General features: G+C 44.1%; 5 protein-coding genes, 5 long non-coding RNA genes and 1 pseudogene across 15 annotated transcripts; 4 read left to right on the plus strand and 7 right to left on the minus strand.

Annotated features, from left to right (window-relative positions):
• Positions 1–64886: 64886 nt before the first annotated feature.
• On the minus strand, positions 64887–75115 carry SLITRK5 (SLIT and NTRK like family member 5). 2 transcript variants are annotated; one of them, XM_083735253.1, is made up of 2 exons: positions 73762–75115; positions 64887–69884 (listed from the first exon to the last, which is right to left on the minus strand). In XM_083735253.1, exon 2 carries the CDS (start codon positions 69874–69876, stop codon positions 66991–66993), a length of 2886 nt encoding a protein of 961 aa, XP_083591379.1. In that variant the 5' UTR covers positions 69877–69884; positions 73762–75115; the 3' UTR covers positions 64887–66990. The 2 variants fall into 2 exon arrangements, with proteins under 2 accessions (XP_083591379.1, XP_083591380.1); XM_083735254.1 differs by lacking the exon at positions 73762–75115 and adding an exon at positions 72522–72680.
• An 84175-nt stretch (positions 75116–159290) lies between these two features.
• LOC310842854 (small ribosomal subunit protein uS14 pseudogene) lies at positions 159291–159440 on the plus strand (annotated as a pseudogene). Its single transcript has one exon. The product of its transcript is annotated as a small ribosomal subunit protein uS14 pseudogene (transcript).
• A 55006-nt stretch (positions 159441–214446) lies between these two features.
• LOC310842950 (uncharacterized protein) lies at positions 214447–793653 on the minus strand. The gene is made up of 2 exons (XM_083735307.1): positions 792074–793653; positions 214447–215091 (listed from the first exon to the last, which is right to left on the minus strand). Exons 1-2 carry the CDS (start codon positions 793170–793172, stop codon positions 214595–214597), a joined length of 1596 nt encoding a protein of 531 aa, XP_083591433.1. The 5' UTR covers positions 793173–793653; the 3' UTR covers positions 214447–214594.
• Positions 345524–351811, minus strand: LOC310842764 (general transcription factor II-I repeat domain-containing protein 2-like; the record flags this gene model as incomplete). Its single annotated transcript, XM_083734903.1, has 5 exons — positions 351721–351811; positions 349371–349442; positions 347472–348645; positions 347339–347426; positions 345524–345558 (listed from the first exon to the last, which is right to left on the minus strand). Exons 3-5 carry the CDS (start codon positions 348636–348638, stop codon positions 345524–345526), a joined length of 1290 nt encoding a protein of 429 aa, XP_083591029.1. The 5' UTR covers positions 348639–348645; positions 349371–349442; positions 351721–351811.
• Positions 585791–588032, minus strand: LOC310844147. 2 transcript variants are annotated; one of them, XR_014563984.1, is made up of 3 exons: positions 587958–588032; positions 586124–586278; positions 585791–585966 (listed from the first exon to the last, which is right to left on the minus strand). It is a non-coding gene; the product is annotated as an uncharacterized lncRNA (long non-coding RNA). The 2 variants fall into 2 exon arrangements; XR_014563985.1 differs by having other exon boundaries at positions 587954–588025.
• Positions 679194–683938, plus strand: LOC310842730. Its single transcript, XR_014563326.1, has 3 exons — positions 679194–679276; positions 682021–682237; positions 683444–683938. It is a non-coding gene; the product is annotated as an uncharacterized lncRNA (long non-coding RNA).
• LOC310842745 lies at positions 722230–723216 on the plus strand. Its single transcript, XR_014563334.1, has 3 exons — positions 722230–722272; positions 722404–722455; positions 722671–723216. It is a non-coding gene; the product is annotated as an uncharacterized lncRNA (long non-coding RNA).
• LOC310843004 lies at positions 741469–774414 on the minus strand. 2 transcript variants are annotated; one of them, XR_014563443.1, is made up of 4 exons: positions 774292–774414; positions 766776–766855; positions 757662–757714; positions 741469–742217 (listed from the first exon to the last, which is right to left on the minus strand). It is a non-coding gene; the product is annotated as an uncharacterized lncRNA (long non-coding RNA). The 2 variants fall into 2 exon arrangements; XR_014563444.1 differs by lacking the exon at positions 741469–742217 and having other exon boundaries at positions 757099–757714.
• On the minus strand, positions 749284–754296 carry LOC310843019. The gene is made up of 3 exons (XR_014563462.1): positions 754262–754296; positions 753980–754078; positions 749284–750800 (listed from the first exon to the last, which is right to left on the minus strand). It is a non-coding gene; the product is annotated as an uncharacterized lncRNA (long non-coding RNA).
• Positions 793654–939410: 145757 nt separating the features above from the next.
• DHPS (deoxyhypusine synthase) lies at positions 939411–946664 on the minus strand. Of its 2 annotated transcripts, none has more exons than XM_083735336.1 (10): positions 946453–946664; positions 944663–944893; positions 943770–943934; positions 943306–943427; positions 942576–942672; positions 942088–942174; positions 941590–941695; positions 941284–941387; positions 940188–940313; positions 939411–940037 (listed from the first exon to the last, which is right to left on the minus strand). In XM_083735336.1, exons 2-10 carry the CDS (start codon positions 944864–944866, stop codon positions 939942–939944), a joined length of 1107 nt encoding a protein of 368 aa, XP_083591462.1. In that variant the 5' UTR covers positions 944867–944893; positions 946453–946664; the 3' UTR covers positions 939411–939941. The 2 variants fall into 2 exon arrangements, with proteins under 2 accessions (XP_083591462.1, XP_083591463.1); XM_083735337.1 differs by having other exon boundaries at positions 946162–946457.
• Positions 946665–1124542: 177878 nt separating this feature from the next.
• On the plus strand, positions 1124543–1135781 carry SLITRK6 (SLIT and NTRK like family member 6). Its single transcript, XM_083735264.1, has 2 exons — positions 1124543–1125259; positions 1132431–1135781. The coding sequence occupies exon 2, from the start codon at positions 1132441–1132443 to the stop codon at positions 1134964–1134966; it is 2526 nt and encodes an 841-aa protein (XP_083591390.1). The 5' UTR covers positions 1124543–1125259; positions 1132431–1132440; the 3' UTR covers positions 1134967–1135781.
• Positions 1135782–1153433: the final 17652 nt, after the last annotated feature.

A 1153433-nucleotide genomic window follows, 5' to 3' on the forward strand; every position in this document is an offset into this window, starting at 1 on the left:
CCATCAGCCTTTGAGCTCTTTGCTCTCTTACTTTTAAGGCTGTCTAGGTTCTGGGAGATGGTGGGTCTGGAATGCTTTCTAGTGACGACATGTCAGCCAACATGTGGCTCTGCCTGATCCTCCTCTCCCATTATTTCCCAACATTCCCCCTCATCTGCCTCTGAGCTGTGACCTCCCTCAAACCACTGTTGTAAATCTATACGGTCTTCCTCTTCCTCCTCCCTAGAAGGGTCAGGATGGGGAGACAGTCTCCACCACTCCTTTCTGCCCAGCCCCTGACACTCTGTAATTCTCCAATGGTGAAAGCACACTCTTCGGTTGTCTCTTGAGATAGATGGATGCCAGCTGCAACTAGGTAATATATAAGGGGTGGCTAACAACTGGCCCTCCGAATATTGCTGTACTGCAACTGCAAGCTTGGGGTGTATGTGGTGTGGTGTTAGAGGAGGGCAAGTACCTCTGGTGGAAAAACATCATGCTCCTTCAGAGGTACTTTGTCCACCTTTGGTCCCCACCCAACACTCAGCCCTCACCTGTGGCTCCAAGAAGCTGTCAGGATATGACAACGGCCATACCCTGGGAACAGCTTCAATTGGCTGCCCAAACCAGGTGAGGGTAGCAGATGACACAAATAATGGTTCCAACAGTCAAGAAGGCAGTTTCTGTGTGTGCTGTAGAGGGAAGTGAGGGCAGATGGCGCTTGTCAACCTGGGAAGATAGCCCATACAGAAGAAGGAAATTCTTATCCTAAAACTTTGCTACCTTGCAGAATATCTTCAGGAGAAGAAAAGGCTAAGGAGTAAACCCTACACAAATTCAGAGTGGAGTCCCTAAGACGGTTGGATGGTACCTTGTATGCCTCGTTCCAGCAAATGGGATCATCTTAATATATGGTCCTGGTTGCAGGAAGGCTCTCAGCCTGGTTACCCCCACCCTGGTGTGGGTGGAGCTATCGCACTCACGCCAGGGTGGCACAGCAATCACCCAAGGCTATTGCCCAATCATGTCAAAGGGTGATAGTGGGGAAAAGTATAAAAGCGGCAGTGCGACGTGTACTTGGCTCCTGCTTCGCGCTGCTGAACACCCGCCCACCCTACCTTTAATTTAGAACCTTTGGCCTTGCTTTGGACTTTGGCTGGTTGCCCGGCTTGAGTCGGGGGCCGGGTAGGAATTTTTTCCATTTGGCAAATTGACACGGGCCATTTGGCTTTTGCCTACCTCTTAGCTATCGTCACAACTTTGTAAGGTTTGGTAGTTAGGCATTGGCTTAGTGTGAATGGGGGAGGGGAGGTCAGCCATCGCCTGCCCCTCCAGTTTCAAGGGTATTCCGTTAAAGGAATCTGGGGCCTGGTTCCTGTCCAAAGTCCGCTTGAAGGGCTAGGGCCATGCCAGGCCTCTGGGAACACCAGGGGAGATGCAGGCGGGTTCCCCTGAAGCAATTTCCCTTTGGGTGGTTTACCCCTTAAAGACTTCCTGCAAAGGGGGCAGAAGTCAGATATAGTCTTGCCAATGCCTAAGCCAATACCGCTCTCATTCCTGTTTGCCCCCAAACCTTAATATCCGTGTCCATGTGAACTTATTTATCCTAATGGGGAGTCAGCTTGAGGGTCTTGCCACGTAACTCCTGCAGCCAAGCTGATGCCAAATGTATAGCTCTGCTTTCGTTTGGAGCTTGAGAGGGGATGTCTTGTCATCTGGGAAGTCCAGGACCTCCACACACACTCCACAGGCTTGCACCCTGCAGAGGTCACTTTGGTGCACTTTGACTTCAGCCCTGCAGGTGCACTCTATTATCTCTTGAAACAGACAGATGTCAACTGGAAGAACTGCAACTATCCCTGAGCATGAAACATGTTGGAACTGGCGAGCTTTGTAGTCCTACAGCATCTGGAAGGCCACAAGTTAGCTACTTCATTTCTATGCTTCCAGATGTATGTATGCAACTTGGGAGTGGGATGAATGAATGCCTATGATTATGCTCCAACACCCCACACATTCGTGTCCCTGAGTTCTGTTAGCTGCCCAGCCAAACATACCACACATATAGTAGGTGCAAATGATAATCTTTGAGCAATGGAGAGAAATGATACTACAGTGGTACCTCGGGTTACATACGCTTCAGGTTACATATGCTTCAGGTTACAGACTCCGCTAACCCAGAAATAGTATGTTGGGTTAAGAACTTTGCTTCAGGATGAGAACAGAAATTGTGCTCCAGCGGCACAGCAGCAGCAGGAGGCTCCATTAGCTAAAGTGGTGCTTCAGGTTAAGAACAGTTTCAGGTTAAGAACAGACCTCCGGAATGAATTAAGTACTTAACCTGTGGTACCACTGTATTCAATATTGGCACCAGGATATATATATATATATATATATATATATATATATATATATACACATATATATATATATATATATATATTTCTTTTCTCATGATATAAGCCAATGTAGTAGACAAATGAAGATTTTCTCCTTAAGTTGTTCTGTAGGCACTGATAAGGACATGGACGTCTCATTTTGCACATCACACAACCTCATTCAAGTCCAAATAATTGATACAAGACTACTTTGATCTATATCACTTTTGCCCAAGCTGTTGAAACTGTTCATTAATGACCCTACTGATTTGATATGAAATCCTCTTATGATCCTGATTAAAGAGTTATGAGGAGGATCCAGACTTAGGTTTCAACCCTAACACCACTTATCTGGGAGTAAACTCCATTAAAAACAATGTAGTTACGGTTAGGATTTCAGCTGAAGACAAAGTAGCGTAGACCCATTGACCATAGCTGTCAACGTTTCCCTTTTCTAAAGGAAATATCCTTTATTCCGAATAGGATTCCTCGCAAGAAAAGGGAAAAGTTGGCAACTATGCCATTGACATAAGTGGGACTTAAATTAGTCAAAATAATTTTTAGGTATGTATCTTCATCATGATGAATCACACTGAAATAGGAATTTGTGTCTCCTCATTTTGGATACAAAATAATTTTGTTTTGGGTATGAGATACTTATTTCAAACCACAAAACAACACTCAGTTTGTATTGATCCAAGCCAGGCTCAGATTGGTTGATTTTGATTTTATTTTTTTATTTTTTAAAATCCAGATAGGAAGTAAAATTTAAATATTTTTTCTTCCATTTCGGCCAAATGAAACCTGACACACACTGAAATTGTGTATATTTTCAACCGACCTCTGACTCTATCATCTGTCTTTGCACCTATAAATGTTTCTTTGTAGAATTGTGTGCTGTCCTCGAGCAACTTATTACTCCTAACAACTAAATGGACCGTTTCAGGATTGTGGTTATAATAATCTTTAACAGATTTCTATGCCCAAGGAGCTCAAAGCAGTAAATGTAGAGGTTATCCTGTTTTTAACCTTACAACAACCTTACGAGGTATGTTAATCTGACAGAGAATGAATGGTCTGAGGTAAGCTGGTGAGATTCATGGCTGAGCAAGAATTTGAATTTATAGTTCATTACTCCAAGTCAAAGGTGAGAGCCAGTATACAGCAGGGTGCTGGCATAGTAAAGTGTTGCTTAAGCTGCAGTCCTATAAACCGTTACTTGGGAAAACATTTGACTGAATGCAACGGAAGATACTCCAGAGTAAACATGCTTTGGATTGCACAGTTAAATGCAAATTGTGGATCTGAAGAGCAACAAAAAGCCCAATAGTAGATTTTTAAGCATAATCGTAAAGGGCTGCAAACTCATTTTCTCTAGGTTTTGAAAGGGCAGCTCTAATCCATGCCTTTTCAAGCACGACCAAGATTACTGTCAGCAGACTGTAGGGATTCCGTTTTGGAACATAGCTATTTCTTTGTATAAATGATTAGGATAATGATATTTTACAGCTAAGTGTCCACAAACCTAGATAATACAGAAATAAAACAGAAGGCTGAAACCCAAGTATGGAGATTTAAGGGCGCATGGGAAATTAGTGTAAGGTGATTTTCAGTGTCAACCATATGCTTCTCTTATCTGGGCATGAGAGAGGCTCTTCCGTACCATAGGTCAAGTTAAAACACAATCAATTTTAATTTCATTGTCAGTCTCTTCTTCAGGAGAGAGAGAGAGAGAGAGAGAGAGAGAGAGAGAGAGAGAGAGAGAGGACTTTCCACAATGATATTAACAATAGGACATATATTCACTGCCTCCTGCAGAACATTCTATAAATTCTAAAATATTTAATTATATCCATGCATAACTTTCCTTGGATAATAACAACTTTGAGAGAAAACCAATTTGATTTGGTTTGTGCCTCCTTTTTCATGACACAAATGGCCAGATTTATGAAGGCATCCACACTGCTAATTTGATGATATTGCATGGGATCAACACAATCCTACTGAATTCAATACTCCATGCCCAAATAAATTAAAGTTAGGACTGCAGTTTAGTTACACTTAGTTCCCATTGAAATCCATGGGACTTAAGTTTTGTCTGACCTCTCCCACTGATTTCAGTAGGAAATTAGTGCAAATATCTTAGTCTAGATGCAACTCATTGTCTCTCTTGATGGGTATGATAACTCAGCTTGAAGCCACCCCCAACCTTAAAGGTTCAGAGCGAGTAAAGGCAATGCAGTGTGTTTCTTTTATTTGTTTTTATAAAAAACTGTTTAAAATGCAGAAATTGATTATCTGCTCGTTCAAAAATCAATCCTATTTCAGCAAATTTGCATGGAAGCAAAGCCTGATCTGTAGGGTTGGTTTTTTTTTAATGCTAGTCCTTGCATTTTAATCAACAAACACTACCATTAATTGAGTCTTAAAAGGAATGGATATTGTTCTTCACCATTTCCTATAATAATAATAATATACCAGTTTAATTACAGGCAAGTCTAAGATAGGCCTTTGTTTTTGTTGTTTGGTCATGTCCGACTCTTCGTGACCCTATGGACCAGAGCACGCCAGGCACTTCTGTCCTCCACTGCCTCCCGCAGTTTGGTCAAACTCATGCTGGTAGCTTCTAGAACGCCATCCAACCATCTCGTCCTCTGTCGTCCCCTTCTCCTTGTGCCCTCCGTCTTTCCCAACATCAGGGTCTTTTCCAGGGAGTTTTCTCTTCTCATGAGGTGGCCAAAGTATTGGAGCCTCAGCTTCACAATCTGTCCTTCCAGTGAGCACTCAGGGCTGATTTCCTTCAGAATGGAGAGGTTTGATCTTCTTGCAGTCCATGGGACTCTCAAGAGTCTCCTCCAGCACCATAATTCAAAAGCATCCATTCTTCGGAGATCAGCCTTCTTTATGGAAGATAGGCCTTTACCCTGTATCATTTCTGATCTACCAAGCTTCAGGTCCCAGTATTGTGGCCTCCCAGGTGACAGCTGCTTGTGGAAACTGTGGTAGGCTGTAAAAGTGGTTTATAGAGACTAGATAGGCTGGTTGGGCTGCATTTGGTGTGGTGGGTCCAACCAATATCCAGACCTGCCCTAATGTTTAAGTAGATCAGCAGGAGTAGACATTTTCTGATGATTTGGAAATAATTGATGAATTCAGGATCTAGGACACCACACACATTTTCTGAGGTCCAGATCCTTAGACATTCTGTGAGACCTGGAAAATATATGTTTTTACTCTCAAGAGTATTTCACTCAACAAAAGCCTCTGAGGGAAAATCAGCATTGAAGCCTGAACAATGAAGAACGCTCTAGTCTGAATAATTTTAAATAATCATGGCAGGAATAAAAGTCTGAAACACTTTTGCTCCAGCCAAGGGGAACCACATGCATAACAAGTTTCTATCTTGGTATGATCTGTTGGGTCAGGAAAACAGGTGTGAATTTGGTATGCATGCAAAATAGCGACCAAGTCCTTTCAGAAGCAACATGTTGCATGTAAAGATATCTTACATAACCATAACCATACAATGGTTATATAATCTTTCTGAATATTTAGAATTAGCCAAATTGACAGATATAATAAGACAAAAACCAAAAAATGAAGTGAAAAAGGAATGGGAGTGCCTAAATGAATACCTTAAAAGCCAATGTTCGAGGACAGAAATCTGGCTAATTCTGGAATAACCTTGTGAAGTGAAAGGATAAGAAAGAGGGATTTATATCTAGATGCTAGGATAAAGATGATCAGGAAAACAGGAAAACAGGAAGAAACAATGAAAGGTAAAGGAGGTGCTGTGCGATTGGTGGAAGTCAATGTTTGTTTTTCTTTTTAGTGTTTATATTATTAACTTGTTTATAATTGTTTATTTATTACAAATCTTGTAAGATTTGGATTTATTTTGGTTTTTGGCATGCTTGTTTTTGTGTTTTGTTATTTTTTGTTATTGTGTGGAAAATATTAATCAAATTTATTATTAAAAAAGATATCTTATAGAACAATGACTAGATTTTGAATGGAGCAAGAATTTTTAATGGAGAGCTGTGTTTGAAAGCTTTTAAAAAAGACTGTTCTTTGGTGTGTGAAATACTCTCATTTTTATCTTTTGCCAATAAATTTACATGACATAGATTTAAGGGGAAATATGACATTGGAATGATCTTCAGATAAGAATGGCTGATGGAAGGTTATAACATCTGGAATGTTGCTCATTTATCTGTTTTGAAATAAACTCTTAACTATGCAGCATAACATGGAAGAGACTGTAAAATAAATTTGTCCTCATGCTACCTATTAGTAGAAGTAGAACTGGTTCACATTTCCTTACATGGAAATCTTTACAGCCAAGAGAGCTCTTCTCCAGTTTAGAACACAAAATAAGTTTCTGTCCATGCATAGAGGGTGCTCAAAACATAAATTGATTTTTTTTCAAGTCCTGGACGCCAATTAGTGCTCATGCACAGCTAAGAAAATGGTCCCAAAGGGGGGTTGTTAAGGTTCCAGGCATTTCCACTAAGGCATCTGGGGATAAAGTCTGTTTTTCTCACTATAAGCTAAAGAGGTCGTGAAAATATAGGCTCGGGGAATAGGTAGCAGAGCCTGTAATAAAAGCCTTTTGGCTCTTAGCTCCTTAGGTTAGGAAGCATCCCAGAGCTTGGCCAGTCCAATTCCAGTGCTATATTTTCTCCATATTCTCTTCCTTCTCCACCCAGTGACACTGGGCTTGCCCATTGATGTCCAGAGCTTCAAAAAATGCAGACTCACGAACCCCATACTGCCTTCCATCCATCCAGCAAGCAAGAGGCATTATCAGAGTTCAAGGACATACTCTCACCAGGCAAAAGCACACATGGAAGGTATGAAACAGGAAAGGCAAGGGGTGTGGTCTTTGGAGAGGGTGTGTAACTGAGAAGAGATGTGGCTGGTGAGAGTTGTGGTCTAGGAAGAGTCTCATGGGCTATATAGAAAGGCCTGGAGGGCCACATAATTTTTTTTATTGAAATATGTTATTTTTTGTGCTGACGTGTAAATGGCTACCCTGCTCATCATTTAGCTATTTCCCTAGGCCTTCTAGGATTCTGGCTGGGCTGGTCTGGTCTGCCGGGCTTGAACTTTCCTGCCCGTAGTTTTTCTTGTCTGAATTCAGCCGAAACTTACTTACCTTTTACTTGATCCAGACATACCATCAGGATCCCAGCTTGCTCCTTAACAGGATGCAGGATATATTTACTCCTCCCCCCAAAAAAATCCACAAACAGGCAGTGTTGTCATGATATAGCAACAAGTATATGAACAAGAGGGGAAGTGGTGGCTTGTTCAATTATATGAGGGCTGTTCATTTATTCACTTTCCTCTCCCATAGCATGCATATGGAGGAGTCAGTATGCACCCCTATGCCCTCAGACTCTGATCCATGCATGCAGCATAATGATGAAAAGGAGAGCCTATCGAGCATATGTAGGTTTCCAACCTTACATGTGAACAGGTTACACATATAGGTTCTTATGTGCATCTTGAGAGACAGTGCTGGAAGGTGCACACATACTGAGAACAAGATCAATGTTCAAGACCAATAAACATGCTTCCCATCATCATATGTGCAGTATATATGTGACACGGGTGGCACTGTGGTCTAAACCACTGAGCCTCTTGGGTGTGCAGTTCGAATCCGCGTGATGGGGTGAGCTCCCATTGCTCTGTCCCAGCTTCTGCCAATCTAACAGTTCGAAAGCATACCAGTGCAAGTAGATAAATAGATACCGCTGCGATGGGAAGGTAAACGGTGTTTCTATGCACTCAGGCACTCATCACGGTCCTCCATGTGCCAGTAGCGGTTTAGTCATGCTGGCCACATGACCCGGAAAGCTGTCTGTGGACAAACGCCATCTCCCTCGGCCTGAAAAGTGAGATGAGTATCGCACCTCGTAGTCACCTTTGGCTGGACTTAACCATCCTTTACCTATATACAATATATATTTGTACATGGAGGGCAAGCACATGAGCTGTCCTACTGATCACACTGTGCAACAAGAGTGTGATTATTCCATCCCCATTCTGTTCAATCAGTTGGGCAGCTCTTTTATTTGTCCTTGATGTGCATTAGACACACAATAGCAGGAATTGGTTAGGTCTGCAATCCTTCAGAATTGTAAGCTGATAAAAATAAACATTGGAAGGATGTGTGCAATTCTTTATGTTTCCAATGAGGAAAATTGCACAGTAGCACTAGGAAGAAAGGGAACATGTGGAATGATTAAGAAAACAGATCAGAGGACCAAGCATGGGATGTCCTGCACAAATATCTGCAGAAATAAGGGAGGTTTTGTGCAATCATACCACCTAACTCAGCACCCGTAAAGCATAGCTTTCCAGGTTGCTCCTCCATTAACCACTTTCTGTTCTTCCCATATAAAGATCCAAATGGACTGGCAATGTTGACAGACAAAGCAGCATTTCCTAAGGACCAGCCAACGCAGCACATGTCAATTTTTGTACCAAAGTTTTCCCCAATACTGCCCTGTTGTATTGCGGTATCAGCTGAGAAACATACTGGATTTCCTTCAGGAGGAAAGATTGAGTGCTTTAAAAAGAGTCATTGCAGACCACACAACAAAATAATGCTGACAAGACCCATCAAGGAAAGATGATGGAAGGCTTTCAAATGATCCCAGCAGTATCGACTCCCTACTTTTGAAATGACAGCTATTGATGCCACCGAGAACATATGACTTGTGAGTCAGTCTGCTTGCAGGGAATCCTCAAGTTTTCATCGCTCAGAATTAATCTGTTACCATTACTACATCAGTGGTAGATATTTTTCACCTGCCGTTTTTCGATGATTATGTACGAAGAGCATGGCAGAATACATTACAAGCAAGCCAAAGCAATAGAGATACCACCTGCCTGAGTATACCATAACACTGGTGTGAAAGTTGAGTTCTACGTGCTTTCAAAAAAATAATTTCTTGAACATGCTGCCCTCAACAAAGCTTTCTCTTATTTATTCCACATGCTGAGAAACTTATAGGGGAGGAAAATGTTAAAACTCACAAATGCATGTTACCATCATTTACTTTATTTGCTGTAAGGTACAGTGTGCACATCATTTTATAAGCCACAGAAATTGAGCTGGCTTACCCCATGGACTGTTCCAATGAATGTGATTGTGACAATTCCTCTTTTACAAAATAACATGTGCCCAAGTCAAGATCTTCTAAATGAGGGGTTCCAGCTCACGATCTTCTTCTCTTTCAGAAATGGCTGCTCACGCCTTTCCCCAATGGGCGGTGGTTGCAGCCCCTTACTGATGGCTGTCATACCCGGCAGCTAGAACACCTGTGTTGAGCCAGCCATTTTTAATCCAGATTGTTGTCTGCTTGAGTTTGTTTTATGACACCTTACTTTAGTCATTGCCTAGGGAAGGGTGGTGCTGTGACTGGGAACCCAGCAAGAAACTGTCTTCCATGAATGCAACATTTTATTCTTTTTGAATTTGCCTCTGAATATTCAGATCCATTTTTCCCCCAAGGGAAAACTTTGGTCATATTTGTTGGTTCAGAGGGCTTGGAAGAATCCAAGTGTGTGGTGGGAGGAGAGGGGGAATAATTTTGTCTGGCAAGCTGCAATGCTTGTGCAAATGGAACATTCATAATAGGACAACACTGAACTCCAGCCAAAGATTTTGCACAACAACCAGTGCGTCTGTGCATCATCAAAACCCACATCATTGTGTTAGGATCTGACGTTGACCTAGAATATTACGCAGATACAGCAGTGCAAGTCAAAGTTGTTATGCTTACAGACATTAGAAGTGGAAAACGGATGACCACATTATCATGCAGAGCTGAACTGGATGGACAGAAGGTGCATGAAGAATGGAGGGAGGTCAAGATCAGATGCTGATAAGCTGAGAGAGCTGCTAGATGTTCCAGCATTTGTGGTATTATCTAATGAATGTTATGACATGTAGATATGAGGCCAAATCTTGAGGGCAGATTTAATAAAAGACAGAGTGGCAATCAACAACATTGTAATAATATTGATGCTTTAAAAGCAGGCTTAATGAAGCATACCTCCCAAAGCGAACAATTGCAGGTGCCGGGGAAATGGAGTGTTCGTTCCAGATTCTAATCATGCGCCTGTTTGTGTCTCTGTGTGTTTAGGGGGAGAGAAAGGACTAAGTCAGAATTTACTATTAAGAAACTGACCAGACAAGGACCTGCTGAGCCACTGGCAATATTTCTCCACCCAACGCCCTGACTATGTAAACCAGTTAGAATACTGCAAAACTCAACTTTACTCAAAGCAGCCAGATAAACAACTTTTATTCACTGGAGGGTGGAGGAGAAGATTGAAATGTAGCTTTATCTTTATGGAGGCTACCAAAAAAATACTTCTATGATGCAGGCAAGTGTGCTTTTTTAAAAAACAACAACAACTGGGTATGCTACATGTGGATTCAGTAAATAGGGTTCAAATCCTTAGCATAGATTCCTTCCTCGTGTGACCTTGACCAAACCGCTGTATTGTCTGCTGATCCTTATCCTAAATTCAGACAGTAGACTTAAGTAGACCAGGTACATCTGATTATGATGGAAAGATTAAAGGTATCTTAAATACTGATCCAAGTTTGTTAATGTTGGATTATAGAGAGGAAGTGAATTGTCACAACATATCTACAGATTTATATTTCATTTTAATATTCCAGCACATCTAAAAAGTTCTCAAGAGTTCTGCCACTGTCTGATACCTAGCAAAATTGTTAGAATTGTTTCCATACTCAGGAAGATATTCTGCTTTAAAAAAAGGAAAGAAAAAAGTGCATATAGATTTATTTTTTTTAAAGTAAGTCAGTACAAGTTAATTACATAAACTTTGTCCGCCAAAGATTTGTTTTGTTACCAGTCATCTTAAAGACTTTATCAAACAGATTCTACAATGCTGATAAATGTTGAATCAGAATAGATAAAACTCAGATGTTAAGGTTCAAACATTTTATTTAAAGGGAAAACTAGCTTCTTTAGTATTTCAGACACCACATTTTTGATTTTATGCATAATTTCCCATTGAAACTATGGGAGATGAGGCATGAAATCAAAAATGCATGAAATCAGAAATAAGTATAATTTAAGTGAACATTTGAAGGGGAGCTCCTCCTTTTATGCTAAAAGGCAGGAATTCATATTTTATGAATGCAATCTTGATTCTGCAAAGGTCTCATTGGAAATCGCTCAACTCAGAAGATAGTAACGCGCCCCCCCCCCAAAAAAAGAAAGTATGTTTGTTGAGATGTCTACATTCTGATTATGTTATTCAGATTGCCTCCAGACTGTCAGTATTTTGCAGGAGGGGTTCAAATATATACCAGAAATTTAGGTCAATGTAATTAACCTAAATTAAGCTCCTTTGCTGAAGTGCAGGAGTGGGACACTTCTGGCCCAGAGACAAAGGCGGATTTAGGGGAGCATGACTGGTTCAGTCACACAGGACACAGACCCTAGAATGGAAGAGGAGAGACAGGGGTCGACGAATTTTGGCATCACAGGATGCCACTGAAATTTGAGACACCAAGGTCCGCCACTGCCACAGTCTAATGCGACCTAGCATGGGCCCTAATTTGGCTTGTGAGGGCATTTCTCCTGTACTGGCAACCTCCAGCATGAAATATGCTGTGCTAAAAAATAATTTGTAGTAACTGATGTACTTTGTTCCTATGCTCTTTTCTCACTGAAGAGTTCTTCAGCTGTACAGGAAGGTGTTTATGGAGAATTTCATGTGCGATGTTTGAATGGGGCTGTGCTCATTTTAAGTACCGACTCTCAGAGACATTCACTTCCTCACAATTTCTGTTGACCGAGGTCAAGATTAGACACCTAGCTCTACAGTCCACTCCAGAAAGAGACAGAAAGCTATTAAATTGGTGATCGCGCACGCAAGTGACAATACCCCTATCATCTGGGAAAGAAAATTAGAGTGAAAACTATTCATCTTGACATGACAGTGCAAAAAAGGAATAAATGATAAAAAGGGAATTTCCATCACTGTGCTATATTGCTATCAAGTGAGGCCATCTTGCCCACCCCAGTAAAATGGCTTCTATTACTGAGTGCTCTCTCTCTCCTTTTTCTTTTATAGGACTTCTTTCCTCTCAGCAAGCTTGCAGAAAACACTTCAAGGGTGTTGTTGCCATGTCGGTTCAACAAAATGAAAGAGAGAGCAGCTTAACACAAGCTGATCTCATTTGTTCATTAAAAATAAAAGACACCATGTTAACCTGGGAAGAACTTTCTAAAGTTCCCAGGTGCCATATGAAGACAGGAACAAATGGAGAGAGCAGTATTGTTTTTCTGCTGTGAAGATAAGGAGCATCTTTATTTGGTACAGAGTAATGTTTGGTAGAGGGACGCGGGTGGCACTGTGGGTTAAACCACAGAGCCTAGGACTTGCCCATCAGAAGGTCGGCGGTTCGAATCCCCGCAACGGGGTGAGCTCCTGTTGCTCGGTCCCAGCTCCTGCCAACCTAGCAGTTTGAAAGCACGTCAAGTGCAAGTAGATAAATGGGTACCGCTCCAGCGGGAAGGTAAATGGCGTTTCCATGCACTGCTCTGGTTCACCAGAAGTGGCTTAGTTATGCTGGCCACATGACCCAGAAGATGTACGCCGGTTCCCTCAGCCAATAAAGCGAGATGAGTGCCGCAACCCCAGAGTTGGACATGACTGGACCTAATGGTCAGGGGTCCCTTTACCTTTGTTTGGTAGAAAGCGCTTGCTGGGGGGCCCATGGGCAATGGCTATCAAACCACACTACACCCCTCTCTTGGGCCCACCCCTTTAAAGTAAAACAGATAAGGAAACCCCGAATCAAAGATATACCATTCCCATGCACCTGAAATTAATCCTTGAATCTCTATTATAATCTCATTTCATACTTCCCTTCTCAGAGATAAGAATAATATGTTTTATGTACAGGCAAAGTACATAAATAAGCAATATTTTATGTTATAGCAACAGCCATAAGAATATTAAAAGAGCCATAAGAATATTAAGAGACCAACATCCTGTTCTCACAGTGGCCAACCCAATGCCTGTGGGAAGCCCACAAGCAGAACTGAAGAACAACAACATTTTCAATCCCCAGAAACTGACAAACAGAAGCATAATACCTTCCTTCCTGCCTCCCAAGCTCCATAGCTTTCTCTTAGGCAGAAAACCAGCTCTAAATCTGTTCACCCACGAATAAGCCCCATTGAAATCAACAGGAGTTATTTCTAAGCAGTGGCATAGCGTGTATTGGCAGCCCCCAGGACGAGGCAAGGATTCTGCCCCCTAACCTACTTGTGAGCATCGCACAGAGGGCAACAGTTGACTTTTCTGCACCTCTGCTTCTCAAGAAGGTTGCCTGCCATTCACCATGTTCGCCATCTTGGCTTGGCGATCTCCCGATGGGATTGGCAGCTGGAGCTCCTTGGCAGGTATGAAGACATCCCAGCAGCACTGAAGCTGCTGCTGCAGCAGGCCTAGGAGGAGGGTGGTGGAGAACAAGCTGAAGTGCCAAGCTCAGGCCTTCCCTGGCCGCTCCTCCTTGGTTGCACAGTGCGAGGACGGGCACTGGAGTGTCCCAGGGGAGCAGGCTTCACCTGCTGCACTTACATAATTATTATTATTATTATTATTATTATTATTATTATTATTATTATTATTATTTATAAATCTCCCTCCCCAGCCAAGGCTGGGCTCAGGGTGGCTAACAAGCAATAATAAAAATAAGTTGAATGAATACTACTTAAAAATTAAAATACAACATTAAAATATTGAAACATTAAAATATTAAAATGTAGCCTCATCGCAGGAGGAGAAAGGAAAAGAAAAAAAGAAAGAGGGGGAGGGAATCAAATTGGCTCCAAGCCAAAGGCTAGGCAGAACAACTCTGTCTTACAGGGTTTGAGGAAAAAAATCAGATCCTGCAGAGCCCTGGTCTCATGAGGCAGAGTGTTCCACCAGGCCGGTGGTTGAAACGCCCTGAAAAGGCCCTGGCTCTGGTTGAAGCTAATCTAACTTCCTTAGGGACCACTAGGGTGTTGCTATTTATGGACCTTGAGGCTCTCCATGGGGCATACCAGGAGAGGCGGTCCCGTAGGTATGAGGGTCCTAGGCCGTGAAGGTCATGGGGTTCATGCCTCACACAAGGACACATGCTGGGAGGAAAGCCCCAGGGAAGGACCAATGCAGCCGTGAAAAGTCATCAAGCTCTGGCTGGTGGGAGTTCCTCTCAGGGATGGGAATCCCTTCACCAACAGCAATGAGAAGGCACCACAGCAGCCGTGAAGGCCACAGATCACCTCTCTGCGGTTCTAGAAAGTGGCAACCATGTATCTCAGTGAAGGAGGTTGCCCTCACAATTCTGTGCCCAGAATTCTGCTGCCTCACCTTGTCCCACTGTTTTGAGTAGACATGGTTAGGATCACACTGCTAGGCCCTTTCAGCCAGCTCCTTCAGTGTTGCCTCATTTCTCCTGCTGCTACCTACCGGACAGCTCCATCTCTCTTCTCACCGCTGTTTCCTTTCCTGGCCAGAGCTCTTCAGATGTGTTCCAGATCAGGTTGTGCACCTGTATGTTCCAGCCTGCTAGTGAACCACTTACCTCCCCTTCTTATCCTAGCTGGAACACAAGCCTTTTCAAAAAGGGCTTGCTTCTAGATTGAGTCGTGCACACCAGCCAGCCGGTGCTTCCTTGATTTGTCCCTACTGTCCTTCTCTGCCATGAAATGAATTCTAGGTGCAATGGGACCCAGCTGGCAGCAGCTCCCAAAACAACATGGCAAGGCTATGTGCTGTGCAATCATTGCTCAGAGATTACTTCATCATCATCATCAGTATGCGGATGATACCCAGCTCTACCTCTCTTTTAAATCAGAACCAGTGAGGGCGGTGAAGGTCCTGTGTGAGTGTCTGGAGGCGGTTGGAGGATGGATGGCTGCTAACAGATTGAGGTTGAATCCTGACAAGACAGAAGTACTGTTTTTAGGGGACAGGAGGCGGGCAGGTGTGGAGGACTCCCTGGTCCTGAATGGGGTAACTGTGCCCCTGAAGGACCAGGTGCGCAGCCTGGGAGTCATTTTGGACTCACAGCTGACCATGGAAGCACAGGTCAAATCTGTGTCCAGGGCAGCTGTTTACCAGCTCCATCTGGTACGTAGGCTGAGACCCTATCTGCCTGCGGACTGTCTCACCAGAGTGGTGCATGCTCTGGTTATCTCCCGCTTGGACTACTGCAATGCACTCTACGTGGGGCTACCTTTGAAGGTGACTCGGAAACTACAACTAATCCAGAATGCAGCAGCTAGACTGGTGACTGGGAGCGGCCGCCGAGACCATATAACACCGGTCTTGAAAGACCTACATTGGCTCCCAGTATGTTTCCGAGCACAATTCAAAGTGTTGGTGCTGACCTTTAAAGCCCTAAACGGCCTCGGTCCAGTATACCTGAAGGAGCGTCTCCACCCCCATCATTCTGCCCGGACACTGAGGTCCAGCGCCAAGGGCCTTCTGGCGGTTCCTTCATTGCGAGAAGCAAAGCTACAGGCAGAGGGCCTTCTCGGTAGTGGCGCCCACCCTGTGGAACGCCCTTCCAGCAGATGTCAAAGCGATAAATGACTACCTGACATTCAGAAGACATCTTAAGGCAGCCCTGTTAAGGGAAGTTTTTAACGTGTGATATTTTACTGTATTTTTGGTTTTTATGGAAGCCGCCCAGAGTGGCTGGGGAGGCCCAGCCAGATGGGCGGGGTATAAATAATAAATTATTATTATTATTATTATTATTATTATTATTATTATTATTATTACTTGTTCCCAACTATTGTTGTTATCACTGCAGGGGTCTACCAAAGCATAGGACCCAGGCTGTCACTCGGATCCTTACAACTCCAAAGGACAGTTGGCAGAGTTGGACCCTCAAAACTCCCAGGCTTTTGACCAATGCCTTATTTGGCCCACTGCTGGTGCTAACCCGTTAGTAGCTATATATTTCCTATGATTTCTAAAGCTTTTGGTCCAATCATTAACATTGCTCCATAAGATTTCCACTGCAAAAGTAAGGCTGTCTGTGTTCTGCAATTCAAGGACACAAGATATTCCATTTCTTTTTTTGCACAGGCAGTTATTAAGCTTACTTAAGACTCTTTGGTGAAGGACTTTTATGAAAACTTTTCGAAAATCTAAGTACATAATATCTATTGGAGCATGGCTATCCACATGCTTGTTGAAATTCTCAAACTACTCTAAAAAATTAGTTAGACAGAACTTACTTTGTGGAAGCCATACTGGTTCTTCTTTAGCAAGGCTTGTCCTTCTCATTGTTAATAATACATTTAATAAAACTTTCCACCAGTTTTCCTGGAACAGGTATAAAATGTCTTATAATTTCCATGATCAAACTGGATCCCTTTTTAAAAATGGAAATTACATCGACCCCTTTCCAGTCCTCAGGTATGGAGAATGGTCATAGGGACAAATTACATATTTTTGTTAGATCAGCAATTTCACCTCCTGGCAAATAGAAGGGGAAGAAATGGAGGCAGTGAGAGATTTTACTTTCTTGGGCTCCATGATCACTGCAGATGGTGACAGCAGTCACAAAATTAAAAGACACCTGCTCCTTGGGAGAAAGGCAATGACAAACCTAGACAGCATCCTAAAAAGCAGAGACATCACCTTGCCAACAAAGGTCTGTATAATTAAAGCCATGGTTTTCCCTGTAGTGATGTATGGAAGTGAGAGCTGGACCATAATGAAGGCTGATTGCCGAAGAATTGATGCTTTTGAATTATGGTGCTGGAGGAGACTCTTGAGAGTCCCATGGACTACAAGAAGATCAAACCTCTCCATTCTTAAGGAAATCAGCCCAGAGTGCTCACTGGAAGGACAGATCGTGAAAGTGAGGCTCCAATACTTTGGCTACCTCATGAGAAGAGAAGACTCCCTGGAAAAGACCCTGATGTTGGGAAAGATGGAGGGCACAAGGAGAAGGGGACGACAGAGGACGAGATGGTTGGACAGTGTTCTCGAAGCTACCAGCATGAGTCTGACCAAACTGCGGGAGGTAGTGGAGGACAGAGGTGCCTGGCGTGCTGTGGTCCATGGGGTCACGAAGAATCGGACATGACTAAACGACTAAACAACAACAAAAGCAATTTCACATTTGAATTATATTAAGAACTTTTGAGCTGATGCCATCTGGACCCAGTGATTTGTTCATTTGAATTTTTTTAATAACACTCACAACTTCCTCTCTTATCACCACCATTTGCTTCAGTTTCCCAGACTTGATTCCTGAGAACGTCTCTGCTGTTTCTTTTTCTTCCTTTGGCATACCTTTGACTTCTTTGTCATCCGCAGCTCAACCATTTTCTAAAGGTTTTCCTGTTTCTTATGTATTTAATTAAAACAAACACGCAAACCAACAAACCATAGGCCTTAATATTTTTTATGATCTTGTCCTTCAACTCTTTTTCTGACATCACTCCTCATTTGAACAAGATTTCCATTTTCTAAAGAAGGCTTCTTGCCCATAAGAGTTTCCTTGCTTGTGCACATTAACCACAGTGAAATCATCTTGGTGTTACCTTTCTTGATCAGCTTATGCATTAGAGCTGAGCTTCTATTATTGTGCCCCAGGCTCACATCCAACTGGCTAGTGTTGCTGTGCAATGAGAAGCAAAATGGGGAGCAACAAGCTTCAGCTGCTGCCAGGCCCCGACACCCCACACTTCTCATCCTTGCTCCTCAATTGCATGTACCCTGCCTGGTGATAGCTGGCTACCCAGTCACTCATCCCAGAATAACCTTCAACAGGGAATCACCAGTCTGACCTGCTGGGAGCTTGAGAGCCCTGTTCCTGCCTCTCTCCATCTGGCCTAGGGCGGGGCCTGACAAGCTTCATAAGAACTGCTGCTACTGCTGCCCAGCAAGGACTGGGGGGGGGGGGAGTTTTGTCAAGAGTTTTTGCTGTTGCTGATATTAATTTTTTGTATCTTATTTTATGTGCAAATTTTTCAGTTTGGTTATGTAGTTTTTGATGTGTTTTATTTATTTTTATGACTACTATGTTTGTAACAATGTAAATATTTTCATATTGTAAGCCACTTTGAGCATTGTTTTAACTGTGGAAAGGCGGCATACAGTGGTACCTCGGGTTAAGAACTTAATTCGTTCTGGAGGTCCGTTCTTTACCTGAAACTGTTCTTAACCTGAGGTACTTTAGCTAATGGGGCCTCCTACTGTTGCCACGCCACAACCGCATGATTTCTGTTCTCATCCTGAAGCAAAGTTCTTAACCCGAGGTACTATTCCTGGGTTAGTGGAGTCTGTAACCTGAAGCGAATGTAACCTGAAGCGTCTGTAACCCGAGGTACCACTACAAGTAAAATGATGATCACCACCACTAGCTGTAAACTTCCTTGGGTCCTTACCAGTTGCCATTTCTTCTTTCCTTCCCTGCTTTGCTCCTTTCTCCACCAAACTTTCAAAACGTTGATGAACTCACCTGATTGAGTTTTCATAAAGGACTTTCTTTTCTCAGGCCTTTCAAGACACATAGCATTTCTCATCTATGTACAGTGGTACCTCGGGTTAAGTACTTGATTCGTTCTGTAGGTCCGTACTTAACCTGAAACTGTTCTTAACCTGAATTTAGCTAATGGGACCTCCTGCTGCTGCTACACTGCCGCTGCACGATTTCTGTTCTCATCCTGAAGCAAAGTTCTTAAGCTGAGGTAATATTTCTGGGTTAGCGGAGTATGTAACCTAAAGCGTATGTAACCGGAAGAGTATGTAACCCGAGATACCACTGTATCCCTATCTCTCTCTCTCTCTATATATATGCCAGTACTCCTACACTGCTGAGTACTATGAGGGGGAAAAAAGCATTCTTGCAGAGTGAAGCACATGCTTAACACTCTCCCTCTGAAATCAGACATGTGTCAAAAAGTTTCAGTTTAACTGGATCATTCCCCTAAATGAGGAATAATCAAGATAACACTGCCTAGCTCTACCTTTCTGGCGATGACAAGGTGCTGCTGGAGACTTTCACCAGAATCTCACTTAGTCTTTTGACATCATAACACATTAAGAGAATCATAATATGAAGTTCATTAGTGAAGCTGCTATACCTGAGCTTGAAAGCAAGCAGTGATGTGGCAATTAAAGCACTAGAACTTTTGCTCCTGGATTTCACTCTGAAATCCTTGGTATGGGCATCAATGGACTTCATCTTGTAAAACAGTGATTGAGAGCCACAGGAAGCATAGAAGCCATCACTGTGAGTAAATGGTGCTTGCTGTTTTCAATATTGCTTTCATTTGCGTTTTAAAGGTAGCTACCAAAAACATGATCATAGGCTTCACCTTACAAAAACAAAAAACGAAGCAATTTGCCTAGAAGGAAAAATAGCTCATGATGAGGTCCATTCTGAATGGGACCAGAGCAGGGGACTGAGGGTTAAAGTTAAAGTTACCAGATGTCCCCGTTTCCTGGGGACAGTCCCCGGATTTACAAATCAGTCCCCTGACAAAATCCTATCATTCCTACTGAAGTTGAAAAGTGTCCCCGGATTCACTGAAAAAAATCCAGTAACCTTAGTTAAAGTTCCCTGATGCCCCACACGGTAGATTCATGATGGTTCCCGCAGGCAATTTGCGAAAGAATAGCCCTTTATAAAAGGCACAAATACAGAGGTGATATATCATCTAGTTTGGCCCTGGGCTTCGTCCTTTCCAACACTACAATTCTATGATTCTCTTACACTGTTTCTGTAATTGTTGTCAAAGCAGGACTCAACATGGAACATAATAATGTGACTGCACATTCCAGCCAATATCAATTTAACAATGAAGCTACAGAAAGCAGCAGCCACAGAACAGGCTTTCATTTCTCATACAGAAACATCCTACGAAATTGTGACGGAATTATGGTGGAATTGGCCATGCTTTCCCCAACCCCATGCCCTTTGTTTTTTGTTCCTCATTCATCCACGGCCTCTGGGAAAGTAAGAGCCAACTGAAACTCTGGCTGTTTTTTTCTTTCTTTCCCACAGATCATAGCTGTCAACATTTCCCTTTTTTTAAAGGGAAATTCCCTTATTCTGAATAGGATTCCTCGCAAGAAAAGGGAAAGGTTGACAGCTATGCCACAGATAGCAATCGTGAAGCCTCACAAATTCCTTTGGGGAACCACGGATTAGGGGAAGGTGAAAGGATATATATGGTGAAAGCATATATATTTGGAAAATTGGTTTCAGTGGGTTCAGTGTATGTCCCCAGTACTTAAAAAGCATCCATGCACATCTCCTAAACATCAATCCACATGGTAGGAATGGGTGAATATGTCACATTTGATTTCTCTCAGTTTCTAATCTTTACAGTCTTAAATTTGTTCTCCACTTTTCCACATCAGTTTGTGATACTTTCTTTTTTCTAACCCTCATGAAAAATAGCCAGAGTTTTACTGTGATTTTTTCTTACTATATACATTTTTTGTATGCAATTGTGCCTAACATACATGTTACAAAGCAGTTTTCGCCAATAGAAAGCATTCTGGCATTGCTTTCACCAAGGGAAGAATTTCTATGCAAACTTTACACTAATTTAAGCACTGCTGAATACATTATTTGGTTGGAGTACTGCACTGGAAAATTCTAACTGCATGTGGATTTCGAAGAACGTCTGTGTTTCAGTTTGCAAATTTTGTATATTCACATTTAAATGCAAACTGAATTTAATTTCTTCCCGATTCTTGGGCAGTAACATTATGCATAAGCAGGGGTGTACCCTTCCTTTCCTAACAGAGGGGGAAGAGAAACTGAAAAGACATCAAGTTAACATGGCTCAAAACTTATGTGGCTGTATCAACTTAATGTAAAAAAAGTTACCTCCTTGAGGCATGGGCTGTATTCTGATCATACGCTGTCAGTTGCAGACCTAAACTACAGAGAGATTATGGCATTCCATAAGATAATGAGACTGCATTTTCTTGAATATTTGTTTTTAATACAAGGGTGAGCCATTCAATTTATCAAACGGGTATAACCTGGCATTTATATAAAATGGCCATTTTTTGGGGGGGGGAGAATGAATGAAGACTTTGACAAACAGGGTTGGTTAAAATTAATCCTCGTATTGGATAACTTGCGTTGGCAAATGCACAGTTTTTAAACTGCAAAGTACTGCCTGCGTAAAAGTTTTGTGTGAAGGCTAAGAGTTGGAATGCCATAGCTAAAGACGCCGGTGTAATAAAAGATATCACCTTTCTGAATCTCATTCTCTGGAACAAACACTGACGAGAATATTATGTTATGCAAACAATGGCAGTCAGAGATAGAACAGAGGCAGGACAGAGATAAATATGCACATGGTTCACATTCAAATATAAGTATTTGTTAAAGGAAATTAATCCAAGCCTGGGAAATGTTGTGCATTTTAGCTCTAGTCATGACCCCCAAAGTGAATTACCTCAGTGTTTTAAAGTAATAGTTCCAGAAGTCTTTAATGCTAATTCTATTTTATGAGGTTGCAGGAAGCCATTGAAGCTTGCAGGTGAATCTGGAGTTTGAAAAGAACGTCCTCTAATCTATATGTGGCATGTCATAGAATCGTCTTAAATCTTGTTTAAATAGTCTATACTTTATATGCCACTTAAATTTATCCTGAACTGAAAACTGGAATGCATTTGAAAGTTCCTCAGGCAAAACATCGAAGGAATTTTTGGATACATCTGCCATAGATTAAATAACAGTAGCAAAAGTCATATGAGGGTTAGACACATTGCTTGTTTGTAAATGCTATTGTGTGCTTGTTTGCAGATGCTACAGTTTCCATTAAAGCTGGCAGAGCAAGTATTTCTGCCTCTTGGAACCACACAATTGCCCCTACTCTATAGACTTGGTCAGGGTAACCACTACAAGTGGTGGTCAAAAATCACCATTTCGTATTCATGAGGGAGTTGTTGCATGAGTAGGGCTGTGAGGCCAGGTGGACGAACCCAGGATCTGCATTTGAAGCACAGCAGAAGAGATTGTGTACAAATGCAAGCATGGAAGCTCCTTCTGGCATGTGCAAAACAAGTAGACCCTGGACACCAGAAATGGACCTAACCTGCACAGCCCTCACTGTGATAAATTTCCTCTATTTCAGTTGAATATCCACAACTTCAATTGTGAATTCTCGGTGGACACGGTCTTATAACTCTCATTAATCCTCCCTCTCTTGCAAGGGGCTGCAAGGGTGATGAGCAAGCTCCACTGATTAATATGAGTCTGGATAATAAAGATGATATGATTACAGAATATAAGTGTATCGAGGATCATAATTTGTTGCCAATGTTTTGGAAGATGTAATATTTGCTACATGTAATCGTCTCAATTCAAAGTTAATTTTCTCAAAAGGAAAGTAGAGCCAAATTCCTTTCTCTATGCACATGAAAATACCACTTTGCTTGCAATGAATGAGAAATCTGATAGGGTTTTTCCTGGTGTGCATTAGAGCCTCTGCAAAAGATCTCCAGATTGAGGAAATGTAATTTAGGCAGCAGAGAATAGCCATAGATTTATAAGCCCTCTACTTGACTTCCATTGTAGGACAGTTGTCTGAGGCATTAACAGTGATCTTTTGAAGATCATCTATGCTAACTGAATAATTGCTTCATATGTCTTAGTTATCAAGTGTTTGCTGCAATTGCCATGTGATTAAAATAACACATACACCCACCACGTTGCAAATAAGTTATAGACAAATGACTGCAGTGGACCCTCCAGATACGAATGAAATTTGTTCTGGGGGTCCGTCCACAACCCAAAAAGTAGGCAGAGGCGCCGCTTCTGCAAATGCGGCACGATTGAGTGCTTCTGCACAGACATGCGGCAAAACCCAGAAGTATACACTTCCGGGTTTGCCGCGTTTGTAACCCAAGTTATGTATCCAGAGCGGTAGGTAACTAGAGGGTCCACTGTATAGAGAGTTATAGTCACTTCCCCATGGTGAAATCACACACCAAAATAGTTAGCAACTTAATGCTTAAACCACATGGCTGGGACCAATCAGATTGGTCCTTACCATCTAAATACTTAGCTAATGAAGGGAGAAAGAAGTCTAAGGTATTCAGTAACCATTGACACTAGGAATGGGGAATCTGCTGCCTTCAGACTTTGTTAGACTCCAACTACCATGAACCCCAGCATAGGTGCCAACTCCTAGGGGCTCAGCTCTTTTGACCCCCCCATTAATTCCCCCCCCCAACGTTCAGCATAATCAGGGGGTGAGGAGGCCAAGCATGGAGCTGAGCACAGAATGGCTTCTGGGGCTTCGTCCCTCAAAAGGGAAAGATGGGGGTGCAGCCCCCTCCCATTGGTAGCAGCAGCTTGAGGAGAAAGAGAAGGCCAATTGTGGAGTCGATCATGGAACACTGTGTGGTTTCAGTGGTTGGTGGCTGCTCCTCCTCCTCTTCCTGCTGTGTAAAGGAAACATGGGAGAAGCAGCCCTTGGACAGTGGTGGTGGCAAGAGAAGGAAGAGGCTGACCATGAGAGAGGAGGAGTCATCAGCCACTGAAGCTGTGCTGCTCTCACCTTCAACCCTGCCCTCTGGCTCCTTCCAAAATTCTGATGTAACGTGCACGACATCATGACATCACACATGTGTCATCACCCCCCCAATCATCTGTGCAAGTTGGACCCTCTGAACTCCAGCTAGGGATGAATAAATCTGTCAATTTTGGTTCTCTGCATTTCTAATTTATCTGGTCCGACATTCAGTTCTCCACATTTCTGCAGTAACTTGCTATTGAAACAAAAATAACATCTCAGCATTTTAGTGCACATTTCTGATAAACAATCTTTTCTATGTGATTTTGACTAATGCACCTATTTTTTCCAAGAGTTTTCCTCTTACAAAATGCATGTCTGTATGCTATTTTCACAGATAGATGCAATTTTAACGCACACATTTAATGCACAATTTCCCCCTTTTGGTTGGAAATTGAATCACAACATTCGCAAAAGTGTGAAATTTGAACGATAGCTATGTGAAACTGAACGATAGGTTCAGTATTGGTTCAAGAAGTGCACATTAATTAGTTTCTCATTAGAACACAAACAGAATTGAATTTCTCCTTAATCTTTAGCCCCAGAGAGCAAGGCCAGTGGCCCTAGATTAGGAGAACTGCAGTCCAGCAATGTCTGAAAGCTCAATAGTTTCCCCTCTCTCTTCTGAACTGAACTCAAAAGTAAGACTACAAAGTAAGCAAATATAACAGGTTTCTTTGCTTGGTTAACTGTAGGATTCTGGCAGGCAATTTTCTCCCTATGCTGTCACTATGCTGTGAACAATCCACCTCCATAGTCTTTCAACCATAAATTTTAACTTTTCAGCTCTAAATCATTCTGGTTGCTTCATTTTTTTTGGCTGAGCTATATCTTTTGATTGCAACAAATTATTATTTAATGATCTTCTTTCTCGAGTCTTTGACATTTTACATGGATTGCAAACTAGGCATGTGCAAAAGATCACTTCACTTCACTGACCCTTGAAATATAAAGACCTTTCAGACTGTAAGAGGGAGTGCACTGAGCAGGAAAATGGGGAGGATGTTCTTGCTATTTTTCCTTTTTTAAAGAATATACTGTCTTGAGTCAATGGAAAGAGGCACACACACATTCCAATTAGTTTTCAAGAAAACTGACATCTGCAGGGTTACAATACTGGACAGAGAAAAATATATCAAAGGTTTCAGTTTCTTCTTTTTAACCATAAGGCACTGATTAAAAACAGAACAGAGGAGGAATATTTTCGCCAGTTCTAACAAATTACAATTTCAGTACAAGAGCAATGAATAAACCTTCAAAAGCCAGTGTTTTATTTTCCAAGAGAAAAAGCTGGAGGTCTCGAAGTTTCCTTTGTTCACTGATATGTAGTTCTGCCCACCACTTGATATCAGATGTGTAAGAACTGATTGTGAATACTCGCTGACAAGTAATATATACTCTGCACATGCTCAGAAGGTACTGTAACACTTTCCCATCCCTTCACAGGTTTCAGTGTTAGGTCTTCACTTTGTCACTGGGTACAGGAGCTGAAACAAGGTTTAGATTAAGTCCTTGGAATGTGCCACGATAAAAAAAAAACCATTAGCAAACATTGCATTAATGCATTGCTAGTTTCACACCAAAATGGGTGGTTCCTGATGTTTGGCAGTAAATGACAGATGTGAGTACATGACACAGAAAGTATGGCCTGGATTCAAAGCTCTGTACAGCTAGTCCCATGAATCTGAGAGACCTTTTATACTCATTTTTTGAAGCTGCAACAGCTCAAGATGCATGGCAATGTGCTTTTGAAATTGAGGGTAGTTTCAAAAACAGTTTGTGACAAGTCATGGTGGCTGGAGGGAGGTTGAGTCAGTGGATTAAAAGGAAGGAAGGTCAACAATTCAATTCTGCTGGGCATGTGTACGCCTTCAGATGATCTTTCCATCATCACCCATATTCCCCCGTTACCTTCTCTACAGCACTTCACAATCCTCCTAAAAAATAAACCCCACTGAATTCAATGGGACTTACTTCAAGTTAACCAGATGTAAGATTACAGATACACAAGGAGTTTTATGAATAAAATGCATTGGGATATTAACTGCATTAGTAATGCATTTTATTTATAATCTCCTTGTGCACCTGTAATCTTACACCTGGTCACCTTGAAGTAAGTCTCATTGAATTCAGTGCGGTTTTGGATATTTACATTTGGATATTTACCAACCTACCATGACAATGTTGTACTTTATTAGAAGATGGTGGGAATTGTAATCATTAGTCACATTTACACAGGTAGGTTTGCCATATTTCAAAAAGTAAAAATCCGGACACAAAAGATATTGAGCTTTTTACTTAGAAGTTTTTGCCTTTTTTTAGGAAAACCACCAAAAAATCAACACTTCTGATATGGGCTGCCATACGCCTGGGTTTCCCCAGACTTTTTAAGACGCTTTAGGGAAATTTGACCCAGACACCATTTTGGACGCACAAATCCTGGTTATGTCCAGGAAATTCTGGTGTATGGCAGCCCTAACACAGGAATATGGGTTGGGGTTTTTTTTTTGGGGGGGGGAGGAGTAACCTACATACTCTAAGCACATAAATAATTATGGTAGATCTCATGACTGAGCACTGACCAGCGTGGACCTTACCTCTAAGAAACTGCCATTGTTTCTCAGTGGGTAGACCTGTTGTCTATATGCAGGTAGACCCCGCATCCAAACAAAGTTTTTCCATGCATTGCTAAAACCTTCACTTCTTTCCCTGTATCCTTTCACTCATTCCAACCCTTAATTGTGCTGCAGCTACAATCAATTTTACAGTTCCCTCTCCACTGCATTTCCTGAAACAGCCAACATGGCAGATAACAACAAAGGGTTGTCATACAGTATTCTAAATCCCCCCCCCCCAAAAAAAAAGAATAGGTATAACAACACTGGGTTGCTTTGCAGGAGTAAGGTAAAGGTAAAGGGACCCCTGACCATTAGGTCCAGTCGCAGACGACTCTGGGGTTGCAACACTCATCTTGCTTTACTGGCTGAGGGAGCCGGTGTACAGCTTCTGGGTCATGTGGCCAGCACGACTAAGCCACTTCTGGAGAACCAGAGCAGCGCACGGAAACACTGTTTACCTTCCTGCCAGAGTAGTACCTATTTATGTACTTGCACTTTGTGCTTTCAAACTGCTAGGTTGGTAGGAGTTTGCAGGAGTAGCATAGTCCATATTCCCTCAACCAGATACCCATCTCATGCATTAAAATAGTGATAGATTTTATCTGCATCTGGACAATATGAAGCAATAGACTTGCTTATTCTGCTGTTGCTAGGCAACGGTTTCTGGTCTGCAAGTACAAAACTTTATTGTAGCTAGGCAAAATTCTCACAAATCAAGTGTCAGCCTTGAAGAGTTCATAGTTCAGGTAGGAAGACATTAGAAGTCAAAGAGGCATAGGGAGAAATCACGGGACATGAGCAAAAATCGAAAGAGATGAATATACTATTAGGATATTTCCGTTCCACCTTAAAAGGGAGCAGGCTTTGTGAGTCACAGAGTCTGCGTATTTCCTGTTCACAGGAAGTTTATGTTTTCTATTGCTTTCGTTTTTTTCTCTCTCTCTGTGCCTGAACATGCAAGCAGGCAGCCACATTTTTTCTTTGTTCTGACCAACGCTGAATAAACTTCTAAATAATGCTCTCCTGCGTGCATCTTTCGCAGTGCGAATTCTGCTGATAGAACGTGCATCAGCTCTGGAATGTTACAAGCTATTTTCTGGAGCTCGTGTCACTAATTGCTGATACTGTATCTACGGGAGATCGATGGATCGTCCGGAGGCGACGTGGGGGCCATGATGGCTGATATCTCCCTGGCAGTATCCCAACATATACATGCCAACATTTCTCCAATGAAAATAGGAATGTGGCATTTAATAATAATAATACCCCACCCATCTGACAGGGTTGCCACAGCCACTCTAGGTGATTTCCAACATATATTGAAACATAACAAAACATTAAAGATTTTAAAACTACCCTATGTCTTCTAAAGGCTGTATCTCCTTGGCTCAGGGGTCACATAACTCCACACCCTCCGAAATTTCTCTGATGAAAATAGGGATGTCCTAAGGAAAAGAGGGACATCCCAAGATCACATCAGAAACTGGGATGGCTTCTGTAAATCTGGCTGTCCTGGAAAATAGGGACACTTGGAGGGTCTGGATGCATGGCACAGGCAGAAATATCACTGAGGGCACAGCAGCTGGATTTTTGATAGGCAGCTTTGAAGGCATATTATATCTAAACAACACATCTGTTAAAACTGTTTACTCAGCAAGGTAAAAGGTAAAGGTACCCCTGCCCGTACGGGCCAGTCTTGACAGACTCTAGGGTTGTGCGCCCATCCCACTCTAGAGGCTGGGAGCCAGCGCTGTCCACAGACACTTCCGGGTCACGTGGCCAGCGTGACGAAGCTGCTCTGGTGAACCGGCACCAGAGCAGCACACGGAAACACCATTTACCTTCCCGCTAGAAAGCGGTACCTATTTATCTACTTGCACTTAAGGGTGCTTTCGAACTGCTAGGTGGGCAGGAGCTGGGACCAAACGACGGGAGCTCACCCTGCTGCAGGGATTCAAACCGCCGACCATGCGATCGGCAAGTCCTAGGCGCTGAGGTTTTACCCACAGCACCACCCGCGTCCCTCCAGTGAGGTGGCAGCATGTAGTTTCAGCAAGGTGGCAGCATGTATTTTAAGCGGAGGCAGCTCAGTGGAGTAGCTGTGGTTCCACCTCTCTGAGACAAGGCCTTGTAAAGGAACCAGGACTTGCCATGGTTTGGTGACAGTGTAGCATTTGCTGATGGGTCTGATTTATCGAATCCATCCCATGATATGGATAGTTCATGGGAATGGGAGAACCAGCCCATGAATCCGCCAAGGTTATGAGAAAAGTGTAGCCTGCATCTGAGCTTAACCTCTTAATCTTCTGTCATAGAAATTGGTGGTTGCGTGGCAATACTTGCCCCCTCCCACAGATGGGTAAATAAAGGCACGAACAACAGAATTTTAGGTTAATGGGCGAAAATGGCCACAACTTTATTGATTACAGGTAAGAGCGGTATTGGCCTTAGGCATTGGCCCTAACAGCCTATCCGGTTCTAACCGGGAAGGGTTAACACCAACAGGGGGAGCCACCGAGATGCACATCCCTGGGCGCCCCCCAGGGGGTTACCGCTCGGGAGCGCACTTTAGGCCCTAGCCTCCGTAGGTTTCGGACAAGGCAACGCTCCTCGGAATCCTTTAAAGAACCACCCTTCATGAATTGGGGGAGGTGATGGTGATCCTCCCCCCCGACCTCATTTGCATAACAATACCCCGGCCAATGCCTAACCGCCAAAACCAAGGAGTTGTGACGTTTTGCTACGAGGTAGGCGAAAAAACCAAGTGGCTTTGAAATCAGCCAATTAGCCAAATGGAAAAACTCCTACCAGGCCCCTTGCGGCGACCAGCCAAAGCCCATAGCAAAGTCCAGAATGCATGCCTAAAGGGAGGGTGGGTAGGAAACCGTGGCTGCTGCGAAGAGGAAAAGGGGCGAGCCCGGGCTAGCCTGACCTTAAGTGCACTCAGGAAGACCCGCCCCTGAAGCCATCCCATTGGCTAGTGACGCTGCCGCTGAATAATAATGAGATCTAGTTCCCGCGGGGCTTGTGTTAGCCCCGCGAGATTGTGGGCAGGGTCGTGAGCCCGCAACCCCCCCCCTAAGATCGGGAGTGGCTTTTCTGCCATTCACTTTTACGGAGAAAAAATGAAGCAGTGTAATTGAGGGCAGATGTATGTTGGGAATGTAATATGACCACAGACGATGATTTTAGCAAATCTAGTATCTGTTTTGATGTTGCTCATGGGGAAATGAAGCATTGTGGCACAGAGTTCACCAGATAAATTTCACACATAAAGCCAGGATTTCTGCAATATACAGAATATTTCTACACATGCACACATGTTTGTGTACAAACGTTTTTCATAGGAGTGAAAATTTTGCCAGTGAACAAGAAAAATCTTTTTTTTTTCCAAACAAGAAAAATCATTTCCCCTGCAAAAAAGGAATCAGGAGGCTAGCAGAACGACAGCTGAAGAAAGAAAAATGAATATCAGACTTAAGGAACAACTCTGCTAACTCTAATTCTTTACAAGTTAGATGCCATGAGAAAACTTTCACTAAAGATGAAATAAGGCACTCGTAATCTGGGGAACCGGGTTCGATTCCCTGCTCCTCCACATGCAGCTGCTGGATGACCTTGGGCCAGTCACACTTCTCTGAAGTCTCTCAGCCCCACTCACCTCATAGAGTGTTTGTTTTGGGGGAGGAAGGGAAAGGAGAATGTTAGCCGCTTTGAGACTCCTTTGGGTAGTGATAAAGCGGAGTATCAAATCCAAACTCCTCCTCCTCCTCCTCCTCCTCCTCCTCCTCCTCCTCTTCTTTCTTCTTCTTCTTCTTCTTCTTCTTCTTCTTCTTCTTCTTCTTCTTCTTCTTCCAGCATCAAGGATATTTTCACAAGAGGTTTTTGGACAGCAAATTCCGCTCAGCCTGCTATGTTTGACCAGGCAAAATGTCAGTGTGGTTAAACCTATTCTTATCTGTGGCGGATTAAACACCAGGAGAGGTTTTCTCCAAGTCCTGCCTAAGAAAACACTAGACAAGTTCATATGATACAGTCATGCAAATTTACCCATGCAAATGTTGTTTATGCACTGCAACTGAAGTCTTTACTGTGCCAGGTTGTGTATATAAGTGATTATACAATCACATTTGTGAGCATCAAAGTGAGAAGGGTAACTCGCCCTGCTGCTTTAGTTAATACACCGCTTTCCTTCTGGGAGTAGCTGAGTCTACATTTTGTTTTGCCAAAGGTGACAAAAATTGGACCCCATGCACATTTTTTTATTCTTTTCATCTTTGATGAAAGCTGACCTAGTTACTCAAGCAGCTAAGGCAAGGCTAGAGAATGTTTGTTTTGAAACGTCTCACTTAGCCACAATTCAGTGATTAGTTGGCCTGATTTAATGCTATCTGAGGTCATGGCTACTTCCCCTCGTCCATCCCTTGTACTGTCAGTCTGACTTCTATTAAACTGAACAAACACTAGCCTGCAACAATGAAGGACAGGCTTGAGTCATGCACAAATAACAGAAAAGTAGGTCACAAAGAGACATTCGGTAGACAGATATGGTGATGAAAAGACAAACATTTTAAAAAGAAGTCACATCTATCTCTTGAAATCTTCTATTAATTGTAACGAGGAAAGGGTTTGCTTGCTTTAAAATTGTATTTGACAATGTTAAGACTACTTTCCCAGTCAATCTGCAATGTTATCTATTTCCTAAACCTCATACAGAGACTGTGGGGAATGTATTGCTTGGTCCCAACCCCACTTCAAAGGCAAATCTAGAGAGATCTATGACACAGTTGGGAATTTCACCAGTTATACAGGATTGGCTCACACGGATACCAAACTATGGTTTGGTGTTACATGAATGAGCCTTATGCATTCCCTCCTTGCCTCCTCATTCATTCATTCAGTTATTTCCTGTTTAGCAGAAATTTGCAGTTGCATCTCAACCTGTACATTGCAGTTTGTGCTGGCCCTCCACACCTGAACTGCAAACTATGGTTGGACATGCTTTATTAATTGTAGCGTGAAGTTTGTATGACCTCTGTGTATGAACAAGATACAAGAGATTAGTCAACTCAAATGCTAGATCACAAATTCTAATGCATTTTAAAATGGTGACAACTCACTATTTGGATGGAATAGTCACAAATCCATTATGCAACGAAAAAGAAAAAAATGCAACCCAAGATACACTTACCTGGAAGTAAGCTCCACTGAACTAAGTCATTTTTGAATAGGCATGCCCAGGATTACACTACAAGGGCTGTCAATGGACAGAGTGAACTAGTTTTTGCTGAAGTAGACGCAGTACATATATTAAGTTACAGAAGGAAACAAATTACCAAACGTGAGCCACACACACCTGCTACACACTATTATCAATGAATTTTGTGCTGGACAGTCATGGTAGATTGACTCTCTGGGAGATAAGTCATATCGTAAAGGCTTCCTTGGTGAACAAAAGCTGCATACGTTATGGTCAATTAATTGCCTTGGGTGATCCCGGGGCGGGGGGGGGGGGGGATAACAGGAGATACAGATTCAGTAGTCCTGACATTGCTATGTTAACATTTAGTCCCATTTTTTCATATTGCCTTAAATCTTGTGAGTTGGATCCAGACAAAAATAGTTGAATTTAGATTCTGTTAAATCAATGGAACAAATCTGCTTAGGTCCAACTGATTTCAAGAGGAACTAAGTTAGTTATATAGTGTTGCAAATAAGTTATGCAGCACAATCCTAACCATGTCTACTCAGAAGTCAGTCCTAATTGAACTTACCCCCAGTTAAATTGGGGATAGGATTGCAGCCTAGTCTCGATCCAGTCTCTCTCTCTCTCTCTCTCTCTCTCTCTCTCTCTCTCTCTCTCTCTCTCTCTCTTTCTGTCTTAGTGTTTCATAATATGGGAGCCAAATGGTTACCACTGTCCAAGATCTCCATCCCACATAATCCTGACCACTAATGTAAATTGTGTGTGTGTGTGTGTGTATTCAATTACTAGAACATTTGTAAATGAATTTCCAGGAAAGAATGAGAATGCCAATCCTTCCAGCGTAACACAGTGTAAAAATAGGACCTGAATCACCAGCTGCTAAGATGCTAAGCAGGTTTTTGATATAGTTTAATTTTAATATTTTTTTTTGAAAAAAGTAGTTTTTTTCTGCTATAGTCAATACTTTACAAGGTTTTGCAATAGCACATCTTAATAATCAGATTTTAAAATTTGGAAGTGTAAAAGAAGAATACAAGTATTCATGTATTTTCAAAGTCTTGTGAATCTATTTGTAATAACATGTTATGACACACATTAATTTCTATTATGTGGTAAAATGAATTGTGGCCCTTAGTATATTCATCTGATATGGATACACATTTGCAACTTACTAGGGCACAGAAAATGTGTGCACAGCCCTCTGTTGTGCTGGTCTTCAATAAATGATCACTGGCTCTACTGAGAATCTTCCAAGATAACAATACCCACTCACACTACAAAGAGCTCATAACCCACCTACTCTCAGCAGCCAAAAACATCACAGCCAGACACTGGAGGGACCTGTCAGAAATAAACATGGAGCACTGTTCTCAAGTAGTGTGGGAAACCGCCTTACTAGAAAAGCTAACCAATAGACTGAAATTGACACGGGGATAAATAGCTGAGGATGCTTTCCCTCCGGTATGGCTCCCCTTTACCCATACACAGCCCAACAAGACAAGAACATGAACCCACTGACAGCATACGATTCAATATGGCTAACTGAACCCAACAACCCACCCACCTAAACACACACAAACAAATCCCACTGCAGCCAACCAAAGCCCTAGGCCACCCCAACCCCTCTCACCACCACCAAAACATAACAAGCAAATACAAAGAGAACTGACCCAAGTGACGCTGACACAAAAAACCCCACACATAAACTAAGCTTTACCACCCCCTCTCTCCCATCCCCCCTCTTTTCTTCCCAACCCTTTACTGCTTGTAACACCAATGTCTCACGACAAATGTAACTGATCACACAACCTGAAGAAAGAGATGGTGCGTGTGCTTTTGCAAACAAGGAAAATCTTTAATATAAATTGCAGAACAAATTCCTCAGGAAAGCGCTCTCGCTCCCCAATGGGACCCCAGCTGCTCTTCTCCTCAGGAGCCAGTGTGGTGTAGTGGTTAAGAGCGATGGACTCATAATCTGGGGAACCGGGTTCGCATCTCCGCTCCTCCACATGCAGCTGCTGGGTGACCTTGGGCCAGTCACACTTCTCTGAAGTCTCTCAGCCCCACTCACCTCACAGAGTGTTTGTTGTGGGGGAGGAAGGGAAAGGAGAATGATAGCTGCTTTGAGACTCCTGAAAAGGGAGTGAAAGGCGGGATATCAAATCCAAACTCTTCTTCCTCTTCTGCATGGAAGTGGACGTGAAAACAATAAGGGCTAGAACTGACTATCTGTGTCTCCGACTATCTTGGAGGAGAGATTGCCCGCTTTGGCCTACACAGAACGGGAACAGACCAAATGTTGGAAGGATGGCATCCAACACCTCTTGACCCAATATCAATTACAAGATCTTCAGGTGATCATGAAGATGGATAAGAGGCACTTAAGAGATTGTCTCTTCAGGTCCAATGCAGAAAGGGATTTAACTATGATTGCCTCTACCAAACGTTCACCATGGTTCCCACTTATCAAAACGGAACACATCCGAGCTAGTTATTTGACAAAACTCCCACTAAGAATCGCTTTTACAGAATTATGATTCCAATCGATGCCCCCGGCGGTGGTGGATGGTCGGTACGGCAAAGTACAGTACAAGGAGAGACTCTGTCTGTGTGGGTAGCCTTGTGCAGAGGACCTGTACCACTATTTACTGCAATGCCCGCTATATATAGAACCAAGAGACCGATTTATAAAACCCCTGCTCACGAATGGAACACACTCGATCAGGGTGGAAAGGGTGAAATGGCTGCTGAGTGATACTGCTGACTTCGTAACTTATGAAGTAGCACTATATGTGTTGGCAGCTAAGAAGATCTGTAGAAAATAACTAGGTAAAATAGCGGTCAATTGCAAAGGTGATTTGGACATTTAAGCTGGCACGTTCTACCTGAGAAACCCTTGCTATTCTATCGTATGCAACTAATAATTTTTAGGAGACGTGATCATGGTATATTGTATCTGCAGTGCCTGATGTTTTTATGGTTTTTATGCTTCTTGTTGCTTTTCTTTTTGTTCCCATTGTGAATGATGCTATGGCCTTTAGTGCAATAAAGTTTATGATGATGATGATATAAATTATTTTTTAAAAATAAAAAAAATAAAAATAAATGATCCATCAAAAATAGCCATCTCAGAACAACTCCCAAGTGCTGCTTTCTTAAGAGAGAAGCTTCTCTGTGAATGCTGCGTCATGACTGAACATGTAAAAAGTCTAGTTCATCAGCAGACCCTCACATCAACCCTATTTGGCTGCTTTAATAACCCTGGCAATTAGAGTCATGTGAGAGCGTGGGGACAAATGCACTTGCTCTGTCACTATCCTTGTTGGCCTCCGAGAGTGCAAGGCAAACATCTGCAGCAGTCAGCCTCCTCTGCTCTTTTAGCCTTTTGTGATTTAGAACCCTGGAAAATCAGGGTAAAAGTAAGATAATTTTGGAACTATAATCTGCATTCCTCAGTTGCTCCTACTGAGATTGTCAGTAAACCTTGTCCTCTTTATGAAGAATGCACCTTTTGTCTGCAGACTTCTTTCTTTGCCCAGTTGCTTGTTGAATTCTGCACATGCCTTTTTCTATGAAGTTTCTACTGTGAGAACCTTAATGAGGAGTCTGTACAGATGGCCAGCCACCAATATGGCAGCAGTTACTTCACCGTAGATTACAGCAAATTAGATATATTTGTTCTAGCTTGTGCACCAGGGAATGCATGCCCTAACCTTATGGCTTTTTTCTGTACTCTCTCTGTCTTTGATGAAATTGCACTGTCAAAGTCATGCATTAGAGAAAAAGAGTGGCTCAATGTGTACTTAGACATGACCCAAATAGATAGCCCCTTTGCATCATATTAATGAGCACTTACACTTTACATTGTGGGTGCCCTTTGCGGGATTGCACGTGGTGCTACAGTTCCCAGGGAGCTTACTGGATAACAGGGGCTGGCTTGCCTCTCAGTGTTAATTTTTAGAGGTTCCCGCCCAGCCTCAGTAATAAAGTTTCTTGATGGGAGGCGGGGCCAGACCCATTTATAAATAGGGGCGGAGCCGACAATAGCCAGGCAATCAGCTCTGGAGATTCACCTTTCCTACCCTCCTTTTGTTTAATATTTCTTGTTTGCAGGTTCACTTTTTATTCCTGTTTAGTGTGCGCTGCTACGGTCTTTGACTGGTTGCTGTTGAAAGACCGGGAAGAAATTTCCCTGAATTGGCAGCTTTTATCTTCCCCGTAGCAATTTGTAACAACTTTGGTGGTAATGGCCTTGGGTGGAATCCTTTAGTCTTTTCTTCCATATATGTGGGGGGGGGAAGTGGTGACTCACCCCCCCCTGCGGCGGCTATTCCAGGGTCCCCCTCTTAAAGGGGTTATATATATGGGTGTGACTGGCCATACACTAAAAGGTTGTCAGTAAACTACCCTGAATGTGGGGATATGGGCTGGGCTGCCTGCTACACTTACGTCTCGCAGAGCACCCCCATATCCCATTTACCCTGATGAGCCCCAGTGACCCCCGGCTGGAGGGCTGGGGCTGTTGCCACTTGGTCATGCAATAACAATTTGAGAGATTTAAGTCCATCAACATCATCCTTCTCCCCTTTGGAATCAATGTAATTTTGAGGTGCTTAAAATGCAGGTTTTGAATTGCCCTGTGAATTTCATCTCCACCTGGGGCTCAAGTAAAATAACTTTTAAAGCAACTATAATTCACAAGTTTTCTAAAAGCAGGTAAACCAGTTATGTGCCTAAATCCTACCTGACATAGTTGTTCAGTGTGTACATGTCCCCTGTTGCTGTCTAAATGCTAGCACTTAAGTCATTTCAGAAAGAAGAAAAAGCAAAAGGCCTTGGGGTACTTTGTAAAAAGTCATATAGGGGTTGATACTCATTTTGGTCTTTACAGGTAACCTTTTTCTACCCGCAGCCATGATCTGACAATTATTCAGAAAAGCCAGAATGTGCAACATAAAGCTGGCTTGTAACTGACAGCTGAAGCATGAAAAATTAAAATGCAGCCCCAAGCCTGCACTGGCACCTATTCCGAGGCAAAATGCAGGTGCACAGATGTGTGCATGACAAATCCCAGCTTCAAGATCCAGGCTATGTTTGGCACTGAGTGCAAACTAACCAGGAAAAAAAAATTCTATGTGGCATTTGCATTTAGCTGCCTTAGGACATGGTGTTTTCTTCCTCCCTAAACTAACTTGAACATATAGAGCATCCCAGTTAAGGTGACAACACTTAGAGGTGCTATTCAATAGGTTCTGCTTCCGATATGGATTTGCGTCCCTTGATTTCATTTCACATTGACTAGCTTGCTGCTTTTCAAATGTGTTTCTGAATCTTATTTTTCTATCTTTTTCTTTTAACCTCTTTTCTATTCTTTTCTATTCTTCATTTCTTTTTCCTTCTCTCCCCCCCCCCCCCACTTTCCGTGTGTTTTTATTGTATGTATATAAAAATCTTGGTTTGGTTTAAAAATGGGAAAATATATCATGTTTTGTATTTTTCTCTATAAATCTTAATACATTTCTTTTTAAAGGTAGTGACATTGGATATCAACTTCTCCAACCCCCCGAAGGATTTATTTTTTTTGATGCAGAATATATTTCTGACAGCCTGTGTAAAATGGCTTAAAACGCGTGAGAATGAAAATAGATGACTGAAATCAAGCTACCTTGATCATTAATCAACAGATATAGTACATAAACTTAGTATATAGACTCATTGAATTGTTCATAACAATAGCCACTCAATGCGTTGGCCAAAAATATACACAATTCTGAGGAATAATCTTGTATGCGCTAAAAAATGGGGATGCGGAGAGGTTCCTAGCTGGTTAGTGTCACTGGAATATCTCTGGCCTATTAAAGAAAAGAACTGATTCTTTAAAACAAGCATACAATGTGATCCTATGCATGCTAATTCAGAAGACAGCCTGACTGTATTCATTGGGTCTTATTAAACAATTAGTCAAAATTAAGTTCAACCAAACACAGTAGGAATTTCTTTCACATAAGCATGCATAAGATTGCATTACTTATCTGGCTCCCTTTTCAGGTGTGTGATAAGTAAGCATTGCGCCCTGAGGCTCCCAAGCCCTTCCCCAAGTAAATAACTTCACACTGACAGCTAATTTTGGTTTACGTTAATGGGCAAAATTTACCGGTAGGCCACAACTTTATTGATTACAGCAAAGTGAGTGGTATTGGCTTAGGCATTGGCAACAGGCTATAACTGACTCCTGCCTCTCTGGCAGGTAGTCTGTAAGGGTAAACACCAAACAAGGGAGCTACATCGATGAAAATCAACCGAAGCTCAACCTGGGGTTCCTGTGGTCCTGGCATGGCCCTAGTCCCTCAAGTGGACTTCAGACAAGATCCAGGATCCCCAGATTCCTTTAGTGGAATACCCTTATTCATGGAGGGACAGGTGGTAATCGCACACCTCACTAAGCCAATGCCTAACCACCACACGAGCCTAGCGCTCGCCGCCAATACCCTCATCCTGTAACCAATCCTTCAAGCCATCAGGCACCTCAGTCAACCACGCACCTTCCCCAGATAAATGCACTCCATCTGCCCTGAAAAGGGCTGTATTAGAAAAGGTAATACCTGGATGGGGGATCACCCTGCCACCCAGAGACAATACCTTCCTCACCACCTTGCGGTCAACACACTTCTGGGTATTATCAGTTGCAGCTGGACTTGTGCTATTGCGCCATGTCGTGCTGCCGCTTTTATAGGCCCCCACCAATCATGTCACCTGCACTGATTGGCTCAAACGGCCTGGTGTGATTGTGGGGCCATACAGACAAGGCCTGGGCCACGCCCAGCACCTTCAACCTGGCGAGGGTTGTCTCAAGGGTCCATGTGCAACCAGGCCCCTCGTTAAAGAGGATCCCATTTGTGGCATCAGCTAGCTTGTCTGTTCCATAAAAACAAAGTGCAGCAGCTTGCCCAAAAGTACACAGTAAACCCACACCTTTTGCACATTTAAGATCTGCGCATTCAGCTTTATGCGTGTGGCAAAAAAAGTTTATTTTTTATTTTTTAAAGGAGCGGAAAGCGGGTAGGGTTCTGGGAAAAATCACTTTGACAATCCCATCTGCCATTGAACCCAATGAGTTTTGATTACACGTGGTTTTAGCTTTAGCTTTAGGAGCACCACCCCCAGATAAGTTGCAGATTTATTGTATACACCGTTAAAAAAAATTACATAATTTGCAGCCATCAGTTTTCCTAGAATGAAGAATTTCAAGGAACAGCAGGTACTTGTATCTTTAAGTTATATACAGTGGTACCTCGGCTTAAGTACTTAATTCGTTCCAGAGGTCCGTTGTTAACCTGAAACTGTTCTTAACCTGAAGCGGAGTCTGTAACCTGAAGCATATGTAACCCGAGGTACCACTGTAGAGGAGGAAGTTAGAGATTGGAACAATTCCCCCCTACTCAACTCAGATTAACCCAGAACTCTTTTTACAAAAAAAGGAGAAAAGAACATGGGAAAGAAACCACCTTCAGAAGTTTTATCTGGGGTAGTAGCTCTTCAAGGGAGCCCCTTAAGAAAAGCAATGGCTAGGGGGCTATTTTGAAAGGCTTTCCCCTATAAAAAGCCTGCCCACCCCCATATTTTATTCTGAGCTAGAGAAGAATGTGGGTCTCTTTTCTGGTGAGCATTACCAATCTCTAGAAACATATTTTCATGCCTGAATATGGCAAACTGTCAGCATCTGTAGTGCAGGTGTGAACAAAAGCTGCATCTGTTAAAAATGTCCTCTTTTACATAACTATTAAAATATACAGGAGGCCTAACTACCTTTGCATCTTGTCTCCATTGTTGTCCTGCTCTCACCCCCCTGCCAGAAAAAACCCACCTTTCTTCATATCTAGAGTGAAATAGGTATGTTGCATATATTAGGCAGGATAAAAAGTGCATTGCTACATGACCTTTTTATAGTTCAGTTCCGAGAGGCTTTAGCATTAGTACTTGCAGACTCCATTTTAATCGGCGAAGCACTGAATTAAGTCACAAATGGCACTCTTTCATGTGAAAGAATTCTCAGTAAAATATAAAGTCATTAGCAGTAATGCTGATTTGTACTGCTAGCATATATTTGCATCCTAAATGTTCACAGAAAAGAGGCCTCCCTGATAGCTGAGATCTAATAGATCTTGCTTTTTCTCTTTCCCCATTCCCCCAGCCTTGCGAATCTCAGATCAAATAGATATAAGATCTTTGCCAAGTCTCCTACATTTTTTTTTTAACCGAAAGCCACACATGTAAGTAACCTCATTCTCCGAAAAAACCACTTTCTGTTTGGTCAGGTTATCAGCCTAAGCAAACCCACACACATGCTTAAAGTATTTATAGGCCCAAGACTAGAATTTTTCACCTCTATCACTATGAAAAATTCTAGGACTATTACTGTTCAGAACAAAATGAGCCATCATGATTTATTAACCTAAATGCAGGAAGACTTTACAATGACACATAGAGTGGAAGATAAGAGCGGCTAAAAATGTAAAACAAAATGGGAGAGGAAGAGTATTTCATCAGGTACCGGCAAGCTAAAATTAGACAGTGAAGATGAATGAAGATGAATTATAAACTCTGACATTTTGCTAATGATGATTATCAGCAGAAGTGGCTAATTCTCAAGCCATCCAATGGTAAACAAAGTGGTATATCTCCACTACTAAAAGAAATATGGGATGCACAGTCTCCCACATTCAGCTGGGGGCCAGATGCATACAGTAATAGTTTTCTGTGCATGCATCCCTAGTTGGATAAAGATGCATGGATACTATCTACGTGGTTACTCCTGGCAGGCTACTCCTATGAGAAAATGAGTCCATCAGGTGTTCACATGTGGCAGCAGCGATCAGATCTCTGTTGACATTTACAGGTAATCCTTGAAATCTTAAGAATCTCAGTAGGAAATGTTAGGGAATTCTGATATTCACCAGCAAATCTTAAAACTATCTTTAGGAAGGACCCTTCTTGCTGCGTGGACCCAACCAGTAGAAGGCATCCATGCTTGCACTCATGCCATTTGCTGATTGGACAGAAAAGGATAGGAAAAGATATTTAGGACAGACTCACTCTGCAGTAAGACGATGTCAGGGTCTATACTTTCAGCATGTTACATCTCTCCTCCACCACCTCAACCACTAGCCATAGCAAGAAAATAAAATGTACTGAATAGAAAGGTAAAAACCTAACCACAGAAAAGACATTTTGGGGGTTTACATCAATAATCAAATAATAGATCTTATTCTAATTGCCCCCACTAAAAACCTTGCAGCTTCTGCGGTCACCTGATCATTTGATCTGCTAAAAGAAAGGACACAGTAGCAATGGTTGAGCAACCCAGCATGAACAATAGTAGAGTGGTAATAGCCTCACTACTCAAATCTTTATAAAGAGTGAAAGCCAGACGCACATGAGCCACTAACTGCCATCTCCACAGGGATGTAACTATTTTTCCAGTGGAATTTTTTGAAATCAATGCTCAAGTACAATATATTCAGTCCTGCAAAAGTGAAAGCGTGTCTGTATTTTTAAATTGAAAGGGTGCCAAAGTGTCAAAATGACTAGGTGGAAAATAATCACCCTGTGGACAAAATTTCCTTATTGTGGCCAGATTATTCTGTTGCTTTACTGAAGCCCAGTGTTAGTAACTGTTGTGGTGATAAACCAGAAAGGCAAAGCTTTTGGTTGACAATTTTAGTCCAAGTGCTCTCATGACAATCCTGCGATACTAAAGGTAGTAGACCAGTGGGGTTTAAATTTAGGTGAAGCCAATAATTAAATGTCCTACGCCAAATCTGTAATTCAACAGAGAGGAGGTAAGCCGCTAAGGGCAAACCACCTCCATAGTTTGTGCCTTTGTTCCAGTCAATCTTTTGATACACCTCACTGATTGGCAGTGTAACTTGTATTTGTTATCTCCCCATAGGGACATGGTATGGAGAGGCTTGTTTAAAAAATTGCCTAGTTCTACCTTTGTCACAACTTGGTTGAAAAGGAGCCAAACAGTTGTTAAAGGGGGGGAGATATAATCTGCAGGAAACATGAGAGGCTAGCACAGCTCTCTGAACCATCGTTGCTTTTGAGGTCATGGGGGTAGGGAATGGCTAAATGGAAAAACCAGTTGGTAGCTGAATGGATGGCAACTTCCTTGGGGAAAAGATGTGCTTAACAAAACAGGATCAGTTCAGCTCCAGGTTGGCCCCTGAGGACCCTGTGATGGGACAGGCAAGCCAGGCTCCAGGGACATTAGGACAACATAGACTGTCCTTCAACACTGGCTCAAATAGTTATCCATTTATAAGTGAGGAGTTATATATAAAGGTGGTATATTTACTGACGTTTTATCAATAAAGTTGTGGCCTATTTTAATCCAGCCAATGCTCTCACCTCTGAATTGCCCTTGCAAATGACATAATCTCTTTCATCATTTATGGAAGACATAATGGCATTTGCAAGTGAGGTGGGTACATTGGCTGGATTAAAACAGCCCTAAAGAATAACTGCTAAGAATGTACATGTGAAACACAAGCCTTATCTTGGGGTGGGGGGTGGGGGGTGGGGTGGGGACCAGTTTCCATGGTCCTACTAAAATATTACCAATAAATGTCAACATTCACTAAGTTTCTGGCATGCATGTTTCAGGAATGCCCCATATTCAATAAATTCACATGTGAAAGCTGACAGTCTCAGTCAAACGTTGTGAAAGCTGGAAAGCATGTTTGGATAAACACAACTGAAAGAATATACCGTATTTTTTTGCTCTATAATACTCACTTTTTCCCTCCTAAAAAGTAAGGGGAAATGTGTGTGCATCTTTGGAGCCAATGCAGGCTGCACAGCTATCACAGAAGCCAGAACAGAAAGAGGGATCGCTGCTTTCGCTGCGTGGCAATCCTTCTTGCTGTTCTGGCTTCTGGGATTCAGAATTTTTTTTTCTTGTTTTCTTCGTCCCAAAACTAGGTGCGGCTTATGGTCTGGTGCGTCTTATAGAGCGAAAAATACGGTAGTTGCGTTAAGGTGACCATGTGAGTATTCACTGGTGTGTTTCTTTTGAGAATCTGGATATTCATAAAAGTGTAATGGGGTTATCAGCATTCACATGTGAATGATGGCGTTCACTAGATTTTGTAAATTTTGAGACCTGATCAAATAATACAATAATGTATTATGGCTTGGATTTAGGGTAAGTTATTTGAACTTGAGTCCCACTGAAATAAATCCTAACATCAGGAATGACTTAAAGCCCATTGTGTGAGATCCAACCTAGCAGAAGTGGGTGTCGATTTGCACAAGAGGATTGACATTCCCAAAATTTGCTCTGGAGGAGATGTGGGGGCTGTGCAGGGGCAAAGAGAAAGCAGAAATCCTGTCACACAAATGGATTTACATTGCTAAAGTCGTCAAACATTGTTGGACATCACCCACTGATTTCTATGTGAACTAAGTATGGCTAACAACACAATTCAGTCCACATTTCCTCAGAAGTTAACTCCCACAGAGTTCATGGAAGCTTACTTCCTAGTGTGTTGAAGATTGTTGCCTCGGTCTAAATTCAACTGGCTTATTTAAATATGAATTTTTGTTAACCACCCTGCTCAGCTATTATTTATGATTAAAAATTGTACTTCAGAAAAGCCCTCATTGCATGAAAACTGCCCGCATCCAGAGGAACAGTAAGAGGTATTTTAAACTTCTTTCTTATTTAACTATATATATATATATATATATATATATATATATATATATATATATATACTGCTTAATTGTAAGCAGAACCTCTAAGCAGAGGTTAGAGAGTATAATGGAAAACATTCAGGACTTCATAGATATATGAGAAATTATTTTCTCAATACAGAAAAACCAATCAAATTGCTAATTCAGAGATATTGTACTAGTAGCGCTATTGTTTTTATGTCCCTGACAATTTAACAGTTTTCAATGCAAGTTTATTTATTCATACTAATATTTATACCCTTTCAGCCAAATGAACCCACCCAAACAGCTTGCAAATATTAAAAGCAAGCAATAAAATGATCAATATAAAGGTTTATATAAAAATATAAAGGTTCATTAGCAAAACATAGAACATAGATTCATTAGCACAGAAGTCATATAGCACCAGTACTAGAATGTAGCACAAGTAACTTTCCATAGTTTTACTTAATTTCATTCATAAAGCCACTTTCTAGGTCATGTCACCAGATAATAAATTATGTAGCCCTGATTTCATAGATTTGCTGTCAATTTCAGTTTTCTGTTTCTTGTTTTTCCATTCTTAAATTTTGTTCTCAACATTTGTGCAGCAATTTGCTGTCTTTTTTCTTCCCTCATGAAAATTCACCAGCATTTTGGTGCAAATTTGTCCCAATTAACACAAATTCATTTGCAGTTCTGACTAATGCACACATTTTTGTATGTTATTTTCACTAATGCGTGTGTTTTATGCACATTTTTCCTTCATACATACATTATTATTTTTTACATACTGTTTGATTGGAAAATTGCATCACTAAAGCTGGAGAAGTGAAATTTCAAAGGATAGGTGCGTTTCAGTTTGCATATTGGTTCATGAAGTCTGGATTAGGTAGCTTCTCACTTAAGTGCAAAAAATATCAAATTTACCCTCCATCCCTACATATGTATTGTAAATAATTATTAGATAAACAATTATTAGATTGCTTGTACAAATGTATTGCGATGCGGGTGACGCTGTGGGTTAAACCACTGAGCCTAGGACTTGACGATCAGAAGGTCAGCGGTTTGAATCCCTGCGATGGGGTGAGCTCCCGTTGTTCGGTCCCTGCTCCTGCCAACCTAGCAGTTCGAAAGCATGCCAAAAAAGTGCAAGTAGATAAATAGGTACCGCTCCGGCGGGAAGGTAAACGGTGTTTCCGTGCGCTGCTCTGGTTCCCCAGAAGCGTCTTAGTCATGCTGGCCACATGACCCGGAAGCTGTACGCCGGCTCCCTTAGCCAATAAAGCGAGATGAGCACTGCAACTCCAGGGTAGTCCATGACTGGATCTAATGGTCAGGGGTCCCTTTACACATGCCCAAGACTTTAGAGGCCCTTGCCCTCGACAGTTCCCTGCCCTGCCTGAAAAGTCACCCAAGCAAGATTCAACACACACTTGCTGATATACTAAAACTGGATTTCAAAATCCACAACATCTCACCTATGTAGGGCATTTTAGATTACAACCGTTAATTTTTTGTTCCTGTTTAGGCATTTAGGACACCTACCCAGTGACTCACAATGCATTCAAAAGTATATTAAAGGGGAGCAAAAAATGTGCAAAATATAAAGCAAAACTCCAAGGAAAATAGCAATAAAAGAAAGCAAAACTGCATTATGACGAGTCATACTTCTTTTGGTATACTGGCTTGGCTGTTTTACTGTACTGAAGCAAGGTAGAACTGCTAGCCTTTTAAATTGCAAAGGTTAAGTGGTACCACAAGTTTTCTCTGCCCTGTCTGGCTTCATTAGATATTTCCATCCATTTAGTTGCATTTGCCATATAGCTGGAGGCTCTGCAGGTTTAAAGCAGGCAGATGCCTTTCAAAACATCTCATGTTGTCTGAAAAGACTTTAGTCACAACTAACCACTATGAGGACATTTACACACACACACACACACAGAGAGAGAGAGAGAGAGAGAGAGAGAGAGAGAGAGAGAGATTTTAAACATACACATTTTCAGTAAATGTTAGTGGGTGGGTTAGAAATCCTTAATTATCACTTAAGAGAGACTTTTAGGAGAGGGAGCTTTTACTGTCCAGCAGAACAGTTATATATGCTTATTTCCATTGCAATCAGTGAGTGGCTGTCTAATTGTGCTGGATTGTCATATGGTATATCTAAAAGCCTATTTTAATAATTTCTAATTAATTACAGAGAAATGGACCCTGCCGCAAAGAATGTAACTGGATACACCAGTGCAATCCAATGCATGTCTACTCAGAAGTAAGTCCCACTGCTTTCAAATGGGGCTCGTTCCAGTAACTGTGCATAGGATTTTGCCCTTAATGCACCATGTCTTTTTGTTACATTCAAAATATTTGCATCTATTCCCACAAAGAGATGTGAGGGCTGTTCCCCCATCAGGTGCTTGTTCTTCTGATTTGAAGCAGAGATGTAAAAGTTACCCTTTTCACAATACAGCTAGGAGACAGGAAAGCACAAATCACTTGTGTTTCTTATGCTTCATCCCTACCCTGAAGATCCAGCACCACTGTTTCATCACTTCTCCAACTGAGTGCCCTACAAATGTTGTCAGATGAAACTACTGTCAGACCCTGCCAACAGTGGCGTAGCGTGGGGGTGCAGGGGGGGGGGCCAGCCGCACCGGGCGCAACATCTGGGGGTTAGGGTTAGGGGGTGCAAATCCACGGGTTAGGGGGTGCAAATTACTTGCCTTGCCCCGGGTGCTGACAACCCACGCTACGCCACTGCCTGCCAACATGGAGAATGGTTAGGGATGGGGGAAGTTGTAATCTCAAACAGCTGAAGAACAGCTTGGGAAAGACTGTAGGGCCACAGAACCCAGGCAGGGCTCAGGGCTGGATTTAGGTTTGATGAGGCCCTAAGCTACTGAAGGTAATGGGGCCCTTTATACGTCCAGCGGTCCTTTGTCAACAACAAATTGTCGCTGTTTTGTGTGTGTGTTGAATATATGCTATATGGTAATTTATGGACCTAATAAGTATCTAAAGCCATTTGCATATGACAAAATATGTATTTTATCAAAGTAATCATTGAATTGAAATACAATTAAGAAGAAGTATATTAATAGTGAAATACAATTAAGAAGAAGTATGTTAATAGTGAAATAATTATTAAGCTTGGTTTTGGAACGCTTTGGTTTTGGAGCAGACTTCCTGAACGGATTAAGTTTGAGAACCAAGATACCACTGTATATAGAAATGAGCAAACCAGTGATATTTTAGGGAGCAGACTAGCAGGCGGGCCCATTACTTACATCACAGGAGCCTACACAACACAACACACTGCTGCTGTATGTAGGTTTTATTTTATTTGTTTTTATATTATCTTTTGGAAATGTACATCCAGGGTTTTGTTTCCTTTAATTTTTTTTTGGGGGGGGGGGCAAGAGAGTGGGACCCTAAGCTATAGCTTGTTTAGCTTATACATAAATCTGGCACTGGCGGGACTACAAAGACAAGGATGTACCCCATTCATAATAGCTCCCATAGATTTCTAAAGGACAATGCAAGTGGACATCAGTGTAGAAGGCAGCTAAGAGCTCAAGACTTGCATTCTACCCAGACACTGGAGACGACAGAGGGGTTGGCTCTCCAACCAAGTTCCAATCTGAACTTCACCTATTTTCTTCTATATTACACAATACAAAGGAAAGAGGCTCCAGTCAGAGAGAATGTTGGGTGTGAGATCTGCCCCCAATTCAGACATTGCCTCTTGCCACTAGTAGATATCATCCCTTGTGCCCAGGTTGTGTTCCTCAATGTACGCTGCTCCACTATCATCATCTACTTTATACATGGATACATGAATCTACCCATACGATGCCACAAATGTCCCATTAGGGGTAAGGGGCTTTGAGAAAGTGGCTTCAGGGGAGAAAGTGGTCGGTTGATGAGGGGTCAAGTAAACTCCTCTGGAGGCTGTTTCCCAATCCCGTCTGCCACAAAGCATGCAACTTCCGTCTGACTCCAACTACTGATCCTGTTCATTCTCCTTACTAAATTTAGGTTTAAATGAATGCATTGATTCCGAAGTGATTTGATGAGTGGAAGCAAGGTGAATTGTAGAAGGCACTCCAGAGGTCATCTAGTCAAACTCTCTACAATGCAGGAATCCTGCCCACAGCTGCCCTTGGATAGGCTCAAACCACCAACCTCCTGGTAACTGCCAGATGCACTGACCCATTGTGTGTGTGTGTGTGTGTGTGTGTGTGTGTGTGTGTGTAAATGATACAATCAAATATACACTCAAGCCCCATATTTTTCCCCCTTCCGGAATATGTCACTGCTTTGTAAATTCCAAATGGAATCCAGCTGACAGCAACAAGCACAAAAAGCAGACAGATGATTTGAAAATGCATCATGCTGTCTGAAAACTGTTTAGTCACAGCACTGTGGATACATTTTCTGTTTGATACACCTGCGTATATCCATAGAGCCTATTAATATTAGATATATATACCAAAGGGACAGTAAACTTTCTTTCTTTTCTTTTCTTAAAAAGGCACACACTTCCAATAAGAGATTGGGATGGGGAAACTGCTACTTATGTAACTGTCACTTACTGCAAGCTGATTTAAGGAGACTGAGTTTTCGAACCATATTCAACTAACCTGTTGTGCTAGCAGAAGCCGGCACAAGCATTGCTGCTAGCGCTATAAGAATTACCTCCCTCTTCCCTGTTAAACATCCTACACCATCCCCAAATCTGCTTGGGGTAGGGGAACCAGAAACGGATGTAGGAGGTGCATGGGGGGAAATTCAGTATCAACTGTTATAGACCTCTCATTGTCTAATAGCAACCAGCAAGTTGAAGCCTTGATGAGACGCATGGTCCCAAGACCGTGTCATGCAACCGTTTCCTCATTTCAATGGTTCCTCCAGGGCTTTCGGAAGCTTGAAAGTTTTAATTTAGCTGTCTATATTTGTCCCTTCAAGTACTATAAAATTACAGGATTTTAAATCAAGCTCATGTCGGCCATTAGCATGGTCCGAGAGCTGCCAAAGTTCATGGGCAAACAAGGAGCCACACTGCCAAGATGAAGACACTGGGAATGCTTCCATGTATTGCCATTGTTGCTTAGACTTGTGCCGATGGTCATATGAGTGAGCAAGACTACAAGGCTTTTACTAGAACAGGGCCCCATTAATATCCTTGTAACCAGAATGCCAACAGGGAACAATGGATGTGGCACAACTGTGATGGCCTTTAAAAAAAAAGTCAGTTGCCCCAGACAACCAGTTGGTCTCAGGAAAACAACAGTACTGCGGCCAGACTAGTACTGCTGCCCATAGTACCACATCCCCAGAACCACGGTTATACATGTGGCACCAGAACCATTAGTGGAAGAGAAGAAGCGCAAGGATGAGTGATCCTCAGACCAGGTCAGCTTTGCAACATGTTCCCATGCCTGCAACACGTTCCCTGAGAGCGGATTTTGCACAAAAGTGCATGTGTGAGGAAGTAAAAAAGAGGTGTGAGGATGGAGTGAGGCATTCTAGCTAAAGATAACTGTTTCTGAAACCGTATCTCATTTCGATTGTGTTACCATCTGCCTGACCTTAGTTCAAAGTGCATAGAACAGCCTTTCTCAACCTGTGGGTCCCCAGATGTTGTTGGAGTACAACTCCCATCACCCCTAGCTAGCAAGGCCAGAGCTCAGGGATGATGGGAGTTGTAGACCAGCAACATCTGGGGACCCACAAGTTGAGAACCACTGGCACAGAAGATTACTGTGGACATAATCCCCATAAACCCCAATTATTTGTAAATTAATTAAATTTGCATACTGTCCTATACCTGTAGGTCTCAAGGAAGTTACAACATAAAATCGCAATATAAAAACACAAAATGCATACTAAAAATAAAAATAAGTCAATAATCCCTCCTCCCTATTTAAATGTTCCTCCCAAGGCTGCAGCCTCCCTTAGCTTTGCCCAAGCGATTTCATATTTTATGCAGAGAATGCAGTTGATTCTTCCCCTTGTTCCCTAACTCTCCCTCATCCACTCTGGAGTTTTGGCAGACAGTAGAATTTATATTTGCCAATATCTCACATGCACCAGTGAATATCTGACACAATTTAACATTGGCGGTCACAGTCAATATTTTGTAGTGAGTTATAGATGACTTGAATTGGAATGTAGTCAATTTTATGTTGACTCTATCTATTTAACCAGTCAAAGCTGGCAAACATGTGAATAATGATATCAACATGTGATTACTGGATACAAGGATCAAATCTTAAGATCAGTCCATCAAGATCTCAATTTCTAAATAGGAAAATACGGCAAATTTTGAAGGGAACAGAAAATACTGTTTCTACTCCAATCGTGACCTAACGTGAGTGGAGTAGTTGAGGCCTTCCAGATGTTGGTGGGTTCCATGCAGCTCCATCCAGTATGCCCAGTAGTCAAGGATGAAGGGCACTGTTGCCTAACCACATCTGGAGGGCCACAGGTCCCCCACCCCAATTTATACCATCAATGAAACATCCACAGAATTGGTATTCTTTATGAAATGAGTTGTGAGCAACTTACAGCCTCCAGAAGCGATGCCTCAAGGCCTTCCAGATGCGTTGCATCATGAATTTTTTTTGGATCACATGGCAAGACAGAGCCTCAAAGAAAGATGTGCTCTCCCAAGCCCACAGCCCCAGCTTGTTTGCAGTCCTCCCTCAGTGATGTCCACGCTGGCTTGGCCATGTCTAAAGAATGGAATAGGGCAAGATCTTCGAGGAAGTGCTCTACAGGAAGCTGGCTTCAGCCACCAGGCCCATTGGCAGACCAACTCTGCATGACAAAGATAACTGCAAACTTCAACCCTGTGTAGGAATCCCTTGTGGACGACTGAAGCACCTGGAGACCATCAGTTAGGTTGTGTATCCATGGCAGTGATGGGGGAGAAATGATCACTGGGAGGAGCACAGAGAGAAGAAACGTCATGGTGCATCTGAAGCAGCACAACCAGACACCTTCATCTGTCTCAGCAGCAACAAAACATGTCTCTCCTGCATCAGTCTCTACAGCCACAGCAGGCGCTGAACTCTCCAACAGTTTCACTTCACCCCACCTTCACTTCACTCTTCCATTGTCTCCCAAGACACATGGATATTTCAAAACAGTATTAAAAAAATAATATAAGCTTCCAAGCTAACTAAAAAAATAGGAACCACAGGAATGCATCCATATATTTTCCATGATCCTCACCTCTTCCTCTTCCTCTGTTATATGTAGATATGTCGGCATCCGGGGGTCCAACGGCCAGCTGGCTAGCCCCCAGCTGGATCATCTCCTTCCAGCCATCACGCTGTGAAGATCCCTCAACCTCTGGTGCGACATAAATCAGTGACCCAAGTCTGCTGACATGGGCACACTTTACTTAGCAGAGCGAACTGCGCAATGAAAGAGGCATGAGCAGGGGTGAGCAAACTTTTTCAGCAGGGGTTTACTGTTCCTCAGACTTTGTGGGGGGGGCAGACTATATTTTTTTTTTGGGGGGGGACAAATTTCTATGGCCCACAAATAACCCAGAGATGCATTTTAAATAAAAGGACACGTTCTACTCATGTAAAAACATGCTGATTCTCTGACCGCCCATGGGCCAGATTTAGAAGGCGATTGGGCCGGATCTGGCCCCCGAGCCTTAGTTTGCCTACCCATGGGCTTGAGGCTTGTGGAGACATACTATATACTACGGATTTATTAAACATAAATCAAGACAAACAAACATGTTGTCTCTCTCTTTGCCTTCTCAGAGAGACAGGGGGGAAATAAAAGCTATACACACAACGGAAGTTGCCAGCAGACTGTGCTGGAATGTAAACAGTCCCACATCTGTAACTAAAGGTGGAATGGAAATTTCCAACTTCCTCCCCCTTTCCATGTAACCTGTGGGGCCGTGTTTCAACCTAACTGCAACCTCTGTACATAAACCTGAAGTTGTTCCCTGTTAATAACTTTAGACAACAGATCTGCAGGAATTTCGTTTCCTGGCATATAGGACACCTGAATTTGTCCTTTCCAGATACACTCCCTTGCACAGTGTAACTTTACCTGTAACTTTATATACTATAAACATGGACTTGGTTTCAGGCCAAACTAGATGTTATGTAGTAATTCCATGTGACACTCTCTCTCTCTCTCTCTCTCTCTCTCTCTCTCTCTCTCTCTCAGCAGTTGTGAACTAGGGCCACAATATAGAGTTCTTTCTGTCCCGCAGTCCCAGTTCAGACCTATTCCATCAACGCTGTGACTTAGAAGCAAAAATGTATGGACACATGGGGGCCAAAGCTTATTGGCACAAATGCCATCAATATGTTTTTTTTCATATCCACGGCTAACAGTGATTTGAATGTGAGTTATTCAAGCTGATGAATGAGCACAGGGGCAAAGGGAGCACTTGCTTGGGACTTGATCCAAGTTAAGATCCCTACAGGTACCAAGATACCATAAGAGAAAAAGAACATGCTGATAATGGAGTTATTTGTTTTCCAGCCAATATCAATACTTGTCACCGGCAATCTGAAAAATCTCATTCATTTTTCGGCTTGATTGGCCTACGTGTGAGTCACTGAATACAAGGAAAATTTCTCTGCTAGGGGTCAATTCACACTTTCTACTACCCAATCATAGGAATACAAGTGATTTCAATTTCTACATCTGCTTAAAAATAAAATGTGTGAATCCATGAGACACATTTATTGGTTCCCTACCTATTCAAGTACTGCAAATGTACAGCTGAAGTTGTGTACTTTATGTGTTGGGAGAAATATCCCAGACAAAGAGAGTAATACCACAAATCCTAACTCTAAATTGGATGCCAACAGACATAAACAAGGGATGCTGAGAAGTAAACAAGGGACCCCACAATATTAACAGCTCTTCTTCAACATGATAACCTTTTCCCTCAAGTTTTTCAGGAAGAGTGGCATAAACTGTGGGTTTTGAAGGAAGCTCCTCAAAGGATTACAGGATGAAGCTCCTCTTATTGAACATGAAACCCACATGTTAAAATGAGTTAATATTCTCAGGGTAGAGAACAATTAAAGCTTTAAAACAATTTTGGAATGTGGGCCTCATTATGTTATCAATGCAGTTTTCTCCACCCATCATATTCCTTCAAGCTGCACTGGTAGCAAAATAATTCACTTTTTTAAAAACCAAACAAAGATAGAAACCTCCACATTTTTTTTTTTTTACTAAAACACAGACCGAGTCCACAGCTCAAACAGAAATCAGTATCAACAAAGTTCTAAATCACATGAAAGTTACAGTACCTTAAACTCCCTGTAGTTCTTATTCTGACAAAAAATCTATTGACAGATCTATTCAAGTAAATTCTGCATGGTACTGTGTTGTTTTCATTACAACACCAGCATGAGCAAAAGAACTGAACTACCTCTCCAAAAAGAGAATGGGGGGAAAGTTACACAATCTTCCCTATCATCAAATTACCAATTTGCTTTTGATTTCTCTGGAGAGGAAACATTTTATAAAATTGGTCTAGCAGGGGGAAGCGGGTGGCATTATTTAGCCAATTTGGGCCATGTGTTTGATCTGCGCTAGTATGATCAGACACTTAAGGTTGGTTTGATTGTGTGTGTGTGTGTGTGTGTGTGTGTGTGTGTGTTTTAATGCCATTGGCATTTTCATCTAAGCCCTTAAAAAGTGACCTATATTACTCATTAACATCCTAACTCTCAACATTTGTACTGGTGAAATATTGCTGCATTATTGGACTCATGCCATGTTTTATGAGGATGTGCTTTTAGTACTTATGCAGCAACACAGAACAATGGGCCTAATTACTGCCAAACACAAAGAGCACTGCTGTAGCATAATAGCCGAGAGGTATTTCATATATTAAACAAGAGAAAGAAAATCTCAGGTTGCCATTAAGCGGCCATTCATCAGCAGCAACCTGGCTCTCCGATGAGTTTGCAAACACAATTTTTTAGCTTCACTATCTACAGTAAAAGCAGTTATGTGGGCAGTGGCCCTAAAAGCATGAAATGGGAAATTTCCAGTTCAGTTCCCAACTCACCCATTGGGTGACCTTACACAAGCCAGTATCTCTCAAGCTTCTCATCTTCATTATGGGCGTAATAATACTGACCTACTTTACAGAGCTGTAAAAAGCTATTATCATTCTTAGAGGATAAAAACCCAAAGCTGCAGGTAGTCCAATAATTCCCTTCACTCAAACCCTCACCCTGTTTTCGAATAATGTGCTCTTCACTGGGGATGATCAGTCCCATAGTTTGACAAATGATCTCTTAGGGTACTTCCAGATGGGTGTTTATTGTGTGACAGGCGCTGCCTGTGAACATCATTTTTGTTCCTGTTACTTCATCCTAAATAATAATGGTATCATAAAAAAATTAAGCTTATCGGTTGCTTTTTTAATAGAAGATATTCTCAAAGTGACTTACAGTAAGAACGTAAAACGTCAAGCACAAATTAATTGGCAAAGGTACAAAAACTAGATCTAAATCAATAAAGCAATTAAAGCAATATCATCTAGCATGGCAGCAAGCCCATCAGCCAGTAGGGAATGCTTGCATTAAGTTCTTCAGGATATGAGTCACTTTTAAGTATGATCCATTATGGGCAGTTCTCAGAGGTATATCTGCACTGCCATTTTGTGTAGTGAGAATTATGTTGGCCTCATGTGAGTCTCATTGACCCATGAGAGCCACAATATTCCAGTGTTCCAGTATTCCAGTGGGACATCCATATGGAGTATTGGTTGTCACAATCGTGAAGACTGATTCTCCATGTAAATGCCCAGTATGATCACCGACTGGAAGACATGGTGCTTTCATGAGTATTCTCAGTGCTAGATTCCTGGAAAAAAAACATGCTTCACTTTCTGACATGTCAAGATGGCAGTATAAGACTTTCAGCCATTTTTGAGCCACGAATGATTCTAGAACCACATCTTTTCCCTTGTTGGAATTCTGCTTAAAGAAAAAAAAAGAAATCAGGGTGAAAAATCATAGCTAAGCCGAAATACATGAAACTAATTAACCTCAGAATTTAAAAAATAAAACAAAACCCCAGTAATTTTAAGCAGGAATTCATACATGGAATTCTCTTTAAACAAAAGCAAAAACAAATTCTACATAATGTCTAAAAAAAAATCACCATATGCTGAGTCAGACCAATGGTCCAATTAGCCCATTACTGTCTATACTGGCAGTCGGTCTCAAAGATGTCTTCCTTAGAGATACCAGGAATTGGACCTGGAATCCTTTGTATACAATATCTGGAATGTCTTCAATTATTCTAAATTATCGTATTTTTCGCTCTATGTCGCACCAGACCACAAGATGCACCTAGTTTTTGGAGGAGGAAAACAAGGAAAAAATATTCTGAATCTCAGAAGCCAGAAAAGCAAGAGGGATCACTGTGCAGTGAAAGCAGCAATCCCTCTTGGTGTTCTGGCTTCTGGGATAGCTGTGCAGCCTGTATTTGCTCCATAAGACGCACACACATCTTCCCTTACTTTTTAGGAGGGAAAAAGTGAGTCTTATAGAGCAAAAAATACGGTACTTTTCTGATAAGTTATCTTCATGTCAATATTCATTTATTAAAAATCATTTAGATTCCACTTTTCCTCCATAAGGGGGTCAGAACGATCTTCGTTTAAAAATAGTCACGCAATGTGAACAAAGTACAGTCGTACCTTGGAAGTCAAACGGAATTCGTTCCGGAAGTCTGTTCAACTTCCAAAACGTTCGAAAACCAAATCGCGGCTTCTGATTGGTTGCCGGAAACTCCTGCAGCCAATCAGAAGCCGCAGAAACCCTGTTGGGTGAACTATTTTTGGAGGCCAAACGTAACCCTGTTGGACGTTTGGCTTCAGAAAATAGTTCACAAACAGGAACAGTCATTTCCAGGTTTCTGACATTCAGAAACCAAAATGTTCGGAAACTAAGCTGTTCGAAAACCACGGTACAACTGTAAAGCAAACACTAAAACTCATCAGCACCCAGAATATCTAGGAGGGCTCAAAAGTCTGATTAAAAAGAAATGCAAGTGGTGAGACGGCCATATGAAGAGTGCTGTGTGTGTGTGTGTTGAAACTACATAGACACATCTGGAGTCATTATGCTTTTAAGCACTAGGATATACAGTGGTACCTCAGGTTACAGACGCTTCAGGTTACAGATGCTTCAGGTTACAGACTCCACTAACCCAGAAATACTACCTCAGGTTAAGAACTTTGCTTCAGGATGAGAACAGAAATCATGCAGCAGTGGCATGGCGGCAGCACAAGGCCCCATTAGCTAAAGTGATACCTCAGGTTAAGAATGGTTTCATGTTAAGAACGAACCTCCAGAACGTATTAAGTTCTTAACCCAAGGTACCACTGTACTTTCTTTAACAATGTTATGAGTAATATACAAAGTTTGTCATACTCAGAATCAACCCAAGCATCAGTAGACTGATTCTGTAATTTCAATGGTTCTGTTCTGGATATGTCTTAGTTGTTGTTGTTGTTTAGTCATTTAGTCGTGTCCAACTCTTCGTGACCCTATGGACCAGAGCACGCCAGGCACTCCTGACTTCCACTGCCTCCCGCAGTTTAGTCACACTCATGCTGGTAGCTTCATATTCCTCCACATAAAATTACTAATCTAAGGAAATTGTATCAAATACAGTATATTGGCACAGTCATATTAACTTTATTCTGAAACTACCCTAGACTTAGCATTTTCTAAATATTCGGGCCATTCATTGTAAAACAATTAGTTCATTTTATAGCTCTATAACATCTACTTTTACTTTATTCTATCTAAAATCCAATAAATTACATGTTTCTGGCTTCTGGTATCGAATGCACTTCTTTTTAGGTTTTTCTCCTCACTACTGTTCCTGATCAGCAGTTCAGGGGAGGAGAAGTAAGAAGGGGGGGAAAGCTCTCATTCTGAAACATATGGGCAGTCTCTTTTATACTAAACTCCCTCTCCACTTCCCTGGGAGTTGAAGGAGACCTTCAGGTGTTGTAAATGTAATTTACCTTTCCACTGCCTGAAGCAATGGAAAGACACCTTACTATAAATAGAATCCGGGCCAGCTCCTTTCAATGCCTCTGCAGTACTATTGCTTAAATAGTTATTCTTATGAGATTCATTTGAATCAAGCAAAAGTGACTATATTATAATAGAAATTGCTAACTATGTCAGAGATATACTTGATTTCTCTCTCTTTCCCTCCAACACACACAGCCACACACAAATATACAAAGATCTTACACTCGCAGGAAACTTCAAAGACACTAATACCAACTTCATATGATCTGAGCACCATAATACTTAAGAGGACAAAAGAATGCAGACCATAATCCTAAATGTGTATATTCCTAACCGGCTTAAGAAGTAGTCCTTCCATGTATAAATCCCACATACTGTGCATTTATCTTTTCTAGTTTTCTTTTTACTGGCCCTTCTCTTGTAAAAATTAGCAGGTGATATTTTCAATGAAGCATGGACACAGAAAAGGTTCATTAATGGTTTCACCAGCTAAATTATTGTGAATTCATTTCTGTGTTGTTAAAGCCACATGTAGCCCTTCAGATTTTTGCTGTGAACATCAGTATCCATTGACCTAGTTGGCCTGAACTGATGGGAATTGTGGTCCATCAAAACTAGGAGGAAAACAGGTTCCCAATCCCTATAATTAAAGAAAAGATTGTAACCTTCATCATTTTGCCATTTGATTCCACTCACTCCTGATTTCTTGTCTGCTCCCACTACAGTAGTTATTCTGGTAACAGAACACTTAATACTCAAGAGTTATTTTACATCTGAAATTTAAGGAGAGTAGCATGCAGACCCGCCAACATTTCCCCAATGAAAATAGGGATGTCCTATTCAATAAAAACAATTTTACTATTTATAGCCTGCCTATCTGACTGGGTTGCCCCAGCCACTCTGGGCACCTAAAGTTGTTAACAGGGCACCTTAGAGACATCCTAAGATAAAGAAGGCTGATCACTGAAGAATTGATGCTTTTGAATTATGGTGCTGGAGGAGACTCTTGAGAGTCCCACAGACTGCTAGAAGTTCAAACCTATCCTTAAGGAAATCAGCCCTGATTGCTCACTGGAAGGACAGATCCTGAAACTGATGCTACAAGACTTTGGCCACTCATGGGAAGAGAAGACTCCTTGGAAAAGACCCTGATGTTGGGAAAGATTGATGGCACAGGAAGGGGACAACAGAGGATGAGGTGGTTGGACAGTGTTCTCGATGCTACAAATATGAGTTTGACCAAACTGCAGGAGGCAGTGAAAGACAGGAGTGCCAGGTGGGCTCTGGTTCATGGGGTCATGAAGAGTCAGACACGACTAAACGACTAAACAACAACAAGAAAAAGAGGGACATTCTGGGATCAAATCAGAACCTGGGACAGGGTCTGTAAATACGGGGCTGTCCCTGGAAAAGGGGACACTTGGAGGATCTGAGCATGTAATGGAAGCCAGCTATGGGGAATCTGTGGCTCTACCAATATTGGTGAACTACATCCCACATAAACTCCAGTGATACCTGATCATTGGCTTTGCTGGCCAGATGGGAACTGGGCCATAGACTCTGAATTACATAGATGGAAGCATTTTTCTCTTCTCTATCTTCTTCAACTCTTTCCTAGTTAATCATATTGTCAAATGTTTTCTGGAAGTTATTCAAACACAGAAATCACAGGGTGAATTCACACAACCAGCTTTTCCTGACCCAACAGAATGTGACCCTTTTGCAGTTACTTTGTGGAGGAGTTGTAGATCCCAGACTTCTGAATGGTTCAATACACCTGTTACAAATAACACCCCCCCCCAATAATTCAGATTTGTGTTGGCAAACCATAGGAACACATATTGCATCACTCATAGGACAAGAAAGCATGCTGTCTTTAACAAGAAGACAACCATGAAAAGCTACATTGCAGAGAGGAAATTAGTATTATGCTTCCATGCCAACTGGCCTGCCATCTGCCAGCTAGCCTAGTCTCCTGCAATCTCCCCCGGAATCTTTTCAATAAGAACCAAAATGTTTTCAGATAAATTCCAGCTTCAATAAAAGTTGCAATTTAATAAGTTGACACTCCCTCAGCCAAATGAACAATGCACATCAGTCTTCTTTCTCATTAAAGAATTATTTGCCTTCCTCGACACCTTTCATAAGCATCACAAAACACTATATTTGGCTCTGATCCAGAGCATTTAACTAGAAGAAAGAGACTCGGGTATAAATAGATAATTCCCACCTAATTATTTCCTCTGGGAGGGTGGGGGAAGAAGTGATGGTAACAGCATGGATGAACCCAGGTCTAAGTGGTTTCTCCCACACTGCTACAGTACAACAGGAAAGCATGCCCTAATTGGTCACAAATAGGTGGGCATAAGTACTTAATTAGTGGCAAGATCCTGGTGGGACGATCAGCATTATTACAATAGTCAGACCACGCCACAGCCAACTGCATTCTGTGTACAAGTGGTATGAGCCTCATGTTAAAATGTACAAGTTCTAAACTTTTGAGACAAATACATTGTCTCACCAGTTGTACTTTGTGGCCTGCCAAGTACTGGATGAGTCTCTGTTATCACTGCTAGATAAGAGGAAAAACAACAGGTTTATTGAGCCCCTCTTGGGTACATAGCTGACTATGGTTCATCAGATGCATACCCTCCAACATTTCTCCGATGAAAATAACAGACATCCCATTCCATAATTATAATTTTACTATTTACACCCCACACATCTTATTGGGTTGCCCCAGCCACTCTGGGCAGCTTCCAACATATATAAAAACATAATAAAACATTAAACATTTTTTTTAAAAAAAAAAACCAACCAACCAACAACAACAAACTTCCCTATACAGGATTGCCTTCAGACGGCTTGGGGGTTGAATAACTCCATACCCTCCTACATTTTTACAATGAAAATAGGGACATTTTACCATACCCTCCAACATTTCTCCAACGAAAATAGGGGCATCCAAAGGAGAATTGTGACATTTTGGGATCAAATCAGAAACCGGGACGGCTTCTCTAAATCAGGGACGTCCCTAGAAAATAGGGACACTTGGAAGGGTGTGTAAATGTGGTGCAAGCTTGGTTTGGCAATATTTACTGTATTACTCCTGGCAGGAAGGTTCATCACATGATAGCCAGGAGGGGGCATTGCATGATGCATAGTGATAAATGTGACAGAAACGACATGGCAGACCCACTAGGGCAATGCTGATCCCTACACTATTCAGAGGCATACCCTGATACTCACTGATAGCCTAATCCTCTGAGAATTTGTCTATGCTCCTCATCAAACTAAATAAATTCCAGTAATGTCATTGTGAACCACCTACAACTCAGAGGGAGCCATAGCTCAGTGCGAAACCACATGTTTTATTTGCAGAAGCTTCCAGCTTCACTATTTGGTACATCCAGCTAAAATAATCAGGTTACTGAGTTACAGGGGCCAATCATTTGACTCAGTTTCATAGGGCCACATACAGTACTCAGATAAAATCCACAGATCTCTTACAGTTTAAGCAGGGGTAGCAAACCTGTGGCCCTCCCTGTGTTGATGGACTACTGTAATCTCTAACCATTAGTCACGCTGGCTGGCACTGATGGGAATCAGAGTGAAACATCTGGAGAGCCACTGGTTCCTATCCTTAGTATAAATCCTTTAAATCCATTACGTTAGATTAAAGCCCATCGACTTCTATGGCACTCAAGTAAATATGCTTACGATTGCGCCAGACACCACAGAGGTTCTCCTCAAGCTAGCTTCCAACCTTTAAGAGCAGAAGAAATTTCCATAATTTAAGAGCAAAAGAAATCAATTAGCAGAGATCCAGCCGTGTTTCAGTGGCAAGTCTTTTCTTACGTGCAAACATACGTCCAATAATCCCTCCTCATGTGCTCATCTTAAAGCAAAGCGAAGAATGAAAACAGGGAGAAGGCTTGCCTTCATCAACGACTGGATTCCCACATTCACGTTTGACATGGTTGAAACCACTGCCGTTGTTTTTCACCTTGTCAGTTTCACATGGCGACTATTTCTCATGAATGCACCCCCACGTGGTGGCAGCTAGCAGTTACCACATCACTTTGCAAGCTTTCCCCCTGATTTAGTAAATACCAGCTGTCACCATACCAGAGCACATTTCTAAGGATTATTTCACCATGGGAAAACTGACAAGGTAAAATTTCCTTGTGATTGTCACCTCAAAAGGCGAACATGCTGAGCAGCCCTATGCGTTTTCACAATCAAGCGTCCCCATTTCTCTCTATTCCCACTCCCCTTATAGATCCACATACCTCAGCCCCCAGAATCCCCAAAAGGGAAACACATAGGTAGATAGAACAATCATTTTTGCAAGCTCAACATCCTTTGTCAATAATGCATGGCTTGGAAAAATTGAGTAGAAAAAAAAGAAGGAACCCCAAATATGAACGGTCGAACAAAATCGAAGCCACACCAAGAAGTTTTCAATATTCTTTTAAAAACCAATGATTGTATAATGAAAGTTCAGTTGCGCTCTGTTTATCAATTTCTCAGCTGTTTATCTCGCAATATAACTAGGACTTTTGACTAATTAATCAGAAGCTATTTGATTAAATCACCTGCCTTTTTAACTACTTAATTGGTTACATTTAAATATATTTGCATAGTACCAAAATATCAACACAAGTGGTTTTTTGAGCTGAAGAAAGTAGAAGGTAACTTGCCATTTAATTAACAAACACTATCCCTGAAAGGACATCTTTAATATGTTCATTTTCACTCACTATTACATTAACCACCAAACTAGCTTTAAAAAAAAAATTAAGACAAGGCATGTTCTTAACTCTCGCCTCCACTAATTAAAATTTGCCTTCACCGATTAAAATTGGCTGCCAACACTGAGTCAATTTAAACCCTAGTTCATTCCTCATCCGATTAGTGAAATATTTAAGACTACAGGACAGTGTTTGTCTCAATCTGTATCTCTATGTATATTCATCATTTTCTTTCTGTATATTTATCAACATACACACATATATAAATGAGAAATTATTCTCTTTAATAGCTCAATATATGATACATAATTTCTCTTTCACGGCAGAAATAGCTATCAAGTTTGTGTCTCATTTGAGTTTCTCTATCATTTTGTTTAATTTGGAAATTAAACATTTCACTCACTGAAACACCCTATTACCCTCTGCATTTCTGACTGAGGTCTCAAACATCCCTGCTTACACAACACTTGAATATCTTCATTTGGACCTAGGTGTCTTTAAATCTTGTTCATCCAATGGGTAACCTTTAATTCACCTCAGCACCTAAATCTCAAGCAAAGCACCACTTATCTACTTTGTTCTGAAGATAAATTGTTTAGGAAATGTTGTAGATTGGCGGTAGGAACCTAAGAGATTAGTTTCTAAATTTGCCTGTTTTCCTCTTCCTTTTTACCTTTGGTGTCACGCCTTTCAGATTGTAAAACTCTGGGCAGGGACTTTTTTTTATCTTGTGTAAGCCATTCTAGAGACCTTCTTGGTTAAAGGGTAAAAATGATTCATAGGATTAATAAATAAATATCCGATACCACAAGGACACTTCATGTTACAGTTCTGACCAATGAGAATTTTCCCTTTGGCATCTTTTCTCTTGGAAAAGTCTTCTGCATATTTGCCGGGTTTGTGCAAAAAGAATCCTCACATTCTTGTGGACCTTCAGTCCTTCCCTTCCTCCATTTAGCCAGAACTTCCCAAGCCATGTATGTTGTAGGAAAATGGCGTCTTGCCTGCCTATCCCCTCCCATTACGACAGCATATACTCTACTGTAAATAGTGTTTTTCAGCATAGATCTACAGCAAATGAGAATGCAGGAATAATGAAGATAAGGTCAGTGGAGGAGAGTCATAGTTCAGTGGTAGACCATCTGCTTGGCAGGTTCAAACCCATAATTTCCAGGTAAGGCTAGGAGTGATTCCAGCCTGAAACCTTGGAGAGTATTGCATAGACAAAACTGAACTTGACAGGCTGAGTTAGTACAATGCAGCTCCCCATGTTCTATAAAAAGAGTCCATTGCTTATGCAGGATTATTTATCATTTCCTATGCAATTATATATTTTTTCACATGTGGAAACAACCCATCACAGCATATTAAAGTACACAATTTAGCATATTAAATTTAAGGCAGTTGTAGGGAAGCTGTGGTCCTCTAAGCTTCATTGGATTCCAACACCCATTAGCCCCAGCCAATGATTATGGGAACTGTAGCCTAACAATGCTTCAAGTGTCACAGGCTCGCCCATCCCTAACTTAAGGAAGGAGCTTTCTGACATCGTTCATTGCCAAGTTATCCAGAGACATTCTCAAATCAATTGGTCATCAGTCATGGTGAGGCAGGGAAATTCCATTGTGACGCTGCCACCACATCACATGGTGTGTCCCCGTCCTCCTTCCCCAAATTCAATATTCTAATACACAGAGGAGGAAATGGGAACGCACCCAGTGACCACATCACACATTGCATTCAGCAGAAAATATGAATGGGCTGTTTAGATGCATGAGTCTAGGCTTATCTACATGAACAATTCTGTGTGGGGTTCCCAAGCACATGGAAGGTCCTCCTTCCATATAGCTGTACGTCAATAAAGCCCCCTTCAAACTTCCACTGAATGTGTATAGACACGCTAGAGGTTGGAGACAGCAGGCATAAACCCAGAAGGAAAAGTATCAACAGGGCTAGAGTGCAATAGGGAATCCAGTCACCAGAGAAAGTGTAACATGTAGCCCCATTCTTTTTGGGGGTTCCCTAGACTCAGAGTACATAGCTAGTCATAAAAGACCTAGAGCCATATTTCATTATATGCTGCCTCTCTAAATCCTAAGAATAGGTGCCCCAGTCACACATTCTTGATTTTCGGTTAAAAACCTAAAAATTGGTTGACAAGCCGTTTACATGGCGACAATCACATCCCATGTGAACTTTCTTCCTACTGACGTCTGGTGCTCTTAGGAAATCATAATACTCACTGACTCATGGTGAATCATTGAGCCCTCATGTGATGGGACCAAGCTATAAATATGACAATTACAATTGCTATTGGTTTTTTTGGTTTTTGTTTCCTGGTAGGTCTCCTTTGCTGCTAACAGCTACATGATAGGCAGCTACAAAGCAAGATGCAGTTCCCGAATTGGGAATAGCTAGCTAGAAATCAAGGATGCAGGAATCCTGCCAAAAACAGAAAAAGCAGCAGTCCTAGCAATGACTGAAGTATTCACATCATATCTAAATCCGCTCATGCCTTCTTCTAATCAGGATATGAATGCATGCCACAAGCTTAACCAAGGAAAAAATACACCAAACAAAATCTACAGATGGAGGCGGAAAGAGGGGGAACGTCCTCATTCAAGTCAATTGGAAGGATAAATTGGCAATTATAAATAAGGTCAAACAATGCAGCACATCCAAATTCAAATGCAAACTCTGCATTTGGCATCTGACACGTCTAAAATCAATATCTGATCCTTGATACCTTATATATGAAATTATATATATTCTCTGTTCAAATTGATCACTTCAGTCATGCAGCCAAGAGAAGGTATTCACGGGATTTTTTAGCTTGCTGAGAATTAGTGAGAAATCCAATGTCACAATGCAAAACACTGATGTTAGCAAATGTGTAGTTTTAGCAAATAAACGCTTTTCCACAATCACACTCAAAATCCATATTCAGGTGCATTGCGTCCAAATATACACCCTCTCCCCAATAACATGGTTTATTCCTTTCTCCCTTTTGAGAAAGCTAGGTTGAGGCAAGGTCTGGAAGAAATCAAAAGTACCTTGATGAAAGCAAGATTTAAAAAATACACAACCTGAGGTCTCAAATTTTCTTTTTTAAAAAGTCATATACTTTGCACAAGTAAGAAAATCCAGATAGAAAGTTCTTTCAGGAAAATTATCCAACAAAACCATTTATCCCCTCTTTCCCAAAACAGAAACCCTGGACATGCCACAAGGTTAAGAATCCACGTGAAATATCACTTACCCAGTTTCACACATATAAAACGAAAACTATAGAAAGGAGACAAAATTTCAAGGTGAAACTATAGCATTATACAACATAGGTCTGCAGGGTTATGTACCGTCGGCGTGATTAAGTACGGCGAGTTCAGGAAACACCTTAAAGAATGCATGAGTTTAATGCTATCACGTCCATGATATCAGTAATAAAGGGTGTGAGGAGAATGATTTTCATGTGTGAGCAACAATTGGCACTGGAAATAAATCATGTAGCTTCCGGTAAAGACTATTTCATTTCCTTCTGTTTGAAATTGTTATCAAGTGTTTATTCATAAACTATATAAAAAAAAATTACATGTGCTGGGATATATATGAGACCACAACCTGTCCCATTGTACAGTGATGCTGTGTTTATGAATATCTTTTGCCACTGCTTGCTGCCCAAAGGGGTAAGAATCAATATTCCATAAATAGATTTGTACAGTCCGTCATTTTGGCCTTCCAAGGTGCCAGCACACAAATGGATCTGTACAAGGGCAATTATGCTCGACTGAACAACCCAGCAGTTCTCCAACTAAGATATTTTGGTTGAATTATGAAAATAAACCACCACCACCACTCCTGCTAAAATAAACAATTTCTACATGTCCCTCACTAATTAGTCCAATTAGTCATCCTAGCAGGAGGCTCTGTAGAATAATCATACATAAGAAGCAGCAACAACAACAAAATAGATCATATATATATTTCTTTCTTTCCTGTACCGACTGATTGCCTTGGATTGTCTATTAGGTTTTGGTGATGATAGTGTTGATGATTTAATTTCAGTGGCTTGGATCCAAATTATGTGAGGCACACTTCAGTTCCACTGAAAGCAGTGGGACTTAAATTACTAAGCTGGTTTGTTGAATTCAATGGGTCTAAAGTGTGACAAACTGAATCTGGATCCCCCTTGGCGATTTCTGACATTCTCCAGAGACCACAACAGCTTTGTGCAGAGTTTGGGAGGGGGGGATAGAAAGAGCTCAGAATGCAGTGTAACACTTCTGAGCAAATCACAGACTCTGGGCCTCATCCTGTAACCTATTCAACACCCTGGGCAGTGGGAGATGGAACTTTAAAGTACCACAATTTAGTAGGAACCTGCTCTGGCAAATGTAGAAGGTGCCTCAGACTGCAATTCTGTGCTCCGTGAGTCAGCTTCAATCCCCACTGAAGTCAGTAGGAGCATAGTTGTGTGCAGAAGAGCAGCCTATGTATCTGTCAGGTGTTTCCCCTTGCCATCAACTCTATAGGACCATTTCACACATGACACAGCAGCAAACCAGGCTTGGCCACCAAGTGTACACACGACAAAGAGCCACAACCAATCTGGTCTCTCTGCCGGATGGAGCTGCAAATTATGCATTTCTAGCACCTGTTTTGTCACATTTTTTTAGGTCTACATCTAGAAAAGGACATTGTAATGTGTGAAGAAGGCCCTGCTTTCTATTCCAGAGGGAAGTTTAACCACATACAATAAGTAAGCATTCCGGAGGAATGGAGCCTCAAAGAGTGAAGAAAATGCTACCATGTATATAAAAATAGGAGCTACAATAAAATATTTTTTTTGTATATATTTCAATAAGTTATTTTTACTAACCAGTTATGGATCATATATCTCTGAACTCTTTATTGATTTGTCCACATCTAGGGTGATCCTTTTAAAGATCATAATATTGGTTTTTAATTCAAAAGTCCAGAAACATACAAATACATCCTCTTTTCTTTTTCCTTAAAAAAGGGGAGTGGGGTGGGGGGACCAAACGACCTTGTATTAAAGTCAGGGTGTGCCAATCGCTCTCACTCCCCTGCCCACCCTCCCCAAAGCCATCCATGCCTCAGAAGGGAACTTGGTGCCCAGCACTATTGAACTGAGGTGAGGGAGGGGGGAATTGTCAGCAGTGAATATTCAACATAAAGAACAAGATAAAATGATTTATGTGACCTTTTCAACATCGTCATATGAGACAACACTCTCTTTAAAACAAAAAACAAACAAAAAAGAACCCCACATCCCAATTCCTCCTTTTTAGCATCACACAAGTGCAAGAACAAATGCTGTGTCTAGTTCGCTCGATTGATTGATTCCTACTGGCTGTGAGGTGGTTAAAAAAAGAAGAAACAAAAATAAAAATAAAGAGGGCAGGGAGAAAGAGAGAAAGATCTATAACTATGGAAGCAGCACACCCTTTCGGTAACTTTCCCCAAAGCTGGAAACTTCTGTGCCAAGGCACTTCACCTTCCAACAACATGAAGCAAAGGCGGATTTGGGGAGGGACGGGATGTGGAGTAGATCAACAGTGTGTTTCTTTGTGTGTGGTTATTAAATACAAATGCTCTGGGTGGGAGGACGGGAGTAGAGGAGGAGGTCTCAGAACTGACTGAATGTGGTCTGTTTTTCCAACACTTCGAGGTAGTCCGGCTCTGCGTTTAGTTTTGCTTTTAGCTCCAGGTATTCGTTCCTGTTGGGCTCCACGTAAACAGTGCTTGGGGGGGTGTAGAGCACTGTTTCCCGGAGCCGACTGTCCCCCGGGCCGGGATGCAAATAGGGGTGAGGGGGGCGCCTAAGGTCATAGTTAGGGGAGTAAGTGTAGGCAGTTGGGGGGAACTTAGGGTACTCAGGGAGGTTGCTGCCCCCCAAAGTGGAAGAAGGGTGTTTGTCGGGCTCCAAAATGCCCCTGTAAAAACGATCAGCATCCTGGACAGGGGAAAGCAACTCGTCCCGAGGCTCAATGGTGCTCACACTGTATGTGGGGCTCCGGAGGGTCTCCTCTTGCCCCCCCGGAGCTGCTTGGGGCTGCCCCAAGGCCTGTGGGGGTGGTGGGGGTTGGGGCTGTAGGTGATGGTTGCTGTAGGTCACCTTGAGCTCATGGAGATCTTTGTAATCCTCACCAGCATTGCCCTCTCTGGAGCGGTAGATTGGGTTCTTGCACATGTGACCTAAAGGATGAGGGATGTATTCATAGACGTGTCCCGCGGGGGTTTTCACCTTGGGCAAAGCCGGACCACCACCTCCTCCTCCATGGTGAAGATGCTGCGGATGCTGTTGGTGATGGGCGTGTGGGTGCGAATGGGGGGCTCCCCCTCCTGTGTACACACTGTACTGCATGTTGAAAGAGCTCACATCCGAGTTGTTGGTGCTGGCATGGTCGCCTTGGACCTTCTTCCTGCGCTTCATCACCAGCACAAAGAGACCTGCGGCCACAAATACAGACATGATGAAGACCAGCAGTAAGCTGAGGATCAACACTGACAAAGGCACCGTGGAAGAAGAGGAGGAAGACGAGCCACCAGAAGGTGATGCCGAGTCATCCTCCTCCAAGGTGCTATTGATCTGCCCGGAGTTGGAAAAGGGGGTGGTCTTGGCTGGTCCCTGCATGGATGATGGAGTGGGTGTGGAAACAATGATGTCAGAGTAGTCTGGGCACAGCAGTTCTGCTTTAATGTTCCTCATGTAATTCTGAGCAAATTTCTTAGGGGATTCACAGATTACCTGGTCCACAAGGACTCCTGTGTTGAGTTGCTCGATCCACAACTTCATGCCCACCACGTCGCATGTACAATCCCAAGGGTTCTCGTGGAGATCTATCTGCAGGAGGGATTTCAGCTGGTCAAGCACTCCACTTACAGGAAGGTAGGAGAAATGGTTGCTTCTCAGGTTCAACCTGTAGAGAGTTAAGCCAGAAAAAATGCCTCCAGGTAAAGATCTCAGCAGGTTGTTGTTGAGAAACAAGAGCTGTAAATTGGGCACAGGGTCAAAAGTGCCTGGCTCAATCTCCCGGATTACGTTATATTGCAGGAAGAGGTACTGCAAACTCTGAAGCCCATAGAAAAGCTCTGGGTTCAGTTTTTCAATCCGGTTCCCATTCAGGTAGAGCCTCCTCAAGTTAGTTAGATCCTCAAAGGCCCGATCCTGAATGACCGAGATGCGGTTATTGCCCAGGTGAAGCAAATCCAAGCCAGTAGCATCCAGGAAATCCGACCTACGCACCAGGGCAATGTAGTTCTCAGTCAGGTACATCTTCTTCGGGTTGTACGGCTTGGGTTGGAGCTCTGAGATGCTCTCAATCTTCCTTTCTTGGCAGTTGACGTTGAGACCCAAATCGGAGATCTGTAGGTTGCAAGTGCAAGCTGTGGGACACTCCAAAGGCACCGGGGATTTGGTCTGGTAAGCAATGCTGGGGCCATAGTTGCTGTATCCCAGATCCTTGGAGGGCAAGCGGGAGGTAGGACGCACCCTGGACTTGTTGGGTTGGCGGGTCCCTTTGGGCTTCAAGGGCGATTTGTAAACAGCCGAGGAAGAAGTAGCCACAGAGTTTACAGAGGCTGGTGTGGTATGAAAATACCCTGTGGTGCTCAGCGGGGTCTGTGGCCTCATCTCATAATCAGAGATGAGCCTCCTAGGACAAAGCTCCTGCTTGGAAACCTCATCCAAATCCCTCCCATGTAAACGGAAAGGGGTTTCGCAGACTACATCCCCCACCAGGGCTGAATAGGATATGCTGTCCAACCAATCTTTGAGAGCTATCAGCTCACAGGAGCAGTTCCACGGGTTCTCCTCCAGCTGCAGCTCCACCACCTTATCCATGTGCTGCAGGAGGCCCAAGTAGGGAAGGAGTTTTAGCCGATTGCCCCTCAAATCGAGATGAGTCAAGGGCACAAAACGGAACAGGTTGTTGGGCAACGAAGAGAGGAGGTTGTCGTTCAGAATCAGCACCTGCAACAGATGCAGCTTGCTGAAAGCACTGGGTTCGATAGCGCTGATATAATTGTAATCAACTTGCAGGTACTCCAAGCTCTCCAGCCCTACGAAAGTGTCATCCCTCAGTATTTCCAGCTTGTTGTTGTTCAAGTGCAGCCTCCTCAAGCCCCTCAGCCCATGAAAGGCTCCTGTCTCGATATCTTGGATGTCATTGCCGCCCAGGTGCAAAATCGAAGCCCCACTGTAATTGACAAACTGGTTGGGGTAGAGCCTGTTGAGAAGATTCCCAGACAGCAGGAGATGGTAGATGGAGAATTTGGGGGGGCTGATCTCAGAGAGGTTGATGATGCCACGGTTCTCACAGCTGACCGTCAAGATGCCATCCTTCTCCTCACAAGGGCATTTGTTATCACAGATCTCCCCATAATACTCAATGCTTTCTGCCCACGCCAGGACTAGAGATGTTAAAGCAAAGGCTATGGTTTGTACCATCCAGATATGCATTTTCCTGTTGAGATCCTGCTCCAGTGTCACCGTAGAGCAGCAAGCATACATGTTATCTCCTGCGGAGGGCAAGAAGAAAGAACAAAACACCATCATGTCGTGAGGACTGAAGCCTAGATCATGACAAAGTTAGGAGGCAAAGCTGCAGAGGGACAGAATTTAGGTTGCTTGCCAAGGGTTTTGATTACAAGACACCCATCTAACTCTTGTTAAATAATAGCTATTAACTTATTGATTTAGTACAGGTTTCCTGTCTTTCGAAAGGTAAAGTCACAACCCAAGTCCTTTATTCCTGGGAACGCATTTCAATATTTTGTTTTATTTGTTTCTATGGTGTTTTCCCCTCCCCCACTACACACACACACACACACACACACACACACACACAATCCACAAATATACATAAAATGGCTGTCAGTTTAGTTATTTGGTTCTAATTTCAGAGAACAGAAGCACCATTTTATGAGGTTTTCAACCTCACCTATTACCTACCCGGCAACCCTTCCCTTTCTTTCTCAGAACATTCAGCATGAACAGTGACCTGCAAAGGAAGGTCTCCCCCCATTTTTGGCAAGGACAGCCTGCTCTCCACATATATAGAGAAATGTAAAACCATTCCTTGAAATTCCACTGCAGGGGTCTATAGTACAAATGACTGTAAAGATAGAGCATGCCAACATTATTATTTTTAATCATTTTGAAAGTGGGGGGAGGGACAAACCCTGAAAAGGGTGGACCCCCACCCAAAAAACCTGATTTCCTAAACAGCTTTGCTCTATAAGCTTACACAAAATGTCAATCAACATCTCAATTTTTTAAGGGGGAGGGGAATCAAAAGTGATGAAATTCTTCAGCCAAATAATTATATATACGCCCCCTCGTCATCTCAAAGGCTTTTCTTTTTTGAAAGAAGAAAGGGGGAGGGGAGACAGAGCAAGCCACTGGTGGAATATTTATGAATTCTTATTAGAAGATCTTCTTAAAAGAAGTTATCATCGCCGCTTGCTTCTGGATTGATCGGCTGGTAAATGAGTTGTTTTCACAAGGGCACTGGCAAAAAGGCAGCATTGCAACACAGATGCTCTCTCTCTCTCACACACACACACACAGACACACACACACACTGAAAAGCATCATCCTTTAAGCCACTCACCCAGAATTTGGCAAACATGCTAGACTTGAGGAGCGTCCCTGCAGCCTCAGCCATATCTGAGCTACTGCTTCTTCTCCCACGCTTTGCAAAACTAGCCTAATTGCAATGGAGAGAGAGCTAAGTAGGTCTCAGAGAGCTAGATCATCAGCAAGTCCAGGAGCGGTGGAAATGCTGCTTCTCAGCTACCATGGCTGTCAGCACTCTCCATCCTTCTGAGAAGGCATTCAAGGGAGGTGGATTGGGGAATACCCCTCAAAAAACTCATCCACTTGCACTCCCCTCAACCTGTATCTGATCTCTGAACGGCATCCAGACAGAAAGACCATCCCAATTTCTTTTCCCCTCTCAAAGCCTTTCTGTCTTCCCCCTAAAGGGTGCTTCTACTTGTGTCTGAACACAATAAATATCTAGACAGAGGATGGATGGAAGCTCCGCGGGCAGCATGTGGGGTTGGGGGGGGTGGATTAATAAGTCGCCCAGCGTTAATCGATGACTTTTGGTTTGTTATTATTGCTTTTTAGAAAGAGGATGGCTTGGATATGTTCAGGTCAACCCTTCCCACAAGTCCATGAACGTTTGAATTTGGAGGATCCTAGACATCTCTCTCTCTCTCTCTCTCAATTTATTTATGTTTCTAAGCATCGCTCACAGATTGACAAGCATCCGTCTAGGTGCAAGCATTTTGCAGTAGAACAGAACCCAGACACATTAGGGTAGAAGTCTTTGCTTCACCAGCAGAATGAATGGTTTGGCAAAAAGGCATGTCTCCCTCTCTGTGTTAAGCAAGAAGTCAAGCTGGGAGGGGGAACCTCCCCCCCCCAAAAAAAACCCCTTCACTTCTAACACAATTCTCAGGTCCAGCAGAGCTATTCATCCATTATCTGCCTGCTTCTCGGAGAACCATATCACAAATAAGTAGGTAGCTAAATAAATAAATGCATCCTTTCAGACTGTTTTTATTTATTTTTTAAGGGAAGAAAACCACCCAAGGCTTTATTTGAATCGGAGGTAGCAAGAGCAATGAAATAAATTGTATGTCCTCCTCCTTGCACCTTCTCCGGTCTTCAAAATCGTGGAGGGGGATTGGGAAGAGGACATGAGACAAATAAAGTTGAATGTGGCATAGAGAGGATTGCTCCAGAGATCTGGTTCGCAAAGGCTAGAAAAAAAGGATGGAGAAACAGCTAAGTGGAATGTGTTTCTGTGTGTGGAAGCAGAGAGAGAGAGAGAGAGAGAGAGAGAGAGAGAGAGAGATTCGAAAAGGAGGAGGGGTGAAATTCTTGTTTCAGTGCTCCTCTTTCCCGTGCCCCCTTCCCCGGGGAGGGGAAAAAAATGAGTTCCACCCCTAATATTACCGCACTGAAGCAACCGCCTCGGTTTGCAAGCAAAAAGCTGGGGGCAGTGGTGTTGCTTTGCAAAAAAGAAAAAAGGGAAGGGGGGGTGTAGGGGAGCCAAGAGCAACAAGGAGACATGGATCAACGCTCTCCGACCCCCCCACCACCACCACCGTCGCCCAGTCCTCCTCCACCCCTTCGCTACTTACTGAGGCAGAAATCTCCAGGGCCCAAGCATTGTTGCAACCCATAAAGCTGCCTCGCTCGCCCGCTCGGTGTGTGTTGCAAACCGCCCAGGCAGAGGCGAGCAGGGAAGGCGGTGGGGATTGCAGTTGGGAAGAGGCTGCCTGGCTAGCGGGGAGCGTACACATAGCCTTGCACACGCCGCTGAGCCTCTGCTACCAACCCCCCCCCCCACCAAGCCCGGACACACACACACGCGCGCACACACACCAGCGGTGCCAAGGGCTGGCTCCCAATTCTCCCCTCCCCAGTAGCGGAAAGTAGGGGCGGGGGCTGCTAAAGGGAGGGAGTGGAAGTATTACGGGGGGGGGAGAGGGAACTAGGGGTGTCTCCCCCCCCCAAAGGAAGCTAGCAAGTGGGTGGGTGGTATTTTTTTGGGGGGGTGTTATCTGGAGAAGGGGGGTTTGCTGATGGGTGCCTAGTTTTGAATGACAAGCAGGAGGGGTAAATGAAAGGGTGATTTGGAGAGGTCTGGGTGCAAATCCTGTGTGGTGCTGAGGGAGGGAGGGGGCGGTCTGGGGGCAGAGTGGCCAAAGGGTGAGAGAGAGATCCGGATGAGTTTTTACATGGGTGAGGGGCGCCCTGGGTGATTAGGAAGGGTGGGGAATCTGTAGTAAGGGGTGGAAAGAGGCAATTCGCTCCGTTGCTCGGATGGATCTGGGTCAGAGGCAGGGCAAAAAGACGGGGGTGGTTTGGAGAGGGGGGTGGGAGAAGAGAGAAGTGTGCGCGCGTCTGGAGGGGAGTCGCAGGCAGGAGACGGTCTCCGCTGGATTTGGGGGGAGGCAAGTTGGAAGGGTAGGGCCCACGAGGAGGGAGAAGGCAGGAAGTGGGGGCTGGAGGGGGGGACAATGGAGGGGGTCGTCCCTGAGAGATTCGGTAAGGAGGAAGAAGGGACAACCCCGATTGGCGCGTGGGGGGGGGGAGATAGGCGATCAAAGGGGGGTGCTTGGGGTGCAGGAGGCCCTGAGCGAAGAAAACGCCATGGTGTGTGTTGGGGGGGGAGATTGGGTGGAGGGTTAAATGCACGCATGGAGGGGGGTACACAATCCCTGCTTCCTGCAGTCAACGGAATGGGCAGCCGCCACAAGTCTCTGTGCCCCCCCCCCCTCCGCCCCAGCATCCAGACATGCCGACGCACCATCTCTCTTGGCGCGCATCTCCCTGTTCCCCCATCGCACCCAGCCTCCCGTTCCTGTTGGTACTTACGCTTTCCATGGAAGAGGTCAACTTTCTCCCCGCTCAGCGGCCGCTGCTGGAGCCGAGGCTCCCCTCTCTCCTTCTCCTTCCTCCTCCTCCTCTTCCTCCTCCTCCTCCTTTCCTCAGCGCTGGTCTCCTCGCCTGCTCGCTCACACCATTTCCCAGCGCCCGGGGCTGATGCCACTCGGAGGAGCCTTGGCAGAGAGACAGGACCCGGCGAGCCGCCCCTTTAAGCCTCCTCTTTTTCTTCTTGCAGCGCGCTCTGGACATGGTAGGGCTGGCGACCAGCGCGCAGGGAACCCGTCTTCCCCGGCGGCGGTGGCGCCTGCTCTCCTCGCCGATCCTTCCCCGGGAGCCCCCGCCGTCGATCCCCCTCCGCTTGGGAATGATGGTCCTCCTCCGATCTCAAAAGCTCTGGTGGCACTCTCTGATGCATTCCACCTCAAGCCCGTCCCAGGTATTTCCCCCGGACTGGTGGGGAAATCAAAACAACATCGAGAATAATGACAGTAGCAATCGTAAGAAGAAGGAAGGGGGGGGGGGAACACCTTGCAACCTCGCCTTGCTATCTCTATCCACCGATGCCGGCTTCAGCGAGCGCGCGCAAGCCTTTCCGCATCTCTTTCCCAGGAGAGCGCAAAGAAGCGGAGATCTGGGGGGAGGCTGCGGGGGAGGCTGGCTCCAGGGGCGCCCCAGCCAAGAACTGCCATCAACTTGCCTTCTTCGCCTCTCCCCACTTGCAAAGAAAAGGAGCTAGCAGGAGGGGAGGGGAGAGGCCCTACGAGTCAAGAGAGGGTTTCCACAGGAAGGGGAAAGAGAGAGAGAGAGAGCGAGCGAGCAAGCAAATATAGCCAGTTATTCTGTATGGAGCTGCTGTTCTAGCCAAGCTGCCACAGACACAGTGGAGCTGGAGAGCTCCGAGGGGGAGGAGAAAGAGAAAAGGCAGCAATAGCAATCCGGATATTGGCGGCCAATAGATGGCAGTGTTAGGCATCAAATTGGCATTCTTCAGGAATGCTCACTTAGCTTGAAGCAAAAGCAGGAGGGGGGAGTTCTCCCCCTTTCTCTCTCTCTCTCTCTCTCTTATTTTGATTTTTTCGCTGTGATGATGCTGATGATTCCTAGGCATGGAGATCAGCCTTGTTTCATGTTTTACACAGGCGGGAGTACTGTGTAAGGGGACCTTGTTGCCAGAGAATCAGAGGACAGGGAGAGGAATCTGCTGGAGAAGGAACAACAAATCACACCAGGTTTTCCTGATGGAGTGACCCCTTTTCTTTCCTTGCCAGCTGGCAGAATTGCGGGAGGCAACGTGCTAAATATGGCCAGTGAATATTTTATGACATTAAAAGTTGTCAGCAACACTTCTTGGTGGTGGGGTTTTCTTGTGTTGTTGGCTTTGGAAACACCCTTCTTAATGTTAAAACAGGACATTGCCGGACTTTTTTTATGTTTACATTTTGAATAGGAACGAGTTGTTGTGTCAGCTTTGGAAACCAATCAGCTGGTTCAGAAGAATATCCAACAAACCTCACAGATCCACCTGTGCACATTCGTGCAGTATAGCCACTGGTGTGTAGTGATTGTGGGCATCTGGAAACATATTTGCACTGGATATATAGAGCAAGGAAAACTGCAGTGGGTAGAGAGTATGAAATGTTTGGAAGAGCAGGGCGCCTAGGTTCAGTTCCAAAAGTCTTTTGACAAAGAGCTGAACAAATGCAGTCTGCTCTGCCAAAACTCCCAAGGAAGATTGTTGCATCCAGAATGAATTCTGTAATCTCAGAGCATGCTCAGGGAGGCCTAACCTCTGTGCATGTTCCCAAAATGTCCAACATGCATGCAAGATGGATGACAATGCAACTGCCTGCATGGAATGCTAAAGACCTAATCGCACACAAGCTATGAGCTATAAGCACAACCAGGGAGACAACCCTGAGCCATTCTACGCTTCATATGTTCCAGAACCTCCAGTAACACCCCCTCCTCAATATGCAGGAGGCCATTATGCATAAAATATGGCAATAATGTGGACCTGGGATGTCCTCAGCTGCTCTACCATGTCCCGTCTCCCATCTCTTCTGTTTTCTGTGTCTTACCAGAAGGCAGAAAGGTCTGAGTCCATTCTCTCTAATAAAACACTTCTACCTCTTGTGAGTCTTGGGTTACTCTGTGGGGAAGTCAAAACAAAACAAAAAAAAATCCTTCCAGTAGCACCTTAAAGACCAACTAAGTTAGTTCTTGGTATGAGCTTTCGTGTGCATGCACACTTCTTCAGATTCTGTGGGGAAGTGTAAGTAACCCCTTAGCCCCTCCCTCTCTTTTAACTTTGGCTACAAACTCATCTTGAAGACGATAAGTCCAGTGGCAACAAATCCTGAGCTTCTGTCCACTGGGTGATTTAGCATCTTTCCGACTTGTGCGACAAAATCTTCTTGAGCAAGAGAGTGGAAAAAAACTGAGGAGTGCAAATCTTCCTCAGTTAAATCCCTCTTTAGTGCATGATGTAGCACTGTTGAAAATAAAAGATTTAAACTGTAATGGCTGCATACCTACCAATTGTTGCTTAGTCTGGCTTTCCAGCAGCCACCCTATTTGGAGGTGAACAAGGCTGCAGTGATTCATCATACAGTATACAGAGGTACTTCGGGTTACATACGCTTCAAGTTACATATACTTCAGGTTACAGACTCCACTAACCCAGAAATAGTACCTCAGGTTAAGAACTTTGCTTCAGGATGAAAACAGAAATCGTGCTCCGGCAGCGCAGCAGCAGCAGGAAGCCCCATTAGCTAAAGTGGTGCTTCAGGTTAAGAACGGACCTCCAAAATGAATTAAGTACTTAACCCAAGGTACCACTGTATAGAGCTGCTTTCGAAGATGGTCTGGAAACTGAGGCAATATACGGCATAACTGGTACCAGGCATTGTGGTCATGGGCACTGGCTCCTGATCTGCTTACGAGACCAATTCAAGGTGCTGGTTTTGACCTATGAAGTCCTACATGGCTTGGGACCTCAGTGCCTAACATAATACTTTTATCAGTATTCACTTAACTATGACCTAAGGGTGGAGTCACCAACATGGTGCCAGTGTGCATTATAGCATCCATGAGGACTTCCCTTGCATGTGCAAAGCCTCTGAGCTTGCCCAATGCTTCCTCATGAAGTAGCTGGGACTTTTAAGTTCTCTCACTTGAAAAGTTCATAGAACTAAAAGAGGAAGTTGGAAGAACTTTCAGTGCAGTGGCTTTTTCAAGGCTCCGATCAGCAGCAGAACAGGAAGCAGAACAAGTCCAGTGCCCCCCCCCCCCCTAGAAATCAGCTGTAGTGAAACAAACCCCCTTGAAATTGCATATTCATGCCTGAAGATCCATGAGGATCTGTCACTTTCAAAGTGGGCAGTTCCATCCCCAATTCACAGATCACATTTAAGTGGCTGAAGCATAACAGTCATGGTGTTTCCCAGGGCTGCCATGGTGCAGAAACATAAACCTAAAGTGTGATTCCTTGATTATTACATTTTTAGAAGATATCCCAGCAAAATATGAAATTATAGGTTACCTCTGTGTCCACAGATGTGTTCTGTGATTTGGTGGTGGTTTTGTTCTCTCTCCATATAAGTTTAATGAGAACCTGTGACTTTCAGTGTGTGCAGCCTACCAATGTATGCTTTGATTTGTTGGGAGTTTTATGTAAAATTGTACAGATTCAAGAGTAAGCATTTAAATTCTACTAGGTATTACATATCATAGGTATTACATAGGAAAGCATAAGTTTGCATCTCTGTGTCTCTGTGTCTGTCTCTCTGTCTTGGTAGGAAGGGAAAGAAGTAACCAGGGCATTGCCCACCAAACTCTCAAAATCCAAAAATTGTTGGCACCCCTGCTCTAAGGTCCTCTACAGGCCAGAGGGCCTATTTGATAATGGCACCATGTCTACAGAATGCCCTCCTTTAAAAAACCCCACCTGGTACCCTCTTTGTTGTCCTCTCAGCAGCAGTTTATGGGACGCAGGTGGCGCTGTGGGTTAAAGCCTCAGTGCCTAGGACTTGCCGATCAAAAGGTCAGAGGTTCGAATCCCTGCGGCGGGGTGCGCTCCCGCTGCTCGGTCCCAGCGCCTGCCAACCTAGCAGTTCGAAAGCACCTCCGGGTGCAAGTAGATAAATAGGGACCGCTTACCAGCGGGAAGGTAAACAGCGTTTCCGTGGGATGTCACGCTGGCCACGTGACCCAGAAGTGTCTCCGGACAGCGCTGGCCCCTGGCCTCTTGAGTGAGATGGGCGCACAACCCCAGAGTCGGTCAAGACTGGCCCATACGGGCAGGGGTACCTTTACCTTTACAGCAGCAGTTTAAGATTTTTTTTTCTGTTCTGTCAGGTCTTTTAGGAAGCAATCCTATGCACACAAAAGTGGTAGAAAGCAAGCAGGTGTAAATTAAGCCACCATAAAGTTCAACAAATAGGGACGTGGGTGGCGCTGTGGTCTAAACCACTGAGCCTCTTGGGATTGCCTATCAGAAGGTTGGCGGTTTGAATCCCCACGATGGGGTGATCTCCCATTGCTCAGTCCCAGCTCCGACCCACAAAGCACACCAAAAAGTGCAAGTAGATAAATAGGTACTGCTCCGGCGGGAAGGTAAACGGCGTTTCCGTGTGCTGCTCTCGTTTCACCAGAAGCGGCTTAGTCATGCTGGCCACATGACCCAGAAAAACTGTCCACAGAAAAACACAGGCTCCCTCGGTCTGTAAAGCGAGATGAGCGCTGCAACCCCAGAGTCGTCTGCGACTGGACTTAACTGTCAGGGGTCCTTTACCTTTACCTTCAGAGTTCAAGAGCGGGTCTCTAGCTGCTGCTCTGCCTAAACCTGGTAGGGGAAACAAGCCTTTGAAATAGTGTTCTGTGTCAGGCCAGTGGCGTAGCGTGGGTTGTCAGCACCTGGGGCAAGGCAAGTAATTTGTGCCCCCTAACCTGTGGATTTGCGCACCCTAACCCCAGATGTTGCACCCAGTGCGGCCGGCCCCCCTGCACCCCCCACGCTACGCCACTGTGTCAGGCTGCCAGGTCATGTGACCAAGCCAAGTGGGCTTAGTCCCCAATCTCTTGACCTGCCTCCACCATATCTCCTTTGGGGACCTATTCCAGCTGGGTGAGATTTAGATGCACTGCATCCTAGGCTGCTCATCTCAGGAGGTATTGCCACAGTATTGCCCCAAAACATCTGATTTTAAGTCCCTGAAATATGGTAGGCGGTTTTACCATGTATTGAGTAGCTGATTATGTGCTGTGTGTAGTTTTTTTTTTTTATTCAGCTAGTTCTGTGTTAGGGTTTTTTATGTGTGTTGTCTCTTAAATTTATTTTGGGTTTAATGCGGTATGGCTTCATTGTTGCATTTTTATTCTCTTTTAATTAGTGGGATGCCTGGATAATACATTTCATCAGGTGCCTCATAAACAAAATTAATAAATACCTATTAATTGCTGAATGGACAAAGCAGTGGCTTGGAGGCATTAATGAGACATCAGAGACAGACTTGCCATACGATCTACACTGGAGCAAGCAATTTTTGCTGTCCTAGACAGTAAATTTGTATTCAAGACAGCTTCATATTGACACCTGGAAAGATGAGTTCACCAGAGTGGTTTTAAAATGATTTTAGATTTCACCAGTAAACTGAGCACAGCAAAGGCCCAGGGTGGTCCCTGACTCTTGCTATTTGCAGGTGGGGTTCAATAACACACTGGCAAATTCAGGTTACACGGTTGCGGTTGATTGTCAGGCCTTGTGCAGCAAAGCCAGATCACCGAAGGTTCAGATCTTTTTGTGATAAAAGTGTAGGAGAACACTTGCATTGATGCCATATCCTTCAAGCTCCCCGCAAAATAATCAGAATGATTATTGTAATTTTGGGGTAGGTTTGCAGGTATGGCAGATGGAGATAGGATCTGCCCATGTGATGCCCACCTGGTAGAAACTCTAGCTCACATGGCCCTTAAATGTAAAATGTATTATGATCTCCGCCAACAATTTTTAGACCATCTATGTATTCCAACATGGAAACCAGAGACAGAGGTTATACGCTTCTTATTACAGGGGAGAGACCAGGAGCTCCCCCAAACTGTAGCTAAGTTCCTCTATTTGATTTTTTGTCACCGAAGTACACTACAAGATCCTGCCCTTGCGGGAGACCCACAGAGATGAAATAGATTGCTTGCCTCTTCTTCCCTTTGGGAAATGATTGTACTGTTGAAATGGCGATGAGATCGCACTGGCCTATTTATTCTGAATGTGATGCCAATAAAGGTTTGATGTGGATGATGATGATTGTAATTAAATAGCCAACATCTAATCTTTCTGTAAACCAATCAGGATAAATACTCAGTTACAGGTCTAGAAGCTTTGCTAGATTCAAGCCAAGCAACAAAAATCAGCTGAGAAGCCTAACCAGGTGACTGAACTGTAGAAGAGCATAGCGAGAGGCTTTCTATGAGGTCAGATTATGAGGGACTTTTGTTTCATGGCCACTATTGGGTGGAGAGGTAGAAAACAGTAGTAGTAACACAAATAGTTAGTAAGCTTTCCCTCTCCCTGCCATGGTCACAAGTGTCTCCATTTCAAGAGAAGATGCTATTGGTAAAAATAGCAGTTTGTCTTCAAATACATATATCGCATATCCTCCACATTTCTCTGATGAAAATAGAGATTCAATCATAATCATAATTTTATTATTTATACCCCACTGAGTTGCTCCAGCCACTCTGAATGGCTTCCGACATACACAAAAACATAATATACTGTAACATTACACATTTACAAAACTTTCCCTATAAAGGGCTGCCTTCAGATCTCTTCTGAAGGTTTTATACGTACTTATCTACTTGGCTCGGGAGTCACATAACTCCATACCCTCCAACATTTCTGTGATGTAAATAGGGATGCCTAAGGAAAAGCAGGTGGCACTGTGGGTGGCGCTGTGGGTTAAACCACAGAGCCTAGGATTTGCCAACAGAAGGTCACAAGTTCGAATCCCCGCGACGGGGTGAGCTCCCGTTGCTCGGTCCCTGCTCCTGCCAACCTAGCAGTTCGAAAGCACATCAAAGTGCAAGTAGATAAATAGGTACTGCTCCAGCGGGATCTGATTTGATTCCCAAATGTCCTGCTTTTCCTTAGGATGTCCCTGTTTTCATCATTGAAATGTCAGACTGTTTGGTGGGATGTTCCTATTTTCTTCGGAGAAATCTTGGAGGGCGTGGAGTTTTGTGACCTCCGAGCCAAGGAGATACAACCTTTAGAATACTTCTGAAGGCAGCCTCTTTAAGAACAAGCATTAAAGAGGCCTCCTAGACCCACAGGTCATTTATAAGACCAGGGGTAACAGTTGGCCCTAGAGAATATTAACCACTCTCAATTTTACCCGTGGATTGACATCTGTCCAGATTTTAATTTGCTCTGAACTAATTTTAAGATGTTCGGTATTTTACCTAATTGATTCCCTTTTTAATGTTCTTATGTTCTTTGTATGTAAGGGACGCAGGTGGCGCTGTGGGTTAAAGCCTCAGCGCCTAGGATTTGCCGATCGAAAGGTCGGCGGTTCGAATCCCTGCGGCAGGGTGCGCTCCCGCTGCTCGGTCCCAGCGCCTGCCAACCTAGCAGTTCGAAAGCACCTCCGGGTGCAAGTAGATAAATAGGGACCGCTTACCAGCGGGAAGGTAAACAGCGTTTCCGTGTGTGGCTCTGGCTTGCCAGAGCAGCGATGTCACGCTGGCCACGTGACCCGGAAGTGTCTCCGGACAGCGCTGGCCCCTGGCCTCTTAAGTGAGATGGGTGCACAACCCCAGAGTCTGTCAAGACTGGCCCGTACGGGCAGGGGTACCTTTACCTTTATGTTCTTTGTATACTGTCTTAGTTTCATGATGTTAGCCGCCCTGAGCCCAGCTCCAGCCAGGGAGGGCAGGGTACAAATAAAAATTTATTTATTTACTTACTTATTTACTTATTATTCAGGACATCCCTATTTTCATTGGAGAAATGCTGTAGGATATGATCATGCACCCATGCTCTAAATGACCTTACTCAGAAAAAACCCCCACAAATAAATTAATTGCCGAACTAAGCACACCTAAAGGAAGTTTTCACCAGTGTCTGAAACCCTTTGGAATATGAAATGCACCCTTTTCATACTACAGAGAAGCTTCTAAGTGCCTTTAAAGAGGATAGGCACTACTGAGGTCAGTTCCCAGAGCGAACTCAAATGGATAAATTACACATGAAACTAGCACTTAGCCGCAGAATTCAATTGACAAATTCAACATTCTGTAACAAATGGTGCTTAAGAACAATTATGTACAAATGGGAATGAGCTGTGTACAGTACAAATACTGTAATTCCGTTATTCTGTTGCTTGCTATTGTCAGTATTTTAGCTGACTGCAATTAACGGGTGAGCGTGGGAGGAGGCAAGGAGAGAAAGCCCTTCCTAATTAATGTAGCGTGAAAACCCCATGAAACTATATGGGCAAGAGTATGAAAACCAGCTATTTGGAATGCAGGAGATTTCATTTGAATTCATAATCCTCCTCGCTAAGAAATCTCAGGGCTTTGCAATTAGGAAAGTCAAAAGATACCAATTCCCTGTTCCCCTCTGTCAACAGCACCCCACACACACATCAGAGGAAAACAGGGGGTAGAAGCGCCTACCACATATATGGATTTTACAAACATATTTTAAGATTGCGATTATTTTTTTTTTGTGGCGAAATAATGCGGGGCACACAGCAACACGCCAAGGTATGGCATGGAGAACTGCCCTCCGTGATGTTGTCCGGTGACTTAGCCCCTAAGCATAAGAGTTAATTCTGTGGAAAAATGAATCACTATTTTTTGTTTTTTCAAAAAAGAGAAAATAAGATAAGCAGTTGGGGGGCAAAAATTGATAATGGTAACCAGGGAAGGGTGGAGGGAAGGGAATCCTAAATAATGATGTGGATGATTTGTTTGAATTTAAATTTGGTATATATATAAAAGAAGAGAGTTAATTCTGTCAGAAGCACCCTCAACACATAAAATAGCTTGTGTCTCACCACCTTACAGTATCTGGAGGCCAGAGACTGCAGACTTTCTAAGTGTCCCTATTTTCCAGGGGCACTCCTGGATTTATGGAAGCCGTCCCGGTTTCTGATTTGATCCCGGAATGTCCAAGTTTTTATTAGGATGCCCCTATTTTCAACAGAGAAATGTTGGAGGGTATTAGTTCTGTGACCCCCGAGCCAAGGAGATAAGTAACTATACAGCCTTTAGAAGACACCTTAAGGCAGCCCTATATAGGGAAGCTTTTTAATGTTTAATGTTTAATTATTATGTATATATAATGATTGTAAGGACCCCAGGGCAGTTAAGTCCAGTCAAAGGCAACTATGGGGTTGCGGCGCTCTTCTCGCTTTCAGGCTGAGGGAGCCAGCGTTTGTCCACAGACAGCTTTCCGAGTCATGTGGCCAGCATAACTACACCACTTCCGGCGCAACGGAACACTGTGATGGACCCCAGAGTGCACAGAAATGCCATTTACCTTCCCGCCGCAGTGGTACCTATTTATCTACTCGCACTGGCGTGCTTTCAAACTGCTAGGTTGGCAGAAACTGGGACAGAGCAACGGGACCTCACTCCATCGCAAGGATTCGAACCACCGACCTTCTGATTAGCAAGCCCAAGAGGCTTAGTGGTTTAGACCACAACGCCACCCGCATCCCTACTATACGGTACCTTTAAAGCACCCCCTAAATAATACTGTGAACTATAGTTTCTTTCAGGTTCTGAGAACTGTATCTCTGTGAGCAGTGAACTGCAGTTCTTAGTCATTATTGTTTTTTTAAGGGGAGACATGCTTTAAATATATGGTGTGTATGCAGCCTTAGAGACACTGAGTTTTCAAAACTCTGTAACTTAATAAATACAGTGGTACCTCGGGTTAAGAACTTAATTCGTTCTGGAGGTCTGTTCTTAACCTGAAACTGTTCTTAACCTGAAGCACCACTTTAACTAATGGGGCCTCCTGCTGCTGCCACGCCGCCGGAGCACGATTTCTGTTCTCATCCTGAAGCAAAGTTCTTAACCTGAGGTACTATTTCTGGGCTAGTGGAGTCTGTAGCCTGAAGCATCTGTAACCTGAAGCGTCTGTAACTTGAAACGTATGTAACCTGAGGTACCTCTGTACACAATGTGGTTGTGTATGAACAGGAAAGATACCAGAGTGGAGTGTCATCAAACTATCAATTCAACACCATATTGTTACCATACTCACAAAGGTGCTATGATTTAAGTGTGTGTTTGAAAAAGCACATGCAGAGTATTCCACACACACACACACACCCGGATTGGCAAACTGAATTTTGCCAAGATGTGGAAGCAGTTGTAAAAAATGGAATGGCAAAGAGGGCAGGAGAGAAAATAAATGTTTGGCGTGTGTTTCACAACTGAAGCAATACATACGGCCACCAAGGGGCTTTCTGCATATGATAAAAAAATCCAAGGTCTAACTCTAAAATTACCCTCTCAGACAATCATCAATGTACCATTTACATGTTATTAAAGACAAAACACACCAAGATTTTGGGATTGGTTTCAGGGATTTCAATAGATTTTGTCAAATCTTTACCAATCATTTATTTATTTTTTAAAAATCTCGCATTGGGAGGTGTCTGTCACACGAAGAGTTGCAAATTTTGTACTGACCGCTTATGAACTGAAGGGGTAAAGTGTCTTGATACATTTGCCATAGACTGAAAGCAGGTCCATTTGAACCAGACCTCCTCTTTTGTTTACCTCTGCTGTTTGACATTTTGTGTTGTTGTGACCTTTTGGTTAAACAACAAAGCCACTTGATCTGACTCGACTCGACAAGAGCAGGTAATAAATAACAAGCCTGAGTTAGAGAGAATGGTTTGAGGGCAAGATGTGGTTGCGCTGCTAAAGCCAAAGCAGTCTTACCCTAGTCAGTGCCTGCAGGCGAGACTCCTTTGTAAGGAATTGTGAGCTTCCTGGAAGAAGAAGGATATTGCTATGTAGAAGTCAGGAGTCACAAGTTACAAGAAAATGTTGCAGTCGTGGAATCATAGAGTTGGAAGGGACCCTGGGAATCATCTAGTCCAACCCCCTGGAATGCAGAAATATGCAGCTGTCCCATAAGGGTTTCAAACCTGCAAGCTTAGCATTACCACCACCATGTTTTAAGCAACTCAGCTATCCAGTCCTGTTTAGTATTCTAGTCTGCTGTCTCCCAATGCACCCCACCCCCCAGTCATTAGCAATATGTTGGTCACTAAACACACTCTATCCTCATTGAGTTGTTTTGAGATGATGATGATGGTGTTAATTACTTTATTATTTTTATCCTGCCCATCTGGCTGGATTTCCCCAGCCACTCTGAGCGGCTTACAGTTTCCTTCACTTCTGTTTTATTCCCCATTCTCTTTTCCAGTTGCCATTTTTGACCATGTCATTTACAAAGACATGAGACATGGTCTCTCCCCTCCCCCCTTTATTTTATTTTTTTGCTGGCAATTCTTTCGTTCTGAGCAAAGAGAAGTCATGCTAAGGTACAGCCACTAGGTGTCCCTCTATCCACCTGTGCATGTTAACTGCTTACAAGGCTGGGGGAGGGGGGCAGGGAGAAAGAAAATCAAGGGGGCTTTCTAATATAAAAGCAAGCTAAAGAAGGAAGAGCTGAGGACTTTGTTTTACAAATAACCTATTCTGGTTTATGCATTTAGGATATCTATTTGCCTTTACCTTCGGTAACGTTAATGAGGCAAGCTGTGAAAGATAAGGGATAAGTCACGTTGGCAAAATAGAACGCCACGTGTTTATTTGATGCGACATTCTTTAAGGCTAATGTTTTTATTACAACATCAAGGGTGCAATCCTATGTACACTTTCCTCATTGAACACAGCTGGATTTACATGCGCAGAATTATGCTATGCATGCTGGAAGAGAGATTTCTTTGTCTGACTGAGGTGTGCAGAGCAAAGAATAACAAGTAGAGATATGATATGCCCAGGCTATGTGCTTTTCTGCTCACATCCTTCCTATTTCAAAGTAGATAGGGTTTCATGAAATAATGAATGGTATCTAGAGGATGAATAAAGAGGGTTCTTTTTCTCTCCTTCTCTTGGGGTCATTCACTGATGTTGATGAAGTAGATTCAGAACAGACAAAAGAGATTACTGTGGTTTCATAAAATTGGGATTGCCACCTTTTTTCTGCTGGTGCAACTGTGCCTTTAAAAGCTATGCCACTGGCAGAAATGCAGGTTTTAAAGGCACAGGGACTTTGTGAGAAAAGATCGGCAGCCATACATGCAAAACATGTTCTTCTTCTTTAGCAGTCACTTGTAACCGAGTAAGATTGTCTTCCGTAAACACGCTTATGGACAGTGAGTCCATAAGTGACCGTGGAGGCCAATTCTGGACCCACACGTCCTTCTACAGTGGGGGGACATAGGTTTCTAGGCGGGAGTTGATCACGGTGAGGGTTTGCCAAGCGTGCCTTCCTCTTAGCACATTTCGCCTTTTCGTCCCAAGTTAGAGCATCTTCAAAACCCATGACACCTTTGGTAAAGGCTGTTCTCCAATTGGAGTGCTTGAAGGCAGGCCAGTGTTTCCCAGTTGCCAGTGTTTATACTACTTTTTTTTTTTTTTTTAGATTTGCCTTGAGAGAGTCTTTAAACTTCTTGATGACCACCAGCATTACACTTACCATTTTTAAGTTCAGAATAGAGTAGTTGCTTTAGAAGACAATAATCAGGCATCCTCACAACATGACCAGTCCAACAAAGTTGATATTGAAGAATCGTTGCTTCAACACTGGTGATCTTTGCCAGTACACTGGCATTAGTTCAACTGTCTTTCCAGGTGATGTGTAAAAAATTTTTGGAGACACGGTTGATGGAATCTTTCGAGGAGTTGGAGATGGCGTTTATAAGTGGTCCACTTTTCACAAGAATACAGTAAGGTTAGTAGTACAATAGCTGTGTAAACAAGCATTTTGGTTTCCCTGTGAACACTCTGCACTTAAATTGGGAGAAAGGTGCACGCACAGAGCTCAGGCAATGCTGGATTTCGGCATCAATGTCTGCCCTTGTGGAAAGATGATTGCCCGGGTAGGAGACATGACTGACATTTTCTAACATTACACCATTGACTTGGATTTCTAGCACTGCGGAGGGGTTGTTTTGTGCTTGTTGGTGCAGCACTTTGGTTTGAGACTTGAACCTTCTTCTTTAACTCTCCTCCATGTGTTGGGTCAATGTCGAAAAAGTAGAATTGTATTCAATGACCTCAGTTGCTTCTTACCCTGCCCCCTCTAACCTTTGCATAATGAAGGAAGCATGACAGGCAATTATGAATGCATCCAGATCCCAAACTATCCACAGGTCACCAAGGGCCTGTTCTTCTGTCCCATATGAATAAGTCTGGACTGGTAGGTACATAAAGTTCAGGGGACTGAGCCCACTTCTGTGATTCTCCTTCATTCCACTCTTGGAATTAACATGTGGCGAGAGGGTATGAAGAAAACTTTGGGATGATCCAGTAAGATAATTCTTACCCTGTTTGGGTCCAAACCAAAACAGGGTACGAACTATCTTACTGGATCACCCAAAAGTTCTCTTCATACCCTCTCTCTACATGTTAAGTTGTCAGCACCTCATCTTCTGTTTGGTCTGGGCCCAAACAGATGATGAGGTGCTGACAACTTTTGTGGACTGCACGTGTCTAGGCAAGAATTTGTCTCCCAGATGTCTAGTATTCTACACTTTTGTTCTGAAATACAGAGAAGCATTAAGTCATGTTTAATATGGAGAGGCATTGAATCAGAAATGATGAAATTGTGTACAGTAGGTCTAAATAATTTAGAACAAAGGGACTGGAAAGCTAAAGCAGAGGTAATCATAATTAAATCATGAAAAGTTTGATTTTGGATATTATCATTCCTGGATTTGCTCAAAGAATGGATTGGTTTTTTTTATTTTTTAAGAGCAGTTAAAATGTCATGCTCTGGCTTCTTTTTAGACCTTTGGTTTCAAATAGGGGGGTGGGGATATTCATTGCAGTTTGCTCTTTGAATATTTAAAAGCAACAACCTTGGCTCTCTCTCTCTCTATATATGGAAGAAACAAGTAAGAATACTGTAAGGTAAAGGTAAAGGTACCCCTGCCCGTACGGGCCAGTCTTGACAGACTCTGGGGTTGTGCGCCCATCTCACTCAAGAGGCCAGGGGCCAGCGCTGTCCGGAGACACTTCCGGGTCATGTGGCCAGCATGACATCACTGCTCTGGCGAGCCAGAGCCGCACACGGAAACGCCGTTTACCTTCCCGCTGGTAAGCGGTCCCTATTTATCTACATGCACCCGGAGGTGCTTTCAAACTGCTAGGTTGGCAGGCGCTGGGACCGAGCAGCGGGAGCGCACCCTGCCGCAGGGATTCGAACCGCCGACCTTTCGATCGGCAAGTCCTAGGCGCTGAGGCTTTAACCCACAGCGCCACCTGCGTCCCCACAAGAATACTGTACCATTGGCATTAAGTGACATTCTCTTCCAGAGATTGGATTGGAAACTGCAACTAATCCAGGATGTGTCAGCTAGACTGGGTGACTGGGAGTGGCCGCCGGGACCATGTAACACCAGTCCTAAAGAATCTACACTTCTGAGCACAATTCAAAGTGTTGGTGCTGACCTTTAAAGCCCTAAACGTCTGTGTACCTGAAGGAGCATCTCCACCCCCATTGTTATGCCCGGACACTGAGGTCCAGCTCTGAGGGCCTTCTGGCAGTTCCCTTACTGCAAGAAGTGAAGTTACAAGGAACCCGGCAGAGGGCCTTCTCAGTAGTGGCACCCACCCTGTGGAATGCCCTCCCAACAGATGTCAAGGAGATAAGTAACTATACAACCTTCAGAAGACATCTGAAGGCAGCCCTGTATAGGGAAGTTTTTTTAATGTTTATTGTTTTACTATGCTTTTCTATATGCTGGAAACTAGCCAGAGTGGCTGGACAAACCCAGTCAGATGGGTAGGGTACAAATAATAAAATTATCTATATCTATCTATCTATCTGTTTCTATTATTATTATTATTATTATTATTATTATTATTATTATTATTAGCTGCTCTGCACCACTTCACACTCCCTGATGGGGAAGTGGTGTGAACAATCAAGGAGTCTGCGTTCCTTCTCATTGTGGAAGACAAACTTGGTGGTTGAAATCCAGTTGGAAAGGGCTTTGGGAAAGGCAAACGGCTTCACCGACATGCAGCACAACAAAGAACACTGAAGTTTGATTACTAGTCAGCTTACTGATTACTTTCAATGGTCATTGTTGCATACTTTCAACAGTGGTTATTGGGGACTTTTGCAGGTGTGATTGTGGCTATAAGTGGTCCCCTGTCCTAGTCACTGTGCTGCATTGGATCAAAAAATGTTCCGATCCATAATATTCATTTTTTTTTTATGTTTGTATTCCACTTTTATTTTGAGGAGAGAAATTGGTATAAATGCTATGTGATCTCCTACTAAAAGTTGGCCAGGCCTGCTTAGGTTTGCAGATGAAATTCCACGACTTACCATAAGGCTCGGTCAATTCTCTGAGGCCAGGATAGCTACCCTGATTATTTTATAGAAAAGAATCCTAGCAATACAATAAATAAAAGTAAATGTTCATGGAAACAGGAAAGCGTGTGCACAATAGTGTCACAAAGACAAATGAAATAAGAGTGATTTGCTGATTAAAAATTGTTAGAGATGTGATTCACAATAGATGGTGCTATGTGTGGGAGTAGGGGGAAAAACCTTTTCAAACAGTGCACATGTAACAAAGAGTCAGTTATCCCATAACATAAAGCTAGAATTATAAAATAAAGTCATTAGGTATCCTCTAATTGCAGTTCTGAGCAAAAGGGTAAACAGCTGCTCTCTATTTATCTACATCCATGATTCTATATAAAGATGTCATATTCTTCCCTTAGCCATCTGTTTTCTAATTTCCACGCACTAGATGTTTTGTGGATTTTCTCTTTTGTTTCCAAAATATATTTAAGAGAGAGAGAGAGAGAGAGAGAGAGAGAGAGAGAGAGAGAGAGAACACAGACCTGTATTGCCAACTTAGGGTATTGCTGCACTGTTCATTAACTCTGAAATCCTATACTCCACTTGCCTGGGAGTAAGCCCCACTAAACTCAACAATATTTACTTCTGAATAGACATATATAGGATCTCACTTCAAAGATATGATGGCAACTTTTGACAGTATTTTAAATTATTTTCCCAGCACTGCTTCTTTTTTAATTGCTTTAAGTACACCAAACATAGCTTTCATGGAAAAAGGCAGCATGATTTTTATATGCTATTACTGGCTGCTAGCAACTAATTCAGACTCTGCCTGTGGGCAAATACAGCTGTGAAACCATCGTGAAAACTCTGAACAGTGACCTATCTGGGTTATCCCAAGCATTCTGCAGTGTTCTGAGAAAATAACCCTTTATATGTTTTTTGCAAATATGTGTGTACAATAAAATGTGTGCGCGAGTGGCTGCCCATTGAAAATAGGAAATTTATCTGATGACGATTTGCATATAAATCAGCGGAGCTGAAATATCAAAATGTACTTAAATACTGCAGGAGCATGAATGCACCTATATAGTTCAAACCAAATTGTTTCCCCATCCTGGAAGAAATGGGTTGAAATGATAATGTGTGGAATGCGATGCATGTATTATTAATGGATCAATCTGCCTCTATCCATTTATGGTTGTCCTTTCCCCTGATCTTTATTAAGTTGCAGGCTTTAATAATTCATTGCATTAATTTGGTTTTGGCGAGATGACATGACTTTTCTTCCACAGCTCTTTCCACGCAAGCATTCGTAACTCTCTCACATCACAGAGCCAATCCTGGGTCAACAGGACATACATGGGAGATCACTGAATCCAATTTTGTGGTGTGCAAACAGTGAATATGAAATGGTTATCAACTGTTGAATAGAAAGCTGTGCTATCCTTTTTAAAAAAAAAAATCAGTAATGGATACTTGATTAAATGTGGGTGTTGGCCCTCCAGATGTGGCCATGCTAGGTGCGGGTGGCGCTGTGGGTTAAACCATAGAGCCTAGGACTTGCCAATCAGAAGGTCGGTGGTTTGAATCCCCGTGACGGGGTGAGCTCCCGTTGCTCGGTCCCTGCTCCTGACAACCTAGCAGTTCGAAAGCACGTCAAAGTGCAAGTAGATAAATAGGTACCGCTCCAGCGGGAAGGTAAACGGTGTTTCCGTGCACTGCTCTGGTTCACCAGAAGTGGCTTAGTCATGCTGGCCACATGACCCAGAAGCTGTACACCGGCTCCCTCGGCCAATAAAGCAAGATGAGTGCCGCAACCCCAGAGTCGGCCACGACAGGACCTAATGGTCAGGAGTCCCTTTACCTTTTAACATCTGGAGGGCCAAACATCCACCGTATCTACAATCCTTCCAACCATAAAAAAAAGGAGATTAAAAGGATCATGACACAAACAGATATAAATATGGCCATATAAGACATTATGACAATATGCATAGTAGGAGTACATGGGTGGTCTAAACTGGCCTACCAAAATAAGAAATTTTATTGGCTCTCTCAGGGTTTTTCTGCCATCCCAACGATGGAGTCAAGGCAAAAAAATCCTTCATAAGTTCGGCTCAATCAAATTTATGGGCAATTTTATATGCGTCGTGTTTAGCTAATTCAGACTCTACATGGTGTAAGGCTTCCTGATTTGTGTGAGCTTTCTTGCAAAAATTCCATGCTGATCCGATGAATAAAATGCCCAGAAGACCAATAAAATATCTTCGCAGGAAACAAATCAAGGAAAGAGGTTTGTCATAGGGTTCAAACTTGCAAATATTATTCATGGACTTCAAAAGCTTTATTCACGTTCCCATGTATTTTTCAGGGAACTATTAACAGCCAGCAAAATAGGGCCAAATCATTATAATCAGTTAAACATTCAATTTCATATTTCCCTTTATCATCAAAAACCTTTTCAGGTGGATTTGACACAAACAACATGTTGTTTCAAAGGTACATTTTGACCCACTTCTCAGTGAAATCATTCTGAAGCCTCTATTCCTTGGTTCAGTGTGCTTTCTGTCCTTAGCTCCTTCTGCCCACATTAATATAAATGATTCATAGACCTTGTGGGGGAAACAGCTCAGAGCAGTTCTGATCCCAAAAGGACCTTTCTAAATCTATAATTGGTCACTTGGTTCAAAATGTGCTAATTCTGCAGAGGAACAAATGAAATCATCATCTAGTTTTAGGTCTGGGTGTGACATTTTCTCTACGGCAATACAGTACAATGCTGCTCCATTGTAACCCCGACAATGTGTAGGTGGAAATAAATGAATAAATAAATTCTGGAACTTTGGAAAACCCAAGAAAAGAGTCTAGTATGGGCCTAGAGCTGTACTGGATGAATCTTGGATCGACAACCCAATGATCTGGAGTGGGGGACCTGGCAAAGCTATAAATACATCTAAATTGCAGGAGCATTCTTTTCCCCTCCTGGGTAACTGTGCCCCTGAAGGATGGGGTGTGCAGCCTAGGAGTCATTTTGGACTCACAGCTGTCCATGGAGGCACAGGCCAATTGAGTGTCCAGGGCAGCTGTCTACCAGCTCCATTTGGTACACTGGCTGAGACCCTACCTGCCTGCAGACTGTCTCACAAGAGTGGTGCATGCTCTGGTTATCTCCCACTTGGATTACTGCAATACACTCTACATGGGGCTACGTTTGAAGGTGATTCAGAAACTACAACTAATCCAGAATGCAGCAGCTAGACTGTTGATTGGGAACGGCCGCCAGGACCATGCAATACCGGTCTTAAAGGATCCACACTGGCTCCCTGTATGTTTCCAAGCATAATTCAAAGTGTTGGTGCTGACCTTTAAAGCCCTAAATAGCCTTGGCCCTGTATACCTGAAGGAGTGTCTCTACCCCCATTGTTCAACCCAGACACTGAGATCCAGTTCCGAGTGCCTTCTGGCAGCTCCCTCACTGCAAGAAATGACGTTACAAAGAACCAGGCAGAGGACTTTCTCAGCAGTGATTCCCTCCCTGTGAAATGCCCTCCCATCAGATGTAAAGGAGATAAAGAACTACACAACTTTTGGAGACATCTGAAGGCAGCCCTCTAAGGGGAAGTTTTCAATGTTTGACATTTTATTATGTCTTTATATGTGTTGGAAGCCACCCAGAGTGTCTGGGGCAACACAGCCAGATGGGCGGGGTATAAATAATAAAATTGTTTTTATTGTTATTTTCTATTTTGGCTCAAAAGCCCAATAAAGCCACTCTTTCGTCACACAAACCATACCAGGATCAAATGTTTGCACCAGCATTCTAATCCACCATCTTTTTATGTTACTGTCGTTCTGCCATCATCAACTGGGATGGGTTTTGAGGTCTGGGAATCCTTATGCTTAGTCCTGTCACTTCTAACCAGTCATTGTACTTGAAGGATGGGAAATAAGAAATGTGCTTAGCTTCACCGTGGTTTAACACACAGTTGAACTTTAGGAAAGTGCAGCTGATGTGTCAGTCTAAAAACCACCCTGAATTAATGTCAGACTTTATATCTGCAAATGAAAGTTGATAAGGAAGTTATTTTCTAAGACACCTGTTCTTTTAACTTTTACTTTTCACTTAAGAGTAAAACTATACAAAGAAAAGCTTAATGCACAGGAGAATCAGCAAATGCATGGTGTGTGTGTGGGTGTGTGGGTGGGTGTGAGATCAAGCTTTCCTCTGTCCAACATAATATAAATATATGAAAATTGCAATTATCACATTTCATAAACCTGCACCTGAAGATATGCCAGAAAAAAAGAGAGGAGAGATCATTTGAAAATGCCCAGGTATCAACACTATGTGGTTTTTCACCCAAATACATGCACATTTGTATAAAGGTAAAGGGACCCCTGACCATTAGGTCCAGTTGTGATCGATTCTGGGGTTGCAGCGTTCATCTCGCTTTATTGGCTGAGGGAGCCAGTGTACAGCTTCTGGGTCATGTGGCCAGTATAGCTAAGCTGCCTCTGGTGAACCAGAGCAGCGCACGGAAACACCGTTTACCTTCCTGCTGGAGCGGTACCTATTTATCTACTTGCACTTTGATGTGCTTTTGAACTGCTAGATTGGCAGGAGCAGGGACTGAGCAACAGGAGCTCATCCTGTCACGGGGATTCAAACCGCCGACCTTCTGATTGGCAAGTCCTAGGTTCTGTGGTTTAACTCACAGCGCCACCCACATCCCTTTGTATACACATTTGTATACATGTATACAAAATGATTGGCAAGTTGTACTGCCATGAACAAACAGAGGAGGCAAACATTTTTTATTTTTTATTTTTGCAGGATCTTGGGTCTAGATCATAGCTATCAACTTTTCCCTTTTTTTGTGAGGAATCCTATTCGGAATAAGGGAATTTCCCTTTAAAAAAGGGAAATGTTGATAGCTATGGTCTTGATATGCCTGAGTCCCTCTTAAAGTGCACTTGCAGAGTATTGCTGGAGGATTCCCTTTTGGAATTTATCCAGTAGCTCAGCTTTGAGTCAGAGAGGAAGTCACAAAGAACTATTCACAGCCGTTTGATGTTAACTGTTGGTGGGATTCAAAAGTACAGCTGCGGTTTCTCTAGAGTGTTGACAACTGCTATAGGAATGTTGATTTATTTTCTATGGCTTCAATTTCCTTTGACTTAATTTTGTGTGTATGTGTGTGTGTGTTTAGGGTTCAAGCCCCATAGATATTTTAATATTAGCATGGAACAGTATGCTTGCTTTGCACCCTTTAGTCAAAAAGGGTATGCTTAGCATGTTTCAGTAGGATCCAGTCCAATTTCCCATCATAAAGTGATGTCAGAATCCTGGCTGGAAACCCAGCCAGATGGGCAGGGAATTAATAATAATAATAATAATAATAATAATAATAATAATAATAATAATAATAATAATAATAATAAAAAAAAATGTTGATTTTCAAAATGGAGTATTTATTCCTCCTCCATGCACCAGGGCTGGTCCACCCATAATGAAAGGTGAGACAGAATCCAGCAAATCCAAAGGTTGATCTTTCCGGCAGCAAGAATGTTCCTTGCCAAAAAATGGAAAGAAGCAGAAGTTCCAGTAAAGGAAGAATAGATACAAAAAACATACATAATATTCAGAAATTACGAAACTTACTGAAAGAATAAGAAATCAAGCTAACAAACTTTTTACAAAAGAATGGAAATGGTCTATTGAATATTTACAGATAAATTATAAACAGATAAAAAACATTTAAGGAACTGCAGAAAGAGGGGTTTGGAAGTCAAGTTTTGAAATGTCAAAATGATTGCAAAATTAGTGAAATGTAAAACTAGTGAAATGTATAAACTTGCAAAATACAAATAAATAAATAATCTGGGATTTATTTTTAATTTTCCCTTCTGAAAATGTCAGGTAATGCTAAATTAACAACAACAACAACAACTTAGATTAGATTAGATTATTGCAAAACATTATACATGGGGCTGCATCTGGAGACGGTTTGGAAACTTCAGCTGGTGCAGGATTCAGCAGCCAAGTTGCTCACTGGGGCAAGAAGGTTTGAGCAAAGAATGTCAATCCTGGCCCAACCGCACTGGCTATCAATTAGTTTCTGGGCTCAGTTCAAAGTGTTGGCTTTGACCTATAAAGCCTCAGGACCTCAAGACCTCAAGAACTGCTTCTCCCCATATGAACTGACCGATACCCTGTGATCATCATCTGAGACCCTTCTTCACTAGACGGGGTTGATGGAAGTCCTAGGCTTATAGCCAAAATGTGGTATAAGATGAGAGATGTTGTGTTATGTTTTATTTGGAAAATAGATGTAAAACCAATAAAAATATATTTAAAAACAAAACAAAAAACATAACAAAATTCATCTTCTACCAGACCTTTGACAAATAAAACAATCTATGTCCTTTTAAACTCTCTCTCTCTGTGTGTGTGAGAGAGAGAGAGAGAGAAGGGTGCGGGACATTGTTATTTTTTGCTAATCTGTTACTTTTTTTCCTTCTTTTTTATTGAAAACCACCCTGTGATCCTTGGACGAAGGAAAGATATAAAGGTTTCAATAAATAAGTAAATAGGTTAATTTTGCACAGTCAGGTTTTCTGTTGTGGTGAGATTGGGAACTGTATTCCCATTTATTGGAAACTGTATAGGCCCAGTACACCTGAAGGAGCTTCTCTACCCACATCGTTCTGCCCAGACACTGAGGGCCTTCTGGCAGTTCCCTCACTGTGAGAAGTGAGGTTACAGGGAACCAGGCACAGGGCCTTCTTGGTAGTGGCTCCCGCCCTGTGGAACGCCCTCCCATCGGATGTCAAGGAAATAAACAACTATCTGACTTTTAGAGAAGACATCTGAAGGCAGCCCTGTTTAGGGAAATTTTTAATGTCTGATGTTTTATCATGTTTTTAATATTCTATTGGGAGCCGCCTAGAGTGGCTGGGGAAGCCCAGCCAGATGGGTGGGGTAATAATAATAATAATAATAATAATTTGTTATTTATACCCCACCCATCTGGCTGAGCTTCCCCAGCCACTCTGGGTGGCTCCCAATCAAGCACTAAAAACAGTACAGCGTTATATATTAAAAACTTCTCTGAACAGAGCTGCCTTCAGATGTCTTTTAAAGATAGGATAGCTGCTTATTTCCTTCACATCTGAAGGGAGGGCGTTCCACAGGGCAGGCGCCACTACCAAGGAGGCCCTCTGTTTGGTTCCCTGTAACCTCACTTCTCGCAATGAGGGAACTTGGAATGAGGGAACTACTATAATAATAGTAATTACATTATAGTAAATGTGAATTTATTCATATAAATTAGCATAAGCAATGTTCTATGCAGATCTGTGACCATTTTGTGTCCTTTTTGTGGTGATGCATATCCTCATTTTATAAAATGTGTAACTAGCCATCTTACTTGTTTCTTATTCCTTGTAAGAAAGTAAGGTGGGGTGAGGAAGATCACATGTGGGTTAGAGGGCACGTTATTGACCCCAATTGAGGATCATAGTTTTCTTAGGCAATGACATTTTCTGGAAATCACCAAAAGACATTTGCTTCAGCCGTCCTGTAGAACAAGTTTTCTAATACAACAGGACAATTTGAGGAAATACGATCTCCATTATCTCTGAGGTTGGATAGTTGTCAAGGGCAGCCTCCATTAATAAATTCATCTATTGAAACTGACAGTGTGTTGTTTGCACTGAAGGCCATAAAAAAGAGCAAAGATTTGCTGTCATATGGATGTCATATGTTACTTGACATTGTTAATAAGAAAAAGGTGAAATGTGAGGCAGACATTTTGTAAAAATTTCCTAGTAATGTCCATCTTCTTCCACAAGCCTTCTTATTAAAAAGAGCCAAGTAGCTATGAAAAATAATGTACTATCTGCCTGGTGAAAAATGGATTGAATGGAAATAATGGGGTGAATGGTAAAGAGAATTTAGCAGTTACAAAACAGGTGCCAATTTTCCTAGAAAAGTGTCTGGAATGGCTATAGGGTTGCTTTGCATTTTGGGGATCTCTACACAGCCAAGAAGTTTATTGTTTGGGCTTGACACAAGGTGTCCCAGTTCAGATATAATGTCGAGGCTAGAAACCATGGCCTCTCAAGCCAAAAGAACCATGGACCTGTATGCTCCCTTCCAGTGGTGCTGACTTGGGCCCCAGATTGTGGGGGCCCAGAGCTGCCTCCAGAGTTGGCACCTGTGCTCCCTTTTCAACTATCTCTTCCCTTGCATGCTCAGCTTTCAGAATTGTATTGTAGTTTCTTTAAACCAAATTTCATCCAAACCAGGAAACTGAGGTTGAATCTCATATTCCCCATATTTCTTTACCGGAATACCCTATTTCTGGAGGGGCAGGTGATGGCCACACCTCCCCTCCCGCACAGTTCTATAAACCAATGCCTAACCGCCAAACCTTACAAAGTTGTGCCGATTGCTAAGGGGGTATGAAGGAATGGGTTTCTGTGCAGTCAGTTTAAAACTGAACTTAACCCCCCCCCCCATTCTTCTTTCTAAAATGCATAAAACTTGAGCTGTTGAGCAAATGCATAACAAGGACACAGCTGTATAAACAAACTCTCTCCTTTATCAGTCATGGCAAGGGATGACCCTGGCTGTTCTAGGGGAACAGAGAAGAAATGTCAGTGCCTTATCTTATGTTCTGACCACAAAAGACGCACAGACCGAAGTCCTGGAACAATGCCAGAAGTGTGTTCCCGGAGATGATGACCTCTTCCTCCAAGATAAGAGTAGGAAGAGGAAGATCCTTTTATGGTTAAGAATACCAGAGCAAGAACATATGTGATGTCAACCTGCGTACATAGGCTGGCGTGGTTGGACTCCTCGGGAAGGAGGGAGAGGGTGCCTGGAGGATATATATACTGTATGAAACTTCTCATTTCTTTGGACTTGCTGTGGACTTGATCACGCAAGTGCCTTCTGCTATCCAGAGAGCAGAATAAACTCTTTCTTTGAATCAACCTCGGTGTCATTTGACTTCCTTCCTCCTGTCCCGGAGCAACGCAGACCCAATCGGTGAACTCCAATAAGGCTACAGGTAGGCAAAAACCAAGTGGCTAAAGCCAATCTGCCAAATGGAAAAATTCCTACCCAGCCCCTGCTCCAAAGCAGGTGACCCAATCCAAAGAAAGCCCAAAGCAGCAGCACCAAAAATAGGGAGGGAAGGTGTTCGGCAGTGCAAAGCCAGTGCCCAACCCCGTCACACTGCCACATTTATAGGTCCCCAGGATCACGCCACTTGCCCCAATTGGCCTAAGCAGCCAAGCGTGATCCCGGGGCCCAACATACAAGGCTTGGGCCATGCCTAGCAACAACACACCCCGTGGGGGTGGCTTAAGGGTCCTGAGAGCAACCAGGACCCTCAATTTAGGAGGATCCCATTTCCTGGACAAAGGGTAAAAATAAAACAATCCTTCTCCCTGACGTGCTAAATTTATAGGTACAATTATTATTATTATTATTAATAAGAGCCAGTGTGGTGTAGTGGTTAAGAGCGGTAGACTCGTAATCTGGGGAACCAGGTTCACGTCTCCGCTCCTCCACATGCAGCTGCTGGGTGACCCTGGGCTAGTCGCACTTCTCTGAAGTCTCTCAGCCTCACTCATCTCACAGAGTGTTTCTTGTGGCGAAGGAAGGGAAAGGAGAATGTTAGCCACTACCCCTTTGGGTAGTGATAAAGCGGGATATCAAATCCAAACTCCTCTTATTATTATTAGACAAGCATTTAAATGCACTATAGCCCACTTTTAGTCTGATGCTTCAATATCACTGTAAGTGATTTTTCTCAATGCGTAGATCAACCCTGACAGCACTGGTTACTGTAAAGCATCACAGCTTAGAGACCCTTCTATCTGCCTTGGGAAAGCAAGATTTGTGTTTGCTTGTTTTTAAAATGTTTTGTGGGGAATGGATGATTTATTGCTGTTGATTTTTATTATTTCTTTGATGTATCTGCTTCTTAGTGAAGGACAAGAACGTTTTGTTTCTTTCTGAATGAAAACTAAGGTGTTTTGCTTGATTTCCAGTGGTTGCTAGAGAAGTAGTCCCAAAGAGTTGTAATTTTGTGAGATGCAAGTCCCAGGTTTCTTCTTCATAATCTAGCTATCTAGCTTGGTTGAGTTCCTTCTGGATTCACACAATTGATATGTATTGTGCATGTGCAGTACGACTTAATCCATCTATATTTCTGACTTTCCATTGTGAGCAAGGAGGCATATCCATCTTTCCATGGCTCACTTTCCACACAAATATCATTACAGTCGTACCTTGGTTGACGAACGCCTTGCAACTCGAACATTTCGGCTCCCAAACGCTGCAAACCTGGAAGTGAGTGTTCCAGTTTGCGAATGTTCTTTGGAACCCGAATGTCAGACATGGCTTCTGTGGCTTCTGATTGGCTGCAGGAGCTTCCTGCAGCCAATCGGAAGCTGCGCCTTGGTTTCTGAACGCCAAATGGACTTCCAGAACGGATTCCGCTCGATTTCTGAGGTACCACTTCATTATAATGTCTAACTATAATGGAGTATAAAACTTCCATCTTTAAACATCCTACAACATGGATAGAGTACATACATGCTTAAAATCCCATTTTCCCCACCAGTTAACTAGATGCTCTTGGACAAGTCACTATCTCTCACAGTTCCAGTTCTCCAGTTCTAGAATCTGTAAAAAAGCGATGGCCTACCTCCCAAAACAGCTGTGAGGGTGAATGAAGTAAAGATTTTAAGTGCTGCATAAATGATTGATTGCCATAATTGCTTGCATGCATGTGCTCTTCCAGTGTACTCTTCAGATATCCACCAATGGAGCAATTCTAGCAGCTCTATTCCCCACCTTAAATTGGAATATTCACCCAAGGGCTTTTTGGAGGATTATGTGGGTCAACTGAGAATTGAGTGTAATGCTGTTTATTTAGATGGAATGAATTGACTTCCCATTCTAAAAGAATGAATAAACAGTGTCCTTTGTTCGTGGGATGTAAGCCTTAGGGACACAAATGTGTTCTGCTTAAGTAATTTGTTTCCAAAGCATATTTATCTATTACTACACAGAGCAAACAACTCTATTCAAGATGGTTGGGGGGGGGGATCTTGTGTAAATAGACCTCCGCAAGTATATTATTTCAAGTTACCATTGTTTGAAGAGGATCAAGATTCTACTAAAATTCATCTGAAATAGCTTATTAAAGATAATGTTGTTTGGCATACTGACTTTTTCCGTTATGCTAATGGCTTGGGAACAAAGGGAGGGGAGGGGGAATCCTTTCATTTGTTTGCTTTTAAAAGTATATTGTACCCCCATTCCACAAGTCTAATCTCCTTCATTGACTATAACCCTTCCTTACTTCTTGAAAAGGCATGGTATTTGGAAAGAGTTTCAACAGATAACATAATAAGGTTAATAGAGACTGGCCACCTGCTTTGATATTCAGTCTCAAGAATTTCATTGACTCAAAAAATATCATTTTCACATTCATTAATCATTGATAAGTAAGTAATGAACTAAAAACTTCGGCAGGATTTGAGTAATGCTTGTAATGTACTAAAAACTAAGGTAAAAATGGATTAAGAAAAATAGAGAAAATATGTGAAGGAGTTGAAAAAGATTGGCAGCCATGGAAGGGTGGAGGGGAGCCTAATGGTTTATATGGTAGGCGGCCGCCGAGACCATATAACACCAGTCTTGAAAGACCTACATTGGCTCCCAGTATGTTTTCGAGCACAATTCAAAGTGTTGGTGCTGACCTTTAAAGCCCTAAACGGCCTCGGTCCAGTATACCTGAGGTCCAGCGCCGAGGGCCTTCTGGCGGTTCCCTCATTGCGAGAAGCAAAGCTACAGGGAACCAGGCAGAGGGCCTTCTGCCCACCCTGTGGAACGCACTTCCAGCAGATGTCAAAGCGATAAACAACTACCTGACATTCAGAAGACATCTTAAGGCAGCCCTGTTCAGGGAAGTTTTTAACGTGTGATATTTTACTGTATTTTTGGTTTTTATGGAAGCCGCCCAGAGTGGCTGGGGAGGCCCAGCCAGATGGGCGGGGTATAAATAATAAATTATTATTATTATTATTATTATAAAGTATGGGAGAAAATTTAGGGGACTATTAATGAAAAATTCAGGCTCAACCCTTCTAAAGGGACCCCTGACCATTAGGTCCAGTCGTGGCCGACTCTGGGGTTGCGGCGCTCATCTCGCTTTATTGGCCAAGGGAGCTGGCGTACAGCTTCCAGGTCATGTGGCCAGCTTGACTAAGCCGCTTCTGGCAAACCAGAGTAGCGCACAGAAACACCGTTTACCTTCCCACCGGAGCGGTACCTATTTATCTACTTGCACTTTCGAACTGCTAGGTTGGCAGGAACAGGGACGGAGCAATGGGATTCGAACCGCCGACCTGTTCGGCAAGTCCTAGGGTCTGTGGTTTAACCCACAGTGCCACCCGCGTCCCTATTCAACACTTCTTCTTCCTCCCAATTTATCCACATCAAGCCCCTATAGCCATTAAATGAGGCTGTCAAAAATGCAGGCAAATCCCGTGTGCTTGCAATCTCTCTCTCTCTCTCTCTCTCTCTCTCTCTCTCTCTCTCTCTGTGTGTGTGTGTGTGTGTGTGTCTGTAAAAATGTATTGTGATCCGCCCCCTGATACCAGTAAATCACAAAGAATACCAAGTCCTTCAATTAACACCCTATTTCCATCCTCATTCCTACAGCTGTTTGAAAACGACTTCCCACCAATTCCCCACCACCACCAAATTTGCATGTGAACTGGAAAACGGGGGTGACATTTCGCCAAATATTCTTGGTGGAAGGGGAATAAATTCTGTGAAAGTTTTTCTTTGAAAGTTTTCTGAGCATTAACCAGATTACATTATGCTGAATGAAACTACTGTTAGTTCATACTACCTGACGGAAGCAATGTGCTAGGAGAGGAGATGCCCTGCTTTGGTCACAGAAATGGAGATGAGGGAGAATCTGGAGCCACAGGTTAAGAGGCTGGTCAAACTCTGGAAGATTTAAGGTGGTAGTCGGGCAATCCAGAAATGCAGGGTCTTAAGGAGAAGCCAGGGTCAATCACAGTGAGACAGCCCCAAAGTTGATATGGTCAATTAACAGAGTCATAGGACAAAGTTGAGGTCAAACACAGTGAAGTAGTCCAAAAGTAGGCAGGTTTCCAAGAGCAAGTTTTTGACAGGAGTCAGTAGCACAGGGTCAGTCAGAGTAGTAAACACGAACAAAAAGCTGTGTTGCACAGAACTAATATCATGAATTGTTCCATCAATGAAGTCTTAAACTGAGAGCTCACCCAGACCCAGCTGCTACTTCTTACAGTGGCCTTCAAAAGTTCCATGCTTTTGCAGAAGTCTATGTCAAGTACGGAAGTTCCCTTCTCCCTTCCGGTGGCTCACCGATAAGAATTAACAGGCATTTGATAGAATTGTAATCCTTTTATTACAGCATTCTGTTACAAGCACAAACAGGCAACCCTCCGCCAGGATATCAGTTGCCTACTCTGACTCCTCCCCAGTTCCTCAGCAAGAAGCACGCTGATGGGAAGTCCCCCCCACCCCACGTCTCCTTTGTTCTCTGATGCGCTCAGACCTCCAAGTTCAGGGGGAGGGAGGGGGTTCCCCCCCACTCTCGATTGATGTATCGCCCAGCTGCTCCCTCCCTTCTGGTTGCTTAGCTACTATCTCATAGTTGGATAGCTCCTCTCTCAACTGTGCAGCTTCTGTATCTGCCTCTCACTCTGCTTCTGGGAATGCTGGAAGCAGGGGTGTGGGTGCAAATATTCCCCCTCCTCTACTGTTAGGGACTGATCTCCCTGTGATTGCATTCCTCAATCTTCCGATCCAGCCCAGCCTCTGACAGTCTGTTACTCTGAAGTAATCAGGTACTTCTGGGTCTTAAGGTACATTGTCTTGGGAATTCCATTCCACCCTTACTGCGGATATGTGGGATTGTTACACGTCACATGTCTGTTTACATTCCAGCACAGATTGCTGCAGTCCTGTGAGTGGAACATCTGCTCTGTTTTCCTTTTGTTTTCTCTCTCTCTGAGAAGAACAACAAGGAGAGAGGCCATGTTTTCCTTTGTCCTGATTTATGTATAATAAATGTGTAGTTTAGTATAGTTTCCACACCTCGAGCCTGATCTGTTGTGTGTTTGCTGAATAATGTGTGCTCTTGCATGCACAGCAGCATGAGTCATGGACACACGTTGGAGGAGGATGACTGATGGATCTCCTCAGCGGCAAGGTTGAGAAGGGAGACACTCCGGCTGGGGCCAAGCCAGCTGGCTTTCAATCCCATGGTTTTGACACATCCGTGGCTATCTGCCCATTTCTAGGTACATTTCTGCTGCTATCAGGCAGGCAAGGTTACATGAAAAAGTACCATTGCTGGTTTGATACCCCAATTCATTTGACCCAAGAGATAATATAAGACCCAGCTTATTGTTGGAAGGAATGTGACTGTAAAGGCACATACATACACTTGTGGTGGAGTTGTTCCTTGGTGGAAGCTTTATTGGAGACATCTCATTATAATTAGTAATACTGTAAAAGGTCCAAAATTGTGCTCATGACACATATGTTGTCATATGTCTCTATCACTCAGCACTGGAAAATCAGCACTGGATTTACTCTTGGAAATTGGTATGCCAATGCATGGTTTGTGGATGCCATGGAACAGCTGGCTCATCATCTCCTCTGTGTTGTTAGAGGACAAGGAGAACCATAATATTTTCTGTCAACCTGGTATGAATTTATTTCTTAAAGCACTTAAACAAAGCTCATGTGAGGAAAAAAGATCCTGGAACAATATCAGAAGCTGTAGGATAAGTCACAAATCTCTTCTCTAATTGCTGTCCTAATTCTGTACCAGTTTCTTCGGGTTGCTATTGTTATGCTAGAGGTCATGTTTTCTTCTTGATTTGGACTCCTCCTGGAAAGGTAAAACGAAATATGATGTTAATTGTAGTAATTGACTTATTTGGCAAGTTTGGATGTTGTTCTTTATATTTTTCATAATAATTATAATTTTATTGATTGAACCTTTTAAAGAAATTTGCTTCCCAGTTAAATGATGGTAATCTAAATTTGATTTAAATATTTTAATTGATTAATCTGATTATTCAACTAGACAATACAACACCAGCATAAATGGTTTCCCATGTGAATCTGCTCAAATAACATTTATTCATTCATTTTAATTTTAGAAATTAAAATGCTTTTTGACCCTCAGAGGGACACATGTTGAGGAAATATTTGACAATGCTGAAGTCAAAAGGCAAAGAAAAACTTCGTTACAGATTTTAGTGTTAGCTGAGGTCAATCCCAATGCTATTTTTGCAGAAGGTGGTGGCGGCGGGACCTTAAATATGTTAAGTGGCAAGTATTTTTACCCGAATCAGAACATCAACAAAAGATTTGGATAGTAAAATAAAAAGTGTAATTATTTTAGACATCTCTGAAGCTTAGTGTAGGAATGGGGAGATATTATTCTGTCATTTTGTGATTGATTACGTTGAAGACTGTGACATGCAGTATAAAAAGGATCACTTTATACATAGACCTCAAGTTATTTGGGTGGTTGTATGAGTGGCTGGGTGGAAGGAAGGAGCCTACTAAAGTTCGCTTTCTCTGCTAACACTCTAATAACTTGACTGCTCCAAAAAGTGTTTGCCCACTTGCCTGCAGAGCCTTCCCCCCCAAGCAATGCCCATTTGTCTGGTTGGGACTGGCCCCTGGGGAACTCCCACATCTAAGCCCGCCTGCTTGCAGTTGGCCAATCTGTGGACAGACCACAACACTGCCCACCAATACAGGTGAGCAGACTTACAAGCTAGTATGTGATATGAATTGATGCTTTTGAATTATGGTGCTGGAGGAGACTCTTGAGAGTCCCATGGACTGCAAGAAGATCAAACCTCTTCATTCTTAAGGAAATCAGCCCTGAGTGCTCACTGGAAGGACAGATCCTGAAGCTGAGGCTCCAATACTTTGGCCACCTCATGAGAAGACTCGACTCCCTGGAAAAGACCCTGATGTTGGGAAAGATGGAGGGCACAAGGAGAAGGGGACGATAGAGGATGAGATGGTTGGATAGTGATATGCCAACCTTGTTTTGGAGATCAAAGCAGTAGCATCGGTCCTCATAGGCAGACACGTTCATATCCATCAATTAGAAGGCAGGGCAAGTATCCAGACCTGTATGTCCAGTTTTCATCCATTTTCCACTTCTGATTTCCAGGGCAGGTATCCACAGATGTAAAGGGAGAAGAACAAAATAGATCAGGGGAGGGATGGCAAGCCCTACCCCTGCCACTCATCATTTGAGGGACGCCTCCATTACATTTGAAATAGACAAGGGCTCTCAAAATTATTTGATAGTGCAAACCATGTGGGAATTAATATCATGTCAGGATTTGATCAGGAGAGATTTTACAACTGCAGTTGCTCAGATGACAATATTGATGAACCTAACCTGTTCAGATGCCAAACATTTGGAATCCCTTTAACAGTAAACAGAAGCGCTCCTGCCTACATAAAAAATGAAAGCATTGCACAGTAATGTCTTTCTAGGCTTGACATATGGCAATGAAATGCAAACTTTCCCTTTTCTAAAAAAAATAGAGAGGAAGTGAAGTGGAGGCACAGGTGGCTATGAAGCAATCAATGCTTGGCATAAGGGAACTATAAAGACAAGAAGAGAAGGGATAAAGAACTCAGATTGGGCATGGGGCCAAAATGGAGGATGTAATTAAGGAACAAAATATACCAAGGAAATGAACTGTTACTCCGTCTGGTGTATGAAAAAGCTTGATTGGATGCTTCAGAATAGAAGGCCAATAAATAAATAAATTTAAAATCTTTGTAAGAATACTCATTTCTTTCTTTCAGAAGAGGCAAAATGTGTTGGTAAAGCAGAGTAGAATGCTTATTCATGCTTTCCAGAAATGTGTGTACAGATGTATACCTATGCAAACAGAGAGAAGTAGACCCAGAGGAATGTGCAGAATGATAAGGGAGGAATTCACGCATTTTTATACCCACCTTGTTGCCTAATTCAGAAAAGGCTGTATAAAAGCAGGAAAATTCCATGAAATTGAGAGTGATTTTGAAAATGGGAAGAGGATTTACATGAAATCTGTCATCCACAGCCCTTTTCAGATGATCAGTGCCAAATAAATATGCAAAAAGTGACCATTTGTGTGTGTTTGCAGAGTTCCTGATCTCGAGGACAGAATCTGCAATTCTATATATGTTGAGCCTGTACACACAGGATATTGAATGGGGATGAACCAGGAGCAAAGGCTGCCAGCACAACTACACTTCCTTTCTCTACCACCCTGAGTACCATTCATTTAAACCTTCACAAGTCTTTCCTGAAGAAGGCTAGTGTGATATCTAAAAGTATTTAATTGTTTGTGAATTCATTGGCCCAGTTCCTTGAATGCAGAAAGGATGTCACTTGGTGCACAGACAGTGTCATAATTTGTGCTATTCATGTACTATTTAGCCAAAAGGGGGGAGGGGAAAATTGATTTCAATGGGCATTGGAACACCTTACAGTGGTACCTCAGGTTAAGAACTTAATTTGTTCTGGAGGTCCGTTCTTAACCTGAAACTGTTCTTAACCTGAGGTACCACTTTAGCTAATGGAGCCTCCCACTGCTGCCGCGCCGACACTGTGCAATTTTTGTTCTCATCCTGAAGCAAAGTTCTTAACCTGAGGTACTATTTCTGGGATAGCGGAGTCTGTAACCTGAAGTGTCTGTAACCCGAGGTACCACTGTAGTTCTGTGCAGAACTGCAGCCCAACCATCATATGAAAATAATTGGAATGACATAACATCCATTTCTGTTACCATTACTAATAATAAATAATAAAATTCCATGGGAGTTGGTTGAGCAATTAGCTTCTTAGGAGGATTGGGTGATACCTGGTTTTCAACATTGTGACATATCACCAACTAAACAGTGTGATATATTGAAATAATGATGGAGCTATGTAGAGGCATTGGCTGGCTTCATGGTTTTTCCCACATTGTAATTTATTGCATAGCGTGCTTGCACACGATTCACCAGATAAATTGTCAGGTCTAAAATTATGAAACAGATATCATGATATAGACTCAAACCAGTTTGGGACAGTCTATTGATATATCCCCCTTCATGGATCACTGCCTTGTCGTGGCAAAGGGGCTTGAATAACTCCAAGAAATTATGAGCGATGCCGTGCAGGGCCACCCAAGACGGACAGGTCATAGCCGAGAGTTTAGACTAAATGGGATCCACCTGGAGAAGGAACTGGCAAACCACTCCAGTATTTTGCCAAGAAAACTCCATGGACATAAAAAAGGAGAAGCTTTGAAAGTGAGAGTTTCCAAGGCATGCTCTGGTTCATGGGGTCACGGAGGGTTGAACCCGACTAAGACGACTAAGCAACAAGAATTGATATATCACCCTGCCCTAGTATATATTGCTTAAATGTTGGTGGCATTGATGTTCCAAATGCACAGACAATGAGACCCATTGAACTTGAATCTAGCGTTTCACAGCACTGCAAAAGAAAAATTGATAGGATGAAACTAAATGAAATTCATGTAAGTTTGGTGGGTGTCACCATAGCTACAGCAGCATCCTAGTTAAGGCAAGTAGGGGAGGCCTATCTAGACTGCCTGCATGTCAGTTGCAATTTCATTCTAACAACTTATCACCCAATGCTATGTGTGTAGTCATCATAGCTGTCCTTGAGTAGCTGGGGGGTGGGTGAATTTAGGAAGCTACATGGGACATCCCTAGTCTCAGTTGTGTTCTGTGTAATCACTATCAGATGGCTTTTTAAAAGGTATGGGGATAGTCTTATCAGTGGCTATGAACCATCGCAGAACTTAATGTAGAAAAGTGGTAGACCCCTGTAAACTGGAAGCTGGAGACAAAGAGCAGGTGAAGGCCATTGCCTTTTACGCTCTGCTTGTGAGCTTCCAGAGGAAGGCCAGCCCAAGGTATTTTGACACCTGAGGCTGATCCCGAAATGCTGCCTCCCTCCCCACCAGGGAAGAAGGGGTGAGAGAAAATCTACATCAGGAACAAGGGAAGAAGAAAGATTAACATCAGGATCTGCTGCCCTCATGGCTCTCACCACCTGAGGTGGTCACCTCACCTTGTCTTGTGTGTAAGCTGGCCCTGGCACCAAGTAGGCTGCATTTAGAAAGAGAATGCTGGATTATATGGCGCTTGGTGTGCTCCTAGGGGCAATTATTATATTCTTGTACCTAGGAATTGACCTTATCCAGACTACTGGGCTTGGTAGTTCTCCACCTTGTTGTGCTTATATTATTGTAAGAACTATCAGATGCCGATGTCCTTGAATCATTGTGCCTTTCTTGGGGCTCATACAGCGTTATCAGCTTTCTTCTGTGCTCCAGCCTTATCATATATGGGTAGGTCACCTCTCTTCCCATCTCCTACAGGCTCTTTCCTTTGCCTGCCATCATACTTTGTGTCATAGCTGTCAACGTTTCCCTTTTTTAAAGGGAAATTCCCTTATTCCGAATAGGATTGCTCGCAAGAAAAGGGAAAATTTGACAGCTATGCTTTGTGTGCCTATCTCTTTGAGTGCAGCTCCTGTAACTCTGTTACATGCTCCTCTCTGTTTATTTAGACTTTCTTGGACTAGAACTCAGCTGGGCTTCCATCTCATTCTTTATTTAGGTGCCATGGACAGTTTCATCCACCCAAATAGTATTGCCTGCCCTACTTTTTAATCAGCAATGTCGAAAGCAACATGATGGCCAGAAACCATTACTGTATAGAAAACTTTATGGAACAATGCAAAACATCAAATCTATCAAACTGAAGTCTCTGAAAGTCCTTGAATAAGTCACGGTGCCAGACTTTACCCGGTGAAGATCAAGCTTGTAAAGCTTTGTATAATCAGCAAGTGTCCAATTCTGATGTCCAACTCTGAACTCTGTTGAACAGCGTTTCCGGATAGCAACTACTGTTTCATACTTACGGGACCGCCTCTCCTGGTATGTCCCACAGAGGAACTTACGGTCTTCAAAGAAAAACATCCTGAAGGTCCCAGGCCACAGAGAGGTTAGGATGGCCTCAACTAGAGCCAGGGCTTTTTCGGCTGTGGCTCCAATCTGGTGGAACACTCTGTCACAAGAGACTAGGGCCCTGCGGGACTTGACATCTTTCCGCAGGGCCTGCAAGACGGAGCTGTTCTGCCAGGCCTTTGGTCAGGGCACAGCCTGACTCCCTCCTTTGGCAATCTTCACAGAACTTTAGCCTAATGGTTGCCATCAATTTGATTTGAATTAATTTTATAATGAAATTATTTTAGAATGTTGTACTATTTTATTGTTGTTAGCCACCCTGAGCAAGGCTTCGGCTGGGGAGGGTGGGATATAAATAAATTTATTATTATTATTATTATTATTATTATTATTATTATTATTATTATTCAGTTCTTCATCAGCCAATTAGTTCAACAAACACTCGTAAGTAGAAAGATGTGTAATTTCTTCATTAATCAATCTTTTTTCAAATTGATATATTATACATGAGAATGAAAAATACTCTGGAACAGTGCTCATACGATTATGTACTTTCTAATTGCCAGAAGGCACGACCCTATGGAGAGACAGTGGGGTCTTCCACATTAAGAAATTGATGTTATTGCTTACATCAATGTGCTGGGCGGTGTGACACACTGTGGTTGCATACATTGTCAGGAGCGTCCTACACACAAGTAGGCATCTGGCAGAGATGCATGCCTGACTGGCATGTTTTCTCCCTCCTGATCGGTCGGGAGCTTCAAGAGCTTTCTCCAGCCCAAGCATCACAGCAACTGATACCAACAGGCATTAGCACACTTTAGGACTGGCAAAGTGTTGGCAGTTCGAGTGACAGACTCAGTAGCGCAGCATTTTGGCTAAACTACTTTATTTACATATAATACACTTGGAGCATTCTGACTCAGCTCCTTCCTCTTCAGCATCAGACAGCAAAGAGAAAGAAACAAAGGACAAGTGTCCTACTTCATGGAACACATTAATGAAAACATCCTGTCTCCATCACTTCCCACAATGTGGAATGAAAACATACACCATCATGTGATATAAACAATCCCATGACTGCAAGCACAGGAAAAGAATCCTAATATACATACCATACATTTAAAACAAATACCTCTCCCAAAAAGAATATTGGGAACTGTAGTTTAAATGCACTGTGAATTATAGGTTGGTGGGGATAAGCAACAGTTCCCAAGTTTTTTGTGGGGTGTGTGCTTTAACTGTATGGTGTGTACACAGCCTGAGGCACTACATCTCTGTATTTGCCATGATTCCCACCACATCAAGGCTTAGGAGTCAAACAGTTCAAGGATACCTCTTTAAATAGTAAGTGGCTTAACATTTAAATTTTGTTCATTCAGTCTGGTGGAGGCAGCAGTACAGATTGCCACAATTTGTTTGTTTGTTTGTTTGTTTGTTTGTGTTTGTAATAATAATAATATCATCCTAATCAGATCCATTCTCAAGGAAATAAGCCCTGAGTGGTCACTGGAAGGACAGATCCTGAAGCTGAGACTCCAATACTTTGGCCACCTCATGAGAAGAGAAGACTCCCTGGAAAAGAGCCTGATGTTGGGAAAGATGGAGGGCACAAAGAGAAGGGGACGACAGAGGATGAGATGATTGGACAGTGTTCTTGAAGATACCAGCATGAGTTTGACCAAACTGTGGGAGGCAGTGGAAGACAGAAGTGCCTGGCGTGCTCTGGTCCATGGGGTCACGAAGAGTCGGACACGACTAAACAACAACAATCAGATTTTATTTTCCCATATTCATATAATCATAGAATTGTATTGCCCATTTCTACCAGAGACACCTAAGTTTTTAATTATTGGACGATCATATTTTTTATAATGAAAATGATATTTAAGAAACATGTAATAATTTTATTTTGGCCACTTACAAATATAGAAATAAATGTCCTTCTCTATTTTCATTTGAAGACAAAATGTATTTTGTCTGCTGAAGATTGAGTGCCCTTTTTCCAAAGGAGCTTCTAGGATTACTTGTTTTGAATGGAGAAATTGATTTTATTTTTAAATGGTTACTATTTGCAGAGAAACTAAATAAGCCCATCACTGCCTGGTATCATATTCTGCAAGAAAAAGGCATGTGTGCCAATTAAGCAGATTTATTCTTACTTCTATTCAGAAGGGCAAATGATTTTTTTTTTTAAAAAAAGAATGTATTTAACTGGTCCATTTTTTTGCCCTTAATGAAACCTTTAAAGTTTTTTAGTCTCTAGCTGCTGTGCTAGCCATACACTAGAGATGGAAAAGAAGTCTGTTCACATTTTGAAGGAAACTGAATTTGCTGGACATGGACTTTTTGTGGATCCATATGAGTACATACATTTTGGGTTAAAGTTTTTCAGGGTACTGATTGATTTAGACTTCAAGATTGCTCTGCTCTCTGTCTACTCTGTGGATACCTGGGCTTCCAAGAAGGAGCTTATAACTTACCTTTGTTGACAGTTTGCCTTACAATGGCTCAATATAGGAGAATTATAAATGCTGGTTTGTTTGAAATGAGGTTTATATAGCTGAAGGACTTGATATTAATGTGGCGGGGGGACTGGCAAACAAAGACATCAAAGAGACAACATAGAATCAGACAAGTTTTAGAAAACATGGTTCATCTTTCTTACACATCTAGAAAAGAACCTGGCTATATACTACTAGCAACTCACAGGGACATATGGAAATATACTTTTATTTGAACAAGAAATATTTGTGTATGTGCGCACATAAATGGGAACTGGACTGTTCTCAAAGAGTGGAAATAAGATTTTCTTTTTGATTATGATTATTGTGAAAATGATGAATCAACCTTTTTTTTTAAAAAAAAAAGGGAATAGGCTGAGCTGTCCATCCTTACTGTAAATACCACCCACTGCAACTCACAAATGGAAGATGCCTCTACAGATGTGAAATATTACAGTGCCCTCTGTGCTCACAAGGAACTCATATGTTGTTGTTGTTGTTGTTGTTTAGTCGTTTAGTCGTGTCCGACTCTTCGTGACCCCATGGACCAGAGAACGCCAGGCACCTCTGTCCTCCACTGCCTCCCGCAGTTTGCTCAAACTCATGCTGGTAACCTCGAAAACACTATCCAACCATCTCGTCCTCTGCCGTCCCCTTCTCCTTGTGCCCTCCATCTTTCCCAACATCAGGGTCTTCTCCAGGGAGTCTTCTCTTCTCATGAGGTGGCCAAAGTACTGGAGCCTCAGCTTCACAATCTGTCCTTCCAGTGAGCACTCAGGGTTGATTTCCTTCAGTATGGAGAGGTTTGATCTTCTTGCAGTCCATGGGACTCTCAAGAGTCTCCTCCAGCACCATAATTCAAAAGCATCAATTCTTCGGCGATCAGCCTTCTTTATGGTCCAGCTCTCACTTCCATACATCAGTACTGGGAAAACCATAGCTTTAACTATACGAACCTTTGTTGGCAAGGTGATGTCTCTACTTCTCAAGATGCTGTCTAGGCCTGTCATTGCCCTTCTCCCAAGAAGCAGGCGTCTTTTAATTTCGTGGCTGCTGTCACCATCTGCAGTGATCATTGAGCCCAAGAAAGTAAAATCTCTCACTACCTCCATTTCTTCCCCTTCTATTTGCCAGGAGGTGATGGGACCAGTGGCCATGATCTTCGTTTTTTTGATGTTGAGCTTCAGGCCATATTTTGCACTCTCCTCTTTCACCCTCATTAAAAGGTTCTTTAATTCCTCCTCACTTTCTGCCATCAAGGTTGTGTCATCTGCATATCTGAGGTTGTTGATATTTCTTCCGGCAATCTTAATTCCGGCTAGGGATTCATCCAGCCCAGCCTTTCGCATGATGAATTCTGCATATAAGTTAAATAAGCAGGGAGACAAAATACAGCCTTGTCGTACTCCTTTCCCAATTTTGAACCAATCAGTTGTTCCATATCCAGTTCTAACTGTAGCTTCTTGTCCCACATAGAGATTTCTCAGGAGACAGATGAGGTGATCTGGCACTCCCATTTCTTTAAGAACTTGCCATAGTTTGCCGTGGTCGACACAGTCAAAAGCTTTTGCATAGTCAATGAAGCAGAAGTAGATGTCTTTCTGGAACTCATATAGGAGTTGCCAAAAATACAGACTAAGATTTAGCGATAGCACTTCTTCAAAAACAAATGAGTCATATGTTCTCTTATTTCCATATCAAGAATGAATGAATGTGATCCATTCAATTAGCAACAGCATCAAAATGTGATATCACTGTTTACAGCAAACAGGATACAATGATTTTTTAAAAAATGGTTTTTGCAGTTCACAAAGGCAGATGGATGATATTTCTCACCCATTGAAAAGAGGGAATCATCAGAATAGTGACCAGTTTCACAATTGCTTCCTCTAGTACAGTTTCCTAAAACTGTGTAAATGTTTTTCTCCCCTTTATGGCTGGCATATTAGAATTATGATACAAATAGGGTCATGTCTGAATTTTAAAAAAAAACATGTAGGTATTCCAATGGGAGATTTATTGGATTATAAAATGGGTTGTGAGAAGTATGTGTACTGATAGTGCATCTGCATAGGTCTACAGGAAGAAAAGTCACCATCTCTCTCTCATGTCCCATGAGGCTGAGGATGCAGGATAGTGGGAAGCCAACACATGAGGACAAATCAACTGTATTATATTAAGTTAGAGTCTAGGGTTGCCATATTTTGAAGAGCAAAAAAGAGGACACTGTGACAACTCTCATGTTAAATATCTCTACTATATATAGGCAATCTAAGCTGTGATACATTGCTGAGGGAGGGGCAGGAGAAGAGGAGAGGAAAACAAATCTTCAACTACCAGTTATGTCTATGTCTCATCCATAAAGTATAGCCATATAAATTTTGGCAAATTTAAAAAAATCTACCCGTACAGAAATTTTACACCTGAAAAAGAGGACATGTCCTACAAAAGGAGGACATGTGGCAACCCTAGATTAGATCAATGCTCCATCTGACCTAATACTATCTGTCACTTCTACATACCTCCAGAAGATACATTTTCCAGCCCTTCTCATTTAGATAATCTCCTGGAAATACTGGAGGTTTATGGAATAGGGACTCAAATTAGCAAAACATTGGATAAATCCCCACAGTACAGTTTCATCTTAAAAACATTGAGTAAACCAGCTATGACTTTAAAATGCTTTAAGGTGGACCCAGTAACTATTATTGTATGAAAGTAAACATGGAGGGAATTAGTAACTGGTTTTCAAAACAGGGAGCTATTGAGAGGTACATATCACAAAAGATAGCTATCTATTGGGAGATAGATTGACAAGTGCAGCAAGCTATGGTTAATAGATCTAATGACAAAACAAAATTAAAAAATTCCTTCCAGTAGCACCTTAGAGACCAACTAAGTTTGTTATTGGTATGAGCTTTCGTGTGCATGCACACTTCTTCAGATTCTAATGACAGTTAGCTGACAAAGTGGGAGCATATTCCTGAATTTAGTTTTATCCTTATCTAATGCAATATAAAGGAGCAAGGGGAGATCTGAAAGGAGAAATGGTTAGCAAATGCAATTCTGTACATGTCTACTCAGAAGAAAGCCTCATAGAATTTCCATGGTACTTAGATCAGGTAGGTGTATATAGGATTGAAACTGCACAGTAGAATCCTATCCCCACTTAAGTGAGAGTTGTTGTTGTTTAGTCATCTTAGTCGTGTTAGACTCTCCATGACCCTATGAACCAGAGCATGCCTTGGAAACTCTCACTTTCTTCTCAAAGCTTCTCCTTTTTTATGTCCATGGAGTTTTCTTGGCAAAATACTGGTTTGCCACTTTCTTCTCCAGGTGGATCCCATTTAGTCAAAACTCTTGGCTATGACCTGTCCATCTTGGGTGGCCCTGCACGGCATAGCTCATGAATTCTGGGAGTTATTCAATCCCCTTCGCCACGACAAGGCAGTGATCCATGAAGGGGTAAGTGAGAGTAAGGCACCGTAAACTCAAAGGGACTTAGCTTCTGGCTAGATGCATATAGGATTGTGCAATAAATTACCGTATGTGACAAATAGAGATGATGGGCAAACCAAAGTAAGCTAAAACTGCAGTTGTTCACCAGGTAGACTTGTCCCAGGTCACCACAATTTAATTAAGTGACATTACTGAAGACATCTAATTGAATAAGAAAAAGTTCTCTTTCCTTCTAAAGCCTTAAAAGAATATCAGGTTTGGCAGCTGATTTGTGTTGACAGCTACGCCACATGGGTGCATTGTACATTATCTGAGTTCCTATGCATAGGAATCTGACTTTCCTAAAGCATAATAAATCAATAGTAAGTAAGCCATGGGGTCCTTTCCCAGCCTTAAATAATCTCTCACTGATGCATCATTTTAATGGAAAATTGTATTAGAATCATTAAATGGTCTTTTCTTTTAAAGACTACCTGGTAATTAAAGATTAGTTTAAATACATGAATCATGGTTCATTATAATAACCAAACAGTAGGGATTTTGATCTAACATTTCCATTTATCTTACAAAGAAGGAGAAATTTTCCAGGTTTCATGAATATTTGACTCAGGAGATTATAGGAACAGTTTAAAGCAAACAGTTGGTAGCTTAATGGACACAGATATCTTACCTCAAATGTGTTCAGTACAAAGTGTAACCAGGACAGAGCAAACTTTAGACCATTTGAACAGTGGGGATAAGCAACTGAAAATCCAAAAGCTTCTCAGAAACTCTTGGGCACTGTAAATTTGCTAAGAAACATCATGGAATGGGATCTCTGAAACAATATGAAGTAAAAACTGAATTCTAACAAAGCAATTGCCAGCTCCATTTGAAGCAAAACTCAGGTGGGTAAACTCAAGTACTGAATATTTTCTGTTAACAGGTTACCAGTTTGGGTTGGGCTGTGTGTTTATGGTAATGGTTATGGTGCACTATTAAAATAAAGCAACAATAATAAAAAGGGAGAGATCCCACTGGACATACAGGTGTTGGGTTGGAGGAAAAGGTGCACGATGATCTCCGGGGTTGGATCCTGTCCCCTCCTCACTTTTGTGTGAGGTAGGGATAAGGGATAAATTGGTTTAATTCAAAGTTTAATGCAAACCTAACTAATGTACACTTTTTAAGCTAGTAAGTGAATGAAAATTTTCATTTCTCCAAATTTTGCATATTAGTGGAAATGCATATTATATATGCATTGTATTGTGGGAAACTACATTCAAATTGCATACACATATGTGTATATTGGGGGGGATTATTAAAAAAAATGTGAATTAATTCTCATGAAGACCTTAAAAAAAAGTCACAGAAGCGAAATGGTGAAAATGGAAATTAATGAGAAAATAGAAAAATGAGAAACTGAAAGTGGCAGATTCTTCAGTCCCTAGTGTGGAAGGGGCAATGTCCCCTTCTATTACTTTCAATAGGATTTAGTTTTATTGACTAACTTTAAGTGGACCGATGGTATACCAAGAGCATAGGGAATGTGCATTGAAATTTCAGGTGCTAGGGAAGTAGTTGTTCATGTATTCCTCATGCTCAAAGGGTAGGGTTTGGTGCTTTGTTTAGTTAGCCATTTTCCCTTCCCAATGACTATCAGAAATGTGATAATATTATGGAAAAGGAGAGTAAACATGCAGCCATACCTTAATTTACATAATGTATCCAGGGCACCCAATCCATCTGCTCTTGATGCAAACACTGCAACTTTGCCCATCATTTAGATTTTTATTTATCCATTTATTTGTTAGAATGGAATACACACAGCTCTGGCTACATTGGAGGAGATTTATTGAAAGGTGCTAAATAGGAAACATAAGTCACACAGTTTATATAATATCTACTTAAGTTTGAAAGAAATAGTTTCATAGCCATAAATTTTACTGCCGTAGAAAGAAGCTGAATCGCTCTGGTAACAAACAAATGGGAATGACTTGATTCTTAATAAAGTGTTTTAAATAGCTGCAAACTCTGGTTGCACTTATTTAGCCATTGTAAAGTGGTAAACAATAAGTAATTTGAATTTATCTTTGCACGGTTGAATTTGCAACAGTACCAACCAACCAAGTGCCACAATAAACTAGTGATATAACAGAAGTAATTATAATACAGGATAAATCATCATGCTAAGTTGAAAGTATAAAAAAGGCATTCTGCTCTTTTTAGAAATGCAAGTTATCATTATATATAGCTTCTATATATAGCTCCCTAGCTCAAGCAGCCCCTGACCCCATGCCAGCAATTGGTGGCTTGCAACCCAATTGGGAGATGTTTTCAGGAGCTTCCATGATCTCACAGATGGCCATGGCAGTATGAGGAACCACCTAGTAGAGGTTCTGGATCTCACAAAGAGCACTTCCTCTTGAGCCCTCTTGAGTGATGGCCAGGGCACTAACGGTAGTCTGATGAGAAGTGACCAGAATTCCATAGGAACAACTTGTGTGTTCTGGGGAAACTGCAATTCCTATAAAGCTCTCTATAAAGCTGCCATTGTATCAATCTAGCAGGCGTCAGAGGGAAGCTCGGAGGTATCCCATTGTGCTTTCATTGTCATCAAGAGAACAATAGTGTCCAACTGGGGCTTCTAATAAGGAGAGCAATTTCTGATTCACTGGGGAAATAGTTTGTTTAGCTTGGCCCAAATTCAAATTGAGCTGAGGTGAGGAGAGGAAAGTCACCCCTCACCAACAAATTCATCCATAATAGAGATTCTCTGATATCTCCATCAGAACACAAACGAGGTTTATATTGTATATATGATCATGTTCTGGGATCATATGATGATTGATGTGCTCTAAATTATCTTATAAGTCTCCCCATGCCCAATAAATGTGGGGAACCTCTGTCTGGCAGCAGTTGGGCCCGTAGATTGCAGCAAAATACTTGCGCATGCAATGGGCTCATGGGATAAAGCTGTCCCATGAGCCCTTGCAAAGAGGAGGGAAAAGCTTTCATAAGGCTGCTTCTTCTTGGGTTCAGGGCCATTTCACCTCAAGAGCTTCCAACCCACTCACCCTCCAGTTAGAGCAGTGGTTCCCAACTTTTTTTGGCCATTTCTAAGCCAAATAAGCATTTCTAAAATCCTGATCCCTGCCCCGTGACATATAATTCTTATTATTCAAAAGGTGAGCTCCTATTCACATGGAGAAAGCTAAAAGGCCATTAACTCATTCTCGAATTGCCCTCCCCCCCATAAATCAAATTGCACCCCTGTGGGGCGTGTGCCCCACATTGGGAACCACAGAGTTAGAGCCTTTACTGAGCAACTTTAAGTCACTAGTTGACAGGGCTGGAAAGGATTTTTCTCTCTCAACCTGATTGGCACTTGGTTGGATATTTTCCCTCTTTCCCTTGGTGAAATCATGGTCTTCCTTGTTAGAAGAACATTGTCCGTTGAGGGTAGAAATCATATTGGGCAGGATCATGAGGGGAGGGGCACAAAGGGCCTGAGGGGAGGATTGACCACAAAACCTCCAAACTGGGAGATTGGGATATCTACCTGGTTGAAATCTGCACCCTGGTTGGCCAGTGAGAACATTCTTGCTTGGGTTAACACTGGCTGACTCCCATGGAACGAGTTTGGGGCGTTCAAAACCCAGTGGATCCATTCCTTCAACATGGGTCCCATGCTGTCAGCATAACATAAGGGCAGGGGAGATATCCTAGGCTCCGGTTTTTTAGGACTCTGTAAGATCTTGGAAACAGCAGGGTATTTTTTTTTTTAAAAAAAATCCATTCAGCTGCATCTGCTGGTACTTTACATAGAGAAATAATAATGATTTCAGAGATTCTGCATATAATCCACGTACACTCGCCCTCAATTATAATAGGATTTAATATTAGCTTTCTTTGATATTTTCACAGGTGGGGAAGAACTATGCTCTGTTTGTTTGCATTCACTGAAGATAAACAGATACATGAATCTATGGGACTGCTAATTCTAGCTAATGGCAGTGTTGATCCACCTTTTATCAATAATAGAATATCTATAACTTGTTTTCCCCTCTCTTCTGTCTCAGGTTACATTAATATTTTGTGTACTCTGTGCACCTAGGTAAAGGAAAAAGGGGCTCATACTGTTTACCTTTGACTTAATTTTGTTATTTAGATAGAGTCTGCAAGAAACTCCTGCTTAAACCTTGACAAACTGTTTTCACTTTGGGAAAACCGACTGTTACTCTGAACAAAGAAGAAGAAGTCCATAGCCAGTGGGAAACTTTAAACCAGCTCCATCATGCTAGTCTCCTTTTCCTTTCACACAACAGATTTCACAGCTCGCCTGCCTAGTTCTGGCAATGAAAACTGGGGGAAGCTAGATATGGGGCAGAACCCCTCATTCCAATCTACTTCAGAATTAATACAGAAAAAAATAATTACCTAGACATTCACTGGTTGACTGCTACTTTATAGGAATATAGGAAGCTGCCTTAAACTAACTGGTCCATCCCATTCAATATTTATTTATGGAATTTTTATACTGCCCTTCGTCTGTAGATCTCAGGGCAGTGCACAAGGAGCTGAAAAGCCTCAGACTTTTCTAGCTGTGGTCTAGCAGGGTCCCACCCTCCTAGGCCAGTGGGAAAATACCTGCCTGCCAGGTAGGTAGCAGATCCTGCAAGACTCACAGCTGAGATGCCATATTATCAATGCTGACTAGCAGCAGCCCTCTAGGGGTTCAGATTGAGGGTGTTCCCAGTCCTGACAAGAGACTTTATGCATGTAAAGCAGATGCTGTTCAACTGAGCTAAGACCACCCCAAATCATCAGCAAACTACGAATTCCCAGAAATTCAAAATCCAAAAAAGTACAAAATACAAAACAGTGGAAGAGGAGATAGCAGGACAGTTCTGTCTGTTTTTGAAGGGCCTTAGAACATAGGGAAATTGAGGGTTGGGATTTCCATCATTTGCAGCCAATTCTAACAGGAGCTTGGCTCCTATCTTTCGAGAAAACTAGTCTAGTGCATTGTAGATTCCACACCTATTTATGTAAGTCCGTTTTAAATTACAATAGTAACACTATGCTCACAAGCAAGTAGAACATGTGAGTGGAGAAAACCACCCGCACCACCTCTGAGGTCAGCCATCTACTCTAGGGAGCCTCCTATACACCCGGAGGCTTCTTATGTGATCTAGAACCCTGATTTCCAGGTAGTTCTCCTTCAAAGAATAACATGCTGTAAATTTCAAGTGACTTTCCCAGAGTTTTTCCCAGAGGTTAAAATCTATATTGTGTCCTATATCTATTGCCCACTGTGTCATTGAGGCTTTAACAAGCTCATCTTTTGTTTCCCAATCTAATAACAGATTATACATTTTAGACAAAAGTTTCTCTTTGTTTTGTAGAAGTTCTTTTTCAAATCGTGAGCTTTGGTCCAAAAAACCATTCCCCCCCCCCCCATCTAATTTAAACATTTCATGTAACTGATGGTAACGTGGCTCCTTACATTTCGCATTGATTTCAGTTTGGGTCCTGTCCCCCCCCATAAAATGCAGCAATTTCCTGTAAGTCTCCCACTGTCTATCCATATTAACTTTCTTAATTGTAATAGCCTCGATAGGACATAGCCCTAAATATGTTTTCCTTTCCAGCAGATTTTTATATTTCTCCCAAACTCTATACAGATTCTTCCTAAGAATATGGTTCATAAAATGCTTATAAATTTTTGCCTTCCCATACCAAAGACATGCATGCCAGCCAAATTTTAAGTCATGGCCTTCTAAGTCCAGGATGCCTGCATTATCCAATGTAATCCATTCTTTTAACCAGCACAAACAGGCTGTCTCATAATACCTTTGTAGGTCTGGCAGGGCAAAGCCTCCTCTTTCTTTTATATCATCATATGTTTAATTCTTGGCTTTTCCCCTGCCAGATAAATTTAGAAATATCCTTCTTCCATTCTTTGAAGCGACCTGAATTATTTACAATTGGAATTGACTGGAATAAAAACAGCATATAGCTGAGATTCTACCAAGCAGGGAGAGGTATTGGCAGGAAGATCCTGTCTAGTAAGGAATAATGACCCTCTTATAGGCTTGCCTTACTGAGCTGGGAAGCTGTAGAGCAAATCATACGAGAAGCTTTCTTTTCAGCACTGAAAGAGTGAAAAGTGCTTTCCCTGCCTATAAGCAGGCAATGGAAGGATAAGACATACATTGTCCAATGTGACTCAGGCAACAGAGTTTTGGATTTCAGCTAGCTCATCGGTTCTCTGCATGGAAATCACAACCTCAATTTTGTATCTTATTGAATAGAAACAAATTGCATATGTTTTACCTGGGTGTTGCGATTCTGCATTTTTAAAAATAATAATACTGTATATTTTTATTAAAGATGTCGTTGTTTACAAAAAGACTTGCATTGTCTCTTTTTTCAAGTTGTGTTTTCTACAGACCAGTTTCATTTGTTGTGACATATTTGTGTTGCATGTAGCATTAGGTTAGGAAGTTAACAAATATCCCTGTTAAAAAAAAGGGGGGGGGTAAGCAGAATAGTCTGAGAAGATACAAGAAGAACAGATTTCCTAAGCATTACCAACAGATTTTCTGAAACACTCTCCAAGATTCTCCCCAGTTGATCAAGAAAGGAACGTGCAATTTGGCAGAGGAGTCAATTTCACTAACAATTCAGACTACAAGTCTATAAGCAGTTATCCTTAATTGTTACTAGTGGATCTCATTTGGTCCAATTCCCTTAATGTCTCATTTGGTCCTCCCAGCCCTCTGTTACTTATCTCTCTCTCTCCTTCACAACTTGTGACTCAGGAAGCTGACATGGCCCATCAACCAAGTTGATGGATGTTGGAGGAAGTTTGTGGCCCTCCATTCTAAAGCAAATTCGCCTCATCCTTGCCTCCCAGAATTCTGGGAGATTCAAACTGTGGGACACATGAGAATGAGAAGCTGCAGTGAATACTATGAGGAAATATGAGGGCTTCGTTTAAACTTCTCACAAAAATAAAGATACTTGCTGCTTGGCAAAACTACAGAGTGTAGCTCCTGCTGCACAGATTGAAAGTGGAGCCATGGGACAACATCTTCCGCCCAGTCAAATCTTGCTAAGAGTGATATCATGCAATCATACTCTGTCAGTTGAACGCATTTTTGAGCCACAGTTTGTAACTAGTGTGATTGGATTGTATCTGGGAAAGTTTATAATTTATCTTTGGACCACTCCATTGAATGATTTGTAACATATATTTTAAAAAAAGAAAAGAAATCAATTTATTAAAATAAAAATACCATTTTTTAAATGAATATAGACATTACGCATGCCATCAAACTCTAAATAATAAAGCGTGTTCTCCTTCATGGAGAGCACGTGTTGCGGTGGGGGCCGCCAGGACACTCCAAAGTTGGAGGCGGGCTAATTGATCATTGGCCACTGATGTGATTGGGGCTTCCCTTGTTGTTGGGAAGAAGTTAATGTTGCCATTTGTTGATTGACAGCCAGAAATGCTAAAACTCCTTGCATGAGGCTAGGGCTTCCTCTTTTCACCCGTGCATCGGATTGCCCATCGCCCCCCCCCCCTAGAATTAGGGTTGTTCGCTTTGACCTTGTTATTCCTGTCATGGGGTCGTCTGCTCTTAGGGCAGGGGCCTGGTAGGAATTTTGTCCATCTGGCTGATTGGCTGGGGCCATTTGGTTTTTGCCTACTGCGTAGCAAATTGTCACAACTTGTAAGGTTGCGGTTAGGCATTGGTTTGTGGTTTGGTTGGTTGAGGGGCATGGATTGGCTGTGCCTGCCCCTCTAATGCTGCTGCTGCAAGGGATTCCGTTAAAGGAATCAGGGGCTAACTATTGCTTGTCCACCCTGTCAAGGGGGCTCGGGCCATAGCAATGAGCTCCTGGTTGCATTTGGGGAGGGCTGAGGGCAGCTTCCCTGCTCTGTCACTCCCCCCAAGTATATTCCCCTTTTCTGACTTTCGCAGGTGTGTGGAATGTCTTTCTTTCCCCCACGGTGGGGGCAGCTAGTTGCAACCAATGCCTAAGCAACCACTCACATGTTTGTATTTTAATAAAGTTGTGGCCAAAATTATGCCAAAAACCTTAAACAAAAATTCTGTGTGATGTGTGAGTTATTGGGGTGGCCCTGGAGATCTCGACACCCAATACAAATATCAGTAAAACAATCATAGCACAACACACCCTAGTGTTTTTTTATTTTGTATTATATCTTTAAATATTATTTTCTTATTCCTATGACATGTTAATACAAAACCTTTAACATCAGTTTTATATCACCCTATCTTTAAAAAAATATGAGTCAAATATTGATCTATTTTTCTTAAGTAAATATCGAAGGAGCTCAAAAAATCACAATATTAAGTATTTAAATATTTAAACATTTGCTAATAGAGTATATAAATATGCATGCATTCACTTCATTTATAGCAGCAATCTGATTTTAAACTTGTTATACTTAGCATATATGTGCATATAATTGTTGGAATCTATTTATTCATTTCCTTTCTCATCATATGGATGTATAAGCTCTGTTAACAATACAATTTTGTGTGGATTTTTTATTTTATTTTTTCATCACACTTTACAGTACAAACAGGAAATAGCAGACTTAAAAAACAAAAATAAATTCAAAATTGGTGTGGACTAAATTTGGACTGTTGTTTTTGTCCATGGAGTTTTCTTGGCAGGGATACTGGAGTGGCTTGCCAGTTCCTTCTCCTGGTGGATCACGTTTAGTCAAACTCTCCACCTGTCCATCTTGGGTGGCCCTGCATGGCATAGCTCATAGCTTCTCTGAGTTATTCAAACCCCTTCACCATGGTGCTGGAGGAGATTCTTGAGTGCCCCATGGACTGCAAGAAGATCAGGCTTGACTGGGGTCATGTACCACCTATATATCATTTTCATAATATTTTCTTTCAAGGCATTACATGCCGTGAACTTCACACCGGTGGTCCATAACGGACTGCAAGAAGATCAAACCTATCCATTCTGAAGGAAATCAGCCCTGAGTGTTCACTGGAAGGACAGATCCTGAAGCTGAGGCTCCAAGACTTTGGCTACTTCATGAGAAGAGAAGACTCCCTGGAAAAGACCCTGATGTCGGGAAAGATTGACGGCACAAGGAGAAGGGGACGACAGAGGACTAGATGGCTGGATAGTGTTCTTGAAGCTACCAGCATGAGTTTGACCAAACTGCGGGAGGCAGTGGAAGACAGAAGTGCCTGGCGTGCTCTGGTCCATGGGGTCATGAAGAGCCAGACGCAACTAAAACACAACAACAAAATTTGGACTGATCATTAAAACCAGCTGCTTAATAATTCTTCCCTGTTTCCTTCCTTTCGTTGGCAATAGGAGGATGGCAGAAAATGCAGGTTTGTCAAGGACCTGGAGGGTTAGTATTCATGATGCATGGATTACATCCAGCTATGGATATCAGAGTTTCGGCAATTTTGAGCTAGGTTATAAACAAGAAAATCCAGACTAGTCTCCATGTGAGAGCATCTATATCTGGAATATCCAAATAAGGGTGACAAATTGTTTTTAAAAGAATGTTAGCTAGGATACACACACACACACACACACACACACACGCTCATATTTTTTCACAGCTGATTTTGCACAGGGATTAGGGTGAAGAAGAAGGGGAGGGAGCCTCAAAATAAGATAATAATGGTGATGGCTATTGCTGTGCCCTACAGATTAAGAGAATATTGATCACCTAGGTTACTAGAGAGTAGGCATTATTGGTAGGCAATGATTACATTTTTTGTCAGGTACCTGCTATGCGTAGGTTATGTTCCTGCAAAATATATAATGCCTCCAAACCTACAGGGTCTGAATAATGCACTCCTACTGATTAATAAGGCCACAGTTGGGCTGAAATTCCTGCAAAATGATTTTTTAAAAGAAGTGTCCCATTGATTATTTCACAGGAACTGCTTTTCTTCTTTACATTCAGTTAGTGCCGAGGATACCCTCTGGTACTGTACTTGTAATTTTCTCCTATTGATTTTAACAGCTTCCTTGACCTTGGGCAAAGAGCCTTAAAATATCACCAGAGACAGAGGGTGTATGAAAAGCCTTTAAAGGAGGGATAAACAGAATATGTGCAGGAGGGAACAGAGAAAGAGCAAGCGGATATGCCAATAGCATTAATAAATGCAAGTACAACTAGGACTGCCAAAATGACTTTGAGTCATGGTTTCTCCCTTTCTCCCTAGGTTCAAAGTCTCCATCCCTTCTTGGCTTGTTGATTTTTGTTTGTTGAGCTGGAGCACCGCAACCCATCTGTGCCATACTTATTCTAGGTTAGTTTTTGTACTGTATATGTGCTTAGGAATTCAGCATTCTGCTATGTTGATCAATCCATCAGGGCAAGCATTTCAGCCTGCTGGACACAATGATTCCCACTCTCTCCCGCCCCTGTTCTGGGGGTTCTTCCCACACACCCCAAACCAATTTCAGTGGGTACATGGGATTACATGAAGGGAAGAGGGGGAGCCTTATTGCACAAGGGAAAGTGCTTGCCTTTGTAGCACAAGACTTAATCCTAGCTCATGGGATGATGAGAGTCGAAGCAGCAAACATTAAAGAACAGAACTGGGCTGTAGCAATTTCTATAGTGGGGAAGTTCCAAAATATTGCTGCAAAAGTTGGGTGCCACCCCCTCTCTCTGCCAAGCAGTAGCAAGAGTCCTTGGGGTTCCAGCCACTCACCCAGGCTCTGTGTTCCTCTGGAAAACTGAGACATGGTGGAGACTGTTGTAGCTTTCAGAAATATGGTTTATTCACCTATTTACACCTTCTGTCTGCATGGAGGGAGTCCAGATCTCACATCATGGTCATTTCAAGAGGGGCTTGTCCCCCACAGGAGTCAGTCCAAGGCATCTCTCCCAGCCAGCCTTCAGCCAACATGCCCAAGATGGATCCCAGCCTTTCTTCTCCCCTCTTCCTCTTCCCAGAACACCTTGCTAAAAGACTGCCTTTCCCCATCACCTCACACCCGGTTACCCTGGCACCATCTGTCTTTGTTTGAACTGGTTCTCATGTGGCGCCTTCATTTGAAGGTTGTCTCCCTCATTTTCAAACTTTTTCAGTGTGACACTGTTCTGCCAAGGCAATAAGCAGACATTGGGGTGAAGATTGCAGGTTTTATTAGCCACACAGCCAGCTTTAGGCATCAAACGCACATACATAGTCACAAAAGCAAATTCCTAAGCATTTAAGCATTATTATAGCAAAACCTTCCCATGCAGGTTCATTCTGACGTTCCATCTGCTGTTGGAGAACCCTTAGGAATGATAGCAAACAATCTCCCTTGAATGCTTGGATGCTTATAACACAAGGCTTATCTTGGTAGCCTTGACATTAAGCCCACATTTCCTCTTATGCCACAATACATTCTCATATGCAATTAACTCCTTAAAGGGCAAATCCTAAAAGTACCAATCGCTAGCTACTAAGCAGAAGCAACTCCTTAATGAGGTGTCAATAAATAATTATTGGGTGCCCCTTGTCTCCTCATGATCTCAATATTCTTCTGCATATTTACAATACAGGCAGTGGCGAAGCTGCATGCTCCGCTACCAGTGGTAGCAGGCAGGAGCATGGCGTGCGTTCTGGGGCCGTGATGCTCCACCTGTGGGGACGTGGCACCAGGCGCACAGGGGGGGTGTGGTGCGTGTTGGGGGCCCCCGCTGTGATGGCACCCTGCCAGAATAGTGGTGCCAGGTGCGGTCCGCTCCCTCTACACTCCTGTTCCTCTCCCAGTGAATACAGAACCATGCTGTCTGCAGGATCCAGGCATCTACCCCATCTTGCCTTTTTCTGGAGACAGCCACATGGGCCCAGGATAAGTTGCATCAGTGAATCCTAAACCCAATCTTATACATATTGTTACAGAGGCCTGGTGCCTGCCTCTCTCTCTGAGATCCCAGCTTCCTCTTTCTCCTTCCCAGAAAACCTTTGCTCTAAAACGCCCTTTTCCAGTCCCTTCAAACAGGCACCTTCACCTTGGTAACAACTCACTCTCCAGGCTAAAGGATTCCTCTTCCCAATGGCCCATCAACACCTTTTGTCATGTTAACGGGTATCTCCTTCACTAAGCCAGCCAGACTGGTTTGCATGTCAGCCCAGGAATTTCCTGAATTCCCTGTCTGGCACAGTTCTGCACTTCATTATTATTATTTTTATGGATGCAGAGAAGTTCTGCACTTTAAACCATATCCCATTTAATCAAAACCTTGGTATTTTTTAATTTTGAGGGTTTACCCCCAAATCTATAACACCATTTATCAGATCTTACCATGTTTGATAGGGTTTTCTCCTATGGGTACAGAAGATTTCAGTGCAGCCTTAGTGCAAGATGTCATTTGTCCATTTTCATGCAGAAAACACTCCAGGGAATAGTTTTTTCTGTAATAAGTGAGTGAAAACATATGGGGCTCTGTTCCAAGGAAGCACAACATGGATTCAGTCTGGGAAGAACTGCCTGAAAAGAGTCAAATGTGATAGAAATAATTGTTTAGAGAAATATTCTGTGTTTAAATATCCAAGATTCTCTTTCTGACAAATGCATGTATTGAGGAAATGCTCTTGGGGGTTTAATTCAATTTCAAATGAATAAGGAGTACAAAAAATCATGTGCTCAAGATTAGATGAGACTTGTCCAAAGTCTGTCTCTACCCACCCATGGAATTACTGAAGCTCTGCACCTAAGGTGATAATTAAAGTTGCATAAGGGTGAGTTGATGGAGACAAAAAAGGAGTGAAAAACAGAAGAAAAATGAAAAGCGAGACAACCACAAGAAGCAACACAGCATGAACCAGGCAGGTTTCAAGCAGATTATTAAAATACTCTCAGTTAAAGGCCACAAGACTGTCACAACCTGAATGGAAGCACATTCTTAATTATTATTTTCAAGTTTTCTGACTCCATGGCCTAAGAACACCAAAGCTGAGCTCCCTGACCATCTAGCTTTGGGCAGCTCTTTAAATTCTGTTTGTTTGAATAAAAAAATATTTTATCCATTATTGAAGAACACAATATCCCAGCAAAGCACAAAGGGTGGGGAGGGGGGGAGAGAGGACTCCTGTAAGAAATCGGAACTCCATAAAAACCCCTGTCTCTTTACTATCTGTCTATACTTTTGGCCAACTCTTTACAAGTCAGTGTTCAGAAGGTGAACTATGCCCCAAAGTTGAATAGTCCTTGCCTCTCATATAAGCTTAGGGTTAAGGGGGAAATTTACTGAGTAAGTCTAAGAAAGCTTCTTTCCTTTAAGAAATCATTTCCTTTCAGCTGCACAGACCACACAAGATGCTAAAATACTCCCACCTTGCAGTTATGAAGAGCTAATTGACACTTACTAGATCCATACTGGATAAATCAAAGAGCCAAAGTTTCCAGACCAGGACAGTTTGTCAAAAGTGCTTCTGGCATAATGCAACCTTCACTTTCCAGTTCACCTTCACTTTCCAGTTCACCAATAGACCTAGCTACGTACCATATTTTTCGCTCTATAGGATGCACTTTTTCCCCTCCAAAAATTAAGGGGAAATATGTGTGCATCCTATGGAGCGAATGCAGGCTCCTTGGCTTCAGCGATAGCAACACGGAGCCTCCGAAGCGCAGAGGGCGTGCTCCCTCCACGCTCTGGAGCTACGCGTTGCTTTCGCTGAAGCCTGGAGAGCGAGAGGGGTCGGTGCGCACCGACCCCTCTCGCTCTCCAGGCTTCAGGGATAGCTGCCTGAAGCCTTTAGAGTGCAGCGGGAATTCGCGCTGCGTTCTGAAGGCTTCAGGTTCCTTTTGCTGAAGCCGGGAGAGCAAGACTCTCCTGGCTTTAGCAGAGAGGGAGAGCTGCGCAGCGCCCCTTCAGCTAAGCAGGAGGAGAAATGGAAGGGGCTCCATTTCTCCTGCCACTTCGCTGAAGGGGTGCTGAGCAGAGAGGGGGAGATTTTTTTTCTTGTTCTCCCCCTCTAAAACAAGGTGTGTCCTATGGCCGGGTGCATCCTATGGAGCGAAAAATACGGTATATGCCAAGGTCAGAAACTGGATTAATCAAAGAAAGCTGTACCTGATGTCCTTCCAACTTCAAAGCCTCAAGGCCAGCTGGCTATCAGTGCTTCAGCTTTGATTAGGTCAATCAGCTTGTATTCATCAGCCATACAGTCCACATGACCTTTGCTAGTTGACATAATGTTTCCCATCTCCAGTCCAAGTTGCCAGCATGGAGAGACTGGTTCAGTTGGGACCCTAGCCTATGGGGTACTGATGCTTCAAAACCACCCCCCCCCCTGCTGTGGTTCCAGTGTGAAATAGGGGCAGAATAGTTGCAATTTTCATTGCAAAAATGAAACGAAAACAAAACTCCCATTGAAATGCATAAAGGAAATTGAACAAGAGTGCAGGGTAAAGATCCAATGAAAAAGAGGATGGAAATTAGCACCCCTGATATCCAGAAACACTGAATTCATGCTATCTCAACCTCTCTCAGACCCTCCAAGCATCCCTATTTTCCAAGGACAGTCTCAGATTTACAGAAGCTGTTCTGGTTTCATATTTGATCAAACAATGTCCTATTTTTCCTTAAAATGTCCCTATTTTCATTGGGGAAATGCTGGAGGCTATAGTGAGATGTCCCTATTTTCATCAGAGAAATGTTGGAGGGTATGGAGTTATGTGACTCCCAAGCCAAGGAGATAAGTAACAATACAACCTTTAGAAGACATCTGAAAGCATCCCTGTATAGGGAAGGTTGTAATGTTCAATGTTTTATTATGTTTTTATATATGTTGGAAGATGCTCAGAGTAGCTGGCGCAACCCAGTCAGATGGATGGGGTATTATTATTATTGTTGTTGTTGAATAGGAAATCCCTATTTTCAGCAGAGAAATGTTGGAGAGTATTCTCTCTGCCTTAAATACCCACTGGATTGGAGAAGATGAAATTGAATACTAAAGAACTACGTACATAGGAAATGTACAGGGAAGATTGCGGTGACAATAGCACAGTCTCATTGCCATATCTAAACATGCATGGATCTTGGAAACAGTACCTGAGCAGCACCTTCATAAAACAATGAAGACATGGCAGTACATGTCAAGACTTCAAAATCTCTTGCTTAGTCAAGGGCCAAACATGAATTTGAGGCCACCTGGCATCATGACTTCCTTAAGCAATTATTCAGTTGTTTCAGACAACAATTCACTCTCCACAAAAGAAACCCTTTCCTGTCTTCCCTGAGCTCCTTAGTCATCTTCATGGATTGGCTGAAGGAACAATTGATATGTGATTCATGGACATGCAGCTGAATCTGTTCTTCTTGCTTAAGTAGGTTCTGAAACTTTCCCTTTCCTTGGACAATAGCCATTTGAATTGAAAAATGTTGTAATTAGATTATCTCTTTGCAGAATTTATGATAATTGTTTTCGCCCTTCCATGAGACTGAAAATTCCATCTCTATTGTGCCTCTACAATATCTATCAACATAATCAGCATTGCACTGCTTTAACGATCTGTTGGTATTGGAAAAATGAGAACAATGACCTTTGAGCTAATTAGTTTATATGAAGAACCTAGTGAGATGGAAAGTATAAGACCTAATGGTATTTTAGATTATTCATTTTAATCATAACTGTGAAGGTAATATCTGATCCTAATTAGACTACAGGAACCAAGTTCAAACAGACACACTGAAACATACATGTAAGTTATACCTATTCTCCCCTCGGAGAAATATTATCAAATTATCTAATTAATATTCAATAATTACCTTTAAAAACTACTTTGGAAAATGCAACAGCTTTTGACATTATGTATTAATTTCCTATGGACGTGGGTGGCGCTGTGGTCTAAACCACAGAGCCTAGGACCTGCCGATCAGAAAGTCGGTGGTTCGAATCCCCGCGATGGAGTGAGCTCCCATTGCTTGGTCCCAGCAGTTCGAAAGCACGTCAAAGTGCAAGTAGATAAATAGGTACCACTCCAGTGGGAAAGTAAACAATGTTTCTGTGTGCTGCTCTGGTTTGCCAGAGTCATGCTGGCCACATGACCCAGAAGCTGTATGCCATCTCCCTCGGCTAGTAAAGTGAGCTGAGTGCTAGAACCCCAGAGTCGTCTGCAACAGGACCTAACGGTCAGGGGTCCCTTTACCATTATTACTTTCTTGCTTTTCTCTATTTTTAAGAGCCCAGCCTGAGGAAGAGTTGTGTGTAACTCAGAAGCTCCCATACTGTGAAACACAGTTGGTCCTAATAAAGTTTTTGTTTTACTGAACTCGTCAGAGGTATTATCAGAATGTGTGCAAGAGTTTCCATTACGTTCATACATATTTCCATATTCTCACACTCTGGTCTCCCCTGTGTAAGACAATCGTACCTTGGTTTTCAAACAGTTTAGTTCTCGAACGTTTTGGCTCCCGAATGCTGCAAACCCAGAAATGACTGTTCTGCTTTGCGAACTACCATATTTTTCGCTCTATAACATGCACCCGACCATAACACGCACATAGTTTTTAGAGGAGGAAAACAAGAAAAAAAATATTCTAAACGAAACAGTGGATGTATGATTTTTGTGGTTCATGCTGTGGCCACAGACATGTGATCTGATGGTGAGTTTGGAGTAGCCCAATGCAAAAATCCTGAGGATCCATGTGGATCCATGCTTTGTAACCATGTTTTTGCACCACTGCGGCCCCAGGCAACAGTGGGTGCGTGATTTTTTTTGGTGCAAGCTGTAGCCATGGACATGCTATGTGATCTGATGGTGAAGTTGGGGTGACCCAGTGCAAAAATTCTGAGGATCCATGTGGATCCGTGCTTTGTAACCACGTTTTAAGTGGGGAGGGAAGGAAAAGCACTCAAGGGACAAGGAGCATGCGTGGGGTGGGTGGAGAAGGATGCTGCTAATAATGCAGAAGAGGGGTTTAAGGGGAGAAGGCTCCTCTCCTCTCCCACTTTGCTCCTTTAAAGAAGCAGGCTCTCTGTCCCTCTCTCCTCCCCACTCAGCAGCTCTTCTCCCGCTTTGCTGTTTCAAAGCAAGCCACGGAGGAGGGAAGGAAGGGGAACCATGGATCCTCTGCTCACAACTGCAACAGATCCCCCTGCCATCCGTAGGCATTCGCTCCATAACACACACAGACATTTCCCCTTACTTTCTAGGAGGAAAAAAGTGAGTGTTATGGTGCATAAAATATGGTATTTTTGGAAGCCGAACGTCCGATGGGGCTTCCACGGCTTCCGATTGGCTGCAGGAGCTTCTTGCATCCAATTAGAAACCGTGCTTTGGTTTCTGAACGTTTTGGAAGTTGAACAGATTTCCGGAATGGATTCCTTTTGACTTCCAAGGTACGACTTTTAGCATTTCTGCGTGCAAATATGAATTGTGGTGTACTGCATCCGAAACCTTTGGATCCCTCCTCCATTGCATCCCCGCTGGAAGTAGCTAACCCTAAATGTAGTGTTTTGGAAGTGTTTAGAGCTGGGCAACAGACTAATTTCAGGCTTTTATGTTACACCCACTTAGGAACTGTTGTAACAAAGTGACCCCCCCTTGTGCTGCTCCCACCTTCTGCCCTGCTTAGTGTGAGTACCAAGGATGTGGATAGTGAACTGACTGTGCCATAAAACCCATTGCTGCCAGCCAGGGGTTAGAATTGTACCTTTTGTTCCTCTACCAGAATCCCCAACGGAGATCTATAAAGCTGGGTGTTAGCTTACAAAAACCCATCAACCTCTGGAGGCTTCTTTCATCAAGCCATACAGATTCCACCGTGGGAACATTATGCCCCATATAACCTTGTATTTTCCCCACTCTACCTCAAGCCTATTGTCTAAACCAATTCACACCATAATCTTCTCTTTCCCTTTTCTCAAAAGGCAGCCAAACATTAGAGATGATTCAGTACTCACAACCATTAGGGGGAAAGAAACAAAGTGTGTATGTTCAGGAAATCGGTAGGAAGCCATTTTCTAGTGGCAAGACGAATACATTTCATCTTCTAAAACAATTAAATTATTTCCCCTAACTTGCCCCCATGAAGAGTTCTACAACAATCTGATCCATGTGGATAAATATTGGATGAACTCAAAGCCTCGATACATCATGCTCTCTTAACAATTACCTCAGCCATAAATTATTCTATGCAATTACAGAAGTCAATTACATTTAAATTGCTGCCATCATTGTAAATTGCAATAGTCACAAATACTAATCCTAATACCATGATCTTTATTACAGTTCTGTCTTGTTATTAAAAAAATGTGCAGAGGAAATGTTATTAGGTTGACACGGGACATTGTAAGGTGGCTTTTGTTGGTTTTTAATTGAAAAGAAATATAAAACTGGAATAATTAGGGAAAACAATTAACACAACCCCTTGCTATGCAGATCTAATGAATGAGTATAGATGTAGGAAGAGTTATACAGGCATGTTTAATTTGTTTCTAAAGACATTAAATACAACATTGTAATTAAGAAAAGAAGCTTTTATTGTTAGATCCAATAACCTTTTAAAGCTTAAACACACACTCAGGGGTGAGAGGTAGCAGGACTCCACTTCAGTGTAATAGGCCACAGCTAGTCCTAGGGAAAATGGCCAACAGCAACAAAAACAAGAATCTTTGAAAAGGAAGAGGAAGCAGACTCAAAAGGAATGGGGTAGACCAGAGCTATTTTTGTAGGAAAAGTGGTGTAGTGGTTCAGAGCGGTGGACTCGAAATCTGGTGAACCGGGTTTGATTCCCCGCTCCTCCACATGCAGCTGCTGGGTGACTTTGGGCTAGTCACACTTCTCTGAAGTCTCTCAGCCCCACTCACCTCACAGAGTGTTTCTTGTGGGGGAGGAAGGGAAAGGAGATTGTTAGCCGCTTTGAGACTCCTTAGGGTAGTGATAAAGTGGGATATCAAATCCAAATCCAAACTCTTCTCACCATAAATGCCTCCCTTGTTATCTTAGAATGGCAATGGCGCCCACCCAAGAGGTGCCAGAACTGAATTCTGGCGGTCTAGCCAGAAGGTCGGCCTTGTCCTCGCCGGTTTTGGAAGGAGCATTTGGAAAAGTCCCGTATGCTCAGAGACTTTGAGCCTGCCCATTAGGGGAAATAGGAGGCCCCAGACATTTATTTTTTTGTGAGTATACTCTCACTCTAATTTTGCTTCTGGTGGTCTAAGTTCTGCATCCATCCCAAGTGCTCAAAGTCATCTAGTGCACAGGAGCTGGCATCAGGCACGGCCTGTCTTATTTCGCCACCAGAAGCAAAATGAGAAGACACTGCCCCCTGCCCCCAAAGCCTTGCTGACAGGGGTTACATGGTGGCACCTGAGGGGAGTGCTGCATAATGGGAGTCTGCTGCCCAAGGCAACTGCTTCAGTCTGCCACATGGGCTGCCTGGCCCTGAACAGCATTGTGAGGTATTTGCTTCCATGTTGTTGTTGTTTGAAACAGGCAGATCAGAAGGCTTCAGAGGCCTGGATACATTTTTAATGGAAAGAAAATCACAGACCACCTCTCAACCACCTTCCAATGATAAGATGCTTGCAAAATGCCACACCCACCAAAATCCTAAATACTGTATTTTTCAGTGTATAAGATGCCCCCAAGTATAAGAAATCCCCTATTTTTTCCACCTAAAATCAAGAAATTAAGTTGTTTAGCTTTGGGGGGCGGGGGAGGACACTTCTGCCAATCGCTCAAACGCCTGCCCACCACTGCCAACCGCTTGCCATAGCCACCGCCAATCGTACACCTCACCGTGGCTGCTGCCAATTGTCTGCTCGCTCACCTCCACCACCTGCCCACCCGCCCACTTGCTGCAGCCGCCAATTGCCTGCCCAATTGCCGCAGCCACAGCCAATCCGCCAGCAGGCCTTGGCGCAGCCACCAATCACCTGCCCAGTCGCCGCTGCCAATCTCCTGCTTGCTGCTGCCATTAATCACACGTCCCCCCTTTGCATTCACTATCCGTGTATAAGATGACACCCAAATTTTGCCTAATTCTTTTTTAGCAAAAAGCATCGTCTTATACATGGAAAAATACAGTAAATTCTAAAGTGCCATAAGAATGAGGCCAAAACAACTAAGAGACGTGTGGTGAATGTGTTGGAAGTCTTTTACAATATTGTAACTAAGATTTATATATTGCAGTATTTGAAGTAAGAATTTGGTAATATTCCAGGTTATGAAAAGTATTTTTTTCTTTTGTCTTTTTTCTTTATATCTTTTAGTTTTCCTTTCCTTTTTTATTTTTATTAGTTTTATTTTGGAAAATATGTATATAAGTGTGTTTACAGTGTTATGTATTGTTCTTTGTTTTTCTTTGCTTAATTTCTATTTTTTGAAAAGTTTAATAAAAATATATTTTTTTAAAAAGAGAATGAGGCCAAAACATAAAAGTAAAAAGAAACTGGGACAGATTTTTGTGCAGCACGAGTTTATTGTGTTAGTGGATAAAGCCAGAGGAAAGCTGATTTTAAGTGTTCAAAAGTAATAAACCAAATTTGTAAGAAGGGGTAGGGATTCCATGCCTTAAAGCATTTTTTGAGTGTGCGACTACAAATGTAAAATAGCCATAGATAGTAGTCATCTGAATATTCCACTCCAGGACTGGTTCCTGACCTAACATGACTGCAAACCCTTGAAATAGTTGCATGCTACTTGACTTCATAAGTGTATGTGTATTGTTTGATGGTTTAACATGATTGCTCACTGATGATTGCATGAGCAGACTTCAATTAGAAGAATCGTATTTGAGGTGAGGTGAGGTGAGGCAAAAGTTCTACCTGATCTGCGATGGCATATTTGCAAGTGCAAGTCACCAGCATATGCAACTGTCAGCTGGTGAACCAGTTCATAATTTTTAGCACTATCCCAAGCAAAAGTATAAGTGAAGTTTCCATCATTTTCTCCCCTATCTGTGATGATTAAGAGGAGAAGGGCTGAAAAATTACGATGGGAATGGGGGGAAAGCCTATGGTAAGGTTGTGAGTCTCAGTCCTAATTTACCAGGTTCAGACCTATCCACTAAGCAAATTAAAGCAATGAGACAGACCTTGTGGCTCAATATGACAGCCAGAACATCATTAGGAAATAATTGTGATTGTTTATAACAACAATGATCATATCATACCTAGAAACAGGACAAACAGAACAGGGTCTTCCCCACCCCCAGAGTTTGGAAATATAAATGGAAGATTCCTGAATGGGGTTGGTCCCCCCCTTTTTTTCTTCTGAGTGGTGGGAGGATATGAATATTTCAAACAAGCTATGATTTTGTCATGATTCTGGTATAAGTTTTGTATAATGCAATCTCACACCATCCCATTTTGCATTCCTAAATGTCAACCTTCAAAAGATGATTGTGGATGGTGAACACAAATCAACCCGAGGTTTTTAAAATGAATTTTCCAAAGAAGAGAGGGAAATATAGGCTGAGATCAAATTAGCTACTTTAGCATCACTCAAAGGGTTGTGTTTGCCCAGTGTCCAGACAAATTTTCAGGGTCATTATTATGCTAGAATGTGAGATTTACACATACATGATTTGTTAAGACTCCTTTAAAACTCCTGGTCATCTTACAAACCATTTTAAAGATTCCCCTCATCCTCTAGAACTTCTGTTTGAAGGGAAAAGCATTCATAAGGCCACTACAAGACTCAAAGGACTTGGTCTACTGTTCTTTGGATTCTTGTGCAGCTGGCTATAAGGCCTTGGCTTGGTGCTCAGAAAGGCAAGAGAGTGTAGGCGCAAGAGACAGAGGGCTTTTTTGCTGGTGGTGCCCATCCAATCTATGGGAAAACAAAGTATGTGGGAACAGAGGGTGACTTGGAGAAGAGGATGCAGAGAAGGAACCAGAAAGCATGGTCCCCAACACACTCTCAAAATCCCTATTGTGGGTTCGAAAACATTGGTGACTCCTAGTCTACAGAGTTTCATGTCACCCCTCCAATCTGAAGCTCAGAGGGTGACCATGAGAGAGGGCCTTTTCAGCAGTGGCCCTATGGCTTTGGGATGCATTCCCCAGGGAAGCTTGTCTGACATCCACATTGCTGCCTTTTTTTTCTACTAGGCTAATATTTTTCTGTTCTCCCAGGCTGATAGAGGTCCCTGTGGAATAGTGGGCAGTTTTAATGCATGCATTTGATAGCTGAATATACTCTTTTATTGTACTGGTTTTGTGTCTGGGTTTTCATGTTTGTGGTTTCTGGCGTATCCTTTTATTGCAGTGTGTTTTTATCATTATGTTTTTATTCTCTTTTTTATTTGTGTGATGCTTACCATTTGTGTGATGTGTACTAACAGATTGACAGGAACAAAGGCAGAAACTAGGGAGGAGGAAGTGGTGGAAAGATGTGGCTTGATGAAACTATGGAGTCTGACATCGTGTTACTACTGAGCGAGTCTGTCTTAAATATCCTTTCTTGTCCTTTTCTGGCCAATCACCAAATGCCATGAGCGCAAGGATACATGCCTTCTATTGGTTGTGTCCACTCCTAAGGCCCATAACTTGGTAGTAAAGCACAGATGGAAAAGGGACAAGGTATCCTGACATCTCCAGATATAAAAAGATTTAAGTGGCATCCTGTGTGATGCCAAAATTTGGTGCGCGCCTGAAGCTCTGCACCCCATGAGACCAAACAGGTTGTGTTACTCTGTTTGCAAGGAAAGAACTGATGAGCTACGTAAGACCAATACACCAATCTAGTAAAAGTAGCATCTTGTGTTAAATCAAATATAACAAAAGTGGAAAGAAAACAATGGAGAGAGAAAATAGTATGGCAGACAAGAAGGTAACAGGCACCCCAAAATGTTTTTTCTCCTTGTTCATAGTGGACTTTTAATTCTTATTATTCCACATTGTGGGTTAGGAGCAAATTCATTCTGCTGTCAGATTTATTTCTTTTTCATACATTCATTTATGAAGATTCCATCTTCCACAGTGCCTTGGCATAAGCCATCCAAAGCAAATTTATTCATTTAATATATATTTATTCATTCAGCACTTCATAATTGCATTTTACTTTTCCTGCATTTATCAAACAACTAACAGGTTATTTCCCTGTATACGTTGAATTATAAACACTAGGATGGTTTTTTCTTTTCCTTTTAGCATTTTAACTTTATGTGCATATTTTTAATTAACAGCAGATCTGTGATTGGCTCACTCTAGATTTTCATCAGATACCTGGTGCCAGTACATTTTTTCTGGGGGTACGCAAACCTCTAAATATTTTGTGAATCTACGTTTGGCCTCATTGAGGGGCAGTATTTCAATATGAGTAGGAAAATGAGAGTATATATATATATATATATATATATATATATATATGAAAAAAGCACTGCCTGGTACATTAGATAATTTGGACATAAGAGAGATGGCTTGGTTTGGCTTGCCCTTTTATCTGGCAGAAAAACTACATCATACTTAAAAATTCAGTCCCCGCCCCCTGGCTCTGTTGGTTGGGGGAAATACAGGATCCTGAGAACTTTGACTACCATCTTCCTGCATGTAATAGATTACCATGTTCATCCAGGTTTGTACCAGCCATCAGGATTGCTGCATCTTACCTTGGGAATTGTAATGACACATTATTAGGAATGCCATGAGAATATTTGTGAATTTGCTGCTTCCTATACAGAAAACTCATACGTGCTATAACAAATATCTGTCTCAATGAGAGAGAGAGAGAAAATGAGAATATTCTTTTCCGATTTATAAAGGGGGGAAAGCAGCAGCTGGATGTACAAGATGCTGTGCAATTAAGCCAACTGTAGTTGTGATAATATACATGTGTGGTAATGATTCAGATATGTTGAGAACAAAGTCTATGCTTTTCATTGGAGAATATGGTCTTATACCAATGATAACAGAAGAAGAAGAAGAAGAAGAAGAAGAAGAAGAAGAAGAAGAAGAAGAAGAAGAAGAAGAAGAAGAAGAAGAAGAATTCAAATCTCTATCTAGTCCATCATCCACCATGGCCATCCAGATTTAGATTATACTTCTGACAACTCCAGCAATTGCTCTGCTTTCATTTGAACAATATCAGTGAGGTTGAGAGATGGGTCTTGTTGTTGGGGAAGCCCAGGACCTCCATACTGTCAGGAATTCAAGCCCATATCTGGAGAAACTGGCAACAATCCTAGGCACCCGGCTTGATTCCCTGTTGACCTCCCTGGCTGCATTCCCCAGCAAGCGCAGGCTAGGTCTCGATCGGCGATTCTTCTCAAACGTGAGAAGAACACACACCCTCTTTCCTGCCCCCTGGCAGGGGAAAGAGATAGACAGAAACGTATTTACATGCCTTTATTTCTGTCTTTGCGGCGTTACAAAAAACATGACTGCTCTCTTCAAACTCCAGCAGTGAAGAGACAAACACTTCCTGTACTTCCTGGCAGGAACAAACAGAAGAGCTCATATTACACTCTGAGCAAATTCCAGTGCTTCGCACTGTGAATTGACTGTCCCTCTGTTTCCCATGGGCAGTCCCAACATTCCCATCATGTTTACTTTTCAAGCTAGCACTTTGCAGCAGCATTGCTTCAATATCGTAACACATACACACTGCTCAGGCTTGTGTCCTGGTGAGGTCAGTTAGATGTTGCTAATGCAGCTAAAAATCAAAGGTAAACAACAACAACAAATGTGGGAGGTAGCAGTTATGAGATACCAGTCTCTGCAGCCACAGCAGGCGGTGTAATTCTCCAGCAGTTCAACTTAACCCCTCAGAGGCCCATTCCATTGTCTCTCAAGACAATGTTGCATTTTTGCCTAATTACACATTGTTGCAAGCATTTCCCCCTAAAATATTGCTATTTGTATGTCACATTCACAAACATATTCATTTTTATGTACACTTTTACCTTCTATATGTATTTTTGTAAACATTGTTCATTTAGAGAATTGCATCGCAAAATTCAAATCAGTGGGAATTTCGTGTTTCGGTTCTCACATTGCTTCAGAAAGTGTGGATATGATAGATTTAAAATGTAAAGTGAATTTAATTTCTTCCCCACTAAGCCTCCATTTAAGCAGAGACGTCTATGTTATATCTCAAGACTGGGGTTTCAAGTATGGAAACAGGCACAGATCATTACAGTCAGGTAAATTCAGGTCAACCTTATCAGTGCTGGAGCAAATACAATGTTTGTAATCTGCGGTGCCAGATCCCTTATTTATATGAAATTGCAACTGCATGTTCCATCCCCAAAGCTGCAGTATATACCCCTGTGAAGGCAGGGATAGGCAAATGCTTTTTAGATACAGCAAATGTTCTTTTGCTGCATCCACTGAACAGTTTCCAGCAGGCGGTTTTGACTTGGACCATCTGAGCTATGTGGTTTCTGTAGCCTATGGTAATTCTGCTCTTTTGGCAGGCCGTTTAAATCAGCCACCACAAAGCTCCCTTTCCTTTTAGGTTCTCTACAAATCATCAACAGAGCCCATGGACCGTATGATGAAGGGTTTGTTCACAGGGGACCCAGCGACGAGCCATCTACTGTTTTTATTGAAGGTGAGTGGGTTAAAGAGATGATACGAGGGATTTATCTTGCAGTCGAGAACAGAAGGGAGAATCTGCCAGGGAAAATCTGTTTTGGTTGTCATCCCCTTAAGCACAGTTTGGTTCAGCAGAATTGTTCCTGGCTAATGCAGAAAAAATAACAAGAATATAAGAAAATATCATCTGATGGACACTAGCAACAATCTAACAGGAGGAGAGACCATCTAGAGTGGACATGCTTTTTGCATGAACATAGTCCTGATGTGATGTGTTGTGGTGCAATGTGAAAAACTGCTGCAGGTGCTGTCAGGACTCTGAACTGCTACTTCCTTGAACTGGCTTCTGGATGCAGACCCTGGATTTCCAGCAGAACCATCAAAGGCAGCACTTTGTAACTTCACCACACTGTAAATCTGTCAGAGTTGGATTTAAGTACCTGGCCATACTGGCAATGCTTTGAGCTGTGGTCTAGGGGTTGCCAGATCACTAGGACAAGTGGTCCTGTGCAAAGGAGCCAACATGTCAGAAATCTTGCTCCGCCATGAATGCCAGCAGGAAGATGTTGCTGTGAAACATAATATGAGACTGCCTTAATTGTATACAAATTTACCATCAGCTGAGGGTATGTTCTATCATATTTGGTGGACTTGTAAAATGGCAAAAGAGTATTGGGAAATAATTTATAATGAATTGAAAAAAAATAAATAAAAAAAATTCCTTCCAGTAGCACCTTAAAGACCAACTAAGTTAGTTCTTGGTATGAGCTTTCGTGTGCATGCACACTTCTTCAGATACACTGAAACAGAAGTTTCCAGACCCTTCTATATAGTGAGAAGGTGGGGAGGGGTATTACTCAGAAGGGTGGTGGGAATGGGTGATTGGCAGATAGCTGTGATGAGCCTGTTGATGACTCTTAACGACTGCAATAGGTCTTACAGGAAAAAGCAAGGGGTGAGAAGGTGAAAAATGGCTTTGTCGTGTATAATGAGATAAGAATCCAATGTCTTTGTTCAGACCAGGTCTCTCCATGGTTTTAAGTTTGGTGATAAGTTGCAATTTGGTGATAAGTTGCAATTTGGTGATAAGTTGCAATTTGGTGATAAGTTTGGTGATAAGCTGCTGAAGTCCACCAAATATGATAGAACATACCCTTGTTCTCTTAACTAAGTTAGTTCTTGGTATGAGCTTTCGTGTGCATGCACACTTCTTCAGATACACTGAAACAGAAGTTTCCAGACCCTTCTATACAGGTCTCTCCATGGTTTTAAGTTTGGTGATAAGTTGCAATTTGGTGATAAGTTGCAATTTGGTGATAAGTTTGGTGATAAGCTGCTGAATTTTTTTGTTTTGACTATGGCAGACCAACACGGCTACCTATCTGTAACTGGAAAAAAAATGTTTTAAAGTACTTCCCCGCCCCTCCCCCCCAAAAAACAAAGTCTTTTTCATTGTGGATAATTCAGATGGAAATTCCCAGGTGTCAAAAAAATGAAAAACGAGTGACGTCCCAACTAAAGAAGAATGGCAACTTAAACTGATGGAATATGCACAGCTTGCAGACTTAACATATAGAATAAGAGAACAAGAGGAACATATGTTTAAATAAGGTTGGAAAATGTTTATTAAATATATGAGTGAAAATTGTGTACACTTGAAAACGGCAGCCTTGAGATAAATTCAACAGTGTAAATACATTTTGATGGATGTAATAATGGAATATTGAATGGTTTAGTTTTTGTAAAATATGCAGGGATTTATGATATGCAAAATGAACCATGGAAAGAGAAAAAGGGAAGTCATTGATATTTTATGGTTGTTTAAACAAATATTCTAAAATGTAATACAGAAAAACTTTTTAAAAATTATACAAAATAATAATAATAATTGTATATAAATTTACAGCTTGCTGTAAACATTGACTTTGACTGCATGCTACATGCTTAAAGCACATTCATCTCCCCTCCAAAAATAATTATGGGGACTACAGTTTGCCCCCACAGAGCTACGTTTCCCAGCATCCTCCCCAAACTACAGTTCCCAATAGTTTTTCTTTTGTGTGTGGTGTGTGAGTGTGCTTCAAATGTATGGCATGTATGCAGGTTTTTGTTGTTGGTTAATAAGTATAAATAAGCCAAACGCACTTCTGGGAAAAGAGAGGGACTGCACCTTTGTGCAATTGAGAGAAAATTATAAGATGGGTGAGTCCTAATTTAGGCCTTTGTTGAAATGTAGGAGTACAGTGGTACCTCAGGTTAAGTACTTAATTCGTTCCGGAGGTCCATACTTAACCTGAACCTGTTCTTAACCTGAAGCACCACTTTAGCTAATGGGGCCTCCTGCTGCTGCCGTGCCACCGGAGCACGATTTCTGTTCTCATCCTGAAGCAAAGTTCTTAACCTGAGGTACTATTTCTGGGTTAGCAGAGTCTGTAACCTGAAGCGTATGTAACCCGAGGTACCACTGTAGTTCTGTTCATCTATTCACATCTTCCTTGACTGACTTTGTTGGACACTATTTGATACTGCAGAGTGAGAATATCCTTTGGGATGCTTTGCCCTGGATTTCTCATTTTCTTAATCCATCTCTCTCTTTCTGACTAAGCGGCACCTTGATCAGAAAGAGATTTGGCTCTGTAGTGTGTGTGCTTCACCTGGCAATGCACATCAAAGTCCTAAATTCATCTTATCACCATCCCCTCCCAAAGGTAGGAATCTGAGCATCTCCCTTGAACCTGGACCACTTAACTTGAAAAGTGAGAAGATGGTTCAGATAGTATTATTTTATTTTATTTTTAAAAAAATCTAGATTGCTTAGCATTAAAAAAAAAAAAAGGAACAGTATACAATAAAATACAGCACAACATAAAACAAAGGATGAAAACCTGGCATAAAACAATAACAACTGCAGAGATACCATGAACTCCAAACTCTAGATGTCAGGAAATACCTGAGAGCTGCCTAAAAAGCAATAAAGTGACAACATCAAGCATCCATAATAAAAAGCCCATTAAAACAACAGAACAAATAGCAATCAAAGCAGAAGTTTCAAGTCAGGAGATAAGCAAACAGCATTTTGCAAACAGCAACAGTCCAAACAGTACTGTATTTTCATCCTTTGAAACTTAACATCTTCTCATGCAACTCACGGTGCTCACTTCATGAACTGTAATTTGTTGCTTTATTGTATCAGCTAGCATGTGATGTGATTTCTTGTTTATATTTCTTGTTGTGCTTTTAATAAATAGAAATGAAAAATGAAATACTTTTTAATGATTTGTTTTGAAATAATATTATTGCAGATATTTGCAATGAAGCAAAACTTTTAGATCCACAATGAAAGAGAGTGATGCTAATGCTGTTGGTTGCTAATCCACAGCCTCCGACATTTCACAGATGAGGAAAGGAGAAATGCTTGCAATATGGGGAGAAAGGGGGGCAGACAGCTTTACAAACCACAAAAGCAACAACAAGGGGGCATAGGCGCCGACTCCATGGGGCCTGAGGGGGCCCGAGCCCCCTCAAAAATTCGTTTTTGGGGGGCTCCGCCCCCCAATAATTTAAGAAAATTATTAGTTACATTATGCTTTGTAAAATCACAAAATTATGTTAGTATTTTTTATTTTCCTTGTTTGACGATAGTTACCTTTTAAAATACATTCAGTAATGAGTTAAAACAAAGCCACTCCCGATCTAGAGAGGGGGTGGGGTTGCGGGCTCTCGACCCATCAACAATCTCGCGGGGCTGGCGTCAGCCCCGCGAGTAGCGGGGATTCCCCCTAGCTCAGTAATATTCACTGCCCATGGCGGCAGCCAATCGGCTGCCACAAAGGGCGGGCCCTCACAGGTTCACTTAAGGTCAGGGCAGCCCGGGGCTCGCCCCTTTCGTTCCCCCAGCAGCAGCGGTTTGGAGGTCTTGGGCCCCCCCAATATTTTTTATAAGTCGGTATGGCCCCCCCCAATATTTTTTATAAGTCGGCGCCCCTGCAGGGGGGTGGACCTCAAAAGGTGTTAAAGAAAATGAGAAAATTGCTTTGTAGAGGCACTCCTGCTGCAGTGACTATGTCCAAAGTGGTTGCACATTGTGAAGTTTGCCTCTTTGTTATTGACTTGCTGTTAACACCCTACTTGTGATTCAAGGACCCGCCCCCCCCCCCCCCCGCTTGGGAATAATAAAGACACGTGGACACAGGATATTAGGTTAATGGGCTAGAAAAGGCCACAACTTTATTGATTACAGCAAGTGAGAAGGTATTGGCTTAGGTAGTGGGCAACCGCAATTTGACTCCACCCACTCGAGGAGAGGTCAGTCTGACAAGGGGTTAACCACCAGTAGGGGGAGCCTGTTGATGCAAATACAACTATAAGCTCTCCCCTGATGTCACCGGGGGGTAGTGCCATGACCCCCTGCCACACCGAGCATCGCACACTATCCACAACCGCCGGATTCCTTTAACGGAATACCCTTAAGTGAAGGGGTAGGCGATAGCCACACCTTGCCCCTCCATACACCAACAACACATTCCAATGCCTAACCACCAAATACCAAGAAAGTTGTGACGATTGCTACGAGGTACGCGGAAAAAACCAAGAGGCCTGTGCCAATTTGCCAATTGGAAAAAACAATTGGAAAAGCTATGCACTAAGGGAGTGGTGGGTGGGTGACCCATGTAAAAAACAGCTAAGCAATGGCGGGGAGAGCCGGCATGGCTGCATTTGAGCAGCTAAACCACACCCCCGCAGTGTCTCCCAATTGGGTGCCCAACTGGGAGGCGTGGCGCGCCAGCGATGATGTCAGGGCAGAGGGCAGAACGCCCCCTGCGTGACACAGGAATCGGCTCCCGCTCACAATCCCTCCCCTCCGGAAGTAGGAGAGGCTTTCCCATATCAATGGTCATTGCACACAATTCCTATCAAACACATACAGAGACTCCAACAGAGTGTTTGTGTGACCTGAACTGTGAGCATTGAGTATTGAAAGCGGGGCACTACGAGTTTGTCAAAAACAAGGAGGCAAACCTCAAAATGAGGCTCCCCCCCTCCCCAGAAAGCACACAGACTCCACCATTATAATAGTGTGAAGTTACCAGACATCCCCGTTTCCCGGGGACAGTCCCCAGATTTACAAATCAGCCCCCATACAAAATCCATTGAAGTTGAAAAGTGTCCCCAGATTCATTGAAAAAAATCTGGTAACCTTATAATAGTGGCAACTGGGGGCCTGTTTATTGAGCATTCATCCCGATTTGCCCTAACAAATCTGACAGAGGACATGAATTGTACAAACCTAAATTTCCCTGGATGCCCCTTTATCTCTTATGCAAAATACTGACAGTTTGGAGGCTCACTTGAAATTGCCCTCTGTGACAAATGGCTATTGTCCATTTTAACATTCTGTCAAAAGTTCCTTATATTTACTGTTTGTCATGGAATTCTACTCAATATTGATCCAGAGCATAACTCCAATGTATAGTTGGCAGAGTAAAAACTTAAACGCGTCACAGGATTCCCCCAAAAATAGACCAGAGGTAATTGCATTTCATCCAGCAGAGCTTTAGTGCTACTGAAGGCAAATGAGCATAATGGTCACAAATCCAGTACATTCAGGATTGGCACTGTCCATAAGAAATCCAGTTGCAGCAGACTTAACTTAAACTTACAACAACTTATACTAAGTCTAAACCTTAACACTAAGGAAAAGCGATAGAAAGAGAAAGTGAAACCCAGGCTCCTTCTGGCCTTACAGTTATAGTCAGCGTGACCTTGACAGAAAGAGATAAGAGAACCACTTTAAGCCAGCTGTGTTTAGTTTCTCTGAAGGAATAACCCAAACATCACGAACCTCCTGCTTGTTTATTTCACGCAGAGAACCTTCCAGAAGCTTCCAGAGCCCTCTTGAATCACCGTATTTTTTGCTCTATAAGACTCACTTTTTCCCTCCTAAAAAGTAAGGGGAAATGTATGTGCGTCTTATGGAGTGAATGCAGGCTACGCAGCTATCCGAGAAGCCACAACAGCAAGAGGGATTGCTGCCTTCACTGCGCAGTGATCCCTCTTGCTGTTCTGGCTTCTGAGACTCTGAATTTCCCCCCCCTTGTTTTCCTCCCCCAAAAACTAGGTGCGTCTTGTGGTCTGGTGCGTCTTATAGAGCGAAAAATATGGTAAGCAGAATAGGAAAGATTTCTACACATCAGATACTTTCTGCACCAAGAAATGAAAACTGACACTGTTATAGTATATTATATGTTAATGGACAATAACTATGTCCGCAACCAAGTACTTCAATGACCTTTCACTGTCCCTCCTTGAGTACTTTATCTATGATGCATCCTTGAACTTGGGACGTGGGTGGCGCTGTGGGTTAAACCACTGAGCCTAGGGCTTGCCAATCAGAAGGTCAATGGTTCGAATCCCCACGACAGGGTGAGCTCCCGTTGCGCGGTCCCTGCTCCTGCCAACCTACCAGTTCGAAAGCACGTCAAAGTGCAAGTAGATAAATAGGTACTGCTCCGGCGGGAAGGTAAATGGCATTTCCGTGTGCTGCTCTGGTTTGCCAGAAGCGGCTTAGTCATGCTGGCCACATGACCCAGAAGCTGTACGCCGGCTCCCTCGGCCAGTAAAGCGAGATGAGTGCTGTAACTCCAGAGTCGTCTGCAACTGGACCTAACGGTCACGGGTCCCTTTACCTTTATTCCGTTCTTGCTTTTCTCTATTTTTAAGAGCCCAGCCTGAGGAAGAGTTGTGTGAAGTTCCCATACTGTGAAACACAGTTGATCCTAATAAAGTTTTTGTTTTACTGGACTTGTAAGAGGTATTATCGGAATGTGTACAAGAGTTTCCATTCCATTACGTTCATGCATATTTTTGTATTCTCACACTCTGGTCTCCCCTGTGTAGGACAGTCATACCTTGGTTTTCAAACAGTTTAGTTCTCGAACATTTTGGCTCCCGAATGCTGCAAACCCGTATATGACTGTTCTGCTTTGTGAACGATTTTTGGAAACCCCAGAGACAGTCACGACTGGACCTAATGGTCAGTTGTTCCCTTTACCGTTTTATCCTTGAACTATGTTAATACCTCTTTCTTGCCGAGATTGAGGCAGGACTATGTATATAAAGTCAGACATTTTTGCATGGATGGAATGTAACCTATTGTACAAAGGTAACATCTGCTGCATCTCTCTCTCTTTCTCTCTCTCTCTCTCTCTCTCTCTCTCTCTCACTCACTCTCTCTCTCTCTCTCTCACACACACACCATGGGAGGTTGCCCATAAGAATGCAGACCATTGGAAGTAAAATTACTTCGTACCCCTAAAGTAGTTTAATCAACCATTATTTCTAGAGGGTTTTTTGTTTTGTTTTGTTTTTAAAGTAGCACCTCCCCACTACCTAGAGTAATGTGATTTGACAGAGAATTGGAAGCTTAACTTTGAAGAAGTTTAATGTAATGGGCAAAGTGCTTAATTTTACACAGACACATACAAAAGTTTTAAAAACAGTTAATAATGGGACTTCTATTTCTGGAAGCATTATAAAGCCAAGTACTCCTCCTACCTCAGGTTTATAGGAGAAGTCAATCACATGCCAGTTATTGCTCTATTACCATTTTATTTCAGAAATCAAAAGACAGAAATGACATAATAATGATTTGGGCATATATCACAAATGACAAGGCACTGAGTCCAGTTAAATAAAATTTTGCTTTGCTATATGCAGGCTAGGGAGAATGATGTTATTCCATAGCTTGTAGATAGGGATTTTGCATATCATTGTTTCTTCCACTTTAATCATATCAAACCCAGCATGTTGTATGAGCATATGCAACCCTTGCAACTGTCACTGCTTGTGTACAGAGTGAAACAAGATTCACAAAAAGAAAACAGCAGCAGCAGCAATCCAGAGCTTTCTAGAGCCTAAGGAAAGATTACAGCAAATCTGGAATGTTCTTGATTAGGTGAAACACCTGAAGACATTTCAAGGGAACTTAAAATATTGTTGACAAGGTGACTGATATTTTTCAGGGTGAGTGGGTTGCCTATCATCTCTTAGGAACCATGCAAGTTGTGTGTTCAGACCTTTAAACCTCCCCCTTAAATAAATTCAGACAAGACTCAATTTTTTGTTTGTTTTTTGGCAGCATTTAGGCCACAACTTTATTGATTACAGCAAGTGGGTGGTTCCATAGGCTATGGTTTGACTAGCTCCTTGCAGGTAGTGCTGACCCAGGGCACCAGCATAGGTCAGCCTAGGGTGAACACCTGGATAAGCGGAAAGCCAGGAATAGGCTATGTCCACCACCCAGATGTCCCCCTGGACTCAGGCACGGACACAACCCCCTCACAGGGTTGACCAAACCATCGAGTCCCTGGATTCCTTTAACAGAATACCCTTCACATAGGGATGGCGAGAGCATTCTCCCATCCCTATCACCTGAACCAGAGCCTATCCGCAACCTTACAAGTTGTGACGATTTGCTATGCGGCAGACAAAACCCAATCAGCCAAGTGGGGGAAATTCCTGCCGCGACCCTGTCCCAATGACAGATGACACACAACGGCATAGCACGGTCAAGCGCAACAAGCCCTAAAAGTAGGGAGAGGTGGGCGGGTGTTCCGAATGCACGCGCTGAAAGAGGAAGCTCTGGTTCACGTGCATAGGTATATATAGGTCCCTTGATCCGTTTAGGTAGGTCCCGTTTAGGGACCTACCAACTGGGTGTTGTGGCTATCAAATCTGTTGGAGATAAGCAGTGTCCAGTGCACAGCGGAATGATGAAAAGTACGTGCCAACATGCTCTATATTACTTTATTTACACTTCAAAGCTGGTAATTTACAGAAAAACATTTTCCCTCTGCCGGAGCAGAGAAAGGCATCCTCTCTCCTCTAAAGCACGGAGAGAATCACACCACTGAACTGCAAAGAACAGTGAAAAACAGGAAACCAGTGTACGTCACATCCAGTCTCCCTTCCCGTGAGAAAACCCAACAGCACTTGACTGTGGAATGTAAACATTGTCTTGTGACAAGCACTTCGCTGCTCAGTGAAGGAAGCAGAAACCAACATCCTCCCCCTTTCTGTGAACATCACTGGGCAGCGTGTTCGTACAATATCAGTACAAACCCAACTTCTGCACATAGGTACAGTGTTGATCCCTTGATACAATCTTGGACAATACATCAGCAGGAATTTCATTACCTGGCATATAGGACACCGTTACGAGTCCCTTTTGAATACGTTCCCTAGCATGTTGCAACTTCAGTTGCAAGTGCTTCGTGCTTTGCTTACAACCTTCAGAATTCAGCAAAGCCAAACATGCTTTGTTGTCCTGGTAAACCTGGATTGGACATTTGACAGGAATTTTCATGTCTTTGCACAATTGTAACAACCATTCACAATCCTTAAGTGAATAAGACAGTGCATTCAGTTCAGCTTCACAAGTACTTAAGCTAACTGTTGTTTGCTTCTTGCATGACCAATCAAATAGACCCTGATTGTACTTATAGCAAACTCCAGACGTACTTTTCCTGTCTGTAGTGTCACTTCCAAAACTTGCATCTGCAAATATCTCAAGACCACCAGACTTCTGATTGTTAAATCTCAGTCTGTAATGCATAGTGCCTTTCAAATACCGCGCTATGCGTTTCAGAGCTTTCCAATCCTTAACAGTAGGATTGTTGACTTGTCTGCTTAGCAAATTACAGCTAACAGCAACGTCAGGTCTTGAACATCTGGCAATGAAGTTTAGCTTGCCTAGCACACTTCTGTACAGTGTAGTATCAGAAAATGCTTCTCCAGTGTCATCTACCTGATAACCTGTTGTCATCGGTGTGTCTACAGGGTTAGCATCCATCAGGTTTAGTTTGCTTAACACATCAGCAATTTTACGTGACTGGTGTACTAGAATGTTACCATCTTGATCTCTCTCTATTTCCAGAGATAGGTAGTTGTTTACCTCACCAAGATCTTTCATGTCAAAGTGCTCTTTCAATTGAGCTAGGGCGTTATTGTACATTGTGACATCCTTCCAAAAGAATAAAAGATCATCAACATAAAACAAACAATACAGTTTCCTTTGCCCCTCCTCTTTGACAAATACACATGGATCAGCTTTCCCTTGCTTAAAACCTAGAGAAAACAATACTTCAGTGAGTTTTGTGTGCCAACACCGTGCACTTTGTTTGAGACCATAAAGGGACTTCTTCAGAGCACAAACAAATCCCTGTTTTACCTGTACGCCATCAGGTGGAAGCATATAAAGTGATTCATCTAGAGATCCATACAGAAAAGCTGTATTCACATCATGGTGACTAATGTGTAGATTCTCCTCTGCAGCTAGCTTGAGCATAAGCCTAATGCTCTCATACCTCACGGTGGGTGAGTAGGTCTCGTGATAGTCTTCACCTGGTACCTGTGCAAAACCTCTGGCTACCAATCTGGCTTTGTGTCTGACTATCTTGCCATTTTGATCTGTCTTCGCTTTGAAGACCCATTTGCTTCCAAGCAGTTTCATTCCTGGAACTACTGGAACAAGATCCCATGTTTTGTTCCTTTCCAAGGAATCAAGCTCAGCCTTCATGGCATTTAACCATGGCTCAGCTTCCTTTGAATCCAAATCCTGGATTTCTTGGAAACTTGAAGGTTCAAATACCTTCTTGGAGCTTTTAACAGCTGTTACTGCTATCTTAGCAAACTCATCAGCAAATCTCTTTGGAGGTCTGCCTTTTGTCGCTCTCTGTGACCTGCGAATTAGCCTTAAGTCTTCAACACTCTCCTCTTCCTTTTTAGGAGAAAAGTGACCTATTGTGAACAATGGTTCCTCCAATTCTTGATCAGAGCTTTCAGAGGGTCGCATAGAGGCTTTCGCACTCTTGAAATCCTCTGAATCACCCGATTCAGTTTCAGACTCAGAATCAGAACCTTCATCAGTGGGTGTGGGTTGTTGCGGTTGCTTTTGACTATCCTCAGTCTCATCACTGTCATCAGGATAACATTGGAAAATTCCCACATTCTCCCCCCACTTGGCATTGTACTCAACACTTCTTGTGAGCTTAATTTCCTTAGAGTCAGTCATCATTATTCTGTAAGACCCTTTCTGATAACCTAGAAAGATACCATGCAATCCACGCTTGTCTAACTTGGAGTTTTGTGGTGAGTGAACCCACATGTCAGAACCAAAAATTTTCATGTGTTTGATGTATGGCTTCTTGCCAAACATCTTCTCATAGGGGGTACAACCAATCGCTGAAGATAACCTGCGATTATAACTGTAAGTGAAACATGAGAGAGCTTCGGCCCAATAACTCTCTGGAAGATTGGCATCATGCAGCAAGGTTTTTAACCCTTGAAGCAATGTCTGATTTGCTCGTTCCGCAAGTCCATTCTGCCATGGCGAACGAGGACTAGACAAATCGTGTTGAATTCCTTTCTCAGTCAGAAAAGCTTCAAACTGCTGAGAAGTGAATTCTCCCCCGCGATCACTGAAAAGAGTCTTTACCTTCTTACCATGCACATTTTCCAACCAAGCACAGAATTCCTTGAACCTTGGAAAAGCCTCTGATTTCTGCTTGAGATTGTACACATAAATATACCTGGAAAATGCATCAATGAGAACCATGAAGTACCTGTTTCCACCCAAAGAGGGCGCTAGTGGTCCAACCAAATCAGCATGAACAACCTGGTATGGTTCTGTAGCTTGCCTACTAGACACCTTACCTTTCGCAGCCATTTTTACCTTGTTTGCTGCGCATGCCTTGCACTTCATGTGGTACCTGCAGGGTTTAATAGTCATACCTTCAACCAAGGCAGGCATTTTAGATACTGCCTAAAAATGCAAATGACCAAATTTTCGATGAAAATCATGAATACATTCTGCATGCAAACTTTTGTTAGAACCTGCAATGCAACAAGTGTCATCCTGCACAACATCATCAAAATACAAAACATACAAACGATCAACATATTCAGCATGCAATACATAATCATTTTTCTTTGTGATGATGCACCTTTTGTTCTTAAAGGAAACGTCAATTTTCCGCTCATTCAGCTGTCCAACGCTAAGCAGATTATGCTTGGCATCTGGCACATAAAGCACATCCTGTATCGATAAGTCCAAACTGTGAAGAACAACAGTTCCGTAGCCTTTACTGGGGATTGTGTGGTCATCCGCCTGGTGAATCGCACCTTCCTGCGGTGTAAAAGACACGAACAGTCGCTTATCGTTGCACATGTGATGGGTCGCCGCTGAATCAACAACGAAGAAAGATCTAGACGTCTTCTGGACCTCTGCAACCTTTGGAGTGAAGCGTGAGACCATTGCCTTGTGCTGCGTTGTCCTGGACACTGGACCTTTGCCTTTGCCTCGGCCTTTTCCACGCGATGAGCTTTCGCTGCGCTGCTCTGTCTTGGCCCTGGGATATCTGCATTCCCTCTTCATATGGCCTAGACGTCCACACGTGTAGCATTTCACTGCCTTCAAAGCTTTGGCGCCATCTGGTGGTTCCACTGCACTATGGGATGACGTCTGTGAAGTCTCCCCCTTGCCCATGCAGCTATCACCCTGGCGGTCTGCTTCATTCTGAATCATGGCAGTATCACTGGCTACTGTGAGTTGAGCATTTGGCTGATTGGCATCAAATTCCCCATTTGCCTCATCCAGCCTTCTGCAGCTAGCCATCATGACTTTGGCATTAGCCTTCTGCGTCATCTCTGCTGCTTTAAATCAAGCTGCTTTATACAAGCTGTGTCTGTGTACAGCTGCTTCAATCCAAAAGCAAATTCAAAAGTACTTTCGATTTCCAGCCTCTGCCTGTGAGCCTGTGCCTTTCTGCTTAACTGCTTTACTTATCTGCAGCTGCTTCTAACCGCATTCCAAAGGCAAGTTCAAAAGTGAAAGTTCTCTCTGCTGTCTTAAATTCATGCTGCGACACTGCTGCAGCTGCTTTACTTTCGATTTCCCCCAGCATAGGAAAAATTTATCCTTCTAGCCTTTTGCCTGTGCCACGGCAAAACCGGCTATAAAAGTTCAAAGTCCAGCCATAAAGCCATTAATTAGAAGCTGGCAGGCTGCCCGGAGCTGTAGCACATACCTCATCAAATCATCTTGACGCGCAGAGATATCGTCCGATCCAGCCCTCTGCATTCCGATCCTTTGCCGGCACTCCAATTCTTTGCTCCTTTGTTCCTTTGCCAGGAGCCCGACTTCTGGAGTCCATTCTCAAAACACTGCGTTTTTCTGGGCCCATAACCAAATGTTGGAGATAAGCAGTGTCCAGTGCACAGCGGAATGATGAAAAGTACGTGCCAACATGCTCTATATTACTTTATTTACACTTCAAAGCTGGTAATTTACAGAAAAACATTTTCCCTCTGCCGGAGCAGAGAAAGGCATCCTCTCTCCTCTAAAGCACGGAGAGAATCACACCACTGAACTGCAAAGAACAGTGAAAAACAGGAAACCAGTGTACGTCACATCCAGTCTCCCTTCCCGTGAGAAAACCCAACAGCACTTGACTGTGGAATGTAAACATTGTCTTGTGACAAGCACTTCGCTGCTCAGTGAAGGAAGCAGAAACCAACAATATATAGGTCCCTTGATCCGTTTAGGTAGGTCCCGTTTAGGGACCTACCAACTGGGTGTTGTGGCTATCAAATCATACCCACCCACAGAACAGGGTTTGGTTGCCAGGTCTGCCGCACCGCCGGAGCATGATTTCTGTTCTCATCCTGAAGCAAAGTTCTTAACCTAAAGCACTATTTCTGGATTAGCGGAATCTGTAACCTGAAGCGTATGTAACCTGAAGCGTATGTAATCCGAAGTACCACTGTATACGTCCAAGAATTAAGCATAGAGTCTTTGGGACAATTCTACATATTTAGAAAGAGAGCTAGCTTACTGTGGAGGGGTAGATTGTGTTTTGCTGCTGTTACTCAAAACAGCCAAGTGAAAAACCAAAATTTTTAGCTATGTCACCTCTGCCTAGGGTTACAATCCAGTGGCCTTTGAAAGCTCCAAAGCTGAGAGAGAGAGAGAGAGAGAGAGAGAGAGAGAGAGAGAGAGATGAGCTGCTGCATGTATACCTATTTATTATGCAGTAAAACTAGAAAATCCCTGCGATGGCGTGAGCTCTCATTTTTCAGTCCCAGCTCCTGCCCACCTACCAGTTCGAAAGCACATCAAAGTACAAGTTCCCCAGCGGGAAGGTAAAAGGAGCTTCCGTGAGCTGCTCTGGTTCACCAGAAGAGGCTTAGTCATGCTGGCCACATGACCTGGAAGCTGTACGCCGGCTCCCTCAGCCAATAAAGCGAGATGAGTGCCGTAACCCCAGAGTCATCCACGACTGGACCTAATGGGCAGGGGTCCCTTTACCCAGTGGCGTAGCATGGGGGGTGCAGGGGGGCCGGCCACAATGGGCGCAACATCTGGGGGGGCGCTCGCAGCTCTCTGCCCCTACTAAAATCCACGGGTTAGGGGGCACAAATTACTTGCCTTGCCCCGGGTGCTGACAACCCACGCTACGCCACTGCCTTTACCTAACCAGTAATGAATGATCTGTACGTCAGGCAAGCCACACAGGCTAGCTAGCAATAAATTGGATGGTTTGGGTGGAGCAGAGTTTTTGAGAAGCTCATGCGCAGACTGATCAGCTGCAGGGCCGTGCAAGCTGAAACTACCTGGGGGAGTCACTTCACTGCTTCTTGTGGGTTTTCAAGTGGGTTTTCATACTTGCTTGGTATGTATATATTGCTTTCTGTTTAGAATAAAACCTTTAATCTTCTCACTCACTTATGTTTTGTATTACTTCTGAATCTCATTTAAAAAAAAACACCTTGCATTTGGCAAGACAAATATTCTTGTAGGTGACACTGCCACATCCTCTGCGATTGATCTGCTTATAATTAGATCCATGATCTACTGTATCTGGGAACTACTGTAATGAGAGAGAAAGAAAATGTTAACCATATTGGCCTGAGTTTATGGATCACAGTGTTTGTAACACCACACATTTTCCAAATTTATAAAATCTTTTTTTATATAAAAAAGCGGCTTAGTCATGTTGGCAACATGGCCTGGAAGCTGTCTGTGGACAAACGCTGGCTCCCTCGGCCTATAGAGTGAGATGAGCGCCACAACCCCAGAGTCATCTGCGACTGGACCTAACGGTCAGGGGTACCTTTACCTTTACCTTAAAACTAGAGATCTGCATGATATGGAAAGCAGAGAGCAGGGATTGATGGGTAAAAAGACATGTGCTAGAATCAGTATTTCTGTCCCATGACATTACCATGTGTTAATTTACATTTGTTTCTACTCTTTCCACATTGATCTGCCCTTTTAAATTTTAACTGTACATTCTGATACCTTTAAACGGCTGAGAGCTGGACACAGCATTGTGTGATGCATGAACTCATGCAGATAGCTAAATTCCAACTGCACGTTCCTGTAAGAGGTGCCAAGATTGCATCATTTTGCATAGGAAGTTGCAGAGATAATTCCTCAAGTCTTCCCTAGCAACTGGATAGCAAGCCCAACCTGCCTGAGAATTTTGAAAGGTGGGACCTCTGGGTTGCAGTCTAGGAAGGCTGTCCCTGCCAGCCAGAGCCTAAGATGCTACAATCCAGTCACAGCCATGATAAATCTCATTGATTGTTGGACCGGAGAGAATTATACTTGTATACTTGACTAGAAGAGCACACTTCAGTAGGTACATCTTTTTCTTTTTACCTCCTCTTGAGCACTTGAATTTAAGTATGCTGACATTCCCTCCTCTACACAGTGATTAATGGTGTCATACTTTTATAGCACACGTTTCCAAGCTGTGCTCCAGCATGCTTTGGAGTTCCTTGGAAGCAAAGGAGAATGGTTTAATGAAAAGCGATGATGAGGCCAAAGAATGAAACTATTGCAAAATAACTTACCCTCCAACATTCCTCTGATGAAAATAGGAACATCCTTAACAACAACAACAACAACAACAACAACATATATATGCCACCCATCTGACTGGGTTGCTCCAGGCACTCTGGGTGGCTTCCCACATATATAAAACCATAATAAAACATTAAACTCTATACAGGGCTGCCTTCAGATGTCTTCCAAAGGTTGTATAGTTACTTATCTCCTTGGCTCAGCGGTCACATAACTCCATACCCTCCAACATTTCTCTGATGAAAATAGGGACGTCCAACCAGAAAGTGGGACATTCTAGGATCAAATCAGAAACCAGGGCAGCTTCTGTAAATCCGGGACCATCCCTGGAAAAAAGAGACACCTAGAAGGTCTGGAATAACCAGAGTTGAAAAGTATATGCCCCAGTTATTGCTTATATCACAATTCTCCTCTTTATATGGAACATCTGTTGAATATTCTTTAGTCAATTAGTTTTTGACACTCAATGATGTTAGATTTGAGTGCTAGCTGTAATTGACAGTTGGTTTCTGACAGCTTCCAGGCCAACACAACTAATCACTGACTCTAATAGGGAACTCAGGTGATGAGTGCTGACAGGATTGGAGTCAAGGCATGCTACTGAGAAGCTATCTGCATGCTCAGCGAATTCAGAAATTTTGAGAAGTACAAAAAAAAAAATAATGCTAATGTGCAGACTCCCTATAAAAAATAAAAACCCCATGCTCCATTGCTATAGGATGCCAAATGTCCATTAGAAAAGTTGGGGGAATTAAAATCAGGGTGGAGGTGTTTATTTATTTAAAGTGGGACCTCGGGTTACAAAACACTTTGGGTTACAGACTCTGCTAACCCGGAAGTAGTACCTCAAGTTAAGAACTTTACCTCAGGATGAGAACAGTGGGAGGCCACATTAGCTAAAGTTAACCTCAGGTTAAGAACGGTTTCAGGTTAATAATGGACCTCTGGGACGAATTAAGTTCGTAACCAGAGGTACCAATGTAATGCATTTGAATACTGTCCTTTATCCAGAGATCACAGGGTGGTTCATAACATAAAACGACAAAATGTGAATATAAAATACATGATCAAACAAGAACAAAAACAAACTACCCCCTCAACACATTTAAAAGGCCACCGAATGCTTAAGAGGCCTGGTTATAGAGAAACGTTTTCGCATGACACCTAAAGTTATGCAAAGAAGGCACCAGGTGAGCCTCCACAGGGACAGCATTCCACAAATGGGGTGCCACCACAGAAAAGACTATTCTCATGTTGCTATCCTCCAGGCCTCTTGTGAAGGGGGAATACAAAGAAGGGCCCCAGAAGATGATGGCAGGGTCCAGGTTGTTTCTTATGGGAAAAGGCGGAATGACTGAATGGAGTGGTCCTGCTGGGAGTTGAGGATATACTGCCATAGTTTTTTGCAGTTCCATTTGTGATCCATTAAAATGGGGATGGGAAACCTGTCACCTTACAGATGTTGCTGGACTACAAGTCAATAATAATAATAATAATAATAATAATAATAATAATAATATTTTAAAGGGCAGGGGGAAGAGTGGAATGGGCAGCGGAATACACTTCATCCCATGACCTCCCCAGAACTGACATTTCCTCTGCATCAGAGGTTCAATAAATGTCCTGCTTTTGCTTCTTTTCCTGGAACTACAAAAACAAGGAGTCTGGTAATAACCTTGCAGGCCACCATATGTAGTGTTTAGGTTGGCTGGGCTAGAGTTTGGGCAGGCCTTGGAGTTACAGTATTGGCCTCAGACAGGCAGTGAAAAACCAACATTTGACATATATACACGAGAGCTGACATAAATAGCAGCCAGTGCTGGTAATATTTGGCATTCGGCAGATGGAATTTAAAAGTCTGAGAAAACAACTTACATCCATTAGATGAGGAAGCCTAGTAATTCTCCTTCCCCCACCCACCCACCCACCCACCCAAGATCCTAGATCCTGTTTTCTAGTCATTTCTCAAGTGCTTTGAATGCTGTTCAAACAAACTGGAATCTTCTCCTCTGTCTCTCCAGCAAAACATTGGTTCGCTCTGCATTCACTTGTAGCTTCTAATTAGACATCTGTTAAAAGTCCATAACAGGAAATCTAATAGAGAGATGCTGCATTTTGTCAGAATGATTAATGATTCACAGTATGAAAGTGTCCCTGCATGAAGTCTATTATTTGAAACATGCAGAATCAGATTAAGCTTTTACTTTACAATGGGACTCGAGCTTCGTTATTAGAGGAAAGAAATCATGTTTGTATGAGCGCTTTCATCACAGAATTCTCATTGTTTGCATGTAGGAAGGAATGCTCTTAGCGTAGCCTTCTGTTCCTACCCATCAGTAAGTTAAGATCCCATTATAAGAATTAACAAACTTTTGGAGCATCTGCATCTACAGAACCAGACTGAAACTTGTTTGATGCTCCCCTTCCCTCATGAGACGCCAAGCAAGATGGGCCACAAGCAGCTCTACTGGAACCACCCGAGGAAGTTTGGCCAGGGCTCCTACCAACATGGCCTGATTCGCAAGTACGGGCTCAACGTGTGCCACCAGTGCTTCTGCCACTATGCTAAGGACATTGGATTCATTAGACTGGATTAAATGCCTGCTCACAGAGATGGCTTGAAGAGGACACCAGACATGGAAGCTTTGCCCAGATAAGCCCCTCCTGCCACACATTAATGCTTTTGGGTACATAAAAATAAATAGGGTCTTAATAATAATAATAATAATAATAATAATAATAATAATAATAATAATATATTTATACCCCACCCATCTGGCTGGGTTTCCCCAGCCACTCTGGGCAGCTTCCAACAAAATATTAAATGCAATAGTCTATTAAACATTAAAAACTTCCCTAAACAGGGCTGCCTTCAGATGTCTTCTAAAAGTCTGGTAATTATTTTTCTGTTCGACATCTGGTGGGAGGGCATTCCACAGGATGGGTGCCACTACCGAGAAGGCCCTCTTGTTCCTTGTAACTTGGCTTCTTGCAGCGAGGGAACCGCCAGAAGGCCCTCAGCACTGGACCTCAGTGTCAGGGCAGAACGATGTGGGTAGAGATGCTCCTTCTGGTATACTGTTTGCCCTGCTCCCCCTCCTGCTCCCCCAAATTTGTTTGACTGGCATGTCTTCCCTCCAAGGAATCCTGGGAAGTTTGATTAAAATGCTTAGGACAATTTACTAGAGGTTGCTGTCTCTCTTAGGGCAACAATGCTAAATGCAGTTAATCACTGCTAGGCCCCCTTAAATTTGAAGGGACCTCACTCAATGATAAAAAATGTGCTAGCTTTAATATGTGACTAGTGATTTGTACACAATAATTTGCAAGTGCGGGCCCCACATAGAAGATAGAGATGTGAGGCCTCATGTTGTCAGGATGCTGTCAGCATGGTTGCCCAGGAAAGTATAAAGACAAGGAAAAGTTTCTTACCATCCTTTTTTATTTCCCTCTTTACAGAGAGAGGCTATAGAACCCAGCCTCTTGGATAATGGTGTTGTCCTGAGTGACTCTCCATCCCCCGTCTCTCCCACTTCTTCATTCATCATTCTCATTGTCTCTTCTACGGGTGCTGCTATGTGCCCTCTGTCTTTGAGCTCTTTGCTCTCCTACTTTTAAGGCTTGCCGGGTTCAGGGAGATGGAGGGTCTGCAATGCTTTCTAGTGACAACGTGTCAGCCAGCTGCTCTGGCTCTCCCATGATCTCCCAACTTTCCCCCTCATCTGCCTCTGAGCTGTGACCTCCATCAAACCACTGTTTTCAATCTATACTGTCTTCCTTAACCTTCTCCCTGGAAGGGTCAGGATGGGGCGGCAGTCTCCACCATTCCTCCTGCTCTGCCCAGCCCCTGACACACATCCCTCTCCAGTGTCCTCCTCTTCTGCCCAGTCCCTGACACATGTGCATCATGCCTATCCACAATGCACTCTGCAGACAGGGACTGCACAAACTAAATTCAGATTGCTATGCATCTGATCTGTGCCAACAATGTTGTGGGAGCAGTTTTCATCCATGCATGAGAACCAAGATGTATGGTCATAATTGCTAGCTATAAGAATCCAGTGAGAAGGTTGGGATGCATGGGCAGAGGGCTGCAGTGGGATGGAAGGGTTAAGAATGCCCATTTCATAGCATGTTCATGCTGCATTGGCTTTAACACTAAGTTATACAAACCTAGCTCCACACACGTAAAGCAGTTTCGGCAATTTGCCTTGTGGGCTTATGATTATTATTTTCTTCCTAAAATCCTGTCCTGTACAGGAGAGACCGCTCTATTCCAATCTCCCATAAGGTACCAATTCTCATTTGGAAACAACAACAACAACAAAATAATAATAATAATAATAATAATAATAATAATAATAATAATAATTTATTTATACCCCACCCAACTGGCTGAGTTTCCCCAGCCACTTTGGGCAACTTCCAACAGAATATTAAAATACAATAGTCTATTAACCATTAAAAGCTTCCCTAAACAGGGCTGCCTTCAGTTTGTCCATCAGTACGTTATAAAAAATGGGACGTGGGTGGCGCTGTGGATAAAACCTCAGTGCCTAGGACTTGCCGATCGTATGGTCGGCGGTTCGAATCCCCGCAGCGGGGTGAGCTCCTGTCTTTTGGTCCCAGCTCCTGCCCACCTAGCAGTTCAAAAGCACCCCTAAGTGCAAGTAGATAAATAGGTACCGCTTTATAGCGGGAAGGTAAACGGCGTTTCCGTGTGCTGTGCTGCTTCAGGCTCGCCAGAGCAGCTTCATCACGCTGGCCACGTGACCCGGAAGTGTCTTTGGACAGCGCTGGCCCTCGGCCTCTTAAGTGAGATGGGCGCACAACCCTAGAGTCGGACACGACTGGCCCGTATGGGCAGGGGTACCTTTACCTTACTTTATAAAAAACTGATTTATTTTTATTTGGAGGCATATATACCGATAAGCAAAGGGACGCATGTGGCGCTGTGGGTAAAACCTCAGTGCCTAGGACTTGCTGATTGTAAGGTTGGCGGTTCGAATCCCCGTGGTGGGGTGAGCTCCCGTCGTTCGGTCCCAGCTCCTGCCCACCTAGCAGTTCGAAAGCACCCCTAAGTGCAAGTAGATAAATAGGTATCGCTTTATAGCGGGAAGGTAAACGGCGTTTCCGTGTGCGGCACTGGTGCTGGCTCACCAGTTGCAGCTTCGTCACGCTCGCCACGTGACCCGGAAGTGTCTTCGGACGGCGACGGCTCCCGGCCTCTTGAATGAGATGAGCGCACAACCCTAGAGTCAGTCACAACTGGCCCGAACGGGCAAAGGTACCTTTACCTTTATACCGATAACCAAATTCTTTTTTCCATGAATGCTAACTTCCACCCCAGTATATCTACTTTGTTCATTGGAAAGAATCCATTTTGGATAAAAATTGGGATATATATATATATATATACAAAACAACTCCATTTTTTCTTTGTTTCCACAGAGATAAATTATTGCCCTAATTTCTTTTGAATTTTAGGTCCTTTTTTCCTAATGTGTGTTTCTTGCAGGCATCTAATTTTAATTTATTAAAGTGATGAAACATATCGCAGAGCAGTTTCAAACCTGTTTAAGTTGTAGTTCCCAACCGAAAGAAAAAGTCATATGCATAAAATGGAGGTAGAGCAGTATGATTAGTCATTAAATTATTTCACATATAAGTTCCTCTAGCAGCAGAAATTCTTGATCTTGGACCACTCTAGAAAGTGGACATGAGCCCAGCTCTTAGGCACCACCTCACACTAACTACCAGGAAGTACTATTGGCCTTTTCCGCAGTGGCTCCCTATTCGTGGAATGCTCTGTCTTGTGTCTTCATTACATATTTTTCGGTAACATTCGCCTTCTCCCAAGCATTTGGCTGATTAACATTCTATGGCTTTTTAAATGAGGGAACAGGTTATTGGTTTGTTTTTGTTTTTGTTTTATTTATTTTGAATTCTCATTTTGTATTTTTCTGAGATATTTGGATGAAGGGTGGTATGCAATTTTAATAAATTATTACTCTTATTAAAGTACCTTCTCATTCTTCACTTGTCCTGCCTTTTGTCTCTGTGACAATTTACTGCCTTTTGTCTCTGATGCCATTTACCATTGACACCACCACCACCACCACCCATTAAAATTATATTTCAAAATACAAACTGATGATTCCAAAACCAAATATTTGCCTAAATCCAGAAGATATTTCCAAAACAGTGATGGCAATTTGGGTTTATTTATATATTTTGTTGTTGTTTAGTCGTTTAGTCGTGTCCGACTCTTCGTGACCCCCTGGACCAGAGCACGCCAGGCACTCCTGTCTTCCACTGCCTCCCGCATAAAAATTTACAATGTCTTCCGAGTTAAAGGGCATATTTCTCCCTTCAGTAATATTTTCTGGGCTCCAGTGATATGAGGAAACAGGAAGTTGTCATACACTTGACATAAGTGGATGACCCTGCTTCCTTTTCAGGAGTTATCAGGAGTGTGAGTCTATTATTAAAGCTTTTGCAGTGTGTCACTTCTGAATTATGGGCGAACCATTTCATGGTTCCGATACAGGGCCTTTAAATGTTACAGCAGCATTGTGGGTTGAACCGAGTCAATAGCAGCTCCCACATCGCTGCTGTATCATGTAAAGGGCACCTAAGACATTTCAGAAATTATTAGTTAATTTGGTATAAAGCCTTTCCGTGGGAAAAATGAGGTTTTAGAATGCCAGCAAAGTGGTTGCTTTAATCCAAATGCACCCCAAATTGCATAGTAACTGTCAGTGTTTGATAAGTGGCATCATCCTGTCAATGTGTGATAATCATCCAACTTGTAAATGTCATGTTGCATTGAGGCATCTAGTCATAAGCCTGCATTTTTTATCAGAGCTTCTATATTTTATCAAGGCTTGTATTTAAAAATGAGCTTAAAAAAAAGGATTTTCAAATGTTTCATGCCAGGCAGAAAGAACCTTGGCAAGAGGTTTTTCTCCTAAGACAAGGGGGCCCCATTGATTTATAGTAGAAAAACAATTCTCAAAGTCATAAAAAGGGAGAATTACATATGCTGCCCTTGCAGACTGAGAAAACACAATTAAAGGCAAGGGTAAATAGTAAAATAATACCAATGTGCCTCCCAGTAAAATGAGCCAGATCTTCTTTCTAAGGTTGAAAGGCCAAGAGCAGTGAAAAAGGCAACTGGCTTGGCTAGAAGAAAAGAAAGCATTTTTGGGAAATCTTTTAAAGCTGTTTTTTACTGAGTTCCTTTTTACTTTGAGAAGCTTTATTCTTTTAAAAGGCTACCTATGATAAGTGAATGAAATATATTAGCTTAAATCTATTGGCTTAAATGTAATTATGCAAAGGATTTAAGGAATGCTAGATTCTTATTTCATATGGTTGTAAGAGTTGTATTTATCCTGAAATTAAGTCAGCCACCAGCCTAGCCCCCCTGCCAGACAGAAGACGCCATCCAAGCACTCTTGATATATGGTTGTCAGGCATTTGTTTAGAAACTTTCAAATGAAGGAAATCTTTCAATATTGATGTGAAACTCAAGATCCTTGACATCTGTTGAACATAAAAATGTAAGATTAAACATTTGTTTTAGAAGGCAATAGGGCAAGGAGGGCAAGAGGTGAGCTGGTAATTAAGATTCCATGTAAGATATATTATTACTTATTTGTCACATATATAGCTCTTTGTCTCCCTTATAAGGGCAAGGAAGTGGGTGTATCTTTTGTGGGTGTATCTTTTGTGATTGGTTCTACCAAACAGCCAATAGGAATTTCAACCAGGCTGATTGGACAGAGGCAGCCACAGGAGGAGCAAAGGGGGCTGGATTAAGGGAATATAAGTGCTGGCCAGGATGGCAAGAGAGGCCAGAGCTTGGTAACCATATACCACTGAGCCTCTCATTTATTTGTCTGACAAATAAATTATTATTTTAATTTCTCTATTGCTGCGTTGAATATTTCATTCCAGCTAAGCGTTAACCACAAGCAGGGTGCTACATTTTATGGTGCCACTGTGACTCGGATAAGTGGTCTGCTGGAACGCAGCCCCTTCGCCCTACTGGGCAGGGTACAAGAGAGAGGACCACTGCTTACCCAGCGCGCACTGGTAAATTTTTCCAGGGGGAACGCAGAAGACTCGTCTGTCTGATACCCTGCTCATTGGCGGCGACGGACCGGGGGGAAACAGGGAACCAACCAAGGGTAAGTGCACAAAGGGATTTTTGGCCCTCCAATTAATTGGGAGGAAGAGAAGTCTTGATCAAACTTCTGCGTCTCAGTAAGGGGAAACTGAGTACGCTAGGTGGTTGGGTACATCAGATGTTGGTCTGGTGGAGGAAAAGGGAAAATTGGGAGGTAGAGTGTGGTGAAGTATCTAGCGCATTGTATGTGTGAGAAAGTACAGAGCAATCTGTAGCTGACCTGAGTGTGGAGTGGGTAGTACTTCGGTTCCCAGTGAGGCGACTCCATCTGGGCAAGGAAACTCACAAAGTGTGTGTGCGAGTGACTGAGTGGATACTTCACAGGGCCATACAATGGGAGTTGGGGGTTCAAAGGGGGAAAATACACCTCTTGAGTGTATGTTAAATAATTTTAAGAAAGCCTTCTCAGGGGCATATGGAGTCAAAATGACGCCAGAGCGCTTGAGAACGTTATGTGAACTAGAATGGCCAAAACAAAATACTGAATGGCCATCTCAGGGAACTTTTGATATAAATTTAGTAAGCAAACTTTGGTCTAACATCGCCAAAGAAACTGGAGGGTGCCCAGAACAATTTCCATATATAGATTCCTGGCTGAGCACATTAAATAAAAATCCTCCATGGATAAGGGAATGCAAAGTCAAACGATGCAAATTATTGGCTGTAAAAGCCGAAGCTAGGAAAGGAATCTTGCCAAATAAACTCAAACCCATTTTTGAGGGACCAGAGGAAGAGGTGCTTCCACCTCCACCCTATGCTCCACATCGAAGGGAGCCTAATCCAAACACTCCACCAGTTGTAACCCCAAGGCAAGAAAGTGGAATGAATAATGGGAGTGGAGTCACAGAGCTTGATTCCTTGATAGATTATGATAAATATCTTCAGGAGGCATTGGAGTCCTATAATAAAGCCCAAGCAGAAGTGGTTATTCCACCTGTGACTCCTAATAGACCTGCATCTAAAGTCTCCTTTAGTGGAACAACTGATTGCCCACCCCAAACCCCTGTACATCCAAGTCCTAGAGAATTATTACAGAAGTTACAGGGAGACCTTAATCGGTCAGCAAGCAATACAGCCAGGCGTATAAAGCTGCTAAAAGAACGCCTTGGGACAGATACCATCCCCTATGATTTGAGGCCCCTAGAGCAAAGCGAAGAGAAAGATCACGTAGTAGCCCCTCTTAGAAGAGTATTTGATGCACTTGAGGAGCCTGCGCTGGTTAATGGACAACCCGGACCACGGCCACCTCGAACTTCGACCCTGCAATATATTCCATTCACAACTACAGATTTGATGAATTGGAAAACACACACCCCATCTTTTGCAGAAAAACCTCAGGCTATGATGGACTTGGTGACTTCAATAGTAAATACTCATAGCCCTACTTGGACAGATTGTCGCCAGCTCCTAAATACTCTTTTCACCACTGAGGAAAGGAGAGACATAATTGAAAAGGCACAGATATATTTGCGTGAGCAGGCCAGAGTGGGAAATATTTTTAATATTGACCGTCATCTCCAAGATAACTTTCCCTTGGAAGATCCTAATTGGGATCCAAACAATGGAATTCACCTGGCCAGACTTACCACCTACCGCCAGACACTTGTGCAAGGTATCCGCAGGGCATGCCAGAAGCCCACTAATATGTCTAAAGTCTCAGAAGTAGAACAGAAACCAAATGAGAGTCCAGGAGACTTTTTAGAGAGGCTGCAAGAAGCCTATCGTATATGGACTCCTTTTGACCCTGAAGCCCCTGAAAACAGCAGAATGATTACTGCTACATTTGTGGCCCAGTGCGCTTCTGATATTCGTAAGAAAATTCAGAAATCAGAAGGATGGGAAGGGAAGTCCTACAAGTAAAATGGAGACTGCATACAGCATATAGGCCTCAGAGTTCAGGGAAAACTGAAAGAATGAATCGGACTCTGAAAACCCAATTGGCAAAATTAACCCAGGAAACGGGATTGGGATGGGTAGATGTGTTACCCATAACACTGTTTCGTGTTCGGTGTGCACCCACAAAAAGACTTAAGTTGTCACCTTTTGAGCTCCTGTATGGGAGACCGCCCTCCTTTGTTCAGGATATTCCAGCTGACCTTAAACAAATAGGAGATCATGTGACACAGGGACAAGTGCAATCTCTCTCCCGTGTTTTTGTTTCTCTTAACAGGTGGGCCCTCGAACGCACGCCGTGCAGCATTGCCGAGCTGATTCATCAGTTCCAGGCTGGCGATAGCGTATGGGTGAAAGAGTGGAAACGTGATCCACTTGCACCAAAGTGGCGTGGACCTTACACCGTCTTGCTCTCTACTCCAACAGCGGTGAAGGTAGCTGAGGTGACCCCCTGGATTCATCACTCTCGTTTGAAGAAGTCCGAAGGCAGTTGGACGTGCAAAGGTGACCCCTCTAATCCTTTAAAACTAACTCTCTCCAAAACCCCCTGTATCTAGCCCTACCGGGAACGGGCTAGGTCACGGGCAACATTTGACGACCGGCCTGCTGCAGCCACAACCTGGAAGCTGGCTGACCTGCGCACGCCTGAAGCTTGAGGAGCGTCTGAACCAGCGACTGTGAACGGAAAGATTCTCTAATACAATTGATTGACTGCCCCCTTGTGGAACAATTATCAGAGATATTACTCATTGGGGATCCTCGGGATATATGTTTTGGTCTTGGTGGTACCCCATTTCTGTCACTGGGGGAATTATATTGGGGCTAATAATTATTTGCTATCACAATAAGGTAATCTTTTGTGGAAGGAATGCATATACTAGACATCAACATGATTTTATTATTAATCCTGATCCCTTGGGAAGGGGAAGGGTCCTTGAATCTGACCAAATTGGCTAAATATGGATTCAGCCATGACCACAATATGTGGGTAGGTTTAGCTGAAATGGTAGCCAATGTTGCAAATAGGACCAATTGCCTTGTTTGCTCTCTTGGGCCAGATGATTCAGAGGGAGGTATGCCCTTATTACCGATACCATTAGATGCCATTGGTATGGTAAGCGAAATGCCACACCAAACAGAAATACAGAATTTCCCCGGATGGAACTCAACTAAACCATTACGAGTTATACCTGTACAAGGGGAATTCTGTGTACATAAATCATCAGATGCAGCTGATTCTCCCATGATAGGCTCTTCTCATTGTCACTATACTTGGGATTATATTAAGAATAGTCATACCTGGGCACACGGTACTACCTATCGAACTCGGAATACCTTGCCCTGTGCACCTCCTTTTATTCACGCATGGAAAGTGGTGTGGAACATAACTGACAGAAAAAGGCAATCTAACATACTGCACTGTGAACTCTCTACCTCTTTTGGTATTTCGCCTTCTGTACTCCACGTACCAAAAACCTCAGACCCGATGGTTGTGGTGGATATGTGGAGAATGGGCATACGAAAAGCTCCCTTCCAAATGGAGTGGGACTTGTTTCTTGGGTTGGGTATTACCACCAATGTGGATTATGCCCACTAGTTCGGCCAGGCGAACACGAAGGAATGCTGATATTTCTCATATAGCAGGAGGAAGTACCCAAAGTTGGAGCGGTACTGATGATTGGCCGCCAGAGCGCATTATAGCCTATTATGATCCTGCCTCCTGGAATCCTGGTGAGCTCATACAAGGGGCACGGGATCCTATTTATAATCTAAACAGAATAATTCGATTGCAAGCAGTAGTGGAACTTGTAACCAATGCAACGGCCCAGAGTTTGAGACTTATTGCACAACAGTTGGATGAAAGTAGAGCCGCCATTTTGCAGCTGAAAATGGGAATGGATTATGTACTTGCCAGGCAGGGAGGCCTATGTGGAGTCTTGAACTTGACAGGGAATGCCTGTTGCTTTAACATTTCAGATAATGGTGAGGCAATCCGTGTGTTGGCCACAAAGATGGAGAATATAGCACATGTCCCAGTACAAACATGGGAAGGATGGGATATGGGATGGCTCACCAATTGGTTACCTAATGTCGCAGGACTCAAAGGGATACTATTGTCTTGCTTGTTTTTCTTGACAGTAGTGGTAATGGTTTTGTGTATGATGCCATGTATCATTTCATGTTTTAGAAGTACAATTAGCAAGATGGTTTCAAATGAAACTCTACCTCATATCATGGCCCTATACAGAGCTTTACCTCAGGAATATGATGAAGGTCAAGCTATCAAGGACACTTGGGATGAAGGTCCTTGAGCTTGAAAGGGGGGAATGAGGCATCTAGTCATAAGCCTGCATTTTTTATCAGAGCTTCTATATTTTATCAAGGCTTGTATTTAAAAATGAGCTTAAAAAAAAGGATTTTCAAATGTTTCATGCCAGGCAGAAAGAACCTTGGCAAGAGGTTTTTCTCCTAAGACAAGGGGGCCCCATTGATTTATAGTAGAAAAACAATTCTCAAAGTCATAAAAAGGGAGAATTACATATGCTGCCCTTGCAGACTGAGAAAACACAATTAAAGGCAAGGGTAAATAGTAAAATAATACCAATGTGCCTCCCAGTAAAATGAGCCAGATCTTCTTTCTAAGGTTGAAAGGCCAAGAGCAGTGAAAAAGGCAACTGGCTTGGCTAGAAGAAAAGAAAGCATTTTTGGGAAATCTTTTAAAGCTGTTTTTTACTGAGTTCCTTTTTACTTTGAGAAGCTTTATTCTTTTAAAAGGCTACCTATGATAAGTGAATGAAATATATTAGCTTAAATATATTGGCTTAAATGTAATTATGCAAAGGATTTAAGGAATGCTAGATTCTTATTTCATATGGTTGTAAGAGTTGTATTTATCCTGAAATTAAGTCAGCCACCAGCCTAGCCCCCCTGCCAGACAGAAGACGCCATCCAAGCACTCTTGATATATGGTTGTCAGGCATTTGTTTAGAAACTTTCAAATGAAGGAAATCTTTCAATATTGATGTGAAACTCAAGATCCTTGACATCTGTTGAACATAAAAATGTAAGATTAAACATTTGTTTTAGAAGGCAATAGGGCAAGGAGGGCAAGAGGTGAGCTGGTAATTAAGATTCCATGTAAGATATATTATTACTTATTTGTCACATATATAGCTCTTTGTCTCCCTTATAAGGGCAAGGAAGTGGGTGTATCTTTTGTGGGTGTATCTTTTGTGATTGGTTCTACCAAACAGCCAATAGGAATTTCAACCAGGCTGATTGGACAGAGGCAGCCACAGGAGGAGCAAAGGGGGCTGGATTAAGGGAATATAAGTGCTGGCCAGGATGGCAAGAGAGGCCAGAGCTTGGTAACCATATACCACTGAGCCTCTCATTTATTTGTCTGACAAATAAATTATTATTTTAATTTCTCTATTGCTGCGTTGAATATTTCATTCCAGCTAAGCGTTAACCACAAGCAGGGTGCTACAGCATAGAGGGGGGCTTTTTTTGTTTATTACTGTTAGACTTCTTAATTTCTTCCAGCTCAGAAAAAGTATTTATTCCTCAGAGCCAGTTTATTAACCAGGTGAATAATGTGGCTACATATATGTGTGTGTGTGTGTGTGTGTGTGAATATGAATTTTGTTGTTCTTGTGCAGTCTTTTTATTAGCATTCATTAATTGGCTATGCCAAATACCTCATTGATTGTCATGCAGCTTTCCCCACTATACTGTAAATTAAATAGACAACATATAAATAAATAATCCTATGGTAAACAAAACACATGTTATTATATCCTTGTTGTGGCTCTCCTTATTTTAAAGACGTTAAAGCAAAGATTATGGGATAATGCACACAGTGACTTGCGATCTCGATCACATGCAGCCTGTAGTCCGCTGGCAATAGGAGTACAATATGGGCATGTCTTTAAGTTAACATCTTATATTAAAAACCTGACAGTACCAAACTATCAAAGGCTTTTCACCAAAGCCAGACTAAACGTCTTTCCTTCTGCAGTGTTGGATGGCGGGTTGAGAGGAGTTCCCTACCAGGACAGACTTTGCTCGTGTGCTCAGGACATCGATTCCATAAAACATATTTTGTTGCACTGTGCAAAATATGAGCAAGCCAGGGCTGAACTGATACTACCCTTGCTGGTACCTTTCCCGGGAAAATCAGAGGCTTACTATGTCAGGTTCCTATTGGAAGACCGGACAACTGCTAGAACACTAGCAGTGGCCAAGTTTTTACCGGTGGTTGCAAGAATCAATGATCCCTATATTCTGAACGAAATGCTTGTTTAACCTGGAGGTAGGCTGTATGAATTGTGTATTGCTTTGTAACGATTTGTTGGGTCTCTGGACCGTAATAAAGGTTGATTGATTGATTGATTGATAAAATGCTTTTGAGTAGCCTTCCTTTATGCAAAGTTCCAGCTCTTTAGTTACGTATTTCGGGGGGGGGGGCGTGATGGGACCAGTGGAGTGGGCGGACTTAGACTGGATCCTAAGCTCGTTCAGCTCAGTCACATGACTTGACAATGCAAATTAAGTTGGCGAAAAGGGTGGTTAACTCAAACACCACCTTCAGGAGAAGAAAAGGCGACAAAGTAACCCCCTCCCCATCAATCTGGAATGCAGTCCCTAAGATGGTTGGATGGAGTTTTGTATTCCAATTTCCAGCAGCTCCTGCAGCTAAGCTAATGCCAGATGTATTGCTCTGCTTTCTTTCGGTCCACTTCAGCGAGCCTGAGAGGAGGATCTTGTATTCTGGGCAGCCACAAACCTCCATAGACACTGCCAAGGATTGTCCTACTCTCGTGTAGGATCCTGGTAGAGACACATGCTTGACTGGCACGTTCTCTCCCTCCTAGTCGATCGTTTGGAAGCTTCAAAAGCTTTATTCAGCCCAAACATCACAGCGACTGATACTAAGAAGCATCCACACTTAGGGATCCACAGGCTATTCGCAGTTTGAGTAATAGAACTCAGTAGCACAGCATTTTGGCTAATCTACTTTATTTACATATAATAAACTGACTTAGCTTCTTCCTCTTTCTCATCAGACAGCAAAGAGAAAGAACAAAGGACAATAGTCCCACTTCACGGAACACAGTAATACCAAAACATCCTGTCTCCATCACTTCCCAATCTGTGGAATGAAAACATACACCATCATGTGATATAAAACAATCTCATGACTGCAAACATGGAGGAAGAATCCTAACAAAGTCTTGCACTCCAAGATAGGTCACTTCAGTGCTGCTAACACTGCAAAAAGAAAAAGCTAAAATAAGAAAAAATAGATAGATGATAGAGATAGCTGGATAGATAGATAGATAGATAGATAGATAGATAGATGATAGATAGATAGATAGATAGATGATAGATAGATGATAGATAGATAGATAGATAGATAGATAGATAGATAGATGATGATAGATAGATAGATAGATAGATAGATAGATAGATAGATAGATGATAGATAGATGATAGAGAGAGAGAGAGAGAGAGAGAGTCAAAGCTGGGAGAAAATATGGGAGAATCGTACTTTGAAAATGTGGTCCATAAGCAGGGCCGGATTTAGATTTGATGAGGCCCTAAGCTACTGTAGGTAATGGGGCCCTTTATATGTCCAGCTGTCCTTTGTCAACAACAAATTGTTGTGGTTTTTGTGTTGAATATATGCTATATGTTGATTTATGGACCTAATAGACATCTAAAGCCATTTGCCACTGTTGCTGCATGTAGGTTTTATTTTATTTGCTTTTTATCTTATATTTTGGAAATGTACATCCAGTTTTTTCCTTTAAATTTTGTTGGGGGCCGCCAAGGGAGTGGGGCCCTAAACTATAGCTTGTTTAGCTTATACATAAATCTGACACTGTCTGTAAGCATGAACTAAAATTATTATACTGTTAATTAGTCTGGAGATTGTATTTAACAGCAGTCAGATTAAGTCAAATAAAAAAAGAATATTCGGTGTTATGTTGGAGGGGATGCCAGGAAACCAGGAATTATGTTCACGTGTGGTGGGGGTGTAAGTATGTACAATTTTTTTCTGGAAAAGGGTGTTGAATGAGATAACAGAAATCACTGGGTTAAAGGTGACTGAAAGTCCAGAGGTAGCATTATTATCAATTTATGATGGGGTGGAAGGTTCGCAGGCTATGAAGGACTTGCTCACACATTTATTGACAGCTGCATGAATTATGATACCTAGGAAGGGGTAGCAGAATATAAAATGGGGAAATGGTATAAAAAGGTGTGGGATATAGCTATTAATGATAAATTAACATGCGTCATTAAGATAAGATGGAGAATACGCAGGAGAAATGATTTCAAGGAGATATGGAGGGTGTTTGTAGAATTTTTATTGTTTAAATGGAAAGGGGCAAACCATCACAAGAGGTGTTCAAATTTTGGGAAGTTGGATAGTTACAATGGAATGGTCTCAGGGGTGGGGTGCACATTTTTATTCTTATTTATTTATTATTGTTACTTTGTCAAAAAGCAATAAATAATAGGGGGGGGGGGAATAACACTGCAGAAAACAGTGTGAGAGGCAGCAGTTACACTGAAGCCTCAGCAGGCACTGTGATTTTCCTTGTGATTTGACTTCCCCTCTGGAGGTGCACTCCATTGTCTCTCGAGACAGATGGTTGCCAACAATTTAAAAGACCTGTTTCCCCAGTGGCAACAGAGTATGGCTCTGGTGTAACTTTATGTCAACTTAAGTTTTGCTTTATGCCACCTTCTTGGACATTCGACTGCTCCCTTGGTCTAATCCACAAGTCATCTGCTGTGCAGCATTTGAACTGGACCTGATGAAACCCTACCAGCAGCAGTCCGACTGGAGTCCTCTGCAGCAGCTAGTTAGAGCCACTGTCAATTACACATTTAAATCGATTCCATTGCTTGCTTAAGAAAAGCCATCAGGATGCCAGCTGGTATCGGTGAGCTGGTTTTACTGCACGGCTCAGTCACACACATTTAAATTTAAATGAATGGAAGTCAATATCCAGATATTAGATTAATGTCTTCTGCTAGAGCTGAATTGTCTGGGCTTGTTTGGGTTTTCTTTGCAGAAAAATATATGTTACCCTTTTAAGCATGCATCACAGGAAGTGCTAATTGCTACCTGCTGTCAAAATTAAGCATCTTTTAGCCTTCATTTACATGCACATGGGGGAATAGCATGTCCTTCTCAGTATTCCATATAGTGCTGAAAAAGCAGCTGAAGTTTTCTCCGGATTTGCACCAAACAAAATCATGTCCCCACAGGACTTTTTAAATATATATATAATAACAATGAATGTGAATGTGAAGCTAAAGTATTATAGGCTGCATCTAGACCATGGGTAGGCAAACTAAGGCCCAGGGGCTGGATGCGGCCCAATCGCCTTTTAAATCCGGCCCGTGGACCGTCCAGGAATCAGTGTGTTTTTACATGAGTAGAATGTGTCCTTTTATTTAAAATGCACCCCTTTATTTGTGGGGCCTGCCTGGTGTTTTTACATGAGTAGAATGTATGCTTTTATTTAAAATGCATCTCTGGGTTATTTGTGGGGCATAGGAATTCATTCATACAATTTTTAAAAAATATAGTCCGGCCCCCCACAAGGTCAGAGGGACAGTGGACCGGCCCCCTGCTGAACCCTGATCTAGAGTATGGCTGCAGTCCAAACCCCAGGGCAGATTGTGTACCCTACAACATTGACCTGATGGAAATAAGAACATCCTATTCCATACTCTGCTACATTTATCTGATGAAAATAAGAGACGTCCCCATCAACATTTCTCAGATGAAAACAGGGCTGTCTGATGCTATTTTTCTAGAAAAAGAGGTGCTGGAACTCGCCATAAACACTTCCCTTGTTCTCTTATAATGGCAATGGTGCACACCTGAGAGGTGCCAGAACTGAGTTCCGGTGAGTTCTGGCTGAAACAAAGCCCTGGGAATATCCTATTTCATACCCTCCAACATTTCTCCAATGAAAATAGGGACGTCCTAAGGAAAAAACGGGACATTCCAGGATCAAATCAGAAACCGGGACAGCTTCTGTCAATCTGGGGCCGTTCCTGGAAAACAGGGACTCTCGGAGGGTCTGAGACTGCACTTGTAGCTGTGCGGCTCATGGCAGCAAGAGTGGATGGTGAGGTGGTGTTCACTGGAATCGGTGCAGCAATTGGATCTGTTGACATCACATGACAGCAGAAGGTCTGCTATGAATCCTAGGCCAGCTCAGCTGTTCTCCAATAGCTTTTTAAAATACAAAGAGTTGTGAAGGTGGGGAGAACTGAATTTAATATTGGAAAAATCAGAAAGTGAAAGAAATCAAAATTGACAGATTTAGCTATCCCTACCCCAGATGTGGCTTTGGGGGGTTACGGGGGACTGCTGGGTGAGATGAGAAATATCAAGCTGTAGGAGTTTCCTTCTGGTTGTGCAACTTTCAGATGCAACTTCATTTCTGACTTGCTGAATATGCTTGTCTAATAGCTTACTTGATGATATGTAGATGTGGCTTGTACATTTTTTAAATTAGTAAGTGTAGCTGTCCTGTAGAGCTGTGGAAATAGACAAATAACTGAATATTCATAGCTGCAGTGCTTTTTTCGGGGGGGGGGGCGCAGTGGGATGCATACCCCTAAACATTTTGTGAATCTACGTTTGGCCTCATTGAGGGGCAGTATTTCAATATGAGCAGGAAAATGAGAATACCCCTAAACATATTTAAGGGGGGAAAGCACTGCATAGCTGAACTATTACATTTGTGTTAGGAAAGTTCTCTGTCAATCTGTTTAAAGGATGGAATATGAACTCACCATCGGGTGCCCCCACACTGGGAAGGCTTCTGGACTACAAACATCTCCATATCAACTAGCCCCCAAAACAAAAAATCCCACCCCCTTTCCACCCATTTGAGCAGTCGGAATCTTAATTTTTATTTAAATATTCTCTTAGTCCTCTGCCATGCTGAGATGATGATTGCTTGCTCCTGTATACCTGAAGGAGCGTCTCCACCTGCATCGTTCAGCCAGGACACTGAGGTCCAGCGCCAAGGGCCTTCTGGTGGTTCCCTCATTGCGAGAAGTGAGGTTACAGGGAACCAGGTAGAGGGCCTTCTCGGTAGTGGCGCCTGCCCTGTGGAACACCCTCCCAGCAGATGTCAAGGCAATAAACAACTATTTTACTTTTAAAAGACAACTGAAGGTGGCCCTGTTTAGGGAAGTTTTTAATGTCTGATGCTGTATTGTTTTCAATATTCGGTTGGAAGCCACCCAGAGTGGCTAGGGAAACCCAGCCAAATAGGTGGGGTATAAATAATAAATTATTATTATTATTATTATTATTACTCCCTGCTTTTTTTCTAAACATAAAAAGGTGAGAGATTTCTAAGCCAGAAGAAATGTAGGGGGGGGGGGGATAAATAAAACAGAATTGGGTGGAGGGATTTTTTGATTTTATTTTAAGGAAAGACAGTTTTCTTTTTCTATCTGACCCAGCCCATTCTTGCAAGACTGTTGTTGGCCGGGGGTTGGGAAACAAGTTCAAGGTTGTGGTAACAGAGACCACCCACCAAAATGTCAACACACATGGCAAATTGCCCATCAATTACAAGAAGTACAATTTGGGATTTTGATGATGATATGTATGAATGCTATGAAGAATATGTATACATGAACAACTTTCTTTTTACCAGGCACCACCGCATGGCACCACCATCAAATTGACATCCTCTTGCATTTTCTCTTGTGTTTTCTCAAATCACAGAAAGCAGACTTTTATTTTTATATTTAGAAAGAGTGGAACAATAGTGCAATTAAAGCGCTATTGTTAAAGCGATTCTTCCATTTTTTCAAGAGACATTGTCACATGCAGTGATATAATGGGTGGGTGAACCATTTGTTATGTGGCACATTCTCACTATAATCGCTCTGTTGGGTTCATTTTTATCATCCCATTCATTTAATTTTTTTATTGATCTCTTAATTAGCACTGGGGTTTCAGAGATGGAAGAGGGGAGGAAAAAGAGAACACCCTTCCTTACATCCTAATATACTGAACAATTTTGATACTATTTATTACAATAATATTTATCATCTATAGCAATATTTATAATATTTATTTATATTCATTAATATTTATAATTTAACAGCAGATGATCTTACCTGCTGCTGGAACAAATAATCATCAGCACTGCTAATTCCTCATTCCATAGAGCTAAATTAGTTGCTGTTTGACTGTGGCTTCTCTTTTCTCTCCCAGAGAACATTTCCTATGTATTTAGATCAATTGAAAAATAGAGTTCCTAAAGCAAAGCTTTCAAATGTACATTTAGGGACTACTTACCATTTAAAAGTACCAAATAATGTTCTAGTCTTATTTAAAGAGAGCATAAGAATATGTTGTGTCTTCCCATTTCCCATCCATTTTATAATAATTTGTGGCCTTTTAGACAAATGGTGCTTCTTTCTAAACTACTGCATTTCAATCATTCATTCATTCATTTATTAGAATAGTTATGTTACTTGTTTGTTTGATTATAGTTGCAGCCCACTTTCTGCACCCTTGAAGCTCATACGAGATACAAATAGCATCATAAATTACAGTGCTTAAAAAACCATAATGCAAATTTGAAAGAAATAATTGCAAGTATGGGCACATCTGCTTTTGTATCTACTTTGTTTGTCTCTGCTTTAGATCCTGTTTAATTTGTCTGGTTTACTTTAGAATCACCTATGTTCAGATCATCCCTTTTCTCTCAGGTAAGGCAATGGTTTTAGCATTTCCCCCCTTTTTCCATTCCTTTTCTTCACATACTTTACTTTTAAAGGTAAATGATCCTTTCCATGACATTGTCCTCTTTCCCCTCTCAGTACCTCTTCATTTCACTCTCATTACCAGATATCTCTCTCTCTCTCTCTCTCTCTCTCTCTCTCTCTCTCTCTCTCTCTCTCTTTCTCTTTCTCTCTCTTTCTCTTTCTCTTTCTCTCTTTCTCTCACACAGCATATTCATAACAACCAAGAGGCCAAAGCAAGGCTAGGCTGCTGTGTATCTGAGGTGCTTTAGGCACTGAACATTAAGTACACACATGATCAAAGTCAAAGCACATAATTGCTTAAGGTAGGGTAACAAGAAATTCATTTGAGGGATGTTATTAACAAGCACTTAGAAGAGAATGTGAACTTAATAATAAGTGAGCTGAAACACTGGGTCCCTCTTGCAATTAAAATGCATATTTTGCATATCTCTGATGTAGAGAGAAACAACGCCAGGGTGAGAGACACGTTGCTGTAATTACTTGAGAAGTCATTTATCTGTGTAGCCTGGGAGACAAGACAGCCAAACACTCAGCTAGATAACCCCGAGTGCTATTTATATAGTCATACAGTGACTTGAGATTTTGTTCAACAAAAGTTTTGGACCTAGAAAAGGTGTCTTCTGCTACTAAATGAGCAGGTTGTTTCTAACAAACCTTTTCTTTGAGGTGGGGAGATAAATTGCAGGTTAGCTTGGATGCCCATGAATGCTTGCCTCATCTTGTAATAGTCACTCATCTCATCAGGACATCTATGCCGTGATAAGGGGACCAGGCAGGGAAGCACTGCAAACATTGGTTATTTTAGACCACAAATTATTTTATCTCCATTGTGTTGAAAGAAAACAAGAGGGGTGGTGAATCCTGGGCATCTTGCTGCTGGAAGCATAAAGTTAGATTTGAGAGTTAAATAATTTATCTAGGCCAATGAACCTGTCACCCTCTAGAGAGTGAAGAATCACTGTATCATCCTTGAACATTAGTCATGCCAGTTGGGCCTGATGGGAGTTGGGATCCATTAACATATGGAGGGCCGAGGTTCTGTCCTCGACCCGTTGTTGTTCAACGCCTTTACAAACAACCTGAATAAAGGAATTGGGTTGATGCTCATCAAATTTGCAGATGACACATTACTGGGAGGGATAGTTAATGCCACAGAAAACAGAATCAAAGTTCAAAATGACCTTAACAGAATGGAGAACAGGACACAAGCTAACAAAATGAATTTCAATAGGGGGAAAATAGAAGGTTCTGCACTTAAGCAGGAAGAACCAGATGCACAAACATAGGATGGGAGACACCTGGCTTACTAGCAGTACAGATCCTTCCGATCTTGGGTGATATGGGTGGAAGCAATCGCTCAGGTATCCCAGAACCAAGCCATTTAGGTCTTTGAACGGTAATCGCCAGCACTTCTGTCTGGAATCAAATGTACAGCTTGTAGCCATGTAAGCTCTGAGCATGCACACTTGATGAAGTAGCTGTGAGCCCGTTTGCCATCCTCCATGCATTCATTAGACATAGTTTCAGGCCATGTGGAAGTGGCAATGATTTTTAGGTAAAAAAGTAATATGGAAGTTCCTACTGCCGCCTTGCTAATTAACAGATCATGCACAAAATTGCATATATTAACCCTGTACAATGTTCTGGGGTTGTTTAAAGTTCATAAGGAGATCAATTAACGAGGAGTGATTTGGAGAGAGCATAGCTGGTAGGCTCTGCTGCATGAACTCCCAAACACCTCATTACATTTGCAGCGATCCAGCAATTCCCTCACTGAGCACCATTAGAGACGTATGCTGATAGTAGTCTCCTTTTATTAGAGTCATAAAGAGCAAACCAGCCTCATAAAAAAAAGTTTAACTGGCAGTTTTGTAAAAACATAACAGCATTATATTTGTAGTGGGTCTCTCTTAACTATCACCTACCTAACAAAACAACACCATCCGAAATTTATCAAGGAGTGATGTATGGGATGGGTCGCCTAGTTTATCACCATAAACCAAGTGTTCCTTTCATGTTTAAGATCATTATGGGAGAGAATGTGATTTCCTTATCTCCTCTTCAAGGAACCAAGCCAAATGCACAGATTCAGAGCACAACAGTATCCTTGACTGCTCAGAGGGAAGTGCAATAGGGCTTATTCAAGAGAAAGTGGATTTGGGATTACGGCCTTTTTTTCTAGCCTGTTTCCTGGGGGCTCAAGGGAGACTAAAAATATGGGGAATGAGTCAAAGGGCTACTTCTTCTTTCTGGTTTCAAGTATTTCCACACATTCATGATGAGGGTTAACATTTTTTTCTTCAACAGCAGACCTCTGTTGGCAGCTGAAAGAGTTTCTGAAATAGTTGGATTGCTGCTGTTTGAGATGAGAAGCCCAAAGTCAACTCTTTGCAGCATAGAACAAATTGCACCATTATTTAGACCCTGTGTCCACCTAGAAATTCAGGGATGAAAATCATTCAGCCTTGCACACATCACCAACTCCAATAAAGATTCTTCCTACTCTCATCATGGCTCGGCCACTATCTCCTTTTGCAATCATAGCCACAGAAAAAGGGCTCAATCCCCCACTCTCCCCAATATAAAAAGCTACTGTTCCTTCCTTCTTTCACTATGAATGGAATTTCCAATCTGTTTTTTTCTAAGCTCTTTCCCATCCATTATTCCTAACTTGGTATGAAGAACAACAAAGCTTCTTCCACAGCATGCTGAACCTCAGGCGTTCACTTTCATTGGCCTGTTTCTCAGGGCCAAGAGGCCATTCACAGATTCACAACATTTCTCCAATGAAAATAGGGACGTCCCATTCTATAATGATAATTTCATATTTATATTCCACATATCTTATTGGGTTGCCCCAGCACTCTGGGCAGCTTCCAACACATATAAAAACATAATAAAACATTAATCATTAAAAAAAAAAAACCTTCCCTATAGAGGATTGCATTCAGACAGCTCGGGGGCTGGATAACTCCATACCCTCCAAGATTTCCCCAATGAAAATAGGGACATCTTAAGGGAAAATGGGACATTCTGGGATCAAATCAGAAACTGGGATGGCTTCTCTAAATCAGGGACATCCCTGGAAAATAGGGACAGTTGGAGATTCTGGAATCAGAAAAGATAAATAATGAATGTAGGATTCCTAATCTGGATCAGGACCATGGTGTGGACTGTAGGAGGTTTAACTCTTTGCATATCACTATGGTCAGTGCTATTTTTCTAGAAAAAGAAGTCCCGGAACTCACCATGAACGCCTCCCTCGTTCTCTTAGAATGGTGCCCACCTGAGAGGGGCCAGAACTGAGTTCCGGCAAGTTCCGGCTGAATAATAATAATAATAATAATAATAATAATAATAATAATAATAATTTATTATTTATACCTCGCCCATCTGGCTGGGTTTCCCCAGCCACTCTGGGCGGCTTCCAACTGAATATTAAAAACAGTACAGCATCAAACATTAAAGATTTCCCTAAAGACGGCTGCCTTCAGTTGTCTTTTAAAAGTATAATAGTTATTTATTGCTTTGACATCTGCTGGGAGGGCGTTCCACAGGGCAGGCACCACTACCGAGAAGGCCCTCTGCCTGGCTCCCTGTAGCTTTGCTTCTCGCAATGAGGGAACCGCCAGAAGGCCCTCGGCGCTGGATCTCAGTGTCCGGGCTGAACGATGGGGGTGGAGACGCTGCTTCAGGTATACTGGACCGAGGCCGTTTAGGGCTTTAAAGGTCCGGACCAACACTTTGAATTGTGCTCAGAAACGTACTGGGAGCCAATGCAGATCTCTCAGAACTGGTATTATGTGGTCCCGGCGGCCACTCCCAGTCACCAGTCTAGCTGCCGCATTCTGGATTAATTGCAGTTTCCGGGTCACCTTCAAAGGTAGCCCCACGTAGACCGCGTTGCAGTAGTCCAAGCGGGAGATAACTAGAGCATGCACCACTCTGGCAAGACAGTCCGCGGGCAGGTAGAGTCTTAGCCTGTGTACCAGGTGGAGCTGGTAGACAGCTGCCCTGGACACACAATTAACCTGTGCCTCCATGGACAGCTGGGAGTCCAAAATGACTCCCAGGCTGCACACCTGGTCCTTCAGGGGCACAGTTACTCCATTCAGGACCAGGGAATCCCCCACACCCGCCCGCCCCCTGTCCCCCAAAAACAGTACTTCTGTCTTGTCAGGATTCAACCTCAATCTTTTAGCTGCCATCCATCCTCCAACAGCCTCCAGGCACTCACACAGGACCTCCACCACCTTCACTGGTTCTGATTTAAAGGAGAGGTAGAGCTGGGTGTCATCTGCATACTGATGAACACCCAGCCCAAACACCCTGATGATCTCTCCCAGTGGCTTCATATAGATATTAAAAAGCATGGGGGAGTGGACGGAACTCTGAGGCACCCCACAAGTGAGAGCCCAGGGGTCTGAACACTAATCCCCCAGTGCCCCCAGCTCCCAGCCCCTCTAGACGGTCCAGAAGGATGTTATGGTCGATGGTGTCAAAGGCCACTGAGAGATCCAGCAGAACTAGGAAACAGCTCTCACCTTTGTCCCTAGCCCGCCGGAGATCATCAACCAGCGCGACCAAGGCAGTTTCAGTCTCATGGTGAGGCCTGAATCCCGATTGGAAGGGATCCAAATGGTCCGCATCCTCCAGGCGTGCTTGGAGTTGTTTGGCAACCGCCTGCTCAATCACCTTGCCCAAGAAAGGTAAATTTGAGACTGGGCGATAGTTGGCCAAATTGGCTGGGTCTAAAGATGTTTTTTTAAGAAGCGGTTTAATGACCGCCTCTTTCAGTGAGTCTGGGAAGGCTCCCTCACAGAGGGAAGCATTCACCACCCCGCAGAGCCCATCGCCCAGCCCTTCCCGGCTAGCTTTTATCAGCCAGGATGGGCAAGGATCAAGGAGACAGGTGGTCGGTTTCACTTGTCCAAGCAGCCTGTCCACATCCTTGGAGGTAACAGATTGGAATTGATCCCATGTAACAGGACTAGACAGAACTCTAGCACTCTCCCACCCTGGCCCTGCTCCCACGGTGGAGTCTACCTCCTTCTGAATCTGAGCGACTTTATCTGCAAAAAACTTTGCAAAAGCATTGTAGGAGATCTTGGGGTCCCTACCAGGTCCCGGTGGTGCAGGTGGTTCCGATAGATTGTGAACCACCTGAAAAAGTCTCCTGCTGCTGTTTTCTGCAGATGCAATGGAGGTGGTGAAGAAGGCCCTCTTCGCCATCGCCACTGCCACTTGGTAGACTCGACATTGAGCTCTAGCCCATGTCCGGTCTGATTCAGAATGAGTTTTCCGCCACCGGCGCTCTAGCCGTCTCAACGATTGTTTCATCACCCTCAGCTCCGGGGGAAACCACGGGGCTGTCTGGGCTCCATGCAATCGGAGAGGGCGCTTCGGAGCCAGATAGTCAATAGCCCTGGTTAACTCCGCATTCCAGCGGGCCACCAGGGAATCAGCTGAAAGGCCATCAACTTGGGATAAAACATCCCCTACCACTCTCTGGAAGCCAATTGGATCCATTAAGTGGTGGGGCGGACCATCCGAATCGGTCCCACCTCCCTGCAGAGGGGAAGGGTTGCAGAGAAGTCCAGTTATACCAGGAAGTGATCTGACCATGGCACTTCTTTTGTTTCGCTTTTAGTTAATGTCAGATCACCAACATCCGTAGAGGTAAACACGAAGTCTAAGACATGTCTGTGGCTATGAGTTGGGCCAAACTTATTCAGGGACAGCCCCATGGAGGCCATGCTTTCCACGAAGTCCCGATCGGCCCCTTGTAAGGTCATGCCGGCATGGATGTTAATATCCCCCAGGGCAACCAAGCTAGGTGTCTCCAGGAGCATATCCGCCATGACCTGAAGCAGCTCAGGCAGGGAATCCTTGGTGCAGCAGGGAGGCCGTACACCAATAGGAATCCTGTACTGCCCCTATTGCCCAACTTCCAGAACATGCACTCAGAGAACTGGGTCTTCCCAATAGGACGCCTGGTGCAGACTAATGACTTCCTAAAAATCACTGCAACCCCCCTCCCCGCCCACATGACCTGGGTTGCTGTGCGTAAGAGAAACCTGGTGGGCAAGCAGCGGTAAGGACAGGCCCATCTGCCTCATCCAACCATGTCTCTGTCACACATGCCAGGTCAAATCCTCCATCCACAATCAGGTCGTGGATGGCAGTGGTTTTATTCATCATTGACCTGGCATTGCACAGCAACACTTTCAGGTCATGTGGGTTTCAAAATCCCTGACTATGGTCCTGATCCAGGATGGGGACTCTTTTATTTTTGCTGGAAAAAAGCTTCCATTTGTGCAAATGGTGCTTTTGCCCCCAATGCACTTAACAGGCACGGAGCCCCCCGTTCAAGCAAGACCACAGCAGGAGATTTAAACCTCCCAACCTATGCATGCCAGAGTGCCTGAAGATGTCCAATTGCAGGAATGATATTGTAGCCTTATTGGAGTTTACCAATTGGGTCTGCGTTGCTCCTGGACAGGAGGAAGGAAGTCAAATGACACCGAGGTTGATTCAAATAAAGAGTTTATTCTGCTCTCCGGATAGCAGAAGGCACTTGCGTGATCAAGTCCACAGCAAGTCCAAAGAAATGAGAAGTTTCATGCAGTATCCTCCAGACACCCTCTCCCCCTTCCCCAGCCACGTCAGCTTGTACACGCAGGTTGACATCACAGATGTTCCTGCTCCGGTACTCTTAAACATAAAAGGGATTTCCTTCCTGCACTCCTGACCATAAAAGGATCTTCCTCTTCCTACTCTTATCTTGGAGGAAGAGGTCATCATCTCTGAGAACATGCTTCTGGCATTTTTCCCAGACTTGGGTCTGTGTGTCTTTGTGGTAAGAACATAAGATAAGGCACAAACATGTTTTCTTTATTCTACTGGTACAGTCAGGGTCATCCTTGACGTCACAAACTGATAAAGGAGAGAGCTGTGTTCTTATTATGCATTTGCTCAACGGCTCAAGTTTATGCATTTTAGCTAAGGAAAAATAGGGATTTTGGTGCAGTTTAAAACTGCCTGCACAGTCAGTTTTTGAGTTTTGGGAAACCCATTCCTTCAATATATTATCTATTTTGGTGAGCTTCAACATAAGGGGAAGAGAGTGCCAAAAACGTCTTCAAAGTAGGGAGAGATGGGGGAAAGACCCTTCGCTGTTATCTTGGTTTCTGAAGAAGTGGAGTCAACGAACGAAACCAACGCTGCTGATCCTTAGCACTTCTTTCAGCATATAGCTCCACTTAAAATGAGTTGCCAGCCAGTACCCTAGATTTTACTCCATTCTTTGAAACACTTCCAAAGCTGGTTTGTTTGCATTCTTCAACAACTTTCCACTGAGGTTGCTACCTGCAGCAAATAGCCATACAAAGTTCCAGTTGACGATGATATGCAGTCATATAAATAATGAGAAATGTCATTTGGAGGTTTATTAAGGGTTGCCAGCTAAGTGCTAGTGGGTCACAAGACATCCATTAAATGTCAGTGGTTTCCTAGTGGCAATTATGCATCATTTTTGACAGAGATTCCAGTGGCATTTGAGGACCACCTTGAAATAAACAGCTTAATATACCATTACCCTATATTTGTAATTGTATGGGGGGGGAATAAACTACTTTCAAATGTGATTTAGAAACACCATAAAGCTTCTGCCCCCCACCCTTGATCAGTCTCTCACTGTTCATGATTATGAAATGAAATCACTGATAACAGTTTTATCACCAATGACAAATTAAAGTTAATTCAATTGCTTAATGGCAGTGATTAAGATGACAGGAGGATTTATAGTACAGTCAATACAGGGTATGGAGATTCCATGTCAGTGAGTGGGGGGGGGGGGAATGCGAGGAAATATGAACACACAGTGGATAAAATGTTCCACAACGAAACAATAAATTACCTTTGAGCAAGATTTAAGTCTCAATTTAGAAGCACAAAGCACATTCTCAATATTTGTGACAGCTTAAAACAACAGCAAATGTAAATAACTAGAGCTAATTTGAAAGCAATTAGAATTGGGCTGGTCCTATCGTTTGATAAAGTGAGGCAGCCACACCAGGCTGATGCTTTGGAGTGTCATAACAAAGCAGAAAATCCTTTATTACTTAGCATTATTATATTTTGTACTGCTTCTGGGCTTTTCCGCCTCAGATGCCAAAATAACTTGTCCATGGGATGGAAGAAGGGGTGCCATTTGCTGCTTCAGCTGAGACAGCAAAATGTCTTTGGCTGGTCCTGTTTGTGTTGTATGCAGCGTGTTATTTTTATTGTAATCACCCTTGTGGGATTTTTTTATATATAAAAAAGCTTTATATAAATTGGAAAATGTGTGGTGTTAAAATACTGTGATCCAGAAGCTCAGGCCAATATGGTTAATGTTTTCTTTCTCTCTTATTACAGTAGATCCCGGATACAGTAGATCATGGATCTAATTAAACACAGAACCACCGCAGAGGATGTGGAGGTGTCACCTACAAGAATATTTGTCTTGCCAAATGCAAGGTGGTTCTTTAAAAATGAGATTCAGAAGTAATAGAAACCATAAGTGAGTGAGAAGATTAAATATTTTATTCTAACAGAAAGCAATATATACATACCAAGCAAGCACTTCAATTTGCCACTTGAAAACCCACAAGAAGCAGTGAAGTGACTCCCCCAGGTAGTTTCAGGTTGAACGGCCCTGCAGCTGGTCAGTCTGTGTATGAGCTTCTCAAAAACTCTTTTTCACCCAAACCATCCGATTTAGAGCTAGCTAGCCTGTGTGGCTTGCCCAACCAGATCATTCATTACTGGTTAGGTAAAGGTAAAGGAACCCCAGGGCCATTAGGTCCAGTCGTGAACGACTCTGGCGTTGGGGCACTCATCTCACTTTATTGGCCAAGGGAGCCGGCATACAGCTTCCGGGTCATGTGGCCAGCATGACTAAGCCACTTCTGGTGAACCAGAGCAGCACATGGAAATGCAGTTTACCTTCCCGCCGGAGTGGTACCTATTTATCTACTTGCACTTTGACGTGCTTTTGAACTGCTAGGTTGGCAGGAGCAGGGACCGAGCAACGGGAGCTCACCCCGTCGTGGGGATTTGAACCGCCAACCTTCTGATCAGCAAGCCCTAGGCTCTGTAGTTTAGACCACAGCGCCACCCACGTTTGGTTACATGCAGATTATTCATTAGCCACCCCCTCCCAATGCCTCACTTTCTCAAAACAACCTCAAAGAAGGTACTCAGCACTATCACTTCCTTCCAACTAATTAGGGCATTAAATGCTGTTCTTCATGCCATCAAATGACTTAAGGAATAGAGGCAGGAAGGATAACCATCTCATATCACTAACTTCTTGAAATACAACTTATTTTCTGGATAGATTGCCCATACAATATTGCAGCTGCAGTTAAGAGTCTCAGATATGGAAAGTCTCACCTAGGCCCCTTGGCCCATGAAGGCAGCACAGTCATTGACATTATCCTGTCTTTATTGTTTTTAATGACAATTCCCCCATATGTCCTCCATTGACTCCATTCAGGATTATCTCATTATACTCTAACCGGGTTGGTATACTGTCAAACTGGGAGATAATAAGTAATTATTGGGATGAGTGAGAATTTGGAATTTGGACCTTAATTTCCTTTAGTATGGATTTTTGAGGAATTTAATCTTTACACTTTTTTGATTGTTATGAAATGACTCTCAGCTGTTCAGATGTATCAAAATACAGTACTTGTTTAAATATTGATTTTGATCAAAAATACACATTTAATAACTGATATACTGATTTTAATTTTTATTTTACTTCAAATCTGCAGATTTGCAGATAAATCTGCAGGAGCAGAACTGAATTATGAATACGTACATGGAAAAAGGTCACGGACCTAAAATTAAAATAATCAGCTGTCCCTGCTTCTAGATCAAAGTATGACACTATCAGTTTTTTGTACCTTTAGCTGCTACATAGATTACATAGCTATATTTCCACATTCAGCATCACTGTTTTATATTGTTGGCATGCCAGCTTCTGATTGAAAAGGATTTATGAACTCCATGGGCACACCTAAAATAAAAATAAAAATCTATTCGAGACAACCCCCTGCAGCACTACAAGAAACTAGTCAGTGATATGCAATTTAATCTGAGATTGTGCATATTATTTATTACTCATTTATTGCCGAGAGGAAAAATATACATATAGGAAGGAGAACGTTAATCATTAAGTGGGATTTTTGTTATGAGAGGTTATCCTCTGCAGAGAGATGTACCTTCATTCTTCCTCCCCCGTGGCCTCCAGAGCAGCAATACTCACACAGGGAATGGATAATGAAATGTGCTTTAAATTACTCATGACTAATATGTACTGGGGGATAAGGCAAGAAGAGTAATTTCTCTTTAATAGGCACTTTCATGTAAAAAGCAGAAACTAAAACTTAATGTGATATATCCCAGACTATGAATAACGAAATCCCTGTTCCAATGCTTCACCAGACTGAATATCCTGCTCCCAAGGTGGACCAGTAGGCGTGTGATTTTAGTGGTTCAAAACCACTATATCTAGAGGTGTGAATCATGTGTTCATCCTGCTCCAGAACTAGAGGAATGATAATCCTCCATATTGGTGGATGTTTGCATCTTCACATGGTGCATAATTCAATTGTGGAACTGCCTGCCAGAAAAGATACTGATGTTCACTTAGGATGGGCTTAGACAAATTCATTGAGACTTTCTTCTCATCTTCAGTTTCAAAACCAACTTCCAGTCCAGTTAAAAGATGCACTCATGGTGCTTTCCATTATTCTATGATATGATTTGTCCTTTGAATATTCCTTCTGCTTTGAATTTAGTTGAAGTAAGTTAATCCATAAAGCGTAGATACTGTTTTCATGGCCAAACACTCCTGTTCTAATGAGCCTTTCTCAATGCTCCAGAGGAAAGGAAGCCAACAGGTCCTTGCCAATAGGCACTTAATAAAACAGCAATCCTCATTAGCATCCCAAACCTGGAAATCATTTCAGGTTGTCAGGATTAAGGAATGACCTCATGTGCATGGCTTCCCAACATCACTTTGGCCTGTGTCTCTGGAGAAAACATTGCTTATTGATTAATTGCCCAGTACAATAGGCCAATGCTTCTCTCCATATTTCTTATTATTCAGGAATTTCTAGGTACAGGCTTATAGTACTATTTTTAAAAATATTTAAGGAAGACCGCTAAATAGAGCAAAAGCATGGACTTCCCAAGATTTGCTGGTTGATATTTGCTGTTGAGGTTACATGTACCAGGCAGAGGAAGGCCTTCTTGGTAGTCATGCCTGCCTTGTGGATGTCAGATGTCAAGGAAATAAACAACTATCTGACTTTTAGAAGACATCTGAAGACAACCCTGTATCGGGAAACTTTTAATGCCTGCCTGATGTTTCACCATTTTTTAATGTTTTGTAAGCCGCCCAGAGTGGCTGGGGAACCCCAGCCAGATGGGCGGGGTATAAATAATAAAATTATTATTTATTATTTTTATTACTTTGTGGTTGGTGTACGAATGGTCTTCATATAAAAGTACAAATACCCCCTCCCCCTGAATACTACCTGGTTCTCAAAGGTTCCTATGGCAGAGAGGGTGCTATAGTGAACCTAGGACAAGGGTTGCTGGACAACTCACCTTATGACAGGCTGAGCTATAATGTTTGGATGACACAACAAGACATGAGCTTTCTTCCCGCATTTTGGATTTCTAGTTTATCTGATGTGTGTTTTTGTCCCTTAAAGTGCAGGGGATGCCTTAATAACCTATATGCAAAACAATTCATGCAGTTCCTCATGGCTTTCAGTTTTGGTTCATTGGTCTGCCTTCCTCATGACATTTCTCATCCGCAGAGGCACATTGATAAAAAAATCCCCAGCAGCAATCTTGAGGTACTCACCTATATTTGGATTACAGTTGATTATAAAACATCTTCTGCCAAATTTATCCTCCAGATTTGGGGTTTCCATATCACTAGAACTGTTTACCATAGCAGAACTCATCATGGTTAAAACCAGAGTTCTTCTGGAGCTAAATTTCTGAATACAGAGAGTGACATTCAATGTTACCTCATAGAGTAGACCCACAGACAAACTTAAATACATTGATTTCAATGGTTCATCTCTTTGTATGACTTGATTTGATGTCAGCCACATAAAACTAAGTTTAAAATGATTTCTGAGCACACATCTATGGAATGGAAAAGTAATAAAAATAAATTAATGATTTTGGCACCAACGCGTTATTCAATGTTCCGATTGCTGTTTTATTCATTTATGGTTTGCTGGCTACAAAGTTGGTATGTTGCTAATCCAGAGCTTCATTGTAGCATAATTAAGTTTTGTCTCAATGGAATCCATGAGATTGGTGAATGATAAATTCTCTCATCAAAGGGACTTGCAGTGGAATCCTATATATGTCTAGCCAGATGTAAATTCCATTGACTTCAGTGGGATTTACACCCAGGCAAATTCATATAGAATTGCAGCCTTAACTACAAACAATTACCTGGATTGGGGCTTCAATAATTTTTTCATGTGAAAGGTCCATTTGCTAACGCTACTGTTCTAGCTCACAAAGAAATAATTTATTGCAACTGTGTAGCTAACATTTATAAAAATGAAGTTCATTTTTTGTGACTTAGATGAAAATATCCTCCCCCTTATTCCCATCATGATTTCCCATCAGAATGTTGCATTATTATCCATTTGCTGTGCCTAGTCTGTTCTGTTCTGAAGTACACTCCCTAAATATAAAAAAACTCAAATGTATACTGTTTTAACTTAGTTTCAGACAACCTACATTCATTCAGTCACATGTCTCTGAGAAGGCTAGATCTCTCTAACTGCTGAGAATTGAAATGCAAATTCAAACAGAAAGGATAAAGAGTAGAACAATCCTGTTTGCAATCTGTGAATCCTTGGAGACACCTGGGTGTGTTCTTAAATGTCTACAGCACAGATTCTATGAAAAGCTGTACATAACATGTTTCTAAGCAAATAGATTTCCATAAATTAAATGATGGGAAAAGACATATCAGGTTTGTAATTACAAAAAAAAAAAAAGGAAGGGGAAAGTTTGCAGAAAATTAACTTATTTTTCAAACTACAGATACATATCATTTCCACCCCACGAATATAAGCGGATTTGCTGTTATTATCACTACAAGCAAGAATGTGTTATTATGTTTCCTATTGCGATAGCTGTTTTGCCCTTCATGGAGTAAAGGAAATTCAAATTATCATTCAGCAGTGTGAACTATGGCTAAAATGCTTTTTTTTTTTTTTTTTAAGAAATAAGAAAATTAAGAGGAACCTGGAATCAAATAGTGTGAGGCTGACATGATGCTGATTGTGCTGTTGGTGCTCAGCAGCAACAACATGAAAAATAAAATGGAACACACAATATGAATGTCCAACCTAAATGATTATTATAATTAAGCACACCAAATCTCAATTCAAGTCAGGATGACTGTGTACAGAAATGGGGTGATCTATGTGTTGAAACAGATTTTTGTGCATGGGTTATCCACTATATGTGCACAACACAGTGTTGGGGAAATATTGTGGTTCAGTACCCTTTGGGTTCAACCTGGACAGCCAGTAAGATCCAGACTCCAATAGTCAGTCCAGCAGGACATTTATTTAGGCGTTGCAAGGGCAGTGCAATACAACCTCAGAGCGAGTAGCTGCATGATGGCACCCCAAATATGAAAAAAACAAACAAACAAACAAACACACAAACATTTATACATTTATAAGCAAGAAGCTAGGTAAATCACAAGGCATAGTGTGTGTGTGTGTGTGTGTGTGTAATTATTATTACATTTTCTGATTTGCAATTTAAAATACTCATTTTACATCCTTATACCAATATCTTCCCTTCTTTTCTTTCCATGGTTCATTTTACATGACAGAAATCCCTGCATATTTTACAAAAACTATAACGTTCTGTATTCCATTATTGCATCCATCAAAACTTATTTACACTGTTGAATTTATCTTACTGCTGTCAGCATTTTCAGCTGTACACAATTATTTCCCATATATTCAATAAACGTTTTCCAATCTTCTTTAAACACATGTTCTTGCTCTCATATTCCATATGTTAAGTCTGCAAGTTGTGCATATTCTGTCAACTTAAGTTGCCATTCTTCTTTGGTTTTCCATTTTAGGACTAACAAAACAAGGGCCGCAGTAGTAGCATACATAAATAGCCTTTTTTTGACACCTGGGAATTTCAGTCTGAATTATCCCCAACAGAAAGGACTCTGGGTTTTGGGGGGAAAATACTTTTAAACATCCCCCCTCCCCAATTCATTATGGATCATTATTGATCCATGATTCAGGCATAGTAACTTTCTTAGCTTCCCTCCCTTCCTATGTCCTTAACTGTTAAACCAAAGCCATTTCTCGTTCCCGGGGAGGTTGTGGGCTGGGCACAAGCCCAACCCACACACATGGGGTGGGATAGCCCCGGCGCCACTGGAGTCCTCAGCCGCATCATCCCTTGGACCGACCAATGCAGTCAGTCTGGGGGCGTGGCTTGGGCTACTTAAATCACCCGCTGTTGAGGACTCACCTCCTTTTGCTTCCTGCTTGCGCAGTTCTCCCTCCCTCCCCTCTCTTTAAGGTTAGGCTCTTTATCTCTTGACCTTGCTATGGACCTTGGTTGCTCACCTGTCGAAGGGGCCTGGTAGGAATTTTTTCCACTTGGCAAATTGGCTCCAGCCATTTGGTTTTTCACTTACCTCGTAACAAATCGTCACAACTTTGTAAGGTTTAGCGGTTAGGCATTGGAGTATTAGGTTGAAGGTGAGGAGAGGAAGTGCCCATCACCTACCCCTCCTAATTCAATGGTCTTCCATTAAAGCAGCGGTTCTCAACCTGTGGGTCCCCAGATGTTGTTGGAGTACAACTCCCATCATCCCTGAGCTCTGGCCTTGCTAGCTAGGGATGATGGGAGCTGTAGTCCAACAACATTTGGGGACTCACAGGTTGAGAACCATTGCGTTAAAGGAATCCAAGGGGTGTGGTGTCTGTCTGAAGCCCCAGACAGGGGGCTAGGGCCATGGCACAACCCCTTGCAGTGACCCTAGGGGAGTTTCTAGTTGATGTGCATCAGCAGGACTCCCCCTACTGCTGGTTAACCCTTACGAGGCTTCCTACAGACAGGCAGGTGTCAGATAAAGTCAGTTAGTTTACAATGCCTAAGCCAATACCACTCACATTCTGTAACCAATAAAGTTGTGGCCTTTTCAGCCCATTAACCTAAAATACGGGTCTCATGTGTCTTTATTCCTTAAAATCTCGGGACCTTGCCACACAATAGCTCCTGCATTCTCTTGTGGTTCTCTTGAAAACACAAACTTCACATGCTATCTTTCACTTACACAAATTTCAACTTTTAAATTTATCACTTGTATAATTTCTACAACAAATGGATGCTGTAAAAAGGACACAGGAGAAGTACAGGCATGAGTGGGAAATGAGTTTGGTCCGCTGTTTACCATGAACCAAGCAAATGTGATGCTGCAACATGTGCTCTTTTGGATGCAAATGCAATCCCAAGTTAGATCACACACTTCCCCAGTTTTTGCAATGCAGTTTTTTGGGATATCAAGTACAAACAAAAATTTGTATTTTACATTTGAAAATGTGCATTTTTTCAGATGAGTCCATTGAAAAACATTGATGTGTACACACACACCGCTCTCCTAGTCAACTCAGCAAGAGCTCAGAGTCTGTGAGAACACAGTGGAAAAACCCCGGTGTTAGCGATCCACATTTAGCCATTTTTCCATTTTAAACCTTCATTAGTACCAGGGCTGGATTTAGGTTTGATGAGGCCCTAAGCTACTGAAAGTAATGGGCACTTTATATCTCCAGCTGTCCTTTGTTGACAACAAATTGTCACTGTTTTGTGTGTTAGACTATACGCTATATGGTAATTTATGAACCTAATAGGTATCTAAAGCCATTTGCACGTAACAAAATACAGTGGTACCTCGGGTTAAGAACTTAATTCTTTCTGGAGGTCTGTTCTTAACCTGAAACTGTTCTTAACCTGAGGTACCACTTTAGCTAATGAGGCCTCCCACTGCTGCCACACCACTGCTGCACGATTTCTGTTCTCATCCTGAAGCAAAGTTCTTAACCCGAGGTACTATTTCTGGGTTAGCGGAGTCTGTAACCTGAAGCGTCTTTAACCTGAGGTACCACAGTATGTATTTTATCAAAATAACTGTTGAACTGAAATACAATTAAGAAGAAATATATTAATAAAAGGTAAAGGTACCCCTGCCTGTACGGGCCAGTCTTGCCAGACTCTAGGGTTGTGCGCTCATCTCACTCTATAGGCCGGGAGCCAGCGCTGTCCGCAGACACTTCCGGGTCACGTGGCCAGCGTGACAAGCTGCATTTGGCAAGCCAGCACAGCACACAGAACACCGTTTACCTTCCCGCTGGTAAGCGGTCCCTATTTATCTACTTGCACCCGGGGGTGCTTTCGAACTGCTAGGTTGGCAGGCGCTGGGACCGAACGACGGGAGCGCATCCCGCCGCAGGGATTCGAACCGCCGACCATATGTTCGGCAAGTCCTAGGCACTGAGGTTTTACCCACAGCACCACCCACGTTATTAATAGTGAAATACAGTTAAGAAGAAATATATTAATAGTGAAATAATTATTAAACTCTAACTTAAAATGATTTTTTATTCATAACAAACTTAATAATGCAAACACATTGGCATTTGGCAATAACAAAAGTTCCTTTAGAAACACAATTTACAAAGACTCATAATTTTTTGGGGGGAGCCAAGTGATTGGGGCCCTAAGTTATAGCTTGTTTAGCTTATATGTAAATCCAGCACTGATTAGTATGCATGTCAATTAAATCAATTTTACTTAACTGGACGGGGTTACTTGGCTTATCTTTGAAACCCCTTCCCCTAATTAAGTTTTCCACACTTTTTCCTTCCTGCACATGCTCAAAGTGAATGAAGAAGGAATTTTGGATTGCAGTCTTGCAATAAGCCTACTCACAATGTCACTTGGAAAGGTGTTTCTACATCCCTCCTGGCTTTCATCTGTTTTCAAGAATCTGTTTTGGAGAATCAATCTGAAATGAGCTTTTATTTTTCGAATGAAACCTGCTTCAGGGGCAAAAAATATGCAACAGATCGAGATGGTGTATGAACCACATAGAAAAAGCAAGTAGAATGAAATATTCTAGAATAAAATGTCATGTACACACAGCCTCTTCAGCAATTCTCCAGACAATAAAATGAAAATGTATTCTGTCTCCCAAATATATTTGCCATTCATAGCTGACATAATGGCTTGTGGCCCAGTCAAAAGTGGGATAATCTGTGAAGAAGAGCAACTTGGAAATGGCATGAATAAATAAAACCATATTTATACACAAGCATTTTTCCCTATGCTACATGTGAGAGTACATACAATTGTATTGCCCAGACTATTTCCATGCGAATTTGACTCTTCAGCAGTTATAATAGCTTGGCTCTCAGTTTCAGGTTTCTTAGTTTATTCTTCACTGAAGTGAGGCCATTTGGGGCCATATCAATATTCCATGTTCCATTTTGCAGAAAAGGCATCTCTATACTTTGCAGCGGGTGCAGCATTCTGTCTACAATTTGCTGCGCTTATGTGGTAACACTGCCAACCTTCGACCTTTCAGACTGATAGCCAGTATTCACAAGAAACAAAAGAAGATATTTTTTACTGGATAGAATGAATTCCTGAGATACACATAAATCTGTCAGGCACTGGAGAGCAGGAATTTCGCCACTACCAACATCTTAAGGAATCATAAATGTAGACTCCCTCACATTCAAATAACTCAGCCCATGGTTTTTATTTTCGGAATGCTATTCAAGTCACCAAAGAATATCTTTCAATGAGTGGATCCAGAAAAATCTGGATCATTCAGCAGCCATTCCTGTATAAAAATGAATTCAGAACAGTGAACTTTCCAAGACAATCAGTCTATTCAATGTAAAGCTGCTATTTGTTTCTTTGGGTAGGAACATGACTTACCTCAAGCAGGTGTTTATAATGGGGAGGAGGAACCTGAAGTTTTCTGGATGTTGCTGGAGCCCAGCTTCCATAATTCCTAACTACTGGCCGCTGCTTGCTGAGGCTGATGGGAATTGGAGTCCAACAACATCTGGAGGGCCATGCTTTGTACTATTTGTACAGGTCACCCAATGTCATATGCCAGCAGCTCCTCAAGGTCTCAAGGCTAGGAGCTTCCCATCACTTGATACCTCATCCTTTTAACTGCCAATTACACTTGGCAAGCTCTGCCTCTGAGCTATGGTCATGAATGCCATGAATTATATTCGATTCCCTTTCCTTGTAGTATAAACAAGAAGGCAAAATATATATGGGAGTTTCAAGAGCATTTGGTGAAACTAATCATACTCCTCAGCAGAGTTTTGTACATTACCAGCATGTAGAATGATAGGTGACAAATCTCTTGATACCCAGACCCCACCACATTATGTCAATAATTCAGTTTTCTCCTTGTATGCTCTTTCACACACACTCCTTCTCTTTCGTTGTCTCCCTCCACTTCAATGGGCTGCTGGGATGGAGAAGATCTTGCCAGATGTCTGAACCACTTGCTTGCAGAGGATTCCTCCCCATCCCACCATTTATTCTATGTCAACTTTCCACCTTTGCCTCCTCTGTTTTCTTTGCTCTTCCTCTGGACTCCCACCACCTCCTCCATGAAGGGTCATATGTGACTCCCCCACCCTCTCTAGGCTCTTCACTCCTGCCTTAGAGTAACCAGAAGAAATGGAGAAAAGTGTTTGGAAGAAAAAGAAGATGTATTTTATCATATGTGGTGGACTTGCAAGCTAATAAAAACTTTTCTTGTTGTATTAATTGGAAACTTTAATAAATATTATATTTTTTTTAAAAAAAAACTTTCTGGGAGATGATATGTAATGAAATGGAAAAATAATCCTCAAAATAACCATTGTAAAGTAACCAGAAGCTTTTCCTAGTAGGAATTACAGGTACTGAAATCCCAAAAGAACAAAAAGACTTTTTATGTATGGAACAACAGTTACCTGGATGCTACTAGCCCAGAGATGGAAAGAAGACAAAGTCCCTTTTAGGATCGTCCTACTCTCGTGTAGGACCCTGGTAGAGACACATGACCGACTGGAATGTTCTCTCCCTTCTGGTCGGTCATTCGGGAGCTTCAAAAGCTTTCTTCAGCCCAAACTGATATCAAGAGGCATCAGCACACTTACAGTCCTGCAGAGTATTGGCAGTTTGCGTAACAGACTCAATAGCTCAGCATTTTGGCTAATCTATGTTTATTTACATATAATACACTCGGAGCTCTCTGACTTAGCTCCTTCCTCTTACTCATCAGACAGCAAAGAGAGAAAGAACAAAGGACAATAGTCCCACTTCACGGAACACAGTAACACAAACATCCTGTCTCAGTCACTTCTGTGGAATGAAAACATACACCGTCATGTGATAGACAACAATCCCATGACTGCAAACACAGAGCAAGAATCCTAACAGTCCCTACCAAAGAGGAGTGGCAAACCAAACTGATAGACTATGCAAGGTGGCAAAACTGACCGGAAAACTCAGAAACCAAGAGGATAATTTTTTTTATAAAAGAATGGGAAAAATTATAATTTATTTAGGAGACCACTGTAAGCAGATGGAAACATTAGCAGGATTTTTATTTCACTTGTAGTGTGACAATTACCATGGATAATATGTTTTGATATAAAAACTGGAGTATGGAAGAAGATGTCGTAATAAATGTTTAAATTGGAACCCCATGGAGGGGGTGGGGGGAAGTCCAGAGATGCAAAGGAATTTCTCCTTATGGATATTTCCCCCCCGATTCATTGTTTATAATTTTGTATTTGTAAAACCAAATAAAAACGATTTCAAAAAAAAGGAAGAAAAGTGGTTGAAACCAACAAGTGTAGGGGAGTGTATATAACAAGAGAGAGGGATTTTCTTATTAAATTAAATCCAAGCCCCAAGCTTTATAAAGTGGAAGCATGAAAAAGAAACATGCAACCACCATGATCATATCAAGCCTGCATTACAAAGATCAGATCATCTATTTTGACTAGCTTGTGTCATCAGATAGCTACTCAGGCTTTTGGAAATCCACTTCTTTCCATTTTCTTTTTAATTACTGATTGTCACATTCTCTTATTTCAGCTTTATTGGAGAGTCCTGGTTTTAAATGTTTGATGAATAGTGCTTAATGAACCTTGAAGGCGTGACCGCGCGGCAGCTAATGTATTTGAGAAAAATCACCACTTCGGATAAATAAAGCCTCTTCTATTATTTAAGCTTGAGAAGTCATGCAAACTGAGTGAAAATGTTTCTATCAGTTCTATTCATGCTGACTTTTCCTTTTCCTCAAAATTATGCAAAATGTTAACTGGCTCTCAGCTACTAAGGCTGTATCTCTTGCAAACCTAAATGAAGAGTTGTTCCAGAGGTGCACTTGGTGGTTTGCAAACTTTGGCCAATCAATTAAGTTTCGGGAGACGCAAATTGCCACACACAACACTCAGAATATCTTGCTAGTCTCACCAGAACTCTTTTCTGACTTTCGTTAGAATCTATTAAATCCATGGCAGGTGAATGGGGACCAGATTGCCCAATAGTCATGGGGAAAGCTTCAAGGATATTGTAATGGAACAACACAAAGTTCTGGATTCATCATTCCCTTAGAGATAAATAGAAATCCAGTGGTCAGTGGTCAGAGACTACTATAACCACTTGTTCTGGACACAATGCAGGATAGCCAGTGCTATTTTTTTCTAGAAAAAGAGGTGCCAGAACTTACCATGAATTCCTCCCTTGTTCTCTTATAATGGCAGTGGCACCCACCTAAGAGGTGCCGGAACTGAGTTCCAGGAGTTTTGGCTGAAAAGGAGCCCTGATGATGGCTATTGCTAAAACACCCTTCTCACCAGCTTCTTAGAGGAAGCTGGGTGGCCACTGTGAGATCCAGGATGCTATGAGTAACTGGATCTTGGATCCGATCCACCAGAAATGTCCCCATGGTCATATGCACATAGAGTGGATAGTGGCATCATGGTTGTAACCTGCATCCTACTGTTTGTGGGCAGGGAATCACCTTACTGTGTGTGGCAGATGAATGGATTAAAGTGTCAACCTGCTTTGTGGACCTCGAATGAAGTGTTCTAGCCATTGCATGCCCAGTTCTCTGCTATGATATGGGGTCATGCATAAACCAGGTTATGCACACAGTGAAGAACGGGAAGACAGCAATGTTTCCCTTTTTCCTTTCAGACGAGATTTAAGAAGTGCAGATACCTCTTGTGCAATGGAACTTCCCCCTCCTCTCCCTGGCAGCCCTCCACACACCCTCAAAATCTTCTCCAGAGGGTTTGAGGAGAGGAAGTTCAAGTCTTTCTGCATGAGCACAGTCTGCATGCACAGCACTGGCTGCAACTCTCTCTCCCTCTCTCCCTCCCAATAGCATGGTCCCTTCTCACCATTCCCCTCAGCATGCACTGCTGCTGCATATAATTCAAGAAAACTGACCTTTCCAGTGACAGCCACACATTTAAGATGGTGTAAGACTCGGTCCTTTTGTAAAAATTGGGATTTTGAGGGGTTGGGGTAAAAGCGACATGAGTCAATTCTTCAGCCTATTTCATTCCATCAATTGTTTTATAACTAAATTATTAGATATAATAATTTAGGCCTGTTTACCTGATAACAATAATTCAGCCTTGTATACATGAAGGGGCATCTCCACACCCATTGATCAGCCCGGACACTGCGGTCCAGCTCCGAGGGCCTTCTGGCTGTTCCCTCATTGCGAGAAGTGAGGTTACAGGTAACCAGGCAGAGGGCCTTCTCGGTAGTGGCACCCACCCTGTGGAATGCCCTCCTGCCACATGTCAAGGAAACAACTACCTGAAGGCAGCCCTGTATAGGGAAGTTTCTAATGTTTAATGTTTTATTGTGTTTTTGTATATGCTGGAAGCTAGCCAGAGTGGCTGGGCCAACCCAGTCCGATAGGTGGGATACAAATAGTAAAATTAATAAGAATTATCATTATTATTTGCTGTTCTTCACCACTTCACGCTCCCTGATGGGGAAGTGGGGCAAACAGGTAAGGAGACTGCGCTCCTTTCTCGTTGTTGAAGGCAAACACGTTGGTAGAAATGCAATTGGAAAGGGCTTTGGAAAAGCAAATGGCTTCACTGACATGCAGTCCAAAAAAGAATATGATGTTTTAATTTGCTGGAATCTGACCAGAGTGGCTGGGGCTACCCAGTCAGATGAACGGCATATACCGTATTTTTCGCCCCATAGGGCGCACCGGCCCATAGGGCGCACCTAGTTTTTTTGGGGGGAAATAAAGAAACAAGCTGCTATCCGCAAGCCATGGGAGAGCTGCGCAAAGCCCGAAGCCTGGGGCGTGCTGAGCTCAGCGCGCCCCAAGCTTCGGGGTGCAGGCAAGCTCTCCGCAAGCCGTGGGAGAGCTGCACGAAGTCGCACAGCTCTCCTATGGCTTGCGGAAAGCTTCCTGAAGCCTGCATTCGCCCCATAGGACGCATACACATTTCCCCATCATTTTTGGAGGGGTAAAAGTGCGTCCTATAGGGCAAAAAATACGGTAAATAACAACAACAATAACAACAACATTAATAATAATTATCAAAATCATCATCATCATTTACTTATAAAGCATGCATTATTTTTAGCAGGTCACTAATGATTTGGAATATCATTAAATTGGACTTTGGCAAATGGTCAAATGTCTTTCTTAATCAATTATGAAAGCTTGCCATCTTGAAGGGATTTCTGTCGCCAACTCTTTACCTGGGGGGAAATCTTGCCCTGGGAAATTAATGTGCATTTCTCTGAGAGGAAAAAAATGATATGCATTTAATTCTGCTGGTTTTTACTTTTGCCTGCCCACACCACCCAAATCCACCTTATAGATCTGGATCTTTAAAAAAATGTTGGCTGGGTGAATAGCTCAATAGAAGTATACTGTACCACCAAAGAGAATCCAGTGTTTCATATAGACATTATCAAAGGTGAATTAAGGACACTCTCCTTCTGTCCTATCATAAACCAATGTCATGTTCAGAAATGTGTGAGGTCTCCCCCCCTTTTTTTAAAAAAAGGACAGCTGAAACCCAAATATAGTTTAGTTTTATTATACAAGACAGGAAGGGTGTTGTTTTAGGCTCACACCAGGAGTGCAAAAATATCCCTGAAGTATGGCTAGTGAATTAAATGGATTTACACTGAGTGATGAATGCAGTGAATCTGACCTGTATCACAGTCTTGTCAGGGAACACCAGGCATCCCAGAGACTGAGTCACTTAATAGAGACTTCATTTCCCCATGGATGGTGAACACAGGGAAACATTTATCTGTGCCATTGCATTGTTTGAGATGGTTGATGGATGGGTTTCACATGCTAATATCTAAATCCTTCTCGCACTGCCCAGGAGATGGGAAGCACAAAGAAAACAAAAGGACAAAATCTCCCCAAGGGTTTAAAAATCACATAAAATATATGAGAAATGTTTGCATTGTGTGCATGCATTGCATTGCATACCATCAATCAGTCTCATATCCGATCAAAAATGTAATAATATATTCAGTTATTTGGAGAATTAAACATACACCACTCCGAAATGAATTTTCTCAACAGCAACACTGTAAAATTAGTCATTTTGTAATTATGTCATCATTTTGCAATTCAATTCTCTAGCCAACTTATTAGGAAACAGCACTAGAGCAAATTAAGAATGATGGTGGATTTCTAATGGCATTGCTGGAAAAAACCACACAGGTAGACTGTTCCTGTGCATGCAAGATCCGTCATGCAGAAAACATGATGATTGCTATTCTCCAATGTCCCATTTCTCCAACATTCTCTTCCCTCATAAGTGCCATGAGAAGTTGAACATTATTTGCAGTGGTTGAATGCTTTCACTGAAGTATGTTGTGAGTATGGGGTCAAGTAGAAGCTGAAATGATTCCATTTTGCTTTTCCAAACCACTGAATAAAATGGTATTTGATTTTCAGATACTATCTTGGAAGTATGCTTAATTACTCTATTGCAAAGAAAACAACATAATTTTCAGCCCTCTCTGTTGGTTTCTGTTTCCCTCACCGAGCAGCTGCTGGTAGTCACAAGACTATGTTTTCATTCCACAGTTCAGTTACTGTTGGGTTCCCACGGGAAAGGGAGACAGGATGTGACGTTCACTGGTTTCCTCTTTCCTTTGTTCTGTCGTTCTTTGTTTGGAGTTGCTCTCTGCTTCTCACAGAGACAAGATGTATATTTGTATGCTCTCTGCATAGCTTAGGAATAAAGCTTTTCGCAATGTAGCCATACCTGCCTCATCCTTTCGTTGCGGACGTTGGAGTTATACTCTGCTGGGCTCAAGCCAAGATGAGCCGTATCAGCTCGGTGGAGCTGAATTTCTAACACTCTCCACCCAAGTCAATGTATCATTTATTTGCACCTCTGTTCATGGTAGTTGCCTCTGTTGCCTCACTCTAGTTGCTCACAATAATGTATCATACAGAAAGAAGCTCAGATTCAATTTTGTTTTAAAAACAAGTGAATCTCCGGAAATTAGGAGTGCGTGTCGAGGTCCCCAAGCCACCCCCCAAATAACTCACAACGCACACTTAATTTTTGTTTAAGGTTTTTTGGCATAATTTTGGCCACAACTTTATTTAAATACAAAACCATTAGTGGTTGTTTAGGCATTGGTTCAGACTATCTGTCCCCCCACCTGGGGACAGAATTGACTTCCAGGCACCACCGAAAGACAGTACGGGGGAAAGCAAGTCGGGGAGAAATGGAGCTGAGTCACAGACCCTCAATTCTCATCCGCATGCTCCCCGAAGGCTTGCCGGCCCTAGTCCCATTCCAGGGATTGGACGAAAAGATGGCAAGCCCCAGGATTCCTTTAACGGAATTCCCTTCCCGCAGCAACTATGGAGGGGCAGGCCCAGCCTATCCTAACCCCTCCTCCACCAATTTATAACCAATGCCTAACCGCAACCTTACAAGTTGTGACGATTTGCTACGCAGTAGGCAAAAACCAAATGGCCCAGCCAATCAGCCAGATGGACAAAATTCCTACCAGGCCCCTGCCCCAACGGCAGACGACCCCATGACAGGCATAGCAAGGTCAATGCAACAACCCCTTTCTCAAGGGTGGGTGGGCGGGTGATCCGTTGCACACAGCAAAGTGAAAGCTCCAGGCTGCGTGCAGAGTATTTAAACATTTTACCCCTCCCACCAAAATTGCAACATAACTTTTACCCCAGCAACCCAGTGAACCAATCACTGCCCCAGGCCATCTTTAGAGACCCTGCCTGGTAACAGAGGGGTGGCTCAGCAGACCCCACTGCAACACGTGCTCTCCATGAAGGAGAACACGCTAAAGCAAAATTTGGAAATCTTCCTCCTTCATCAGTTATGATTATGTGCTTCTCTGTCACATCTTGCTTGTGACCCTCAAAGCATATGTTCCTACACATGATGCGCCTGGTTCCAAATATTCAAGAGGATTTGAGTGTCTCACAGGTTTCAGGGAATAGCTCGGCACAAAGCAGATCCAAAAGGCAGGTCTATTTGAGGAAGCTCTCACTGACGGAGAGAGCAGTGAGAGGAGAAAGAAGGAAATGGATAAGTTGTGAAGAAGTGGGCTCACTCACAGAGGTAACTCTATTGGACCCCCATTTAAGAAGAAGTCAAAATAACAGCTGAAGAAAGAAACTTTTTATTTGATGTCAAGAATAATGTTATTAGAGTTGGTGCAAGTAGAATCCCTGATCTGCTTTCCACCACAAGAAATGAGTTTCAAAGCTTCACAGTCTTGAAATAGTTTCAAATTAACATTACAAAATACAAAGAAACACATTGCTCTTAAACAAGCAAGCAGTGCAATCCAGTCTTCTACTTAGCCCTCAACACAATTCAATAAGCTTTCCTCTCTCTGGTCCCAGACAGAGATCCCCAGCAAATTGCTTGTTAAAATGCCAAGCTTCTACTAATGTTGCTGGCTCCATTTCTTGGCGAGGATGCTGCACTTTTGAGTCTCACCACCCTGTTATTAGAGACCACTCAGGTTTCCAGCACTAAGCCATCAATTAGCCTAAGAACTGAAATGAAAACACCCAGCCTTTGGGCCGCATTTGCCAGAGTGAAACCTGCTGCCTAATGCAAAGTTCTCTGTTTTGCAAATGCAAACCTTTACAGACTTTTTTCAAACTTAAAAGCCCACAAACATTACATTTTATGCAAATTCATCTTATATCTTTAACAGGATGAACCAGTCTTCTTAACTGCATGGCACAAAGAAGTTCACCTTATGATATCAAAGCAAAGGGCTTTCTCTGTAGTGACACCTATCTGTCAACATGCAGAGGGTGGCAAGGCCAGCTGGCTACCCCAGCTGGGTCATCTCCTTCCATCTATCCCACTGTGAAGACCCATCAGCCTCTGCTCCGAAATAAATCAGCAACCTGGGCTTCAAAGCCAGGGTACACTATGTCAGCAGAGCAAACTGTGCACACAGAATAGGCGTGAGGCTTGTGGAAGCATACTACAACTATGGATTTATTAATCATAAATCAGGACAAAGAAACATGTCGTCTCTTTCTTCATCTTCTCAGAAACACAGGGAAAAGCAAAAACTATACACACAACAGAAGTTCCCAGCAAGATGTGCTGGAATGTAAACAGACATGTGACATGCAACAGTTCCATGTCTGCTCCTTAAGGTGGAATAGAAATTCTCAACACTATCTATGGAGTTTAAGCACGGAGCCACTGTTGAGTGCTCCTTGCAGGCAAACTCAATCATTTACTCGACCAATTCTAGGACATCAATGTCCTTTTTAGCACAGTGATTAGTGTGTCTGATATTAAAATTGTACCGATATGTTATTATGGATATTTTTATTTATTTATTGTATTATTGGTTTTTTTGGGGGGAGGGGTTATTGCTTTGGAATGAAACTTGTTTTAGAAATAGTTTTATAAATGAATAAAACCTAGAGCTGACACCAAACAAAGTAAGTAATCCTAGCCTCTCTGGATTGGCAATATTTCTTTCTTATTAATCTGTTGGATTTCTTTTCCTTTCACCTAGCTGACATTTCTGCTGCCTGATAGCTTGTAGCATTTCTGCCACTGCCTATCGGTTTCCCCTAGCAACTAGCTTCTCCCTGCCATGACGCTCTCCAGCGCACAAGAGCGTACTCAACAATCAGGCAACATCAATTAGTAAATAAATCCTTTGAAATTCAAAGCATGCGATGCCTCCCCCTCTTCTTTGAAGATAAGGCCCTGGGTGTGACAAATGCTCATTTACATATTTTTGGCTAATTAACATAAAGATAAAATATACACTTCCCCACCAGTTTGTACAGGGCACAATATCCATATTTAGATTAGTGTGGCATAGCAGTCTGATTCCCAGGTGTGGTTTCAGTCCCATTTATGACAGTTCTGAACAAGGCCTCTCCTAATTAAACGGGATCTTAATACTTTGATTAGTAGAGACTAAGAATTGCAAAGCACAGTGACAAAGCTGCTGTGTTTCTCAGAATTCTTCCTGAGGCTGATATTAAGCAAACAAACAAAACAGAACAAAAGAAAATGCAGAAAGGATATTGCTGGTGGAAGACATGATAGAAATCATGTCTATGTTATCTTCACATTTTAAGATGATTAATCATGAAGCTCACTGGAGACTGATTAGGTTAATTTGTGCCCAATACAAGAGAACAATACTACCCAAAAACATACTGAGACAACAATGTGGACAAGTTGCTTGAAGAAATTTGGCTACCTGCCTCCTTGAACCTTGCCCATCTTGGCTTCTTAGAGCTAGCCATGGGGGTTGACTGGGTGGTCCAGGGAGTGAGCAATGCTTCACTGAAGGTTGGAGGGGGCAAGCACCATTTGCCTTGAAGGAGGCAGTAGTGCACCCCCCTTGGTTCAATATATCTGGACAGAAGTGTTAAACAACTACCACCTAGTGGCAATCATCCCCTTTTATGGCAAGATACTTGAGAAGGGACACAGGTGGTGCTGTGGGTTAAACTAGAAAGGCTGTGTTTCTCAGAATTCTTCCTGAGGCTGATATTAAGCAAACAAACAAAACAGAACAAAAGAAAATGCAGAAAGGATATTGCTGGTGGAAGACATGATAGAAATCATGTCTATGTTATCTTCACATTTTAAGATGATTAATCATGAAGCTCACTGGAGACTGATTAGGTTAATTTGTGCCCAATACAAGAGAACAATACTACCCAAAAACATACTGAGACAACAATGTGGACAAGTTGCTTGAAGAAATTTGGCTACCTGCCTCCTTGAACCTTGCCCATCTTGGCCATGGGGGTTGACTGGGTGGTCCAGGGAGTGAGCAATGCTTCACTGAAGGTTGGAGGGGGCAAGTACCATTTGCCTTGAAGGAGGCAGTAGTGCACCCCCCTTGGTTCAATATATCTGGACAGAAGTGTTAAACAACTACCACCTAGTGGCAATCATCCCCTTTTATGGCAAGATACTTGAGAAGGGACACAGGTGGTGCTGTGGGTTAAACTAGAAAGGCTCAGGTGGCTGTGGGTAGTGGGACTGTGCTTTTGTGGTTCCACTCCTATATCCAGAGTCATTTCCAGAAAGTAGTCATGGGAGGTTCAATGCCATGTGTTGTTGAACTACAACTCCATCAAACCAACCATTGGCCATGATGACTGGTACTGATGGAAGCTGGAGTCTAGCAACACCTGAAGGGCCACAGGTTTCCTCAACACTAATTGTAAAGGTAAGGTAACCCCTGGACGGTTAAGTCCAGTCAAAGGCAACTATGGGGTTGCGGTGCTCATCTCGCTTTCAGGCCGAGGGAGCAGGCATTTGTCCACAGACAGCTTTCCGGGTCATGTGGCCAGCATGACTAAACCACTTCTGGTGCATGGAGGACCGTGACAAGTGCCAGAACGCATGGAAACACTGTTTACCTTCCCGCCACAGCGGTACCTGCTTATCTACTTGCACTGGCATGCTTTCAAACTGCTAGGTTGGCAGAAGCAAGGACAGAGCAACGGGAGCTCACCCCATCGCGGGGATTCAAACCACTGACCTTCTGATTGGCAAGCCCAAGAGGTTCGGTGGTTTAGACCACAGCACCACCCGGGTCCTTGTAAATGAAAGAAGCATACCCATTCTTTTTCTTTCACATTCCAGGGTAGTCCACAAGGACTACAACTTTACTTAAAATGAGAACATACAGTCTTCATATTCTTTTCCATGCAAGAAAGTCAGATTATGGGCTGCACACCACACATATTTTTTTATACATTCTGTAAAGCTGGCTTTCAGTTCTTTTCTGAACTCCTGTTGTATTTTTAGTGTCAAATAGCTTAGTGGCCACTATAATGAAATTGACAGAATTTATCCCTTCAATGATTTTGCTGACACCAGTCTATACACAGCAGCACTTACAAAAAACCCAAACCCTCTTAAATTAATATTTGCCAAGGAAAAACATTTATTACACAAAAAGGTTAAGCACTAAGGTTTGCACAGTACTGGTTCTGATTAATTATGAATACTTCAAGCCTAGTAATACGTGTTTTGTGATCAGAATGATAGATAACGTAAATTAACAAGCCTTCAGTTCCAGCAGTGGAACATAAGTTAATATTTATATAGTACATTGAGGAGCAGAGAGAATGGTTTTCACATGACAAATGTGGTATAACTTTTCATAGACTTGCAAAATACGCAAGGTAGATTGATTGTTCTGTGAAAGGGATGGAAATCCTGACTGCTGTAAAATAGCCTCCCTTTACCTATTGCACAAAAAGTTGAACTCCCCTTCGGTGGTTATCACTGGAAGAAGAAACAAGGCAGAAGAGATACTCAATGAGCAGCACAGTTTGCTCACTGGGGCAAGTTGTTTGAGCATATAATGTCAATTCTGGCCCAGCTGCACTGGCTTCCAGTTAGTTTCCGAGCCCAATTCAAAATGCTGGTTCTCACCTATAAAGCCTTAAATGGCTCAGGAACGCAGTACCTCAAGGACCACCACTCACCATATGAACCCACCAACATCCTGCAATAATCATTTCTTCATGTGCCTCCTCCACGAGAGGTCCAGAGAGTGGCAACACAAGAATAGGCCTTTTCTGCATTGGCTTCCTGTTTCTCATATGTTTTCCCTGTGTAGGCTCACCTAGTGCCTTGTTACATATATTTAGGCCCCAGGCAAAAACATTCCTCTTCTACCAGACCTTTAACTAATTAAACAATCAATGACTTTGTAAACTGTGTGTAAGGGGGCTATTGTTATTATAGTATATATTTTTGGGTTTGTATATTGTAAACTGCCCTGTGATCTTTAGATGAAGGGCAGTATAGAAATTTTAATAAGAATAAGAATAAGAATAAAAGAATAAGAATAAGAATAAGAATAAGAATAAGAATAAGAATACATGTAATGGATCCAGACTAAGTTAGTTGTATTTAGTTCCCATTAAGTAATGATTCAATTATCTCACTGATTTCAATGGGACCTAAGTTGTTGATCCAAGTCTTGGCTCTTTCTTAGAATTCATCTCATGTCTGCCTTGACACATTTTTATCAACTTCCAATCAAAGAGAACTCGTAGATTTATTGTAGAGTATTCCATAAGTGTAATTGATCTTTGTTTTTTCTTTGTTTTCTGCAGTGATCTGTATATGGTGATTATTTCATTGTTATTGTTGTTACTGTTGTTGTTGTTGTTGTTATTTAGAGGGAGCTTATTGGGGGAGTAAAAAGCAAGCATATAGAAACCATAGTGAAATAAGAACATTTGTACATGTCACTAGTGCTAATGTGATATCCAGGAGGAAGACATGCTGTGATGCATTCTAGAGTGCAACAGATACAATGGAAAGTATGGTCAATAGCACTTCAAATAATAAAAAATCAGCAGCAATTCAGCATCCATGCACAACAGAGCACTCTGAGGATGTTGCACTCTGCTTACTGTATTTCTGAAACAGAGCAGAAAGCAATACATTCCGTTTGAGTCATTTAACCAGTTCCTCCTACTTTCATGTATGCATAGAACCACGACTTCCCTTTGAGCAGCGACTTGTACACTAGAGTGCATTAAACCTCGGTTAAACATCCATGCATTGATCAGCAGGAAGCAAAAATACACACATAGCGAAATCTTTCCAAGCAATCATGAGCCTTGTAAGTTAATTGTAGGTCTTCAAAACACACTTGGAAGAGTCTGTGACCTTTTAAAAATGTTACCTTAATTGTTTCCTTTACAGCAAATTGATTTACTTTTAGGATGGAGATAGTGAGACATAGTTGGAGGCTGCTATTAGAGAACTCCAATTCACTCCTTGGTGAACTGGTCCACTTTTTTCCTTAAAGTAAAAATAGTATTTTTTTAAAGCTGCATTTAGCTTTAAATAAACCTGTGGATATTTCAAGAGCTGATCCACGAACCTATTGAGATTGTGTGTGTGTGTGTGTGTGTGTGTGTGTGTATCTGTGTGTATCAGTAATTAAAATTCACTATTCCTTTTTATGTTGGTTTATTAAGATAGGTCAATAGAAGAGCTTGGCTGGAGCTCTAGCCACCTCTTGCTGCTAGATGATATTACTCTTAAACACTAAACTTTGAAAAAGCGTTCCAATCACTCAAGCACAATAAATGCACTGAGACGTTTTTTGCACTGGCTTATTTATCTTGGAAGCTGGCCAAATTAACTTGTAATTCTAAATAACCGCAGCTGCCAACACAAAGTAACGTGAAGTGACAACAGATCACTTTAAAGTGCAACCACAACACTAGGTGTTACAATCTTGTAATCTCCAGATTAAGGATTGCCATTGTTTTGTCTTTCACAGTTTATTCCCCCAGCACAGATTTTCCATATGAGAAGGCAAAACATCGGTTCGGCACATAAATGTATAGCCATAAATGTGTGACTGGGGAAAAGGCTTCTAACTGGCATAAAATCAGCATTCTTCAGTAGTGACAGAATTGACAACGATCTAATGAAGGTGCCATTTCAGATCACATCTGGTGACTGCGTCAGAGGTTTACCTGTCTCCAGAGGAGTTTGGTTATCTGTATTGAATGACAACCATAAATTATGAAACTGGCCTCCATTTTGCTTTGCATACTAAAGACATACGTTATTTTGCACTTCAGAAAAGGATGAGTCACTTTATTTTGTTTGCATTGCTAAAGTTCTGTGGTGTGTGTGTGTGTGTGTGTGTGTGTGTGTGTGTATGGCTGTTTGATGTGATTTATATGATATCAGGGTGACATGAGAGCCATTTCCCTGTGGCCCAGTTGCGTGCTGTTCCGGTAGAACAAAATCATGTGAACAAGATGATTGATGTGGGTCCTTTACACACCAGTGACATCCCTCCCTGCAAGCTGGCAGTGTTTAGAAAGGAAGCAAATCATTTGGACAACGTACATGGCCTGCCTTCGAAATGGGAAAAATGGACCACAGGGAACCAGCTCCCTGCTTATGTTATGGTAATGTATGAAGTGAGCCTTAGATGGGCTGAGGACTTAATGAGCCTCGACTATCTATCTATCTATCTGGAGGGGGAGAAAGAGCTTGGACAAAATTGCTCAAAAAAGAATTGTCTGAGGGTTGCATTCAACTAAGTTCTGCACAAACTGAAATTTATGAACCTAAGTTAGTTATTTCCATTAAATTCAGTCAGTGCACTCAGAGTAAGAGTAGCTTTGGGTAATTTTTCTGAGAACGTTCCTTTTCAAACCTTCTTTGGACTGTTGGATAATTTCTGTAAATAATTTTTATTGGTTTTTGATGCAAAAGAAAGCAAAATTGGAGTTTTCATTTAAATTATAAAACCATTTAAATTATAGACACAAATATTCATTGGGTATGGTTTCGTATTTATATAAAATTCAGTACATTGTAGGAAAGTGACAGCTTTTCCCTCCAGAGTCTTGTACATTTTTAAGACAGGTCTCTTATTTACTCTATTAAATATGTAATTGGATACATATAAATATTTCAAAAATGTGTGTAACATTCTTGATTGACAGTAATAGCTTCTTCAGAATCAGTGAAGCCTACTGAATCAATGTGCACATGGAATATATACATAATTTGGTAACCATATGAAAAGCTATTGAAATGTACTTACTGGTTGTTATGTGCATTTGTGCAGTATGCAAACATTCTGTCTCCCTAACACTTATCTAAGAAGAATCCCCCATCCCCACAGAATATGATTCCCACAGGTAGCAGCCTTGTGCACACATAAGCCTGTAAAAATCCATTCAAGCTCCCCTAACTTTGCAAAAAGATCAGGCTGTATGTGGAATAACTTATGCATAACCAATGTAGTACCCTCCAGTTGTTTTGGACTACAACTCCCATCATCCCTGACAATACTGACTGGGGCTGATGGGAATTGTAGTCCAAAGAATTTGGCAGACACCAGACTCACTATACCTGCCTCAAAGCACCTGCCATTCTTTAAATGGGTTGCTTTGAGATATTCTTCGGAGTATATATTGGTAAGTCTAACCATTGAATCTTAATGAATCTAATTGCTTCCCTTCCTTCCCATTTTCACAGATAAGCAAAAAGAAGGTTCTCAAGTGGGGATATGGGTGTGGAATGCACTTCCCAAGAAAGCTTGACCGGTGCCAGATTTGGCAAGATCTGTGCTCCCAGGAAGCACAAATTTATCCCTATGTTACCATCTAATCCAGTTATGGCCAAACTTGGCCCCCCAGCTGTTTTGGGACTACAATTCCCATCATCCCTGACCACTGGTCCTGCTAGCTAGGGATGATGGGAGTTGTAGTCCCAAAACTGCTGGAGGGCCAAGTTTGACCATCACTGATCTAATCTATAGTCTCTCGCACTCTTTCTCTCCACCCCCCTCTGAAATTAATCATCAGGAGAAGCTACATGTTTTGATTTTATGAGCTATATAAAGTAACTGAATCAAATGGTCTTCAACTATACAGCGTGTTCTCCTTCAGGGAGAGCACATGTTGTGGTGGGGTCTACTGAGCCACCCCCTTTGTTGCTGGGTAAGTTCTCCAAGATGGCCAGGGGGCATTGATTGGATTGCCGAGTTGCTGGGGCAAAAGTTATGTTGCAATTTTGGTGGGAGGGGTAAAAGGTTTAAATACTCTGCACGCAGCCTTGTACTTTCTCTTTTGCTGTGTGCAACGGATCACCCGCCCACCCACCCACCCTAGAATAAGGGGTTGTTGCGTTGACCTTGCTATGACTGTCATGGGGTTGTCTGCCTTTGAGCAGGGGCCTGGTAGGAATTTTTCCACCTGGCAAATTGGCTGGCTGGGTGGTTTTTGCCTACTGCGTAGCAAATCGTCACAACTTCTAAGGTTGTGGTTAGGCATTGGTTATAAATCTGGTGGAGGAGGGGTTAGGATAGGCTGGGCCTGCCCCTCCATGGTTGCTGCGGAAAGGGAATTCCGTTAAAGGAATCCTGGGGCTTGCCATCTTTTCGTCCAATCCCTGGAATGGGACTAGGGCCGGCAAGCCTTCGGGGAGCAGGTGGGTGAGAGTTGAGGGTCTGTGTCTCAGCTCCAATTCTTCCCCGTCTTGCTTTCCCCCGCACTGTCTTTCGGTGGTGCCCGGAAGTCAGTTCTGTCCCCAAGCGGGGGGACAGATAGTCTTAACCAATGCCTAAACAGCCACTCACAGTTTGTATTTTAATAAAGTTGTGGCCAAAATCATGCCAAAAATCTTAAACAAAAAATTATGTGTCCGTTGTGAGTTATTTTGGGGGGTGGATTGGGGACCTCGACACGCAATTCTTTTTCTGCAATTTAATCTTGAAAATATCCAACAGCAGCCTTTTGAGACTCCTTCCTTCCACCCCACCCTTCCAAGAAAGAAATATATTGGGGATCCTTGTGCTTCCCTCCAAAATATGAAACGGTGCCGCTGTTCTTGCTACAGCCATTTTATATTGGAGCAGGTGGGGTTTCGATAGCATAAAACACTGCGAGGAATGCTCACCTCTATTTTTAAAAAAGTAATCATAAATGTTTTTCTTACTTTTTCTTGGTTTAATACAGTTTTTTATTTTATTTTCTGCGTAATGTACCAGGAATTTGAGATACAAGTAAATGTTGCGCAACATTGCAATGATGGCAAGGATGAAATATGTTTTCCTCTTTACGGAGAAGATTGATTGTAGCCAGTTCTAATGTATAAATCTGACACTCAGAAGGTTGTTCTGGAACTTTAAGGTCGCAAATCTTATGCACACTCATTTGGGAGGAAGATTTGTTGAAATCAGGGAGTGACAATGGCTAGAACTAGGAAAGTGGAGATAGCTTAGAGCTGTTAGCAGAGATCATGTCAGTGGTTTTGATTCCATGTCCCAGAAGAGATCCAGTGTGGTGTAGTGGTTAAGAGCGGTAGACTTGTAATCTGGTGAACTGGGTTTGCTTCCCCGCTCCTCCACATGCAGCTGCTGGGTGACCTTGGGCTAGTCACACTTCTCTGAAGTCTCTCAGCCTCACTCACCTCACAGAGTGTTTGTTGTGGGGGAGGAAGGGAAAGGAGAATGTTAGCAGCTTTGAGACTCCTTAGGGTAGTAATAAAACAGGATATAATAAGAAGAATAATAAGAATAACAACAACAACAACAATTTATTATTTATACCCCGCCCATCTGGCTGGTTTTCCCCAGCCACTCTGGGTGGCTTCCAACAAAATATTAAAATACAATAGTCTGTTAAACATTAAAAGCTTCCCTAAACAGGACTGCCTTCAGATGTCTTCTAAAAATCTGGTAGTTGTTTTTCTCTTTGACATCTGGTGGGTCCCTGTAACTTGACTTCTCAAATCCAAACTCTTCTTCTTTTGTCTGCTCGGAGCTTTTGGAGAGGCAGATCTGGACAGTAGGACAATCACCCAAATTAGGTTGATGGGGCATGACAGAAGACCAACCATATGATTAAAACTTTGGATCAGCGACATGGGTAGGGAGTTTACATCCCCCACAGTCAGAGTAAATTAGACACCCCAACGTGATATGGGGATAACGGTCTTCATCTTTCTGTAGAGGGTAACACAATTTTTCTGGAAGATCAAAAAGCTCTTGTTGAGCTTTTGTGTTGTAGGTGGAGGTGAATGGGGAGAAGCTGAGTGTCTCCTGTGGCATTGGGTCCAGGTGGGTGAGTAGATTTGGGAAAATACCCAGTCAATATCTGAGCCAGAGTTGTTTTGGGGCCTGTCATGCACATCGGGGTGAAAGCTGGCTAACGGGACCATAATGTGCATGTCAGGTTCATATGCCCAAGGAGCACACAGGGAGGGGGGAGGAGTTTTCTTCATCCTTGTTGCATGATCATAGCACATTTATATCTTAATAAATACAACCTGCTAACCATCGTCTTCATCTTTTCTTGGGTGTGTTGGCAAAGACCCATTAGAATCAGGGAGTGACAATTGCGAGAACTAGGAAAGGGGTGTGTTTTAAAAGTGGGGGTGCTAAAAATGTGAGCTTGCATCGGAGCAGCCCCAATTTCATGAAGGCATATAACTTACTTACTTATCAAACCTTTATTAGGCATTATACAAATAAAACCATAAAAGAGAAAATAACATATAAAAGCCTTGAAATATATATAAAAAGGCTGCAGTTGGCTACATACATATATATATATACGTCTAGAATCAGTGGTTTTCCTTGTTAACCTGCTCCTTGGAGGACTGCTACCAAAAACTCGGCTACCCCCGCCGTTACCCTTTGGTCAGCGTCGGATAGGTAGAGTCCCACACATTCACCTTGCTGGGGTTCCAGACCAGCCGAAAGAGGGGACAGCACGCGTTGACGGAGCGTACTGTGCAGTGGGCAATGAAAGAGAATATGCTCAACAGTGTCCGGGACATTCATAGAACATCTGCAGAATCTCTTGTTCCTAGGAACGTTTTGATATCTTCCCCTGACAAATGCTGAGGGAAAAACATTCAAACGGGCCAGCATAAAAGCCCTACGTTGGGCTGGAATTATTAATTTAGTGACGTAATTGGCTCTGCTATCTAAGATATTTAAATCATAGAATATGGGGGAGCAAATTTTGTTTACAGCTGCCATAATATTTTGTCTCTCGACATCCTTTAGTCTAGTTAGAATATTATGAAAAATGTACTGCTCATTAGAATTGTACAGGGGCTCCAGCTCGATACCTAAAGATTCAATCTTTTTTTCGAGGTGCTGATACCAACTTGATTTATAGGAGTCTTTGAGCAAATCAGCGAGCAGACTTGATGGGGGGCAGCGAAAGTGGCAGCGTAACCAGTACTTTATTGAGGTGGACCATGCCCAATATTCCATTGTGTGTATGCCTATTTCTGCACACATTGTTTCATATTTGATCACAGCTGGGAGTCCAAGAATACGTCTCAGAAAGCTGGAATGAATCTTTTTTAAATCACTGTTATATGCTTGGACCCATAGCGGGATTCCATAGAGTATCTGGGATTGCACTTTTGTTTGAAATATCTGAATGGCCGCAGGAATGAATTGATTACCTTTCTGATAATAAAAGCGGGCAACTGCTGATAAGGTGCACTTTGCCTGTTTTATGGCATTTGTGCGATGGGTAGCCCACCCTAAATTGCTCTGGAATAAGATTCCCAGATACCTATAGATTTTCACTTGTTGGATTTCTTGCCCTCTTATTTTCCATTTCTCTAATTTCCGACCATTCGAGAAGACCAAAATTTTTGTCTTCTCATAATTTATAGAGAGTTTGTTACATTCGCAGTAAAGGATCAGTGAAGATATAAGACGTTTCAGACCCAAGCTCGTTAGTGATAGTAGGACAGCATCGTCTGCGTATAATAAGAGAGGAACTGGTTTCTGATTAAGTTTAGGGGCATGTGATTCTATTTTTTGAAGGTAATCTGGCAAGTCTGATAAGAATAAATTAAATAGAAAGGGGGCAAGAATACACCCTTGTTTTACCCCTTTCGTGTTTGGGATGTCTGATGAAAGGTGACCTTTGGTGTTGAGTTTGACTTGACAGGTATTGGAAGAGTGTAGATTTTGCATTAGAATCAATAAGCGCTGATCAATTTTTAATTCTGCGAGTTTCCTCCACAGCTTTGGGCGGTCAATTGAGTCGAATGCACCACGAAAATCTACAAAAGCAGCGTATATCTTAGATTGCCTTTGGGATCTGTATTTTTCAACCAGATGCATAAGTATAAGGCAGTGGTCTAGTGTAGAGCGACCTTTGGAGAAACCTATTTGTTCTTTCCCTGGTAAGTTTAGATTTTTCATCCAGGTAAGAAGTTTAGATAAGAGGTGCTTAGCGTAGATTTTCCCTATCACTGATAGTAGGCTTATCGGTCTATAATTCCTTGGTTCTTTTGGGTCGCCATTTTTAAAGATTGGAATAATTATTGATTTTAGCCATATCTCAGGTATGATCCCGTATTTATCTATAAGAGTAAACAGTTGAGCTAAGGGTTCTGCCCACCAATCTATATAGGTCTTAAATAATTCTATTGGTAGACCGTCTGGCCCAGGAGATTTCCCCGATTTGAAATTTTTAACTATCGCTCTAATTTCCTCTTCCTCTACCCTTGGCCACTCTTGGAGTTTATTAATTTTGTTTTTAGTGGTTTCATTTCCTTTAAGTTCACTGTGTAGATTGTTAAATACAGATGTAAAGTATTGGGACCATTTGGATTCTGCAATTGGTGGTAGAGTTAGTTGATTTTCGGCTTTCAATCCTCCGTACACTAGGTTCCAGAACGCTTTGTTGTTTTTACTTTGAATTGAGTCGAATAATACATATAACACCCGCTCAAACAAGCCCTCCACTGAACCCATACTACATGGCTATAACCAGCTCCCTAATAGCACTAAAAAGTCTTATCTTGAAGATGATGGTAGGAAGAGCAGGTAGCAGAGAGCTATCTTAATACAAGAAAATGCTCAAACAGCTTTTCCTATAATGGTTTTTGTATGAATAAATGTGGAACTAGGTAGGTAAGCAGGCCATTAAAACAAAGGGAAGGCACGTAAGTGACTCAGCACACAGCACAAGGACAAAGCAAAATGCATATAGGGAGCATGGAGTGTTTATTATTTAATGCCTGCCTGATTATTTAGTGGTTGCAAACACCACTTGAAACAATCAAACCTCTTCAAGTCCCATAATCCTTAGCAGGAAACAATGATTTGTGCTTCATTTGGCTTGTCCTTATGGCGAAGCCAAACAAAGCCTCTTTTGTTGACTAAGCCTGGCCCTGCCTGCTGTCCCCTCTCTTTCCTGAAGGTAAGGCTTTTAAAAAATTATTTTGCCTTATATAAGGGCATACTGGTATTTCAAGAAAACTCTTCAGATTTTTAAAAGCAATCAACCTCAATTGAAAACTGCAGTTTATTTTCGGAGCCACTGCTAAACATGAGTAACATCTGGAACCAATCAAACTCTTGAGAAATTCTGTAGTTGCCAAATAGATAAGAGGGATTCCTTACAAAATTTCCACAAAGGTTTCATGTGCTTCTAGAGTGTGCAACACTATGCTCAATACAGCATGCTTTCAATCTGCTTGTCCTGCAGTCACATTTAAGAAAATCAACAGACTTCTGTTGTGTACAAAGCAGTACACCTAAATACAGTGGTACCTCGGGTTAAGTACTTAATTCGTTCCGGAGGTCTGTTCTTAACCTGAAACTGTTCTTAATCTGAAGCACTACTTTAGCTAATAGGGCCTCCTGCTGCCGCCGCGCCGCCAGAGCACAATTTCTGTTCTCATCCTGAAGCAAAGTTCTTAACCTGAACCACTATTTTCTGGGTTAGCGGAGTCTGTAACCTGAAGCATATGTAACCTGAAGCGTATGTAACCCGAGGTACCATAGTACCTACTTGCATGAGTCACTCCCAAACTGTGTGCTGTAGCGCTAGAAAAAATTAAAAGGGGGTTCCCAGACTGGAGGTTACACCCACAGAAACACAAAGGGAAAAGATACAGGCACTAAGTGAAAATATAGGCCTGTATCGAAATACAAGTGTGCACAGGGACAGCCTCAAAAATAAGGAAGCTATATATATATATATATATATATATATATATATATATATATAATTTGATTTTTAAAATATATAAACATACATCAAAAAACAATTCAGAATCCAAATATCAAGATTGCTCTGAATCTCCTGACTTCCCCCCATCCTTTCCAAGGGTCCAAATAGTAATATTTACAGCTGCTTATCAATACTTGTCCAAATTGTTTGTCATTCCAAATTATCCAAACTTTCCATTACTTTACAAGTGTGGTTAAAATCCTGCTAATGTTTTAAGCTGCTTACAATGGTCTCATTTCTTTGTTTAAATTTCTTGTCTTCTTGATTTCTGAGCTTCCCAATTAATTTTGCCATTTCAGCATAGTCCATCAACTTGGCTTGCCATTCTTGGGGTTGTTTCTTCCTTTCATCTCTATCACATCAATCTTAACATTTGCAACCCAATGACATCCTCCTGAACCATTCAGGTCAGCCCTCATCATAATATCATGTGATTTCATAACCATGGGGGCGCTGGGCGGATCTTTGCACCCCGGCAGTGGTAAAGACGGCCCTGATCAGCGGTTCAGAGAAGGGAAACTTTGAAAGATCTGGCCCAGTGGTTCTCAAAGAGTGTGGCACACCACACTGGTGTGGCAAGAGAGGATGCCAAGTGTGGCAGGAAGATTCAAGGACAATCAATATTCTATCTTGGGAATGATTCATGTTCTTATGTAGCTGCGTAGTTTTATACTTTCTGGATTCCCCCTGACCATATTATAAAGTAGTTGTGTCCTGTGTTATAAATCAAACACTGCTGGGAGTTCTTTTCATTTACCAATGTATTTCTTTTTTTAACAAAAAAAATAATAAATATTAATTTTCCAAAAAACCCCAAAAATACAAAAAATACAGAAGAAACGAAAACTAAAAAGAGAGATAAAAATACAGAAATATCAAAAATAAAAATTCACAGACCAAACCAAACATTCCTCCCCTTTCCCACCCACCACCTTGACTTATACTTATAACAAATTTTAAACTAAAATATTACTTCCTTCCATCAATGCTTGACCTTATTTTACACTCTTATCTTTATTGTTGTGTTTTGTTTTGTAGATATTATTTATTTTTGTTTATTTCCCCCCTTTTCCCCTTACAAATTTTGTCATGTACATATCATGATTTCTGTACTGGAACAATGTTTCACACAATCCCAGTTCTTTGTAATTAATCCCAGAAGGTATGCTTCTGGCTCAATGTATTTCTTATCAATTAAAAATTTGGTGTGGCACAAGGAAAGCTTTATTTTGAAACTGTGGTGCCTAGGAAAAAAAGTTTGAGAACCACTGATCCAGACCTTCCAAGTGTCCCTATTTTCCAGGGATGTTCCTGATTTCAAGAAGCTGTCCTGGTTTCAGATTTGATCCCAGAATGTCCCACTTTTCCTTAGTATGTCCCTATTTTCATTGGAGAAATGTTGGAGGTAATGGAGTTATCCACCCCTGAGCTGTCTGAAGGCAATCCTGTATTGGGAAGTTTTTTGTTTTGTTTTTTTTTTAAAAAAGGTTGTTTTATTATGTTTTTATATATGTTTTATATATGTTTTTATATATGCCCAAAGTAGCTGGGGCAACCAACATCATCATTCTGGAATGGGATGTCCCTATTTTCATCGTAGAATTGTTGGAGGGTATGCTAATCTAGACTTATCTGTTCGGCATAAGAATATCTGGACTATTGCATTATTATTATTTATTTTTTTGAGAAGTGGGGAATCACACACAATATTCAACCCCTACAAAGGAAAGAAGAACTACAGGCCTTTTATGCCATCAGGAGGAGCTTTATTATATAGTAAATTAATGGTAGTATGAAAGAACATCTATCAATAGCTGCCTGAGAAATATGGAAGGCGTGATGTTATATAGATAATGCATTGATTTTGTGTCTCTTGCATCAATTAATAACATTTTTTCCCTGCATGTAATGTTTTTGGGAATCCTTCTTTTGTGTGTGTGCAAGAGGTGGAGGATGTTATTTATAAATTCTGCATGCACCACACACACACAAAAATTGTCATTGGTTTTTAAGTCATCTGTTGCACTGTGGTATAACTTTGCCATAAGGTCTCACACAAGAGTGTTGCACATCGTTAGCTAGCAAGTTGTTGATGTTTCCAACGCTAGAATGTGAAAAGACTTCAATTATATGAGCAACATACTGCAATTCTTAGCATCTCATAATCCATTCCATCCATGTCCCCCCCACTCTTGTTTAACTAATATATTCAGCGGAATAACAGACAGCTAGCGCAAGGTGAATGCTGATGAAGGGGAGGTGATTGGCAGGAGAATACAGGACAGACTTAGGAGGCAATCGTTCTCAAATGCCATCATGCAAAAATCAGTAATTCTGAGATTACTGAAGAAGGTGCTATTGATGGTGCAGCTCATCATACTGAGACATACCTTATGACCCAGCAAATGTTTGCATATCTCTCATTAAGCATGGATTTATAGAAATCACATGAGAGCATGGCTTTATAGAAAATTAGGAGCTGCAGCATTTTATCCTAATGCACAGCGTGTAAGGAAAGTTTGCAAGTCCTGTTTTGGAAGGATTCTAGATTCTGGAACAGCTTATATGAGTCCTGTTGCCTTGCTTTGATTTTAATGGGAGTGCTTTTGAAGGAATGGGTTTCCCAAACCCAAAACTGACTGTGCAGGCAGTTTGAAACTGCACCAAAATACCTATTTTTCCATAGCTAAAAACCATTAACTTGAGCTCTGAGTCAATGTATAAACAAAAACCCAGCTGTGCTCAGAGCCCTCTCCTTTATCAGTTTGTGATGGCAGGGATTACCCTGACTGCACCAGTAGAACAGAGAAGACACGTCAGTGCCTTATCTTATGTCCTAACCACAAAAGATGCACAGACCTAAGTCCGGGAACAATGCCAGAAGTGTGTTCTCGGAGATGATGACCTCTTCCTCCATGATAAGAGTAGGAAGAGGAAGATCCTTTTATGGTCAGAAGTACAGGAAGGAATTCCCTTTTATGGTTAAGAATACCAAAGCAAGAACATATGTGATGTCAACCTGCGTACATAGGCTGACGTGGTTGGATTCCTGGGGAAGGAGGGAGAGGGTGCCTGGAGGATATATGGAACTGTATGGAACTTCTCATTTCTTTGGACTTGCTGTGGACTCACCACGCAAGTGCCTTCTGCTATCCGGAGAGCAGAAAAAACTCTTTCTTTGAACCGACCTCGGTGTCATTTGACTTCCTTCCTCTTGTCCCGGAGCAATGTAGACCCAATCGGTGAACTCCAATAAGGCTACACTTTAATAACTGTCCCAGATTAGGCACAGTTTCAAAAGGCTGTATCATAAGGCTGTATGCAAAGTATCATAAACCACTCACGTAGGACACAAGGATACTGCTGCTGCTTCCCATTTGAGTGCAAGAGCACTGGGTTATGGTTTATTGTAAAGATCACCCTAATTGTACATATAATCTGAAGCATTCCTGCTGGTGATTGCTCCTTTGAGGGAAAAGCAATCATTCAGGATGGAGAAAGTAACCAAATCAAGTGAAGAAAACAGCCTTGATATATCAAATAACTTGTCCATCATTTCCCACCCCACCCCCACCCCCGATTTAAATGCTCAAGGAAAGGCAGTCCTCAGGGCTTAGTACATGATTTCCCTATGATTTAAACTGCTAAATAAATATGATGAGCTGAAACAAACAAATCCAGTGTAGCAAAAGAAACGTTGGTTTTGGTTGGGTGGGTCTCATGGTGTAAGGCCATATTTTCCCAGGAAATAAAATTCATCATTATGGAGACGGAAAACGTCAGTCAAGGGATGTCATCAAGCAAGCAAGATAAAATTTGGTGAAGCGTTGTTAAATAAAATAACAGGAAATGAAATGAAATAGAAATTGAGCGGATTCTCTCTTTTTTTAAAAAAAAATGCACATTACTCAAAAATAATTTCATGGTTGACAGCAGTAGGCATGCTGAGGTGTACTTTGGTTACAATGGGAGAGCTGGGATGATTAAAACTCATTAAATATGGTCTCCAGTTGCACATGGTGGAATGCGGTTGAAGAAGATTGCCAAGTGCTTTCTAATGCTCTGGTTGTGACTTGTAGCACAGGTCGTAAGCAGTTCATCCCCAAATAAGCATGTGGGCAGAGGGGTTGATGCAGCTCTTATTTTCATTGACCTGACCTTGAGCTGTGATTATGCTCACAAGACCCTGAGAAATTCTGTTCCAAGCGCTGTCAAGCACCCCTGTTTCAAATCTCACTTGTTTCTTCTTTATACTATTTAGGTCATTCTGCTCTGAACTACTACTTAGTGTAAGGTTACCAGATTTTTTTTCAGTGAATCCGGGGACACTTTTCAACTTCCTACTAAATAGATGGATTTTGTCAAGGGACTGATTTGTAAATCCGGGACTGTCCCCAGGAAACGGGGACGTCTGGTAACCTTAACTTAGTGACCCATCTTGCTCTTTGTTTTATCCATGTGTTTGCCGAATGGTTGCACATTACGGAACATAGGGACGCGAGAGGGGTGTGTGCATCCACATTCATGCTTTGAACTCCTTTTTATTTAGTGGCATTTTGTTTTTTATGTCTTGTGATTATTTTCCTCTCATTGTTTTTCCCCCCCATTAACTTTTGAAATGCTGGCTACTCCTTTTTTCGAAGATGGAACACTATGAGTGCTTTTATTTTCCCTTCTCCCCTCACAGAATTTTTGTGAACCTATGTACACATCTCCCAAACATTTACATTCAATTATCTATTCTGTTTATTATATTTTAATTAGTTTTAAAGCTGATAACCATTTCTTTTATCTCCCATTTGCAAACAAACCCTCCCCCCAGAACCCTTTTGTGTTTGAACTTACATTGAGATATCTTCTTAGCTCTTATTAAAATCCCTACAGTTTATTTGCAGATCGCTTTAAAACGCTACTGTTCTACTTGGGATGCCTTATCTACATTTCGCTCAATGCTGCTGCCTTCTTTTCTTCTCTGCTTCCCTTTAGAAGTAAAATATTTTCATGTTTATTCCTTCATCTGTCTTCTTTATCAAAACATGATTTCCCCCTTTCCCCTTTCTTACGTAAGTCTTTCATCTTCCACCATCAATCTCAGAAACTCTTTCAGTTTATTAAAATTATTTCACAAAGTTCGCACTATTTGTAGAGTGGGAGCCTCAGATTGTTAAATTATATACCTTCCCCCACCTTTCTAATCTAGCAATAGTTAAGGCAGCCAGTACTAGAAGATGGTCAATTAAGTCTTTGTTGTTTTAAGTCCTTGTTCCTTTCTGGTAACAGATTTAACAGTTCCAACTAAGGCTCCATGTCAGCTTGTATTTTGTTAAAGATACAACTCCATTCTGTTGTGCAGGTGAATTAGCCAAGCCCCAAGCGGAAGCTCTGTCGCTGTCTCCTCCTTTCTTTTCTTTCCATTCATGTTCTTCTATTTCCTACTCTACTTCCAACACTATCAGTTTAATTTACCCTTTTGTAGATTTAAAGAAATGTAGGCATGCATAGCTTCAGAAAGTGTCTGTTTTGATAAAAAATGTGCACACTCTTCAGATTACATCATTAAATGATAGCCTGACTTGCTGGACTGCAGTTCCTGGGATTAGTGGAATGAGAAATATACTTGGTTTGCATTTTGCAGAACTCCAAAGAGCTCCCTGCCCTTTGGCAATATTTTTTTTAGCGGGAGGGGCTTTCTTGAAATAAAAAAAAATTCAAAGGTGTTCCTGCAAAGTGTGTTCTCCATAAGGTTGGGGATACAAGCCACCCCATTGTTGCTGGGTGGATTTGGGAGAAAACCCAAGCAGCGAAATGGTTAAATTGGGTCCCTGGGGAGAATTGAATGTTGCCAAATTTGGAGGTGGGGTCAGAGGTTTTAAATACTGGACGCCCAGCTTTGGGCGTCCTCTTGGCTGTTTGCAACGGATCACCCGCCCACCCTCCCTGTAATTGGGGGGTGGTGTTTGCTTGACCTTGCTATGCCTATCATGGGGTCGTCTGCCTTGGTGCAGGGGCCTGGTAGGAATTTTGCCATCTGGCTGATTGGCTCATGCCAGTTGGTTTTTGCCTACTGCGTAGCAAATCATCACAACTTGTAAGGTTGGCGGTTAGGCATTGGTTAAAATTGGTTGGTGGAGGGGTAAGTGCCTACCCCTCCCAATGGCGGTGCGGAAAGGGAATTCTGTTAAAGGAATCCAGGGGCTTGCCATCCTTTTTGTCCTTGTCCCTGGCATTGGACTTAAGCCATGCAAGCCCCACAGGAACATGTGGGTGAGAAGTGAGGGACTGATGCCCAGCTTCATTTCTCACCCAATAATTGTTTCCCACACTGGCTTCCGCTGGAATCCAGAAGTCAGTTCTGTCCCTGGGGCAAGGACAAATAGTCATAACCAATGCCTAAGCAACCACTCACATTTTTTGTATTGGAATAAAGTTGTGGCCAAAATTATGCCAAAAACCTTAAACAAAAATTGATGTGTGATGTGTGAATTATTTTGGGGGGTGGCATGGGAACCTCAACACGCAAATGTACAAGCCTCCCTCTCTCTTATTAACATGTCATTGCTCTTGCCTTTTCTTAAATACATTTTGGTGTATCTTTAATTAAAGATAGAAGTGACCAAAATGAATTACATTACCTTTTAAACTAGTTTCCTTTATTCATTGGGAGTACTCTCAAAGGCCAGGAAACCTATCCACAGGATGTCATTGTTACCCCACAGAAGTTTAGCTGGAAGAACTTTTGTCTGTCTATAGTGAAACTCCTTGTCCGGCTAAAGCACACTTTTTTAACCATTTTTTTTTTGTAAGGTAAAACGGAGAGCACACTCACCAGAGAAAGAATGTATAAAGCAAATGACTTTAACATGGTTAAATTTCTCTCATGTGTGCTTATATTAACATATTGCTATATTAATACTTCTAATTTTATTTATTTATTTTATTTTTGCTGGAGGAGCACTTGGAAAGAGGAAGAATTCTGACCAATCTTCCCCCAGGCAGTCTGATGCTAAGGCTCTTTGCACAGATGCTAGTCAACCATATTGCAGTCTATTTTTCTCTAATTAATGTTGTTGTTGTTGATGATGATGATGATATTTTGTGGCTTACAGCATACCTAAAGACATAATAAAAAACATCAAGCATTAAAAACCTCCCGATACAGGGCTTCTTTCAGATGTCTTCTAAATGTTGTGTAATTCTTTATCTCCTTGACATCAGTGTTTGGGCTGAGCGATGGGGATGTAGATGCTCCTTCAGGTATACCGGACCGAGGCCGTTTAGGCCTCAGAAGTGAGCTCAGCTAGGGGAAAAGTAGCCAGTTGAACCTACTTTGATCCCATTTCAGTGGAAAGTTGGGCAACATCAAGGAAGAGGAGGAGATTGGCTTGGGAGTGGTGAAGAAGAAGAAGAGTTTGGACTTGATATCCCACTTTATCACTACTCTAAGGAGTCTCAAAGCGGCTAACATTCTCCTTTCCCTTCCTCCCCCACAACAAACACTCTGTGAGGTGAGTGGGGCTGAGAGACTTCAGAGAAGTGTGACTAGCCCAAGGTCACCCAGCAGCTGCATGTGGAGGAGCAGAGACGCAAACCCAGTTCCCCAGATTACGAATCTACCGCTCTTAACCACTACACCACACTGGCTCTCTGAAGGTTCTCAGAGTCAAATCTGGATCTGCCCCAAGCAGAGCTCACATGACACAGTATACATTGGCGATGCCACCATTTGCCCCCTTTCTCTGGAGCCTGATGCAAAACTGCACACATGGGGAAAGAAGGTGAGCTGTTCTACCAAGAGGATTGAATCAAGGTTGTGCTAATTAGATTTGTGAAATAAGCCAAGGTGTTACCTCAAAGGCATCTTTTCAAGGCAATGTGCTTACTCACCCCTGCAGAGATGGGGAATTCCAGGCAATGCTAAATGGCTGATACTTTTTCGAGGTTTACACTTCAGCTCGAGGAATCTTCATCACAGTTTGCATAATTATACGCGTTAATATTCCTTCTTTTTACAAATCTAATTAGCACAACCGGCTGCATCCTTGCGGTGCACCGCCAGCTACTTTCGTCCTGGAGTGGTGAAATATATGCCGCATACAGGAGTTGTAAATCCCTTACATACTTAGGGAGAGTAAGGAGAAGCATACTTCATGAATAGGAAAGCATCCTACTGCAAAAGTTATCCCAAAAGTTTGTGGAGGGCAAATAGGCAGAGCTGGTGTGCTCATTTTCACACTGTGTGAGGGATTTAAGACATCTGAACAGGGCAATGTCGCCTCTTCTATTTTTCACTACAGAGAAACCTTGGGTAGCAACTGTGATCAGAGAAATGAGAAAGAAAGAAAGGATGAAAAATGCCCTATCTCAGCAGCAGTCAGTCCCCTGGTCATTCTGAAGCCATGGTTGCTATTTTACCTGATTTTTTTTTTAAGCCCTTGGCAAAAAAGAATTATACCACTGCCTGTAATGTGTGGTTTCAACCTGACTGTGTGATACATGGCCGGAGATGGATGTGTTTTGCATCAGATTTAACAACTATTGCCTCTTTTTTCGGGATCTTTCTCGAGATCGTGAATGGGCGGAGAGGAAACTTTATACGAAATACCACACAGACTGTAAGTGCTTCACAATATAATTTAAATGTGTGTTTCCAAGCTATTTAATCACAACCAGCCACTCAGTCTCAACACTCCCAATGAAACTTCTCAAAAAGTATTCCAATACTAGCTTGGAATAAAAACTGCATGTCCTGCACAAAAGTGAATTTGACACACACAGACTTTTCAAACTTGCTCATTGAAATACACTTGTAGCATATTCTCTTGATGGGGGGGGGGGGAGAGAAACTAAAAGAAGCAGACTTTTCTGGAAAAAATATATACCAGAAGACAGAACACACCATTCTGCCCTAATTAGTGTAAAAGCAAAGCCTCAGAGTTAGCAAATTAGATATTTGCATGATTTTTTAAGCCTTTATTTTCATAAAATTTAATTAAATTTACATCTAACAAATACTTTACTTGCAGGGCAACCTTGAAACCAATCATCTGCCAGCCTTATCTACTTTGGTTTCTCTTCTCCATTAGCTGTTGTCTGACAGCATCCATTCCATCTGGCTGCTACTCTTTACAGTTTTTCAGCATTCATGTGCATTTATATATTTCTGGCCTACCAACTGATTGCTATTAAAACAAGCAGCGGGGGTGAGGGATGGAAATGAAGGAGTACATTATTAAAATACATAGGTCTTACATACCTTTTCCAGTGGCAGGGGGGCAAAGAAACATGGGCTGGGATTTCTTTTTTCCTACTGCAGTCACCTCACCAGGTGGTTTCCATTTAAAATGAGAAATAGCTTTAAATGTATTGCATGTAAGTACTTAGTAAGTTATATCTACAGGGATGCAAAAGGCATTGTGGCTTATATGCGACATTGAATGCCAAAGGTGTGGTTAAGGAGAACAATATGGCCTCAATTTGTAATAAAAATACACATACCTGAAATAGCCTAAATTCTATTGCCAGCCTGTGTGAAATACAGCCTTCTGTCATGACATTTCTTTTGATAGGTGGATGCTGTTGAATTTGCTGGTAGCAAGAAGGAGCTCATTGTGTAAGCCGGTCCTTCTCTAACCTTAAAGCTGTCCCTCGGGTATTTTATATGTCTCACTAAAACCAAAAGATTTAAAGTTTGCCCCGAAGTTTTAAGAGGGGGGAAATGAGAGCTACTGTAACCAGTGAGGAAGAAGAACCAACAATAAAATAAAAATAAAAATCAAGCGGTGATTTAGTGAAGCAAACCTGGATGGAGGTGAAGGATCCAGGAAAGTTTAATATATATGGTTTATAGTCCCACCCCACAATCTCCAAGGGTGCACGATTCTAGGTGTTCCAGGTTTACCCAGGTTTCATGTTCCCTTTTGGAAGTGAGGCAGACTATGGTTTCTTTATAATAAATATTTTATTTACACATATATGCAACCTGGGAAGGGAACTTCACTATATATATATATTTTAAGGAAGATATATGTGAGAAGCAAATGACAGTCTTTTTTCCATTGAGGTCTGCATTCTATTGAGGACCTTCTCAGGGGTGGTCCCTGCCCTGCGGAACATGCTCCTATCAAATGTCAAACACATAAGCAACTATCTGAAGGAACATTCAGGGAAGTTTTTAGTGGTTGATGTTTTATTGTGTTTATAATATTTTGTTGGGAACCGTCCAGAGTGGCTGGGGAAACCCAGTTAGATTCTACCTAATAATAATAGTAGTAATAATAATAATAATATTTCAATTGTAGCTAATCCATCAGGGGTGCATACTGCCAGCCAGTGGGACCAGAGTTATAAGAGGGTAGAACTGGAAGCTAAAGTAGGCAGGTGCATTCCCGTTTCTTTTTCTGCCACACATTTGTCTCCCTCCCTCCCTCCCTCCCTCCTTCCTTCCTTCTAATCTGCATGTAATTAGAATTTTAAAAAAATAGTATAAACACCGACAACTGGGAAACACTGGCCTGCGAGCGCTCCAACTGGAGAACAGCCTTTACCAAAGGTGTCATGGGCTTCAAAGACACTCGAACTCAGGACACAAGGGAGAAACGTGCTAGGAGGAAGGCACACTTGGCAAATCCACACCATGATCAACTCCCACCCGGAAACCTATGTCCCCACTATGGAAGGGCATGTGGATCCAGAATTGGCCTCCACAGTGACTTACAGACTCATTGTTAAAACCGTGTTTATGGAAGACAATCTTACAAGTGATCACCAAAGAAGAAGATATGAAATTAGGAAATTAGGATTACAGGTCCCCACCCTTTGCTCCTGTAGGTAGACAGTGGGTCTGTCTCTTACTTTGTTAAATACTAGTTGAGCAGAAAGAAACAATAGAGCAGCAGGGCATTCTTTCACAGTTCAGTGAGTGCAATGTGAAGTCGGCATCAGAGGGGATCTGGATTTGTATCCTTTTGCAGTGTATTCATATTACTGTATATCTAATATTAAAGGTCTGTGACCGGCTGACCTAAAGTCAGAGTTTCCTAGCTTGGTTATCCGAAAAAAGCTTTACGGGATTGCTAGATGCTTCTGTCAAACACACATCTAGCTGCTTATTATCATGAAAGTTTGTTTCAGGGTCAGGACACAGTTTGTTCCATAGGATTACCCCATAGTCAGAGGTGATGCAATTCCTGTTTGAACATCGTGTGGGATGCCACTGGATGTAGGAGTTGCTATTGACTAGATTCATCGAGATTGGAAGGAAAAATACATCTCCAAATTTTTAAAACTGCGATAGAATTGAAAGATCACTGTTTACATTGCCTTCCAACTCATGGAATGCAACCATCTGAATTGGAGAGTATTATAGACCCACAAAGGCTGCCAGCATATTTTAGAACCCCGATTATCCAAGGTTTTAAAATGTACAGGGAGCCCCATGGATATGAAAAGTTACCCACTAGGGGTAATGGAAGCCAGCATACAGATGGTGCTTCTCCCTCCTGCCCACTTAACACTTTTACTGTCCTCTCCTCTGACTAGGGATTAATCATATGCACATTCTCTTCTAAACCACAGCCATCGTAAATCTAGGTTGTTAATTAAGTTGTTCAATGAGTGTGTGTCATGATACAGTCACTAGATGTTCTGCTTGAAAGCAGAGTTGTTGAAGAAACTAACTGAGGAGCAGCATTTAAAAAACCAGGGTGTTATTAGAGATGCCCCTGATTTTTATGAAAAGCAAATTTGGAAGGTCCTGTATCCAAGGAACTTCAGAGGAAGCAAAAGGTTATTATAACAGAATTATGAAACTTTCTAGTGCAGTTCCACAAATCCCTAGAAAGAACTAAGAAGCAACTATTAATTTGGGTTGCTGTAGTGATTATTGAGAATGCCCCTTTTTTGTTTGTTTATTGATTCCTGAAGATATTTCAGATGGGTGACATACTGCATGAACAGGAGCACATGATCATGTCTTAGAGGGGGGGATTGTTTGAGAGGCGAGGATTTTAATCCCCTGTAAATCTGAAAATTTCAGTGCACCTCTATTTATAATTATTTAACAGAGAGCCTAACAAGGTTCAGTCTTTTTCTAGTAACAATTTACTGTGGAATGCTTCCTTTAAAATCAATTGACCATGTGATTTGAAGATTGTTGCTATTGTTTATATAGCCATCTGGAGCAACTGATGACAAAAGGATTTAAAATAAGCCCATTGCATTGATTAATTAACCAATTAATTAGCAATAAATGATAAGCAGTTTAGATTTACTGTTCCTTTGAGCACACATATTGATTTCTTTTCTTGCAAAATGTGTATTGCATTTCTATGCAGAGCCTGGGGATTAGCTTCTTTTATATGCAAATTTTGCAGTCATTTTCGCTCATACCATAAATTCAAAAATTTAAATCAATATGCATGACAATTTTTGAATGATATATTTTTATGCTGATATTTGCAATACAGAACAATGACATTCCTCTAATTTATTAAAAACATCTATACAGTAAGGAGAGATTTATAGCTTTAATAACTTTGTCACATTAATGTGCATATTTTAATGGCATTCAAACAAAAAAAAGGGGGGATAAAAGAAATCATGTTATACTACTGTTGGGGGAAAGTACCCTTTAAATGTTTCTGAGCGGTTAAACTCTGGCTTTTATGGTTAGCATTATTTATAATGATTATAAATTATTTTTCTGAACATTTAGGCTTGATTTCAGTTGAGCTTAGCAGAGTTGCGAAGGACATTCTCATACCTCCTACTGAGTAGCTGGTGGGGCTTCTCTATGCATAATCAGTAAAGTAGGACATCTCTCTTGCTTTTCCAACATTTTAACAAGCTATTCTGTGGATAATCTAAAAGATGGTGCGTAGCTGTCATTCCTCATTTTGAATCCATCTATCATTGCTGCTGTATAGTGTTACCACTTCCTTGGCAGGGTGGTTTTTTTGTTTTGTTATCTTGAGCCTCATTCTGACATGCAATTAAAAGAGACATCATGAAATATTTGGAGAGGGATTTATTTATTTATTTAGGCGCTGGGCTATAGCTCTGGATGCAACAATTCGGTAGTGAAAGGGTGCAGTTCAGTCTTTCATCCCCCCACCCCACCCTTGTTGGCAGATCCAATAATGAAATAGTAAGTCTGAACCACAATTGGGAAGCTCATTTTGTGGCATGATTAGGCCAAATTTTGAAAACCCAGCTTGGGGTGTATCCGTGGTTCACATCAAAGTGGCTGTTCTGATCCATGGTCATGCTTACCACAAGTGAAAGTAATGAAATAAGCAGGAACATGACTGGCATTCCTGGCAAGAAGAGGGTCAGGACCTTGGCAAGGACCAAGATGTTAGTTCAGGACCACGGACAGCAGTCCTGCAGCTGAGACAGAAAAGGCAAGTCGACCCAGTCTTGTATTGATGCTATTTGGCAGAGCTTTAGTTTGGACTAGGTAGCCATGATGAGTGTTGCATCTAGACAGTTTGAGGGCCTGGACCCTTGACTGCAGCTTTTGGCTTTTTCTAGATAGTGGGGTTCCAGCTCTATGACCTGCTTCAGAGAAACCGCCTTGGGACTTTCTTGATCCTCTGACAAATCTGTGGTCAAGTTGTTGGAGTCTGGTGACAAAGGTGTCTCATTGTGGCTCAAGGAATGAAATGCAGTCTCTGGTGTCAGAATAGGGCTACTTCTGTCTGCTCAGGGCTGATGTTGTAGGAGGACTCTTCATCTGAGTATTACTGGTCTGGGGCCATGGTATTGCCTACAGAGGTCTGCAGAGCATCAGGCAGTGAGACATTTGTCTCAGGTGGCCTATGTGAGGGGGCAACAGTGACCATTGCCCTCTGCTGGGTATCAGTCACACCCTGTTCAAGACTACTGCACTTAAGGGGGAAAGCTATTCCATTTTTACTGCCAAAGTAAGATTCAGCTGCCAGTCTAGCTAGGTTTCTGTACATGTGGGAGACATCCATCATCCTTTTCTTTCTTTCTTTTTAGAGTTTAATGTATGTGTTGTCAGAAGCTCCGTGCAGAAAGGAGCTCCAGCAGGTACAAGAGCATATTCACTACCAGGGGAAAATCAAACTTGCCTAAAGGAACTAATCATCTAGGGTAGAAACTGCATCTCCCCAGATTCAGACAGAACATAGAACTGGATGTCAGAATCTCCTGATGACAGCTCCCACCGGCTTCATATAGATGCTAATTAGCATGGGGGGACAAGATGGAAGCCTGTTGAAAACCACAGGGCAACTTCCATGGTGATGAATAAAAAGGTAAAGGACCCCTGACAGTTAAGTCCAGTCTCGAACGACTCTGGGGTTGCGGCACTCATCTCACTTTATAGGCTTAGGGAGCTGGCATTTGTCTTGAAGTGGCCCTGGAAATAAGAGTGGAACCATGCAAGTACAGTGCCCTCAACCCCCAACCTCCCTTAGATGCCGTGGCACAGCATAGGGTGCACAGCGGCGGTTGCCCCATGCGCACAATTCTTAGGGGTCACAATATTTCAACACCCAATGCTGCACACTTCCATTGCTGGGCTCCGTTGAAAATGGCTTCTTCATGCGAACCAGGAAGTGACCTCTCCCCCCTCCCCTGACCTTTTCACTCTCCTATCCCTTTATCTTTTTTTCCTAGCAAATGTCATAGACCAAGGTGACAAGTGCAGTATCAGTCCTATGGAATGGATCCAAATAATTAGTTTCTTCCAGGCATGTCTGAAGGTCTGCTGCCACCACCCTCTCGAGCACCTTTGCCTAGGACAAAAGAGGTTACTTCTCATTATACTCTAAGTGACAGACTAATTTTAGCAACTGGGAGTTTTCCTTCAGGCTGCTCTTTATCACTAGAATGTCCCAAATGTTTAAGAAACACTGCCTGGATCAGAACAGGGGAGGAAACAGAAATGTTTTTCTTGATTTGCAGAGGAGCCAGCAGTCTTGATTCATTCATTGCTCTAGCCTTCCTGCTGCTGCCTTGTTGCTTTAATTTCTCATCCAACTGAAAGCATCCTGTTTAGATTAACCATGCATCAAGAGCACAGATGGGCTCCAGGCTTCTTAAGCTGAGCAAACCTTAAGTTTCATCTCTGCCTACACTGAATAGTGCCCTGTTGTTTAAGCATGCAGAATCACAGTTGGGGTTTTCTGTTCACCATATGTACATTTCTGGTGTTTTGTTACATATTGAAAGAATCAACTAAACTACTAAAACATAACTAGTTAGAAATCTTCTACAATTTTTGCTGTGATTCCCATACACTAATATGAACTTGTAGTGACAAATAGCTGGGTCCTCTGAATAGATGTCGCCACCATAAACCTTTTTGGTGGTGGTACTGCATCTGTCGAAGGAACTCCCCACTGAAGTATGTTTTGCCCCAAACTTAGTTTCATGACTGTGCTCAGTAAAAACACATCTTTTTGTTGGGCTTTTGGAGGCTAATGGCTTTTTATGTTGTTGTTCATTATGTAACTTAAGGGAATGGATGTTTCTGCTTGTTAGGTATTTTTATTATGATTACCTTATTTTTGTAAACTGCCTTTTGACCAACTAAGTTTGTTATTGGTATGAGCTTTCATGTGCATGCACACTTCTTCAGGCAAACAAACTAGACTTTGAGTAGGGCTGCATGAAACCAGAAATAGGAAACAACTGACCCTTCTGACAACTCCTGTAGCCAAGCTGGTTTGAAACATATTACTCTGCTTCCCTTTGGATCACATCAGCAATGCCAAGAGGAGTGTCTTGTTGTCTGGGAAGCCCAGGACCTCCATACACATTGTCCAGGCTTGTGCCTCAGGGAAGTCACTTTGGTGCTCTAGCAACCAGTTTGACTTCAGCCTCAGAGGCGCACTCCATTGTCCCTTGAGACAGACAGGTGCCAACAGCTCTGAGTTGAACTAACAGTGGAATCAACCCATGGTGTCCAAATTGGATCCTTGATGTGAGCTTGGAAACAGTGAGCTGGTGCAGCTATTTCAATACGCTCCCAATACCTAGCCACAGACGCTGCAGTGTTGCCTTTGTACATTTAATATTTTGTCCATTAGGTTATCACCTTCAAATAAATATTAAGGCTGAAGGGGAATCTTAATATAACCTAATTTAAATAGCTCTGATTTGGGAAGTACAGGTAGGATGCCCTCAGGAGAAGAGGTCTTCGAAACGCCTCTCTTTCTCTAATTATTACTACCTGCTCTTCTTGTAATCTTAGTGCCTCTAACTGTTACAAAAAGTAATAGGATGTATTTGGTCTCCATTACTTCTATTAGCATGAATTTTATTCTTCTGGTTAGTTTAAGAATTCTTCTCCTTTTGATGATTTTTAAACTTTGTTTCATTGAATTGTTTTTAAGAATTGAATCACTTGACCACTGATGTGGTGGCCACTTATAAAATCTTTTCCACATGCCAGATCTAACCTCGTGGAGAACCAGTTTTTGTAGCCTCCAGCTAGGCAGTAAACTGACTGTTCCCATTTTCTCACAATGGGTTGGAGAAAACAGATTAGCAGGATTGACACCTCCCAGGTCAGTGAGTTACCAAAAAACCCCCAAAGGCTAACCAGTTAAAGATACCCAGCAGAAAACCTTTAAAACTGTCCTCCCTTGTACTATGCAAGAAAATGCTTAGTAAAATACAACAATCTCCCTTACCTGCAATTTATCCCATCTACAATTTATTTCATGCTCATCAATTGTGGATTTTCTTTACAACCTTTCAGCATATATAAATCCACCATAAATGTGCCCTTTGCATTAAACCTCCCAGGACTTTCATAATCTCTGCTTCTATTCCAAGACCATTCTTAAAATGTGAAGCAAACACCTATAGAATAGTTTTTGATTCGGACTTTGAAAGGGTAATGATTATTAGGTCATTTTGATTGTTTTACTTTTTTGCTCAAAATATTTTTAACCCATCCTTCATTGGAATATGGTGTCAGGGCAGAGTACAATCATATAAATTTAAATCAACCAATGCTGGGAAAAAACTGGGGGGAAATATTAGGAGTAGATAAGGTCACAACAGATGAAGCACTAACAAGAATACAGTGGTACCTCGAGTTACAAATGCTTCAGGTTACAAACTCCACTAACCTGGAAGAGTTACCTTAAGAACTTTGCCCCAGGATGAGATCAGAAATCGTGTGCTCACGGTGCAGCGGCAGCAAGAGGCCCCATTAACAAAAGCACACCTCAGGTTAAGAACAGTTTCAGGTTAAAAACGGACCTCCAGAACAAATTAAGTTTGTAACTAGAGGTACCACTGTAATCTAAATCCACCCAGGTGGGCAGCCCCCACCTCCCTCCCATAAAGACCCAATGCAATAAATGGGTTTTCAGTTGGCACTGGTAAATTGTCCTTTGGTGGCAACTGTATTTCAAGGGAGAGAGTATTCCATAATTAGGAAGGCACTGTAGACTAAGCCCTCTCCCTGGTTACTGCATGACAGATGTCCCTTGGATGTGGAAAACTTAGGAGGACATCAACTGCTGACCTTTGGGTTGATATAGGAGGTGATACACCTTCAGGTTGCTTATGGGTTTCAGAATGCTAGTTATATTTTGAATTTGGCTTGGTAGGCTTGGTAGCAAACTGGCAAATTGGGTCATTATATTTTGGTGCTTCTCTTAATAATTTCCTTTACTCATCTGTATATATATATTTCAGCTGTGTAACTTGATCCATTCTACCTAGTGCTGTAATCTCTGGCTGCCAGTAGCTCTCTAATGTTCTCTTCCAGTCTTGATAAACTGATATCCTTTTAACTAGAAATATTGAGAACTGAACCTGGGATTTTCTTCATGCAAAGCATCACATCCTCTGCAACTTAACTACATGAACAGTGGAGGCAGCACAGCTAAATGAATTGCAGGAAAGGTATTACAGATGACAGGGATATTTTGTGATACTTTGCTATCAGTACAAGAGAACCTCTTCTTCCTATAAGTATTCCTGAGCAGGCAACATGTGCAATGATATTTTCACTAGATGTGTGAAAAAAATAAGTGGCAACTAATTCTACAATTCTATGATTCAAATTCTGCCGAGTCACAATTATATTGCATCAGGTTTTCTATTAAAAATAAAGAAAAGTTTATTGCAGACCCTAATTTTAATGCAATAGTGATTCAGATCTGAATTGTGAATACTAAATACCTATGTGTGTTCTTTTAATTTTTTTCCCTCTCTGTATACAGAATACTGAGTTTATTTGAGAAGAAATGAAAAAATGTATGCAGAAAAGAATGTTTTTTGTTCAGCTCTGCAGTTTTTGTAAAAAAAATAGCGGGGGGGGGGGATTCATATTTTCCCCTGTGTTTTTATCACTGAGTTACTGGATGTACATTTGTAGGGAAATATAACCTGGTCCTAGACAAAAATCAAGATAAACTTGGACCGGGTTATCTAGTCTTTTCTGACCACTGAGCAATAACCCTGCATTGCTTCAGATCTGACAGATTAAAATCTCAAGCAAAACAAGTTTAGAATTTCAGTTTCTTTAAGATTTCAGTCTTTATATACACTAACATGGTGGAAAGCTCTGCTTAAGTTGATGGGGGTTCCTTCTGAGCAGCCATGCATGGGTTTTCTCTGCAAAAAAAAAGTCAATGGTTGTATTATTTATGTACTTATTGCATTTGTTAAATGCCTTTACCAGAACGAGACTCAAGGCAACATTTTAAAATATACAAAAAAATTCACAAAAGGTAAAACAAAGCAATACCCTGCAGCGATTTATCAATATAATACTAAAACTACACACACTATGAAATTAGCATAGGCAGCACCTATACAATAATCAATCAATCAAAAGTCAAAGAAGCCATCAGCACGCTACCAATTTTCCATCTCCTCTTTCTTCCCTTCCTTTGCTTTCTTATTTTATGTTTGTCAGACTATATGCCAGCAGGTTTGTTTGTTTGTTTTTTAACAGTATCTAGCAAATTTAGCTGGTGTTTATTATTTATTTACAGAAATGGGAGCTTTTCCATCTCTTCCTTTGGTGATTTTTGTGTGTGGCTATCCTACTATTGAATCTTAAGGGCAAAAAGGAAACCAACAGATATGCAATAATTAAAAGTTTTGAATCATTCTGAAATGGAAAATATATTCATCTGGGGTTATGGACATTTCTTACAAAAAAACGTAAGAGGGAGAAACACCAAGGTGACTTGTAAGGAGCTGTATGTTAAAAATGTGTTGAATTTAGATTTAAATGCTTGATTGCGTGCTGAGGTCCCCAAGACACCCCTACCCAATAACTCACACATCACACATTATTTTTGTTTAAGGTTTTTGGCATAATTTTGGCCACAACTTTATTATCATACAAATTGTGAGTGGTTGCTTAGGCATTGGTTATGACTTGCTGTTCCCCCCCCCCCCCCCGCCTTGGGGGACAGCACTGACTCCCTAATCAGTGCGGAGGAACAAGATCAGGGATAACTGGAGCTGCGACACAGACCCTCAGCTACTCCCCGCATGCTCCTTGGAGCTTACACGGCCCGCACCCTGCACCAAGGGTTTGGCGAGGGGATGGTAAGCCCCAGAATTCCTTTAACAGAATTCCTGTGCAGCAGCAGCATTGGAGGGGCAGGCACAGCCAATCCATACCCCTCCACCAACCAATTTAACCAATGCCTAACCGCCAACCTTACAAGTTGTGATGATTTGCTACGCAGTAGGCAAAACCCAATTGGCACACACTAATCAGCCAAAAGGAAAAATTCCTACCAGGCCCCCGCACCAATGTGAACGCCCCCATGACAGGCATAGCAAGGTCAGAGCGAAGCCCAATCAAGGGAGGGCGGGCGGGTGATCTGGTGTCCACAGCGAAAGAGAAAGGAACAAGCTGTGGACCTTGCTTAAATAACCTCTGATCCCACCCCTAAAATTGGCAACATCAATTTTACCCCAGTAACTCCATCCACCAATCTGATCCAAGCCCTTGAATCTAACTTGCCTGACAACCATGAGGGTGTCTTGTTTGGCCCCATCTGCAACCCGTGCTCTCCTTTAATGAGAACACGCTTTATCATACATTTTGGCAGACTTGGAAGAATGTTTGCCCTTAGTAAAAAGTGGCAGGTCACCACTGTCTGACTATTTCAGAAGATTTCTAAACTCAGCCAAGAAGGATCCCTCCTGTTTGGCCCAGCTTTAGTAAAATTATACACAGCAAGGAAATTTAGATTTATTTTACTAAAGCCTGGATGACAATGTTACATATCCTTAGAACACATGGGGTAGTTTTACAAACTTGCAGTCTAGCACTTGGGGAAGATTTCACTGAGAAATTCCATAGCTTCCAACATTTCTCTGAAGAAAATAGGAAAGTCCTATTCAATTATTATTATTATTATTATTATTATTATTATTATTATTATTATACCCCACCCATCTGACTGGGTTGCCCCAGCCACTCTCGGTGGCTTCCAGCATATATAAAAACATAGTAAAATAATATACATTAAAATACTTTCCTGTACAGGACTGCCTTCAGATCGCTCGGGGGTTGCAAACCTCCATACCCTCCAACATTTCTCTGATGAAAATAGGGACGTCCTAAGGAAAAGGAAAAGTTAGGGACGCGGGTGGCGCTGTGGGTAAAAGCCTCAGCACCTAGGGCTTGCCGATCGAAAGGTCGGCGGTTCGAATCCCTGCGGCGGGGTGCGCTCCCGTTGCTCGGTCCCAGCGCCTGCCAACCTAGCAGTTCGAAAGCACCCTTGGGTGCAAGTAGATAAATAGGGACCGCTTTCTAGCGGGAAGGTAAACGGCGTTTCCGTGTGCAACTCTGGCTCGCCAGAGCAGCGATGTCACGCTGGCCACGTGACCCGGAAGTGTCTTCGGACAACGCTGGCCCCTGGCCTCTTGAGTGAGATGGGCGCACAACCCCAGAGTCTGGCAAGACTGGCCCGTACGGGCAGGGGTACCTTTACCTTTACCTTTACCTTTAAGGAAAAGGATCAAATGTGAAACTGGGATGGTTTCTGTAAATCTGGTACTGTCCCTGGAAAATAGGTAGATTTGGAGGTTCTGAGCTGTGAAAATTAAACCACTATTTCAAATCTGTGACCAACCCATTAACTGGATACAAGGTTTCTGCACTCAGACTTCTTCTTATGTTGCTTCCTCTTTGTTCTTACATGTTTGACAACACCTTTCTGCTCTTGTCTTCTTCCTGCTTTCACCCCATCATTCCCTTCCCCCACTTCTTCCAGTAACTCAACAATCATTGGGAAGCTGTCTTCAAGACAATAAAAGAACCTTTCACTGATGCCTCATAAATGAATTTTTCAGATATTTATAGCTCGGTAGACCTTTCCCTTCAAATCAATGTTCATTATGTTGTGACAGGCTCAGCACTGTCCCTAGCACAAAAAGACGGCCCGCTGCAATGAAGCACAAAAGGAGTGGGTCAGATAAGTGCAAGTGCAAGCTGTTACACAATCAACATGTCTCCAGATGATAAGCTGTACTGTAGGACCATGGGCAAGAGGAGAATCTGAACAGCCTTCCCAAAGGAACGTTAATATCCAGTGCACAGCTGTGTGTTGAGTCAGAGATGCCCATCCTTACATTAGCCCTGTGCCCCACTTAGCATGCCACTGCTATCAACAAGAGCCGGAATGAGTGGGGCATGAATAGTGAAAAGTGACAATGCACATGTTATCAGGATATCATTTCTGACTTTTGACCATCAGCTCTGGGGCTGATGGGAATTGGAGTCCTATGACATACAGAGGTCCATAGTGTCATGGTCCAGTTGATGGGCAGTCGAAGTCCTGGTGGAGGACGTTGGGACCAGGGGCAAGATGGCAGGGTGGGGGCAGGAACGCGAGTCCGGATGCCAGGAAGCCAAGGGTCTGAGGGTCCAAGTGCCGAGAGTCAAGAAGCCAAGGGTCCGAGGATCAGGAAGCAACGAGTCAAGAAGCCAAATGCAGCACGGCAGGAAGCGTGTTGCTGTGCCAAAGGGAAATACTGACCTTATATCCCTTCCCAGCTCTTGCCACCAGGTGCTGTGAGTTACCAGTCGGCCTCACCTGTGCAGCCACGCCTTGCCTCTTCAGAACAAACTTAGGAAAGCCCCAGTCCTGTGAAGCCCTACCAGTCACAGGGCCTGGCTCCTGCATGCATTCCTGACACATAGGTCCCCCATCTCTAGAGTAGGAGATATGGTCAAGGGGGAGGGGGGTCATGGCCACAGTTGTTTGGGAGCCCAGTACAGTGGTACCTCAGGTTAAGTACTTAATTCGTTCCAGAGGTCCGTACTTAACCTGAAACTGTTCTTAACCTGAAGCACCACTTTAGCTAATGGGGCCTCCTCCTGCTGCTGCACCACCAGAGCACAATTTCTGTTCTCATCCTGAAGCAAAGTTCTTAACCTGAAGCACTATTTCTGGGTTAGCGGAGTCTGTAACCTGAAGCATATGTAACCTGAAGCGTATGTAACCTGAGGTACCACTGTAAAAGCAATTCTGTGTCTGGGAAAGGTTAGGTAACGCTGTATGACATCATGCCATTGCATATTAGGAAGTCAAGCCACATAGGTCACTGGAATCAATAAGGCATAAAATAGTACTTAGGGAAGCTACATTGTGATGTATGATGCTACCAAACATTCCTAAAAGGGGAGTGTGTTTAAAAATAAATACATTATTAAAAATAAAACAAAAACGGATAACATTCACTACCAGAACCCTGGGGGAAAATAATGTTTCAGCTCAGACCTCCATTTTGAGTCTAAGCTTTCAGACTTTCAGAATTTCTGAGTGATAGTAATTTATCTTCTATTATCCAGGTTTGGTCCTTTCCACTGGTTTGGAGTAGGCCATTAATTTTAAAAAATACCGAGAGAGGATCAGTAATGGAGCACCATCTTCTATTAGGCTAAAACCACTGGCCTAGATTACATTGAAACTGGATTACTACGATTTTGAAAGATTTTTAATGTCCACCAATATTTTTCCAGATCACAATATTGTTCCTCTTATGTTCCTCTTTACATTTATGACAATTAGACTAGGCTCCTCTAAGTGGTTTACATGAACTATTAAAATTGCCAGTGAAAACAGTTAAAAACAATGAAAAACCTTCAAATATAATTGAAAGCAGCAGTAAAAAGATGAAAACACATCAGCATGTGTATGTCTGGTTGGCTCAATAAAATTTAAACAAAAATTTAAGCAGAACCCATACCGGAACAGCTCTATGTCACCCAAGAATATGTCACCCTCCATTAGTGAGTATTTTTGACTGGTTGGTATTTATTCTGGTCCAATGGGTCTAGGGTCAGTTTTGTTAGCAGCGATCATACCACTGCCTCTTACAAGGCAGCAGGGACCCACCTCTCACACAACAAAGGGTTACTGATACTCTGAACCCAATCAGACCCAAACCTCTGTGAGATTTAATGAAACAAATGGGTCAAAAGGTCATTTGGTTTGGCATATAGTTGTGACTGCTTTTTCCACAATTACTGAATGCAGAAGCTGAAATTGATCCTAAAGCACACCAATGACTCTGGCATTAGATACCTCATCTTGAACTGCTAATCTTATATGTTGTTTTCACTGTTGCTACTGTCTTCTCTCCCTCATTAATACACTCACACGGTCAATGCCTGCAGAATAATGATTAGTGCTGGGCTGTGCCTCGAAATTAATCCCTGATTGAACACTTTGAAACAGATGAAGATCTTCTGGGGGCAAGGAAGTATCAATGCTGTATTTTGACCCATCAACAAATGATCTAACTTATGATAAGCTGGTTCAATGCCTCCTTAGTAGACCAACTTTTCATAATTATGAGGAAAACCCAAATGTGATATGACTTAATAATGGGACAATCAGTTTCACTGCTTGTGAAATTGAATTATGGCTTTTATAAGTATAAAATGGGGTTTTAAGAAATGAAAGCTGGATAATCTGGGGTCATAACCCAAACCAAATATATATGCCTTTCACTCCTCTGAGATAAATGATAACAGCTAATCCTGGAGTTACCCTTTCATAGCTTATCTTTACTATGAAACTTGCCGCTCAGTCTCCAGCATAAATTAGCTCGTAGTTGCTGACAGATATTAAGACGCACTAAAGGTTCTGTCTTAATGCTAGATCAATCAGTGTTCAGTGATCACAACAATCTGTACAATTGTCGATTAACAATCTAATGAACACCGTGGATGCAAATTATAAAATCCTGTAACTCTGGAGAAAGCAAATTACAGTGGTACCTCAGGTTAAGTACTTAATTCATTCCAGAGGTCTGTTCTTAACCTGAAACTGTTCTTAACCTGAAGCCACCACTTTAGCTAATGGGGCCTCCTGCTGCTGCTGCACCGCCAGAGCACAATTTCTGTTCTCATCCTGAAGCAAAGTTCTTAACCTATTTCTGAGTTAGCAGAGTCTGTGACCTGAAGCGTATGTAAACCGAGGTACCACTGTAAAGGCAAAATTAATATTCTTGAGTACAATACTAAAAGACAAACTTTTCTTTTTAAAGAAAAAAGAAAGTAATCTTGACAGCCTTATAAGACTGCATTTGAGCCGCTCAACCTTATTTCCTGATGTTGGTTATTGAATGGTAAGAGAAAGATGCCCTGCATAAATTCAGACCCCATTTATGTCAAATTGTCCTGCATTGTCCAGACTCGAAATCTGGACTGGATCACAAGCATCAGTCTGAAATGAGCTAAGAACCATGGGGAAAGCAAACTCAGGGTTGATGGGAAGGATGCAATTCTATGGCCCCAGGGAGGGTGGCCAAAGAGCCCTAGGGAATATATTGGAGCTTCCTCAACAGAGGGGGAGATTCAACGTTGGGTTTCCCTTCCCTCTGCCACTGCAATATATGTGGCCATTAATTCCCAAGCCATCCCATTGCCCTGACATGCCTTCAAACTGGTTTAAGTCTCTCCTTCCTCTTTCCCTCCCATTATTTCAAAAAAGAACCTACCAACTTCAGAATGAATGGAAGACCTTCACCCTGACAGAGCAAGTCCAGTAAGTTGTAGGATGGGTGGTTTAACAGCCTTCAGGTTCCTCCACCATCAGCAGTCTTCAGCAGTCTTGCATCCTAATAGTGTGTTTAAGTGTCCAAACCAATTGTGTTCTTTTCTCCATGTACTGAGTAACTCGGATGCCTTAAGGAAGTTATTGAAACATTAGGAGGTCTGATGTGAGTTGGAATATTTTTAGTCATTCCTCGGGATATTGGCAACACTAGATGCACTGAAAGGAACCTTGGAAAGAAAACTAATTTTAATGTGATTTTATAATTTACTCCCACAACCTTTAGAAGAGATTCAAGACATTCTAATTCTTTCTGCCTTAGAGCATGTTAATATTTTTTTCCTTAGTAAATTCTTTGAAAATCCCCAGCGCACTTCCTAAATTTCAGACTTAATTGCATGGCTGATATGATAGATGGCAAAATTTCAACATTTCTGAAATACTATGTAGTATTTATTATAGACTGCTATAAATTCCCTGCAGTGAAAATCTCTCTATTCTATTAAAAGACACACACCACCATTGCTTTGGCATCCTACTTATAATAATAATAAAAAATTCCATTACTGATTTTTAATATATCTTGATGTTGACTGATATATTCAAATATGTGTTAAACAAGTATTATACAATTACTGTATGTGTTATTTCTTTATTTAACTTATTCAAATAAGTGTTGGAAATGTAAATAGAAAGAAGGTTCTTTTTACCGTATGTGGTGGTTTTGTAGTAAGGTTAAAGCTTACTGGGAAATGATATATAATGAATTGAAAACTCTTATAAAACTGTGGGTTATTACACTAATCCTTACTTTCCCAGTTCCTTAAATTTATTTTTAATATTTTCTACATATCCAGATTAACGTAATTTGTTCATTTATTCATCTCTTTAAATATATACTCTTATAAAACTGTGGGTTTTATAAAGGAAGAATGGATGCAAAAACGTATGGAATATGCAGAAATGACTAAACATACCGGAAAAATAAGAAATCAAGATAACAAACTTTTTATAAAAGAATGGAAATGGTTTATTGCAGATTTACAAACAAAGTCTAAACAGATAAGAACGTTGGCAGGATTAGTATAATAACCCACAGTTTGAAATGTTAAAATGACTGTAAAATTATTGAAATGTAAAAAACTGAAAATCACTAATAAAATATAAAAATCAAGTATGTGTTATACTGTAGGCAACCCTGCTTACTTCACTCACCAACCCCACCTACCTTCACCAGCTAAGCCAAACATCCCCTCCCTTTACTACACACTAAAGCCATCCCTCCCCCAGCGCTTTCCCAAACCACCCCTGCCATACACCCCCTTAGACCTTGTCAAACCTCTGCAACTCAACTGGGCCATTTGCCTGGGTGAGCCACACACTTGCTGGTCCGGACCACCTATCTGATTGCTGGCCTGGGCACCTGTCTGTTCACTTGCCCTGCTACGTGCTCTCAGCATGGCTCAACCTCAATTTCCATTGCCTAAGGCAGGGATGGGGAACCTATATCCTTCCAGATGTTGCTAGACAACAGCTCCTATCTGCCCTAGCCAGTGCAGTTGTTGGTCAGATGTGATGGTAACTGTTGTCCAACAGCATCTGGAGGGCTACAAATTCCCCGTCCTAAGACTACATTAGCCAATTTCATGAACCTGTTTCCCTTGTCATCGAACCCCTCTTCCAGCTTTCAAAGACAATATATAACTGCTCAAACTGGAGACAGAGAGTGTATGCATGATACATCTGTTCCACCTTGGCCTTTCTACCTTGAGCAGGAAGGACTGAAAGAGTCTAATAAGCATATTAAACTGATTGGAACCCGCAGTAACTCAGAATTCCCAGTTCTGGAGAGACTTCTAAGCAGATTCAGCCAAATATGCTTAGAACCTCTCCTAGGCCTTTCCACTCAAACCAGGAAGGTCATGGTGGATCATAAATTTCTGGCACACATGGGAATACAAGTAACAGTTCTGGCATGCATGTGCTCAGCCAAGTTTCAGCCCTCACGCCTTCTTTTTGAAGCCTGGTATAGGCTATTTTTTTGTTGTAATGCGTATGAAAAGGCTATATTGAACAGCTTATGCGATGTTTTAAAACCACAACCTACCAAATGCTTTAAATGCCCCACCTATAGACCAGTTTCTCACACTTAACCTCACAGTAGGTCTTATTTAACTTAGTAGGATTTACCTCTGAGTAGACACACCTAGGATTGGGCTGTTAATATTTTCATTTTAATTAGTTTTCTACCTGTGCAAAATTTCAGATGGGATTTAAAGTGGAAAAGGCTATTTTAAATTCATTCTCCATCATTATCACAAAATGTATAAGCTGGGATTAGCAATGAATTTAATACCAAAAGCACAAAGAGCATCAGCAGTCATAGATTAACATGGAATTCTATCAAAAAGAAGGAGGTCAATGAAGTTTTTTCCCCCCCTTCTTTGAAAGAAAGTCAGAAATTTTCTCTGCCCCAAGGATCTGACCTTTTGTTTGGTAGGTTAGTTTTTTGCTTATCACTGTTTAGCAATGGTTTAGCATGTTCATTTGTACAAAAGTGAGAAAAAGTCTGTCTAGAGAAACCCAGAAGAGGAGGACTTCAGTTTGCAATATTTCTCACAAGTCCCACTGATTCTATCTACTACTGACTGATGCTGCAGGTCAGAAACTAACCCTGAAGGGCCGAACTCTTTCTAAAAATGTTGATTCCTCTTCCTCCTTCCTCACATGATGACTGATATGTCAAAAGAGTTGGAGGAACATCAGGACTTGTAATAGCAGTCAGGAGAATGTGGGCAGGTGCAACACCTTCTATTACAGTGGTACCTCGGGTTAAGTACTTAATTCATTCTGGAGGTCTGTTCTTAACCTGAAACTGTTCTTAACCTGAAGTACCACTTTAGCTAATGGGGCCTCTTGCTGCCGTTGCGCCGCCGGAGCACGATTTTTGTTCTCATCCTGAAGCAAAGTTCTTAACCCGAGGTACTATTTCTGGGTTAGCGGAGTCTGTAACCAGAAGCATATGTAAGCTGAAGCATATGTAACCTGAGGTACCACTGTATTTCAGTCCTAGAATGGGAGAAACTTTATCTCCTGATATTCTGCCTCTTGTGGAAAAACACGCCATGCTGCTTTCTCTAGAATGCCAGCACATTTCTTGGAGATGGTTAAAACCTGCATATTATAAAGCCCTGGGGAAAACCCAAGGCACAAGAGCATTTCCCCTACGAAGTCCAGCTGAAAGATGACTTGCTTGTAAGGAGGGGAGACATGTTGCAGATATTAATATCGTGCAGTTTGAAGCAACTGGAAGCATAAGAACTGACTCCTTTTGGAATAAATAATTGCCCAGACCCATAAAAATATTATGCAAACTTTTACTGGCAGAACTCTTTAAAATGAAACATAAGCATTGAAGATATCCTCACAATGTCTTGTGCTGTCCAGCACAGGCTCAGCACCTTAAAACAATATGAATTAACCCAAACAGACCTAAAAACAAAGGTCTTTCTCCCTCTCTCCACAGCTTGCATTCCAGCCTCCAGGCAGTTTACACTCCCTTCAGGACAGTTTATTTTTACATCTTCACTCCACTGAGTCTGGGAGAAAAGACTCAAAGGCAACTCCCTTCAAAATGGAGATTTTGCAACCCAATACTTCTCACGTGACCTAAGGTTACACTACTCACATGTTACTTACCAGAGAAACAGCAATCAGTTAGTTAATCATTAACTTAGCAAGAGCTCAACGTGCTCTCCCTGGCTTTAATATAACCCTGTCGAAAAGCCCATGTTAAACTTTTTCACCAATACACATTTAACCGTTTTTTCATTTCTGTGTCAATTAAACCCTTATACTTAACAACAGGGAGAGGAAACCAGCAACAAAAAGGCCATCTAATTTTCTTACATCCCATAGTAGCAGATTTACTCTCTTCTTAGTAAGTTGGAGATGTTTTTGCAGCTTCTCACTGTTGCTTGAGATTGTATTTAGAATCTGAATAAATTAATAGTAGTGACTGTGCAAACAGGACTAAGACAGTGAAGTTTATTTGAAAATCTCTACCCACTCATTACCCATCTCTACCCAAACAAAACAAAACAAAATGCTAAGGTGATTGATGGCAATGTATTTAATGCCAATGATTTCAGGAATGATAGCTGATAAACTTCAAGTGTTTGTTTGCTTTTTTTTTAACTCAACAGCACTTTTTATCTTCTGCTGTCTGAAAGTGCCCAGCATTGCCTGGGAAATCTAAGAACGCCCCCCCCCCCCAAAAAAAAAACCCCTGAGAGTTTTTAATGGATAGTATACTTTGTTAGTTTTTGTGTCTGTACACCCTGACCCAGATCAAGCCTGAAATCCTTGGTTTTTGCATTATATAATGCAACATATAAAGCTTATATAAAGAAGGAATCTTCCCTACGCTTCCTTGCAATGGCACCCCATTCATCTTCCACTGACTCAGTTACACAAGTGCGTGGTGAATTGCAGCCTTAACAAACACAAGTGGGAAATGCATATGTGAAAATGTCATTCTTTGAAAATGGGAAACCGGGAGATCTAATTGCAAAGAGCAAGCAGATGCCAGTAGAACATATTCTAAATATTTGAAAATATATTTAGCGGATAATATATTTATACCTTCAAGATGGCAAGCTGTCACTGAAACTATGTGTGCACACATTCTTGAAGCTAAATTGTGGAGGTAGTTGGTTTCACACAACGTGCTATCCTTTAATTAATGTGATATGTCTTGCTCACATAGTCTGGTGATATTTGTAAGAAAGAAATTACATTACCAATCAGTGCTGGTCAGGGAAGAAACCCCATTATTGACCTTACCCACATGTCTGTTTCATTTAAATATTACTGCGGAAAAGTGAGAACAGCCATGCCAGTGGGGGGAATAATGAGGCTGGTTTAAAGTCATCACTGAAAGGAAAATGATGTACCAATGGTATTTGACTCCTAGTAAGCTAGCAAAAATGTACAGAACAAGCACAAATACCTTCTGGAAATTTAAAGAAAAAGAAGGTACCTTTTATCATATGTGGTGGTCATGTAAAGTAATAAAGGCTTCCTGGGAAATGATATATAATAAACTGGAACAATGTTTAAAATAACTTTTGTAGAAGAAAAGCAGAAACCTTTTTATTAGGAATTCTAGGTAGGAACAGAAATGACTTTTCATGTATGCAACAACAGCAGCACAGTTGCTATTAGCTCAGAGATGGAAAGAAGAAAGAATCCCTATCAGAGAGGAATGGTAAATCAAGCTGATGGACTACGTTGAAATTGGAAAACTGACCAGAAAGCTCAAGGACCAAGAAACAAAATTTTAAAGAAAGAATGGCGGGGGGAGGATTAATTTACTTAGGAGACCACTGTAACCAGATGAAAACATTAGCAGGATTTTAATCTCACTTGTAATGTAACAAATACTATGGATAACATGGATAGATATAAAATATAGACTATGATATAATATGCAGTTGAAAATGTTGACATTAGGACCCATGGAGGGGATGGGGGTAGGTATCGAGATTCAGAGTAATCTCTTTATATGGAAGTGTAATTAGTTTTGTTATAAATTTATAATTTGATTTTATTTGTAAAATCAAAATTTGATTTTATTTGTAAAATCAAATATAAATTATTTTAAAAAATAAAGTCATCACTGAAATCAAACATTGCCCATAGATTCACCATAAAATATTAGACCAAAAATAATATCGGCTGAATGAGTGTATTCTTAAAGCCAAATCAAATGTGGCACAAAAATGACTTGAATGGGTCTACTAATTTTTAAACTTTAAAGCAGTATCAGACCCAGATTGAATTGGTGTTGAGTGAAGGCTGTTTTACTCTTCGCCCTTCCACCATTTATCCAATTTATGGATGATGCTATTAGGCACAGCTGAGGAACAAAAACTCACTCCCATCTGGAAATACAGGTATCAATGCAGGTGGTTGCTGTAGTGCCTACTTAGGACGTAAAGGAAGAAATTTAAATCAATGAAGTCTCATATAAAGAAATCATTTCCCCCTCCCTTGTACCCTCATCCAAAGCAGGAGGCGGACCGATTGGATACTCCTATATATATACACACACTGTATTTTTTCCATGTATAAGATGCCCCCTATTTTTAAAAAAACCAAATTAAGAAATTAAGTTGTTTAGCTTTGGGGTAGGGGTGGGGGAGGTCACTTCCTCCAACCGCTCACCCACCTGCCCACCACTGCCGATCGCACACCACCACCAACAGCCCACCCGCCCACTTGCTGCAGCCGCCAATTACCTGCCCGCCTCACCACAGCTTCCAATCGCCTGCCCAATTGCCACAGCTGCAGCCAATCAGCAGCAGGCCTTGCCACAGCCACCAATCACCTGCCCAGTCACCGCTGCCAATCTCCTGCTTGCTGCTGCCATTAATCACATGTCCCCCCTCTGCATTCACTATCTGTGTATAAGAAGACACCCAATTTTTGCCCATTTTTTAAAAGCAAAAAGCATCGTCTTATACATGGAAAAATACGGTAGATCTAAAATCAGCTAATCACAGATTGCCTACCACACATCCAGTTTGGCCCTTACTTGTTATGTCTGAAAATTGCACAACAGCACAGCAGACTTGTCAAACGAAATTAAGATAAGGATCTTGTTTCCAATGTGTCAATTACAGAACTCAGCTTCCTTATCTTGGATGTGTGTTTGCTTAGGGCTGTCAGTACATGAAATAAAATTGATGACATGACATACTATTAATAACTCCGGACAGTGCTGTGAAGTTGCTCTTTTGAGTATTCTTTCGAATGCTGCCCCATGTTGGTCACTGCTCAGCTGAGCAGGTGGAGAAATTCTGCATAATTGCTCAGCGCTCAATGTTGTATTCTGAGTAATGTAGTATGATTGATTTTGAATTATGGTGCTGCAGGAGACTCTTGAGAGTCCCATGGATTGCAAGAAGATCAAACCTATCCATTCTTAAGGAAATCAGCCCTGAGTGCTCACTGGAAGGACAGATCATGAAGCTGAGGCTCCAATACTTTGGCCACCTCATGAGAAGAGAAGACTCCCTGGAAAAGACCCTGATGTTGGGAAAGATGGAGGGCACAAGGAGAAGGGGACGTCGGAGGACGAGATGGTTGGATGATGTTCTTGAAGCTACCAGCATGAGCTTGATCAAACTGCGGGAGGCAGTGGAGGACAGAAGTGCCTGGCGTGCTCTGGTCCATGGGGTCACGAAGAGTCAGACATGACTAAACGACTAAAGAACAACAACAACAAGTATGATTGAATTAGAAATGGAATAATAACCAGATAGCTGGGAGCTGTAGTCCAATATATAGAGGGCAACAAGTTTCCCAACCTTCCTTGTGGACTGCTTGAGCCTGTATCATGCTGCCTGCTTATCAATATCAGAGAGCACAGCCTTTCTGTATGTCCCAACTAGGATGGCTACATAGCAGGACAGGCCAAAAGAGAGGCATTTTTGGTGGCTGCACAAAGAACCCCTGACCCCATGCAGTGCATTTGACCAACTGGTTTTAATGTTCTGCCTGCAACTTTTGGAGTCCTTCCAAACTAGACTCACCAAATGATTTTGAGGATGCATAGCTGGGATTGGGTGGAAAGGACTTGAATTCCTGACCTAAAGCACATTCTGAGCCACTGCTTCCATGATATGACCACTTAAGTACAAGACAAGATGGAGAGTTTCAGCCTAGTTCCTAGGATTGTGTGGCCGCCTGATGTATGGCAGGGCAACACCTTCGGAAACACTTTCTAAAAATTACACCAAAAGAGCTGTCCTGTGTACAAGAAGCTGGCCTCAGCAAGCCTGTATAAATTAAGCTGCCATACAGTTACACGCTGGTGGTGCTGTGGTCTAAACCACTGAGTCTCTTGGGCTTGCCAATCAGAAGGTTGGCGGTTTGAATCCCCACGATGGGGTGAGCTCCCATTGCTCCATCCCAGCTTCTGTCAACCTAGCAGTTCGAAAGCACAACAGGGCAAATATATCTAGGTACCACTCTGACGGGAAGGTAAACGTCGTTTCTGTGTGCTCTGGCTTCCCTCACGGTGTTCTGCTGCTCCAGAAGTGGTTTAGTTATGCTGGCCACATGACCTGGAAAGCTGTCTGTGGACAAACACCAGCTCCCTGAGCCTGAAATGCAAGATGAGTGCCACACTCCAGAGTCACCTTTGACTGGACTTATCCATTCAGGGGTCCTTTACCTCTACGTTTACACCACATCCAAAGCCTGTTCAGCAGTGGGGCTGCTGTTGCAGCTCTGTCCAAGTCTAGCAAAGGGAAAATAAGCCTTTAAAATAGTGCTTTATGCTGGGTTTCCAGGTCAAATGTATGAGATAAACAGGCTTAGGATCTAGTCTAAGTCCCCTTGCTCTGGTCTTGCTACTTCCACACCCCTGTAGTATCTCTGAGGGGACTTATACCACTTTGACTCAGCCAGGTGGATGTGCAAGTTACCCTGGCATATCTTTGGCAGACCCAAGGTTGAGGTCCTAACACCAGCTGAGGCAGGAGTCACCTGGCTGAGCCTGAGGTCTGCTGCATCCTAAGCTGCTCATCCTAGCAAAACCTGCCACAGGATGCCCCTCAAGTCTGAGAAATGACTTTGAAAGGGCATCTTGAATCTCAAACATGGTTAGTTAAATTTAACTTAATTTAGTTTGCCTTGTTTTGAAATTTATATCCTGGTGTTCTGCCTCTAAGGCCTTGGAAACGCCTCTGAGCAAATATTAATAGGTCAATAAAACCACGATCAAATGCAAGTACACATCTATTTAAAACAAAATGAAACAATAAAATGGCAAAACCATTAAGCTTGAAATGCAACATCCTTTTACAAGCCAGATAAACTTGGTTCCTAACTTTGAAAGGACTCGTTCCCAAAAGCATGGAGGTAGAGAGAGGTCTGCATCGATCTTTAAATATTTCAGTGGAATTGATCTGGCAAATGGACCTAGTGTTGATGGTGAGGTTTGCTCAAGCCTAGCTCAGAAATCCATTTCAGAGGTTCTTAAAAGCCTGCTTCAAATGAGAAGCAGGTTTTTAAGCTCCATAAAATGATCTCTGGGTTGTATAAAAATCTGAGCTGGAGAATGATCCCTGTCTTGCCTCTTCCCATCCACCAGACTTTTCTGTCCTTATCACAATCCACCACAGAAAACAGCTTCAACATCCTTCTTTTTGTTACCAGCGATTTGAGGTAGCTTGGCAGAAGTAGAAGCAAGCAGGGGAGATAGGATGTTTTACTCCTCCTCTAGATCTCTCCATTGTCCAGACATGTTATTGAACATGCTAGGTTTCAGTGTAACTGTGCATCTACTTAACATGCACCAGCTTGCTTTATAGCAGCTTCTTGTGTATAGTATTGCTCCTATGTTTGTTACTTTTTATTGATATTATAAATGTATATTTTTAAATCACTCTTATATTGGTTTGCTTAATATAATTGTGGTTTTGTTGTTGATGATGAATTTGGATAGATTTGCTTTCATTTAGTCTTTTCTTCTGTTAAGAAATTTTAAAATGTAAAATCCAGCACGTTTTCCCAGAGGTGATTCTGTTTTCTTTCTTTCTTTCTTTCTTTCTTTCTTTCTTTCTTTCTTTCTTTCTTTCTTGGATGGTATTCAATGCCAGAACTATTCAGTAGACAAGTTGAACTTAGTGAACATGACTTAATTAGGTTCATTAGTTTCAACAAGTCTAATCTGAGTAGGACTTAGTTGGGTATATTTATATACATAATTTTTATTAAATTTCTGTTTTACAATTTCAGATAAACATTTTACATACTTAAGATATCAGTGACTTACCTTCTTCTCTTTCCACGGTTCATTTTGCATATCTTACATCCCTGCTTATTTTACAAAAACTATTCCAATTGGTTTTCCATTATTACATCCATCAAAGACGATCACTTTCCATTTTGGGGCTAACAAAACAAGGGCTGCAGTTGTTGCATACATAAATAACCTTTTCTGACACCTAGGGATTTCAGTCTGAGTTATCCCCAACAGAATGAACTCTGGGTTTTTTGGGGAAGTAATTTTAAACATTTTATTTGGGTGTATTAAAACCTTCTATTTTTCTGGAAAAGAAATTTTTGGAAGGAGATGCTTTCCTATCAACCATAGCTTTTTTTTTTTTTACTGTAAGATCATTGTTCTCAAGGATATTCCCTCCCCCAGTGGTTTTAAGATGTGTTTTTGTGGAGTTAAACATATCCGAAGCCCCACAAGATGAAAAGTTTCAGCAAAGATCCTGTGCTTTGGGGAAGGTTTAAGTACGCCCCACTCACTGGATCATCACCTTGTCATGGTGAGTGGGCTTCCATGTTCCTATGACCCTTGTGAGTGAAGCTGTCAGGAATCTCTTACTCCCAGTAGAGTCACCCAAGGTGGTAAGGTCAAAGGGAAGGAGCTAGACAAAGAATGATCCAAGAAGTCCTCAACGGCAGAAAAGGCGGATGATAACAAGCGGTATGTTACAACGGCTGTGAAGGCAGATGAAGGCTGCAGCACATAGGAATCTACCGGTTTGTTGTGACTACTTCATGCCATCGGAACAGAGCCCTACTGCGAAGACTGTGCGTTGGTCAGTGTGCACTAATCTACACACATAAAACAAATTCACGCACAGGCGTCTTCCAAAAACCCAACCCCTCCTGCCCAGAAACCAATGTCCCCACTGTGGAAGGACATGTGGATCCAGATTTGGCCTCCACAGTCACTTACAGACTCACGGTTAAAACCGTCTTTATGGGAGACAATCTTACTCAGCTACAAGGGATCACCAAAGAAGAAAGAAGAGGTACACACACATTGTCATTTCTCTTTGAGAAATTGTTTCCTCAAAGCTGCTTTTTCATTCGAGAATCAGGCATTGAGATTGAATTTCATGGAGTTTGCATATCACTTGTGATTTGGCACATAAGAAGCATCTTGGCTCATCTGTCTCATTTGAAGCAAGTCCCCAAAGAGGGGTGTTTCAGGAGAGAGGTGGGACAGGGCACGAGGAGACCTGCCCCTGTTCCAAATTCTGTTCAGCTTGGTCATACGGCCAGGCATCCCAAGGCAAAGGGGATGGTGTATGTCAAACACTTTATTAATGGGCTTTCCCCCCTCTACCAGCCATCAGCAGCCCTATGGTTGCTCTGTTAGACATGGTTTAGATAGAATTTATTGACAGACTTAATAATATCCACAGAGAATGCTACAAACTAAGTGTTAAACCAATGAAATATATAGGATAGTGTTCCTTTTGGCTCAGCTCCACTTTTATTCCATGGGTAGGAGAACCGTCCAACTCATCTGAGGATAATATTCAGCTTTTGGAACTGAATGCACTGATTTAAATTTAGGGCATATAACTCAATAGTATAGTGTTTTGCACATGTGGCAGTCTCCTAGGGTCCATAGGTAAACATCTCCACTTTCAAAGGGTCTCAGATGCCAGGGCAGGGAAAGAATCAAAGACCTTGAAATGTTGCTGAAAATGAGGATAGATGTGCCAAATACTTGCTGTAAGTGCATCATAGCCCAAGTGGGGGAAGGCACCGCACAAATGTGCAGAAAGTAAATCAAAGTGCCTTGTAATTATGTTGAATTTCTAACCTTTGGGGAAATCTTGTTTAGATGGGGGTGGCAGGGTTGGTGCTAGTATTCAGTTGCTTTAAATAGATATTATCGTTAGAGAAAGCTGGTTGTGTGGCTCTGGAATAAGCAACCAATATAGCAGCAGTAGTAAAATGCTGGCATTTGTTCATCCCAATGAAGCCATAATTGCCACATTCAAGAGTTTTAATTACAATAGAATGTGGCTTTTTTTCTTTCTGAGTCATGCGATCAGTTCCAGTGCTGTCTTAGTCCATCTGACACCGCTTTCCTTCAGATAAAATGTGTTTAGTGTTGTTTACATAAACAACATTTTTAAAACTGTTCCTGTTATGGCCCTTAAATATCCCTTCAGATACTTTGTTGGAAATGCACTCCCAGCGATCTGCTCAAAATTCAGGTGTGATTGGGTGCTGAGTCCATCCCTGTGCAATTTGCACGAATGGATATTGGTAGAAAGAGATGCCACATCTTTGGATCGAAGAGAATGATAGCTTTTTGACCTAGGTGTCCAAAGAATTCTTTGTCGTGTTATTCCAGGGGTAAAGGTAAAGGTGCCCCTGACTGTTAGAGTCACGGATGACTCTGAGGTGGCATGCTCATCTCGCTCTATAGGCCGAGGGAGCCAACGTTTGTCTGCAGACAGCTTCTGGGTCAAGTGGCCAGCATGACTAAGCCGCTTCTGGTGAACCAGAGCAGTGCACGGAAATGCTGTTTACCTTCCCGCCGGAGTGGTACCTATTTATCTACTTGCACTTTGAACTAGCTTTCAAACTGCTAGGTTGGCAGGAGCTGGGACCGAGCAACGGGAGCTCACCCCATCATATGGATTTGAACCGCTGACCTTCTGATCGGCAAGCCCTAGGCTCTACGGTTTAGACCGCAGCGCCATCCACATCCCAGGGGTAGGGAGCCCTTTTCAGACTAAGAGTCTCATCCCCTTCTGCGCAGGCTTCTGGGGGCCACAAGTCAGCAATGTGGAGGGCCAGAGGCAAAAGCAATAGATGTGAACATAACCTTTGTATACTAGGTCAGTTTCTATACCCCCTGATCTATAATCTATATATAGCAAAGCAAGAAGCATCATCAGAGTTCAAGGATACTATTCGGTCAGGAGAGTAGGCCTGGTAAGGGGTGTGGCTTGGAAAGAAGGGATGTGGCTAGGGAATGGATAAAGCTTGGAGAGAATCCCCTGCCTGGGCTTTTGGTGCCCAGGGTTCCTCGTCACCATGTTATTCTCTAGACTTATTTCATGAGTGGGACTCGGGTGGCACTGTGGTCTAAACCACTGAGCCTCTTGGGCTTGCCGATCAAAAGGTTGGTGGTTCAAATCCCCACAATAGGGTGAGCTCCCGTTGCTCTGTCCCAGCTCCTGCCAACCTAGCAATTCGAAAGCATGCCAGTGCAAGTAGATAAATAGGTACTCCTGTGGTAGAAAGGTAAACAGTGTTTCCGTGCGCTCTGGTTTCCATCACGGTGTTCCGTTGCGCCAGAAGAAGTTTAGTCATGCTGGCACACGACCCGGAAAGCTGTTTGTGAACATACGCCAGCTCCCTCGGCCTGAAAGCGAGATGAGTGCCACAACCCCATAGTCCCCTTTGACTGGACTTAACTCTCCAGGGGTCCTTTACCTTTAACCTCCCTAGACTTATTTCATTCTGATTTAAGTGTCACTCCTTGTTAGTGATTTCTCAAGCTACAGCTGTGAAAATGGAAAGAAGGGGAATTGACCCATGGATGGGAAAGGAACCACAGGTAGACTGTACTATGTCACAAGGAATAGGTACAATGTATGCCCTTGTGAAAAATTGTGTCTTTTGAGCTTTTGGGCTGGGAGCCAATGAGGACCAGCAATTCATGGTATGATTATTTTCACCTAGTCATTTTGACACTTTACCACCCTATTTGCAAAATTTAACAATTCCAAAATATAGACATGCTTCACTTTTGCAAGATTGAATATACTGCCTTTGGCTGTACTTGAGGGTTGATTTTAAAAAAAAATCCACTGGAAAAAATGGTTATGTCTCTGTGGAGATGGCAGTATTGATTCAGTGGCTCATGTGCTTCTGGCTTGGACTCTTTATAAAGATTTGAGGAGTGAGTTTATTACCCCTCTACTATTGTCCATACCAGGTCACTCAACCATTGCTACTGTGTCATTTCTTCTAGCACAGGCATCCCTAACCTGTTTCCCACCAGATGTTTTGGCCTACAACTCCCATGGTCCCTAGCTAACAGGACCAGTGGTCAGGGATGATGGGCATTGTAGTCCAAAACATCTGGAGGTCCAAAGGTTGGGGATGTCTGTTCTAGCAGATCGAGATGATCAGGTGATAGCAAAAACCTCTACATTTTATTTTATTGCTATGGCTAGTGGCTGATGCAAATCAAGATTCTTCTGGTTTTGATTTCTTAATTCCCATTTTGCTTTTTTGACACAACATGAGCTTATAGGCAAGATGTGTGCAAGGTTATGGTATTATTGAACTGACTTTCATACATTTCTTTGCATGCTGAACTACATTTCTGAGATCTGAAATAAGTACCAAAACAATGTATGTGATTCTAGGTGTCATAGATTTTTTTTTAACTTAAACTAACTTTCAGCTACACTACACTCATTAGCCCCCTACTCTTGCTAATCGTTGCAACACTCTTTCTGCTTAGCAATTAACTCCCACTCAGATCCACCTCCCTTTTTATGTGGACTCATTTGGTTGCTGTTTTAATCACTTGCTGGATGACTCCCTCTCGGTTAGTCTGCAAGAGGATGAGTGGTCTTCAGGTAATGAGTGTTTCTGTTTCGGGTGGTGGTGAAATTCCAAAAGAGACTAGGATAGAATCTCTCACCAGCAAGACTGCATTTAGAGTTTGACATTTTAATGTCGGAGCATTTGGATATCTGTCAGCAATTAAACTCGGTAATGGATTTACTTAAGATAGCAGTTTGAAATTAGCCAGAGATGCATTAACTTGAGCATTTAGAGCAATTGTTTGAGATGTTAGCATGCACTAGGTTCTGAAGTAGTGTACAGTGGTACCTCGGGTTACATACGCTTCAGGTTACATACGCTTCAGGTTACAGACTCCGCTAACCCAGAAATATTACCTCAGGTTAAGAACTTTGCTTCAGGATGAGAACAGAAATCATGCTCCGGTGGCACAGCAGCAGCAGAAGGCCCCATTAGCTAAAGTGGTGCTTCAGGTTAAGAACAGTTTCAGGTTAAGAACGGACCTCTGGAACAAATTAAGTACTTAACCTGAGGTAGCACTGTACATATAATCTAAGAATCAAAGCATTGCAGAGTTGGAAGGGACCCTGAGGATCATCTAATCCAACTCCCTGCTAGGCAGGAGAGATTCATGTGTGAAAGATTATGCAGCCACTGTTTTAAGAGTAATATTGTTGTGTTTTCAAATGCAGAAGAATAATATATTGGGTAAAATCATTTGCCCGGGCAGGCACATTATGTTGCCCATGAGAGCAGAAAATAACCAGACTGTACAATAGTGATGAGATAAAATCAAGCCAAATCTTTATTGACAGCAGCAGGCAGGGCAAGGGTTGGCATGGCATTGGGTCCCAGGGTCAGTTCATCATTCCACAAGCCCCATATTAATGAAATGGATCCGCTGGGTTTGAATCACTCCAAACCTGTACAACAGGAGTCAGCCAATGTTGAACCTTGTCGTGGTGCAAGCTAAGTAAGCAAGGTCTCACTGGGGCGCAGATTCCAACCATGCAGATTCTGAACCCACGCTTGGGTTTGCCATGGTCAACCTACCCTCAGGCCCCTTATGCCTATACTATGTTGATCCTGTCCAATTCCATTTCTGCCCTCATACAAATAATGTTCTTCTGCCTAACAAAGGAACCCATAATTTCACTGTGGGAAAGGAGGGAGAAAACCTAACCAAGTGCCCATCAAGCTGAGAGAGAAAATTTCATTTCCAGTCCTGTCAACCAACGACCGAAAATTGCTCAGTGAAGGCTCTAATCCAAGGGCGGGTGGGAAGCTCTCAAAGCAAAATGGCTGTGAGCTCCAGGGGAAGCAGCCTTATATAGGCTTTCCTTTCCCCTCTGCAGCAAGGGTTCATGGGACTGCTTTTTCCCATGATCCCATCACACATAGAGGATACTGGGCAAAACCTTGCTGCAATCTATGGGCCATAGCGCTGCCAGACAAAGGCGTCATGTGCTTATTGGGTAATGAATGGGGCCTAATGCAGAAGAATAATATATAGGATAAAACCATTTATTGGATATGCATAACTATGGGCTGATTCATTCATGCTTCATTAGTGGCAGTATTTACTTATCTATTACATTGCTTACTTCCTTGCCTCACACATGTGGGCATGGGAAAGGACACTGGGGGATGTTTGAGAGAAGCTAAGGGGATTTTTATAAGACTAGTGAAATTTGGAAACAAAATAATCCTCACATTCCAAAGCAGTCACTCTACTTCATCTATGATGAAATTCAAAACCAAATGAGAGGTTCTTCAGACAAAATATCTACACAATTTCAAGGGAAGTCGAAAGACTAGCGAAATTCCCCAGTTTTGCTTATTCCTGATTGTATTTTTGAAAGAAGAAAAATGAATGAGCTGCAGTGAGCCTGAAAGTTATGTTATCATCAAGTCCCAACATATGTTGTTCCTTCCTCTTTCCTTGTTATACAAGTACTACCTAGAAGTATAGCCTGCATTAAATATTCAGGAACTTCTCACAAAGAAATATACTATATTTACGTACATTGTGCCAGATAGCCACAATTTACCGACCAGTTACCAGTGATATGTGACAGCTGCATACAATTTGCATTAAGATATCTACTGATGCTTGTTGGCCACACATTAATTCTCCTAACTTGGACTTCCCTCCTGTAAAATATGTGGATTCTATCTATCATTATTATGTGAATTGGGAGTTATTCTGGCTCCTGTTACATGAATCAGAAGTACCTATTTTGTGAAATGGGGAGTTATAAAGCAAATCATGAAGGCAGCTTCTTTCTGTAGTATGTTGGCTCCATTTTTTTCTATATTAAGTTCCTTAAGTCCATAAAAATGTAAGATTTCTGCTGTCGTGCTTTACATAACAATTAGGACAGACATTTTAATCCTCTTGCATTTCCCCATATTTTTCCAGCTTACTTGTTGGACTGGAAACACATCCTACTTTGGAAGCCTGTCAGATTGGTAGATATACAAACACAGATTTTTTATTTGTAGCATTTTGCCCAAATACATTCATAAAATACAAGAGCAAAACACCACCTTGAACATGAGTTGTTAGGAAGGAAACAACTCTGCTTTGCACTTGTCTTTAGTGGTTGGACAGCAAAATTCTGGCATGTTTTGGTCATCCCCACCCCCAATGAACAATTGCAGTAAAATAGATGAGAAGTGACAAACCTCTATTAATGCCGTCAAATGGCTTTCCTTTGTTTGAATCCCTGTGACGGAGTGAGCTCCCGTTGCTCTGTCCCAGCTCCAGCCAACCTAGCAGTTCAAAAGCATGCTAGTGCAAGTAGAGAAATAGGTACCTTTCCGCTGTGGCAGAAAGGTAAACAGTGTTTCCGTGTCCTCTAGTTTCCATTGTGCCAGAAGTGATTTAGTCATGCTGGCCACATGACCCAGAAAGCTGATTTAGTCATGTTGGCCTCATGACCCAGAAAGCTGCCAGCTTCCTTGGCCTGAAAGCAAGATGAGCACCGCAACTCCATAGTCACCTTTGACTGGACGTAACCATCCAGGAGTCTTTTACCTTTACCTTTTTGCTGGCATGGGAAGTTAACGCACAGCCTACCCTGCCCAAATGTTTACTTCCCCTCCAGCCTAGAATGGCATCCAAATGATTCACTTCATGCATAAATTTTGCTAGAAGCCATGGCCAACGAGAGATATTTTAAACAAAAAATAAGCACATCTAATCCACGTTCTCCCCAAAATGCATTGCTAAAACTGACCCTATTCCAAACATGTAAGAAAATTAGATGTAAATTGCATAGGCAAATAAATTGGTCTCTCATCACTAAAATTGGCTGCTCACTCTTTATTTTAGGAAATACACAAGCCCTGCCATTTTATTTTTTATGAACTGTGGTGGTGGTTGTTTGCCTGCCCACTTGCTGGCATCATACATTTGTGACACTTAGCAGAAAGTGTGGGTGTGAGATTTTTACAATGTAGTTGCACATCATGCTTTTTATTATTTTGTTCAGCCTTGGGCATTGTGGATCAAGTTCTTTGTTGAAAAGGTCAGTCATCGCTCTTATTTATAAGCCACTAGTTTCTGAACATATGTCTCTAATCTGATGCTCATAGTGGTCAAGTTTGTGAGGGTGGGGGAGAGGCTTATCTGTCATTACCAATCTTTCCCAGTAGTGTGTAGCTGCAAGCTTACACTAGAGGTATCATGGGCACCCTCTTGGCTTTTTAGGGCAAATTTGAGAACTCCAAACACAGACAGAGAGTATTCCATGCAGCAGAATCCTTTGCAATAGAATTGTTGTTGTTTATTTGTTTGTTTGTTTGTTTGTTTGTTTATCTATACCCCACCTATCTGGGTTTCCCCAGCCACTCTGGGCAGCTCCCAACAGAATATTTAAAACACAATAAAACATCCAACATTAAAAATTTCCCTTTAGATGTCTTCTAAAAATCAGATAGTTGTTTATTTCCTTGACATCTGGTGGGAGGGTGTTCCACAGGGCAGGCGCCACTACTGAGAAGGCCCTCTGCATTCCGTGACAGATATGAAGGCTTTCCTCTGCAGATGAATCAACACTGGGAATTTCATATTTGGCTTCCAAGAATAAAAACAATAGAACGAGGAATGACACAAAACACAATTCAATCTGTAGAACTCAACAGCTGCATAAATTGGGGCCTCCACCATGGAGGGCACGTGTTGCGATGAGATCACCAGAAACTGCCTCCCTGTTGTGGGGCAGGACTGTTTGGATGGCCACAACACCTCATTGGTTGCCCCTCTGTTGCTGGGGTCAGTTGGGTTGGCTATTGGCTGCTGAGGGGCTACTTAAGCTGCTGCATGTCACTGGAGATTTTCACTTTCTTGTGATGTGCAGCAGATCACACGCCCTTCCTCTCCCTATATTTAGGGTGGTTCTTATGACCTTGCTATGCCTGTCTTGGGGTCGTCTGTTTTGGAGCAGGGGCCTGGTAGGAATTTTGCCATTTGGCTGATTGGCTGGTGCAACTTGGTTTTTGCCTACCGTGCAGCAAATTGTCACAACTTTGTAAGGTTGGCGGTTAGGCATTTGTTTCAATGTTTTGGGGAGTAGACATGATTCGCTGTGCCTGCCCCTCCATTGCTGCTGCTAGGGAATTCCGTTGAAGGAATCCAGAGGCTCACCTTGCTTTTGTCTGAACCCTGTCAAGGGGCTAGGGCTATGCCAGAGCCCCTGGAGCATCTGGGGTGAGCTGTGAGATTGAAGCCAGCTTCTCGCTCCCCCAAGATGCTTTGCCTTACTGAGATATGATGGAGCCCAGTGTCAGTCCTGTTCCTGCCACCTTGCAGGGCCAGGTAGTCTGGAACCAATGCCTAAGCAACCACTCACATGCTGTAATCGATAAAGTTGTGGCCAAATTTATGCCAAAAACCTTAAACAAAATCTGTGTCTATTGTGTCTTCATTTGGGGGTGGTTTTGGGGGGGGGTCTTCACACGCAATCGTCAAATCTTCATCTCCTTAAACGTACCCTACAGCTTGAAGTGCCAATTTCCAGATTTTGTTCGTTGATGTAATAGCAATTGTGCAAATTTGACTCCACATCACAGATGTTTGGGGCACCTCCAAGGAGTTCCTTTACTGTCACTCATAGGAACAGTCAAAGATGGATTATGCCAAGTCAGACTGTTAGTCCATCAAGTTCAGTATTGTCTAAACACTGACTAGCAGTGGCTTTGCAGGGTTTCAGGCAAGGGTCTCTCCCAGTCCTTTCTGGAAATACTGGAGATTCAAATTAGGACATTCTGCATGCAGAGCAGATGCTCTACCATTGAATTTCTACATTTCATAATGAACAATTCAGCTTTCCCCAACCCATTAGATATTTTGGACTACAACTCCCATCAGCCTCAATCAGCATGGCCAATAGGCAAGGATGAAAGGAGCTGTGCATTTGAAAAGCACCAGCTTGGAGAAAACAGGAATATGGGATTGAAGTGCTTTCCCTCCAAATAGTGGAGAAGGGTTTGAATTATTTGCTCAGATCTAACACTGTATAGAGTATGAAATATGTGACCTAAATTTGCAGTGCATGGAACTCTTTATTTACGCGTTATCAGTTTTGCTGACATACAGAGTTCCAATGGCTTCGGGATTTTCTTTTCTTCCTTTCTTTGTACATTATGAAACTCGAAAAAAAGGTTAATTAGATGTATATAGTGCACTTTCCTGGAACTCTACAATGTAAGGGGTTATGAAACTCGCTCATGAGTCAGAGGTGCTGTTGAAGCCTATGCACTAGGAACAAGCGATCAAAACTAGCTGCTTTATAAAGCATGTCACTCTAGGACTTGTGTGGAAATTTCTGCAAGCTTTTGCAACAAATGGCTTCTTATGAGGTCAGCTGTAACTGACATGCTTGAAAACAGGTCCCCAATTACTTGAATAGGGATTAGTGCAGTCTTCCAAACATTTTTTTTAAAGAAAAACCCTGCCAAATTTATTTTCACATGTTATGTAGCTGGAACGCCAACTGAAGTCAAGTGGAAGTTCTAGGGAGCAATATGAGGATTCAACACACTGTAAAATTATTTCTTTACTTGGTCAGTTCTTTGCTATACAGACCTTCCCATCACTGCAGTTGGGGACATATTGTTGCATGCCACCCAAATTTCCGAGTGGTGTGAGATTCCATGGTTTCCCTGGAGCTTACCCAGGGTTCATGTTTCCTTTTGGAAATGAGGCACGTTGGTGTCTTTATTATAGATGGTTTATTTACACATATATGCAACCTTCACCTACAATGGAGGGTTTCACAGCATTAACACTCCAAAAGGGTCTTGTTTCTCCCTTAGCCTTGGCTTCAAACAGAAATCAAACCTTACTCTGAAAAATTGCTCTGGGGCTCTCCACAGCTTGCTGCTTAAGGTCACATCATTGCAACTCAATGCTCAACTCTGGCTTTGTCCTTCTAACTGTGAGCTTTGTGCTGTCTCACATGGAGACCCTTTCCTTTTGTTTCCCTTAACAGCTCATCACCAGGACTATCTCCTCAGGAAACTTGTATTTCAACTCTTGCTGTATCCAGCGTTCCAGATTTACAGTTGGTATGTGGTCTCGCCTATGCTATACGTATTTTATTTCCCCACTCCAGCCCATGAACACATCTCAGTCCCACATCTCTTTCCCAGTGCTACAGGTAGCAATTTGGATTCCTGCATCATCCCTTCTGTTGTACTAAAAGTTGCAGCATGGGTGCAGTTATGGACAGAAGAGCTTCTGCTTGGAAGGCAAGGAGCAAGAATATTGATCCAATCACAAAGAAAAAACATACAACTGATTGGCCCGTTGGCAAATGATAATATGAAGGTTATGCAACACACAGCTACTTTAACCATGACTACAGGAAAGCTACATCAAATACATTTTGATTCCCATGTCATTTGTTGTGATTTGGATAATTGAGTTATCAAAATATGTAAAGGTGGGAAGCACTCAGTTCCCCTCCAGAAAGCTGGCTGGTTTTTTTTTAAGCTGAGTTTTCTTTTTAAAGCTATTCCTTTAAAAGTGTGGCATCTATTCTAAAACAAACACTTTCAGTACTGGATCAATTGTTAGCCAATCCAAACATCTGACATGTTTTTTAATAAATTAGCCTTCGTATTGAAAGTTAGATTCTGCTAATTACCTGTTTGGGCCTGCTTAGCCAAACAATTACTGTGTAACACAGACGCTTGCCTGTCCTCTAGATGACTCTATAATTACCTAGTAATTACAGTTCTTAGTGCTCAAGAAAACATCTTTTCTCCTCAATAGCACTCCCACATCAACACTACGTTCTGCTTAGGCATCAACAAGTAAAAGAAAGAGATCACACAATAAGGAGTTTTTAACATGCATCATTTTGAACCCTGTCTAAAAATCCAAAAACATCAATGAAGCGGCTTTTCCAAACTTGGGAATACTGTCAGTGTGCTACCATATGTCAAATGCTGAAGCCCCATCCTGCTACAGGGTGATGGGTCTCCTAGATTTTGACAGGTGATGTCACACGATGTCACACCCTGGAACCTTTTCTCCTGAATAATTACAGAAGGTTAATGCCCAATCGGACAAAGGGTATTGGATTGGGAAAAAATCTAGCTACAAAATCCTGGAATAGGAGAAAGGACAATCTAGTGACCCAGTAAACTCAACAGCTGGATAGCTGCATCTGAGCTTTGTGAACCTGCGTAGAAGAATGGATGCTAGTGGCTTTTACATGATCCTACCTAGCAATGCTGGAGGAGACTCTTAAGAGTCCCATGGACTGCAAGAAGATCAAACCTCTCCATTCTTAAGGAAATCAGCCCTGAGTGCTCACTGGAAGGACAGATGCTGAAGCTGAGACTCCAATACTTTGGCCACCTCATGAGAAGAGAAGACTCCCTATAAAAGACCCTGGTGTTGGGAAAGATGGAGGGCACAAGGAGAAGGAGACGACAGAGATGGTTGGACATTGTTCTCAAAGCTACCAGCATGAGTTTGAACAAACTGCGGGAGGCAGTGGAAGACAGGAGTGCCTGGTGTGCTCTGGTCCATGGGGTCACGAAGAGTTGGACACGACTAAATGACTAAACAACAACAACACACATTGGTGTGTACAACTGTTTCCCCACAGAACATTAGCTCAACCTTTATTATCTGCTTGCCTCTACTGCAAGTGGGGCTAGCTGAGATACAACACCCACATGGTTGGAACAATATAACAGCTGATGCATGATTCAAAATTGCTAATTTAGAAAAACTACGGTCTTCTTAACTGCTATGTGGCTATTACCCAAGCACGCCAGAACTATTGGAAAACATGAACGACAAATGCTGGGAACTGCCAACTGTTGCCCTGCACTCTAACCAGATGCCTTGGAAGGTTAGACTTAAATCACATGGTGCTTACATGTTTCAAGCCAGTAAAGGCAAAGGTAAAGGACCCCTGGATGGTTAAGTCCAGTCAAAGGCAACTATGGGGTGTGGTGCTCATCTCAATTTTCAGGCCTAGGGAGCTGGTGTTTGTCCACAGATAGCTTTACGGGTCATGTGGTTTAGCGTGACTAAACCACTTCTGGTGCAGCGGAACACTGTGACGGAAGCTGGAGTGAATGGAAATACCATTTACCTTCCCGCCACAGCAGTACCTATTTCTCTTTTTTTTGGTAATATTTTTATTGAGTTTAAGAAATACAGAAAAAAGAATAAAGGATAGATGTAAGAAAATAGAATAGAAGAATAACAAATTTCCATGTTCTTTTTTCATCAAATCTAAAGGACTTCCCCGCATCCTCCGAACCCTGCATTCTCTGTCAAATAAAACATCAGCAATTTGTTAACTTATTTCAAAGCTTATTGTATCTTCCATTTTATCATGTTCCCTGATATCAAATATACTGTAACCTAATTCTTATACGTTTTGCATTAAACACAATAAAGTTGTTTCATTATTTTACCTCTAAGTTCTTGTGTCTTAATTTTCATTTCATTAACTTACATTTGCTGAAGCTAGAGTTTCCTAAAGGGTGCTTTTTTTTTTTTTTAAACATTCATACAGCTTATAGTGTTTTTTCAAATAGTCCTTAAACTTTTTCCAGTCCTCCTCGATTGTTTCTTCTCCCAAGTCTCGGATTCTGCCAGTCATTTCGGCCAATTCCATATAGTCCATCAACTGCGATTGCCATTCCTCCAGCGTGGGTAAATCTTGTGTCTTCCAATATTTTGCAATCAGGATCCTTGCTGCTGTGGTAGCATACATGAAAAAGGTTCTATCCTTCTTAAGCACTCTCTGGTCCACCATGCCCAGCAGGAAGGCCTCTGGTTTCTTAGGTAAGGTAAATCTAAGTACCCTTTTTAGTTCATTATGAATCATCTCCCAAAAGGCCTTCACTTTCGGGCAAGTCCACCAGAGATGAAAGAATGTCCCTTCCGCCTCTCTGCATTTCCAACATTTATTGTCGGACAGATGGTATATCTTAGCTAGCTTGACTGGGGTCATGTACCACCGGTATACCATTTTCATAATATTTTCCTTCAAGGCAGTGCATGCCGTAAATTTCAAACCGGTGTTCCATAACCGTTCCCAGTCTACAAACATAATGTTGTGCCCCACATCCTGTGCCCATTTTATCATGGCGGATTTGACTGTCTCATCCTGTGTATTCCACTTAAGCAGCAAGTTATACATTCTCGAAAGTAGTTTATTTTTTGGCTCTAACAATTCAGTCTCTAGTTTCGATTTTTCCACCTGGAATCCAACCTTTTTATCTATTTTAAAGACCTCCTGAATTTGCGCATAGTGCAACCAATCTCGCACCTTGGTTTTCAGAGCAGTACCTATTTCTCTACTTGCACTGGTATGCTTTCGAGTTGCTAGGTTGGCAGGAACTGGCACAGAGCAATGGGAAGTCACCCCATCGTGCAGATTAGAACCACCGACCTTCTGATCACTAAGCCCAAGAGGCTCAGTGGTTTAGATCACAGCACCACCGGCTCCTCCTTAAGTCAGATGGTGCTTACATGTTTCAAGCCAGTAAAGAGCTAGCACAGCTAAATCCCAGCCCTTCTACAGCCCTTCTACAGCAGACATCACAAGAGGTTTTAATACCATACATTTACTTGATTTATCACGGAATACTTCATAACCAATAAATTGGATTGGATAGCAGAACATGGAGGCTGGGTAAGTTTTATCACTATAGAGATATAATGATCTTAGAGTTTAGAAAATTATCTGCCTCTTGCTATCAGTGCTATTTTTCTAGGGAAAAAAGTGCCAGAACCCACCATGAACACCTCCCTCATCTATTAAAATGGCAATAGTATCCACCTGAGAGGTGCCAGAACTGAGTTCTAGCTAAAAAAAAAGGTCCTGCTTGCTATAACAATAGCAACATATGTTTTTTCTTTGTAACTACATTTGAGACAGCATTCTCTGAAGTCTTACCAAGAAGCATACACTTGCTCAAGAAATATACACTGAAATGGTTATTGTTCCCAGTTTCAAGTTAAATAAGATAAATCTTAACCTCTTATCTATTATAGAAATGAAACCACAATACATGAGTATTTTGAGTACTGTTTCAGCTTCCTGATTGAATGCCTGAGCGCATGTTTTGGGAAATAAATATAATACAAGACGTGTTTTAAAGGAGGGAAGTGTTACCTTCGAGCAGATTAGAAAACACAGTGGTGTTTTTCCCAACTTGTAGTTCTGGATGATTAGGGAGATTTTAAAAGGAAGTATTAAAAAGGGGTCTATCTCCTTCATGGATCACTGCCTTGTCGTGGCGAAGGGTCTTGAATAACTCAGAGAAGCTATGAGCTATGCAGTGCGGGGCCATCCAAGACAGACAGGTCATAGTGGAGAGTTTTGACTAAACGTGAGCCACCTGGATCCAGTATCCCTGCCAAGTATCCTGAAACCAGTATCCCTGCCAAGAAAACTCCATGGACAAGAAGATCAAACCTATCCATTCTGAAGGAAATCAATCCTGAGTGCTCACTGGAAGGACAAATCCTGAAGCTTAGGCTCCAATACTTTGGCCACCTCATGAGAAGAGAAGACTCTCTGGAAAAGACCCTGGTGTTGGGAAAGATTGAGGGCACAAGGAGAAGGGGACGAGATGCTTGGACAGTGTTCTCAAAGCTACCAACCTGAGTTTGACCAAATTGCAGAAGGCAGTGGAAGACAGGAGTGCCTGGAGTGCTCTGGTCCATGGGGTCAAAATGAATGTAAAATCAGTGAAATGTATATATCTGAAAAGTATAAATAAAATAACAACAACAGCAGCAATTGTTAGCCAATCCAAATATCTGACTTTAAAAATAAATAAATTAGCCATTGTATTGAAAGTTAGATTCTGTTAATGACCTGTTTGGTCCTCACCAACGGTGCCTTTGAGGGTGATGGGACTGAAAAAAGAGCCTCCTCTGAAGACCTGAAAATCTGGGCAGGAATGAAATGAACCAGAAGTTGTTAGGCATATATAACAAGAGGTTCTGATACAAAACATGCAATAAATATATTTTTCAAAGTTCATTTTCGAAGCCCTTCTGAAATCCACTTAAAATGGAGAATACGAAAGGTTGTCCCAGAATAACAGCATTTCTAATCTATCCTGCTCCTCAAGGTATCAGCTGTTCAAGGTATCAGCTGGGTAACTACAAACAAGTAGACATAATGAAACTACCAGCAAAATATTGCTTAGCTTTGACATTTGTAGTGAGAAACTGGATTGGGATCTGATCATCATTTGTATTGCTTTCAAACTTGTTGTCAACCTGCTTTTTTTCTTTCTTTTTTTAGAGCAGCACTAGAAAGAAACATTTTCCTCATGAAAATGGACTGCCAGCAGTGGAAGCAAACACATTTAATACAGACGATATTTTTCACCTTAACAAAAAATAAAATCTCGGATGGTCAAGTTAAAAATGCCCCCTTCCCTATTTTTCACCATGTGATTTGAAAACAATGCACTTGACAGCACTTACAAGTTGTTGCTGGAAGGTGCAAAGCTACTTTGGATGAGAAAGTCAGCTCCCCAAAGGCCTATAGCCAAGCTTTGGCAGAATCTGAGAAAACAGGGAAAAATAAAAGCAAAACAGTACCAAGCAACAGGTTTCTGTGTTACACACACCATTTATGTTGGGGTTTTTTGTTGTTTTTTTGTAAAGCAATCCAGTGCTCTAATGCCCAGGTAACATGGAATAGCTACATTGCAAACTGACTTTGATTTATGTTGATAAATAGTGTACAATTCAATTTATCTGAATTTGGCACTAAATCTGAACATCAGCCTATGGCAGAACATTGCCAGAACACAGAGAACGTAGCAGAAAGCTGCCGTATTGCAGTAGCTCTTATAAACATTGACAAGTGCTATGGAACTGATAGTTCTGCAAGTCCATAGGGCAAGACCTATGTTGTTTTGGGAGGTGGAATTCTACAATGCCTCAGCATTTTAGGTGTTTAATTAATTGAATGATAAATTGAATATAGAAAGGCAATATTAAGACTTTACATATTCCAAGGCTCAGTCATCCCTAGGAAAACACTGACATTGTATTTCATCTAAACATGGAACAATATTGTTTTTTTCACATAGCCAGGGAGGGATTTGTGATAACAAACACTGAGTTGATTCCAGTTGCACTAATGCTCATTTCACTGGCCCCATATATAAAGTAAGCATTTTTGATAGGGTTAAACCTAGTAAAGTTCTCCTTTGTGTTTTTAGAGAGCATCGTGCCATTAACATGCCAACCATTTCCTTCCATCTGCCGGTTAATCCTTACGTATACAGCCATTTCCATCATAGATAATATTAAACACCTTCTCCATATTGCAAACTAAAACATTTAACGGCAGCAATGTATGCAGCTTTTGAAATACAAAGCAGATTAAAAGCAGTCACAGAAGACATGGGCAATTGCCTGAAGCCAGCAAAGGCAGAAATGTGACAACATCTAGAAACAACATTAATAAGAAATTGGAAGAGGAACATTAATAATTACATCCATATTATTTTCAGACACCATTCAAGCTTTTCAGTCTCTAAAAATAATCGTCTTTACTGAAAGTGTACATTTTTCAGATATTTGTGAAGACATTAAAGGAAAATGTTATTCTCTCTTCCTACTGTAAATGACTTTAAGATTCACACTAGATATGGCACACAGTCAAAAGTGTGTTTCATCTCAGGTGTGGTCTAAACCACTGAGCCTCTTGGGCTTGCTAATCGGAAGGTTGGCGGTTCGAATCCCTGCAATGGGGTGAGCTCCTGTTGCTCTGTCCCAGCTCCTGCCAACCTAGCAGTTCAAAAGCACACCAGTGCAAGTAGATAAATAGGTTCTGCTGCAGTGGGAAGGTAAACAGAGTTTCCATGTACAGTGGTACCTCGAGTTACAAATGCCTCAGCTTAGAAATGTTTCAGGTTACAAACTCCACTAACCTGGAAGAGTTACCTTGAGTTGAGAACTTTGCCCCAGGATGAGAACGGAAATCACGTGCCGGTGGCACAGTGGCAGCAAGAGGCCCCCTTAGCGAAAGCACGCCTCTAGTTAAGAACAGTTTCAGGTTAAGAATGGACCTCTGGAATGAATTAAGTTCGTAACTGTACTCTGGCACTTTTCACTTTTCCTCCGTGTTCTTTAAAACACACACACACACACACACACACACACACACACACACACACACACAAATGGGGTTTAGTCCTGCTGGCCACATGACCCAGAAAGCTGTCTGTGGACAAATGCTGGCTCCCTTGACCTGAAAAGCAATATGAGCACCACACCCCATAGCTGCCTTTGACTGGACTTAACCGTCCAGGGGTCCTTTACCTTTACCTTTTACCAAATATACTCAACACTAATTTGTGTGAAGCTGTAGATCTCTAATGAGAAAAGCAAAAGCAATGAGGTACAATAGTTATTGAATAAATAATTACCAACAAGTATTACTGAGCTTCATCAGTGGAATTAGTCCAGCATTTTCTGACAAAACATGCATAGAGAAGACACATTTTTAAGTTTGATGATTTTTCACCTGTATTTCTGTAAATCTCACTATTTCTATGAAAGCATCCCAAACCATCTCTAGAGGTTGTAGAACACTAGCAAATACAAATTTCCATTTCCATTCCAGACATGGAACAAATAAGTCAACAATGGCAATTTCCATTTTCAGAATATTTCTGTTAATTTTTCCCCCTCACGGTGTCTGTGGAATGATCTGCTCAGTGCAATCAGGAGTGATTGTAATGATTAATTAGTAGTTAGCCGGACTTCCCTGCTGTGTTCGATCAATCACTGGGAATTAATTCAAAATTTAAACCATCTAATCAAAAAAGTTTTTCATATAAAAATGCAGCGATGATTAGAAAACGATCTGTTTAACAAGTTCAGCAATTTGTAAGTGTTGCCTTTGTGAGCAAATATAACAACGTGACAAATGCTTGTTTACAAATTATCAGGCTCAATAAAGAGCCCTTAAAGGCAACTGGTTATTAAGGCATCCATGGGGGAAATAACACCCCCTCAGAAAAACACTTATTGAACAAATCAAGAGACAGAGAAAAACAACCTAAAAGGTTGACATGTGGAAAATAACACAATGAAAGAAAATTCAATTAATGTGTTATCATAGAAGGACTTGCCAATATTGGTCCTACAGACGTGAAGCATATGATACCACAACATTTGTGTGGGGTTTTGTTTTTGTTTTTTAAGAAATGCATGTTTGAAAAAGAGATAAAGCTCTTGGATGATCATTATAGAACTTTTTCTTGCAATTTCTGAAAAATCCCCATTTCCCCCCTCCTTGAGATATACACCAATAGTAGATATACACTATCCCCCCCCCCTTAAGTTCTAGATCTTGATTGGACTCAGAATGCAATAGGGGAATCTCAGGTCAATGCACAATTCAGTCTGTTGAATGTGTGGATGAAAGCCATTTCCGCTTCCTGGGGAGATGACGTTGCGGGCTGGGAGCAAGCCCTCCCCACGCACACGAGAAGGGATAGCCCTTGCGCCATTGGCTGGTCCTCAGGCACGACATCCTTAGGCCGTCCAACCCAGACGGTCTGGAGGCGTGGCTTGGGCTATTTAAACTGCCCGTGGCTGAGGACTCACCCCTGTTTTCTCCCTGCTAGGTCAGTTCTCTTCTCCCTCCCTCCCTTAGGTTAGGCTCTTTATTTCTTCACCTTGCTATGGACCTCGCTTTGTCGCCTTGGTTGTCCAGGGGGCCTGGTAGGAATTTTTCCCTACTTGGCAAATTGGCACCAGCCATTTGCTTTTTCGCCTACCTCGTAGCAAATCGTCACAACATTGTAAGGTTTGGTGGTTAGGCATTGGAGTATTAGGTTGAAGGTGAGGGGAGGTAGTGGCTATCACCTACCCCTCCTAATTCAAGGGTATCCCATTAAAGGAATCCAGGGCCGTGGCCTCTGTCCGAAGCCCCAGACTGGGGGCTAGGGCCATGACACAACCCCTAATGCTGACCCTGGGGAAGTTTCTAGTTGATGTGCATCAACAGGGCTCCCCCTACTGGTGCTTAACCCTTCCAAGACTCCTGCAGACAGGCAGGAGTCAGATATAGTCATGTGATTTCCAATGCCTAGGCCAACACCACTCACATTCTGTAACCAATAAAGTTGTGGCCTTTTTTTGCCCATTAACCTAAAATACTGTTTCATGTGTCTTTATTCCACTTCCCGGGTGGGTCTGGGACCTTGCCAAGCAAAAGAGCTGCCTTCAAAATACAAAGATGGTTCTTTTTCTTATCCTTTGCCCTTAAAGATTCACACCACTAGAGGGGAAGTTTGGTGTTGTATTCTTCCATCTGTCCTCACCTCCTTTCAGGAACAAAGGTGTTGATAAACACATCTAAATTTCAGCCCAGTTTGGGGATCAGGGGTGTCAACTCAACTAAAATTGAGTTGGGCAGGGAGGGCAAGTAAGCCTCATCTGGCACAATTAATCACATGACAAGGTGCACACACACCATTTGATTGGCAATGCCCATCAACTTTGGGGTGGCCAGGGCCCATCAAATATTTTATGGGGAGGGGCAAAAGGGGCATTGGTCCCTAGGAGTTGGCTCCTATGTTGGGGATTTAGTATATAGACTCTGCTTACAGGACATCATATGTGGAAGTCTTGGATTCCTGTGTGTTCCTCACTGCCTGCTGGACATAATTTATATTTTGTGAATAGGAAATATAGCCTATATCTGCTTGCCATAAAAGGGTGGATCCTTCTAGCAGGGCAGGGCCACACATGTGTGAGGATCTATGTGTCCATGCATATAGATCGTGCACAATGCTCACTGAGGAGGGCACATATTATGACAAAGCTTGTCCTTCTATGGATGTGCTGAGCCTCTATACCACAAGCAATCATGTGAATGTGCTCTTTATTTACCTTATCTGCTGTGCTGTCTTAATTTCAAACCCTACTATTACTTTCAAACTTACCCCACAGTGGTAGACATAAAACACTAACATACATTTTAACTGTTCAAGCCCTTAAAAGCTGTTCAATTAAAACATATGAATTAAAACTACACAATATTTATTTTAGAAAACCCCTGCCCCCCACTTTCAAACATAATCTTGAATATCCACCTTCCAAATTACGAACCCTAACCCTCACCTTCTAGAAATTATCTCTAACAATGTGAACATACGTTCTCTCTACTCCCTTACATAATCTGCACACACACACACACACACACACACACACACCTTTAAATCACTCTATAATACCACTCATTTCCCTCCCCAAAGAACTGTCTGATTCTTATTTTACACACGTGCAAACCTATAGGAATAACTCATGGTTACCGTTGATGACGATGTAATGGCTGAAAGGATTTTCTTTTTCAAGGGCTAAAGAAGTGCAATGCCGAAGATAATGGGGCATGTATCTTATATAGCCTTTGCTTGTCTTAAACCCTTCAACAAAGATATATATGGGGGGGGGGAGAGATAAAATATTTGTGAGAGATGTAGAATAGTTACTAACAGTCAAGCATATTCATGTGCACTCATGAGTAAGCCTCATTTAGTTGGACTTTCTCCTTTGTAAGTGTAGATAAGATTAAGGACACAAAAAGAGCCCCACAGAATCAAACCAAAGGCATGTATAGCACAGCATTCTCTTTTCACAGTGACCAGAAAGGATACCTAAAGGATTGCAACTTAAAAGAATAAATTAGGAAGCAGAAAGTCCCTGGTTTGACTTTGACATCTACAAGGGACTCATTAGCAAGCCTTGGGAAAGCCATCATCTCTCAGCCCCGGCAACACCATCGCCACTTCTGCCCTTTGGGAATGATAATACCTTCAGGGTTGTTGTAATGACTACTTGGAAAATGTATTTGATTACTTTGAATATCCGTCCCCCGCACAAACCTGTTGTATAAATGAAATTGTTCCATTTCCACGTATTCTAGCAGCAAGGCTGGGGCAATGCAAAATTCTGCCATTGTTAAATATATTTTCCTCAAGGGCAATTAGATGCAATACCGTACAAGTGTATCACAGAAGAGAAGGGAAGCACTGAAGAGCATGTGGAAACAGCTTAGAGGAAATCCATCTCTGTAAGATTGCCAATAGGATACACAATAGGTAAAATTTTGACAAATCACTCACTTTGCCTCAAAAGATTCTGTCTATATGAAACTGCACAGTGGGCTGGTTTCGGCATTTGACACGCATCATGCCAAAGATTTGGTTGTCTACCTACTGTGTCAACAATTGGGCTGATGATGCTATCAACAGGAGCGAGCTGCGACTCATTGATCACAGAGGTTTGATATAAATTTTGAGGCAGAGCGTGCAAAGGTTTTTCATTCCTTAAATCTGCTGCCGAAGCCCTGGAGGGACAGCAGAAAGCTGTGAAGAATGATTTGGCAGCATGGCAGGAGTGTTTTCTCTTGATCCCAGGGATGATCAGAGTTACACATGGAAGAGAGTGACAAAAATATATTCTGTCAAATAAGATGCACAAAGAAAGAAAAATGTCTGTACGCTCAAAGAACTCCCATCAGAAAACACAATTTCTTGCCATGGTGACCACTGCACTTCCATTTTAGCATCGATGTGTCAAAAGTTGAAGGAAGATTAAAGACGAAAAACAACAACCTAACAATACTTTTGGATCCAGATTATTATAGCGGTCTGATGGAGAGAGAACATTAATTATCAGTATTTTAATGTATATATTTGATGTAAACCTCTAAGAGGTTTTGATGATTAAGTGGTGTATACACCCTGTTAAGTAAAATAAATAAAGAAGGTTAGCCTTCCCTTTAATAAGAAAAATAAGAAACCCACCAGATGCGTTTGAAGAAAACAGGAAGTGCTAATTCCTCATGATTTTTGCTCTGTCAAATCACAACTCATAATAGATTTTGCATTTTCTGCAAGGGATTCTCGGAGTCTGCTCCCATCTCCCTACTGGAGGATATGGGAAAGATTGATTTGAGATATTGAGATTACAGAAAGGAACAGGAAATAACACCACACTTCCTGCTATATTACCATAAGCCATACCTCTGAACCTTTTACAGCTTTCCTAATAATGTACTTCTTGTTCATGTTTTTAGCTCTATTTAGCTAATATAGTAGTCTGGATCCAAGCCAACTTCCTTTCTTTTCAGAGCCTTCTTCATACCTTCCAACATTTCTCGATGAAAAGAAGAATGTCCTTTTAGCCATTAGGCAAAGTCTGCCATGTGCCCCCTAAACTGCCATGCTGCCTATGGTCATTTCAGTCAGGTTTCATATGAAATAAGTGTGTGGAGGCAGGTAGATATTGTCTTGCCATTCACCTTAGGTGAAAAAATGTCTTGGGCTGGGTCTGGTTTTAGGTATTTGGTATGTAACTAAGTCCAGCCTCCACCACCCACTAGTCAGTGCTGGCACCAATTTTCTCTTGGGGCGGACGATCTACAGTTGTGGACATGCATGGAGCACCCATTTGTGCATGTAATTCTAGACTCCGCATCTCTCTATTTTCCGGTCTTGGATTTACAGAAGCCGTCGCAGTTTCTGATTTGATCCCAGAATGTCCCACTTTTTCTTACGTTGTCCCTATTTTCATCGGAAAAATGTTGGAGGGCAATGGAGTTATGCAAGCCCAGAGCCAAGAAGATAAGTAACTATGCAACCTTTTTGTTGTAGTTGTTTAGTCCGACTCTTCGTGACCCCATGGCCTAGAGCACGCCAGGCACTTCTGTCTTCCACTGCCTCCCGCAGTTTGGTCAAACTAATGTTAGTAGCTTCGAGAACACTGTCCAACCATCTTGTCCTCTGTTGTCCTCTTCTCCTTGGGCCGTCAATCTTTCCCAGCACCAGGGTATTTTCCAGAGAGTCTTCTCTTCTCATGAGGTGGCCGAAGTATTGGAGCCTAAGCTTCAGAATCTGTCCTTCCAGTGAGTATTCAGGACTGATTTCCTTCAGAATGGATAGGTTTGATCTTCTTGTCCATGGAATTTTCTTGGCAGGGATACTGGAGTGGTTTGCCGGTTCCTGCATGGGGGAATGGATAGGTTTGATCTTCTTGCAGTCCATGGGACTCTCAGGAGTCTCCTCCAGCACCATAATTCAAAAGCATCAATTCTTTGGTGATCAGCCTTCTTTATGGTCCAGCTCTCAACCTTTAGAAGACATCTAAAAGCAACCCTGTATAAGAAAGGTTTTTTTAAAAAAATGTTTAATTATGTTTTTTAATGTTTCATTATTATGTTTATATGTATGTGTCTCAGTCAGATGGGTGGGGTAATTTTCATTGGATAAATGTTGGAAGGTATGTAATTCTTTAACCACATGCACAGAACTGCTTTCATTCCAATATGCTTTCTAGCTACGAAAAGGACACATCCCTTTAGCAACATGTATGCATGGGGGTGGGGTGGGGATGCAATGCCAGACATTATTCCTAGAAAATATAGCCTCGTTCTACAATGTTACAGTTCCTAGTTATTTCTCTTGCAGTCAGTGCAAGGTCTGAGCTTTCGCTGCGTTGTGTTTTCTGACCTACTACAGCAGCCCTTAAGCTCTACTGATAGCAGCTGTTTTGTTCAGTGAATGTTACATGAGAAGCAAACAATTTTAATTGGGAGACGGTGCATTCCCATAGGCATTTTCCGCTGTTAAATGTTTTCTTCCTTTTCTTTTTTAGGGTTTCTTCCCCAGCCATCCAGAAAACATTGTGATATAACAAGGCATTTTATTTAACCCAGTGGTATCCTGAACGGAGCATTTCGGGAAGGTGAAGATACCCTGGTAAATGGCTTCTTGCTGTTAGAACATGTTGCTTTTTCGTTCTTGGAAAAAGTTCATTTATTGCATAGCAGACTGGCATCTCTACCAAAAATGAATACAAAAAAAGAGACAGAGGAACTTACAGGTGCATTCAAGCACCTCCTGAAGTACCGCATAGGCTTGCCAATAGGCATGTAAGCTAAACATCTAAACATCAGTTGCATTTATTGCATACTTCAGAAACTATAAACAGAACATTTAAGCTGCAAATAATGCTACTTTACTATCGGAAGAACATTATATCAACAGTTGTGGAAAGCTCTTGTTAGGGAGATGCACTTTGTGCTATCCTTGCGTATTTTATTTTTTTCTGGTTTAAAATATTTTTTGTTTGTGAAACACGTGACTCCCCATTTATGTGGGGGCTATGTTCCAGGCCTCTATGCGCATAAGTGACATGCATGTAAGCGGGGAGCTTGATGAGGTACATACGCCCAACAGCTGCTGAGGGGGGGGTAGTGTGGCAGCAGTGAGCCATTTTAGAGCCCTCACAGTCTTTTTTTCTCCTGGACTTTTGGCTCACTGACATCTTCTTCAGGCTCTGGGGAGGGTCTCCTACTGAGCCACAAGGACTTTCCGGCTCTCTCCTGCCATTTCAGGTTAAAATATATATATTTATTTCCTAGCACCACACATATACATTGTCATGCGTGAGTCAATTGATCACAAATGCCTGCATTTTATCTTGTCATGTCACTTCGAGATTTTATTTTATTTTTTGTATCAAGTGAGTGTAACATTATAAGGTTTTTGGGGAGGGTGTGGGGAAGTAGGCCATACACGCGATCCTCCTAACCTCTGGATCCAGCAAATGTTAAAACATAAGCCAGGCTGGCTTCCTGTGTTTGCCTGGGTGATCGTCTGGGTGATGGGTCATTAAGGGGAACAAAGAAAAGGGGCTCTGTGTGAGATGGCAAATGGGTGGAGCCAATTCCTCAACTTGCAGTTAGTTACCATAAGTCCGCCCCAAACATGAATGCCAAAACAGAACTTGTTTGTTTAACTAGGAAAAACCCTAACATTAGGTATATCCAATGTAGTGTTATGTAACTTGTCCTGTCAATGCAAGGATACATGGTTGTTCAGTCTAATTTCTCCCTCCTTCTCCTACCCCAGTGCATCCCCTAAATCTGTTCTTGGTTTCCCTCCAACCTTATGGAGCAGATTTGGTGAAGGTTCAGGACTTGAGTAGAGGGAGAAGGGGGGCATTCTGTTGTGCAAGCGTAAATCCTTGCATTGGCAGAACATCGAATGTCCATTCATCCTCTGAGTCCTGTCTTCTAATTAACATTTTAGACATTTACACTTGCAGGTATTAGCCATAGCTCTTTACAGCTGAAAAAAATGTGTGAATGCAAGAAGGTTTTAGTTAATTTTTTAAACACACACAAGCACCAACGTCTGCTGGTGTTCTATTTAAGTGCACAAATCCACATTCTATAGTACTTCTATTCAAGCGGGAACACAAATTTCAGGGCTGTATCTGGGTCATGCTGTTAAGCTGGGGAAAGTGCTAATGGTTTTCTGTCACAGACCACTGATGGGCTCCCCAAGTCCTGAGAGTTGTTAAGGCTACTGTGTGGGCTAGACATTGTGTGGTGGTTCCTTTGTGCTAGCGGTTGCAGAGTCCAGGTGTAAAGTGGAACAAAGCAGCACTGCTTGAGCCAGTTATAATTTGACAGTGTCTCTCTGGAAAGAAGAGGGAGGGAGGGAGAGAGAGAGAGATTTCTCTGAAACAGGTGGAAAATGCTAGGCTCAAGCTTCTGGGGGGAAAGAAAACCATCCTGAATTGTTGTATGTATACAAATTTATTCCATGCAGCGTCAAAGCATATTGAAATTTAGTGATGATGCTATGACTATTTCAGTCACATCAAGAAAAAATTCCTGAATCCCTTGTTTCTTCTCCAGGCAAGAGCACCAATTCAATTTTTCACCTTCCATACCATTCAGACAAAGTATTTCAAAATAATGATAGTGAAAATAACAACAATTTTAACCTGCCCTTTATCAAACTTGTGATCCCAGGGTGGGACTACATCAAATGTAATATCAAACAATATAACCACTCCAGTAAAAACTTTAAAATGATATAAAATCAATCAATGTGTGAATCAGGTTGTATCCACAGCCTGTCCATTTCTTTCTGGGAGATGTAGAAGTGAACTTTCCTTGCCCTGAGGTCTTATTCTGGTCTTCACATCTGTGTGGTTGGGGCAACTGCCTTAGGAAGCAAGTAACTGCAATTTCAGGAGCTCTGGGGACAGATCCCCCACCATTTTTAAAGGTTTGATAAAAGGCATATTCCTCCTCAGACTGATTGGGGCTATATCACTAGCCTTCATACATCTCTTATCTCCATCCATCATGTGTAGTTTAGGCCTAATAGTGATTACAGGTGGAGGTGGTTCTTAGAAGCATTTATTGGCCAGCTGAGAGAGGCTTCTCCAAAGAGGCAAAGTGGTCTGTTTTATTATTATGGCAGAGCGGAATACTACATTTGATTAGTATGTAGAATATTGGCATTTTAATAGCTTGCTTTCAGTGTTTTCTGAAAGCAACACACATTAAACTAATAGCAATCGCTAAATTACAGAGCATAACACATAAGGTTTGACACTGAGGGATCCCCAAAAGATTCTGAGTCCTTTATAAGGAAAGGGAATGCAAACCCTCTTTAAAGGGCAAGAAGTTTTATTTTGCAAGAAACCAGGATTCAATATATTGTACATTATTTTACTCCTCCCCCATTTACTTGGAAGCTGAGTGGCTATCAGATCAAAGAAGATGCCTCCTTCAAATCCCTGTATAGCCACTTGTCAGCAAGCAGAACTTGGGATGCACAAATTCAATATTCAGAGCTGAAGGCCACCACTAGTTCAAAGGCTATTTGAACTCCAGCAGTGGAGGAGGCAATTTAATGTTTGCTGCCTTGCATGTTTTTGAGTCACAAGATATTTCTCAGTTAGTATGCAATGCCCAAGTTGAGGGTGAGCTGTGGGAAACTCAACCACAGAAGTAATTCAGAACAGCTTAGAAATTTTGGCTGCAGTACAAGGCAGCTGTCTACCAGCTCCATCTGGTATGCAGGCTGAGACCCTACCTGCCCGCAGACTGTCTCGCCAGAGTGGTGCATGCTCTGGTTATCTCCCACTTGGACTACTGCAATGCACTCTACGTGGAGCTACCTTTGAACTACAATTAATCCAGAATGCGGCAGCTAGACTGGTAACTGGGAGTGGCCACCGAGACTATATAACACCGGTCCTGAAAGGCCTATTTTGGCTCCCAATATGTTGTTGTTGTGGTTGTTGTTGTTGCTGCTGCTGCTGCTGCTGCTGCTGCTGCTGTTAACGACCCCACTTATATGGGAGTAAACTCTACTATATTCAGTTGGATTCACTTCTGAGCAGACATGGTAATAGTTATTATTATTATTATTATTATTATTATTATTATTATTATTAATTTGTACCCTGCCCATCTGGCTGGGTTTCCCCAGCCACTCTGAGTGCCAATCTTTCAACAAAGATTAAAAATACACTAAAATGTCACATTAAAAACTTCCCTGAACAAGACTGCCTTCAGATGTCTTCTAAATGTCAGGTAGTTGTTTATCTCTTTGATATCTGATGGGAGGGCATTCCACAGGGCGGGTGCCACTACTGAGAAGGCCCTCTGCCTGGTTCCTGTTGCTTTGCTTCTCACAGTGAGCAAACCGCCAGAAGGACCTTGGTGCTGGACCTCAGCATCCGGGCAGAACGATGGGGGTGGAGACACTCCTTCAGGTATACTGGGCTGAGGCCGTTTAGGGCTTTAAAGATCAACATCTTTAAAGGTCAAATGTGCCATTTCTTGTTTGTTCAGCAGTCATTCTTAAATCGGAGAAAAATCTGAATTTCATATAATCTATAATTAGACCGATGATTTGGAGTTATTGGTTAAGATTGCATTTGCTGGTGGCAGGACCAGTTCAGAATGCTACCGGTAAGATCAAATCAAAATGTTGGCAAACAGGCTACAAAATCCTCAGTAGGCCCTTGAACTTCTGGAAAGATCTGGGAGTGTGTTTCTTCTCCTGCTTGTCTAGCACAAGTGATTACTAACTGCCTCTGAGCACCAGTGCACACCTACAGGCAGCACATATTCTAGTACTTGCCATAAAATACTATATGCCATAAAGCATTTTGAGGTCTTCTTTGCCATAAAAAAATAAGCCCTTGATAGTTCAAGAGGCAGGATTTTTATCCAAATGTACAAGTGAGAATTAGTACTGCTACTGTATTTTTTAATAGAAGTGGATAGGCTCCCACTGTAATTACTGTATTATTTGCTCTATAAGACTCACTTTTTCCCTCCTAAAAAGTAAGGGGAAATGTGTGTGTGTCTTATGGAGCGAATGCAGGCTGTGCAGCTATCCCAGAAGCCAGAACAGCAAGAGGGATTGCTGCTTTCACTGCGCAGCGATCCCTCTTGCTGTTCTGGCTTCTGAGATTCAGAATATTTTTTTTCTTGTTTTCCTCCTCCAAAAACTAGGTGCATCTTGTGGTCTGGTGCATCTTATAGAGTGAAAAATACGGTATTTCATGAGGATGCCCCCATATATTTTCCTCAATAATAATTATATGGCCAGAAACACACTGGGACCATCCTCTCTGTGTGTATGATTCCATATATAAAAAATAAAATAAAATTTTGCACCCCCAGTAGTCTGCTTTGCACCTCCTTTTAGTGGCATCAGTTTCTTTTGTGAGAGTTAGATCCAATTTGACGTTGAAGTGTAACCTTTATAGAAAGAGACTATTTGTGTTGGCGTTTCCAACGGGGGACCAGGAAATATCCTTTATGCATCTCTGAGGTTCTGTTTCAACTGCATGGTGCTGAATCTTTGCATAGAAGGATCCTGTTGTTCGGTTCAGCACACTGGCAAATGTGCTTTAGAATTATTTATAGTCAATGCTACAGGGCAAACTTGGCCTTGCACAAAGGGAAGCAAACAGTTTTGCTAACATGGTTTCTGACAGATTGTATGTATATGTGCCGCTGCTGTGGCTTCAACACTAGAATTGCACTATCATGTAAACAGTAGCTGCTGTTTGCCAAAAGATTCTGACAGGGTGCCGGAAGGCCTTGTATCTAATGTATGGCAGTTCTCGGTGCTCAGAGAGGTTGGTTTGGAGACAAATGAAATGCTTAGAGACCAATTAGCAGGGAGATGATACCACAATAAATTACAAAAGGCTGCGAGTGGTGTCTCATCTTCTGCTGGAGAGCATTCATGTTCCAGTAGAGTGAAATTTGATCATTTGTTAATAATGGAAAGCTACTTGCTCAGTGAGAGGCTCACTGGTAAAAGTGACATGTGCCTGAAGGGTCCAGAAATCAGAATTCCAATAAGAGAGGCACAAGGGTTTTGCTTTGTTTTTGTCTCTCTGCTTGCAGGAAGAAAGGAGAGGGAGAGGATGTGCTTTTTGCAGCTTTTCAAATTACTGCAGCCATGTTTACATATTACATTTCAAATTAAATTCATGCAGCTGCCAGAAGATCTGAAGGGTTGCAATTGAGCAAGTGCCTCCTTCATAGACCCTAGGCAGATTTCCGTGGCCTCTGTCCCCAAGATAATGAAGCATTTCTTTCCTGTATTTCTGCCCTATTTGTAGATGCAAACCAGGAACCTTGCCTTTCTCTCCCAGAAATGAAGGGTAGAAGTGGCAGTAAAGCCACTCCTCAACACATAATCCAAATTTCAGAGCCCCTATGATCCAGGAGACCTGTATTTCTGGCTCATCTACTGGTTTTATGTAATGAGTGACTCTATCCTTTGGGATCTGTGAATGGGTGGGGGATATTTCTCCCCCTAAGCGTCACATGGTTTTCCCAGTAGTGATGTATGGAAGTGAGAGCTGGACCATAAAGAAGGCTGATCACCGAAGAATTGATGCTTTTGAATTCTGGTGCTGGAGGAGACTCTTGAGAGTCCCATGGACTGCAAGATGATCAAACCTATCCATTCTGAAGGAAATCAGCCCTGAGTGCTCACTGGAAGGACAGATCTTGAAGCTGAGACTCCAATACTTTGGCCACCTCATGAGAAGAGAAGACTCCCTGGAAAAGACCCTGATGTTGGGAAAGATGGAGGGCACAAGGAGAAGGGGGCGACAGAGGATGAGATGGTTGGACAGTGTTCTCGAAGCTACCAGCATGAGTTTGACTAAACTGCCGGAGGCAGTGAAAGAAAGGAGTGCCTGGCGTGCTCTGGTCCATGGGGTCACGAAGAGTCGGACACGACTAAACGATTAAACAACAACAACAAGGGTCACATTGCCACTTTGCAGGGGCTACACGAGTGGAGGCCAGGGGTAAAAGTGGGTGGAGCAATATGCTGTTATCTTTCTATAGCAGCTACAGTCTAGCCACTCACAAGTCAGAGGTCCCTGCTCACAGCGTGTCAGTGACTGGGCAGAGCTGGGAAATAATGGGAGAGGAGGAGGAAGAAGAAACATCAGGGAGCCACAGCTGATGGACTCAGTCTTTAGGAAGCATTCCAGACCCCCCTCTCCCAAAACCCAGCAGGCATTGAAAGTAGGAGAGAAGAGATCTCAGAGGCAGAGGGCACTTCTCAGCACCGATAGTGATGACGCATGAAGAGAGAGAGAGAGGATGGAGACTCACTCATGCTGCTTTACCAAGCCTCTCTCTGTGAGTATTGGAAAAAAGAAAATTGGAAGGACTTTCCCTTGTCTTGAACATTCCTGGCAACCAGCTGTGGGGGTTGGTTCCTCTGTTGCCTGACAGCTGGTGTTTGTCCATTAGACATGCCCCTATTGTACCCCGTGGGTGGTTCAACTTCAGTAGATCCCACTATGATGTGTGTTGACCACCTCCAGAGAAGAAACAGTTAGTCTTCAACAGAAGCATGTTTCTTTGAGGTGCTGAACCCATGTCATGGGCCCACCCATTTGGGTCCTATATGTTTGCTTTTTTAAAAAAAAGCAAACATGTTTTGTTTGATTATTCTACTGTATTCAAATGCTATTTTCCTTATACAGTGGTACCTCGGGTCAAATACGCTTCAGGTTACATATGCCTCAGGTTACAGACTCCACTAACCCAGAAATAGTACCTCAGGTTAAAAACTTTGCTTCAGGATGAGAACAGAAATTGTGCTCTGGCAGCGTGGCAGCAGCAGGAGGCCCCATTAGCTAACGTGGTGCTTCAGGTTAAGAACAGTTTCAGGTTAAGAACGGACCTCCAGAACGAACTAAGTACTTAACCCGAGGTACCACTGTATGAGTACAGAGTTGTTGTTGTTGTTGTTGTTGTTATTTATTGGGTGCTTCAGGGGCAAGGAACCCCAATCCTGGAGACCAAATGCAGAACCCTGGTATCTCATCCTGGCTCCCTCAGGCAATGCCCCCCAGACCACACCCATTCTTCCCAGACCCATTTTTCACTGGCCTTGTCCCATGCCCTCCTTGAATGCTTTTACCTGGCCAGAAACATAATTGATAATGCTGAGTCAGGCAGAAGAGGAACCAACCCCCACAGCATGTTGCCAGGAGTGGACAAGACAAGGAAAAGTCCTTACCATCTGCTTTTATTCAATATTCACAGAGAGAGGGTTGGGGATGCAGTCTCTTAGAATAATGGCATTACTCCTCCATCTCTCCCACTTCCTCATGAGTCATCACTACGGGTGCTGAGACGTGTCCTCTGCCTTTGAGCTCTTTGCTCTCCTACTTTCAAGGCTCGTCAGGTTCTGGGACAGGGTGGGTCTGGAATGCTTCCTAAAGACAGTATGTCCAGCAGCTTCCTCCTCCTCCTCTCCCATTCTTTCCCAGATTTTCCCCTCATCTGCCTCTGAGCTGTGATCTCCCTCAAACCCCTGTTGTAATTCTGAACTGTCGTCTTCTTCTCTGGAAGGGTCAGGCTGGGAAGGCGGTATCCACCATTCCTCCTCCGCCCAGTCCCTGACACCAACCTTCATTTCTTGTCTTTGGCTGCCAGAGTGCAGGACAACCCACCATGATGTGGGTTCACTGCCTCCACAGAAGGGACATTATTAAAGTGTTTTTGTGTACACTTAAGTTTCACCAGTATCATTTTCGAACCAGCTCACAGGACTGAGTCATAAAAGAATTTCTCTTTTGTCACATAGCTTGTATTACCATGGTTTCAGGGGTAAAGGCAAGGAAAAGCAAGACATTTTTAGGCTGATAATGAGAAAATGCAAAGATGATGCAATGTTTAGGTTGCACTGTAATGGTTTTTTAAAAAAGAAAATCAATATATATTCCTATTTAAGGTGTCATCAAACCTATAGGTTTTACACACACACACACACACACACACACACACACACATGTAGAAGGATTTGCTTTTTCCAATATGGACACACTATTTCTCCCTTTACAGACTTTACAAATGCCTTTCCTCCTGTATTTTGGGAAGGATAATAATGTCCTCATTGATTTTATGGCTCCTGTCTCCCCCATGATTGCCGCCTGCCTTATGGTTTAGCATCTGTGCAACTGGCTCTTCAGAAGAGCAGTGAGCATATTGCAAGGTTGCCAGGTTCACAAATGCACTCTAAGTGATGGCCTTGGTAATGGCTGTACAGCTGCTGAACATAACCAAAATCTGTGCTCCCTTGTTTCATGTTGCATATAACCTAAATAAGTAACAAAGCAACATCTGTCAAAGTCTAGCACTCTCTGGGGGATGTTCTATCTTTGAATGTTTGTCACTAGATCATGACTGAATCTTATTAGTTCTGCTATGTTCTTCCAATGGCTCCATCCACATGTCTATCATTTCCTTATTTGGTTGTTTTTGCCCATTGTGTGTGTTTGTGGATAAGCAGTTATTTGCTGTAAAGTATCAAAGGTTCCTTCCTTAGGAGGGTGAAGACTAAATTTCCCTCTGCACTAATTATTTAACACAGGTTTTATTTCAGTTAGCAAACGTAGGAGTATTCATTATCCAGTCTTTTTCTACTTTGTTTTAGTCTAGAAAATGGAACCCTTTATTTTATATTTAAATAGCTCTTAATACACCAACTAGCAATTTTTTTCTTCAAAAAAAAAAAATCTCCTTCCAAAAATCTAGAAATAGCAATATTCAGAAGCCAGTGGGAGAATAGAGGAGCAATCCTTTAGCAAGATCTGACAGGATGAGCTAGAGTGTCCCTGGGGCAGCTGTGCTACACCTACTTAACTCCTTGGTCCTTGGCCTTACCAGATATGTGCCAGGACCCAGCTGGCTGATCCTACATTGACATAAGCCTTGAAAGATGGGTGTTTCAGGGGTGCGGTGGAGATGGAGCCAGAAATGGTGGGAATTCAGGCTAGGTCCTAAGGCTATTCAGCTTGGTCACATGACCTGAAAACCTGGCATATGTAAAGCCTATGAAAAGGATCAAAAGGTGAGAATGCAAGAGCATCATAGGAAGAAACTACAATAAGCTTATAGCAGGAGGAGAGGATTACGGATATCGCTCTGTCCTTTTGCTCCATTTGGAATTTGCAGGGTTTCTGGTACCTTTCCTTGCAATATCTGTTTTTTAAAACTCCTTATTTTCCCTTCTTATCAAACTCTTACTTTGCTTCATAAAACTGCATGGTCTCATATGTTTTGAGCATCATCACGCCCAAAAGCATAAAGTGTGCTATTCAGAGAGGCCTCCAGAACCTCAGGAAAGTATTTGGGCTAATTGATAATTGGACAGACTTGTAGGGAAATTTTGTTAACAAGTGTCAGCAAGTGCGGAGAGGAAGATGCACCCAGAGGGGTACACACTTTTGTGATCAGATCTCCCTTCCTCACATGGCACCAGTCCCATGGTGGCTGGGAAGTAGCTAACAGTCACAAAAGAAAAAAAGCAGATAGAGAAATTCACATGGTAACACATTTCAAGAGTATCTTTTTATCCCACCTTGTCCTTTATGCAACAGCTGAAAGAACTGAAAGAAAAATTTGAAACCCTCAGAGAATAGTCTAACTGTGTTATTATTATTAAAAAGTGTTCCCACTTAAAATTTCAGAATCATTTGCAGCAAACTGAATATTCTGAATACTAACCTACTGTTTTCAACCTCAAAGTTAAGTTACAGGGAATTTTTATTCCCATATCTAACTCCCTTCATTTTGCATATTTCCCTCCCTTTACTCTGAATTCATTTCTTCTCCCTCTCTGTTTCCAACCATAGTTCTTAATCCTCTGTAGGCAACTTAATTCATCTTAAAGGAGGCCCTAACACCCAATATACGAAGGACTCTGTTTTGTGTTTCTCCTGACTAGTGCGTGCCAGTTTCTTTGTACTGCTGGATCTTTTATGCTTCAGTGGGAAAGGGTTTAGCTGCATGACATTATCATAAAAAGTGTCTACAATTCCATTGATTAAAAACATTTGCAATGAAATTTGTGCAAGCTATTCAGTTCCTTTTGAAAATGAATGGGATATTCCCAGTACTCTGATGAGCTTAAACTGTCTTTCAACAGATTCTCAAAGCAAAATAAATATCCCAAGAAGGCTGCCTATTTTAATAGGAGGAGAAATAGCTCTTACAAATCAAGAATCACATAACTTCTTGACAAAATTCCCTGTTAATATAATATATACTTTAAATGGTAAAAATAGCTTTCAAATAGCTTTCAAATATTATACACACACAAACACACACAATGTATTTTTACTTGCAAGAAGGCTTCAGTGAGTTTTCAGCTTTTCTCTAAGAGGCAATCAAATAGATCAACCATAGGAAAAGATCCATTATTAATATCTATATTGATCTGTGCCAAAAACACTTATGTGAACTCTGTTACTAACTTGTAGTTGAGTTTCGTATTTGGGACATTCTCCCAGCACCCATTTCCTTATATGTCTTCTCTGTTTCATCATTGCCCCTTGAAACCATATTTCAATTTCCAAATGCATGTGTGTGACTTTAGGTCAATACTTTCATCATGAGCCACAGGCTTAAAATAATGCCCTGCAATAGTTAGCCTGTGGTCCTCTAGACATTCTTAAATTCCAAGTCCCTTCAGCCCCATTTAAGCATGGGTGGAGAAATTCAATTCAAAATTTGCACTTCTCTGAATTTTGCAATTTGGAAGCCAAGCCAAGTAATTCTTGAATGAATGCATATAACAGGGTGAAGTGTGCACTGTGAGGTCTTATTACAATAAATTATCATGGAAATGTTGGGAAATGAATGAAAATGCACATATCAGATGTCCCTGATAGGAAGCGGGAGGGGAAATTAGCAGTTTGAGGTACTACATGAGACAGGGAGAGCCAAACAGAAGTTGATCATCACTAAATCAAGGGAGCAATCCTCACTATAGTTTGCCATACTATGGCCCAAGCAGATCATGTTAACTTGAGGGCTCTCAGACAGGAGATTTTATCCACTTCCTTCCTCCCTGGTCCTCTGTACTGCCATGCTGTGCTCGGCCAAGCCAAGGTTTGAGTTAGCATGTTATCCAAACTAGAACTCATTTAAGCTCTCTCGTCACTGGGCTCAAGCCCAGGCTATGGTTTCTTCTTGGCTGCATCTCATAGTTAGTGAAGGAGAGACTGCCTGACCATGAGTTCTGGATCTATTGAGAGGGAGAAGCAAAGCAGTTGTGAGGTCCTCTCACAGAGCCTGCACCTTTGTGTGGTGTTGTTAAGCCATAGTTAGCTTTACATGTGTCACGGTGTCCCTCTTTTGCAGCATTTGGAATTTATGTTCATATCCACAAGGTTTCAAGCCTTACTACCAGCTGATCAAAGTCTTCCCCAGTTTGCCCATAGGGGGTACATATAGGCTACTGTGAGGCAGTTGAATTCAGGAATCATTCTTAGTGGAGAAGGAAGGAACAGAAAGTCAATATGACCTCTCCAAAACTTTCTTTTTTGAGAGAAAGAGAGAGAGAGAGGGTAAAAAGTTTCTATTGACATCAGATAAGCCCTTGCATTCTGTTCCATGCACAGTTTGTGCATTTCCTTGCACACAGAGACTGTATGATTTCACAAACAGAATATGGATGTGTGAAGAAGGTTGGTTCACAAATGTGCACCTAACAATTCCCCCCCCCCCAACCCTACCTGGAAGAGACACTCAGCTTATTGGCTTTATTTCTTGGAGCAGAGAAGCTTTGAGCGAAATGGTGGGAATGTACTGGGAGCTCAATAGTGTGGGCTTAGAAGCAATTGTAAGAGCAATTTTCTTTCTTGGAATTACCATTGTGTGCAACTCAGTGAGTGTGGGGGTGTGTTCATGCATGTGCACACACGGCGAGAGTGTGACAGTGTGCGGACAAAGTGATACACAATATTTAGCAAAGAAATAGTGTGGAGCAAGCATACACAAAAAACAGCTTGGTCTCTGTACTATTATTCCATCCTGTCTTTCTGCTCAAGGAGCAGTGAAGAGGTTAATATACGGTGTTATAATAAACAGAGAAAAGCAATGAAATAAAGTCTTAACAAAAAGTCCATAATCTATACAATTTTCATTTTGGAGAATGGGGAGCCATTGTAGGGATATGAAATGATTCCATCTAGATATTAGCATTGCTCTGTCTGATCTGATACAAAGTAGCAGCTGGACCCAACTCCTATAATTGAAAGACATACAAACAGTGGATAAACTCCCCATATCTTCTCCTGTTGAATTTCAGTGCACAGCCAGAGCCAAATATCTTTCACACATCAATTTATTATCCTCCAAGATTAACCTGTATTATTTGCTGTATTCCCATGAAGCTGAAGCGAGAGGGGAAAATAAAATAAATGCATTGTAGTGAATGAACTACGGCATCCCAAAAACAGATGGGTGCATTTTTTACAGACATTCTATACACTGATGCATTTTATTTGAACTTCTCATCTCTGACCAAAGACCAAGGGCTCTGATAACAGACTGTTATGTCACTTACTGTGGTGTGGGGTTTATCGGGGCTTAACATAGGCATAAGCAGGTGTGAGAAAGAGACCCCAAGGTCAGCAGGGCATCCTTGTAGGTGACTGTGGTCATAACAGTTCTTACATATGTTTATTCACATGTGATGGCAACTCTTCCAATGAGCTTAAGGGGGTAAGATATCGTACAGTGGTACCTCGGGTTACAGACGCTTCAGGTTACAGACTCCACTAACCCAGAAATAGTACCTCGGATTAAGAACTTTGTTTCAGGATGAGAACAGAAATTGCAGGGTGGCAGTGCGGCGGCAGCAGGAGGCCTCATTAGCTAAAGTGGTACCTCAGGTTAAGAACGGTTTCAGGTTAAGAACAGACCTCCAGAACGAATTAAGTTCTTAACCCAAGGTACCACTGTATTCCATTTCAGTGAAGGATGAGAGATATCTTAATTGCAAGGCATTAAGTACAAGCAAGCATGCTTTTGCATGGCTGGAATGTGTTCTTGAACTGTGATGATGCCTCTTGCTTGGTTGCAGAGAGAGCAGAGAGCAAGGTGGCAGTGGTCCTACAGGTGTGTGTTGCCACTGGCTGTCCTTGCTTCTCCCTCTTCAAACCTTCAGACCAGGGGGCAGAGGAGCTGGTCACAGCAGGAGGAGGAGGCACTCTGGCTTCCTCGCCAGTGTGACACATGTCTGCCTCTTGCCCCCAACCCTCCTCTCCAGCTTCCTTGTCTATCTCTGGTTCTCACTGCCACAGACTCTTCCTCCTCACTAAACCCTGTTACCTCTTCAGCTTCCTCCTCTCCCCAGTTGTCTCCCTCTGACCACTCACCGTTGTCCCAACACCAATCCCCAGGCTCTGAGCCTTCTTCCCTTGGGGGTTCCCTTGGGAGTTCCAGTGTGTGGTGTAGAACTTTAGAGAGCCAGTGTGGTGTAGTGGTTAAGAGCGGTAGATTCGTAATCTGGTGAACCGGGTTCGCGTCTCTGCTCCTTCACATGCAGCTGCTGGGTGACCTTGGGCCAGTCACACTTCTCTGAAGTCTCTCAGCCCCACTCACCTCACAGAGTGTTTGTTGTGGGGGGAGGAAGGGAAAGGAGATTGTTAGCCGCTTTGAGACTCCTTTGGGTAGTCATAAAGCAGGATATCAAATCCAAACTCTTCTTCTTCTTCCTCAGCTGGTGACTTCCACCACTCCTCTACATTTAGCCAGTCCATAACATCTTGAGTTTGCCCCTGGAATGTTTCACTGCCTTGGAAAGTAGGGAGAAGACATGCCACTCATGAGTTCAATTCACTTAATTTACTATTTGCAGAGGGAGTGATAATATTGTGCCGCATTTTATATGCCGAACTCTGTAAAATAATAAGATGTTCCAGTACAATTTGCATAGGCTTGTTTGAGAGCTTCATGTATTATTTCCTTTTATGCACACATAGACACACATAGGCTGAAACATTTTGTTCAGAAGTTCCATTGATGGAGGCAACATTAAAATTCTTGCTAAGGGATACATTTCTGACTACTCACACACTTTATCTTCCTTCCTATTATACAATCTGAATTTCTCGAACCAGGGTAATTGGTCTTGGGGTGGGGGAGTGTGTGACTTATTTCTGCTGTTGGGTGGTGGGCTGGGGAGCGAAATTGTTGCTCTGCATAAAGAAATATGCAGAAAAAAGTGGTAAGTTTAATGTAACATGACTAGTGAAACAGAAAATCAGAATAAAAATACAGGGGAGGGGGAATAGTTCCATACAAGTCTAAGATGCAGTGTCTTGATTTCTGCAGTGTGATTGCTAAAAGGACAAAAAGTGGACTTGCATTACAGGTAATGACAAGTTAGATGGCCTTTATCTCACAATTTCAGGCAAGGAACCCAAAGTTTTCTAACACCACTCAACAGGGATCAGAGATTTTCTTCATCAAGATTCCTTTCCACATTCACACACACACACCCAGTCACATGTTCCCCTTCTGGAACAAAAATTCAGTCTTATGTTAAGGTTATCAGTTCACATTTTATGTTCTGAAAAAAGAGCAAAATACACAAAGGGGTTGTTTTTTCCGGGGGTACCAATGCAAGCCTAACCATAGTCCAAACAGACACAGCTTTTTATTCCTCTTCAATACTGGCCTTTTGTGTCCATGTGCATGCAACATAATTTGAGTAACCCCCCCTCCCCCCGTGAATGGTGAAAGACCCGAGCTCACCAGACAGCAACAGGGCCCCATCATGATTGCATATTTCCGAAGATTTTGCATAAGTTTTACCACATTTGAAAATATGGGAAGAGTGTTGTCCTGTAGAGGTGTCAGAAGTGCACGTCAGATAGATTTGCAGAAAAGAGACTCCCCTTTCTCTCTTTCCTAAGCGCTGCCTGTTTTGTTTTATACACAGATGTGTATCAGTGTTATGATTTATTCATTGAATGCCGCATACAGAAAAGGGGGCAAAAAGATCCACATTTAAAATTCAGACACTGACTGCGCTTAGGTGAAGTTGCAAGAGAGGGGATAACCTCTGGATTAATGAATGTTTTTGAAGGGCTCGGCTATCACCCTTTCTTGTTCATTCTGATCACAGCAATAGTAGTGTCACTGCTTAAATGACCTCTCTGCCAGAGTTTCTCATAATTCCACAGATTTTCTTCTTCTTCTGCAGCCTGCTCCTTTGCCATGTAGAATGTCAATTCACTCTCCTTGTCTCTCTCGCGCACTTAATGTCATTAATACTGCCACCTAAATCAGTACAGCTTAAGCTCTTATTCACTTTTTAGCTAGTAGGACACCGAGAGCTTTCCAATGAATGCCATGCAGGCTGTGAATCAAGTTCTCCGGTAATGTATTGGGCTGTTGTTAATGAGCACGGCTGTGCACTCCTATTCTACTTAAATGCTGTCTCAGCTTTGATTAGTGTCCCAAGGTGTGGGAGAATTTATTTGCTCCACCTTTTCCTTAAACCAAGGATGGGATTCCCCCCCCCCCCCAGTTCCATGTTCCTTTCTGGGCAACTTGCCAATGACCACATGCCAGTAGTAGGTGGGGCCAGAGTCAAAAATGGGTAGAACTATGAATATAAATTTTACCTTTGTGCTGTAGGCTTGATACTAGGCACACTAATGGGATCCTCATAACAGAGGGTCCTGGTTGCGCCCGGGACCCAAGAGCTCACCTGACAGAGTTAAAATGGGGGGGAGCAGGAAGTCCTGGCCATTCCCCTGGGATCATGCCAGGCTGTTTTAGCCAATAGCCAGTGGGTGGCGTGATCCCAGGGGCTTTAAAAGCAGCAGTGTGATGCAAGTGGGGCACTTGCATTTGCACGGCTGAACACCCGCCCACCCTCCCTAGTTTAGGTAGAGTCGCTTGGCCTTGCTTTGGTTTGGGTCGCCTGTTTTGGAACAGGGGCTGGGTAGGAATTTTTCCACTTGGCAGATTGGCTTTAGCCATTTGGTTTTCACCTACCCCTTAGCAAATCGTCACAACTTGTAAGGTGGCGGTTTGGCATTGGCTCAGTTGGATTGTGGGGAGGAGAGGTGCAGCCATCACCTGCCCCTCCAGGAATTGGGTATTCCATTAAAGGAATCTGGGGGTCCTGGATCTCGTCTGAAGTCCTGGATCTCGTCTGAGGGGCTAGGGCCATGCCAGGACCACAGGAACCCCGGGGTGAGTTTAGGTTGGTCCTCATCAACCTTGCTCCCTCGTTTGGTTTACCCCATTGAACGATCACCCTGAGAGGTGGAGTCAGTTATAGTGGGGAGTCAATGCCTAAGCCAATACCTCTCACGTGATTGTATTTCAATAAAGTTGTGGCCAAAATTTGCACAAAAACTTAAACTAATATAAGTGTCTGTGTGTGTTTATTTTGGGGGTGGGTCTTGGGGCCTCAGGACGTAAACATATCTGTTAACCAACTGAATCATGTGCTATTTCATGGTGCCCTTCAGAAGCTTTTCGGCTTACAAAATTCATGATTCCTGACCACTGGCCAACAAGATCCCAAGGACCTTGTTAGCTGCCTCAGATTTAGTGTCTTCCCAGAAGAACTGCCTGAGTGGAGAGAGAGGTGGCTGCTCAACATAATTTTAGCTTCCTTTGAGAAGCATACAATAAAGGAAACAGAAAATAAGCCATTTGACCAGTTCAAAATGCAATTTGTAAGTTCTATTAACCTCAGCCATCTGCCTTGAGAATTCCTCCCCATGGCCAGTTGTGGGATGGCGGGCTTCAAACATTTGTAAATAGAATGTTGGACCAGATGGACCTTAGTTGCACCTAGCAAAGTGTTTTTTGTACAATGGCATCAAAAGTTAATTGTTAAGGGATCATTTGTAACGGGTCTCGATATTACACACATTGCAACCTGGATGCATTCTGAAATACTAAAGCCATGTTCAGGGCTGCCATCATGCAGTGCTGATGTTTCAACATACTGCAGCAATAAGAACTCACAGATTCCTGATGTGTCAGGTCACCTGCCATACCCTTTCGCAGCCCTTGAAGCTGTTCTGACAAAGTTCAGCTATAGCTATCTGAACATCTGACATTGGAGTAATGGCCTCCTGTCAACAATGGCATCGTGTCAACAGCATTAGCAATCAGAAAGAAGTGGGAAACATGAGATAACCAACCTGACTGTTGAAATTGAAACCGACTTGACCTGAGGATTGCCAGTAGATTGTTGCTTCATAAAAGGGAAATGAATGCAATTTTGCACAGGAATGTGTGGAATTCTTCACACAAATTTTGCAGATCTTATGGAATACCTTGTTTTTTTCGTAATTTTTAAAAATTGACTTAAGAAAATTATACAGACAGCAAAACGAAGAAGCCTCAATTACCATTGCCTTCTACCAATAAGAAATAATAACTATTACAATAATGAAAATACTAAAAATACATTTACTTCCCCTTTTGAACTTCTATTCTGGTTACAATATATTACTATTCTATAAGAATCCAATATATCCTTTGCTGTCCCATATATTATTTTATTTCCCAAATTCAACCTAACCCTCCCCTTCTCCCCACTGCTTTCCTTTCACCTGTGTGAAATCTTCCCATCATAATATTTTTTTTCTAGTTGCTTTAATAAAATAGAATAACATGAAAACTGTTAAATTATAATTACTTCTTTTATCCTTACACGCTTAACAATTGCCTATTAAGAGTTCTGCTTTAACACCCTATTTCTTCATGTATTCCCATTCTGTATAGAATTTTTGATTGGAGTAGCCCCTGACTGATGCAGTCATTTTTGCATTTTGTTTATTCTTGCAGCTAACTGGAATATCCCAGTACTGAGAAGGCTAAGCTAGAAGTATTTGCTCTGCCATGGAGTCTTCTATTTTGTGTTTCCATGGGAGACCATTTAGTTGTGTACCACATCGGCAGTCTGAAATAGTGCAGTTGAGAAACAAATATGGCACCTCACCTGAATCAGGGGTTCAGCCTGATCAATTTTCCCTGAGCAAAAACTGAGATCAGTCTAAAGTACACAGGTTTTCTTTAATCTCATCACTTGTCAATTAACAATATATTAATATCATGTTTTTCAGTTATTTCTCTTACAGAAGAAGAAACAATACAAGCAATTTTCTGGTTGGAGAAGGAGCAGGACAAAGACCATTAAAGCCCTACCCCCTCAGTGTGCAATGTTCTGTAATGCAAAAATGTTTTGTGTTGATTTGAATATTTAAAATGTGAATCTTACTAAAATAACTGTTTACATTGTTTTTACATAACAAATCAGTTTATATTGAGAATAAAATTAATGATTTTTAAAGAAGCATTTTTTTCACGCAAACCATGCTTTGTATGAAAAACTCCCGCTAAATGTCATATATATTTTTATTACACATCCTTTAAATAAATGATTTAATGATTATCAGTTTCCTGTCAGGAGAATCTAAAACAATGATGTCATTTTTATGAATTGCTATGCCAGGCTGAAACCATACAAGTTTAAGAAATATGAACTGCTATGGACCATGTTTGAATAACAGTAATACAATGAAGAGACAATCAGTTAAAGAACAGTAAACCCCATCCCTAGTAAAAACACAGGGCAGAGATTGCAGGGGAATTTAGGGATGCTTTGGAAATTCTGTGAATTCTGATATAAACCTACATTTCCATGTAGGTTTGCTGTTAGTTAGTTTTTTTTAAAAAAAATCTCAAATTAATGTGGAAAGGAGGGAAAATAGACTTCTGGAATAGACCACTGGAAATGGACTTATTCACCCTTTCTTAGAGATTATCCCATGTTCTTTCCTGTAATCTCTATCTCTGCATGCCATCCATTTACAGGCACACCAGATCAGAAAATGGATGTGCTATTTTGAATGCTTGCTGTACGCAAGCAATGTTAATCAGCATGGCAATGTCCAACTTGTATGCAAATTTATTGATTTGGGTATATTTTCTTTGCTTCTTTATAGACACATTCAACCAATGTAGCATCAGTTGGGAAACTGCTGAAAACTGCTCTTATTTGTTGCAAATGTGTTTTATAGACCCCAAGAAATAAGGAGCTGACTGAAGTACATAAGGCAGGTGTTGAGAACATTCTTTATAAGTGATGGATGGCAAAGCTCAACCCAAGCAGGGCACAAAAACACGGGGGGGGGGGGGAGAGAGAGCATAGTATGGCAAGCAGTCTGAATAATGACCAAGACGGAAAAGGTCAGGAGAAAAAAGCAAAGCAGAAAAATGTGTGGTAGTATAATTAAATATAAATCTGGCTGTTGGAATAAGGAGGAAAACCACAACATTTCTTTAATTAAGAGTGAAATTTAGTGCAAAACTTCATAGAACACAGAAGATGCCTCGTGCATTATTATTATTATTTTAATAAAGGGACACTTAAAGATGCTTTATATGGAGTCAGCCCAATGGCCCATCAAGCTCAGAATTGTTTTCACTGACTGGAAGCAGTTCTCCAGGGTTTCATAGCATCACAGAATTGTAGAGTTAGAAGGGACCAAGGGTCCTCTACTCCAATTCCCTGCAAGGCAGTGATCTCAACACACAGTCTCCCATCCAATTTGAAACCAAATCAGATCCTGCTTAGCTTTGCAAATGTGCTAGCAATTTATCACTGCACCACTAGGAGTTCTCTCCAAGCCCTACCTTGAGATGCCACGAGTTGCATCTATTTAAACACCTTTATCATACCCACATCTGCTATGACATGGGAATGGGGCTGTGCATGATTTTTGTGTGTTCACACCCAGAAACCTCCCGCCTAAATAAATTCACACTTGACTCAAATTTTGGTTTTTGGCAGAATTTAGGCCACAACTTTATTGATTACAGAAAGTGACTGGTTCCATAGGCTCTGGTTCGACTAGCTTCCTGCCATGCAGGTAGTGCTGACCCAGGGTTCCAGCATAGGTCAGCCTAGGGTGAACATCTGGATAAGCGGAAAGCTGGGAATAGGCTATCTCCACCACCCAAATGTCCCCCTGGACTCAGGCATGAGCACAACCCTCTCTCAGGGGCTGACCAAACCATCGAGTCCCTGGATTCCTTTAACGGAATACCTTTCACATAGGGATGGCAAGAGCGTTCTCCCATCCCTATCACCTGAACCAAAGCCTATCCGCAACCTTACAAGTTGTGACAATTTGCTACGTGGCAGGCAAAACCCAAATGGCACCAGCCAATCAGCCAAGTGGGGAAAATTCCTGTCGTGCCCCTGTCTCAATGACACACGACACACGACAGCATAGCAAAGCCCTAAAAGCAAAGCCCTAAAAGCAGGGAGAGGTGGGCGGGTGTTCCAAATGCAAGCACCGAAAGAGGAAGCTCTGGGTCACGTGCATGAGTATAAATAGGTCCCTTGAACCATTTGGACTGTGTCCCATTGGCCAGATTACACCCAGCTACGAGGGACCTACCAATTGGGTGTTGTGGCTCACCAATTGTACCCACCCACAACCGGGTGTCAGTTTCCCAGGTCTCACCGCAATACGTGCCCTCTTTAAGGGAGGACCCAATTTGCCTCTATTAAAAAGAAAAAAACCCACATTTTTGTTACATGTTCCATTATACTCATAGGCCTGGGTCCTAAACCTGCTGACACACAGTCAGATTTTTCATTTCTTTCTTTGCTTTGAGTCATGGCACATTGTGTAAGATTATGAATAGCTTTTGAAAATCCTTCCGTTTCATGAAGGTTTGATGTGGTGTGGTAAGATGTTAATTTAAGGAACAAAGGCCCAGAAGCCTATTTGTGAATGTGAAAGTTGCTGTGCATTTTTATTTCAGACTCTGGCCTTGATTCTGTAGCATCACTGAAATATTTTATTTTGCAGAAAAGTTAATGAAGCAAACAGATCAACACAAATACTTTAAGCCCTTGTGACCTAACTGGGTAATGCATAACTAGATGCTGTGACAATAAGTGGCTTCCTTCCTTCCTTCCCTTCTCAGTATAGGAAGCTGTCAATTTTAACTGTGATAAGGGCATAGACAGCAACATTAAGTTGTATTCGTGTTTACCTAAATGAGCAATTGGAAGTGCAATCAGCCGATCTTTAGAAAATATGAAATAATGTTGATTTAGTGGCATGCTTACAGTTTGTTCCTTGATGTGTAATCACACTTCCAAAAACAAACTTTTCATCAGTTAGCATTGTAAGTAACACTCCCCCCGCACTCTTCAGAACATCTCTACATTGGTGATTGTCTTCCAGCTGCATTAAATTTACAGAGCTGCGTCAATTAAAAAAAATAAAAAATAAACAGGTATGTAGGAGCCAAGGAAAGAGGAACTACATCCCTGAAAGTCCTGTTCCTTAGCATGAGGATGACCTTAGGTGAAAAATGGTTTGCCTTCTTCTGTGACAAAGTAAAGGGAGTACAAAAGGGAGAATTTTGTAAACTGCCCTATGATCCTCAGATGAAGGGCAGTATGCTACTGCTACCTACTACTGCTACAGGACCCAGGTGGCACTGTGGTCTAAACCGCTGAGCCTCTTGGGCTTGCTGATCAGAAGGTTGGTGGTTCAAATCCCCATGACGGGGTGAGCTCCCATTGCTCTGTCCCAGCTCCTGCCAACCTAGCAGTTCAAAAGCACACCAGTGCAAGTAGATAAATAGATACCGCTCTGGTGGGAAGGTAAACAACGTTTCCATGCACTCTGGCACTCGTCACGGTCCTCCATGTGCCAGAAGCGGTTTAGTCATGCTGGCCACATGACCCAGAAAGCTGTCTGTGGACAAACGCCAGCTCCCTCAGCCTGAAAAGTGAGATGAGCACTGCACCCCATAGTCACCTTTGACTGGACTTAACCATCCAGGTTTATTTTTACTTTTTACTACTGCTGCTACTACTACTAGGGATGCAGGTGGCACTGTGCTCTAAACCACTGAGCCTCTTGGGTTTGCCGATCAGAAGGTCAGCGGTTCGAATCGCTGTGACGGGGTGAGCTCCCGTTGCTCAGTCCTAGCTCCTGCCAACCTGACAATTTGAAAGCACACCAAAAATGCAAGTAGATAAATAGGTACCACTCCGGCAGAAAGGTAAATGGCATTTACGTGTGCTGCTCTGGTTTCACCAGACGTGGCTCAGTCATGCTGGCCACATGACCCGGAAAAACTGTCTGCAGACAAACGACAGCTCCCTTGGCCTGTAAAGCAAGATGAGTGCCACAATCCCAGAGTTGTCTCCGACTGGACTTAACTGTCAGGGGTCCTTTACCTTTTATATATACATACTACTACTAACAATAATAATAATAATGATAATATCAATAATAATACAGTTGCCCCCAGCACAACATCCACACAGCACTTCTGATCACCAGGCAACATTACACATTGCACAGATGTTGGGGCAAACATTCATACATGCTTTTCCTTCTATTTTGAATGTTCAAACTCCCCCCCCCCCGCCATCCTGACTACAGTCGTATGCTTCTTAATCTTCATATTGTTCAAGCAAACAAAAAATACATACCTTGGGCAGGAAATTATTTCTATTCAGGGTAAGAAAGAGCATATATTTTCCACACTCAATATAGTGCATATTCTTTTCTTGCTGTTTTTGTCTGAATTCCCTGGCTGAAAACATCTTCACACTCTGCTGGCTGCACTATGTGACAATGGAAGAACAATCACAACTGTGAAGATATTGTAAGTCCAAGGTTTTTTTTCTTCTTCTTCTCCCCATTAAGATTTCTGTAAATTGCGATCGAACAACTATAACACTCATCTTCTTAAAATAGCCTGGCAACCAATACTTGGGCAGAATGAGAATTCATTTGCAAAGGATGCTAAAGAAATATAGTGTCAAAAAACGAAATCAAAAAAAGAAAGAGAGTCATAGCATTGAAGTATAATAGATGCATGTATGATTTCACATTTCTGAAAAAATATATATTTGCTCTAGCTTTGGCTCCCATTTACGTACTAAATTCATTTTCATTGTATGTGAGTGTCTTTGTGTTTGTGTGTGTGTGATGTATTGACTGCAACCTAGCTTTAGATGTTCATGACTAGTAATGTAATCCTATATATGCAAACCCACAAGTAAGACCCATTGACCATTGAGTTCAGTGGGACTGACTCCCAGGTAATTATGCATGGGGCAACAGTCTAAGGATGCAATCCTAGACTCACTTTCCTGAATGTAAGTCCTATTGAATTGAATGGGGGTTTCTTTTGGGTAGGTCCCATTGGGATTTGGGTTGTAATCTGAACTGGAAACTACTTCCCCTGCTATTCCACCTGTCCCTCTCTATTTTGTTAACAAGTGCTCTAGAATGGGATGAAGAAAATAGTACAAAGAAAAAAGAGAATCAATGACATAGTCAAGAATATTCACAGTTGGGGACAAGCTGAAAATATTAATTAGTTTTAGGAAATGTTTTAAGCAGAATCCTTTTCCAATTATATTTATATTCCAATTATATCTGAGACCTTTTCCAATTATTTTTAAGGCCAGATTTTCTTAATTATTGTCTATCAATTTATCTTTCCTTCTCTTTCATTTCCCCCCATTTTAATATGTATTCAGTAATGCCATCACACAGCCCAGACATATCCAACATAGCACCTTCCATATGTTGCTGCTGTTGCTATAATAATTTATATACTGCTTTTCATTTCAAGAAGAAATGCCAAGGTGGTTCACAAACAAAAAAAGCCAGCAGCAAAATTGGAAGAATAAAACCAATTATAAAAATATAATTACCTGTAATTAAAATACATAGCAAAACAATTACATTGAAACATCCATAATTAAACTATATAATAAACAAATCCATTAGACAAGCATAAGAGTCAAAATAGCAATCAAAGCAGGAAAACAAGGAAATTCTTATTTAATCAAGTGAGCCTTCAAGAGCCCGTGGAATGCCAATACTGATGGGGCCTGCCATATTTCAGCAGGGAAAGCATTCTAAAATACTAGTGCCACCAGTGGAGAAGCCTATGTCTGTATTACCATGGAGCAATAATTATCAGACTGGTCTGCTGCTGATGCTGGATTACAGCTTTCATAACCCCGATCACTGCCCATGTTTGCTGGTGGGACCTGTAGTCTAAGAAGATCTGAAAGGCACCACATTGTCTACTCCTGACAAAGTCAAATCTACTTGGTTACACAGTGTAGAGACAGTGTGACTGTGGATCAGAAGAAGCAGCTGGAAGAGAAGACTGGAACTCAAGCAGGTAGAAAACAGGCAAAAAGCTATTGAGCTATAGAAAGCCTGGAAGTATAGCCTGCTGCAGCTAAGGCACTAGCTTAATTTGAAGTTATGATGAAAGGCTTTCAAAGAGCCATGAGCAGTGAAGAAGAGTTCATCAAGGAGCTTCTGGGAGTTGACCAGAGAGAGAACTGCCTACAAACCCAGCTCATAGTAAAAATAGTGGATGTCCTCTGTATTTGGTGGTGAGATTGATTGAGTGGGGGAAAGGGACTAAGGATAAAAAATTGATAGGTTTAAGAGCTACATTTTACAAATCAGTTTTACATATTTTTCTGTATTTGAAAGCAACTGCCATTTATAATAAAAAGCTGATAGAAGCAATTCTAAGTCCCAAAGAAACAATAACCAATTTAGGCACCGGAAACAATGTGTTCCCTGGAAGTTGTTCGTTAGCCAGCGTTCACATAATGAGTCCACAATTTCCTTTGATTCCTATGGAAACATTTTTAAATAGGGATTTGTCTGCTCTCCCTCCCTCCCCTCTCTTCATTGTTTCTTCCTGAAATGGTTGCAGACAACAAGCAAAGTGGAAACAAACAAAAAATGTTGTCCAATCTCTCCTGATCCCTGATGTGACCAATCTCACCCCCCCCCATTTCCTTCCTCGCATGGCATTTGCCTGAAATGGCTGTTGCCAGCCAGCAAACCACAAGCAAGTAAAGAAGCAAGCAAACTCTAACTGTTCATATATCTGAATCTGTGGTGTGAATCTTGAGGTTTGGGCATAATTCTTTATGTTTGGATTGAAGAAATGGGTTTCCCAAATTTAAAACCTGACTGTGCAGTCAGTCTAAAATGGGCCCCCAAACCCCCATTTTTCCTTCTCCAAGGGTTCATTAGCTGAAAACCATTAACTTGAGCACTTGAGCAAATGTATAACAGGAACCCAGCTGTATAAACAAAGCCCTCTCCTTTTTCAGTCTGTGACGCTTAATGGATGGCCTTGTCAGTTCTGAAGTGGAGACAGGATGGCTGAGCTGGGGCTTATCTTATCTTGTGGGTTGTAGATATCCTGACACACTGACGCACAGACCTTGCAAGACACCCCCACGCTCGGGGATGATGCCAGGAGTGCTCTTAGAGTTGGTGACCTTCTTAGCCCAAGATAATGAATACAGGAATAGCAACATCCTTTTATGGTCAAGAGTACAGGAACAGGAACATCTGTTTATGGTCATGGATATCAACTTACGTGTATAAGCTGACGTGGCTGGATTCCTGGGGAGGGGGCAAGGGGACCAGAAAGGGTACATAAGCTCTGTGTAACCGCTCTTTAAGCGCTCTTGCTGTGAACTGACCACGCAAGTGCCTTCTGCTATCCGGAGAGCAGAATAAACTCTTTCTCTGAATCAACCTCGGTGTCATTTGACTTCCTTTCTCCCTCCCAAAAGCAACGCAGACCCCACCAGTCAGTAAAGTCTAAGAAGGCTACAAGATAACTGAATTTTTTCATAACAAGTGGGCAGATGGTGGGACTTGTGTGTGTATTTACCTTATTTTTACCTTTATGGTTCATAATAAAGAAAGAACTTGTTACTTTAGTTTACTTATAAAATGAGTCTGGTGAGTTCTGTTCCACCTCTGATGTATCACAAGCTAGCGGGTTATGTTGTTCTTGTTGTTGCTGTTTAGTCGTTTAGTAATGTCTGACTCTTCATGACCCCATGGACCAGAGCATGCCAGGCACTCCTGTCTTCCACTGCCTCCTGCAATTTGGTCAAACTCATGCTGGTAGCTTCGAGAACACTGTCCAACCATCTCGTCCTCTGTCGTCCCCTTCTCCTTGTGCCCTCCATCTTTCCCAACATCAGGGTCTTTTCCAGGGAGTCTTCTCTTCTCATGAGGTGGCCAAAGTATTGGAGCCTCAGCTTCACGATCTGTCCTTCCAGTGAGCACTCAGGGCTGATTTCCTTAAGAATGGATAGGTTTGATCTTGCAGTCCATGGGACTCTCAAGAGTCTCCTCCAGCACCATAATTCAAAAGCATCAATTCTTTGGCGATCAGCCTTCTTTATGGTCCAGTTCTCACTTCCATACATCACTACTGGGAAAACCATAGCTTTAACCATATGGACGTTTATTGGCAAGGTGATGTCTCTACTTTTTAAGATGCTGTCTAGGTTTATCATTGCTTTTCTCCCAAGAAGCAGGTGTCTTTTAATTTCATGGCTGCTGTCCAATCAGTGGATGGCCTCAAAGAGACCTGTGACACCCTGTGCCTGCAGATTCCTGCTGACCCACCAGAGAAGTATTAACTTAGCAAGTACCCTCTAAGGAACCGAGTATTCTTTTGGTTGTGACTGGTTGGCTTTTGTTGCAGCTTTTCTTCCCGTCTGCTCCATACTTCTCCTCTTTCCTGGGTGAGATAACACTTCATTGGCTGCTTATTTTTTTGTCAAGAATTTGGCATTTGACAGCTCTGATGCAGTTGTCCATTGCCATTACTGGTCAGAGTCCGAATGCACTTAAAGTGAGGGCTATCTTAGCAACCATCTTAGATTCCCAGTCATGTGAATTGAGAGGTTCTGATGCTCTTGAGACCTGAAGGACCCATAATTCAAAAGCATCGATTCTTTGGCGATCAGCCTTCTTTATGGTCCAGTTCTCACTTCCATACATCACTACTGGGAAAACCATAGCTTTAACTATATGGACGTTTGTTGGCAAGGTGATGTCTCTACTTTTTAAGATGCTGTCTAGGTTTGTCATTGCTTTTCTCCCAAGAAGAATGCGTCTTTTAATTTCGTGGCTGCTATCACCATCTGCAATGATCATGGAGCCCAAGAAAGTAAAATCTCTCACTGCCTCCATTTCTTCCCCTTCTATCTGCCAGGAGGTGGTGGGACCTGCGGGTTATAGTTAAAGGTGTTGGTGAACAACATAGTACACATCTATGGCAGCAGCTATTATAAGGTTTTGAAATCTGTGTACCATGGTGGAAACACGAGTTAAATAGAAACTCCTCTGCAGTCTCAAACAGAAGCTCATTCTCTATGAGTAGCAACTCTCCCCATCCATATTTAATCAAAAGAAAAAAGAAAAATCCTCTCTTGTGCATGTTGTGAAAGGAGGCTTAATCTGAATGGTTCTGTCTTTCTGAGATATTCCAATAGCCAGCACTTATCAGGGGCGGGGGGAAGAAATGTTTTATCAAGTAATCATGACAAGTCACCTAGGCATTTAGGGCTGGATCGGTCAAAATATTATTTTATAAGATATAATTATTCCAGACAGAAAACACAGTCTGAAAACATATGCAATCTAATTTAACAGTTCCATCTAATAACGTCTCAAGCTGTCATTTGTACATGGGAATTATATAGCAACACAGATATATTTCTCCAGACTTAATCCACTGCCCTATTCAGCTCCACTAATCAGTGATTATGGAAACGAAGGTCATTATCTTGCAAAGCAATCATATCACAAGAAACCCAGATCAAAACCAATTCAGAAAGCTCCATGAATGGCCAGCAAGTCTGATTTTCATGCAAAAAAACCCCAAAAACCCAAACTAAGTTGATGGAAGTGTTTGCACTGAATCTTAGAGAAAGTGGGGGGAAGCAGGACTAAAAAACAAATTTCATTTTCTACCATTTGACTCACAAGCACTATGTCAAAAAAAGGGGGAGGAAAAGTGTTGTATTTCCTTCCTTTGCTAGATTAATCTCTCCTTTTCTAAAATCCAGCAGAGTTTATGTAAGAGAAACCAAGCATAACAGAAAGATCATTAAGTTCTCAATTTGAAAATGCAATTCATTTTTTAAAAAGCTGAAGAACAAAGTGTGCAAAGAACAAAGTCACTGCTGTGCTGCATCTTTAGTGAGCAGGTCGAATGCTTAGACAGCAACAAGAGTTTCAAACTGTGTTCCTCTGTAGTTCCCAGTGCTATGGCAATCTTTGACTACACTGAGATTCTGAGGGCAGGAACAGCTAATGCAGTACTCCCACCACCCACAGGATGTTCCAACCAGTCTGGACCGGTTCCAACCTGCTTCAACTGGTTCTAACTGGTTCAAAATAGGCTCAAATGGTCTGGACTGGCTCCAACCAGCCTGAACCAGTTCCAACCGGTCTAGAACCACTTCCGGAGGCGGCGCGAACGGTAATGGCTGCCCTTTCCTAACCGGGAGAGGGAAGCTCCGCTGGAAAAGGGTCGTCCGCTACGGCGAAGCGGAGACCCATTTTGGAAAACCGCAGGCAGTGGAAGCCTGCGGTCTCGGGACCCGGCGGGCGCCAGGAGCAACCCCCGAAACGTTGAGGGAACCCCGTAAGGGGCTCCGGATCGCAGAGGGGGCAGCGGCGCTGTGGGTCTATGCGCATTCAGCGGAGCGAAGCCGCGCTGCCGTTGCCGGTGAGCGCCGACCTTTCTTCCTGCAACACAAGATTCTAAAACGCAACAACCCGTGAGTAACTGAGGATTTTACTAAATTTTGGGACTAAAAATATTGAAAATAAGCTGAAAGCGGAGAGACGAGGAAAAGGAAGTCCGTCTTCCGCAGCCATTGACTTTTAAAGCAAAGAGCAGGAGGAGTGGAGGCATAGAGAGAACTTTTGACAGCTCAGATTGAGCACCCGCAGAAATTACTTCTAATCCCTTTAAAGACTGTAAGCAACTGATTTTTGGACTTTTATCAGGACTTATATACTCTCTTCTTTGTGGATTACAATTTTATTCAAGAAGCCCAGGTGTCAGAACTGCCTGAGCAGTAGAACTGTCAGACTGCAAATTTGGATACATTCTATTTAAACTTTGAGACAGTCTGAGGGTGTTCAGAATGGTTACGTTCTTGCATTATGGAACTCCAGTAAGCACAACTTGAAATATTGTGGCAAACCTAAAACCAACTCTGCTAAAACTACTTTTGTGAAGATCCCTAAGTATTGGTTCAGATTTCGTATGTGGAATGGACTCTTCTTCTTAGGACATTTTATGCTCCCCCTAGAGGATTGAGGATTTATAACAAAAACATTGTTTTACTTTCTATTTCCCGGCCCTCTGTTTGATTGCCACCACCTGGGCCGTAGCTTTCCCATGGGAACAACTCAGCTTGACCTTGACTGCTAGATAACTTTGGAATGAGTGGCGCAAAAAGAAAGGGATTAAGAACTAGACAAACAACTCTGACAACCTTAACTGCAGCCTCACAAGCACGCAGATCATCTGTGCCTACTCTGCCCTCGGAGGAAAAAGCTACCTCCCTGTCACAGGCAGGGGAGGAAGAAACCGAGGAATTACAACTAGAAGAGATGGCCTCAGGAGGATCTGGTTCTGTATTAGAGAGAATTCTTGAGAAATTGGAGTCTTTGGACAGGAAAGTTGACCAACAAACTGCGAAAATTGACCTTAATACAGAAACTTTAAACAAATTATCTGGGCAAGTTGCACAGAATGCACAAGCAATCGGACAACTGAAGGAGGCTGCAGGTGAAAATCAGAAACTGGCCGAAGAGACCAGCCAAAGAGTGGGAGAGTTGGAAAAAGAAGTAAGGCCGCTCAGCAAGCAGGTTGGGGAACACCAGACCTACCTCTCTATGTTGGAACTTCGGAACAGGGAGACTAACTTAAGGATAAGATCGATACCAGAAGTGGAAGAAGGTAATCTAGCTGAGTTTTTGACCAAAGAATTCTCCAAGTTCTGGGGTCTAGAGGAGGAAGACTTTAAAATTGTGTCAGCCTTCAGACTTGGAAGACTTACAAAGAGAGAAAAGCCCAGAGACTGTTTGATTACGTTGAGATCAAAGGAGGAAAGGGACAAGATTTTGGGCCTGCACTACGGAAGATCCCTGAACATTTCGGACAAAAGAATTGAGATTTTTAAGGACATCCCTAAACAGTTGTTGGACCTTAGATCTGAATATTTGGACTTAGTAAAACTGCTGAGAAGCAACTCAATCATCTTTAGGTGGGACTTTCCCCAAGGATTATCCTTTACCTTTAGAGGGAAGAAGATTAAAATTAGAACTTTGGAAGATAGGGATAAGTTTTTGACTGCCTACGGAGAGGACCTTCATAAAGGACTTGAACTACCCTCAGGGCCTGAACCACCACAGGTACCTGTACCTCAGAACCCTGAAGACTTACAGAACAAAACACCATCCCAAGGAAACTAAACAGATCTATCCAGGATGTCTCTGCAACTTTTAAGCTGGAATATAAATGGCTGTAACAGCCCGGAAAAAAGGAAGAAAATCTTTCACATATTAAAAAAGGAGCAACTAGACATTACTTGTTTACAAGAAACACATGTGACTAGGCTCCACAGAAAAATATTGGTAAATAAAAGGCTAGGCCAAGAATTTATATCTTCGGATTCAGTTAAGAAGAGAGGAGTGGTGATATATGCAAAGGAGAGCCTCTCACCAAAATTCCTATTTAAAGATGAACATGGAAGAATTTTGGCAATTGAAATACAGCACCAAGGAGAGAAAATTTTGATATTAGGAATCTACGCTCCAAATGAAGGGAAATCAGAATTCTACAAGAAGTTGCATGAGATTATGCTGGATTATCTGGACTATGATAACATCATCATGATGGGAGATATGAATGGGATCGTTTCAACGAACATGGATAGGTCACAAAGCCAAAAGGTTACTAAAGATGGCAGACTACCAAAGACCTTTTTCGAAATGACAGACAACATGGACTGGATTGATATATGGAGGACAAAGAACCCCTTGGGGAAAGAAGGAACATTTTTCTCTGAAGCCCAACTGACTTGGACAAGAATTGACCAAATATGGATTTCTAGAGGTCTGGCTCCTAAGGTGAAGAAAGTGGAAATCTGCCCAAAGACCTGTTCCGATCATAACGCGTTGAAAATGGACATGACATTATTACCAACCGGCTCCTTTAGATGGAAGATGAATGACAACTTGTTTAGAGATCAGGAGATTATTAAGAAGGCCAAAAAAACAATAAAGGATTATTTTGAGATAAATTTGAACACTGCTGTGGAAAAAAGAACAATCTGGGACGCAAGCAAAGCCGTGATGAGAGGGTTCTTGATACAACAGAACGCCATAAAGAAAAGACTACAAAATGAGAAAAAGGATAAGATTTTGGGGAAAATTAAAGAGTTAGAGAAGAAACTAAGAGTAAACCCGAAGTCACAGCCGATCTTGAGGGAAATTAAACTTCATCAGGCACAATATTCCAAACTGATAAATCAGGAAATAGAATGGAAGATTAAATTAATGAAACAAAAAACATTTGAATCGGCTAATAAATGTGGGAAACTGCTGGCTTGGCAGTTGAAGAAGAGACAAAAGCTGAACATAGTAACAAATTTGGAAATAGAAGGAAGATATATTCAGAACCCGGTGGAAATTAGAAAATGTTTCCAGAAATATTTTAAGAAATTATACACTCAAGGGCCACAAAATGAGGAAGAGATTGCAAAATTTTTGGAGAAAAATGGACTTAAAAAACTATCACAAGAAAATAGATCACTCCTGAATAGTAAAATAACACGATTAGAGATAGAACATGCCATTCAGAATATGAAGCTGGGCAAGTCTCCAGGGCCAGATGGCTTGACCTCCAAGTACTATAAGACATTAAGTGACTATTTGATTCAACCACTGATGGAGGTCAGCAATGAAATTATGGAGGGAAAGAAGGCGCCTGAATCGTGGAAGGAAGCTTTCATCACATTGATACCAAAATCAGAAACTGAAAAGACACAACTTAAGAACTACCGTCCCATTTCCCTTTTAAATGTGGATTACAAAATATTTGCTGACGTTTTGGCAGGAAGACTCAAAAGAGTTTTAAATGAGACAATTCATAAAGACCAGGCAGGCTTTCTCCCAGGAAGACATTTGTTTGCTAATACAAGGAACATTATTGACATTTTGGAACTTTTGCAAACAAATATTAACACTAAAGCAGTTTTAATTTTTATAGACGCGGAGAAGGCCTTCGATAACATCTCTTGGAAATTTATGAAGGGGAATTTAAAAGAAATGGGAGTGGGGCGGGGTTTTGAAAATGGGATTGACGCGATTTACTCAGAACAAAAGGCAAAACTGATAGTTAACAATGTGGTTACAGAAGAGTTTAAGATTGAAAAAGGGACACGACAAGGCTGCCCGATTTCCCCCTTGCTGTTTATTTCTGTCCTGGAGGTGCTCTTGAACTTGATTAGAGGGGACCGGTTGGTGCAAGGGATTCAGATCGGAGCGAAACAATATAAACTTAAAGCTTTTGCAGATGACCTTGTTTTGACATTGCAAGAGCCAGAATCTAGCACAAAAAGAGTGTTACAATTGATTCAGGACTTTGGTCGGGTAGCGGGCTTTAAACTAAATAAACAGAAAACTAAGGTGTTGGGAAAAAACTTGACAGATGCAGAGTCAGAACGGTTTCAGAGAGAAACAGAACTAACTGTGGTTAAAAAAGTAAAGTACCTAGGGGTAAACATAACAGCAAAAAATCTGAGTCTATTTAAGGATAATTATGAAAAATGTTGGTCTGAAATTAAGAGAGACTTGGACAGTTGGTCAAAATTGAAGCTTTCTTTGCTAGGCCGAATTGCTGCTATTAAGATGAATGTATTGCCCAAGATGTTGTTTTTGTTTCAAACATTGCAAATTGTGGACAAGACGGAGTGCTTCCGGAAGTGGCAGAGAGATATTTCTAAATTTGTCTGGCAGGGCAAAAAGCCCAGAATTAAGTTTAAGATATTAACTGATGCGAAAGAAAGAGGGGGCTTTGCCCTGCCAGACTTAAGGTTGTACTATGAAGCCGCAGCTTTCTGCTGGCTAAAAGACTGGCTACTTCTAGAGGACACTGATGTGTTAGATTTAGAAGGTTTTAACAATGCATTTGGTTGGCATGCATACTTATGGTATGACAAAGTTAAGATCAATAAGGCCTTTAAGAACCATATTGTCAGGAAAGCAGTGTTCAATGTCTGGACAAAATACAAAGACCTATTGGAAAATAAAACTCCAAGATGGCTATCACCTCTGGAGGCTAAGGCCCGAAAAAGACCCAATATGGAGGCCAAATGGCCGAAATATTGGGAAATAATAGAGAAAGAGGGCAATAATTGGAAATTGCAGAGTTTGGAAAAAATGAAAGACAAAGTGCGAGACTGGTTACATTACGCTCAGATTCAAGAAACTTTTAAAAAGGATAAAAAGTTAGGATTCCAGGTGGAGAAATCGAAGTTGGAAACAGAATTGTTAGAACCTAAGACTAAAGTACTCTCAAGAATGTATAACTTGCTGTTGAAATGGAATACACAAGATGAAATGGTTAAGTCGGCCATGATAAAGTGGGCACAGGATATTGGGCATAATATTATGTTTGAGGATTGGGAAAGGTTGTGGACCACGGGGATGAACTTCACGGCATCTAATGCTCTGAAGGAAAATGTAATGAAAATGATATATAGGTGGTACATGACCCCAGTTAAACTTGCCAAAATATGCCATGTGCCAGACAATAAATGTTGGAAATGTAAGGAAAATGAAGGAACATTCTTTCACCTCTGGTGGACTTGTCCCAGGGTGAAGGTCTTCTGGGAAATGATATATAATGAGCTGAAAAAGGTATTTAAGTATACCTTCCTTAAGAAACCAGAGGCCTTCCTCCTGGGCATTGTCGGCCAGATGGTGCCAAAGAAGGATCGAACATTCTTTTTGTACGCAACAGCAGCAGCAAGGATACTTATCGCTAAGAAGTGGAAAACTCAAGATCTACCCACTCTGGAAGAATGGCAGATGCAGCTGATGGACTATATGCAACTGGCTGAGATGACTGGCAGAATTCGAGACCTGGGAGAAGAGAGGGTTGAAGAAGATTGGAGGAAATTTAAGACTTATTTACAAAAATATTGTGATTTGGTGGAAAGTTAAGTAGGATGTTTGATCATAAATAATTGGCCACCACAAAATCGGATCGGAATGGGATGTAAAGTGAGAATAAGAGAAATTAATTTACAGAGGACTATATTTAAATAAGTGGTTATAAAATTTGCAAATTAGACGATAAATTGCATGGAAAAAATCTATGATGATGAAAATGGCAGCGGGAGATGTGAGGAAGTCCAAAGAAGTTATGAAACTCTGTTGAGATAAAAGTAAGGTTGTTTATTGTCTTGGTACTTTATTTTGTAAAAACCCCTAATAAAAATTTTATTAAAAAAAACAAAATAGGCTCAAATGGTCTGGACTGGCTCCAACCAGCCTGAACCAGTTCCAACCGGTCTAGAACGGTTCCAATCAGCTTGGATCGGTTCAAACCGGCTTCAACCGGTTCCAACCGGTCTGAACCAGTTCCAACCAGTCTGAACCAGTTCCAACCGGTCTAGACTGGTTCCAACCAGCTTCAACTGGTTCCACCCGGTCTGAACTGGTTCCAACTGGTGTAGACTGATTCAAACCAGCTTGCACCGGTTCCAACCGCTCTAGACCGGTTCCAACCAGCTTGCACCCATTCAAACTGGCTTCAACCGGTTCCAACCGGTCTGGACTGATTCCAACCTGATTGGACCGGTTCAAACCAGCTTCAACCGGTTCCAACCTGCTTGGACCGGTTGAAACCAGCTTGGACTGGTCCAAACTGGTCTGGACCGGTTCAAACCAGCTTCAACCGGCTCCAACCGGTCAGAACCAGTTCCAACTGGCCTAGACTGGTTCCAACTGGCTTCAACCAGTTCCAACTGCTCTGAACCAGTTTCAACTAGTCTGAACCAGTTTCAACTGGTCTAGACCGGATCCAACCAGCTTGGACCGCTTCAAACTGGCTTCAACCGGTTCCAACCTGCTTGGACCGGTTCAAACCGGCTTCAACCGGTAACAACTGGTCTGAACCAGTTCCAACCAGTCTGAACCAGATCCAACAGGTCTAGACCGGTTCCAACCGGCTTGGACTGGTTCCAACCTGTCTAAACTGGTTCCAACTGGTCTGAACCAGTTTCAACTGGTCTGAACCAGTTTCAACCGGTCTAGACCGGATCCAACCAGCTTGGATCACTTCAAACCGGCTTCAACCGGTTCCAAGTGGTTTGAACCGGTTCCAATTGGTGTGAACCAGTTCCAACCAGCATGGACCGGTTTCAAACATTCTAGACTGGTTCCAACCAGCTTGGACCCGTTCAAATTGGCTTCTACCGGTTCAAACCAGTCTGGACCGGTTCCAACCAGCTTCAACCGGTTCCAACAAGTCTAGACCGGTTCCAACTGGTGTAAACCGGTTCAAAATTTCTTCAACCAGTTCCAACTGGCTCAAACCAGTTGAAACAGTTCTGGAACACTTTCAACCAGTCTAGACCAGTTCCAAGCCGTCTAAACCAGTTCCAACTCGCTTTAACCGGTTCCAACTGGCTCAAACCAGTTGAAACTGTCTTGGATTGGTTCAAATCGGTATGGACCGGTTAAAACTGGATTCAACCAGTTCAAACCGGTCTGAACTGGTTCCAACTGGTCCAGACCAGTTCAAACCAGTTTGGACTGGTTCAAACCGCCTTCAACTGGTTCCAAGCGGTCTGAACCGGTTCCAACTGGTGTGAACCAGTTCCAACTGGTCTAGACCGGTTTCAACCTGCTTGGACCGGTTCAAACAGGATTCAATCGGTTCAAACCTGTCTGGACTGGTTCTAACTTGCTTGGACTGGTTCCAACCTGTCTGAACCGGTTCCAACCTGTATGAACCAGTTTCAACGGGTCTGAACCAGTTCCAACTGGTCTAGACTGGTTCCAACCGGCTTCAACCAGTTCCAACCGCTCTGAACCGGTTCCAACCAGTGTAGACTGATTCAAACCGGCTTGGACCGGTTCCAACCGGTCTAAACTGGTTCCAACCAGCTTGCACCCATTCAAACTAGCTTCAACCGGTTCCAACCGGTCTGGACCGGTTCCAACCAGTCTAGACCAGTTCCAACCAGCTTGGACCGGTTGAAACCGGCTTCAACTGATTCCTACCTGCTTGGACCGTTTGAAACAGGTTTGGACTGGTCCAAACTGGTCTGGACCGGTTCAAACCAGCTTCAACAGCTTCAACCGGCTCCAACCAGTCAGAACCAGTTCCAACTGGTCCAGACTGGTTCCAACTGGCTTCAACCAGTTCAACCTGCTTGGACCGATTCAAACAGGATTCAATCGGTTCCAACCTGTCTGGACTGGTTCTAACTTGCTTGGACTGGTTCCAACCTGTCTGAACCGGTTCCAACCAGTATGAACCAGTTTCAACAGGTCTGAACCAGCTTTACCCTTCTAAACCGAATCCAACCAGCCTGGAACGCTTCAAACCGGCTTGAACCAGTTTCAACAGGTCTGAACCAGCTTTACCCTTCTAGACCGAATCCAACCAGCTTGGACCACTTCAAACCGGCTTGAACCAGTTTCAACAGGTCTGAACCAGCTTCAAACGTTCTAGACCGAATCCAACCAGCTTGGACCACTTCAAACTGGCTTCAAGCAGTTCCAAGAGATTTGAACAGGTTCCAACCGGTCTGAATCAGTTCCAACTGGTCTAGACCGGTTCCAACTAGATTGGACCGGTTCCAACAGACATCGAAGGGTTCAATCCGGTATGAACCAGATCCAACCAGTCTAGATGGGTTCCAACCATCTTGGGCTGGCTCCAACCGGTCTAAACTGATTCAAACCAGCTTAAACCGGTTCAGACCAGTCTAGACTGGTTCCAGCCGGTGTAGACCGATTCAAACTGGCTTGGACCGGTTCCAACCTGCTTGGATCGGTTCCAACTGGTCTAACCCGGTTCAAACCGGCTTGAATTTGTTCCAACTGGCTCAAAACGGTTCAAACTGGTCTGGACCGGTTCCAACCAGCTTCAACTGGTTTAAACCGGCTTTGACTGGTTGAATCTGGGTTCAACTTGTTCAAACCGGTCTGGACCGGTTCCAACTAGTCTAGACCAGTTCAAACCTGCTTGGACTGGCTCAAAACGGCTTGGACAGATTCAGACCGCCTGGAATGGTTCCAACTAGTTTAGACTGCTTCCAACCTACATGGAAAGCCCAAACCAGCTTCGATCAGTCCACTGATCAGGACCGGTTCCAACCAGCTTGAACCTATTCAAACAAGTTTCAACTGGTTCAAACCGGCCTGGTCCGGTTCCAACCAACTTGGAACAGTTCCAACAAGTCTAGACCGATCGGGGGATTAGTGATTTTTTCAAAAAAATCTTTTTCTGCTGGTTAAGTTGTCGAGGGCTGATTTCTTGTCCTGTGATAAAAAGCCTTCTGTTTCGACCGCCAGACCTCTCAGGGGAGCATTTGCTAACATTTGGCAACATTTTTGAGTGAATTGCCGAAAGTCAGATTTTTGATGAAATTGTGACCCTGGGGCTTAGGGATTTTTTCAAAAAAATCTTTTTCTGCTGGTTAAGTTGTCAAGGGCTGATTTCTTGTCCTGTGATAAAAAGCCTTCTGTTTCGACCGCCAGACCTCTCAGGGGAGCATTTGCTAACGTTTGGCAACATTTTTGAGTGAATTGCCGAAAGTCAGATTTTTGATGAAATTGTGACCCTGGGGCTTAGGGATTTTTTCAAAAAAATCTTTTTCTGCCGGTTAAGTTGTCGAGGGCTGATTTCTTGTCCTGTGACAAAAAAGCCTTCTGTTTCGACCACCAGACCTCTCAGGGGAACATTTGCAATCGTTTGGCACTTTTTTTGAGTAATTGGCGAAAGTCAGATTTTGCCTGAAATTGTGACCCCGGGGCTTGGGGATTTTTTCAAAAAAATCTTTTTCTGTCGGTTAAGTTGTCGAGGGCTGATTTCTTTTGCAGTGATAAAACCCTTCTGTTTCGACCGCCAAACCTCTCAGGGGAGCATTTACAACCGTTTGGCACCATTTTTGAGTGAATTCTGGGGTTTAGGGATTTTTTCAAAAAAATCTTTTTCTGCCAGTTAAGTTGTCGAGGGCAGATTTCTTGTCCTGTGATAAAACCCTTCTGTATCGACCGCCAAACCTCTCAGAGGAGCATTTATAACCGTTTGGCACCATTTTTGAGTGAATTCCGTGGCTTAGGGATTTTTTAAAAAAAATCTTTTTCTGCCGGGTAAGTTTTTGAGGGCGGATTTCTTGTCCTGTGATAAAAAGCCTTCTGTTTCGACCGCCAAACCTCTCAGGGGAGCATTTGCAACAGTTTGGCACCATTTTTGAGTGAATTGCCAAAAGTCAGATTTTTGATGAAATTGTGACCCCGGGGCTTGGGATTTTTTCAAAAAAATCTTTTTCTGCTGGTTACATTTTCATGGGCTGATTTCTTTTGCTGCGATAAAACCCTTCTGTTTCGACCGCCAAACCTCTCAGGGGAGCATTTACAACTGTTTGGCACCATTTTTGAGTGAATTCCGGGGCTTAGGGATTTTTTCAAAAAATTATTTTTCTGCCGGTTAAGTTGTCGAGGGCGGATTTCTTGTCCTGTGATAAAAAGTCTTCTGTTTCGACCGCCAAACCACTCAGGGGAGCATTTGGAACTGTTTGGCACCATTTTTGAGTGACATGCTGAAAGTCGGATTTTTGATGAAATTGTGACCCCGGGGCTTAGGGATTTTTTCAAAAAAATCTTTTCTGCCGGCTAAGTTTTCGAGGGCGGATTTCTTGTCCTGTGATAAAAAGCCTTCTGTTTCGACTGCGAAACCTCTCAGGGGAGAATTTGCAACGGTTTGGCACCATTTTTGAGTGAATTGCAGAAAGTCTGATTTTTTATGATATTGTGACCCCGGGGTTAGGGATTTTTTCAAAAAAATCTTTTTCTGCCAGTTAAGTTGTCTAGGGCTGATTTCTTTTCCTGAGATAAAAAGCCATCTGTTTTGATGGCCAAACTTCTCAGGGGAGCATTTGCAACTGTTTGGCTAAATTTTTGAGTGAATTCCGGGGCTTAGGGATTTTTTCAAAAAAATCTTTTTCTGCCGGTTAAGTTGTCGAGGGCGGATTTCTTGTCCTGTGATAAAAAGTCTTCTGTTTCGACCGCCAAACCACTCAGGGGAGCATTTGGAATCGTTTGGCACCATTTTTGAGTGACATGCTGAAAGTCGGATTTTTGATGAAATTGTGACCCCGGGGCTTGGGGATTTTTTCAAAAAAATCTTTTTCTGCCCGTGAAGTTGTTGAGGGTTGATTTCCTGTCCTGTGATAAAAAACCTTCTGTTTCGAGCGCCAAACCACTCAGGTTTGGCACCATTTTTGAGTGAATTGCCGAAAGTCCGATTTTTTCTGAAACTGTGACCCCGGGGCTTGGGATTTTTTCAAAAAAATCTATTTCTGCCGGTTACATTTTCATGGGCTGATTTCTTGTCCTGTGATAAAACCCTTCTGTTTCGACCGCCAAACCTCTCAGTGGAGCATTTACAACCGTTTGGCACCATGTTTGAATGAATGGCCGAAAGTCAGATTTTTGATGAAATTGTGACCCTGGGGCTTAGGGATTTTTTCAAAAATATCTTTTTCTGCCGTTTACGTTGTCGAGAGCTGATTTCTTGTCCTGTGATAAAACCCTTCTGTTTCGACCGCCAAACCTCTCAGTGGAGCATTTACAACCGTTTGGCTCCATTTTTGAGTGAATTGCCGAAAGTCTGATTTTTTATGATATTGTGACCCCGGGGCTTAGGGATTTTTTCAAAAAAATCTTTTTCTGTCGGCTAAGTTTTCGAGGGCGGATTTCTTGTCCTGTGATAAAAAGCCTTCTGTTTCGACTGCAAAACCTCTCAGGGGAGAATTTGCAACGGTTTGGCACCATTTTTGAGCGAATTGCAGAAAGTCTGATTTTTTATGATATTGTGACCCCGGGGCTTAGGGATTTTTTTCAAAAAAAATCTTTTTCTGCCAGTTAAGTTGTCTAGGGCTGATTTCTTTTCCTGAGATAAAAAGCCATCTGTTTCGACGGCCAAACTTCTCAGGGGAGCATTTGCAACTGTTTGGCTAAATTTTTGAGTGAATTCCGGGGCTTAGGGATTTTTTCAAAAAAAATCTTTTTCTGCCGGTTAAGTTGTCGAGGGCGGATTACTTGTCCTGTGATAAAAAGTCTTCTGTTTCGACCGCCAAACCACTCAGGGGAGCATTTGGAACCGTTTGGCACCATTTTTGAGTGACATGCTGAAAGTCGGATTTTTGATGAAATTGTGACACCGGGGCTTAGGGATTTTTTCAAAAAAATCTTTTTCTGACCGTGAAGTTGTTGAGGGTTGATTTCCTGTCCTGTGATAAAAAACCTTCTGTTTCGGGACTTCCGGAGGCGGCGCGAAACAGCAATGGCGGTCCTCTTCGCGCTGTGAAGAGGGGCTCCGCGAAAAAGGGTCGTCCGCTACGGCAAAGCGGAGACCCATCAAGAAAAACCGCAGGCAGAGCGAGCCTGCGGCCGTGGGACTCGGCGGGCGCCTTGAGCCCCCCCAGAAGCGGAGAAGGAGCCTCGTAAGAGGCTCCGGAACGTGAAAGGGGGAGCGGCGCTGTGAGTTCATCGCTCTTTTCGTGGATGCAAAGCCGCGCTGCTGCTGCTAATGAGCGCCGACCTTTCTTCTTGAAAATATCGAAATTGGAGCAACATACCCGTGAGTAAGGGGTTTAAATTTTTAACCAAATTGGAGAAATTCGGCTGAAAACGGGAGGCGAGTAACAGGAAGTCCGCCTCCCGACTCTGCTAATCAGACCAAAGCAAGGGCTCTGAAGCGAGCTGAAGTGTTTAAAAGGGACTGTAAAGTGAAAGAAAGAGTGCATTGATAGACTGTGTATCTTTGAGGAGAAAAGGGAAAAGAATTGTGAAATTTATGGATTTTTGCCTTTTGGAACTGTCCCCCTATTTTTGAGCTAAACGGAATTAAAAGGGGTAACCCCGTCATCGGGCTGCCAGTGTATAGAAGAGAACTGTCAAACTGCTGTCAAACTGATGACATTGTAGCAGAGATTTAAACTGTTGCATGGACTGAGATATTAATGTTTAACATTGTTGCTGGGACCTCCTTTGACACCTTGTGGCTGGACTTTAAGAAACTGGAAGCTCTGGAAACCTTCCTTTTGTGCATTGGAATTACAAAAATTTAACATGGGGAATATAGGAACTTCAATGGCGGAAAATAGTTCCTTCCTTCTTTGAAATTCTGAAATACTCCCCCTAGAGGATTGTGGAAGTATAGTGGCCTGGGAATTGAACTTTATTGAAATTCTTTGTGGTTTAATTGTTTATACTTTGGACTCGCCTTTCTCATGGGACAAAAGATCATTTGACCTTGAACAGAGGCAGGTGTGGAATGAGCGGCTCAGGGAGAACAAGAGCAGCTAAAGCCAAAGATAAAGAAAAAGAGAAAAAATCTGGGCAACTTATGCAAACAACCTTAACTCATCATCGCAGATCATCCGTCCCAACTGTGCTGACAGCACAGGAGGTGGAATTTGTACAGCCTGCTACAGAAGATATGGCAACTGGAGGATCTGAAATAGTTTTGAAACAAATTTTGGAACAACTGGCAGTTTTAAATCAAAAAGTGGATAATCAAACATCAAAAATTGACCAAGCTACATCTTCTATTGGCAGATTAACTGAACAGGTTTCGCAGCATACCCAGGCGATTGAAAAACTGCAAGGAGCTACGGCTGAAAACTACAAATTAGCTGTGGAAGCCAACCAAAAAGCAGAACAGGCGAATATAAAGGTTGATGAAATTAAAGGGGAAGTAAGGCCTCTGAAAAGACAGGTAGGGGAACAACAAGCCTACCTGTCATTGGTAGAATTGAAAAGTAAAGAAAGTAATCTCAGGATAAGGGCTATCCCGGAACTGGAGAAAGACAACCTAGAGGGATTTTTGACACTTTTGTTCTCCAAATTCTGGGGAATTGAGGAAGGAAAGGACTTTAAAATTGTGACAGCCTTTAGACTGGGAAGATCTGTAAAGAAAGACAAGTCCAGAGACTGCTTAGTTGTTCTGAGATCAAGAGAAGAGAGGGGTAAGATATTAGGCCTACATTTCAAGAAATCTTTGGAGATAGAAGGCAAAAAGGCTGAAATTTACAGAGATATACCCAAATATCTCTTGGAACTTAGGACTACCTATACAGACTTGACTAAATTGCTGAGACACAACGGAATTCCTTATAGGTGGGAGTTTCCACAAGGACTTTCATTTACTTACAAAGGAAGGAAAATAAAAATTAAATCACCTGAAGACCAGCAGAAGTTCCTATACGACCACGAGGAGGACCTGCAAAAAGGAGCTGCAGCTACTTGGCCTCCACCACCACCGGGACCACCTTCAAAAGACACACCACCTGGATCTGGACCAGTACTACCACCTCCGGGATCGGAGGGAAACTTAGACACCCCATTGTAGGACTCATCAATTGAATCAGGATGTCTCTGCAGCTTCTTAGTTGGAACATAAACGGCGGAAACTCCCCGGAAAAAAGAAGAAAAGTTTTTCACATTTTGAAAAAGGAACAATTGGACGTTATTTGCCTACAAGAAACACATGTGACAAGGCTCCATAGAAAAGTGCTAATTAATAAAAGACTAGGCCAAGAATTTATTTCTTCGGATAAAGTTAAGAAAAGAGGAGTGGTGATATATGCAAAAGAGAGCCTGTCACCGAAATTTTTATTTAAAGATGAACATGGCCGAATTTTGGCGATTGAAATACAGACACAAGGAGAAAATTTTTTGATATTAGGAATATACGCTCCAAATGAGGGAAAATCGGAATTTTTCAGGAAGCTGCATGAGACTATGTTGGATTATTTGGACTACAATAATATCATTATGCTGGGTGATATGAATGGGGTCGTGTCTGTAAATATGGATAAGTCACAAAGTGCTAACATATCGAAAGACGGCAGACTACCCAAAACCTTTTTTGAAATGACAGACAATATGGACTTAGTAGACATTTGGAGGGTTAAGAACCCCCTAGGGAAAGAAGGGACTTTCTTTTCTGAAGCTCATCTGACATGGACACGAATCGACCAAATCTGGACAACTAGAGGACTGGCACCTAAGACTAGAAAAGTGGAAATCTGCCCAAAAACCTGCTCCGACCATAATGCTTTGAAAGTGGAACTGAGACTAAATACAACCGGATCCTTTAGATGGAAAATGAATGACACTATACTAAGAGATCAGGAGATTGTTAAGAAGGCCCAAAAAACTTTAAAGGACTATTTTGAGATAAATTTGAATACCAACGTGGAAAAAAGAACAATCTGGGACGCAAGCAAGGCAGTCATGAGAGGGTTTCTAATACAACAAAACACGATTAAGAAAAGGCTCTGGAATGAAAAGAAGGAGAAGATATTGGAGAAAATAAGAGAAGGAGAGAAAAAATTAAGATTTAGGCCTAAGTCGAAGGATGTGCTAAGAGAAGTGAAATTTTTCCAGGCGCAATACTCGAAATTGATAAATCAAGAGGTGGAATGGAAAATTAAACAAATGAAACAAAGATCCTTTGAATCAGCGAATAAGTGTGGGAAACTGCTAGCCTGGCAGTTGAAAAAGAGACAAAAGCTTAATACAGTTACAAATCTAGAGATTGAAGGGAGAATGGTTCAGAAACCTGAGGAAATTAGAAATTGTTTCCAGAGATATTTCAAAGAACTCTACTCACAAGGGCCGCAAAAAGCTTCCGAGGTGGATCAATTTCTTAAAACTAATGGATTACAAAAAATACCCCAGGAAATGAGAACAACCCTGAATTGCAACATCACACAGCAAGAAATTGAAAGTGCCATTCAGAATCTTCAATTAGGCAAGTCTCCAGGCCCTGATGGTGTAACCTCCAAATATTACAAAGTTTTAAAGGATTATTTGATACAACCCTTGATGGAGGTTTGTAACCAGATCATGGAGGGAAGGAAGGCACCGGAAACGTGGAAAGAAGCTTTCATCACATTGATACCTAAACTAGAAACTGAAAAGACTCAGCTTAAGAACTACCGCCCCATCTCACTCCTAAATGTGGATTACAAAATTTTTGCAGATATCCTGGCAAGTAGATTTAAAAAAGTATTAAATGAAGTGATCCATAAGGACCAGGCTGGCTTTCTCCCTGGTAGGCATTTGTTTGACAATACAAGAAACATTATTGATATTTTGGAGCTTCTACAAACAAATCTTAATACTAGAGCGGTCTTAATCTTTATTGATGCAGAGAAAGCCTTTGATAATATTTCTTGGATGTTCATGAAGAAAAATTTGGAAGGGATGGGAGTGGGGCGGGGGTTTGAAAATGGTATAGAAGCAATCTATTCAGAACAAAAAGCTAAATTGATAGTAAACAATGTGGTGACAGAGGAGTTTAAAATTGAAAAAGGGACACGTCAGGGGTGCCCCCTATCCCCCCTATTGTTCATCTCAGTTCTGGAGGTGTTGCTAAACATGATTAGAAAGGACCGGTTGGTCCAAGGAATTGAGGTCGGAGTGAAACAATATAAATTGAAAGCGTTTGCAGATGACCTGGTATTAACATTACAGGAACCAGTCTCTAGTACTAAAAGAGTGTTAGAATTAATTTTTGACTTTGGTCGGGTGGCGGGGTTTAAGTTAAATAAGCAAAAAACTAAAGTTTTAGCAAAAAAATTGACAGTCACAGAAATAGATGAGTTCTCTAAAGAAACGGAACTAAATGTGGTTAAAAAAGTAAAATACCTAGGGGTGTTTCTGACCTCCAAAAATCTGAATTTGTTTAAAGATAACTATGAGAAATGTTGGTCAGAAATCAAAAGAGATTTGGAAACATGGTCAAGATTGAAACTTTCCTTGTTAGGCCGAATAGCTGCTGTAAAGATGAATGTATTGCCGAAAATGTTATTTTTGTTTCAGGCCCTACAGATCGTGGACAAGGTGGAATGTTTTGGAAAGTGGCAGAAGGATATATCTAAGTTTGTTTGGCAGGGCAAAAAGCCCCGAATAAAGTTTAAAATATTAACTGATGTGAAAGAAAGAGGGGGATTTGCCCTGCCAGACTTGAGGTTATATTATGAATCTGCAGCCTTCTGCTGGTTGAAAGATTGGATTTTATTGGAGAACACTGATGTCCTAGATCTGGAAGGGTTTGATAATGCGTTTGGGTGGCATGCATATTTGTGGTATGACAAGGTTAAAGTGCACAAATTGTTTAAAAACCATATTGTCAGAAGAGCAATTTTGATGGTCTGGACAAAATATAAAGACTTATTGGAGAGTAAGACTCCGAGGTGGCTCTCACCGGTGGAGGCCAAGGCACGTAAGAGACTTAACATGGAGGCCCACTGGCCTAAATACTGGGAAATAATCGAAAAAATTGGAGACAAATGGAGGTTGCTGAGCTTGGAAAAACTGAAAACCAAGGTGCGAGATTGGTTGCACTATGCGCAAATTCAGGAGGTCTTTAAAATAGATAAAAAGGTTGGATTCCAGGTGGAAAAATCGAAACTAGAGACTGAATTGTTAGAGCCAAAAAATAAACTACTTTCGAGAATGTATAACTTGCTGCTTAAGTGGAATACACAGGATGAGACAGTCAAATCCGCCATGATAAAATGGGCACAGGATGTGGGGCACAACATTATGTTTGTAGACTGGGAAAGGTAATGAACACCGGTTTGAAATTTACGGCATGCACTGCCTTGAAGGAAAATATTATGAAAATGGTATACCGGTGGTACATGACCCCAGTCAAGCTAGCTAAGATATACCATCTGTCCGACAATAAATGTTGGAAATGCAGAGAGGCGGAAGGGACATTCTTTCATCTCTGGTGGACTTGCCCGAAAGTGAAGGCCTTTTGGGAGATGATTCATAATGAACTAAAAAAGGTACTTAGATTTACCTTACCTAAGAAACCAGAGGCCTTCCTGCTGGGCATGGTGGACCAGAGAGTGCTTAAGAAAGATAGAACCTTTTTCATGTATGCTACCACAGCAGCAAGGATCCTGATTGCAAAATATTGGAAGACACAAGATTTACCCACGCTGGAGGAATGGCAATCGCAGTTGATGGACTATATGGAATTGGCCGAAATGACTGGCAGAATCCGAGACTTGGGAGAAGAAACAATCGAGGAGGACTGGAAAAAGTTTAAGGACTATTTGAAAAAACACCATAAGCTGTATGAATGTTAAAAAAAAAAATGCCCCCTTTAGGAAACTCTAGCTTCAGCAAATGTAAGTTAATGAAATGAAAATTAAGATACAAGAACTTAGAGGTAAAATAATGAAACAACTTTATTGTGTTTAATGTAAAACGTATAAGAATTAGGTTACAGTATATTTGATATCAGGGAACATGATAAAATGGAAGATACAATAAGCTTTGAAATAAGTTAACAAATTGCTGATGTTTTATTTGACAGAGAATGCAGGGTTCGGAGGATGTGGGGAAGTCCTTTAGATTTGATGAAAAAAGAACATGGAAATTTGTTATTCTTCTATTCTATTTTCTTACATCTATCCTTTATTCTTTTTTCTGTATTTCTTAAACTCAATAAAAATATTACAAAAAAAAAACAACCTTCTGTTTCGAGCGCCAAACCACTCAGGTTTGGCACCATTTTTGAGTGAATTGCCGAAAGTCCGATTTTTTCTGAAACTGTGACCCCGGGGCTTGGGATTTTTTCAAAAATATCTTTTTCTGCCGTTTACGTTGTCGAGAGCTGATTTCTTGTCCTGTGATAAAACCCTTCTGTTTCGACCGCCAAACATCCCAGGGGAGCATTTACAACCGTTTGGCACCATTTTTGAGTGAATTGCAGAAAGTCAGATTTTTGATGAAATTGTGATCCCGGGGCTTAGGGATTTTTTCAAAAAAATCTTTTCTGCCGGCTAAGTTTTTGAGGGCGGATTTCTTGTCCTGTGATAAAAAGCCTTCTGTTTCGACTGCGAAACTTCTCAGGGGAGAATTTGCAACGGTTTGGCACCATTTTTGAGTGAATTGCAGAAAGTCTGATTTTTTATGATATTGTGACCCTGGGGCTTAGGGATTTTTTCAAAAAAATCTTTTTCTGCCAGTTAAGTTGTCTAGGGCTGATTTCTTTTCCTGAGATAAAAAGCCATCTGTTTCGACGGCCAAACTTCTCAGGGGAGCATTTGCAACCGTTTGGCTAAATTTTTGAGTGAATTCCGGGGCTTAGGGATTTTTTCAAAAAAATCTTTTTCTGCCGGTTAGGTTGTCGAGGGCGGATTTCTTGTCCTGTGATAAAAAGGCTTCTGTTTCGACCGCCAAACCACTCAGGGGAGCATTTGAAACCGTTTGGCACCATTTTTGAGTGAATTGCCGAAAGTCAGATTTTTGATGAAATTGTGACCCCGGGGCTTATGGATATTTTCAAAAAAATCTTTTTCTGCCGGTGAAGTTGTCTAGGGCAGATTTCTTGTCCTGTGATAAAACCCTTCTATTTCGACTGCCAAACCTCTCAGGGGAGCATTTGGAACCGTTTTGCACCATTTTTGAGTGACATGCTGAAAGTCGGATTTTTGATGAAATTGTGACCCCGGGGCTTAGGGATTTTTTCAAAAAAATCTTTTTCTGCCGGTGAAGTTGTTGAGGGTTCATTTCTTGTCCTGTGATAAAAAACCTTCTGTTTCGAGCGCCAAACCTCTCAGTGGAGCAATTTGCAACCGTTTGGCACCATTTTTGAGTGAATTGCCAAAAGTCAGATTTTTTCTGAAATTGTGACCCCGGGGGGGCTTAGGGATTTTTTCAAAAAATCGTTTTCTGGCGGTTAAGATGTTGAGGGCTGATTTCTTGTCCTGTGATAAAAAGCCTTCTGTTTCGACCGCCAAACCTCCCAGGGGAGCATTTGCAACCGTTTGGCACCATTTTTGATTGAATTGTCAAAAGTCAGATTTTTTCAGAAATTGTGACCCCCGGGGCTTAGGGATTTTTTCAAAAAATTCTTTTTCTGCCTGTTAAGTTGTCGAGGACGGATTTCTTGTCCTGTGCTAAAAAGCCTTCTGTTTCGACCGCCAAACCTCTCAGGGGAGCATTTGCAACCGTTTGGCACGATTTTTGAGTGAATTGCCGAAAGTCAGATTTTTGCTGAAATTGTGACCCCCGGGGCTTAGGGATTTTTTTAAAAAAATCTTTTTCTGCCCGTTACGTTGTCGAGGGCTGAATTCTTGTCCTGTGGTAAAACCCTTCTGTTTCAACCGCCAAAGCTCTCAGGGGAGCATTTACAACCATTTGGCACCATTTTTGAGTGAATTCCAGGGCTTAGGGATTTTTTCAAAAAAATCTTTTTCTGCCGGGTAAGTTGTTGAGGGCGGATTTCTTGTCCTGTGATAAAAAGCCTTCTGTTTCGACCGCCAAACCTCTCAGGGGAGCATTTGCAACAGTTTGGCACCATTTTTGAGTGAATTGCCGAAAGGCTGATTTTTTATGAAGTTGTGACCCCGGGGCTTGGGGATTTTTTCAAAAAAATCTTTTTCTGTCGGTTAAGTTGTCGAGGGCTGATTTCTTTTGCTGCGATAAAACCCTTCTGTTTCGACCGCCAAACCTCTCAGGGGAGCATTTACAACCGTTTGGCACCATTTTTGAGTGAATTGCCGAAAGTCAGATTTTTGATGAAATTGTGACCCCGGGGCTTAGGGATTTTTTCAAAAAATTCTTTTTCTGCCTGTTAAGTTGTTGAGGGCTGATTTCTTGTCCTGTGATAAAAAGGATTCTGTTTCGACCGCCAAACCTCTCAGGGGAGCATTTGCAACGGTTTGGCACCATTTTTGAGTGAATTGCCGAAAGGCATATTTTTTGAAATTGTGACCCCGGGGCTTGGGGATTTTTTCAAAAAAATGTTTTTCTGTCGGTTAAGTTGTCGAGGGCTGATTTCTTTTGCTGCGATAAAACCCTTCTGTTTCGACCGCCAAACCTCTCAGGGGAGCATTTACAACTGTTTGGCACCATTTTTGAGTGACTTGCCGAAAGTCAGATTTTTGATGAAATTGTGACCCCGGGGCTTAGGGATTTTTTCAAAAAAATCTTTTTCTGCCGCTTACGTTGTCGAGGGCTGATTTCTTGTCCTGTGATAAAACCCTTCTGTTTCGACCGCCAAACCTCTCAGAGGAGCATTTACAACTGTTTGGCACCATTTTTGAGTGAATTCCGGGGCTTAGGGAATTTTTCAAAAAAATCTTTTTCTTCCGGTTAGGTTGTCGATAGCTGATTTCTTTTCCTGAGATAAAAAGCCTTCTTTTTCGACCGCCAAACCTCTCAGGGGAGCATTTGCATCCGTTTGGCACCATTTTTGAGTGAATGTCCGAAAGTCAGATTTTTGATGAAATTGTGAACCCGGGGCTTAGGGATTTTTTCAAAAAAATCTTTTTCTGCCGGTTACGTTGTCGAGGGCTGATTTCATTTCGTGTGATAAAAATCCTTCTGTTTCGACCGCCAAACCTCTCAGGGGAGCATTTGCAACCGTTTGGCACCATTTTTGAGTGAATTGCCGAAAGTCAGATTTTTGATGAAATTGTGACCCCGGGGGCTTAGGGATTTTTTCAAAAAAATCTTTTTTCTGCCGGTTAATTTGTCGAGGGCTGATTTCTTGTCCTGTGATGAAAAGCCTTCTGTTTCGACCACGAAACCTCTCAGGGTAGCATATGCAACCGTTTTGCACCATTTTGAATGAATTGTCGAAAGTCAGATTTTTTATGAAATTGTGACCCCGGGGCTTAGGGATTTTTTCAAAAAAATCTTTTTCTGCCGGTTAAGTGGTCGAGTGCTGATTTCTTGTCCTGTGACAAAAAGGCTTCTGTTTCGACCGCCAAACCTCTCAGGGGAGCATTTCCAACCGTTTGTCACAATTTTTGGGTGAATTGGCGAAAGTCAGATTTTTTTATGAAAAGTATCTTTTTCCGCCGGTTAAGTTGTCAAGGGCTGATTTCCTTTCCTGTGATAAAAAGCCTTCTGTTTCGACCACCAAAACTCTCAGGACAGCATTTGGAACCGTTTGGCACAATTTTTGAGTGAATTCGCCAAAGTCAGATTTTTTATGAAATTGTGACCCCGGGGCTTAGGGATTGGACGGACCCCTGACCATTAGGTTCAGTCGTGACCGACTCTGGGGTTGCGGCGCTCATCTCGCTTTATTGGCCGAGGGAGCCGGTGTGCAGCTTCCGGGTCATGCGGCCAGCATGACTAAGCCGCTTCTGGTGAACCAGAGCAGCACACGGAAACGCAGTTTTTCTTCCTGCCAGAGCAGTACCTATTTATCTACTTGTATTTTGATGTGCTTGCAAACAGCTAGGTGCACAGGATCAGGTACTGAATGGGAGCTCACCCCGTCGCGGGGATTCGAACCGCCAACCTTCTGATCAGCAAGTCCTAATCTCTGTGGTTTAACCCACAATGCCACCCGCGTCCTGTAAGATTTGCCTAAAAGAGGCATGAGTGTTGTAGATAATAATTAACACGTTTTCTAAATATAATCATAATTGATTTTATTTCCTCAGACAGAGGGCAATCATGAGAGCAGAATGAGGCTGTAATATCTGCTGATCATGAGCCCTGAGCCAAGTTTACATTTCTTGAATGCTACATGGATTTACTTAACCTCCTCTCACCCACTTCAAGGATCTCTTAATGTTTCTCCTGGCATGCTGTCACTTCTTTACATTACAAAGTAAATGCTACTCTACAGGCCATTTCTATATAGAGAGTAATCCCAACAGTGATGAGCTTTTACTCAAAGCATTATCGGTAGGAATCAACGTCAGAAAGATTCCTCCATGCAGGTAGCCAAATCGGGTTCCCTCGTCTCCAGGAAGTGCTTTTGAGACTTTTGACCTCTCTAATTCTTTTGTTTGTTTGTTTTTTTTAAAAAAACATTTTGGATTTGAAAGTTCTGCCCCAAGCACATGTTCCATCTCTGACAGTTCAATTGTCACTAGGGATACATATCAACAAAACCCAAAGCAAAATCTGCTGGATGATCAAAATCCTCCCAGGGTGATGTTGTCCACAATGACCATTTTTTTCCTATAGTAGTTCCTGCTGTTTCAGAGGTTTCCAGTGCTAATTGGACTAGAAACAGAGAGATCACAGTAAAACAGTTTCCTCCTCTCTCAAACTTCTAGCTTCTTCCAACAGCTGATTGGAAGAATGTTTGATTATACTGGCTTTATGGGCAATGATTTCATGAAAACGTCCTTGCATTTATAAAACCTGTGCATCAAAGAGCATAATAGATCCATCCATCCTACACGTTTTTTCCCTTAAAAACAAAACAGGGAGGAGATCAAAATGATTGTGATTATGTGGAGGAAGCAACTGGGAGACTTTTTTTTTTTTTTTGCCACTAAAGCAGCTGCAAACGGGGGGCATGACTGAAGACTACAGGGAAATGTGGGAGTCTGGTTGGGAGAGATATTTGAAGTCATTTGCATCATTAATCATATATAACAAATTTCAACATGCAGATTGCCCTGACACATGTAAACTGTTTTGATAAAGTAAGCTACTTTGGGGGGAAATAGTTTGAAAAGGGGGGTAGAAATAATCTAAAGAAACAAGTTTGTATCAAATGTTCCATGTGAGTAATCTCACTGGAACAAGTGGACTTCTGTTTACTCTCCTCTCCCTGCCGCACTCTAATCTTCACTGGAGGGTCCCCCCAACTGCCCAGAGATGATTATGGGGAAGTGGGCAGTGCCAGACCTTGTGGTCTCAAATTTCTGTGTCTCCCACTGCCTCTCACCTTCCATTCCACATAATACAGTGGTACCTTGGTTCTCGGACATAATCTCTTCTGGAATACCATTCGACTTGAACTCCTGCTTTACCTCTTACGTATATGGAGACCTCCGGCTACAATGGGTTGTTCTGGATACCAGAGAAATGACTCCTCTAGACCATGATGACCTCTGCCATTTAACTCAACACCTTGGTCACTATCCAAAGCACCATGCACATTATCCCAGGTGTACCTGGGGGCTTTTCCGCCTGCCCCTTTCACCAGTAGCCTCCGATTCATGGAAGCCTTCATGAGATGTGAGGGACTGCAGTTGGAAAGGGAACTGAGCCCTCAGACACACATACCTGGAAATACTATGAGACCACAGATCTCATTTCCCACTTTCTGGAAATTCTTGTTTATTGCACTGGAAATTTTAGCTTTAGTCGAATCGCCTGTAGGCTATAAAGACTGCAATGACTCTAGGATACTTGTTAAGTGCCTGCATTTCAGATACAACTGAAGCCACATATTTTGTTTCATTCCCTGTGCATCTGCCTAGCATTCACCATCACTGCAAAAGACAAAGCGGAACAATCATGTAACCCCAGATAATCTGTCTGCCATTCAATCGTCACTGTGCATCTCAAGAAGTTTTAGGAGTAGAAGTCTTTCTCAGCAGCACAGCTATCTTAACTCTTTAATCAGGGACTAAATTAATACTCCGGGGAAAGCTCTTCATGCAGCAAAATAAACATTTCAAATGATCACTGCTTGGTGTGTTCATTGCACCTCTTTTTCCACCAGGTTGTTCTAGATCACGTTTGGGGAACCTTTGGCCCTCCAGATGTTGCTGAACTACAACTCCCATCAGCCCCATGTGAACATGGCCAATAACCAGGAATGATGGGAGCAACATCTGGAGGACAAATAGTCTCTGCACCTGCTACAGATCTAGAGGAAGCTATAGTTTCTTTCATGGAAGAAGAAGAGGAGTTTGGATTTGATAACCCGCTTTATCACTACCCGAAGGAGTCTCAAAGCGGCTAACATTCTCCTTTCCCTTCCTCCCCCACAACAAACACTGCGTGAGGTGAGTTGGGCTGAGAGACTTCAAAGAAGTGTGACTGGCCCAAGGTCACCCAGCAGCTATATGTGGAGGAGCGGAGACGCGAACCTGGTTCGCCAGATTATGAGTCTGTCGCTCTTAACCACTACACCACACTGGAGAATAAACTGGTGGTTTTTTTTATTTAAAAAAATGTAGTTCCTTAATTTACATCAAGTGGTGAACCTACAGCTTGCTGGACCCCCCATAATTTTGGACTATTGATCATGATATTGAGCTTAAACTCCCAACATCTGGAGGGCCACAGGTTACCCACCCCTGAATGACCTACTTTTCTAATGAAATTCAAAGCTGTCAGAATTGTAAAATAAGAAACCCACCCTGTGCAATGACCTACCAGATACTATATCCTGCAGCTCGTTAACCAGTGATGGTCTGGCCCTCATCAGTGCAGGGGTATATATATATATATATCAGGTACAAAGAATTTCCAGCCTTCCAGATATTGTTGGACTACAACTCCCATCACCCCAACTCCCAACACCCCAAACCATGGGCCATGCTGGCTGAGGCTGGTGGAAGTGCAAACCCACAACATCTGGAGGGAGACAGGTTCTGGTCTGTAAAAAGCAGCTGTGAAAGTCAGGACTCAGTTCCCCTAGTCCCTCCTAGTTCCTCCACTCAGTTCCCCCTAGTCCCTCCTGGTTCCTCCACTCAGCCCCTAGTCCCTCCTAGTCCCTGCACCCAGTTCCTCCACTCAGTCCCCCCTTGTCCCTCCTGGTTCCTCCACCCAGTTCCTCCACCAGTTCCTCCACTCAGTTCCTCCTAGTCCCTCCTAGTTCCTCCACCAGTTCCTCCACTCAGTTCCCCCTAGTCCCTCCTAGTTCCTCCACCAGTTCCTCCACTCAGTACCCCTAGTCCCTCCTAGTTCCTCCATCCAGTTCCTCCACTCAGTCCCCCTAGTCCCTCCTAGTTCCTCCACCCAATTCCTCCACTCAGTTCCCCCTAGTCCCTCCTGGTTCCTCCCCAGTCCCTCCTAGTTCCTGCACCCAGTTCCTCCACTCAGTCCCCCTAGTTCCTGCAACCAGTTCCTCCACTCAGCCCCTAGTCCCTCCTAGTTCCTCCACTCAGTTCCCCCTAGTCCCTCCTGGTTCCTTCACTCAGTCCCCCCTAGTCACTCCTAGTTCCTCCACCCAGTTCCTCCACTCAGTCCCCCTAGTCCCTGCACCCAGTTCCTCCACCCAGTTCTTCCACTCAGTTCCCCCTAGTCCCTCCTAGTTCCTCCACCCAGTTCCTCCACTCAGTCCCCCTAGTCCCTCCTAGTTCCTGCACCCAGTTCCTCCACTCAGTCCCCCCAGTCCCTCCTAGTTCCTGCACCCAGTTCCTCCACTCAGTCCCCCCTAGTCCCTCCTAGTTTCTCCACCCAGTTCCTCCACTCAGTCCCCCCTGGTCCCTCCTAGTTCCTCCACCCAGTGCCTCCACTCAGTTCCCCCTGGTCCCTCCTAGTTCCTCCACCCAGTTCCTCCACTCACTCCCCCCTAGTCCCTCCTAGTTCCTCCACCCAGTTCCTCCCTCAGTTCCCCCTAGTCCCTCCTATTTCCTCCACCCAGTTCCTCACTCAGTTCCCCCTAGTCCTTCCTGGTTCCTCCACTCAGTTCCCCCAGTCCCTCCTAGCTCCTGCACCCAGTTCCTCCACTCCGTTCCCCCAGTCCCTCCTAGTTCCTCCACTCAGTTCCTCCACTCAGTCCCCCCTAGTCCCCCCTGGTTCCTCCACTCAGAGGAACTGGGTGCAGGAACTAGGAGATACTAGGGGGCACTGAGTGGAGGAACCAGGAGGGACTAGGGGGAACAGAGTGGAGGAACTGGGTGGAGGAACTAGGAGAGAACACATTTTACTCATGTAAAAACAGGATGATGCCTGGACTGTCTGTGGGCTGGATTTAGAAGGCGATTGGGCCCGATCCTGCTCCTGGGCCTTAGTTTGCCTCCCCATGGAGTAGAGCCTCCCTTATGCAGAGAGGAATATGGGGCAGCAATAATCTGTGGCCTTTATTAGGAAGACTCTCACAGAAAAAAGTGCTCTTGCCATGCTTGAGGTTGCAAAGCATAGCACCTGCTCTCCTATCCACTTAAATCTCCCTTTGTGTAGAGATTTCCAAAAGGGATACATGACAAATCTGAAGAAACATGAATCGTGTAGGCTGTTTATGTTGGCCAGATTTAACATGTTTCCCTCGGTGGTAGTGAGAGGAAGATATTTAGCTATCCCAGAATCACAGCGTCTCTGCAAATGCAGTAAAAAGGAACTAGATACGCCAGAGCATATATTCTTTTCCTGTGATTTTGGCAGTTATGCCAGAATACAATTGTATGAGGCCCTAAAATTCAATAAACAGACTTTTACTCAACCAACTGTTCAGGACATGCTGGCGGACAGCGATGATCAAATTACTTTAATAGCGGCCAAATTTTTAAGAGCTGTCCATGAAGAAAGAATGGGCCATGATAAGGAGACTTAGTGGTTGTTAATGGTAGGTGATGATGTTGCGTTGTATTATTATTTTATATTATATTGTATTATGTTATTTATGTGTGGTGTGCTATGCCTAATGTCCCATTAAACTTTAATTAGTTTAATGTAAATGCCCAGTGCGCTTCCATCGTCACAAGTCCCACTACAGCAGAGTATTTCGCACAGCAGTTGAAGGGCAGGAGAGGCAGTATCTTTTCAAAGAGGAGTCTTGGAGCATGCGGTTTGTAACTCAAAGATAAGGTTTATTTACAAAACAAAAAACAACCCTGTCGAAGAACCACACATCTCAGCAAACATGCCCAAAAAGGGGAGAAGAGGGGAAGAACAAACACACAGGAGACTATTTATACAAACTCATGTTCCTGGAAGCCTAATGACCTCCAGCTGCTCAGTGATTAGAGCGTTTCTGCTACCTTTTAACCCTTTGATAGCAACACCTAATAAAGGATTTTGAATTGAATGAATGACTCTGTGGCCTTTCAGATGTCATAAGACTCTACTGCTCATCATCTCCAGCTAACATGGCTAATGACTGGAGATTATGGGAGTTGCAGTCCAGCAATATATTGGGGGTGGGGTGGGTAACCAGGTCCCCCCCCATGCCTGATGCATAGGGGTGGGGTGCATCCTTAAGTTTCAAAAAGAAGCCTCATGTCCCCCAAGTTAACAGGCTTATCAGAGATGGAAAACAACCCAGAGGTTAAGCCTAGTTTCAACTCCATACAACTTTAGAGCAATTCTAACAAACGCCTATGTACCACATACCTAAATGGACAGTTTCCCCCATTGGACAAATTTAAGATCTGGTGAGAGACATCCTCAATAGCTTGTTAATAACCTGATGGGCAAATTTGACCTTCGCGCCAGAACAAAACAGAAAACTGTGTGCCAGTCACTATACAAAGCACATTGTGGTTTGGGGCAAAGTGACAGACAGCCCTGCCCATGAACCACAAAAACAATAATTAAGAGTTGGTAAATAGTAAGATTTATTGTTTAACAGAAAATAATACCATGAGCCATCTGTTTTAGCCATTTGTTTTGGAATGCAGGGGCAACAGGGGCAAAAGGTTATCTGGTAATTAAGGTGCCTTGTTGAGGCAAATGTAAGATATATGGCTACTTGTCTGCTATTTATGGATAGAATATAGCTCTTTGTCTCCCATAAAAGGTAATAGGAAATGGGTGTATATTTATGATTGGTTCTAGCAAACAGCCAATAGGAATTTCAACCAGGCTGATTGGGCAGAGGCAGCCAAAGGAGGAGCAAGGGGGCTGGGTAGAGGAAATATAAGTGCAGGCCATCAGGGCTGGAGGGTAGGCAGAGCTTTGGTAACCATATACCACTGTGCCTATCATTTATTTGTCTGACAAATAAATTATTATTTTAATTTCTCTATTGCTACTTTGAATATTTCATTCCAGCTAAGCGTTAACCACAAGCAGGGTGCTACATTTTATGGAACTAGGAGGAGGAACTAGGAGGAACTAGGAGGAGAACTAGGAGGAACTAGAGGAACTAGGAGAATGAACTAGGTGGAACTAGGAGGGGGAACTAGGAGGAGGAACTAGGAGGAGGAACTAGGAGGAACTAGTAGGAGGAACTAAGTGGAACTAGGAGGAGGAACTAGGAGGAGGGACTAGGAGGAACTAGTTGGAGGGACTAGGAGGAGGGACTAGGAGGAACTAGGAGGAGGAACTAGGAGGAACTAGGAGAGGAACTAGGAGGAGGAACTAGGAGGAACTAGGAGGAGGGACTAGGAGGGACTAAGAGCAACTAGGAGAAGGAACTAGGAGGAACTAGGAGGGAGTAGGAGAGGAACTAGGAGGAGGAGGAACTAGGAGGAGGAACTAGGAGAAGGAACGAGGTGGAACTAGGAGGAGTAACTAGGAGGAACAAACATGTAACCCCAGATAATCTGTCTGCCATTCAATCATCACTGTGCATCTCAAGAAGTTTTAGTAGAGGTCTTTCTCAGCAGCACAGCTATCTCCAATATTTTCACCGGCATTGGCTCAGTGAAAAGGAAAATCATCCCTGTGTTAAATGAAATGTGGAAAGCTTCCAGAATTGTGGGTGGGGGTGTCATAACTTTATTTGTGAAGTCTAATACAGTTGGGTGAGAGTTACCAGGATCAGGGTTCTAAATAAACACATACACAAACAGTGTCTCACTCTTCATTCCAATAGATATGATTAGTGTCCGTGCAGAATTCATATAGTAGACAGGGGTCAGCAAACTTTTTCAGCAGGGGGCCGGTCCTCTATCCCTCAGACCTTGTGGGGTCCGGACTATATATTTTTTTTGGGGGGGGAATGAATGAATTCCTATGCCCCACAAATAACCCAGAAATGCATTTTAAATAAAAGTACAGATTCTACTTATGTAAAAACACGCTGGTTCTTGGACTGTCCACGGGCCAGTTTTAGAAGGCGATTGGGCTGGATCCGGCCCCCAGGCCTTAGTTTGCCTATCCATGGAGTAGAGCCCCCCTTATTCGGAGACGAATGTGGGGCAGCAATGAGGGAATCTGTGGCCTTTCAAATGTCATAAGACTCTACTGCTCATCATCTCCAGCTAACATGGCTAATGGCTGGAGATTATGGGAGTTGTAGTCCAGCAATATATGGGGGGTGGGGTGGTTACCAGGTCCCCCCCCATGCCTGATGCATAGGGGTGGGGTGCATTCTTAAGTTTCAAAAACAAAAACATGTCCCCCAAGTTAACAGGCTTACCAGAGATGGAATACAACCCAGAGGTTAAGCCTAGTTTCAACTCCACACAACTTTAGAGCAATTCTAACAAACACCCATGTACCACATACCTAAATGGACAGTTTCCCCCAGGGGCACCGACTTATAAAAAATATTGGGGGGGCGGGGGCCCATACCGACTTATAAAAAATATTGGGGGGGGCAAGACCTCCAAACCGTTGCTGCTGGGGGAACGAAAGGGGTGAGCCCCGGGCTGCCCCGACCTTAAGTGAACCTGTGAGGGCCCGCCCTTTGCGGCAGCCGATTGGCTGCTGCCGTGGACGGTGAATATTAATGAGCTAGGGGGAATCCCCGCTTCTCCCGGGGCTGGCGCCAGCCCCGCGAGATTGTTGATGGGTTGAGAGCCCGCAACCCCACCCCCTCTCTAGATCGGGAGTGGCTTTGTTTTAACTCATTACTGAATGTATTTTAAAAGGTAACTATCGTCAAACAAGGAAAATAAAAAATACCAACATAATTTATGATTTTACAAAGCATAATATAACTAATAATTTTCTTAAATTATTGGGGGGGCGGAGCCCCCCAAACGAATTTTTGAGGGGGCTCGGGCCCCCTCAGGCCCCATGGAGTCGGCGCCTATGGTTCCCCCCATTGGACAAATTTAAGATCTGGTGAGAGACATCCTCAATAGCTTGTTAATAACCTGATGGGCAAATTTGACCTTCCCGCCAGAACAAAACAGAAAACAGAAAACTGTGTGCCAGTCACTATACAAAGCACATTGTGGTTTGGGGCAAAGTGACAGACAGCCCTGCCCATGCAAGGCTTTGTATGTAAAGCCTTGCATGGGCAGGGCTGTGAACCACTGAGCGGCAGCTGGGGTTACAGAGGCTTCTGCTTCTGCTGTTTTAGTTGATGTGAATATAAAGGAAACAGAAAGCATCTTAAAGCTAAAGGGACCCCTGACCATTAGGTCCAGTCCTGACCGACTCTGGGGTTGCGGCGCTCATCTCGCTTTCTTGGCCTGCACGACTAAGCCACTTCTGGTGAACCAGAGGAGCGCACGGAAACGCCATTTACCTTCCTGCCGGAGCAGTACCTAATTATCTACTTGCACTTTGACGTGCTTTCGAACTGCTAGGTTGGCAGGAGCAGGGACCGAGCAATGAGAGCTCACCCCGTTGCAGGGATTCGAACAGCTGACCTTCTGATCGGCAAGTCCTAGGCTCTGTGGTTTAACCCACAGTGCCACCTGCGTCCCACAGAAAGCATCTTAGGTAACCTGCAAGCCCCATGTCCCCTTCCTAGAGATCCCAACGCACCCCACAGTGGAAACAGAGGCATGCTTGTAAGAGCTCAATGTTCCCGAACAGACATTACAATCCAGGAGTAACAAATCCAGGTAAGTGATGCTCCTCTGGACTGCTCTAATAACTCTTTGTACGCAAGTCAAAGCTAGCATCCAGAAGAGAAGACTACAGGGCAAGATAATTGGATGCTGCAGAGTTTGGAGAAATTAAAAGATAAAGTGCGAGATTGGCTACATTATGCTCAGATTAAAGAGGTTTTTAATTTGGATAAAAAGATAGGATTCCAGGTGGAAAAATCGAAGTTGGAAACAGAATTGTTAGAACCTAAGACTAAGGTACTCTCAAGAATGTACAACTTGCTGTTAAAATGGAATACACAAGATGAAACGGTTAAATCAGCTATGATAAAATGGGCACAGGACATTGGGTATAATATCATGTTTGCTGACTGGGAAAGGTTATGGACCACCGGTCTGAAATTCACGGCATGTAATGCCTTGAAAGAAAATATTATGAAAATGATATATAGGTGGTACATGACTCCAGTCAAGCTTGCAAAAATATATCACCTGTCTGACAATAAATGTTGGAAATGTAAAGAAACTGAAGGAACGTTCTTTCACCTCTGGTGGACTTGCCCTAGAGTTAAGGCTTTCTGAGAAATGATATATAATGAGTTGAAAAAGGTATTTAAGTATACCTTCCCTAAGAAACCAGAGGCCTTCCTTTTAGGCATTGTTGGCCAGAGGGTGTTAAAGAAGGACCGAACATTCTTTATGTATGCAACAACAGCAGCAAGGATACTTGTCGCCAAACATTGGAAAACCCAAGACTTGCCCACACTGGAAGAATGGCAGATGCAACTGATAGACTATATGGAACTAGCAGAAATGACTGGCAGAATCCGAGACCTGGGAGAGGAAGCAGTGGAAGAGTGGAATTTAAGGACTATTTACAAAAACATTGCAAACTGTATGAGTGTTAAGAAAGATGCAAGAATGTAAATAACATGGCACCACTAAGCTAGTTGAAAAGAATATGAAGACAAGTGAAATTTAAAAAAAGATAAATTTTGGATAAATATTATGTTTAAATTAAGTATTTAAGGTTTGGATAAAAGTATCTAAAGTTAGGGACACAATATTGGAAAATTATAAAATAAGAATTGAAACAAGGTGATAAATTGCTGGTTAAAGTTTTATAAACCAGGAACGCAGGAACGAGAGATGTGAGGAAGTCCAAAAAGCGAAGAAAATATGGTTATTATCTAATTGATTCGGTTATGGTATGCTTTTTGTATAAGGTGTAAGTGCTTTTTCTTTTTTTCTTTTTTGTTGTTCTTTTCTTTTTTCTTTTTTATTGTATTAAGAAAATAAGAAAATCTTTAATAAATATTTATTTATTTATTTATTTATAAATATTTTTATTAATTTTACAGAATAGAAAAAAACAGATAGAAGAAAAAAGAATAAAAAAATTTCACAGAACTTTTGTCAAGACTACTGGACTTCCCCACATCCTCCAGACCTTGCATTATTTAAAATACAAACTTCAGCAATTTGTCATCTTATTTCATAACTTATTGTAACTTTCAGTTTATCATGTTGTCAGATTCAAAATATTGTACACCGATTCTTATATATTTTAATCAAAACACAATAAAATTATTTCCTGATTCCACCTCAAACTTCTTATACCTTGGTTTTCATTTCACCTAATTACTATTGCTGGGGTTAGAATTTCCTATAAAGTGCATTTTCTTAACATTCATACAACTTATAATATTTTTGTAGATAGTCCTTAAATTTTTTCCAGTCCTCTTCCATTGCATCTTCTCCCAAGTCTCGGATTCTGCCAGTCATTTCAGCCAGTTCCATGTAGTCCATCAACTGCGTCTGCCATTCCTCCAGGGTGGGTAAATCTTGTGTCTTCCAATACTTTGCGATGAGGATTCTTGCTGCTGTAGTAGCATACATAAAAAAAGTTCTATCCTTCTTTAACACGTTCTGGTCTACCATGCCCAGAAGAAAGGCCTCCGGTTTCTTAGGTAAGGTATACCTAAATACCTTTTTTAGCTCATTGTAAATCAACTCCCAGAAGGCCTTCACTTTCGGACATGTCCACCAGAGGTGAAAGAATGTCCCTTCCGCCTCCTTACACTTCCAACATTTATTATCAGACAGATGATATATCTTAGCAAGCTTGACTGGGGTCATGTACCACCAGTATATCATTTTCATAATATTTTCCTTCAAGGCACTGCATGCCGTGAATTTCATTCCGGTGTTCCATAACTTTTCCCAGTCTTCAAACATAATGTTGTGCCCAATGTCCTGTGCCCACTTTATCATGGCGGATTTGACTGTCTCATCCTGTGTGTTCCATTTAAGCAGCAAGTTATACATTCTCGAAAGCAATTTATTTTTTGGTTCTAACAATTCTATCTCTAATTTCGATTTTTCCACCTGGAATCCCACCTTTTTGTCCACTTTAAAAACTTCCTGAATTTGGGCATAGTGCAACCAATCTCGCACCTTGTATTTTAATTTTTCCAAGCTCTGCAACCTCCAATTGTCTCCAATTTTTTTCAATTATCTCCCAATATTTTGGCCAATAGGCCTCCATGTTAAGTCTCTTACGTGCCTTGGCCTCCACCGGTGAAAGCCACCTCGGGGTCTTACTCTCCAATAAGTCTTTGTATTTCATCCAGACCATAAGAATTGCTCTTCTGACAATATGGTTTTTAAACCGTTTGTGAACTTTAACCTTGTCATACCACAGATATGCATGCCACCCAAACGCGTTATCAAACCCTTCCAGATCTAGGACATCAGTGTTCTCTAGCAAAAACCAATCTTTCATCCAGCAGAAGGCTGCAGATTCATAATATAACCTCAAGTCTGGCAGGGCAAATCCCCCTCTTTCTTTCGCATCAGTTAATATTTTAAACTTTATTCGGGGCTTTTTGCCCTGCCAAACAAACTTAGAAATATCCTTCTGCCACTTTCCAAAACATTCCACCTTGTCCACGATCTGTAGGGCCTGAAACAAAAATAACATTTTCGGCAATACATTCATCTTTATAGCTGCTATTCGGCCTAACAAGGAAAGTTTCAATCTTGACCAAGTTTCCATATCTCTTTTGATTTCGGACCAACATTTCTCGTAATTATCTTTAAATAAATTCAAATTTTTGGAGGTCAGATGTACCCCTAGATATTTCACTTTTTTAACCACATTTAATTCTGTCTCTTTCTGGAACTCATCTATTTCTGTAGATGCCAATTTTTTTGCTAAAACCTTAGTCTTTTGCTTGTTCAGCTTAAATCCCGCCACTCGACCAAAGTCAGAAATTATTTCTAAAACTCTTTTAGAACTAGAGACTGGCTCCTGTAATGTTAATACCAAGTCATCTGCAAATGCTTTCAATTTATATTGTTTCACTTCGACCTCGATTCCTTGTACCAACCGGTCCTTTCTAATCATGTTCAATAGCACCTCCAGGACTGAGATAAACAATAGAGGTGATAGGGGGCACCCCTGTCGTGTCCCTTTTTCTATTTTAAATTCCTCTGTCACCACATTGTTTACTATCAATTTAGCTTTTTGTTCTGAATAAATTGCTTCTATTCCATTTTCAAACCCCCGTCCCACTCCCATCCCTTCCAAATTTTTCTTCATGAACATCCAAGAAATGTTGTCAAAGGCTTTCTCTGCATCAATAAAGATTAACACCGCTCTAGTGTTGAGATTTGTTTGTAAAAGTTCCAAAATGTCAATGATGTTTCTTGTGTTGTCAAACAAATGCCTACCAGGGAGAAAGCCTGCCTGGTCCTTATGGATCACTTCATTAAGGACTTTTTTAAATCTACTTGCCAAAATGTCCGCAAAAATTTTGTAATCCACATTTAGGAGTGAGATGGGGCGGTAGTTCTTAAGCTGAGTCTTTTCAGTTTCTAGTTTAGGTATCAATGTGATGAAAGCTTCTTTCCACGTTTCCGGTGCCTTCCTCCCCTCCATAATCTGGTTGCAGACCTCCAACAGAGGTTGTATCAAATAGTCTTTCAAAACCTTATAATATTTGGAGGTAAGTCCATCGGGGCCTGGAGATTTGCCTAATTGAAGGTTCTGAATGGCACTTTCAATTTCTTGCTGTGTGATATTACTGTTCAGGATTGTTCTCATCTCCTGGGGTATTTTTTGTAATCCATTGGTTTTAACGAATTGATCCACCTCAAACTCTTTCTGCGGCCCTTGTACATAAAGTTCTTTGAAGTATCTCTGGAAACACTTTCTAATTTCCTCGGGTTTCTGAACAATTCTCCCTTCAATCTCTAGATTTGTGACTGTATTTAATTTTTGTCTTTTTTTCAACTGCCATGCTAGCAGTTTCCCACACTTATTAGCTGATTCAAAAGATCTTTGTTTCATTTGTTTAATTTTCCATTCCACTTCTTGATTTATCAGTTTCGAATATTGTGCTTGGAAAAATTTCACTTCTCTCAGCACCTCCTTCGACTTAGGCCTAGATCTTAATTTTTTCTCTCCTTCTCTTATTTTCTCCAATATCTTCTCCTTCCTTTCATTCCAGAGTCTTTTCTTTATCGTATTTTGTTGTATTAGGAACCCTCTCATAACTGCTTTACTTGCGTCCCAGATTGTTCTTTTTTCTACCGTAGTGTTTAAGTTTATCTCAAAATAGTCCTTTAAAGTTTTTTGGGCCTTCTTAACAATCTCCTGATCTCTTAATAAAGTGTCATTCATTTTCCATCTGAAGGATCCGGTTGTGTTTAATCTCAATTCCACTTTCATGGCGTTATGGTCGGAGCAGGTTTTTGGGCAGATTTCCACTTTTCTAGTCTTGGGTGCCAGTCCTTTAGATATCCATATTTGGTCGATTCGTGTCCATGACAGATGAGCTTCAGAAAAGAAAGTTCCTTCTTTTCCTAGGGGGTTCTTAACCCTCCATATGTCAATCAAGTCCATATTGTCAGTCATTTCGAAAAAGGTTTTAGGTAGTCTGCCATCCTTCGTTATGTTTGCACTTTGCGACTTGTCCATGTGTACAGACACAACTCCATTCATATCTCCCAACATAATAATGTTGTTGTAGTCTAGATAGTCCAGTAAAATCTCATGCAACTTCTTAAAAAATTCCGATTTTCCATCGTTTGGTGCGTAGATTCCTAATATCAAAAATTTTTCTCCTTGTGTTTGAATTTCAATCGCCAAAATTCTGCCTTGTTCATCTTTAAATAAAAATTTTGGTGACAGGCTCTCCTTTGCATATATCACCACTCCTCTTTTCTTAACTTTATCCGAGGAAATAAATTCCTGGCCTAGCCTTTTATTAATTAGCACTTTCCTATGGAGCCTTGTCACATGGGTTTCTTGCAGGCAAATAATGTCCAATTGTTCTTTTTTCAAAATATGAAACACTTTTCTTCTTTTTTCCGGAGAGTTTCCGCCATTTATATTCCAACTAAGTAGTTGCAGAGACATCCTGGATCAATTCGTAAATCTTACAATGGGGTGTCTTGATTTTCCTCCGATCCCGGTGGTGGTAGTACTGGTCCGGCTCCAGGTGTAGGTTCCGGTGGGGGCGGTGGCCAGGAAGCTGCTGCTCCTTTTTGGAGGTCTTCCCCGTGGTTGTGTAGGAACTTCTGCTGATCCTCTGGTGTTTTGATTCTTACTTTCCTTCCTTTGTATGTAAATGATAATCCTTGTGGAAACTCCCACCTGTAAGGGATTGCGTTGTATCTCAACAATTTTGTCAGTTCTAAATATGTGGCTCTAAGATCCAAAAGCGGTTTGGGTATGTCTCTGTAAATTTCAGCCTTTTTACCTTGTATCTCCAAAGATTTTTTAAAATGTAGGCCTAGTATCTTGTCTCTTTCTTCCTTTGATCTCAAGATGACCAAACAGTCTCTGGCCTTGTCTTTCTTTACCAATCTACCCAGTCTGAATGCCGTCACGATTTTAAAGTCTTTGTCTTCTTCTACTCCCCAGAATTTGGAAAATAAAAGTGTCAAAAATCCCTCCAAATTACCTTCCTCCAATTCTGGGATGGCCCTCAGCCTGAGATTATTTTCCTTGCTTTTCAGTTCCACCATTGACAGGTAGGCTTGCTGTTCCCCTACCCGTCTTTGCAGAGGCCTAACTTCTCCCCTAATCTCATCAACCTTTTTGTTCGCTTGCTCTGCTTTTTGATAGGCTTCCTCAGCTAGTTTATGATTTTCAGCTGTTGCTCCTTGCAAATTCTCAATTGCTTGAGTGTGCTGAGAAACCTTTTCAGTCAATTTACTAATGGAGGATGTTGCTTGGTTAATTTTTGTTGATTGATTGTCTACTTTTTGGTTCAAAATTGCTAGTTGCTCCAAAATTTGTTTCAAAGCTGCTTCAGACCCTCCTGCTGCCATATCTTCTGGAGCAGGCTGTTCGACTTCCACCTCCTGTGCTATCAGCACAGTTGGAACAGATGATCTACGTTGATGGGTTAAGGTTGTTTGGGTTAGTTGGGCAGATTTCTTTTCTTTTTCTTTAGCTTTAGCTGCTCTTGTTTTCCCTGTGCCACTCATTCCCCAACAGCCTCTGTTCAAGGTCAAATTGTCTTTTGTTCCATGAGAAAGACAAATCCAGAGTGTAAACAATTAACCTCAGAAAGTCCAAACAAAGTGTAGTTCCCAGGCCCCTATGTCTCCACAATCCACTAGGGGGGGTGGCTCACAGTTTCAAGGAAGGAAAGAGTTTTTCCGCCATTAAAGTTCCTATATTCCCTGTGTTGAATCCTTATAGTTCCGAGACAAAAGGAAAGTTCCCAAAGCTTTCTATTTCTTAATGAATAGCCACAAGGTAGCAAGAAAAGTGGCAACAACAATGTTTAAGTGTTGAGACCTCAATACATGTAACAGTTTAAACTCTTGTAACAGTAATCCGCAGTTTGACAGCTCTCTTAAGCACTGGCAGCCCGACGACTTGGTTGTCCCTTATAAGTCCGAAAACAAAGGTAAAGCAAGAAAAGAGTTCCAAGAGCAAATCCCACAGTTTCGAAAGTAACTTCTCCTTTATCCTTTAAATAAATCTTTGAATGCACAATAGTTCCACTTTTACGATCCCCTTTAATCTCCTCCGCATTCCTCAGAGTCTTTGCTTTGATCTGTTTAGCAAGATCGGGAGGCGGACTTCCTGTTACTCGCCTCCCGTTTTCGGCCAAATTTCCAATTTTTAAATTTTAGATTCAGATTTTGGTACCCCTTACTCACGGGTATGTTACTGCCAATCCGATGTTTTCAAGAAGAAAGGTCGGCGCTCATCAGCAGCAGCTGCGCGGCTTTGCATCCACGGAAAGAGCGATGAACTCACAGTGCCGCTCCCCCTTTCACGTTCCGGAGCCCCTTACGGGGTCCCTTCTGCGCTTCTGGGGGGGCTTTGGGCACCCGCCGAGTCTCACGGCCACAGGCTCGCTCTGCCTGCGGTTTTTCTTGATGGGTCTCCGCTTTGCCGCAGCAGACGACCCTTTTCCGCGGAGCCCCTCTTCACAGCGCGAAGAAGACCGCCATTGCCGTTTCGCGTCGCCACCGGAAGTCCCTAAATCTAGCGCGAACGCAGTCCCCCACTACCACAAATTATGCAGTCGAGTTTCCCGCATTTGGGGAAATCGCAGGGGTCAGCACACCCGCAGTGCAATGGATGAGCCTCACCCTGGGAAAACCTCCTTCATGATCAAGGTGTCTCCCCTGCCAGGTAAGTATTTTTTTAAAAATGAGAAGACTACAGGGCAATTGTGTACGACAAACATAATAACTGGCAGCACTCACCACCCCCTTCTGTATTGCAAACACCACAGTTCACTGAATGGATATGTTCTGTTGCCTACTGACACACGTCAAAATGCCGGCACCATGTCACATTTCTAAGAAATGCATCTAGTTGGTGTCTGATGAAGTGCCCCTTTTGTTAACTGGAAGGAAAGGGTTTAAGAGCCTGGGTGAAAGATATCATCTTTGGGTGAAGGGCATCATAATTCTTCTCTATCTGAGCTCCTTGAATGGCCACCTAATGCAAGCCAGAGTGTCAGTTCTCAGAAACCAGGGCCTGCACAAGACGCTTTGGCAGTTGAGGCGAACCACAAAATGGCGCTTCTCTCCCTGCCAGTCCCTCCGCCTAGTCCCACCTACTTCCTCCTCCTAGTTCCTTCTAGTCCCTCCTTCTAGTTCCTCCTAGCTCCTCCTCCTAGTTCCTCCTAGTCCCTACTCCTAGTCCCTCCTAGTCCCTCCTAGTTCCTCACCTAGTTCCTCCACCTAGTTCCTCCTAGTCCCTCCTAGTTCCTCCACCTAGTTCCTCCTAACTCCTCTCCTCCTCCCTCCTCCTAGTCCCTCCTCCTAGTCCCACCTAGTCCCTCCTAGTCCCTCCACCTAGTCCCTCCACCTAGTTCCTCCTAGTTCGTGACCTAGTTCCTCCACCTAATTCCACCTCATTCCTCCACCTAGTTCCTCCACCTAGTTCCTCCTAGTTCCTCCACTTAGTTCCTCCTAGTCCCTCCTAGTCCCTCCACCCAGTTCCTCCACCCAGTTCCCCTAGTTCCTCGTAGTTCCTGCACCCAGTTCCTCCACTCAGTCCCCCTAGTTCCTCCTAGTTCCTCCACTTATTTCCTCCTAGTCCCTCCTAGTCCCTCCACCCAGTTCCTCCACTCAGTCCCCCTAGTCCCTCCTAGTTCCTCCACCCAGTTCCTCCACTCAGCCCCCTAGTCCCTCCTAGTTCCTGCACCCAGTTCCTCCACTCAGTTCCCCCTAGTCCCTCCTAGTTCCTGCACCCAGTCCCCCCACTCAGTCCCCCCAGTCCCTCCTGGTTCCTCCACTCAGTTCCCCCTAGTCCAGGGGTCTGCAACCTTTAAGACAAAAAGAGCCACTTGGACCCGTTTCCGAAGAAAAACAACAACTGGGAGCCGCAAAAACATTGCAACATTTAAAACAAATATAACACTGTATATTTTGTTTCTTGCCTTAATGCTATATATACAGGATCGTGCAGTCAGCTGTCAATCTCAAGAAAAAAGGACAAATTAATAGCTAATTAAAATATTTAATTTACAACCAGGTAACCAGGTTAATGGGACTTTTGCTCCTGAACCTCAGTGCTCAGTGTCTGCACATCAGGGCTGTAAGACGTCACCTTCATTTTCACACAGGCTTGCAAGCTGTCATCTGTGAGGCGTGATCGATGTTTGTTTTTAATATAGTTCATGTTGGAGAAGACCTGCTCACATACATATGTGGAACCGAAGATCGACAGGACTCCAAATGCATACTTTTTCATGTTTATATAAGTGTTGGGGATGGCATTCCATGTTTCGAATACAAGTTTGTCCTGTTTGGGAAGGTTTTCAATATCACTCCATTTATGATTCTGAGCCAGAATGGCCTTCTGACGGGCAACATCCTCAAGAGTAGCGGTCAAGCATTTGAACTTGGACACCCATATATCTTTGTCGGCTATATCGGCCAGTTCCAGCTCAAGATCAGGTTGACTTACACCTGGAAATGCAGTCATATTCAATAGGGATGGATCGATCGCCAGGGGAGTGACAGGGAAGGATAATGTGTTTTTTTCCTCTCTGAAACCACAGAATCGTTTCCCAAACGAACTTTGCATTGCGGTGATTGCAGACTTGAAATATTCCAAATTTATCGTATCATGACTTTGTTTGAACTCTCTCAAAGAGGGAAAGTGAGACAGTGTACCTCTCAGGAAATCTTTGACAAACACTGTCAACTTGCGCTCAAATGCCAAAACCTCCTCCAGCATGTGCAGGGCTGTGCCTCCTTTCCCCTGAAGGGTTGTATTTAGCGTGTTTAGATGGGCTGTCATGTCTACCATAAAATGTAATTTTTCCAGCCACTCCGGCTGTTCCAGCTCAGCAAAGGTAAGCTCTTTGCTGGCCAGGAAGGTTTTTACTTCTTCCAAACATGTGACAAAGCGTTTTAGCACCTTGCCTCTGGACAACCACCGGACCTTGTTGTGGAGCAGGAGGTCCGAATAAGTGCTTTCCACCTCATCCAATAGCAAACGAAACTGGCGGTGGTTTAAACCCTTTGCCATTATCTTATTAACAATCTGAATGACCACATCCATCACTTTTGTGCATTCGGGGGGAAATGTTTGAGCACACAATGCCTCTTGGTGCAGGATGCAATGAAATGACAGCAGCGTTCTACCCAGTGCCTTCTGCAGTAGAGCCACAAAGCCCTTCTGTGCTCCTCTCATGCTCGGTGCCCCATCAGTAGCCACTGAGACCAGGTGGTTGGTGTTTATTTTTTTAGCACTTAAAAAGTCCAGGACAGCCTTACAGATATCCTCACCCCTTGTTTGGTCTTTTAGTGGTATCAGCTCAATCAGTTCTTCCTGTGGCCCAAAAGAGTTCACATATCGGCAGAACAGCGCTATTTGTTCAATATCACCTTTATCTTTGGACTCATCACAGGCGATGGAGTACGCCACAGCTGAATTAATGTCTTGAATTTGCTGTTTGCTAATGTTTTCTGCCATTTTTAGGGTTCTGTCTTTAACAGTCTTTGCAGACAGAGGCATGTCTTTGATTTTCTGCACAATTTCATTCTTGTTTTTGAAGTCCATGTATAGATGTTCCGAAACCTTAATGAATGCTTCTTTTATATACTCTCCATCTGTGAACGGCTTCCTGTGCTTGACTATTTCCTGAGCGGCTACAAAACTAGCATACGTTGTGGAATTTGCAGACTTCACCCAATTCTTGAAATTATTTTTGCTCCTATCAACCTTCCTCATAAGTTCTGCAACGGCTTTTTGTCTCTCATCTCCATCTCGATATTTTTCAGCAAAGGCTGCGTGTTTATTCTGGAAATGTCTTGCAATATTTGACTTTTTGTTGTTTGCAAATTTCTCACCACATATTAAGCATACTGGTAAACCAGTCTTGTCAGCAGAGAATGCAAATGATTCTGTCCATGTATCATTAAACATTCTGTTTTCTTCAGAAATTTTTCTTTTCTTGCCTTTATCCATGGCTGGCCTACCGGGGGTCCAAAACAGGGACGTAATTAGAAATCAGAGGGCTCCATAGCAAAATTTGCTATGCCCGATGTCAGGGAACTGACATCAGAGCGAGAGGCGAAGGGGAGGCTCCCAGATTCTGCTGGCGAAAGACCCAGCACCAGGGGGAGAAGCAGCTCGGTAGAGGGGGAAGGAAATCAGCGCAACACCAGGGATAAAGGGGGGCAGATGGGGGAAGCGGAGAGAGAGCTCCAGGATTCTTCTCTGGACATCAGTGAGTAGAGCACAGGTCCTCCACTACCCACGCCCTCCCTGCACAGAAGACTCCTGCGCAGTGAGAGGAGGAGGCGACTGGGAGTCAGACAGCTTCTATGCTGGAAGAGGTTTAAGAAACGCCCACAGACGGATTCTGCTAGCGACTGAGACAGCTACGTGGAGATGGGCTGTGCAGTCAGAACGGTTTAACGAGGCAATTAAGCCTAGAGAGGTGGCAGTTTACGCATGAGTAACTCATACCCATTACACCCAATAATCAATGCCCCAAAATGCCATAGAAAATTAATCAGGGCCCCAGTGTACTATAAATCATCATCAGTGCCTGATGTAAATAATAATTAATAATGAGGGCCCAATGTCATCCTCATCATTATAAAAATACATTTTTTGACACTTTTTATTATTTCTTTGTTTGACCCCTCAGAATTACTCCTCCTCATAGAAATAAACATTACATTAACAAGTTACCTTTTTTTGAGTGTGTGTTCTTCACTCCCCTTCAAAACAGTGACCAGTGTATATGCCCCCTTTCAATGCAGCCTGCTTACAAAGGCGGGACGACAAAGACCAGCAATAAGCTGTTGCATAACGTTCCCCAAGGAAAGCGTTAGCTATTCACCAAACTTTCCCCTGCTTAAGTTTAAAAAGGGGCTTCAAGCAACTAAAAAGGGGCTTCAGGCAACTAACTCAAACGTGGAATTGCCTATAGTAAGATGGCGGCCGCCTCAGAAGACCACATGGGCAGATAAGATGGCTGCTGGGGCGATCCGGTTACCCAGCAACAGCACAGCTGCTTCCGACGCTTTGAAAAGCAGCTGGCAAAGCAAGCGTTGGAGCGCCGAAGCCACCTCACGCCCACAAGGATAATGCTGCGCATGTGACCAAATAGTGAGGACTTACTTTGCTAGAGACAAGCCCCCGACGCTACCACAAGCCTCCCTCTCTTCCCGCCGCCCAGCCTCCCAAGAAAAAAAAAAACACTTCAAACGATCACAAAGCACAAATTCCACGCGACCGCGACTTGATCCGCCCACAACCTGATCCGCCAGGCGCGCTGAGTCCTCCCCAGGAAAGGTAAAATGCGGCGATGAGCTTGCGTAGTGTGCTGGGCTCCCAGCAGCGAATCGACTTGGATAGGCAGCAAGCAATCCAAACGGAGAGGTTTTCGGCCCCCAGTAGATAAGGGAGTGATCCAATCATAAGTGGCTTTTTGCATGTTTCCGCCCAGAAAATGCGCCTCCTCCCCTCGCCTCCGCCCCAGAACTGCAGCAAAAGAGTTAAAGAGCCGCATGCGGCTCTGGAGCCGCAGGTTGCCGACCCCCGCCCTAGTCCCTCCTAGCTCCTGCAACCTGTTCCTCCACTCAGTTCCTCCTAGTATCTCCTAGTTCCTCCACCCAGTTCCTCCACTCAGTCCCCCCAGTCCCTCCTAGTTTCTCCACCCAGTTCCTCCAGTCAGTCCCCCCTAGTCCCTCCTAGTTCCTGCACCCAGTTCCTCCACTCAGTTCTCCCTAGTCCCTTCTAGTTCCTGCACCCAGTTCCTCTTCTCAGTTCCCGCTAGTCCCTCCTAGTTCCTGCACCCAGTTCCTCCACTCAGTACCCTCTAGTCCCTCCTAGTTCCTGCACCCAGTTCCTCACTCAGTTCCCCCTAGTCCCTCCTGGTTCCTCCACTCAGTTCCCCCACTCAGTACCCTCTAGTCCCCCCTAGTTCCTCCACCCAGTTCCTCCACTCATTCCCCCTAGTCCCTCCTGGTTCCTCCACTCAATTCCCCCTAGTCCCTCCTAGTTCCTGCACCCAGTTGCTCCACTCAGTTACCCTAGTACTTCCTAGTCCCTGCACCCAGTTCCTCCACACAGTCCCTCCTAGTTCCTGCACCCAGTTCCCACTCAGTTCCCCCTAGTCCCTCCTAGTTCCTGCGCCCAGTTCCTCCACTCAGTACCCTCTAGTCCCTCCTAGTTCCTGCACTCAGTTCCTCCACTCAGTTCCCGCAGTCCGCCCTAGTTCCTCTACCCAGTTCCTCCACTCAGTCCCCCTAGTCCCTCCTGGTTCCTCCACTCAGTTCCCCCTAGTCCCTCCTAGTTCCTGCACCCAGTTCCTCCACTCAGTCGCGCTAGTCCCTCCTGGTTCCTCCACTCAGTTCCTCCACTCAGTACACCCTAGTCCCTCCTAGTTCCTACACCCAGTTCCTCCACTCAGTTCCCCCTAGTCCCTCCTAGTCCCTCCACTCAGTTCCTCCACTCAGTTCCCCCTAGTCCCTCCTAGTTCCTGCACCCAGTTCCTAAACTCAGTTCCCCTAGTCCAGGGGTCTGCAACCTTTAAGACAAAAAGAGCCACTTGGACCCGTTTCCGAAGAAAAACAACAACTGGGAGCCGCAAAAACATTGCAACATTTAAAACAAATATAACACTGTATATATGCCACCTAACCCCCACAAGGAGAATGCTGCGCATGTGACCAAATAGCGAGGACTTACTTTGCTAGAGACAAGCCCTGACGCTACCACAAGCCTCCCTCTCTTCCCGCCGCCCAGCCTCCCAAGAAAAAACCCCCACTTCAAACGGTCACAAAGCACAAATTCCACGCGACCGCGACTTGCTATGCCCAATAATCAATGCCCAAAATGCCATAGAAAATTAATCAGGGCCCCAGTGTACCATAAATCATAATCAGTGCCTGATGTAAATAATAATTAATAATGAGGGTCCAATGTCATCCTCATCATTATAAAAATACCTTTTTTGACACTTTTTATTATTTCTGTGTTTGACCCCTCAGAATTACTCCTCCTCATAGAAATAAACATTACATTAACAAGTTACCTTTTTTTGAGTGTGTGTTCTTCACTCCCCTTCAAAACAGTGACCAGTGTATATGCCTCCTTTCAATGCAGCCTGCTTGCAAAGGCGGGACGACAAAGTTTTTTTTATTTTTTTTTTTTATTTATTTTATCTTATTTTGAATATTATTATTATTATATATATATATATAATGCGTTCAACTGTTTTTTAAACAGAAGGGGTGGGCACTGTAGGCAGGGGGCAGTAACTGCCCTTGCTCCTGATCAAGCAAATAAATTTAAAGTAACCACTAAATAAAATGAGTTGGCCTAATGAACCAACTTCCAATTAATTTAAACGGAATTAAGTAATTAAATTGGCCTGCAATAATAAATACTGTTTCTTAATTAACTAACTGATACGGATCGGAAAGGGGGGGGGTACCTTCTCTGCCCCTCTCCCTTGAACAACCGAGGCGATGACCTCTAGGGTATCCCCGTTCACCCACCCTCAGTTCCCCTCACCGTCGCACAAGCACCACACCTTCCCCAGAACCCCTTTCTACCACGAGCGAAATAAGCTCGAATATATGAATGTATTCTCTTATCTTTTCCTATGGCTATTTGCGCTCCATACTCAGAACGAGTAGACCGGGCGCTCCTGTATCTCCGCTTATTCCTATGGCTGCGTCTTGGCCAATCACAGCCATGCATTCGTCCTGCAGGAGCTAGCTCAGGCAGCTTTGCACGCCTCATTGAACCTACTGACAAGCTGTTGACGGCCCCCCACTGTGAGAACAATGGATCCGAAACTAGAGAACTCGTAAAACTGTCAAAATGTATCCATTCCTGTTACAATGTATCCATTTTGTTTCCGCTTTTGATTACCAATACCAAATAGACCGAATCACATAGGAAACCTTTGGAAATTCACATAAAATCAACCACAACTCCGATTTCTTTCCTCTTGGTGTCATTCAACTCAGCCCCTTCTGGACTCCATGATGTGATCCCTACTTCCATAATCCCCGGAGCGGCCAGGCACGTACACAGGAACTTCTTAATCCTGTCAGATCGCTTCGCATAACCCTTTCCCCGGGCAATACCAGGTGGCAGACGATGCATATCTATGACCCTTTGTCCTGCCACCACCGGTACTTGATAAACGATTGTCTATGTGTATTTCTCGCTCTACATATTTCCCCCTCCCTTGTCTCAAATGTAAATGAGTGTAACCCCACCTTTTCTCTGAGACACTCATGACGTGTGTAATATATTCATGATGCAATCCGTAAAACCCAACCCTCCCATAATGAATTCATGACGTTTCGTGCACTGTATTCTGGGACTTGGAGGGAACTTTTAAAAGTTTATGTCGCCCCACTCTCGGGGTTCAATCTCGTCTTGAACCTGTTGGCCAATAAACTTGGATCTTCGGCAGTTTGCTCCTGTCTCCGGCTGAGCTTCTTTCTTCCGCAAGAATCCACGGACTCTGTCCGATTGGCTGGGTGGCAGGGTAAATACGCACCCAGATTTCCGTAACAGCTTGGCGCCCAACGTGGGGCTTTGAGCGGTTCTCCCGAGCTGCTGACCGGGGGCCCCGAGATCTTCAGCCGGCTCCGGGCCACTTTGCCTGGGAAGACCCTGCTGGGACCCCCGGCCATCTTCCGGGCGGTAATCGAAAGCCCCAGGAGTTCAGCCGGGGAGCAAAAGGGATCCAGCCGGCTTATTCATCGATCCCGGGATCGGATCAACACAGAAGACTCGTGAGTATAGGAAAGAAATCCAGTGCACTGGTGGGAAAGGGGGTGGAATTCTCCTGGCAACCGAATTCTCTGCCCTCCTCTCTATCGCTTCTTCTCACCTTTCTCTTGGTCCAGTTAGCGAGAGAGACCGTGGACCGCCGCCCGACCCGAAAAGGGGGTTCTGAGCTCTATCCCTTTCTCTAAACTCTCCAGCCAGCCGCACCAATTGGGAGCCCGAAGGGTAAGACGGAGAGACCCGACTTGAAAGATAGCCGACTCTCCGCAACGGGCATCCCAGTTGAAAGCAAGGGGTTGGAGCTCTTTTTCCGATCTTCCCGAGCGTCCTTTCTAGGGGGCAGGAAGTGGTCTTGCTTTCTATCCTAATCCCAGCCGCACCGGTCGGACTACGTACCCCGTGTACCGTAAGCCCGCTTCCGAAAGCAAGGGGGATTTTCGATCCGAAATCCTATCCAGGGACGACCCGATCTGGCACCGCATGGCGCGGGCGTTCAGTAGGGCCCCTTTTCCTGAGAGTGATCGATAGGTAGGAGGTTGCCAGGGGGGGAATAGCCCATGAGGAATTGGGCGGGACCGGCAGAGTGGAAAGGGACCCCAGATTACTGGTTAAGGAAATAGGAAAAGAAAAATAATACCGGATAGCTAGAGCTCTTTAAACTCTCTAAGGAAGTTGCCAAGCGACTAGGGACCACTCTTATACTGCAAGCCCTTTATTGGCTCACCAAACTTTACCGACCCCTATCCCTCTCTCCTCTTTCTTGTCTAGACACGCGTGAACTATACTATGGGTACCCAGGCTTCCAAAAACGAGCGGGCTCACTCTGGGAGGAAGGCTTCCAGAAAGCCATCCCGATCCCAGAAGGATCCCGACTCTCCTCTCCAATTTGTTATCACACATTGGAAGTCGATTCCTGGCCACGAGTTATTATCTAAAGAAAAGTTAGAGGACCTCTGCTCTGAGATCTGGCCCGCCAGTACCACCTCGGCTAAACCTGAATTGCGCTGGCCGTCAGGGGGTTCGTTCAATGAAGAGCGCTTGAACTATTTAAAGAAATACTTAATGGAAGAAAAACCCCGCCAGTTGGAATACCTGGCTGCCTTCGAGGCCGTAAGGAGAGTGCTCCAAGCCCCGAAGGGAACAACTTCTTATCAGCTACCTATAATGAATCCCGGGCGACAGCAGATGCCCCCCCCTTATGAGGACGAAGATATACAGCAGGCCCTGGTTCACTTTTACTACCAAGGACCACCGCCGTCTGACAGCGGTTCAAGTAGCGATGGAGAGGGGGGGGAAGGGACTCAAGACAGTAGAAGAGTCACAAGGCTACAAGCCAAGAAGGACCAAAAGGACCTCGGGTTTACTAAAACTAAGGACTCTGGACAGGCTAAACCCAAAGACCCCGGGCAGACCAAAGCTAAAACCCCTTCCTCAATGCTTCACAACACCATTGAAGATCCTGCCCCAAACAGAGATAGAGATCTCCCCTCCGAACCTTGTGGGTCTACGGCAGAGTCCCTGAACTATAACCAAGGAACCCCAGGGCCTTCTGACCAAGTGAGCTCTACTGTGAGCTCTACCGCGATCCAAATGCCTCTAAGGGCTTTGCCGATCCCGCCTCTCTCACCTGACGGAACCCCAAGAATGGTGTATACGCATCATCCCTTTTATACTTCGGACCTCGTAACTTGGTCCAACCAGATGCCCTCCCTGAGGGACGATCCGGACAAATGTCACCGCCAGATCAGCGCAATCTTTTCCACCCACAATCCTACCTGGGCAGATGTCCATGTCCTTCTGAATGCCCTCTTTAACGAGGCAGAGAAGGCGGACATCCTGGCTAAAGCCGGGGAAGCTATAGAATCGCCCGATTACCAGAGGGGACGGCCCCAAGGCTTGCAGGCGCTCACCGCACAATGTCTCCGAGTAGAACCTACATGGGATTATAACACGACAAACGGGATCTGGTGCTTAAAATTATTTAAGAAAGCCATTCTGGACGGCGTGAAGGCTGCAGGTCAACGCACCGTTAATTGGACCAAAGTCCAAACGGTAATGCAGGGACCAAACGAACACCCTTCTGATTATTATACGAGATTGGTCTCTGCCATCAAGACCTGGGGGGGAATAGACCCCGAGAATCCACAACATGAAGTAATCGTTAAAGGTTTCTTCAAGGATCAGGCCTGCCCAGATATTAGGAAAGCCCTGAACCTTCAAATTGGATACGATGGAAAAAGTATAAATGAAATCTTGTCCATTGCGAAATCCATCTACAACTCTCGAGATGAAAGAAAGAAAAAGGAGAGTAAATCCGAGGTCGAACAGATCTTGGCCTTGAGCATGGAGACTACCTATGGCCCTAACCGAGGTAGAGGCCTCAACCGAGGAAAGGGGGTCCGGGGAGGAGGACCTCCTAACCCCTATAGGCAATGGGGACCGGGGACTGGAGGGTGTTACTACTGCCAGGAAGAAGGTCACATAAAAAGATTCTGCCCTTACCTAAATACGTCAACCTACGGGGGGCACGAATCCAAGTCCTTCCCTGCTCGAGCCAGCCACCCTCCTTTCCCCCCGCAACCCAACGTAACCCCAGGGTACACCAACCACCAACCGGCGACTTATGCTCCACCAACGCCCTCGAACCCGACGCTTCAAACCCGACCCCAGTCAGGACCCCGGACCCAGATGACAGCCATAGACCAGTCTGCTCACCCTTGGGCGAATGCCACTGCGCCTCCCTTGCATCCTCCAAACCAACCACCTCCCGATGATCAGGACACCTATTGACAATTAGAAGGGGATCCCACTCAGACCCAAACCATCTGCCCCGTCCTTGCACTGTCACCTGAGGACCCGGTCTGCACTATTGAGATTGACGGCCACCCCTATCAATGTCTGTTGGACACAGGGGCTACTTATTCCACCCTAACCAACAGCCACCTGGAACCAGGGACAGTGACCAAGAAAGTAATGGGACTGGACGGGATACCCCGCACTTGTCCGCTCTCGCGACCGGCTAAGGTCACCCTCGGACCATTACTAGCGGAACACACTTTCCTTTTAACAAGCAGCCCTGTCAATCTCCTCGGCAGAGACCTCCTCTGCAAACTTAACGCCACCATTAAATGCTCCTCCGATGGCATTTACCTACATATGCCAGGGGACTCTATTCCCATGTTCCAAGGTATCGTTCAGGAATCTAAAGCGGATCGACAGTTTCCCGAACTCCCTCTTGACCTAGAAACCGACTTGCCCCCCTCCCTATGGGGCACTGAATCAACCTCAGTCGGGCTCTTACTCTCCGCCACTCCAGTCAAGATCACGTACCGAAGTGACCTACCCTTCCCATGTACCAAGCAATACCCTCTGCCCAAAGAAGCCATAGAAGGCCTAACACCCATGATTGAGGACTTCCTCGAAAAGGGGATCCTAGTCTCGTGCGCTTCACCCTGTAATACTCCAGTTCTCCCGGTCAAGAAACCCGCTAAAGAAGGGGAACCTATACGGTACCGTTTTGTGCAGGACTTGAGATTAGTGAACCAATTCGTAATACCACGGCACCCAGTAGTGGGAAACCCGAACTCCCTCCTAAACGCAATTCCAGCGGGAACTACTTGGTACTCCGCTGCGGACCTGTGCTCTGCCTTCTTCAGTATACCCCTGGACCCGACCAGCCAATTCCTCTTTGCATTTACCTGGGGGCCCGGTCAACTAACTTGGACCAGACTTCCCCAAGGCTATGTAGAGTCGCCCGCAATTTTTTCGGCCATATTACATCAAGACTTAGAGGACATCCATTTACCGGCTAGCTCCACCTTACTCCTTTACGTGGATGATATTTTATTGTGTTCTACCACTGAAGAGGCGTGTAAGACAGATACTAAACACCTCCTATCAGAACTGGCAAAGAGGGGACATAAGGTGTCCCCAAAGAAACTCCAATATTGTAAACAAGAGGTCAAGTATCTGGGACACATCCTGGGTGTAGGGACCCGAAGTCTAGCCACTGACAGGATTGAAGCAGTCACTAAAATCCCTCTCCCAAAAACGAAACGACAGCTGCGCGGCTTCCTTGGCATGGCCGGCTTCTGCCGAGCATGGATCGCTGGTTACAGCGAAATAACGAAGCCCTTAACTGTTATGACGCGTCAGGACCACCCAGACACTTTGGTCTGGGAAGAGGAAGCTTACAACTCTTTCGAACGACTAAAACGGGAACTCAGATCCGCTCCTGCCCTAGGATTACCCGACTACCGAATCCCGTTCAACCTATTTATTCACGAGCAAATGGGAGTAGCCTCCGGTGTCCTAACCCAACCCTTCCGCGACCAAGAGAGGCCAGTAGCATATTACAGTCTGCAACTTGACAACACTGCTAAAGGGGCTGTCAGTTGCCTGAGAGCCATTGCAGCCGCTGCAGTCCTCCTCGAGAAGGCTCAAGAAACAGTTCTGGGCCACGAAATCACCCTTCACGTTCCCCATTCGGTCTCAACCCTCCTAACTCTAAAAGGATGCCACCATTTCTCAAACTCACGCCTCAACCGGTACGAAGCCCTCCTCCTAACCCCAACCAATGTTACCATTAAACGTGTCAACTCGCTAAACCCCGCTACCCTGCTACCCCTTCCCGATGATGGCACCCCACATCATGACTGCACCACCATAGTCCGCCAAGCTGAAAAGCCTCGTGAAGACTTAGATCATCTTCCCCTAGAGAATCCCGACCTAATACTGTATACTGACGGCAGCTCTAAAGTAATCGACGGGGTTAGAAAGACTGGGTATGCAGTGGTCACCGACTTCGAAGTACTAGAATCAAACCCAATCAACTCCCAGTACAGTGCCCAAGCCGCTGAGTTAATCGCACTACTGCGTGCCTGCGAGATAGGTGAAGGGAAGCGGGTAACCATTTATACCGACAGTAAATACTGTTTCGGCCTGGTACACACAACCGGTCAAATTTGGCTCCAGAGAGGCTTTCTAACCGCCGCCGGGTCTCAAATCTCGCACGCCGCCCTAGTTGAGCGACTTCTCACGGCGATCCATTTACCTGCCGCTATAGCCGTCGTCCACTGCAAAGCCCATACCAAGGGTAGGGACTCAGTTTCTAAAGGAAACAGACGAGCCGACAAAGCCGCACAAATGGCTGCCCTACGCATTCCTAACAATGAATCCGAGTTTCAAGCCCTCCTGCAACCAGCAGACCTAGACCTTACCGAAATTTACAAATCTGCCCCAAAGGATGAAAAGGCTATGTGGGAATCGATAGGTGCCACCGAACAACAAGGCATCTGGGTCCTCCCCGATGGAAGAACCGTCCTTCCAAAGGCCTGGACTCCAAAAGTAGTGAGGATTCTTCATCAGCGGACACATTGGGGAAAAGGGAGATTAATGGAACATGTAATTAGATCTTGGTATGCACCCGGGATAGCTGCTGCCGCAGCAGCAGCATCAAAGAATTGCATTACCTGCCATCGCTTCAATCCGAAGCGTGAACCCAGGAGGCCACCGGGAGCCAGACCATGGGCCTTTGTCCCTTTTGAGAATTTGCAACTTGACTTTATTGATCTGCCCCAATGCCAAGGCTTTAAGCATGCTTTGATTATAGTGGACCAATTCTCCTCGTGGGTGGAGGGATTCCCTTGCCGGAGAGCTACCGCATCCGTAGTTGCCAGGGCCCTCCTACAGGATATTATTCCCCGCTATGGCATACCCCGACGCCTTGACAGCGACAGGGGAACCCACTTTACTGCAGAAGTGGTGCAATTAGTTGCCAAGACACTCCAAATTAGATGGGATCTCCACACCCCGTACCACCCACAATCCTCTGGCCAAGTAGAGCGCATGAACCAGGAAATAAAAATACAGTTGGGCAAACTTTGCAAGCTCACTGGCCTAAAATGGGTGAATGCACTCCCACTGGTCCTTCATAACATCCGCAGCGCCCCAACCGAACGTTTGAAACTCTCTCCATTCGAACTTTTATTCGGGAGGCCTCCTCCCGTCTACAACACTTTATTCCCACTCTCAGAACTGGAGCTAGGAGAAACAGAACTTACTAATTATGTTATTCAGCTCCAGACACAATTACAACGTCTCCACCGCTACGCGGCCATCGAGGGACAAAACCTGCCCATCGACGTCCATGCTCACTCCTTCCACCCTGGTGACTGGATTCTCGTCAAGGTCTACCAGAAAGAACCACTCCAACCCGCGTGGGAAGGCCCCTACCAAGTACTCTTGACCTCGCCAACCGCCGTGAAAGTAGGTGAGAAGTATTCTTGGTTACATCATACTAGATGCAAGTCCTCACCCCCTCCACAGGAGACGGAAGAAAGCAACGGTGAGGACTTCACATTTTCGACTCCACCTACTCCACCGACCTCATATATTGACGACGACGCTCAACAGACCGGACCAGCAGATCGGGGCCAAGGTCGGGCTCAACAGACCGGACCAGCAGATCGGGGCCAAGGTCGGGCTCAACAGACCGGACCAGCAGATCGGGGCCAAGGTCGGGCTCAACAGACTGGACCAGCGGATCGGGGCCAAGGTCGGGCTCAACAGACTGGACCAGCGGATCGGGGCCAAAGTCGGGCTCAACAGACCGGACCAGACACCGCGACATCCAACTGGACGTCCGAAATCGTCCCAGATACCAACACCATTAAGCTACGTTTCAAACGCGGTGACAGCCGCGTTTGACAGCTTCCTTCGTTTGACAGCTTCGCTTTTGACAGTTCATCTGACAGCTTCATTTGACAGCTCCATTTGACAGCTCCGTTGACAGCTTCCTTCGTTTGACAGCTTCGCTTTTGACAGTTCATCTGACAGCTTCATTTGACAGCTTCATTTGACAGCTCCGTTGACAGCTTCCTTCGTTTGACAGCCTCGCTTTTGACAGTTCATCTGACAGCTTCATTTGACAGCTCCATTTGACAGCTCCGTTGACAGCTTCCTTCGTTTGACAACTTCGCTCTTGACAGTTCATCTGACAGCTTCATTTGACAGCTCCATCTGACAGCTCCGTTGACAGCTTGCTTCGTTTGACAGCCTCGCTTTGCAGCCCTCATTCGTTTGCCCCACACGCATCTACACCATGAATCTGGCCTACGCCGTTCTTCTTCTCGCCGCCATATCCTGGGTCACTCTCACATCATCAGACCACTGCACAGGGTTGCAAACAGACTATCACTTCTTGGACTATCATGAGGTCGAGACGGGAAGGTCTAACCCTGATCGAATGGGGGACTTTGATTTCTGCCTTCCAGAGTCTCGAGTCTTACTGCGCCATTCTTTAGTACCCCGACTCGCCAACGACGAATACTGGGAACTTTTCGTCCGAAACAAGGACCTGCGCCGTATCGGGTCCGCGGCCCTCACTCTTGACCACTCCTCTTACCGGCTGACCTGCCAAAACGGGACTTATCTTCTCTACGCCAACGGAGAGATCTCCCACAACCCGAACTGGACCGAAATCGAGATAGGAGGGGCCTCCCACGTTTATACGGACTCAAATCACCCCTCTGGAAACTTGATTTTCGGGTTCCAGTGTCTCCTCTCCACCCCAGAAACCCGGAAGTCTCAACTCCAGGGACTCTGCCTGCGACGATTCTGCTGCTTATGGAACCTAGGGGTCACTCACGAGTGGAAAGGGGCTGAATATCTCGAAGGTTGGCATCATCCTATACACCCTTCACGCCCCCCCTCATGGGACCACGTCGGACCCCTGAGATGCGGCGGTATCGCCAGGGATAGGCGACTATTAAACACTACTGACCCACTCCACCCAGTCGGCACGGCACCTCGACAATTCGGCACTGACTCTGCATTCCCGGGAGAAGACCTCCTCTCATCCTGGGAGCAAAACTCCTACATTAAACTTCTCAGTCAGGTGGCAAAGGAAGCACCCTACCCAGACTGCTGGATCTGTGCCCACGCGCCTAGCCACCTCCAGCAGAGTCTCCCACTAGTCCCAGTGCCAGTGACCCTTGAACAATTCCGTTCCGGAAACGTTACTTCCTGGAACCTAACGGCGCTCAACTTGACACATCAATATCTCTATCTCACCGGCCCTACGAAGGGGCCCCTTTGCCGCAGCTTCTCCGGAGAAGGAACCTTCATTGGATCTAGTACATGTTCAAACACTCTCGAAATCCTGCCCACTGGCCTGGTCACCGTCACCAGTGCAAGAGAGTCTCGGACTTTCCCTAACCTTACCGTCGCCTGGGCCGCTGCCGTCGGACACCCCTTTAACTGGAGACCCCAACCCTCTGACTCCATGCTGTTGCAAACCTTTGCCTCCGGCAGAATGGAATCTTACCTCAGCGGCCTATTCTGGGTGTGCGGACACCGTGCATATACATGGGTGAGCCCACACATGTCCGGATCCTGCTTCGTCGGCTACATTGTCCCCGGAATTAGGATCGTCCCACATCTACCCCCCGGAAGACAACGGAATAAAAGGGAGCAAAAGGAGTTGTCAGATCTGTCAGATGTTGCTGCAAATGGAGAGACCGTAGGCCGAGCACTTTTCCCGGCCTACGGTGCCGGTTCAAACCATGTGGATATCCTTCGACTCACCGACATCCTCCTTAAGTTTATGCAGGAGGCGACCCAGATCACGGACTCTCTCATGTCGGAACTAACCGAGGTAAGACAGATGGCCTTACAGACGAGGATTGCTACGGACTTCCTCTTGTCTAGTCAAGGAGGCACCTGTGCCTTAATAGGCACCGAGTGCTGCACATACGTGACTGACCAGACCTTAAACATAACTGGGCATTTGAACAATATTCACGAGTTAGCAGGGAGGCTACACGATATCCAACATGAGGGACTATCCGATGTGGACCTGTGGGGATGGTTACCCAAGTTGGGCTGGCTCCGACAATTATTGAAAGTCATGCTGCTCATCGTCTTGACCGCTGGTCTTTGTGTGTCTATTTTATGTTGTACTGTGCACTGTATTAATCCCTGCTGTTCCCTCCTCCGCCTCCGCCACCCTGCCTCGCCTAACTCCTTCTCTCTTCGAGCCTATTCTCGTTCCCAACATACCCCCACCTTCCCCGACTATGTACAGATGAGGCATCTGGGAGAAGGGGAATATGAGATCACAGAAATTTAGCGTTCCTGTGGTGCGGAGAAAGGATTTGCAAGTTCCTTCAGAACTTTGATGCAAATCTATCTCCGAATGGGGGACTGATACGGATCGGAAAGGGGGGGGGTACCTTCTCTGCCCCTCTCCCTTGAACAACCGAGGCGATGACCTCTAGGGTATCCCCGTTCACCCACCCTCAGTTCCCCTCACCGTCGCACAAGCACCACACCTTCCCCAGAACCCCTTTCTACCACGAGCGAAATAAGCTCGAATATATGAATGTATTCTCTTATCTTTTCCTATGGCTATTTGCGCTCCATACTCAGAACGAGTAGACCGGGCGCTCCTGTATCTCCGCTTATTCCTATGGCTGCGTCTTGGCCAATCACAGCCATGCATTCGTCCTGCAGGAGCTAGCTCAGGCAGCTTTGCACGCCTCATTGAACCTACTGACAAGCTGTTGACGGCCCCCCACTGTGAGAACAATGGATCCGAAACTAGAGAACTCGTAAAACTGTCAAAATGTATCCATTCCTGTTACAATGTATCCATTTTGTTTCCGCTTTTGATTACCAATACCAAATAGACCGAATCACATAGGAAACCTTTGGAAATTCACATAAAATCAACCACAACTCCGATTTCTTTCCTCTTGGTGTCATTCAACTCAGCCCCTTCTGGACTCCATGATGTGATCCCTACTTCCATAATCCCCGGAGCGGCCAGGCACGTACACAGGAACTTCTTAATCCTGTCAGATCGCTTCGCATAACCCTTTCCCCGGGCAATACCAGGTGGCAGACGATGCATATCTATGACCCTTTGTCCTGCCACCACCGGTACTTGATAAACGATTGTCTATGTGTATTTCTCGCTCTACATATTTCCCCCTCCCTTGTCTCAAATGTAAATGAGTGTAACCCCACCTTTTCTCTGAGACACTCATGACGTGTGTAATATATTCATGATGCAATCCGTAAAACCCAACCCTCCCATAATGAATTCATGACGTTTCGTGCACTGTATTCTGGGACTTGGAGGGAACTTTTAAAAGTTTATGTCGCCCCACTCTCGGGGTTCAATCTCGTCTTGAACCTGTTGGCCAATAAACTTGGATCTTCGGCAGTTTGCTCCTGTCTCCGGCTGAGCTTCTTTCTTCCGCAAGAATCCACGGACTCTGTCCGATTGGCTGGGTGGCAGGGTAAATACGCACCCAGATTTCCGTAACACTAACCAAAGGACTTAAATCAACCAAATGAATCTAATCAATTAAATTAAATTGATATACAATCAGAATCCAGCAGCAATTGATCTGCCCTTTCTCTTAGTCAACCAAAATGAATTTAAAGTTCCAACCAAATGAATTAAATTACCAAAATGAATCCACACTCGATAAGTTTAAATACAATTGGAATCAAGCAATAAGTTGACTACTGCAAGCACTTATTAAAGCAATCAAATTAATTATATTTCAGGGTTGCATATATATCCTTGGAGCGCTAAAGCCCTAATTAAAGCGCTTTAATATAATAACACTCAGAGTCAAACCTCTATGAGCTCTTAAAATGCTTAACTTAAATAACTTGTTCTCTTCCAATCCACCAATTGAGCTATATTGTCACTTATAAAGCCTGAGTATCCAATTCCCACAACAGAGTGCCTCACCTAAAATGGCCGCCGGGCCAAACCACGTGGTTAGCTCAAAATGGCGACCGCAACTTCCTGGTTACCAAGCAACACAGCTATCAACTTCCTGTCCCTGGCTGCCAGCGGCGCTCTGCTGGAGGGGCGCCCGAGATTATTGGAGGGCGCCCTGCTGGGCGCTCTGCTGGAGGGGCGCCCGAGGGACTGATCCAATCATAAGCAGCTTTTTGCGTGTTTCCGCCCAGAAAATGCGCCTCCTCCCCTCGCCTCCGCCCCGGAGCCGCAGCAAAGGAGTTAAAGAGCCGCATGCGGCTCTGGAGCCGCAGGTTGCCGACCCCCGCCCTAGTCCCTCCTAGTCCCTGCACCCAGTTCCTCCACTCAGTTCCCTCTAGTTCCTCCACTCATTTCCTCCACTCAGTTCCTCCACCCAGTTCCCCCAAGTCCCTCCTAGTTCCTGCACCCAGTTCCTCCACTCAGTACCCACTGGTCCCTACACCCAGTTCCTCCACTCAGTCCCCCTTGTCCCTCCTGGTTCCTCCACTCAGTACCCCCTAGTCCCTCCTAGTTCCTACACAGTTCCTTCGCTCAGTTCCCCCTAGTCCCTCCTGTTTCCTCCACTCAGTCCCCCTATTCCCTCCTAGTTCCTAAACCCAGTTCCTCCATTCAGTACCCCCTAGTCCCTCCTAGTTCCTACACCCAGTTCCTCCACTCAGTACCCACTAGTCCCTCCTATTTCCTGCACCCAGTTCCTCCACCCAGTCCCCCCAGTCCCTTCTAGTTCCTCCACCCAGTTCCTCCACTCAGTACCCCTAGTACCTCCTAGTTCCTCCACTCAATTCCTCCACTCATTTCCCCCTAGTTCCTCCACCCAGTTCCTCCACTCTTTCCCCCAGTACCTCCTGGTACCTCCACTCAGTCCACCCTAGTCCCTCCTGGTCCCTGCACCCAGATCCTACACTCAGTTCCCCCTAGTCCCTCCGACTTCCTACACCCAGTTCCTCCACTCAGTCCCCCCTAGTCCCCCTAGTCCCTCCACCCAGTTCCTCCACTCAGTACCCACTGGTCCCTACACCCAGTTCCTCCACTCAGTCCCCCTTGTCCCTCCTGGTTCCTCCACTCAGTACCCCCTAGTCCCTCCTAGTTCCTACACACAGTTCCTTCGCTCAGTTCCCCCTAGTCCCTCCTGTTTCATCCACTCATTCCCCCTAGTCCCTCCTGGTTCCTCCACTCAATTCCCCCTAGTCCCTCCTAGTTCCTGCACCCAGTTGCTCCACTCAGTTACCCTAGTACTTCCTAGTCCCTGCACCCAGTTCCTCCACACAGTCCCTCCTAGTTCCTGCACCCAGTTCCCACTCAGTTCCCCCTAGTCCCTCCTAGTTCCTGCGCCCAGTTCCTCCACTCAGTACCCTCTAGTCCCTCCTAGTTCCTGCACTCAGTTCCTCCACTCAGTTCCCGCAGTCCGCCCTAGTTCCTCTACCCAGTTTCTCCACTCAGTCCCCCTAGTCCCTCCTGGTTCCTCCACTCAGTTCCCCCTAGTCCCTCCTAGTTCCTGCACCCAGTTCCTCCACACAGTCCCTCCTAGTTCCTGCACCCAGTTCCCACTCAGTTCCCCCTAGTCCCTCCTAGTTCCTGCGCCCAGTTCCTCCACTCAGTACCCTCTAGTCCCTCCTAGTTCCTGCACTCAGTTCCTCCACTCAGTTCCCGCAGTCCGCCCTAGTTCCTCTACCCAGTTCCTCCACTCAGTCCCCCTAGTCCCTCCTGGTTCCTCCACTCAGTTCCCCCTAGTCCCTCCTAGTTCCTGCACCCAGTTCCTCCACTCAGTCGCGCTAGTCCCTCCTGGTTCCTCCACTCAGTTCCTCCACTCAGTACACCCTAGTCCCTCCTAGTTCCTACACCCAGTTCCTCCACTCAGTTCCCCCTAGTCCCTCCTAGTCCCTCCACTCAGTTCCTCCACTCAGTTCCCCCTAGTCCCTCCTAGTTCCTGCACCCAGTTCCTAAACTCAGTTCCCCTAGTCCCTCCTAGTCCCTGCACCCAGTTCCTCCACTCAGTTCCCTCTAGTTCCTCCACTCATTTCCTCCACTCAGTTCCTCCACCCAGTTCCCCCAAGTCCCTCCTAGTTCCTGCACCCAGTTCCTCCACTCAGTACCCACTGGTCCCTACACCCAGTTCCTCCACTCAGTCCCCCTTGTCCCTCCTGGTTCCTCCACTCAGTACCCCCTAGTCCCTCCTAGTTCCTACACACAGTTCCTTCGCTCAGTTCCCCCTAGTCCCTCCTGTTTCCTCCACTCAGTCCCCCTATTCCCTCCTAGTTCCTAAACCCAGTTCCTCCATTCAGTACCCCCTAGTCCCTCCTAGTTCCTACACCCAGTTCCTCCACTCAGTACCCACTAGTCCCTCCTATTTCCTGCACCCAGTTCCTCCACCCAGTCCCCCCAGTCCCTTCTAGTTCCTCCACCCAGTTCCTCCACTCAGTACCCCTAGTACCTCCTAGTTCCTCCACTCAATTCCTCCACTCATTTCCCCCTAGTTCCTCCACCCAGTTCCTCCACTCTTTCCCCCAGTACCTCCTGGTACCTCCACTCAGTCCACCCTAGTCCCTCCTGGTCCCTGCACCCAGATCCTACACTCAGTTCCCCCTAGTCCCTCCGACTTCCTACACCCAGTTCCTCCACTCAGTCCCCCCTAGTCCCTCCTGGTTCCTCCACTCAGTCCCCCCTAGTCCCCCTAGTCCCTCCACCCAGTTCCTCCACTCAGTACCCACTGGTCCCTACACCCAGTTCCTCCACTCAGTCCCCCTTGTCCCTCCTGGTTCCTCCACTCAGTACCCCCTAGTCCCTCCTAGTTCCTACACACAGTTCCTTCGCTCAGTTCCCCCTAGTCCCTCCTGTTTCATCCACTCAGTCCCCCTATTCCCTCCTAGTTCCTAAACCCAGTTCCTCCATTCAGTACCCCCTAGTCCCTCCTAGTTCCTACACCCAGTTCCTCCACTCAGTACCCACTAGTCCCTCCTATTTCCTGCACCCAGTTCCTCCACCCAGTCCCCCCAGTCCCTTCTAGTTCCTCCACCCAGTTCCTCCACTCAGTTCCCCCTAGTCCCTGCACCCAGTTCCTCCACTCAGTTCCCCCTATTCCCTCCTTGTCCCTGCACCCAGTTCCTCCACTCAGTTCCCCCTAGTCCCTCCTAGTTCCTGCACCCAGTTCCTCCACCCAGTCCCCCCAGTCCCTTCTAGTTCCTCCACCCAGTTCCTCCACTCAGTACCCCTAGTACCTCCTAGTTCCTCCACTCAATTCCTCCACTCATTTCCGCCTAGTTCCTCCACTCAGTTCCTCCACTCTTTCCCCCAGTACCTCCTGGTACCTCCACTCAGTCCACCCTAGTCCCTCCTGGTCCCTGCACCCAGATCCTACACTCAGTTCCCCCTAGTCCCTCCGACTTCCTACACCCAGTTCCTCCACTCAGTCCCCCCTAGTCCCTCCTGGTTCCTCCACTCAGTCCCCCCTAGTCCCTCCTATTCCCTCCACTCAGTTCCTCCACTCAGTCCCCCCAGTACCTCCTGGTACCTCCACTCAGTTCCCCGTAGTCCCTCCTGGTCCCTCCACCCAGTTTCTACACTCAGTACCCCCTAGTCCCTCCTAGCTCCTACAGCCAGTTCCTCCACTCAGTCCCCCCTAGTCCCTCCTAGTTCCTGCACCCAGTTCCTCCACTCAGTTCCCTCTAGTCCCTCCTAGTTCCTGCACCCAGTTCCTCCACTCAGTTCCCCCTAGTCCCTCCTAGTTCCTGCACCAATTTCTTCCACTCAGTTCCCCTCGTCCCTCCTAGTCCCTCCACCCAGTTCCTCCACTCAGCTCCCTCTAGTTCCTCCACTCAGTTCCTCCACTCAGTTCCTCCAGTCAGTCCCCCCTAGTCCCTCCTGATTCCTCCTCTCAGTTCCCCCTAGTCCCTCCCAGTTCCTACAGCCAGTTCCTCCACTCAGTTCCCCTAGTTCCCCCTAGTTCCTCCACTCAGTTCCTCCACTCAGTCCCCCCAGTCCCTCCTGGTTCCTCCACTCAGTCCCCCCTAGTCCCTCCTAGTCCCTGCACCCAGTTCCTCCACTCAGTTCCCCCTAGTCCCTCCTAGTTCCTACACCCAGTTCCTCCACTCAGTCCCCCTAGTCCCTGCACCCAGTTCCCCCACTCAGTTTCCCCTAGTCCCTGCACCCAGTTCCTCCACTCAGTTCCCCCTAGTCCCTGCACCCAGTTCCTCCACTCAGTTACCCCTAGTCCCTGCACCCAGTTCCTCCACTCATTTCCCCCTAGTCCCACCTAGTTCCTCCACCCAGTTACTCCACTCAGTTCCCCCTAGTCCCTCCTAGTCCCTGCACCCAGTTCCTCCACTCATTACCCTCTAGTCCCTCCTAGTTCCTGCACCCAATTCCCACTCAGTTACCCCTAGTCCCTCCTAGTTCCTTCGCCCAGTTCCTCCACTCAGTACCCTCTACTCCCTCCTAGTTCCTGCACCCAGTCCCTCACTCAGTTCCGCTAGTCCCTCCTGGTTCCTCCACTCAGTCCCCACTAGTCCCTCCTAGTTCCTGCACCCAGTTCCTCCACTCAGTCCCCCCAGTCCCTACTGGTTCCTGCACCCAGTTCCTCCACTCAGTCCCTCCTAGTCCCTCCTAGTTCCTGCACCCAGTTCCTCCACTCAGTCCCCCCTAGTTCCTCCTAGTTCCTCCACCTAGTTCCTCCACTCAGTCCCCCCTAGTTCCTCCTAGTTCCTCCACTCAGTCTCCCTAGTCCCTCTTAGTTCCTGCACCCAGCTCCTCCACTCAGTTCCCGCTAGTCCCTCCTAGTTCCTGCACCCAGTTCCTCCACTCAGTCCCTCCTAGTCCCTCCTAGATCCTGCACCCAGTTCCTCCACTCAGTCCCTCCTAGTCCCTCCTAGTTCCTGCACCCAGTTCCTCCACTCAGTCCCCCCTAGTTCCTCCTAGTTCCTCCACTCAGTTCCTACACTCAGTACCCTCTAGTCCCTCCTAGTTCCTACACCCAGTTCCTCCACTCAGTCCCCCTAGTCCCTGCACCCAGTTCCCCCACTCAGTTTCCCCTAGTCCCTGCACCCAGTTCCTCCACTCAGTTCCCCCTAGTCCCTGCACCCAGTTCCTCCACTCAGTTCCCCCTAGTCCCTGCACCCAGTTCCTCCACTCATTTCCCCCTAGTCCCACCTAGTTCCTCCACCCAGTTACTCCACTCAGTTCCCCCTAGTCCCTCCTAGTCCCTGCACCCAGTTCCTCCACTCATTACCCTCTAGTCCCTCCTAGTTCCTGCACCCAATTCCCACTCAGTTACCCCTAGTCCCTCCTAGTTCCTTCGCCCAGTTCCTCCACTCAGTACCCTCTACTCCCTCCTAGTTCCTGCACCCAGTCCCTCACTCAGTTCCGCTAGTCCCTCCTGGTTCCTCCACTCAGTCCCCACTAGTCCCTCCTAGTTCCTGCACCCAGTTCCTCCACTCAGTCCCCCCAGTCCCTACTGGTTCCTGCACCCAGTTCCTCCACTCAGTCCCTCCTAGTCCCTCCTAGTTCCTGCACCCAGTTCCTCCACTCAGTCCCCCCTAGTTCCTCCTAGTTCCTCCACCTAGTTCCTCCACTCAGTCCCCCCTAGTTCCTCCTAGTTCCTCCACTCAGTCTCCCTAGTCCCTCTTAGTTCCTGCACCCAGCTCCTCCACTCAGTTCCCGCTAGTCCCTCCTAGTTCCTGCACCCAGTTCCTCCACTCAGTACCCACTGGTCCCTACACCCAGTTCCTCCACTCAGTCCCCCTTGTCCCTCCTGGTTCCTCCACTCAGTACCCCCTAGTCCCTCCTAGTTCCTACACACAGTTCCTGCTCTCAGTTCCCCCTAGTCCCTCCTGTTTCCTCCACTCAGTCCCCCTATTCCCTCCTAGTTCCTACACCCAGTTCCTCCATTCAGTACCCCTAGTCCCTCCTAGTTCCTACACCCAGTTCCTCCACTCAGTACCCACTAGTCCCTCCTAGTTCCTGCACCCAGTTCCTCCACCCAGTCCCCCCAGTCCCTTCTAGTTCCTCCACCCAGTTCCTCCACTCAGTACCCCTAGTACCTCCTAGTTCCTCCACTCAATTCCTCCACTCATTTCCCCCTAGTTCCTCCACTCAGTTCCTCCACTCTTTCCCTCAGTACCTCCTGGTACCTCAACTCAGTCCACCCTAGTCCCTCCTGGTCCCTGCACCCAGATCCTACACTCAGTTCCCCCTAGTCCCTCCGACTTCCTACACCCAGTTCCTCCACTCAGTCCCCCCTAGTCCCTCCTGGTTCCTCCACTCAGTCCCCCCTAGTCCCCCTAGTCCCTCCACCCAGTTCCTCCACTCAGTTCCCCCTAGTCCCTCCTATTCCCTCCACTCAGTTCCTCCACTCAGTCCCCCCAGTACCTCCTGGTACCTCCACCCAGTTCCTACACTCAGTACCCCCTAGTCCCTCCTAGCTCCTACAGCCAGTTCCTCCACTCAGTCCCCCCTAGTCCCTCCTAGTTCCTGCACCCAGTTCCTCCACTCAGTTCCCTCTAGTCCCTCCTAGTTCCTGCACCCAGTTCCTCCACTCAGTTCCCCCTAGTCCCTCCTGGTCCCTCCACCCAGTTCGTACACTCAGTTCCCCCTAGTCCCTCCTGGTTCCTCCACCCAGTTCCTCCACTCAGTACCCCCTAGTCCCTCCTAGCTCCTACAGCCAGTTCCTCCACTCAGTTCCCCCTAGTTCCCCCTGGTTCCTCCACTCAGTTCCTCCAATCTGTTCCCCCTAGTCCCTCCTACTTCCTACACCCAGTTCCTCCACTCAGCCCCCCTAGTCCCTCCTGGTCCCTCCACTCAGTTCCTCCACTCAGTCCCCCTAGTCCCTCCTGGTTCCTCCACTCAGTTCCCCCTAGTCCCTCCTGGTTCCTCCACTCAGTTCCCCCTAGTCCCTCCTAGTTCCTGCACCCAGTTCCTCCACTCAGTCGCGCTAGTCACTCCTGGTTCCTCCACTCAGTTCCTCCACTCAGTACACCCTAGTCCCTCCTAGTTCCTACACCCAGTTCCTCCACTCAGTTCCCCCTAGTCCCTCCTAGTCCCTCCACTCAGTTCCTCCACTCAGTTCCCCCTACTCCCTCCTAGTTCCTGCACCCAGTTCCTCCACTCAGTTCCCCCTAGACCCCCTGGTTCCTCCACCCAGTTCCTCCACTCAGTCCCCCTAGTCCCTCCTGGTTCCTCCACTCAGTTGCCCCTAGTCCCTCCTGGTTCCTCCACTCAGTCCCCCTAGTCCCTCCTAGTTCCTGCACCCAGTTCCTCCACTCAGTTCCCCTAGTCCCTCCTAGTCCCTCCACCCAGTTCCTCCACTCACTTCCCTCTAGTTCCTCCACTCATTTCCTCCATTCAGTTCCTCCACTCAGTCCCCCCTAGTCCCTACTGATTCCTACACTCAGTTCCCCCTAGCCCTTCCCAGTTCCTACACCCAGTTCCTCCACTCAGTTCCCCTAGTTCCCCCTAGATCCTCCACTCAGTTCCTCCACTCAGTCCCCCCAGTCCCTCCTGGTTCCTCCACTAAGTCCCCCCTAGTCACTCCTAGTCCCTGCACCCAGTTCCTCCACTCAGTTCCCCCTAGTCCCTGCACCCAGTTCCTCCACTCAGTTCCCCCTAGTCCCTCCTGGTTCCTCCACTCAGTTCCTCCACTCAGTTCCCCCTAGTCCCTCCTAGTTCCTCCACACAGTTCCTACACTAAGTCCCCCCTAGTCACTCCTAGTCCCTGCACCCAGTTCCTCCACTCAGTTCCCCCTAGTCCCTGCACCCAGTTCCTCCACTCAGTTCCCCCTAGTCCCTCCTGGTTCCTCCACTCAGTTCCTCCACTCAGTTCCCCCTAGTCCCTCCTAGTTCCTCCACACAGTTCCTCCGCTCAGTCCCCCAGTCCCTCCTGGTTCCTCCACTCGGTTCCCCCTAGTCCCTCCTGGTTCCTCCACTCAGTCCCCCCTAGTCCCTCCACCCAGTTCCTCCACTCAGTTCCCCCTAGTTCCTCCACTCAGTTCATCAACTCAGTTCCTCCACTCAGTCCCCCCTAGTCCCTCCTGATTCCTCCACTCAGTTCCCCCTAGTCCCTCCCAGTTCCTACACCCAGTTCCTCCACTCAGTTCCCCTATTTCCCCCTAGTTCCTCCACTCAGTTCCTCCACTCAGTCCCCCTAGTCCCTCCTGGTTCCTCCACTCAGTCCCCCCTAGTCCCTGCACCCAGTTCCTCCACTCAATTCCCCGTAGTCCCTCCTAGTTCCTACACCCAGTTCCTCCACTTAGTCCCCCTAGTCCCCCCTGGTTCCTCCAACCAGTTCCTCCACTCAGTGCCCCTAGTTCCTCCTAGTCCCTCCACCCAGTTCCTCCACTCAGTTCCCCCTAGTCCCTCCTACTTCCTACACCCAGTTCCTCCACTCAGTCCCCCTAGTCCCTCCTGGTTCCTCCACTCAGTCCCCCCTAGTCCCTCCTAGTTCCTACACCCAGTTCCTCCACTCAGTTCCCCCTATTACCTGCACCCAGATCCTCCACTCAGTCCCCCCTAGACCCCCTGGTTCCTCCACCCAGTTCCTCCACTCAGTTCCCCCTAGTCCCTCCTGGTTCCTCCACTCAGTCCCCCTAGTCCCTCCTAGTCCCTGCACCCAGTTCCTCCACTCAGTTCCCTCTAGTCCCTCCTAGTTCCTGCACCAAGTTCCTCCACTCAGTTCCCCTCGTCCCTCCTAGTCCCTCCACCCAGTTCCTCCACTCAGCTCCCTCTAGTTCCTCCACTCAGTTCCTCCACTCAGTTCCTCCAGTCAGTCCCCCCTAGTCCCTCCTGATTCCTCCTCTCAGTTCCCCCTAGTCCCTCCCAGTTCCTACACCCAGTTCCTCCACTCAGTTCCCCCTAGTCCCTCCTAGTTCCTACACCCAGTTCCTCCACTCAGTCCCCCTAGTCCCTGCACCCAGTTCCTCCACTCAGTTCCCCCTAGTCCCTGCACCCAGTTCCTCCACTCAGTTCCCCCTAGTCCCTGCACCCAGTTCCTCCACTCAGTTCCCCCTAGTCCCACCTAGTTCCTACACCCAGTTACTCCACTCAGTTCCCCCTACTCCCTCCTAGTTCCTGCACCCAGTTCCTCCACTCAGTTCCCCCTATACCCCCTGGTTCCTCCACCCAGTTCCTCCACTCAGTCCCCCTAGTTCCTCCTGGTTCCTCCACTCAGTTCCCCCTAGTCCCTCCTGGTTCCTCCACTCAGTCCCCCTATTCCCTCCTTGTCCCTGCACCCAGTTCCTCCACTCAGTTCCCCCTAGTCCCTCCTAGTTCCTGCACCCAGTTCCTCCACTCAGTTCCCCTAGTCCCTCCTAGTCCCTCCACCCTGTTCCTCCATTCACTTCCCTCTAGTTCCTCCACTCATTTCCTCCACTCAGTTCCTCCACTCAGTCCCCCCTAGTCCCTACTGATTCCTACACTCAGTTCCCCCTAGCCCCTCCCAGTTCCTACACCCAGTTCCTCCACTCAGTTCCCCTAGTTCCCCCTAGTTCCTCCACTCAGTTCCTCCACTCAGTCCCCCCAGTCCCTCCTGGTTCCTCCACTAAGTCCCCCCTAGTCACTCCTAGTCCCTGCACCCAGTTCCTCCACTCAGTTCCCCCTAGTCCCCCCTAGTTCCCCTATTTCCCCCTAGTTCCTCCACTCAGTTCCTCCACTCAGTCCCCCTAGTCCCTCCTGGTTCCTCCACTCAGTTCCCCCTAGTCCCTCCCAGTTCCTACACCCAGTTCCTCCACTCAGTTCCCCTATTTCCCCCTAGTTCCTCCACTCAGTTCCTCCACTCAGTCCCCCTAGTCCCTCCTGGTTCCTCCACTCAGTCCCCCCTAGTCCCTCCCAGTTCCTACACCCAGTTCCTCCACTCAGTTCCCCTATTTCCCCCTAGTTCCTCCACTCAGTTCCTCCACTCTTTCCCCCAGTACCTCCTGGTACCTCCACTCAGTCCACCCTAGTCCCTCCTGGTCCCTGCACCCAGATCCTACACTCAGTTCCCCCTAGTCCCTCCGACTTCCTACACCCAGTTCCTCCACTCAGTCCCCCCTAGTCCCTCCTGGTTCCTCCACTCAGTCCCCCCTAGTCCCCCTAGTCCCTCCACCCAGTTCCTCCACTCAGTTCCCCCTAGTCCCTCCTATTCTCTCCACTCAGTTCCTCCACTCAGTCCCCCCAGTACCTCCTCGTACCTCCACTCAGTTCCCCCTAGTCCCTCCTGGTCCCTCCACCCAGTTCCTACACTCAGTACCCCCTAGTCCCTCCTAGCTCCTACAGCCAGTTCCTCCACTCAGTCCCCCCTAGTCCCTCCTAGTTCCTGCACCCAGTTCCTCCACTCAGTTCCCTCTAGTCCCTCCTAGTTCCTGCACCCAGTTCCTACACTCAGTTCTCCCTAGTCCCTCCTGGTTCCTCCACCCAGTTCCTCCACTCAGTACCCCCTAGTCCCTCCTAGCTCCTACAGCCAGTTCCTCCACTCAGTTCCCCCTAGTTCCTCCTGGTTCCTCCACTCAGTTCCTCCAATCTGTTCCCAATAGTCCCTCCTACTTCCTACACCCAGTTCCTCCACTCAGCCCCCCTAGTCCCTCTTGGTCCCTCCACTCAGTTCCTCCACTCAGTCCCCCTAGTCCCTCCTGGTTCCTCCACTCAGTTCCCCCTAGTCCCTCCTGGTTCCTCCACTCAGTTGCCCCTAGTCCCTCCTAGTTCCTGCACCCAGTTCCTCCACTCAGTCGCGCTAGTCCCTCCTGGTTCCTCCACTCAGTTCCTCCACTCAGTACACCCTAGTCCCTCCTAGTTCCTACACCCAGTTCCTCCACTCAGTTCCCCCTAGTCCCTCCTAGTCCCTCCACTCAGTTCCTCCACTCAGTTCCCCCTACTCCCTCCTAGTTCCTGCACCCAGTTCCTCCACTCAGTTCCCCCTAGACCCCCTGGTTCCTCCACCCAGTTCCTCTACTCAGTCCCCCTAGTCCCTCCTGGTTCCTCCACTCAGTTCCCCCTAGTCCCTCCTGGTTCCTCCACTCAGTCCCCCTAGTCCCTCCTAGTCCCTGCACCCAGTTCCTCCACTCAGTTCCCCCTAGTCCCTCCTAGTTCCTGCACCCAGTTCCTCCACTCAGTTCCCCTAGTCCCTCCTAGTCCCTCCACCCAGTTCCTCCACTCACTTCCCTCTAGTTCCTCCACTCATTTCCTCCACTCAGTTCCTCCACTCAGTCCCCCCTAGTCCCTACTGATTCCTACACTCAGTTCCCCCTAGCCCCTCCCAGTTCATACACCCAGTTCCTCCACTCAGTTCCCCTAGTTCCCCCTAGTTCCTCCACTCAGTTCCTCCACTCAGTCCCCCCAGTCCCTCCTGGTTCCTCCACTAAGTCCCCCCTAGTCACTCCTAGTCCCTGCACCCAGTTCCTCCACTCAGTTCCCCCTAGTCCCTGCACTCAGTTCCTCCACTCAGTCCCCCCCAGTACCTCCTGGTACCTCCACTCAGTTCCCCCTAGTCCCTCCTGGTCCCTCCACCCAGTTCCTACACTCAGTACCCCCTAGTCCCTCCTAGCTCCTACAGCCAGTTCCTCCACTCAGTCCCCCCTAGTCCCTCCTAGTTCCTGCACCCAGTTCCTCCACTCAGTTCCCTCTAGTCCCTCCTAGTTCCTGCACCCAGTTCCTACACTCAGTTCCCCCTAGTCCCTCCTGGTTCCTCCACCCAGTTCCTCCACTCAGTACCCCCTAGTCCCTCCTAGCTCCTACAGCCAGTTCCTCCACTCAGTTCCCCCTAGTTCCTCCTGGTTCCTCCACTCAGTTCCTCCAATCTGTTCCCAATAGTCCCTCCTACTTCCTACACCCAGTTCCTCCACTCAGCCCCCCTAGTCCCTCCTGGTCCCTCCACTCAGTTCCTCCACTCAGTCCCCCTAGTCCCTCCTGGTTCCTCCACTCAGTTCCCCCTAGTCCCTCCTGGTTCCTCCACTCAGTTGCCCCTAGTCCCTCCTAGTTCCTGCACCCAGTTCCTCCACTCAGTCGCGCTAGTCCCTCCTGGTTCCTCCACTCAGTTCCTCCACTCAGTACACCCTAGTCCCTCCTAGTTCCTACACCCACTTCCTCCACTCAGTTCCCCCTAGTCCCTCCTAGTCCCTCCACTCAGTTCCTCCACTCAGTTCCCCCTACTCCCTCCTAGTTCCTGCACCCAGTTCCTCCACTCAGTTCCCCCTAGACCCCCTGGTTCCTCCACCCAGTTCCTCTACTCAGTCCCCCTAGTCCCTCCTGGTTCCTCCACTCAGTTCCCCCTAGTCCCTCCTGGTTCCTCCACTCAGTCCCCCTAGTCCCTCCTAGTCCCTGCACCCAGTTCCTCCACTCAGTTCCCCCTAGTCCCTCCTAGTTCCTGCACCCAGTTCCTCCACTCAGTTCCCCTAGTCCCTCCTAGTCCCTCCACCCAGTTCCTCCACTCACTTCCCTCTAGTTCCTCCACTCATTTCCTCCACTCAGTTCCTCCACTCAGTCCCCCCTAGTCCCTACTGATTCCTACACTCAGTTCCCCCTAGCCCCTCCCAGTTCCTACACCCAGTTCCTCCACTCAGTTCCCCTAGTTCCCCCTAGTTCCTCCACTCAGTTCCTCCACTCAGTCCCCCCAGTCCCTCCTGGTTCCTCCACTAAGTCCCCCCTAGTCACTCCTAGTCCCTGCACCCAGTTCCTCCACTCAGTTCCCCCTAGTCCCTGCACCCAGTTCCTCCACTCAGTTCCCCCTAGTCCCTCCTGGTTCCTCCACTCAGTTCCTCCACTCAGTTCCCCCTAGTCCCTCCTAGTTCCTCCACACAGTTCCTACACTAAGTCCCCACTAGTCACTCCTAGTCCCTGCACCCAGTTCCTCCACTCAGTTCCCCCTAGTCCCTGCACCCAGTTCCTCCACCCAGTTCCCCCTAGTCCCTCCTGGTTCCTCCACTCAGTTCCTCAACTCAGTTCCCCCTAGTCCCTCCTAGTTCCTCCACACAGTTCCTCCACTCAGTCCCCCAGTCCCTCCGGGTTCCTCCACTCGTTTCCCCCTAGTCCCTCCTGGTTCCTCCACTCAATCCCCCCTAGTCCCTCCTCCCAGTTCCTCCACTCAGTTCCCTCTAGTTCCTCCGCTCAGTTCATCAACTCAGTTCCTCCACTCAGTCCCCCCTAGTCCCTCCTGATTCCTCCACTCAGTTCCCCCTAGTCCCTCCCAGTTCCTACACCCAGTTCCTCCACTCAGTTCCCCTATTTCCCCCTAGTTCCTCCACTCAGTTCCTCCACTCAGTTCCCCCTAGTCCCTCCTAGTTCCTCCACACAGTTCCTCCACTCAGTCCCCCAGTCCCTCCGGGTTCCTCCACTCGGTTCCCCCTAGTCCCTCCTGGTTCCTCCACTCAGTCCCCCCTAGTCCCTGCACCCAGTTCCTCCACTCAATTCCCCCTAGTCCCTCCTAGTTCCTACACCCAGTTCCTCCACTCAGTCCCCCTAGTCCCCCCCTGGTTCCTCCAACCAGTTCCTCCACTCTGTGCCCCTAGTTCCTCCTAGTCCCTCCACCCAGTTCCTCCACTCAGTCCCCCCTAGTATCTCCTACTTCCTCCACTCAGTTCCTCCACTAATTCCCTTGGTACCTCCTGGTTCCTCCACTTAGTTCCCCCTTGTCCCTCCTGGTCCCTGCACCCAGTTCCTACACTCAGTTCCCCCTAGTCCCTCCTACTTCCTACACCCAGTTCCTCCACTCAGTCCCCCTAGTCCCTCCTGGTTCCTCCACTCAGTCCCCCCTAGTCCCTCCTAGTTCCTACACCCAGTTCCTCCACTCAGTTCCCCCTATTACCTGCACCCAGATCCTCCACTCAGTCCCCCCTAGACACCCTGGTTCCTCCACCCAGTTCCTCCACTCACTTTCCCCTAGTCCCTCCTGGTTCCTCCACTCAGTCCCCCTAGTCCCTCCTAGTCCCTGCACCCAGTTCCTCCACTCAGTTCCCCCTAGTCCCTCCTAGTTCCTGCACCAAGTTCCTCCACTCAGTTCCCCTCGTCCCTCCTCGTCCCTCCACCCAGTTCCTCCACTCAGCTCCCTCTAGTTCCTCCACTCAGTTCCTCCACTCAGTTCCTCCAGTCAGTCCCCCCTAGTCCCTCCTGATTCCTCCTCTCAGTTCCCCCTAGTCCCTCCCTGTTCCTACACCCAGTTCCTCCACTCAGTTCCCCTAGTTCCCCCTAGTTCCTCCACTCAGTTCCTCCACTCAGTCCCCCCAGTCCCTCCTGGTTCCTCCACTCAGTCCCCCCTAGTCCCTCCTAGTCCCTGCACCCAGTTCCTCCACTCAGTTCCCCCTAGTCCCTCCTAGTTCCTACACCCAGATCCTCCACTCAGTCCCCCTAGTCCCTGCACCCAGTTCCCCCACTCAGTTCCCCCTAGTCCCTGCACCCGGTTCCTCCACTCAGTTCCCCCTAGTCCCTGCACCTAGTTCCTCCACTCAGTTCCCCCTAGTCCCTGCACCCAGTTCCTCCACTCATTTCCCCCTAGTCCCACCTAGTTCCTCCACCCAGTTACTCCACTCAGTTCCCCCTAGTCCCTCCTAGTCCCTGCACCCGGTTCCTCCACTCATTACCCTCTAGTCCCTCCTAGTTCCTGCACCCAATTCCCACTCAGTTCCCCCTAGTCCCTCCTAGTCCCTCCACTCAGTTCCTCCACTCAGTTCCCCCTACTCCCTCCTAGTTCCTGCACCCAGTTCCTCCACTCAGTTCCCCCTAGACCCCCTGGCTCCTCCACCCAGTTCCTCCACTCAGTCCCCCTAGTCCCTCCTGGTTCCTCCACTCAGTCCCCCTAGTCCCTCCTAGTCCCTGCACCCAGTTCCTCCACTCAGTTCCCCCTAGTCCCTCCTAGTTCTTGCACCCAGTTCCTCCACTCAGTTCCCCTAGTCCCTCCTAGTCCCTCCACCCAGTTCCTCCACTCAGTTCCCCTAGTTCCCCCTAGTTCCTCCACTCAGTTCCTCCACTCAGTCCCCCAGTCCCTCCTCGTTCCTCCACTAAGTCCCCCCTAGTCACTCCTAGTCCCTGCACCCAGTTCCTCCACTCAGTTCCCCCTAGTCCCTGCACCCAGTTCCTCCACACAGTTCCCCCTAGTCCCTCCTGGTTCCTCCACTCAGTTCCTCCACTCAGTTCCCCCTAGTCCCTCCTAGTTCTTCCACACAGTTCCTACACTAAGTCCCCCCTAGTCACTCCTAGTCCCTGCACCCAGTTCCTCCACTCAGTTCCCCCTAGTCCCTGCACCCAGTTCCTCCACTCTGTTCCCCCTAGTCCCTCCTGGTTCCTCCACTCAGTTCCTCCACTCAGTTCCCCCTAATCCCTGCACCCAGTTCCTCCACTCTGTTCCCCCTAGTCCCTCCTGGTTCCTCCACTCAGTTCCTCCACTCAGTTCCCCTTAGTCCCTCCTAGTTCCTCCACACAGTTCCTCCACTCAGTCCCCCAGTCCCTCCTGGTTCCTCCACTCGGTCCCCCCTAGTCCCTCCTGGTTCCTCCACTCAGTCCCCCTTAGTCCCTCCACCCAGTTCCTCCACTCAGTTCCCTCTAGTTCCTCCACTCAGTTCATCAACTCAATTCCTCCACTCAGTCCCCCTAGTCCCTCCTGATTCCTCCACTCAGTTCCCCCTAGTCCCTCCCAGTTCCTACACCCAGTTCCTCCACTCAGTTCCCCTATTTCCCCCTAGTTCCTCCACTCAGTTCCTCCACTCAGTCCCCCTAGTCCCTATTGGTTCCTCCACTCAGTCCCCCCTAGTCCCTCCCAGTTCCTACACCCAGTTCCTCCACTCAGTTCCCCTATTTCCCCCTAGTTCCTCCACTCAGTTCCTCCACTCAGTCCCCCTAGTCCCTCCTGATTCCTCCACTCAGTCCCCCCTAGTCCCTCCCAGTTCCTACACCCAGTTCCTCCACTCAGTTCCCCTATTTCCCCCTAGTCCCTGCACCCAGTTCCTCCACTCAATTCCCCCTAGTCCCTCCTAGTTCCTACACCCAGTTCCTCCACTCAGTCCCCCTAGTCCCTCCTGGTTCCTCCAACCAGTTCCTCCACTCAGTGCCCCTAGTTCCTCCTAGTCCCTCCACCCAGTTCCTCCACTCAGTCCCCCCTAGTAACTCCTACTTCCTCCACTCAGTTCCTCCACTAATTCCCTTGGTACCTCCTGGTTCCTCTACTTAGTTCCCCCTTGTCACTCCTGGTCCCTGCACCCAGTTCCTACACTCAGTTCCCCCTAGTCCCTCCTACTTCCTACACCCAGTTCCTCCACTCAGTCCCCCTAGTCCCTCCTGGTTCCTCCACTCAGTCCCCCCTAGTCCCTCCTAGTTCCTACACCCAGTTCCTCCACTCAGTTCCCCCTATTACCTGCACCCAGATCCTCCAATCAGTCCCCCCTAGACCCCCTGGTTCCTCCACCCAGTTCCTCCACTCAGTTCCCCCTAGTCCCTCCTGGTTCCTCCACTCAGTCCCCCTAGTCCCTCCTAGTCCCTGCACCCAGTTCCTCCACTCAGTTCCCCCTAGTCCCTCCTAGTTCCTGACCAAGTTCCTCCACTCAGTTCCCCTCGTCCCTCCTAGTCCCTCCACTCAGTTCCTCCACTCAGTTCCTCCAGTCAGTCCCCCCTAGTCCCTCCTGATTCCTCCTCTCAGGTCCCCCTAGTCCCTCCCAGTTCCTACACCCAGTTCCTCCACTCAGTTCCCCTAGTTCCCCCTAGTTCCTCCACTCAGTTCCTCCACTCAGTCCCCCCAGTCCCTCCTGGTTCCTCCCCTCAGTCCCCCCTAGTCCCTCCTAGTCCCTGCACCCAGTTCCTCCACTCAGTTCCCCCTAGTCCCTCCTAGTTCCTACACCCAGTTCCTCCACTCAGTCCCCCTAGTCCCTGCACCCAGTTCCTCCACTCATTTCCCCCTACTCCCACCTAGTTCCTACACCCAGTTCCTCAACTGTGTCCCCCTAGTCCCTGCACCCAGTTCCCCCACTCAGTTCCCCCTAGTCCCTGCACCCAGTTCCTCCACTCAGTTCCCCCTAGTCCCTCCTAGTCCCTGCACCCAGTTCCTCCACTCATTACCCTCTAGTCCCTCCTAGTTCCTGCACCCAATTCCCACTCAGTTACCCCTAGTCCCTCCTAGTTCCTGCGCCCAGTTCCTCCACTCAGTACCCTCTACTCCCTCCTAGTTCCTGCACCCAGTCCCTCACTCAGTTCCGCTAGTCCCTCCTGGTTCCTCCACTCAGTCCCCACTAGTCCCTCCTAGTTCCTGCACCCAGTTCCTCCACTCAGTCCCCCCAGTCCCTACTGGTTCCTGCACCCCGTTCCTCCACTCAGTCCCTCCTAGTCCCTCCTAGTTCCTGCACCCAGTTCCTCCACTCAGTCCCCCCTAGTTCCTCCTAGTTCCTCCACCTACTTCCTCCACTCAGTCCCCCCTAGTTCCTCCTAGTTCCTCCACTCAGTCTCCCTAGTCCCTCTTAGTTCCTGCACCCAGATCCTCCACTCAGTTCCCGCTAGTCCCTCCTAGTTCCTGCACCCAGTTCCTCCACTCAGTCCCTCCTAGTCCCTCCTAGATCCTGCACCCAGTTCCTCCACTCAGTCCCTCCTAGTCCCTCCTAGTTCCTGCACCCAGTTCCTCCACTCAGTCCCCCCTAGTTCCTCGTAGTTCCTCCACTCAGTTCCTACACTCAGTACCCTCTAGTCCCTCCTAGTTCCTCCACCCAGTTCCTCCACTCAGTTCCCTCTATTTCCTCCACTCATTTCCTCCACTCATTTCCTCCACTCAGTTCCTCCACTCAGTTCCTCCACCCAGTTCCCCCAAGTCCCTCCTAGTTCTTGCACCCAGTTCCTCCACTCAGTACCCACTGGTCCCTACACCCAGTTCCTCCACTCAGTCCCCCTTGTCCCTCCTGCTTCCTCCACTCAGTACCCCCTAGTCCCTCCTAGTTCCTACACACAGTTCCTTCGCTCAGTTCCCCCTAGTCCCTCCTGTTTCCTCCACTCAGTCCCCATATTCCCTCCTAGTTCCTACACCCAGTTCCTCCATTCAGTACCCCCTAGTCCCTCCTAGTTCCTACACCCAGTTCCTCCACTCAGTACCCACTAGTCCCTCCTAGTTCCTGCACCCAGTTCCTCCACCCAGTCCCCCCAGTCCCTTCTAGTTCCTCCACCCAGTTCCTCCACTCAGTACCCCTAGTACCTCCTAGTTCCTCCACTTAATTCCTCCACTCATTTTCCCCTAGTTTCTCCACTCAGTTCCTCCACTCTTTCCCCCAGTACCTCCTGGTACCTCCACTCAGTCCACCCTAGTCCCTCCTGGTCCCTGCACCCAGATCCTACACTCAGTTCCCCCTAGTCCCTCCGACTTCCTACACCCAGTTCCTCCACTCAGTCCCCCCTAGTCCTTACTGGTTCCTCCACTCAGTCCCCCCTAGTCCCCTTAGTCCCTCCAGCCAGTTCCTCCACTCAGTTCCCCCTAGTCCCTCCTTTTCCCTCCACTCAGTTCCTCCACTCAGTCCCCCCAGTACCTCCTGGTACCTCCACTCAGTTCCCCCTAGTCCCTCCTGGTCCCTCCACCCAGTTCCTACACTCAGTACCCCCTAGTACCTGCTAGCTCCTAAAGCCAGTTCCTCCACTCAGTCCCCCCTAGTCCCTCCTAGTTCCTGCACCCAGTTCCTCCACTCAGTTCCCTCTAGTCCCTCCTAGTTCCTGCACCCAGTTCCTCCACTCAGTTCCCCCTACTCCCTCCTGGTCCCTCCACTCAGTTCCTCCACTCAGTTCCCCATGTCCCTCCTAGTTCCTGCACCCAGTTCCTCCACTCAGTTCCCCCTAGTCCCTCCTAGTCCCTGCACCCAGTTCCTCCACTAAGTACCCTCTGGTCCCTCCTGGTCCCTACACCCAGTTCCTCCACTCAGTTCCCCTAGTCCCTGCTAGTTCCTCCACCCATTTCCTCCACTTAGTACCCCCTAGTCCCTCCGAGTTTCTGCACCCAGTTACTCCACCCACTCCCACCTAGTCCCTCCTGGTTCCTCCACTCAGTTCCTCCACTCAGTTCCCCCTAGTCCCTCCTAGTTCCTGCACCCAGTTCCTCCACTCGGTACCCTCTGGTCCCTACACCCAGTTCCTCCACTCAGTCCCCCCTAGTCCCTCCTGGTTCCTCCACTCAGTTCCCCCTAGTCCCTCCTAGTTCCTGCACCCAGTTCCTCCACTCAGTTCCCCCTAGTCCCTCCTAGTTCCTGCACCCACTTCCTCCACCCAGTCCCCCCTAGTCCCTCTTGGTTCCTCCACTAAGTTCCTCCACTCAGTTCCCCCTAGTCCCTCCTAGTTCCTGCACCCAGTTCCTCCACTCAGTACCCATTAGTCCCTCCTAGTTCCTGCACCCAGTTCCTACACTCAGTACCCCCTAGTCCCTCCTAGTTCCTCCACCCAGTTCCTCCACTCAGCACCCCTAGTCCCTCCTAGTTCCTGCACCCAGTTCCTCCACCCAGTCCCTCTAGTCCCTCCTGGTTCCTCCACTCAGTTCCTCCACTCAGTTCCCCTAGTCCCTCCTAGTTCCTGCACCCAGTTCCTCCACTAAGTACCCTCTGGTCCCTCCTGGTCCCTTCACCCAGTTCCTCCACTCAGTTCCCCCTAGTCTCTGCACCCAGTTCCTCCACTCAGTCCCCCCTAGTCCCTCCTAGTTCCTCCACCCAGTTCCTACACTCAGTCCCCCTAGTCCCCCCCTGGTTCCTCCACTCAGCCCCCCAGTCCCTCCTGGTTCCTCCACTCAGTTCCCCCTAGTCCCTCCTAGTCCCTGCACCCAGTTCCTCCACTCAGCCCACCAGTCCCTCCTGGTTCCTCCACTCAGTTCCTCCACTCAGCACGCCCTAGTCCCTCCTAGTTCCTGCACACAGTTCCTCCACCCAGTCCCCCCTAGTTCCTCCTGGTTCCTCCACTCAGTTCCTCCACTCAGTTCCCCCTAATCCCTCCTAGTTCCTGCACCCAGTTCCTCCACTCAGTACCCCCTAGTCCCTCCTAGTTCCTCCACTCAGTTCCTCCACCCAGTCCCCCCTAGTCCCTCCTGGTTCCTCCACTCAGTTCCTCCACTCAGTACCCCCTAGTCCCCCCTAGTTCCTGCACCCAGTTCCACCACTCAGTACCCCCTAGTCCCTCCTAGTTCCTCCACCCAGTTCCTCCATGCAGTACCCCCTAGTCCCTCCTAGTTCCTCCACTCAGTTCCTCCACCTAGTCCCTCCTGGTTCCTCCACTCAGTTCCTCCACCCAGTCCCCCCTAGTCCCTCCTTGTTCCTCCACTCAGTTCCTCCACTCAGTACCCCCTAGTACCTCCTAGTTCCTGCACCCAGTTCCTCCACTCAGTACCCCCTAGTCCCTCCTAGTTCCTCCACCCAGTTCCTCCACTCAATACCCCCTAGTCCCTCCTAGTTCCTCCACTCAGTTCCTCCACCTAGTCCCTCCTGGTTCCTCCACTCAGTTCCTCCACTCAGTTCCCCCTAGTCCCTCCTAGTTCCTGCACCCTGTTCCTCCATTCAGTACCCCCTAGTCCCTCCTGGTTCCTCCACTCAGTTCCTCCACTCAGTTCCCCCTAGTCCCTCCTAGTTCCTGCACCCAGTTCCTCCACTCAGTACCCCCTAGTCCCTCCTGGTTCCTGCACCCAGTTCCTACACTCAGTACCCCCTAGTCCCTCCTGGTTCCTGCACCCAGTTCCTCCACTCAGTTCCCCCTAGTCCCTCCTAGTTCCTCCACTCAGTCCCCCCAGTACCTAATGGTACCTAAACTCAGTTCCCCCTAGTCCCTCCTGGTCCCTCGACCCAGTTCTTCCCCTTCAATTCCCCCTAGTCCCTCCTGATTCTTCCACCCAGTTCCTCCACCCAGTACCCCCTAGTCCCTCCTAGCTCCTCCACTCAGTTCCTCCACCCAGTCCCCCCTAGTCCCTCCTGGTTCCTCCACTCAGTTGCTCCACTCAGCACGCCCTAGTCCCTCCTAGTTCCTGCACCCAGTTCCTCCACCCAGTCCCACCTAGTCCCTCCTGGTTCCTCCACTCAGTTCCTCCACTCAGTTCCCCCTAATCCCTCCTAGTTCCTGCACCCAGTTCCTCCACTCAGTTCCCCCTAGTCCCTCCTAGTCCCTGCACCCAGTTCCTCCACTCAGTCCACCAGTCCCTCCTGGTTCCTCCACTCAGTTCCTCCACTATGTTCCCCCTAGTCTGTCCTAGTTCCTACAAACAGTTCCTCCACTCAGTTCCCCCTAGTCCCTCCTAGTTCCTCGACCCAGTTCTTCCCCTCAATTCCCCCTAGTCCCTCATAGTCCCTGCACCCAGTTCCTCCACTAAGTACCCTCTGGTCCCTCCTGGTCCCTACACCCAGTTCCTCCACTCAGTTCCCCTAGTCCCTCCTGATTCTTCCACCCAGTTCCTCCACCCAGTACCCCGTAGTCCCTCCTAGTTCCTGCACCCAGTTCCCCCTAGTCCCTCCTAGTTCCTGCACCCAGTTCCTCCACTAAGTACCCTCTGGTCCCTCCTGGTCCCTACACCCAGTTCCTCCACCCAGTCCCCCCTAGTCCCTCCTGCTTCCTCCACTCAGTTCCCCCTAGTCCCTCCTAGTTCCTGCACCCAGTTCCTCCACTCAGTACCCATTAGTCCCTCCTAGTTCCTGCACCCAGTTCCTACACTCAGTACCCCCTAGTCCCTCCTAGTTCCTCCACCCAGTTCCTCCACTCAGCACCCCTAGTCCCTCCTAGTTCATGCACCCAGTTCCTCCACCCAGTCCCTCTAGTCCCTCCTGGTTCCTCCACTCAGTTCCTCCACTCAGTTCCCCCTAGTCCCTCCTAGTTCCTCCACCCAGTTCCTCCACTCAGTACCCCCTAGTCCCTCCTAGTTCCTACACCCAGTTCCTCCACTCAGTCCCCGCTTGTCCCTCCTGGTTCCTCCACTAAGTTCCTCCACTCAGTTCCCCTAGTCCCTCCTAGTTCCTGCACCCAGTTCCTCCACTAAGTACCCTCTGGTCCCTCCTGGTCCCTCCACCCAGTTCCTCCACTCAGTTCCCCCTAGTCTCTGCACCCAGTTCCTCCACTCAGTCCCCCCTAGTCCCTCCTAGTTCCTCCACCCAGTTCCTACACTCAGTCCCCCTAGTCCCCCCCTGGTTCCTCCACTCAGCCCCCCCAGTCCCTCCTGGTTCCTCCACTCAGTTCCCCCTAGTCCCTCCTAGTCCCTGCACCCAGTTCCTCCACTCAGCCCCCCAGTCCCTCCTGGTTTCTCCACTCAGTTCCTCCACTAAGTTCCCCCTAGTCCGTCCTGGTTCCTACACCCAGTTCCTCCACTCAGTGCCCCCTAGTCCCTCCTAGTTCCTCCACTCAGTCCCCCCAGTACCTAATGGTACCTAAACTCAGTTCCCCCTAGTCCCTCCTGGTCCCTCGACCCAGTTCTTACCCTCAATTCCCCCTAGTCCCTCCTGGTTCTTCCACCCAGTTCCTCCACCCAGTACCCCCTAGTCCTTCCTAGTTCCTGCACCCAGTTCCTACACTCAGTACCCCCTAGTCCCTCCTAGTTCCTGCACCCAGTTCCTACACTCAGTACCCCCTAGTCTTTCCTAGTTCCTGCACCCAGTTCCTCCACTCAGTACCTCCCAGTCCCTCCTGGTCCCTCGACCCAGTTCTTACCCTCAATTCCCCCTAGTCCCTTCTAGTTCCTGCACCCAGTTCCTACACTCAGTACCCCCTAGTCCCTCCTAGTTCCTAAACCCAGTTCCTCCACTCAGTACCCCCTAGTCCCTCCTAGTTCCTACACCCAGTTCCTCCACTCAGTACCTCCCAGTCCCTCCTAGTTCCTCCACCCAGTTCCTCCACTCAGTACCCTCTAGTCCCTCCTAGTTCCTCCACCCAGTTCCTACACTCAGTACCCCCTAGTCCCTCCTAGTTCCTCCACCCAGTTCCTCCACTCAGTACCCCCAAGTCCCTCCTAGTTCCTCCACTCAGTTCCTCCACTCAGTTCCCCCTAGTCCCTCATAGTTCCTGACCCAGTTCCTCCACTCAGTTCCCCCTAGTCCCTCATAGTTCCTGACCCAGTTCCTCCACTCAGTACCCCCTAGTCCCTCCTAGTTCCTGCACCCAGTTCCTCCACTCAGTACCCCCTAGTCCCTCCTAATTCCTCCACTCAGTTCCTCCACCTAGTCCCTCCTGGTTCCTCCACTCAGTTCCTCCACTCAGTTCCCCCTAGTCCCTCCTGGTTCCTCCACTCAGTCCCCCCTAGTCCCTCCTAGTTCCTGCACCCAGTTCCTCCACTCAGTTCCCCCTAGTCCCTCCTAGTTCCTGCACCCAGTTCCTACACTCAGTACCCCCTAGTCCCTCCTAGTTCCTGCACCCAGTTCCTCCACTCAGTACCCCCAGTCCCTCCTAGTTCCTCAACTCAGTTCCTCCACCCAGTCCCCCCAGTCCCTCCTGGTTCCTCCACTCAGTTCTTCCACTCAGTTCCCCCTAATCCCTCCTAGTTCCTGTACCCAGTTCCTCCACTCAGTACCCCCTAGTCCCTCCTAGTTCCTGTACCCAGTTCCTCCACTCAGTCCCCCCTAGTCCCTCCTAGTTCCTCCACCCAGTTCCTACACTCAGTACGCCCTAGTCCCTCCTAGTTCCTCTACCCAGTTCCTCCACTCAGTACCCCCTAGTGCCTCCTAGTTCCTCCACTCAGTTCCTCCACTCAGTTCCCCCTAGTCCCTCCTAGTTCCTGTACCCAGTTCCTCCACTCAGTACCCCCTAGTCCCACCTGGTTCCTGCACCCAGTTCCTACACTCAGTACCCCCTAGTCCCTCCTAGTTCCTAAACCCAGTTCCTCCACTCAGTACCCCCTAGTCCCTCCTAGTCCCTGCACCCAGTTCCTACACTCAGTACCCCCTAGTCCCCCCTAGTTCCTAAACCCAGTTCCTCCACTCAGTATGCCCTAGTCCCTCCTAGTTCCTGCACACAGTTCCTACACTCAGTACCCTCTAGTCCCTCCTAGTTCCTAAACCCAGTTCCTCCACTCAGTACCCCCTATTCCCTCCTAGTTCCTGCACCCAGTTCCTCCACTCAGTACCCCCTAGTCCCTCCTAGTTCCTGCACCCAGTTCCTCCACTCAGTACCCCCTAGTCCCTCCTAGTTCCTGCACCCAGTTCCTCCACTCAGTACCCCCTAGTCCCTCCTAGTCCCTCCACTCAGTTCCTCCACCCAGTCCCCCCTTGTCCCTCCTGGTTCCTCCACTCAGTTCCCCCTAGTCCCTCCAAGTTCCTGCACCCAGTTCCTCCACTCAGTACCCCCACTCAGTACCCCCTAGTCCCTCCTAGTTCCTCCACTCAGTTCCTCCACCCAGTCCCCCTAGTCCCTCCTGGTTCCTCCACTCAGTTCCTCCACTCAGTTCCCCCTAATCCCTCCTAGTTCCTGTACCCAGTTCCTCCACTCAGTACCCCCTAGTCCCTCCTAGTTCCTGTACCCAGTTCCTCCACTCAGTACCCCCTAGTCCCTCCTAGTTCCTCCACCCAGTTCCTACACTCAGTACCCACTAGTCCCTCCTAGTTCCTGTACCCAGTTCCTCCACTCAGTACCCCCTAGTCCCTCCTAGTTCCTCCACTCAGTTCCTCCACTCAGTTCCCCCTAGTCCCTCCTAGTTCCTGTAAACAGTTCCTCCACTCAGTACCCCCTAGTCCCTCCTGGTTCCTGCACCCAGTTCCTACACTCAGTACCCCCTAGTCCCTCCTAGTTCCTAAACCCAGTTCCTCCACTCAGTACCCCCTAGTCCCTCCTAGTCCCTGCACCCAGTTCCTACACTCAGTACCCCCTAGTCCCCCCTAGTTCCTAAACCCAGTTCCTCCACTCAGTACCCCCTAGTCCCTCCTAGTTCCTGCACACAGTTCCCACACTCAGTACCCCCTAGTCCCTCCTAGTTCCTAAACCCAGTTCCTCCACTCAGTACCCCCTATTCCCTCCTGGTTCCTGCACCCAGTTCCTCCACTCAGTACCCCCCAGTCCCTCCTAGTTCCTGCACCCAGTTCCTCCACTCAGTACCCCCTAGTCCCTCCTAGTTCCTCCACTCAGTTCCTCCACCCAGTCCCCCTAGTCCCTCCTGGTTCCTCCACTCAGTTCCTCCACTCAGTTCCCCCTAATCCCTCCTAGTTCCTGTACCCAGTTCCTCCACTCAGTACCCCCTAGTCCCTCCTAGTTCCTGTACCCAGTTCCTCCACTCAGTACCCCCTAGTCCCTCCTAGTTACTCCACCAAGTTCCTACACTCAGTACCCCCTAGTCCCTCCTAGTTCCTTTACCCAGTTCCTCCACTCAGTACCCCCTAATCCCTCCTGGTTCCGCCACTCAGTTCCTCAACTTAGTTCCCCCTAGTCCCTCCTAGTTCCTGCACCCAGTTCCTCCACTCAGTACCCCCTAGCCCCTCCTAGTTCCTCCACCCAGTTCCTCCACTCAGTACCCCCTAGTCCCTCCTAGTTCCTCCACCCAGTTCCTCCACTCAGTACCTCCTAGTCCCTCCTAGTCCCTCCACCCAGTTCCTCCACTCAGTACCCCCTAGTCCCTCCTAGTTCCTGCACCCAGTTCCTCAACTCAGTTCCCCCTAGTCCCTCCTAGTTCCTGCACCCAGTTCCTCCACTCAGTACCCCCTAGTCCCTCCTAGTTCCTCCACCCAGTTCCTACACTCAGTTCCCCCTAGTCCCTCCTAGTTCCTGCACCCAGTTCCTCCACTCAGTACCCCCTAGTCCCTCCTAGTTCCTGCACCCAGTTCCTACACTCAGTACCCCTAGTCCCTCCTAGTTCCTCCACCCAGTTCCTCCACTCAGTACCCCCTAGTCCCTCCTAGTTCCTGTACCCAGTTCCTCCACTCAGTACCCCTAGTCCCTCCGAGTTCCTCCACCCAGTTCCTCCACTCAGTCCCCCCTAGTCCCTCCTGGTTCCTCCACTCATTTCCTCCACCCAGTCCCCCCTAGTCCCTCCTGGTTCCTCCACTCAGTTCCTCCACTTAGTTCCCCCTAGTGCCTCCTAGTTCCTGCACCCAGTTCCTACACTCAGTACCCCCTAGTCCCTCCTAGTCCCTCCTGGTTCCTCCACTCAGTACCCCCTAGTCCCTCCTAGTTCCTGCACCCAGTTCCTCCACCCAGTCCCCCCTAGTCCCTCCTAGTTCCTCCACTCAGTTCCTCCACCCAGTCCCCCCTAGTCCCTCCTGGTTCCTCCACTCAGTTCCTCCACTCAGTTCCCCCTAGTCCCTCCTAGTTCCTGTACCCAGTTCCTCCACTCAGTACCCCCTAGTCCCTCTTAGTTCCTCCACCCAGTTCCTCCACTCAGAACCCCCTAGTCCCTCCTTGTTCCTCCACTCAGTTCCTCCACTCAGTTCCCCTAGTCCCTCCTAGTTCCTGTACCCAGTTCCTCCACTCAGTACCCCCTAGTCCCTCCTAGTTCCTCCACCCAGTTCCTCCACTCAGTACCCCCTAGTCCCTCCTAGTTCCTGCACCCAGTTCCTACACTCAGTACCCCCTAGTCCCTCCTAGTTCCTCCACTCAGTTCCTCCACCCAGTCCCCCCTAGTCCCTCCTGGTTCCTCCACTCAGTTCCTCCACTCAGTTCCCCCTAGTCCCTCCTAGTTCCTGCATCCAGTTCCTCCACTCAGTACCCCCTAGCCCCTCCTAGTTCCTCCACCCAGTTCCTCCACTCAGTACCCCCTAGTCCCTCCTAGTTCCTCCACCCAGTTCCTCCACTCAGTACCTCCTAGTCCCTCCTAGTCCCTCCACCCAGTTCCTCCACTCAGTACCCCCTAGTCCCTCCTAGTTCCTGCACCCAGTTCCTCAACTCAGTTCCCCCTAGTCCCTCCTAGTTCCTGCACCCAGTTCCTCCACTCAGTACCCCCTAGTCCCTCCTAGTTCCTCCACCCAGTTCCTACACTCAGTTCCCCCTAGTCCCTCCTAGTTCCTGCACCCAGTTCCTCCACTCAGTACCCCCTAGTCCCTCCTAGTTCCTGCACCCAGTTCATACACTCAGTACCCCTAGTCCCTCCGAGTCCCTCCACCCAGTTCCTCCACTCAGTCCCCCCTAGTACCTCCTGGTTCCTCCACTCATTTCCTCCACCCAGTCCCCCCTAGTCCCTCCTGGTTCCTCCACTCAGTTCCTCCACTTAGTTCCCCCTAGTTCCTCCTAGTTCCTGCACCCAGTTCCTACACTCAGTACCCCCTAGTCCCTCCTAGTCCCTCCTGGTTCCTCCACTCAGTACCCACTAGTCCCTCCTATTTCCTGCACCCAGTTCCTACACTCAGTACACCCTAGTCCCTCCTGGTTCCTGCACCCAGTTCCTCCACTCAGTACCCCCTAGTCCCTCCTAGTTCCTGCACCCAGTTCCTACACTCAGTACCCACTAGTCCCTCCTAGTTCCTGCACCCAATTCCTCCACCCAGTCCCCCCTAGTCCCTCCTGGTTCCTCCACTTAGTTCCTCCACTCAGTTCCCCCTAGTCCCTCCAAGTTCCTGCACCCAGTTCCTACACTCAGTACCCCCTAGTCCCTCCTAGTTCCTGCACCCAGTTCCTACACACAGTACACCCTAGTCCCTCCTGGTTCCTGCACCCAGTTCCTCCACTCAGTACCCCCTAGTTCCTCCTAGTTCCTGCACCCAGTTCCTCCACTCAGTACCCCCTAGTCCCTCCTAGTTCCTCCACTCAGTTCCTCCACCCAGTCCCCCCTAGTCCCTCCTAGTTCCTCCACTCATTTCCTCCACCCAGTCCCCCCTAGTCCCTCCTGGTTCCTCCACTCAGTTCCTCCACTTAGTTCCCCCTAGTCCCTCCTAGTTCCTGCACCCAGTTCCTACACTCAGTACCCCCTAGTCCCTCCTAGTTCCTCCACCCAGTTCCTCCACTCAGTACCCCCTAGTCCCTCCTAGTTCCTGCACCCAGTTCCTACATTCAGTACCCCCTAGTCCCTCCTAGTTCCTCCACTCAGTTCCTCCACCCAGTCCCCCCTAGTCCCTCCTGGTTCCTCCACTCAGTTCCTCCACTCAGTTCCCCCTAGTCCCTCCTAGTTCCTGCACCCAGTTCCTCCACTCAGTACCCCCTAGCCCCTCCTAGTTCCTCCACCCAGTTCCTCCACTCAGTACCCCCTAGTCCCTCCTAGTTCCTCCACCCAGTTCCTCCACTCAGTACCTCCTAGTCCCTCCTAGTCACTCCACCCAGTTCCTCCACCCAGTACCCCCTAGTCCCTCCTAGTTCCTCCACACAGTTCCTCCACTCAGTACCCCCTAGTCCCTCCTAGTTCCTGCACCCAGTTCCTACACTCAGTACCCCCTAGTCCCTCCTAGTTCCTCCACCCAGTTCCTCCACTCAGTACCACCTAGTCCCTCCTAGTTCCTGTACCCAGTTCCTCCACTCAGTACCCCTAGTCCCTCCGAGTTCCTCCACCCAGTTCCTCCACTCAGTCCCTCCTAGTCCCTCCTGGTTCCTCCACTCATTTCCTCCACCCAGTCCCCCCTAGTCCCTCCTGGTTCCTCCACTCAGTTCCTCCACTTAGTTCCCCCTAGTCCCTCCTAGTTCCTGCACCCAGTTCCTACACTCAGTACCCCCTAGTCACTCCTAGTCCCTCCTGGTTCCTCCACTCAGTACCCCCTAGTCCCTCCTGGTTCCTCCACTCAGTTCCTCAACTTAGTTCCCCCTAGTCCCTCCTAGTTCCTGCACCCAGTTCCTACACTCAGTACCCCCTAGTCACTCCTAGTCCCTCCTGGTTCCTCCACTCAGTACCCCCTAGTCCCTCCTGGTTCCTCCACTCAGTTCCTCAACTTAGTTCCCCCTAGTCCCTCCTAGTTCCTGCACCCAGTTCCTCCACTCAGTACCCCCTAGCCCCTCCTAGTTCCTCCACCCAGTTCCTCCACTCAGTACCCCCTAGTCCCTCCTAGTTCCTCCACCCAGTTCCTCCACTCAGTACCTCCTAGTCCCTCCTAGTCCCTCCACCCAGTTCCTCCACTCAGTACCCCCTAGTCCCTCCTAGTTCCTGCACCCAGTTCCTCAACTCAGTTCCCCCTAGTCCCTCCTAGTTCCTGCACCCAGTTCCTCCACTCAGTACCCCCTAGTCCCTCCTAGTTCCTCCACCCAGTTCCTACACTCAGTTCCCCCTAGTCCCTCCTAGTTCCTGCACCCAGTTCCTCCACTCAGTACCCCCTAGTCCCTCCTAGTTCCTGCACCCAGTTCCTACACTCAGTACCCCTAGTCCCTCCTAGTTCCTCCACCCAGTTCCTCCACTCAGTACCCCCTAGTCCCTCCTAGTTCCTGTACCCAGTTCCTCCACTCAGTACCCCTAGTCCCTCCGAGTTCCTCCACCCAGTTCCTCCACTCAGTCCCCCCTAGTCCCTCCTGGTTCCTCCACTCATTTCCTCCACCCAGTCCCCCCTAGTCCCTCCTGGTTCCTCCACTCAGTTCCTCCACTTAGTTCCCCCTAGTCCCTCCTAGTTCCTGCACCCAGTTCCTACACTCAGTACCCCCTAGTCCCTCCTAGTCCCTCCTGGTTCCTCCACTCAGTACCCCCTAGTCCCTCCTAGTTCCTGCACCCAGTTCCTCCACCCAGTCCCCCCTAGTCCCTCCTAGTTCCTCCACTCAGTTCCTCCACCCAGTCCCCCCTAGTCCCTCCTGGTTCCTCCACTCAGTTCCTCCACTCAGTTCCCCCTAGTCCCTCCTAGTTCCTGTACCCAGTTCCTCCACTCAGTACCCCCTAGTCCCTCTTAGTTCCTCCACCCAGTTCCTCCACTCAGAACCCCCTAGTCCCTCCTTGTTCCTCCACTCAGTTCCTCCACTCAGTTCCCCTAGTCCCTCCTAGTTCCTGTACCCAGTTCCTCCACTCAGTACCCCCTAGTCCCTCCTAGTTCCTCCACCCAGTTCCTCCACTCAGTACCCCCTAGTCCCTCCTAGTTCCTGTACCCAGTTCCTACACTCAGTACCCCCTAGTCCCTCCTAGTTCCTCCACTCAGTTCCTCCACCCAGTCCCCCCTAGTCCCTCCTGGTTCCTCCACTCAGTTCCTCCACTCAGTTCCCCCTAGTCCCTCCTAGTTCCTGCACCCAGTTCCTCCACTCAGTACCCCCTAGCCCCTCCTAGTTCCTCCACCCAGTTCCTCCACTCAGTTCCCCCTAGTCCCTCCTAGTTCCTGCACCCAGTTCCTCCACTCAGTACCCCCTAGTCCCTCCTAGTTCCTCCACCCAGTTCCTACACTCAGTTCCCCCTAGTCCCTCCTAGTTCCTGCACCCAGTTCCTCCACTCAGTACCCCCTAGTCCCTCCTAGTTCCTGCACCCAGTTCCTACACTCAGTACCCCTAGTCCCTCCGAGTCCCTCCACCCAGTTCCTCCACTCAGTCCCCCCTAGTCCCTCCTGGTTCCTCCACTCATTTCCTCCACCCAGTCCCCCCTAGTCCCTCCTGGTTCCTCCACTCAGTTCCTCCACTTAGTTCCCCCTAGTTCCTCCTAGTTCCTGCACCCAGTTCCTACACTCAGTACCCCCTAGTCCCTCCTAGTCCCTCCTGGTTCCTCCACTCAGTACCCACTAGTCCCTCCTATTTCCTGCACCCAGTTCCTACACTCAGTACACCCTAGTCCCTCCTGGTTCCTGCACCCAGTTCCTCCACTCAGTACCCCCTAGTCCCTCCTAGTTCCTGCACCCAGTTCCTACACTCAGTACCCACTAGTCCCTCCTAGTTCCTGCACCCAATTCCTCCACCCAGTCCCCCCTAGTCCCTCCTGGTTCCTCCACTTAGTTCCTCCACTCAGTTCCCCCTAGTCCCTCCAAGTTCCTGCACCCAGTTCCTCCACTCAGTACCCCCTAGTCCCTCCTAGTTCCTCCACTCAGTTCCTCCACCCAGTCCCCCCTAGTCCCTCCTAGTTCCTCCACTCATTTCCTCCACCCAGTCCCCCCTAGTCCCTCCTGGTTCCTCCACTCAGTTCCTCCACTTAGTTCCCCCTAGTCCCTCCTAGTTCCTGCACCCAGTTCCTACACTCAGTACCCCCTAGTCCCTCCTAGTTCCTCCACCCAGTTCCTCCACTCAGTATCCCCTAGTCCCTCCTAGTTCCTGCACCCAGTTCCTACATTCAGTACCCCCTAGTCCCTCCTAGTTCCTCCACTCAGTTCCTCCACCCAGTCCCCCCTAGTCCCTCCTGGTTCCTCCACTCAGTTCCTCCACTCAGTTCCCCCTAGTCCCTCCTAGTTCCTGCACCCAGTTCCTCCACTCAGTACCCCCTAGCCCCTCCTAGTTCCTCCACCCAGTTCCTCCACTCAGTACCCCCTAGTCCCTCCTAGTTCCTCCACCCAGTTCCTCCACTCAGTACCTCCTAGTCCCTCCTAGTCCCTCCACCCAGTTCCTCCACCCAGTACCCCCTAGTCCCTCCTAGTTCCTCCACACAGTTCCTCCACTCAGTCCCCCCTAGTCCCTCCTGGTTCCTCCACTCATTTCCTCCACCCAGTCCCCCCTAGTCCCTCCTGGTTCCTCCACTCAGTTCCTCCACTTAGTTCCCCCTAGTCCCTCCTAGTTCCTGCACCCAGTTCCTACACTCAGTACCCCCTAGTCACTCCTAGTCCCTCCTGGTTCCTCCACTCAGTACCCACTAGTCCCTCCTAGTTCCTGCACCCAGTTCCCACACTCAGTACCCACTAGTCCCTCCTAGTTACTGCACCCAATTCCTCCACCCAGTCCCCCCTAGTCCCTCCTGGTTCCTCCACTTAGTTCCTCCACTCAGTTCCGCCTAGTCCCTCCTGGTTCCTCCACTCAGTCCCCCTAGTCCCTCCTAGTTCCTCCACACAGTTCCTCCACTCAGTACCCCCTAGTCCCTCCTAGTTCCTGTACCCAGTTCCTCCACTCAGTACCCCTAGTCCCTCCTAGTTCCTGCACCCAGTTCCTCCACTCAGTACCCCCTAGTCCCTCCTAGTTCCTGCACCCAGTTCCTATACTCAGTACCCCTTAGTCCCACCTAGTTCCTAAACCCAGTTCCTCCACTCAGTACCCCTAGTCCCTCCTAGTTCCTCCACCCAGTTCCTCCACTCAGTACCCCCTAGCCCCTCCTAGTTCCTCCACCCAGTTCCTCCACTCAGTTCCCCCTAGTCCCTCCTAGTTCCTCCACCCAGTTCCTCCACTCAGTACCCCCTAGTCCCTCCTAGTTCCTCCACTCAGTTCCTCCACCCAGTTCCCCCTAGTCCCTCCTGGTCCCTCCACTCAGTTCCTCCACTCAGTTCCCCCTAGTCCCTCCTGGTTCCTGCACCCAGTTCCTCCACTCAGTTCCCCCTAGTCCCTCCTAGTTCTTGCACCCGGTTCCTCCACCCAGTCCCCCCTAGTCCCTCCTGGTTCCTCCATTCAGTTCCTCCACTCAGTTCCCCCTAGTCCCTCCTAGTTCCTGAACCCAGTTCCTCCACTCAGTACCCCCTAGTCCCTCCTAGTTCCTGCACCCAGTTCCTACACTCTGTACCCCCTAGTCCCTCCTAGTTCCTAAACCCATTTCCTCCACTGGGTACCCCCTAGTCCCTCCTAGTTCCTCCACTCAGTTCCTCCACCCAGTCCCCCCTAGTCCCTCCTGGTTCCTCCACTCAGTTCCCCCTAGTCCCTCTAAGTTCCTGCACCCAGTTCCTCCACTCAGTACCCCCACTCAGTACCCTCTAGTCCCTCCTAGTTCCTCCACTCAGTTCCTCCACCCAGTCCCCCTAGTCCCTCCTGGTTCCTGCACCCAGTTCCTACACTCAGTACCCCCTAGTCCCTCTAGTTCCTAAACCCATTTCCTCCACTCGGTACCCCCTAGTCCCTCCTAGTTCCTCCACCCAGTTCCTACACTCAGTACCCCCTAGTCCCTCCTAGTTCCTGTACCCAGTTCCTCCACTCAGTACCCCCTAGTCCCTCCTAGTTGCTCCACTCAGTTCCTCCACTCAGTTCCCCCTAGTCCCTCCTAGTTCCTGTACCCAGTTCCTCCACTCAGTACCCCCTAGTCCCTCCTGGTTCCTGCACCCAGTTCCTACACTCAGTACCCCCTAGTCCCTCCTAGTTCCTAAACCCAGTTCCTCCACTCAGTACCCCCTAGTCCCTCCTAGTTCCTCCACTCAGTTCCTCCACCCAGTCCCCTAGTCCCTCCTGGTTCCTCCACTCAGTTCCCCCTAGTCCCTCCAAGTTCCTGCACGCAGTTCCTCCACTCAGTACCCCCTAGTCCCTCCTAGTTCCTCCACCCAGTTCCTCCACTCAGTACCCCCACTCAGTACCCCCTAGTCCCTCCTAGTTCCTCCACTCAGTTCCTCCACCCAGTCCCCCTAGTCCCTCCTGGTTCCTCCACTCAGTTCCTCCACTCAGTTCCCCCTAATCCCTCCTAGTTCCTGTACCCAGTTCCTCCACTCAGAACCCCCTAGTCCCTCCTAGTTCCTCCACTCAGTTCCTCCACTCAGTTCCCCCTAGTCCCTCCTAGTCCCTCCACCCAGTTCCTCCACCGAGTACCCCCTAGTCCCTCCTAGTTCCTCCACCCAGTTCCTCCAATCAGTACCCCCTAGTCCCTCCTGGTTCCTCCACCCAGTTCCTCCACTCAGTTCCCCCTAGTCCCTCCTAGTTCCTGCACCCAGTTCCTCCACTCAGTACCCCCTAGTCCCTCCTAGTTCCTGCACCCAGTTCCTCCACTCAGTACCCCCTAGTCCCTCCTAGTTCCTACACCCAGTTCCTCCACTCAGCCCCCCCTAGTCCATCCTGGTCCCTCCACTCAGTTCCTCCACTCAGTTCCCCATGTCCCTCCTAGTTCCTAAACCCAGTTCCTCCACTCAGTACCCCCTAGTCCCTCCTAGTTCCTGCACACAGTTCCTACACTCAGTACCCCCTAGTCCCCCCTAGTTCCTAAACCCAGTTCCTCCGCTCAGTACCCCCTAGTCCCTCCTAGTTCCTGCACCCAGTTCCTACACTCAGTACCCCCTAGTCCCTCCTAGTTCCTAAACCCAGTTCCTCCACTCAGTACCCCCTATTCCCTCCTAGTTCCTGCACCCAGTTCCTCCATTCAGTACCCCCTATTCCCTCCTAGTTCCTGCACCCAGTTCCTCCACTCAGTACCCCCTAGTCCCTCCTAGTTCCTCCACCCAGTTCCTCCACTCAGTACCCCCTAGTCCCTCCTAGTTCCTCCACCCAGTTCCTCCACTCAGTACCCCCTAGTCCCTCCTAGTTCCTCCACTCAGTTCCTCCACCCAGTCCCCCCTAGTCCCTCCTAGTTCCTCCACTCAGTACCCCCTAGTCCCTCCTAGTTCCTCCACTCAGTTCCTCCACCTAGTCCCTCCTGGTTCTTCCACTCAGTTCCTCCACCCAGTCCCCCCTAGTCCCTCCTGGTTCCTCCACACAGTTCCTTCACTCAGTTCCCCCTAGTCCCTCCTAGTTCCTCCACTCAGTTCCTCCACTCAGTACCCCCTAGTCCCTCCTAGTTCCTCGACCCAGTTCCTCCACTCAGTACCCCCTAGTCCCTCCTAGTTCCTCCACTCAGTTCCTCCACCCAGTCCCCCCTAGTCCCTCCTAGTTCCTCCACTCAGTTCCTCCACTCAGTTCCCCCTAGTCCCTCCTAGTTCCTGTACCCAGTTCCTACACTCAGTACCCCCTAGTCCCTCCTAGTTCCTCCACTCAGTTCCTCCACCTAGTCCCTCCTGGTTCCTCCACTCAGTTCCTCCACCCAGTCTCCCCTAGTCCCTCCTGGTTCCTCCACACAGTTCCTTCACTCAGTTCCCCCTAGTCCCTCCTAGTTCCTCAACTCAGTTCCTCCACTCAGTTCCCCCTAGTCCCTCCTAGTTCCTGTACCCAGTTCCTCCACTCAGCACCCCCTAGTCCCTCCTTGTTCCTGCACCCAGTTCCTACACTCAGTACCCCCTAGTACCTCCTAGTTCCTGTACCCAGTTCCTCCACTCAGTACCCCCTAGTCCCTCCTAGTTCCTGCACCCAGTTCCTCCACTCAGTACCCCCTAGTCCCTCCTATTTCCTGCACCCAGTTCCTCCACTCAGTACCCCCTAGTCCTTCCTAGTTCCTCCACTCAGTTCCTCCACCCAGTCCCCTAGTCCCTCCTGGTTCCTCCACTCAGTTCCCCCTAGTCCCTCCAAGTTCCTGCACGCAGTTCCTCCACTCAGTACCCCCTAGTCCCTCCTAGTTCCTCCACCCAGTTCCTCCACTCAGCACCCCCACTCAGTACCCCCTAGTCCCTCCTAGTTCCTCCACTCAGTTCCTCCACCCAGTCCCCCTAGTCCCTCCTGGTTCCTCCACTCAGTTCCTCCACTCAGTTCCCACTAATCCCTCCTAGTTCCTGTACCCAGTTCCTCCACTCAGTACCCCCTGGTCCCTCCTGGTTCCTGCACCCAGTTCCTCCACTCAGTACCCCCTAGTCCCTCCTAGTTCCTGCACCCAATTCCTCCACTCAGTACCGCCTAGTCCCTCCTAGTTCCTACACCCAGTTCCTCCACTCAGCCCCCCCTAGTCCATCCTGGTCCCTCCACTCAGTTCCTCCACTCAGTTCCCCATGTCCCTCCTAGTTCCTGCACCCAGTTCCTCCACTAAGTACCCTCTGGTCCCTCCTGGTCCCTACACCCAGTTCCTCCACTCAGTTCCCCTAGTCCCTCCTAGTTCCTCCACCCATTTCCTCCACTCAGTACCCCCTAGTCCCTCCGAGTTTCTGCACCCAGTTACTCCACCCAGTCCCACCTAGTCCCTCCTGGTTCCTCCACTCAGTTCCTCCACTCAGTTCCCCCTAGTCCCTCCTAGTTCCTGCACCCAGTTCCTCCACTCGGTACCCTCTGGTCCCTGCACCCAGTTACTCCACTCGGTAACCTCTGGTCCCTACACCTAGTTCCTCCACTCAGTCCCCCCTAGTCCCTCCTGGTTCCTCCACTCAGTTCCCTCTAGTCCCTCCTAGTTCCTGCAGCCAGTTCTTCCACTCAGTTCCGCCTAGTCCCTCCTAGTTCCTGCACCCAGTTCCTGCACTCAGTTCCCCCTAGTCCCTCCTAGTTCCTGCACCCAGGTTCTCCACCCAGTCCCCCCTAGTCCCTCCTGCTTCCTCCACTCAGTTCCCCCTAGTCCCTCCTAGTTCCTGCACCCAGTTCCTCCACTCAGTACCCATTAGTCCCTCCTAGTTCCTGCACCCAGTTCCTACACTCAGTACCCCCTAGTCCCTCCTAGTTCCTCCACCCAGTTCCTCCACTCAGCACCCCTAGTCCCTCCTACTTCCTGCACCCAGTTCCTCCACCCAGTCCCTCTAGTCCCTCCTGCTTCCTCCACTCAGTTCCTCCACTCAGTTCCCCCTAGTCCCTCCTAGTTCCTACACCCAGTTCCTCCACTCAGTCCCCGCTTGTCCCTCCTGGTTCCTCCACTAAGTTCCTCCACTCAGTTCCCCTAGTCCCTCCTAGTTCCTGCACCCAGTTCCTCCACTAAGTACCCTCTGGTCCCTCTGGTCCCTCCACCCAGTTCCTCCACTCAGTTCCCCCTAGTCTCTGCACCCAGTTTCTCCACTCAGTCCCCCCTAGTCCCTCCTAGTTCCTACACCCAGTTCCTACACTCAGTCCCCCTAGTCCCCCCCTGGTTCCTCCACTCAGCCCCCCAGTCCCTCCTGGTTCCTCCACTCAGTTCCCCCTAGTCCCTCCTAGTCCCTGCACCCAGTTCCTACACTCAGTACCCCCTAGTCCCTCCTAGTTCCTCCACCGAGTTCTTACACTCAGTACCCCCTAATCCCTCCTAGTTCCTCCACCCAGTTCCTCCACTCAGAACCCCCTAGTCCCTCCTAGTTCCTCGACCCAGTTCCTCCACTCAGTACCCCCTAGTCCCTCCTAGTTCCTCCACTCAGTTCCTCCACCCAGTCCCCCCTAGTCCCTCCTAGTTCCTCCACTCAGTTCCTCCACTCAGTTCCCCCAGTCCCTCCTAGTTCCTGTACCCAGTTCCTACACTCAGTACCCCCTAGTCCCTCCTAGTTCCTCCACTCAGTTCCTCCACCTAGTCCCTCCTGGTTCCTCCACTCAGTTCCTCCACCCAGTCCCCCCTAGTCCCTCCTGGTTCCTCCACACAGTTCCTTCACTCAGTTCCCCCTAGTCCCTCCTAGTTCCTCCACTCAGTTCCTCCACTCAGTTCCCCCTAGTCCCTCCTAGTTCCTGTACCCAGTTCCTCCACTCAGCACCCCCTAGTCCCTCCTGGTTCCTGCACCCAGTTCCTACACTCAGTACCCCCTAGTACCTCCTAGTTCCTAAACCCAGTTCCTCCACTCAGTACCCCCTAGTCCCTCCTAGTTCCTGCACCCAGTTCCTCCACTCAGTACCCCCTAGTCCCTCCTAGTTCCTCCACCCAGTTCCTCCACTCAGTACCCCCACTCAGTACCCCCTAGTCCCTCCTAGTTCCTCCACTCAGTTCCTCCACCCAGTCCCCCTAGTCCCTCCTGGTTCCTCCACTCAGTTCCTCCACTCAGTACCCCCTAGTCCCTCCTAGTTCCTGCACCCAGTTCCTCCACTCAGTACCCCCTAGTCCCTCCTAGTTCCTACACCCAGTTCCTCCACTCAGCCCCCCCTAGTCCATCCTGGTCCCTCCACTCAGTTCCTCCACTCAGTTCCCCATGTCCCTCTTAGTTCCTGCACCCAGTTCCTCCACTAAGTACCCTCTGGTCCCTCCTGGTCCCTACACCCAGTTCCTCCACTCAGTTCCCCTAGTCCCTCCTAGTTCCTCCACCCATTTCCTCCCCTCAGTACCCCCTAGTCCCTCCGAGTTTCTGCACCCAGTTACTCCACCCAGTCCCACCTAGTCCCTCCTGGTTCCTACACTCAGTTCCTCCACTCAGTTCCCCCTAGTCCCTCCTAGTTCCTGCACCCAGTTCCTCCACTCGGTACCCTCTGGTCCCTGCACCCAGTTACTCCACTCGGTAACCTCTGGTCCCTACACCTAGTTCCTCCACTCAGTCCCCCCTAGTCCCTCCTGGTTCCTCCACTCAGTTGCCTCTAGTCCCTCCTAGTTCCTGCAGCCAGTTCCTCCACTCAGTTCCGCCTAGTCCCTCCTAGTTCCTGCACCCAGTTCCTGCACTCAGTTCCCCCTAGTCCCTCCTAGTTCCTGCACCCAGGTTCTCCACCCAGTCCCCCCTAGTCCCTCCTGCTTCCTCCACTCAGTTCCCCCTAGTCCCTCCTAGTTCCTGCACCCAGTTCCTCCACTCAGTACCCATTAGTCCCTCCTAGTTCCTGCACCCAGTTCCTACACTCAGTACCCCCTAGTCCCTCCTAGTTCCTCCACCCAGTTCCTCCACCCAGTCCCTCGAGTCCCTCCTGCTTCCTCCACTCAGTTCCTCCACTCAGTTCCCCCTAGTCCCTCCTAGTTCCTCCATCCAGTTCCTCCACTCAGTACCCCCTAGTCCCTCCTAGTTCCTACACCCAGTTCCTCCACTCAGTCCCCGCTTGTCCCTCCTGGTTCCTCCACTAAGTTCCTCCACTCAGTTCCCCTAGTCCCTCCTAGTTCCTGCACCCAGTTCCTCCACTAAGTACCCTCTGGTCCCTCCTGGTCCCTCCACCCAGTTCCTCCACTCAGTTCCCCCTAGTCTCTGCACCCAGTTCCTCCACTCAGTCCCCCCTAGTCCCTCCTAGTTCCTACACCCAGTTCCTACACTCAGTCCCCCTAGTCCCCCCCTGGTTCCTCCACTCAGCCCCCCCAGTCCCTCCTGGTTCCTCCACTCAGTTCCCCCTAGTCCCTCCTAGTCCCTGCACCCAGTTCCTACACTCAGTTCCCCCTAGTCCCTCCTAGTTCCTGCACCCAGTTCCTCCACTCAGTACCCCCTAGTCCCTCCTAGTTCCTGCACCCAGTTCCTCCACTCAGTTCCCCCTAGTCCCTCCTAGTTCCTGCACCCAGTTCCTACACTCAGTACCCCCTAGTCCCTCCTAGTTCCTGCACCCAGTTCCTACACTCAGTACCCCCTAGTCCCTCCTAGTTCTTGCACCCAGTTCCTACACTCAGTACCCCCTAGTCCCTCCTAGTTCCTCCACGCAGTTCCTCCACTCAGTACCCCCTAGTCCCTCCTAGTTCCTCCACCGAGTTCTTACACTCAGTACCCCCTAATCCCTCCTAGTTCCTCCACCCAGTTCCTCCACTCAGAACCCCCTAGTCCCTCCTAGTTCCTCCACTCAGTTCCTCCACCCAGTCCCCCTAGTCCCTCCTGGTTCCTCCACTCAGTTCCTCCACTCAGTTCCCCCTAGTCCCTCCTAGTTCCTGCACCCAGTTCCTCCACTCAGTACCCCCTAGTCCCTCCTAGTTCCTGCACCCAGTTCCTCCACTCAGTACCCCCTAGTCCCTCCTAGTTCCTGTACCCAGTTCCTCCACTCAGTACCCCCTAGTCCCTCCTGGTTCCTGCACCCAGTTCCTACACTCAGTACCCCCTAGTCCCTCCTAGTTCCTGCACCCAGTTCCTCCACTCAGTACCCCCTAGTCCCTCCTAGTTCCTGCACCCAGTTCCTCCACTCAGTACCCCCTAGTCCCTCCTAGTTCCTCCACTCAGTACCCCCACTCAGTACCCCCTAGTCCCTCCTAGTTCCTCCACTCAGTTCCTCCACCCAGTCCCCCTAGTCCCTCCTGGTTCCTCCACTCAGTTCCTCCACTCAGTTCCCCTAGTCCCTCCTAGTTCCTGCACCCAGTTCCTCCACTAAGTACCCTCTGGTCCCTCTGGTCCCTCCACCCAGTTCCTCCACTCAGTTCCCCCTAGTCTCTGCACCCAGTTTCTCCACTCAGTCCCCCCTAGTCCCTCCTAGTTCCTACACCCAGTTCCTACACTCAGTCCCCCTAGTCCCCCCCTGGTTCCTCCACTCAGCCCCCCAGTCCCTCCTGGTTCCTCCACTCAGTTCCCCCTAGTCCCTCCTAGTCCCTGCACCCAGTTCCTACACTCAGTACCCCCTAGTCCCTCCTAGTTCCTCCACCGAGTTCTTACACTCAGTACCCCCTAATCCCTCCTAGTTCCTCCACCCAGTTCCTCCACTCAGAACCCCCTAGTCCCTCCTAGTTCCTCGACCCAGTTCCTCCACTCAGTACCCCCTAGTCCCTCCTAGTTCCTCCACTCAGTTCCTCCACCCAGTCCCCCCTAGTCCCTCCTAGTTCCTCCACTCAGTTCCTCCACTCAGTTCCCCCAGTCCCTCCTAGTTCCTGTACCCAGTTCCTACACTCAGTACCCCCTAGTCCCTCCTAGTTCCTCCACTCAGTTCCTCCACCTAGTCCCTCCTGGTTCCTCCACTCAGTTCCTCCACCCAGTCCCCCCTAGTCCCTCCTGGTTCCTCCACACAGTTCCTTCACTCAGTTCCCCCTAGTCCCTCCTAGTTCCTCCACTCAGTTCCTCCACTCAGTTCCCCCTAGTCCCTCCTAGTTCCTGTACCCAGTTCCTCCACTCAGCACCCCCTAGTCCCTCCTGGTTCCTGCACCCAGTTCCTACACTCAGTACCCCCTAGTACCTCCTAGTTCCTAAACCCAGTTCCTCCACTCAGTACCCCCTAGTCCCTCCTAGTTCCTGCACCCAGTTCCTCCACTCAGTACCCCCTAGTCCCTCCTAGTTCCTCCACCCAGTTCCTCCACTCAGTACCCCCACTCAGTACCCCCTAGTCCCTCCTAGTTCCTCCACTCAGTTCCTCCACCCAGTCCCCCTAGTCCCTCCTGGTTCCTCCACTCAGTTCCTCCACTCAGTACCCCCTAGTCCCTCCTAGTTCCTGCACCCAGTTCCTCCACTCAGTACCCCCTAGTCCCTCCTAGTTCCTACACCCAGTTCCTCCACTCAGCCCCCCCTAGTCCATCCTGGTCCCTCCACTCAGTTCCTCCACTCAGTTCCCCATGTCCCTCTTAGTTCCTGCACCCAGTTCCTCCACTAAGTACCCTCTGGTCCCTCCTGGTCCCTACACCCAGTTCCTCCACTCAGTTCCCCTAGTCCCTCCTAGTTCCTCCACCCATTTCCTCCCCTCAGTACCCCCTAGTCCCTCCGAGTTTCTGCACCCAGTTACTCCACCCAGTCCCACCTAGTCCCTCCTGGTTCCTACACTCAGTTCCTCCACTCAGTTCCCCCTAGTCCCTCCTAGTTCCTGCACCCAGTTCCTCCACTCGGTACCCTCTGGTCCCTGCACCCAGTTACTCCACTCGGTAACCTCTGGTCCCTACACCTAGTTCCTCCACTCAGTCCCCCCTAGTCCCTCCTGGTTCCTCCACTCAGTTGCCTCTAGTCCCTCCTAGTTCCTGCAGCCAGTTCCTCCACTCAGTTCCGCCTAGTCCCTCCTAGTTCCTGCACCCAGTTCCTGCACTCAGTTCCCCCTAGTCCCTCCTAGTTCCTGCACCCAGGTTCTCCACCCAGTCCCCCCTAGTCCCTCCTGCTTCCTCCACTCAGTTCCCCCTAGTCCCTCCTAGTTCCTGCACCCAGTTCCTCCACTCAGTACCCATTAGTCCCTCCTAGTTCCTGCACCCAGTTCCTACACTCAGTACCCCCTAGTCCCTCCTAGTTCCTCCACCCAGTTCCTCCACCCAGTCCCTCGAGTCCCTCCTGCTTCCTCCACTCAGTTCCTCCACTCAGTTCCCCCTAGTCCCTCCTAGTTCCTCCATCCAGTTCCTCCACTCAGTACCCCCTAGTCCCTCCTAGTTCCTACACCCAGTTCCTCCACTCAGTCCCCGCTTGTCCCTCCTGGTTCCTCCACTAAGTTCCTCCACTCAGTTCCCCTAGTCCCTCCTAGTTCCTGCACCCAGTTCCTCCACTAAGTACCCTCTGGTCCCTCCTGGTCCCTCCACCCAGTTCCTCCACTCAGTTCCCCCTAGTCTCTGCACCCAGTTCCTCCACTCAGTCCCCCCTAGTCCCTCCTAGTTCCTACACCCAGTTCCTACACTCAGTCCCCCTAGTCCCCCCCTGGTTCCTCCACTCAGCCCCCCCAGTCCCTCCTGGTTCCTCCACTCAGTTCCCCCTAGTCCCTCCTAGTCCCTGCACCCAGTTCCTACACTCAGTTCCCCCTAGTCCCTCCTAGTTCCTGCACCCAGTTCCTCCACTCAGTACCCCCTAGTCCCTCCTAGTTCCTGCACCCAGTTCCTCCACTCAGTTCCCCCTAGTCCCTCCTAGTTCCTGCACCCAGTTCCTACACTCAGTACCCCCTAGTCCCTCCTAGTTCCTGCACCCAGTTCCTACACTCAGTACCCCCTAGTCCCTCCTAGTTCTTGCACCCAGTTCCTACACTCAGTACCCCCTAGTCCCTCCTAGTTCCTCCACGCAGTTCCTCCACTCAGTACCCCCTAGTCCCTCCTAGTTCCTCCACCGAGTTCTTACACTCAGTACCCCCTAATCCCTCCTAGTTCCTCCACCCAGTTCCTCCACTCAGAACCCCCTAGTCCCTCCTAGTTCCTCCACTCAGTTCCTCCACCCAGTCCCCCTAGTCCCTCCTGGTTCCTCCACTCAGTTCCTCCACTCAGTTCCCCCTAGTCCCTCCTAGTTCCTGCACCCAGTTCCTCCACTCAGTACCCCCTAGTCCCTCCTAGTTCCTGCACCCAGTTCCTCCACTCAGTACCCCCTAGTCCCTCCTAGTTCCTGTACCCAGTTCCTCCACTCAGTACCCCCTAGTCCCTCCTGGTTCCTGCACCCAGTTCCTACACTCAGTACCCCCTAGTCCCTCCTAGTTCCTGCACCCAGTTCCTCCACTCAGTACCCCCTAGTCCCTCCTAGTTCCTGCACCCAGTTCCTCCACTCAGTACCCCCTAGTCCCTCCTAGTTCCTCCACTCAGTACCCCCACTCAGTACCCCCTAGTCCCTCCTAGTTCCTCCACTCAGTTCCTCCACCCAGTCCCCCTAGTCCCTCCTGGTTCCTCCACTCAGTTCCTCCACTCAGTTCCCCCTAATCCCTCCTAGTTCCTGCACCCAGTTCCTCCACTCAGTACCCCCTAGTCCCTCCTAGTTCCTGCACCCAGTTCCTCCACTCAGTACCCCCTAGTCCCTCCTAGTTCCTCCACTCAGTTCCTCCACTCAGTACCCCCTAGTCCCTCCTAGTTCCTGTACCCAGTTCCTCCACTCAGTACCCCCTAGTCCCTCCTAGTTCCTCCACTCAGTACGCCCACTCAGTACCCCCTAGTCCCTCCTAGTTCCTCCACTCAGTTCCTCCACCCAGTCCCCCTAGTCCCTCCTAGTTCCTCCACTCAGTTCCTCCACTCAGTTCCCCCTAGTCCCTCCTAGTTCCTGTACCCAGTTCCTCCACTCAGTACCCCCTAGTCCCTCCTGGTTCCTGCACCCAGTTCCTCCACTCAGTACCCCCTAGTCCCTCCTAGTTCCTGTACCCAGTTCCTCCACTCAGTACCCCCTAGTCCCTCCTAGTTCCTCCACTCAGTACCCCCACTCAGTACCCCCTAGTCCCTCCTAGTTCCTCCACTCAGTTCCTCCACCCAGTCCCCCTAGTCCCTCCTAGTTCCTCCACTCAGTTCCTCCACCCAGTCCCCCTAGTCCCTCCTAGTTCCTCCACTCAGTTCCTCCACTCAGTTCCCCCTAGTCCCTCCTAGTTCCTGTACCCAGTTCCTCCACTCAGTACCCCCTAGTCCCTCCTAGTTCCTCCACTCAGTTCCTCCACTCAGTACCCCCTAGTCCCTCCTAGTTCCTGTACCCAGTTCCTCCACTCAGTACCCCCTAGTCCCTCCTAGTTCCTCCACCCAGTCCCTACACTCAGTACCCCCTAGTCCCTCCTAGTTCCTGTACCCAGTTCCTCCACTCAGTACCCCCTAGTCCCTCCTAGTTCCTGTACCCAGTTCCTCCACTCAGTACCCTCTAGTCCCTCCTGGTTCCTGCACCCAGTTCCTACACTCAGTACCCCCTAGTCCCTCCTAGTTCCTAAACCCAGTTCCTCCACTCAGTACCCTCTAGTCCCTCCTGGTTCCTGCACCCAGTTCCTACACTCAGTACCCTCTAGTCCCTCCTAGTTCCTAAACCCAGTTCCTCCACTCAGTACCCCCTAGTCCCTCCTAGTTCCTGCACCCAGTTCCTACACTCAGTACCCCCTAGTCCCCCCTAGTTCCTAAACCCAGTTCCTCCACTCAGTACCCCCTAGTCCCTCCTAGTTCCTGCACCCAGTTCCTCCACTCAGTACCCCCTAGTCCCTCCTAGTTCCTAAACCCAGTTCCTCCACTCAGTACCCCCTATTCCCTCCTAGTTCCTGCACCCAGTTCCTCCACTCAGTACCCCCTAGTCCCTCCTAGTTCCTGCACCCAGTTCCTACACTCAGTACCCCTAGTCCCTCCTAGTTCCTCCACCCAGTTCCTCCACTCAGTACCCCCTAGTCCCTCCTAGTTCCTGTACCCAGTTCCTCCACCCAGTCCCCCCTAGTCCCTCCTGGTTCCTCCCCTCAGTTCCTCCACTCAGTTCCCCCTAATCCCTCCTAGTTCCTCTTCCCAGTTCCCCCACTCAGTACCCCCTAGTCCCTCCTAGTCCCTGCACCCAGTTCTTCCACTCAGTACCCCCTAGTCCCTCCTAGTTCCTCCACTCAGTTCCTCCACTCAATTCCCCCTAGTCCCTCCTAGTTCCTGTACCCAGTTCCGACACTCAGTACCCCCTAGTCCCTCCTGGTTCCTGCACCCAGTTCCTACACTCAGTACCCCTAGTCCCTCCTAGTTCCTAAACCCAGTTCCTCCACTCAGGACCCCCTAGTCCCTCCTAGTTCCTGCACCCAGTTCCTCCACTCAGTACCCCCTAGTCCCTCCTAGTTCCTGCACCCAGTTCCTCCACTCAGTACCCCCTAGTCCCTCCTAGTTCCTCCACTCAGTTCCTCCACCCAGTCCCCCCTAGTCCCTCCTGGTTCCTCCACTCAGTTCCTCCACTCAGTTCCCCCTAGTCCCTCCAAGTTCCTGCACCCAGTTTCTCCACTCAGTACCCCCTAGTCCCTCCTAGTTCCTCCACTCAGTACCCCCACTCAGTACCCCCTAGTCCCTCCTAGTTCCTCCACTCAGTTCCTCCACCCAGTCCCCCTAGTCCCACCTGGTTCCTCCACTCAGTTCCTCCACTCAGTTCCCCCTAATCCCTCCTAGTTCCTGTACCCAGTTCCTCCACTCAGTACCCCCTAGTCCCTCCTAGTTCCTGTACCCAGTTCCTCCACTCAGTACCCACTAGTCCCTCCTAGTTCCTCCACCCAGTTCCTACACTCAGTACCCCCTAGTCCCTCCTAGTTCCTGTACCCAGTTCCTCCACTCAGTACCCCCTAGTCCCTCCTAGTTCCTCCACTCAGTTCCTCCACTCAGTTCCCCCTAGTCCCTCCTAGTTCCTGCACCCAGTTCCCCCACTCAGTACCCCCTAGTCCCTCCTAGTTCCTGCACCCAGTTCCTACACTCAGTTCCCCCTAGTCCCTCCTAGTTCCTCAACTCAGTTCCTCCACCCAGTCCCCCCTAGTCCCTCCTGGTTCCTCCACACAGTTCCTTCACTCAGTTCCCCCTAGTCCCTCCTAGTTCCTGCACCCAGTTCCTCCACTCAGTACCCCATAGTCCCTCCTAGTTCTTGCACCCAGTTCCTACACTCAGTACCTCCTAGTCCCTCCTAGTTCCTCCACGCAGTTCCTCCACTCAGTACCCCCTAGTCCCTCCTAGTTCCTCCACCGAGTTCTTACACTCAGTACCCCCTAGTCCCTCCTAGTTCCTGCACCCAGTTCCTCCACTCAGTGCCCCCTAGTCCCTCCTAGTTCTTACACCCAGTTCCTAAACTCAGTAGCCCCTAGTCCCTCCTAGTTCCTGCACCCAGTTCCTAGACTCAGTACCCCCTAGTCCCTCCTAGTTCCTGCACCCAGTTCCTCCACTCAGTACCCCCTAGTCCCTCCTAGTTCCTGCACCCAGTTCCTACACTCAGTACCCCCTAGTCCCTCCTAGTTCCTGCACCCAGTTCCTCCACTCAGTACCCCCTAGTCCCTCCTAGTTCCTGCACCCAGTTCCTCCACTCATTACCCCCTAGTCCCTCCTAGTTCCTCCACTCAGTTCCTCCACTCAGTTCCCCCTAGTCCCTCCTAGTTCCTGTACCCAGTTCCTCCACTCAGTACCCCCTAGTCCCTCCTGGTTCCTGCACCCAGTTCCTACACTCAGTACCCCCTAGTCCCTCCTGGTTCCTCCACCCAGTTCCTTCACTCAGTTCCCCCTAGTCCCTCCTAGTTCCTGCACACAGTTCCTCCACTCAGTACCCCCTAGTCCCTCCTAGTTCTTGCACGCAGTTCCTACCCTCAGTACCCCCTAGTCCCTCTTAGTTCCTCCATGCAGTTCCCCCACTCAGTACCCCCTAGTCCCTCCTAGTTCCTCCACCGAGTTCTTACACTCAGTACCCCCTAGTCCCTCCTAGTTCCTCCACCCGTTTCCTCCAGTCAGAACCCCCTAGTCCCTCCTAGTTCCTCCACTCAGTTCCTCCACCCAGTCCCCCCTAGTCCCTCCTGGTTCCTCCACTCAGTTCCTCCACTCAGTTCCCCCTAGTCCCTCCTAGTTCCTGCACCCAGTTCCTCCACTCAGTGCCCCCTAGTCCCTCCTAGTTCTTACACCCAGTTCCTCCACTCAGTACCCCCTAGTCCCTCCTAGTTCCTGCACCCAGTTCCTAGACTCAGTACCCCCTAGTCCCTCCTAGTTCCTGCACCCAGTTCCTCCACTCAGTACCCCCTAGTCCCTCCTAGTTCCTGCACCCAGTTCCTACACTCAGTACCCCCTAGTCCCTCCTAGTTCCTGCACCCAGTTCCTCCACTCAGTACCCCCTAGTCCCTCCTAGTTCCTCCACTCAGTTCCTCCACTCAGTTCCCCCTAGTCCCTCCTCGTTCCTGTACCCAGTTCCTCCACTCAGTACCCCCTAGTCCCTCCTGGTTCCTGCACCCAGTTCCTACACTCAGTACCCCCTAGTCCCTCCTGGTTCCTCCACACAGTTCCTTCACTCAGTTCCCCCTAGTCCCTCCTAGTTCCTGCACCCAGTTCCTCCACTCAGTACCCCCTAGTCCCTCCTAGTTCTTGCACCCAGTTCCTAGACTCAGTACCCGCTAGTCCCTCCTAGTTCCTGCACCCAGTTCCTCCACTCAGTACCCCCTAGTCCCTCCTAGTTCCTGCACCCAGGTTCTCCACCCAGTCCCCCCTAGTCCCTCCTGCTTCCTCCACTCAGTTCCCCCTAGTCCCTCCTAGTTCCTGCACCCAGTTCCTCCACTCAGTACCCATTAGTCCCTCCTAGTTCCTGCACCCAGTTCCTACACTCAGTACCCCCTAGTCCCTCCTAGTTCCTCCACCCAGTTCCTCCACCCAGTCCCTCTAGTCCCTCCTGCTTCCTCCACTCAGTTCCTCCACTCAGTTCCCCCTAGTCCCTCCTAGTTCCTCCACCCAGTTCCTCCACTCAGTACCCCCTAGTCCCTCCTAGTTCCTACACCCAGTTCCTCCACTCAGTCCCCGCTTGTCCCTCCTGGTTCCTCCACTAAGTTCCTCCACTCAGTTCCCCTAGTCCCTCCTAGTTCCTGCACCCAGTTCCTCCACTAAGTACCCTCTGGTCCCTCCTGGTCCCTCCACCCAGTTCCTCCACTCAGTTCCCCCTAGTCTCTGCACCCAGTTCCTCCACTCAGTCCCCCCTAGTCCCTCCTAGTTCCTACACCCAGTTCCTACACTCAGTCCCCCTAGTCCCCCCCTGGTTCCTCCACTCAGCCCCCCCAGTCCCTCCTGGTTCCTCCACTCAGTTCCCGCTAGTCCCTCCTAGTCCCTGCACCCAGTTCCTACACTCAGTTCCCCCTAGTCCCTCCTAGTTCCTGCACCCAGTTCCTCCACTCAGTACCCCCTAGTCCCTCCTAGTTCCTGCACCCAGTTCCTCCACTCAGTTCCCCCTAGTCCCTCCTAGTTCCTGCACCCAGTTCCTACACTCAGTACCCCCTAGTCCCTCCTAGTTCCTGCACCCAGTTCCTACACTCAGTACCCCCTAGTCCCTCCTAGTTCTTGCACCCAGTTCCTACACTCAGTACCCCCTAGTCCCTCCTAGTTCCTCCACGCAGTTCCTCCACTCAGTACCCCCTAGTCCCTCCTAGTTCCTCCACCGAGTTCTTACACTCAGTACCCCCTAATCCCTCCTAGTTCCTCCACCCAGTTCCTCCACTCAGAACCCCCTAGTCCCTCCTAGTTCCTCCACTCAGTTCCTCCACCCAGTCCCCCTAGTCCCTCCTGGTTCCTCCACTCAGTTCCTCCACTCAGTTCCCCCTAGTCCCTCCTAGTTCCTGCACCCAGTTCCTCCACTCAGTACCCCCTAGTCCCTCCTAGTTCCTGCACCCAGTTCCTCCACTCAGTACCCCCTAGTCCCTCCTAGTTCCTTTACCCAGTTCCTCCACTCAGTACCCCCTAGTCCCTCCTGGTTCCTGCACCCAGTTCCTACACTCAGTACCCCCTAGTCCCTCCTAGTTCCTGCACCCAGTTCCTCCACTCAGTACCCCCTAGTCCCTCCTAGTTCCTGCACCCAGTTCCTCCACTCAGTACCCCCTAGTCCCTCCTAGTTCCTCCACTCAGTACCCCCACTCAGTACCCCCTAGTCCCTCCTAGTTCCTCCACTCAGTTCCTCCACCCAGTCCCCCTAGTCCCTCCTGGTTCCTCCACTCAGTTCCTCCACTCAGTTCCCCCTAATCCCTCCTAGTTCCTGCACCCAGTTCCTCCACTCAGTACCCCCTAGTCCCTCCTAGTTCTTACACCCATTTCCTACACTCAGTACCCCCTAGTCCCTCCTAGTTCCTGTACCCAGTTCCTCCACTCAGTACCCCCTAGTCCCTCCTAGTTCCTCCACCCAGTTCCTACACTCAGTACCCCCTAGTCCCTCATAGTTCCTGTACCCAGTTCCTCCACTCAGTACCCCCTAGTCCCTCCTGGTTCCTGCACCCAGTTCCTCCACTCAGTACCCCCTAGTCCCTCCTAGTTCCTCCACTCAGTTCCTCCACTCAGTTCCCCCTAATCCCTCCTAGTTCCTGCACCCAGTTCCTACACTCAGTACCCCCTAGTCCCTCCTGGTTCCTGCACCCAGTTCCTACACTCAGTACCCCCTAGTCCCTCCTGGTTCCTCCACTCAGTTCCTCCACTCAGTTCCCCCTAATCCCTCCTAGTTCCTGCACCCAGTTCCTACACTCAGTACCCCCTAGTCCCTCCTGGTTCCTCCACACAGTTCCTTCACTCAGTTCCCCCTAGTCCCTCCTAGTTCCTGCACCCAGTTCCTCCACTCAGTACCCCCTAGTCCCTCCTAGTTCCTCCACCCAGTTCCTACACTCAGTACCCCCTAGTCCCTCCTAGTTCCTGTACCCAGTTCCTCCACTCAGTACCCCCTAGTCCCTCCTAGTTCCTGTACCCAGTTCCCCCACTCAGTACCCCCTAGTCCCTCCTAGTTCCTCCACTCAGTTCCTCCACTCAGTACCCCCTAGTCCCTTCTAGTTCCTGTACCCAGTTCCTCCACTCAGTACCCCCTAGTCCCTCCTAGTTCCTCCACCCAGTTCCTACACTCAGTACCCCCTAGTCCCTCCTAGTTCCTGTACCCAGTTCCTCCACTCAGTACCCCCTAGTCCCTCCTAGTTCCTCCACTCAGTTCCTCCACTCAGTTCCCCCTAGTCCCTCCTAGTTCCTGTACCCAGTTCCTCCACTCAGTACCCCCTAGTCCCTCCTGGTTCCTGCACCCAGTTCCTACACTCAGTACCCCCTAGTCCCTCCTAGTTCCTAAACCCAGTTCCTCCACTCAGTACCCCCTAGTCCCTCCTAGTTCCTGCACCCAGTTCCTACACTCAGTACCCCCTAGTCCCCCCTAGTTCCTAAACCCAGTTCCTCCACTCAGTACCCCCTAGTCCCTCCTAGTTCCTGCACCCAGTTCCTACACTCAGTACCCCCTAGTCCCTCCTAGTTCCTAAACCCAGTTCCTCCACTCAGTACCCCCTATTCCCTCCTAGTTCCTCCACCCAGTTCCTCCACTCAGTACCCCCTAGTCCCTCCTAGTTCCTCCACTCAGTTCCTCCACCCAGTCCCTCCTAGTCCCTCCTGGTTCCTCCACTCAGTTCCTCCACTCAGTTCCCCCTAATCCCTCCTAGTTCCTCTTCCCAGTTCCTCCACTCAGTACCCCCTAGTCCCTCCTAGTCCCTGCACCCAGTTCCTCCACTCAGTACCCCCTAGTCCCTCCTGGTTCCTCCACTCAGTTCCTCCACTCAGTTCCCCCTAATCCCTCCTAGTTCCTCTTCCCAGTTCCTCCACTCAGTACCCCCTAGTCCCTCCTAGTCCCTGCACCCAGTTCCTCCACTCAGTACCCCCTAGTCCCTCCTAGTTCCTCCACTCAGTTCCTCCACTCAGTTCCCCCTAGTCCCTCCTAGTTCCTGTACCCAGTTCCTCCACTCAGTACACCCTAGTCCCTCCTGGTTCCTGCACCCCGTTCCTACACTCAGTACCCCCTAGTCCCTCTTAGTTCCTGCACCCAGTTCCTCCACTCAGTACCCCCTAGTCCCTCCTAGTTCCTGCACCCAGTTCCTACACTCAGTACCCCCTAGTCCCTCCTGGTTCCTCCACACAGTTCCTTCACTCAGTTCCCCCTAGTCCCTCCTAGTTCTTGCACGCAGTTCCTACACTCAGTACCCCCTAGTCCCTCCTAGTTCCTCCACCCAGTTCCTACACTCAGTACCCCCTAGTCCCTCCTAGTTCCTGTACCCAGTTCCTCCACCCAGTCCCCCCTAGTCCCTCCTAGTTCTTCCACCCAGTTCCTACACTCAGTACCCCCTAGTCCCTCCTAGTTCCTGTACCCAGTTCCTCCTCTCAGTACCCCCTAGTCCCTCCTAGTTCCTCCACTCAGTTCCTCCACTCAGTTCCCCCTAGTCCCTCCTAGTTCCTGTACCCAGTTCCTCCACTCAGTACCCCCTAGTCCCTCCTGGTTCCTGCACCCAGTTCCTCCACTCAGTACCCCCTAGTCCCTCCTAGTTCCTGCACCCAGTTCCTACACTCAGTACCCCCTAGTCCCCCCTAGTTCCTAAACCCAGTTCCTCCACTCAGTACCCCCTAGTCCCTCCTAGTTCCTGTACCCAGTTCCTCCACTCAGTACCCCCTAGTCCCTCCTAGTTCCTCCACGCAGTTCCTCCACTCAGTACCCCATAGTCCCTCCTAGTTCCTCCACCCAGTTCTTACACTCAGTACCCCCTAGTCCCTCCTAGTTCCTCCACCCAGTTCCTACACTCAGTACCCCCTAGTCCCTCCTAGTTCCTGTACCCAGTTCCTCCACTCAGTACCCCCTAGTCTCTCCTAGTTCCTGTACCCAGTTCCCCCACTCAGTACCCCCTAGTCCCTCCTAGTTCCTCCACTCAGTTCCTCCACTCAGTACCCCCTAGTCCCTCCTAGTTCCTGTACCCAGTTCCTCCACTCAGTACCCCCTAGTCCCTCCTAGTCCCTGCACCCAGTTCCTCCACTCAGTACCCCCTAGTCCCTCCTAGTTCCTCCACTCAGTTCCTCCACTCAATTCCCCCTAGTCCCTCCTAGTTCCTGTACCCAGTTCCGACACTCAGTACCCCCTAGTCCCTCCTGGTTCCTGCACCCAGTTCCTACACTCAGTACCCCTAGTCCCTCCTAGTTCCTAAACCCAGTTCCTCCACTCAGGACCCCCTAGTCCCTCCTAGTTCCTGCACGCAGTTCCTCCACTCAGTACCCCCTAGTCCCTCCTAGTTCCTGCACCCAGTTCCTCCACTCAGTACCCCCTAGTCCCTCCTAGTTCCTCCACTCAGTTCCTCCACCCAGTCCCCCCTAGTCCCTCCTGGTTCCTCCACTCAGTTCCTCCACTCAGTTCCCCCTAGTCCCTCCAAGTTCCTGCACCCAGTTCCTCCACTCAGTACCCCCTAGTCCCTCCTAGTTCCTCCACTCAGTACCCCCACTCAGTACCCCCTAGTCCCTCCTAGTTCCTCCACTCAGTTCCTCCACCCAGTCCCCCTAGTCCCACCTGGTTCCTCCACTCAGTTCCTCCACTCAGTTCCCCCTAATCCCTCCTAGTTCCTGTACCCAGTTCCTCCACTCAGTACCCCCTAGTCCCTCCTAGTTCCTGTACCCAGTTCCTCCACTCAGTACCCACTAGTCTCTCCTAGTTCCTCCACCCAGTTCCTACACTCAGTACCCCCTAGTCCCTCCTAGTTCCTGTACCCAGTTCCTCCACTCAGTACCCCCTAGTCCCTCCTAGTTCCTCCACTCAGTTCCTCCACTCAGTTCCCCTAGTCCCTCCTAGTTCCTGCACCCAGTTCCCCCACTCAGTACCCCCTAGTCCCTCCTAGTTCCTCCACCGAGTTCACACACTCAGTACCCCCTAGTCCCTCCTAGTTCCTCCACCCAGTTCCTCCACTCAGAACCCCCTAGTCCCTCCTAGTTCCTCCACTCAGTTCCTCCACCCAGTCCCCCTAGTCCCTCCTGGTTCCTCCACTCAGTTCCTCCACTCAGTACCCCCTAGTCCCTCCTAGTTCCTGTACCCAGTTCCTCCTCTCAGTACCCCCTAGTCCCTCCTAGTTCCTCCACTCAGTTCCTCCACTCAGTTCCCCCTAGTCCCTCCTGGTTCCTCCACTCAGTTCCTCCACTCAGTTCCCCCTAGTCCCTCCTAGTTCCTGCACCCAGTTCCTCCACTCAGTACCCCCTAGTCCCTACTAGTTCCTGCACCCAGTTCCTACACTCAGTACCCCCTAGTCCCTCCTAGTTCCTCCACTCAGTTCCTCCACTCAGTTCCCCCTAGTCCCTCCTAGTTCCTGTACCCAGTTCCTCCACTCAGTACCCCCTAGTCCCTCCTGGTTCCTGCACCCAGTTCCTCCACTCAGTACCCCCTAGTCCCTCCTAGTTCCTGCACCCAGTTCCTACACTCAGTACCCCCTAGTCCCCCCTAGTTCCTAAACCCAGTTCCTCCACTCAGTACCCCCTAGTCCCTCCTAGTTCCTCCACCCAGTTCCTCCACTCAGTACCCCCTAGTCCCTCCTTTTTCCTCCACTCAGTTCCTCCACCCAGTCCCCCCTAGTCCCTCCTAGTTCCTCCACTCAGTTCCTCCACCCAGTCCCCCTAGTCCCTCCTGGTTCCTCCACTCAATTCCTCCACTCAGTACCACCTAATCCCTCCTAGTTCCTGTACCCAGTTCCTCCACTCAGTACCCCCTAGTCCCTCCTAGTTCCTGTACCCAGTTCCTCCACTCAGTACCCTCTAGTCCCTCCTAGTTCCTCCACCCAGTTCCTACACTCAGTTCCCCCTAGTCCCTCCTAGTTCCTGTACCCAGTTCCTCCACTCAGTACCCCCTAGTCCCTCCTAGTTCCTCCACTCAGTTCCTCCACTCAGTTCCCCCTAGTCCCTCCTGGTTCCTGCACCCAGTTCCTCCACTCAGTACCCCCTAGTCCCTCCTAGTTCCTGCAACCAGTTCCTACACTCAGTACCCCCTAGTCCCCCCTAGTTCCTAAACCCAGTTCCTCCACTCAGTACCCCCTAGTCCCTCCTAGTTCCTCCACCCAGTTCCTCCACTCAGTACCCCCTAGTCCCTCCTTTTTCCTCCACTCAGTTCCTCCACCCAGTCCCCCCTAGTCCCTCCTAGTTCCTCCACTCAGTTCCTCCACCCAGTCCCCCTAGTCCCTCCTGGTTCCTCCACTCAATTCCTCCACTCAGTACCACCTAATCCCTCCTAGTTCCTGTACCCAGTTCCTCCACTCAGTACCCCCTAGTCCCTCCTAGTTCCTGTACCCAGTTCCTCCACTCAGTACCCCCTAGTCCCTCCTAGTTCCTCCACCCAGTTCCTACACTCAGTTCCCCCTAGTCCCTCCTAGTTCCTGTACCCAGTTCCTCCACTCAGTACCCCCTAGTCCCTCCTAGTTCCTCCACTCAGTTCCTCCACTCAGTTCCCCCTAGTCCCTCCTAGTTCCTGTACCCAGTTCCTCCACTCAGTACCCCCTAGTCCCTCCTGGTTCCTGCACCCAGTTCCTCCACTCAGTACCCCCTAGTCCCTCCTAGTTCCTGCACCCAGTTCCTACACTCAGTACCCCCTAGTCCCCCCTAGTTCCTAAACCCAGTTCCTCCACTCAGTACCCCCTAGTCCCTCCTAGTTCCTCCACCCAGTTCCTCCACTCAGTACCCCCTAGTCCCTCCTTGTTCCTCCACTCAGTTCCTCCACCCAGTCCCCCCTAGTCCCTCCTAGTTCCTCCACTCAGTTCCTCCACCCAGTCCCCCTAGTCCCTCCTGGTTCCTCCACTCAGTTCCTCCACTCAGTACCACCTAATCCCTCCTAGTTCCTGTACCCAGTTCCTCCACTCAGTACCCCCTAGTCCCTCCTAGTTCCTCCACGCAGTTCCTCCACTCAGTACCCCATAGTCCCTCCTAGTTCCTCCACCCAGTTCTTACACTCAGTACCCCCTAGTCCCTCCTAGTTCCTCCACCCAGTTCCTCCACTCAGAACCCCCTAGTCCCTCCTAGTTCCTCCACTCAGTTCCTCCACCCAGTCCCCCTAGTCCCTCCTGGTTCCTCCACTCAGTTCCTCCACTCAGTTCCCCCTAGTCCCTCCTAGTTCCTGCACCCAGTTCCTCCACTCAGTACCCCCTAGTCCCTCCTAGTTCCTCCACCCAGTTCCTACACTCAGTACCCCCTAGTCCCTCCTAGTTCCTGTACCCAGTTCCTCCACTCAGTACCCCCTAGTCCCTCCTAGTTCCTGTACCCAGTTCCCCCACTCAGTACCCCCTAGTCCCTCCTAGTTCCTCCACTCAGTTCCTCCACTCAGTACCCCCTAGTCCCTCCTAGTTCCTGTACCCAGTTCCTCCACTCAGTACCCCCTAGTCCCTCCTAGTTCCTCCACCCAGTTCCTACACTCAGTACCCCCTAGTCCCTCCTGGTTCCTGCACCCAGTTCCTACACCCAGTCCCTCCTAGTCCCTCCTGGTTCCTCCACTCAGTTCCTCCACTCAGTTCCCCCTAATCCCTCCTAGTTCCTCTTCCCAGTTCCTCCACTCAGTACCCCCTAGTCCCTCCTAGTCCCTGCACCCAGTTCCTCCACTCAGTACCCCCTAGTCCCTCCTAGTTCCTCCACTCAGTTCCTCCACTCAGTTCCCCCTAGTCCCTCCTAGTTCCTGTACCCAGTTCCTCCACTCAGTACACCCTAGTCCCTCCTGGTTCCTGCACCCCGTTCCTACACTCAGTACCCCCTAGTCCCTCTTAGTTCCTGCACCCAGTTCCTCCACTCAGTACCCCCTAGTCCCTCCTAGTTCCTGCACCCAGTTCCTACACTCAGTACCCCCTAGTCCCTCCTGGTTCCTCCACACAGTTCCTTCACTCAGTTCCCCCTAGTCCCTCCTAGTTCTTGCACGCAGTTCCTACACTCAGTACCCCCTAGTCCCTCCTAGTTCCTCCACCCAGTTCCTACACTCAGTACCCCCTAGTCCCTCCTAGTTCCTGTACCCAGTTCCTCCACCCAGTCCCCCCTAGTCCCTCCTAGTTCCTCTTCCCAGTTCCTCCACTCAGTACCCCCTAGTCCCTCCTAGTCCCTGCACCCAGTTCCTCCACTCAGTACCCCCTAGTCCCTCCTAGTTCCTCCACTCAGTTCCTCCCCTCAATTCCCCCTAGTCCCTCCTAGTTCCTGTACCCAGTTCCGACACTCAGTACCCCCTAGTCCCTCCTGGTTCCTGCACCCAGTTCCTACACTCAGTACCCCTAGTCCCTCCTAGTTCCTAAACCCAGTTCCTCCACTCAGGACCCCCTAGTCCCTCCTAGTTCCTGTACCCAGTTCCTCCTCTCAGTACCCCCTAGTCCCTCCTAGTTCCTCCACTCAGTTCCTCCACTCAGTTCCCCCTAGTCCCTCCTAGTTCCTGTACCCAGTTCCTCCACTCAGTACCCCCTAGTCCCTCCTGGTTCCTGCACCCAGTTCCTCCACTCAGTACCCCCTAGTCCCTCCTAGTTCCTGCACCCAGTTCCTACACTCAGTACCCCCTAGTCCCCCCTAGTTCCTAAACCCAGTTCCTCCACTCAGTACCCCCTAGTCCCTCCTAGTTCCTGTACCCAGTTCCTCCACTCAGTACCCCCTAGTCCCTCCTAGTTCCTCCACGCAGTTCCTCCACTCAGTACCCCATAGTCCCTCCTAGTTCCTCCACCCAGTTCTTACACTCAGTACCCCCTAGTCCCTCCTAGTTCCTCCACCCAGTTCCTACACTCAGTACCCCCTAGTCCCTCCTAGTTCCTGTACCCAGTTCCTCCACTCAGTACCCCCTAGTCTCTCCTAGTTCCTGTACCCAGTTCCCCCACTCAGTACCCCCTAGTCCCTCCTAGTTCCTCCACTCAGTTCCTCCACTCAGTACCCCCTAGTCCCTCCTAGTTCCTGTACCCAGTTCCTCCACTCAGTACCCCCTAGTCCCTCCTAGTCCCTGCACCCAGTTCCTCCACTCAGTACCCCCTAGTCCCTCCTAGTTCCTCCACTCAGTTCCTCCACTCAATTCCCCCTAGTCCCTCCTAGTTCCTGTACCCAGTTCCGACACTCAGTACCCCCTAGTCCCTCCTGGTTCCTGCACCCAGTTCCTACACTCAGTACCCCTAGTCCCTCCTAGTTCCTAAACCCAGTTCCTCCACTCAGGACCCCCTAGTCCCTCCTAGTTCCTGCACGCAGTTCCTCCACTCAGTACCCCCTAGTCCCTCCTAGTTCCTGCACCCAGTTCCTCCACTCAGTACCCCCTAGTCCCTCCTAGTTCCTCCACTCAGTTCCTCCACCCAGTCCCCCCTAGTCCCTCCTGGTTCCTCCACTCAGTTCCTCCACTCAGTTCCCCCTAGTCCCTCCAAGTTCCTGCACCCAGTTCCTCCACTCAGTACCCCCTAGTCCCTCCTAGTTCCTCCACTCAGTACCCCCACTCAGTACCCCCTAGTCCCTCCTAGTTCCTCCACTCAGTTCCTCCACCCAGTCCCCCTAGTCCCACCTGGTTCCTCCACTCAGTTCCTCCACTCAGTTCCCCCTAATCCCTCCTAGTTCCTGTACCCAGTTCCTCCACTCAGTACCCCCTAGTCCCTCCTAGTTCCTGTACCCAGTTCCTCCACTCAGTACCCACTAGTCCCTCCTAGTTCCTCCACCCAGTTCCTACACTCAGTACCCCCTAGTCCCTCCTAGTTCCTGTACCCAGTTCCTCCACTCAGTACCCCCTAGTCCCTCCTAGTTCCTCCACTCAGTTCCTCCACTCAGTTCCCCTAGTCCCTCCTAGTTCCTGCACCCAGTTCCCCCACTCAGTACCCCCTAGTCCCTCCTAGTTCCTCCACCGAGTTCACACACTCAGTACCCCCTAGTCCCTCCTAGTTCCTCCACCCAGTTCCTCCACTCAGAACCCCCTAGTCCCTCCTAGTTCCTCCACTCAGTTCCTCCACCCAGTCCCCCTAGTCCCTCCTGGTTCCTCCACTCAGTTCCTCCACTCAGTACCCCCTAGTCCCTCCTAGTTCCTGTACCCAGTTCCTCCTCTCAGTACCCCCTAGTCCCTCCTAGTTCCTCCACTCAGTTCCTCCACTCAGTTCCCCCTAGTCCCTCCTGGTTCCTCCACTCAGTTCCTCCACTCAGTTCCCCCTAGTCCCTCCTAGTTCCTGCACCCAGTTCCTCCACTCAGTACCCCCTAGTCCCTACTAGTTCCTGCACCCAGTTCCTACACTCAGTACCCCCTAGTCCCTCCTAGTTCCTCCACTCAGTTCCTCCACTCAGTTCCCCCTAGTCCCTCCTAGTTCCTGTACCCAGTTCCTCCACTCAGTACCCCCTAGTCCCTCCTGGTTCCTGCACCCAGTTCCTCCACTCAGTACCCCCTAGTCCCTCCTAGTTCCTGCACCCAGTTCCTACACTCAGTACCCCCTAGTCCCCCCTAGTTCCTAAACCCAGTTCCTCCACTCAGTACCCCCTAGTCCCTCCTAGTTCCTCCACCCAGTTCCTCCACTCAGTACCCCCTAGTCCCTCCTTTTTCCTCCACTCAGTTCCTCCACCCAGTCCCCCCTAGTCCCTCCTAGTTCCTCCACTCAGTTCCTCCACCCAGTCCCCCTAGTCCCTCCTGGTTCCTCCACTCAATTCCTCCACTCAGTACCACCTAATCCCTCCTAGTTCCTGTACCCAGTTCCTCCACTCAGTACCCCCTAGTCCCTCCTAGTTCCTGTACCCAGTTCCTCCACTCAGTACCCTCTAGTCCCTCCTAGTTCCTCCACCCAGTTCCTACACTCAGTTCCCCCTAGTCCCTCCTAGTTCCTGTACCCAGTTCCTCCACTCAGTACCCCCTAGTCCCTCCTAGTTCCTCCACTCAGTTCCTCCACTCAGTTCCCCCTAGTCCCTCCTGGTTCCTGCACCCAGTTCCTCCACTCAGTACCCCCTAGTCCCTCCTAGTTCCTGCAACCAGTTCCTACACTCAGTACCCCCTAGTCCCCCCTAGTTCCTAAACCCAGTTCCTCCACTCAGTACCCCCTAGTCCCTCCTAGTTCCTCCACCCAGTTCCTCCACTCAGTACCCCCTAGTCCCTCCTTTTTCCTCCACTCAGTTCCTCCACCCAGTCCCCCCTAGTCCCTCCTAGTTCCTCCACTCAGTTCCTCCACCCAGTCCCCCTAGTCCCTCCTGGTTCCTCCACTCAATTCCTCCACTCAGTACCACCTAATCCCTCCTAGTTCCTGTACCCAGTTCCTCCACTCAGTACCCCCTAGTCCCTCCTAGTTCCTGTACCCAGTTCCTCCACTCAGTACCCCCTAGTCCCTCCTAGTTCCTCCACCCAGTTCCTACACTCAGTTCCCCCTAGTCCCTCCTAGTTCCTGTACCCAGTTCCTCCACTCAGTACCCCCTAGTCCCTCCTAGTTCCTCCACTCAGTTCCTCCACTCAGTTCCCCCTAGTCCCTCCTAGTTCCTGTACCCAGTTCCTCCACTCAGTACCCCCTAGTCCCTCCTGGTTCCTGCACCCAGTTCCTCCACTCAGTACCCCCTAGTCCCTCCTAGTTCCTGCACCCAGTTCCTACACTCAGTACCCCCTAGTCCCCCCTAGTTCCTAAACCCAGTTCCTCCACTCAGTACCCCCTAGTCCCTCCTAGTTCCTCCACCCAGTTCCTCCACTCAGTACCCCCTAGTCCCTCCTTGTTCCTCCACTCAGTTCCTCCACCCAGTCCCCCCTAGTCCCTCCTAGTTCCTCCACCCAGTTCCTCCACTCAGTACCCCCTAGTCCCTCCTTGTTCCTCCACTCAGTTCCTCCACCCAGTCCCCCTAGTCCCTCCTGGTTCCTCCACTCAGTTCCTCCACTCAGTACCACCTAATCCCTCCTAGTTCCTGTACCCAGTTCCTCCACTCAGTACCCCCTAGTCCCTCCTAGTTCCTCCACGCAGTTCCTCCACTCAGTACCCCATAGTCCCTCCTAGTTCCTCCACCCAGTTCTTACACTCAGTACCCCCTAGTCCCTCCTAGTTCCTCCACCCAGTTCCTCCACTCAGAACCCCCTAGTCCCTCCTAGTTCCTCCACTCAGTTCCTCCACCCAGTCCCCCTAGTCCCTCCTGGTTCCTCCACTCAGTTCCTCCACTCAGTTCCCCCTAGTCCCTCCTAGTTCCTGCACCCAGTTCCTCCACTCAGTACCCCCTAGTCCCTCCTAGTTCCTCCACCCAGTTCCTACACTCAGTACCCCCTAGTCCCTCCTAGTTCCTGTACCCAGTTCCTCCACTCAGTACCCCCTAGTCCCTCCTAGTTCCTGTACCCAGTTCCCCCACTCAGTACCCCCTAGTCCCTCCTAGTTCCTCCACTCAGTTCCTCCACTCAGTACCCCCTAGTCCCTCCTAGTTCCTGTACCCAGTTCCTCCACTCAGTACCCCCTAGTCCCTCCTAGTTCCTCCACCCAGTTCCTACACTCAGTACCCCCTAGTCCCTCCTGGTTCCTGCACCCAGTTCCTACACTCAGTACCCCCTAGTCCCTCCTAGTTCCTAAACCCAGTTCCTCCACTCAGTACCCCCTAGTCCCTCCTAGTTCCTGCACCCAGTTCCTACACTCAGTACCCCCTAGTCCCCCCTAGTTCCTAAACCCAGTTCCTCCACTCAGTACCCACTAGTCCCTCCTAGTTCCTGCACCCAGTTCCTACACTCAGTACCCGCTAGTCCCTCCTAGTTCCTAAACCCAGTTCCTCCACTCAGTACCCCCTATTCCCTCCTAGTTCCTCCACCCAGTTCCTCCACTCAGTACCCCCTAGTCCCTCCTAGTTCCTCCACTCAGTTCCTCCACCCAGTCCCTCCTAGTCCCTCCTGGTTCCTCCACTCAGTTCCTCCACTCAGTTCCCCCTAATCCCTCCTAGTTCCTCTTCCCAGTTCCTCCACTCAGTACCCCCTAGTCCCTCCTAGTCCCTGCACCCAGTTCCTCCACTCAGTACCCCCTAGTCCCTCCTAGTTCCTCCACTCAGTTCCTCCACTCAGTTCCCCCTAGTCCCTCCTAGTTCCTGTACCCAGTTCCTCCACTCAGTACACCCTAGTCCCTCCTGGTTCCTGCACCCCGTTCCTACACTCAGTACCCCCTAGTCCCTCTTAGTTCCTGCACCCAGTTCCTCCACTCAGTACCCCCTAGTCCCTCCTAGTTCCTGCACCCAGTTCCTACACTCAGTACCCCCTAGTCCCTCCTGGTTCCTCCACACAGTTCCTTCACTCAGTTCCCCCTAGTCCCTCCTAGTTCTTGCACGCAGTTCCTACACTCAGTACCCCCTAGTCCCTCCTAGTTCCTCCACCCAGTTCCTACACTCAGTACCCCCTAGTCCCTCCTAGTTCCTGTACCCAGTTCCTCCACCCAGTCCCCCCTAGTCCCTCCTAGTTCCTCTTCCCAGTTCCTCCACTCAGTACCCCCTAGTCCCTCCTAGTCCCTGCACCCAGTTCCTCCACTCAGTACCCCCTAGTCCCTCCTAGTTCCTCCACTCAGTTCCTCCCCTCAATTCCCCCTAGTCCCTCCTAGTTCCTGTACCCAGTTCCGACACTCAGTACCCCCTAGTCCCTCCTGGTTCCTGCACCCAGTTCCTACACTCAGTACCCCTAGTCCCTCCTAGTTCCTAAACCCAGTTCCTCCACTCAGGACCCCCTAGTCCCTCCTAGTTCCTGCACCCAGTTCCTCCACTCAGTACCCCCTAGTCCCTCCTAGTTCCTGCACCCAGTTCCTCCACTCAGTACCCCCTAGTCCCTCCTAGTTCCTCCACTCAGTTCCTCCACCCAGTCCCCCCTAGTCCCTCCTGGTTCCTCCACTCAGTTCCTCCACCCAGTCCCCCCTAGTCCCTCCTGGTTCCTCCACTCAGTTCCTCCACTCAGTTCCCCCTAGTCCCTCCAAGTTCCTGCACCCAGTTCCTCCACTCAGTACCCCCTAGTCCCTCCTAGTTCCTCCACTCAGTACCCCCACTCAGTACCCCCTAGTCCCTCCTAGTTCCTCCACTCAGTTCCTCCACCCAGTCCCCCTAGTCCCACCTGGTTCCTCCACTCAGTTCCTCCACTCAGTTCCCCCTAATCCCTCCTAGTTCCTGTACCCAGTTCCTCCACTCAGTACCCCCTAGTCCCTCCTAGTTCCTGTACCCAGTTCCTCCACTCAGTACCCACTAGTCCCTCCTAGTTCCTCCACCCAGTTCCTACACTCAGTACCCCCTAGTCCCTCCTAGTTCCTGTACCCAGTTCCTCCACTCAGTACCCCCTAGTCCCTCCTAGTTCCTCCACTCAGTTCCTCCACTCAGTTCCCCCTAGTCCCTCCTAGTTCCTGCACCCAGTTCCCCCACTCAGTACCCCCTAGTCCCTCCTAGTTCCTCCCCCGAGTTCACACACTCAGTACCCCCTAGTCCCTCCTAGTTCCTCCACCCAGTTCCTCCACTCAGAACCCCCTAGTCCCTCCTAGTTCCTCCACTCAGTTCCTCCACCCAGTCCCCCTAGTCCCTCCTGGTTCCTCCACTCAGTTCCTCCACTCAGTACCCCCTAGTCCCTCCTAGTTCCTGTACCCAGTTCCTCCTCTCAGTACCCCCTAGTCCCTCCTAGTTCCTCCACTCAGTTCCTCCACTCAGTTCCCCCTAGTCCCTCCTGGTTCCTCCACTCAGTTCCTCCACTCAGTTCCCCCTAGTCCCTCCTAGTTCCTGCACCCAGTTCCTCCACTCAGTACCCCCTAGTCCCTACTAGTTCCTGCACCCAGTTCCTACACTCAGTACCCCCTAGTCCCTCCTAGTTCCTCCACTCAGTTCCTCCACTCAGTTCCCCCTAGTCCCTCCTAGTTCCTGTACCCAGTTCCTCCACTCAGTACCCCCTAGTCCCTCCTGGTTCCTGCACCCAGTTCCTCCACTCAGTACCCCCTAGTCCCTCCTAGTTCCTCCACCCAGTTCCTCCACTCAGTACCCCCTAGTCCCTCCTTTTTCCTCCACTCAGTTCCTCCACCCAGTCCCCCCTAGTCCCTCCTAGTTCCTCCACTCAGTTCCTCCACCCAGTCCCCCTAGTCCCTCCTGGTTCCTCCACTCAATTCCTCCACTCAGTACCACCTAATCCCTCCTAGTTCCTGTACCCAGTTCCTCCACTCAGTACCCCCTAGTCCCTCCTAGTTCCTGTACCCAGTTCCTCCACTCAGTACCCCCTAGTCCCTCCTAGTTCCTCCACCCAGTTCCTACACTCAGTTCCCCCTAGTCCCTCCTAGTTCCTGTACCCAGTTCCTCCACTCAGTACCACCTAGTCCCTCCTAGTTCCTCCACTCAGTTCCTCCACTCAGTTCCCCCTAGTCCCTCCTAGTTCCTGCACCCAGTTCCTACACTCAGTACCCCCTAGTCCCTCCTAGTCCCTCCACGCAGTTCCTCCACTCAGTACCCCATAGTCCCTCCTAGTTCCTCCACCCAGTTCTTACACTCAGTACCCCCTAGTCCCTACTAGTTCCTCCACCCAGTTCCTCCACTCAGAACCCCCTAGTCCCTCCTAGTTCCTCCACTCAGTTCCTCCACCCAGTCCCCCTAGTCCCTCCTGGTTCCTCCACTCAGTTCCTCCACTCAGTTCCCCCTAGTCCCTCCTAGTTCCTGCACCCAGTTCCTCCACTCAGTACCCCCTAGTCCCTCCTAGTTCCTGCACCCAGTTCCTCCACTCAGTACCCCCTAGTCCCTCCTAGTTCCTGTACCCAGTTCCTCCACTCAGTACCCCCTAGTCCCTCCTAGTTCCTCCACCCAGTTCCTACACTCAGTACCCCCTAGTCCCTCCTAGTTCCTGTACCCAGTTCCTCCACTCAGTACCCCCTAGTCCCTCCTAGTTCCTGTACCCAGTTCCCCCACTCAGTACCCCCTAGTCCCTCCTAGTTCCTCCACTCAGTTCCTCCACTCAGTACCCCCTAGTCCCTCCTAGTTCCTGTACCCAGTTCCTCCACTCAGTACCCCCTAGTCCCTCCTAGTTCCTCCACCCAGTTCCTACACTCAGTACCCCCTAGTCCCTCCTAGTTCCTGTACCCAGTTCCTCCACTCAGTACCCCCTAGTCCCTCCTAGTTCCTCCACTCAGTTCCTCCACTCAGTTCCCCCTAGTCCCTCCTAGTTCCTGTACCCAGTTCCTCCACTCAGTACCCCCTAGTCCCTCCTGGTTCCTGCACCCAGTTCCTACACTCAGTACCCCCTAGTCCCTCCTAGTTCCTAAACCCAGTTCCTCCACTCAGTACCCCCTAGTCCCTCCTAGTTCCTGCACCCAGTTCCTACACTCAGTACCCCCTAGTCCCCCTAGTTCCTAAACCCAGTTCCTCCACTCAGTACCCCCTAGTCCCTCCTAGTTCCTGCACCGTTCCTACACTCAGTACCCCCTAGTCCCTCCTAGTTCCTAAACCCAGTTCCTCCACTCAGTACCCCCTATTCCCTCCTAGTTCCTCCACCCAGTTCCTCCACTCAGTACCCACTAGTCCCTCCTAGTTCCTCCACTCAGTTCCTCCACCCAGTCCCTCCTAGTCCCTCCTGGTTCCTCCACTCAGTTCCTCCACTCAGTTCCCCCTAGTCCCTCCTAGTTCCTGTACCCAGTTCCTCCACTCAGTACCCCCTAGTCCCTCCTGGTTCCTGCACCCAGTTCCTCCACTCAGTACCCCCTAGTCCCTCCTAGTTCCTGCACCCAGTTCCTACACTCAGTACCCCCTAGTCCCCCCTAGTTCCTAAACCCAGTTCCTCCACTCAGTACCCCCTAGTCCCTCCTAGTTCCTCCACCCAGTTCCTCCACTCAGTACCCCCTAGTCCCTCCTTTTTCCTCCACTCAGTTCCTCCACCCAGTCCCCCCTAGTCCCTCCTAGTTCCTCCACTCAGTTCCTCCACCCAGTCCCCCTAGTCCCTCCTGGTTCCTCCACTCAATTCCTCCACTCAGTACCACCTAATCCCTCCTAGTTCCTGTACCCAGTTCCTCCACTCAGTACCCCCTAGTCCCTCCTAGTTCCTGTACCCAGTTCCTCCACTCAGTACCCCCTAGTCCCTCCTAGTTCCTCCACCCAGTTCCTACACTCAGTTCCCCCTAGTCCCTCCTAGTTCCTGTACCCAGTTCCTCCACTCAGTACCCCCTAGTCCCTCCTAGTTCCTCCACTCAGTTCCTCCACTCAGTTCCCCCTAGTCCCTCCTAGTTCCTGCACCCAGTTCCTACACTCAGTACCCCCTAGTCCCTCCTAGTCCCTCCACGCAGTTCCTCCACTCAGTACCCCATAGTCCCTCCTAGTTCCTCCACCCAGTTCTTACACTCAGTACCCCCTAGTCCCTACTAGTTCCTCCACCCAGTTCCTCCACTCAGAACCCCCTAGTCCCTCCTAGTTCCTCCACTCAGTTCCTCCACCCAGTCCCCCTAGTCCCTCCTGGTTCCTCCACTCAGTTCCTCCACTCAGTTCCCCCTAGTCCCTCCTAGTTCCTGCACCCAGTTCCTCCACTCAGTACCCCCTAGTCCCTCCTAGTTCCTGCACCCAGTTCCTACACTCAGTACCCCCTAGTCCCTCCTAGTTCCTGTACCCAGTTCCTACACTCAGTACCCCCTAGTCCCTCCTAGTTCCTCCACTCAGTTCCTCCACTCAGTTCCCCCTAGTCCCTCCTAGTTCCTGTACCCAGTTCCTCCACTCAGTACCCCCTAGTCCCTCCTAGTTCCTCCACTCAGTTCCTCCACTCAGTTCCCCCTAGTCCCTCCTAGTTCCTGCACCCAGTTCCTACACTCAGTACCCCCTAGTCCCTCCTAGTCCCTCCACGCAGTTCCTCCACTCAGTACCCCATAGTCCCTCCTAGTTCCTCCACCCAGTTCTTACACTCAGTACCCCCTAGTCCCTACTAGTTCCTCCACCCAGTTCCTCCACTCAGAACCCCCTAGTCCCTCCTAGTTCCTCCACTCAGTTCCTCCACCCAGTCCCCCTAGTCCCTCCTGGTTCCTCCACTCAGTTCCTCCACTCAGTTCCCCCTAGTCCCTCCTAGTTCCTGCACCCAGTTCCTCCACTCAGTACCCCCTAGTCCCTCCTAGTTCCTGCACCCAGTTCCTACACTCAGTACCCCCTAGTCCCTCCTAGTTCCTGTACCCAGTTCCTCCACTCAGTACCCCCTAGTCCCTCCTAGTTCCTCCACCCAGTTCCTACACTCAGTACCCCCTAGTCCCTCCTAGTTCCTGTACCCAGTTCCTCCACTCAGTACCCCCTAGTCCCTCCTAGTTCCTGTACCCAGTTCCCCCACTCAGTACCCCCTAGTCCCTCCTAGTTCCTCCACTCAGTTCCTCCACTCAGTACCCCCTAGTCCCTCCTAGTTCCTGTACCCAGTTCCTCCACTCAGTACCCCCTAGTCCCTCCTAGTTCCTCCACCCAGTTCCTACACTCAGTACCCCCTAGTCCCTCCTAGTTCCTGTACCCAGTTCCTCCACTCAGTACCCCCTAGTCCCTCCTAGTTCCTCCACTCAGTTCCTCCACTCAGTTCCCCCTAGTCCCTCCTAGTTCCTGTACCCAGTTCCTCCACTCAGTACCCCCTAGTCCCACCTGGTTCCTGCACCCAGTTCCTACACTCAGTACCCCCTAGTCCCTCCTAGTTCCTAAACCCAGTTCCTCCACTCAGTACCCCCTAGTCCCTCCTAGTTCCTGCACCCAGTTCCTACACTCAGTACCCCCTAGTCCCCCTAGTTCCTAAACCCAGTTCCTCCACTCAGTACCCCCTAGTCCCTCCTAGTTCCTGCACCCAGTTCCTACACTCAGTACCCCCTAGTCCCTCCTAGTTCCTAAACCCAGTTCCTCCACTCAGTACCCCCTATTCCCTCCTAGTTCCTCCACCCAGTTCCTCCACTCAGTACCCCCTAGTCCCTCCTAGTTCCTCCACTCAGTTCCTCCACCCAGTCCCTCCTAGTCCCTCCTGGTTCCTCCACTCAGTTCCTCCACTCAGTTCCCCCTAATCCCTCCTAGTTCCTCTTCCCAGTTCCTCCACTCAGTACCCCCTAGTCCCTCCTAGTCCCTGCACCCAGTTCCTCCACTCAGTACCCCCTAGTCCCTCCTAGTTCCTCCACTCAGTTCCTCCACTCAGTTCCCCCTAGTCCCTCCTAGTTCCTGTACCCAGTTCCTCCACTCAGTACACCCTAGTCCCTCCTGGTTCCTGCACCCCGTTCCTACACTCAGTACCCCCTAGTCCCTCTTAGTTCCTGCACCCAGTTCCTCCACTCAGTACCCCCTAGTCCCTCCTAGTTCCTGCACCCAGTTCCTACACTCAGTACCCCCTAGTCCCTCCTGGTTCCTCCACACAGTTCCTTCACTCAGTTCCCCCTAGTCCCTCCTAGTTCTTGCACGCAGTTCCTACACTCAGTACCCCCTAGTCCCTCCTAGTTCCTCCACCCAGTTCCTACACTCAGTACCCCCTAGTCCCTCCTAGTTCCTGTACCCAGTTCCTCCACCCAGTCCCCCCTAGTCCCTCCTGGTTCCTCCCCTCAGTTCCTCCACTCAGTTCCCCCTAATCCCTCCTAGTTCCTCTTCCCAGTTCCTCCACTCAGTAAAACCTAGTCCCTCCTAGTCCCTGCACCCAGTTCCTCCACTCAGTACCCCCTAGTCCCTCCTAGTTCCTCCACTCAGTTCCTCCACTCAATTCCCCCTAGTCCCTCCTAGTTCCTGTACCCAGTTCCGACACTCAGTACCCCCTAGTCCCTCCTGGTTCCTGCACCCAGTTCCTACACTCAGTACCCCTAGTCCCTCCTAGTTCCTAAACCCAGTTCCTCCACTCAGGACCCCCTAGTCCCTCCTGGTTCCTCCACCCAGTTCCTTCACTCAGTTCCCCCTAGTCCCTCCTAGTTCCTGCACACAGTTCCTCCGCTCAGTACCCCCTAGTCCCTCCTAGTTCTTGCACGCAGCTCCTACACTCAGTACCCCCTAGTCCCTCTTAGTTCCTCCATGCAGTTCCCCCACTCAGTACCCCCTAGTCCCTCCTAGTTCCTCCACCGAGTTCTTACACTCAGTACCCCCTAGTCCCTCCTAGTTCCTGTACCCAGTTCCTCCTCTCAGTACCCCCTAGTCCCTCCTAGTTCCTCCACTCAGTTCCTCCACTCAGTTCCCCCTAGTCCCTCCTAGTTCCTGTACCCAGTTCCTCCACTCAGTACCCCCTAGTCCCTCCTGGTTCCTGCACCCAGTTCCTCCACTCAGTACCCCCTAGTCCCTCCTAGTTCCTGCACCCAGTTCCTACACTCAGTACCCCCTAGTCCCCCCTAGTTCCTAAACCCAGTTCCTCCACTCAGTACCCCCTAGTCCCTCCTTGTTCCTCCACTCAGTTCCTCCACCCAGTCCCCCCTAGTCCCTCCTAGTTCCTCCACTCAGTTCCTCCACCCAGTCCCCCTAGTCCCTCCTGGTTCCTCCACTCAGTTCCTCCACTCAGTACCACCTAATCCCTCCTAGTTCCTGTACCCAGTTCCTCCACTCAGTACCCCCTAGTCCCTCCTAGTTCCTGTACCCAGTTCCTCCACTCAGTACCCCCTAGTCCCTCCTAGTTCCTCCACGCAGTTCCTCCACTCAGTACCCCATAGTCCCTCCTAGTTCCTCCACCCAGTTCTTACACTCAGTACCCCCTAGTCCCTCCTAGTTCCTCCACCCAGTTCCTCCACTCAGAACCCCCTAGTCCCTCCTAGTTCCTCCACTCAGTTCCTCCACCCAGTCCCCCTAGTCCCTCCTGGTTCCTCCACTCAGTTCCTCCACTCAGTTCCCCCTAGTCCCTCCTAGTTCCTGCACCCAGTTCCTCCACTCAGTACCCCCTAGTCCCTCCTAGTTCCTGCACCCAGTTCCTACACTCAGTACCCCCTAGTCCCTCCTAGTTCCTGTACCCAGTTCCTCCACTCAGTACCCCCTAGTCCCTCCTAGTTCCTCCACCCAGTTCCTACACTCAGTACCCCCTAGTCCCTCCTAGTTCCTGTACCCAGTTCCTCCACTCAGTACCCCCTAGTCCCTCCTAGTTCCTGTACCCAGTTCCCCCACTCAGTACCCCCTAGTCCCTCCTAGTTCCTCCACTCAGTTCCTCCACTCAGTACCCCCTAGTCCCTCCTAGTTCCTGTACCCAGTTCCTCCACTCAGTACCCCCTAGTCCCTCCTAGTTCCTCCACCCAGTTCCTACACTCAGTACCCCCTAGTCCCTCCTGGTTCCTGCACCCAGTTCCTACACTCAGTACCCCCTAGTCCCTCCTAGTTCCTAAACCCAGTTCCTCCACTCAGTACCCCCTAGTCCCTCCTAGTTCCTCCACTCAGTTCCTCCACTCAGTTCCCCCTAGTCCCTCCTAGTTCCTGCACCCAGTTCCCCCACTCAGTACCCCCTAGTCCCTCCTAGTTCCTCCACCGAGTTCTCACACTCAGTACCCCCTAGTCCCTCCTAGTTCCTCCACCCAGTTCCTCCACTCAGAACCCCCTAGTCCCTCCTAGTTCCTCCACTCAGTTCCTCCACCCAGTCCCCCTAGTCCCTCCTGGTTCCTCCACTCAGTTCCTCCACTCAGTACCCCCTAGTCCCTCCTAGTTCCTGTACCCAGTTCCTCCTCTCAGTACCCCCTAGTCCCTCCTAGTTCCTCCACTCAGTTCCTCCACTCAGTTCCCCCTAGTCCCTCCTGGTTCCTCCACTCAGTTCCTCCACTCAGTTCCCCCTAGTCCCTCCTAGTTCCTGCACCCAGTTCCTCCACTCAGTACCCCCTAGTCCCTACTAGTTCCTGCACCCAGTTCCTACACTCAGTACCCCCTAGTCCCTCCTAGTTCCTCCACTCAGTTCCTCCACTCAGTTCCCCCTAGTCCCTCCTAGTTCCTGTACCCAGTTCCTCCACTCAGTACCCCCTAGTCCCTCCTGGTTCCTGCACCCAGTTCCTCCACTCAGTACCCCCTAGTCCCTCCTAGTTCCTGCACCCAGTTCCTACACTCAGTACCCCCTAGCCCCCCCTAGTTCCTAAACCCAGTTCCTCCACTCAGTACCCCCTAGTCCCTCCTAGTTCCTCCACCCAGTTCCTCCACTCAGTACCCCCTAGTCCCTCCTTGTTCCTCCACTCAGTTCCTCCACCCAGTCCCCCCTAGTCCCTCCTAGTTCCTCCACTCAGTTCCTCCACCCAGTCCCCCTAGTCCCTCCTGGTTCCTCCACTCAATTCCTCCACTCAGTACCACCTAATCCCTCCTAGTTCCTGTACCCAGTTCCTCCACTCAGTACCCCCTAGTCCCTCCTAGTTCCTGTACCCAGTTCCTCCACTCAGTACCCCCTAGTCCCTCCTAGTTCCTGCACCCAGTTCCTACACTCAGTACCCCCTAGTCCCTCCTAGTTCCTGTACCCAGTTCCTCCACTCAGTACCCCCTAGTCCCTCCTAGTTCCTCCACCCAGTTCCTACACTCAGTACCCCCTAGTCCCTCCTAGTTCCTGTACCCAGTTCCTCCACTCAGTACCCCCTAGTCCCTCCTAGTTCCTGTACCCAGTTCCCCCACTCAGTACCCCCTAGTCCCTCCTAGTTCCTCCACTCAGTTCCTCCACTCAGTACCCCCTAGTCCCTCCTAGTTCCTGTACCCAGTTCCTCCACTCAGTACCCCCTAGTCCCTCCTGGTTCCTGCACCCAGTTCCTACACTCAGTACCCCCTAGTCCCTCCTAGTTCCTAAACCCAGTTCCTCCACTCAGTACCCCCTAGTCCCTCCTAGTTCCTGCACCCAGTTCCTACACTCAGTACCCCCTAGTCCCCCCTAGTTCCTAAACCCAGTTCCTCCACTCAGTACCCCCTATTCCCTCCTAGTTCCTCCACCCAGTTCCTCCACTCAGTACCCCCTAGTCCCTCCTAGTTCCTCCACTCAGTTCCTCCACCCAGTCCCTCCTAGTCCCTCCTGGTTCCTCCACTCAGTTCCTCCACTCAGTTCCCCCTAATCCCTCCTAGTTCCTGTACCCAGTTCCTCCACTCAGTACCCCCTAGTCCCTCCTAGTTCCTCCACTCAGTTCCTCCACTCAGTTCCCCCTAGTCCCTCCTAGTTCCTGTACCCAGTTCCTCCACTCAGTACACCCTAGTCCCTCCTGGTTCCTGCACCCCGTTCCTACACTCAGTACCCCCTAGTCCCTCTTAGTTCCTGCACCCAGTTCCTCCACTCAGTACCCCCTAGTCCCTCCTAGTTCCTGCACCCAGTTCCTACACTCAGTACCCCCTAGTCCCTCCTGGTTCCTCCACACAGTTCCTTCACTCAGTTCCCCCTAGTCCCTCCTAGTTCTTGCACGCAGTTCCTACACTCAGTACCCCCTAGTCCCTCCTAGTTCCTCCACCCAGTTCCTACACTCAGTACCCCCTAGTCCCTCCTAGTTCCTGTACCCAGTTCCTCCACCCAGTCCCCCCTAGTCCCTCCTGGTTCCTCCCCTCAGTTCCTCCACTCAGTTCCCCCTAATCCCTCCTAGTTCCTCTTCCCAGTTCCTCCACTCAGTAAAACCTAGTCCCTCCTAGTCCCTGCACCCAGTTCCTCCACTCAGTACCCCCTAGTCCCTCCTAGTTCCTCCACTCAGTTCCTCCACTCAATTCCCCCTAGTCCCTCCTAGTTCCTGTACCCAGTTCCGACACTCAGTACCCCCTAGTCCCTCCTGGTTCCTGCACCCAGTTCCTACACTCAGTACCCCTAGTCCCTCCTAGTTCCTAAACCCAGTTCCTCCACTCAGGACCCCCTAGTCCCTCCTGGTTCCTCCACCCAGTTCCTTCACTCAGTTCCCCCTAGTCCCTCCTAGTTCCTGCACACAGTTCATCCGCTCAGTACCCCCTAGTCCCTCCTAGTTCTTGCACGCAGCTCCTACACTCAGTACCCCCTAGTCCCTCTTAGTTCCTCCATGCAGTTCCCCCACTCAGTACCCCCTAGTCCCTCCTAGTTCCTCCACCGAGTTCTTACACTCAGTACCCTCTAGTCCCTCCTAGTTCCTCCACCCAGTTCCTCCACTCAGAACCCCCTAGTCCCTCCTAGTTCCTCCACTCAGTTCCTCCACCCAGTCCCCCCTAGTCCCTCCTGGTTCCTCCACTCAGTTCCTCCACTCAGTTCCCCCTAGTCCCTCCTAGTTCCTGCACCCAGTTCCTCCACTCAGTGCCCCCTAGTCCCTCCTAGTTCTTACACCCAGTTCCTCCACTCAGTACCCCCTAGTCCCTCCTAGTTCCTGCTCCCAGTTCCTAGACTCAGTACCCTTAGTCCCTCCTAGTTCCTGCACCCAGTTCCTCCACTCAGTACCCCCTAGTCCCTCCTAGTTCCTGCACCCAGTTCCTACACTCAGTACCCCCTAGTCCCTCCTAGTTCCTGCACCCAGTTCCTCCACTCAGTACCCCCTAGTCCCTCCTAGTTCCTGCACCCAGTTCCTCCACTCAGTACCCCCTAGTCCCTCCTAGTTCCTCCACTCAGTTCCTCCACTCAGTTCCCCCTAGTCCCTCCTAGTTCCTGTACCCAGTTCCTCCACTCAGTACCCCCTAGTCCCTCCTGGTTCCTGCACCCAGTTCCTACACTCAGTACCCCCTAGTCCCTCCTGGTTCCTCCACTCAGTTCCTCCACTCAGTTCCCCCTAATCCCTCCTAGTTCCTGCACCCAGTTCCTACACTCAGTACCCCCTAGTCCCTCCTGGTTCCTCCACACAGTTCCTTCACTCAGTTCCCCCTAGTCCCTCCTAGTTCCTGCACCCAGTTCCTCCACTCAGTACCCCCTAGTCCCTCCTAGTTCTTGCACGCAGTTCCTACACTCAGTACCCCCTAGTCCCTCCTAGTTCCTACATGCAGTTCCTCCACTCAGTACCCCCTAGTCCCTCCTAGTTCCTCCACCGAGTTCTCACACTCAGTACCCCCTAGTCCCTCCTAGTTCCTCCACCCAGTTCCTCCACTCAGAACCCCCTAGTCCCTCCTAGTTCCTCCACTCAGTTCCTCCACCCAGTCCCCCTAGTCCCTCCTGGTTCCTCCACTCAGTTCCTCCACTCAGTACCCCCTAGTCCCTCCTAGTTCCTGTACCCAGTTCCTCCTCTCAGTACCCCCTAGTCCCTCCTAGTTCCTCCACTCAGTTCCTCCACTCAGTTCCCCCTAGTCCCTCCTAGTTCCTGTACCCAGTTCCTCCACTCAGTACCCCCTAGTCCCTCCTGGTTCCTGCACCCAGTTCCTCCACTCAGTACCCCCTAGTCCCTCCTAGTTCCTGCACCCAGTTCCTACACTCAGTACCCCCTAGTCCCCCCTAGTTCCTAAACCCAGTTCCTCCACTCAGTACCCCCTACTCCCTCCTAGTTCCTGCACCCAGTTCCACCACTCAGTACCCCCTAGTCCCTCCTAGTTCCTCCACCCAGTTCCTCCACTGAGTACCCCCTAGTCCCTCCTTGTTCCTCAACTCAGTTCCTCCACCCAGTCCCCCTAGTCCCTCCTAGTTCCTCCACTCAGTTCCTCCACCCAGTCCCCCTAGTCCCTCCTGGTTCCTCCACTCAGTTCCTCCACTCAGTACCACCTAATCCCTCCTAGTTCCTGTACCCAGTTCCTCCACCCAGTACCCCCTAGTCCCTCCTAGTTCCTGTACCCAGTTCCTCCACTCAGTACCCCCTAGTCCCTCCTAGTTCCTCCACCCAGTTCCTACACTCAGTACCCCCTAGTCCCTACTAGTTCCTGTACCCAGTTCCTCCACTCAGTACCCCCTAGTCCGTCCTAGTTCCTCCACTCAGTTCCTCCACTCAGTTCCCCCTAGTCCCTCCTAGTTCCTGCACCCAGTTCCTCCACTCAGTACCCCCTAGTCCCTCCTAGTTCTTGCACCCAGTTCCTACACTCAGTACCCCTAGTCCCTCCTAGTTCCTCCACGCAGTTCCTCCACTCAGTACCCCATAGTCCCTCCTAGTTCCTCCACCCAGTTCTTACACTCAGTACCCCCTAGTCCCTCCTAGTTCCTCCACCCAGTTCCTCCACTCAGAACCCCCTAGTCCCTCCTAGTTCCTCCACTCAGTTCCTCCACCCAGTCCCCCTAGTCCCTCCTGGTTCCTCCACTCAGTTCCTCCACTCAGTTCCCCCTAGTCCCTCCTAGTTCCTGCACCCAGTTCCTCCACTCAGTACCCCCTAGTCCCTCCTAGTTCCTGCACCAAGTTCCTACACTCAGTACCCCCTAGTCCCTCCTAGTTCCTGTACACAGTTCCTCCACTCAGTACCCCCTAGTCCCTCCTAGTTCCTCCACCCAGTTCCTACACTCAGTACCCCCTAGTCCCTCCTAGTTCCTGTACCCAGTTCCTCCACTCAGTACCCCCTAGTCCCTCCTAGTTCCTGTACCCAGTTCCCCCACTCAGTACCCCCTAGTCCCTCCTAGTTCCTGTACCCAGTTCCCCCACTCAGTACCCCCTAGTCCCTCCTAGTTCCTCCACTCAGTTCCTCCACTCAGTACCCCCTAGTCCCTCCTAGTTCCTGTACCCAGTTCCTCCACTCAGTACCCCCTAGTCCCTCCTAGTTCCTCCACCCAGTTCCTACACTCAGTACCCCCTAGTCCCTCCTAGTTCCTGTACCCAGTTCCTCCACTCAGTACCCCCTAGTCCCTCCTAGTTCCTCCACTCAGTTCCTCCACTCAGTTCCCCCTAGTCCCTCCTAGTTCCTGTACCCAGTTCCTCCACTCAGTACCCCCTAGTCCCTCCTGGTTCCTGCACCCAGTTCCTACACTCAGTACCCCCTAGTCCCTCCTAGTTCCTAAACCCAGTTCCTCCACTCAGTACCCCCTAGTCCCTCCTAGTTCCTGCACCCAGTTCCTACACTCAGTACCCCCTAGTCCCCCCTAGTTCCTAAACCCAGTTCCTCCACTCAGTACCCCCTAGTCCCTCCTAGTTCCTGCACCCAGTTCCTACACTCAGTACCGCTAGTCCCTCCTAGTTCCTAAACCCAGTTCCTCCACTCAGTACCCCCTATTCCCTCCTAGTTCCTCCACCCAGTTCCTCCACTCAGTACCCCCTGGTCCCTTCTAGTTCCTCCACTCAGTTCCTCCACCCAGTCCCTCCTAGTCCCTCCTGGTTCCTCCACTCAGTTCCTCCACTCAGTTCCCCCTAATCCCTCCTAGTTCCTCTTCCCAGTTCCTCCACTCAGTACCCCCTAGTCCCTCCTAGTTCCTGTACCCAGTTCCTCCACCCAGTCCCCCCTAGTCCCTCCTGGTTCCTCCCCTCAGTTCCTCCACTCAGTTCCCCCTAATCCCTCCTAGTTCCTCTTCCCAGTTCCTCCACTCAGTACCCCCTAGTCCCTCCTAGTCCCTGCACCCAGTTCCTCCACTCAGTACCCCCTAGTCCCTCCTAGTTCCTCCACTCAGTTCCTCCACTCAGTTCCCCCTAGTCCCTCCAAGTTCCTGCACCCAGTTCCTCCACTCAGTACCCCCTAGTGCCTCCTAGTTCCTCCACTCAGTACCCCCACTCAGTACCCCCTAGTCCCTCCTAGTTCCTCCACTCAGTTCCTCCACCCAGTCCCCCTAGTCCCACCTGGTTCCTCCACTCAGTTCCTCCACTCAGTTCCCCCTAATCCCTCCTAGTTCCTGTACCCAGTTCCTCCACTCAGTACCCCCTAGTCCCTCCTAGTTCCTGTACCCAGTTGCTCCACTCAGTACCCACTAGTCCCTCCTAGTTCCTCCACCCAGTTCCTACACTCAGTACCCCCTAGTCCCTCCTAGTTCCTGTACCCAGTTCCTCCACTCAGTACCCCCTAGTCCCTCCTAGTTCCTCCACTCAGTTCCTCCACTCAGTTCCCCCTAGTCCCTCCTAGTTCCTGCACCCAGTTCCCCCACTCAGTACCCCCTAGTCCCTCCTAGTTCCTCCACCGAGTTCACACACTCAGTACCCCCTAGTCCCTCCTAGTTCCTCCACCCAGTTCCTCCACTCAGAACCCCCTAGTCCCTCCTAGTTCCTCCACTCAGTTCCTCCACCCAGTCCCCCTAGTCCCTCCTGGTTCCTCCACTCAGTTCCTCCACTCACTACCCCCTAGTCCCTCCTAGTTCCTGTACCCAGTTCCTCCTCTCAGTACCCCCTAGTCCCTCCTAGTTCCTCCACTCAGTTCCTCCACTCAGTTCCCCCTAGTCCCTCCTGGTTCCTCCACTCAGTTCCTCCACTCAGTTCCCCCTAGTCCCTCCTAGTTCCTGCACCCAGTTCCTCCACTCAGTACCCCCCAGTCCCTACTAGTTCCTGCACCCAGTTCCTACACTCAGTACCCCCTAGTCCCTCCTAGTTCCTCCACTCAGTTCCTCCACTCAGTTCCCCCTAGTCCCTCCTAGTTCCTGTACCCAGTTCCTCCACTCAGTACCCCCTAGTCCCTCCTGGTTCCTGCACCCAGTTCCTCCACTCAGTACCCCCTAGTCCCTCCTAGTTCCTGCACCCAGTTCCTACACTCAGTACCCCCTAGTCCCCCCTAGTTCCTAAACCCAGTTCCTCCACTCAGTACCCCCTAGTCCCTCCTAGTTCCTCCACCCAGTTCCTCCACTCAGTACCCCCTAGTCCCTCCTTTTTCCTCCACTCAGTTCCTCCACCCAGTCCCCCCTAGTCCCTCCTAGTTCCTCCACTCAGTTCCTCCACCCAGTCCCCCTAGTCCCTCCTGGTTCCTCCACTCAATTCCTCCACTCAGTACCACCTAATCCCTCCTAGTTCCTGTACCCAGTTCCTCCACTCAGTACCCCCTAGTCCCTCCTAGTTCCTCCACTCAGTTCCTCCACTCAGTTCCCCCTAGTCCCTCCTAGTTCCTGCACCCAGTTCCCCCACTCAGTACCCCCTAGTCCCTCCTAGTTCCTCCACCGAGTTCACACACTCAGTACCCCCTAGTCCCTCCTAGTTCCTCCACCCAGTTCCTCCACTCAGAACCCCCTAGTCCCTCCTAGTTCCTCCACTCAGTTCCTCCACCCAGTCCCCCTAGTCCCTCCTGGTTCCTCCACTCAGTTCCTCCACTCACTACCCCCTAGTCCCTCCTAGTTCCTGTACCCAGTTCCTCCTCTCAGTACCCCCTAGTCCCTCCTAGTTCCTCCACTCAGTTCCTCCACTCAGTTCCCCCTAGTCCCTCCTGGTTCCTCCACTCAGTTCCTCCACTCAGTTCCCCCTAGTCCCTCCTAGTTCCTGCACCCAGTTCCTCCACTCAGTACCCCCCAGTCCCTACTAGTTCCTGCACCCAGTTCCTACACTCAGTACCCCCTAGTCCCTCCTAGTTCCTCCACTCAGTTCCTCCACTCAGTTCCCCCTAGTCCCTCCTAGTTCCTGTACCCAGTTCCTCCACTCAGTACCCCCTAGTCCCTCCTGGTTCCTGCACCCAGTTCCTCCACTCAGTACCCCCTAGTCCCTCCTAGTTCCTGCACCCAGTTCCTACACTCAGTACCCCCTAGTCCCCCCTAGTTCCTAAACCCAGTTCCTCCACTCAGTACCCCCTAGTCCCTCCTAGTTCCTCCACCCAGTTCCTCCACTCAGTACCCCCTAGTCCCTCCTTTTTCCTCCACTCAGTTCCTCCACCCAGTCCCCCCTAGTCCCTCCTAGTTCCTCCACTCAGTTCCTCCACCCAGTCCCCCTAGTCCCTCCTGGTTCCTCCACTCAATTCCTCCACTCAGTACCACCTAATCCCTCCTAGTTCCTGTACCCAGTTCCTCCACTCAGTACCCCCTAGTCCCTCCTAGTTCCTGTACCCAGTTCCTCCACTCAGTACCCCCTAGTCCCTCCTAGTTCCTCCACCCAGTTCCTACACTCAGTTCCCCCTAGTCCCTCCTAGTTCCTGTACCCAGTTCCTCCACTCAGTACCCCCTAGTCCCTCCTAGTTCCTCCACTCAGTTCCTCCACTCAGTTCCCCCTAGTCCCTCCTGGTTCCTGCACCCAGTTCCTCCACTCAGTACCCCCTAGTCCCTCCTAGTTCCTGCACCCAGTTCCTACACTCAGTACCCCCTAGTCCCCCCTAGTTCCTAAACCCAGTTCCTCCACTCAGTACCCCCTAGTCCCTCCTAGTTCCTCCACCCAGTTCCTCCACTCAGTACCCCCTAGTCCCTCCTTTTTCCTCCACTCAGTTCCTCCACCCAGTCCCCCCTAGTCCCTCCTAGTTCCTCCACTCAGTTCCTCCACCCAGTCCCCCTAGTCCCTCCTGGTTCCTCCACTCAATTCCTCCACTCAGTACCACCTAATCCCTCCTAGTTCCTGTACCCAGTTCCTCCACTCAGTACCCCCTAGTCCCTCCTAGTTCCTGTACCCAGTTCCTCCACTCAGTACCCCCTAGTCCCTCCTAGTTCCTCCACCCAGTTCCTACACTCAGTTCCCCCTAGTCCCTCCTAGTTCCTGTACCCAGTTCCTCCACTCAGTACCCCCTAGTCCCTCCTAGTTCCTCCACTCAGTTCCTCCACTCAGTTCCCCCTAGTCCCTCCTAGTTCCTGTACCCAGTTCCTCCACTCAGTACCCCCTAGTCCCTCCTGGTTCCTGCACCCAGTTCCTCCACTCAGTACCCCCTAGTCCCTCCTAGTTCCTGCACCCAGTTCCTACACTCAGTACCCCCTAGTCCCCCCTAGTTCCTAAACCCAGTTCCTCCACTCAGTACCCCCTAGTCCCTCCTAGTTCCTCCACCCAGTTCCTCCACTCAGTACCCCCTAGTCCCTCCTTGTTCCTCCACTCAGTTCCTCCACCCAGTCCCCCCTAGTCCCTCCTAGTTCCTCCACTCAGTTCCTCCACCCAGTCCCCCTAGTCCCTCCTGGTTCCTCCACTCAGTTCCTCCACTCAGTACCACCTAATCCCTCCTAGTTCCTGTACCCAGTTCCTCCACTCAGTACCCCCTAGTCCCTCCTAGTTCCTGTACCCAGTTCCTCCACTCAGTACCCCCTAGTCCCTCCTAGTTCCTCCACGCAGTTCCTCCACTCAGTACCCCATAGTCCCTCCTAGTTCCTCCACCCAGTTCTTACACTCAGTACCCCCTAGTCCCTCCTAGTTCCTCCACCCAGTTCCTCCACTCAGAACCCCCTAGTCCCTCCTAGTTCCTCCACTCAGTTCCTCCACCCAGTCCCCCTAGTCCCTCCTGGTTCCTCCACTCAGTTCCTCCACTCAGTTCCCCCTAGTCCCTCCTAGTTCCTGCACCCAGTTCCTCCACTCAGTACCCCCTAGTCCCTCCTAGTTCCTGCACCCAGTTCCTACACTCAGTACCCCCTAGTCCCTCCTAGTTCCTGTACCCAGTTCCTCCACTCAGTACCCCCTAGTCCCTCCTAGTTCCTCCACCCAGTTCCTACACTCAGTACCCCCTAGTCCCTCCTAGTTCCTGTACCCAGTTCCTCCACTCAGTACCCCCTAGTCCCTCCTAGTTCCTGCACCCAGTTCCTACACTCAGTACCCCCTAGTCCCCCCTAGTTCCTAAACCCAGTTCCTCCACTCAGTACCCACTAGTCCCTCCTAGTTCCTGCACCCAGTTCCTACACTCAGTACCCGCTAGTCCCTCCTAGTTCCTAAACCCAGTTCCTCCACTCAGTACCCCCTATTCCCTCCTAGTTCCTCCACCCAGTTCCTCCACTCAGTACCCCCTAGTCCCTCCTAGTTCCTCCACTCAGTTCCTCCACCCAGTCCCTCCTAGTCCCTCCTGGTTCCTCCACTCAGTTCCTCCACTCAGTTCCCCCTAATCCCTCCTAGTTCCTCTTCCCAGTTCCTCCACTCAGTACCCCCTAGTCCCTCCTAGTCCCTGCACCCAGTTCCTCCACTCAGTACCCCCTAGTCCCTCCTAGTTCCTCCACTCAGTTCCTCCACTCAGTTCCCCCTAGTCCCTCCTAGTTCCTGTACCCAGTTCCTCCACTCAGTACACCCTAGTCCCTCCTGGTTCCTGCACCCCGTTCCTACACTCAGTACCCCCTAGTCCCTCTTAGTTCCTGCACCCAGTTCCTCCACTCAGTACCCCCTAGTCCCTCCTAGTTCCTGCACCCAGTTCCTACACTCAGTACCCCCTAGTCCCTCCTGGTTCCTCCACACAGTTCCTTCACTCAGTTCCCCCTAGTCCCTCCTAGTTCTTGCACGCAGTTCCTACACTCAGTACCCCCTAGTCCCTCCTAGTTCCTCCACCCAGTTCCTACACTCAGTACCCCCTAGTCCCTCCTAGTTCCTGTACCCAGTTCCTCCACCCAGTCCCCCCTAGTCCCTCCTGGTTCCTCCCCTCAGTTCCTCCACTCAGTTCCCCCTAATCCCTCCTAGTTCCTCTTCCCAGTTCCTCCACTCAGTACCCCCTAGTCCCTCCTGGTTCCTGCACCCAGTTCCTACACTCAGTACCCCTAGTCCCTCCTAGTTCCTAAACCCAGTTCCTCCACTCAGGACCCCCTAGTCCCTCCTAGTTCCTGCACCCAGTTCCTCCACTCAGTACCCCCTAGTCCCTCCTAGTTCCTGCACCCAGTTCCTCCACTCAGTACCCCCTAGTCCCTCCTAGTTCCTCCACTCAGTTCCTCCACCCAGTCCCCCCTAGTCCCTCCTGGTTCCTCCACTCAGTTCCTCCACTCAGTTCCCCCTAGTCCCTCCAAGTTCCTGCACCCAGTTCCTCCACTCAGTTCCCGCAGTCCGCCCTAGTTCCTGTACCCAGTTCCTCCACTCAGTACCCCCTAGTCCCTCCTAGTTCCTCCACTCAGTTCCTCCACTCAGTTCCCCCTAATCCCTCCTAGTTCCTCTTCCCAGTTCCTCCACTCAGTACCCCCTAGTCCCTCCTAGTCCCTGCACCCAGTTCCTCCACTCAGTACCCCCTAGTCCCTCCTAGTTCCTCCACTCAGTTCCTCCACTCAATTCCCCCTAGTCCCTCCTAGTTCCTGTACCCAGTTCCGACACTCAGTACCCCCTAGTCCCTCCTGGTTCCTGCACCCAGTTCCTACACTCAGTACCCCTAGTCCCTCCTAGTTCCTAAACCCAGTTCCTCCACTCAGGACCCCCGAGTCCCTCCTAGTTCCTGCACCCAGTTCCTCCACTCAGTACCCCCTAGTCCCTCCTAGTTCCTGCACCCAGTTCCTCCACTCAGTACCCCCTAGTCCCTCCTAGTTCCTCCACTCAGTTCCTCCACCCAGTCCCCCCTAGTCCCTCCTGGTTCCTCCACTCAGTTCCTCCACTCAGTTCCCCCTAGTCCCTCCAAGTTCCTGCACCCAGTTCCTCCACTCAGTACCCCCTAGTCCCTCCTAGTTCCTGTACCCAGTTCCTCCACTCAGTACCCCCTAGTCCCTCCTAGTTCCTCCACTCAGTTCCTCCACTCAGTTCCCCCTAGTCCCTCCTAGTTCCTGCACCCAGTTCCCCCACTCAGTACCCCCTAGTCCCTCCTAGTTCCTCCACCGAGTTCACACACTCAGTACCCCCTAGTCCCTCCTAGTTCCTCCACCCAGTTCCTCCACTCAGAACCCCCTAGTCCCTCCTAGTTCCTCCACTCAGTTCCTCCACCCAGTCCCCCTAGTCCCTCCTGGTTCCTCCACTCAGTTCCTCCACTCAGTACCCCCTAGTCCCTCCTAGTTCCTGTACCCAGTTCCTCCTCTCAGTACCCCCTAGTCCCTCCTAGTTCCTCCACTCAGTTCCTCCACTCAGTTCCCCCTAGTCCCTCCTGGTTCCTCCACTCAGTTCCTCCACTCAGTTCCCCCTAGTCCCTCCTAGTTCCTGCACCCAGTTCCTCCACTCAGTACCCCCTAGTCCCTACTAGTTCCTGCACCCAGTTCCTACACTCAGTACCCCCTAGTCCCTCCTAGTTCCTCCACTCAGTTCCTCCACTCAGTTCCCCCTAGTCCCTCCTAGTTCCTGTACCCAGTTCCTCCACTCAGTACCCCCTAGTCCCTCCTGGTTCCTGCACCCAGTTCCTCCACTCAGTACCCCCTAGTCCCTCCTAGTTCCTGCACCCAGTTCCTACACTCAGTACCCCCTAGTCCCCCCTAGTTCCTAAACCCAGTTCCTCCACTCAGTACCCCCTAGTCCCTCCTAGTTCCTCCACCCAGTTCCTCCACTCAGTACCCCCTAGTCCCTCCTTTTTCCTCCACTCAGTTCCTCCACCCAGTCCCCCCTAGTCCCTCCTAGTTCCTCCACTCAGTTCCTCCACCCAGTCCCCCTAGTCCCTCCTGGTTCCTCCACTCAATTCCTCCACTCAGTACCACCTAATCCCTCCTAGTTCCTGTACCCAGTTCCTCCACTCAGTACCCCCTAGTCCCTCCTAGTTCCTGTACCCAGTTCCTCCACTCAGTACCCCCTAGTCCCTCCTAGTTCCTCCACCCAGTTCCTACACTCAGTTCCCCCTAGTCCCTCCTAGTTCCTGTACCCAGTTCCTCCACTCAGTACCCCCTAGTCCCTCCTAGTTCCTCCACTCAGTTCCTCCACTCAGTTCCCCCTAGTCCCTCCTAGTTCCTGCACCCAGTTCCTACACTCAGTACCCCCTAGTCCCTCCTAGTCCCTCCACGCAGTTCCTCCACTCAGCACCCCATAGTCCCTCCTAGTTCCTCCACCCAGTTCCTCCACTCAGTACCCCCTAGTCCCTCCTAGTTCCTCCACCCAGTTCCTCCACTCAGAACCCCCTAGTCCCTCCTAGTTCCTCCACTCAGTTCCTCCACCCAGTCCCCCTAGTCCCTCCTGGTTCCTCCACTCAGTTCCTCCACTCAGTTCCCCCTAGTCCCTCCTAGTTCCTGCACCCAGTTCCTACACTCAGTACCCCCTAGTCCCTCCTAGTTCCTGTACCCAGTTCCTCCACTCAGTACCCCCTAGTCCCTCCTAGTTCCTCCACCCAGTTCCTACACTCAGTACCCCCTAGTCCCTCCTAGTTCCTGTACCCAGTTCCTCCACTCAGTACCCCCTAGTCCCTCCTAGTTCCTGTACCCAGTTCCCCCACTCAGTACCCCCTAGTCCCTCCTAGTTCCTCCACTCAGTTCCTCCACTCAGTACCCCCTAGTCCCTCCTAGTTCCTGTACCCAGTTCCTCCACTCAGTACCCCCTAGTCCCTCCTAGTTCCTCCACCCAGTTCCTACACTCAGTACCCCCTAGTCCCTCCTAGTTCCTGTACCCAGTTCCTCCACTCAGTACCCCCTAGTCCCTCCTAGTTCCTCCACTCAGTTCCTCCACTCAGTTCCCCCTAGTCCCTCCTAGTTCCTGTACCCAGTTCCTCCACTCAGTACCCCCTAGTCCCTCCTGGTTCCTGCACCCAGTTCCTACACTCAGTACCCCCTAGTCCCTCCTAGTTCCTAAACCCAGTTCCTCCACTCAGTACCCCCTAGTCCCTCCTAGTTCCTGCACCCAGTTCCTACACTCAGTACCCCCTAGTCCCCCCTAGTTCCTAAACCCAGTTCCTCCACTCAGTACCCCCTAGTCCCTCCTAGTTCCTGCACCCAGTTCCTACACTCAGTACCCCCTAGTCCCTCCTAGTTCCTAAACCCAGTTCCTCCACTCAGTACCCCCTATTCCCTCCTAGTTCCTCCACCCAGTTCCTCCACTCAGTACCCGCTAGTCCCTCCTAGTTCCTCCACTCAGTTCCTCCACCCAGTCCCTCCTAGTCCCTCCTGGTTCCTCCACTCAGTTCCTCCACTCAGTTCCCCCTAATCCCTCCTAGTTCCTCTTCCCAGTTCCTCCACTCAGTACCCCCTAGTCCCTCCTAGTCCCTGCACCCAGTTCCTCCACTCAGTACCCCCTAGTCCCTCCTAGTTCCTCCACTCAGTTCCTCCACTCAGTTCCCCCTAGTCCCTCCTAGTTCCTGTACCCAGTTCCTCCACTCAGTACACCCTAGTCCCTCCTGGTTCCTGCACCCCGTTCCTACACTCAGTACCCCCTAGTCCCTCTTAGTTCCTGCACCCAGTTCCTCCACTCAGTACCCCCTAGTCCCTCCTAGTTCCTGCACCCAGTTCCTACACTCAGTACCCCCTAGTCCCTCCTGGTTCCTCCACACAGTTCCTTCACTCAGTTCCCCCTAGTCCCTCCTAGTTCTTGCACGCAGTTCCTACACTCAGTACCCCCTAGTCCCTCCTAGTTCCTCCACCCAGTTCCTACACTCAGTACCCCCTAGTCCCTCCTAGTTCCTGTACCCAGTTCCTCCACCCAGTCCCCCCTAGTCCCTCCTGGTTCCTACCCTCAGTTCCTCCACTCAGTTCCCCCTAATCCCTCCTAGTTCCTCTTCCCAGTTCCTCCACTCAGTAAAACCTAGTCCCTCCTAGTCCCTGCACCCAGTTCCTCCACTCAGTACCCCCTAGTCCCTCCTAGTTCCTCCACTCAGTTCCTCCACTCAATTCCCCCTAGTCCCTCCTAGTTCCTGTACCCAGTTCCGACACTCAGTACCCCCTAGTCCCTCCTGGTTCCTGCACCCAGTTCCTACACTCAGTACCCCTAGTCCCTCCTAGTTCCTAAACCCAGTTCCTCCACTCAGGACCCCCTAGTCCCTCCTGGTTCCTCCACCCAGTTCCTTCACTCAGTTCCCCCTAGTCCCTCCTAGTTCCTGCACACAGTTCCTCCGCTCAGTACCCCCTAGTCCCTCCTAGTTCTTGCACGCAGCTCCTACACTCAGTACCCCCTAGTCCCTCTTAGTTCCTCCATGCAGTTCCCCCACTCAGTACCCCCTAGTCCCTCCTAGTTCCTCCACCGAGTTCTTACACTCAGTACCCCCTAGTCCCTCCTAGTTCCTGTACCCAGTTCCTCCTCTCAGTACCCCCTAGTCCCTCCTAGTTCCTCCACTCAGTTCCTCCACTCAGTTCCCCCTAGTCCCTCCTAGTTCCTGTACCCAGTTCCTCCACTCAGTACCCCCTAGTCCCTCCTGGTTCCTGCACCCAGTTCCTCCACTCAGTACCCCCTAGTCCCTCCTAGTTCCTGCACCCAGTTCCTACACTCAGTACCCCCTAGTCCCCCCTAGTTCCTAAACCCAGTTCCTCCACTCAGTACCCCCTAGTCCCTCCTAGTTCCTCCACCCAGTTCCTCCACTCAGTACCCCCTAGTCCCTCCTTGTTCCTCCACTCAGTTCCTCCACCCAGTCCCCCCTAGTCCCTCCTAGTTCCTCCACTCAGTTCCTCCACCCAGTCCCCCTAGTCCCTCCTGGTTCCTCCACTCAATTCCTCCACTCAGTACCACCTAATCCCTCCTAGTTCCTGTACCCAGTTCCTCCACTCAGTACCCCCTAGTCCCTCCTAGTTCCTGTACCCAGTTCCTCCACTCAGTACCCCCTAGTCCCTCCTAGTTCCTCCACCCAGTTCCTACACTCAGTTCCCCCTAGTCCCTCCTAGTTCCTGTACCCAGTTCCTCCACTCAGTACCCCCTAGTCCCTCCTAGTTCCTCCACTCAGTTCCTCCACTCAGTTCCCCCTAGTCCCTCCTAGTTCCTGCACCCAGTTCCTACACTCAGTACCCCCTAGTCCCTCCTAGTCCCTCCACGCAGTTCCTCCACTCAGTACCCCATAGTCCCTCCTAGTTCCTCCACCCAGTTCTTACACTCAGTACCCCCTAGTCCCTCCTAGTTCCTCCACCCAGTTCCTCCACTCAGAACCCCCTAGTCCCTCCTAGTTCCTCCACTCAGTTCCTCCACCCAGTCCCCCTAGTCCCTCCTGGTTCCTCCACTCAGTTCCTCCACTCAGTTCCCCCTAGTCCCTCCTAGTTCCTGCACCCAGTTCCTCCACTCAGTACCCCCTAGTCCCTCCTAGTTCCTGCACCCAGTTCCTACACTCAGTACCCCCTAGTCCCTCCTAGTTCCTGTACCCAGTTCCTCCACTCAGTACCCCCTAGTCCCTCCTAGTTCCTCCACCCAGTTCCTACACTCAGTACCCCCTAGTCCCTCCTAGTTCCTGTACCCAGTTCCTCCACTCAGTACCCCCTAGTCCCTCCTAGTTCCTGTACCCAGTTCCCCCACTCAGTACCCCCTAGTCCCTCCTAGTTCCTCCACTCAGTTCCTCCACTCAGTACCCCCTAGTCCCTCCTAGTTCCTGTACCCAGTTCCTCCACTCAGTACCCCCTAGTCCCTCCTAGTTCCTCCACCCAGTTCCTACACTCAGTACCCCCTAGTCCCTCCTAGTTCCTGTACCCAGTTCCTCCACTCAGTACCCCCTAGTCCCTCCTAGTTCCTCCACTCAGTTCCTCCACTCAGTTCCCCCTAGTCCCTCCTAGTTCCTGTACCCAGTTCCTCCACTCAGTACCCCCTAGTCCCTCCTGGTTCCTGCACCCAGTTCCTACACTCAGTACCCCCTAGTCCCTCCTAGTTCCTAAACCCAGTTCCTCCACTCAGTACCCCCTAGTCCCTCCTAGTTCCTGCACCCAGTTCCTGCACTCAGTACCCCCTAGTCCCCCCTAGTTCCTAAACCCAGTTCCTCCACTCAGTACCCCCTAGTCCCTCCTAGTTCCTGCACCCAGTTCCTACACTCAGTACCCCCTAGTCCCTCCTAGTTCCTAAACCCAGTTCCTCCACTCTGTACCCCCTATTCCCTCCTAGTTCCTCCACCCAGTTCCTCCACTCAGTACCCCCTAGTCCCTCCTAGTTCCTCCACTCAGTTCCTCCACCCAGTCCCTCCTAGTCCCTCCTGGTTCCTCCACTCAGTTCCTCCACTCAGTTCCCCCTAATCCCTCCTAGTTCCTCTTCCCAGTTCCTCCACTCAGTACCCCCTAGTCCCTCCTAGTCCCTGCACCCAGTTCCTCCACTCAGTACCCCCTAGTCCCTCCTAGTTCCTCCACTCAGTTCCTCCACTCAGTTCCCCCTAGTCCCTCCTAGTTCCTGTACCCAGTTCCTCCACTCAGTACACCCTAGTCCCTCCTGGTTCCTGCACCCCGTTCCTACACTCAGTACCCCCTAGTCCCTCTTAGTTCCTGCACCCAGTTCCTCCACTCAGTACCCCCTAGTCCCTCCTAGTTCCTGCACCCAGTTCCTACACTCAGTACCCCCTAGTCCCTCCTGGTTCCTCCACACAGTTCCTTCACTCAGTTCCCCCTAGTCCCTCCTAGTTCTTGCACGCAGTTCCTACACTCAGTACCCCCTAGTCCCTCCTAGTTCCTCCACCCAGTTCCTACACTCAGTACCCCCTAGTCCCTCCTAGTTCCTGTACCCAGTTCCTCCACCCAGTCCCCCCTAGTCCCTCCTGGTTCCTCCCCTCAGTTCCTCCACTCAGTTCCCCCTAATCCCTCCTAGTTCCTCTTCCCAGTTCCTCCACTCAGTAAAACCTAGTCCCTCCTAGTCCCTGCACCCAGTTCCTCCACTCAGTACCCCCTAGTCCCTCCTAGTTCCTCCACTCAGTTCCTCCACTCAATTCCCCCTAGTCCCTCCTAGTTCCTGTACCCAGTTCCGACACTCAGTACCCCCTAGTCCCTCCTGGTTCCTGCACCCAGTTCCTACACTCAGTACCCCTAGTCCCTCCTAGTTCCTAAACCCAGTTCCTCCACTCAGGACCCCCTAGTCCCTCCTGGTTCCTCCACCCAGTTCCTTCACTCAGTTCCCCCTAGTCCCTCCTAGTTCCTGCACACAGTTCCTCCGCTCAGTACCCCCTAGTCCCTCCTAGTTCTTGCACGCAGCTCCTACACTCAGTACCCCCTAGTCCCTCTTAGTTCCTCCATGCAGTTCCCCCACTCAGTACCCCCTAGTCCCTCCTAGTTCCTCCACCGAGTTCTTACACTCAGTACCCCCTAGTCCCTCCTAGTTCCTGTACCCAGTTCCTCCTCTCAGTACCCCCTAGTCCCTCCTAGTTCCTCCACTCAGTTCCTCCACTCAGTTCCCCCTAGTCCCTCCTAGTTCCTGTACCCAGTTCCTCCACTCAGTACCCCCTAGTCCCTCCTGGTTCCTGCACCCAGTTCCTCCACTCAGTACCCCCTAGTCCCTCCTAGTTCCTGCACCCAGTTCCTACACTCAGTACCCCCTAGTCCCCCCTAGTTCCTAAACCCAGTTCCTCCACTCAGTACCCCCTAGTCCCTCCTAGTTCCTCCACCCAGTTCCTCCACTCAGTACCCCCTAGTCCCTCCTTGTTCCTCCACTCAGTTCCTCCACCCAGTCCCCCCTAGTCCCTCCTAGTTCCTCCACTCAGTTCCTCCACCCAGTCCCCCTAGTCCCTCCTGGTTCCTCCACTCAGTTCCTCCACTCAGTACCACCTAATCCCTCCTAGTTCCTGTACCCAGTTCCTCCACTCAGTACCCCCTAGTCCCTCCTAGTTCCTGTACCCAGTTCCTCCACTCAGTACCCCCTAGTCCCTCCTAGTTCCTCCACGCAGTTCCTCCACTCAGTACCCCATAGTCCCTCCTAGTTCCTCCACCCAGTTCTTACACTCAGTACCCCCTAGTCCCTCCTAGTTCCTCCACCCAGTTCCTCCACTCAGAACCCCCTAGTCCCTCCTAGTTCCTCCACTCAGTTCCTCCACCCAGTCCCCCTAGTCCCTCCTGGTTCCTCCACTCAGTTCCTCCACTCAGTTCCCCTAGTCCCTCCTAGTTCCTGCACCCAGTTCCTCCACTCAGTACTCCCTAGTCCCTCCTAGTTCCTGCACCCAGTTCCTACACTCAGTACCCCCTAGTCCCTCCTAGTTCCTGTACCCAGTTCCTCCACTCAGTACCCCCTAGTCCCTCCTAGTTCCTCCACCCAGTTCCTACACTCAGTACCCCCTAGTCCCTCCTAGTTCCTGTACCCAGTTCCTCCACTCAGTACCCCCTAGTCCCTCCTAGTTCCTGTACCCAGTTCCCCCACTCAGTACCCCCTAGTCCCTCCTAGTTCCTCCACTCAGTTCCTCCACTCAGTACCCCCTAGTCCCTCCTAGTTCCTGTACCCAGTTCCTCCACTCAGTACCCCCTAGTCCCTCCTAGTTCCTCCACCCAGTTCCTACACTCAGTACCCCCTAGTCCCTCCTGGTTCCTGCACCCAGTTCCTACACTCAGTACCCCCTAGTCCCTCCTAGTTCCTAAACCCAGTTCCTCCACTCAGTACCCCCTAGTCCCTCCTAGTTCCTGCACCCAGTTCCTACACTCAGTACCCCCTAGTCCCCCCTAGTTCCTAAACCCAGTTCCTCCACTCAGTACCCACTAGTCCCTCCTAGTTCCTGCACCCAGTTCCTACACTCAGTACCCGCTAGTCCCTCCTAGTTCCTAAACCCAGTTCCTCCACTCAGTACCCCCTATTCCCTCCTAGTTCCTCCACCCAGTTCCTCCACTCAGTACCCCCTAGTCCCTCCTAGTTCCTCCACTCAGTTCCTCCACCCAGTCCCTCCTAGTCCCTCCTGGTTCCTCCACTCAGTTCCTCCACTCAGTTCCCCCTAATCCCTCCTAGTTCCTGTACCCAGTTCCTCCACTCAGTACCCCCTAGTCCCTCCTAGTCCCTGCACCCAGTTCCTCCACTCAGTACCCCCTAGTCCCTCCTAGTTCCTCCACTCAGTTCCTCCACTCAGTTCCCCCTAGTCCCTCCTAGTTCCTGTACCCAGTTCCTCCACTCAGTACACCCTAGTCCCTCCTGGTTCCTGCACCCCGTTCCTACACTCAGTACCCCCTAGTCCCTCTTAGTTCCTGCACCCAGTTCCTCCACTCAGTACCCCCTAGTCCCTCCTAGTTCCTGCACCCAGTTCCTACACTCAGTACCCCCTAGTCCCTCCTGGTTCCTCCACACAGTTCCTTCACTCAGTTCCCCCTAGTCCCTCCTAGTTCTTGCACGCAGTTCCTACACTCAGTACCCCCTAGTCCCTCCTAGTTCCTCCACCCAGTTCCTACACTCAGTACCCCCTAGTCCCTCCTAGTTCCTGTACCCAGTTCCTCCACCCAGTCCCCCCTAGTCCCTCCTGGTTCCTCCCCTCAGTTCCTCCACTCAGTTCCCCCTAATCCCTCCTAGTTCCTCTTCCCAGTTCCTCCACTCAGTACCCCCTAGTCCCTCCTAGTCCCTGCACCCAGTTCCTCCACTCAGTACCCCCTAGTCCCTCCTAGTTCCTCCACTCAGTTCCTCCACTCAATTCCCCCTAGTCCCTCCTAGTTCCTGTACCCAGTTCCGACACTCAGTACCCCCTAGTCCCTCCTGGTTCCTGCACCCAGTTCCTACACTCAGTACCCCTAGTCCCTCCTAGTTCCTAAACCCAGTTCCTCCACTCAGGACCCCCTAGTCCCTCCTAGTTCCTGCACCCAGGTCCTCCACTCAGTACCCCCTAGTCCCTCCTAGTTCCTGCACCCAGTTCCTCCACTCAGTACCCCCTAGTCCCTCCTAGTTCCTCCACTCAGTTCCTCCACCCAGTCCCCCCTAGTCCCTCCTGGTTCCTCCACTCAGTTCCTCCACTCAGTTCCCCCTAGTCCCTCCAAGTTCCTGCACCCAGTTCCTCCACTCAGTACCCCCTAGTCCCTCCTAGTTCCTCCACTCAGTACCCCCACTCAGTACCCCCTAGTCCCTCCTAGTTCCTCCACTCAGTTCCTCCACCCAGTCCCCCTAGTCCCACCTGGTTCCTCCACTCAGTTTCTCCACTCAGTTCCCCCTAATCCCTCCTAGTTCCTGTACCCAGTTCCTCCACTCAGTACCCCCTAGTCCCTCCTAGTTCCTGTACCCAGTTCCTCCACTCAGTACCCACTAGTCCCTCCTAGTTCCTCCACCCAGTTCCTACACTCAGTACCCCCTAGTCCCTCCTAGTTCCTGTACCCAGTTCCTCCACTCAGTACCCCTAGTCCCTCCTAGTTCCTCCACTCAGTTCCTCCACTCAGTTCCCCCTAGTCCCTCCTAGTTCCTGCACCCAGTTCCCCCACTCAGTACCCCCTAGTCCCTCCTAGTTCCTCCACCGAGTTCTCACACTCAGTACCCCCTAGTCCCTCCTAGTTCCTCCACCCAGTTCCTCCACTCAGAACCCCCTAGTCCCTCCTAGTTCCTCCACTCAGTTCCTCCACCCAGTCCCCCTAGTCCCTCCTGGTTCCTCCACTCAGTTCCTCCACTCAGTACCCCCTAGTCCCTCCTAGTTCCTGTACCCAGTTCCTCCTCTCAGTACCCCCTAGTCCCTCCTAGTTCCTCCACTCAGTTCCTCCACTCAGTTCCCCCTAGTCCCTCCTGGTTCCTCCACTCAGTTCCTCCACTCAGTTCCCCCTAGTCCCTCCTAGTTCCTGCACCCAGTTCCTCCACTCAGTACCCCCTAGTCCCTACTAGTTCCTGCACCCAGTTCCTACACTCAGTACCCCCTAGTCCCTCCTAGTTCCTCCACTCAGTTCCTCCACTCAGTTCCCCCTAGTCCCTCCTAGTTCCTGTACCCAGTTCCTCCACTCAGTACCCCCTAGTCCCTCCTGGTTCCTGCACCCAGTTCCTCCACTCAGTACCCCCTAGTCCCTCCTAGTTCCTGCACCCAGTTCCTACACTCAGTACCCCCTAGTCCCCCCTAGTTCCTAAACCCAGTTCCTCCACTCAGTACCCCCTAGTCCCTCCTAGTTCCTCCACCCAGTTCCTCCACTCAGTACCCCCTAGTCCCTCCTAGTTCCTCCACCCAGTTCCTCCACCCAGTCCCCCCTAGTCCCTCCTAGTTCCTCCACTCAGTTCCTCCACCCAGTCCCCCTAGTCCCTCCTGGTTCCTCCACTCAATTCCTCCACTCAGTACCACCTAATCCCTCCTAGTTCCTGTACCCAGTTCCTCCACTCAGTACCCCCTAGTCCCTCCTAGTTCCTGTACCCAGTTCCTCCACTCAGTACCCCCTAGTCCCTCCTAGTTCCTCCACCCAGTTCCTACACTCAGTTCCCCCTAGTCCCTCCTAGTTCCTGTACCCAGTTCCTCCACTCAGTACCACCTAGTCCCTCCTAGTTCCTCCACTCAGTTCCTCCACTCAGTTCCCCCTAGTCCCTCCTAGTTCCTGCACCCAGTTCCTCCACTCAGTACCCCCTAGTCCCTCCTAGTTCCTGCACCCAGTTCCTACACTCAGTACCCCCTAGTCCCTCCTAGTTCCTGTACCCAGTTCCTCCACTCAGTACCCCCTAGTCCCTCCTAGTTCCTCCACCCAGTTCCTACACTCAGTACCCCCTAGTCCCTCCTAGTTCCTGTACCCAGTTCCTCCACTCAGTACCCCCTAGTCCCTCCTAGTTCCTGTACCCAGTTCCCCCACTCAGTACCCCCTAGTCCCTCCTAGTTCCTCCACTCAGTTCCTCCACTCAGTACCCCCTAGTCCCTCCTAGTTCCTGTACCCAGTTCCTCCACTCAGTACCCCCTAGTCCCTCCTAGTTCCTCCACCCAGTTCCTACACTCAGTACCCCCTAGTCCCTCCTAGTTCCTGTACCCAGTTCCTCCACTCAGTACCCCCTAGTCCCTCCTAGTTCCTCCACTCCGTTCCTCCACTCAGTTCCCCCTAGTCCCTCCTAGTTCCTGTACCCAGTTCCTCCACTCAGTACCCCCTAGTCCCTCCTGGTTCCTGCACCCAGTTCCTACACTCAGAACCCCCTAGTCCCTCCTAGTTCCTAAACCCAGTTCCTCCACTCAGTACCCCCTAGTCCCTCCTAGTTCCTGCACCCAGTTCCTACACTCAGTACCCCCTAGTCCCCCCTAGTTCCTAAACCCAGTTCCTCCACTCAGTACCCCCTAGTCCCTCCTAGTTCCTGCACCCAGTTCCTACACTCAGTACCCCCTAGTCCCTCCTAGTTCCTAAACCCAGTTCCTCCACTCAGTACCCCCTATTCCCTCCTAGTTCCTCCACCCAGTTCCTCCACTCAGTACCCCCTAGTCCCTCCTAGTTCCTCCACTCAGTTCCTCCACCCAGTCCCTCCTAGTCCCTCCTGGTTCCTCCACTCAGTTCCTCCACTCAGTTCCCCCTAATCCCTCCTAGTTCCTCTTCCCAGTTCCTCCACTCAGTACCCCCTAGTCCCTCCTAGTCCCTGCACCCAGTTCCTCCACTCAGTACCCCCTAGTCCCTCCTAGTTCCTCCACTCAGTTCCTCCACTCAGTTCCCCCTAGTCCCTCCTAGTTCCTGTACCCAGTTCCTCCACTCAGTACACCCTAGTCCCTCCTGGTTCCTGCACCCCGTTCCTACACTCAGTACCCCCTAGTCCCTCTTAGTTCCTGCACCCAGTTCCTCCACTCAGTACCCCCTAGTCCCTCCTAGTTCCTGCACCCAGTTCCTACACTCAGTACCCCCTAGTCCCTCCTGGTTCCTCCACACAGTTTCTTCACTCAGTTCCCCCTAGTCCCTCCTAGTTCTTGCACGCAGTTCCTACACTCAGTACCCCCTAGTCCCTCCTAGTTCCTCCACCCAGTTCCTACACTCAGTACCCCCTAGTCCCTCCTAGTTCCTGTACCCAGTTCCTCCACCCAGTCCCCCCTAGTCCCTCCTGGTTCCTCCCCTCAGTTCCTCCACTCAGTTCCCCCTAATCCCTCCTAGTTCCTCTTCCCAGTTCCTCCACTCAGTAAAACCTAGTCCCTCCTAGTCCCTGCACCCAGTTCCTCCACTCAGTACCCCCTAGTCCCTCCTAGTTCCTCCACTCAGTTCCTCCACTCAATTCCCCCTAGTCCCTCCTAGTTCCTGTACCCAGTTCCGACACTCAGTACCCCCTAGTCCCTCCTGGTTCCTGCACCCAGTTCCTACACTCAGTACCCCTAGTCCCTCCTAGTTCCTAAACCCAGTTCCTCCACTCAGGACCCCCTAGTCCCTCCTGGTTCCTCCACCCAGTTCCTTCACTCAGTTCCCCCTAGTCCCTCCTAGTTCCTGCACACAGTTCATCCGCTCAGTACCCCCTAGTCCCTCCTAGTTCTTGCACGCAGCTCCTACACTCAGTACCCCCTAGTCCCTCTTAGTTCCTCCATGCAGTTCCCCCACTCAGTACCCCCTAGTCCCTCCTAGTTCCTCCACCGAGTTCTTACACTCAGTACCCCCTAGTCCCTCCTAGTTCCTCCACCCAGTTCCTCCACTCAGAACCCCCTAGTCCCTCCTAGTTCCTCCACTCAGTTCCTCCACCCAGTCCCCCCTAGTCCCTCCTGGTTCCTCCACTCAGTTCCTCCACTCAGTTCCCCCTAGTCCCTCCTAGTTCCTGCACCCAGTTCCTCCACTCAGTGCCCCCTAGTCCCTCCTAGTTCTTACACCCAGTTCCTCCACTCAGTACCCCCTAGTCCCTCCTAGTTCCTGCACCCAGTTCCTAGACTCAGTACCCCCTAGTCCCTCCTAGTTCCTGCACCCAGTTCCTCCACTCAGTACCCCCTAGTCCCTCCTAGTTCCTGCACCCAGTTCCTACACTCAGTACCCCCTAGTCCCTCCTAGTTCCTGCACCCAGTTCCTCCACTCAGTACCCCCTAGTCCCTCCTAGTTCCTGCACCCAGTTCCTCCACTCAGTACCCCCTAGTCCCTCCTAGTTCCTCCACTCAGTTCCTCCACTCAGTTCCCCCTAGTCCCTCCTAGTTCCTGTACCCAGTTCCTACACTCAGTACCCCCTAGTCCCTCCTGGTTCCTGCACCCAGTTCCTACACTCAGTACCCCCTAGTCCCTCCTGGTTCCTCCACCGAGTTCTTACACTCAGTACCCCCTAGTTCCTCCTAGTTCCTCCACCCAGTTCCTCCACTCAGAACCCCCTAGTCCCTCCTAGTTCCTCCACTCAGTTCCTCCACCCAGTCCCCCCTAGTCCCTCCTGGTTCCTCCACTCAGTTCCTCCACTCAGTTCCCCCTAGTCCCTCCTAGTTCCTGCACCCAGTTCCTCCACTCAGTGCCCCCTAGTCCCTCCTAGTTCTTACACCCAGTTCCTCCACTCAGTACCCCCTAGTCCCTCCTAGTTCCTGCACCCAGTTCCTAGACTCAGTACCCCCTAGTCCCTCCTAGTTCCTGCACCCAGTTCCTCCACTCAGTACCCCCTAGTCCCTCCTAGTTCCTGCACCCAGTTCCTACACTCAGTACCCCCTAGTCCCTCCTAGTTCCTGCACCCAGTTCCTCCACTCAGTACCCCCTAGTCCCTCCTAGTTCCTGCACCCAGTTCCTCCACTCAGTACCCCCTAGTCCCTCCTAGTTCCTCCACTCAGTTCCTCCACTCAGTTCCCCCTAGTCCCTCCTAGTTCCTGTACCCAGTTCCTCCACTCAGTACCCCCTAGTCCCTCCTGGTTCCTGCACCCAGTTCCTACACTCAGTACCCCCTAGTCCCTCCTGGTTCCTCCACTCAGTTCCTCCACTCAGTTCCCCCTAATCCCTCCTAGTTCCTGCACCCAGTTCCTACACTCAGTACCCCCTAGTCCCTCCTGGTTCCTCCACACAGTTCCTTCACTCAGTTCCCCCTAGTCCCTCCTAGTTCCTGCACCCAGTTCCTACACTCAGTACCCCCTAGTCCCCCCTAGTTCCTAAACCCAGTTCCTCCACTCAGTACACCCTAGTCCCTCCTAGTTCCTGCACCCAGTTCCTACACTCAGTACCCCCTAGTCCCTCCTAGTTCCTAAACCCAGTTCCTCCACTCAGCACCCCCTATTCCCTCCTAGTTCCTGCACCCAGTTCCTCCACTCAGTACCCCCTAGTCCCTCCTAGTTCCTGCACCCAGTTCCTCCACTCAGTACCCCCTAGTCCCTCCTAGTTCCTCCACTCAGTTCCTCCACTCAGTTCCCCCTAGTCCCTCCTAGTTCCTGTACCCAGTTCCTCCACTCAGTACCCCCTAGTCCCTCCTGGTTCCTGCACCCAGTTCCTACACTCAGTACCCCCTAGTCCCTCCTGGTTCCTCCACTCAGTTCCTCCACTCAGTTCCCCCTAATCCCTCCTAGTTCCTGCACCCAGTTCCTACACTCAGTACCCCCTAGTCCCTCCTGGTTCCTCCACACAGTTCCTTCACTCAGTTCCCCCTAGTCCCTCCTAGTTCCTGTACCCAGTTCCTCCACTCAGTACCCCCTAGTCCCTCCTGGTTCCTGCACCCAGTTCCTACACTCAGAACCCCCTAGTCCCTCCTAGTTCCTCCACTCAGTTCCTCCACCCAGTCCCCCTAGTCCCTCCTGGTTCCTCCACTCAGTTCCTCCACTCAGTACCCCCTAGTCCCTCCTAGTTCCTGTACCCAGTTCCTCCTATCAGTACCCCCTAGTCCCTCCTAGTTCCTCCACTCAGTTCCTCCACTCAGTTCCCCCTAGTCCCTCCTAGTTCCTGTACCCAGTTCCTCCACTCAGTACCCCCTAGTCCCTCCTGGTTCCTGCACCCAGTTCCTCCACTCAGTACCCCCTAGTCCCTCCTAGTTCCTGCACCCAGTTCCTACACTCAGTACCCCCTAGTCCCCCCTAGTTCCTAAACCCAGTTCCTCCACTCAGTACCCCCTAGTCCCTCCTAGTTCCTGCACCCAGTTCCACCACTCAGTACCCCCTAGTCCCTCCTAGTTCCTCCACCCAGTTCCTCCACTCAGTACCCCCTAGTCCCTCCTTGTTCCTCAACTCAGTTCCTCCACCCAGTCCCCCTAGTCCCTCCTAGTTCCTCCACTCAGTTCCTCCACCCAGTCCCCCTAGTCCCTCCTGGTTCCTCCACTCAGTTCCTCCACTCAGTACCACCTAATCCCTCCTAGTTCCTGTACCCAGTTCCTCCACTCAGTACCCCCTAGTCCCTCCTAGTTCCTGTACCCAGTTCCTCCACTCAGTACCCCCTAGTCCCTCCTAGTTCCTCCACCCAGTTCCTACACTCAGTACCCCCTAGTCCCTCCTAGTTCCTGTACCCAGTTCCTCCACTCAGTACCCCCTAGTCCGTCCTAGTTCCTCCACTCAGTTCCTCCACTCAGTTCCCCCTAGTCCCTCCTAGTTCCTGCACCCAGTTCCTCCACTCAGTACCCCCTAGTCCCTCCTAGTTCCTCCACGCAGTTCCTCCACTCAGTACCCCATAGTCCCTCCTAGTTCCTCCACCCAGTTCTTACACTCAGTACCCCCTAGTCCCTCCTAGTTCCTCCACCCAGTTCCTCCACTCAGAACCCCCTAGTCCCTCCTAGTTCCTCCACTCAGTTCCTCCACCCAGTCCCCCTAGTCCCTCCTGGTTCCTCCACTCAGTTCCTCCACTCAGTTCCCCCTAGTCCCTCCTAGTTCCTGCACCCAGTTCCTCCACTCAGTACCCCCTAGTCCCTCCTAGTTCCTTCACCAAGTTCCTACACTCAGTACCCCCTAGTCCCTCCTAGTTCCTGTACACAGTTCCTCCACTCAGTACCCCCTAGTCCCTCCTAGTTCCTCCACCCAGTTCCTACACTCAGTACCCCCTAGTCCCTCCTAGTTCCTGTACCCAGTTCCTCCACTCAGTACCCCCTAGTCCCTCCTAGTTCCTGTACCCAGTTCCCCCACTCAGTACCCCCTAGTCCCTCCTAGTTCCTGTACCCAGTTCCCCCACTCAGTACCCCCTAGTCCCTCCTAGTTCCTCCACTCAGTTCCTCCACTCAGTACCCCCTAGTCCCTCCTAGTTCCTGTACCCAGTTCCTCCACTCAGTACCCCCTAGTCCCTCCTAGTTCCTCCACCCAGTTCCTACACTCAGTACCCCCTAGTCCCTCCTAGTTCCTGTACCCAGTTCCTCCACTCAGTACCCCCTAGTCCCTCCTAGTTCCTCCACTCAGTTCCTCCACTCAGTTCCCCCTAGTCCCTCCTAGTTCCTGTACCCAGTTCCTCCACTCAGTACCCCCTAGTCCCTCCTGGTTCCTGCACCCAGTTCCTACACTCAGTACCCCCTAGTCCCTCCTAGTTCCTAAACCCAGTTCCTCCACTCAGTACCCCCTAGTCCCTCCTAGTTCCTGCACCCAGTTCCTACACTCAGTACCCCCTAGTCCCCCCTAGTTCCTAAACCCAGTTCCTCCACTCAGTACCCCCTAGTCCCTCCTAGTTCCTGCACCCAGTTCCTACACTCAGTACCCCTAGTCCCTCCTAGTTCCTAAACCCAGTTCCTCCACTCAGTACCCCCTATTCCCTCCTAGTTCCTCCACCCAGTTCCTCCACTCAGTACCCCCTAGTCCCTTCTAGTTCCTCCACTCAGTTCCTCCACCCAGTCCCTCCTAGTCCCTCCTGGTTCCTCCACTCAGTTCCTCCACTCAGTTCCCCCTAATCCCTCCTAGTTCCTCTTCCCAGTTCCTCCACTCAGTACCCCCTAGTCCCTCCTAGTCCCTGCACCCAGTTCCTCCACTCAGTACCCCCTAGTCCCTCCTAGTTCCTCCACTCAGTTCCTCCACTCAGTTCCCCCTAGTCCCTCCTAGTTCCTGTACCCAGTTCCTCCACTCAGTACACCCTAGTCCCTCCTGGTTCCTGCACCCCGTTCCTACACTCAGTACCCCCTAGTCCCTCCTAGTTCCTCCACCCAGTTCCTCCACTCAGAACCCCCTAGTCCCTCCTAGTTCCTCCACTCAGTTCCTCCACCCAGTCCCCCTAGTCCCTCCTGGTTCCTCCACTCAGTTCCTCCACTCAGTTCCCCCTAGTCCCTCCTAGTTCCTGCACCCAGTTCCTCCACTCAGTACCCCCTAGTCCCTCCTAGTTCCTGCACCCAGTTCCTACACTCAGTACCCCCTAGTCCCTCCTAGTTCCTGTACACAGTTCCTCCACTCAGTACCCCCTAGTCCCTCCTAGTTCCTCCACCCAGTTCCTACACTCAGCACCCCCTAGTCCCTCCTAGTTCCTGTACCCAGTTCCTCCACTCAGTACCCCCTAGTCCCTCCTAGTTCCTGTACCCAGTTCCCCCACTCAGTACCCCCTAGTCCCTCCTAGTTCCTCCACTCAGTTCCTCCACTCAATACCCCCTAGTCCCTCCTAGTTCCTCCACCCAGTTCCTACACTCAGTACCCCCTAGTCCCTCCTAGTTCCTGTACCCAGTTCCTACATTCAGTACCCCCTAGTCCCTCCTAGTTCCTGTACCCAGTTCCTCCACTCAGTACCCCCTAGTCCCTGCACCCAGTTCCTACACTCAGTACCCCCTAGTCCCTCCTAGTTCCTAAACCCAGTTCCTCCACTCAGTACCCCCTAGTCCCTCCTAGTTCCTGCACCCAGTTCCTACACTCAGTACCCCCTAGTCCCCCCTAGTTCCTAAACCCAGTTCCTCCACTCAGTACCCCCTAGTCCCTCCTAGTTCCTGCACCCAGTTCCTACACTCAGTACCCCCTAGTCCCTCCTAGTTCCTAAACCCAGTTCCTCCACTCAGTACCCCCTATTCCCTCCTAGTTCCTCCACCCAGTTCCTCCACTCAGTACCCCCTAGTCCCTCCTAGTTCCTCCACTCAGTTCCTCCACCCAGTCCCTCCTAGTCCCTCCTGGTTCCTCCACACAGTTCCTTCACTCAGTTCCCCCTAGTCCCTCCTAGTTCTTGCACGCAGTTCCTACACTCAGTACCCCCTAGTCCCTCCTAGTTCCTCCACGCAGTTCCTCCACTCAGTACCCCCTAATCCCTCCTAGTTCCTCCACCGAGTTCTTACACTCAGTACCCCCTAGTCCCTCCTAGTTCCTGTACTCAGTTCCTCCACTCAGTTCCCCCTAGTCCCTCCTAGTTCCTGCACCCAGTTCCTCCACTCAGTACCCCCTAGTCCCTCCTAGTTCCTGCACCCAGTTCCTACACTCAGTACCCCCTAGTCCCTCCTAGTTCCTGTACACAGTTCCTCCACTCAGTACCCCCTAGTCCCTCCTAGTTCCTCCACCCAGTTCCTACACTCAGTACCCCCTAGTCCCTCCTAGTTCCTGTACCCAGTTCCTCCACTCAGTACCCCCTAGTCCCTCCTAGTTCCTCCACCCAGTTCCTACACTCAGTACCCCCTAGTCCCTCCTAGTTCCTGTACCCAGATCCTCCACTCAGTACCCCCTAGTCCCTGCACCCAGTTCCTACACTCAGTACCCCCTAGTCCCTCCTAGTTCCTAAACCCAGTTCCTCCACTCAGTACCCCCTAGTCCCTCCTAGTTCCTGCACCCAGTTCCTACGCTCAGTACCCCCTAGTCCCCCCTAGTTCCTAAACCCATTTCCTCCACTCAGTACCCCCTAGTCCCTCCTAGTTCCTGCACCCAGTTCCTACACTCAGTACCCCCTAGTCCCTCCTAGTTCCTAAACCCAGTTCCTCCACTCAGTACCCCCTATTCCCTCCTAGTTCCTGCACCCAGTTCCTACACTCAGTACCCCCTAGTCCCTCCTAGTTCCTGCACCCAGTTCCTACACTCAGTACCCCCTAGTCCCTCCTAGTTCCTCCACCCAGTTCCTCCACTCAGTACCCTCTAGTCCCTCCTATTTCCTCCACTCAGTTCCTCCACCCAGTCCCCCCTAGTCCCTCCTGGTTCCTCCACTCAGTTCCTCCACTCAGTTCCCCCTAATCCCTCCTAGTTCCTCTTCCCAGTTCCTCCACTCAGTACCCCCTAGTCCCTCCTAGTCCCTGCACCCAGTTCCTCCACTCAGTACCCCCTAGTCCCTCCTAGTTCCTCCACTCAGTTCCTCCACTCAGTTCCCCCTAGTCCCTCCTAGTTCCTGTACCCAGTTCCGACACTCAGTACCCCCTAGTCCCTCCTGGTTCCGGCACCCAGTTCCTACACTCAGTACCCCTAGTCTCTCCTAGTTCCTAAACCCGGTTCCTCCACTCAGGACCCCCTAGTCCCTCCTAGTTCCTCCACTCAGTTCCTCCACCCAGTCCCCCCTAGTCCCTCCTGGTTCCTCCACTCAGTTCCTCCACTCAGTTCCCCCTAGTCCCTCCAAGTTCCTGCACCCAGTTCCTCCACTCAGTACCCCCTAGTCCCTCCTAGTTCATCCACTCAGTACCCCCACTCAGTACCCCCTAGTCCCTCCTAGTTCCTCCACTCAGTTCCTCCGCCCAGTCCCCCTAGTCCCTCCTGGTTCCTCCACTCAGTTCCTCCACTCAGTTCCCCCTAGTCCCTCCTAGTTCCCGCACCCAGTTCCTCCACTCAGTACCCCCTAGTCCCTCCTAGTTCCTGCACCCAGTTCCTACACTCAGTACCCCCTAGTCCCTCCTAGTTCCTGCACCCAGTTCCTACACTCAGTACCCCCTAGTCCCTCCTAGTTCCTGTACACAGTTCCTCCACTCAGTACCCCCTAGTCCCTCCTAGTTCCTGTACCCAGTTCCTCCACTCAGTACCCCCTAGTCCCTCCTAGTTCCTGTACCCAGTTCCCCCACTCAGTACCCCCTAGTCCCTCCTAGTTCCTCCACTCAGTTCCTCCACTCAGTACCCCCTAGTCCCTCCTAGTTCCTCCACCCAGTTCCTACACTCAGTACCCCCTAGTCCCTCCTAGTTCCTGTACCCAGTTCCTACACTCAGTACCCCCTAGTCCCTCCTAGTTCCTGTACCCAGTTCCTCCACTCAGTACCCCCTAGTCCCTGCACCCAGTTCCTACACTCAGTACCCCCTAGTCCCTCCTAGTTCCTAAACCCAGTTCCTCCACTCAGTACCCCCTAGTCCCTCCTAGTTCCTGCACCCAGTTCCTACACTTGGTACCCCCTAGTCCCCCCTAGTTCCTAAACCCAGTTCCTCCACTCAGTACCCCCTAGTCCCTCCTAGTTCCTGCACCCAGTTCCTACACTCAGTACCCCCTAGTCCCTCCTAGTTCCTAAACCCAGTTCCTCCACTCAGTACCCCCTATTCCCTCCTAGTTCCTCCACCCAGTTCCTCCACTCAGTACCCCCTAGTCCCTCCTAGTTCCTCCACTCAGTTCCTCCACCCAGTCCCTCCTAGTCCCTCCTGGTTCCTCCACACAGTTCCTTCACTCAGTTCCCCCTAGTCCCTCCTAGTTCTTGCACGCAGTTCCTACACTCAGTACCCCCTAGTCCCTCCTAGTTCCTCCACGCAGTTCCTCCACTCAGTACCCCCTAATCCCTCCTAGTTCCTCCACCGAGTTCTTACACTCAGTACCCCCTAGTCCCTCCTAGTTCCTGTACCCAGTTCCTCCACTCAGTACCCCCTAATCCCTCCTAGTTCCTCCACCGAGTTCTTACACTCAGTACCCCCTAGTCCCCCCTAGTTCCTAAACCCATTTCCTCCACCCAGTCCCCCCTAGTCCCTCCTGGTTCCTCCACTCAGTTCCTCCACTCAGTTCCCCCTAGTCCCTCCAAGTTCCTGCACCCAGTTCCTCCACTCAGTACCCCCTAGTCCCTCCTAGTTCATCCACTCAGTCCCCCCACTCAGTACCCCCTAGTCCCTCCTAGTTCCTCCACTCAGTTCCTCCACCCAGTCCCCCTAGTCCCTCCTGGTTCCTCCACTCAGTTCCTCCACTCAGTTCCCCCTAGTCCCTCCTAGTTCCTGCACCCAGTTCCCCCACTCAGTACCCCCTAGTCCCTCCTAGTTCCTGCACCCAGTTCCTACACTCAGTTCCCCCTAGTCCCTCCTAGTTCCTCAACTCAGTTCCTCTACCCAGTCCCCCCTAGTCCCTCCTGGTTCCTCCACACAGTTCCTTCACTCAGTTCCCCCTAGTCCCTCCTAGTTCCTGCACCCAGTTCCTCCACTCAGTACCCCCTAGTCCCTCCTAGTTCTTGCACCCAGTTCCTACACTCAGTACCCCCTAGTCCCTCCTAGTTCCTCCACGCAGTTCCTCCACTCAGTACCCCCTAGTCCCTCCTAGTTCCTCCACCGAGTTCTTACACTCAGTACCCCCTAGTCCCTCCTAGTTCCTCCACCCAGTTCCTCCACTCAGAACCCCCTAGTCCCTCCTAGTTCCTCCACTCAGTTCCTCCACCCAGTCCCCCCTAGTCCCTCCTGGTTCCTCCACTCAGTTCCTCCACTCAGTTCCCCCTAGTCCCTCCTAGTTCCTGCACCCAGTTCCTCCACTCAGTGAGCCCTAGTCCCTCCTAGTTCTTACACCCAGTTCCTCCACTCAGTACCCCCTAGTCCCTCCTAGTTCCTGCACCCAGTTCCTCCACTCAGTACAGCCTAGTCCCTCCTAGTTCCTGCACCCAGTTCCTACACTCAGTACCCCCTAGTCCCTCCTAGTTCCTGCACCCAGTTCCTCCACTCAGTACCCCCTAGTCCCTCCTAGTTCCTGCACCCAGTTCCTCCACTCAGTACCCCCTAGTCCCTCCTAGTTCCTCCACTCAGTTCCTCCACTCAGTTCCCCCTAGTCCCTCCTAGTTCCTGTACCCAGTTCCTCCACTCAGTACCCCCTAGTCCCTCCTGGTTCCTGCACCCAGTTCCTACACTCAGTACCCCCTAGTCCCTCCTGGTTCCTCCACATAGTTCCTTCACTCTGTTCCCCCTAGTCCCTCCTAGTTCCTGCACCCAGTTCCTCCACTCAGTACCCCCTAGTCCCTCCTAGTTCTTGCACGCAGTTCCTACAATCAGTACCCCCTAGTCCCTCCTAGTTCCTCCATGCAGTTCCTCCACTCAGTACCCCCTAGTCCCTCCTAGTTCCTCCACCGAGTTCTTACACTCAGTACCCCCTAGTCCCTCCTAGTTCCTGCACCCAGTTCCTCCACTCAGAACCCCCTAGTCCCTCCTAGTTCCTCCACTCAGTTCCTCCACCCAGTCCCCCCTAGTCCCTCCTGGTTCCTCCACTCAGTTCCTCCACTCAGTTCCCCCTAGTCCCTCCTAGTTCCTGCACCCAGTTCCTCCACTCAGTACCCCCTAGTCCCTCCTAGTTCCTGCACCCAGTTCCTCCACTCAGTACCCCCTAGTCCCTCCTAGTCCCTGCACCCAGTTCCTCCACTCAGTACCCCCTAGTCCCTCCTAGTTCCTCCACTCAGTTCCTCCACTCAGTTCCCCCTAGTCCCTCCTAGTTCCTGTACCCAGTTCCTCCACTCAGTACACCCTAGTCCCTACTGGTTCCTGCACCCAGTTCCTACACTCAGTACCCCCTAGTCCCTCCTAGTTCCTGCACCCAGTTCCTCCACTCAGTACCCCCTAGTCCCTCCTAGTTCCTGCACCCAGTTCCTACACTCAGTACCCCCTAGTCCCTCCTGGTTCCTCCACACAGTTCCTTCACTCAGTTCCCCCTAGTCCCTCCTAGTTCCTGCACCCAGTTCCTCCACTCAGTACCCCCTAGTCCCTCCTAGTTCTTGCACGCAGTTCCTACACTCAGTACCCCCTAGTCCCTCCTAGTTCCTCCACGCAGTTCCTCCACTCAGTACCCCCTAGTCCCTCCTAGTTCTTCCACCGAGTTCTTACACTCAGTACCCCCTAGTCCCTCCTAGTTCCTGCACCCAGTTCCTACACTCAGTACCCCCTAGTCCCTCCTAGTTCCTCCACTCAGTTCCTCCACCCAGTCCCCCCTAGTCCCTCCAGGTTCCTCCACTCAGTTCCTCCACTCAGTTCCCCCTAGTCCCTCCTAGTTCCTGCACCCAGTTCCCCCACTCAGTACGCCCTAGTACCTCCTAGTTCCTGCACCCAATTCCTCCACCCAGTCCCCCCTAGTCCCTCCTGGTTCCTCCACTCAGTTCCTCCACTCAGATCCCCCTAGTCCCTCCAAGTTCCTGCACCCAGTTCCTCCACTCAGTACCCCCTAGTCCCTCTTAGTTCCTCCACCCAGTTCCTCCACTCAGAACCCCCTAGTCCCTCCTAGTTCCTCCACTCAGTTCCTCCACTCAGTTCCCCTAATCCCTCCTAGTTCCTGTACCCAGTTCCTCCACTCAGTACCCCCTAGTCCCTCCTAGTTCCTGTACCCAGTTCCTCCACTCAGTACCCCCTAGTCCCTCCTAGTTCCTCCACCCAGTTCCTACACTCAGTACCCCCTAGTCCCTCCTAGTTCCTGTACCCAGTTCCTCCACTCAGTACCCCCTAGTCCCTCCTAGTTCCTCCACCCAGTTCCTCCACTCAGTACCCCCTAGTCCCTCCTAGTTCCTCCACCCAGTTCCTACACTCAGTACCCCCTAGTCCCTCCTAGTTCCTGTACCCAGTTCCTCCACTCAGTACCCCTAGTCCCTCCTAGTTCCTGCACCCAGTTCCTCCACTCAGTACCCCTAGTCCCTCCGAGTTCCTCCACCCAGTTCCTCTACTCAGTCCCCCCTAGTCCCTCCTGGTTCCTCCACTCATTTCCTCCACCCAGTCCCCCCTAGTCCCTCCTGGTTCCTCCACTCAGTTCCTCCACTTAGTTCCCCCTAGTCCCTCCTAGTTCCTGCACCCAGTTCCTACACTCAGTACCCCCTAGTCCCTCCTAGTCCCTCCTGGTTCCTCCACTAAGTACCCCTAGTCCCTCCTAGTTCCTGCACCCAGTTCCTACACTCAGTACACCCTAGTCCCTCCTGGTTCCTGCACCCAGTTCCTCCACTCAGTACCCCCTAGTCCCTCCTAGTTCCTGCACCCAGTTCCTACACTCAGTACCCCCTAGTCCCTCCTAGTTCCTGCACCCAGTTCCTACACTCAGTACCCCCTAGTCCCTCCTAGTTCCTCCACCCAGTTCCTCCACTCAGTACCCCCTAGTCCCTCCTAGTTCTTGCACCCAGTTCCTACACTCAGTACCCCCTAGTCCCTCCTAGTTCCTCCACTCAGTTCCTCCACCAAGTCTCCCCTAGTCCCTCCTGGTTCCTCCACTCAGTTCCTCCACTCAGTTCCCCCAAGTCCCTCCTAGTTCCTGCACCCAGTTCCTCCACTCAGTACCCCCTAGCCCTCCTAGTTCCTGCACCCAGTTCCTCCACTCAGTACCCCTAGTCCCTCCTAGTTCCTGCACCCAGTTCCTCCACTCAGTACCCCCTAGTCCCTCCGAGTTCCTGACCCAGTTCCTCCACTCAGTACCCCCTAGTCCCTCCTAGTTCCTCCACCCAGTTCCTACACTCAGTTCCCCCTAGTCCGTCCTAGTTCCTGCACCCAGTTCCTCCACTCAGTACCCCCTAGTCCCTCCTAGTTCCTGCACCCAGTTCCTCCACTCAGTTCCCCCTAGTCCCTCCTAGTTCCTGCACCCAGTTCCTCCACTCAGTACCCCCTAGTCCCTCCTAGTTCCTGCACCCAGTTCCTCCACTCAGTACCCCCTAGTCCCTCCGAGTTCCTGACCCAGTTCCTCCACTCAGTACCCCCTAGTCCCTCCTAGTTCCTCCACCCAGTTCCTACACTCAGTTCCCCCTAGTCCGTCCTAGTTCCTGCACCCAGTTCCTCCACTCAGTACCCCCTAGTCCCTCCTAGTTCCTGCACCCAGTTCCTCCACTCAGTTCCCCCTAGTCCCTCCTAGTTCCTGCACCCAGTTCCTCCACTCAGTACCCCCTAGTCCCTCCTAGTTCCTGCACCCAGTTCCTCCACTCAGTACCCCCTAGTCCCTCCTAGTTCCTCCACCCAGTTCCTCCACCCAGTCCCCCCTAGTCCCTCCTGGTTCCACCACTCAGTTCCTCCACTCAGTTCCCCCTAGTCCCTCCTAGTTCCTGCACCCAGTTCCTCCACTCAGTACCCTCTGGTCCCTACACCCAGTTCCTCCACTAAGTCCCCACTAGTCCCTGCTTGTTCCTTCACTCAGTCCCCCCTAGTCCCTCCTAGTTCCTCCACCCACTTCCTCCACTCAGTACCCCCTAGTCCCTCCTGGTTCCTCCACTCAGTTCCCCTAGTCCCTCCTAGTTCCTGCACCCAGTTCCTCCACTAAGTACCCTCTGGTCCCTCCTTGTCCCTCCACCCAGTTCCTCCACTCAGTCCCCCCTAGTCCCTCCTAGTTCCTCCACCCAGTTCCTACACTCAGTCCCCCTAGTCCCCCCTGGTTCCTCCACTCAGCCCCCCAGTCCCTCCTGGTTCCTCCACTCAGTTCCCCCTAGTCCCTCCTAGTCCCTGCACCCAGTTCCTCCTGGTTCCTCCACTCAGTTCCTCCACTAAGTTCCCCCTAGTCCGTCCTAGTTCCTACACCCAGTTCCTCCACTCAGTTCCCCTAGTCCCTCCTAGTTCCTGCACCCAGTTATTCCACTAAGTACCCTCTGATCCCTCCTAGTTCCTCCACCCAGTTCCTACACTCAGTTCCCCCTAGTCCCTCCTAGTTCCTCCACCCAGTTCCTCCACTCAGCACCCCCTAGTCCCTCCTAGTTCCTGCACCCAGTTCCTCCACTCAGTACCCCCTAGTCGCTCCTAGTTCCTCCACCCAGTTCCTCCACTCAGTACCACCTAGTCCCTCCTAGTTCCTCCACCCAGTTCCTACACTCAGTACCCCCTAGTCCCTCCTAGTTCCTCCACCCAGTTCCTCCACTCAGTACCCCGTAGTCCCTCCTAGTTCCTGCACCCAGTTCCTCCACTCAGTACCCCCTAGTCCCTCCTAGTTCCTCCACTCAGTTCCTCCACCCAGTTCCTCCACTCAGTACACCCTAGTCCCTCCTAGTTCCTGCACCCAGTTCCTCCACTCAGTACCCCCTAGTCCCTCCTAGTTCCTGCACCCAGTTCCTCCACTCAGTACCCCCTAGTCCCTCCTAGTTCCTGCACCCAGTTCCTACACTCAGTACACCCTAGTCCCTCCTAGTTCCTCCACCCAGTTCCTCCACTCAGTACCACCTAGTCCCTCCTAGTTCCTCCACTCAGTTCCTCCACCAGTCCCCCCTAGTCCCTCCTGTTTCCTCCACTCAGTTCCTCCACTCAGTTCCCCCTAGTCCCTCCTAGTTCCTGCACCCAGTTCCTCCACTCAGTACCCCCTATTCCCTCCTAGTTCCTGCACCCAGTTCCTACACTCAGTACCCCCTAGTCCCTCCTAGTTCCTCCACCCAGTTCCTCCACTCAGCACCCCCTAGTCCCTCCTATTTCCTGCACCCAGTTCCTCCACCCAGTCCCCCCTAGTCCCTCCTGGTTCCTCCACTCAGTTCCTCCACTCAGTTCCCCCTAGTCCCTCCTAGTTCCTGCACCCAGTTCCTACACTAAGTACCCCCTAGTAACTCCTAGTTCCTGCACCCAGTTCCTCCACTCAGTACCCCCTAGTCCCTCCTAGTTCCTCCATTCAGTTTCTCCACCCAGTCCCCCCTAGTCCCTCCTGGTTCCTCCACTCAGTTCCTCCACTCAGTTCCCCCTAGTCCCTCCTAGTTCCTGCACCCAGTTCCTACACTCAGTACCCCCTAGTCCCTCCTAGTTCCTCCACCAAGTTCCTCCACTCAGTACCCCCTAGTCCCTCCTAGTTCCGGCACCTGGTTCCTCCACTCAGTAACCCCTAGTCCCTCCTAGTTCGTGCACCCAGTTCCTCCACTCAGTACCCCCTAGTCCCTCCTAGTTCCTGCACCCAGTTCCTCCACTCAGTACCCCCTAGTCCCTCCTAGTTCCTGCACCCAGTTCCTCCACTCAGTACCCCCTAGTCCCTCCTAGTTCCTGCACCCAGTTCCTACACTCAGTACAACCTAGTCCCTCCTAGTTCCTCCACCCAGTTCCTCCACTCAGTACAACCTAGTCCCTCCTAGTTCCTCCACTCAGTTCCTCCACCCAGTCCCCCCTAGTCCCTCCTGGTTCCTCCACTCAGTTCCTCCACTCAGTTCCCCCTAGTCCCTCTAGTTCCTGCACCCATTTCCTCCACTCAGTACCACCTATTCCCTCCTAGTTCCTGCACCCAGTTCCTATACTCAGTACCCCCTAGTCCCTCCTAGTTCCTCCACCCAGTTCCTCCACTCAGCACCCCCTAGTCCCTCCTATTTCCTGCACCCAGTTCCTCCACCCAGTCCCCCCTAGTCCCTCCTGGTTCCTCCACTCAGTTCCTCCACTCAATTCCCCCTAGTCCCTCCTAGTTCCTGCACCCAGTTCCTCCACTAAGTACCCCCTAGTAACTCCTAGTTCCTGCACCCAGTTCCTCCACTCAGTACCACCTAGTCCCTCCTAGTTCCTCCACACAGTTCCTCCACTCAGTACCCCCTAGTCCCTCCTAGGTCCTACACCCAGTTCCTCCACTCAGTCCCCCCTTGTCCCTCCTGGTTCCTCCACTCAGTTCCTCCACTCAGTTCCCTTAGTCCCTCCTAGTCTCTGCACCCAGTTCCTCCACTCAATCCCCCCTAGTCCCTCCTAGTTCCTCCACCCAGTTCCTACACTCAGTCCCCCTAGTCCCCCCTGGTTCCTCCACTCAGCCCCCCAGTCCCTCCTGGTTCCTCCACTCAGTTCCTCCACTAAGTACCCTCTTGTCCCTCCTGGTCCCTACACCCAGTTCCTCCACTCAGTTCCCCTAGTCCCTCCTAGTTCCTCCACCCAGGTCCTCCACCCAGTCCCCCCTAGTCCCTCCTGGTTCCTCCACTCAGTTCCTCCACTCAGTTCCCCCTAGTCCCTCCTAGTTCCTGCACCCAGTTTCTCCACTCAGTACCCCCTAGTCCCTCCTAGTTCCTGCACCCAGTTCCTACACTCAGTACCCCCTAGTCCCTCCTAGTTCCTGCACCCAGTTCCTCCAGTCAGTTCCCCCTAGTCCCTCCTAGTTCCTGCACCCAGTTCCTCCACTAAGTACCCTCTGGTCCCTCCTGGTCCCTACACCTAGTTCCTCCACTCAGTTCCCCTAGTCCCTCCTAGTTCCTCCACCCAGTTCCTCCACTCTGTACCCCCTAGTTCCTGCACCCAGTTCCTACACTCACTACCCCCTAGTCCCTCCTAGTCCCTCCACCCAGTTCCTCCACTCAGTACCCCCTAGTCCCTCCTAGTTCCTCCACTCAGTTCCTCCACCCAATCCCCCCTAGTCCCTCCTTGTTCCTCCACTCAGTTCCTCCACTCAGTTCCCCTAGTCCCTCCTAGTTCCTCCACTCAGCCCCCCAGTCCCTCCTGGTTCCTCCACTCAGTTCCTCCACTCAGTTCCCCCTAGTCCCTCCTAGTTCCTGCACCCAGTTCCTCCACTCAGTACCCATTAGTCCCTCCTAGTTCCTGCACCCAATTCCTACACTCAGTACCCCCTAGTCCCTCCTAGTTCCTGCACCCAGTTCCTACACTCAGTACCCCCTAGTCCCTCCTAGTTCCTGCACCCATTTCCTCCACTAAGTACCCTCTGGTCCCTCCTGGTCCCTACACCCAGTTCCTCCACTCAGTTCCCCTAGTCCCTCCTAGTTCCTCCACCCAGGTCCTCCACTCAGTACCCCCTAGTCCCTCCTAGTTCCTGCACCCAGTTCCTACACTCAGTACCCCTAGTCCCTACTAGTTCCTGCACCCAGTTCCTCCAGTCAGTTCCCCCTAGTCCCTCCTAGTTCCTGCTCCCAGTTCCTCCACTAAGTACCCTCTGGTCCCTCCTGGTCCCTACACCTAGTTCCTCCACTCAGTTCCCCTAGTCCCTCCTAGTTCCTCCACCCAGTTCCTCCACTCTGTACCCCCTAGTTCCTGCACCCAGTTCCTACACTCAGTACCCCCTAGTCCCTCCTAGTCCCTCCACCCAGTTCCTCCACTCAGTACCCCCTAGTCCCTCCTAGTTCCTCCACTCAGTTCCTCCACCCAATCCCCCCTAGTCCCTCCTGGTTCCTCCACTCAGTTCCTCCACTCAGTTCCCCCTAGTCCCTCCTAGTTCCTGCACCCAGTTCCTGCACTCAGTACCCCCTAGTCCCTCCTAGTTCCTCCACCAAGTTTCTCCACTCAGTTCCCCCTAGTCCCTCCTAGTTCCTGCACCCAGTTCCTCCACCCAGTCCCCCCTAGTCCCTCCTGGTTCCTCCACTCAGTTCCTCCACTCAGTTCCCCCTAGTCCCTCCTAGTTCCTGCACCCAGTTCCTCCACTCGGTACCCTCTGGTCCCTACACCCAGCTCCTCCACTCAGTCCCCCCTAGTCCCTCCTGGTTCCTCCACTCAGTCCCCCCTAGTCCCTCCTAGTTCCTGCACCCAGTTCCTCCACTCAGTCCCGCCTAGTCCCTCCTGGTTCCTGCACCCAGTTCCTCCACTCAGTTCCCCCTAGTCCCTCCTGGTCCCTCCACCCAGTTCCTACACTCAGTTCCCCCTAGTCCCTCCTGGTTCCTCCACCCAGTTCCTCCACCCAATCCCCCCTAGTCCCTCCTGGTTCCTCCACTCAGTTCCTCCACTCAGTTCCCCCTAGTCCCTCCTAGTTCCTGCACCCAGTTCCTGCACTCAGTACCCCCTAGTCCCTCCTAGTTCCTCCACCAAGTTCCTCCACTCAGTTCCCCCTAGTCCCTCCTAGTTCCTGCACCCAGTTCCTCCACCCAGTCCCCCCTAGTCCCTCCTGGTTCCTCCACTCAGTTCCTCCACTCAGTTCCCCCTAGTCCCTCCTAGTTCCTGCACCCAGTTCCTCCACTCGGTACCCTCTGGTCCCTACACCCAGCTCCTCCACTCAGTCCCCCCTAGTCCCTCCTGGTTCCTCCACTCAGTCCCCCCTAGTCCCTCCTAGTTCCTGCACCCAGTTCCTCCACTCAGTCCCGCCTAGTCCCTCCTGGTTCCTGCACCCAGTTCCTCCACTCAGTTCCCCCTAGTCCCTCCTGGTCCCTCCACCCAGTTCCTACACTCAGTTCCCCCTAGTCCCTCCTGGTTCCTCCACCCAGTTCCTCCACTCAGTTCCCCCTAGTCCCTCCTAGTCCCTGCACCCAGTTCCTCCACTAAATACCCTCTGGTCCCTCGTGGTTCCTCCACTCAGTTCCTCCACTCAGTTCCCCCTAGTCCCTCCTAGTTCCTCCACCCATTTCCTCCACTCAGTACCCCCTAGTCCCTCCTAGTTTCTGCACCCAGTTCCTCCACCCAGTCCCACCTAGTCCCTCCTGGTTCCTCCACTCAGTTCCTCCACTCAGTTCCCCCTAGTCCCTCCTAGTTCCTGCACCCAGTTCCTCCACTCGGTACCCTCTGGTCCCTACACCCAGTTCCTCCACTCAGTCCCCCCTAGTCCCTCCTGGTTCCTCCACTCAGTTCCCCCTAGTCCCTACTAGTTCCTGCACCCAGTTCCTCCACTCAGTTCCCCCTAGTCCCTCCTAGTTCCTGCACCCAGTTCCTCCACTCAGTTCCCCCTAGTCCCTCCTAGTTCCTGCACCCTGGTCCTCCACCCAGTCCCCCCTAGTCCCTCCTGGTTCCTCCACTCAGTTCCTCCACTCAGTTCCCCCTAGTCCCTCCTAGTTCCTGCACCCAGTTCCTCCACTCAGTACCCATTAGTCCCTCCTAGTTCCTGCACCCAGTTCCTACATTCAGTACCCCCTAGTCCCTCCTAGTTCCTCCACCCAGTTCCTCCACTGAGCACCCCCTAGTCCCTCCTAGTTCCTGCACCCAGTTCCTCCACCCAGTCCCTCTAGTCCCTCCTGGTTCCTCCACTCAGTTCCTCCACTCAGTTCCCCCTAGTCCCTCCTAGTTCCTGCACCCAGTTCCTCCACTCAGTACCCATTAGTCCCTCCTAGTTCCTGCACCCAGTTCCTCCAGTCAGTTCCCCCTAGTCCCTCCTAGTTCCTGCACCCATTTCCTCCACTAAGTACCCTCTGGTCCCTCCTGGTCCCTACACCCAGTTCCTCCACTCAGTTCCCCTAGTCCCTCCTAGTTCCTCCACCCAGGTCCTCCACCCAGTCCCCCCTAGTCCCTCCTGGTTCCTCCACTCAGTTCCTCCACTCAGTTCCCCCTAGTCCCTCCTAGTTCCTGCACCCAGTTTCTCCACTCAGTACCCCCTAGTCCCTCCTAGTTCCTGCACCCAGTTCCTACACTCAGTACCCCCTAGTCCCTCCTAGTTCCTGCACCCAGTTCCTCCACTAAGTACCCTCTGGTCCCTCCTGGTCCCTACACCTAGTTCCTCCACTCAGTTCCCCTAGTCCCTCCTAGTTCCTCCACCCAGTTCCTCCACTCTGTACCCCCTAGCTCCTGCACCCAGTTCCTACACTCACTACCCCCTAGTCCCTCCTAGTCCCTCCACCCAGTTCCTCCACTCAGTACCCCCTAGTCCCTCCTAGTTCCTCCACTCAGTTCCTCCACCCAATCCCCCCTAGTCCCTCCTGGTTCCTCCACTCAGTTCCTCCACTCAGTTCCCCTAGTCCCTCCTAGTTCCTCCACTCAGCCCCCCAGTCCCTCCTGGTTCCTCCACTCAGTTCCTCCACTCAGTTCCCCCTAGTCCCTCCTAGTTCCTGCACCCAGTTCCTCCACTCAGTACCCATTAGTCCCTCCTAGTTCCTGCACCCAGATCCTACACTCAGTACCCCCTAGTCCCTCCTAGTTCCTGCACCCAGTTCCTACACTCAGTACCCCCTAGTCCCTCCTAGTTCCTGCACCCATTTCCTCCACTAAGTACCCTCTGGTCCCTCCTGGTCCCTACACCCAGTTCCTCCACTCAGTTCCCCTAGTCCCTCCTAGTTCCTCCACCCAGGTCCTCCACCCAGTCCCCCCTAGTCCCTCCTGGTTCATCCACTCAGTTCCTCCACTCAGTTCCCCCTAGTCCCTCCTAGTTCCTGCACCCAGTTCCTCCACTCAGTACCCCCTAGTCACTCCTAGTTCCTGCACCCAGTTCCTACACTCAGTACCCCTAGTCCCTCCTAGTTCCTGCACCCAGTTCCTCCAGTCAGTTCCCCCTAGTCCCTCCTAGTTCCTGCTCCCAGTTCCTCCACTAAGTACCCTCTGGTCCCTCCTGGTCCCTACACCTAGTTCCTCCACTCAGTTCCCCTAGTCCCTCCTAGTTCCTCCACCCAGTTCCTCCACTCTGTACCCCCTAGTTCCTGCACCCAGTTCCTACACTCAGTACCCCCTAGTCCCTCCTAGTCCCTCCACCCAGTTCCTCCACTCAGTACCCCCTAGTCCCTCCTAGTTCCTCCACTCAGTTCCTCCACCCAATCCCCCCTAGTCCCTCCTGGTTCCTCCACTCAGTTCCTCCACTCAGTTCCCCCTAGTCCCTCCTAGTTCCTGCACCCAGTTCCTGCACTCAGTACCCCCTAGTCCCTCCTAGTTCCTCCACCAAGTTCCTCCACTCAGTACCCCCTAGTCCCTCCTAGTTCCTGCACCCAGTTCCTCCACCCAGTCCCCCCTAGTCCCTCCTGGTTCCTCCACTCAGTTCCTCCACTCAGTTCCCCCTAGTCCCTCCTAGTTCCTGCACCCAGTTCCTCCACTCGGTACCCTCTGGTCCCTACACCCAGCTCCTCCACTCAGTCCCCCCTAGTCCCTCCTGGTTCCTCCACTCAGTCCCCCCTAGTCCCTCCTAGTTCCTGCACCCAGTTCCTCCACTCAGTCCCGCCTAGTCCCTCCTGGTTCCTGCACCCAGTTCCTCCACTCAGTTCCCCCTAGTCCCTCCTGGTCCCTCCACCCAGTTCCTACACTCAGTTCCCCCTAGTCCCTCCTGGTTCCTCCACCCAGTTCCTCCACTCAGTTCCCCCTAGTCCCTCCTAGTCCCTGCACCCAGTTCCTCCACTAAATACCCTCTGGTCCCTCGTGGTTCCTCCACTCAGTTCCTCCACTCAGTTCCCCCTAGTCCCTCCTAGTTTCTGCACCCAGTTCCTCTACCCAGTCCCACCTAGTCCCTCCTGGTTCCTCCACTCAGTTCCTCCACTCAGTTCCCCCTAGTCCCTCCTAGTTCCTGGACCCAGTTCCTCCACTCGGTACCCTCTGGTCCCTACACCCAGTTCCTCCACTCAGCACCCCCTAGTCCCTCCTAGTTCCTGCACCCAGTTCCTCCACCCAGTCCCTCTAGTCCCTCCTGGTTCCTCCACTCAGTTCCTCCACTCAGTTCCCCCTAGTCCCTCCTAGTTCCTGCACCCAGTTCCTCCACTCAGTACCCTCTGGTCCCTACACCCAGTTCCTCCACTCAGTCCCCCCTAGTCCCTCCTGGTTCCTCCACTCATTCCCCCCTAGTCCCTCCTAGTTCCTCCACCCAGTTCCTCCACTCAGTACCCCCTAGTCCCTCCTAGTTCCTACATCCAGTTCCTCCACCCAGTTCCTCCACTCAGTCCCCCCTTGTCCCTCCTGGTTCCTCCACTCAGTTCCCCTAGTCCCTCCTAGTTCCTGCACCCAGTTCCTCCACTAAGTACCCTCTGGTCCCTCCTGGTCCCTCCACCCAGTTCCTCCACTCAGTTCCCCCTAGTCTCTGCACCCAGTTCCTCCACTCAGTTCCCCCTAGTCCCTCCTAGTCCCTGCACACAGTTCCTCCTGGATCCTCCACTCAGTTCCTCCACTAAGTTCCCCCTAGTCCGTCCTAGTTCCTACACCCAGTTCCTCCACTCAGTTCCCCTAGTCCCTCCTAGTTCCTGCACCCAGTTCCTCCACTAAGTACCCTCTGGTCCCTCCTAGTTCCTCCACCCAGTTCCTACACTCAGTTGCCCCTAGTCCCTCCTAGATCCTGCACCCAGTTCCTCCACTCAGTACCCTCTAGTCCCTCCTAGTTCCTCCGCTCAGTTCCTCACTCAGTTCCCCCTAGTTCCTCCACTCAGTTCCTCCACTCAGTTCCCCCTAGTCCCCCCTGGTTCCACCACTCAGTTCCTCCACTCAGCCCCCCTAGTTCCTCCTGGTTCCTCCACTCAGTTCCCCCTAATCCCTGCACCCAGTTCCTACACTCAGTTCCCCTAGTCCCTCCTGGTTCCTCCACTCAGTCCCCCCCCAGTATCTCCTAGTTCCTCCACCCAGTTCCTCCACTCAGTCCCTCTAGTCCCTCCTAGTTCGTCCACTCAGTTCCTCCACTCAGTCCCCACTAGTTCCTTCTGGTTCTTCCACTCAGTTCCCCCTAGTACCTGCACCCAGTTCCTCCACTCAGTCCCCCCTAGTCCCCCCTAGTTCCTCCACCCAGTTCCTCCACTCAGTTCCCCCTTGTCCCTCCTAGTTCCTGCACCCAGTTCCTACACTCAGTCCCCCCTAGTCCCCCCTGGTTCCTCCACTAACTCCCCACAGTCCCTCTGGTTCCTCCACTCAGTACCCCCTAGTCCCTCCTATTTCCTACACCCAGTTCCTCCACTCAGTTCCCCCTAGTCCCTCCTAGTTCCTCCACCCAGTTCCTCCACTCAGTCCCCCTAGTCCCTCCTGGTTCCTCCACTCAGTCCCCCCTAGTCCCTCCTATTTCCTCCAACCAGTTCCGCCACTCAGTCCCCCCTACTCCCTCCTAGTCCCTCCACCCAGTCTCTCCACCCAGTTCCCCCTAGTCCCTCCTTGTTCCTGCACCCAGTTCCTCCACTCAGTTCCCCCTAGTCCCTCCTAGTTCCTGCACCCAGTTCCTCCAGTCAGTTCCCCCTCGTCCCTCCTACTTCCTGCATCCAGTTCCTCCACTCAGTTCCCCCTAGTCCCTCCTAGTTCCTGCACCCAGTTCCTCCACTTAGTTCTCCCTAGTCCCTCCTAGTTCCTGCACCCAGTTCCTCCTCTTAGTTCCCCCTAGTCCCTCCTAGTTCCTGCACCCAGTTTATCCACTTAGTTCCCCCTAGTCCCTCCTAGTTCCTGCACCCAGTTCCTCCACTTAGTCCCCTAGTCCCTCCTAGTTCCTGCACCTAGTTCCTCCACTTAGTTCCTCCTAGTTCCTCTCCTAGTCCCTCCTAGTCCCTCCACCTAGTTCCTCCTAGCTCCTCTCCTAGTTCCTCCTAGTTCCTCATCCTAGTTCCTCCTCCCCTTGTTCCGCCTAGTTTCTCTACCTAGTTCCTCCTCCTAGTTCCTCTTTGTTCCTCCACCTACTTCCTGCTAGTTCCTCCTCCTAGTCCCTCCTAGTCCCTCCTCCAGATGGACTTAACTTGGTAGGTATACCTTTGAACGGAAATTGTTCATATCACATGGTTTGCCTTCATGGTAACTCCTATGCACGTTCCTTTTCTCTTTCTACACCAACCACATTGTGCGTTGCTTCCACCCTTCCAGCTAACAACTGACCTGACCTCCGATATTTCACTGCCATTGGCTCAGTGACACTGGCCTTGTTACTGATCTTCCTTCTTGCGGCCAAAGCTTCCGTCATAACTTCCAACAAACGGGCTACCCAAGGAACCTACAGCCCCAGCCGCCAGGAGAAAGAGGGGTCCCGAGTCGAAATGTGGAACATGGTACAACCTCCCCCAATCTAGCTTGAACTCCTGCTTTACCTCTTACGTATATGAAGGCCTCCGGCTGCAATGGGTTGTTCTGGATACCAGGGAAAGGAACCCCCTCTAGGCCATGATGACTCAATACCTTGGTCATTATCCAAAGCACCATGCACATTATCCCAGGTGTACCTGGGGACTTTTCCACTTGCCCCTTTCACCAGTAGCCAACGATTCTTCTGATATTCATGGAAGCCTTCATGAGATGTGAGGGACTGCAGTTGGAAAGGAAACTGAGCACTCAGACACACGTACCTGGAAATACTATGGGGGCACAGATCTCAGCTCCAGAAAGCATTAATGATTGGAGTTAATGGGTGCCATTTCCCACTTTCTGGAAATTCTTATTTATTGCACTGGAAATTTTAGCTTTAGTCGAATCGCCTGTAGGCTATAAAGACTGCAATGACTCTAGGATATTTGTTAAGTGCCTGCATTTCAGATACAACTGAAGCCACATATTTTGTTTCATTCCCTGTGCATCTGCATCTAGCATTCACCATCACTGCAAAAGACAAAGCAGAACAATCATGTAACCCCGGATAATCTGTCTGCCATTCAATCATCACTGTGCATCTCAAGAAGTTTTAGGAGTAGAGGTCTTTCTCAGCACACAGCTATCTTAATTTTTTAATCAGGGACTAAATTAATACTCCAGGGGAAAGCTCTTCATGCAGCAAAATAAACATTTCAAATGATCACTGCTTGGTGTGTTCATTGCACCTCTTTTTCCACCAGGTTGTTCTAGATCATGTTTGGGGATCTAGACTCTGTGACTCACAAAGCCTGCTCCCTTTTAAGGTGGAACGGAAATATCCTAACAGGTTACCCACCCCTGAATGACCTACTTTTCTAATGAAATTCAAAGCTGTCAGAATTTTAAAATAAGAAACCAACACTGTGCAATGACCTATCAGATACTGCAGCTCGCTAACCAATGATGGTCTGGCCCTCATCAGTGCAGGGGTTTTTTTATATAAAACAAAACAAAACAGGGACAAAGAATTTCCAGCCTTCCAGATATTGTGGGACTACAACTCCCATCACCCCAACTCCCAACACCCCAAACCATTGGCCTTGCTGGCTGAGGCTGCTGAAAGTGCAATCCCACAATATCTGGAGGCAGACAGGTTCTGGTCTGTAAGAAGCAGGCGTGAAAGTCAGGGAGAAGGGAGTGGTGTTGCAGTTCCAGCCATCTAGTCAACTCACCCTTCTCTTATCCAAGAGTTGGAGAAACATTATAAGGTCATGATGCTTAGTTACCTTAACATAACCACTATATCCAGCCCAGCAGGGTGTGTCTCCTGGCAGGGCCAAACCTCATACATCATTGAACAAGTCTTAGGTTTAAAGGGAAAATCATCCCTGTGTTAAACGAAATGTGGAAAGCTTCCGGAATTGTGGGTGGGGGGGTGTCATAACTTTTTTTCTGAAGTTGCTTCTGGTGAACCAGAGGAGCACACGGAAACGCTGTTTACCTTCCCGCCGGAGCGGTACCTCTTTATCTACTTGCACTTTGACGTGCTTTCGAACTGCTAGGTTGGCAGGAGCAGGGAGCGAGCAATGGGAGCTCACACCATTGCAGGGATTCGAACCGCCGACCTTCTGATCGGCAAGTCCTAGGCTCTGTGGTTTAACCCACAGCGCCACCTGCGTCCCACAGAAAGCATCTTAGGTAACCTGCAAGCCCCCTGTCCCCTTCCTAGAGATCCCAACGCACCCCTCAGTGGAAACAGAGGCATGCCTTGTAAGAGCTCAACGTTCCCTAACAGACATTACAATCCAGGAGTAACAAGTCCAGGTAAGTGACGCTCCTCTGGACTGCTCTAATAACTCTTTGTACGCAAGTCAAAGCTAGCATCCAGAAGACTACAGGGCAATTGTGTACAACAAACATAATAACTGGCAGCACTCACCACCCCCTTCTGTATTGCAAACACCACAGTTCACTGAATGGATATGTTCTGTTGCCTACTGACACACGTCAAAATGCCGGCACCATGTCACATTTCTAAGATGATGTGCCCCTTTTGTTAACGGGAAGGAAAGGGTGTAAGAGCTTGGGTGAAAGATATCATCTTTGGGTGAAGGGCATCATCATTCTTCTCTATCTGAGCTCCTTGAATGGCCACCTAATGCAAGCCAGAGTGTCAGCTCCTCTCCTAGTTCCATGTAGTTCCTCTCCTAGTTCAACCAGTTTCTCCTAGTTCCTCCAACGAGTTCCTCCTAGTCCCTCCTAGTTCCTCCTAGTTCGTCCTCCTAGTCCCTCCTCCTAGTTCCTTCTCCTAGTCCCTCCTCCTAGTTCCTCCCAGTCCCTCCTCCTAGTCCCCCTAGTCCCCCTAGTGCCCCCTAGTTCCTCCACCTAGTTCCTCCCCCTAGTTCCTACTAGTCCCTCCTAGTTCCTCCACCTAGTTCCTCCACCTAGTTCCTACTAGTCCTAGTTCCTCCACCTAGTTCCTCCTAGTTCCTCCACTTAGTCCCTCCTAGTCCTTCCTTCTAGTCCCCCCTAGATGCTCCTAGTTCGTCCTCCTAGTTCGTCCTCCTAGTTCCTACTCCTAGTTCCCCTGGTTCCACCTAGTTCCTGCTAGTTCCTCCTCCTAGTTCCTCCTAGTTCCTCCACCTAGTTCCTCCTAGTTCCTCCTCCTAGTTCTTCCTACCTCCTCTACTATTTCCTCCTAGTCCCTCCTCCTAGTTCATCCTAGTCCCTCCTCCTAGTTTCTCCTAGTTCCGCCTCCTAGTTTCTCCTCCTCCTCCTAGTTCCTCCTCCTCCTAGTTCCTCCTCCAGATGGACTTAACTTGGTAGGTATACCTTTGAACGGAAATTTGTTCATGTCACATGGTTTCCCTTCATGGTAACTCCTATGCATGTTCCTTTTCTCTTTCTACACCAGCCACATTGTGTGTTGTTTCCACCCTTCCAGCTAACAACTGACCTGGCCTCCAATATTTTGACCGCCATTGGCTCAGTGAAAAGGAAAATCATCCCTGTGCTAAACGTAATGGGGAAAGCTTCCAGAATTGTGGGTGGGGCTGTCATAACTTTATTTCTGAAGTCTAATACAGTTGGGTGAGAGTTACCAGGATCAGGGTTCTAAATACACACATACACAAACAGTGTCTCACTCTTCATTCCAATAGATGTGACTAGTCTCCGTGCAGAATTCTTTTTTTTAAAGAATATTTATTAAAGTTTTCAATAGTAATTCAGTAAAAATCAAAAAGAAAAAAGAAAAGAAAAATAACAAAAAACCAAAAATGAAAATAATTAAAAGCACACAAAATTTCCATTACTTATTTCCATTAACTTCTTTCCCAGACCTCCTCATACCTCCCTTTTTTGTATTCCAATTCAAATTGTTAGTTCAGCAAATCCTTATCAATAAATTTTAACCTAATTCTAAACCTTATTTTCCATATTCTCTTAGGGCATTACAGCTGGAAACCACTTAGTTTCTATCCAACATCATTCTAACATTCATTAATTTCCCAATATTTCTGGAAGTAATCTTTAAATTTCTTGCAATGAGTATTCTTGCTGCTGTTGTAGCATACATAAAGAAGGTTCTATCCTTCTTTGGCACCAATTGGCCGACCATGCCCAGGAGAAAGGCCTCTGGTTTTTTCAGGAAGGTATATTTAAATACCTTTTTCATTTCATTATATATCATTTCCAAGAAAGCCTTAATCTTTGGGCATGTCCACCAAAGGTGAAAGAATGTACCTTCATTTTCTTTGCATTTCCAACATTTATTTTCGGGCAAATGATAATTTTTTGCAAGCTTGACTGGGGTCATGTACCACCTGTAAATCATTTTCATAATATTCTCTCTTAGGGCATTACATGCCGTAAACTTCATACCTGTGGTCCATAACTGTTCCCAGTCAGCAAACATAATGTTATGTCCAACATCTTGTGCCCATTTGATCATAGCAGATTTCACCGTTTCATCCTGAGTGTTCCATTTCAGCAGCAAGTTATACATCTTTGACAAAAACTTAGTTTTAGGTTCTAACAACTCTGTTTCTAATTTTGATTTTTCCACCTGGAAGCCAATTTTCTTGTCCAATTTATATGCCTCCATTATCTGGTAATAATGAAGCCAATCTCACACTTTATTTTTTAATTTCTCAAAACTCTGCAGTTTCAATCTATCTCCTTCTTGTTCCAAAATTTCCCAATACTTCAGCCATTTGGCCTCCATATTGAGCTTTTTCTGAGATTTTGCTTCCATTGGTGACAACCACCTTGGGGTTTTATTTTCCAATAAATCCTTATATCTTATCCAAACATTAAACAATGCTTTCCTGACAATATGGTTTTTAAATGCTTTATGTGCTTTAACCTTGTCGTACCACAAATATGCATGCCAGCCAAAAACATTATTAAAACCTTCTAAGTCCAGAATGTGTGTATTCTCAAGAAGCAACCATTCTTTCAGCCAACAAAATGCAGCTGATTCATAATAAAGTTTAAGGTCTGGCAGGTCAATCCACCTCTTTCTTTTGCATCAGTTAATATCTTAAATTTTATTCTATTTTATTCTAGGCTTCTTGCCCTGCCAGACAAATCTAGAAAAATCTTTCTGTCACTTCTTGAAACAGCCCATTTTGTCCACAATTTGCAGAGTTTGAAACAAAAACAACATTCTAGGCAATACATTAATTTTTATAGCTGCAATTCGACCCAACAAGGAAAGCTTCAAATTTGACCAAATTTCTAAGTCTTTTTTTCATTTCCGTCCAACATTTTTCATAATTATCTTTAAATAAATTCCCATTTTTAGCTGTCATATTAATCCCCAGGTAGTCTCCGTGCAGAATTCATACAGTAGACAGAGGGTCAGCAAATTTTTTCAGCAGGGTGCCGGTCCTCTGTCCCTCAGACCTTGTGGGGTCCGGACTATATATATTTTTTGGGGGGGTGAATGAATTCCTATGCCCCACAAATAACCCAGAGATGCATTTTAAATAAAACAGCACATTCTACTTATGTAAAAACACGCTGGTTCCTGGACTGTACACGGGCCAGATTTAGAAGGCGATTGGGCCAGATCCAGCCCCCAGGCCTTAATTTGCCTATCCATGGAGTAGAGCCTCCCTTATTCAGAGACAAATGTGGGGCAGCAATGAGGGAATCTGTGGCCTTTCAAATGTCATAAGACTCTACTGCTCATCATCTCCAGCTAACATAGCTAATGACTGGAGATTATGGAAGTTGCAGTCCAGCAATATATTGGGGGTGGGGTGGGTAACCAGATCCCCCTCATGCCTGATGCATAGGGGTGGGGTGCACCCTTAAGTTTAAAAAACAAGCCTCATGTCCCCCAAGTTAGCAGGCTTATCAGAGATGGAAAACAACCCAGAGGTTAAGCCTAGTTTAAACGCAACGTATTGGTTTGTACCCTAGTTCCTCCTCCTCCTCGTTCCTCCTCCTCCTCGTTCCTCCTCCTCCTAGTTCCTCCTCCTAGTCCCTCCACCTAGTTCCTCCTATTTCCTCTCCTAGTTCCTCCACGTAGTTCCTCCTAGTTCCTCCAAGTCCCTCCTGTTTCCTCCTCCTATCTCTCCTGGTTGCTCCTAGTCCCTCCTCCTAGTCCCTCCTAGTTCACCCTCCTAGTTCCTTCAAGTCCCTCCTGGTTCCTCTTCTAATCCCTCCTGGTTCCTCTTCTAGTCCCTCCTGGTTCCTCCACCTAGTTCTCCTAGTTCCACCTAGCTCCTCCTCCTCCTCCTAGTTCCTCCTCCTAGTTCCTCCTCGTTCCTCCTCCTAGTTCCTCCTCCTCCTAGTTCCTCCTCCTCCTACTGTTCCTCCTCCTCCTCGTTCCTCCTCCTCCTGTTCCTCCTCCTCCTAGTTCTTCCTAGTTCCTCCTCCTTGTTCCTCCTCCTCCTAGTTCCTCCTCCTCGTTCCATATTACAAAATATGTAATAAAACAAAATAAAACAATAGCCCCCCACAAACACATTTAAAGACCATAGGTTGGCTAATCAGCTCAACGTTCCCTAAAAAAAGGGGGATATAATAGCAGTGTAACAATCCTGCAGATGGATAGTTAAGAGTCACATGTGATTTACTCCCAGGTAAGTGTGGCCAGGTATGTGTGCATAGACTTGTAGCCTTGGGGGGGGGGGGTTTGAATTCCTTCCACAACCAATTTTTCTGTTGTCCCCCTCAAGACCTCACTGATTTTGGCCGCCATGGCAAACAGAAAAAAATAAATGGAGACAGTGTTCTGGTGTGTGCAACTGTGTGGCATGTGATTCTCCAGAGGGTTGACCACTGTGGATGAAGGACTCAGGCCAGGAAAGGCTAGGCATGCTGGTATGTGATTCGACTGCCAAACCTTTCAGGGTAGCATTTGCAACCGTTTGCCGCCATTTTTGAGTGAATTGGCGAATGTCAGATTTTTTATGAAAAAAATCTTTTTCTGCCGGTTAAGTTGTCAAGGGCTGATTTCATTTCCTGTGATAAAAAGCCTTCTGTTTCGACCATCAAAACTCTCAGGGGAGCATTTGCAACCGTTTGGCACCATTTTTGAGTGGATTGGCCAAAGTCAGATTTTTAATGAAATTTTGACCGCGGGGCTTAGGGATTTTTTCACAAAAAATCTTTTTCTGCCGGTTAAGTTGTCAAGGGCTTATTTCTTGTCCTGTGGCAAAAAGCCTTCTGTTTCGACCACCAAACCTCTCTAGGGAGCTTTTGCAACCGTTTGGCACCATTTTTCAGTGAATTGCGGAAAGTCAGATTTCTTATGAAATTGTGACCCCGGGGCTTAGGGATTTTTTTTTTAAAAAATCTTTTTCTGCCGGTTAAGTTGTCAAGGGCTGATTTCTTGTACTGTGATAAAAAGCCTTCTGTTTCGACCGCCAAAATTCTCTAGGGAGCTTTTGCAACCGTTTGGCACCATTTTTCAGTGAATTGCCTAAAATTAGATTTTGTATGAAATTGTGACCGCGGAGCTTAGGGATTTTTTCAAAAAAATCTTTTTCTGCCGGTTAAGTTGTCAAGGGCTTATTTCTTGTCCTGTGGCAAAAAGCCTTCTGTTTCGACCACCAAACCTCTCTAGGGAGCTTTTGCAACTGTTTGGCACCATTTTTCAGTGAATTGCCGAAAGTCAGATTTCTTATGAAATTGTGACCCTGGGGCTTAGGGATTTTTTTTAAAGTTTAAGTTGCCAAGGGCTTATTTCTTGTCCTGTGATAAAAAGCCTTCTGATTCGACCGCCAAACCTCTCTCGGGAGCATTTGCAACCGTTTGGCTCCATTTTTAATTGAATTGCCGAAAGTCAGATTTTTTTAGGGCTTAGGGATTTTTTCAAAAAAATCTTTTTCTGCCGGTTAAGTTTTCGAGGGCTGATTTTCTTTCCTGTGATAAAAGGCCTTCTGATAGGATCGCCAAACCTCTCTGGGGACCTTTTGCAACAAAAAATGTTTGGCAACATTTTTGAGTGAATTGCCTAAAGTCATATTTTTTATGAAATTGTGATCCCGGGGCTTAGGGATTTTTTCAAAAAAATCTTTTTCTGCCGGTTAAGTTGTCAAGGGCTGACTTCTTTTCCTGTGATAAGAAGCCTTCTGTTTCGACCCCCAAACCTCTCTGGGAACCTTTTGCAACCGTTTGGCACCATTTTTGAGTGAATTGCGCAAAGTCAGAGTTTTGATGAAATTGTGACCCCAGGGCTTAGGGATTTTTTCAAAAAAATCTTTTTCTGCCGTTTAAGTTTTTGAGGTCTGATTTCCTTTCCTGTGATAAAAGGCCTTCTGATTCGACCGCCATACCTCTCTGGGGAGCTTTTGCAACCGCTTGGCACCATTTTAAAGTGAATTGCCGAAAGTCAGATTTTTGATGAAATTGTGACCCCGGGAGTTAGGGATTTTTTCAAAAAAATCTTTTGTTGCCGGTTAAGTTTTCGAGGGCTAATTTCTTGTCCTGTGATAAAAGGCCTTCTATTCGACCGCCATACCTCTCTGGGGAGCTTTTGCAACCGTTTGGCACCATTTTAAAGTGAATTCCCGAAAGTAAGATTTTTAATGAAATTTTTACCCCGGGGCTTAGGGATTTTTTCAAAAAAATCTTTTTCTGCCGGTTAAGTTGTCGAGGGATGATTTTTTTCCTGTGATAAAAAGACTTCTGTTTCAACCGACAAAACTCTCAGGGGAGCATTTGCAACCGTTTGGCACCATTTTTTAGTGAATTGGAGAACGTCATTTTTTTTATGAAATTGTGACCCCGGGGCTTAGGGATTTTTTCAAAAAAATCTTTTTGTGCCGGTTAAGTTTTCGAGGGCTGATTTCTTGTCCTGTGATAAAAAGCCTTCTGTTTCTACCGGAGAAACTCTCAGGGGATTATTTCCGACCGTTTGGCCCCATTTTTGAGTGAATTTCCCTTAAGTCAGATTTTTGATGAAATTGTGACCCCGGGGCTTAGGGTTTTTTTCACAAAAATCTTTTTCTGCCGGTTAAGTTTTCGAGGGCTGATTTCCTTTCCTGTGATAAAAGGCCTTCTGATTCAACCGCCAAACCTCTCTAGGGAGCTTTTGCAACTGTTTCGCACTATTTTTGAGTGAATTGGAGAACGTCATATTTTTGATGAAATTTTGACCCCGGGGCTTAGAGATTTTTTCAAAAAAATCTTTTTCTGCTAGTTAAGTTGTCGAGGCTTGATTTCTTGTCCTGTGATAAAAAGCTGTAATTGTGACCCTGGGGCTTAGGGATTTTCTTTCAAAAAAATCTTTTTCCACTGGTAAAAAGCTGTTGAGGGCTGATTTCTTGTCCTGTGATAAAAAGCATTCTGTTTCGACCGGCAAACCTCTCAAGGGAGCATTTGCAACCATTTGTCACCATTTTTGAGTGAATTGCCGAAAGTCAGAATTTTTATGAAATTGTGACCTTGGGGCTTAGGGATTTTTCAAAAAAATCTTTTTCTGTTGGTAAAGTTGTCGAGGGCTGATTTCTTGTCCTGTGATAAAAAGCCTTCTGTTTCGACCGCCAGACCTCTCAGGGGAGCATTTGCAACCGTTTGGCACCATTTTTGAGTGGATTGCCGAAAGTCAGATTTTTGATGAAATTGTGACCGCGGGGCTTAAGGATTTTTTCAAAAAAATCTTTTTCTGCCGGATAAGTTGTTGAGGGCTGGTTTCTTCTCCTGTGTTAAGAAGGCTTCTCTTTCGACGTCCAAACCTCTCAGGGGATCATTTACAACCGTTTGGCACCATTTTTGAGTGAATTGCCGAAAGTCAGATTTTTTATGAAATTGTGACCCCGGGGCTTAGGGAATTTTTAAAAAAAATCTTTTTCTGCTGGTTAAGTTGTCGAGGACGGATTTCTTGTCCTGTGTTAAAAAGGCTTCTGTTTCAACGTCCAAACCTCTCAGGGGAGCATTTACAACCGTTTGGCACCATTTTTGAGTGAATTGCCGAAAGTCAGATTTTTGATGAAATTGTGACCCTGGGGCTTAGGGATTTTTTCCAAAAAAATCTTTTTCTGCTGGTTAAGTTGTCGAGAGCTGATTTCTTTTCCTGAGATAAAAAGCCTTCTGTTTCAACCGCCAAACCTCTCAGGGGAGCATTTGCAACCGTTTGGCACCATTTATGAGTGAATTGCCGAAAGTCAGATTTTTTATGAAATTGTGACCCCGGGGCTTAGGGATTTTTTCAAAAAAATCTTTTTCTGCCGGTTAAGTAGTCGGGAGCTGATTTCTTGTCCTGTGATAAAAAGCATTCTGTTTCAACCGCCAAACCTCTCAGGGGAGCATTTGCAACCGTTTGGCACCATTTATGAGTGAATTGCCGAAAGTCAGATTTTTTATGAAATTGTGACCCCGGGGCTTAGGGAATTTTTTAAAAAAATCTTTTTCTGCTGGTTAAGTTGTCGAGGACGGATTTCTTGTCCTGTGTTAAAAAGGCTTCTGTTTCAACGTCCAAACCTCTCAGGGGAGCATTTACAACCGTTTGGCACCATTTTTGAGTGAATTGCCGAAAGTCAGATTTTTGATGAAATTGTGACCCTGGGGCTTAGGGATTTTTTCCAAAAAAATCTTTTTCTGCTGGTTAAGTTGTCGAGAGCTGATTTCTTGTCCTGTGATAAAAAGCCTTCAGTTTCGACCGCCAAACCTTTCAGGGGTGCATCTGCAACTGTTTGGCACCATTGTTGAATGAATTGCAGAAAATCAGATTTTTGCTGAAATTGTGACCCCGGGGCTTAGGGATTTTTTGAAAAAAATCTTTTTCCGCTGGTAAAGTTGTCGAGGGCTGATTTCTTGTCCTGTGATAAAAAGCCTTCTGTTTCAACCGTGAAACCATTCAGGGGAGCCTTTGCAACCGTTTGGCACCATTTTTGAGTGAATTGCCGAAAGTCAGATTTTTGATGAAATTGTGACCCCGGGTAGGGATTTTTTCAAAAAAATCAGATTTTTTCTGAAATTGTGAAATTATGAGTTTTTATCATTTAAAACCCGCTTCAACTGCTTCCAAGCACTCTGAACCGGTTCCAACTGGTCTGAACCAGTTCCAATTGGTTAGACCAGTTGCAACATGCTTGGACTGGTTCAAAGTGGCTTGAACCGGTTCAAACCTGTCTGGACCAGTTCCAACTGACTTTGACTAGTTCAAACCGGCCTGGTCCAGTTCCAACCAGATTGGACCGGTTCCAACTGTTCTAAACCGTTTCAAACTGGATTCAACCGGTTCCAACTGGCTTCAACAGGTTCAAACCGGCTTCATTCGGTTCCAAGCGCTCTGAACCGGTTCCAACTGGTCTAGACCGGTTCCAACCTGCTTTGACTGGTTCAAACTGGTGTAAACAGTTTCAAACCAGTGTGGACCGGTTCCAACCAGCTTGGACTGGTTACAACCAATCTAGACCGGTTCCAACCAGCTTGGACCGGTTCTAACTGGTGCTTCAACTGGCTTCAACTGGTTCCAACTGGTTCAAACCAGTTCAATCGGTCTGTACCGGTTCCATCCGGTCTAAACCAGTTCCAACCAGTCTAGACCAGTTCCAACATGCTTGGACCAGTTCAAACTGGCTTCAACCGGTTCAAACCTGTCTAGACCGGTTCAAACCGGCATGGACTTGTTCAAACCTCTTTGGACCTCTTCTAACTGACTTTGACCAGTTCAAAGCAGTCTGAACCAGTTCGAACCAGTCCAGACCGGTTCCAACAAGCTTGGACCGGTTCAAACTGGCTTCAACTGGTTCCAACCAGTCTGAACCGGTTCCAACCCATCTGAACCAGTTTCAACCAGTCTGAACCAGTTTCAACCGGTCTAGACCAAATCTGGAGCTGGGACGAAAAGGGGAGATCCCAGGGCCGCGCTGGCCTTAAACGACCCAGGCCACGCCCCCAGAGGCAGCTGATTGGCTGGCTCTGGGCTGACGCGGCCCGAGGATTCCCCTGATTGTGCGGGGCTGCAGCCAGCCCCGCGCGATTGTTTGGGGCCTGAGCTCGCAACACTACCTCCTCCTTATGTCGGAAGTGGCTTTCCCAGTGCTATGGCAATCTTTGACCGCACTGAGATTCTGAGGGCAGGAACAGCTAATGCAGGACTCCCACCACCCACAGGATGTTTTGGATTACAACTCCTGTCAGTCACAGCCACCGTGGCCTGAAGTTGTGATGGATGATCGAATTTGTAGTCCACTGGAAAGAGCCACGTTGGCTCCTCAGAATCATAGAATTGTAGAAGGGACCAAACGAGTCATCTAGTCCAACCCCCTGCAATGCAGGAATCTCACCTGAAGCATCCATGGCAGATGGCCATCCAACCTCTGCTTAAAAACCTCCAAGGAAGGAGAGCCCACAACCTCCCAAGGGAGACTGTTCCACTGTCAAACAGCTCTTACTGTAAGGCATTCCATTGTCTCTTGAGACAGACAGGTGCCAATAAGTTCTGGATGATGATGATGATGAGAGAGAGCAAGCGAGAGAGCGCATTTTTAAAGGATTCAGAAACTGAAAGCTCTACAGGACCAAAGAGCATTCCCTAAGCATCACCGTCTGGAAATGGCTATCGAAGTAAAACCACTGCAAAGCAGTGACTCCCGCGCCTAACAACTTGGACACCCTCTCCAGAAAGACACCATGGTCGATGGTACTGAAAACCACTGAGAAGTTGAGGAGAATTAACAAGTACACATCCCCCCCCTCTCGACAGAGGTCATCATACACGGCAAACAAAGCAATTTCTGTACCAAAAACGGGCCTAAACTCAAATCAAAATGGATCCAGTAAACAAATTTCCTGCAAGTGCACCTGGACTTGGTCCACAATCACCTTCTCAAATGCCTTGCCCAATGAGAGATTGGCAACTGGCCAGTAATTCTTTTGATTTTCTCAATCCAGCGATTGTTCCAAATCTACATGACCACCTCCCCCCCCCCAAAAAAAAAATGCATGTCATTGTTCCTCATGGGCAAGATCTCCCAGGTGGGAGATCTTGTGACATCACCTGTTGAACTCTAGAGGATCAATCATACTCTAGAGTTGGTGGGGATGAAGCATTTGACATGAGTTGGTGCCCTTATACTACTTATACTACTTGGTCTTATTACAAACGAATTTCAGAAATAGACTGGAAAGAGAAGTTGCTGAATTGCAACTTATTACCAAACTTAAAACCATGGAGAGACCTGGTCTGAATAGAGACATTGGATTCTTCTCTCATTATACATGATAAAGCTATTTTTAGCCATCTCACCCCTTGCTTTTTCCTGTAAGACCAATTGCAGTCATCAACAGATTTACCACACCTATCACCCATTCCCACCACCCTTCTGAGTAATACCCCACCCCACCCTCTGGGTCTGGTGAATTCTGTTTCAATGTATCTGAAGAAATGTGGAAGCACACGAAAGCTCATACCAATAACAAACTTAGTTGATCTCTAAGGTGCTACTGGAAGGATTATTTTATTTTATTTTATTTCGACGACAGCAGACCAACACAGCTACCTACCTGTAACTTATACTACTTAAGTAATTTATATTTAGATGGGCATCTGAATCATGAAATTAACCTGGACCTCAATGAATTTGATGGACAGATTTGTTGAAGTGGACCTGGATATCAATTGTCACAAACTATTAAAGAAAGACAATTTACTTTAATTAGAGCTGCATCCTTTCCCTCCTCCTCCTCCTTTCTTTCTTTCTTTCTTTGGTTGTATTTCCTTTCTTTTTCTTTGCATTTTTTTAAAGAACTTGACTCATTGTAGATAACTCTAGAGTTAGTTCAAAAATATTATTGTAATCCATCCCTCTCAAAACCAAATGTGAATTTACGAACATTTTTTCCCCTACTGAAAGATCTCTGTATAGTAATAAATATAGACTTTCTTATTCCAACTCAAGTAGGGAACCTTACTTGAGTAAAAGTGTAAAATGGGGACTATTATTTGTCCCAAGAAAATGGGGAAAAGGTATTCATCTGTTTTGTTCTTTTTTTAAGTTTAAGTATTGTAAGGCATGTTTAATATAGTCTAAGAGGGACGTCGTGCAAGGTGAAACTATTTTTCAACCCCATAATGTTCCTGGCTTACCATATTTATCAAGCTAAGCAAAACTGTAACCATTAAACTTTGGAAAATTTCCCAGCAAACTGTAATGAATTTGCTGGATGCAACCATCAAAGTCATCAAAAATATAAACTGTAAAAAATGTAAACATTCAGAGTCCACAAGCCATTTCAATGGCAAGGTAATGTCTATTTTATGTCTAGAACGCCTTCTTCAGGTGTTAGATTTAAGAGTTAACTAAAAACATGGTAGGGAGCATGCTTCCTCTTCCCCCTCACCGCCATTCCCATTGCCCTTCAACTTGTGGAAGGCGACTTTCTGAAGTGGAGAGCCTTCTGTACTTGTGACAGCTCTCCCCCCCCCCCACACACAATTTAGCACCTGGAAAATTGGGATTCTAAAATGTGTAGGAAGCCAGTGCACACTGTATGTGAATTTGGCCCTTGCTGTAGTCCCAAAGGATACAACTCATCGTTAAAACCCTGTGTGCTTGGTTCTGAAGTGGGACAATAATAGGACACTCCTGGTTTATGACATATAAGTTGATGCTGTTGCTATGCTCTGATTCATGACAACTAATTTCGCTGGAAGGTTTGCAATGGATTGTTTATTTGGCAAAAAAGAAAAGAATAAAAAAAAAATGTTGCCAGCACAAAATCCTGGGTGAGATTTGACTCAATTTAAGTGTTGTTGTAGACCAAGCTTCCTCAACCTCGGCCCTCCAGATGTTTTGAGACTACAATTCCCATCATCCCTGACCACTGGTCCTTCTAGCTGGGGATCATGGGAGTTGTAGCCAAAAACATCTGGAGGGCTGAGGTTGAGGAAGCCTGGGCAAGATGAACCTAGCTCATATATCTGTATAGCATTGGCAGTGAAAAAAGTCATGTGCTGTTGTTTCCAGTTGTCCAGAGGCACATGGACATTTCCTCTCCTCGTACGGTGTCTTCCTAAATTTGCCTTCCTGGATGGCTGAAGGGCCAGGACATAGAATTTTAGGTAAGTACCAAGGACAGGAAACCTATTGATTGGAAATGTTGCATTAGAATATCCTTGTGTAGTCTGCTATCCAATCTGGTGTTAGAGGAAGTCATGTCAGAGTTGCACAGCTGAATTGTTCATTGTGTCCCTAGACTGGAATGCTGTACATAGAACAATTAAAGCCGGGCCCTAAGGAAGCCAGACTATCCTCCACCAGGGCCAGGGCTTTTTCAGTGATGGCTCTGACGTGGTGGGATGCTCTGTCCCACGAGACTAGGGCCCTGCAGGACTTGATCTCCTTCCGCAGGGCCTATTCCGCCTGGCCTTCAATTTGTATTGGCCTGATCCTCTATTCCCTTTCCCCCTTTCCTCTTCTATGAAGAAACCCTTTCTGGGACCCCACATTTAAATTCTTCCTTGGTTTCCTTGCTGGCCCTAGTAGGACCAACTTGGCCAGTTAGTCCTGGCGATCATCTGATGTCTACTGACTGGGGTTTTTTTCCCCTTCCCAAAATGACCCCTCATTTTTTTTTATTATTATTGATATTGATGCTGCATTTTATGTTGTATTTTATGCTGTTTTATGCTGTTTTAAAGTCACATTTTAATCAATGTTTTATATTTGCTGTTAACCTCCCTGAGCCCGGTTTTTAAACCGGGAAGGGCAGGGTATAAATAAAATTATTATTATTATTATTATTATTATTATTATTATTATTATTATTAATGTGCATTGTAAGAATTTGCCACAAATGGGTTCCTTTTCCTTTTTTCCAGTTAGCATTATCTTTAGTCATTCATTCATTACATTTCTCTCCTGACTTTCCTCCCAAAAATTCAGTTGCTGCATATACTGTAAGAACATAAGAAGAGCCTTGGAACATAAGAAGAGTTTTGGTGGCTTTAATCTTTTATTGGTGCTTTTATTGGAGCCAGTATGGTGTAGTGGTTAAGAGCGGTGGACTTGTAATCTGGTGAACCGGGTTCGCTTCCCTGCTCCTCCTCATGCAGCTGCTGGGTGACCTTGGGTTAGTCACATTTCTTTGAAGTCTCTCAGCCCCACTCACCTCATAGAGTGTTTGTTGTGGGGGAGGAAGAGAAAGTAGATTGTTAGCTGCTTTGAGACTCCTTAAAGGTAAAGGTAAAGGTACCCCTGCCCGTACGGGCCAGTCTTGACAGACTCTAGGGTTGTGCGCCCATCTCACTTAAGAGGCCAGGGGCCAGCGCTGTCCGGAGACACTTCCGGGTCACGTGGCCAGCGTGACATCGCTGCTCTGGCGAGCCAGAGCCGCACACGGAAACGCCGTTTACCTTCCCGCTGGTAAGCGGTCCCTATTTATCTACTTGCACCCGGAGGTGCTTTCGAACTGCTAGGTTGGCAGGCGCTGGGAACGAGCAGCGGGAGCGCACCCCGCTGCAGGGATTCGAACCGCCGACCTTTCGATCGGCAAGTCCTAGGCGCTGAGGCTTTAACCCACAGCGCCACCTGCGTCCCTTTGAGACTCCTTAGGGTAGTGATAAAGCGTGATACCAAATCCAAACTCTTTTTCTTCTTTTATTTTATTGTTTATCAATTCCTGCTTTTGGGTCCTCACCATTTATTTTATGTTTGTTGCTAATTGTTGTTTTAACACAGTGTTGCAAATAGTACAGTACTAAAAATGAAAACGATGGGGAATGATTTTATCATGAGCCAACTACATTTCTTATTCATCTCAGGAAAAGGCAACTGTATTGTGCAACGGTGGGTACACTTATCTAGCAAGGAAGCCTATAGTGTAAGAAATGCTTTATTTTTCTTCTGAAAATATCTGTGGCTAACTACGACAGCTAGGCAGAGCTTCTGTATATCGGCAAGAGATGAGCAAGAGATGTGGGACATAACATAATATTTGGAGTCTGGGAAAGATTGTGGAGGAAAGGGCTTAGGTTCACTGCATATATGGTGCTAAAGGAAATATTATGAAAATGATGTATAGATGGTACTTAACTCCTGTAAAATTAGCAAAGATTTATCACAATAGTGATAATCTATTTTGGAAATGTAAAAAAAAAAGAAGGTACCTTTTATCATATGTGGTGGACCTGCCCCAAGGTGAAAGACTTCTGGGAAACATTTATAATGAATTGAAAAAAATGTTGAACCATGCATTTGTTAAGAAACCAGAGTCCCTTTTCTTGGAATAACAGGTTTGGAATTGCCCAAGAAAGATGTTAGATTGTTTTTGTATGCCACAACTGCTGCTAGGATTTTGTTAGCCAAGAATTGGAAAACACAAGAAGTGCCAACAGTGGAGGAATGGCAGATGAAGATGATAGACTTTGAGGAGCTAGCCGACCTGACCAGAAGAGTCTACGATCAGAAGGAGGAGGATTACCAGGAGGAATGGATGAAATTTAAAGAATATCTAGCTAAATGTGATAAGATAATTTAAATAGAAATATTTGCAAATATCAGATTGGCTTAGGATTTAAATATGTGATTTTATATAATAATATGTTTAAAGTTTATATGAAAAGTAAGAAAGAAGCTAATTGACTAAGTAAATTTTATGAGAAATTAGTTTTGGAAAACTGTTACAATGATATACATTGAAATTCAGCCAGGGGAATTCGAGGAAGTCACCTAACAATGTTAATAATAGTGGAATAATTACAGTTAGGATTTATGTTTGTTTGTTTGTTTGCTTGCTTATAAATAAACAATTAAAAAATGGGGGGGGACCAATCAGGTGCTGTGAGGCTGAGTTCCTGAAGCATTTGAACCAGTGCATGCTCTTACTGCCATAGGCCTTCCTTTCTCACTTTAAAACCTGAGCTGTTGCTTCCTTTGTAGAGCTGGAAATGAATTTTTATCTCACTCTAACTGGCCTGTTATTCAGCTCCATGACAGGTCTCTCCATTTATCTCTTCTTTTGCTTTGTAAGAGATTAGTTTTGTGTTTTATTTTTTAGGAGTGGGTGCTGGCTATATTTTTTTTAGATGAACCCATTTTTTTTGGTAGCATCCTTTGGGCCTGAGCGTAGTGAGGAGGAGAGTTGGGCGTAAGGGTAAGGTTGGGCTTAACTATGGTGAATTTCCAATACAGTTACAGCTTTAGGTGTCAGACAGCATCCCAAATGGATTTACCCCAGCTGTAAAGGTCTTTTAGATTCCCAACCCAAGACACAGGTGTGGAGTTCTTAACTATACTCCTTTTACTTTCTGTATTTCATTCTGAAAAGTATCCTTAAATTTTAATCTGGTAAAACCCAATGGGGTCTCCATTTTGGGCAGCTGTCAAGGTATCTTAGTATGAAGCCTGGCATGTGGATGTCTTATCACTATGTGGCAATATGTTCATTTATACCACACTGGTTTTATGGCAAATTGCTTTGGCCAATCCCACTGACCCAATTCTTTTGTCAGCCCCAACAATAAACAATGTGGCCCAATAAAAATCTGATTTATGTCTAGTAGTCTTCTTCCCACTTTCCTCTTCAGCATACTACAGCTATCATATGCCGAAAAGTAAAAACAGAGGATTTCCTGATTTTAAGCAGCAGCTGGAAACAGAATGCTAGACTAGTAGACAGACCTCAGTCTGATCCAGCAAGGAAACTGTTAAGTTCTGATGCTCTGTCTCCTGGTAAATGCAGTCAGATTCGTTAATGAATTCCAATTTTGCAATGCTCTCGCTCCAACAGTCCTTTGATTCCCCTCCTCCCTTTAATTATACTGATCCTGCCTAAGTGACTACTCTTGAGACCCTATATTTATATATTGGTGCATGTCAAGAAGACTCATTTTTGTTGGGATGCTCCAGTTGAAAAGAAAACTGACCGGTTTAATGTTCAGGTCATTTCAGTGAGCTTTGCAATAACAGGCATAAGCCATCCTACTCCATAATAATGTGGCTCTATTACAGAAATATCATTTTAGCAGTTTTCTGCTGAAGGAAAGTAACTTGTATGAAGGGGTAAGTTTATTAGGTGTGAAATGGGATTTCGGTCCCAAAGATACAGCATATTTCAACTATTTTCCATTAATTCTATTAAGTGCAGAAGCTGTTTGGGTGAAAAATTTAATGGTTCATGTTTGAAAAGATAAATCTTGGAGAGAGTCTTGTAATTCTCCAAAAGGAATTCAGAGCTTGATTTGCTCTGGTCTGATAGTTTGTGTCTGCTGCTCCAGCCATACAGAAAACTTGGTCACTTTCTAAATTTTGTCTGGATGGGGGAAAAACATTCACTCAGAGCACATTATCTGAGAAATGTGCAAAGTTTCATGGACATGAAAATATTTTCATGACACCTCTGAACAGCTTTCACATTAAAATTTATTCTCAGATCAATGTTGTTTGCTCTCTTATCAGGAGGACATAATCTTCCTCTTCTTTGAATAAGTAAATATATGTTGGCAACAGTCTCTCTTCCGCAGATAATGTGCTTTTCCTTATTCCTCTAGGGGTAAGCAAGGATAACTTGTTCTTGCTATCTGGACTATTTCAAAACCCTGGGCAATTGTATGGATACTCTCATTTGCTCTGCATCTGATTCTTTGTATTAGACTCACATACCCAGAGAAGGGCAGCTACCAATACATTTAAACAGTGTTTTTTTCTAGGGGTATGCAGGGGTATGCATACCCCTAAACATTTTGTGAATCTTTGTGCTTTTGGCCATTCACTGCATTTATTTCCCCCAATTTGAACTATAAAATGGTGTTTTTCTTGAGTCAAAAGGAGAGTAACCCTAAACATTTTTTTTTTTAAAAAAGCACTGCATCTAAAGCAGACTATACGTCAGAGATGGGGAATCTTTTTCAGCCCAAAGGCCACATTCTATTCTGGGCAACCTCTGAGAGTCATTTGCCAGCAAATGTGAGCAGACTGACTCCACCTACATAGGTTGGTTATTGGGTTCTTCTAAGCAGGAAGACAGGAGTGCCTTGCGTGCTCTGGTCCATGGGGTCACAAAGAGTCGGACATGACTAAATGACTAAACGACTAAACATCAACAAGCAGGAACATGTTTAAAGGGCTACCTTTGCCTGCTAAGCCTTTATTGAGCAACAAGGTCTACCTGAGCTCTAAATTGCTTCTGGTCTTGCTCTATAGGTCTGATCTTGATTGCTCCATTGTCCTGACTCCCAGTTCCTGGCTCCTGCCTTATTTCAGCTCACTGCTCTCCGACCAGGCCTTACGGTGAATACTCATGCAAACTGACTTTATCCACGTTTGAAATTAGTTATCCACTTGCTTAAGTGCTTCCCAGGTGATTGAATATAATCCCAGCTCAATAAAATATATTTTTCTAATACAGGTTTTTTTGGGGAAAACATGTTGAAAATACATACTTAAATATGGATTTACAGTGGTACCTCGGGTTAAGTACTTAATTCGTTCCGGGGGTCCGTACTTAACCTGAAACTGTTCTTAACCTGAAGCACCACTTTAGCTAATGGGGCCTCCTGCTGCTGCCGCGCTGCCAGAGCCCGATTTCTGTTCTCAACCTGAAGCAAAGTTCTTAACCTGAAGTACTTTTTCTGGGTTAGCGGCGTATGTAACCTGAAGCGTATGTAACCTGAGGTACCACTGTAATAGCAAGTTTAAATGTGGATTTTTAAACTGCATTTATTTTCTGCTTCTAATTAATGCAAAGATAGAGAGTTGGGGGCAAACAAACACAAATGTGATGGAAAGTTACTGGAAACAGACTAATTCATCTGTCATAACTTGTTTGATCTCATAAAGGATTATAAAGGCGAGGCACCATGTGGCTAAACTAAAGAGAATGTGATGGAGGGCATTGTTTTTGCAAACAATTTTCATCAATGAGACCTTGCTTGAGAGCTCTATAATTTCAGCTCTTTTGTGAGATAAAACACAATTGTCTGGAGATGAAACTTAAATGGACAACATAAAAACATCTAATTAATCTCTCCAAAAACACCTGGCATTTATGAAGAAAAGTAGCCTTGTTTGCTCTCCAAAGTGGCTTATCCTATTATTTATTTGCCAGGGCTAGAAATGTTTATATATTTTCAGCCAGGATTATTACAACAATCTTGTTCTAATATATCCAATGCAAATAGCCAGGTAGACTCAAATTGTTTGCATCATTAGCGTTTTGCTTAGAGTTGTCAATCAATGAAATGAAATTGCAGTTCATTAATCATCCGACTTTTAACCACATTGAGAGTAAATTTTGGACTTTAGTGCTTGAGATACTGAAGAAAAGATAGCTTAAAATGCTATAGCAAACCAACACGACCACTCCGTGGGCATGATCTAGGCAAAGCTAAGCAACTTTACTCCTATTAAAATATTGGGATTTAGAGGTACTTGACTTTGGGTGGTGTGTAGCCTCTCTTAAAAGATAAGCTCATCTTTAAAATATTTGCTTCCATTCTCCACTATAATTATCAGAACTAATTAAAAAAAAAGGCTCAGAACCACAAAGTTATTTAAATTAATTAAAAAATAATCCTCAGATTCCCCACCAGTTCAAATTGGCCAAAATTTAACAGCCAAGTTAGCTCTTGCATTAATTCATCCGTTCAGTTTTCCCCGTGTAGTTTGGAAGAACAACCATCTTCAGAATGGCTAATCTGGAACATAGAAAATCTTAATAAAATTTCACACCAATGAAAAAATACATCCAATCAGAGGAACAAGCACATGGAATCTATGGGGTAATGACAACCACCACCACCCTGTAAATAGTAGCCAAAATAAAAGAAAGAAAGAAAGAAAGAAAGAAAGAAAGAAAGAAAGAAAGAAAGAAAGAAAAGAAAGAACTAGGAATTGCCACACTTGCTAACATTGCTTGTCAACACTGACTATCCCTGGGGTCAAGGAGATAAGTAACTACACAACCTTTGAAGGCAGCCCTGTATAATAATACAAGTATTATTATTATTATTATTATTATTATTATTATTATTATTATCCCCACCAAATGTCCCACCGCCTTGTCAATCCCTCCCTTTACACCTCACACAAACCCCACCCCCTTACAACTTCTCCAGCCACTTCACAGCTTCTTCATCCCCATCCCTCAGAGCTCCTTTAACCCCTTATCCCCACCTTCCCACTACGCCCACCCTGCTTGCCCACAATGATAGGGAGTGAATGTAGACCTCCCTCTGCTACTTGCCCAGCTGCCTTCTTTCTCCACCAGGCATGGTTGCTCACTCACACAGCCGGGCTGCCCACTTGCTAAGGCCATGGGCTTCACTCATTCTGTTGTGCATGCATGGGAAGGCCCACCTAGCCCATCTATCTGCCTGCCCACTTGTCTGCCAGCTTGGTCGCTTCTGCCACTGCCTTGCTTGCTTCACTCCCTCTGCTGACTGTTGTCATGCTGCTCCTAGTGGTGGGCATGCAAACTGCAGTGTGATGACTTTCTTGTTACAAAAATACTATATAGTAAGATATATGGGAGGAAAGATGGAGACTAGTTTGAAAAATTCACATGGAATTGCATTGGTGTAACAGATCTCTTAGAGCCAATGTGGGGTTTCTCCTTCTGCCACTCAGGCTAACAATAGACTGTGCTGTCACTCAAAGCAGGACCCTCTTTGATGTCTGGAATTTGATGGGAGGTGAATAAAGTAAAGTTTTGCAACACTTGCATTTACAAAGAAAAGCAGCCTTGTCTGATCTCCCAAGTGATTCATGATTTACTGTTCATATTTACCTAGAACGTAAATCTCAGTGATTGCAATGGGATTTACTCTAGAGCAGACATGTATGGGATTGCATTGCTGAGACAGCTAACCAGCAAATTAGACCATCGGCATTAATGTTTTCCAGTACTGTTGAAAAATAGGTTCCAGAACTCACCATGAATTCCTCCCTTGTTCTCTTATAATGGCAAAGGTGCCCACCTGAGATGTGCTGGAACTGAGTTCCAGTGAGTTCCAGCTGGAAAAAGCCCTGATGTTATATCCTCTGAATTTGTGCTCGCACAATCTCTCTCGCACACTGTGGGGCAACGTAATCCAAGCTAAGCACTCTGAAGTCCCACTGGTTTCAGCACAAAAAATTTAGACTTTGATGAGAATCAATTGGACTCAACATCACTTAACTTTGACAAGAAGTTGCTTTAATCTTTTCCCTACGTTGTCCTGTCCTTGGGAAGTTTCATCTCGTCCAGCTTTCAGGGTCACCTCTCCTCAAGTCCTTCCAACTTGTTCCCTTTATATTAGTGTAATTATTCAAACTATCAATCATTTTGACTTGTTCTTTGATCACGTTGTTTTGGTTGTGTTCCTCACCAGGTGTCTATTTTGCATGCTGTGTTGGACTCTTTCAATCTTCCTTTTATAGTGGCTTACATTTCCTATGCTGACCTGCCCTTCACCGTAGGTGCCAAATGCAATTGAATTCTTATTTAAAAATCTCATCACAATTTGTTGCTCTAAAACAGATATCCACCTCCTCTCCCCTCTACAGTATTGCTTTGCTAGTGTGCTGTGCTAAAGTGACAGCTCCAAGGCCCAGAATTTAGGTACCAAATTGGCAGGGAAAGAGGCAGACAAGAGTGAGGGACCAGTCTAGATGCCTGTATGTTTCACATAGCCCTGTGTCAAAGACCCATAATTGACAATCAAAGAGACTCCAGGATGTTCACCAGCCCACCTTCCACCATCCATAAAAATCTAAGCTCTTCATCAGATCTGTTGGTTCCACAGAAGCTGTGTCTTATACTTCTCCTGGCCAATAAGAAAGAGCTAGATACCATTTCTGCCTTTTCTATCTTCTTCTTTCAACCTGAGGGAGAAGACAGAGAAGACTGGGAAGAGGCAGTGTCAGAAGTTGAAGAGTTAGAAGGGCTTAGTGAGCTGGGAGAGTCAGTGGCAGAGAAAACTCCAGAATCAGATGTAGAAGCTGAAGCAGGCAAGTGGTAGGAGGGAAGCCATCCTACTGTGACAAGCTCCACTCCATCTCCCAGAACCAGAAGAGGGCTGAAACAGGTGGAGCAGTGACAGTCTGCGTACAGGCACAGTCTCTGGTTGCTTGGGAAAAGCCCTGGATCAGAGAGGACTTAGACAGCTGTGGGGAGGCAGGGGGGAATGAGCTGCTGTGCTCATTAGGCCTCAAACTCAGCCAAGTCTGTGGAGATTGTGTTTTTGCTAATAAAGAGTTAGCTCCAACTTTGAACTGTGGGTGATCTGCTGACCAGAATGCTCTGTGACACTTTGTTTTAGCCTTTGCTATAGGAAAACCTTCCAATACCAGTGGGGAGTCTCAATTTCGTAATGGACATTGAACTTGCAATTCATCTCGGCCTTGAAGTCACCATCAAACTCCCAAGAAGACTAAATTAATAGTAAGCCAAACAACCTTGCAAAACTATTATGCCATTTTAACTGCTTATGAAATTGTCCTGGCCTTTGGCTAGTACAAAATTGAAGTGAATATTATTACATTTACTCCATTTGGAAGGTCTACAGTAGGCTTCCTCAACCTCGGCCCTCCAGATGTTTTTGGCCTACAACTCCCATGATCCCTAGCTAGCAGGACCAGTGGGCAGGGAATTGTAGTCTCAAAACATCTGGAGGGCCGAGGTTGAGGAAGCCTGGTCTACAACAACACTTACATTGAGTCAAATCTCACCCAGGATTTTGTTCTGGCAACTTTTTTTTTTTTTTTGCCAAATAAACAAAGACATAATTGGTTTCCCAATGATCATTTCTATTATGCTACGGTCAATGTTTACCGGGCATTTTCTGCCACATATTGTATATGAGGGCACATTTGGCATTTATTTTTTAAAAGTAAGTTCAGCTTGTCTTCTCTGACCGATACATTGTTTATGCATTGCACTCATAATAGGTGCATCGTGTATGTGTTTGTATCAGAGCAGATTTCACACAAATTGCTTTCTTGCTACTCGGACAAAGAATTTTTGTCAACGTGCCCTTCTGCGGAACATGGCACTGGTTCTTTTGTCTGGAACACTTTGTGCTTTGTATCTGTTTGGTGTTTCTCTAGGATGAAATCTACTGTCCCATTTATAATCCTGCATTTCAACTTGTGAGGCTCGAGGCCTGCATTTTCATTTTGGTACTACCATTTACTTGACCAATGAAAGTTGAACAAAATCTGTGGTGAAAGCTTGGGGGATATGACAATTTTCTTTTCTTAATGCAAGGTTACAGAAGCTGAGAGCTTCGCAAGCCAAATGCAGTTCATCTGTGAACGGTGATCTGCCAGGTACCTGACAACCTCTTTATTTTCAAGTCCCAGAATGACTTGCACAATAGGGTTGATACACTGATGGACCACCACCTTGGAATGAGTTGCATCCATTGACCTAGAGACAATGCAGGAGTTTGTGGAGTTCCTTACCCCTGCTTTATACTTTGCTTGACTTGGCTGCTGTGAGCCTTTGGGAAATTCCCCTCAATTATAACCATTTTTGGGATGCGGGTGGCGCTGTGGGTTAAACCACAGAGCCTAGGACTTGCCGATCAGAAGGTTGGCGGTTCGAATCCCTGTGACGGGGTGAGCTCCTGTTGTTCGGTCCCTGCTCCTGCCAACCAGCAGTTCAAAAGCACATCAAGTGCAAGTAGATAAATAGGTACCGCTCCGGTGGGAAGGTAAACAGCGTTTCTGTGTGCTGCTCTGGTTCACCAGAAGCGGCTTAGTCATGCTGGTCACATGACCCGGAAGCTGTACACAAGCTCCCTCGGCCAATAAAGCAAGATGAGCGCCGCAACCCCAGAGTCAGTCACAACTGGACCTAATGGTCAGGGGTCCCTTTACCTTTACAACCATTTTTGCTTTATTATATATTGTAAGTGATGTGAAATACCCAAATGCTTGACAACTCTGTATAAGATTACTATGGTGATTTTAAGATGGAAAACAGCTAGGGATAGCTGAGAAATTTTATTTCTATTTAAATGAGAAACTACACAATTCTTACTTCTTAAATTAATGTACAAACTGAAGCACAGCTCTCCTTTGACATTTGCACTTCTTCATTTTTTCAGTGCCCTTTTCCTCGATGTGTATAAATGCACATATCAGGTGAAAGTGTACATCTAAAAATTATATTTAAAATAACATACAAACTTGCATTATATTAAGGGAAGTTGCTTGCAAAAATGCACATTAGTCAAATCTACATACAAAAATATTTTTTTATTGGGAGACATTCACAAATTTGTAATGGGGTCTTTTCTTTCTTATTTTTAAAATGCAGAGTGCTATGGAAATGTGGAGAGGTGAATTTAAGATTGGCAGAAATGAGGAACTGTGAGAAACATAAATGGATAGATATCATCCATCCCTATATTACATTTTAACCCCTAAGTAATGGTGTTCATTGTCCAGCTCATGGCCCAAACCTACAAAGTACTTTCTGAAATTCGGCATAAGACTGCTTTCAATGACAAAAGGAATATAAGGAAAGCACAGCTGCTCCAGTCACCATCCTGTTCACAATTCTGGCTAAGCCAGGAAAGGAAAAGACTTGATTGCCTTTTCGATTTCATTTTAGGAACTACCCAAAGCCAGCTGAGAACTAGAAAATCCAATTTGAATGACTGACCTACAGCTTTTCTTGAATTGTTCATTAGCCTCAGTATAATCTGCAATACATCATACATGTTAATATAAGTCAATTTCCTAAGCAATACACTTCTCCAAGTCATACATCTGCTGCTTCTCCTTAGTAATACATAAATAATTTTTAATATTTACATAGTACTTGCAAAGCATTTTGCCTGCATTATCTCTGTAAGCCTTCTGACAGGGACCTTCAGATAGCAACGTCAGAGCCAAATGTACCTTCCTCTTGAAGATCACTCCATTGTTGTCAACCCAAACACAAGGGAGGTGATGGTCATGGCACTCTGACATTGGTCAGTAGGCTATTAGTAAAAGGTAAAGGGACCCCTGACCATTAGGTCCACTTGTGACTGACTCTGGGGTTGCGGCACTCATCTCGCTTTATTAGCCAAGGGAGCTTGTGTACAGCTTCCGGGTCATGTGGCCAGCATGACTAAGCCACTTCTGGCGAACCAGAACAGTGCACGGAAACACCATTTACCTTCCTGCCGGAGCGGTACCTATTTATCTACTTGCACTTGATGTGCTTTTGAACTGCTAGGTTGGCAGGAGCAGGGACCGAGCAACGGGAGCTCACCCCGTCGGGGATTCAAACTGCCGACCTTCTGATCAGCAAGCCCTAGGCTCTGTGGTTTAGATCACAGTGCCACCCGCATACCTAGGCTATTAGTAGGCAGGTTTGAAATAGATCTTCCTAAGATATTGGAGAGCTGTTGCAATAGGTAGCTCCAACACTGACCAAAACAAACCAATGGTCCAACTCAGTACCTCCCTTTGGGTAACTTTCATATGCATTCCCATGAATGAAAATAATGAAATGAAAATAATTACTATTCTGTCTGATCATAAGAGTAATATTAGAGGAAAACACAAGGATTTACAAGATATATAGGCTCTGCTGATTTATTTTATTTTTCTTCTCACATTGAATTCCAGCATAATTCTGTTTGCTATTCCTCATTTGTAAATTTATAATTCCTAGCTTTTATGATAGTTTTTACATGGGTGGTTTGAGAACCAGAGTTCTGAGCTGATTTCCCAGGACATGGCTTCAGTGGTGATGTGTTATTTTGCACAGTTCTGCTGAATGTGAAATATTCACCAGACTTTTTACAGCAATGGGGGGTGGTGGTGTTGGAATCTGCTTGCCCCTTCCTTTCCTCTCTAGAACAAAGAAACTCAATAAAATATTACCTCCTGCATATACATGATCAGAAGTAACTAAGACACGAGTGATATCCACAGAAATTCTTGACTTTTATCCACCTTGCTGATTGAAAGGAATTTGTTCAATCTTGGGAGTTGTTGTTTAATTAAATTTGTATACTGCCCTATACCCATAGGTCTCAGGGTGATTCACAGCATAAAATCACAATCTAAAAAACATAAAATACATAATAAAAATAAGATATGATTTAATAATAATAATAATAATAATAATAATAATAATAATAATAATAATTATTATTATTATTTATACCCCGCCCATCTGGCTGGGCTTCCCCAACCACTCTGGGTGGCTTCCAACTAAATATTAAAATACAGTAATCAATCAAACATTAAAAGCTTCCCTAAACAGGGCTGCCTTCATATGTCCTTTAACAGTCTGGTCGTTGTTTTTCTCTTTGACATCTGGTGGGAGGGCATTCCACAGGGCGGGTGCCACTACCGAGAAGGCCCTCTGCCTGGTTCCCTGTAAGTTGCCTTCTCGCACTGAGGGAACTGACAGAAGGCCCTCAGAGGTGGACCGCAGTGTCCGGGCTGAATGATGGGGGTGGAGACGCTCCTTCAGGTATACTGGACCAAGGCTGTTTAGGGCTTTAAAGGTCATCACCAACACTTTTTGTGCTCAGAAATGTACTGGGAGCCAATGTAGTTTGACATAGTTTCAGTTTGATATAAATTCTAAGCAACATCAGAATCAACACATTGCTGTCATTCCTATAGAGTAGACTTCCTCTATGTTGGTTAGGGCTGATGAGAGATGTACTCAAAACCATATGGAGGGCACCAGGTTGGGAAAGGCTGCCTTAACAGATTAATGAATTTAAAAGAAAATGACTGATGCTGAAGACTGCAGTGTTTTGTGTTGTCTTGTGTGCTAAATTGGTCTGAGATACGTGACATAAAAGGAACATAAATGGTAAGTAACAATAACAGCAGTCAACTGAAATTGCAGACGATTTTCAGGAAAGGTCATTGTTGCTTACAATTAATTCATTTTATCTTCCCTTGCCTAAAAGCGGGATAGACATGCTGTGGAGACTCAATTCCCCCCCACCCCACCCGCTTTGTAACAAATGGGAATGATGAGACAGTCTAGACAGAAATATGGATTCTAGGCTGATTCTACAAGATATATATGGATAATGAATAAATCATATTTATCCCAAAGCAATAAAATGCTTTGTGGTATTGTCTACTATGAAAGATTATTGAGTGGGGTTGGAGTTTTTTTCCAAGGCAATAAGACTTGCATGTTGTGTACAAAGAGTGCATGTATTGTGTGGGGTCAGGATTCTGCCTGCTGAATCCCAATCTCCTTGCATTGGCGAGATCTGCACATGTGTACAATTGTATGAATGCAAACTCTGTTCAGAACTTTCATCAGGTGAGTGTACCACTGCATGCATTTGGGTAATGTATTTGCACACAAAAATTTTCAAGTTCCTCAATATGCTGTTTGTATCAAATCAGATCTGATAACTGCACAGCACATGGAAGTAGGACTAGTCTGTGTGATCAGGCTCCTGTGCACACATCTACAATCACTGACATATCAAAGGTGTTCAGACAAATACCAGCCGTTTGTGGAAAAGTGAGTAGAATCATGTCTGGTGGACACACCCTCTATCAAAATAATGCATCTGCAGGTATGTTTCCAAGCACAATTCAAAGTGTTGTAGCTGACCTTTAAAGCCCTAAACAACCTTGGCCCAGTATACCTGAAAGAGCATCTCCACCCCCACAGTTCAGCTCAGACACTGAGGTTCAGCTCTGAGGGCCTTCTGGCGGTTCCCTCATTGCGAGAAGTGAGGTTACAGCATGGGTAGGCAAACTAAGGCCCGAGAGCCGGATCTGGCCCAATCGCCTTCTAAATCTGACCCATGGACAGTCAGGGAATCAGCATGTTTTTTACATGAGTAGAATGTGTCCTTTTATTTAAAATGCATCTCTGGGTTATTTGTGGGGCATAGGGATTTGTTCATTATTATTTTTTCAAAATATAGTCTGGTCCGCCACCAGGTCTGAGGGACAGTAGACCAGCCCCCTGCTGAAAAAGTTTGCTGACTCCTGGGTTACAGGGAACCAGGCAGATGGCCTTCTTGGTAGTGGTGCCTGCCTTGTGGAATGCCCTCCCATCAGATGTCAAGGAAATAAGCAACTATCTGGCTTTTAGAAGACATCTGAAGGCAGTCCTGTTTAGGGATGTTTTTAATGTTTGATGTTTTCTTGTGTTTTTAATATTCTTTTGGGAGCAGCCCATAGTGGCTGGGGAAACCCAGCCAGATGGGTGGGGTATAAATAATAAAATATTATTATTACTACTACTACTACTGCTACTACTACTACTACCCAACTGGCTGCATATTCCATGTAGATACATAAAAATTATGAGTACTACTACTGCTACAATTTATTACTTGGCCTTCTCTCCATGGTCTCAGGACAGGTTGCAACAATTAAAGCACTTTAAAAAAAAACCCATCCCAATATAAAACTGTTTAAAATTAAAAAGGTGGGTCCCAAAGAGAAACATCTCAAGTGTCAAAAGCCAGGGGAAAGAGGTGTGTCTTCAGCATTCAGAGTCCTTGCTCCCATATACTCATCCCCCCCCCCATATTTCCAGGATGCTTCTTCACCTTATTCAAAACTACAGAGTGGCTGCTGACCCCACTTCATCCCCTCAAAGTAACCTCATTTTGCCAGCATTTTCATTAGCTGTTGTGAAGAGAACAATACTATTTGTGTTGCGGACCCCCTCTTTACCACGCACACACACAAATCCCTTCACTTTTGCCACCATTCTGCTAACAGAAAGTGCATCTGCTCAGATAAGGAGGATCACCCAGTTTTTGCTGACTTCCCCTCTCTCTGTTACCATATTGTTCCAAAATGTCTCCCAGACCTCAGGAGCAGCTTTCTGGGAAGTGGAGGAGCTATAGTAGTGGGGGGGGGGGGATGAATGAAAACTGAGAATCCCACCATGCGTAAGTGGTAGTTCTTTCCACTAGGCAAAGCTACCATTTGATAAACAACACAATTGCAATGACAGAAACAATATTCCGTACAGTTAAGGAAAAACTGACAGTCTTGCATTCAACACTGGTGACACACAGTTTCCAGAAAACAGTTTGAAACAAAGCTGGCGTCTTTCACATTCATTGATTCACTTAACATTTTGATTGACTTGCTTAAACTAAGTAATGGACTCCACTTCCATTTACTTTATGAGGGAAAAGGAAGTGCCAACAGCACTTAAGAAAATGTCATATCAAAGCAGGCACTAGTATGTTGAGCGTCTCAATGTCTCTCCAGCAAAAAAAGAAGAAAACTAAACCTCTAACAATTCAGGAACTCAGGTTGGAATTTTTCTTATTATGATAAGAAGCATTTGGCTTGGAGCCTTTATATCTAGTCTTAGACGCCTTACCAGATTTTGTTACAGATCAATTATGAAGTGAATCAGAGAGCAAAACATCAAAGGGATTTTGAGGGAAACAAAGAAGATGGTTGGGCTGTTGTTGTCTTCAGTCCTGGGCAGCCTGTTTAGGGTCCCAGTATAAATAAAGGATATAAACAGTGCTGGATTCCAGGGGAAAAGAGATGTTAGGAAATGAAATTAATAATTAGATCCCATGATGTAGCAGTGTGGCTTGGTTTACTTCTCCCTCCATTTTAAGTTTGAAAATATTCCTAAGGATATTTCCTTTTGTTACTTATGCTAGAGATGGTCAAGTGGCCATATCTTATCCCATAAATGTCAATTCTTTTGGATCCAAGTCCTTGGGGACTTTATCATATTAGACTCAACAGCTGGTAAGCTGTTTAGCTACAGATCCACTTATAAGCACAATAAACTCTTTCCAAATTATAAGAAACAAATATTTGTGTGCTTGATACTTGATAATGTTTGATACTTTATCACCAGATGGGCAGATATAAATTTTTATTTTTATTTTACATTTGACTTTTCTTTTTGATGTGGTATCCGGTGTTACTGGCTGTCATTTCATAACTATGGTGCTTCTAAATGCTTTACTGGGCCTGAGAACTTGAGACAAGTTTCTGTAAGGTGAAATGCTCTTCTAACATCCAGACAAATGTCTGAAGGATAAAATATTCCCTGGAATACAAAGGGTGGTCATCCCAAACTCAAATCCTTAATTAACAAAGGTTTGGGTGGGGGGGAGGCAAGAGGTACAGTATTTCTGCAAAAGGCTTATTGGTTTTCCCAATGTCCTTCATCATGTAGCTATAAAACAGTTCCAGGAAAAAAGCTGTGGTACATATACCAATACACTAATTATCAGCCTTGTAAAAACCTCAATATGATTAGATGGGAAACAAGCAAAGTTCAGCCAACAAAGCTCCACACAAACAAAAGGCTGCTACTGAAAATCTGAAAGAAAGTCTATATGCATGTAACCTTAAAATACAGGATTTGATTAGGTAATAGAAAAATATAAAACTTTGTTTGCACTTAGCACAAATTTCAGTGGAACATCCTATATTTGACCTAACAGAACATGTGCAGGCTGAAGATTCATCCATGTACTGATCTAAAAGATTTTGTAAAATAAAAATAAAATTTGCCTCTTTAGTCCTTCATGTAATGTGAGAATTATTAGCTTACCTGGTTAATTCTGCGAAGATGATGAAACAAGAAACAAAGATGGTGTTGCCCTTGAAAGAGACAGCATGTCAATTCAAATTTGTCAAGGTGGTAGAGAAATCCCATCCAGGTATCCCAGGAATTTGGGAGTATGGAGGTCATAAATGAGAGCATAGCTTCAGTAAATCATAAAACAGAGATGTCACATAAGCCAAGGATCAACCAAGGCCGTGCTCAGGTTGTGTATATTGTCAGGAAGCTTTTCTATTATTATACCTGCAAACATATCATCATCATCATCATCATCACCATCAATAAAACTGCTAGCACAGTTGCAAAAAGCCACATAGGGTCTGGCATGGTTTCAGATGGAGAGATCACACTGCGGAGGGTTGGACTAGATGACTGCCACTGTCCCTTCCAACAATTTTATGATTCCATCTCGTGGAATTAGATAATACATTGAAATTAGCTGAAGATAAATCATTATCTGTAGTGTAACATCAATATTATTTTACTCCTCCACATTGGGTTCAGGAATGGGAGAAATGATATCATGGTGATGGTGGGAAGGCACAGATGCAGTATGAGTTGAAAGAACCAACAGAAGGATTGAGAAATAAGGAAAATAAAACCAAAACTGGGATTCTGGAGGGAAGGCAACAGAAAAGGAAGGTAGCATGGGGGATGGTGAAACAATGGACTGAGGACAGGGATGGAGAAGAAATTCACTTCGGTTCACATTTAAAAACCAAACCTATTTAATTCACATTTTCCAAAACAAAACCACCCTTTGAAAGGCATATTCAGTTTTCCAGCCATATAATCTGTGCAAAGATGCACATACTAGGGTAAAGTGTTCATGAAATGTATATATTAGTGAATATAATTTCCAAAATGCAAAATATATACATTATGCAAAATTCACAAAATGTGAATATACATTATGCAAAATTCACAAAATGTGAATATACATTATGCAAAATTCACAAAATGTGAATATTCAGAGAAATTCACATGAAAATGCTGATGAATTTTCATGAGGAGTAACAATAATAAATCATATTATTAGCACTAATCAAAAATTGATGTGGAAATGTGGAGAACTGGACTTAAGGTGAGAAAAATGAGAAACAGAGAAAAAACAAACACTGACAGATTCAACCATCCCTAGCTGAGGATCCATAATTCTCTGAGACTGGAAAGAGGTGGTAGAACATAGATCTAGAATTCACACATAGGACTAAATAATCTTGCCAAATAGTTCTTACATAGAAAATTGGTTTTTGGCTAGGATAGATATGTTATTAACTGCCTTTCATCAGTAATGTGTTTTTATTGGCCTTTGAACTTAAAATGTAAGCCAGATTTCTCCTGGAACTAAAAATGTTTGATAATCCAACTTGTGATTTGTCCCAGTAATGAACCTAAAACCAAGTCCATTCTTCACATCATTATCAAATTCAGTATGCATATACTTGTGGAGAAATATAGCTCAGAGACAGTACTCTTCCTTGCAGTCTCTAGTCTGGCATCTCCAGTTAAACACTGGAGTTTATACAACTAAGAGCCTATGCCAAGATTCTCCAAATTAATGGTAGCTGGTATCTTCTTATATTTCTGAATCAAAATTGGAGCACACTTCATCTTAAATCCAATGTTAGTCATATTCAGAGCAAACCTACTGATATTAACGGGTCTACTCTGCATATTATTACTATTACTATTATTATTATTATTAAAACCCCACATTTTTCCTTGACTGAAAATCAAGGTTGCTTACAGATAAAAGCAAAAATCACTAAAAACATGGGGGAAACAATTATTAAAAACAATTAAACATTAATAGAATTAAACTACATACATATAAAAATATGTTTAGTAAAGGTAAAGGGACCCCTGACCATTAGGTCCAGTCGTGACCGACTCTGGGGTTGCGACGCTCATCTCGCTTTATTGGCCAAGGGAGCCAGCGTACAGCTTCCGGGTCATGTGGCCAGCATGACTAAGCTGCTTCTGGCGAACCAGAGCAGTGCACGGAAATGCCGTTTACCTTCCCGCTGGAGCAGTACCTATTTATCTACTTGCACTTTGACGTGCTTTCAAACTGCTAGGTTGGCAGGAGCAGGGACTGAGCAACAGGAGCTCACCCCGTGTGGGGATTCGAACCACTGACCTTCTGATCAGCAAGTCCTAGGCTCTGTGGTTTAACCCACAGTGCCACCCACGTCCCTCAAAAAAATGGTTAAAACATACCAATAATTATTATTTTTTTTTAAAAAAAAAGCACGGCACCAGCTCTTTCATTGAAATCAGTCAGTTCTCAAAAGCCTGTTCGAACAAGAATGTATTCACCTGCTGGCAAAGATCAAAGAGGGAGCAGTCTAACTTCTCTAGGGAGGGAGATCCAAAATCTGGGAGCAGCCACCGAGAAGGCCCTTTTCTGCCTTCCCACCAAGTGTGGTTGTGAGGGTGGTGGAACTGAGAGCTTCCCTTGAAGATCCCAAAATCCAGGCAAGCTCGTTTGAAAGAATACAGCCATTCACATAGCTTTGACGTAAGCAATGTAGGGCTGTATGTTCTAGATGAATATCTCCGCCAAATAATTTTGCTTTTGATAGGGATGGGGTGAAAGGTCTTCTCTTCTCCCTCATGGCACAACGTGGTAATGGTGAAGTCAGCTCATGCGTGTTTGTATGGGGGGGTGGGAATCAGTGCCGAGCAACTGCATGCCTTCTCTAGGATTATGTGTTTTCACAATGCTTTCTTTGAAAATAAGAACACACAATTTTGGGGGAAAACAATTCCTGTAAGCTGTCTTGTATACTGTTAATTAACCTTTCCTTTAATATTTATTTGGTGCCTAAAACTAAAAGATTTAGAGACCTGGGGAGTTTTTATTCCCCCAACTTAAATGGAGGTATAACATTGGTAATATAGTTCATTCTGCCAGTGAAATATTGATTTTAACTGGATTGGTTGCTGGCGGCTCACATAATTTCATAGCTATGTCTCTAAAATTTTACTCAGCTTAGTCCCTTGCTGGCTCCTTACACTTTAGAATTAGTTTTTGAAGTTGCAATTTCTTTCACTGTAACCTCTCCCCCCGCTACCTTTAGCATTGTAACAATAAAACACATCATGATTAATACTGGTTGTATGGTTGCTTGCAATTTTAGAGGCAGTTAATCTGTGTTTACAGCTGGGATAGTCATGGCAGTTGTCCATTTATTAGTTATTCAAGAAAGCCAAGAATGCTTCAAGTGCTAGAAGGAAACATATCAATTTAGTATTCCAGTTTTTTGTAGTGGGCAGTGCTGTAGACAGTTGCGTGGCAAGACCCTCAAGCCGACCCCCCATTAGAATAAAGAAATTCACACAGACAAGGATATTTTGCTTAAGGTTTTTGGACAAAATTTTGGCCACCACTTTATTGATTACAGGAATGAGAGCGGTATTGGCTTAGCCATTGACAAGAATATATCTGACTCCTGCCCCCTTTGCAGGAAGTCTGTAAGTGTAAACCACCCAAAGGGAAACTGCTTCGGGGGAACCTGCCTGCATCTCCCCTGGTGTTCCCAGAGGCCTGGCATGGCCCTAGCCCTTCAAGTGGACTTTGGACAGGATCCAGGCCCCAGATTCCTTAAACGGAATACCCTTGAAATGGAGGGGCAGGTGATGGCCAACCTCCCCTCCCCCACTCAACAATAAGCCAATGCCTAACCGCCAAAACTTGCAAAGTTGTGACGATTGCTAAGGGGTAGGCAAAAACCAAGGGGCCCATGCCCATTTGCCAAATGGAAAAAATTCCTACTCAGTCCTCGACTCAAGACAGGCAACCAACCAAAGGCCAAAGCAAGGCCAAAGGACATCTAAATTAAAGGGAGGGTGGGGGGGTGTTCGGCAGCGTGAAGCAGGTGCTTGGCACACATCGCACTGCCACTTTTATACTTCCCCCCACAATCACCCTTCAAAATGATTGGGCAATAGCCCTGGGTGATTGTGGTGCCACCCCGGTGTAAGGGTGATCGCTCCACCCATGCCAGGGTGGGTGGGGAACCAGGTTGAGGGCCTGCCCGCAACCTGGACCATCTATTAAGATGATCCCATATGAAGAAGTACGCTACAGGGATGCACTAAGAGTGAAAGAGGCTTACAATTAGCAATATAGCTATAGCTTGTGCACGAGGGTTGTGACCCAATTCCATGTGAAGGGTTTCATGACACCTTGTCAATTTAGGGTTACTCCATACACTATATGCAAGGAAACATTGGTTTGCCATTGTGATCACTCAACAGGAAGCCACAGCAATCTTCCTCTATGAAACATGTTTTAAAATGTGAGCCTGTCTGTACACTGAAAAAGGGGCTCCCATTTCTCAGTCAACAAACAGAAGGAAACACAGTCATCATTTCAGTCTCTGAGTGCGATTGTGTATGTCTGTATGTGTTGGGGGTTTTCAATTATCCACAGTCCAATCCCAACCACTTTTGTATCCAAACCTGCCCAGATGTGGTCTGCTCCTGTGCACTATTGGAATGAGGCCCCAGATAGCTTTCTGCAGGGGCAATGTGACCCTCAATGTGAAAAAGATTCGTCTCCTATGGAATTTCAAGGGTGAAAACTTTGCCTTGCCTATTTTCGAGAGGGTTTTTGCAGGACGTTTCAAGCATTCTCAGCCAACAAGTGACATCACAGTGGAGACCTATGAGAGGAGGCAATCTATTAGAACAGGGCTTAAGTGTATAGGACTCTTGTATTGGGACATCTCTGTATAGAAGAAGAAGAAGAGTTTGGATTTGATATCCCACTTTATCACACCCTGAAAGAGTCTCAAAGCAGGTAACATTCTCCTATCCCTTCCTCCCCCACAACAAACACTCTGTGAGGTGAGTGGGGCTGAGAGACTTCAAAGAAGTGTGACTAGCCCAAGGTCACCCAGCAGCTGCATGCGGAGGAGCGGGGACACGAACCCGGTTCCCCAGATTACAAGTCTATAGACATAAGTACACAAGTTTCTTTTGTTTCTTAATTTTTGGCCAAATGGACTTGTTTCTAATTAGTATTTATGTGATTATTAACATTTCTACTGTGCATTCCCATATAAGGTTGATAAATCTTGTTTTGTTTGTTTTCCGTAATGGATAATTTAATAGCCAACTCCTGCTGGTGCCAGTAATGAAATACATCATACTGATTAAACCATAACATGTTGGAAGAAATAAAAGATGATTAAAGCATTAAAGTAAAAGGGCGAAAGCACTATATGGCAAAATCCATTAAGGGCCATCAGTAGATGCAAAATAAATAAAGTATGAAGGCACTGTCAATAAAAAAAGCAAACAGCCACCACCAGTTAGCAAATATATCAGGTAAACATCCGACATATGAGGTAAATAGCAGAAATATAAACTCCCAACTGCTACATTTTCCAAATCTACTCCGAATCATATTTTAATTAAATCAGCGACTCATAATCATATTCTCTCTTCAGGGAGTTATTGACAACAACACAGAAAGCACTATAGCTATAACACACATATTACAAAAGCCAACTTGGCTGCTGTGTAAAAAGGAAAACCCAAAACTACTATGGAAGATGAGAGAAGGTCAGCCTTGCTTTACCCAAAGCTTCAACAACTGCTTCCTTTATATTCCATTCAAAACACAATAATTTTCAGTCATAACTGCTGCTGTCCGTAGCAAAGGAGGAATTAGCTTCTCTCCTCCTGATAGTTCTTCAACAACTGTTCTGATTCTCTGCCATCATAACATCTGCTACCATGACCAGGTTCAAGGTACAAAGTTCTGAATAACTTTGGCCCAGCATACTTTAACCTGCATGCCCCATGCCGGTTAGTAAGATCATCTGGGGGGCACTATTAATGCCCCCCACAAGCCAGAAGTACTACTCGTGTCAATGAGAAATGACACTTGCAGTGGTTCCAACTCTGGACAGTGATGGAGTCACAAAATTTAATTTCTATTTCAGTGACTATTCTAGAATTGACCTTGAAGAGTTCTGGGCCAACATTATAAGACCTTGCCATTGCAGAACTGTTTTACTATAGAAGATTCTCTAAGTTTCCTGCAGGTTAGAGAAAAATATATACAAACCAGGAGGTTAGGTCCTTCAAATCAGACAGCCTATTTAGTAAAACAAAGTCTCCACATTCTGTTGCTACTGAACACACTGCTACTATTTAGATTTTGATATTGCTCACCACTGTGATCAAGCACCGGGAGCTAAGTAATCATTCAACATTATGCAAAGAAACTATTCCTGTTTGCCATTTTTCTTGCTTATCTACATTCATAATAGACACTCTCACCAAGCAGAGGCAAGCATTCTGTAAAATTTGAAACCAGCATTCCACCGCTTGACTGCTATGGTTTCTTAAACAGGAAACATTGTTCTATTGTTTTAAGAGCGGCCTTTGGCAAAATCAAAAGTGTGGCTCAACAAACAGGCCTGTGCAATTAATAATGCTATCATTAAGGTGAAATAAGATGGCGACGACTCCAAGAGTATTGAAATGTCACCCTTCGATGTACTCAGAATATATAACTTTTCAGGTTTTAGCTTTTAGACAGTAATCTATATGCATTTTTAATGAGAGATTGTTCTTTAATATATTCATGTCTCAGTGCAGTGCTGCTGATGGGCTACTTGCTCTATAAACTGATTGCAGTACTCGCAGAAATGGCACATAAAATTCTGTTTTCATATTCTGAGGTTTAATGATCTGTCAGTTAGAGATTCCCCATGTAGGAACGGCAATAGAATAGCAATAGGGAATTTATGAATAAATAATTCCATAGTAATGAAAAGATCTGTGTGGGTCAGGCTTCCTTTACTGATGCAATGCTGTGTCTGAAAAGCTTGTTATGCTCCAGTGGTCCTCAATACATCAACCAGATAAAAATTCAGAAAGCAGTAGTTGTAACACTTCATATTAAATATATTAACCACGAATCCCCTTTAAATCTAATAGGATAGTCTTGTATGTTCCTTAAAGAATCAACGGATTCATTGGGCATATGGATTCATGAACACATAAAGAATCCTTCACATGTAAATAAAGTCATATCGCAGTCCCAGTCGCAGTGCCTTGCCCGTCCACCCTCGACCTAATACTATGTGAGGTATGAGAGTAATAATAATAATAATAATAATAATAATAATAATAATAATTTATTTGCACCCTACCCATCTAGTTTCCCCAGCCACTCTAGGCGGCTTCCACAAACACCAAAAATGCACTAAGATGTCACACATTAAAAACTTCCCTGAACAGGGCTGCCTTAAGATGTCTTCTGAATGTCAGGTAGTTGTTTATCTCTTTGACATCTGATGGGAGGGCGTTCCACAGGGCGGGCGCCACTACCGAGAAGGTCCTCTGCCTGGTTCCCTGTAGCTTTGCTTCTTGCAATGAGGGAATCGCCAGAAGGCCCTTGTCACTGGATCTCAGCGTCCAGGCAGAATGATGGGGGTGGAGATGCTCCTTCAGGTATACTGGGCCAAGGCCGTTTAGGACTTTAAAGGTCAAAACCAACAATTTGAATTGTGCTTGGAAACTTACATGAGTACAAGCTCATGTGGACAAAGATCTGGATTAAAAATGGCCACAGCTATATTGTTGTGGGTGGAACTTTGACTCAGTCATTGGATCATTCCAGCCTCCTACTGGACAGCTGGAACTGCTTCAGGATCATACCATGGATTATGGCCTCCCTAAGACGTCAGTCTACTGAGTTGACCATCCTAAGGCCACTGCCGGAAGACCTATGGCCCATTGACATCTGGACAGGGACTTCCACTGAGATCCCTCTAACGGGGTACCCTGAATACACCACTGATACAGTATTGGGTGATGCATGCTTGAGGACTAGAGTTCCACCAAATGTCGTAACAGACCAAAGTTGTGACATTTGTTCCATAAAGAATCAATGGATTCTTTGGGAATATGAATTCATAAACCCATGAAAAATCATTCACATGTAAATGAATCCATATTCCCAAACCTTGTCTGACTCTTAGTATTTGCTGCCATTGTTGGTGCACCCACAATTCATTAAAGCCAAGTCTTTCCCGCTAACTGCTATATATCATTGCAACATCAAACGCTATATTTTAAAAATAAACATAATGGACTGCCTATATTTAAGTTCCATCCCTTTACCAACTGCACTGGCTCCAGTGCAGTACAGGGTCAGGTTTAAGGTGTTGGCTTTGACCTTTAAAGCCCTATGTGGCCTAGGACCCGCATACCTACGGGACCACCTCTCCTGGTATGCCCTGTGGAGGACCTTAAGGTCCACAAATGACAACACTTTGGAGGTCCCAAGTCGCAAGGTGGTTAGATTGGTCTCAACTAGGGCTAGGGCCTTTTCTGTACTGGCCCCGACTTTGTGGAACGCTCTGTCACAAGAGACTAGGGCCCTGTGGGACTTGACATCTTTCCGCAGTGCCTGCAAGACATAGCTGTTCTGCCTGGCCTTTGGATTGGACTCAGTCTGACCCTCATGTTTCCCTCCCCTTATGGTTTTGAACTATGGGCTACTATTAAAAGGAGGCTGCATTTTAAATTGTATTTTAAACCGTATTTTAAGTTGTCCCCCCCATTATGTTTTTATTGTGATTTTTCTGGTGTTAGCTGCCCTGAGCCCAGTTCTGGCCGGGAGGGTGGGGTATAAATAAATAAATAAATAAATAAATAAATAATATTATTATTACTCACAAGAAAACCAAGGCTGCGGCCCTGTACCCATTTACCTGAGTGCTAGCCCCGTGAAACACAAAGAGGCTTCTTTCTGAGTAGATAAGTCCAGATCTTGAACCAGCATGTACACCAAAGTGTTAATTTGTAATACTCCATTGATTGTACTGTATTTGTGTTGATAGAATTTATATCCTTCAGACTATCCAAATTCAATCATTTTACATTCCAAATGTAATTACGAAGGAGCAAACCTCCCGCATTGAACACAGTGGGACTTAATTCTGATCAAACATACGGCACAGATTGAGTGGAGAAGAGGTTCCAAGCTGTATTTTAGGTATTTCTCAAAGTGCAAATATTTGCGTGGTACTTACAGGTTTTCATAATTCCTGTAAAGCAAAACTGGAAAAAAACTCTTCTATGAGGAGAGATTTCAGCATATGGACTTTCAAAAATGCTACAGAATAGGGCACATGAACTAACTACTGCCAGATGTTGTGATGGCCACCAGCTTGAGGAGGCTCAATGGTAGCTAGTCTTGATGGATTAGAGTCACCACCAGATGGTGGTGCTATGGTGCTCACATCCTGCTTGAGGACTTCTTGTAGGCCTCTGGTTTGCCACTGAGGGCTGGACTGGACAGGCTTTTGGTCTGACTCAACAGAGTCCTTATATTCAGGGTCCTTATCTACAGCATCTGAATAAAAATAAACTACGTGTGCTTGTGACTGTACATAGATTTTGCATAGAAGCCATTCTATGTGGGAAAGCAATTAAAGCATTCCACTTCTGTGGAGAAAACTGTTGTGGGTCAGCTACTGGACTTAGCTGAAGATGCAATTATCTCAGCTGAAGATCTGTTGCTTTGTCTCCCTAAGGAACGTGATAATAAGAAGAGTGTTTGTTGGTTTTCAGTCTAACCAGTTCAAATGTTCCAGCTGCTGGTTGGCATCCGTCTCTCTCGGGAGACAATGGGATAATGTCCCTTCGGGGTTGAAGTCAAACTGTTGCAGAGTCACACCACCTGCTGTGGCTCTAGAAACCGATGTGGAAGAGACCTGTTTCATTCCAGCTGCAGCAGGCGAAGGTGTGTGCCAGCTGCAATTGCTCCATTGTTGATACTGCTAATTCTCTCCTCACCACCATCCCCGCCCTATCATTCTGCACCATAAAGCAAGTCTATTCATAGGTTTGCTCATTCCTGTCTTCGACTAATTCTAATTAAACTAAGCAGGGTTTCTGAATTTCTAGCCACGTTTTCTGACTTTACTAGCATTATTTATATGTATTTGACAACTATTCAATGAACATTTAGGGCAGTAGTCTTCAACCATTTCAGACCCAGGGGTCACTTTTAACCCAAACATGCATTTGAGGACCAATTATTATTTATTAATCTTTTACCATATAGTTAATCTTAATTTGCATGGTGGCACATCCCATAAGTGTGAGAGGAGGGATGGGTTGGATTGTGTTTTCTAAGTTCATATCAGACATCCCAATATCTTTCCAGCTATTGACTGAAGGTACTTTAGGGTTTCTTCCTTCTGAACTACTCAGGAGAACATTGCCTGCATGTTTTCCCCAGATCCTTACTAATAAAGCAGCCAAGGTTTGCTTAAAAACAATCAAACAAACAAAACACCTAAGATTTCAGAGAAGGGAACATACCGTATTTTTCACTCCACAAGACGCACTTTTTCCCTCCTAAAAAGTAAGGGGAAATATGTGTGTGTCTTATGGAGCGAATGCAGGGGGGAAGCTCTGCTCAGCACTCCCTTTAAAGAGCCACATGGAGTGTGTGTGCAGCTCTTGGGGGCTTTTCCCTGAGGAGGGAGAAGGGCAGCCCATCAGTCCCTTCTCACTCCTCAGGGAAAAGCCCCCAAGCACTGCACACGGTCCGCTCAGCTTGTGAAAGGGAGTGCTGAGCAGAGTCTGGGATGCATACAGGCTCTGCTCAGCACTCCCTTTAAAGATTTTTTTCTTTCTTGCATTCCCCCTCTAAAAACTAGGCGCGTCTTATGGTCAGGTGCATCTTATGGAGTGAAAAATACGGTGCATTTTTTCCTGAGGGACTGCTCAGGAATGCCCATAAATGGCTATGGAATTAGAGTACATATTGAATTTATTATGGATTAATAGATCATTAATTGTGATACCTAGTTTTGTCTTTATCTCCCCCAACCCCTCAGTGATACTTTTTAATGCTATGTTGTTCTCCTCTTCTCCTTCTTATTACCGTCAGTCACCATTAGCCTTCTTACGCTTTTCATACGTAGTCTCAGCATGGCCATTCCCCTCCTTTTCATATAGAGAGTATTCTCAGGCCTGTCTTACATAAATTTAAATTGGAATTCAGGACACAGCTTCTCATTAATGTTGTAATCATCCCCTCCCCCTCCCTGCCTTTTTCACAGCAGATTTGGGATTGGAACTTTCTGTGTCATAGGAGAAAATGGCAAAGACCCAAGGTAAAAATCTATATCATTTTATTTCTATGCTGTTGGCGTCTGTCACAATGCCTCTATTCTATTATGAATGGTGGAGGGCAGAAACCTGCTATTTTTATTCCAGTCCCATTTAAAAGCTTCCTTCTCTGCCCTCCCCCCACTTATAAAGAAGATGTTTATGGTGCTGAATTTATAAGGTTAGCTGCTTCTTTCTGGAGATTCCATCTAAAAAGTATCTGCACATGGAATTCAATAGAGTGGAAGACATGCAAAGATGCATTTTTGTTGAGTTGTGCTTGTATCTAGATTAGGTCCTCTGAAACACCAGCAGTGGTGCAGCATGGGCGTAAAATTGTCAGGAGTGAAAAATTTCAACATCCGGTGCTGCCTCAGATACAGCTGCATGCTTCCATCGGTGGGCTCCATTGAAAATGACTTCTCCAAGAGAATCAGGAAGTGACCTCACTAGACAACAGAATGACTCTTCTTTCATTATCTCTGTGGCTGCAATCTTCTGGGTGCTACAGAGACTGTTAGGCAGTTGAATGTGCATGTGTATTCTGACTGTTTCCCTCCCACCCACCTCCTTGCAGCCCCGGGCACTGGCAACCCACACTATGCCACTGGGCAGCAGGCCACTCTAGGTTTCATGCAGGGCAATCCAGTGCCTGTTTACTTGGCACTTGGCACTTTCCATTGATGTTATTAGTACCAATGATGCCTCTCTGTATGCACTGGCCTGCACAGCACAAACTTTAGGGCAGCTTTTAATTGATTCTAGTTAAATGGATAGTTAGCCTACAAAGGTGCCTATTCCCCTTCCTGGGATAAATTCAGTTCAGTTCAGTTCAAATTTTAATGTGAACCTCCCTAATTCTCAAAGCTATCCTTTGAAATTCACACTTGTCCAAAGTTTGTGATACGGTTCTACAAGATAACTTGTAGAAAAGTGTGTATATTTAGGAGACAGTGTGTATAAAGATGCATATATTGATGAAAATAATATATAAAAATACATGGAGCAAGGATAGCTTAGTCTGTAGAGCATGAGACTCTTAATCTCTTAATCTCAGTCATGGCTTCTAGCCCCACATTGAGCAAAACATTCCTGTATTGTAGCGGGTTGAACTACATGACCTTTGTGGTCCCTTTCAACTCTACACGTCTATGATTATATTAGGAAAATTGCTTGCAAAAAATGTGTGTGTGAATCAGGCAAAATTGCATACGAAAAAGTGTGTATTAGGGCGAATTTGTACAACAATGCTTATGAATCTTCATGAGGAATTCTTTTAAAATAAATAATAAATAAACACATCACAAACTATAAAGTCTGAAAAAACCGAAATGTACAGATTTGCCCATATTGTAATATATTAGGAAAATTGATTGCAAAAAAATGCATATCGGAGACAACTGTATAAAATGTGTTTAATACAATAAAATGCAGTTGAATTTCCATGAGAATTTTTTTAAAAAAACTGATGCAAAAATGTGGAGAACTTAACATAAGAATGGAAAAATGAGAAACTGAAATTCACAATTTTGCTCATCCATATTTGCAACAAACGGGATTAGTATAGTAGTTTTATGGCAGCAGCGGAGAGCCTATTTTAAAGACAATGAGAGGCACAAATACAAGATGGGTGACACCTGGCTTGAGAGCAGTACATGTGAAAAGGATCTAGGAGTCTTGGTTGACCACAAACTTGACATGAGCCAACAGTGAGACGCGGCAGCTAAAAAAGCCAATGCAATTCTGGGCTGCATCAATAGGAGTATAGCATCTAGATCAAGGGAAGTAATAGTGCCACTGTATTCTGCTCTGGTCAGACCTCACCTGGAGTACTGTGTCCAGTTCTGGGCACCACAGTTCAAGAAGGACACTGACAAACTGGAACGTGTCCAGAGGAGGGCAACCAAAATGGTCAAAGGCCTGGAAACAATGCCTTAAGAGGAACGGCTAAGGGAGCTGGGCATGTTTAGCCTGGAGAAGAGGAGGTTAAGGGGTGATATGATAGCCATGTTCAAATATATAAAAGGATGTCACATAGAGGAGGGAGAAAGGATGTTTTCTGCTGCTCCAGAGAAGCGGACACGGAGCAATGGATCCAAACTACAAGAAAGAAGATTCCACCTAAACATTAGGAAAAACTTCCTGACAGTAAGAGCTGTTCGACAATGGAATTTGCTGCCAAGGAGTGTGGTGGAGTCTCCTTCTTTGGAGGTCTTTAAGCAGAGGCTTGACAACCATATGTCAGGAGTGCTCTGATGGTGTTTCCTGCTTGGCAGGGGGTTGGACTCGATGGCCCTTGTGGTCTCTTCCAACTCTATGATTCTATGAGAGTGCACAAAACATCCCTTAATCCTGGGGAGCCTTGGTAATGGGATATTCAGTGCTGCTCAGTTCAGCTGATTGAGTCAGGAGCCATGGGGAACTCTATTTTCCCAGGGTCCCTCATGGCAAAAAATAAAATAAAAATACTCTTCATCAGCATCCAAGCCTTAAATATGAGGATTTCACTGCTGCTGCAGTCCATTCCCAGAATTCCTCTTTACTGCCACCCACTCTTCACAACAGAAGTTCTTCCATAGCTATTAGAAATGTTCTTAGGCATTAGCTTTACAGGATTTCAATGTAATATGGTTTGGAACATGTGGGAACACCACTAAATCAGAGGTATTTGTTTTGTTATTGAAATTTGAGTTTTTTGTAGGCTTTCAACAATGGTTCATATTCCATTCCTAGTCATAGAAAGAGTGTGAGTGGGAAGATGTGTTTCAGGTCTGAGCTCTGTTTTGAATGTCTGGGTTCTGAATACACAAAATTCTCAATCCAATCCACAATATTCATCCCACTGAAGAAATCCCATGCAAATAGATGGGGCGGGTACTTGGATACACATTTCAGGGTAAATCTGATTGGTGTTTGTGGTTCCTAATCCTGCAGATGATAGCCATATCAAAAGCTGCATGTGTTAATGGATTTCCTCGTGTAGATTGGGATGCTAATAAAGTACTGAAAATTCTGTCCTTCAAATATAAAATAACTTGGACATTTTAACACCTTTTTTCCAAATTCAAAGCTCATTTTGAATATTTGGATAAGCAGTGCCCTCATTTAGAGAAAGGTCTCACTCATCACATTTCCGCTTGTTTTTGTCTTTAAGTGCTCTCCCCAAAGTTGTGAATAGCATTAATTGAGAATGTTGGAATAATTTCATATTATAGTTATTCATGAATGCTCTTAATTTTTCAGCTCTACAGAATGTAGACGAAAAGAACGTGAATAACAATAATTGATATTTGGCATCTATTCACTGAACAATTATTTTCATCATTCAGCTAGCGCTAGTGATGACTACTCAACGCAGAGGAATCAGAGAAGATGAAAAAATCATTTTGCAACTGACAATACTGGTGGAAAATTGTTTAGAAGGCTAAAGGGGGGGGGAACTGTTTTTCAGAAAATCTCAACTAATAGCAGCAGCTACCATGTGTAGTATATCTCATGGCACCATAAGGAAATTCAGAAATGGAAGCTGGATATCAGAATATAGGAAAATGCCTTATATGAGGTCAGTCTATCTGCCCATCAGTCCCAGTATTGTCTGACAGCTGTTCTTCAGAGTCTCAGGCAGAAGTCATTCCCATACTTGCTTCCTGATCCTTTTAACTGGGTAAAAGGTAAATGTGGTGCTGTGGTCTAAACCACTGAGCCTCTTGGGCTTCCCGATCAGAAGGTTGGCGGTTCAAATTCCTGTGTTGGGGTGAGCTCCCGTTGCTTCTGCCAATCTAGTAGTTTGAAAGCATGCCAGTGCAAGTAGATAAATAGGTACTGCTGTGGTGGGAAGGTAAATGGCATTTCTGTGCACTCCGGCTTCTGTCATGGTGTTCTGTTGTGCCAGTAGCAGTTTAGTCATGCTGGCCACATGACCTGGAAAGCTGTCTGTGGACAAACATTGTCTCCCTCAGCCTGAAAGTGAAATGAGTTCCGCAGCCCCATAGTCACCTTTGACTGGACTTAACCAACCAGGCAGCGTGGGAGCAAGCCGATTGGGCACCTAGGGTGGTGTGCGTGCCCTTCACCGAGGGGCAGGACCAGCCACCCACTGGACGGGACAAGCTGGGGCAGAACACTCTGCAGGGCCTCCGAGGTGTTTGCCTGCCTCCTCCCACTCAGCTGCCCTATATCTGAGGGGGAGGCGGTGGGCGGACCATTTGGTGCGGTGCGGAGCCTGTGGGTGCCCAAGCCACTGTGTCACTCCTAGGAGAGATGCATGGCTCAGGCGTGCTTCAGGCCCCATGGTGAGTGCCGCCCGGCATTTTGTCACCCTCCTCAGTGGTGACACCCAGGGTGGCCCGCCCCCACCACACGCCCCTGCGATCAGGGGTCTTTTACCTTTTTTTAACCTTTAACTGAAGGTGCCAGAATCTGGACCATCTACAGTCAAAGAATATGCCACCCCAATGAGTTAGCAATTCTACTCTGTAATAGTTTGAGTGGTGCCAGTATTGTTTTCAATGACAAAAGAAAGTGCCTGTTAGTTAAAGATCAGATTTAAAGCTCATTTCCTGATAAAGTTGAAGCTAAAATGGACATCTTCAAAGACAAGCAGCGATCACATCCTTGCCTTGCTGAGTTAGCAGGACAATGTTCTCTATGTTCATATGCTGTGCTGTCAGGGAGCAGACCATGCAACTTCCCCCAGAGTGAAGAGCAGAAGAACCAGTGACACGACCTGCTTAGACTGGCCATGTGGCTGTGTGATTACTTTCTATGGACGTTTGCCGTCTAAAGTGTGGACAGTGGCTGGGTTGGTGGTGAGGACACAACAGAACTGAAGCTAGTTAGCATATCTTTGCTCTCCCTGTCATCATTTGAGGTGAAGGATACCCAGCTTGTTGTTTTCTTCCAGCTGGAACTTACTGGAACTCATTTCTGGCACCTCTCAGGTGGAAACCATTGCCATTATAAGATAACAAGGGGAGGTGTTCATGGTGAGTTCCAGCACTCTTTTTTTCTAGAAAAATAGCACTGAGAATGCCTCAGTCAATCCCGTATTAGGTGATCCCTAGGATAGGAGTGGTTGGTACACTGGAAGATGCTCTCCTGATATTGATCTTGTTGCTGATTACCTAGATTGTGTGGGGATTATATTCTGGTGTAGTTCTGAGCTGGCTTTGCAACACGGTCATGAACACATTGCCACCCTACCCTACAAAATCCAGGTGAACTGCTGTGAGGCCATATAGCTCCGGTCCCGAAAGACATACATTTCCGAGCACAATTCAGTGTTGGTGCTGACCTTTAAAGCCCTAAATGGCCTTGGCCCAGTATACCTGAAGGAGTGTCTCGACCCCCATCGTTCAGCCTGAACAGTGAGGTCCAGCTCCGAGAGCCTTCTGGCAGTTCCCTCCCTGTGAGAAGTGAGGTTACAGGGAACCAGGCAGAGGGCCTTCTCAGTAGTGGCACCCACCCTGTGGAATGCCCTCCCACAAGATGTCAAAGAGAACAACAACTACCAGACTTTTAGAAGACATCTGAAGGCAGCCCTTTAATGTTTAACAGACTATTGTATTTTAATATTTTGTTGGGAGCCGCCCAGAGTGGCTGGGGAAACCCAGGCAGATGGGTGGGGTATAAATAATAAATTATTATTATATTATTATAATGTCTGGTGTCTGTCTCCACCCCCATTGTTCAGCCTGAACACTGAGGTCCAGCTCCGAGGGCCTTCTAGCAGTTCCCTCACTGTAAGAAGTGAGGTTACAGGGAACCAGGCAGAAGGCCTTCTTGGTAGTGGTGCCTGCCCTGTGGAATGCCCTCCCATCAGATGTCAAGGAAATAGACAACTATCTGACTTTTAGAAGACATCTGAAGGCAACCCTGTTTAGAGAAGTTTTTAATGTTTGATGTTTTATCCTGTTTTTAATATTCTGTTGGGAGCCGCCCAGAGTGGCTGGGGAAACCCAGGCAGATGGGCGGGGTATAAATAATAAATTATTATTAGTAGCAGTTGTATCTGGAGGGCTGATAAACAGAACTGGCTTGTGACACTGGTCACCTCTGTCCTGGGATCATGTAATGAGGAATAAGAAAATGGCACTGGAGAAGCAGAAAGAAGGGAAACTAAAGAGGCTGAAAATCACACAAACATGGAGCACTTTTCCTAAAGGTTTTTTTACACTCACCAGAGGTTTTTGACCTTTGGATTTGAACCAAAGCCACCACATTGTTCCTCACAAAACACCTATTTTGTGCTTCCTCCAGGGCTCAGTGTTTAGCACTCCCTTTAGTGAGAATTCACTTCAGCTGCAAGTATCTGTTTTGCTTTATTGCTTCAGTGGTGAGGTGACTTAGAGCAGATCCACACCATATATTTAAAACAAATCCAGCACACATTGAAAGCATATGGAGGCTCCCCCAAGGAATCCTGGGAGCTGTAATATGTTAAGGGTACTGGGAAATTGTAGCTCTGTGAGGGGGAAACTACAGTTCCTAGTTTTTTTTAGTTTTTTTATGGAAGTCATGTGCTTCAATGAGTGTTATATGTGCTTTGAATGTATGGCGTGAATTTACTCCTATTTTCTCTGACACAAAAATAAACCAGTGCAGCATAATAAGATGTCTGTTCTCATGTTCTGTATTAGAACATATTTTGAAGTTCAACCCTGGTTTGTTTTAAGTTACCACAGCAATATCTGCCAAGGAGTTGCAGTGTGAGAGATGACCATGATTAAGCAGTATACAAATTGCTGAAATAAATAAATGTGCCATTCACATAATGTGTTTACAGATCAAAACGTTAGAGGGTTAAGAGATCATTCTTTTTGCATTTTTAATGTATGCAAGATTAATTAATGATGGTAGGTTCCATATTTCAAACAGCATCTACATCCCATTATTTTTTTTTTCTACATCTGCATTAAAACTCGCTATTTGTGTTAGAAAAAAAATATTATTAGCATCTAGATTTATTTTTTTCTAATCACAGCAGGAGGAAACTTGCTGTTAGGAAATGAGACAGCTAAGTAGGCCAGTTGATGAAGGGAAAAAAGAAAACCAATAATCCACAGAGATCTAACCACGTTTAAACAGAAACTGTTTAGTATAAATATTTTTGAAAGTGAACTTTTTTCCCTACCATATTTTGCTTATGATTGCAGGTGAACTTTCCAACACCCTTCTATTTCAGATGCAAATTGTGTAGGTTGGTCGTATGCATTTATACCCAGTGCAGAAGCTGTAATCATAATGCATACCCGAGGGACATGCTATTTCATGCCAATTGTGTGTGTACCATAATGTGCTTTTAAAAGCTGTTTATCCTAAAGCGGGCTACGTTTGCTGTCCCACAGGACTTCATTATGCACTGTGTATACATGTGCTATATATAATCCATTTAATTGTGTCACTGTGAAAGTCGTGGATTAAATCAATTCATCATGAAGTACCAAAAAAAAAAAAAATGATTGAAAGGGGTAAAACAGAACAAATATAGAAATCCAGAAATGTACATTTTAAAGACTTCAGGCAAAACACATCGTGAAATTAGAAAGGCCGTTGAGAGTTCTGAAAGAGTATGTAAGTTTGCTGTGATTGGCCTGAGTTATATTTCCATTGCCTGAGTGACTTCAAACCTCTTTCTATGCAATCCAACTTTTGTCATGAGATGAGACCCATATTCATGACACGCATTTATTTATTGATTCAATTATTCATGCAGCAATAAAAAAAAACCCCTGCCAGCTTAAGACCAATATTGAGGCTAGCTCATGTTGACTCAAGCTTCACAAAGCCTTGAAACAAAGGTAGGTGCGCCTCATGATTAGCAATGATATTGTGCAATGTCACAATCTGTACTTCTTCACAGCTTGCCCTCCGTGCAACCAGTTTTTCCCTTGGCCATCCAGATGGGGCAGATGGAGGGCCAGCAAAGATTTCCCATACTGTCCTAGACCTATATTGCCTTATGGAGCACCTGAGCCTCACTGTTTGGATAGAAGAGTTTACTCATACCTATTTGTTGCTTCCATCTGCAACAGGCAGACTAGGTTAAATAGTCTTCTCTGATGCAGTAGATGTGAGAGTGGTGCTGCTGCTTTTGACTTGGGACGTGGGGTGTGCATCCACATCCTTTGGCACTGTTGCTATGGACGATGGAGCCAGTAGTAAAGTTTTGAAAATAACCTACCCATTTCATCCATTTTAAAGAATCCAAAAGAATGCCGTTCACCCCATTTTTGGGGAGGGAGCAAATTTGCAAACCCCTCCTCCCTTGGAAGTATAGAAGAGGTGGTATCTCCCTAAGGGGGGGCATTATGGCCCGAGGGCAGTTTCACCCAATGGCGAGAGGTCACAACAGGCTATTTAAGCCTCCTCTGCCCCCCCACTCTTTCCTCTTTTTCATTCAGCACCCTCCCATTTGCAGTGTGGGCCTACAAGGTACCCATCTGTTTTCCATGGGCTGAACCCTGGGGGGAGACCCTAAGTGGCTTCAAGTCTTCTCTTTTTTGCCTACACCACACTGTTGGGTGATCTTTTCTGGAGTGGTGTACCATCAATTTGACTAGTTGGCATGTAGTCTGGACAGGTGGGGAGATTTCAGAAAGAATGGAACATTTGGGTTGTGGGCATCCCTTACTCACTGTTGCCTGGCATGGCTTGTGGGTACTGTGGGGTGCCCTTTGACCTGATGTACACATTGGGGTGAATGTTGGACAATGGGGCCACGGTGTGCCTGTTTGGCTCTTATACCCCAGGTCCAAGCAGTGGGGAGGGAGGATCTTAGGAAACCTTTCTGCGTGCACTAAATGTGCGGCTGTTAACTTGCCTAGATGATGGGGGTAGAAATTACCAATTATGGGGGTAGAAATTATCAATTAATGAACACCTGCCCAGACTTAATTTGAGTACATTGGTTGAATCTAACTAGTTAATTTGTTTTGCAGACCCTCAAGTTGTTATATTTAATAAATATAAGCTATTTATCCACATTGGTTGTCTTGACTCTTCTTCTAAGTGTGCTTGTCAAAGGTGCATCCATACATATTGTGAGTAGGAACAGATTGCTTAATTATCCATAAATCAGTGCATTTGTAGGTCTTGCAACCCTATGCATTTTACTCAAAAATAAATCTCGCTATCTTCAGCGAGACATACTTTCATGTGAGTACGACTGCCATTTTCAGTGCATAGGATTGAACTTCAAGTTTCTTAAATACACTTAGTCCATGTTCTTTTTCAGAATTGACATAGCCCTGCAGAACACAGGTTTTTGATCGCATAACCAGAGGCAACTCTTTGAAACCCCTTGAAAATCCTATTTATCCATAATTAACTGAGGATCTGGGAACCTGTTCAACTAATTTGCAGTATTTTAGTCAGAAGTATAGGTTCAGTGGGGGTTACTCTCACCTGAGTGTGTAAAAGATTGCAGCCTCACAATGTATAGGTTATCATAGCTCCGCCTACCATTAGCTGCCATGTTTTATGTGCCCCCAACTCTAATTGGCACCAGCCATTATGGTAGACAAGATTTTAGAAAGCAGCAGGGGAAAAACATACACATTAAAAATTGAAGTTGTTTAAGGAACACTGGGGGTAGTGTGGTGAAAGCTGAGAAAATAATTGCTAATGGAGCAACTGAGGTTTTTGGGGGTTTTTTTCCTAAAGGGAGAAAGATAAAATAGTATTCCTATCTACTACATTCTCTGAAGAAAAGAGAAGGGGTCCTTTAGGCTGCACATATATTTTCTTGAAAGGGTACTATTCCAATGTCTTGAGTAGCCTCCCAAGATGCTAGTAAAACTTATTCAGTTAAACTAGGAATCTTTAATTAAGGGCCAAGGAAAGTTGCCTGGAAGACCCGCATTGGAAGACTTTAAAGGAACTGCCTAAGAGAAAAGAGTTTTCTGCTTGAGCGATGGCTGAAGATGCAAACAGCTGTTAGCTGAGTTTTAAAACACTATGGAGCAAATGAGGACATGGGAAGGAACCCTATGCACAAAAGCTGGCGGAAAGTTTGGACTTCTTAGTACAGAAAGTATTGAAATGATGTGTAGAGATCTTTACTATTCTAATTAGTTCAAGAGGGTTCTGGGAGCTTCTCTGTGTGAAAGAAACAAGCAAAGGGTTCATGATGTTTGGGTTATTCCTTCAGAGAAGCTGAATACAGCTGGCTTAAACTGGTTCTCTTTCAGTCAAGGTCATGCTGACTATAAAAGTAGGGTCAGAAGGAGCCTGGGTTTCACTTTCTCTTTCTGTCTCCTTTCCTTCTGGTGTGGTGTTCTTTATGCTTAGTGTTAAGGTTTAGACTTATAAGTTATTGTAAGTTTAAGTTGGGTCTGCTGCAACAGGATTTCTTATGGACAGTTCCAATCCTGAATGTATAGGATTTGTGACCATTATGCTCATTTGCCTTCAGCACCAGTAAAGCTCTGCTGAATGAAATACAATTGCCTCTGGTCTATTTTTTTGGAATCCTGAAACATGTTTAAGTTTTTACTCTGCTAACTATACATTGGAATCTACTCTGGATCAACATTGAGTAGAATTCCATGACACAGCTGGCATACAGATCCAAACCCCGTTCAGCTTTGGATAAGCCTGGCAGAGGGGAAACTAGCTTTTAAAATAATGTTTTGCACTATTTTATACAAGCTTAGGATTCCTCCAAGACCTTGCTGCCTGGTCCTGCACCCACCACACTCTTCGAATGCCCCCTTTTGGTGATTTAGATGTTTGGAGAGAGGTCGTCTGAGCGGCCCAAGACCTCCATGTGCACTGCCCAGGCATGCACTATGGAGAAGACATTTCAGTGCTGCTAATACAGCAAAAACAATGTGGGAGGCAGCAGTTAGGAGTTACCAGTCACAGCAGGCACTGTGATTCTCCAGTGATTTGACTTCAACCCCAAAAGTGCCCTCCATTGTCTCTTGAGACAGACAGATGTCAACCAAAACAACACAAGCTGTAGCTCAGCCAGCTTCAACTCAAATGGTGCAGCAGTAGCATATCTTCAGTGGGGTCAGAGACTTCATGTCTGCTGAGCCTGGCTGAGCTGGAGATCTACTACATCCTAAGCTGCTGATCCCAGCAGATCTTGCTGAAGGATCACTCCCTTCGTTTTTGCTTGTTAACAGGGAATCAGTGCATCAGCGCAAGTCATTGCATTCCAATTCTTTCTGTGTTGCCCTCCCTGTCCTGCTCACCACCCCCAGACATTATTACTTGTGGTTTTGATAATCTGCTTCCTTGTCACTATTTTAGCTGTATTGGCAAAATAAAAGCTTGATGATATTCAGGTTCTGCCCATTTTAATGTTCCCTGTTCAGTGTTTCTAGGGAAATTTGTGAAGAAGTGCCCCTTAATTGCCTTTCAGTTAGCCTTTCTGGAGAGCTGCTTCATGCTGTTTATCAAAGCATATGCTATTCTCTTATACAAAATGTAAAGGGTAGAAGAATGCAAAGAAAAGAATTAGTGAAGTCCCCTTCCCACAGGGCTAAAGGAATGTGACTAATTAAGGGATAATTAACCACTCGATCTCCAGATGCATCAAATAGGAAGGGGTAACACCGGCAGAAGCTGCAGATAGGAAACTTCCAAGAAACTTTTGTGGTAAACCTATGTGGAATGGAACTTACCAATTAATAAACATTATATAATACTTTTAGCTCATAGATGCAGATCTCACCTCTTCCATCTCATAACCACTGGTACTGCATATCTGCTATCTACATATTGGTGGGGGGGGGGCACATCTGTAGAAGAAAGCTTGAATCTAAATGAAGCTTTGGTAGATGCTATGAAGATTACTAAGGATACAATCCTATCCATACTTACCAGAGGATAGGGATGGAAGGATCTATTAATATTGGTTCTCGCCATTTTTCATTTAAGCCACATTCTGTCGCAATTCGTGGGTGTTGTTTTTTTATCATCTTGAAAATTCGCCGGTGTTTTCCCCTAACAAAGCCATTTTTATTTGTAGTTTTGTCAAATGTACAGAATTTGGCAAGCAATTTCCCAAAATATAGTGTGGTTTTTGGTTTCAGAAAGTGTAAAATGGATCGATTCAGCTCTAAATGTGTACTGAATTGAGTTTCTCCCCCAGCCATACCTGAGAGCCAGGACCTTTAAGTAAAGCGGGGTCTACTTCCAAATACAAACACATCGGATCACGGGTGCCAACTTGAAAAAAATATGGGGTGCTAGGTGAGACCCATCCCACATAATTAATTGATCACATGATGCAGCACACACCATGTGAATGACAATGCCCATCAACTTTGTAGGGGTCCGGCCCCCTCAAATATTTTATTGGGGGGGGGCGGCGGCGAAGGTGAAGCCCCTAGGAGTCGACTCGTATGCATTAAATCAAATTATATGGCTGCAATCATATGCAAGCTTACAAGGAAGCAACACTCGTTAAAAAAAACAACACCAACTTAATTATGAATGTAAATATGAAGCAACAGCCTGCCTGGTTACTAGCAATCCTAAATACATTTACTTGAGAGTAAGTCCCATGAACCTCAGTAGACATTACATCCAAGTAAGCTGTAGAGGATTCGGCGATAAGTAGCTATTCCTACGCTCACTGGAAGGACAGATCCTGAAGCTGAGGCTCCAATACTTTGGCCACCTCATGAGAAGAGAAGACTCCCTGGAAAAGACCCTGATGCTGGGAAAGATGGAGGGCACAAGAAGAAGGGGACAACAGAGGACGAGATGGTTGGACACTGTTCTCGAAGCTACCAGCATGAGTTTGACCAAACTGCGGGAGGCAGTGGAAGACAGGAGTGCCTGGCGTGCTCTGGTCCATGGGGGTCACGAAGAGTCGGACACGACTAAACGACTAAACAACAACAACAACAACAACAAAGCTACAGGTGAAACTTGAAAAATTAGAATATCGTGGAAAAGTTCATTTATTTCAGTAATTCAACTTAAAAAGTGAAACTAATATATGAGATAGACTCATGACATGCAAAACGAGATATGTCAAGTCTTTATTTGTCATAATTGCAATGATCATGGAGTACAGCTGCGTTGACCCTGGACTTAATGAAGCAGTGGACCAACACCAGCTCATGATGTAGCTCCCACATTGAGGCAGTAATAGATGCAAAAGGGGCCCAAGCCAAGTACTGAGTACATATGCATGCTTCTACTTCTCAGAGGTCCAATATTGCTCTGTCTGCAGTCCTTATTTAGCTGATTTCATTTAATATTCTAATTTTCTGAGCTTGTTAATTTGGGGTTTTCATCAGCTGTACGCCATGATCATCACAAAAATGAACTTTTCCACAATATTCTAATTTTTCGAGTTTCACCTGTACTGGTACAGAGTTAGCTTGGCAACTTTGTAATTCTAAACACAAGCTTCGTAATATTTTATGCACTAGCTAAGCCTGATAGGGCACACACAAGTTTACCTGGTCCCTCCAGGCCCTGGGAGGGGAGCACACTCAGAATGTTTCCTCTCCAAACTCGGATCCCTCAAGGAAACTCCCAGCCCTCATAGCAGTAGAGGCCTGATTGATTTTATTTTCTCTTGAGTGCATCACATGTTTGCCTTCCAATGAGAAAAATCATTGCTGGGGGAAACTTATCTTGAGATGCCGCATTAGCTAGAGGCTACTAAGGCAGATCAAAGAACTCTTAGCAAGAAGGAAATTCTTATTACAGGACATAACTCCTCTAATATTTAATTCTTCCCCGCACGGAGTGAACATTGCCAAAGTGGTTAGGAAAATGAGAAAATCAAACAAGAGCCAGTGGTAAGATGTGAAGCAGAGAGAGCCATCTGTCTCAATTTCTGTACAATGCAGCCCTCTTATTCACAAATCTTTGCCAGTTGTTTTTATGTTCGTATTCATCAAATATGTCTTGAAAGGCACAAATCCATGGTGGACTAATCGTTTGCTTGTAATTTCCTTTTCTTTCTTTCTTTCTTTCTTTTTTTTAAAAAAAGCCTTGCTGTTTCCTGTAATGATACTTAAGGCAGAGAAAAATGTTCTCTTTATCTCAGTGCTTTTATCAATAATTAAACCAGTTGCATACTATTAAACCAAGGGTTTCTTGCTACCCCCTACCCCCTGAACACAAATAGCATTACATTAAAAACACAAGTTTGGGACCTAATGTAGCATGGGGAATTTAAAAAGTTGGCACTGCAAGAACAAACAAAAGCAGAGAATGCCTACCAGACTTAATTTTTAGCCCAGTTTTCTCATTCCTTGACATTACACAGGTTGTATCTGTAGTTCCCTTCACATTTTCCTATGCTACACATATTGTGCATGTGATGTTGAGTGATGTTCTAGTGTTTATGTACATAACACTGTATGCATATTTAATAATAATGTAATTAAGCTAAGTGTCTATTAGAGGAATTAAGGTAAACGTTAGGTAGAGAAAGAGGGAGAAGGGGACAATTGGGAATGTTGGTAGTGAGTGGTGATTGGGAGAGAAGTTTAAAGGGGGTTTGAATGCTGGTGGGAGATGGTTTAGAGCAGGCATGACCAAACTTGGCCCTCCAGCTGTTTTGAGACTACAACTCCCATCACCCCTAGCTAACAGGACCAGTGGTCAGGGATGATGAGAACTGTAGTCCCACAACAGCTGGAGGGCCGAGTTTGGCCATGCCTGGTTTAGAGTCAGTGGAGAGTTGGGTTTGGGAGTGGGTGTGGAAATTGCAGCCGGATGTGAAGCAGAATTGGTTTATTAGGATAGGATTGGTACTGCTTTGTCCATGTTTGAATACATAACAAAGTAACCAATAAGGAACAGAAAAACCCCTCCTGAAACCTGATGCTTTTGTGCAAAAAGGAAGCATAAAACCATCATTTATTGTGTCTGTGTTGTTGTACATTATCATATTACACCTCATTCCTCATATTTGGCCACATTGGGGTGAAATATTCACCCTATAAATATTCAGATACAGTGGTACCTCGGGTTACATACGCTTCAGGTTACATACGCTTCAGGTTACACACTCCACTAACCCAGAAATAGTGCTTCAGGTTAAGAACTTTGCTTCAGGATAAGAACAGAAATCGGGCTCCGGCGGTGTGGCGGCAGCAGGAGGCCCGTTAGTTAAAGTGGTGCTTCAGGTTAAGAACAGTTTCAGGTTAAGAATGGACCTCCGGAATGAATTAAATACTTAACCCGAGGTACCACTGTACGTATTATATGCATTGATAACACACACCCTGTGGAACAGCCTTCCATCAAATGTCAAGGAGATGAGATGCAACCTTAAAAAACATCTGAAGGCAGCTCTGCATGATGTGTGATGCTTTATAATGTTTTTGTATACATTGGAAGTCACACAGAATGGCTGGGGCAACCTAGTCAGATGGGCAGGGAATAATAATAATAATAATAATAATAATAATAATAATAATAGCATGGTCTGATAATGTCAAGGTTGCAGGTCCAATCACCGTATGGGACAATTGCATATTCCTGCATTGCTGATCCTCAGGATCCCTTCCAACTCTATGAATCTATATGATGGCAGCAGGAATAAGAGAAATTATAAACATTATCATCAGAGACCCAGCTCAGTGTTGTACATCTTGTATAGAGTGAAAATGTGGTATAGGGGAGTTATGGGTAATGCCAGAAACCACATTGCTTGGAGCAGCAGCACAACAAGGCATATAGCCCGGATACTGATCATGTGGGACCTCTATGTTTGAGCAGCTACTCATGTGTAGGTGTCACTCAGACAGCTGTGCTAATTTGGCCTCACAATGCTTGCTGATGGACCCCTTTCATGCATGACTTGTGGGGGGAGAAGAGCTATGCTCCCCCCGTGAATAATTTCACCCGTATTTCTCTGGGTCTTCTCTAGGTTTCAGGGTAATTTCCTTTAGCTCAGGCATGTCCAAAGTTTGTTTATTTCCTGGGGGGAAATCCTAAAGAAAGCTCAACAACTTCAACCCTAAAAAAAGGTTGGCCCTTTGGTCAGCCCTCACGGTCCTTCACTTCATCAAATCTGGCCCTCTTTGAAAAAAGTTTGGACACCACTGCTTTAGATGGTCTCCCTAAAGATGCCCCCACAACCAGCTGAAAATATAAACACAGCGCTAAACTGAAGTATCTCTTTCAAATCTCTGTGTTCTACTAATGTATGAACCTCAGGATCTTTAGCAGTTAATTATATGACACAGAATGCAGAAAACCTATTGAACAGGCTTTTTTTAAAAAAGGTACTTCAATGGGTATATAAACTGCTCCATCCTGACCTTACATGCAAGCATGCATTAACGACAACTGTGCATCTGACCCGGGACGGCATTTCAAACTGCGCCCCTGTGCAGAGCCTATTAATTTACTTCAGCACAATGATAAGCAACTTTTCCCTCTGTGGAAGCTGAAACACGGGTAAAAATTGTTCACACAGCTCTGTTCCAAATTCTTCTGATCTACAGACCTTGCCATCTTGAGCTGTGGCAGTACCAGATTTCAACCGGCCAAAGGAGTACAAGTTCCGAGATTGGGTTGCTCACCTCCAGCCACCTGCTGCAAGAACTAATGACTATATTTCAGTTGAGTAGACTTTCCATGCGTTTCAGGAAAGAGTCAGCTGAGGAGCCTGGCTGTTTGGTTCCTTAACATTTTCATAGTATTCCGTTAGATTAGAACTCTTTTAAATAAAGCTGAAATACCATCTCTGCGTGGTGTTTTTCATTCCATAGGCACATTGTTCAGTGAGTAATAGGTTAGTTCGGGGAGTGGGGGGGGGGGTCAGCATTCAGATGAGATACAGGAAAAGGCTAAGCGTTAACTGATTAACTGGTGTGATTAAGACTTTAATTGGTCTAATAATACTTGGTATAAAAAATAATGGCTTCATTTAGCGAGGCAAGCCACACATATGCTTAAACATCTTCCTCCCTGCACCCTCTTTGATGAAAAGAAAAGGGGATTTAAAACTGGCTTTCCTTCTAACAATAATAACCACAGGGAACTGAAGTGAAATCAATGCTGATAAGTAGCTTAAATCTGGATATTCCAGAAATACAGTTGTACCATTTTTAAAGCCATTTTCATGGATTACCGTGACAGAAAACAGGCAGATGACAAAGCACCTTTGTAATGCTACACATATTGTCAGTTGCAGATGGAGCAAGTACGCTGGGTTGTACCTGCTTCCATGGGTCATGCTGCTACCAGTTGTCTTCAGAGCTTTTCCATTTCAATGTCAATGCTGCTCCCAACTTCAATGGAGCATCTTTCCCACACCCCAGCTCCTCTAGGAAGAAGACTCAGGTTGATTTCACCCAGTGTTTCATATGAAACACTAGACATTCTATAGAAAGATACAACAGGGAGCTGTGTGTGCATGTTGATGCTGATGTCAGTGTCACGTTAAAGGCCCATTTCAGGCCTGAGTGGCATGTTTGCAGTTTCTTTGCGGTTGAATCCCACTTCAGCTCAGTAAAATTTCAATGGATGTGAAAAAATCACAGCCATTAGCACACCCAAAGTGTTGGGATTTCATTCTCTCTACTGCTGATGTGTGATTGTTTTCATCACATGTCTGTGTCGACATTCCATACTATTGGAGTCATGAGAACGGAAGTTCAGTTACACTGTTCCGTTATTGCTGTAAATTTGCATTTTCTGTTCTCTCTTGGAGAAGAAGGAGAGAGGGACTATGTTTCCTTTCTTCTGTAATACTTGATCTTGTACATAAAAAATTAGCTTAGATTCTACACCTCTGTGCCTAGTTTCTGCTTGGACTCTGTTACAGTATTGTGTGCATATATCTTCAGATATGTGTCACAGAAGTGCATCGGTGCAGAGGAGTGATGGATCATCCCAAGAGGTGCTTGAGGGGGAAGAATGCAGCTGCCTGGTATTTTCCCAAGTTGGTTACGATGCCCAGAGCGGTACACCAACATAAAGCTCACTGTCATCAGCAGCCCCATTGAGAGAAACTGGTTCGGATAATGCTATTGTTCTAATCTATCCACACAGGCATGGCAGCCTGGTAGTTTCAGCACCATGGAAAGTCCCAAAGGATCAGCTTGTTTCACCAAAGGGTAAAAGCAAACAGAGGCCTTATGGGTCCATTGAAGGGATTTTGGAGTTGGCAAGCTTATTAGTTTCACTTCTACCCATTGCAACCTCTGTGTGGGGAATAAATACTTTGCAATTAGTGCTAAATTCCCCAAAATGTTTTCTGCAAACAATAAACAATCTGATTAGCCAAACAAAACACAGTCTGAGAATTTATCCCTAATGTAGGAGGGATAAATTTGCTCCTCACTTCTGGGTATGTTTACAGGCTGCGCCTATGGGCCTACTGTGAAGTATGGAAGAAATTCTTCTTCCTAGCAATGAGAGTCTTGGGTATGCAACCTGACAGGAGTACTGTGGCCCCGGCAATTCAGTGTTCGCTCAAATGTACATGTCAAGCCTAAACAACACCCTCAAGTTCCCTAAGCCAATGAGGCATTGGACAACCCAAGAATGTCCCAACCCAATAATTCCATAGATATCACAGCACCAGATCTTAACATTCTCTTTTCTGCCTGAATTTAAAGCCAATTAAACCAAAAAAAAATTGTCACTGTAACAAGAACAACTCACAGCAGTATGAAGTTAGTGGGAAAAGGGGGTCCAAAGGCCAATTAAGGGCTACTCACAAAATTCCTACCCAGCCCTCCACAAATTAGAAGCTATTTATGGAGGGATGGGAGGTGCAGCAAAAACTGAGGTGGAGAGTTTGCGGAGAAGCAGGCTAATATATCTTGGGTCCGTCCTACCACCAGACAGGATGAACTGGCCATGTAGTTATCCCACAAACTCCCTCCATGGCTGATAAAACTGGTTACCTCCTATTTAAAAAGAAACAGAAAAAAATAGTGGGAGATATTTACACACACACACACACACACACACACACACACACCACATTTCCCCAATGGTAGAAAACCCTTGTGGACTTAAGGAGATCAGTGTCACCAGTTATCAGTTTATTTTAATGATGGTAAGCTTTGCTTTTAATTCATTTCTTTTAATTTTCCGATTTACATGGTTATTATTAATTAACCTTTTTCTGCTTCAGAATCATTGTCTTCTAAGCAGTGAATCTCTTTTGTATGTACCACTGCTTTTGATATAAGCTGTTTAATTCCTTGCTATTACATAGCTAATTGTCAGCACCCTAAATACAGTTTCAATTGTGCTACAAAAGCCTATGGGGACAGCCTTACATACCTCCCCCAGCCCCAACCCCCCACAAAAATACCCCTAGCATTGTTACTGAGTAGTCCTGTTGCCTCTCATTGAACACTGGCACAGCTATAAACTGTAAAGCATATTTTTTTACTTAGTCTGTTTCCCCCCCTTATTGGGCGGGCAGCTTTGTGGGTGGCAAACCAGCCTATCACAGGCCAGATCATCTTCCTGCCACTGAATGGGCCAATGGCAGCAGGAGTTTTATTTATTTATTTATTTAACATATTTCACAAAATCATACAACAATATACTATATTACAATTTTTATCTTGTCCCATATAATAAAAAATTAAAAAGAATACAAGAAATTTTTTAAAAAGACCTAAAGTAGACTTCCGAAAGTTCTCAAAAAAAGCTAAATTATACTTGTTATATTTTACACAGTGTTATATTATTGTATTATTTTCAGAAAACTTTTTGATAAAAATTTAATAAAAATTAAATTGAAACATTAAATTTACATATATTATCTGTACATTCCAACACTCATTCAAGATCTGCCAGGAGGTTTTTGCTGTCACAGTAATTTTTCAGATATTCCTTGAATATAATCCATTCTTGATTTACTTTTTGCATCGAATACCCTCTTACCCTCCCTGTCATTTTTGCCATTCACAGGTATTCTAATAGTTTAACTTGCCATTCTGATTTTGTAGGTATAGTTTTGTTTTTCCAATATGTTGCAATTAAAATTCTGGTTGTGGATGTTGCATACATAAAGAGAGGTCTTACTTCTTTTTTTATTTCAGTTGACATTATCCCTAATAAGAAAGCTTCTGGTCATTTTGTGAATGGGATTTTAAACATCTTTTTTAGTTCGTTATATATAATGTCCCCAAACTTCCTAATTTTTCCACATTCCCATCCCATATCCATAAACGATCCTCTTCCCTCTTTTCCAGTCTGATCTTATAAATTTTGGCCAGTCTGGCCGGCGTGAGACCAACTCACCAATTGCTGCTCTTTGGCACCATGCCCAGCGGAAGTTTAAATGCCCAGCCTGTGGAGCCTTTCAGTCTCTCACAGTCCCGCTTCTCCCACCCACCCTCAAATTAGGGTGTGTTTTTTTCATGGATGGTACAACCTTGCTCTGGACAATGTTGGTCGCCTATATTTTCAGGGGCCGGGCAGGAATTTTTCCCACTTAGCTAACTGGCACCACCATTTGGGTTTACAACTACCTCAAAGCAATCATCACAACTTTGTAATGTGGATAGGCATTGGGTAAGCCCAGTTTTGGTTGGAGGGGAGGTTGTAGCCTCCGCATTTCCCTCCATGGGTAATAGTATCCTGTTAAAAGGATCTGGGAGGAGTCACTCCTGTCTGATGCCCAGATGGGGGCTAGGGTCATACCACTCCTCCAATGGGGATTGCTTGTGGGACACCCCAATTTGACATAGGTCATGGGGCATCCCCCCCCCCTTGCTGGCTTCACCCTTAGAAACATTCTCAGCAGGCAGGTGGGAGTGACATGGGCCATTGCTTACCACAATGCCTATGGCAAGAACCTCACATCTGTAGCCAATAAAGTTGTGGCCTTATTTGATCCCAAAAACCAATATGCTGTGTGCTGTCTAGTTATTCACACCTTAGGGAGCTGGGTGGTCAAGGGGCCTTGATACGCAAATAACATCAGTTGTTACTGCTTACAGCAGAAGCAATGAGGAAACATAAAGAAAAACAGACAACTAGGGAGGGACTGTTTTTGTCCCGTTATTATTATTATTATTATTATTATTATTATTATTATTATTCATTGTAAGCCACCATCTTACTGGGTTGTCCCAGCCACTGTGGGTGGCTCCCAACAGAATATTAAAAACACAATAAAATATAAAACATTAAAATCTTCCCAAAACAGGGCCACTTTCAGATGTCTTCTAAAAGTCAAATAGTTGTTTATTTCTTTGACATCTGATGGGAGGGTGTTCTACAGGGTGGGTGCAACTACCGAGAAGGCTCTCTGCCTGGTTCCCTGTAACTTTTCTTCTCGCAGTGAGGGAACTACCAGAAGGCCCTCAGCGCTGGACCTCCAGGCAGAACAATGGGGGTGGAGACGCTCCTTCAGGTATACAGGGCCAAAGCCATTTAGGACTTTCTAAGGCAGCACCAACACTTTGAATTGTGCTTGGAAATGAGCACATTAACCCTCTAGTGGCTTTTTCCTCTCAGTACGGCAAGTATTAATTGAAGATTGCAAGCATAGAGGGGTATTTTGCCATAGACCCTCAAATGATTAAAAGATCTGGCCTAAATACTTCAGCTCAGTGTTAGTAGGGCAAACAGGAAATTGAACCTTAGGTAGTAGAAACTGGAATTATGATACACACTGAGTAGGGGCGCCGCCGACTTGTCCCCCACATTGAGGGGGACCCGGCATCACATGACGTCATGTGCACGTCATGTGCCAGGTAGGGGATCAGCTTGCAGTGGACGTAGATCCTGTCCTGCCTACACAATCTTGGCATGAAGGACAAAGAAAACCAGGTTCTACTGAGTTTTATACGGCTTCATTGCACACGGGCACTGTGCCTCCTCTCCACGTTCTTGACCCTCACATGATATATGTTTTCCTGCTTAGAAAACAAATATGCACACCATGTTTTTAAGGAGAATAATTTGTGTGTTAATTTTGCATAATTTAAAAACTCTTCTCATAAAATATTGATCCTGCTTAATTGAGCAAATTTGCACCTTTTCATGCCAAGAAGATTAAAGGGATTAATATATGTTCTGTTACTTTGATTGTAATACTCCAGGATTCCAAAATTTGTTTGCGACGTGATTTTTCAGTGTTTTGTGCTGCTGATCAACAGCATGTTTATTAATGAGCTAATTCTGCTAATCCCTGGTTTTCTGGGTTGATATCCAACAGTTGCATTTGAGGCTGTGACTTTTGCATTCAAAAGGATTCTAATTAGCTTTACTTCAAGGAACAAATACTGCAATTATCTTTTCCAAAAAAAAGCCAAGCATCAGATACTGTAATTTGCATTATTTTTGAATTTCTGTTTCGTATCTTATCCAAATGGTGAGTACTGATGCTAAACACCAAGAGATCCCAAACAAAGATAGAGCAATGGTGAGCAGTCCCATAGTTTTAATATAAAACCTTAGCGCCTAGGACTTGCCGATCGCATGGTCGGTGGTTCGAATCCCCGCAGCGGGGTGTGCTCCCATCATTCGGTCCCAGCGCCTGCCAATCTAGCAGTTCGAAAGCACCCCCGGGTGCAAGTAGATAAATAGGGACCGCTTACCAGCGGGAAGGTAAACGGCGTTCCGTGTGCTGTGCTGGCTCGCCAGATGCAGCTTGTCACGCTGGCCACGTGACCCGGAAGTGTCTGCGGACAGCGCTGGCTCCTGGCCTCTAGAGTGAGATGAGCGCACAACCCTAGAGTCTGGCAAGACGGGCCCGTATGGGCAGGGGTACCTTTACACACACACACACACACATATATACACACACACAGACACACACACACCTTATTTTTCGCTCTATAAGACGCACCAGACCACAAGACGCACCTAGTTTTTGGAGGAGGAAAACAAGAAAAAAAATATTCTGAATCTCAGAAGCGAGAACAGCAAGAGGGATCGTTGCACATTGAAAGCAGCAATCCCTCTTGCTGTTCTGGCTTCTGGGATAGCTGCGCAGCCTGCATTCACTCCATAAGACGCACACACATTTCCCCTTACTTTTTAGGAGGGAAAAAGTGAATCTTATAGAGCAAAAAATACGGTGTATATATATATATATATATATATATATATATATATATATTCAGAATATATATATATTCTGAGAAACTGACTTCCAGGTCATGATGTCTTTTAATCAAGGAGGTACTTAAGAAAGATACCATGAACTCCTGACAAATAATATACTTATAAAACAATTTTTTAAGCTTTCAAAGTCCTTCACTTATATTATATCAATAATTGTTACAACCCTGAAATGTAAACCGGATGAGATCCATGACAGTCGAAAGTCAGGATGCAAATGTAAGAAGATAAGTAAGTCATGGATGCTTTTTGAAAAAAGTAAAGCAAATTACTCTGGGAATTCCAATATGGAATTCCAACGTAATATGTCCTTTGTCTCTAAGATCCTCTAATGTGACAGTGATTGGGCCTGACACTTTTCCTATACAAAGCAATCATGACTATTGCTTTTCTTGACAGATTAGCAACTTTTCTATGTGATTTTGGCAGAGCTTGGTGGCTATCAAGAGATGTTCGCCCTTCAAAAGAATTTAATATTTGCTCTATGAAGAGCCTATAGCCTTACATGTGTTGTTTGACTATAAGGCCCATTGTCTCTGACCATTGGGCATGCTGGCTGGGACTGATAGGAACTGAGGGTTCAACAGCAGCTGGAGGGCCACAGATTTCCCACACCTGGCTTAAATAAAAGCCATATTCTACGCATTCAAGCAATTTCCTCACATTTTCCACGGGAAGTTTCACATTTCCCTTAGGCAGAATTTGGAGGCAGCTTTAATTTTTGCTCTTTATTTGGATCCCACATTTCTGCCAGCAGTGACTCCCTTTTCCAAGGAACAGCTGAACTGTCACATTACTATTTATTAGATGAGAAGACTTTCCTTTCCATAAAGTGCAATTTATTGCTTCTTTGATGCTGCGCTGGCCCTACAAGATAGAATTCAATTTCCTGTTTGTCCAGTACAGCATGCAATTTTCAAGCTTTCTGTTTGTGTCAATGGGTCTTAAAAAGCAATCTCTTTGTCTTGGTCTTCATGCAATGCATCTGGGGTTTGCACATTTCCTGTAAGTAGCGTCACTGCTGATGTGTGTGACAGATTGTACAATTGGCAGTCCATATTCCTTTCTCCTCCAGATAAGATGATGCTTTTCCGCAACTGAAGAAAAGCTATCTGCTGAGTAGTTTGGATCTTGCATTTCATTTTCCTAACACTTTAGCTCTGTTTGGTTCTTTTTACCTCCCCCTTCTTCAAAATATTCACTTCATACCTTTCTCCATGAGACAAGTAGTTGTGTAAGCAAGTGATTCATTTCATAAATCCAAGCTGCTGTTTTCTATCAATCTAAAATTGCTTGCCCTGGGAAGTCTGGTATCCCAACTCCTCAAAAAAATCTATGTGCATATTCACTGTCAAGTCACAGTTTTCCACAGCAGGCACATTTTATAATCCCTTGAGATTGGTGAAATAAACGAGACAGACACCAGGCATTATAATAATATAATAATAATTTATTATTTATACCCCACCCATTTGGTTGGGTTTCCCCAGCCACTCTGGGCGGCTCCCAACAGAATATTAAAATACAATAGTCTGTTAAACATTAAAAGCTTCCCTAAACAGGGCTGCCTTCAGATGTCTTCTAAAAGTCTGGTAGTTGTTGTTCTCTTTGACATCTGGTGGGAGGGCGTTCCACAGGGTGGGTGCCACTACCGAGAAGGCCCTCTGCCTGGTTCCTTGTAACTTGGCTTCTCACAGTGAGGGAACCGCCAGAAGGCCCTCGGTACTGGACCTCAGTGTCCGGGCAGAACGATGGGGGTGGAGACGCTCCTTCAGGTATACTGGACTGAGGCCGTTTAGGGATTTAGGGTCAGCACCAACACTTTGAATTGTGCTCGGAAACATACTGGAAGCCAGTGTAGGTCTTTCAAGATAATCAAGCCAAATCTTTATCAACAAGCAGAAGGTAAGCTGGGTTGACATAGCAGTAGGGCAAGGATCAGTTGCTCATTTCACTCAGCCCTTGCTGATGTAGTGACACTCTACCGGGATTGGGTGCCCCATTTGAGTTATCCAGCATTGAAGCTTATTGTGGTGCAAGCCAAGAATCCGGGGTCCCACTGGGCAATCAGGGTAAGAGATTCCAGCCAGGCAAAGACCCTAGTCCAAGTTTAAGACATATAATGACTAATCCTCCTCCCAGGCCCCTTACTTTGCCGAACCTGCCCTGTTTACAAAGTTGAGCAATGCCTAACAGAAGTAAGCTGTCAAGGACTGGCTGGATGAAGAGGAGTGGTGGGAGCTGCCTTCCTAAGAGCCACCCAGGGAGGCCTCAGAAGAAGATGACTTAGATTCTGGATCCTGGTGGTGGGATACTGGCCATGCCTCAGAGGAGGGGACAAGCTGGTAGGTACTAGAAGCAGGAAGCATGAGAAATCATGGTGAGGCAGAAGCAGGTAGGTGGTCCAACACAGGCAGGGTGATGAGGTTTCCATTTTGGATGCAGGCTCCAATAGAGATGACAGAGGAGAGCCATACCCTGCATCTCTCCAGGATAGCCTCTCTGCTGAAGGCTCTCCAGCCCCACTAACACCCAGAATGCGAAGGATGTTAGATGTTGCTGAGCAACAGGCCAGACAGGCATAGAGAGAGGCTCCTGCTGCTTGCTGTAGCAGAAAATTACAGGGGAGGATCCCTTACTCAGAAGGCTAGAGAGTGAAGGAGGAGCTGCATGCCAGTTCAAGCAACTTGGGGAAGTTGCCTTTCTGAGTTTCCTTGGTCCCCCCCCCTTTCCTTAATAAACACATTAACCTTGCGTCTCCCTCTTTGACCTGTGAATGACATGATTGTCCTGTCAGCCCCTTGGCATAAGCTGTATTTCACTGAAGGAAAGGGCATCAATGGGCATTTGAGGTTGACAGGGAAAAGATCCTTTCTAGCCCTGTCTGCTAGCTCAATGAGGCTCTAACACCAGGTGTGTGTGTGTGTGTGTGTGTGTGTGTGTGTGTGTAAAGCTTGCAGAGCAAAATGATGGCCCTTGGTCTTGTGGGGCAAGGCCTTTAAAGGTATTGGCCATTTTGAACCTCATGCAATCTTGTGATAGCCAGCAGGGAAAGGCAACTCTATCTCCCTTCTGCTTCCTGGGACCATCCATTACTGAGCAAAGTCACCCTGTGTGCAGTCACTCCCTGGAATGAGGTTTATGGTACAATCTAACCATGTTTACTCAGAAGCAAGCCCTATTGAATTCAATAGAGCTTAGTCCCAAGCAAGTGGGGTTAGGATTGCAGCCTCAAATAATAATTCTGTTCCTGTAAGTGAAGTGAGAGCTGGACCATAAAAGAAGGCTGATCGCCGAAGAATTGATACTTTTGAGTTATGGTGCTGGGGGAAGACTCTTGAGAATCCCATGGACTGCAAGAAGATCAAACCTATCCATTCTTAAGGAAATCAGCCCTGAGTGCTCACTGGAAGGACAAATCCTGAAGCTGAGACTCCAATACTTTGGCCACCTCATGAGAAGAGAAGACTCCCTGGAAAAGACCCTGATGCTGGGAAAGATGGAGGGCACAAGGAGAAGGGGACGACAGAGGATGACATGGTTGGACAGTGTTCTCGAAGCTACCAGCACGAGTTTGACCAAACTGTGGGAGGCAGTGGAAGACAGGAGTGCCTGGCGTGCTCTGGTCCATGGGGTCACAAAGAGTCGGACAAGACTAAACGACTAAACAACAACAACTCAACAGTTAAAAGTTTGATCATTCAATATTTATTGATTCTTGTCCCGGCTCTCACTTGGAAGTAAGGAAGATATCTTTATGGAGCAAAGTAGGATAAACACTCCACAGCAGACAGAGTTCTAGCAGCTTCAAAGCTCCTAGTAGAATAGGATGGCCACATGCACTGGACCTATGGACCTATGGAGTTGTCTCAACAGGTTCCCATACCCATCTGCAAAGATTTGAAAGGTGAAGGAAGCTTATTCATGGAATTCCTGTGCCCTGTGGTTATGTCAAGTTTGCAGGCATGCACTGCATCTCTATGGATGGGTTGTTATTCTAAAGCACCAAAGCTGCAGCAAGCAAAGGCTCTAGCAGCTCAGTCAGCTGCTTGTGGCTGAAAAGCTAAACAGGAAGTCTGTGACTGTTGCCATGGGAACAAAGGGGCAGTCCATTCTGTACTGAGCACCGGATGTTAGCTCAGTGTGTGTGTCATATGACCTGTACTGGAAGTACATGGGTGGAGTTTATTCTTACTGCTGTTGAGTGCAGACATGTTTCTCTGTACTGATGTAAGGGACAGAAATAAAAGATGTAAATAGGTTTCTGTCTGCTTCTTTCCCCTCCCTGGGGGACACCAAAGGGGAGAGAGGAAGAACGGTGTGTTCCTCTCACACATCTGAGAAGAATCGCCGAGACCTCGGCTGCTTATCAGCAGAGTGGAGCAGCGGGGAGGTCGACAAGGAATATCTGCCGGTGCCTACGCTGTGGCACATTCCTCTGACCAGGCAGAATTCCAACAGTGGTAGCAGATGCCGGTTGCTGGTTTCTTCGATCCATGGGAGTCTGCATCAAGGAGTAGCAGAGCTACTGTATTCATCGCTCCATGGAAGACTGAAGTGAGCAAGCTGATCTTCTGCAGCCAGACGCTGACCAGAAGAAGCTGACAGCCAAAGCAACGGAGCCCAAGGTATGAGATTTCGGGCTTAAAAGTGTGAATGCAGATTGAGTTATTCTCTGCTTCGCGGGGAGCAGCGTATGGGAAAACAGCTCAAGTTAGAAGAGGCCTGCATTCCAGACATTCTTGTGGTTTCTTGTCCAAGGGAAGGAATGCACTGTTGCTAAGCAACGCCGGCCAGTTACTCGAGATAGCTGAACAGTGAAGGCTGAGTCTCAGAGAGGAGAAGTGAAAGTTACAATGGAATGTTTTGACTACAGACTCTTGGAACTTTCCAACACAGCTAGCGTTAAGAGCTGCCAGGTGGCAAGAGTGTAAACAAACCAGCTTTTGGATTTTAGAGGCTTGTGTTTGAGAGTTAATGAAAGGACTCAAAATGGATGCAAAGAAGGGATGTTTACCTTCTCTATCCCTCCTGACCAATGACAATTATGCATCTTGGTCTATTAAGATGAAGGCCCTCCTGCAGAATCAGAGACTGTTTGAAGTGATTGAGAACCCCATTCCAGCAGCACCAACACGTGCTTGGGAGTCACAGGATGTGAAGGCCAGAACGGCTATAATTCTGTGTGTGTCAGACTCGCAGCTTATCCATATACAAAATTTAGAGCACGCGAAAGATGTTTGGGACACGCTGAGAAGGACACATCAGAGAGATGCAGGTTCTTCAGCGTTGCTGTATTTTGAGAAGCTGACCAACCTGAGGCTTGCCCCTGATGGAGATGTTCAAGCGCACCTGACGGAAATGAAATATCTGCGTCAACAGATGGTGGAACGTAATTTCCGTCTGCAGGAGGAAGTGTTTTGCTTCATGGTGATAAACAGCCTGAATCGGACTTACAAAACCGTTGCCAGTCAGCTGGGGTCCCTCCCAGCGAATGAATTGACTTCGGAGAGGGTCTTTGCCGTGGTTCTTTGTGAACATGACAGACTTGCCGCCCTGGAGGTCAAGGACAGGGGGAGACAAGAACGGAGTTCTGACACCCCCACTGCTGTTGCTACTGGAGAAAATGCTGTAGCTTTAAACGTTGTCCGTTGTTACAATTGTGGCCAGACTGGGCATCTTCAGCGGAACTGCGAGAAGCCACGTCAGAACAGAGGAGCCAAGGGAAGCTCCACAAAGTCTGAGGCGTCAGACAAAGGTCATACCATCCCAAAGGCAAAGACTGCAAAGGCTTTGATGTCGCTAAAAGCCACACCAGAAGCGGGGAATTTCTTTGTCATTGATACTGGAGCCATGGTTCACATGACAGGACACAGAGGACTATTTTCGACGTTTAAGAAGCAAAGCTTCACTGTACAACTAGCCAATGGTCAAGAGCTGGAAGCCACCGGAATTGGGACTGTGTATCTTGAAAGTCTGAACTTGACTATCAACAGTGTTTATTTGGTTCCAGAGTTGAAGTTCAATCTGCTCAGCGCTTCGCAGATCGCCAAGAAGGGACTAAAACTATCCTATGATGATGTGAACTACGAGATCTACAAAGATGGAGAGCTGTATCTTTCTGCCAAAGAGAAAGATGGACTGTATTTGTTGACTTTTGATCAAAGTGATTACATGGAATGTAATTCTTGTGATTCTAACGTGATCTCTTTTGCAGGTCTGACCAAGGAGAACACCAAGAAGGTGACCTCGAGGGTCAACAGAGCATTTCAGCAGGTGTATGCTGATGTGATTGGTCCTCTAGCACCTTCTAGAGGCAATGCAAAGTATTACCTAATATGTGTTGATTCTTTCACAGGTTTTGTCTGGATTTATCTTTTGGAGAGACCAAAAGACGCCTTAGAAAGGTTTAAAGAGTTTTGTGACAAAGTTAAAAATATGCATGATGCTGACATAGATTGTCTTTGCACAGATGAGAAGCCAATTTTTCTCTTACAGGTTTTCCAGAAGTTCCTGAAGAAGAAAGGGATAAGACACAAAATTGCTAGCTCCGAAGAAGCTTGGAAGAGATGTGTCTGTGTTAGGGTGAACAAAGAATTGCAAAAGGGAATGCATGCACAATTGCTAAGTTCACACCTGCCTAATGAATTCTGGGCTGAGTCGCTGATGTCATTCTGTTATACGTGGTTGAGAAAGTTTTCAAAAGAGTTGGGAAGTTCTCCTTTTGAGAAACTGTTCCACAGAAAACCTTCTGTTGCCCATTTCAAGGTTTTTGGGTCTCATGTGAGAACAGAAGCTCCAGGTGGGGTAAAGAATGCCAGAGGCATTTTTGTGGGTTATGAAAAAGGTCTCTACAGAGTAATTTTGTCTGAATCTGGTCAGGTGATTCTCACAAAATTTCTAGAGAGTGCTCCTGAACAGGAGAGAGTGATTGTTCACACATTTCCCACTGCAGATGATTCTGATGATGGTGAGTTTGATCTTATTGAGTTCAGTAGTACTGATGATGACAGCGATAGCTCAGACAGCTCAGTTGTCACAGTCATTGAGAAGAAATCTCACATAATGACTAGACCCTCAGAAGAGGAGGATGAACCACTGATGAAGCTTAGTACTGGTTCTCCAGAGAGTTCAGAGGCTGAACCAGAAAGCAAAGAAGAGCAGCACCTCTTACGTAGGTCTGAGAGAGCAACGAAGGGTGTACCACCCAAGAGGTATTCACAAGAGTTTGCTAACTTAGCTGTTGCTGTTGTAAACGACCAAGGACAGATTGAAGCTGTGTCTGAGTCAGAGACGAAGTCACACAACCAGAGAGGTACATTGGTAAAACCAATGGCGGGTACTTCCAAGGGTGGAACTGAAACAACAGGGGAATGTTATAAGTATAACAACTGTTTGTTTTCTTCTCTGGATGACGCTTTGCTTGCAGCACGCATTGATACTTTAGGGGGAGTATGTTATTCTAAAGCACCAAAGCTGCAGCAAGCAAAGGCTGTAGCAGCTCAGTCAGCTGCTTGTGGCTGGAAAGCTAAACAGGAAGTCTGTGACTGTTGCCATGGGAACAAAGGGGCAGTCCATTCTGTACTGAGCACCAGATGTTAGCTCAGTGTGTGTGTCATATGACCTGTACTGGAAGTACATGGGTGGAGTTTATTCTTACTGCTGTTGAGTGCAGACATGTTTCTCTGTACTGATGTAAGGGACAGAAATAAAAGATGTAAATAGGTTTCTGTCTGCTTCTTTCCCCTCCCTGGGGGACACCAAAGGGGAGAGAGGAAGAACGGTGTGTTCCTCTCACACATCTGAGAAGAATCGCCGAGACCTCGGCTGCTTATCAGCAGAGTGGAGCAGCGGGGAGGTCGACAAGGAATATCTGCCGGTGCCTATGCTGTGGCACATTCCTCTGACCAGGCAGAATTCCAACATGGGTTACCTGTGGAGTTGTCACCTGGTTCTGAGGCTGTCCTCTTCACAAGAGTGGGGAAAGAGCTGGAATCACTGTTTCTCTATCCAGAGCTGCTAGAGACAGAGAAAGGGGAGGTAATCACTCCTCCAGCCTAAATTCCAGTCATTCACCCTCCATCTCTTCTTCATCCTCCTCATTGTCCATCTCAGTCTGCCCACCCATGGCTGAGCCTGACAACAGCTTGGGATTCATGGCAATGGTAATGGTATGATTTACACCAGGCAAAGCACACAGCATATTTAGAAGCAAAGAGCCTGTTCCAGTGTCCAGGGAACAGCATGTGGTGGTGTCTTCCTAGGCTGTGCCATTGCAGGTGGGGGAACATTATTCCATGTAAAAAGAAAATAGCAGCTGGATCTCACTCTGTCATGATGAATACATGCCTTCTCTTGAATGCATTTGGCAGTTACCAGTCCATAGCTCCTACTCAGGTTCTCTAACATGAATTAGTGAGGACTTAGCACCTAGATCTAACTCAGCCCATGATTCAGCCGTGGGGCAAAACATCTGAAGTGCACCAGTTAGAGAAGACTGAACTAAGATATTCTGATGGCACTATCGAAGCTGCTCAGCATGTGTGAACCAGCCAGCATAGATTATTTAACATGTACAAATTTTCATGCCACACTATGTCAAATCAAACCCAATGCTGTTCAATGAAGATAATTCATAAATTTAGTTCAGAATCAACAAGTGATGGGATACCAGACAATGGTTAACAAAGTGGTGTAATATTAAGTAATTCTGAATATGTGTGAACAATCTCTATGCAAATTTGAGAAACACTGTAACATAGTTTAGGTACATATTGGTGAACTGTTTGGGCATGGGCCAATAGAGAATATTTCTAAATTGCCTAGGATGGTAAACTCAAGCAAGTATGAGACAAATTAAAAAGAGCATTGGTTGTTTCAATAACCCTACAACCACCTAGCTAACTTTTGTGATCTGCTTTCCAGCAGCACTCAGAACAGTGGAAACTAAGAGGAGACTTTGGTCTACAGTAGATATAATGTTTTTATGTCTACTTAGCAGGCTGGGAATTATTTAAGAATACATTGATTCCAAAGCTACATTTTAATATTAACCATGTGAAAAATGGAGAAGCAACTCTAACAAAGAAATGTTTTATTAAATGTGCCAGAACTGCTTCTTCAAAAATGCATGTTCCACGAGTGCATAAAATGATCTTATTACTTTGTGGCTGATGGTGCCATACATCTCACATATCTCTGTGATTTGTATCTCTGCTCTCGCAAACTGGTACTTTGATGAGTGGAGTGAGTTTCAAGAGGGCCTCAAGATTGGAAAGATCTAGGTATTTTAGGATCACAGTTAGAGAGTGAAAAACCATTTGGTGTTAGGGGTTCAGGGCAAATTCCCTCCTTACTGCAATAGTTTCTTCAAGGGTTGTACTTTACTTGCCTCCACCCTCTTTTGATAAATGGCAGCAAGCATAGATGGGCTGCAGTGGGAGCTATGTCTACTCCCATTGACCCTGCTGGTCCCAAACTTTGAGAATCTACCCAATAGCCTCAATACAGCTTCAGTGCACCTGAAGAAGTGTCTCCACCCCCATCATTCAGCCTGAGATCCAGCTCCAAGGACCTTCTGGTGGTTCCCTCACTGTGAGAAGTGAGGTTACAGGGAACCAGGCAGAGGACCTTCTCAGTTGTGGTGCCCGCCCTGTGGAAAGCCCTCCCTTCAAATGTCAAGTAACTATATAACCTTTAGAAGACACCTGAAGGCAGCCCTGTATTGGGAAATTTTTAATGTCTAATGTTTTATGATTTCTTATGTACTGTAAGCCACCCAGAGTGGCTGGGACAACCCAGCCAGATGGGCAGGGTATAAGTAATAAATGTATTAGCCAGTGTATTCCAAACCTGGGTCTCTAGCTGTTTTCAGATTACAATTCTCATCTTCCCTGACCACAGGTCTTTCTAGTTAGGGATGATGGGAGTTGTAGTCTAAAAACAGCTGGAGACCCAAGTTTGAGAAACATCGTAGAGTCTTGATAATATGTGATAGAACTTTCAGATGTGTTTTTAAAATAAGGCATAAATACAACCAAACAATTTCAAAATAATTTGTTTAATGTAGGACGTAAAAGAAAACTAATTTGAAATAGGGACCTTATAATTATTTAAGAGGTAAATTAGGGAAGGTTGCAAAAGATAGATGGCATGTAAACCAGACTGTATCTATGAATGGTGTTATCATTTGTTCCCTTGTCTTTCTAGTAGTAGTAGTAGTTTTGGATTTGATATCCCGCTTTATCACTACGCTAAGGAGTCTCAAAGGGGCTAACAATCTCCTTTCCCTTTCTCCCCCACAACAAAGACTCTGTGAGGTGAGTGAGGCTGAGAGACTTCAGAGAAGTGTGACTAGCCCAAGGTCACCCAGCAGCTGCATGTGAAGGAGCGGGGATGCGAACCCGGTTCACCAGATTACGAGTCATTCTTAATCACTACACCACACTGGTCTATTTTCTAGAATGAACAGGAGATGGAAATGTTTTGGTATTGCTATGAAACACACAATGTTCATTATTTCCTTTCCCTACAAGTGATCTGAGTTTTATACAATGTGGGAGGGCTCCACCTCTCTAAAGGGTTATTTGAAAATGTTTCACCCCATTATGTAAAACTAAAGTCATCAGTTTCCCAAGAGGTAGATACAGGAAAAGGATCTAAAGAAATAAGCTGAATTACAGTTCTGCTTCCAAAGCATTTGAATAAATACAGATAAACCTGGTGGAAGGATAAAGATACTTAAGTGTGCATTACATCTATTTCACTGTAAGCACAGGAATGCTACATCATATTTCTGAGGATTACTTGACTGAGCTAAAGTTAAATCTCACTATATGAATTGGAATACAGCAGCAGCAACACAAATCCCAGGTATGTTATGTAATTATCAAACCTAGGTAGGAATAGTGAATATGTAATCAATAGGAGCAAGACTTTTGAGACTCAAAACGCCAGTTCTTCTCTGAGGTGAAGCAAGTTGCCTATTTTTCTAAGAGACATCAAATTCACTACTGTAGTGCTCCTTATCTTGGAACTGCAATAATGGAGACATGGCTACCTAGCAAATGTCTTCCGTGTTAAAGACCAAAGAGCCTCTGTCTGCAAAGGAACTGGAAAGCCATACTTTCAGGTATCCCTGTAGTTTATTGAAAAATAAGATGTGCTTTGTTTGTTTGTTTCCACTCTGTGGTATTTTTCTAGAAAAAGAGGTGCCAGAACTCATCATGATCACCTTCCTCATTCTCTAAGAATGGAAATGGCGCCCACCGGAGAGGTGCCAGAACTGAGTTCTGGCTGGGGAAAAAAAGCTCTGGTAGTACCTAATACTGTTCCTCACAGTGATGAAAAGCTTTTGGAGGCTCCATCAGAGGAAAAAAGAGAAATGGTTTTTTGCCAATTCCCCTTAACCTCCAGTGTGTGCATACACCTGAAATCTTCTTAGAACAACGTGGAAGTTGCTGTAGGCAGATTGTAAGGGGTGGGAGTATGGACAAAAATCACCTCCCCTCTCTAATTTTGATGATGGAAGTTTCCACCAGCATGACAGACTCCAAAGACTTTTAGGAATTCTAGGTGTCGAAATCCCAAAGGAGCAGAAAGGAGCTGTCTATGGCTGCATGGAAGTTACTGGCCCAGAGATGGAAAGAAGATAAAGTTCCTACCATAGAAGAATGGCAGATGAAGTTAATGGACTATGCTGAAATGGCAAAAATGACTGGAAGATAAGAAATCAGGAAAATTTTAACAAGGAATGGGGAAAATGTATAACTTTACCTTAAAGACCAATGTAAACAGTTAAAATCATTAGTAGGATTGGAATAGCACTTGTAGTTTAAGGTGGAATTCTGGACATAATGGAGATGTAAACAATTTGGATTATTATAAACGATTCAGGAGGAAAAGACTAACAGTAGGACCCACAAAGGGGAGTCGGGAAGTCCAGGAGATTCCTTGGAATCTTGTCTTTATGATTTATGTTTGATATATCTCTGTAAAAGTTTAATTTGAGAAACCAAATAAATAATACATTTTTTTAAAAAAAGACAGTCTCCAAAGGGAGCAACCTCATTTTTAAATAAGCAGATACATAAATAAATTACTAATATATGTAAAACCCATAAGATAGTGATTGTAAGATAGTGAGACTGCAACATTCAGGAGTGTAATTCTGGCTGGCCCTACCAATTTAGGGTTTTACACCCCAAATCATCTGATGCCACCTAGACTGCAAAGTGGCAAAAACAGATAATTTGAGTGAACCAACTGCATCATGCTGTTTGGTTGTGCTTACAGCTGCCACTTTCTTAAAAAAACCTTTAGCCATTCATACAAATTGCTTCAAAAGCCAAACAGACAAAATCAAACAAAACAAAACCCCATCACAATTGTCGTTTGTTGATGCTGTCATTGGGAGGTGTCCAAAAATACTCGCCTGGAAACGTAAGTGATGCTGACCATACAAATTGAATCGAGGAAGGCCTCACAGAGGATTCAGATCTTATTGAAAGTATGAATCATATTCTTGAATTGAAAAGGTCTTATTCGGCTTCAGCTGCACTCAGTTCTCATTAAATGAAACACTGGCCTCTAATGACTTTCTTTGCAGCTATTGAAGAACCTTCAGTTTAGGAAATGATGAGTCAAACCAGGCTTTTTTTAATTAAAAATAATAATCACCCAGCTGTCTGACCTTTGGACCTGGGCTTGTAAAGGAGGATTTTTCATCACTGGAAAATATGGCGTCATTTCCAGGCAATTCTTCTTCTTCTTTTTAAAATATTTGTTATTTGGTTTAACAAATATAAAATTATAGTAATACCACAACACACATCCACAATTAAAAGATTCCTCAGAATCTCTAGACTTCCCACCTTCCACTTCATGGGTTCTGTTGTGAAACCTTCTCTACCACATCTTTTTCAGTAATCTGTGTTTTTTATAACTCCATTGTCTACATAGTTCTCATTGCATTACAAGTGTTATTGCAATCTTGCTAATGTTTTCAACTGCTCACAGTGGTCTCTAAGATAAATTATAATTTTTTTCTCATTCCTTATTGAAGTTTTGGCCTTCTTTTGGTCTTCTCGGTTCCTGAGCTTTCCAGAAAGTTTTGCCATTTCAGCATAGTCCAACAGTTTAATCTGCCATTCTTCTCTCGTAGGGACTTTATCTTCTTTCCACCTCTGGGCTAACAGCACCTGTGCATAAAAATTCACATATATAAAAAGTCTTCTCTGCTCCCTACAATTCCTAATAGAAAAGCCTCTGGTTGTTGTTGTTTTAATATAAAAGTTATTTTTAATATTTTTTGTATTCATTATATATCATTTCCCAGAATGCTTTTATTACCTTGCAAGACCACCACATACGATAAAATCTGTCTTCTTTTTCTTTCCAGGCATTTCTTCTAAGTCATTGGTAGGCAAACTAAGGCCTGGGGCCAGATCTGGCCCAATCGCCTTCTAAATCCAGCCCGTGAACGGTCCAGGAATCAGCATGTTTTTACATGAGTAGAATGTGTCCTTTTATTTAAAATGCATCTCTGGGTTATTTGTGTGCTTTTCTTTAAAATGCATCTCTGGGTTATTTGTGGGGCATAGGAATTTGTACTCCCCCCCCCCAAAAAAAATTGGCCAGCCCCCCACAAGGTCTGAGATACAGTGGACTGGCCCCCTGCTGAAAAAGTTTGCTGGCCCCTGTCCTAAGTCATGCGATCTGAAGCATCTGAACAGAAGGGGCTTGCCAAAAGAGTGATAACAACTCAACTATGACAGAGATAATACATATCGGGCTTACTCCTTAGTTCCAAATGCTCCTCTCAGCTTCCGTTCAAGGAGGTGGTAGAGAAAAAAAGACAGTCAATCTGAGAGAGAGAGACAGAAAGCAAATCCACCTTAGCAGAGTACTAAATGGGTGGCGTACCTGTTGCCCTCTATACTTTGCTGGACCACAGCCCTCATCATTCCTAAACACTGGCCATGCTGCGTTGGAGTCCCCAAACCCAACCTTGAACAACTTAGCTACATGATGTGTGATTAGATAAAGGTAAAGGACCCTTGGACAGTTAAGTCCAGTCAAAGGCAACAATGGGGTTGCAGTGCTCATCTTGCTTTTAGGCCGAGGGAGCCGGAGTTTGTCCATAGACAGCTTTCCGGGTCATGTGGCCAGCATGACTTAGCCGCTTCTGACGCAACAGAACACCGTGACGGAAATCAGAGCACATGGAAATGTCGTTTACCTTCCCACCGCAGCAGTACCTATTTATCTACTTGCACTGGTATGCTTTTGAACTGCTAGGTTGGCAGGAACTGGGACAGAGCAATGGGAGCTCACTCCGTCATGGGGATTCGAACCGCTGACCTTCCAATCAGCAAACCGTGATTAATTACAGGCATCTCCCCACTTATGTAGCGGTTACGTTCCCAGGTACCATGCATCCTCGTGAAATTGCATACAGTGGGGAACACCACCTAAAATTCTAAACTCTGCCCCAAATCCACAAAAATCAACTGAACGCCACCACAATTGCTCCAAACCTCCTTTCTCAAACCCAAACTCTCCACAGGGCTCAAAGGTCAGTGCAAAGGCTGCTGAGATTGCAGTTGCAAAGGCTCCTGGGATTGCTAGCCATTATCCCACTCTTCTGTGCAGTTTTTGCTCTTTTTATTCTGTTTTTGCCCTTTTATGCTCCTTTTTGCAGTTCAGATCAATTTATTCCATTGTTTCCTGGCACCGCGCTCATGTGCAGTGCCGCGTGAGTCAAATGTGTGTGCAAGTGAAGAAGCTCCTGTAAGCCAGATTCAGCCAACCTGCCACACTAGAGTTCTGCCCATTTTTGCAGTCCCAAGCAGGCGGGGGGGGGGGGGAGACCAAAAAACCAGGAGGCTTATTAAGTGAACTGGTAAGTCACTATATATAGTTGTTGGCCTCCATTCAGAGTGGTGGGTAACAGGTTCCACAGATCTCCACTAGCAGCAAAAGAACAGGCTAACTTTGGAAGCTTTCAAATACTCTGCACTGGAAATCCTCAAGATAACGAGTAAAACCTCTCTTTGGGGGTGACTTAAATATACACATCCTGTCTCAGGACAATGTGATGGACTGATGATTATGGAGGTTCCTTCCAGTTCTGTGACAGTGAAGTTATGACTAAATTACTAATGGACTGAAAACCTTTTCCAGCCCATTAACACCTACAGTAATGTACTGAACAGCCTGCAGGGCGTTCCAGCCAGCTTTGTACATTTGGAGACGGTACTGTTTGTGTCTCTCATGAGGAGCAAATGGACCTTACATTTTTCCCATGGCTGGTGTGGTGTTGGTTCCCTCGCTGCATGATGAGTGCTCTATGTGTTTTGGGTTTAGGATCCTCACGATGTGAAGAGAAAATGCTTCTCTAGTTGGTAGTGTTCACGTCACCTTTCAAAATGCTCAAGACCAGATAAGTTGTGTTGTCGTAGTGATAACATTTATTATTTGTGGCAAAATTAAAATGCCACATTTACTGCCACATTTACTGCCAAAATGCCACATTTACTGCACCACCTGCATGGAGCAATGGCAGGGACATCTTAAAACTGGGAGGAGGAATGAGGCTGGTGCAAAACTCACCCCCCCCCCAAGTTCTGCAGAAGATCCTATTTTAGCCAGATGGGCAGGGTGTAATAATACAATTATTATTGTTATTATTAACGTCATGTCGTTCCATCATTTGCCCCCAAATTGCACACAAATTTAAAGATAAAAGTTCTTTATATTTTGGATCAAAATTAGATCAAGCTGGGAAACCTTTTTTAGTCTAAAGCTCACATTTGCTCATGGATAACTTTTTGGGGACCACACACAAGTAGTAAAAAGGGGGGGGGGAGGAAAAGGTAAAGGACCCCTGGACAGTTCAGTCCAGTCAAAGGTGACTATAGGATTGCAGCACACGGAAACACCGTTTACCTTCCCGCCGGAGCGGTACCTATTTATCTACTTGCACTGGCATGCTTTCAAATTGCTAGGTTGGCAGGAGCTGGGCCAGAGCACCAGGAGCTCCCCCGTGGTGGGTATTTGAACCTCCGTCCTTTACCTTTTTACTTTTTTTAATGCATGGATTGGAGTGTCTTCATTTCATTGGATGCTGCAATCATTTTGTGCCCTGTGTAATGTTGTAACATACATCTACTGCTGTCTCTCAGAACATGACTAAAACTCCCTTGGCCCCAACATGGCTGTGCTTGATTTGGAAGGGGCAGAGGGAGAGGACTTATGAGCTCCAGTTATGCACTCTGTCAGGCAAAGTGTACAAAGGATGATCCAACCCAAAGGACCATATTTTGCCAACAGAAAAAGCACACTCATTTTACTTGAACGAAGCTATTTTCTCCTAAGCATTTGTCAGGTCCTAAAGGACAAGGAATGGAACAGCAGTAAGAGATTCAAGTGGAAATTAAACTTACCGTTCATGTGGGTGGGGAAGATATGAAAATGAAAGGGTATCTTCCAAGGGGCTTAAGAGTGGGGGAGCTGTAGGCATCACCAGTTATAACAGATGGTCAATACAGCACAAAAGCTGATGTGTTGTCACTGAGAAAACATTTACTTCTGTCGTAGTTGTCTGCTGTCCAAAACCATGGTGGCAGTTAGTCATCACCTTCCAGAAGCTGCTGTCACCGAATCAATGATGTTTCTGCCCATGAAACATAAATTGCCGTCACTGCTTAAGTATCGTGGGATGAAATTGGATCAAGACAATGAACACCAGCAAGCTCTGCTGCTGGAACCTATCCCTTTTGATCCAGTAAGTGACAGATGCACTTTGTGAACATTCCTTGCTAACGAAACCTGTCAAAACATGGGTGATTTCTTCAAATCTCTCTAAAGATGTAAGGAACATCAGACTCTAAATGCAGGATGCTTTTGTTTTACCTTAGGCGGAAGGCAGACATCAGAATTTCAAAGGACAAGGGTTCCTCCGGTCTGCATCAAATGTTTCAGTTCAGCAAAATGTTCATATGTCTTTCATTTGCTATCAGCACGATAAGCATGCAGGTTTAAAAAATGTCAGCCTAGCAGATCAGCTCAGTTCTGGAAGCGCATTCTGTCTCTTAAACAAGCAATATTCCCAGGTCTTCTTCCCTCATTTACAGGCTGCAAATTGCAGATGAATTCAAACATGAGACCGGATTTGACGATACTTGTAGAAAGAAGGATCAATGTTTTGCTACAGGATGACACACCAGCTGTTTTTGTGTGGGGAGGGTTGAAGCAGTGGTGAGGTTGGCATTGTGCAAACTTACCAGACATGCCAGTCTGGTCTTTCTGCCAGAGTGTATTTGCACTTTGCTGGACTTGCTGTCACTTCACCCTCATCCTCTCCCTCTTGGTAAACTGCAGTACAATGAAAATGGGAGATCAGGTAAGCCCTTCTGCTGTGGGTGGCACTGTGGTCTAAACCACCAAGCCTCTTGGGCTTGCTGAACAGAAGGTTGGCGGTTCAAATCCCCACGATGGGGTGAACTTCCATTGCTCTGTCCCAGCTCCTGTCTACCTAGCAGATTGAAAGCGCACCAGTGCAAGTAGATAAATAGGTACCGCTGCGGCGGGAAGGTAAACAGATTTTCTGTGCACTCTGATTTCCTTCACAGTGTCCCATTGTACCAGAAGTGGTTTAGTCATGCTGGCCACATGACCCAGAAAGCTGTCTGTGGACAAAATGCCAGCTCTCTCGGTCTGAAAGCGAGATGAGCGCCACAACCCCATAGTCACCTTTGACTGGACATAGCCTTCCAGAGATCCTTTACTTTTCTTTTCTTTTTACCACTTGCTACTGCTGAGATACCTCTCTTTCTTTCCTGTGTTTGATGGTCTTCTAGCCTCTCTTTTGAATTAAAATACTGAAAATTTATTGCTGTAGATAAGTGACCTAAAACAAAAGAATTTTGAAGAAAACCAGTAGCTGGAGGTGCAAGCAGTTGCTCATTTGAAACCATCAAATGATGGTGTTGCACAGCAAAAATTCAGATCAGCATCATACTGATCTGTATGTGCTTTTGAATGATAAAGATGATGGACAATTAAGCTAACTGCAAGTAGTGTACATGCAACATGCAGCAACTATTCATTTCTCCATGGCGAAAACTGCCAGTCTGCTGTCACAGATAAATATCCCAAATATGCAAGGTTACAAACGCACCATTGTTTAAATATCTGCCCAATTGAAACGAAAGATTCAGCACATTTCTACGGTCAGCTGCGTAGTGGACTCTCAAAATTCTCTGGCTAAGGAGAGGTTTTTGAAAACGCCATTAAATAGGCTGAGAATCCAATGGCAATCAGAGAGTCTAAAGCAATACAAATGGGCAATTGAAACTAAAGTGGTTTCAATCCATCGAGCACTTTTGCTGACACATCAAGCAAGCCCTTTGCTGCCCTAGTGTTGCTGAACTTTGCCAGATGAATCCCAACGAGGATGGAGATAAGTGTTTGCAGTCAATTGTGAGTTACACTGGGAGTGTACTAAATTTAGATTACCTTTTCTCAAAACGCACTGGCAAACATCAGCTCCTATAAACTTAGTTAATCAGATGTTTGCATGGTAAACCACAGCCAACAAAGAACTCAACTGGTGGTATGTTCTCTTGCCCATTTCAAGATAATGAGCACAATTCTTGAGCCAAAAAATACAGAGAGTAACAAACAGAATATATGCATCAGGATACTTGGGAGTTGTGTCCAGTTGGCAGAGCAAGTCTATACTTTATTCATCTTATTCCAGTGCTGGATTGCATAATCATGATTTAAGCAAACTTGAATGACTGCTCCTGCCCCCTAAAACTGACACCAACCTTTTTATAAACAGCAAACACAAATTCAAGTGATTTATTTTGATTCAACCTTGTGTGATTCTCCAATATTAGAGAAAGTAGAGTTTGGAAGGAATGACATCACGATTGTAGGATTTTACTGGAAAGACTTTTACAACTTGCTTAGTATGGGAGTATGGGTGCTGTATATGAAAAACCTTAAAGTTACACATTAAAATTTAAAATCTAATAACAAGATCTGATGATGTTAAGGATTAACCTACATGAAATGATTAAAGGGAAGCTTTTAAAGGGATTCCTGTTCATGATAATGAATGCACCACAAATTTATCTTTTTCTAGAAAAATGAAAGGGTCATTAGGTGTTATTGTAAGTGATGGAAAATGTCCAAAAGATGCAATGTCCTATCTGTGATAATAATGGAAAAATAGGGCATGCAGGAGGGGAAGAAAGGATCTAGAATACTGGAGAGGCAAATGTTGTTGTTGTTTAGTCGTTTAGTCGTGTCCGACTCTTCGTGACCCCATGGACCAGAGAACGCCAGGCACCTCTGTCCTCCACTGCCTCCCGCAGTTTGGTCAAACTCATGCTGGTAACCTCGAAAACACTATCCAACCATCTCGTCTTCTGTCGCCCCCTTCTCCTTGTGCCCTCCATCTTTCCCAACATCAGGGTCTTCTCCAGGGAGTCTTCTCTTCTCATGAGGTGGCCAAAGTACTGGAGCCTCAGCTTCAGGATCTGTCCTTCCAGTGAGCACTCAGGGTTGATTTCCTTCAGTATGGATACGTTTGATCTTCTTGCAGTCCATGGGACTCTCAAGAGTCTCCTCCAGCACCATAATTCAAAAGCATCAATTCTTCGGCGATCAGCCTTCTTTATGGTCCAGCTCTCACTTCCATACATCACTACTGGGAAAACCATAGCTTTAACTATACGAACCTTTGTTGGCAAGGTGATGTCTCTACTTCTCAAGATGCTGTCATAATCCAGCGCATGTTTGCAATTTGGTCTCTGGTTCCTCTGCCTCTTCTAAATCCAGCTTGCACTTCTGGGAGCTCTCGGTCCACATACTGCTTGAGCCTTCCTTGTAGAATTTTAAGCATAACCTTGCTAGCGTGTGAAATGAGTGCAATTGTGTGGCACTGCCCTTCTTTGGGATTGGGATGTAGACTGATCTTCTCCAATCTTCTGGCCACTGCTGAGTTTTCCAAACTTGCTGGCATATTGAGTGTAGCACCTTAACAGCATCATCTTTTAAAATTTTAAATAGTTCAGCTGGAATACCATCACTCCCACTGGCCTTGTTATTTGCAGTGCTTTCTAAGGCAAATATGGTAGTATAAAAACTGAGTCTCAAATTTGTTTCCAGGTAGTGGCCTCTCATTTTGCATTATAATTAGGACTAGATAAATAGCCATTATGGACATGAAAATGTTTCCAACTTTCCCCTTTGTATCTGTTGCTTGTTATTTACAATTCTTTTGGTTTCATTTTCCATTATTCATTTTGTTGCTTTCATAGGTGCTTCAGATGAGTTAGTTACTGAATCCATTTTGACATTCCATTTTGTAATTCATTGCTCTCATTTTGGCCCCAATTTTTATTTGTTTTTTAAAGGTTCCTATAGCCCACCCCCGGCAACAAATAGGCAGCAATTAATGATTTGGGGGGGGGGGATTTAATCACTGGTTGCTGGAATGTAGGCACTGTGATTCTGCATTGAACATGAATCAGCTATCCAAATGTTTCAAAAGAATATAAAAGGAAAATCTGAAATTTAGATATGGGCCTTCACCCAGAAATTGCAGTTTCCCTACAGAGGATCCAGGCTATGGGTCAAAATGCATAACTTGGCTTCCTTGATATTGAGAAATCGTGTGTCTGATGTAGAGAATGATTCTCTTCCCCACAAATTACCCTTAATTTATATAAACTTTTCTATAAGCTCTCCAATCCTGAAAGTTTTTCCTGAAAGATGATCCCCTGCTGCAGCGGGGGGGGGGGGGACCATTTAGAATGAACAAATATCTTCCATCATTTTCCCATTTCTGCCCTCAAAGACTTAAGTCATGACAAGAAAGGACCTGTTCAGTGATGGCTTTGGGATGTTTCCCCTTGGAGAGTGCTTTCATGTATTTCTGCTATCAGGTGGAGATATTTAAAGCTATGGGTAGGCAAACTAATGGCTTAAAGCTATGGTTTTCCCAGTAGTGATGTACGGAAGTGAGAGCTGGACCAGTGAGAGCTGATCGCTGAAGAATTGATGCTTTTGAATTATGGTGCTGGAGGAGACTCTTGAGAGTCCCACGGACTGCAAGAATATCAAACCTATCCATTCTGAAGGAAATCAGCCCTGAGTGTTCACTGGAAGGACAGATCATGAAGCTGAGGCTCCAATACTTTGGCCACCTCATGAGAAGAGAAGACTCCCTAGGAAAGACCCTGATGTTAGGAAAGATTGAGGGCAAAAGGAGAAGGGGACGACAGAAGACGAGATGGTTGGACAGTGTTCTCAAAGCTACTAACATGAGTTTGACCAAACTGCAGGAGGCAGTGGAAGACAGGAGTGCCTGGTGTGCTCTGGTCCATGGGGTCACAAAGAGTCAGACACGACTAACTGACTAAACAACAAGAAGGCAAATTAAGGCCCGGGGGCCAGATCCGGCCCAATCGCCTTCTAAATCTGGCCTACGGACAGTCTGGGAATCAGTGTGTTTTTACATGAGTAGAATGTGTCCTTTTATTTAAAATGCATCTCCGGGTTATTTGTGGGGCATAGGAATTTGTTCATTCCCCCCTCTCCAAAATATAGTCCAGCCCCCCACAAGGTCCGAAGGACAGTGGCCCGGCCCCCTGCTGAAAAAGTTTGCTGACCCCTGTTTTAAGCGTCCAATCCCTTGTTACTGGTATATTCTGGCATGCATGCCGTTTTAATGCTGTTATTTGAGATCCAATTGCCCCCCCCCCCAAAAAAAAAATAATCTGTATGTTCTGTACATTAATTGGATACTTTACTTATATGGCAATAATAACCGTAAAATATTATTCAGAGTTGACTGACATCATAGATTGATTTGTAGGTGGAGGGACAGATAGAGATAATCAATTTGGCAGGGACATCAGACCACCATATATGGGGATGAAAGAGGAAAATCCACAGAGCACTTAAAAAAATACAATACTGTGAAAAGGAGTAAAATGTTTATTCTATATAGGCAGCTAAGGTTTGCTGTCAAAATATTGCAATTTATTGCAATTTAAATGCATATCAGCATTTGGAAAAGATGTTGTATAATGCCACTAATGGCAGCTAGTTAATGGAGAGCAGTGGAGTGTAAAATATGTTCATTATTGAAAAGGTTGTCTTTGGCCTTCAAAATCTCAAAATGAGTTACCCAAAGTGGTTGATTGCATTGGGGTAGTGGAAGAATAAGCGTCTGAAAGCATTTCTCACAAAACGCGTCCTTTCGTTTCAGCAGTTGACAGGATATTGGCTTCGAAAATATTCGCGTTCTTTTATGAAGGTGCTTAATTATTTCCACAAAGAAGCAGTGTGCAAACTTTACGAAATGCCTACAAAATGTTTCTTCGTCATTAACTGCCAACTTATGGTGGATAATTTTTTTGCGCTTTTCAATGTAAAGTGATTTGAATAACATCGTTGGATTAAATTGCTGCTCTGTAAACGAAATCTGAAAGATAGACACCACAGGTAGAACTGAATTGCACACTGTAGTATAGCACTGATTACATTTGGGGGTGGGGTGGGGGAGAAAGTCAATGCTGCAATAAATGAACACAATTACAAACTTTCCAACCTGTCATGTACATCAATCTATGACCAAGGTGAGAGACACAATTCCCTTGAGGATAATTTATTGGGGCACATGCTGGAAGTAGACAGAAATTGAATCAAAATTGGGTGGAGCCATAGCCAAAGGTAAGTGGGGCCACCCCTTCCTTCCTTCCTTCCTTCCTTCCTTCCTTCCTTCCTTCCTTTCACAACACTCAAACTCATGTAAAGGAAAAAAGGTAAAGGACCCCTGGACGGTTAGTCTAGTCAAAAGCGACTATGGGGTTGTGGCGCTCATCTTGCTTTCAGGCTGAGGGAGCTGGCGTTTGTTCACAGACAGCTTTCCAGGTCATATGGACAGCATGACTAAACCACTTCTGGTGCAACAGAACAACATGACAGAAACCAGAGTGCACAGAAATACCTTTTACCTAACCACCACATTGGTACCTATTTATCTTTTTGCACTGGCATACTTTCGAACTGCTAGGTTGGCAGAAGCTGGGACAGAGCAACGGGAGCTCACTCCGTCACAGGGATTCGAACTGCCAACCTTCCAATCGGCAAGCCCAAGAGGCTCCGTGGATTAGACCACAACGTTACCAGCTTCCCTTCATGAATATCCAATGAAGCTGAATGTTGGAAGGTTCATGACAGATAAAGTTTTCTTTAATGTTTTTATTAATTTTCATGGTCCTGAAGATAAATTTTGATAAAACAATTGTTACAACAGTAAACAACAAACAACTTGTCCTGATAAAATTAAAGATTTTTATCATGCCATGTGTTCAAGTTTCATTCGATTAATCTAACAGATCATATCACATTTTCCCATGAGTGCTGGAATAGAAGTAAAATAAAGTATTTATTCACACAACACATAAACAGTAGAACTTGCTCCCAAAGGAGACGGAGATGGCCATTAACTTGGGTGGCTAGAGATTAGACACATTTATGGAGCTTCAAGCTTTCAAAGAGTATTGGCCATCATGCCTATGCTCTACCTCCATGGAACATGGAGGCAATGCTCTGTCTTAATGGTCAGAGGCAATGTGCCAAAGGAGGCAAGATCACCTGCTCAGGTCCTGCTTGTAGTTTCCCGGGGACGTGGTTGGGGCTGTGGTCTAAACCACTGAGACTCTTGGGCTTGCTGATCAGAAGGTTGGTGGTTCGAATCTCCATGACGGGGTGTTCTGTCCCAGCTCCTGCCAATCTAGCAGTTTGAAAGCACACCAGTGCAAGTAGATACCACTGCGGCAGGAAGGTAAATGGTGTTTCCATGCACTCTGGCTAGCCACATGACCCAGAAAGCTGTCTGTGAACAAATGCGGGCTCCCACGGCCTGAAAGAAACATGAGCACTGCACACCCCTTAGTCACATTTGCCTGGACTTAACCATCCAGGGGTCCTTTACCTTTACTTTTACCTTTTTACCTTGTAGTTTCTCACAGTGTTTAGCCACTATGAAAAGAGGACTTTGGACTCATAGGTCATTGGCATGAGCCAGGATGCTGTTCTTAGTTTCCTTCATTCCTTTCTCTTTTTTCTTGCTACTGCACTACCTCACTCCTTGTAATCTACATGAATTGAGAGCAAGGACTGCCTGACAGTTTGTTAGTTTGCTTGCTTGTTTTCTAACATTTCTTTCCTGCTCTTCTTCCATCCTGGACCCCAAGGCTGAGCTCATGGCTCTAGAACCACAAGTTCCCCACCCCTGATCCAGGAACCCTCCCAAGAAATTTCTGCAAACAGAACGTTGATGGCCGCAACATTGTACAAAGATGATCACCCAGCAAACTATTCCCACAACTCAGGAGAACCAAATGGGTTGTTTTCACCAATCTTCCACTAACCACGTTCTTCAGAACTGCCAACAGCTATGTCTTCAACCATGTATTTGACACATTTTTTTAAAAAAATGTAACTTCATTTACTCTGCTATAGAGAATGCTTAGCTTGCTTGCTTAGGTGCTGCAGATGAGTTAGGAACTGAATCCATTTTGGCACCCCATTTTTTAAATCATTGGACTTATTTTGGCTCCAGTTTTGATGTGTTTTTGAAGGTTCCTAGAGCTCCCTTCCTCTCCCCACCCCAACAACCAAATAGGCAACAATGAATGAGTGTAAATAAACAACAACTACAACACATTTAATTACTGCTGCTGGAATGTAGACACTGTTATTCTACATTGAACATGAATCAGCCTTCCAAACATTTCAAAATAATATAAAAGGCAAATCTGAAATTTAGAAATGGGCTTTCATAGAAATTGCAGTTCCCCACAGGGGATCCACGCTATAAGTCAAAATGCATCACTTGCTTATTTAATGTTGAGAAATCATGTGTTTGGTGAAGTGATTGAACTTCATGTACCTTGTTATAAAGAACACTAGATAATTATTTTTGCCCATGTAATTGAATACTTATACTCTTATACAATTAAGGTAGCTTCTTCATAGGATAATTCTTCAAATTTTTCTTTCTTTCAATAGAACAAAGCATGAAAAGGTCACATTTCTTCCTCTGACTTCTTTGCTCATTGGATAACCCTCTCTGGTACTTTTTGGACTGATTTGACCTTTCTCAGGGAACTTTTAAGCATTATTTTCCCTTTTAACCTGTCGCTACCAGCTTGCAGGATGATATTTCTAAAGTTTGTCCAACTTTCAATTGTCCACTTTTGTGCACAGATTAATCTTGAACTCAGCCTCAATCTCTTTAAAATTGAACATACTGTCCTCCCCACTCACAGGCTGGCTTCCACATGATAGGAGAATGGAGGGGAGGAGAGAAGAGATTGCAAATATGGCCCCCTATTACCAGGTAAAAGAAAAATAGAGTCTAAATTCTGTCTCATTCCATCAAGTGCTCCAGTACAGCAGCGCATTAAAGAAAGAAAGAAAAGCATTTGCGAAAGCCCTGAATAAGCACTTGGACGTTTTTGTCTGTGAGATTCAGCTATGAGCAATAGGAAAGGAATTGAAATATATTTTCTTACTAAAGCGGAGAACCTTGAACTAAAATGTCAGATCCTGAACTGGAACACACTGACATGGCAAGGAAAAATAATATCAGTTTGAATATATTTCTTCCATTTAGTAGGCTTATAATTTCATATATTTTTTTCTATTCTGCATTACATTCCACTTTCAGGAAGCTGCTTTGCAGAAGGCAGAATTCAATACTTTGTGGTCCATGAAGTTTTAACGGGGAATTATTATTAATATTATTATTATTAATACCCCGCCCATCTGGCTGGGTTTCCTCAGCCACTCTGGGAGGCTTTCAACAAAAGATTAAGAATACTGTACATTAAAACATCAGTCATTAAAAACTTCCCTAAACAGGGCTGCCTTCAGATTTCTTCTAAATGTCAGAAAGTTGTTTATTTCCTTGACATCTAATGGGAGGGCGTTACACAGGGCAGGAGCCACTTCTGAGAAGGTCCGCTGCCTGGTTCCCTGTAACTTTGCTTCTCACAGTGAGGGAACAGCCAGAAGGCTCTTGGCACTGGACCTCAATGTTCGGGTTGAACAATGGGGGTGGAGACGCTCCTTCAGGTATAAGATGTGGTTGCAAACATTAAGTGGCTGCACACCTTCACAGGAAAAAATGGAGAATGCGTTCAAACTGTCAACATGCATAGAGGATTTTGCCTGGTCAACTTCTGCGCTTCCAGCAGATTTTGAAAGATATCCCCAAGGAGGAAATGCTAATCATGTAGAGTACAGGCAGGCCAGTCTAGGCACAAATTCCTCCAGTAGTCTGTGCATATTGCCTAGACAGTGTACAAAATCCACAAGAAGGCTGATATCCTCTTATATTCACCAGTGGTAATCCATGTTCACAGTGCATGTAATCCTTTATCAAAGTTGTCAATGTGTGTGCTATATCATCACCTTCCGTGAATGTGCACAACTGTCAGCATTTATGCACATTCACTAGTCAATTCACATCTATGATTTACGCCAAATATATTTTGGCTTGAGGCTTTGAAAGAGATACACGTAAGGAGAACTTAAGGAGGCTGTTATACCAAAGCATTTCTCCTCAGTGTTTCCTGCATACAGATGTTGCTGTATATCTGGGGAGCCATACTCTGCTTCTCAGAAACTACGGCACGACAATATTCTAATTTTCCGAGTTTCAGCTGTATGATCCAGCAATAACTGCAGTTGACTTTCTGCCTATTGATTCCATAATCAAAAACACTTTCTGGCTACATTGCTCCTTTGTCTGGAGAGCTATTTCAGACATGTTCTTTCAGAGCTTATCTGCCCTGAAAATCTGAACAGGCCTTCTGTCACTAGGTGCTGCTCGCCAGTGTTTCCTTAACACTATTGCAACAGTAGGAGGATGCAAAGGAACTCTGGATCCAATCCAATGACTTAATACAATTGCAGTTGTTCACAGGCACAGTTACAGCAATGACCCGGCTTGTATGCTCTGCTGATTCACAGTGATTATCTCCCCATTGATAGAAAACTCTTTCGGCATATTGTGGAAAAGTTCATTTATTTCAGTAATTCAACTTAAAAGGTGAAACTAATATATGACATAGACTCATGACATGCAAAGTGAGATATGTCAAGCCTTTATTTGTTATAATTGTGATGTTTATGGCGTACAGCTGATGAAAACCCCAAATTAACAGTCTCAGAAAATTAGAATATTAAATGAAATCAGCAAAACAAGGATTGCAAATAGAGCAATATTGGACCTCTGAGAAGTAGAAGCATGCACATGTACTCAGTACTTGGTTTGGACCCCTTTTGCATCAATTACTGCCTCAATGTGGCATGGCATGGATGCTATCAGCCTGTGGCACTGCTGAGGTGTTATGGAAGACCAGGAAGCTTCAATAGCAGCCTTCAGCTCTTCTGCATTGCTCGGTCTCATGTCTCTCATCTTTCTCTTGGCAATGCCCCATAGATTCTCTATGGGGTTCAGGTCAAGCGAGTTTTCTGGCCAATCAAGCACAGTAATCCCATGAGCATTGAACCAGGTTTTGGTACTTTTTGCAGTGTGGGCAGGTGACAAAGTCCTACTGGAAAATGAAATCAGCATCCCCATATAGCTCGTCTGCAGAAGGAAGCATGAAGTGCTCCAAAATCTCCTGGTAGACGGCTGTGTTGACCCTGCACTCAATGAAGCACAGTGGACCAACACCAGCTGATGACATGGCTCCCCAAATCAACACAGACTGTGGAAACTTCACATTGGACTTCAGGCATCTGGCATTGTGTGCCTCCCCATTCTTCCTCCAGACTCTGAGTCCTTGGTTTCCAAATAAGATGCCAAAGCTGCTCTCATCAGAAGAGATTTTGGGGAGCAGACGAGCTATAGTCACTTACGGACTCACTGTTAAGACCGTGTTCATGGAAGACAATCTTACTCAGCTATGAGTGATTGCCAAAGATATAAGATGTCCGGATGAGTTAGAAGTGAAATTTTTGAAGGATGGATGTTCATCAGTATGTGTGCGTATTAGGTAGTTTCTCACTGAAATGCAAACAAAAGCAGACTCCATCCCTAGCTCTGCTCCTGTCATTGTCCTTCTCACTCACAAACCCATGGAAACAGAAAGCCTCTACCACTCATGAAAGCTACCTAAACAATCTAGAACCTTGCAAAATAAGGGCTCTGTGTCTCCATGAGCAGAGAAAACTCTCAATTTCACATATTTTCCCTTCCCGAGTGACAATGATGGTGACTCAGGGGTCAGAGCTTAGTGCTCTCACCCTTGCTTACACATCAAATTTATATGTAAACAACCCAATACAGTTTTATTAACTCATGTGGAAGGTGTTTTAACATCTTCAACATCTTGCCCTCATCCCAGTATCTTCTGTGATATTAGCACATTTAACAGGCAGTGGGTTTTTTACACCCTTTTGAAACTGGGGCGAGGGATCCTTGCAACCATTTGGAACATTTCGGAACACATTTTCCATTCACTCACAGTACCTGCAGAAAACTGAACAGCTTAATCCATCTTCTTTGGTTGCTTTCGATTTTCTTTCATGTGGCCTCTGCATATGTGTCTATTAAACACACCTTTCTTATGTGCCACCTCTTAACCATATTCACGTCTCTTTCAGCGCAGTTGGAACACAAGGGAACATCCAGTTGAAAAGTTAAGCACATTTAAGACCCGTCAACTTCAAAGGGCAGAGCTAACTATGTGGTCAACTACCCACCCCTGACTCTTTTTGCTACTTCCTCCCTATTCTTTAGTGTGGAGCGATAGATTGTAAATACCCATTCCAGTTTTAATCATGTTTAATTGTTTAAAATCCATTCTAATTGTTTAAAATGCATTCTAAATTTAGGAAGGATAGAAGACATTTTTTATTAAACAGTTAATCAGCACGATTTTATGCATGTTTACTCAGAAGTGCATTCCACTGTGTCGAGTTGTACTTACCACTTAGTCAGTATTCTTTTTAAAAAATTAAAAAGTTAATCAGCACAATTGGATTCCGGTTTACTCCAAAGTTCATTGTGCTATGTTCTACAGTACCTACATCTTAGTAAGTATGTTGAGATTGCAGCCTTGTTTCAAAGGAGAAAAAGATGCAAGTAAGCACTGAATATTCTGATCCTATGGCTGATGGCAATCGATCCACTTTTACCTAGGAGTAGGTCCCATTGAATAGGATTATGCTTGGTTTCTTTCAAATCAAAGATAAAACACTTTTGCAGAAGTTTGAGTGTGTGTGTGTATGTGTGTGTGTGTGTGTGTTGCGATGGGATGGTGTTTCCCTATATATTATGGGCTTCATGCAGTCTGCAACATATTGTATCAAACACATGCAGCCTTTTTTCAAGTGCAAATTATGGGAAGCTGCCAGTGTTTTAACAGCAGCAGGAAACACCCATCTGCTGAACATTGTGCACGAGAGATATGTGAGGGGTGTGGCTGGACTTTGCCCTAAGTATTTTAGGCTGTATAGCTTGAAGCATTTTTAAAGTTAAAAATTGTTTACAAATATAGGATGTGTGATTTTAATATGTGTAGCTTTTGCTAGATTGGACGTTTTATTTTTAATGATTGGCAGAGAAACAGAACCACGTTAGAGATTTTCATCACTCGCCATCACCATTATCCTCTGTTCTCATTGCCTAATAAGGTAGGGAAGTGTGGCAAGGTTGCTAATTACCAAATGATGGAGCTGCATCAGCAAAGATACATTGGAGCCAACACCATATTACAGAAGGACAAGATAAGTGCAACTTGTTCCCTTCACTAGATTGTGTGTCGGAAATGAGAAGAGCTCATTCTTCCAATCCTGGTGCAAAATAATTGGAACGCGGGACAAATAGCAACCCCTACTCTGATTACAATTTGAAGCAATAAAAAAGCCATTTTACGTTTTGACCTTTCAATGGGGCAAGGTGATTAGAAGCATTAGCAGCAGAATGATGACGCCCTGAGACAAACATCTTGAATATAATGGCTTATTCTTAATCCTGTTTTTAATAGGGGTGTTAGGGGTTTTTAGGGGAGGGATAGCACCTCTGACAGGGGACACACTGGGGCAGTTTGTCCAGCCTTGGTCCCCACCTTCTCACCTGTGGCTCCTAGAAGCAAGGCTTTGGTGTGTCAGTCACTACTGTTAACATATTTTAAGTTCATACCATGGCTGGTTTCATCACAGTGCCATTTCCATAAAACACAGTGCATGAAATGAAAGCAAAAACGAGCTCCTTGCTCTTGCTGGTTCACCAAGGCCAAAACAGAGTTTGCCCACACAGTTCTTGAGAACAATAGCTGTGGTCTGCAGGAATGCATGACTCAACATTTTAACTCAGAAATTGCAGGTAGATACTGGCTAGAACACATGCAGTGATTATGAGGCAGGGTACTTGTGAGTCACTTCACCACTTGACATCTACAAATGCCCATTTCAAGAGACTGAAAGCCCAATTTTACTTAAATGCTCGCTATTGTCCCAGACATTTCTCAGCATGTCACCTGTGAACAGGGCAAGGGAATGGCAACGGAAGATTATATATATATATATATATATATATATATATATATTGGGGGGGACCATAAATACTTCTACTAACGACAATAATGTTGTATCTTAATCTTTTAAATTGTATTTTAATCAACTTGTTTTTATTATTGGTTGTTAGCCGCCCTGAGCCCGGTCTTGGCTGGGGAGGGCGGGGTATAAATAAAAAATTATTATTATTATTATTATTATTATTATTATTATTATTATTATTAACAAGCAGTAATTGAAAGTGCCGGATTCTCCTCTCCTAGCCCAGGAAGAGGAGTGTAAATATAAATGCAGCCCACGTGACCGAGGTGAATAAACACCCAGCAATAAAAGATAATGGGAGAGGATTTACCCCAGCAAATTATTTGTCAAAATTACAAATACCTAAATACAGACGGTCATTTACCCTCGCTAGATTCAACGTGCCGCCATCTGCCTTATTTCAGGGCGGATACGTGGAATGAGTCTGCCCCTGTGGCTTGATGGAGGTAGAAACTGTCTCTCATGCCTTGTTATGCTGCCATTTCTATGGGGATATATGCTCGGTATTTATTACCCCTACTATGCAAAAATCTCCGCTATGGTTTGTGGACTGAAAACAACACTTGTATTCATTGGATCCAATTCGCTTTATGTAAATGGCACTAATATGAAACATCACCAATTTCTACTCTTGTTTCTGCTTTCATCTGAATTCTCCAAAATTCCTACTCCCAAGGAAGTTTGTTCCACTGTCATTAGGAAGTTTCTCCAAGTGTTTAGCTAAAATCTGTTTTCCTGCAGTTTCTACCCACTGGTTCCAATTCTGCCATTGAGAACACCAAAACAACAAGTTGCCTGGATCTCTTGTGTGATAGCCCTTCATATATATGAAGACCAATGTCATCCCTCCACTTGAATCTTACCTTCTCTAGGCCAAACATACCCACCTATTTCAACGTTTCTCCATAGAACTTGGTGTCCAGATCTCTCCATCCTGGTCATCCTCTTCTGGTAAACAAGAGGAGCAAACAAGAGAAGCCCAAGTAAATGAAGCCATCTTCAGTCTTATTCTACTGGTCCAGCTACTGTTATCTGCTTTGGCTGGCAGTGGTTCTTAAGTGAAGATCTGTCTTCTTTCCCAGCCTATGGTACTAGGGATTTATTTTCCCTGGAGATTGAATTTGGGGTGCTACATAGGCAAAGCTTATGCTCCACTACCATGCTACCCTTGCTGCTAACCACAGAGTAAGAATGCGCAAGACTTTTTTTATTATGCAAAGGGAACATCAATAACATTTGTCAGAAATGTGAGAAGCGAAACTTCCCAAAAAGTGAATGCTCACAGTTGTGTGGTACGGGAGACTAAAAACAATAGAAATATCATGTTAGGAAGCCTAACATGAAGACTGGGAAATGTTTACTGAATATATGGGTGAAAATTGTGCACATTTTAAGACACTGGTAGCATTATGATAAATTCAACAGTGTAAATATGTTTTGATGGATGTAACAATGAAATACTGAATGGTTTAGTTCATGTAAAATTTGCAGGGATGTATGGTATGCGAATTGAACCATGGAAAGAGAAGAAGGAAAGTCATTGATTTAAGATTGTTTAGCATCTTAAAAAGCAGAGACATCGCCTTACCAACAAAGGTCTGCATAGTTAAAGCCATGGTCTTCCCAGTAGTGATGTATGGAAAGTGGGAGCTGGACCATAAAGAAGGCTGACCGCCGAAGAATTGATGCATTTGAGTTATGGTCTGGAGTCCCATGATCTTGAGAGTCCCATGGACTGCAAGAAGATCAAACGTATCCATTCTTAAGGAAATCAGCCCTGAGTGCTCACTGGAAAGACAGATCCTGAAGCTGAGGCTCCAATACTTTGGCCACCTTATGAGAAGAGAAGACTCCCTGGAAAAGACCCTGATATTGGGAAAGATTGAGGGCAAAAGGAGAAGGGGACGACAGAGGATGAGATGGTTGGACAGTGTTCTCGAAGCTACAAACATGAGTCTGACCAAACTGCGGGAGGCAGTGGAAGACAGGAGTGCCTGGCATGCTCTGATCCATGGGGTCACAAAGAGTCGGACACGACTAAACAACTAAACAACAACAAATGAATATTTTGAAATGTAAATTAGAAAAGAAAAAGAAAAAGTGTGTGTGTGTATAAACCAAATAAGACTATTGGATTATCCACAAGCCAAATTAGTTTTCTCTTACTCTCTAGGTCTTTTGAAGGGGGGAAGAAATATAGTAATTTGTTCAAAGGTGGCATGCACAAGTACACCATTTATTTATTTAATTTAATTTATAAACTGCTTTCCATAAAATGTCTCTAAGCAACTTCACATGCCATAATAACCAGTCAAAAGGCAATTAAAAACAGTTTCTTATTGAAAAATAATGTCATATCCATTAGATGTATGAAAGGAAGGACTTCAGAGGAAAGAAAATAGAAGCAGCACCTGTCTGACATGTATTGGGAGGGACATAAGTTGATGTGAGGGTTTGCTCAGTTGCTCCTAAGCCCTTTATACTTCCAGATAGGAGTTAACTATTGAGGAAATATCGTGGCACAGTGTCATGCTGCTTAAACATTTTAATTTGCCTTGTAAGTTGCTCTGCCTTATGCTGTCCACCTTGTTTGTTGATCTCAGGAGATATGCCATCTGCCTTAGCTACTTTGCCTAGAAACATCAAATAAACATTTCTTCTTTTCTTTTTCTTTTTTGTCGCCTCCTCCAAAGATGGTACTATATTCCTCCTCCAAGAATGGTGCTATATTAAGTTAGAAACTATGTCCTACATAATAGCATTGATTGCATCTCTAACCATGGATGAATGAGTTTTTTGTAATGTAATGAGAATGTTTCAACATTAGTTTCATTTAGATTATCTTGAAAGGATTAGAAAGGTGTTTGATCTTGTAGTTCAGATGCTCTCTGGATATAATCCTTCACCCATATTGGCTTTTCCTAACACAGTCATATGCATGCTCAGTCACTCATATATTTTTAATGCATAGGCTTGATATACCACCGAAGTCCTAGAATACTCAAGAATACACTGTGGTGTTCTGGTGAATACTTTATTCCTCCAGGAGAAAGTCCAAGAGTCTTCTCAGCATAAGATTTTCAGCAAAACTGTGACCCCGCAGGTGAGGGCAAGGTAAAGGTAAAGGGACCCCTGACCATTAGGTCCAGTCGTGGCTGACTCTGGGGTTGCGGTGCTCATCTTGCTTTATTGGCCTAGGGAGGCGGCGTACAGCTTCCGGGTCATGTGGCCAGCATGACTAAGCAGCTTCTGGCAAAACAGAGCAGCACACGGAAACGTCGTTTACCTTCCTGCCAGAGCAGTACCTATTTATCTACTTGCACTTTGACATACTTTCGAACTGGCAGGAACAGGGACCAAGCAACGGTGGGGATTGTGGGGATTCGAAGCACCAACCTTCTGATCGGCAAGCCCTAGGCTCTGTGGTTTAACCCACAGCGCCACCCACGTCCCTGCAGGTGAGGTGACTGAGGGCTTATTTTGTGGGGTACCATGAAACATGTAGTTTTCACTGCCAAACATTGCAAGGGGCCTTTTCTGGGGTTTGGGGCCACTTTAGTTTGAATCTGACAACGTTGTATTTTTGGCGAAATCGGGACCCCACAGCTTAGTGTGCCAAGGGCTGATTCTGTGGGGTACCATGAAACGTGGGGCTTACATTGCTAAACAACATTGTAGGGGCCCCCGCTTTGGAGTGAATCTGATGATATCAGATTTTTGGCGAAACCATAACTCGCAGAGTAGGGTGCCAAGGGCTTTGCGGTGAAACGGTGGGCTAATTTTGGGGGTGCGCCATGAAATGTGTGGTTTTCACCTCCAAGCGTTGCAAGGAGTTGGCACCACTTTAGAGTCAATCAGACAACGTTGGATTTTCGGCAAAATGGTGACTCAATGGGTTAAGGAGCCAAGGGCATTTTTTGTGAGGCACTGTGAAAAGTGGGGCTTTCACTGTCAAACATTGCAGAGGGCCTTTTGCCAGTGCTTGGCACTGCTTTGTAGTGAATCAGACGGTGTTGGATTTTCGGCAAAATGGTGACACTGCGGATTAGGGTTCATTTTGTGGGGAGAGAAGTCAGAAGTGAAAAGCAAAAACAAAAACAAATAGAGACAGAGTACAGTAAACATCTGCTCCTGTGATTCCAACAGTTGGTGCTGGAATGCATAACACAGACATGTGATGAACCAATCCTACACAATATCTGCACAGTGAGAGGACTAGAACCTAACAGAAATGTGGGGGGTTTTGGTGCAAGCCATTGCAGAGGGCCTTTTATCAGAGTTTGGGGCTGCTTTGATTTCAATCTGACAACGTATTTTCAGTGAAACTGGGACCCTGTGGCTTAGGGCACGAAGGGCTCATTTTCTGAACCTCCGTGAAACATGGGGTTTTCAATGCCAAATGTTGAAGGGAGCCTTATTTCAGCATTTGGCCCCACTTGGGAGTGAATCGGATGACATCGGATGTTTGGCGAAAAGGTGTCCCCACGGGTTAGAGCAGTGATGCCTAATTTTGTGGGGTGCTGGGAAACGTGAGGTTTCCATAGCCAACCATTGCAGGTGGCCCTTGGCGGGCCTTCGGCTCTCCTTTGGAGTAATTCTGATGCCGTCGGATTTTTGGCAAAACTCTAACCTCGCATGTTAGGGCTCCTAGGGCTCATTTTGTGGATCGCTGTGAAACATAGGGTTTTCAGCACCAAACCTTCCAGGGGGCCTTTTATCAGCATTTGGCGGCACTTGGGAGTGAATCACACAACATCAGGTTTTCGGTAAAACGGTGACCCAGCGGGTTAGGGCACCAAGGGATCATTTTATGCCCTACCGTGAAATATGAGGTTTCTACCACCAAATGTTGTAGGGGGCAGTTTGCAGGAGTTTCACACCAGTTTTGAGTTAATTAGATGTAGCTAGGTTTTTGGCAAAAACGTGAGCCCCGGGTTAGAGCGCCGAGGGCTCATTTTATGGCCTACTGTGAAGCATGGGGCCTGTGTCATAGCCAGGTCTATCCTCACACTGTTTCTCTCATGTGCCTCTATCACTTAAAGCAGCTTACAAGAAATATGTTACAATTTCACAATCAACAACAGTATCGTCAAATACAATATTGTGTGGCAGATTGTAGAAGCACGCAAGACATATAAAACAATTATCTTCAGGTAAGATATCAAATTGGCAAGGGCAAAGCCTGACACACACACTCATTTGTGTATGTATGTATGTATGTATGTATGTATGTATGTATGTATGTCATCCAGCAGAGGATAACAAGAGAGGGGACAACTTGTGTTTTATGATGCAAGGGTGGTGGGGGATGAGTGTTCAGACCCCTGGGCTCTCACTTGTGGGGTGCCTCAGGGTTCTGTCCTCTCCCCCAAACTTTTTAACATCTACATGCAGCCGCTGGGAGAGATCATCAGGGGGTTTGTTTTGGGTGTTCATCAATATGCGGATGGTACCCAGCTCTACCTCTCTTTTAAATCAGAACCAGTGAAGGCGGTGAAGGTCCTGTGTGAGTGTCTGGAGGCGGTTGGAGGATGGATGTTAGCTAACAGATTGAGGTTGAATCCTGACAAGACAGAAGTACTGTTTTGGGGGGACAGGAGGCATGTGGGTGTGGAGGATTCCCTGGTCCTGAATGGGGTAACTGTGCCCCTGAAGGACCAGGTGCGCAGCCTGGGAGTCATTTTGGACTCACAGTTGTCCATGGAGACGCAGATCAATTCTGTGTCCAGGGCAGCTGCTTACCAGCTCCATCTGGTACACAGCCTGAGACCCTACCTGACTACAGACTGTCTTGCCAGACTACGTGGGGCTATCTTTGAAGGTGACTTGGAAACTGCAATTAATCCAGCATGCAGCAGGTAGACTGGTGTCTGGGAGTGGCCACCGAGACCATATAACACCGATCCTGAAAGAGCTTTATTGGTGCCCAGTACGTTTCTGAGCACAATTCAAAGTGTTGGTGCTGACCTTTAAAGCCCTAAATGGCCTCGGTCCTGCATACCTGAAGGAGCGTCTCCACCCCCACCATTCTGCCCAGACACTGAGATCCAGTGCTGAAGGCCTTCTGGTGGTTCCCTCGCTGTGAGAATTGAGGTTACAGGGAACCAGGCAGAGGGCCTTCTCGGTAGTGGAGCCTGCCCTGTGGAATCCCCTCCCAGCAGATGTCAAGGCAATAAACAACTATTTTACTTTTAAAAGGCAACTGAAGGTGGCCCTGTTTAGGGAAGTTTTTAATGTCTGACACTGTATTCTTTTTAATATTCGGTTGGAAGATGCCCAGAGTGGCTGGGGAAACCCAGTCAGATGGACGGGGTATAAATAATATATTATTATTATTATTATTATTATTATTATTATTATTATTATTATTATTATTATTATTGCCTTTATTTTGGGACACTCCCCCAGAACTTAGACAGTGGACAATCTGGTATGGGAGAATATGATCCATTAGATATTCCTGAACCAAATGTGGCAGATGCTGTATGGTCCAGATGACTGTTCACCTAGTATTTAGTAATTTAAGAATTAACAACTTTGGCCATTTGTCTTATCCTGCTAAGTGGCAAGGTCAATTTTATTATACCCCAGATACAGTTCTGGTCTTGTGAGAGAGGCCACAAGCTTCTTTCCTTTCTCTCTACTGTCTTGAGTCATTTATGAAAATAGCCATTAATTGTGCAGCACTCATACAACATGAATGAATTCTTCCATTAATTGATTAATTGAATTATGCTATCATTCATTCATTTGTTTGTTTTTGCATTCTTTCTCATGCATTTGTTCACTGTTCTGTGATTGCTCCAAACCCTGCAGCAAACATTTAAGTCTGAAACAATAACCAGAAACTTCCAATTCCTAACTGAAATAAATATGATAACACTGCAATTATGTGAAGCTTATGCTCATGATAGTCCCTCATTTCAGAATGTATTACAAATTCAATGCTATAAAGAGAAAGGTGCATTTTTACACATTATTAAATATTCTTATCTTAAGCTATTATATCAGCACATAAACATGTATTATGAAACATTACAATGCCTTAAAAATGTTCATTACCTCCACTCTTCTCTATCAGCTGGAGGTTAATGCAAGTCAGATTTTTCTGTTCAACTTTAAACCCACTCGAGAATGAAAGGAGAAGTTGATCCTCATTGTTATTTTATCCACAAGACAATTTAGAGGCAATTTGTCGTGCAAGACCATAGGCTTTTTATCCTTTTTTATATTCTTAATCGATCTTGGTGCACAGACAATAATTTGGGAATACAAAAACTGCAATCAAGGTTGAGGAGGCATCGCTTAGATTGTCTGCGAGATGTACGTTATCTCAAGAGAGTAATGATCTCTAATGAGAATCAAAACTCATAAAAGAGATGGCAACAATGCTAATTCATGCCTGGAAAGATGTGCTTTCTTGAATTAGAAATTTGGTTTGGGCGTGCCTTTCCCCCTTCTTGAGAAGAATAGGGAAAAAAGAAATGTTGTGGACCATTATGCATATGTTACTTGTTCTTTAATATATTAGTCACAGTCTGTGAACAAGGCTAAATGAATGTTTGCCAACAATCCACAGAATATATTGCCATATGTTATGGGTAGGGAACACTCAGCTTCTCTGTTTGGCTCTAAGGACTCTCCAAGTTCCCTCTCTAGGCCATGTTCACTGGACATCCCCATGCCCTTCTTAAATGCTTTTTACCTTGCTTAACTTTTCATCATCTGGGTGGAGAATGAAGAGGTGTGCGAATGATTAAAAACAGCTGACTTTGTGAAAGAGAATTACAGTGGTACCTCAGGTTAAGAACTTAATTTGTTCTGGAGGTCCGTTCTTAAGCTGAAACTGTTCTTAACCTGAGGTACCACTTTAGCTAATGGGGCCTCCCACTGCCACCGCACAATTTCTGTTCTCATCTTGAAGCAAAGTTCTTAACCTGAGGGACTATTTCTGGGTTAGCAGAGTCTGTAACCTGAAGCGTCTGTAACCCGAGGTACCACTGTACAGTGGTACCTCTGGTTATGAACTTAATTTATTCCAGAGGCCCTTTCTTAAACTGAAACCATTCTTAACCTGAGGTGCCACCTGAGCTAATGGGGCCTCCCGCTGCCGCCGTACCACCACCACATGATTTCTGTTCTCATCCTGGGGCAAAGTTCACAACCCAAGGTACTACTTCCTGGTTAGCGGAGTCTGTAATCTGAAGTGTTTGTAACCCGAGATGTTTGTAACCCGAGGTTCCACTGTACATGAAAATGATGTACCGGTGGTATTTGACTCCTACTAAGTTGGCAAAAATGTTATAGGACAAGTACAAATACATGCTGGAAATGTAAAGAAAAAGAAGGTACCTTCTATCATAAGTGGTGGACCAGTAAGGAGGCAAAAGCTTTCTGGGAGATGATATACAATGAAATGAAAACAAATGTTCAAAATAACTTTGGTTTAAAAAACCAGAAGCGTTTTTATTAGGAATTACAAGTACTGACATTCCAAAGAACCAGAAAAGACTTTTTAGTTATGGAACAACAGCCAATCGAATGCTGTTAGCCAGAGATGGAAAGAAGACAAAGTCCTAACCAGAGAAGAATGGTAAACGAAGCTGATGGACTATGCTGAAATGGCAAAGTTGACTGGAAAAAACTTTACAATAGAATGGGAAAATTTTATAACTTATCCAAGAGACCTCTGTAAGCAGATGGAAACATTGGCAGGATTTTGATTTCACTTGTAGTGTAACAATTACCATGGAAAATATGGATTGATATAATAGAGTGCAGAAGAATATGCAGTTTTTAATGTTTGAAATGGGACTCCAGGGAAGGGGTGGGGCGAAGTCCTGAGATTTGGAGGAAACTCTGTATATGGTTATGTACTTGATTTTTAAAAAATAATTTTGTATTGTAAATCAAATAAAAATGATTTTTTTAAAAAACACACAAAACAGCTGGCTTTGTGTGCTTGGAATGAACAATGGCAAGAGTAACATCCATCAGCTCCAGCTCTTGCCTCTAGTCCTATCTATACAGTAATTGACATATTGCCTCTGAAAATTTCCCAAACATGAAATGTGGCTCTCAGGCTGCATTTTCACAGGCTGAAATTATTTATTAGTTTATCGTATTTACTGAGGTGAAGTCTCATGTGTTTTGCCTTGCCTCTCGGTTTCAATGCAGGATGAGCCAGGAAACAATCAACCTTTTTCTTTAATCACAATATCCAAAATGGTCACCACTTTGCATCCTGTCATGATGATGCTCTGGCGGTCAATAGAGAAGAAGACAAACATTAGAACTCCTGCATTTCACCAATATTATCTTCCTTTTTCTTTTCTTTTTTGCCCATGACCTCTGGGGAAAAGTTTTCCCCACCAGAAAACAAATGCAACGAAAACCATTATTTTCTTAGCACTTAACTTTTTCTTCAGTTCAGAGTTGAGGTCTCTTTTCAGGGGAAATTGTATTTCTGTTTGCTTTCCCTCTTCTCACTTCAGGAGCCATCGCTTAGTTGAAAAATGTGATGTCAGATCTCACTCTAGATTTGGATTCTTTTCATTCACAGTTGGAGGTGGCTGAACGAAAGCATCGTTATGAGAGAATTCAATCACGGCTCAACGCAATTTCACAGATCCTTATTGTTCCATTTAGGAAGAAATGGCTCAGAGTTAATGTAAACGGTTGTGGGAATTTGAGCAACAACCAAAAAAGCCCCTACCCATTATCCATATTGTTGATATTCGACACACATAGGTTACCACAATAAATCTTGCGCTAATCAGGGCATCTTTATGCAACAGAGAGCCAAAGATAAAGTATGGGAAATTATAATAAGAGGAGACTCGACATGATCAGACTTGTAGAAAGATAACTACCTGGGAAAAACTGAATTTACTTTTCTGTGTTCACAATGAGGCAAAACAAAGCATGGAGGGAATTTCAGAGAGAGATTAGATTTGATTAAAAAGTTTAAACACAGCCAATGTCATGCATCTCTCAGGATAAGCACAAAATGGATTCGCTCAGTGCCCCCAAAAGTGATATGTTACCGACACAATTGAAAGTCAAGTGGCAGAGACCAAACAGACCATGGCTTTAGCCAATATGAATGCTTTGGCCCATTTCACGTCAAATACAAATCAGCATTTGTATCAGATATTGATTTAAATTAGAGTTACTCAGGGGTCTCCTGTCTATAATTTTTTATGCCAAACTGTTTGAGCGGGAAACAGTAGGGGGGCTGTCAAAAGCCAGATGTTGAGTGTTTGTCAGCTCTGGTACAATTTACCTCCGGCCTTTTATTTTATATTTTTAGTAAACACCTCTCAGAGGGGTGGCACGTACAGTAGGACCTTAACTCAAGGACATTGATTCCTATTATGGCTGAAACCCAAATCTTCTGGTGCATCTGTAAGCCTGTGTTTTAAATGGAATTGGAACCAGAGAAAACATTACAGGCACTAGAAGAGCCTGATGAAATTATTCTCTTTGCTATGACTGAGGACTCCTTGAGACTGGTGCTTTACTATTCCTTCTTTCAGAAAAAGTTGAGACTTTCACAATAAAATATTAAATATATATATATCCTATTTTGAGGGCTGGTGTGAAGGAATTTTTTTTTTTGGGGGGGGAGCAGGAAACTGTAAATAAACTTTATGTAAATCTGCTCCAGTCCTTCAAAGAACTGAGCAAAAAGGAAGGAAAGAACTAGATATTATATAGTTCAGTTTGGTTGCATATACAACTGTAGCAATGATGTATTGAATTTTGCAAATGCCAGGTTAGGATTTACTGTTTAGTTTAAGGAACACAGACTTTTCTGAAAAATCATCCTCCCCCCTTTCTTTAATTCTTCATTTAATTTTGTCACCAATCTTTGTTCCCTTCCATGTTCATAATTTTGTCTGCTCTTAGGAGATGTTCTGGTCACAGTGCAATTACTTCCAACTCTCTGATTTCACACTATAGATTTCCACTTATGGTTGAAGGCTTTTCCATTCTTACAAGATTACACTGACAGCAAAGGCTATTTTGTCTTCCATCAAAAGTTAACAATAGCGCAAGGACCACGTATGTGTATTTGATGAGCACAGATTTTGTCCTTTGGTTTCTCCAGATCAAACTTAAGGCTGTCAAAATGTTTGGGGAATTCAAGTTTTCAAATCCCCAGTCTAGAGGAAGTGAAGCCCTCCTTATACATTCTACTCGTGAGTAAAACTAATTCACACAGTGTGAAATAAGTGTGCCAACCTGCCCCACATATCAGTCTCAAACTTCTGAAGTGCACATATGCATTTGTGGAGAGTCATTGTACAGCTTAGAACCCTGGAAGATTAGGGTTCTAGATGCTCCATGCAAGTGAAGGTTGGTGGAAATGGAACTTATATTTAACTGAAAGTGACTAGGGATGCAATCCAGTCACACCCTCAAGCTGTGGGAAGTTTGAATTGAGTGACGTCATCACACTTCTGGCAGTGTAGCTGTACTCTTGCCAAATGTGCAGGTGGACAGCAGCCCCCCTAGTGTTAAGCTCCCAAATCAGCTGTTCCAAGGATAAGGAAGGGGCAGGAGTGGGTCCAGAGTTTCTCTCATAGCTGGCACCAGTGCCATGGGACCAATCTACCCGCCTTCCCATTTTTTCCCTCTGCCACTGTGAGTGGCAGAGCACTGGGAGCACCAGCATCCACCACACCAAAAAGCCAGTGCGCAGTTAGAATTGCTCTGTAAGTGACTAGATTTCCCCACTGATTCTCAACAGGATCTAAAGTCAACTAAATGTACAATACTAATCATATCTACTGAGAAGCAAGCCCCACTGGGTTCAATGGGTCTTACTCCCAGACAAATACATCCAGTGGTTTTTTTCCCCCTAAAAGAAAAAATGTTTAGGGGTACTGACATTTTCACTTAAGAAAATCACCATTTTATAGTTAAAATCAGGGAAAATAAATACAGTAAATGGACAAAAGTACAAAGAACATGCATTACACCAGGAAAGGAAAGGAAGCCACGATTGGAGGTGGTAACAACAAAACGAACCAATCACTGTGCTAGATTCCAACTCCTACTTCACACATTAAAAACTTGCTTCCGTGTGATATTATTATTATTATTATTATTATTATTATTATTATTATTATTATTATATTTTTATTTATACCCCGCCTATCTGGATGAGTTTCCTCAGCCACTCTGGGCAGCTTCCAACAAAATATTAAAAATACATTAAAACATCAGTCATTAAAAACTTCCCTAAACAGGGCTGCCTTCAGATGTCTTCTAAAAGTCAGATAGTTGTTCATTTCCTTGACATCTTATGGGAGGGTGTTACACAAGGCAAGCACCACTTCCCTCTGCCTGGTTCCCTGTAACTTTGCTTCTCACAGTGAGGGAACAGCCAGAAAGCCCTTAGCTGGATCCCAGTGTTTGGGCTGGGTTGATGGGGGTTGAGACGCTCCTTCAGGTATGCTGGGCTGAGGCTATTTAGGGCTTTAAAGGTCAGCACCAACACTTTGAATTGTGCTTGGAAACGTACTGGGAACCAATGTAGGTCTTTCAGGATCGGTGTTATGTGATCTCGGTGGCCGCTACCAGTCACCAGTTTAGCTACCACATTCTGGATTAGTTGTAGTTTCCAGGTCATCTTCAAAGGTAGCCCCACATAGAGCGCAATGCAGTAGTCCAAGTGGGAGATAACTAGAGCATGCACCACTCTGGTAAGACAGTCCGTGGCAGGTAGGATCTCAACCTGCGTACCAGATGGAGATGATAAACAGCTGCCCTGGACACAGAATTGACCTGCACCTCCATAGACAGCTGTGAGTCCAAAATGGCTCCCATGCTGTGCACCTGGCCTTTCAGGGGCACAGTTACCACATTCAGGACCAGGGCCTCCTCCACACCCACACGCCCCCTGTCCCCTAAAAACAATACCTCTGTCTTGTCAGGATTCAATCTCAATCTGTTAGCTGCCATCTATCCTCCAACTGTCTTAAACTCAGGAAATACGGCCACCATTGGGGAGTAGCAACAAAACTAATGATTCACCATGCTAGAGAAGAAACTCTATATATAGAGAGAGAGTTTCTTCTCCCATTAGATCAGCCTTTCTCAACCTGTGGGTCCCCAGATGTTGCTGAACTAGAACTCCCATCACCCCTAGCTAGCAAGGCCAGAGCTCAGGGATGATGGGAGTTGTAGTCCAACAACATCTGGGGACCCACAGGTTGAGAACCGCTGCATTGATTCACAAAATATTTAGGGGTATGCATACCCCTGCATACCCCCAGAAAAAAACACTGAATATGTCTACTTTTGCATCATATTCTGCATAGAACCCATTGGGTTTAAGGACACTCACTTCTGTGTTGGGTTACAGACAACATATTCTATTGGGGGGGGGTCAAAGCTAACCTGAAGAAGAAAATAATGTTAATGCAGAAATTACTTTAAACAAATGTTATGACATTTAGCCTTTTGTGATCGTGTCTTTGCTCCTTACACTTGTTGCCTTGCAGACCTCATCCAAGTCATGAATGACAGCATGTCAAATTGATGTTCATCATTGGATAATGTTTTAGAGCATCCTGAAGAAACACATTCCCCTTACAATTCAATGAACATCACATTTAAACTCAATGTAGCAAAACATATTTTTCTAACATAGCTTATTCCCCCCTTCCCCCTTCAATAATACTTTCTGTCGGCCTCTAATAAAGGGTCTGTAGTAATAGATTATATTCTTAAATGCATGCATTGTCAAAGGACATCTTTTCTTGAAGGATAAACTGGTGTTTTTTAAAAGTATAACTTATCTGAAGGACATATTTTAACTGTCCTTGTTCATTGCACACAAGAAGTAGAGAAGTGGTTCCCAAACATTTAGCCCCATGGACCACTTGAAATTGTTGCGGGTCCTGCTGGACCACTTAATGAGTTTTCTGCCTGTTGTAGCAATTGCAATGGGTAGTTATAGATGTTGCATGGCTTTTAATTGGGTTTTTATTGCTTCCTTTATTTCTTATATATTGTGTTTTATTATATTGCAATTTGAATTTCATAAAATGCAATACAATATAATTGTAATACAGTACAGTGGATGCTCGGGTTGCGAACGTGATCTGTGTGGGATGCACGTTCGCAACCCACAGTGTCCACAACCCCCAGTGGTGCATCTGTGAATGCGTGCACTGCGATTTAGCGCTTCTGCGCATGCACGACCGCCAAAACCTACAAGTAACCTGTTCCGGTACTTCCGGGTTTTGGCGTTTTGTAATCCGAAGAAATGAAACCTGAAGTGTCTGTAACCCAAGATATAACTGTATAAGAAATTAATTAAGAAATGCAAATCAATTCATATCAGTATGAATATTCCATGCAATGGATGAGTTGTCTTCCATCTTCAGCCACAAATCTACAGACCATCTGAATGAAACTCAGAGACCACGGGTGACTGTGGATCACAGTTTAGGAACCACTGAAGTAGACAAATAGAGGGCATCCAATGTCAGACAAACTGGTGTTTCTGCTCCTGTAATGGGAATTCACCTTTTTCTTCTCCTGTTGAAGTCTCTTGCCCAGAACCAAAATCTGCCTTGGAGGCTGGGGAGATCCGCCACTGAATATTTCAGAGGCATGTAGGGGCTACAGTGGGAGGAGAGAAAGGAGAGGTCCTCATTGCATAGTCTCGAAAGCTGTGAACACTTCTGGATGCTGCAATCCTGCTACCTTCATATGTATGTGTCTGTGACACAGAGCCCGCCAGCCCATGAGGCGGGGTGAACCAGCTGCCTCAGGTGGCAGAACTGCAAGAGATGGCACCCTACTTGCCTCACCACTTTGATGAATGGGGGAATGTGTTCCCACTCCATTAGTGTTCTGGCACTTGGCTTTACCACTCATCTTCCCCGCCCTGGGGTGGAGAGAATGGCATAGTATGGGGAGGCACAGGGGCAGTTGCCTCGGGCGCAACATTGTTAGGGGCGCAAAATGTCAACACCCAGGGCTGCCTCATGCACCTGTGTGCTTTTGTTGCTGGGCTCCATTAAAAACAACTTCCCCATGTGAACCCGGACAACGGAACAACTCTTCTATTATCTCTGCAGCTGCAATATTCTGGGTGATGGTGGTGTTATTAGGCAGTTAAATGTGCATTCGTACTGTCTGTTTCCCTCTCTCCCTCCCCCCCTCCACATGGCCCCTGGGGCTGGCAACCCAAGCTACACCACTGGGTGGAGAACATGAGTGTCATACCTCCCTTCTCACCGAGTTCAGCGACAGAGAGAGGGCATTGTGATGAACCACTTTGCCCCTCATCTCCCCCCCCCCCCCCGGGCTGAGCAGATAAGCAGCAAAGCATTTTGGAATTCTCTCTCTCTCTCTCTCTCTCTCTCTCTCTCTCTCTCATAAAGTTCAATGAGGAGAGGGGCGTTCTGGAACGCAGCAGAAGTGGGGGTTACACAGCAATGGCAGGGGCAGGGAACAACACATTCCCATTCGACTGGCCTCCCCTCTGTGGAAGCACAACATGGAGTGGCCTGTCATAAAGGTCACAGAAGTCCCTCTTCTTCCATGCTACTACAACGCTGGGTGAGCACTTGATATTTATGGCAAATTCCAATGCATCCAGGTAATTCATGGTAAGCAGAGGTCTGCTTGCACTTCACCCATAAAAGAATTGGTTTCTGGATGCATAAGCAGAGTCCCTGGCTACATTGGAGCATACCTGGCATGACAAAGGCCAACCACCATAATGGCAATGTGGAGGAGAGTTCTGCTTGACTCCTATGACGATCCACTTCTCAGCTTATTCTCCAGTTGCCCATGCAGAAGGCACAGGATTGCAGTCAAAGCATCTACAATGCACATTAACTTCAGGTGAGCCTATCCTGATGTGTGCAGCAATTTCAGTTTTACTGATAATATGTGAGGATCACTGAAGAGTAGATTCTCAGGAAGGAAAGGTGAGCAACCAATGTGTTTGAATTCATTTTTGTTATGACATATGAGTAAAGGAATCCTAAGTGATGGATACTCCCTCCCCCCTTGAAGCAAGATCAATTTCACTCCTTGGCAGTTTCTAAATTGTATTTGCCAATTGCTAGTGAAATTATGGAGACAGACGACCACTAACCCTGACCTTTCATTATTTCAAGGCCACCAAGTGACGGAGGAGGATGCAGTTTCTAAGCTCTCTTGCTTTGTTTCAATTTACAAGATCTCAGCTTTCATTTTTCAAAGAACCAAATGAGGAAAGATCAGAAATCCTCCTGGAAAACTAGTGATGATAAGTTCGAGATCTTGGGCTTGTACTCTCTGTTTTCACATCTTGCTTATTGTTATGTACATTTCAGGACCAACAATGACATATATGAAAATCGGTTTCAGAGGAGAATCCTGTTGTTTATCACAACACATAAATATTTGTGAAATTACATATGGAATTTGACATATTAATCTGATCTTCATAATGTAGTTTTATTTTTCAGGTTGCTCAGAAGTGAGGTTCAGAGCATCCCAGAGAGTCCTAGCATAGTCTCACATTCCCAGATCCTCCTATCTGTTTCCATTACTTTACAGTTGTTGCTTAGTATGTGGGTGTAGAGACAATAAAGTTGTATTGTAAAAAATATGAACCAAGGGTCTGAATCACCCAGCCAAGACAATCAGGGATTCTCATGCTAGCTGAATCACATGGCTAAACATAAATGGTTTCCCTTTTGTCTCTCTCAGCTTCAAATGGTGGAGATTGGGGGACCCATTTATGAAAATATACATACGAATAAACACCCTTTCTTTTGAGTTCCTGGAAGGTCACTGTGCACACAGCATGGTCTCATTTTGCTTAATTTCCAACAGAATGCTCCAACGAAACATTAATCAGGTTAATCATCAGATGATACAGCATCTCAGCTACAAAGTAATCTGAAAAGAGATTATCATTGCTTTTAGATGATGACAAATGTTCTTCATTGGAAGTATGGGAAGTAGGTATTACAAATTTACATATACCTTCCATTCATGGTGTTCAGAGAATTACAGCTATTAATAGGAATAGAGAAACAAATCAAATAAGAAATTGTTCCCTCTCTCAAACTGACAAATCTTGACGGGATTATGATTGGGTTGAAATCATGCTATATCAGGCACTCCCAGAAGTCAAGTAGAATATATGCATATGTGTAAAGGTCGTAAGGATGAGGGAGAAATTTGGTCCACATTTCATGTAGGCCTTCCTAATTGTATCCGGCAACAATATTTAAAACAAAATGCAGATATCCTTCAAAGTCCACACTTTTCTGATTTTTTTATCAGACTCCACACACACACACACACACACACACACACACACACCCCAATATAAATGCTGGGGTTAGTAAAGGTAAAGGTACCCCTGCCCGTACGGGCCAGTCTTGCCAGACTCTGGGGTTGTGCGCCCATCTCACTTAAGAGGCCAGGGGCCAGCGCTGTCCGGAGACACTTCCGGGTCACGTGGCCAGCGTGACATCGCTGCTCTGGCGAGCCAGAGCCGCACACGGAAACGCCGTTTACCTTCCCGCTGGTAAGCGGTCCCTATTTATCTACTTGCACCCGGGGGTGCTTTCGAACTGCTAGGTTGGCAGGCGCTGGGACCGAGCAGCGGGAGCGCACCCCGCCGCAGGGATTCGAACCGCCGACCTTTCGATCGGCAAGTCCTAGGTGCTGAGGCTTTAACCCACAGCGCCACCTGCGTCCCAATGCTGGGGTTAATTGTGCATAAATATTTGTGAAAGTGACACAAAATGCTTTCAAAAATGTGTATAGTAGCGAAAATGCATACTAAAATCCTGATGGTTTTTCATGAGGACTTAAAGAAATCACAATATTCTTGTGAACTGGATTTAAGAGCAGGGGGTGGGAGAGAAACTAAGAGAAACTGAAATGGGCAGATTTATCAATCACTAATACAGACGTGATAATGTACTGCTATTGACAAGTAGCTGTAGAATGGACTAGGAAAAACTACTACAGAGTAAGTAAGAAATGCATCTCAACTTTCCAGTACTCTTTTCAGAGTGATATCTCTCAATATATATATATATATTAAAAAATGGAAGAATGCCAAAGCTCAGCCTCCATTGGCGGATTTGTAGAGCCTCATCACAATTCTGGGTTTGCATGAACTCAGGGTAGGATAGGAGAGCAAAGGTAAAGGCAGGTTGCACAATAGAAGTAGCTAAGACATGGGAACAAAAATGGAGAGACACTGAGAACCTCCAGTGGTGGTTAAAACACTGATGACAGGAGTTAGCCAGCAGTAAATCACACAAAGTAAATGATGTTAACTCTTTATTAGCAAAACCAGGATCTGCAAAACCTAATGAGCACAGCAACTCTTCTTCAGTAGAGCTTGCCCCATGAAGCAGTTGTTGAGGCTGAAGATCCCCACCTCCCTACAACTGCCTAAAGTCCCCTCCTCTACAGGTCTTTCCCCAAGCAATCTGAGACTGTGCCTGTGTGCATGTCTTTGCTGTCCTGTTTCATTCCTCTTTGGGTTCTGGGAGAGGGGAGCTTGTTGCAGCAGGAGGGGGAGACACCTGTGTCTCTTCACCAGCCTGACTCATCTCTGTCTGTTGCCACCCCTCCTCTCCTGCTTCAGCTTTTGCACCTGATTCTGAATTCTCTCTGTCACAGACTCCCCCTGCTCACTAAGCCCTGCTACGTCTTCAGCTTCTGACACTTCCAGTGGTGACGTGTTCTTCTGACACAATTTCTGGCACTTCATCCTCCCAGGCCCCTCCCTCTGAGCACTCATTGTTGCCTCACCGCCACTCCTGGACTCTGAAACTTCTTCCCTTGGGGTTCCCTTGGGGTTCTCCAGCTGGTTCCCCCAACCATTCATCTGCATCCAACCAGTTCCTAACCAATGATAGAAATCTGAGTTAAGCTGTGATGTAGGAATGGGGATGAAGATGGCACTTTTAAACAAGAAGGCACAGTACTGTGGACTATTTGATCCTTTGTCTTTTTCACGCGAGGCAGCTGAGAAGTGGAAGAGGGAGATGTTTAAGTACAGCTAAAAGGGAGAGACATTGAAAAATGGGGAAAGTGGCTGTACCTACTGTTGTTGTTGTTTAGTCATTTAGTCGTGTCCAACTCTTTGTGACCCCCATGGACAAGAGCATACCAGGCACTTCTGTCTTCCACTGCAGTTTGGTCAGACTCATGCTTGTAGCTTCGAGAACACTGTCCAACCATCTCATCTTCTGTCATCCCCTTCTCCTTGTGCCCTCCATCTTTCCCAACATCAGGGTCTTTTCCATGGAGTCTTCTCTTCTCATGAGGTGGCCAAAGTATTGGAGCCTCAGCTTCACGATCTGTCCTTCCAGTGAGCACTCCAGGCTGATTTCCTTCAGAATGGAGAGGTTTGATCTTCTTGCAGTGCATGGGACTCTCAAGAGTCTCCTCCAGCACCATAATTCAAAAGCATCAATTCTTCGGCGATCAGCCTTCTTTATGGTCCAGCTCTCACTTCCATACATCACTACTGGGAAAACCATAGCTTTTACTATACCTACTGTACCTAGTGGCAACTAGGTACTCCATAAACTTTCTTTACTTCTGCTTTCCTATCACTGTTATATTAATAATAATAATAATAATAATTTTTTATTTATACCCCGCCCTCCCCAGCCAAGGCCGGGCTCAGAGCGGCTTACAAGCAATAATAAAAACAAGATGAATGATTACAAACTTATAAACAAAAATAAAACACAACAATTAAAATAATGGAACATTAAAATATTAAAATGTAGCCTCATCGCAGGAGGAGAAGGAAAAGAAGGGGGGGAAAGAGAGAGAGAGGGGGGGAGGGAGGGAATCAAACTGGCTCCAAGCCAAAGGCCAGGCGGAACAACTCTGTCTTACAGGCCCTGCGGAAAGAAATCAGATCCTGCAGGGCCCTGGTCTCATGAGGCAGAGCATTCCACCAGGCCGGAGCCAGAGTTGAAAAGGCCCTGGCTCTGGTCGAAGCCAATCTAACTTCCTTAGGGCCCGGGACCACTAGGGTGTTGTTATTTATGGACCTTGAGGCTCTCCGTGGGGCATACCAGGAGAGGCGGTCCCGGAGGTACGAGGGTCCTAGGCCGTGAAGGGCTTTAAAGGTCAAAAGCAGCACCTTAAATCTGACCCTGTACTCCACCGGGAGCCAGTGCAGCTTGAAAAGCACTGGGTGAATATGCCTCCATGGCAGAGACCCCGTGAGGAGCCTCGCTGCAGCATTCTGTACCCGCTGGAGTTTCTGGGACAGCTTCAAGGGCAGCCCCGCGTAGAGCGAATTACAGTAGTCAAGCCTGGAGATGACCGTCGCATGGATCACTGTGGCCAAGTCAGGGCGGGAAAGGTAAGAGACCAACCAATTAAGAGGACAGTCAGACATGGAAGCAGGCCATAATTTTCTGCTACATAGGGTTGATGGGTCACAACTTGATGGGTCACAAGTTGTGTAGGAAAATATTAACATCTGGAAATGCTCTGAAGTGATAAAAAGTGAAAAGTGATGCTACTGAATGATAAGTAAATGAAAAGAGAACGGCATAGTGGTAGTGAATTGAGTCCGGTTCTTATTGTCGAAAGAAATAGCAGAATAAATGTGCTATTCTGCCAGGAGCACAGGGATCTAGCAAGTGGTATGCACTTTCTTTATCATTTATAGCTCCATGAGTTACACATTTTGAATGATTTTAAAGTCAAATTAGAAAGATCTTTCACCGAGTAGCTGATACCATCCATTAACAGAGATTGCCGTCACAGTAAAATGATGAAACAACCATTGCTCAGCTGTTGAATAAATGTCAACTGCTATCATGCAGAAGCAGTACATATTGAAGAAGATGCTGAGAGCTTTATCAGTCAACCATTAAATTTACATCACATGGATGCATAGAGGAAATAAACAAATGTGTCCCCATTGCAAATGTCATTGACATGTATTTGGAAGCCATGACCATACAAACTTCAGGTACTCTTGTGTGGCTAACAACAACTGTGGTTCAACATGCCATTAACCAAAAGGCAAGATCTTGTCCCTGACCTTGTGCTCTTTAAGGTAAAATAAAACAATTAAAATCAGAAAATTAGGTCAAATATACATAAATTAGCAGCAAACAGGAGCACCACACTCCTGTAAACTTGCCCTCCAAGCACTCAGAGCTTGAACAGAAAACAGAGTGCTTAATGTACTTTGAGAGCTTTTTAATATGAGTGCTGAACAAAAATATAATGCAAGATATTTGGCATTAAGGTTTCAGTGGTAGAAGCCGTGGGCACCATCTACATTTAGATTGTGGGTGCCATTTTGAATCAAGATGGTGGACTGAATTGTGACTTTAGCCTGGATTCACTCTATTTGGTGTGATGATATCTTGAGTGGTGTCTGTACCCTAAGAGAATAGATAGATAAATCATTTCCCAAGATATAGAGAAGAAGAGAGCAGTGGCGTAGCGTGGGTTGTCAGCACCTGGGGCAAGGCAAGTAATTTGCACCCCCTAACCCGTGGATTTGCGCCCCTAACCCTAAACCCCAGATGTTGCGCCCGGTGCGGCCGGGGCCCCCTGCACCCCCCACGCTATGCCACTGGAAGAGAGCGAGAGAGAAGCTAGCTGCTAATACAGATCTTCATTTTATTGTTTTTGTACATTTGCATGCCGTATCTGCATGATTAGCTTTGTTTACAACGACAAAAAATTATTTCCTCAGTCAATTAGTAAATCAGAGCTTGTGTTTCCCTTATTTTGAATATTACTTCAGCTGCTCATTTTCAAGGGAAACCATGTCATGCTGGAATATTATACAAACTACAACAGGTTAAGAGAAACTTCAATTAGAGCAGAGCTGTGACCCTCTGACTCAGTCAGTCAAGCACAATATAAAAAATAAAATAAATTATGACCTCTTACAATCAAATGCCTATGTTAGTTCTGCAGAAACCTTGGAGAGTAAATCCCATTCAACTCATTGGGCTTACTTCTGAGCAAATATGTAGAGTATTGTGTCACAAATTATGGTCTATGAACAGACGAGGGAAGTTTTGACACCAATTTTTTTTTTGCAGTGACCGTTTTGAAAGCTTATACTCAGAGGTGCCCAATTCTGAGTTGATGTGTGTGTGGTTTGTTACCTAAAAGGTAGCGTAATGCACTAAATGAGACATTGATTACCTGTCAAAATCAAGATTACTGATTTAACAGTGTGTGCTATTAGTATGCATTCCAATGCTATACCCTCATCATTGCTCTCTGTGTGCAGATTGGGTTTGCAGTTCCATCATGATTTGAAATTTTAAAAGGTTTTAATGTATTGAAATGTGGATGGTTCAGATTCTCCACAAAAGTCGGGGTTCCTCTTCCTGGTACAAAGGCTATTTCCCAGCAAATCAGTCTTTGGCTTGAGCAGATATAGTCCTTAGGCAAGTTTATGCATTCAATGGAATCAAGTGATAAAGTCCCCGCTTCATTTCCCAGGGCTGTACCGGGTGGTGCTGTGGTCTAAATCACTGAGCCTCTTGGGCTTGCCAATCAAAACGTCGGCGGTTCGAATCCCCACGACCGGGTGAGCTCCCGTTGCTCTGTCACAGCTTCTGCCAACCTAGCAGTTTAAAAGCACGCCAGTGCAAGTAGATAAATAGGTACCGCTGTGGCGGGAAGGTAAATGGCATTTGCGTGTGCTTTGGTTTCTGTCACGGTGTTCTGTTGTGCCGGAAGCAGTTTAGTCTCACTGGCCACATGACCTGGAAAACTGTCTGTGGACAGACGCCAGTTCCCTTGGCCAGAAAGCGAGATGAGCACTGCAACCCCATAGTCGCCTTTGACTGGACTTAACCATCCAGGGATCCTTTACTTTTATCTTTTACCTTACCACTGTAGGCAAAGAGTTGCATGCTGAAGTGCTCCTCTCAATGCACAAATATTTTCCTGTATAGAGGGAAAAAACATTGTATAGGGAAGAATACCATACCTCTACCAACTTTTCTGCTTTAATGGAGTTTTGGATTTGGATTGGATTTGATATCCTGCTTTATCACTACCCGAAGGAGTCTCAAAGCGGCTAACATTCTCCTTTCCCTTCCTCCCCTATAAATATAAATTCCCTTCCTCCCCTATAAATATAAATGATGCCTATAAATAAATTTTATTATTATTATTATTAACAAAACACAGGCCACAGTAATGGAATACATAAATAACCTTTTTTGACACCTGGGAATTTCAGTCTGAATTATCACCAACAGAAACATTTTTTTGGTAAAGTACTTTTAAACATTTTTTTCCAGTTCACTATGTATCATTTCCCATTACTCTTTAACCCTTTTACAAGTCCACCACATATGAAAGAACGTTCCCTCAACCTCTTTACATCTTGGGAGATGCAAGGAGGTGCAGCTGAAATTTTAAAGAAGGTATTAAAGCTTTGTGGCTGGGGGGTAAGGAAAAACAGAGATACATGTCTGCCCAGTGGCGTAGAGTGGGTTGTCAGCACCCGGGGCAAGGCAAGATAGTCCCTCTCTCTCTCTCCGCACCGCACCACACACCTGGCACCCCCCCTCCACAGTGGGCGGTGACCCGGCGGCTTGGATCGGATTCGCACAGCCAGCACTGCAGTGAGAGAGTGAGTGAGCCAGGTAGGGGCAGAGAGCTGCGAGTGTGAGAGCGCCCCCCCCAGATGTTGCAGCCGGTGCGGCCGCCCCCCCTGCACCCCCCACGCTACGCCACTGTGTCTGCCTGCCTGCCTGCTTTAATTCTTGGGTTTTTTTAGGGTGGGTTGGGGCAGGCACCATTTGCAATTCTTTCTGAGGCTGCAAAGTGCTTTTGGCTGGCCGTGCAAATCAGTTCCACCAACTCCCCGTCAAACTGTCTAAGCTGAATGTGCTTTGAATTCTCCCCATTATTGAGAATTCTGCTTTAAACGGCTCAGGACTGCAATAACTCAAGGACAGATTCTTTCCATATGAACCTACCCCAGACCCTGAGATCATCTTCTGAGGCCCTTCTTCATGTGTCCCCTCCACGAGAGGTCCAGAGTGTGGCAACACCAGAACGGGCCTGTTCTGCAGTGGCTCTCCACTTGTCGAATGCTCTCCCCAGTGAGGGTTGCTTGGTGCTTTTATTATACACCTTTAAGGCAAAAATGTTCCTCTTTAACCAGGCCTTTGGCTGACTGACATCCAATGCCCTTATAAAATGTGTTGGGGAGGGGAGTTCTTGGGCTGTTTTTTTGTTTTTATTATGTGTTGTGTGCTTTCATATTGTGATTTTATGTTGTAACTCCCTTGAGACCTGTAGGTATTGAATGCTACATCATCATCATCATTAATTCCTGATTATACAGAGCAGGGCTGGGGGAAGGTGTGGCTCTCCAGATATTCTGGACTTTGGTTTCCATAAATCCTCTCCTCATGGAGGGGAGGCGTTGTGATCGGGAACCGTTCACAACACGCCACGCCTCCAGTAAGCCTGCCTATCAGCGGCAGGCTTGGGGGCGGGGTTTAGCCATTTAAACACGGCTGCGGCAGCCCCTTCCCTCATCGCGCTGCCGGGATCTCCATCGGGTCACCCACCCTCCCTTTAGTCATGCTTTCTGCGCCTGACCTTGCTATGGACCTATGGTTGGTCGCCCTGGTTGCCTAGGGGGCCTGGTAGGAGTTTTTTTCCATTTGGCAAATTGGCACCAGCCACTTGGTTTTTTTCGCCTACCTCCTAGCAATTCATCACAACTTTTCGATATTGGCGGTTAGGCATTGGAACGTGTGGTTGGTGTATGGAAGGGACAGGGTGTGGCCATCGCCTACCCCTTCACTTTTGGGTATTCCGTTAAAGGAATCCAGCGGTCATGATCTTGTCCGATGCCGTGCTGGGCTGGTGGCCATGGCACGACCCCCGGTGGCATCAGGGGAGAGCTTACAGTTGTATTTGCATCAACAGGCTCCCCCTACTGGTGATTAACCCCGCTAGACTCACCCCTCTCTGAGTGGGTGGAGTCAACTTTGCTGTTATTCTGATGCCTAAGCCAATACCTCTCACATGCTGTAATCAATAAAGTTGTGGCCTTTTCTAGCCCATAAACCTAAAATACTGTGTCCATGTGTCTTTCTTATCCCAAGCGAAGGGGGCGGGTCCTCAAATCACAGCCATCATGCTGGCTGAGGCTGTTGGGAACGAAACAAGATCTTTGAGGTTCCCCATCCTGGCACCACCCATCCACACAAATTTTGAATTTCCTCTTGGTGCAGGGTTGAAACATTGAGGGCACCCTACTTCCCCACTTTTTCACCACACATATTTTCAAGCAAATGTCCCCCCCAAGGAGAGATGGTTGCTGTTTGCATCTACCCCTTCAAACCCCTTCAGTCTGTTTGTGCTTTAATCAACCTTTCATCCCATCCTCCTTTCTGTCATAATAGCACTTGACTTTGACTAAAATGAAGTGCTCACATTTGCCATTTTATTGAAAGGCATTTCTAAATTAATTCAGGCCCATATGTTAATACAGAAGCGGTAAGAGGCTTTTGTGATATTTTTCCAACGCATGATTTCAGCTGTCATAGAAATGTACAGTGCGGCTCAATATGACAAAAGCAGCCTGTTGATGTACTGAGGTCACAGCTTTAGAACGGGGCTATTAATGTGCAGCGGAACAAGATGGAGATGGGGGGAGGAGGAATCCCCCCATTTCTGCTTCTGCAAATAAATGTTGCACACTGAGAGTTACAAATCTGTCACTGCCAGACATAACTTTGCTGCGTAGCAAGCAGAGGACGTCTTTACTGACTGTTTATATGACTGGAGCTGAAAGCTAAAGCAGGGGCATAATGGCTTCCGTTACTTAACATTATTGAACACATAGATATGTTATGTCTGTGCAGCATCAAATTTGTGTTTGCTGTGGAGCTACGGAGACACACTCCATCTTTTCCCCCCTCCTGCGATCATCAAATAAAAATGTCATTGGATCTGCATAGCCTGACCTTCAGGGGACTCAATGTATTGCCCGCATTAACTTTTATGTTCTACTGCTACAGGAACGAAATGATTTCAGCCAAATAGTGCTTGAAGAATAATGCTTTTGCATAGGGATATAAAAGTGTTTACTTACTCCTTCAGCCCCCGTATTCCCTCGGTTTCCTCCAATGATTCCTTCTTCCCATGGTGTAGAAATGTTCAAACTGATGGGATGGTCCATACATAATGATGAACATGCCATCATGCCAATGGCAACCAGCATTGTAAGAGAAATGATATTCCCAGAGTCGACCTTTTCCGAGAGCAAATAAATAAATAAATGGACACAGAAACCAAAGATGTTGTATTTGCTGCTTCTAGGTTGTACCTTTTCATACTGAATGATCCCCGCATAAAGAAAACAAACAGATTACACACAGACAGATCCAGAGAGACACGTATACTTCCTTAGAATGCGTAGAGCCAGTGTGGTGTAGTGGTTAAGAGTGGTAGATTAGTAATCTGGGGAACCGGGTTCGATTCCCTGCTCCTTCACATGCAGCTGCTGGGTGACCTTGGGCCAGTCACACTTCTCTGAAGTCTCTCAGCCTCACTCACCTCACAGAGTGTTTGTTGTGGGAGAGGAAGGGAAAGGAGAATGTTAGCCGCTTTGAGACTCCTTTGGGTAGTGATAAAGCAGGACATCAAATCCAAACTCTTCTTCTTCTTCTTTTCCTGATACGCAACTTTGGATTTGGAGAAAGATGTCTGTGCCTTTTATTTTAAGCATGTGGAACTATACATATATTTGATCTCCCTCCAATGGTGGACTCAACCAAGAAGATACATCATGTGGGAATCTTACTACATATGTAATTTAGCTCACTTTCCTAAGAATTCCCATTTCTATACAATTGAAAAGGACACTCTGCCATGTTAAGAGCATATTTGCCCCTCAGTCCTCCATTTGGCTGTTGCTTACCTATTCCTAGCAATCTAGAGCTATGTAAATGTGATTACCCGAAGGATCTGAAGCACATATATGACATATTACCATATTCCATTTTCTGTACTATAGCTTGCTACACACACACACACACACACACAAGAATGTGAAAAGGATCATTTCTGGTAATGCGCCTAAAAATATAATGTCAAATTGCCACATTAAGCTAGTTTTGGGGCTATTTTTTAGAGTCAGAGTATGCATGTCATGTGTTTCATTGACAATGGTCCCCTCACTTTTCCACCTGAGTGCACATGATGGAAGATATCACATACATAGCTAAGTATTGTGCCATATATTCCTAAATTCAAACTTCACACCCATTTCAAAGGTTATTTCCTTACTCCTTACTGGGGTCGATCTTATTCAGGGCTACAGTGGAGATGGATAAGAAAACATTTATTCTGCATTCACTTGTTCTGCAGACACCATCAGATAAATCCATAACACATTTTGCCCTAGCTTACCTCCGTAGCTAAATTGGGTCCAGTCAGAACAGGAATGCCATGAAACTTGACAAGTGAATTCCGACCCTGGTTGATCATTTGTTGAAAACTGTCTCTGAAAGCCTGCAGAGCTTTCACCGCATTAACTTTATTGGAAACAGACGGGGAAATTTACTCTACATAATTTTTGGCATGTCAGAGAGGATTCTCCAGACTGTTCTTTAGAGACACCTGAGGACTGAATTGCAAAAGAATGAACATCACTCAATATCTTATTGGCTACTTATCATCACCCAGTGCCTCTCAGGGCATATCAACATCAAAAATGTAAAGAGCAATCCTATGTGCAAGGAAATGGTCTGAAGCAAGATGGTGCAAATTAAGCTGGAGTAAACTGACCCAAATCCAAGTTCTTTTCAGCTGCAGAGCTGCTGCTGCAATGCCTAAGCCCGAGAGAAAATTAGTCTTTAAAATACAGTGGTACCTCTGGTTATGAAGTTAATTCATTCTGGAGGTCCATTCTTAACCTGAAACCATTCTTAACCTGAGATACCACTTTAGATAATGGGGCCTCCCGCTGCCACCGCACCACCATGGCACGATTTCTGTTCTCATCCTGGGGCAAAGTCCTTAACCTGAAGTACTACTTCCAGGTTAGCAGAGTCTGTAACCCGAAGTGTTTGTAACCTGAGGTGCTTGTAACCCCAGGTACCACTGTAGTGTTCTATTGCCAGGACATGTGACTAAACTGGACAGACTAATCCAGTCTAAGTCCACCCCACTCTGGTTCCACCCCTGCCCCACACCCCAAATTCCCCTTCTATGGGACTAACACCACCCTTGTCTCAGCCATCTTTTTAAGCAGAGGTTGGATGGCCATCTGTCATGGATGCTTTAGTTGGGATTCCGGCATTGCAGGCAGTTGGACAAGGCCCTTCGAACTCTATGATCTTATGATTCTATGAGCCCCAAATGAACTGGGATGAACAAGTCACACCAGCATATATTTGGCTGAGCCGGGGTTGGGGACTTAATCCTAGCTGAAGCTGACTGAAGTTGAACTCTTCAAGTATAGATAAAAGATTATTGTTCTTGAATCAATGTCTATATGAAAATACTGTACTGAAAGTGCATTGTTCTACAAATGGACAGCTCACAGGATCCCTACCAGCCACAAAGGGAGTTAAGCAAGGTTGTATCCTAGCTCCTGCATTGCTTAATTTATATATAAATGATATTGTCCAGAGTTTAACATCTCCAGAGTATCATGCCCCTAAATTGGCCGCAAAAACCATCTGTATATTATTATATGATGGAATACTTCTAACTCAAACAAAAGTAGGCCTAAAAAGATTGATGAGGGCATTCTCAGTATACTACCAAAGAGAACAGCTGGCTGTGAATTACAAGAAAACTAAAGTCATGGTGTTCTCAAGAAACTATGGGGCCCATAGATGGTATGTGGATAATCAGTTAAACAGGTTAAAGTTTTTTAAATACCTTGGCCTTATTTTCCAGTCAACAGGGTCATGGGGAGCACATCAGAAATGCGCAAAGGAAAAAGCGCCCCAAAGTGTCAAAGTGCTGACTGCACTAAGAAGCAGCCAGCATAGTGGGAGATCCACTGTATCTCAAGTTGCTCATTCTTGTGGATCTTGCCATAGGACTGCCCCCTTAAACAGATTTAAGAGTTATCCCATCTCTCCTGGGAACTCAGGAACTGCTATTAAGGGATGGGGAACTCTTAATACTCTCAAAGAAACTACAATTTCCAGTGAAGGCATGAGGATCAGAAAGGTATAAAGCAGATAATATATATTTTTTAGTTTATATTATATTCCCTTCTCTGAATAGGTCAAACAATTTGGATGAAGGCAACCATGTTTGGAGTGATGTCAAGTGACTTGTTTTAAACTCTTTTTAAGGTATTGTATTTAAAATGGTTGTTTCTTGCGCTGGGACTTTGGGATGAAGAATGGGTACTAAATCAAAACAACAACAATTCAAATCACCAATGACTACTGAATTTTGTCAGTAGGATATCTAAGACCCATTTAGAAGAATCAAGTGCAGATGACACATTTGGAAGATATTGGAGGAAAGACCACAAGATTATTAGTGGCATTTTACCAGAAAGAAGAGGATGCTAAATATTGCAAAAATTGCCAATATCCCCCCCCCAAAAAAAACACCAGAATATACAGAGTTCTGTTCATACTAAATATCTGTAGGATAGCATAATGTCAGTGAGATTAGGAGATTTTCCGAGGTAAAGGGAGGCTTACATATCTCTTTCTTTTTAACCCAGGCTAGCCATCATACTTTTTGGCATATTGTACCGGTTAGAGTGTTAGATTTGTATCAAGAAGACACAAGTTCGAATCCCCATGAAGTCATGAAACTCACTGGGTGACCTAGGGCTTTTCACTCAGCCTAAGCTTCACAGTACAGTTATTGTGAGGATCAAATGGAAGGGCAGAGAGAGATGGCATTTTGTCTCCTGTCTTAAATTTTTGGAAGAAAGAGAGGATGTAAATGCCTGCCTGGTGCACTCTCTCTCTCATACCTATTAAATTCAAATTTAGAGAGGGTGCGTAAAAAAGTCTATGGATGGGCTAGGGATAGGGAAATAATTCAATTCATTTCACATTCAAAGGTGAACCTGCACCATTCACACTTTCGTAAACAGTAAGTGAACTTAAACACAACTTTCCTTCAAAATCCACACTTCTCTGAATATTGTAATGAAGTTCTGAAGCCCTTATAATGTGTTAGTAAGTAAAAATCTCTCTCTTTCTCTTTCTCTTTCTCTTTTTCTCTCTCTGTCTCTCTCTCTGTGTCACACACATACATGGACACTTGCAAATTATAGCGGGGTGTATATTAAGATAGTTTCATGCTAAAATGCTGACGAATAAGGATTTATTTTGTTTTTTAGGCAAACTGATGGGGAAATGTGGGAAACAGAATTTATAATTGGGAAAATGGGAAATTGATAGAAAACTGACATGGACAGACTTGCCGATCCTTCTCCCCTCCAGGCCAGCAATTTCCAAGCCAGACTCTTTAAGCCACGGTTCAAAATTTGCTGGAACTTTGTGACAGCTCTTTATTTGACAGCCTCAAATGCTCCTGTTGTTTGCTTGTCACTGCTGACTAACCGTAAATCCTACAAAATGTTTATGGGCTTCAATAAATGACAACAGGACAAACAAGGCAAACAATATGTTGTGCTATTCTTTCCTACCTCTTAACAACATTGATTTCAGAAGCCACATCTCGAGATGCCTGAACAATGGAAAGTCAACACAAAGGAGTAGGTTATAGAAGGGAGGGAGGGAGTCTGAGAGTTTATTAACAGCACTTAATTTAAGGTGTTTCCTATCAACAAATCAGCCTATAACAAAGTCCACCATTATATGATTTGGGGGGGGGGTGCGTGCGTATCTAATTGATTATTTGAAGAGGAAATACATTTTGTGTGTATTAAAGGTAAAGGTAAAGGTACCCCTGCCCGTACGGGCCAGTCTTGCCAGACTCTGGGGTTGTGCGCCCATCTCACTCAAGAGGCCAGGAGCCAGCGCTGTCCGAAGACACTTCCGGGTCACGTGGCCAGTGTGACATCGCTGCTCTGGCGAGCCAGAGCTGCACACGGAAACGCCGTTTACCTTCCCGCCAGTAAGCGGTCCCTATTTATCTACTTGCACCCGAGGGTGCTTTCAAACTGCTAGGTTGGCAGGCGCTGGGACCGAGCAACGGGAGCGCACCCCGCCGCGGGGATTCGAACCGCCGACCTTTTGATCGGCAAGCCCTAGGCGCTGAGGCTTTTACCCACAGCGCCACCCGCGTCCCTCTTTGTGTGTATTAGCATGCATTTATTCTTAAAAAAAATTAATTCCAGGCTCAGCAATAGTCTTATGCACAAATTATTCCATGGTTTTCAGGAATAATCCAACATGTGTCATGCTTGTCTACATATCTGTATAATGTAGGGATTTTTTCAACCAGAACTCAGCAGAACTCAGTTCCAGCACCTCTCAGCTGGGTCCAGCACCTCTCAGGTGGACACCATTGTCATTCTGAGAGAAAGAGGGAGGCATTCATGGTGAGTTTCGGCACCTCTTTTTTCTAGAAAAATAGCACTGGTATAATGTAAGGTATGAATTATGTATGTGGAAACTCACTAGAAGCTGAGTTAACAGATACAAACTTTTATTTCTGATTAGGCCTGGGAGCCACCACAGTTGAGTAACAAACTTCTCTAAGCAGCCCACAACTCTAAGCAAGTTGACGTGGGTCAACTTTCTAGGAGCTGGTTTCCTGGGTTATAGCTTTTTTTCTCTTGAAGGGGCCATGTGCCAGATACTTACCTGAAGATGCATCCATTGCAGAATGTTTGCAGTTGCTTGCTGCCTTCCCATATAACAAGCTATTGCCCCCAGACTAATTCAGTTAAATTCAAAACCATGTTGTCACATGAAAGAACTATTTGCGCTCTATATGAATGCACATCCCCATCTGCCCATTTAGTTTGGAACATTGCTAAGCCTGTGTCATTCTGCCCTTTGGCAACATCTGACGCCCCGAGCAGCTGCCCTGCTCCTCAGACAGCCATGAATAAGCTTCCACTTGTCCTCTCCTAGGTGTTGAACCCCTCTGACCTCAGCTGTTCTGATGGACAAGCGAGCTTCTAACTGGACTATCCCCTGAAGGACCACAGCACTGCTCATTTCAAACCTTAAGTGTTTCAGAAACGGCAGGGAGAAGAATGAGAATTGTAGAGCTGCATGCAGAAAATAGGGTATCTTAAAAGCTGGCTAGCCCATCTCCATTCCTCATTGCATAACTAGCAATACTTCAAGCCAAATACAGAGAATCAAAGTAATGTATTAATATTAAGCTGAAGGGATGTGGAAGACAGCATTTAGTACTTCTAGAGGGTGTTTTTATAAAGTAACTTCCTGGCAAATTCACCCATAAAAGAATTGATTCTTTGCCAGTCAGCAGTATCTGCTGAGCCCTGAAGTCTCCAGACAAAAGAGAGAGACAGAGAGACAATGTTCCCCATCTTTATTTCTAACAAGTCCTAGAAGATGTCCTCCTCCTTTCTCTGTAAAATGTCACTGCAAATCTAGATGCATCATTACACACAAAAGGCTTATATCCTAACATTTTACTCCATTCACTAGGACCAGTTGAGCAAAAAAGGAAAGTCAGAGGCTTTTGGTCTGCTTTGGATCATGAAGTGATTTCAGGTGTGTGTGTGGGTGGGTGGGGGCTGGTCCTTGCTGAGGAATATAATTTAATCTAGGGATTTGAGATTACCTCTTTTGCAAATCAAGTTTGCTAGTTGGTAGCTATGCCACAGAGAGTCCCAAAGGCCTGCAGAGTGATTGATAGAAACAGAGATGCCTATATCTGTATCTGTATATGGTCACACACACACTTAAAGATGAATAAAACAGATATCTACTGCTTTTGATGGGGAGCTACCTTGAACAGCTCACTGGCTGGCACTGGGGCAATTACACTTCCTGAGCTTAACCTACCTCGCAGGAAATAACCCCCATGCCCTGACATCCTTGGAGAATGAGATACAAAAGTGAGAAATAGTGGCTGATTTTAAAAGAAATAAATGATCCATTATATTCTGAATGAATACGTAACCAGAAAAGAAATAGCATTATTATTACAATTATTGAAATTTGCATACTGCCCTTCTCCCGTAGATCCCAGGGTGGGAAAACACGACAATATAAAACATAATAAAATAGTAACTTTACTGACATCTAGTGTGGTGGATCTGTGTATGATTTTCATTCCATCACCTCCAATAGATGGATATGCCCCCCCTTCCTTTTTAATAACTGCCTCTATAATTACTACAATTGGATTCTGCCTTATTCCTTCAGCCCACATAAGAAGTAGCTGTAAAACGCCGAGCGCTGGCCTCATTCTGTATTCTGTGGAAGTTGTTTCTAATTAAGCCAACCTTGGTGGCGTGGGAAGTGTCAGTAATATGTAAAGTTCCCAAAAAGCTGTGCTAATTTTTCAAGAGTAGCTGTGTCAAGCAGAGGAATTATTGAACAAGTGATAGGTTGCCCACATAGGGTGATGGAGAGTAACAATCTCAAATGCCAAGTCCTGACCTTGGTTGTACTCAAGCAGGAGAAAGGGTAGCCAGAGCTTCTTATCACAGTGAAAAATGACTTAATACAGCTGCTATTTCAAGAAAAAGTGAGACCTTCTCTTCCCACCAACTCATAAGAATTTGAGCAAATGTGTGCGTGCAGCCAAGCACCCCACTTTCAGAAGTTTTTTGCTCCATCCTTAGTGAAAATGATGCCACTTATCTAAATGCTTTAAGTCCTTTTCGGGAGATATTTATTGTTAATTTAACAAGAATGAGGGGAGGTTGTGGGGATGAGAATGTTTGCTCTGCTCTCCCACCCCATGTTGTAGTGGTTAAGAGTGGTAGACTCGTAATATGGGGAGCTGGGTTCGCGTCTCCGCTCCTCCACATGCAGTTGCTGGGTGACCTTGGGCCAGTCACCCTTCTCTGAAGTCTCTCAGCCCCACTCACCTCACAGAGTGTTTGTTGTGGGGGAGAAAGGGAAAGGAGAATGTTAGCTGCTTTGAGACTCCTTACGGTAGTGATAAAGAGGGATATCGAATCCAAACTCTTCTTCCCTTCTTCTTCTTATCTTCCTGTGCTTCTCTATGAATTGGAGGGTTAATGTCTGAAATGGGGAGCTTCTGGAATTCATGGAGGCTCCTTGCACACCAGGGGCATCATCTATGGTGGGCCATGGGGGCCAAAGCCCCCACAAAATTTTCAAGAAGGGAGCTGGGGCCTCACAAAATCATGTGGTGATCTGCAAAAGGACACAGCAGGACGAAGATTCGAGGATTGCCAGGGACGTGGCAGAGCAAAACGACTTCACCTCAGTCCTTTTGAGGATCAACAGAGCACCTTTCTGAGCACATTTCTATGCAAAAGCTTTCAAGATACAAGTACAGTGGTACCTCTGGTTACGTACTTAATTCGTTCTAGAGGTCCGTTCTTAACCTGAAACTGTTCTTAACCTGAAGCACCGCTTTAGCTAATGGGGCCTCCCGCTGCCGCCATGCAATTTCTGTTCTCATCCTGAAGCAAAGTTCTTAACCCAAGGTACTATTTCTGGGTTAGCGGAGTCTGTAACCTGAAGCCTATGTAACCTGAAGCGTATGTAACCCGAGGTACCACTGTATTCTACTTTGAAAACACAGATGCAAGAATGACGCAAATATTCCTTCCACATAACCAAACCCCCTTAGCCATCTTGCCTGAAGATAAGATAAATCCCTTTTTTTGTGGATCATTTTCATCCCAGCCCCTGAATGCTATGGGCCAAATACATGCAGCCTTCTGCTTTGAGTCTGGCTCTTTGCATTGGTGTTATTGTCTACAACCAATAAAAAGGTTTCATACAAAAAATTAATGACAAGATGCAGGCTTTGTAGCTGTGACTAAGGTCAACCTTTAAACCAGTCACCAAATGTTCGTAAGCCTCCAGGTGACCGTAACAGCTGTTGTTGAAACCACAAGTTATAGCCACCTGTGCAAAACTTCCTTGTTGCTTTCTTGGTGCGGTGGGTACTTTCTGCATGGCTTCTTCTAACAGCAGAGTACAATAAGGAAGTCAGTGAGGCTTTTCTTCATTTTGATTTCCCTGTCTTCTGCTATTAGCAGAAGCCAGGTGCAGTTGGTAGGTGACTGAGGGGGAACTGGTGTGCTGTGGCATCAATAAGGTTGGAGAGGGCTGTCTAAGAGTGCCTGTAGCTATTGGCTTTGACAGCTGCTGCTACAGTCACCTGGGGGTTTCCGAAACATATGGTGGCTAGTTCATAAGCTGCTGTGTGAACTGGATTTAAGCTTGATATTCTAGAGTGCGGAGGGAAGTTTATCCATAATTATATGCCTAGCTCCATCTGTCACCTCCTGAAGAATACTGTAAATTCTTTAAACTCCTGAGATCATTACAATATTTTATTGCACTGAATTTAGTGACTATCCTGGAAATTATAATCCATTGTCATGGTTTTCAAGATTAGAGGAAGATTTAGCCTCCAGTGGCTGAGCTATCACCTTCTTAGGAGTGAAATAAATAGGCACAGAGACAGAGCCCATATATTACCTTAGAAATGTGGAGTTCTTTTAATTTGCTGAATGTTCAGCGGCTGTAGGGCAGAAATGCCTATATTTAGTTTACACCATTCAGTTTCCTGTTTGGGACTTGATTTCACATCTGTGGACCATCTTGCCCCATTGGAAACCTCATATGAAATGGATTGGGAAAACAGTTTGTGATGTGCATATGGACATTCCCTTCATTAGATGTATCTAAAGTAGCTTTTTGGCTACTTTTTACAAAGCTGTTTTCAGGTTCAAGCAGATCTTTGGATCCCAATATATAGCTATGGGAGAGAGAGAGAGAGAGAGAGAGAGCGCATATCTGAAAAAATATGGCAGGACTTGTTTTTCCTATATAGTTGTGGCCCTATGACCACTCTTAAAACAAAAATGAAGTGCTAAGGACATTTGAATACAAAGAAGCTGGCTGTTTCTTAGGGAAATGAAGCAAGAGAAAATGAAAAGTTATACCGTTTTTTAAAGAAAAGAATAAAAAACCCCTCACACATTATTTCCTACAATTCCCTTAATCAGTCTAGGGTATGAGAATGAGAAAAGGTACAAGTATTCTGGAAAGTGATTAGCAGCACTACTGACTCTCAAAACGGCATCATTACTATTCTGTGTAGCCCCTGGCAGTGAGTCATTTATACAACTGTGACAAAAAGAACTGTGACTTGTACAACATGCTGAAATACCCTACAACTATCCTAAAGTGGTGCCCCCAATGAGTTATGATACGTGAGACTCCACAGACACTACTTAGCAGTGAATTATGGGGTGCAACCTTAGTCCACATAGTTCAGGTAATGTACTCTTAAGGTGTGTATTGAACTGTGAAGGCTAATAACAAGTGGTACAAGTCAAGCATCCTGGTCTCATTGGGTGACCAGGGTGAGGATTCCAGACAGGCAGGCGTGATGTCAGGAATGTGGCCTCCCAGGACCCAGCAGAAGGGTTAGCCTCAGGAAGTGAACAAAAGTTCAACTCTTCTGATGAGGCAGAAGGGTTAAACTTCAGAGCTAACAGTCCACAGGCTGACTGTTCTGATGAGGGAGAAGAGCTAGATTCCAAAGCTGACAGCCCATGGTCCTTTCTTCACAAGGTAAACTCCGTCCTCCAGATGTTTTGGGACTACAACTCCCATCATCCCTAGTTAACAGGACCAGTGGTCAGGGATGATGGGAGTTGTAGTCCCAAAACATCTGGAGGGCCAAGTTTGCCTATGCCTTAGACGCTCCTAGTTCAGATGCAGAGGGAGAGTTGGAAGAGGCCAATGCGAGGCCAGGCTGCAAACAGATAAGAGAGGCTCAGGAACTCTATCCACTGACAGTGGGTAAGGGCCAGTCCAATTTCCCAGTCCTAGGTCTCGACACTGGGCATGCTGCAAAGAGGAGTGGAAGGGGAGGGGTGAAAATATGAGGTTCTGGCATCATTCCTGTTAGAAGTGGAGCTCTGATTCAGAATAGAACATCTATTGCCGCTGAGAGGGAGCACGAAGCTTAACTCTGTATGTTTGTTTCTGTAAATAAAGCTATCTTGAACTATCTTGAGTCTGCTTACTGCTGGTTAGCTGGTTCGTTACCAGGGATCATTAGAAGTGCGAAACCAACCTTAGGGCACACCATCCTAAATTTAGGGGACTGTCCCCTCAGTCCCCTTATGAGGGCCCTTTTACAATGTTGATTCTGGCCAATGCCATTTGCACCTACAATTGTAACTGAATATTACCAAACACCTAACAGAAATAAGCTATGTTTCACTGAGGAAAAGGCAAAGAGGATAAAAAAAGAAAGAAACCCAACCAAAAGTAAATTAATATTGGTAGGAAAACATTCATTTCTGGTCTGTTTAAGCAGGGACCCAAGTAGCTCAGTGAGGCTCCATGTCGAGGGTGGGTGGGAATCTCATGGGGCAAACAGTGCCTTCTCACAAGATCCCATGGAATGATCCCATCCCATGAGATGTGAGGAGAACATGATGGGGAGGCAGAACTAATGCCTTCCCCACAGATCTCCAGGCCACATGGCCTGGCCAAATCTCCCCCCCCCCGTGTGCCCAGAACTAGACTTGCAGCATGAACTAGGAACTTTCATCTGCCATATGTTGGTCTACTATAGGAAGCAATAATAGGGGACAGTGCAAGGGAAAAGAAACATAAAGCAACAACCATGTTGTTATTGCATTAAAATGGCACAGAGTTCTTTTATTCCATATGCTGTAGAAAACATTACAAAAGGAATACAGGAAATATATTTTCAGTTCAATGGATTTGATCGACCACCAACTGGATTCCCTTGGTTTATCACATTCTTTAAATGTCTGAGGATTATTGGAATTGAAAACAGGATGCCTTTTTCAAAAGCCCATCCAGATGTCATTGTGCCGCTGTTGAAAAGTGTATGAAGCTTTTTTGAAATTCAGTTAATGTTCATGAGGTCAACAATAAGGGGCACTGATAATATTTTTTAAAAATTCACCAAAAGATGGGGGGAGTTCATTCAGTTCACATTTTCACATGCATCTTCCCAATTCACACTTGAACCAAGAGGTGAACTGAAATTCACAACACCTTGAAATTTGCATTTGTTTGAATTTTGCAGTGCAGTTCTCCACCCCTGCCCAATGCATGCAAAACAGCATATATTAGGGGGGAAAGTGCAGAAAAATGCTTATATTACTGAACACAGCATACAGAATTGACTGCAAGATGCTTTTAGGTGGCAAAGTTACTTATAAAATGGCGCATACTTTGTGAAACACACGTGAAATGTGTATGAATTTTATGTGGACTTAAGACAATATCAAATGGGATGCGGGTAGCGCTGTGGTCTAAACCACTGAGCCTAGGGCTTGCCAATCGGAAGGTCGGCAGTTCTAATCCCCGCAACGGGGTGAGCTCACATTGCTCAGTCCTTGCTCCTGCCAACCTAGCAGTTTGAAAGCATGTCAAAGTGCAAGTAGATAAATAGGTACCTCTCTGGCGGGAAGGTAAATGGCATTTCTGTGCACTGCTCTGGTTTTGCCAGAAGTGGCATAGTCATGCTGGCCACATGACCCAGAAAAACTGTCTGTGGACAAACGTCGGCTCCCTCGGCCAGTAAAGCGAGATGAGTGCTGCAACCCCAGAGTTGTTCACGACTGGACTTAACTGTCAGGGCTCCTTTACCTTTACCTTTTTAAGATAATGTCAAACCGGTATGGAAAGAGGGGGAGAAGTGAAACTTAATCTGGGGGAAAAAGAAGAGAAATGGAGAGTAAGCGAAATTGACAGAGTCATCTATCCCTCTCCATGGTGCCATAATTGCTGTTCAGGCTCCAACTTATTTGGCTGCTGTTTGTTTGTTTGCTTGCTTGCTTGCTGCTGCCTTTACTAAGACACAGAAGATGACAAAAACAAGCATAAAACACTGAGATCGGATAGGGTAAGTGACTCATGTAATTCTCTTTGGACGAAACAAGTAAACAGGATCATTTTTCATATGTAGAGCTGGGGACATAGTGAGGATAAAAAGAAACATACACCAGAAAATACAACAATACTGGAACGTTGCATTATATATGGTTGCAGTATGTTGCAGAGGAGGCTGAAAACAGATTGAGGTCTGGTTCACGTGTTCTGATCACCAGAGATGGCTAATAGCAGGAAATTAGAGCTCTAACAGAATTAATATTCCATAACATTGTTGTTGGACTACAACTCCTTGCTAGCTAGGGATGATGGGAGTTGTAGGCAAAAAACATCTGGAGACCCAGGTTGAGAAAGGCTGCTCTATATGGACCAAACTGGATGTGACATTAATTGCATGGATCTGTTTGTCTTTGTGCTTTGTGTTACATAAATAGGAATTGCAGAGAAGGCCCCGTGGGCACTGGGTTGCAGGGGGTGGGAAGGAAAAGTTTAATTTTCCCACCACCACCACCACTCTGATGAAAACTGCTCTTCAAATGCTGTTTGTTGAGTCTCCCTTCCCAACGTGATAGCAACTTCAACATGGTGGTTTCCATGGGGACCATAAAAGGGGAAAGGTTTAAACTACGTTTCTGGACATGTAAAAGGGTAAAAGGGTATTGGGAAATGATATATAATGAATCGGAAAAAAATGTTCAAAATTACTTCCCCCCAAAAAACAGAGTCCTTTCTGTTGGGGATAATTCAGACTGAAATTCCCAGGTGTTAGAAAAGGTTATTTATGTATGCAACAACTGTGGCCCATGTTTCGTTAGCCCCCAAATGGAAAATGAGTGAGTTCCCTACCAAAGAAGATTGGCAACTTAAGTTGACAGAATTATGCACAACTTGCAAACTTAAAATATAGAATAAGAGAACAAAAAGAACATACCTTTAAAGATGATTGGAAAATGTTTATTGAATATGTGGAAAATGATAATGTACAGCTGAAAACGCTGGCAGCATTAAGATAAATTCAACAGTGTAAATAAGTTTTGATGGATGCAATAATGGAAAAACCGATTGGTATAGTTTTTGTAATATATGCAGGGTTATAAGATATGTAAAATGAACCATGGAAAAAGAAGAAGGGAAGTCATTGATATCTTAAGGATGTAAAATGCTTATCTGAAATTGTAAAACAGAAAATTTACGTAATAAATAAATCATATATTTTTTTAAAAAAACTACCTTTTCAGTCCCTTCAGTATTGATGCTCCTGAGAACTCCCTGTAGCATATACAGTGGCACCTCGCGTTACAGATGCTTCAGGTTACAGATGCTTCAGGTTACAAACTCCACTAACCCAGAAATAGTACCTCGGATTAAGAACTTTGCTTCAGGGTGAGAACAGCAATCGCGTGGCGGTGGCCCATTAGCTAAAGTGGTACCTCAGGTTAAAACAGTTTCAGGTTAAGAACAGACCTCCTGAACGAATTAAGTTCTTATCACAAGGTACCACTGTATTCACAGAACCAAAAATATACATGTGAAGCTGGAGCTGCACAACTGACATGTCTACTTTGGCCCTTTCTCATAAGAACCTAAGAAGAAACATTTTGACCTTGTCTCATAGAACATAGGAAGCTGAATCAGACTATTGGTCAGTCTAGCTTAATATTGACTCATCGAGGTTCTCCAGGGTTTCTGACAGAAGTCTTTCCTATCCATACCTGGCAATGTCAAGGATTGAACCTTGGACTTTCTGAATGCAAAGCAGAATTCCCAACTGTTACAGTCTCAAATCATACTGAAAGTCTGCTTCCAAACTGTTTCTCTGATCCTTCTTTAAGCTTTGAGAGGTGTCAACGTCTGAAAGCTTGTTGCTAAGCTATCATAGAATTAGAATCATAGAATTGTAGAGTTGGAAGAGACCCCATCAAGTCCAACTCCTTGCAATGCAGGAATCTCAACTAAAGGATCCACAACAAATGACCATCCAACCTCTGCTTAAAAACCTCCAAGGAAGGAGAGTCTACAACCTCCAGAAGGAGAACATTCCACTGTCAAACAGCTTTTACTGTCAGAAGGCTTTTCCTGATGTTTTATCGGAATCTCCTTTCTTGTCATTCGGATTCATTGGTTTGGGTCCTCCCTTCCAGAGCAGGAGAAACAAGCTTGTTCCCTCTTCCACATGACAGCTCTTGAAATATTTGAAGATGGCTATCACATCTCCTCTCAATATCCTTTTTTCCAGGCAAAACATACCCAGCTCCTCCAACTGTTCCTCATAAGACTTGGTTTCCAGACCCTTGATCATCTTGGTTGCCCTCCTCTGCACACGTTCCCTCTTGCCAATATCCTTTTCAATTTGTGTGCCCAGAATTGGACACAGTATTTCAGTTGTGATCTGACCAAGGCTAAAAATCTAAACTATAATGGTGAGTAGAGAATTCACAAGTAGCAGTAAGAGTCAGGTGCTTCGTCTCAGCCCACCCTTGATGTTGCATCACCACGCCACTCTCAACTTTTGGGACTGAATGTTGAGGTCTGCAAAGGGACGGTCCATATGGTTGGGACACCTGAAGAATTTGACATCACACTCATGTCGAGCCCTCTGCAGCTCAACATACAAAGATCAGTGGTAACACAGCAAACCCACTTCCAATAGTACACCTGAGCAACTGCATGAATGTGACTGATATCTCTTGGTCATTAAGGACCATTGAGACTCTTTAATTAATGTCCCTGACTACTCATTCAGAGTTATCGAGGTAGCCCAACTCAGAAGAGTATGCTTCCGAGACAGCCATTTCAGAAGGGTCAGACAAAATGTATAATTTTTCCTGCTACCCGGGAACATTCTGTGTACTTTTTTTTTTTTAACTGCTGTCCTTAAATTAGCACTTGCATATAGCAAAGACATTTGAAAGCTAGCCAGTTGTTTTGTTTTTCATAAATATGCTAATGTGATCTAAATTCAGAAGCTAGAGGCTGTTGAACAAAATGTTTCAGATAAGGAAGTGGAAATATTTCTAAGGAGCCAGTTGCAACATGTGAACAAATTAGGACCAAAAAAGAAAGAAAGGGGGGGGATAAATAAATAAAAGCAGCCCACACATAGCATGAAGTAAATTTCAAGGCCTTTACGGGTCAACAGTGCAAAACTGACTTCAGGGAGAATGATGTGGTGGTTAGATTCCAAAATGCAGACTTCACGATCTGTTCAAGCCATGTTTCTCACAAGGTCATACTTTTCCGAAGGCAGCAAAATTCCTTGGCTTTTAAGAGAAGCCAAGCAGAGTGTACTGAGGAAAATATCAGATTGGGATTGGGAGGATCAAATCCCTCCTCAGCCATGGGATTTACCTGGTGACCTTCGGCTACTCACTGTCTCTCAGCCTAGCTTACCTCATAAGGTAAAGGTAAAGGTACCCCTGCCCATACGGGCCAGTCGTGTCTGACTCTAGGGTTGTGTGCTCATCTCGCTCTAGAGGCCTTGAGCCAGCGCCGTCCGAAGACATTTCTGGGTCACGTGGCCAGCGTGACGAAGCTGCAGCTGGCGAGCCAGCACCAGCGCAGCACACAGAAATGCCGTTTACCTTCCCGCTATAAAGCGGTCCCTATTTATCTACTTGCACTTAAGAGTGCTTTCGAACTGCTAGGTGGGCAGGAGCTGGGACCGAACAACAGGAGCTCACCCCGCAGCGGGGATTCGAACTGCCGACGATACGATCAGCAAGTCCTAGGCACTGAGGTTTTACCCACAGCGCCACCCGCGTCCCTACCTTACCTCATAGGTAAGAAAAAATATATACAGTACCTAAGCGAGTCAGGGATGAGGAAAAATGTAATTCATTGATTCATTAATTTATTGGTAGATATTGTTCCACAGATGCATGGAAGTCTGAAATGCTGCCAACCAGGGGTTCCCAAGAAAGTGCCCCTCTGCATGTTGTTGGATTTCAACTCCCACTATTCATCGCCTGCTGTGACTGATGAGAGTTGCCTACTGCTGACTTTAAAGATCTATAGAAACCTCTAACATCATTTTGAACCACAAAGTATCCTAGTCTCTAATGCAGTTTTGTTTACTCCCGAATATTTATTTATTTAAAACATTTAAAACAAAATATCTAACCAGTGCCTGGAACTCAAGGGTTAGAAGATAAATGCAAACAAATGATTCAAGTAAGAAGTGCTAGTTATGACTGTGGGTGGTTGACAGTGAGAAGGTGTTCTGAATCGGATCTTGGTCTGGATATTGTCTGAATTCAGGTTTATTCTCGGATGCCTGGTGACAATTAGGACCAGCATTGCTTTTTTCTCATTAGGCCAGGTGCACTGAATGAATTCTTTCCTGGAAGACAGGAACCTTGTTTACTTTGCTTCATTTATGAATCACTTCCCATGACACCACTGAAAACAGATAACAATCAAAGCATTAAAAAAAAACAACCAATTTCAAATCCAATACAGATACAGACTGGCCTTAAAATCTCCACATAAAAGACTTAGCGGGAAATAGGTCTTCAACAGGCACAAAAAATATAGTAAAGACAGTATCTGCCATGGGAGCAAGTCTCAGAAGGTAGGTGCTACCATAGTATAGACCCATTTCTGACATCATGCAGAACCAATGCATGATTCATATAGGATAATGCATGCAGGAGCGCTCCAGTTGGAGAACAGCCTTTTCCAAAGGTGCCATGTGCTTTGAAGACGCTTGAACTCAGGATGAAAGGAAGAAACATGCTAAGAGGAAGGCACACTTAGCAAACGCTCACCGTGATCAACTCCCACCCGGAAACCTATACCCCCAATGTGGAAGGAAGTGTGGATCAAGAATTGGCCTCCACAGTCACTTACAGACTCACTGTTAAAACCGTGTCTTTATGGAAGACAATCTTACTTGGCTAAGAGTGATCACCAACGAAGAAGAATAGAAGAGGTCTTCCCCTGCAGAGTAGATTGATAGGTTGGGTATATAAGGAGTGAGACAGTCATGAGGATGTATTGACCGATGATGGAAATTATAGTCAGCAACATCTGAAAGGTCCCCCCATCCATGTTTTAAGATGAAAGCAACCTTGAATGTTGTTTCAGAAAAGTGGGAATCCAAACCAATTAAAATAAATATAATTGCTTGTGTGGGTGCACATCCAGAACCTTCAAATATTCAAACTGATATCTGTACTGCATACTCATCAACTGCCCAGATAAAACCAGGACATCCCAGTTTGGGGCTCCATGATATCTCTTGGGTCACCTGACTCACGCAGGAACGGTGTCATGTTGGAGGGTATGACATTGGCCATGGGACCTAGCTGCTTAAGATGAGGAAATGGAATTGCAAACTCTAGTGAATTTCAACCATACTTACTTGAAGTAGATGTGAAATGGAGAACATTTGGATCTTCTGTTTTCACAGAGAGCTGTTAGCACAGGAAGAAACCCAGGTTTGCAGCAAGACTATTGCACACTCAGCATAGAGTCATAACTGATCTTTGGTCACTCCTGACAAGCATCATACATTAGAAGGACAGAAGGCCCCACATTCAAACCCCGGGATCTCCAAGTTGACATGGAAATGTCCTCAGTCTGTTACTCTGTCAAATTCACGCTTTTTAGATGTTCTCTTAAATCCTGAAGATGGTCACCTTAAAATGTAATACGTGAGGGGCCCTTAATCAGTAAGCTTTGCCCCTGGTGATGTAAGATTGCTTCACATTCTCAGAAGGTTTGTAGCAGCGGATAAAGAACTCTCTGCATTTTAACAATGGTAGCTCTACTTGCAGCCTATTCATACCAGCAGAAGATGAAGTATTTTGCAAAGCGTGTTCTCACTAAAAGGAGAGCACGGGTTGCGGATGGGGCTATACAAGGCACCCCATGATTGCTAGGCAAGTTAAAGCCAGGGCTTGTTTAGATGGGAGGATCTGGTTATCTGGGGAAAGTTGATGTTGCAAACTTAGGGGTGGGGTCAGTGGCTATTTAAGCAAGGTCCACAGCTTTCTCTTTCTCTTTTGCTGTGGACATCGGATCTCCCGCCCGCCCTCCCTTGTTGGGCTTCGCTTGACCTTGCTATGCCTGTCATGGGGTCGTTCGCCTTGGTGCGGGGGCCCAGTAGGAATTTACCTCTTGGCTGATTAGTGTGTGCCAATTGGGTTTTGCCTACTGCGTAGCAAATCGTCACAACTTGTAAGGTTGGCGGTTAGGCATTGGTTAAAATTGGTTGGTGGAGGGGTATGGATAGGCTGGGCCTGCCCCTCCAATGCTGCACGGGTATTCCGTTAAAGGAATTCTGGAACTTACCATCCCCTTCGTCCAAACCCTTGGTGCAGGGTGCGGGCCGTGTAAGTTCCAAGGAGCATGCGGGGATTAGCTGAGGGTCTGTTTCGCAGCTCCAGTTGACCCTGATCTTGCTCTTCCGCACTGACTACGGAGTCAGGGCTGTCCCCAAGGCGGGGAGGACAGGTAGTCTAACCAATGCCTAAGCAACCACTCACAATTTGTATTGATAATAAAGTTGTGGCCAAAATTATGCCAAAAACCTTAAACAAAAATAATGTGTGAAGTTTGAGTTATTGGGTTTGGGGTGTCTTGGGGACCTCAGCACGCAATTAGGTCTGCAAGATTCAAGCAAATGATCGGTAGGGATAACTGATTGCATAACTAATCGCAGTTTTGAAAGCCACAAGTCCGCTAAGAGACAATGCAGAGGCTGTTACTGTAGCAGGCTGCTGCCACCTACAGACCAAAGGAATGTGTCCCCAGTGGAAAACAACTGCATTGCTTATAATGATCTTATGGGTGACAGAGGCAGTGTAATGGCCTCCAGGTGGAATTGTTTTCACTGACCTTTGAGGTTTGCACAAATGGGGCTTTTGCCTTTCAACAGCAGCCTGACTCCATATATTGACATCGGCTTTTGAAACTCATGCATTGTGGTAGGTCTATGGTTTCCTCTCAAAAGGAAAACAACAGCAGCCATCCAAAAGCCCCACCAAAAGAAAGGGGTCACGAGTAAAGCTGCAATTCTATAGCCATTGACTTGGGAGTGTGTTTCATTGAATTCAGCTCACATTTGAGTAGACAGGTATAGGATTGGACTGTATTTCACACTGAAAAGCATTGGAATGTGTCTTATCTTGGCAAGACTATTATAAGTCCAGCTGAGATCAATGGAGCTACTTGCAATGAAATGGATTGTGCTTCTTGATTTTTAATACCCACTCATCTTGAGCACACAAATGCACCACCTATTCAGGTTTAATAGATTTTGATATGATAATTTCAGCGACAAACTCCACAACCTTTTTAAATTATTCTCTTTGTGTTTCCAAGTTTTTAAAGATAAGATACACACAGAGAGACACAAACAACCTATGACCTGTCTGAAAGTAAAAGATCTTATAGACTAACCAATGTGTTATGGCCTAAAGTTCTGTGAAATAAAGTCCACATTATCTGATGCAACAGACAAACATGGCTACCTCTCTGGTTGTGTAGCATAAATGTAAGCAAATTATGCATAACTATCATTTGATTATAATATTTAGATATAGTTCTAGGTGAACAGCCTCTGACATAACAGTCCAGCATATCATTAGGTAAACCATGTATAATCATCATTTGATTATAATATTTAGAAATAGTTTTAGGTGGAGACTGCTCGATTTTTGCTGAAGAGTGTCTGAATGTGTGAGCACTTTTACAGTTATAAAGACTTAAGGCTGCAATCCTACAAACTTCCCTGGGCATAAACCTCATGGAAAACAATGGGAACTGCTTATGGGTTGACAGGTCTTACCTTAATGGCACATGTTAATTTATCATTCATAGCTATATCCCACACCTCTTTATACCATTCTTCCATTTTATATTCAGCTTGCCCCTTCCACTTCCTAGCTATCATAATTTGTGCAGCTGTCAATAAATTTGTGAGCATTTATTGAAAATTTAAATTTATTGAGCACTTTTACAGGTATGAATTAGCTATAACGACTTAAGGCTGCAATCCTACAAACTTCCCTGGGGGATAAACCTTGTGGAAAACAATGGGAACTGCTTATGCATTGACAGGTATAATATTGGGTTGTGATGTACACAGCTTTTTCCTATTAAAAATAAAAAAACAAAAACAATAAACTTGACTAATCTCTATACCCCAGTCTAATTTAGCACTTCTGTACAAAAAAACAGCTACAATCCATCAATCAGCTGGAAACCGGAGAAAGGGGAAGGATTATGGGCTGTGTCATTCTCTGTCTAATAATGCAAGGACTCTTCCACTAGTGAATGGGTGAACATTTGTGCTGTGCAACAGAGGAATCTAATCATAGAATCGTAGAATTGTAGAGTTGGAAATGATGACAAGCTTCATTTAGTTCAACCCCCTGCAATGCAGGATATTTTTTTTTGCCCAATGTGGGGTTCAAACCCATGACTCTGAGATTAAGAGTCTAGCAGAAATGGGTTAACAAAGCAGTTATGTACCAGCAACCTGTTTGTGCAATCTCTTGTGCAAATGCCACTGACCTCAAACATTTCACCAACCCCAAACAATTATACCACTAAGTGACTTTAACTTTGAGCTACATTGGATTCAATAATTTGGGATTCAGCTTCTATTACAAGGATATAAGGAGGTCAGGGTCTCGATGTTACTGGGCAATAATTCATTTATTTTTATTTGTACTTCCATGTTGGAATTCGCACATGAATATGATTCTGGCATGCTATCATACATTCCTCTCTCTTGAATGTTAGACATATGTTTACCTAATCTTTATGAAAAGAAATAGGAGAGGTCTGCCAGGATGCTTGCCTTGCTGTAAGTAGCAACTATCACAAGAAGGGGAGGTGTCAAGCTCTGATTTAGTATTTTTTTGCCTTAAACTACCTTCGTGACAGAGGTCATATGCTGCTTTGAAGACGACGTACTAAATCACACTTCGCTCTCCCCCCCCACTTTGCTCACTTTCTCGTGACGACGTGTGCAAATAGCTAGACATTCATTCGTAGGATTCATGTCAAAGCCATTTTATAAAGTAGGGAGAGAGGCTGAGAGAGGTGAGCAGCCCAAGATTGCAACATTATTTCTTCCCCAGCCCCCAACCCCAAATATCCAACTGTTTCACTGCAGATTTATGTGTCAATAGATTATACCACTACAGTGGTACCTCAGGTTACAAACACCTCGGGTTACAAACACTTCAGGTTACAAACTCCGCTAACCTGGAAGTAGCACCTCGGGTTAAGAACTTTACCTCAGGATGAGAACAGAAATTGTGCGCCGGTGGCATGGTGGCACTGGGAGGTCCCATTGGCTAAAGTGGTACCTCAGGTTAAGAACTGTTTCAGGTTAAGAACGGACTTCCGGGATGAATTAACTTCATAACCAGAGCTACCACTGTACTACAAATGTTGCTATGCCTGCATTGCTTTGCTATGCCACAAATACTTAGCTGATAAAACAAACAAACAAGGGGACCACACTTGTTGTTATTCATACTCATGGAACATTTGGGAGTAAGGGGAGGGGAACTAAAGCACACAGGAGGAAATGCCACATGGGAGAAAGGTAATGGAGGCTGCAAGAAGATGGAAGGCATGGGAAAAAAGGACCATAGCGCTTGCTGAATCCCAGCTCATGGCCAATATGACTGATGCAATGGAGGAGGAGGAGCAGGTTCATTTCAGTCCATTATGAACTGGAAAAAATGTTTAAAATAACATTTACTTTTTTAAAAAACAACAATGAAGCTTTTCTTTTTTTAGGAATTCTAGGTGCTGAAATTCCAGCAAATCAGAAAAAACTATTTATGTATGTGACCACTGTTGCTCAGATGTTACTAGCCCAGAGATGGGAAAAAGACAAGAGTCCCTACCAGAGAAGAATGGCAGATTAAGTTGACAAACTGTGCCGAAATGGCAAAAATGACTGGAAGAATCAGAAACCAGGAAGATCAAAATTTCAATAAGGAATGGGGGAAATATATAATTGACCTTAAAAACCATTGTAAACAATTAAAATTATTAGTACGATTGGAATAACACTTGTAGTTTACTGTTGAATTTTGGGTATAATGGAGATTTACAAGATTTGGATTAGTAGACAAGATGCAGGAGGAAAATATTAATATAAGGACCCACAAAGGGGAAGAGGGAAGTTCAGGAGATCCTTAGGAATTCTCTTTTTATGTTGGTTGTTTGATAATGGTTTGTAAATTGTTAAAAACTGAAAAACTATTTTTTTTTTTAAAAAAAAAAAAAGGAGAAGGAGGAGGTCAAACATGATTAAATATCATTTTGCACATGGGTCTAAGATGGAGGAGCTCATAGCATTAACACAACACCAGCCCTGGCTTGGTCTTCTAAGCACCAGACAGGTGAAGGAGAGAGCACACCCATTTGCCTTTGAGGACAGAGCAACTTCTTTTGTTATATTAACAGTACTTAGAGCCATAGACTCACAAAGAAACTTGCCCGACTAGTTCAGCATCAGAATCCTCCATTAGATGGATCCAGGACCCCAGGAATTAGAAGGGACTCTGACATCATGCAGACTAATGCCCTAGAACTCATGATAGTATTAATTCGTCAAGTAATAGTTTTCACTAGCATTTTCCCCACTCATCCATGAGTTACCTAATTTGTTTATTTTTCCCTTCCTCTTTTCCATACAGTTGGATGATAGTGCAAAAGAGAGAGCTGTGGTTTGTAATTATTTGCTGGGGAAAAGAATCTAACCCTGCTGTTTACGCTTTGCTTTTGCAATCAAATCTCTGAGGAGAATGATGACCCACGTGTTCCCCCAAATCACTGTCACTGGGGTGTGCTGGGAAAATTATTCATTATGATTAGAAGCTAGGTCTGTCTGTCAAATGGAAAGTACCATCCATTTTTCTAAGCTATCCCAAGTCAGCTTGGTTTCGCTTCTCAGAAAAGAAAAGTGGGGAGTGGCCATAAGGTAAAGGTAAAGGGACCCCTGACCATTAGGTCTAGTCGTGGCCGACGCTGGGGTTGCGGCGCTCATCTCGCTTTATTGGCCGAGGGAGCCGGTGTACAGCTTCTAGGTCATGTGGCCAGCATGACTAAGCCGCTTCTGGCGAACCAGAGCAGCACATGGAAACACCGTTTACCTTCCCGCCAGAGTGGTACCTATTTATCTACTTGCACTTTGGCGTGCTTTCGAACTGCTAGGTTGGCAGGAGCAAGGACCGAGCAACGGGAGCTCACCCCGCCACGGGGATTCGAACCGCTGACCTTCTGATCAGCAAATCCTAGGCTCTGTGGTTTAACCCACAGCGCCACCCGCATCCCGGGAGTGGCCATTGGTTTAGGCTTTATGGAAAAATCAAGGCAACAGAACTACTGAGAGGGTTATGCAAATCACATGCCTTGTTAACAGTGTAATCTGAATCAGTGTAATGTGAAAGACTGCCCTGAATCACCTTGACCTATATCACCATTTGGGGTACACACAGACCCAATGCAGACCCCAATACATTTCACAGGGTCATAATTTTGGAGGGTGTAATCAAGAGAGTTTTGATAGTACCAGTTTGAATGGGAAACTGCCTACTTTCTATTCAAAAGGCACGTTCCTTTAAATATTCTTTGGATTGGAGGTTTACTGAAATGTAATTGCACTCTTAGTCCACAGGGCATGTTGTACTGGTGAACAAATAGAGACCAGAGTGAGGGAAGGTGATCTTTCTGATGCTAAATTAGAAAAGGCATTAGTTTGTAACACTAAACAGGAATTCAAGCCTAAGAGAGCTTTCTCTACCCTTTGTACACATATATTCAGTTGTTTATTAGAATGACAAAGGAACTCCTGAATTAAGAAAATAGAAGCACTAATCAGCTATTCCAACCAAATTCTTCTAAAAATAAAAGGCATCCATCAAATAGATGTGACAATAACAGCATCTGTGCCACTGGGAGCCATTGAACCTGCAGCAAATCTAATAAGAAACAATATGTTACATGGCTTAGAGTGCCTACAGAGGCAGTTGGAATTTTCTTAGTTCCTTTTTACAAGTAAGGGTGCCACTAAGTCCTAGGTGTTTAAAGAATCCTGATGTGCTTAAGGCAACGAGCCTATCCCTCAAGGAAGAATTAAAGGATATCATACCCTCCAACATTTATCCAATGGAGATAGGGACATTCTACTCCAAAATAGTAATAATAATAATTTTATTATTTATACTCCGCCCATCTGACTGGGTTGTCCCAGCCACTCTGGGCGACTTCCAACACATATAAAAACATAATAAAACATTTTAAAAAATTAAAACTTCGCTATACAGGGCTGCCTTCAGATGTCTTTGAAAAGTTGTATAGTTACTTATCTCCTTAGCTCGGGGTCACATAACTCCATAACTCCATACCTTCCAACATTTGAAAATAGGGACATCCTACCATACCCTCCAAAGGGACGCGGGTGGTGCTGTGGGTAAAACCTCAGCGCCTAGGACTTGCTGATTGCATGGTCGGCGGTTCGAATCCCCGTGGCGGGGTGCGCTCCCGTCTTTCGGTCCCAGCGCCTGCCAACCTAGCAGTTCGAAAGCACCCTCGGGTGCAAGTAGATAAATAGGGACCGCTTACCAGCGGGAAGGTAAACGGCGTTCCGTGTGCTGTGCTGGCTCGCCAGATGCAGCTTGTCACGCTGGCCACGTGACCCGGAAGTGTCTGCCGACAGCGCTGGCTCCTGGCCTATAGAGTGAGATGAGCGCACAACCCTAGAGTCTGGCAAGACTGGCCCGTACGGGCAGGGGTATCTTTACCTTTACCTACCATACCCTCCAACATTTCTGTGATGAAACTAGGGATGTAATAAGGAAAAGAAACATTCCAGGTTCAAATCAGAAACCAGGACGGCTTCTGTAAATCTGGGACTGTCCCTGGAAAATAGGGACGCTTGGAGCGTCTGCCATTTTGCACCCACCAAAAGAATAAAGAAATTATAAGAACCCATGTGAAAGAGGCAGAGAAACAGAGGCCCCTTTTGCAGGAGAAGAAAACTTCTGAGAAATTGGAGAAAAGGTATTAGCATAGCACTGACACCGCTGCCCTGGGGGAACTGAACTCAAAATGTAAAATGTACATAAAATGCAGAGCGCACAGGCAAACACATGAGAGCGATGACACATCAAGACATATCGCTCAAAGAGATACTTTTTACATTGATCTCAATATGCACAGTGGCCGTGCATATTAGCTAGCTGCTCCTACGTGGTTGAAATTACCTCTTTAAAAGACTGCAAGCACTTCATATGCAATTCTGTAATGGAGTAGGAATCTGGAAAGGCACTGATTCTGAAGTGAAACCCTGTTCCAATCCCCTCATTGGTCTGGGCCTATTGGATCAGGTGTATCTGTTTCAAAATCATGGCTCACTGGGTTCCTATCCCATACTATTAACAAGCACATTGAGATTACTGAAGAATGGTGAATTCTCCCTTGGCACACCAGAATAGCATTTTCCCATACATTATTATAATGAGACACAGTTTTTCAATAAAGCTGTTCTGGAAATGCCAACTGTTCCGCATTTAAATCCGATTTCCATATGCATTGCAGAGGGGAAATAGCACCAGCAGGTTTTCTGTACAGACACAAAGCTTCGCTGATTTCCGAAATCATGGTTACGTTTCCCATAAATTTGAATCCATTATGGCATCAGCTCTGCTTGGGTAGGGCTAAGAGGAGCGGTACCTCTCGTGCTTGTGATGTTATTAATGCATTAAGAGTGTATATTTGGGAATAATAGGGACAGAATTACCCAAACTGTATAGAAACTTAATCATCTATGCCACTACAGCGGCAATGATGTTACTTGCCCAAAAATGGAAAGAGGAAGAAGTCCCAGCAAAGGAAGAATGGATACAAAAAATTATGGAATATGCAGGAATGGGAAAACTTACCAGAAGAATAAGAAATCAAGATAACAAACTTTTTAGAAAAGAATGGAAACATTTAAAGACTTTAGATTGGGTTTATTGAATATTTACAGATAAATTGTAAACAGATATGAACATTGGCAGGATTATTGTAATAACCTGCAGTTTTCTAAGAGTATATATTTAAAGTAGATGAATAAATAAGCAAATTAAGTTAATTTGGATATGCAGAAGATATTAAAAATAAATTTAAGGAACCGCAGAAAGAGGGCGAAGGAAGTCAAGCTTTTGAAATGTTTGTAAAATTAGTGAAATGTAGAAACCTGAAAAGCATAATAATTTTTTTAAATTTTTTTTTGAAGAAGAAGAGAGAATGTATATTCGGAATCTGAGAACATTTCTACCCCATACAAATTCCAAAAATCTGACAGTCAAAAGGAGAATCATGAAAACTAAAAAGAGATTTAAATTCCAGTTCTTCGTTGCTTCAAATGATTTTACAACATGATAAGATTCTTGCTAGATAAGACCAAAACCGCATCTGGTCCAGCATCTTGTTCTTACAATAGCCAACCAGATACTTATGGGATGCCTGCAAGCAGAATATGAGCATCACATCTCTTGCTCCATTTGTGTTCCTCATCAAATGGCATTCATATTCATACTGTCTCTGAAACTGGAGACAGTACACAGACACCATGGATTGTGGCTACTGATAAATTTATTCTCTACGAGTCCCATGCTTTAGTGTGCCAGCAATTAATTTCCCCCAACTTCTTAAACAATTATCAGTGCATTGTCTTTCTATTTTCAAAACCATCCCCTTGTTATAGATCACTGAAGACACAATTCTACGCCAAGCCCTAACTAGCTAATTCAGATTCCACATAAAATTCCTGATGGGGGAATCAGGTGACCTACTATGTAGGGAACAGTCCTCGGTTTGAAGGGATTTCAGAAGTAGAGTTGGGTGGAGAAATTAAGCTGTGTTCACATCTTAATGCAAACCTCCCTGACACTTCTTCAAACACTAGGTGAACCAAAAGACAGCTAGCCTTCACAATTAACACTTTTCTGAATTTTGCAGTGTTGTTCTGCACCAAACCTAGTGTACAAGCATGTGTATATTAGTGGTGTGTGTGTGCATAAAAGTGCATACATTAGTGAAAATAGCAATAAAATGCATTATATTAGAGGAAATTGCTTGCAAAAACATGCAAATTGGGCAAAAATGTGTATATTAGGAGATATGAGAGCTAAAATGCAACAAATTTTCATGATTTCTTAATTTTAAAGAATTGCATAATGCTGTGTTAGTGTGGCAGACCGGGTTTAGCATTTTTTAAAATGAGAAACAGAGAAATGGAAACAGACCGATTCATCTGTCATCAGAGGACCTTCCTCCATTTGAATGTTATAGTAGGGGGGAAATAACTTTTGTCTGGTTAAGGCAGGCTCTATAGAAAATGTCTGTACAATATGGGAGTTCTAATACATACTATTCCCTTAATGGGCAAACAGTTAAAGACTTTAGATTGGGTAAAGGTAAAGGGACCCCTGATCATTAGGTCCAGTCGTGACTGACTCTGGGGTTGCTGTACTCATCTCGCTTTATTGGCAGAGGGAGCCGGCATACAGCTTCCTGGTCATGTGGCCAGCATGAGTAAGCGGCTTCTGGAGAACCAGAGCAGCACACGGAAATGCCGTTTACCTTCCCGCCGGAGCGGTACCTATTTATCTACTTGCACTGGAGTGCTTTCAAACTGCTAGGTGGGCAGGAGCTGGGACCGAACAACGGGAGCTCACCCCGTCGCGGGGATTCGAACCACCGACCTTCTGATCGGCAAGCCCTAGGCTCTGTGGTTTAACCCACAGCGCCACCCGTTATTTAAAGGTGACCCTGAAGATGTACAATTGCAGTATGAAAAGTTTAGCCCCTTTCATATCCTCACTGTGTTGTTCCCCAGTAGGACACTAGGTCCTTTAGGAAAATTCAAACGTGAACAGATTGATTTCAGAGTAGTTTGGTGGAAAAGGAGCTCCAGCTTCCAGGCCCACAATGACTTCCTCCTGTCTCTCACCTCTATAGGAACTTCTTCTTCTCCTTGACCCAGGAACTTACTATACATATATCTGCTTACCCTATTATTTTTATATACATAAAAGACAAGATGATAAAATAAGAACAGACTCCAATACTACCATGGCTGGAGGGGGGAAATGGGGTTATATCATTTAAAGGATTTTTACTTGAAGTCCAAGCAGATAAGAGGAAGGGTATTGCAGGAGAAACCTGGAACCGTAGGGTGTAATTGGCTGGCCCCAAAACAAATAACCTCTTTTATATCACAACATGAAACGAGGCTCAAGCTGGCCGCATCTTGCAGATTTTGAACAACTTGTACTTTCAAGTGTTGTTACCACAACAGGATTGACATCTAAACTACACAGAATATTTTTACAAAGCCTAAAAGACTGTGGGGAGAGTGACATAGGAAATACTCCAGATGACTCTGGTTGGGGGAAAACTTGGGATAATCCTACAATGAATATAATTTCAGCATTCAAAAGAAGCTATGCTCAAAATAGTATTGTGGTGACATTTTCATCATTGGTGGGGATGTCCTATGGTAGCCTCCTTTGAAGAATCTGTGTTTATTAAAATAAAACAAATAACAGCAAAGGATTTGTTAACAGTGTCCCCACTGGCACTATTAAGTGTTTGGGACAACCAGAACACAGATGGGGAAAATAAAATAAAATCCTAGTCATCTGTGAGACTATTAATCTCTAGATCAGGGGTAGGCAACCTAAGGCCCGAGGGGCCGGATGCAGCCCAATTGCCTTGTCAATCCGGCCCACAGATGGTCCAGGAATCAGTGTGTTTTTACATGAGTAGAATGTGTGCTTTTATTTAAAATGCATCTCTGGGTTATTTGTGGGGCATAGGAATTCGTTCATTCCCCCCCCCCCAAAAAAAATATAGTCCAGCCCACCACATGGTCTGAGGGACGGTGGACCGACCCATAGCTGAAAAAGGTTGCTGACCCCTGCTCTAGATACTGGAAATATTTGGAGACATACCATGAAAAGATACGTATTTTGTCTTATCATATCTTTGATCTTCCCACTTTGAGCAGGAAGGTCTGAAAGGGACTTGTAAGTACATTTGGATTAACACACTTTACATTCATACTGTAGTAAACTGTCCCCAGCCACTCGCCCCTCCCTCACCTGTCTTTGCTCTCCGGCCAGACCAGGGCAGACACCTTTACTTTTTACAGGAAAAGGGCAAAATAGAACCGGTAAGGCTGCCACCACTCCCTTTGTCACAGGGAACCCAGAGCCACAACCCAGGGAGTAGGCTGTGCCCCACTATTGCTGGTTACCCCCACTCCACAAGTTGTATCCACAGACTTGCAGGCAGAAATTCTACGATAGAGCGCAACCAAAACGTAAGGCTTGGAATTAGCTTTCCCCCCAGAAAGGCACACAGAACCAGAAAAGTTTCTTTCTTAAAATTTATTTTAAAAGAACATAATGAAACATGCTGAAAAGCAGGCACTTCTTTTGTAAATTACAAGCAAGGAAAAATAACAACATTGTAAAGTCTAGCTGAACTACGCACTTACTACTAAGTCACAGATAGGATAGCCAGAGTCCTTCAATGATCTGCATTCAGAGGTCTTGGCAATTCTCCATCACAAAGGAACAAAAGGACAGCTGCTTAGGTGGAAGATTAGCAGCCAGGGTATGGTTAGCCATGTGGTGTTAAAGGAGGACAGAACTTTTTTTATGTATGCTACAACAGCAGCAAGGATACTTATTGCAAAGTATTGGAAGACACCAGATCTACCCACTCTGGAAGAATGGCAGATGAAGATGACAGACTACATGGGACTGGCAGAGATGACCGGCAGAATCTGAGACCAGGAGAAAGAGACAATGGAAGAAGATTGAAAGAAATTTAAAGACTATCTTAATAAATATTATAAAATTAATGAAGGCTAGAATTGACATGGGTTTAAAAATTATGTGGTTTTCAGAGGTGTTGATTATGGAAAAAGAACAGAATTATTAAAAGCTATGGGAAATAAGGGAATGGATTTGCTGATTAGATAATGAAATTAGAATACAGAAGGGGGAGGTATGAGGAGGTCGGGGAAATTAGGTTTAAGAAAATAAGGATTGAAATTATACTTGTTTCTTTTTGTTTTTTGTTTGTGTTTGTGTATGTTTTTTTATGGTTGTTTATGTTTTTATTGGAAACTTTAATAAATATTACTTAAAAAAAAAGAAAAAAGATTAGCAGCCAGGCGTTTTTGCGGATTGCAGAGCGCGCCTTTCCAGCCATTCTCAAGATCTTTTATCCACAATTTGCACGTGGACTCGGAACCCCCAAAACCAATCACAACTCTTGATTATTTTTGAATTCTCCAATGACCAGCTTGTAGGCTAATAAATCTAATTTGTGGCAGCTGAGCCAATTAAGAACCCAGAGCCTAAATCAAAGGGGTTCCCTCCCTTTCCGTGGAGAACCGTGGAGGTTATGCAGATGCACATTCCCAGGCAATCAAGGATAGATAACATCACTGAGGGAATGCACATAACTTCGAACCCAGGTGTCAAGCCTTCAATTTAATTCAGTTTCCTTTCCCATAATAAACCTTTCACACCTTTGTAGCCTGCTGGTCTGGGGTTAAAGGGACAAAACCAAATTCCCATAATTCTTGTGGCTTGTTGGTTTCCCACAAAGCCTCACTCTCTGCTTGACCAAAGAACAACTTCTAAGCAAACACTAACTTTACTACACATACAAACTAGGAGCCTGTCCTCTTTGCATGGAGTATTTAAAACATCTTTTCCTAGCAGAAGTTAGAATCCCCCTTCACAGGCACACACACCTAGGGATCTTGGGGAAAGGGCCATTGTGCCCCCTCCCTGATGCCCCCTAATATTGAAAACATCTGAACAGGGCTATGGATATTCACATGTATGGACACAATCAGAACCTAAAGAATATGGCAAAGACACCTCCAGATCTCCCATTTTAATTTCCCTCAATATGTCTGGACCATTTCAATGGCACATTCATCAATGAATGTGCTGGTCTTTTTATGATTATCCTGTCATTTAAAAAATATTGCTTGTGAGTAAACCAGTGGGAGTTTGGACATGCCATCTTGATTCTCCAATCTACAGCTAACACACCAGATAATTCAAAATCAATATGATTAATTAGTATCGCTTTTATTTTATTCCAAGAGTTTTAAGCTGTTGTACAAAATGATGCATCTTTATGAAGTTTCTTATGTGTGATACATCACACCTGGCTGTGTCAGCATATATCATTATATTGAATTATTGAATTGTTTTGCCTCATTAAATGGAAGTGTTTTTATAACTTCCTCAGTGATTTCTTTTGCTTCTCTATTTTTTTCCCAGCGTATCCCCAGATGCCTTCTAAAATATTTTCAAGTATGAAATCTTAATATATTTCATTTTCATTTTTATTTTTTTTGCTGAATGATTACATTTCTTCTGGTTAAGAGCCTTTGAGCCCTTAAGCATGGCACTTCCTCTGGCAATATGGGAATAATGTTTTCTTCCTCCTCCAGCCTGAACCCAATAAGAAAATGCAAGTGGAAGAATACCTGAGTACAGAGGGTGGGCTGCCTCAGCTCTAGAACACTGCAGCATCAGGGGGCTACTTCCTTATGTGAATGTGGTACCAAACCAAAACTAGGATCTTCTTGTCCCCTCATATTATCCCACACATAGGGCTTTTCAATGCAGTCAATTGATGAAGGATGTAGTTGCAAGCCTGTTTCCTGTGCACTCACTTCATATCCAGTGCTAGGTCTTTTTAATCCATGTTCACACAGCATTATCCAAAGTATATATGTATCCCCAGAGATGGAAAGAAGACAAAGTCCCTACCAGAGGAGAAGGGCAAATTAAACTGTTGGACTATGCCGAAAAGGCAAAACTAGCTGGAAAGCTCAGGAACCAAGAAGACCAAAACTTTAACAAAGAATGGGGGAAAATTATAACTTATATTGGAGACCACTGTTGTTGTTGTTTAGTCATTTAGTCGTGTCCGACTCTTTGTGACCCCATGGACCAGAGCACGCCAGGCACTTCTGTCTTCCCCTGCCTCCCACAGTTTGGTCAAACTCATGCTGGTAGCTTCGAGAACACTATCCAACCATCTCGTCCTCTGTCGTCCCCTTCTCCTTGTGCCCTCCATCTTTCCCAACATCAGGGTCTTTTCCAGGGAGTCTTCTCTTCTCATGAGGTGGCCAAAGTATTGGAGCCTCAGCTTCACAATCTGTCCTTCCAGTGAGCACTCAGGGCTGATTTCCTTAAGAATGGATATGTTTGATCTTCTTGCAGTCCATGGTACTCTCAAGAGTCTCCTCCAGCACCATAATTCAAAAGCATCAATTCTTCGGCGATCAGCCTTCTTTATGGTCCAGCTCTCACTTCCATACATCAATACTGGGAAAACCATAGCTTTTACTATAGGGACCTGTAAGCAGATGAAAACATCAGCAAGACTGCAATAACACTTGTAATGTAGCAAATGCTATGGAGAAAATGGAGTGACATAAAAGATGGACTACTGAATAATATGCAGTTGAAAAGGCTGACATTAGGACCCATGGAACGGAAGGTGGGAAGCCCAGAGTTTTGGAGGAATCTTTAATTATGGATATGTATGGTTGTATGGTTATAATTCTATACTTGTAAAACCAAATTAAAATTATTATTTTTTTAAAAAAAGTATCTCACACTTCGTTATAAAATACCGCTGTTTGATGGAATACTTTCTCTCTCAAACCAGCTTCACGCTGATTGAAGTCCTTAGGCTGTTCCTAATGCATCTCTGGCCTTTGTGTAGGGTTAAGACATCCCTGCCCCTATCAATGGCACCTAGTGCGCACACAAACAGAAAGGAATCTCATGATGTGAACAGCTGGGAGAACTCTGAAATGCAGCAAAGTGGGGAACACAATTTTCTTTTGCTTTGTGGTGGAAATACAGTCTCATTCTGATGAGGCCTATCTGGTGCTGAACTTTTAAGAACAATGTCTAATGTTTTACAATTTTTAATGTGCTGTAAGCTGCCCAGAGTGGCTGGAGAAATCCAGCCAGATGGGCAGGGTATAATACTACTACTACTACTACTTCTACTACTACTACTACTACTGCTACTACTACTAATAATAATAATAGAAAATGATGGTATATACAAATTCTCCTTGACTGGCTCTTGGGTACTCTCTGACTTCTGAGATTTTTTGCCAAATATTTTATCCACTGTCTTCAGCTTTTATTTCATAACCATAGGGACTACAAACTTGTCTAAAAGGGGAAAAATAACCTTGGGATGTTGATGTCTGCATAGATACCACATTTTGAACTTCTCTGTGCTTGCATGTGTGGTGCTCCATAATTATATATACAACCCTCCCTTTATGGTACCCCAAATTTATCAAATCTGGAGGGTCGAGTTTTGGGTTGCCTGACTCAGGTCATCCATTGAGCTTCATGGTGGAGTTGGAATTTGAACCTCAGTCTCTCTGATGCTAGCCTGACACTCTATTAAATATAATAAATGAATAAATATTTTACTTTTTTTAGTTTTTCAGATTAAAGTTTTACAATCACATATGCAACATACAACATAAAGACAAAATTCCAAGGAATCTCCTGGACTTCCCTCCTCCCCTTTGTGGGTCCTGCATCTTTTATAATAATCCAAATATTTTACATCTCCATTATGTCCACTATTCACCATTAAACTACAAGTGTTATTCCAATCCTACTAATGGTTTTAGCTGTTTACAATGGTTATTAAGATAAATTATAAATTCCCCCCGTTCCTTATTAAAATTTTGGTCTCCCTGATTTCTGATTCTTCCGGTCACTTTTTGCCATTTCAGCATAAAGGTAAAGGTACCCCTGCCCGTACGGGCCAGTCTTGACAGACTCTGGGGTTGTGCGCCCATCTCACTTAAGAGGCCAGGGGCCAGCGCTGTCTGAAGACACTTCCGGGTCACGTGGCCAGCGTGACATCGCTGCTCTGGCGAGCCAGAGCCGCACACGGAAACGCCGTTTACCTTCCCGCTGGTAAGCGGTCCCTATTTATCTACTTGCACCCGGAGGTGCTTTCGAACTGCTAGGTTGGCAGGCGCTGGGACCGAGCAGCGGGAGCGCACCCCGCCGCAGGGATTCGAACCGCTGACCTTTCGATCGGCAAGTCCTAGGCGCTGAGGCTTTAACCCACAGCGCCACCTGCGTCCCATTTCAGCATAATCCATCAATTTAATCTGCCATTCTCTCTGGTAGGGACTTCATTTTCTTTCCATCTCAGACACTCTAAACAGCTATATCATCCTGGCTTTCTGTGTGGTTTCATTAGGCATACCCTTCACATTTGATGGGTAACACATCTGTTTGGCTATGCATTCTCAGGTACGGGGAGAAATGTGAAAATCAGACCCAATTCTGGGAGAAGAAATTATATTGGAATCGCTGTGTCAGTTTAATAAAATCCTGGCTGTTCCCCGAGGTTCAGATTGTTAATGAGAGTATGACAAATGTGAAGCTGGTAGGTGGTAATATGACCAAAAATGAACCTTATGACAATTGGGAGTTTTGCATTTGCCTGAAACCAGATTCTTTGCATGCAATATGGGTCATTGCTGTAATATAAGGCCCAGGTTTGACATCAATAATTCAAAAAATCCAGCAAACTTCCCTTTGGGGACAGATTCCGTGAATAGTTACCGTTAGTTTTCAGACACTGGTAGTAAAAGACACAACAAAGCTGACTGGGATCGACTGTACACTAAACTCTCTCCTAATGTTACCTAAGGGGCAAACTGCTCGTTCCACTGCAGCTGTCAGTAATGAAGCCCTAATGTCTCCTTCTCTCATGCAAAGTACCCTCAGGAAGGGGCGTTTTGGATTTGATGAGGACAGGAGAGAATGAATGGAGTGCTTTGACTGCTTCATTGCCAGTCCCTTTTCTCCCTGAAATTTCACACTTACCTGGTGCTATAAACCTGCATTTGCCTCATCAACACTGGTCAGGAACCCTAAAGATGTAAAGCAGGAATCATGGACTGGCTGGACACAGAGGAATGGTGGGAAGAACCGGCCGGGGAACCACCAAGAGAAGAAAGCTCAGAGCCTGGGGAGTGGCAGTGGGACAATGATGAGTGGCCAGGGAGAGAAGAGGGAGAAGACCAGGAAGAGGAGGTGTTGGAGGCTGAAGAGGGAGCAGGGCTTAGTGAGCTCCCATCCAAGTACTAGCCAGGCCTGACCCTGCTTAGCTTCCGAGATCAGATGAGATCGGGCATGTTCAGGGTAGTATGGCTGTAGACCAGGGCTTAGTGAGCTGAGAGAACCTGTGGCAAATAAAGACAAGAATCAGGAACAGAGGATGAAGATGAAACAGGCAAATGAGAGGAGAGAGGTCAAGAGCGAGAGATGAGTCAGGCTGGCAAAGTGCCACAGGTATCTCTCCCTCTTTCTCCCCAAACCAGAAGATGGCTGAAATGGGTGGAGCATTGACAGGCTGCCCACAGGCACAGTCTCTGATTGCTTGGGACAAGCATTGGAAATTTCAGGGAAGAGAAACTGAAGTGGGTATGGCTGTGTAAAGTGGTAATATCCTGCTTTAAATGCGGGAGAGGATTCTAACACAGCACTGAGCTGCGCTGAGCACATGAAGGTTGGGAGAGGAGAGAGGAATGACTGAGGTCCCAAATACATTTGGAGTTGGCCCAATGTATGTTTGCTCATACCCCTATGGAACTTGAACCCATATAAGATCTTTGAACACCAGAAGAGGTCTTAAACACTTTGCAGTTCTAGTCATTTATGCTGAGGGCATCAAGCTTGTGTTGATAGGCTGGTCCACACATTCATATTTCCTTAATGGGTATTAAGCAGAGATTATTGACATGACTGAATCATCATCAGTTTTCCATTTCACCACAAACATCACTTTAAATGTACTGCTTTTCAGCTGCATATTTCTTTGATTGTCCATAAGTTCATGTATGCTACAAATCTCTTGCAGCAAACAGTACCATTATTAAATTGAATTCTTACCTGGGAGTAAGCTCAGTTGAACTTACTTGGACTTCTAAATGGATATGCATAGGGTTGTGATGTAAAACATCTAGTCATAAGGTTTGGGGAGAAGATCAGGGTTAACATCTTACTTAGGCATCGAGACACCTTTGCTCAGTTCATCATTAAACTCTTCCAATTGCCCAGTTAAAAATCTGATGCTACTTACTTTTTGCATTGCAAAGTATAGTTAAGAACACACATGGTGTCTTCTTAATAGTAGCTTAACGGAATAACATTGGCATTTGTGTCTTAAGCACTGCAAAGAAGCACTGAATGTTCCCATCAAAGAACTAAAGGCATAAAGCTTGATGAATAGGCGATATTTCTAAAATAAATGATCAATTTAGAGAAGCAAGTGGATTAAAAAGTACATGATTTTTCAGTGCATCATTTTAAAAATAAAGCCTTCGATCATGTCTAAGCTGACAGTGCTATTAGGATGCTAAGGGAGATAGTGGTTGGGACTGAATCGGGAAGGTGCAGCCTATCTATTTATAGCCTTGTTTTTGTCATTTACTAAGCCCAGTGCATTTTCTTTCGGATGTTGTCCAATCCTGACAAAAGGTCAAATCTTGGTAAAATGCTGTGGTTTTACCCACTCTCTGATGGACATTTCATATATACATGCATATCATTTGATTTCTCATCCCTTTGATTAGTCACGGTTTGATGTTCTGCCATGAATTGACTATACATAGCTCTGTGTTTGAAGCACTGTGAGCTGGTATCAAAAATCTGCCCATGACATTTGCTTTTTAATGGGTCACTGATGCAAGAAAACCACCACTAGAGGTTACACAGTTTAAGGTTGTCAAGCAAACATGTTTTAGAGCGGGGCTGAAATTTCTTATAAAGAACTGTTTTGAAGTTGTTTGAAGTGAGAGGGAGATTTCCAGCAAAGAACAGGAAAATTCCAGCTCGTTCCCCATATATTTGTCCCCTCCCCAACATTTCTACCTACGAATAGGTTGGTGGATTTTGTGTGCAAATGTGGATCCAAGCCAATATATTATAATATTATAGAACGAAGTGGTGGTCTTGGCTTCTTCTTCTTCCAGTCCTCCTCTCATGTCCCATTGCCTTCTTGATCCACTGGCATGAACTAACAACATAGTTTCATTCAATATTAAGCGAGCTGAAATATCTCTGTAGAAAATTGCTAGTCTTCCTTTTGGACTGTTGGAGAATTCAGCCCCTGAAATTATCTGGCAAAATGGAGTGGAGCATTTAGTGGAATTATTTTCATTCAGCCCTAGTTGTAACTCCCACAAGACCATATATAGTTGCCAAAATTGCTTCGAAAGTTTAACAAGGCTGGAGAGTTTGAAGAAATGTATGCACTACTACAAAAACAGTGCAATTGTGGGACAACTGAAAATAACTAAAAACACATGTTTGAAGAGTCAAATAAACCTGTCTAATACCAGCTCAAATGAATATTTTTTTGAGGACAGCCTAGAGTCCATGTTAGCCACAAGACTGGAATTGTCTCGCATTGATAGTGTCACCATATGGCATATATTCAACAATGAAATCAAAGGCTCTAGAAATTAGCTTTAATGGAAAAACTCATGAAACAAATTCATGTTTCTACATACTAACAGCCTTTTTGATAATGCTGTCAATGTGCTTCTATGTGCTTGAGCAGTGGAGACATGCGCGATTTTGGGGCGAGTGTTGGTCAAGGAAGCGAGCCAGAAGGAAGCTCTCTGGCTCGCGCCTCAGTTTAAATAGCCCCCTCCCCAGCCAGCGGATTGGCTTGCTGGAGCTTTGACGTGGCCAGGACCTCTGGTGCTGCTTGCTGCCATGGCACCTGTCATTTGCTTCGCCGGAAGTCCCCAGGCATAAATCAGAGGACATTAATTAAAATCCGGGGACATTCCAGGGACAGATTTTGTCCGGGGACAGACTGGTGAATCCAGGGACTGTCCCTGGGAACCAGGGACGTCTGGTAACCCTATACTATTCTGGAAGCATCTCCCATCCTCAAGAAGGAACTTTTTAGGGTTGTGGGGAATAGCCGCTTGAAGAGAAAGGTGGATGATAAAAGTCTTCATACATGTGATCCAGCCCCTATTGTGGAACCTAGTCTTTCCTCAATACTTCCTATACATAATTTTGGCATTTAAAAAAAAATCAACCACCCAAACTATATCAGGATTATGCCCATGCTACTGATGGAGAGGAGGCACTGAGACCATAGTGGCTTCCAAAGAGATATCAAGAGCAAGCAGTTTCTGGCTCAGAGCCAATGTTAATAACCACTGCACTGTATCAGTTCTAATATTAAGCTCCATCGGTAGTGTTTGAGATCTGTGATGCCTCTCTCCCCCATCCTATTACTTAGCAATGAAAACGTAGATATGAAACCTAGCCTTGCAGCACAGGAGTCGTCAATAGGACTCGTCAGTAACCTGGTGATTTATTACATAAATAGCAAGACATTAAGTATCTCCAAGTTTGGCTCTTCAAGTTGGATATGTGCACACATATTTTTGTTGGTAAATACTGTTAGGAAGACTCAGCGCACAGGATGTGAAGGACAAAGCTGTTAGGAGACAATAGCGCAGGGAAGGCGTATTCTGAAATAGATGTATGTGACCTCGGAGTCATTTGTCTCAGCGGGAGCCATTACTGGAGGAACCCAAAAGAAGCACGGCAGGTCGCTGGCTTCTAAACCATTACTGTTATATAAAATACACACTTCCAGAGAGAAAAGTTTCAGATGCTATCAAGAGGAAGCAACAACTGGTGCAGCTAGCATGAGAGTTGTTAACACACTTTTTTAAAAAGAAAAGATAAGCTCTGCTTGAACACTTGGCAGGATGGTAAAGACCAAGGACTATGTAGCGGAGGATTCCTCTAAGGCTGCAAAGGCAAAACTATCAAATAAAATGTCACACATTGCTAACAATGAACAGCAGGTGATTAAAAAAAAAAAGGATCAAAAACTTGAGATGGAAAAAAGCAGATTTCTAAAGAAAGGTGTGTGACCTGTCATTACAAGTGAACTGACAGGCAGTTGTGTGTCCAGCACAGAGCATTTCTGAATTTATTTCTGTCCAAATTCACCCCCCACACACCCTGTGTCTTCCCTGCAGCGAATTATTAACACCCATGCACACAGAAACCATGGAAGCAAGACGTGGGTGAAGCTAGCTGAATATGGTCCAGATCAGAAAAAATAATTATACAACCTACTGCATTCCAGTAGGGAGAACTGTACTACCAGCAGAAATAATTTTATCTTATCAGTCATAATAATTTTATTTACCAATTCCTGGCATTTTATAATATATAAGGATGATAACTTTGACTCTATATGAATCACACAAATCTCTCAAACCTGCCAAAAGAGAGAGCAAACAAAGTAGAAATCTTGAAGGTTTTCCTCCAATTTTTGTGCATACAGTTGAAATAACGCTTCAGATATTTTGACCATTCTGCTTTTACAGCCAATATTGATCACAGAGAAGCCAGAGATCATCCAGATCTCTCAGAAAGATAAAGTTCAATATAATTTTTGACAAATTAATCAGTGCTTAGTCTTTGCTGTATAAAAGTGAGAACATGGTCTAAAAACTGGCAGAGGATTAGTAAGATGTGCTTCTTAACTAAACTGTGAAAAGATCCCAGCTATTTTCATACATTCGTATTGCATGAAATACGAATGCAAAATGGGATATGTAGTCTTAAAAGTGTGTGTGCGTACACACACCCAGTCATTCCATCAATGTTTGTTTCATTTCTTTGCAAATTGACACAAAATATGTCAAGGTTACAGTACAGATGGTTCGGTGCAGAAAAGTTAAAAATGAGAAGGTAGAAGGTTATAAAAGGTTGAAACAAGCAATAATTTTGTTATTGCAGAAACAAGCTGTGCTTCTTCACTTCAGGTGAAGAACAATTCACTGAAAATGTGTATGGTTCTGCAACAGCTACCAATATGTTCATGTCAAGGTTTGAAAGTGCTGGCATTACAATGCCAACTTTATTTTTTCATTTAATTAAATTTAGGAATGCTTCTAAAATTTCAACTCCATCAAATTTCTACCACCTACCTAGCAAAGAAATGCTTTCCATGCACTAATTATTCTCAAAGAATTAACACTCTCTCTCTCTCTCTCTCTCTCACACACACACACACACACACACACACACACACACAGAGGTGCCAACTTGAATAATATATTGGGGGGCAGGTAAGCGCTGGCCTGCATAATTGAACACATGATGTGGCACAAACACAACTTTTGAATGGCAATGCCTATAAACTTTTGGGGGCAGCTCCCTCAAATATTTTAGGGGAGGGAAAGAACCTTGGTCCCTAGAGTTGGTTCATATGTGTGTTCCTACACACACACACACACACACAGAGAGAGAGAGAGAGAGAGAGAGAGAGAGAGAGAGAGAGAGAGAGAGAAACTGAGCTGCCTTTGTGTATTGTGGCATATGTGGGCAAAAAATCAGCCAGGAGTATAGACAAACAAATTTTCTGACAATCCATATAATATTTCTAGTTTTCTCTAACACAGAATGTGTATATGTGTGTGTCCAGTTCCTTCAGAAACTGCATATTCTCTCTCTCTTCCTCTCTTTCCCTCTCTCACACACATTGCAAGAGCAATGTACAGGCCTTCATCTGTGATGTACAAGTCTCACTGCTCTGAGCTCCTTCAGGATGAAGGGTAGCGTATAAACGGAATAAATAAATAACCAATAAATAATCATATGAGCAAACAAGCACATCAAACTCCCATAGTCCCTCTTATTAATTCAACTAGCTACCTTTAGCTGAATGTGTCCCTGAGCCCTGCAGTACATTTTCCCCCTTGAGGTATTAAATTAGCAACTCAGTATTGCTACAGGAAATGCTGAATGAGCTTATCCAATCTCTGGGTAGAAACTCAAGCAGGCTTTTGGAGGTCACACAATCATGCACATCATATCGGTATGTCCCACCTCTCACATTCTCTCTCACACACTTGCAAACAAAATGAAGCAGGTTGATTATTAAAGTCAGGGCCGTCTTTACCCAGGGGTGCAAGGGGTGCGGTGCACCCGGATGCCAAATTCTGGGGGGCGCCCGCCGCTGAAGCTGCCTAAGCTCTTGACCACAATCTCTGGGTGATTGCGGTCAATGGGTCATTTCTGATATCTTTTGCAGAAGAGCTGCAGAATCAACGTATCTGGCGGCGCTCCCTAGTGGTGTCTTTCATTTTTGTATGATCTCAAAAATGAAAAGAAAGAGATATCGCTGCCTCAACAATTTTGACCTGCTCCCCCCAAACAAACATCGGGGGTGCTGGGCGGATCTTTGCACCCCTGTGCTGCATATGCTAAAGACAGCCCTGGTTAAAGTGTAAAGTAGACTGAAACTTCATATTTTTAACCAAAGTTGACCTGATCACGCTTTCATTTGGAGATGGCTGGGCATCATTCTGAATCTTTTAAAATTATATGGATGACAACTACATAGCAACTACAGCTGTATCGGAAAAGCTTTAGCCTCTGTGGTGCAAACAATTGTATGTGTCCCCCCCCCCCCATTAGCAATGAAAATGGTGATTTATGAATAGCAAATTTGGAAGAGTTACATGCCACAAATTCAGTTTGAAGTTACTTTCCCACCAGCTCTAAGTCTGAAAAGCAGCACACAAGACTGAGTGCCAGGAATTTTAGTTCTGCTTTCATGCTGGTACACAAGATCAATTCTGGCATACACGCCACTCACTTGATCTCCTATTGATTACATTGTATTTGAGTTGATGATATGAATGCTCCAGGTAGTAATGTTAACCTGTGATGGATGAATATACATGTTTGCTGTATGCTATAGTCAATGGTGCTGTGGTCTAAACCACAGAGCCTAGGGCTTGTCGATCAGAAGGTCAGTGGTTCAAATCACCGTGATGGGGTGATCTCCCATTGCTCAGTCCCTGCTCCTGCCAACCTAGCAGTTTGAAAGCACATCAAAGTGCAAGTAGATTAATAGGTACCGCTATGGTGGGAAGGTAAATGATGTTTCCATGTGCTGCTCTGGGGTCTTTAAAATTTGGGTTACGCTCTCCCTCTAAGGGTGAACCACTTTGCCAGAGAGGTATAGTCCTGAAAGCTGATGTACAAATAATTAACAAATTAAGAGTACATGGCCCTGAAAGTGAGCGGAAATCTGGAAAGTGTGGTTTCCCCTACACTCAGTAAGAAACTCAAGACACCTTTTTAAGTGGTAATATTTATTGAGTAATATTTATATTTATTGAAATATGACAAAGTAGAGGATCAGACAGATTAGCCTAAGTATGGACAAGAAAAAACAGTTTTCATATAAGAGGGAAGCATTCCTCACCCCTGGGTATGTCGCTTCACAGGTCAAGTCCTCCTCAGTCAAGGGGTCATTTCATTCTAAAAAGATCTTCACAGTGCATTGCCAGCACAGAAGAGCTTGCATGTGAACTTCAGTTGGCACAAGCGGTTCTTATGTTTGAATTCAAGGTTTCATAAACACACACAAACACATATCCATGTACACACATAAGTCCCAGAGTTATCACTTTCCCCCCAAAATGTCTCTTTTACTATTCTCCCAGTTAAAAAACAAATATGCACAAATACAAGTCCTTATTTTGAGGCCGGATAATGCCCCCAAAACTTTCGTCTCTGCTGGTAATTCCCATCCCAAATAATTGTGACCCTAATAAAAGTGACTCTGTGTGTGTGTGTTTTAAAAATAATTTTGTTACTGTTTTTGAATGTTACAGATAATCAAAGAAAAGTAAAACAGACAAAACTACCCTCCTGTCCTCTCCAGGAGATGATATTATGGATTAGTGTGAGGCCAGCCACTCTAATAATAATAATAACAACAACAACAACAACAACAATAATAATAATAATAATAATAATAATAATAATTATTCTCACCTTGCCCATCTGGCTGGTTTTCCCCAGTCACTCTGGGCGGCTCCCAACATAATATTAAAAGCACGATAACGCATCAAACATTAAAAACTTCCCTAAACAGGGCTGCCTTCAGATGTCTTCTAAAAGTCAGTTGTCTATTTCCTTGATATCTGATAGGAGGGAGTTCCACTGGGCTGGCGCCACTACCAAGAAGTGACAATTCCAGTCATGTAAAAGCTACAATTTTGTGATTCATTTGGATTATTATACTAGCCAGAAAATGTTGTAGTACGAGGTGACTTTGTTAAGGTTGTGTAGGAGATGAGGAAATAAAATATTTTATGCTGGTGTCTAAAATGTCTGCCCAGTGTGCTAAGTATAAGGCCTTTATCCATTCCTGCAACACACACACACCCTGTTGAAATTATGGAGACATTTATTTCAGCTACAGGACAGGGAAAGAAAGGAGGAATGAATGGCTGACCTTTAAAAGGTTATACATCCTTTTAAATACCAATTTTGCTGCCAGCTTTCCTTTGAATGAACATGCCTCACTATCCTTGGCATGCTACATACTTCATAAAACCTTGTTAAGTTCTCCAGTCCTTCCTGGTACTAAAGGTATTGATTTTCAATTGCCTAAGCATCACTCAGAAGTTATATGTCACAGAATAAAATGGTGACTTGAGGTATTACACAATGCATCTAAGCAGATCCAGTATCTCTCTGAATAAGAGCCAGATTTCCATTGCAGCCCCAATCTCATGACTGCCCTGCCCCAGATCAGACCAGTCTAGGTAAGCTGAAGCTACATCAGTGTCAGGAGAGTGACTCCACCCCAACCCATTGGTGGCTGCTACTGATTAACACCATCTAAAGGCCAGACTACTGGTGACATGGCCTGATCAGGCTACATATGATCTTACTGAAACATCATTGTCTTCCTATTGAACAAAATGCAAATGTGTGAGGTCCTGATTTGAACTGGTTCAGTAGCATGAGTGGAGGATGGGGTTATAAAATTAGAGCGGCATGAAGGCCATCTAACCAACTTCCTGTTCAATATAGGAAATTCTGAGATGGAGCATGTCCAAAAGATGGCTGTGCAGGCTCTGCATTAAGATCTCAAGTGAAGGAATAAATCACAAGAATCACAAGACAGAGAAACCAGTAGGAGAACACTTCAATCTCCCAGGACATTCTATACAAGATCTCAAAGTAGCTGTTTTACTACAAAGGAATTTCAGAAATAGACTGGAAAGAGAAGCTGCTGAATTACAACTTATCACCAAACTTAAAACCACAGAGAAACCTGGCCTGAACAAAGACCTTGGATTCTTATCTCATTATACATGACAAAGCCATTTTTCACCTTTTCACCCCTTGCTTCTTCTTGTAAGACCTATTGCAGTCGTTAAGAGTCGTCAACAGGCTCATCACAGCTATCTGCCAATCACCCATTCCCACCAGCCTTCTGAGTAATACCCCTCCCCACCTTCTCACTATATAGAAGGGTCTGGAAACTTCTGTTTCAGTGTATCTGAAGAAGTGTGCATGCACACGAAAGCTCATACCAAGAACTGACTTAGTTGGTCTTTAAGGTGCTACTGGAAGGAATTTTTTTTGTTTTGACTATGGCAGACCAACACGGCTACCTATCTGTAACTCCCCCACAACAAACATTCTATGAGGTGAGTGGGACTGAGAGACTTCAGAGAAGTGTGACTAGCCCAAGGTCACCCAGCAGCTGCATGTGGAGGAGCGGAGACGCGAACCCGGTTCACCAGATTACGAGTCTACCACTCTTAACCACTATACCACACTGGCTGCCCAGTTTGAGTATTAGGTTGTAAAGCAGTTGTCAGCCTTGGGCTCTGCAGCAGTGGCGGCATGAAGGTGAAAAAGACAAGCAATGAACCCAGAAATGGTGGCAGGCCAGCTTCCAAATCTATGCACTGCTGGAGTAAGAGTGGAGAAGCCCCTCATATTGCAGGCATGAGAGAGGGAAAAGACAAAACGATTGCCAAGGTGGCAGTCAACTGAAGAAATGAGATATAATGAAACAGTTAAAACCAGAAGCAATAGCTTCTGCTATGTGAATTAATAATTTGTTCACTCTTCAATATTTATAGTACTTTTGAAGTAGAGAATTATCTACCAGACTATGTTAGGATTTGCATGATGATCAGATAGTACCACACCTTGGGTGAATTGTAAAGCATCAACTCTTCTGAATTATCCATCCTGACTTCAAAAGAGACATAAAGTTACTTCATCTGCATGGCATCCAGGTTCATTAACATAGAGAGATAACTGTCTCCATCATGGCTTAGTTTTAAACGACGGTATAGAATAAAGTATGAGTGGCATAATATAGAAAATTAGGTTTAAACTATTGTGTTTATTTAATGGTGCTACCGCATAATAGGAATCCTGTATTGTAATAATTGCAGGCCTATTCAGTTTGTAGCTTGGAGCCTTGGACAATTATTCTTTTAACATGCAAAAGTTCAGTGTGCTATTACGTTTCTTAGCTTTTTGATGTTCAAATTTGGAAAATAATCTCCGGGCTAAAAGTGGCAGTGTCATTAATTTAGTGAAACAGCTCTAGGTAATAACTTATGAGGACTTGAAAGAATTGCTGCGCACTGCTAGCTCAGTGTCCATAAAATTTATTTCAATCTCCATCCTCCTTGTTTGTGCCACTTGTGCTACTGGAGAGATGGCAGTCTGAGATGCATTTCTGAAGATACTTTTTAAAAAAGAGGATTTATTGAACCACATTGCTATTTCACTTTGCATCTGCTTTGAATGCTGCTATTTGGAAATGATTAGATAGAAGAATAAATGAAGATAATGCAGCAGATGCAATGTCAAGTTTTAAGTAAAATAATCACTTCCCTGCTCATAGAATATATTTGCAAAAAAGGAAGAAAATTTCTAAGAGAGCTCAAAATACGGATGAGCAGATCATCCTATTTCATTGTGTGCTAGTTTTTCATGAATTCAGTCATAAATTTGTTCTCCCCTGTTTTCTGTGGAATCCTAAAAAATGCTCAGAAATTGCATATGAAATGCTCATAATTATCTCTTTTTCTTTTCTCCCCTTTTCTCTCAAACTTGAGCAGTTCTGGAAGTTTCCCAAGGAACTCTAAATAGGATAAATCATTTATAGAAAGCTTATACTGAGTTGGTCTTTAAGGTGCTACTGGAACATCTTTCAATTATTTTTTTTATCTTTCATCATTGTTATTTATTAGGATAAATCATAGTATTTCAGTTTATTCTCCCAACTTATTTATTTCACTATCTAGCCTATTCTACAAGCAACTCTTGTATTGTTACAATTTAATTAGTGCTAAGCCAAAACCTGTTTTTCAGTTTCTCATAAGTTTTCTCCCCTTATGAAAAAGACAACTAATCAACTAATCAACATTTTAGCCATCCAAAGATCCATTCTCTCAACAGAATGGCATCTTCCAGGCTAAGATTAACTCCTTTAGTGATCTCTTTTCTTACAGCTATAAAATCACAGGATTGGAAGGCCCTCCCAAAATCGATTCAGTCTAATTACAATAATTAATACCAAAGACTAAGATAACTTATATGACAATTGTAAATAACAAAAAGCCACTCTGATAATTCCCACTACAGTACAGAGGAGGAAACTATTAACAAGAATATAAAAAGTAGTATTTAAAAAGTTAAGAAAATGAAGAGAAAACAGAAGTGTGAAAACATATTATGAAAGAGAGAACAGTATTAAGCTGGATAAGAACTGGTACTTTCCTTTGAACAGAAAGAAGTGGTTAATTAAACAATGCTATTTCTGTTGAATGATGGGCTAAAACCAACTAGTAAAGAAAAAATGATATAGCAAACATCATTTTTAATCAAGATTAAATACCACACCCAAGAAATTTAGAAACAAAGGGTGGGGGGAGAGCAGGAGACAATTACCCCCCCCCCCTCAAAATGAAGAGGATTGTTTTGGTTTAAATAGAGACATACAAGCTGATTTAAAGTTGAATTGAGAAGAAAGATGCAAACGTAGAAAAGATGAGAGAACTGTATAAATCTGTTCTTAAAAGAAACACAAAATGAGTTCATGAGCACAAGTCATAGTTTTGGACGACGGCAGATATACAAAAAGCTCTCAAAAAAAAAAAAAAAACCAGGAAAAGAAACAAGAAGAAAAGCAAGTAATATAAATGTAGGAATAAAAATGTTGGTAAATAAAAATGACATCAAGGTGAAGGGGTCTGCAAAAGGAGGGATAGATAAGCAAAGTGCAGCTGATTTATCACGCTAAATCTTAGAAAAACCCTTAGAATTAAAGAACTGAGGGAAGAGAATGAGAAAAATGGTGAAGGGTAAAGCAAAATATTAACAGCTGGGAAAGGATGACGGGCAGAAAAAAAAATGTGGAAGAGATCATTGCCAAAAATGAGATGGTTTATCAGAGAAAAGAGTTAAACGGGAAAGATTGTTACAAGATGAAAGAAATATCAATTTCCTAAAATAACAAAATGTCTCCTCTCTCCCTCTCTCTTTCATTTTCGTAACTTGTTTCACTTTAAGATTATTCACTAAAACCTATCAAAGTGCATGATAAAAATAGATGTTTTAATTCAAAGTAGGGCATAACTGTGATTTTTCATTCTGCTCTAAAGTTAAGGTATTACGTGTAGTATAAAGGTGACTTAGGAAAGTCCTTCGAAAAGTAGGAACCCGTGTACAGATGAAAACCAATCCATCGTCATCTCTACAGGACCACATAAGCACAGCAGTGACCTTCCTGGAGTTCTCACGCTAACAATTTTAGGTGCAATCAACTAAGTATTTCTCCTGTGCAATCCATACACAACTGAAATCAGCAGTACATCACAAAGCACAAGAGAAGCTGTTATAAGCACTTTGGCTGTAAGCTGATCTGCTGTGGAAGTGGCTCATAGTGCCCTCAGGAATTAATCGGGGGTGGCCATATTCCAAATTTACTTACATTAGTGGCTAAATTATTGGACTTGGGTTTGGAAAACAAATTCAAATTCCTACTCAGCCATGATTTTCAGTGGGTTGTCCAGGGCTCGACACTATTGCCTCAGGCCAGTGAAATGTGTAACACCCCCTCCTCTCTCACACACAATTTTTATTTGATTTTAAATAATATAAACTACAAACTACAAACAACAATTCAAAGTCCAAATATCAGCATTGCTCTGAATCTCCAGACTTCCTCCCATCCCTTCCATGGGTCCTAATGATAATATTTACAACTGCATATCAAGATTTATCCAAATTTTTTCCTTCTAAATTATCCATTCTTTCTGGTACTTTACAAGTGTGGTTAAAATCCTGCCAATGTTTTAACTTGCTTGCAGTGGTCTCGTAAGTAAATCATAAACTTTTCCCCATTCTTTTTTTAAAGTTCTTGTCTTCTTGATTTCTGAGCTTTCCAGTTAATTTTGCCATTTTGGCATAATCCATCAACTTGGTTTGCCATCCTTCTCAATTTGGGGTTGTTCCTTCCTTCCATCTCTGGGCTAATAGCATCCGAGCAGCTGTTGTTCCAAACATAAAAATTCATTTCTGATCCTTTGAGATGTCTGTACCTATATTTCTAAATAAGAAAGCTGCTTCTTTTTTAACGAAAGTTATTTTAAACATTCCCCCCCAATTCATTATATATCATCTCCCTTTTTTTTTTATTACTTTACACGTCCACCACATATGATAAAAGGTACCGTCTTTTTCTTTACATTTCCAGCAGGTATTTCAACTCATTCTATACATTTTTGCTAACTTAACTGGAGACAAATACCACCGGTACATCATTTTCATGTAATTTTCTTTCAGTGTACAACATGCCATAAATTTCAAATATGTTTTCATAACTTCTCCCAGTCTATTATTTGTATATTATGTCCCAAGTCTTTTACCCAGTGTATCATCACTGATTTGACCTGTTCGTCTTTTGTATGTGAAATGTGTAACCTGAATCCAACACATGTCTTGCTACTGAATTCAATGGGACTAACAATGAAGTGACTTAAGCACACTTCGGTCACAGTGAAATTAAAATGATTTAAGATAATCATTACTAACTTGCTCTTTTGATTCCAATGAGGCTGAAATGTTCCTATGCATGGTAGTCATCCCCACTGAATAAGAGGGGCTTACTTCCAAGTATAGTGATGTATGGAAGTGAGAGCTGGAACATAAAGAAGACTGATTGCTGAAGAATTGATGCTTTTGAATTATGGTGCTGGAGGAGACTCTTGAGAGTCTCATGGACTTCAAGAAGATCAAACCTATCCATTCTGGAGGAAATCAGCCCTGAGTACTCACTGGAAGGACAGATCCTGAAGCTGAGGCTCCAATATTTTGGCCACCTCATGAGAAGAGAAGACTCCCTGGAAAAGACCCTGATGTTGGGAAAGATGGAGGACACAAGGAGAAGGGGAAGACAGAGGACGAGATGGTTGGACAGTGTTCTCAAAGCTATTAACATGAGTTTGACCAAACTGTGGGAGGCAGTGGAAGACAGGAGTGCCTGGCATGATCTGGTCCATGGGGGTCATGGCTAAACGACTAAACAACAACAACAACTTCCAAGTAAACATGTTTAATATCAGTCTACAGCTTTATTGGATTGGGTGCTATATCTCAGACTAATCTGTGTTTACAAAACTGCTGTGAGAGGAAGATAGCATTCTGAAGGCCAAACGAGATGATACATTAAAACCGTGCAGACATTTAATGTCTCTCTGATTTTTACTTTAAATGAACAGCTACAGGGTGATGCATAGGGAATTGATTAAGCCCTTAACTCATGAAAATCCCTCCACTGAAAACTTCAATGGACCCTTCCCTCCAAGGAAAAAATAGTTTCATGGGCTCAATTTTCAGTGCAACTAGGTTATAGTCAGAAATTATTACTGTAACTTCCCATGCTTTTGTGTCATGATTCCCATCCTTATTAGAGCTATCCAGCTATCCTATACAGTGGTACCTCGGGTTACCTACGCTTCAGGCTACAGATGCTTCAGATTACAGACCCCGGCAATAGTTTACAACCCCAGAAATAGTGCTTCAGGTTAAGAACTTTGCTTCAGGATGAGAACAGAAATTGTGCTCCGGTGGCACCGCAGCAGCGGGAGGCCCCATTAGCTAAAGTGGCGCTTCAGGTTAAGAACCGTTTCAGGTTAAGAACAGACCTCTGGAATGAATTAAGTACTTAACCCGAGGTACCACTGTATTAGAAGAAAAACCCAGACATGTTAATTGCATACAAAAAATTAGCATAACTTCCAATTTGACACTGATCTTATACTGAACAGGATCTGGGAAACACAGAAACTTTTCCTATTACAATGTCGAGACAGGAAGAACAAAATGTGGTGGAATTTTTAAAACCAGGGATCTCTCCTTTGTAGTCTCTGCTCACTAGAGAAAACAAACCCACCTTTCTGGATATTAATTTCTTTAAAAACTCCTGCACATTTTCTGGTCTGAACAGGACCCTCCAAATTCTGTGAAAACTGCTACTAATAAGCCCTATCGTATTGCACCCTTCATGAATATTACCAATTCCTTTTTAAAATCTAACAAGGTTTCTTGCTTCCACAACTCCTGAAGGCAGACATCCCTAGAATGTCATTATGTGATCATTAGGATGCAGCTTAACTTCCAAGCACCTTCCTACTTTCACTTTAATTTCTGTTTTATTCTTCAGTGTGACAAGACAAATCTAAATATCCATATTCATATGTGCTACCTCCTTCCAGGAGGCAGATTTCAGCCTTTTTATTTTGCTAAAAGCAAGCCAAAGTGTTGCAGTTATCTCCATGGACGCCTGAATAAATTCCATAGTATGAAAGACTAGTCCAATACGTTTTGCTGACTGGAGTGAAGGACACCACATTTCATTTAAATGAACTGGCAGCTGATTCTTTCAACACTGGTGGTGGCAGGTTGTTCAGAAGCCACAGACTAGTTTAGGAGATGCAAGGTGGGCCATGTGTAGCATGCAAAGCTCTGTCCTCCAACAGAGAGCAACAGCTGGGGCAAGGGGTTAGAAAGAACAGCCAACGTCTTTTGCCGGTGTCCTCTGGCATCTACTGCATTTGGCACTCATCATCTCATTCTGCCTAATGATAGAGCTGGCCCTGAATGTGTGACATGTTCATTTAACCATTACATGGCCTTGCAATAAAAACCCAATGTCCTCATCTAATGGGTCAAGTGTCAGGCTTCAGGGAATTGGCTTCCTCCCCCGTGGCAGTAGATACTGTAAGCAGAACAAAGGAAAAGGAGTCTTCTTACCAGTTAGAAACTTTAATAATCACAGTGAGAGAACAAAGAACACATCTCCTAGAATGGCAGCGCTCCAGTTAAGGGTCCCATAGCCTTCTGTCCCAATTAATCTACGTCACTTCTGCATTTTGTAATCTGAGCTTGTACCCTCTGTGCTTTCTGTTCTGCCACTTTCAGAGCTCTCTGTGACTTTGGAGAAGGGGTGTGTGTGAATGCTGTCTAGAGATTGTGGATCTGTGAACCCTCTCTCTTCCAGTGTTCCTTCTCCTAGCTGTTCCCCATCCAGTATTTCCCAGCTGCTGTCTTCTGAACTATGTCCCTCTGCAAACCACTGTTCCAAATCTATACTGCCCTCCTGCTCCTGGGAAGATTCAGGATCCGGAGCAGGGGGAGTGGGAAGCTCCCACCATTCCTCTTCAGTGCAGCCCTCCTCAGCACGGTCCCTGACATCAACATTCTCCAACCTGGTCCCTCCACAATCATCAGTCTCCACCATCCCTGACTAGTTGTAGTCCAAAACATCAGGAGTGCTCCAAATTGAAGAAGGCCATAACAGACCAATGTGATTTGGTGGGAAAGGGTATTCAGAGTGGAGAAGTTGAAAATGATGCTTTTCTGCTAGTTGTATCTTACAGCCACTCTCTTTTCTCTCTTCATCGGCCAGCAGTTTTTACTCTATAAATATAATTTGCCCCAATTTCTTTTTTTAAAAAAGACTTATTTCATATAACATATTTGTTTGTGGCTTAGGTCCCATTATTCCAAGTAACAATCTGGTTAAGCTAGAAACAAGGCTAGTTACTTCCAAAATATAAGCAAATAAGAAACTGGATTTCATGCCATTACTCACAAGGGGAATTTATTGACAAGCAGACTCAGGTCTGATTTGCATTAATAAAAGTATGGGAACAGGACAAGGTAAAAACAAAACAGTAAATGGTGAAAACAAGCGATTTTTATTGTTAATCTATAGACCTTTAAAATACTATAAATTACCCTGCTTTTCAATGGTTGTTGCTTAAAATCTTCCTTACTCAGCAACAGAGAGTTTAATTCTTTTAATATGCATATATTATGTATACCATCATATGTTATTTGGTTCATTAATCATAGTCTATATTATATTATGCTTGTGATGAAACCTCTGATACGGATTGGCTGATCTGGTGGGGGAAAAAACACTAAACAGTTTAGAAATCAGCTTCTGTGAGGGAAGGGGGAATTGTTATTTTGAGTGGGCTTTCACAGCAGCACACTTTCACATTGCTGACTGAGTTAATCTCTGCCTCCCTGAATTCTCCTAAGAAACATGCACAGAGCTATGCAAGTCCCCCAAACCAGCTGAGCACTTCACAAGTCCCAATATTCAGCCAAGCAGCTGTGTGGACAAAACCAGATCACCAGGCATCATTGTGACATCAGGTTAATGATCCTTGTGAAATTTGCCCTGTGGGGGAAGATAAGGATCCACACCACCCACTGGAGACTGCAAAATGGTGATGGCAGATGTCTCTTCCCATGTGTTGAGGATCATTACCCTCTTGTCAAATATATGCATTTATTTATATATTTATATGCTGCTCATGAAATAAGTCCTCAGGTTGTCTTCCAGTAAATTTAATACAAATGATAGTAATACCACAAAAATAATGCAGCATATGGGGAACATGCAGCTCAAGAAGAAGAGGAGGAAGAAGAAGAGTTTGGATTTGATATCCCGCTTTATCACTACCCGAAGGAGTCTCAAAGTGGCTAACATTCTCCTTTCCCTTCCTCCCCCACAACAAACACTCTGTGAGTTGAGTGAGGCTGAGAGACTTCAGAGAAGAGTGACTAGTCCAAGGTCACCCAGCAGCTGCATGTGGAGGAGCGGGGAATCGAACCCAGTTCACCAGATTATGAGTCTACTGCTCTTAACCACTACACCACACTGGCTCAAAGCAAACAGAAGAAAAATAAATAAATACAACAAAGTACAAAAGAGCACAAAAATGTCATAGATCTGAAAATGCCAATAAATGAACATATCTTTTAAAATGCTAACTTAATATCTTTACAAATATTAGTTCACCTTGCACTGCAATAATACAATATAGGCAGTAGGCAAGTCTCTCTAGAGAGTACATCTCATATCTACCATATCATCGCTGAAAAGTCCCTCTCCAAACTGCATCCCATTTGGTTAGAGTAATCAGAAAAGGACTTCAGGAGATAATTTCAAGGTTTCAAATAGATATATGGGAGGAGGTAATCCTTAACCTAGTCCCAAGCCATTTAGGACTATTCTCAGCACTTCCAGGTCCAGCTTAGGTTTCTTCCAGTGTGGTCTCATCAAGTAGTGGCTGCTGTGGTTGGGCAGAGACATCATCTCCACACAAGCATTTCTCCCAGTTAGCTTGACATAGTGGGAGCAGGACCTATGTAGTCACTCTGCTGGGAGTGCTAGATTGGCTTTGCTGGTGAATCTGCACAATCCCGACTTTGCAAATGCCTAGCCCCATCCAGTTTCGCTGCAGCAATGCAGCCTTTGAGAGAGCATTTATATGGCTTCTCCCATCTGCTATTGGTCTAATCTATTCAATAATATTAAATATAAATAATATAATATTAAATAATATTTGCCGTTCTGTCAGCAAGTGACCTGATCTGCATCTCTGAAACTAATGTGCAATCAGAATTTAGTAGGGAGGTCATTGGGTTGTTGTTTTTATTTTGATTATGTATTTGTGGTTGTATATCTTGATTTTATTCTGTGAAATGCCCTGAAACCTCTGGATATAGGGCAGTATATTAATCATCATCATCATCATCATCATCATCTATGCCTCTTTTAAAGAGACTAGATCTCTCAAATGCTGCATTCCGTTCAATTTTCCTGACATCCCCCTGTTGATTTCTCCATTATAGTTGAACTTTTGCATGATGTAAAAACCACTTCAGGAAACATAGCACAAGTTTAGTACTCATTTCCATGTTATTTGCAAACTCGCCCCCCCCCCCCGCCCCAGAAGCAAACAACACAGAAATGAGTGCTAAACTTCTGCTACATTCTGCTATATTTCTGGAAGTGCCTTTTACATTGTATGGAAGCTCAAATATAATGTGGAAATTAATGGTTAGGGGAATGCAACATAATAAACTGCTGTGTGACAGCAGCTGAAGAGGCATCTTCAACCCCCTGGGTCCAGGTGAACATCTCCTTTCTGTTAGATGTAACCAATAGAAGGTAAACACTTCAGGCTCCCTATTAACATTGAGTAAAGGAAACAAAAAGAGAACTTTTATGGTGGGGAATATATTCTGATAGTTACAAGATACTTGTCCATTAGCTGATAGATTTGTGGTTGTCTACCACTTCAACTTCAACATATTTTTAGATAGCATGCTATCTTTATTGTCATTTTCTGTTGAGCGTGGGAGGAAACAATGCACTGACAGGTGAACGGGCGAACGGTAGACATTTAATGTAGCTCAAACATCTGGAAATGTTTGTTAACCACATGCAAATATTATGTGCAGCACTCTTTGACTACAACCAGGAATGGAGAAACCTGTGTCCACTAGATGTGTCCCATCAGCCACAGCCAGCATAACCAATGGCCAGGGGTCATGGAAGTTGTAGTCCAACAACACCAGTGGGCCATAGCTCCTCAGGTCCCTGCCTCTGATTGGCTAAGTGGGCCCTGTCTGCCCTTACCTGAAGGCCTGATGTGGCTAGAAGTGTGTAGAGCCAGGTGACTATCACTTCTGTGCCGGAAGATGGCAGCCTCCCTGGACCCGCCATGCAGAAACAGTTGTTGACCTGGAATCCCAGGTGGGCAGATATTTTTTACTTCAACTGAAAAGCTCCCTTTTCGTAGCAGAATTCCCTTCCCACTAACTATTTCTGACCCAGCAGAAGTTCATTCCATGAAAAAAGTGAGCCCAGATCCATAAAAGCACTTCCACTTACTTGGGTGCGTGTGTGAGAAATTTGCAGGTGCTCTTTCTCAAAACTCCTTTTCAAAAGGCCGTATCATATACTGTATATGCTACATCTTGAAACCTCTGTGTTCACCATGTTTGTCCTATGTGAACATAACCCCTTTACATTGTGGCAGTGCATCCTGAATAAGTAAATAGATCTTGTTTTACTTATATGTTTTTAAAAAGTCCAGCTATTTCATATACTTTAAATTAGGTCTGAAATATGACACCACAAACACAGTCTGAGCCCTGTCCCAATCAGGATGGGAACTGTGAAAAAAAATATTAGTATTTTCCTGATAAAAACATTTAATAGTAAACACTAGGAAATATCAAATATCAACATCAATTTTGAATAAGACATGAAACCAAAACCAAAATGACACATTCATTTGGTTGTATTTTTTAAAACCCTTTTTAATTAGTTAACAAAACAAACCTTAAGCAATTGTATTATATATTTGTGTTTCATGCAAGAATATACTGCAGTTGGAGTCATATGTAGGCAGTTAATGGAATTCCTCTTAAAGATGAAGGGGTTTAGTTATTATAATTATGGTAAATGCCAGCCTCAGATGACAATTTTATGAGCCATTAAAACATGGTAACAACAAGCACATATTTTTCTCCTTTGATAATATTCAGTGCTTCTGTTTCACATTATTGGTTGGTGACTTACTTGCAAAATTTATTTAAAGGTTGTGCCCTTTCATCATTTTGAAATGATCAGTGTCAGGACCTCAGATGGGAGCTGTGCATCACATCCCCACTAGCAATTTATGCAACATATCCTCATAGACAGAGGCATGGACTTGGCCTTACCAGCTGAATCACAAGTGGCTATCATTCTAGAAGAAGCATGAAAAGTCAAAGAGATGCATGAGTTCCCCTTTCCCCTTGGAATTGCAGAAAGCAACTTTCACAACAACCTCACTGAAGAGCGCCCAGTTGCTCTGAGACTGCAGGACATCATAACTCTGCCTTCTACCATGAGCCAGAATAACAGGCATTACTTTTAGGGCTTCTCCCCTCACTTCAGGGACGCGGGTGGTGCTGTGGGTTAAACCACAGAGCCTAGGACTTGCCAATCAGAAGGTCGGCGGTTCAAATCCCCGCAATGGGATGAGCTCCCGTTGTTTGGTCCCTGCTCCTGCCAACCTAGCAGTTCGAAAGCACATCAAAGTGCAAGTAGATAAATAGGTACCGCTCCAGCGGGAAGGTAAACGGTGTTTCCGTGAACTACTCTGGTTTGCCAGAAGCGGCTTAGTCATGCTGGCCACATGACCTGGAAGCTGTACACCGGCTCCCTCGGCCAATAAAGCGAGATGAGCACTGCAACCCCAGAGTCAGTCACGACTGGACCTAATGGTCAGGGGTCCCTTTACCCCTTTACCTTTACCTTACCCCTCACCTCACAGAAAGGGAGAGACGAAACTAGCCCTGTTCTTAATATTTGTAATTAAAAACCAGGGTCTGAGAGCTTTTTGTATCTCAATCACCATCCCTTTGCCTTCTCTGTTCTGCCTTTTAGATTGAAATATCAGGGCAATATTATTACTCATCTCTGAAAGCCTCTTTTTGAGGTTGAAGAATGGAACAAAGATGTTATAGATCAGTTTGCATTCAAGCTGCTGCAAACTCTCCGTGGTCAGACTCCTTTCTTTTGGGGGGGTCCTCCAGACTGTTATTATTTTCAGGTGGGATTCAGTCACATACTGGCAAATTCAGGATGTACAATAGTTGATCAGAAGGTCCTGTACAAAAACCCACCCACCCCCAATTTGTTGTTTTTTTGCAATAAGGAAAGTGATGGTCAAATATGTTAGAAAGTGTGGGATAACACTTGCTTTGATGCAATGTCATCGAATCTCCCCACTGACAAATCAGAACAAATGCTCAATAAGTAGGTCTATTTTCCCCCCATAGACCTCTCCGTTTTTCTTCCCTTAGTCTCTGCCCAAGGCTCTATAAAGAGAAGGCCACATGAAGGTAAGAAAGCATACCAAAGTTTGGATTTCAATAGAGAAGACTGGATACCGTAAATAAACAGAAATGAGATCCAGTCAGCAAAAAGAAGTTTTATTCACACACAAAGAAAATCACAATGGCAGGAACATACTATAATAGACATGGTCCACCGAGACTTGTTCAATTAACCTTGGGGTATTTCTCTCGTCTTCATTACATAAACCTAACATAATTCACGCTTGTGATCCTGCCGGTACATTTTCCTTAACATTTTACCCTCCTCTGAGAATGGGAACAGCTTGTCTTCGGAGGTGTTTTAATACCACATGTTTTAGTTGATTGCCTTTGTTCCCAGTATTGTGGGATTTCAGCAGTGGGTGGCAGCGGGGTGAGGAGGCGAGGGGAAAAGCCGAGCGGGAACGTTTACAAGCCAGAGTACACTGCTTACATTCAAGCCATGATCCCTTGTTAGCAAAAGGTGAACCTGCAGCCTCTTGCAGTTAGAGAAATGTCTGCAAAGGTGGTATGGAAATAAGGCAATGATGAGGGAGATGGTGTAAGCGTAACATTATGTCTGTGTTTCTCGGTGGTTGGTAGAGGTTAATGAGGAAAGAAGAGAAGATAAATGTGTTTTGCAAGCAGGGCAGGAAAAGGGGGATTAATAAGAATGGCTGGCATTGAACTAATGAGGGAAACACACCTCGGCGCATGGCTAAAACCTTTGATATTGCTGTTAAGAGCATATAGAGCAAAACCCCATATTTTCCAGATACCAAGGGAGCAGAAAAGACTTTTTATGTATGAGACAACAGCTGCGTGGATGTTTAGCTCAGAGGTGGAAAGAAGATAAAGTCCTACCAGAGAAGAATGGCAAATGAAGCTGTTGGACTATGCCAAAATGGCAAAACTGACCAGAAAGCTCAGGAACCAGGAAGACCAAAATTTTAATAAAGCAGCCCAGCCAGGAAGGAAACCCAGCCAGATGGGCAGGGTAGAAATAATGATATTAGGGGGATTGCAATAACACTTTAATGTAACAACAACTATGGATACAATGGAGTTACAAAAAAAGTAATTTGTTTAAAAAAGACACAGTAGAAAAGGTTTAGATAGAACCCATTGAGGGGAAGGTGGGAAGTCCAGAGGTTGGGGAGAATCTTATAACTTTGGATGTGTGGTGGTATGATTGTAAAATTAATATGCAAAACCATATATATATATATATATATGCAGGTTTTGGTGTCCTCGGGTGTCTTCCCGTGTAAAAGTTGGGGTGTCTAGGCGACGTTTCGACGAGGTCTCACTCGTCATCTTCAGGCTGGTGCTTTCGGCTTCTTGTTACTGGAACAGAGTGGGATCTCAATGTTTGAGTTCCTATAAATACTGTAGAGGGGGTGTGGTGTCTAGCCTCCAATGTTCTGGGCAGAGAGGAAGTTCCCAGGCTAGTGTGCCTTTTCTTCTTTTGTTCCTTAATTACTTGAGAGATACCTTGAGTGATTTCTTGAGTGATATCCTGAGTACCACTTAGGTGGGTCATTAGGTGTGGATTAGTTATATATTTATATATATATATATTCTGTTAAATAGATCTTGCATCATTTGGCTATAGACTGCCCACTACAGAGGCATATGTTGTAAGTCCAATGACACCAGCTCAGTTACTACTGCTTCTCCTCCTTCCAACATACTTTAGATCATTTTATCTACAGGAGAAAGTTTCCCCACACAGGATTGAACTTAAGCCCTAGTGAATTAAGTTCATCTGAAAACAGAAGTACATTACACTTACATGCACAATGGGTGTGCAGCAGATACTGTTCCAATTGTATCTGGTAAGACACATAGTCTTTTCTAAAATGTGCATCTATAATCTAAACACTAGATTCAGCAGAGGGAAGTAATTTAATTAGATCTATGGGGAACACACTGACTGTGAACAAAAGTAGCAGCTAACTTGTGGCCATGTGGTGAAAGAGTTAGGTTTACAGGTATATGCAGAAAAAGAGCATTATAAGTTAAGCAACAGGGTGGTCAAAACTCGAAACTTTCCATTGAGAGATGCCGGTAATATGCATGCCAAGTATAAAGGAGTCAGCAGGCCATATTTTCATCTCTCAGAGGTGTAAATCCAGTGTGAATATTGCAGACGGTGCTTGGCTGAAGTCAATCAATTTACACAGGAGTAAAACCAGGACAAGAGTGAGCTTTAGCCAACCTGGCTGTATGCATGGTGAATGATCAACTACAGAAATCACACATTTGCTTATGTATTTCATTCTCCTTTCTTAGCCCAGGTTTCTATAATGGGTTTTGCAGGGAAATTGATCTATTAGTCTGGTTTCCCAATTTAGATCAACAGCATGCTTTCTTTTAAAATGCAACTTTCTACCTTTAACAGGAGATGGATTTTAGTTCTTTGTATAAGATGCTATAAAGAGGGGAGAACATTTAAAGCTTTTCTCTTTTTTAACTCCCCCCAACCCCCCCCCAAAAAAAAAATACAATGGTGCAAGTGATGTTGAATAGAGATTATTATTACATGTGTAGCACTGAAATTGATGGAAAGAATAAAGGTGGATTTCGACCCCTCTTTAGCCTCATGCTGTATGTGTGAATTCTAAAAAGAAAAACAGAAATAACTAAACATATATCATATTTATTTCTTACATTTATATTCCATGTTTCCTCCAAAAAGCTCAAGGTGCCAAATGTGAGTTTCTCCCCCCTCCCCATTTTATCCTAACAGGAACCCAGTGAGGTAGTTTTGGCTGAGAGACTGTGAGTGGCCGAAGAACATCTAATGGGCTTCATGACAGGATCTGTCAATCTCAGTCCTCCCAGTTCCTCATTTTTAAATCTTAAATTTAGTTCTCCACATTTTGCATCGGGGGACATTAACCCTCATTCGAAGCACCTCCAAAAAATTCTGGGTACTATTGCTTTTAAGGTTTGCTGGGAATTGTATCTGGTGAGGGGCAAAAAACAGCAACCATAATTCTTTGAGGAAAAGAAGGGGTTTCGAATGTGCTTTAAAAAGTATAGTGTGTATACAGCCCTAGTTCAACTGTATAACAACTGCATCAGGCTGGCTTTCTGGCTTAGAAAAATCATTTAGGCCACAGACTTCTAAAGTTTCCTGCTCACTGTGCTTCCATATCTTGTATTGTGAACTGCCCAGAGATCTGCAAATGAAGGATGGAATACAAATAAAATAAATAAATTAATAATAAAATTATATTATTTCCCTGACTTCCTGTTTCCTTCACTATGTTATTGGACCTCCTGCATCCCTAACATTGTGATGTCCTGCAAAGCCTCTCCCTTCTCACCCTCCCATCTATCAGAATAAGACCCGCCCCTAATTCTTAAGAGCATATTTTAGGAGCTGCTTTCCATCAGCCAATCCAACCCTTCCTAGGATTCAGTGACATCACAACAGCTCCACCAATGGCTGGAGAAGGCTCACAAACATCGAGGAAACATCAGTTTTGCTATTTTTCAAATTCCTCTGGCAAATTGAAAAACAAACAAACTATCATTTTTCAGCAAATCTACAGGGTTTGTGTTTCAATATGGCACCTCAATCATTATTCAGGTTTACCGATGTCCTCTGCACAGCACCTCTATATTTTGCTTTGTATTTTGAGGTAAATATTTCTGGATATGACTTTGGTTGTGGCTTAAACTTTTCAAACTGCTACCTTACATAGTGACCAGATTTCTAAGTGGGGGAAAAGTAACATTGTGATTTATGCACCCTTTTATAAGCATGCTCCAAAATTTGATGGATGCCAATATTCACATTTGGATGCTGGCAAACACAGATTAATATTGTGACGGCCAAAACCATATCCTTTCTCTCTCTCTCTCTCCAGGTACTGACAATCACATTTTAAAGTGACTCTTGGGCTCATGTGTTCATCTACCTAAGGTAATCTGCACCTATTTTAGTCAACAAAACTGTATTCACTGTTTGCAGCTAGACTTGAATGAGATTAGTTTATAAATGAAGTCAGACACCCAACTCCCATTGACTCTAAAGGGGCTGGGGTTAGGAGGCAGATCTTTTGTGTGCCACTGAAGACATTTTATGAATCGTTGATGTTAATAGGAGTTAAGGGCATTCAGTCAAAGTTGCAAGCACTTATCTCCTCCCATGGATTTGGCTTTAAATGACTAAACATCTTGAGTAATTGGATTACAGTGATGCAAGCTTAAAGTAATTGTGCTTAATTGCATTCAATTCTCTGTGATTCCCAAACAAGGGTGCTAAGGATGTGAAATGCTGGCTGAGGAGGTTACTAATTAAATGAGACTAATAGTAATAGTGTAAGTAGTGTATTACCCTAGGACAGGGGTCTGCAACCCGCGGCTCCGGAGCCGCATGTGGCTCTTTTACACCTTTGCCGTGGCTCCGGGGCGGATACTAGCGAGGGGAGGAGGCGCATTGTGTGCCCCGACACTCCCCACTGTGGCGGGCGCTGTACTGGCTGTGACGTCGCATGGGGGCAGTGCGTGCGTTAGTCACGCACCGTCCCGACGTCACCTTCCCGCCCGCCCGCTACATTGTAAGGGGCATGTACGCTGGTCACTGCATTGAAAGGGGACATGTACGCTGGTCACTGTTTTGAAGGGGAGTGAAGAACACACACACACACAAAGGTAACTTGTTAATTTAACGTTTATTTCTATGAGGAGGAGTAATTCTGAGGGGTCAAACAAAGAAATAATAACAAAGTGACAAAAAAGTTATTTTTATAATGATGAGTTTTGCGGCTCCCAGGTGTTTTTTTTTCTTCGGAAACGGGTCCAAGTGGCTCTTTTTGTCTTAAAGGTTGCAGACCCCTGCCCTAGGATGAAAAGATGCAATCTGAGCACTTGGATTTGTGCCAAGTGACAAAATGTTTTCCAGCTGTTCATTACTACTTTGAATTGCACCATTATTTCTACAGGAGCTACTCTCCTTTACAACTGTGTCTCAACTGCCTTTCAGCAGTGGAAAGAACTAGCAAGACAACGGGGAGAAAGAAAAAGGGAACAAGATCCCAGCGAGGGGTGTAGCTGGGACTGGGACACACCAGGGCAAGTGGGGGATATGGAAGGAGAGGTTGGTGTAGGAAGTACTCATGGGGTGATGGAAGATGATGACAGGGTGGGGGTCAGTGCACAGGAACCAGAACAGCAGGACCCAGAGTCAGAGGGGCCCCTGTCTCCACAAACACGGTGGGCTGGGGAAACCCAGCCAGATGGGCGGGGTATAAATAATAAATTTTTATTGTAGTGGGCAAGGCACTCCAGGAGGCAGAGGCAGGCAACGGCCCAAACCCCAGCTCCCTAGCTGGTCAGGTGGGGCTCGCTAGCTCTGGGAGGAGATGTGTGATTCTTCAGCTGGAGTAGGCTTGGAACAGGTGAGGGTCACCTGCCTCCTCAAGCCCAGATTCTGCAATCAGCATGCCAAGTACCGTATGTAAGGGCAACAGAGTTGAGGTGCTATGTCTGCTCAACTGCCCATGTTGATGGACCTCAGCTTGAAGGCTCCTGAAGCTCTGTGGGACTGTGTTTCGGTTTAGACTTTGGACACTTGGATTGACGTTGGACTAGGGACTTGACTTTCTGCAAGGTAGGCCAGGGATTCAGGACACACCATCATCTTTAAATGAGGATCACACAACGTGCATGCTGGTGTCTGAACATGGGTTAGAACAGCCTTATGGTGACCTCCATATTTTGTGAATTCCAACCACCATCAGCCCCAGCCTGTATGACCAATGGTCAGAGATCATGGGAACTGTAGTCTAAAACATCTGGAAGGCACCACTTTGGGAGATGCACCAAGCTCCAGAAACCAACAGTTAGAGCCAATTCAGTTCTACTCAGTGCAGACGCATTGCAATTAATTAAGTTAGTCGTGTCTGTTAACTTCAATGTGTCTACTCTGAGTAGGACTGGCACTGGAGTAGACTCCAAGGTTTTTCTGCGTCAGGCACTCGGGATCTGGTTTTGGGAACTGAAGGGTCAGATTAACACGTGAACTCAACAAGTCTCCTGGTTTTCCCCCTAACCCCCGGGCTGCATATGCAATGTGTGTGAGAGGGCAGAAAGGAGAGAAGGGGGTATATTTAGGCAACAGCAACTATGACAAATGTGCAGTGGACCCCATTTGACTTTGTCGGTTATGGGCTGTACAACCATGTGTTAGAATGTTTGGATATGTATACTCAGGTTTAAATCCTGTTCAATCATGAAACACATGGTTTCATGCAGCGGGTTGGACTAGATGATCCCTGTGGTCCCTTCCAGCTCTGATTCTAGCTTTCTATGGAGCCTGTTGGGTTAACCTAGCTCTGTCTGTGACCTTGGGTTTCCTAGCTTGCTCTGATTCTTCTGTGTTGAAAAGGCGAAGATGTACAGTTGCATTCACTGGTTTCAAGGTTTATTCAGTGGCATCATACAAAACTCCATACAAGCAAATGTACCCTAATAATTATTTTCCTAGCTAAAGTACACATAATTTGCCACATGCGCAAAAATGCTCTGTGCGTAACAGCTTTCCCTTTAAAATTAGAAATGGAAATAATAAACATCCCACAATGCTTCTAACTCTTGAATGACAGGCATGTTTGTTACACAGCAGGGATCATTAGTGGATTGAAAAGGTGGAAACATAATTTGATAACGGCCTTTTCCCAGGCAAGCAAAGCACTTCCTTGTGTACTTTGCAAAGGCAAATGAAATGTCATTACAAGAATGATCAAATTAGTATCACAAGCCTTTGATTTGGAATCCTTCACCAAAGAAATAACTGTGCAAAGTATGATGAATAGAACTGAAGGAGAGGCAGATGACCAGCTGTCAATGGACCCTGCAATTCCGAGTAGATGTTCCAGATGTACAATTATTCTATGAATCGGTTAAGCTGGAGTACTTGGGAGCGAGCCAGTTTCATATTGGATGCTTCATTTGCTTCAAATATATGAAAGCAAAGCTGGCTTTGCATGTTGCAACACGGGGTGGGGGTGGGGTGTGCAGAAGGAAGTGGTCGTGACTCACACTTCTGATTTCTGAGCATCTGCTCTTATGTACCAAGTGAGAGATTGCATACCTCTTCCATAGGAGATATGAGTACTCTCTTCAGAGATTCAGGATTGTCTGCCTGTTTGTGACTTAAAAGGTAAAGGTACCCCTGCCTGTACGGGCCAGTCGTGACTGACTCTGGGGTTGCGCGCCCATCTCGCTTAAGAGGCCGGGGGCCAGCGCTGTCCGAAGACACTTCCAGGTCACGTGGTCAGCGTGACGAAGCTGCTCTGGCGAGCCTGAACCAGCACAGCACACGGAAACGCTGTTTACCTCCCCGCTATAAAGCGGTACCTATTTATCTACTTGCACTTGAGGGTGCTTTTGAACTGCTAGGTGGGCAGGAGCTGGGACCGAGCAATGTGAGCTCACCCCGCCGCGGGGATTCGAACCGCTGACCATACGATTGGCAAGTCCTAGGCGCTGAGGTTTTACCCACAGCGCCACCCGTGTCCCTATAAGTTTGTGACTTAGGTAGCTTAAAAAGAGGGTCCTGTATATGGAGGACAAATTCTATTTGTTTTGCATTTTTTGCACTTTCTGAACCAAAAAGACAAACTGGGTGAAGAGGTCTGAGCAGGCCCTCTATTTATTCCCTGGGTGCAGACCCAAGCGATATCTGCTGATGTGGTTGGCCCCTCCTCTGGGGAGGTCCTGCACAGTAGCCTGCCTGTGATTGGCCAATTTTCAGGCAGGCTATGATATGACCAGCCCCCACACCCAGCGCCCCCATGGGGTTGCACAGAGGGAACAGTGCCAGTCCACATTGCTTCTGCAACATGGGCGAGTGGACTTTCTGTACCAAAATCCATTCTCCAATTAAAAGAATTTGTACCAAAATGAGTATAAGGGGAAAGTAGGAATAAAAATGCATGTGTTGATGAAAACAAGCTATAGAAAAATGCTTTATATTTGGGGGAATTGCTTGAATAAATGTGTATATCCACAAGGGGAAATCATATACCAAACAAATATGTGTATATTAGGAGGGATGGACCCCAAAATGATGAATTTTCATGAGAACTTTGTGCGGAGAAACACTCTCAAACTGATACAGAGATTGTATCCACCAAATTTAAGGTGATAACATTGAGAAACGGGGAAATCAGAACTGGCAGATTTGTGCCTCTCCAGTTATTAAAGGTCAATTGATTCCACAACTTACCAAGACAAATAACCCTTTATTCACTATAGCTCTGTGACTGTCAGTCTCTGCTTCCAAGCCCCACTTCCTTGCCCCTTGAACCAAGAAGTTCTCTCACAGATGTGCCAATGGACTTGCCTAAGGGACTTCTTAGTTCACAGTTAGCCACCACTAGCTACATTAGTTCTCAACACCTAGTTGACATTGATACAGAGGATGAACCACACCATTGATCTCAACCATTGCCAACCCCTAACCATGGTTTAGGTCATTAATGGGAAAGCTGTGTCCCTCTGGTTGTTGAGGGACTACAACCTTAATCACCCCTATCTGGGGATGGGGACGAGGTTAATAGGAATTGTAGTTCAAAAGCATTTGGAGCACTGCAGGTTCCCTAGTTCTGGTTTAGATTTTGAGATGTAGTGCTAACCATGGTTAAGGAAGACAAATCATGCTTATGCATTACATTTGCATAGGGTCAAGGTCTTCTATGAAAGCAGAAGCAATTGAGTGCCACATATGAATAAATACGCATATTGAAAAACCAACCATGTCTAGCACAATTTCAATCAGGCTAATTGTTCATTAGCATCTCCTCCCATCCTCCCCTTTCACTTATGTCAACAAACAAATTATACTTCATTTAGCAGAAATTTGTACAAAGGGAATTTTTTGCACAGATTTATTCACTTTCATTCTCCTTCTGCTAAGTGCTATAAATTAAAGATGATCCCTGTCTCTTTTGCACCGAGTGAAAGCGTTTCAAGCAGTGACAGAAAGCCATATGAATAGGATGATGACAGGATGCCATATCAATAGGATGATAAAGGCAGTGGTTTTCAAGTCACCAAGAAACCCCCTCCCTTTAAACCTTCCTTTATTGCTTGATTCCTCAAATGCCAGTTCAGGTGGCTATTGAAAATTCTTCCTTCTCCTCTTTTATGGTCAGGATTGTCAATGTCACTCAAACTGAACAAACACTGGACCACTAAAGAACTGTAGACCTCCCATTTCTGCTATCCATCTCTCATGCCCTCGGGCAATCTTTTTGTAAGTTCTTGGAACAGCCCTAAGCTAGTTTAGTCTGCTACAGTACACTTTTTATGACTTTGAGTGATTTTCCAGTTGGCAAAATGAAGAGCAAAAATATTGCTACCTTTTAAAAAAAAGAAAAATAGTGCTCTGCCATGCACAGAACAGATTCTATCTTAATTCTGATCCAGTAACAGCAGCTTGTGATTTTTATAAACAAAACAAGACAAAAATATTCCCTAGGTTCTCTTCTTGTAGTGGATGTGATAGATCCCTAGAGAACAGTATTCCAGAGTACAGTCGCACCTCAGGTTACATACGCTTCAGGTTACAGACTCCGCTAACCCAGAAATAGTACTTCAGGTTAAGAACTTTGCTTCAGGATGAGAACAGAAATTGTGCTCCAGCAGCGCGGCGGCAGCAGGAGGCCCCATTAGCAAAAGTGGTGCTTCAGGTTAAGAGCAGTTTCAGGTTAAGAACGGACCTCCGGAACGAATTAAGTACTTAACCCGAGGTACCACTGTATTGATTAAGTCAGTACTGTTTATCTTGCTTCTATGTATTCCCTCCTCTTTGATTGATTTCATGCTTCTATTGTGTTATGGGGGGGGCGTGTAACTATTCCATGAGCAAATAGCCTCTCAGTATCACCTGGCCTATTATCAGCATGTAAAGAATGAATGGAGTTCTGGGACTGCTGATGATTCAGTTCAGTTTGAGGATCTCGGGGATTAAATGAGTTAGAGCTGGAGTAAGTTAGCTGTACCTTGGTCCCATGGGTTGGATTCAGCCTTAGTCATGTGTGGAGTAGACCCACTGAAATAACTGAGACCTGTGTTAGTCAGTAAAGAAGGGTAGGATACAAGCCCTGAATAACTTAGGTCCAGAATACCTCAGGAATCAGCTGAACCCTCATATCCCAGCTCAATCACTGAGATTATCTGCAGGAGCTTTATTGACCATTCCCCAAATTGGCGATGCTCACGTTATAGAAAGAAGAAATAGACCAATCAATGCCATCAGCCCTGTTCTGTGCAATACTCTGCCAAAGGAGATTAAGCAGGCACCTAGTCCAGCGCCAAGGGCCTTCTGGTGGTTCCCTCACTGTGAGAAGTGAGGTTACAGGGAACCAGGCAGAAGGCCTTCTCGGTAGTGGCGCCCGCCCTGTGGAATGCCCTCCCATTAGATGTCAAGGAAATAAACAACTATCTGACTTTTAGAAATGTTTAGGGAACTTATTATAGTTTGATATTTTATCGTGTCTTTAATATTCTGTTGGGAGCCACCCATGTTGTTGTTGTTGTTGTTAATTACAGCCCTACCTGACCCCTACCTAAGTCCCATTCAAGTTCTATCAAGCCCTATTTAACATCTATTAAGTATCATGTTCTATCTTTGAACTCTATAATTCTTCCTGATTGGTTGACATTCCACACAACACTGCTTGGTTTCTGGGTTTCCAGGAGGATGACCCACCTGGTAGTATTCAGCTAAGATTTCCTCAGCATAGAACACCAAAATTATTGGCCATTAGAAAGTTAGGTCCATTAATTTCAGTGGATGTACTCTGAGGAAAACTTAGTTGCTTATCTCCCACTGCATCTTTCTTCTGTTCTTTTCAAAGTGTCAGCCATATTGTGTTACGCCATATGCCCATTACAGTTATCTTGGGATTGATGTCAATGACAACTTTTCAACATTTCAAATGTGCCCACTGGCCCAAAAGCTTGGGGACACTGAATTGTGAGGGCTTAGCAAACCCTCAGGGCGATGCACAGAATGGCTCCCACTACTGAAACAGCCCTATTCCTTATTGAAGTCTGCAAGGCCTCAGACAGCCAAGAAATTTGGAGCAGGACCTCAGTTGATGAATGAAACACACACAAAGGTTAATGCTACAGAGAGAAAGATCTATTTTCTTGATCCGGGTTACTTCCATGTGTTTACTCTTATGTCCATTCCATCCCACTTCTATATTAAATTGCATTGAAAAGAACCATAGTACATAATTTATATTTACACTGAACACTGCTTTTCTTCAAGGAAATAGTTCTAAAAGTATTTCATTCCCAAATGCTCATTTTAAAAAAGAGATCTTTGTGCCTAGAATTGTATTGCATCATTCACCATAGGATAAAATCCCATGGACAACTGCATTCCAAACTGCACATTAATCCGGGAGGTTCAGGTCAGGTCAGTTCCTATTGGAGTTCATGAAGACTGAATTCCTTAAGCATCCCTTGTTAATACAAACACAAAATTTAAACCACACAATCTAAAACAACCGACAACAAATCTAAAGCAGCAGTATCGGCAAAGTAAAACTTCACTTCTCAAGTTTAATGCTGCATCCCATTTTTTTTATTGTTACAATTAATAAATTCCTTCTTCTTAAGTTGCAAGATGCTTTGATTCAACTGAAAAATAATCTGCTGAGGTTCCATTTTGCTGTCACCGATGGCAGTTCAGACAACTTGAGGTCCTTCCCTATGCTGACCAATGACCCTGAGGAGTGCATGGAATGTCACCATGAACAAATTTCTTACTGTGGAGAAATAGCAAGGAACCAAACGTCTGCAATGTGAGCTGCTACACATTAAACCTTTCAGTATGGAACGTTCCCAGTGCAACTGGTTTTAGGAAGTCCTGTGGTTTGTTGTTTCAATCTGTCCTTTGCTTCATCCCAGCAATCTCTAGTTACCAGCAGGCTTTGGACATGAAATGTCAACATTTCCATGCACATGTCTCCATTTGTGATTGGCATTTTTGTATATGTGCTTATTGAAATGATCTCCTGTCTTTCCTTACCACTGGTTCAAGTAGATTTGGGTTGGAATATTGTGGCACTTCAGAAGTTGTTAGGCTCCAATTCCCATCATCCCAGACCACTGACATTGCTAGCTTAGGTTGATGGAAGTTGGAGTACAACAACATCCCCACTCATGACCTTGACTAACCTTCAGAAGTGGTGGTGGTGATTTATTTATACCCTGTTCATCTGGCTGGGTTTCCCCAGCCACTCTGGGCAGCTCCCAACAGAATATTAAAGACACAATAAAACATCAAAAATTAAAAACTTCCCTAAACAGGGTTGCCTTCAGATGTCTTCTAAAAGTCAGATAGTTGTTTATTTCCTTGACAGCTGATGGGAGGGCGTTCCACAGGGTAGGTGCCACTACTGAGAAGGCCCTCTGCCTGGTTCCCTGTAACCACACTTCTCACAGTGAGGGAACTGCCAGAAGGCCCTCGGATCTGGACTTCAGTGTCTGGGCAGAACGATGGGGGTAGAGATGCTCCTTCAGGTATACTGGGCCGAGGCTGTTTAAGGCTTTAAAGGTCAGCACCAACACTTTGAATTGTGCTCGGAAACATACCGGGAGCCAATATAGGTCTTTCAGGACCAATGTTATATGGTCTCGGCTGCCACGCCCAGTCACCAGTCTAGCTGGAAATAAGAAAAACCTATTTTCACATTGACCAACTATGTGATGTGAAGGGTCTTTCAAATGTGAGCTTCTGAAATTGCATTAGACCATAGGAGCTGCCTTGTCCCAAGTCAAGTCATTGGTTGACCTGCCTCAGCTTTGTCTAAAATGATTGGCAGAGGCTCTCTGATTTTTCAGACAATGGCTTTCCCAAGCCTATCTGAAGATGCCAGGGATTGAACCTTGGTCTTTAGCACACTCAAGTGTGTGCTGTTCCACACAGTTGTGGCATTTTAATGAAAAGCTGCATACTCAGAAGGTATGATGCACAATTAAACCCTTTCTGGCAGCAGAAAGCAATTGTCTGTGCACCATTGCCCCATTAGACTGCAACACAGAGAAATAGTCAAGTTGTGAATTTAGCCTCTTCTCCTTCTGATGCATGAATTCAGATCTGGCTTGTAAACCCCTCCCCACTTCATTGGAGCCTTCCAATTTTCTTGATTAATTGGGATGTAATTGGACCCAGAAAGCACAATTAAAAATTCTAGTGCCCATTAGGCAATTCTATTAACTCGATCGCTTATTTCACCTCAGCTGTGTTGAGGTTGCAATGACTTGAATTAATAAGAATTTGAAAAGGTGCCCGTGTTAATGTATACTATTCCACAGAAAGAAATGACAAAGGTACTTGCTAGACTAGTTCTTTGTTTGTTTATTTATCGGCTACAAGGCATTTTCATAAGAATACTGTCATACCTCGGGTTGAGGTAGCTTCGGGATAAGTATTTTCGAGTTGCGCACTGCGGCGACCCGGAGTAACGGAGCGCGTTACTTGCGGGTTTCGCCGCTTGCGCGTGTGCAGATGGTCAAAATGATGTCACGCACATTCACAGAAGTAGCAAATCATGAAGCGTGGACGCGGGTTGTGTTCGCTTCTGGATGTGAACAGGGCTCCGGAACAGATCCCGTTCGCATCCAGAGGTACCACTGTAGTCAATTATTATGATTATTTTCCATTGAAAAGCAAACCATCCAGTATTGTTTAACTGTGTTTGTGTTCATTCAGACACACACATAAATACACACTAGAATACAATGCTAATGCCCTGTTGAAAAATACATGAAACTCAGACTAATAACATGCCTTTTTGGGGGTGGGGGGTGGGGAACCCATTGATCAAATACCAAAGATAAAATGTTTTGTACTAAATACTTTTTAGTGAGAATTCTTTGTACCTTCAGCTATGAGTCTTCAATTACCAGCTCAGAGTCTTATTTTCTTGTTGTTATGGGTTCAGGGGGCTGCATGTCATAGATTCTTCATGTATCCCTATTTTTCAGGAATGGTCCCGGTTTCACAGAAGCCATCCCAGCTTCTGATTTGATCCCAGAATGTCCCACTTTGCCTTAGGATGTCCCTATTTTCATCAGAGAAACGTTGAAGGGTATGGAGTCATGTGACATCCAAGCCAAGGAGATAAGTAACTATACAGCCTTTAAAAGACATCTGAAGGCAGCCCTGTATAGGGAAGTTTTGAATGTAATAATGGGCAGGGTATAAATAAAATTATTATTAGTAGTATTATTAGTATTATTAGTAGTATTAAACAGGACGTCCCTATTTTCATCGGAGAAATGTTGGAGGGCATGGTGTCAGCTACACGCATGCCTTGAGTGTCCCCAGTATAACTGAAGACAAAGAGGTGCATTTTCTATTCCATAGGTGATCAAGCTTAGGGGGCTCCTTTGTTCATTCATTCTTTTTCCTTTTTTTTAGCAATGAGAGTAAACACATCCTCTTGTATTGTTCTTTTTAGCTTTTTATGAAACAGGATGATGAGATAAAACAGAACAAATAGAACTGCTTGTCTCTGAGATGCATGCAAAAAAGCTATTATACAGAACATAACTTCAGACCAGAGCCTTTTTTTTGCCACACTAGAATGATATACCTTCATTATTAATCTATAATCAAGATATTTATGGTAAATTTTTGATACCATTTCATTTGTAGTCATAAACTTCCATTAGTTATTACTTTAGTGATCCAGACACATAAATAATGCTACATCACTTGTAATTTTGTTCAATTTGTTCTACTTTTCTGGGAAACAAAATTTAAGACCACATCTTGTTTTCATTTTCCTCCTACTGTCAAATTTAATTTTATTCTCCTGTCAGGATTCAGACCATCAGCATCTTACAAGGAAACCAGAATAGCACATTTAGAAAACATTACGTCAAGTAACTTATCATGAAAAAGCTTTAAAAATGTATATATATTTTCAGAGAGTCAAAATTGCATCCTTCGTTTTAATTTATTTTATTTTTATAAAGACTTTTAGCATGATCTTTTTTGCATTCATACCTTTAAAATAATGGCCACTGTTTCAAGACCTTCATACCTGAGATTCATACAGACTTTGCCCTATTCTGGCTTAATTTCTCTCAACTTGTATAGAAAGCTTTCTCTTTCATTACCTGCATGGTAAAAATATGGGTGGGCTGTCTTTGAAAATACTTTGAGCATCTTCCCTTTCTGATGAAAATTCTCTTTAGATTTAAAAATTGAGCTAAAGACAGAGTACCATTGAGAATGTGCAGTAGGCAAGCTGATCTTTCCCTGTCCTTCAAGTCCCAAACTGTAAACGGAATGTGGAGGAAACAGATACAGGATGTTCCCTAAATGAGAAAAAATCTATATGAATTTCAACTTTCAATAGCCCCTGATCTCAGTGAAACTGCTAAGCACATGACAAACTATTCCTCTTTAAAATCTATGGGGCATAAACTCACTTAGCTTTGGTTCAGTCATGTCCATTCTTTTTGTGAAGCAGGGAAATGTGGGAAAGAGTAAAATATGGGTTTCATTCAATGGTTTCATCCAATGGTGCCTCCTTCACTGACATTATTTAATGTCATACTGTATTCCATAGCCAACTGGGAGTGGAATTTGCTGGATCACATCTAACTGTTGGACTAACACCCAAACTTGGGTCTCCAGGTATTGTTGGACTACAGTTTCCTTCATCCCTGACCATTGGTGCTACTAGCTAGGGATGATGGGAGTTGTAGTGCAAAACAGCTGGAGACCCAACTTTGGGAAACCCTGGAAGATGGGTCCCTGTCCTCGGAATATGTATTCTTCAATTCCATAACTGAGAGAGACAACCAGACAGGACTAGAGACAATGGGTGGTATTCAACTAAATGTGACTCAGAGTAGACTATGTTAGGTTTATTCATTTCAAAAGCACTACCCTGCATAAAACTTAGTTGATTTCCCCCTGGAGATTTTTATCGCTAGACTGTGCCGTGGGTGCTTATAGGAGTTTGTGTGTTCTGGCTACTAAGAGATCATTATGGTTATCTCATGAACAATGTGATTCATCCTACTAAGTTCATCTCCATTGGGTGGGCATCAAAACTTATTGTCCAATATGCCAGCACCTGATTGTACACCTAAATTATTTCAGTGTTGTCTCAAATGCACCACCCCTTTACATTTTCAAATTTCTCTCTTGAAGCATGCAGATCGTTTATCTTCACATATGCATGGAACTGTCTGATCCCAAAAGCATAAAAAGGTGATGTGGGAAGGGCGAGACTAGAGTATTGCTACAAACTTGGTTGCAGATGGCATAGTCAAGTTTGTTGCATGCATGAATCAGTGCATGGCACTCCAGGACAGAACCAATTGTCTGATGTGACATATATCATTGCAGTAAGCAGAAGTATCACTGATAGTGTAAGCTGAGGAATATGCTCTCGTATTATCCCAGGCATTTGATGACAATGGACTTGCACAATAGCTATATTTATTGAGCTGGGGCCATCCATTTTACTGTGGCATACGGATTTGTTGCTGAGTTTGCAAGGCACGGTGAGTAAAGATTTGTTTGTCGTTATCATCATCTATAAATAAACGACCTGCTAAATCCTATCCGAACTGCAATTTCTCTGATGGATATAAAGGCTATGGGGCTGAGCGGAACAAAGTGTGGTCTTAAATAGGTTGCAGTGTTTCTCAGTGATACATTTTAGAAATGCCAAACCAAGTGCATATATGATTTCAACATAGTGAGGTGTGGGTTTTTTTTTGGGGGGGGGGGGTTGGTGTGTGTGTGTGTGTGTGTGTGTGTGTGTATCCCAATATTCATAAGTCACTTCTGCTACATATCCATATCATCTTGTCTTATCTTTTCCATTGGGTTCTATTGAATCTGGAATTTATTGCCCATTTTCTTTTCCAAAAGCTTCGGGGATCAAGGACAGCATAATGTAAGCCGGTTGGGATTTTACTAGATAGTTTGATTACAAAGAACTGGTGATGGGATAATAATAGGAAGGTGCCATTAAGCATATCATTAAAATTCACACGAATTTATGGCCCAGGCCCAAGATTTGCTGTGCAAGCAAATATGTGCTTAAAACTGAGCACATTAGCTGCCGTATCGCTGCATAAGCTATTGGCATCATCCAGCCAAAGTGAGGCCCTTTAAGGCTGCAATTATATGCACACTTGCTAGGAAGTAAGCCTCGCCAAACTCACTTCTGAGTAATCGTATACAGACTTGGTCTGTACATCTTATTAATTTCAATCAGAGGGCTAAGCATGATCATTTCAGCTATTGTTGCAAGGATTTTACTCTGGCATTACAGGTAGTAAGCTGAGGGAAATGCTGAGCCCCTGGATAACAGCCAATGGAGCCGTTTATCCATTGCAACGATTTAGATTCTAGGCCATTTCATTAAAAGCCTTAATGCACTGGCTGTGGTAGTGAGCACCCAGTGTTGCAGAAAAGGAAGGGAATCACATTCCATTCATAACTGAGAATGTTATAGAAAGACCATAAATGTACCATCCTTAGTAACCATCAATAACCTCAGAATAATTTCCTTACGGGTTTTATCTTGCCACCCATTGCATTTGCAAATTATCTCAATCAACAATATTTCTCTAGGAAGCCTGGGGACTGAACTAGATGATACATGAAATGTGTGCTGTGCTTATCTGTTCTTAAACATGAAATCGAAGCCAATGGGGGAGAGGGGTGTTGAATCAAGATGTGAGATTAAGAAATAAAGGAAAAATTACAAGCAAGGGTGTGCCTCAAACTCAGTCTGGAAAGTCCCCATGAGCTGCGTACACAGGATAAAGAAATCCAAGGGGCGTAGGCCCATATCTGATAATAGATGAAGTGGTTAGTGTAGAGTGGACAATGTATTAGAAATGTGTTGAACTCTGATAAGTAGATTGTAAGCCAAGCCTCTGAAAGAGGGGCGGCAGCTGTAGGGATAAAACTGCTGCGCTTATGCCTGATCGAGGCTCTTCGTATCTACGGGTACGGAGGGTCCGCCTTTGCAAACGCGACTAATAAAAGGGTTAACCTTATATTGAAGTCCTTTGTCTGTTTGTTTCCACGAACGACTTCTCACAATTCTGGCGCCCAACGTGGGGCCCTTGACGGGTGGCTCGAGCGATACTCGGACCCCGGGCAGGCGCCCCTCCGTCCTTTCGGAGTGGCTCGGGGCCGGGATTTGTTCATAGCAATCCACAAGGGCTAAGACAGGACTCAATATAGGTGGGAAAGACAGTCTCGATTATCAGCGGTCAGGGACCGCGAGAGCCCAGCGGGGACGCCCGCCTGTTCACTAGTCGCGAGAAGCGGCGCTGGACTGTATTGGGTGAGTAGACGTGAGAATTTTTGTAAACTGTGTTACGGGGCGGGGGTGAGAGACTCGTCTCTTGAGTGAAAGAGAGGTTCCATATGGACGCGTGAGTGTGGATCAGGGCTCTGCCCTGACGAGAGGATTAGCTTGCAGTTCCGTCTATCCCGTGAGGGAAGCGGCCAGGCGATTCCGTGTGATTGTGATAGAAAGTGAAGTTGGAGACATTGTAAACCATGGATAAGGGTCAGAGTAAGAGACAGAAGGAGATAAATGTGAAGGGTCCTATAGACCCTAATAGTCCATTAGGGCAAGTATTAATACAATGGAATGAGGATTATATGAGACAATATACAGTTGGTTTGTCAAAAGTGACTATGATTAACTTCTGTAGGGTGATTTGGCCAAAATACCCTATAGGGTCGGACAAAATGTACAACTGGAACCCTGAGGGGGAGACTGAAAGGTATTGGATGACACAATTGAAAAAGTACCTTATAGAAAATAAGAGAAAGAAAAAGAAAAAGAAGTGAGGCAGGATTCTATAAGATTATTGAACTGGTTGGGAAAATTAGGAGTAAAAGTGTCAAAGGAAAAACTGCAGTTCGTGCAAAAGAAAGTAAAATATTTAGGGCATCTGTTGGAGGGAGGAACAAGAAAACTAGACCCAGAGAGAGTCAAGGGAATTTTGGAACTGCAACCCCCAAGAAATAAAACAGACGTGAGGAGGATGTTAGGACTACTGGGATATTGTAGATTGTGGATAGACCAATATGCAAAATTGGTTCAATTTTTAAATCAAAAACTCATTGGGGACGAAAAGGTAACATGGGAACAGGAGGATGGATTAAAATGGGAAGAAATAAAAAGGACTCTGATCGGGGCCCCGGTCTTAGCACTGCCCAATCTTCAGCAACCGTTCCACTTGTATGTAACGATCGGTTCCCAGACTGCTGTAGGGGTCTTGGCCCAAAAGAGAGGGGGGCAATATCAGCCAGTTGCATATCTTAGCAAAACCTTCGAACCAGTAGTACGGGCATGGCCCACCTGCATCCAGGCGGTGACAGCAGCAGCTGTATTGGTGGTTGAGAGTAGAAAATTGACTTTTGGTGGGGCCCTAATAGTTCATAGCCCACATCAAATATCTACTGTGATGACGGGGGCAGCCTCCACCTGGATGACGGACGGTCGCTTAGTAAAATATGAAACTATTTTGAGGACAAGCCCCAATATTACTTTGGGAACCGACCGAAATTTAAATCCAGCTGAGTTTCTGATCGGGGAAAGAAAAGAGTGGGAGCCAGATGAACATGACTGTATGAGTACTATACAATTAATGTCAAAAGTCCGGGAAGATTTGTCAGAAGTGCCCCTGGCGGAAGGAGAAAGATGGTACACTGATGGTTCTAGTTATGTTGAAGAAGGGAGGAGAAAATCAGGATACACTATAGTTAAAGAAGATGGGGAAATTCTCGAAAGCGGGGCTTTGCCGGCAACCTGGTCGGCTCAGAAATGTGAAATCATGGCCCTGACACGGGCTCTCGAGTTGGCAAGGGGCTTAGAGGTAACCATATGGACAGACTCCCGCTACGCATGGGGGGGTGGTACATACTTTTGGTAGAACTTGGCGGGACCGGGGATATATTAAGGCAGATGGAAAACAAATAGAGCACATGGCATTGCTAGAAAGGCTATTGAATGCCCTTACTGGACCAGAAAAGGTGGCAGTGGTTCATATTTCAGCCCACACCAAAGGAACGAGTCCCGAAGAAGTAGGAAACAGGTGGGCTGATTTGAGAGCGAAGGAAGCCGCCAAGGGCATCCCTAGAGCCGCACTGGTTCAACAGTATAGTTTGAAAGTACCTGTCTTGACCAAAGCGGACACAGAAAACCTGGTTTTTACCCCCCAAGAAATTGATTACATGAAGAAGGAGGGATGGAAACAGAGGGATAATGGATGGGAAACCCCAGCAGGGCAAGTGGTAATACCAAAAGCTATAATGATGGGGATCCTAGAAAAGGTGCATGAGGGTGGGCACTTCGGGACGGAAGCAATGATCAATATGGTAAAACCCCTATATTGGAGTAAGGACATGTGGCCTATGGCACATGCCATAGCCTGGAAATGTTTGATATGTCAAAAAGTAAACAAGACCAGGGCCAAAACAACTGAGAGAGGAGGGAGGCCGTTAGCAGTATGGCCTTTCCAAAGAGTGCAGGTAGATTTCACTGAACTACCCGAAAGGGGGGGGGCAGAAATATTTATTGGTGTTCAAGGATCATCTCACGGGGTGGATAGAGGCTTTCCCTAGCAGGAAGGCGACGGCACAAGTGGTTACTAAGGCTGTTCTAGAACATATTGTTCCCCGGTATGGTATAATCGAGGCCATAGATTCAGATAGAGGTACACACTTTACCCAGAAAGTGTTACAAGAAGTGATGGCAGCCCTGGGAATTAAATGGGACCTCCACACACCATGGCATCCTGAAAGCAGTGGGAAGGTAGAAAGGGCGAACGCAGAAATTAAAAAACACTTAACTAAATTATACTTGGAAAATGGGCTACCCTGGACGAAAAACCTTCCCCTGGCTTTGTTAAGAATACGAATAGCACCAAGAAAGGACCTGGGAATCTCCCCCTTCGAATTGGTGATGGGAAGACTATACCTAGCCCAGCTGGGTCAGCCCCTGGTAGAATTTAAAGATTTGTTCCTAAGAAAATATTTGCGGTCACTCTCCCAGTCTTTGTTGTCTCTTCATAGACGTGGCGTTTTGGTCCAGCGTCCTCCACTATTGGAACATCAGCACACATTTCAGCCTGGTGACCGGGTCCTGATAAAAGCGTGGAAGGCGGAGAAGCTACAACCTGCTTGGGAAGGTCCATTCCAGGTACTGCTTACCACCGAATCTGCAGTAAGGACCAGAGAGCACGGGTGGACTCACTATCATAGGGTCAAGAAAGCTCCGCAAGATTGGAGGGTATCTGTTGATTCAGACAACCCACTAAAGGTGACGCTTACCAATCAGGGAACCAGGAACCAGAGAGGACTCAAATGCTGACCTTAATGTGCCTATTCTGTGATTGCAAGTGCTTCTATGAATGTTGTTGTTGTGTCCATTGTGAATGTTGTGTATTATGCGTGCATTGTACAAGGTTATGTAACATAATCTTCATAGAGGACATAATTATCCAATATTGCACAATCACCTTAGAAGGAGAGGTCCATTGTAGTCTGACTAGAACCCCTACAGTGGTGCAAGCAGTGGACCAATTAAGACAGAAACAACGACAAGGGAGGGAGTAAAGAAAGTAGTGATGGGAATTGGCCTGTTGATTATGTTAAGGGGTGTCACGGCCAAAGAAATTCAGAATTGTGACCAGTGCATCCAGACTACTAAGACTGGGACTATGATTATACGAACTCTAATGTATTACAACGTTGCTCCAGAATGTGTGAAAAAATTAGATCCCTGTGTCCATAATCAGACCCAATATTTTAGATGCAAAACTAGAGAAAATAAGACAGAATGTTACGAGCCCCTAGCAGTGGGACCCATTACGTCCAGCATATATGTATATGGATATAAAGGGGGAAACGCAACCCTGTATGTTTATGGGCTAAGGAACGTCCTTCCACTAGCCCCAAATATATTCATTTTGGTTTAGGGATAGATGGAACCGGAAGGGATTCTTATGGGTATCTGGTCATAAAAATACATACCACAAGAGTTAGCAAAAAGCCCATTTCAGTATATGAGAGCTTCGAGGAAGAAATACAGCAGTTAAACAACTTACCCCTACCCTCAAGAGCCCATAACATGTTTTTAAGCCTGGCTGAGACCATCGCCAAAGAGTTAACTGTGAGGAATTGTTTCGTGTGTGGAGGGACAAACATGGGAGACCAATGGCCTTGGGTGGCTCACGAGGTAAATTACACTGAGGTCTGGAGAAATGAAAAGAACTACACATACCATCATCCAGGCAATGAGGTCTGGCAAATATCAAATAACCTGGTGGGAATGGAATGCTTTGTCAGGAACGCGCCAAGTACAGAGGGGAGCACCAAGGTGGGAGATACCCCTTGTGTGGGACAGTGGAATGATAAGCAATGGTGGAGTTCAGATAACAATACCAGAGAATGGCCACCTGCATTAGCTAACATGATTAACATGACCTTTCTCCAGGACCCCCAAAACACCTCGAAGGAATGGACAACCCCAGATGGATTTTATTGGGCATGTGGGGGGTATGCATATAACAGGCTGCCTCTAAATTGGGTAGGGTCCTGTGTATTGACCACCCTTCGGCCCAGCTTCTTCTTACTCCCTTTAGAGACGAAAGCTAAGCTGGGTATGCCTGTATATGAAGAAATTGGGCCCAGGAGAAAGAGGGTGATTCACATAGGGACATGGCAGGATAATGAGTGGCCCCCCGAAAGAATAATTCAATATTATGGTCCCGCGACTTGGGCTAATGATGGAACAGCGGGATCTTTTGGGAGGGACCCAATTTATCTATTAAATCGTATTATTCGCTTACAAGCTGTAGTAGAAATTATAACTAATGAAACCGCTGCCGCTTTAACAAAACTCGCTAAGGAAAGTGCAAAAAGCCGTACCTATATTATGCAAAACAGATTAGCGCTCGATTATTTATTAGCGAAAGAAGGCGGGGTTTGTGGAAAATTTAATCTAACAAATTGTTGCATTGAAATAGATGATAGCGGAAGGGTAGTAAAAAAATATAGCTGACCGAATGATAAAGTTAGCGCATGTTCCTGTGCAAACATGGGAAGGCCTTAACTTCAAGGAATTATTCAGCTCATGGTTTCCAAAATTACCTGGATTACAAGCCATTGTAGCTTTAATTGGGTTAATAGCCGCTGGATGCGTACTAATCCCCTGTGTATTGCCCATTTTCGTTAAGACTATTAACAACTCACTCTCCCTAATAGCCCAGCGGCATGTAACCACTCAACTAATGGCAATGAGATACGAACCCATACCGACAGATGAGGAGGAGAGAAATCACTGGGAGCAGCTACGTGAGTTTGAGGCAAGGTATCAAAGAGAGGGGGGATTGTGAGATTAAGAAATAAAGGAAAAATTACAAGCAAGGGTGTGCCTCAAACTCAGTCTGGAAAGTCCCCATGAGCTGCGTACACAGGATAAAGAAATCCAAGGGGCGTAGGCCCATATCTGATAATAGATGAAGTGGTTAGTGTAGAGTGGACAATGTATTAGAAATGTGTTGAACTCTGATAAGTAGATTGTAAGCCAAGCCTCTGAAAGAGGGGCGGCAGCTGTAGGGATAAAACTGCTGCGCTTATGCCTGATCGAGGCTCTTCGTATCTACGGGTACGGAGGGTCCGCCTTTGCAAACGCGACTAATAAAAGGGTTAACCTTATATTGAAGTCCTTTGTCTGTTTGTTTCCACGAACGACTTCTCACAAAGATCATGAGGTCCACGGGGAAGGGGGAAGGTGGTTAACCTCCCCATCACTCCATGTACCAAATCCTGATGGGACCTTCCACTCCACCTTATGTCTGCTATTTTAGCAAAAGTGAACAAACACACAAAATACAATCATACTTTTTTGCATTTTCTTCCCAGGTGAACAAAAGAAGGGGGCATAGATGCTAGTTTGGTGTGTACATCTTATGATAATATTTGGAACCTTGGGGCTCTCCATAGCTAATGGAAGCATTGCATACCCTCAAATATTTCTCCAATGAAAATAGGGACATCCTATTCTGTAATAATAATTTTATTATTTATACCTCACCCATCTAACTGGGTTGCCCCAGCTACTCTGGTCACCTTTCAACATATGCAAAAACATTAAATTAAAACAACAACAACAACCCACCTTTGATATACAGGGCTGCCTTCAGAAATCTTCCAAAAGTTGTATAGTTACTTATCTCCTTGGTTCAGGGGTCACATAACTCCATGTCCTCCAATGAAAATAGGGACCTTCTACCATGCCCTTGAACATTTCTCCAGTAAAAATACCGGTAAGGACATCCCAAGGAAAAGTGGGACATTCTGGAATCAAATCAGAAACCAGAACAGCTTCTGTAAATCCAGGATTGTCCCTGGAAAATAGAGACACTTTGAGGGTTTGGCATTGTACAATCCCTCACACACAAGGGGGATTTTAGACAGCTATACTTAATGTACAGAGGAGATTCGAGGGAAGTGCAGGTATTGAAATGCAACACTCGGGAGTGGAGCCAATCGAAGCCCTATTCCTGTTTCACAATTTGATGTCATTCTATGCAAGCAGCACTACAATTGAGCACTGCAGTGTTACCTTGAGTGAATTAGGAATCAAAGGAAGATTAAGCATTAGTGGGACCAAGAGACCCTAAGCCAATGCAAGGATTAAAAATGGAGGCAGGCTAGAATAATCAAACCCTGACCCAGAGAACCCAAGTTGTTTGTCCCGTTCTGCAGAAATAGCCTCTTTCCCCATCTTTTCCAAGGATCTGCATTACAGGGCCTGCCATTTCTTGAAGGCTCCCCACCCAGAAAAGCCTTTGTATTCTGACAACAGAATATGTCAAAAAGACAAATGTTTTGTGCCACTTTTTCTTTAAATCACTAGGTCCAAAATGTGCCGTATGTGGGAATAAATCTCATGTAGGTCATAAGTTAAAATATGTTTGGGTTGTCATCTGTCAGACTGATTGCTGGGGGGGAACAATGGGGTGATTTTCAAAAGGCTTCTGCAATGCAGGCAGGAAGCCTATCTGAGAGACAGAAAGCCATGTGTTAAAGATTGCTGAGCACCAGTTCAGATATACTGGGAGAAAAGGTACAGCTGAGATCCTGTCCATAGTTGCACTCTGCACCCTTATTTTGTACTTCAATTTTCCTTCAACGTATATGAGATATGGGGAACCTCAGGCCCAGGGACCAATTCTGCCCTCCAGGATTCTCTAGGAATGGGAGGAGGGGTGTGTGTGTGCTAGATTCAGTTTACATTTAAAGGTGATGCTATCTAATCCACATTTTTCCAAAGCAACATGTGACCTGAAACACAGCCATCTTCAAAAGTCATAGTTCTTTTCATTCTTCAGACAAATAATGTGTACAAGAATGCCTGCAAACTGTCTCGCCAGAGTGGTGCATGTGCTAGTTATCTCCCACTTGGACTACTGCAATGCACTCTAAGTGGGGCTACCTTTGAAGGTGACCCAGAAATGACAATTGATCCGGAATGTGGCAGCTAGATGATGAGTGGGATTGGCCGCCAAGACCATGTAACACTGGTCCTGAAAGATCTACATTGGCTCCCAGTATCTTTCCAAGAACAAATCAAAAGTGTTGGTGCTGACCTTTAAAGCCCAAAACAACCTCGGCTCAGTATACCTGAAGGAGCATTTCCACTCCCATTGTTCAGCCCGGACAATGAGGTCCAGCTCAGAGGGCCTTCTGGTGGTTCCCTCACTGCGAGAAGTGAATTTACAAGGAACCAGGCAGAGGGCCTTCTCAGTAGTGGCACCTGCCCTGTGGAATGCCCTCCCATCAGATGTCGAGGAAATAAACAACTATCTGACTTTTAGACATCTGAAGGCAGCCCTGTTTAGGGAGGTTTTTAATGTTTGATGTTTTATTGTGTTTTTAATATTCTGTTGGGAGCTGCCAGATGAGTGGGATATAAACATTAACAACAACAACTTCTTCTTCTTCTTCTTCTTCTTCTTCTTCTTCTTCTTCTTCTTCTTCTTCTTCTTCTTCTTCTTTTCATTGGGTTAGTGTGTAAAGATGCATAAATAATATCCAAAAATGCCTTACATAAGGTTGGGCAATGGCTTTCTGAATGAGCAATTCATGTATAAAGAAAGGGGTCTCAGACTACTGCTTATATTGTGTGGGAGAGAGGGTGGGGAGAGAGAGAGAGAGGCAGCCCCCTTGATAGTTCCTCTGTCTTCAGAAGCTTCGGTTGTGGGCAGCCTGAGAGAGGGCATTTTCTGTGGCAACCTCTAATGCGGGAGTAAAGCCCACAGAACTCAGTGGGACTTACTTCAGAATTGACATGCACTGGACAGGCTGAAAACTTGTCAATCTTAGCATCCTTCCAATGACTTCATTGAAATGAGTCTCGCTCCTAAGTAAGCATAAAAAAAGTTTTATGAGAGCATCAATTTCTTCAAGAAGAGCCACAGCTGCCTGGATTCATGTTCCCATCTAGGCAACCTTCTGGAAGCCAGATGCCAACAAGTAAAGGGCAAAGATTTGAAGCAGGAATTCTCCTATACTCGTGGAAGTTTCCTGTGTGGTGTAGAATGCGGCATAATTGGGTTTCCCCATATTTGCAGTGAATATCCACAAGTATAGGAGATCTCCCTTTACTTGGAGGGAGCAGAGAGTGTGCTCGCCTCCATACACATGTAAGCATTACATCCAACAGAATGCCTGCACCGAGTTTGTGTGGCTAGCATATCTGCAACTGCAGAAATTCCTGTATTGCTAGCAGCTCCTATTGAGCTACTGCAGTTGCAGATATTATCTGGATGATTATGCTGGTCTGACCATGATGAGCATGGCAGCAGCTCTTTGTACTCCCAGATGTTTGTCCATTGTATGAGCTGAAGTCCTTAGCAAAGCACTTCCAGAACCAACCCTCCTTCTCACTGCTTTCCCACCACCATCCAATTATCCACTGCCTATTGTCAGTCCCAGAGCTCTATCTTCCTCATTCCTGTCTGGCTCTGTCCATCTAATGTAGATAGTAAGACATTCTGTCAGGAACTGTGTCATTTTAATGTTCTGCATGGTGCCTCAGCAGACTAAATGAATGTTGAATGAGAATAGTCAAGTTAATAGTATGTCAGAATCATGCACATACCTTGCTCTTCTAGGCTTTTGGGGCCTGTTCTGTCCAGACCACCATTAATGTTCTCGTCATCTGTTCTCATCACAATTCTTTCTTCTTGGCTCAAGGAACGCATTAATTCCATCTAAAGCTGAGAAGTCCTTTGAGTCATAAAAAACAGACATTTATTATGCTGAAGTATATTCAGTATTAAGTCCCAGAATATAAATTACTGCAGTCTCTCCCTCCCCCCATTTCTTTCTATGTAACCAAGTGTCCTCTCTTTCTAGCATTGGAAAACATTTCATTGTGTTGTTTTGGATGGCGTTACCAAATTCCCCCACTTAAGAAATCTAATGCTCCATTCAATTGAATTTTGGACTGGTGGTCTTCTCCTGGCCTGGCCCTGACTTTGGGCATTATATGATAGTCGTGGGATAACATCACAGGGTGGGTGCCTTCAGACTCTTCATCATGACCTACATAAGGGACTAAGATGAATTGCCATCCTCACATGTACGCTCTCCCCACCCTGTCTGGCATATTAATCTTGCCTGATGCTTAGTGGCATCATTCTACATGAGCTCACCCAAGGCTTCGTGATAAAAGTCACAAAATCTCTTGATCATTGCACATGTTGGGGGAAAGGAAGCAAGGCAATGAAGAGAATGAATGCAAGGAAGGAAGTTCTCTTGGGTATTTTCATGAGTTTGGAATTAATATTTTCTTTTCTGGGCCACAGCAAATTTTGCTCTTGTTGCTTCTAAACATTCCTGCTACCACTCATGGAACAGATAAGTAACATAGCACAACTTTGTGCTTAGTAGAATGGAGTCAGAAAGAATTTCCAGTTTCTGAAACTAAGGCTGTGCTGAACCATTGGGTGGTCTCTATTTTGACAATTTGAGGGGTGGTCGTGGAAAATGGCAGGAGAGGTAGAAATTCACATGCGTATACCCCCCCCCCCAAAAAAACCTGTTATGTGACCACCTGAGGATGCTCCTAAATTTGCTGTTGTATGGGGGTGATTCAAGTGTGTACCATACATTCAGGTTTGTGCAATTAAAGTGGAATAAAGAAATCTGTTGCCATATCACAACAAATCGACTTTTAAAAAATCAGACTTCTTGAGGTTTGGAAAGTGACAGGAAAATGCATTGAAAAGTGTGGGATAAACAATAAATGGGAAGATATATAAATATCACATTAGCAAATATGGATGAATGCTCAGTGAAGGCAGGATATAATCTAACCTCTGTGCAGGCTTTGTGCAAGCAAATTTAGATGAATACTTGATAAACAGTTCAGCCCTTAGTAAGCATGAACCTTCATCTTCTTCTTCTTCTTCTTTGAAAACTTTGAGGTAACCATGTAGGGAACATTTTTTACAGAGAAAAGTATGTGGAAACTCCCACCCCACACAATAATTTTCATCTGCCACATCCATACATAAAACAATTGAATGAAATCTCCTTCTTCTTTTGGTAAGAACTGATATTTACAGACTTTCAGAATTTCAGGAATTGAAATAAGACAATGCCACCCACTTTCAGCTTTATTGTTAGCTCTTGGCAATGGTGAACTGGATCAGGGCCGAATAACCAAGAAAAAGGGTTCCTGGGCAGATTAATTAAAATATCCAACCATCCAGGAGAATGTCCCAAGTATTTAGCATTTATTTTTTTGAATTAAAGGAACCAGCAGATCTTTATTACAACATGAGCAATAAAAATGATTTAAATTAAGTGTTGAGATAAGAAGTTCAGTTCTCTTTAAATTTGCACAGCTCAGAGCTGAAAGCACCACCTGCTGTGCCAAGGAGTATTTCACTGTAAAAAGAGACCCAGGGGGAAAAAAATGGTACCATTCCTATCTCTGTTTGTTCCTCAAATTATTTGACACCATTCTTTTTGTACCCAAAGAGCTTCATTACTTCCTACCACATTATCCTGGCTTAGCCAGTAGATACGTGAACAGTGTACAAATGCAAAGAAAGCCATACCTTCTTTAAAACAGGATTATAACCTTCACTTTCCCCCCCAAAATGAATTTTATAGTCTTTGACATTTGCATTTTAATTTAGGGGAAATGCTGCTATGATAAGCTTACTCATAGCTACAGAAGCAATTTCATCTTTTGTGAAGATGATATGGACTGGTGCTTAGATACCCAAAATGTAGGACTGGGCTAAAAGAGGGGAAAGATGGGGGGAAGCATGTGAACCATGGTTGGTGGGAGTGGCTGAACCACAGTGGGTGGGGGCAGGTGAACCATGGTTGGTGTGTGTGATGCCTTTTTACAACAGAGGTTTGTGGAGCAGGGGTTTTAGGGAAGAAGGAGCAGGAAGTGGCCAAAACTCCATGCAGGATTGTCAGGCAGCAGCCATGCAGGCTGGCTGGAGCGGGCTGTTACAGCGAGAAATGGGAACGGCAGTGAGGAAGTCTCTGAATCAAACACTGCACTTCTGGGAAGGACAAATCCTTCTTAGGCTGTAAATGCTGTGAATTCTCACGCCCTAAAACTCGGGTGTAAATAAACTGTATTGAAAGTAGTCTCTGCTGTGCCTTGATTTCCCAACAAAAAACACAACTCTGATTTATTGCTGGGACTCCTGGAATCTTCTACTGCTCAGCAGAGATTTGGGTGGCCTGTAACACAATCAAATTCCACCCGTCACCCACCGTCAAAGTTACCATCACTTCAACATGGGACTCTCCTCAACAGCTGAGGGGAGGTTAGCTCAGTCGGTTAGAGCATAGTGCTGATCATGACAAGCTGCAGGTTCGATCCTCATTCGGGAAAGCTGCATATTCCTACATTGTAGGGGATTTGGCTAGATAAACTGCAGGTCCCTTCCAAATCTACAAGGGGAAGAAATGGAGGCAGTGAGAGATATCACTTTCCTGGGCTCCCTGATCACTGCAGATGGTGACAGCAGCCACAAAATTAAAAGACGCATGCTTCTTGGGAGAAAAGCAATGACAAACCTAGACAGCATCTTAAAAAGCAGAGACATCACCTAGTTGACAAAGGTCCGTATAGTTAAAGCTATGGTTCTCCCAGTAGTGATGTATGGAAGTGAGAGCTGGACCATAAAGAAGGCTGATCACTGAAGAATTTATGCTTTTGAATTATGGTGCTGGAGGAGAAACTTGAGAGTCCCATGGACTGCAAGAAGATCAAGCTTATCCATTCTGAAGGAAATCAGCCCTGAGTGCTCCCTGGAAGGACAGATTGTGAAGCTGAGGCTCCAATACTTTGGCCACCTCATGAGAAGAGAAGACTCCCTGGAAAAGACCCTGATGTTGGGAAAGATGGAGGGCACAAGGAGAAGGGGACGACAGAAGACGAGGCGGTTGTACAGTGTTCTTGAAGCTACAAACATGAGTTTGACCAAGCTGCAGGAGGCAGTAGAAGCTGCCATGGGAGAAAGAGTCGTATCCTTGGAAGAGGAGCAGCTGCTATATCTCCAGCACAGTCTGTTTCAGAATCACATTCTTTCCCAAGGGCTGGCCATAACCTGAGCCAGCACTTGTTTAAAATATTCCTTCTCCATGTGGAGATGCAAAGAAACAGCAACAGCAGGCAAGCATCCTTTTGTTGTAGTTGTTGTTGACATAGCAACTGCATGCTGAGAGAAAGGAAGGCATAAAGCAGAGCAATCTTCCTTTCTATCCAGTGCTAGTTCCGTATTTTTCTGTGTATAAGACTAGGTTTTTCCCCTAAAAAAATAATGTCCAAAATTTGGGGGCATCTTATACACGGATAGATCTTCCCCCATTTTCTTAAATTGGGGTCCCCAAAAATAGGGGGTGTCCTATACATGGGGGCGTCTTATAGACAAAAAAATACGGTATGTTGAAGAAATACAGGTGCTGCTTATACATGGCCCTAAGACACACATAGGTGGGCTGGCAACTGGCATGTTTGGTCCCATTCCCAGGAGCTTCCTATCCAACCAACAGTGTAGCCCTATCCGAAATCATGGACCCCCTCCCAGTGTGCATCAGAGTTACTTTTCCAGGCATGAGGTGGGGGGAAAACATCAAAACTCTGTGACAGAGCATGTCCGTATGCAAAAGACCTCAAGTGCAATCCCCACCATTGGGGGGAAAATTCCCTTTTTCATTTTTGAAATCGTTTTTATTTGATTTTACAATAGATCAAGGCTGTTTCAATCAAGGCTGTTTATGTTTGGTGCAGGAAATCTATTTACTTGCAAGGGGAAATTAATGGCCAACTTATAGGCACTGTCTGCATTAGACATGTTACTGGATTCTGGGGCCATGTGTTACTGATCCCTGTTCTTACAAGCATTGATTCCGACATAGGGGGTGTATTTCTGTGTGCTAAAATGGCTCCTGTACTCATTGTTCTGAGCCGAGCCACATTACATACATAGTTTCAGAGCATTTACAGAGATCCAAGTGCACTGAGCTTCTCAGTCCCACACTGTGCTCTGAAGACTTCTGAGCAAACTCAATGACTGTGTTGCTGAATTGGGGGACTGGTTTTTTTGGAACAACAACAACGACAAAAACAACACCCCCTTGAATTCAGACTTTCCATGGACAGTAGTGGAGTCAAGCATCCTTGTAACTTTCACAGACGTCAGCTGGAGACTTAGGCTCTTGCAAGTTATCTCATTTTTCTCCTTCCTCCTCCTCAGCTGCAAGCTTGAGAAGCAACGATGAAGTATTAGAAGAATATCTAATTCAAACTAGGTCTTCTTGAGCGTAATTCCTTTCTGCAACGCCTCAAAAGGCTCTGAACCATCTAGTTCTGAATCAAGATATATGGGTTTTCTTTTGCCCATTTCTATTTATTTAGTTTTCTCCAACTACTCACCTTGCGGCAGGTTTTTTTTTTCCTTTTAAGATTAGTCATTTCTAAGCTTTCTGGATCATAAAGATGCTTTCTGTGTTAACTTAGGTGCCTTGCTGAGCTGATAACAGATATTCGACTACAATTGTTACTTAACATATGTCCTCTTGGTTAAATACTCCCCATAGTAGAAAACAGACTGTGGCTTCAAGTACCTTGAGAATTAGTTGTGCAACGCTCATCCTTTTTCCGTTCCAGTCTTTAAGCCTTTTAGCATATGTCCAATATAACTGATTTCCTTTTACATTTTGCTTGAATCTAAACAATTACTCTATTGCTGTTCTCTCATTGTCCTCTAGAATTATCCTTTTCAGTTGTTCTATTTGTATAATCATGCAATCATTAAGTAATGCAAGGGTTGTTAATGAATTTGTGAAATGTCATTAATTTTTCAGGTGCACCTTTCTTGCATGCTTTATATTTGGATGCAGCCAACACTGATGGATGTGTAACAGCTTTTGTGTGAAGATTCCAATGCACACACATGTTCAGTATACCTGAAGGAGCGTCTCCACCCCCATCACTCAGCCTGGACACTGAGGTCCAAATCCGAGGGCCTTCTGGTGGTTCCCTCACTGAGAGAAGTGAGGTTACAGAGAACCAGGCGGAGGGCCTTCTCGATAATGGAATGCCTTCACATCAGATGCCAAGGAAATAAACAACCATCTGACTTTTAGAAGACATCTGAAGGCAGCCCTGTTTAGGGAAGTTTTTAATGTTTGATGTTTTACTGATTTTAGGTAAAGTTTCATTTTTTCTTTCCCCCAAATCTATTCCATTTTACTATTATATTTTAAAATTTATTTTTCTTTAACTGTTTTCCTTATGTAGAAATTTCTATAACTCTTCACTAAAAGCCTAATAGTCTTTTGTGTATGATTGGTTACATTACTTCCAAGTGAACGCGATGTTTAAAAAAGAGATGCTGGAAAGAGGTTTTCAAGATGAAAAATCTGGATTTCAAAAAGAAATTGTGAATAATGATGTCAAAATTTTATCTAAAATGTATAAATTATTACTTGAGTGGCATACTAAGGATGAAGAGGTTAAAGTTGCAATGATTCAGTGGGCTAAAGATTTTGGTTATAATATTCAATTTGATGATTGGATAAGACTGTGGAAAGAAGGAATGAAATTTACTGCATGTACTACAATAAAAGAAAATGTTATGAAAATGTTATATAGATGGTATGTTACACCAGTAAAACTTGGAAAGATGTATAAAGTTAGTAATAAATGTTGGAAATGTCAGGAGAAAGAAGGAACATTCTATCATATGTGGTGGGAATGTAAAAAAATGAAAGGTTTCTGGGAAATGATTTATAATGAATTGGAAAAAATGTTGGAATATACTTTTGTTAAGAAACCAGAAACTTTTCTGTTAGGAATACTAAGAAATGACATAAAAAGGAAGGATGAGAAGTTGTTTTTATATGCAGTAACAGCGGCAAGAATTTTGGTGGCACAAAAATGGAAACAGGAAGAAATCCCGACCAAAGAAGAATGAAGAATGAAGTTGATGGAATACGCAGAATTAGACAAACTAACGGGGAGAATTCGGAACCGGCGAGACCAAAGATTTACCGAAGACTGGAATAAATTTACAGAGTGTATTAAAAATATATGTGAAGGACAATTAACGTTTGTAGGTTTTCAAGAAGCTCTGTGATAATAATGGAAATAAATATTGTTTTATAATAATAGTTAAGATTAATTTGGCTAAAAAAACAACAATACAGATGGAAGAAATGTGAATAATTGTGATAACATGAAAAATTTCCAGATAGACTGAAGGAAGTCTGAAAGTGGAAAGATTAGAATTGGATGTATATTTTGAATGGAATGTTTTTCCTTTATTGTTATATTTGAAAATTTTATAAATATATATATATATTTTAAAAAAGTCTTTTGCAGAACAATCAAATGGTCCATGGATAGACTAGGGGATTGGTCAAACTCAAATAGTTTTTCGTCTCCTAGGAAGACTAGGAAAGTGTTATTTTCTTCAAGCTCTGATCTCATTCAAAAGCTCAGATGGATTACCATTCACCAGGAGATCCTATGTTAACCATTAGACCTCCATCCATCCATTCTGGACTATTAACCAGTAAATTAAAAAAGAAATATTCAACCAGAAGATATCACTGGGAGGGAGATATGCAGTATACATTTGACACATGCTTGAATAGTAATTAAAAATCAATTACAGGATTCAGCTTTACAAAACATTATTTAGATTTCCTATTCGAAAACTCATATATTAAAATTCACACAATTTAGAGTTATTTTTTGCGCCCAGCATACCATTATGATTCATGATGGATGGATCTTTCCTGTACTTCAGTTTCAAATTGTGCTTTCCCAAAACTTAGCCACCTGTTATTTAAAACTAAAGAAATTATTGGACACTTTGTTATCTGGGTCATGAAATGTGAATAATCTGACAAAAATATCAAGGTCCTTGTGAGTGATCTTGACAAGTTTATTAGTCACAGGGTAGTCCAATTTGTCACGGCTTCCCCAAAATTGAGAAATGCCTTTGTAAAGGATAGCATGGCAAAAAGCCTGGGAGGCTGGCTTGATTTGATGAAACACACTTTTTATTGGAATTTATGACGTGAATCCCGACTTTTCCTGTTAAGCACTGTGTTGCATTTTATTTTATCTATTTTATTATTGCAGTAACCTTTGGCTAAACAATAAACAGCAGATTGACTATAAGAGTTCTGGTACATTTTCTGAATACAGCACAAAGCAGGTATATACTGCATTTTTTGCAACTCCTACATTTGCAGCCTGAAATATATTCTCTTTCAGGAACTACTCATAGTGAAAGTGCCTCCAGGAAATATTGTATTTTAGCCATTGAGCGCTTACCACAACAATTCCTTTGCTTCCATCCATTCTGCCACCACCATCAACCCCATTAGCTTTTTCTACTGAATGGTTCCCATGCATATTGTATTTAATGCCCTCTAAGTCTTCTTTGGGACGTGGGTGGCGTTGTGGTCTAAACCACAGAGCCTAGGGCTTGCTGATCAGAAGATCAGTGGTTCAAATCCCTGCGACAGGGTGAGCTCCCATTGTTTGGTCCCAGCTCCTGCCCACCTCGCAGTTCGAAAGCACGTCAAAGTGAAAGTAGAGAAATAGGTACCGCTCCGGTGGAAAGGTAAATAGTGTTTCCGTGCACTGCTCTGGTTTGCCAGAAGTGGCTTAGTCATCCTGGCCACATGACCCAGAAGCTGTACGCTGGCTCCCTAGGCCAATAAAGTGAGATGAGCATGCAACCCCAGAGTCATCCACGACTGGACCTAACGGTCAGGAGTACCTTTACCCTTTACCTTTAAGTCTTCTTTAGTAGGGTGCCCCTCAAAGACCTGTAAGCTTTACTTGTTCTTTCTTTGTCTTCCTCAGTGCATAAACTGCAAACATAACTCCCTTATGATTCTGAAGTTACAGCAATCCGTCTCTCTCAATTTCTTTGAGGGGAATACACATTCTTCAAGAGATCATCTCCCATCTATTTTACCAAGTGTTATATTCACAAAGTACTCAGGAGTCATACACATCAACAGCTGCTGGCACTAAGATCTTTCAGGTGTCTCTTGTAACTATAGCAGAATATCATAGTTGGAGTATCGTACCACATTGGAGGGTCTAGGCAACTTTTCTCTCCAAATCAGAGCCTCTGTTTGTTTTTCCGATATACCTGTATTTATCCCTTAATTACTGTATGGTACAAACAAGAGTGAAGTTGTGCTAGTCAGCTAAGATTGTAATGAACTTCCTGAAAAAGAAACAAGAAGATTAGCCATGTTTAGTCCTTTTGTGGCAAAAGCAGCAGGGGTATGAACGATGTTCTACTCAAAGAAGACCCATGCAGTGGTGTGGTGGTGGTGGGACCACAGAGGCAGTTGCCCTAGGCACCAAAATTTGTTAGGGGTGCAAAATTTCAGCACCTGGCACTGCACTGCCTCAATACAGCGGGGTGCTTCCAGTGAAAATGGAGTCTCCATGCAAACTAGGAAGTGATCTGTCGAGACACGCAATGGCTCTTCTTCTCTTATCTCTGTGGATGCCATCAGACAGTTGAATGTGCATGCCTTTACTGTCTGTTTCCAAACCCCAGCCTCCGGCATGGCCCCAGGGGCTGGTAACCCACGCTATGCCACTGGACCCATGGAAACTAATGAACCTAGGTTAGCTCGGTACATTCACTTCAATGGGTCTATGTTGAACAGGATGAGCACAGGAAACGGCACGAGGTAGCTTAAAGACTAACAGATTTATAACTGCATAAACTTCCATGGACTGGAGCCCACTTCAGATTTTTTTTGTCATAGAAATATCCCAGATTAATACAATAAATAAGTTGCTTTGCACTAAGTCAGGGCACTGGTGTATCTAAGTGTTGTCTGTACTGTCTCTGTGGCCTTCAGACAAGGGTCTTTCCCAGCCACACCTGAAGATTCCAAGGATTAATAATAATAATAATAATAATAATAATAATAATAATAATAAATTTATACCCTGCCCATCTGGCTGGGTTTCCTTAGCCGATCTGGGTGGCTTCCCAGAATATTAAAATACAATAGTGTATTAAACATTAAAAGCTTCCCTAAACAGGACTGCCTTCAGATGTCTTCTAAAAGTCTGATAGTTGTTTTTCTCTTTGACATCTGGTGAGAGGGTTTCCACAGGGCAGGTGCCACTACAGAGAAGGCCCTTGCCTGGTTCCCTGTAACTTGGCTTCTTGCAGTGAGGGAACTGCCAGAAGGCCCTCGGCACTAGACCTCAGTGTCCGAGCAGAACAATGGGGGTGAAGACTCTCCTTCAGGCCATCATATCATACCATCTACATGTCAAGTGTGTGATCCATCACTGAGCTCTTGTCTTTCCCAATAGACAGAGGGAGCAGCTTCCCCTGTAAGTAGGTACTTCAGTTCACAGGGCACTTCAATTGCTTGCTTTCTTAGGGCAAACCATCAGGTCCTGTCATGGCATACTAGCACTTCCCTGACTTAGAGTTTGGGGAATTACAGAGATGGAATTGTTTTTGGTGGTTTTAATCTCACTTCTGAAGAATGAGATATGTTTTGTTAACTTTCTGTTTTGTTTTGCTGAGCCTATTTAAATAACTGTGCCGGTTCAATTATTTATTGATGGTTGCTGGAAAAAGAGATTGCTGAAAGGTTAAAATGGCCCCTTGGCGAGAATAAAACAAAATATGTTTACCGGTTAAATGGAGTGATTTCCTGAAATTTGCCCTTGGCATTAATTTACAAGGGTTTTATTCTCCAATGTAAAGGGGAAGGTTGTGCCAAGTTTGGAGACAGATATCTGTTGTTGTTAATGTTGTTGTTGTTGTTGATGATAATAATAATAATAATAATAATAATAATAATAATAATAATAATAATAATATCAAATCCTTGGACCATATCCACTGCTGCAAGGGACTTCCATGTGCAAAATAAAACTTCCTCTCCCTCTCTTCTGGCCCAGAATTACAGTGGTACCTTGGGTTACATACGCTTCAGGTTACATACGCTTCAGGTTACAGACTCCGCTAACCCAGAAATAGTACCTCGGATTAAGAACTTTGCTTCAGGATGAGAACGCGCCAGCAGCAGGAGGCCCCATTAGCTAAAGTGGTACTTCAGGTTAAGAACAGTTTCAGGTTAAGAATGGACCTCCAGGATGAATTAAGTACGTAACCAGAGGTACCACTGTAGATACATCCCCGTGTTTTAACCCAACTCATATATGCCAAGATTAGTTATACAGATAGTGTGTGATGGCCTGGGACTCCGATTCAGAGGCTGAACCAGAGGAATCCCAGCCTGCACAGGAGTCCCCGCCTCCAGGGCCGGCTGAACTGGGGCAAGGCCTAGATTCTGAGGAGCCTGCACCTGTGTCAGATCCTCAAGAGCAGGCACCAGGTGAAACCATTATGGCCCCAGAGGTGCTTGTGGACTCAGTGTCTACAGGTGAGCCTCCTCCGGGGCCCAGTAACCCTTCGGCCTCTCCTGAACTGCAGAGGCTTAGGGCAGAGAGGCGAAGGGAACTGGTTGCTCCTAGGAGGAGTGCTCACCTTAAGGCCAGAGGAGGCGGGGCTCCTGGGGGCCGGGACTGCCCCTGGCCTTAGAAGAAGATAAAGGTCAGTCAGCCCGGTCCCAGGTTGCGGGAGCAACGTCGTTGTTGGCTTCAGATCTTCCAGTGTTCCTGTTCCCTACCCGGCCTCCTGCTCCTGACCTTCCAGCGTTCCTGTTCCCTGCCCGGCCTCCTGCTTCTGACCTTCCAGCGTTCCTGTTCCCCGCCCGGCTCCCTGTTTCGGACCTCGCCTCTTGTCTTGTGAACTCGGACTACGGTAACGGTACCTTCCCCCCGGGACCAGCACATAGTGATATAGAGCTATAAGGAGCTATAAGGGTTTGAATTTGCAGCATTGAGAGAACTTATGATTTAAATGTTTTGGTTATCTCCCTCCCTTCATAATGACAATTAAAAAAAACCCAACACCTTGCATTAGAAGAAGCTGCCATAACAGATCTAGCTTCATTTTTAAAAAAGGAAAACAGCCCCTGATCTTAACCTAGAGTCCTGTCACTTTGCCCAGCTCTCCTGGTGGTGGTGGGGCAACTCCAAATGGAGCATGGAAGGTTGATTTGGAATTCTGGTTGACCCTTCACATGGGGTCCCTTTCCGAGGACAACCAGGGAGGTCTTCAGGCACAACAGGACCACACTGTGACAGGGAGGCACTGGGAACTGAGCACTTAAAAACAGTACTACCTGACCCTCTGGATCTTCATCAGATGCTCTTCTCAGTCAAAAGTGAGGGTTGGGGCAGATCTGGCCTGCAGTGAGCGCACTGCAACTGTTGTTGGCACCACGGTGGCAGCAAAGAACAATGCATTCCTTGGAGGCAAGATCTGCTGCCCTGTGGATCTTGCCACCTGAGGTGGTTGCCTCACCTTGCCTCATGGGTGGACTGGCCCTGGCACCACCACACATGAGGAGAGGAGTAAAACCTCCCCACTCCAGGTTCATTGTGAATTAGAATGTGGGCCTTTTAAAAATTTATTACCAAGATTATGTTTGCAAGAGGCACAGTTAAAATTCTTCTCTGTGTTTGGGCTGCTGACAATGAAGAATCCCATCCCTCATGGGAGTCCTGTTTTCTTGCTTCTTTTTCTTTTTAAGTGACATGATTGCTAATCATGCCATTAATATAATGTATAGCTAGGACTTCAGACTCCCTGATCTAAGTCACCCGCTCATTCTACAGTTGTTGTACTCTATCCGCTGACTACTGGAGTCTCATTTAATGTCTCGGAAGCACCGGCAATAACATTAAGGTGTGTTGGCATTTCCACAGCTTTTTTATATACTTTGCTTCTAAAATAAATGATAAATATCAGTGTGGAAATACAAGAAGTTTCAGGAACTCATGTAGTATGACCAACTGCTTCTCCAGTCCATTAAAATACCATCTGGAAACACACCATAGCCTCTTTCCTTCAAGTTAATGACAGTGAGAGAAACCCTCCTCCTTCTGGTCCATTACATATTTCTACCAGATCGAGTGGCTTTCATAATGTTCTGGTCACAAGTGTAGCATACTCCCCAACACAGTTGCTGAGAGATTATGAACATTCCCTCTTCAAGCGCTGATTGCAAAAGAAACTCCTCTTTGTAGGAGTATCAGAAGCAATTGTTTGAATGCTATTCAACTTTGCAGCACCGTTGAAAACATGGGAATGGGGAAGAGAAGGACAGTGCACCTAATAATCCAGAACAGCGTTCCAATGGCATGTATTTTCCAAGTCTTATTTGTTACAATGTATTCCAAAAAGGTTCCTTCCAATTATTTACCTAAAGTCGCCTTGCACATCTATCTGAATGGAAATCGGTGCAATCCAATATCTGTCAGAACCAGGCTGAAACCAAAATGTACACCAGTTGTTGGGTCCACCTGTGGGATACCTAAAAGAAGGAAGTCAAAACCAACTGCTTCTGATTGCTAGAAAGATACACAGACAGAGGAATCTGGATCTCACAGAGTCTACAGGAAATCCTCCTTGTAAGAGCCAGTCCCACCCTGCCCAGCCAGGTAAAGGGGAGCAATTTATATAAGCTGGTCATGTCCCTGGACTGCTCTCTCTCTGACCCCAGCTACTTGATCTCTTCTCTTTGGTGCTTCATCAATGACTAGGAATGTAGGACACGTGCGGAGTCACAGCTCAGATGCCGATTCTAATCTAAACCATGATATATTTCTGTAACTCAAGACTGCTACTGTGAAACTGAGTGTGTAAATCTATCTTAAAAGAAGGCTGTTTTGCATGTTTATTGTTTTAAAGGGGAGAAAAGGGAGAAATACCAGGAAATCCAGTCTGCAATAAAGTAATCCTGGATTACTTAAATTAAAAGGCTAAAGCTAGTTTATCAACAGCTTCCCTAAATTTGCTGAGAAAGGGTTGTACTCTGCTGAACTCACAAACATGAGTAAGGAAGGATAATATCTAAGATATCCTCTCCTAGTTTCTAAACACACCTCTACACCATCCAACTCAGGGTACCCAACCTGGTGCCCCTCCAAATGTTACTGGGCTCCAGTTTCCATCAGCCCCAACCAGCATGACCAGTGGTTAGGGATTGTGGGAGCTGGGGTCCATCTAGAGAGCTACAGGTTTGCTATTTATGACCTAGGTGATGTGGGTTTAAATTAGGCTTTTTACACATGCACCTCCATTGGATGTGAAACAATATTTGCCATCTACTCTGAGTATGACTTATTGGATTCAATCCAGAAGCTTTTATCTCTATGCCCCTTTGCAGTAAAAGCAGCACCAATGTGGGGACAGGGACAAACAGCCAACACAGCAGAATTTAGCCCCTGCTCATCACATCCTGCTCAGTTCATCAGAACCCAGCACATTGAACCTCCTGCTAAAATGAAGGAGAAAGCCTTGTGATCAGAAAGTGTTTGACATTGAAACACCTGCTAAAATGAACCCCCCCCCCCTTTAGCATAGTGCTTTGAATTCCCAACTTAGGGACTTTAAAGTGTCAAATCACCTGACATCACTGTGGATGACTGACAAGTGGATGACACAACCCATCTGTCAAATTTGGCCCATGAGGTCAATCCTGTAGAAGATCTGGTGCACAGCACTGCAAATGTTCCCCACCCCTGGTTTAATGGGACTTAGGTGGGCTGACCTTACTCCAGAGCAGGGCTTTTTTCCCCCAGCCAGAGCTCAGTACCAACACCTCTCAGTCAGGCACCATTACCATTCTAAGAGAACAAGGGAGAGGTTCATGATGAGCTCCAGCCTTGCTCCTGAAGGATTTCTTTTTGAGTGTGTAACTCAGGGGTCAGCAACCTTTTTCATCCGTGGGTCGGTCCACCATCCCTCAGCCTATGTGGTGGGCCAGACTATTTTTTTTGGGGGGGGGGGGATGAACAAATTCTTATGCCCCACAAATAACCAAGAGATGCATTTTAAATAAAAGCACACATTCTACTCATGTAAAAACACCAGGCAGGCCCGACAAATAACCCAGAGATGCATTTTAAATAAAGGGACAGATTCTACTCATGTAAAAACACGCTGATCCCCAGACCGTCCACGGGCTGGATTGAGAAGGTGAATGGGCCACATCCGGCCCCTGGGCTTAGGTTGCCTACCCCTGGTGTAACTGATAAAAGTGCTATAGAGTAACTATTTTATGAGCTGAGGGTGGAAACTGATTGTCCCTGAAAATAATAATAATAAAATCATAGTCAGAACATCCATAATGTACAGATTCTTTCTTCCTGAAAAACCCAAACCCTCAAAAAGATTGTATTGCAAAGCTCTGTGAATAGCACCAGTGCTAAACCAATAGCACCCCCACACCTATAAGCAGGTGGACACAGGTGGCGCTGTGGTCTAAACCACTGACCCTCTTGGGCTTGCAGATCAGAAGGTCGGCGTTTTGAATCCCCGTGATGGGGTGAGCTCCCGTTGCTCTGCCCCAGCTCCTGCCAACCTAGCAGTTCAAAAGCACGCCAGTGTAAGTAAATAAATAGATACTGCTGTGGGAGGAAGGTAAATGGCATTTCCATGCACTTTGTTCCATTGCACCAGAAGTGGTTTAGTCATGCTGGCCACATGAACCAGAAAGCTGTCTATTGACAAACACCAGCTCCCTTGGCCTGAAAGCGAGATGAGCCCATAGTCGCTTTTACCTTTTACCTTATAGCAGGTATTTCACCCTGTACATGGAAATGTGCCACAGAGTAGATATATTCAGTTCCCGAAGAATGAAGTTCAATGCAATCTCAGTGGATGAGAGCATCTTAACCTTGGAACAGAGAATGAGGTGTCTTGCTGAAGATATCTGTTTATATTTCCAAACATCTGGAAAGCTGTGAATGTTTCTGGCTGAACGGTTTAATTTTGTAATTCTCTTTTATTGTACAACCCCCAGAGTTGTTTTATTGCATTATCACTTAATACTTAATGGAGCTATATAGAGCTTTCGTTTGTGATTTCCAAACACTTGCAAGTAGGTCTTTTGGCTGCTGTCCAGAGCCCTGCGAGGGCACAGAAGTGCTATTGCAGTCTGTGGCAGATGGAGATCTATGCTCACACAAAACGCATCTCTCTTGCCACTGTGGAGAATGGTGTAAGAGAACATTCTCAGCACCCTTGGTGAATTACCATCTGAATGATTATTTGTGGGGGAAGTCATGTCAGTTCAACTGGGATACAGAAAGAGTCACACAGCCGGAAGAGAATCATGGAATGTGGGGAACATTTGAGATCAGGTGATGGGACATAGATACCAATTCCTAGGGGCCCAGCTCTTGGGGGCCCTGAATCTCTTTTTGAGGGGGAGCAAAGTTTAAAAAATCAGGGGGCATAGGAGACCAAGTACAGAGCTGAGCATGGCACAGCTTCAGTGGCCAGTGGCTCCTCCTTTTCCTGCCACGTAAGGGAAAGATGGGGAAGCAGCTCCCAGCCAGTGGCAATGGCAGAGGATCGGAGAGGAGCAACTACCAGCCACTGAAGTTATTGACAGGAACGTAGCTCACCCGAGCACAGGGGAAAAGTCAGACTCAGAAATTGAGCTAAGTGAGAGAGAGAGAGAGACTCTGCAGATGAGAGCTGGATGATAGAGTTGAGAAGGGGTAGTTCGACCCCCCCTTCCCGAAGAAGACACTGGTAGCTCTCTTTTTTGTAAACATTTTTTTATTAATTTTCACAGATAGTAAACAATAAGGATACAATAATCAAACCACAATCTAACATTTGAACTTCTAATGAGGAATCCTTCTATTTTACAAGCCTTCTTTTGAGGTTCTTTGAACCACCAGAGTTCCTTCCACCCCCTTCTACTGGTTCTTTACATCTTACACCAATCTCTGCATTTTGTTATCATTTTTATCCAATTGTTACTCCTTGACATTTTCTAGTTCCTCTACTTACAAGTGCTTAATTGAACCCTGCCAATGTAACAACTTGTTTACAATATTTCCATAAATTTTGTTTGCCATTCTTCTATTGTTGGCAACTGTTCTTCTTCCCATCTTTGGGCTAACAGGACCTGGGCTGCTGTTGTGGCATACATAAATAATTTCTTCTGTTCTTTGGAAATTTCTGTTCCTGTCACACCTAATAAAAAAGCTTCTGGTGGTTGTTGTTGTTGTTTTAAGTCACTTTAAACATTCTCTTCAATTCATTATATATCATTTCCCAGAAATGACACTGTTAGCTCTCAAGAAGCGGGAGAGTTAGGAGGCAGTCAGAGCATTGCTAGGCAATCAGCAGATAAGCAGAGGACTGAGAGTGTGTTGAGTAGAAGTTCAGAGGGGGAAGGCCAGCCTCTCAATCCCCATTCTAGGAGACTGGATAAGGTCAGAGGACAACAGAAGGGCAAGAGGGGAAGGGTGGGGATTTGGCATCCTTCCTGTTGTGAAAGGGGTGGAGATTCAAACTGACCAACTCTTGTCAATGTGAGCAGGTGAGAAGCTATGCTCTGGATGTGTTTTTGCAAATAACCGTAACATAAAACTACCGGAGAGTCATTACTTCTTACTGGGGCTTGCTTGCTTGCCTGAGATCATTACAGCTGTGTTGCCACTGCATCCTCCCAAGGTCCTGAATTTACATGCACGATGTAACAGGCACATCATCACCCCAATTTCCCTTGCAAGTTGGCACCTCTGTGATGGGATGAACAAAAGCAATCAGGGCAAGAGGGAAGCCCACCCTTGCAGAAGACCCTTTGGGGCAAGGTGGTCCTCTGCAGTGGAGGGGGGGTGGCTTCACCCCAGCAATGGTTTTTTGTCCCTGCACGCTGTTTAAATTGCCACAAGACTGAGATGAAGTGGCTAATTTGGCCACTTTCATGCCATACAGAATGAAGAAGGAAGACAACCATATTGCCTGGGATGAAACTTTTTGGGAAATCTGTATAGCAGTTGGCCATCTGAGAACCATAGAAGCTGACTGTTGTTTTGATCCTGGTGTGGCCTTGAGAGGAAAACAGACGTCTGAAAATGATGAAAGAGCTGAGCAGCCACATGAGGATTTTAGTTTCAACTGAAAATTAGTATCTCCCTGTCTGCCTGTTATGGAGAGAGACAGAGAAGGTGACATATGGGATTTTTGGTTAGATCTGAGTAACCCAATTTCATTGAAGAAAAAAAGAAGTGTCATTCCATTGGGGCAGAAAAAGAAGAAGTCCTGATTTATCATAGGAAAGAGATCTATTAATTTTATTTATGCTTTTCAGGTTTATATGTTTCACTTATTTTACAATCATTTTAACATTTCAAAACTTGACTCCCTTCCCCCTCTTTCTGCTGTTCCTTAAATTTATTTTTAATATTTTCTGCATATCCAAATTAACTTAAATTAAATGACTGAATTAGCAGGAAACATACTATCAATTACTGTTCTATAAAAATAGTCCACTCAACCATGAACATTCATCGGACTGCTTGAAAACATCCACTTCCTTGCTGGTGAGCATGTTTCAGGTTTTAGCAAATGGAAATATGAAATGAGTTTCTCCCCTCACATTCTGCCACTGCTTATTGAGCGGTCAAGATTGCATTTCTAGACACACCTACTTGGAAGTCAGCTCCAATTCAACTCAATAGGACCTACTTGTACATAGTATTCTGCAGCATGGCATGATCTACACAATATGTCCCCAAACTGATGCCTTCGGAATCTTGTTAGACTGTTGTTTCCATCAGCTCCAGCCAGGAGAGTGAATGGTTAGAGATGATGGGAGTCGTAGTCCAACTAAGAATGAAAGGCTCTCTCACTTTGTTGTTTTTCAGATCTTAAATTCAGCTCTGCAGCAATCTGCAATTATGTTTTTAAAAAGTCCAAAAGACAATTCTTCAGCATTTTAGTCCAAAACACATGTTTTTTGCATGCAGCTTTGATCAATTTACACATATTTACAAGCAATATCTCCTAATGAAATGCATTTTTTCTATCTTATTTTTCAATATTTTTCAATATTTTTCAATATTTTCAATATGTTTATGCACACTTCTGCGTATTATATGCATTTTCATAAACACTGTTTCACTGGAAAATAGCCGGAATACTGCAGTCGGGAGCAGTGTCTGGGCGGAAATCACAAGTGTCTTCTTTGCTTTTTAAAAATAGCTCAAAAACTTCATTTATTATTTTTTGTGATTTTGCCAAAAGAGCTCAACAACTTTGCCCACAAAAGCTCAAAGCAGTGTCTGGATTTTCTCTTTTTGAAATATGGCAACCCTGTTGGAGAACTGCATTTCAAAATTCAGCTAAGTTCAGATTTCAAGGGATGGCTGAGTTTTGGTTCTCTCATCATCTCAGAAAGTGTGAATTTGATAGACTTGCCTTTAAATCTTCTTTGAGATTACTTAAATCACTGAATTAATAATCATCTAAGTAGTGTCTCAATTTACATCAACCAAACCCCACGTTACTGTGAAGCTGTTCGATGCTGACAATTATTTGATCTTGGCAGTCAACCAAATCCAAAACGCATCCACTGTTGTATCCATTATAGATGAGCAGAAGAACAATTGGACCACTCTAGAGAAGACATTGTAATCCTTTCTAATGTTAGCAGAAGTGACTGGATAAAGCAGGCTGAATTCAGGCTAAGCTCGGCTAACTTTACTGAGCCATAAACAGATAGGCTGGACAAAAATGTACCTGTAGCAGTGAGACTGCTATAGATAACAGTTTGCAGACAATGTCACCAGCAGATCAGATTAGATCAGGCTGATTTCTCTCCCTTTCAGAGAGACTTCATTAGCACATCTTTCTCCCACTGTGGCTGGGAACAAAAGACCAAAGGCATTCCCTTCAAAATGGTGATATTCAACTAAATACTTCACTTGTATGATCTAAGGTTAAACACCACATGTGAGCTAGCAGAGAGCACCAACAGTTAACCCATTTAGATGCTTTACTTTGCTTTAGCATACCCCAAAGGAATTTTCCAATGTTAAACCCTTAGCAATGCACAAAGAAGTACTTTCCGTTTTTGTGTGTGATTAAACAATTATACTTAACAGGAATCACGTGGAGTCATAGAATCATAAGGTGGGAAAGTACCTTTCATTTGTCACCTAGTTCAACCCCATGCAATGCAGGAATCACAGCTAAGGAATCCCTGGCAGGTGGCCACTAGACCTCTAATTAAAAACTTCCAATGAAGGAGAGTCCACCACCTTCAAAGGAAGTCCATTAATGCACCTGTGGCAGCAAGGGGGAACTGACCGCCACCCAACCATGGCAGCTTTTAATTTAGGGAATAGAACATGATGATGGAAGCAACAGTCAGTGCTTCTGGAGGCTCTAACTTCTTGGAGAAAAGCAAGGTGGGAGAGGAGGGAAGAATACAGATCAAGAAGAAGTTGAAACTGCCAGACCAAGTAGTTTAGGGTGGGGAACCTCAGACCAGATTGGGGAGCCTTAGAGGAGTGCTGTATGGATAAGACGTGGAAGGGGAGAACATGTGCACTGTCTTGGAGTGTGCCTTGCAGAAAAGGTGAGATATAAACGTAGCAAATAAATACAATTATATATTTCTTCTGTCAGATAAAATATGTTTGCAGCAATCCATCCACTAGAACTATGGGACGCAGGTGGCACTGCGGGTTAAACCACAGAACCTAGGACTTGCCAATCAGAAGGTCGGCGGTTTGAATCCCTGCGACAGGGTGAGCTCCCGTTGCTCGGTTCCTGCTCCTGCCAACCTAGCAGTTTGAAAGCATGTCAAAGTGCAAGTAGATAAATAGGTACCACTCCGGTGGGAAGGTAAACAGCATTTCCGTGCGCTGCTCTGGTTCACCAGAAGTGGATTAGTCATGCTGGCCACATGACCTGTAAGCTGTACGCCGGCTCCCTCGGCCAATAAAGCGAGATGAGCGCCACAACCCCAGAGTCGGCCACAACTGGACCTAATGGTCACCCCTGACCATTACCCCTACCTTTACCTCTTATCCACTGGAATGCACACGAGAGAGGAAAGGAACTCCAGAAGTGATGTGACTGGTAAATAAAAGAGCAAAATCCCAGCTATGTTTGGCCGAGTAAAGAACTGTCTTTTATAACCCCTGAAATTGGGTGGGTGGGAGAAATAACTATTCCCACAGCCTTCCATTCAAGAGTGTGTTAATTTTCTGACGGTGCCTGTATTTTTTAAAGCACCTTTTAGCAAATGGAACATGATGACACCTTAACCTGCTTTCTGAATTAAGGGCCTTGACATTTAATGCGCATTGTGTGCACTGTAGCTGTACTATCAAAAAGAGAGACGTGAATAGTCAAACTTTTGAAATTATACCATGCACAAGGAATGTGTCAATATTGTGCCTAGGCTTTTTGGCTAAATGCTTTGCGTGAGCTGCCAGAGACCTACCATCACTCTGCATAATCTCATTTATTTGTAGGTGAGAGGAGATGGGGAAAGGTTATTCATAAGGGCTTCAGCTGGCGGATATTAATATATCAGGCACAAGTTTTATGATGCGGGAGAAATAACATGGGAGGATTCACTTATTCTACCAATCACTCTCCTGTCCTATTACAGATGCAAGCAGCAATGGCTGTCATTACTGAATATCTAGGGCAGATTTAGTGACTCAAAGGTGGAACTTCTGAAGGTAAAAATAAAAACACGGTAAGTTAAAATGAAAACAAAATGAGAACCTTTCTTCAAGAACAGGAAGGCATGCATTTTGTAAAGCATGCATTTTATTTTACTGGGGGGAATTAGATAGGGCTGAAGCTGTAATAAGAACCCCATGAAGAACTTGTCTTGCTAGACCACCCATTCCAGCTGCTTCTTCCAAACAGCAGCCAATAGATTTGTCTGAGAGCTCACAAAGGTAAGTTATTCGCTAACCATTTACCCTTTCACAAAAATGGAGCCTCAGATGAGTGCTACAAGAACTCAAGTGTCTACAAATTCAAACTAGGAAGTAGTGATGTAGGAGAATTTCAACAAAAACAGAAACCAGGGAGGAAATTGCTGATGTTTGCTTAATTGGTCCTACATCTGGGGCGGAAATCAGTTCTGTGAATAGGATTTGCATTCACTTCTGCTGGTGCTTTTGAGGCACAAAAAATATGTAATAGATTATTCACCACCACCAAACCCTGGATCTGCATTCTGTCCCCTTGCACTGAAATGAATGGGGTGGAGTAATATGGTGCTATAAATTCGGGGTGTACCCTCCCCCTAAACCCTTGAAATAAATAAATGGTAGGATTTTGTTTATTTGGGACGTGAAGGGAGAAATACAATCTGCATAGGAATTTCTGGGCTATGCAAAATGACCTGGCCAAGCTAGAGCCATTAAGAAACAATACAGGGACATTGAGAGCCATTGGCAATGCGAGGGAACAGTCCTCCGTCTTTGCCCTGAGGTATGAACAGAGATTTGGAAGGTTGCCAGGGTAACTGGGTTTGAGGCGATAGGAAAAGAAAGCTTTTAGCAGGGTGTTCTGGGAAGAAGAAGGGAGAGAAAAAAGACTGGCATCCATCTTGGGCAGGCTGGCTGAAGAATAACTGGGAGAAATGCCCTGGACTCCAGGGCTTCACTATTGTGAGGTACAACCTCCTCTTGAAATGACCATGCTGTAAAATATGGACTCCCTCCATGAAGACTGCACAGATGAATAACCATATTTTTTAAAGCTACGACAGTCTCTGCCATGCCTTAATTCTCCAAAGGAACACAAACCCTAGGGGAATACCTGGAACCCCCTGGGATCTTGCTATCACTTGGCAGAGAGTGGGGCTGGCACCCAACTTTTGCAACAATAATGACAATGTAATTTCCCTATTTTCCCACAGTGAGCAGAGAGATGAGTAGTAGTTTTGGGTGAAAGATGAACTGCAGTCGAACAGAAGTAGTGCTGCATACAATGGTACCTCGGGTTACAAACACTTCAGGTTACAAATGCTTCAGGTTACACACTCTGCTAACCTGGAAGTAGTACCTCGGGTTAAGAACTTTACCTCAGGATGAGAACAGAAATCGCGTGGTGGCGGTGCGACAGCAGCGGGAGGCCCCATTAGCTAAAGTGGTACCTCAGGTTAAGAACAGTTTCAGGTTAAGAAAGGACCTCTGGAACAAATTAAGGTCTTAACCAGAGGTACCACTGTATGTCAAACACAAGGAAGAACAGAAAACAATGTCTTCTTACATCCTATGTGGAAAATGGACAACCTTGGCATTACAGGAGTAGCCATGCAGTCAAGTAATGTTTGGTACACCAATTCACAACAGTTGAAGAATGCAGTCAAAGCCTTTCCTCCTTCCTGTAACTTACAGAGTAGATTTCAAAGCATACAAGTGTATTTATGATTTAATATTGTTTTTATGACTCAGGAAGTGATGAGATATAAAATAAACAATGCTGAGTGCATTTCTGGCGACAACCATTTCCTAAGATGGTTGAAAACCACCCAAACAGAAGGATTTAAAAGCCCTTAGTATGCAGATGCGGAAGAGGTACTTTTATTGAATACATATAAGAGTTAATAGCTTTTCTTTTCAGGACACTGAATCACTTACCTGTCAGTTTCGTATAATACAGATGCCATTAGCACTCTCAGCTCCTCCCCAAATGTTCAACTTTATTATTCCAGAAACATTAAATATAGATTGTCAATGTATATTTATTTAAACTCCCTGGTGTCTGCATGAGATGGATCATACTTTGCTTATTTCCCATTACAATTTTATTTTTATGTCTTAAAATATAAATGTTTTCTTAGGGTTGCTGGCATCCCACTCGTGATCTCCACCACTAAGGAGATAGCTCTGTTGGCCACCTGCTAGATTTGGGCAAGGGCAGAGGGAAAGGATAGGGAAAGGGTTTCAGAGGTACTGTGTGGGGGCCACATTTTGATGTGAGACTGCTTGCAAGATAGCAATTGTCCCTTGATCAAATTGGAGCCACTCTGACTGTGAAGACAACATTTTTTTTTTTAAGCTCCCCAGTCAAATAATTTCTCAGTTCGTAGAGCATGAGACTCTTAATCCCAGGTTCATGGGTTCCAGCCCCATTTGGGTAAAAGATTCCTGCATTGCAGGGGTTGGGCTAAATGACCTTCATAGCCCCTTCCAAGTCTACAATTCTGTAATTATATTATATCATCTGCTGCACATCCTCATTAGTTATACAGGGATCAGTCCATTTTGTTAAACCATTTGTTAAACCATTTTGTTAAACCATTTTGTTACTCATTTTTCTAATCATAAATTCAGTTCTCCACATTTTTAAGCAATATGCTTTTTTTAATTAAAAAAATCATAAAAACCTATGAGCATTTTAGTGTGAATTTTAGTGCATTTCCCTATGCATTTCTTTCTAATTACACATTTTAGCAAATATCCCCCCCTTAATATGAAGCATTTTTCGTATGCTATGTTCACAAATACAAACTTTTTCCATTTACACTTTAATATGTGCATTTTTGTGCACATTTCTGGGCTGGAGAATTGCTTTCTAAAGTCAAATAAATCCAAATCATGAAGGATGGTTGTGTTTCAGCTCACATGCTGTTTTGGAAAGTACACATTTGGTAAATTTACCTTTAAAAGCATTAATTAATCACCCTGCATCTCTAGTCCTCACTTTCTGTTCCAGTCATCTCCTTCCCCAGGACATTCCATTCTACTTGGCTGTCACCACCCTATTTTCAGGGTCGTCCCCCCCAGTGATATCAACATTTTGTTGCTAGTGACCATGTTCATTGGGCTGTTGGGGAGGAATGTCCCCTTAGGGCATCTGTATACACACACACACACACACACACACACTATTTTTTTCTTTTTGGCAAACTTTAGTGTTCTTCTGAACCTACTGAAATCCCTCTGATGTTCCTTGTTGTTGTTTAGTCGTTTAGTCATGTCCGATGCTTCGTGACCCCATGGACCAGAGCACGCCAGGCACTTCTGTCTTCCACTGCCTCTCGCAGTTTGGTCAAACTCATGCTGGTGGTTTCGAGAACACTATCCAACCATCTCATCCTCTGTCGTCCCCTTCTCCTTGTGCCCTCCATCTTTCCCAACATCAGGGGCTTTTCCAGGAAGTCTTCTCTTCTCATGAGGTGGCCAAAGTATTGGAGCCTCAGTTTCATGATCTGTGCTTCCAGTGAGCACTCAGGGCTGATTTCCTTAAGAATGGATAGGTTTGATCTTCTTGCAGTCCATGGGACTCTCAAGAGTCTCCTCCAGCACCAAAATTCAAAAGCATAAATTCTTTGGCGATCAGCCTTCTTTATAGTCCAGCTGTTCCTATGCATCCCTTATTTGACTCCATTTCTATCAGTCCTCAACATCTGAGTTCACAATTAGAGGGAGCTAGAGAAGATAGGGAGACTCAAAAATCAAACCAAGAGGAAAAACCAACTGCAGAAGGTGGTCAACAGACAGGTGTACCCCTACACTGCAGCTTTACTGACCTTAAACTGCCAGCGTGGTGTAGTGGTTAAGAGCAGTGGACTCATAATCTGGTGAACCGGTTTCGCTTCCCCGCTCCTCCACATGCAGCTGCTGGGTGACCTTGGGCTAGTCACACTTCTCTGAAGTCTTTCAGCTTCACTCACCTTACAGAGTGTTTGTTGTGGGGACGGAAGGGAAAGGAGATTGTTAGCCACTTTGAGACTCCTTAAGGGGAGTGAATGGCAGGATATCAAGTCCAAACTTCTCCTCCTCTTCTTCTCTGTTTCCTGATACCATGCATCCCCGACAATCTAATCCATGCCACCAATAATGCAAACTCCACAAACACCCCAATGTTATCAAGGTGTATCTTTGTTCTAAACAATACTAAAGAACTCGTCCTTCTGAATTTTTTCCCTTTTTATGTGCACCAGCTGATTTCCAGAATGCTTTCACTCAAGTATTGTTGTTCTCAAGAGAGCAACTAACATATAAATCCCATAAGTATGTACTTCATGAACTTTATCTGTTCCCCAAGCCATCTGAAGGCAAACCTGTATAGGGAACTGTTTTTATGTTTTTTTATATATGTTTGAAGCTGCCCAGAGTGGCTGGGGCAACCCAGTAAGATGTGTGGGCCATAAATAGTAAAATTATAATTATGGAACGGGACGTCCCTATTTTCATTGGAGAAAAATTGGGGGGTATGTGTAAGCTTTGTATAAGTTATCAGGCACTCTGAAAATAGACTGTACATGCTTAGGGGTTCTGAGGCCATTGGGGAGGGACCATGTCTCAGTGGCAGATCACATGTAGAAGGTCCCAGGTTCAATTCTTGACATTTCCAGTTAAACTGATCTGGTAACAGATCAGGTGTTTGGTCAGTGGATAACTGCTGCCAGACTGAGCTGGAAGCCCATTTAAGACAGCAAAGGAGATGGACTATCATTCTCTAAACCTCCTGTGACAACCAGCTTAAGAGTTTAGGAAAGCAGCTGTTGTGCATCCCCATATGGAGCTTGTACTACATCTCCTTTCTATCTGTTTCTGGAAGCATGTTCCATATTTCACCTGCACCCAGAGTATTGCTAATGACAGATACAACAGATTTTCCCTCCCAGCAACAAATGCCTCCACAAAAATGATTTAGCAGGCCAGACAGGAAATGCCGCAGAGCGGTTTGCCCAGGGAAAATTTCACATCTGGTGCAGGGGGCAGCCCAAAAAATGATTTCCAAACCCAGCAAAATGTAGCAAACCTCAAAACGAATTCTATGAAAGTGATCCCCAAAATTCAAGTCTGCGATAGGGTTGCCAAACCTTCAAAATTTTCCAGCCACAGCTGGTCTTCAGCCCTTGTAAACAGTGTCTGGGCAACAGCTCTCAACTTTGGGCAAAAAAGCTAAACAACTTTGCCAAAAAGAAAAAGGTCTGAAGTTTCACGTTTCGAAATATGGCAACCCTACAATAATGAAATGCAGAGAAATCATGTCCCTTTGTTCTCAACACATTGATGGTACTTGTATGTTGTGTTTCTTGAAATTAAAACTTACCTAAGCTGGTGTCATCGATTTGCCATTCCTCCTCCTCATCCCCACACACATACATGGGCTGCTGTGGGTGAAATCAAAAGGAAAGATATGGTCTAAATGATTCATAGTACAGTGTATGTACTGTAATATAAATGAAATAATTAGAAGTCAAATTGCCTATTGCCTGGAAAATTAGGCTTATTACCACCTTTCAGAGCAGAGCTGTATTAGCATAATTATTCCTCTGAACCACTAATTTACTCCATTTGATGTCTACACTTTACATAGCAAAGAATTCCAGTATCTTAAACTTTGTTTAATCCTCTATTGCCCTTCTTTCTCTATATTAATTAATATTTGTTTCCTACCTTGCTGCTGCTCTTTTCTTATGTGTTCATTGGTATCAGCCTATTATTAATATTATTGGAAATAGTGCCAGCAATGCTTGTAGCATTTTGCGGAGATAACAGGTTTCCCAAAGAAACCATCTAGGAGTTGGCTCTGCTCCCCACCAAAGCTCCTGATCCTGCTACATACTTGGTGTGGTGATTTTGATGCTGTATTCCAATCACGTATCTCCTTAGCAGTTGTCCCAACCTCGCTTTGGGGCAGGCAGCCACTATTAGGTGGTGAGCCAATGAAACAGACAGGGGTAAGAGGCAGGCTTTCCTGGAAAGATACCCTGCACTTCCTTTTGCAGGACTGGGAGCCATGTGGGACACAATCACTGCAGTAGTAGTAGTAGTAATAATAATAATAATAATAATAATAATAATAATAATAATAATAATAATTGTATGTTGCCCATCTGACTGGGTTGCCCCAGCCACTGTGGGCAGCTCCCAAGAGAATATTAAAAACACAATAAAACATCAAACATTAAAAACTTCCCTAAACAGGGCTGCCTTCAGATGACTTCTAAAAGTCTGATAGTTGTTTATTTTCTTGACATCTGATGGGGGGGGGGGCATTCCACAGGGCGGGTGCCACTACCGAGAAGGCCGTCTGCCTGGTTCCCTGTAACCTCACTTCTCACAGGGATGGAACAGCCAGAAGGCCCTCAGAGCTGGACCCCAGTGTCTGGGCAGAATGATGGGGATGGAGACACTCCTTTGGGCATACACGGCCAAAGCCATTCATGAAAGAATAAAGGACTGAAAAGAACTATCTATGTTTTGGGCTCACTGAAAAGTGATAGGTTGCAGCTCTGCTTCTTTGCAGACTTAGGAACTGATTGTAAAGGAGTATGTATCTCCCTAGGGAAGCCTAGCTCATCTCATGAGACCTACTGGACTAGATGAAGAATAAAGTCATTTCTGACCCAGTACTGTTAGAAAGTTACAGCTTTTCCTCTACAAACCATCTCTTGCAGTTCTCAAGAGGAATTGGAGGTCAAACCAGGGCACATTTGAGGATGGTGTGAAATCAGATAATTAGTGATAAGGTAAGCAACCTTCTTCAACTTTCGTATTTTTGCAGCTTTTAAATAGGCACTGGCTATAACATGCTGCTATAATGTTAATACAACCTGCCCACCAACTTAATAGGGTGAAATTACTTCAACATATTTTGCCAAATACGAAAATAAACTTTGTTTACTAGCAAACTTCAATCTGAATGCTTATGAGTTAGGAGTCAATAATGCAATATGAGCACATTGCATCTTGCATTCAGGTTAGTTTATTATTATCGTTATTATTATATGGTTCGGTTCAAGGTGAGAAGGCACAGACGAGAAAAAGGGGACTTCATATACTGTAGCTATCCAAATTGCAGCTGAATAACAGTGGTTCTTGTCTGGAGGTTCTAGCAGGGGAGCGCAGCTATTGTATACCCTTGACCGAAGAACGGTACACTCCTTCTATCTGGGATGGTCGTCCTCTTCCACCGAGCGCGCAGCTTCGGGAGGGACGCACATGGAGCGGTGAGGGAGGAAGGGGACACCCGCCTAGCCAGCCAGATCAGCCTGTTGTTTTATGTTTGTGTATGCTTTTATTGTTGTTGTTTGTATTTATGTGTTGTTATTGAAAACTTTAATAAATATCATTAAAAAAAATGAGTAACAGTGGTTCTGATGCAGATTTCATTCCTATTCAGGCATTCCTCTAAAAATGTGATGAGGAATGGGGCTGTACCTGCTAAACCCATGCCAGTGTCCCTGCCTCCCTGGGCTGTAGCCCAAAATGTCTGCATGTTGGGTGGAAGATCTGAATGGGGACTTCTCGTGTGTTCAGCTGAGTATACTTGGAATCCACCCCACAACCAGGAGCTCCCATTACACAGTATCCCTGATCATTGATAGGCTTCTGAGCATGTTCAGGTGAATGTGTGAAGAACGACCCTCCATTAGGGATGGAGCCAGCAAAGTTGGAACATGTGGAACACTGGGAACAGAAGTGGTGCTTACAGATCTACATACCCTGACTAATTTATCCTACCGTATGTTCTTCAAAGGGATGTAGGTGGCGCTGTGGGTTAAACCACTGAACCTCTTGGACTTGCTGATCAGAAGGCTGGCGGTTTGAATCCCCGCAATGGGGTGAGCTCCCGTTGCTCAGTCCCTGCTCCTGTCAACCTAGCAGTTTGAAAGCACGCCAAATTGCAAGTAGATAAATAGATGCTGCTCTGGCGGAAAGGTAAACAGTGTTTCCATGTGCTGCTCTGGTTTGCCAGAAGCAGCTTAGTCATGCTGGCCACATGACCGGAAGCTGTACGCCGGCTCCCTCGGCCAATAAAGCGAGATGAGCGCTGCAACCCCAGAGTCGGCCACGACTGGACCTAATGGTCAGGGGTCCCTTTACCTTTTTTATGTTCTTCATAGGGTAAGCACACTGAATCTAAACACATTAAATACATCTTTAGACCACTCATAAGAATTCTGGTACCTGAGTGGGACATGAGGCAGAGTCCTCTGACAAGGGAGAGCCAGATGCTTGGGGTCAGTTGGGTTTAGATCCTAACACAAATCACATAAGGTATGTGGATACCTATCCTGCTTTATGGGTCTAAAAGTTTCACTGGCTGCCAGCGTGATACAGGATTAGATTCAAGGTGCTTCTGTCAGTTTATAAAGTCCTAAATGGCTTGTGACTTAAACACTTGTAGGAGCCCCTTCTTGCCTAGTAACATGTCTTCAAATTAAGATCTACAGAAATGACAGCATTAGTGGTTTTGACTGGATGGTTAAGCAGAAGTTGTAGGAAGGGGGGTGTGGTGGGTGCGGTCTGCCCCAGGTGTCATAACTGAGGGGTGTGTGTGGCAAAATGGCAGGCCCTTGTGCAGAAATCCTCATTGTAAGCCAAGGCCTCTGCCTCCCCTGCCATGTATCTAGCCTTAAGAATGATGCTTTGGTAATTAGCCAGCTGCCCCCCTTCCCATCAGGATAGGCAGCTGACACCAGTCCCATGTAAGTGGTGAATGCGTTCATCCAATTGTCAAATGTGCATTTCACATCCACTGCCTTGTCTTTTTTACGACACGGCACCAACTTAAATTATGTGCTGCATGAAGATACCAGAGAAAGCAAAGAGAATAAATCCACGAACTCACCAATGAGGATGCGTGTGCATACCTTCCTCTTCAGACGGACACCTGGAGGCTGGTCCGTGCGCTTAAAGTTGAAGTCACGAACCCTCCCCCTGGCGTCCAGCCCATCCTCACCGCATGGTGCAGTAGCCCCAAAAGCACAGTGATGGCGCCAGGTTCTATGTTCCCCAATATAGCTTGGGAGCCCAGAGGACTTGTGCGTGGTGACCCAATACCCCTTGCAGTGTTCCTCTGACTCACAACTGGAGGAATCACTCATACTTGAAAGATCCAAAGTGTCCAATGAATCTCTCTTGCACTTGCAACTGTGATTTCTAGACTTGCATGTTCCCTTCTTCTGGCGGTGCACTCTGCACAAGTCAGGGCTGGAGGAACTGTTGGAAGAACTTATAAACGGTGACCTATTCTTATGCCTACCTTTGCAAGAGCAGTGCCGTGGGGACTTATCTAAGCGGACCTCAGCCCATGCCAGATGCTGCTGCAAGTGGTGATTTAAATGCTTTAAGTCGTGAATTTCCTCCCCACTTGAGAGGTGCCACCCTCCAGGCTGCGGCAGTCAGGGGAGACATCAGGTGATAAACTATACCGCTGCCAATGGCTGGTGGCTAATAATTGGATGGCTTTTCTTGCTAAGCCCCACACCTGAAGTGGAGGAGCCATCTAGCCTTCTTGGCTAGTCGGCCACCTTTGTTAGGCCCAGCCCCTGCCAAGGGTCTTTGCCCTTGGCACACAGGATAGGGGCGACCTTCCTGCTGGTAGACAGGACCCTTGATCTTATTTGCTGCCTGCACAGTGTCCCTCACTGTGCACCTACACGTGCAAGGGGGGGAGATATCACTGCGCCCAGTTGCCATAGCAGGAGACATGATGGCGTAACCAGCATGTGAAAACAAGGAATTACCAGCTACTTGACAATGTAACACTGTGGAAGCAAGCTGAAATCTAACAGTTGGATAACTAAACAAAGGTCTAACAGACAGAACCAGAAACCTTACTGTGCACATGCCGCTAAAGGAAATACTGAAAAGCAAGCAAAATAATATGTTAGGTTTCCTGCAATCTCATACACTTGAAGCCAGAACTGCACCACCCAAGCCATGTGTTGGTGGCCAAAACTAGAAGCCAACAGGAGGCAGCCCATGCAATGCAATAGGCCGGGAATGAAAGGAGCGGTTAATTATATCCTATTAATTAAGAGACAGCAGCCAGTGACCTACTACATACGTGCAATAAGTTAGCAGCAAGAACTGCACCTCCAAAGGCAAATGGCAACGGTATAAAGAGCAGGCCAAGGGTGGGAGGGAAGGGACTGTCCTGGCACCGGGAGGAGACCCCAGCAGACCCTCTGAATCCCCCAAACCACCCCCACAAGTGGTGCTAGTCGCGGAAGGCCTAAGCAGGCCACCAAGCGACCCAGAAGCAGGCCGTATGGTCCCAATTCCCACCTGATACTGGGGGGGGGGGGGAGAGAATGGCTACAGCCATGGGAGGCCTAAGCAGGCCTGAAGGTGTTGGGATACTGCCAGGGAGAGAAAGGCCATCACTGCCTCCACGTCGTCTCCGGACGTCCATCGATCTCCCGTAGATACAGTATCAGCAATTAGCGGCATGAGCTCCAGAAATAGATTGCCGCATTCCTGGGCTGATGCACACTCTATCAGCAGAATTCACACAGCGAAAGTTGCACAGCAGGAGAGCATATTTACAAGTTTATTCAGCGTTGGTCAGAACAAAGAAAAACATGACCGCCTGCTAGCGTGTTCAGGCACCGAGAGAGAGAAACAAAAGCAATAGCAAACATAAACATCCTGTGAACGGGAAATACGCAGACTCTGACTCACACAGCCTGCTCCCTCTTAAGGTGGAACGGAAATATCCTAATAGAAGGCGGGGGGGGGGTGGCGAGGAAGGCTACCCTGCAGCCCAGTAAAAGGCTGATCCACGTCTGCATCCCCGCTCCTCCCGCTGTATGAGGGGGCCAGCGCCGGCTGTGTGAGGCTGGGAAAGCCGACATGCGGCCTAGCAAAGGCTGTGCCATTCGCGCAGCCCCGATCCCCCCCCCCAGATGACGGGGGTGGCGCTGACCACAGGAGGCCCCGAGGCCACAGCACAGCAGAAGGCCGTGCCACCAGCCGCTAGCCAGGGGAGGCCTCTGCAGGCTGTCCCATGGTCCAAAGTGAAGCTAACTTCCCTTTCCAGGAGAGAAATCCAGTGACAAACCTGGAAAGAAAACAAAATGAGCCTGGGCAGAAGAGCATCGGCCCTTTTCTGGCCCTCACCCCACCCCCCAGCTGGAAGCCTGTTGGCCTGCTGAGATGGGGGTGGGGTAACAGCCACCCTGTAGCAAGGTGGGTGGCACCTGGCCAGGTAAGCCCATGCAGTGTCGCAAACCCTGCCCACCTCTTGGAGGGCATGAGAGGAAATTGCTGTCACCTGGCGTTCTTTTTTGCTGATTGCTATATGCTCTTCTTGGTACATTTTCTGCCCTGTATGCATTTACATTGTGCTGTTGCCAATTTTTGTTTTATATTAGCTTTGTTTTTATTGTGCCACATCTTTCAGTTTTTAATATTTAATGCTGTCTTGTTTTTAACACTTGATTGGAAGCCGCCCAAAGTGGCTGGGGAAACTCAACCAGATGGGCGGGGTATTATTATTATTATTAATAATAATAATAATAATAATAATAATAATAATAATAATTTATTTTATTATTATTATTATTATTATTATTATTATTACTGAAAATAAGGGATCAGCAGCCTTGAAAATAAGGGATCAGCAGCCTCCCCTGTCCCAGGGACAGTCTACGGTATATCTAACAATGTGGGATAGCAGCAGGAAACGGCGCTGGAATAAGGGAATTTCCCACAAAAAATGGGAAGGTTGGCAGCTATGGCCACACCCTGGGCTTTTTGTGAGGGAGGGTTAGTTGTAAATGCTTTTAAGTGATACATACCTCTGGCCTGAAGCATAGTTTAGCAACCCCTCTTTTTCTTCAGTCAAAGGCAGGCAACGTCCAACGGGTTTAACAAATTCCTACTAATTTCTCTGGGACCTGCTCTGTGAACCTTGATCTACAGATCTACAGAAGGAAAATTTAAACCAACTCCAAATCCAGAGACCAGAGGGCAATATAAGAAATAACACAATTCCCAGCTGGGGCAGAAAAGCAAAGTTTTCACAAGGAATTTATTTTGTTCAGTTAAATATTTGATTCGAACTCCTGTGTTTGGTCAAACCCCCCTATTCATAACCCAGGACTTATAATGAACTGTTGACAGTGAAAAACGCAGCACTGGAACACTCTAGGTACAGCTAGCGCCGTTTTATTCATGGAGTAGGTAGGTTGATTAAAAAGGGAAGCACGTGGTTGAATTTAAGTCAGTCGTTTTAAGACTAAATGAGAACTACATTTCAAATTTGTGATGAAAATTGAACTGTGGATTTAGAGGCCTTATCTCAGCTGAATATCATAATGAGAAAAATAAACTGGAGTGAGAGGAAGGTTTATGTAATAAGAATGTCCTGGAGGGGATATCATTAACAATTTTTAAAGAGCCCTGGAGAGCAGTGGGAAGACCAGCACCATTTGTTTTTCTCATGTCCTAGGATGAGGACATGGGGGAGAATATATCAGGGAACACAGCTGGGACTGCCTGGTGTGTGTCCTATGCCTTTTTACTTGCATATTATATGGAATTGCCCTTTGAAATGCTGATTGTAAAAGGTAAAGGTAAGGCGACTATGGGGTTGCGGCCAGTGGGGTAGCAAGGTCAGGTGGTACCTGGTGCAGAAAATTTCTTGTCACCCCCCCCCACACACACACATTAAAATTATTAAAAGAAGGAAAAATAAGATACTTGCAGTTACAAGTGTCATTTTCTACCTCCTCTTCTTTTCTTTCCTCCTCCAGCTACTACAGCAGCAGCGCCGCCCCCAGTGTCTCTCTCGTTCGCTTTGAGGCAGCTGCCCAGGCAGGAGTGGTGTGGCGAGGCGTCCTTTACCTTGGGGAAAAATATATTTTAAAAACACACTTTGTCACCCCCCTCAGTGATGACACCCAGGGCGAAATGCCCCCACTACCCCCCTTCCTACACCTCTGCCTTCAGGTGTCTTCTAAAAGTCAGATAGTTGTTTATTTCCTTAACATCTGGTGGGAGGGTGTTCCACGGGGTGCGCGACACTACTGAGAAAGCCCTCTGCCTGGTTCCCTGCTGCTGGCCCTTTCTTGAAGATTCCCGAACCTAAGAGTAAGTATTTTGCCTTCCTGTATTCAGTTCTTTGGTTGCTTCCATCCTTCCTGGGTGGGGCTGCTTCTCTTACACCCATCCAGGGTGGGGTTCATAGTGTCAACTGACTCATATTTGTATTTCCTCTGCAGAACACAGTAATTCGTCCAGAGCTGGCTTGTTTCAGGAATAATCTGAAAGAAGGTAAGCCCCACACCTTGGGGACAGTGAACTCCTTGTCCCTTGTTTGCCCAAGACACACCTCCCAGGTCTTCTTGCTGGGAGTCCTGCAGGACCTGCTCCTTGCCTGGCAGGCCTTTCCCACCTGGCCTGGGAAAGCAGCACCCAGACTGACTCCAGCTACAAGAAGCGGAGAGGACTGAACTGATTTTCTCTCTTTTTCATTCTTTTCCATCCAGATGACATCATCATTGAGGAGTTGTGATTTTCCTCCTTGAAGGAATTGCTGCTCTATTTGGACATCTCAACTGGCCAAAGACTGGCAGAAGAGGCACTGAGAATCAGGAGGGGGACAGATGATTTAAGCAGCCATGAATATGCACTGAAATTGGGCAGAACAAGAAAGAAAGAAAGAAAGAAAGAAAGAAAGAAAGAAAGAAAGAAAGAAAGAAAGAAAGAATCCATGACAGATGGTCATCTAATCTCTGCTTTAAAACCTGCAAGGAAGAAGAGTCCATCACCTTCCAGGGGAGTCCATTCCTCTGTTGAACAATGTTCAGTCGGAATCTCCTTTGTTGTATCCTGAAGCCATTGGTTTGAGTCCTACTGTCCAGAGCAGGAGAAAGAAAGCTGGCTGCATCTTCCATGTGACAGCCCTTGAGTTATTTGAAAATGGCTCTCTCTGGTGTCACTGGATCAAGCTGATCGATTTTCTTGCATTCCTTAAACTAAATTGTTTTTAATGGATTTTGAATCAACGTGCAATAAATTGTTACTGTTTTGAATTTCATTGTGTTATTGTCTTCCATAGATCTGGGCACTTTTCTGTTGTTAAGGGGGCTGGAACTGTAGCTCTTTGAATGGTAAACTGCAGTTCCAAGAATCCTCGGGGAGAAGCAATGTGTTTTAGATGTATGCTGCCTAAGTTTCACTTGCATCTTTTAAGTGAGGGACCAGTGACAGGATTTCCTTCCAACTTCATCTCCATCAAGCCCTCCACGTAATTTGGGTCCAGATGAAGAGGACAAGCAAATAGTGGTGAAACAAACAAAGGCATTCAGGGAGGGATCACTTGGAAGAAAACTTGCCCAAGGACCAATAAAATACGGGTTTTTAATTTGTATTGGGAGTGATCATCTTTCAAAGACTTATTAAAGTAGGCTTGGCCTTTACATTGCACCTTTCCCTGTGTTATTAATACAATAGAAAGTGTTCTTTAAACAAAAAACAAAAAACTTTTTGCCCAAGTGAATCATATGGCAAGCACTCAGTAGCTCTTCCATTCTCAAAATCCCTACAAGAGTTAAGTAATTTACTTTATTCAGTTCTGTAATTGTATATTGTCAATTCAGCGGTATTAGGGTGTGGGTTGAATTGATTTTTTTGCATGATAACTTCAGGGGAATAAGGGTTATCTTTTGCTGTCTGCTCTAAACAAGGCTTTGCAGTACAATACTACATGGGAAAAATAATGAAATGAGTTGTCTGAACATTTGGGCAGAAGTCATATCCATAGAGACATTCTGACTAACCACTTGGCTAATGTGTTGCCATTTATTCAGTTCATTATGCCTATACACACACATTCTTTTCTGTAAATCCAATTTTAATGCCTTAGACTTTCAAATTGTAGAGTTTGAAAACTATTGAGGAAGCTTATGCATATGCTACTTAAAAAAATATCTTAGCCTGTGGCTATATCTGAACTTTGCAAGAGTTCTCAGAAGTCATCTGAAGGCCACATATTCTGTTTCTGATGTAATTCAGATAACTGAATATGGCATAAAGGCATCTGATCCACATAATTATGAGATGTACGGTCTTGATGACATTGAATTTCATGAGCATAGAACTGTACACAAGGAGAGTCATACAAATAGGAACTAGCAGCATTAGAGAGGTCGTGATGTTCATTTATGCCGTGCCTTCCAGATATGCCGAACATAATTAAAATTGTTAAAAAGATTGGGAACAATGGTTAAACCCCTTGCTGATATACTTCAAATCATCCAGTGATCTATGAGTAGATCCCAAACAACCTTTTGCTCGCCCCTGTGCTAAACCAAAAATGATCCAAACCTAATCCCTCTCCATCAGTCCTGGTCTGATTTAATTTTGATCCATATCCCAGGGCTTAACCCACAACACCTCTTGTCCTCCTGCTTTCTCCTGTGGAAAGCTGCTCTTTAGCACTCAATCAGAGAAAACAGCCATTGCGTTTTCTGCAGATAGAGTTAAAGAGCAGATTTTTCCTAGGAAAGGAACAGGGCAAGGGGGAAACTTCTTAGAGCCATGTCTAGAAAGTGTGAATTACAAGCTGTGTGGATCCATACTTTCAAGGCAAAAGACAAGCGGAAGTGGGCGAACCCCTTGTCTAACATCGTGATTGTACCCTGCAGCAACTTTTAGCTTGATTGACAACTGAACATAGATAGCCCACTTTACAGCAGGGCTGTGGCCAAGGGAGGGGGCTGTGGCTGTGAAAGAAGTATAAGATAGGGAGAGGGCCAGACAGGGGGGCTTTGAGGGCCTAAGGACTTACTCACCCCAATCTGGAAAGTGGCTTGCAATACCTAGTGGTGACACAGTCCAATGACCAGTGTCCCAGGTGAGCTCTCATGCTGCCATTTTACACCCATTGTCAATTAACTTTTAATATTGCAAAAATCCAGAGAGAGAGAGAGAGAGAGAGAGAGAGAGAGAGAGAGAGAGAGAGAATATACAATATATAGGCTTTTTAAGGAGCTACATCAGTGAAAGGGAAAGTCCATAACTTCTGTTTATCTCTGCAATTATGACTCAAGTTCCTTTAAGTTCCAGAAATCAATATAGACGACATGATGAATGAGTCTAAATTGGCCTCTCTTCTTCTGACCTTGAAGTTATTAATTCTGCATCATAAATGTTTGGATATCTCTAGTAACCTTTGGAACGCCAGATTATTTCTAGAGAGAAAGCTGGCAGAATTGTAGGAAGCAGGCATTTACTCGTGATTTATGACCTCAGTCAGGAACAAACCTTTCCATTACCATAATGCAGTTGGTCTACGTGTCAAGGAGAAATGGCTCTAAATAATAATAATAATAATAATAATAATAATAATAATAATAATAATAATAATAATAGGAGGGGGGATGATGCACTTCCCGTTACGGTAGCTCCAAATGCTTCCATCCATTCCCTTGTAGGAGACCATTCACAAAAGCTAACTTTGCTTTAAGGCACTCATATCTGTATATTTACTGTCCAGCACTGCTAAAGCTTTTGTTCTGCTCCCTCTAAAGAAATGCATGTGGACAGATTCTGCTCAGCATCAGTCTTTTTAGTACTGACCATGGCATTCATTCAGCACCAGTAAAGGTCAAGGAAAATTATGACAGGAATAAGGCTGGAGAGTGGAAGGGTGCTAAAGAATGATTTTATAGAGGATAAATATAAAACTGAAGAACAGAGAGGAGAATTAGTTCATCATCTAGACAACAAGTTGAAGGTTATCTCAAAAAACAGGCAGATATGGGATACAGAAAGGCTGTCCAAATAAGCAAGCCCTTGTCTGACATGGCCATTTTGGGGGCACAAATTGGGCTAGCTGCCAGAAAAGCAAGAGGAAGGGCTGCCCTCAACACACATCAGGAGAATTTTAATTTATTTTATTTTTTGTATTGGGCTGTGCCCTGGGGCAGGGGCATAGCATGGGGGTGCCAGTGGGGCTGTGGCCCTAGGCACAGATTATTATTATTAATAATAATAATAATAATAATAATAATAATAATAATAATAATAATTTTTATTTATAATATGACAACAATTATTCAATCATAATTTTAACATTTCAAACTCTGACTCCCTTCCCCCTCTTTCTGCGGTTTCTTTACATTTCTTTTCATCTCCCGCATACTCCAAATTATCTCAACATATTCTTTTGTATATCTGTTCCCACATATATCGCATATATATTTTGAAACCACAGGTTTTTACATTAATTCTGTCTTCATCTGCTTACGGCTTGTTTGTAAACATGCAACAAACCATTTCCATTCCTTTCTTTAAAATAAATAAATAATTGGTATCTTGGTTTCTCATTCTCCTGGTAAGTTTCGCCATTTCCGCATAGTCCATTAACTTCTGTCTACATTCTTCTCTCGGCGGGACCCTGGGCACTGATTTTTGAGGGGGTGAGAAGCAGGCACCCCCCAGTGCAGCACAGCCTGGTGCTCCTCTCCTGGCATCATGAACCAATGCTTACGGACAGGTGTGCCAGGCCACACCACGCTGGGAGTGCCAGCATGGGGGTGTCTGGTTTGTGCCCACCAAGTGCTGTGTTGACTGGCCAGGCTTCCCCCTGCTCAGGTGGGCAGGCGATGCAGCATGGTCCTGTTTGGTTCCAGGGAGGAGTTGTTCTAGCAGTGTTGGTGACTAGGGCTGGGGTGCCATGGTGGGCACCCTGTTCACCCCATCCCCAGCACCCATGCACCCACAGCACTCCTGCCCACCCCCTGGCACATGCACACAACCCCTCCAGTGTGTGTGCCCACCCTGAGTGCCATGAACTCATGCAACACTGCTGCCCTGGGGTCACCCAAATGTAGATGATCTCTGTGGTCCCACCCTTAGGTCTGCATACTTGAGTCAAATAGCTCCATCCTTAGGTCACAAAAGTTGGCAACTGCAGACACAGAATGAGAAAGCAAAAGAACACATATATTACACCAGTGGAAAGATGTTTTAAAAAGAAAATAACAGATGCTGCAGATGTAACGAAAAGGAAGGTACATTTTATCATATGTGGTGGGAATGCAAATGCATTAAAAATATTGGGAAATGATATATAATGAATTGGAAAAAAAATGTTTAAAACGAACTTTGGTAAACATCCCGAAGCATTTCTACTAGGTATCTCAAATCAAGAACTGCCAAAAGAAAAATGGACATTATTTATGTAGGCCACAACAGTGGCAAGAATCTTGATTGCACAATACTAGAAGATGGAAGAAATACCATCAAAAGAACAATGGCAAGAAAAATTGATGAACTATGCAGAATTGGCTAAGCTAACAGATAATTTAAGAGAGAAGGACAAAAAGGACTTCAAAAGGGTTTGGGAACCATTTACAGTTTATTTGCAGAAACAACAAAATGGACTGGACTCACTGGCAGGGTTTGAATAAACGTTCACAACTTTATTATAGTAACAGACATTTTAGAGAATGATAAGGGAATTCACTTTGATACAAAGCAGGACACAATAAACAAAACCAAATAACTCAGTAGAGGGGGAGTTGGGGGAAGTCCGAAGGAGGAGAGGGAGAACATTTTTATATATTTTGATGAATGGTATTTGCATCTTTATTTCTTATAAAACCCAATAAATATTTAATAAAAAAAGAGAGAGAGAAAGCAAAAGAACACAGATGAATATAACAGAGAATACAACATGCTGCTGATGACTCAGACAAGAGAGAGGAATGAATCCTTGTGCCAGATTGCAAGTGTGTGTGAAAAAAGAGGATCCAGTTAGTGGAATGCCTATACGTCTCTGCTTTCCTAACCTTTAGTATGAATATTGAGTAAAAAACTGGGGGGTTTTGTTTTTTTAAAAAAAAGTCTTCAAGGTATGTAACTAATAGCCAAGGTCCTGGCATTTTAAACCCCAGTTAGGGGAATAACAGCATACAGAGTCTTGGTTTTTGAAAAGCCCGTGGAGGTAAGCTGGTGTTTTAGCACCGAAAGGTCAAATTTTAAAGAATTCTGAGTTCTAGACACTGCTGCAGAAATAAAAGTCATGTAGATTTGTAGTGAACTTACCTGAACACAGAAACTGGAGAAGAAAGGCAGTTTGCTGTTGATTTGCATGTCTGAAAGACGATTAGTGTGAAGCACAGCTGATTGCTTACAATTATGGGGAAAATGGGACTTTAGTTAATGCTGACATTTAGCTCTTGCCATAGAGTGTGTTTTAGGAATGACACAAATGGGGGACTGAAGTGGCCAAGCTGGAAATCTTTGCAAAATCACAGCTAAACCCAGACTCTTGAAAAAAACAACAACACACAAATGGTTGGGGTAATATATTCCCACTCCAAGCTACCGTATTTTTCGCTCCATTAGACACACTTTTTTCTTCTTAAAAAGTAAGGGGAAATGTCTGTGCATTTTATGGAGCGAATGCGTGGTCCCTGGAGCCGAATTGCCCAGGGGCAAAAAACAGATCATCCTTTTTTTCTTTTTCTTTTTTGAAAGGGGGAAGTGGGTGTTGAAAGGAAGCAGCTGATTGGCAAGCAATCGGGAGGGAGATAAGGGACGCGATAAAGGAGGCTGCCTCGGAGGGGGGAGCTAAAAGCCCATAGATCCTCAGGAATTTTGCATTTCGTCACCCCAAATTCACCATCAGATCACATAGCATGTCCATGGCTACAGCCTGCACACAAAAAACCCACACACCCACTGTTGCGTGGGGCCGCAATGGCGCAAAAACACAGTTACAAAGCATGGATCCACATGGATCCTCAGGATTTTTGCATTGGGCTACCCCAAACTCACCGTCAAATCACGTCTGTGGCCACAGCATGAACCACAAAAATCATACATCTACTGTTTCGTTCAGAATATTTGTTTTCTTGTTTTCCTTCTCTATAAACTGGGTGTGTCTTATGGTCAGGTGCGTCTTATGGGGTGAAAAATACGGTAAATTCCAATGCTTCTCAGGATAATAAGACGTCTCAAAACAGCCCATGTGCCTTGTGTCAGAGGCCTTCTTCCCTGGATCAGTTTTGAAAAACCATGGGACCCCCCCTTTAATTCTAGATCATTAAGTTTTGCTGGGGGAGAAGAAGGCACACCAGTCACAAAATCAATAGATTTTTTTGTGACGTTTAGTGTTCCAGACTCTTTCTGCTTTTCAAAAATTAAACTCTGTCAGGACATTTAAAACTGCAGATTATAGCCTGGCAGAGTAGCCCAAACCTGCTTTGTGCTAAGCTAGAGAAGGATTGAATTGGGCAGAGGTGTTCATTCAGCTTTGGCAAGCACTATGAATAAGGACAAATGTTGTTCATCCATTGAAACATTCACTCCCTCCCTCAAAATTCTGTTTTATTAGTGCGTAATGTTTGGCTATGCTTAATTGGGGCCAAAGTAACAAAGCCATTTCAGAGTGAAGACAGTACTTTTTCCCATCATTCAGAATAGGTGAAAGATTTGTCTCTATTCATAGCGCTCCTCTTCCCCAATATTGCTAGGGAGCGGGGATTTCTCTATTTGCATGAATATTTTGCACATAGAGTTTCTGGTTTGGGCTCAATCCTTGCCAAAACAGAGCCCTTAAGAAAATCAAAACTTTGCAGAGAAGTCTCACATCTTCTTGGGTTGTCTCATGGTTTATGCCCTGATGATTTTTAAAGATGGCTGAGGAAGGGGTTGGAGTAGGTTTCAGGTGCACTTTTTAACGCTGTGTTGTATTCAATGTACCCTTAAGCGGATCATTCTGTCAGAGCAAGAATTCTTCCTCAACACAATGGAATAGTTTCCCGCTCTGATCATTTTTGGGGGGAATCCTGCAACATGTTTAAGTTTTTGCTCTGCCAACTATACATTGGAATCTACTCTGGATCAATATTGAGTAGAATTCCATGACATCAAGATGGCGGGCTGAATGTTTCAAAGCTGCAATGCAAGGCATGGCTTCAATTGGAATCCCTCATCCACTGACACACAGCTCTACCTTCCTTCCCTACCAAACACTTTCCAAACTCTCCTTCTCACACAGACTTCACTAATACTCTGAACTGAATGGCCTGAGTGTTTTCACACCCTGCAGACAAAAATAAAAGTGCTGGCATCAACTGAACTCAGCTTACAAAATGGCGGAGTCTGTTTGAGTCAGCTTGTAATATTTATTCATTAGAGCTCTTCTCCTTCTCTTTACATGTCGGGGGGGAATATTAGTGCTATAAAATATATATGGTACTATGTGTTAGAAAGCACTGCAGAGTTCCAAATTTGCTTCAGACTCCCCCAAGGCTTGATAAATGTAATCACCTCACAATAGAAGCCACCACCCACACATCCCACCATCTAAAAAAAAAAAATTGCTATTTACCCAAGGTACTTGCAGATCAAAAAGAACTGCTCATCAAGTCTAAATGGAGAATTGCCAGGTTGATTCAAAAGACAGCATAATTGGGAAAGGTCTTTTGAATGCATGATCAGAAATTGCTTAAGTGTAGGGGTGTAAGAAGGCATAGATTCCCTTTCATGATCAGTATTCAATGCTGTTTCCATTCCACTGCAGTTCAGTTTCTGCCAAATACTGCATTATTTACCTCACTGGCTGTTACTGAATGAAAGTTATATGAGTTGTGCAACTGACTTATTTATGTAACTTGCATTCATTTCAATGTAAAGGAAGTGTCAAACAATGCAGACAAGTAGTTAATTATGTTATTGTTTGCTAACATAAAAACAGCCAGAGTGATGTGAATGAATCACATTTGCTTGCCTGATTTCTCATGCTGACCAGAGATGGACATGCAAACTGCAGCAATTTAGGAACATGGGATGCTATTTATATTGAGTTAGACCATTCATCCGCTTAGCTCAGTCTTGTCTACAATGACTGGCAGTGACACTCCAAGATTATACACAGGCTTCTCTTTCAGCCATACCTGAAGATTCCAGGGATCAAACCTGAGGCCTTCTGTGACAGCCCAACTTGAGTGGAACAGAGGCAGTAATGTTTTACCCATATGATTGCAAAATAACCTTAACTTACTACACAGAATCCACTTATTTTCTTGTATGGGGCCCCAAGCAAGACCAGCATTTGGCTAATTTGATATTTTCTTTTATGTGGCTCACAGCCATTGCCTGATACCCTTCCAATATTTTCACCTCTATGTTCTGTGGAATACAATCCAGCACTTTTTAAAATATGTTCCTAGTCATATTGATTATGGAGCAGGCGATGTGTTACCATCCACCTTGTGAACTTCCCCTCTGAAACTATTTTGAGGAGAAAGAGATCCAATTTCATACTAGTTATGTGGATGCTTCAGAAGGAATACACAGTAATTTTGGCTTCCATGCCACACCATTCTCTAAATAAAAATTTTCTTAGTATCGTCATAGTATACACACACACACACATGGAAAAAGGGAGTGAGGGGCAGAGAGAAAGAGAGAGAAATATTAATAAAAATCAAAAATATGTAATAGAAATATTAACTATCAACTTTTTGATTAAAAATTAATCGCAAAATCAGTAAAGATGGGAATGGGCACAGGAAGAGGTGCAGGTTCAGAGAGGCATTTTAGAATTTATCAGGATATGAGTACCAGCACCTAACTTTTTACAGCAACGAAAACCAGTTTCTCATCCCTCTTCCCTTCATCTTCGATCGCATGGGAGCTGCTTTTCAAGGGATGAATCCCAGCTGCATCATTCTCATGAATTCCCAGTCATGCGATCCCACATGGATGCAGCTAGGGGCAATGCTGGGTACTCAAAAGACTCAGAGCACAGGCCAGTGCCCCCAAAATGCATATGCTACCGTCTTTTCCCAAAAGTAAGACATCCCCTGAAAAGAAGAAGAGTTTGGATTCCATATCCCGCCTTTCACTCGCTTTAAGGAGTCTCAAAGCGGCTAACATTCTCCTTTCCCTTCCTCCCCCACAACAAACACTCTGTGAGGTGAGTGGGGCTGAGAGACTTCAAAGAAGTGTGACTGGCCCAAGGTCACCCAGCAGCTGCATGTGGAGGAGTGGAGACGCGAACCCGGTTCACCAGATTACGAGACTACCACTCTGAACCATTACACCACACTGGCTCTCAAATAAGACCTACTTACAGTCTTGCCTCTCACTGTAATATAAGGCATCCCCTGAAAAGAAGACCTTCCCGATAATAAGGCCTCCCCCGAACATAAGGCCTCCCCGGAATATAAGGCCCCCGAAGCTACCCTAATGCATCTGACTCCTCTGGACCGTAGCGGAGGGCACTGCCACACAGCTCACTGACTGGCCGCAGTGCAGCCGGAGCTGTTCAGGCAGTGCAAGGTCTCTTTAAATCAGAGAGCCCGCGCCACCGCCAAGACAAGCTGCCGCCTGTTGCACACAGAGTCTGGCTGACTCACAATTAGACAATATATGCGTACCGTATTCTTCTTCATGGAAAAATAAGACACCCCCTGAAAATAAGACCTAGCGCATCTTTGGGAGCAAAAATGAATATAAGACCCTGTCTTATTTTGGGGGGGAAAGGGGTAATTTATATGTATAGATACAAATTTAGCCCTTTGAGCAAATGAAGATGCTAGGTGTCTGGGGCTTCACCAGCATGGCATTTTTCAGGCACATCTGCCTTTCAGGCAAAGTGATGGGAGGGGGAGGCCGGGCACTAACAGAGGGGGGGGGAAATGTGGATGCCTGAGCCCCCAGGGCCACCTGGAGTTGGCACCCTTGGTGGACAGATGGGAAGCTCTCAAGGCCAAATGGCTAGCTCTGGGGAAGCAGTCTTATATAGGTTTTCCCAGTGCTTTTCTTCTAGAAAAAAAATGTGCTGGTGCTGCATACCCTGGAGTACCCCCAGAGAAAAAAGCACTGGGCTCTCTCCTCCCCTTTGCAAAGGCTCATGGGACAGCTTTTTCCCATGAACCCACCGCACAAACAAGATGCTGGGCAAAACCTTGCCAAGTATTTTGTTGCAATCTATGGACCACAGTGCCGGGCACTTTTTGGGCACAGAACAAGTCTTGTATTGTGTAAAATTGCATATAAGATGTGTGTGCAATAAGAAATGACCAATAAGATGCGAACAGTGGGGTTTTTTGTGTGGCTACTCAAGCTAAATTTAAGATTGGGAAAATGTGGAAGTGGGAGAAAGTGAAATTGGCAGACTATTCATCCCTAACTGGCACCCAGTCCCTTTTCTTTTGCTGGTGGTGGTCATATATGACCCCTCCACTACAGACATGCAAAGGTCTGATTACTCACATACAGAGAGAAGAGCATGCATACTGAGCCTCTATCCAAGCACATCATAAAGGATGCCTGTTCCTGCTGAAGAGAGTACATACAATTGCTCCATCCCAAGAGAACCACACTTGAGAGCCAGTGTGGTGTAGTGGTTAAGAGTGGTAGACTCATAATCTGGTGAACCGGGTTCGTGTCTCTGCTCCTCCACATGCAACTGGGCTAGTCACACTTCTCTGAAGTCTCTCAGCCCCACTCACCTCACAGAGTGTTTGTTGTGGGGGAGGAAGGGAAAGGAGAATGTTAGCTGCTTTGGGACTCCTTTGGGTAGTGATAAAGCGGGATATCAAATCCAAACTCTTCTTCTTCTTCTTCTTTAGCATAAGTGTTGTCAATATACATGTTATAATAAATTTGGTCCAATATTTTGCATCCAGGTTGTAAAACTAGGGCAAGTCCCTTTTTAGAAGAGATGTAGCAGTCCAGATTTGCTCAGGACCTCTTTGGCAATAAATATTTTAATGGACTCTCTCCTGCAATGAGTTTGAGCTGTCATTTTGCAGCAAAATTTCATCCCAAGACTTTTCCCAAGAGAGGATGAGTTGCAGAACATATGATTTTCAGAACAGACTTCTGCTTCCATTAGTTTGAAATAATGTGCTGGGCGGGATCAAGCAAAAGTAGCAACCTTAGGGACGTTCCTCTTTCCCATCTTGTACACATAGCTGCTGTCACATGGGAACTGCTTTTCCATGATCTTATTACACAAGGGAAAGGAGAAAAATAAATGGGCTTCATCATTCATTTGTGGATCCTCACTATTGGGATTGCAGCACAGAGAAGTGAATTTTAGGAAAGGACCAGATGGCTTTTCTGAAGCCACAAATCCTGATAGCTCTTTGCAATGCCAGTCAGATGTACACAACAGGATCAATATAACCTCTGAGCTTTGATCTGGAAGAACAATGTCACCTCAAAAAAAAAAAAAAAAAAAGGTAGGGGAAGATGCACTGTTTCCATTTCTGTATGGAAATCTAATGGTTCAACGGTATGGACGGCAAAAAGCCAAACACGTCCGTGTGGCAAATTCTTATTAAGTGTAACCTTTAAATCTGCTGAGACGGTAGGTTGCAGCAATAGATTTATTATCTGGGATGTATGTGTGTCTTTAAAATAAATAAATGTTGTGATAAGCTTAAATTTCTCCTGCAACAAACTGATGCAATCCAGGAGGGAGACAATGATCCATCTGAGAATTCTTTGCCTGATGAATTAGAGGCTTCCTCAAGCAGAACAGATCATAATAATCAAAATTATAAATCACCAAAGTGCATTCCTTCCCTGACAGGGAAATGTACTGCACAAGAGGTCCTCTTAATTCAGCATAATGAGGTCCACAGCACACTCTGTGCCTTGTGTAGCCACACACTCTGAGCCACTTGTTTTTTATGACACTTTTCTCTATGCTAATCACCTAATTCGACATGCCACTGAATGAATTTACTGCCAATAAAAGCTGCCGAGCACCTTGGTAATGGTGGCAGGGAGCTCATTCTACATCATCCCAGATTTGACATCGTCTGCTGATCTGTGCTAACCTCACACAATGTCACCTCGGACAGCGCCAAGTTGGCATTGCCCATAATAAGAAGGGATAAGGGTATTATTCTGTGCATCATTTTGCTATTAAAGGAATCCAGATATTTTGTCTTAACTCAAGGCTTAGGGTTAAAATTATATGCTATATCCTGGGGGAGGGACATCTCTTTCATAAGACCCACACTTGAAAAAAGGGATTGAAAACAAGATAAACTGTCATGCTATAGTCTACACACAATACAGGAAAGACAGGAATAGCACTGTAGTTCGATGCAGTTAAAAGGGGGCGGGAAACAGACTCCTATCTCTTTAGTGCTACAGTGATATCGCTGCTTTCATGGCTTCAAGAAGCTGTCACCTTTCAACAACAGAACCTGGGAAATGAAAGAAAAGTTGCACTAGAAGATCACTAACAGGGCTGTCTCAATTGTCTTGTAACCCAACTTCTGAAAACAGTGCTTAGCGATGTGGTGGTTCCAAGGTCACCATAAATCCTGAACTTGAAACAGATCAATATATTCTGCTCAGAGTGTAGAGATTTATATGAAAGCATTTTTAAAGGAAAGCAAAATTTGACACGAGTGATTTGAAACTCAGGCCAACAAGCACCAATTTATGTTTTTAAAACATTTAGACTACTATAAAGTTCATAAAGGTGTCCATTATAATGTCAGTTATGCCTTCAAGGATAAGATTTATACAAGGTGTGTTTCCTCGGGGAAAAGTTATACATTCAGACAAATCAGGTTTTACCCAGTTTTCAGGGGATTGTCTCAAATGGAAATACCTTCAGTATAGGATGGATTCAATACAAAGCATTGGTTGAATCTTAACCCATATTGCTGGTCTTTCCATGTTCTACCATACCAGTAAGCCATGGTCCAGCAAGAAACTACATTGGCATGCCATGGGGGGGGGGGGTAAATTCAGTTATTTTTGCATTTAAAGGCGAACCTACCAGATTTTCATTTTCTTAAACTGAAACCTAGCCAACCTTTGAAATTTGCACTTCTCTGAATTTTGCAATGCAATACTCCATTTAAGTGCTGTGTACAAAACTGCCTCAAGTATGGTAAAATGTGCATAAAAATGCATATAAGTCACACACACACACACACACACACACACACACACACGCAGCTACTCTAATCTAGTATGAAAAACATGAGAAACATGAGCTGCTCTCTCTTCTGACTGGCCCAAGGTCACTCAGCAGCTACATGTGGAGGAGTGGAGACGCGAACCCAGTTCACCAGATTATGAGTCTACCGCTCTTAACCACTACACCACACTGGCAGACAGCAGTGACTTTGGGGAAGGGCTACGGCTCAGAGCCAGAGCACATAGGATTGCCAGACTGGAAAAAACTCCCGCCATAAACCCTGGAGAAATGCTACCTACCAGTCAGTGTAGCTGACTGGGCTTCAGGAACTGATGCTCTGCTTCCATATATGAGAGTTTCCTGTGTTCCTGTTTTTTACATGTATCATCATGTTGTATTCTTGAGTGCACAAGCAGCTGGCAGAGCTGCAATTCCAGTCAGAACCTTCCCTGGAGCCACCTACCTCAGCTTCGATATTGTTGGCATTCACTGCACAAACTACAGTCCAACATTTGTCTCTTCACCGTGTGCTCGAGAGCAGTGTTATTTGCTTGTGGCATTTCCTGGTATTGTCTACGGATAAAAGGCAGCTTCAGGACTTTAAAAAATATTCCACATTAGCTTTAGAATAAACTCCCCACAGAGACACCATTCAGCAAACCAAACCTACCTAGGCCACTCTTTCTTTCTTTCTTTCTTTCTTTCTTTCTTTCTTTCTTTCTTTCTCTCTCTCTCTCTCTCTCTCTCTCTCTCTCTCTCTCTCTCTCCCTCTCTCTCCCCTTCCCTCTTTCTCAAGTTTTTCTTCATCCATATGAGATGTGGTGGCCGCTAAGAAATAGTTAGGACTGATTCCCAAAATCTAATTGAAGCTTTTTAAAAATGGTTTTGCAGAGTCCCACTTACATACCTACAGGACAACTGTCTGGCCTTCACCACATACTCCCTCTGCTGCCTCCACCTTGATCTGCACACTATACTTCTGTTGATGCAACCTAGAATAGCATTAGTCCCGTCCCCCCTGCTGCATCACACTGTTGACTTGTGATCTATTAGGACCCCTAGATTCTTTTCACTTGTACTACTGGCAATCCAGGTGTTCTCCATCTTAAATTGGTGCAGCTGTTTTTTCCTGCTTGTGTAGAACCTTAAATTTGTCCCTATTGAAATTCATTTTGTTATTTTCGTCCCAGTTCTCCAATCTGTTAAGGTCATTTTGTATCATAATTCTGTCTTCTGTGGCATTAGCCCCAGTTTAGTGTCATCTGCAAAGTTGATGAGCATGCCCTCAATTCTTCATCTAAGTCAGTTATAAAGACACTGAACAACAACAACGTACCCAGGATAGAACCCTGCAATACCCCGCTTGTCAATTATTTTCAGGATGATGAGAAGCCATTAGAGATCACTCTTTGGGTTTGGTCAGTCAACCACCTAACAATTAACTTGTCTAGTCCACATTTTACCAGCTTCTCCACAAAAGTATCACGGGGTACTTTGTCAAAAGAATAGCTGAAATCAAGATAAATTACATCCACAGCATTCCCCTGATCCATCAAGCTTGTAACTATATCAGAAAAGAAAAAGGGGGAAAAGAGCTTCTGAGCCATGGTATCTTCTAAAGTTTTTTTTCTGGCTCAGGTCTCCTATGAAATCTGGAATGGCAATGCACAAAGTGCTCAACTCTAACTGAGGAATTCAGGAGCTAATAAGTGCAACCAATATAGGTTGTGCATTCTTCACTTGATGTAAAACCTCATTTATGTCCGGTAGAAGAAGAAAAAATCTTTTCATTATCACCCAGCAAACAACAATACAGTGGTACCTCGGGTTACATACGCTTCAGGTTACATATGCTTCAGGTTACAGACTCCGCTAACCCAGAAATAGTACTTCAGGTTAAGAACTGCTCTGGCGGTGCGGCAGCAGAAGGAGGCCCCATTAGCTAAAGTGGTGCTTCAGGTTAAGAACAGTTTCAGGTTAAGTACAGACCTCCGGAACGAATTAAGTACTTAACCCGAGGTACCACTGTACAAACGTGTCATATTTTAAAACATTGTTACACATCTTGTTGATGTAGACTTTGGGGAAATCCAACAGGCTGTGATTAGTTTGGACCAAAGGAAAAAGAGAGAGAAAAGGTGGGCTGGATGAAGAAATATTGATTTTAGTTTTGTCATAGTATTTCAGTTACCGTATTTTCCCCTCTATAACACGCAGATTCTTTCTCCTAAAAAGGAAGGGGAAATGTCTGTGCAGGTTATTGAGCGAATGTGTGGTCCCTGGAGCCAAATGGCAAAAAAAATCAGGCAAAAATCAAATTGCGCATCTCGGAGAAGGGAAACCTGAAAAGAGGAAGCGGCTGCTTTCCTGCATTCTGCCTCAGGGTCTTACTGCCCACCTGCCTCTGTTTCGTTGCTGTGTTTGCTCAAACGGAACAAAGAGCAGGGAAAGCCCCTCCCCTCCAGGCAAGCAGAGGGGAAAGCAGAGTGTGTGCTGCTGAAAACATGCAGGAGAGAGAGAGTGCGCGTGGGAGCTGGCTGGCTTGGGTGGGTAGGTGAGGGAAAACTTTTGCCTTCCTTTCCTCCCTCCCGTTATACCCCTCTTCTGCATTCTTAGCCAGCTGCTTCTCTGCACACCCCTCTCGTGCTCCTTGTCCGTTCTGTGTTTTTCCTTCCCTCCCCACTTAAAATGTGGTTAAAAAGCATGGATCCACATGGATCCTCAGGATCTTTGCATTGGGTCACCCCAAATTCACCATCAGAGCACATAGCATGTCCATGGCTACAGCCTGCCCCCCAAAAATCACACACCCACTGTTGCCTGGGGCTGCAATGGTGCAAAAACGTGGTTACAAAGCATGGATCCACAGGGATTCTCAGGATTTTTGCATTGGGTCACCCCAAATTCACCATCAGATCACATGTCTGTGGCCACAGCACGAAGCACAAAAATGATACATCCACTGTTTCATTCAGAATGTTTTTTCCCTTGTTTTCCTCCTCCAAAAATGATGTGCGTGTTATGGTCAGGTGCGCGTTATAGAGCGAAAAATACGGTAGTTTATACATTACGTTTTGGGTTCCTTCTCTGTTTTCAAAGGTGGAAACAGGGGAGAAGGAAAATGTGTTTATATCATTGCATTTCTAAATGGATTTCCCACCATTTAACTATAGCCACGACAATAAACTTCTCTGACACAACATGAATTAACCAGTGATCAGAACCTGGCTCTTCAAGATTTCGTTCAAATGGTGGGAAAAGTATTTTATATGAAGATTTAAATTCTGAAGCCATTTTCACAAGACTGGCTCCCAAATCAATTCCCCCCCCCCCTCATGTCCTCAAATTGAACAATCTTTTGCAGTTTGAACCTATTTAGGAACAACCTCACATAACATTTTCTGCAGAACTTGAAATACGCTTTTCCACCACCACCAGTACTTTTATTTGAGCTCAATAAGCTTCGGAATTATTTGAAATATGGCAATACAAAGAGGAAAAGGAAGCTGAAGCTGAGCGTGGGCATGTAGCTCTTATTGATGTTTTGGCACCCCAATTTATTCTGGTCTCAGAGGGCAGTGTTCGAATGAAGTATGCCGTTTGAGTGGGGCTTTTCCATTTATATCAATAGCTTCATACTGCTGGCAAAAAGGTTACTTTGGCTCCACCCTGTAATTCATCCATAGCGCCCTGCTAGATAGGTTGGCAAGTGAGATAAACATATCCATTTAGACAATAGATCAAAGGTAATTCAGCTCTACTTATATGCTAGAACAGGTCAGACTACCAGTGGTTACTGCAGCTTGGTCATCCAGCATCTCCCCAGCATCCTGTTGCAATTTTTGCCAGTAGAAAACTTTTGCTGAAAGAAAGACATTGATGCTGCTCCAACGTTCCAGCTTCTCCCAAAACCTCCTTGCTAGTGAAGTACCCAAGTGCTTTTCAGATTGACAAGATGATGATGATGATGATGATGATGATGATGATGATGATGATGATTTATTGCTTATACTCCACCCATCTGGCTGGGCCTCCCCAGCCACTCTGGACGACTCCTAACAGAATATTAAAAACACGATAAAATATCAAACATTAAAAACTTTCCTAAACAGGGTTGCATTCAGATGTCTTCTGAAAGTCATATAGTCATTTATTTCCTTAACATGTGGTGGAAGGGCGTTCCACAGGGTGGGTGCCACTACCGAGAAGGCCCTCTGCCTGGTTCTCTGTAACCTCACTTCTCGCAGTGAGGGAACCACCAAGAGGCCCTCGGTGCTGGACCTCAGTGTCCGGGCTGAACGATGGGGGTGGAGATGCTCCTTCAGGTATACTGGGCCGAGGCTGTTTAGGGCTTTTTAGGGCTGGGACCTTTTAGGGCTTTAAAGGTCAGCACCAACACTTTGAATTGTGCTTGGAAACGTACTGGGAGCCAATGTAGGTCTTTCAGGTCTGGTGTTATATCGTCTCAATGGCCACTCCCAGTCACCAGTCTAGCTGCCACATTCTGGATTAACTGTAGTTTCCGAGTCAATAGATAGAACTGATGAGAGATAGAAGACTATGGGGTTTTGTAGAATGAGTAGTTATATTGGTATACAGATGTACTAAATCCATCTAGTTCATCAGTGGTGTGTGGTTAATTCTTTTGTAGGGAACAGTTAGGGTCAGAGGTGCCAGTTTGCGAGGGCAATTGGTGGCAACTGACACCGCAACGCCCTGACACCACATGCATAAGCATCGCACCTCCTCCCTAAGTTGGTCAGAAGCTTCCTGGGCTTTGGGAAGTAGGCGCCAGGCATTCATACTGTAATAATCCAATTTACCAGAAAAATTTAGGGGACTAGCCTAGTCCCCCTAGTCCACTGTCCGCATGCAACTGTAGTTAATCATTTGTCATTCTTAGTCTTCAGCCCACTCTAGAAAGCTACTTCTGCCCCACTGCCTGTGTGACATTTCAGCCAGCCTGACTGACAACCTTCCTTCGCAGATATTGGAGCAGCAGAACACCTTTATTTCCCGAGTCAATCAAATGTTCATGTTCAACAGTATTCTGTGGCTGCGCCGCCATTCATCTGATTCAGGTGCACACAATACAATAACAGGCAGGAGGGAGAGGTGTGTGATTCCCCCTAACCATTCCCTTGCTGCCATAGGACACTAATGCACTTGGCAAAAAGCAGGATGTTCCTTGTCAGAGACAAGTAGCAATTATTAGAACTCTCATTGGCAGCCATTCTAGTTTGTGATTTATAGATTATGCACACAGCTTCCTCCTCATCTATTGTGCACCTGTGTATCATTTGGCCTCCTGAAGGAGAAACCCATCTTCCAAATTGGAGGATAATGACCATTGAAACCTATGCTCCATAACCCTGTTTGGCATTTTCACAGCAATCCAAAATAGGATTTTATTTTATTTTAAAAAGATCTTATTACATGTTCGATTAGTATTCTTCTCTTTGTTACTATACACCTGTAGCTATTAAATATAAGTTGATGTTGACTAAAAGTATCATAGCTCCATTCTCTAATGTTCAAATTGTTTCTTTCTTAGTGACAGTGTCAGGAACCTGGCCCCCAGAGCACAGCTCTGGAAGAGTCAGTCACAGAAATTGAGCTATGCTAGCAAAGGGCCTACTCTGCATGTGAGACCTGTTTGTTAGAGTTTAGAGAGGACAGGCCAGCCCCTCTCCTTCCCAGGGAAGAAGCAGTTAGCTCCCAAGGAGAGGAAGAGTTGGAAGTCAGCCCGAGCGTTGCCAAGCAACCAGCAGACAAACCAGAGGCTGAGGCTGTGTCTTCGGGGAGTCGGGAGGATACAGGCCAGTCGTTCAGCCCCCAAATTAGGAGACAGGAGAAGCTGAGAGAACAACGGAAGGGAAGGAGAAGGTGGGATTTTGGCATCCTTCCTGTTGGGGGAGGGATGATGAGTCATACTGAGCAACCACTGTTAACGATAGCAGGCGGCAGGGCCAGGCTCTGGATGTGCTTCTTCTTGTAATTAAATTCACATGAAACTGACGGAGAGTCGTTGCTGCTTATTAGGCTGCTTGCTTGCCAAAGATCGTTATAGATAGGTGAGGTCCTTGCAGACTGTAGGCAGGCAAATGTTGTCCCCATCTTCAAAAATGGAAAAAAGGAGAAAACCCAGGTAAGTACCGACTGGTGAGACACCAGCCCCAGACTGCCACTAGAAGCTCTATGACCTGTCTGCTCCACACCTGGCTTCTGGACAGAGACTTCCACCTAGAGCCCTCTAATGGGGTACCCCAAGTACATACCTGCTCACCAGTCAGTGCGATGCACCCCTTCACCCAAGACCTACATGACTAAAATGCCACCCAATGCCTTACCTGCCCAAAGTTGCGACATTTTGCTATGGGGAAGGCAAAACCTCCAAACGGGCCTAATATATTTCAAGGTAAATTCCTCTTCTGGTCTGAATATGGCAACCATTGGGAAACAATAGCAAAGTAAAAGCAGAGTACGCAGGAAGCAAAAGAAGGTTAAATTAATGCAAACACCATGAAGAGAGGAAGGGAAGGAGGGTTTGCTCTTCGGCCAACTGCGCTGCACATGCTGGGTGCAGTCAGCTTTTGTCCCCAGTTGGAGGACCAGAGTGAGAACTTTGGTGCCCAGGTCTGCCAATCAGGCTTTGCCCCCCTTGGCAGCCCATGACTGGGCAATTGAAACTTTAAGCCTTGGCAGTCTACACTAGGGATTTTACAATGGTCAGCTGGTGGACATGACTCCTTGCTACCAGGGAAATGGAAGGCAGCCTGCAAAGAGCTGCAGACACTGCCTACCTGGAGCAGGGCAAGCAGCCATTTCCTACCCCTAAGGGTTTGAAATTTTGGAGATGAAGATTTCTGGTGCATGGAATAAACCCAGCTCACCAATTTGCATTGTTCTTTTCAGCGTTTATGTGGGAAGTCTGCATATGCTCATTTCTTCATTGTTCTCCTTCTTTTCTTCATTCACACATTTTATAAAGAATATGCTCTAGCAGTGCTGTACTGTTCCTGTCCTTTTACTCATTTATCAAACTGGGGTGCAATTAGCACAAACAAGCTCTCCCTGTTCCTCAGGACAAAGTGTCTGTGATCTCTCAAAGGCACTGCACTTTGACAGACATAGACCTGAGTGGTTTATTGGGAGAAAGCCATGCAGCCTTTTGAACGGGAACCAATCCCCACATTTGATACAGGGAAATCACAAAAGGGATGAAAACTCTTGGCAGGATTAGGGCATAGCTCTGAAACATGGAAAGTGCATATTTGATACAGTGGAACAGGGATCTCCTTGCATCAGAAATGCTACTCACTTTAAAAAAATATTGTTTATTTATTATTATTTTGTCAAACTAAAAAAATAAAATTATATAGGAACAGAGTAGCAAAAAGAGAGAGCGAGAGCAGAGCAGAGCTGAGATGATAGATAGATAGATGATAGATAGATAGATAGATAGATAGATGATAGATAGATAGATAGATGATAGATAGATAGATAGATAGATAGATAGATAGATGATAGATAGATAGATGATAGATAGATATGGAATGCAAAAGGATGTGCCATCCAATCTTATCCATGTTTATTTGGAAATCAATAGCCTAGTTCCTCCCAAGGTGAGGGGAAGTGGACAAAGCTTATTCTGGCAAGGTAGCTTACTCTATGGTATTAACCCCTGCATGCATTAATTAGACTTAAGCATGTTGGTTATAATAGGCTGGTTATTACACAAGAGGCACACTTTGGCTTCTGCCACCAACCAGGTGACCTAGAGCTGCATCCGAGGAAGAACATCATAGAAAACTGAAGATCAACCTAATCTCATCCATTAGCCAGTGAAAGATAAATCCAGTGATTATTGCTCCCCCTGCCAGTTATTATTATTTCTTTGCCTCATGTTTATTAGAGTGTAAGCCTATAGTCAGGGTCTGTCTTCTCATTCAAATATATATATTATAATTTATATATACATAAAATATTTTAGATACTTTATAAAATAATAAAAATATAAGGGTCATATTCAGATAATTTTGCTCAGAGTAGACGCATACATAATTAATAGCCTGATTAATTTAGGCCCATAAATGTAACATCTATTCAGAGTAGACCTTTTGAATGCATCCCCAAATCTCTTACAAAGGTCCTTCCTTGTTAAAATCTTCAACAAATATTTCCAGGGCATTTTGACAGCTAGAAGAAACATTTCCAGGGCTTGCTTGTCCATGTGAGTTCACTGGTCATTTGGTTTTCTATTTTTCAGTGCCTGGTTTTTTGTTTTGTTTTTACAATACTGCACCCATTATTTAGATAAGCTAGAATCATACAAACAGCTCTGTACCTACTGCCAAATTATATTACTCATCTGCATTTTTCATCAGAACTCCAAATTTTTGTAGTATAACGATGCAGTTCAACCAATCGGTCTCCTTTTTCTCCTGTCCAATTTGCATGTTTGCAAAAAGAACATTCTATTCCACACAAGTGGTTGCCAGTCAAATAAGTAGTTTGCAGTTGCTCCTAGCAACTAGATTGACTAACGTAAATGCCATTCTGGGGCCTTTCTTCTCCTACTTTCAACCTAATTTTGCTTGTTAGCAATCTCAGCAGCAAACCTAAAAGGTCAAGGCCAGTGACATGGGCAATTCTCCATTGATTACAGGAGGTAATACACAAGCAGTTGAAAACAGCTTCAGCCAGAATAAGATTAACAGAAAATTCCTATGCAGACAATGGCATGTTCCTTCCATGCTGATTGCAGGCAAGACATTCAAAAGAAACTCAGAGAAAACATTGAAATTAATTGGATTTCAGTAAGCAGTGCCTTAATGAGAAGGCACTTGGCCCAAGACAACATGGCCAGTCAGGGATGGTCAGAGCTGGAGTCCAATAACTTCTGGAAGCATCATACCAGCTAACCCCCCTCCCCCCCAAAAAAAAAATGTGGGGTAAGGAAATTTTCTGGTCCTTGGCTCCAAAACAAACAAACAAAAAACTTGCTGAACCCAGACAGGGATAGGGAGGGGCTACATGCAGCAGTTCATGTTTGCAGATGCTCCAAGTGTCCTTATTTTCCAGGGGTGATCCTGGATTCATAGAAGCCAACCCGGTTTCTGATTTGATCCCAAAATATCCCGCTTTTCCTTAGGATGTCCCTATTTTTATCGGAGAAATGTAGGAGGGTATGGAGTTATGCAACCCCCAAGCCAAGGAGATAAGTAACTATACAACCTTTAGAAGATATCTCAAGACAGCCCTGTATAGTTTTGTTATTTTTATATATATGTTGGAAGTCACACAGAGTGGCTGGTGCAACCCAGTCAGATGAGAGGGGTATAAATGATAAAATTATTACTATTATTACTATTATTATTATTATTGTGGAGTAGGACATCCTGCATTGCAAACATGCGCTAGATTATGGAGAAAGCTAGAGAGTTCCAGAAAGACATCTACTTCTGCTTCATTGACTATGCAAAAGCCTTTGACTGTGTCGACCACAGCAAACTATGGCAAGTTCTTAAAGAAATGGGAGTGCCTGATCACCTCATCTGTCTCCTGAGAAATCCCTATGTGGGACAAGAAGCTACAGTTAGAAGTGGATATGGAACAACTGATTGGTTCAAATCTTATATGCAGAATTCATCATGAGAAAGGCTGGGCTGGATGAATCCAAAGCTGGAATTAAGATCACCGGAAGAAATATCAACAACCTCAGATATGCAGATGATACAACCTTGATGGCAGAAAGTGAAGAGGAATTAAGAAAGCTTTTAATGCGGGTGAAAGAGGAGAGCGAAAATATGGTCTGAAGCTCAACATCAAAAAAATGAAGCTCATGGCCACTGGTCCCATCACCTCCTGGCAAATAGAAGGGGAAGAAATGGAGGTAATGAGAGATTTTACTTTCTTGGGCTCCATGATTACTGCAGATGGTGACAGCAGTCATGAAATTAAAAGACGCCTGCTCCTTGGGAGAAAGGCGATGGCAAACTTAGACAGTATCTTAAAAAGCAGAGACATCACCTTGCCGACAAAGGTCCGTATAGTTAAAGCCATGGTTTTCCCAGTAGTGATGTATGGAAATGAGAGCTGGACCATAAAGAAGGCTGATCGCCGAAGAATTGATGCTTTATGGTGCAGGAGGAGACTCTTGAGAGTCCCATGGACTGCAAGAAGATCAAACCTCTCCATTCTGAAGGAAATCAGCCCTGAGTGCTCACTGGAAGGACAGATCGTGAAGCTGAGGCTCCAATACTTTGGCCACCTCATGAGAAGAGAAGACTCCCTGGAAAAGACCCTGATGTTGGGAAAGATTGAGGGCACAAGGAGAAGAAGACGACAGAGGATGAGATGGTTGGATGGTGTTCTCGAGGCTACAAACATGAGTCTGACCAAACTGCGGGAGGCAGTGGAAGACAGGAGTGCCTGGCGTGCTCTGGTCCATGGGGTCACGAAGAGTCGGACATGACTAAACGACTGAACAACAACAACAAGGACATCCCTATTTTCATTGGAGAAATGTTGGAGAGTATGTGTTTGCAGAAGATCTCAGGGTTTGCCCCTGTGAAGTCTAGTTAAAAAGCATCTCCAGATGCTGTTCGACTCTAGTTCTCATCATCATTGATCCTTGGTCATGCTGGATAGAGTTGAATCCTATTGAAAGGCCACAAGTTCTCCATCCCTTAGTTAAAAAAATAATGTAAAGAAACCAGGCAGCATGCACACATGCGGGAAAACATGGATTGCTTGCCAGTGGTGTAGCGTGGGGGGTGCAGGGGGGGCCGGCCACACCGGGTGCAACATCTGGGAGTTAGGGTTAGGGGGCGCAAATCCACGGGTTAGGGGGCGCAAATTACTTGCCTTGCACCGGGTGCTGACAACCAACGCTACGCCACTGTTGCTTGCATTCAAGGGCAGACCTACTTAATTAGCACTTCCTATAACAATATACAGACTGAAACACAGCTATCTCTTGAAATTCACATTTCTCTTAATTTTGAAATGCAGTTCTTCAGCCAAGTAATGCATATAGTTGGGTACAGAAATGCATAAATCAGGTTAAAGTGAAATAACATACATTGCAAAAATGAGCATATTTCATTAAAAAAAGGGTGCAGGGGGAATTGCATATTGGGGGGGTAAATTGAAATTTAAAAGCTGATAAATTTTCATGAGGACTTAAAAAAACTGAGGTGGAAATGTAAAGAACTGAACTTAAGAACAGTGAAAAAAATGAGAAACTGAGAGAAACAAAAATTGACAAATATGCACATCCCTAAGAGCAGGTGATATGAGAGACCCAGTGTGAATACCTTGGAGAGCAGCTAGGAGTCTGAGCAGATAATACTGATATAGGTGAGCCTGGTTTAAGGTCTCTAGGACATTCTTTACCTTGTTCTACTCCCCACTATGACAAAACACTTACACATTGACACAAGTAACAAAACAAAACAGCTGCCAGGTCGATTAGGGGAGCATTGCAGGGAAAACCTCATGATGGCCCATCATTCTGCTGAGAGTCGGATCAATTTAAAAGTTAATTAGGCTACTTAATTAAGTGCTCACATCACAGAGGAGATAAAGCAAATTAGCTGAACACTAGTAACAAAGGGAGATAGGTGCCTGAAGCTGAGTGAATGGCTACTCAGACAGACAGGTTAATAACAGAGAGGAGAGGAGTCAAACAGGTCTTTCTTCCTTCCATTTTTAAAGTGAGCCTTAATTCTGTTGGACATGAATTAAAAAGCCCTTTTTTAAAAAAAGGTTCATACAAAAAGGTTATCAAAATGAAACAGGAAGAAGCAAATAGTGTCCCATTGAAGCAATTCATAGGGTTTGCAGGTAACCATCTTCTAACAAACAGCTACACACTTTCCCTTTTGTTCTCCATGTAGCAAATGCTTTGATACATTTCTGAGATCATGCACTGATAATTTCTTAAATATTCCAAAGGAAGAGGACAAAATATCATCCTGCAATAGACAAATTTTATTATACAGTCACAGCTCCGGTAAAAACAACCTAAAAGACAAAAATCACACATTTTCTAACAGGCATGGAGATAAAATATATGGTACTTATGTGTTAGGAACAGAAATGATTAATTTGATAAAAATCCATTTACAGCTCTTTGCAGCAGAAAAGATAGCTCTAGCAACTGTTTCTGTTATGAATTTGCTTGTTTCAACCAATAAGTAGGCCAAATATAATCAGTCAATGGACACTTAAACTCAAGAGATGGCAATCAGGTGTTTGTTTGCTTTTTATATATATATAAAAAAATCCTTTAATTACCATCACTTCCTCAAAAGAATACTGGAAACTGTATTTTGATGAGGGTTCTGAACACTCCCTGTTATGGTTCCCCGGCTTCCCTCCAAAGAATACACTTCCCTGGGGGAAGGGAATTACAATGAAATAAGTTTAAGTTGCAGATATAAGATGCAGATATAAGCTTTCCATAATGTAAGTCTTGCAAGTCTGCAGTTAAGTAATCCCACAAAGCATTCTGGTTTGCATGGGGTGGAGAGCAGTAGAAAACAGCAGCACCAATCCATTCTATCGGAATGTGTCAAGTCGTATTTTCTTCTGCTGTCCAAAAATTATCCCCTAGTTTTAAGTAACGCTTACCACCCCGCTCACTGTGGGCAATAGCACTTGTAATCTTGTAAACATCTCACAACCAAGTCATTAACAGGCCCACAGGCCCAGCATGTGATACAGTCTTGGCAATCCATATTCAATAAGAAGCACTCTAATTAAAACAGAAAAGCTGTCTTTTGGAATCACACAGCCGTTTTAAGATATCAAAATGTCTAAAGGCCCATGATGGCAGGGGAGAAGGGGAGGGGGGAGAAGAGAGTTTTCCTTAAGAGAAAATTTAGCACTAAGAGCATGCATAATATTGCGAAGTCTCAACAGTTGCGAAAGTAAGTGAATCTGTTGCCACCAAGAGCTGGTTATATCTCAATAAAATGTAGCTGTTAGCCAAAGGTTGAATTGGCTCATTGCCTTCTGTCAAGAAAAACATAAAATAAATCCTTAAAACAGTTCTGATGAAATTATAGAAGTGCATGGGTTTGAAAACACTGTGGCTTAATGCCATTTAAATAGCACTGCCCATATCCATATTTGCAGCTTTACACTCCTTATGGCTACTCCGAGATGAACTCAACACATTTCTCTTGCTTTGTCCTAGTGGGTTGGTTCACCTTTTCAAGTTCATGATTGTATGGCTGCACTCTCAGAGCAGCATGTGGATGATGCTGGTTATGACCGGTGTAAAGAAGAATTTGCTGGATCCCTAGATCCAAACATGGGACAGAATACTCTCTGGTATGAGAGAGTCCTAGCAGAGGTTTTAAAACACAAAGCATGCAGCAAAGTAAAGTGTGGGAATAGATGCTCTTAGACCTTTTTAATTATCCCATGTTAAGTTGCTTACAGTGCTTCCGCTTTCAATTCCCTTAGCTTAGAATAGACTACACAGTTTCGTAAGGTAAAATGGTTTTTACTTACAAACTTCCCAAAGGTCAGGTTCATGGTTTTTTGCATACAGCAGCAATAAAACACAGAGAGAAATCTCGGGTTACAAAATATGGGGGAAGGTTTCTGAACACGTGGTCTAAGCTTGGAGTGATCAAGCTCACACGTCCTATCTGGTCGGGTTTCACATAGTGGAAGAGGACAAACATCAGACAAAGAATTTTCCTAACTGTTTGTCACTGGATGTGAGGGGCTGTGACCTAGCTAAGTCCTGGGAAACTGTTTACTCTACTTACTCAATGGTCTTAACCCCTTCACACATTAACTAAAGTTAATAATGCTATAGTACAGGCACCCCCAACCTTCAGCCCTCCAGATGTTTTGGACTACAATTCCTATCATCCCTGACCACTGGTCCTGTTAGCCAGGGATCATGGGAGTTGTAGGCCAAAACATCTAGAGGGCCACAGGTTGGGGAAGCCTGCTCTAGTATGAGGCTGCAATTTATCCCACAAATGAGTCACCAGAGAGAGCTTCCATACCTTCATGGATATTTCACAGATTTTTAGGCACATTACAATTTATGTATTTGATGTAAAAAGTGAATGTTAAAAACTGCTGGGGTGTGTGCACGAGTTCAGATTTTTTTACAGAGAGAAACATATGTACACACAGCAGAAGGCTGTATTTTTGGATATCTGCACCATACACTTAAATCACTATTATACCACTTTAATATCACTTTAACAGTCATGACTTCCCCCAGAGAATCCTGGGAGATGTCGTTTGGTAAGGGTGCTGACACTTGTATTCCCCTCACTGAGCTACGATTTCATGTGGTGTAACAATCATTTTATCTTCCTTATGGACTCTGGAATTGTAGCTCTAGGGTGTGAGTCTAGGAGTAGCTCAGCACAATTAACAAACAAAAGTTCCCAGGATTCTTTGAAGGAATCCATGTCTGGTATGATACGACGTTAAATCTGTAGTGCGGATGTGTGTCTCTAGGTCTGCTTGCCCAACCCCCAGCTAGCGCAGATCTTCAGTGCAGCTTTCTGACAGATGGCCCTTCAATGCATCTATCAAAAGATAGTCTACCATCTAGCAAGCCTATCTGCAACAGTTCTTACCATTGGAAAGTTTTTTCTAATGTTTAACCAAAATCTGTTTCCCCGCTGAAGTCATGTGACCATAGCACAGCAGCCCCTGCTGAGCCAAAAGAAATAAAGAACATGAAAGTTAATCCACAATTGCAAGTACAATTAGCAGCAAAATTAGCATCTTGGTGCATGTTACTGGGCTGGCAAACAGTTGCAGCTGGTAGACCACTGGACCTGATTGGGTGATTTAGCCCTAAGTATGTTTAACTAAAGGATGCCACTTTTTAAAGGGGTCTGATAGTGATTGCCATCCAGCACAATCTGTTTTAGTACAATAAACACACAATTGTTGACTACTGTGGTGTATGCAGTCCATATAACCTTCATTTCATTCCTACAAATTATAAGGGTTTTTTGTCTATTAGAAATGCAATAAGATATTCCATTTTCTCTCTGCACTCTTGGGTTCAAGTTATTGATCTCCAGCTAATATTAATTACACATTTATAACTTGAGGCTTGCTACATTTTTGTAGAAACGTTTCATAAGTAACTGCCGTGCCAAGACTTTATGACATTGTTTTATAGCCGAGATGCAAACATAATCAGCCGTTTTGTGTTGTTTCTTGCTTAAAAACTGCAGCAAGCATTATAAACCGCCTGCTGAATGCATGTTGTTAGCAATGCCTGTGGAAAATGTTTCTATTCTGTCAGGCATATGCAGGCAATTAAAAATACATCCTTCCACAGTGTGCTTTTCTTCTAGAAGAAAAAGGGTGACGGTACTGCGTGCCCTTGTGTACCCCTGGAAAAAAGCACTGCTTCCACAATTATTATTTGATGTCTGTTTTTAACTTTTATCTGTTTTCTATCATACCATTTTATGTTTTATTGCTATAAACGGCTCTGATATATTTTTTATCCCATAGCGACACATGGGGCTACCTCTGATGACGGTTCAGAAACTTCAGCTAGCGCAGAATTCGGTGACCAGGGAGCAAGACACTTTGATATTACACTGATCCTGGTCCGACTGCACTGATTACCAATTTGTTTCCAATTCAACGTGCTGGTTTTGACCTATAAAGCCTTAAACGGCTCAGGACCGCAATACATCAAGGACTGCCTCTTCCATATGAAGCTACCCAGACCCTGAGATCATCTTCTGAGGCCCTCCTTCCTGTGCATCCTCCTAAAGAGGTCTGGAGGGTGACAATACCTGAACGAACCTTCTCTGCAGTGGCTCCCCATCTGTGGAATACTCTCCCCTTGAAAGTTGGCTTGGCGCCTTTAGGCACCAGGCAAAAACGTTCCTTTTTAACCAGGCCTTTGGTTGATCTGATTGATATCCTATGCCCTTTTAAAATGTGGGGTTTTTTGGGAGGGGGGCTATTGGGTTGTTGTTTTTATTTTTATTATGTATGGTATTTTGTGGTTTTATATCTTGATTTTATTCTGTGAACTGCCCTGATACCGCTGTGTATAGGGTGGTATATAAATTCAATAAATAAATAAAATTAATCTAAAAAATAAGTAGTAGGGAGAGGCACTAACCTGACCACTTTCACACTGCTTCTAGGATGTCATGGTCATGCAACCTCTTGGTCCTCCTTCTCCAACTCCTAAAAACACATATTAAATGTGTTGCAGTTCAGACATTAAATGTATTGCTGTGGGGCTTGTGGCAGCCCAGGAGCTTTGGCTCTTTCCAACCTCACAATACCCTTGCTCAATGTCAGCGATGGCTGGTGCCCTTTGGGTTGGCATGGAGACCAACAGGAGGAGGAGGCAGTCACTGACAAGCAGACACTCAGGAGTTTTGTCTCCCTGCTGTTCCCTGGGCAAGGGCAACATTGAGGACAGATGGAGGTTGGTGGCAGTGCCCCATTTGTCCAAATGACCCAGTCTCCACTGTGCACTGGCCAGACTAGATGGAATCCAAAGTGTTGTGTGGCCTTCTTCATGCATGCCAGAGCTTTTTCAGGGGACTTTTAGCCTCCTAAAATCCATCATTGGCAGTTGACTGGTATCTAATTCACCATGAGATGGTGAAGCAAGAAGACTTAATCAGCAGACTCCCCAAATGAATGCAGGGAGGTGGTTTCAGGACAAACATATGTCTCTCTGAATGCCACTTTAGAGCTGGAAGAGAATGTTTGATCATCTCCTTTAACCCTCTGCCAAAAGGCAGCATTCTCTATCCTTGAAGCATACATGTCCATCAAAAGTTATTTCCCCACCGTAAACCTCCAGACAATGAGATGGCAGAACATCTCAAGATATTCCATTCTTCCATTGCTGAATTTGTACTGTAAAATGCCAGAAAGCAATGTTAAGGTGTGTGTTTCCTCCCTCTAAAATAATCTGAGGTATGTTGTTTTCCTCCCAGTGAGGTCTTGGATATAAGAAATGCAGTAGCTCTGCCAGTTTCCCATTTTAATGATCCCTCATGTGTGCCACAGCTCAGTCCCCAAGCTGCAGTTCAATAATTTTTGTCATCTAAAACGAACCCAAGTTTCCAGTACAAGGACGCAGCCCCAACAACCCAATCTGACTTTCAAAATGACAAAATTGGGTAATTTTCCACATGGCAAAATTTTGCAAATATGCTAGATGAGATCGCCACCCATAAGTTAAATGGGTATCCCTGTATGGATCACTGCTATTAAAGATGGAGAGCAAGAAAAGCATGGGATGCAGAGAGTTTCATGTCAAAGGAGCGATAATATAGCTCTAGACTTTTCAACAAGAAACATTCTTTCATAAGGAACTTTGCCACAACCCCAACCTCAAGTTGCAATGAGAATTCTGACCCAGAGGCAGTGGAGCCAGCCAGATTGGGAGGCCTAGTGGCACAAGCCACAGAAGGGCGACTTCCTAATCCTGGCCACTGCAACAAGCATTAGCTGCCCTCAGCCAGAAGTCTCTATGATCCCCAGAGTAAGCACACACACCCTGTGCTGGATTCCACTAAGTGACTGGCCCCATCCAAACTAGAAACATTATGCTTCTGACTGAATGCTTACCCATGCAGGCTGCAGGCTGTAGGGCTATCCCTTTAAGGCTGTTCAAGAAGATGGTAGAGCCTGGAAGGAACAGCTTTGCTCCAGACCATGTTAGAACAAAGTGTCAAACAGGAGCTGTCCATAGTCCTGTAACTCAAGCCTGACTTGTCTGTGTCCTGGTCCAGATCAGGGCTGGAAGTTGGAGTCCTGATGATAAACTTATGATTAAGTAATCACTCACAGTGAATAAGGACAGACTCCATCTGAACAGGGCTACCTACCTTCCTTTGTAGCCACACCTTGCATGATGCCCTCTCTTATACCAATTCTTCCCTTCTTTCCCCTTATGCTGCCATGATACAGATTCACAAAGGTTATATCTGAGAAAATAAAAGCTATATTTTCGCAGCTGGCCAACTAACTCTTCTCTTTCTCTGTTATGTCATTGAAAAGACTTCTGCCATGTATCGGCTAACAGAGAAAATGTGCTCAACTGACAAAGTTCTATTTTGTCTCATGTTTTCATATTTATGTTGCTATTAAAGAAAAAAAAAACAACTTACCAGAATCACAGGTTGGCCCAGTCCAGATACAATCCCATGATGTGAAATAACAGAAGCAAACCATGCATTAATGTTACAGATCATGAAGAAGAACCAGGCAAGGTATTTGCAGTGCTCCTACCACTAGAGAGCAGATGGGCTTTACCTATTGCATGCACTTTACAAATCAATGCATTTTACACAGTGCTGTGGCTGATGGGAATTTGATGCCATTTTAAAAGTGAGTTATCGAAGAAAAGAGCAGATACTTACCTTCAGCTGTTATATATCTAGTATTTAATCTTTAGTGAACCTCAAGGACCAAAACAACTATAGAATCAATTCATCAGTTCAATTGCAACGGTGGAATCAATCATATCTAAATGGATTCCCAAGTTCAATGTCTACTCAAGTAATTGTTCACAACTCTATTTGGAGTGCTTCATAATCATTAGCTCACCTGTCCATTCTCCATATGTTTTTTTGGTGAAAAAACAGCACTTAAAGCTTTGACATAATTAATTCCAAATTGATTGATTTCTTCTTTTCTCCTGGCTGGCTTAATCAATCTCTTCTTCTGCCCCCGAACCAAATGATATTTATGGCAACTTACTGAAAGATACAGTATAATATCTCAGTATCGCTGGGGAATATGTCAACTCTTCAGCACCATATGACTCTTTCAGCCTCACTAATATTAACGTATTAGGTAGTCAATATCCATTGAAGGATTGCAGTGAACTTGAATTCTGTTGACTGCTATGGAAGTCAGAAGGAGAGCAGGTAACAAACTATTGTATGCTACACCGCCTCTGGCAAACCTTGCAGTAATTGCATTATATACTCTTAAAACTTTCATTCCTCTGTCAGCAGTGGTATAAGGTAAAAAGGTAAAGGACCCCTGGATGGTTAACTCCAGTCAAAGGCAAATATGCCCTACACAACTTGTAATCTAATGACTTCTAGAGGGCTTTCCTATCCCCCTTGACCACCAGCTAGGGTTGATGGTAACTGGAATCCAACAACATTTGGAGGGCCAGAGATTTCTCACACCCATTTTGAACTAAAATATCAGATTTATATAGTCATTTCTTTGAGTTCTGTCACACTAGGATCACATTCCAGCACTGTACCACTTAAAGGTGCCCAGACTGTAGATGTGCAAATGAAGGGGTGGGAATATGCAGATAAGGGGTCACCAGTGGGAGGAGTCTGACAACAAGGCAAAATGCTAATCCATTTTGCCACCCCATTTTCTGATTTTGAGGGAGGTGACATTCAGAGGCAACCTCACTAGACAGTATTTAACTAAATAATTGTGCTCACACAATTATTTCTGCTTGCACAAGAGGACTTCCCCTGTTCACTCCACAACATGTAACCTGCATCATTCCCCAATTTGCTCCAGAAGGCTGGGTGGGGGAACTACAAAACAGATGGGGGGGGAGTTTAATAGCACAAAAAGTAATGATTGCACCGACAGAATGTTAACCACAGCACTACACTGAACCCAACCGATTGCCACCATGGGAGCTCCTCTCTTGGCAACCACTAGACCATCAGAGCCATCAGAGTGACACTATATGCTAAGATGGACTTCTGGTGAAAATATAGTGGAAAATAGTATGGGCCACAATTTTTCTTCCTAGAAACCCCCTTAAAAGCAATCCTGCATCATCACAGAGCATCACTTGGGGGGCCTTTGAGAGCAAAATGGTAGCCACCAGCTTTTGACCACAAGTAGAGGATTTCCTCTGAAGCCAGCGAATTCTTGAATACCTGCAAATTTTGCCACGCAGCCGCTGAAAATTGCTGGGGATTTCAGTTTTCCTGTCCCCCACACCATACCACCTTCCTGTGGCCCTGAATACATTCAGGTTTTTTTCCAGCTGAAGTGTCAAGTGATTTAAACACATGAAGTGTGGGAAAGTATTAAAGAAAGATAAATCAGCACCAGGCAACATGGTCAATGATGATGGGAGCTGTAGTCCTGAAATAAAAGAACCTAGACATAGCAACGGTAATAGAATCATAGAATTGTAGAGTTGGAAGGGACCCTCTCCCCCCTGCAATGCAGGAATATGCAGCTGTCCCATGTGGGGATTTCACCTGCAACTCTGGCATTCTCAGCACCACACTCTAACCAGCTGAGCTATCCAAGCGCATGTTGTCATGGACTGGTTGAACACAGAGGAACTGGCTGGGGAACTACCAAGGAAAGAAGGCTCAGAACCTGGAGAATGGTGATGGGTCAATGATGAGTAGTCACAGGGAGAAGAGGGGAAAGACTAGGAAGAGGAGGTGTCAGAAGCTGTAGGGGTAACAGGGCTCAGTGAGTGGGGGAAGTTTGTGGAAGAGAGAAGTCAAGAATCAGAAGCAGAAGCTGAAGCTGAAGCAGCTTAATGGGAAGAGGGAGGTCAAGAGCCAGAGATGAGTCAGGCTAGTGAAGAGTCATGAGTTTCTTCCCCTCCTGCTGTGACAAACTCCCCTGCCCCATTGACTTCCAGGACCAGGAGAGGTATGAAATGAGAAGAGCAAAGACAGGCTTCATGAAGGCGCAGTCTCTGATTGCTTGCAATAAGCCCTGAAGAGGAGACATAGATGGCTCTGGAGAGTTGGGGACTTTTAGTCCGAGCAACTGATTTCATGAAGTAGGACCTACAGGGCAGGAGCTGCTGTGCTCATTAGGACTCAAACTCAGCCAAGTGTGGGAAGATCATGCTTCGCTAATAAAGAGTTAACTCCAGATTTGAACTGTGTGATTTACTAACCGGCTTGCTCTGTGACAAATGACCTGAATTACTGCAATTATCTCAGTAAACCTCAACACAGATATATAAATATTATGATCTCCATAGTGCCAAAGGGTTTATCTATATTAAGATAGGGTTTACCTATATTGAGTTCATGGCAGAAGTAAAATTTGAACAAGGGAAAGAGAAGCCATTTAGCAAACAAAGAGACAAGGCGATTTTAAACACCGGGGCCCAGCATGGCAGAGGGTGTAAAGGTGTGATTGTGATTGACAGGAGCAAGGTAGATTTGATAGCGACTGAGCTTGCACAGAGCATAGAGAAGAGGAGGGAGTATGTGGGAAGGGATTCAAGAGAGGTGATATAATCTGTACTAGTGATTGCACTTTAAATAAATAAAGCATCGATCCTACTACACACATTTACTCAGAAGTCAATCCCGGTGAGATCAGCTAAATTTATTCCCAGGTAAATCTTTGCTGGATTGCAGCCTTAGTTAACCAGGAGAGAATAAAAATGACATTTGTCAATGATTAGGAGAGTGAAAAACAATTACAAAGCATGTCCATCTCTAGAGCTGCTGAAATACTGGAGAGTGTGAAAAGGAAGACTGGTAACAAGTAAAATTTGGGGAAGGGAAGTTGGGAGAGAGAAAAAGAGGTACTTACGTGAAAGAGGAGAGACTGATGGGGAAATTAGCCAGGAATTTAAACAGAGAGAGCTACAGAAACAAAATAAGAAACAGATGGAGAGATCAGTATATTTATAAATGATGAGGATGATTTTTAATAATAATAATAATAATAATAATAATAATAATAATAATAATAATTTTTATTTATACCCCACCCTCCCCAGCCAAGGCCAGGCTCAGAGCGGCTTACAAGCAATAATAAAAACAAGTTAAATGATTACAACTTTAAAACAAGATTAAAAAAATACAACATTAAAATATTGAAACATTAAAATATTAAAATGTAGCCTCATCGCAGAAGGAGAAGGAAAAGAAAAAAGAAAGAGAGGGAATCAAATTGGCTCCAAGCCAAAGGCCAGGTGGAACAACTCTGTCTTACAGGCCCTGCGGAAAGAAATCAGATCCTGCAGGGCCCTGGTCTCGTGAGGCAGAGCGTTCCACCAGACCAGAGCCAGAGTTGAAAAGGCCCTGGCTCTGGTTGAAGCCAATCTAACTTCCTTAGGGCCCGGGACCACAAGGGTGTTGTTATTTATGGACCTTGAGGCTCTCTGTGGGGCATACCGGGAGAGGCGGTCCCGTAGGTATGAGGGTCCTAGGCCGTGAAGGGCTTTAAAGGTCAAAAGCAGCACCTTAAATCTGACCCTGTACTCCACCGGGAGCCAGTGCAGCTTGAAAAGCACTGGGTGAATATGCTCCCATGGCAGAGACCCCGTGAGGAGTCTTGCTGCAGCATTCTGCACCCGCTGGAGTTTCTGGGATAGCTTCAAGAGCAGCCCCGCATAGAGAGAATTACAGTAGTCAAGCCTGGAGATGACCGTTGCATGGATCACTAAATGAGTTTAGCAAAGGCAGGTCAGGTATTCAAACACCTTTGCATACACTATCTCAATACTCCTTGCAAAAGCCTGTAAACCCAGATTGCAGATTTTGATTGCGCTCAACTTTTTGATGTGAAAAATTCTGGGACCTGGAGCAGGCAGTGGGAGCACAAAGGAGGCAGGGCCACAAAAGGAGCTAGGTGTGACGTTAACATATGAGAGTGCTGGAGATGAAATAGTTAAACAGGTTGCCCAATCAGAACCCAGGGGGGTGGAATCATAGGGACTATAAAACCAGCTCTGGGAGGGGCAAAGGGGGGAGTTCATTGGGAGTTGGGTGGTTGGTTGGAGTGGGAGTGAGTTGGGATAGAGTCTGTGGGTAGGTTGAATTAGTGTAGTGAAATAAGCTGAATCAGGAACAGTTAGGAGCTAGGAAGACAAGTAAATATCTGAGAGGTGGTTTAGTGAGTGAGAGCAGGTAGCGGAAGTTATAGGTCTGGATAGGCACCCCATGATTGTAATGGACCGATACCGTTTATGAAACCACACGCTTGTTAAACTGAAATAAATAAACAGAATTTTATGTTCCAATTTAACCCTGACTGGACTCAGTATTGTACTAGGTAGGGCCTGGGTGGTGGCAGCGAGAAATAAAGTGGTGGCACAGGGATCAATAGACAGTGAAACGTCCGGGGTCCCTGTGTGATCGCCACACCAGGTACAAAACCAGTCCTCACAACTGACATTGCTATGTTGCTCTGCCCTCACCCACTGTGCTCCTCCCTTTGACTCAGAAGAGCCTGCGTAGAAGGCCAGCTCTGGAAAAACCACTCCCTGAGCGCTGTGTGATCTCCTGTGCAGAAACATGCAAAACATGGCAATGTGGGACCAACTTAACAACCTGGCACACATGCTTGGATGCACCCTTGAAGCATGTATGCAAACATAGCAGGATGCTGTTCATATTTACTCAGACATTCTGGCAATCAAGTCACTGCTGTCTTTTAGCTGCAAAAATCTGGCATCACGCCTAGAGGTTAAAAAGAGAGTTTGCTGGTTTCTTTTCATATCGGTTGGTAATTCTGTGTATTCTCTTCTGTATGCCCTCATTGTGTTCTGGACTTTGTTTTATGGCACATCTTCCTCTCTTTTTTGTTCGGCCCGTCTCTTCATTAATAAAACAAAGTAATCTCAGGAGAACATTAACGTGGATCCATGAACTACCCTGCTGTATGGATGGCTGTGTTTCAACCCCTCTTGTTTCCTCTCTCTCTCTCTTCAGACCATTAATTCTCCAGCCCATATTCTCATTTCCTCCCTTGCTTTCCCTCTTGCTTGCATTATGAGTTTCTTCAAGCAGTGCCAAGTCAGGTCAAAACAATTCCAGCATAGCTGTGACCCAACTGCTTCCCTCGTCCATTCTTGGGAAGGCAAGTAGAATCAATATTGTATTTAATATGTACTGTTCACACACTGCCTCTTGATTTATGTATACAGGGACGTAGAAGCAGCTAGCAATATTGGCCTTGCAGTATAACACCATACAATGTGCAACAAATAACATGATATAGAGAAAACTGATTTATACAGCTAAACATCCCAAGTAGCTTCCTGGTAGCTCTTATTTATGAACCTTGGACCCCCATATAAATTATCAAATCCTTCCAGTCGTAATGGAACACAACCAAATTATTATACACTCCAACTGCCCCTGTTTTGGGGAGCTATCCCTAGTAAACTGCTGTTTCTGCTTGGTATTTAGGGAGGAATTTGCAAGAACCTTTAAAGAGTTTTGTTAACAGGAGTGCATGCACAAGAGGAAGGATTGGGAGCCTATGGCCCTCCAGATGTTGATAGACTACAGTTCCCATCATCCCTGGTTGGGGTTGATGAGAAGTCCAATAACATCTCGAGGGTCACAGGTTCCCCGCAGAGGCAGATCTAGGAGAGTGGCCACCACTGTTTCCTACATCTACACTATAGCTTTGGAGACTTCAGGATGCTCCCTATGATTTCGAGAAACTCATCTCTGAACAGGGTGGGGCAGGATGCATTTGAACCTGTGTGAATGAACACACACAAACAATGATTCTCTTCTTCCATGCACACCACCCCCCATGTAAGTATTTATCCTGGCAGGAAACATTGTGAAATGTGTTTGAAATGAGTTTCGCTCTAAGATTTACATCCTAGTTGGGACCGGTCCTACTATTAACCAACAGATGCAGGAGGCTAATCAGGGATATGGGCAGAGCTATGTGTGTGTAAAAACTTGTATACCTCAGGCAGCAAAATGTCTTGGGCTGGTCCCCATCTAGCCCACGTGTTGACACCCAGCTCTATTTGTCAATTCCAAGTGAATTAAAAGAGGCAGACCAGTTCTTAGAGGCAGTGATGGGTTGGATGTGGGCCATTCAACTGAAGCTAAATCCTGAGGTGTTATGGGGCCTAGGTGCTCATGGCTGGGAGGCGGAGAGATGGCCTGCCCTGGGAAGGATTGCATTCCCCTTGAAGGAGGAGGTCCACCGCTTGGAGGTACTGCTGGATTCAACACTGTCAGGTGACCTTGGTAGCTAGGAGTGCCATCCTCAGTTTTTGATAGTTTGCCAGCTATGCCCTCTTTTTGGAAGACATGATTGTGCCACTGTACTCCATGCTCTGGTAGCTTCCAGATTGCATTATTACAATGTGCTCTACATGGGGCTGCCCTTGAAGATGACTTGGGCATTTCAATTCATCCCAAAGGCTAATTTATTGCAGTCTGGAGTTGCATTTACATTTTGTATAACCCATTTTAAAACAGTGGCTGCCAGCTTGTTTCTGCTTACATGAGTGTTTAAGGCCCTTAATAAATCAGCCCTCAAATACTTGAAAGAGCACCACCTTCCCTACAGTTGCTAAGATTGGCAAAAGTGACCCTCTTGGTTGTTCCACCACCCTCAGGAGGCTGCGGCCTTGGAGAGAGCATTCTCTGGGGCAGCCCCTAAGTTGTGGAACTCCCTTCCCACAGATGTATGTCTGGCACCTTCATTATACAGCTTTTGATGAATGCTGAAGACACACCTTTTTATCCTGGCTTTGAACGCCTGAGATGTTTTTCATTGGGACCCACCTTCTGTGATTTTAAGTTCTTTTAAACTGCTTTTAATATTGTGCTTTAATTGTTGTAACCTGCCCTGAGACCATGGGTTGAAGATCAGGTAATTAATTTTACCAGTAATGGTTTACAAAAATCTATATATCTCTCCTTCAGGATCCCAAAGCTCTTTCCTAGTCAAATGTTGCCAGTACAATATTGAAGATGAGTGTGCAGAGGAAGGTGATTGTGTCACAGGTAAGTCACTGGCCTGCTACCCCTTAACTCATTCTTAAAGTGCTCCTCCAAACTTTGGGTGATTTAAAGATAGACTTTATATTTGCCTTTGGATGAATGCATTTGGATGAAAGTTGTAAATACAAACCCTGAATTATCTTCAATCTAAGAATATGCTCAACCCTGACTTGTCATTTTTAAAACCATGTTTATGGAAGACAATCTTACTCGGCTACGAGTGATCACAGAAGAAGAAGAAGAAGAAGAAGAAGAAGAAGAAGAAGAAGAAGAAGAAGAAGAAGAAGAAGAAGCAGCAGCTACCTGCAGCTGTAAAATAAAGTTGGCCCTTTCTGCATGAAGATCAACTTGCAGATCTGATTTAGATTCAGAAACACTGGAAACATAATGATCTCAGCTGTAATTCACTTCCACCTCATCTGTCAGGCCAGGCACTCATTTAGCTCATCATTCCTGAATCTGTGCTCGCTCTCTCTCTCTCTCTCTCTCTCTCTCTCTCTCTCTCTCTCTCCTCCCGCCTTGTATTAGGAAAAAGAAAGATTTTCTTTTGTCCTTCTTAGCTGGTAGCTCCAATACTTTTGGAAGCCATTGTCTCAAATTTTGCAAGGCTGCAAATGATGTGCATGGAATTCTGGCCCCCAGTTCAGAAACTATTTACCACAATGCTCATATACCAGAGCTTATAGTGCGACATGTTTTCATTTTATTATAAGCAAAATTGTTGCTTGTGGGGGGGAGGGTGCAGTCAGATGGGAGAAATTCAGATCTTGTACCAGATAAGGTAGTTGCACCCCTGAAGTCATAGCCTTAAGCCAGAGATTGACATGAAAGAAGCCTGCAGTATACAGATTAAATTTGCTCCACATGAGAACCTGATATGTATGTATCCCTGCTTAAAACAGCTAGACTTTCTATTGCCACCAAGAGTTTGCTATTGCTCTCATGTCTCTTAAAAACAGCAGTTGTGTTTTATAACCAGGAGACAGGAAGCTGTCTTAGACCAAGTCAGATGATTGGTCCATTTAACTCAGCATTATCTGCAATCCCTGCCCAACCGGACATGCCAAGGATTGAGTACAACAAGTACAATGAGTGGTAGAATGGTTAATCTAGGTTAATCTATAAGTTTAGTGGCTAGCTGAGCAAGGAATCTAAATCAACAAGTTTTAGATTGTCATTGCAGTCACTTTCCTGACAATTTCTAATAATGCATAATTGATACCATTAAAGTTAATTGATGAGAATAATCATCAATCCCATGTCCCTCTGATGCTTGGCTTCTGTGAATACTGGAGCCCTCATTCATTTCAAGGGAATTTATCCATACACACAACTGAATTAGCAGGCGCCCATAGCGGAATCTCCTCTAGAATTCCCCAGTCTCTTCAGAAATCACAAGATCGGAGTGAATGGGATTAAGGCTACAATTCTATATCAACCTACTTGGGGAAGTGAGCTGCACTGAAATCAGTCAGATGAACAGAATTGGACTGTAATTCAATGTACATGTAATTTACTTAGACAGCCATCCAGCACACTTTTACCAAGCCAAACCACAATGGCACTGACTTTCAAGTAAGCATGGCTAGTATTTGGCTGTTATTAGTGAAGAAAATAATATTTTCAAGTGAAGAAAAATAGATCAGCATCATGTCTAAACAATTATTTTCTATTCTTATTATTTTATCAATGTATAGATATTAATTTATTATGCTTCATCATTGTTGTTTTTTACAAAGACACACTATATAGAAACATAAAACATGGAGTTAAATTTTTCACACAAATAATAAAAGCACTGTCAGTGCAGAACTGCAGCCACAATAATTTTTTAAAAAAAACCCTCAGTCTTTATTAGGACTGGCCAGAAAATATTTCACATTAACCAGGATCAAAGCCTGGACAAGAATGAACCTTTTTGATGTTATGATTATAGGTTCCTTTTGATGAACAAAAGAGCAGTTAGGAAGTACAATATAACAGAATGATAGTTTAGATGTTGTGTTGGCCCACTTATCTATTTTTTTAATATATAATTTTATTTCACAAAGGTGAAAAATTGCACAAATTGCAAAAGAGAAAACTGCAAATGGCCTTATGTTGTCATGTAATTTATCATTCCAAAATACTGTGAATAAATGCCAAGAGAATAAAAGAGCATTTTATTAGTGCTTGAAAAACAAATTAGGAATGTATTTTAGAATAGGAATCCCATAATGTTTTGACTGATTCCATCAAGGTTTAATATAAGATCATTACAGAATCCCAAAGAGATCATTCGCTGAAGAACGTTTGAAGATCTTAGAAGGCAGGTATCCTTCAGCGGTTACAATTATATCAATTTGTGCTGAAGTATTGCAGGAACCTGAAACATGTTGAATTCTATTTAACAGAATCTTTGGAACTTTCACTGCATACTTTCACTGAAAAATACTTCTATTCATATTTTGGGCAGCTGTTTAAAATTCCGAACAAATGCTTTATTGCTGCCTTGGGGATTTGGCCCTGTCTTGTGAGTAGACACTTCACATATTAGGAGCTTGCAAATGTGGATTCGAATCTGCATAAGAATAAGGAGGGAATAACTATAATCGGGGGAAATGGTTTTCATCTTAATGTAATTTATTTAAAATGTATTCTGACTAGCTGGGTCCCTTGTGCTTCTGATTCCCAACACTGACCCATCTAGGTCAACATGACTGATTTATTCCAAATAAATGCTTTTTCCAAATGGATATGCTATGCCATGGAATTATATATATTTGTGTGAGAGAGTATAAATATAAAACATGAGTTGTTTTCAATCCACATTTACTCAGAGTAGTCATGACTAACTTGGGCCCATTGATTTCAGTGGGTATACTCTGTGTAAAAGTGAGCTGACTACAACCCTGTGTCTTATATTTGGATACAAAGGATTAAAATTAAGCTTGGATGACTTATCTATTTCTGGTCCTTGCAACTTTCACATATTATTACCCACAACTCCATCTGGTTCCATTTTTCTAATAATCCTTTGAAAAACCTTCTCAAAATATTTTTCGAGATTTGTTTTAAAAAATGTGCGTCTTTTCTCAAAATGCATATTTAAAGGTGTATTTTGATACTTTAAGATGGAGGTAAAAGCATAAGAAAAACCCTGATGGAGGAGGCCAAAGGTCCATCTAAGTCAACACTCTGCTCGCACAGTGTTTGGTCCACCAATGCCCGTGGGAAGCCTGAAAACCTGAAAGCCTGAACTTTCTTCACCTAAGATTCCCAGTGAGTTTACCTGTCAGGAGCTGAACTGAGGAGGAATGATGGGAGCTGCCCCCCTTTTTCTGAACCTTTCCAAGGGCAGGAGGACAGTATTGATTTAGAACAGTGGTTTGCAGAGGGGCATAGTCCAGAGGGGAAAAGCTGGGAAATACTGGGTGAGGAACAGCTAGAAGAGGAAACACCAGGAGAGAGACAACTGGCAGATTCAGTGTCCTTGGACAGCATTACTGCCCCCCCCTCACCTACGACTAGAGGGGCTTGGAAAGTGATAGAACAGAAAGCACAATGGCAACAAGCTCAGATTACCCAACGTAGCAGTGACGTAAATTATGTTAGGAGCTTGTCCTACACTCAGGTAGGACCTTGGCAGAGACAAATGCCCAACTGATATGTTCTCTCCTTCCTGGTCAATCGTCCGGGAGCTTCAAAAGCTTTCTTCAGCCCAAACATGACAGTGACCAATGCCAACAGGCACACTTAGGGATCTGCAGAGTCTTTGCAGCTTGCGTAACAGACCTCAGCAACTCAGCATTTTGGCTAATCTACTTTCTTTACATATAAACACACGGAGCACTGCAACATGGCTCCCTCTCTCTCTAGCATCAGGCAGCAAAGATAAAAAACAAAGGACAATAGTCCCACTTCACGGAACACAGTAACACAAACATCCTGTCTCTGTGACTTCCCACTCTGTGGAGTCAAAACATACAACATCATGTGAAAGACAACAATCCCATGACTGCAGTCATGGAGCAGGAATTCTAACAGATTAATGGGGATGGAGCGGGTGAACATTTCTAGAGAGATATGCATTCCTTTGTCTCTTGTTGTGATTATTAAAGAAACTAACTGGTAAGAATGCTCCATTTGTTTGATCTGATTATTTACTGTCACTAGGAGAGGGATCTGATTCCCCCGAAGCCTGACACTACTGCCTCAAACAGTGGATGTAGAACATCCCAATTGAAAACCTTATCTTCCCTGAATTCATACCCTGCAACATTCCTCAGATGAAAATAGGGACATGTCTCACTCCCCCGCTCCAACTGACCCTCCTCAACACCCCCTCCCATTTTTTGTGTCCCTCCCACCAGAACATATAACATCAGGAGAAGGGCAAGTGCCGCCACCGCTTCACCAATGGGACACACATACTCTCCACCATCCTGAGAAAACCTCTTAATCCCTCATTTATTTAATTCTTTGGTACATTTACAAAAAGAAAAGAAATACACAGCAATAAATAAATTTTAGAAAGGAGCAAGATTAGAGCAGATGCACAAATCTTTTTATTTTTTAAAGGACGTCGCTATTTTCATCAGTGAAATGCTGGAGCGTATTGCTCACCTGGTGCCTTCCTTACATATCTTTAGGTCCCACTTTCCCCAGGCCCTTTAAATTGGGGAGCGGTACTTTTTGTTTGTTATTATGGCATGTATTTTTGTGTGTTTATATCGTAAAGTACCCTGCAATCTTCAGTTGAAGGGTAGTGTATACATTTAATAAATAAAATGTGTTTTTGAGAATAAGCACCATTGATTTCTATGGCATTTAGTTCTTAGTAGACATGAACAGGATTGCACTGTAAGTAATCCATTTAAGCTGCTCTGTGTGTGTGTGTGTGTGTGTGTGTGTGTGTGTGTCTCCTCCCCCCCACGACTTTGGGTTTGCAGTCATTTACCTGAGACTAGAATCAGTTCCAGTGACTCTTGTGATGAGCTTCAGCGACATCCGAGTTGAGACTTCTTTTCTCTGGAAATTCTAGGCACACATAGAAAAAAAATACCAGTATCGTCTCTAGCCAGTTTGCAATTAGAAAGAAAGGAGACATATATATAGCATTGCCTTCCCTGAAAGTTTACTGGAAAATAAATACAATAAAAGGGAGGCATCTGAGTCATACACAGGAAGCAGACACAGTCTGCCTACATTTGCTTTCAAACTGAATTTAGAATCAGTATACATTTATTCATAGCTAAATCCATTTCATTCCCAATGAAAGGCTGGAGAATGAATTGGGGTGCATGCATGCATTCTTCTAAATCAGGCTTCTTCAACCTCGGCCCTCCAGATGTTTTTGGCCTACAACTCCCATGATCCCTAGCTAGCAGGACCAGTGGTCAGGGATGATGGGAATTGTAGTCTCAAAACATCTGTAGGGCCAAGGTTGAGGAAGCCTGTTCTAAATGGAACTGAACCTTCATGCAAACCGCTAGGGGATGGCTGTGAGCCACAACATGGCCAAAGGCACGATAAAGCCCTGTAGTTTTACCCTCCAACAAATCTCCAGTGAAAATAGGGCCGTCCCATTCCATAATGATAATTTTACTATTTATATGCCCCCCCCCATCTTACTGGGTTTCCCCAGCCACTCTGGGCAGCTTCCAATGTACAGTGGTGCCTTGCTAGACGAAAAGAATTCGTTCCGCGATTCTCTTCGTCTAGCGGTTTTTTCGTCTTGCGAAGCAAGTCCATTGACAGTTTGGCGGATTAGTGCTAGAGCTGTCAAGCGGCTTCCATTGATCAGCTGTTAAGCGGCTTATCAGCGGAACAGCTGATAAGCGGCTTAGCGGCTTAGGAAAAGGGCAAAAAAAGCAAAAAAAAAACCGCCGGGGGACGCAAGATTTTTTCGTCTTGTGAAGCAAGCCCATAGGGAAATTCGTTTTGCGAAGTGCATCCAAAACGGAAAACCCTTTCGTCTAGCGGGTTTTTCGTCTTGCGAGGCGTTCGTCTTGTGGGGCACCACTGTATATAAAAATATATTAAAACATTTCTATATACAGGATTGCCTTCAAATGGGAAACCTGGAGGGTCTGCATCATATAAGAGAATTGTATCATGAAGAGACAGTGTGATGTCATCAGTTTTTTCCTTGATCATAGAATCATGGAATCAGAGAGTTGGAAGGGAGCCTGAGAATCAACTTGTCCAAACACCTGCAAAGCATGAACATGCAGCTGCCCTATATGGGGATTGAACCTGCAACATGGCGTTATCAGCACCATGCTCTAACCAACTGAGCTATCCAAACTATGCTGCCTCAGGATAAGGCCCAAACAGACCTCAGCCTAGCATTTTTTTTTTAAAAAAATATTTTTTATTGCTCAATTTCCACATAACAAATTATCAAACCATATAATCACCTACATAATTCCCCCCCTTTTTAAATTCCCCCACCCTCCCACCCCCACCAAGGACTTCCCTCAGCTTCTCTCCCTGATTTCGCTGCACATATTTTCTCTGCATATTATAAAATTGTATATATCCTTACATATCTATCCATCATGTTATCAACAATAAATCTGTGTATGTTTATTTAAAACCTGCCAAGGAGTCTAGTTCATTTTGTTGTGTTTTTAAGTAATTTGTGTCAAGTTCTCATTCCTCCTTGAAGTCACAGTTGTCCTTGTCTCGCAGTTTGTATGTCAATTTCACCAATTCCGCATAGTCCATCAGTTTCTCTTGCCACTGTTCTTTTGTTGGGGTTTCCTCATTCTTCCATCCTTGTACTATCAAGACCCTTGCCGCTGTTGTAGCATACATAAATAAGTTCCTTATTTTCCTTGGCAGGTCTTGTCCTACAATCCCTAACAAAAATGCTTCTGGTTTTTTTTTACAAATGTCATTTTAAACATTTTCTTCAATTCATTATATAAGACTTCAGCCAAGCATTTAACCCAATGCTTGCAAGATTTAATATGAATTTGTATATTTTGCATTTATTTGGCAAAGTATGAGAAACATATCTGGGAGCTATCTGGGAGGATAAAGGTACAATGTTCCTTGGCAAGTAGCCATCCTGATGAGCAGTGAGAGACTTTGTTAGTTCCCTGTTAGTTACAAGAAAACACATCCAGAGCGGGGCTTCCCTCTTCCTTTCATTTACACTAGTTGCCCTAGTCTGAATCAGAATTCCGGTTCCAACAGGAATGATGCCAGAACCCTTTCTTCCGACCCCTCCCTTTCCGCAAGGCTCAGAGTTTTCCCCATCTCCTACTACAGGAACTAAAAACTTGGCCTGTCTCATTCCAAGAGCTTTCTGTCCCAGTCTTATCTGATAGTTTCCTAGCCACTCTTTGGCTGACGTCGAAGTCCTCCTCTTCTTGAAAACTAAACAGTTCTTCTTCTTCACTGGGTAGGAGGGGCCGTGGGCTGCTTCGCCTGGAAACTAACCCTTCTCCCTCATCTACAGATTCAGTCTCTAGTTCACTTCCTGAGACTGCTCTTTCTGCTGCACTATGGGGACACACGTTTGTGACAAAAGGGCTGAAACTAGATGACTGGTTAGCTTTCATAGATAAGCCAAGAGTCTGGCTCACATTGTTGCTTTCACTTCACAGTAGAACTCTTTTTGCCTCGTTGTTGTTGTTTAGTCGTTTAGTCGTGTCCGACTCTTCGTGACCCCATGGACCAGAGAACGCCAGGCACCTCTGTCCTCCACTGCCTCCCGCAGTTTGGTCAAACTCATGCTGGTAACCTCGAAAACACTATCCAACCATCTCGTCCTCTGCCGTCCCCTTCTCCTTGTGCCCTCCATCTTTCCCAACATCAGGGTCTTCTCCAGGGAGTCTTCTCTTCTCATGAGGTGGCCAAAGTACTGGAGCCTCAGCTTCACAATCTGTCCTTCCAGTGAGCACTCAGGGTTGATTTCCTTCAGTATGGAGATGTTTGATCTTCTTGCAGTCCATGGGACTCTCAAGAGTCTCCTCCAGCACCATAATTCAAAAGCATCAATTCTTCGGCGATCAGCCTTCTTTATGGTCCAGTTCTCACTTCCATACATCACTACTGGGAAAACCATAGCTTTAACTATACGAACCTTTGTTGGCAAGGTGATGTCTCTACTTCTCAAGATGCTGTCTAGGCCTGTCATTGCCCTTCTCCCAAGAAGTAGGCGTCTTTTAATTTCGTGGCTGCTGTCACCATCTGCAGTGATCATGGAGCCCAAGAAAGTAAAATCTCTCACTACCTCCATTTCTTCCCCTTCTATTTGCCAGGAGGTGATGGGACCAGTGGCCATGATCTTCGTTTTTTTGATGTTGAGCTTCAGACCATATTTTGCACTCTCCTCTTTCACCCTCATTAAAAGGTTCTTTAATTCCTCCTCACTTTCTGCCATCAAGGTTGTGTCATCTGCATATCTGAGGTTGTTGATATTTCTTCCGGCAGTCTTAATTCCGGCTAGGGATTCATCCAGCCCAGCCTTTCGCATGATGAATTCTGCATATAAGTTAAATAAGCAGGGAGACAAAATACAGCCTTGTCGTACTCCTTTCCCAATTTTGAGCCAATCAGTTGTTCCATATCCAGTTCTAACTGTAGCTTCTTGTCCCACATAGAAATTTCTCAGGAGACAGATGAGGTGATCTGGCACTCCCATTTCTTTAAGAACTTGCCATAGTTTGCCGTGGTCGACACAGTCAAAGGCTTTGGCATAGTCAATGAAGCAGAAGTAGATGTCTTTCTGGAACTCTCTAGCTTTCTCCATAATCCAGCGCATGTTTGCAATTTGGTCTCTGGTTCCTCTGCCTCTTCTAAATCCAGCTTGCACTTCTGGGAGTTCTCGGTCTACATACTGCTTGAGCCTTCCTTGTAGAATTTTAAGCATAACCTTGCTAGCGCTTTTTGCCTCAGGGATCCATAAACAATGTTAGGGCCAATAAGGTATACCCAAGTTGGTGTGAGTTCACCAACCAGCCCTCCCCAGCCACCTGGCCTTAGCAAAGCAAGCCCTCCCCCACTGCCCCACCCCATAATATTAGAGTCAGGATTTCTTGTTTTGTTCTTAATCGCCATGTAGCGTTTTGTATTTCCATTTGAAAGGCACACTTTTCAAAGTTCCATTTCTTCACAAGGAAAAGGGAAATTTGGTCAGGAAAGATAAGGAAAAATTGGGGGCTGTGTTCTTTTGCCCCATCACTCAGTAAGAAGTGATATCTCACTTGTACAGAATAAGAAAGAAAGAGAAAGAAAGAAAGACTTATTTTGTAACAGAATGAATGAATGAAATCGTTTTTTTCTCTTCTGGCTTCTAATTTATAGTGAAGCTGCTTTCAGACCCTCCAAGTGTCCCTATTTTCCAGGGACATCCCTGATTTAAAGAAGCTGTCCCAGTTTCAGATTTGATTCTGGAATGCCCCGCTTTTCCTTAGGATGTCCCTATTTTCATTGGAGAAATGTTGGAGGGTATGGAGTTATCCTACCGCCCCCCCCAAGCCGTCTGAAGGCAATTCTTTATAGGGAAGTTTTTTTAATGTTTTATTATGTTTTTATATATGTTGGCAGTTGCCCAGAGTGGCTGCAGCAACCCAGTAAGATTTGTAAGGTATAAATAGTAAAAATATCATTATAGAATGGGATGTCCCAATTTTCATCGAAGAAAAATTGGTTTGGAGAAAAATATTCCCTCTACTCATTGGTTTCTAGAAATCTTTGCTGTGTGATGTCACCATGTGACTACAATGCCACCACCCTTGATTGTGGTTCGAGGACCCGACCCCCGCAATGTGGAAAGAATACACACGGACACGTGATATAAGGTTAATGGGCAAGGAAAGGCCACAACTTTATTGATTACAGCAGCGAGAGGACGAAGAATGAGGCCGGGCGAAGGCTGTCGCCACAGCAAAAGGCTGCTGAACACGCCCCCCCCAGGCACCTGGTTGGATGCCTGCTGAGGGGCGTGGGCGCCAGCCAGGTGAGGTGAAGGCAGGGGGCTAACGCCCCCTGCTAGGGGCAGAGCTCGGGCTCCCGCCCACAACCACTCCCCTCTCTTGCAGGGAGGAGAGTCTTTGTAAGACATGGTAGCTAGAGAACTTAGCATGGAGGGAGAACATTGACCCAATCCTTGGCTGGGGAGCCATGGGATACAACTGTTTATATGACCAGGAGAGTGGAGGGATGCATCCCTCATACACATTAATTCAATCTGAATGGTCCACACTTATATCATTTGACTATTGTTTTGCAGATCTTCTGTTTGTTATGTTTAATAAATATGACCTTTCCGCCTTTTTCCCGTCTCCTGAATCTTCTTCCAGGTTATGTTGGCAACAGGGATAATTCCCAAGGTACATTTATCCAGTCACTACTCTGAAGTAATATTTGAGCTTTCCATTTCTGAGTAATTCATATACCCAAGGTATGTTTTGTACTTAAGTGTGCTGCTATCCTCAAGGCTGCAGCTCCGTGATAGAACTCAACTTTGTGTCACAGTATGTCTTAAAACATAGGAGGATTTTCTTTACTTGGTTTTCTTTACCTTTAAAGATATTGGTACAGTCAAGATGGGTTCATATGTTAAGTGCTCTTTACAGTAATATCACTTATTTTGTCTCCTAGGCCTACATAGATGATTGGTCACAAGCAATAGTTTGAGTTTTTTATCTGTTCCTTCAGGTATTGTTTATCTATACTGTAAATGCAATTTCAGTCATTTAAAAAAAATCCCTAGACAATTTCCATCTTTCATGCCTGAAAATTGTAAACAAACTGGTTACCCTTTATAAAAGAGTTGTTGCGCACCAAGAAACAATCTGCAAATGAACCTGCAAAAGGCCAAAAAAGCCCTAGTGGATCTCACCAAGATTACATCTGGCAGAGCATCTTCTTTGCCAAAGTGGCAAGACAGGGGCCTTCTGAAATCCCACCAAAAGGGCATGGCTGCCACTGCCTTTTCCACCAGTTTGAATCCACAAAAATTGACCTGAGGAGGCATACTATCCCTAGACATGAACGACCCATTACATTTTCATGACAAACAGCTAGTAAAAGGTATTATTCTCCACAAATTTATCCAGTCTCAGCCAGATGGGCGGGGTATAAATATTATTATTATTATTAGGATTTATTCATTGGCCTATTCTTCTCCTCAAGACATTCCACAAGACAGCAGATATGGATTATTCCTTAGGGTTTACTCCTGATGCCTTGCTCACAAATGAGTAAGGTAAAAGGTAAGGTAAAGGACCCCTGGACGGTTAAGTCCAGTCAAAGGTGACTTTGGGGTTGCAGCACTTATCTCACTTTCAGGCAAGGGAGCCAGCATTTGTCCACAGCCAGCTTTCCGGGTCATGTGGCCAGCATGACTAAACAGCTTCTGGCACAACAGAACACTGTGAAGGAAACCAGAGCACAAAGAAACACCGTTTACCTTCCCTCCACAGCAGTACCTATTTATCTACTTGCACTGGCATGCTTTCAAACTGCTAGGTTGGCAGGAGCTGGGACAGAGCAACAGGATACGGGTGGCGCTTGCCAATCGTAAGGTCAGTGGTTTGAATCCTTGTGACGGAGTGAGCTCAAATTCAACTATGGGGTGTGATGCTCATCTCTGCTTTCAGGCCAAGGGAGCTGGCATTTGTTTGCAGACAGCTAGATTTCATCATGGTATCACAAATTACTATAGCCATAAGGGCTACCATCCCAGGTTAACAAGCCCCATCTACTTCTCATTTCACTCAACAGCATGTGCAGAAACCACCTCCAAGACCATTGGTCTTGTGAACTCAATCCACCAAAGTCTGCCTTTGCAGGGGATAGACAAGCCCCTAACCCACTGAGGGTTTAAGGCCCATTGGCTACCCTCACCTGGTTTAGCTGGCCAGTCAAATCCATTTCCTGGGGTATGACAGCTTCTAGGGGCCCACAGATGAAAGCTGAGTGCAGGATGGGGACCAAAGGTAGACAAACTATCCCAGAAGGAGCATGATCTGTCCCCAAACCGGTTGCACTGCCCCTCTTCTAACATCACTAACATCCCTTGTAAGAATAAATATCCCACAATATAAATAGGATTCTACTTGCCTGGGAATTTTGCTTTGGTCTCTGAAGAGGAAAAGATTTTTATTTAAAAAGAAAAATCTGTAAAGGAGCAAGGATTATTCAAAGTGAAAAACATACTCTAAAATTAACCTGATCCTTGAATAAAACACTATCTTGGTTGTAAATATGCATTTGCAGCAAGTCTTCATAATCTCCAATTAAGAGACTGAAGGGCTGTCAAGAGCATTAACATATCAATAGACATCTAAATACACATTCATTTTTCATGTAAAAATTTAAATTTCCTGCATGACAACCAGGCTTCTTCAGTTTCTCTCTTAAGTCAGTCTCCGAGCTGTTTTAAGGTAGGAATTTACACTACACAAATCCTTCATTCCTGAACTTATTGTTGAATAATTAGAAATGGGTATTACCTTCTGTATATGTGTTACACTTGAGTCAAGGATGACATGAACAAATTAATTTCTCTTTTCTTACAGAACTACTCCTGTGGTTTAACAGAAGCCTTTAAAAAGAATTTTGCCACCCAAAACTCCTCCTTAACTGCCTCAGAAGTTTTTTCTTTCTCAGAGTTCTACTTGGTTTTTATTTAAGGGGCAGAAATGTATTGACCAGACAAAAATTTGATTATGGAAAATTCAGATAACCTTTAACATGTGTGACTCTTAAATTTCTCACAGGAGATTATCTAGTTAGGTTACCTGGAAACGGCCTAATTACAACCAGTTTATTGATCATTCCTCCTGACTTTCCTTGATTATTCCGTGTTGCATCAAGCAAAGGTTGTATCACACTTTCCAGTGTTTCTCCATCATTGTCCTTTTCACAGATAGTCCAATTTGCAGGTGGGGGGTAGCCAGTTTTGTTTCACAAGAGTTCCAAATCAGCTTTAGTTGTATGACCTGAATGTGCCCTCATTGAATCCCACCTGAAAAGAGTAAAAGTTAAAGGTAAAGGACCCCTGGATGGTTAAATCCAGGCAAAGGTGACTATGGGGTTGTGACGCTTATCTCACTTTCAGGCTGGGGGAGATGGCATTTGTCCACAGACAGCTTTCCAGGTCTTGTGGCCAGCATGACTAAACTGCTTCTGGTGCAACAGAACACCGTGATGGAAGTCAGAGAGCATGGAAATGCCGTTTACCTTCCTGCCACAGCGGTACCTATTTCTCTACTTGCACTGGTATGATTTCAAACTGCTAGGTTGGCAGAAGCTGGGACAGAGCAACAGGAGCTCACTCCATTGTGGGGATTCGAACCGCCAACCTTCTGATCTACAAGCCCAAGAGGCTCAGTGGTTTAGACCAAAGCGCCACCCAGCAGCTCTGGAAACCAAAAGCTAAACTAGGCACAATGGCAGCCACATTCACATAAGTCTATATTCACATCAAAAGTATGTGGTAGGCAGAGAGCCTTTTGGTGCTGAGAAGCAAAAAGTTAATTTAGTGCACAATTGCAAACCACACACTGAAACAGACACAGATGGACACATTATATTTCTCAGGGTTGTTTATTACTAAGACTGGCTCATTAGCAATAATGTGTCTGGCTAGGAGAAAAAATATTTGGGCAATGGGGCTGCAAAGCAGTGCAGAATGGAAGGTTCTGCACTCCCTACCTGTGCACCCAACTTGTTCCTTAGATTGAACAGGGCTGACTCCAGGTATCAGCAAAAATACTCCCTTTCTACATCAGTGGTCCTAATGGGCCTGGTGTTGGTGTTGAGAGGTAGCAGCAGTGATCCAACCATTAGCTGGTGGCTGAGTCTGGGAACTGCAGCTTAAAATTTGCATAATGTCCCCAGCTTAGCATCTCTTCCGGGCACTGAGGAATATTAAAGTGGGGAAAGCTGCTATGCAAGCTTCCTGGCAGGTAGGTTGCTGTTATTTCCTGGGTAGCAGGGTCAGAAAGTTGGGGAGATTGGCAAGATGCAAATACACCAACAAGACAAGTTTTATTATTCTACAACCTACCCACCACTTTGCCCCTCCTGGTAATTAGTGACTCTCCTGCCAGAATGTTAGCAGAGCAGCTCTTCCCCACCCAGCTCCTAGATCCAGCCTCTCTTTTTTAAAGGAAGACCCAGGGCAAGACTCAACATTGCACATACTTTTGTAAATCAAGAAAATCTTTAATAAAAATGCATTTAAAAAAACAGGGGAAAAACTAACAGTGGCTGGCAAGGGGCTGGAGCCTGGTAGCTACCCATGAGGCCCAGGGACTGATACTGGACCTGCTTCCAACCCCACTTTTTACACAATTCTGGCAAATTTACACAGTGTTCTGTTAGGATTGTCCTACTCTCATGTAGGACCCAACTGGCATGTTCTCTCCCTCCTGGTCGGTCATTCAGGAGCTTCAAAAGCTTTCTCCAGCCCGAACATCACAGCGACTGATACCAAAAGGCATTAGCATGCTTAGGGATCCTGCAGAGTATTGCAGTATGTGTAACAGACACAATAGCAGAGCATTTTGGCTAATCTACTTTATCTACATATAATACACTCGGAGCATTCTGACTTAGCTCCTTCCACTTTCTCATCAGATAGCAAAGGAAAAGAAAAACAAAGGACAATAGTCCCACTTCACGGAACACAGTAATAGAAACATCCTGTCTCTGTCACTTCCTACGCTGTGGAATGAAAACATACACCATCATGTGATAGAAATCAATCCCATGACTGCAAACACGGAGCAAGAATCCTAACATGTTCTGCCTCTTCCACATAAAATTTGGAGCTGCAAATATTGAAAACATAGGCATTTTAACATGAGATCAACTCTTGAAAACAAATAATTATTTGAAGTTAACTTCTTCCATCAAGTAAATGGAGCTTAGACCTGAGATTTACACATCTATGGCTGAAACATCTCCTTTCCATTTTCATTTTCTATTGAACATGATTTGCAAGAACCCTCTTAGCTCATCCCATGTTCCATGCCTGGTGGTGGTGCAGGCTTTTAAAGGTGCTCCAAAAGCCATTTGACTGGAGAAGACCTTCAGATGAAAGACATGATCACGTTTCACAATCACATGCTGTATACCTTCTCTTCTCCTAATAATTATTCTCTGTGCGTTCGTATGATAGGTGAGATGTTCCTCATTGTACTTATGTAATAAGTTCTAAAAAGAATCTGCTTGGTAGCTCCAGTGCATGAAAGATCACAACTCAACAATGCATCCCATGAAAATTGACAGGCAATTAAATGTTTTTGACAAAGAGAAAAATAAGAATAATATGTGAATGTCACATTGGGAGATAATAAATTCAATGACATTTTGCATTCCACTTTAATTGTAGCCAGAAATATTTGAATACAGGAATGAATCATCGATTAAGGCACTAAATAAAATGACAGAAGTTTGGGACATATACAAAATGAAGAAGCATGGTTAAAAACAAGCAAGAATGGGAGTGACTTGGGAGAGTGTGCCAGCAGCAGAGAGTCACCAAGGCCACACGGAGAGCTGAGGAAGGACACATTTGGGCTGTAGAAATGAGATGGAAAGCTTCTTTCTAATCTCTAAGGACCAAAATGTCAATGTTCAAAGAAGCACATGTGTGGCTATCATTAGTCTAATTCCATGTGTATAAGAGGTCACTTGCTATGAAGGCATGAAATTTGCAGTTTGTTGTGCACCATTCTGGAACAAATTCAAGCACCAAGCTGCATGCATTCAGCAAGGCCAAACCATCTCTTGGAGAATTTTATCAGCGACGTAACATCATAGCCAGGCAATCACGGAGATTACCTGCAGCTGAAATCTGATATGATCAATCCATCAATGACAAAGGCATGATTAAAACTCTAAAAATGAATGATACCAGTAGGTTTCACAATAAAATTCACAAGCCACGGTTGACAATTTCCTCACTTATATTTGTACAGGTAGCATTAATCAGTAGATGGAACCATAGGCTAAATCCCGGTAGTGTGCGGAATGTACAGTCCTTCTGTGAACTAGAGGATTCAATCGGCATACACTCAGTTTCGAGTCAGCAATATGTGTGATTTACACAGGCAGTACTGCCAGGAGAAATCCAATAAACGGTTCTGTGAGGGAGGGGAGATATTAGCGGAGCCTAAATTTAGCTGATGCAGACTAATGGAAAGTAGGCAGCAGAAAGAGGTGTTTGTGGTAAGTGCCACTTCAAGTTGCTATTTAGGGGCACTGCATGCATTATGTTCATTTGGTTTTCATAGGGCAGGCGCAGCAAACACAGGCCTACAAATGTTGCTGAAGCCCAGCTTCCATCCACCCAGGGGTGATGGGACTTGTTGTCCAATAATATCTGGAAGGACTGAGGCTTCCAATCACAAGGGAGCATTTATAAAGGGGTGACACCAGGGAGAACCATCTACTTCCGGGTCACCGTTTCAGAGAGTGCATGGGGCAAACTCCTTGGTTTTCGTAAAATGAGTTAAGATGATGGTGATTCGTTAAATTTATAAACCACATGTGCTCAAGATCACAAATAAGCCTTTGGAAACACACATTATGGTTTTTTATGGTTGTATCTCGCCATATTTCACCTCTGTTCGGCTTCAGGGAATCGGCTTCCTTCCCCATGGCCGTAAATAAGCAGATCAACTGAAAGGGATTCTTACCAGTTAATTTCTTTAATAATCACAGTGAGAGAACAAAGAACACGTCTCCTAGAATGGCGGTGCTCCCAATTAAGGGTCACTCCTCACCTCCGTCCCTTTTAATCTACGTCACCCCTACATTTTGTAATCTGAATTTGTAGCCTCTGTGCTTTCTGTTCTGACACTTTCTGAGCTCTCTGGGACTGAAGAAGGGGTGTGTGTGGATACTATCCAGAGACTATGAATCTGTTAACGCTCTCTTCCAGTGTTTCTTCTGCTAGCTGTTCCCCATCCAGTATTTCCCAGCTTCTGCCTTCTGAACTATGCCCCTCTGCAAACCACTGTTCCAAATCTATACTGTCCTCCTGCTCCTGGGAAGATTCAGGAGCAGGAACAGAGGGAGGCTCCCACCATTCCTCCTCAGTGCAGCCTTCCTCAGCACAGTCCCTGACAACTGCATACTGGTCACCACTACATAATGGTCATATCCCCATTTTTTCAGACCCTAAAATTGGCCCCAGAGCATTCCCTGCATAACAGTGTCAAGGGTAATGCTGAGGTGAGCTGGGGGTTGGCACGTGGGCTCCTGGTGGCTTTTGAGGTGATGAGGGCGGGGGTCCAGGCCCTCATTGGCTTGGACCCAGCTGAGAAGCCCTGCTCACACCTGCCCGCTTGAGCAGAAGTAGCTGGAGGAGGAGAGGCAAGGCAAGGCTGTCATTGCTGCTGCCGCCAATTGGGCTTGTGCTCCAGGACTCAGCCAAAAAGGGGAAGCAGCAGACAAGCAACCACCTCCACCACCTGCCTGTGACCCCTTCCTCTCTTGGGTATTGTCGGCCAATTGGTGCCAAAGAAGGATAGAACATTCTTTATGTATGTCACAACAGCAGCAAGAATACTTATCACAAAGTATTGGAAGACACAAGATCTACCCACCTTGGAAGAATGGCAGATGAAGGTGATAGACTACATGGGACTGGCAGAAATGACTGGCAGAATCCGAGACCAGGAGAGAGAGACAGCGGAAGAAGATTGGAAGAAATTTAAGGACTATCTCAAGAAATATTGCAAAATTTATGAATGTTAGAATGACGTTGGTTTAGAAATTATGTGGTTTCCAGCCGTAATAGATAAGTAAAAAGAAAAGAAAGGCCAAAAATTAAATGAAAATCAAGGGAAAGGATTTGCTGAAATAATAAAATAGAAATTGGAATACAGAGAGGGGAGGTACGAGGAAGTCGGGAAAGTAAGTTATAAGAAAAAAAGGGATTGAAACTATACTTGTCTTTTATTTTTGTCTGTTTTTTATTATTGTTTTGTTTTGTTTTTATATAACTTTTGAAAAACTTAATAAAAATCTTTAAATAATAATAATAATAAAACTAAGCATACTATGTACAGAACACCACACCCAAAGGAAGAGAGATAGTAAAAGAAAGTAAAACCCAGGCTCCTCCTGGCCTATATTTATAGTCAGCATGACCTTAATTGGAAGAGATAAGAAAACTAGTTCAGACCAGCTTCCCAGAAGGTATAACCCAAACAATCATGACCCTTCTGCCTGCTTCTCTCACACAGAGAAGCTTCTAGTAGCTTCTAGAATCCTCTTGTATTAATCAGAATAGGAAAGATCTCCACACATCAGATCAAAACTTTCTGCACTAAGAAATGTAAATTGACAAAATCGGCACCAAAAATGTGACCATTACGTGGTAAAATATGGTTGAAAGTTGATACATAAGTCTGAAATTTTTTTAAAAGTAAACTGCAGTATGTCTCACTTGTTCTTCTGCACTTTATACCACCAAAAGGCTATGACTGTCCCTAAAACCCACTGTGACAAAATATGACCAGTGACAAGAATAGAACATGACAAGTGATTTGAACTGGTACAATAATGCAACTCATTCTGTGTTTGATGTAGAGTGTAAACACATTCCTGACATAACACCTCTCGGAGGATGAAACTGGAGGTCAAATCAAACTTAAGGAAATGTGAGACATCTTTAAGCGTCTTAAGTGTACCCAAGGGAAACAGACACGAATTATCTGAAGAAGTGTGCATGCACACAAAAGCTCATACCAAGAACTAACTTAGTTGGTCTTTAAGGTGCTACTGGAAGGAATTTTTTTTTTTTTTGACTATGGCAGACCAACACGGCTACCTATCTGTAAACAGACACGAATTAGGAACTTTTGTAACTTTGATTCCATGCAGCAGGCAATCTGCACATAGAAACAAACTGCAATTTCAAATTAGTCCCAAGTGCAGCACTTTATAACAGATATCATAGTGTTAAAAAAAAAAATGTTGATGCCAAATTGAATCATTGGTGGGCAAAAGGAAATCATAACGGAGTTGGTATAGTTTCACTGTTAAAATCGGGTTGTGAACTAAGAAGTATCTGCTTCAAATCAAACAATTCCCATTCTCAAATATTAAAACAATTTCAATTTTAATAAATATATATATATATTTAAAAATCAAACAATTTCCATGCAAATGTGAAGGATCAAATATAATAGACATGATGTAGGAAGACCTGACACCTTTTCCTTTTTGAAGAAAGGCATCTGGGCAATTTGGATAAGGGCCACATTGTGTTTCTGTTTGTGTATTGTTTTGGAAAGTGGGAAATGATTAAGTTTACACAGCAACTTAATCATGCAAACTGAAAATGCAAACTGAAATGAATTTCCTCCTGATCCCTGGCTGTGAACTAGGAAGTTTCTATAAGTTCTGCCCAGAACATTGGAGGCTAGACACCACACCCCCTCTACAGTATTTATAGGAACTCAAACATTGAGATCCCGCTCTGTTCCAGTAACAAGAAGCCGAAAGCACCAGCCTGAAGATGACGAGTGAGACCTCGTCGAAACGTCGCCTAGACACCCCAACTTTTACACGGGAAGACACCCGAGGACACCAAAACCTGCATTCCTGTACCCGTGAAAATCTACGAAAGCATATATATATATATATATATGCTTTCGTAGATTTTCACGGGTACAGGAATGCAGGTTTTGGTGTCCTCGGGTGTCTTCTCAGGAAAACTCTTCACAAAGTTCAAGAGGTCAAGACACAAAGACTTTAGCAACTAATCCACACCTAATGACCCACCTAAGTGGTACTCAGGATATCACTCAAGAAATCACTCAAGGTATCTCTCAAGTAATTAAGGAACAAAAGAAGAAAAGGCACACTAGCCTGGGAACTTCCTCTCTGCCCAGAACATTGGAGGCTAGACACCACACCCCCTCTACAGTATTTATAGGAACTCAAACATTGAGATCCCGCTCTGTTCCAGTAACAAGAAGCCGAAAGCACCAGCCTGAAGATGACGAGTGAGACCTCGTCGAAACGTCGCCTAGACACCCCAACTTTTACACGGGAAGACACCCGAGGACACCAAAACCTGCATATATATATATATATATATATATACACATTAGTCTAAAATACATACATAGGAAAATGTGTCTATTAGGAGAAATTTGCCCTAAAATGCAGATGGTAGGGTTTTTTATTTTTTTATTTTTTAAATGCAGTTTGCGGCAAAATGTGGAGAACTGAATTTAAGAATGGGAAAATGAGGAATCAAGAGAACCAAAACTGGCAGATCCTCCCATCGTCAGCTGCAAGCTTCACAAATGATTTAGCAGGGCTTTGAAATATTGGTGGCGAGAAAGGAGCATTTCCTAGAGATAGATCCAGGTCTTGTGCAAGTACTTTTGGGTGATAGAATCCCAGCAGAGAATTAAAACCACAAAATATGCAGCACAGCGAAGCATGAAAATCTAGGCTGTTAAACCTTTAAAATATGGAAGCATCCAAAATGCTGAGCAGTAGGTCTCTTCTGTTGTGCTGCTATTTGCCTAAGAGTTATTCAGTCTGTAACAGTTTTTGTCTTAGGTACAAATCTATTGAATACGCATTAGTAACTAAAGTACCGGTAACACCTGCCAGTCTTGTTTATTTTATCTAACAAGTGCAAACACACTGAGTAAATGTTATTTGGTTATTTAAACTTTAATAGTGAGTGTCTTGCATAATTTTTATAGGTAAAAATGTAAATGACCCCTGGACAGTTAAGACCAATCAAAGGCGATTATGGACTGCAGCACTCATCTCACTTTTCAGGTTGAGAGAACCGGCATTTGTCCGCAGACAACTTTCTGTGTCATGTGTCCAGTATGACAAAATCGCTTCTGGGGTGATGGAACACTGTGAATAAATAAGTGCCAGAGCGCATGGAAACGCCGTTTACCTTCCTGCCACAGTGGTACCTATTTATCTACTCACATTCATATGCTCTTGAAGTTGTAGGTTGGCCGAGGCCGGGACAGAGCAATGGGAGCTCACCACTGTGGTGCAAATTCGAACCACTGACCTTCCAATCAGCAAGCCCAAGAGGTTCCGTGGTTTAGACCACAGCGGCACCAGCGTCCCCAATTTTTATAGGAAAGGCAGCTAATTAAAGGGTTAAACAACCTGGTCTCTTCCTTCCGCATAGCTCTGTAAATGTGAACTAGAATCTAATTCCCACATTTTGGCCCCTCCCCAAGTGAGAACTATGGACCACCACAGCTCTTAGAACCACATACAGTGGTGCCCCGCAAGACGAATGCCTCGCAAAACGAAAAACGCGCAAGATGAAAGGGTTTTTTGGTTTTTGCGTCGCTTCCCTATGGGCTTGCTTCGCAAGACGAAACGTCTTGCGAGTTCTTGCGAGTTTTTTTTCTTTTTCTTAAAGCCGCTAAGCCGTTAATAGCCGCTAAGCCGCTAAGCCACTAATGGCCATTAAGCCACTAAGCTGCTAATAGCCGTGCTTCGCAAGACGAAAAAACCGCAAGACGAAGAGACTCGCGGAATGGATTAATTTCGTCTTGCGAGGCACCACTGTAGAGAGCTTTCATAACACAACATGTCTTTGAAAATGAAGAGGAGATGAACCACACAAGGTGCGTACCTGTGTGTAAACAAGGTATAGGACTGTCATTTATCTGGAAAAAAATTTAAAGTGTTTTTCAAACCATTCCACTAAATGAGGGCATGTTATATGCAAGTGTAGCTTTTGAGAAAGGGATTTTAATTGCAAGGATTTCTAATGAAGTGCACAGATGAAAGGGAATTCTAATGTTATTTCATTAGAATGAGAGGCATGATGTTGATTTGGGGGTAGTTATTGAAGACTTGGAACAATCCAAAATAATAAAAGCAGGAAATGAAGCCCATGTCTTCCTTAGTCTAACTTGCTCTTCTTGTGTGAAGGAAAAGTCCTTGTCTGGAGATAAAAGGGCAAAAGACAGGGGAGTGGGTGGCTCGTTGCATAGCTTGCCCTCTAGGTCTTCCCATAAATTATGTCTCCTGACAGCTTCTCCAGGCAAGCCAAAATATGTAACATAAGTCCTGGCAAAGATTAAATCAAAATGACTAAAACGTCCTTCTTTAATAAACCTCTGAATATAACCCACAGTACAAATTCATCCTGACTACGGGACACAAAACAATAGGTTTACAATGGCATTTGACAGTGATGTTAATTTACTTTTAGGACTGATTACACTCTGCTGCTCATATCTTGGCAAAACAGGGCGGTGGGTGAGCTTTATAGCTCAGCTCTCACCCAGTCAGTCATCAGGATTAAGTACTGCAAAGACCTCTTCCTAGAAAGGTCACTTTCTACCATTCTTCCTCTTTGCCTTCCTGTTTGGAGTGGTGTAACTCAGGGGCTCGGTTCTGTGGCTACATCTTTCCCAATGGCCAAGTCTGTTTTGAACATCAAAAGCAAGAGGAAAGTGTGCTAGCAACAGACGCAGCAAGTCTCTACATTGGATTTTGCTGAATACTAAATCCTAAACCGAACTGGCCTGATTTGTGATGGATCTGGATTTTGGCTGAGTCAAGATCATAGCTGTCAACTTACAGATTTGAAAATAAGGGACCAGCAGCCTTGAAAATAAGGGACCAGCAGCCAAAATAAGGGACCTGCAGCCTCACCTGTTCCAGGCACTCCAGTCTTCCTGTCCTCCTGCAGTCTGGTCAAACTCATGCTGGTAGCTTCGAGAACACTGTCCAACCAACTTTGTAACCAGAGGTTCAACTGAAGAGAATCTGAATCACATGCACTACAAGGCCTATATAGCCTCAACTTAAGATGGCTCCCCGGCCTGGCTTTGCACTGCAAAGTTTGCAGCAGCACGTGCAACAAAATTGCGTCCAGCATTCAAAAAACCCCTCAGCTTACATTAACTAGCCACACACAAGGCATGCAAGCTCCACCCCCCAGTCGTTCTTAGACTTCTTATTGGGTGAGCAATACAGCCAAGCAACACAGTTGGAGCCTCCCTCCTCCCTGGCCGGCAGGGAGGGAGCGGGAGGAGCTGCTTCCTTTGAAATTTAAGGGACATCATTTAAGGGACATTTAAGGGACACCCATCAATAAGGGACAGCAGCGGGACATGGCGCTGGAATAAGGGGCTGTCCCTTCAAATAAGGGACACTTGACAGATGGAGACAGCCCTGGACTGCCCTGGGTTGGGAGTGATATGGGACCATCAAGGGAGAAGATGCAGTTTTGTATCTGTACATCTGTTTCCAACAAAGGAACACAGAGAATGTGCTTGGGAAGCAGACCCCAGCAGGATTGAACTTCCTACTTCCCAGGTTGGCCTGCATTGGGGATGAACTGTGAACAGCCCTATTTAACCCATATTCTTTCCCTTACATGTACAAATATGCCTTCATTTTCATAGTCTGCTGCAACCATGGTTTAACTTTACCATAAAATCTACCTAAAGACTAATGATGGTTGAGGGTGTACCAGGATGATCTAAAACCAATAAACACGGTTCTTCAAACCCACTTCAAATCTAGAGGCACTTGCACATGTAAATGGGCCATCTTTACAGTAATAATAATTAAAATAATAATAATAATTTTATTGTTTATATCCCGCCCACCTGAATGGGTTTTCTATAAATTCCTACAAACAGATAATCTGACTTTGGTTGCATGGGAAGGCATGCAGAAAGACCTCTGTTTTGTTTGTTTTTAATATGCCATTCATTGCATATGGTGTGATATGAAAATTCTGCCAGTGACATCAGTGCAATGCTCCATCCATAGATGTAAATCATCAGTGATGGTGCAATCATCAGATGGTAAACCTACAAATGTGAACTAGTCCTCAAAGACCATTGCTCCAAAAAAATGTTGGGTGGGGAACCATATACGGTATCTCTACGGGAATATGTGCCACGCTCTTCCTGAAAATTTGCTACATTCAGAATAAATGCTTTCTTCAGTAAAAATATGTTTTCCTTTTGTGGCAGACCTGATTTGTGGTGTAATTGAGTCAAACTCTGCTAAATAATAAGGTAAATAAGCATTTGTGATTGTTGTTTCAATTGATTTCTTAGTCACATTTTTGCATTTAAGTGTCTCAAAGCAATTTATGCAATAGAAACAGAAATAACAAAGATGCTTAAATAGGATATACAAGCAGCAGTAGCAGCAGCAGCAGCAGCAGCAACAACAACAACAAAAACAACAACAAAAAATAATCTCCATCCATTGATATTGATGGATCAGCCTACACATGACTCCTGAATGCAATATCCATCAGTCCCTAATCATGTCATAAGAATATTTTGACCAGGCAACAGGTCAACAATCAGATATATAGAGTGGTGGCTTTTCATTCAGCAGAATTCTAACCCAGTCTACTTTGATGTTACTTCTACTGAATTCAGCAAAGCTTACTCCCAGGAAAGTGGTATTAGAATTGTAGCTTTATTGATGAAATGAAGATAAAATGTTATGGTGAATAAATTCCTAAGGTCACTTCACAGATTTTGCTTCCTATTGGGTGCATTCAAATCTAGGGATTATTGCATTCACTTTCCTGTTTCCATTAATCTGTCTGTGTTTTGAACATTCCTTTTACACTCCAGTAAAAAGGTAAAGGTAAAGGGACCCATGACCATTAGGTTGAGTCGTGGCCGACTCTGGGGTTGCGGTGCTCATCTCACTTTATTGGTCAAGGGAGCTGGCGTTCAGCTTCCGGGTCATGTGGCCAGCATGAATAAGCCGCTTCTGGCAAACCAGAGCAGCACATGGAAATGCCATTTACCTTCCTGCTGGAGTGGTACCTATTTATCTACTTCTGCTTTGACATGCTTTTGAACTGCTAGGTTGGCAGGAGCAGGAACCGAGCAACGGGAGCTCACCCCGTCACGGGGATTCAAACCAACGACCTTCTGATTGGCAAGTCCTAGGCTCTGTGGTTTAACCCACAGCGCCACCCACATCCCAGTACTTGTTACACTCCACTACTTGTTGCATTGAGGAACTGTGGCTTTTTCGTCAATGTACTGCTATGCCGCATTAAATTTCATTCACACCAGTGGACATGGTGTGACACAACAGAAGACACCATTGAATTGCCTTGAGACCTTCAGGTATAGGGTGCTTAAATAGATACCATATTGGCCCGAATATAAGACGCACCCACAAATAAGCCACGCCTTTAAAATTCAAGGCTTATTTGTGGCTGTGGCCCACCTCCCGGCACTATTACCTCTCCAACCTGGGACTGGGGGAGGCTTGGGAGTGGCAGGCAGGCTGCACACCGTTGCTCCACGCTCCCAGGTTGCTTCCTGGGGGGAGCCACACTGCTTTGCCAGTGGCTTCTCCCCCTTCTTTGACAGCTTGGGGAAGGCTTGGGAGTCGCGGGTGGGCAACACACCATTGTCCTGCACCCCGATGCCCTCCTGGGCAATTGTTTCAGCAGTGATACCATAAGGTGATGAATATAAGCCCCACTTTAACTTTTCTGGATCGGAATTGGGGGAAAAGGTGTGGCTTATATTTGAGCCAATATGGTTGGTAGGTAGGTAGGTAGATTAGATAGATGATAGATAGATAGATAGATAGATAGATAGATAGATAGATAGATAGATGATTGATAGATAGATAGATGATAGATAGATAGATAGATAGATAGATAGATAGATAGATAGATAGATGATAGATGTTGTTGTTTAGTCATTTAGTCGTGTCCGACTCTTCGTGACCCCCATGGACCACAGCACGCCAGGCACTTCTGTCTTTCACTGCCTCCCGCAGTTTGGTCAAACTCATGCTGGTAGCTTCGAGAACACTGTCCAACCATTTTGTCCTCTGTCGTCCCCTTCTCCTTGTGCCTTCCATCTTTCCCAACATCAGGGTCTTTTCCAGGCAGTCTTTTCTTCTCATGAGGTGGCCAAAGTATTGGAGCCTCAGCTTCAGGATCTGTCCTTCCAGTGAGCACTCAGGGCTGATTTCCTTAAGAATGGATAGGTTTGATCTTCTTCCAGTCCAAGGGACTCTCAAGAGTCTCCTCCAGTACCATAATATATATATATAGATAGATGATAGATAGATGATAGATAGATAGATAGATAGATAGATAGATAGATAGATATAGATAGATAGATATAGATAGATAGATAGATGATAGATAGATAGATGATAGATAGATGATAGATAGATAGATAGATAGATAGATAGATAGATAGATAGATGATAGATAGATAGATAGATAGATAGATAGATAGATAGAACATGACAGCACCCTTTGTGTATATGTGTGCTTCAGTTTCCCCTGATTCACACCTGAAAACAACAGGAAAGAAATGTATGCCACCTTACTGCCCCAAATTTCATCACATGGAATAATCCATGAAAATGGCAAGGTAATTGCAGAACAAAACCCAAATGTTTTTCCATCTTAACAGGCTTGTAAACTGATTCACCCCACCCACCCCGGAAGCCATTATCATGGAAATCTGAACTAAACTTCTGCTGGATTCTGCTAGTTTACCAGAAGTGGCTTTTATGTCACATGCAGTGCTTTTTTTTTCCCTGGAAAAAAGGTGGGGGAACTCACCACAGAGTTAGTTTATTTGTTTGTTTATTGCTGGCCCAGTTGCAGTGGCAACCCCGGGCACTGGCTAAATGTAAGATGTGATTAATAAACTTAAGCAAACAATGATCTGCATTAAAAATGGCCTCAACTTTATTAATTACAGAGATAGGTGGGTTTTTGGCTTAAGCACTGGGTGTATATCTGTTACAGCCCCACACCGACAAAATAATAATAATTATTATTTAATTTTTAAAAGCTAAGGGATCTCAGTACCTCCAAGTTCTTATTTTAAAAAAATCCCCTGGATGTGAAAGATCGCAAAAAACATAGAAATAACCAGGTACAGTCAGGAAAACGGGATTAAGTACTGTCTGAATTTAGCCCGAATATTTTTTTTAAAAAAAACAATCAAAAGTATAATGTATGTATATATTATTATTTTTTAATGTATCACACATCTGCACTTAGCACACAATCAGGAATAGGCACAGATTTCTGCTGCATGTACACTCATGGGCAAGCTTAGATTTTCTGTAGAGTGGTAAGTGATAGAGCCATATGAAAAGTCAAAACCATTTATTTAAAGCACTTATTAGAATTCTTCAGTGGTTAGTTCATAATGCTGGATTGAATCACTTAAGCTATTGTTTGGGATGCAGGCCTTCAAAATTAATCTTTAATAGGTACAAATAATAATAGATTAAACACCCATCTGCATGAGATGATACTTTGCCCTTATTTAATTAACCAGTTTTCAGCTTAAAGAGCCTTTACAAGAGAAAAATTGGAAACATGCTGATTAATAAGAAGCCACAGTCCATGGAAGCGAATGGGCTCTCGGAATAACTGAAGCAAGCTTGACTTTGCATTTGTCTTTACGTGAGAAAAATGCCTTTCACATAATGCATCACCTTTAACACCACAGAATAAAGATCCATCAAGTCCTTGTTACTGAGAAATATCTTAATATGATAAATGTTCTTGTCAACGTTCAGTTAATCACTGAATCTAATCAATACCTCCCATTTTCCAAATGAATTTGAACAGTTTATCTCGCAGGGAGCGTAATGAAAGGGAGCTTTGAAAAATCCATTATGTTTTCATGAACAACTGGCTCCCAATAAAGTTTAATTGGAGCAGCTGTATTTTTATTACATTAATAATGATGTCCCTACATGGCTGACCTTAGATTACCTGTGTACCACATACCAGTGACTCCATGAATAAAATGACAGCTGGGCCCCTGTTTCGCCTCAATCCTTGATTGCTTAGAAGGCCGTAATATTTTCAAGGGGATCTCATGGACTGCTCATGAATAGTTAGAGCAGATGTGTTGCTTACAGGTTCATTTAGCAGCCAAATCACTGCCAGGACCACTTTCTCCATCGTCCTTTTTCTGTAACGCTAGCCAAACGCAGAACTGGCTGGTTGGCTCCTGGAGAGGCAAACTCATGGGCCTAGAACTGGTGGGTTGTCCTCATTGTCACCTGTTCAGATGCTCGTGTTAAGCTATTGCAAAGACACAGATGTCTGCTTGTTAAGCGATGCCATGAAACGTAGAGCACTGCGCCCGAGTCTGTATTTCTGTGTTCCGATATTCACGCTAATTGTTTTGGGATGTGTGTCTCCGAGGCACTGATTAGAGAAGACTGTTATCCGGGGAGCCTTCGGAGTGAGTCGCCAGAAACTTGGCAGCTTTGCTTCAGGGATACCAGGTGTGTGTCAGTGGTGTGGAACGCATGAGCGCAAGACCTGCTGTTACCCCCTCCCAGGTGTTGTGGGAGATTGTGGCAAAGCAGAGGCACACTGCTTTAGTTGCAGCAGATGGCAAAGCTGCGTCCCCTCTGGTTGTGCCCATTATCTCTGCCAGGCGACTGCCGGCAGACACAAGCCAAGTGTATTTATGGACCCAGCCAAAAATGTTTTAAGCGAAAAGGTAGGAAAGTACTATGTCTCCTCTGATCAAAACATTCTGCTAATGGGATACCTGATTCTAAACTAGAAGGAGAAGGGGATTTTCAGTTCTATCGCCTGTGGCTTGAATAAAAATTACAGGCTTTTCTCTCACAATGTATTTTGCTTAGCTTGCTAATAAAAGGTAAAGGACCCCTGGATGGTTACGTCCAGTCAAAGGCGACTATGGGTTTGCGGTGCTCATCTCGCTTTCAGGCCAAGGGAGTCGTCGTTTGTCCACAGACAGCTTTCCGGGTCATGTGGCCAGCATGACTAAACCGCTTCTGGCGTAACGGAACACCATGATGGAAACACCATTTACCTTCCTGCCACAGTGGTACCTATTTATCTACTTGCACTGGTGTGCTTTTGAACTTTTAGGTTGGCTAAAGCTGGGACAGAGCAATGGGAGCTCACCACTGTAGTACAGATTTGAACTGCCAACCTTCCAATTGGCAAGCCCAAGAGGCTTAATGGTTTAGACCACAGTGACAACTGCATCCCTTTCCCTTTCCTTAGCTTGCTAAAGCCAGGATGCTGGCATTATGACTAATGCCATCTTTTTAATAGGCACTGGAACTGATTTGCTTTCCCATAATTTTCACTGCCTCACTTTTCTGCACTTTGTTTCCCTCTGACCTCACACCTCTCCATCCATCCCCCAACCAGATGGATATAAGCCTACCTATTTATAATTACATTTCATGCATCTGATGAAGTACAGTGGAACCTCTACTCACAACCACAATCCGTTCCAGAGGCCCGTCCTTATGGCAAAACGGGTTGCTGGTAGAAGCGCCGTTGTGCACAGGTGCATTTGGTGGCAGCCCACTTCTGCACATGTGTAGACGGCGGCAGCCACTTTTGCGCATGTTCAAATCATGGCAAACCCAGTGTTTACTTCCAGGTTTGCCACGGTCGCGACTTGGAACGGGCCTAAGTAGAGCGGGACATACCGGTAAGTAGCCCATGGTATACTCCAGCCCATGAAAGCTCATGCCATAATAAAGGCAACAGACTTCTGCTGTGCTCTCTTCACCAGGTCTTTGCTGTTCTCTCCCCAGGTTAGGTCGTCTCTCAACTCCATTCCCAGAAATTGAAACACTGAGACCTGTTCCACGTACTTCCCCTCAATAATAAGTGGCTGAATATTCAATTTACATTTCCTAAAGTCCACAATGACTTCTTTTCTTTTGTCTCTTTTGTTTTCTTTAAGTTAAGCAGTAAGTTGTTTTTCCTGCACCACTCCCCCAACTGCTCAACTGCCTTCCTATAGGCCGTCTCCCCCTCTCCAACCATAATTAAACTGCGAACTTAATGATCTTATTAGTGGGGTATTTGGGGGCACAGTCAGCTGTATAGAGTGTGTATAAAAGCGGGCTCAACATGCACCCCTGCGGCGTCCCCGTATTCGTGATGAGATCTGCAGAGACGTGGGAACCTAACCTGACCCTTTGGGAACTGTTTGATAGAAAGTCTAATATCCACCTGCACAAACATGGTGGAAGTCCCAGGTCTAATAATTTGGGCACCAATCTATGCGGAAGAATAGTATTAAATGCAGAACTAAAGTCTACAAATAAGTCTTGCGTAGTTCCCTTGCTTCTCCAAATGAGTCAGGACAGCATGTAAAGCCATTGCCACAGCATCCTCTGTGGATCTCTTTGCCTTGTACGCAAACTGGTAAGGGTCAAGTCCCACTGGCAGACAAAATAAGATGCGCTTCCTCCCCAGTTTTTCTAAACATTTCATTATAATGGGTGTCAGCGCCACAGGGCGAAAATCATTCAGACTGTCTATCTTTGATGTTTTTGGCAGGGGTATAATGGTAGCAGATTTCAGACAGGGTGGAACAGTGGCTTGGGCCATAGACTGGTTAAAAATCTTCGTAAAGATTCCTGCCAGTTGGTCCGAACAATCTCTTAGCACCCTGCCAGCCACCCCATCTGGGCCCATAGCCTTCCTCGTGTTTACCTCCTTTAATATTCGCCTCACTTCTCCCTCTTCCACCCTGGCAGCATTTCCTGTAGGTAGTGACGCCAATAGATCTGGCATCCCTATTGGAGTCACTGTTGGTGTCACCTCAAATCGGGCAAAGAAGGTATTCAACTCTCCCACCAAGGAAGCAGTACTCTCTACCACTGATGAATTCCTTGATTTATAACCAGTCAGATGTTGGACTCCCTGCCACATTTGTCTAGTATCATGATTTCTCAGATGGTCCTCAATTTTTCCTCTGTACTCCACTTTTGCTTTCCTGATACCCCTCTTCAAGTTCGCTCTTTCTATGCCATACAATACCCGGTCCCCAGTTCTAAAAGCAGAATTTCTGGCCTTCAATAATCTCCTAACCTCTCCTGTCATCCAGGGCTTCCTATTCGGATACAACTTAACATACTTTTCCCTGGTGACATTTGCTGTGCAGAATCTAATATAATCCAGGACCGTTGATGTATAGGTTTCTAGATCTTGATGGTCAAAGATATTCCAGTCGGTCTCCTGGAAACAGTCCTGCAGTTGCTGAGAGGCTCCCTCAGGCCACACCGTAACCATCCGTGTTTGTATCCGGCCTTGTTTCCTGAGGGGTGTGTATACTGGTGTCAGAAGCAGGGACACATGATCTGAACCACCGAGGTGCGCCAAGGTCTTGCCCTCATATGCCCGTCTAATGTTCGTATACATCTTGTCAAGAGTATTTTCTCCCCTTGTTGCACACTCAATGTGCTGATGGAATTTTGGGAGTACTGCCCTCACATCTGTGTGATTGAAGTCCCCCACAATAATGTACACAGCCTCCGGGTATCTGCTCAATTTAGCATTGATGTTTTCATGCATACTGCTCATGGCCCTGCATGCATTTGCAGTTGGTGCTATGTACGCCGCTGTTAACACCACTGTTGTAAATTCCCGGGGAAGATAGAAAGGTCTGCATTTAATTGTCAGAAATTCCACATGCGGAGAACAGTAGGTATCCAACTTGACAGAGTCCGTGCACCAGTTTTGATTTACAAAAATACACACCCACCCACCTTGTTTCTTGCCAGAATCCTGTGTCCTGTCCTACCGGTACGTTGTAAAACCTTGTAATTCAACAGCTGTGTCTGGAATAGCTGAATTTAACCATGTCTCTGTGAGTATCAGCACACAACAATCCTGGATGTCTTCCTCCACTCCTACACGAAGCCTCCATTCATCAAGTTTATTTGCCAATGATCTCACATTAGCGTAAAAGATACTTGGAAGAGGTAGTTTGCATTGTTGTTTCCTTATCTTCCTTATCTTTATTCTCTCTTTCATTTGACCTTGTCCTCTGCAGCCTCTCTTCTGCTTCCGCTCTCTTCTCCTCCTCCTCCAACCCCGATAATTTACGATTTCTGGAATCTCGCACGCCCGTAGCTGCTCCCACACAGCTCTACATCTGTATCTGCTGCTACTTCTGTCTCTGTACAACAGCATTTCGTATCTACTATAAATAATTCGTCCTAACAAACCCTGACTCCCCTCCTGGGAGCTCTCAGCCGCAGCGACTGCACGCGCCGCCATCTTGGAAACCAACTATCACACTTGACCTCATGATATTTGGCAACTGAGTTCTCAACTGCCTTGATGCTCATTGGCTTTTTAAAACGCAACTTTGAGTGTACATTGTAGCTAAGTGAACTGAGTTGGATGTACAGTCATATCTCATGTTACGTCCGCTTCATGTTACGTTCTTTCAGGTTACATCCCGCAGTGACCCGGAAGTACTGGAAAGATTTACTTCCAGGTTTCGCCGCTCATGCATGCGCAGAAGTGCAGAATGATGTCATGTGCATGCGCAGAAGTGCTCTTTTCATGTTGCGAACAGGCCTCCGGAACGGATCCCGTTCACAGCCAGAGGTACCACTGTATCAAGGTAGGCATAACTTCAGTCGTGGATCACCACAGTGCAGAATAACTTTAAAACATTGGTACCACAATGTTACCACAATGCCCATTAGTCCAGCATATTGTTTCCAGTATCAATCCTGACAAATATCTCTCTCTAAGTTCACAAGCAGGCATGGGAGCACAGCCATTGTTTTTTGTTGGTCCCCATCACCCGGTTAATGGATGTTTCATTATTTATCATGGCTACGAGGCAAGGATAGACTTTGCCCCTGGGAATTCATTGTATCCATTTTCAAAGCTAGCTAAGCTAGTGTTCTGTCATCACATTTTGTTCCATTCACTTGGCAGTTTGATCTGTTCAAATGAGCAAGGCATGTCTTAACTGAACTCAATAAATACACAAACACTTTATAAATATGATAATGCACTCACACACCATGTATGAAAAGGTTAAGAGAGAGAAAGAAACTCATCCCACAAATATATTTTTTTCAAGTGGAAAACCTGACAAAATGGCAGATTTCAAGACACATATTTAAACCATTAATAGTTTTAGGATATAATTAATTTTCCTGGTTTTCGTTTAACATGCTCATTAATAATCCACAGAAACATGGTTACAGAACAAAATGCCCCTTGTAGTAACTTCCAAAAATCTAATAAATTATGGAGATTAATGTGAATCATTAATTTATGGCAGTAGTGTTTTCTTGTTTAGAAAAAGCATTAAATGATTAAAAATGCTATTTTATTTTTTAAAAAAGAAAAACTGTAAAAGCTCTGTGCAAATGCTCATTCAACACTTATACAAATGTCCTAACTGCTACTGCATTTTTCATATTTTAATGAGGGGGGGGGGACACAAAATTAGAAATTTGTATTCTTCTTCATACAAATATTCATTTGTATTCTCCCTCAAGCACACTGAAGTCCAGTGAAGTTACAGATTCCAATTATGCATATTCTAAAGTAATGCAAATGTAGCACTTCCTGGAAAGATATTTTCCTGCACTGAAGATCTCAATAGATTTGGGGCTCAAGCTTAACTCTGTTTTGGTCCTGCCAATGTACAAACCTGTATTGTTTTGAGGCCACTTTAACTGACATAACTCTCATAGGGCTCAGGCCCTGAGACTCAAGAGCAAAGCAAGCAAAAGGACATTGTTTTATAAGTTAGGAGTGAAGCACGAATAGAGGTGCCTAGTAGGAATGAACAAATCTTTCTATTTACCTCTGTCTCTCATTTTTCCAATACTAAATTCAGTTGTCCACATTTCCACATCTGTTAATGATTTTCTTTAAGCCTTCGTGAATATTCATGAGCATTTTAGTGCAACTTTCTCCTAATATAGCCTTCTTCTTTTTTTGCATTCTTTACCCATTTTCAAAATCTGAATTGACAAAGGAAGCAATGGTGAGAAAGTTACAGCACCTGAAATGGGTGAAGAAGATAGCTGGTGGCTGAAGAGCCTTGGATCTTAACCCTGAGTTGCAAACAACAACAAAACCAGGAACATGAGGCCTATGGGTATGGCAGAGAGAAGAAATGTGTAGATATGAGAAGGAGGAGATGCCATCATGCCTGTTCTAGGAAGCTTTGTAGAACACATACGGATGAAAAAGATGTCACAAAATCCCACTTGGGTTATGTGGCTATGAGAAAAGATTGATAAGTCCTCTTCTTCTTCTTTTTTTGCACTTCCTCCCTGGTGCATGCTGGGAATCAATGCAGAATTCAATCTCATCATTAGTTTTTGCCTGTTGATCTCTCCCAGATGGTGCTAGAGACACAGCCAATAAATTCTGTGCTGTCATCCATTATGTCCTCCTCAGTGCTTGATGTTCAGGCATCAACATTGCAGCTGCACTGGTGCTTCATGGGGGTGGGGGCAAACAGAAAGTGCTATTTGTTACTATTTGTCATCTCTTTAGGTGCAAGCACACAAAGGGCACTCCCCGATGCTTCATATTATGTGGAGTTCTATAATTCCTTTTTTGAATTTTTTAAAACTCCAGATGAGCCTAGAAATCACAGTTTCAATGGTTCCTTCTCTCCTTCTTCTTATCTTTCAAGTCAAACTAATAATAATAATAATAATAATAATAATAATAATAATAATAATTTATTTATACCTCACCCATCTGGCTGAGTTTCCCCAGCCACTCTGGGCGGCTCCCAATCAAATGTTAAAAACAGTACAGCAATAAATATTAAAAAACTTCCCTGAACAGGGCTCCCTTCAGATGTCTTTTAAAGATAGGATAGCTGCTTATTTCCTTCACATATGAAGGGAGGGTGTTCCACAGGGCAGGCGCCACTACCAAGAAGGCACTCTGGTTCCCTGTAACCTCACTTCTCGCAATGAGGGAACTGCCAGAAGGCCCACGGAGCTGGATCTCAGTGTCCGGGCTGAACGATGGGGGTGGAGACGCTCCTTCAGGTATACAGGACTGAGGCTGTTTAGGGCTTTAAAGGTCAGCACCAACACTTTGAATTGTGCTTGGAAACGTACTGAGAGCCAATGCAGATCTCTCAGGACTGGTGTTATGTGGTCCCGGCGGCCAGTCCCAGTCACAAGTCTAGCTGCCACATTCTGGATTAATTGTAGTTTCTGGGTCACCTTCAAAGGTAGCCCCACATAGAGTGCATTGCAGTAGTCCAAGTGGGAGATAACTAGAGTATGCACCACTCTGGCAAGACAGTCCGCGGGCAGGTAGGGTATTAGCCTGCGTACCAGGTGGAGCTGGTAGACAGCCGCCTTGGAAACAGAATTGACCTGTGCCTCCATGGACAGCTGTGAGTCCAGAATGACTCCCAGGCTGCACACCTGGTCCTTCAGGGGCACAGTTACCACATTCAGGACCAGGGAGTTCCCTCCCCACCCGCCCGCCCCCTGTCCCCCCAAAACAGTACTTCTGTCTTGTCAGGATTCAACCTCAATCTGTTAGCAGCCATCCATCCTCCAACTGCCTCCAGGCACTCACACAGGACCTTCACTGGTTCTGATTTAAAGGAGAGGTAGAGCTGGGTGTCATCTGCATACTGATGAACACCCAGCCCAAACCCCCTTCAAGCTAAATAAGAGTTTCATGAATACACATTTTTTATTTTAGAATATGCAGGGAAGAGGTGGCAGTCAAGATTGGGACCAGAATATCTGGGAGCTCTAACCCATTACCCCCAAAGCTCCTATTAGCCTTTCTTCTTTTCTTTTAATGGGTACATAATGGCTGAATTTGTATTTCTCAGCTCGCTCTGTCTCCTCTTGTCTTTTGTTCTCTCCCACCAATCCAAACATCCACAGCTGCTGTTGCATCTTCAGTCATGATGAAAGGGGGCAGAAAATGCCCAGCCGATGGCATCGAGGCCTGGACAGATGGGATTGTTCTCAGAAGGTGGTACTTCTTGCGACTGGGCCCCTGGACACACCCCTGACTAAGTAGGTTTCATTTCTAGGTCTAAGTTTCATTTCTCTAAATAGGCATCACGGGTCACAGCCAATCAGGAAAGGGGTGGGGTGGTTAAGGAATTATATAAGCATCAGTGCAACAGTGCCCTAGGCACTTAATTGGCGCTGCTGAACACCTGCCCTCTTGCCCTCAGTGTAGGTTCTCAGCTTTGCTTTGGACTATGTGTGAGTCGCCTGTCTTGGGACAGGGGCCGGGTAAGAATTTTTATCCATTTGGCAAATTAGCACTGGCCACTTGTTTTGTTTTGTTTTTTTGCCTACCCCCTTAGCAATTGTCACAACTTTCCAGGCTTGGCGGTTAGGCATTGGCTTAATTTTGTGTGTGGAGGGGAGGTGTGGCCATCACCTGCCCCTCAATGATCGAAAGGTATTCCGTTAAAGGAATCTGGGGGTCCCAGATCTCTTCCGAAGTCTGCTTGATGGGCATACCACCGGAATTACAGGAACCTCGCAGTAAGCTTCTGTCAGGCAAAACCCCGATGTTGCTGCCCCGATGGGTTTACCTACATAGATTCTGTCAACTGGGGTAGTCGTCCGTTATAGTCTTCAGCCAATGCCTATGCCAATACTGCTCACATTTAATTTGCAATCAATAAAGTTGTGGCCTTAATGTTACCCATCAACCTTAATTCTGTGTCCGTGTGTAGTTATTTCATAGGGGCTGGCTTGGGGCCTCAAGACACGAGTATAAGAAAAGCCACAGAAGCCCTTTAGGGGCAGCAGTTGTGCATGAAAGGTAGTTGCCAGCCTGGTGGATAGCCTGGCATTCTCCTGAAAGGGGTGGCCTGGCAACCATGCCACAAGTTTAAACTTATAGCATGTGTCTTACATGGACTTACATCCCTTCAAATGAACTACTTCAGTGGGTCATAGGGAGGACAAACACCGGAACATGAACATACTACATAGGCCAAAACATCTAGAGGACATCTTCCTGGGGAAGGCTGGTGCACATATAATAGTCCTCAGCATTGTAGTAGAAGTTCAGAACGGGTAGGCAAGCTGCCTTTCAGAGAAGCTTATCTACAATTACCCCTCTGCTAATTTAAGGAGCTTCTGGTAAGTTTCTAAGGAACCCTGCAGGTTCCCCAGAAAGTGACTGCTCTAACAGGAGACCTTAAATTCCCACCTTCCATGTTCAGCTGACAAGTGCAGAGTTTGCAAGCCATCACATTTGAAAATGCTTATCCAGTCAGAAAGCATTTAACTGAAGACATCTGCTTTCTAGCCTCTGATCTGTCTAGAAGGCAGCTTCTGCTTAAACAAAGCTGCAGCCTCAGATAATCTCAGCATCTGACACTGTAATGAGTTCCTCTCTTTTGAAATGGAAATTCATTCATTGCTATTAATATTTTGCCTGATCCTGCTGTATGCAAAAACGTGTGTGTGTGTGCCACTTCAAACAAACAAATTTCCAAATTTGTTGTCCAGCTCCCATTGAAGGAAACAGCCTTGCACCATTGAACGTTTTAAGGTTTTAGCTTTGATTTATTTATTTTTAAGTGCATCAATATAGCCAAACATATACCTCTCATAGTTAACAGTTGCCTTTGCTTGTGATCACTTTAGCATTCAGTTCCATATTTGCCTCTCTTTTTTCCTTTGCTCTTTGTTCTATACACTTGAAGAAATCAAAACATCCTCTTTACATACTATTAGAAGAAGTAATTACTCAGAGAGAAAGTGGCATGTTTCAATTTTGTCATTCCCATCCAGCCTAGCTCTATATGTCTGTGGAATATTTGATGAGCCCTGATGGATCATAACATTGGCCCATCTAGTCCAACATCCTGTTCTCACAGTGACCAACCACATGCCTACGGAAAGTCCTCAAGATGGATATGAATGCAACTGGTACTTAGAAGCATTCTGCCTATGACATATAGCCTATGACATATGATATCTTAACTCATAGTTACTACTGCCACCAGCAGTAGCCGGTGATGTTTCCACGTATGGTAGCTTTCTCAGTTGACCGGCAGTTACGGAGGGAAATTGCAGATTTGGGTGAAGGAGAATGTAATGGAGTGCCCTGGAAAAGGTCATGTCTGATTGCCTTGCTGGAACCCTGAGCAGAAACACTCTATGTGGCAACATTTGTTGCACATCCCATTAATATGTTTATTTGCTTATAATAACAGGTAGAGTTTCTGACACAATAATTCCTATAAAAATCATTCTCACAAGGGCAATGTGTTGGAAATGCATTTAAGAAAAATGAAATCTAGCTGATCAGCTGTTTAGCAGATAGTGTGGGAGCGGAGAGGGAAGTTCCATTGCTCAAATAGTTCGGTGACTAAATATCCAAATCTAAATTTTAAGTTCATTCCTCCTCAGCTTGATTTGTCTGCCAACCAGCTACAAATGTGGGCCTTCCCTAGTCTGCTTGTACATTAGCCGTTCCATGCTTTGGGAGCTTATTGTGATTTCTTTTTAATGAGGCTGTGGCTCATTAGGCATGGAAGAATGAGTAAGCTTCATTCAAAAAACCACCACAGACTTTCGTAAAATGACCACAGCATATTTCATCTCCGTCTAATTTGGTGGATGACCCAGATCCAAATATCAAGTTGCTTCTAATGTGGCGAGCCTTCAAGGTAAACTTTGCGAACCATATACATTAAAACACATGAGGAAATAAACATGAATGGAACCGTAAAATGCAATGAGTCACAGCATGAATTCTTCTTACTCTCTGTTTCATTCCTTGCCTGTACAGAGAGATAAACATATTGGACATTGCTATCCCACGATGACGCAATCTCCTGCTGACGGTCGGTATATATAAACTAAGCTATCAGGTGAACAAGACCATGACACAACTGACAAACACCCTCCTTTCCTAGTGGACTGTTTATCGGATGGGAAAGATCAGCTCCCACTCTTCTGGCTGGCTGTCAGGCTTGAGGGAATCAGCTTCCTCCCCCCATGGCAGTAGATAAGCAGAACAAATAAAAAAAGAGTCTTCTTACCAGTTAGAAACTTTAATAATCACAGTGAGAGAACAAAGAAAGCATCTCCTAAAAATGGCAGTGCTCCCAGTTCAGGATCCCACCCCCTTCTGTCCCTATTAATCTATGTCACTTGTAATCTCTACGTTTTGTAATCTGATTTTGTACTGTGCTTTTTGTTTCTGCCACTTTCTGTTTTTTTTAAATAAATATTTATTAAAGATTTTCTTAATACAATAAAAAAACAAAGAACATAACATATAATTTTACAATGACCATGCTTTCTTCACTTCTTTGGACTTCCTCACATCTCTCGTTCCTGCGTTCCAAATTTTCGATCTTTACCCAGCAATTTATCACCTTGTTTCAATTCTTATATTATTATTTTCCAATATTATCCCTAATTTTAGATAGTATAACCCCCAGCTTAGAAGCTTAATTTTAATCTAATATTTATCCAAAATTTATCTTTTCTTATATTTTCATTTATCTTCAAACTCCTTTTAACTAGCTTATTGGTGCCATATTGTTAATAATCTTACATCTTTCTTAACATTCATACAATTTACAATATTTTTGTAAATAATCTTTGAATTTCTTCCAGTCCTCCTCCACAGCCTCTTCTCCCAGGTCTCGGATTCTGCCAGTCATTTCTGCTAACTCCATATAGTCTATCAGTTGCATCTGCCATTCTTCCAGTGTGGGCAAATCTTGGGTTTTCCAGTGCTTGGCGACAAGTATCCTTGCTGCTGTTGTTGCATACATAAAAAATGTTCGGTCCTTCTTTAACACCCTCTGGCCGGCGATGCCCAAAAGAAAGGCCTCTGGTTTCTTAGGGAAGGTATACTTAAATACCTTTTTCAACTCATTATATATCATTTCCCAGAAAGCCTTAACTCTAGGGCAGAGTTGAAAGAGGTGAAAGAACGTTCCTTCAGTTTCTTTACATTTCCAACATTTATTATCAGACAAATGGTATATTTTTGCAAGCTTGACTGGGGTCATGTACCACCTATATATCATTTTCATAATATTTTCTTTCAAGGCATTACATGCCGTAAATTTCAAACCGGTGGTCCATAACCTTTCCCAGTCAGCAAACATGATATTGTACCCAATGTCCTGTGCCCATTTTATCATAGCCGATTTAACCGTTTCATCTTGTGTATTCCATTTTAACAGCAAGTTGTACATTCTTGAAAGTACCTTAGTCTTAGGTTCTAACAGTTCTGTTTCCAATTTCGATTTTTCCACCTGGAATCCTATCTTTTTATCCATCCTGAAAACCTCTTTAATCTGAGCGTAATGTTACCAATCTCGCACTTTATCTTTTAGTTTTTCCAAACTCTGCAACCTCCAATTATCTCCATCTTTTTCTATTATTTCTCAATATTTCGGCCATTTGGCCTCCATATTGAGTCTTTTCCGGGCCTTAGCTTCCATTGGTGATAACCACCTTGGGGTCTTATTTTCCAATAAGTCTTTATATTTTATCCAGACATTGAACACTGCTTTCCTGACAATATGGTTCTTGAAAGCCTTATGAATTTTAACCTTGTCATACCACAAATATGCATGCCATCCAAAAACATTGTTAAATCCTTCCAAATCTAAAACATCAGTGTTTTCAGAAGCAGCCAATCTTTCAAACAGCAGAAAGCTGCTGATTCATAGTACAGCTTTAAGTCTGGCGGGGCAAAGCCCCCTCTTTCTTTAGCATCAGTTAGTATCTTAAATTTGATTCTGGGCTTTTTGCCCTGCCAGACAAATTTAGAGATATCTCTTTGCCACCTCCCAAAACACTCCATTTTGTCCACAATCTGTAAAGTCTGAAACAAAAACAGCACCTTTGGCAATACATTCATCTTTATAACAGCAATTCGTCCTGACAAGGAAAGTTTCAATCTTGACCAAACTTCTAAATCCCTTTTAATTTCAGACCAGCACTTTTCATAGTTATCCTTAAATAAACTCATATTCTTCGCTGTTATGTTTACCCCTAGGTATCTTACTTGTTTCTGCCACTTTCTGAGCTCTCCTTGTCCTTGGGGATGGGGCAGAAATACTGTCCAGAGACTGTGAATCTGTTAACTCTCTCTCTCCCAGTGCTGCTTCTCCTAGCTGTTCCCTATCCAGTATTTCCCAGCTTCTGCCTTCTGAACTGCGTCCCTCTGCAAACCACTGTTCCAAATCTATACTACTTCCCTGCTCCTGGGAAGCTTCAGAATCTAAATCAGGAGCAGGGGGAGGGGCAGGCTCCCATCATTCCTCCTCAGTGCAGCCCTCCTCAGCACGGTCCCTGACAATAATAGGTGCATATGATAATCTTTGAGCGATGGAGAGAAATTGTACTATCCAATATTGTCACAAGGATATTTTTTGTCTTATTATATAAACCAATGTGTAGTAGACAAATGAAGATTTTCTCCTTAACCTGCTCTGTAGGTACTGATGACACAATTTGGACCCATCAAACCAAAAAATGAGCAAAGTTATGCCAAAAATCACATTTTGCACCTCCACCCTGATTCAAAATGGTGGCAGGTGTCCAAGCATTGACCCAAACTGTTGCCCCCTCCTCTGGCACTCTTGGGCCAAGTTTGCCTTTGATATCTCACAAGGCACACAGAGAACAAACGGACAATGTTTTCCCTCAATATATAAAGTAGATATAAATGTACCTGCATGCAGGAACCATTTCTCTGTGTTTCGGTAACAAACTGTTTACTTCTAAAGTTTTTTGTGTGGCTGGCGAGGTTGGCTTTGTTTTCATCTGTGCATAATGATGAAGTAGAAAATATTCAGGGGTAATTTGTGCTAGTTCTCGACGGGAGTTAGGGGAAAAAAACATGTTGATGGATGCTTGTGCAATGTGGCATGATTCAGTGTGAAAGAGCATTAATGCCATTTATGTAAAAGGTCTTCAGAAATGCTGACTGAACTAGGTCAAGGCAGGGAGGGATGAGTACAAATTAAGTGATATTGCTCAACTGCCATCAGATATTGGTGTTCTAGTTCAGAGATCACAGGCAATGGCATGCTTTATCAGGCAATTAAACCAAGAGAAATATAGAGATAATGATATAAACTGGAATAACAAATCATGGTTTTCACTTAAGGATGACACATGAGAGCATTTTTAAATAGAATAAAATAAGAAAAAGCATCCTGTATCCTAACGTAATATTTTATTTAATGTTTGTTAAATGTCAGCTCATTCCGGTGGGGGGGGGACCCCAACTAAGTCAGGAGAGACACATATTACACTTAACACTCAAACACTTTTTGAGTGTTAAGTGTAATATTTGGAAGTTCCTTACGGATAAGCAAAGAAACCTGGAAGAACTTGATGTCGTCAAAACAAGCTATTTCCCCTTCAACTCCTAATGGCAATGAGAGAGATAACTACAGATCAGGATTGAGGAAGCTGTGGTCCTCAGAGGTAGTTAGAGTCTAGATGTGAAGGGCATCAAGTTCTTGATCCTTGGCACAGATAATAATAATAATAATAATAATAATAATAATAATAATAATAATATATTTATATCCCTCCCATCTGGCTGGGTTTCCCCAGCCACTCTGGGTGGCTTCCAACAAAATATTAAAATACAATAGTCTGTTAAACATTAAAAGCTTCCCTAAACAGGGCTGCCTTCAGATGACTTCTAAAAGTCAGATAGTTTTTTCCTTGACATCTGATGGGAAGGTGTTCCACAGGATGGGCGCCACTACCAAGAAGGCCCTCTGCCTGGTTCCCTGTAACTTGGCTTCTCACAGCGAGGGAACTGCCAGAAGATAAAGAGCAGAAGGCCCCCGCACATAATATAAGACTTCCGTCAACTTTGTTTTCCTATCAGGAAGAGGCTTTTAAAGAGGTGGTGCTGACCAAGTTTGAGGGGTGATGATATCAACATGTGAATTTCTCCCTCTTTGAAAAGATGTGTCCAATTTCAAGTTGACCCCAGAGCTCTTCAAGAAACTTTGAAACTTGCCTAATGTTATTATGTATGGGCACCCATGGGAATTTTTCAGGGTGTAGAAGTAAATCCTACAAATAAATATATATACATAGACATAGACACACTGTTAAGTTGTGGGTGAACATATCAGACGACACAGCGATTCTTCAAAGAGCTCTTGTTTATTCACAGGCCAGAACAGAACTGAACTGAAGGGTTCAGTCAGCCTATTATATAGAGCTCCAGTACGATGAAACTGTAACAATTTTCTAAAACTATCCAATCACTGAACGTCACTTTCAATCCCTTATTTGCATAACTATCTACAGTATCCCCCTACTGGCCCAGGGTGAGAACTTCAGTACATAACACACACCATACCTACCTACCTACATACATACATGGATGAATGAAAGGTGAGAGAAAACTTATTTCTCACAAAACCAAGAAGGAGAATAGTGCCAGGTTGTCAGATTCTACAAATGCTGGAAATTTGCACTAAAAAACCCTTCATTCAGCTTCCAAAACCTGAAATTTTCAACTGCTTTAAGGCTGTGAATATACATTCATTTAACATGGGAGTCACCCCCTATGGATATTCCTTATCCAACTTTGAACCCTGACATGAGTTCAAAACCAGTCTCTCAAAATCATTCACCCTGCTTGCACTAATGCAAGCACGTGAGCTATCAAATGAAATGTTCCTATCAAAATATCCCTCCCAAGACAAAATTGCTTATTTCCTCTTTTTTTTACATAAATAACCTGAACATGCAATGTCACTTACTTTTCATCAATTTAGGAATATCTGTAAAATTCTGCACATCCTTATTTAGAAAAAAATATAAAAGAAAATGCAGCAGTCCTCAATTTTCAACATGCATAAATCTATAGCATTCCGTACTCTTTCAGCTAGAATTTTTAGACAGAGCTTCCTCCCACTTAGAATAAATGCATTCCCAAAATTTGCATGTTGTTCACATTTTCAGACACACCAGGTGATGGTATCCTCCAGCTTTTGCTTTTTAACAGATTACTGAGAAAGCCACGGATTATGTTCTTAACCAAAAGTTTGCAACATCCAACTGAGTCTGTAAGCATGAAAAAACCACATAAATTGCTGGTAACTTTATGAAAGACAGGTGTCACAGATCTACTGGGGGACACAGAATACCAATTCAAAGTGCTTTTACCAAACCAATTTACTGTCCTTGCCTTGCTGTTGAGAGAATAGTTACGGTACTTTGATGAACATGGATTCCACCCCACTTGCCTTTGAGAATGACCACTGAATGTGAGCAGGGAATCTCATTTTGCAGGGCAAGTTTACGAAAAGCAAATCTAGGCTTCAAGAAGGAAGGAAGCAAGCACACAAAGGACTTAACAGGGATTGTGAATGGAGGAGCACACACTTTATAATGTTTCTTGAGAGTCCCATGGACTGCAAAAAGATCAAACCTATCCATTCTGAAGGAAATTAACCCTGAGTGCTCACTGGAAGGACAGATCCTGAAGCTGAGGCTCCAATACTTTGGCTACCTCATGAGAAGAGAAGACTCTCTGGAAAAAATTCTGGTGTTGGGTAAGATTGAGGGCACAAGGAGAAGGGGACATCAGAGGACGAGATGGTTGGATTTGTTCTCGAAGCTACCAGCATGAGTTTGACTAAACTGCGGGAGGCAGTGGAAGACAGAAGTGCCTGGCCTGCTCTGGTCCATGGGGTCACGAAGAGTCGGACATGACTAAACAACCAAACAACAACAATAGGACCCATGGAGGGGAAGGTGGGAAGTCCAGGGATTTGTAGAAATCTCTATAAATATGCATATGTATTTTGGATTGTTATAAACTGATTTTGTACAACCAATTAAAAAAAAATCTAAACATGCTTCCTGCATTTGTAGATAGAGAGGGCTGTGAGTGTGAAAAAATTAGCCTGGTGTACAAAAGATAAATTTTGCATTAATTGCTGTTCCATTCTGCCCCCTCTGATCACTGTCATGTGCCTCCATGAAGGTTGCTCAGACAGGCTATCAGGGAGCCGACAGGGCGAGCAGGTCATTTGCAGCTCAGAGAAAGAGGGAGAAACACTTGGCTGACTTACAGTTAGTTTCTTTATTAAGGGAAGCAGAACAATGAACACACGGAGTCTCCTAAAGGTTGCTCCTGCCTTAATGAAGCAGTTGTCTGGGCTGGCTCGCTTCCTCTCTGCTTGGCAACATGCAATGAATGCCTCGCTGTCAGAGTGGCACTGTGGGAGAATTGCAGTCTCTGCCCCTGCCCTGTGCTGGGGCATCTGACTGCTTCTACCTCTTCACTATCTCTCAAACTCCTTGCCTTCAGTAATTCCCAGCTCCTCCTCTCCTCTGGTGTGTGGCTGGTTTTCCACCACCAGGATCCAAGATCCAAATTCTCTTCCTCTCTGGGGGCTCTTGGTCAGGCAGGTTCCATCACTCCTTCTCATGCAGCCAGTCCCTGACAATGACCCTTAGAAGAGGCAGCTTGGGGTGTGTTTGTTTGTGTATGTGCTAGCCATGGGACGTTTGTGTATGTGCTAGCCATTAAACCACAGAGCCTAGGACTTGCCAATCAGAAGTTTGGTGGTTCGAATCCCCGTGATGGGGTGAGCTCCCATTGCTTGGTCCCTGCTCCTGCCAACCTAGCAGTTCGAAAGCACATCCAAGTACAAGTAGATAAATAGGTACCGCTCCAGGCGGGAAGGTAAACGGCGTTTCCGTGCGCTGCTCTGGTTTGCCAGAGGTGGCTTCATGCTGGCCACATGACCTGGAAGCTGTATGCTGGCTCCCTCGGCCAATAAAGCGAGATGAGCGCCGCAATCCCAGAGTGGGTCACAACTGGACCTAATGGTCAGGGGTCCCTTTACTTTTACTTATGTGGTAGCCAGGGCAGTTGCACTGGGCTTAGAGCTTTTGGGAGTGCAAGAACAGGCACTGCCAGTATTACACCAATGGAAGATGAGAGGCGAGGGGGAGGCCAGATTTTGGCTTTGTACATGACACCACTTAAATTTGGGCTGCCAAGGTCTACCACTGCCCTTTGTTTTGGAAAGGGTTCCCCATTCCCAGGATAAAGTGGGGAAACTTGGGACACCCCCGATGGCCGTGGTGTCTTCTTTACTTACCCTGTATTTGTTTTCTAAGTTTCGTAATTAATGTATGTCTTGCCTGAGACAGGCCTACCTATCCAAAAGTATTATGAGAATTGCTAAGACTGCCCTTAGGCATTTTAAGTTCTTGGACAGTTTAGGTATCTCAGAGCTTGCATCTGAATCTGGTAACTGAATTAATAACATTCCCGTAATGTTCCATTTTAATTGGCTCTCAGCATTTTAAGATTGAAAGCAATTACACAAAGTTATAGAGCCGAAGTACAGTGTGAGCTTTGAATTATCTGCTTGCATAATTATATACCAAAATATGCTGGATATCCTTTCAAGTATAAGTGGAGAGGTGGGGAGGAAGGGGGGGGATAGCTAATCTAAGACACATATTATAAAGTCAATGGCTTTTCTTTAGGGGGGAAAAGAGATAAATTTAGTATTCAGAGATTCATGAGAAGCTTTTCTTATCTAATGACAAATGAATGAAAAGGTTAAAAAAAAATCAGGCAATGGAATGACCCGTAGAAAGCAATGCTCATCATGTGCTAGAGCTCGTAATTACAGCTAGATCCCTGGGGGGACAGCCTTTGAAAATTAAACATTCTTACAGCATATCAGATCTGAATAAAAATGATGAGAGCCTATACTATTGTTACTGGTTGCAAGAAGGAGGCCAGATGCACCCCATTTTGCACACAATCTCTCTCACACACTCACACCTTTAGCAGCATAAGGGACAAACTGAATTAATGTTATTTTATGAATTCTGAAAAACACACTGAAAATCTATGGTCATATTATGGTAATGATAGGTGGAATTTGCTAAATTAGCATCATATTGGCAATACAATTTGATATCTGATCAGCTTAATAATAATAATAATTTATTATTTATACCCCTCCCATCTGGCTAATTGTACCTGTATTCTACACCAGTGCAAATGAAACATTTAAAGAGATATTTTAGGGGTTCTTTTTGGGACAACTCCATTTATTCCCATTTAGAATGGGTGGTAATTACAATCCAACATGCAAAATCTCTCTCTCTCTCTCTCTCTCTCTCTCTCTCTCTCTCTCTCTCTCCCCCCCCCCCCCCCAGAGCCTAGGGCATGCTGATCAGAAGGTTGGTAGTTCGAATCCCCGCGATGGGGTGAGCTCCCGTTGCTTGGTCCCTGCTCCTGCCAACCTAGCAGTTCGAAAGCATGTAGTGCAAGTAGATAAATAGGTACCGCTCCGACGGGAAGGTAAACGGCGTTTCCATGTGCTGCTCTGGTTCGCCAGAAGTGGCTTAGTCATGCTGGCCACATGACCCGGAAGCTGTACGGCGGCTCCCTCGGCCAGTAAAGTGAGATGAGCGCCGCATCCCCTGAGTAATCTGTGACTGGACCTAGCAGTTAGGGGTCCCTTTACCTTTATACACAAACACACACACAGACACACACCCTACAAAAATTGATTCTGTTATCAGCTCCAGAACATTCAAATGTTGACTCAAATTGGTACTGGATGCCCAGTTCAAATTTGGATGTGAATGTTTTTGTTCCAGTTGCATATTGCTTGTTCTAGAAGGTCAAGCAGGAGATGGTCCATTTCACAAGATAGTGTTCACTGTTGAGACGCAATCAAGTCTTTTCTTAAGGTCATGTAGCAGAAATTCAAGCAAGGGAAAATGCACAAATACTGTCTCATTCAGAAGCCAGCTCAGGCCCTCAAAGCCACCCTGACTTATAGAAACCATTGTGAATGCTATCAAATATATACCAGCTCTGAACATCCATATATTTACACCTTCAATTGGGACTGGTTTTTGTGTGTGCAATTCATGTCACGTTCCTGGGGTTTCTTTCACCACCCACAGTATTACACTATGTTAATAAAATGGGAGTTAACAGGACATGGGGAACAGCTAATGAAAGATACCTCTAATCCTTATTGAAGCTTGCAGTGCAAACTAACCTAACATAAAGCACACTGACAAGCAGATTAAATCTGGAAACTTTAATGGTCTGGCTTCAAGTTAAATGCCACTAGCTAGAAAATATTACATAGTAATAAAATGGTACATTCAGTCATGCGTGCTTATTGAAATTAGCAGGCTCAAAAGCTCAGTCTGCCTCCCGTTACATTCAAAAGCAAAGAAAGAAAACTCTGGACATCGTGCATGAAGAGGCAGAAGACCTTCCATCACTTGTTTCAAAGCAATGGAACCAATTTGTCAGCGGGGGGAAAGACCACTGGAGAAACCATTATATACTGGTAACTACTATGTGAGAGCTGGACCATAAAGAAGGCTGATCGCTGAAGAATTGATGCTTTTGAATTATGGTGCTGGAGGAGACTCTTGAGAGTCCCATGGACAGCAAGAAAATCAAACGTATCCATTCTTAAGGAAATCAACCCTGAGTGCTCACTGGAAGGACAGATCATGAAGCTGAGGCTCCAATACTTTGGCCACCTCATGAGAAGAGAAGACTCCCTGGAAAAGACCCTAATGTTGGGAAAGATGGAGGGCACAAGGAGAAGGGGACGACAGAGGATGAGATGGTTGGACAGTGTTCTCGAAGCTACAAACATGAGTCTGACCAAACTGCGGGAGGCAGTGGAAGACAGGAGTGCCTGGCGTGCTCTGGTCCATGGGGTCATGAAGAGTCGGACACGACTAAACGACTAAACAACAATCTCTCTCTCTCTCTTTCAGCCCCAGACTCCCGTTCCTATCTGCTGCATGGAAATATAAGAATGATCTACATTGCAGAGTTGTTTTTAGGCTCATTGAAATCTGTATTATTTTTATTTCTCAAAAGCCCTATTTAAATTATTTCCTATCGGTCAACATTTTAGGAAGGCATTGTCCATACCTTGATAATTTTACTGTTTCATATAAAGAGCAAATGCAGCAACTAATTTTTAAAATTCCAAGTGGCATATGAATTCTGAGATCAAAAGAAAGAAAACCCATTTTATTGATCAAAATTACCACCTTGATGCCCATTTTAGTAATTCATTTGCATTTGCTGGTAATTAAACAATGGGGGAGCAGGAATCTTAAATGGTAGTTATGTAATATGTCAATATGATTGTAGTAATTTATTAAACAGCTGTAAGATTAATAAATGCCACTTTGAATATATGGCATTTTTCAACATGCTATTCAGAAATACTTAATGGACACTGAAAGTTTGGAGCTTGTTGGTTCAGATAAGATTCCAAAAGCAGCCCATAATATATCCTTTAGATAAACAACGGATGAAGATGTAGAGCTGATCCCAAGGAACATCCATTCAAAAGCCAGACAAATGTCATAAAAGAGAAAGTGATGGATGTATTAGTCGTACTGCTGAATCCAATTCTGCCTTTTAATGATTAGACTGGGTGATTTATTGAAAAGATAATGCTCAGAGTGGAAGACTAGATGAGGTAATAAACAGCTTCTGAAGGACAATTAAGGAAAAAAGCAGAGATGAAGACTGGATTACAGCTTTGGCTATTTAATGTGCATATACTTCATTGACATTAACACTGTTCCTATTATTAAGCGGGGGGTGGGGAGGAATCAACAAGTCACAGAATTCAAAGGGAAAGTGGGGATTGTAGCTTTAAAGTCCATAACTTAGTAGATATTTCTTGTGGGGTTTAATTCAAGTCAACAATGAGGGCAATGATTCAAAGAGAAAGGGCTACACATAAAATAAAATAGTGTCCGTAGGGATTTAACAACGTCTCATTGGGTGATGATGCTCGAAATCAACCAGCTGAGATAATTTACATTGTCCAAAGCAAAAGAAAATGGAAAGCTATCAATCTATCAGTCTCCTTCATTGGCATAGAAAAAAGTGCATTGTCTGGAGATCAAGTTTCCTAAAGGACTGTTTCTTCCAAATGTTCATTGTAGTTGGCAGGAGATGTTCCTCTACAGGTCCTTCCAGCTACTTGGGGAAAGCCGTAGGTAGATGGACCAATGGAATGACATGGTATAAGGTGGGTTCATATGGTCTGTGGTAGAAATGGGGGGAAGGCAGGTTTCCTCTCTATGGCAGAGTTCAGAATGTGACTCATCGGGCCCAAGTGATTCATCTTGCCCTCCTTTGGTTGACTTCCATTGCCATGTGAAGATTTTTTGGTAGTCCTGACCTTTGTATGAGTTCTTTTCTTCCTCTGGTATTCTAGTTTTGATATATTTTTTCTGGTTTTCTTGTTTTCAGGTGGATGTTTATCATGGTTTTTGTTTTCATTATGGTGCACAAGTCAACTTGAGGGTTCCATTCTGAAATGGAAAAGATGGAGTAGAAATTCAGGGATTTATTTATTTTTATTCTTCAGAAGTATGTGCAAGACAGTGGAAGCTATAAATCCTCAAAATCACTTTCTGTTTGTCTTATCAAAGCCAACAAGGTCCCTCCAGTTAAAGGTTATGAAACCTGAGGCAGTCATGCAGTCACACCTAGAAGTTAGATCTCATTAGAAATCTGCAGGAAGGCTCAACAGCTATTTCTGCCCCTTTGCTTTCAATATGATTCAACCACAACCAATGTTAGCTGGATTGGGGCTTGTCTGGTTCTTGCCCTACTTTGAAAGTTACGAACGATGCTTATTTATAATTTAGTTAATTGAATTGTATTTAATTCGCCACCTTTTAATATGTGGTGCACATTCATCTCTCATAATCCCCTTTGAACCTCGGGCCTTTACTCTAAACTCTGACCTTATCTTAAAATAGTTTTGTAAGGCATACAATGTTTTGTTTGGATTTATTGCTTAATCAATGACCACTGGAGCATGTATGTGGCTATGAATCCTTTGCTATCCTGCATGCCCTTGAAGGTGTGAGCAACCTTTACAAATGAAGCATTGTAGAACTGTAGAACTCAGAGGCTTGCGGTCATTTGTAAAGCTGGCTAGATATCCAAGGCAATGTATTTACCGTTGCTTGGGTTATATCTGAATTCCAAGGCTATGTCTAAATTGGATAGTTCTCAATTGGACAACTCAGTTCTCTAGGTCTCCCAGTCGTACAATGAATTATAGCCACCAATAACATACTAACACAAGCACAGCAGCGATCATGGCTGTATCAGTATCAGAAGCAATACTATCTTCCTTTCTGGGTACATGGGTGGCGCTGTGGTCTAAACCACTGAGCCTCTTGGGCTTGCTGATCAGAAGGCCAGTGGTTCGAATCCCCGCAACAGGGTGAGCTCCCGTTGCTCTGTTCCAGCTCCTGCCAACCTAGCAGTTCGAAAGCACACCAGTGCAAGTAGATAAATAGGTACCACTGCGACGGGAAGGTAAATGGCATTTCCATGTGTTCTGCTTTCTGTCATGGTGTCCCATTGCGCCAGAAGCGCATGACCCAGAAAGCTGTCTGAGGAAAAATGCCAGCTCCCTCAGCCTGAAAGCAAGATGAGAGCCACAACCGCATAGTCGCCTTTGACTGGACTTAACCGTCCAGGGGTCCTTTACCTTTTACCTTTACCTTTACTTTCTACCAAAAAAAGGTGCCAGAATTCACCATGAACACCTCCTATGTTCTTAATGACGACAATGGTGCCTAACTAAGAGGTGCTGGAACTTCGTTCCAGCGAATTCCAGCTGAAAAAAAGCCCAGATCAGAAGGAATAATTTAAAAGACTTAACTAGGTATTGAAGGTTAAAGAAGAGGCAGGGAGAGATGTGCTCTGGTGAGCATCATGCCTCCAGGTTCCAAGTGAAACAGCCCCAAGTTCATCAACACACAAGTGGGATGCTAAATACTGTAGTGCCCTCACAGGAAGATCTCTATTTCTCCATTTAAATAGAACAGTTTAAGACGGTAAAGCTACTGAACTCCTAATTTGGTCCTATTCTTTGACTAGCCCTTTATCCCAAGATCTGGCCAGTCCAGCAGTTGAAATCTTAAGCCGAGCCTGTGTATTCTTTGACACTACGAGCTGAATGCAACCCATCAGCCCAAGGGCTCGCCACAGCTAGACTGGTGACTGGGAGTGGCCGCTGAGACCATATAACACCGGTCCTGAAAGAACTACATTGGCTCCCAGTATGTTTCTGAGCACAACTCAAAGTGTTGGTGCTGACCTTTAAAGCCCTAAATGGCCTCATCCCAGTATACCTGAAGGAGTGTCTCCATCCCCATCGTTCAGCCAGGACACTGAGGTCCAGCTCCGAGGGCCTTCTGGCAGTTCCCTCACAGCCAGAAGTGAGGTCACAGGGAACCAGGCAGATGGCCTTCTTGGTTGTGGCGCCCGCCCTGTGGAACACCCTCCTATCAGATGTCAAGGACATAAACAACTATGTGACTTTTAGAAGAAGGCAGCCCCATTTAGGGAAGTTTTTAATGTTTGATGTTTAATAATGTCAGGACTGCCTCTAGGTCCCAGCTCACAGAGGACCAACGCCCGGTTGATGTAATGTACAAAAGTCTTTATTGAAGTTTAGTTTCCATTTCAAACCCCAGAGCGCGCAGCCCTACGTCTTGACTCTAGATCGGCGAAGTCCCCTCTGAGTCACTATCCCTTCCGCACCAGTTCAAGTTCCTAGCCCGGCTCCACCTCCTGCGCTGTTCCTTCCTCCTCTGGGTCCTTCTGCCCCCTGGGGTTTCCTCCTTCCTGGACTCTTCTGACGCTGACCCCCCTGAGTCTTGCCCTTCCTTCCGGCGGGCTTTAGGACCTGGCTCCCTATCCGGGCTCCCTGCTGTGCCGCTCGCCTGTACATTTGAACTTGGCGCGCGCGCCCAGCCGGTAACCTTCCTCCTGACCGTTTCCCCGCTCTCCGATGTGGGCGTGGTCAAACCTGACTCATCTCCTCTCGCTGGTGGTGAGAACACTGGTCCCGATTCCTGGGACTCCCCTTCCCTACTGCGCTCTGGTGGGGAAGCTGGTCCTGATTTCCAACTGCTGCTCAGGGAGTCCCCGCTGGCCCCTTCCTCCTGGGGTTTTCCCCCTGGAGCCCCCCTTGCCCTGGCCATCGGCGCTCCCTTCTGTGAATCTTCCGATTCGCTGGAGAGGCTCGTGGAATGACTCTGGCCACTGTCACTGCCTCCACCCCACTCGGATTCCTCCTCCTCACTCTCCATTTGCTCTCCCTCCTGTGTCTCTGCTCCTGAACCCCTGACAAATAATAATAATAATAATAATAATAATAATAATATACTGTTGGGAGTTTCCCAGAGTGGGTGGGGAAACCCAGACAGATTGGTGGGGTATAAATGATATAGTAGTTGTAGTAGTAGTATTAGTAGTACATCTTCAGGGTTTTTTGCTGCCTACCTGGGGCTGAAAAACATAAGAGGCCTATTTACTGCATATGACAGGTGGGCTATATTCAATATGGTGGATCACAGATTGTGCAGGCCTGTCCTAAGTCTTTAGCACACCCACTGGACTTTAAAAAAATGCCTTCACACTCATGGATCTTCCCACTTACAAAGTAACCAGGTCTAGCAATGTGCCTTCCCTCTTCAATATTATTTTAACAGGCTTAGAATATTTGTGGATTAGCTAGTCAACACACCTACAAATGGATGCGCGCGCGCGCGCACACACACACACACACACACACACACACACACACACTTGTCTTTAGATTGAAAATGATGGTCTGCACCCCTCTCCTTTGAAAGTCATTATAAATGCTTATAACTTGTCCAAACCTTGCCTGAGAGACCAGAGTATATGAATTCAATAATATTTCCTATCAGGTTTATTTTAATTGCTTTTTGACATCTTTCCCAACAGAGAGTAGTTGTCCTTGGGCCAAACCTATGATGGGTATAATTAATTTTATGATATGGCTTTACACCAGATATAGCCACAGCCCCATCTGAATATTCTTTCCTGGTGTATGTATGGGGGAGGGAGAGAGGGGGAAATAAACTGTGCTAAACCCATGCAAGATGTCCAATTAATGGTATCACTTTGGGGGCACATTTTATCTTCCAGTTATTTCACCATCTCCCTCCCCCAATTTAGACTTAATTTCTCATTCTCATAAATGCATTTATCCTTATAGGCACATCGAGACTGAGAAAAATTGCAGAGAACTTTTCAAAAACCGGAGTGCAGATACCAGAAATTTTTGGCATCAAGAGAAAAAAGAGAGGCTTAAAAGTTAGTTTATATTTCATATGCTATGATTTGAACTGACCAATTAAAATGGGGGCTAAACCACTGGGATAATTTGACGTGATCTACAAAAGCAGCTCATCGTTTCCCCCTCCAAGTATAGAAATGTGGGTGATCTTCTAATGAAACAAGGTAATGTACAGCAATGCACAAATAATGACAGTATTCTTTCCCAACAGTGTCCAGCCAAATGCCTCTAGGCAGTTACAAAGAGGGCATGATAAAGATAGACATTTGCTATTGATTTTCCCAAACACCTAATGATCAGAGACAGGCTGTTTCTGAATACTGAATTCCCATTTCTGAACTGTCATGGCTCATAGACATTAGCCATCTTCAAGGCTTCAGCTGGAACATGTGACGGCATTACTTGCACAGAGGACAAGCGGTAGAGTCTCTAGCGCTGCCCCCAATGACCTCAATGTGCACTGCCCACATGCTTGCACCTTCTGTTCCTGGCCTTCATGTGTTCAAAGTTCTGGACAGGGCTTTTAAGGAGATTCCAAAAAAATATGTTTAGAAGCCAACCTGTGATCAGGAACATGGCCTTACCAGGGCTCCTGGTTGCAACAAGGCTTCCAAGCCTGGAAAGGTCAGGCGTGATATGTGAATGGTGTTATGTACTGAAGTTCTCACCCTGGGTCAGCAGGGGGATACTGCAAATAGTTCAGGTCCACATATGCAAATAAGGGATCGAAAGTGACGTTCAGTGATTGGATAGTTACAGAAAATGGTTACTGTTGCGTTCTAGTGGAGCTCTATATAAGCAGGCTGGCTGAACCCTTCAGTTCAGTTCTGTTCTGGCCTGTGAATAAACAAGAGCTGTTTGAAGAATCGCTGTGTCGTCTGATATGTTCACCCACAACTTAACACATGGGGTATTGAGAAAACTTGGTGCAGGAACAGGGGCATGTGGGCCAAGCCCCCTACACATGTTCTGCCTTCACACCCATGAGGCTGAATGCTCAAAGAGGACTCTTCCCAACAAATCTACCCATCCTTTTTTCTTTGGAAGCAATTGCAGATTATAAAGTTTTTGTCTGACCCACAAAGTGATTCTTTGACTTTCCTCTGTTTATTCTTTATTGCTGAAATATTTATCTCCCAACTTTTGTCCCCGCCTACCCCCCCCCCCCCCCCGAGGAATGACGCTTATAGTATCAATTAAAAGACTCAATGATAAAATAACTTTCTTTAAGGTCAGAGTTGGGTCTGTCTCCTGTTGGCTCAAGCTCCACAAAGCCAGGAAATGGAAAGCTATTGTTGGTGCTTTAACAGATGTGCAGTGAAGCTGTGCATTGTCACAAATTGTTCATGTTTGGACATTTAGGGAAAATTTGATCCTAATTGTACTGCTATATGTGAATTTACCTATCCATGTTTGTTGCTTACATCAGTAGTTCATAAGAAAAATTCAGCTTGGTTTTAGACCTCACCAGGTACATCCGTGTATGGCAGGTGATTAATTCCTTTTTATAAGTTATAGAATGTTGATGGAAACTTTGACCTTTTCAACTCTCTGGAAAATTCAGTGCTGTTGTTCACTTAACTGTAGGAGCACTTCTGTGCTCCTATAATTCATACAATAATTAAGAGTATAAAAAAGGAACTAGAGAATCTGAAGCTAAATATTACAGTTACAGAAGGAGGAAATCCTAAATCAAAAAAAGGGGGATGGAGGATTGAAGACGTATACAAACTCACACGCGGGTGGGACGTGGGTGGCGCTGTGGGTAAAAGCCTCAGCGCCTAGGACTTGCCGATCGAAAGGTTGGCGGTTCGAATCCCCGCAGCGGGGTGCGCTCCCATCGCTCGGTCCCAGCGCCTGCCAACCTAGCAGTTCGAAAGCACCCCCGGGTGCAAGTAGATAAATAGGCACCGCTTACTGGCGGGAAGGTAAACAGCGTTTCCGTGTGCTGCTCTGGTGCTGGATCGCCAGAGCAGCTTCGTCACGCTGGCCACGTGACCTGGAAGTGTCTGCGGACAGCGCTGGCTCCCGGCCTCTAGAGTGAGATGTGCGCACAACCCTAGAGTCTGTCAAGACTGGCCCGTACGGGCAGGGGTAGCTGGCCACATGACCCGGAAAAACTGTCTGCGGAGCGAAAAAACACTGGCTCCCTTGACCTGTAAAGTGAGATGAGCGCCACAACCCCAGAGTTGTCCGTGACTGGACTTAACTGTCAGGGGTCCCTTTGCCTTTGCTATATGTAGGCTATAAAGTTAAAGGTAAAGGTTCCCCTGCCCGTATGGGCCAGTCGTGTCCGACTCTAGGGTTGTGTGCCCATCTGACTTAAGAGGCCGGGGGCCAGCGCTGTCCGGAGACACTTCCGGGTCACGTGGCCAGCGTGACAAAGCTGCTCTGGCGAGCCAGCACCAGTGATATATTGCTGAGGGGGGCAGGAGAAGAGAAGAGGAAAGCAAGTCTTCAACCACCAGTTACATCTATGTCTCATCCAGAAAGTATAGCCAGATAGCCAGAGGCATTTTGGCAAATTTAAAAAATCCACCCGGACATAAATTTTACCCCTGAAAAAGAGGGTGTGTCCTGGAAAAAGACACCTCCGCATCTCATTGGTTGCCTCTTTGTTACTGGGGGAAATTTTCTGTCGGTTGGGGTTTGATTGGCAACTAAGGAGCTATTTAAGGGGCTGCATGGGGCAAAGTACTTTCTCTTTCGCATCGTGCAGCGGATCTCCTGCCCTCCCTCCCTATAACTTAAGGTTGTGTTTTTGACCTTGCTATGCCTGTCTAGGGGTCGCCAGTTTTTGGAGCAGGGGCCCGGTAGGAATTTTGCCACTTGGCAGATTGGCTGGTGCCATTTGGTTTTTGCCTACCATGTAGCAAATCGTCACAACTTTGCAAGGTTGGCATTTAGGCATTGGTTCATTCTTTGGTGGAGGGGAGTACGAACTGGCTGTGCCTGCCCCTCATTTTTTGTTGCTGCTGCTAGGGAATTCTGTTAAAGGAATCCAGGGGTTCGGTTTGCTCTATCCAATTGTCTCTCAGGGGTAGGGCCATGCCACAGTTCCTGGGAGCATCTGGGGTGAACTAAGAGGCGGAAATCCACCTCTGTGCTCCCCCAGTATGTTTTCCCTTACTGACCTCTGGAGGTTCCAGTTGTCAGTCCTGTTCCTGCTGGTGCAGGTTCAGGTAGTGCTAACCAATGCCTAAGCAACCACTCACATGCTGTAATCAATAAAGTTGTGGCCAAATTAATGCCAAAAATCTTAAACAAATATTCTGTGTCCTGTGTGATTTATTTTGGAGGGGGTTTGGTGGTCTTCACACTCAAATGCCCTGTCCCGTGTCCCATCCAACCAGAATTCTGATAGCAATGTGGTGTGAAGTGAGCCCTGTGATGTTGATGTCATTGGATGTGGCCAGTGTGGTGTAGTGGTTACGAGCGATAGACTCGTAATCTGGGGAACCGGGTTCATGTCTCCGCTCCTCTACATGCAGCTGCTGGGTGACCTTGGGCTAGTCACACTTCATTGAAGTCTCTCAGCCCCAATCACCTCACAGAGTGTTTGTTTTGGGGGAGGAAGGGAAAGGAGAATGTTAGCCGCTTTGAGACTCCTTCGGGTAGTGATAAAGCGGGGTATCAAATCCAAACTCCTCCTCCTCCCCCTCCTCCTCCTCCTCTTCTTCTTCTTCTTCTTCTCCTCATGTATATCTCATGTTGGCTCCCATGTATATCCTGATTCCATACCATGTAGCCAGTCAGCAGGGTTTCGAATTGTGTTCCAAAACAAACCTGTAAGCAACACAAAATTGTCAACCTCAGAGGCATATGTATATTCCAAAATGCAGGGCCTGGCTGCAGCCTTAACTGCCTTGTTTTGCAGCAGCCGAAGTTTCCAGAGACTTTAAAAAAAAGATAAAGGCAAATGAAATATTTAACTTTGTTGATAGTGGGCATAACTAATTTGTATGAATGGTATTTCCCCCCAAATTCCATATTGGCTTTGCGGCGACAATGCTAATGTCGCCTGTTTGGCTATATTAAAGCTGTCAGAAATCACAGCACAGTAAATACAGCTGGGGAGGATTTCAATATTTAGCATGGCACTAGGTACAGATTTGTATGCAGATTGTGTGAATTGCCTCCGGCTTGCATTCTGCAGCAGGGCATTTCTTAAGAATGTATTTAAGGAAGTGACAGACAGTCGGCTTCTAACTAGCACAAAGGTGCTGTCTAGATGCCTACATCAATAGCAATCTTCTGTGCACATATGAAGAGTGTGTCTGATTGATTTTTTAGGGGTGGGGAACACCCCCCCCAAACCACTCTGCATTATAGTACTCTGAAAAGAGAAGCCCCTATCGGTAGAAAAAAAATGCCATTCATAATGTGACGTCCACTTCTATGGCAAAACAAAGCGATTAGAGTTTTGAAACACAGTGAGATCTTTAGTAAATCAAAAGAGAATGTGATGCCAGCAACAGAAAAACACAAACACTTAAACCAGCAGTATCACCTTCTCTTCTGGCCTAATTCCAAGATGCTTCTAAACATATTCCTTTGTTCATCACATATACACACCAAGCCCACAGTATGAATGATCTTTAGTTTGCTTCCAGATCTGTTAGTAGTAATATACTGCATGCTCACAGCTTCACAAACACACAAGCACACACACATTTCTCCAGTGAAAATAGGGATGTCCTGTTCTATTATTCATTCATTCATTCATTCATTCCCTACCCATCTGACTGGGTTGTCCCAGCTACTCTAGACAGCTTCCAACATACAGTGGACCCTCTGGATATGAACTTAATTTGTTCCGGGGGTCCGTATGTGCCCCAAAAAGTCTGCATATAGAGGTGCCACTTCTGCGCACATGTGTGGCACAACATAACGCTTCTGCGCACATGTGCGTGGTGAAACCCAGAAGTATACACTTCTGGGTTTGCCACATTCGCAACACGAAAGTTACGTTATCCGAAGGTAACGTAACCTAAGGGTCCATAATAATAAACATAATAAAACATAAATCAACTTCGCTATACAGGGCTGCCTTCAGATGTCTTCTAAAGGTTTCATAGTTATTTATCTCCATGGCTTGTGGGGTTGCATAACTTCATACCCTCTGACATTTCTCTGATGAAAATAGGGATGTCCTAAGGAAAAGCGGGACATCCTGGGAGCAAATCAGAAAACAGAACAGCTTCTGTAAATCCAGGACTGTCCCTGGAAAACAGGGGTACTTGGAGGTTCTGCCATGTAAACATTCCTAGGAATCACACTCCAGGCCACTCAAACAGAATGTGGACCACTTCTTTGTAATAATGTTGTGACTAAGGCAAAACTGACCCAGCTTTTACTGACAGGTCTCTCGTGTTTGTGGGCAAGTGGGGTGGCAGATGTGCAGCTGCAATGCAAGCCATCTCTCTCCACAGACTCACCATAAATATGAATGTTTTGTAACTATTAAAACACCCCAAAATAATTTGCCCTCTTTGTCTGACTTGAAGGGGGATTTAGACCCTTTGCATGTTGGGATATTACCAGGGAGATATGGCCCATCATGACTCCACGTCGCCTCCGGATGATCCATGGATCTCCCATAGATACAGTATCAGCAATTAGCGACACAAGCTCCAGAAAATAGCTTGCCACATTCCAGAGCTGATGCACGCTCTATCAGCAGAATTCGCACAGCGAAAGGTGCACGCAGGAGAGCATTATTTAAAAGTTTATTCAGCGTTGGTCAGAACAAAGGAAAGAACATGACTGCCTGCTTGCATGTTCAAGCACAGAGAGAGAAACGAAAGCAAAGACAAAACATAAACTTCCTGTGAACAGGAAATATGCAGATTCTGTGACTCACAAAGCCTGCTCCCTTTTAAGGTGGAACGGAAATATCCTAACATTGCACCCCTCCACTTTCTTCCCCTACACATATCTGAATGGCTCTGTTAATAGTTAACCTTATTGGAACAATGTATGTGTGCATTTATGAGGGATCGAAATATTCAATAACAATTAGATCACTGTACATTATTCAACAACTAAGGATGCAATCCTCACCCCAGCCAGGCAGCAGCGGGATTTGAGAGAGTGATGGTGATGCTGCCATACACAGAATCCTGCTTTTCATGCAGCCGGAAAAGAAAGTTGTTTTATTATGCTAGTTCCAGAGAGAGGAGCAACAATTGGACCCAGATCAGCTCTCTTGCTGCAACTTGTGGCTTCTAGGGCCAGCTTGGGGTCCAGTGAATCTTAAATGCCCCAGTTCTGCCCTTTCCCACTTCCAAAATGCTCCACTTTGGAGCTTCAAGGTTGCTGTTGTTGTTGTTGTTGTTGTTGGAGTAGGCAATGTGGTAGCTTCTGCCTCTCATCATCTTTGATGGTTAGAGCAGGGGCCTCTGTGACAGCAGATGCTCCTCATCAGTGAGAGATATCTGCCTCATCCAAACCCTCCCCAGTGTGGTGGACCAGGGATTTGAATCCCTTTGTCCTTGTTGTTAAATATTATGAAAGACATTTTCTAATGAAGCACATCAGTTCCCATCTTGAGACGGTTGCTCCCTCCTTTATGTGAGAAATGGGAAAGAGAGTGTTTCAGTTGTTTCAAAGAACAGTGATGTTCTCTTTGCGATTTTGGTCCTAGGTTTTTTTCATTCTACAATTGTAGCTTCATGGACAATAATGGACAAACAGGGCTCTGGTTCAACCAGAATCCAGTGGGGTTAGAACACAGGGCAGAGTAAACCAGAGGAGCAATTTAAAGGAAGGGGGTGGGAAAGTCTTCTCGCTGCTATCTGGAACTGGCAAACTGGCAAACTTTCCCATGTCCCTTTCCCGTGCCTTCACCCCAAAATCCACCTGTCCCGTCCTCTTTCTGCATTAACCTCTGATTGGACTGATCATTTAATAAACACATACACACACACACACACACAAAATGCACTTAAATGCATCTTTGAATACACTGCCATTTAAAACATATTTTGTACGGGGGATGGGATTTGAGCCGAGAGCTCTATCAGAGCAATCAGGAAGTGTGAACACTGAGTTCCGATCCGCAGCTGTGGATGAGGTCATTTTTCATTGGTACCCACAACGATCAAATTCCTCAAGCATCCCTGTCTGACGGTAGACACCCTATACAGTTTAACTGAACGTATGAAGTGAAAATGTTGCATGGAGAATACAAAAATCCAACAGTCATGCTTTACCCAGAGCCTGTTGCCAGATATTTTGGCTCTGGGGTGTGTGTGTGTGTGTGTGTGTGTGTGAGAGAGAGAGAGAGAGAGAGAGAGAGAGAGAGAGAGAGAAGGATAGAGAAGAGATGGGGTAATTCCTTTCTTATCAGTTACTGACCAGGGATAGCCATAGCAGTTCCATTTAGATGCTGTGTTGGCCTGATAGAAATCAGGGTCCAACAACATCGGGGGGGGGTCATCTGGAGGGCACCATTATGGCTACTTCCTCTGCATATTTATCCTTGCTTCCACTACTCATGGGGATGTTTATTGCAGGAGGTTGGAATAAGCTGTGCCTTTCAGGTCAGTGAACTGTGTAGCAAACTGTTTTATTTGTTCTTCTTACCAGATTCTTCAGGCAGAACTCTGGTGATGAATTTAACTGTCTCTTGCCACAGATGACCTGTGGCAGCACTGAATACAAACCACTATGATGTATACAGTAACTGTTGGCCATATATTTCTAGGTAACAAAGCGATCTTAAATCCTCTCTGCTAAAAGACAGCAGAAGGCCTCTGCAATCATAACACCACATAAACCCCAAAGGTTGTTTAAGGTTACTTCTAGGCATGCTGTACCTTGTAAATATATTTTACCCACTCAGTTTTCATTTCCGTTTTGTATATCTTTACCCTTCAGTGATTCCTTGCCATTAATAAACCATGAATGCATAAATATGAAGTTAAAAAGGACCATCTTTCAAGAGCTATAGCACTTTTATGGCAAAGGCATTCAAGTGGAATCTTTCTGATGCACAGTCAATTGACTTTTTAAAAGTAATTTTTTTTGGTGCTTTGATACAAGTGATGTTAGAAAAATTAATAGAGAGTCATGCTGCAACAATGTTAACATTGATCTGATAAAAAATAGACAGGTCGTAACCTGGGGGACATGGATCCAGGTTTAAACTCCACAGTGTAGCTGGAATTGCTCTCAATGGTCACTAGCTTATTTTACTGGACCTAGAACAGGAATGAGAAAATGGTGGCCCTCTGTGTGTTCTTAGACTTTGAGTCCTATTATCCCTAACCATTGGCCATTATGTCCAGGGTGATTGGATATTGGCATCCAACAATTACTGGAGAGCCACAGGTTCCCCACCCTGTTTGAAATCAAAGCATTGCAAGAAATGTTGATACAGAGGCTTGGCTTGTTCATTTTTCAGGATAGAAGTTGGTGATGTGTTCCAATTCACAATTTAGCAGCACTGGGATGTAGCACACAGCTTAGGTCTGAATTTCTGGCTGCAGGGAGGATATACAGGGTAGTTTATAGACTGGAGTATATGCTGCAAGCTGAGATGTCCTTGGTTTGAATTATTCACTATTTACACACAGGGTGGTTTTGGGAAAGCTACTCTTTCTAGGTCAGGGATGGAAAATCCTTTTCAGCCTGAGGACTGCATTGACTTCTAGGCAAGCTTACAGTGATGGGTGGTGCCAGAGGCAAAAGCAGGTAGAGCAATGAATGTGCTACTTGTTAGGAGAACTTGTATCTTAGACTGAAATGATCATGTACAGTTTCTGGAGTTCAGAGGCATTATTCATGCAGGAGCAGGAACTATTTGCAGGATGAGTAGAGATGAGAGAGAGAAAACAGCTCAATATGTTGAGAGAAAGACATGACAAAAATGGATCAGTTTTTCGGGTGGAGTTTACTTAGAGCATCTGCAAACAATTGCTGGCTAAATTGCTAGACAAACAGTGTCCTTGTGTGGTTTAAAGTAGCACATGCAAGGAAGTGTATTTGCTTTTCTCCAACACTACTTTCTGCACAAACCTGCATACCTTTCTCTATACTCCATCCAGGTAAGGATTATCACCATACAAGAACACTTTTCAACCAGGCAAAACATTCAAGGAGGATGCAAAGCAAAGCCAGGAAGGTGGGTAGCCTGGGGAAAGTTTCAAGGCCCAGACAGAAACATCTGGAGGACTGGATTTCACCACTGGAACAGAGGATTTTCATCCTTGATCTAAAACATAATCATCTATTTGTAATATGAGGATCATAACACTGGTTTATTTTACAGCCAAGATTGGGAACCTGTGGTCCTCTGGATGTTGCTATTCTCTGATTCCCAGCAATCACAGCCAACATCGAGAGTGGTCATGGCCAGTTCCCCATTCCTCGTGAACAAAGTTGTTCTGAGCATTGCTGACAGGATTACCATGTATAATGCAATTTGAACATTTAGGAAAGGCACAGGATATTAAAGTATTATTTCCAGAATTCAGCCAATGCACAGGCTTGAAGTATGCACCTGATGATGCTATCACTATAGAGCAGTTTGTCTGCAGTCATGGAATTCTGGGATTGCAGAAGTCAGAAATGTCTTGTAACTGCTGAACCTTCAGGGATGTTGGATGGGTTTATGGCTGGGGATACCCTCGTGTTATTCCAGTTCACTTGACAATTGCAAGGGCATATGCATGTGAGCATAGTGAACATGCAGAAGAGGAGTAATTTGCACCCACTAGTCCCATCTTCTCAACATTTGCATGTTCATCATTATTGTGGAAGTGTTGCATCCATAAAGGCCCCTATCACACCAGTGCTGAATATTAAGGTGGTGCCAATGAGCTTCCTTGTTAGCAGGGGTAAAGCTAACAACCACTATCCTGCCCCTGGCTTTGTGTGATCAGTGAACTAGTGGGACAGAGGGCCATCTGTACAGTTCTCTTATGGGGTGACTACTGGTTCTCCACTAATATATTTAGGATGGCGCTTAATGCTTCACAACATCTCTGCATTATTATTAGGGTCTTGAAAACCCGTCTACTGAATCTTCCCATTACATTGTGATGAAAGTTTGTTATAAGTCAGATTTCCTAGCCAAATTACAATCAAAGCAGCATGCAAACCATAAAGCAATAAAATCCAGGAAACGTAATCTGCAAAATAGGTAAAGGACCCCTGGACAGTTAAGTCCAGTCAAAGGCGACTATGGGGTTGCAGAACTCATCTCGCTTTCAGGCCGAGGGAGCTGGCGTTTGTCCACAGACAGCTTTCCAGGTCATGTGGCCAGCATGACGAAAACGCTTCTGGCACAACGGAACACCGTGGTAGAAGCCAGAGCACATGGAAATGCTATTTACCTCCCTGTTGCAGCAGTACATATTTATCTACTTGTACTGGTGTGCTTTCAAACTTCTAAGTTGGCAGGAACTGGGACAGAACAGTAGCTCACCCTTCTGCCACTCTTCTGCCACCCTTCTGATTGGCAAGTCCAAGAGGCTCAGTGGTTTCGACCACAGCTCCACCCGTGTTCCTTTTCTGCAAAATAATAAACCCATGTCTGTTATAAACTAATGACTCGATGGAACCATAAAGTAACTCACAGAGTCCAGACATAAGGATGAATTTATTTGGTCTGCTCTTCACAATGGACTGACCTGATCCAATGTTTGTGGATCAAGAATGAAAAAGCGTGTTCTCACTAAAAGGAGAGCACGGGTTGCGGATGGGGCTATACAAGGCACCCCATGATTGCTAGGCAAGTTAAAGCCAGGGCTTGTTTAGATGGGAGGATCTGGTTATCTGGGGAAAGTTGATGTTGCAAACTTAGGGGTGGGGTCAGTGGCTATTTAAGCAAGGTCCACAGCTTTCTCTTTCTCTTTTGCTGTGGACATCGGATCTTGTGGACATCGGATCTCATCGGATCTCTGAGTGACTACAGCAGAAGTTTGGGTCGTATACCCTTTCCCTTTGTTTTTCTTCCTCCATTTTCTCCTCTTTCTTTAATTTGTTGCTGAAAGATCCTTCCCCACTTTATTTAATTTTCCTGTTTGTTTTGATTCCCTTTAATTTAGTCGGGGGGGGGTGCTCGGCCTGGGCCCAGGGGCCGTGTGGGGAGGGCTTCCCTCAATTCCCCTGCCCTCTTGCAGGGTCGATCCCCAGTCAAGGGAACATTTCTTCTCAGTTTGTCCTTGCTTCTCCCTTCCCCACAGGCTTCTGTTGGTAGCTTCCCTGCGGCTGGCTGCCTGGCTAGGGGTGGCTTACCTTGCCCTGTAGCAGGCCCTGGGAGGCCGGCCTGGTGTTGCTGGGGGGCTGGGTGCCGCTGGTTGTCCCCAGAGGTGCATTGATTTGAGCGGAGAGCTGTGAGGCCTCCATTTTGCAGCCTCATTAGGCGGGAGCGCCATTTTGATTCCTCTCGGCCACGTGGCGGCCTCTAGCGTTCAGGCCTAGTAATTGCAGGGCCTGGTGGTTGCTTTATCCTAGGCTGAGTATAATTGGTACTACTGCGACCTCTTGTGGCAGTTGATATGTTTGCAGGCAATTAATTTCTTCAATTGCACGCAGCCTGGACGGCTAGTGTAGGTGTGTGTGCTGGTAAAGAGCACAAGGTTGTGGTTTGTTTCCGTATTGGACAGCTTCTGATTTGGTGGCTGGTGCTCTTCCCAGCTGCTCCTGGGTTACCGATCTGTTGCATAATCTGTAAGCAAGTGGTTGCCTCCTGTCTACTGGTGCATCATGTTATAGTCTAGGTCTTAGTTTTAATTAACTATTTAATTCATTCTGCTTCATTTTCTTGCAGATTCTAGCGTCTTAAAGAACTTAGTTGGTTTTTTATTTTTATATATATATATATATATATATATATATATTCTTTTTCTTTTTTTTTTTTTTTTCTCCTCTACTTAATTTTATTTTCTTTTCTTTTCTCACCAGTAGTAGGAATGGCTCCTAAGAAGGCAGCAGGAAGGCCTGTTCCAGCCCGCTCCTCGAAGCGGCCTATAAAAGGCCCATCCCAGGCCTTGCGATCTCCGCAGCCTGGTCAGTCCTTGAAACGCATCCAGGCTATGGTTTCAAGTTTGTCTGGCGACCCGGTGACACTGGCAAGGGTAGAGGCGGAGATGGATGGCCTGCTACACCGTTGCTCGACCCCGTCAACGTCATCAGCATTCCCGCCTCCCCCGGTGGATGTTTCCTCTCCTGCATCATCATCTAGTGAAGAAGGGGAGCCACTGTTAGCCGGAGTTGGCTTACCTGATGCTCCGCAGGTCCAACCTTCGGTGCTGCCTGTATCGCAGGATGCAGTGCCTAGGGGCCGTGGTCGTGCCAGGGTCGGCGCCAGAAGAAGCGCATCGACCCGGGGCCGCGCTGTACGGGGCTCACCTGTACGGCCCCCAGCGCTGGGGCATTCTAATCCAGTTCATTCACAAGTTGTCTCTGTTCAGTCAGCCCCAGGTGCAGTGCAACAGGGTGAAGCGTCAGATTCTTCGATTGAAGACAGTCTTCCTCTTCCTCCAAGGTCCTCTTCCGGTGGGCATCGTCGCCGAAAAAGGGGCTCCAGGAGGCACTCTAAGAAGAGACGGAGGGACACATCGTCCTCCACTTCAGGTACTTCCTCCATCAGCTCTAGCAGTGATGAGGGGGCCCCCCTTAAGCTTTACTGGGGCTACGGGGAGTCGTCGGGGCTGCCAAGTGGGTTTGGGAGCGTAGGGCAAATTCTCATAGGGCCAGGTATGGCGCCGTACAGGAGTGTCGAGAAGGGGTCCTGGTGCCTGACGTAAGAGTCTCCACCAATTCTGCTAGGGATATTATTCCTGGTGCCCACTTGTCTTCCAAATTGCGGTCTAGGATTCTGGATGGCCGCTACGTGGATATTTTCAGCTTGGCTCCTCCGCTTGATGGTCGGGAGCCGCTGGACAAGGGCCTTTCCGTTCCCAAAAGACGGACAATTGTAGCAAAGGCTGACAGGACTTTTGAACGTTGGATGGATAGTTTCCAGGTTTTTGCTGGTGTGATTTCTGCAGCGTATCCCAAGAGGTCTCTGCACCTCTGGGTTTATCTGTCTATTGTCCGTTCAGCTTTTACGATGGCTGGCGAGACTGCTGCATTATCATATGACCAGAACTTTAGGCGTAGGGCGGCCAAGATACCGACGGCCCGCTGGGACAGGAAGGACTTGGATGTGTGGACCACTTATGTGGCACCACGTATTGAGAAGAAGGCTTCTGAGTTGCAAAAATTCAAGCCTGCCACCCAAAAAGTTGGGCGCAAGTGGTTCTGCTGGGACTTTAATAAGGGCATTTGCCAACGTCAAGCCTGTAAATTCGCACACCTTTGTGACAAATGCTCTGGGAGCCACTCGGCTTCTGCTTGCTCCGCGGCCAGGCGGCCCTTTCGCAGGGGAGGGGGCTCCCAGCAGCCCCCCAAGGTCCCTGCCCAGCCTCCTGTTCCCGGAGCAGGAAAGTGATATCTTTTCTTTGGCCTATACTCCGGTTCGGCTACAGCCGTTACTGGCGTTACTGGAATCTTACCCAGACAGAGAGTCAGCGTCGTATTTGAGTAATGGTTTTTCGCTGGGATTTAGGATCCCAGTGGTCGTGGCCCCTGTAGCCCAGAATCCTAGGAACCAGAAATCCGTTAAGGACATGCCTGGTGTGGCGCGTAAGAAAATTGAAAAGGAGCTGGCTTTACGTCGTATGGCTGGTCCTTTCGCCACCCCCCCCCTTTCCTAATTTGCACATTTCACCCTTGGGAATAGTTCCCAAGAAGGCCCCGGGGGAGTTTCGCCTAATTCATAACCTCTCTCATCCTAATGGTACGTCGGTTAACGACGTAATTCCCCCGGAGCTCTGTTCGGTGAAGTATGCCTCTCTTGATCATGCGATCAAGATGATAAGGAAGTTTGGGCCTGGTGCCCTATTGGCCAAGTGCGACATTGAGTCGGCTTTTCGTTTGTTGCCAATTCATCCTGAGGATTTCTGGCTGCTGGGTTTTCAGTTTGACGGGGGATTCTATTTTGATAAGGCTATGCCCATGGGCTGCTCGGTAGCTTGTGCGGCTTTTGAGTGTTTCAGCTCATTCCTGGAATGGGCCTTGCGCGACAGAACCGGTTTGGGCGGGGTTACGCATTATTTGGATGACTTTTTACTGGCCTCCGCGAGGGACACGGGGAATTGCGTGGTTCTGCTGCGTGCCTTTGCGTCCCTGGCTGAAGACCTGGGGGTTCCATTAGCGGCAGAGAAAACTGAGGGTCCCACTACGCAACTTACCTATTTGGGTATCTTGTTGGATACCGTGGCCCAAACCTCTAGTTTGCCGCCAGATAAGTTAGTTGCTTTAAGGAAGGTCATTGAAGAACTGCTCCCATTGAGGAAGGTTACCTTGCGACAGCTTCAGTCGTTGCTAGGTCATTTAAACTTTGCTTGCAGGGTGGTGGCGCCGGGGCGCCCGTTCTGCTCTCGCCTGGCCAAACTTACCTCGGGGCTGCAGGCACCGCATCATAGGGTTCGTTTGTCCGCCCAAGTGCAAGCCGACCTCCGTGTGTGGCTGGAATTCCTGGAAGAATTTAATGGCGTATCACTGTGGCAGGACACTTTGAACCTCCACAATGATTTTCAAGTGCATTCGGACGCGGCAGGGTCACTGGGGTTTGGTTTGTTTTGGGACGGCAGGTGGTGTGCTGAACCTTGGCCCCAGGCTTGGTGTGGGGAAGCGATAACACGAGACCTGACATTTCTTGAGTTTTTCCCCATAGTTGTTGCGGTACACTTGTGGGTCGAGCATTTTAAGGACCATCGGGTTTGTTTTTGGTCCGATAACCAGGCAGTAGTGACTGTTTTAGCTAAGCAGTCATCCCGGTCGTCTAGGGTTTCGGCCTTGCTTCGGGTGTTTGTTTTGCACTGTCTGCGTTTTAATATTGTATTTTCTGCTCGCTTCGTTCCGGGTATTTCTAACGAGATTGCTGATGCTCTGTCCCGTTTTCAGATGGAACGATTCAGGTCATTGGCGCCAGAGGCTCGAGACCGTCCGGAGATTTTCCCGGATCATCTCTGGAACCTTGGCAACACTTAGTTTCACAGGGAGTAGCAGCATCAGTCGCCCCTTCCACGCTAAGGTCCTATAAGAAGGCCTGGGCTGATTTTCTGTCCTTTAATGGCCAATCGGCGGGGGCGGTCATCACCCCTCATTCTACTGCCCAGGTGCTTAAGTATCTGGCACATTTGTTCCAGATGCGCCGGGCGGCTAGGACCCTGCGACTTCACTCGGCAGCAATTTCTTTCTTTAGCAGGGCCACTTTTGACAAGGACCCATGTAGGAAGTTTGTGGTGCGCCGGGCATTGGAGGGATGGGGACGGCTCACCCCATCGAGGACTGTTCCCAGAAGTCCCATCACTTTTGAGTTGCTGATACAGATGCGCAGTAAACTGCGGAGCATCTGTTGGTCCAAGTTTGAGGCCCGTCTATTTTCAGCAGCCTTTTCCTTGGCATTCTTTGGGGCACTGAGGGTAGGCGAGGTGGTCCTGGAGCAAAAACGGGATGGAGGTTCCAGGGGTTTGCTGTTGCAGGACGTGAGCATGTCACAGTCGGACCTGAGGGTGCATATCAGGAATTCGAAGACCGACCAGGTGGGTAGGGGAGCCGTCATTCGGCTCTCGGCAACGGGAGAGAAGGGTCCTTGCCCCGTAAAGGATCTTAAGAGATACTTGTCCTTGCGGCCGGCAGGCGAGGGGCCTTTGTTTATTCATGAAAATGGGCACCCTTTAGTCCGGCATCAGTTCACTAAGGTGATGCGCAAGGTGGTAGTGGCCTGCGGCCGCAAAGCATCGGAATTTGCTCCTCACTCCTTCCGTATTGGTGCCGCAACGACAGCTGCCCATTGGGGTTTGTCTGCAAGGAGGATAAAGGACCTGGGTCGTTGGAGATCGGATGCATTCAAAGTATATGTGAGGAAATAATGGTGGTGTGTGTACTGACATTTTTGTGTTTTAACCCTAGGTCTGGCCGCTATCCGTATTTGGATAGTGGGACACAGCATTGTGCACTGGGCCGCTGTCAGAGCTCGTCAATCTGGTCTGGGAGCTGGCTTGGGCCTTCCGCAGCACGTGCAGGTGTCCTGGATTTCCAGACGAGGGATGCAGTGGAGAGAATTATTGCCTCTCATGCACAGACGGGTCCTCCACGCTGGCCCCCCTACAGCGATAGTGGTGCAGCTGGGGGAGAATGATATGGTTTCCTCTTCCTGCTTTGGGCTGCGTGCTGCCATATTACTGGACTTGAGGGATTTGGCGGCCTTGGTGCCTTCAACCACACTAATTTGGTCGCAGCTGCTGAAACGCCGCATTTGGAGGGGTAGCCCTTGCCCGGCGGCCACCGAAAGAGTTAGGAAGCGGATTAATTCCGCGGCAAGCAAATTGGTGGTTGGTTTGGGCGGATTTGTGATTCCTCACCCTCTGATTTCGTTCAAGGCCTCTGAATTATTCAGGGATGATGGGGTGCATCTTTCCCCGTTGGGGAATGATGTCTGGTTGGATGCAGTGGTGTCCAAGTTGAGGGTGTGGTTTAGTCTGTGAGTGGTTGGCGGCGAGCGTAAAGGGCTCGGGTGGCGGTTAGGCATTGGTTAAAATTGGTTGGTGGAGGGGTATGGATAGGCTGGGCCTGCCCCTCCAATGCTGCACGGGTATTCCGTTAAAGGAATTCTGGAACTTACCATCCCCTTCGTCCAAACCCTTGGTGCAGGGTGCGGGCCGTGTAAGTTCCAAGGAGCATGCGGGGATTAGCTGAGGGTCTGTTTCGCAGCTCCAGTTGACCCTGATCTTGCTCTTCCGCACTGACTACGGAGTCAGGGCTGTCCCCAAGGCGGGGAGGACAGATAGTCTAACCAATGCCTAAGCAACCACTCACAATTTGTATTGATAATAAAGTTGTGGCCAAAATTATGCCAAAAACCTTAAACAAAAATAATGTGTGAAGTTTGAGTTATTGGGTTTGGGGTGTCTTGGGGACCTCAGCACGCAAAGCGTGTTCTCACTAAAAGGAGAGCACGGGTTGCGGATGGGGCTATACAAGGCACCCCATGATTGCTAGGCAAGTTAAAGCCAGGGCTTGTTTAGATGGGAGGATCTGGTTATCTGGGGAAAGTTGATGTTGCAAACTTAGGGGTGGGGTCAGTGGCTATTTAAGCAAGGTCCACAGCTTTCTCTTTCTCTTTTGCTGTGGACATCGGATCTCCCACCCGCCCTCCCTTGTTGGGCTTCGCTTGACCTTGCTATGCCTGTCATGGGGTCGTTCGCCTTGGTGCGGGGGCCCAGTAGGAATTTACCTCTTGGCTGATTAGTGTGTGCCAATTGGGTTTTGCCTACTGCGTAGCAAATCGTCACAACTTGTAAGGTTGGCGGTTAGGCATTGGTTAAAATTGGTTGGTGGAGGGGTATGGATAGGCTGGGCCTGCCCCTCCAATGCTGCACGGGTATTCCGTTAAAGGAATTCTGGAACTTACCATCCCCTTCGTCCAAACCCTTGGTGCAGGGTGCGGGCCGTGTAAGTTCCAAGGAGCATGCGGGGATTAGCTGAGGGTCTGTTTCGCAGCTCCAGTTGACCCTGATCTTGCTCTTCCGCACTGACTACGGAGTCAGGGCTGTCCCCAAGGCGGGGAGGACAGATAGTCTAACCAATGCCTAAGCAACCACTCACAATTTGTATTGATAATAAAGTTGTGGCCAAAATTATGCCAAAAACCTTAAACAAAAATAATGTGTGAAGTTTGAGTTATTGGGTTTGGGGTGTCTTGGGGACCTCAGCACGCAACCCCAACTTCATGACCCATTTCAGAATTTGCTATGCATTTTTGCAGTACAAAATGCTTGTACTCAAGTATGTATGTTCTATACAAAGAAGCTATTTTATGGATGAATGCACTGAAAAGTATGTGTTTTACATTAAAATGGTGTGTACATCGTGTGCACAATAGGGTAAAATTATGGGAAACCAGAAGGAACCTCACAAGGCAGTATAACATTTAAAGGAACTATATAACAACATAGTATTCACTACTCCAAAATGTGGAATTGATGGTTGCTTTCTATATCATTTCTATTGTGTTTTTATTATACTAAACTAAAACTAAACAAATTGCATAAATCACATAAATTACATTGTCATTATGCAATTCCACCCCATTTATTTCCATGCAAAGGAAGCACATGGGGGAAATCATAATTATGTATCATTTGCGGACTGAAAGGAACAACAGCCGCAAATACTGATTGTATTCGCTGCATTTATTTCTGTTCTAGACATTGGGCAAATAAGCAAACCTAGACAATCTCCGCTTCTGTTTCCCTTGAAATTCTCTGACATCCCTAGCAGCAAAGCGGTTCCTTTAGAAACAGTTCCCAAAAGTGCCGTAATTAAAATAAAAAATAAAAAATGGAAAAGCAAAGAAATATGAATGCCCTGTAATATGAAGAGTCCAGGATCTTCTTGCGAGCAGCCGCCGTTGGTTCTTTGCAACAGCTTTTTCAAAGATGTGCCACTGCCTTTACATCATTGTGAATGAAGCCTTTGCTATTACTATTTTAGAAACTGGAAATTAATTTCTTTTCTTTTTTTGTAAGAAAAATAAAAAGCACCGTGATTCTAAAGAAAATAAACAACATCTCGCAGATATCCCAACCCCAGGATGCAGAAATTGTTTCCTTTTATCTGTGCGGTGTTTTAGAAAACTGAAAAGTCACCTCAGTTGTGAAGGTTTTATCGCACATTTTGCTACAAATCTATTGTGCAGACTTGCCATCTCCTGTTCATGGCTTCTCCCCCTTTAGCTTTCTTCTCTTGGAACTTGACAACTCCACTAGGGAGCTTTGGCTTCTTGCCCAACCTCTGCAAATCCAGTTCCTTCCTTTTCCCCAAAAACAAACCAACCTCTGTCTTAATCAATATTTTACATCCTTTGTAGTGCACCAACCGGCTAAACAAAAAATCCCCAAAACTCATGGAAACAAAGCCTCATCAGGAAATATGCTTTGCCTTATTTGATCTTCTCATGTATTGTATGAAGGGCTTTTACAAAATATTGGTTAAAAGATGGACTTTCTCCCTCTCTCTCTCTTCTCCCCCCCTTTTTTTTTTTTTAAAAAAAGGCTCTACCTGTTTCAAAATGCTTTCACCAGTATGCTTACACAAGAATTGGGGCTTTTAATACTGGTAGAGAAATGTAGGTGAAAACAAAGTTTCAGGTTTGTGCCTGAATGTCTTTTGTGATTTGAGGACCTGCCACCCGCTTGAGGATAAGAAAGAAGAAGAAGAAGAGTTTGGATTTGATATCCCGCTTTATCACTACCCAAAGGAGTCTCAAAGCGGCTAACATTCTCCTTTCCCTTCTTCCCCCACAACAAACACTCTGTGAGGTGAGTGGGGCTGAGAGACTTCAGAGAAGTGTGACCGGCCCCAGGTCACCCAGCAGCTGCATGTGGAGGAGCGGAGACGCGAACCCGGTTCCCCAGATAACGAGACTACGGCTCTAAACCACCTCACCACACTGGCTCGGTATATTAGGTTAATGGGATAAAAAAGGCCACAACTTTATTGATTACAGCATGTGAGAAGTATTGGCTTAGGCACTGGATAAAACAACAGAGCGTGACTCCACCCCCTCAGGGAGGGGTGAGTCTATCAAGGGTTAACCACCAGTAGGAGAAGCCTGTTGATGCAAATACAAATGAAAGCCTCAACGCTTGCTCAGCCTGTAGGTGGTCGAGGAGGTCCTTCCTGAAGGTCTTGATCAGACGAGAAGCAGCAGCACAATGGCTGGGAAACGCTGCTGCGGCCGCGTTTGAGTGGCTAAACCCCGCCCCAAGCCTCCAGCCGATTGGCTGGCTACCTGGGGTTGTGGCGCAGCAGCTGGAGCAGCTGAGCAGGGGGCAGAACGCCCCCTGCCAACGTGGGAAATGGCTCCCGCTCACAACTCCTCCCCTCCTTGAGGAGGAGAGGCTTTATCTATCCACTGGTTTCCAAGCTTTCAACCTGAGGACCAAAAGCAGCAAGCAGCAGCTAGGAAGAATCACAGAAGCGTATGTAACGTGTTGCAGTTCTTCCTTCGGGGACAGAAAAATTCAGGAAACAGCACAGCATCCTTCCTTGAAGACAACACTTCTATCAGGGGAAGGGGACTGCTTAAATCTACAGGTTTTAGGAAATGGCTGCCATGTCCAGGGTGGGGTTTTTGTGTGTGTTTTGAGCAGGCCCTTACCTTTTTAAAATTAAATAATATTTTTTTTGTCCTTGGGTACTGGCATGGATATGTACCCAATTCCTGAGCCAAAAATCCACCTATATCTGTGACCAATAAGGTTGTGGCCATTTCTAATCTGGATCATTTTCTGCTTGAGTTTATTAATCACATCTTACCTTTAGCCAGGGTGGCACTGTGACTGGGCCCACAACAAACAAACAAACAAACTTGGTGGTGAGTATCCCCACCTTTTTCCAGAAAAAAGAGTACTGGCCATGCCTATGCACATTTGCACTCAGTTGCACTTAATTCCAAGTAAATGTATATAGGGCATTTCTTGTAGTCGTTCAAGGTGATACGAAAGTCTTTCAAAGTGGAGCTTATATAAACAGGTAGGAAGTCTTTTTTCATTCGGAGAGCTGCAATGCACCATGAGGACATCTCTATGTGGGTACTACAGGGTATGCAGGTGGAGCAATGAATGAGACTCTTGCCTTTGTAATAGTAGTAGTAGTAGTAGTAGTAGTAGTAGTAACTTATACCCCACTCATCTGGCTGGGTTTCCCCAGTCACTCTGGGCAGCTCCCAACAGAATATTAAAAATACGATAAAAATATCGAACATTAAAAACTTCCCTAAACAGGGCTGCCTTCAGATGTCTTCTAAAAGTCAGATAGTTGTTTACTTCCTTGACATCTGATGGGAGGGTATTCCACAGGGCCGGTGCCACTACCGAGAAGGCCCCTCTACCTGGTTCCCTGTGGCTTCACTTATTGCAGTGAGGGAACTGCCAGAAGGCCCTCAGAGCTGGACCTCAGTGTCCAGGCAGAACGATGGGGATGGAGACACTCCTTCAGGTATACTGGACTGAGGCCATTTAGGGGTTTAAAGGTCAGCACCAACACTTTCAATTGTGCTCAGAAACGTACTGGGAGCCAATGTACAGTACTGGTAGGTCTTTCAGGACCAGTGTTATGTGGTCTCAGCGGCCACTCCCAGTCACCAGTCTAGCTACTGCATTCTGGATTAGTTTCCAGGTCACCTTCAAAGGTAGCCCCACGTAGAGCTTATTGCAGTAGTCCAAGTGGGAGATAACTAGAGCATGCACCACTCTGGCGAGACAATCTGCAGGGAGGTAGGGTCTCAGCCTGCATACCAGATGGAGCTGGTAGACAGCTGCCCAGGACACAGAATTGTCCTGCACCTCCATGGACAGCTGAAAGTCCTAAATGACTCCCAGGCTGTGCACCTGCTCCTTCAGGGGCACAGTTACCCCTTTCAGTACCAGGGAGTCTTCCACACCTGCCAGCCCCCTTTCCCCCCAAAACAGTACTTCTGTCTTGTCAGGATTCAACAATTGTATACATTCCTGCCATACAAAAATCAGAGGTTTCAACATACTCACTCCATCCAGGCTAGCAACAGGCATTATGGCAGTTTATGCCCCTCTTAACCAAGCAAAAGCACTCAAGGTGGGTTCAGAGTTGTGCCAGGTGAGAATTCTATGGAACAGACATAGAGTGCTTCATTCAGCTGTTGGGCTGAAGGATTCTTTCTTTCTTTCTTTCTTTCTTTCTTTCTTTCTTTCTTTCTTTCTTTCTTTCCATCTAGGGCTTTTTTTTCAGCTGGAACTCACATTTCAGCACTTCTCAGATGGGCACCATTGCCATTTTAAGTTCATGGTGAGTTCCAGCACCATTTTTTTTTTCCTGGGAAAAATAGCACTCTATCTATCTGTCTATCACACCCACCAGTTAATGCAACCATACTATAGCAGCAGCAAAACAACCCTCAACTTCAACAGGCCACACAACTTGAAAAGACTTTGAGTAGAAAGAGACTTTACCTGTCTAGAAGGATGGAACACATAAAAGAAAATTGCTTGGTAGAGGCTAATCTTCCCTCGGTAGAATTATGGATCTGGCATAGAACACTTAACTATTGGCTTCACCTAAACTCAAATCCCCCCAGTCTAATATCCCTAGTGCTACAAGATTGTCACAAGAGCACCTGGACTAAAATTGTCCATCAAAAATTTCACTCTTGTGGTTTATCACCATAACAGCTACGCACTTTGGATTTTAGTAAAGCAAACAGTCTAATTTGTCAGCGCCTAAATGATATCAAGTGTCAGAACAACTTGGCCACAATAAGGAAATTTTGCCCAAGGTATGACTATTTTCCACCTTCCCGTTTCGACACTCTGGCACCCTATCTGCATAACCAAGCAATTCTAAAATATGGACAAGCTTTTACTCTTGCAAGATTGAATGTATTGCCCTCAGCTGTACTTGAGGGACGATTCCAACAGATTCCACACGAAAAACGCTTATGTCCCTGTGGAGATGGCAGTACCAAATCAGTGGTGCATGCCCTTTTGGCTTTCACTCTTTATAAAGACTTGAGGAATGAGATTATCACCCCACTTTTATTGTCCATTCTGGCTCGCCCAACCACTGTCACAATGTCCTTTCTTTTGGCAGATCAAGATGAGAAGGTGACAGCAAAGGTTGCAAGGTTTTTAGCTGGGGCAATCAGAATAAGATCCAGTATTTGACTATTGATTCAAAACCCTAAAATGTATTTTATATAACTGACTTTTTATTTCTATTCTTTGTATATCATTCAGTTCAGTTCAGTTCAGCCTGGTAGAGAACAGTCTTCAGCAAAGAATTTGCCAGGAAGTTCAGAGTTGCTTTGGAAAGTTTAAGCTCTGTTGACAGAAGGAAGGATAAGTGGCAGATGTCTGTGATTTTTTAACGACGATGCATTTGAGAACACTTGATACAAATTTATGCTCAGAATTTAAAATTAAGAAGTCCCAGAGCTTGTTGAAATGCTAGTTAGACAAGAGACAGCGTGTACTTGTAAAATTACTTGCTTTGATCCGGAAACTGCTGAGATAAAATAAACATTGAGTAATGTCATTCTCATAGATCACTTGTCAGAGGGAAATGAAGGCCTCATAAAAGAAAGGGAGGAAATTCTCCACCTTTCTGCTTCTCGGGGGCACCACACCTTTTGGAAATCCCTCCAGCAAATCAAAATTCATTATCTAAATAGAACAAATCAGATTATCCATCAAGAAATTTTAGGGCACAGTGCAGCTGCTGAAAGGAGCATATTGTTTCTAATTATAAACATGGGTTGGGGGCTGTGTTGCCAGTTTGAATAAAATTTTGGGGAGCCCAGGTAAGCCTTACCCCACATAATCAAGCATATGATGTGGTGTGCACACACCATTTGAATGGCAATGCCCATTAACTGGGGAGGGGGAGCTCAGCCCCTCAAATATTTTATTGGGGGGGCGAAGAGACCTTGGCCCCTAGGAGTTGGCTCCTATGGTTGGGGGTCAAGAATAAATTAATCTCTACAAGATCTTGTAGAAAGGTTAAAGCCTACTGGGAAATGAAATATAATGACTATATAATGAAATGGAAAGGATGTTTAAAAGAATCTTTGTTTAAAAAAGCACACACAAAAAACCAGCAGCTTTTCTTTTGGGAATTATAGGGACAGAACTAATTAAAATGTATAGAAACTTATTCATGTATGGGACTCAGGTGGCACTGTGGTCTAAACCACTGATCCTAGGGCTTGCCGATCGGAAGGTCGGCGGTTCGAATCCCCATGTCAGGGTGAGCTCCTGTTGCTCGCTCCCAGCTCCTGCCAACCTAGTAGTTCAAAAACACCCCAAAAAGTACAAGTGGATAAAGAGGTATCACTCCAGCATGAAGGTAAACAGTGTTTCCATGCGCTGTTCTGGTTTCTCAAAAAGCAGCTTAGTCATGCTAGCCACATGACCCAGAAAAACCGTCTGCAGACAAATGCTGGCTCCCTTGGCCAGTAAAGCGAAATGAGCGTCGCAACCCCAGAGTCGTTCATGACATGACTTAACTGTCAGGGGTCCTTTACCCTTACCTTTACTACAGCGGCAAGAATGTTACTTGCCCCAAAATGGAAACAAGCAGAAGTCCCAGCAAAGGAAGAATGGATACAAACACTTAGGGAGTTTGCAGAAAGAAGATGAATAAATGAGCAAATTAAGTTTATTTGGATATGCAGACGATATTAAAAATAAATTTAAGGAACTGCAGAAAGAGGGGAAAGAAAGCCAAGTTTTGAAATGTCAAAATGATTTTAAAATTATTGAAATGTGTAAAATTAGTGAGATGTATAAACTTGAAAAGTACAAAATAAATATACATAAGAAGGCGGGGGGAATAAATTAATATTATGATTATGTATCAAAACGGTGGCAGAAGAATGGATACCCTGGAATGAATGAGCTGCTTTTGCTTATGTGTAGAGTCAACGGCTATCCTGAACATAAAAGAACAAACCTGTCAGATCATGCCAATCAGCTGTCTGACACAGAGGAGGAGCCACCAAAACCTCAACAGCTGCTATCTGAATGACATTAGTGTCATCACCCGGATTCCTCGCCTAGGATCTTATTATTATTATCTTTACGTTTTATTATTATTATTTTATTACCTTTGCCAAGTTTTAAGTACTGAGATTATTAATGTATCTGCATCTGGTTATTATTATCTTTCTCCCTGTCCTGACCATCCCTTCGAGGTTATATTTATATTTATAATCTTTCAATTTGGCTGGTCTATTCACTTAACCGACCTGGAACAATCTACCAGAGAAAAGGCTGCCGCCCATGGGACAGAGGGTCATGGATGAATGATAATCCAGCTTCTACCTAGGGTTTTAATAGGTCATAAGATTTTATGGTAATTATATTTGTAATGTATTTTTGTTGGTGTTTGTCCTTTGATGCTATGGCCTGTCGGCTACGCAAATAAAGTCTATATCTATCTATCTTGTTAGTTCTGTCACCAGTTATCTGGCATAATGATGCTAGAGGATTGCACATGCAACCCCATGGGGTTCATGATGCAGTTCCTCACCAACCAAGGAAATATGTACATAAGTGTCAGGGGCTCAGGAGCAGAGGCACAGGGGAGAGAGGAAACGGAGAGCGAAGGGGAAGAATCTGAGGGCAGCGTAGGGGAGTATGACAGTGGCCCGAGAGATTCCATGAGCTTCTCCAGCGATTCAGAAGATTCCCAGAGGGGGGCGCCAATGGCCAGGGCAAGGGGGGTCCCAGGGGGGATGTACCAGAAGTAAGGGGCCAGCGGGGACTCCCAAAGCAGCAGCGGGAGATCAGGACCAGTTCCCCCACCAGAGCGTAGTGGGGGGGGGAAGAGTCCCATGTATCAGGGCCAGCGTCTCCTCCAGTAGGGAGAGAAGATGAGTCCGGGCTGACCACGCCTCTATCAGAGAGTGAGGGAACGGAGGGGAAGTCAGGTCCAGCTAGCCCCCCCGAAGGGGGAAGCAGTGACAGGAGCAGTGTAACAGTCAGGAGAAAGGTTGCCGGCTGGGCGCGCACGCCAAGTTCAAATGTACAGGCACGCGGGACAGCAGAAAACCCGGATTGGGAACCAGGTCCTAAAGCCCGCCGGAGGCAGGGGGAAGACTCAGGGGACTCAGCGTCAGAAGAGTCTAGAAAGGGCAAGACCCCAGCGGACAGGCGGACCCAGAGGAGGAAAGAGCAAAGGAAGAGGTGGAGCAAGGCTAGAGTCTTAAACTGGTGTCTGGGGGGAGGAGATTCAGACGGAGCTTCAGCGGTCTAGATTTCAAGACGTAGAGCTGCGCGCCGCGGCTTTGAAATCGAAACTGAATTTCAATAAAGACTTTTGTATATATAAGAACCGGCGTTGGTCCTTTGTGAGCTGGGACCTCGGGCAGCTCTGACAATAAGCTTTCTTTCCCATGAACAAGACTCCTAGCTGGGCCAGGATACTTTCTGTGGCTTTCATAGATTTATAGTGCAAGTCTACTCACAAGAGGATTTCCGCGAGTTCAGTGGGGCTTACATGCAGGTATGTGTATAACTGATTGCACCTTTCATTGGTAGGTGAATTAACTCCAGTTCCCCAATCAAAGAAGGTCAAATTTTGACTGCGGGGTCCTGAGTTCAAGGCACACTTTTTAATTGTGATGATGTTTATTGTTCAGATATATTGCAGCAATTTGGAATGAAAAGCAACGTGCTGAAGATGACCTTTCCTTCTCAATATGAATGGTGCTTCGCTCCACTGTAAGTTTCTGCACCACACACTTTGTTATCTCAAAATATTAATCTATATTAAATACAAATTTATTTCACATTAGCCCTGCGCATGGTCTGAGAACGCATAATGCAGCAGCCATGCTGAGTCTAAGCGGGGATTTGGCCTGGTTGACGTCTGGCTGGGAGACTGCCAGGGAACTGTATAGATAACACCATTAAGATCCATGGGATAGATAAATGCAATAAATTAGGTTTGGGCAGCCATTTCCTCCCTGCGCCAGCCATCCTTAAGAGTCACAAGGGAGCCCTCCTTCGCTTCAGCCAGCCTGCTCTTAAATGCCCTCTGGCTGGTAGTATGCCCTTATGGAAAAATTAACACATTATATCAGAATGACTGAAGGAAAGCAAAGATTCTCAGAAAACTGGATAGGCTTCCTCGATTATTGCAAAGGCAATGCAATTGATCCAAATATACTGCATTGTTTTTCAACCATTCAGATTTAATCTCCTCATGAAAATTTGCTGAACACAGAAAATCCAGGTACTTACCCTACTGAAAGACAAAACATGATACATTTTTTTATTATTTAGAATCACTGGCTTTCTTTTTATAATGTTACGGTTTGCGTTTTTCATTATTTGCACAAATGACAGAAAGTTTGTTTGTTTCTGTATGTTTGTTTACCTTAATGTTGTTGTTATTTAGTCGTTTAGTCATGTCCGACTCTTCATGACCCCATGGACCAGAGCACGCCAGGCACTCCTGTCTTCGTTTACCTTAATACCCACATAAAAAAAAAAAAGCTAAAAGACCCCTGGGCGGTTGGGGCCACTAGGTGGCGCATCAGAAGATGGCTGACAATAACATCTCTCCGACCCACACGAGGTAATTTGGAGGCTATGATGGGGGTAATTAGCCTCCTTAACCCCCCCCCAGGATTGTGGGGGGGACGGCCCTTGCCTGCTGTGCCCTATACCACCCCCGAATTTGTGGGGGTGGGGGCACTAGGCACAAAGCCCTCCTGTGGGATTCCGGCACTCCTTGACGCCGTCCCTGATTTGCGCCGCTAGTTGCAACAATCTTTAAAAGAAACAATTTGGACGAGATTAATTGCACATGCTTCAAGGAAAAGGGGGAGTAAAGACTGCTGACAGAAGAGATCTCTGATAACAAGACAAGAATAAAATATGAGAAGATACGTCAAGATACGGTACGACAAATGACTGAGGGGGGAGGGGGGGAAACCTGCCTTCCCTTTTTTCTATGTGATTTAACAAGAATCCCCTCCCCTAATGAGTCAGAAATTAAGGACTTAAGCTGTGGATTTAAGGCTGTGTGGAGATAAACTTTCGATCCAAAGCAATGTTTCAAGATGAAGCTGGAAAGCTAAGAGTTTTGGAATGACGCAGGTAAAAATGCCGTCGCCATTTTGGGCGGCATTGTTGGAGCTCTTGGGTCTGGGAGGAGAAAGAGAGAAATAGAGTTGTTTACATATCGTGGATCAACTCCTCGGTGGGACTTAAGAGCGATAAATGCCAAAATTTACGATGGAAAGAGTGATGTTATCTACGAAGGAGATATATGAAAACCATCTGGACTTAGTGGAGGAACGGGAAATCCACACAGGATTATTATACTTGCTATCGGCTTAAGGAGACTAACAGAAGAGATCATAAAGGAAAAAGAGAAATTATATGAACAAGATATGATGTGGAAACACCAAGATAAGACTGGATAGAATTATGAACTTTGTTTGGACTGATTGGGACTGATTTGGACATTAACACAGTAATAAGAAGATGATCTGAATCCCCCTTTGGATCTTGAAGTATGGGTTCCCCCAACAAAATTTAAAAATTTGGCTTTGTAATTTGGAATTTATGCGATGTGATTTAATTTGATGTGATTGGCCAGTTAATAAAAATTATTATTATTATTATTTTAAAAAAAAGACCCCTGGGTGGTTAAATCCACTGAAAGGCGACTACAGAGTTACAGTGCTCATCTCACTTTCAGGCTGAGGGAGCCGGCGTTTGTCCACAGACAGCTTTCCAGGTCATGTGGCCAGCATGACTAAACCACTTTTGGAGCAACGGAACACCATGACAGAAACCAGAGCGCATGAAAACGCCGTTTACCTTCCCGCCACAGTGGTACCTATTTATCTCTAGTCAAACCTCATTTTGCGGATGGGATCCATTCCGGAGGCCCGTCCGCAAGCCGAAAATGACGCACGGTGAAGCGCGTGGCGCGATTTAGCGCTTCTGTGCATGCGCGAGCAGCGAACCTGGAAGTAACCTTTTCCAGTATTTCCGGGTTTGCTGTGGACATTTGCTGAAGCGAATGCAAGCAGAGGTTTGACTGTACTTGCACTGACATGTTTTCGAACTGCTAGGTTGGCAGGAGCTGGGAAAGAGCAACGGGAGCTCACCCATTCACACAGATTCAAACCAAACTTCTGATCGGCAAGCCCAAGAGGCTCAGTGGTTTAGACCACAGCGCCACCCGTATCCCATACTTACCTTAATACCCACATTACCCTTTGGCTGGTTCACTAGGTTTCCATGAGTGAGAGTCAACTAAATTTTACTCAACACCTAGAGAACCACAGTTCCCCTATCTCTGCCTTAAGCACCGTTTTGATCATGTACCACAGTATCTCAAGCCACCAGTAGCCATGGCAAATGCAAGCAATTTGCTTTGAAGGCTAATGTTTTGGATCAGGAGTTCTGCTCATCACTCCCCACAATACTTCTAACATGCAGCCGAATCTAAGTTTCAGAAGGGCTGTGCCACAAACTGGGAACATTTTAACATTGGGATGTTTTCAGAGACGGCTTTCTCTGACCTAAAGCAAGGGCAGCCTGTTCCCTTTGTATTATTACTATTTTTGTGACGACAAATGTCCTACATCTGAAGGAAGATTCCTGTTCATTTTTCACATGGCACCAGTGTCATGGGAAGTTAATGACAATGGAAAGTGACTTTGAAGAAAGTTCAAAGACGAGCAAAGACTGAGAGAGATTAGATGCCTGTTTCTACAGTTCGGGTGATGGGAGTGGAATCATTTTATTTTATTTTATTTTATTTTTTGCAATGTGGTCTCACGTTCAGGCAGCATACAACAGGCAGAGGAGATTGAAGTGTTTCGAGCATTCATCCAGCAGTGCTGTCAGAGCAGGACGTTGGGACATAGAAGAAAGAACAGGAAAGTCCCAAGTGACTTTCTATCACCTTTCAAATTAAGTGGATAAATATATAGTTACCAGATTTTTTTCAATGAATCCGGGGACACTTTTTTTTTTAAGCTGAGTAGCAACAGGGAGTCAGTAGTGGGGATGGTGAGGCAAAAGACCCTGGGCCCAAGCACACATGCATATTGTATAAAGGTGCAAAGCCCTTCTTTCACACCCTGTGAAACATAAATGTGCAGGGTTTTTTTAAAAAAATGGGCAACAGTGTGCCACCTGCCCACAACTCCTGAGCCTTCCCCGATGATCTGCCCCCTTCCCCCTTTGTTTTGACAGATCGGGAGAGGCTCAGGAGTCGTGGGCAGGCAGCCATTGCCCAGGAGGGGCACAAGGTGCACAGTTTCTCTGCCAGGCAACGTGCAAAGCCCTTCTTTTGCACCTTGTGAAACATAAATGCACAGTTTTTTTAAAAAAAACCTGGGAAACAGCCAGCCGGCCACAACTCACAAGCCTCCCCCGATCAGTCAAAACAAAGGGGGGAGGAAATCAGGGGAGTCATGGGCGGGTGGTGCGCTATTGCCCAGTTTTTAAAAAACTCTGCATATTTATGTTTCACAGGGTGCAAAAGAAGGGCTTTGCACCTCGCCCAGCAGAGAAACCGCATGCCTTGCACCCCTCCTGGGCAATGGCGCGCCACCCACCCATGACTCCCAAGCCCAGTGCCGTAGCGTGGGTTGTCAGCACCCGGGGCAAAGCAGGTAATTTGCGCCCCCTAGCCCGTGGATTTGTGCCCCCTAGCCCGTGGATTTGCGCCCCCTAACCCTAACCCCCAGATGTTGCACCCGGTGCGGCCGGCCCCCACTGCACCCCCCACGCTACGCCACTGCCCAAGCCTTCCCCGATCAGTCAAAATAAAGGGGCCAGGAGATCTGTACTGCCAGACATCCCCATTTCCCCTTTGGCAGTGGCAAAATACACATCATATGAGGACTTCTGGCGAGGAAAAATGGCGGGAGCCACGGCAGCAAGCAGCTCCTGAAGCCAGCCAGAGCCAACCGCGCTACCAGGCTGGCTCCAGGCCACCGAGGCTGCCGCTGCCACATTTTCCAGGGACAGATTTGCAAATCTGGGGACATTCTGGGGACGGAATTTGTCCAGGGACAGATTTGCAAATTTGGGGACTGTCCCTGGGAACCAGGGACGTCTGGTAACCCTAGATTAATACTCACTGCTGTGTAAAGCAAAGATGGACAATCTCAGATCAAGGGTCCAAATGTAGCCCCTGTACTGGCCCTCGGGACTCTCCCAGGCTTCCACTTCCCAACAGCCACCCTCTTTCTCAGCAGGCCTCACCAGCATTGCCACGCACCTTCCTTGAGTGTTTTTTCCTTGAGAAAATTTGTCGTTGAACTCCAGTAATGCTCCTTGCTTGCCTGCATAACATTCCCTGACAGTGAGGTGAACGTCACTGGCATCTGCTTTGTAGGAGTATGTGTATATCGAGGGAGCACACACCAAAAACACACCCAGGCTTGGGCTAACATAGTTTAAGCCCTGGTTTGCCTCCAGATTCAGCTGTTTTTGGATCTGGAGCTTTTGCTGTCTATCCCCTGACATAAATACTTGTGTCTACAATGTAGGTTTCTGTGGCCAGATGTGGCTGTTCATGAACAGCAATGCATCTGTCATTTTTTCATAAGCTCTTCTTGAATTAATGGCATGATTTTTTGCCAATTTCAGCTGATTTTATTAGAACCCCCTGAAATACAGTACATTCAAATGAGTCCCCCCCCCCCCGTCAAATCTCTTGTTGTTTAATAAGCTAGAGACACATTTGTCCCATATAAATATCATAAGCTTTAGCAAAACCTTTCATTTTCCATTTGATGAAATATACAAGGAACCAGAATTATATGCGGGGTGTGCCTTTAACCTTACAGCAAAGATTTTTGTGTGTGTGCCATTCAGAAGGGTGTTGTTTTGCCAAATGACTGGGCACCTATAATGTGCTGGCAATAAGCCTGCGAGGTTTATTAAAAATGATATCCTGATTAAATTATTTTCCATTTGGGCACATCTAATCAAAGTCTGCTGTGTGTGGGAGGTGAGTTAGAAGAATTCTAGAAATGCACATAATTAGCAAAGTGCCTGAGTCATTGTGAATTAGACCCGGCAGAGATTGCATGCTGCTGTGATCCCAGAAGATGTAATGAAATACAGCGGCAGGTGTGGTTTATGAAGTGTGTACCACTGTTGCCTCCAAACATAGATAGATAGATATGCCTTTTCACATTGGTTCATCTGTGAAGGACCCCTGGAATGGAATGGTAGAACAATCTAGGGCATATTCTTGGTCTCACCTTTCGGAACACAGAGGGCTTGCTTGGCTAATGTTTTCCCTCTTTTGGAGGGAGGGAATTTGCCACTTCAACCTTCTTTCGGGCGAAGATGCATGTTGGTCTACTCCCAGCAAGAATGTCCACCAAGATTTCCTGAAGCACAAGTTGACAACAATCGATTTAGACACAGATAGGCATGTGTTCTGATTAGCTACTGCTAACACTGCTGAGGGTATTATGCATGTGTGTGTGTTTTTTAACAGAGAGATGGTTAAAAGATCCCATCACTACAAAAAGCAAAATAAATAGACACGTGCAAAGTCAAAAATTATAAAGAGCAAATTTATGACAGGTCTTCTTTAAAGATCAGTGAAAAGGCAGACATTAAACCAGACCCTCCAAGTGTCCCTATTTTCCAGGGACAGTCCCAGATTTACAGAATCCGGTTTCTGATTGGATCCCAGAATATACTGCTTTTCCTTAGGACATCCCTATTTTCATCGGAGAAATGTTGGAGAGAATGGAATTATGCAACCTCCCCGAGCCAGGGAGGTAAATAACTATGAAACTTTTACAAGACATCTGAAGGTACACAAGTATAGTGAAGTTACAGATAGGTAGCCGTGTTGGTCTGCCATAGTCAAAACAAAAAAAATTCCTTCCAGTAGCACCTTAAAGACCAACTAAGTTAGTTCTTGGTATGAGCTTTCGTGTGCATGCACACTTCTTCAGATACACAGATACATGAAGTGTGCATGCACACGAAAGCTCATACCAAGAACTAACTTAGTTGGTCTTTAAGGTGCTACTGGAAGGAATTTTTTTTGTTTTAAGTATAGTGAAGTTATTCAGTGTTTAATGGCTGGCATATAAATAAGAAAATTATTATTATTATTATTATTATTATTATTATTATTATTATTGAATAGGACATCCCTTTTTTCATCGGAGAAATGTTGGAGGGTATGTTAAATGCAGTAATGGAAGTGCTGGCATAAAAGGAGTTGCAGAATACATATCCATGCTTATTACTGTTAGTATTAAAGGTCACCACTTACTACTGTCTATTTTTGCTGTGGATCTCAGAACTGATGCAGCATATACAGTGGTACCTTGGTTCCCAAAATTAATCTGTTCCGGAAGTCCATTCCAAAACCAAAGCATTCTAAACCCAAGGCGTTCCTTCCCATAGAAAGTAATGCAAAATGGATTAATCCATTCCAGACTTTTAAAAACAACCCCTAAAAAAGCAATTTAACATGAATTTTACTATCTAGTGAGACCATTGGTCCATAATATGAAAGCAATAATCAATGTACCATACTATAAAATAAATAAGACAGTATTGTGGATGATTAAAAAATAAAATTAAAAAATTATTACATGCACTGATAGTCATTGTTTGGATGGGGGGGGGGGGCTTTTATCCATTTCTGCAGTCACACAATCAATCAGCAACTGAACTGGGTTCCACACAGTCACAAAAACGAAGCCACAAAGCCACAGTCACATGTCACTCCCATAAAATGAGGAACAAGTCACAGTAAAAAACTGAAAAAGCCACACAAACAAAAACGCAATATATATATATATATATATATATATATAGCAAAAACAAAAGCTCCAAATATCTCCTCGGGACTCACCAGCCGACAGACTCAACAGGAAGCCTCTGATTAGCAGTGGGAGACTCAATTTGCAAATGGAACACACTCAACAGGAAAGCAGAACATGTTCAGCTTCCAAGGCAAAGTTTACAAACCGAATCACCTACTTCCGGGTTTGCAGCATTCTTAATCCAAGTTGTTCATAAACCAAGCTGTTCTTAAACCAAGGTATCACTGTACTAAGTATGTGAACTAGCAGCACAAATATTAAGCATGTGACCTATCAGCAGTAAAGAATTCCAAATCTCAGCTTCAACATAAATGGCCATACTCACAGACAAGTTTCAATCTCAGGATGCAATCCTATACCCATTTAAAGGTAAAGGGACCCCTGACCATTAGGTCCAGTCGTGACCGACTCTGGGGTTGCGGCGCTCATCTCGCTTTATTGGCCAAGGGAGCCGGCATACAGCTTCTGGGTCATGTGGCCAGCATGACAAAGCCACTTCTGGCGAACCAGAGCAGTGCACGGAAATGCCTTTTACCTTCCCACCGGAGCGGTACCTATTTATCTACTTGCACTTGACATGCTTTTGAGCTGCTAGGTTGGCAGGAGCAGGGACCAAGCAACAGGAGCTCACCCCATCTGGGGGATTCGAACTGCCGACCTTCTGATCGATGAGTCCTAGGCTCTGTGGTTTAACCCACAGTGCCACCCGCGTCCCTTACTTGGGAACAAACTGAATGGAACTCAGGCTGAAGAAACAGTCCCATCTTTAGTACGCAAGTAGTAAGTGCTGGCCTTTCTGATTTACAGACTTGTTCTAACTGTTATTGAGTTACTGTATGTAAACAGAGCAAGCTGTAAAATTACCAAGTATACTGCAAAATTCCGTGTGAAAAGGGACAAAAGCCTGGCAAAGATTTGATGATCTCAAAGACAAAAACATTAATTCCGGACTCCATGAGTTTTGTTTAGTGCTTTTGGGTTAGAAGTAACTTTTTAGGCTGAGACCTGTGGTTCCTATAGCTCTTTTCTCCTGCTTAATATTTATAGCTTGCTTTGCCACATTATGTGAGTTCTGTCACCTAAGGCTTAAATAGGCAGCAGGCAATTAAAAAACATAAGGGGAGTAGGAAGAGACACTGCCTACCTAATAAGCTGAGTAAACAGGATATTAGCTTGCTGATCCAAGAAATGAAGTTTTATTTTTTAAAAAAAAAAAAATAGAAACACACACAACATGGTAAGACACCCCCTCATTTTAGGGGGGAGGGAGAGGGCAGAAACCTCTGGAAAGCTTCGCAACAATCCCTTTCCCAATTGTTGTTGTTGTTTAGTCGTTTAGTCATGTCCGACTCTTCGTGACCCCATGGACCAGAGCACGCCAGGCACTCCTGTCTTCCACTGCCTCCCGCAGTTTGGTCAAACTCATGCTGGTAGCTTTGAGAACACTGTCCAACCATCTTGTCCTCTGTCGTCCCCTTCTCCTTGTGTCCTCCATCTTTCCCAACATCAAAGTCTTTTCCAGGGAGTCTTCTCTTCTCATGAGGTGGCCAAAGTATTGGAGCCTCAGCTTCAGGATCTGTCCTTCCAGTGAGCACTCAGGGCTGATTTCCTTCAGAATGGATAGGTTTGTTCTTATTGCAGTCCATGGGACTCTCAAGAGTCTCCCCCAGCACCATAATTCAAAAGCATCAATTCTCAATTACTGTATTGCATATATTGCCATAATGAGAGAGAGACCGGGACTTACAGACTGACCAACCAACTGACCCCTACCATCTTTGCTGCAAGTCCTACAAGATCTGCTTCCTGCTTCGCTGTCCTGTTACCAACCTGGCCTGACTGACTCCACCTACAAAAGCTGCTGCAATGGCAGAGGGGGCCGGACTCCATCTTACTCTTGAGTTCTGCAAGGCTGGCTACTTAAGATGCCGACTGACTCTTTGAGGTCATAGGAGTCAACTCTCAGGGCCGAGGTCCTTTCAACCTCCCCACAACCCGATAAAATATTTGAGAGGCTGGGACACACACAAACACCCACCCACCCCAGTTGATGAGCATTGACATTCAAATGATGTACGTGTGTGCATCTTGCGATCGATTATGCGGTGTGGAACTTACCTGGCCCCCCCAATATTTTATTCAAGTTGGCACCCCTGATCAAGATGGGGTATTATGAGGGATTAAAAAAGCAACCCAAATGAAATGCTCTTGAGGTTGCAATCCGAAGCACATGCATTAGAAATTGGGCACATTTGAATGCAATGGCTGTACATTCAAGTGTATGTCTGGAGCAGGGGGGGGCCAATCCTGCACTCCATATGTTGTTATGCCAGCTGCTGCCGACCTCAGCCTGTAGCTGATGGCCAGGCTATAGGTAGTTGCAGTATGACAACATCCAGAGGCACTACTTTGTGTGCACCCCCCTCCCCCGGATGTCTGCAGTTGCTCTAAAATCCTTTATGACAATGTAGTCCTGACTGCTTTAGATTTTCCATTCCCTACTATCAAGATAGGGACGTGGGTGGTGCTGTGGTCTAAACCACAGAGCCTAGGGCTTGCCGATCGGAAGGTCAGCAGTTTGAATCCCCACGACGGGGTGAGCTCCCGTTGCTCTGTCCCAGCTTCTCCCAACCTAGCAGTTCGGAAGCACACCAGTGCAAGTAGATAAAAGCTACTTCTCCATCAGGAAGGTAAACGGCGTTTCCATGAGCTGCTCTGGTTTCGCCAGAAGCAGCTTAGTCATGCTGGCCACATGACCTGGAAGCTGTCTGCGGACAAACACCGGCTCCCTCAGCCAGTAAAACGAGATGAGCGTCGCAACCCCAGAATCTTCTGCGACTGGACTTAACAGTCAGGGGTCCCTTCACTTTTACTATCAAGATATGTTTTGTACCTATGCTTCCAAGGCCTTGTGTCTCTCTCTGTGTGTGAGCATACCCTGTCAATCAATTGCTGAATCTTCTCAGCAGGGATTGTTTCTACTGCAGATGCTATGGTTTGCTTGGTATCTTAAATGCAGAAACAGGGTGGGATGGATTTAATAACTGAACACATGTGGAAGCAGTGGGTAGTATTCAATTAAGTTTTAATCAAAGTAGACCCAGTGAATTTAAGAAACATGACTAAGGGTCATTCTTTTTCATGGATTTACTCTGAGAAAAACCTAGCTGGGTACCACCCAATTCATCCATCACTACGTCACACCCTTACCTGGCTGCATGCTATCTGCAAGATAACCTAGGACATGGGTGATGCCAGTTCACACAATCTTTCACAAAAATGAGGATGGGGAAGAAACTATGCATGTTTCTTTTAATGGCATGCTTATTTCAACTATGCCCATGTATTTCAATTCTTAAATTTCAACCTCTGAAATAAATTCAAATTAATTTCCCTTAATTTTGGCTGGCTGGTGCCTATAGTTCCTCTTAGAATAATTGTAGCAATTATAGTTATTTAAAAATGTGCACCCTGGCAGAATTATCCAGAAAGCATATAGCAAATTGACCTCATTTTTTAAAGCAACAACCATAAAACAAAACAGGGTAATATAGCCTGCAAAAAACAACAACAATTAAAAGCATATCTAAACAACAATCTTCTGCGTTGTTTCAGAAATGCAGCGAGAATGAAGGAATGGGTTTCTGTGCAGTCAGTTTAAAACTGACTCAACCCCCCCCCCTTCTTCTCTCTCCAAGAGAGCACTCTAAAATGCATAAAACTTGAACTGTTGACACAGCTATATAAACAGCTCTCACCTTTATCAGTCACGGCAGGCAAGGGATGACCCTGTACTGTACCAGTAGAACAGAGAAGACACGTCTGTGCCTTATCGTATATCCTGACCACAAAAGACGCACAAACCCAATCTGGGAACAGCGCCAGAGTGTGTTCTCGGAGATGATGACCTCTTCCTCCAAGATAAGAGTAGGAAGAGGAAGATCCTTTTATGGTCAGAAGTAGAGGAAGGAATTCCCTTTTATGGTTAAGAATACCAGAGCAAGAACATATGTGATGTCAACCTGTGTACATAGGCTGACGTGGGGGAGAAGGTGCCTGGAGGATATATATACTGCATGAAATTTCTCATTTCTTTGGCTTGCTGTGGACTCACCACGCAAGTGCCTTCTGCTATCCGGAGAGCAGAATAAACTCTTTCTTTGAACCAACCTCGGTGTCATTTGACTTCCTTCCTCCCATCGGTGAACTCCAATAAGGCTACAAGAAGTGGTGGATCTCGAATAGAAACTATTTCAATGTTCTGTTGCCAAGTTGAGGATCATCTATGAGCAAGCCTTTCTTGGCATTATTGGAATAAATCAGTCATCAGATGGGTTCACAGAAGTCCCCATTCATTGCAGCGGGGAAAGTTAATTGGTGCCTTGATTTCACTAGGGAAACGGCCACAGCTCTGGGACAGAACATCTGCTTTGGGTGCACAAGGCTCCAGGTTGAACCCTCAGCATCTCCTGGAAGAACCACCACCAATCAATGTAGATAATATTGAGCTGGATGCACCAATGGTGTGATTTGGTATAAAACAGCTTCATAGTTTGGCCACTGAAACGCATATGTAATACGTTCTAACTGGTAGAATGTCTTGTGTGTCCCAGAGGTGTAAATAATGGCTGGTTCATTCTGAGGGAAGAAATGGTTCCTTGTATCCAGTATGAATTCACTGCATGTCTTTTGCTCAATGTCTGTTCTTCTCTGAAAGTACATAGCAGCAGAGAACTGAAATCTTGGTCATTCACTGTTCTGTACATCTTGCCGTGTCTCTTCTCCTTTGTCTCCTTTTCCAAATTAAAGTATCCTAGGCATTTCACTCTTTGCTTCTAATCTTTTTCTCAATTGGCTCTATTGCCACTCAACACATATTGAGGGGGAGATGGGCCTTTTCTTTCTTTTTTTGAAAAAATGGACTTATTCACTCAACTTAGTATCACATAAATGAGCAATGTTCTCCAGAGAATGATAGCAATAGAATTGGAAATCATCTTTTTTAAAAAAAGAAAATAGTAATGCTCTCTGCTGGTAGCTTTTGTAGGGAAAGTATCTAATTTGCATTTAACATTAAGGGTTTTTATCCTACAGTGTGCTCAGCTGACAGGAAGGCTTCTGTCTGTGGAAAAGAGAGGCGAGCAATTTTCACGGCCTGCAATCCATCGTTCTTTCCCCCAAATCTCTTCTGCAGAGTCCCTCAACCCTCTGGAGCAGTTCTAGAGGTGGGGATCAGTGAAAGTCCTTCCCTCCAAGTTCTGCTTGCATGTCAGCTGAGGGACACCATTTGATTCAACCCAATGGATTGTTGGTAAAAAAAAAACCTTTGGGCTTTGCCATTTGCTTCTAAGGGCAAGAAGAGAGTGTGTGGAGAAAGCTAGCACACCCTCCAACATTTCTCTGATGAAAATACAGATGCCCCCTCTGACATTTCTCCAAAGAAAATAGGAATGTCCTATTCCATACTCTCTAACATTTCTCTGATGGCAATAGGGACATCCTAAGGAAAAGCAGGGCATTCTGGAATCAAATCAGAAACTGGGATGTCTTCTGTAAATCCAGGACTGTCCCTGGAAAATGGTGACACTTGAAGGATCTGAACTAACATAACTAACATATTTTGTTCATCTTGTGTATTTAAAGTCCTTTGCCAAGGCTTGCTGAGACAAGGCTGGCAATGGGAATAGGTGGGGAAATCTGGCCTGGTTTGCATTTTATTCCCTGTTCTGCTGGTTTGTCATTTTTGCAACACAAGTCATAGTTAAACTTTGTAATTCAATGCCACAAGGTGAAGTAATGGCCACCAACTTAGATGACTTTATAAAGGGATAAGACCAATTCATTTTGCCCCCTTATTAGGTCACCCAGAGAAAAGAGCACTTCTATTTCTTCCTTATCTACCAACCAACCACCAGTGTCTACCAACTGCCAATAAGGAAGCAAAGCAGAAACATCTGTGGTTGTGTTGACCACAGTCCTAACTTGGACCTCAGTCCAGAACAAATGAAACAATGAGAGAAGGATGAGCAATTCTATAGATATAAACATTGCCATTGAAAACTATGGTCATTTGGGGGACAAGCCATATATTTTTATGAGACAATTACAATATAATCATGATTATTTAATTTGACATCTTTCTTGTTTTTCGAGCACAATTATGTTTTATATAGGAACTGCTGGCAGTTTCATTACACCTTGTAATATGTGTTGTAATATGTACTGTGCGTGCAAATCAAATTGTTCTGGAAACTAAACGAGTCTGTGTAGGTTCCCTTTTTATTATTCAAATAACTGCAAAAGTATATGAATAATTGGCTGTCTTGGAAATTACAGACGTTGTTTTTGCTCCCCCCCCCAACAGTATTTTGTTAAATAATGAGCAGCAAAAGAAACTTAGGCTGATTACTTTGACTATTCTACATTACTTGTATAACAAGAAGAGCTGTAAAGCTGTATGTTTCTTAACACACTCATTATAGGCATCACACTTTATGTGAAATGTTGCCAATGTGACATAAATTGCAAGTTCTTATGGAAACCTCCATTTATGCATGATTTGTGTAAACGATTGCTTTCGACAATTTTAACTGCTTAAGCTGTGTGAGTTATCACTCATGGGTGGTTCTATTTGGGATGGAGGAGAAATTTTAATGTAACCCTATCTTATCCACACTTTACTCAAACCTACTGTGTTGACATTTGTACTTCTATGAATTTAGTTATGTAACTCCCCAGTCAAATAATGTATACCAAAAATAAGTAAATGCATGAATTGGGGAAGACTGATAAAAAAACTATATATTAGGAAAAATGTGTACTGATATGCTGATGACTTTTCATGAAGACTTGAATATAAGAATGGAAAAAAGATAAAACAGAGGGAAACTGAAAATGACATATCCATTCAGTCACAAGGAAGAATTCAAAGTTACACTACGATGATACAGCAGTACTTTGGTTTTTAAATGCCTTGGTACTCTACGTTGAGCCTACCAAGTGGTGATGGCGACGATGAAGAGGACCTTCTTCACCGGCTCTATTGCATCTACAGAAAACAGTAGCAGGAGGCTCTTTCAAGCGGTTCACAATTTAACGGAACCACCTGCGCAATTGGGGCCCAATAAGGACCCCAAGATCTCCTGCAATGATTTTGCAAAGTTTTTTTTTCAAATAAAGTTGCTCAGATTCAGAAAAAATCTCTACTGTGGGAGCAGGGACGGGGAGGGAGAGCGTTACAGTCCTGTCTAGTCAAATTGCATAGGATCAATTCCAATCTGTTACCTCCAAGGATGTGGACAGGCTGCTTGGACGAGTGAAACCAACCACCTGTCACTTTGATCCTTGCCCATCCTGGCTCATAAAAGCGAGCTGGGAAGGGCTGGGCAATGGACTTTGCGGGGTAGTAAATGCTTCCCTCTGTGAGGGAGCCTTCTCAGAGGCACTTAAAGAGGCGGTCATTAAACTGCTTCTTTAAAAAAATCCTTAGACCTGACCAATATGGCCAACTATCACCCAGTCTCAAATCTTCCATTCTTGCGCAAGGTGATTGAGCAGGTGGTTGCTGAGCAACTCCAGGCATGCCTGGAGGATGCAGACCATTTGGATCCCTTCCAATCGGGCTGAAACTTCCCTTCATGGGACTGAAACTGCCTTGGTGACACTGGTTGATGATCTTTGGCGGGCTAGGGACAAGGGTGAAAGCTGTTTCCTGGTTCTGCTGGATCTCTCAGTGGCCTTTGATATCATCAACCATGACATCCTTCTGGACCATCTAGAGGAGCTGCGGGCACTGTTATGCAGTGGTTCCACTCCTTCCTCCTGGGCCATGTCCAGAAAGTGGGGGGGGGGGTGAGTGTTCAGACCGCTGGGCTCTCACTTGTGGGGTGCCTCAGGGTTCCATCCTCTCCCTCATGCTTTTTAACATCTACATGAAGCTGCTCGGAGAGATCATCAGGGGTTTTGACTGGGTGTTCATCAGTATGCTGATGATACCCAGATCTACCTTTCTTTTAAATCAGAACCAATGAAGGTGGTGACGGTCCTGTGTATCTAGATGTGGTTGGAGGATAGATGGCAGTTAACAGATTGAGGTTGAATCTTGACAAGGCAGAAGTACTGTTTTAGGGGGGCAGGTGGGTGTGGAGAACTCCCTGGTCCGGAATGGGGTAACTGTGCCCCTGAAGGACCAGGGAGTAATATTGGACTCACAGGTCAATTCTGTGTCCAGAGCAGCTGTCTGCCAGCTTCATCTGGTATGCAGGCTGAGATCTTACCTGCCCACAAACTGTCTTGCCAGAGTGGTGCATTCTCTAGTTATCTCCCGCTTGGACTACTGCAATGTGCTCTACATGGGGCTACCTTTGAAGGTGACCTGGAAACTACAACTAATCCAGAATGCAGTAGCTAGATTGGCAACTAGGAGTGGCTGCCAAGAGGACATAGCACTGGTCCTGAAAGACCTACATTGGCTCCCAGTACATTTCCAAGCACAATTCAGTGTTGGTGCTGACTTTTAAAGCCCTAAACTGCCTCAGCCCAGTATACCGGAAGGAGCGTCTCCATCCCCACCGTTCAGCCCGAACACTGAGGTCCAGTGCCGAGGGCCTTCTGGTGGTTCCCTCACAGCGAGAAGTGAGGTTACAGGAAACCAGGCAGAGGGCCTTCTCAGTAGTGGCACCCACCCTGTGGAACACCCTCCCATCAGATGTCAAAGAAATAAACAGCTACAGTGGTGCCCCGCAAGACGAACGCCTCACAAGACGAAAAACCCGCTAGACGAAAGGGTTTTCCGTTTTGGAGGCGCTTCGCAAAACGAATTTCCCTATGGGCTTGCTTCGCAAGAAGAAAGTCCATAGGGAAATCTCCGGGGACCTCTTTTAAATGCTAGCGGTGGGGAGCAAAGCCTTCCCCCCCCTCCGGCCTTCAGAAGAGGTCCAGGAAGGCCGGCGGGGGCCAAAAGGCTTTGCTCCCAACCACCAGCATTTTAAAAGCAGTCCGGGAAGCGGGAAGCGGGATAGCAGGGAAGCGCTTCCCGCTATCCCGGATGGCTTTTGAAGTCTTTGCTCCCCGCCCGCCTTCAGAAGAGGTCCTCAGAAGAGAATTCCTCCGCTGTCCCGGGGCGATTTTAAAATGCTCCCGGACGGCTTTTGAAGGCAGGCGGGGGCATTTTAAGATCGCCCCGGACAGCGGAGAAGTCCTCCGCTGTCCTGGGGTTTTTAAAATGCTGGGGGACGGCAGCAAAGCCTTTGCTGCCACCTGCCAGCATTTTAAGATCGCCCCGGGACAGCGGAGGAATTCTCCGCTGTCCCGGGGCGATTTAAAAGCCCCCGGGAAGGCAGGCAGGGGGGGGACAAAGACTTTTGCCCCCCACCAGCCTTCAGAAGAGGTCCTGGACCTCTTTTAAAATGCTGGGGGAAGGCAGCGAAGGTTTCGCTGCCGCCCGCCAGCATTTTAAGATCGCCCCGGGACAGCGGAGAAGTCTCCGCTGTCCTGGGAAGACAGGCGGGGGGGGGAAGCAAAGACTTTCACCCCCCACCGGCCTTCAGAAGAGGTCGGGGGACAGACTGTCCCCGGACCTGGTCTGAAGGCGGTTTCCATAGGAACGCATTGATTGATTTTCAATGCATTCCTATGGGAAACCGTGCTTCGCAAGACGAAAAACTCGCAAGACGAAAAGACTTGCGGAACGAATTAATTTCGTCTTGCGAGGCACCACTGTATCTGACTTTTAGAAAACATCTGAAGGCAGCCCTGTTTAGGGAAGTTTTTAATGTTTGATGTTTTGTCATGTTTTTAATATTCTGTTGGGTGCCGCCCAGAGTGCCTGGGAGGCCCGGCCAGATGGGTGGGGTATAAGTAATAAATCATCATCATCATCACCATCACAATCACCACCATTATCATCATATGAGAAAGACTCTTTTTTCTTCCTAGGAACTACTATGGCAAAACAAAATCAAGGCATTCTGTGTATGCAAAGGTCCAAGCCTTTAAGATGGCAGCAACCCCCTTCTCTGCCCTCTTGCCATGACTGTTGGGATGTTTAAGGAAAACCCTCGGCCTAATGGGCTTACAAGAATTATGTGTGCCAGGCTGTCAATTCAAAAGATTCTCTAGCTACCAAATCACCCTCACTTTAAACTAACAAAGCCACAAGTGCCGTAAAAGGCTAAAATTACCAAGAATGATGCATTAGATATTTTAAGAATGTTGCATTCAAAGAATGACACATTGTAAAGATTATGGTACATTACAGGCCTGGAAATAAATGCTCAAGAACGAACAGAGAGGTGAGCAATAGCCTATTCACTGTGTTTGGCTTGGATATACAATTATGTAACAGTACATGGCTTTGGGGAGCAGGCAAGTAGTGTTGTGTCCTTCGTAGTTAAAGAAAGTTAGTGCAGAAATTCCTCTGCTAACAAGTTGTCTTGTTCAAATGGGTGCTTGTCTTTGGTTATACAGTGGTACCTCGGGTTAAGTACTTAATTCGTTCCAGAGGTCCATTCTTAACCTAAAACTGTTCTTAACCTGAAGCGCCACTTTAGCTAATGGGGCCTCCTGCTGCCACTGCACCGATGGAGCACGATTTCTGTTCTCATCTTGAAGCAAAGTTCTTAACCTGAGGTACTATTTCTGGGTTAGCAGAGTCTGTAACCTGAAGCGTATGTAACCCGAGGTACCACTGTATAAATTTGAGAGACTAGGGAAATTAAAAAGTAGCTTCACAACCCAGTCTCCTGAAGCTTGATAAGATGACACATTTGGGTTTGGGGCTTATAGTTTGCTTATATTGCAGGCCTACAGTCCAACCCAATTCATATTTACTCAGAAGTAAGTCCCACTGGATTCCATGAGGTTTACTCCCAGGTAAGTATGAATTGAATTTGCAGCCTTACTCTGAATTCTGATCTGTGCTCATGAAGCTATATTATTATTGAAAAACTAGGGGCTGCACCTCTGCTTGCTCCATATGCAAACTCCTCTCTCCCCTTCACTATCCCACCACCGCTGCAGATCCATATGCTGACCAGCTTTCACTTCTGGGCATCTACATCATCCCTGAGCCACTTCTCCTGATTCCTTCACCCAAACACCATCACTTCTGGGCACCTTCCTTGTCCTCATTGTGCTCCTCCTATCACCCATCATGTTACTTCTGGGTTTTTCTCTCATCCCTCATTGCTGCAGTTCACAGTGTCCCCTGTAGGTGGCCAAGCAAACTGCAGTATGACGACACTCTTACATGGTTATTATATGTAAGACATATATAGTAGAAGGAAAAGCAGGGCCACAATGAAATTAGACGCTACTGCCTCTTTATAAAGCAGCCCTCACTTAGCAGAAATTTGCAAAAAAAGGCAAACCCTTCCTAATACTTCAGGCACTAGCTTCATAAAACATTCTAGGATGCATTTTAATTCCACATAAACAAATCAGGAGAGTAGATAAAAGCAAGGCAGAAGATATAAAAAAACATGTTACTTGCGTAATTAGATCTTTCTCAAACTGTGCTTAAGCAGAGAAGGATTATGTCTTCTGTGTCATGCAGTGAAAACAAGCATCATTAATTCATTTAAATAATCACTGTATTTCTTTTTTTAAAGAAATCAGTTGTAACAGTTGGTTTTAAAATGTTATTTGCTTGAAAGTTTTTCTGTGCAAGGCCTTGACATCTGTGATATAGTGAATCTTCTTTATAATGCCAATTTCAGCAAGAGAAAGGAGCAATCAGAAACAATTTGTCCTATTCTAAATGTTGCATGCATGTACATAAAACACCACAAAGCATCTAAAAGGCAACAACTGAAAGGAGAATTAGATTTAAAAAAAGGGGAAAAAAGAAAAAGAAAATCTCAACATGCTTCGGTAATGTATTGCACTGATCTCGGTGGAGCATGGGATATGGAGACTACAGGGCCATGATTGTGAAAGAACTCTGCATAATGTTTGATGACTGAGCATTGGGTATGGGTATGCAGGATAGATCAACCAATGGCTATTAGTTATTCAATGTGAATGTGAATTCTGTGTTTGGAGGGTAAGGCTGGGCAGCTCTGGATATCAGGTGCTGTGGTCCAACAGGGAAAGGCCATCATCTTCATCTGATGCTAGCGAAGGACAATTCTCCCAATTTCTGTTTCTTTCCTTTTTAAAAATAATAGTAATGATAATATTCCAATCCCAGGTTCAATTCCCCATACAGTGTATATATATATTTGTGATTTGGTAAAGAAAACATATGGGACACGGGTGGTGCTGTGGGTAAAACCTCAGCACCTAGGACTTGCCGATCGCATGGTCGGCAGTTCGAATCCCCGCGGCGGGGTGAGCTCCCATCGTTAGGTCCCAGCTCCTGCCCACCTAGCAGTTCGAAAGCACCCTTAAGTGCAAGTAGATAAATAGGTACCGCTTTATAGCGGGAAGGTAAATGGCGTTTCCGTATGCCGGTTCACCAGAGCAGCTTCGTCACGCTGGCCACGTGACCCGGAAGTGTCTGCGGACAGCACTGGCTCCTGGCCTCTAGAGTGAGATGAGCACACAACCCTAGAGTCTGTCAAGACTGGCCCGTATGGGCAGGGGTACCTTTAGCTTTAAAGAAAACATGCTCATGCAAATCCATCAGGATTTGGGTGCAAATATACAGTACACATTTTTGTATGTAATTTTGTCTAATACACATTGCCCCAAGGACATTGCCCCTAATGTTTATATAATGCATTTCTGAATGTTATTTTCACCAATATTTGGATTGTAAGAACACTCTATTTCAGCATGTGCATCACTAGGCTGGAGAATTGCATTGTAAAATTCAGAGAAGTGCACATTTCACAGGATGGCTGTGCTTTGGTTCACGTTTTGTTTGTGAAAGTGCAAATTAGGAAGATTCACCTTTATATGCAAATTTATCTAATGCCTATGGACAATTTTGTATCATGCTTGGATTCCGCTGGGGTTGCACACATGTTTTCTATGGGGGTAATAATAAACCAAAGTTCTATTGTTGAACATTTCTATTTGGTGCACATGGGCTGTCCCTGTGAAATGGGTCCCTGAACACTATCTATTCTTTCAGTCCGGCATTATAAAATGCTTCAGCTGCAGCATTAAAAAACAATTCTGTCATTGGAGATGAACAAGGTGACATAGGAATCCTATGCACCCCAACTCAGAAGAAAGTCCCATTGAACTGAATGAGACTATCTCCTGGATAATTGTGGACAGGATGGCTTCAAATGAGTTCCAAAAAGATAGGTGCTTTAAATGCAATGTGGCCTTGAGATGTCTTCAAAGCAGAGCAATAACAAAATCCTCAACTAAGCTAGTGAATTTGCATTTGTAGCAGAAGTCTATGGAACAAATGGCATAAATCAAAATATGTTTGCCTAACTTTTTGATATTTTTGTCTAGTCCTTCGGCAGAAACATCTATTAACAACTAAAAATTATAGTGAAAGTACACAAGACATTTATTTAGACAAATTATTTCTGTTGGGGAGGGGAAATAACCACAAATGCTTAGACTGAGTTTTTATAAAAAATAAACATAAAAAAATTCCTAAATACTGTCTGCAAAGTCTGGAAATGTAAAAGGCCTCTGGCACCAATTTTTAATATTATTTTATCTTCAGAGCCATGATGTCCAACGTGATATGATGTTGGTATTAATGTCAGCTGTCAACCGAGAGAACAGTCGGCTCCCAGCACAAAGAGATTTTCATGTCTTTAGATGAACAGAAGAAAGGGGGAAACCAGTTGTGAGCAATAAAAGACAAGGAGGAAAAACCAGTTCCACAGCTGAAGACAAAAATTGCTCAAGGTGACCTTGCATATTCCATTTCTTTCAGCTAATGCAATCACAACAAAGAACAACAACATGTTTCAAATAAAACCAAATTTCAACCAAGGGATGGGGAAGCTTTTGCAAGTGGAGCCTCGAATCCAGAACTGGTTCATTGTTGACAGACCATTTTTGACAGGTGGAAATGTCCATCTACCTATCAATCACTTGATATCCTCCTATCACACCAGGAGATTCAAAGTTTGAGCAGTTACAGACTTACCTTTGAACTTAGCATTGTAGTCCTCTTAAATATGAATTGTTTAATTGGCACATCAATGAAAAATACCTAAATGTATATTGCAGAAGGTTTAACATGATGTTTTTCCATGGGGCTATATTGAAGTCAAGGTGAACACTTCGAGCTCTTGCTACGTATCAACTTAGTTGATACTTAGCAAGAGCTCAGAGTGTTTAAAAGGTAAAGGTACCCCTGACCATTAGGTCCAGTCGTGGATGACTCTGGGGTTGCGCGCTCATCTCGCTCCATAGGCTGAGGGAGCCGGTGTTTGTCCGCAGACAGCTCCTGGGTCATGTGGTCAGCATAACTAAGCCACTTCTGGTGAACCAGAGCAGCACACGGAAACACCGTTTACCTTCCCGCCAGAGGGGTACCTATTTATCTACTTGCACTTTGATGTGCTTTTGAACTGCTAGGTGGGCAGGAGCTGGGAGCAAGCAACAGGAGCTCACCCAGTCACAGGGATTCGAACCGCCGACTTTCTGATCGGCAAGCCCTAGGCTCTGTGGTTTAGACGACAATGACACCCGCGTCCCTCAGAGTGTTTACCTTGGCTTTAATTAACTAACTGATTGTTGTGCTCTGGTAGCTAACATGTAAGTATTGTAACCTTAGATCATGTGAGAGGTCTTGGGTTGAAAATCTCCATTTTCGAGAGGAGTTGCCTTTGTGTCCTTTGTCTCACTAACTCAATGGAGTATAGATTTAAATGCAGCTCTCCTGAAGGGAGATAAACAGTCTAAGGCCAATGGAGGCTGAAATACAGGCTGTGGACCTTTGCTTACTGGTCGATTTGAATGATTTTGTATTTTTGTAAGCTGCTGAACCTATGCTGGACAGCACATTACATTGTATGGATGTTTGGTTCGTATCTTTGATGCTTATGTTCTGTTTTGAAGAGTTCTGCCAGTGAAAGTTTGAATAATATTTTTGAGGGCCTGGATAATAATTCATTTCCAAAAAGAGTACGTTCTCATTCTTCCAGTTGCTTCAAACTGCACAATATTTAATATCTGCAACAAGCCCTACAGTTTCTCCCAGAGAGCAAATCAAGCCTAGATGTGTTTCTAGCTTCAGCCTCAGTACAAGATTTTTTTCCATTCTCACTTCCAGTCTATGGGGGGCGGGCGAGGGTAGTTGAGCCCTGGCTTCTCAATGGCCCTCAACTTCTACAATTGCTCATCCATTGAGAGGCATTTCCTTAGCTAAGCAGAGCCATCAAATTAACCTACAGCAGTTCTACCTGTTCCACCAACTCTCCCTTTTAAAAGTGAATTAGACAAGTTCATGGATGAAAAGGCTATCAGTGGCTATTAGTCACAGTGGATATGTTCTATCTGCACAGTTGGAGACATTGTGTTTCTCAATATCAGCTGTTGGGAGTCACAAGTGGGGAGATGTTGCCCAGGTTTTGCTTTCAGGCTTCCCATAGGCATTTGGTTGGGGGACTGTGAGAACAGGATGCTTGAATCAATGCTTGAAAAGTCCACTTATTTATTTTTCTGCCTATTTCAGCAATTGCAATATGCTGGGTGCTGTAAGTAGGCTTTCTGTCTTTTTTTTACTGCTTCTTTCATTCCTTACATATTGTATTTTATTGTATTACAATCTAAATTCCATAGAATTCAAATTATAATGCTGGCAACATCAACCCTGCCATGTGCGAATCTCTTGCAGACAACCACAGTGCCTGGAGACAGGCAGTCAGGTAGTGCATCCACAGCAGTGACCAGAGGAGGAATGACCATGGGGAGGAGCACAGAGAGAAGATACGATGTGGTGTATCTGCAGCAGCACAACTGGATGCAGCAGCACAAAATCCAACATTTTGATTTTGCCCCCAAAGGTGTACCCCTCCATTGTCTCCCAAGTCAGACGGATGCCAACAAATACCTATGAAATGAAATAAGAAATAAAAATAAAAATTAATATTAACGTGGTGGATGTGCTGTGTCCTATCTTTGGCCACAAAGCTAGAGATACAATATGGACCACCAGAATAATCCTTGCAGGTCACTGGTGGTTGCGTGGCAAGTCCCCCTCCCCCCTTGTGAAATAAAGACACAGAAGACTTTATTTAAGGTTAATGGGCGTAAAAGGCCACAACTTTATTGATTACAGGAATTGAGAGGTATTGGCCTTAGGCATTGGTTCCTATCGACTAATCGGCTTTAGCCCAATTGCATGAAGACCAGTAAGGGTTAACCACTAAATGTCCCAGGCCACACCTCCCCAACTAGCCTATTGGCTGGTCGGGGCGATGACGTGCCCAAGGATTCCCTCACTCTCTCGCGGGGGCTGTGAGCCAGCCCCCATGTGCGTGGGGAGGGTGTGGGCCCGCAACCCCACCTCCACACCAGCTCGGAAGTGGCTTTTGTGGACCACATTTTGGGAATGCCTAGTCCAGAGTCTATAACAGGGGTCAGCAAACTTTTTTTGGAGGGGGCCGCTTCAATGTCCCTCAGACCTTGTGGCATGCCTGACCATGCACGTGGTGGAGGGGGCTTCTCTCTCTCCCCCTCTCTCCCCCTCCCCTGCCTAACTATGCAGCTGCCGTCAACGTTGTGTTCTCCCAACCGCGGCTCCTGTGCCTGCCCTTGCGAGGGGCAGAGGCTGGCGGCGGCGGAGGGACGAGTGGCCCGAAAGGGCTGGCTGGCTCCAGAGAGGTGCTGCCTAAAATGGTGCTCAGCCAGCTCAGCCCAGCCCCCTTCCTCCACTACACAGGGCGGGGAGAAGGGCAGGGAGAAGCCAGGAGGAGGGAGGGAGGAGGCACTGTGGTGTGTGTGTGGGGGGGAAGAAATGGCAGCGGAAAAAATTGCAGCACAGAAAAAAAATAACGAAAAACAGACAAAAAGAATCACCAATCCACAGAACGTCTGCGGGCCGGATCCTGAGAGTAATTGGGCCGGATTCGGCCCACGGTCCGTAGTTTGCTGACCCCTGGTCTACAACAAATGAAATTAGCATCTCCGTATGCAATAACATTTAGTGGAGGACCATGTCATTAACAGGCAAGATCCATTTAATTCCTGCAGGTAGATAGTTCATGGAAAGGTATATTGTGGAAACCAGATCCTCATGGATACATTCCCACTGTGATTTCCGCTATAATGGCAGCCTCTGAAAACTGCCATAATCATGGAAACTGCTGTGCACCAATTCATTCAATGCATTTCTCCACCGAATTTCTATACCCAGAGCAATAAAATGTGACTAAGTGGAGTTAATCAGGGGAACACAGGAAACTGCATTGCGGGCATAATATTCTGCTTTCAGATTGGGAAAGGTTATGGAAAACCGACTTGAAATTCTCGGCGTGTTGTACGCTGAAAGAAATTATATGGAAATGATGTGCCCGTGGTATTTGACTCCTAGAAAGTTAGCTAAAATTTATAGAACAAGTACAAATACCCCATATTTTTCGCTCTATAAGACGCACCAGACCACAAGACGAATCTAGTTTTGGGAGGAGGAAAACAAGGGAAAAAAGTGTGGTGTAGTGGTTAAGAGCAGTAGTCTCGTAATCTGGGGAACCGGGTTCGTGTCTCCGCTCCTCCACATGCAGCTGCTGGGTAACCTTGGGCTAGTCACACTTCTTTGAAGTCTCTCAGCCCCACTCACCTCACAGAGTGTTTGTTGTGGGGGAGGAAGGGAAAGGAGAATGTTAGCCGCTTTGAGACTACTTAAAAGGAGTGAAAGGCGGGATATCAAATCCAAACTACTCTTCTTCTTCTTCTTCTTCTTCTTCTTCTTCTTCTTCTTCTTCTTCTTCTTCTTCTTCTCAGAAGCCAGAACAGCAAGAGGGATCGCTGCGCAGTGAAAGCAGCAATCCCTCTTACTGTTCTGGCTTCTGTGATAGCTGCGCAGCCTGCATTCGCTCATAAGACGCAGACATATTTCACCTTAATTTTTAGGAGGGATAAAGTGAGTCTTATAGAGCAAAAAATACGGTACCTGCTGGAAATGTAAAGAGAAAGAAGGTACCTTTTATGATATGTGATGGTTGTGTAAGGTAATAAAAGCTTTCTGGGAGATGATGCATAATGAAATGGGGGGGAATATTTAAAATAACTTTTGTTGTTGTTTTTAAAAAACCAGATGCTTTTCTAGGGACACGAGTGGCGCTGTGGGTAAAACCTCAGCACCTAGGACTTGCTGATCGCATGGTCGGCAGTTTGAATCCCCGCGGCGGGGTGAGCTCCCGTCGTTCGGTCCCAGCTCCTGCCTACCTAGCAGTTCGAAAGCACCCTTAAGTGCAAGTAGATAAATAGGTACCGCTTTATAGCGGGAAGGTAAACGGCGTTTCCGTGTGCTACTCTGGTGCTGGTTCGCCGGAGCAGCTTCGTCACGCTGGCCACGTGACCCGCAAGTGTCTGCGGACAGCGCTGGCCCCCGGCCTCTAGAGTGAGATGAGCGCACAACCCTAGAGTCTGTCAAGACTGCCCCGTACGGGCAGGGGTACCTTTCCCTTTCCCTTTACAGATGCTTTTCTATTAGGAATAAAGGGTATCAACATTCCAAAGGAGCATAAAAGACTTTTTATGTATGTGACAACAGTTGCACAGATGCTACTAACTCAGAGATGGAAAGAATAAAGAGTCCCTACCAGAGAGTAATGGCAAACTAAGCTGTTGGACTACGCCGAAATGGCAGAACTGACCGGAAAGCTCAGGAACTAAGAAGACAACAACTTCAAGAAAGAATGGGGGAAAATTATGATTTTATTTAGGAGACCACTGTAAGCAGATGAAAACACTAGCAGGATTCTAATAACACTTGTAATGTAACAAACACTGTGGACAATATGGACAGATACAAAATATGGATTATTGAAAATGTTGACAATAAGACCTATAGAGGGGAGGATGGGAAGTCTAGAGATTCAGAGAAATCTCCATATACGAATATGTATTTGGTATTGTTATAACTTTACACTTGTAAAATAAAATAAAAAATATTTTTTTTAAAGGAAACTGCATTACACCTGGTTCACTGTTCCACCTGGCTCAATATTATCCACACCATCTTCCCCAACCTGATGTTTGGACTACAGCTCCCATCACATGTGACCCCTGACTTTGCTTGCTGTGCCTGCTGGGAAATGTAGTTCAAAATGACTGGAGGACAGGTTAGGGAAGCTTGGTCTATGTACACTTGATTGGCAGTGCAGATTTCCAGGGTTTCAGATACAAATCCTTCTCACGAACTTGAGACCGTTTACATAAGATGTGCTCTATCACTGGACTGCAATTACCACTCAAGAGGAGACTGTGTAAGAAAAGAAATGAAACATTTGTTGCTTCCAAGGCCTTTCGGTACTTCTTTGTGCAAATTCAAGTAACACTTTATTTTGTGCACTCAACATTACTTAATTGCCCTTTGGTGTTGAAAACCACTTAAGCTGCTGTCTCTCATGCTGGATTTGTAAACTGAACAGCTCAACACTGACGAGCAATTACATAATTGAGATTTATTTACACAAATACTGCCTACGGTTTTGGTTCTAAAGATAAGCTGGCCTTCGGCTGGTCAGCAGTAAGTGGTGTTCAAGTGAGAGAAACATTTATTATGTAGAGCAGGATTCAAGGATGGAGATAATTCAAGAGCAGTGACAACTAGCCTACAGAGACAGTTGTTTGAATACTCAATTTCAACATTGTATATGCAGAGATAAAAGGAAATATAGTTTTCTTTATTGAGGCAAGCAGAAAATAAACCAAGGAATAATCTAGAAATGATTACAACACATTTTGGGGATAGAAAAGTGTGGTTGCTGGAAGGGAAGCTCACTTGATTTCCCATTACTCTCAGACATTTTCCATAAGAAGCACAGATAAAGATAGATATGAATGTGGGACTGAAGACAGGCAATCGATTTAATGAAAATTAAACATGATGCTCTATTGGCATTACTTTCTATGGAGTACGTGTTACCTGTTCAACCTTGCTGACTCATTCAGCATCCAAGATACACTGATATTACAGTGGTACCTTGGTTCACAAACGTCTTGGTACTCAAACACTTTGGTTTTCAAATGGTGAAAACCCGGAAGTACCGGTAAGTATTTGGTTTTCGAAAGCTTTTCAGAAGCTGAACACCTGTTGCAGTTGTCGGCTATTGTTTCTGAAGCACCTGCACCAATGAGAAGCCGCACCTTGGTTTTTGAACATTTTGGAAGTCAAACGGACTTCCAGAATGGATTAAGTTTGGTGCCTTTGTTTTTGCTATTTATTTTGTGCTTTTGTTTTTGAGGCTTTTTCGGTTTTTTGTGACTGTGTGGATTGATTGATTGTGTGACTGTGGAAATGGATAAAAGCCCCCATCCAAATAATGACTATCATCAGTGCAGGTAAGAAAATAATAATAATTTTAATTTTTATCATCTACAATACTGTCTTATTTCTTTTATAGTACAGTACATTGATTATTGCTTTCATTTTGCAGACCAATGGTCTCATTAGATAGTGAAATTCATGTTAAATTGCTGTTTTAGGGATTTTTTTAAAAGTCTGGAATGGATTAATCTGTTTTGCATTACTTTCTATGGGAAAGCATGCCTTGGTTTTGGAACACTTTGGTTTTGGAACAAACTTCTGGAATGGATTAAGTTTGAGAACCAAGATACCACTGTATAGCAGGTTTGCTAGACAGGGTTATGTAAAGTTTCCAGGCAGACCTTAAGACACAGAGCTGGAAGAAATATTTTTGTGTCCAAAGGAGTGGAGGTTAGTCTGTAGCTAAAGAGACTGTGCACAGTTAATTCGCTGTGCCTGAATACAGCAGAAGGCATACAATTTCATTAGTTCAATCCCTGATCAAACAGGTTGTGCAGATTTTTGAAGCATTAGAAAAATCTGTAAGGCCTGTGAAGTGAGGCGATATTGTGGCAGAGGCAGCTGGTGTTGCAGGGAGCACCTCAACAATGATGCAGAATGGAGTGTGAGAGATGGGGACACCCAATTTTAGCATTGCACAGGGCACTGCTGTAACTTTAGAGCCTAAATCCACCACTGATTGTGTTTCTGAGTGAATACGCAGCTGAGACTGAAAACACTAGCTCTGTATTCCATCCTCCCACCCAATATACCAGGGATGGCTAGCCTGTGGTCTTCCAAATGTTGTTGACTCTGACTCCCATCATCTCTGACCATTTGTCATGCTGGTTGGAGCTGATGGGATTTGGAGTCCCAACGACATCTAGAAGCCCCAGGTTATCTATCCCTGCTCTAAAAAGCGTAGTTTATGAGTAGTCAATATTATTGGGGACTATAACACCCATCAGCCTTAGCCAGCACAGCCAATGGGCAGGGATGATGGGAGCTGTGATCCTTAAAAGAATCCTGTAGCTTGTTAAGTGTGTTGTGAATGGTTAGCAGACCCCTGTTCCCCTCACAGAGCTAAAGTTTTCAGAGTGGTTTAACAATCAATCCAATCAGTTGTAGTTCTGTGAGGGGAACAAGTATCTCCTACAGCTCTCGGCACCCTAAACAAGCTACAGTTCCCAGGATGCTCCCAAGAAACCCACAACTGTTTAAAGTGGTATGACACTGCTTTCAGTGCATAGTGCAGTTGAGGTTTCTCCCATGACAAAAAACAGTCCCATGTCCTGAAAGAAGTCATTGATGGGATTGCCAACTGACCAGGAAGAAGTGTTTTACTTAATCTCATGTGCTTTTTTAACAACAGCTTGGACTGCAGAAATCAGCCAGTGAAGGTTTTAATAGTATGGATATAAACATTATCACCTGCTGTTGCCCACCCATCAAATTGCTATTATGTCTTGAAGGTTCTGCTGGCTTTAAAATGCTGTACTATGGCATAGCACAGCAAAATAAGATAATAAAGTAAATATTTGGGTCACTTTAAATCAATTTTTATTACTGCTGGTGCTATATACATCAACTTCCCTCTTGCCCTCCTGACTGACTTTTTGCCTGTGTATGTTAGAATTAATGTTCACATTCTTTTTGTAAATGGGGGGAGGGAAGGGAAGAAAATAAAATACGCATTCAGAGTTGATGTGTTCATAATATGGTTGTCATGGAAACAAGTTTCCAACTGGTTGGTTGGGGTGTTGCTAAACGATGCTGATCTTGCATATTGAGTCTTTGGGCTGTTCAACGGCAAGGAGGAACTATGGGATATTCAAGTGGCTGAGACAACGTTTGACGCAGAAACAGCTCCTCGGGTTTTTGTGTCTATTGACACTGCTTTCTGCCATGTTGCTTGGATAGCAGCTGTGTTGGGAGTTGTATTGGAAAATGGAGGCACTCTGGTCAAGAGAGATGAGCTGAAGTGGAAATATAAATTAAGCTAGAAGCCAAAGCAAAATCTAGGGCTTAATCTAGCACCTGATTCTGGGAAATGTAGTAATGCTTGCCTTTAAGCTGCTAACGGTTGTGTCTCTGAACACCTTTTCCAGGCAGCAATAGGAAACTATCCTAGTGGATGACACTTGTGGTTGAGCAGGAAGAACAATAGAGGTTAGGGAGGGCTTAGTGGGGGCAGAGAGGTACAGTGGAATGTCCCCAAAATGTATGGTTGAGGTTGCTCATGCCGATTGCGTAAAGGTAAAGGACCCCTGGATGGTTAAGTTAAGCCAAAGGTTAAGCTATGGGGTTGCGACTATGGGGTTGGTTCTCTTCTAATATATTTAGGATGGCATTTAATGCTTTGCAACATGTCTGCATTATTATTAGGGTCTTGAAAACCCCTCTGCTGAATCAACCCATTACATTGTAATGAAAGTTTGTTATAAGTCAGATTTCTCAGCCAAACGACAATCAAAACAACATACAAACCATAAAGCAATAAAATCCAGGAAACATAATAAAACATAATCTGCAAAATAGGTAAAGGACCCCTAGACAGTTAAGTCCAGTCAAAGGCGACTATGGGGTTACGGTGCTCATCTCGCTTTCAGGCCGAGGGAGCTGGCGTTTGTCCACAGACAGCTTTCCAGGTCATGTGGCCAGAATGACTAAACGGCTTCTGGGTCAACATAACACTGTGATGGAAGCCAGAGCACATGGAAATGCCATTTACCTTCCCACCACAGCGGTACATATTTATCTACTTGTACTGGTGTGCTTTCGAACTGCTAGGTTGGTAGGAACTGGAACAGAGCAACGGGAGCTCACTCTGTCACGGGGATTTGAACCGCCAACCTTCCAATCGGCAAGCCCAAGAGGCTCAGTGGTTTAGACCACAGCGTCACCCACTGTGGAACAAGCTAGGGAGGGGGATGCTTGCAACTGGATGACACAGGAACTGTTCAAAACCATGATGCATGGTATCAGGCTGCTTGTGGAGGACTATAAATTCAGGTGGCATATAAGTATAATAATAATCAAGACTGTAGGAGTCTTTCTCTTTCAGCTCACATAGTTCATCCAGTTTCTTCTTCATTCCTTCCACACCTCAGAACTCCAAGCAGAGGCTAGGATATGTTGTTGCTGCTTGACTGGTATGCTTCCTGCTGTGAAAGATCATTTACCCTCCCAGCTTGAACTCTCTGATGGCATGGAGTCTGCTCGGCATGACTTCTGTTTTCCTCTTTTAGCATCCTGGAGTCATAAGGTTGGGGCAAGAAACACCAGGGAACCTTGGGAGGAGAGATTTTCTCTTTAGAGAGGTAAGAAATCAAGCTTGCACGCAATCACAACCCCCTTACCATCATATGCATCACATGTTGGAAACTGCCTGTAAAAAGGGAAAAGTTTGCATCCTCGTGTCTCTTGATTGAGGCCATGATCCAACACCACACATATATAGGAGTCAATGAGAAATCTTATTTTTGATGGAAGAAATCATGGCAGAGTGACCCCTCTCATTGGTGCAATCACCAGTGATCTGAACAGGATTACAACCTGTGCCATCCCAGCACTGGATCAGGCACAGAATGGTTTAATTGGCAGCTATTTCACACCCTCCAAGTGTCCCTATTTTCCAGGGGCAGTTTTGGATTCATAGAAGCCATCCCAGTTTCTGATTTGATTCCAGAATGTCCTGCTTTTCTTTGGGACGTCCCTATTTTCATTGGCGAAATGATGGAGGGTATAGCGTTACGTGACTCTCAAGTCAAGGAGATAAATAACTATACAAGCTTTAGAAGACATCTGAAGGCAACCCTGTATGGGGAATATTTTAAATGTTAATGTTTTATTGTTTTTATATGTGTGACTGGGAAAACCCAGAGAGATGGGCAGGGTATTATTATTATTATTATTATTATTATTATTATTATTGACGTCCCTATTTTCATTGGAGAAATATTGGAGAGTATGCTATTTTCATGCTTGGTTGCTAAATCAGCCAGGCATAGGTGCCCCTAGATGTCATTGGGGCTTTCTGCCATAAACAGGTAGATAATTAGGGTGCTTAAATCTCATTTTTATACCCTAAACAGTAAACTATTACCAAGCACATACCTATGCAGGCAAGCCAAATCAGATCATACAATATTATCAGATCATATTCCCCCTCCACCAAGGCTCAAGGATATCGTGACACGGCACATTTTCCAAGGATCTTGTTAGTATCTGTAATGAGAGGCTGTCTCTGAAATGATTGCTCTTCATTGCTTTGGGAACATTACTTTGCATGGGGGTGGACTACAACTGCATATATTTTTTGGTCTTTAGGGGGAAGGGGGCCAAAGTGCAATGACCTGCAGTCTAACATAGCTCTTTGAGTAGCAGTCTAAGCAAGACATAAGTTGGATAGGTAACCAGTTTGTTTGCTGTCTAATAACTTATGCTTGACAGCAGCATGTGAACTTGACAGCTTTTGACTGAGTGAAGGGTACCATAATAAACAAATTGGTGCATCTCATTACTGCAACAAGCTAGAGCAACTGGGAAGCCGCCAGGTCAAAGAAATCCCTCTAGTTATGTCTTTTTGTACTGCCAGGAACCCAATTCACCCCCTTTTTTGTCATTCTAGTCAAGCAGCAAAAGCTGGAGTTTGACTGAATCCCTGGTAGGCCTCCTGGTGAGCTGCATTTGGTTTGATGGGTCAGAAGTTGGGAAGGTCTGACCTACATACACTGATCAAAAGTCTTGCTTCTGTCTCGGGGTCTGAGTCTCCGCTCTTTTAACAAAGCTTCTTTCATCATCATTTCTTCTTTTTTTTGTCAGGCAAAGAGTTCTGAGCTTCCCAGTGCTCTTCCCTAGCTGCTTGTCTTTTCCATTCCCCAGGCATATTTTCTCTCTTTCTTTCTTTTTTCTTCCTTCCTTAGGATTTCCAAATGCTTAAAGTCTAATGGAAAGTCTATACTCGAGCGCTCTGCTCAGTCAAAGAATGCTGAATGAGGCAGCCTCACAGCAACAAAGGAAGGACCTGCTGTGTGCAGTGCCATCAAACATCCCAGTGAAATGTTGTCTCCCTTTCAACATTACTCATCTTAGCCAATTCAGTTGGTCTGGTGCACTGTCCTGGTTCCTGAGAATTCCTCTGTTTTTTTCAGGTCCAGGCAAACATCAAACGCTGGAGATTCACTGGGTCCCTGGGGAACCACCATCTGAAGTCTGATGAGCTTTGTTTAGTTTTGTGGGCTACAAGTTGTGCAGGTCTGATTTAAATTGCAAGGAGGTTCACTGCTTTAATTCATATTTTTCTTCTCTGGTTAAAGAACACAGGGCATTTCCACTGCGGCCAAAAGCACTGTGACACATTTAAACCACATAAGTATAGCCGTAAATAGTAAAAAATACCACTGCTTTTCTTACTGGTTGAGTCAATATTTAACTCTCCTCAACTCACAGTCTCTTTTTTGTGTTAAAGACTTGTCACATTAATGTGTTTATATTATTTATCTTCAGTTGCCAAAGTCTGCGTACATATAAGTTCAGGAACTGACCTTTCAGAATACCCCAGTTTTCTGTGTGTTAATTTTGGTGATCTAATCAGGGTTCAGTTTTGCTCCTTAGCAACCCAGTTGTTGAGGGAGTAAAGCATAACCAGTGCTAAAGACTCAAGACTATAACTGAAACAAATCAATTGGTTTATTTTTAATGCTTCAATCAAAGCGTACTATTATATTCATAAAGAAGATAATGATATTCTGAACGTTGAAGCAAAATAGATAGCAATATTCAGCAATGTAAGATAGCAATATAGTACTTAGAAAATAATATGCATTAAGAATGGCATATAAAGAACATTATAATTGCATTGACAAAGCAATCAGTCATTTGAATGATAATTTTAGGCTTGCTACTTCTTAGTCCGGCTGAAGATTTGGTTCCCCGTGTTCTTCCAGTTGTCAAACAAAATGTCTCAATTCCATAGCATATCCTAATTTATAACTTTCCTAGCATATATCTCACATTTTGGAATAGTGTTTCCCAAGGCAGAACTCAGATGGAATATGAGAAGAAGAGTTTGATGGGTAGCAGCCAGGGAAGAAGATGCCCATACAAGGAAAACAGATCTTAGTGGTTATACAGGAGGGAAAAGAAAAATAGCAGCTGAAAGGATTTGCTGAAATGGATAATTGACCTAGAATACAAAAAAGGGAGGTGTGAGGAGATCAGGGAAATAAGCTAATGAAAGATAAGTAAGGGGGAGATTTGTTGTATTTTTCCTTGTTTTTTCTTTTTTGCTTAATGGATTTTAATTCTCTGTTCTTTCTTTTTTTTATCTTTTTTGTATTTTATCTTATTTTTGTTTAAAATGATGGTTTTGTTTTCTATTTTTGTACCTCTAAAAAATTTAATAAATATCCTTTAAAAAAAAAAGAAAGAAAAAGAAAAATAGCAGCTGTTGGTTGTAGTTTTAGATGTTCCAAGAAAGGCAATCAAATGAAAGTATCTCTCCACAAGCTTCCATGAATCAATAGAGGATGAAAACCTTGTTTGATTATCTTAACAAAGACAATAAAAGGATACCATGTTGTATAAAAGGTGTGAGTCTTCCCCCTCCACAATGATATTATTTTTGTGTAATGATTAACTTGTTTATAAGCAAAATTTCCCATTCTTGAGAAATCCAGGCTTCAAAAATATTTGCATTTAAAGTTTTCCCATTTTTTTTGCACTCACTAGTCTAGCTGCTGTTTATGAGTGGAAGTTGATGTCTTTATTGGTTATGTTCTTAATCTGAGGAGTTAAATAAGATAGTAGGGGTAATTTTGGGTCTGGTTGTAGCGACTGTCACATTTGATTAATTGTTTGAAGAACCTTTTCCCATAAGGGGATAATTTGGGGGCAAAACCACCACGAGTGTACTAGAAAGCCAGGTAAATTGCATTCCTGCCAGCAAAGTTTGGATGTGCTATTATTAATTCTATATAGACTGGCTGGGCACATGCACCAGAAATGAGCTATCTTTAAAGCATTTTCTCGAGTTCCAGTTGAGATGGAACCAAATGGCTGTTGGTTCCAAATTTGTTCCTCTAATTCTTCCCTGAAATCTTTTCCCCATTTGAGTCTTAATGAAGTGAGAGGAAGGGTAGCCAATTGTGCAACAGTTTCATATAACTTGGAGATTATTCCTTTCCCTAGTGGGTTGGCTGAGTTGAGTAGTTGCACAGTTTGGAGATCCAGCCATTACACTGACATGCACTTTGAACCCAAGCAGCTGTGGGTCCCTAGGGAGCAATTCTGGTATTACTTTCCTGGTTTGCCTAATAAGGCTCTTCAGCATCATCCATTAAGAAAGCTGTGTCAAAGGACAGAAGCATATGATAGGCCCGCACACTGTTCAGAACGGTAAGCCATTTTAATGGCACCACTGGGTGCCATAGGAAGTCAAATGTGTCTCTAAATGCACATAAATAGAACAGAGGCTTCATTAATTTGCTGGGCATCCTTTGTGCAGTTCAGTTTAAAAGACAGACAAAAATGACTTTCTTTTTTAAAAATCAAAGCAATGGATTCTTACAGATCAGATAGCTCTGCAGTAGCCCCCTTTCCAGCCTTCTCGGCAAGATAGGCTCTGATCCTATGTGCATATAAATGAGGCACCAAGTATATTAGTGAGGCTCCATGCCCTGTTAAGATAAAACCTTGTTATTCAGGGAGAAATAAAAGATTACCAATTTAGTAAATTTAATTGCAAGATCCAGATTCACTGATATAGGGCATGTCGTTCTGCTCTTCCTGAAGAGGAAAGAGGCATATCTCATTCTGCTTAAATGTAAATACTTTGTGTTAGTATTCATTCTCCCATGAATGAGTAACTTAAAATGAGGAGTTTAACTTTAATTCTAACAGATCTATTACATGGGCCTGGTGAAATGAGTCTTGGATTTATATAATTTGGGGATGAAATCCAAAGAACTTATTGCAAGATCACATTTGTCAGCTTTTCATATTATTATTATTATTATTTCTCATGTCATTTGTATATCAAAAAATAGCAGAATTGATGTGGGAAAGTATCTACAACATATGTTTCATTATGGTCAATGTGTTGTTGTTTAGTCATTTAGGCGTGTCCGACTCTTCGTGACTCCATGGACCAGAGCACGCCAGGCACTCCTGTCTTCCACTGCCTCCCGCAGTTTCGTCAAACTCATATTTGTAGCTTCAAGAACACTGTCCAACCATCTCGTCCTCTGTCATCCCCTTCTCCTTGTGCCCTCCATCTTTCCCAACATCAGGGTCTTTCCCAGGGAGTCTTCTCTTCTCATGAGGTGGCCAAAGTTTTGGAGCCTCAGCCTCAGCTTCATGGTCAATCTAAGTGAGTTCTTCTAAAAAATAGAAAGTGTATGCATGTAGACCAGTGTGTGCATGCAGGGACTAAGTGCATGTGCACTGATAATCACATAGCAATCTTGGTGTTGGGTATTCTTCATTTAATATACAGTGGTACCTCGGGTTAAGAACTTAATTTGTTCTGGAGGTCCGTTCTTAACCTGAAACTGTTCTTAACCTGAGGTACCACTTTAGCTGATGGGGACTCCTGCTGCCACCGCACAATTTCTGTTCTCATCCTGAAGCAAAGTTCTTAACCCGAGGTACTATTTCTGGGTTAGTGGAGTCTGTAACCTGAAGTGTCTGTAACCCGAGGTACCAGGTTAACAATAACAACAACAGTTTTATTAATTATATGCTGGCCATCTGACTAGGTGGCTCCCAACAAAAAATACTAAAAACACAATAAAACACCAACCATTAAAAACTTCCCTTCAGATGTCTTCTAAAAGTCAGATAGTTGTTTATCTGCTTGACATCTGATGGGAAGGCGTTCCACAGGACAGATGCCACTACCAAGAAGGCCCTCTGCCTGGTTCCCTGTAGCTTCATGTCTCGCTGTGAGGGAACCACCAGAAGGCCCTCGGTGCTGGACCTCAGTGTCCAGGCTGGATGATGGCGTTTAGACACTCCTTCAGGTATACAGGGCCAATTTCTTACACAGAAATCCATTTGTATGAAGCTCCGTGGGAGGGGAAGTTTATTGCATGCCCAGGTGCAGTGCGCCTTCCGCCCAGCCAAGCATAACTGACCAAAGACCACTTGTGGCAACATTGCATGGTTCAAAGTAGCTCAAAACCTCATTGATTACAGATGTAAGAAGTTAGGCTAAGGCAATCAACCTTAATCAACCAACCTGGATAATTGACCATGGGGAGGCCCTATGACATGCATCAAATAGTCACCATCTCTCTTGGATCACCAACTTGAGGAGTGCTATGGCCCTATCCCCTACTTAGCATCCAGAACCTGCCCTCCCCTCCAGCCATGACCTGGTGTTACCCAATGCCTTATCTGCCAAAGTTGTGATGGTTGCGATGAGGAAGGTGAAACCCCTAAAGACCTGGTAGGAGAAATTCTTTCCCAGGCCCAGATATGGCAACTAGTTAAGTCGATAGCGAGGTTATCAACCTAACCCCAGCTCAACAACCAGTCCAGATCTGTGGTGCCCTGTGAGAGTCGGGCCCACTTTTATTCTCTGAGAATGGACCTGAGTGAAGACTTCCCAGGAACCATCATTTCCATCCCCACAGAGCGATCCCACTCCTGTGCCTGTCTGCCATTGGTTGATCCCACAGATGGGCTTGAATCAAATTGTTTTCCAGGTAGAGGGGGAGAACTGAGGCATCTCCCTCTGGTTGGAAGAACTAGCGTTGAGGCTGCTGTGACTGCGGGCCTGCTCCATGCTTCTGCGCTGAGCTACTGATCAGGGTAGGCAATACTGTTATATCACTTTAGCAAGAATCAGTGCTATTTTTCTTGAAAAGGGGGTGCCGGAACTCACCATAAACACCTCTTGTTTGCTTAGAATGGCAATGGTGCCCACCTGAGAGGTGTCAGAACTGAGTTCCAGATGAAAAAAGGCCTTGGCAATTATATCTCCATGAGGAGAATAGGGTTCTCCTAACATCTCTTAGCACCCTGGACAAATTACAGTTCCCAGGATTCTTGCAAGGGGACCGTGAAAGTGGTATAATAGTGCTTTAAGTGTATGGTGCAGATGTGGCCTATGGGAAACAGGTAGAGGGGAAGAAGTATATATATGCAAAGGTTCCACTGGAAGCACAAAAGTGCAATTTCACGGTGCACAGTTTAAGCCAGCAGATCTGTATCTGCTTTTAAAAATGGAATAATTGATCCAAAAATCTAAATGGCGAGTGCCACAATATTGCATGACCAATGCACATCGCTTCTTTTGATGTGTCAGGAAACAGTGTAGACGTATAAGATGGCATCTGTTTTGCTCCAATGAAAAGCAATTTGCACATAATCAAATGCACTGCAACATAGTAGATATTAAAGGAATGAAATTACATAAATACAAAGACATTGTGGAACGCCTTGATATATTTTTTTTTTTAAAAAAAATAAGGCTTACAGCCTATCCATTCAGTACAATGAAGAAAATAACACTTTTGCCAATAATGATAAGACGTTGCTTGCCAAATGTCTAACCTTCAGCGATTGGACAGATACCAAGTTTTATTGGCTTCCTCTTTGAAGCCAGTTTTGTAGAAGGCAAGACGATCTCCGTGATTTGTTGAAAATGGTGAGAGAGCGACAAGAAACCAGTGGGGTGTTAATCTCTTGATTAACAAACTGGTCAAGTGTTTTGCCAACACAGAGACTGAATACATCTTCCAGATGGAAACACCTGCCTCAGCCATATTAAAAGATCCATTAAGGACCTCATTGAAGAAAGCAGGAAGCAATTATCTTGTAACTCTCATACTTTTAGTTCAGCATTAATCTTATGGGAGAGGAGTTTTTAACCAACTCATAAAGTGCATAAGCCCCAAGCTCATGAATAATCTGCAGAGTTCTGGATTTCCTTACATGCTGTTTATTGCCCAAGAAGTGATATTGTAATACGATGGGTGACAAAGTAATTACTTTGAATAAAGCTTTGGATGCCGGAAATATATGAAAATGGCCAACTTGGTAGGAGGTGGTGTTCAATGATGCATGTATTCTGGATGGGAAAAGACTACATAGTTTTTGTAGGTGATGAGAAACAAGTCCATGTGAAAGCCCGTTCAAATGAAAGTGAGAGTTCTGTCTGGAAGCTCAAGAAGAAGGATGGGAGGAAAAAGAACTGCCTACATCATCCAATTACTTTGTCATCCTCGTCAATTTGCATTTCATTTGCACTCCCCTGTGCAATAGAGATAATTTGAAAGTTACTTTAAATTTTTTAAAGCTTGAAGTTGCCAAATGAATTGGTAGGAGTTATAATAAGTAATCTGTTCATCTTCCTGACATGGTTGCTGGGGAAGAGCTGACTTTTCCATAGGGGTTCCCTGGGGCTTGGGTGGGCAGGGGGTTGGGGGAACAGAAAAGTGTGTGTGTGTGTGTGTGTGTGTGTGTGTGTGAGAGAGAGAGAGAGAGAGAGAGAGAGAGAAACTATAACTATGGCAGTGGTCATCCTGTGCTTCTAACAGAAAAGTGACATCGTGTCAAAGCTGCAGTTCTCAAGTTGTGCTTTAGACCTTCAAGTCTTGCCCAATTCAGGAACATAAGAAGCAGGCTTAGTATCACAAACCTGCAGAGTTTGAAGCCACCCTGAATGTCATCTAGTCCTGCAATGCAGCAATCTCACCCATGACAGATAGCCGTCCAACCTCTGCTTAAAAACCTCCAATGAAGGGGAGTCCACAATCTCCTAAGGAAATCTATTCCACTGTGAAACTGCTCTTGCTTTCAGAAGGCTCTTGATGTTTATCCAGATTTTCCTTTCTTGAATCTTACAGGGAACCTGATCAGTGGTCCCGCTGGCTTAGTACTGTCTACGTCAGTGTTTCCAAAATTTGTGTCTCTAGCTGTTTTTGGACTACAACTCCCATCATCCCTAGCTAGCCACAGTGGTCAGGGTTGAAGGGAATTATAGCCTGAAAGCAGCTGGAGACCGAAGTTTTGGAAACACTGGTCTATGTGACTCTGAAAGGCTTTCCATGGTTTCAGGCAGGTTTACTCTCCCAGGCTTTTAAAAATACCGTGGTACCTCTAGTTACGAACTTAATTCATTCCGGAGATCCATACTTAACCTGAAACTGTTCTTAACTAGAGGCATGCTTTTGCTAATCGGGACTCTTGCTGCTGCTGCGCCGTCAGCACACGATTTCCGTTCTCATCCTGGGGCAAAGTTCTCAAACTCCTCTGGTTACAAACGCTTCAGTTTACAAACTCCGCTAACCTGGAAGAGTTACGTCGGGTTGAGAACTTCTGCACTAAGATACAGTGGTACTTCAACTCGAGGTAACTCTACCAGGTTAGCGGAGTTTGTAAACTGAAGCGTTTGTAACTGGAGGAGTTTGTAACTCGAGGTACCACTGTATCTTAGTGGACAGCAGCAACAATGTTTAAATTGAGATGCGTGGTTTTAGAACATATGTATCCAGTAGAAATTAGATTCTGGTGGTATTGATTCAGTAGGCTTACTTACTTAATTCATACTGTCCGAAACAATATATGGATGAATAGGCAGTCAAATTCACACTTCTCCAAATTTTGAAGTACAGTTCTTCAGCCATGTAATGTGTACAGAAATGCATATCCTCAGATAAATTGTTCATGAAAAAGGATATATTGGGGGGGGGGGGGATAACATGCATTTTTATAAAGCAAAAAAACACACCTGTTTTAAAGTTGCATTTTACTAACAATTTTAAAGTTTGTTTAGGTTTTGTGTACAGGTTCATTTTACAAACATGCAGCATTTAAATTTTGTTAACTATAAAGTAGTTAAAATGTGTTACGTTGTGGAAATTGCTTTGCAAAAAATGTGAATGCAGCAGGCAAAACTGCATACAAACATTGGCATATCAAAAGCAATTTGCCCTAAAGTGCTGAGGAATTTTCAGGAGGACTTATTCTTTTTAAGAGAAAAAAGTGATGTGGAACTGTGGAGAAGAACTAAGCTTAAGATTGGAAAAATGAGAAATGCAAGAAATTGACATGGACAGCTATCCCCACCCCTACCACTAGATTATTCAAGGCACTGCTACCAAGGTGGAAGACATTATGATTCTACAAGCATTCCTCCCTATGCATACTTTTCCAGGAATGGTTTGATGCTAAATCCATTCCAAAAATCGAGCAACAAATTCCCTGCATCTTGTAGCACTAAATGCTTGCCCCCATCATGTCTGAAGGTTTACAAAATATCATGAAGGAAGCTGATGCATTTTGGACCATGCCACACCCAGAGATTAAACTCATCCATTATTAACGAGATTTGGGGATATTTATTCTTCAAGGATCTACTTTAATTCTGCTGCACTGTCTTCCTTTTTTTCTGATGGTGGTGGAAGCCTCCCACTTCATTTGTATTCAGGCTTTCTGAGAAATTCAGTACTGAAAAGACCAAATGAAGGCTTCATGAGTGCCATGGGAGAAGGGGTATATGTGGTGATTAATCAGCGTTGCAGTAGCTGAAACAAACTGGGAATGCCTGGGACTTTAAATATGTATGCTTTTTCTGAGAAAGACAACAATATCTAGAGAGCTGCTGGAAACAATTGCACAAAGACAAGCTACATAGCGCAAATTTAATTGGCAGGAAAGATGTGGGTGTGTATTTCTCTTATTTCCTTCCTGCACACAACCGATACCAAGAGCTCATTTTTTGAAATGGAGCATTGATGTAAGTCATAGAGAAATGATTAGCAAAACAGAGACTATAGCAGTGTTTTCCCAAACTTCTGAGAACTGAGCTCCAGAATAGACAAGATACCAATTGTGCAATCAGCAACTGCGCCCTTAGCTATTAAAAACTAATTTGCAAGTGCTTGGGACCCTAGCATGCGTGGGTGGGAGGGAAGAGGAGCTCTAACCTTTTGTTCCTCCCCCACTGTGGTTGCAATCTGATACTTCAATTCTTCCCAATGAGAATTTACATTAAAGGGGGAAAAGAGCCAGGTATATATATGTCTAACTCCAGGCATACCTGTGATAGAGAAGGAAAACTGAAGACTTACATTCAGAGTAAGGATGGTTCAGTTTTCAATGGTCCCAGTCCTCTGTGGTTCTGGCTGTCACTGATAGGCACATACAGTGGTACCTCAGGTTAAGTACTTAATTTGTTCCGGAGGTCCGTACTTAACCTGAAACTGTTCTTAACCTGAAGCACCACTTTAGCTAATGGGCCTCCTGCTGCCGCCGTGCTGTTGCTGCACGATTTCTGTTCTCATCCTGAAGCAAAGTTCTTAACCTGAAGCACTATTTCTGGGTTAGCAGAGTCTGTAACCTGAAGCGTATGTAACCTGAAGCATATGTAACCTGAGGTACCACTGTACTTACTTTCTGATGGGAAGGTGAGAAATCCAGGGCTGCGACTCCTGCAGAAATGCTTCCTTTGAGGATAGGGGTGTTTTGTTATTAATGGGATGCGGGTGACGCTGTGGTCTAAACCACTGAGCCTCTTGGGCTTGCAAATCAGAAGGTTGGCGGTTCAAATCCCCACGATGGGGTGAGCTCCCTTTGCTCTGTCCCAGCTCCTGCCAACCTAGCAGTTTGAAAGCATGCCAGTGCAAGCAGATATATAGGTACCGCTGTGGCGGGAAGGTAAACAGTATTTCCATGCGCTCTGGTTTCTGTCACAGTGTTCCGTTGCTCCAAAAGCAGTTTAGAAGAAGCAGAAGAAGAGTTTGGATTTGATATCCTGCTTTATTACTACCCTAAGGAGTCTTACAGTGGCTAACAATCTCCTTTCCCTTCTTCCCCCACAACAAACACTCTGTGAGGCAAGTGGGGCTGAGAGATTTCAAAGAAATGTGACTAGCCCAAGGTCACCCAACAGCTGCATGTGGAGGAGCGGGGATGAGAACCCGGTTCACCAGATTACGAGTCCACTGCTCTTAACCACTACACCACACTGGCCACAAGACCTGGAAAGCTGTCCGTGGACAAACGCTGGTTCCCTCGGCCTGAAGCGAGATGAGCGCCGCAACCACATTGTCGCCTTTGACTGGACTTAACCATCCAGGGGTCCTTTACCTTGTACCTTTTTAACATCTCCAGATAGGAAAAGGTTCATGCTTGAAATCTTGGGAGATTCGCTGCCTGTCAATGTAGACAACAATGAGTTAGAGGCATGGCCTGACTCAATATATATCAGCTTCTAATGTTCCTATGCATTTTTAAATGTGTTGACCTGGTAAAGAGATAAGGACTTCACTTAGGCAATGAAAAGTCTTGAGTCTGAATGATTAAACCCCATTAAACACAGTGCGACTGACTTTCCCGGTAACTCTGCATAGAATTGTGCTGTAAGCTCCATTACAGTGACAGAGGACTAGGTGCCTAATTCACCTGTTGAAATCAGGGGGATCATACTCATTATATTTTAATCAAAGTAGAGCAGAAAGAAGTTGAAATCTCCAGTAAAGGGTTTCTTCCCCCCCGCCCCCGCCAGCTTTAAAAAATAATAAAAAAAACAAAAACAAAACATTGCTAGGAGGCAAAAACAAACTCCTTTGTATATTTTGTAGCTCTCAGACAACTGGTTACCTGCTGAGATAATAGAACCTGCCAAAAAAATGACAATTTAATGCTAGTGCTCAGCCTTAATCGTTTCCACAGTCTGACAGTGTGAGGCCTCTTCAACCCCAGCGAATAATCCTCTTCTTTTCCTTGCCACTTCCATTGAGAAAATAAGCTTGCCAGTAACCTTTCAGTGGGAGAGGTAATAGCGCTTCTGTAGGATTAAGTTGCCAACCTGAGGTTAGGATGATAAACTGAATGTGGGCCTTCCTGGAATAGTTGCAGAACTCTGAATCCCATTTGAACTGATCCAATCACTTTGGAACCATCAGCTCCATTGAAGGATCCACATTCTACCTACTTTTCACAGGAAAGCTGAAGCTCTCTTAAACCCTCTGAAGATGACTGAAGCACACACAATGAGGGTGAATAGAAGCAGTGGGTGTGGGAGTTGTAATATATGGCATCAGGATCATCCTAATCTTTACTAGATTATGTGTACAATGTATATCTCTTCTTTTCCTGGCTTAACATACCCATCTCCTTCAACCGTTCCTCATAAGGCTTGGTTTCCAGACCCTTGATCATCTTGGTTCCCCTCCTCTGTACAGATTTCAGCTTGTCAACATCCTTCTTAAATTGTGGTGTCCAGAACTGGACACAGTATTCCAGATGTGGTCTGATCAAGGCAGAATAGAGTGCATTATTACTTCCCTCGATCGGGACGCTATACTTCAGTTGATGCAGCCTAGAATAGGATTAGCTTTTATTTCTGCTGCCTCACTCTATTGGCTTTAACTATATGGACCTTTGTTGGCCCAATGTGAGCTTCATGGCTGAGTGGGGATTTATACTCCCAAATCCTAGTTCACCCCTATAACTGCCGCACCATGCTGGTTAGTGGATAGCTTACACAGGACAGAAATTGAAGATAGGGAAAATCTGGCTTAAGAAACATGGCATATTTTGCTGGAATAGGCAACAGTCTGCACTGCACTGAAAGGGCAAAAAAGCACTACAGGGTTAATGTATCTAGACCCAGAAATCTAAGTGGCCTTCCTGAGTTAAGTCAAAGGTCCCATTTAAACCTTACAAATGTGTCTGTCTTCCTTGGACTGAGACAAAGAACCTACTCTGCAACACATTTGACTATGTAACTGAAAGCTAAATTGGTGCAAAATGGGCATTAATAGCATACCTAATCTTAATCTTGCATACAGGAAGTCCTGCTGAATTCAACCAGACCGAATTTTCAAATAAACATGGCTAGCTTAAATTCTGTTTTAAGATAGTGATGTCACATCCTTAACATTAAATGTCAACATAAATAGAGATATATACCAAGCTTCCAAATGCAGTTACTTTCATGGTGCCAGGAAATATCTCAGCCTACGGGCAATGAATCATCTAGGCAATTGGTTTAAATACCTTCAACTCTTAAGAGAAAACATCACCTAAAGGAAATACTGGAGAGTTGAAATTAAAGGGGCAAGTTGCATGGAAACTGGGGCAGCTCATGAGCTGCTTATGTTAACTTGATCCCATTTGTCTTTGACTGGCTTATATGCGAGTACGCAACTCAGATTGCTGAGTTATGGTTCCCATATTATATATTGGCATTGCTTTAGGGAAAGTGGTCTGAGGGTTTGTACAGCAAACAAAATATGAGCAGAATAAAAGAACTCAGCACTACAAAGAATGAAAATGCTGAAACACCAAGTTTACAAATTCAGGAAGGAAAATTATTTTCAATTATGAAGGTAACTCTTGCTTTTTCAACTGTATCTCCCTCCCTTCCACCTACTAAACTATATTGTAGTTTGAGTCCACAAAGAATATGAAAATATAACCTTCTTCCATATCCATTTCTATCTGATGATATTTCAATTGATGATTCTCATTTTATTTTATATTGGTGCCAAGATAATTCTAGATTTATAAAATAATTACCAATGTGGCTTAATGCTCCCTGCAATTGGTTACCAGTTGAAATTAATAACTCAGAACTTCTACAGTCCCTTAATGAACCATATAAAACTTAATAGTCTGTTTATGATGTGTTTGATTTGGAGATATTGAAAAAGAGGTAACTGAGCTTGACCTATTTCCGGTTTAATCTGATGAACAATTTGACTAAACCCTCCTTCACTATAGTCCTAAATTTGATTTTTCTATATCTCTTTCACAGCTTCCTGTCACACAATAAATTTTTCCTTTTACATCCAGCCCAGTTACAATATAACAACAACAACAACAACAACAACAACAACAACAACAACAATAAATTATTTATACCCCACCAATCTGGCTGAGTTTCCCCAGCCACTCTGGGCAGCTTCCAATCAAGTGTTAAAAACAATACAGCATTAAATATTAAAAACTTCCCTAAACAGGGCTGCCTTCAGATGTCTTTTAAAGAGAAGATAGTTGCTTATTTCTTTCACATCTGATGGGAGGGTGTTCCACAGGGTGGGCGCCACTACCGAGAAGGCCCTCTGTCTGGTTCCCTGTAACCTCAATTCTCGCAATGAGGGAACCGCCAGAAGGCCCTTGGTGCTGGATCTCAGTGTCCGGGCTGAATGATGGGGGTGGAGACGCTCCTTCAGGACCGAGACCATTTAGACAAAATAGAAAATAGACAAAAGGCCGTTTAGACAAAATAGAAGAAAAAAAATCACAATCATAAGAGGAGACACCTCATGATATCTTCACCCAGGCTTTGACCGAAACATTGGCACCCAGAAAGGCTGCAAAGGGCAGACCACTGGTGAGGTGATTTGTAGAATGAATAAAAAATGATTCAAAAGCATTCCTTCCTTGTCCAAGTAAGGTAAACACAGCAAAAACTCTTCACCCAACCCAAGAGTATTTGACCAAGATTTTCTTTGATACATTCTGCATGCAATTTATTTTCTCATTAACTGGTGGGGAAATGCATAATAATCTACTGGCCCAGTATTGTTGCTGTTTAGTTGTTCAGTCATGTCTGACTCTTCGTGACCAAATGGACAAGAGCACGCCAGGCACTCCTGTCTTCCACTGCCTCCCGCAGTTTGGTCAAACTCATGCTGGTAGCTTCGAGAACACTATCCAACCATCTCCTCCTCTGTCATCCCCTTCTCCTTGTGCCCTCCATCTTTCCCAACATCAGAGTCTTCTCTTCTCATGAGGTGGCCAAAGTACTGGAGTCTCGGCTTCAGGATGTGTCCTTCCAGTGAGCACTCAGGGCTGATTTCCTTAAGAATGGATAGGTTTGATCTTCTTGCAGTCCATGGGACTCTCAAGAGTCTCCTCCGGCACCATAATTCAAAAGCATCAATTCTTCAGCGATCAGCCTTCTTTATGGTCCAGCTTTCACTTCCATACATCACTACTGGGGAAACCATAGCTTTTACTATACGGACCTTTGTTGGCAAGGTGATGTCTCTGCTTTTTAAGATGCTGTATTACTTCACATCATTTTCTTGGTAGACTAGCACAAGTACCTCTGTAAATGAGCCAACTGTACCGAGCTCAAAACTTTTTTTTACTTGCAGAGAGTTTCCAGTTAGGAGCTCATTTGCAGTGTACTCACTAGTGAGCACACATTTCCTCCCTCAGTTCGTACATCTTGACATGCTTTGGATGCTAGAGCCTGTCACAGAGTTGTGACATGGTACTGTGAAGTAAGAAATTGACAAGAAGCAATAAAAAGACAATCACCAACAGAGTGATGTCATGGAGAATTGCCTCGGTTCCATCAGTGGCTATGCATACAAAAAATGTTTACTTAGCTTTGCAAACTTTTTAAAAGGAAAATTAATATTATCTGGACTTTAAAGGTCTGGAATCTTTCCATTACGGTTCCATCAGCAAGAACGAGGGTGATCAACCCTCTCCGAGGAAATAAGGCATATTTCCTTCTATATGGTAGTAACAAAAATAGACTTACACAGAACTGGTGGATATTTTTAGTGTTTGTGTCTCTTCATATTGAACCCCAGTTGATCTGTGGAGGGTCCGAAATATCTGCATGGGCAGAGGGACATTTAAAGGAGCAAAGGGATTACCTTTTAAAATACAACAAACGACAGGCTTTCTATGATAACTTTCTGCCTGTATCTCTTTGTGTACCTCTTTTCAAGCCTCATTGGACATGCATGGTGATGACAACAGCATCAGTGTGAGAATGAGTCTCTTTTTTATAAAATAATAATATTGGTTTTACATGAATTTATACATTTTAGCTTTAACCATTTCAAAATATTATAATAAAAAGGTTCTTTCGAACCTTCGGACCTCCTCCCCTCCCTTCATGGGTTCCATTTCCAAGGAAAATATATTCTTTTTTTCTTTTTCTGCATCTTTTTCCGTTATCTATCTGTTATATATTCGTAGTTTCCAAAGTTCATTTCACATTACAAGTGTCACTGTATCCCTGCCAATGATTTTAACTGTTTACAGTGTTCTTTTAAGTTTATTAAAAAAATACTCCCATCTTTTAGAAATACTTGATCTTCCTGGTTTCTGATCTTTCCCGTCAGTCTCGCCATCTCTGCATATTCTGTTAACTCGGTCTGCCATTCTTCTCTGCTCAACACTTCTCCCTCCTTCCATCTCTGGGCTAGAAGCATTGAGTGTGAGAATAAGTCTCAATTGAATGTCACAATTGTCTTTTCACTTCACCTTTCAGTATGTGTGCACCTGCGAACAACAGAAAGCTATTGCCTAGGGAAGAGACAATAAAACCATGGAGAGACCTGGTCTGAACAAAGACATTGGATTCTTATCTCATTATACATGACAAAGCCATTTTTCACCTTCTCACCCCTTGCTTTTTCCTGTAAGACCTATTGCAGTCGTTAAGAGTCGTCAACAGGCTCATCACAGCTATCTGCCAATCACCCATTCCCACCACCCTTCTGAGTAATACCCCTCCCCACCTTCTCACTATATAGAAGGGTCTGGAAACTTCTGTTTCAGTGTATCTGAAGAAGTGTGCATGCACATGAAAGCTCATACCAAGAACTAACTTAGTTGGTCTTTAAGGTGCTACTGGAAGGAATTTTTTTGTTTGTTTTGCCTAGGGAAGTTATATAAGATCCATTGCTGGGTTTGCTGTGTGTTTGTGTGTTTTAGAGTAAAAGCTGCATTGAGCAGTTTGTGATAGACGTTGTCCATCAGGGATGATTTAACTCTGGCAAAGTTTGACTAGGCAACCCCTGAGATCTGTTCCAGCTCTTTGAGTTTATGAGCAAGTATTTCACTCTGAGCAGCTGAGAAACAAAACTTCCCTCAATATTCCTTTGACACTGAACACAAAATGTGTAATCCTCGAAGCTATAAGCTTTGTGTTCTATTATTTATGTTGGTCTCTTGGGAACATTTTTTTGTTTCATGTGTTTACAGTTTTAGTACTTATACATATTTGTGTGTGTGTTCCTTTACTGAGCACTTTTTACTTCAAACAATCATTGGCTTAAGGTAGAAATATACAGTAGGTGCAGCTCTATAGTGATGTTTCCTTGAGGAATATAAAGCTGATCAGGATGCCCTAAGACTGAGTAACCAACCAGGGGGTGAGATAGGGGTTAACCTATTCTTTCCCAGTCAGTTGTCTGTGCAAAATCTCCCTGTTGTCCTCTGCTCCCCACCACCACCAGCAGAACTTAAAGATATAGGTCCTTATGGATGGTTTTGTGTGGGCAAATTATTGAGAATGGAATTGTTGTTGTTGTTTAGTCGTTCAGTCATGTCCGACTCTTTGTGACCCCATGGACCAGAGCACGCCAGGCACTCCTGCCTTCCACTGCCTCCCGCAGTTTGGTCAAACTCATGCTGGTAGCTTCGAGAACACTATCCAACCATCTCCTCCTCTGTCATCCCCTTCTCCTTGTGCCCTCCATCTTTCCCAACATCAGGTTCTTTTCTAGGGAGTCTTCTCTTCTCATGAGGTGGCCAAAGTCTTGGAGCCTCAGCTTCACGATCTGTCCTTCCAGTGAGCACTCAGGGCTGATTTCCTTAAGAATGGATAGGTTTGATCTTCTTGCAGTCCATGGGACTCTCAAGAGTCTCCTCCAGCACCATAATTCAAAAGCATCAATTCTTCAGCAATGAGAATGGAATACAGAGGACCAAAATGGCACCAACTGGGCAGGAAAGGTTTCCAAGTAGAGTGTGAAATGTTGTGGCCATTGCCAAATGACATGTAGGTCAGAGGACTGTTTCTGTTTGTGGGCTCTCCATGTGGAGAAAGACAAACCCGACTTACACATGCGCAACAGAATGAGATGACAGAATAGACTGTACCACCAGATTATAGGTGGGGAATTCTACCTTGGAAGACTTCCCCGTGTTTCGTTTTTAATCCATAAAAATAGAAAACAAAACAACCACATCGTGGGGGCTGCTCTGCTTTTCTATTTGCAGAGGGCCTCAGTCTGAAGTGATCGATTCCAAGTAGGAAACCTATTGACCATCAGATGTTGTTGGACTTCAACTCCCTATTCAGCGAACTGGGGGACTGGGGGTTCAACAACCTCCAGAGAGTCAAATATTCCATTTGCCTGTTGTAAGAGATTGACCCTGACACCGAGGGAGGTGGTAAGACCCTTGGATGACAAAGGAGTCAAAGGTATGCTAAAGGAGGATAAGGAGACTGTAGATTAAGCTGAATGAAGTCATTGCACCTGTTTTCACAACAGAAGACGCAGAGCAGATCATAGTGCTTGAACTGTCATAATGAGGGAGTATGTGTTTCTTCTGACATTGGGGTGAAACATCGGTGGCAGCCAACTGTTGGATATTATATATAGAGAGAGGGTGGGGGGAGTATTTGATCCCCTGCTAATTTTGCTTGTTTGCCTTCTGGCAAAGAAATGACCAGTCCATAATATTAATGGTAGGTTTATTGTAGCTGTGAGAGACAGAATAACACAGCTACAATAAACTTACCATTACAATTATGGACTGGTCATTCTTCGTCAGGGGGCAAACGGGCAAATTTAGCAGGGGATCAAATCAAAGAGCCAATGTGGTGTAGTGGTTTAGAGCGGTAGTCTTGCAATCTGGGGAACCGGGTTCGTGTCTCCGCTCCTCCACATGCAGCTGCTGGGTGACCTTGGGCCAGTCACACTTCTCTGAAGTCTCTCGGCTCCACTCACCTCACAGAGTGTTTGTTGTGGGGGAGGAAAAGAAAGGAGAATATTAGCTGCTTTGAGACTCCTTAGGGTAGTGATAAAGCGGGATATCAAATCCAAACTCTTCTTCTACTTTTCCCCCTCACTGTATATATATTTCAAAACTTGACATCCTTCTTCCTCTTTCTGCGGTTCCTTAAAATTATTTTTAATATTTTTTGTATATCCAAATTAACTTTATTTTCTCATTTATTATATCTCCTTTAAATATATACTCTTATAAAACTGCAGGTTAGTACAATAATCCTGCCAATGTTCTTACCTGTTTACAGATTATTTGTAAATATTCCATAAATCATTTCCGTTCTTTTATAAAAAGTTCATTTCTAATTTTTCCAGTAAGTTTCACCATTTCTGCATTTTCCATAAGTTTTCGTATCCATTCTTTTTTTGCTAGGACTTTTGGGCAAGTAACGTTCTTGCCGCTGTAGTCGCATACATGAAGAAATTTCTATACAGTTTGGGTAGTTCTGTCCATATAATTCCCAAAAGGAATTTAAGGCAACTGCTGGTATTTAAGGGAACACTGCAACTACCATCACCACCAAGAAGTTATGCTGGTGGTTTTCTTTTTTCCAACTCCTTCCAAAAATTGTCAGAGTCACACCCTGAACTTCGCTGCTTACACATGGGATAACATGGGTCAGGGTATGTTGTGAAGAGATTTTGATTCTGCCCTGCATGCCACACTGATGTTGCTATTGGCATGCCTTCTCAAAATTACACATAATTACATGTTAAAATACTCTGGGCGATATGATTAATGTCAGCTTGAATAAAGGAATATTAGAGCACCAGAATGGAGTGAGGTGGGGATCAAAAGGAAACATTCCAGTTTCTTCATTCATCTGCTCTGTTGGGTTCAATATCTCTCTGATATTTTTTTATGTTTGCTATGATACAGGCTCAAGATTACGTGGCAAAATCGTTGAAACACCATTATCTTTAATTTACAAATTCTCCATTTTGACTTTGGCATTGATTCGGAGAAAGAATATTGCGGGGGGGGGGGAGGGAGGGAGAGAAAGAAGCATAGAAAATCATTAAATCTTCCTCAGATTCTGACCACAGAACTGCTCTGTGCTGCTCCCATATCTTCAGTTCCATCAGTTACTGGTCAATCATGTTGGAAGCAGATCTTTAGGAACTGTAAATCCGCCCAATGTATTTACTTTCATCTTAAAATTGGTTTCTCTGACCAACCTATCCCACCTCTATGAGTGTATATGGCATCCTATAGCGAACCTAATATTGATTACTTAAGGCTTAAGTGGGATGAAGATTTGGGAATTAAGGTGACAGAATCCCAATAAAGATCACTTCAAAGTTCAGAAATATATGTGCTCTCACAGAAGACTATTTTCCCCTAGCTAAACTGCCATAGAGAAGATAAAAAAATTCAGTCCCCTCTCTTGACTTTGGATCTTTTAGAATCTGCGTAACAAGTTTTATTTATTTATTTTAGGAATGTATTTGTGTGTGTGTGTGTGTGTGTGTGTCAGAGAGAGAGAGAGAGAGAGAGAGAGAGAGAGAGAGAACTTAACTGCCAGTAATAGTGCTTCTATTGTTAGTAGCCAGCTTTACAGACAAGCCACACAATTGTAGGATATCTAAAATAAGGCAGTCAAAACGAACTGCTTCTGATTGCTAGAAAGGCACACATGGAGAGGAAGTTGGATCTCACAGGGTCTACAGGAGATCCTCCCTGTGAGAGCCACTCCCTCTGGGTCCAGCCAGGTAAAGGGGCGGAGCCTATACCTGGTCACATCCCTGATCTGCTCCCTGCTATGTGATCTCTTCTCTTTGATGCTTCATCAATGACTAGGGATGTAGGACATGTGCAGAGTCTGAGTCACAACTTAGACTCCAGTTCTAATCTGAGTGGTACCTCAGTTTTCAAAAATCTCGGAAGTCGAATGTTTTGGTTTTTGAACGCTGAAAACTTGGAAGTAAAGGCTTCCATTTTTGAACGTGCCCCAGAAGTCGAACGGCTTCCACTGAGTGTTTCTCAATTTTCTCAATTAAATTTGCAGACTGCCCTTTGCACCTCAGTTTTTGAATGTTTTGAAAGTCATATGGAAAGGATTATGTTCAAAAACTGAGGTATCACTGTATATAGTTTTGGACCTGGATGCTATTGCCCAGTCTTAAATCTTCCATTCTTGGGCAATGTGATTGAGCAGGTGGTCACTGAGCTACTCCAGGCATGCCTGGAGGATGCGCACCATTTAGATCCCTTCCAATCGGGATTCAGGGCCCCATCATGGGACTGAAACTGCCTTGGTCGTGCTGGTGGTTGATCTCCAGTTGGCTAGGGACCTGGTTCTGCTGTTTCCTGGTTCTGCTGGATCTCTCAGCAGCTTCTGATACCACAGACCATGGTATCCTTCTGGACCGTCAAGAGGTGTTGGGCGCTGAGGGCACTGTTATGCAGTGTTTCCTCTCCTTCCTCCTGGGCTATGACCATTTCCATCCCTAAATGCTGTATTGTCCAGAGAATCTCTTGCCCCTCCCTGGGTTCTTCTGTGAGCACCCCCCCCCCCAAGCAACATACAATGACTGCCCAGAACAGAGATGAACCACAAAGGAATGAGGGTCAATGAAACTTTCTGCATGTTGTAATGGCTTTGGTACAGCAATAAGTGACTACATTTTTACATGAGCACTGTTCCACAGCATTTGATATTTTCATTTGCATAAAGATAAAGGGACCCCTGACCATTAGGTTGAGTCGTGACCGACTCTGGGGTTGTGGCGCTCATCTCGCTTTATTGGTCGAGGGAGCCGGCATACAGCTTCCGGGTCATGCGGCCAGCATGACTAAGCCGCTTCTGGTGAACCAGAGCAGTGCACGGAAACGCCGTTTACCTTCCCGCTGGAGGGGTACCTATTGACCTACTTGCACTTTGACCTGCTTTCAAACTGCTAGGTTGGCAAGAGCAGGGACCAAGCAACGGGAGCTCACCGCATTGCGGGGATTTGAACCGCCGACCTTATGATCGGCAAGTCCTAGGCTCTGTGCTTTAACCCATGGGTTTATGAAGCAATTCTATATCTTCCCACCACGTTGACGAAGAATTCTACGAAATCGTAGTCAATATCCGGAATCACTGTTCAATGTTGGACATCATATTTGCTGAATACACAAAGCTTCACAGCTTGTCTTTCATCATACAAAGTCTGGTACCTCACTTCATTTAAAGATTTTCAGAGACTTTGAGACTAAAGACTTCAGTTTGTACTTGTTATGGTTTGAAGGAATTCTACAAAGGTTGTCTATTGCGTATATACATGGTCATCGTGTTGCCTAGACATTGCAGCTGTTCTAATGGTTTGTCAGGGACTGGGCAGAGGAGGACTGGTGGAGCCCACCTCCCCATCCTAACCCTTCCAGGAAGGAGGTAGAGAAAGACAGTACTGATTTACAACAGGGGGTTGTGGGAGGTCACAGCTCAGAGGCAGATGAGGGGGCAAGCTGGAGAGGAGAAGGCAGAACCGGAGCAGCAGCTGGCTGACACGTTGTCATTAGAAAGCATCCCAGACCTTCCATCTCCCAGAACCCAGCAAGCCTTAAAAGTAGGAGAGCAAAGAGCTCAAAGATAGAGGACATGTAGCAGCACCCGTAGAAGTGACGAATGAGGAACTGGGAGAGATGGTGGTGGAGATTCACTTGGGACGCCATTATCCAAGAGGCTGGGTTCTATAGCCTCTCTCTGTAGAGACTGAAATAGAAAAGGATGGTAAGAAACCTTTCCTTGTCTTTATACTTTCCTGGGCAACCAGCTGGGAGCCGCTGACAGCATCCTGACATGGCTGAAGGTAGCTAGAGTAAAGTAAAGTTAATTTACAGCTAGGGGGCGCTGATATGGACTCTGTCTGCATAAAACTGCCACCTGATCACTCTCTGTCCCACCTTCCTCTTTCACATCACAGCCATATTCAAAACAGCTGCCTCACATCTCACTTGGAAAAGATGGGGGGGAAAACATTTTCGATTAACCGATTTTACTACATGGGAAACTTACAAGGCTCAAGGCTCTTTCTTTCACTCTGATAGAACATAAGGGGGAATTTAAATACAAGAGTTACACTGAAGCTGTCAGAATCAGAAAAAAACACTCTGTGAAAAACTTCCTGATGCACCTCTCATATATAAATTCTTCCCCTGCCCCTAGTGCTTTGTTAAAGCAATAAGAACTAAGGTCTATAACCTTGCCGGTCTCAAACCCAGTATTGGAAATGGGGGGGGGGGTGTTTCCTCCCCTCATCTGTTCCAATTGAATGAAGATAAAATTATTTTAAATACGGCTACTGTGCATGAAAATCCAAACAGGCAGATGATGCTGAGTATTGAAATTGCAGTCACATTTAAGTATTCAGCATGAAAATGTGATGTATATTTATTACTCCTGATACAGTGTTCTAATTTATGCGGTAAAGTAATTAAATTAAAGAAATAGTATTCTCTTGATGGTGTGCTGAAATGATAAATAATGGTAATTGACAGATCCATCAACCTCTCCCCATCATTTCTTCTCAGGGTGGGCAGGTAAATCGATCTATTTCATTAATGCAAAAGCTAATTCTGCATATGAATGTGCCACCACATTAAACTGAAATATGCTCTTAATTCCATAAACAGGTTCTGTTAATCGTGCTGCACAATCCTATACATCTCGAATTTGATGTAAGTCCCATTGAATTCAATGAGAAAGGTGTTTAGAGTTACAGCCCAAAGCAGGAAGTGATGCATAATTCTGAAATGTGAAAGCAGGTTTATTGCAAGTAGAAGGTTGTACTATGTGTGGACGGTGTGTGTTTATGTGTGTATGGTTTCTGTGGGGTTAAGTTCTGGGCATCACCTTTGCAGAGAGCCCAAATGGCTCTACAACGCATTGGCTGCTGCATTGGGCTCTCTGCTTACCTTTTCAGCTCACAGCTAAATTGCTGCCTCCTGATTTGCAATGCTAGTTGTTGGCTGGGGAGATGGTTGTGGGATAGAGCCATTACGAACGATTGGTTTGTATTTGTTTTATTATGTACTTTGTGTTCTCATTTTTAATTTTTATGTCGTGAACTGCTCTGTGATCATCAGATGAAAAGAGGTTTAAAGGTTTTCTCAAGGCAAATCTTTAAAAATGTAGTATTAACACTGACAACTGGGAAACACTGGCCTGCGAGCGCTCCAATTGGAGAACAGCCTTTACCAGAGGTGTCATGGGCTTTGAAGACACTCAAACTCAGGACGAAAGGGAGAAACATGCTAAGAGGAAGGCACGCTTGGCAAACCCTCACCATGATCAACTCCTGCCTGGAAACCTATGTCCCACTGTGAAAGGACCTGTGGATCCAGAATTGGCCTCCACAGCCACTTACAGACTCACTGTTAAGACCATGTTCATGGAAGACAATCTTACTCGGCTACGAGTGATCGCCAAAGATGAAAAAGACAGATTTACAGTTACTTCTGTGCTCACTCTTCAGCCATTTGTCTGAATGCATGTACAGTGAGGGAAGATTGTGTACAATGTCTCTCTTCATTTTCAGCAATTCCTGATCATGGAAAAGGTGGGCCAGGGACTCCAAGGAAACAGTGGGGAGGGGTATTATGTACTGAGCTGAATCCTAGAACAATAGGATCCAGAATGCAGCAATCTGATTGGTCTGCAGGAGCTACGAAATCCAGCCCCAGGTAGAAGTGAATCAGCGAAGTGATTGGCCTACAGGAGCAGCCTGGAATTAGCCAATCACGCAGGGCCCATTGTGTAAATAATGTATTTCTAGCTAGACATTTTGGGGAAAGTTTCATTCATTGCTACTATGAGCTGAATAAAGAGCATGAAATTCACACTCCACTCTGAGTATATTTTATGGGGAGACCTGTAGGACAGGATGAGAGGGCAGAGGAGGCAGGGCCGGTAAACAAAGAAGTAACCAAGCGGCCACAGGACCCAGAGTCGTGACTGAGTGAGCTGGCGGTGAGCGAGCTCGTGGCTTTAGACCAAATGGCCCCAACACAGCAGAAATGGATCCCTAGACCAAGGAACAACTCAGGCCACAACGCATATGCAGGTGGCCAGCATATCTCAAGAACTACGAAAGCTAACCACCCAGTAGTGATTGGAACTTGGAGGGGAGGGGTGTTACTGTATGTCTGGAGCTTTAATCCCAGAATAATAGGCAGTTGGGATTTTAGAATGTAGTAATCTGATTGGCGGTTGGAGCCATCCAATCCAGCCCAGAAGAGAATTTTGAATCAGTCTGTCAGGTGTGACCTGGAGTGTGAACACAGGATATATAGCCTAGGGTCTGGGAGGGGCCCTACACAACAAGCCCTGACTGACTCACCCAATGACTGACTGTTTTTGTTACAAACTGAAATAAACTCCCTGAAACTGAGGATTCTCTCAGATTCTCTCTTTCAGGCATTACAGGAACTCCACATAAGGACCAGTAGCCAAGAGCAGGTACAATTCTGATGTCCCCTTATATGCGCTTAAATGTAAGAAATTTTGAGAAGCCCTTGTGGGAATACTCCCATGCTAACTTTGGCTGTAGAGATCATGTAGATAAAGGTGCCCAGTTGTGCTGATGAGGGTGCACTATGGCGTTCCTTCTTTCTGTGCTCCTCCCAGTGATCATTCCTCCTCTGGTCACTGCTGTAGATGCACAACCTGACCAACTGTCCCCACGGATGGTGGTTGTCTGCAAGGGATTCCCACACGGCAGGGCTAATATTGCCAGACTTCATGTCACATTTGCAAACGTCTTTGTTACACAGAGTTGGCCTGACCTATAGGACTAATTTTGGAGTAAACATGCATAGGTTCGCACTGTGATTAGCTAAAATTTCTTTTTAAGGGGATGATAATGATCCTGCTATAGTCATTACAGTAGCAGGTATATACTTTAGATACACTTGTTAGGGAAAGCAACTGGGTTGAGTCAAAAGTAAGAGGAAATGATCCTAGATAGGCGAAGGCAGGTTTTCAAATGAAGGCTTCTATTCTTAATCTTTTGATATTTAAATATGTTATTCTAAAGCACAGACAGTTGATTTCTTGATTTTGTGTGCCATTGATTCTATTCATAGAGAACTGCCTGGGTGGAAATGGGAGTTCAGAAGTGTAGATGTTGAGCAGTTATTTCTCATTAGACTTCTACGCATATACAAATCCATTTGCTAAAGGTCAGAACTGGGTTGAATGGCATGAATAGTTCTTTTTATGCTCAGCAAAAGGGCTAGACAGGGTTTCTTGGTTGGCCCCATCTTTTTCAATTTAAATATTAACGGCGCCATTGATTCCTTCATTAAAACCATTGCCCCAGTTCCTTGGAATAGCATCCTGTTCATTAGCTGTACTATTACATGCTAATGAAATGACCCTGATTTCATGCTGCTCACCGTGATTTGAAAGATGGCAAGCTGGGCAACTTCAGTAGACTTTAGCAGAATGACATCTTGTTATGCGAAAGGGGGTTTGAGTTTTTAGTGTTCATTTCAATCAAGTTCAAAAATTGATTTGGAAACTAGGCAGGTACTGGAAAAGCCAATGCGGTGAACAAAGATATAGACTAGGTTCGAATCAGACAAAAACCTTGTCTGATAGTGACCGTTGAGCAGTCACTATCTCTCAGTCAATGCTGCTTCACAGGAGATTGTGTGGATAAAAGGCAAGAGGACACTGAGCTCTACAGTTGAAGCGAGAGGGGAATGTTATAAATAGCTTAAATAATGAAGAAAGAACCAAATTATGGCACATTTTCCCTATGTAAACTATTACATCTGTAAGAGATGAAATGAGGGTTCAGTTTGTAGATTTAGATCTTATCTGCTATCCCACTTGTGGGTGAAAAGCCTGTAAAGCCTTTTAAGCAGAGTTATAATATATTTTTGCAGCTTGCTAAAGCTTAGGAAGGGTTGCAGGTGGCGCTGTGGGTTAAACCACAGAGCCTAGGACTTGCTGATCAGAAGGTCAGTGGTTCAAATCCCCACAACAGGGTGAGCTCCCGTTGCTCGGTCCGTGCTCCTGCCAACCTAGCAGTTCGAAAGCACATCAAAGTGCAAGTAGATAAATAGGTACCACTCCGGTGGGAAGGTAAACGGCGTTTCCGTGTGCTGCTCTGGTTCACCAGAAGCGGCTGAGTCATGCTGGCCACATGACCTGGAAGCTGTATGCCAGCTCCCTCGGCCAATAAAGCAAGATGAGTTCCGCAACCCCAGAGTCAGCCACGACTGGACCTAATGGTCAGGGGTCCCTTTACCTTTACCTTTAAAGCTTAGGAATTCAGCAATTACACCGTTTATTCCCATTTATTTGTGGTCTGCTTATCTCCCCCTCTTCACCCCCATTTTTGAGAATGAACTGCACATTTTTATTAAGACAAACAGAAAGGTTTACTTTCATTTCAATGCTGGCAACATATATAGAAAAAGTAGTATGCTAGAATATACTGAGTGACCGTATAAATGTTGGTAGCCTTAGCTAACATGGCTGAATGTTGGAGCATCAGCCATGGAAATCTGCTCAGTTTGAGTGTGAATCATTTCTTAGGTCAGGAAACAGTTGTGGATGCAATATGGTGAACAACAACTACCTGGTCAGTGACTAGTGACAGCAGGTTTCATCCAGTTCCAGGTAGAGTGAACTTAAGTCCCAGGCTGTAGCCATGGGACCAATATTCTCTGGCTTGAGGTCCTTGGACAGTTTGCCTTAAAGTGAACAGTGTACACTCCAAATAGAAGCTGCTGAAAAAACTTGCTCAAGAATTGTCAATGCCCCCAAAGTATAATGATCCAATATCTGTGAATATGTACAGGAGGGAAATACACTCTTTGTGCAACAGCAAATCCACACATGTTAAGAAAAGGCAATGCTGAGACTTGGCAAATGAGCAAATTTCTATTATGCAAATTCAGGTGATTGGCTGAGAAAATTATCTGCTAAGCCTTTGTCCCTGGGGTGCACAGTTGCTAAATGAAGTGAGCTTACAAATGCATGGGGGGTGCATTCAGAATGATGACCAAATCACTTGTATGGTATAGTGGACTCTGCTCCTAGTTTAGGACTCTACCATCTCAATCTCAATATATGGGAGTCAAGTATAAAATCAACAGAAATAGCCTCTATGTATCTAAGCCTAAGACTTATTCAACAGAAAATAATATTCAGAGTCCACTGGACTCCAGTAAAACTATACCAGAAGAAAATAACAAGTGCAGACAATTGCTGGAGATGTGAGAGTAAAAATGTGAACTTAATATATATGTTGATTAACTGCCTGATAAGATCATTTTGGTGCGAGGTGAGGATATTTATAGCAAGAGTAATTAAAAAAAATTGTTATTTAGGGGAACTGAATTTAATTCTAAATTATATTCTGGAAACATGGGAGATTTCAAGGGGTGAAAAAAATAATAATGGATGTACCATGCTGTGTTGGAAGCAAAAAAACTTGTTTTGATAAATTGGAAGAGCCGCAAAAAGATTCCATTGAGCACATGGATTGATAAAATGGACAGATTAGCTACATATGAACGAATCGCATGTCGATGCAAATTAAGAATGGATAAATATGAAGAAATCTGGAATGAATATTTAAGCGATAAGGTGGATAGTGGTGGGAAGTAGAAGGAGGAGAGAGAGGTGGGAAAATATTGTTTTAAAAGGTGTAGTCATAGGTATATCAGTGTATCCAAATCTGAATTGTCAAATTGTGTTATTACTGTTATTATGGTTTTTGTTGTATGTGTCTTTTGTGGTAGATGTTTGTATTGAAAAAATTATTAAATATTTTTTTTTAAAATCTGCTAAGCCTTTGTCCCTGGGGTGCATAGTTGCTAAATAAAGTGAGCTTACAAATGCATTCAGAATGATAACCAAATCACCTGTACAGTATAGTGGACTCTGCTGCTAGTTTAGGTCTCAATCTGTGCAGTGTAGAATTGTTCTCAGAAACTTGCCTACAAAAGGAAAGGAAAGTTGCATTTCTCCCATGTTTGCTTCTGTAAAATAAAATATAAAAAATAGCCCACAATGTAGAGAAATAAATAAAACACGGTGGAATACATGAAAAAGAGATCCCTGATGATTCCTCTGCAAATTTGGAAGCAAAAGTCAAGCTGAGGGAGGGAGGGAGGGAGGGAGGGAGAGAGACAAAAGCCAATGTTTGCATAAGAAAGCTGAAAAGCAAATATTTACATCTTGGATGTGGAACACCTTAGATAATTACCACTGTGATTAGCTTATTATCAATTTGTAAACACAGTGGTGTGAAAGGAATTTTGTTTACAAAGCAATAGCAGGTGTTTAGCAAAGAAACTGTTGGCAAGACAGATCCTTTAGATCTGGTCCCTTTTGGAGCGTTTTTGAATTTCTAATTCAGGGAACATTCCTATACGTGTCTACTCAGAAGGAAGTCCTACCGAGTTTAAGTTGTGTTTACCACTAGACCTAGGAAACTGCTTATAGTATTGTTGTCTTAGTTAGCCACAGATTCATTCAGGTGAGGTGTATCACTGATGTTCAAGCCCACATTACCAGCATGTTCACACTTCTGTCTCAGCGATGTCTATGCTGCCTTGGTCATGCCCACAGAATGGAAGATGGCAAGATCCCCAAGGACGTGCTCCATGATGAGCTGGCTTCAGACACCAGGCCCATTGGCAGATCAACTCTGTGTTACAAAGATGTCTGCGGGTGTGAAGCCCAGTATGGGTCGGAAGAAGAGGAGGAAGAGGCAGGTCGAGCAAGTGAAGGCTTTCCTACCTTCTCCAGCTCTGCTGTCTCCCAGAACCAGGAGGGGACTGAAGAGGGAAGGTAAAGGTAAAGGTAAAGGTAAAGGGACCCCTGACCATTAGGTCCAGTTGTGGCTGACGCTTAATCTCATTTTGCACATCTGCGCATTTATATTCTCTGTTGTTTGACAAACACAGACATATGCGGGGGGGGGGGGGAGAGAGGGTGCTATTATTTAAGATGAAAAAAGAGATTAAAAGCATGTTGTGAAATGATAAAGTGCTTATAACTCAGGGAAAACAGGATTCTTCTCCAATCTGGCACCCATTCAAAGCAGACTGAAAGCCTGCGTGAGCCTGGTCAGGCTGTCTATCATTCCACTAGCGATGGAATAACACTATTCAAATACATGAAACGAAGGCAGGCAAAAAGCAGAAAAGGTGGCACGGCAAGGCTGTTCATTATCAGAATTAACACAGGCAGGCTCTTAATCTGGTAGGGCATGTTGATAGTCATTAACACAAGCAATTATGGAAAGCCATTTGCTTACCCTCTTAACTAGGAAATTTCACAGGGAGTCACCACGGGGCAACATTATGGTTCAATTCTCATTACGCTTCAAGTTTTAGGAACTTTGCAGGAGCGCAACTAGCTTTGTGTTAAGATTTGACAGTGCGGGAACAGGAAAAGGATCAGCAGGTCCTTTATCAACAACCAGGCTTGAGCTAATAAGATTGACACACATAAACCTGGCAGATTTGTATCTTTAAGAGGGCTGCTGTGACCACATTTTGGTGTGGGTGAGACCATTATTTAAAGCACCTACTCTCCCCACCCCCAAAAAATAATAATAATTGTGGTTCTCTTCTCCCCCAACCGCTCAATTTTCAACAGCAAGAAGAATTTGACCTGGTTGAGCCTGATCATTTAAAACTTATTTATTAATTAGAATAGAAACAGTTCCTTAACTCAAAAGTGGACAGTATGTGTAAGAATTTGAAATCTAGGACACAATATTTAAAACAACATGAAAAAGCAATACACGTACGTAAGTCCTTGTGAGTCAAACATTTTGGCTCCCAAATGCCGCAAACCCGGAAGTGAGTGTTCTGGTTTGTGAATGTTCTTTGGAACCCGAATGTCTGTCACGACTTCCGCGGCTTCTGATTGGCTGCAGGAGCTTCCTGCAGCCATTTGGAAGCCGCGCCTTGGTTTATAAATATTTTGGAAGTCGAACGGACTTCCAGAACAGATTCCATTCGACTTCCGAGGTACCAGTGTACAACATTAAAATTAGAAAGATGTCAACCAGATCAAAATACAATCCTTTCCAATGTCTGAGCAAGTAAAAAAGGTTTGAACCAGGCATCCAAAGAAATACAGTGTCGGTTATGGGTATCCTCCCTTGGAAGAGTATTCCGTTTGGGGAGCTACTGAGGCATCAGATCAAGATCTGTATTTTAAAATGAGCTTAAAAAATATATTTGCAAATGTTTGTATCTCTCATGCCAGGCAGAAGACCAGCTGGGTTGGCATATGTTTATCTTCCTGGACAAGGGCCCCCTTGATTTATTGCAGGAGACGAGTACCTCAGGGTTGTAAAAGGAAATTACAGGCTGGGAGCAAAAGGTCACACTGACCACACAAATTACAGAATACAATCAAGCTGCAAAAGCACTCATTGTTTAACAAAATAAAATACCATGTGTCTTCCATTAGAAACTTGAGCCGCAGGTTAAACGGCAAGAGCTAATGGAAAAAGCAGTTGGCGAGGAAAAAGGGGGTTTGCTTTTGGGAAAATGTTTTTACAAAGTTCCCTTTTATTTAGAAAAGGCCTTTGCTTCTAAAATCTATATATGTTATGTATGAAATATATTGGCTTAAATGTAATTATGCAAAGGATTTAGAAAGTAAGAAATGTTAGATTCTTATGTTAGATTCTTATTTCATAGAATCATAGAATCATATAGTTGGAAGAAACCACAAGTGCCATCGAGCCCAGCCCCCTGCCAGGCAGGAAACACCATCAGAGCACTCCTGACATATGGTTGTCAGGCCTCTGCTTAAAGACCTCCAAAGAAGGAGATCTTTCATTAATGATGCGTGAGAATGTGAACCCAAGATCTCTGACATCTGTTTAAAATAAAAATTTAAAACCATTAACCATCTGTTTTGGAGGGCAATAGGGCAAGGAGGGCAAGAGGTGAGCTGGTAATTAAGGTGCCTTGTTGAGGCAAATGTAAGATATATGACTATTTATTTGCCATTTATAGATAGAAGGAAATATAGCTCTTTGTCTCCCTTAAAAGGTAATAGGAAATGGGTGTATCTTTTATGATTGGTTCTAGCAAACAGCCAATAGGAATTTCAACCAGGCTGATTGGACAGAGGCAGCCAAAGGAGGAGCAAGGGGGCTGGGCTGAGGAAATATAAGTGCTGACCATCAGGGCTGGAGTGGGCAGAGCTTTGGTAATCATATACCACTGTGTCTCTCATTTATTTGTCTGACAAATAAATTATTTTAATTTCTCTATTGCTGCGTTGAATATTTCATTCCAGCTAAGCGTTAACCACAAGCAGGGTGCTACACTACCACAGAGAAAGCCCTCTCTCATGCACCTGCACAGTGTACATCTCCTACAGTTGGAACACAAAATAGGACTTCCACTGACATTTGGGGAGGGCAATTCGGGGCACCCTCACCAGCCCGCTGACCCTGTCAATTGCCCCCCCCTACTGCTGGCCCCTTCCTTGTCCACCCTCTCAGAACTTGCACCAAAGCCCCCCAAACCACTGTATTTTGGTCCCTCGCTCTGGCATGACCAGCACAGGGGAGCAAAATCAGGGCATTTGTGATTGGGAACAGACGCCGGGGCGGCTTCTGCCAGTATATGATGTTCTGATTAAATTGGGACACTTGAGAAGTCTGCAATGTTAATTTACAGGCAAATTGATATCAGAGAAGATCTGACTTCAGATCCAACTTCCAGGATCCAGTTTGCATCCGTCTGTCTCCAGAAACAATGGAGTGCCAGGAACACATTCAAAATTAAAAGCAGGGTTCTTTAAACAAGTGGAACTATCATATCTGCAAACAAAGGGGTGGAAACACAAAGGTCCAGTTAAAAAAATGCTGCAACGTTTTAGGGACAGTGAAACAGATAATTAAAGGAAGAAATTAATATTTGGTGCACAATCTGGGTACAAACATTTGACCAGCCTCATGTGGCTTTGGGGTTTGGAGGGGAGATTAAACTTGCAGATAGATATGCAGAAGATTAGCTTCTGTGGCAAATTTGCTACTTTAATTGAGTTCTAACTGACTATTTCAGACTTGTTTTTAATCTGCTTCTGTGCACCCTGAACCTCTAGGATAAAAGTGATGACAAATTTCCCTGAATATGAAATAAATACAGTCCAAGTGAGTTCATTGTCACTGTAATGTTAATGAAACGGTATGTGTGAATAAATGCACACATTCTGCAAAATGTAATTGCAGCCGTAACTTCTGTATTTAATTTCAGGACTCAACAAATTCAACAATGCATCATGGGGAAATGCTAATCAGCTGCAGGTTTTGTTCTTGCTTATTTAGGCTGGACAAAACCCATCTTCCAAACTTTTTGTTGTTACTTAATGGTTGACATCTATAGGAAATGCAGAATGAGTGTTATAAACCATAACAACATCACTGTTTTAAGTCTTCACAAAAATTCCTAATATACCCAGAATTGCAATTGATTTTCCCCAAAGGTAATGATTCTTTGTATGTTGCTTTAACTAATATATCCATTTGTATGCACACTTGCCCCTAATATACACATTTTAAGATAAATATTTATGAAAATGTAATTTGTCTCTGGAGAAGAAAAGACTGAGAGGTGAAATGACAGCTATCTTCAAATATCTAAGAGACGGAACAAGCTTGTTTACTGCTGCTCCAGATGGTAGGACCTGAACCAATGGATTCAAATAATAAGAAAGTTGATTCTGACTAAACATCAGGAACAACTTTGGTTTCCATCAGGGAGTTCCATTGCACCAGAAGCAATTTAGCCATGCTGGCCACATGACCTGGAAAACTGTCTGTGGACAAACGCTTGCTCCCTCAGCCTGAAAGTGAGATGAGCGCCACAACCCCATAGTTGCCTTTGACTGGACTTAACCATCCAGGGGACCTTTACCTTTTTGAACCTATTGGAGTACAATAAATATTTTGTAAATCATAGTAAAAACCACTGCTTTTTTCTAAAAAAATATTAAGGGGTACTCTCATTTTCCTACTCATATCGAAATACTGCCCCTCAATGAGGCCAAACCTATATTCATAACATATTTAGGAGTATGCATACCCCTGCGTCCCCCCCAGAAAAAAGCACTGGTAAAACCAAGCCACACCTGATTGTATCAAAATATTCTAAATCCATAGTCTGACATCCACTATATCTCTGATCATGATAGAATTGCACACCATAACCTCTCTCCTTGAACAGAGTAGTATGCCCAGGTGAAAGCTTGGTTAAAATGCTGCACACTCGGTTACATCATGTTTGTGCTTAATAAGAACAGCTGTTTATAATGGGCAAAAGTAAATTACTAGATTTACTAAGGGCAATGGCTTAAAGCTACTAATTTATGGTACAGCAAGCCACTCAAAAATGATAAGATAGTTTTGTAGCAGCATGGCTACTGTTGGTCAAAGTCCACTGTCTTTATTCAGGGTCTTGTTGTTTAGCTGCCTCTGCTGCACATCGCACAAATGATGTTTCCTGTACAGGGTCCAGTATCATAGCTGTAACTTGGTAATTGTTTGGAATGGCATCTAGGCCACCTTGACGAGCTGGAAAGCTTTTCATCCTTCCATGGTTGCCATGGCAGCATCACAGGCTAATAACCCTCTGGACCGATTTATGACTTAGTGCATCTTATAAAATAATAATAATAATAATAATAATAGTAGTAGTAGTAGTAGTAGTGCTGAAACACCAGCAAAGAATGGATAGGCAACAAAATAAATTCACACCTGCTTGTGAAAAGCTTAGCCTGTGTGGAGCTTTTCTGCTGGTCTCTATGGACACAATCCGGTCAAAGGTTAACAGTGTAATAGCCTAGCTTGCTCAGTTTGGGCTGGATTGCTTTGTTTGTTTGTTTGTTTGCGGGGTGGGGGCAAGTAGTGTAGGTAGGATTAAACTAGTTTCCAAAAGGGTATGTTGGAAACAGGTGTTGAAGAAACATAAGAGTGTTTATAAAGACAATTATAGCTAGGAGTGGGGGATAAATTCAGTTCACTTCACATTTTAAAGTGACTCTACCTAATTTGCACTTAACAAATACAGTATGTGGACTGAAAAATGCCCATATTTCCAAATTTGCACTTCTCCAAATTTTGCTGTGCATTTCTGTGACCGAGTAATGTGTTCCAAAATGCACACACTATTTCAAGTGTATGAAAGAATGTGTGTATTACTGCAAAGAACATGCAAAAATGTACTGCACCGAAGCTTGGTAAGATGCAGGAATTTCTCCCTTACTGATTCCTAGCCTCCCTGTGTGGAAATGTGCTCCTGACTTTACTATATGGAGAGTGAATTATTGTTTAACTATTATTTAATTCAGGAATAGGGATGCGGGTGGCACTGTGGGTAAAAGCCTCAGCGCCTAGGACTTGCCGATCGAAAGGTCGGCGGTTCGAATCCCCACGGCGGGGTGCGCTCCCGTCGCTTGGTCCCAGAGCCTGCCAACCTAGCAGTTCGAAAGCACCCCCGGGTGTTTTGCTATGTTTTGACTCTGGGGTTTCAGTGCTCATCTGGCTTTACTGGCCGAGCGAGCCGACGTTTGTCCGCAGAGTTTTTCCAGGTCATGTGGCCAGCATGACTAAGCCGCTTCTGGCGAAACCAGAGCAGTGCACGGAAACGCCGTTTACCTTCCTGCCGGAGCAGTACCTATTAATCTATTTGCACTTTTTGGCGTGCTTTCGAATTGCTAGGTTGGCAGGAGCTGGGGCCGAGCAACAGGAACTCACCCCATCACGGGGATTCAAACCGCCGACCTTACAATCGGCAAGCCCTAGGCTCAGTGGTTTAGACCACAGCTTAACCTCTATATTTGTTTTGTTAGTTGTAAATATTTACTCAAATCCTGCTAGTGAGTCCATTTCTTTACAATAATTCTGTAAATACAGCATAAATGATTCCCAATCTTTTTTGCTCTATTGTTGTTATCTCTGACTTTTCCAGTTAATTTCGCCATTTCAGAATAGTTCATCAGTTTTTCTTACCATTCTTCTTTGGTTGGTATCTTGTCATTTTTCCAATTTGGGTCTAGTAATATCCTAGTGGCTGTTGTAGCATACATGAATAATTTCTTCTGTTCTTTTGGCAAGTCTTGACCTAGAATGCCAAGCAAAAAGGCTTCTGGTCTTTTAACAAAGGTTATTTTAAACATTCTTTTCAATTCATCTCCCAAAAGTTTTTGATTATTTCACAATTCCACCACATATGAAAGAATGTGCCTTGTTTTTCTTTACATTTCCAACACTTATTGGAACCTGTTCTATACATTTTTTTTGTGATTTTTACAGGCATAATATACCATCTATACACCATTTTCATATAATTCTCTTTCAGCATTATACAATCAGTAAATTTTAAATTCACTTTCTATAGTTTTCCCTGGTCTTCCATTTATATATTATGTCCTAAATCTTGTGTCCATTTCATCATTACACATTTGACCTCTTCATCCTTGGTTTCCCATTCTAATAATAAATTAAACATCTTCTTCAACAATTTAGTATTATCTTCTATAATTTCCCTTTGGAATCTGGATAAAGTATAACTAAATCCTTTCTTTTTATCTTCTTTAAAAATCTCATTTAATTGACAATATTCTTCAAGATCCTTCAACTTTAATTTTTCTTCTGTTTCTATTAACAGATCTCTATATGTGGGCCATTTTTCTTCCCTATTTATTTTTTTAATTGAGGTTGCTTCTGTTGGAGACAACCACCATGGGGTCTTTTGTTCTAATAGATCTTTGTATTTTCCCCATGCTTTTAAAAGTGATCTCCTAATTATACGATTATGGAATCCTTTATGTACTTTCCCTTTATTATACCATAGGTACGCATGCCAACCAAATCTATTATCATGTCCTTCCAGATCTAACATATCCATATTTTCTAATTTTATCCAATCCTGGATCCAAGTAACACAAGCAGCTTCATAATATAATTTGAAATCTGGAAGGGAGAATCCTCCTGTATCTTTAGTGTCCATAAGTATTTTATATTTTATCCTTGGTTTCTTTCCTTTCCATATAAATTTTGAAATATCCCTTTGCCATTTCTTAAAGCATGCTGTGTTACTTATCACCAGTATTGGCTGGAATAAGAACAACATTTTTGGCAATGTGTTCATTTTGATTGCTGCTATTCTTCCTAATAGTGATAAATTCATTCTGCCCCATATTTCTAGATTTTGAACAAGCAAATAAACCAGGGAAATGGCTGGCATGATAATTGAATAAAAATGAGCTTTAAAACTCAATAAATAAAATTAAAATTAATGAAAAAATAGATAATCCAAAATAAATCAGGAAAGCATTTGTTAAATATTTCACAGATTTATATAAGATAGGATCTGAAAATAAGATAGATATGGAGGACTACCTGAAAGCAGGTAAGTTACCAGGGAGACAAATGAAGGAAAGTGAGAAATGAAAAACAAGCAGCATTGATGTTTATCAATGCTGGAAAAAGCCTTTGATAATGCCTCATGGGAATTTATGAAAAACGTTTTGAAAGAAATGGACAGGACAAAAATCTTAGGACAGGAATCCAAGCAATATATTCAGATCAAAAAGCAAAGTTAGTTGTAAATCAGGTGGTAACAGATGAGTGCAAGATGCAGAAAGGAACAAGACAGGGATGTCCGTTATCACCTTTACTTTTCATTATGGTCCTGATGAGAAATATTAGGGGGATGGAAATATTAGAGGAATTGTGGTAGGAAAAGAAATCATATAAATTGAAAGCCTATGCTGATAACCTTGTAATCACAGTTGAAAATCCCAAGAATTCTCTTCCAAAAGTCCTAGAAAAAATACAGGAATTTGGGCAAGTTGCAGGTTTCAAACTAAATAAAAACAAGACCAAATTGCTAGTCAAAATTTGTCAGAACTAGAGAAAAAAGAATTACCGTATCTCAGATTATAGAAATAGAGATTCATAAGAAAGTTAAATACTTAGGAATCTGGCTTACAAAAAAGAATATTAATATTTATAAGGAATCTATTTTTTGGGAATCGTGCAACGTGTTTAAGTTTTTCTTCAGCACGACACAGATGACATTTTGACAGTCCAATTCCCGTACATGTCCTGGAAAACCTGGATGTATGGCAGCCCTAATTTAATACTCACCACATCCCTATCTGGAATATTCTTCCTACTTTGGGAGGGGGGAGAGCATGACTTTTGGATACTATGGTCCTGATTGCTAACGGGAAAAGTCTGCCAAATACTGCTGCCCTTGTCTCCGATGGAAGTTCGCAATTTACACCAAAGGTTGGCTAGCCTAGATGATTTAAAGCAATGTTAGGGCAACATATTCAAATAACCTGCAATTTTTGGACTATGATTGAGAAACTTAGTCATCTCATCTGGAAACCTTTCAAGATTTCTTATTATATAAGCAGCATGACACAGAATTATAAATAGAAGTGTGGGTTACAGAAAGCAAAGAATTAACGGTAGCATAGATATATGGGAGCCAAACTGGAAGATACTTCAGTTTTGTCTTATAGATTGAAGTTTTGAACTAGTGTTGTACCAAAAAAAATCTCTTGTATTTTTTGAAAAAATCATTCCCCAACCATTTAAGAGCTTCTTTTTTTAAGGATTGCATTCAAAAAATGATGGATGGGAAAAGATTTTTTGGCAAAATTCTCATGTGTGAGGTGCAAGGTTTTTGTTGTGCTTACCTTCCTTTGAAGGAACTGTGATCCTTCTAGCCTCCTAACCGTCTGGAATATGAACATTCATTATTTTTTAAAAAAGCATTTTTACCCCACTTTTTAGCTAACAGGGTTCCCAGAGAGGCTTACATAAGATGAATCACAAGCAACATGGACTCTGCTCTCAGGTTTACAGCTTGAAAGGCACAAAAGTTGAAGGGGAGGCGGAATAGCAGAAAACTCAGGCACCAGTGCTGAAAGTTACAATGTTCTTGCAATGCCTAGCTTGAAGGAAGCAACTCAGGGAATGGAAGAGCCAAGGCAGCTGGTCATTCACATTGGCCAATAGAGTGGACGCTGCTTTCCATTTGTCCTGCTGCCGCAGCCTGATGGGGTGGCTATTTTGTAGGAGACAGTTGAAGGAAGAAGGAACCCATTAGCACTTGTCAGCCAAGTTAGTGAAGAGGGCCTTGCATCCTGTGTCAATGTGCCAGTTGCACTGCCTTTCAAATATCTACTTCATTTATGTGTGGCATTGATATCCTTCCCATGTAGGACATCAGGGCCAGAACACATGGTTCCCCAGCTCATTTCATCCTTACAACAATCCTGTGTGGTAGACTGAGCTGCAGAAAGTAATATGGTGGTCCAAGGTTAACTAGCAAACGCCATAGCTGAGTAGGAATTTGAACCTCTTTAGTCCTAGGCCACAGTCACTCCATACATTAAAAGCACTATGATACCATGGGTTCTCCCAAAGAAGAATATCTGGCAATATTCAAACCACGGACTCCCTGTTCTTTTCTCTCATTAGTTCATTTCATGTGAGAGAGCTTGTTTATTTAGTGGATTTGTATCCCAATGCTCAGCTGAAGTCCTCAAGCTTTTTGTGTTTCGAGTGACAAGCACATCTACCAGAGTATCTGTACAGAACAGCATCTCTTGGATGCCAAATAAACGTTCTGCACAGAGAAAGCCATTCTGAAGTCTGTGTCTTTCTGAGGAGGAGCGGAGGACATCTCTGCCAGAAATGTAGTTGTTAGTGCCAAGAAGAATTGGCTGTGATACAGAGTATAGCCCTCGTTCCCTAGAGCTAACCTGGATGCAATTTTCGGGTCCACAAACGGTATTTAAGCCAAAGTGAATGGATAGCACACACCCATTAGTTACAGAACTGGTACAGTGGTACCTCAGGCTAAGTACTTAATTCGTTCCGGAGGTCCATTCTTAACCTGAAGACCACTTTAGCTAATGAGGACTCCTGCTGCTGCCGCGGCGCTGGAGCCCGATTTCTGTTCTTATCCTGAAGCAAAGTTCTTAACCTGAAGCACTATTTCTGGGTTAGCAGAGTGTGTAACCTGAAGCGTATGTAACCTGAAGCGTATGTAACCCGAGGTACCACTGTATTGCATTAACCAAGAATGATGATGGCAATGAAATAACCTCCCCTCTTCATAATAATTCCTTCTATAAGGAAACACAGTGGAAAATATGCCAAGCCATCCATCAAAGAATTGGAAAAGTATGACAAGAAATCCCAGTGGCATTTCCAAGTCCATGTACACACACACACACACATTCTCCATACGACTACACAGTAATATGCACACACTTAGGTAGCAATCCTGCGCGCACACACAGTTGGCATAAAGTAAGGCAGTACAAGTTCAGCCAGGCCCCCATCTCATCGGTCAGACTCTGAGCCCAAGCCAGCCCCTCTCCTTGCCTCTTTTCCCAGCACCCCCACCCCTCTTGCCTCAGGCCTCCAAGAAAGAGACTTTAGGGCTTGGGTTCCCTCCAGTCTCTGGTTCATCCCCCCTGCTCCTACCAGGGCAAATCGAGACACCTTCCCTGTGGAGTCTCTCCTCGCCTTGGCAAAAGGCAGACAGCAGTGCCTGGCAAACCGGGTTGCAAGCTGGACACTGGGCTGATTCACTGCAGGACAGTTTGGGGGAGAAGGGGAGACAAGCCGCCTCATCATACAACCATTCATCTGGCAACGAAGATCCACCTCTTTATTTTATATCTATTAGAATTTTATATTTAATTCTCGGTTTCTTCCCTTGCCAGACAAACCTAGAAATATGTTTTCGCCATTCTTTGAAGCATCTTGTTCTGCCTATTGTTGGAGCGGTTCGAAATAAAAATAGCAGGTTAGGCAAAATATTCATTTTTATAACCAAAATTCTTCCCATTAGAGAGAGTTTCATTCTTCCCCACAACTTAAGTTTTTTTCTTATGTCTTTACATAATTATCTTGAAATATATTGGAGTTTTTCACTGTTAACCATATTTCCAGATACTTCACCTTTTTCTCAGTTGTCAGCCCACTGGCCATCTGCCAATCTTTTTTTGCCCGTGCATCCATATTTTTCACTAAAACCTTAGCTTTAGTTGTTTTAAGACCTGCAGCTTTTCCATATTTCCTTATTTCCTCCAATAACCTAGGTATACTTGCCAATGCTTCTTTTACAGAAAACACCACATCACCCGCAAAGGCTTTTATCTTATAATTCCGTTGGCCCACCCATATCCCCTTTATGTCAGAATTATTTCTTATCCTCTGTGCGAACACCTCTAGGGCTGATATAGATTGAAGCAGTGATAGGGGGCATCCTTGCCTTGTCCCCTTCTATATCTTACGTTTTTCCTGTAATGGCATTATTTAAATTCAGGTTTGCAGTTTGATCTGATCTGCCCTAATTCCTTTTACGAATATGACTCCTAATTCCATTTTTTTCTAATAACTTAATCATAAATGACCAAAAACAAAAAGAAATTCAATAGGGACTAATCTAAGGTTCTGCACTTCGTCAGGAAAAACCGGCTGCACCAATATAAGATGAAGGATACCTGGTTTGCTAATAGTACATAGGAAAAGCATCTAGGGGTCTTAGTGGACCACAAGTTTAATATACGTCAACCTGAGAGTGATCTTAATGCTAACTCCCACCCTAACCCTACACTTACCTACTACTCCTCTATGCACAAAATAAATATATACAAAATGTATTACAAAATGAAAATCAAAATATACAAAATATATTACAAAATAAAAATGTAAAATTAAAAATATGAAAACAAAGAACAAAAATAATATTAAAAAGTAAAATAAAAGTGTTAAAATAAAAGGTAAAATAATAAATAAAATGAAAATAAATAAAATCAGATAAAAGTAATAAATCAAATGAAAAATCAAATGAACACCTCTCCTTATTGTCTCCAACCACCACCACCTCTCTCTACTACTCAACTCACCTCACTACTAACCCACAATGACCGCCTGCAAGTCAGTGGGTTTTAAGGTGATGTAAGGTTTTAAGAGATGTCACAAAGGAGGGCAGGTTCTTGTCACCATGGCAACCCCTCCACCTGGACCTGGTGCCTCCTGAGAGGTGATGCTTCTCTGTCAGAACTTGGAGGCACCTTCTGTCCCTCCTGCAGCTGAACTGCATCTTCATATCAGATTCATATCAGCATTTCACATCCTTCTTCCTGCAGCCCCTTTTCAAAAAGGAGACCACCCTCAGATCCTTTAAAGCAGGCTAGGGGTCTCCATAGCGCAGGATTGGACCATCTGCTTTGCATGCAGATCTTCTATCCTGGGCAGCATCTCCGGGGTTTAGGGGGTGGGAATATCTCCCCCATCCGAAATCCTGGAGAGCTGCTGCCAGTCAGTGCAGGCTAGTTGAAGAAGGATATTGAGCAGCTGGAAGGTGAGCAGAGGAGGGCGACCAGGATGGTGAAGGGTCTGGAAAACAAAGCCTGATGAGGGACGGTTGAGGCAGCTGGGTATGTTTACTGTCTGAGACGGTGGTGGACTCTCCTTCCTTGGAGGATATTGAGCAGCCATTAAAAGAATTATTATTCTAATCATCATCATCATCATCATCATCATTTCATTGGGGTGGGTGACAAGAAATTTTCCGCACCGAGTACCACCTGACCGTGCTACACCACTGCAGCCAGCTTAAACTTACACCAGATCTAAATCCCATTCAGCAGTGGAGTTACTGCTGCCATGACTAAGCCTGGCAGAGGAAAAAATATTTCTTCAAAATAGTGTTTATGTCAGGTTTCTTTTTCTTTCTTTTTTTGCATATTTTTTTTATTGGGTTTTCTGTTTTACAATTTAAAGTACTCATTTTTACATCCTTAAGATATCTATGGCTTCCCATCTTCTCTTTCCATGGTTCATTTTGCATATCGTAAATCCCTGCATATTTTACAAAAACTATACCATTCGGTATTCCATTATTGCTATTGAATTTATCTTAATGCTGCCAGCGTTTTCAGCTGTACACAATTATTACCCATATATTCTATTAACGTTTTCAAATCTCTAAACATATGTTCTTCTTGTTCTCTTGTTCTATATGTTAAGTCTGTGAGTTGTGCATATTCTGTCAACTTAAGTTGGCATACTTCTTTGGTTGGGACCTCATTCATTTTCCATTTTGGGGCTAACAGTACATGGGCTGCAGTAGTGGCATACATAAATAACCTTTTTTGACACCTGGGAATTTCCGTCTGAATTATCCCCAACAGAAAGGACTCTGGGTTTTTTTTGGGGGGGGGAAATACTTTTAAACATTTTTTTTCAATTCATTATGGACCATTTCCCAATACTCTTTTTACCCTTTTACAAGTCCAATGTTTCATGTTGGGTTTCCAGGTCATGTGGCTGAGATGAAAGAGCTTAGCATCCAGCCTATGTCTCCAACATATATTTAAAGGACTTTAAAATCACCCTCCCTCAAGAATCTTGTGAACTGTAGTTTACCCCACACAGAGCTACAATTCCCATCACCTTTAACAAATTCCACTTTCCAAGGTTTGGGGGCTGCATTTGTTTTTATTGTACGGTGTGTACACAGCCTTGAACACATCAAGTTATTAAAACAGGTAGCCCATTCCATTAAACCACTTATCCCATAAATATATATCAGTTTCCACAATCTCCAGTGGCATAATTAGCCACTTCAAACTTGTTGGAACAGTCATTGTTTTCTAATGCCTGGCTCAGGTGATTTTAGCAGCAATTAGCTTTTTCTGAAGTAATAATCCTAGTTACCTGTCTTGTTCAAAGATGTTCGGTAACACTGTTAAACGCTCGCGCATTATACTTTTAACTATTATATGGGTGGGTGGGGGGAAATCTCAGTGATTTGATTCCAATATATCCGAGCACGGAAAGATTTGCCGTATATGTGTGGGTAGTCTGCATAATCATCATGGCATTTCCAACAGTTAATTGTATTTGATTTTCAAGGACCTTTTTAATCTATGTCATATACCACTGGAAGGTCAAATTACATCTTTACTTAGTGAAAACTGTACAATTCTAATATGAATCTTTCCCCCAGGTAGTCCTTAAGAGGTATCTAAACCCTATATTCATAATATTGTGCATTGCTTCTTTTCTGGTTTAGTCATCATCAGTTAATTTGTATGCTGCTTTTTTATGGTAAACCACATTCCTAGCATCTCACAATGTCAGAACAGAATACATATTACTGCAACATTTGAAGATAATTCCATACCCTCCAACATTTCTCTGATGAAAATAGGGACACCCTATTCCATGATAAGCATTTTACTATTTATACCGTGCCCATCTTATTGGGTTGCCCCAGCCACTCTGGGTGGCTTCCAACACATATAAAAACATAATAAAACATCAAACAATGAAAAAGTTCCCTATACAGGGCTGCCTTCAGGTGTCTTGGGGGTTGAATAATTCCATACCTTCCAAAATTTCTCTGACAAAAATAGGTACCGTATTTTTCGCCCTATAGGACGCACCGGCCCATAGGACGCACCTAGTTTTCAGGGGGGGGAATCAAGGGAAAAAATATGATTCCCCCCCCCCCCCCGCAGCTCTGGGAGCAGCAGACAGGCTGCACGCAGCCTGTGCTCTACTCCAAGACCTTCTTCCTGCTTTTGCGGGAGGTGGCGGAATTCCCCCACCTCCCGCAAAAGCCCACAGTAGCCGCGTGTGACTCCTGCGGGCTTTTCGACCAGGAGAGAGAAGGGACTGAAACGGCCAGTCAGTCCCTTCTCCCTCCTTAGGGAAAAGCCCCCAAGAGCGGCACGCTCTTTAAAGGCTGCGCGGCTCCTGCAGGCTTTTCTAGGAGGTGGGGGAATTCCCCCACCTCCTAGAAAAGCCAGCAGAAGCTACACAGCCGCTTTAAAGAGCACAGGGCTTTTGCCTGCTTTTGCAGGAGGTGGGGGAATTCCCCCATCTCCCGCAAAAGCCCACAGGAGGGAGAAGGGACGGACTCCGCCAGTCTGTCCCTTCTCCCTCCTTGGGGAAAAGCCCCCAAGAGCTGCGCGCTCTTTAAAGGCTGCGCAGCTCTTGCCGGCTTTTCTGCGAGGTGGGCGCTGCTTTCCCCCACCGCCAGCCTCAAAGAGCAGACTCTCCTGGCTTCAGCAGAAGCAACGCGAAGCCTCTGGAGCGCAGGCTTCGGAGGCTTCGCGTTGCTATCGCTGAAGCCAAGGAGCCTGCATTCGCCCCATAAGACGCACACACATTTCCCCTTCATTTTTGGAGCTGGAAAAGTGCATCTTATAGGGCGAAAAATACGGTAAGTCCTAAGGAAAAGCAGGACATTCTGGGATTAAATCAGAAATTGGGGCATCTTCTGTAAATCTGGGACTGTCCTTGGAAAACAGGGACACTTGGCGGGATTGCAATCCATTAAGTTACAATTGTCTCTAAAAATCAAACATTTAATAAGTTTTAACTTTTTTTACACTAGGATGAAATAATCATAGTAAAGCCAAACAAAAGAAATGCAAAAACAAATTCCAAGTTACAGTAAACAACATCTATAACTGGAAATATATGTTGTTGGCAACAACAACCCCTCTTGAGATGGGACAGACAGGGCATCTGTTAGCCACAACTTACAACAAATTACCTCAATGCATCTTCATCTCATAGTGAAAATTGTCCTCTCTTCCTAATTTCCTCCCTATTGATAACAGGATAATTCAAATCCAAGCCAGGCACTACTACTAACATTGGCCTGAGTGCCAGGCAAATTGATGTGAGCTGGCACTGCATCAGTGATGCTGTCCAGTGATGGCAGTGGGGAGAGCTTGGGATCCACTGGATCCTGAGCTGGCTCTGACTCTCCCCGCGTTAGGGTTTTCCATGTGTTACCACCAGTGATGTTTCTGCTCACAGAATGAGGAGATCTGATCTGGTGGAGTGATGCCAGTGTCACTACCTCTAGGGCTAGGCAATTTTTAAAAAATAAATACAGACAACTGGGAAACACTGGCCTGTGAGCGTTCCAATTGGAGAACAGCCTTTACCAAAGGTGTCATGGGCTTTGAAGACGCTCAAACTCAGGACAAAGGGAGAAACGTGCTGAGAGGAAGTCATGCTTGGCAAACCCTCACCGTGATCAGCTCCCACCCAGAAACCTGTATCCTACTGTGGAAGGATGTGTGGATCCAGAATTGGCCTTCACAGTCACTTCCAGACTCACTGTTAAGACCGTGTTCATAGAAGACAATCTTACTCAGCTATGAGTGATCGAAGAAGAAGAAGAAGAAGAAGAAGAAGAAGAAGAAGAGTAGAGCCCAGTGGAGGGACATGTTTAACCATTGCAGCCCCTTTATTTTTGTCCACCCGCAGTAGTGCTTCAACAGCTATTGAGATTGATCCCTGTTCCAACCAACAATCTCCATAGTCTAGACCAGGTTTTCCCCAACTTGAGTCTCCAGCTGTTTTTGGACTACAACTCCCATCATCCGTAGCTTCCAGGAGCAGTGGTTAGCATGATGGGAATTGTAGTCCAAAAAACAGCTAGAGGAGACCCAAGTTTGAGAAGCCCTGGTCCAGACCCTTAAAACTAATAATTTGATACCATTATGCCTCCCCCACAGAAGCCCCCTTCCCCGCTTTCCTCTCAGCCCTCCAGGGCAGCTTCACCAGTGGTGCATTATGCTGACTGGGGAAGGAGAAAATGGTGAAAAATGTCATCCCCTCTACCCATCACAGGAACTCCACTCATGACTCATCTGGCTCTAATCCTTTAACTTTTGTAAAGCAGCCTCCGTTTTTTATTCCCTTTACAAATTGCAAACTTGGCTGAGAAAATGCTGCACAAGGTAGTGTCCCAGAGAGCAAAGTCTCAAACGGCTATTATCAAGGTACAAGCGTGCTTGATAACACAATCAAGGATCTCCATAATTCATGCCAATCTTTTTTATTCAGGGAGATATAATGATACATATGCGGTGTGGAGATAAATGGCAGAAAATTGTCTCCTTAAAGCTCCATGTGTATTTAAAAGAGATCAATTATTGTGCTAATAAGCCAGCTCAGCATTATTGCGTCTTCTTTTGCATGATATTCTTATACCTCTGCTCTTTCCGATCATATTGTTAAGCTCTTTCTCTTTTTGTGTGTGTTCCCTTTTTGGCTCTTTTAATAACCAAGTGTTTTATGAATGCTTTTAGTTCTAAAGCCAGCACCAAGCACTAGCAAACTTATGTGTGGAATTAGTGCTGCCTAGTAAAGTATTGCAATTCCAGAGAATGTAAGCAGCAAAATTTCTTACGGTGAACGCTTCAAGCGTTGAAGCAACTCGTCCAAATACTGTATAATTGTCCTGGGAAAATAGGTTAGGGCAGTGGTTCCCAAACTTCCCCACCAACAACTTCCAAATTGTGGAGAATTTTGAACCTCCTAATGTCCCCCCCCCCCCGCCCCTGCTGCCTGTTGTAGCAACTGTACTGTGCTGTGATAAATGCTGAATGATTTTTAATTGTATTGTATTGCTTCTTCTATTGTGTTTTAGGTAAAGGGACCCCTGACCATTAGGTCCAGTCGTGACCGACTCTGGGGTTGCGGCGCTCATCTCGCTTTATTGGCCGAGGGAGCCGGCGTACAGCTTCCGGGTCATGTGGCCAGAGTGACTAAGCTGCTTCTGGTGAAACAGAGCAGCACACGGAAATGCTGTTTACCTTCCCGCCGGAGCGGTACCTATTTATCTACTTGCACTTTGACATGCTTTCAAACTGCTAGGTTGGCACTAGCAGGGACCAAGCAACGGGCGCTCACCCCATCACGGGGATTCGAACCGCCGACCTTCTGATCGGCAAGTCCTAGGCTCTGTGGTTTAACCCACAGCGCCACTGCATTGCAATTTGCATTCACGTTGTAATGCAATTAAATGCAATATAAGAAATAAAAGAAGCAATGAAACATACATTTAAAAATCAATATGAATATTGAATGTGAAGAGGCCACAGACCGCCTGAATGAAGCTCATAGTTTGGGAACCCTTGGTTCAGGGAAATATAAGGCAGAAGCAGCTTTGGCTTATAAAAGGGGGAAATGCAAATCTGTTGGGATAAGCAGCTTAGGATGCAGTGGATCTCCATCTCAGCTGGCTGATTCCCAGTCAGAAGTGCCACCATGAGGCGAAGATGTCGTGCTCGGCTCGGCGGTACAACCTCCTTTGCTCCCTCAAAATTTGGGGGGGGCAGAGCCCCCTGCTAAAGAATATTGAGGGGGCTGAAGACACCCAGAGGCTGTATAACTTGCTGTTGAAATGGAATACGCAAGAGGAAATGGTTAAATCAGCTATGATTAAGTGGGCGCAAGATATTGGTCATAACATTATGTTTGCGGACTGGGAAAGGTTGTGGACCACCAGTATGAAATTTACGGCATGTAATGCCTTGAGAGAGAATATTATGAAAATGATATATAGGTGGTACATGACCCCAGTCAAGCTTGCAAAAATTTACCACTTATCAGATAATAAGTGTTGGAAATGTAAAGAAAATGAAGGTACATTCTTTCACCTCTGGTGGACATGCCCAAGGATCAAGGCTTTCTGGGAAATGATATATAATGAAATGAAAAAGGTATTTAAATATACCTTCTTGAAGAAACCAGAGACCTTTCTCCTGGGTATGGTTAGCCATGTGGTGTTAAAGAAGGATAGAACTTTGTTTTTGTATGCCACAACAGCAGCAAGGATCCTTATTGCAAAGTATTGGAAGACACCAGATCTACCCACTTTGGAAGAATGGCAGATGAAAATGCCCGACTACATGGGACTGGTGGAGATGACGGGCAGAATCTGCGACCAGGAGAAGGAGACAGTGGAAGAAGATTGGAAGAAATTTAAACACTATCTTAATAAATACTATAAGATTAATGAATGCTAGATAGACAGGGGTTTAAAAATAATGTGGTTTTCAGAGACCTTGATTAAGAAAAGGAATGGAATTAGCAAAAAAACTCCTGGGAAATAAGGGAATGGATTTGCTGATTGGATAATGAAATTAGAATACAAAACGGGGAGGTATGAGGAAGTCGGGGAAAATAGGTTGAGAAAATAAGATTCGAAATTATACCTGTTGTTTTGTTTTTGTTTGTTTGTTTTGTTTTTATTGTTGTTGTCTGTATTGGTATTTGTATGCTTCTATTGGAAATTTTAATAAATATCATTTAAAAAAAAGAAGAAGAAGACACCCAGAGGCATAGCAAGGGGTGTGTGGTAGGTGTAGTCCGCCCCAGTTGTTCCCACTGAGGGAGGTGACAAAATGGTGGGCGGAACTCACGCTGGGCCTGCAGCTGTGGCTTGAGTGCCCGCAGGCTCTGCGTTGCCCAAACGATCCACCCATTGCCTTCCCCTCAGGCTGAGTGGGAGGAGGCAGGCAGATGCCCAGTGTGGTACCCCAGTGGGTGGCTGGCCCTGCCCCATGGTCAGCTGGCCCCACCCCTGAGTGCAGGGCACGCGTGCCACCCCAGGCGCCTGATTGACTTGCTCCACCGCTGATGACAGCCCTGCCCCCTAGAGTTGGCACACTTGTTCCCAGTTCGGTTTGAAATGTAATGTTCAAGCATAAAGCCTTGTTTTCAGTGAGAGAAATAAGCGGATAAAGAGCAAGATGAAGATGAAAGGGAAGCAAGAGTTGGAAAGGAAAGAATGGGGAAGTGTTGATTCTTGTGTTTGTCAAGGGAGCAGTCAGACTACCAGGCAACAGTTACAATTTTTGGATATTATGACTGCAGTCAAAGTGCTCCAGAAAGGCATGCCATGTGGCATTAAATGAGTGCAGGGTGTCCTTTTGTATATATGTCACGCACTATCGAGATGCAATTCTTGGAGTTCTGCTACCCATTCATCAATATCAGGTGGAGAGTGGGATTTCTAGGCACATAAAACCAGTTGCTTAGCAACCAAGGCCACACATTGAATCCAAGCCACATGCATCTTATTTAGAACCTATCAGACCAAAAAGTAACCAACCACCAAGTGAGCAAGTGAAAATTTATAGGTTGTGATTCTTTACTTGACATCCTTCCAAAATTATCTTAGCGTTCCATTTGTGTAAGAGTAGCCTTTAGCTTTCCAACTCTCCAGGAAGCAAACCTATCAAAATTGTTTCATTTTACTTGTACAGAATGGAACCAGTAAATTCTCAGGAATACCTTTTGCTATACTAGTAAGTCTGAAATCGGGACGCAGGTGGCGCTGTGGGTTAAAGCCTCAGCGCCTAGGACTTGCCGATCGAAAGGTCGGCGGTTCGAATCCCTGCGGCGGGGTGCGCTCCCGCTGCTCGGTCCCAGCGCCTGCCAACCTAGCAGTTCGAAAGCACCTCCGGGTGCAAGTAGATAAATAGGGACCGCTTACCAGCGGGAAGGTAAACGGCGTTTCCGTGTGCGGCTCTGGCTCGCCAGAGCAGCGATGTCACGCTGGCCACGTGACCCGGAAGTGTCTCCGGACAGCGCTGGCCCCTGGCCTCTTAAGTGAGATGGGCGCACAACCCCAGAGTCTGGCAAGACTGGCCCATACAGGCAGGGGTACCTTTACCTTTACCTAAGTCTGAAATCAAGCATGAAGTAAACAATAGCGTTAAGGGCCTCTTTCCACTTTACAGGGTGGGGGGTGGGAGTTGCCTCGATTCTGGAATCTGTGAAAGACATTCGAGACCCAAATCAGAGACAAAAAATTCCACTTAGTGGTAATACAGTTTTCTTGTTTCTGTTGTTTTGGGGGTGGGAAAGGATCATACTTATTTTAATTTAACCAGTTCAGACATTTCAGAAATTATACATGCATCAGGTGCAAAGTGATTGTACAGCCAAAGTTTACTATTAGCAACATGAAGGTGGCTTTTTTGTAAGTCCAGGAAATAAACTAACAACCCTTGTGAATTCAATAATTGCAAGAGTTTGAAAATGCCTCAACCAAGCCAAGCTTGCTATTGAAGAAGACAAATTTCATTATTGCTTTTAGTGACTGGTTAACACAGTGATTTCTAGAGAGTGTGAGTGTTAACATTTTGTTGATCAACCAGTATTATCCATTACCCCCATGGGGAACCAGTAGCTCTTCAGAAGTTGTTGGACTAAAATTCCCATCATCCCTGATCGTTGGCCATGATGGTTGAGACTGTCTTAAACCAAGGTGGGTGCTGATGCCCAGCTAAACTTAAAAGTCCACAGGTTCTGCATTCTTGAGTTAACCTTTCCTACTGCAATGGATTTTCTGCCCTAAAACACTTATAAAACTTACAGCAGTTTATAAATATAGCAGAATATAAATGTTATGTACTGAGTTGAATAGGATCCAAAAGGCAGCAGTCTGATTGGTCCTAGAACAATAGGGTCCAGAATGCAGCAGTCTGGTTGGTCCTAGAACAATGCAGCAGTACTGTATGATTGGTCCGCAGGAGCCACCCAATCCAGCTTCAGGTGGAAGTGAACCCGCAACCTGATTGGCCTACAGGAGAATCCCAGAATTAGCCAATCACGTGTGGCCCATTGTGTAAATAATGTATATAAAGCAGATATTTTAGGGGAACTTTCATTCCTCACTACTATGTGCTGAATAAAGAGCATGAAATCCACACTCGACTCCGAGTATATTTCAATAAATATTCAGCATGGATGCCTCAGACAAGTTGAAGAGCAAATGGGAGATTGGAGGTCAAGGGGGTAAAGCTTATCGAAAGAAGATTTCAGAGAATACAGTGAAATGGGAAGTGGGAAGTCTGAGTGGTGGTAGATCATGAGTTTTGATGGGATAAGAGAAAACTGACTGTGACAGACAGGAAATGTTTTGCCCTACTTGGAGATGCTGAGAGATTAAACTGGCACTTTATGTGGGGGAAGCAAATGGTCTACCACTGAGTTACAGTCATTTCCTAAGTAACGAGAGAGAAAGAGAGTAATTAGAGGAAGACCAGAAGGAGGCATCTGATGGGCTTCTCATGCTAATGCAGGAATGCTTCCAGTTCACAAGCTCAGTGATGGTCTTGTGTTCTGTGTTATTCACCCGGGAGCAATTGACACGTACGGACAACCTTTGTAATGCAAATAATGAGAGTTATTTCATGCATCTTTATTCTGAACCCACCTGTGTAGGAATAATTAGTACCATCAAACAAGAAGCATAGATCTTCCCTGTATTGATTGATTGATTGAGCAAAATAAGCATGCATCTTAAATAGAGATTGTAAATAGAGATTTTCCTTGTAAGGGAAAATATGCCATATAGAATGGCCACCCAGTGAAGTTTCTTGCTACAATTCTTACAGATATGTTTATGAGTGCTCCAAAAGAAGATGGCCTATGAGAAGTGAGAAGAAGAAAAAATGTTTCCAATATGGTCAAGAAACAGATGAACACTTAATATTTCTCTTGGGTATTGTCGGCCTTTCTCCTGGGCATGGTCGGCCAATTGGTGCCAAAGAAGGATAGAACATTCTTTATGTATGCTACAACAGCAGCAAGAATACTCATCACAAAGTATTGGAAGACACAAGATCTACCCACCTTGGAAGAATGGCAGATGAAGTTGATAGACTATATGGGACTGGCAGAAATGACTGGCAGAATCCGAGACCAGGGAAGAGAGACGGCGGAAGAAGATTGAAAGAAATTTAAGGATTATTTTAGGAAACATTGCAAAATTAATGAATGTTAGAATGATGTTGGTTTAGAAATTATGTGGTTTCCAGCTGTAGTGGATAAGTAAAAAGAAAAGAAAGGCCAAAAATTAAATGAAAATTAAGGGAAAGGATTTGCTGAAATAATAAAATAGAAATTGGAATACAGAGAGGGGAGGTACGAGGAAGTCGGGAAAGTAAGTTATAAGAAAAAAGGGGATTGAAACTATAGTTGTTTTTTATTTCTGTCTGTTTTTTATTATTGTTTTGTTTTGTTTTTATATAACTTTTTGAAAACTCAATAAAAATCTTTAAAAATAAATAAATAAATAAATAAATAAATAAATAAATAAATATAAAGAAGGAAGAATTTTGAAAGCCAAGTTGCTTTCAAATACAGTGGTACCTCGGGTTAAGAACTTAATTCGTTCTGGAGGTCCGTTCTTAACCTGAAACTGTTCTTACCCTGAGGTACCATTTTAGCTAATGGAGCCTCCTGCTGCCGCCGCACCGCCATCACGCAATTTCTGTTCTCATCCTGAAGCAAAGTTCTTAACCCGAGGTACTATTTCTGGGTCAGCGGAGTCTGTAACCTGAAGCGTATGTAACCTAAGGTACTACTGTAATGTATTCTTAAGGCAGCTGGACAGAAGTCAAACTTCGGTCACTTCCAAACGACCTGTTTAGTGATCCTGATCCATTTGCACAAATTTCTCAGGGAGGTTAGCTGATGCTGATTATTGAACACTTGATTGGATTTGGCTGATTATTGAACACTTGATTGGATTTGGCTGCAATGAGGTTATATGATGATACATCAAACATCATTTCCTTTTCATATCACTTTCATTATTTCAATGGGCTACAGTGTTAGACCAGGGCTGGATCTATATGGATTAAAAAAAAACCACTACGGGTTTTTTTATAAAAGCTATAAAAGCTCTCAATGCAAAATTGTGTCGCTGGCAACTCCTCCTACTGCTGCAGAGGGGAAGGATGAGGGAAGCATCCCGCAGACAGTGGATGCAGGAGGAGGAGGAGGCGGCTGAGTGCCAGAGAGGAAGAACCACCAGCCATTGAAGCTGGGCTGCTGCCACATTCAACTCCATTGGCTCCTCCCTGTGTTACATGGACGTCATGTGTGCATCATGCCCTTCCCCAAGGCAATCTTCTGCTCAAGTTGCTGTCTCTGACTGTGGGCCAGCTGCCATATCTCAGTCTAATTGTTGTTGTTTAGTTGTTTAGTTGTGTCCGACTCTTCGTGACCCCATGGACCAGAGCACGCCAGGCACTTCTGTCTTCCACTGCCTCCCGCAGTTTGGTCAAACTCATGCTGATAGCTTCGAGAACACCGTCCAACCATCTCGTACTCTGTCCTCCCCTTCTCATTGTGTCCTCCATCTTTCCCAACATCAGGGTCTTTTCCAGGGAGTCTTTTCTTCTCATGAGGTGGCCAAAGTATTGGAGTCTCAGCTTCAGGATCTGTCCTTCCAGTGAGCACTCAGGGCTGATTTCCTTAAGAATGGAGAGATTTGATCTTCTTGTAGTCCATGGGACTCTCAAGAGTCTCTTCCAGCACCATAATTCAAATGCATCAATTCTTCAGTGATCAGCCTTCTTTATGGTCCAGCTCTCACTTCCATACATCACTACTGGGAAACCATAGCTTTAACTATCCGGACCTTTGTTGGCACTGCCTTGCCGTGGTGAAGGGGCTTGAATAACTCAGAGAAGCTATGAACTATGCCAAGCAGGGCACCCAAGATGGACAGGTCATAGTGGAGAGTTTTGACCAAACATGATCCACCTAGAGGAGGAACCGGCAAGCCACTCCAGTATCTCTGCCAAGAAAACTCCATGGACAAAGACAACAGACATATCTCAGACTAATACATCTCACCTATATGTGAGAATAAAACAAGTTCTTTGGAGAGTCGATGGGATACACACCAGGCACATAGATGTTATGAAATCCATCAGACTTTGCTTTCAGAGCTACAAATGCGAGCCCATTAGTGTAAATGAGAAAGTCGGCACGCGCATTGTTTCGAGCAATTTGTTCAATCTTTGGTGTAAACAAATTTGGAGTGCTAATTGTTTTAAGTAAGCGAATTGCATGTGCTCCTCGTCAAATTCTGCTTTTGTCTTTTCGCAAGAGAGAATTGGGTAAATAAAGTGTACTTTGTTTGATTAAACAAATCTATGGGATTTGATTTAAATGTGGTGAATGTTTAAGTATGCTAAATGGATGGCAGAACTATGAATCTTCCATCAATCCCAGGAAGATCAGTGTGGGCACAGACGAAAACCACAAGCCAACCGGAGTTGTCTGAACTGCCTTTTTTTGCTAAGCCGAACAACTTTGTGTATGGTTTTTGCAATGCCTCTTTGTCAGTTACCCTATTTGTGACTAATATTCTTTCACTCCCCGCTTCCTTGGAGAACCCTTTCACATGGGTCAGTTTTCTTGTGAGGAATAAGCTTTGGACTGGATTCCTTTAAGAGGTGTATAGCTTAAGTATCAGAGAAACAGATAGATAATTAGACAGACATTTTGTTTTTAAACCAGCACCTGTTTCCAAGAAGCATTCTCATGGAGTCTCAATGTATTTTTATTAGCAGATACATGTAAAAACAGACTTGCTGGCTCAAATCAAATGCTCTCCTCTATCTCAGTACTTCCGAAAAGAAATTCCCTCATGGACCACTTGAAAATTGCTGAGGGTTTTGGTAGGAAACTTAATATTTTTCTCTGCCTATTTTAGCTATTGTAATATGCTAGGCTAGATATTGTATTATTTTGAATTGTATTTTTGTTGTTTGTTTTATTTCTTATATCAGAAATTTATTGTACTGCAATGTAAGAAATAAAAGAAACAATAAACATACAATTTAAAACCAATATGAATATTTAAAGCAGACAAGTCGAGGACCACCTGAATGAAATGCATGGACCACTGGTGGTCCACAGACCACAATTTTGGAACTCCTGCTCTACTTTCCTCTCCAGCTAGTAGCCACCAGCCATCAAAAGCTATTAATGCTTCATTCCTCAGGTATCTTCTCACCGTCAGTGCCCCCAGAAGAAACTAAAAGAGAAAACCTGAAATGAAACAGGCCTGACTTGGAGATCATTGCAACAATATTTAACGCTTCATAGGTAGGCTTCCATTTTGTCATTCAGATTTAATTTTCACTATACTGCCGCAAAGGAGTGTAATTAAAACCACTAATTAATCATTCAGTTGTCCTGATGCACAACTGGCAGTTAGCTTGATTTGCCATGGCACCTATTTGATTGATGGGCAACATGGCGAGAAGTAACTCAGATGCACAAAATGACTTTGCGTGTGGCAAAACTTTTTTTGGCGGGGCGTGGAGGTCAAATGTGCACTGTTTTATGATGTTCTAAGCCACTGTGTTAGCAAGCCTTGAAAATCGTGTTTGCATTTTAGTCAGAAATAATTTTCTTCCAAATGGAATCTTGGTTAAAATAGACTTAAGTCCCATTTGAAATTAAGCTCTTCAGGATTCTTCAGTAGCTCAGTCCTGGAAAGGTAGTCTATGGATGTGTGTGTGTTTATGCAAGTGTTGTTCTTGGATTCCATTGAATATGATCATGTATGAGGCCGAGAGGCACAACTCCACTGGTTCATAAATTTTAAACTTGAAGAGACAGTTCAAACTACCTTGCCCGCCCTCCTGTAGACAGGTCATTTAATTTCCTCTAGTTATTTCTCTTATCGAGCCCACCAACGTATCCGTGGCTAACATGTGTCTTATTTGGAATAATTTATTTTCACAATGGAAGGTTCCTGTTGTTTGCAAAATGCATTATTCATCTTGCGTTTCGGCAGTGACAAAGCCGTGCCATGATAGCCGTTTGTGAGATAAAAGTAAATACATGTGCTTGGAATTTTTTAAGGGAAGTCTTTTCCACCTCCCTTCCTTTTCGGAATTATCAAGAAGTTTCAAAGGCATGGCACAGAAGTTCAAGTGGGTCTCATTTGCAACAGGGGTAGGGCAGTGGGCAGAATATACCCACACCTGTACCTTCTTTGAGGGATTAAGGGGGCCATATGCTAATGAACAATATTTATACCACATAGCAGAATGAAGGGAGGGATAGAGGAATGGAGACAAGGTTCAGTGCATTAATGAGGGCATGTAAGAGTTTAATTGCTGACACAAACGTGTAAGTACAGAGTAGGACAGCTAAGAAGGTTATGAAGAACAGGAAATTATCTTCTACAACTATTTAGAGGAACCAAGGGGATGAGGTTAATGTAGTGTAGAGCCACTTTAAAAATGAAGGAGATGAGACCTTGGTGTAGGATGTAAAATGCAGGGAAAAGTGGAGAACATTCTCTAAGGTGCTCTTAATCTATGAGTAAAAGTTTGCAGGTTAAGGGTTATTGCAGCCCAAGGTAATTATGACCAATTTTCAATAGAATATTCATCATTGCATATTCAGTAATCCCTGCTGTCCCCGACACTGATGATATCAGACTTGGGATCCGAAGCGCAACAAGCATATCGTCATTCGACTGATTAAAATGAGAGTTGGAAATACCTGAGAGCAGAAACAGGAGCGGGCGAAATTTTGAACCAGTCCTCATTTAAAGGTGAGGCTACCTAATCTACGCATTCTGACAAAAAAATATGTGCCATGAAACACAGTCGCCTATTGAAATTTGCACTTATCTGAATTTTGCCATGCCAAGTAATGTGTAAGAAAATGCACATACTAGGGTAAGGTGTGCATCAGAATGCATATACAGTGGTACCTTGGTTCTCATACTTAATCTGTACCAGAAGTCCTTTCCAAAACCAAAGCGTTCCAAGGCCAAGCTGCGCTTTCCCATAGAAAGTAATGCAAAACGGATTAATCCATTCCAGACTTTTAAAAACAATCCCTAAAACAGCAACTTAACATGAATTTTACTATCTAACGAGACCATTGATCCATAAAATGAAAGCAATAATCAATGAACTGTACTATAAAATAAATAAGACAGTATTGTAGATGATAAAAATTAAAATTATTATTTTTTCCTTACCTGCACTGATAGTCATTGTTTGGATGGGGGGCTATTATCCATCTCCACAGTCACACAATCAATCAATCAATCAATCAATCAATCAATCAGTAGCTGAACTGGGTTCCACACAGTCACAAAATTAATTGAAAAAGCCTCAAAAACAAAAACACAGAATAAATTGAATAAATTGGGGGGTGGGGGGGGAAGCGCCAAACTTCATCCGGAAGTGTGCTAGATTTCCGAAATGTTTGAAAACCAAGGCACAGCTTCTGATTGGTGCAGGTGCCCCAAAAACAATAGCCAACAGCTGCATTGGATGTTCGGCTTCCAAAAAACATTCAAAAACCGGAACACTTATTTCTGGGTTTTTAGTGTTTGACAACCAAGGTACCACTGTTATTCATGACAGCAGCATACAAAGACTGTCATCATTACCTCTTACTGTGGAAAACTAATTTAGCAAAAATAATTGGCTATTACATCTGCAGCCCCTGCTCTTGAGGAGGCTCATTGGGGCTTTCCCGAACTTTTGATGAGTGGTTTCTCACATCAAATAGGTGGCCCCTATGCCCACATCCCTTTTCCCCTTTGTCCTGCCTCTCAACACAATTTTGCTTCTTGTAGCCCAAAGTATTTCTGCTAATTGCAGCATGCCGAAGGCACATTCAAACCGTTTGGCGGTGCTATTCTTTCAGGATCTCTCAGCATGTAGGAAATTAATTCCCTTGGAGACTGAAACCACAGTATGTACAGCCTGTCATAAAGGCCTGTACTTTTCATTGGACTAGTAGGATAGGGTTGCCACATTTCAAAAAGTGAAAATCCAGACAGAAAAGTTATTGCTCTTTTTTCTTTTTCTTTTTCTTTTTTTTGCTGCAAAATCTCAAAAAAGAAGTTTTTGAGCTATTTTTAAGGTAATTTGCCAAGAGGTAATTTTAAGGTAATTTGCCACTTCCACGATTTCTACCCAGACACGGTTTCCGGTGGCCGAATCCCAGCTAGGTCTAGGAAATTCCGGACATATGGCAACCCTATACTAGGACAGACTCTGCCTGCTTTAGGTGTACTGCCAATGCTGTTGTCTAATCGCTTACTTGACTGAGGTGGTCTTGAGTGTGTTCAAGTACCCCAGGAGGTTGGTACTGAGCATAGAGCCAACTCTTAGAGGCTGACGTCCCTTCAGGTCCACTAATCAGTGCTATTTTTCCTGAAAAAGAAGTGCTGGAACTCATCATGAACAATTTCTCTTAGAATGGCCATGGCACTCACCTGAGTTGACGTGCCAGAACTCACCTGAGAGGATCTGGAACCCTCACAGGTGCTGGAACTGTATGCCAGAGAGTTCCCCCTGAAAAAAGCCCTGCCCCCAATAAAATATTTGAGGGGTCTGGGGACCACAAAATTGATGCTGTGATTGATTATGTGGGGTAGGGCTTACCTCCCTCCTCCTATTTGATTCAAGTTGGCACCCCTGGTCCTGGGAGACTTCAATGCCAAGGCCACATTGACTGGGCCAGCTTGAGACTTCATGGCCTTCATGACAACAATGAGGCTGTCACAATTTGTCATCTGTCACAATGCAGAAGGCATAACCTTGATTTGGTCTTTACCTCAGGGTGTGAAGGTGATATGGAGCAGGTGTTTTAAAGTAAAGGTAAAGGGACCCCTGACCATTAGGTCCAGTCGTGACCGACTCTGGGGTTGCGGCGCTCATCTCGCTTTATTGGCCAAGGGAGCCGGCATACAGCTTCTGGGTCATGTGGCCAGCATGACAAAGCCGCAGGAGCTCGGACTGAGCAATGGGAGCTCACCCTGTCGCGGGGATTTGAACCGCTGACCTTCTGATCGGCAAGTCCTAGGCTCTGTGGTTTAACTCACAGCACCACCCGTGTCCCACGTTTTTGTTTTAAAACGATGTATAACCATTCCAGTGGGCGGCTGCTGCTACTGTGGCTTAGGGAAGATGTTTTTCATGCCTTGTAGACTGGGTGAAGTGCCCTAGAGATCATTGAGCAAATAAGGAGCAAGATCTGTTTGAAACACAGGCCACTTCCTACCAACAGTACCTCAAAGAGCTGTGTGTGCAGGGAGTGCATTTAAAAACGCAGCATGGCATTATTGTCCGTTTCTGTCACTTGGTGGCACTGGGCTTAGTCGTCTCCAACTAAGCAGTTTCTTATGCTGTTCTTGCTGCAGAATGAGGGAGTTTTCATTCCAAGGCAATCACAGCAACACACACGACTTTAATTGGAAAATAAGCACCTTCTAGTGACAGCCATGTTTGGAACAAGAGGGCTGTCTCCCATTCAGGGGTTCAAATTGGGAATCTGCTCTGGAATGCAGGATATTTTCAGTCCCATGTTTTATAATGGAAGGAATCGCCACGAGCAGATTTGTAGAATATTTTTTATAAATCTACAAACAAGTATGACGAGTCCGTAGCACATGAAAATCAGTGAGTTGCAGAAGAGTCTATCTGGGGACCAGCGACAGTAGGGAGAATTGATATTCGGGTGACCAGGAAAGCAATCAAGGAGCTGGGAAACCTCTGACTCATAGGTCCCCCTCTCCATGAATTTACAGAGTGGTCTTAACTTAAGCAAGAAATTATTTCACACAGACATCTGCACACCTCTACCACACAGGTGGCGCTGTGGGTTAAAGCCTCAGCGCCTAGGACTTGCCGATCGAAAGGTCGGCGGTTCGAATCCCTGCGGCGGGGTGCGCTCCCGCTGCTCGGTCCCAGCGCCTGCCAACCTAGCAGTTCGAAAGCACCTCCGGGTGCAAGTAGATAAATAGGGACCGCTTACCGGCGGGAAGGTAAACGGCGTTTCCGTGTGCAGCTCTGGCTCGCCAGATGCAGCGATGTCACGCTGGCCACGTGACCCGGAAGTGTCTCCGGACAGTGCTGGCCCCTGGCCTCTTAAGTGAGATGGGCGCACAACCCCAGAGTCTGTCAAGACTGGCCCGTACGGGCACGGGTACCTTTACCTTTACCTTTTACCACACTGCAATAAGGAGATAGTAAATGTCTGTCCCCACAGAATTGTTATAAAGCTTTTTATTTTTAGAAAAAGGGATTCTGGACCAGATGGATCCACTAGTATTACTGAATCAAGTTGCTGTAATTCAAAGTGGTGTTCAAACCCAATGGAAAGAACTCAATATTTATTTATTTGTCTATTCGTTTATTTCAAATCTTGCTCGCTCATTCCTTTGGAACTGGCAGCTTGGGGTGTTTATTTCCACATTTTATACCCAATCTTTGCATAAGCTTACATCTAACAAAAAGGTGTCTTTTAAAAGTGCCAGGATCATACTGGTATTCAAAAGCATACTGCCTCCAAGCAGTATGTTCCAAATGAGCAGTACCCTGGAGTTATGATTTGTGTTGTCCTGAGCGTTCAAAGCAAGCTGCATTCTAACTGCCTCAGAACTCCAAGGAGCAGTTGCTACAGTGCTCAGACCAGCTTCAGTCTTCTCAGGTCTTCTCTGAGGTCAGACACGCCATAGAGAAAGCCCTGAGAAAAAAAAGCTCTTGTGTACCAGAGGCTGGCTAAAGAACTGATTTCCTGTAGGTGCATATATGCAGCACTCCTCAGTTCCCCACCAACATAGCAGTGTTTTCTCAGATAAGAAGAAATTGACTTGTAGTTCCTTTTGTCCTGTCTGAGAGCCAGTTGGTAGGCTTTTGATGTGTGTGTGTGTGTGTGTGTGTGTGTGTGTGAGAGAGAGAGAGAGAGAGAGAGAGAGAGAATGAGGACTAAAGTCAGAAAGGATTCTTTCCTGAACAGGAACAGTAGCTGGTTGGTCTTTTGCACCAAACTTTCTTTCAAGGGTAGAATGTGTAACTTTGGTTCGACCTGACATTTTAACAATGGAGAGGGAAGGGAGGGGAGCATAGGAATGCAGAGGAGGAGTGGACAAGTCAAGAGCCCCCTTATCTGCATGAAGGGGGTCCATGCAACAAAAGGAGTTGTGCAGTTGTACAATTTCTTCACCCCCGGGGAAGTCTAATTCCTGGTACCTAGGATTACAGGTTCAGCAGACTTTTCCATTCCTACATCTCAAGGGGCAAAATGCAGAATTCGCCCTAGAACGATGGCATTGTTTGAGCTGCAGATCACTATTTGCTCAAACTTTAGGAGATGTCCATATGATACTGTGCCTAAGTATGTAATGGCTACCTTTCGTCTGTGTTTTTCTCCAGCATGCCTTCTATCGCCAGCCTTCCCAGGACCAAAGCTAAAGTTCCACCCCAGGCATATTATGGCTCCTTTCAATTATGGCTGTTGTGAAGGGTATCCTCTTTTCAGCTGGGTGCCTTTGTCCTGGCTCTTATCTGCTGCATTATGAGCAACTGCTCCACAGCCAATATTGAATGGAGAGTGTGGCAGGTTGAGAACATCCTAGGCAGCAACAAACCTGGCATTGTAGGGATTGGTATCTGGGGTGCCTGTTCCATGTGTAGAATTACAAGGAAGATAATCAACATTATATGCATACCATTAAACGATGAGGAGTCCCTACCCTCTGAAATCATCCTTGCCCAGGACTTGATGCCATTGGCCTCAATTGCCAATGCGGTGAGTGTTTTTCGTATGGCCTTTGCGCCATATAACATATTTAAACCTGGAAAACACAATGATTTCATTGCTACCTTCTTTTCCATTGGAGCAATTATGGACTTGGCAGCAGGTACATTTGTATATGCCTGTTGTCTTTGTCCATGGAGTTTTCTTGGCAGGGATACTGGAGTGGCTTGCCAGTTCCTGATCCAGGTGGATCACGTTTGGTCAAAACTCTCCACTATGACCTGTCCATCTTGGGTGCCCTGCACGGCATAGTTCATAGCTTCTCTGAGTTCTTCAAGCCCCTTCGCCACAGCAAGGCAGTGATCTATGAAGGGATCCATGAAGTGAGAGCTGGACCATAAAGAAGGCTGATTGCCAAAAAATTGATGCTTTTGAATTATGGTGCTGGAGGGGACTCTTGAGAGTCCCATGGACTGCAAGAAGATCAAACCTATCCATTCTTAAGGAAATCAGCCCTGCGTGCTCACTGGAAGGACAGATCCTGAAGCTGAGGCTCCAATACTTTGGCCACCTCATGAGAAGAGAAGACTCCCTGGGAAAGACCCTGATGTTGGAAAAGATGGAGGGCACAAGGAGAAGGGGACGACAGAGGACGAGATGGTTGGACAGTGTTCTCGAAGCTACCAACGTGAGTTTGACCAAAATGCGGGAGGCAGTGGAAGACAGGAGTGCCTGGCGTGCTCTGGTCCATGGGGTCACGAAGTCGGACATGACTAAACGACTAAACAACAACATTTGTACTTATTTCCATTTTGTGGAATCTGCATTCTATATTAACAAAGGAAGGAATTCAGCTTCCTGAGGTTTTGGGAGTGCCTCCCATTCTAACAGAACAACATGTTGGAATTTCTGTCTATGTGGGGCTTATTGCTGCAGTTTCACAGCGCTTAAGTGTGAAACTTAAGAATATTTTTGGGAAATGAGTGAAATAAACACTCCAAAGGAAAAATTTGTAAATGACCCAGAAAGTGTTAGACACTGAAAACCCAACGATGAGGTTGAAATGCAGATAGTATTACTCTTCTATGCCCCATCCAGCGAATGCAATGGCTCTCTCTACCCTTTTATATCTTTGATTCTTCTCCCCCAGCCTCACCTTCCCACCCACTTTTCTGTCTTTCCCTCCGCAGCATCCCACAAGGAAGGAGCATGCCCGGTTTGAATCTAACCCAAGGAAATTAACCCATCCTTAAAGGAAAAGAAAAAAAAAAAAACTATTTAAAAAGCCTGAGTAGAAGATCCTTCGTTCCCACACCATCTGGATTGAGATAGTGGCATGGGGCTTCCAATTGTGGCTTGGATCTAGGCTGAGCTCCTTATGGCTGCAGTTTGCATTGGGGAAAAGGCCTTCTAACTACCCAAACCAGGGGGTCCTGACCAGTGCTTGTTTAAAAAAAAATGTTTCGGGGTACTCTCACTTTGACTCAAGAAAATCACCATTTTATAGTTCAAATAGGGAAAAATAAATACAGTAAATGGACAAAAGTACAAAGATTCACAAGATGTTTAGGTGTATGCATAACCCTGTGCCCCCCGAAAAAAAGCACTGGTCCTGACCCAAATTGGAACCCCACCCCCAAAGCTATGAATGAAAATGTATGCAAAACAAGGGGCTGTGCCCTTGCTTGCTTGCTCACCAAACCCCTGCCATCCACACCATTAACACCCTAGACTTTTTACTTCTCAGCCTATGCAATTACTAAGCTTGCTTTTGACCTTTTCAATCTCATTTACAAAGCTACATTCTTCTATTCTGCAGTTCTGTTTTGCCCTGGTTTTCACCCTCACAGTGCAGCTCTCTTTAGAGCATTTATAGTTCATCATCTCAATCCTGGCCTTGCACAAAGTCAGGGTGGAAATGGTGGTTTTGAATAGCAGTGGTGTGAATAAAATAGGGATGCGGGAACTCGGGACAGTTCTTTTTTAAACGTAGGAGTAATAGCAGAGATGGGTACGACACAGAAGCGAATACCAAAAAGTTAACAGAACAGAGCCTTTCCAAACTTCTTGTTGTACACAAACCTTGTATAAAAGGGCCACATCTCCTGCTCTCTACTCAAAGCTCTGCCATTTTTTAAATCTCTGTTTCTCTCCACAACCAGACTGTTTAAATCAGCCACTTCCCCACTTTCAGTGTCTCTCCCTTTTTGCTATACAGTGGTACTTCGGGTTAAGAACTTAATTCGTTATGGAGGTCTGTTCTTAACCTGAAGCACCACTTTAGCTAATCGGGCCTCTTGTTGCAGCTGCGCCACCACTGTACGATTTCTGTTCTCATCCTGAATTAAAGTTCTTAACCTGAGGTACTATTTCTGGGTTACCGGAGTCTGTAACCTGAAGTGTCTGTAACCTGAAGCGTATGTAACCCGAGGTACCACTGTACTCAAAACTTCTCCTTCTTCCATTCCTGTCTCACGTTACAAGATAAAGGATGCAGAGACCTCAAATATTCCAATTGCATTAAGGTACTATACTGGGACGCAGGTGGCGCTGTGGGTTAAAGCCTCAGCGCCTAGGACTTGCCGATCAAAAGGTCGGCGGTTCGAATCCCTGCGGCGGGGTGCGCTCCCGCTGCTCGGTCCCAGCGCCTGCCAACCTAGCAGTTCGAAAGCACCTCCGGGTGCAAGTAGATAAATAGGGACCGCTCACCGGCGGGAAGGTAAACGGCGTTTCCGTGTGCGGCTCTGGCTCTGGCTCTGGCCAGAGCAGCGATGTCACGCTGGCCACGTGACCCGGAAGTGTCTCCAGACAGCGCTGGCCCCTGGCCTCTTGAGTGAGATGGGCGCACAACCCCAGAGTCTGTCAAGACTGGCCCGTACGGGCAGGGGTACCCTTACCTTTACCTTACTATACTCAAACCTTGGCCATTGCTTAAAACTGCCATTTTCCTTTCAGCTCTATTTCTGTTCTAAACCGCTTTTCTCCTCACCATCACCAGGCCATTGGTGGTACTGGGCAACCTGTCTTCTCTATGGCTCCCCTATACTGCTCCTACTTCATGCAAATCCAGGACTGTGATGCAGCACTGCAAATGGCGGCTGCGTGACGACAGGCATACAATTTTATGCATATAGCAAGAAATGCCAGGTATGTTTTGTGCATTTAAATGCATATCTGAGGGACAGAGTACAGCTGTGTTTTAAATGGAATATGTGCTAGGGTGTTTATTCATATATGCATCTTCATCCATCCACTATATGGAAGTATATTGGGGTACACCTTCCATGAAACAATGCAATGTGGACAAGACTGAATCTGCAGTCTGATATGCATTTGGATGCACATCCAATTTATGAATGCAGTTCTAACTATACAAACTGCATACCATACAAACCATTGGTCCATTTCTCTCACTACCATGTAATTGGACTGACAGTGATGTTCTTGGGTAACACTGCTATCTCAGAACCTTTTAAATAAAATGCTAAGAACCGAATGTAGGATCTTGTGGTTACAAAGCAAGTACACCACACCTGAGCTACAGCCCCTTCTCCACTGTCAACTTGAATTAATGTAAAGGTGTGAATGTCCTTTGAGGCTCAAGTCAACCGGCAATGCAATTCATTTCTTTCAATGGTATATCCAAGCTGGAGCTCAACTTTCAATAAATAAAAATTCTACCCATTTCAGCCAAGCAAAAATGAACTGCTCTGATTTTCTTTAGCCTTCCCTTGTCGTTATAAGGCCCACAGAAGAACAGGCCTTTAATAGTTGGGTTTTGGGCACAGTACGCCAACTCTAGCAAAAACAAAAGCACTCACATACATTTAAAGACTACAGTGGTTTATTCGGAGGCTGGGGGATCTCAAGCAGATTCCAGATGGACACACGTCATATCAGTAAATAAAAGAGACAGAGAAGAAAATCCAAGAATTAAAATGAAGTGGGCAGGGAGGCCATGAACAGAGAGATACTGCTGGGCCACTTGTTAAAGGGAGGGGGGGAAATGTCAACTTCAGACTCCAAGGGCCATCCTACTATCACGAAAGCAGCATGCTGGAGAGGCAGGTATATCACCAAGTGTCTCGGAGTGAATAGGGTTTGCAAGAGCAAAAAGAAACACTATCCTCACGGCAGGCTCATGAGGAGGATGGGTTGCGATTACACACAAGTAACAGACGGCCACTTTCTGAGACTGGGGCTCAGCTTCTATTCAGCATGGAGGAGAATGATGTCGTGCTAATAGTTCGACTGCCTTCCATTCATTCAAACAGATGTTGCAAAACAGTCTCAGTGCAGGTGCCAGCAGCTTCAGTGGTATGTGAGAGAAGCACATGGGCACGCAGCAGTCCACGGCTTAGTCATTTTGCTTCTCTGGAGCAAATGCATTTGGTTTCTGTGCAAAGGTTTCTGCAACCAGCAGTGGGAAAACCAGGGAAGCATCAGCATAAACCTGTCAAGAGAAGAATATCGAAGAGTGCCTCTCCTCAAGAGCTTTTCATTTGTTTACTCTAAAACTCACCAGTCTTGCCGATGGCAAGTTCCATGCCCCACCCCTGCCAATACCATGATCTGCCAGCCCCCTCCTTTCCCTCACATGTACCTTGACAGGCTTGGCATCCATGCGGATTTTCCCCCAGGAAACTGCTTCGTCAGGCCGAGCTCCTGAGTCTGAGCCATCAAACTCCTGTGCCGTATTGACGTATACAGAAAAGTCGGCACCATTTCTCTGAGGAGGTACAATAATTGGTGACATCAGACATACGGAGCAGAATTGGCTCAGTGGTAACCAAAGGTCTGCTTGCACAGCAAATCTGATACCAAATACAACTGTTCCACATATGGACTTGGAGATAAGCAGAGATGCAGATACAAAACTACCTTCTATCAATTTAAGACAAGTGGTCCGTTTATTGATCTTTTAATTGCAATTGGAGGGGGGAGAGGAAGGGGAAACTGGGATACAAAGCATATCAATTTAAGATGAGTGGTCCAATTAGCACAAAAGCACTATGAGATTTCATACAGAGTTATTTCCTCGTGGCCAAGATCCTTTTAAAAAGATGGCAGGAACCGAACCTGTGTGCAAAATTGACTGAAATATGGGCTCCCTTCCCTCAAATATCAGGAACTTCCAAAACTCAGCCTGGAAGGCACTTGAAAGTTGCATGGGGTGGGGTGCCTTGGAGTGAACCACTCAAGGCTTAATAGGTTCAATGAGCCTATATAGCTTGGCAGGACTTATGCAGCATATGAATTCATTGCTGACCAGTGGCCATGTCAGCTGAGAAGATTCCACCTAAACATTAGGAAGAACTTCCTGAAAGTAAGAGCTGTTCGACAGTGGAATTTGCTGCCAAGGAGTGTGGTGGAGTCTCCTTCTTTGGAGGTCTTTAAGCAGAGGTTTGACAACCATATGTCTGGAGTGCTCTGATGGTGTTTCCTGCTTGGCAGGGGGTTGGACTCGATGGCCCTTGTGGTCTCTTCCAACTCTATGATTCTATGATTCTAATGGAAGTTCAACAGCATTTAGAATTAGCTCCCCATGCCCAAAGCCAGCAAGCAAGCAGCATCATGCCATCTCAACCCATGCGTCTTTGTTCTACGAACGCATACCATGCTTTTGCAACATCTTCCACCCCAAACAAACCCTGCCTTTCTGCACTGTGCATTTGTCCCTCCTGCACAATCTGCCTCACCATGAGGTTGGCGTTAGCAATGTGGTGCTTGACAAGTCCTCCTCCCAAGATGATCATTCCTGTTTTCCGGGCAAATATGGCCTGCGTATTGATGAGCCTCAGATCTGAGAGAGATATAAGTTGAAGTATTAGACAAGCAGCACAGTAAACAGCGTCATAATTTGGGGGTTGGTAGACCCAGAATGTCTGGTACACAGCATACAGATTCCATTAGCTGTCTCCCTTCCTCTGAAAGTAGAAACCAGTGGTAGGTACATAACAGAAACAAGGGAGAGACTTACTTATGTTGCACAAATCTCAGCTCACCTTCCACAATGTCCAGCACAAGGCCTGGTTTCTTATAGGAGTGGAAGAAAATCATGTCCCCCAGGGAACCATCAGTCAACGCTGGACTCAGTACAGGGATGCTGTTCTGCCAGGAACACAATTAGCATTATAAGCGGAAGTGGGTATTTCATATGGCAGAGGTTAACGTATCTTGGAAGGGAGGGCAGAGGGTGGGAGTGGGAGACAGACTTGAAATGCAGAAAAGTAGTAAATGCACAACACAGAACTATGCCTTAATGGTTGGATGGTAGGGGTCGAGGCTACCAGCTGGGAAATGAATGGGATTACGAAGCCAGAAAAATAATAGCCTATGCCATATCACATACATAGGACAGACCCTCAGATGATTGAAGAGTGGAAGGCAGGAATCCCATCAGGAAGTGACAAACAAGCAGCATTTCAGCCAGATTACTGGAAGCTAATCTTAACGAAAGGCGAGATATGGAACTTAAAACACAGAAGACTTCCTCAGCCTACCTTTTGTGCCCAGTAATAGACAGATTCAGGATTGTTGATTTCCTTGCCAAGCCGAGCAATGAACTTTGATGGAGTCCACTTCACCCCCTGAAAAGCAGGGAGACAGACCATACTTCAGACTATGCCAACTTCTCCCCAGATTGGAGGGCAAGCTAAGATCCGGGGTGAACCTGCACAGTCTTAATATGTGTGATTTCAAAGAAAAAGAAAAGAAAAATCCTCTATGTGAGAGCAAATAAGAAACCCAACAATACTGGCAGGGGGGAAAAATGGCCTTGAGATCACACACTAGATAGAGTAAGACATGTCTCCGTTGCTGTTTCATCCTCTTCCATGCTGGGAGTATTTCCATTTCCAAAGATGAGGCTGGAACTCACGGCACACAGCTCTCAAGTGTCTTTTGCAATTACCACGTTGGGGGTATACATGGGGGGTGGAGAAAGAATAATAGAACAAAGGCACACCATTCCTAACATTTCAGCTCTCACCTCTGTGTCCTGCTCTGTCACCATCTGGTCCAGGATTGGCATCAGCCAGTCCTCAAACTTGCAGTAATTGTCATTGGGCACCAGCAGATTCCCAATCCTGGAGGAGAGGAGGACACAGCTGGGAAGTAAAGCCTGGCTAGGGACTTTGCCCCTACCTTACTCCTTCCTCCCACCGAAGTTAAAACATACAGCCAATCCCCTCCCTGCAGCAGAGTATGAGACTGGTTGGATCATACAAACCAGAGGAAACCCAGAAGGGATCGATTTCCCTGGTCACAAATAAATCACCCATCTTGTTTCCCAGTGGTGGCCATCAGATCATCAGCCCTCCCCACTACAAGTAAAGGTAAAGGACCCCTGGATGGTTAAGTCCAGTCAAAAGCAACTATGGGGTTGCGGCGCTCATTTCGCTTTCAGCCCGAGGGAGCCGGTGTTTGTCCACAGACAGCTTTCTGGGTCATGTGGCCAGCATGACTAAACCGCTTCTGGCACAACGGAACACTGTGATGGAAACCAGAGCGCACGGAAATGCTGTTTACCTTCCCGCCACGGTGGTACCTATTTATCTACTTGCACTGGTGTGCTTTCGAACTGCTAGGTTGGCAGGAGCTGGGATAGAGCAAGGGGAGGTCACCCCGTTGCGGGGATGGATCGGCAAACCCAAGAGGCTCAGTGGTTTAGACAACAGCGCCACCCGCACCCGTCCCCTTCCCACTACCCCTGCTGGTACCTGTTAATCCCACTCTGTCGCAGTTCCTTTCCACGCAAGCTGAAGTCTCCAACGTAAGTGGGTGCCAAGCATTTGATGAGATCTTCTTCCACGCCACCTGCTGTGGTCACCAGCACATCCACCTACACAAACCAAAGAATGTGGGCTATAGTGCTTGCCAAGACTTGCAGCTATGAGCATCCTTTAGACCCAAATTCTATAAAGGGATTAATCCATCTTTAAGTCATGAAGCACCAGTAGCCAGTATCTCTTTCCCATAAGCAGAGGTAGTTCCTTTAAAGTTCTCTCCAGCCCATTAAAAGATGGCATACAATGTTTATCATGAGAACATACGAGAGAGACAAGAATGATATTGGTGTAGAACACCAGGGATTCTTCTCTACCCTTTTGCAACCACGTACTGAAAAGGAAGATTTTTCCTTGATATACAGAAGGAGGAAACACCTCCCAGGTTTGGACAATACCATGTTGTGTTGCACCAGAAAGCGGATGGTCTCACGGACACCTGAGCTGATGAGGTTGGAAGTGAAGCCCAAGAAGATTGTACAGCCTGTTAGGTGGCGAGAACAGGGATTCAAGTCGGCATGGTTCCCTTCATCCTCGGCCAGTGGCGTCAGCTTCGCTTCTATCTGCAAGGAAGAACCCAACTATCTGAATCAAGCTTCAGCACAACAACACAATGCAGGGATTGAACTAAATGGCTGCACCACAAAGTTTAGCACATCATCGCCCTAAATAGCTAAGTACAAACAGCAAGAAGTTTACTAGTGACATATGAAGGAAGAAAAACAAAAACTGGTGAATGGTTGTAGAGAACTGAGGGAAGCATCAATGCACAAAATATGCAGATTTGGAGAATAATACTGGTTTTGCCACTTTATCTTCAAATCAGAAAACGTGATCATCAGAAAAGGAGATAAATGTAAACTGCAGTTTTTTACGTCACTGAAGGTATTGACTGTGTGTTCTCAATCCATGCAATCAAAGTAGGACTTTCCTATCAATCAATGTATATGTTTATGAACATCATACCAGCTCAGACTTATAAAATACTATTCACACCCAAGGCTTAGAGATAATAGGACTATGGAATATTGCTGGGAAAGGGTAAGAAAAGTAGCCAACTTCAGTGTTTGTTAACTCTTAGTACTGTATGTGCAGATGGGTGTTGTCTCTCTTTGTGCAAGATACATGACTGGTGTCAGAGAAGAATGCTGTGATGTATACAAGAGCGTACGTGCAGGAATTTATAGATGCCTCTATGTGCTGCAGCAAAGCAGCAAGCTAACTCCACAGTTATGAGATCCAGCCCAATCTACCACAATTCTCACCATCGGGACTCATCCTGGCTACTCACCATGCGGTTGATCTCGTTCACAGCCTGCCCAAAGCTGGTAGCCTGGAAACCTGTGGTGAGGTAAGACTGGAGCAAGGCATGATAGTCTAATCCACGGTCAAAGTCATAGCCATGCACTGTCAAGCTCCCCTCAGGTAGTCCCTCACTGGGCTTCAGCACAGCAGCCACTGCCCCAGCAGGTAGGTCACCTGCCACATTCTCCATCAGGTGAACACTGGGGAGGCTGGCACCCTAGGACAAAGATCGTTAATTAAGAAGACTCCTGAAAAAGCATGCTTTCAAAACTTCTCGTATTACAAAACTTCTGAGTATTACAGAATCTTAGTGATAAAGTACCTCCCAGATTTCTACCCTTCCCAAAAGGGAAACACAAGTGTTAGAAACTGAGATATGAAAGCTGGGAGCTAAATGGCACCTTAAACCTAGGTTATGGGGACAGCAATGGAATGTCTAGGCATGTGTTTTTTTTTTTTTAATAACAAGGATACAAAGCTGAAAATGCATGAACTGCAGCTAAAATATTATGTTCATTTTTCACATGGCCTAGTCCTTTCCCTGCCCATCCCCCTTATATTCTTAAGAGGGTCACTTCTTCAGTCTTCAGAGAGTAGCTGGATGTGGGAAGGCAGGAAGGGTTTCCCTTTCCTTCCACTCTGCAATTTTAATCCAAAATCTCAGGTGCAGTACTGCGCCCAGAGCTCAGAAACTACTTGCGCTAATGAAATTCCCTGTCGCAAAATGCGCGTAGAACAATGGGAGTTTCAGACGCTGGGGAAACAGCAATTTGCACCGTCTGTCAACTTCAAGTACTCTGGAAAGGCTCGTTCCCCACACCACCACAGTGAAGAACATCCCCGAACAATTCTTCCCAGTTGAGCAAAAATGCAGACAGAGGTTCTAATTCTTGGCCAGCAGCGGCAGGACGTGACCAGCGCTGCAACCCCAACCACAGTGCTCATGCCGACAACAGCATGGTGCCATTGTTAATCCTTATTGCATTGCAGGCAATTGGGTTAAATGACCTTCCAACATTTTGACTTCACCCCCAAAGGTGCACTCCTTTATTGTCAGAGGGATGCCAACTAATGCTGAATTATTATTATTATTAAATGATGAATAATCAATTAATTTATTATTATAATTATTAGATGATGAGGAATCAATTAATTATTATTAAATGACGAATAATCAATTAATTATTTTTATTAAACGAAGAATTATTATTATTAAATGATGAATAGTAATAATAATTATTATTACTTTATTGCATTGCAGGGGGCTGGTCTCTAGACGACCCCTGGGATGCATTCAAAAGATGCATTCAAAGAAGGAAAAAAGAAATGCAAATAAGCACTTTCCCGGCCCCGCCCCTCGCCCCGCCCACAGCGCAGCTATTGCCCCGCCCAGACCGCTTTGGCAAACCGGGCTTTCGAAGTGTCTGCCTCGTCTGCGGCAGCGCGCGCATGCGCCTGGGGGCGGGAGCGCGAGGCGGGGCTCACCTGAGACCTGAAGTGGTACAGCCCGGAATTCCGCCGCCTCCTGCATAATGCCCAGGGTCGGTTCCAAATATTACGGAGGGGGGGGGAAGTGTGGGTGAGAGAATGAGAGAAAGACAGGGAACTGAAAGGGCTCCTGTCACCACAGGGTAGGCTTGCTTAGCGCCATGTTCCCCGGTCAGGAGGAGTATTGAAGGCTCTCCTCGCCGGCTTGCGAGGAGGCCCCTTCTGCCCTCACGCGGCGGCGGCGGGGCCGGGAAGCGGGACAGCGCGCGAAGGGAACGGCGGCCTTACCTCATAGAGCCGGGCCCGACCAGCCAATGGCCTCCTCTCGCTCCCCTCGCTGGTTCTACGCAGGCGCTCTGCTCGCCGCCTCACGGAGATGCCGCGGGAAGCTCCTCATGGCGGCGCAGGGGAGCGGAAGGGGTTAAACGCCGGCGGCGGGAGGGGGAAGCGCTCGCGCGTCGTTCGGACTTGTTTCTTTCCTTCTTGCTCCTTTTAGGAAGTGGGCGGGGTTTCGGGGGAGGAAAGCGCAGGCGCTGCGCTGCGTCGGAGGCTAGCTCCAAGTAAGGGCGGAAGTAGTATGTGCTGCATAGAGATGCTTTGGGCATCTGAGAAGGTGCAGGCAGTGCGTGGGTCCGGGGGGGGGGGGGGAGGCAAGGGAAGGGTCCAACCCCACCCCCCCGCAAAGCAGGAATCGTACACCCAACATATTCCCCCTTCCAAGTTTATGCTGTTGCATACAAATTTCCCTTTATGGAACAAAATTTGCCTCTGTTGACTGTGGCGTAGCATCCTTTCATTCAGCTATGAAGCTCAGTGGGTGGGTGATTTTAGCCCATTTTCCTCTTCTGGACAAATGAACACTAGAGTTGCATGTATGATGACCTTAAAACATATGCTGTGTGTATTAAAAACATCAAAAATTGGTGGTCCAGAAACAGCCTGTGCAAACAGTCACCACAGAACAACTTAAGTGCAACTCCTCACTCTTCAAACAGAAATTCCATCTCAGACTGAAGTGAGCTGAGGCAGGGAGGGGCATTGTGACACCTTAAAATTGTGTATGTTTGTGTGTGTAAAAGGTAAGGTAAAGGACTCCTGGACGGTTAAGTCTAGTCAAAGGTGACTATGGGGTGCGGCACTCATCTCCCTTCAGGCTGAGGGAGCTGGCATTTGTCTAAAACACAAACACACAAATCATGGAATTGTAGAGTTGGTGTGGACATAGTCAAAACCCCTGCAATGCAGGGATCTTTTTGCCCAACATTGAGCTTGAACCCAAGACCCCGAGATTAAGGTTCTTCTCCATTGGAGGCTTTCAAATGGAGATTGGGTGGCCATTTGTCATGCTTTGGTTTGGATTTCTGCATTGCAGGGAGGTCGGACTACTTCCCTGTCTACATCCAAGTCAGTCATTTTCATGTACAGATTTCCCTTGCCATAGAATGACTGTGTTTCTCAGAGGGGATTAATTCTCAGAGGAAAATTCTGTATACAACAGCATAAATTTGGAAATATGTTGGGCATAAGATTCCTGCTTTGCAGGGGGTTGGACTAGATGACCCTCGGGACCCCTTACAACTCTGTAGTTCTAAGAGCCTCATGCTCTCTACTGACCGAGCTGCCCTACCATTTTATATTACAATTAACCAGTGCTTTTTTCTGGGGGGACGCAGGGGTACGCACACCTAAATGTTTTGTGAATCTTTGTACTTTTGTCCATTTACTGTATTTATTTTTCCCAATTTGAACTACAAAATGGTGATTTTTTTGAGTCAAAATGAGAGTACCCCTAAACATTTTTTTTTAGAAAAAAGCACTGCAATTAACAAACAAAATCCTTTCTACCTGCCCTCTAACTCCAGTTCTACAAGGAGACAGGTCCTTCCCTTGCTCCCCCCCCCCCAACCCACACACTGCCTGCACCTTCTTAGATGCCCACGGAAGTCAAAGGCATCTCTACGCCTGCACTTTCCAATTTTCTTCCGCCAAACCCCCACTTCCTTAAAGGAGAAAAAAAAGATGGCCTGTCCAGCTAGGACTGAGGAAATAATCAACATTCAATCTATACCACAATGTATAGGGAGAGGTAAGATACTCATAAACTTACAGGGCATACTCCACTCACAGAAAAAAAGATAACTAATGTGGGCACTTATGTCAGCCTCCTTAAGACCAAACTAAACATGCTCTCTTCCCCACAATGCCACAGTGTTAGTGAAAATGGCCTCCTGTGTCTATTATTATTATTATTAGTTGGTTAACGTTAGTTTTGCTCTCATAATTTGTTGCTCTGATTTAGCATCTTACCCTGGAGAACTTACCTCTCCCTTTTTGGACATCTTGCCGCGGTTTCTATTTGATGCTGGACTCAGCAGCTGAAGTTCGAAACCCTCATCTGTGTTTAGTGCCTACCTTTTTGGTGTTTGGGAAATAAAACATAAGGACATAATTACTGTGTGCATACCATGTTAGGGTCAGCACTTCCTGGCAGTGGCGTAGCGTGGGTTGTCAGCACCCGGGGCAAGGCAAGTAATCTGCGCCCCCTAACCTGCCGCCGCTGCCAGCTTCTTCTTGCTGCTGCCTGGTCTGGTCTGGTGTGGTTCTCTCCCGCGCTCAGCGCTGCGTTGGGCAGCCGCTGCACTGTCCCTCCCCCAGATAGTCCCTCGCTCTCTCTCCGCACCGCACGCCTGGCACCCACCCCCTCCACAGTGGGCGGCGGCTCGGATCGGATTCGCACAGCCAGCACTGCAATGAGAGTGAGTGAGTGAGCCAGGTAGGGGCAGAGAGCTGCGAGTGCGAGCGCCCCCCCAGATGTTGCGCCCGGTGTGGCTGGCCCCCCCTGCACCCCCCACGCTACGCCACTGCTTCCTGGTGCAGCCAGAATGAGATTGTGATCTAGGATTCTTAGAGACTCAATATTTTCAGGTAGTATTCACTTACTGGCAATGTTCAGGTTGTGCAGTTATATTTAATTGAGAAGTCTTGCTCAACAAGCCTGCTTTCCCCAAACACCAGACTTTGTGCAATAAAGGAAGTGGTGAGAAAATGTACTGGAATGTGTGGGATAACATTTCATTTGGCTCAAGGTCATCTTACTTACCCTCAAACCATCAGAAAGAATGTTCATTAAATAGCCAACATTGTCTAATCTGCCTGCAAGCAAATGCTCAAATATGGACCTGGTTCTTGTACCTGGTTCTTGTACCAGGTCTAGGTTGGCACACATATTTTGCCTTTCTCTGACCTGCCCCCCCCCCTTGCCAACATGACTGACAGGGCTTTGACTGTGTTAAGCCCCAGTGCAGTGTGGATTGCACCTTCAGTGTCCAGGATGTTATCATTCTTTTCTATACTTTTGTGTCAGGGCTTCCCCTAGACGTGGGTGGCGCTGTGGGTTAAACCACTGTGCCGCTTGGGCTTGCCGATCGAAAGGTCAGCGGTTCGAATCCCTACAATGGGGTGAGCTTCCGTTGTTTGGTCCCAGCTCCTGCCAACCTAGCAGTTCGAAAGCACGTCAAAGTGTAGATAAATAGGTACCGCTCCGGCAGGAAGGTAAACGGCATTTCCGTGAACTGCTCTGGTTTCGCCAGTCATGCTGGCCACATGTCTGCAGAAGCGGACAAACGCCGGCTCCCTCGGCCTGTAAAGTGAGATGAGCACCACAACCCCAGAGTCATTGGCAACTGGACTTAATTGTCAGGGGTACTTTTACCTTTCCCTTTCCCCTAGACATAAGCAGTGCTTAGTAAGCAGTGCTGTTTTAATGCTTTCTTAACCATAATTGCATCCATACATCCAAGACATGTTATCTATAAATCAAACTTATCAGAACAAAATTCCAACAACAGAATGTAAGTCTTCCTAGTATAAATTTAGTACGTAATTTTGCCTTTCTGTCCTCGTCTTTCCACTAGTAAACCTATTGCCTTAACTTATCAAAATAATAATAATAATAATAATAATAATAATAATAATAATAATAATAAGCGGTGCTTTTTTGGCATGGAATTACATGGCGAGTACTCATATCTCAATGATGGGTGCCAGCACAAAATGGCTACCCTGCATCTGTGAGCACCACCAGACACAAAAGCACTGTTAGTAAAAGGGAAGTTTATTCTTAATAAATTTCTCTTTTGCCCTTCTTCCCTGTTTTGAAAAATATGTGCAGAAGTGGTTTGCAGCTTTTATCTCATCCCGACAGCAATTCTTTATCTAGGGGAAAGAGATGAGGCAATGGAAAAAGCTGCCACCAGCAACCCTTCCTCCTTAAAGCTAGGAGGCAACTGTAGATTGAGAGAGGAACTCGGGTGATGAATGTGTGATATATACCTGTTGGGAATTGTCACATTGGAGAGCCAGGGTTACTGTCACCTTGTCAGCTTCGTTTATCTGTCAGCATGCTCAATTCATTTCTGCGTGTGCTGCCCATCTTCATAATTTGGTTCATGTATGTGATGTAAGGAGGCTACAAAACATTAATGCAACAATAAATCAGTATTGAAAATGCCACTGCACTTTCTCCTTACGTGAGAAAAGCCGCAGGCAATATGTGCATCCCACTTGCTTTCAGGCCCATTAGAAGAAACAGTTCTCCCACCTGGCAAATAATGTATTTTTCTCTGCATTCAGCAAATTATGGAATTTGCACCCCTGTAATAAACAAATAGGGCGTGATATGAATAGCAGGATATGGTGATATAGATATAGATATATATAGTGTTTTGCTTTTAGTTTATATCAACACAACAAACACAACTATAGCAACAAAGAAGCAAACAAACAAAGCAAAAATGGGGCATTCATAAGTTTTGCTCTTTTTCAGTTTACAGGGGTGTGCTAATACCTTTTCATTTAGTAAGAGGTAAAGTTCCATTTAGGCTAGCTCTAAGAAGATTAGAAACTTGTAGTAGGTTGGGGGGCTGTTAATATAAGAGATCATTGACAATTAAAGTTTACCTTGAGAGTCATCTGTTACTACCTAGGTGGCACTTATTAAAAATAATTTGCTGTGCTTTACACCCCTAGGTGGGTGGGGGTTTTTATCGTCTAATCAAGGTTGCACAGTAATAGAAGATCTAACCAGTTCTACCCCATGAAAGGGGTTCCCTGCTAACATGTCCAAAAATATATTCTGCTTCTCTCCTGAGAAAGCAAACGGGTTGCCCTTAACTCTAAGGGTCATATCCACAGGTTGAAAAAAAAGAAAAAGATGAATGAAAGTGACCAAAAACTTTTACAAATACAACCGTATTTTCAGATCTTGGGCGGGGGGGGGGACCCTTTTCTACAATCCCTTGTTGACATGTGGTGCTGGGAATGATATCAGGTGAATATGGCTGTGACAGCTGTGGTTTACTGTATTAGAGTTTGCTTTTTTGCCTTTCTAAAGGAAAGCATTTCTCCTTGAAGAGCTTTCTTTCTGCAAACTTGTGTCTCCATGTTGATGAAAGGAGGAAATGGGGATATGCTGGGTCCCCACTCCATGCCACCACACGTTCAGTCTGGGAGAGGGTCAGTCTTTTGCAACAAGGTGCACACCCATGGGAACGAGAGAACATGATGTCTTGATGTGCCAGGGAGAGGCCTGGGGACATGGAAAGAACAAGGATTGGATAATTTAGGTGGGGTTGGAGAACAGAAAGCCAGGGCATCCTTTCGGGTTTGCTAAGTGTTGGGCCGGACACAGGCAGAAGTGGAATTGGAGGAAAGTATTTTTATTGCCTCATTGGCTTTATTGCCTCATTGGGTTGGGGAAGAAACTTGTGTCCAAATCTCTACTCAACCACAAATCTTAGACCAACCAGCCATTATTTCTCGGCTTAGCATTATCTCAAAGGACTGTCGTGAGAGGGAAAATTGAACTATATATGACAGCGTTTGCCAGCCTTTTGGGACCCCTGGGTCCAAACTGGGGGGAAGCATAGGTACCACACTCAAATAACAACCAAGCACAAACCATAACCTATTTTGATGGTGTGATGGCTTTAAGGATTGCTTGTGCGTAAGTTACCGCCTCTGCGGGCTAGTTTGCCTGGTTAAGCCATTTCTCTCTGGACAGCCCTCCACTCCGTGGCTGTTCAGTCGCTGGCAGAATCCGTCAGTGGGCGTTTCTTGAACCTCTTCCAGCAAAGAAGCTCTTTGACACCAAGTCGCCGCCTACTTTCCCTGCGCGAAAGTCTTCTGCGCAGGGTGGGCGTAGGCAGCGGAGGACTTGTGCTCTCCTTGCTGGTCTCTTGCGAAGAGTCCTGGAGCCTACTCTCCGCTTCCCCCATCGGCCCCCCTCTATCCCTGGTGTAGCGCTGATTATCTTCCCCAGCCGGGGACCCGCCTCTCTCCCTGCTTGGCCCCTCTCCAGCATTGCTGCTGAGTCTCGCCTCCTCTGCTAGCTGCGATGGCAGTTCCCTGACAGATGGCTACAATAAAATGCTTCTTTCAAGCCAAACTTCAGCAGTGAGAGGTGACCTTATGGGTGCCAGGGAAGAGCTTTGCGGGCATACGGGCACCTGTGGGTAGCATGTTGGCAACCCTTGATTCAGTCCACCCTGAGCCCTTTGGAGGAAAGATAGGATAAAAACTGACATTCGTTAATGATTTACTTTAAAAAAGCTAATTGGACTCGACTGTGTAAATTGGACTCGGCTGTGTAGCCCCCAAGGCAGTGGCGTAGCGTGGGGGGTGCAGGGGGGCCGGCTGCACCGGGCGCAACATCTGGGTTAGGGGGCGCAAAATCCATGGGTTAGGGGGCGCAAATTACTTGCCTTGCCCCGGGTGCTGACAACCCACGCTACGCCACTGCCCCAAGGTCTCAGCTGTTGCCTTGGTGGTCAGCAGTCTAGTAGCCAATTTCTAAGATGAGTTATGCTGATGCTCAAGCCTGCCTGGAAGCTGCACCAATTGACTGCCATCTTGTGAAAAGTTTTCACAAGATGCTAAGAAGAGTAGAGGGCTGGTGTCCACTTCCGCCTGCAGAGAAGGACTTGGGTTTACTGCTCAAGAGCAGAACCCAGTCGCTGTGTCACCAACAGGTCCCCGAAGAGCTCTGTGGAACCGTCTCTGCCATGGCAACCATGTAAACATTTGCAGTAGTAGCACTGCATGTGTTTTAAATGCAAAAAATTAATCATGCTATCGTTGCCAGAATAAATTATTGAGGTAGAGAGAGGCTCTGTCTAACCTTTTGTTTTTCACATGAGGGCTCTTCACACAAAGAGCTCAAATGCGTAAACACAGGGTGGCGAAGTCGCTGTTTGTGCTCTCCAGAAAAATAAACCTAGGAGTTGGCTCTTTGCAAATAGGCGGAGGGGGTGGATGGAATGGGGGCCAGAAAGGGCTAGGAACAGAAAATTGCCATGTCTAAAGTAAGACAGTATCTGTGTTTTATCCACAGTATTTGCTTTTTAAAAACCCTGTAATTCTCTAGACTGGTTGGTATATAATAGTATACCCCCGCCCCCGATTATCTTCCCTCTTTCTACAGCCACCAACAGTGAGAAATAGGTTTTTAGGGTTTCCTTTTACGATAAAAGAAAAAGAGGACAGGAGCCATTTGAGGAAACCAATTCCCCTCCCCTGTGTTTCAGACTTCCTGATTTTGCCCAAAGAGCACCTTTATCTCTGGCCAGTGCCTAGGTTCTACACATTGAATGGCTATTGTTAGACATTTAAATTTAATTGAACTTGGGTACTACATATCTATAGTGCCAGAAGCACAAATCTTTCCTCCTCATTTTCTCTCCAAATGTGCCAGGTTGTTGTACGCTGATAACATTTCTATAGTTATTATGGAGCAAAGAAAATAATTGCCACAAATGATCCTAAAAATGTGCTACTTTTCATGTTTTAACCTTAAATTAATTTTGCCTTCCTGTTCGCCCGCCGACATAGCTGGCCTTGCCTCTTCTAAAATCCAAAATGGCACTCCTTAGGGTAAAGAATGGCATATGGTGTTTAATTCCTAAAATGATGTGAATTGGGGTATCTCTCTCACTCACACATAAAGCCACACACATCTCTTCCTTTCTCTGCCATAGTGCACATCGCCTCTCACAAAGCACAAATAATAAATTCTCTTTCTGCCCAACTGCACCATGGGTGAAGGAAGTGCTTGTCACCTCCCCTTTCATTTTATTTATTTTTTAATATTCCCCCACCCCAATCAAACTGCAAAATGCATGAAGGCCACCAACCTATGGCCTCCCTCCCTTAGGCTATTTACTCTCCCCAGATCATATCCCTTACTGGTTTTCCTCTGCAGAGCACTTTCGCCTTGCTGGAATGTAACTTTGAACTGTGATAGTGCCCCTTTGTTGTCTGGGAGAAGGATGGAGGTGTGTTAGTGTAGAAACCTCAGACTATGGAGTGGCTGGAGTGCAGCCAGTTGTACAGAGTTGCATCCATTGCTCCTCCCTAAGTGGTTGGCATCCATCTGTCTCCAGCGGCAATAGAGAAATGCACTTTTCGAGGTGAAGTCAAACTGTTGGGAGGTTACAGTGCCTGCTGTGGTTGTAGAGACTGATACAGGAGAGACATGTTTTGTTTCAGCTGGGCCAGATGAAGGTGTCCAGTTGGTTTGCTGTAGATGCGTCATGGGGTTTCTTCTTTGTGCACTCCTCCCAGCGGTCATTCCTCCTCTGGTCATATGATTCTTCCTCCACCCCCATCGTTCTGCCCGGACGCTGAGGTCCAGCTCTGAGGGCCTTCTGGTAGTTCCCTCATTGCGAGAAGCAAAGCTACAGGGAACCAGGCAGAGGGGCTTCTCAGTAGTGGCGCCCACCCTGTGGAACGCCCTCCCATCAGATGTCAAAGAGATAAACAACTACCTGACATTCAGAAGACATCTTAAGGCAGCCCTGTTCAGGGAAGTTTTTAATGTGTGGCATCTTAGTGTATTTTTGGTCTTTGTGGAAGCCGCCAAAATGGCTGGGGAAACCCAGCCAGATGGGTGGGGTGCAAATAATAAATTATTATTATTATTATTATTATTGCTATGGATGCACAACCTGCCTGTCAGTGTCTAGGCACTGCGGTTGTCTTCAGTGGATTTCAACATGGCAAGGTTGGTGTTGCCAGCCTTAATAAAAGTAATAGTAATAATTAGGATCACAATATGTTTTATAATATAAAAACACAAGAATGCATAGCATAGTAACAAAAAGTTAAAAGGCCATAGATTGATAATTCACCAACAGCCTTGGAGAATAGGAATGGTGCCTATAGATACGTAAGGTAGACTCCAGGAGAGTCTCCCTTTGCCTCTGACCCCATCTACCTCTGGCACGCATCCCCTGTTAAGTTCCCCACAAAGGAATGTGGTCTTTTGAGTTGAACAAGTTTCCCTGCCCCGGAGCATAAAGGTAGGGAAACTTGTTCAACTCAAAGACCACATTCCTCCCTCAATGCAATTTACGATGAGCCTTCAACGTGTTTGTGGGTCTGAATGTAGAAACAGAAGACATCTTTAAAAAATACTGCTTCAAGCATCAGCAACCATAAAGCCATAAATGCTTAGTGAGGTAACATATGCAGGGAGAGAGCAAAGCTAAAGGCAGGTGTGTTGTTGGTACAAAGAGAAACATACAGGGTAGGGCAAGGTGATGATAAAACAGAAACCCTGGAGTTCTGCATTGACAATTTTTACTTCATCTGCTCCTGTTTTGCAGAGTTTTATTTTAAAATATTTATCCAGACTATAATTTGCTTTTGTTAGGTATCTCATATTGTCCAGTTGTAATCAGGTATAAGAAAAATAAATAGCCTGGGGAACACATCTAATGCTTTTTAAGGACCTCCACAATATATTATTGTGTAATAAATATCAAATTATGATCCTCTGCCTGAGTGTCTCTTATTCTTTGAACTTTAACACGTAGTCAAGGTTGAAAACCAGCTATATCCTTCACTATATATCAAGAACAGTGAAATTTATTCCTCCTCTTGCTACCCAGCTTCATTGCAGTCAAAGTGGGAACATGTTCAGTTACACCAAGGATAATTCGTCTCCCTCACCTGTTGCAGTTTAATCGTAACACATGCAGCCAACCAAATCACCAGGAAGGTTAACCTCCATGTATTGATACGCTAATCTGCTATAATTTGTAGCGTCTACTTCAGCGAACAATGAACACCAGCATGTTAAAGATCACCTCTGTACTTCTTGGGAGGAAACATGCAACTTGATTGGAACATAGCTGTCAACCGTCCCTTATTTGGCGGGAAAGTCCCTTATCCCAGCGCTGTGTCCTGCTGCTGTCCCTTATTGATGATGTCCCTTAAATTTCCCGGGTTTCAAAGGAAGCAGCTCCTCTCCCTCCCTCCCTGCCAGCCAGGGAGGAGGGAGGCTCCAACTGTGTTGCTTGGCTGCGTTGCTCACCCAATAAGGAGTCTAAGAACGACTGAGGGGTGGAGCTTGCATGCCTTGTGCAGATCAAATCGGCCGCATTGCCTGGGGACTCGCCTTTGCTCAGCACTTCCCAGTGGAGAGACGATGGTGGTTTTCCTTGCTGCATCCCCTTTGCCGGGTTGCTGCGCTGTGGGAACCACCGCTTGAGGCTTCATTTGGCTGCTGGCTGGGCTTTCTGCCTTTGCCTTGGAGGGGCTCAGAGGTTGAACATACCTGTGCTGGGAAAATCCCTTATTTTGGCTGCTGATCCCTTATTTTTGAGGCCGCTGGTCCCTTATTTTCAAATCTGTAAGTTGACAGCTATGGATTGGAATGATACCATAAAGGCTGGATCTAGACACATCAAAAACGTGTTTCAGGAAAACATAAACTTTAATATGGGAAATCACATTGATGAAGATGTGGCTCCACAGCACCATCTGGTGCCACATTGTTAAGGTAAAGGTAAAGGTAAAGGTACCCCTGCCCGTACGGGCCAGTCTTGACAGACTCTGGGGTTGTGCGCCCATCTCACTCAAGAGGCCAGGGGCCAGCGCTGTCCGAAGACACTTCCGGGTCACGTGGCCAGTGTGACATCGCTGCTCTGGCGAGCCAGAGCTGCACACGGAAACGCCGTTTACCTTCCCGCCAGTAAGCGGTCCCTATTTATCTACTTGCACCCGAGGGTGCTTTCGAACTGCTAGGTTGGCAGGCGCTGGGACCGAGCAACGGGAGCGCACCCCGCCGCGGGGATTCGAACCGCCGACCTTTCGATCGGCAAGCCCTAGGCGCTGAGGCTTTTACCCACAGCGACACTTTTTCTTTACTAAAATAGCTGAGTCCCAAGACTACCTTTACTGGCACTGCTATGTACAAAGGATGTAACAAGATTAAGGTTATTACTGTGTCTTCAGACAATTCGGTGAAATTCTTAGCAGTTTAGAATTGGGTGTGAAAGTTGCATGAACATTTTATTTTGCAGCTGAAAGCATTTGATGGTTAACAAATTTATCTTTTAAAATTCAGAATGGACAAGCTCTTTATTGTTGAAATTTCAAGGCTTGATCAGATGAGAAAGTAATTGTATTCTTATTCTTGTAATACACGGAGGTGACAATGTTATAAAGGACCCTAGATCATTTATATGTATGGATTATTGTGGTTTTTTTCCTATGAAAATTGTAGTATTAAGAAAACTCTACCTACTCTATACAGATGCTTTTATGGAATGGGTTTTACTTCTTTTGGCAAGCTTAGCAATATTGGGAGCGTTATTTGCAATGTTTCTGTGAGCAAGGAAGTGGTGCAAGGTAATTATTTTATTTATCAAGAATGAAAGGCACATTTCAGTTTATGAAGCCATAAACAGTTTGGGGCCAAGTACCTTAAAGAACAACTATATCAGACCCTACTATTGGCAGGTGAGACCTTGGTAGTGCTGTCACCAGGAACCATCTGGATTACCATTGACCTGTGACAGGGCCTTTTTAGTGATGGTTCTCCATTTGTGAAGTCCACTTGCCATCCTGGTAAGGTATGCCTACCTCCCTCATTGACTCTCAGGAGAAATTTTAAATCGTTCCTCTTTATTTAGACATTTGGTGGCTGAAAGACATTTTCCATGGCAACTGTGAGATAACTGTTTTTAGAATGCTTTTAACAGTTTCTATAATTTTCCAAACAAAATATTGGTGTGTTTTCCACCTTGGGCTCCTTTGAGAAGGAAGGGCAGGATAGAAATTGAATGAATAAATATAAATAAATGTGGGCACCCTGTTGTTGTTTTTTAAAAGACATCCTCAGAGTCTCCCCAGAAGGTAAACTGGGGACAGTGATTTACTTTGGACAGGTACCAAAAAAATAGGGTTTGTCTTTCATAAATACAGAAAGTTGGAATGTATATATTTGCTGCATCTGTGTGTTTTTTCCTGTCAAAACTAGAGTTATTAATGATCTAGCAAGCATTGCAGCAGAGCCTCTTTATTCTCATGGAAATATAACCTAGGAATATCTGTCTAACAGCCAGAAACTACTTCCCCTATCCTAGCCTTTTCTACTAAGATACTCGGACAACCTATCCGTTATAAAAAAAGAGCTTAAAAGATAGCTGGGGCTGGGGAGCAATACAGCTGTCTAGTGTAATGCCCTTAATTTCTTGGGCGACCTAGCACTATCTGTTTTGCTTTAAGGGCATGTCAATCTTTTGTCATCCTCAGCTGAAAGAATAAGATAACATGGAGTTACACTTAATGTTTAATGATATGCAGTGTTTTCTTGCTTGGTACAAGGAGTGCTCTGTTCTGCACATATCATTTATTTATCAGGCATTCAGCTTCCTACCATATTCCTAGGGATGTGAAGACATTAGTAAAAAATATGCCCTTAGTCTCATGGGTATTGCCTTTCAATTGAGGTGTGGTGAAGGAATCATGACTTGAAATTTTATCTCGGCTAAATAAAATGTAAGGCTGCTGATGGATTCGAAGAACAGGCAGGTTAAGGATAGAGATGCAAACCAGAGCCCTGTTTGCAACCCAGGATGTCCAGAACAACATCCCAACTTGGGCAGAGTGTTGCAGACCCTTCAATTGTCCCTGTTTTCCAGGGGCAGTCCTGGATTTTCAGAAGCCGTCTTGGTTTCTGATTTGATCCCAGAATGTCCCACTTTTTCTTAAAAGGACCCCTGACCATTAGGTCCAGTCGTGGCCGACTCTGGGGTTGCGGTGCTCATCTCGCTTTATTGGCCGAGGGAGCCAATAAATCACACATCATGTTCCGGATCATGTGGCCAGCATGACTAAGCCGCTTCTGGCAATCCAGAGCAGCACACGGAAATGCCATTTACCTTCCCACCGGAGCAGTACCTATTTATCTACTTGCACTTTGATGTGCTTTCGAACTGCTAGGTTGGCAGGAGCAGGGACCAAACAACGGGAGCTCACCCCGTTGTGGGGATTTGAACTGCCGACCTTCTGATCGGCAAGTCCTAGGCTCTGTTGTTTAACCCACAGCGCCACCCACATCCCCAGTTTTTCTTAGGACGTTCCTATTTTCATCAGAGAAATGCTGGAGGGTATGGTTATGCAACCCCCAAACAAAGGAGATAAGTAACTATACAACCTTTAGAAGACATCTGAAGGCAGCCCTGTATAGAGAAGTTTTTTTTAATGTTTAATGTTTTCTTATATTTTATATACTAAGTTATCTAAGATTGGCTGGGGTAACCCAATCAGTTGGGTGTGGTATAAATAACAATATTACTACTACTACTACTACTACTACTACTACTACTACTACGGAACAGGACATCTCTATTTTCATTGGAAAGAGGGTATGGTGCTGATGCTACTGCAGATACAAAGAGAGAATATAGGGCAAGAGACAGACCTCCAAAGGGAGCGTTGGGTCTCCCCAATTGCCATGGGCAGGAGAATAGTGTCAGGAGAATAAATCAAGATGGTGGATGGTTGGTGCACAGGAAAAAAATGGTGCCTACCTGCCCCAAAGTGCAGAGGAATCTAGCTGCAATCCCTTAGACCAATTTGGAAGGACCTCCTATTTTATTAGAACTGCTGGCACCAAAACAACTGCCTCTGGAATAGGCAAGCTCCAGTGGTGCATCTTTCAAAAAATGTATGTTTTTATTGCGGACCTCGTGCCACTAGTAATGCAAGAAACTTTCACTTGATGAATTACTAATGACACGAGGTCCGCAATAAAAACATTTTATTTATTTTGAGGGGCCTATCCCTGCCCCGCCCAACATGATGCTAAAATGTTTTCAGTAGTATTCTATGTTATTTTTTTTAAATGAAAATATGAAAGAGGACCATTATTTCAAACAAAGTGTGTTACCTTTTATGAATTCACAGGTTATTACTTCTCTACCCTAAAAATGGGACTTATCCTGAGGTTTGTTTGTTTTTTGTAGAATAAAATGCAGTAATCAGATATGTTAAAGGGTTAAGCCTTAAAAGCCTATTAAGAGAAGTTGGAGGAATGCATCTGATAAATAAAAAAGAGTAGCTGATTAATCAGCTGACAGCCATGACATGAAAAACGGTTAGGAAAAGATGTGTTGAGCAGCATCTTAGAAATGCTTTGGAAGCAATTGGGCCCGAAGGTTATCAGGGGAGTGAGGAACCCTGCAAGTACAGAAAGTGTTGAGGCTTCCTAAAAAGCAGGAGAGAATCAGCTTCCTTTGGTTTACTTCTCACACATAGGATCATGCTTCAACTGCAGGAGCCAATCTTAAGCCAATCTAGCTGATCAATGGGTCTGAGGTCATGTAAACAAACTTTTGAATATGCTCTATTAAGCAATTGCAAGTTTCTAGTTGGGTCTTCAGAGCAATTGATTAGGAATCTAAATTTATCTAGAATTTATATGGTTGGATTAGGTCATTTTTTCCCAAAGGTATGAATTAATGCAAATCTTCAAAAGCACTTGATCTCTGAAACCTGGTTCATTTTTGTGGGCTGCGGTATGTTCTGATAAGATACAGGCATTTGATTTTTGATTATTATTTTTTTCTTAAAAAAAGACATTGGAAACACTAATCATTTCACACTGCAGAGCACTTTTATCTTCCGTGTGTAATCCTCTCTTAATATGGTGTCAAATCTAAGGCATCAAGGCGATCATTAATCAAGAAGATGACAGGGGTGAGCTTAAACGCTACACTCGCTATCAGATACGAGACACATAGATGTTCTGTATCCTGCAGATACAACATGCTTATCTAGCCAAACTTTCCGTAAATACAGCAATCAATGAAGACAGCCATAGAAAGTAGCAACAGTCCTTCTATTCTGCTTATCAGTTGGCTAGAAGCTCTATGACCTTGCATATTGGCAGTCTTTGGAAGTGACCGCCCCAGGTCACTTCTGTGTTAAGAGAGTGAGTAGGCAGGTACTGAGTTTAGTGATAATGCTAGAATACTACCATGGGCTTTCAAAGGATTCTTTCCCGATAGTTTTGTTTTGTTTTTGTTTTTTTTTGGTGGGGGGAAACTCAGTTCCCCAAATGCTGAACCGATACGGTGACAGCTATGCTCAGTTTCTTTTTTTTAACAGCTCAGGCTGTTATGTACTGAAGTTCTCACCCTGGGCCAGCAGGGGGATACTGTAGATAGTTTTCACTCAGGTCCGCATATGCAAATAAGGGATTGAAAGTGACGTTCAGTGATTGGATAGTTACAGAAAGTGGTTACTGTTGCTTTGTAGTGGTGCTCTATATAAGCAGGGTGGCTGAACCTTTCAGTTCAGTTCTGTTCCGGCCTGTGGATAAACAAGAGCTGTTTGAAGAATCACTGTATCGTCTGATATGTTCACCCACAACTTAACACAGGCCTAAGCTCACATCGAATCTAAAAGAAAGCCCTGTTCCTTAATCATAAATGGGGTCAATTTGCTGATGTTCAGGAAAAGATTCTCTACATGCATAGATATACTTTATTGAGTCTTTTTGATTGCAAGTAGATAAATAGGTACTGCTCTGGCGGGAAGGTAAGTGGCGTTTCCATGTGCTGCTCTGGTCCTCCAGAAGCGACTTAGTCATGCTGGCCACATAATCCGGAAGCTGTACGCCGGCTCCCTCAGCCAGTAATGCGAGATGAGTGCCACAACCCCAGAGTCGTCCATGACTGGACTTAATGGTCAGGGGTCCCTTTACCTTTACCTTTAAGGCAGGGGTAGGCAACCTAAGGCCCGGGGGCCAGATGTGGCCCAAACACCTTCTAAATCCAGCCCAGGGACAGTCCGGGAATCAGTGTGTTTTTACATGAGTAGAACGTGTCCTTTTATTTAAAATGCATCTCTGGGTTATTTGTGGGGCGTAAGAATTCGTTCATTCCCCCCACGACACAAAAAAATAGTCTGGCCCACCACATGATCTGAGGGACGGTGGACCAGCCCACGGCTGAAAAAGGTTGCTGACCCCTGCCCTAAGGAAAAGCGGGACATTCCTGGATCAAATCAGAAACTGTAAATCCAGGAATGTCCCTGGAAAATAGTGACACTTGGAGGGTCTGCATGGCTGCTAACTCCATGGGGTCCTGGGTCCCTGAGCACCCACAAAATTCCCCATGAAGGGGCCAGGCACCCACAAATTTTGGTGTTAGCGCCATACACGCTGCATGGCACCCATAGTCGTTTGGCCAAGTTGGCACTCCTGTTGATTTGTATTTGCAGAACTGGAGCTGAGGTCTAGCCCATCCCATCCCTCAGATAGCCTTGCACTGCTCCCTTTTACCATGTCCTTCCTAGGTGAGAGGGCGGCTGGACATTTCCAGCCCGCCCTCTATATTTGCGCAGAAAAAAATATAACTAAGCTCTGGATTAACCCCCTTCTCCGTACAACTCTGAATTGGACACAAGACTGAAAATAAAATCTGCCTTTTCCCCATTTATATTCCCATCCTTTTGTTTCCTTATGGCAACTTGAATGTGTGTTATCGCTACCATGCAGTCAATTTATGTTTGAAGCGTCCGGCAACAATACTTCCACAAATCAAGCTGATGCAGCCTTCCGCCTGGGCTGTTGTTCTCCTCCAATACATTCCAAGTGTGGCATCCCTAATTCACAGTGGAAGACAATTATTGTTCTTGGATACCCATTTCCAGTAATTATTCCCAAGGCAGACTATTAGATACGGGTTGTGAGCATCTCAGCTGTAAACTTTTTATTATTATTTGTAATTTTTATTTTAATTCCGATATTTCCACTGAGAGGCATACTGTGGCAAAACGAGAGTGCAAATGTCCCCCATACGCTATATTTGTAGTTGGGGGCTGGGAGACGCAAAGATTCATGTTTGTTGCAGAAGCAGCAGCAAGATTCATTATCTAAATGCATGCTCCAAGCAGATTTCTTTTACATATTTGCCGTAACAAGATTATTATTATTATAAAAAAAAAAAACCACAGAGAGAAGACATAGAAAAGCGTGCTAATAACATGACACTGGAGGCCATTTGAAACTATTGTTTTTTCTCTTTAAAGGCCTGTCAGCTGTCCTGAAAAGAAAAGAAAAATGCTGTAGGTTATATATAGTTCCATAAGCTCCACTGACTATGGGGGCATTCTCAACACTATTAGGCTTGATGCAGATCCCTAAGCTTGTTAAGCCTCCACTTTTGCTGCTGCTTGCTGATTTCATTGATTTTGGTTGTCATTCAGGGGTGTAGGAAGGGGGGCAGGGGTCCGCCCCGGGTTCCATCATGAAGGGGGGTGTCAAAAAGGAACAATTACTGCCCTGCTAGGGCGGTTCATAAAAAAACTTTTTAAAAAAATGCCTGCTCCAAAGGTCTTATCTTACTACACTAGGGATTATATAGCTATATCTGAAATTCCATGCCTATCAGTTAATATCTTGACCCTCCTCCACGAAAATAACTGTTCACTTGGCCGTTTTCATATGTTGTGAAGGCTGAAATTTCAATTCACTGGAGCCAAAACACAATCCACCCTGTAGATTTAAGTATCTGTCCACAGTTGCCTCCTTGTTATCAGAGGCCCATTCCTTTGTAAGAAAATACGAAATAATGAAAAACGATTTTTGCAGGCAAAAAAAAACCCCAAACCAAAACAAAAACAAACAAAAAAAACAATATGGGGGGTAAGGTGACAAGAAATTTTCAGCACTGGGTACCACCTGACCGAAAGAAGGCAGCGGGTGGCAGGCAGATTTCTTCCCCAGCCCAGAACTGGCACAGTGGTTGGGCCTGGATTGTGCCCAATGCCATCATTTGATGGCAGTGGGGCTGGCTTGAGATCCAGCAGATCCTGGGACGGCTCAACCACTCCATGCCCCCAGAGTGCCTCATTTTTTGGGCGGGGGTTGTTTCTGTGGTCTGCTACCCATGTACATTCTTCTGGTGGGACTTCTGTCTGCCTTTACACTCAGCAGACAGAATAGGGAGTTCAGCAGCGGAGTGACACTCCACCCATTCCAACCCTTATTCATACCTGGAGTAAAGGTGACTTGGATCGCAGTCATTATGCCCTGTACTTGCTGTCTTCACTCCTGAACATTCTTACTCCCTCCTCTGAAAGATAGGCCACTTTCTCCTTCTTTACAGATGGGGAGAAAAACATTAAGTACTAGTAACTATGGACTAGTAACTATGTCCAAGGTCACACAATAAGTGTAGGTTGAAGAAGAAAGAGAAGAAGAAGAAGAAGAAGAAGAAGAAGAAGAAGAAGAAGAAGAAAGAAGAAAGAAAGAAGAAGATTTTTATATGCTGCCATCTCACTGGGTTTTCCCAGCCACTCTGTGCGGCTCCCAACAAAATATTAATCTTAGCTATTCTGTTCTTTATCCCAGTCTGCATCTCCACTACTTATAAGTACAGCTGATAATATTAGCATGAGTTTGACCAGCATGAGTTTTACCAAACTGCAGGAGGCAGTAGAAGACAGGAGTGCCTGGCGTGCTCTGGTCCATGGGGTCACGAAGAGTCAGACATGACTAAACGACTAAACAACAACAACATTCAAGTTTGCCCAGTGTATGAAACAGCTTTAAACAGACATACTTTTCCTATCAATTTTCTGTGATAAGAGTTTCTATGTCTTTTTTTAAAAAAAAAGGTTTTGTTTTTATCATGCATGCTTTTCCATGTGCCATTTTGCTATTCTTCTTTAATCATACTCCGTTTCTTAAATAATAATTTTAAAAAACACCCTATGATCTCTCTGTTGCTACCCAAGCACCTAACAAGGAGACCACTACCGGGATGAAACAACCTGAAGGTACTCACGCCGTGCACCTTTTAAATTTTGAAAATGTTCTGAAATGTGGAACTACCAGGAGCCTGTCTGCTGGCACAATAGAGGCTGAGTCACAGTAAAAAAAAAAAAAAAAAAAAAAAAAAAAGGTTCCCTAAACACATTTGAGATAAAGCCACTGCCCCGCAGGTCATTTGTGTTCCTGAAGAACTTATTCCCCGAACAAGTAATATTCTGCAGATGGGTACGGAGACATGATGTGGCCCAAGCAGGTGTATTAACAACCAATTCCTGTATTTTATTTGGCAATTCTTACGTCTTCATATTTCAGGGCTTGGCTGATCCTCCCATTTTCACCACCCTCCAAGGAGAAAGTGCCTTTCCTTAATTTAGCAGTCTGTGCCTCTTGTTGACTCCTTTGCGTCTTTCTGGCAGCTTGACCTGAACCCTTCTTGGCTTGTACAATATACTGTTCTTCCATTGTGTGAAGTGCCAGTGCTGGTAATCAATTTTCTTCTTCTCTGGAAAGAGTCACGATTTAAAGCAAAGGACAAAACTTGCAAAGCCTCAGTTAACCCTATTTTGAGTGGGTGGAGGTAGTACCGGCTCCTATTTCACACACTTCCATTCTTTTGCTTAGAAAAGCTGCTTCTTTTGCCTGCTAGCTTCATTCCAGCCAGGTTTATGAAAGACTGAAACAATGCCGTCTGTCAATCACTTCCTCCAAATGTTCAAGCGCATCCCAATTATGAACAGTGTGTTTGAAAATAAACCTGCATGTAGAAAGTTTTTTGTGTCAGTCTCCAGAGGAGAGAAAGAGCCACCAAGTGCACTGGAATTGGCAAATTTTCAATTTATTTGTGTTGAGACCATGAGGCAACAGAAGGTTGCAAGTACCCATGAAAAGTATAAGAACCTAAGAAGATCCAGCTGGGTGATCGCGCCACTTACTTAAGCATCCAGGTTCTTCCAGTAAACCCACAAGCAGAGCATGAAAACAACAGTCCCACATCTCCATCATTTGCCCACTAGCTACTGGAATAGGGACACGGGTGGCGCTGTGGTCTAAACCACTGAGCTTTGAGCATGCTGAGCAAAAGGTCGGTGGTTCGAATCCCCACGACGGGGTGAGCTCCCATTGCTCGGTCCCAGCTCCTGCCAATCTAGCAGTTCGAAAGCACGCCAAAAGTGCAAGTAGATTAATAGGTACCACTCTGGCAGGAAGGTAAATGACGTTTCCATGCACTGCTCTGGTGTCAGTGTTCCGTTGCGCCAGAAGTGGCTTAGTCATGCTGGCCACATGATGTGGAAAAACTATCTGTGGAGTGGACAAACGCCGGCTCCCTCAGCCAGTAAAGCGAGATGAGTGCTGCAACCCCAGAGTCGTTCACAACTGGACTTAACTGTCAGGGGTCCCTTTACCTTTACCTTTAGCTACTGGAATACTATTATTAATAATATATTTATATGAAGCAATGATTCTTCAACATCAGCTTCGTTGGACTGGTCATGTGTGGATGCTTGATTATCGTCTTCCAAAGCAACTACTCTACTCCAAACTTAAAAATGGTAAGCATAATGCTGGCGGTCAACAAAAGAGGTTTAAAGACTCTTGCAAGGTAAATCTTTAAAAATGCAGTCTAAACATCAGCAACTGGGAAACACTGGCCTGCGAGTGCTCCAATTGGAGAACAGCCTTTACCAAAGGTGTCATGGGTTTTGAAGACTCTTGAACTGAGGACAAAAGGGAGAAAAGTGCTAAAGGGAAGGCACACTCACCATGATCAACTCCTGCCCGGAAACCTGTGTCCCCACTGTAGATCCAGAATTGGCCTTCCCAGTCACTAATGGACTCACTGTTAAAACTGTGTTTATGGAAGACAATCTTACTTGGCTACAAGTGATTGTCAATGAAGAAGATATTGCTGTTCTGGACCAGTGGCATGCAGTGAATTTTTTTCATATAAAAACAGATAGGGCCAGAGCAAACAGCTTGCGAGGATAATAGGCAGGGGCTGATATTGTGTGCATGAGCATCACACCTGCCTCCCTAAGTCAGGCAGAAGCTTCCTGGGCTTTGGGAAGGAGTGCCAGGCCTCTGGCAGGATGCTGAAACCCTGCTGCCTCCTTTCCAAATCTGGGTAGCTTTTGGGAAGGTGGCAGGAGGGCTCTTGGACCCCATCAGAGCATCACACCTTCCTCCCTAAGCTCGCCAGAAGCTTCCTGGGCTTTGAGAAGGAGGTGCCAGGCTTTAATAGTTTGATACTCTCATTTACCTGAAACATTTAGGGAACTAGCCTAGTCCCCCCAAGTCCTCTGACCACACAGCACTGTTCTGGACTGAGATAGCCTGAATATTGTTGTTCATGCACTGATAGCCTCCAGACTGGATTCAGCTGGTGCAAAATGTAGTGGCATAACTGCTCTCCAGGGCAGATGATTGCCATCATGTGATCTTGCTGCTACTGCTGCAAGAATTCAACTGGCTGCCAATTAGCCACTGGTGAGTCACAAAAACAATTCACTTCATGTGTCAAAAGCCAGGGTAGCATTTGCCAAAAACTGTATAATGAAGATGCCAGATGTGCCTGGCATCTTCATTATACAGGGGCTGCCTCAAGGAATGCTCTCTCCTGTGCCACCACACCCCGAGCTTCTGAGGGCAGTGGAACAACCAATGGGCCCCCATCTTCTGATCTTGACACCCAAACAGGCCTATAGGAAAGGAGATAGCATTCCAGACATTCAAGAAGCAAGCCAATCAAGACTTCCAATCAGCTTTGTACATAACTGTCAGGGGCTCAGGAGCAGAGGCACAGAAGAGGGAGGAAATGGAGAGCGAGGGGGAGGAATCCGAGGGGAGCGTAGGCGGTGACAGTGATCAGAGGGATTCCATGAGCCTCTCCAGCAAATCGGAAGATTCACAGAAGGGAGCGCCGATGGCCAGGGCAAGGGGGGTGCCAAGGGGGAAACCCCAGAAGGAAGGGGCCAGCGGGGACTCCCAGAGCAGCAGTTGGAAATCAGGACCAGCTTCCCCACCAGAGCGCAGTGGGGGGGAGGAGTCCCAGGCATCGGGACCAGTGTTTTCACCACCAGCGAGAGGAGATGAGTCAGGATTGACCACGCCTCCATCGGAGAGTGGGGAAACGGTCAAGAGGAAAGTTACCGGCTGGGCGCGCGCGCCAAGTTCAAATGTACAGGCGAGCGGCACAGCAGGTAGCCCGGATAGGGAGCCAGGTCCTAAAGCCCGCCGGAAGGAGGGGCAAGACTCAGGGGGGTCAGCGTCAGAAGAGTCCAGAAAGGAGGAAACCCCAGGGGGCAGAAGGACCCAGAGGAGGAAAGAACAACGGAAGAGGTGGAGTAAGGCTAGAGTCTTAAACTGGTGTCTAGGAGGCGAAGACTCAGATGGAGCTTCGCCGGTCTAGGTTCTAAGACGTAGAGTTGCACGCTGCGGTTTGGAAATGGAAACTAATCTTCAATAAAGACTTTTATACATTATTACTGACTAGCGTTGGTCCTCTGTGAGCTGGGACCTGGAGGCAACTCTGACAATAACATTCTCAGATTCCTAGACAATAGTACGTAGGCATGGATACTTCATAAAAATCCCTGTTACCTAAAAAAAAAAAAAAAAAAAACAACAACTGAGGCATTGAAGTAAATGAAAATGGCATTCATTTTCCTGTTTGTGTTTAATAAATTGCTTCACATGGAACATTCATTTTTAAAAGATCAGCCTTTTTGTCTTTAGCAAAATACATTTTCTAATGGGCTAGATGACTCTCATTATGTAATAGAAATGTGTCCTAAAATCTATTTTTATACAAATCTGTCTACGAACATAAGGTTACACGCTGTTTTTCAGATAGCAGCACATGTGTTTGGCTGGCTATGGATCCATGATCTCATGATGCCCTCATGCTGCCATTGTTTCAACTGCACAATTTCTGCAGTATTCTCAGGAGACATTGCAATAGGGATATATAGATATATACACACAGTACAGGCAACTCCCCATTCATGCTCATCCAATTGATGTGTGACTGCGACTGCATGCATTGCGCTGAACCTGGAACTGACTAGAAAAGGGTCAAAAATGGCCCTAAAGGAGTGTAGAAAGAGTAAACATGGCTCTAGACTACGCACTGGTTACAGAGTCTTATAACAGCATTGAATGCCAGCCTTGTTATTTGGGCAAAACTGAATGAATAGCATGAGCCCAAAAATCTTTATTCAGAAGTCCTGTAGAATTCAGTGACATTTGCTCCCTACTCAGCCAGGAAGCTTAGTGGAAGGCCTATGTTTTCGTTTCTTTGTTGAAAGGTACCTCAAACTCTACATATCCTCCATGACTTTCCACAAAAGAGGAGGCAAGGTAAGGTTTTGACTGACCACTTGGAACTTTGATTCCCTAGGTTTCTGGCCCTACCTGCAGATGCCAGGAATCTTTTGCATAGAAATCAAGTGCTTTGCAACTGAGCGATCTCTCCGGTATTTATGATGATAATTTGGGTTGGGTGGGAGAACCATGTGTGCTATCTGAAAGAGTCCATCTCCACACACAAAGGACTTCCCTGTAGCTATGAACCTGAGTCCAATGGAAATCAAACATTCTACACCAGATTTCAATTTCTACGTACCGTTCCTTCTTGCTCTATGAGAAATGCATCTTTACATGGCAACAGGGGTTACTTTTTCAGACCCCTCTCACCAGATAAATGATAGTTGTTGCTAGGGCTTTTTTTCCATCCGGTACTTGCCGGAACTCATTTCTGGCACCTTTCAGGTGGACACAATTATCTTCATAAGATAGCAAGGGATGCATTCATGGTGAGTTCTGGCACCTCTTTTTCTAGAAAAATAGGACTGGTTGTTGCCGGCAAATTAATCACTTCCAGCTCTCCCACTAAAAGGGGCCATTAGAAAATGCAACAAATCAACTAACATCACAGTCCTAAAAGCTTTTGGATCTATTCAGCCAACTGAGTCATTTTAGCTGCTAAAACTCTATAGCCAATTCCTAGTATGTTTGATGCAGGCTTGAATTCCAGCGGAGACTTTTCATTTAATTTACACTGCCTTCATCAGCCTACCTATTTGCTCAGCTGTTTCATCTGCTAGCCCAATCTAAAACCAATCATGTAAATCATATCGCTGTTTTTTAACTGATTCGCTTTCTTCTAAACAAATTACCCTACGTGCCAATTTAGACATGTTCTAGGTCAAAGCTTGGAAAGTTCATTTTAAAAATGAACTAGTTCAAGTTCAACATGTCCAAAAAAGGAATTAATTCCATTTTAGGTCTGGCCCCGTAAAAAATGAGCTGCATCAGTTCACAGTTTAATTATTGGCCCAAAGAATCAGCATTCAGAATGTTACAAGCTGCTGTGCTGAGGTATAAAATAAGGTGAAGGAAACGTCAAAATGCAAGGACAGTGGAATATAAATTGCTTAATTTATTTTTTACAATCATTATATTTTAAGCTTAAAGCCCTAAAGGGTTCAAGCAGTTTTGTTAAAAACATACATGCATGCATGCATGCATACATACATACATACATACATACATACATATGTAAGAGAATGAACTTGAAGAAATTGTTCAAAGTATTACCCCAAACCTAGCAATTGTGGGAACTACTCTCAGGTGTGGTTCAGATATTTTTTTAACTAATTCAGTAAACATCATTAAATTGACCAAGTTCATTCCATGCACTGGGCTAAGTATGTCGCATATATGCACATATGGCGAGGAACTGATATTCGAACAGAGCCCTCTCCCCTAGTAATCGTGCATATAACTTTTCTAAACCAAGTCTTGCCTGAGTTGATCTTGCTCACACAAGCCATCCACTATGGAAGAAGGGTGAAGCAGTGGTGTAGAGTGGGATGCTGGCTTCCAGGACAGGACAAGTGTTTTGCTCCTCCCCCCCCCCCATGGACTGGGCAGCTGGGGAGACATGTACACCAGGGGGCCCTTTCCCCCTCAGGCACTTTCCTGCCTCCCTCCCTCCTCAGTGGGAGGCACCTTCTCCCTCCCACTTGGCCAGGTCAGGGGCAAGTTTGTGGACACCCACACTGGGAAAACTTGGGGCTGCCCTTGTGTGCCCCACCATTGCCCACCAGCCATGGCCCCATGCCACTGGTGAGGCCAGCACCAGAAGTGCCAGGGGGTCCTTCTGCAGTGACCGCGATGACCTCAGCTTGGCCTCCAATACAGCCGCCTACCCACCCCCCTTCTCAGGAGCAGACTGCTATTCCCCGGGCTGGGCCACCTCTCCCATTGGTACCCAGTGCTCCCATGGCCCTGCCACCTCCATCTTCTAAACCTTGTGGGTTGGGAGAGCCCTCACCTCTTGGCCAGCCAAGAGGCAGGGCATGGTTGGGGCATCTGAGGAGAAGGAGGCACCACCACAGCCCTGAAGGTTGAAGGTCCAGACTAGGCACAGCTTGCCTTCCTGCGGCTCTGGAAGGTGTCAGGAGTTCAGAAGAAAGCCTATTGTGGGGGCTGCTGGTTGTCCCCCTCTCACAAATTTGGCACCCACGGTCACAGCCCACCTAGGCCCCCCATGCTGCACCACAAGTCCTTCTTATTCGCATGAAGTGAGCCTAAATCTATTTGAAGGCATATCATTTGGAAACTTTACCTGTTAACTGAGCAACACTTGGATTGATTACAAATAACAGTGTGTGTTCAATACAGTCATTTAAACACATTGCTATTTGACGATATTGCAAGTTTGGACAACACAGCAAATGTCAAAATGCCTTTGCTTGCTCCTAATTTTTTAAGCATGGTTTATAACAGCAGGTGAACCTTGTAATTAAGCTACAATTATTCAGTGCAACAGAAACACAGCGTAAATGAGCGCAATAATGACTCCTAATTATAAACGGCTTTTAGTGCTGTCAATAAAAAGGGAAGGGTGTTGTGTAATCACTGAGCTTCAACTTTCCAAATGTATATGCACAATTTGATGTGCTCCAGCTTTTAAAATGTTCATCTCAGGGGGCTTTACACATCTCTCACAGCCATCAAAATAACCACTCTAGTTACAGAGCAGACATCTTTGAAAAGGTCATTGATGTACATCTTCTCATAATGATACACATATCTTCAAGGAGTCAGTTTTTATAAGGCTTTTGAACAATTTGCAAAAGGGCTTCACTTATCCTAGCTGGTCCAGGGCCCTAAGGTCTTTTATCAGTTTCATGCTGTTTGGCTGTAGTCCTATACCCACTTACCAGGATAAAGACTCTGTCGACATTTGCCACCATTCTACTCATCGACGGTCTGCCAAACTGAGGGTAATCTTCAATGGTTTGCTGCCCTTCACTGGAAACGTTTAAAACACTCATACACTGTCTTTCAAGTTACAGCTTCATCTCTGTACACAATTGTGAGCATTTCGTGGGTTTCCGACGCCGATTTACTCAATTTGAAACAGAATTTCATATTGACTCTCTGCTCGATTTTCAGTCCCAACGCAGTGCACTATTCACAGCTACTAAACGCTACCGCATGGACGTAAGCCTGTCAACAAATGCTGAGATACGTGTGCATATGTTAGCCGAGATACGGACGAACTCCTTCCATGTGTCTCCGGCAGTTCCCATAATCGCATACAGGGGTGATTCACCCTACTTTCTGGTCACACGCAGGAGCGTACAAAATGGGGGGCAGAGGGGGCGGGCACCCCAGGTGCCACTCTGGGGTGTGTGTGTGACAAGATGGCCCCTGCCTCCCCCCAGCTGTAGAGCGGCCAAGGGCATGAGCAGTTAGTATGGGTGCCGCTTGCGCAGCATCCGTATGGGCTGCCACTCTCTCATGCTGTCCATACGGGCGTCCATATGGGGTGCCACACGTGCCCACTCCGTACGGAATGTCGCACATGCGCAGTCCATACAGACATTGTGCGTGCGCCACGGGCAGTTTGCCCCGCCCTTGGCGTCCTACCCCGGGTGCCGGAGATGGTTCCTCCGCCACTGGTCACACCTTGTAGATCTTGTTCTAAAAAACCTTGCAGTTTTTGCTGTCGCCTGATCACCTTGATCTTCTAGAAGGAAGGACACAGTAGCAATGGTTGGGGGACCTGGCATGGACGATAGTAGAGGGTTAAGAACCTCACTCCTCAAATCTTTATAAAGAGTGCAAACCAGAAGCATATGAGCCACTGGCTTTACTACATCCAAGATTTCCCTAATGGTGATGGTACCTCAAGAATGCAAATGGAAAGGGATAGCAGTTGGATGTGTGAGAATGGATGGACCACAGTGGACCATTGAGAGCTGTGTGGCTCTCAATCCAGTTCTAGGGTATATTCCAACCACAAAGGAGGATTTCAGCCCCATTCCAGACAGCATGTGACCTGCAACAGCATGTAAGTACAATTAAAGCCAGATGAAAACAACCAGGAATGGATACATTGATACCTGGCCTTATTTAAGTAGACTACACAAGATGAGAGCATTCCAAACACAACACACATTTCCAGAGTTAAAGCAAAAATAAGCAGATTTCTTTTTGTCAGGGGAGGGGGGAATCTATATATTCACATTGGTTGCTTTCTCTTGACGTAGAAGCGATCAATAGAGTAAATTAACAGAGACCTGGCTTTATTATTATTTTCCGAGTTAAGGGAATTTTTCATCCCCAGCTCCATTCTGGAAAATGAAAGATAGTTGGATAGTTGGTTGATAGTTTATTGCAAGAGGGTATGCGATTGCTGCTAAAGCTAGAGACCTGTCCATTATTTACAGTGCTTTTCTCCTATATTTCTAAGGTGTTTACAACTTGTCTGTTTCAAATCATAGCAGGTTGTCAAAGCTGAAGCTTTATGTTTCTTACATATGAAGAACCTGTTTACTTTCTTTCCTTTTTGTAAATCCTGTTTTGCAATAAAAGAGCTGTAGCTTTGTTATTTTTTGAAGTTTATAACAAATAAACTAGGAAATTAAAAAGGGCGATGGCTACCAGTAAAGCATAATTAATACTTTAATAATTAAGGTTTTCAGGCTGAGCCAAACTAGATGAAGTCCTGGGAGATCTGTGATTTTTGAAAGTTTGGCAACTACAGGAGTTGGGTGTGGGTGGTAAAGTCAAATCAGGACACTGGCACTAGTAGGGTGGGAATTTCATGCTTTCCCCCCTCCATTTTCCTGATGGACACCTACCTGCATGCATGAACATGCATACCAATGTCCCAAAGGTCAAAACCTACATGTAGCATATCTGATTCAATAGCACCACCCCCCACTGGCTGGTTTTACCTTTTTTTTGGAGGGGGTGGGGTGGAGATCCAATCATGGGATTCCCACATCACATCTAGCTGTGCCCTCAGCCACAGGAATATGTGATACAAATTCCAATTTTATGACCAAACTAGATATTGAGAGTGACACAAAACATTGTGTTACGGTCCAGGTTGTTTTGAATGGGGAGGTTTCAGAATTCAGCATGGATAGAATGGAAAAGAGCTGCTGAACTCTTTCCCTATAGTCCCATGCTCGTACCATCAAATTCATTGGGATTTACTCCCAGGTTAAACGTGGCTAAGACAGTGGGAAATATATTGGCTTCAGTATCAGACATATCAATGGATCATAAACAGAAAATACTAATTAGAATCTATCGGACTCCCTTACATTTGTATAAGTAAGGACTATCGAATGCAGCTCTTTGTTCGAGATGTAATACAGACAATGTTTCCTTGAAACATGCTTTTACTGTGTGCCACATTTACTACGTTTTGGGAGAAAGTGCTGGAGAAGACACTACGAAAATAAATAAATAAGATTTTCAGAGGGGAATATGCTCTTGAACTGTATACCCATTGTATAGAAATTGACAGCAGGACAGCAAAAATGGGTTCTATGAACTCTAATGGCAGCCAAGAGACTGAGGACTCAGTCAGCTATGTTGTTGTAACTATGTTGTTGTAAAGATGCGGCACCAGATGTCGCTGTAGGGCAAAAAACTGTCAATGAGATTTTGCATAGGGATTTTTTCTTTTGTTATAACAATCTAATTTATGACTTATTTATAGTGTTTTTTCTTGTGTGTAGATCCAGCCTTGTACTGATGAACTGGAACACCTGACAATACTAGCAGCACAGTGGTACCTCGGGTTAAGAATTTAATTCGTTCTGGAGGTCCATTCTTAACCTGAAACTGTTCTTAACCTGGAGTACTACTTTAGCTAATGGGACCACCCGCTACTGCTGCGGTGCTGCCGTGCTTTTTCTGTTCTCATCCTGAAGCAAAGTTCTTAACCTGAGGTACTATTTCTGGTTTAGTGGAGTCTGTAACCTGAAGCGTCTGTAACCCCAGGTACCACTGTATATAAACAGATAGCTTACAGATGCAGACTTTCTTTGGATAAATAAAGGGATATTTGGAATGAGTTTATACAGAATATAACAGGTTATTGAAAAGTATATGTGTATTAGGATAACAAGAATATACATATTTGTATATTAATGTTTGGTAGTGTAACAGTAATGTTTCTTTTTTCATTCTGCCTCACTTCCCCCCCTTTTTTTCACTCTATCTTTTTATAAATGAAATAATAATAATATTTTTATTTTTTTTAGTGTGTCTAAAGCTGCAGCCCAAGAATCACAATACAATCATCAACACCAGCAACAAGCATCCCCCAGATAGGTGAGTTGTAGCATTTCCAGCAGAGGTATATAAAACTGGGTCTTTGTGAATAGAGAGACAGTCTGCATGACATGTCAGGGGGTGGGGGAAAGTTGTCTGAAAACTGTTGATGCTGAGAAGGAGGAGGAAAGTGCCTCAGAGAGCTGTGGCAAATGATTATTATGTCAGTGACAGTCAGCACCATCACTACTGTTGTGCCTGAGGGAGAGTGAAACCACAGGAGAGCTTGACATATGTGACAACATGTCATTTAGGAGCACTGCCCAGACAGCATTCTAAGGGAAGGTTCCATCTGGCTTCAGCGGTAGCAAAATCCAGAAAAACACAGGTTAAAAACTAAGCAAGTCCTGTAAGACCGCAAGCATGAGTTTCGGCATACATTGTTCCCTTCTAAACCTGTGTCCCATCAAGTTGTATTAATGGCCACACATTTGGTGGGGGTGTAAATATGTATAATATAATGTATTATATTATATGTATTATATATATATAATAGCCAGGAAGTGGAAGGGGCAAGCAGAATATAAAATGGAAGAATGCTATAAAGAGGTGTGCAGTATAGCTATTAATGGTAAATTAACATGTGCCATTAAGATGCAGAATATGCAAAAGAAATGGTTTTGAGGAGATATGGAAGGTGCTTGTAGGATTTGTACTGTTAAAATGGAAAGGGGTCAAACCATTGCAAGAAGTGTTCAAATTTTGGGAGGTTTGATAGTTACAATGGAATGGTCTCAGGGGTGGGGTGCACATTTTAATTCTTATTTATTTATTATTATTATTTTGTAGTAGTAGTAGTAATAATAATAATAATAATAATAATAATAATAATAATAATAATAATAATACGTTGGGGGGAAATGGCTGTTTCTGTACTGACTCTGGCATGGCGGTGGTGGGGAGTAATGGAAGAGACACTGATTAATACAATTGGCAGTTACGCCTATATTATATTTGCACAAAGTTAGCTAATAAATGGGATCTGCGCTTGGCCCCTTTGACACATCTTAACAAGCCAGCTGTTCCCATCCACAAATTCACTGTCATTTCCCCCAGTCAGATCTGCTATACATAAGCAGGAGCCAGAATGTCTCCCATAGGACTTTGGTACTGAAGCATCACTGAAGCATTTCATGGACAGAGATAGTACCTAATTTTTTGTAGCCTTGCTAAAAAGGAGAAACATGAAATGAGCATGTTTTATTCATTTCAAATTAAGACGGTTATCTCTTCTTGTGGTTATTGTAGCACACAGCTTGCAGGAATCTACCTGATTAGGCTGTCTGTTCTGGAAGTTGTCAGATGAGCCCAGTCTAATTTCTCTGATCATCATCATCATCATCTTCTTCTTCTTCTTCTTCTTCTTCTTCTTCTTCTTCTTCTTCTTCTATTATATTATTATTATTGTTGTTATTGCTATTGTTATTAGTGCTTTTTTTCTTTAAAAATGTTTAGGGGTACTCTCATTTTGACTCAAGAAAGTCACCATTTTATAGTTCAAATTAAGAAGAATAAATACAGTAAATGGACAAAAGTACAAAGATTCACCAAAATTTTAGGGGCATGTGTACCCCTGTGTACCCTCAGAAAAAAAAGCACTGATTCACTGGGGAACAATTTTTTTGTTGCATTGACACCTGCAGTTGTTCTAACCTAATTTTGACATGCTGATTTCATATCTGAGGTAGGTTTTGTTCTGTAAGCTCTAGTTTTTTTGCAATTCATGTTTTTCACTTTTCACCATAATCTCTGTTTTTCAGAATGCAAGAATTCAATATTTTATTAAACACATAGCCAAAGTAGTACAATATGAGTATAAATGTAAGTGACTTATATAGCATTGGACATGACATTTATAGCATTGAAAATGACATGTATATCTATGTACAGTTGGACGTATGCAAAAAAATGTATTCCCTTGGGATGCACAGTATCTACAAACTGTTGTTATTCAGGTAAGAATTTGTGCTTGTAGCTCTTGCATTTGTGGACTTGCACAGGGGATTCTCGTTTGATGGTCCAAGAGTAGTCTGACATCATTGTAAATAAATACAAGCATGCAATGATGGCAGTGAGAATGCTACTAGCCCAGAGATGGAAGGAAGGAGAAATACCAAGAAGAATGGCATATAAAACTGATGGAGTATGCAGAGATGGCGAAACTGACGGGGAAGAAAATACGAAACCAGGAAGACCAAAAAATTTCCAAATATTGGAGCAAATTTGTAAAAGACCACTGTAAACAGTTAAAATCACTGGCAAGGATGTAATGACACTTGTAATGTGGAATTTTTAATGATCATTATGGATGTTTAATAGATGGATATAGTGGTAAAAGATGCAGCAAACTTAATCTTAAACATGGAATCCATGGAGGGAGGGAAGGAGGTCCGAAGGTTCAAATGAACCTTGTTTGAAATAGTTATGTTAAAATGTATAAAACTGTGAAAAAAAACCATTAATTTTTTAAATAAAGAAAACAAAAAACAAAAATAAATACGGTACAAACAAAAGAGTTGTCTCACCACAAATAACAATCTCTACTTAGATCTCTGTGTCTCCCTTACAATTCACTGCTATATTGTCCAGGGTCTTCTTTCTGATCTTTTTGACAGCCAAAGCGAAAAAGGGCAACTTTATTAGTCACTGAAGTGTTCACATTGTTAAGAAGCCATGGGACCTTCTTCTGCTGGGGAGAAACATCTTTCCTGTATGGATGGTAAAGTGAGAAATCACCTCTTAGGTCCAGTGTATAGTGGGCAATATAGTAAATAGTGCAAGATGTCCTCCACCTGCAATTGTCCCCATATACAGAGTCTGTCTTTGTACAGTACCATGGTATCATCTAGGATGGTGGGGGGCATAAATGCAGCTCAGTAAAAGCAAATCTGAATGAAGCTGGCCAGGGATTTCACAGGTAACTGGTACCAAAATGGACCGTTTTTAGAAAGGGAAACCAAGGAGAGCATTTAAAGGATTTGATCGCTTGCAAATCACATAGTGATTCTGTCCAGCGGCACCAATCCTTTATTTGGCATTTGTCACCTAAGAGGAAAATGTAAAAGATCAACTCTTGTAAAGAGAGTTTACAGTGAAACTAATGAGATAGCTTGGAAGAATTGTTTTAAATGGACAAGATTCCCATTGGCAACATTTAGGCTGCACGGATTAATCCATTATAAGCAGCTTGCATGCTAATCTGTGCTTATTTTATTAAGCAATAAAAGAAAGAAGATCATAGAATTAAGGTGCATAGGACTTTTATTTCATGCATTCAGTTCGTGGAAACAGAAAGTAGCCTTTCTGCTGATTAGTTTGGCTGTGTCAATGGGTTGCAGTGCAGGCCAGTTTTTATAGATAGATAGATACAAAATTTGCCAGACATCTTAATGCCCTTTGAATTCAGATAATATTAGTTTTGTCCCTCTTGGAGATAAAAAAATATTATAAAAGAATATATTTAGACATCTCTGGGTTCGCTTATAAAAGCAATTGCCTTTTGCACCTTAGGCTGCAAAACGCTTATCAATATACATTTTCACATTAGGCACTGGCCAAAGAGTGCCAAGCTAATTTCATTATCATTAAAACTTGGAAATATTGTAATAGCCAAGCTAGGCAAATGCAATAACTGCCTTGTCTCTATCCTCTGAAATAATTTGTGTACTGGAGTATGCCAATATTTACATATCTATAATATATTCTCTTATTTAGCTAAAGAACGCATGGAAACTGCACCAGAAAGTTGGCACAAATAGTACATGTCTGAACTCTTATAAGTAACCCATACCTTTTTCTGGAAGCAAATATTTGTGGGGAGAGAGGGAGGGAGGGAAGGAATCCTCGGTGTTCCTTTCGTTCTAGAATATATACAACTTTTGAGAGGGCAGCTGTATTAGTTGAATAAGGTGATCCATTTGTTGCCATCACAACTGAAATTTTCACGGAGCAGGGAAACTGCTCAGCATGGGGTCTTCAGGACGAGATGTTTGTAAAAACAACCCACTAAAGGCACAACCTTTCCTCTTGGCCTGACTTTACTGAAGAACAAGTGAATCTCAAGAGGGTGGGGAGCATTCTGAACTAGAGACTGCAAAAGTTGCAGGATATAAATCTCGACAACAGCCATCAAGGAGGTTTTCATAATACCAAACAACACAGCACATGATGAAGAGCATATAGAAAAATATAAGCCTTTGAATCTTAGTGGCAGCCACCTAGATAAAGAAGCACTGTTGTTTGTTCTTTGTAACCCTTTTTATACCTTCCTTCTGTTATATTTCCAGGGCAATTAAAACATGTCAAATGCAATTGATTTATGGACAGCGGGGTTAAAACTACACCTAAAAATTAGGAAAAAGGACAACAAAATAGGAGCCAAGTGGACCTCTTTAATGGGGTGTTACATCAGAGCAGATCTGAGAAGATGTTTATTACACAACTGCAATAAACCAGCTCAGAGACCAGGCTACTCACAACAGGAGCTCACCCTGTCATTGGGATTCGAACCGCTGACCTCCAGATGGCCTGACAAAACCACCGACATCAATACTCAAGATGACCCTTCTGAAGACCCTTCCAGGTTCTGCAGAAAATATTGAACTTGTATCTTACATCACTTGTTTTGCTTCCTATCTAACAGCCCTCCCCTTAGCTGACTCTTAGGAGGGATTGGATCAGCTCCAATCTCTTCCTGTTCTGACAGAATACTTCCTTCTCTGTTCACGCCTGTTTGAACTTCCCGAGAGCTTTGGCTGGGTTCCTGCCCACTCTCAGTCATTCCTTTATCAAGCGGCATTCCAAGGGGTAGGGGAGTTGGCACCAGCTGCTGTTCATCCTGCATGACAGCTAACTCTCTCTGTTCCTGGCTGCTTTCTTCAGTTGGCTGCAAACCTTCACTGGGAGCTGGCTCATTCAAGACACCTGTCTTGTTTTTGCTGCGTTAGCAGCACCAAAGTGACCTTCCAGGGGTGCAAGCCAGGGCAGTGTGTATGGAGGTCCTGGGATGCCCAGATGACAAGATCCCTCTCTCAGCCTCACTGGTGTCCAAAATAAAGCAGAGAAATACATTTAGCAATAGCTTGGCATCAGGAGTTGCTGAAAGGTGTACCAGATACCATCAAACCACCTTAGGGACTCCACTCCAGAGTGAGGTTTGCTCCTTAGGCCTTTCTTCTCATGAATATTGTGTATTGTGTATTGTGAATATTGTGTATTGTGAATATTGTGTATCTCGTGTATTGTTTTAATTAGTGTTTTTATAGTTGTTCTGATTTTGAGTGGAGTGCCCTACCTGGGTGGATGGAGCAGCCAAGTAATTTCGTTGTCCCCGAGAGGGGGCAATGACAATTATTATTATTATTATTATTATTATTATTATTATTATTATTATTATTATTATGTCCTGCAAGGCATTGAGTATGGATTTTTCCTCTGGGTTTATTTCCCAAGCCCTTCTCATGAATGACTATAGCTGCTAGGCAGCGGAGCTTAGGACCAGAGTCTTCCTTCTCCTAGATGGGTCACCTTCCCAGGTTGATGAGCCCCATCTGGCCCCATCAGCAGCACGTGCAGAAAACACCTTCTTGACCATTGGACAAGCTAATACGATCATAATGTCTAGTCACAGTGAGTGATCCAGCACTAAAAACTGTTTCTAAACACGGGGGGTAGATTATGCCAATTCAAATTACCCTCCCTCCAACCCCCATTGAAAGACTTGAGCTTACCTAAGCCTGGCAGAGAGAAAGCAAGCCTTTTAGTTGGAATCATAGAAATGCAGAGTTGGAAGGGACCCTAAGTCCAACCTCCTGCAGTGCAGGGATCTCAGTTAAAACATCCATAGCAGATGACTATCCAATCTCTGCTTAAAAACCTCCAAGGAAGGAGAGCCCAGAACCTCTTGAGGGAGACCCTTCCACTGTCGAACAGCTCTTACTGCCAGAAAGTTTTTCCTGATGTTTAGTCAGGATCTCCTTTCTTGTAACTTGAAGCCATTGGTTTGAGTCCTACCCTCCAGAACAGGGGAAAGCAAGCTTGTTCCTTATAACACCCTTCTTTCCACTGTTACTTGAGCAGGGTTGTATGGTCATGTATCTCTGCTGAACGGAGCTTAAAATAGGGGTATGTCTCCTGTTGCCCCCACCACTCCCCTGAAATGCCCCCCTTTCAGGACTTCTGCTGAACAACCATTATTTCTTCCATTAACTTTGGGGTTTTTTTTAAAAAAGATTGTATTAAAAGTGCTTTCAAACAAACCTAGCTTGAAAGGTAAACTAAAATGGGTGTAAGGAATCAATGGAGCCATGGGCTTTTGATAAATTAAAGCCTGATGATATTTTATTTCCCTTAAAAAAAGTGAATTAGACATGTCCGTAAGCATTTCCTAATGTGCAACAAAGCATGGGTTTTTTCCTTGACTTACGAGAACGATTACATTAGCAATATAGGTCCATGGATGTAATTGTTTATTTCTTCCTTGATTCTACTAGGGTCAGGCATTCTTCCTTTCCCAGAGCAATCTTTTGTTAGAAAAGCTTTGCAGCGGTCTTTAATCGCCTCTAAAGGATGCCTGTTGCTAACAGCTTCTTAAATGCCTATAGTCATTATATTCATCAAACAGGCTCCTGTCATTATGCTCAAATACTGTGGGGGTGGGGTGGACATTACCATATGGGAGATTGGGCATTCAGGGGGTGGGCATGAGCATAATGGACACTTTCAAAGATTAGAATATTGAAATAAGTTAACAAATTCCTCTGATGTGATCATTTTATGCTTCAAGATAAATGATGTTTGAGCATTATTCTTTGTCAAGTGTTTATTGAATTGCTCTCCATTCCTTTTTCTACATGTATATCTGTACCTATATTAGGATATTTGGGTCTTATTAGCAGATAGGGATACTGTGGGCAAACTTAAATATTATGAGGTATATTCATGGCATCTCCCAACTTTTGATTTTATTTCTACTGAAATGAAGCCATTTATTTCAGAGCCTCAGCTGGTCTGTCTGCATCTACAGTGGTACCTCGGGTTACATACACTTCAGGTTACGTACGCTTCAGGTTACAGACTCCGCTAACCCAGAATATTACCTCAGGTTAAGAACTTTGCTTCAGGATAAGAACAGAAATCGTGCAGCAGCGGCACAGCAGCAGCAGGAGGCCCCATTAGCTAAAGTGGTGCTTCAGGTTAAGAACAGTTTCAGGTTGAGAACGGACCTCCGGAACGAATTAAGTACTTAACCTGAGGTACCACTGTATAGTTATTTCCCCTCATGCTGTTTTCCTAGCCTAAATTCCCTCCAAGCTGCTGTTTGTCTGATGGGCCAGATCTTTCCTTCTCCCACCCAGGCCAGCTTTGAAAGGTGGCTGGGAAATGTCCATTTGCCAACCACCAGAGTCATGGAGATGTCAAGGGACAACTTGTAAGGGGCTCACTAAGCATCTTTGAAGATGGACTTTTGGTATCAGTCAGCTGAATACAAATGGCCTGCAAGCCATCTTCAAAGTTAATGTTTCTCAGTGAGGTATCCCCCCATGTCCTGATTCCCACAGGTATCTGGCTGGCCACAGTGAGAAAAGGTTGCTCGATGCGCCATTGGCTCCTCTTAGGTTCTGTTGAAATAAGAGTAGCAAAATCACAGGTAAGAAATTCAAATTGTAAAAAAAAGAAAGAGTAAAGGGCCCCTGGACAGTTAAATCCAGTCAAAGGCGAATATGAGATGTGGTGCTCATCTCACTTTTCAGGCCGAGGGAGCCGGCATTTGTCCACAGACAGCTTTCTGGGTCATGTGGCCAGCATGATTAAACCGCTACTGGCACATGGAGGACCATGATGAGTGCCTGAGTGCACAGAAACACCGTTTACCTTCCCACCGCAGTGGTACCTATTTATCTACTTGCACTGGTATGCTTTCAAACCTCTAGGTTGGCAGAAGCTGGGACAGAGCAATTGCTGGGACAGAACAATGAGAGCTCACCACTGTCGTTTATATGACTGACACTCTTCTTTGGAAATTAAACCAACGTCCAGAAGACAAGGCATACCTCTGCACTAGGCATTTGATGTTTCACTCCTTTATTCACACCCACATAATGCTGTCATCCTTTATCTTCTCTGTGGTTCTTCTGTTCTCAGACCACAAGAAGGCCATGCTTTCCCCCAGAAGAATGGGTAAGAAGAACAATCTCCACATGTGTTGATGCCGTTGGTTCTGCTCTTCAGTCTTTTTTAAATGGTGATGTTTTGACATGAGGAGAGATGTATCAGGCCGGTAAACTTGACAGTGGGTGCCGTTTTATCAGCCCATCCTATCCCAGTTTTTATTTAGTTCTAAAAGACCTTTCCTTTGGTATAGTAAAAGCTATGGTTTTCCCAGTAGTGATGTATGGAAGTGAAAGCTGGACCATAAAGAAGGCTGATCGCCGAAGAATTGATGTTTTTGAATTATAGTGCTGGAGGAGACTCTTGAGAGTCCCATGGACTGCAAGAAGATCAAACCTACCCATTCTTAAGGAAATCAGCCCTGAGTGCTCACTGGAAGTGCAGATCGTGAAGCTGATGCTCCAATACTTTGGCCACCTCATGAGAAGAGAAGACTCCCTGGAAAAGACCCTTATGTTGGGAAAGATGGAGGGCACAAGGAGAAGGGGACGACAGAGGACGAGATGGTTGGACAGTGTTCTCGAAGCTAACAAAACATGAGTCTGACCAAACTGCGGGAGGCAGTGGAAGACAGAAGTGCCTGGCGTGCTCTGGTCCATGGGGTCACGAAGAGTCGGAAATGACTAAGTGACTAAACAACAACAAAAAGACATTTCCAGCAATGTCTATGAAACATCACTTCAGTGAAAGAGTGTAATTGTGTAATAACCCTAGAATCCTATTTTTAATAAAATAAAATAAAATAAAATTTAAAAATACCTTTGCAGTCTGCATAATTAATGACCTTGCTAAAATGGAGATGTTCATAAAGGAAAAAGTATTTTAATAAACAACAGTGTGTCTGTCAGTGTGGGGAAAGAGAGAGGGAAAACGAACAATTCTGTGGTGATTTGATTGGCATATTTAAGTGCTGTCTCGTTCTTCTTTTTGAGCTAATCTTGCTTCGGATTGTGTGCATGACGATGATAAACACGGCATACTGATTTCCGATTGTTGTAAAAGCATAATTCAGTACAAAAAAAGGTGTATGCATAATTTTACCTAAATGATATTTTGACTTCCACGTTAAGAAACACATACTTGGCTGAGCATTTCAATTCTTTCTTCCTCCCCAGACAAAATGTGTCTGATTTGCACTGAATAAAGATTCTAGAGGCAATGTGATCAAAGTTTTATAGGAGTTAATGAGAACCGTCACATTTTGTTTTGTTTGGAGCTCAGCGTGGGTTCTAAGGTCATTACTGTCTAAACACTGCAATTGTCCTCTTAAAAAACCAATAGTACATATTCTGTGAATGATTTGGCACAATTAAATCTTGTTCTTCTAAATGTTGAAGGTTTCTTTTTCTAAAAAAAAAAATGTACCAGTCAAAACTTTCCCTCTTCTGTTCTGCTGTGGGAGGGCAGACCCAATCTGAATTTAGGGAGAAGAAGCATATTTGTGAAGACAATTATGACAGGCAAGCTCTCTGGCTTCTTCTTCCCTGACACTTCCAGACAGTTTAGTTTTCTGGGGTTAGATATTGCTAGCTCTTTAACTTCTACTAACTTTCAGCAAAGAAGGCAAAACAAGTCAGGCTGTCATGTAGGAAAACAAATCTTGGTTAACTTTTTAAGAAAAAGGTTAGGATATTTTTATTTCAGCCTGCGTTTTATAAATTGTTGTGACAAATTAATTGCTATGGTTCAGTTTTAAACGGAGCGCCGTCTGAATTCAACAGTTTTATATATTATTACAGAATTTTGCACGCTGCCTTGGGTGAGCAGGTGTGCTTTCAAGGAGGCTGTGATTCATTGAAACAAATTGGCCGCTTACCCAGCTGGGGGGTGGTGGTGGTTGCGACCCATCCTGTCAGGCTCCAAGACTCCTCAGAGCAATGTCTATTCAGGTGGCCGGCCATTGGGAAATCCCTGGGCTGACTGCGGGGCATGCTGGGAGTTCCCACCAGTCATCAGTTTGAAATCTGGACAATCCAACCAGGCCTAGAGGGCAGGGGCATGGGAGTGAACCAAAGTGTAGCAGTCTTCACTCTGGTCCACTCAAACCCCTTAAACAAGCTACTTGAAACTTAACTCTGCAATAGACTGTCTTGGGTGAGCAGGTATGTGCTGCAAGGAAGCTTGTGATTCCTTCAAACAAATCACTCATTTTCCTGTTCAGTATGTTTGGATGCAGTTAGGCAGAAACTGCAAATGGAGAAATGGACACCCTCCTCCTCCTCCTCCGATTACTCGTAGCCGAGTAAGATTGTCTTCCATGAACATGGTCTTAACAGTGAGTCCATAAGTGACTGTGGAGGCCAATTCTGGATCCAAAAGTCCTTCCACAGTGGGGACATAGGTTTCCGGGTGGGAGTTGATCACGGTGAGGGTTTGCCAAGCGTGCCTTCCTCTTAGCACGTTTCTCCCTTTCGTCCTGAGTTTGAATGCCTTCAAAGCGCACAACACCTTTGGTAAAGGCTGTTCTCCAATTGGAGCGCTCGCTGGTCAGTGTTTCCCAGTTGTCGGTGTTTATACTACATTTTTAAAGATTTGCATTGAGAGAGTCTTTAAGCCTCTTTTGTTGACCGTCAGCATTATGCTTTCCATTTCTAAGTTTGGAATAGAGTAGTTGCTTCAAAAGGCGATAATCAGGCATCTGCACAACATGACCAATCCAACGAAGTTGATGCTGAAGAATCATTGCTTCGACACTCGTGATCTTTTCTTCTTCCAGTACACTGATATTAGTTTGTCTGTCTTCTGAAGTGATGTGCAATATTTTTGGGAAACACTGTTGATGGAATATTTTGAGTTGGAGATGGTGTTTATAAGTGGTCCATGTTTCACAAGCACAGGTGGGTATTGTCATGTCTTTAAGCAAGAGTAGTCAATGTGCTGCCCTCCTGACTACAGTTAGACTACAGTTCCCATCATCCTTGACCACAGGTCATGCTGGCTGGAGTTGATGGGAGTTTTAGCACAGCCACATGTGGACAGCACTACGTAGGCTACTCTTGTGATAAAGGAAGCACAGGGGGAAGAAATCAGAATATTGACATCTCTCAACTAAAATGAAGGACGTTGCTATAGCTGCAATAACATTTTTACTGATTTTTAATAAGTGTGCTGAATTCACTGATGTCCTGGAGCTTGCCAGAGCAAATACTTTTTCTTCTCATCTGAATAGCAGTGGCAGCAGACTCCCTGGCCTCAGTAGAGCAGGGAGGGAGAAAGAAAACCCTATAGATACCATGTGTCTGTGTGCTAGCACGCATGCTGGGAGATATACAAAAATCAATTTCAAAGCCTTTGGTAATAGTGAAAAAGTCAGCAAATTCACAACTATTTCCTGCATTTCCAGGATGAAAGAGGCAAAAAGAGCAATTATGTGGTTGTGATAAGGAAGCTAACGGCATGCTGCAATCTCCAGAGTTTCTTTTTAGAAGCTCTGGGAGATAGATTTGTTAGTGGCTTAACAATAACATGTAAGTGAAAAGGGTGACTATCAGAAGCTCAGCTCCCTTTTAAAAAAACGCTATAAGGGCTGTAAGTGTTGAAATGTCCATGGCTTCTTCAGCTAGGTTCAACTAAAGAGCTTTGTTCAGGCTACAGTATCAAGCCAATACAAATTCAATTGCTATTTCATTATTTTTCATTAGTATGAAGTGCTGGTTCAGCTCCCCCCCCCCCAAAAAAAACCAGTACTGGATTTACAACCATTTTTATTTGAATGCAGATTGAAACCCCTCAGTTATGGGTTTACAGGGTGGCTTCAGGCAAATCACTGTTCTTCTATGTCGCTTTCAGACAAATCACTATCTTGCACTTCAGCAAATCACTGTCTTCAGGCAAACTTCTGTCCTGATTTCCCCATTTCACAAATAGAAGTATGACAAAGTGCAATCCAAATCATATTTGCCCAGAAATAAGTCCCATTGCGTTCAATGGGATTTTAGTACATGTGTTTGGGATTCCAGCTTCTTGGGTTTGTTGTGGGGGTGAATGAGGGGTGTGTGTGTGCGCGCTATACTTTTGTAGGGGTGTGTGCGCTATACTATTGTTTCTAATACCAGTATCACCTGCCTCTTCAATTTTCTTCCCAAGGCATTTTGGGGGAAATGAAGGTTGCAATCTTATGCAGACTCACTTGGAAGTAGAGCAGACCACTGTCGAGATGATTTGATAAATGAAAGAAAAGACACTCATAAACACACTTTGGCCACATCAAAAGTCAGATAAGCATGATAAAAACCCTGCACCCTACCCATGAGAATTTCAAAGTTTTTTTTCTCCTCTTTGATCATTTCTCTTTTTTCATTAATTAACAGAGAACAGTTGGGTTTTTTTTTGTAAAATAAGAGATGTTTTTGGCACAATGCCAAATCTAGGAACATAAAAACCAGTAAGACTCGAGGGAGCAAGTGATGTTGAATTATTGTTGCTGTTCAATTTGTTACCTGCCATTCTCACATGACCCCAGGTTTACATCCCTCACATGTTAGCTACCAGAGAACACCAGTAAGTTAAAAAAGGTAAAGGACCCCTGACAGTTAAATCCAGTCACAGACGACTCTGGGGTTGCGGCGTTCATCTCGCTTTACAGGCCGAGGGAGCCGGCATTTGTCCGCAGACAGTTTTTCTGGGTCATGTGGCCAGCATGACTAAGTCGCTTCTGGCGCAACGGAACACTGAAACCAGAGCAGTGCACGGAAACGCCGTTTACCTTCCCACCAAAGCAGTATCTTTTTATCTACTTGCACTTTTTGGCATGCTTTCGAACTGCTAGGTTGGCAGGAGCTGGGACCAAGCAACGGGAGCTCACCCCGTCACGGGGATTTGAACTGCTGACCTTCTGATTGGTGAGCCCAAGAGGTTCAGTAGTTTAGACCACAGCGCCACCTGCATCTCCTGTACCAGTAAGTTAGTTAATCACTAAATCTGCAAGAGCTCAGAGTCCTTATGGAAAAACCCCAGTTAGTAAAGCACATTTAGCCATTTTCCATTTTTAAATATTGGAGTAATCTATACTGGTGAATCATAACATTATAAATGTGTTATAAAAATGTTACACCCGGGGCGCTGTACAGCAGTCAATGGAAAATTGTACGGAGAGCTATATCACGTTTTTTCTTTGTGTTTTCTTTTTTTAGATCAGTATAGATCCAGGCCTTCATTAATACATATACATTTTTCATTTCTGTGTGAATTAAACCTTTATACTTAACGCAGTCTAGGTATACCTTAGTTTATACTGAGGGTGCTTAGAGCAGCAGTCTCGGGATTTATGGAAAGTGTGCTAGTAAGATCCAGCTCTTAGTGTTGAAGTAACTTTTGTGCTAAATAGTTAGTAAGCTGAATAGATATATAGTAGAGCAAACTTACTGAACTGATAAGTAATATAAATTAGTAGAAATGAGCATATATCATTCTGAGTTAACAAGAGGAATTTGACTTTCCTTATAAAGCTCTGTTGTGCTAAGAAAAATGTATTTGCCTGCACCTTGCTTAAATATAAATCCTACATCACTTCAAAGCATGAATACTGTATGTAACCCTTTCTATGCATACACACTTAACTGCATATTCTGGCTCAGCAGTTTCAACAGAGATAAGCAGGTTTAAAATTCTCCCATGTGCTAATGTAAGCAGATTTTTATGAAAAATAAAGTGTAATTAACCTAACACTAAAACAGCCAGCAAATGCTATTGATTTAGAGGTTCCTGAAAGCTCAGGGGAGACAGGAGCAAAAGTAATTTTCAATTAAGTATTGGCAAATGATAAATTTACTCCTACCACGAAGTCCTGCAGTTTATTAAAACCTGGTTTCATGTACTTATACAACATAATGGATTCATTATTCCCATTTTTGACAATGAGCAATTAATTACCAGAATTCATACAACCTTATGCCAATTAGGGTGTTAAATTAATTGATGTGATCATTATGTAAAGGTTCTTGTTTTTTTGGGGGGAGGAATAATAATGGATGAAATCTCAGTTTGAGACAAAGAGACATCTGCTTTCCTGAATGCAACTCAATACAAGAGAAATTCACCCCAGTCAATTTCTAATCTGTAAAATATCTATTCTTTGAAAAGACAGATAGAAAGGTGACATGATAGAATCGAGACATTGGTGAAAATTGTCATGATTTGCAGTTAAAATGCCTAAGAGCCCTATTGTCCATTTTAAAAATTTTCTTCCCAGGTCAAAGTAAATAAAACTGTACTGAATCTAAAGAAGTTTACTTATATTGTCCATGCCTTGTCCAACAAGGCTTGACCTCTTTTGACATTATTTGGAAGCTAGGAAAATCAGGAGAAGTGGGGAGCCCGGTAAACAAATGTACAAATTGCATTTCCTTTGACAAACAGGAATCCACGAAGCTGCCATACATCAAGTCAACCCATTGCTCTATCTAGCTCAATATACTTAACACTGACTGGCAAGAGCTCTGCACGATTTAAAAGGGCTCCAACCCCACCCTGGCCCAACTGGGGATGCTGAGGACAGAACATTGGAGCTTCTACATGCATACCACTGAGCTACACTTTTTTCTCTATGTAGATCTGGATATGGAACAACTGATTGGTTCAAAATTGGGAAAGGAGTACGGCAAGGCTGTATATTGTCTCCCTGCTTATTTAACTTATATACAGAATTCATCATGCGAAAGGCTAGGCTGGATGAATCCCAAGCCGGAATTAAGATCGCCGGAAGAAATATCAACAACCTCAGATATGCAGATGACACAACCTTGATGGCAGAAAGAGAGGAGGAATTAAAGAACCTTTTAATGAGGGTGAAAGAGGAGAGCGCAAAATATGGTCTGAAGCTCAACATCAAAAAAACGAAGATCATGGCCACTGGTCCCATCACCTCCTGGCAAATAGATGGGGAAGAAATGGAGGCAGTGAGAGATTTTACTTTCTTGGGCTCCATGATCACTACAGATGGTGACAGCAGTCACAAAATTAAAAGATGCCTGCTTCTTGGGAGAAAAGCAATGACAAACCTAGACAGCATCTTAAAAAGCAGAGACATCACCTTACCAACAAAGGTTCATATAGTTAAAGCCATGGTTTTCGATGTTGGGAAAGATTGAGGGCACAAGAAGAAGGGGACGACAGAGGACGAGATGGTTGGACAGTGTTCTCAAAGCTACAAACATGAGTCTGACCAAACTGTGGGAGGCAGTGGAAGACAGGAGTGCCTGGCATGCTCTGGTCCATGGGGTCACGAAGAGTCGGACACAACTAAATGACTAAACAACAACAACAACAAAGATGGCTTATTACACCTTTTCCATGACCAGTCCCTTCTAGGAACAAAGCAGTTGTTGTTGTGTTGTTGTTATATTATTATTATTGTTATTATTATTATTATTATTATTATTATTATTATTATTATTAGACCCTCATGAGACTTACATTCAGAGCAAATGTGTGTAAGAATCAGGATGCATGTTTAATTCTTTCATTGATCAGACTGTTAATGCTATCCTGCTAATAAAAGAGACATTGTCATGGCATCCTTCACATTTCCTCATTGACTGCAGCAACTGCTGAGGATGCTTGTATGTAACTGCAGATGACAAGGCCTCCAAAGCAAATGCAACTTTTTCAGAATAGCTCCACTCCCCACCCCCCTTTTAAAGGCACACATAAATGAGGAGGAAAATGAACCATTTCTGAAAGTTATTATACCTCCCATCTTGACCTCCTTCTGCTCAAAATGTTATACATGTTTCTCTAAAGCTTTTCAGAGCACAGAAGTGCAAGTCAAGGAATGATAAGCAGCAGTGGCGTCTGAAGAAAAGAGCTGGCAGGGAGGAAAGGGAGTGAGAAAACTTGTCCGACACCACTTGGCTTCAGATTGTTGATGAGTATACCCAGGGCAGCTCTGAGACAGACCCTCATGAAGGCTGAGGCTCTACCACTGTTCATTATGGCGTGAAACACTCACACTATCAAAGCAACAACACATGGCCTGGCAGAGTTCTCCAAAGTACCTGGAAGATTCATCCTTCTATGCTTGCATAAAGGTTATCTGGAGCTTAGACTATGGCTGGTCTTTATTAAGCATTTGTTCTGATTGGTTTGTGGGGAGGTTATACAAGGAGCTTTCCTCTGGAATTCATCCAGATTTACTTGCAAGGTGGTTCTTCTTCTTCTTCTTCTTCTTCTTCTTCTTCTTCTTCTTCTTCTTCTTCTTCTTCTTCTTCTTCTGTTTACTTGTATTCCTGTTTTCCACATATAGATGGGGGAGTTGGATGTGAATGTTGCGTCCAGGGCCGGATTTAGGTTTGATGAGGCCCTAAGCTACTGAAGGTAATGGGGCCCTTTATATGTCCAGCTGTCCTTTGTCAACAACAAATTGTCCCTGTTTTTTGTGTTGAATATATGCTATATGGTAATTTATGGACCTAATAGGTATCTAAAGCCATTTGCACATAACAAAATATGTATTTTATCAAAGTAATTGATGAACTGAAATACAATTAAGAAGAAGTATACAGTGGTACCTCTGGTTACGAGCGCTTTTGGTTATGAACGCTTCAGGTTACGAGCTCTGCTAACCCAGAAGTAGCTGCTCCTTGTTACGAACTTTGCCCCAAGGATTCAAACAGAAATCGCATGCTGGAGGCACATGTGCAGCGGGTAGCCCCATTAGTGAAAGCATGCCTCAGGATAAGAACAGTTTCAGCTTAAGAACGGACCTCCGAACGAATTAAGTTCGTAACCAGAGGTACCACTGTATTAATAGTGAAATTGGGGGGGGGGGGCAAGAGAGTGGGACCCTAAGCTATAGCTTGTTTAGCTATACGTAAATCTGGCACTGGTTGCGTCCCTTTGCCTGCCCCTCAACATGTGAAATAGAAAAGTCAAAGCTGATGAGGGCAGCCATTCCCAGATGCATAGCTTCTTTGCCCCCTCTCTTCAACAGATGTACTGAGGAAAGAGAAAGGTAAGGATGCTGCCTGTAGCAGGTCCGACTATTATTTCATCTAGGCCAATATTGTCTACCCTAACTGGCAACAGCTTTCAAAGGCTGCAGCAGAGGGCTTTCCCATGTCCTGCTACCTCTGATCCTTGTAACTGGGGACAGAACTGAGTGTGACACATCTACAAGTTGTCTCTGCTTAGGATAGGACTTGTCCTTCTGAAACTGTTCAGGTTTTGTTTTTTTAATCCTTGCACAAACCTGGCCTGCTTCATTTCACACTTCATAAAATGTGCGTCGACTCAGCCTGATCTTGCCGTTATGGAAATAACATAATTGCCAAAATTATAATCCTGATCATGTTGCAAAAGCTCCTTTTGCAATGGATTCTGCTATTTACAGTTCTCCAAACTGCTACTCGTTGCCCATCGCCAGCTATCATTTTTCATGTCTCCAGGAGTATTTTAATTCCTCTATCTTGCAAGGTCTTTGGTGTTCTTCTTTGTGCAATGATAACAGAGCGTTTTCTGTTCCCATCTCTTTTAAACCACACCTGCAGATAGTTTGTAGCTTTCTTAACTTTTCCTTCTGAAAATAAATAAATAAATTACTATGGCCCTACATTCATGGGTTCATACTATACTGCTTGTTACTTGCTCAATAAAAAAAATATTTCCGGTACGATCTGTGTTTTAAATAAATTCATAAACTGCCTCTCCTTAGAATGGCCAGCTTCTCATTGATGCAAAACGTGTCTCCATTCGCCCCCCCCTCTTTTGTATGAAACATAAATGAAAAACATGATATTAATCTATGATGAAATGAAGATGAGAAGGCTAAATAAAACTTGTGTAATTCAGAATGACCTCAGGTTTCTTTATAAAGTTCCTAGTGCCATTAAGCCCTACTACCAGCTCCACCATCATATTATGCAATGGCGAGGAGAGCTGCATAGTTAGGAGACAGGATAACAAACATGATAATAAATGGTAATGGCTACTGTCATCACCTCCATGAAATAAAGTTCAAGGAAATATACATTTCAGCAGCATACCAGCCTGACAACAAACTGACTTGCATAGCTGTAGTGGTCTGCTTCGGGTTTGTTATTTTCTCTCTGCTGAAAAAGAAAATCTTGTTTATTGCTAAATGTTGCCAACACTCACACAAAGCCTGGTTTTCTTGTGAATGATCATGAACGAGTGAATGGGACTAAGCTTGCCCTTTTGTTGACTTTTTATGAGCTTCAGTCCCATTCCTTGTCTATACACATGCAAAGGTGTTTGTGTCAAAGCATGCATACCCCTTAATTTGGACATCTCAACTATTGTGTACACAGACTGTGCACTTGTTGAATGTTTTAGGTAAGTATATGTAGAAGTGTGGAACTCAACTATTTTGTGCAGTATGTGAATATCTCTCACTTTCTGCATGAAAAACATATGCTGTACCACTGAGCATGCCCTAGAGATACAAATAGTATACCCCATGTGAATTAGTAAGTACTTTCCTTAAGTAAGTACCGTACTTTCCTTGGGAAGACAGGCGAACAAATGCCAGTGTACTGGAAGAAGCAAAGATCACCAGTGTCAAAGCAATGATTCTTCAACATCAACTTTGTTGGACTGGTCATGTTGTGTGGATGCCCGATAGTCGTCTTCCAAAGCAACTACTCTATTCCCAACTTAAAAACAGAAAGTTTAATGTTGGTGGTCAACAAAAGAGCTTTAAAGACTCTCTCAATGCAAATCTAAAAAAAAAAAGAAGTATAAACACCGACAACTGGGAAACACAGGCCTGTGAATGTCCCAACTGGAGAATAGCCTTTACCAACGGTGTAATGGATTTTGAAGATCATCAAACTCAGGACGAAAAGGAGTGCTATGAGGAAGGCACACTTGGCAAACCCTCACCGTGATCAACTCCCACCCGGAAACCTATGTCCCCACTGTGGAAGGACGTGTGGATTCAGAATTGGCCTTCACAGTCACTTACAGATTTAGTGTTAAAACCGTGTTTATGGAAGACAATCTTACTCAGCTACAAGTGATCGCCAAATAAGAAGAGTTTCCTCAAAGTTTGCATTAGTAGGCCATAGGTCCCGGGACGCAGAAGTATAGAACCCCCTGAGAGAGAAGAGGTGTTGTACTGCCAACTTGCAGGCCAGATGTGGTCCATGGCGCCTCCCCATCTAGTCCTAGGTAGAAATGTGTGAAATGTCCCTAGCTATATTCTTGTGAAATTTCTGCCGTTTCCCTTGAATGAGGTACTCAGGATTTGTTTCAAATGTCTCACTTGGTGAACTCCGTTGGCAACCCTAATCTTATGAGGAGGGGTCTACTTATGTGAACAGTGTAGCACATGAGCCAGCAGCTTTGGTGTTCATCATGGCATCTTTGCATTCTGAAAAACTACACGTGCACACACATACACAGGTTTGCAGGTTGACTAAAGCAAGTTGCTGTTGTAGTTTCAAAACGGCTTCACACATTAGTTCAGTGAGTCGAAGTCATCTATGCAAGAATCAAGGCTCCTCATGTACAGAAAATAATTTTCTGAAGAGGCTATTTTTTTGTTTTCTTCGTTTATATAATTTTTATTAAAAATTTCTGTTTTACAATTTAAACTACTGATTTAAACAACCTTAAAATATCAATGACTTCCCTTCTTCTCTTTCCATGGTTCATTTTGCACAACATAAATCCCTGCATATTGTATATAAACTAAACCATTCAGTATTCCATTATTGTATCCCTCAAAAGTTATTTACACTGTTGAATTTATCTTAATGCTGCCAGCATTTTCAGCTGTACACATTTATTTCCCATATATTCAATAAATGTTTTCCAAGCTTTTTTAAACATATATTCTTCTTGTTCTCTTATTCTATATGTTAGGTCCACAAGCTATGCATATTCCATCAGTTTAAACTGCCATTCCTCTTTAGTTGGGACCTTGATCGTTTTCCATTTTGGGGCTAATGAAACACGGGCCGCAGTAGTAGCATATCTGAAGTTTACAGCATGTTATTCCTTGAAGGAGAACCACTTGAAAATGATTTACAGATGGTACCTAACTCCGAGCAGGCTTGTTAAGATGTATAAGACTGAATCAGATAAGTGCTGGAGATGCAATGAGGTTGAGGGCATATTCTTTCACATGTGGTGGACCTGTAAAAGGGTAAAAGAGTATTGGGAAATAATTTGTGATGAATTGAAAAAAATGTTTAAAAGCATTTCCCCCCAAAAAACCCAGAGTCTTTTCTGTTGAGGATAATTCAGATGGAAATTCCCAAGAATCAAATCAGGTTATTTATGTATGCCACTACTGAAGAAGCCAATGTTTGATGGTTTGCTGTACCCAATAGCTCACTGAATATAGGATGACACAGGTCCTGGAAGACCTTTCCTTCACCCATTGTCTCCCATCTCTCTCTTTCCATTCCATCCCAGGGCGGCATAGAGACATACACAACATAATGTTCAGAGGATGACCTCCAAACCATTCTAAATATCTTTGCAAAAGATTACGAAAAGCTTGGCCTATCACTCAACATCCAAAAAATCAAAGTGCTGCACCAACAAGTACAAAATAACCCCTCTGCGGTGCCACAAATCCAACTCAATGGTGTAACGTTGGAAAATGTCGATCACTTCTCCTACCTAGGCAGTTATCATTCCACAAGGGCCGACATTGATGCCGAAATCCAGCATCGCCTGAGCTCTGTGAGTGAGGCTTTGTCCCGACTGAAGTGCAGAGTGTTTGAGGACCAGGACATTTGCAGGGAAACCAGAATGCTTGTTTACAAAGCTATTGTACTACCAACTTTACTGTATGCTTGTGAAACATGGACCACTTATAAACGCCATCTCCAGGTCCTCGAAAGATTCCATCAACGGTGTCTCCGAAGAGAAGAGAATGTTCAGTGTTACATTTCCCCGCCACTAGACTATTAAGCTGTGCTGCTGACTTTTGGAATATGCTTGCATTCTGTTGACGCTGAAACAATAAGACTGTAATTGTTTTCCAGGTTGTTTATTTGCTAGCTTTGATCACGATCGCTCTCTGTAATTGCACTCCTAGCAGTAGCTTTCACATGCAAATTAAACTGTCTTTTCCCCGTCTTTTTTCATTTACTCTTAAAAAAAATATCATTCCCTCATTGGACTGATCCAGCATGGAGCTGTGTTCTTCCGGGGTGGCACTTCTGAATGCAAGGCAAACTCCTGCTTCGGGAAAATAAATGCTTCTTTGTAGCTAAACTGTAACTAAGTGAATTTCATTTTTATCTCTTTTTCAAGAAGTGCCTTGAAGGGCTTTCATGAACGGAATTTAAGGATGCCTGGTATCAATCCTATAGCAATAACAGCTGGGTTTCTAAGTCATCTTCAACACATCCCAGGTACCCCACTCCAGGGTTGCAATGTTCAGGTAACGCTCCTTTACTAAAAGGAAAACGGCTATAAAGAATTTCAGCCAGAGAAAGATTTCTCCTTTTATTCCTATATGTGAACTGAAACTTCATGCATAACAATGAGGGTTTCACATATCCACGGAGATTGACAGAGAAGGGACTTGAACATAAACTTTGCTGCAATTGCATATAAGGAGATGAATTCCTATTACCGTGGTACCTTGCAAAATGAATGCCTCGCAAGACGAAAAACGTGCAAGACAAAAGAGTATTCCGTTTTTTGAGTCGTTCCACAAGATGAATTTCCCTATGGGCTTGTTTCGCAAGACGAAACGTCTTGCGAGTTCTTGCGAGTTTGTTTCCTTTTTCTTAAAGCCGCTAAGCCGCGAAGCCGTTAATAGCCGCTAAGCCGCTAATAGCCGTGCTTCGCAAGACGAAAAAACCGCAAGACGAAGAGACTCGCGGAACGGATTAATTTCGTCTTGCGAGGCACCACTGTACTTATACCAGGTCTGCTTTCCATAAGGGCATGGATGTGGCTATGAGGAGAACCAAATCATGAGGACGTAACAGCCCTGCAGGGATCAGATTATTTTGTCATTGTGAGGTAACAATGGTTGGTGTACTGGTTGTCAGTAGCATACTAACAGCATGTCATGCCATCTCCAATTCCTCCCAAGACGGGGAACGAATTCCCTCGACAGTGCTACCTGTATTGGGTTCCTTTGGGAAAGAGATTTCTGGAGTCTGAAAGCATTTTGATATAATTTCCCCCAGAGGTCTTATGTACAGGAAAGGGGGAAAAGTGGTACCATGTGGAACTCTACAAGGAACCTCAGCTGATGAAAGGCCCACTATCATTTTGTTGGATTTCTTCTGCTAATGATGTGCAGAACAAAAGGACTGGTGGATCCAGAATGCTTGCCAGGTGACACACCTTTGTCAACACTTCCTCATCAGCTGGATTAAAGATTAGTAAAATTGACAGGATGAAGCTTTCTCTATCTATCTCTAGCTAAAGGTAAAGGTAAAGGGACCCCTGACCATTAGGTCCAGTCATGACCGACTCTGGGGTTGCGGCGCTCATCTCGCTTTATTGGCCGAGGGAGCCGGCGTACAGCTTCCAGGTCATGTGGCCAGCATGACTAAGCCGCTTCTGGAGAACCAGAGCAGCACATGGAAATGCCATTTACCTATTTATCTACTTGCACTTTGACGTGCTTTCGAACTGCTGGGTTGGCAGGAGCTGGGACCGAGAAACGGGAGCTCACCCCATTGCGGGGATTCAAACCACTGACCTTCTGATCGGCAAGTCTTAGGCTCTGTGGTTTAACCCACAGCGCCACCCACGTCCCTTATCTCTAGGTAAGGTAAAGGTACCCCTGCCCGTATGGGCCAGTCGTGTCCAACTCTGGGGTTGCGTGCCCATCTCGCTTAAGAGGCTGGGGGCCAGCGCTGTCCGAAGACACTTCCGGGTCACGTGGCCAGCGTGACAAGCTGCATCTGGCGAGCCAGCGCAGCACATGGAAACGCCGTTTACCTTCCCGCTAGTAAGCGGTCCCTATTTATCTACTTGCACCCGGGGGTGCTTTCGAACTGCTAGGTTGGCAGGCGCTGGGACTGAGCAACGGGAGCGCACCCCGCTGCAGGGATTCGAACTGCCGACCTGACGATTGGCAAGTCCTAGGCGCTTGAGGTTTTACCCACAGCGCCACCCGTGTCCCAACTTATCTATAGGTAGACATCTTCAATTATGACCACTACCAAAGTTCCAAAGCCCTACCTATAGTTCTTAGTTTCCAAAGCTGATCTTTTCCTATGATGAACACCAAAGGTATTCATAGTCCAGTCAAAGGTGACTATGGGGTACAGCACTTATCTTGCTTCAGGACAAGGGAGCCGACAAACAGCTTGTCCGCACACAGCTTTCTGGGTCATGTGGCCAGCATGACTAAATCACTTCTGGTGTGACGTGAGCCAGAGTGCACGGAAACGCCATTTACCTTCCTGTCACACCAATACCTATTTATCTACTTGCATTGGCATTCTTTTGAATTGCTAGGTTGGCAGGAGCTGGGACAGAGCAATGGGAGCTCACTCCGTCGTGGGGATTCGAACCGCCGACCTTCCGATTGGCAAATCCAAGAGGCTTAGTGGTTTAGACTAGAGTGCCACCCACATCCCTATGAACATCTGCGTGCTGCCAAAAGGTCAAATCCTGGCTCCTACTAGTGAACGGAATGTATTATGTGAGTATTATCAAATACAGTTCCCCAGGGAACAAGTCCAGACCCAGCACTAACTTTCAGTTGATTCTAGATTTCATGTTCGCCTCCTTCACAAAGGATCAGTGACATTTGTTTGCAGTAGCTCAAATGGATGTGGTTTGTCACTGGAAATCTCGGGTGGCCTTTGCACCTCAAGGCTGGCAAGTAGGTTCTTATGTTATTAGAATTCGTGACACATCGCAGTAAGCTTTTGAGAGGAATGATGAAACCTGATCATTTTGATCACGTACGGTTTCTGTTTATATAACATCTGAACAAAAACACCCTACTTCAACCTCCCACAACTTGTATTTTCTTTTGAAGGACCTATTGAAGTTAATGGCATGGGGGTGGGAAAATTTCTGTGATGCTTTATTATGTAAGTGGCCATTGTCACCTTAGAGTAGATTCAGCCTTGTATTAGCCACGCACTCCATAAAATATGGATTGTATCCAACACGTTACATGGGGAGTTCTGTACATTCAGATCTCCTTTCCCTTTTCTCTCTGTGGCAACTAAAAATCTGCTCTGGGGGGTCCCTCAAGAGTGAGCAAGGAGTGAGAGGGGGTTTCTACCCCCCCAAGACAGAACTCACTGGAACTCAGTTTTGGCACCTCTCAGGTGGGCACCATTTTCACTATAAGAAAACAAGAGAGGCGTTCATGGTGAGTTCCTGCACCTCTTTTTCTAGAAAAATAGCACTGGATACAACCTTCTATATTTTAAAGCTTAATCAACCCAAATAATTCTGTAACAACAACAACATTAAAATTAAGTGACTAAAATATATCCCTTTCCACATCCAGATAACATATACAAGTTCATCCCAAAAACTTTCCAAATCTTCCTGATCATTTGTATGCACCTACACTTTACTGTACTTTAATGTACACTGATGCATGGCAACCCCCTCCCCCCCCATTTCTCAGTAATTTTTTTTTTGTAAAATTGTCTCCCTTTCACATATATGGTTATTTGTCGCTGTTCAATACACTCTTCTCATAAAGATTAATTTCCACATATTTGAAATGGATAGATAAAGAAGCACAGAACCAGTAGAAGAAAACTTTTAAAAGACTGGATATCTGACTAAACAACTGGTGATTCTTTTCTCTCTCTCTTTTTTACGAGCATGAAAATAATTACTGTAATGTTCAGTTTTTCAAAATGTGCTTGCAACCAGATCTCACTCCTTCCTAAACAATGAAATAAATATAGAATGGAAAATAATATCCATTTGAGAGTAAACATCTCCCTCTTCTGGCCATTTTGTGATGTTCAGCAGCTCCCTCCCCCCCCCCCCCAAACTAAGCACTCACTTCACAATGTTACTAATTGTTGTATAACAATTTCACACACCTGAGGAAGTACATAATACCCCCAAAAAACATATTTTTCCATACCCTTATGTAATGCTGAAAAAAAATATCATTCCCATTACCGCAATGCAGGTAATAAATAACTTTCTTCCACAATGTGCACACATTTCCTAGGATTATTATTGCTGCACTGCAAATTCTCTGCCTATTTTCCTTTTAAAAATAATTAAGCATTCCAACAGCTAGCAAAAACATCATCTCCCTTTTATCAGTCAGTTCCGTGTGGTCTTTAAGCACCGGGCCAATTTCTGTACATTGTTAATAAATGGTAAATTGAGTGGAAGAAAATCAATTAATAGCTTAAGAATTATGAATTGCAAACAGGCCTCCCATGCTTCTCCTTTTTTATCCAAGAGATGGAAGTGTCAATGAAAGCAAATAAATGTATTTCCTACCTTGGCTAACATGTTTATGTGCAAAACCCAAACATCTCTGCTCCTTTTTATAGGGCAGCTCTCAAAATTGAGTACCAAGTTGAGTACCAAACATCTATGTTTGTCAATCTAGACAAGTGATGGCCAAACTTGGCTCTCCAGCTGTTTTTGGACTACAAATCCCATCATCCCTAGCTAACAGGACCAGTGGTCAGGGATGATAGCAATTGAAGTCCCAAAACAGCTGGAGGGCCGAGTTTGGCCATCACTGTCCTAGACCAAACCTTCCTGTTCTTCACAGTATTAGCACCAAGCATACCCATATGATTGCTTCTGTTGTCCTTACTTTAATGTGTGACTCTTCCCCCCCAAATAACTGCTCCTTGTGCCTTAAAGTTCAAAGGGGTGTGTGACTCTGAGTGTTTTCCTTTAATGCTCCATTAGTGCAATGCCAGCTTCCATCCATCAGTGACCTTCTTTTTATTCCTCCTAAAGAAGAAAGCCACCTTGAAGAATAGGATTTGGGGAGCAGAACCAGGGCTCCAGTTCTGATGGAAGATATCTAGCATATTAAGTATAATAATTTAATTCACTGAAATTGTAAGTGCTTGTGTGCATTAGTATGTGTTTAAATTTGATTGGTTGGTAATTGAATTCTAGAGACTTCTCTGGTAGTTCTCATGTGATAGGCTAACGTTGGTCACATGGGAAGTATCTAGCGACTCTATTCCAAACTTAAAAATGGAAAGCGTAATGCTGGTGGTCAACAAAATAGGTTTAAAGACTATCGCAAGGCAAATCTAAAAAAAATAGTATAAACACTGACAACTGGGAAACACTGGCCTGAGAGCACTCCAATTGGAGAACACCAAAGGTGTCATGAGCTTTGAAGACACTCGAACTCAGAATGAAAGGGAGAAGCATGCTAAGAGGAAGGCAAACCCTCACCACGATCAATTCCCATCTGGAAACCCACTGTAGAAGAATGTGTGGATCGAGAATTGGTCTCCACAGTCACTTATGGGCTCACTGTTAAAACCATCTTTATGGAACATAATCTTACTTGGTTACGAGTGATCGCCAAAGAAGAAGGAAGATCTGGCGAAGGAGAGACTCCATGTTATGTGAAGCGAGATGACAGTGTTTGAGAATCCACTGTGAACACTTCCAAGTTGAATAGAGTGTTTGGAGTGCTTCTTCTCTGTTGAAAGAAAGGGAGCAGGGTTGCAGGAGAAGGTAAAAGTGGAAATCTTTCATAGGAGCTGCAAGGCATGGCCAACTGAGATACAGAAGGCTGAGTTCTGGAAAGGGAGGAAAATGCAGTTGTTTGAAAGTTAGAAGAAGAGACTGTAAGCCCATGCTTGGGGCAGCATGTGGTTAGAACTCACCCCCAACTCCAGATGAGTTTTTGTGTGTGTCCTTGGGAGTAGGTGAGAGCAGAATCAAGACAGGGGCCACCTCTGTTCTCCTTACTATAGATGAGGTCCTCAAACAGGAAAACAACCCTACAATGAATGTGTTCAACCCCCATCCCCCATCACCTCATCTATCTTTGCATGCAATACTGCTCATTGATGTCAGTCCACATTCAATGGTCAACCATTCAGTGCACAATGATACAGAGAGAAACTTGGGACTCAGTTACATTAGTAAAAAACAGCAACCAGTGTTTTAAATGTGTTATAAGCATGCAGCATCAGTGTAGATCCACCTCTAATTACATTCAAATACCTGTATGAGTTAATGCTTTTGAACTGGTTCAGCTCACATGTCCTGAAGTCCTCACACAAACACATCTGGGTATGTAGGGGCACAATTGAACTAGCACCTTTGCTTGGAAGGGTGTGCAGGATGACGGCCTCAAAGTATAGAATCCAGTGGAGGAGTTGGCTCATTTAAATAGCACCACTGCATAAACCTGGCTGGGCTATAAACTTTAATTTGAGAGACGATCTTTCCTCCTCCCATGCCCACAGCTTCTAAGGACCCTCGTATTTACAGGACCGCCTCTCCTGGTATGACCCACAGAGGACCTTAAGGTCCATGAATAATCATAGTTTAGAGGTCCTGGACCCTAAGGAAGTCAGATTATCCTCCACCAGGGCCAGGGCCTTCTCAGTGATGGCTCTGACCTGGTGGAATGCTATGTCTCATGAGACTAGGGCCCTGCAGGATTTAACTTCCTTCCTCAGGGCCTGTAAGACAGAGCTATTCTGCCTGGTTTTCAATTTGAACTTATCCTGATCTTTTATTCCCCTTCCTTCCCTCCCCCTCCCCTTTTTATGAAGATTACCCGCTCTGGGATCCCACAGCTAATTCTCCCCTGGTCTCCTCGCTGGCCCAAATAGGACTAATTTAGCCAGCTAGCCCTGGTGATCATTTAATGTTTATTGGATGGATTTCCCCGCTAAATTGCTTTTTGAATTCAGAATTTATTGTTATTCATGTTTTATACTGTATTTTATGCTGTTTTTGTTGCATCAATTCAGTGTTTTAAATTTGTTGTTAGCTGCCCTGAGCCCGGTTTTCTGAACCTGGCAGGGTATAAATATTATTTTATTATTATTATTATTATTATTATTATTATTATTATTATTATTATTTAAGCAGACTTCCTGATATGTTAAAAAACAGTTGGCCTACTACATCCAAACTGGAAAGCTGCAGTTTGAACTTGAAGCATTGTATACAAACCAGGATCAAACCTAACAGATCTCTACAAAGATTAAAAGGCAAGTGTTACAATGTGAGGTATAATTTGAGTGCAGGTTTTCCTTTGGATTGCCATATTGATAAACTATAAGTGATGTGCTTTGATTTGGATATAACTGTGAAGATACATAAAATGAAAGGGTTTAAGGTCAGTGAGGAGGAGGAGGATTGGTTTGAGAAGATATTGAATTATTTGGGTAGGTTTGAACAATTTGGGGCAATTAAAATGTTAAATGTTAAATAAACCTGAATATGTTATTATGGAGTAGGTATACCCAATGTATCACCTGCCTGAGGGGTTTCACTGTTTGTGTTTTGGTTGTTGGTAAAAAAATATATTAAAAAATGATTTGAATAACTTATTTTATTCAGGTCAGTTGGAGCACTGTTTGAGTGGTATGGAGGACATGAATTAACTTCTGAGTAAGTATGCACTAGATTAGGGTGTACAATATACTTTGAACAGACTCCAGAGATTCCTGTGCATCTTTTTAAAAAATAATCCCTATATACACAGGCAATGCTGTTTTCCTCTTCCTCACAGGCCTTGAGAGGGCATAATGTTTGTAGGAATGCCACCCAAAGGGGAGCTGTGCATTATGGTTTATTATTTAGATTCACATGCACCGGGCTCTGCCCAACTTGGGGGGCGGCTGGTGCAGGCATGCAAAGTCACACAGCAGGAAGAGACCCAATGGGGCCTGCCGTGGCTGTGGGTAGGCCACTCAAGGTGCATCATGGCTGCAGGTAGGCCCTCCGGAGCCCACCACAGGCCACAGAATATTGAGGGGTCCCGCCTCTCATTGAATTTTTGGGGGGGTTTCAGCCCACCGCCCTTGATGGCTCCCCTGTTTAGATTCTAGCCATTGAACTGCAGAGCCCAGCTGACTAGCCTTGGTTTGCTGCTTTTCTAAACCATAGTGCTAGAGCATGATGGGAGTTAAGAAACCTTGCATTTTAATACACATTTTCTCCCATACATACTGTCCTCTTTTCTGAATCTTATAACCACAGTGTTGGTTCTGATAAATGAGGCCCCTAGCTTGTTAGATTTTATATTTGGCTGCAGTTTTTGATCAATTTCTTTCTTATTCAAGTTTGCACCATAATTTACAATGTATTTCATCTCCTTTCAAAGGCACCGTTTACTGATGTTTGATTTTCCCACTTTTTCACATATGTCTGTGATGTGCAGAGGACAGTGCGAGAATATTTATTACGGCCATTATGATTCTGTCACTTATTATGGACTGTAACCTTTCTTTCTTCAGCAAAGCACTGTTATATGTAATCCGAACCCTGATTTCTCTTAATCAAATGATTGCAAGTTTTATGGGGAGGAATAAAACAAAACAAAAAAATCAATAAGAAAGACATGCTTGGGTCAGAAAGAAGAAATGTGTCGCGACTTTGAGGAGTGTATCAAGAAATACTTTCAAGGAATACCATTTATAAACTTCAAAAGAAGCATTTTATATTTATATTCCAGCCACTCTTAATATTTGGTCACTGTTAATTTGGAAATGAAGACAGGAGTGCCTGGCGTGCTCTGGTCCATGGGGTCACGAAGAGTCGGACACAACTAAACAACTAATAACAGCAACAACAATTTGGAAATATGGTTTCCCCTCCCTTATTTTTACCAATATAGATGGACAGTACACATATGCATGTTTCCTTGCAATAATTGTAACTGTGTCAAAAGGGGCTTATACTCTAAGTAACCCTGTTTAGGACTGCAACTTACACAGCTACTGTCTAGAATTTGTCACTATAGAGCAAAGAGGAAGAGGAATGTAAATAATCATTCTGGACAATGTAGGGTTTTTTTATCCACATTGCTGACCAATTGACACAAGAGCTTGAAGACCAATATGTGGTTAAAGGTAAAGGTAAAAGGGACCCCTGACCATTAGGTCCAGTCGTGACCGACTCTGGGGTTGCGGCGCTCATCTCGCTTTATTGGCTGAGGGAGCCGGCGTACAGCTTCCGAGTCGTGTGGCCAGCATGGCTAAGCCGCTTCTGGAGAACCAGAGCAGCGCACAGAAACACCGTTTACCTTCTCGCCGGAAGGTAAGTACTTTGACATGCTTTCAAACTGCTAGGTTGGCAGGAGCAGGGACTGAGCAACAGGAGCTCACCCCGTCACGGGGATTTGAACCGCCGACCTTCTGATCGGCAAGCCCTAGGCTCTGTGGTTTAACCCACAGCGCCACCCACGTCCCACATGTGTGGTTACTCCTATGAAATTGACACAAAGTGACTTAAGGTATATAGCAGATGTGGGGTACTTTTGGCCTTCTGAAAGGTGCTGATCTAAAACAACGATCATGGCCAATAGCCAGGAGATGGGGGGAGTAGTAGTTTAGCAACACTTGGAGGGTCAAAGATCCGATACAACTGTGCTACAGCATGGGTTGCAGGGATAAACCATTGTCAATTTTCTTAGTGCGGTAGAAACTAGGTGCTTTCTCTGAAGTTCTTACCAAAGAGCCATGGCCTTATTAGATCCTAGAACAGCTACAGATTTCATGATTGTTTTTATTGCTGTGGTTTGGGCATTGAAACACTGCAGTTTTGTGGCAGTCTGTACTCTAAAGAAACTCTGATTCTCCTTGCTTCCTGTACTACACACACACACACACACACAGAGAGAGAGAGAGAGAGAGAGAGAGAGAGAGAGTGTCACAGGGGCATCCATATATATATGTGCTCACTCCGTTATTATTCACTGAGATACTCCAATTCAGTAGCCACTGCTCCAGGGGGAAAGAGTACAATAACTGCGAAGCAGCTATTGATAATGTCTCTCAATGTGTCTTCATTTTATGGATTTGGCACACAAAAGACATACTTATGTCAAAAGGGCACTCTTGATAGCATTATGGCTTGCAGTAGGACATAACATTATTGCAAGGATAAAGGGCTGTAAGCTATTTTGCAGAACGAAAAGTGCTGCGCTGATAACTTAGACCGGGCGTGCAGACATTATTTCACAACCACAGGCTAGGATCCAGAGAAGAGCTGGATGTATATAGAGGGAAATATTTCCTTGATTTTTATTTATTTATTTACACAAACACTTTGGGTATTGCTTACAACAGGAACAGGAAACCTCTGACCTTCCAGATGTTGCTCATTTAAGATTGCCGATGGTCAGGGATGGTGGATGCTGTAGAAAACATCTGGAGGTTTCCTGTTTCTGTTGTAAGCAATACAACACCTAGCAGCCCTTTTAGTTACTCAAAGCTGAACACCTTTTTATCCATGTTCTGGCACGATTAGCACCATTTGCAACACAGGAGGAAGGAAAGACACTATACCATGTGGCCATACCTCCAACATTACATGTTCCATCCAGTCCACATGGGCTGTGAAAACGATGTATTTCTTTTATCCAACAGGATTTCTATGCTGCTTAACCATCAGAAATCTCTAAGCAGTTTGTGTAAAATAAAATATTTGGAAACTGTAGGTCCCAGTTTCATTCTTTGGCATCTCCAGGTGATCTAACACCATGGAGAGCTGACGCCAGTCATTGCAGACCAAGGACAGCCAACATGAACCACGATTCCCATCATCCTTGCCCATTGGCCATGCAGGGTGGGACTGATAGGAGCCTGAGTCCAACAACAAATGGATGGCCATTCCTGGTATAGAAAGCATTGAGTTGGATGGACCAATGGTGTGACTTGGTATGAGGCAACTTCCTACATTCCTAACCCCATGTATGTTTTCCCCAAACTCCTTGGAACCAGGGCTGGAGGAATAACTGTCCATTCCTATAATTAGAAGAAATACCTTCCTATCGGGAGGTGGCTCCACCTGCCATTGGATTTGGCTCCACCAACAGCTGGTCTCCCTTCTGCCCTACCAGTTCCAATGGGAATTACCCACCACTAGTCTGTGGGGATCCTCTTATTAAGATAGTCTTCATACCATTAGACCCAAGCATGTTTTCTGCCTGCATTGGTCAGCCACAAACTTTGCAACATCTTGGATGAGGCATCTCACAAGGCTCTGAATGTTTCTTGGTGCGCTTCTGCTTTCTATGCAAATTTCAGAGGCAGATCCATATAAAAATTTGATTCTCTAATGTCCCCGGAAGAGCCTGGAACGTTTCCACAGTCCTCCCACAGTCGTATGTCTGCTGTTCCCGAAGCCTCATTGCTCAGCCATCATGATTCCAATAAGTGGAATAATTTCCTTGGTCTCCCTGCAGAGCTTGTCGGTGATGCTTTTAAAATTGGCTGGCATATTTCTTTTATTAAGTAATATTTCAATCCCTCACTTGCAATAGTCTGGGAGCATGCTGCCTCCATCCCATGGCCTTCTTTTCTGTAGCACTTGAAAGCTCGCAGAAGCATCAGTAGCACGGAAAGCAGAACATTTGGTATACCGAAATGAGCACATCAGTCTTGCCCTTGTGCATCCAATATATTTTGTTACAGGGCTAAGAGGGTTTCCTGCCCCCCTCTCCTTCCCCCTCTGCATAATTTCAACTGAACAGGCGGGAGGCAGACTTCTTCTTTAATGATAAGCAGAGACAGAATGTTGAAAATAGCCAAGGAAAGGGAAGGCTTGTTAGGTTCAAAAGCCCTCTAGTCACTCTTCTATTGCATTTTCAGTTCTGAACAGAGGCTCTATAGCTCTTCCTCTTTCCAGCTTGTTAAAAGCCTAGAATGATAGTGGATCTTCAACCAGCATGCTGAGTAGAGGCCCTGTTTACTTGACAATAGCCCAGTCTTGGAACATATTGTTATAGGTCTGGGGGACACTCCCAACCTCCCCCCCAATAAATTAATGAATGTCAGAATCTAGCTAATATTTGGGAGAGGAAGGAAAAATTCAAGCTGCAAAACTGTGCTAGACATGGATTCATTCATTCATTCATTTATATGCTACCCATCTGACTGTGTTGCTCTAGCCACTCTGGGCAACTTTCAACAAATTAAAACACAGTAAGACATCAATCATTAAAATTCTAGGTGCCAAAATACCAAAGGACCAGTGGAAAATATTTATGTATTTGACCACTGCTGCCTGGATGTTATTAAGAAGACACAATCCCGACCAGAAAAGAATGGCAGATTAAATTGAGGTACTATGCTGAAATGGCAAAAATGACCGGAAGAATTAGGAATCAGGAAGACCAAAATTTTAATAAGGAATGTAGAAAATATATAATTCATCATAAAAATCATTGTAAACAATTGAACTTATTAGTAGGATTGGAATGGCACTTGAACATGGTTTTAACAGTGAGCCCCTAAGTGACTGTGGAGGCCAATTCTGGATCTACACCTCCTTCCATAGTGGGGACAGCGATTTCCGGGCAGGAGTTGATCATGGTGAGGGTTTGTCAAGTGTGCTTTCCTCTTAGCATGTTTCTCCCTTTCGTCCTGAGTTTGAGCATCTTCAAAGCCCATGACACCTTTGGTAAAGGCTGTTCTCCAAGTGGATCACTCACAAGTCAGCGTTTCCCAGTTGTTGGTGTTTATACTACATTTTTAAAGATTTGCCTTGAGAGAGTCTTTAAACCTCTTTTGTTAACCACCAGCATTACGCTTTCTATTTTTAAGTTTGAAATAGAGTAGTTGCTTTGGAAGATGATAATCAGGCATCCGCACGACATGACCAGTCCAACGAAGTTGATGTTGAAGACATGTTTATAACACATTCAAAACACCGTTTCTTGACTAATGTCCACAGATAAGATCAGACCTCTCAAGTGTTATGGACAGGGGGTGTCTAAATTTTAAAGCACCCAAATCCAGGCATGTTACCTCACTTCCATCTTTATTGAGGGAGTTTGACACAACTCCCATCAGCCTCAGCCAGCACGGCTCTATGATTTTGAGGTGATAGGAGCACAGTCACACAGGCTGGGGCTGGCTGCAGTTGTTTTCCAAAGTATCCAAAAGGCTCCGGGTTGGGGAAGTCTGTGCAAGAACTTTGCAGCAGTTACCTGAGAAAGCAAGTTGGGGGAGTCTACTCTAACCCATCCATTCCCATTTGGATGATCCACACACTTAAATAGACATATGCATGCATATTACCTACTGACTTGGAAACTGCAGGGAACTGCTGGGTGTGCAGCCGAGTGGGGATATCATCTATCAACACTACATTGCTTTGAAGTGCATTCATGACTGTCTATATCCTCCTCCTCCTTCTCCTCCTCCTCCTCCTCCTCCTCCTTAATTCAACTTATACACCACCCTATACCTGGAGGTCTCAGGGCGATTCACAACAAGACCACAACATATAAAACCAATCCAAAAGCAATAACCCAATAACCCCCCCCCCAAAAGAAAGCCACATTCTAAAAGGGTGTTGGATGTCAATAAGATCAACCAAAGGCCTGGTTAAAAAGGAATGTTTTTGCCTGGTGCCTAAAAGTGTATAATGAAGGCGCCAGAAGAACTTCCCTGGGAAGAGCATTCCCTAGATGGGGAGCCACTGCAGAGAAGACCCGTTCTCGTGTTGCCACCCTCCAGGACTCAGAAGATGATCTCAGGGACCAGCTAGGTTCATATGGGAAGAGGTGGTCTATATATGCTGCTAGAGCTGAACGCTGAACGCTGGCCTAAATGCCAAATTATATAAATTCAGGAATAAAATGGGAAAGGGTCCAGCTGCATAGCAGTACGTTCTTGCCAGAACGTAAGTATTTGTTCTCAATGCTAACAAGTTAACTTTCCAAAGCTACTTAAACTGTTTCATATAGTTATAAAGTTATGATGAATTGGAACCAGGGAGCACAAGGCGAAATAAGTTGAGAATGTATATGGGAGTAAAATAATAAGTTTGAAGATGGAGCTTTAGACTGTTCAAAGCGCTTGTCATACACCAGATCAGAGGTACCTTGAATTTGACCATGGTGTATGGCTGGGGTGGGCACCTAAAATCCTGAATATACCCAGTCACAAACTTCATTTTCATTACCTAACAGCCTTAAGATGAGAACAGTACCTTGCCCCCAGAATATATGGGGTGTAGTGGTGTGATCTTAGTAGCATTTTTTTTTCCTGAACAGCCAGCGGCATTAATTTCCCCCTTCCCTCCCTCCCCAACCCAGCTCATATATTTTGTTCTCCCAGAGTATCTTGCCCGCAACTGTATTGTCTTTGCTTCTTTCCTTCTGTTTGATTTTATTCGCCTTTAAGATCAGTCGTATGTTCAGTTCTTCAAAAGAGCACCGTATCAGAAATACATGAAAGGAGTGCACCATAACATCACAGACAGTTCTTACAAGCTGAGCACGCTAATTTAGATGAAAACACGAGGCTCCCCATATTTTGGCCTGGAATTTGAAGCAAGCATTTGGCCTGGAGGGAACTTTTGCAAGTACCTCGGCGTTTCCACATTCTAGTTGACGTTTGCCTTATTAGAACTAACCGAAGCTTCAACACAACAGCTCAGATTCGGCAGATATGTGTGTGAGAGCCTGACCTGTGGTTATCTTTTCTGTGTGCTTGGATCCCAGGCTGGCTCAGCCACTCCCTGCCTCCAGAATGCCCCATTTTGGGACCCAGCGAACATCCCACCAACAGAACCTTGAGCCACCTGTTCAGTGGGCAGATGGAAAAATGTCCCTTCCAATTCTACAATTCTATGATTCTATCTAGCATTACTTCTTCTGAGGTGGTCCAAGGGAGTCCTGCTTAGCTGGGATATGTGGGCAACCTAGTCTAAGGGGGAGTTGCATTGCTCTATGAGCCAGAGTGGTTAGTGGTTAAGAGCAGTAGACTCGTAATCTGGTGAACCAGGTTTGCTTCCCCGCTCCTCCACATGCAGCTGCTGGGTGACCTTGGGTTAGTCACACTTCTCTGAAGTCTCTCAGCCCCACTCACCTCACAGCGTGTTTGTTGTGGGGGAGGAAGGGAAAGGAGAATGTTAGCCGCTTTGAGACTCCTTCGGGTAGTGATAAAGCGGGATACCAATTCCAAACCCTTCTATTAATAACTAGTTTGATCAGTTTTCAAACTGATCTTTCCAGTAAACAAACTCTCAATCTCTCACCCACCCACCTTCCCAGATTTCAGATGCCTTCAAATTTTGCATCTCCCTCAACTTGAGCTGAAGACCCTCAAAGGAGAATGCCAGTTAAGACTTTATCTGGATTAAAGGGCTCAGTCTCTGAGGAGCTGATGTAGAGATAGTGCCGCTTGTTTAGAAGTGGGGCTGAAATGAATGTTCCTTCGGACCAAGCCAGCTTTGGTCTCTGAATTGTCTCTGAATTTGTTTGTACTGCAGTTTTTTTTAATTGTTTTGAAATGTAGGCAATCCTAGCCTCCTACATAAAAATGTCAAGTACCTAGCATTTATACATCTGTGTTTGCTGGAATTATTTCAGGGCAGAGGTGAAAGTCCTGACATTGTAGAAACTGTGCATCTTGATTTATGAAACAGAGTAAGCTTGCAACTTAGGCCAAAATCGTGTGTAATCAAAACACATTTGGTGCAATGATGGGTCCTTTTTTCTGGATGCCTGTCCTCTTCCTGTTCTGCTTTTTTATTTTTTATTTGCCAAGCACATGAAGCTGAATGCACACAAGTTAAATGTACACAAGTTGCAAGCTTACTGTTTCTAAATGCCCCTCAAAGAGTCTTTTTTAATATAATTTTATTACGTTTTCTGTTTTACAATCTAAAATACTCATTTTATATCCTTAAAGTATCAATAACTTCCCTTCTTCTCTTTCCATGGTTCATTCTACATATTATAAATCCCTGCATATTTTACAAAAACCATACCATTCAGTATTCCATTATTGTATCCCTCAAAAGTTATTTACACTGTTGAATTTATCTTAATGCTGCCAGCATTTTCAACTGTACACAATTATTTCCCATATATTCAATAAACGTTTTCTAATCTTCTTTAAACGTATGTTCTTCTTGTTCTCTTGTTCTATATGTTAAGTCTGCAAGTTGTGCATATTCTGTCAACTTAATTTGACTTTCTTCTTTAGTTGGGACCTCACTCATTTTCCCTTTTGGGGCTAACAAAACATGGTCCGCAGTTGTTGCATCCATAAATAGCATATTCTGACACCTGGGAATTTCAGTCTGAATTATCCCCAACAGAAAGGACTCTGGGTTGGTGTTTTTTTTTTTTTTGGGGGGGGTACTTTTAAACATATTTTTCAATTCATTATAGATTATTTCCCAATACTAACAAAACATGGGCTGCAGTAGTAGCATACATAAATAACCTGAAAGAGTCTTAAGTGTCTGAAGCATTTAAAAAAGTTATCCAGGCATGTGGACTTATTTCAGGACAAATGGGGAATTGAACTGAATGTAGAATGACCTTGTGTCCTACATGGACAGTCCTCTATTCTGAAGGGTTGCCAGAAGACAACCCTCTCTTTGAAGGTTCCCTCTGTTGAAAGGCTATTCAGTCCATGCCTATTTTAAAGACAAGGAACCATCAAGAGAGAGAGCGGAAGTGGTCTTCACTTTGGTGAGCTGTATTATATTTCCATTTAAATTATGGCAATTATTTCTAAATTTCTATATCTATTTCAATACCTATCGATTATGATTGGCAGTTTTTATGCAAATTGCTTCCTTTTTTATGATACAAATCCTCTTTTCTTGGCAATGCATCATTGGCCACCCTAAGTAAATGGGACTCATTCAATTCAGTTTTCCATTTGTCCCATAGGTAATGTAAAGATAGAGGATCCCTAGAAGGTTAAGTCCAGTCAAAGGCAACTATGGGGCGCAGTGCTCATCTCGTTTTCAGGCTGAGGGAGCCAGTGTTTGTCCACAGACAGCTTTCTGGGTCATGTGGCCCAGAGATTTAGCATGTCTAAATTGCGTCTGGCACAACAGGACACCGTGATGGAAACCAGAGCGCATAGAAACGCCGTTTACCTTCCCACCGCAGTGGTACTTTTTTATCTACTTGCAATGGCATGCTTTCAAACTGCTAGGTTGGCAGGAGCTGGGACCGAGCAACGGGAGCTCACCCCATCGTGTGGATTCAAACCGCTGACCTTCCAATTGGCAAGGCCAAGAGGCTCAGTGGTTTAGACCACAGTGCCACCCATTTCCCTATTTGTCCCATAATGGGTGCAGAAGAAGAAGAGTAGAAGAGTTTGGATTTGATATCCCGCTTTATCACTACCCGAAGGAGTCTCAAAGCAGCTAACTTTCTCCTTTCCCTTCCTCCCCTACAACAAACACTCTGTGAGGTGAGTGGTGCTGAGAGACTTCAGAGAAGTGTGACTAGCCCAAGGTCACCCAGCAGCTGCATGTGGAGGAGCGGGGACGCGAACCCAGTTCACCAGATTACAAGTCCACTGCTCTTAACCACTACACCATACTGGCAGAAAGGACCATGAATGGGCATAAATGGTATTCCTGTACAGAACTCCAATTTGTGTCTTGTTCATTCCATTCATGGAATGTGTAGTGGGAGGAGGCATATCTCTGTGTCTGCAAAAGGCAGCAGCTGAGCCAGCAATGGCAGAAACAGACCCTGGCAAATATTCCTGGCAGCCAGCGCTTTTCCCCTCCCCATAATGCCTTGCTGTAAAATTGTTCCAAGACATTTAGGAAGTGAGGATACTGGCTACCACACAAAAATGGCCGTCCCTGCTATCTGTGCCTGCTGCCTCCATAAAAATGATAAGGAAGGAAAAGAAAACACACCCCAAGATGAATGTGAGTAGCAAAGCCAAACAAATGCAAACAAAGAAAATGTGTAGTGAAATAAATGCAAATGAATAAAACGTGAAACAAACTAGGCTTTCAGCAACACAGACAAACGGAATCCCTCCCTTGCACACCTTTAAACTATCTAATAGGGAATTTTCTAGGTATCTAAGGAAAATATAATGTCCTAGGTTTGGAGTAGGGTTATTTGGGAAACAAAGCATTGTGTGCTCTAAATCAGGATATTGTTTCTCCTTAGTTACTTGGAAAATTCCCTATGAAATTTCAAGGAATGACCTCTGTCCAACAATTCATTATGTGAATCTCTCAAATAGTTTTGTACATCATGATTTGATTAGTTCGGCAGGGATGTTTACTCCCCCCACAAGCTTAGGAAGACCTTTTGACCTTATTCCATTAGTCGTGGTGTAGGGAGGAGAAATGAACACTTCCTTGATGAAAACAGCTCTTTACCTCCATCCCTAATGTCATTGAAGGGTTTATCCTTAACAATAAAACACCCAACACAATACTATGTACTCTAGATGAAGTAAAGAGAGAGAGAGAGAACCCTAAGAAAACATGGAACCAATGCACTTTGCTTTCATGTAATATTTCAACAGCTTGTTTTTGTTGAATAGTTCTGTCTCAATGACTGGGATTAAAAAACAACAACTGCTGCTATTCCTTTCTTTTTGAGATGTTATGTTCTACCCTTTTAGTTCGCTGTACCACTGCATTTGTCTTCACTCCTCTTCCAGTTTTCCAACACTCAAAGGTTACCGTATTTTTCGCTCTTTAAGACGCACCAGACCACAAGACACACCTAGTTTTTGGAGGAGGAAAACAAGAAAAAAAAATTATGAATCTCAGAAGCCAGAACAGCAAGAGGGATCGCTGTGCAGTGAAAGCAGCAATCCCTCTTGCTGTTCTGACTTCTGGGATAGCTGCACAGCCTGCATTCGCTCCATAAGATGCACACACATTTCCCCCTACTTTTTAGGAGGGAAAAGGTGAGTCTTATAGAGCAAAAAATACAGTATGTTTCACCCTCCAAAACTTAGTGCAATTGCTACTCTCCACAGTTCCCATTCTTGTAGATATGAGCTCAGTGTCTGTCTAACCACTTGTATCTGCACTTGATGCAATAAACTCAGTCTAGCAGGTGTTATCTTGCCTTAACTTATCTGACTGAGTCCCTTAAAATGAATTTACACCTCCTAAATTACCTACAGTATCATATTGGGCTACTTCAAAGGAAACATTGTGAAATCCTTCCTTACATTCAAAAGGAGACGGAACAGGAATGCCCACACATTCCTCACATTTCTGAATAAGAACCTAAATAGATCACTTCCCCTCTTTGTGATGGAGACTGGCAACACTCAAGGGGAAGAAAATCCAGCTGTGACAGATGTCCTTTCAGACAATGAACCAGGTCCTTTTAAAATATTGAGCTCAAAGGCTTACTATTCAGACACATTGTGATGTAGCCCCCCCTTTTTTGCCTAGCCTTAGAGAGATAAATTAGTTATTTTACAAAAAAGGTATTTCTCTTCTCTCTTAAGGGGGAGAATAGGTTTCTGTCAAAAGTTTCGAATAATGTATGAAATGAAATAATCCCACTGAATGCTCAGAAGGAACACCAACTATGTTGTGCAATCATTGCTATGCTTGAATATTAAGTTGGGTGGCATGTGAAACAAAGCGTGGAAGAAGAAAAACCCACCAGTCCTGCTAATCCTAGAAACCTCAGTTAAAAACCAAATAATTTGGTTCTTTGTCTCAAAACGACACAGATACTACCAGAGTGCGGTTATACTTTATACAATGGTACATAGACAACTTAACTTGGAGAACCATTAAAAGGGCTGTCACTTAAAAGAGAGTTCCAAGCAGTGGTTTAGCCTGGGGGGGGGCACACAGGAGTGATTGCCCTGGGTGCAAAGATCTTGGGGGTGCAAAATTTCGACACCCAGTGTGCCCTCAATAAAGCTACGTACTTCCATCACTGAGCTCTGTTGGCAATGGCTTCTCCATGCAGACCAGGAAGTGACCTCTCTAGACAATGAAACAACTCTTCTTTTCTTTTAATATGATTTTTTATTAAATTTTATGTTTTTCAATTTAGAATACTCATTTTACATCCTTAAGGTATCAATGGCTTCCCTTCTTCTCTTTCTATGGTTCATTTTACATATCTTACAGCCCTGCATATTTTACAAAACCCATACCAATCGGTTTTCCATTATTACATCCATCAAAACTTATTTACACTGTTGAATTTATCTTAATGCCACCAGAATTTTTCAGCTGTACACAATTATTTCCCATATCTTCAATAAACGTTTTTCTTTAAACCTTATTCTTGATCTCTTATTCTATATGTTAAGTCTGCGAGTTGTGTATATTCTGTTAACTTAAGTTGCCAATCTCCTTTGGTTGGGAACCTCACTCGTCCATTTTGGGTCTAACGAAACACGGGCTGCAGTTGTTGTTTACATAAATAGCCTTTTCTGACAACTCTTCATTTCTTATTTCTGTGGCTGCAATCTCCCAGGTGGCACAGACAACATTAGGCATTTGAAGGCACACACATACTATGTCCATTTTCCTCCCTCCCACTCCCCTTCCATGATGTGCGGCCCCGGGTGCTGGCAACCCACACTATGCCACTGGTTCCAAGCATGTTGAAGGATGGGCATACAAAAGGGGTATGTGTGTGTGGCTAGGGGAAGCAGCCTAGATATCCTTGGACTGTGTAAATAGAAGAGAAATGTTTTATCCATGCTTTCTCCATGTAGCAGCTACAGTGAGAATCCTTATAGTCTCCTCCAGGGCTGGCATCAGACCTGTTACCCTTATACAGTTTCCAGGTTCTCAGCATGCTGTCAGGGCCCACTACAGATGCCTACCTTGAAGTCCCCTTTTTCCTGCCCCTGCCCCACCATAATCTAGTAACTGGGAATAAACTTATTCAGTTCATGTTTTAATGTGCACTTACCAGATGCACACTCGCTGAACCAATACATGAACGAAAAACTCAGCTGTCCTTCAACCTTTTCTCCATATTTTGTAATGTAGTCCTCCAGAAATGTTCATGAAATGTGAACATAAAAATGCTTGAATTACAAATGTTGTTATTATTTATTTTATGTATGATTTGCTTCTTGAAGTGATTCACAACAGAACAACACATTCAAAACGGCTACATCTATACACAATAGTTAAAACAATTGCATATATAAAAACAATTTTAGAAAACCATTATAAATTATAAAGAGACTTTAAAACAAGAACAGCACATACACCAGCTAAATTGACAAAATGACTGATGCCATATTTAAAGACTCTCTGAAGCATAATAATTAAAGAAAACCAACCATTTTGCTTCTCTGCATGTACATAGAGTTTGGTCATTTCCTAATAAATTCACCTGGTTTCCAGCTACAACATTGGTCACGTTCCCTTGCCTTATCGAGAGAGACAAATTGATATAATAGCAGATCATCTTTCCACGTCAGTAAAATTATCTCATTACACTTTAATGTATTATTTCTATTGCCTCTAATTGAGGTAAACAACAGTTCCGACAATTAAAAAAGTTAGAACTTAATGGTGTGTTCATGATATAGATCTCGTTGTAGACTATTTTCAGGCTCAGTTTCTTGGCAAGTTTAACACGTTATTTTTGCCAGATAAAAAGTGCATCTATTTGTTCCTTGTTCCAGCACGTTAGAGAGATGGAAGAGCTCTACAATGTTCTCACCATTTTAGCTCAAAATTGATCTGGGTACTTTTTCTCCCCACTTCCAAATTGGAAGAGCTGGATTCATTTTTCAACCCAAAATGGGGGACCAAAAAACTGCCTACCTATCTCCACACAAGCCTTTCTCACCAGTTGCACAAACACACCCTCTGCTCTCCCCCTTCTTTGCAAGTGACAAAGTAAAATAAATGGGGCCCATTTCCCACCAATTTTCATGAGTAAAGAAGTGAATGCTATAGCATCATAATCACCACCATCATTCATTTCATTTGACTTGCAAGTTGCTTATTACAAGAAGTTTCTAAGTGACTTACAAAAAGTTAAGAGCCATAAAGGCATGGCATGACACCAAAACAATATATTTCAATTATCCTGAATAGGGTAACTGTGCCCCTGAAGGACCAGGTGTGCAGCCTGGGAGTCATTTTGGACTCACAGCTGTCCATGGAGGCGCAGGTTAATTCTGTGTCCAGGGAGGCTGTCCACCAGCTCCACCTGGTACACAGGCTAAGACCCTACCTGCCTGCGGACTGTCTCGCCAGAGTGGTGCATGCTCTACTTATCTCCCGCTTGGACTACTGCAATGAACTCTACATGGGGCTACCTTTAAAGGTGACCTGGAACTGCAATTAATCCAAAATGTGGCAGCTAGACTGGTGACTGGGAATGGCCGCTGGGACCACATAACACCGGTCATGAGAGATCTGTATTGGCTCCCAGTACGTTTCTTTCTTTTTTTAAAAAAAAAAAAATATTTTTATTAAGTTTCTTTTCTTATAGTCAAAGATATACAGAATACAGAAAAAAGAAAAAAAAAACAGAAAGAAAAAAGAGAATATGAAAGATCCAACTTTCCTTAATGTTTTTAACAAACCAACTGGACTTCCCCACATCCTCCAAACCCTGCATTCTTTGTTATACAAACATCAGCAATTTATTACCTTATTTCATAACTTACTGTATCTTTCTATTTATCATGTTTCTAAATTCCCAGTATTTGTATCCCAATTTCTATGAACTTAAATTTAACATAATAAAGTTATTTCCTAATTCCACCTCTTATTTCTTGTATCTTAGTTTTCATTTTACCTAATCAAGTTGCTGAAGCTAGAGTTCCCTTAATCGTGCATTTTCTTAACATTCATACAGCTTATAGTGTTTTTGCAAATAGTCCTTAAATTTTTTCCAGTCCTCTTCCATTGTTTCTTCTCCCAAGTCTCGGATTCTGCCAGTCATCTCGGCCAGTTCCATGTAGTCCATCAACTGCGTCTGCCATTCCTCCAATGTAGGTAGTTCTTGAGTCTTCCAATACTTAGCGATGAGAATTCTTGCTGCTGTAGTAGCATACATAAAGAAATTTCTATCCTTCTTTAACACTTTCTGGTCCACAATGCCCAGAAGAAAGGCCTCCGGTTTCTTAAGAAAGGTATACCTAAATACCTTTTTTAACTCGTTGTAAATCGCCTCCCAGAAGGCCTTCACTTTTGGACAAGTCCACCAGAGGTGAAAGAATGTCCCTTCCGCCTCCTTACATTTCCAGCATTTATTGTCAGACAGGTGATATATCTTAGCAAGCTTGACTGGGGTCATGTACCACCGGTATACCATTTTCATAATGTTTTCCTTCAAGGCATTGCATGCCGTGAATTTCATTCCGGTGTTCCATAACTTTTCCCAGTCCTCAAACATGATATTTTGCCCAATATCCTGTGCCCATTTTATCATGGCGGATTTAACTATCTCATCCTGTGTATTCCATTTTAGCAGCAAGTTATACATTCTCGAAAGTACCTTAGTTTTGGGTTCTAACAGTTCCGTCTCTAGTTTCGATTTTTCCACCTGGAACCCAACCTTTTTATCCATTTTAAAAACCTCTTGAATTTGGGCATAATGTAGCCAATCTCGCACCTTATTTTTTAATTTTTCCAAGCTCTGCAGCCTCCAATTGTCTCCAGTTTTTTCAATTATTTCCCAATATTTCGGCCAGTAGGCCTCCATGTTAAGTCTTTTTCGGGCCTTAGCCTCCACCGGTGATAGCCACCTCGGGGTCTTACCCTCTAATAAGTCTTTGTATTTTGTCCAGACCATAAATAATGCTCTTCTGACAATATGGTTTTTGAACAATCTATGAACCTTAACCTTGTCGTACCACAAATATGCATGCCAACCAAACGCATTATCAAACCCTTCCAGATCCAGGACATCAGTGTTCTCCAAAAGAAACCAATCTTTCAACCAGCAAAAGGCTGCAGACTCATAATATAACCTCAAGTCCGGCAGGGCAAACCCCCCTCTTTCTTTCGAATCGGTTAATATTTTAAACTTTATTCGGGGCTTTTTGCCCTGCCAGACAAACTTAGAAATATCCTTTTGCCACTTTCCAAAACATTCCACTTTGTCCACGATCTGTAGGGCCTGGAACAAAAATAACATTTTCGGCAATACATTCATTTTTATAGCTGCGATTTGGCCCAACAAGGAAAGTTTCAGTCTTGACCAAATTTCCAAATCTCTTTTGATTTCCGACCAACATTTTTCATAATTATCTTTAAACAAATTCAATTTTTTTGAGGTCAGATGGACCCCTAGGTATTTCACCTTTTTAGCCACATTTAATTCTGTCTCTTTCTGAAACTCCTCTGTTTCTGCAGAAGTCAAATTTTTAGCCAAAACCTTAGTTTTTTGCTTATTCAATAGGCTCCCAGTACGTTTCTGAGCACAATTCAAAGTGTTGGTACTGACCTTTAAACGGCCTCAGTCCTGTATACCTGAAGGAGCATCTCCACCCCCATTGTTCAGCCCGGACACTGAGATCCATCGCCGAGGGACTTCTGGTGGTTCCCTCATTGCGAGAAGTAAGGTTACAGGGAACCAGACAGAGGGCCTTCTTGGTAGTGGCGCCTGCCCTGTGGAACACCCTCCCTTCAGATGTGAAGGAAATAAGCAGCTATCTTATCTTTAAAAGACATCTGAAGGCAGCCCTGTTCAGGGAAGTTTTTAATATTTAATGCTGTACTGTTTTTAACATTTGATTGGGAGCTGCCCAGAGTGGCTGGGGAAACAGCCAGATGGGCGGGGTATAAATAATAAATTATTATTATTATTATTATTATTATTATTATTATTATTATTAACAATTTCAACAGCCTATAAACAGACCCACCAGAAAACAGTAAGAACTTCAGCAGTTGTGTCATTTCATCTAATAAGGCATCAGCTCACTAGTCATAATCCATGAAATGTCTAGTTTTCACTGACTCTAGCAAGATGGCTCCAGACAGACCTCACTTGAGAGACAGATAGGTAGCCGTGTTGGTCTGCCATAGTCAAAACAAAATAAAAAAAATCCTTCCAGTAGCACCTTAAAGACCAACTAAGTTAGTTCTTTGTATGAGCTTTCGTGTGCATGCACGAAAGTTCTTGGTTATGAGAACTTGGTTAGTTCTTGGTATGAGCTTTTCGTGTGTGTATCTGAAGAAGTGTGCATGCACATGAAAGCTCATACCAAGAACTAACTTAGTTGGTCTTTAAGGTGCTACTGGAAGGATTTTTTTTTATTTTGTTCTCACTTGAGAGAGCATTTCACAGACAGGAAGCCAAAACTGATAAGGTCCTGTCCATTTTTGCCACCCTCCAGGTGTCCCACAAAGAAGGCACTGGAGGAAGCCCTCAAATGAAGACCAAAGGGTCTTGGTAGGTTCAAATTGGAAGATGCACCCCAAAATATACTATGTGAAGATAAAATGTTGCACCTAGGGATGTGGAAACTGCGAGATTTGTTCATAAAGTCTGGCTGTGTAGTTTGCCACGTCACTCCATTCAGGCTGATTTGGAGTACCCAAGCTTTCTTGCGACATTGGGGATTTCAATAGTCAAGGATACAGACTAGAACTAGGAATACATGGCCGACAGAACATGTTGACTCAAATGTCAAAACTATTGTTGCCTTTGGGGGTTCCTCTAGGGTAAAAGCATAGGATTGCAACTTCAGTTTTATTTTTAGACTGTACTATTTGTGTGCTAAGGCAAAAAGGAAGAGGCTGTTTGGCTCAGTATTGTTAAATGGATTCGATTAACGTATCCCCCAACATTCCTGGATGAAAATAGGGATGTCCTATTCTATAATAATAAAAATGACAATAATTTTATTATTTACTCCCCACCCACCTGACTGGGTTGCCCAGTTGGACAGCTTCCAACAGATATAAAAACATAATAAAACATTAGTATTGAAACACTTCCCTATAGTGGGCTGCCTTCATGTGTCTTCTAAAGGTTGTATAGTTACTAATCTCCTAGGCTCGGGGGTTGGATAACTCCATACCCTCCAACATTTCTCTGATGAAATTTGTTGTTGTTTAGTTGTATAGTCGTGTCCAACTCTTCGTGACCCCATGGACCAGAGCACGCCAGGCACTCCTGTCTTCCACTGCCTCCCACAGTTTGGTCAAATTAATGCTGGTAGCTTCGAGAACACTATCCAACCATCTCGTCCTCTGTCGTCCCCTTCTCCTTGTGCCCTCCATCTTTCCTAACATCAGGGTCTTTTCCAGGGAGTCTTCTCTTCTCATGAGGTGGCCAAAGTATTGGAGCCTCAGCTTCACGATCTGTCCTTCCAGTGAGCACTCAGGGCTGATTTCCTTCAGAATGGATAGGTTTGATCTTCTTGCAGTCCATGGGACTCTCAAGAGTCTCCTCCAGCACCATAATTCAAAAGCATCAATTCTTCGGCGATCAGCCTTCTTTATGGTCCAGCTTTCACTTCCATACATCACTACTGGGAAAACCATAGCTTTTACTATACAGACCTTTGTTGGCAAGGTGATGTCTCTACCAATGAAATTAGGGATATCCTAAGGAAAAGCCAAATTCCAGAGCCAAATTGGAAACCAGGATGACTTCTGTAAATCTGGGACTGTCCCTGGAAAATAGGGGCATTTGTAGGGTCTGGATTAATATGTTGGAATAGAATGAGTTGAGCCTCCTTGCTGTTGCTCAGTGAAGTTCTATTTTTCATCAGGCAAAAGTGTTGCTTACGAGAAACTGTGAAGGCAAGTCTCATGGCATTTCCTTTCTGCCACACTTCCCTGAATGTCTTAGGAGCAATGCAATGGAAACTTGCACCCAAGACATCCGAAATGTGATTAGTGGGAAATCGAAGCCTTTGTGTGAGTGATGCTTTTCTTTAAATATGAGGAAAAATGGAACCACCTTGCAACATTAAGGAAAGTGGGAAACATCTCATAGACTGTTTAGAGAAATGTTCTCTCCACTATGATTTTCCGGGTTGGTTTTGTTTTACCTCCACCCATCCAACCAATGGTTGGTGGTTTTACTTTTGTATATAAATCAGTACAGCTCAGACTCAGCCATAACTGCTCTGTGCAGTTTTGGGTTCATGCAGAGTAAAAGTCAGCTCGGCTTTCTTCTGGGATTTTTTGGCAGACCACTCAATTTCTGTTGTTGTTGAATGCCTCACAATTAAACACTTTCCTGCATTTCTTTTGGACATATTAATTTTAAGCCATGGCCTCTATTCAGAGGCAGTCTATTCACTTCACTGCGAATCCTCTTTGTGAAGTGTTGCTGTGAGGGTGAATGCAACTGATTGGAGAAATCTCCTGAGGGATATTCCTGTGAAAGGAATCAATGTTGTGAGAGACATCCTTGACAAATTAGGCCTTCCGATTTAAAAACCCATTCTGAGACAGCTTGCCTTTATCTGGGCCAAGCTACATATTGTGCAGGTATCTGTGAGTGGATATCCTAATATTTTGTGTGGCTTTTTTGTGGGGAGAACCATCAACAGGTCATCTTTTGACTGGTGCTATGGTTCTGAAGACTGGAATTCTCCATTGTGTCATTCTCCTGCTCTAAATTGTCTCTTCCTTCAAAGTTGCTGTTAGCCTGGGGGGGCGGCATGCAGATGTTCCTTTATTTGAAGGGCTGTCCAGTCTGAAAGAGAAATTCAAACTTACTACCTTGCCTGGCAGGGCAAGATTCCTGCACCTGCTTAGATCTGCTTTGGTGATGGCCCTTTTCAGGCCTAATGCCATCATGTGAAAGCACTTGGGCTTGCTTTGAGATTTCTGCTGGCACAGATCCTGCCAACAGCATTGCCACCCCGCTGAATTTTCAGGAAGTTGGAGCTCCATGTCAGAGGAGTGTTGGTGGTGTTTGGCAGGAGACTGACAGAGGGACACCCCAACTCCATCCATCCCACCACCTGTCAAAGGGCTGTCAGGAATGCAGGTTCATCCACAGGTCAGGAAGTGGACTTGAGATGTGAAGTGCAATCAGCTTTTATTCACAAATGTAAAATCAATGCAGGGTTCATCTAGGCTAATCTGCCCTAGCTGAAGAGGTTGCTGGAACTGGCATCCGGCCCCTACTTCCCTCTCTAGCCCTCTTCTTCTGGAGTCTTCCCAAGCAGCCATAAACTTTGGCTAGGGGAGGAATCCTCCTTCTGGGCTACTGCTTAGCAATGAGAAAGACTCTTCCTGATCTGGGTGACAGTGGAGGAGGAAGCTGAAGAGGGTCTTTTCAGCTTCTGGGCAACTGAAGCAGCATCTGGGTCTTCTCTGTCAGAGTCTTCACTCACACTGAGACCCTCAACACCTAGCCCTGTCTTTGAACTGCTTTCTTCATCTGACTCCTCCACCCCATGTTCGTTCAAGCCTCTTGCTTCTATCACCTCCCAGCTTGTCCCCTTTGCAGACTGGTCCTCAATATCCCACAACCACCATCCTGGGTCTGTCATCTTCTTCTTCTGTGTCACCCCTGGGAGGTTCTTGGGCTGGCATCTCCCATCACTCTTCATCACCCAGTCAGTCCCTGACACCACCCAGCTTGGCACAAAGGGGGATTGGATTTCTCTGTTGGTCTGGTTTAAAAATAAAGAACCAAACAAAGGGGAAATGGGACCTTGGTGTTTCACATCAGCAGCTTGCACCTTGACAGCAGACTGAGCAGGCACAAAGGCAGCCTACTCAAAGTCTTCTCCACTATGGTGAGAGGCACTGTACAGTCATACCTCGGAAGTCAAATGCCTTGCAACTTGAACGTTTTGGCTCCCGAACACTACAAACCCAGAAGTGAGTGTTCCGGTTTGCAAACCTTCTTTGGAACCCGAACGTTCAAAATAGTTCAAAATAGGAGTACCTGCAGCCAATCAGAAGCCACACCTTGGTACTCTTTGGCAGGTTTTGAATAAACAAACAGTAATTTATTGGTTGATGACATGATAGACAAGGCTAGGATATGTATAATTTTATAACATGCAGAGAATAATATGTGCAAAGAAATGAGAGATAGAAGCTGAAGGAAGTCCATGGTGGTGGTGGGGGGGGATGGATGGGGGTGGGGAGAAAAAAGGGGGGAATAATGTACATGATTATATGGTTTGATAATTTGTTATGTTGAAATTGCTGAATGAAAATATTTTTTAAAAAAAAAGAAAAGAAGAAGCCACACCTTGGTTTCCAAACGTTTTGGAAGTTGAACGGACTTCCGGAACGGATTCCATTCGACTTCCAAGGTACAACTGTATTTCTATTTAAACTATGATAACTGTCTCAAAATTTCCATAGAGACATAGAAATAAGCATATGTAAATTTCATTCAAATCCTCCTCCATTCTCTAACTTTTTTGGGGTGTTTTTGTGTGATGTGGTTTCCCATTTTTGATGATGTGTAAGTCTCAGCATGCATTCCCCATCTGTGCATGTAAAGCTGTCTTTCCAGTCAAGTAACTAGAAAAGTCCTTGTTGATAAAGTATTCTTTTGCACACATTGGAGTTCCACCATCCATGGGAATGAATTTCATAGCGCAAAGAATAGACACTGCTTGAAATTAGTTTTCTTCCCCATACTTCTGGTAACTTCCTGCTGCCCTGAAGTAAATGAACCTTTTTGGAAACTCTGCTGTGCAAAGCTGAAATATGCTTTGAGAATGGCCATTACTTCCTTCATTTTTTAGACAGTTTCCTCTCTTTGAATCAAGGCTTGAAATCTTCCTGATGGGTTTTGCACAGTTCTGCTTCCCTTATGAACTGAGCATGCAGATGCCCTGTACAAATTGTACATTCTTCTCTGCTATTAAGAAACAAATTGACAGTATCACTTTACATAAATAAGCCGAACCATCCTCCAGAAATTAAATGCCGGCTTTGCGAGCTATTTGTCCCAACAATTATTGAGGACATAATAGGCTTTTATTGTAACTCATTTGCATCTTCTGCCTGAGCCAGTATGATTCAGTGTCCTTTAAAGTTACTAACTTCGTAAGTGCTTACTTATGTTCCATTTACACAGCTCTATTTTGAGCACACAAATCTGGTGTTAATAGTGTCAATGTACACATTCAAGAAATGTTCCGTTTGAATGTATCCAACAGACATATTGCAGCCAACCTGTGACGCGGAGTTGCTAACACTGTTCTTTCCATTTAGAGCGTTGCCTTGTAGGTTGTAGCATGACGTTATAGATCATAGATCATGGTTCTAAGTTTTACAACCCATACACGTAGAGCAGACTCTCTTTTTCAGGCCTTTTCCCCAACACGTGTCTGGTGGTGATGGAGGGGGCAGAACCAGTGTTTCCAGGACTAGTTGAATGAGGAACAGTGGTGGGAGCCACCTGCCCAAGAGCCCCCCAGGGAGGACACAGAAGATGACAACTTAGATCTCAGATCATGGTGGGACACGTGGTGGTGGGACACTGAAGAGCAGTCTAGGGAAGGGATAATAATAATAATAATAATAATAATAATAATAATAATAATAATAATAATAATAATTTATTTATACCCCACCCATCTCGCTGAGTTTCTCCAGCCACTCTGGGCAGCTCCCAGTCGAGTGTTAAAAACAATGCAGCATTAAATATTAAAAACTTCCTAAACAGGGCTGCCTTCAGATGTCTTTTAAAAATAGGATAACTGCTTATTTCCTTGACATCTGATGGGAGGGCGTTCCACAGGGCAGGCGCCACTACCGAGAAGGTCCTCTGCCTGGTTCCCTGTAACCTCACTTCGTGCAACAAGGGAACCGCCAGAAGGCCCTCGGCACTGGATCTCAGTGTCCAGGCTGAACGATGGGGGTGGTAGACAGGACCGAGGCCATTTAGGGCTTTAAAGGTCAGTACCAACACTTTGAATTGTGCTCAGAAACGTACTGGGAGCCAATGCAGATCTCTCAGGACCAGTGTTATGTTGTCCCGGTGGCCACTCCCAGTCATCAGTCTAGCTGCCGCATTCTGGATTAATTGCAGTTTCCAGGTCACCTTCAAAGGTAGCCCCACATAGAGCGCATTGCAGTAATCCAAGCGGGAGATAACTAGAGCATGCACCACTCTGGTGAAACAGTCCATGGGCAGGTAGGGTCTCAGCTTGCGTACCAGATGGAGCTGGTAGACAACCGCCCAGGACACAGAATTAACTTGTGCTTCCATGGACAGCTGTGAGTCCAAAATGACTCTCAGGCTGTGCACCTAGTCCTTCAGGGGCACGGTTACCCCATTCAGGACCAGGGAGTCCTCCACACTCTCTGTCTCACCAAAACAGCTGGGATGAGCTGGGTTTGAGCAATCAAGATGGGTCAGGAGAAGGAGGGTCTTCCAGGACAGGGTTAGAAGCTGAGTCACATAGTGTGAGAACAGACTCAGATAGAGAGGAGTCGGAGGTTGGTCTTTCTACACAGCAGCAGGACAGTCCCGGTCCTGCTGGTTCTCCTGCTTGAGAAGAGTCCTACGCGTTGCTGAGCAATGGGCCAGACAGTTCATTCCTTCAACCCAGCCTTCATCAGCTTGGGAGGGTTCCAGAGTGAGAGGCTAGAGGAGAAAAGGTGGGGATAGTGGTCAGGTTCAGCAACGTCTCAGATGGATTAAGACAAACTAGAGGACTCTGCTGTGTTGTTAGTTACTTGTAAGAAAAAGCTAATTGCATTCTGTGCCTTGTGTGCTTCCCTGCGCTGTGGTTGACCTGGGCTCACTTGACAGCTCCTTGACACAGTGGGTGTGGTGGCTCCACTCCCCGCTTCGTGAGATTGCTATGATGTGAGCATGAATGCCAGAAGAGGACTAACACTAATTGCTCCTTTAGACGGAGGCTGCGTTCAGACTCGTGATGTTGTGCAGATGCCTGATTATTGTCTTCCAAAGCAACTACTGTATTCTGAACTTAAAAATAGAAAGTGTAATGCTGGCAGTCAACAAAAGAGGTTTAAAGACTCTCTCAAGGCAAATCTTAAAAAATGTAGTATAAACACCAACAACTGGGAAACATTGGCCTGCAAGCGCTTCAATTGGAGAACAGCCTTTACCAAAGATGTCATGGACTTTGAAGAAGCATGAACTCAGGACAAAAGGGAGAAATGTGCTAAGAGGAAGGCACATTTGGCAAACTCTCATTGTGGTTAACTCCTGTCCGGAAACCTATGTCCCTACTGTGGAAGGACGTGTGGATCCAGAATTGGCCTCCACAGTCACTTACGGACTCACTGTTAAAACCGTGTTTATGGAAGACAATATTACTTGGCTATGAGTGATCACTGAAGAAGAAGAAGTGTTCAGAAGACACTTTGTTCCATTTTCATGAAATTTTCCTACCTGTTTGTTTTTGCATTTTATGTGATCTTTCACACGACCTAAAAGCCACTTCTGGAAATCTAACTGAATCTAGCAGAAGTTTAGAGCTCATTTCTGTGTAAAATGTTTTTTAGAAGAAAATCCATTTGCCACCTTATTAATTTGGAAAATCGTGGGAGTTTAGCTTTGACAACATTTGGAGTGCTGTTCGGCCATACAGTTCTTTCCTGCCATTTAAAATTTAGCACAACATGGTGGCAAATTGATTAAAAAAAACACACAACATGATTCCATAACACAACAAGGCACTGCCGTGTAAGGGGAACAGTATAAATCAGAACAGAAGTGCTAGCATTGTAGCCAGTAAAACTAACACAATAAACCCCATGTCCGAATGCAGCCTGAGTTTCTTAAGCCTAAACACTGAATATTGTACCTTGATACATTTGCATGTGGGAGTGTGTATATGTGGGGAATAGTAATATGCCAATGATTGCTTTCTAGGTATCGTTATTTCAATGTCTGTGGTTATTTGTGTAATGCCAACTCCATTATTGGTGCTGAATAAATATTATGGAGGGTATGCTTAAAATGCTCCCCCATATACAGTTCTCATGGTACACATGGACATTAGTGATACTGGAAAATGTAGGCAAAATTAAATCATCACAAAAGAAAAGAAAAATTACATAATGTTTCATACTTTGCCTTTTTGGGGAAAAAATCCTCTAAGACAGCAATAAATCCCAGTATGATTCTATGTTCTTTCAATAAATGGAACAGTGTTTTACTTCCATTTATTTTCTTCCACATTCATTATTCTAAAAAAGTTCAATAAAGCATTTTGTAATTCCAGAATGCTTTTGGGCTCTTCATTATTGCTAGACTTTCCTATGTAATGCTTTGATAACATGGATATGCTTTTAGTAAAAGAAGTATTTGCTGTCACAATAATACAGATGTCCGGAACACCACTTGAGTTGAAGTATTTATAACACTGGAAACAGAAAGCCATTCCTAGTGCCATGGTGATGTCTTTATCTTTTTGATGGAGCCGCAATCCTGTGCTCAAGCAGAAGAAGCCAGATAACCTCACCATGTAACAATATAAGAAAAACCTGATGGATCAGGCCAGTGGTCCATCTAGTCCACCAACCTAGTCTCACAGTGGCCAACCTTATGGGAAGCTTATGGGAAGCTTCTAAGGAGGTCCTGTGCTCTCCCTTCTTGTAGTTTCCAGCAGCTGGGAAATAACATAGGAATTATACTGAGTCAAGCCATTTGTCCATCTAACTCAGTATTGTTCACATGGACTGGCTGTGATTGTCCAGGATTTCAGACAAGGATACCTGGAGATGTCCAGGATTGAACCTGAGATCTACTGCACACTTTACCATTGAGCTATGGTCCTTCTTCACCAAAAGCTAGCTTTGGGCATACTGGAGAAGAGATCCGGCTGTAAAGGTGGAAATGGAAGCTCTTTCCATATGACAAAAGTCATCTTTTAACCTGACAAATTACAGAAAGTCCAACACGTCACATTATTAGATCAAACCAAGGAAGGTGCCTGCTTTCTAACTGGAATTATAGCATAATCGTGTATATCAAGTCACATAATTTTAAATACTTGAATTATTAAATATGTAGTTGGAAAATAAATGTATCTAATGGACATTATAGGCAAGGGAAATCTCCAGAAACAGCCAACTGCAGTGGTTATTAATGTGAGATTGAGAGGAATGTGCTGAATCAATGGAGATGCCAACTCAATATTATCAAAGTGAATTTGTCATTAGTGTGTAAATGTTTGATTGTCTACTGAGACTTCATTTCATTGGAGAAATATGACAAACTATGAGGAAAAGATCCCCCAGACATTTTCTAATTACTGTGAACAAAGTCTCAAAAATATGATCTCACCACATGATCTTTAAACTTTGCCCCCCACCATTTTGTGATCTTTGTCCTCCTATTGAAATATGAAATGGCACCCTCTGCAGAACATTGTATAATTACATCTTTAAAGATTTGCCCTTTTAAAGAAGGATTCTGGTGCTTCAATATATGTTGAAATCCAGTGAGATCCGTTCTGTATGTACAAGGGTAACTCAATATATATATATTTTTCTATTTTTATAATCAGGGCCTTCCCCCACTGATATACTCTATGACTTGTTTGCAGTTCCTCTGATTTTGAAACTAGCTAGGATGTGGGAGAATTCTGGGGGAGTCCAGCATTTTGCAACAACCTCGGCGCATTTTTCTCTAGATCATGGCAATGAGCAGTTTAAAACATAAAATTTCCAAAATGATTTCTAGGCAGGCTCTAATAAAACATCCTTAAGATGTATGCATTTAGGAATGTTACCTGGGTTATAGCACTGCTCTTTTTTGGGGGAGGGGGGAATTAGGACTTCCTTGACATATCCATTTCTGAACTTGATGTGTTCTGTTTCATATTTTAATGAGACCACTGCAGAGTTCTCCATGTGACACTTAGCTAATATTTCAGGGGAGGGGGGGGGAGCTCAACTGTCAGCTCATGCTAAGCTGAAAGTACAATTAAATTTCAAGATTTTGCAAGTATGACTAATAATATTTTATTCTTATTAATGATGTCAGTAACATTTCCCTTGCTATACCGACTAGATTTTGATGGGTGTTTTTAGAATTAATGGAAACAGGATACGAGAGAGAGAGAGAAAGAGAGAGAGAGAGAAGTCAGGGGAGGGAGAGAGTAACAATACGACTTTGCTTTACCTCAGATTTTCCCACCTTTATAATGGATGGTAGTAGAAACCCAAAAAATAAGAATTATGAATTAATATTGTTTCTCTCCCTCACCCAAGTAATGAGTGCAACCAATTCTTACTTGGCTCATCCTGGGGGAGGGAGTGAAGAGTGGGGAGATCTTTCCCTTTCAAAAAAAACACTTCTTTAATTGGAATGCGTTCTTGTGGTGGACAGCAATTACACTCCTGTGGACTTTTATCACACCTTCTTGAGACCAGCTGCGCTAAGGAATCCAGAATAAACGGCAGGGTAGTGACTTGGAACTAAGTTAGAAAATAAATGGGCGCTCTAATTATCCGTTTGCAGCTGAATGTAATGGGGTATTACCTTGCCAAAAGATTTCATTAGTGACCTCTCTTTAAAAAATGGAACAAGATTTTAAGTCAGCTCTGTCCTACCTATTTCAATGGATTTTTTTCTTTTCTTTTGGAATGCTACCTGGCATTCAGCAGTCTAAACTCCTGCTCAAAAGTAATTTGAAGTTGGCTCCTATTCATCTGCATAAGAAAGCCTAACTTGTATGGTGGTCTTGTAAGGTAATAAAAGCATTCTGGGAAATGATGTACAATGAGATGGGGGGAAAATGTTCAAATTCACACACACACACACGCACGCACAAATATATATATATAGCATCTGTGTGGCTGTCGTCGCATACATTAAAAAAAGCCTCTGGTATATATATATACCAGAGGCTTTTTTTAATGTATGCGACAACAGCCACACAGATGCTACTAGCCCAGAGATGGCAAGAAGATCAAGTCCCTACCAGAGAAGAATGTTAAATTAAACTGTTGGACTATGCTGAAATGGCAAAACTGACCGGAAAGCTCAGGAACCAAGAAGACCAAAACTTTAACAAAGAATGGGAATTTTTTTTATAATTTATCTTGGAGACCACTGTAAGCAGATGAAAACATTAGCAGGATTGCAATAACACTTGTAATGTAGCAAGTACTGTGGAGACAATGGAGTTATATAAAATATAGATTATTGGAAAAGATGCAGTAGAAAAGGTTTAAAAATAGGACCCATGGAGGGGAGGTGGGAAGTCCAGAGATTTGGAGGAATCAGTAAATGTGGATCTGTATGGATGTATTGTTATAATTTTATACTTGTAAAATCAAATTAAAATTATTGTATTTTTCCATATATAAGATGCCCCCATGTCTAAAACGCCCCCTATTTTTGGAGACTCCAAATTAAGAAAACAGCACTACCCATGTGTAATATGAGCCCCAATTTTAAACCTTTTTTTTGGTAAAAAAAACCCTAGTCTTATACACGGAAAAATGCAGATTTTTTTTTTGAAATAACATGTGGAGCAGAGGCTAAAGCAAAATTCTAGTGTGTGCTTGACCACAAGAATGGAGGAAGCAGCCTTGTGTGGAATAAAACCACTGGTCCATCTCGCTTTGTACCATCTCTGGACTGGTGAGTTATAACGTTAAAAATGTGTTATAAAAATGTGACACCCAAGCAGCGATTGTTCACCAATGGGAAATTGCATTGGGGGCTATATATGTTTTTAATAGCATTTTGTTAAATAGTGTTTTCCAGATCAGTGTAGATCCAGCCTCTATTGGGGACAGATAACCTCCTGCATGAAGGCCAAATGCAGCCTTGCAGCCATTTTTCTCTGGCTCTCATGAGTTTTCCCAGGCTGCCAATCACATGTTGAATATAAGTCCCTTTACTATAAGGAGAAGGGAAAGCCAATGAGGTCATTGGCAAAAAGTACGGGGGGGGGGGGGGGAATCAGAATGTTCTTTACAAGGGTACACTCCTGAAATAACACGACTATTTCTTTTACCATGGTATCTCTTGATGAAGCTTCACCCTGACTCATCAACTGATGACAGTTTAGGATGGCTGATATTTTGCTCTTTCACAGCTTTCAGATACATTACACCAGGATTTTAGAGTTGTAAGTGTAAGAGGGAGATGTAGGAGGCAAATCTTTCTAGATTGACTTTCCGTACTCTGCCCTCTCCCTTGCCACTTTTAGTGTGCTCTTTGAAGTAACTTGGATATGATCAGTCCCTTTCATAAGGCTCTTCACAATCAAGCCTCCAGGAGGAACTGCTTTCAAGAGCAAATTTCTTTACAACAGTAAGAGAAGCAAAATGGGTGTGATCTGTGGGAACAGTAATGCGTTGACATTGATCAGAGATGTCAAAGTGTCATTCCTAAACATACTTACTTGAAAGTTCGATAGAATTTACTTCTAGGCAAAAATGAAATATTTCTTTCCAAAAGAAATATAAAAAGATGTGAATCTTGCATGAACTAAGTAAGAACAGCTTGCTTTTCAAGTGATATGAAAGGCTTTCTTTTTAAGTAATTAAATTAGCTGAAGAAGCAACAGCCCTTTGTTCTGCCCGGACACTGAGGTCCAGTGCCAAGGGACTTCTGGCGGTTCCCTCCCTGTGAGAAGCCAAGTTACAGAGAACCAGGCAGAGGGCCTTCTCGGTAGTGGCACCCGCCCTGTGAAATGCCCTCCCACCAGATGTCAAAGAGAAAAACTATCAGACTTTTGGAAGACATCTGAAGGCAGCCCTTTTTCGGGAAGCTTTTACTGTTTAATAGATTGTCGTATTTTAATATTCTGTTGGAAGCCGCCCAGAGTGTCTGGGGAAACCCAGCCAGATGGACAGGGTATAAATAAATAATAATAATAGTTATTATTGCTGAAGTATAACTAGCAAGTAATACCCAGGACTGCTGGGTTTTTTTTTAGAAACAAAAAAAATTGGATTTTTTAAATGGATAGTGTAATTTATGAGTTTGGCTCCAACACATCAAAAATTGGGTATAGTCACGCCAAAATCACATTTCAGTCCATCATCTTGATTCAGAATTGCACCTTGATTCAAAATGACAGCCAATCAGAAATGAAGATCCACATCCCCACCTCAGGAACTCTGTTGCTAAATTTGACAACAATATATTGAGCAATGACTGAAACCATGTCATAAGACATGCAAATCCACACCAAAATGTCTGCCATCTTGATTCAAAGAGGAGGCCAGTGTCCAAACAGTCTGCCTCCCTAACTCTAGATATTGAATATAAATTCACCGTCCAGTCACGCTTCCTCTGAGCCTTCTCTGCTAGGAAGCTCTGACCTGGCAGGATAGCAGCAGAGTAAATGCAGCGGTCCTGAGTCCATGTGAGAAAGGGATAAATTAAGTCCAAAGACAGATCGGTTCTTATCTCTAGAAGTGTTTATTTACAAGCCATAAATCAGTCTCTTCCATCAGAGTTTTCCTGCATTCTCCGTGCTTCCAAAAGCACATAGATTCACAGCCTCTCCGTTGAGCTGTGACTCTCAGGCAAAATCGAAAGGAACTTTTACAGACAAAGCCTGTGACGTCCAGCCCTGCTTCGGGCTCCTCCCAGATACAGGACACCACGGAGTTTTAACCCTGTCTGTTCCAAACTCCACATGTCCCAAGTTTGATGATGATATCTTGAGAGGTGGCTGAACCTAACCTGAAGCTTTCTTACTAGGAATTCTAGTTCCAGAAATACTGAGGGATCAGAAGAGATTATTTATGTATGCTACAACAGCTGCGTGGATGTTACTTGCCCAAAGATGGAAGGAGGATCAATTACCTACAAATGAAGAATGGTTGATAAAGAAGACGGACTATGCCAAAATGGTGAAAATGGCTGGGAAAATCAAAGATCAAGAGGACAATAAATTTAATAAAGAATGGGGAAATTTTATAAGTTACTTGAAAGAACACTGTAAACAATTAAAAACATTGGCAAGATTCTAAAAAAACAAACAAAAAAACACCTCTTGTGATGAAGTGAGAATTATGGTAACAATTGAGTTTTAAGAAAACATGGAGAATGTGGTACGATGCAGTTTGAAAAGAATATTTAGGGAAACTGTGGAGGGGTGGAGGGAAGTTCTGGGATTTTAAGAATCCTATTTGTAAAATGATTTAAGTATGATGATAATAGTTAAAAACAAAAATGAATTTAAAAAATATATATTAAAAAAGAGAGGTGGCTGAATGCATGCAAAAAGGAAAAAAGAAAGAAAAGGTGAAGTCAGACCATATTCACTTTTCAGTCCATCATCTTAATTCCTGTTTGGTTATGATAACTTGTCAAACATTTGATTGCCTTCTGATCTACCGGCCTTCCAATCAGCAAGCCCAAGTGGTTTAGACAACAGCGGCACCTGCGTCCCTTCTCAATATAGGGTAGTCAGGAATGATCTTTAATCAGAAGGTCAGCGGTTCGAATCCCCACGATGGGGGGAGCTCCCATTTTTCGGTCCCAGCTCCTGCTCATCTAGCAGTTCGAAAGCACGTCAAAGTGCAAGTAGATAAATAGGTACTGCTCTGGCGGGAAGGTAAACAGCATTTTCGTGTGCTGCTCTGGTTTTGCCAAAAGTGGCTTAGTCATGGTGGCCACATGATCCGCCGGCTCCCTCACCCTATAGAGCCAGATGAGCGGCGCAACCCCAGAATCGTCCGTGACTGGACCTAACAGTCAGGGGTACCTTTACCTTTGCCTAGTATCTAGAGTATGAAAAACCGTCTTCTGCCTATGCAGAAGCGTGTCCAGATTCACAGTATCATATCTCTGCTGCGGGCAAAACAAATATGTTTCCCTCAGGTTTCTTTTTAACTAGACTGCCTGGGCCAGCTTTAAAAAAGATACATATTTTCCAGAGCAAGCGGAGACATCCCAGTAGGAATTCAGGAGGTGCTGACCGCTTGATACAAACATTGCACCTACTGCAACACTGGCTTCAGGCAGCAAAATTTAATGACCCATTCCCCAGGAAGAGTTTTGTCTTCAGAATGACGAGCATATAATTAGGAGGTTGGGAGGAGTGATGGGGAAAATATGTCATCCTGAAACTTTGCTACCTTCCCTGACACTTCCTGTCACGGGCAATCGGTTCCTAAGCAACTGTCATGGGTGGTGTGTGCAAATGTTATAAAGTTGAGACAGTTAAGGGAAAAGTAGCCGTGTGTGTTTGGAAATCTCTCCGCAGACATGCTGATAGCACACCTGCTTACGGTCTTTGTCAAAACCTGCCAGCGCTAAAGAGGAGTGTTTAAGGACAGTTCAAACGCTCTGCTAAGAGGCAGAAGCAGAGTGTCAAATGTAGCTCCATCAACAACCAGGAGTGCGATTTGCCTTTGAGCAACAAATCAAGTGACCGCTAGCAGACTACCAGCTGATTTTGAAAGCACATTAGCAAGATAAGAGGTTGATGGGGGTGTCTTTTGATCTGATTCCCTGAGAGAAAATGGAAGTCATAAGGCAAAACTGGCAAACCTGTGACCCTGCAGATAATGTTGGGCTCCAATACTTATCGGTCTCAGCCAGCATGAGGGATGATGGGAATTATTGTCCATCAGCATCAGCAGGGCCACATGTTTCCCAGGCCTGTTCCCTGGTGCATAGATACACATGCTGCAGGAATCTGGATTCATCAGGTAATGTTAGCCATGCTAGAGTTGCACAGAATACTTTGATCATTTTTAAGAGGCAATTGAAGTGCTTTAGATTACCTCACTATGACTAGGCACGACAGTTGTACACACACACACTTTTTATGAGTGAATATTTCAATATTTGCATAGTGGAATTTTAGAAATGTACAGTTATACCTTGGTTTTTGAACAGCTTAGTTCTCAAATGCTTTGGCTCCTGAACGCCGCAAACCCAGAAGTGATTGTTCCAGTTTGTGAACTATTCTGGGAAGCTGAACATCCGATACAGCTTCTGCGGCTTCCGATTGAGTGCAGAAAGCTTCTGCAGACAATCAGAAGCCACCCCTTGGTTTTCAAACATTTTTGGAAACTGAACGGCCTTCTGGAACAGATTCCGTTCCAGTACCAAGGTATGACTGTATTGGGCATGTATATTTAAGGATACAAATTTGGATTTAAAATATTTCAAAGAGGTAATAAAATAAAAACCAACCATTATTATTATTTTCTAATTAGGCTATTATAGAAAGGTTGAAATGATTGTAAAATAGGATGTTTAACACTATGAGATTATTACTGATATTTGCATATTATTGAGAGTTTGTATACAGTGGTGCCCCGCAAGACGAATGCCTCGCAAGACGAAAAACCCGCTAGACGAAAGGGTTTTCCGTTTTGGAGGCGCTTCGCAAAACGAATTCCCCTATGGGGTTGCTTCGCAAGACGAAAAAAATCTTGCATCCCCCCGCGGGTTTCCCCCCGCTTTTTTCGCCCTTTTCTTAAGCCGCTAAGCCGCTTATCAGCTGTTCCGCTGATAAGCCGCTTAACAGCTGATCGCTGGAAGCCACTAGACCGCTGTAGCGCTAATCCGCTAAGCTGTCAATGGGCTTGCTTCGCAAGACGAAAAAACCGCTAGACGAAGAGAATCGCGGAACGAATTCTTTTCGTCTAGCGAGGCACCACTGTATGTGTAACTCTTAGCAGTCAAGAAGATTCACCAAATATATCCTGCACATGTGATACTCCTCACTTGAATGTCACACCACTTTTCAAAATGGTTTCATGGGAGGACAGCTCAGTTGGTTAAAGCGTGCTGCTAGTAATGCCAGGTTTGCAGGTTTGATCGCCTTAAGGGACAGCTGCATATTCCTGCATTGCGGGGCGTTGGACTAGATAACCCTCAGGGTCCCTTCCAATTCTGTGATTCTATGAAGTGGAGGAGGAATTGGATTCAATTTCTTCCTGCTTACTCTTCACAGCTGAACAGCAGATTAGGGGTGATTGTGGCTTCTTAGATGAGCTGCTCTCCATGGTCTACTTTGGACTGAAACCATAAAGCTTAGAAGGATTTTTTGGTTTATGGACTGATGACATCTTTTCTAAAAACCCTCTTTTTTCTATTTCTATTTGACATGTACATCCTATTTCAAGATTTTGCAACGTACCGCAGGCCTTGCCAAAACATTGACGTTGTTCATCTCATCAGAAATAAAACCAGAAAATTCAATTAATAATGCAATATCTTACAACTGGATGTTTTCCCACATAGCACTGACTAAGAAATCATGAACTTCAAGTTCACACCAAAACGAATTGCCTTAATTAAAATAATGAGCTCAGACTTACTCTACATGAATAGCCAAATGAATCAAAGTTAACAAAAGACACACTCCCTTTGAATATTTCAAATTAATTCTACTTACTCCACAGATTCACTAATGGAAAATAAAACAAACTTTACGAGCCAATATATTAAACAATATTCCCATGTCCTCAGGGTATACAATCATTCTGAAACTGATTAGCCTTCTGAAAGCATTTGACAATGTCAATAATGGCCCAAATACCTGTTCTATTTTGCACTAAACTGTGCTTGATGATGGTCACTTGACTTTTCAGAGCAGCTTTTTGAACAGCACACACAAGAACTTCAGTGAATTCATGGGAGACAAATGATATATTGTGTTTTAGGAGCAGAGGGTTAATCTGAGTGCAGAGTGCTCACTTCTGCCATTTGTGCTCACTGCGAAAAGACAGGCAGCTGTCCATAAGTATGTATGCATGTGTAATACTTTTGTCCCACTTCTTAGACAATCATTGTTTCCCAATTCAGCACACAGTAATTACAATAAATGAGAGACAGGCCCTGCCATCTGGCATACAAATGAAAAAAGACAAGGCAGACAAAAAGCAAGGGGTGTGTAAAAGAAAAGGTCAAGGAAGGAGACCAGCTCTTCAAGACCAGGACACTGAATATATATATATATATATATATGCAGGTTTTGGTGTCCTCGGGTGTCTTCCCGTGTAAAAGTTGGGGTGTCTAGGCGACGTTTCGACGAGGTCTCACTCGTCATCTTCAGGCTGGTGCTTTCGGCTTCTTGTTACTGGAACAGAGCGGGATCTCAATGTTTGAGTTCCTATAAATACTGTAGAGGGGGTGTGGTGTCTAGCCTCCAATGTTCTGGGCAGAGAGGAAGTTCCCAGGCTAGTGTGCCTTTTCTTCAAACATTGAGATCCCGCTCTGTTCCAGTAACAAGAAGCCGAAAGCACCAGCCTGAAGATGACGAGTGAGACCTCGTCGAAACGTCGCCTAGACACCCCAACTTTTACACGGGAAGACATCCGAGGACACCAAAACCTGCATTCCTGTACCCGTGAAAATCTACGAAAGCATATATATATATATATATATATATATATATATATATATATATATATATATATATATTACAATTTAGAATACTTATTTTACATCCTTGAGATGTCAATGACTTCCCTTCTTCTCTTCCATGGTTCATTTTGCATATCATAAATCCCTGCATAATCCCTAAACCATTCAGTAGTCCATTATTGCATCCATCAAAACTTATTTACACTGTTTAATTTATCTTAATGCTGCCTACGTTTTCAAGTGTACACAACCCCCCCCCAATATATTCAATAAACATTTTCCAATTTTCTTTAAACGTATGTTCTTCTTGTTCTCTTATTCTATATGATAATTCTGCAAACTGTGCATATTGGGTCATCTTAAGTTGCCATTCTTCTTTAGCTGGGACCTCGCTCATTTTCCATTTTGGGGCTAGCAAAACGCGGGCCACAGTAGTGGCATACATAAATAAAGGACACTGAACATTTCTATTCAGCTTAAGCCAAGCTTATCTTCACTTGCTGGTGTTTTCTTGTAAAACAGTAGTTGGAGGTTCCATAACGGATGGTAATGAAGAAGAAGAAGAGGAGGAGGAGTAGTAGTTTGGACTTGATATCCCACCTTTCACTCCCTTTAAGGAGTCTCAAAGTGGCTAACAATCTCCTTTCCCTTCCCCCCACACAACAAACGCTCTGTGAGGCAAGTGAGGCTGAGAGACTTCAGAGAAGTGTGACTAGCCCAATGTCACCCAGCAGCTGCATGTGGAGGAGCGGGGACGCAAACCTGGTTCACCAGATTACAAGACCACCACTCTTAACCACTACACCACACTGGCTCTCCACCACACGCCGAGTGTGGGCTTTCTCATTGCTTCTTTGAAGTGGCTAGGCTTGTCTTCCCCTTGCCCTGATGTCCTTTCTGGGACACAGTAGGCACAACTTGTCAGTGGTCCTTGATCTTCTCATCATTGCATGAGACCAGAGTTTGCTCCTTTTCAGCTTTGTAGTTCATAAATTGTCAGGCTTCAAGGAATCTGATCCCCCTCCCTCACGGCGGGCTGCCAGTAATGGGACAACAAGAAGCTCTTACCAATGTCTTTTATTTAATATTCACACAGAGATGCTTAGTAACGTCGCCTCTCGTTAATGGCGTTGCTCCGAGGGAAGCCCCACCCCCTCTGTCTCTCCTATTATATGTCATCCCTATATTGACTGATCTGTGCCTTCTGCCTCTGAGCATTCTGTTCTCCTACTTTCAATGCTCGCTGGGTTCAGGGAGAGGGGGGATCTGGAATGCTTTCTAAATACACCAAGTCTATCAGCTGTCTCTTCCTGGTGCTTCTTCTTCCTGTTGCTCTCTCAATATTTCCCAGCTTCTCCCCTCTGCAGCAAGGGGGCGGGGAGGCAGTCTCCACCATTCTTCCTCAGTCCAGTCCCTGACATATATGTATGCAGGGTAGGGGAACCTTTTCTAGCTAGTGGACAGATCTTCCCATCCACAAGGGCCATTTTGACCGTTGTACAGTGGTACCTTGGGTTACATACGCTTCAGGTTACAGACTCCACTAACCCAGAAATAGTACCTCGGGTTAAGAACTTTGCTTCAGGATGAGAACAGAAATCGTGCTCCGGCGGCGTGGCAACAGCGGGAGGCCCATTAGCTAAAGTGGTGTTTCAGGTTAAAAACAGTTTCAGGTTAAGTACGGACCTCTGGAACGAATTAAGTACTTAACCCGAGATACCACTGTATACACATTCTGTGTATTTTGGCTGTACATCCAGGTGCTCTGGCTTGGGAATATGTTACTAACTGCAACATTTTTTTCATAGGACGGTCTCTGGAAATGGTATTGAAACTTCAGCTGGCAAAATATAACATCAATCCTGGCCTAGTTGCCCTGGCTGCCAATTAGTTTCCAGGCTCAATTCAAAGGACTTGTTTTGACATATAAAGCCTTAAATGCCTCAGGACTGCAATACTTCAAGGACCACCTCTCTCCATATGAATCCACCTGGACCCTGAGATCATCATCTGAGGCACTTCTTCATGTGCCTCTCCCAAGAGAAGTCCAGAAAGTGGCAACAGAACAGGCCTTTTTTACAGGCTTGTGGAATTTTCTCCTCAGGGAGATTTGCCTGACTCCTCATCATACACCTTTAGGGGTCAGGTGAAAACATTCCTCTTCAACTGGGCCTTGGATTGATTAACATACCCCTTTTCAATGTGTTTGTGGGAGCAGATGGGGCAGCAGCCAGGTGTTGGTTTGTGGTTTGTTGTTCTTGTTTTTATTATGTATTTTGTGTTTTTGCGTTGTATTTTTAAGCTTTGAACCACCCTGAGATCTACGGATAAAGGGTGGTATACAAAACAAACAAACAAACAAACAAAGATCCCTAGTTCTTTATATGGAATATCGTCAGATCCTTAGATGAAGAAGAAGAAGAAGAAGAAGAAGAAGAAGAAGAAGAAGAAGAAGAAGAAGAGGAGGAGGAGTTTGGATTTGATATCCTGCCTTTCACTCCTTTTAAGGAGTCTCAAAGCGGCTAACATTCTCCTTTCCCTTCCTCCCCCACAACAAACACTCTGTGAGGTGAGTGAGGCTGAGAGACTTCAGAGAAGTGTGACTAGCCCAAGGTCACCCAGCAGCTGCATGTGGAGGAGCGGAGACGCGAACCTGGTTCCCCAGATTACGAGACTACCGCTCTTAACCACTACACCACACTGGCTCTCTCTGATGAGGATCATTGCATGATGCACACCTCCACCCTATTTCTGTCGCACCAAAAAGAAGGCAGCAAAACCTTAGCCGTTGATGGCTGCTTACTGTGCAAACACAGGTTTGCTCGCTTAGCATACATCCTGATCTAGCACTGCAAGAAACGACATCGCCTCTCCCTCCTGATCTTTGCCGGTGCAGCAGGTCTTAGTGTAAGACCGTAAGAGAGTTCCAAAGCAGAATTAGAAGAGGATGTTAATACTCAGAGCGGAACTATTGGCCCTTGCCAAACGGAAAGAAGCAGCTGCTACAGTGGGTTCTATTAATCTTTGAGATGGATGAATTTTGGAAAAGCTGCCCACAAAGCAAACACACTGGGCCTATCTGGGAAAGAAAGGGAGGGAGGGATAGCATGGCTCTCCCGGAGGTTGCAAGCTCAGCAGGGAGATCCTAATGTATTTCTTTCAGTAAGCGAGGGCATGAAAAATAGTGTTTATCTGCATGCAGCTCATGGCGCCGCATACTATTTGTGAGTGCAATATTCGCACTCTTCTGCACAGGCACAAATAACAAGGGGCGGGGGGAAACAAGTTTCCTTTGTGTGCTGCTGCACAGATAGCTTGGCTTTAACTTCCTTCTAAGCTCTTTATTTTGAGGCTCTCTCATTTGCTTCTTGGGCCAGGTCCAAGCAGAAAAGGAAAAAGCACATGCCTAGTTTCTCTTGCAAATCTGTGTTCCTGCTATCTGCAATTGTCAAAATACCCCAGAAGCAGGGAACATTTTAGCAGGCCGGGGTCTGGATTCCCTTCTTGGCAACCTTTTGAGGGTCACATGCCTGACGTGGGTGGTGCCCATGGCAAAAAGTGGGTGGGGCAAAAATGTAAATGGTACCTTTGCACAAAGGGTTGTTTCTACACGCACTGTCTTCCACCCAGGCAAAAAAAAGGGGCATTACTCTAGGTACATAAACCTGCAAAGTCAAAACACTTAGAGAGAATAAACATAGGAAATCAAACCACTGATCCATCTAGCTGTGTAGTTCTGAGAGATTTTTCCCTCTGTATGTTTGGCTGAATGTTTTCCTGCTATCTACAAAGCCCAAGAAAGGCAAAACCTATCTGTTCCTGTCTCTTCCATCTTTGTTACCAGAATTTCTCTCTCTCTCTCAGGACTCTGTCCACATTATTTAAGTGGCTTTGCTAACACCTTTACTGATGACTCTCCTACTTAGGAAGCCCTCAAAGGTTTGTGTAGCAACCTTGGGGGAATGGTCTGGCTCTGAAATGGCTAGGAGGAGGCCCCATTCTCCAAATTCCTCAAGACTATGTCCACTGAGCTGATGTGATAATCTCAGGTGGATTAAACACCCCTCACTTCAGTGAAAGGAATGAGACTTTGTGCTGACCATCAGGCAATGGCTTTTCCCACCCTGCAGCCCTAGGAGTCTTCTCAGAGGAAGAGTTTCCAGAGAAAGAAATAGGGGAGAGACGGGAGAGAGTGTGGGGTGGTTGGTTTCACCTGTGCTGCCCCACTTCCAGCCCGATGAATCTTCAGAAGGGACTTGCTGCCAAGGACCTGAGGAACTGAGTGGAAGATTATGAGTCATGTGGGTGTAGAGAAAGTTTGTGTGAATGCATCACTGCTTTCCGGGTTTATTTGTTTGTTATTGTTGTGAATATTGTCTTGTGGATTATGAGTGCTTTGTGAATCTCTTAATATGACTTTTGATGTGGTTGTGCTGTTCAGCTATTTCTTCTGGTTGTTTTCTTAATAGTGTTTTATAGAAGGTGGCTGTTTTCCTGGGGATCTGTTAATTACTCTACTTGACTTGCATTGCAATTGTGATGTATTATTATGTTGTTATTTGTTGTCTGTAAGCCACTTTGTGATTCGTGTGAGTGAAAAGCGGCACAGAAATATAATTAATGGATAAAATGAAATGTTTAGATGAAATGACCTTATAAACATGCTAGTTTGCTAGCCCAGTGGTTGCTTAGGGCCCTCGTATTTACAGGACCGCCTCTCCTGGTATGCCCCACACAGGACCTTAAGGTCCATGAATAATCATAGTTTAGAGGTCCCGGGCCCTAATGAAGTTAGATTATCCTCCACCAGGGCCAGGGCCTTCTCATTGATGGCTCGGACTTGGTGGAATGTTCTGTCCCATGAGAGCAGGGCCCTGCAGGATTTAACTTCCTTCCATAGGGCCTGTAAGACAGAGCTATTCCACCTGGCTTTCAACTTGAACTTAGCCTGATCTTTTATTCCCCTTCCTTCCCTCCCCCTCCCCTTTTTATGAAGATTACTTCTTCTGGGATCCCACAGCTAATTCTTCCCTGGTCTCCATGCTGGCCCAAATAGGACTAATTTAGCCAGCTAGCCCTGGTGATCATCTAATGTTTATTGGATGGATTTTCCCCGTAAATTGATTTTTGAATTCTGAATTTATTGTTATTCACATTTTATACTGTATTTTATGCTGTTTTTTTGTTGCATCAATTAAGTGTTTTAAATTTGTTGTTAGCCGCCCTGAGCCCAGTTATTGAACCGGAAAGGGCGGGGTATAAATAAAAAATTATTATTATTTATTATTATTAAATGCTGTGGCTGCACTTCTCGTGTGTGTGTGTGTGCGTGTGTGTGTGTGTATGGAATCAACAAATTGTTTTCCACCTTAAATATTTACTAATAGATGACATCAATTCATCTGCACAACAGCTCCTCGGAGGAAGGACTCTCCCTCAGTTTTAATTAGCTGAATCTGTCAAAACAACACACATCACTAACGCCATCAAAATGCCATTAAGAATCAAACCATTGCTCACTGTTCTATTTAGTTCCTTCATTTTATTTTGGCCGTACTAAGATTCAGGCCCAGCATGAACCAGCTGCTATGGTCCCAGTGCTTCAAGCACCCAGCACTGTCATCTAGCCTGGGCATCAGTATCAGACACTTGGGACATTAAGCCTCCATTTTGTTGTTGTTGTTTAGTTGTTTAGCCGTGTCCGACTCTTCGTGACCCCATGGACCAGAGCATGCCAGGCTCTCCTGTCTTCCACTGCCTCCTGCAGTTTCGTCAAAAGCCTCCATTTTCATTTCTCACAAATGCTCACAGAGCAGAGACGCTGAGCTCTGTGTGACATTGGGGGGGGGGCTCGTCGCCTGCATGTGACATCATAAGTGAAACACACCCGTGTGACATCACATGCATTAGCACCCCAGCAGGGCCCTCCACCACTGTGGGGAGGCCTGGCAGAGCCCAGCCCCTCAAGATGGGACAGAGGGTCAGCCACATCCCTGCATACTTTTTTTTTGGGGGGGGGGGCAACTGGACGGTCTTCAGCCCCACAGATTTGGTGCCTATGCTCCAGGGCAATGTGTGCTCAGAGGCGCTTAGGATCCTGAGCTTTCCCAACTCAGGCAGGGATATGGTGTCCCTCAGTTGGGTTTTACTAGTGCAGGCATAGGCAAACTCGGCCCTCCAGATGTTTTGGGACAACAACTCCCATCACCCCTGACCACTGGTCCTGTTAGCTAGGGATGATGGGAGTTGTAGTCCCAAAACATCTGGCGGGCCGAGTTTGCCTAAGCCTGAGCTAGGGTGCTACTGGTCAGATGGGGCTCAGAACTTAATCCAGTGTAACTCACATCAGCATAAGCACCTAAAAGGCGCATTCTGGGGTGCGGGTGACAAAGGAGGAACTAAATTGCATTTAGCTCAATCATGTGACCTGGCAATTTTAAAGACTTGTTTTCTCTCTGCCAAGCTGAGACTGGCTCAGCCGGCCATAACTCTGCTGCTAATCTGACTTTGGAAGATGGGTAATTTACACTGGAACAATATATCCAGCTTCCTATAGTTTGGATTCCTCTCCCATGTAAATCAAGCTAGCCACATGACTGAGAATGAACCTTTTCTCTCTCGTTAGAATTTCTTTCCTTCCGCATGTTTTAAATTAATGTTGCATTAACACAAACTTTTGCATCAAATAACAGAGAGTACTGGATTAGTATTGATTTAGTGGAGCATTCCTTTGAAGTCCTGACACACTTCTCGTTTTTATTAAACTGTTTTGCATCACTTCAAAGTGCTGATTTATGAGTCATAAATATGCAAACTATTAATTTGCCATTTGCCATTTCTCCTGCACGGCTGTTAACTTCCTCTTTTTGCATTTACTGCCCTGGTTTCTTTATATTTATTTACGCTTGGGTTGTCCGCAAAAATACACCGGGCTTCATGCAAACTCCACCTGCCAACCCTGAATATATCAGTTTCAAGATCTAAAAGCATTCTCTCTTCATCCCAGTGTCATTAGTTTTATTTTTGAGTCGTGTTTGGAAATGAGCTTTTTATATCAATGACAACTCTTTATGATCATTCTCATAGTGACAAAACGATGATGCTTCTCTGATTAACACCCGATGGCACTTATTATTCCTTCTCTCCCACCCGCTTTGGCTTCCCTAATATGCAAACAATCACCACCATCAAACTTTCTCATCTGCAATATGCTACAGTTATTGACAAAAGAATGAAACTTTCTCCATAATTTCACTCTTGGTAGCAACATTAGCTGAAAGCAGGGCTAGCTAGCCGAATTTGTTGTGGAGTTCTGCTCTGAAGAAGGAGCAAGGAATTTTGAACTTTGAATTTATTGTTATTCATGTTTTCTAATGTATTTTATGATGTTTTTTGTTGCATCATTAAAATTTGTTGTTAGCTGCCCTGAGCCCGGTTTTCTGAACCGGGAAGGGTGGGTTATAAATAAATTATTATTATTATTATTATTATTATTATTAGTAGTAGTAGTATTTTGTGGGGTGAGCCTTGAGAAAAAACAGTGGCATATGCCATACCTACTTCACCATTCCTCCCTTGGCAGGAGGAAATCCAATTTGTCTAACAACTGATTTGTCTAAAACCTTCTGGGGAGCAATCCTGCACACAAGAAGCTGATATAAAGTATTATGTACTGAAGTTCTCATCCTGGGCCAGCAGGGGGATACTGTAGATAGTTCAGGTCCACATATGCAAATAAGGGATCAAAAGTGGCATTCAGTGATTGGATAGTTAAAGAAATTTGTTACAATTACGTTGTTCTGGAGCTCTATATAAGCAGGCTGGCTGAACCCTTCAGTTCAGTTCTGTTCTGGCCTGTGAATAAACAAGAGCTGTTTGAAGAATCGCTGTGTTGTCTGATATGTTCACCCTCAACTTAACATAAAGCAAGCTGGTTGACGTTTAGTGTTCTAGGCTATGTTGTCAAGTCATGTGGCCAAGGTGAATGGGATCAGGATCCAGTCTAATTTTCTATAATGAACTGAGGAAAAAAATGTTTAAAAGTACTTTCCCAAAAAACCCAGTGTCCTTTCTGTTGGGGGTAACTCAGACAGAAATTCCCAGGTGTCAAAAAAGGTAATTTATGTATGTTACTACTGTGTCCCAAGTGAGTTCCCAACCAAAGAAGAATGACAACTTAAGTTGACAGAATATGCATAACTCACAGACTAAACATATAGAATAAGAGAACAAGAAGAACGTACATTTAAAGAAGACTGGAAAACGTTTATTGAAGGTATAGGAAATAATTGTGTACAGCTGAAAACGCGGGGAACATTAAGATTAATTCATCAGTGCAAACAAGTTTTGATGGATGCAATAATGGAATACTAAATGGTATAGTTTTTGTAAAATATGCAGGGATTTATGATATGTAAAAGGAACCATGGAAAGAGAAGAAGTGAAGTCATTGATATCTTAAGGATGTAAAATGAGTATTCTAAATTTTAAACAGAAAACTTAAGAAAATTATATACAAAAAAGAAAGAGGATCCAGTCTAAGTTTCCCCTCTTTGCCCTGTGACAGCCCTGGAACATCTCATTTTGGGGACATTACCTGCTTCTTGGGAGAAAAGCAATGACAAACCTAGACAGCATCTTAAAAAGCAGAGACATCACCTTGCCAACAAAGGTCCGTATAGTTAAAGCTATGGTTTTCCCAGTAGTGATGTATGGAAGTGAGAGCTGGACCATAAAGAAGGCTGATCGCCAAGGAACTGGTGCTTTTGAATTATGGTGCTGGAGGAGACTCTTGAGAGTCCCATGGACTGCAAGAAGATCAAACCGATCAATTCTGAAGGAAATCAGCCCTGAGTGCTCACTGGAAGGACAGATCCTGAAGCTGAGGCTCCAAGACTTTGGCCACCTCATGAGAAGAGAAGACTCCCTGGAAAAGACCCTGATTGAAAGATTGAGGGCACAAGGAGAAGGGAACGACAGAGGACGAGATGGCTGGACAGTGTTCTTGAAGCTACCAACATGAGTTTGACCAAACTGTTGGAGGCAGTGGAAGACAGCAGTGCCTGGCGTGCTCTGGTCCATGGGGTCACGAAGAGTCGGACACGACTAAACGACTAAACAACAACAACAACACCCAGTGTCTTGAATTTCAGTTGTGCTATGCCAAAATCTGGTGAGCGCTCAGCCTCCTCCCAATGATGCAATGTCACATACGCAACGCACGATACACACATGACTTCACACATGCGCAACGTGCACTGGGCCCCTCAACACTGGGTGCAAGTCAGCACCTCTGAGCTGAACAGTGTTAAAAGGTGGGCTGCTCCTCCAACTTTGCTAAAGCAGCAGCTCCTAAGGGAGTTAGCTTCCATCACACCTCACCTTTTCTACTGAGGATGAGCAAGAAACCCCTTTCCTGAAACCTATCTCCATGAGATCAATGCAGTGCCACAAGTATCCCATGCAAGGTTTTGGTCTGCCTTGAACAGTAATGCTTCTGTGAGGGGCTGGGGACACATTGCAGTATTTTGATGTGGGTCGCCGTTAGTTCTGTGTGGCTTTTCCTCCTTCAAATGTTCCAGATCAGAATCCTACAAAGGAAAGCAAGACCCAGAAGCTGCTATGCCCTGGTGAGACTTAGCTCAAAATCAAACCCTGCTTTGATCCTGAAAGAATTTCTGTTGTTATGCGGTATGGATGCAGTTTTCAAATACCAACGGGTCTCTCTGTGTGATTCTTATTCTTGCTCTTTAGAGGATAATCGGATAAATGCATGAGTTCAGACTATTCAGCTTATCTTTCTTGAATAATAAATGACCAGAGTAGGGAATGTCATTACTATAATTTACTACTGGTCATGAATAATAAAAGGATAGAACTATTTACCAGTCTGCACACTGCAACTTGTAGCTTAAGCCAAGAGTGAGTTCTGCCTTGATTTCCCCAAAGAAATTATGCATATCTATCTTCCCATCTATCATTAAAACGTATTAATTTCCTCTTGTATTTGCACACTTTGGGAAAATGGGCTTTTCAAAATATGCCAGGTCTGTTGTGTCTGAAGGAGAGCTGCACCAAAATGCAGTACATGTGTTTGTGTGTGTGTGTGTGTGTGTGTGTGTGTGTGGTTACAGATTTCTGCCATTTGACATTGTACATACAGATCCCAGTCCATCTCAAACAGAGCAGAAGCTGAAAAATGTGATAGCTTGTGGGTCCAGAGAGGATTTTCCCACTTGAATAGTAATAATAAAAAAAACCACAACAAAACAGATCTCGACCTTAAGTAGGGCTTGAATATTGGGGACGTGCATTTGTTTGCATCACCTGTTGTCAAAGGATTACTGGCACATAGCACCGTTTGGCACAGACCAGAGAGAGACAAGGGGAGAATCTACACACAGGAAAAATCTGCTATAAATAAGTCAGAAATTAGATTGTTTAACAACAAAAACCTATGGAAAAACACGTTTTAAAAATTCCTGCTCTCTAGTGCCATCTGGTGTTGCATATTTATAGTGCATACAAAACGTTGTTTCTTAACTAATGTAGCTGAGTCCAAGGCAGTGAATTTGCAGTTAGTACTTTTATTAAGGAATCAGAACAGAAACATACAGAGACTCATGAGATATGCTCCCTTATAGCAAGTCATTGCTCAAGACCTTCACTGGTTCCCAGTATGTTTCCGAGCACAATTCAAAGTGTTGGTGCTGACCTTTAAAGCCCTAAACGGCCTCGGCCAGCATACCAGAAGGAGCGTCTCCACCCCCATCGTGCATCCTGGACACTGAGATTCAGCTCTGAGGGTCTTCTGGCAGTTCCCTCACTGTGAGAAGTGAGGTTACAGGGAACCAGGCAGAGGGCCTTCTCGGTGGTGGCGCCTGCCCTGTGGAACGCCCTCCCACCAGATGTCAAGGAAATAAACAACCACTTGACTTTTAGAAGACATCTGAAGGCAGCCTTGTTCAGAGAAGTTTTTAATGTTTGATGCTTTATCGTGTTTCTAATATTCTGTTGGGAGCCACACAGAGTGGCTGGAGAGGCCCAGCCAAATGGGTGGGGTATAAGTAATAAATTGTTGTTGTTGTTGTTGTTGTTGTTGTTATTTTATTACCTCCCAGCATTTCCCCTCCTCTAGGGTGTGTCCAGTTGTCCACCACCAGGATCCAAATTCCTCTTCCTCTGTGCTTTCCCTTGGGGGTGGGGGGTGGGGCTGTTGCTCAGGCGATTTCCAGTCTGTCCCAGACATCTGCACATTCAAAAGTCTGCTTCCATAGAAAGATCTCCTGCATTGTATCATGGCGACGCTGTGTAGACCTCTTTTTAGAAGTATATATTAAGGGCCATAGCCGATGTGGTGCTACATTAAAGTCACTCAACAGTATATTTGTTCCGCTGGTGAAATGGCAACACAATCAAAACATACCACCTTTGTGGGAAGCAACATTGGTACGACGGCGATGGAACACAGTTGGAGCTTTCGAAGTTAATGAGAAGACAAGCCACTCTGGATAAAGAACACAATTTAGTAACAACTTGACAGGAAGTAAATTGGTTGTACAGGGAAGAATAAAGGTCATATCATGAATATGCTTGTATTTTATGCCCCTTCCTTTCCCTCGACTGAAATTATGTGGCAAGCAATGGCATACACCATGTTTGCAATTCCTTTCTTTGGCTTATCACAGCAGATCTTGCTAAGGTGTACCTGAAGGTTACCTTCCTGAAGCTCAATATCGTTATGGCAGGTTCTGCATCACAAAATGTACACTTTACTGCCAAAGCCCCCCCTTCTACAAATCACCGAAAATGATGTTTTGACAGTTTAAAGGCTTTATCTGCTCTTTTTTTATATAATGTTTCCATAAAAATTGGGGTGGTTGCCAAGGTTGCTGCAGCTTTCAGAGAGATAAGGGGGTTTATAAAATTATATTTCACCTGACTGGTTTATTTTGCTTAGCCAAAGGCAGAGTTATAGATAACTATGTCAGCAAACAGCTGAAAAATGTTGCTTCTAAGGACCAGCATAGTTGTGGCTCACTGATATTGATCAATGCCTGTTTAATTTACTGGTCTCTTTCTCACCTCAGGGAGGGAAACGATCAAGCTAATGGCTGAAACCAAAGTCTACCAAGCCAGCTTTGGACACCTCTTTAAGAATACTTAAAAATGGATATATTTCTCATTCTGTAAGGGCATCAATCAAATGAGCCATCATAAGATTTTTTTAATGGAGATCCAATTTTGATACTCAGGTGGTTCTGAATTCTATTGTTCAGCAGGGACAATGATAAAACATTTGAAAACTTCAAATGACCGCTCCCCACTTAAAACGGGGGGCGCCCTTTGCGGGGACGCGTGCAGCCCTGGATCTGGAGTGGCCCCATCAGCATAGGCTTTGCCTTCCCTCAGGTGGGATACCTGGAGGTCCCTGCCTACCCCAGTGAGTTGTCCAATCCCACCTGGGGGAAGCGTTGCCAGGGAAACCAGGCCAGGTAGGGGGAGGGATTACCTGCCCACACAATAGAGGGTGGATCTTAATTGGTAATCCTCACTTGGCTCCAGAGCTTCTCCCACCCTACCCACCCTCAGTTAATGTCTTCTTTTGCAGGTTAACTTTTCTTCATAGGTTTTGCAGGTTAACCTGTCTCCACAGGTACGCGGGTGCTGCTACGATAAGGTCGCTGTTAAAGGGCCGGAAAGGAATTTCCCTGCATTGGCAGGTTTCGCCTTTCCCGTAGCAAAATGTCACAACTTTGGCGGTATCAGGCCTTGGGCGGAATCCTTTAGTCCATCTTCCTCTTTGCAGCGGCGATACCAGGGTTCCCCGTTAAAGGGGTTTGAAGGGAGGCTTTGGCCGTACGCCGAAAGGTCGTCATTGCTCTCCCCTGCGGCGGCGTAACGGGGGCGGCTATCTCTGCTTGAACATATGTTCTCCAGAGCCGGCCCATCCCCCACACACACACTGGATAACCCTGATGCTCCCTAGGTCCCCGGCTGGGGACTAGGGAGGGAGAACGCCCAATGCCTGAGCCAAGGTCTACCCACATTTGAAATTTAATAAAGTTGTGGCCAATTTAATCCCATAGCACGTTGTCTAGAGTCGTTATTCCACATGAAGGGGGGGACCACTCGGGATCTGGGGACTCCGCCTGTCCACGCAAATACAGGACTGTTTTCTAAAGTGGAATAGTTATTTATCTGCTTGGCTTAGGGATCACATAACTCTGTACCCTCCGATGAAAATAGGGACGGCCTCTCATACTCTCTTATATTTCTCCAGTGAAAATAGGGATGTCCTAAGGAAAAGTGGGACAGTCTGGGATCAAACCAGAAACTGGGACGGCTTCTGTAAATCCGGGACTGTCCCTGGAAAATAGGGACACTCTGCATTCTTTGAGCCAAGCCAATATTATTTAATGTCCCATATTAACCCCAGTATGGTCCAGTTCAGGTTTCATACTAGACTTGAAGGACAAAGAAGACTTAGGAGGAACAGGAATCTGCTCCCTGGCTATATTGAGAAAAAGAACCTGAAACTCTTTTAAGCTTAAACTGCATTCAAATTATTGTTACTGAATATCCCAAGTCCTCTGACTACAAGACACATGCTCTCCAAACCATTAGCTTGAAAACCACCCTGTTTTTGTAGTCCAAGGCAGGCAGGAAAACCAAGAGTCTAATTGTACCTCGGCACCAAGTACGGCTACTGATCTGAATCAGATGTGGTTTTAAGAAATTTAGCGTCTCCCTCACAAGAAACTTCACAGTTCCAAGGGATTTTATATTACACTATGCTTAATTACTAATTTTGTTTCACCTGTTCTTGTTTAGGTATAATTGCTTTAGACATTTAAAAAACAAAACAAAACAAAACCACACTGAATTTATTTGAAATGTTTATGAAACACATGTTTATTGTAATTCAATATGCAATTTGGCCTACATGGATGAGAGAGGGCACTGCGCACAAACATTCCCAAAGACAAACAATGTTCCGATAGACATTTTCAATACTTTCCTGGAGATATGCTGCCCTCTAAGGTTGTTGAAACATCATTTCCAAGCTGTGCAGAAAAGGTTAGGAAATCCTGAGTTAAACTTAAACATTACAGTCATGCCTCATGTTATGGACGCTTCAGGTTACCTGTTTTCGGGCTGTGGACTGCGGGAAACCCAGAAGTACTGGAACGGGTTACTTCTGGGTTTTGCCACTCATGCATGTGCAGGAGTGCCAAATCGCGCCAGCACCTGCGCAGTCTCGGCGCTTCAGGATGTGAACGCTGCGGGTTGCGGATGTGACTCCGTCACAGATTACATCCACAACCCAAGTATCCCCTGAACATTAGTGATGCTACTGTAAAAGGAGACGGTAATTCTATGTTAATTATGTTGTTATTATTTGTATGGAAGGATGGGGGGTTTCTATTTAATATTTTTGGTACTAGGTATTGAAAAATGCATAAAACCAATATATAGATATATGCAATATATGCTTATGTATTATGTAAACATATCAAGCCGTTCAAAAACTTTCATCTGTTTACGGTAAGTTGCCATTCTTCTTTAGTTGGGACCTCACTCGTTTTCCATTTTTGGATTAACAAAACACGGGTTGTAGTAGTGGCATACATAAATAACCTTTTTAGACACCTGGAAATTTCAGTCTGAATTATCCCCAACGAAAAGGACTCTGGATTTTTTTTTTTTGGGGGGGTACTTTTAAATATATATATTTTTCCAATTCATTATGGATTATTTCCCAACACTCTTTTATAAGTCCACCACACGTGAAAGAACATTCCTTCAACAACAACCCTAGCAGTCCTATTTGGAATTTGGTGGAGACACATGTTTCTTAACCATTCATTCTGCAAAGAAACTAATCCTGCATTGTGCGGAATTAGTTGAAACGTCTCTGAAAACCAGAATTTGTTGCTGCACCTTATTTAGAAAAGCAGCAACAATGGTGCCATCAACACTTCAACCGATGTGGGAATGTTGGCAATGGATGCGGGGGGGGGGGGAGGAATAGGCATTTGTGATTTATACTACCTTCAGGGCTATGCCAAAAGATCTGAACACAGTACACAGGCTCTTTGTCTTTTTTTTCTTTTGTCCAGTGGGACTGTGTGACATGAGTGACTTCTTCACTGTCCCTGAGCTTGATCTAAAGCCCTCTGAAGTTAAATGGTGGAGATCTTAATGACTTTAATGGGGTCTTAGATCAAGCTTTGTCTGAGGTAATTGGGAAGTCAGGTAGATTTCCACAGGTTCTAATGGGTATTAGAAGCCTGGCTGACATTGATAATCAATGTGTAAAATATGTCTGACTGCCCCAGGTTGTCCCTATAGGGTTTGTATTCATTACTGACTTTTCTTTATCCTCATCAACCAAAGGGGGGCAGGGGTGGAATTGCAAATTGCTATTAAAGGTAACAGGGTTTCTAAAACACAAGACAGAGACCTAAATGACATTATCAACATATGAGGATCAGTTTTTATATAATGGATGATATGCAACGTTCCTCACGCTCACTGAAATCAACGGGTCTACTCTGAGTATGACATTGCTAGAATCTCACTCTATATTTTTGTACATAAGGTAAAGATAGATAAATGGGAGACACAGGTGGCGCTGTGGTCTAAACCACTGAGCCTCTTGGGTTTGCTGATCGTAAGGTCGGCAGTTCAAATCTGCATGATGGGGTGAGCTCCTGTTGATTTGTCCTAGCTCCTGCCAACCTAGCAGTTTGAAAGTATGCCAGCGCAAGTAAATAAATAGGCACTGCTGCGGCAGGAAGGAAAATGGCGTTTCCATGCTCTCTGGCATTCATCACGATGTCCACTTGTGCCAGAAGTGGTTTAGTCATGCGGGCCAAATGACCGGAAAGCTGTCTGTGGGCAAATGCCGGCTCCCTCTGCCTGAAAAGTAAAATGAGCGCTGCACTCCATAGTCACCTTTAACTGGACTTAACCATCCAGGGGTCATTTCTGTACATACAACTATGCACAAAGATATTAGGATAGTTGCGTTTTCCAGCTTGGCAATTATCGAACCTATGTGTGCGCAAGTGCTTGTATCAGGAAATGGAGCTATGCATGTGCATTGGAATGATAAAAACACAAAAATCAATTGATTTCCATATTACCAAAATCAACATCTAAATAATACACATACCTAAGTATGGGCATATGCATTTACAGTCATACCTCGGGTTATAGACACTTCAGGTTGAGTTTTTTTGGGTTGCAGACCGCCAAAACCCAGAAGTACTGGAATGGGTTACTTCCGGGTTTCGGCGGTCGCACATGCGCAGAAGCACTAAATTGCAACCCTTATGTGCGCAGACACACCACTGCAGGTTGTGGGTGCTGCGGGTTGCGAACGTGCATCCCATATGGATCACGTTTGCAACCTGAGCATCCACTGTACATGAAATCTAAAGAGGGATGTTAACTGACTTTGGTGTCAATTCATTTTAGCTTTCTGCCTTATCTTCCATAAGAGAAAACATGCACTTACTACCCATGCAACTACCAAATGCTGAGATCCAGCGTCTCTATGCAGGTACACTGAGATCAAGGTGTGTTGGCTCTGCAGGTGGAGGGGAGGAAAGGCAGCAGGATTGGTTTGTTTGTCTTAGCATATTGTCTTTCCTTTAGAAACCCTCTCTCGCTTGCACTAAACCATTTGCAACTTTATAGTGGATGCATATCCTCCAACATTTCTCCAATGAAAATAGAGACTTCCTATTCAATAACAACAACAGCAACACTTATATCCTACCCATCCCATCTGACTAGCTTGCCCTAGCCACTCTGGGTGACTTCCAACATATATAAAACATAATAAAACATTAAGCATGGGGTGGGGGGGACAACAACAACACTTCCCTATACAGGGCTGACTTCAGATGTCTTCCAGAGGTTGTATAGTTACAGTGGTACCTCGGGTTACAAACACCTCCGGTTAAAAATACTTCAGGTTACAGACTCTGCTAACCCGGAAGTAGTACCTCGGGTTAAGAACTTTACCTCAGGTTGAGATCAGAAATTGCACGCCCAGCAACACGGCAGCAGCAAGAGGCCCTATTAGCTAAAGTGGTACCTCAGGTTAAGAACGGTTTCAGGTTAAGAACAGACGTCCGGAACGAATTAGGTTTGTAACCAGAGGTACGACTGTACTTATCTCCATGGATCGGGGATTACAAATTCCATACCCTACGCTCCAACATTTCTCATATGAAAAGAGGGGTGTCCTAAGGAAAAGCAGGACATTCCGGGATCAAATCAGAAACTGGGATGGCTCTTGTATATCCAGGACTGTCCCTGGAAAACAGGGACACTTGGAGGGTCAGTATATGGAGTCAGACCATTGGCACATCCACTTCAGTATTGTATTCACCTACTGGCAATGGCTGTGCAGGATTTCAGATCGCCTTAACTGGAGCTTCTGGGAACTGAACCTGGATCTGCATGCAAAACCGGTGCTCTACTACTCCTTATCTGATCCAGAAATTAAGGTTGGTGCAGAGATGCAGAAGGAGGACCAGTGCCTTTTTGGTGGAATCTGAGCCATTGAATGTACCCAATGAAGAAGCACGCCATCAAGCTTACCTGTGATGGATAACCAAAATAATGGAAAGAGGGCAAGGTAGTCATTCTCTCCAATGTCCCTAAATCACTAGTCAGTGTGGTGGAGAGGTTGCATTACAGTTATTGCATTTATCAATGGAGACATCTGGAAATATGTGGTCATATGATACCATTTCTCACCACTGTTTTGCTGATGGATGACTGACGGCTGTATGGTCTCCAGAATATGCAATATTGGTCAAAGAAAGCCAATACAGCCAAGGACAAAGAAGGAAAAGGAACAAAGATAGTTGCAGGGACATTTCAACCTTCAAGTGTGGACTCTCAAATATATGAACAAATGGGGTAAAGTTGTAGTTTAGCAAGTATATTTACAATGCGACTCTAATTAATTGTCTTTTCCACTATCTCCGTTTCATGTAATATTAAATGTCACTATCTAATTACAACAATTAAAGAGATAAGGCTTCCCACTTGATACTCAGCTCCACATTTTCAGCAAAGTTAATTTGTGTCCAGGGATAAGTCCCTCGATTCAATCTTCATGCAGGCCCTTAACTGTCTCTGAAATCTAATTATCAGTGTGCATTGGTATACTTAATTGATTTTGAAAAATTCCAAATGGCAAAGAAAGTACTAAGAGACCCAAACACGCAGAGATAAACAGCACAGGCAAGGGACTAGCTCCTTTATCATTATAAAAAATAACCCAAGTATTTATCTAAAAATCGTTAACGCATTGCAGTAAAAAGATTATTTATACTAATTAAATAAGATGGCTCTGAAAGTGAGAAGTTTCTATAGCTCACAGATATTTTCCAGGACATTTGAATATAAAGCAACTTAACTGCTGATTTTTCTTTTTCTTCTCTCCACATTAGATGGAAAGAACTCAAACTTAGATCCTTCTCTAAGGAGAGCCAGTGTGGTGTAGTGGTTAAGAGCGGTAGACTCGTAATCTGGTGAACCGGGTTCGCTTCCCTGCTCCTCCACATGCAGCTGCTGGGTGACCTTGGGCTAGTCACACTTCTCTGAAGTTTCTCAGCCCACTCACCTCACAGAGTGTTTGTTATGTGGGAGGAAGGGAAAGGAGAATGTTAGCTGTTTTGAGACTCCTTAGGGTAGTGATAAAGCGGGATATCAAATCCAAATGCCTCCTCCTCCTCCTCCTCCTCCTCCTCCTCCTCCTCTTCTTCTTCTTCTCTCTCTCTCTCTCTCTCTCTCTCTCTCTCACACACACACACACACACATGGTGAAAGTGCCCCTGGGCCTAGCACTACATGCAATGGTAATTTATGGATGCTGTCACAGCCCCACATCTCACCCTGTTCTCTCATCCTCATGATAAGAGGCAAAACACATTCTGTGACCTCACCACATGGCCAGTTGCCTGAAACTTGAGGAAGAGGCCAATGCAGTAGACTGCAGTGCAGGGGTCTTTGCAAGAAGCTAGGGAAAAGCCCTGCATGGCACTTGGAAGTGCCAACTCACAGCTGATTGCTGGGGCTTCAAAGTGTCACAAACCCTGGTATCCTTGTGCTGTCAAATTTGACCCGAGGTGGGGGGTGGGGGGCTAGAGATGATAAAGATCTGTTAAGGAGGATAAGGAATAGTTAATATGTGGGTGGAATTACCCAAAAAGTTATTTGGCAGATATATAGTTAACAATAGGGACGTGGGTGGCGCTGTGGGTTAAATCACAGAGCCTAGATTAGAAGGTTGGCAGTTGAAATCCCTGCTACGGGGTGAGCTCCTGTTGCTCAGTCCCTGCTCCTGCCAACCTAGCAGTTCGAAAGCACGTCAAAGTGCAAGTAGATAAATAGGTACCGCTCCGGTGGGAAGGTAAACGGCGTTTCCGTGAACTGCTCTGGTTCACCAGAAGCAGCTTAGTCATGCTGGAAACATGACCCAGAAGCTGTACGCTGGCGTCCTCAGCCAATAAAGCGAGATGAGCACTGCAACCCCAGAGTTGGCCACGACTGGACCTAATGGTCAGGGGTCCCTTTACCTTTACCTTTATAGTTAATAATGGCTAGTTATGAGGAAGAATATATGACAGCCTCTCTTCAGGGTTGCAGCCATAAAACTGATGGCAGGAGTTGGTCAACATGCAGGATCAAAGGCAAACCTCAGCATTACCTGCCATAGGAATGCACCAATATTTCCAAATTTGACCCTCAAAGGGTCAAACTGTTTTGAGCACCCCAACTCGGTTTAAAGCTAGTTGCCTCTGTTGCTTGTTACCAATTCACACAGATTAGTCACCACCAAATAAATACTTGAGATTCAGTTTCAGGGGTTCAGAAACGGTTCATATTACCACTTAAAATTCCCAAAGTCACACACATCCTTGCCTCCCAAATATTCTAACAATTGTTAATAATATTTATATTTATAGGCCACTCAAGTTGGCATAACTAGTTTACAGATGGTCTCCCCTTTAGCTGTTAGCGAATCCCTGACCTAATTAAGCTCAAAAAAGGTTGTCTGCCTTCGTATTATACTCCTAGAATAGGGCAGGCTGCCCATGGGCCGTGTCCTGAACTTATGTGATCGTCCTGTCCGATTTTTTAAAACATCCTCTACAAGAAATCAATGTGGTCTACTAGTAAGAGTGATTTGTACCTCTCCTAGCAGAAACAGGGGAGGGCAGGCAGAAAGAAAGCAAGGTTGTGCCCTATCCATTTGTGGTTATTGTCATACCCATTGCTGGCTTCAGTCCTGCTCACAATCAGCGTGTGGTTCCTGAAAGATTTATCCCAGAATGAATATGGTCCTTGACAGAGAAAAGATTGCTCACACTACCTTGGGCTTACCGTATACTTTATCTCCAAAAGATCATGATTGGGCAATTTTTGTCACCAAGTACAGGAAAAGTTGTTGCGGTCAGAGTCCAGGAACAGAGCTGATAACGAAGCCCACTATCCCATAGAATTATTTTTCAATCTTATATTCTTTATTGAAAAATAAAAAAAGTCCAAAATTACGAGTGCACAGAGTAAGGTAAGAAACCAAAAAGAACAAGAAAATGAAACAGAACAACAAAATATATTGTGTACGTTACAAAAAAGGAATAAATTGTTATTGTAGTTAGCCAGACCTACATCTATTTTTATATTTATATATAAATTTATTTATTTCGTTTTTCACATTAAAGTTTTACAATCACATATCCAACATACATAAAAAAAAAACAAGATTCCAAAGAATTTCCTGGACTTCCCTCCTCCCCTTTGTGGGTCTTATTGTTAGTCATTTCCTCCTGCATCTTTTATAATAATCCAAATCTCTTACATCTCCATTATATGCAAAATTCACCATTAAACTACAAGTGCTATTTTTAAGATAAATTATAAATTTTCCACATTCCCTTTAATATATATATATATATATATATATATATATATATATATATATAAATATATATATATGAATTTTATTTACAACATAACATAAACCCCCCACCCCCCAATACACAAATCCACCCTCATTAAACATGAACATAACATACAGTGAGCATAACATACAACAATACAACCAAATAAAAGACTTCCTTTATCCTGTATCTGGCCTCCCTATTTACTTCTTATAAACTGTTTCCTTATGAATAATTATTAAGATTTTTCTAATTATAACTTAAATATCCATAAAGTCTCCTGCAGAAATTAATCAAAACAATTTCCCCCGTTACTTATCAAAGTTTTCGTCTTCCTGACTTCTGATTCTTCCAGTCATTTTTGCCATTTCAACATAATCCATTGACTTAATCCACCATTCTTCTCCAGTCGGGACTTTATCTTCTTAACCAGACCATGGAAGAAACCACGGGGATCATGTAGTTCAACTTTCTGCAATGCAGGAACATGCAGCTGTCCCATACGGGAATCGGACCTGCAACCTTGGCGTTATAAGCACCATGCTCTAACCAACTGGGCTATACAGCAGCATAACATGTTGTTGTGATTAGAGGACCCGCCCCCCTCGCTTGGGGATAAGAAAGACACATGGACACAGTATTTTAGGTTAATGGGCTAGATAAGGCCACAACTTTATTGATTACAGCATGTGAGAGGTATTGGCTTAGGCATTGGTAAAAACAGCAAAGTTTGACTCCACCCACTCAGGGAGGGGTGAGTCTATCAAGGGTTAACCACCCGTAGGGGGAGCCTGTTGATGCAAATTCAACTGTAAGCTCTCCCCTGATGTCACCGGGGGTCGTGCCATGGCCCCCAGCCACCAGCAGGGCATCGGACAGGATCCACGACCGCTGGCTTCCGTTAATGGAACACCCATAAAGTGAAGGTGTAGGTGAAGGCCACACCCTGCCCTTCCATACACCAACAACATATTCCAATGCCTAACCTAACCGCCAATACCGGAAAAGTTGTGATGAGGTAAGCGAAAAACCAAGTGGCTGGTGCCAATTTGCCAATTGGGAAAAACTCCTACCAGGCCCCTTGGGTAACCAAGGTGACCAACCATAGGTCCATAGGAAGGTCAAGAGCAAAAGGATGAACTAAAGGGAAGGGTGGGTGGGTGACCCGATGAAACCCGGCAGCGCAGTGAGGGGAAGAGCTGCCACAGCCACATTTGAGTGGCTAAACCCCGCCCCAAGCTTCCCACTGATTGGAAGACTGACCGGGGAGCGTGGCGTGTCAGCAGTGACATCGAGCAGGGGCCAGAATGTCCCCTGCAAAGCGTGGGAACGGTGCCCGATCACAACCCCTCCCCTCCAGGAGGAAGAGAGACTTTGCAGAAACTTCTGCTTTGGGCATCACCTTCTAATTAAGAGACTGTTCTCTCTGCTGCAGATGACTTTGATCATTCTCCTGTAAGTCAGACTATAAGGGAGTCTTTCATTCACGGTGTCAGGGATAGTCCTGATTTTGAAAATTTTCATCAGAAAAATTAGTGGTTACAGGCACATATTATTTGGGCGTATTTTTGATACTTTGTACTTCTAATGATAACTTTGTTTTCTCTCCTAACTGAGCTTCTTAACCGTGAGGTTTGGAAGAAAAAAAATAGTGTATCTTTGTGTGCAAAAAAAGGTTAGGCTGTCCTCTCTCTTGTAGAGAAAAGATTAAATAGCTACTGTATAAAACCATTAGAGATGAGATTACATTGAGTTCCAAAAAAGAATTTCTGGCATCCCATAATAGATTGCTTTAGTACCATTGCAGGCAAGAAAACAGGGTGCATGGGGGGAGTGGAGATAGCAAGGATTGATTTCAACACACTTCTTTGGATAAAATGAGTTGAAGAAGAACAACAACAGCTATCAGTACGATCAAAATTAATTTATAAGCAGTCTTTGCCTTGGAATACAGGCAAGGATGAACATCCAGATAGCATTATACGGCAGTAATGAATAGTGATCTGTTTATTCCCAACTGCAGACCAAGCATCTCTGCTTTCTACTGAAATCATTTTGCAGGTTCATACTTTTTAAATGTGTTGATAGCAGGATGAAGATTCTAACGCGAGGAGCATTGCTATTGCTGGGAGCACGCAGTGGGAAAAGAAAAGAAAAAAATCAATTATTTTTATTGCTGGGATAATCACTTTTTCTTGCTGTAATCAAATCTGCCCTTTTCTTCCCTCCCCCCCCACTCTCTTTTGGGGTCCTACTCATCCTCTCCTAGTTCGTACTGGTGTAATAACTTCGTGTTTGGGTCGTACCACTTCAGACAACACATGGGGGTTCACAGAATTTAAGGCAGCTTCCAGAGAACCTGCTTATTAAGTTTTGAAGCTGATATATTTGCACAAAATGTTTGGGGAGGTTATACCATGTCCAGTATTTATTGAGCATTCATTTTGATTTGTTTGTGGAGAGGTCATAAGACACTGGGTCCTGCAGTTGTTATTCCACATTTTCCAGTTAATAATAATAATAATAATAATAATAATAATAATAATAATAATATATTTATACCGCACCCATCTAGCTGGGTTTCCCCAACCACTCCGGGTGGCTCCTAACAGAATATTAAAAATACAACAAAACATCAAACATTAAAAGCTTCCCTAAACAGGGCTGCCTTCAGATGTCTTCTAAAAGTCAGCTAGTTGTTTATGGCAAAGAGAACAGCTAACAGACTTTTAGAAGACACCTGAAGGCAGCCCTGTTTAGGGAAGCTTTTAATCTTTGATGGACTACTGTATTTTAATATTTTGTTGGAAGCTGCCCAGAGTGGCAGAGTATTAATAATAATAATAATAATAATAATAATAATAATAATAATAATAATAATAATAATAATAATTTCCTTGACACAGATGGGAGGTCATTTCACAGGGCGGGAGCCACTACCGAGAAGGTCCGGTGCTTAGTTCCCTGTAACCTCACTTCTCACAGTGAGGGAGCTGCCAGAAGGCCCTCGGAGCTAGACCTCAGTGTCTGTGTTGAACAATGGGGGTGGTGATGTTCCTTCAGGTATACTGGGTCAAAGTCGTTTAGGGCTTTAAAGGTCAACACCAACACTTTGAATTGTGTTCAGAAACGTACCGAGAGCCAATGTAGGTCTTTCAGGACCGGTGTTATATGGTCTTGGTGGTTACTCCCAGTCACCAGTCTAGATGCCGCATTCTGGATTAGTTGTAGTTTCTGGGTCACCTTCAAAGGTAGCCCCACATAGAGTGCATTGCAGTTGTCCAAGCGGGAGATAACCAGAACATGCACCACTCCTGCATTCCCCCATCACTTTCCTGACTCCAAAAAGTCCTTTCTTTTGGAAAGAACACCCGATCCACTTGAATGTCCTGATCCCTTGGCCTACCTGGCATACAACGTGCCAAGACGACATTCCATGTCCAGAAGCTAATCCACACAAGCCAAGATCAGGAAACACAGTCTTGGGTCAGTCCAAGTTCAGCCTTACTGCTCAGCTTCCTATGCCCTATCCTCTGCCCCCTCACCATCTTCTCTTGCCCTGTATTATTTACAGTGACCTCTCCTTCCCCATCCTCAGCATGCTCTCTTGTGACCCACTCCCAGCTGCACTCCTCTCTGAAACCCTGCCAGTTCATGACATTCAATTGTGCAACCTCCATTTGCAGGTATGCCATTAAATTCCACCTGCAAAATGGCAACAGTTCAGAAGTGCATAACCCACTCCCCAATGTTTCTCCCATGTAAATAAAGGCGTCCTATTCCATACCCATTCCAACATTTCTCCGATGAAAATAGGGATAAGTGGCCTCAATGTGTGGACATTGAGGGGCAAAAAAAAATCCCCTCACTCAGAAAACAAGTTATCTCAGGCAGGGAGATTAGACATTAACCCTTTGCCCTGATGTGGTAACTTTCCACATGCACGAAATTTTTTGTACATAATCATGCTGATCTGCTCATCTTCAATCAAAAGTGGTAAATCAGTAAAAAAAAAAAAAAAAAGTCTGGGAATATCCAGGCATATGGGTTGAGTATGGCCACCCATGGCGGAAATGTTGATTTTTTGGGGGTGAATTTCCTTAAAAATAGCTCCAAACTTCAAAAAAGGGGGGATTGCAAAAAAGCTCAGCAACACACAAACACTGCAAAAAAACAAACAAACCGCAACAACTTTTGTATCCAGATTTTCACTTTTCGACATACGGCAATCCTAGCACCTATGACCTTTGTGTGGCATGACAGTGGTTGTGGCTTTTTCATCGTGGTAAAAGAAGAGTCCAATGTTCTGCCAGAACTCTTTGCTATAATTGGGGTCTTTGTTTGTGTGCCTGCATGATGCTAATAATATAGATAGCTTTCAGGTGCAAAAAGAATTAAGGAACCATAACATTCTATCCCTGCTAGGTCCTTTAATGCCAGAGGCCTCCCACCTTGGCTGCAGCTCTCCTTGACGTACCAATATTTCAAGAAGGCAACTTCAACCCATTGCTGGCATCTTCCCATATGCTGCTGGGAGGCTTCTTTCAGGGGAGGGATGATGCTCGACAATGTTTAAACAGCAGTTTGTTTTATGGTACCTAATATGCTGAGGAAGATCCTTGGTAGTATTGAAATATTCATGGGTCTGATCCATTGCAATCACTCCCTTGTGCATCATCTCATTTTGCAGGAACTAAAAAAGAAAGAAAGGAGTTCTTTGGGTATCAGCAGTATTGGGAGCCTTTAAAAACAAAACTTTTGTGTGAAGAAAGAATGCTTCCTGGAACGGCCATGTTTTCTGATGCTGGCTGATATAGTGTTTGGGTAGGATATGATACCTGTAGCCTTTTCATGCAGAAGAGACGTATTAAATATGCAGTTTTGTGCTGTGCTGCCCACTTGGTCCTGTATTGTCTGGGAACAATTCTTGCTATTGTTCCATGCCTAGGAAACACAGGTCCGAGTGGTTTTCCTCTGGCCATGCTGGTTTCTCTGGGGAAACCCTCTTTTTTGTACTGAATTGAAGCAAATGTCAATCTGCTGAAAACCCAACTGGCATTCAGTGGTAAAAATCAGTCTGGAAAAAAAACTTCCCTAGACAGGGCTGCCTTCAGATGTATTCTAAAGGTTGTATAGTTACTTATTGCCTTGGCTTGGGGCTCTCATAACTCCATGCCCTCCATCTCTCATATGAAAATAGGGATGGCCTACCATACCTTCCGGGATGCTGGTGGCACTGTGGGTTAAACCACAGAGCCTATGGCTTGCCGATCAGAAGGTCGACGGTTTGAAACCCCGCGACGGGGTGAGCTCCCGTTACCCGGTCCCTGCTCCTGATAATCTAGCAGTTCGGAAGCACATCAAAGTGCTTCCAGTGGGAAGGTAAACGGCATTTCCATGCGATGCTCTGGTTCACCAGAAGCGGCTTAGTCATGCTGGCCACATGACCCAGAAGCTGTACACCGGCTCCCTCAGCCAATAAAGCGAGATGAGCGCTGCAACCCCAGAGTTGTTCGCGGCTGGACCTAACGGTCAGGGGTCCCTTTACCATACTTTCCAACACTTCTCCAATGAAAATAAGGACATCCTATGGAAAAGTGGGACATTCTGGAATCAAATCAGAAACTGGGATGGCTTTTGTAAACCCAGGATTGTCCCTGGAAAATAGGGGCACTTGGAGAATCTGAACCAATCAGCACCCTACCAGTATAAAATATCAATTTCAATCTTTTCTCATATACTGTAGACATTTTAGCTGAGTCATCGGCAGTTTAGCATGCTGTCTAAGGGACTGTTGCCTTGCTAAGTTACAACATGTGAGATTTACACCTACGCCGTATTGAGCAAGTCTGGTTCAACAAAGCTGTCTTCTTTTTTCCAAGTCAATTAAGATAAGCCCTTACAGACTCATGATTTGATCTAGCAGATGCTAATTGTCAACTTACAGAGGATGACCTCCAACGGAGAGGCTTACAGACAGGTAAGTAGGCAAAGGATTGCAGCCTTAATTAGTTTTCCAGAGAATGCAAGCTGTTTCTTAAAGGAATGTTTCAGTCTAATTACTAGAAGCAACTTTAGCTCTTGAGCAATTTACAGGATGCCTGAAGGTATAAGGGCAACTGGCTTGGACATCCCACTCTTCACATACCCTTGAAGGAGGGGCTTATAATTACATAAGATTTTCTGAGATGCGTTAGCTCTCTAACAGTTGAGGAAGGAATGGCCAATGTTGCTGGACATCCCTGACCAGCAGTTGTGCTTGCCAGAGCTGATGACAATTGTAATTCAAGGAGAGGCATCACAATGGCTTTCCCTGGGATAAGAAAACCTGTGTGGTAAAGTGATGTATTGAAGAATAAGGACCCTGTGTGAGGGGTTGGTGAGAGCTGGGAGGGTTCACTCTTCTGTATGAAGTTTGCTTAGTTCTTGCTGAGGTGCCTAGACTTCAGATGACAAACTGGTGCCTTGTGTGACTGAATCCTTTTCTGAATCCCAGCATGGTGTAGTGGTTAAGAGCGGTGGACTTGTAATCTGGTGAACTGGGTTCGATTCCCCGCTCCTCCACATGCAGCTGCTGAGTGACCTTGGACTAGTCACACTTCTCTGAAATCTCTCAGCCTCACTCACCTCGCAGAGTGTTTGTTGTGGGGGAGGAAGGGAAAGGAGATTGTTAGTCGCTTTGAGACTCCTTAAGGGAAATGAAAGGCGGGATATCAAGTTCAAACTCCTCCTCCTCCTCCTCCTCTTCTGTGTGTGGAATAAGTATTAAGATTTAATTTTGAAAGAGGGCTTTTCCCCCTCTTTATTTCCTTCCTTTCCTTATTCTTGCTTTTTGTATTTTTCTTTTCTAGATTACAGTGGTACCTTGGGTTACATACACTTTAGGTTACATACGCTTCAGGTTACAGACTCCACTAACCCAGAAATAGTGCTTCAGGTTAAAAAGTTTGCTTCAGGATGAGAACAGAAATCGTGCTCCGGTGGTGCAGCAGCAGCAGGAGGCCCCATTAGTTAAAGTGGTGCTTCACGTTAAGAACAGTTTCAGGTTAAGTATGGACCTCCAAAACGAATTAAGTACTTAACCCGAGGTACTACTGTAGTGTGATTTTTATTGTCTTTTATGTTGAAAACTTTAAAAATAATAATAATTAAGTTTGGATATGGTATTTATAATACCAGTAAGATTAAATCAAATAAACAAAGAATATTTGGTGTTATGTTGGAGGGAATGCCAGGAAACTGTGAATTATGTTCACATGTGGTGGTGGTGTGTGTGCGTGTGCAAATATGTACATTTTGGGGGACAAAGGGTGTTCAAGGAGATAACAGAAATCACTGGGTTAAAGCTGACTGAAAGTCCAGAGGTAGCATTATTATCAATTTACAATGGGGTGGAAGGTTCACTGGCTATGAAGGACTTGCTCACAAATTTATTGACAGCTGCACGAATTATGAAAGCTAGGATGTAGAAGGGGCAAAGTGAATATAAAATGAAAGAATGGTATGAAGAGGTGTGGGATATAGCTATTAATGATAAATAATAATAATGTGTTTTTTGTTGGGGGCCTATTGGGTTGTTGTTTTTAGTTTTATTATGTATTTTGTGGTTTTATATCTTGATTTTATTCTGTGAACTGCTCTGAGACCCCTGGGTTTAGGGCAGTATATAAATTCAAAGAAGAAGAAGAAGAAGAAGAAGAAGAAGAAGAAGAAGAAGAAGAAGAAGAAGAAGAAGAAGAAGCAGCAGCAGCAGCAGCAGCAGCAGCAGCTGCGTGTGCTATTAAGGTAAGCTGGCGAATATGCAGGAGAAATGATTTCGAGGAAACATGGAAAGTATTTGCAGAATCTGTACTGTTAAAACGGAAAGGGGTCAAAGCATTGCAAGAGGTGTTGAAATTTTGGAAGGTTGGATAGTTACAATGGAATGGCTTCGGGGGAGGGGTGCACATTTTCTATTTTTTAAATGTATTATTATTATTTTGTCAAAAAAAGAAAAGAAAAATGAAAATCTGTGTGGTGCACCATTTAGAGTGTTAGGTCAGGTAAAGGGTAAAGGGACCCTTGACCATTAGGTCCAGTCGTGACCGACTCTGGGGTTGCGGCGCTCATCTCACTTTATTGGCAGAGGGAGCCGGCGTACAGCTTCCGGGTCATGTGGCCACCATGACTAAGCCGCTTCTGGCAAACCAGAGCAGGACACGGAAACGCCATTTACCTTCCCACCGGAGCGGTACATATTTATGTACCTGCACTTTGACGTGCTTTTGAACTGCTAGGTTGGCAGGAGCAGGGACCGAGCAACAGGAGCTCACCCCATCGTGGGGATTCGAACCACCGACCTTCTGATCGGCAAGTCCTAGGCTCTGTGGTTTAACCCACAGCGAGCTGGGTTCAGATCCCCCCTCTACCCAGAAGCTCACTGAGTCACCTTGGGGAATCACTCTCCCTCAGCCTAAACTACCTTCTAAGGTGGTTGTGATGATAAAATTGGTGTACAGTGGTACCTCAGGTTACATACGCTTCAGGTTACATACGCTTCAGGTTACAGACACCGCTAACCCAGAAATAGTGCTTCAGGTTAAGGACTTTGCTTCAGGATGAGAACAGAAATCGTACTCTGGCAGCACAGCGGCAGCAGGAGGCCCCATTAGCCAAAGGGGTGCTTCAGGTTAAGAACAGTTTCAGGTTAAGAACGGACCTCTGGAACAAATTAAGTACTTATCACGAGGTACCACTGTATACGTGTGCAGCAAATCATGTACACCAGGGAAAGGGAACTGCACCTGGACAACAGGTCAGACTGTTATCTCCCTCATGGCTTGAATGTGACTCCACCCACTGGTCAGGCAACCTGTTTGGCCCACACGAGTCTTGCAGAGGAATCCCCAAAATAATTCTTTTTGAGGGGCTTCGCAGTGATGGGTTCCTCCAAGACTCCAGAGATAGAGCAGGTGGCCATGGCTTGGCTGAAGTGGCTTTGTGGGACAAATAGGAAGGCCTCTTGAACACCTAAGAAGAAATATGAGTTATAGATGTAAAAAGTGGGCAGACACTGCAATCCCCTTCGATGGCAGATGTGCTCAGTGTTTGTGTGAACAGAGTGTGTGTTGGGATGCGTGTGAGAGAGATGATTGCAGCAATTCAGGCAGGGGGGGGAAAAAGGCCATGGGCAGCAATTTTTAAACTCCATTAATCAAATTACCAGATATGAGATTCTGAAAAACCCAATAAATAACTCTTCTAAATTATTGGGAACAATGTGTGGAGGAGGAAAGAGTCACTAACTTCCTGAAAGCAGCTAAAATGTCACTTTCAATCTACTAGGGGAAAAGAATCTCCTGCCCGCCCCTGTTATTTGCCAGAATATTTTTACACTTTATGGGACATAGACGTGATGCATAAATTAAGATATTATATCTGAGCAAGAGATGATGTGATATTTAAGAATCCATTTGTTGAGAAATAGGCAATTTTTATCACCTTTTGGAATGGCAAATTGGGAGATAGTGTTAGACCGTATTCTTTGTTTCCTTTAGCTTGGAGATGAATTTATTGGGACTGATTTTAATTTATTGTAATGATTTAATAATAATAATAATAATAATAATAATAATAATAATAATAATTACCAGTCTCCTCATATTGGGGCCTCCAGATGGGTAAAAAAATGATTGCAGCAATGCAGAATGCCAGCGGCCAATCTGGGCTGCCATCTGTCGCCGGGGGACTTCCCCATGAGCCAATCAGCTGAGCCAGGTGATTTCCTGGGGGGTGGGGGTGGGGGTCCTAGGAGTGCACCAGATGGAGGACTTCTCTCCTCTGGTCTACTCATGGACTCTATACTAGAATCCTTCATCTACACATTGTCTTCGCCAGCTTTGAACAAAGCATAGGAACTGGGCAAACAATATATTACGTTTTATGAACCGTAGGGAGAATACAAATCCAGAATGTGTGACCTAAGCACCTTTAGTTCCTCGAGGCATTTCTGCTGATAATGTCTTTATTGTGCCTTTACCTTGCTACTTAGAGATGCTCATTTTTCAGTTGCTCTGGGGGATCCTCTAAAGAAATGTCCTTGGACCTGAACCAGAGTGATACCTTCAAGGTATCTTTTTTTTACGGCGGCGCATGGAGACAGTTCTTTATTTTAATACACGTAGAACACTATAATAAGAGATATCCTTGGAGCAGAGCCACAATGTTCCCCTGAAGTCCTTTTGGAGGACAGTCTATGAATATTTCAAGATCTTTCAGAAATCTAAGTATAGCACACTTGAGGGTTGGGATAAATTTACAGCAGACATTTAGGGCTTCCTTGCCCCTCCTCATTGTTTGAGGTAAGGCAGGTGCCTTGCTATGTTTATTAGACCTTGAGTATCCCTACATAGTTATGTAATCCAAATTGCGTAGTGATCGAGACTGAAAAAGCTCACAAGGTGTTGCATCAGAACTGACGGTATATTCTGCAGTTGTGGGAAGCAGTGTGTGAACTTCCTCCTGAGGAATGAGCCCAAACTATTCATGTAAAGTTTGTTTCAACCCAACATGGATTTACAATACGAAGGTGTCAAGCTTTCTGCTTCTCTTTGTTGTTGTTTAGTCGTTTAGTTGTGTTCAACTCTTCGTGACCCCACGGACCAGAGCACGCCAGGCACTTCTGTCTTCCACTGCCTCCCGCAGTTTGGTCAAACTCATGCTGGTAGCTTCAAGAACACTATCCAACCATCTCGTCCTCTGTCATCCCCTTCTCCTTGTGCCCTCCATCTTTCCCAACATCAGGGTCTTTTCCAGGGAGTCTTCTCTTCTCATGAGGTGGCCAAAGTATTGGAGCCTCAGCTTCACGATCTGTCCTTCCAGTGAGCATTCAGGGCTGATTTCATTAAGAATGGATAGGTTTGATCTTCTTGCAGTCCATGGGACTCTCAAGAGTCTCCTCCAGCACCATAATTCAAAAGCATCAATTCTTTGGCGATCAGCCTTCTTTATGGTCCAGCTTTCACTTCCATACATCACTACTGGGAAAACCATAGCTTTTACTATGCTTCTCTTAAGAAAGGTCAAATGAATAAATAGGGATATACAAATGAAGGTTTGCTCCGGAAGGTTTTGTTACGTTTATTTGATTTATATTTGATTTATTATTACATTCATTATATGCCGGAAGCCACCCAGAGTGGCAGGGACAACCCATTCAGAAGGATGGTGTGTTGTTGTTGTTGTTGTTGTTGTTATTATTATTAATATTATTATCATCCTGAAACCAAGAAACTGCTCCCAGCTTCTTGCCTCAAAAGTTCATTTCCTACTTCTCTGCGGAGTGCTACTGTAGTTCGGCTCCTGGAGGCCTTTGGAGTTGAACGTTTCGGCTCCCAAACGACTGAAAACTGGAAGTGAGTGTTCTGGTTTTTGAACATTTTTTGGGAAGCCAAATGTCCGGCATGGCTTCTGCTATTGTTTCTGGTGCGCCTGCATGATCAGGAACCAAGTGGAAGCCGCGCCTTGGTTTCCAAACTTTACGGAAGTCGAACGGACTTCCAGAATGGATTCTGTTTGACTTCCGAAGGAATTCCTTTATTTTGGGCTGATACGGACCAATCGTATGACTCGATATTAGGTCTCCACATCCAATCATATGTAAGGAAGAACTAGTTGAATTGTCTGCAGGACACTTTGGAGACTATGGTTTGAGGAAAGTTGCCTTTTTCCAGCCAGCTCAAAATTGCCTTCTGTCTGTTGACTAGATGAATTGCTTCTAGGACAGTATAAAGCACTGCTGAATTATGTATGGTTTTGTGTCCTCTCTGTCATCCACGCTCACTCCCCTCTTTTTAAAAACTCTTTTTCTTCGTAATTCATCCACTTCCTTAAAGCATTTTATTGTGCTTCTACACATCTAATTGCTTTTCCCAAAAAGACTTGACATTCATTATACTTTTACAAGCTTTATAAGTCCTTTTCTTCCAGTAAGACTTGGACCTTTTTCATAGTCTTCTCAATATAAAAGCAAATGCAAGAGTGCTGCGAATCACTCCCCAGTGGCCTGCTGATTTGTAATTAAATCCAGTTTCTACTTGTCTTCTGCATGCCCAACCCCCCATATTAAGACCTGTTTATAAGCTATAGTGTGTGTAATAAAAATATATCACAAGGGAGGCAAAACTCTTGTAAATTTGAAACTCAAGGTGTAATAAATTCATTTAGTATTGCTAAAGGAACTTGCGTGTTGAGGTCCCCAGGGCCACCCCAATAACTCACACATCACACAGAATTTTTAAGGTTTTTGGCATAATTTTGGCCACAACTTTATTAAAATACAAAAATGTGAGTGGTTGCTTAGGCATTGGTTGTGACTATCTGCCCCCACCATGGGGGACAGACTGACATTCCGCACGATGCGAAAGTCAGAAAAGGGGAATACACTTGGGGGTAGCAATGGAGCAGGGAACCTGCCCTCACCCCAAATGCAGCCAGGAGCTCATTGCTATGGCCCGAGCCCCCTTGACAGAGTGGACAAGCAATAGTTAGCCCCCAATTCCTTTAACAGAATCCCTCGCAGCAGCAGCATTAGAGGGGCAGGCACAGCCAATCCATGCCCCTCAACCAACCAAACCATAAACCAATGCCTAACCACAAACCTTACAAGTTGTGATGATTTGCTACGCAGTAGGCAAAAACCAAATGGCCCAGCCAATCAGCCAGATGGACAAAATTCCTACCGTGCCCCTGCCCCAAGAGCAGATGAACCCATGACAGGCATAGCAAGGTCAAAGCGAACAACCCTAAATATAGGGGGGGGCGGGCAATCCGATGCACGGGCGAAAAGAGGAAGCCCTAGCCTCATGCAAGGAGTTTTAGCATTTCTGGCTGTCAATCAACAAATGGCAACATTAACTTCTTCCCAACAACAAGGGAAGCGCCAATTGCATCAGTGGCCAACGATCAATTAGCCCACCCCCAACTTTGGAGTGTCCTGGCGGCCCCCACCGCAACACGTGCTCTCCATGAAGGAGAACACGCTTTCCAGTGCTGGAGTCACTTTTAGAACTGGATAGCTCAGTTGGTTAGAGCATGGTGCTGCTGATAACACCAAGATTGCAGGTTTGATAGCCGTATGGGACAGCTGCATATTCCTACATTGCAGGGAGTTGGACTTGATGACCCTCGTGGTCTCTACTATCTCTATGTTTCAATGATGCTATTTAATCAATGAGTATTCTACCTCAATACTTAAAGTTAACTTACACTTCCCCTCTGGAATGCAGTCAGCCCAGTTCAGCCATGGGTAAGGACTGGGAGAAATTTGACTCGGTTTGCATTTAATTCATGATTTCCGAAACAATATGTGAACCCAACAAGGCCATCCTTTCATTCTCTGAAATTTTCAGTGCATATATTAGTGTGCATATGAACACACACACATATTGCTTAAAATAGCATACAAAAATACATTACATAAGGGGAAATTGTTTTACAGCCGTGTGCTTATCAGGCAAAAATGCATGAAAAGAAATGTACGTATGAAGAAAAATATTCACTAAAGCGCAGGTGAAATGTTCATGAGGACTTTAAAAAAGAAAAAAACACACACACTGATGTGGAAATGTAGAGAACTCAAGTTAGAATTGGAAAAAGTGAAAAACCGGGACACCAAATTAACAGGTTCACCTATCCCTAGCCTTGAGGAAAGGAGGAAAGACTGGCCACGGGTTGGAAGAAACCACAATTAAGGACAAGAGGCTTTGTCAATATGGTGTGCCTTGATTCTGCTCATGGGTTTTCAGAAAATGTACATGTCTGTTCCCCAGCCAAAAATGTCATGAGTCAAAGGTGGCTCACCTATCCGTGAGGTATGGATGAAGGGTGAATTGCTATTTTTGGTCTGTTGTTTTAAATTGCATCTTCATGTTTTATTCTCCACTTCGAGTATGCAAATGCATTTATAAGCTTTCGAAAGAAAACACATATTTAATCCCTTATAATGTAACTTCCAAGAATCAAAATGGCCACATGTGGTTTTATCTCTCAGTCGCAACAGTGATTACATTTTGTCTTCCCTGCTAAAACTGGCTCTGCCAATTAATCAATTAAAGCCATTGTTAAATAATCTACTGATTGAACTAGTTAATGGCTTCTTCTTTTTTGGAAATATTTATCTATTTTACAAGTAAAAAGTTATCACATTAACAAATACATAACCGTATGTAGGGATTTCTCTGAATCCCTCAACTTCCCACCATCCCTTCCATGTGTCCCATTGTCAACATTCTCACCTGCATATTATTACCTAATCCATATTTTATATCTTTCCATGTTATCCACTGTATTTGTTACATTACATGTGTTATTAAAATCCTGCCAATGTTTTCAACTGCTTACAGTAGCTTCCTAAATAAATTTTAAATTTGCCCCATTCTTTCTTGCAGTTGTTGTCTTCTTGGTTCCTGAGCTTTCTGGTCAGTTTTGCCAACAGCTTAATTTGTCATTCCTTTCTTGTGGGGACTTTGCATTCTTTCTATCTTTGGGCTAGTAGCATCCGTGTGGCTGTTGTCACATACATAAAAAGTCTTTTCTGTTCTTTGGGATGTCGGTATCTACAATTCCTAATAAAAAACTTTTGTTTTTTACAAAAGTTATTTTAAACATTTTTTTCAATTCATTATATATCAGTTCCCAGAACGTTTTCATTACCTTCTAGTTAATGGCTTCTGGTCTAATTTAAATACACTATATATATTGAGGAGATTTCACCCCTCCCATATCCAAGAATCTGCTGATGTTCTCTGCTGATTCTCCAGAGAGGAGGGGCAGTTTCTGCTCTCTACTTATTCTGCTCCAGCCTCACATCAAGTTGTTGGAGAAAGAGAGACTGAGTGTTAGAGAGAGATCGTGTGTATAGATAAGGTTGCTGCTAAGAGCAGCTGCAGACACTCAGTGCAGTTCAGGATTTTCGTTTAGACCTCATTTAGCTCTGTATATAGTTGTGTATTATAATTGTAGATAGAATAAAGAAGATATTCTACAGAGCTGCTCTCCGAGTCGTTTATGCTTTGCTATACTCTGCTATACTCTGCTGTGCGACGACTGTCTTCTTGTGGAAGTGAATCCGGTGCTCACAACTCTAAGCTGTGAGTCCACAGCACTTTGACCTGTTGCTGTGCAGAAGGTGGTCTCTGGAAGTGCTACCCAGCTCGCCTAGCCCAGTCGGGCTGAGTGGATGAGTCTGGCGACACTGGCTCAAGGGCGGTGTTGACATATATTGTGGTGCCATTGTGGTGTGGATCAGTCTAAGAATGCCTCATGATGACCAGTCAAGGAAGCAATCAAACTTGAGCTCTTGGTTAACTGGAACAGAAACAAGAGCCAAAACATTGGACTTCAGATTGCTAAACCTTTCTAACTTGGGAAGTGATGCATGTGCCTCTGTGGCAGTGATGTTTAAAACTCCAATATTACAAAATTTTAAAATATTTCAAGATACGATTGGGTGGGGTGGATGGGAGAGAGAAAGATGCTGATTCTGACTCTGAATTACAAAGCTGACATTTCTCTTTTTGTGGTGAATTGATAAAGGCAAATTGATTAGCTAAATCACTTCAAAAGTCTAGGGGGGCATTTTCTTGCTGCTCAAAAAATCGCCGTGCCATTCAGAGATGCTGGAATACAATTTATAGTCAATTGGGCAAAAGGGTAATAAAAGTGTGAACAAAGAGACCATCTATGAAATTGGAATGAAAGAAATGGGAGACAGGGTTGCTCTTTGGCATGCCACGCCAAGTAAAATCCATTTGGAACACCGGATAGGAAACAGTAATCTGAAACAATAATATTGAAAGGGGGGGGGGCATTAGATTGGTTAAACCTGGGCTGTAACACGAGAAAATTATGTGTAGAAATCATTGGGTATGTTTTGCTTCCATGCTTATAAAAGCATTTTCCTCCATGACAGAGAAGTGTGTAGCCAGAGGGGAATTTATTGCTTAGCTTGTCGAATGTGTAAGCTTATGTCTTTTAGTTAGTTATTTAAAGTATTGCTTTTAAAAAATAAAATACAGTCCTGGGAGGATTGTGCATGCTTTGTAGCCGCAGAATGTTGACAATCAATTGGAAAAGATTAACAGAAGGAGGGGAATAGGAGTGTCCTGTAGGAGGCATGGCTGATGGGATGGCTGGAAGATGAGCACTCAATAAGCACTCCATAATGAAGCATTTTGCTGCAGGATGTTATTTATAAATCTGCAGGTTATTACAATAGTCCTGCCAATGTTCTTATTTGTTTAAAATTTATCTGCAAATATTCAACAAACCATTTCCATTCTTTTATAAAAAGTTGTTTATCTTGATTTCTTATTTTTCTGGTAAGTTTCACTATTTCTGCATATTTCATAAGTTTTTGCATCCATTCTTCTTTTGCTGGGACTTCTGCTTCTTTCCATTTTGAGTCTTGTCTGAATTTATTTAAGGGGGAGGTTTAAAGGTCTAAACACACAATGATTGTTATTAAGGAGATGCCAATTCTGCGATAGCAGCAATATGTTGTGGTTCGAGGACCCAACCCCCGCGAAGTGAAATGAAGACACAGGGACACGTGATATAAGGTTAATGGGCTAGAAAAGGCCACAACTTTATTGATTACAGCAATGAAAAGGTATTGGCTTAGGCATTGGATCGTGAAACAAGTGGGTTTATTCACCAGGGGTTCATCACCCGTTGATGCTAATCCAACTATAGGCTCACCCCTGATGTCACCGAGGGTCGTGCCATGGCCTCCCGCCAAGCAGGCTTCGGACGGAATACACAACTGCCAGATTCCTTTAACGGAATACCCCTAGAAATTGAAGGCATAGGCGATGGCCACACCTAGCACTTCGACACACCACAACACATTATTCCAATGCCTAACCTACCCACCAATACCACAAAAAGTTGTGACGATTGCTACGAGGTAGGCGAAAAAACCAAAAAGCCTAATGCCAAATGGAAAAACTCCTACCAGGCCCCCCGGGCAACCGGGGCGACCAACCTAAGGTCCATAGCAAGGCCAATGATCTAAGCCCTACCTCAAAGGGAGTGGAGGGTGGGTGACTCTCACAGGACGATGAAGAGAAATGAGGCCGGGAAGAGGCTGGCACTGTAGCATAGAGGCGTGAGCGCCAGCCAGGTGAGGTGGAGGCAGGGGGCAACGCCCCCTGCTAGGGGCAGTGTTCGGGCTCCCACCCACAACCACTCCCCTCTCTTTCAGGGAGGAGAGTCTTTGCTTGCTCTTGGGCTACTTGGAGATCACTGGCAGAAGTGAACTATGGATTGGAGCTTTGGTTTTATAAGTGACTCATACAAGATGTAGCAGTTCTATTTATGGTCTTGTCCTTTCTAATATTAGGAGCCAAGTATCAGTGGGATGGCAGCGGTCTGACACCTACCAAGTGGTGTCAAATATGCCTTCTGTGAAAAGGGTGAAGAAACCTAGGACTCCGCAGAGGCAAACCGAGGATTGAACTCCCATATGGAATTGATCTGGAGGTTTTGCCCTCCTGCTCGTGAAATCTGAATTTGCTAGAACATTTGGCTTTTCCCAAGAAGGGGAATCAATTATAGCTCTGAGCTTCCCAGAAAAGCAAAGAGAAATCAAAACTATTCGATATCTTTTGCACATCTCAGGGAGGTCTTTGGTCATACTGCCCTGTAGTCCTAAACTATGAATGTTGAGGCATAACTTGAGTATTGAAAGCCTATTAGAAACAAGAAAGTATAAAGCTGAATAAAGGAGGCATGACATATTGGGAACCATTTGGAATGCCTCAGTTTTATAAATAAAGCTAAAGAGCAGTTAGCTGTCCCTTTGTATGACTTAAGGGCTTCTTGTGAAGAGCAGCAAATTCTCATAATTGCATATGCTTAAAAAAAAAAAAAAACTGCTCCTGGGTCTGTCTATGCAAAAGCTGAGTGGAAGATTGACTGTATTTTAAGACATGCAAGGAATAAGAAAATGCACACCCTACATTAGCTTGACATATTCTTAAATTCACAAAGATCTGTGTTTTTTTTTAAAGGACTCGAGTTACCATGGGACCTAGGTGAGGTGCTCTTAAAATAATTTGCAAATGCTTTTGCTGCAGTTGAAGTAGTTCATATCCAAAGGACTGCCTCGAAACAGACAAAAATCATCTAACAAGTATTCACGAGAGAGTCATAAACCCTTTCAGATTTTCCACAAAGGAGTTCTGAGGTTAATGTGAATTATACTATTTAGATAAAATTGGATATATATATTGTTTCTTTTTAAGGAGGAACTAAGCTTGTTCACTTTATTCACTGGCAAGGGGGGAAAAGGCTTTCTTTGGGGGGATAGATATATTGGGTTCTCCTCTGGAGCTTTTGCAAAAACACTGTGCTAAAATCTGTTTGGAGACTGAACAGAAAAGGGTGTTTTCTGGGCCAAGGATCTTGTACTCCCTCCCAAAGAAGGTGCCTCTCAACCCCTCCTCAGAGGCCTTCAGGGAATTAGTAAAAAGAAAAAGGAAAAAAAAACCTTACTTTTAAATAATTTTGGTTTGTAGGTGGCTGTTGCATTCTATTGGTTTTTAATCTGCGGATTTGGAATAAATTTAAGGCTGCTGCTGATGTGCTGTTGGTGTGTTAATGGTTGTTTTTATCATTTTAGTAGCTGATATTTTCAAATTGTTAAACTATGCCTCAACTTCCTTGTCAGCTACTTTGAGCTGTATATGAGAAGTGATGGGGTATAAATGTTTTAGAATAAGCAGATGAATAAATAATCTCCCATCAGGCCCCAGGGTGAGCAAAATCTGGACCGTTTACAAAGAGCCCGGACAGCTAAAAACAATATGTTGGTGTGTTTTTTTTACTACAGTACCATGAATCATAATGCCAGAGTACCTGCAGAAGTGTAAGGGGGCACTGAATAAAGATTAACAAAGTCTTGGGTAGATGCGAAAATAACTAAATAATGCAGCTGTAAAAATTCCACCTGTTCTATAGTAGTATTTCTTTTATTGATTGATTGGCCTGTCTGCTGCTTCCCCACCCCTTTTTACTGTCAGTGTAATATAACTAGATGCTACAGCCCTCAAATTTATTTAAGCCTCTCAACAATGTCATCTGATAGGGTTACATTAAGACCTAGAACTGCTTTTCAGTAACATATTAATTCATCCATTGCGTGTCGAGGTCCCCAGGTCCACCCCAATAACTCAACCATCACACAGAAATTTTTGTGTAAGATTTTTGGCATAATATTGGCCACAACTTTATTAAAATACAAATTTGTGAGTGGTTGCGTAGGCATTGGTTGCGACTATCTGCCCCCACCATGGGGGACAGACTGACATTCCGTATGATGCGAAAGTCAGAATAGGGGAATACACTTGGGGGTAGCAACGGAGCAGGGAACCTGCCCTCACCCCAAATGAAACCAGGAGCTCATTGCTATGGCCTGAGCCCCCTTGACAGAGTGGACAAGCAAGAGTTAGCCCTGATTCCTTTAACAGAATCCCTTGCAGCAGCAGCATTAGAGGGACAGGCACAGCCAATCCATGCCCCTCAACCAACCAAACCATAAACCAATGCCTAACCGCGAACCTTACAAATTGTGACGATTTGCTACACAGTAGGCAAAAACCAAATGGCCCCAGCCAATCAGCCAGATGGACAAAATTCCTACCGGGCCCCTGCCCCAAGAGCAGATGACCCCATGACACGCATAGCAAGGTCAAAGCGAACAACCCTATTCTAGGGAGGGAGGGACGGGCAATCTGATGCACGGGCGAAAAGAGGAAGCCCTAGCCTCGTGCAAGGAGTTTTAGCATTTCTGGCTGTCAATCAATAAATGGCAACATTAACTTCTTCCCAACAACAAGGGACGCCCCAATCGCATCAGTGGCCAATGATCAATTAGCCCGCCCCCCAACTTTGGAGTGTCCTGGCGGCCCCCACCGCAACACGTGCTCTCCATGAAGGAGAACACGCTTTGCACAAAATATTCTATAACCCAGCAGCTGCTTGGATAATTCCTCCACTGTTGGAGGAATGGATGTTTGCCTCTGGGGGTGAAGTCAAACTGCTGGGGGTGAAGTCAAACGGCTAGAGAAACAGAGTGCTTGCTGTGGCTATAAAAGGTAAAGGCAAAGGTACCCCTGATTGTAAGGTCCAGCCGCGGATGACTCTGGGGTTGCGCGCTCATCTCGCTCTATAGGCCAAGGGAGCCAGCGTTTGTCCGCAGACAGCATCCAGGTCATGTGGCCAGCATGACCAAGCTGCTTCTGGCGAACCAGAGCAGCTCACGGAAATGCCATTTACCTTCCCGCCAGAGTGGTACCTATTTATCTACTTGCACTTGATGTGCCTTCAAACTGCTAGGTTGGCAGGAGCAGGGACCGAACAACAGGAGCTCACCATATCACGGGGATTCAAACCGCCGACCTTCTGATCAGCAAGTCCTAGGCTCAGTGGTTTAGACCACAGCGCCACCCACATATAGAGACAAGTAACTCATAACTGCTGCCTCTTACTATGTTAGCAGCACCAAAGTGACCTCTCTGGGGTGCAAGCCTAGGCAGTGTGTATGGAAAGGGAGGACACAAAAATGGGGCGTCAAGGAGGGTTAATTGGGAGGGGTGAGAAATGTCCCTATTTTCATCTGAGGAATGTTGGAGAGTATGGGATTGAATCCCAGTGAAACAAAAGCCTTGTGTTTGTGGAGTTGATAACTACAGGACTTTGTATTCTGCGTTGTGATATTGATGACATAGAAGTTTCAGGTACAAGCATTCCATTTATTGTAGCTTGTGAATTTCATTTGATAACAACAACAAAAACAACAACAATAATAATTATAAAGTTTATTTATACTCCGCCCTCCCTGGCCAGGTTGGGGCTCAGGGGCTAACATCAAATATATGATACATTAAAAACACAATTAAACAATTGATTAAAATACAGCCTAAAATTAAAATCAGTATGAAATTAAATGGCAGCCCACAAATCACAACCATAGGGCTAGGGAACATCAAGTATTCACCAGGGGCAGCTATCCATGCTGGTCCCACAGGAGCTGATAGAAAGAGCCAAGGAGGTAACTTACATACAGGGTCCCATAGAAGGGGGTCTCATAAAAAAGAGGGGAGTCAGACTGGACAAGGACCAAAGGCCAAGCGGAACAGCTCCATCTTGCAGGCCCTCCGGAAGGATGCCAAACTAATTTAGGAACAGAGAAAGCAGTTTATATTGAGCTGACCATTGCTCCACATTGCTTAGTAATATCTACATCACCTTAAGAGTTTCAGTCAATTTTTTCCTGGATAGGAACTGGCACTTTGCATGCACTATCAAAATCATTTAAACACTTGCACTCTGCTTCACAGATTCATAGGAACAATATCATACCCTCCAACATTTCTCCGATGAAAATAGGGACGTCCCATTCCATAATGATAATTTTACTATTTATACCCCACACATCTTATTGGGTTGCCTCAGCACTCTGGACAGCTTCCAACATATATAAAAACACAGTAAAACATTTTAAAAAAACAACCTTACCTATACAGGATTGCCTTCAGACAGCGTGGGGGTCAGATAACTCCATACCTTCCAACATTTATCCAATGAAAATAAGGACATCCTAAGGAAAAGTGGGACATTCTGGGATCAAATCAGAAATCAAGACGGCTTCTCTAAATCAGGGACGTCCCTGGAAAATAGGGACACTTGGAGGGTCTGCAATATTTTCCCCCGCACGTGAACTGCACCTCCAGTTAGGAAAGTTGCAAAATAGGCCTTACTTTTCTGAAACTAATATATGTGTTCATTCCACTAGAGGGCAGAATGTGCTTTTTAAAAAATACCAAAAGCACAACTTGTGAATTCTCATAACAACAGACTTCTCTTTCTGCTTCTGCTAATGAAATTGATAATGTGTTGAGACTCTGACCTAAAATGACAGATCAGTGGGATCTGTTTTCCCACTTTGAAATACTGTAGTTTAATGAGATAAACATCACCTTGTTAGTCACATTCAGATACAGATGCAAGTCTCTCACTCGCTATTAGTCATGGCATGGAATTAGAAGTTATTCCAGATAGGTGTACGTATTTCATAACAATTGCAAAATCCCTTCTGTCACAGCTCACTGTGGGGAAAACATGCGGAGGAGAGAGGAAAAAAATAGCCTGCAGAAAGGATTAAGTCTAAAATGATAATGATATCTATCAGTAATAATATGAGAAATGCAGAGACAGAATTCAGCAGAGTCTGAAACCTATTTTCCTCAGTGCAAATTAAAATGTTTGCTGAATTTTAAAAAGGGTGAATTCAGTAGAAACCCTTACAGCCCATAACTGAATCTGTCAAGCAAAGTTTCCATAATAACACTTAGCAGTTGTACACCATTTTTAATGAAAACGAAGAACAAGTGTAGTAACTCTTCAGATATGTATACAAATACTGAATTGGCTACAACAAAATAAAAAAATTCTTTCCAGTAGCACCTTAAAGACCAACTAAGTTAGTTCTAGGTATGAGCTTTCGTGTGCATGCACACACACGAAAGCTCATACCTAGAACTAACTTAGTTGGTCTTTAAGGTGCTACTGGAAAGATTTTTTTTATTTTGTTTTGACTATGGCAGACCAACACGGCTACCTATCTGTAACTGAGTTGGCTACAGTATAAGACTTTCATGGATGACCTGATGACTGTTGGCTCTCGAAGGGACAGGGGATGCAGCTTTGCAGATTTTGCCCCCCCCCCCCCCCCCGGATTTAAGTTAAGAAATAAAGAGACCTATTTCTTCTCTGATGCATCTCACATGCCCCCCCCCCCCGAAGGCTTTTGTTTAATTCTCATACCAACAAAGCCCTAGTTCAAACTTGGATGGAAGACTTGATTGAACAATCACATGAATTAATCTCCTTGCAGCCAGGGCTGAATATATAGTGATCTAAACAAACAAACAAAGAACACTAAGAAAAAAAGGTCTATAGCTCTCAATGCAATTTCCCATTGTCTGCAGTACAGCACCCCTGGTCTCTAAGGTCCTACTGGGGGCATGCCTTTTATTTATTTTGACTGTGTCAGACCAACACGGCTACCCACCTGAATCTAGCACCCCTGGTGTTACATTTTTATAACACATTTGTAATGTTTTAACTCATGAGTACAGATTAGTCCCCAGGTGCTCATATAGAGGGTCCTCTTCACATTAAGACGTGTGTTTAGTGTCAGTTGGCCAGAATAAGCATATTCCTGCATCAAGCATCAGGAAGAGGTGAGCTCCCTGAAACCCGTGTCAGGATGGCATCACCCGCTACAAATGAATGGACCAGGACCTAAACATCTTGAATTTCATTTGCTCACATCCATCCCTTGTTACCCTTAGATATCCTCTGCCTCCAAGGAAGTCCACCACTTCTCAGAAGTTATTCCTGATGTTTAGTCGGAATCTCCTTTCTTGTAACATTAAGCCATTGTTTTGAGTCCTACCTTCCAGAGCAGGAGAAAGCAAGTATGCTCCATCTTCCATGTGAGATAGTTCTTCCATGTGAGATAGTTAAAGATGACTATTATATCTCCTCTTCCCTAGGCTAAATCACACCCAGATCCTTCAAGCATTCCTCATAAGACTTGGTTTCCAGACCCTTGATCATCTTGGCTGCCCTCCTCTGCACACGTTTCAGCTTGCCAACACCCTTCTTAAATTGTGGTCCCCAGAACTGGACACAGTATTCCAGATGTGGTCTGACCAAGGCATCATAGAGTGGCCCTCTTACTTTCCTTGATCTGGATGCTATACCTCTGTTGATGCAGCCTAGATTTGCATTCGCTTCTTTTGCTGCTGCATCACACTGTTGACGCATGTTAAGCTTGATACCCCTAGATCTTTCCCCCATGCACTACTGGTAAGACAGGTATCCCTCATCTTATATTTGTGCAGCTGCTTCTTCCTGCCAAAGTTCAAAGGTTGAGAGTTGAGTGCTGTGAGCTAGATGCAAAAGTGGCAGGCTGGGAAGGCAGAGAGAGAGAGCCAGGCCTGATTTTGGCTGGAATCCAAGGGTGCAGTTATGGGAGAAGCAAGACCTTCTTGGGGTATTAATGCTGTGAGCCCCTCTATTGTAGGCTAAGGTTGTATACAGGTGTAAATCAACCATATATCATAAAGACACCACAGTCTCTGTTGTGCCTCATTCCTGAAGGGAACACAAATCCTGGGTAAGTATCTGAAACCTCTGGAATCTCATACCACTCAGAGATTGGGGTGGCATGCAACAATAACAGTAGATTGTGTAACATTGCTGTAGCCAAAGACTGGACCTTTTGCTAAATGAATGAACACGTATAGAACATGATCAAGTTGAGGAAAAGAGGACATTGGCTAAGAAAGCCCGAAAAGCAGTTTCTTCATGCAAGAGACAATGCCAAATCCTATTCTAAAGGAACTGCCAGCATGGACTCTTTCATATTCCGCCATGAGATATTTTAAATCAGAAAGTAGCACATGGGTCAGGAAACATTCCATTTGAGACCAGTGGCAAATATGCCATTTTTCAGGCTGCTGTTTTGTTGTGTATCTCACAGCAAAGTCTGGATGCTACCGGCTAGAGTCGTAACACCAGCAGTGCTTCGATTAAATAAGCGAGAGTCTCACTTCATCTGCTTAACACACAAATGCAGTGACCCAAATGACATTCCAAATGCATTTGTTCTAATGGGTCAACAAACTCCACGCTACAGCCACTTTTTAACAAAAGCAGCCTGATGCAAAATGACAGATCGTTTCAAAGCACATCAAGTAGAAAAACTGAAACAAACATGCATTTCTCTCCCTTCCACTCCCCTCGCTAACTCTGACATCATGAAAACAAGGACTTTCTCCCTGCCTTTGGAGAAGCTGCTCTTAACGCAATATGCATAAACATTTATAGAAAATTGCATTTATAGGGCAGGGAAGGCTGTTTGGAAAGAGCAGGAAGGCAGACAACAACAACAACAACAATTTTCTTCTAACTCTTCTTTCCATGAGAGCAATAAAAAACACAACATTAAAAATAAAGTTAACATCATAATACAAAACACAACGCTCAGTCACAGTCCGCACTAAGTTATATAAATGGTGTTGCTGCTGTTATGCTCCAAAGGCTTGTCAGAACAAATAGGCCTTGAGTTGCCAACTGCATGAACATAATGTGGGGGACAATCTGATCTCAACAGGGAGGTCTGGCTGACCCTGCATTGACCCATCTCAGACATGCAAAAAACCATACCAAAAAAACAACCCACCCATATAAATGTTTATTGTTACATTTCAACAAAGGCAGCGAAATGTGAGAGTGTGGGATGGTGGCACTCTTTGTTCTTCAGGTATCCTCCTCCTCCTCCTCCTCTTTCTTCTTCTTCTTCTTCTTCTTCTTCTTCTTCTTCTTCTTCTTCTTCTTTGTGTCCTTCACTCCTAACAAGAGCCCTCCAAGTGTCTCTATTTTCTAGGGACAGTCCTGGATCTACAGAAGCCATCCTGGTTTCTGATTTGACCCCAGAATGTCCCATTTCTGCCACACAACCCAGGCTTTCCCTCGGGGAAAAACTTTGGAGGGGTTGCAGGAATGTACCTTGTGCTATTTTTTTTGTTACTTATGAATAAGACTGTTGTGTCTTTATTCTTTTAGGAGGGATCAAAGGGGTTGTACCAGGAATAAAAGAACATAACTCAACATGGGCAAGCCAGATTGAACTGCTTATTGTCTTAAGAGACTCACATGAGTTTGCAACCAGCTTTCTGCTGCGTTAAGAAGGGGAATGCACTCTGCTGTATAAAGAAACTTGCTAGCACGAATTAGGAAGGATATTAATAATCAATATATCCTCTCCTGCCACCCTCAACATTCTCACACTAAGAAAATGAGGAAGGCGTTCCAGCACCTCTTTTTCTAGAAAAATAGCACTGGACTATTTTCACTGGAGAAATGCTGGAGGGTATGAAATGCTTTACCACAGCCCACAACAATCTACTACCACGTAATCCACATCAGCCTAAATGGATGGTGGTACATACAGGCCGTCTTATCCTCAGGCACTACCTAGACTAACCTTCCCCAGATATCTGGCACTACAACTCTCATCATCACTGACCATTGGCCATGCCAGCTGAGCGATCAGTCAGGGAGCCAACCTTTATCATGCCACTACCAGTCCAATTCAACTAGATAACACTTCACAGAGAATAAATGAGAATAAAAAATGTGCTACTTGCTACTGAAATAGACACATGTAGTCCACCGGGGAACATCTCTATGCAGTAACTGTGTGACTTCAGTTTTGATGGACACTATTTGCACATATCCATTTCATATTGCTGATGGATTTGAGAGGGAAAAGCAAGGGAGTACCACTGGCACTGGAATCCTCGAAAGATTCCATGAACAGTGTCTCTGAAATTTTTTGCACATCATTTGGGAAGATAGGTGAACTAATGCCAGTGTACTGGAAGAAGCAAAGATCACCAGTGACGAAATAATGATTCTTCAACATCAACTTCATTGCACTGGTCATGTTGTGTGGATGCCTGATTATCGTCTTCCAAAGCAACTACACTATTTCGAACTTCAAAATGGAAAGCGTATTGCTAGTGGTCAACAAAAGAGATTTAAAGACTCTCTCAAGGCAAATCTAAAAAAAAAAAAAAGTAGCATAAACACCGACAACTGGGAAACACTGGCCTGTGAGCACTCCAGTTGGAGAACAACCTTTACCAAAGGTGTCATGGGCTTTGAAGTTGCTCGAACTCAGGACGACAGGGAGAAATGTGCTAAGAGGAAGGCACGCTTGGCAAACCCTCACCGTGATCAACTCCCGCCCAGAAACCTATGCTGCCACTGTGGAAGGATGTGTGGATCCAGTATTGGTCTCCACAGTCACTAACGGACTTGCTGTTAAAACCATGTTTATGGAAGACAATTTTACTCAGCTACGAGTGATCACCAAAGAGGAAGAAAGGAGAAGGCCACTGCCAATACAGTGGTACCTCAGGTTACAGACGCTTCAGTTTACACACTCCGTTAACCCAGAAATAGTACCTCGGGTTAAGAATTTTGCTTCAGGATGAGAACAGAAATCGCGGTGCGGCGGTGCGGCGACAGCAGGAGGCCCCATTAGCTAAAGTGGTACCTCAGGTTAAAAACAGTTTCAGGTTAAGAACGGACCTCAAGAACGAATTAAGTTCTTAACCCGAGGTACCACTGTATATGAATAGGGCACACTGATTCAGTGTAAAAAATCCAGTTCTTCAAACAGGGTGTCAACAGAATTAATTTTCAGGTCAATGACTATATCCCCTAACATAATCTAAAATCTGCCCATCTCCACCAACCTTCAACATAAATGCCATTCCAAATTGGCTAGGACACAGATCCATGTGACTTCCTGTACTATAAATAGGATCAGGCTGTGCATTCAGAGACACATACCCAGATGAATGCAGACCTGTTGAATGCCACACAGATAGCTGAGTTGCTAGAGCATGGGATTCTTAATATCAGTGTTATGGGTCCAAGCCCCATGTTGACCATTTAAAGGGCCTGGACTAGCTGGCCCTTACAGTCCCTTCCATCTCTACAATTCAATGATTCTATCATGCTTGCAGTTGGATATGTATTCCACTTATGCTCACTGTTCTTGATCCAGCAAGTGATGCAATCATTTAAGCTATCTGGATTGAGCTGGGTACAACTTCTGAGCAACTTGTGACTGCAGCCATCTGAAATGTCCTTAAATGCAAAGCCAGGTGATGGCCTTGAAAGAGATTTTTTTAAAAAACACAACTATCCACAGCACCAATCCCAAACAGAAATATTTGATTGCCACACAATTACTGTAGTAGCATTTTCAGTGACTTCAGTAAGATCACCCAGCAATAAGAGCTTTTTGGAAATAAGGGAGGTATTACGGCTAAGTTTTACTCGATACTAGACCTGCTTAAATCGATAGACATGACTAAGCTAAGCCCATTAATTTTGATGGGTCTACACTGAGTAAAACTTAGTTGACTACCACCCAAATCGGCCCCCAGCCCCCTAAAAAGCAATGAAGGAAAGCAATTCAGTTTAATCTGTTGACATGACAAGGCTTGCCAGAGAATACGAGAAAATACAAAACTCACTGATGTGTGCCATTCAAGAAGGGAGAAGTGAAAGGAACGTGTCGTCTCACCACCCTGTCAAGATTAACAACTTTGTATTCTGACAACTCAGCTATATTTATTTATACAGTGCATTTTTACAGCCAATATTTCACATCAAATCAATAATTCAAGAGATTTCGGTATCCAAAAGGCAGGTATTGCTCACCCACATCCTGATGCCTTAGGGCAACTGGCAAGTTACATTTTAAAGGCTCGTTCTAACAACTGAGCTCTGTAAATATATATGAATGACCAATATCCTTGTTCAATACATTTTCTCTGCAACGGCCATGTAGTGATGGAGTAGCCATCTCTCCAGTCAAGCTAGCAGGCATACATGCTATAAGGCAGGCTTCAGCTTTTGCATACCAAAATGGCTTAGAAAACATGCCTTCAATAGGTTCTTTCATTCCTTGGCCTCTCCCAGTCTCCCTGCTGACAGGTAACTTCATCAGGCAATTGTCAGATAACACACTTTGTGAAAAAAATAGAACAAAATATGAATCCGATTGCTCAAGAAAGAGAAAATGTTGAAAACAGTGATGTTAATTGGGTAGGGCAATTATTTTTTGAGATTATTGTTCACCTCCTAGGGATGGAGAAGATCAGCATTTTCTGAAAAAATACATGAACCAAAATGCAACTATCCTTTGAAATTCCTCCTTGCTGTATTGAAAACAGTCAACTATTATTCATAAACCTGTAATTTAAAGATAATTTAAAGATAAAGATAAAAAGTCTTAAAATCAGGGCAGCCCAACTTTTCGTACCAGGTAAGCTGCAAGAGTACTTTGACACAGAACCTGCAGGCCGAATCCTGCCTTTTTGAGCGTGGAGGGAGCAAGGACAAAATTTGACGCCCTCCCCCCCCAGCTCTCACACTGCCTTCCTAAAGGCAGCTAAGCAAGGCACCAGGCTACAGAAAATTGTGATGGTTTCTAACTTTCTGCAAGCTCATTGTTTGTTTCAGCGGGAACATTGCCTGCTTTTCTGTCTTTGCAGAATGTTATAAAAAGAATCATCATCATCATTATTCAATTGGCAGAATATTTCATCCTGTTTTGGCTGTCATTGAAACCACAGACTAGAAGCAACCATCCTCCAGCTCATTTTTCTACTCTAATTCCCAGAGATCAGCTTTAAGCTTTCTTGGTACAAAAACTAAAGTCAGTCTTCCTGCCGAAGCAAAGCAAATGGTCAGTGGGCTCATGTCTTCATTTCTTCTTATTTAGTATGGTTATACCACATAGTCAGGACCCAGCCAAAGAGATGTTTCTTCTTGAGGTGTGTTGAATAGTGCTTACTTGAAGGTAAGTGCCTATAGACCACAGTCTTGTTCACATCTACCTAGGAGTAAGTCCAGTGATTTTTTTCTGGGGGGACACAGGGGTACGCATACCCCTAAACATTTTGTGAATCTAAGTTTGGCCTCAATGAGGGGCAGTATTTCAATATGAGCAGGGAATTGAGAGTACCCCTAAACATTTTTTATAGGAAAAAAGCACTGAGTAAGCCCCCTTGAATACCAGAGGACTGACATCTGAGTCAGCATTCATAGGATTGTGCTAAGTAAATATTGCCTTCCCCATAAGGCTTCAATTTGGAGATTCTACCAGAAGAGGGTGATGTTGATCCATGAATTTTGAGGCATGGAGAACTGCACTTTTACTGCAGTTTGATGTTTATTTGAACACAGGCGTATATCACTGTATATATTCAAAAGATTTTTTTTTTTTTAACAGAAACATCACAAAACTTATTTTTAAAATGAGTTTGTGATATAAATGCAGGTTACACACATCTCTACAGAAAAAAAATCTATAACAAAAGCTAGATATTAATAGCTGTCATGAATATTCCCTATATATTTTTGTTGGTCTCAGTCAGTCTCGAGAGACAATAGAGTGCTCCTCTAGGGTCTAACTTCTGGAGAGTCACAGTGCCTGCTGTGGTTGCAGAAATGGGTAACTCATAATTGCTGCCTCCCATGTTGTCTTGCTGTGTTGCAGCACCAAACTGACCCATCCGGGGTGCAAGTCTGGGCAGTGTGTAGTGAGGTCCTGGGCTGACCATATGACAAGACCCCACTCACATCCTCGCTGATGTTGTCCAGAGGAAAGCAGATCAATACGTTTGGCAACAGCTTGACTGAAGGAGTCATGAGAAGGAAGTCTACAAGACACCATCACATTAACAGTGCAAGCATGTTAATAGGGATGTGTGTGGGCACTGTGGTCTAAACTGCTGAGCCCCTTGTGTTTGCTGATTGGAAAGTCAGCAGTTTGAATCCCCACAATGGGGTAAGCTCCTGTTGCTATGTCCCAGCTCCTGTCAACCTAGCAGTTTGAAAGCATGCCAGTGCAAGTAGATAAATAGGTACCGCTGTGGTGGGAATGGAAATGGCATTTCCATGTGCTCTAGTTTCCACCACGCTGTCCCGTTGTGCCAGAAGTGGTTTAGTCATGCTGGCCACATGACCCGGAAAGCCATCTGTGGATAAACACTGGCTCCCTTGGCCTGAAAGCGATATGAGCGCCGCAACCCCCATAGTTGCCTTGGACTGGACCTAAACATCCAGGGGTCCTTTACCTTTTGCAAACCTATGCATCTACTCAGAAGTTCAATGGTACTTACTCTCAGATATATACTGGATTCCAGCCTACAAGTACATTTCTGTATTTTCACTGTTTTTTCTTTCATTATCAAACTGTTTCCCTCATTTTATGTTTTCCCCATTATGTAATCACTATTTCAAATGCCATAAAAAGCAAACCCGCTCCGTTTAGATAATCAAATGCAAAACCGCATTGTTATCTCAACTATCTATAACTGGTAGGTATTTTCTTCTACCCACACAGTATGAAAAATGAGTCTTGGGAGCTGGGGTGTTAAGCGCAAAACAGGTAGGATATTGGGGGAAAGCCTTCCCAACAAAGGAACCGATTTATGCAATATTTTGTAGTAGGGATGGGGTAAGCTTTGGCTCTCTAGACTATATGTGGGGCCACCTGTGGCCCTCCAGATGTTGCCAAATTACAGCTCCCTCCATCTCCAGCCATTGACCCTGCTTGCTGGGAGTTGTAGTTCAACCGTTGGAAACCACCACCTTTCAGCCTCAGGCAGCATGTCCAATGGTCAAAGGAAGGGAGTAACAACAGCAACACCCAGAACAGGTATAGAAAACAACTTTGGCTCTCCAGATGTTTCTAGAGGTCCGAAGTTTCTGGGTTCCAACTCCCACCATCCCTTGACTATTGGACACAGTGGCTGAGGCTGAAGGGAAATGGTATCCAACAAATATCTGAAGGACCACAGATTCCACAGCCCTATTTTATCGGCCCACCAGGTCAAAGGGCATCCAGGGACTACCTGAATGTGGAATGGGGGCTTCTCAAGCAGGACCCCAGAGCACAGCCCCAAAAGCTACAGGTTCCTGCACCAGTAGCTCCTACATTTGGCAATCGGTGTGCATCGTCGAGAACATTGTGCACTGCAGTAATATGATAGATTTTCCTGCTGTGCTAGGGTCATTTGGTATATAGATTTTTTCCTCACAGGCAGAAATTAACATTTGACAATTGGGGAAATTACTTGTCACAGCTTAAGTGAGCAGAACTGTGTCAATTATCAGTCTGGCTACAGAGAGCTTTTATGGTGCACTACTGGTCACCGTGTGCTGCCTGAGGAAGCTGTGATAAGCGTGGTTTATAAGGGTCCTGGCTCAGTGGTAGAGCAGCTGTTTTGCTCACAGAAGGTTCCAGATTCAATTCCTAGCATCTCCAGCCAGGAATGGGAGAGCACCCTGTCTGAAATCCTGAAGGGCTGATGCCCGGGAGTACAGATAGTTGGTTTGACTCCATACAAAGCAGCTTGCTGTGTTTTGAATGTGGCAAAATGGCCCAAGACATTTTGGCACCTGAGGCAAACAACAAAATGGTGGCCTCCTCCCTGCTAGGGAAGAAGCAGGGAATGAAGGTCAACAGGAGGAACAAAGGGGGGAATAAAGTTGCACGTTGTGATCCGCTGCCCCTCTGGATCCCACCACCTGAGGTGGTTACCTCACCTGGCCTCATGAATGGTCTGTCCCTGCCTCTTTGAGAAGCTCAGGCTCACAATAGCCATAGCAGCTCCTTCCTGCTCACTGAGGGTGAAACTTAAATCCATGAGCCATATCAGGGTAGCCATAATGCAGCTCATCCTCATGTCAGGGACACCTCTTCTGGAAACTGGGGTGACACTAAGATGAGAAGGAGAAATAATCTGGGCTCCTTCCAGGGCACCTGACATTAATTTTGAGCCTTGTTGTTGTTTAGTCGTTTAGTCGTGTCCGACTCTTCGTGACCCCATGGACCAGAGCACGCCAGGCACTCCTGTCTTCCACTGCCTCCCGCAGTTTGGTCAAACTCAAGCTGGTAGCTTCAAGAACACTATCCAACCATCTCATCCTCTGTCGTCCCCTTCTCCTTGTGCCCTCCATCTTTCCCAACATCAAGGTCTTTTCCAGGGAGTCTTCTCTTCACATGAGGTGGCCAAAGTATTGGAGCCTCAGCTTCAGGATCTGTCCTTCCAGTGAGCACTCAGGGCTGATTTCCTTAAGAATGGGTAGGTTTGATCTTCTTGCAGTCCATGGGACTCTCAAGAGTCTCCTCCAGCACCATAATTCAAAAGCATCAATTCTTCAGCAATCAGCCTTCTTTATTTGAACAAAGGACCCAGGTCCCTTTGGCCTCTCCAATAAAATATTTGAGGGGGCTGCCCCCTTCAAGTTGATTGGCATTGCTATTCAAATGGTGTGTGCATGCCACATTGTGTGGTTTATTATCCAGCCCCCCCCCATATTTTATTAAAGTTGGTCCCCAACTCCCCTATCTCCAATGCCCACAAAATCATGAACATCCTGGTTGAAAGTAAAGGACACTTCTCTATTCTCTGTGGTCCAGCGATGTTCACTGCCACATATTCACTCTCCTCAATCTCTGCTAGCAGTTTCTTCCTTAGCCGTACCAAATTTCAAACTGCTTTTTAAAGTACAGATTTTCTGAAAAGGCAGGGACTGATTTTAGGGAGGCAGTGAGGAAGATGCTAGATCTGGCACATAGATAAGTTGAACCACTGTCAATTTAAGGAGCTGTACCTCTTCAAAGAAAATTACAACAAATGCAAATGTGAGTTTCATGCCCAGAAAGAGTCAGTCCAATACACAATTAAAGAGTCAAGCCACCAAGAAATATCTGCTATGTAAACTATGCTGCAATGCCTGGAAAAAATGCAGAAATGCTTTTTTCACTGCTTCTGTTAATTTCAAGGCCATTTCTGTAGATGTTTCAGATAGATTGTGTCCTGCAATTTCCTTTCATTATTACATTACAGTGGTACCTCGGGTTAAATACTTAATTCGTTCCGGAGCTCCGTACTTAACCTGAAGCACCACTTTAGCTAATGGGGCCTCCTGCTGCTGCTGCGCCGCCGGAGCACGATTTCTGTTCTCATCCTGAAGCAAAGTTCTTAACCTGAAGCACTATTTCTGGGTTAGCGGAATCTGTAACCTGAAGCGCATGTAACCTGAAGTGTATGTAACCCGAGGTACCACTGTATTCATTACTACAGTTTGACTAAAACCGTATAGAGAAAATAGCTGTGTGTTGTGTTGTGTATGTGTGTGTGTGAAATTTATACTAGATGCACACAGATTCATTGATTTGAACCCTTGCTTGGTCACTCTGGAGTAAACTGAGACTCAGGCCACAATCTAAATCCCCTTTGATCTAGGGAGCAGTCCTCTTATATTGCCTCTGCCAGTCCCCAAACCAGGCATGCTGGGGTGGGAAGGTGCTGAACTGCCTTGGGATCCCACTGCCATTACACAGGCCAGATGTGGCCATCACATTGCACTGCCTAGCCAAGATTTGGATTTTCTTAACAATCTTCTAACACCTCCAAGAAGGTGATCAGCTCAACCATAGCAGTTTCTTTTGAACATCTGTACAACTGATGAATTTGTGAAACTGCTCCTTTGAAAATGTATGAGGTGATGGTGAGGAGACCTGAACATTCTAGCTGTGGTGTTAGTTCAGTGATGAATGAATGAATGAATGAATATTTATTTGTGTCAGTCATAGGCCGTAGCAATAAAACAACAATACGATACACAAAGTATAGAAATAAAAAGTCAATTATATAAAATGCATTTTAGGGTTTTGGAGTTCAGTGATGTCCTGTCCCATTCTTACTTGTAAAACATCACTAGAGGTCACAGTCATCTTGTGATGAACCAGACCTCAGTGTCCCATGTTCACGATCATAACTAATTACATAAATTTACATGAATTTAAAATATCATATTTATTTGAGTTCAGCAGACTGCATTATTTTGCTTTGCAGCAAAGATTTACATCCACCCCATTATTTATGCTTATTTACCATAGCATCTTTGCTTCTTGTCTAAATAGTATGCCATCATTTCCTCTAGGCTCCATGAACAGCTGCTGATACTTTATTTAAGTGATAAAGGAATATCTATGTAAATAGATTCCCTAAAACAGTGGTGGCCAACTCCCCCCCCCCCAACCTGAGGACACATTCCCTTGCAAGGACAGAGGCAAAAGTGTGTTGATCAATGGATGTGACTCTTACCTTTGTGCAGCAGGCTGCATTCTGGCATACAGAAGCCACACACACACACACACACACACAGAGAGAGAGAGAGAGAGAGAGAGAGAGAGAGAGAGAGAGAGAGATCTATGCAGGCGAGGAAGCAAGCATTGTGACAGTCCAAGGAAACATTTCATATTTGATGAAAGCGGGTGCTGTGGTCTAGTGAGGGTCCTGAAAGCCAGCGAAAGAGGCCCAGATGACCTCATTTGGCTCACCTCTACCTTAAAACCATTCATTTTTTTAATCAAAATTTTTAATCTCGTCACCCTGTGAGGAGGAACTGCCTGCACTGTCCCAAATCTAGCACTGATCTCTCCTTTCCCTTTTGTGAACAAAAGAGTTCTATATTGTGATCCATTTCATCCATGTGAAAAGAGTGTTCCATTTCCCATTCCTCTCCATTTTTGGTCCATAACCACATGTACTTACCGCAAATGATACAATTGTGAACCAGTGAAGTCTCACAGGCAATGTCTGAGCACGAAGGTAGCTTGAAATTTGTACTCAACCATAAAGTTTGCTTTGACTAACTTCATAGATTGCCTCTATGTTAATCAGAGAATCATAGAGTTGGAAGGGACCACAAGGGTCATCTAATCCAACCCCCCGCAATGCAGGAATCTTTTACCCAATGTGGGGCTCAAACCCACTACCTTGAGATTAAGAGCCTCATGCTCTACCAACTGAGCTATTCAAGTTTTTGAAGTGATTTCTGCCATTATGGCCATGAAATACAAGCCGCTGTGAAGATCGATATTAAGGAACTTCAGTGATGTCTGAAGGCAGCCTAATCATACTCACTATTCTCAAATAAAAGCATATTTGAAGAAACCAAACTGATTTTATGAAGTAAAATATCTTATGGATAATTAGAATCTACATATCAGATTTCATGTTTGCTCCTGCTTCACTTTACTGCTTGTTAGAGGAATGTGGGTGGCGCTGTGGTCTAAACCACTGAGCCTAGGACTTGCAGATCAGAAGGTTGGCGGTTTGAATCCCCGCGACAGGGTGAGTTCCCGTTGCTCGGTCCCTGCTCCTGCTAACCTAGCAGTTCGAAAGCACATCAAAGTGCAAGTAGATAAAATAAATAGGTACCGCTCCGGCACGAAGGTAAACAGCGGTTCCATATGCTGCTCTGGTTTGCCAGAAGCGGCTCAGTCATGTTGGCCACATAACCCGGAAGCTGTCTGCAGACAAACGCTGGCTCGGCCTATAGAGAGAGATGAACGCGCAACCCCAGAGTTGTCCATGACTGGACCTAACAGTCGGGGTACCTTACTGCTTGTTACCACATTTTTCTTGACTTATTCCCCCAAATAACAATATTAAACAAAATTAAACAATATGGTTTAATTCATATTACGTGAAATTTTAGGTTGCCTCTTGCACATGGGTAAGTCTCCTAACTCTGAAAATAGTTTCATGACTTGAGTATCACATTGCATATATACCACTTCTTACTTATTCAGTATCCAAAGAAAGGTGAGATGATTGGTGGATAATTATTCCCAGTCTATAGCTTCAGAACCTATCAAAATGAAATCATTTGGTTTAAAAACAGCTGCTGTGAAAAACAACTGCATGACAACTATTACCTTCTCTGTTTTTAAGAGCGAGAAGGTGAGCAACAATTAGCATACAACAAATTATTGTGTAGTCACGCCAACCAGACTAATCAATGTGTTCATCTGTAAAGCAAGCCCTTTTCCCAGTTCTTGAGCAACATCAGAAAAGGGGTTGGGAGGCTTCCCCTTAAAGATTGAAGGCAGGCCTGTGACACACCCGACTCACCCAGTTCCAGATGATTGGCAAGCCTCTGATCTTTGCATTCATGGGCATGCAATTGAAGCAGGAGGTTTATAGAGTCCTATATAGCAGTTTGAATAGCTTAGCAGCTCTGATTTAGGTAATTCACAGGAGATGCAGCACAAGAGAAGGTATTTCTCTTGAATGAGAATAACCGAGAACACTGGGGAAAAAATGTGAATTCTCTATTATGCCATATTTTGCATGGGTGGATATGTAACACCATGCTATGACTGCTGCTTCCTGAAAAAATACTGTCATATAGGAGCTGTTTTCATGCAGCAGCCCCCATCTATGTATGGTGTGTCAAGGTCCCCAAGCCACCCCCCCCCCCAATAATTCACACAACACACATCAATTTTTGTTTAAGGTTTTTGGCATGATTTTGGCCATAGCTTTATTTAAATACACACATGTGAATGGTTGCTTAGGCATTGGTTACGACTATCTGTCCTTGCCCCAGGGACAGAACTGACTTCCGGATTCCAGCAGAAGCCAGAAAGGGAAACAATTTTGGGGAGAAATAAAGCTGGGCATCAGTCCCTCACTTCTCACCCGAATGCTCCTGGTGGCTTGCCCGGCCCAAGTCCGATGCCAGGGACTAGGACGAAAAGGATGGCAAGCCCCTGAATTACTTTAACGGAATTCCTTTTCTGCACCACCATTGGAGGAATAGGCATTTCCCCCTCCACCAACCAATTTTTAACCAATGCCTAACCACCAACCTTACAAGTTGTGACGATTTGCTACACAGTAGGCAAAAACCAAATGGCACCAGCCAATCAGCCAAATGGACAAAATTCCTACCGGGCCCCTGCCCCAAGAGCAGACGACCCAATGCCAGGCATAGCAAGGTCAAGCGAACAACACCCCCCCCCCAATTCAGGGAGGGTGGGCGGGTGATCTGGTGCAAGCAGCCAAGAGGACGCCCAAAGCTGTGTGTCCAGCATTTAAAACCTCTGACCCCTCCTCCAAATTGGCAACAAACAAATCTCCCCAGCAACCCAATTTAACCAATCTCTGGCTGGGTCTCTCCAAACATCCACCCAGCAACAATGGGGTGGCCTGTATCCCCCACCACAACCTGTGCTCTCTGCTAGGGAGAACACTCTTTGCCTCAAACAATTCACCCCATTTATTTTCATTGAAGGCATGGACAGATCTGCATGGTAAACTATTGTACACAACAGGCTCATCCCATTATGAAATTGCCATATTGTGAAATTCTCTGTACCTGCACACTGGGTCTTGCTGAGTTGTGGTCAGCTCTCCAAAGCATAGGAAATAATGGCTTTATGTACGCATGCAATGAGGTATTTTAAATAGATATCCAAAGGGGAAAAACCATCGTGATGACTGCATTCTAGATGTGATGAATGATCACTCCACTCAGTTATTAATTCAGTTTTAAATGTTGACCTTAGGCATGTTTGAGGAGTGGCTTGTAATTATCATCATCCAGTAATAGTTCTGGGAGGTATTTTGACACAGAGAGACCTTCCCTTTCTGTTGAACGTTCCCATCAAGAATTGGTTCTCCAGGGAGTGGTAGGCACAAAAGCAGCAACAAATTGCAACATCCTCACAGTAGATTGGCTTCCCTAGAAAAAAAAAAAAAAACCAGAGGAGAGGCCGACTAGATCATCGTACCGCTTACCATGTACCATATTTTTCGCCCTATAGGACACACTTTTTCCCCTCCAAAAATGAAGGGGAAATGTGTGTGCGTCCTATGGGGTGAATGCAGGCTTTCGCTGAAGCCTTGGGAGCCCGCGGGAGTTCCCGCTGGGCTCCCAAGGCTTGCGGACAGCAGCCTCCAGCCCGAAACCCGGGGAGCATAGCAGAGTGCGCCCTGGGCTTTGGGCAGCTCTCCGCAAGCTTTGGGAGCCCGGTGCGACTTCCCGCCGGGCTCCCTAGGCTTGTGGATAGCAGCCTGTTCTCGGGGCTGGGGTCGGGGGAAGCTCGGGCTTCCCCCACCCCAGCCCCGTTCCTGGGGGGAAAATAATTTTTTTTCTTTATTCCCCCCCCCCAAAAAAAAAACTAGGCGCGCCCTATGGGCCGGTGCGCCCTATGGGGCGAAAAATACGGTATATCAGCCAGTTATTAGCTCAAATGAATGCTGCTGACCTTCCATTTAAAAATAATAATAATGTGTTTTGTGGAATATGGATATAAAATTTGCAGTATGTTATGGTTTAAGAGGAAATGATATGAAAATGATATATTGTTGATATCTAACACCGAGTAAACTGGCAAAAATGTATCAATCTAAATCAAGCAAGTGTTGGAAATGTGAAGAAAAAGAAGGTTCTTTTTATCATATGTGGTGGCCTTGTAGTAAGGTTAAAGCTTACTGGGAAATGATATACAATGAATTGAAAAGGATGTTCAAAATGACTTTTGTAAAAAACAAACAAAACAACAAACAAAACAACAACCCAGCAGATTTTCTTTTGGGAATTATAGGGATAGAACTACATAAATTGTATAGAAATTTATTTATGTATGCTGCTACTGCAGCACCAAGAATGCTACTTGCCCCAAAGTGGAAAGAAGCAGAAGTCCCAGTAAAAGAAGAATGGATGCAAAAACTTGTGAAATATGCAGAAATGGCAAAACTTACCAAGAAATCAAGATAACAAACTTTTTATTAAAAAATGGAAGTGGTTTATTGAATAGGCAAAGGTAAAGGTACCCCTGCCCGTACGGGCCAGTCTTGACAGACTCTAGGGTTGTACGCTCATCTCACTCTATAGGCCGGGAGCCAGCGCTGTCCGCAGACACTTCCGGGTCACGTGGCCAGCGTGACAAGCTGCATCTGGCGAGCCAGTGCAGCACACGGAACTCTGTTTACCTTCCCGCTAGTAAGCGGTCCCTATTTATCTACTTGCACCCGAGGGTGCTTTTGAACTGCTAGGTTGGCAGGCGCTGGGACCGAGCAACGGGAGCGCACCCCGCCGTGGGGATTCGAACCGCTGACCTTTCGATCGGCAAGTCCTAGGCACTGAGGCTTTAACCCACAGCGCCACCCGCATCCCGAGGTTTATTGAATATATATAGATAAATTGCAAACAGATAAAAACATAAGCAGGATTATTGTAATAACCTGCAGTTTCATACGAATATATAGTTAAAGTAGATAATTAAACAAGCAAATTAAATGAATTTGGATATGCAGAAGGTATTAAAAAAATACGTAAATTTAAGGAACCGCAGAAAGAGGGGGGAGGAAGTAAAGTTTTGAAATGTTTAATTGATTGTAAAACTAATGAAATGTATAAACATGAAAAGTATAAATAAAAACTTTAATGATGATGATGTTTTCAAATTTACTAAGATGGAGTAACGGTGGATTCTGTTGCTCTCCACCTATCTAGATCATTTTTAGATCACCATGTAGTTTGAACTGGGAGCCTTTTAGATCCCTGTGCCACCAGATAGGCAGCTCAGAGAAAGAAACTGTGTGCTGTTCAAACTGGGACACTTGACAAATAGTTGACAATCCTTCTGGCTTGGGAAATCAGGTGCCACCAGGGACTTCCCAGGGCACTATGTGATATAAGACTTCCAGATGTGCCACACGCTCTCAGTATGAGAGTCCTGTCTATTTCCTGATATTCCCAATTACCACCTGTCTGTTCCAAGGCCTGTCCCTCAGCCCGATTGGCTGACAGCTCACAAATTCTGGTGAAATTGGGCCAAAGCAGTGGCGTAGCGTGGGGGGTGCAGGGGGGGGCGGACGCACTGGGCGCAACATCTGGGGGTTAGGGTTAGGGGGCGCAAATTACTTGCCTTGCCCCGGGTGCTGACAACCCACGCTACGCCACTGGGCCAAAGGTGATGGAGTCAGAGATCGGTGAAAATTAAATTGCCAGTGCTTGTTTGACAAAAGTTAAACCTGTTTTGAAGAAGTAAAGGAATTAATTTTCAAGAATCATTACGCAAAGGGCTGGATTTAAGTTTGATGAGGCCCTAAGCTACTGAAGGTAATGAGGCCCTTTATATGTTCAGCTGTCCTTTTGTCAACAACAATGACCGCTCCCCGCATAAAACGGGGGGCGCCCTTTGCGTGGACGCGCGCAGCCCCTGGATCTGGAGCGGCTCCATCAGCATAGGCTTGGCTTTGCCTTCCCTCAGGTGGGATACCTGGAGGTCTCCGCCTACCCCATTCAGTTGTCCAATCCCACCTGGGGGAAGCGTTGCGAAGGAGACCAGGCCAGGTAGGGGAGGGATTACCTGCCCACACAATAGAGGGAGGATCTTACCTGGGAATCCTCACTTGGCTCCAGAGCTTCTCCCACCCTACCCACCCTCAGTTAATGTCTTATTTTGCAGGTTAACTTTTCTTCACAGGTTTTGCAGGTTAACTTTTCTTCACAGGTATGTGGGAGCTGCTACGTTAAGGTCACTGTTAAAGGGCCGGAAAGGAATTTCCCTGCATTGGCAGGTTTCGCCTTTCCTGTAGCAAAACGTCACAACTTTGGCTGTATCAGGCCTTGGTCGGAATCCTTTTGTCCATCTTCCTCTTTGCAGCGGCGATACCAGGGGTCCTCGTTAAAGGGGTTTCTGAAGGGAGGCTTTGACCGTACGCCGAAAGGTCTTCATTGCTCTCCCCTGTGGCGGCAGCGTAACGGGGGCAGCTATCTCTGCTTGAACATATGTTCTCCAGAGCCGGCCCATCCCCCTCACGCACACTGGATAACCCTGATGCTCCCCAGGTCCCCGGCTGGGGACTGGGGAGGGAGAATGCCCAATGCCTGAGCCAAGGTCTAGCCACATTTGAAATTTAATAAAGTTGTGGCCAATTTAATCCCATAGCACGTTCTCTTGAGTTGTTATTCCACATGACAGGGGGACCGCTCAGGATCTGGGGACTCCACCTGTCCACGCAAATTGTCGCTGTTTTTTGTGATGAATATATTCTATATGGTAATTTATGGACCTAATACATAGGTATCTAAAAGCACATGCACAATGTAGGCACCCTATATAGAAATGAGCAAACCAGTGATATTTTAGGGAGCAGGCTAGCAGGCGGGGCCCATTATTTACATCATAGGAGCCTACGCAACACAAAACACTGTTGCTGTATGTAGGTTTTATTTTATTTATTTTTTTATCTTGTATTTTGGAACTGTACATCCAGGGTTTTTTCCCCTTTAATTTTTTTGGGAGCACCCAAGAGAGTGGGACCCTAAGCTATAGCTGGTTTAGCTTATATGTAAAACTGGCACTGATTACGCAGCATGAGTTTTCTTAAAGAGAACACAGCCTAACTCATTAAATACCATAGTCTTCCTCCACCAATACTGAGTTGCAATTGTTGTCACATTACCATTTATCTAATGACCTCTGCTTATAGAAACCACTTAACGCTGAGTGCATTGCGGTAATGCTGGGAAGGAATTGTTTTACTGACGGCCATTATTTTTCAGGATTTGGGGCAACAGCAAATTACATTTTCCAGAGTTCAGTCGAAGATGTTTTAATGGTTGGCTTCTCTATAATGTTTGTGTATTGGTCACACAGAAGAAAATCATTTTCTGAAGAGCACGCCTGTTTTCCTTGCCTGTTTGTGTCTCAAATGTTTGGCACTTGAGCCCCGAGCCATCTTTGTCGGCGGAATCAAATGAACTGCAACACAATCCGGCAGAGCCTTTCCAAATATCTCCTTTGTTCTCACAGCACCCAGGTGACCAACAAACATTCCCGGACATGCAAGAACTTAATCCATTTAATTTAATTTAATGTATGCTCTGAACATCTATGCCCGAAGGACTTCTCCTGAGTATTCTCAGGGCGTTTTGTGAAACAGCACACAGAATTATTATCAGTACACTTTAGGAAGCTGGTCTAGAAATTTTACACACATTGTGCCGAGTTGGGAGCAGGGAGGTCCCCTCCATTACGGAGGACTCTCTGGGTGGTTCTTAGCCTCATTTCACCATCTGCAAATCAGAATGAAGAGTAAGGCTGTTTTGAAACTAGCAAGCTATTTATATTCTGCGTTTCTTCTGTAGAATCCCACCGTGCCCAGGCAGCACAAATACAAACTAAAATGTACAACAAGGTACTTGAACATGTGCCTTCAGAGTCTAGGTCTGCAATAGTGACCCATTTGGTGGGCACAGTTGTCTTCCAGAAACAGACATTGATGCAGATGGGATGAGGGAAGGGATAAGTTTGGGGCTATTCAGACACACTGGCAAGAGTGCTGGACTGGCTCTGCCATTGTGCCCACATGGCTCTGATTTTCCACAGTTTTGCCCTGTCCTAACCTCTTTCACGAAAATTGCATCAACACTGGTATCAGGAGGGTGGCTCTCTCTCACTAGATGGGCCACTACTGTAGACTTGGCAGTGCAGATCTAGACTCAACAATTAACACTGACACACATTTATTTGTATTTGATATCTCGCTTTATCACTACCCGAAGGAGTCTCAAAGTGGCTAACATTCTCCTTTCCCTTCCTCCCCCACAACAAACACTCTGTGGGGTGAGTGGGGCTGAGAGACTTCAGAGAAGTGTGACTGGCCCAAGGTCACCCAGCAGCTGCATGTGGAGGAGCCGGGAAGCGAACCCGGTTCACCAGATTACGAGACCACTGCTCTTAGCCACTACACCACACTAGCTCTATTGTCTGAAGCTGCACCAACAAATTGCATGCAGAATCTTCATACCTGGCAAAGAGCCATTGTAACATTAGTTTCTCACACACGTTATGGTAGCTCTAACAGCTTCTGTTTTCTTGAGAACACAAGACAAGAGGACATTGGAACTAGATAAGTTGGAACAGGAACAAACACTGCAGCCAAACATTGATTATTGTGAGAATACAAAATTCTAGGATGGTAATACTTCTCCCATTTGAAGAGAGCTTCTTCTTTGGCGATCACTCGTAGCTGATTAAGATTGTTTTCCATAAACACACTTTTAACAGTGAGACCGTAAGTGACTGTGGAGGCCAATTCTGGATCCACACATACTTTAACAGTGGGGACATAGGTTTCCAGGCAGGACGGGAGTTGATCATGGTGAGGGTTTGCCAAGCGTGCCTTCCTCTTAGCACATTTCTTCCTTTTGTCCTGAGTTTGAGCATCTTCAAAGCCCATGAAACCTTTGATAAAGGCTGTTCTCTAACAGGAGTGCTCGCAAACCAGTGTTTCCCAGTTGTCGGTGTTTATACTACATTTTTTTTTTTTTTAGATTTGCCTTGAGAGAGTTTTTAAACCTCTTTTGTTGACCACCAGCATTTCACTTTCCATTTTTAAGTTGGGAATAGAGTAGTTGCTTTGGAAGACGACAATCAGGCATCTGCACAACATGACCAGTCCAACAAAGTTGATGTTGAAGAATCATTGCTTCAGCACTGGTGATTTTTGCTTCTTCCAGTACACCGGTATTAGTTCACCTGTCTTCCCAAGTGATGTGTAAATTTTTTCGGAGACACTGTTGATGGAATCTTTCAAGGAGTTAGAGATGACTTTTATAAGTGGTTCACGTTTCACAAGCATATAGTAAGGTTGGTAGTACAATAGCTTTGTAACAAGTATTTTCCTGCAAATGTCCTGGTCCTCAAACACTCTGCACTGCAATCGGGAGAAAGCTGCACTTGTAGAGCTTAGGTGATGCTGGATTTCGGCATCCATGTCGGGCCTTGTGGAAAGATAACTGCCCAGGTAGGAGAAGTGATCAACATTTTCCAACATTACACCACTGAGTTGGATTTGTGGCACTGCAGAGGTGTTGTTTTGTGCTTGTTGGTGCAGCCCTTTGGTTTTTTGGATGTTGAGTGATAAGCAAGACTACAGCATAATGTCATCAAATAGAAGTTCCTCTTTTGCTGGGAAAGCGTGACCCTTGAAATATATGATGAGATTGCTTCAGCCTGAAACTAGAGTGCTGTTGAATTTGGAGAGGGCAGGCCTGGAGACGAACATGCAAATTCCCAAGGATGGTGGTGAGCCAAATAAGTTAAGACACTTCAGGCCATTGCACAATAATAATGTTGTGGGCACAATCCATTGAAACTGAAGCAATGAAGGAGAATCAAGCAAATGATTAACTCTCTAAGATACTGCCTTAGATCAGTCATTTAATAATAGCAAGTGCTGATCTCATGCCAGGAAAATGAAGACATGAGATGGGAAAAGTGTTGGGAAGCAGGAAGTGATATTAGAATGCAAAGAAATAAGGTATAAATGCTGGGGTGTTATAAAGGGAAAGGGAAAGGCAGTGGAGGCCAAAGAATTAAGGTAAATGGGACAATGACCCACCAACCTCAGTTTGCCCTTAGCCAAGCCTCACCTGTATGCCTTCCTACTATGCCAGTGTGGTTTAGTGGTTAGAGTGCTGGACTAAGACCTGGGAAACCAGGGTTCAAATCCCCACTCAGCCATGAAGCTCACGGGGTAGTCTTCGGTCAGTCACAATCTCTCAGCTTCACAGGATTGTTGTCAGAGGGAGGGAGAACCAGGTACACAAACCTCCAAGTGTCCCTATTTTCCAGGGATGGTCCCAGATTTATAGAGGCCGTCTCAGTTTCTGATCTGATCCCGGAACATGCCTATTAGTTTGTCTTTATTTTCATCAGAGAGATGTTGGAGGGTATGGAGCTACTTGACCTGTGAGCCAAGGAGATAAGTAACTATACTTTTAGAAGACATCTGAAGGAAGCCTTGTACAGTGGTACCTCAGTTTAAGAACAGCCCTGTTTACGAGCTATTCAGTTTATGAACTCCGCAAAACAGGAAGTAGTGTCCTGGTTTGTGAACTTTATCTCGGTCTAAAAGAAGCCGAATGGTGAAAGGTCACTGGCGGGAAGCCTCATTAGGGAAAGCGTGCCTTGGTTTAAGAACGGTTTCAGTTTAAGAATGAACTTCCGGAACAGATTAAGTTCATAAACCAAGCTACCACTGTATAGGGAAGGTTGTTTTTTTGTTTTTTGTTTTAAAAAAGTTTAATGTTTTATTATGTTTTTTTATAAATGCTGGGAGCCACCCACAGTGTTGGCAGGTATGTATGAGCCCTGGAGAAGAAAGTAGGATATAAATGCAATAAAAATAAATTTAAAATAAAATAATAAATAAAATAAAATAAAATAAAATAAAATAAAATAAAATAAAATAAAATAAAATAAAATAAAATAAAATAAAATGCTAATATCCAGTCATGGGGGTAGCACTGCCTGGCAGCTTCATCGTCGTCAGACTCTCTTCTAGAAGTCACTGTGGAAAAAGATGGAGGCAAAACAAGAATTAGTGACCTCTGCCTGTCATTGGCTTCTCTGCCTTCTTTCCTACCAATCTTAGTGGGGACCAAACTTCAATGAGGAAAAGCTACGCCAGCAGGTATAGTTGCAACTCAATAAACAAACAGCATTTTTTTCTAGCTTATATTCATAACCACAAAGGCAGGTAGGCCACACTGAAATTAAATAGCTCAAGGCCAGCTGAGTGATCATTGTGGCTCTAAACAGGTTTGACCAAAAAGCGCCTTCTTCTAAAACCAACGTTCAACCACTACAACACACTGATCCCCAATGCTGTAATTGCTTAGCTTCAAATTACTGAGGATTGCCAACTCAGAGAGGTCAACTGCTGGTTCTCACCTTCCATTATCTTTGAAAACCTGACTTACTGATTTCAACAGGGCATTGAGAGGTATGTGGCGTCAGACCACTGTTTTCCCTAGCACATTACAGGAGGGAGATAAGGAGAGCAGCACATCCTGAATCTTCAGTTTCATTTGGATAAGCCCAGATTCTAGTATCTTGAGAGTGGAGGAAGGGGGAGGGACAGAGTGGGAGAAATCAGAGATCTCTTTGCCTACTTTCTCCACACCATACATACATTTCTATCATGTTCCCCTCTTTCTGGTTTTATTTTCCAAATTAAAAGAAGACATCCCCCCATCAAATACACTTCACAGGTAAGATTCACCTTCTGTTGTGTGGGCAGGGCGGTCCCTCCCCTTACCTGGCCAGTCCCCTGGCAACACCTACCCAGGCGGTATTGGGCGATAGGCAGAGACCGTCAGGTATCCAGCCTGGGGATGGCAAAGCCAGTCCGTACTACCAGGAGCCACATGGGATTAAGGGGGCTGTGCACAACCACACAAAAGGCCCCCCCCCCATTTGATGTGGGGAGCGGTCATTATCAGTTAAGAAGCCCAAATACAAACCAATAGCAATACCAGATTATTATTTTTTAAAAAAATGAAAACTAGCCATGTTGTAGCTTGTAACAGATTCTTCTTCAAGATGATCACTACCAATAAATGTGAAGCAGGGGGCAGCACCCCGTGCTTTAAATTAGACCACAAGTTCTGTTCTGGAAGCCACATGCATTTGATACTCAAACGACACACAAGATGCAGAGATAATCTATATAGAAACATGCACAAGCAGGGGCTCCACCTACCGGAAGCAGTTCCTACTTCTGGAGTCCCATTGGCTGCTGATATGCCCACACAATATCAGTCCGAACTATGTGGCATCAGAGCTTGCAAAAAAGGAGCTGTGAGTGGGTTGGTTGCTAGTTGCTCTTTTCACATGGCCAAGTGTGATGCTAGCCATAGAAGAAGATGTGGATGCCAGGTGATGTCACTAGACCAGGGGTCAGCAAACTTTTTCTGCGGGGGGCTGGTTCACTGTTCCTCAGAACTTGTGGTGGGCTGGACCACGTGCACACATGCGCAAACATGCCTTCCCTCCCTTGGAGACAGAGCGGCTGAAATACCTCCACTCACCACTTTCAGATGTAGCAGGCTGGGCTGGGGAGGGGGCACCTTGCCAGTGCTGGGTCTCAGCTTGCGCGGAGGGGCCACAGCCACTGTCCCAGGAAGGGCCCCTAATCCAAGGTGTCAATGACCATGCTGCTAATGGTCCATCACCGAGCAGCACAGAGGAGTCCTCCTCCTCCCCCTCCTCCCTCCTCACAGGCTCTCTGCTCCCACATCTTCCCGCCCCTTCACTTCTCTTCCTCCCTTCTCAGAGCTAGACCTCAACAAGGCACCCTGCCCTGCACCTCGCCCTGATTGGAGCAGCGAGCTTCGGGAAGGGTCGCCATTGGCTGCCGGCTCACATCAAATGGGCCAATTGAGGGGAGACCTGAGGTTCCTAAGACTTCAGATTGGCCAGCATCACAGAACTCTGAGCAACCTCGGAGCATGCTGGGAGATGTAGTCCCGGGAAAGCACCTCTCCATAGAGCTAAACCTGAGCTAAACCAGCATGGCAGGGCAACTGACCGAGCGAATGGCAGGCTCCACAGATTGGATTTACGACCCTGGCGGGCCTTATCTTGTCCCCAGGCCTTAGTTTGCCGATGCATGCACTAGACCTTTCTATATTTGGACAAACCTCTGAACACTCAAAGTGCTATTATGAAAGACAATGAGAAGTTATGCTGGAATGTATGAAATAGGGGAAAATGTTTTTCATCTCTGATAGCTCGGTTAGAAATATTTGAGAGGGTCAAAAGTTGATGCATGTTGCCATTTGAAAGGGGAGTATGTGCCATGTCTTTGGGCTGATTATGTGGGGCAGGGCTTACCTGACAGCCCCCCCCCCCCCAATATTTCATTCAAGTTTGCAGTCCTGATTCAGAATCTGGTATGGCTAACGTAAGCTAAGAAGGAAGGGAAAGTCCAAATTATGGAAATTAGCTATTTATTTCCCAAGTCAAATCCCCAATACTATGAACTGCAGCTGGATAGCTCAGTTGGCTGGAGGGTCGATCCCCATATGGGGCAGATGCTTATTACTGCATTGCAGGAGATTGGACCAGATGAAACTCAGGCTTCCTTCCAACTCTATGATCTGCAGAACCTTAGGCCTAAGGGCCGAATTTAGCCCTCCAGCCTTCACTATTTGGCTCTTGGGTCTTTTAAAAGCCAAGCCTTCTCCCCAGGCCACACTTCTCACAGCCCCTGCTTAAGCACATTTGCCTGGCTAGACTGTGTCCTTGGAACCAATGATGTCTCCTGTTTGCCAAGACAGAGAACAGTTGTGTGTCAAAGCCTCATACTTTGTTGTGTGGACAGGGCAGAGTCCCCCAAACCCGGGCGGCCCCCGTGTGGAATAACGACTCAGGACAACGTGCTACGGGATTAAAATTGGTCACAACTTTATTATGTTTCAGATGTGGGTAGACCTTGGCTCAGGCATTGGGCATTTATCCCTCCCAGTCCCCCGCCGGGGATCTGGGGAGCATCAGGGTTATCCAGTGTGGGGGGGGGATGGGCTAGATTTGGAGAACATATGTTCAAGCAGAGAGAGCCCGCCCCTGTTACGCTGCCATCACAGGGGAGAGCAATGACGACCTCTAGGTGTACGGCCAGAGCCTCCCCTCAAACAACCCCTTTAACGGGGAACCCTGGTATCACCGCCGCAAAGAGGATGGGGGCATGGGTCACCGCTGCACCCCCCCCCCCCAATTCAGGGAAGATAGACTTAAAAAAAAAATATTAAATTTTTCCATAAAAACTCCAATCATACAAATTTCCACATCACATATTTTAGCTTATTAGACCTCCCTCAACTTCTCTGACAATCATTCGTAGTTGAATTCCTATCTTCACATTCCTTAATTTTAGTATTGCCTTTACGTACAATATTTCTATCATCCTTTACATTCTTGCAATATTCCTTATATTTTCACAAAGCTTCTTTAAAGCACACTAGCGTTGTATATTCCTCACATACAGTTTTCAAATATTCTGTAAATTTTCCCCAGTCCTCAAAAAACTTGTGGTCCCTTTGGAATCTAATTTTTCCAGTTAGTTTGTCCAGTTCTGCATAGTCTGTTAATTTTGTTCTCCATTCTTCCAAAGTCGGTACTTCTTCTTGCTTCCATTTTTGAGCCATCAATGTTCTTGCTGCTGTTATTGCGTACTGAAAAAGTTTACAGTCCCTCTTTTTTATATCCATTCTCGTTATTCCCAGCAAAAATGTTTCTGGTTTCTTAACAAAGCTGTACTTCAGCATTTTCTTTAATTCATTATATATCATTTCCCAGAACCCCTTTACTTTCTTACACTCCCACCACATATGCATAAATGTACCTTCTTTCTCTTTACATTTCCAACATTTGTTACAAGTTTTGTACATTTTTGCTAATTTAGCTGGTGTCATATACCATCTGTATACCATTTTCATAACATTTTCTTTTAATGTAGTACATGCTGTAAACTTCAAATTTTCGTTCCATATTTTTTGCCAATCTTCCATATCTATATTATATCCTAGATCTCTGGCCCATTGAATCATTACCACTTTTACTTCCTCATCTAACGTGTGCCATCCATTCAGGGAAGATAGACTAAAGGATTCCACCCAAGGCTTGATACCGCCAAACTTGTGACGTTTTGCTATGGGAAAGGCAAACCTGCCAATGCAGGAGAATTCCTTTCCGGCCCTTCAACAGTGACCTTGATGTAGCAGCACCTGGGTACCTGTGGAGGAAAGGTTAACCTGTAAAAGAAGTCTTAACTGAGGGTGGGTAGGACGGGAGAAGCTCTGGAGCCAACTGACGATTCCCAGGTAAGATCCTCCCCTACTGTGTGGGCTGGTAGTCCCTCCCCTACCTGGCCTGATCACCTTGGCAACGCCTCCCCAGGTGGGATTGGGCAACTGGCTGAGGTAGGCAGAGACCTCCAGGTATCCCACCTGGGGAAGGTGAAGCCTGTGTTAATGGTGCTGCATGGGGTCCAGGGGGCTGCGTGCGACCACGCAAAGGCGCCCCCATTTAATGTGGGGAGCAGTCATTGTCTACTGTACAAAGGTCAGGGCCACCTTCTTTGCCACACACTCTTCTGTTTTGCATCCACCCCCCGCAAAGGTTGAGGGTCTGAGCCCTGTGATCTGAAAGAAGTTGCTTACCTGGATCTAAGGTCTCATAACCTCAGACCTTCAGATCTTCTGACAGCCATCTTGTCGCATAATTACTAAATACAAACAGCATGAATGTGGCCCCACTGTGAACCAATCTGCTTCATCCCAAATTTCTGAAATGACTAATGCTTTTCAGATTTAATTTAGGGTTGCCATATTTCAAAAAGTAAAAACCAGGTCACCCCAAAAGTTGTTTTTTAGGAAATCACTGAAATTCTTGAGCTTTTTAAAAGGAAAACCTGAAGGTTATTGAGCTTTTCCTTTTTTACAAAAACACATTTTTTAAATATATATTTTTGTCTAAGATCCAGGACAAAGTTCCGCCTTTTGCAAATTCCCCCCTACATCAATTCCGCCTTTGAAATCCAGACGTATAGCAGCCCTAGATTTATAGATCAATTTGATAAGGGATAGGAGCAAATAATTTAATTTCACTTCAGGTTCTTTCAAATCAAAAGCACTTTGGGTAGCTTGGTCTTGAGCAATGCGATTCAGCAAGCCTAAGCATCACCACAACATGCCCCAGATCATAATATTCACAAAATTAGTTTCCTGCCTTCTAAAGTTGTGAAATGCAATCTGGGTTTCTGTGCAACAGCAGTAAATTTCGATGACCAATTAACTGATGTACAGGTATGTCGGTTTACGACTACGTTCAAAAATAGCTGCTAATTTGGATTCAGTAAAGAAAGAGAAACTTTCCTACTCAAAGCACCCTTGCATTATTCATGGCTGAAAAGTAACACAAGATTTACTGAGCAAAAAAACAAAGTGTTTTACACAGCAATTTCAATAATACATGCCCTGGTACTCAAAATTCTTCAGCAAGCCATTTCTTAGCAGATACATGGAAATTATTCAGCAAGGCCTGTCACTTAAATCTTATAAGATCCATGTTTGGATTCAGTATTCAGTTTGCGTTAGTTTCCTTGCCAGCCAAGAGCACAGAAAAAGATAATTACGTATTAAGCATGTGGTTTCCATATAGCTTTGTTAATTAATCTGTGGCATTCTACTGGATCGCGGTGCATTTTCTTCCCAAATAATTAAAAACAGGCTGGCAAGATAAAGCTGGCTCTTTTCTGTGTGAATCTTTTCTAAGTTGGAATGTTGTGGAAAGGAGAGAGAGAGAGAGAGAGAGAGAGAGAGAGAGAGAGAGAGAAAGAAAGAAAGAAAGAAAGAAAGAAAGAAAGAAAGAAAGAAGACATCAGCGGAAAGTTTCAGAGAAGTTTCAAATTATCAACCTCGGCTGTGTACAGATGTAACATTTTCAGAGCAATTTCCCCTCTGCCGTGATCTGCCTCTAATCCTGCTGTGGTAGCTGAATAATAATACCAACACAATAAAGGAAAGGTTGGCACCTGAGGAGCTCCAAAATAAGGAGCGCCTGGTGAAACTTTAAGAAAATGACATATTATGCGTGTCGGAACATTAGCGGTGCTTAAACTGAATACATTACCAGGGTGGCATTTTCTAATCAAGTTGCTTTCCAAAATGAACTTGAGAAAGGAATGCTAGGTTGTAGGGCTAAATAAAGAATAAAGAACAGGTGGCCTATAGAAAAGGGAGCATATTGGGATGGGAGTGGGTGGGGGGGGGACACATAATGTCTAGTTGCTTTTTCAGTGAAGGACTTAAAAACAAAGAAAGTGTTAGCACTCATGCTCATTGGACAAGAGTTTAATCATGGATTGCACACTTAGCAGGTGCTTGGTAACTCATATTGCCATTTTGATTCACATCAGAGGTAAGTCACATTCAGTGACCTGTGGTCATATATGTGGCCTTCCAGAAACTCCTGGGTGTGTCTTCTATGCCACCAGATTACCTTCATTCCTGTTTGTTATTATTTTGTCTGCCTTTTAAAAGCATTTCATGCCTTCTTCCTGGATAGTTTCAGAATAATTGGAAGGGAAAGGATTCTATCTCATGCCCTCCTACTTTTCTCCAATGAAAATGGGGACGTCCTATTCCATAATAATAATAATGTTACTATTTATACCCCACCCATCTGACTGGTTTGTCCCAACAACTCTGGGCAGCTTCCAATACAGATAAAAACATAATAAAACATTAAACATTAAAAAACTACACTATGTAGGGCTGCCTTCAGATGGCTCGGGGGTCGGATTAATCCAAAGTCTCCAACATGTCTCTGATGAAAATAGGAACATCCTAAGGAAGAATGGGAAATCCCAGAATCACATCAGAAACCAGGGTGGATTCTGTAAATCTGGGACTGTGGAAAATAGGGACATTTGGAGGGTCTGCTATTTGCTAAAGGAAAAATGATTTTTTTTAAATAAACAAACTTTCTCCCCTGATTGTATGGCTTCTGCAGTTGTCTGAGAACAAATTGGTAGGACAAAACTACCAAACAGAAAGCCCTTGACAGAAACAATATTTGACCACTCCTGGTCTATGTGAACAGACTCTACTTTCAAGCTTCTTGCTGCATCATCAACCCAAATGGATCTTGTTTCCCATGTGTGGAAGAGTTAAAACCACACTCACAGAAAGCTTGCTTTGAGCAATACCAACGTAAACAGGTTTGCCCTCGGGAAGTATAGTATTTCAAAAGAGCTTTTATTTAAATTGTATCCAAATATATTTCTACAGTTGTAAGTCCATAGAAGGGTGAATGGGGAAATCATCCTTCTGTAGCACATATTGTAAGCGATTTGTTTTGAGTCCTCTGGTCCTATCTATACTATAACCCTACATCAGTTTTATGCCATGTGAAGCTCTCACCCCTTCACCCAGAATCTGAGGCTGATTTCTTTTACTCCTGGGGTCAGAAATATCAACACAGCACTAGTTTGGAGATTAAGTTGGTTTTTTTTTTTTTTAAGGTTGTGTTGCACTATGACATCAGAAGGATAAGTACCGAAGCTACAGTTCTACTGTACTCTACCAGTTCTACTGGTGACAGCAGCCACGAAATTAAAATATGCCTGCTTCTTGGGAGAAAAGCAATGACAAACCTAGACAGCATCTTAAAAAGCAGAGAAATCACCTTGCCAACAAAGTTCCGTACAGTTAAAGCTATGGTTTTCCCAGTAGTGATGTATGGAAGTGAGAGCTGGACCATAAAGAAGGCAGATCGCCAAAGAATTGATGCTTTTGAATTCTGGTGCTGGAGGAGACCCGTGAGAGTCCCATGGACTGCAAGAAGATCAAACCTATCCATTCTTAAGGAAATCAGCCCTCAGTGTTCACTGGAAGGACAGATTGTGAAGCTGAGGCTCCAATACTTTGGCCACCTCATGAGAAGAGAAGACTCCCTGGAAAAGACCCTGATGTTGGGAAAGATGGAGGGCACAAGGAGAAGGGGACGACAGAGGACGAGATGGTTGGACAGTGTTCTCGAAGCTACCAGCATCAGTTTGACTAAACTGCAGGAGGCAATGGAAGACAGAAGTGCCTGGCGTGCTCTGGTCCATGGGGTCACAAAGAGTCGGACACAACTAAACGACTAAACAACACCACAGTTCTACACATGTTGTGTAGTTCTACCTGTACTATGCATTCAAAGTAGTACCATACTACTTTAAACATTCATGGCTTCCCACAAAGAGTCCTGGAAATTGTATTTCTCTAAAGGTGCTGAGAGTTGTTCAAAGACCCCTATTTCCCTCATAGGGCTACAGTTCCCAGAGTGATTGAACAGTCGATCTCTCTTCCTAGGGAACTCTGAGAATTGTAGCTCTGTGAAATGAATAGGGGTCTTCTAACAACTCTCCACAACGTTAACAAAATACAGTTTACACAGGGGAGCCATGACTTGCACAAAATAGATGGCTTCACAGGTTTTTAAAAGCAACACTGTGAAGTACTCTGCAGGCTTAAAAGCAATGCAATCTTCTTCATATTTTCCTTTTCTTTTCAAATTGGGGAAATTCTGTAGGAGATAAAGCTCCAAAGAGAATGTTTTAGTGACATCTTTGGAGCAACACCAGTCATTCAAATGCCATAAGTATGAATAAACGTTTAATTATGGGTAAAAATGACCATCATTTATGTCCTACGCAAAGAAACAGAAAGTAGTGGCAAAATTCAACAGCAAGCCACAGAATAAGCCAGTAACTAGTGGAGGAGCAACAGCCACGGAATATTGTAAAGCCGTCCAAAGCTGTGCATGGTTGCCATATGTCCTCTTTTTCCAGGACATGTCCTCTTTTTCATGAGTATATAAAATGAGAGTTGTCACAGCGATCCATAGTTAAAAGCAGAAGTTGGCTAATGTGTTCTCTTTTTTGCTCTTCAAAATATGGCAGCCCTAGACTGCTATCCACTTCGGAAAACGACAAAGATCCCCACATTTATCGCTTGGCAAGCTGGTTGTCTGCATTCATCCCAGGGCAGAGTCATCATATCCTTATCTCCATGTTTCATAGTACGTACATGAAATTATATTTCTTATTGGGAAACAGGATTTTTTCCCCCTTTACTTTTTCCTCCCATGTTGGGAGGAAAGGATACATTTGTATGAACACAGTGCTTGAGCCGCAAGAGAGGCATGACACAGACTCGGCCGATGTACCTTTGACAAAGCTTTCAGGGCATTTCCCAGAGTAGTAGCTTTCAATATAGATCATAAAAACAAAACCTTGAAATGAATGAATTACTGAACTCAGGGGGGGAAATAGCCAATGGTTATGTATATCCATTGTTTTATTTTTTTAAAAAATAGAAGCAAAACATGACCTTTGCACATGAGACTGTAAGGGGCCATGTAGCCTCAGGAGCACATATGAGGACAATGTCTCTTGAGAAGGGTCACTCACAGTAGTCTAAAATCTGACACAACAGAGTCATACATATTACAAATGAGAACTGGGAAGTTGTTTGGAGAGAAGAGAGTCAACTGCCTTAAAAGAATGCACAATCCCAATGAAATGTTCAGCCTCTACCTAGCTTCCTCTCAGAGTCTGTCTACTAAGGTCCCACATCATGCTGTTCGCTGGAGGAAGTCACACACAAACACATTCATCCATCAATCCAATATGTTGCTCTCCTGATGTTGCAACTCCCAAAAACCCTGATAATTGGCCATGTTGGTTGGGGCTGTTGGAATCCAACAACTGGGAGGGGGATGAACCACTTTGGCTATCCCTGAACAAAGACTGCAATAACAAGTGATTTCCTTGAGTAAATTTAGATCTAACGCCACAGGCAGAACTTTCCTAACACCTCGCTAGGTCTCAGACAATGCTTTTCAGTGAAGACAGCTCACATATTCAACAGAATGTATAATTAACCACAGATAAATTAGCAATTAAGGAATGTATGTGCTTGTGTGAACCACCTCTCTGTCATTCAAGGGAACCAGCAAAGGACCATACAAACCACCAGCCTACGCCATACCCTCCAACATTTCTCTGATGAAAATTGGGATGCCCCATTCCATAACGATAATTTTACTATTTATACCTCACATATCTTACTGGGTTGCCCAAGCCACTCTGGGCGGCTTCCAACATATATAAAAACATTTTTAAAAAATAAACATTAAAAAAAACTTCTGTATACAGGATTGCCTCCAGGCAGCTTGGGGGGCGGATAACTCCATACCCTCCAACATTTCTCCCATGAAAATAGGGACATTCCAAGATCAAACTGGGATTGCTTCTCTAAATCAGGGATGTCGCTGGAAAATTGGGACACTTGTAGGGTCCAGCCTACGCATGCTTGGGCTATGAAGATCAGAAACATGGAAGGAGCACAACCAACCTCCAAAATGATAACTATCCTTAATAATGCTCCTGCGGGTGGTGCTGTGGGTTAAACCACAGAGCCCAGGACTTGCTGATCGGAAGGTCGGCGGTTCGAATCCCTGCAAAGGAGTGAGTTCCCGTTGCTCGGTCCCTGCTCCTGCCAACCTAGCAGTTCGAAAGCACGTCAAAGTGCAAGTAGATAGATAGTTACCACTCCAGCGGGAAGGTAAATGGTGTTTCTGTGTGTGCTGCTTTGGTTTGCCAGAAGCAGCTTAGTCATGCTGGCCACATGACCCGGAAGCTGTACGCCGGCTCCCTCGGCCAATAAAGTGAGATGAGCGCCGCAACCCCAGAGTCGGTCATGACTGGACCTAATGGTCAGGGGTCCTTTTACCTTTACCTTATTATTAAAGACATGTTAGTTATCATTCCATCCTTGTGAAAATAGGATGGGTAGTGACAAGAGAATTCCACCATGCTTTGCTGTTTTGGATTTCAGATCTGGAGAAGGGACATTATAAATTCTCCTTCACCCAGGATATTGTAGATCATTGGCGCCTCATGGATCAGAGCTCAGTAGTAGGACACAAAACCTCCCAAGATTCAATTCCTATGCTTGGTCTCTTCACACAAGTAACACATGAAGAGGACAAGCATCAAACACCTACGTATTTCTATCAACCCAGAACTCCCTAATGTGCCTCCTCCTCTAATCTATCTCCAGAGCACTACAAAAGCCGATGAGGCCATTGTCCTGATGCAGACTTGCCTACACACCCTATTTGGTTTAAAGGACATTTTTTGTCTAGCAATGACTCCTTTAAAATATATTGATAGGTGTCGTTGAGCTGCAGATAATGGGAGATTCTTTGATACTTCCTCAGAGACTTTAAATGCACTTTAGGAGCAATTACATCTCTTAATTGAGAAACCAATTATTGCAGTGATTGATTTCTTGCTCTTCTCCCCTTGTTTCTCTTTATAAAAATATGTTGAACAGACATCACTGCCCTAAAGCTGTGGCATGCAGCTAAACCTATAAAAGAATTTTGTGTGCAAGTAAAGCATCTGAACTGGAAATTATTGGAACTGGATTGGTTGATTGATTGGACTCTTTGCAGAGAAATTCTTGCTGTTTTATGTGCTTGGCATAAGAGTATCAAACAGGGCCAGCCCTCTAGGTCTGAAATCCTAGGCAAAGTACCCTTGGGTGGGACACCACTCATGTTGATGCTGCCCCTTTGACTTTCCGGCAGTGGGGATGAAGGTAGCAGCTCTTCAAGAACTTCCAGTGTAGTGCTTGTCACTCCAGGGTATTTAAGGGAAATTAAAATGGAGACTCGCAGATCTGGTTTCCTGAAGTGGAGAGCCCAGGGCAAGCACAGGCAACCTCAGACCTTCATATGTTTTTTGGTACTACAATTCCCATCATCCCTGACCACTGGTCCTGTTAGCTAGGGATCATGGGAGTTGTAGTCCCAAAATATCTGGAGGGCTGAGGTTGCCTATGCCTGGCCCAGAGCATGTGTCAATGCTAGCAGTTCTTGCTGTGCCACTGGGGGTCAGATTCTGACGTCAGGATTGCTACTACAGAGTTGGCAGGATGGCCTCTTTGGCAGAAGCAGGAGCTTATGCGGTGAGGTTGAAAGCAGTGTTTTTATAACTGATCGGCCAGTGGAGGGAACCATGTTGAACTTTCCCCTTGTCACTGTAAATTCTGATCTCCACCAAGGGGTGCCAACTTGAATAAAATATTGGGGTGGGTACAGGTAAGCCCTGCCCCACATAACTGATCACATGATGAAGTGTACATGCACTATTTGAATGGCAATGCCCATTAACTTTGTCCCCCCACCCCACCCCTCTCAAATATTTTATTGGGGGCTAAGGGATCTTGGTCCCTAGGAATTGGGTCTTATTATGCCTCTACCTCATTCCTTGGTCTCTGATAAACTCCTAGCCAGCTCCTACTAGTGTTCAACACCTCACTGCAGGAAATTCATTGGTTTGGTTCATTCATACATATATATCGCTTGCTTTCTGATCACTTGGTTATCACTCATCACTTGACTGCAAATGTTTCAACCAGCTTTGTAAAAAGATGGTGTTTTTGAGCCGACACCCAACAATATGAAAGTTCCATCTGCAGTGATAAATCTGTGACAGATGATGGCTGCATCACTTGTATGTCATGCATGCAATGGATCTATCACAATGTTGTTCTGGCTTCAAAACTCCTGGGTTGAACGGACTTCACTGAAGACCTGACTGAAGCATTGGTGATACAGAGGTTTCTCTCTCTCTATTGTGTGAGATTCATAATGAGTCACTCAAGCATACATACTTCTTAATATCAAAAGTCAATGACTGATTGACATGTATTTGTGCAATCTTTAGGCATATCTACTTGGAAACCAGCTCCTCTGAGATACAGATTTAGGACTTGGGTGTTAAAACTTAATCCCAGTAACTACACCAGCGAAGACGGAACCACAAAACTTTTGTCTTACAAGAAATTATCCCTTAAGGGAAATAAAAGTTAATGTGTTTTTTTCTCCTTAACTTGTTTTAATTGCCTAAACAGAAAAGTAATCAATGCATAATCTAACATGTACTAATTAACAGAACTACAGACAATTACCTAACAAACAAAATGCTGGAAATGCAAACTCAGTGCACTTGAGTTAAATCAGACCTGATTAAAGTATAATTATTAGTTTAAGGTAATTTGGGCATGCATCCATATGTCTATTGGTTTGTGTGGGTAAAATAATTGACAACATCTTTTGCCTTTGTGAGAGGGGGCAGTTGGAGGGAGAACATGGTACTAACAAAAGTAGAGTGACATCTGAAACAATGGTCGAGCTTGTTCTGAGGTAAAATACAGAAAATGTGCCTTTCTTTATGATGGAGGTGAAGAGCAACGACATAAAACCTCCAGGCCCTTTGGGAAATAAGTAAGACTGACAGATCTGGAGGTTATTAGTGAATCATTTGAGAAGCCAAAGCGATTGTTAAGATGAATTATAGAAAACTAAAGTTGGAGGTCACTCCCGAAGTTATCTAGTCTTGTCTTCTCCTCTGAGAAATGGAACCATATATCTAAAACTTTCTTCTCAGAAGCACTCCCAGTAGCAGAAACTTTACAGTTTCTACAAACAAGTTGTTCTCTTCCGCAAAATATTATTGTTATGTGAAGGAATTTCCTAATATTTGATCTGCACTGTTCTTGCTCTTCCTTAGCCCCGTTAGTACATAAAAGTCTTCCATCAATGCCCACTGTGAGCACCAAAGAATCATTCACATATTAAAAGCAAACATGTTTCTAAGTGGGCCCACAAGGGAGGGAGGGATCCAAATTCAGGTATGTTTGCATTAAAATTCAAACCAATCAAAATTTATTCCCTGTCCTATGTTTCTGGGGAAACCTCAGGCTAATGGGATAAAGAAACACGCAATAGCCGATGTCTCCTTTTTGAAAATATACACTATCTTATGACAGCAGTTGCTATGATGCCCACTGCATTTTCTCTAAACATGTACTCTCACCTCCAAACATGCACAACAAACTGATTTAAATTATGGTTGGATGTTCATGAAAAGTCGCCCGAATGACCCTGTGAGTGATGGTTTGGGGATGCAGTTGCACCTGATAATATGCTACAGATTCCCCACCCCCCTGAAAGTGACTCATTTGAGCACATTGGTAAAAAAGACAACTGTTCTGCTCATACGAATTTCAGGAAGCAGTGGAAGTAACAATAGATGTAATAGATCAGAAATTATGTTCTCCATGAAGCTGAATCCCAGAGATTTACAGAAAGAGGTCTTTTGGGAGGTGTGGCGAGAAATAAACAAACAGGCTGCTCTTCTATAAGTACCACTGGAGCCAAAAGTGGGCAGAGTGACATGATTCATCACACTAGACAGAGAAACCAGACAGGTTGTTAATTCTAAAAATGGCCTATTAGTGTTGACCTACGGACCCTTTCATGGGTCTAGTGCAAACACCAGCAGACTTTCTATAATTGTTGCTTGGAGCACATAGAGGCTGATGCTCGACTACCAGTGTGCAGTGGCACACTTTCCATAAATAAATGAGGTACAAGTACCTGTTGTGATGAAAACAGCACTTTCAGCCCTATCAAGTCAACAGGCTGCCACCATCCACAGGCCTTTCTAATCATCTTCTGGACACATTTGAAAGATACCTCAGATGCTCAAAATTCAAAAGCAACACCCCGTTATATTAAATCAGGCCAAATGCCTGACATTTAGATTGAGTCACCATAACATTTCTGTTCTCTGTGAAAGATGCATTTGTCACAAAAAAAGAGCCACAGCAAGCGAAAACAACAAAACATTACCTCATGCCCACAGTAAAAAATTTCATACAGTAATGGCAACTCCACTTTTCTTTGCAGAAATGTAACAACTAAAACATGTTGCTTTGTGATTCTCCAAGCATTTTGGTCTCTTTTGAGAGCAACTTGTGCCCTGTCCCTCCATCCCATCCCTTTGGGTGTTGGCAAGTGTGTCCCCCCCCCCCCAGAGTGAGAGTGGAACATCCAATTAATTTGAAACTGATTCTGACATTTTTATTTTTTTTTTAATGTTTTCTTTCTACTGAATTTTCGTCTTGAGGGAATAAAATAATGAATCTGGATTTCTCAGTTCCAGCACCGGGGGAGACCTCTGATAACCTCAGCTTGCAGAGACGAGTAATGATTCCTTGAGCAGTTTCGCTACATGGATTGCAATTGCTTGAATACTTTCCCCCTCTTTGCCACATTTGTTGCTGGACATATATGCAAAGTTTTACTTGAAGCCTCTGGCCTTCCTTGCGGAAAAGTATTATTGCTGGCCTTCACCGTTGGCAAATAAATTATTTTGTGTAGTCAATTAGTTTAAGGCCTTTACCAGTGATTGTTTCCCCCCTTTTAGTTTTTGATCTTTGAATTTGGTAAGTGGAAAATTGACTTTGTGCGCTAATATAGCTGCCCAAGACTTGTTTCTCCTGTGGACGATAAATTTGCAGGTGAAGCCCCATCAGTTTTCAAACATCATTAATTGGTCACATTGTATAGCAGGGGCAAGGAACCTGTGACCTCCTGGCCCTTCCTGGACTTGAGGTCCCTTCACCCCCAACCAGCATTGGCTATTAGTCAGATATTATGGGAGTTGCAGTCCAGCAATTTGTGGAGGGCAACAGGTATCCCATACCTATTGTATGCTTTTATTATATAGATGAATTTTTTTTTGAGATATCGACACCTGTAAACTGTAATCGAGCATCTGTAGGGAATAAATACTATATGTAGGAAAAGAACACCTCCAGAAAAGAAATTAAAAGCATACTTCTTCTTTTTTGCTGTACAGTAAGTGTGTATAAAAATTTTAATCTGTTTGCCAGTGCAATTTTCTGGTTTTGTGCAGATTAGTCATGTCCAAAGTCCTTTTGGGGGGCCTAATCCAGCCCTCCGGCCAGTTTTATCTGGCCCCTGTGGCAGTTTATTTATTTATTTATTGGGGTCAAATCCTTAAAAAAGCTCAACAACTTCACGTTCACTTCAGACGAATGTTTCTGCACACACACACACTTCTGAAGCACCCAAGAAATAGGAGCCAACAGCTAGGGACCGAGGTCCCTTCAAACACACCCCAAATTGAGGGGTCCAGCCCCCCCCCCCCAAGTCGATGGGCATTGTCACTCAAATGGTGTACATGTGATCACTTATGTGGGGCAGCCCACCCCAATATTTTATTCAATCTGGGCACCCCTGAGTGGAGCAGTTTGGAGCCTGATTTCCCCCAGTTTAGCCAATTATCCCCATATCAGATAAACCCGAATTTAAAGGTGGAAAGAGGAAACTTTGGTGTTGTTTGAGGGTAATGGCATGTGGACTACATAAATTAGATGGGAATGCAAATGGCTGCAGACACATAGTGAACTCCAATGCGGACAAGCCCTTACTATCTGAATCAAAGGCTGAAGTCCTAACCACACTTGCTAGGAAACAAGTCTCGCTGAACGCAGTAGGGCCTACTTCTTTTCGAACATGCTCAGAACAGTGAAGGCGCACTGCTCATGTGGAAACAAATGCCACTTTGCAAGTGAAACCTCTCATGGTTCGCAGTCTTAGATTTGAAGGTTTCATTTCATTGAGAGCAAAAATAACTTCTGTTTTGTTTTTCTCCAAGTTCCCCCCTCTCCGTATCCTTCAGGCTACAGTCCAGGTGGTATAACCTGAAGCCACTGTGTTTCTCCAAAGGTTCCAATTTGTTCTATTTCCGACACACACTGCTGCTGTGGGTGCAGATTTCATTTCCTTATACACTGCCTACCTAGCACTCAGAAAGTGGGGCTTCTACGAAGACTTGTGTTCTCTTACCAGAAGTAGCTGCCCTTGGCGCCACTTATAGGCACAGTACTACAACACATCAGGGATTACAACTGCAAGGGGAAATTAAAGAGCCAGTTATTGGTTACCTTCTCCTCCTCAGTTCTTTCGACGGCTGGATGCTTCTGCCGCCAGTGCATTAAAGCAAGCGGGTTATGCTAACATTTGGAAAGCAGTCAATTAGAAATCAAGCTGATCCTCTCCGTAGCACAGGGCACTGGGGGATTTCTGGAGAACAATTACTGCATTCTGCCTGCCTCTGTAAAAAACCCAGGATTGCTTCAGTTCGACCCTTGAAAACACTCACACTTCTACACCAGTTAAACATCCCAGAAGATGAGACCAGAGGGCAGCATCTATGGACCACTTATCACACTTTAGACAAAACCCTTCTCTCTATTGACAGGTAATTAATCACTGAAAGTCGTCTTTTGTAGGGAAAAAAATATTCTCTAGTCAATGACTGGACAATCTCTGAGCTTTTGCAACAGACCTTTGGATCAAGATTGGAACAAGAATTGATAAGGCTACCAAATGCTGTCGGAATATCCCTCCCTCCTTCCCAGAAATGAATATTTATTTTGCTTTCTATGAGAGATGGAGTAGTATTTTCTTTTAGGAGCTTCAGGTGTTTTGCTTCTTTTTTTAAGGGTGTGTGTGTGTGGGGGAGTTAGGGTTAAGAAGGGGGTAAAGGAGAGAAGGTGAGATAATTTGCAGCAGCAGGAGGAGGAGCTGAGCTTTCCTAAGGTGGAGCTGCATGGATCTTGTATTAAATGACACTGGCAGATTAACGCTCCGCGATGGGGAAGGGCTTAAAGGCTGAGTCAAAAGCCAAGAAGTCTCTTTATTTACGCCTACTACCTCCCAGCCTCTGGCAATCTGACTAATAACAAACTGAGCTAACAAGAAAGACTCTCCGAAGGGAGAGAGAGAGGGGAGCGAAACACACAGAGAGAGCGTGCATCGCAGCAGTTTGGATCCTTAAAGCATCTAAAGATACATATTGCGTTTCTTGCAAAGCCAGGAGTGATCGCTTGAAGTCCTGCGGAGCGCTGGGTTTATTTACTGCATCCCGAAGCTCGCAAATGGTTAACTACGTGCAGAAAGTCAGCCTAGCTGGGAAGTCTGCTGTGAATTTTAATTGAGCAAAAGGGACAACTGTTTACAGGATGGTGTAGTGGGTTCTCTTTCTCCCTGGCGTCGTTCTCCCCCTCTCCACCTCCGGCAAGATTTTTTTTTTTTTAATTTCCCCCCTCTCTCTGTCTCTCTGCTCTCAGACAAATATGATCTGTCCTGCTTCGGATCTAGGATTTTAACTTCAAGGAACTGCAGCCACGCTTGAAATCCCTGCAAAGAGAGACCTTAACCTAGGTTGGTGGGGGATTGGATAGGGCTCCTTTTTGGAGATAACAAGGAAGGGGATTGTATACGAAGAGCGACTCTGTGCATCGCCGGCTGTGTCAGTGGGTGTAGCTGCTGTACAGGTAAGGAGACTTTCATTTAGGAATTAACTTAACCATAGCCAGCTTTTTTTGCATTGTAAAAATCACCTTGGCTACCTATTCTGTTTCTCTCTCTCCCGCCCCACCAAACACATACACACACAGAGAGAGAGAGAGAGTTAGTTTGAGGTGCTTATTTCCTGTTAGAGCAAATATTTGCTCAAAACTTATAGAATGGCACCTCAAGTGTTGCATAGGTCCTGGGAATATTTTGTGCATGGAAGGATCTTAAAAGAAATTGGCTGGCAGGGAAGGAGAGATTTAAGGAGTGGCATTTGCAGTGGCACACACGAAAAGGACTTTACATACACCAAACCCTTAGATTCCTTCTGAGATCCTAGAGTAAACTGTAGTTGCCTGCAGAATTTGACAAAGGAGCACATAGCCATATTCAAGTGATCGTTCCTTAACCTGAGGCTTTGTAGTCCGTCATAACCACTTTCTCACAACTGTATAAGCATTAATTGAAACAAGAAATGTATTTGATTTCTGCTGTTTAAAATAGATGGATTTATTGCCTTCAATCTGTATGGAAACTTTGCCTTAGGGACACTCATTAATCAGTACTCCTGAAAATGCAAAAATGTGCAAAAAAATCTACCAAGAGGCAGTGGAGGCGAGTGGTGTGTGTGTGTGTGTGTGTGTGTGTGTGTGTAGAAAACCTCTGGTGTTCCTTAGGTTTTCCCCAAACTCCCTCCTCCCTCCATGCTCAAAATGGAACCATTTATTTAAGGTAGTTTTTGAAAGCATCTATGGAATTAGAGCACTGGGAATGTAATGCTTCAACTAAGCAAGTGAATTAATAGGTACAAGGGACATTTCTCTAGAATGGGCAATATGAAGTAAGTTATACTCCTGTGCCACTTTGGATATTTTGAAGTTTCATTATATTTATAATACAAGGTTAGCAGTCCCAAGGGGGCCATCCATGCATGGATAAAGCCATGTTTGATGGGGTAGAAGTTTTAAAATGTAAATAATATGTTAGCCAAAAATAGGCTTTTGTTTACAGTTGTGTTACTAGCAATGGCTTTTGAAGGCTGGGGATGAGGCAGACAGTTGGAAGGACAAAATCTAAGATAGTGAGTTGATGTCTTCCAGGACTAGACAGAAGCTCCAAGAATCTATCTGCAGAGGGAGAAAAAACTGTGTGTGTATGTTTGTGTGTATGAAAGAGAAAGAGACTTATTGCAGTTTTACCCAGCCAAAGTATGACAATGATTAAGAGGCGAATGCCTTTCTAGCCGATTGCAAATACTTTTAAAACATTTGTGTTTCAGAAAAAAACGTGGAAGGCTTTCATCTTCAGAAATGTATGTAAAGCGTCCGTCGATGCAACATGCACTTTAAATTAATGCATGTTGATTTACTTCTTAATTTTGCCCAAGGACATCGTAACAAGTATGTTCAGTGTGCTCTGCCTGCTTAGCAGAAGAACAGTTAAGAGAAAATAAAAGTTGAATTAATGACCCAATTGCTTTGCTGAAGACAAGTGTTTACAAGAAGCTTTATTTGTGAAGTTAGGTTATCAAAAACAAAGCCTTGGGTACTAAAAGTGGGGAATACTTTCTGTTCTAATGGCTGGTAATAAACTAACTCCTTTGGTAAAACAGGATCTGCATGCTGGGTCTTGTTCATCAGTCAGCAAGGTTGGTTGGGGTGAGGGTACTAAAGTTAAGGAGAAGCAGACATTTAGACTCTAGAGTGGGGCAAGAAACTTTTTTTGTTTGATCCAAAATATGTGCATTTATCCCTTTATGGACAACACCCCCCCCCACAAACAAGAAAAAACCCACATCTTACTTGTAGGCCCATTCAAAATATTGGCATACTAGGATAGTTGCCTTTAAGACTGAAGCTGCAATGGTATATACGATTATTTTGGAATAAGCCCCACTGAACTCAATGGGACTTACATCTGAGTAGGCTTATATAGGATTTCACTGTGAGTTCCACTAGTTATGGGGCTAATCTTATGCACACCCATGCTCTCTGGCTTAATGCTTCTGAAATGAAGCTTATAGTCATGTTTAACAACAACAACAACAACAACAACAACAACAACAACAACAATGAATCAAAATTGCTATCTGTAGTTGAACAGACTTATCCTGTACACGTTTACTTGGAAGTGAATCCCTCCAAGCTAAATAATACCGCAGCCCTAAGAAAGACTCTAATGTTGGTAACCTAATATAAGAGGATCAGAAAGGTCCATCACCAGGGGACTCCTATTTGAGTAGGTTTCATTGAGTTCAATGGGGCTTACACCCAGGTAATTAGGTTTGGGATTTTGGTCCAACATCCTCTTCTCCACAGAAGCCAACCAGATGCCTTGAGGACTTGAAGGCAATATTCCTCTCCTATTACATCCTCATGGCACTTTACAGCAATATGCTGTAAAACACAATCGGGTTAAAATCTGTTGCAAAATCTCCTTTATTGAATGGCACTAATTGCCCAAACGAGTGCAGGGAAGCAACACACGACTTCACAGTGGTTGAAGACATGACCTCAATCCTGGACATGTGCATATAGATGTCAACACACAAATGCTTTGTAGAAGAAAATGAAGAAAAAGTTCAACTTCCGCATAAAGCACCTTTCTGGGTGGTTGCATGTAGAACTGAGTCTCCGAGCCAAATTGGATGTCATCTGTCAAAACCGTAACCCTTTTACCCCCTTATTATAGGCTAGATTCATGGGCATCAATATCACCACTTCAGAGAAGTCGAAGCTGCAATTGCATGCACACTGGTTTGGAAGGAAGCCCCATTGAAGTAACTGGAGCTTGCTTCTAAGTAAACTTGCACAGAATTGCACTGGGAGGTGACTATTGCTCCCTGCCTTATAATAAGCAGTGTACCAAAACAGAGCTTGCCTAAATGTGTTTTGAAACATCCTTTCCGACGCAGAAATTCTTTACTTTGGAAATATAGAACTATTTACTTTGTTAATACATTGTGAACAGATGACCCCATGTGAAACAAAAGGAGATACTCAAACATGACTGAGTAAACACATACAGATAAGTAAAGAATACGCAGTCGCAAGTCAAACTATATTAAAAGAACTGTGTTAGTACAACAGTTAATTTCCCACATTTAAACGTGTTTAATAGGACATATTGCTCAGCAGCTCCACATTTCCAAAAACTGGTTCCTTTAAAGGCAATGCACATTTTCAATTCCATAGGAGGCAGTATCATCCATGTATACATAGCAATTCTGTGCCATATTTACCTTCGAGTGAAATTAATAATGTAGATGAAAATGTCTAATATATCCAGATCAGCATCTTGTTCACAGCTTGCTTGTCCCGTCTTTTCCCACTTTCTTCTTATACTTATTTTCCTAGATGTCCCTAAAATGCAAATACACACAAACAGCTGGAGGGCAAAACTAAGAGATGATGCTTTAAAGTAAGGACAAGTTATACCTTGCAACAAAATGTTGCAGCGTGCCCCAGGTGTATGTATGTTACCTGTGGTGGGGCCCTCGAAGACCGCTGTCCTCGCTCTTTCTTCACGTGCAAAATTTAGGTAACTTTAAAAAACATTTGACAGCACAGCCAATCAGCATGCATTCATTCCCATGAAGCCTGAAGGTTGTGCAAGCAGTTTGGCCTGGGAGGGGGACTTGAGGGGGCAGGTGAAGTTGATTGATCTTTGGTGCATCCTAAGACATATAGGAGAATGCTGACCAGGAATCCACCCCAGCCACAGCCCCACTTCTACCTCTGGCATACATTGTTAACCAGGGGCTATGTTTTGGGACTGCAGTGACTGTCTCTCAACACAGTCCACAGCCACACCCATCTGCATTAGGGATTTAATTGCAGATTTTTGTTTCCGCCCTCAGCCCAGACTGGATCATGAGGATCAAAACAATGGAAAGCTGCTCTTTCAGCTGCTAATCTGTAGCAAGAGGTCTAGTGCCTCTGGACAACCCCTGCATAGTTGTTGTATACAACTTGGAGCCTGGCCTGCAGTATTCATCATATACCCTTGCCTGTACTACACTGTCTCTTAGTCTAGGTTCTCCTAACCTGCAGTATGGTGACAATAAACTTCATTTGCTTAGGAATTTGCATTAGCAGGACTACTGACACACACACCTGCTCTCTTCTTTTTCCTGCTATCTTTTTGAAGGGTATAGGAGATCCTTGGTTGTGGGCCAGTTTCAGCTTTGATCTTTTTCCTATTGACATTTTCTATTGACATTTCCTGGAGACATTTTAAATAAGACTTCTCAATGTGAGCTAGGAAATAATCCGGCCCTACTGTTAGTCAAAGGGTAGCAACTGGTTCAGGCAGCAGGTGCCGGTTGTTCCTCTGAAACCCCTAATCACAGGGCAGTTTACAGTGTGAAAATGCAAAATACATAGCATAACAACTGCCACCACCATACCCCCATGTATGTGCGACGTGACCCAACTTGGCCACATCTAAACTAGGATGCTGCCCCAGATGCTGTGGAGAACGTGACCAGCATTTAAATAAGATCCAGCTGCCTGTCCACTTGGCTTTTGTGTGTGGGCACCATATTGTCCTTTGCTTCAGGCAGCAAAACATGCTTGGCTGGCCTTGCCAGGAAATGATTTATCCAAATATAAGTTACGGTTCTCTCTGATCATTTTGCATCTGAATGCCCCTTCCTCCATCCTCTCTTGCTCATAGAAGAGAGGAATGGGGAAAAGGGAATGGAAGAAGAGACACAGGGATATAATTGCACACCTTCCACTCTCCCTCTTTATTCCTTCTATGCTCCTTGCCTTATCTCTCAGTCAGCAGCTCCTGCCTGTTTGCCAGTTGATCAGCAGTGTTTTGAAGTCTCTTGAGCTCCTACAACCCCACCTTTTCCACTAGCCACATTCTTCCAGCCTGCCAGCCTATTCTGTTCTCTCCTCTCCTGGTTTTCTTTCCCACCTGATCCATTGTTACATGGAACAGGTTCAGTCCTCACTGGGCTATTTTTTATTTTATTTTTTTAAAAAAAATATTAAATTTTCCAATAAGAACATACAAATACAAAACAACTACAATAAAAACAAACACAAACAAAAAACAACAAGTATAATTTCAAAACTTATTTTCTCAACCTTATTTCCCCGACTTCCTCATACCTCACCGTTTTGTATTCTAGTTTCATTATCCCATCAGCAACTCCATTCCCTTATTTCCCAAAAGTTTCTTACTAATTCCTAATAGCTCACTGGGCTATTTTGGAGTCCCTCGTTTTTGTGTGTTTCCCTAAGTCTATTGATACCTCCATCTTGTTTGTGGGTGACCCCCCCCCAAAAAAAAAAACTTCACAAATGAAAGGGAGCATCACAAATAGGGAATGAATCAATTGGCACTTACTTCTGAGTAGACATGTATAGGATTGTGCTGGGAGTGTCAGACACATAGCTGTAGCTGTATATGCGTAACTTCTAAGTGACTTGTGTTTTGTATTTAAGGAATTTGAATTATTCAATAAATGATTTCTGATATGCACAGCTCACCATGGTAGAAGAACCATGTGGTGTATTTCAGATTTGATGCTGGACTATGACTGTCATAGTCCCTGTCCATTGGCCATGCTGGTGGGGCCGAAGAGAGTGGTAATCTAACTCTATAGAAAGTACCATGTTAGCTGCCACAGAAGTCAACAGAAAGGAAAAGTAACACTGATAATGAACACAATTTAACTAGTTCTTTAGCCAAGACCAGACTAGACAGTCACCTTGCCATGTTGCAATGCTGGCATGGTAAGGAATCATGTCACAGGCTTCTCTCATATGGGTTTAGACTCGGACATTACTGGAACATGCTGCAACTCTCTTCATGCTGTAGAATGTAATGGACCCTTATAATCTTGCCAGGTGAATATTGGAGCTGTAGCAGGATTTACAATCCTTGATTCATTGTAAATCTCCACTGAGAGATGATTGGAGATGGGGAGTCACTTTGTAGTAGAAAGAGAGTCCTATGAATCCATGCAAGACTGAGGTGTTTATATGAAACTTTTTCTCGTTTCTGTGACTTCTTTTTCTTCTTGACCTAAATTCTACAAATAAAATGTTGCTACTCAACTGTTGGACGTGGGTGGCACTGTAGGTTAAACCCCAGAGCCTAGGACTTGCCTATCAGAAGGTTGGCGGTTTGAATCCCTGCGATGGGGTGAGCTCCCATTGCTCGGTCCCTGCTCCTGCCAACCTAGCAGTTCGAAAACACGTCAAAGTGCAAGTCGATAAATAGGTACCGCTCCAGCAGGAAGGTAAACGGCATTTCCGTGCACTGCTCTGGTTCGCCAGAAGCAGCTTAGCCATGCTGGCCACATGACCCGGAAGCTGTACACCAGCTCCCTCAGCCAATAAAGCGAGATGAGCACCGCAACCCCACAGTCGGTCACGACTGGACCTAATGGTCAGGGGTCCCTTTACCTTTACCTTTACTCAACTGTTACTATCCTAAAGGTTTAAATTATTTGATCATTCAGATGTTTGGCATTCACTGTGACAATGTTGGGGGACAGCATTCTTCCTTTGTTGTTTTCATCCAATTTCTAAATAAGTTTTTTGCACTGAAATAGACAATTCAGTTTTTTTGTGGCCCATCTATGGTACAAGCTGTCAATTATCAGACATATACTTCTGGCAAGTGGCAATTTGTAACTCTTCCTTTCCACAGAGCAGAGGTGTAGCCAATTTCTTAAGCCTGAAGGACATATAGTGTACCACTCCACTGTTTGGGTCATTCACACTCCTCAAGGAAGAACTATGGTAGTTATCAAGAAAAGAGGGTAATATCATAGTTCTGAACACCCAACACTCATTCAGAATAGTTGGGTGAAGTTTAGTCAACCCAGCTTAGGAAAAGAAAGTTGCTTATCCAATAAGCAGAGAACACAGTGGTGTCCAGATATGTTACTCTGCAGAACTGGGCAAATTTAACCTGGGAATTGGATCCACTCAATGGTCAACCAGTTGACCATTTCCATCTTAGAGAATTACTATAATGTTTCAATTGATAGGAGTTGCTATTTCAGTGGGTGGTTTGTATATCGGAGCATGTGGGCATGTAAGGGGCGGGGAGGTCTTCCAATGTTGTGATGATCACCTTTTTAAAAAAAAATTAAAATGAGGTATATATCTGTATTGTATTTTGCAGAAGCTGTTGGATGACCATGAAGCTCTGGATAATTACATTAAGTTTGATGGGGGTTGCTTGTGATATACTACAGTCCAAACCAGCTTTACCTTCAACTATTGGCTCTTGTGATATGCTGTGTTCCTGTGAGGAAAAGGATGGTGTCTTTAATATAAACTGTGAAGAAAGAGGCATCAAGGAGTTATCTCAAGTACATGTTCCACCATCCCGGCCTTTCCACCTTAGTCTTCTCAACAACAGTTTGACCATGTTACATGTGAATGACTTCTCCAGCTTCATCAACGCTCTCTCACTCCATCTTGGATTTAACTACATTGTAGACATTGAACCAGGAGCATTTAATGGACTAAGTCTCCTTAAGCAACTTCATATCAATCACAACTCATTAGAAGTACTTAAAGAAGACACATTCCATGGGCTGGAGAACTTGGAATTTCTTCAAGCCGACAACAATTTCATCACAATAATTGAATCAAGTGCCTTCAGCAAGCTCAACAGGCTAAAGGTGCTCATTTTAAATGACAATGCCATTGAGTTTCTTCCTTCCAACGTATTTCGCTTTGTGCCATTAACTCACTTGGATCTTCGTGGGAACCAGCTGCAGACTCTACCTTATGTTGGTTTTTTAGAACATATTGGTAGAATTCTAGACCTTCAGTTGGAAGATAACAAATGGGTCTGCAATTGCGACCTGGTGGAGTTGAAAGCTTGGTTAGAAAACATGCCTCCTCAGTCCATAATAGGTGATGTCGTATGCCACAGCCCTCCTATTTTGAAAGGCAGCATTTTAAGCAGATTGAAAAAAGAATCCCTCTGTCCCACTCACCCTACAAATGATCTTGATGCCCCATCAGGTTCCTTACCATTGGTGGTTACCACGTCAATAAGTGATAGTCACTACTCAACCAAGGTAATACCTATTTTTAGGGTTCCTACCAGGGAAACTGCTTTAACACTTCACGTAACAAAGCCAGCTACTTTGCTTCCTGGTGTATATTGTCCAATCCCTTGTCAGTGCACTAGCAATATCCTTTCAGGGATTTTAATGCAATGCCAAGAACAAAACATTGAAAGCCTGTCAGATTTAGGACCTCCTCCTCCAAATCCTAAAAAGCTAATACTAGCTGGAAATATAATTCAGACATTACTGAAATCAGACCTTGTAGACTATGGCAGCCTAGACTTGCTTCACTTGGGAAGCAACCGTATTGAAATACTAGAAGAAGGATCCTTCCTCAATCTCACCAGATTGCAGAAATTATATCTCAATGGGAATCATCTCACCAAGCTGAGTCGGAATTTATTTTTAGGCCTGCAGCGCCTTGAGTATTTGTATCTTGAATATAATTTCATCAAGGAGGTTTTACCCGGGACATTTCATCCCATGCCTAAACTAAAGGTCCTTTATTTAAATAATAACCTTCTTCAGACTTTGCCAGCCCACATTTTTTCTGGAGTTCCTCTAGCCAGGCTAAATCTGAAAACCAACCAGTTTGCACATTTGCCTGTAGGGAATGTCTTAGATGATCTGGATTTACTCGTACAACTTGAGCTGGAAGACAACCCTTGGGATTGTACTTGTGACTCAGTTGGGCTACAGCAATGGATACAAAAGCTGAACAGAAACACAATGACGGGCGACATTTTCTGCACATCTCCAAGGCATTTAGCTAAAAAGAAACTGAAATCTCTGAATAGTGACGTGCTATGTCCCGGAATAAACAGCCCACCATCCGCAACTCATGCTAGCTTCATAGTTGTCACCACGTCACCAACCACCACCAATACGGCAGACACTATTCTGCGATCACTTACCGATGCAATTCCTCTTTCAGTTTTAATCTTGGGGCTTTTGATAGTCTTTGTAACCATCATTTTTTGCGCAGCTGGTATTGTCGTCCTTGTGCTACACCGGCGGAGAAGGTACAAAAAGAAGCATGCAGATGAACAGATGCGGGACAACAGCCCAGTGCAGCTTCAGTACAGCATGTATGGTCACAAAACAACACATCACACCACGGAGCGCCCGGCCACAAGCTTGTATGAGCAACGTATGCTCAGCCCCATGGTGCAAGTTTATCGAAGCCCATCTTTCACCCCCAAATTTACAGACCATCAACAGGAGATGAATGACAAGGAGATGAATGATTCCAAACATCTCCGCAGAGGCCTCTTGGAGAGGGAGCACTCTTCCCCTCTGACGGGGTCAAATGTCAAATATAAAGCTACAGACCAATCGGCTGAGTTCCTTTCCTTCCAGGATGCCAGCTCCTTGTACAGGAACATTCTTGAGAAAGAAAGAGAACTTCAGCAACTGGGGATAACTGAGTATCTACGGAAAAACATAGCCCAGTTACACCCTGATATGGAGGTACACTATCCAGGAGCTCACGAGGAGCTCAAGCTGATGGAGACACTCATGTACTCCAGGCCAAGGAAAGTTTTACTAGAACAGACTAAAAATGAATATTTTGAACTCAAAGCCAACCTGCATGCTGAACCCGATTACCTGGAGGTTTTGGAACAGCAAACATAAAAGGGACCCTTTTTGAAGGATTAAGTCAAAGACTCTTCTATCTTAACTCGGAACTTGTAAATAAAAGTGCCTTATAATAATGTGTCGTCAATCAGAACTTTAAGCACAGTAGTAATCCGAGTGACAAGAAACTCTCAGGGATAACTGTGTGAAGCCATGGGGAAGTTTGCAGGCTCTGTGTCTCATTCTCACATTAAATGTGAACTTTGGGCAACTGGATTCTGGGAGGAAGTTCAGCTGGCCATATTCCTTGAGACCTGCATGGCAATCCCTCATTTTTTTCGCTTAGAAAAGAAAGAAAAAAGCTTGAAGCATTGGTTTACTTTTGTTCCCCGGACCTAGACACTAAATTTTCTTTAAAATGCACCTATATACCTGGTTCCAAGAGGCTAGTGTATATTGGTTAGGAATTAGTTCACATGTATGAGTATTGTCTATGGATCGCACATGAGATTGCCACATAATAAATACAAGATAAATTATATGATTTTAAACAGATATTTAACTGTACAACCCCAAGGTCCGCCAATATTTAAGTACCTTTTATTTGGAATGTTATTTATATTTTAAAAAAGAACCTGTTAGAATATTCAGAAGGAGGGGGAAAGCTGTGTACATGTTTTATCTAGGAATCCTAAAAGACATACACAAAACTCTCTTTTTTGGTTACTTTCCCTAGTAGGCAATTTTAATTGTTTTTGGACAGTCTTCAATATAATGCTGCTATAGAGTTCTGTGCACCATTGGTTGACACTCATACCTGAGGAAATTTGGAAAGCTACTGAGAATTTATTGTAAATATATTAGTAAATCAATGAGCTGGGTTATTATTATTATTTATATGATTGACTCCCATTATGGTTGTGGATACTTTGGATGAAACATCAATTCACTGTGGTCAGTTAAATGTCACATGCAAATAAGTACACCAATGAGCAACAAGATCTTATTTGTGTATCTTTGTAAATACTCCATATTTGCTACAATTACTCAGCAAAAAAGCTTTTATCAGGTCCGGTTTGAAAGTGATACCAGGCACTTTAAGGAAGAAAGAAAAAGTACATGTGCGTGGTTTGCAACTTGTTTTAAAGCAAATTGCTGGAATCTATATTTACAATGTTAGCACTCCAGAATCTTGCGTCTATGTCATGTTAATGCTGAACATATAGTTGCCAGTGACTAAGCTGGGTCCCAGCCATTGATTTGTCTGCATGCTTAAGCATGCTTACATGAAAGCAAGTTCTGTCAGGCTGTTTCGGCTATTACACTGCAACTATCCTGGGTTTTCTGCTGAGTATGCACTCGACAAGGAGGTACGATCAAGTCTAGCTCTCGGACGGCTACATCTGTGTTTTCACAAACCCGTTTGTTGAATACGCAAGCCACATTTTCCGTGCACACTTATCCCCCGCCCAACAACTTAGATGTAAACCTAAAAAAGCAAAAATAATACGAGCAGCCTGACAGATGTTCTGTGGAAATCAATGGGATGTACTTCACAAAGATGCTCTCCATATGAAGGTGACATGAAGCACGACAGCTTTATTTTACTACAAAGCTTAGTTAGGTTTATATGAACTATTTATTCTGTACAGTTTATATCTATTTCAGTTCACAGTTACTATTATTATTCTTGGGTGCCTTTCAAGCAAATCAAAGAACTTCTAGCTATAAATAAAAAGATGACAATAAATGTGTTTTTTTTAAAAAAAGAAAATACACCCCCCTGAAAAGTTCCTTTTTTAAAATAAAAAGATATTGGCAAGACCTGCATGCACAAGTTCAGATCTGTTCGGAAATCAAATGGGAGGCTTCAGTCCGTCGTCATGCATACAGAAGCATCTTGTTCTGGGTGCAAGAAGGCAGTTTAGTGCCCATGCATGACTGACACAGTGCCAAATTGTTACTCTGACCTGCATTTCCCCTCCTGTTTAAGCTCGTCTTTTGTGAACCAGCTACACTTTGATGGATTCATTCGCCCCCACTTCTGGCTCTGACTATTTAAGGCTGAATGGTTACATACTATAAAAAATGCATTGTTAAATCAATTCAGCCGTAAGTAGTCTAAAAGTCGTTAGAAAACAGGAAGAGGAAAATATATACCAAGTGTTGCCTACACGATTCGGATCTATTTATCATCAAGAAATAAAACATCTTAATTAAGCTTCCAGAGGTTTGCTTAAGTAGCAGCTGACATAAATGTTAATTTCTCTGCAATGTCTTGACCTTCTGAAGAAACAGCCTCTCTGGGGGAAAGAAAAGGAAATATTTGTACCAGATACTTTATTCATGCCAATTGGCACACTGCTGCAATGTCTTTCACAAAACTGAGCCAGTGGCCCTGCAGCTTGATTGAACTACCACCTTATTTCTTACATTAGATCATTGATTTCACAACCAAAACTATAGACTCCTAGGAATGAACAGGGAGATGTGGTAATGTGAACAGGTAATGTGATAGGCAGTGAAAATACCTGCTGAATTTATCACGGAGCTGCCATGGAAATGATCTCTACCCACCCCTGCCTGTGGGTTCTGTATAGAGAATTAGAAATATTCTTTCACAAGACACTGTCAATACAGAATATTCAAACTGAGAAACGTGGAGATGCAGATGTGATTTTTTTCCCCACTAGGAGAAAGAAGAATATGCTGGTTTTGGTGGTGGTCCCTTATTTTTAGTAATTTGCTTTAGCAAAAGAAACTGGCTACTAATAAAGATATTACTACTATTATTAATAAGTTGTAGTTAGAGAAGGGGAGTAAATTTGATGCAGTTCACATTTAAAGGTGACCTTACCAAATCTTCACTTGTTGAAACAATATGTGAACCAAAACACAGCTGTCCTTCAAAACTCACACTTCTCCAAATTTTGCAATGCAGTTCTCCTGCCAGTGATGTGTACAAAAATACATATATTAGGGTAAAGTGTGCCTATAAATGCATGTATTAGAAAACAACATGTAAAAATACATTGCATGGAGGAAATTCCTTTATAAATATATACATACAAAATTCAAAATGTGAAAATTCACACTAAAACGCTGATGAATTTTCATGAGAACCTTAAAAATAAAAACCCACAAATTTATGTGGAAATGTGGAGAACTGAATTTAAGGTTGGGAAAATATGAAACTGAGAGAAAACCAAATTTACCCGTTGTTGATAATGCACATGCATTCTTTGAGTAAGACCTATTGAATTCAATGCAAATTTCTTCTGAGTTCACATCTATTGTATTGTTTTGCATTGCTGCAAGCTTGAATGTATTGACCTGGAGGTAAGTGACATTGAATGCTTGCTTCTGCTAAAACAAATGTAGGATTGTGCTATAAATATTAAGGCTGGGCCAATAAACTCCCTCCAGTTTCTGAAAATGTCTGCCCCTATCACATCATTTTAGAGGTGTTTAACTTAGCAGTGTGATAAGCAAGAAGCTGTGAAGAAATTCTGCTCTCCCCACGCCCTCACTACGTGGATGTTTTATTGCATTTACTACATTTATGCACATATGGGCACACACTCTGTTTTTCATGTTTTGCAGACCTCACTTGTTTTATGGACTGCATAGATATTCCTGATTAATACAATGCTCACTTTGATTTCTCCCTCCCTCCCCCCATTAAATATAGTCATTCCTATTTCACTACTGATACATAAGGAGTTCCTAAAGATAGTGTCTGAGCTGATTTTTACTTATTATATTTTTGCAGTCTTATAAAGCAAGGTTAAGACTGACTCACACACAGAATATCTTCAAAGCAGTGGTTCTCAACCTGTGGGTCCCCAGATGTTGTTGGACTACAACTCCCATCATCCCTGAGCTCTGGCCTTGCTATCTACTTGCACTTTGACGTGCTTTCGAACTGCTAGGTTGGCAGGAGCAGGGACCGAGCAACGGGAGCTCACCCCATCGCAGGGATTCGAACCACCAACCTTCTGATTGGCAAGTCCTAGGCTCTGTGGTTTAACCCACAGCACCACCCGCATCCCTTTTCTTTTTGAGATCTATTGAAATTAATGACCATGACTAACTTAAATTCATTGATTTCAGTGGGTGGTATTCAACCAAGCAGGGGTGGCTTGTCCCATTTCATCGCCTGAGGTGAATTGAGAAGCTGCCCCTTGTCCCAACTGAAGTCTCACTTACTGGGGTCATGCAGTTGTGTGAGGTGGCTTCTGAGTTCCAGTGAGATCTTGCCCTGCAAAATTGCATGGGGCTCTTGCAAGGATTTGCCAGAACCTGGAAGCCAACTGCATTACTCCAGTAAGTCAGACTTCGTCCACCTCCGTCCACCTCATGGATGGGCCAGCCTTGCAATGTTTCACTCAAAACAGACCCACCAAAATTAGTAGACTTAACTTAATCATATTCATTCATTTCAATGGGTCTGCTGAGGAGGATTTAACAACAACATGGAAGTGCTTTGGGCCTGCCGCTCCTATGTGTACCACACACATTTATTTTCTGCACTGGTCAACACCAAGCCAAGGTGCAAGGCGAAAACATTTCTCTTCAACCAGGCATTTGGCTGATTAACATTCTACGGCTATAAACAAGCAAACAAATTTTATTAAGGTTTATAGAGAAAAATACAAAACTTGATATATTTTCCCATGTTTTCACTAAATCAAGACTTTTATATAGATGCAATAAAAACACAGAAAGGGGCGACGGAGAGAAATAGAGAAGGAAAAAGAAATAATAATAAAAAAATAGAAAAGAGGTTAAAAGAGAAAGTTAGAAAAATAAGATTCAGAAAGCAAAAAACCTCTGATTCTTCATCGGTCTTCTATATTATATGGCCTTCAAAATGTGTCTGTGGGAGGGGGATGATTGATTTTGTTCTATTATATATTCTATTTGTTTTCATTTTGCATTTTTAGGTTGTGAACTGCCCTGTGATCTTTGTATGAAGGATGGTATACAAATTTTAATCATCATCATCATCATCATTATCATCATCATCATCATCCAGGTAATATTACCCCTCAAGGGAGGGAATGACTTTTGCCATGTAGCCACCGTATATGCCTATATGTATGAAATACAGTATATTTCATAGAGAATAGGGCTACGGATTACTGCTAGCTACTGTTGGAGGCAATGCACCTGTGAATACTGGTTTCTGGGAATCACAAGTGGGGACAATATTATGGCACTTGGATTGTGGGCTTCCTATAAGCATCTGTGAGAACAGGATGCTGGGCTAAATGCCTCAGGTCTGACCCAGCTGGGATCTTGTGCAAGAAGGAGAGCCAAAGACACACACCATCAACAACATCCTCAGGGCTGGATGCTGAGCACCAGCAGGTAGGAGTTCGAGTCACATGAGTGGGAAGAGGGAACACCCCCTACTCACTTTTTTGCCTGGCTGAACAGTCATGTCAGAGCCATAATGCATTTATTTATTAAGTTTGTAAGGTCCCTCATTGGTGCTGGAGGAGACCCTTGAGAGTCCCATGGACTGCAAGAAGATCAAACCTATCCATTCTGAAGGAAATCAGCCTTGAGTGCTCACTGGAAGGACAGATCGTGAAGCTGAGGCTCCAATACTTTGGCCACCTCATGAGAAGAGAAGACTCCTTGGAAAAGACCCTAATGTTGGGAAAGATGGAGGGCACAAGGAGAAGGGGACGACAGAGGACGAGATGGTTGGACAGTGTTCTCGAAGCTACCAACATGAGTCTGACCAAACTGCGGGAGGCAGTGGAAGACAGGAGTGCCTGGCGTGCTCTGGTCCATGGGGTCATGAAGAGTCAGACACGACTAAACGACTAAACAACAACGTCCCTCATAATCCGCCGTCCCCCGAAATTAATTTTTATTTGTTTTTTCATATATATTTGATTTCATTTGATTTTACATATATATTGGGACACGGGTGGTGCTGTGGGTAAAACCTCAGCGCCTAGGACTTGCCGATCGCATGGTCGGCGGTTCGAATCCCCGCGGCAGCGTGCGCTCCCGTCATTCGGTCCCAACCCTTGCCAACCTAGTAGTTCGAAAGCACCTCCGGGTGCAAGTAGATAAATAGGGACCGCTTACCAGCGGGAAGGTAAACGGCGTTCCGTGTGCTGCGCTGCCTCTCCAGATGCAGCTTGTCACGCTGGCCATGTGACCTGGAAGTGTCTGCGGACAGCGCTGGCTCCCGGCCTATAGAGTGAGATGAGCGCACAACCCTAGAGTCTGGCAAGACAAGTTTTGGTCTTCTTGGTTCCTGAGCTTTCTAGTCAATTTTGCCATTTTGGCATAGTCCAACAGTTTAATTTGCCATTCCTCTCTGGTGGGGAGTTGATCTTCTTTCCATCTCTGGGCTAATAGCATCCTTGCGGCTGTCGTTGCATACATAAAAAGTCATTTTTGCTCCCTCCTTTTTTAATAAAGGTTAATTTAAGCATTTCCCCCCCCAATTCATTATATATCATTTCCCAGAATTCTTTTATTACCTTACAGGACCACAACATATGAAAAGGTACCATCATTTTCTTTACATTTCCAGCAGATATCCTCCTAAAATAAATTACTGAGGCATCGTAGAAATAAAAAGAATGAACCTTTAAAAATAAGTCAGCCAGCATAAAGCCTAGATACAAAACTAGTGTAATAAAATTTGACTATGTACAGCACAGAACTAAAAGAGCCATCAAATGCACACATGTTAAACATCATGGAGACTTAAACCCAGAAGAGTATTAACTTGGCATTTCCCTAAAGAGTGCCATCCCATAATAGGTGAGGGAAGGGGGACTGTTGAAAAGACTTTGGTCCAGTTTGCACAATACATTTAAAGTACTGCTATACCAGTTTAAACAACCATGACTTTCTTCCAAAGAATCATGGGAACTGTAGCTTGTTAAGGGTACTGGGAGTTGTTAGGTGACCCCCTTCCCCCCATAGAGCTACGATTTCCAGAGTTCCTCGGAAAGAGGGATTGACTGTTAAACTACTCAGAGAATTGTAGCTTTGTGAAGGAAGCAGGGGTCTCCTAACAACATAGGATGTGGTTGAACTCAGCACTCAGTTACAGCACACCATCCCTAGCATATTAATTCCACAATGGATGGTCATAATTCAGAGGGCTGGGTGCACAGTATGAGGTTACTTCTCTTTTGCCCCACACCACATCCTATGGACCCTGCCTGAGTTAGTGGATCACAAATATAGAATTGCTTATTAATATCAATAAAATCATAGAATTGTAGAGTTGGAAGGACCACAAGGATCATCTAGTGCAACCCCCTGCAATGCCAGAATATTTTTTCCCAATGTGGTGCTTGAACCCGCAACCCTGAGATCAAGAATTTCATGTTCTGCCAACTGAGCTATCCAGTTTAAATCACTTTTCAAGCTAAGATGTGTTAAGCTTGGGAAGGGGGATACAGTGCTGTTTTATTGATATAGTACAAATGGAATATATGATGTTAGACATTGGTAAACAAGAAAAATGTGTAATGTCTGGGCCCAATCACATTAGATCAATTTTCTCCTATTTCTGTCAAAAGGGAAGTAGAATATATCCAACCACATAGTTTAAAAACTTGTTTGGCTGTTGTTGTTTTTAAAATGATGTGTCTGGCTATTTTTGGTCTGACGGGCAAGACATATTTCTGTTTCTTACAGAATGAGCTATATCTTAACAAATGCTTTTGAGCTATGATTAAAGCTGAGAGTATGTGACAGTTTTAAGATGAGCATCTCAAATTTCTCCATACTTTTTATTTCAGTGCAAAAAAGGAGACTTTCAAGCCACACCCAATGAAATTAACCCAAAATAAATACAGATATGTGACGTTAACATAGACAATGCCTCTTATATTAACATACACTGGCAAGGGCAGGGGATGGAACAGAATATGGCTACCCAGGTGGAGCAAGCTGTGAGGTAAATTTGGTCAACTTGAAGCCTGCAGACTCAAGGTGAAAGGAATATTATCTGGCATTAGGCACCCTAAATCAAATTCCAATCAGTATGTGGGAAAACGTTCGCCTGCCATCCAATTTATGCAGAAAAGAAAGCAGGGGTGGAGGAGGGGAAAATAAAATTGAAGAGAAATGTTTATTTCTCATATTCTATTTTCCTCTTCCTCCAATGACCTCAGGTTGGAATATATGAATACAAGACCACTGCTCTTTCTCAATAAACTCTATCTATATTGAATAGAACACAAATAACTGTGGGAAAATATACATCTAGCACTAGAACAGGCGTGGGAAAACTTTGGCCATCCAGACGTTACTGAACTATCCATTATCCATTACAACTCCATGGGCATTGGCCATGTTTGCTGGGGTTGATGGGTGCAACAGGTCAGCATCATCTGGAGGATCAAAGGTTCTCCACACCTGCATTAGAGGAAACTTTCCCTCTCATCAGCCCTGGCTGTATTCTCACAAAGGACAGGCTTCTTCTTCTGAAAATCTGGATAGGGCTGGGTCAGAAACTGGCACATTTACCAAAATGCACTTAAATACAGCACATGTAACTTCAATCTGGGTCACTGTCCTTGTAAGTTACCCAAGAGGGAGTAACAGATGCAAGCCCACACTTTCCCCAAAAAGGAGCGGTTTTCTGATAAAAGTAAAATTAAAGGGAAGTTGCAAGGTAAATCATTGAAGGAAGTGGGAGAGTTTTGTTTTGTCTTTGGTGTTTGATTTTATTTGTTATTTTATGGTTTTACCAGCAGTCTCATACCTGGCATTGCTGAGGAACACTTAAAAAACGAAAAAGGGTATTTTTGAAAAGTTCAGTCTGCCATCTTGATTCAAAATGCTGTCCAGCTGTATCAAAACATAAATGAAAACCTGCTCCTTGATAGCAGAAATCACCATGCAAATTTTCTTTATGGCCACGTAAGTAGAAGCCATAGAGCAGCATGTACAAATAACATCCCCAAACCTATAGAAATGTGTACTATCCTGAGATCTTTTTGGATGAAGCGAAAAATATAAAATAAAAAAGGCAGTGGGAGAGATGTGAACAAAAGGATACAAGGTGGCAGCTAGCTGAAAGTTTTTAGCATTCATGGGAATGAATTTAGTCTACAGTGGTCAAAGCTGAGTTGAGCACTGGTATTCTGGGCCAGCATTTGCCACAAACAGACATGGATGCCATTTGCATTAAGGACAACCCCTGAGAGTGGTGGGAGCTGGAAAGAGCAAGAGAAGAGATCAGGTGAATGGTGTCGGAATCTCCACTCGGCCAAGCTGATAAAGCTCATCTTTCGGCCAAGTCCTTCAGAATCGCCCTCCGACAAATAATTAACGACCTGAGCCTTTGATAAGGCCTCAGGCACGTTCCCCCATTCAGCAGAGTTTCAAAGCAGCAGAAGTGATGAGATTTATGGCTACATGCTATGCTTTATTACTAAAAGATAGCTGATCACTGAAGAATTGATGCTTTTGAATTATGGTGCTGGAGGAGACTCTTGAGAGTCCCATGGACTGCAAGAAGATCAAACCTATCCATTCTGAAGGAAATCAGCCCTGAGTGCTCACTGGAAGGACAGATCCTGAAGCTGAGGCTCCAATACTTTGGCCACCTCATGAGAAGAGAAGACTCCCTGGAAAAGACCCTGATGTTGGGAAAGATGGAGGGCACAAGGAGAAGAGGACGACAGAGGACGAGATGGTTGGATAGTGTTCTCGAAGTTACCAGCATGAGTTTGACCAAACTGCGGGAGGCAGTGGAAGACAGGAGTGTCTGGTGTGCTCTGGTCCATGGGGTCACGAAGGGTCGGACACAACTAAACAACAACATGCAGAGAGCAAAGAAAAATACAACCTCTCTCTATGAGAGCAGAGAGCAACTGAAACAAAGGAACAAAGGAACAGGAAACCACTAACGTCACATCCTGCCTCCCCTTCCGTGAGACTTCCAACAGTCTGGAAGGTCTCTGGAATGTAAACAGAGTCCTGTGACTCCAAGCAGCTGCTCAGTGGCAAACAGAAACTAACAAATGGAAGATGAACAAGTTATTGATGAGCTTGCCAAATGATATGCCTGAAAAGACCTCAAAAGGAGGTGGAGCTAGAGCCATCAGCAATAAGGGAAATCCAAAGTAAGGAACAAAGAAGAGGTATTCCCAAGCCACAGCAATGCTTTACTTTGGGGAAGGGAGTACCCACAGGAGAAATTCCAAGTCAGACAGACTGAATATTTACCAGCAGAATTGCTTTCCTCAAATCACACTGAATTTAGAGGTGCAAGACTAAGTAGAAAGAGAGTAGCACTAGCAATAAAACTAGGGTGGCAACTGGGAGGGAGATTTCCAAGTGAAGAGTTGGGGATCGTCAACGAAGATACATAAAGGAACATACTTGACTCTAGGTGGGGGGTTGCCAGGAGTAAGTGGTCACACCAGAGCTCAGAGCTCAATGAATCAAAATGTTAATGATTCATTTACACATATTTACACTAGAAGCGTTCAATGGAGAGAGATTTCACAGCATTCGTCCTTCACAGCACTGGATTCTCAGACATCTCCATGCTTCTCTCCCAGCCTGCCTCTAGCCAGCCCACTAAGTTGGTTGTAGTCTTGACAATAGCTCATTAAGTTTCCTTCCTTCTTCCCTAAATTCTAAATTTTGAAAGAACTATTTTTTTCTAGTATAACACCAGATCACAGTGCATAAAATAGCACAATAAAACTGAGAAGCAGAGACACACAACTTATAAAATTATTTTATAAAACAAATATCCCTGAACTCCTCGTTTCGCTTCCCAGCTGCTTCTGCTGTTCCTGAAGTCATGGTCTGGGAAAGGCTCGTAGGGCAAGACAGGTGGAAAAAGCCATTGCCTGATGACCAGCACAAAATCTCTCTCCCCTCAATACCCCTAATATTATCAAAATTCTACCATCTATTAATGTCTAACATCCCCCTTGCATTCCCAAACACTGTTGCCATAATGCTCCATTATGGAAGTGGGATGGAAACTTTGGAAAAGATGGCACCAACATTCACTGGGCATACTTTGAACATATCTGGTTTAACATGATGGAGAGTGGAAGATTCTACAGAATAAAAATGCATTCACTGTTGACCGAGCCTCCTATATCAACATGCCATGGACCAGAGCTGCCAGATCAAGACCAAGGGTTTCTTTCTGTAGCTTCAAGAGATGACTTCTAACTCAAGAAGATACACCCCACTATTGACATCAAGTCATGGCCAACCAGCCACCACAATCAAGACTAGTGCCATGTACCCCAGACACAAACTAAAAAACTATGATCTCACCCACAGGCTGCACATTGAATCACAAAGCATATGACGTTGAGATATGTAGCACATTATCAAGGAATTAAGCATTTATGAAAGTGCAGCTATGGTTGGTTCTAAGGAGTATGAGTGAATTATTGATAGAAAATTCAGTTATAGTCAGGAAATAAAGCACAAACATGAATTCAGTGGTAGGATTCATAGGGACTAGTGAATTTGCCCAAACTTTTATATTTAACTGGGGGGTCCAAACAGGAACAGATCCTGGAGGCAAAGCTTTATCCAGTACAAGCTTTGTAGTTGTCCCACCCTTCTACTGTTAAGTTCTTTTAATGTATTTTTAATCTTTTGTTTGAAGCTTCCCAGAGTGGCTGGGGAAACCCAGCCAGATGGGCGGTGTATAAATTTATTTATTAATTATTATTATTATTATTATTATTGACCACTAGGAAAGGACACAGGGCAGTCTGTGTACCACACACTGTTCTGTCTGTTCCAGTTCTTTCCTGGAAGGTTCCCATGCTTCTCTAAGAGGCCAGCCCCATCTTGGAGAATAGCCAGTCGAATGCAATATTTTTTCCCAGGAAAAAAGCACGGAAGCAATTGGCTAGCAGTTGACAAAAGAAGAAGACAGCATTCAAATAGTTAAAATAAACAAAGAGAGTCAACTCATAAAAAGTTAATATAACATCTGTTCCGTAGGGTTAAATGCAGACACAAGCAAAGAGCAACATTTTCAAGAACTAAAAGAGACTAGTGCTGACGCTATCATTTTGAGAGCAGCACATTTTAGATTTTTTAAAACCATGGAGGTCCCATCATTTATCCTATAAAGCAACATCACTATAAAAGTTCTTTGAAACTCCAAACTCCTTTCCTTTTAGCATTTTGAAGCCATCTAGTAGCATCAGACTGGGGACGCAGGTGGCGCTGTGGGTTAAAGCCTCAGCGCCTAGGACTTGCCGATTGAAAGGTCGGCGGTTCGAATCCCTGCGGCGGTGTGTGCTCCCGCTGCTCGGTCCCAGCGCCTGCCAACCTAGCAGTTCGAAAGCACCTCCGGGTGCAAGTAGATAAATAGGGACCGCTTACCAGCGGGAAGGTAAACGGCGTTTCCGTGTGCGGCTCTGGCTCGCCAGAGCAGCGATGTCACGCTGGCCACGTGACCCGGAAGTGTCTCCGGACAGCGCTGGCCCCTGGCCTCTTAAGTGAGATGGGCGCACAACCCCAGAGTCTGTCAAGACTGGCCCGTACGGGCAGGGGTACCTTTACCTTTACCTTTAGTAGCATCAGACATCCATCTATTTTTCAAATTTCTGCAATGTGAAGTTGTTTCATACAACTTTCCTCTTCCCAGTGTAGCAATTTCTTCAACTATTCCCAATGCAAAGTAACCTGGAACATTTGACCTTGTGAATTGGTTTAGCACGGGTTCTGGAAATAGTGGAAGACAGAATAATTTGCACCCAATTCTTCCCCAGTTTTGGAAAGAATTGTATTCGGGGGAACATGTGTGAATGAGCAGGCCTACAAGTAACAGCAAAAAGAAAAGACGACTGAGGGTGTAGCATGCATTAATGGCGAAGGATTTTGTTGAAGTGTAGACAGTGATGCTTCTTTTCTAATGAACATTTCTCTTCCCATTTTAGTCCCCAACCACATGCCAAGCTGTAATTCTGTGGAATATTTACTGCAGTTAAAGCAACAAATCATCCACACATCCAGCACAGCTGGAAAGGAGGGTTTGAGGCAAGGAATTGCTTCCTGTTCCATATCTCTGTGTGCCTGTCTATCCAGTCAAGCATTAATCTTGCCGATGTTCATAGTATCCTGGCCGGCAAACTATTACACCCCAGCAGCCTTTGCCTGTGTGTTCATCAATCATATTGAGGACAGAGTCTGTTGGGGTGTGCAAACCAGCTGGTATGCCAGCCTTTAAGATACAAAATGAAGCGGTTGCAGAGAAGCACCCTTTTTTGGCACTGGATCTGAAGAGTATTTAAGGAGAGACCACCAAAGAGGACCCATAGCTCAGTGTTGGAGCTCGTAGGTCAATATGAGTTTCAATACCTGATAGTTCTGGGCTACAAGGGTCAATGATCTGATAGTCAGAATAAGACGGCTTTTCGTGTGTGTGTGTGTGTGTGTGTGTGTGTGTGTGTTTGTACCAGAGAGCACAGATCCTCCTTACTTACTTCCAGATGCTACTCCAAGCAAGCATTTTGACTGGCATTAGATGTTTAAATATTGAGTCTCATAAAACGACTTATGTTCTGCTCACCATATGGACGCGTTTCTCAGCCGGCAGCCTGCCAAGTCTCTTGAGCTAGACAGCCCAGCTTCTGCCTTTTCCCTGTTGCTGTTGCCCTTCTACACACACCCTTTTCTGCTCCCCTTGATGGCTCCCAGCATTCCAGTTCTTTTTGCAGAGTTTCCTTATGACATTGCAGGGTGGGGAGGAGAGACAAAGCTCAATGATAACCACATGTGTGTGTTTCCCTAGCCAGTCCTCTTTTTGTGTGTGTGTTGGCCATTAACAGTATCACAAGGAAATGGGGTAGGCGTGGATGGGAGCAGAAGCTGGTGATCAGTAGCTTAGATGATGAGCAATTCAACTGAAGGCATGTGTGAATGATCACATCACATGTGAAAAAAACAGGTAAAAAAGTAAAGGACCCCTGTACGGTTAAGTCCAGTCAAAGGTGAGTATGGGGTTGCAGCGCTCATCTCGCTTTCAGGCCAAGGGAGCCAGTGTTTGTCCATAGACAGCTTTCTGGGTCATGTGGCCAGCATGACTAAACTGCTTCTGACGCAACAGAACACCATGACAGAAAGCAGAGCACATGGAAATGCCGTCTACCTCCCTGCCGCAGCGGTACCTATTTATCTACTTGCACTGGTGTGCTTTCAAGCTGCGAGGTTGGCAGGAGCTGGGACAGAGCAACGGGAGCTCACTCCATCTCGGGAATTCAAACCACCAACCTTCTGATCAGCAACCCCAAGAGGCTCAGTGGTTTAGACCACAGCACCACCCGCACCCCTCCAGTGGGAGTAGAAGCAGGGAAGCATTGGTTAGGTCAATGCGATGGAACCATCCTCACAAAGCAAATACATCATGCTGACCTTGCTGTCACCTCATCCCTCCTCTTCTCTGTCTTGATGTGCATACAACTTCTATTATGACTTCCAGTCACCCCATTGAGAGTCACAGGTTTCTTTTGAGTAGCGCATTTTTCATTATCACTCCAAACTTCTCCCAAATTTTTGTTTTATTAAGGTTTTTTATTTTCATACGGGGTCATTCTAATCCAGCCAGAGAATTCACATTTTTACAATGCTCTTTAAGACATTTTCTGTAAATGTCCCACTCTCTAGTAAATGTTTGTTCTGTATTATCACTAATTCTTCCTGTCATCCTTCCTAATTTTGTGTATTCTAATAATGTCGTCTGCCAGTCCATTTTGGTCGGAGTGGAATATCCTTCCCATTTTTTGGCTGTTAAGATTCTTACTGCCACTCTTGCATACAAGAAGATCTTTCTCATTTTTGGGGGGATGTCTATACCTATTATGATGGGATGCAGGTGGCGCTGTGGGTTAAACCACAGAGCCTGGGGCTTGCCGGTCAGAAGGTCAGTGGTTCGAATCCCCATGACGGGGTGAACTCCCATTGCTTTGTCCCAGCTCCTGCCAACCTAGCAGTTTGAAAGGACATCAAAGTGCAAGTAAAGAAATAGGTTCCGCTCCGGTGGGAAGGTAAACAGCATTTCTGTGTGCTGCTCTGGTTCGCCAGAAGTGACTTAGTCATGCTGGCCAGAAGCTGTAAACTGGCTGCCTCAGCCAGTAAAGTGAGATGAGTGCTGCAACCCCAGAGTTGTCCGCAACTGGACCTAATGGTCGGGGGTCCCTTTACCTTTATACCTATTATACCCAGTAGAAAGGCTTCAAGGTTTTTTGGGGGGGTTGGGGTTTGCTAAGGAGATTTTAAACATATTTTTGAACTGATTGTATATTATATCCCAAAATTCCCTTTATTTCCTTACAACTCTACCACATGTGTATCATCGTACCCTCCGCCTCTCTACATCTCCAACAAATGCTCAACTCAGTTCTATACATTTTTGCCAATTTTGATGGTGCTAAATACCACCGGTAAAGTGTTTTCATAAAGTTCTCTTTCAGGGTATAACATGCACTAAACTTCAAGTCTTTCCTCCATAATCTTTCCCAGGCTTCCACTAGCTAGATTTTAACAATAACATGGCACTAGAATCAAAGTTACAGTTTCAGAGTTGGAATGCAGCTGAAATTAGCCATTTTTCAGAGTCGGCTGGCATCTCCAGCATTTTTTCCCTCCTCCCACAAGGGATTTTGTCTTCTGTGGACAGCACATATCTGAACAGAATTCTAAAGCTTTGATGTAAACTCACATTAGAAAGTGTGTGTGTTGGGGGGGGGAGAGGCTTAACCAGACACAGTGGTTTGTACAGCCTGTATGCTTCAAAATCTTTTTGACATGCTGTCCAGAGGAATCAAGCCGGGAAACAAGGGGATTGAGAGAAGACTTCCTAAGTGATTTAAAAAAGTAATACAGTTTCTTAATTCATCAACTGTTATTAAATTAGTTTGCTCCTTCAGCTGTCACTGCAGGTTTCTTTCAGAAGAGAATTCAGCAATTCTGTTAGACCGCAGGGCATATATTCACAAAACCATTTAAAATGCATCTTTCTTTTGCAGATGTTCTCTGTGGATTCTTACTGCCTTCCTCTACACATACATTTAAAAAAAAATTAACAAAAAGCACTTCTTAAGAAAATAAAGTAGTGGCCTTGAAATTGCCCAGATCTGTGAACAAATTTCTCTTCATCTAAAATTAAATCTACTATTAGAAATGGAGCACTTGCATTTGGAAAGAAAGGGAATTAAACATCTTTGCTATAAGAAGATGCAAATCTAGGCAAATTCGTGGAGAGGAAAGGAATGAAATGGTTTCACTTTCCATATCCCTTTCTTGAATTGTTTCAGAAGTGAATGTAGCAATGAGTTTGCATTTAGTAAAAGATGCTCAATAAAATTCTTTGTACTTTTATTCAAAAAGGCAAGCCTTGATATAGTTATGATGTTATGTCTTCCTATTTTTGCCATCACTATATAATCGGCTTGCAGTTCATTGGTTTATCTAAAGTAAATTGTTCTTCCTAAGCCTATTCTACCTCCAAATATTGTTGGAAAGACAGGTAAGAGTCTGTAAATTATTGTGCACATTGAACAATATTATAAGATATAATGGATTGGATCCAAAACGGCAATACTTCTGCAGTTTCTTACACAAGTGGCAGTATGAGATCTATGGAACAAGCTTATTATACGGCACTGCATGAAATTCTTGCACAGTCATTTGTGAAGCATAACAAGCCACTCACAGTTCTCGGGCTCCAACTCTATACATTAAAATATTGTTTTATATTCCTCCCCAGGTCAAAAGCCAGTTCTTTTCACTGGTAGTGAGAAGCTAATGAATTTTCACATCATTATTCACACCAGCAAAAATCACCCATATATAGGAAGGAAAGGAAGTATAGATTCAGTTCCCTGGGGAGTTGTTTCCCCTTTGTATCTGTGGGTGTGTTGAATGACTTTCAATCACACATACAGTTCTTAGAGACAAATGCGATGGCTTTCAGCAAACCTAGACTGTACAGTAATGACATCCAAAATATACCATCACATATACGTGCACTGCAGGAGGTTGGATTCGATGACCCTTGTTGTGGTCCCTTCCAACTCTACCATTCCATGCTTCTATGCTTCTATAAACCAGCAGCCAGATTTTTGAAGTTCTGAGTCACGCGGAATAAAGTTGAGTGCATGCCTCGACGGAATGTCATTCTGTCTTGTTCTTGGAGAGTACATTTTTCAGTAGCAGATAGACATGACTGACCTCATAAACAGGAACTAGATTAGAAGGAGTTTTCTTGTTGAAAACATTAAGGGGCCTCCGGGGAAAGAAATAATAATAATTTCATTCGATCTCTTGTTTCCCCCCATAAATCTAAGAAGCATGCTCCGGGGAGGTGATAGGGATGTTGTTGCTTGGCTCAATTAATTAGTTTGTTGTAGACAAACATTTCCATGTGACTGAATAGTTACTGTCACCCTCCTTTGACTATGAGCCTAATTAATCTGAGGACAATGCTTCCCCCCCTTACTGTTTACCTCTCAGAGGAAAATATTTTTTAAAAAATAAAAATAAAAAGTAGTTATGAAACTTAAAAGAAATGGCAAATACTGCTTTTCCCTATGGCACTTTTTGCTTTGGGAATGTTTTCTACATCAGTGGCATTGTTTTAATGTTTCCCTGTTCAAAGCACTAGACCTGACTTACAGCAACAGAGACCTTCATTCCATCTGTAAATTGCTGCCCAAATAATTATTGCCAGGATGGATGTAAAAGACCTTAAAAGAACAATTAAAAGTATGAGGGTGAGTGGCTATGGAAAATAATGATGATATAAAAATTAGTTCAGCAGATCAGAGAAGTGAAGAGAAAAGAGAAGTGAATAGTACTAAACTCTTGCCTTCTATTTGTGGGCCCAGTCACAGAGCATCTTCCCCCTCTGCTGGCAGCTAGATACCCTGTGGCAGAACAGACTCAGGCAGACAACCAATTGGATTGAAAAAATGGCCACAAATTTATTGATTACAGGTGTAGGTGCATCATTGGCTCAGGCATTGGATGTACATCCATTTCAGCCTCCTGTGCTGTGGGGTCATGAGCAACCAGCTGTGGCAAATGCCCGACCAGCCAGCAAAGGAATTCCCAAAGCCCTGGGCCCTGATTGGCCCATTGGAACTTGGCTACTGGCTGGAACATCCCCATGATCCCAAGGGTCGAGGGGGATTCCCTCTTGGCTGGCGACCATGTTAGTCAGGCTGGGAAGGAGATGGAGAGCAAAGGTCTGCAACCAACTTTCATTGGAGAAGCAGTATGTGTCCATTATTATGTACCCTGTTGTGATACATTGACAAAGGCGTGAGAGCTGCTACCCTATTGTGAGATTCCAATGACATGCACCTGAGTGTTTGTTCAGGTCATTCTCATGCAATCAGCACTCTCCTTTCAAATCAGGTTCTGATTGAGTGGAAAGGATACATTCATCTGGTTCCATGCACAAAGCCATGTGCAACATTTCCCCGAAGCAACATAGCTTCCACCTCACTTTGGCTACATCAGGCTTCAGCAAT

Source organism: Podarcis gaigeae (genome assembly GCF_964106915.1).
Source record: "Podarcis gaigeae genome assembly, chromosome: 4".
In the NCBI taxonomy this organism is placed as follows: domain Eukaryota; kingdom Metazoa; phylum Chordata; class Lepidosauria; order Squamata; family Lacertidae; genus Podarcis; species Podarcis gaigeae.

Coding starts and splice junctions, on each gene's coding strand:
- SLITRK5 (XM_083735253.1), bottom strand. CDS start 69,876: ATGTATGCTTGCTGCTCTACGGTGACACTGGAGCAGGATCTCAACAGG.
- LOC310842950 (XM_083735307.1), bottom strand. CDS start 793,172: ATGAGCAGTATGCATGAAAACATCAATGCTAAATTGAGCAGATACCCG. Junction 215,092..792,073: donor GACACCCATTATAATGAAAT/GTTTAGAAAAAC, acceptor TTGAATCTTTAG/GTATCGAGCTGGAGCCCCTG.
- DHPS (XM_083735336.1), bottom strand. CDS start 944,866: ATGGAGAATGTGGCAGGTGACCTACCTGCTGGGGCAGTGGCTGCTGTG. Junction 941,696..942,087: donor TCTATTACTGGGCACAAAAG/GTAGGCTGAGGA, acceptor TGTTCCTGGCAG/AACAGCATCCCTGTACTGAG. Junction 940,038..940,187: donor TGGATGCCAAGCCTGTCAAG/GTACATGTGAGG, acceptor TTCTCTTGACAG/GTTTATGCTGATGCTTCCCT.
- SLITRK6 (XM_083735264.1), top strand. CDS start 1,132,441: ATGACCATGAAGCTCTGGATAATTACATTAAGTTTGATGGGGGTTGCT.